At 42.2% G+C, this 1,140,513-nt stretch overlaps 7 protein-coding genes, 1 long non-coding RNA gene and 6 pseudogenes across 22 annotated transcripts; 3 read left to right on the forward strand and 11 right to left on the reverse strand.

The window, feature by feature from the left end:
* Positions 1 to 70,376: 70,376 nt before the first annotated feature.
* Positions 70,377 to 87,376, reverse strand: ZIC5 (Zic family member 5). 2 transcript variants are annotated; one of them, XM_030813627.1, is made up of 3 exons: positions 86,970 to 87,376; positions 77,516 to 81,199; positions 70,377 to 73,197 (listed from the first exon to the last, which is right to left on the reverse strand). In XM_030813627.1, exons 2-3 carry the CDS (start codon positions 79,053 to 79,055, stop codon positions 72,755 to 72,757), a joined length of 1,983 nt encoding a protein of 660 aa, XP_030669487.1. In that variant the 5' UTR covers positions 79,056 to 81,199; positions 86,970 to 87,376; the 3' UTR covers positions 70,377 to 72,754. The 2 variants fall into 2 exon arrangements, with proteins under 2 accessions (XP_030669487.1, XP_030669488.1); XM_030813628.1 differs by lacking the exon at positions 86,970 to 87,376 and adding an exon at positions 85,492 to 85,702.
* On the reverse strand, positions 73,191 to 77,144 carry LOC115835211 (collagen alpha-1(I) chain-like). Its single transcript, XM_030813629.1, has one exon. It carries the CDS (start codon positions 76,238 to 76,240, stop codon positions 75,503 to 75,505), a length of 738 nt encoding a protein of 245 aa, XP_030669489.1. The 5' UTR covers positions 76,241 to 77,144; the 3' UTR covers positions 73,191 to 75,502.
* Positions 87,377 to 89,033: 1,657 nt separating the features above from the next.
* ZIC2 (Zic family member 2) lies at positions 89,034 to 94,195 on the forward strand. The gene is made up of 3 exons (XM_003270146.4): positions 89,034 to 90,561; positions 92,369 to 92,532; positions 92,746 to 94,195. Exons 1-3 carry the CDS (start codon positions 89,487 to 89,489, stop codon positions 93,103 to 93,105), a joined length of 1,599 nt encoding a protein of 532 aa, XP_003270194.1. The 5' UTR covers positions 89,034 to 89,486; the 3' UTR covers positions 93,106 to 94,195.
* A 19,118-nt stretch (positions 94,196 to 113,313) lies between these two features.
* On the reverse strand, positions 113,314 to 113,757 carry LOC100590876 (annotated as a pseudogene).
* Positions 113,758 to 165,156: 51,399 nt separating this feature from the next.
* LOC100580296 lies at positions 165,157 to 166,266 on the reverse strand (annotated as a pseudogene).
* Positions 166,267 to 177,304: 11,038 nt separating this feature from the next.
* On the forward strand, positions 177,305 to 178,626 carry LOC100607468 (annotated as a pseudogene).
* An 11,756-nt stretch (positions 178,627 to 190,382) lies between these two features.
* On the forward strand, positions 190,383 to 630,297 carry PCCA (propionyl-CoA carboxylase subunit alpha). Of its 7 annotated transcripts, XM_030813630.1 has the most exons (24): positions 190,383 to 190,587; positions 205,904 to 205,981; positions 215,152 to 215,199; positions 215,309 to 215,377; positions 253,625 to 253,738; positions 255,931 to 255,984; positions 309,211 to 309,342; positions 333,825 to 333,861; positions 355,928 to 356,006; positions 363,004 to 363,106; positions 368,472 to 368,566; positions 372,989 to 373,139; positions 397,559 to 397,702; positions 399,340 to 399,414; positions 403,567 to 403,635; positions 406,250 to 406,325; positions 426,918 to 427,028; positions 436,789 to 436,891; positions 469,096 to 469,198; positions 525,037 to 525,135; positions 548,908 to 548,961; positions 615,881 to 616,021; positions 627,569 to 627,646; positions 629,958 to 630,295. In XM_030813630.1, the coding sequence occupies exons 1-24, from the start codon at positions 190,483 to 190,485 to the stop codon at positions 630,024 to 630,026; spliced, it is 2,187 nt and encodes a 728-aa protein (XP_030669490.1). In that variant the 5' UTR covers positions 190,383 to 190,482; the 3' UTR covers positions 630,027 to 630,295. The 7 variants fall into 7 exon arrangements, with proteins under 7 accessions (XP_030669490.1, XP_030669491.1, XP_030669493.1 ...); XM_030813631.1 differs by lacking the exon at positions 615,881 to 616,021 and having other exon boundaries at positions 629,958 to 630,297; XM_030813633.1 differs by lacking the exons at positions 190,383 to 190,587; positions 205,904 to 205,981 and adding an exon at positions 214,441 to 214,472.
* LOC101175711 (60S ribosomal protein L15-like) lies at positions 249,171 to 249,742 on the reverse strand. Its single transcript, XM_030813642.1, has 2 exons — positions 249,408 to 249,742; positions 249,171 to 249,288 (listed from the first exon to the last, which is right to left on the reverse strand). Exons 1-2 carry the CDS (start codon positions 249,700 to 249,702, stop codon positions 249,218 to 249,220), a joined length of 366 nt encoding a protein of 121 aa, XP_030669502.1. The 5' UTR covers positions 249,703 to 249,742; the 3' UTR covers positions 249,171 to 249,217.
* LOC100591541 lies at positions 311,686 to 312,235 on the reverse strand (annotated as a pseudogene).
* On the reverse strand, positions 583,786 to 688,475 carry GGACT (gamma-glutamylamine cyclotransferase). Of its 4 annotated transcripts, none has more exons than XR_004030203.1 (3): positions 648,568 to 648,689; positions 631,779 to 632,452; positions 583,786 to 584,891 (listed from the first exon to the last, which is right to left on the reverse strand). XR_004030203.1 is itself a non-coding variant. In XM_030813639.1 (3 exons), the coding sequence occupies exon 3, from the start codon at positions 632,440 to 632,442 to the stop codon at positions 631,981 to 631,983; it is 462 nt and encodes a 153-aa protein (XP_030669499.1). In that variant the 5' UTR covers positions 632,443 to 632,452; positions 683,596 to 683,767; positions 688,417 to 688,475; the 3' UTR covers positions 630,130 to 631,980. The 4 variants fall into 4 exon arrangements, 3 of the variants coding, with proteins under 3 accessions (XP_030669499.1, XP_030669500.1, XP_030669498.1); XM_030813639.1 differs by lacking the exons at positions 583,786 to 584,891; positions 648,568 to 648,689 and adding exons at positions 683,596 to 683,767; positions 688,417 to 688,475 and having other exon boundaries at positions 630,130 to 632,452; XM_030813640.1 differs by lacking the exons at positions 583,786 to 584,891; positions 648,568 to 648,689 and adding exons at positions 683,596 to 683,767; positions 686,383 to 686,432 and having other exon boundaries at positions 631,630 to 632,452.
* Positions 688,476 to 703,435: 14,960 nt separating this feature from the next.
* TMTC4 (transmembrane O-mannosyltransferase targeting cadherins 4) lies at positions 703,436 to 774,326 on the reverse strand. 5 transcript variants are annotated; one of them, XM_030813644.1, is made up of 19 exons: positions 774,105 to 774,326; positions 769,628 to 769,914; positions 767,930 to 768,145; positions 763,568 to 763,683; positions 762,312 to 762,528; positions 755,740 to 755,827; positions 742,025 to 742,125; positions 737,449 to 737,541; positions 737,057 to 737,221; positions 736,054 to 736,256; positions 734,552 to 734,723; positions 734,333 to 734,464; positions 725,739 to 725,818; positions 725,478 to 725,585; positions 725,228 to 725,369; positions 714,967 to 715,081; positions 713,018 to 713,130; positions 705,966 to 706,035; positions 703,436 to 704,743 (listed from the first exon to the last, which is right to left on the reverse strand). In XM_030813644.1, the coding sequence occupies exons 3-19, from the start codon at positions 768,089 to 768,091 to the stop codon at positions 704,595 to 704,597; spliced, it is 2,226 nt and encodes a 741-aa protein (XP_030669504.1). In that variant the 5' UTR covers positions 768,092 to 768,145; positions 769,628 to 769,914; positions 774,105 to 774,326; the 3' UTR covers positions 703,436 to 704,594. The 5 variants fall into 5 exon arrangements, 4 of the variants coding, with proteins under 4 accessions (XP_030669504.1, XP_030669505.1, XP_030669503.1 ...); XM_030813645.1 differs by having other exon boundaries at positions 768,499 to 769,914; XM_030813643.1 differs by having other exon boundaries at positions 767,930 to 769,914.
* On the reverse strand, positions 723,282 to 724,379 carry LOC115835145 (annotated as a pseudogene).
* Positions 774,327 to 850,004: 75,678 nt separating the features above from the next.
* LOC100580960 lies at positions 850,005 to 850,513 on the reverse strand (annotated as a pseudogene).
* A 179,049-nt stretch (positions 850,514 to 1,029,562) lies between these two features.
* Positions 1,029,563 to 1,034,364, reverse strand: LOC105739815. Its single transcript, XR_001115797.2, has 3 exons — positions 1,034,175 to 1,034,364; positions 1,031,016 to 1,031,146; positions 1,029,563 to 1,029,652 (listed from the first exon to the last, which is right to left on the reverse strand). It is a non-coding gene; the product is annotated as an uncharacterized LOC105739815 (long non-coding RNA).
* Between the last annotated feature and the right edge of the window lie 106,149 nt (positions 1,034,365 to 1,140,513).

The raw sequence follows: 1,140,513 nt of genomic DNA on the forward strand, positions 1-1,140,513 counted from the left end.
TTCCTCCGCGGCCCCTAGTGTGAGCCCCAACCAGGCCTCTCCTTTTCCCCACTTCTCGCAGTTCCCACAGGAAGCCCGAGAGGTGAATGGAGCTGAGGTTAGACACCAGGAGAGGCATCATCACACGAAAGCATGGCCGCAGAGTCCCACTGCCACCAGGCGACCCCCACCCACCCCAGTGCACAGCAGAGAGGGACAGGCATGAGGGGAGCCAGCACCGGGCAAGATGGCTCTGGGGATCCTCATTCTGTGAAGACACCAACCCATTTCTCAAACACGGGATCCAGCAGACAGATAGCTCCTAAATGGAGATGGCACACGCTCCGTGGGGTCCCTCATAGAGGAGTGCCACCCTCCACCCTGGCTACCCTGTGCTGCCCCAGAGTGGCCAGAAAGGAAGGTGGGAGCTAGCCCCATCCTCACTCAGAGGCCGGAAGGAGGAAGATGGCATCTCGCCAACTTCCGAGCCGAACAGCCTCTAGCCACACTGCTTCCAGACCCCAGACAGGGCAGCAGCAGCAGTTCCCAGAGGAGCACCCATTGTTGCAGCTGGGACCCACCCAGGATGGGACTCCTGGAGTCAGGTGCACACCAGGTAACCCAGGACCACGCTGCGCACACCCAGTCTGCCCCTCTGCTCAGAACACAGAGGGATGGGAGGATGGCTTGGCAGTGGGAAGGCAAAAGAAGGCCTGTCTCACTCTGTCCCTGCCATACACACCTGCTGAGGGTGTTAGAAGCAGTGGAGGCAGAGCTGGCCCTAAGCAAAAGAAGAAAATAACCCCACCTTGTCCTTCCTATGGGCAGCCCTCACCCCAATCTAACTACCCTTCCCATCCTTCAGCCTAATCCAAAGAAGCCCTTGGCTTGAGGGGATGAAGGGCTTGCGTTCTAGTCTCCACCCCGGCCCCACAGGCAGCCAGCCAGCCAGCCAGCCCCACACAGAGGGGCCTCCTCAAGGCCTCACTGAGAGCCTCCTGTCCCCAGCCAAGGAGCCCTACAGACCTGGGGAAAAGCAGGCCCCTCCGCAAGGTCCCTGGGTGGTGCGGAGGCTGGACCGGCTAGGCCTCCCACGGCTGGCCACTCCCAGGCCACGGGTTCCTAGGTCCCAACCACATCGGACTGCTCACCACGCCCCTGCCCTCATCCCAAACTGCTTTGTTCAGACAAAACCACGTTGTTCCAGTCTCCCCAAATGTCTGGTTTATTATCTTCCTCATAACCCATGGTCCCTATTAGGGTAGGATCATGAGACTAAGACCTATGAGAGCCACAAATCTGGACCAAAGTCCCAGTCCCTGAACAGAGACCCAAACGACGAGGGTCCCAGAAGAGAGTTCAGTCCTGATCAGAAACCCATGGTGCCTTAGTCCTTGAAGAACAAAACTTCAGGAAGAAGATGCTGGAAGGCAAAGGGTATTCCCCCTCTTTCCCCACCCGCATCTTTGTGGTGTCATGGGTGGGCTCAGGTACCCTGGGAAAGGTGGGAGAACAGCCAAGGGTGGGTGCGCGTGATCTCCACTGGGCTCACTGGGCACCCCCGACATGGGGAAGTGAGAGCTGCCCGACTCCTGAGCCAGGCGTGGGTGACAGGAACAGGACCTTGCAGCTAATCTGATTAATTAGAAACCATACCTGTTTATATTTTGTGTAGCTCATCACAAGCCGCTTAGCCATATCACCCCCCTGTTTTTAATTCTTGGGGTCTAAATTATGGGTAACACTATTAAAACATTATCAGAACTAATGAGAAACAATTACTTAGAAAATGAGCCGGGACAAGATTGAGTTGAGAACATCAGTGGTGATCACTGTAGATTAGTTTAATAAATCATCAGGTGCAAGGCAAGACTGACTGTATGTATGCAAAGCCCCGTCACGGGAAAATGAAATTGAGATTTTTTTTTTGCATAATTTTTTCATTAATCTCAATAGGACCCGTGTGGTGTAGATTGCTTTATTCCCCTAATACCTTGCCTGAGGGGGGGGGGGTGCCCAATAATGTCTTCATTGTTTTACTGAGGTCTTAATGACAATCTGTGACAACCTCATTTTAATGTATAGAGGATTATATCAGTAGTCATGTTTTATTGAAATGGTGAAGGGAACTCCAGTCAGAGTCGGGCAGTGTCTGTGAGCAGAAGTTAGGAAGTTTCTCGGCATCCGGGAGCGTTCCCGTCTGATGTCCCAGTGTTAGTCCTCCCGGCCGCCCTCCCCTCCTCTCCTCCAGGGACGGCTGGGAAAACAGTCCTGCGGGCTGAAGACTTCACCGCCTCCGATTTGAATTTGAAAGTAACTCCTTCCCAGGCATATTTCGCTGGGCAGATAGAACAAACCATGTCGTTTTCTCCCCGTCTCTAAAATAGACATTATCATTCACAGTTTTGCACCCGGTCGTTTTGCGGGAGTTCGGGAAACTGACTTTCTTCATTGGGGACATTGTAATTTTCTAACAATGCCACGAGGAGAAAAAAAGAATACGGGTTTTTTTGTTTTGTTTTCATTGGAAGGACCTTCTGCTTTTATGATTTCGGTTCACCTTGGAAATCTTAATCTTCTGTTTTCTTTCTTTCCTCTAGTACTAGAAAAGCAATGAATTGTACAAAAACAGGTTCTGAGACGGCCCGCAGGCCCCGAGCTTGTGGACGCGGCCGAGGGTCGGGTGTGACCCGCGGAGCCCCTGCCAGGTTTCCCGGCTCATCTTCGCGGGGAGGGGGGAGGCATGACCAGACCCCAGCATTTCAGCGTGAAAGCCTTCGCCTTTCTTTCCACGCTGCCTTTCCCGCGGGCGGAGCGGGGTACCTGAGCGCGGCCCCCACGGAGGATCAGTGACTTTCCCAGACCCCGCTTGGCGCCCGCGAGCCCGCGCTTGGGACCCGGCAGCTCTGCGCGGGCTGGTTTTGGAGGGGGTGGTGTTCGTTTGTTTAAAGTCCAGTTGTTATTTGGCAGCATATCGCCCTCCGAGTCAATAAGAATTGTCCACGACGTAAAGAGCGACTTGCGGGAAGGGGCCGAAGCCGTCGTTAGCGCCCGGGCGGCGGCGGCCACTCGAACCCCGTTTCCGCCGAGCGCGCTGCAGCCTGCGGGGCGAGTTCCTTTTGTTTTGCCAGAATCATTTGGGACTTCTTTGTCATTCATGCCCTTCCTTTTAAGTGATTTTAATTTTTTTCCACTGTAAGTGACCGGCTGGGTTTGACTTTTGCTTCTTCCGACGGAAAGGGCACCGCGGGCAGGGGTGGGCGGCCCCGCGGGCAGGAGCGCGGGGGACACGCAGTGGCCGCAGACGCTGAGTCCTGCGGAGCCCCGAGGCCGCGTCCCCTGCGCCCCGGTTGCGCGCGGAGCCGGGGCCGGGGCCGGGGCCGGGGCCGGGGCCGAGGCCGGGCCGGGGGGAGTGTGGCGGCCCAGGAGGCCTGGACTGTGGGCCCCGCTCGCCCGCCCGCCGCGGGCCGCCCGGAGCCCGCGCGCCTGTCGCGCAGCCCGGCTGTAATGGTGGCAGATCAAAGGCGGCCCCGTGTCCCCGCGGAGCCCGGGACAATCCCGCGCCTTTGTGCGCTGTTGCTAGGAGCCCGAGAAACTAAGAGAAAGTGTCAGGAGCATGTTAATCAGACTCGTTACACTGTAACAATAACGTCTCTCTCGGGTCTCCCAGGCCCCAGTACCCCCGCGCACCCTGCGCGCAGGCCGGACACCTGCGCAGAGCCCTCGCGCCCGCCCTGGGGTCCCGCCAGCCCTGTGGTCCCTGCAGCCCCGAATCCGCGCCCGAGCCACGCAGAACGACTAGCCCCGAGGGGCCCCGCAGGCTCCTGTTGCAGCTCCCTGGCCATGGTCTTCTTGACCTAAGCCCCGGCCTCACCCCGCCTGGCCGCGAGCCCGAGGGACGCAGGGACGATCCCGGTCCCCTGCTTTTCAATCCTCCAGTCGAATCGCCCACGTTGTTCAATCACAGTATTCGAATCAAGAGGAAAATGAACATTCCCTTTACGGCAGTTTTTTGGTTATGAGTTTTTGCAAAACTGTTAAGTCAACTTTGCCGATTTCCCTTGGGAATCCCTAGAGGCCACTCTAAGTGGTAATCCCAAGTTTAAGAAGGAAATGGGGAAATTTTGCTGAGAGTAAAGATGTCGCTGAACTTTTTGAAGGGATTTGCTTCATTCATTCATTTAGTCATTCAACAGACACCTGTTGAACCCGACTGGGTGCCAGAGGGGCCAGTCACAGGACTTATTCCAGATGAACTTTTCTTTTGAAATTAGAATGCCCTTGTAGAAGCCAAAGGAGGAGCAGAGGCCTAAAATAATGTCAAGTGTCAAAGCAAAAAGAAGTGCCATTGGCTACTACAGTGTGTGATGATAACAAGAGAGGTGCGAATTAGGAATTAAAAACGTTTGAAAAACTACAGGCCATATGCTTTGAAACCAGCCACTTTTTCCACCTTTCATCTCCCTCTCCCCTCCGGTTTTGGTGGGCAGGAGCTATGCCAGGCTGCAGTCCTCAACCCGTCAGAGGCCTGCCTGAGGTCTGAGGAGTGAGGCCAGGCCTTCTGTTTGTACACAGCCTTTCAAACGTGCAGAGAGACACACTCCATCCTGGCCCCATTCCCCCTTTGCTCATACGCAGGGAACTGGAAAACTGTCCTCAGGCCTAGGGCTGAATTTGGCCAAGTTAAGATGCTTTTCTCCCATACAAGCTCTTGTTCAAGAACAAACCCATTCTGGAAGGTGTAGAAGGGGGCCAGACTTCCAGAGTCAAGCTCCCTGCACCTAAGTCACAGGACAAAGCTGGCTGTCACCAGGATGGGTGTAAGAATACAGCCTCTCAACTCACCTGTGTCTACCATTGACTGAGGAGGAATCCCAAAACTGTGAGATTCCTCTGTTGGTGAAAATCTCTCACTGTTGCATGCAACATGTAAACATATAGAAAACTGGGTCGGGTGCAGTGACTTATGCCTGTAATCCCAGTACTTTGGGAGGCTGAGGTGGGCGGATCACTTAAGGTCAGGAGTTCAAGACCAGCCTGGCCAACATGGTGAAACCCCATCTCTACTAAAAATACAAAAAACTAGCCGGGTGTGATGGCGCATGCTTGTAATCCCAGCTACTCGAGAGGCTGAGGCAGGAGAATCACCTGACCTGGGAGGCAGAGGTTGCCCAAGATCCTGCCACTGCACTCCAGCCTGGGCAACAAGGGCGAAATGCCGTCTCAGAAAAAAGGAAAGAAAGAAAGAAAGAAAGAAAGAAAAAAAAAGAAAAGAAAGAAAGAAAGAAAGAAGAAAAGAAAGAAAAGAAAGAAAGAAAGAAAGAAAGAAAGAAAGAAAGAAAGAAAGAAAGAAAGAAAACTGGACAGGTTCCCTGGGGAGCCCCAGGCCTGGAAGGAACTTTAGAGATTCCTTTCATTACATAAATAAAAGAGCTGATACGCTGAAAACTCCATCTTACAAAAAAACAAGAGAGGCCGAATGCTGCTATGTGATGATGTTAAAATAGCTGGCTAAAGGGGAGAGATTCAGTGACAAGAAACTGGATTTCTTTGGTTTACATAACACCAAATAGCTGGTTTGGCTGGGTTCTGTTTTGTTTTTAAACACAGAATCAAATTTCCTTCATAATCAGACACACTAATAGAATCAAGAGAAAAATGAACATTCCGTTTTAGGGAGCTTTGTGGCGGAGAGCTTCTTCCGAGGACTCCACACTCTAGGCATCTGGCTTAATGTTAAAAAGGGGCAGGGGGTGGTCTTTTGAGTCCTGTGAAAGGAAGAACGTAAAAACCAACATGAACTTCTGGCTTCGATTTTCTGGGAGAACTGTGCTGGCTAATAACCCAAACCCCCAAATGAGGACAAGGGCACATCCATTTTTCCCCATCTAATTTCCAGGGCCTGGAATTCGTGCGGCGGCTCTCGGGAGCTTCTCCCAGGCTGGCAGAAGGGAGCTCCGGCCACTGCCTGCCCCCACCCCTGTGTACCCACATCAGTGACAGCATGGCTCTCTTAAGAGGCCCTGGCCACTGTCCACACTGATCTTTTCCGAAGGCTTTGCACAAGCTGTAACCCTCCCTCTCTGTGACACCCAACAAACGCCAAAGCATTCTTTAAGACACAGCTTGAAAGCCACTCCTGTGAGGTCCTGCCAGCTCCCCCAGAGAAAACTTGCTGCTCTTCCCTTAGTCCTTCTGTTGCATGGATTGGATTTTCATTATGGTGGTTGTTTAGATGTGTGTTTCCCCAAAAATAGTGTGGATGCCTTGAATATCGGACATTGTCACACATCTCTGATCCGTCTCCTGCTCTCACCTCTCATCCCCAGCACAAGCTTGTGGAAAATGTGTTCATTAAAATCAGGACCTGATTCTCCCTCCTCCACTTAGGTTCTGATTCCTGGCTTTACCACTAATGGGTTAGGTTACGTGCAGACAGAAGAAGAAGCCATTTATTCTCTCTGAACATCAGTCTCTTCAGCTACCCAAATAAAAACACCTAACTCCAAGAGTTGCTATGAGGATGTGGTAGTCAGAGAGATGTGCCACTTCCAGGATCCCCACTTGCTGGGATGGGGAGATGCAGTCAGCAGACAGCTCCCTATCCCACTGCCTTGCCCAAGACCCTTCCAGGTCCCCCCACCATTTTGGCCAGAGATGGGACACTTTGACGGGGCATATACATGCCAGAGTTCCCGGTGGGGTTAGCCAAGACTTTGCTGGGTCTGCTCGGCCATTCAACTCTCCTTCACACTAATCCTGAGTTCTCCTTCCTTTCCTGGACGTTGTTCCCTAGCATCTTGCACCCTAAAGTCTGTCTGAGCATCTGCTTCTGGAGCTCCTAACCTGTGGCGGAGGATTAAATGAACTACTGTATTCAAAAGCACCTGGCATATGGTGGTTGCCAGGGGCTGGGGGTGGGGCAATGGGGAGTTACTGTTTAATGGGTACCGAGTTTCATTTTTGCAAGATGAAAAAAGTTCTGGAGAAGAGGAGGGCTATGGTGGCACAACGATATGAATGTACTTAATGCCACAGTGGTTAAAATTGTAAATCTTGTTCCTTATATTTTACCATAATTTTTTAAAATAATTTTTAAAAGAATGAATGTAAAATAAAGAGAAATAAAAACTAATGAATAAATACAGTATTTTTAAAGCACCTAGCATCATGCTTGGCACGTAGTAGGCATTCAGTAAAGATCAAATGACTTCCACCCAGGGGCCAAACCTGCGCACAGTAGAGTTTGGGAATCCCACTGCGCAGAGCTGGTTGGAATATGCATTTCTACTCCACGAACCCCATTTTCTCCTTTATTTTTGAGACAGGGTCTCACTCTTTCACCCATGCTGGAGTGTAGTGGCGAGATACTGGCTCACTGCAACCTCTGCCTCCCGGGTTCAAGCAATTCTCCTGCCTCAGCCTCCTAAGTAGCTGGGACTACAGGGGCGCACCACAACACCCTGCTAATTTTTGTATTTTTAGTAGAGATGGGGTTTCACCATGTTGGCCAGGCTGGTCTCGAGCTCCTGACCTCAGGTGATCCACCTGCCTTGGCCTCCCGAAGTGCTGGGATTACAGACATGAGCCACCTGGCCTGGCCTTCATATTTACTTTCATTACTAGATGAAGTATATGCTCTCACAGGAAAATATGTTCAAATTCTGGGACATACCAGAAAGGGCAGCACACTCCCACAGTCACGTGCATTTTGGGGAGCTGCGTTGCTCTTTTGTTGTTGTCATCGTTATTTTATTTTATTTTTTTTTTTGAGACGGAGTCTCGCTCTGTCACCCAGGCTGGAGTGCAGTGGCGCGATCTCGGCTCACTGCAAGCTCTGCCTCCCGGGTTCACGCCATTCTCCTGCCTCAGCCTCTCCGAGTAGCTGGGACTACAGGCGCCCGCCACCACGCCCGGCTAATTTTTTGTATTTTTAGTAGAGACGGGGTTTCACCGTGGTCTCGATCTCCTGACCTCGTGATCCGCCCGCCTCGGCCTCCCAAAGTGCTGAGATTACAAGCGTGAGCCACCGCGCCCGGCCCAGTTGTCGTTGTTATTAACAATCTCCTAGCTCCATTGCTGGCCTATGGAAGTTTCTCTCAGTGCTGGAGATGTTCTGACTGTAAACTCTTATCTGATCATTTTGTCCAGTCCCCTGATTTTGTAGACCCTTAAGGGCTGGAGGATTATGCAGTACCAACTCCTGGCTGAAGGGGGCACCATCCACATAGAAAAAAATACAATGCTAGGGGCACCTCCTGGAGCTGTGCAACTATTGGCCCTGCTAGGGGACTTGCTCAAGGTCACACTGCTGGCAAAACCAAGACTACCAGTAAACTCTCCAAATTCTCTCCACTAAACCACACAGCTTCCTTCCTCCTCGAGCTCCTCAGATTCATGCTTCCACATCAGGTTCCCTAGTTCATCAATTCTGTAGGGTGAGCAAGCTCCAAATGTGTTTTTTGAAACAATGAGAAAAATAACGAAGCCTCCTTTTCAGCAACTGCCTCCCTCAGAGACAGTGCCTGACCCCAGCAAAGATATTCGAATTCATCACAATTCAAACAACCAGTCATCAAAAACACAGCCGGGAAGCTCTGCCACCAGTCCAGTGCCACCTCGAAATACGCCTTGATGTACCCCGGCCCCTGTAAGTCCCTGAGCGCCTGCCTCCCAGACTCAACATGCCCCTGCACATGTTGCAGGACTTTCTGCTGGGAGCTGGTCTGAATGGCTGGAAAATGTCTTGGGTTGTCTAAGGGAAGAAGGCCCGGTGCAGGCATGACGTGGATGCCAGCGCCAAGGACATAGGCTGCAGCGCCATGCTGAGTTGGCTCCCTTGACACCACCTCTTGGCCGCGGGCCTCGCTCCCAAGCTCCACCCCCCATGGGCACCGTTCTTTGCATCATCTCTCCTTCCATCTAGTCCTGCTAGATTCTTCCTTCTGCCTTGTAATTTTACCTTCTCTTCCTTCCTCCCCTCACAATTCCAAAAGCAAAAACAACAAATGTAGGAAAGAAAACAACAACACGGGCAAACTATGTTTTTCTAATTCTGTGTGTGTTTTGGAGGTAAATCGAATGTCTTAGGCCATGAGCTGCATGCAGGACATTCCGCAATCTTTCCTCGACTGTGGGCTTGGCACAGGACATTACGGTGTCCATTTTACCAGAGAGACCCTGAGTGCACAGACAGATAATACTGTACTTTGGGAATCAAAGTAGAAATGTCAATGAGGCTGCTAATTAGTTAGTAAATTAAATTTTGCTGCCAAAGTTGCTATTCCTTTGTTTTTTGTTTTTTTGGATTTTTTTGTTTTGTTGTGTTGTGTTTGTTTGTTTGTTTGTTTGAGATGGAGCCTTGCTCTGTCACCCAGGCTGGAGTCCAGTGGCGCAATTTCAGCTCACTGCAACCTCCACCTCCCAGGTTTAAGTGATTCTCCTGCCTCAGCCTCCACAGTACCTCGGATTACAAGCACGTGCCACCATGCCTGGCTAATTTTTGTATTTTTAGTAGAGTTTAGTTTCATCATGCTGGCCAGGCTGGTCTCGAACTCCTGACCTCAAGTGATCCACCCACCTCGGCCTCCCAAAGTCAGAGCTGCTATTCCCAATATCCTGCCTTTGATCATGCTGTCTTAATGCAAAGCCAACATTCAGCTTCTATGTAAGTCATAAGGAAGATGATGATCTGCAAATTGGTGATTGAAACTCATTTGAGAGCCTAGAGTGATGCTTATAAATGAGAAAGTTTAACTTCACATCAAGTTTACATGTACATACAAACTCATAAAGTATACCTTTTATAACAGTATAAACTCATAAAATGTTACTTCTATCCTATTCTTAACCTTATTCCTTTTGGGGGAGATATTACCAGAAAGGTAACAACAAATGATTAGTATAAAAACAGATATTTTCAAATTATGAGAAACATTCCATTTTAGGTTACGAGAATGTGACCCAAGATGATAATTTTCATAATTTTGCCTCATAAAAGCGTTTTTAAAATATGATCAGTCTTTGTGTCATATAAGGAATTTTAAATTGTCAAATATATGAGAATACTTAAGGTAAATGTTTTCAAAATAAATAGCCAATGAATGGGCTATGAATTTGCATGCACTGCCTATGAAAATGAGCATATTTTAAAGTGGTTTGTTCAGAAGGCGCCACCGGCCTTTTCTCTTCCTTCTCAAAGGGCATATGTGTTAGATTAGTGCTCAGAAAAGAGAACATGTTTTCATAGCCTCCAGTGTAGCGTTTATAAAAATTGTGATGATTTTAGGACTGCACCTTCATTTTTTGAATTTTCAAAACTTGTCCCTTTTTACTTTTATTTTCTTTCAACAAAACGAAGACCTAAGAACCCCTTTAAGAAATGTTATCCATTCCCACAGAGTCCCAGTTTGTTGACCTTCAGGCCACAGAGTAAAACCTTCCTTTTAAGTCAAGCATTCCCCATTGGGAAGCACTCCAGCTTTTTCTTTTTATGAGGAACTTTAACTGCTGGACTTAATTTAATTATTGTATTTTGTACATACTCCCAGAAGCCCCAGGGCATGAGCTTTACTTTTTTCAAAACTTTCAAATAAATATCTTTTAGGATCGCACATTTCTGATGGCAGTGTTCCGTCTTTGACTTGTATTTCTAATCCAAATACTGAACTTGGATCTTTCTATTTCCTGTGACCTATCGATGGATGGGTTTCAACCTTAGCATCACTTTGCCACAGACCTTCTTCGTGAGCAGACACAGGCATGCAATCATTTGAGTTCTTAGTGTGGGAGCCTCGATTCCATAACAAGAAAATAAAAACCATCTCCAAAGTTGAACTACATTTTAAAACCTGGCTAGTTCTGGAGACATGGTCTTCAATAAGGAGGGTTGCTAGGCAGACATTGCCATGAAATCAGGAGCCTGCTGGCCCCATGGCCGCAGTCTGCCACCATCTGTCTTTAAAGTTCCTTTAAGGTGCTCCCCCAGCACTGGCTACTCCTCCCCCATCCCAGCAGAGGCTCATTGCAAACACACTGATACACACACACACACACACACAGACACACACTCACATACACTCACACACACTCACACATGCACACACACAGACACATGCACACAGGGAATTGTCATCCTTAGCAAACAGCAAAAAGTCAGTATCTTTATTTCTTATCTCTCTTTATCCGTAAACATTTCTTTTTGATCCTTTCGATTCCCATGATTTCTACCTGGAAATCAAAAACTTTGACACCTTGACTCTTAAAGGTGAAAAATAAATTTGTTTCGGATAACTTGCTTAAAACTCACTTAGGAATATAAAAATGTGAAGGAAACATAACTTTTCTAAATTCATAAGATCTGCCCAAAATACTCTGTGAAGTTTCCATCTCTTATGAAGGAAGTTTAATTTGTGGACTTCCATGAAATCTGAATTTAGGAAGAAGATGTTTTTAAGTAGCATTATCTGCAAAATGAATCTGATTTCCTTACTTACTTTTGTTTACAAATTTAAATTACAGCCTGAGCAACAAAGCAAGACCCCGTCTTTACAAAATAAAATTAAATTTAAAAAAATTAGGGTGGCATGGCGGCACACATCTGTGGTGCCAGCTACTCAGGAGGCTGACGCGGGAGGATCACTTGAGCCCAGGAGTTCAAGGCTGCAGTGAGCTGTGATCATGCCACTGCACTCCAGCCTGGATGACAGAGTGAGACCCCTCTCAAAAAAAAAAAAAAAAAAAAAAAAAAAAAAAAAACCACCTTTTTAATTATAGAAAGCACAGCATTTTGTTGCCAAAGAAGAACTTAGAAGTCACCTAAGCCAATGGACTGGATCTTGGCTGATATTAGAATTATTTATTGGGCTTTTAGTAAATACTAATATCGGGGCCCCACCCCAAACTAATTAAATCAGACTCTAGTCTAACCCCTCATTTTGCAGATTAAAAAGAGAAACAGCCAGACAGAACTCCCGGACCTCAAAAGGTGAAATGTGGCCTTTCCATTCGCAGTCAAAGGGACAACATTGTAACATGATTTGGGAACTCCTGGCTATGCTAAACTTTATAAAGCAAAGTTCAAACCAGTTTCCATAATTATGTTTGGGTCTCATGAATTGATTTGATAAGTAAGAGTTGATTGATTCCTCCCACATGACCTAATTTCTAATTTTATACACATTCACATCCCTGAATGATTGCAGAAGAGGATGAAATAGCCATCATGTTGAAATGTCTCATGCTAAATTTTCAAAATCAGCCACACGTGTATGGATGGCTGTCCTGTAAATGTCACCTAAAAGAAGTGTGGCCTCCACAATGGCAGTGTCGTGCTTCATAACTAATATTCCATAATCTTATTTTTCTTATATATACTTAAAGCATATAAGTAAAAATCAGTATTTTTCCCAGTGTCAGCTCAAAACTGTACAGTTTTTATGAAAATGGAGGCAAAGACGTCACATAACGGCTCAGCCAAGTGAGTCCCACAGCCCCCCAAGGCAGAGGTGAGCTTAGCTGCCCTCCCTGGGGGTCTCAAGAGAGCAAAAGAGGCCCTGAAACGGCAGCCTCCCTCTTGTAAGAAGCTCAACTGGGAGCTCAGCGGGCTTTGAGCCATCTTTGCAAAGACAGCTTGTCCCGCCCTGCCTCCCCCAGAACAGTACACCTCCCCCACCTTTTCTGCTCCCCCACATCTGCCTCCTTCCCCTCTTTCCCCACAGGGCTGGCCTGCTCACAGGTCTCAGAGGGAAAGGGGGCGCTTCACACTGGAGGGTCTGGTCCTAGGCTGTTCTCTCCAGCCGAGGACCTCCCGGGAGAGATCCAGAAAGCTTTGATCACAATTATTTGCCTTGGGCTAAAAGACCTCTGGTTGGTCACTCCTCTAGGATCTTAATAAGGCCAGGACCTAGGATCACAGATGCATACCTGTTTTTCTTTTTTTTTTAATAAAGGGAATGCTGAGCTGCAGTGACCATTACTGTAGAGTTACAGCAAGAGGGTAAAGTTCATACGTGGCGACCTGCGTCAAGTCCGTCCATTGATCTGCCCTCCAGCACATATTTACTGAGCTTCTCTTATGTGCCTGTGGTGAGTGACATGACATCACTGTGTTAGTGACTGGCCAAAAGGGTGTCTTGAAGCCGCCCTAGGGCCCTTCTGGCCCTGTTCTAAGAAGTGAAAGCTGGGGGCAGTGGAGCCCTTTCATATTCTGTCCACCCTCCCCCACCCCCATTCTGTTCCAATTATTCTTCATTATCCTTCAAAGCAAACTTGCAAGTCAGCCAAGAACTGAGCTCCACGTGTGAGACCAAAAAAAAAAAAAAAAAAAAAGAAAGAAAAGGGGGAAGAAATCTAAAAGTATCTTAGATGGAAATTTTCATGCAGCCATAAAAAAGCGTTTTTTGTTGTTGTTGTTTTTGTTTTTTTTTAGATCAAACATGTTTTGTTGTTGTTGTTGTGGTTGTTTTTGAGACAGGGTCTCTGTCTGTCACCCAGGCTGGAGTACAACTGCACGATCTCGGCTCACTGCAGCCTTGACCTCCCCGACTCAAGCCATCCTCCCACCTCAGCTGGGACCCCATCCCAAGTAGCAGGAACTACAGGCCTGCACCACCACTCCCAGATCATTTTTGTATTTTTTGTAGAGACGGGGTCTCATCATGTTGCCCAGTCTGTTCTTGAACTCCTGGGCTCAAGTGATCCACCCGCCTCAGCCTCCAAAAGTGCTGGGATTACAGGCGTGAGCCATGACACTCTGCCAGATTCAACATGTTTAATGGCAAAAGGGAAAATGCTGAGAAGTTTGCCTCCATTTGGCTATTTCACTTTGTTCCTTTTACACTTTCCTGTACATTCCAAATGGACTACAGTGAGCACCTGTCACTGTGATCATCGAGAAATAAAATAAACTATAAAATAAGTAAATGTCACTACAGGGGATTTTGGAGTTTCCCTATTTTCTAAAATGGACATTTATAAGTTTTCAAATCAGAAAAATGTCTGTTAAGATTTCATTTTATTGTTGTTTTACATAAGAATAATCAGATGTGAGGAAAATAAGTGTGAGTGAAAATCAGAATTTGAATGGGAACTGAAGGACCTCCAGAGCTTTTTTGAGTTTTCTTTTTTTTTTTTTTTTTTTTTTTTTTTTTGAGACAAAGTCTTGCTCTGTCACCCAGTGGTGTGATCTCAGCTCACTACAACCTCCGCCTCCCGGGTTCAAGCAATTCTCCTGTCTCAGCCTCCTGAGTAGCTGGGATTACAGGCGCCTTGCACCACACCCAGCTAATTTTTGTATTTTTAGTAGAAATGGGGTTTCTCCATGTTGGCCAGGTTGGTCTCAAACTCCTGACCTCAGGTGATCCACCCGCCTCAGCCTCCCAAAGTGCTGGGATTACAGGTGTGAGCCACCGTGCCCGGCCTTCGTTCTTATTATTACAAGATGACTCAGATTTGGGCTGGAGAGCATTTTAAAACATTAAAACATTTTCTGCCTATCAAATGGATTAATCCTTTCTTGAGGATTAAGAAAGAATTAATCCCTCCAAGGATGGGCAGCCCACAGCGGGTGGCTTGGAAAATACTTGGCTTCGTGCATCTGCAGACTTCTTGTTTTCTTTGACCCTTTGCGTCTAGATCTGGGAACTTATCCTAAAGAAATTCTGTAACCCAGAATATCAAAAAAGCCTCATTGTTCACAGTTGCATCATGTAAATTACAGAGGTATGGCTAAGTCAACCACGAGACATTTACTTGATGGAATATTAGACAGCCAGTAAAACTGGTGCTTCTGAAGGTGATAAGAAAATGCTTCTCCTATAAAGTCAAGTTCAGAAACATACCAAGCTGCGAATGCGAGTCTGGAGCTGAACTGCCTGGCTCTCCTGCTTCTTAGGCTTCTTAGCTAAGTAACCTTGAGCAAGATCCTAACATCCCTGTGCCTCAGTCTTATTATCTGTGAAATGGGGGTAATAATAGTACCTACCTCCTAAGGGCTCTTTTGAGCCTGAAATGAGTTAATCTATACAAAGCACAGTGGCCTGGCACACTGTAGGCACTGGACAAGTGTTGGCTCCTATAATTATTACCTGCGATTATAACCATGTTAAAAAGAAATCACAACACTGGAAGAAAATACAATAAAATGTTAGCAATTGTAGTGTTTGGGTGATAAGACTACTGGTGATTTTTATTTTTTCTTCTTCCTACATTTTTGTATTTCCAAATTTTTCACTAACTATACATCAGTTTTTTTAATTGGGCATGATGGGTCACACCTGTAATCCCAGAAACTCAGGAGGCTGAACCAGGAGGATTTCCTGAGGCCAAGAGTTCAAAACCAGCCTGGCAACATAACATGACCACCCCCCCCATCTCTAAAAAATAAATAAATACAGCTGGGCATGGTAATGCTTGCTTGTAGTCCCAGCTACTTGGGAAACTGAGGTGGGAGGATCAGTTTGAGGCCAGCCTGGCCAGCATAGCAAGACTCCATCTCAAAAAAAATTAAAAAGACCCTGAATAGAGAGCCGTAGCAGGTGGTTTCATATGATCTGAAACATCCAGGTGCCAAGACTTTGGGCATGGGCTTGCGAGGGACTCCTCCTGACTGCGCCCCGTGGGTACCTCTCACCCCAGGGAGGACGATCAGGCTGTGCTGACTGGTGGATGGCACTTGGATTGGCAAAAAAGTAACCTGAGCTCCAGTTCCCCTCTGCCACCTGTTCCCTGCAGGTTCTTGCAAAGAGCTTTTTCCTTCTGTATAAGGAGGAATCTGATGCAATTGACATCCTCAATAGCTACAGAGAACTTGCAAAGGAGTAGAGAGAACGTTTGAGGTCCAGCCTTGGTGTAGAGAAGTGGCAGAAAAAGAAATCCCAAAAGGTGTCATGCTTGGCTCCAGCTCTGTGCTCTCAGAACTCCCTTCCTCCTGGGCAGAGGCCCATCTGCTCTGTTTACACACCTGGACCTGGTGTGAAGGGAGGTTTGGAGGAGGGCAGCTCCCTGACCATTTGTGGAATCGTTCCTGCTTCCAAGCAGCACGCTACAGGCCAGCCTTCGAAGAAAGACCAGAAGCCAAGTGTACTCTGTCATCACTTAATAAAGCTTGAAGCTTTTCATATAACAAAAGGAATGAAGCAGCCCCGCCTCGCAGTGTGGGAGCCTGATCATTCTTCCATCGGCTCTGCACCAAAAAGCTTTTCCTGAGCTTTGAATATTAGATCTGACCAATATGGGCAACCAATGCCCTTAGTAAGGTAAAATAGGAATAAAATAGCTGTTTGCAATGTTATTTCACCACACCGTGTGGTAGGGAGGGAACTGATATGTTGCAATGCAAAGTAATCTAGTAGTGTTGTTTGTAGAACAGACAAGTGTGTCCAATTTAAAGAATATCAACATCACTTTTCTATATAATACTCTTGTGAGGTTGGATTCAACCACAGAGGCAGAAAGTTGGTCTACTTTGCTCGTTCCTGGCAACTAGCATGGTGCCTGCCCCTAATACATTTTCATTGAATGAATGAATCAATGAGTTAATGAATAAATAAACAAATGGGAGGTGTTCTCCTTTATATTATGTTAGAGGCTGAGGATATAGAAATATATAACTCAGAGTCCCATTCCACAAGCCCATGCTAGTGAGCCAACACAAACAAAAAAACAACTCAAATTCAATGTGATTAATTCCTAAAATCATAGCCCTAACATTCAGTAGTCATGTCGAGCTCTTCCTTTATGTCAGGTACCTAGACATAGCGGAACAGAAAACCCTTCAAAAGTTCAGTCTAGTCCAGAAAACAAACATGAAGCAAAGAAGGCACAATATCATATGGAAAAGCAAGACAGAAATAAGTACATGGCAGAGAGGCTGCACGGTGTCATTTAATCACGAAGACTCTGTCGTTAGACTGCTCGAGTAGACAAAGCTGTGTTACCTTGGACACGTTACTTCACCTCTCTGGGCTTCAGTTGTCTCATTCTGTAAAATGGTAATATTACTGGTACTCATCTCATAGGGTTGTTAGTGAGTGAATGTTTGTAAAACAGGATAGTGCCCAGCACACACTAGTAACAAATGTAAAATACATGAAACAAATATTTCCTGTGTCCTCTGAATTTTAAACTCTCATCAAGAACTCTCTGTTTGGCTTTGCCTTTGTAAATGACTGATTTTTCTCCTGTGATAGGACTCATGACCCAACACCACTCCAATGCTGTGGACTCAGGTTAATACAAGAAGGAACAGTTAGATTGCTATCTGTTTGTGGAAAATAATGAGTATTTGTCAGAAGAAGAAAACTGTCAAAGCTGAAAAATACCTATACATGGATTGTAAATACATTCTAAACAACTGCTACTCCCCTCTGGGTCAAGGGCAGACATTGCTAATTAACCTCAGTATCATTTCCAACTGCATCTAGATTTAGGCTCAGTATCCTTTCCAACTGCATCTAGATTCAGGCTCAGTATCCTTTCCAGCTATATCTAGATTCGGGTTCAGAATCCTTTCCAACTATGTCTAGATTCAGGCTCAGAATCCTTTCCAACTATGTCTAGATTCAGGCTCAGTATCCTTTCAAACTGCATCTAGATTCAGGCTCAGTATCGTTTCCAACTGCATCTGGATTCAGGCTCAGTGTCCTTTCCAACTGCATCTGGATTCAGGCTCAGTATCCTTTCCAACTGTGTCTAGATTCAGACTCAGAATCTTTTCCCAAACAGGGTCCCAAGTAGTGACTACTAATCAGGACCTGCTGGTGTCTCTGAACTAAACCTTATCTGTATGTTCAGCCTCAGGGTTGTTTTCTTCATTGGACACCCTGGGCTGCCTTCCAAGCTCCCTGCTGCCAGGAGCCACGGTGCAACTGCCTATCTCCCATGACTGATGCCCAGCTCCCCAAATGCCCTTCTGGGCCCCACTCCCAAGAGAACAGCAATAGAGTAGTTTCCACCTGTAGGGAGAACAGCAATAGAGCAGGTTCTACCTGGCCTTTCCTTACAGATTCTTCAGTTTGCAGAAGAAAGAGCATAGGCTTTGGGTACAGTCCTGCAGCCACTATCTAACTCTGTGACCTTAGCCAAGCAAGCTGCTTAACCTCCCTGAGCCTCACATTGCTCCTGGGTAAATAAGACCTCCCTCTGGGGATTGCTGCAAGGATTAAATGCAATAATGTCTGCACATGGACCAGCTGGGATGGGCTCTCCAGAAATGGTAGAGCCATGATCAATAATCCGGCCCGGCTTCCCACCAGTCAGGAACAAGGCCCTCAAGACTTCCTCCCTGGGGTCCCGGCATAAACAGGAGCTATGGCCAAGAGAGGGCTGGATGCTCCTGGTGAAGCCACTGTTGCCCCCGACTCACACACAGCATTGGCTATAGATAAAGCCAGATCATAGGGGCTCAGAGAGTTGGGAAGCAGTGAAAGCTGGTGGGGCTGGGAAGGGAGGGAACCTTGGGCGGAAGGGAAGGAACCTTGGGCGGGAGAGAGGGAACCTTGGGCAGGAGGGAGGGAACCTTGGGCGGGAGGGAGGGAACCTGGGGTTGGGAGGGAGGGAACCTTAGGAAATGATGGGAGGGGGCATTGGAGTAGGCATTTTCCCCCCATAAGTGGAGAGGGTGCCTTCTGGCATGGACTAGGGACAAGACGAGGTGGACAGTGTCTCTCCACTGGCCTTCTCCAGGTCTTCTAATGCAGGGCCCATTTACCTGAGATGCTCTATTCTGGAGCCACTCTCATTACCTCCTCCCAGCTGGCCCTCTGTGTGGACAACTCAGTAATAAGTTCCTGTCCCCTCTCCAACTGGAAAGTTGTTCCTGAGAAGCTTTGACTTGGCCTCCTCCCTCAGACTCTGCCTCTGACCTCTAATTCAGCCTCCTCCCTCTGACTCTGCCTCCTCCGACTCTGTCTCTGACCTCTAATTCAGCCTCCTCCCTCTGATTCTGCCTCCAACCTCTAATTCAGTCTCCTCCCTCTGACTCTGCCTTTGACCTCTGACTCTGTCTCCAACCTTTAATTCAGTCTCCTCCCTCTGACTCTGCCTCTGACCTCTGACTCTCCCTCTGACCTTCAATTCAGCCTCCTCCCTCTGGCTCTGTCTCCTCTCTCTGACTCCACCTCCTCCCTACAACTTGTTTCTCCCCTCTGACTCTTTCTCCTCCCTGACTGTTTCTCCCTCTGATTCAGCCTCCTCCCTCTGATAATGCCTCTTCCCTAGAACTTGCCTCCTCTCTCTGACTCTGCCTCCCTCTGACCTCTCACTCTGTCTTGGCCTGCTGTCACCAGGTGTATGCCTACTCTCCCCCACCACCACATCCTCTTGCTCCCTGTTCCAGAGGAATTGGCCCTGCACTCTTCAAACCCAGACAATGCTCAAGCACAGCGCTGGCATCTCTTGGTCATCCTGGGGACGGTCGTCCCCGGGACGGTCGTCCCCAGGACAGCCGTGAGAGCCTCCTCTCCTCCCCACGTGAGCTGGTGTAGGATTGACTCTTATCTGTCGGTCAAGAGTCACTGAGGCAAACACCACACCCAGCCACTCTTCCTGGACCCAGCCTGCCATTCAACAACTGCAGCCCAGCGCCCTACGTGTAAAAGGCTCTGTCAACATTTCCATTATAGGGTTCTCTTCCGAGAGTTTACAAGCCAACTGGGAAAACAAAATGAGCCCAGGTGGAAAGTTTGCCTTACAAGGGAGCAAATCTATGCAAAAAGAGCACGGTGCAGCTGCATTCTTGGAGACCGGGAGACTCCGCATTGAAATCTCAGCCAATTTAATGTCTACATTAAAACGGATTTGTGTGAAATGCAGCCGCTTCTTTTAATTGCTCCAAATAAATATCCTGGGTAATTTTAAGAAAGGCTTCTGCAGTGGCTTCCCAGCAATGCAAGCCATCTCTTACCGGGAAGTGCTTTGGGGTATTGTCTGCTGAGAAAGGTGTTACATAAATTGAAACTCCTTTTGCTCAGAGCTGAGTCCTGAAAGTTCATGCAGTGAGAAACATTTCTCACCGTGCACAAACTGTGAATTGTATATCAAATTAAACTTTCTGATTAAAATCTGCATTGTTGGACCTCCTGCTGGTGGTTGCCACCATTTTGCTGAAATAAGATACTATTTGGGGTAATGGCAGCCAGGGAAAGCTGTTATCATTGATTGTAAACTGGCTTCACTCCCTCCACTTGAAAATCTGGTGGGCTTCATTGTGCAAACATTGCATTTTCCATACAAATATTACAGAGCAAAGCTCCACTACTGATCCATCAGAAAGAGTAAGCAGGTTTATAGTCTGACCCAAACAGCCTTTATGTCTCCTACACCCCAACACTGGGCTGCAGGAGGATCCTGCAAGGTGGGAGACCCAGCAGGAGAATTCAAGAAGCATATATCAAAGTCTGCTGGTTTTTAATTAAAAAATAAATAAATAAATACAGGGTCTCACTCTGTCGCCCAGACTGGAGTATGCCACCATGCCTGGCTAATTTTTTGTATTTTTACAGAGATGGGGTCTTGCCATATAGCTCAGGCTGGTCTGGAACTCCTGGACTCAAGCGTTCCTCCTGCCTTGGCCTCCCAAATTGCTGGGATTGCGGCTTTGAGCCACCATGCACAGCCCAGTTTTTAATTTTAAAAATATTTGTAGATGGGCAAGGTGGCATGCGCCTGTAGTTCCAGCTACTTGGGAGGCTGAGGCAGGAAGATTGCTTGAGCCCAAGAGTTTGAGTCTAGCCTGGGTAACATAGTAAGAACCCTGTCTTTATTAAAAAATTAAATAAGATAAATACTTTTTCTTCACAAGGACGTTATTATTTGAGAGAGGAAAGGAGATAAAGGAAAAAATGAGGCCTAGCAGGAGTTCAAATTCACCAGGACCGCAGGCCCAGGACACCCTCAGCAGCTCCTTAGAGGGACTCAGTTGCCTTCCCCCCAAACCTTCACCCCTTCCCACCAACCTCCAAGCCCAGCTCTGAGGCTCAGGCTTATGAAAGTCAACTGGGAACTCTGCACAGCATTACTGACAGAGGGGTCCAAGCTAATACAGATACAGACTCTAAAACAAAAAAACAAAGATTATTTTTGGCCCAAGAGGCTGCCCAGCAGAACACCAGGGGCTGGCCTCCCGTGGCTCATTTCCCCAGCTTTCAGTTGACAAGTGCACGCTCTCCAAAAGTCAGCATCAGCCAGGCTCGGGTAAATATTTGTTATTGCCATCTAACTGTTAGAATAGATTGTCCCTGCCTCTCATTTTGTAAATCATTTTGTTGCTTGGGTAATGCAAAATAGCTTTGACTTACAAAGACAGACAGGAGTGGGAGAAGGAGAAAGATTTAGTAAAATGATCAGTCTGTAGCGTTGTAGCTCATATTTTGGCAAATAAAATGAAGACAGCACAGACCAATTTCTAAAAGAACAACCCAGTCTGAATACAACGAACTTCACCAAATCCTTTTCTAGAAAACAGCACTAAAGGTTACAGGCAAAGCCTGTGCTAGAGTAGATGCCGCTTCCTCAGAGGGAGCAAGTGCTGGGGAAGGTGACTCAAGGTGGCCGGGTGCATGGGCATTCAAAGCCCAGAAGTTCAAAGGCATTGCCCAGCTGGCGGGCACCTCGGCGAATGGGGGGAATCATACTCCCCCCCACCCCCCGCCCACAGAGGGTGCAGGATGTCCTTTGCAGCATGTTTTCCCTAAAAGTCAACCCTGGACATTCATAGTCACTAGCCTAAGCTGGTCTCACCTGCAGGGAAAATATCAAGGAGGGAATCAGCAAGTGCCTGGTGGAGGTGCTGGCCTGAGCCCCTGTGTACTGCCTTGCCTGCAAAATTATTATGCCTGCTTCTGTTTCAGTTGCATGAAGATTAAATAAAATAATTTACAGATCCATGAATTAGCTATCTTTGAAGATTATTCTGCTGGTTTTCTTTCCTCACTCTAACCTTCTTTTACATCTTCTAGTCTTGCAGTTTCCACAACTATAATCTGAACCTATGTTTCCTACGTGGTCATACAGTTTTTTAAAACACAATCTGTTTTCCCATTTTCTCTTCTTACTTACCATCCATATACATACCCTCTAGTTAAAAACCAATAACAAAATCAATTGCAATATTCCATTCATTCATTCATTCATTCAATAACTATACTTTGAATTTACTGGGAGCTAAGTGCTAGACCATTATCCCCCTTGCACTCAAGGGTTCTGTCCGCCTGGGGATTACATCAGAAATCCCAGTTTGGGCCGGGCACAGTGGCTCACGCCTGTAATTCCAGCAGACTTTGCAAGGCCAAGGCAGGCAGATCACTTGAGGTAAGGAGTTCGAGACCAGCCTGGCCAACATGGTAAAACCCCACCTCTACTAAAAAAAACAAAAGTTAGCTGGGCATGGTGGGCACCTGTAATCCCAGCTACTTGGGAGGATGAGGCAGGAGAATCGCTTGAACCTGGGAGGTGGAGGTTTCAGTGAGCTGAGATCTCGCCACTGCACTCCAGCCTGGACAACAGAGTGAGACTCTGTCAAAAAAAAAGAAAAAAGAAAAGAAAAGAAAGGAAAGAAATCCCAGCTTTACTGGCTTTGGGGTTTTTTTGTGTGTTTTTTGTTTGTTTGTTTGTTTTGTGTGGCTGTTTTGGTTTTAAGGCAGGGTCTCGCTCTGCTGCCCAGGCTGGAGTGCAGTGGCACAATCAGAGCAGCCTCCAACTCCTAGGCTTAAGGGATCCTCCCTCCTCAGCCTCCCGAGTAGCTGGGACTACAGAAACATGCGAACACTCATAGCTCTTTACTGGCTTTTGAACTAGAATTTGAAAAACCCAAGAGAATCTACAAAAGAAACTTGCTGCTGAAGGTGCTTCCTTTTCCCAGCTTCACTCCCCTCCTGTGCCTCCCCGCAGCCTCCTTCCAGGAAACCAAGGTAACCAGGTCCCCTCCCTCAGCCCCACAGGGCTGAGGCACCCAAAGGATTTCCTCCCATGGCCCAATGGTCTCCACTAACCCTGACCAAAGATGGAGCGCTCTGCCTCCCTGTGTCACTGCCTAAATTTGCCCACTTTTTACTCCTAGCTGCCATCAGTTTCTTTGAATAGTCATCAATTGTTTCTTTTTCTTTTTTCTTTTTTTTTTTGAGACGGAGTTTCTCTCTTGATGGCCAGGCTGGAGTACAATGGCGCAATCTTGGCTCCCTGCAACGTCCGCCTTCTGAGTTCAAGCGATTCTCCCGCCACAGCCTCCCAAGTAGCTGGGATTACAGGCATACACCACCATGCCCAGCTAATTTTTGTATTTTTAGTAGAGATGCGGTTTCACCATGTTGGCCAGGCTGGTCTCGAACTCCTGACCTCAGGTGATCTGCCTGCCTTGGAGTCCCAAAGTGCTGGGATTACAGGCGTGAGCCACCGTGCCCAGCCGATGGTCTTTCTGTAAGAAAAATTTTCCACAGACTTGCCATAGTTTGTGGCAAGAAGATGTAATGCCTGCTCTTGTGTAGGGCATCAAAAGTCAATGACAGGATAGGCACATCAGAAGATGATACAAGATATAATAACAGGCTGGCTGGGCTCACCACACCCTGCTCCTCTGGGTGCCTGGCAAACATGGCAGGGCCCAGACACGGGCCCAGAGGGGAGGAGCCGGGTGCCCCAGGCTAGGCCATGAGAAGTACATTTGGGGTTATTGGTGGGTCTCCCTAAACAGAATGAAAATCCTGGTCTCCGTCCCAGACACACATGGGTCCTCAGGCAGTAGCTGCAATTCTGAGGACGGAGGGCTGGACTCAGTTCCCTGTGGGGGAAGAAATTCCCTCTCTCCATCGCGCTCTCTGGGGCTGCCCTCCTGGCAGGATGTTCTTGAGAAAGCTCCCAAGGGCCACAGTCTAAAATGGCCACTGCTACTAGGTGTGAAGACCCCTGCAGTGGATAACCAACGAATTCCCCTTCGCCATCCCTGTACTTTTAATAACATCATAACTGCCAAGAGTTTCCCCCGAGGACAAGGGCTATTTCCCTCCCACTCCCAGTTCCAGGGACATTCTCCTATTCAGCCAAACGTGAAGGATGGGACTAGGGGTGGCCATCACCCAGCTCCCTTCCCCAGCAGTTCCCTGCAGAGAATGGACAGGTCCCACCCCCTGATGAGCCTACTTCTCCATCACAAATCACAGAGGCCCCAGACTCATCAGGCAAATAGCCCTGGAGGTGTCACTTTCCTCCTCAGACAAGAAGAGTAGTTGGAATCCTGTCACTCACCCAAGAGAAGAAGGTCCAATGGGCAGAGGACACCAAGCTTATTCCCTTCCTCCCTCTTCATCCCCCAACCTCTCCATCTTCATCTTTCTCTCGATGGGGAGCACCTCTGCCTTCCTTCTACATCTCATTGCCTTCCTGAGTTCTAGTTCTTTCTTTTGGGTTGGCAGACACCAGAGGGCAACATAATCTCACCTACTTGCCAGTTCTCCCATTTCACCAGTAGAGGGAAGAGTTTGAGAGAACCTACATCCACTGGGAGTATGTGGAAATTATTCTGAAATATGGAATTAGCCAGTGCGATAGAACAGCTCTCTCAAAGGCATCCCGTGCCAAGGCATTCTGTTCCCGTTGGTAAATAATCTGTTATAAAACTGTTTAAATGCATATTAACTCACCAGAGCAAGACACTGGCAAAATTTCCCCCAGGCTGTATTTTGCAAAGAAAGCACTTTCACGTGATGTCAGACCTGAGATTAAACCAACACAAATCACATATTTTCTAAGGTAGTACTGACGCTCCATCCCTCGCTCACCATTTAGTCCTTCGAGCTCTGGTTTTTATTTTGGTTCACAAATAGTTGGTAAGGCATTGAGCCCTGACTGTCTCGTTGTTTTTGATACATCTCATTTCAGCAATACAGGTGCTTCCAGGGGGCACATGGGCAAGTGAAGACGAGTGGCTCAGGACTGATTATGCACTGGGTGGCAGAGTCCTTGAGACAATAGGTACCCAGGCAGCCCCTGTCAATCTTGGAAGTCCATGCAAGAGCACACCTCACCACCCGCTCCCCATTCCGCCATGAATACCGAGAAAACTAGAGAAGGGTCCCTCCCAAGGAAAACTGTTTGGAAGGAGGGATTCAGAAATAAAACTTGTGCCATTGACTATTTACCAAATTATTATCCTGAGCAAGTTAACATCAGGAAGTAGCCAACATGGAGCCAAGCGATCTGCTCAACTATTGCAATGTGCTCGATTGTTTGCATCTAATTACCTGACCTGGATATTTTCTGCTTGGTATCCCTAGCATTTGAACCACTTCCAAAGCCAGAGGTTTATGGAGCCTTTGAATGCCCTAAGAGTCTGTGATTCTCTCCTTCTTTAGATGGACTTTTTTAATCCTAGTTGCTGAATTTATTCATGTGAATTGGCCTTCATTTCTTCATCAACACCCTTTCTTTAATAATCTCAAACCAGGGTTCTTATCCTAAGATCCAAAAATAGATGAGCATTTTGGCCAGGCACGGTGGCTCATACCTGTAATCCCAACACTTTGGGAGGCCGAAGCGGGCAGATCGCTTAAGGCCAGGAGTTCAAGACCAGCCTGGTCAACATGGTAAAATTCCATCTCTACTAAAAATATAAAAATTAGCCAGGCATGATGGCATTGCAGGTGTGTACCTGTAATCCCAGCTACTTGGGAGGCTGAGGCATGAGAATCACTTGAACCTGGGAGGTGGAGGTTGCAGTGAGCCAAGATCACACCACTGCACTCCAGCCTGAGTGACAGAGTGAGACTCTGTCTCAAAATAAAAATAAAATAAAGAAGTAGATAAGCATTTTCATAAATCCCTTGAAATTGTGAGCACAATTGTATGTGTGTGTCACATTCATGGGCTTTCTGGGGAGAAGGCCCATAACTTCCATCAGATTCTCAAAGGGCTCCATGACCCCGTCTTTTCACTGTGTATTTCTGACGTTGACTAGAGCAGAACTTCTCAGTGTGCAGGGATGGGTTACAGGTGTGTGCCTGAGCTGCTGATCCCTGTAGCCCTTGGGTCAGGAATGGCAGGGACTTCCAAGCTGGTCATCTCCTGCCAAGAGCCGCCCAGTTGCCATCAAATATTATTTTCTCTGTGTGCCCCACTACAGTAAACTCCTCACTTCTAACCCCTCTGGCATCTTCGCTCTCTGTGTCTCTTCCCTCATCTCCACGGCCTTCATCATCCAACGGGAAGCTTGGCATCAGCCTGGCTGCCTCTAGTGTAATCTGTACTTGGTATACTTTGCCAAGAAAGGGCAGGGGTGTGGTGGTCTCCCCTTCCTAGAAACGCTGCTACCCTCATCTTGGGGATGTGTCTCACCTGCCATATGGTGGTACAAGACACCAGCTCATTTCCTCGTCCGAATTACCCCTCTCACTCTAATCCCACATAACTGCCCGTTTCCTGTGATAGCTATCCTTTGCCCATGTGTCTAGAAGAATCTCTATGCCAGTTCCCGACTTGGCTCCCAGCTTTGTTACAAATATTCCTCAGTGCACGTTCATGCAGAGGCTCTTTCTAACTAAGACACTTAACTCTTACACAGAATCCACATAGAGCCAAATTCAAACACAAACATGACAAACCAGCTGGGCATGGCTAAAGCCTGTAATCTCAGCACTTTGGGAGGCAGAGGTGGGCAGATCACCTGAGGTCAGGAGATCGAGACCAGCCTGGCCAACATGGCAAAACTCCATCTCTACTGAAAATACAAAAATTAGCCACGCATGGTGGTGGCGCCTGAAATCCCAGCTACTCGGGAGGCTGAGGCAGGAGAATCGCTTGAACCTGGGAGGTGGAGGTTGCAGTGAGCCGACATTGTGCCACTGCACTCCAGCCTGGGCGACAGAGCGAGACTCCGTCTTAAAAACAAACAAACAAACAAAAACCAAATATGACAAACGGGGCAGGCAAATTCCCATGACTTCCTGGCTAATAGAGCACCCCCAAAATACTGTCACCTTCCAGACCCTGCCTGACCTCCAAACACACAGAGTCCTCATGTTCCGTAACCAGACAGGCCACCCAGGGTTAGTCTGATCACCAGATGCTCAGGTTATGGCATTTTACTCTCAGCAATTCCATAATCTGGCAAGCTAAAAAGCATGTCACTCATTTAGAATTAATTTGATTCAGATTTGTATATGAATGACTTCAACAAAATGTTGGCAACTGTCTCCTGCACTTCAACCGTCCATATCAAAGTCTTGATCACTGAATTCTTCAGTATTCTAACCCACATCAAAATTTCGTGAGAAAAGAAAACTATCTTTCTTCATTTTTCCAGTAAGCCAAGCTGATAGCCCAAAATGTCAAAGTCAGGTTTCTAAATATCATCAAAACTTTTTTCCTTCCTTCCTATCTGAACAACCTGATCCTAGACACAGCCCTGACCCATCACTTTCTAGTCAATACTTCCTTTCAAAAGTATCTCACTTCCAAGAGAACGAGGTTGCTGCGCAGCCATGAGGAACTATAAGTGCATGTTTCTTTTTTTTTTTTTTTTTTTTTTGAGACAGAGTCTCGCTCTGTCTGTCGCCCAGGCTGGAGTACAGTGGCGCAATCTCGGCTCACTGCAACCTCTGCCTACCAGGTTCAAGCGATTCTCCTGCCTCAGCCTCCTGAGTAGATGGGACTACAGGTGTGCACCACCACGCCTGGCAAATTTTTTGTATTTTTAGTAGAGATGGGATTTCACCATGTTGGCCAGGCTGGTCTCGAACTCCTGACCTCGTGATCCACCCGCTTTAGCCTTCCAAAGTGCTGGGATTGCAGGCGTGAGCCACCGTGCCCAGCCTAAATGCATGGTTCTTAAATGTGTAAGTATAGTGTTACCTGACAGAAGGCCATGTGAAATAAGAAATGTGAGGTTGAGAAGGTGAGAAGAAAGCCCCAAGGTCTGCAGATTTCACTTTGCTACCCAGGAAAAATTACAAGCCCACAAAGACGTTTTATCTTAAAACCTACCACTACTAACTCTAACATAGCATTAATTTTTCTTAGAATATTTCCAACTGTCGTTAGAAAAGTCTTCCATCTGGGCACTCCTTGAAAGCATGGCTGTCCGTGTTAGGGGCATTGGAGAATATTTAGACCAAGATGAGCGACTTCCTTCCTAATGAAACTGACAACCAGACTGAGCTCAGGATCACTTTACTCAAAGGATATAATCTCAGTAAATCCTTTAAGAAAGCAGTCAGATCACGTTTTTATGTATTTTTGAAGTAGGAGGAAATATTTGAATAAATGCCTGAAAATCACTCATGTTGAAACCTATTTTTAAGCCAATATCTTGAGTTACAAAAAACTACATGATAGGATCCCCCAAATTTAAAAAATATAAAATGTTAAATTTTCTTTTCAGAACAACAAAATAATGTGTGGATTTACAAGTTGCAATTTTTTTTAATCATTTTTGTTGTTGTTTGTTGTTGTTTTGTTTTTTTGAGGCAGAGTCTTGCTCTGTAGCCCAGGCTGGAGTGCAGTGGCGCCATCTCGGCTCACTGCAAGCTCCACCTCCTGGGTTCATGACATTCTCCTGCCTCAGCCTCCCAAGTAGCTAGGACTACAGGCATCCGCCACCGTGCCTGGCTAATTTTTTTTTTTTTTGTATTTTTTTTAGTAGAGACAGGGTTTCACCATGTTAGCCAGGATTATCTCGATCTGCTGACCTCGTGATCCGCCCGCCTCAGCCTCCCAAAGTGCTGGGATTACAGGCATGAGCCACCACGCCCGGCCTTAATCTTGTTTTTCTTTTTTTTTTCCTTTTTTTTTTTAATTTTTTTTTAAATAATACATTAAGTTTTAGGGTACATGTGCACAACGTGCAGGTTAGTTACATATGTATACATGTGCCATGTTGGTGTGCTGCACCCAGTAACTCGTCATTTAACATTAGGTATATCTCCAAATGCTATCCCTCCCCCTCCCCCCAATCTTGTTTTTCAAATATTTGCCAAGTTGAAAGAAGATGAAAGGCTGAGCTCCCGTCTGCAGCCATTATAACAGCATTATTTTACTATTATTATTCCTAACCTTAAGCATGTACCAACTTTTAAGGGAGAGAGGAAAACATTTGGGGAAAAAATGTTTATATATAATTATATATATATACACACACAGTAGAGATTTGTGGGATGAAAATAAACACTTCTATAACCACACCTCGAAACCAATGTCTTATTCAAGTCATATATAATAAATATCATACTGTTTTGACTTGATTTGGATATCCAGACCCCAATTTTTCAAGGGCCTGAAAAACTATGTATTAATAATACTAACAGTTAACAATATTCCTTATTTTGTCAACGGAAACCATTCGCATTGAGATGCTGGTGATGTTTGTTTTCATTTCCTATAATTTTAATGGCAAAAGTTTATGCATAGTGTTAAGTTTCCTTCTCCTTTGTGTTTACTTATGAGTTTAAAAGTTTTACTTTTTACTCATGAGTTTTGTTGTTGTTGTTTGTTTGTTTTTGAGAGAGGGTTTCCCTCTGTTGCCCAGGCTGGAGTGCGGTGGTGCAATCTCGGCTCACTGCAACCTCCACCTCCCAGGTTCAAGCGATTCTCCTGACTCAGCCTCCTGAGGAGCTGTGATTACAGGCGCCCGTCACCATACCTGTCTAATTTTGTATTTTCAGTAGAGACAGAGTTTCACCATGTTGGCCAGGCTGGTCTTGAACTCCTGAGTTCAGGTGATCCACCCACCTCGGCCTCCCAAAGTGTTGGGATTACAGGCATAAGCCACCGCACCCGGACTGTTTGGCAATCTCTAAGTAAATAAGAAGTGCTTCCTACTTGACACTAACCTAAAACATTTTCCAACACTGGATTTTCCAAGCTTCATAACCATCAATTTGCAAGTAAATCCCCCAAAAATCCCATAAGGAAAAAGCCACAGGGACACATGGAAAACTACAGCTATGGCGGGAGACTCGGCAGAACGGAGATCTGCGGGACCCCTGCTGATGCCTCTTCATTTGCTAGCAGATTTTCCTCTTCAAACATAAATGCAGTGTAGGAAAATGAAGTCGAGAAATAATTGTGTATTAAATGGTATAGTGGGTTCCTAGACTCTGGCAGGACGTGAACCCCAGTGATGTCATGTTGTTCCTGGGTTAAGTAAGCTGCGTGTCACCTCCTCTTTGAAGCCTTCCCTGACCACCCTCCCCAGCCACTGCTTTATGCTCCCACTGGACCCCATGCAGCCTTTGCTTACAGAACCTGTAAACTGTCCGCACTTATTGGCTTCTATATTTGAATCCCTGGCTACACAGCAAACACCTCAAGAGTGGCAGTGAGTGTCTCTGTCATGTCATGGTCACTCCCCATCCACTGCCACTCCTGGTCGTCCTTGTAGAGAATGTTGAATGAACAGATGCTTGGGTTCTCCAGAATCCTTGTTTTGTTCTCTAAATCCCATTTAGCACATTTAGCCTGGAGCTACTTGCCATTTCCAACAAGGATGAATCAAGCCTTTGGATTTTCTAACAAAGACGCGTGTGGTGGGAAATACAGGCCACAGATACCCAACATCAGGGAGGAAGCCAGGAGTGAAGAAGAGCATGGGCATGCTAGGGAGAGGGTGGAAAGTGGGCAGATGGGAGGAGGCAACGCTGAAGATGTCACTGGAGTGAGTGGGAGTCGTGCAAAGGTATGGGGAAGCCACATGGGGATCGGAGAGGGAGTGGGGGACGTTTCCCCCTGTTGCAGCTGGTGCTTCAGGAACACAGGTGTTGGTCCTGAACAACCCATACCCAGGCTGTCTTGGGCCTTCCCTTCTACCCCGGCCTGCCTGGCCTCTGCTGCTGGAGCAAGGTCTGCAGCTTCCGATCTCCCCGCCTTTCCCAAACACGCACGCCCTGTACCGCCTTCCCAGGCTCCGTGCCAGGCGACAGCAGCCACTGTGCTCACATTCATGTGTCGTGTCTCTCCTCCCAGGTAACTTGTTTCCATGTTAACAGGTAACCTTCCTGCTGGGGATGTCAGGCACCATGCCAACCTGGGAACGACCACCTTTGGGGCCAGATGGACATTTTGGTGCCCGGCAATCCCACTGCCAAGGTTACCACCTGTCTCCAAATAGGGCCCGCCCGACAGAGTAAAGAATCTAGCGAGCGACCACTTGGTCCTACACGCTCCAAGTATGAGTTCCTTAACAGAGGGACAATTATTCAGACTGGCGTCTTTTGTTTAGAGATGGACTCTCTAATGATGCCCTTACAGCCAGCCTCCCTCAGTAAGTCACCACTTCGCACCCATTCGGGTGGCTATTTTCAGAAAAATGAAAAATAAGTGTTGGCAAGGATGTGGAGAAATTGGAATCCTTGTGCACTACTGGCCAGAATGTAAAATGGTGCAGCTAGGCACACAGTGGCTCATGCCTGTAATCCCAGCACTTTAGGAGGCCAGGGTGGGAGGATCACTTGAAGCCAGGAGTTCAAGACCAGCCTGGGCAACATAGCAAGACCCCTGTCTCTACAAAAAAAAAAAAAAAAAAAAAAAGCTGCAGCTGCTGTGGAGAACAGTATGGCAGCTCCTCAAAAAATTACACATAGAATTACCATATAATCTAGCAATTCTACCTCTGAGAACATACTCAAAATAACCGAAAGCAGGGACTCAAACAGGTATCTGTACACCCACGTTCATAGCAACATTATTCACAGTAGCCAAAAGGTAGAAGCAACCCAGGTGCCTATTGATGGATGGAGAAACAATAATGTGGTATACACATACAATGGAATATTATACAGCCTTAAAAAGGAAGGAAGTTCTGATGCACACTACAATACAGATGAGCCTTGAAGACATGATGCTATGGGAAGCAAGCCAGGCACAAAAGGACAGAGACTGTGTGATTCGAGTTATATGAGGTAACTATACTAGGCAGATTCACAGAGACAGAAAGTAAGATAGTGGTTGCCAGGAGCTGGAGGAGGAAGGAATGGGGAGTTGTTGTTTAAAGGGAACAGAGCTTCAGTTTGGGATCATAAAAAAACTTCTGGAAACAGATAGTGAGGGTGGTTGCTCAACAGTGTGAATGTCCGCAATGGCAATGAACTGTACTCTTAAAAATGGTTAAACTGGGTTTTGTTTGGGGTTTGTTTGTTTGTTTTGAAACAGAGTCTCACTTTGTCACCCAGGCTGAACTGCAGTGGTATGATCTCAGCTCACTGCAGCAACTTCCAGGCTCAGGTGATCCTCCTGCCTCAGCCTCCCAAGTAGCTAGGACTACAAGTAAACACTGTCACGCCTGGCTAATTTTTCTATTTTTTATAGAGATGTCGTTTCACTATGTTGCTCAGGCTGGTCTCAAACTTCCAGAGTCTAAGCGAGTCACCCACTTCGGCCTCCCAAAGTCCTGGGATTACAGGTATGAGCCACCACACCTGTCCTAAACTGGTGATTTTTATGTTATGCCTTTTTTTTCTTTTTTTTTTTTTTTTTTTTTGAGTGGCTCACTGCAGCCTTGACCTCCTGGGCTCAAGTGATCCTCCCACCTCGGCCTCCCAAGTAGCTGAGACCACAGGCATGCACCACCATGCTTGGCTAATTTTTTAAATTTATTTTAGAGATAAGGTCTCACTATGTTGCCCAGGCTGATCTCAAACTCCTCGACTCAAGCGATCCTCCCACCTCAGTCTCTCAAAATGCTAGGGTTACAGGTGTAAACCACCATGCATGGCCTGTTACAAATATTTTATCACTGTAAAAAAAATTTTTTTAAACATCAATACCCCTTCCTTGCAGCCCTAAACCCAATTTGACTGTCCATGCACCCTCCCAGAGCAATCATCTGGAGCCTGACACCCCACCCACCCACCCACAGCCCTCCAGGTGCCCTGCCTGCCTCTAGCATGGAGTGGGCCTCTCTGCCCCATGATTCTGGCCATCCCAGCTGGGGTTGTTGCCCATCTCTGGAGGGTAAAAACCTCAGCCTTCCCCATGGACCTCGCAGTGGCCTGGACTTCTGCCTCTGTGGCCTGTGCTCGTGCTCCAACTCCAGCCCCCAAAGCCCAGGAGTAGACTTTATGAGACACTCAAAAACAATTTCCATTTTCATCCTCCGATAATGCCCTAGACATGTGTTCAGTGCTTATTATGGGTTAGGCACAGTACTGAACCTCATTTAATTCTCACAACAATCCAACAAATTAGTTCTTATTGTTACCATCATCCCATTTTACAGATGAAAAACCCGAGGTTTGGGAACTCAGTAATTTGCCCAAGGTCCCAAAGCCAGGAAGTGGCCAGTTCGGGATACGAAACGAGCATTCTAATTCATGGCCCATGTTCAGCTAGGGTCCCACACCATAAGAAATCATTCATAAACTTAAATCCTGATGGGATCATCTTGATGCTTGCCCCCACTGATGCTAACATGCATATGTAAGAGAAAAGAGAAAATGTTTGCTATACTCTGGCTAGTGCTCACTCCTGAAAAAGAGATTGCAGAAGACCAGATGCAAACTAGAAGTCCCAATCTGTATAGAAATAACAAGTCCCCACATGACCAGATCATAATAGCCCGCTCTAGGAAATTCCAAGGCTACAGGCTCAAAGCTGATTATTTCTGAGTTTTCAACAACAGCTTCATCGGCCTGTGAGCTTGAAACCCCAGCATCTAATTTGTGATCTTAGGAAAGCTAGTTAGAGGAAAGCAGCAAATACAATCCAACTCCAGTCTTTCCCAAACACAGATCAGTGTGACCCAGCTGCCTCACCAGCGAGCAGGCAGCACACAGGTGTTTAATTTGGAATTTGATAGCTGCCTAAATTTCAAGGTCTCCCGTAGGTGCACAAAGAGTACTCAATGGCCACTGGCAGAAATTCTTAGCAAAACAACCCTCCCCGTTGTTGGAATCACAACTGCCACTTTCACTCCCCGCCTCCCTGTCAGTGAAGAGGCTGTTTCGACTTGAATTACGGGGGCCCGTGTGGACTACCTGGGGTACCAATGTGCCTGTGACAATGGATACTCTTTTGCTGTCCATCCGGTGTTATTTCAGACACTGTTGGACAGATGGGCTCTGTTCCGAGTGGGGAAGAGTGGAAATGTTTTATGGGGCCTGTCAGCTCACTGCACACAAAATGTGTTCTGCCGCGTTTCCAGGGTGGGGGCTGAATTGGGGCAGAAGGCTTCTGGATACTGAAAAATGGTTTCTTCCCTGGCGTCTTCTCTGTGGTCTCTGGGCCTGGGCATCACTGTGGGGGTCTGGTTTTCCTCTGGGTCCCCTCACAGCCCTCATCTCTGCCGTGTGCAGGGCATGTGTTTGCAGCTTGGCGGCTGCTGGACAGGGGACATCCATTCTCGTGCTGACACAGCCCAGTGACTCATGCGGGCTGGGCAAAGAAGCACAGAGCATTTGACAAGCAGAAACAACAGAATTCCTTTTGGACCGGTGAGGAAATGATACCCCAATGGGCTTGATCTCACCATTTGGTTTGAACTGGGGAGCCCCCACGAGCTCACCATGGGAGGCCACCCGGGTATCATCCCAGCCAGCCACCATCATTAATTCTAAGCAGAAGAGGAGCCAGGCAGGTGTTCAGGGAGCGGCAAGAAGAGGTATAAGGAGATGATTGTTTTGAGACCATACTGGATGTGAAAAAAATAAATCATTCAAACCAAAGACTTGAAGGGAGAGGCAGTCTCATTTGTAGTCAGGAGCATGGGCTTTGGATTCAGACAGAACTGTGTCCAGATCCCAGCTCTGCCGCTTATGCTATGGCCAAGCTATGTAACTAAGCCTCTGTTTCCACTTCTGCAAAATGGGGGCAAAAACAAGACTCCTAATTGATGAGGCTGTTTCAGGAATGAATGGACGATTGTATATAGCACATGTATGTATAAAGCCTGGCATAAACAATTAATGATAGGTATTAATCATAATAGTATTTTCTTGTAGAGATGGAGTCTCACTCTGTCACCCAGACTGGAGTGCAGTGGCACGATTGTAGTTCACTGCAGCCTCCAATTCTTGAGCTCAAGCAATCCTCCCACCTCATCCTCCCAAAGCACTGAGATTACAGGCATAAACCACCATGTCTGGCCAATAATAGTACAGTTTGTTATTTTATTTTATTTTTTGATAAAATAAAATGGGGTCTCACTCTGTCACCCAGGCTGGAGTGCAGTGGCATGATCATGGCTCACTGCAGCCTCAGCCTCCTAGGCTCAAGTGATCCTCCCACCCCAGCTATCCCAGCCTCTCAAGTAGCTGGTACCACAGGTGCATGTCACCATGCCCAGCTAATTTTTTGTATTTTTGGTAGAGATGGAGTTTCACTATGTTGCCTAGGCTGGTTTTGAACTCCTAGGCTCAAGCAATCCTCCTGCCTCAGCCTCCCAAAGTGCTAGGATTACAGGTGTGAGCCACCACACCCAGCCCAATAAAAGTACATTTTATTTATTTATTTATTTATTCATTTTTGAGACAGGATCTTGCTCTGTCGCCCAAGCTGGAGTACGGTGGTGCCTTCTCAGCTCACTGCAACCTCCACCTCCCAGATTCTCCTGCTTCAGCCTCTGAAGAAGGTGAGACTACAGGCACGTGCCACCACACCCAGCTAATTTTTGTATTTTTAGTCGAGACGGGGTTTTGCCGTGTTGGCTATGCTGGTCTCGAACTCCTGCCCTCAAGCGATCTGCCCACCTCAGCCTCCCAAAGTGCTGGGATTACAGGTGTGAGCCACCGTGCCCAGCCTAATAGTACATTTTAAATAGAAGGAAATGAACTTTTCGTTTGTCCATTGTGCAGATAGGTAACACAGAATTCACATTGCAATAGCAAACCTAGCTCCTAAAACAGCGTGGAATCAAAGCAAAGGACTGGAGGAATAAGCCCAAGTGCTGTGCTGAAGAGCACAGTGTCCATAGTCAACAGCAACCACTGCAGCCCTAAAAATCGCTACGAGAGATTTCAAGTGTTCTCACCACAAAAACTGATGACTATGTATTAGCCGATTTAACCATTCCTCAGCGTATATGTATTTCAGAACATTGTGCTGTACATAATATATATAATTTTTGTCAAAAATAAGTTTTTAAAAAACAAAACTCGATGACACCTACTGCCTCAAAACATACTCTCACCAAGCCCCCCACGACTGTGACCACCTGCATCAGAATACAGGTACCTGTGACACAAGATGAGTTAGAGAACCATCTAGGGCTGCCAGGTGCCAGGACCTAACCAGACTTATTTTATTATTATTATTTTTTTGAGATAGCTCTCACACAGGCTGGAGCTAATTTTTCTTTCTTTCTTTCTTTTTTTTTTGAGAAACAGGGTCTCCCTATGTTGCCAGGCTGATCTCAAACTCCTGGCCTCAAGGGATCCTCCTGCCTCCGCTTCCCAAATTGCTGGGATTAGAGGATTGAGCCACTGCACCCAGCCCTCACCAGATTTTGTGTGTTCTGAATCAGACCTTAGGGAGCACTGCCCTACCTCATGCAGAACACTTTTTTTTTTTTTTTTTTTTTTTTTGAGACGGAGTCTCGCTCTGTTGCCCAGGCTGGAGTGCAGTGGCGCAATCTCGGCTCACTGCAAGCTCCGCCTCCCGGGTTCACGCCATTCTCCTGCCTCAGCCTCTCCGAGTAGCTGGGACTACAGGCGCCCGCCACCACGCCCAGCTAATTTTTTGTATTTTTAGTAGAGATGGGGTTTCACCGTGGTCTCGATCTCCTGACCTCGTGATCCGCCCGCCTTGGTTTTTTTTTTTTTTTTTTGAGACAGAGTCTTACTCTGTCGCCCACGCTGGAGTGCAATGACTCAATCTCAGCTCACTATAACCTCTGCCTCCCAGGTTCAAGCCATTCTTGTGCCTCAGCGTCCCAAGTAGCTGGGACTACAGGCACCTGCCACTACAGTCAGTGGATTTTTGTATTTTCAGTAGAGATGGGATTTCGCCATGTTGCCCAGGCTGATCTCGAACTCCTGACCTCAGGTGATCCACCTGCCTCGTCCTCCCAAAGTGCTGGGATTATAGGTGTGAGCCACCACACCCGGCCTTAATGTGGAACACTAGTAAACCCATGTCCCCACATCATTTGCCTGAACTATACAGCATCGCCATGCACTATGCATGCATCTTCAGCCACCATGTTTGGGATATTTTATCCCGAGAACCAACTGGACTGGATGTTGTGAAATATTCACTTGGAAAAAATAACAGGTATCATATGCTACATCAAATACCAGGTGCACTCATCCCCCACAACAGTGAGCTCCACTTGTGAACTGCACACACTGATGAGCTTCAGTTCCATTTGGACACCTAAAGTCTGCCTATCACAACCCCCACCTAGCCTCCTCCTTTCACAGGACAGGGAGAAATGGCTTGTTCACTCTAGCCATGTAAACCAGTACATCAGCAAGTGAGTCATGGATGGTGTGCTTTATAAGCAATGTGATAATGAGAGCCACCGAGTCTGGCCAGCAGGAGACCACAACTAACTTTTTTATTTTATTTTATTTTTATTTTTTGAGATAGAGTCTTATTCTGTCAGCCAGGCTGGCATGATCTCGGCTCACTGCAATCTCCGTCTCCTGGGCTCAAACAATTCTCCTGCCTCCGCCTCCCAAGTAGCTGGGATTACAGGTGTGTGCCACCACGCCCGGCTGATTTTTGTATTTTTAGTAGAGATGGGGTTTCACCATGTTGGTCAGGCTTGTGTTGAACTCCTGACCTCAGGTAATCTGCTCACCTCGGCCTCCCAAAGTGCTGGGATTATAGGCGTGAGCCACCGTGCCCAGCCAACTTTTGTATTTTTTGTAGAGACAAGGTCTCGCTATGTTGCCCAGGCTGGTCTCGAACTCCTGGGCTCAAATGATCTGCCTGCCTCCACTCCCAAAGTGCTGGGATTACAGGCCTGGGCCACCACCCCCAGCCCGCATTTTTTTCTTAATGACAAAAAGAATGCAGACATGCAGCATGGCATTCTCTGTGCCAGAGTGTGCCAGCAAACCTCAGAGCTCGCCTTCTTTCCAGGGCCCTGGTCTGCACCAGCTCAGTCTCCACCGCTGCCACACCTCACCTGCTCTGGCAGCCCTATACCCAGGGAGATTTCAAATCCTGCACTGCACCGGGGTAACTAGGAGCACACTAAACCCAGAGTCTCCAGCTTGCCCTTCAGCTTCCTCTTCCAATCCCCCCAACCCCATTGACTATTTATAGACACCAGTCAACACCAAGCTGTTTGAAGACAACGGGCCAGAAGAAATTCTAAGGGCTGCTGTTTCCTCCTACCTTCCCGAGAGCTGCCTTCCAGAACTTCAAGCAAGAGAATTATTGAAACACATCTCACTGATTTATTATTGATTGTCTCTTGGGCAGGCACAGGAAGTACCAAGCAGAGAAGGCAGGCATCACTTTGTGGTCACTGGAAAACTTTCATGCGTCTGCCCAAGTCCCAACTTTATGCCACAAACAGAGGAACCAAAATGAGAAAACAAAAGTTGTGAGGCTTAGCGGTGCACTGGAGGGAAAGGGCCCACTGAGACGGGTGCGCGCAAAAGCTGCGGCAAGAATGGGAGCTAAACGGGAAGGTTGCTAGGCAGGCGGTGGCCCGGGGAAGGAGGAGGAGGACTTCTCGGGAACGAAGCCAAGGTCTGCTGTCCGGGTATGGGGTCCAGAAAAATCTCACCAGTCCACATGAATCAGAGCCCGCCAGCAGAAAGACGAACATGACTCCCAGCCCAGGAAACAGTGACGGGGGTGACCAAGACAAGCAGACTCTTATCCTTTGGGCAGAGGCCCAGCGACACATGTGTTCAAAAACACGTCACAGAGAAGGGACACTGGGCAGCCAGGATGTTGGCACCGCCAGCAAGGCCGTCAGAACCACCCATCCATGGGAGAAAACAAGACATCTTGGGGAAGAAAAATCAGCACACGCATCCACACACACAGACACATACACACAGACTCATACACATAAAACACAGAGACACACACATATACACACACAAAGACACACATATAAACACACAGACACACACACACCTACACAAAGACACACACAAACACACAGACACACAGACACATACACATAAAACAGAGACACACACAAAGACACACACATAGACACAAAGACACACACACACAAACACACACACCATGAAAAAAGAAAAATGGCAACTTGCCACCTGACAACCCCCAAATAAGGCAGAGACGATGCCTCTTTCAACCAGACCTAGGAGGCCTCTTCCCCAAGACCATTTGTTGTGGGCTGATTTCTATTTCCTGGCGCAATTTATTTGGGAAAAGAGGCCTTTCATCGTCGCTAGTCTAGGAATTGGCCAGAACCATACAGACAATAATGAGCAATACGAGCCTGATTCTGCAGAATCTGGAAAACGCACCTAGGCTGTCACTCAGTATTTCCTTCCTGCTCAGCCGGAATCCTCCATCTTTTGTTGATTAGCATGGATGAGCCGCTTCTTCGGATGAGGAATTCAATCCAGCAGGAGATCCCGCATGCCTCTCACGCCCCGAGAATCGCACAGGTGTGTTTGGGCGGCGTGCTTTCCACGTGTACTGGGGGAGGGGCATTGTTTTTCTCTGTGGCAGACACGGTCCAGGTGCTTGTGTTTTTCTACTAACTCCTACTCTTCCATCCCCAGCGAGGCATCACTCATACTTTGCCTCACCTGTGTATGAAAGGCAGTAACACCCCTCTCAGGGAAAGTGTCAAACCCAGGGCACTTTCAGACCACTGGATAGACATGAGATAAATCAAGTATTCAGGAATAAAAAAACATTTGCGGTGTCCATACTAAGTTAGCATCAATAGGGTGACCTCCTGGGAGACAAGGACCACCAGTTGCCTAAGGAGGGGTGATGAACCGGCCAGGTCGGAATCGGAGCAAGTCCAAAATCCCACTCTGATCAGTAGTGGGATCGTGCTTGTGAATACACACTGCACTCCAGCATGGACAACACAGTGAGACCCTGTCTCTGTTTTTTTTTTTTTTTTTTTTTTTTTTGAGACGGAGTTTCACTCTTCTTGCCCAGGCTGGAGTGCAATGGCGCAATCTCGGCTCACCGCAACCTCCGCCTCCCAGGTTCAAGCGATTCTCCTGCCTCAGCCTCCTGAGTAGCTGGGATTACAGGCAGGCACCACCACGCCCGGCTAATTTTGTATTTTTTAGTAGAGACGGGGTTTCTCCATGTTTGTCAGGCTGGTCTCAAACTCCTGACCACAGGTGATCCACCTGCCTTGGCCTCCCAAAGTGCTGGGATTGTAGGCGTGAGCCACTGCGCCTGGCCTGACCCTGTCTCTTAAATTTAAAAATAATAATAAAAATGAAAGATTTGTATGTTCTGTGAGATATATGTCGTTGAGTAGTATTATCAATCTTCATCTCCCCTGAATACTATTTTTTTTTTGAGACAGAGTCTCTCTGTGTTGCCCAGACTGGAGTGCAGTGGTGTGATCTCCGCTCACTGCAGCTTCTGCCTCCCAGGTTCAAGTGATTCTCCTGCCCCAGCCTCCCAAGTAGCTGGGATTACAGTTGCCCACCACCAAGCCTGGCTAATTTTTGTATTTTTTTGTAGGGGCGGGGTTTTGCCATGTTGGCCAGGCTGGTCTCGAACTCCTGACCTCTCAAGTGATCTACCCACCTCAGCCTCCCAAAGTGCTGGGATTACAGGTGTGAGCCACCAGGCCCAGCCTGAATACTAATTTTTTTTAAAAGACGCAGAGTTCAGCCATAAAAGAGGAGAGCTTGCCATTTGCAACAACTTGGAGGACATTATGTGAAGTGAAACAAGCCAGACACAGACAACGACTGTATGATCTTACATATGGGAGCTAAAGAAGTTGAACTCACGGAAGCAAAGAGTAGAACAGTGGTTGCGAGGGGATAGGCAATGGGGAAATGTTGGTCAAAGGGTACAAACTTTCAGTTACAGAAGTTGCTGAGTAAGTTCTGAGGCTCTAATGCACAGCATGAGTGGCGATGGATGTGTTCATTCATTTGGTTGTGGTCATCATTACACAATGTATACATATATCAAATTGTTACAATGTAAACCTTGACTATATGCAACCTTTATTTGACAAATAAATATTTTTATTTATTTATTTTGAGACAACAGTCTCACTCCGTCACCCAGGCTAGAGTGCAATGGCATGATCCTGGCTCACTGGGCAACATGGCAAAACCCTGCCTCTACAAAAAATAGAAAAATTAGCTGGACATGGTGGTGTGCACCTGTAGTCCCAGGTACTCAGGAGGCTAAGGTGGGAAGATCACTTAAGCCCAGGAGGTAAAAGTTGCAGTGAGCTGAGATCATGCCACTACACTCCAGCCTGGGCAATGGAATGAGACTCTCACCAAAAAAGAAAAAAAAGTTAATATTTAAAAAAATAATAAGATGGGCCAGGCACGGTGGCTCACACCTGTAATCCCAGCAATTTGGAACGTCAAGGTGGGCAGATCACCTGAGCTCAGGAGTTGGAGGCCAGCCTGGGCAACATGGCGAAACTCCGTATCTACAAAAAAATATGTAAAAATTAACCAGGCGTGGTGGTGCATGCCTGTAGTTCCAGCTACTCAGAGGCTGAGGTAGGAGGATCACTTGAGCCTGGAAGGCAGAGGCTGCAGTAAGCTGAGATCACACCATTTCACTACAGCCTGGGTGACAGAGCGAGACCCTGTCTAAAAAAAAAAAAAAGACCACATGAGAACAAGCGTGGAAAGATGTAGAAATTGTTGGTGGCTGTATCAGTTTATTTTTATACTGTTATAAAGAAATACTCAAGACTGGGTAATTTATAAAGGAAAGAGGTTTCATTGACTCAGTTCCACATGACTGGGAGGCCTCAGGAAACTTACAATCATGGCAGAAGGTCAAGGGGAAGCAGGCACCTTCTTCACAAGGCAGCAGGAGAGACAGAAGTGACATCAGATCTCGTGAGAACTCACTCACTATCACGAGAACAGCATGGGGGAAACCACCCCCATGATACATCACCTTCCTCCCTTGAAACGTGGGGATTACAGGTCCCTCTCTCAACATGTGGGAATTACAGTTCGAGATGAGATTTGGGTTGGGACACAGAACCAAACAGTATCAGGGACTATTTTGCTTGTTTGCTTCCATGGACAGTTTTCACAGCAAACTCAGGGGCACTTTAATAAAAACGGAATTCTAAAGAAAGGCTGTTATCACCAGCAATGTCCTCATAAATAAAGTGGTTTTGCCAATAGATGGCTGTTGCCTGGTTCTCCCAAAACTACTGCCCCCTAGCACAGAATCACTGATCAGAAATGTTCAGAGACAGAAGGAGGAGAGGAAGGAGAGAAAGAGGATGGCATATACTGAAGGCTTACAGGCGGCACCAGCTGTTTTCCATGAATGTCTACATTTCATACAGGAAGTGGCTATTTATTATAGCCTTTTTTTTTTTTTTTTGAGTTTCACTCTGTTGCCCAGGCTGGAGTACAGTGGCGCAATCTCAGCTCACTGAAACCTCCGTCTCCTGGGTTCAAGTGGTTCTCCTGCCTCAGCCTCCCAAGTTGCTGGGATTACAGGTGTGCACCACCACACCCGGCTAATTTTTGTATTTTTAGTAGAGATGGGGTTTCTCCATGTTGGCCAGGCTGGTCTCAAACTCCTGACCTCAAGTGATCCACCCGCCTCAGCCTCCCAAAGTGCTGGGATTAAAAGTGTGAGCCACTGTGCCCGGTTATTAAATGATGAAGAAACTGAGTCTCACAGAGAGCAAATACTTTGTCCAAGGTCATGTGATGAAGACCTGATTTGTCTGTCTCCAGAGCCCATGCTTTGTGCAAAATCATTTTGTCCCTCGACCTACAAAACCACGAAAGTGACAGCCAATGTTCCAGAACGCTAAAGTAGACAGAATTTTTCTACCCCCATTTGAGTGTTTGACTGCAATACAACCAGGTTGGAAAAGCAACCTCAAATGTATTCCCAGAGCTGAGATCCACCTGCCGCCCTGGAATGCTGTGGAAATGGGCCACGGGTTGCCAAGACCCTGAGCACCCCCCAACCATTGGGGTAGCCAGGGTGCAGCCTGGGACACTGGAGTCCCTGGGCCCATGCCCCTCGGAGCATGAGCAGCTTTGTCATTTCCCTGTGGTGCCAGAAAGCATCACTTCTGTGGGTGTCTCAGATGACAAACGTTGGGGAGCAGTCTGCCTTGGGCTCCAAAGGCAACTGCCTAGATGAAAACGCCAATGCCAGCACTTCAGAGCCACACAAGCTCACTTTGTGCACCTCAGTTTCCTCATCTATAAAATGGGAATGAAAATAGAACTTACCTCATAGGGTAGTTGCGAGAATTAAATAAGAAAAAAATAAGACTGGGGACAATGGCTCAAACCTGTCATCCCAGCACTTTAGGAGGCTAAAGCAGGAGGGTTGCTTGAGGCCAGGAATTAGAGGCTGTAGTGAGCTATGATTGTGCCACTGCACTCCAGCCTGGATGAAAGGGTGACACCTCGTTTCTGAAAATACATAAATAAATTTTTAAGATAAAATTTAAAAATTACCCATACACGGTGGCATGAACCTGTAGTCACAGCTACTCAGGAGTGAGGTGGGAGGATCACTTGAGCCCAGGAATTCAAGGCAGCAGTGAGTTATGATCACACCACTGCACTCCAGCCTGGGTTACAGAGTGAGACCCTACAGCTACAAAAGGAAAAAGAAAAGATAAAAAACACACGGCTCTCAGTATACTTGCCAGTACCAATCACTCAACAATCATTAGCTGAGCCAATGGGTACGGCCACACAGCTATGCATGCTGCAACTCCAAGGCACCATTCATATATTTGACTACGCTGTGAACAGCGCCCCCTGGACCTTGACCATTAGCTTTGTGTTTTCACCAAGTGCCCCTCACAGGTAAGCTCCAATTTACCTATCCTGCCTCATTACCTGCTATTAGCTCCCCAATCCTCAGCCCAGTGAACCTGTCACCCTGCGCTCAAACATAAGGACCCATTCATTGACAAGCCCTCTATCTTCACAAGTGCTCCTTCTGCCTGGAACGTTCCTCTGACCCTGCCTAGTACCACTTTTATTCATCTTTTAAGGCCCCTCCTAAAAGTCACCAGGTCTCAGAAGCTTTCTCGCAAGCAGGGTTGCTCTGTCCTCACTGTTCTGGAGCACTTTGTAAATAGAAACTGAGCGCAGTTTTGTGCGGCTCACACGGTTCATCTGCATACAAGCCTCCTTTGCTGAGCTGAGTCCTTGTGGTGGGATGGAATCTTATTCCTCTTGGCATGAACTTGGGCTACTTGTGCTTGCTAGAAACACATATGCCAAAGACAGGTCTGAGTAGGACTCAATATCGTCAAAGACAGTTTGGGGCTGAGCATGGTGCCCCACACCTATAATCCCAGCACTTTGGGAGGCTGAGGCAGGAGGATCACTTGAGGCCAGAAGTTTGAGACCAGCTTGGGCAACATAGTGAGGTCCCCATCTCTACTATTTAAAAAAAAAGGCTGGGCGCGGTGGCTCACGCTTGTAATCCCAGCAATTTGGGAGGCCGAGGCAGGTGGATCACGAGGTCAGGAGATTGAGACCACGGTGAAACCCCGTCTCTACTAAAAATACAAAAAATTAGCCGGGCATGGTGGCGGGCGCCTGTAGTCCCAGCTACTCGGAGAGGCTGAGGCAGGAGAATGGCCTGAACCCGGGAGGCGGAGCTTGCAGTGAGCCGAGATCGCACCACTGCACTCCAGCCTGGGTGACAGAGCGAGACTCTGTCTCAAAAAATAAATAAATAAATAAATAAATAAATAATAAAATTTAAAAAAGAAAGTTCAGAATACCAGCACCCAGACCAACTTCAGGATCCAGAAAATACCCTTGCCCACATCTGAGTACATCTTAGTGCCCTGAGAATGGCACTAAACATACCAAAAGGTGAAGGGGTCTCTGAAAGATTGGGGTGTTAACGTGTGTTCCCTGACATAACCAAGACAACAGACTGTAACGATTGTCTACACTGGGCTTTGATATGTGAGAGTAAAAACCAGGAAATGTAGCCCAGTTTCTCTTTTGAAATTCCTCCCGTCATTCAATTTGAATCTCATGTCTCTATGCTTTGTTTCAAACTAAATATCAAAAGTCTTCACTTCTGTTATCTCCCTGACAGTTCTTCAATACACTGTATTAAAAACTCTCTGAGGACCAAAAAAAAAATGCACTTTTTTTTTTTTTTTTTTTTTTTTTTTGAGATGGAGTCTCGCTCTGTCACCCAGGCTGGAGTGCAGTGGCGCGATCTCGGCTCACTGCAAGCTCCACCTCCCGGGATCATGCCATTCTCCTGCCTCAGCCTCCTGAGTAGCTGGGACTACAGGCATGTGCCACCACACCCGGCTTTTTAAATTATTTTTATTTTTATTTTTTTTTAGTAGAGACAAGGTTTCACTGTGTTAGCCAGGATGGTCTTGATCTCCTCACCTCACGATCCACCTGCCTTGGCCTCCCAAAGTGCTGGGATTACAGGCGTGAGCCACGCGCCCGGCCAAAAAAGTGCACTTTCAAATGGTGTTTAGGAGCCCACCACCCCTTGACGTTCTTCATTTCTGAATCTCTTGGATGCTTCATAAGACAAAGAAAAGTGCCAAGATGCGTTGCTTTTGTGCTAAATAATTAGAATGGATTCCTCTGTCTTATGGAGAAAACAATACAGACCCAGATGTCTGACAATAGTCACATAATTCATACCTAATGCCAATGGGCCACTCCATGTATCTGCACAAACTATCACACATAGCACATGTCATTTCCATGCACGGTAATTACAGAAAATTACAGTATTTCCCTTTGCCAAAATATTCTCTCCTTACCTGCCTATCTCACCACATTGGGTAGCGACAGGACGCCAATCTAATAGAAACTGCTTCCCTTTGCTCTTCTTTGGGTTATGTAAACAAGCTACGACTCAGCGGCAGGATTTCTGGGTTACTCAAATGCTTCTCTTGTAAACTTCATTCATTCATTCATTCACTTAGCTAATATTCATTGAGAATCTACTACGGATCCTACAAAGTCATTGATGAAAGAAATCCCTGCTTAGCCTCTGCATCAGGACTTCTCAACCTCAGCACTGTTGTTTGTTTGTTTTGAGATGGAGTTTCGCTCTTGTTGCCCAGGCTAGAGTGCAATGGCGCAATTTCGGCTCACCACAACCTCCGCCTCCCGGGTTCAAGTGATTCTTCTGCCTCAGCCTCCTGAGTAGCTGGGATTAAAGGCATGTGCCACCACGCCCGGCTATTTTTGTGTTTTTAGTAGAGTTTCTCCATGTTGGTCAGACTGGTCTCAAACTCCTGATCTCAGGTGATCTGCCCGCCTTGGCCTCCCAAAGTGCTGGGATTACAGGCGTGAGTCACGCGCCCGGCCAACCTCAGCACTGTTGATGTTTGGGGTTGGGGTGCTCTGTAGGATGCTCAGCAGCATCTCCGGCCTCTACCTGCTGGAGGCACCTCCACCCGCTAGAGATGCCAGTCGAACCTCCACCCAGATATGACAATCAAAAATGTCTCCAGAAGACAGTAAAAAAGATTAGCGGTTGTGCAGTCTCAGTGGCTTACACCTGTAATCCCAGCACTTTGGGAGGCCAAGGTGGGAGCATTGCCTGAGCCCAGGAATTCAAGACCAGCCTGAGCAACATGACAAGACCCTGTCTCTACAAAAAATAATTTTTAAGAATTAGCTAGACGTGTTGACACGTGCCTGTACCTACTTAGCTACTCAGGAGGCAGAAGTGGGAGGATCACTTAAGCCCAGGAGGTCCAGGCTGCAGTGAGCCATGGTTGTGCCACTGCACTCCAGCCTGGGTGACAGAGTGAGACCCTATCTCAAAAAAAAAAGAAAAAAACCAAAGATCAGTGGTTGGCAAGGGTTGGGGGAGGAGGGATGAATAGGCAGAGCACAGAGGATTTTTAGAGCTTTGAAACTATTCTGAATGATGCTATACTGGTGGACATATGGGACATGTATATAACTGCCAAAACCCAGAGAAAGTACAACACCCAGAGTCAGCCTGAATGTAAACCGTGCTCTGTGGGTGACAGTGACGTGTCGGCGCAGCTTCACCAGTTGTAACAAATGCCCCACTCTGGTGGGGGATGTTGATACTAGGGGGGGCTTGGGGCCAAGCAGGGAAGTATATGGGAACTCTCTGTACCTTCTGCTCCACTTTGCTGTGAACCTAAAACTGCTCTCCATAAATAAAGCCTATTTTTTAAATGATTAATTTTAAGCGAGAGAAAGATCTCTAGACAGTGGCAAATATCCCTGGGGGAAAGGGAGCAAATTATTTTTTACCCTGGTATAGACATCATTCTGCTCACGACAACTACATTTTTTAAACTGTGGTAAAATACACAACACATAAACTTACCACGTTGACCGTTTCAGGTGTACATTTCCGTGGCATCAAGCACATTCACAATGTTGTAGGGCCATCACCATCATTCATCCCTAGAACTTTTTTGTCACCCCAAACTGAAACTCTGAGTCCATTAAACAATCATTTTCGGCCGGGCGCGGTGGCTCACGCTTGTAATCCCAGCACTTTGGGAGGCCGAGGCGGGCGGATCACGAGGTCAGGAGATTGAGACCACGGTGAAACCCCGCCTCTACTAAAAATACAAAAAAATTAGCCGGGCGTGGTGGCGGGCGCCTGTAGTCCCAGCTACTCGGAGAGGCTGAGGCAGGAGAATGGCGTGAACCCGGGAGGCGGAGCTGGCAGTGAGCCGAGATCGCGCCACTGCACTCCAACCTGGGCGACAGAGCGAGACTCCGTCTCAAAAAAAAAAAAAAAAAAAAAAAAAACAATCATTTTCCACTCCCCCCATTCCTCAGACCCTGGAAACTCCATTCTACTTTCTGTATCCATGAAGTTGCCTACTCTAGGTATCTCATATAAGTGGAATCATACAGTATTTATCTGTTTTATTGTGACTGGCTTATTTCGCTTAGCATAATGTCCTCAGGGTTCACCCGTGTTGCAGCATGTGTAAGAACCAGAATCCTTTCTAAGGCTGAATAATAATACTCCGTTGCATGTGGATAGACCTCATTTTGCTTCTCTGTTCATCCACTGATGGACACGTGGGTTGCTTCCGTCCTTGGCTGTTGTGAATAGTGCCGCAATGAACATGAGTATGCAACTACCTGTTGGAGGCTCAGCTTTCTTTTTTTGAGACAGGGTCTCATTCTGTCACCCAGGCTGAAGTCCAGTGGTGCGATGACAGTTCACTGCAGCCTTGACCTCCCAGGCTCAAGCAATCCTCCCACCTCAGCCTCACGTGTAGCTGGGACTACAGACGCACACCACCATGCCCCCCCCTTTTTTTTTTTTTTTTTGAGATGGAGTCTCACCCTGTCACCCAGGCTGGAGTGCAGTTGCACAACCTCAGTTCACCGCAACCTCCGCCTCCCAGGTTCACGTCATTCTCCTGCCTCAGCCTCCCTAGTAGGTGGGACTGCAGGCACCCGCCACCAAGCCCAGCTAATTTTTTTGTATTTTTAGTAGAGACGGGGTTTCACCGTGTTAGCCAGGATGGTCTCGATCTCCTGACCTCGTGATCCGCCCGCCTCAGCCTCCCAAAGTGCTGGGATTGCAGGCGTGAGCCACCGCGCCCAGCCCCCAGCTAATTTTTTTTAAGTAGAGATGGGATCTCTCCATGTTGCCAGGCTGGCCTTGAACTCCTAGACTCAAGCAATCCTCCCACCTCGGCCTCCCAAAGTGCTGAGATTACAGGCATAAGCCACCGCCCCCAGCTTGGAGTCCTAGCTTTCATGTCTTGTGAGTACGTACCCAGAAGTGGAATTGCTAAATACCTTGAAATGCAATCGTTTTCCCATCACTTTTTACAACAGAACGTGTGAGGTTGGGGTGAATTACTCGCTAGGTTAGCGGCAGACAGAGGGCAGTTGCCCTGTGGCTGCTCAGCTCTGGGCCACAGCAGCAGATAACTGAGGGCTTCCATCTGGCCTCTGCTGCGCACTGCCTAGGGCAAATTACTAAATCTCCCGACCGACCATTCAGTTTCCCACTGTACACAAAGAGGATGATGAAAACGGCTGGTTGCTTCGAGGCAGGACATGTGGTGCTCAGAGCACAGCTCCCGCTCACAGTGAATGGTGCATCAGCACCAGCTCTCCTGAGTCCTAAAGCAGCCCTGGAACACTCCCAGGCCTGGCCACCTTCTCCTCAGGACAGGCGGTGCCACAGCAGACCCCGCGTGAAGCCAGCCCAGTGTCTAATCCTTCCTCCCCAGCTGCCCCATCCTGACCGAGTCTGCCCAGGAGAACACTCACCTCCCGCTGCCCTTGCAACTCGGCCTGGCCATGCCTCCCAATTCCAGCCAAGGAACCAAAAGAGAAAATGTCTAGGTGAGGCTGCTTTTCTTAAAACAATATTTATTTCAGGGGTTTTTTTTGTTTTTTTTTTTGAGACTATGGCTCTGTCGTCCAGGCTGGAATGCAGTGGTGTGATCTCGGCTCACTGCAGCCTCCTCCTCCCAGGTGCAAGTCATTCTCCCACCTCAGCCTCCTGAGTAGCTGGGACTACAGGCATGTGTCACTACACCCGGCTAATTTTTTTTTTTTTTTTTTTTTTTTTGTATTTTTAGTACAGATGGGATTTCACCATGTTGGCCAGGCTGGTCTCAAACTCCCAGCCTTAAGTAATCCGCCCCACCTCCCAAAGTGCTGGGATTACAAGTGTGAGCCACTGCACCCTGCCATATGTTTCAGTTTTTGAATAGGAAAGCACACATTTCAAAGTCTCAAGTACGAAAGGAGGTACATGCACAGTTGTCTCGTTTCCCACCCCCTGTCCCTTCTACCTGTCTCCCTCCTCTTCCAGCTTCACTTAAAGGCAAATATTTGCTTTTTTGTCTGCTTGTTTCCCTTGCAAATACAACCGAATGTGTGTGTCAATTTCCTTTCTTCTTTTCTTACCTATGAGGCTGCCTATCAATACAGCTATATACTCTAGATCTATACATGTTGTTCTTGTTCTTTATTACTTAATATTCTTGACTCTTGGAGATCATTCCATACCTGTATGCACAGTGCTCCTCATTTCTTTTTTACTGCACGATATTTGGGGTTTTTTAGTTTTTAGAGACAGGGTCTCACTCTTCGCCCGTTCATAGTCCCACTGTGTTCCTCTGGCTGGTCTCGAAGAACTCCTGGGCTCAAGCAATCCTCCAGCCTCAGCCTCCCCAGGCACTGGGATTACAGGCGTGAACCACGCACCTGGCCTCACTGCACAGTATCTGATTGTGCAGCTATATTATAGATGATCCAAACAGTCCCTTGTTGACAAATACTTGGGTTACTCCCAGTGTCTTATGATCATAAATAATGCCACAGCGAAGAATTTTGTGCATGAGCCATTTTGTATTTATGCCTATCAGATACAACTGGGGATAGATTTCTAGAACTGGGATTGCCAGGTTGAAGGGTGATGATAAAATATGACTGGACTCTATGTTGCCAAATTCTCTGCCATGGAATTGTACCATTTGTCTTTGGGAAGCCTTTTGTTTTCCCTTTGCTCTTTTTCCATCTCCTTTCTTCCTGCCTTCCTGCCAGAAGTTGATGCTGGAATGTACAGCAGCCATCTCACAACTGTCAGGCTGCAAGCCACTCCCATAAATATCAGAGCTGGAAACCAGAAGAGCTCCCCAAGGCCTCGCCAGCCCACTGGCTCAGCCCTCCACTAACTGCCACCGAGCTTCTCGCCAGGGGAGGAATACAAACCCCTCATCCGCACAGCCCTGGTTATTCAGCTGCCTATTACGTACAGCCAAAGGCAATATAATAATTTAAATATTGAGTAAGTTTAATTGAATTAAACTTTTTTTTTTTTGAGACAGAGTCTTGCTCTGTCGCCCAGGCTGGATGGAGTGCAGTGGCGTGATCTCGGCTCACTGCAAGCTCTGCCTCCCGGGTTCACGCCATTCTCTTGCCTCAGCCTCCTAACTAGCTGGGACTACAGGTGCCCACCACCACACTCAGCTAATTTTTTATATTTTTAGTAGAGACAGGGTTCCACCGTGTTAACCAGAATGGTCTTGATCTCCTGACCTCGTGATCTGCCGGTCTCGGCCTCCCAAAGTGCTTGATGACCTCCTGTGTCTTCTGAAGTACCTCTTTGTGATATTAGGCTTATCTATCTATTGGTAAATCCAAGATGTGATCCACCTTGGCTTCTTCCTTTTTTTTTTTTTTTTTTTTGAGATGGAGTTTTGCTCTTGTTGTCCAGGCTGGAGTACAATGGTGTGATTTCCGCTCACTGCAACCCCGCCTCCCAGGTTCAAGTGATTCTCCAGCCTCAGCCTCCCAAGTAGCTGGGATTACAGGTGCCCACCACCATGCCCAGCTAATTTTTGTATTTTTAGTAGAGACAGGGTTTCACCATGTTGGCCAGGCTTGTCTCGAAGTCCTGACCTCAGGTGATCCACCCTCCTCGGCTTCCCAAAGTGCTGGAATTACAGGCGTGAGCCACCGCGCCAGGCCAGCTTCTTCCATTATTAAAAAAAAATAAATTCCCTGCAACTTGTTCCATCCTCATCAAGGGCATCTGTACTGCAAAACCCAGCCTCACCAGCATTTCTCTCAAAGATGTGGCTGTAACACAGTGCAAGTGCATCTTTCAGAAACAGAACTTATAGGCCAAGAATATACATATATGTGTAGACAAAACCAGAAAACACAATCACCGGAAAGAATAAGCAGTGTACTATAAAGAAGAGATGGCTCCATCAATAAGGCAGAAAACAGCTTGGGACTGTGAAAATCACCAGAGGATATTTCAGGGTGGAGAGCTCACAGCGGTTGAAAGAAGGCTTCCCATCTCCACTTCAGTTCTGCAGAGAAAGGCAAGAACTGATGCAGAAAGCAAGGAGGACGTTAGCAAGTTTCTGAAGCTTTGGGGGTTTTCACACAGTGAGGATGCCCATATTGTGTGATGAAATAAAGTGAAATCATCTGTCAGCCTGTCTGTTCGCATAGTTATGCTATTCATAGAAAATGTACCTCTTTCCCCATATAAAACACCATATGCCTCTTTTCTTACCTAATTAGGTGCAGAGTGTGTGGGTATCCTAGGGACCCATAACGTTTTCCCAGGTCTACGGCATGTAGTAGGAGGAAGTCATGCCGATGACTCAAGTGGCCGTTTTGGGTCCTTCTGTAGAACATTCTTCAGAGATGTCAGAGCAATTGGAAACTATAATAATGAATAAATACATAATGAGTTTTGACTCCTGCCATCTACAGCACCTTGAGAAAGGAAAGGAACGAAGATGTCAACATTTTTTGGACTCCAAAGATACCACTGCACACCTCTTCCTGCCTCCACCTGCTTACAGAGCCCAAGTTCCATGATCCGCCCTTGTAATCACTACCTCACAGCCACTCATAATACCCTTGCTGCCCCCTCCCTCGACAACCCTGTGTAACTCAGCCATCACCCACTCCATGTCTGCACCTGAACACTGGTGGGAAAAACAACCTGTGGCTGCAAGGGGCTGTGGGAGGGAGAATTGACGCTATTGTCTAAGGAGGACACAGTTTTGGTTTGGGAAGATGGACAAGTTCTGGAGCTGGATGGTGGTGATGGTGGCACAATGAGAATGTACTTGATGCCACTGAACTGTATGTTTGAAAATGGTTCAGGGCCAGTCACGGTGGCTCACACCTGTAATCCCAGCACTTTGGGAGGCCAAGGCAGGTGGATCACCTGAGGTCGGGAGTTCGAGACCAGCCTGGCCAACATAGTGAAACCCTGTCTCCACAAAAAAATACAAAAATTAGCCGAGTGTGGTGGCACACCCCTCTTATCCCAGCTACTCAGGAGTCTGAGGCAGGAGAATCTCTTGAAACCAGGAGGCAGAGGTTGCAGTGAGCCAAGATCAAGCCACTGCACTCCAACCTCTGGGTGACAGAGCAAGACTCTGTCTCAAGAAAAAAAAAAAACAAGGTAAATTTTATGTTATGTATATTTCATGACAATTTGTAAAGAGTTTTTAAAAAGACACTCGCCGGGCGCGGTGGCTCATGCCTGTAATCTCAGCACTTTGGGAGGCCAAAGTGGGCAGATCATGAAGTCAGGAGTTCGAGACCAGCCTGGCCAACATGGTGAAACCCCATCTCTACTAAAGATACAAAAACTTAGCTGGGCATGGTGGCACACACCTGTAATCCCAGCTACTTGGGAGGCTGGGGCAGGAGAATTGCTTGAACCCTGGAGGCAGAGGTTGAAGTGAGCTGAGATCGTGCCATTGCACTCCAGCCTGGGCAACAGGAGAAGACTCTGTCTCAAAATAAACAAATAAAATAAAATAATAAAAAGACACTCAACATTGTTGGCTGGTCTCATTTTAAATTCTAGTATATAAATAGATAGTGGACCATCAACCCTGGCCATCAATACTAACATATTTCCTCAGTTTTTTCACTTTCCCACTCTCCAGACAACTATTTTACCCTTTCTCCTGTCTCCCTCCTACACCCTTATCTCTATCTTCCCCCAAGCCTTCAGTGAGAACATTGGAGCAATCCCACAGAAGTCCCCTTATCTTCCCATCCACAAAGCTACAAGCCCACCCTTACCTCCAGCCTTGGTCTATCCCTCCCTCTTGCTATTCGGGATGAAATGTCCTGCTCTTATAAAAAACCAGCCCGTCGAGGCCAGGCACAGTGGCTCACAACTATAATCGCAACACTGTGGGAGGCCAAGGTGGGAGGATCACTTGAGCCTAGGAGTCCGAGCTGTAGTGAGCTATGATTGTGCCACTGTGCTCCAACTTGGGGAACAGAGCAAGACCCTGTCTCAAAGAAACAAAAAACAAAAAAACAAAAAACTCAGCCTTCAAGGTGGTGGGGGTAGGGGGTAGGGGGACAACTGCTTACTGGTTACAGAGTATTTGGGTTTGGGGTGATGAAAAAATGTTGGAACTAGCACAATATGGTCATACTATATTGTGAATGCAATTAATGCCACTATTGTGTGCAACTAAAAAGAGTCAAAATGCAAATTTCATGTTATATATATTTTACCACCAAAAAAAAAATCTTTAACCGTAGCCCCTTGACTTGGGTTCTGATCCCACCGTGCTCAAGGACTTGATTCCTACACGGTTCTCTTTTGCTCCAGCACCGTCAGCCTCTCCATTTCTCTCTACCTCCCCCTGCCCCTTCGAGGCCACTTGGACCAGGACCAGCATACAAACACGCCCCGCATCTCTTGCCTGTAAAAACTCCTGCAACCTGCTTCCCCACAGGCTCCCACTTGGGCTCTGCCCCTTCCCAGCCCTCTGGGACAGTGTCCAGGTTTTACTGTCCCTGGCTTCACCCACCCACCCAATCAGCCTTCTGCCCTCACCTGTCCACAAACCCTGCATAGCAGCGTCATTGGAAAACTCTGTGTCCCCCGCATCAAGCAAGCTCTCAGCCTTCCAGATACATTTTTGACTTCCATGACCTCATCCTTCCCTAGTTTACCTCCTGCCTCACAGACAGCTCCTCTGGATCTTTCTCTGGTCCTCCCACTTCCTGCTGAAATGCCTCCAGGACTCTGCTGGGCTTCTCCTCTTGTGGGCTCACAAAATATCCCTAGGTAATGTGAGTTTAAATACTCATGGTTTTAAATATCAATAAAAACCAATATGCCCTAAAGCTTCCAAACCTACACCTCCAGCCCTCACCTCTTCCTGGTCTCCAGAATTTTATATCCTCCCATCTAACTGGCACCTCCACATAAATAAATAATTTTCTGTCCCAAATTGGCTCCTGCCCCGACTCATGGCACGGCTCCCGCCACCAGGTGCTGGAGTCAGGTCAGGGTCCGTTCCTTCATCCTTCTCCACCGCACCTCTCCCTGTGTATTCAGCGAGTGCTGCCACCTGCTCATCTAAAACGTGGCCCAGACCTGTGCGCTGTTCTCCGTCCCCATTCCCCCATCATCTGGACCACTGCATTGGCTTGCTCCCAGGACATCCGGCCCTGACTCTCATCCCACACAACAGCCAGACCGCTCCTCCAAATATTAAATAACATTATTTCATACCCCAGCTTAAACCCCTCCAGTGGCTTTCCCTGGCCCTAAAGTAACATCTCAACTCACAATATGGTCACAGTCCAGCCTCCATCTCACGGCCTCATCTTGAACCACACTCCTGTTCCCTGTGGTCTGGCCGCACAGGCCATCCCTCTGGCTCCATTACTCAGTGGTTTTCAATCATAGGTGATTTTGCCTCACAGAGGGCATCTGGCAATGTCTGGAGAAATGTTTTTTTCTTTTCTTTCTTTTTTTTGAGACAATCTCATTCTGCCATCCAGGCTAGAGTGTAGTGGTGTGATCACAGCTCACTGCAGCCTCTACCTCCTGGGCTCAAGCCATCCTCCTGCCTCAGCCTCCCAAGGACCTGAGACTATTTTTTTGTAGAGATAGGGTCTTGCAATGTTGCCCAGGCTGGTCTCAAACTACCAGGTGAAGCCATCCTCCTATCTCGGCTTCCCAAGGAATTACAGGCATAAGCCACCATGCCCAGCCTGGAGACATTTTTGACTGTCACAGTTTGGAAGGGAGGAAGCTGTTGCTGGCATGTAGTCAGTAGGGGCCAGAGATGCTGCTAAACATCCTGTAAGGCAGAGGAAAGCCCCCCCTTAAAGTGTTAGGTCGGTCTAACATCGATGTAACATATTATTATTATTACTATGATCATTTTTCTAAAAATCCCACCCAAGGCTTTACTCAGAAATATGATATGCCTTTTAATATAGATGAAAGGAATTAGAGAAGTTTGAAACTTATTTTTTACCTATACGTTTCAGAGAAGAGAAGGCAGGAGTGTGGCTGAGGGCTGGGTCCTGGCCCTGGGCAGAGCCAGCCACACATCTGTTTCTGCAGCAGGTCAGGGAAGAACAGAACTTTGCCTAGGCAACATAGTGAGACATCGTCTCTACAAAAACAATTTAAAAAATTAGCCAGACATGGTGGCGTGCACCTGTGGTCCCAGCTACTTGGGAGGCTGAGGCAGGAGGACCACTTGAGCCTGGGAGGTCAAGGCTACAGTGAGCCATGAGCACGCCACTGCACTTCAGCCTGGGCAACAGAGCAAGACTTTGTTTCAAAAACAAAAACAAAAAAAAAGTAAAAAAGGCAGAGCCAGAGGCAGGGTCCATCCCCAAAAGGAAATGCCAACAAAACAGCGTGTCCTCACTTATTGAATGGAAAAAATGATTTCCTTTTACTGTTTAGTCTAATAAGCAGGAATCTGGAAACCTCTGGCTCCATCCTCTGCATTGTGATGTTGGGAAAAATTCTGCAGGACTTTCAAGCCATCAAAAGCCAAGAAAAAAAAAATCCCAGAGAGGCAAAATTGGGGTGAGCTGTCACTAAGAATTTATTTAATTTGTGTCTATTTCAAGGTATGACATTCCATAGTTTCTTAGCCTCATCCCAGCTTTCCTTTCTTTCCTCCCAATTATAAGACTAAGCAGAAGAATGATACTTTCCAAGAAACAACAATTAAAGGGATTCTGAATGAACTGAGCAACTTTCACAGGAAAAGCACTATCCTAACCATTGTGTGGTCCTCGAAGCGGAAATGAGGTAGGAGGCCCGTGTGCCACCTGAGAAGTCAGCCCCTCTCACCTCCATAGGCTTTCACGCCCCTTACATGTATTGATTCATTACCCACACAGTGGAATATTATTCAGCCATAACAAGGAATGAAGTTCCGATGCATATGACAGCATGGATGAACCTTGAGGACATTATGCTGAGTGAAATAAGCCAGACACAAAGGAACAAATACTATACATATAATCCCACTTAGATGAGATCCCTAGAGTAGTCACCTTCAGAGAGACAGAAAGTTGAACGGAGATTGCCAGGGGCTAGGGCAGAAGAAATGAGGAACTATCGTTTCATGGGTACAAAGATTCTGTTTGGGAAGAAGAAAACATTGTGGAGACGGATGATGTGAAGACTGCACAGGAATGTGAATGTGCTCGATACCAGTGAATTGTACGCTTAAAAGTTTTACTCCTCGCAGGTGCCCCAGGAGAGTTTCCCATATAAAGGTCAAGGTCAACAATGGCTGAGCGCTAACACCCAAAGCAGCCTTTGGTATATAAGGAGACCACACCCAGGGGAGGAAGGGCAGAGCTAGGGCTGGGAAGGACTGAATTTGGAACCCAGGGTGGAATCAAGCTGAAGAAGGCCAAAGCTTCTGCTATCTTCCGGTCTTAAGAGCCCAAGAGAAAAAGAAAGAAGGCCCCAGTGTCTCAGCTCTGTGGGGTAAAGAAAGTGGAAGACAGAGTGGGTGAGAACTAGCCTGAGCTAGGGAAAGTGTTGGGAAAAAAGTAGAGTCCAGAGAGGACAAAAGAAAGGAACTGTGGTGCAGTGGTGAGTGGGGGCTGAAAAGCTCCTGCTGGGGAGGGGAGGAGGCTGGGGGAGAAGAAAACAAGGCTGTGGGCTGTAGCAAGCGCCGCTGTTGGCAGGAGGGGAGGAGGCTGGCTGTATGCTTGGCTGGCTACAGCCCAGATAGCTTGAACTCAAAGGAGTCGTTTGAGTTTAATACTCCCCCAGGACTGTGGAAGAGGAAAAAAGGAAGGGAAAAAAAAGTCAAAAGTCTCCAGAGGCAGGAGCATTTTGTTTTAAAGGACTACCTCTTGGGCCTGTCCCTAATTTTCTGGGTTTTGTTCCTGGTTTAAAAGGAGAAGTTTTATGTCACCCGTGAGAGTCTGCATTTTTGTGGGATTCAAATATTCCTTAATTAGGTGTTGTCTCTTTACAGAAAGAAAAGACGCCTTTTATTTCCTTTTACTTTGCTATTTTAATTTACTCCCTTTCGTGTCTAATAACTAGGTAGGGGAATGTGAAACAGCTGCTGTAAAATATGACAAACCCTGCTCCCTGGGAACATTGAGAAGGAACTATCTCCCATCCCAGGGAAGAGCGCCTGCCTCCCCGCCCAATCCCAGACCCGGCAAACCCTGTACAGCACAGTGGTCCCTCTCCCTGCTCTTATGGTTGGGGGGTGGGGGGATGTTTGAATGAGAAGGACAGTCACTGGGTTGCTGGGAATCATACATCCACCTTCCCCAAGTGGCCCGTCTGTCCCTTTCCTTAGGCGCCACCGTTCCCAGGAGGGTTGAGACTACTTTATCCAAAACTCGGGAATTTGCCTCTGTGAAACTCCAGAAAATCAGGGAAAAAGAAAAAAAATCAGAACAAAAAAAAAAGCAGCAGAAGTGGCCAGGAAATGTTTGACCTTGGTCTGCTGGGTACTGACTGGTGTTCTTATTGTGTTCTCAGTTTGAGAAAAATGACAGAAAAGGGAAAGGGGGTGTATGTCACTTTTCTACTGCCACAGATGTAAGGGTGGGCATACACCCTATCTAGTTCAGGGTCAACCCTTCAGCAAAGGGTCAGTAGTTGTCTGTGAATTGCAGAAGCTTCCCAAGGGATCTGGAACACAAATTTGCAGGGCAGCCCAGGGCACCGGTTTCCATCTCCTGAGCTGTGTATGATGCTTATGCGCTCATTTTGCTGGCAAAAGAGCCTGTCATAAAATGTAATACTGACTATAAAACAAATCAGTGCTTTGAAACGACTTGCTTCAGATGTTTTCATAAATCCCTAATGGCTCAGGCACTGCCTGCTATTGATAATATCAATGTGTTAATAGTTCCTCTGAAGCAGGAGCACTGGGTAGGTCTGAACACACACACACACACACACACGCACACACACAAAGATGGGACAGCCACAAAACTGGAAGACAATGGTTTGGCTCTCCCTTGAATTCTAGCTGCACTTTGCTGACCTCGGAAAGCCACAACCAAGTGAGAAAGCTGATAGTCTAAGTCCATGGCTGGAGCTCCCCTTTAAAGTGTTTTAAATTGGTTCATAAAAAGTATATTATATAGGTACACATGTACATATAAAAGCATGTAAGCACATCAGTGTTCACAGCACCATTATTCACAGTAGCCAAAAGGTGGAAACAACCTGTGTCCATCAACAGCAGGAGGAATCTACAAAATGTGGTCTATCCACACAGTGGACTGCTACTCAGCCATAACGAAGAATGAAGTTCTAATGCATGGTACAGTAGGGATGAACCTTGAGGACATTATGCTGAGTGAAATAAGCCAGGCACAGAAGGACAAGTACTGAATGATCCCACTTAGATGAGATCCCTAGAGTCGTCACACTCAGAGACACAAAAAGTTGAATGGAGATTGCCAGAAGCTAGCGGAGAAGAAATGACGAACTATTCTTTCATGTACAAAGATTCAGTTTGGGAAGACGGAAACATTCTAGAGATGAATGGTGTGATGACTGCATGGGAATGGGAATGTACTTGATACCACTGAATTGTATGCGTAAAAATAGTTGAAGCCAGGTGTGGTGGCTCACACCTGCAGTCCCAGCTACTCAGGAGGCTGAGGCAGGAGGATCACTTGAGCCCAGGAGTTTGAGGCCAGCCTGGGCAACACAGTGAGACCCCATCTCTTAAAAATGATTGAAATGGTAAATTTTATGTTATATACATTTTACCACATTTTTTTTTCTTTTTTGAGACAGAGTCTCACTCTGTTGCCCAGGCTGGAATGCAGTGGCACAATCTCAGCTCACTGCAACCTCCACCTCCCAGGTTCAAGCGATTCTTGTGCCTCAGCCTCCCAAGTAGCTGGGACTACAGGCGCAGACCACCACACCTGGCTAATTTTTTGTATTTTTAGTGGAGACTGGTTTTCACCGTGTTGGCCAAGCTGGTCTCAAACTCCTGGCTTCAAGTGATCTGCCTGCCTCGGCCTCCAAATGTGCTGGGATTACAGGTGTAAGCCACCATGCCTGGCCTTACCACAGTTTTTTTTAAATGATGGGGAAAACATGTGAGCAATGGATATTAGGCTTCTCTACAACTTCCTGTGTCCTCTCCTACTGTGTCCCAAAATAGGGCCCACAGCTCTGCCTCTAGGGCCTCAGAGCACCCAGCTCCCAGGGAGGCTGTTACTCAGCTGAACCTAAGAAGTTTTGTGTCTGCCGTTCCGCAGTCATGGGGCCAAGGAAACCTTCCAATTAAAACTTCATTCCAATCTCGAAAGAAACTTAAGGGCCAAGCAGGATATTATACTTTTCATGATGCAATTTCTCTGCTTCTTTTTTTTTTTTTTTTTTAAATCAAATCTATTTCTGTCACCCAGGCTGGAGGGCAGTGGCACAATCTTGGCTCACTGCAGTCTCTGCTTCTTGAGTTCAAATGATTCTTGTGCCTCAGCCTCCCAAGTAGCTGGGACTACAGGCTTTCGCCACCACACCCAGCTAATTTTTGTATTCTTAGCAGAGATGCGGTTTCGCCGTGTTGCCCAGGCTGGTCTTGAAATCCTGACAAAAAGCGATCTGCTGGCCTTGGCTTCCCAAAGTGCTGGGATTACAGGCGTGAGCCACCACACCCAGCTTCTGCTTCCTTCTTAACCGGCATCACTCCAATTGGAGGAGTCAGAGAAAAATAAATATTCCAATCTTGCCAGGGGCCAAAGACACTAAAGTTCTTGGAAGACACATTCCTGTCTCTGGACCACTCCAGCCCTCTGCTTTATGGAGTGGATATAAAGGATCTGGGCATCGAAGGCTAGAAATCGCAGGAGTGGCCAAGGAGGGATGGCGCTGGCTAACGGGCAGTGGTTTTCCTGGACTTGCCTCTGTGTCTCTAGGTGTTCTTTCTCCCTGAGAAGAGACGCCTGGAATCACTTCATGATTCTGTCCCTCTCAGGTATGAACAGGGAACCAGCAGTGCTGCCGGTTGTGAGAACACAGAGCGGTGGCCCAGCAGCGGCCAGGACTCACCCAGAAGTTTCTGTCAGGAACACAACAGACTCTTGCCCTAGGCCACAGTTTGTTCTAATGCGTGCTCTTTCGGGTCCGTTTACTTAAGAAACAGCCAGAGCAGTCAAATCTTTGCCCTCGCCCCTAAAAGGGGACAAACATTGGCATAGTTCCTCCCATTCCGAGGCTCCCCTGGGGCCTCCCTGAAATGTCCCATACATGTCATTATCCGAAGTCAGCCTGCTACAAACTCCAGGCTCCCGCTGCATGGGCTTTTATGTCAGTGCCAAACGTTCCTTGCGCCAGGTCGGGAGGATGAAACTCATGACTGGTGACAAGACAAGTCCTCCCAGAGAGAGGAGGACAGTCTGTGGGCATGATCCTGTTAGTTTTCAGACTGATGAGTCCAGTGGCAAGGACCCTGGAAGGGTCCCATACGCCCTGCATGGGGAGTTCTCCTGAAAGGGCACAGGGAACACAGCACGGGGCTCCCACTGATCCAACGAGGACCTCAGGCGGGACTGCCAAGGAGCCTGCAGCCCAGTAAAGGCAGAATCAGAACAGAGCCTGATTAATAAACAGAACCTAGCCAGATAACGGCTTAAAAGCTGTTAGGACTTGGATTGGGAAGAAAGACTCATAGTATGAATATCACTAAAAACTTCTCAGTCAGTATCCAGATTTTCTAAATCAACCACTTCAACAAATTCTCTGCCAGCTCATAAAATGTCTCCTGATGTGCCTTCCTTTCTCTAAATGATGCTATTTTATTAAATGGTGTAGGAGGTGGGAGAGAGGGGAGAAGTAGGGAGAGAAGTCATGGGTGAATATTTCAATTTTATTTTCAATGTAGCTTTTCTCGGTCTTGCTTCCTTCAATGCTGTCCTAAATTTGGCTAGGTCTGATCATTTCCAAGGTGGGATTTAGCCATGCTATAATTGTGTGTGTGTGTGCGTGTGCACCTGTCTGATCAATATATATTTAGCATGCACAAGTATTCTGTACACTGGAGCAGAAATGTGCACAACAGACTCAGAGGAGTATTTGTGTTTATCATGTTAGGCTCTCAGGTATTTTTAAGAAAATCACATTTGGCTTTATGCTTTAAGATTTCCTTTTCCTGGTAATTCTTCCTGAAGCCTGACCATTGTAACTTCTTCAGCACAGACTCACTGGGGATGGGGGAAGAGGAGTATGCAAAGTTACAAACCACTTTTTATATTTTAAAAGGTGCTTCTCCCAGATTGTTGACTGGCTGGTTGATGGTCCTTATCTGGATCTATTTCCTGTTTTTCAGGCTGACCCAGACTCTCAGACCATGGCGGGGTGAGCAGCAGCTGGGCAACTCAGGGAGCTCCGCCATGCTGGGGAGGGGGGCTGAAGGGAAACTTTTTTTTTTTTAGACTGAGTCTTGCCCTATCGCCCAGGCTGGAGTGCAGTGGCACCATCTCCGCTCACTGCAACCTCCGTCTCCCTGGCTCAAACGATTCTTCTGCCTCAGCCTCCCAAGTAGCTGAAATTACAGGCGCACGCCACCAGGCCCAGCTAATTTTTGTATAGTTTGTAGAGATGGGGTTTCACCATGTTGCCCAAGCTGGTGCTGACCTCAAGCGATCCTCCCGCCTCAGCTTCCCAAAGTGCTGGGATTACAGGCATGAGCCACAGCGCCAGGCCAAGAAAGCCTATTTTCAAACAGGATCCTAGCTGCTCCTGCCTCTCTCATCCTTGTGTCCTGCAAGCAAAGGATACCTAGGACCCTGGGGTAGAGGCCAAATGACCTGGGAGTCAACTTTGCAGAAAAGGAGGCTAGGGAGAGGAACAGAATGGGTGTCTGATGGTGAGACCTGAGGAAAGGTGGAAGCAAGAAGACTGGGGGAGTGAGACAGCTGCAGGCTTAGGACACCCTCCTGAGAGCCCAAAGCACTGTGGCGGCGTTGGCTCCCCAGACTGGAGGCCTCAGGAGAGCTCGCGACAGGCTCCCCAGCAAGCTAAGCTCCCACTCCCGTGAGCACAACCGCCCTCGCGCACGTGTACGCCCAGATACAGCCATAGCCAGCGGCCTCCAGGTCTGGGGCCCTCCAGAGAGGCCTGGGGGCCACACCCCAGCCCTCTGCCTCCCCACCCCCGCTCCAGGACGGACCCTGTCTCACCACAGGGCCACAGAACCCTCTTCGGTCCCAGCAGAGAACAAACTCTCCAGACACTGATTAGATCTGTACTGAAACCACTGGTTAGAAAATCCACAAGGCAACCACCGCCTTCACACATTCCCTGCCTGCAGGGATCAGCCAGGCCTGGCCGTCAGAACCAAGGTAGAAATTCAGGACCCGGTCCTCAAAAGCTCACAGCCCCAGGGAGTCTAAGAGACTGACCTCAAGGATCCCCAGGGGCCACTGTTTCTTCTGGAAGCCCTCTGGAGGAGCGTTTTTCCCCACGGCCTTTCCTCACCTCACAGTTGTTCACACTCGCCTGCTCCTGGGGGAACCCAGGCCGGGTCATCAATGACCCCTCGCCTCCCCGCCCTCCTCCATTTCCTGAGCTGGGATAGCCCCAGAAGTTGAGCGTTTCCTATGCTGGAAGGACTTCCAGCTTGGAGCGGAAATTGGGGCCGGGGCAAGGACGCAGGGGCGTGTCGCCCACGTTTCTGGCCCGGCTAGCCGCAACTCCTTGGATGTAAACGAGATTTGGCCGGCGCTGCGGCGTGTGGGGAAAGATGATTACACTCGAAAGGAATCACGACTCCTTGCGGAGCCATTACTCGTGCCGCTCCGCACGCGCAGGTTCTGGCCCGGCTTTCAGCAACTCCCCCCTCCTCGCTAACCACTCGCTCGTAATTTGTGGGCCGCAGTGGAGCTGCGCCCGGGGCTGCAGCCCCCCAATTAAAGCACTTTTGCAGCTCGGACACCCAGCGAGCTGCCTCCGCGCACGCGAGGCCGGCACCTCCTGCTCCCACTCCCCTCTCTCCGCCCAGCCCTGGGCAGCTGAAATGGATGTGATTTCACGCACTTCCTGCGCGTGCACACACACATGCACACATGGACATACACTTGCACACACGCACAACGCGCATTCCCCCTCCAATGCCGCCCGCACACGTGCGCGAGCCTGGATATTTCCCTTTTGTGCTCGTTTTGCAGGCCCAGAGCTCCTGCTCCTGGTTTTCTCCTTTCTCTCCTTCATCTCCTCTTCCTTCGCCACTTTTCTTCTGGAACCCCCGGCCTGGCTCCTGCCCCTCTGCCCCGGTGGCGCTCTCGCCTATTCCGCCCGGGAGGAGCGGGGGCCGCGGAGGTGCGCCCTGCATGCCCAGCGAGGGCCGAGTTCTGGGGCGGCAGGGACCAAAGGGCTGGCCTCCGGCCTGCGCCCTGTTTGTTTTCCTTTCGCCCCCTGAATACTAGATTGAGACGTAAAGATTACCCGGGCCGAATAATGCCGGGAGTCAACACTCGAGCAAACAAAAGTGCTTGCACAACTAGTCAACCCCGCTGGGACCCGGGCAGCGGGCTGGGGGAGAGAAAGCGCTCCTCGCTGCTAATTACAAATAAATGATGATGTGCTCACTAAGTAATTGATTTAATGAAGTTCCTATGAAACTATTAAACCCGGGTGGAGGTCAGGCTGGAGGCGCCCCAGAGCGCCCATTGTGGGCTGTTTAACTCCACCAGGCTCCTCGGAAAGACATCGGGGCTAATAGGTGAAGTCACAGCTGCTCGCGCTGACTTCTCGGAGTGCCCGGCTGGCCGCGGGCACCCTCGCGCCCTCTTCTTGTAGAGCCCTTGTGCCCCGCCGCCCGCGCCCCGCGCCGGCCAGCTTACCCACGCCACTCCCAGCCCCGTCGCCAGCTCCCGAGGGCCTCTCCAAAGGGATCCCGGATCTCGTTAAGAGCGGGAAGTTGAGCACTGAACTTGTGCGCACCACCAGCAGTCGGCGGCGTGCACCGCCGCCCACCCCTCCCTCCTCACTCCACCCCCGCCACTTCGTGCAGGAACTCCAACCAGTGTGCCACGCAGGGTGCTCGCGAGCTCTTGGCAAGGTGCCTGGATCCCAAGCGTGTGCCCAGTGCACTGGCTGGGGCTGGGTTGGGGGGGAGGGTTTGAATTGCGCGTGAGTGTGTGTGTGGCGGGGTGGTAGGGAGGTGGGTGCATGCGCACGCAAGAGCGTGCGCTCCGGGCCAAAAGGCCATCTTTCTGCATCCGTTATCCTGGCCTGGGCCCTGTTCATGCAAAAAAGTAGAGGAGGTAGGGAGAGCAGAGAAGAGGAATGAGGAAAGATGTGCAAAACAGATCACTCAGGTAGGCGGTTGGGCCTGGGAACTCCAGGCCTAGGCTGTGCGGGAGTGGGCTGCTCTGGCGCGGCCCTCTCTCGCTGCCCCACCGCCCACCTCTGCCCGCGTCCTGACCCGGCCAGGCGTTCCTTGGCCCCAGAGCGACGCCTCCAGCTGCCAATGGGGCGTAGGGCCCCAGGCCCGCATCTCAGGGCTGTCTGAATGCGAGTTCTCCGGCCACCCATTGCGCTCAGATTCCAGTCTCTGCAGGAAGGGTAGGGACTAGTTCTCCTGCAGCCTGGCTCTTGGTGGAAACATGACCCGCCCCTTATCCAAAAGGCCAGAGGGAGCCCTGAATGGACACATTTTAAGATGGAGAATCAGACATTGCAAATGGATCAAAAGCTAAGGGTGCTAAACACACACACACACACACACACACACACACACACACACACGGGGGTGGGGGTGGGGAGGGCATTTTACTGCATCTCCCCCCACCTACAAGGGGTCGTGTGGTAAAAGAGAAGGCCTACATCCAGGTGAAACGCCACATAGGGAGACGGGGGCGCCTGTTGGGCTTCTGGCTGCAGAAATCAATCTGCCGGGATGCCCTGCCCCCTCTGCCCAGCCAAATCTTGTCTCTCTTCATCAGGAACTGATAGTTAACAGAGTTTCTCAGAGCATGCATTTCATTTATGCCACAGTCAGTTGGCAGTAAGCTTCATTCCTTTTTTTATGTTAGGAATTTTCAACTGCTGAAACCAATTTCCATTTGACTTTGAGTCAAACACTTGCAGTGGGGGGCAGGGGAAAGGGACATTTTGGCGTGGTTGTTGGCGACTTTAAAGAGAACTCCACTCCCGCCTGGCTCTTTGGTCTCAAAGAGGGTCTCAAATCTCTGACTTCGGGGAATATTGACAAAAATCAATTTGAGTCTTGCTTGAGGTCTCAGTTTCGCCATCTGTAAAATTGGATCTGGAGATCCTTGGCTGAGGTCCTTTGGGCTTTATTTGTTTGTGATCTGTGAAGGGGACCGTAGGGGGAGGTGGAAGTCAGTCAAGACGCCTGTTTGCACCAAGCTTTTGTCTTTCTTTGTAGAAGCGAGTCCCTTTGTAAAATAACGCCCCGCCAGCCTGCCTAATGGATTTGTGCAGAGCTAGAGTTTTCATTTTCCCCACGCAGGAACGACGAAAGAGAGGGGGTCTTCCAACCCAACGAGTCCCGAGTGGCCCCGGTTTGCCAGCGGCGCTCTCCAAAATGTGCCAAAAGCGGTGCGCGGGGCACACTCTCGACCCCGCCCCGGGCAGCTGTTCCCATTTTGTTCCCGCCTCCCCTCCCCTCACCCCAGTCCCTCGTATTCCTTTAACGCCTGCTGCTGACTGCATCCCTGCTGCCCTTAATGTAGAATGGGCACTTCTCTTCAGCCTCCAAATGAGAAGTGACACTTGCACTCGGCTCAGCCAACGCGTGAGCGGAGCGCGGGGGCACAGGCCCATTGACCGAGCGCGGCCGAGGGGCCGGCCGGCTCGGCAGCATCCGAAGCTGCCTTAATTAATACCATCTTAAATAGTCCAGCAGCCACCGAAGACAAAGTTGAAGAAAGACTTTAAGGCTGAGTGCCCCTCGACAAGCTCTTTTTCCCGTGTCATTCAATATTTAATGCGCCCGCTTGTAATGCTACTACTGGTGTTCCTTTCTCAGCAGCATTATTTTTTCACGGTGCCCATAGCCAGGGAAAGCCCTTTAGGCAAAGAAAATCAAAATGTTTGTTGTTTTGGATGACTTATAACTCTTGTTTAACACAAGCACTTTCAGGAAAGTATAACAGGCGCAGCCTCCAAAGCAAACAACACAATCCTTGTGACAGAGTCGGACACAAAAAGCACATTGTCTTGCGGACTACCCCTTTTCTCTGGTGCTAGATGGGGGCTTGTCTCCGAATGAACACCACGATGCCATTTCACTTTTGAACTATTGTTTTTGAGTTATGCCATGTGGTCAAAAGGAGCGAGAAGGGGGTTGTTTCCAGGCTCATAAGACAAACGAGTTGCCTTTTCAATGAAATCCCCCCGCGATCCTTGAAAACGGAGTTTAAATGTCACCTCCGCCTTTCTAATGGGCACAGGGCTGGAGGCGACCCTTCAAAGCGCCTCGGTGATGAACGACCCTTATTAAATATGGCCCGAGCTGCTGGGAAAGTCCCGCGCCCGGCCCGCGCGCCCTAGAGCGCCCCTCGCCGGTGGGCCCTGGAGGAGCCGGGCCTCCACTGCCACCGAGCGGAGTCCTGGCCCGCAGATCCCCAGCCCGGACTGGCGGGGGGGTGCAGAGGGAAGAAGAGGGAAGCCTGGACGAGGGGGTCGTTGTAATACAACTTCTTATCTGCCGCCCCCAACACGCCCGTGCGCCCCCAGCCCCAGAGCCTCGGCGCGAAAGGTTGGTGCGTTTCCCCCCGACTCTTTTTGTCCGCAGCCGAGTGGCGTCTGCGAGTCTGAGCTGCAAAGTTACTGATTTGCAGGCTGCATGTTAAGGCAGCCCATGTAAGTAATTTCTCCGGGCACCCCAGCAAAGGAGAACAAATCGCTGACAAAGGCGAGCGCTTTCGATTCAGCGGCGTCGTTAAGGCAACCCCAAAGTATTCCTCCTATAATAAGTTCCACTTCAAAGGGTTTCTCATTCAGCGGTGACTGCTTCGCACTTTTATTAAGTCCGGGCTTTTTCACTCCGAGGAATCATCTGTTTGGTTATATTTCATCGTGTTTATTTTTCACCATTCACACAGTACTTGTATTAAATAAACAAAGAACAATCGCTCTGCAAATAAAAGTACTTAGGTGGGGAGGGAAGGAAGAGGAACTGGGGCTCTGGCGCCCCTGCCCGTCTCCCCCACCCTTCGAACATCACTCACTCCCCACCCCGACTCTCCTCCGCTCCTATCCTCCTTTCTTCATTCTTTCTCTCCCCTTTATCTCAAGCTAGGAGGTTCTATGGAAGAATCTTAAACTCTGAAAATATATATATATAATTTCTGATGAGGTGCAAGTGGACTGAAGTAACTTGGCATGAAAGTAAAAAGGTCACTGCAGCTGTGTCTCATCGACTGTCTCGAATCACAGTGGCCCTTCTGCTGGCGACTCCCCTGGCCCTGCCCACTGCCATAGCGATCCTGACACTCCGCGTGGATGGACCGTAGAAGCAGTAGTTTGAATTTCAAAAAAAATAAAAATAAAAACATGCCTTTGAACTTCTCCCTGCCTGATTAGGCGCTTGCAGTGTATGTTAATGTGTGCTCGGGGAGTGCGTGGGTGTGGGGCTGAGTTTTTGTCCACAGAGGGGAAGTGTACTGGGGGCCCCAGGGCAGTTTCACCTAGGGTCTCCTGCCGGCCTGCCTGTGCCTCCAGACCTGGAAGGCTTCCGTGGCTGGACGTCCTGTTTTGCTACACTGTGGGTGGACTGGCAGGCCAGGAGTGATGTGAGGGGATGAAAGTGCCATTAATAATAAGCGGCTGGGTTGTTTTGTTTGCCTTGTGACCAGCCTTCTTTTCTGCTGGCTTAAGGTGATCACTTGAGAAACCAGATGTCTCCCCTGCCCCCTCCCCAGGAGCTGGATTTCCTAACCCAACTGGGATTTAACAATACTAGTGGCCAGCACCACTTGTCCCATTTCATAGACAGATAGAGAGATGACAGATGATAGATTACTGGGTGGGTAAAACCACAATGGTCTCCAAAACCTTCCCCAAAGTAGAAGAGATCACTTATGAGAGTGTAATATGTTTGCAGATAGTCGGGCCTCCTCTTTTCCTGTCCCCAGTGTTATGATGCTTGTGTGGCCATCTCCAACTCCTAAAGAGAATATAATTCCCACCCTCAAACTCTATGGAGTTTAGATTTTAGGACCATTAACTTTACCAAGAGCATCCTGAATGGGAAAAATATATATACATAAATTTCAAATAATTGTGCGTTTGAAGATTCTCCTAGCCTGCAAAACAAAGGTAGATGATTTAAACAGTATTTGCAAGGGCCACGTTTTGCCTAGGGAAGATGAAGTCTTTGATGATAGCCAACTTAGTGTCAATAAGTGGCTTTCTTTGAGACATATTCAGATGGGAACGTCTTGCTTGCCAATTGCCATAGAAATCTTAACACACCATGAAGATTGTCCGAGCGCCAAGCCTTCCGTTCTGGACTAAATTACTTTGAAGTGGCGCAGGACGAGCAGTGGTCAATTTTAACTCTATAGACTGGACAGAGAACGCTGGGAGTGGGAGATTGTGCGTTTTAAAGCAGAAAATAAGAAGGGGAAACTTGTTTTATACCCTCTATACAAGGTTCTGCTCATTGTCAGATATCTTTTATCTTTTATATTTCCCATGAATGATTCATGTCTTGGTGGCTTTGTGTCACCCTTCTTTTCACAAGAAACTTCATTAGAGAGCTATAAGTTTTCCCATTGATTGGGGCCCTCATTTATGAGTGTTTTTCTCCTTCGTGTGCTGGTTATTGTCATCTGAGTTAAAACAACTCTTTGCAACCTGTTTCACCTTTACTACATTTAACAAACCTGACTTTTAAAAGCCACTATAACCTTTCAGAGAAATGCTTATTGACATTACTAGCAGTTGCTTTTAACTATTTGACTTTTATCAGTTTTGTGTCTGCTAACAAAAACACAAGCAAACATCCAGCCTTGTAAATGTGCATAGCCAAATACCTGCATTTAAGCCACTTGAATATTTTGCTGCCATGCAAGAATCTAATTGTTCAACACACCTGCCCCAAAATGCTCAGCTTAAATTACCAATAGCCACTCAACTTCCAGAACAAACTACAGTAAAATTGCATCTTGATCTCCCATGCCATAAGAGGCATTTGATGCCCACTACTCAATTTCATTCAATACCTATCTCAGCCCCTGACCGATTTTGCTTTCACCTTGTGTCTAGAAGCCTCATTGTCCCTCCCTCCACATTTTCTTCATTCTTTTTTTTTCCTTTTGGAGGCTGGGCACCAAAGAAATGCTAAAATTCACTTTTTGGCTTTTCACTGACTAGAATCAATCAGGATATTACTTATTTTAACAAATAAATGCAGTAACCCAAAAGATTTATGCTACTCTACGTATAACCTGCAAGGCTTAGTCTTCATAAATATCTTGTGTTTCCTAGATAAGCTTGTAAGTTGTAAGTTAAACCAGGCTGCAAAAATATTGTATTGCTTGGGGAGAGGCTAAGAAATCAAGAGGCCAAAGGAAGACATTCACTCCATTGGCAACCTGTTCTATTTGTATGAGAGATATGCCATTACATAAAACATAAGCAATAATAATAAGAATACCTTTATTAAATTTGTTACTTCATAATCATTCTTGCTTGCTTTCTATTGGAGGTACACATTTTTTTATTTTAGGTGTATCATGAACCAATAAATCTGTGGCAAAGAGTTAACCTATGCATGGTAAAATACATAAAATACATATTCCTTTGTTTCATAATAAATAAACCTGTAGCATAATAAAGAATAGTGCAAACTACCATTGAAAAAGTTGTATAAATAAAACAACTCATTATACATCAGGAATATTTTGTTCTAATAAGTTTACGATACATAAATTATCCCCCCAAAAGTTCATACCTTTTCTATTTGAAAGGGCTTTGAAAGTGAATAATATGAAAATCAAATAAACTTTTAAAATGTAAAATTATCTCATATTCAAGTTTTAAGGTCTTTTTCTTTATAAAGGAGGGTCTGCATGTTTCATATTCACAACAATCTGAAGACAACATTGAAAGGCTTTCCAAGTGACAGCACCATGCACTGTACTAGTAATATATCTATAAACTATATATAATCTTATCAACACAATGCAAAAAAGACATGCAGGAAGAGTCTTGGTTTTCACATTACGTTGTTCATTCAAGTAAGCTTAAAAATATATTTTTCCATTTTCTTTCCTTTTCTTTTTTAAATAAACCATGGATCATAAATGACAATCTTTCACCAAAATGTATAATATAATTCTTTGGTGTGCTTTGAACTCTTCCAGGAAAGAAAAAAAAAAAAGGATGATGTCTGAAAATAAATTAATTCAACTGTACAAATAATAGTGTTCACATACAAGTTATTAACAATGACAAGACTACATCAACCACTCACAGCACACAAAACAAATTTCTACAAACCCTGGGGAGGGGGTGTCTTCAGGGTCTCTAAGGATAAATTAGTGCTCTTTAGTATATCTGTATGGTGTTTCTGATGGACTACATTTTGCACAGGAGATGTGTTGTACCAACCGAAAATAAATTGACTAAGAGTTATTGTCCTAGGTCCTTGACCTTTTTTATCCTAGCTTGACAGCTCTGGCAAAGGTCACACATTCATCAGTGTTTGGTGGTAACTATAAACCTTTTAAAAATTTTAATGTGTATGGCAACTCCCTCCCCTCTTTTAATGTAAATCATACACTTCACACACTGTCATTTTCAAATGGATTCCAGTTTGGTGTGCTCAGTGCTCAGGTGGAAGAAAATGCATTAAAATGCAGTTTCAGGCATTGAAAAATAGACTTTTTAAAATGCTGATACAACAGTATAAAAGAGGTGTTGGCCTGTTTTAAAAACAACAGCTTTCCAAAAAAATAGGCATGATGCCATCATCACACCTTCTCAAGACTTGATTGTGAATGTTGGCATCCCAAAGAACTTAGGATCGAAAACAGAATCTCTTTATTACACAAGAAGTTTGGACACAGGAGGCAGTATCTGAGAATTCAGATTAAAAAAAAAAACATATAGGAAAAAGAAAGCACTTGAATTTCTTCTATTTTATAAAATATCACAGTTTCACAGTTGTCTTATTGCAGCAGCTTTTCTTCTCTCCACTTTTGCTTGAACAATCACAGTAGCACAAGGTATGGAGATATATTAAGGTTGCTGCATCTTTTTTTAAAATCACACAGTAGGATACTGAAGAAATAATCCTGTATAAAAATATTGTGTTAAGGTAAGATCAGTAATAAAAGAGTGGAAATTAAAAATTACAAATATTAAACTCAAAGGGTTTTTACAAATGTTTTTGGACACAGGTACAGAACAGGATCTGTTGGCAATGCAGCAGGTGTGTGGTTTACAATCAAGAGGCCTTGGCAGAATTAGGGTCCAACAAGGAGGCTCAAAAGCAGCCCACGGTATGGTGTCAAAGGCATTTGAGAGGCACTCCAGGAAATGCAGAGGGCCTTGTTGCTGTGTTAAGTTCTGACTCAATGCTCTTTTTCTCCCCCTTTAAAAAAAATTACATATATATATATATATATATTGCATCAGCAGTGTGTATCTCCATTAACTAATCTCTCCATTCATTTTCCTTGGTACAATTCGCCCCCAACCCCCTCCTCCTGCAATGTACAAGTCCAGCTTGGTTGTTTTTTGTTTGTTTTTTAAGAAAAAAAAAAAGCCCAAATATCTTAATTAAATTAATTAAATGTACAAACACCATAGGGTTTCATACTGAATAAATAGGGCTAATTAGACCCGGTGGCAAGTCTGAGTCACGGGTTTGTCTCAGGCTCGGCATTGTCTCAGGTTAGGATGCGGTCCAAGGACTCCCACTTATTATTTCACTTATTATTATTAATAATAAATTCTAATGTATCGTCCGTACAACTTCAGGGTTCCCGTAAATTTCCTCATCTTCAGACTCAGAGGTGGTTCCGTTGCTGGAAGGGGTGTGGAGGTGGCTGGGGGCCCCACTGGCCTGACAAACGTACCACTCATTGAGGTTGGTCACCTGAGGGGACAGAGTGCTGGAGTGACTCCTGGCTGGGTCCAGCACGGGGGACAAGGGGGCGCCCACTGGAGTCCCCACTGATGAGTAACCAAGGGGTCCTGGAGAAGGTGGCGGGGACTTGCAGTGAATCTTCATGTGCTTCCTCAGGGAGCTTGGGTGAGTGTAGGATTTGTCACAACCTCGAATCTTGCAGTAGTAGGGCTTGTCACTGGTGTGGACATGGGAATGTTTCTTCCGATCACTGCTATTGGCAAACTTCCTGTCGCAGCCATCAAATTCACATTTGAAAGGCTTTTCCCCTGCAAGGAAAGACAGGAAAGGTCAACAATGGCTTTCCAAGACCCCTCACTTGACAGAAATCTTGAAGCAGAACCAAGGTTGTGTTTTTCCTATTCTCCCAAAGACCAACTCCCAGCCTAATTCTTCTTCCTAATTCACAAAAGGGAAGGGATACTTCAAGGATGGGCCTGGATTCTGCTGGCCTGGTGGCTTTGCCTGGACCTGGGCTCCTGAGAGGCTGTCAGCCCCTGCAGTCCCATAGGGGTCAGGGTGAGATCCCTAGTGCTGAGCTAAGGGCCAGAATATAACACTGAAACCCACCTGGGACGCGCAGACCCCCTCCCCCGACAGACACACTCCCCTCAGGGTCTGTACACTCAAAAACACAAGCAGGAGATCCTCCTGTCAAAATAAACACAAAATGATACTTCCAAAGCCACAGGCGGAAGTAAGCATATAAGAAAAAGAGAAAAAAGCAAACACATACATTAAATTAAAAGTAAACTGGGGGGTACAGTCAAATTATAATAATGGCATTTCCTTTCAGTGTTCTCCAGGATTTCACTGATGGAGAGGGGCATCAGGAGAGAATGTGGAGCTGGGAAAGGGAAGGAGGTAAAACAAAACAATGTTTTTCTTTAGAAATAGAGGCACCTGTGAAACACACTCCCACCACTCGATTTTTACAGGGCTAGCTGGGCAGAGAATAGGCTGTTGACCTCTGCATTCTACAGCTTTCCTCACTACTTGCAGGGCGGTTAAGAGCACAGCAGATCGAGCTTTAACAAACATTAATAAAGACCACAAGCCTTAGCAGAACCTACCTTTACTTTATGCCATAAGTATACTTACTCTCACAGCTCCCTACATTGCTTACTAGTCAAAAAGACTTTAAAAAAATAAAAAAAGGCCAGGGCCTTTTGGCTGTCACCTCCTTAAGCTGGCCTAACCACCCCACAAACACGCCTTTAAACACAAGGCCTCTAGTCCAGGAAATGGAAATACTTAATAAGACAACTAGAGAAATTCAGCCACACTACATTTTGGTGTTAAATAGCAAGAAAAGGAAGACAGCAGGTAACAGTCTAACTGAATTTTCCCTCTCCCCTTGGTATCTCTGAACTTGATAGAGTTGAGTCCATAATTAAACAAGTCATTTCATACATATTATTGTATTAATATTTTCCTCTTTTAGGTAAATAATTTAAAAATAAAGTTGAATTTCTCACATTTCAGCAGCTACTCTGGTGATACACTAGGTATGACATTTTCTTTTGTTTTGGATAACTTATTTTCAAAAAGAAACTATTAAGCCTCAGCTTAGTGTACATACATTTCTGTGGTGAATTTTCTTACACCCTCTGCAGATATTTTACTGTAGTGAGTTTTAAAAAAATATTTCACCAACAATAACTGCTTCAATGGCAGAGTATGCTAGCACATCTGAGAATATTCAGGCAGATGCCTGGAATTTAACTTTCCCTACCTGGAAATACTGTTTAAAAATAGAATTAGACATTATTCAAATATGCCTCCTACAGTGATGTATAAAGAGAGAAAAAACAACCCCATGATAATCACAACCTCTAGAAATTCTCTGTAGATGAGCTTTGACAAAAACAAAGCTAATCCCTTTTTATCAAGACATCAGTGATTTGTCCTGATTTCTACATTACACTTTAAGTCGTAGATAAGACCAAGTTAACATTATATTCTTTTTATTTATATTCTTTTTAAGAAATTAAAATCAGCCTTTCTTCAATATGGAGGCGTAATTACGTGGGTTTACTCATCCACCCTACGCGAAAGCGCAAGGCTGTTTTTGAGCATGGTCATGTTTCTGTTCAACCTACATATCCCGGGTTGTGAAGAAACGCTTTGAACACTGCTAACTCCTCCACTGCACATGAAAAAGGGGAACAATCAGACTCAGGAAAGGGAGAGATGTCGTGGAAGGAAAGGTAGAACATTGAGGTAAATAAAGGAAGAGGTGCACGGAGAAAACAGAAGAAAAGGCAAGGGCGATGGAAAGGCCTGTGTTGTTCAGGGGGCCTAAGGGGAATAAGCAAATTCTACCTAACTAGAAAGGCTGAGAGACCTCAGTGTTTACATTTAAGATTCTGATGGACGAGTCACGTCAGAATTTAACTATTTACAGAGTTTGAGAGCCTGGAGCCTGTGGGAAAGTAAGGAACTACTTGTGGACCCCGCCAGCTCCTAACAGCTCCCTCTCCCGAGAGAGCGCGAGTCGGGCCCGCGGGACGGTTATAAACGGAATTGGGGGCACGTGGGTCAGGAAAGGGGCCTTCGGGAGTGGCCCGGGGATTAGTCCCTTTGATCAATCCGTTCCAGGATCCCGGATAACCCCCAAAAGGGAGAGCGGCGTGGCAGGGAGGGAAGGAAGTCCGGATGGGCCCTCTCAGGACACAATGCCCAACAGCTGAGCAGCCCAGGGACCGCCAGAAACACCAAGCGCGGGTTAGAGTCTGAACCCGAGGCGCCTGCGTCCCTCCCGCAGGGACCCCCACGCTCCACCGGGTGGGGCCCACGCGGCCGCCGGGAGGGGGCAGGAAATGCAACCGTCCGCCAGACGCAGAGCCGAAAACCCAAATGACCGCGGGTCCCCTCGGCGCCTGGGGTCCCCCGCGCCCCCCCCTCGACTCCACGCACGCGCGCGTGCCCCGGGAAGCCACCGGGGACGGGGACAGGGAGTGGCCTGTCCCACCGGGGGCCCGGATCGGCTTCTGCGCCCGCAGCTCCCGGCAGCCGCGAAAGGAAGGCCGTTCCCCTCGCGAGGCCTGGGCAGGAGGGAAGGACCCAAGGCCGCGCGCAGCACCGCGCTTGGGGGTTCCCTTTGGGGGCCAGGCTGGGGAGCGGCTTCACGGTCCCTGGATCCTGCCCTGCCGAGAAGTGCTGGGCACAGGAGCAAGCAGCCGGCTTAGAGGCCAGGGCGTTTTTACGAGAGCCTCCTGGGAAGTTTCTTTCTGGAAAAATCATTAAGGCGGACTGATCCCGATTAGAGAGAAACGGGGCTCCTGGGAAAACGTGCTCCCCACCGGCCATCAGGCGGCCCGCAGGAGCCAGGCCAAGGAAGGCTCCCGCCTCGGGCCACCCCGACGCTGCTGCCCCCGCAGAGCCCCGAGCGCCCCCGGCCCGAGCGTGGGACCTGGCGGCTACCTCCTGGCCGCAGCAGCGCCGATAAATTTGCCAAGTGATTACTGAACGTAAACTCCAGTTACTTAAGTGTCCTCCGAGGGCTAATCGTGTCTGTCCCTATAAATCCCGACTGCGTTCGCGCTCATCAGCGCTTCCGCCCGACGCGCTCGTCCGCTCAAAGGGGACACACGACCCACAGGAGCCATCCACCACCCCGCGCCGCAGCCGCCCTCCTCAGCGCTGTGGGATCCCCAGAGGCAGGGCTTGAGGTGGGGTGGGAGGGTCCCCACGACGCCGGTGGCTCCCCACCAATTCCACGACAGGGTAGGCCTCACCGATGGCGGGAGGCTCGGTCCTCCTCCAACTAGAACCTTCTCTAGAAGGACAGATGTCAACTCCAGCACCCTCCAGGGCGAGTGCGATACTGTGTGTGAGAGGGCGCGTGGGGCGTGTAAATGATGTGAGTGTGAGGACACGCAGATGTCGCGGGAATGGGGTGCACGCGCAAGAGGATATGAGTGTATAAAGTTGTGGGAGACGCACGCAAACGAAGGTGTGCGTGAAGAGTGTGTCACGGTGGGCGAGTGCGAGTGGTCTCCGGGGTTCCGAAAGCGCATTCCTGTCTTCCCGGAGGGGTCCCTTCCCCTCCCGGAAGGCCTGCCTCGAGTGTCCCAAATCCGGCAGCAAATCCCACGCCCGATCCTCGGAGCGCGGCGACCGCGCGGGGCCTACGACCCGGTGGGAAGAGAGGCGCTTGCCGGGGCGGCCCCGGCCTCTCTTTCCATCGCCCTCCCCGACTTCCCAGGGCCGGGCGGGTGGGGGCTGCCGACCGTCCTGGGCGCCTTCCTGCTCCAGCTGCTGCTGCGTCTGCTCCGAGGTGGCGGCGGCGGCGGCTGGCGCGCGTTGCGGGTCCCGGCCGAGGGGCTGCGGGAGCGCTGGAGACTCCGCCGTGTGGGAACCCAACGCGGGGCCTGTGTGTGCTATCGAATTACTTATTCATAGAAAAAAAAAAGGGGGGGAGAGAAAAAAAAAGAAGTCACATGTCCGGGTTATACGTATGCGAAGAGAAGCAGCAGAAGGAGGAAAAAATTAAGGCGAGCAGGAGGAGGAGAAGCAGCGGCGGAAGCGGCGGCGGCGCAGGAGGTGGTGGCGGCGGCGGCGCGGCCGGGGACAGACACCCACCTGTATGAGTACGCTTGTGGATCTTGAGGTTCTCGGAGCGCGCGAAGACCTTGCCGCAGCCCGGGAAAGGGCAGGGAAAGGGCTTCTCGCCGGTGTGCACGCGGATGTGGTTGATGAGCTTGTATTTGGCCTTGAAGGGCTTGCCCTCGCGCGGACAGTCCTCCCAGAAGCAGACGTGGCTGCTCTGCTCGGGGCCTCCCACGTGCTCCACCGTGACGTGATTCACCAGCTCGTGCATGGTGCCGAAAGTTTTGGAGCAGGGCTTGGCGCCGCCGGCCGGGGGCGGTGGCGGCGGCGGTGGCGGCGGCGGCGGCGGCAGCCCGGCCAGCTCGTCGGGGTCGATCCACTTGCAGATGAGCTCCTGCTTGATTGGCTGCCGCATGTAGCGCAGGAAGGCCCCAGCCGCCCCTGGGAGGTGGGGGTGGTGCTGGTGCGGGTGCTGCGCGGGCGCCGGCGGCGGCGGCGCCGGGGGCGGCGCGTGGTGCTGCAGGTGGGGCCCGGGCCCGGCCGCTGCTGCGGCCGCCGCAGCCGCCAGGTTCAGGTTTAAGTTCACGGCTCCGTAGCCGTGCAGGGCGGCCGCCGCTGCGGCCGCAACCGCCCCGTAGTGCGCGTCGCCAGAGCGCGGCGAGAAAGGCGGTTCGGCGCGGCCGTACAGCTCAGCCGCCGCGGCTGCCGCTGCCGCCGCCAGCCCCAGGCGCATCTGGCCGTTGAGCGGGTGCGGGTGGCCGCCGGGGGCCCCCGGCGTGTCGTGCAGCGCGGGGAAGAGCGCCGGGCCGCCGCCGCCGTCCGGGCCCGCGTAGGTGCCGCTGGCGGAGATGAACATGCCGGCCGAGTGGGGAGGCGGGGCCGGGTGCTGGGGGGAGCCGGTGCCGGACCGCTGCTCCCCTCCGAGCGGGGCCCCGTGCATGGCCGCCGCGGGGGCCGTGGCGGAAAGGTCCCTCCGGAGGACGAAGTCCCTGCTGTGGCCTTTGCCGCTGCTGCCGCCGCCGCCACTGTTGGTGGTGGTGTAGCCCGAGAGGGCAGGAGGAGGAGGAGGCGGGGGAGGGGGAGGGGGTGAAGGGGTGGGAGGAAGAGGAGGGGCTGGGGGCGGGGGCGCAGAGGGCTGCGCGCCACTGCTGCCCCCGCCACAGGGGTAGCTGCCCGCGCCGGGGTGCGCGACCAAGGCTGCAGCACGGGCGGCGGCTGCCGGAGCCTCCGGGTGTGCCGGGAGCGCCTGGGAGGGAGGGCCGAGGCCCAACGCGCTCGCCTGGGCCATGTGCTCGGGTCCGAGCGGAGTGGTGGCCACGCCGGGGTCAGCGCCCAGGTCCCGCGGGCGGAGGTGCGCGACGGCGGCCCGGAGTTGGGAGTGGGCGGGCGGGCCGGCCAGCGCCGGGAAGCCTGTCATATTCTGAAGCGGCTGGACCTGAGCCGTTGCCAAATCCGCTAATCTCAGCGCTGGCGGGTTCCTCTTGCTCAAAGGGGGCTCCATCAGAACTACACAATCAGGCCCATAGACCCTCACTGGGGGGACTTTATTCCCTCTGCCCGCCTTCAAAAACATGTATATATTAGGCGCTCTTTAACTTCTTTTGTCCTGGCCTCCTAACTCTGCTTATTCCTGTTCCCACTCTATCCTCCAGCGATTGGCAGAGTGAACACCACATTTGAGCTGCACAGTGGGACCGAGATTTTGGAAATGGCACGGGTGGGATTGGAGGGAGCCGCGTGATTGGCAGTAGCCTCGGCTGCCCGATTGGCTCCGGTTCAGGCCCTCGACCCAGCGGGGATCCGCCCCCGTGCTTGCGGCCGCCTGCGCTTTCGCTTCGCGCCCCCTCCTCCGCTGGAGCTCCATGTCCCCGCCTCCCCGGGGATGCCCAAGTTGCACTTGCAGAAAGTTTGAGCTTGGCCTGCGCGCGCAGCGCCCCGCTCTTCCTTGACGCACCTCGCGGATCGCGCGCCGGCACGCGGGCAGAGGGCGCGGGGTGGTGAGGGGCTGAGGACCCCCGAGGGGCAGTCCCAGTTTCAAAAACCTCGGCCTCACTTCTCGCTGTGTGCCTTCTGGCACCCAAGTACTTTCTACCTCCACCTTCCTTGGGGGGTGGAAGAGCCCTGGGCTGCTGTTTGGAGAGAAGGGTGAATAGCCGGTCCTACCTGTAGTGGTGATGCTAGAAACTTCTTGTTTGGACACCCAACCTGCTTAGCGCTCACCTGGGGCGCACAGACAGTAGACGGAGTGAAGAAGATAAAGTCTATTGGTTGCAAGACAGCTTGAGTGATTTGGCTCCGCGAGACACCAGGTGAAGTCAAAATAAGTCTTTCCCCCAAAGGAACCGTTTTACCTCGACTTTTTAGCTCATGGAGAGTCCTTTTCAACATGGTTCAAAGGAGTTGGATGGAAGTGTAATCTCACTACTCATCGGTTCTAGATCTGCCACTTCCAATTAGATCTACAGTAGGGGCGGGGGAGAGGAGATCGGGCGGCGATTCTAACTTTTGCCTTCAGAGATACAGTGGCAGGGCAGGCCAAACGGCATCTCTTCAGAGAGAAGCCGCTAAATAAGCACCGTCCTTTAAGCAGAATTTCTCCTTCCGGTCCAGATCGCAGTCCGCAGTCCACATGTATGCCTCAGTTTCTTTGACTGGTCCACAATTAGAACTGAGCCAATAAAATATTATTTTGAAATCAAGAAATATCTTTGCTTTTTATTTACTGATAGAATAATCTTTCACCTTTTTATCGTTTTCTAATAAACCAGTCTACCTCTAAGATGTCTTATTTGAAAACCATAAAAACTGGCTTTTAAAAAAGCGAATCCCATCCCTTTCCAGCGGTTTGGTATCAAATCGATTTTTTAAAAATAGAAATTCCCTGCATCACTTTTTGGTGGGCGGAGAAATGTGGGACCCTCCCCCCAAATTAGGGGTTTTACTGCCCCAAAGTGTCCTTTTCAGATTTTAAAAGAAAGCATTTTTGAAATTTGTGATGTTTCAAAATGCTCAAATATTAAAGTCGGGGTTTTAAAATTTGTATTTTGCTGTACTCCGTAACATTACTTGTAAAAAAAAAAAAAGTGATAATGATTAGAACGTGATCTTTTTCTTAGGGGATACAATAAAACATGTTTCCAACTTAATTCGTTTGCAGTCCAAGTAAAAGTAGACTACACAAAGCCGTTATTGGGGAGATGGCCGTGGGAAGTAATCAGAAATATTCTCAAAAGAGTTGATTTGATAGCGCCATTTACATTGGTGTGAACGATGTTTAACAGGGGGCTTCGGTATGAGACTTAGGAATGTCATTTCTTCTATAAAACTGACAAGCAAACAAAGACAATGCTACCATCAAATTTCAAATGGACTTTTTCTTTAAGCTTCAATGAAGTTCAAATATGGGGAATTAAAGGCATGTGTGGAAACACAACGAAAAAATTTTAATAAACAGCAGTAACAAAATCTTCATCTCTCTTTGGAAACGACAAGTCCTTTCACAATTTTTATATCAAAGACTTAAAACATTTCAAGCCAACCAGGCAAAGGTTGATCGAGAGCTGTGCCATCTCTATGGATGGTTTATGAAGAAAGCATCATATTTGGAATGATCACTGTCATCGTTTCCTCTCCGAACATTTCCAATGAGTTTCCTTTATTTGAATTTCTTGGCAATAAGCATTAATTCTTGCAGTAATGGCAGCTTTGGGTTCAATCCTGCAGGTTATAAGTAAAAACAAAACAAAACAAAAAGAATGAATAAAGAAAGAAGAAAATAAACACAAGCTAGCCTTTAATATGTACTGTTGAGCATTTTTATTGTGCAATAATATGGGTACCTCCACCCCCTTCAAAATAGCTTTTCGTCAAAATTATAACTGCTTTGTTTTATTGAATTGCTGAAATTTAATGGTTTAATGGGTGAAGGCATGAAGGAAAGGCTGTAAAAATGTGAATAATGGTGTAGCAGAGCCGTGCGGAATCTGGAACCCGCCTCCTTGTACAACTCTTGTTAAACACAGCGTGATATGTATCTGTCATCGATTTAATATGTCTTAATTCAAATATAGCTCCCTGATCAATTTCATTTTATGGAAGCCTTAAAAAAGAAAAGACTTTCTTAGGAAATAATAGAGATTTGGGTAGCGATAGGAAAGAGGGATATTTACAAAGTGAGTTTAATGAATATTTGCAAATTTATGACCAAACCTAGACCCTAAAAAGATAATTGACTCAGGTAAATCGACTTGAGATGCTAATTCTTAAAAGAAAAGACTGGGAGCAAAATTTCAATCAACACCAATAAGGCGCCAATAAACCGCCTGCCAATTAAACCTGAGAATAGGCCGAGCTAGATGGTCATCAGGAAGGCTTGCAGTGGATTTCCGGGATTGCCTTTCTTTATAAAAGAGCTTTTTATTTTGTAGAAGCGCTTTTTGTTATTGTGATGACCCGCCTGACCCCAGGTGCGCTGTTTCTTTTTCAAGCTATTTGGGAGCCAAATCAAACCCCCTTAACATCCCAAGTTTCTGAAGACCCAATAACTCTGTCACACTTCCTAAATAAACACCAACAATTTCCAGGGCGCTGAAGGGAATAATAATACTAGTTTTAAAAGCAGGGGGCTGTGGAAAGCGTTATGCCAATTCTTCTGGGGGTTTGGCCCGCATGTTTCGACGGTGGTGCTGGTCGTCAGAGCCAGTCCTCAAACCCGTGCCCTTTTCTGCGTTTTGCAGCGGAGGTGCCTGTGTGGAGGCAGCAAAGTGGCAAGCCATGGAAATGTCCTTTCTGGAGTTAGCAAGGGCTCTTGCGGGGCGTCTATTTCCAGACCTCTAGGTTGCACCCCGAACCCCAACCTCCTTTCAACCCCAGACAAAGGCGCGAGTAGGCTGGGGAGGTGACAGGCCCTGTAAATGGCCAGCTAACCAGAACCCAGGTTAGCTGAGTTAACCGCGTTCAGCTGCCTGGAGGCCACTGGACCCGATCTCTGGGGATGCTCGAGCTGGCGCTTGCGGCTTCCCGCTGCGCCTAGTGGGGGGACTGAGGCTCCACCGCTCCCCGGTGCCCTCTGTATGTCACCGAACACAGCCAAGTTTCCTGCGATGGGTGTGGGCAATTAATAAACTCAAAGGGAAGTGAATTGGACATTTCCTGGCTTTTGAGCCTTTGTTTTATTGTTTCTGCAGGCGGAGGGAGGGGGGATCTCGGGGAAGGTGGGGTGGACAAGAAAGGAACTGGGGGACCCACCGAACCGCCTTTTATTGCCCCTGCAATTGCTTTACGACTCGCTGATCCCGCGTGGTTTCTGTGAGAGCGGCCTCCCTGCAGAAGGACTGGGTGTCTGCGGGTTTGGAGCTTCTAGTGTCATTTGGGCCGCGCCAGGGGCGGGTTCAAGGGCGCATGGCGCACCCAAATTACTAGAGGAATCGAAGGACCTTTGAACCCCAGCCCAAGGGCGCCAATGGGTGCTTAACAGGCGCTGAAGTGGGGGATTGCTAGCAGACACTAGGAAGGGCCTGATGGTCCACTGAGACCTTTCCTAAAAGCTAGGGCGGGGTGGGCAAAGGCACTGGCACAGCTGCATTTTAGTAGAGCTTCGCCAGGGTCGTAAGTGATGGTAACTTTGGGTTTAAGGATTTTCCCAAATCAGGTTCGCCAGGCGCTAGGCAGGGAGTTTCAGGGCAGCCTCTCCTGACCGCCCGCCCCGTCTGCACGAGGCAGGGACCGGATCCGCCATCCCCACCCTCTGGGCTTGGCAACTCGCAATCTGACTTGCATGGGAGCTGCGACTGGCCCAAGGCCTTGGGGTGCTCAGAATCGCTCCGCAATTGGCAGCCCTCCCAAGGGCTCTCCGAGGGTTACCTCCCTCTTGAGGTGGCGCTGAGTCCTGAAGCTCCACAGATATGTGTGGAGCTAAGAGTATCCAGAAAAGTGCTTCTAATAGCCCTATCACACTTATGTAGACTTAATGAGGATGAAAAGGCAGAAGACTGGGGCTGTGTGGCCATGACTGATATGTTGGATTCCGTGGAGATTTGTTTTGTCTTGTTGCTTGTACAGTCATGAAGTGGGCCTATCCCATGTCCACCTCACCTTTGCGGTTGAAAGCCATTGAAAAACTATCACTCCCTTTACTTCCTTACTGCTAAAGAATAAGTTGAATACAATTTGACTGTTATCAAATACTCTCACTTGGTTTGCAGTCATTTCTACCTTCAGAGATGGAGGTTGTTGGAGAAAGACCTTTGACCTACAGTTAACCATTACGATTGACAATTTCTTGGGAAATGCATTATTGTTCTAAAATATGTTCCAGAAGGTCAAAACAACCACAGAACTCTCTTACATGTTCACAGTTCATATAACCACCCAATATTTATTTGTGTTGGCCCCTCGATGTGCTTCTCCTCCCCTTCATCTCTTATCTTTTAGGATGTATTTGGAGGGGAAATGAAGAAGTAGAGTTGTGCAGTTAAAAATAAAATCTCAAATTTCTTGGGTAGTTCCTCCCACTCCACACCCCTTCCAATATCTATACTTCAATATTTGAAGAAGCTGTTGAGATAAATCAAATAGTGACACGTTGATGGATTTACTTGTGTAAGCAATATGGTTGACATATGGCATTGTTATTTATGAATGACAGCATAAATTGTATTACAAAGTCTATTGCAATAATACTGCAGTTTATTGGAAAGCTGCTCGCCTGTCATCTGTATTCAATCTCTCTGGATATAGTTCGCCTGGGAGCCCAAAGGATAGGTCTTCAGAATAATTAAACACATTCACGTAAGCTAATGCCTCCTATTTTTTGTTGTTTGGTTTTGTTTGTTTTTCAGCAGTAGAATCACTCCCATCAGGAAAGAGAAGACAAGTAAGGACAATTAATTCTCTTCCTTTTGGAAAACCACAACCACTGACTATCACCAATGCAGGGGTAAAGGCAAGGGTGGTTGATGGCTTCTATTTTTTCTGAGTCCCTTTTGACAAATACACAAATATTTACATCCCTATCACTAAACTGCTGGTGAGCACATATTTTATATGGAGACTTTTTATAAGCCCAGTTACAGAACAGTAAATTTTAACTGTAGGAAGAAAAGACATTCTTTTAGCAAACTAGAGAGGGCCTTATCCTATCACAACCTCATTCAGCACCCCCACTTCTTAAAAATGGCATTTAAAAGTTACAACATTGGCTGAGATTTTCACAATTTCCCCTTCTTTTACATTACACTTCTCTAAAGCACTAACAAAGAACTTTTGTTCTAGGTGGGTTTTATAGAGGGGGCTCCCGCATCACACATGTGGTCCTTCATGGGTCAGGGGTCACCCAGCCCAGGAGTGGCTGAGAAGGCGGAATCAAAGGTGCCCTGCAACTTAATATCCTGTTGATGATCTTGTTGAATTTATGAGTCTGTGATACAGATGATGGTGCTGGAATCCTATGAAATCCACCTCCCAGCTTTTTTTTTTTTTTTTTTTTTTTTTTGGTCACTTGTTTCTCTCATTTCTTCTCCCAACTCTTTCCCAATACCCCCGTTTCCACCTTCTTCCTTAAGAGGAAAATTAAAAGTTTGAATGGTGTGGCAACCGAGAGCTTCTGCTTTTCAATGTAAAGGTCAATTCTGTTTGCTTGTTCTTTGACTTCTCCTGTCCAGCAATGTATACCTATTTGTGTGTGAGGGTATAGTATGTGCATACACGCTACATTTACGCATAGGTACACAAAACACACCCCATACCACAAAAGAACTCAGTCAACACTGTTCACAGATGCCCACAAACCGCAACGAGGTGCTTTGGTTGATGGGCGCTCGGGTGTTTGTCGGGATTTTCTGGTTTTTGAAGACAACCCCAATCCTCCATCGCGCTGCCATTCCCTCTACTTGCGGAGAAATGAACACCGGCCCCCGCGGCCTGGAGCCGGATCCGCTCAAGCCCCGGCCTGCCGCCCAGCCGCACGCAGCCTCCGTAAGATTTCGGAAGCATAGTTTTGGGAAACTTACAAAGAGGGGACTTGTTTGCCGGATGGAGACAGTTGTGGGTCCTGCGGGCCTGACACTGCCACAGACGGGCCCTTCCAGAAACCTGTTGAAAAACTGAATTCACTCACACTGCATAACGCTGCTTGGCCGCTTTTTTCCTTCAGCCAAGGAACCCGAGTCTACTTTTGAGGCAGTAACTCTGAAAGCCTTTGCATGCTTTTTTTTCCCCCTTGCTCCCTCTCTCTCACTCTTCACTTTCCTTCCTTAAAAAAAAAAAAAAAAAAAAAAAAAAAAGTGTCGTGAAGTAAAGGGGTTTTGCGGTTTGTAGAGAAATAAAGCACTTCTGAGAAGGGACGGCGACGTGACTTTGAACTTGGCTCAGCTCTTCTGTGCCCTGCAGAGAGAGGAGAACTGGAGCCGGGAAAGAATAGCCAGGAGGGCCCAACCCGCAGGGTCTCCGGCGGGAATTAAGGCGTCCGCCCCACCGCCCGGCCGCGCGCGGCCCCTGGAATCCGGCGCGAGCGAGCGCCCAGCCGCGCGATCCCCAAACGCGGGAGCAGCAAAGGCGAAATCAAAGCGAAAGACAGAATGGGTCAAAGAGGAGAGGGAGGGAGGACTGGGGAGGGGGTAAGACAGTGGGAAAGGAGGAAGACTTGGAAGTCTGATGGCCTGAAAGAAGCAAGGGAAGTGAGGTCTCTGCATGTGCAGGTCTGCTATTCTCATAACCAATCTCCAAGAAAATATTTTCCTTCGGAAATATTTTTGGAGTAAGCCTTTCCAAATACTCTCCTCTCGCGCTCGCCTCCCATCCCCATAAAAATTGATGAATAAAGCAAACAAGTGTGTAGTATAAAAATTGCACTAGGCAATTTTTAATGGATTCAACGTAGCAGGGCAGCCTTTCTGCCAAAGATGTTCTCTTTTCTCTCTGCGTCTATGTCTCAGGTCCCTTTAGGTCTAGAGGGCCATTTCGGCTAGTGCCCTTCGCCCCCTTTTATGCACAGAGAGAGGGGTGTGGAAATGGGAACATTTCTTCCTTTCAGGGAAGGTGAGAATCTCCACCTTCCAGGCAAACTGCCTTGCTTTCAGACAGGATGCCACAGCCTCCCTCCTTCTTGCACTCCCACCCCACCCCCAGGACAGGGAAGAGTGGGACGGAGGGAGGGCACAGGGCCCCTTATGCAAGGGGCTGCGGCCAGCGCCAACCTGCAGAGACTCGCTTAAGCCGGGAGAGGCTGCCTGAGCCGGCGCAAGAGAGCCCGGGTTCCGCCAGCCATAGTGAGCTAGAGGATTCTTCCCGCGTTTTTGTTGATTTCATTTCAGAATATAATTCTGAAAATTGATTATTTTCTCTTCGTTTAATTTTATTTCAACTCCTAGAGATTTATAAATAAAAGCAGTTCTCCAGGCCAGCCAGGTGAACACGCCCGAGGCGCTGGCGTCAGGCCGTCCCTTCACACCTCTGCAGCCTCTGGGCCCTCCGTTCCCTCTCTGGTTACCTCGGGAGTGCGAGATTTGGGCGGCGCGACAGGAAATGTCCGCAGCGGTCAGCCTGGGGCCGCGGGGCTGCCCAGGCGCGGCGCCGGGAGCGGCCTCGCCGCTGGGCCACCGCCCGGGTGGCACTCCCCGCTCCTGGAGAAGGAGTGGATATATATGCTTACTAGAAGGTTTAAGCCCTGCCGTGTCTGACGGCTTCTTCTCCCGAGACCCTGAGCCTGACCCGCAGCCAAACTCCGGCCTGAGCCTCGCTTGGTCTCGGGCGTTCCCACACTTCTCAACCCAAGGATGCGCGGCCCGGCTTCTGGGCATTTACCCTGAGGGTGACACTGTCTTTAAACGACTTCCAAACAACCCCCTTCCACGCGGGGGCCGCTGCCCAGTGTTTACTGCTGTAATAGGAGCAGGACGCAAGCGGCGGGGGGGAGCTCAGCGCGCCGAGGGGCGGACGGGGACGCCGCGGGGGGCGAGGAAGGCGGTGTCTGGGTGGGCGTCCGGAGGGTGGAAAAAAGGGGCATGCCTGGCTTTCTCTGTGCCCATCGTCCTGCACCTGTGGTTTCAATGCCACAGAGCAAGTTTACAAAGGCGGGGTGAGAGTAGGGAGCGTGCCAAGCGGGCAGCAGACCAGCCCCCCGCCGCTCCTTGTGGCGCGCTCCCGGCGAGGCCCCGGGCCTGAAATGTCCCCGCGCGCAGAGCCTCCTGCCGGGCGACCCAGCTGTTAGCCACGTCTCGAGCGGCCAGGAGTGCTCGGGCCAGGCGTCCCCGGGGTTTTCGGTGTCCGCTGTGAGCTGCTCGGATCCCGGGGGAGTCGGTGGCCTATGCAGAAAGACTGGAGCGCTGGGCTGCGTCCCATTCCTGACCCGGCTGAGGGCGCCTTGACCCCGCGGCCCGGGCCCGCGTCCGAGCCACGCTAGACGCCCGGCTCCGGGAGCGCCGCGGTCGGCCGGGACTAGAAGCCGCGGCGCCGAGGTCTCGGGAGAAGCGCGGCAGGATGGCAGGCCGGGCCCGCGGGCACGTTCGGCGGCTGCCTGAGTCGGGAGCAGCTCAGGGAGCGCGGGGACGGAGGGGCGGGACCGGCCGCGGGGCGGGGGCGCGGGATTGACTAGGCCGCGGCGGCCAATCGCGGCGCTGGGAGGACGGGCGGGGCGGGAGCCGCCGTTAAAGGGGCGGTTTGACCGGGGGGGCCCGGCCTCGAGCTGGAGGGAGGGAGGGAGGCCGGGGCGGGAGACTAGGGGGTGCGGGGGGAGGGGAGAGGAAAAGGAGGAGATAAAAAATAAAAGGCTGCTGCTGCGGCGTTGGCGGCGCCCATCGAAATCAACAGAGGCGGTGGCGAACGCAGCCCACCGCAGCCGAGACCTGGGAGCCCGCCTGGGCCTCACACTATCTCGAGCCGCGGACTGCGCTGGGTCCACGCGGCGCGGCCACTAGTTTCGGGCCCAGCGCCCAGGCCCGACCGGCGGGAGGGAGGAGGCGAGCGAGAGATCACTTTTTTATTGTTGTTATTGTTTTTCAGCCCAGCCTCCCCCTCCTCCCCTCCCCCTGCTCGCCTTCTCCCCTCCCACATCCCCCTCCCCCCTACTCCCCCGGCTCCTCCTCCGGCACAACTTAAAGAAAGGGGGAGCGGCGCGGCTGCTGCCTTCATCTGGGGAAATTCGTGGCCACTGCAAGTTTACTACGCGAGGCGCAGCCAATGCCAAGCGCCGAGGCCGAGGAGGGCTAAACACTGCGGCCGCGGCTCGGAACAATACCCGCCGCGCGCGGGGCGGCGCGAGTAGGGCCGCGGGGGAGGGAGCTGTCGCCGCAGCGCGCCGCGGAGAGGACGCCTGGACTCCGCCTGCCGCCCCGGCGCCCCCGCCGCGGTCAGGTGGAGCCTCTGGTGCGCTGGCCCCGGGTGCCGAGCGCGGAGTTCGCCTCGGTCCTCTCCTCGCCCGCCTGCCTGGCGTTCGCACGGCCGCCGCGCTCGGGCACCGTGGCCCCGCCGCGGTTGTGACTGCATTCTACCGGCGCTGCTCGGCGCGACCGGGCTCCGGGTCCGCTGGGCGTGCGAGCGAGTGAGTGTGTGCGTGCGCGCGCGGGTGCGCGCAGGGGTGGGGGCCGCGGCGCGGCGCTCGCCCCCCGGTAGCCCCCCTCTCCTCGCGGCTCCCTCCTCCCGCCCGCCCTCCCTTGCCCTGCCCGCCCGCCCCCGCCGCAGCTCCTTTAATACACTTTGGTTCTCCGCCTGGCTTTGGACTCTTCTCCTCCTCCACCTCCTCCTCCTCCTCCTCCCGCGCCTCCACCGCCGCCGCCGCCTCCTCCTCTTCCTCTCCGCGCCTTCGCTACGCGCCCGGCCGCCCCGGGCAGATCCAGGCGGCGGCGGAGGCGGCGGGCGCAGGAGAGCGGTTCCCAGGGCTGAAGCAGCCGCCACCACCGCCGCCTGTGCCTGGAGCCTGGTGGCCGCCGGACGCACCGCGCGGATCGGGAGCGGGAGTCGAGGCGGCGCGGAGGCGCGGGGCTCGCAGGGGCGGGCGGGCGCACTGGCCATGCTCCTGGACGCGGGTCCGCAGTTCCCGGCCATCGGGGTGGGCAGCTTCGCGCGCCACCATCACCACTCCGCCGCGGCGGCGGCGGCGGCTGCCGCCGAGATGCAGGACCGTGAACTGAGCCTGGCGGCGGCGCAGAACGGCTTCGTTGACTCGGCCGCCGCGCACATGGGAGCCTTCAAGCTCAACCCGGGCGCGCACGAGCTGTCCCCGGGCCAGAGCTCGGCGTTCACGTCGCAGGGCCCCGGCGCCTACCCCGGCTCCGCTGCGGCTGCCGCTGCGGCCGCAGCTCTCGGGCCCCACGCCGCGCACGTTGGCTCCTACTCTGGGCCACCCTTCAACTCCACCCGGGACTTCCTCTTCCGCAGCCGCGGCTTCGGGGACTCGGCGCCGGGCGGCGGGCAGCACGGGCTGTTCGGGCCGGGAGCGGGCGGCCTGCACCACGCGCACTCGGACGCCCAGGGCCACCTCCTCTTCCCGGGCCTGCCAGAGCAGCACGGGCCGCACGGCTCGCAGAATGTGCTCAACGGGCAGATGCGCCTCGGGCTGCCCGGAGAGGTGTTCGGGCGCTCGGAGCAATACCGCCAGGTGGCCAGCCCGCGGACCGACCCCTACTCGGCGGCGCAACTCCACAACCAGTACGGCCCCATGAATATGAACATGGGTATGAACATGGCAGCAGCCGCGGCCCACCACCACCACCACCACCACCACCACCCCGGTGCCTTTTTCCGCTACATGCGGCAGCAGTGCATCAAGCAGGAGCTCATCTGCAAGTGGATCGACCCCGAGCAGCTGAGCAATCCCAAGAAGAGCTGCAACAAAACTTTCAGCACCATGCACGAGCTGGTGACCCACGTCTCCGTGGAGCACGTCGGCGGCCCGGAGCAGAGCAACCACGTCTGCTTCTGGGAGGAGTGTCCGCGCGAGGGCAAGCCCTTCAAGGCCAAATACAAACTGGTTAACCACATCCGCGTGCACACAGGCGAGAAACCCTTCCCCTGCCCCTTCCCGGGCTGTGGCAAGGTCTTCGCGCGCTCCGAGAACCTCAAGATCCACAAAAGGACCCACACAGGTAACCGCAGGCTGGGACAGGGACCAGGCGCGGAGGGGAGACACGCACAGGCTGAGACTCAGGCTGTGGGTGCCGACGCTGGGCGCAGACCGCCAGCCGGGGACCTCGCATGGGAGGTGTTTTTGCGTGTACGAGAGAGCCAGCAGCTTGTTTCTGTTGGAGGATGACAGAATATTATTGGGCTGGGTTTTTCCATGTGCGGAAATCGAGTTTTAAATGATCAGCCTCACATCAAATGTATGCTTGGGTCATGCAATTGCTTCGTTTGCTCAGCCCCGGTTAATAATTTCCGTTCTAAGTAGAAAGCACAAAATAAAACTGCTCTCTAATTCGGTGCCCGGGAAGCGAGCCTAGAGAGGATTTTGCCAGCTTGTCTGAATGTGCTTTTCTGCTCAGGGTGTATGTCTGTTTGAGTGGTTTGTGTGTTTTCCCACTTCTTTTACTCGGGGTCCAAACGCCCTTCCCGGGACTGTTTCCCATTAAATGAGTCTGGTGTGAGCCGAAGCTATAATGCGTTTCTCATTTTTAAAGTGTTTTTAAAGCCCGTCTCGGGGTGGGTCGCGGGGGCTTTACTGTGGTTTCGCAGCAGTTTGTGAAATTCTCTAATGGGCACCACAGAGTTTGCGATTCCCAACTTGGACCCAGGTCAGCTAGAGCCCCAGGTCAGCTAGAGCCCCAGGCAGCGCGGCCCCGCGGGGGGATCGCGTGAGAAGAGAGAGCCGCAAAAGAACGCGCCTCCTGCCTCATAGATTATTCATCTATGACCAGGTCTCAGCCAAAATCGTGCCAGACGATTTCCTAAAAGAAAGCCAAATGTTTTAGCAACTTACCCCGTCAATATTTACTCCGAAGTGGGGATGCGCCAGCGGCCTATTGTTCTCTTCCGGGAAGGGAGGGAGCCGAGGTGCGAGACAAGCTTTTAACAAGGTTTAAAATTTGAGAAATTTATTTGCATGAAATGCTCGCTTTCGAGTCCTGTGTCTGAACGGATGTCTTTAAGAAACAATTTAGGTGCTAATGGAATTTAACGTTAAACGGTCCCCTTTCCAAGTGGAACGATGTTTGAGTTCTCGCACCTCTAAATGACTCCAAGCATTTGGAATTCTGGCAACAGGATGCAGAGACCGCCAGAAAATTAAACGGAGAGGTTTTGAAAGGCTTTGCTGACTCCCCCAACCCTCGCCCGCCAGCTTGTGCCTCTCCGCAGTCACTAGATGCTGCCTTATCTCTAATATTTACCTTTTCTTCAACTTATTTTTTAAAGACTGGAGGTGAGACTAGAATTGTGGTTAATTCAATTTGCAGAATTTTGGATGAAAAATACTGGCTCAGTCACTCTCCACAGCCCAGCCCCCAAACAACACGTAGCAACTCCAAATGTAATTGCTTACTGGCCCTGGCGAGAAACCGACAGCAGCCCAGCAGCCTGTGTGATTTTGATAATGCCCCAAATATTTTGTCATAATAACAGCTTCTCCGTGGCGAGAGCAACTTACTAGAAGCTGCAAATCCAAGAAGCCCTCTAAAAAGGCAGGCAGGGCCAGGAGCTACCCCACATTCCTGAGAAATTTGAGGAGATGGACGTCAGCCTGGAAGAAAGTAAAATATGAAATAAATGAGCAGGACTGTCGGGCGGGAAGGCGGTTAATTTGATCTTAGTTCTGCCGCAGAGGGGATTGGACTGGTTTAAGGGACCCAGCCCCCTCAGGCCCTTCTCCCTCGCCGTGGCCCAGCCCCCTCGCAGCCTGAGTGGGGGCTTTGCAGGCTCTGGGTGTCTGCAGCCTGCGCCGGTGTTTGCCGTCCACAGGGGAGAAGCCGTTCCAGTGTGAGTTTGAGGGCTGCGACCGGCGCTTCGCCAACAGCAGCGACAGGAAGAAGCACATGCACGTCCACACCTCCGATAAGCCGTATCTCTGCAAGATGTGCGACAAGTCCTACACGCACCCCAGCTCGCTGCGGAAGCACATGAAGGTACCACCGCGGCGGCCGGGAGGAGAGTGAGGCAGGCCGAGGCGCCGGTGCAGCACTGGCCTGGACCACCTCAGCCGGCCTGGGAGGGTCCCCAGGGGCCAGGGCGGCGGGGGGAACATTTCTGGGGGTGCTCTCCCCCAGGGTCCCGGCCCCACAGCAGCTGCACTCACACCCAGTCCCCTCTGGTCCCCCCTCCCGGCTTTTGTCTTGCAGGTCCATGAGTCCTCCCCGCAGGGCTCTGAATCCTCCCCGGCCGCCAGCTCTGGCTATGAGTCGTCCACGCCCCCGGGGCTGGTGTCCCCCAGCGCCGAGCCCCAGAGCAGCTCCAACCTGTCTCCAGCGGCGGCGGCAGCAGCGGCGGCGGCTGCGGCGGCGGCGGCCGCGGTGTCTGCGGTGCACCGGGGCGGAGGCTCGGGCAGTGGCGGCGCGGGAGGCGGCTCAGGCAGCGGCAGCGGCAGTGGCGGGGGCGGCGGCGGGGCGGGCGGCGGGGGCGGCGGCAGCTCTGGCGGGGGCAGCGGGACAGCTGGGGGCCACAGCGGCCTCTCCTCCAACTTCAATGAATGGTACGTGTGACGGGTTGGGGCCTCTCTCCCTCTCCCTGTCCCCACCCCAGCGCAGCAGTCCTCACCGCAGCTAGCAGCGAGGGCACCTTGTGATCATGTTGTTAAAATTATGAATCTGATTTTTATGATGATGAAAATTTTACCAGCAGAAGGATTTTTAAAAGTTTTTTTTTTAATAATAATAATCTAGGCATGAAGAGCAAAAATATCCCTTCCGGAGTCTTTGAAGCTGAAAATATAAAACAAATAAAAAATAAAAAAATAAAAACCCACAAAAATGTTGAACCAAACCTCCCTGCTAATCTCCATGCCCACATTCTTTCCCACCCTGTTCCCAGTCTTCTGACAAACTGTGTACATAGCGGACTCCTCCTTTCTCCTCCGAGGTGGTCTTAATGGCTTATTGGTGTATAGAAGTTTGTCCATTTGTAAAACTCCGGATTGCGTTCCTCCCCGCCTTCCTCCCCTTCCCTTCCCTAAAGTGATGGGCTTTCTCTTTTCTCCTCTTTTAGTTTACCCAGTTTCTTTTTAAGTAATGTGGAAGAAAATGGTTTATTTTGTATTGTGGTATTGAATATTGTGTTCCTTTTTATGAGGCAACCTGATTGTAAACTTCATGTAACTATAGACTGGAAAAAATGAGCCGTGCCAAAGTCTCCCTTCTGTTTTTTCAGCACATTGACCCATAGCACACACATACACACCACCACCAACAACGCTTGTGAATGTATTTTTCTGTTAGCTGGGTTTACATGTGATGTTTTAGTGCTTTTGCAAGTTCAATTTGTTAGTTCCTGTATGAAAGATTGTGGGGGAAAAATAAACGTCGTGCCGTTAGCTTTTTCCGTAATAACACCCTTCCTTCTGTAAATACCCGTTACCATATTTATCCATTTGTAATTAAATTATGGTATTAACTTGCTACAGAGGAAACAATATTTATAAAGAATGTTTCTTAACTATAAATATGTACAATTGTGGGCATAAACTGTTTCAGATTTTTTATTTGAAGGTTTTAAGTGGTTTGATCATTTCTTGTGATGTTTTGAGAGTAATGCATACAGAAATATAATAAAATGTGTTGAAACTGCATGAACATACTATTTTTTCTAGCAAAGTTATTAAAGAAAATGGGGAAAGAGGCAGCTGAGGATTGACCTGGGTACGCCTCAGCGAGCCTGAGTGGGCGGGAGGCACATGCGTTCTGGGGAGGAAGGTGTGTGTCTGCATAGAAACCAAGCCAAAGTGCTCGTTTGGCAGAAGGTCTCAAAATTATTTTCTTCGTCCTTTGTTTAATAGCTGAGAGTGAATTAAATTTTTGGAAAGCCCCTGTGAGGAATGGCGGCAGGAACCTTCAGAGCTTCTAATGGCTCCATTATCTGAGGGAATGCCTTTCTTTCTTTCTTTCAGCTATTTGGGCTGGATTTAAGAGCACTAAACATTTCCTTATTCTTTGTTTTCCCCCTTTCCTGCCCCCTTTCCTCTCCCTCCCTCTGAAAAGCTGAGGTACAGTTATTTTTAATTACACATTTAAAACTGGGCAGAGTACTTTCTTTTTGAACTTGGCCTAATGATTATAGTTTTAAGGGCCCGTTTGTACCAAAAGTTGCTTGAAATTTTAAGCAGAGAAATCCTGCTGAAGCAAAGCAGCTGTGTGCCAACAAGCAGGATGGTCAAGGGAAGGTGATAAATAGGCTACATTTTGATCTTCTTGGGGGAGGAGATTAGATAAGAAAGCAATAAACCGTTGGCCCCAAAGGAAAGAATCTCTTGAAGAATTCAGTAAAAATAAAATAGAATAAGATATCAAGACTAAAATTGCCAGGTGGAAGTGAGAGATCCAGAGCCCCAGCCACCAGCTTTTCTCCTACGTTTACAGCCTTCCTACCTCCCCCGCAGGAGCTGATCAGAGTTTTCAAACAAGATACTCTAAGGAAGAAGGCAAAAATAATTGTAATAACGAAAGGGTAGGGATGGGGAAGATTATTTTTAAATTTCTGAGCCATCAAAATATCTCCCTCTTCCAGGAGCTCCAAGAGGCCTTGGGCGGTGCTGGACCTCCCCCATCCAGCTCCCCCAGCTGGAAAAAGACTTGGGTGGTGGCAGCGACACCTCCAGAGGATCGCCCAGCACCGCCGCGGAGACGCAGAGAGCGGGTGGCTGCGATGGCTGCGGCTGCCCTGCTCTCCTTTCCCTCCAGCCCTGGAATGAGCCTCTGGGCCAGGCTGGCCAGGACTGAGGGGCGCTTGGGGAGAGAGGGGCAGCCCTGACCTCCCAGAGGTCACACTACCTGTTCAGTGGCGAGGAAAGGTGTCCAGCCTTGGGTGGGGGGGAGTGACCAGAGGGTGACAGAGGCCAGGCTCGCCTTTCCCAGCGGCCCTGCGAACTGCTCAAGCGCCAACTCCTGAAGCAATCAGATCCCCATTAAAATCAAATTTATAACCCCTAATAATATTAGGCGAAATTATTAAAATAATTGGCATATGTTACTGATCCTTGGGAGAGTTCATTGAACACATTATAAGCTGTGAGGAAAATCGTTTAGGGTTTTCCAAAGCACCCCCACCCCCATGGGGGGACGGAGTCAAATGAAATATTTGTCATAACTTGTGCAAGAACAAAAAGGCCTATTGGAAATGTTTCAACTTTTTTAAAATTTATTTATTTTTTATTTTTTGGTGGAAATTGGTTTTGAGAGAAGTCCCAAATCTAAGGAGAAGGACAAGATGGGGGTGGGGAAGGCAACTTTACCATGGGGCTTGGGACTTTTCTTCCCATCTGGAGAAGAAGGAAAACGGCCAGAAGGGGTGGCCGATCTCACAGCCTTGAGTTGGTTCGATTGCTTTCCTCATCTGAAAGTCGGAGAGCCACCCGAGGCCCCTTCAGGTCCGGGGGCGCTGATTCTAGTTTTCAGCAGGAAAATAAAATATGAACGGGGAAGATCACAGCCTGGGAGTGGTCTCCGAGTCCACCTTAGGATGTGCGGAGCGGGCGGGAGCCGCTTTTCCTCGAAAGGGCTTCCAGTCCCTGGTCCCTCGCTTCCCAAGGCTTTGTCTAAACAAGTCACGGACCCGACAAGGTGGTCCAGTCTCTCCCTTTGGCCTTTCTCTTCTGCCCTTCGAATCCGAAGGGCTGGATGGAGGGGAGGGGAGATGGCAATAGTGTAGAAGTGTCAAGATGTGAAAATTGCTCAACTGAGAACGCACGCGGGGGCTCGCGGCCCAACAGCCTGCACCACACTCAGGAGCCTGGTCCTGGGCCTGGGGGGGGGGACAGGGGACCCCCCCACCCCTATCCCTGCCCGGCTGTCTAAACGGACCTAAATGCTAACCTGCTGTTGCCTTGACTCCAGAGACACGAAACTGAAGCTAGCCCTCGCCCCTCTCTGGGATCCCGCGCTGCGCTGCGGGTAGCTGCCCGCAGGGAGGCCCAGCCTGCCGTGGCTGGAGCACGGTTTCTGCTCGCCGCCGCCGTCAACTTGAACTTCAGTGAGCCTAGGCCGGTTTCCTTCGCTCTCACCTCCATCCGCCACCTAAGAACTCCCCTCAGCGAGAGCGTCGCTTTATCCGGAGGCAGCTGGAGCCCCCTCGGGAGGCTCGTCATTATTATTATTAATTATCGTGATCCTCACTGCATTATTAATGCCCACGATGATAACCGGCATCGGTATCAGCTTTCGCCGGTTCAGTGATATCCCACGAAGTTCGGGGAGGGCAGCAAGTCACTCCAGGATCAAAGGCCGCGTCGGTTCTGCTCGGGGCATGGGCAAGGGGAGGCTGCTGGGGCCAAGCCACGGCTGGACGCGAGAGGGAAGAAACTCGTCCCAGGACCCGCACGCCCATTCCGAGCTGTCCCGATGCTCTTCCCTAGGCCGGCACCTCCGCTCTTCCTCTTCCCCACCCCCTACCCCCTTTGTCTCTTTTTCAGACGGATGTTTTCAGTCTCAAGTGGTTTTATTTTCCGCACAAAACCCTGAGATCAAGGGCAGATCACAGACTGTACCGGAGGCTCGGGTTTCCCTGGACTCTGTGCTGTTCTGCATCCCAGGGTTGGCTAGGAAGGAAGGCCTGGGCCGGCGAGGTGACTGGTCTCCTGCCCAGGTCGGCAGGACGGGGGGAGGGGTGTCCCGGTAGGTCCCTGGTGAGCTCACCCGTGGCATCAGGGACCCGCGGGAACCCACAGGGCGCCCACTAGGGACTCGGGTCCTACCCTCCCCCACACTACTCCACCGAAATGATCGGAAGGGCGCGCTAGGCCTGCTTCCAAGTGCTGAGTGATAAAGGCCTCAAAATCACACTCCATCAAGACTTGGTTGAACCTTTGGGTGGGTTTTTGTTTGTTTGTTTGTTTGTTTGTTTTTAGCAGACACGTCCCGGAAAGAGGTCCTCAGAACCCAAAGCAAAGGTTCAATAATGATTTGTGGATGGATTGACTATAGTCTGATATCGCTCTGGTTCCACAGAAACTCGGAGCTCCTTGGCCCACTGTTACCCCCAGCAGACCGAAATGAACGGTTTCTATTTTTCACTGGCAGCTCAGAACTGGACCGGAAGAAGTTCCCCTCCACTTCCCCCCTCCCGACACCAGATCGTTGCTGGGTTTTTATTTTCGGGGAAAAAAAAACAAAACACTAGGTCCTTCCAGACTGTATCAGGTGATAGGGCAAAAACCCTCAGGCTAGTCCGGCTGGGTGCCCGAGCACGAAAAGGCCTCCGTGGCCGTTTGAACCGGGTGTTGCAAATGAGAACTTTTGTCAGCCATAACCAGGGCATCCCGAGGGTCTGAGTTCACGGTCAAGGCTGTGGGCTACTAGGTCCAGCGAGTCCAGGCCCCGCCCCGCCCCCGAGCTGCCACAGCCAAGATCTTCGGCAGAGAATTCGAGACCAGGGTCCTCCCACTCCTGCCCCGCCCCGACAGTCAGAGAACTCTCGGTGCTGGGGCCACCTCGTCGCCCTCCCACGTTTCTCTTTTGTTCCCAGGGACCGACGAGCTTTTGAAGAGGTGACACCTCGCTTCGCCTTCTCCTGCTCTAGGCCCTGCCCTCGTCCAGCATCCCTCCTGCCCCACGAAGCGAGAGGATGCTCAGCGCAGCTGCCAGGCAGAGAGTGTGTGGGGAGGTCCCCTGCCTTTGCGCGCGCGCACACACACAGACACACACACAACACACTCACTCACGCCATATGCTCACACATCCTCACCTCCTTCGGCTTCCACGCCTCCCAGCCACGGGCTTGTGTGAGTGGGAAGGACCTGAGGCCGCAGAAATGTGGGTGAGCGTGGGCAGCAGGAGATGCTCCCCGCACCCCTCCTCCCATTCCTACCTCCCCCAGCCCTTTCTAGCGCCGCTTGGAGGGGACCGGGCCTGCCCTGCGCTCTCAACCTAATTCGGCCTCGGAGGGTCCTCCGCCAGGGCGGCACTCCCCAGGCCCGCACTCCCCAGGCCCGCACTCGCGCCACTGGCGTGGGACTAAGGCTCCCTGCAGTTGGGTCTCCCAAGCCCACTCGCAGGGGCTGCGAGAGGCCAGGCTGCCTTGCCTGCCCGCGCGCCCTCCAGCCCTCGGGTGTAGGGAGGGGGGCGCCCCCTCACCTCCGAGGAAATCTGGAGAGAGGGAAGAGATGCCTGGCCCCGGCGTACCCCGAACCTGGCCTCAACCTCTGCCTTTCCCAACCTCCCGGGTCAGGTTTATCTCTGTCCTAAAGGCCAAGCCGGTGGCCCTGGGGAGCAGAAGGGAGCTCAGAGCTGCTAGAGAAGGTAGGGGGTAGAAATAATAATAATGTTAATAATGTCAGAGATAATCATCGCAGTTAACGCTCAGCGACTGGGCTGCTCCGCGGAGGCCGGCGGAGACCTACAGAGGCTCCTGACTGGCAGAACTGGAGGTGGGGGTGTGGTTCCCTTTTCACCGGGGCTCTTATGTTGCCAGTCTCCCTCCCCCCCACCAGGCAAAGGCCCCCTAAACCTAGGGTCTGGAACCAGGCCGAGCCAGCGAGGGCCTGCCAGGAGCTGCGCCGGAGCCTCTCGCTGCAGCCAGAGCTGGTTCTTGTTCTTTACTCTCTCTTGGCCCACTGGGCCCACAGTGGTTAGGTGGACGAGTGTGGTTTCCCTAAACTCTTTGGAGACGGCTGGGTCTGCGTGCCCCCGGCTCCGTCCCCACCCCCGGGCCTGTCCCCCAGCCTCCGCCCGCCCGCCTGTGAATGGTGGATTTAATGAGCGCTTGTGCGGCGTTGGCCGGCGGTTCTGAAGATGCGCTGACCTGGAGGGAGGGCGCGAAAGGTCAGGCGCACGCCGGGCCCAACTTGGGCTCCTCCCAGGCCCACGCTGCTCCGATATTGATCCTGGGAGAAAGATAAACAGAAAAGCTGGACATTCAGTCATGAATACTAATGAGCCAGGGTAGGGGTTTTAATTGCTGTGGACTTCCTTTCTCCAGTTAATCCTTATTGCAAACTTCGCTGGAGTCAGCTTTCTTGGGCCTCCCGCCTCCTTATATTTTCCTGTGAAATACCCAGGCGAAAGAGACCCGTGACAGCTTGACTTTCTCCTCTTCGAGAGGCCCGTGTGAGCTCGAGAGCCCACAGACCGTGTTTCCAGTGTGGCTCTGTTTACTAATTATGGAAATACGGGGATCCTGTAAAATAAATTGTTTCAATGTGGCTTTGGCGAGTCTGCTTCTTGACTTCTTCACCCTTATTGTTTCAAAGACTTCGTGTGTCCTTGGCCTTTAAACTTCCTCTTGACAATTTCATCTTTTCTCCCGCCACGGAGCTCCTTTCTACTCCAAACGGTGCATTCTTTCCCCAAACGTTCTCGTTTCTCAAGTCTCCAGGACTTGGCACTGGCTTTGCCAACCGCAGTGTCTAAGTATTTCAACCTAGCAGTGAATTCTTAGGCAAGCTAATTTACCACGTTACCCAAATTTTGTGGTTTCTTTGGTACCTACAAGCAACATTGTAATATGAGACAGGAATCTAAAAGAATTGTCAGAAAGATTTCTGCCTCCATTCTTGATATGCATTTGATAACTTACGTATAATCACTTTTATAAAAATAAAGCCATTCTTGAATTGAGCTTTTTCTTGAAACTGCAGTAAGTCGACTGTAAATTCTATAAAGCAGTTTCGGCTGTGTGATCAGGAGAGAAATATATAAGCCCATTTTTGTGACAGACTAGGTAGAAATGTGTTGAAACCCAAGCCAGAAAAAAAAAAATCAGTTGTGCTAGAGTAATTTCCAATATTACTCTGATCCTTAAAGTTTTGAACAAAATAAGCCTGTATTTCACTTCATTGTCAATAGGTCCCAGCATTGAAGTCTCCTGAGGATTCTGTTTCACTTACACTTTTCAGTCCAAACTTTTTTTTTCTTTGCACAATGATTTATTATGTAGGTAATTTTAGGGGATACAGTTTACAGCTTGAATTATTAGACTGAACACCTCTGGCTGACACCACGACGCCTTTTTTTTCTGCCTGCAGCTGTGAGTCACAACCCCATTTTCATACCCAACCGCTGCACATTCCTTCACAATGTATACTTCCTTCTTGCAAAGATCAAACATGCTTTGGTCAAAGTGTTTATTTTAAAATACAGGAAAATTAAAACTAAACACAGCTCTACTGAAAAATCCCCAAATGTATCATATTTTCCTCCTCCTGTGCCCACAAAAAAAGTAACAAATTGCACCACTTTCTGGGGTAAAAATTTGAATTGAAGGAGAACACACAGGCACATACAGACATAGTGTTCATTTTAGTACTGAAGCACACCAGAAAACCTCCCACTTCCATTCATATTTGGATTCCTGTTTGGATGTCTTGTTTTTACTATAAAAATATCACAAACCAAACAACAACAATGTATCATTAAAAAGATGCTGACAGATATGTATTTTATTCACCAACCTACACACTCCTCATTCCTACTTCATTTTTCCCCTCTTAGTGTTTTCCTTGTAATTATATCTTTCAGATTGTAACTTTCAGGGGAGAAGTATATTTTGAAATATTTTCTAAATAGAAAACAAAAGGTCTCAGTAACTCAGAAATAAGTTAACAATTCCTAAGCATCTCTGTAGGTCTTTGGCGTGTGTGTGTGTTTTCTTTTTCCTTTCAAATTAAGGTGAAAAATTATAAGAGAGAATCCCTCCATCCCAGCACCTAAATCCTGTAAAGTGGACTTTAACTGCAGAATTTGGTGGACAAGCTGCCCTTCTGCAGCACACCGTCTAACTGCCTATTTCAGCTTCTCGCTGCTCCCACTTGAAAGAGACATAGACCTCAGCCACCTCCTCTCTGAGGCAATTTACTCAGCTTCTCCGATCACACAGTTCTTTAACGGGGCAGAAATTGTTGGGCTGTTTTTAATCAAGTTTGGAAGCTGAATCTTTTTCCCCTGATGACTGTGCCCAGGGGTGGATCCGGCTGAATGTCTGGCGCTGCGGGCAGCGGGCTCGGCCACCCGTTTTTCAGACACAACACCAGAGAATGGCACTGAAATAATCGCGTGTAGCAGAAATGTTTAAAAACATTAACCTCTCTTATTTTCTATACTTGTGAATTAAAAGGCAAAAGAAGCTGAAAGGAAATCTGAAATGATACTCATTTACCTACTGAAGGCAGACCAAGAAACTGTAAAGATGCTTGATGCTTTGAAAATGTACTCTGTAAAATCTTTCAAATTAGATGCTGCTTAAGATCAATGGCAGTAAAAATATTTTTATGATTTGATTGGTTAAAATTTTTTAAATATTAGTGATGATAAATTAACAGATCAGAAGTTTCTTTCCAGAAACAATTTGGGAGGGATATAGAAAGTAATCTAGTAATCTAATAATACTCTTCTTCCTATTGTTTAAAGGGAGACAAATTATAGTACATACTATGTGGACTTTTTTAAACTTTAGATCAATAAAAATATTTGGCTTTCATATACTACTGAAAATTCTTTGCGAAAGTGGAGAATCAAGGATTTTAAAGACCAAGAACAAAACAAAGAATCAGATTACAGTCTTCCTCTAAAATACACTTCTTCCTTTGCTGGGTTTTCAAATGATATCATTGGTGATTCTTTGTTTATTTGAACAATCTCTTGAAATTAAAATGCATTGAATATTTCTGTCTAGATAGTTCAACTTCAGACACACAAATATTTCTAAAAGTTCTAACTGTAAATCAAAGACTTTATAAAGCTACAGCAACAACATTTCATATCATGGCAAAACCAATTTTATTGTGACATTCCTCTCATATCTGGTAGATTATCAGACACATCAAAAATTCTCACCTTGAAAATGCACTCTTCCAAAAATCGTATACATTTGAGAAACTAATTTTTATAATGTGTAATTTGTGGTTTATTATTTCATTTCTGGTTTTAAATCCAAGTGAATTAATTTAAAAAGTAAATTTGGACTAGAGGGGAGACATTAGTGAAAAGTCTTAAGTATTAATCAAATTCTTCTCAACTACCTCCAGTATGCACACGCATCATTCACACACACCCTTCTTGAGAAGAAAAAAAATGTTTCAGCTGAAGAGAACAGTCATATCAGCCATTTGGCTTCAAATGCCTTATACAAAAGTTTAAAATAGCTATTTTGTAACATGGCAAAACTATCGTTTAATGTTTCAGGGTAACATTTTTCTAAATCTTCATGTGATAATTTACTTATTCAAAAATGTAACAAATGATTGACTTTATTGGGCAAAATATTGCTCTGCCTATTTGTTAAAGTAGATATCTCACATAGGGTGCCATTGTAACTTATGTAAGTCTCTTTTTGGTACAATTGTGTTCACTTGTAGGTAATCTACTATTCTCTTGTGCCCCCAACATTGTTGCACTTGAAAGTTGAATGTTGAGAACTCAAGGTTGGAAACCAAATCAAGTGCCTTGTGTGGAAGCAAAAGATGTTTTCCTCTGACAGATGCTACTTTGGGTGTCTTTTCTGCTAAGCAGATCTCCGCGTTAAATTAGCCTAATCATTTGCCTCTCTGTTTTTTCTAAAGGTCTGTGGTCCAAGTGGCAGTCCTTCCTGCAATAGACCATAGGTTCTGTTCGGTAGCGGGAATGTCCTATTTCGTTGCTTCAAGTTTCACTTTGTGTTTAAAATGTAATAAAATAAGCCTAGAAAATCATTTTTAAGAGAGCACTTTCAAGAAGCACTTCCTTTCCTAGTGCCAGACAATGGTGCTCCCCAACCTCTTGGCTGGAGCGCTTGCTTTCGATTTGTTTGTTTCGCGCATTTCCCTAAAGAGCCGGGCTCTTTGCGCTGTTTAATTCTGCTTTAAAAATGCATCGCTTCTGCCCTGAATCCTTCTCTGAAACAAATTCCTATCGAAAATGTATCAGATTCGTTCCAAATATGGGATATGGATCAATATTCCCATGCTACAGATATTTTTTAAATTGTTTTTGTCGTAGGAGTCCACACTTTTGCAATATATTTTTAATTGAAGTAGGGTTGCCTGTTATTTCTCATGATACACAAAAAAGTAGCAATTACCGTCTGCTTAGTCCTTCCTCTATTATTATTTTTAGCCCGTGTATCATTACCTAACTGGTATGTGTTCTTCTGTCCAGCTCCTGATGATCTAGTTGAATTCTGGACATTGTGCCAAGAAGTGTATTTGAAGCAGATAAGTACGTATAATACAAATGCGTTTTGTTAGACCTGATGGATGCTATTTTTCTTTTAATAGGTTTGTAGCAAACTAACACAATAACACAATGTATTCCTTTTCAAGGTACATTGTTGAAACAGGTCTATTAAGAGCGCGTTGAGCTATTTCTCGCTTCTATTGAACAGTCTGTTGCTCAAACACAACAGCCAACAAACGCCAGCTGCCTCAACAAAAGTAGAAACCTAACCCTTTTATGTAATGTTTTAACAGAAAGGGTAGCTCTGTTTAATTAAAAACATTGATGATTCAGTGAAACAATAGAAACTCAAGTTCAAGTGGTGCTCTATTGATTTAAGATGATTTTTTACTAGCAATGGGTATAATTCATTTATTTTCCAGTTCTCTCTTGTGTAAAGGGGTTCTTTCTTGGGGCATTATTTGGGTGAATAGGAAAAGACAGAGATGGCTATTGCCTTAGAAACCTGATTAACGTATGTTGCTTTGAGGGTAAGGTGTTTAATTTATAAGTGCACCCCATATTTTTTGTCAGTTTATTCGCGGTGGGGAAGCTTTGAAAGTAGCTCCTCTCAGCAGGTTAAAAAGTGAAGTCTGCGTCCTGGCATTTAAATGTCTTTGTTATTGTGTCAAGTAAGTTGTTGAAAACTGCATGCCCGGAATATTAAGGTTGGGCGGCTAGAGGAGGCAAGTTGTGTGTGTGTGTGTGTGTGTGTGCACGCGCGCCCCTGGGCGCAGGGCTGTGTGTGCGAGGACAATTATTTTCATCAGCTGCTTGCTAGCCCGCGCCCGACTGCTCCTCTTTGCAGAACCGACGGGCTTTCAACTCTGGAAGTGAAGCAGGACGAATTCCTCCATGGAGACTCCCTCCTTGGGAACGTCGAACTCTCTCTGCCTTGGGGAGTGGGGCTCGATAAAGGGTACCTAGGTCGCCCCCTGGCAGGGGAGCACTCGAGGGCCGCGAGGTCCCGGGTTTCGCCATCCTGAGACCCCCGCGCGGATGGCCCAGGAGGGGCGCGGCGGCCCTGAGTCAAGGTGGGCGGGGGCAGGTGCTTCCCTCCACCGCGTTGTCCTACGCTGGCTCGGTCCCCACCGCCCGACCTAGCCCGGCGCCGGCCGAGCACGGCGGCCGTGCTTCGCACTCCTTCCTCCCACTGGGCCCGCAGGCCCGGCTTCACGATTCCCGGGCCCTCGGGCATGTGAGGGACTTGAGTGAATGCAGCTCCTTCAACTCACTCCCGCAAAACCACCGCCAGGAGGGCCTTAAGTCAGAGAACCCGGCCTAGGAGCCGCCCCTAGAGCCTCGGCGCGGGCCCCTACCCCTTCCCCACATCGGCCGGCCGAGGGAGCCTAGAGCCGGTGGGAGACGGGCAGCGGCCTCTCCTGATCCTTTTCTGCGCCACACAAGTTCCCAGGGTGGGCCGAGGACAGAGCGCCTCAGGCATCGTCGGCTTCCCACCGCTGCGGCCCAGGCCCAGCCTGCGGCCTTGGAGCCACTCGCTCCAATCCCCAACAGGTCGTCGCTACCGCCTCGAGGGCCGCACTTCCGCCTGCTCCGGACTTCCCGCGCACCCAGGGGTCAAAAGGCACGGCCCGCCTCGACCCACTTCCGGGGTCCGGCCTCCCCAGGTCCGGCTGGCCCCCACCCAGCCCCGGGCCCCTGTGGGTCCCGGAAGCCGGGGGACCGCTGAGACCGAGGCCTGGAGCCCGTCGCCCTCTGGGCCCATCGTGGCGGATGACACTCGGGGAGGCCGCGGCCAGAAAGGGACCCGCGAGGGAAACGTCCACAGGGGCCCCTTAGGCCCACAGTGAATTATTTAAGCTGTTCCTGGTGTTTAAAGAGGTTTTTCAGTTTTTAAAGAATGTTGTAAAAAAATATCAGCCCTTGTTAACTCCCTCATTACATGCTTTTTTTCCCTCAGCTGAACAAGCCCTATTTCCTGAGTCGCAGGAGCAATGTAAGTGTTTAAACGTGTGTCAAGTGTCTTATAAATAATACAAATTCATAAAGAAGAGGAGGAAATTTAACTGATACCTGAAGGACTTGGCATAGCCACATTTGCTGTGAGGTTGTTTTTGGACAGGGACGTGTGGTCGGGAAACCGGCCTGACAGCGCCTGGTGGGGCTCTGTCCTCGGCTCAGCCCGGTGAGTCTGTCCGCACCCCTGTCTAGGAAAGCCTAGGAGGAGTTTGACCAGTTCGTGAGAGACGGTCCAGTGGTCTGCAGTTTCTATACTAGAGTGTCTATACTCAACTCAGTATTTTGGAGTTCCTTTTCTTATTTTTTATTTTTATTTTTTGAGACGGAGGTCTCACTCTGTCGCCCAGGCTGAAGTGTATATAGTGGCTCAATCTCGGCTCACTGCAACCTCTGCCTCCCTGGTTTAAATGATTCTCCTGCCTCAGCCTCCCGAGTTGTTGGAACTACAGGCACCCGACACCACACCTGGCTAACTTTTGTATTTTTAGAAGAGACAGGGTTTCACCATGCTGGCCAGGCTGGTCTAGAACTCCTGACCTCATGATCCACCCGCCTCGGCCTCCCAAAATGCTGGGATTACTGGCGTGAGCCACCGCGCCCAGCCCTGGAGTTGTTTTTCTGTCTTTTCCTCTCAGCCTCCTATCCTTTCTCCATTTTTCCTTTCTGGTCTTTCTCCCTCAAAGTGTCTGCTGCTGTGACATTGCTATGACATCCCTCCCTCGTTAGAATGAGGGTTAGTGCTGCTTCTGGCAAAAAAGGCAGTAAGAGGGTTGAGGTCTGGGCTTTAATTTGAGATCTGGGCCAGAATACCATTTGTATTCATTCTCGTCCCTAGAAAGCTAAAATAATAATAAGGAGGTTTTGCCCTACACGGCTCACGCCTGTAATCCCAGGACTTTGGGAGGCAGAGGCAAGCGGATTCCCTGAGGTTGGGAGTTTGAGACCAGCCTGAGCAACATGGAGAAACTCCGTCCCTAACTAAAAATAAGAAATTAGCCGGGCCTGGTGGCACATGCCTGTAATCCCAGCTACTCGGGAGGCTGAGTCAGGAAAATCACTTGAACCTGGAAGGTGGAGGTTGCTGTGAGCCGCGATCGCACCATTGCCCTCCAGCCTGGGCAACAAGAGCGAAACTCTGTCTCAAAAAAGAATAAGAGGAAGAAGAGGAACGAGGATGTTTTCTTCTGAGGAAGGTAAGTACAAAGTATTGTTTTATAGTAAAATGGTGTATACTGTGTGGAAATTAGATTAAACTTCAGCAGTATTCCCCTGCTTTAGTTCATTGGATGATATTTTTTGTATTGGTTGTCATTCTGAGAAAGATTTCTCTGGACATTCTATTTCTAGCTGTTTTAAAATGTCTAAACTAGAGGGAAATGTAGGGGTTTTCAATTATTAAAATAACCAAATGCTTTTATAAAGTCAGAACTATCTTGATTTTAAAACATCATGCTCATAGTGAGTATAATTATCGTCAGTGTAGTAACAAAAATTAACTGGATTGTGGACTTGAGGAACAGGTTACAAATTCACTTCCTAAGTAGTATTCCTCCAGCAATTTTTTTTATTTTTTATTTATTTATTTTGAGATAGAGTCTCGCTCCGTCCCTAAGCTGGAGTACAGTGGCACAGTCTCGGCTCACTGAAACCTGTGACTCCCTCATTCAAGGGATTCTCCTGCCTCAGCCTCCCAAGTAGCTGGGATTACAAGCATGTGCCACCACACCCAGCTAACTTTTGTATTTTTAATAGAGACAGGTTTTTACCGTGTTGGCCAGAATGGTCTCGATCTCCTGACCTCATGGTCTGCCTGCCTCGGCCTCCCAAAGTGGTGGGATTACAGGCGTGAGCCACCGCGCCTGGCCGCAACATTCTTAATGTAAGGGTTTGAAGCCTCTCTCAATCCTTGACCAACTGTTAAATTAGGCCTGATTGTTTTTCTGTATGCATTAGCGATGCTCTTGCCCTATTTCTTAAAATGATACCCCAGCCTTTAGTAAAACCCCATCCAGATATTTCTAAGGTGTTCAAGAGATGTCTTAGGTATTTTTTTTCTTTTTTGAGATGGAGCCTCACTCTCTTGCCCAGGCTAGAGTGCAGTGGTACGATCTCAGCTCACGTCAACCTCCACCTCCCGGGGTCATGTAATTTCCAGCTAATTTTTGTATTTTTAGTAGAGACGGGGTTTCACCATGTTGGCTAGGTTGTCTCAAACTCCTGGCCTCAATTGATCCCTGTCTCGGCCTCCCAAAGTGCTGGTATTGCAGACGTGAACCACTGCACTTGGCCATCTTAGGTATTTTCAGTAGCAAGTCTGTTGGACTACCAGACTTAGTATATAATAGTATATTGCATTTTAAACCTCTTCTTGGCCCAGGCACGGTGGCTCACGCCTGTCATCCTAGCACTTTGGGAGGCTGAGGTGGGTGGATCACCTGAGGTCAGGAGTTGAGGACCAGCCTGACCAACGTGGTGAAAACCCATCTCTACTAAAAATACAAACTTAGCTGGGCATGGTGGCACATGCCCATAATATCAGCTACTTGGGAGGCTGAGGCAGGAGAATTGCTTGAACCCAGGAGGCGGAGGTTGCAGTGAGCCGAGATCACACCATTGCACTCTAGCCTGGTCAACAAGAGTGAAACTCTCTCAACAACAACAACAACAACAAAAACCTAAACCTCTTCTCCAACTATTTACCTTCTTCTGGTGATTTTGCCACACCCTGTGTTTGCATGCACTGTTGTTGTTGTTCTTGTTGTTTTTCTTTTTTTTTTTCTGGAGATAGATTCTCGCTCTGTCACCCAGGTGGGAGTACAGTGGCACGACCTCAACTCACTGCAACCTCCGCCTCCCAGGCTCAAGCAATTCTCTTGCCTCAGCCTCCCTAGTAGCTGGGATTACAGGCACATGCCACCACGCCCTGCCAATTTTTGTATTTTAGTAGAGACGGGGTTTCACCATGTTGGCCAGGCTGGTCTCAAACTCCTGACCTCAGGTGATCCACCCACTTGGGTCTCCCAAAGTGCTGGGATTACAGGTGTGAGCCACCGTGCCCGGCCTGCATGCACTGATGATAGGTCTGCTGGATTTTGCCCCTCTTGTCAAGCATCTCTTCTGTGTGCATTGTTGCTTCTTTTCCTGGTTATAGCTGGTGTTGACTGTGTGGGTAATATAGAGATGCTAAAGCTCTGAGGTATTTATTGTTAATTATCTGTGCTGTACTGTCTCAAAGGGTTTCAAAATGGTTTGCAATGTATTTTGTTACTGGTTTTAATATAAACAGATATTTTCATTTTTACTTATACCCCTCTCTTTTCTTAGAACCTAGATTTGAATCGAAAGTAGTTGTAGTAGAGATAATTTCCAGAATCAGGCACTATGGTACTTTCAAAACTACTCCACTAAGCACCAAAGCTTTGTTTCTTTTTTTTTTTTTTTTTTTTTTTTTTTTTGAGACAGAGTCTCGCTCTGTCGCCTGGGCTGGAGTACAGTGGCGCCATCTCTGCTCACTGCAAGCTCCACCTCCAGGGTTCACACCATTCTCCTGCCTCAGCCTCCAGAGTAGTTGGGACTACAGGCGCCTGCCACCACGCCCGGCTAATTAGTGGAGATGGGATTTCACCGTGTTAGCCAGGATGGTCTCGATCTCCTGACCTCGTGATCTGCCTGCCTCGACCTCCCAAAGTGCTGTGATTACAGGTGTGAGCCACCGTGCCCGGCCCAAAGCTTTGTTTCTAAATGAAACTACTTGATCTTCTCTTTGCTTAAGATAAGTTTACACCCAGGAGGCTTTTCAGTCTGTCATAGGAATACATTTCAGGTGGTTTTCTTCTTACGCTTTCAGAATTGCTCTGATATGTATGAACCCTAGTGATGGAAACAACTTAGATTTTATAGTTGGGGAGTAGTTGGGACTATTCCTCTTCCCAGTACACTCACGCAGACACAGATGTATATACACACTGATAAACTCCTAAATTGACAGATGAAAACTTTGCTGAGCTTAACAAATACTTTTTTGATATGTAAACAGTTCCTAAGACTGCCAGCCATCTGCTGAAAGCCAGACAATAAATTATGAACATAATAGTCAATGCATACATAACTTATTTATTTGTTCTTAAACATTAGCCATATCTAGGCAGTCTTTGAGATGAGTCTCTGTTGCTAAACTCAGATTCAGCATTTTGATCTTTTTTCTTTTTTGAGACAGAGTTTTGCCCTTGTTGCCCAGGTTGGAGTGCAATGGCACGATCTTGGCTCACCGCAACCTCTGCCTCCTGGGTTAAAGCCATTGTCCTGCCTCAGCCTCTCAAGTAGCTGGAATTACAGGCACACACTACCATGCCCAGCTAATTTTTGTATTTTTAGTAAAGACGGGGTTTCTTTTCTTTTTTTTTTTTATTTTTTTTTTGAGACGGAGTTTCGCTCTTGTCGCCCGGGCTGGAGTGCAATGGCGTGATCTCAGCTCACTGCAACCTCCACCTCCCGGGTTCAAGTGATTCTCCTGCCTCAGCCTCCCAAGTAGCTGGGATTACAGGTACGCACCACCACGCCCAGCTAATTTTTATATTTTTAGTAGAGACAGGGTTTCATCATGTTGGCCAGGATGGTCTCAATCTCTTGACCTCGTGATCTGCCTGCCTGGGCCTCCCAAAGTGCTAGGATTTCAGGCGTGAGCCACTGTGCCCGGCCAGAGATGGGTTTTCTCCATGTTGGTCAGGCTGGTCTCGAACTCCTGACCTCAGGTGATCCACCTGCCTTGGCCTCCCAAAGTGCTGGGATTACAGGTGTGAGCCACCGCTCCCATCCTTCTTTTTCTTTATGTACTGCTCCCCAGTCCATGAAAGAAAATGGTGCTTCTTTATAGGAAAAGATGCATAGTACTTCACATAGTGTCAGGTAGCTTGTTCTGTACTGGTGGGGTTAAAGCAAGTATGGAACACAACGAAATAATACAAGGTAAATAATGTTAAAGTATGGAAAGGGGCTAACACAAAATATAGTAAGTGCCTTAAAGAAATATCAGGCCAGGCACGGTAGCTCATGCCTGTAGTCTCAACACTTTGAGAGACTGAGGTAGGAGGATTGCTTGAGCCCCGGAATTTGAGACCAGTCTGGGCAATATCATGAGACCTCATCTCTACAAAAAATCTAAAAATTAGCTAGGCATGGTGGCATGCGCCTGTTGTCCCAGCTACTCAGGAGGTGCTTAAGCCCAGGAGGTCATGGCTGCAGTGAGCTGTGATCACGCCACTGCACTCAAGCCTAGGTGACAGAGAGTGAGACCTTATCTCAAAAGAGAGAGAAAAAGAGAAGAAATATCAGAAAATTTTTATTGGATAATCAAAGGTAGACAAGATAACATCAGAAACTATAAAAATATTACATACAAAGAAGGAACATTTAGGCTAGCAGTATACTTCTCAACATTAACAAGACAGGTCTGAAGACAAAGGAATAATATTTTGAAAGAGCTAAGAGAAAATAACTGTAACTCAGATGCCATACCCAGCTAAACTATTATTCAAAAATGAGAGCTAAACAAAAACCAGATTTCAAAAAGTGGGAATTTACCACTTACAGACTTTTAATAATTATTACAGATTTTACGGTAGTAAATTCCCACTTTTCCAGATTTCAAACATGGAAATTTACCACTTAAAGACCCTTAATAATTATTACAGGAGATGTAGGATGTATAGGAGGAAAAAGTATATTAAACCCAGCAGGAGAAAGTGGACTACAAGAAGGAATGGTATGCAGAGAAGTTGATCACCAACATATGGGAATATTGAAATAATTATTGCATATATAAAATAATAATGACTAATTTGAGATATTTAAAACATGGAAGAAATACAACCTACCAAAACAGAAGATGATATAGAAAGTTAATATGATATAGAAAATGTATATATATTTGGCTGGGAGCAGTGGCTCACACCTGTAATCCTAGCGCTTTGGGAGGCCAAGGCGGGTGGATTGCCTGAGCTCAGGAGTTCGAGACCAGCCTGGGCAATATGGTGAAACCCCGTCTCTACTAAAATACAAAAAAATAGCCAGGCGTGGTCGTGGGTGCCTATAGTCCCAGCTACTTGGGAGGCTGAGGCAGGAGAATTGCTTGAACCAGGGAGGCGGAAGTTGCAGTGAGCCGAGATCACACCACTGCACTCCAGCCTGGGTGACAGAGCAAGACTCTGTCTCCAAAAAAAAAAAAAGAAAATCTATATATATTTGGATGTATATTGTATATATTATACATATATAATTAATATAAAATGAATACAACCCACCAAAACTCAACATTATCTCTCAGTTTTGGTATATATATATATATATAAACCTATTTTTTTTTTGAAATGGAGTTCCGCTCTTGTTGCCCAGGCTGGAGTGCAATGGTGTGATCTTGGCTCACCACAACTCTGCCTCCCAGGTTCAAGCAATTCTCCTGCCTCAGCCTCCTGAGTAGCTGGGATTACAGGCATGCACCAGCACACCTGGCTAATTTTGTATTTTTTGTAAAGATGAGGCTTCTCCGTGTTGGTCAGGCTGGTCTCGAACTCCTGACCTCAGGTGATCCACCTGTCTTGGCCTCCCAAAGTGCCGGGATTACAGGCGTGAGCCACCGCGCCTGGCCTCTATGTTATATTTTCTAGATCATCTCTCAGTTTTGGTAAGTTCTATTCATTTTGTATAATACATATATATAATTGTTAACAAGTTATTGAACAATCAGTCCTCTTTTGGCCAAGCCAAAATAACTGATAACAGAGTGTAAACCACATACAACTGGACAAAATACATAAAACAACTCTTTTCAGATCTTGGACAACAGGCAGTACGGGACTATCTGTTGGAGAAGGAAAATGCACAAGTTGAGCCTCATAATTTGCCATTCCGTGTGGAGGCACTTTGTGATCCATGGTGCAGGGAGGTGGAACCCTTGTAGAATGTTGTGGTCTTTATGAGTTGAAGATACAGAGATTGGATTTTTGAGCTGTTGAGTTCTATAATGGCTAGGTCAGGTACCAGAGAGGGAGCTCCACAGAGAAGTAGCACTAAAAGTCTGCATAAGGGCCAGTTAAGTCTTTGGCAAAATATAAGCTGTGTATCCACAGGGAGAAACTCTGCAAGACCTGGCATAGAGTAGCTACAGGGTAGCTGAATGGAGACTCCAGAAATCATACTGCACTGGAAGAGATGTTAGACTTTCAGTCAGCCACAAGAGAGACCTCACTAAACACACCAGTTAACAACATAGAAGTATGGCTATTCTGACCCTAAAGTGTCTACCAGACCCATGCAAACAAAATTTTTAAACAATTGAGTTGATATGTCATTTTATTTTATTTATTTTTTCTTAAGACAGAGTTTCGCTCTTGTTGCCCAGGCTAGAGTGCAATAGCGTGACCTTGGCTTACTGAAACCTCTGACTCCTGGGTTCAAGGGATTCTCTTCCCTCAGCCTCCCAAGTAGCTGGGATTACAGGCACCCACCACCATGCCCAGCTAATTTTTGTATTTTTATTTTTTATTTTTATTTTTATTTTTTTATTTTTATTTTTTGGTAGTAGGGTTTTAAGCTGTATTTTGCGCTCCGTGGCCCTCCAGATAGCGAGTTGAATGATTAAGTGAAACTCTTCTTAGGTTAAGTGTCCTAGTCCACGCTAAAATCGTCTTGTTGGTCTCTTTGGCGCTGTCAGCGACCAGTATCAGCGCCCGGCTTGTCCCCGCTGCCCCCCGCGTCCCTGGCCCGGATGTGGGAGGCGAAGGCGGTGAGCATTTCCAGAGCGGTGAGATGAGCGCCGCGCATAATCAGGCGATGCCCGTCTCCGAACAGCACGTCCCTGCAGGGCTCAGAGCCGTCATGCCTCACGTCCGCAATCACTGAGCAGTTGAGATTAGTGGAGCGGATCTTCTCACTGCTCACCGCCTGGAGGAAGGTCCTCGTCGGTTCCACGTTTTTCTCAAAGGGACAGAATTGAACCCGAACCTCTTTGACAGGCCGCAGACCAAGCTGAGCCAACGCAGCTGCCATGCTGACCTCCGCCCCAGAAGAAGCTAATTTTTGTATTTTTAATAGAGACAGTGTTTCACCACGTTGGCCAGGCTGGTCTCGAACTCCTGACCTCAAGTGATCTGCCCACCTCGGCCTCTCAAAGTGCTGGGATTACAGGTGTGAGCCACCTGGCTGATATGTCATTAAAAAAAAAAATCCAGCCAGGCACAGTGGCTCATGCCTGTAATCCCAGCACTTTGGGAGGCCAAGGCAGACGGATCATGAGGTCAGCAGTTTGAGACCAGCCTGGCCAACATGGTGAAACCTCATCTCTCCTAAAAATACAAAAATTAGCCAGGTGTGGTGGCGGGCGCCTGTAATCCCAGCTACTCAGGAGGCTGAGACAGGAGAATTGCTTGAACCTGGGAGGCGGAGGTTGCAGTGAGCCGAGATCATGCCACTGCACTCCAGCCTGGGTGACAGAGCAAGACTCCGTCTCGGAAGGAAAAAAAAAAATCCATATAAGGCTAAGTGTGGTGACTCATGCCTATAATTCCAGCATTTCAAGATGCTGAAGTGGGAGGATTGCTTGAGACCAGGAGTTCAAGACCAGGCTGGGCAACATAGCAATACCCCATCTCTACAAAAAAATTTAAAAATTAGCTGTTGGGAGCGGGGTGGTGGCACATGCCTATAGTCCCACCTACTTCAGAGGCTGAGATGGAAGGATCTTTTGAGCCTGAGAGGTTGGCTGCAGTGAGCCTAGATCGCACTCCAGCCTGGGCGACAGAGCGAGACTCTATCTCAAAAAAAAAAAAAAAAAAAAAAAATTAACCTGCCAGAACAAAATTCTTTGAAGAAAGATAAAATCCAGACCCAAAGTAATATTCACAATATTTAGCATAAATGTTAAAGATTGTTAGAAAAGGCCAGGCGCGGTGGCTTACACCTGTAATCCTAGCACTTTGGGAGACCGAGTTGGGGGAATCACTTGAGGTCAGGAGTTCAAGACCAGCCTGATCAACATGGTGAAACCCCATCTTTACCAAAAATACAAAATTAGCTGGGCGTGGTGGCGTGAGCCTGTAGTCTCAGCTACTCGGGAGGCTGAGGCAGGAGAATCGCTTGAACCCTCGAGGCAGATGTTGCAGTGAGCTGAGATTGCACCACTGCACTCAAGTCTGGGCAACAGAGTAAGACTCTGTCTCAAAAAAAAAAAAAAAAAAAAAAGGCAAAGAAGTAGGAAATTGATATGTGTAACTAGGAGAAAGACAGTTAATAGAGACAGACAAAGACTGAGAGTTGACAGAAGTATAAGAATAAGCAGAAAAGGGCTTAATGTGAGTATTTTAAATGTTTAAGAATTAAAGGAGGCCAGGTGTGGTGGCTCATACCAGTAATCCCAGCCCTTTGGGAGGCCGAGGCAGGCGGATCACTTGAGGTCAGGAGTTCTAGACCAGCCTGGCCAACATGGTGAAACCCTGTCTCTATTAAAAAAAAAAAAATTAGCCAGGCATGGTGGCAGGCACCTGTAATCCCAGCTACTTGGAAGGCTGAGGCAGGAGAATTGCTTGAGCCTGGGAGGTGGAGGTTGCAGTGAGCCGAGATCATACCACTACACTCCAGCCTGGGCAACAGAATGAGACTCCATCTCAAAAAAAAAAAAAAGGGCCTAGTGAATGAAAAGATAGGAAATATTAGTTGAAAAATAGAAACTATTTCAGGCCGGGCGCGGTGGCTCACGCTTGTAATCCCAGCACTTTGGGAGGCCGAGGCGGGCGGATCACGAGGTCAGGAGATCGAGACCACGGTGAAACCCCATCTCTACTAAAAATACAAAAAATTAGCCGGGCGTGGTGGCGGGCGCCTGTAGTCCCAGCTACTCGGAGAGGCTGAGGCAGGAGAATGGCGTGAACCTGGGAGGCGGAGCTTGCAGTGAGCCCAGATTGTGCCACTGCACTCCAGCCTGGGCGACAGAGCGAGACTCCGTCTCAAAAAAAAAAAAAAAAAAAAAAAAAAACTATTTCAAAAGAACCAAATAGAAATTCAAGAACTGAAAAATATGATATCTAAAGGGAAAATTATACAGGATGGGCTTGACAGTGGATTTGACATGGCAGAAGGCAGAATCAGTGAACTTGAAGACAAGGCAAAAAAAAAAAAAAAGATCCAAACTGAAGCACAGACAGCAAAATGCTAGGGGAAAAATTTTAATGGAAGATCAGTGACCTCTTGGACAAGATTTTTGAAACAGGAACCCCATAAGGATGGAAAAGAATAAGGAAAAAAAAATTTGAAGCAATAGTGGCTGAAAAATCTGACATACTGGAGGAAAACTATAAACCTACAGATTCAAGAAGTTTAACAAACCCCAAGTAAGATAAACAAATGAAAACACAACTAGGGGCCCCGGGCACAATGGCTAATACCCTGTAATCCCAGCACTTTGAGAGGCTGAGGCCGGCCAACTGTTTGACTCCGAGAGTTCAAGACCAGCCTGGGCAACATGGTGAAACCCTGTCTCTACCAAAACTACAAAAAAATTAGCTGGGCGTGGTGGCACATGCCTGTAATCCCACCTACTCAGGAGGCTGAGGCAGGAGGACCACTTGAGCCTAGGAGGTCGAGGGTGTGGTGAGCTTTGATCATGCTGCTGCACTTCAGCCTGGGTGGCAGATTAAGACCCGGTCAAAAAAAAAAAAAAAGGCCGGGCACAGTGGCTCATGCCTGCACGCCTGTAATTTCAGCACTTGGGGAGGCTGAGATGGGCGGATCACCTGAGGTCAGGAGTTCGAGACCAGCCTCAACATGGAGAAACCCCATCTCTACTAAAAATACAAAATTAGCCGGGCGTAGTGGTGCATGCCTGTAATCTCAGCTACTTGGAAGGCTGAGGCAGGAGAATCACTTGAACCTGGGAGGCAGAGGTTGTGGTGAGCCGAGATCGTGCCATTGCACTCCAGCCTGGGCAACAAGAGCGAAACTCTGTCTCAAAAAAAAAAAAAAAAAGAAAGAAAATGGAAAAACACAACTAGGCACATTATAGTTGAATTTCTAAAAACCAAAGACAAAGATAAATAAAAGACAACTAACTAAATTTAGGAAACATAAAGAAGAATGACTTATCATCAGAAACAACATAAGCCAAGGGGATAGCATCTTTAAAGTGCAGAAAGAAGAAGATGTCAACCTATATCCAATGAAAATATGCTTCTAAAATGAAGGGGAAATAAAGATATTTTCAGATAGATTAGAGAATTAGTCACTAGCAGGTCTGCACTATGAGAAATGTTAAAGTAAAGCTGAAGGAAAAAGATACCAGGTAGAAAAATCATGTCTACAAGAAGGAATGAAGAACACGTGAGCATTTGTGGGTAAATAGAAGAGACTTTTTTCATTTTTAAATTCCTTTAAAACGTAATCGACAATTTAAAGCAAAAACAAAATAAAATGGTGATTTATTGTGGGGCTTAAATTATGTAGACGTGAACTGTAATGGCCATAATAGCACAATACACAGGAAGGGAAAAATCAAGTCTATCATTTTAAGATTCCTTTGTTATATACAAAATAGTCCAGTATGAATTCATGGTAAAGTGTGTAATAAGTTAAGAATGCATATTGTAACCCCCAGAACAATGAGTGATAAACAAAGAGGTGTAATAAAAAGCCAATAGAGGACACAAAGTGGAAAACAAAAATAATCCAAAATAATGCAGAGAAAGAGGGGAAAAAAAAACAGCAACAACAAAAACATCTTGTAGTATCTAGTACTAATAGAAAACAAAGAGTCAGTTAGTGGCCTGAAACCCAACAATTTTTGAGATAGTTTTACTCTGTTGCTCAGGCTAGAACAATGGCCCCCAACCTTTTTGGCACAAGGGACCTGTTTTGTGTAAGACAGTTTTTCCATGGATGGGGGAGAGGGGATGGTTTCAGGATGATTCAAACACATTACATTGATTGTGCACTTTATTTATGTTACATTGTAATGTATAATGAAATAGTTATACAATTCACCATCATGTAGAATCAGTGGGAGCCCTGAGCTTATTTTCCTGCAACTAGATGGTCCCATATGGGGGTGATGGGAGACAGTGACAGATCATCAGGCATTAGATTCTCATAAGGAGAATCTAGATCCCTCATAGATCCCTCACATCCCCAAGAAGCTGGGACTTTAGGTGTGTGCCACCACACCTGGCTAATTTCTGTGTGGATAGAAAAATATTATATACCATGTAAACACTAATCATGAGGAAATGGAGTGGCTTTTAATGTCAGAAAAGTATACTTCAAACAAAGAATATTTTCAGAGCCTGGGTGTGGTGGTTCACACCTGTAATCCCAACACTTTGGGAGGTAAAGGCAGGCAGATCACCTGAGGTCAGGAGTTTGAGACCAGCCTGACCAATATGGAGAAACCCCATCTCTACTAAAAATACAAAATTAGCCAGGTGTGGTGGTGCATACCTGTAATCCCAGCTACTCAGGAGGCTGAGGCAGGAGAATCGCTTGAACCCGGGAGGTGGAGGTTGCAGTGAGCCGAGATCTGGCCATTGCACTCCAGCCTGAGTGACAAGAGCAAAACTTCGTGTCAACAACAACAACAAAAAAGAATATTAGAGAAAAAAAGGGACATTTCAGAACGTTTATAAAGACAATCTTGGCCGGGCGTGGTGGCTCACACCTGTAATCCCAGCACTTTGGGAGGCCGAGGCAGGCGGATCACGAGGTCAGGAGTTCAAGACCAGCCTGGCTAAATTGCGAAACCCCATCTCTACTAAAAATACAAAAATTAGCCAGGCGTGGTGGCACGTGCCCATAATCCCAGCTACTTGGGAGACTGAGGCAGGAGAATTGCTTGAACCCAGGAGGCGGAGGTTGCAGTGAGCTGAGACCATGCCATTGCACTCCAGCCTGGTAACAGAGTGAGACTGTCTCAAAAAAAAAAAAAAAAGACAGTCTTGTACAGCCTGTTGACCCTTGAACAACTGTGTAATAGTGTGTTTGGGCCTGGAACATTTTCTTTTTTTTTTTTTTAAGACGCAGTCTCGCTCTGTTGCCCAGGCTGGAGTGCAGTGGTGCGATCTCGGCTCCCTGCAAGCTCTGCCTCCCAGGTTCATGCCATTCTCCTGCCTCAGCCTCCTGAGTAGCTGGGACTACAGGCGCCCGCCACCACACCTGGCTAATTTTTTGTATTTTTAGTAGAGACGGGGTTTCGCTGTGTTAGCCAGGATGGTCTCGATCTCCTGACCTCGTGATCCGCCTGCCTTGGCCTCCGAAAGTGCTGGAATTACAGGCGTGAGCCACCGCGCCCAGCCAGAACATTTTCTTATATGGAGATAAAGAAACTTCACAACTTGTGCTTGGCATATTGCCTTGCTTGGGATTATCTTCCTCTGTTCTCGGCTAGATGTTTATTCCCTTGTTTTACTTAAAGTGTGTGCTTCATGTGTGCCTGGCCAACCCCACTGTGATATCTGTTCCCAGTAGGGAGCAGATGGCATCCTTCACCTATAACACAAGATGGATGCATGCAGACCATCTCCCTGCATTGGCTATGTGGTCAGACCCGCTGGCCTTGGGGGAACGAATGCTTGCTGTTGAAGCTGATCTCTTTCTGTGTCTGTTCTCTACATGAGTAAAGTATGGTTCCATCCAGTGCCTGTATGAGTTGTGTCTTTTAAACAATGGAATGGTTTGACATCCATGGAGTGGGCTGGCATCCTGGGATTGCTGCTTCTGATGGTGGGGAACAGGTGTCACTTACTCAAGAAATAATGATAAACATTCATGGAGAAAATTGAATAGTGTGAAATGGGCAGAACTAAAGGGAAAAATGCAGAAATCTACACTTTTTTTTTTTTTTTTATTGAGACGGAGCCTTGCTCTGTTGCGAGGCTGAAGTGCAGTGGCACGATCTTCTGCTCACTGCAACCTCTGCCTCCCGGGTTCATGCGATTCTCCTGCCTCAGCCTCCTAAGTAGCTGGGACTACAGGCATGCGCCACCACACCTGGCTAATTTTTGTATTTTTAGTAGAGACGGGGTTTCGCCATGTTAGCCAGGCTGGTCTGGAACTTCTGACTTCAAGTGATCCACCTGCCTCGGCCTCCCAAAGTGCTGGGATTACAAGCATGAGCCACAAGTGCCTGGCCCCCAAAGCTACAATTACATTTGATGAGTTTAGTACCCTTCTCTTAGTTATTGATAAAACAGAGAAAATCTCAGTGGTGATACAGATACTTTTAACAACTTTATTACCTGAGCCTAACTGAAATATATAAACACTACACGCAAGATTTGGTTTAAACAACATTAACAACCACTTTGAGATAACTGGCATTTATATAACATTACATACAATCATATATGTATTCTTTTCTTTTCTTTCTTTTCTTTTTTTTTTTTTTTGAGATGGAGTCTTGCTCTGTCGCCCAGGCTGGAGTGCAGTGGCACAATCTCGGCTAACTGCAAGCTCTGCCTCCCGAGTTCACGCCATTCTCCTGCCTCAGCCTCCCAAGTAGCTGGGACTACAGGCACCTGCCACTGCGCCCAGCTAATTTTTTGTATTTTTAGTAGAGATGGGGTTTCACCGTGGTCTCGATCTCCTGACCTCGTGATCCACCTGCCTCGCCCTCCCAAAGTGCTGGGATTACAGGTGTGAGCCACCATGCCCAGCATATGTATTCTTTTCAATTGCAATTTGAACATTTGCCAAAATAGACAATACACCATGTCATAAATCTAGTTTCAAAACTCAAAAGATTAAAATCATACAGATATGTGACCTAAATTAAGTTAAATTAGGAATTGAAAACAAAAAAAAGTATTTGGAAAATGCTGAAATATTTGGAAATTAAGCCACACAGCCTATATAACTTACGGATCAAAGAAGAAATCACAAAGGAGGTTAGAAAATATGTTGAGCTGAATGATAATGAAAACACATAAAACCTGGGGACACAACTAAAGCAGTCCTTAGAGGGAAATTTGTAGCTTTAAATGCTCATGTTAAAAACAAGAAAGGTGGCCGAGCACTGTGGCTCACACCTGTAATCCCAGCACTTTGGGAGGCTGAGGTGGGTGGATCACCTGAGGTCAGGAGTTTGAGACCAGCCTGGCCAACATGGTGAAACCCCATCTCTACTAAAGATACAAAAAATTAGCCAGGCATGGTGGCACGCACGTGTGGTCCCAGCTACTCAGGAGGCTGAGGCAGGAGAATCGCTTGAACCCAGGAGGCGGAGGTTGCAGTGAGCCGAGATCATACCACTGCACTCCAGCCTGGACAACAGATTGAGACTCCATTTAAAACAAAACAAAAAAAATCAATTATTTACAATCCCATTGTAAGAAACTAGAGAAAGAGAGCAAATTTAACTCAGAATTAGCAGAAGGAAATAAATAATAAACAGTAGAAACTAATGCAATAGAAAATGGATAAATAACAGAGAAAACGAAAAGTTTTTTTTAGAAGATGTTATCACAAGGCTGGGCTCAGTGGGTCACGCCTGTAATCCCAGCACTTTGGGAGGCCAAGGCGGGCGGATCACCTGAGGTCAGGAGTTCGAGACCAGTCTGGCCAACATGGTGAAACCCCATCTCTACTAAAAATACAAAAAAAATTAGCTAGGTGTGGTGGCAGGCCCCTGTAATCCCAGCTACTTGGGAGGCTGAGGCAGGAGAATCACTTCAACCCAGGAGGCAGAGGTTGCGGTGAGGCGAGATCGCACCATTGCACTCCAGCCTGGGCAACAAGAGTGAAATTCCCTCGCAAAAAAAAAAAAAAAAAAAAAGATGTTATCACATTTTTTTTTTAAAAAAAGAAAAAACCCTCTAACTAGAATAATTAAGGGAGAAAGAGTGTGTGTGTGTGCACACAAATTACCATAAAAGAAATGAAAGATATCAAAACGATATCAGTTGCAGCCTAGTGTGGTGGTGCACACCTGTAGTACCAGCTACATGGGAAGCTGAGGTGGGAGGATTGTTTGAGCCCAGAAGTTTGAGACCAGCCTGGGCAGCACAGCAAGACCGTATCTCTTAAAAAAAAACAAAGGAAATCAGTTGCCAGTAAATTTGGCAACTTAATATGACATGGACAAATTTCTTGAAAGACATAAATACCAAAACTGACAAAACAAGAAATTGAAAATTTAATGTTTATGTAGTATAGTTTGGATATGGTTTGTTTGTCCCCACCAAAGCTTGTGTTGGAATTTGGTCCATGATGTGTGGAGGTGGATGCTAGTGGGAGATGTTTAAAACATGGTGGATGTCTCATGAATAGCTTGGTGTAGTTCTCCCAGTAGTGCATGCTCACTCTGAGAAGCTGGATTAGTTCCTACACGGATGAATTAGTTCTCATAGAATGGATTGTTATAAAGCCCGGATGCACCTCAGATCTTGCTCTCTTCACTTGTATCTGCTTCTCCCTTGAACTTTCTCTACCATTTTAAAACATAGCCTTCACTAAAAGCCAAACAGATGCCAGTTTTGTGTTTCTTACACTTCCCAGCCAGCAGAACCATGAGCTAAATAGATCTCTTTTCTTTATAAATTACCCAGACTCAAATATTCTGTTACAGCAACATGAAACAGACTAAGACACTCTATATGTAGTAAAGAATTTGAATTCATAAATATAAACCTTTTCATCTCAATAGAAACAAAAAGAAAGCATTTGACAAAATTTAACTCTTGTTCATGATGAAAACTCTTAGCAAACTAAGAATAGGGCATCTTCCCTATAGGATAAGGAACATCTACAAAAAAACAAAAAAAAACCCAGTTAACATAGTACTCGATGGTAAAAGACTAAATAGTTTCTAAGATTGGGAACAAGATAAGGATGTCAGCTCTAACCACTTTTATTCAAGATTGTGCTGGAGATCCTAGCCGTGTAAACAGTGCAGTAAGTCAAGAAAAAAAGACAGAAAAAGCATAAGAATTAATAATTGGTAATGAATAAAAACATTTGCAAAGGATATGACTATATAGGTGGAAAATCTAAAGGAATCTATGAACTATCCAAAGTAATAAGTATAATTTAGCGAGATAACTAGATACAAGGTAAACATATGAAAACCAACTTTATTTTTGTAAATTTTTTTTAAGAGACAGGATCTCACTATGTTACCCAGGCTGGATTCAAACTCATGGGTTCAAGCAACCCTCCCATCCCATGCTCTTGAGTAGTTGGGATTACAGGCATGTTCCACCACCCCTGGCTTCAAGTGAAGGTTTTAAAATGCCATTAGCAATAACATGGAAAATGGCTTGAAAAAAAAAAAAACTAACAAAGGTGAAGAAGGAAGGAAATAACATTGAGCAAAGAAAAGAATGACTAGAAATCAAAGAAACAATTGGAAGCTCAAAAAAACCAAAGGTGGAGGCCGGGCATGGTGGCTCACGCCTGTAATCCCAGGATTTTGGGGACAAACTTTTGGCAAAAAAGAATTTTAAAAGGCACAAAAGTACAATAGTTGGCATTTTTTTAAAGGTGCAAAACTATAGATATGGTAGCGATTCTTAAAAATTATAAGAGAAGCCGGGGGCAGTGGCTCATGCCTGTAATCCTAGCACTTTGGGAGGCCGAGGCGGGTGCCTGAGCTCGGGAGTTTGACACCAGCCTGGGCAACATGGTGAAACCCTGTCTCTACTAAAATACAAAAAATTAGCCGGGCGTGGTGGCATGCGCCTGTAATCCCAGCTACTCGGAAGACTGAGACAGGAGAATCACTTGAACCTGGGAGGCGGAAGTTGCAGTGAGCCGAGATCGTGCCAGCCTGGGCAACAGAGCGAGACTCCATCTCAAAAAAAAAAAAATTATAAGAGAAGTTAGGACTTTAGGTGAAATGGACAATTTCCTAGAAGGATATAACAACCAAAGTTACTACAGCAGATGTGCCAGTTGACAATTTAAAATCTGACCTTCTTCCTCCTTTACTATCAGAGCTCTGATTTTGTTTGGGGTAATAATGTGCCTAGATAAAAGTACTTTCCTAGATTCCTTTGATGCTAGGTGGGTCACAAAGCACAATTTTGGGTGACTGGATAAAAGCTTTGGCTTCCTTATATAGGTGCCACCTTTTTCTGTTTCATTTTCATTTATTTATTTATTTATTTATTTTTTTTTTTGAGACAGAGTCTGCTCTGTCACTCAGGTTGGAGGGCAGTGGCATGATCTTGACTCATTGCAACCTCTACCTTCCAGGTTCAAGCGATTCATTCCCCTACATCAGCCTCCCGAGTAGCTGGGACTACAGGTGCATGTCACCATGCCCAGCTAATTTTTGTATTTTTTATAGAGACAGGGTTTTCGCCATATTGGCCATGCTGGTCTGGAACTCCTGATCTCAAGTGATCTACCTCCCTCGGCCTCCCAGAGTGTTGGGATTGCAGGTGTGAGCCACCACACCTGGCCCCATAATGCTTTTAAAACTTAAAGGCTTGGCAGAGCGCGGTGGCTCACGCCTGTCATCCTGGCACTTTGGGAAGCCGAGGCGGGCGGATCACAAGGTCAGGAGATCGAGACTATCCTGGCTAACAGAGTGAAACCCCATCTCTACTGAAAATACAAACAATTAGCCAGGTGTGGTGGCATGGGCCTGTAGTCCCAGCTACTCGGGAGGCTGAGGCAGGAGAATTGCTTGAACCCGGGAGGCGAAGGTCGGTTGCAGTGAGCCAAGATGCAGCCACTGCACTCCAGCCCGAGCAAGACTCCGTCACAAAAAAACAAAAACTTTAAAGGCTCATAATGACTTTCAGCCTTCAAGGATTAACTATTGATGGCTGTTGTGATACCTCGGTTCTTGTCTTCCTGATTTAAAAGAATGTAAAATTAAACAAGAGACACACAGGAAAGGAGGTATAGCATAGAGTAATTTATTGCAAAAGAAAAAGAATATTTTGAAAGTTAGGTAGTTAGGTACAGAATAAACAGTACACCCTGAGAAAGAGGATTTAGGGTGGGCTGATCATAAGGGCAAGACGGTAAAGACTAGCACTAGGGAGACTCCCTTTATGAAGTCTTACATGATTATTCATAAGGAGGTAGAAAGAAGCATTGCTAATAAGCATGTTCTAGGTGGTTTTCTGGGTGCACATGTGCAGTAGCTGTACATGCTTGTTCATACATCGCATGTCTCATTAGCATCTTAAATGTCCACTCAGAGGTGTGTTTTTTTACTATTAAAATGAGCAAAGAGTCAGTTCAGGGACAGGTAAAATCAAATTGTGCATGCTTGGATGGGCACGGTGGCTCACACCTGTAATCCCAGTACTTTGGGAGGCTGAGGTGGGTGGATCACCTGAAGTCAGGAGTTCAAGACCAGCCTGGCCAACATGGCAAAACCCCGTTTCTATTAAGAATACAAAAATTAGCTGGCTGTGGTGGCAGGTGCCTGTAATCACAGCTACTGGGGAGGCTGAGGCAGGAGAATCACTTGAACCTGGGAGGCAGAGGTTGCAGTGAACAGAGATCCTGCTATTGCACTCCAGCCTGGGCGACAAGAGCAAAACTCCGTATCAAAAAAAAAAAAAAAAAAAATTGTGCATTCTCTCTAGAGGGGAAAGTCCCCACCAAAGATAGCTTTGCTTGAATGAGCTCAATTTCAATGTGAATGCAAAGGCTTGTTGTGTTAATTGTACAGTCACCATGGTTGCTGCATCCCAAGAACATGGTCCCTTCCTTGACAACCTATCCTGCCTCATAACGGTATAAAACTCCTATTTTACATAAACAGTTCAATAGAATTTTTAAAAAGAAGGAAAGTTTTCCAATTTATTTAATGAGTTTGGTAAATTTAATGAGGATAGTAAAAGAAAATCAAGAAAGAAATATAGTTTTGTTTTCCTTATTAACATAAATGCAAAATTCCTAAATAAAACATGAGCAAATAATATGTGGCATGTATAAAAACACAATTTTGGCTAAGGAGGATTTATCCCAGTAATTCAAGGATGGTCTAACAATAGAACACTTACTGAAATAATTTACCACATTTATGGATTAGAGGAAGAAAATGATAAAATCATCTTAGAAGATTCAAAAAAAAAGTTTTCATAAAATTTAACACATATTTATAGTACAAACTTATATAGGAGAAATGATAAGATAATCCTTTTAACGTGATAAAGGGTATCTCATAAAACTCAGAGTAAGCATCAGTCAGTATCCCCTTTTAAGTGAGGAACAAGATAAGTATGCCAGTCTCATGACTGCTATTCCACATCTTATTAAAGTTCTATCAGGGCAATAAGAAAAGAAGTGAAATGCATAAGGATGAAAAAAAAGTCTAACTTTAGGCCGGGCGCGGTGGCTCACGCTTGTAATCCCAGCACCTTGGGAGGCCGAGGCGGGCGGATCACAAGGTCAGGAGATCGAGACCACGGTGAAACCCTGTCTCTACTAAAAATACAAAAGAAATTAGCCGGGCGTGGTGGCGGGCGCCTGTAGTCCCAGCTACTTGGTGAGGCTGAGGCAGGAGAATGGCGTGAACCCGGGAGGGTGGAGCTTGCAGTGAGCCGAGATCGTGCCACTGCACTCCAGCCTGGGTGACAGCGAGACTCCGTCTCAAAAAAAAAAAAAAGTCTAACTTTTTATCATTCATCATAATTACATACATAGAAGATCTAAACCATTAAAATTAATAAGAGAATTCAGCAAAATTTAATTACAGGATCAGTATGCAAAAGACCAACAACATTCCTGTATACCAACAACAAACAAAATGCAATATAAAAAAAATTGTATCATATTGATATGGTTTGACTCTATGTCTGTACCCAAATCTCATGTTCAATTATGATCTTCAGTGTCAGAGGAAGGGCTGTGTGGGAGGTGATTGGATCGTGGAGGCAGATTTCCCCTTGCTGTTGTCATGATAGTGAATGAGTTCTCAGGAGATCTGGTTTTTTAAAAGTGTATAGCACTTCCCACTTCACTCTCTCTTGCCACCACGTCAAGATGTGCTTTTTTCCCCTTCACCCTTTTGTCATGATTGTACGTTTTCTGAGGCCTCCCCAATTATGCTTCCTATACAGCCTGCAGAACTGTGAGTCAATTAAACTTTTTTTTTCATAAATTATCTAGTCTTAGGTAGTTCTTTATAGCAATGTGAGAATGGACTAATACAGAAAATACTAGAGAAGTGGGGCATTGCTATAAAGATACTTGAAAATGTGGAAGCAACTTTGGAACTGGGTAATGGGCAGAGGTTGGCTCAGAAGAAGACAGGTAGATGAGGGAAAGTTTAGAACTTCCTAGAGACTTGTTGAATGGTACCAAAATGCTGATAGTGATATGGACAGTGAAGTCTAGGCTGAGGTGGTCTCAGATGGAAGCGAGGAATTTATTGGGAACTGGAGTAAAGGTCACTCTTGTTATGCTTTAGTAAAGAGACTGACAGCATTGTGCCCCTGCTCTGGAGACCTGTGAAACTTTGAACTTGAGGGAGATGATTTAGGATATCTGGCAAAAGAAATTTCTAAGCAGCGAAGTGTTCAAGATTTGGCCTGGGCTGGGCGCAGTGGCTCATGCCTGTAATCCCAGCACTTTGGGAGGCCGAAGCGGGCAGATCCCCTGAGGTCAGGAGTTCGAGACCAGCCTGGCCAACATGGTGAAACCCCATCTCTACTAAAAATACAAAAATTAGCCGGGTGTGGTGGCAGGCGCCGGTAATCCCAGCTACTTGGGAGGCTAAGGTAGGAGAATCGCTTGAACCCAGGAGGCGGAGGTTGCAGTGAGCCGAGATCTCGCCATTGCACTCCAGCCTGGGGGACAAGAGCAAGACTTCATTTCAGAAAAAAAAAAAAAATTGGCCTGGCTGCTTCTAAAAGCCTATGCTCATAAACAAAGAAATGACCTGAAACTAGAACTTAAAAGGGAAGCAGAGCATAAAAGTTTGGAAAATTTGCAGCCTGACCATGTGGTAGATAAAGAAAACCCATTTTCTGGGGAGGAATTCAAGGCTGCAGAAATTTGCACAAGTAAAAAAGAGATGAATTTTAGAAGCCAAGACAATGGGAGAAATGCCTCCAAGACATTTCAGAGACCTTTGAAGCAGCTCATTCCATCATAGGCCTGGAGGCCTAGGAGGGGTAAATTGTTTTGTGGGCTGGCCCAGGGCCCCTGCTGCTCTGTGCAGCCTCAGGACATGGCACCCTGCATCGCAGTGGCTGTAGCTCCAGCCATGGCTAAAAGGGGCAAAGCCATGGCTAAAAGGGGCCAAGGTACAGCTCGGGCTGTTGCTTCAAAGGGTGCAAGCCCCAAGCCTTGGTGGCTTCCACCAGGTGTTGGGCCTGCAGGTGCACAGAAGGCAAGATTTGGTCTGTGAGCCTCCACCTAAATTTCAGAGGATATATGGAAATGCCTGAATGTTCAGGCCAGAGTCTGCTCCAAGGGCAGAGCCCTCACGGAGAGCCTCTACTAGGGCAGTGCAGAGGGGAAATGTGACGTTGGAGTGCCCACACAGAGTCTTCACTGGGGCACTGCTGCGATAAGAGGGCCACCATCCTCCAGACCCCAGAATGGTAGATACACCAACAGCTTGTGTAGTGCACCTGGAAAAGCTGCAGGCACTCAACACCAGCCTGTGAAAGATATAGAGTCAAAGGGGATTATTTTGGAGCTTTAAGATTTAATGACTGCCCTACTGGTTTTCAAACATGCATGGGGCCTGTATCCCCTTTGTTTTGGCCAATTTCTCCCTTTTGGAATGGGAGCATTTATCCAATGCCTGTACTTGCATTGTGTTTTGGAAGTAACTAACTTGGTTTTCATTTTATAGGCTCATAGGTGGAAGGGACTTACCTTGCCTCAGATGAGGCTTTGGACTTGGACTTTTAGATAATGCTGAAATGACTTAAGACTTTGGGGGCCTGTTGGGAAGGCATGATTGTGTTTTGCAATGTAAGAAGGATGTGAGATTTGGGAGGGGCCAGGGGTGGGATGATATGGTTTGTGGCCCCACCCAAATCTCATATTGAATTATGATCTTCAGTTTTGGAGGAGGGGCCTGGTAGGAGGTGATGGATCATTGGGGCAGATTTCCCCCTTGCTGTTGTTGTGATAGTGAGTGAGTTCTCACGAGATCTGGTTGTTTAAGTGTGTAGTACTTCCCCCACCTTCACTGTCTCTCTCTCTCTCCTGCTGCCATGTCAAGACGTGCTTGCTTCCCCTTTGCCCTTCTGCCATGATTGTAAGTTTCTAAGGCCTCCCCAGCCATGCTTCCTGTACAGCCCGCAGAACTGTGAGTCAATTAAACCTCTTTTCTTTATGAATTACCCAGTCTCAGGTAACTCTTTATAGCAATATGACAATAGACTAATACACATGTGAAAAAAAACTATGAAGAACTTTGAAATATACCAAACAAAAGATGTTGGCTGGGTGTAGTGGCTCTCACCTCACAGCAGTTTGGGAGGCCAAGGTGGACAGATGCTTGAACAGGAGTTCAAGACCAGCCTGGGCAACATGGCACAACCCCATCTCTACAAAAAACACAAAAATTAGCCAGGTATGGTGATAAGTGCCTGTGGACCCAGATACTTGTGAGGCTGAGGTGGAAGGATGTATTGGGTCAGGGAGGTTGAGGCTGCAGGGAGCCATGATCGGTGACTGCATTTTAGCCTAAGTGACAGACTGAGATCCTGTTTCAAAAAAGAATAAAATTGAAGATCTTTATTGATAAAATTACAAAAATTTACTTAAGTACATAATGTGGAGGCAACATGCTCATGAATGAGAACTCAGCTTTATAAAGATGTCATTTCTTTTTTTTTTTAAGACGAAGTCTCGCTTTTGTCCCCCAGTTTGGAGTTCAATGGCGCAATCTTGGCTCACTGCAACCTCTGCCTCCCGGGTTCAAGTGATTCTCCTGCCTCAGCCTCCCGAGTAGCTGGGATTACAGGTGCCTGCCACCACGCCCAGCTAATTCTTATATTTTTAGTAGAGACGGGGTTTCACCATGTTGGCCAGGCTGGTCTCGAACTCCTGACCTCAGGTGATCCGCCCGCCTCGGCCTCCCAAAGTGCTGGGATTATAGGTGTGAGCTGCCACGCCTGGCCTAAAGATGTCATTTCTTCTTGTATTAATCTATTCATACAGCGTAGTTCCACTATAAATCCTGGCAGGTGTGTGTGTGTGTGTGTGTGTGTGTGTGTGTGTGCGCATGTGCATGTGTGGTTTGATAGGTGAATGTTAAATTTTAAATGGAAGAGTAAATAATAATTTTCAAGACACATTTGAAAAATAATGAGAGATTTATTCTACCAAACATCAGAATTTAGTGTGAAGTTTTAGTAATTATAGCAATATGACATTGGCACAAGTTTATAAATATAGGGCAATAGAACAGAAGATAGTCATCTATGGTTGCTTGCTATATGACAGAGATGACACTATAAATCAGTGGGATGGAATATTCAATAAATAGTGCTGAAAGAATTGGTTAACTACATTATAACTGTAAATCCTTACTTCAACTGTACACATACCACATGCCAGGATTAAAGCCTGGATTTGAGAAGCAAAGCTTAAAAGTTTTAGGAAAGAAAAATAGAGTATCTTTTTGATCTTAGGAGGGATTTCTTTTTATCTATAATTATTATTATTTTTTGACACGAAGTCTTGCTCTGTTGCCCAGGCTGTAGTGCAATGGCACCATCTCGGCTCACTGCACCCTCTGCCTCCAAGGTTCAAGCAATTCTCTTGCCTCAGCCTCCCAAGTAGCTGGGACTACAGGGGCCTGCCACCATGCTCAGCTAATTTTTGTATTTTTAGTAGATGGAGTTTTGCCATGTTGGCCAGGCTGGTCTCAAACTCCTGACCTCAGGTGATCTGCCCACCTCGGCCTCCCAAAGTGCTGGAATTAATAGGCATGAGCCACCGCGCCTGGCCGGGATTTCTCATATTAGACACAAAGAACAATCACCCTAAATAAAGTACGGTAGTCCTTTCTTGTCTGTGGGCAATCCATTCCAAGACCTCTAGTGGATGCCTGAAACCAGAAATAGTACTGACCCTATATATACTATTTTGTTTTAATCTGATAACCAAGACACCTACTAAGTGATTAACAGGTGGGTAGCATATACAGCATGGATCACTGAACAAAGGGATTATTCACTTCCTGGGCAGGATGGGGCAAGATGTGAGATTTTAATCACGCTACTCAGAATGGCATGCAATTTACAACTTATGAATTATTTATTTCTGGAATTTTCCATGTAATATTTTCAGCCTATAGGTAACTGAAACAGATAAAAAACCAAATCACAGATGAGGAGTGACAATTGTAATTACTATTTCTGTGTTATCTAAGAAATTTTTCTTAAACGTATTTGGCCACGTGTCTTTTTTTTTTTTTTTTTTTTTTTTGAGATGATGTCTCGCTCAGTTACCCAGGCTGGAGCGCAGTGGCGTGATCTCAGCTCACTGTAAGCTCCGCCTCCCGGGTTCACGCCATTCTCCTGCCTCAGCCTCCCAAGTAGCTGGGACTATAGGCGCCTGCCACCACGCCCAGTTAATTTTTTATATTTTTAGTAGAAACAGGATTTCACCGTGTTAGCCAGGATGGTCTCTGTCTCCTGACTTTGTGATCCGCCCACCTCGGCCTCCCAAAGTGTTGGGATTACAGGCGTGAGCCACCGCACCCGGCAGCCACGTGTCTTTAAAAAATTTTTTTTTTTAGAGACAAGTTCTCACTCTGTCACCCAGGCTGGAGTGCAGTGGCATAATCATAGCCCGCTGCACATCAGTCTGCTGAGTAGCTGGGACTATAGGTGCGAACAACTGCATCCTGCTAGTTTTTAAATTGTTTGTAGAGGCCAGGCACGGTGGCTCATGCCCGTAATCCCACACTTTGAGAGGCCAAGGCGGGCCGATCACTTGAACTCGGGAGTTTGAGACCAGCCTGGCCAACATGGTGAAACCCCGTCTCCACAAAAAAAATACAAAAATTAGCTGGGTGTGGTGGTGCACTCCTGTAATCCCAGCTACTCAGGAGGCTAAGGCCCAAGAATCACTTGAACCCAGGAGGCAGAGGTTGCAGTGAGCCAAGATCGTGCCACTGTACTCCAGCCTGGGTCACAAAGTGAGACACCGTCTTAATCAGTAAATAAGTAATTTGTAGAGAATAGGTTTTGTTATATTGCTCAGGCTGGTCTGGAACTCCTGGCGTCAAGCAATCCTCCTGCCTTGGCCTCCCAAAGTGCTGGGATTACAGACATAAGGACATAAGCCACCATGCCCAGCTTACCAAGTGTCTTTTTAAAAAGATATTCAAAATTCAGTGGCTAATATGATAGAAGTTTATTTCTCTTTTATGTAATAGTTCAGGGTAGGCGGATAAACTTTGCTCCATGAAGCCATCTTACAGACCCAGCCTGGTTGAGTAACTTTGTTATTCTTAACATATAGCTTGTAAGATTGCTCTCAATTATAACATTTAACATGCCAGTATGAAGGAAGGTGAAGAGACAGTGATGGAACACATGTTCAATATTTTAAGGCACATAGCAGGAAGTGGCACACTTTACCTCCAGGTACTCTTCATTGTTTGCAACTTTGAAACAGAATACTGTGTCTAACTCCAAATATTACTGTGGCAAAAGGGGAGAATAGAGTACAGTGGACAATTAGTAGTGTCTGCAATAATTATTTTAAAATTAAAAATTTCTTTATAATAAAAGACACCATGAAAAAATTGAATGCTGAAACCAAAAACTGGGAGAAACTATTTTGAAGATATATTGATATCAAGAATATATACACAGTTCTACAATGAAACAACCAAATAGAAAAATGATTAGTCATTTCAAAGAAGATAATCTTGAATGGTTAATGATACTTACACTTGGCAGTAACAAGGAAATGCAAATTAAGAAATCCGGAGATACTATTTCACATCCATCAGATTCGTAAAAATCAATATATTTGATAGCCTGAGTCATTAGAGAATGTGGGAAAACTGAAACTTCTTTGGTGTTAATGGGAACACAAGTTGGAACGACTTCTGGAATTTTCAAAGAAATGTGGAAATACATAAAATGGCATCAACTGCTAGCACCAGCATTTGAGGCAGGAAGTGACAGGCTAACTCTACTGCTTTGTGTAAATGTTTTTGTGCAACTGATTCATAATCAGGACTGCCCTTATCTATAAAGCTGCTAACCTCTGAACCTTGAAGGGAAAAGATAAACACCAGCTGCCAGTCTTTTGGTTGTACAATAAGAAGGCTTGGACAGTGAGAACCCTTTTTCTGGGTTGGTTTCATTGATGCTTTGCCCCTGAAGTCAGGAAGTAACTTGCCAGTAAGGGATTGCTTTTTAAAGTTATTTTGATATTGGCCAATGGCCCTGGCCCTCAGAACACATCATCTCTAAGTTAGCCTCTAGATCGGAATCATAGGCTCATTACACACAGTACTCTATGGAAAGGATTGTCAATGCTGTGGAAGAGAACTGTGATAGAACATCATGAAAGTCTGAAAGGGCTGGCCACAGTGGCTCATGCCTATAATTCCAGGACTTTGGGAGGCCGAGGTGGGCAGATCACCTTAGGTCAGGAGTTCGAGAGCAGCCTGACCAACATGGAGAAACCCCGTCTCTACTAAAAATGCAAAATTAGCTGGGCGTGGTGGCACATGCCTGTAATCCCAGCTACTCAGGAGGCTGGGGCAGGAGAATCACTTGAACTCTGGAGGCAGAGGTTGCGGTGAGCCAAGATCGCACCATTGCACTCCAGCCTGGGCAACAAGAGCGAAACTCCATTTCAAAAAAAAAGAAAAGAAAAAGAAAGTCTGAAAGGTTTACACCATTGAAGATATCATTGTTATAGAAAAAGCTGTAAAAGCCATCAAACCCCAAACAAAAAATTCCTGCTGGAGAAAACTGTGTCCAGATGTTGTGCATGACTTCACAGGATTTACGACAGAACCAATCAAGGAAATAATGAAAGAGATTGTGGATATGGCCAAAAAAGGTGGAGTGGAGGACGAAGGGTTTTAAGATATGGATCTTGGAGGAATTCAAGAGCTAATAGACACCACACCAGAGGAATTAACAGAAGATGACTTGATGCAGACGAGTGCTTCCGAACTGGTGCCATATGATGAGGTAGCAGACATAGAAAAAGTTTCCAATTATTCAAGACTGCTTTTGACTTATTTTACAATGTGGACTCTTCTGTGATTTGGGTACCTAAAAGAAGGCAAATGGTGGAAGGAAGATTGGTACCATATAGAAGCATTTTTAGAGAAATGAGAAAGCAAACAAGTCAGACAAAAATGGATGTATTTCTGTAAAGTTACACCAGGTCTGCATGCCCCTCCTGCTTCCCCTTCCAACTCCTCCACTCTTCTGCCTCTGCCACCCCGAGAGAGCAATATCAACCCCTCCTCTTCCTCCTCCTAAGCCTACTCAATGTGATAACTATGGGGGTGAACAAATTTATAATGATCCACTTCCACTTAATGAATAGTAAACATATTTTCTCTTACTTGTAATTGTCTTAACATTTTTTCTAGCTTACTTTATTGTAAGAATAGAGTATATAATACATATAACCTATGAAATATGTTTATGTTATCAGTAAGGCTTCTGATCAACAGTAGGGTATTAGTAGAGTTTTTGGGGAGTCAAAAATTATACTTTGATTTTTGACTGCATGGAGAGTTGATGCCATGCAAGTCCTGCATTGCTCAAGGGTCAACTGTATTTGTAAATAATTTATACTTAAAACATTTCAAAGTATTATAGAAATACAATAAACTGTTCAGCTCTTGAAATGCATTTCATAGGAAGGCTTATAAATTAATGCTTAACAGCTAACTTATTTTTTATTAAAAAATTTTTTAGTCAAATGATTTTAATCAACTTATAATAACCAGTAAAACTGTAATTATGGATAGGCGTGGTGGCTCATGTCTGTAATCCCAACACTTTGGGAAGCCGAGCTGGGTGGATCACCTGAGGTCAGGAACTCTAGCACAGCCTGACCAACATGGTGAACCCCAGCTCTACTGAAAATACAAAAATTAGCCAGGCGTGGTGGTGCACACCTGTAATCCTAGCTACTCGGGAGGCTGAGGCAGGAGAATCACTTGAACCCAGGAGACACAGGTTGCAGTGAGCTGAGGTCATGCCATTGCACTCCAGCCTGGGCAACAGAGTGAGACTCCATCTCAAAAAAAAAAAAAAAGTGTAATTACGTGAAAAGTCCCATATTTTACGTTTAAATTGTTAATTAATGTTTTTATTTGTAAAGTGCCAAAGGTGGGACTCACTTCTGAATCTTCTTTCTAGTAGTAGAATAAGGTAATACTGTTCTGGATTTTGAATTTATGGTTTGTCCAAATGAATTTAAGAGGAGTAGGTCGTTTAGTTTTTAGAGAATCAGCGGTCATACAGTGAAACCACCTGTGCCATTTGGGCGGCACTGTGCTCTCATTCACATCCCAGATTGTGTTTTGCCATTAATTTCAGCAGCATCTATAAATCGTTGGTGATGGCCAAAAAATTGATTGTTGTCTTCATGGTATTTGTTTCCATATTTTTCTTTCCCCACCAGTGCACCAACCCTCATATAATTTGCCCTGAAGAAAATTCACAGATAGACATGGAGGCCACCATAGCCACTAACCTGCTGCAGCCCATACTTCAGGACTCCATCTTTACCTGGTGCTCATCAGCTTATTTTTTTTTTTTTTTTTTTTTTTTTTTGAGACGGAGTCTGCTCTGTCGCCCAGGCTGGAGTGCAGTGGCACAATCTCGGCTCACTGCAAGCTCCGCCTCCCGGGTTCACGCCATTCTCCTGCCTCAGCCTCTCCGAGTAGCTGGGACTACAGGCGCCCGCCACCAGGCCTGGCTAATTTTTTTGTATTTTTAGTAGAGACGGGGTTTCACCGTGGTCTCGATCTCCTGACCTCGTGATCCACCCGCCTCGGCCTCCCAAAGTGCTGGGATTACAAGCGTGAGCCATCGCGCCCGGCTCATCAGCTTATTTACCTTTTTTTTTTTTTTTTTTTTTTTTTTTTTTTTTTTTTTTTTTTTTTTGAGGTGGAATCTCACTCTGTCACCCAGGCTGGAGTGCAGTGGCGTGATCTCGGCTCACTGCAACCTCCACCTCCTGGGTTCACGCCATTCTCCTGCCTCAGCCTCCCGAGTAGCCGGGACTACAGGCACCCGCCACCACGCCTGGCTAATTTTTTGTATTTTTAGTAGGGACGGGGTTTCACCGTGTTAACCAGGATGGTCTCAATCTCCTGACCTCGTGATCCACCCGCCTCGGCCTCCCAGAGTGCTGGGATTACAGGCGTGAGCCACCGCGTCCAGCCTTTTTTTTTTTTTTTTTTTTTTTAAAGAGACAAAGTCTTACTACATTGCTCAGGCTGGAGTTCAGTGGCTATTCACAAGCGCGATCAACTCCTGAGCCCCAGCGAATCTCCTGCCTCAGCCTCCTGAGTAGTAATTTACCTTTATAGTATGAGTAAGTAGGACAAGGCAAGATGAAATTGATAAGACAAAAGATGAAAGGATGATCACTAATTAAAATAGAGTATTCAGAAGGAGCTGTGGATTTTGGAGAAGATTCATTCAACTTTGAGTGCATTAAAATTCGTGTTGTAGTTCCTTTGGAATATCCTAATGGAGATAATCAGGAAGGCTACTGGAAGTATAGCTCTGTTAAGGGGGCAGATCACAGCTAGAGAAAGGGACTTGAAAGTCACCTATATGACCATTGAGATCATAAAAGTGGATGGGATGCTTCCCATCTTGTTGTGTTCTGGATCATGCTCCGCTTTTTTTTTTTTTTGAGACAGAGTTTGGCTCTTGTTGCCCAGGTTCGAGTGCAATGGCGCGATCTCAGCTCACTGCAACCTCCGCCTCCCAGGTTCAAGCGATTCTCCTGCCTCATCCTCCTGAGTAGCTGGGGTTACAGGCATGTGCTACCACGCCCAGCTAATTTTGAATTTTTAGTAGAGACGGGGTTTCTCCATGTTGGTCAGGCTGGTCTCGAACTCCCGACCTAAGGTGATCTGCCCACCTCGGCCTCCCAAAGTGTGGGATTACAGGCGTGAGCCACTGCGCCCAGCCCATGCTTCTCTTTTCTGGACTTAATGCTTGGTGGCCAACACTCAGTAGAATCTAAGTAGTAAAAATAGGCCCAATGCAAAGTCTAAGGTAGGTTAACTCCCGAGAACAATAACAGGAACTTTTTTTTTCCTTTCTTTGATATATAACTTTATCACCAAATAGCTTTAAAAAAATTTTTTTAAGTCCCCACAACTATAGAAACATTCTTTGGAAAACATAAAAGCAACGTAGTATAAAGTATAAACACAATATTTTCCCACTACCAATAATTTGTAAATTGTAAGAAAACTTAAAATATTTTTGTAATTAATTTTAGCAAAATTCTGTTTTGCAACTTCCTTATTTTTATTTGCTTACATTTCTTTCTTAATTAGTTGTAACTCAGTTAAATGTTATTGCCTCATCGTGATCCAAAAATGGTTCCTAATTCATATTAACTAGGAGAAACAATGTTTTTTCTATAGATCTAGGGATGGATTTCTCAAAAAGACAATTTAAAGGAACACAAGTGGGGTTTAAAAAAACAACTGGCCAGGTGCAGTGGCTCATGCATATAATCCCAGTGCTTTGGGAAGCTGAGGCAGGAGGATCCCTTCAGGCCAGGAGTTTGAGACCAGCCTGGGCAACATAGTGAGGCCCCGTCTATACAAAATTTTTTAAAAAAATTAGCTGGGCTTGGTGGCATGCACCTGTGGTCCCAGCTACTCAAGAGGCTGAGATAGGAGGATCACTAGAGCCCAGGAGTTTGAGGTTGCAGTGAGCTATCATCAAGCCACTGTACTCCAGACTTGATGACAGAGTGAGACCTTGTCTCTAAAAAACAAAACAAAACCATACTCTAAGGGTAGTATTTTATGATGACCCAGCAAATTTATGGATTATTATTATAACATTTAATTTAATGAATTTAAGTAAAGCAGCAATTGCATGTTAAAAATTGTGTTATCTTACTTGGAATATTTTTTGCCATCTTCTGAATATTTCTTGCATGGTAATTTTCCTCTTTTTGAAGTATTTTTGCAGAAATAAAAAAGGAAAACAGGCCCAGTGCAGTGACTCATGCCTGTAATCCCAGCACTTTGGGAGGTCGAGGCAGGTGGATCACTTGAGGTCAGGAGTTTGAGACCAGCCTGACCAATATGGTAAAACCCCATCTCTACAAAAATACAAAAATTAGCTGGGCGTAGTGGCGGGCGCCTGTAATCCCAGCTACTCAGGAGGCTGAGGCAGGAGAATCGCTTGAACCCAGGAGGCAGAGGTTGCAGTGAGCTGAGATCGCACCACGGAACTCCAGCCTGGGCAACAGAGCAGGACTGTCTCAAAAAAAAAAAAAAAAAAGAAAGAAAAAAAGAAAGGAAAACAAATCAGCCACTACACTTCACCTCAAAGATATTGCTTGAGATTAGGGAGCAGATTTATTGAATTATTAATCTAGGCTATACTAAAATCTTTTGAATGTGCTACACCTGTATGAGGAAAACTTTAAGTTAAAAATAATAAAAACTTACAACAATAAATACCACAAGTAATATGAAGAGGCAAATGATTAAGTGGGAAAATATTTGCAACTCATATTACAAACAGGTAAGTTTCCTAAAATGTAGAGAACCTTTATAAATAAGTCAAGAAGGCCGGGCACGGTGGCTCACACCTGTAATCCCAACACTTTGGGAGGCAGAGGCAGGTGGATCACCTGAAGCCAGGAGTTCAGGAACAGCCTAGACAACATGGTGAAACCCTATCTCTACTAAAAATACAAAAATTAACCGGCGTGGTGGTAGGCACCTCTAATCCCAGCTACTCAGGAGGCTGAGGCAGGAGAATCACCTGAACCCGGGAGGCGGGGGTTTCAGTGAGCTGAGATCACGCCAGTACACTCCAGCCTGGGCAACAGAGCGAGACTCTGTCTCAAAAAAATAAAAAGAAAGAAATCAAGAAGAAACAGAGTTAACAACTCAGTAGAAAAATGTAGAAAGTATTTTAACACTTTCAGAAAAAGAAATCTTAAGTACATGAAAAGATGTTCAACCTCACTCATGAATTAAAACCCTTTTGAGATGAATCATTTATCACCTATCTTATGGGCAAAAATTCTAGAGTTTAATAACACACTTCGTTGGAGAGGTGAGAAAAGGGAAAATAGGTATGTCGCTGGTTTAAGAACAAAAAGGTACAAACTTTATTAAGGAAATTTGGTTATATATATAAACTTTACAGTTACATTCACCTTTTGTCTTAGTTTCCTACTGCCTAACAAATTGACACAGACTTAGTGGCTTAAAATAACACAAATCTATTATTTTACAGTTCTGGAGATCAGAAGTCTAAAATGGGTCTTCACAGATGTGTTCCTTCTGGAGACTGTAGGGAAGCATCTATTTTCTTGTCATTTCCAGTTTCTGGAGGCTGCCTGCGTTCCTTGGTTCATGGGCCCTTCATTCATTTCCCAAGGCAGTACGGTAGCATCTTCTCTCCTCTCTGACCTGCCTCCCTTTCTTTTTTTTTTTAAGGTTTTTTTTTTTAATCAATGTTGACCAGGTTGGCCTCGAACATGTAGCCTCGCCTTCCCGAGTGCCAGGGCAACCAGCCTGAGCCACAGTGGCACCCCTGCCTCCCTTTCATAAGCACCCTTGTGATTACACTCATATTCAGGGTGGAAGTAAAGAGGTCTTTAAATCAATCACTTCTTTAGAATTCCTTTTGAATACAAGGTAACATATTCACACTTTGTTGGGATTAGGACATGGACATCTTTTTGGGGAGCATTATTCTGTCTACCACATCCTTTGACTTAGCATATCCACTTCTAGGAATTTATCATGCAGATATATCTGCATATACAAGGATATCTTAGTGGCATTGCTTATAATAACAAAAGACTGGAAACAATTCAAGTGTCCAGCAATAGGGGACTAGTTAAATAAGCAATGTATATCCACAAAATACAGTGCTAAGCAGCTATAAAAGAGAATGAGAACGATCTCAAGGTACTAATATACAGAGAGATCTCTGGGATGTACTGAAAGTGAACAAAGTGTGGAAGTGACCAGTTTATATATTAAGCTATCTTTTGTATAAGAGAAAAATACCATTTGCTTGTGTTATATAAAGAAATACTGAGTTGGCCGGGTGCCTTGGCTCACGCCTGTAATCCCAGCACTTTGGAGGCCGAGGCAGTTGGATCACCTGAGGTCAGGAGTTCGAGACCAGCCTGGCCAACATAGCAAAACCTCGTCTCTACTAAAAATACAAAAATTAGCTGGGTGCAGTGGCATGTGCCTATAATCCCAGCTGCTCAGGAGGCTGAGGCAGGAGAATCACTTGAACCCAGTGGCAGAGGTTGCAGTGAGCCAAGATTGTGGCACTACACTCCAGCCTGGGCGACAAGAGTGAAACTCTGTCTCAAAAAAAAAAAAAGAAATACTGAATTTACAAAAAAATGAATAAAAATGCTTATCCCTACAGCTCGAGAGGCAGCTAAGGCTTGTTGGTGAATATCTTTTTATGTTATGTTATGTTATTTATTTATTTATTTATTTATTTTGAGATGGAGTCTTACTCTGTCCCCCAGGCTGGAGCGCAGTGGTGCGATCTTGACTCAGTGCAACCTCCACCTCCCGGGTTCAAGGGATTCTCGTGCCTCAGCCTCCCAAGTATCTGGGATTACAGGCGTGTACCACCACACCTGGCCAATTTTTTTGTATTTTTAGTAGAGACAGGGTTTCACCATGTTGGCCAGGCTGGTCTCGAACTCCCAACCTCAAGTGATCTGCCCACCTCGGCCTCCCAAAGTGCTGGGATTATGGGCGTGAGCCACCACGCCCTGCCTATATTATTTAATTTTTTAATCATGAAAATATATTACATAGTAAAAACAAGACCTCATAGATAAATGCAAATTCTTGTTTTAAAAAAAAAAGACTTCATGAAGCAGACAACTTTTTTTTTTCTGTTTTTCAGACAGCTTTTTATAATTTGAAGGGAGCTCCGAGCCACTGACCTCCCACCAAAGTGCCTGGATTTTCTAATTTGTGTCCTTGACTTGAATTCAGGTGCTGTGTTCAGTGGGTCCCAGTTAAAATACAAATGTGTAACATGCTAACCTAGATCTTCATTCATAATTTTATGTGCTTTAGAATCTTAAGTTTAGATAATCAGTTTCATGGAATACTCAGGAAAGTTCTGATGGAAGGCAAGAGGTTGGGAAATATTACAATAATAGGCCACCATATGTTGTAGACGTGGGCCTTTGACACCAAGAGGCTGTACAAAGGCACTTGAGTGCTGGGAGCTTGGTAGTAGGGGGAGGAGTCTCACATGTAACCCTCATCTAAGAGAAATGTAAACTTTTTTTGTTTTTGAGACGGAGTCTCGCTCTGTCGCCCAGGCTAGAGTGCAGTGGCGTGATCTTGGCTCACTGCAACCTCTGCCTCCTGGGTTCAAGCGATACTCCTGCCTCAGCCTCCTGAGTAGCTGGGACTACAGGTGGGTGCCACCACACCTGGCTAATTTTTGTGTTTTTAGTAGAGACAGGGTTTCACCATGTTGGTCAGTCTGGTCTCGAACTCCTAACCTCGTGATACACCCGCCTCGGCCTCCCAAAGTGCTGGGATTACAGGCGTGAGCCAACGCGCTCGGCTGTTTTTACATTTATTTACATTTATTATTTATTATTATTTATTATGTATTATTACATTATTACAATTATTTACTATAATTGCTATGTAAACTGTAATCTTATCTTTAATTTAGTTTTTAGTTTAGCCCTGCCTGGAAAACCATGCTGTCTGTCGCATGAAACATAGATATCATTTCACCTTCTTAGGTTATACGTTTCAACAGAACTGCTTGGATTTGAGTCCTAGTCCTGATGTTCACTAGCCAGGTAAAACTGCAAAAGTTACTAAAACTCTCTGTGCTTCAGTTTTCTCATTTATGACATGGGTCCAAAAATACCAGGGTAGGTGTGAGTTAACTACCAAATTAAAATAAAATACAAGACCGGGCACAGTGGCTCACGCCTGTAATCCTAGCACTTTGGGAGGCTGAGGTGGGCAGATCACGAGGTCAGGAGATCGAGACCATCCTGGCCAACATGGTGAAACCCCCTCTCTACTAAAAATACAAAAATTAGCTGAATGTGGTGCGCCACTGCATTCCAGCCTGGCGACAGAGCGAGACTCCATATCAAAAAAAAGAAAGAAAGAACAAGAATTGACTCAGGATGAATTTTGAGAGCTCATGGCCCAGTCTAGTGGGCTATGGTTAGGCTGATGCAACACCCATACTGGACAGACATAAAAGTTGTTGGCCGGGCGCGGTGGCTCACGCCTGTAATCCCAGCACTTTGGTAGGCTGAGGAGGGCAGATCACCTGAGGTCAGGAGTTCGAGACCAGCCTGGCCAACATGGTGAAACTCTGTCTCTACTAAAAAGGCAAAAATTAGCTGGTTGTTGTGGTGAGCACCTGTAATCCCAGCTACTAGGGAGGCTGAGACAGTAGAATCGCTTGAACCCAGGAGGCAGAGGTTACAGTCAGCTAAGATTGCACCACTGCACTCCAGCCTGGGCAACAGAGCAAGACTCTATCTAAAAAAAAAAAAAAAAGGTGTTAAGATTTTTCTCAAGAATTGGTATTTGGCCGGCCGCAGTGGTTCATGCCTGTAATCCCAACACTTTGGGAGGCTGAGGCAGGCAGATCACCTGAGGTCGAGAATTCAAGACCAGCCTGACCAACATGGAGAAATGCCGTCTCTACTAAAAGGAAAGTATTAGCTGGGCATGGTGGCGCATGCCTGTAATCCCAGCTACTCGGGAGGCTGAGGCAGGAGAATCGCTTGAACCCAGGAGGCGGAGGTTGCAGTGAGCTGAGATCATGCCATTGCACTTCAGCCTGGGCAACAAAAGTGAATCTCCATCTCAAAAAAAAAAAAAAAAAAAAAGATATTTATTCAGATCCAATTCTAAGCTATGCAGTTGTTATGCTATATTTTTCAGAGCTTTCTTTTCTTAGTTTTGATAAAGAAATTAAATTTTTTTTCCTTCATGGGCAAGAATTGTATATGATATATATTTTGAATTGCTCACAGAACTTTACATTCAATACACAATTATTATTGGCAATGATATAAGTACTAGTGATCCTTTCCATTAGATTATACATTAAATAATTTTTTTTTATTATTCCCTGATTTTTTTTGTAACTTTTCAAACATACTAAAAGCTTTAAAAAGTAGTAAAATGAACACCTCCAACTAAATTCAACAACTGTTAACATTTTGCCACATTTGCTTTGTACTTCTCTTTCTCTCTCTCTCTCTCTCTATATATATATAGAGAGAGAGAGAGACCTCAGCACTGTATACATACACACACACACACACACACACAATTCATATATGTAACAAGTTTTTGAGACAGGCTGTCACTCTGTTGCCGAGCCTGAAGTGCAGTGGCTTGGTCATAGCTCACTGTAGCCTCAAACTCCTAGGCTCAAGTGATACTCCTGCCTCAGCCTCCTGAGTAGCTGGAACTACAGGTATGTGCTACCACGCCTACCTAGTTTAGTTTTATTTTTGTAGAGACAGGGTCTCACTATTTTGCCCAGGCTGATCTTGAACTCCTGGTCTCAAGCAGTCTTTCCACCTTGGCCTCTCAAAGTGTTGGGATTACAGGCATGAGCCACTGCTCCTGGCCTATATAGCAATTTATAGATACACACACATACAGTAACTGTGTGTTTGTATGTTTGTATACATGTATATATACAGTATATATATATGCATAGTCATGCATCATTTGACAGGGATGTGTTCTGAGGAATGTGTCATTAGGCAATTTCATTGTTGTGCAAACGTGGTAGAGTATACCTATAGAAACTGAGATGGTATAGCCTAATATACACCTAGTCTACAAACCTATACAGCATGTTACTGTACTGAATACCTTAGGCAATTGTAACACAATAGTATTTGTGTATCTAAACATAGTTAAACATAGAAAAGGAGATGCGTTGCACTATAACGTTATAATGGCTAGAACATCACTAGGCAACATAAAATTTTCAGTTCCATTATAATCTTATGGGACCACTATCATATATGTGGTCCATAATTGACTGAAACATCATTATGTAGAGGCTAATTAGTGTGTGTGCATGTTTGTGTTTGTGTGTGTGTGATTGTGTGTGCATAAAAAAGCTTTTTGGGCTGGGCATGGTGGCTCATTCCTGTAATTTTAGCATTTTGGGAGGCCAAGGCAGGTGGATCTCCTGAGCTCAGGAGTTCGAGACCAGCCTGGGCAACATGGTGAGACCCTGTTGCCCAGGCTGCAGTTTAGTGGCAGTTTAGTGGCACGCTCTCAGCTCACTGCAACCTCTGCCTCCCAGGTTCAAGTAATTTCCTGCCTCAGCCTCCTGAGTAGTTGGAACTACAGGCATGTGCCTCACGCCCAGCTCATTTTTTGTATTTTTAGTAAAGACAGGGTTTCACCATGTTGGCCAGGCTGTTCTTGAACTCCCGAACTTGTGATCTGCCGGCCTCGGACTTCCAGAGTGCTGGGATTACAGGTGTGAGCCACTGCGCCCAGCCAAAAAAGCCTTTTGATGCCATAACAACACCTAAACTTTCAGCATGTACCTGCTAAAAATACATTCTCCAATATAACTGTATCACCATTATGACAATTTTTTTTTTTGAGATGGAGTTTCGATCTTGTTGCCCAGGGTGGAATGCAATGGCGATCTCGGCTCACCACAACCTCTGCCTCCCCGGTTAAAGCAATTCTCCTCCCTCAGGCTCCCGAGTAGCTGGGATTACAGGCATGTGCCACCACACCCAGCTAATTTTGTGTGTGTGTTTTTAGTAGAGATGGGGTTTCTCCATGTTGGTCAGGCTGGTCTTGAACTCCCGACCTCAGATGATCTGCCCATCTCAGCCTCCCAAAGGGCTGGGATTAGAGGCATGAGTCACCGGACCCAGCCCACAACTTCTAATATATAGTTAATATTCAAATTTCTCCAGTTGTTTCTTTTTTTTTTTTTTTTTTTTTGAGATGGAGTCTCAAGGCTGGGCATGGTGGCTCATGCCTATAATCCCAGCACTTTGAGAGGCTGAGACAGGTGGATTATGAGGTCAGGAGTTCAAGACCAGCCTGGACAACGTGGTGAAACCCAATCTCTACTAAAGATACAAAAAATTAGCCAGGCGTGGTAGCACATACCTGTAATCTCAGCTACTTGGGAGGCTGAGGCAGGAGAATTGCCTGAATCTGGAAGGCGCAGGTTGCAGTGAGCCAAGATCGCACCATTGCATTCCAGCCTGGGCAACAGGGCAAGACAGACTCTGTTTCAAAAAAAAAAAAAAAAAAAAGAGAGAGAGAGATAAAATCTCCCTCTGTCACCCAGGCTGGAGTGCAGTGGTGCAGTCTCGGCTCACTGCAACCTCTGCCTGGCAAGTTCAAGCAATTCTCCTGCCTCAGCCTCCCGCATAGCTGGGATTACAGGCATCTGCCACCACACCTGGCTAATTTGTGTATTTTTGGTAGAGATGGGTTTCACCATGTTGGCCAGGCTGGTCTTGAACTCCTGACCTCAAGTGATCTGCCCACCTGGGCCTCTCAAAGTGCTGGGATGACAGGCGTGAGCCACTGTGCCTGGCCCAGTTGTTTCAACAAGTATCTTTTATAGCTTTTTAAAAAAAGATTGAAAGATTGCTTGAGCCCAGGAGTTCAAGACGAGCCTGGGCAACATGGTGAGACCTCATCTCTAAAATAAAAATTAAAATAAATAAATTAATAATAAGATATAATAAAAGTTTCCACATTGTTACATCTCTTTAATAATTTTTTATTTAAAATAGTCTCTCACCTTTTATTTTCTTTTTATTATATTAACTCTTTTTTTTTTTTTTTAAGACAGAGTCTTGCTCTGTCACCCAGGCTGGAGTGCAGTGGCGCGATCTTGGCTCACCACAACCTCCGCCTGCTAGGTATAAGCGATTCTCCTGCCTCAGCCTCCCGAGTAGCTGAGGTTACAGATGCACGCCACCACACCCAGCTAATTTTTGTATTTTTAGTAAAGACGGGGTTTCACCATGTTGGCCAGACTGGTCTTGAACTCTTGACCTCGTGATCTGCCTGCCTCGGCCTCCCAAAGTGGTGGGATTACAGGCATGAGCCACTGCGTCCGGCCCTACATTATTCTTTTTTGAAGAGTTTAGGCTGCTTTTCTTATAGTATGTCCTACATTCTGTGTTTGTCTTTTTCATTATGATGTTATTTAACTTGCTCTACCCCTTCTCTTCTATAAATTCATTGTGAGTCTAAAGACTTTATTAAACACAGGTTAAATATATAAAGTCATTTTTTCCCATTATTAGTGATGCTATGTTTGGTGACTTAAGTGGTCACTTGCAGTAAGGTAGTAATTGCAAATTCTATCAGAAAGGTACATTTTCCCTTTGTACTTACAGGTAAGCTATGGAGTGATACTTTGGCATTGCACAAACATTCCTTCACCCAATGATTAAACATGCATTTATTTATTTATTTATTTATTTATTTATTTTTAATAGAGAAGGGGGTCTTGCTATGTTGCCCAGGCTGGTCTTGAACTCTGGGCTCAAGTGATCCTCCTGCTTTAACCTTCCGAGTAGCTGGAACTAGAGTTGCATGCTGCTGCACCTGGCTCCTAAACATGCATTTAACTGTCTTATTTGGCTTGTCCTGGTGTGGAGTTGATTCATATTTATAGGCTCAAAATCAGAAGACACCTCCATCTAGATTAGCGCTTCTCACCTCGGGGAGGTTTTGCCCCTTAGTGATAGTGTTTCTCAACTGGGGGCAGTTTTGCCCCTCAGTGAACATTTGGCAATGTCTGGAGATATTTTTGGTTGTCACAACTTGGAGGCAGGGGTGCTACTGGCATCTAGTGAGTAGAGGCCAGGGATGCTGCTACACATCCTCCAGTACACAGGGCAGTCCCCTACAGCAAAGAATTATCCCGCCCAGAATGTCAGTAGTTCCACTAGTGAGAAACCTTAATCTAGACATTGGATTAAGCTTCTTTCTCACACACAGTTCATTGGCGTTTTTGGAGATGCTAGTAAAGTTTTAGAGATTATCTTCAGAAGTAGAAACCAAGCAGATGTTAGAGTCCATCAAAATTTCCCTATGATTCAAACCAGGCAGATTTTTACTACCCACCTGTTCTGTCTTTCCATTTCCTTAATATATATCCTCTCAATGTAAGGATTTAAGTTACTTTTCTCTACTGTCAATAAACAAATACGTCACAAAAGGATTAAAAAACAGAATTAACACATCTAAGCATTTTGGTCTGATTTTGTGTTTCCTGGAAGATTTTGGAATGTCATCTTAATAGCCCCAGAGCCAGAGAAGAGAAAATGGGGAAAAAGAAATATCAAGTTAAGAATTCACCGTTACAAAAATGGCCCAGAGAGAGTGACCAGAGTTCAGGAAGGGGCAGGAGAGTGCAGAGGGCATTTCCACTCTCACACCTGTAAGTTATTAATGACCTTTGAAGTGATTGTTGATGGAAGCACTTGTACATTTGAGCTGCTTCATATGTATATGTAGTGTATTCAGAGAACTGCCTAGCTTCTGGAGCCCTGAAATATCTTCAAGCTGAATCAGAGATCAAACAGCAAAACCCATGACTTGGGAATATCATATAGCCATGTGACATGTGGAAGGACCGAGAGTGTGAGAACCAATGCCTAAATAACTACACTGTATATCTTTAACTCTAAGAGACTTAGCATTGCTTTGGTAACTTTTAAAATAGCAATCTCAGAAAATAATGTCCTGGAGTTTCAAGAAAATATAGTAAGAGATAACACTTTATACATTTATTTTGCATTTAAGTGCCTAAGCTTAGAAGATTAGAACCTAATTACCTTATTTTCATTCAGATTGTCACTAGATAGCTTGTACAGCATTTGCTCCTTTTATGTTTTGAATTCCCAGGACAAGGACATTGCCTTTCCTGTTGAGAGCTGAGTCAACAATTTTGTTTGCATTTAACGAAGACGGAATCACTTCAAGTCTAATTTTCTCTGTATACTAGGGAGTTAGCATATGAATGCATTCATCAACTACAGTTTCATTTTTAGAGGAAGCAGCAAAATACCCAGGTCTGTGACTTCAATTTTTATTTTTCTCTATTAATATTTTAAGAGTTATTTTTCATACTTTTTCACTAACATATCTTTCTAACTTGAAACAGCTGTTGACATGACATGGTATGAAGAAACTATTCCATTCAGTGGGAAATTATAGAACATGATTTATTTCCAAAGTATAATTTTTTTTTTTTTTAACACAGAATCTCACTTTGTCGCCCAGGCTGGAGTGCAGTGGCATGATCTTGGCTCACTGCAACCTCTGCCTCCTGGGTTCAAGTGATTCTTGTGCCTGAGCCTTCTAAGTAGCTGGGATTACAGGCACCCACCACCACACCCAGCCCAAAGTATAATTTTAGGAATTATAACTCAATAATTTAATTCTATTGGTCATCATTTACATTATTTCCTGTATTGGCTCAATTTCTATAAAATATAAAAAATTGAAAAAAGAGATGTGGCATAGTATATATCATTTAAAAATATTATTCTCTATAAATGGGATGAGAGAATAAGGAAAGGAGAATCAGAAGACAGAATAATTATTCTAATATGTAGGGTCCTTTGTATTGTCACTGTCAGCAACTTTTCTTCATCTTTGAAATTTTCATTCTTTATGAAAGAGACTCATTTAGAGCAACACCAAAAGCTAACAAAGACAGTAAAAGAAATGTATAGGGTCATCTCACTCATAAATCTTTAGTAAAATCTAAGCAAATTGAATCTAGTGATTAATAAGAATGATAAATACATCATTACCAAATTGGATTCAACCCACGAATGTAAGGTAAAGTGTAATGTTCAAAAATCAATTCTATTGTCATTATTAATAATATATGCCATTTATTAGATTGAGGATAAAGTATTGAAAACCATATGATCATCTTAATAAGTACAAAAAAAAAAGCCCAATCTAAATAAGCTAGGAATATGAAGAAACTTCCATAACCTAGAGAAGGCTCATTCTCAAGAGACAAGTGCAAGAATGTTAATACTATCATTGTTTAATAAGGACAGAAACACAGAAGCAACACAAATGTTCATCAATAGTAAACTAGATAAATAAATTACAGTATAATCAGACCAGGCGCGGTGGCTCATGCCTATAATCCCAGCACTTTGGGAGACTGAGGCAGGCGGATCACCTGAGGTTGGGAGTTCGAGACCAGCCTGACCAACATGGAGAAACCCCGTCTCTACTAAAAATATAAAACTAGCCGGGCATGGTGGCACATGACCCAGCTACTTGGGAGACTGAGGCAGAAGAATCATTTGAACCCGGGAGGCGGAGGTTGCCATGAGCTGAGATGGCACCATTGCACTCCAGCCTGGGCAAAAAGAGTGAAACTCCGTCTCAAAAAAAAAAATAATAATAAATAAATAAATAACAGTATAGTCATACAATTATCTGTTTTATAGCAATGAAAATAAATGTGCCTTAGCTGTTCTCATTAGTAAGAATGATCTAGGTTGGGCGTGGTGGCTCACGCCTGTAATCCAGCACTTTGGGAGGCCGAGGCGGGCGGATCACGAGGTCAGGAGATCGAGACCATCCTGGTTAACACGGTGAAACCCCGTCTCTACTAAAAATACAAAAAATTAGCCGGGCGCAGTGGCGGGCGCCTGTAGTCCCAGCTACTCGGGGGGCTGAGGCAGGAGAATGGCGTGAACCCAGGAGGCGGAGCTTGCAGTGAGCCAAGATTGCGCCACTGCACCCAGGGCTGGGCGAAAGTGCGAGACCCCGTCTCAAAAAAAAAAAAAAAAAAAGAATGATCTAAAAAATGTAATATTGAGTGAAAAAAGAAAAGTAAATAATATTCTGTTTGTATCAAATGTAAAAAATTTAAATTATACATTGTTAAGCTCAACATATATATGTCATAAATCCCTGAAGAAAATGATTGAACAATTATTATAAAATTCAGGATAGTAATTACCTGGGGTGGAATGATGAGGGTGTGACTAGGAAAAAACATAATGTGGGAGAAGGGTGTCAAAGTATTGATAATGTTCTTTCTATAAGCTACAACCTGGGTACACAGGTGTTCGTTATTTTCTAAGCTGTGTGTTCATAATATACACTTTTTTATTTGTGTATAATCTTTTTCACATTGAAATGGTTAAATAGAAGACATTATTATTATATGACTCTTGGTCCCTTTACCTTTATCAGGGATACATATGAATCATGTTCTTGAATAAGAGAGAGAGAGTAGACTTTTTTTTTAATAAAAACCTTTTTATTTGGAAATGATTTCAAACTTACAGAAAAGTTGTAAGAATGATATCAGAAATACCTATTTACCTTTTTTTGTTTTTTTGTTTTTTGTTTTTTGAGATGGAGTCTCGCTCTGTGGGCCAGGCTGGAGTACAGTGGCATGATCTCGGCTCACTGCAAGCTCCACCTCCTGGGTTCACACCATTTTCCTGCCTCAGCCTCCCCAGTAGCTGGAACTACAGGTGCTCACTACCACACCCTGTTAATTTTTTGTATTTTTAGTAGAGACGGGATTTCACCGTGTTAGCCAGGATGGTCTCGATCTCCTGACATCGTGATCTGCTAGCCTTGGCCTCCCAAAGTGCTGGGATTACAGGCGTGAGCCATCACACCCAGCCTTACCTATTTACCTTTTATCCAGATTTACTTACTGTTAACATTTTATTTTATTTGCTTTATTGTTAGGGATTTATTCTTTCTCTCTCAACATATACATATTTTTTCTAAACTACTGAAGAATAAACTGCATACAACATGCCCCTTTGCCTCCAGATACTTCCTTGTATATTGCCTAAGAAAAAGGACATTCTGTTAGAAAGTCACAGTACAGTTATCAATGTCAGGAAATTTCCCATTGAAACGATACTTTTTAAAATAATCTACCATCCACATTCCAATTTGTCAACTGCCTAAATAATGTTCTTTATAGCATTTGTTTTGTCCTCCACTAGAGGTTGCAGTATCCGTATCATATTTAGTTGTTATGTTTCTTTTTTTCTTTTTTTTTTTTTTTTTTTTGAGACGGAGTTTCGCTCGTTTCTCAGGCTGGAGTGCAATGGCGCGATCTCGGCTCATGGCAACCTCTGCCTCCCAGGTTCAAGCTATTCTCCTGCCTCAGCCTCCCAAGTAGCTGGGATTACAGGCATGCACCACCATGCCCAGCTAATTTTGTATTTTTAGTAGAGACGGGGTTCTCCATGTTGGTCAGGCTGGTCTCCAACTCCTGACCTCAGGTGATTCGCCCACCTCGACCTCCCAAAGTGCTGATATTATAGGCCTGAGCCACTGTGCCTGGCCTAGTTGTTATGTTTCTTTAGTCTCTTGTCTGGAACAGTTCCTGAGCTTTTCTTTGTCCTTTATGACAATGATATCTGATTCTTTTTTAACAAGAATGATTCTCATTTTTAGTTTTCTCATGATAATATTCAGGTTATGTGTTCTTAATTAAAATGCTACATAAATGATATATTCTCAGAGTATCACATTTTTAGGTGCACAATATCTCTGTTTCTCATCGTTGATATTCATTTTGATAATCTGGCTAAGGTGTTATGCAATTTCTTCACTCTTAAGAGAGAGAAAATTTTTAAAAGGCTTTCTTTAGCAAGAGCTGCTGATGGGATTTGAAGCCTAGTCTCCTCTAATGTAGAGAAGTACACACTTTATTTCCCACTCATCTGAAGTTAAAAGAGAGAGGTTTCAATGAGACCAATTGGAAAGCTTAATATGTGTTCTCTTAATTTGTTTATCAGGTCACAGTTCACTAATGTCTGATTCCTCTTCAGGAATTTTTTTTTTTTTTTTTTTTTTTTTGAGATGGAGTCTCGCTCTGTCGCCCAGGCTGGAGTGCAGTGGCGCAATCTCGGCTCACTGCAAGCTCTGCCTCCCGGCTTCACGCCATTCTCCTGCCTCAGCCTCTCCGAGTAGCTGGGACTACAGGCGCCCGCCACCACGCCTGGCTAATTTTTTTTTTTGTATTTTTAGTAGAGACGGGGTTTCACCGTGGTCTCGATCTCCTGACCTCGTGATCCGCCCGCCTCGGCCTCCTAAAGTGCTGGGATTACAAGCGTGAGCCACCGCGCCCGGACCTTTTTTTTTTTTTTTTTTTTTTTAAACAGAGTCTCACTGTTTTGCCCAGGCTGGAGTGCAGTGGCACGATCTTGGCTCACTGCAACCTCCGCCTCCCGGGTTTATGCCATTCTCCTGCCTCAGCCTCTCCAAGTAGCTGGACTACAGGCGCTCGCCACCACGCCCGGCTAATTTTTTTTGTATTTTTAGTAGAGACGGGGTTTCACCGTGTTAGCCAGGATGGTCTCAATCTCCTGACCTCGTGATCCGCCCACCTCGGCCTCCCAAAGTGCTGGGATTACAAGCGTGAGCCATCGCACCCGGCCAGGAAATTTTTTTTTTTTTTTTCTTTTTTTAGACGGAGTCTGGCTCTGTCGCCCAGGCTGGAGTGCAGTGGCACAATCTCGGCTCACTGCAAGCTCCGCCTCCCGGGTTCACGCCATTCTCCCGCCTCAGCCTCCTGAGTAGCTGGGACTACAGGCGCACGCCACTACGCCCGGCTAATTTTTTTTGTATTTTTAGTAGAGACAGGGTTTCACCATGTTAGCCAGGATGGTCTCGATCTCCTGACCTCGTGATCCGCCCGCCTCGGCCTCCCAAAGTGCTGGGATTACAGGCGTGAGCCACCGAGTCCGGCCTTTTTTTTTTTTTTTTTTTTTTTTAAGACGGAGTCTCTCTGTGTCGCCCAGCCTGCAGTGCAGTGGCGTGATCTCGGCTCACTGCAAGCTCTGCCTCCCGGGTTCATGCCACTCTCCTGCCTCAGCCTCCGTGTAGCTGGGACTACAGGCGCGCATCACCATGCCTGGCTAATTTTTTGTATTTTTTTAGTAGAGACGAGGTTTCACCATGTTAGCCAAGGTGGAGGAAATCTTGACATTAAGAGAAGGGCTGTAATCTCATCACTTTGGGAGGCCAAGGTGGGTGGATCATGAGGTCAGGAGTTTGAGACCAGCCTGGCCAACATGGTGAAACCTCGTCTCTACTAAAAATACAAAAGTTAGCCAGGCGTGGTAGCAGCTGCTTGTAATCCCAGCTACTCGGGTGGCTGAGGCAAGATAATGACTTGAACCCAGGAGGCAGAGGTTGCAGTGAGCCGAGGTCACTCCAGCCTGGGTGACAGAGCAAGACTCTGTCTTAAAAAAAAGAGAGAGAAAGACTGCCTTGCAGCTTGGAGGTGGAACAAAGGAGAGTTACTAGTAGATTGGAATTAGCCTGTTATTCGAGAGTTTATTAGGCAACGAGTGCTTAAGTGTTTCCCATGAACCAGATGTCATGGGAATTCTTACTTAATTAAAAGTCCCATAGTTGGTTTGAATCACAAACATAGTCTCAATTTCATTTTAAATAAAAATGTCACCTAGGCTGGAGTGCAACATCTGTCCCATGAAAAGACAGCCTGTTTGGGGCCATTTCATAATCTGACTCAAAGGCCACTGAAAGGGTGAACAGGCCTAGCAGGGGAGAAGCTGGCAGAAACTCACTGAATTCCTAGTGGTTGGGAATGAATAAGGTCCTTGAAATAGAGTGCATTTTTTTTCTGTTCAAGGGAACTGCAGGTGAGAGTCCGACAATGATTTGTGGGAGATATCTCCTAAGAACCTATAAAGCAGTGGTCCCCAACCTTTTTGGAGATGATTTTTCCATGGATGGGGTGGGTGAGGGGTGGGGGGATGATTTCAGGATGAAATTGTTCCACCTCAGATCGTCAGGCGTTAGATTCTCATAGGTAGCACACAACCTAGATCACTCATATGCGCAGGTCACAATAGTGTTTGCATTCCTATGAGAATCTAATGCTGCTGCTGATCTGACAGGAGGTGAAGCTCAGGAGGTAATGCTCTCCTGTCTTCTGCTCACCTCCTGCTGTGTGGCCTGGTTCCTAACAGGCCACTGACAGAGAGCAGTCTGCCACCCGGGGGTTGGGGACCTCTGCTATAAAGGACTCCAAAAGAGTCAGCTTTCAATTTCTGCAAGCCCAGAAAGCATGAAAACATCTCATGACCTTATGGGTAGAATAAGATCATTGCTGTCCTCTTCTGTGTGGAGAAGGCCAGGTCAGAAAGAGAGGTTAGTAAATTCACAGTAGGCAGGGTAGCAGCTTTAGGGGAGAAAGGACCATGTTCCCTTCTGGCACTAACGGGCTTACCCCACTGCAGACCCCATCCGTGGGAGAGGACAAGATCTACCTTCAATTAACTTTGCAGCGCATTATTTTATGGGATCAAACATTTTTATTTAAAATGAAATTGAGACTACATTTGTGAATCAAACTAACTACGAGACTTTTAATCAAGTAAGAATGATCTGAAAAGTCATGTCACTCCTTGAGTATTCATTGAGGGGCAAAGTAAAAACACATATCTGGATAAATTGTATTTATTTACTTGTTTGAAAAATTTTTTCATAGTGCATTACATGACCCAACATAAAAATGATATGAAAAGTATGCATTACGAGAAATCTTCTCACATCTGTGTCCATCCACCCAATTGCACTTCTCCTCTTACAGGTAAACCTTACATGTTTATTGTTTGTTGTTCTAATATTTCTTTAGGCAAATATAAGGAAATATGAATATATAGTTTTTTTGTTTTTTTTTAAGACAGAGTTTCACTCTTGTTGCCCAGGCTGGAGTGCAGTGGTGTGATCTTGGCATACTGCAAACTCTGCCTTCTGGGTTCAAATGATTCTCCTGCCTCAGCCTCACAAAAAGCTGGGATTACAGGCATGTGCCACTACGCTTGGGTAATTTTGTATTTTATTTTTATTTTTTATTTTATTATTTATTATTATTTTTTTTTGAGACGGAGTCTGGCTCTTTCACCCAGGCTGGAGTGCAGTGGCGCGACCTCGGCTCACTGCAAGCTCTGCCTCCCGGGTTCACGCCATTCTCCTGCCTCAGCCTCTCCGAGTAGCTGGGACTACAGGTGCCTGCCACCATGCCCGGTTAATTTTTTGTATTTTTAGTAGAGACGGGGTTTCACCATGTTAACCAGGATGGTCTCGATCTCCTGACCTCGTGATCCGCCCATCTCAGCCTCCCAAAGTGCTGGGATTACAGGCGTGAGCCACTGCGCCCGGCCTAAGTTTGTATTTTTAGTAGAGACAGGGTTTCACTATGTTAGCCAGGCTGGTCTTGAACTCCTGACCTCAGGTGATCTACCCGCCTTGGCCTCCCAAAGTGCTGGGATTACAGGCGTGAGCCACCAGGCTCAGCCTGTAGTCTTATGTATCTGTTTCTAACACAAGAATACTGTTTAGAACTTTGCTTGTTGTTTTGGCCGGGTGCAGTGGCTCACACCTGTAATCCCAGCACTTTGGGAGGTGGAGGTGGGTGGATTACCTGAGGTAAAGAGTTTGAGACCAGTTTGGCCGGCATGGTGAAATCCTGTCTCTACTAAAAGATATGAAAATTAGCCAGGCATGGTGGTGCATGCCTGTAATCCCAGCCACTTGGGAGGCTGAGGCAGGAGAATCACTTGAACCTGAGAGACGGAGGTTGCAGTAAGCAGAGATCATGCCCACTGCACTCCAGCCTGGGTGACAGAGTGAGATTCTGTCTCAAGAAAAAGAAATTTGCTTTTTTAAATTGTAGCAAAATATATATAACATTAAATTTACCATTTTATCCTAGATGTGGAATTTCTGGATGATATGGTAATTATATTCTATTTACCTTTTTGAAGAACTTCTAAGCTGTTTTCTTACAGTAGCTGCACCATTTTACACTCCTACCAACAATGCATGAGGGTTCCAATTTCTTCATATTCTTCCCAGAACTTCTTTTTTTTTTTTTTGAGATAGAATTTTGCTCTGTCACTTAGGCTGGAGTGCAATGGCTTGATCTTGGCTCACTGCAACCTCTGCCCCCTAGGCTCAAATGACCCTCCCGCGTGTCTCCCAAGTGGCTGGGACTATAGGTGTGACCCATTGCCCAGCTAATTTTTGTATTTTTTGTACAGACAGGGTTTTGCCATGTTGCCAAGGCTGGTCTCAAACTCCTAGACTCAAGCAATCCTCCCACCTTGGCCTCCCAAAGTGCTGGTATTACAGACATGAGCCACCATGTGCAGCCTGGCATTTTTTTTCTGTTCACCACCCCCATATAATTTGATTACCACAAATATACAGTATATCTGTTTTTTTGTTTTTGTTTTTTGTTCTGAGACAGAGTTCTGCTGTTGTTGTCCAGGCTGGAGTGCAATGGTGTGATCTTGGCTCACCACTGCCTCCCAGGTTTAAACGATTCTCCTGCTTCAGCCTCCTGAGTAGCTGGGATTGCAGGCATGCGCCACCACAGCCAGCTAATTTTGTATTTTTTATTAGAGATGGGGTTTCTCCATGTTGGTCAGGCTGGTCTCGAACTCCTGACCTCAGGTGATCCTCCTGCCTCTGCCTCCCAAAGTGCTGGGATTACAGGCATGAGCCACCCCGCCCAGCCTACTGTGTGTCTGTTTATGTATTATATTTTTATTTGTGGTTTATACATAAAAAGAGTAAAAGCTTTTTATACATGAAAAAACTTAGGCCAGGCGCAGTGGCTCATGCCTATAATCCCAGCACTTTGGGAGGCTGAAGCGGGTGGATCATCTGAGGTCAGGAGTTTGAGACTAGCCTGGCCAACATGGTGAAACCCCATCTCTACTAAAAATACAAAAAATTAACTGGGCCTAGTGTTGCACGCCTGTAATCCTAGCTACTCCATAGGCTGAGGCAGGAGAATCGCTTGAATCCGGGAAGCAGAGGTTGCAGTGAACCAAGATCGTGCCACTGTGTTCCTGTCTGGGCGACAGAGCAAAACTCAGTCTCAAAAAAAAAAACTTTATACACTTTTTGCTCCCCAAGAATCAATTATTGCCCCTGTTGAGAATGCATACTCTAAAGATTGCAAGTGTAAATTATTAGCAACAAAGTATTTGCTATAGTTGCTGACAAGTGAGTACATGGGACTGGGAAAAGGGACCCAAGGAGATCTGAGTGGGGCACCAACAGTTTGGCCACACAATCAATTTAAGTATGATGTGTAGTTCTTTTTTTTTTTTATTTTTTTTTATTTATTTTTTTTTTTTTTGAGACAGAGTCTCACTCTGTTGCCCAGGCTGGAGTGCAGTGGCATGATCTCTGCTTACTGCAACCTCTACCTCCTGGGTTATAGCAGTTCTCCTGCCTCAGCCTCCTGAGTAGAGTAGTTGGGATTATAGGCACACACCACCACGCCTGACTAATTTTTGTATGTTTTTAGTAGAGACGGGGTTTCACCATGTTGACCAGGCTGGTCTCGAACTCCTGACCGCAGTTGGTCCGCCCACCTCGGCCTCCCAAGGTGCTGGGATTACAGGCATGAGCCACCGTGCCCGGCCTGTTGGGTAGTCTTTACAGTTGTTCTGTGGGAGGTTAGTCCAATCCAAGCTATTTGATCATGGTCAGAAACGGAAGACCCGTTTCCCTTTATTTCTAATAGCAGAATGAAACATACCTGTGTTAGGTCATTCTTGCATTGCTGTGAAGAAATACCTGGGACTGGGTAATTTATAAAGAAAAGGGGTTTAATTGGCTCATGGTCTGCAGGCTGTACAGGAAGCATGGTGCCCGCCTTTGCTTGGCTTCTGGGGAGGTCTCAGGAAACTTTCACTCATGGAGGAAGGTGAAGTGGGAGCAGACATGTCACATGACCAGAGCAGAAGCAAGGGAAGGCAGGGAGGTGCCCACACTTTTTTTTTTTTTTTTTTTTTTTTTTTTGAGACGGAGTCTCGCTCTGTCGCCCAGGCTGGAGTGCAGTGGCGCAATCTCGGCTCACTGCAAGCTCCGCCTTCCGGGTTCACGCCATTCTCCTGCCTCAGCCTCTCCGAGTAGCTGGGACTACAGGCGCCCGCCACCACGCCCGGCTAATTTTTTGTATTTTTAGTAGAGACGGGGTTTCACCGTGGTCTCGATCTCCTGACCTCGTGATCCGCCCGCCTCGGCCTCCCAAAGTGCTGGGATTACAAGCGTGAGCCACCGCGCCCGGCCGCCCACACTTTTAAATGACCAGATCTTGCAATAACTCACTCACTATCACAAAGACAGCACCAAGCCACGAGGAATCCTCTCCCATGATCCAAACACCTCCGACCAGGCCACAGCATTGGGGATTACAATTCAACACGAGATTCGGGTGGGGATGAATTTCAGTATCTCGTAAGTATTAATAAGCAGTTGAGGGAGATATAATATTTCCTTTGACCCTGAACTCTTATCTAAAATTATCATGGATAATAAACTTAATCTCTTAAGGGAACCTGAGTTATAAGGGAAAAATATCCATTTATTTGCTTATTCTAAGGGGAACACCAGTTGAAATATTAGAAGAGTAAAGTGTGGGCCTGAGGGATGAGTGGAAAGTGTCTTAACATCACTGCCTTTCTAAAGCTTTATCATGAGACCTGTAATTATAATGGTTAATGGTTCTAACTGCAGCCTGGCACGGTGGCTCACACCTGTAATCCCAGCACTTTGGGAGGTGGGCAGATCACCTGAGGTCAGGAATTCGAGACCAGCCTGGCCAACATGGTGAAAACCCATCTCTACTAAAAATACAAAAATTAGCTGGGCGTGGTGGCATGTGCCTCTAATCCCAGCTACTTGGGAGGCTAAGGCAGGAGATTCACTTGAACCTGGGAAGTGGAGGTTGCAGTGAGCCGGGATCACACCATTGCACTCCAGCCTGGGCAAGAACAGTGAAACTCCATCTTAAAAAAAAAAAGTTATTATTCCACTCTTTACCGGATGTGTGATGTGGACAAGGTAATGAATTTGAGGTAGTCAAGGAAGGTCACACAGTGGATTTTGTTTTTATATTAAATAGAGGACTGCATCCCATTAGAAAGTGGTTCAGATTGGTGGGTCTTATCCAGCTTTTATATTGTATTGGTGAGAGAGTATGTATATCGTTAACGAGAAAAACCCAAACTCTATAAAATATTCAAAGAGGATTATTCTGAGCCAATACAAATGACCCTGGCCTGGGGAATGGTCTCAAGAAGTCCTGTTGATAGAGGCAGGAGGCAGCCAAAGGCCTGGGCAGATAAGGAAGGGACCCGGAGAATCTCCGACATGCCCCACAAGTGTTTTTTTGTTTGTTTTGTTTTGTTTTTTTTGAGACAGGGTCTCTCTCTATCACCCAGGCTGGAGTGCAGTGGCATGATGTTGGCTCACTGCAATCTCCGCCTCCCAGGTTCAAGCGATTCTCCTGCCTCAGCCTCCCCAGTAACTGAGACAACAGGCGCATGCACCATAACCAGCTTATTTTTGTATTTTCTGATAGACATGGGTTTTCGCCATGTTGCCCAGGGTGGTCTCAAACTCCTGGCCTCAAGTGATCCGCCCACCTCAGCCTCCCAAAATGCTGGGATTACAGGTGTGAGCCACTGTGCCCGGCCCCCTCGCAAGTGTTTACAACATATGTTTTGTGTAAATAAGGGAACCTGCACAGGGCGCTTAGCTTGGGCATGCCCGCAGCCTACTGGAGGCCCACATGCACTGGGGGAATGGGGTGGAGCCACCAGGAATTCACACCTTATGCAGGGAAGGAGCCTGGCCTCTTCAGCTCGTGTGTGGTAGTCATGGTATTCAATCTGTGAGGTGGAAACCTGCTTGCAAGACCCCCTCTCTTTGCTGAGAGTTTTCCTTTCATTTAATACATTCCACCCTCCTCTCCCTTCCATGTGTCTGTGTACCTAATTCTCCCTGGTCATAAGACAAGAACCTGGATTAGCTGAGCTAAGGAGCAAAAAATCCTGCATCACTGAGAAAGTGCACCCAAAGTGGTTGGGTTACAATTTAGTTTTATACATTTTAGGGAGAAAGAAGTTACAGGCAAAGACATAAATCAATATATGTAAGGATATACATTAATTTGGCCCAGAATGGCAGGACATCTCAAAGTGAGGGGTTGGGGATGATGGGGGTTGGGAGAAAGGGTTCAGGGGACCTTAGAAGTCATAGGTGGATTCAAAGATTATCTAACTGGCAGTTGGTAGAAAGAATTAAGCTTTGTCTAAAGGCTTGAAGTCAGTAGAAAGAAATGCTTGAGTTAAGATAAAGCGGCTTGTGGAAGCCAATGTTTTTATTTAGATGAAGCCTCCAGGCTCTTCCTCCGGAGAGAATAAATGGTAAATGTTTCTTTTCACACCTTAAAAGGTGTCAGACTCTAATCTCTCCTAGATCTGGGAAAGGCCTGGCTGCATTAACGGAGATTCTCTACAGATGCAAATTTCCCCCATGAAAGATGGCTTTGCAGGGCCATTTCAAAATATGTCAAATAAATCTATTTTGAGGTAAAATATTTTGATTTTCTTCAGGATCTGCTATCTGTCATGTGATGCTCTACCAGAGTCAGGTTGAAATTTGGTATCTTATTGCCACAAAGAGTCTGTTCTGTCTTATGATCTCTGTTTCAATGTTAATGCTGGTCAGTTGTACCTCACCTCCAAAAGGGTGAGGGGATAACGAGGTGTTTTGGACCCCCCTTCCCGTCATGGCAGGAAATTCAGTTTTTCAGGTTTCTCTGGGGTCCCATTGGCCCATAGGAGCTCCATTCAGTAGGCTGGGGAAGGTTGGGGTTCACTTTTTGTTTTATAGTTTCTTTTACAACAGGGAAAAGCAGAGTGTGTTTATCAGAGATTTGAAGTGATTTCAAATCAGAGATTTGAAGCTGAGATTGCTCCTTGATGCCTTGAAAAACAAGATTACATATGTTGTAGGATATGTGTATGTATGTATTATTTAGTCAAACTAAGAATTTAGTCAAATATAGTAAGTCAAACTGCCATATTGTTACTTACATACAAGAGTAGGCCTTGTGGACTTAGTATTGCTTGGGGCATTTTAATGTTTATTAGCCTCTCTGTGTGTATATATGTGTATATATCAATCCGTTTTACTGCCTGTCAGATACTTTGGTGAAATACTGATCCATTCAAAAGAGGTAGGGCCGGGCGCAGTGGCTCACGCCTGTAATCCCAGCACTTTGGGAGGCCGAGGCGGGTGGATCACGAGGTCAGGGGATTGAGACCATCCTGACCAACATGGAGAAACCCCGTCTCTATTAAAAATACAAAAAAAATTAGCCAGGCGTGGTGGCGCATGCCTGTAATCCCAGCTACTCGGGAGGCTAAGGCAGAATAATTGCTTGAACTTGGGAGGCAGAGGTTGCAGTGAGCCGAGATGGCACCATGGCACTCCAGCCTGGGCAACAAGAACAAAACTTCGTCTCAACAAAACCAAACCAAACCAAACCAAAACAAAAAACAAAACAAAACAAAACAAAACAAAACACCCACAAAAGGCTGAGGTAGACCAGGCACAGTGGCTCATGCCCATAACCCTAGCAATTTAGGAGGCTGAGGCCAGTGGATCGCTGGAGCCCAGGAGTTTGAGACCAGCCTGGGCAACAAAGTGTGACTTCATCTCTACAAATACACAATAATTAGCCGGGTTTGGTGGCACATGCCTGTAGTTCCAGCTACTAGGGAGGCTGAGGCAGGAGGATTGTTAGAACTCAGGAGGTGGAGGTTGCAGTGAGCCGAAATTATGCTACTGCACTCCAGCCTGGGCAACACAGTGAGATCCTGTCTCAAAAAAAAAAAAAGAGAGAGAGTTAGTTACTGACTGAGTTTGCTTTCTGGGTTTTGGGTACTTGTTTCCTTGTTTCTATTAACAGAATTGAGCATATTATTATTAGTAGAGTTGTCTTCCTAAAATATCCACTTATATTTGGTGTAGGAATAGCTATCATAGGATATACAACCATTTTTACTGTTTATTTACTTTTACTTTTTATTTTGCAAATCAAAACATCTTTAAAGTATAGGTTTTATACAAAAAAGGACTTAAATCATAAGTGTACAGTTTGATGAATTTTTACAAAGATACTTATGTTACCAATACCTAGACCATAAAGAGTATTTCCCACACAGCAGAAACCCCTTGACTCCTCTCAGTTGTTACTTCCCAAGGGTAACCATTATTCTGATTTCTTTTTTTTTTTTTTTTTTTGAAAAGGAGTTTCACCCTAGTTGCCCAGGCTGGAGTGTAATGGCACGATTTCGGCTCACTGCAACCTCCACCTCCTGGATTCAAGTGATCCTCCTGCTTCAGCCTCCCAAGTAGCTGGGATTACAGGCACCTGCCACCATGCGCAGCTAATTTTTGTATTTTTAGTCAAGTCAGGGTTTAACCATGTTGGCCAGGCTGGTCTCGAACTGCTGACCTCAGGTGATCCACCTACCTCAGCCTCCCAAAGTGCGGGGATTACAGGTGTGAGCCACCACACCCAGCCACCATTATTACGATTTCTAACATCATGGATTTATTTTGCCTGTTTTAAACTTTATGTAAATGGAATCATACTGTATGCTTGCTTTTTTGGTCCAGCTTTTGTTCGGCTTAATATTTGTGAGATTTATTCCCTGTTGTGTATAGTTCATTCATACTCCATGAAAAACTTCAAACATACACAAAAGCGTACAGAGCAGAATAATGAATGTTCATTTCCTATCATCCAGCATCAACAATTGTCAACTCATGGTCAGTCTTGGTCCAGTTAGCCTCCACCCACTGTCCTTCCAGATTATTATGAAGCAAACCCCAGCCATGAAATAATGGTATCTATAAACATTTCAGTATATGACTCTGGAAGAGAAAGCCTTTATTTTTATTCTATTTTATTTTTTGTCTTCTGTACTATATTAACATCATAGTCTTTGCATCAGGATACATAACAATGCTAGCAGGTTTTGTTTTAATGCTTAGTATTAAATATTAAATATCTTTCCCAATTTTAATTTAAGAAATTAAAACTCAAGTTATTTGAAGCCTGGACACACTTCCATGATTAGCGGGGCTATGTAAAAGTTGGTGGCTTTATTTTTCCTCCTGTGTAGGCAGATCCAGGTGGCCCTAGAAAGATGGGACCAGATTATATAATTGTATTTTTGTTTTTTGTTTTTGAGATGGAGTTTCAAGTTGCCCAGGCTGGAGTGCAATGGCGCAATCCCAGCTCACTGCAACCTCTGCCACCTGGGTTCAGCGATTCTCCTGCCTCAGCCCTACCCCCCCCACAACAGGCATGCACCACCGTGCCCACATAATTGTTTTAAAGTGTGCTACAGGGCTGGGTGTGGAGTGGCCTGGTGGCTCACGCCTGTAATCCCAGCACTGTGGGAGGCCAAAGTGGGTGGATCACTTAAGGTCAGGAGTTCAAGATCAGCCTGGCCAACATGGCGAAACCCTGTCTCTACTAAAAATACAAAAATTAGCCAAGTGTTGTGGCACACGCCTCTATGAGGCAGGAGGATTGCTTGAGCACAGGAGGCAGAGGTTGCAGTGAGCTGAGGTTATGCCAGTGCACTCTAGCCTGGGAAACAGAGTGAGAATCCATCTCAAAAAAAGAAGTGCTACAAAAATGGATGGCCTGGCCAGGCATGGTGGCTCAGGCTGGGTGCAGTGCCTCACGCCTGTAATCCCAGCACTTTGGGAGGCTGAGGCGGGCGGAACACTTGAGGTCAGGAGTTCGAGACCTCAGCCTGGCCAACATGGTGAAACACTGTCTCTACTAAAAATACAAAAATTAGCCTGGTGTGGTGGCAGCAGGTGCCTGTAATCCCAGCTACTCGGGAGGCTGAGGAAGGAAAGTCGCTTGAGCCCCGGAAATGGAGGTTGCAGTGAGTCAAGATCATGCCACTGCACTCTAGCCTGGACAACAGAGCGAGACCCCATCTCAAAAAAAAAAAAAATTGATGGCCTGTTATAAGCCAGGATACAAAGTAAGGATGTGGGTAACGGAGGGATCGTTTTCTTCTAGTAAAAAGACAGAATTTTGAGCCGGGCTTGGTGGCTCACGCCTGAAATCCCAGCCCTTTGGGAGGCAGAGGCGGGCAGATCACGAGGTAAGGAGTTCAAGACCAGCATGACCAACATGGTGAAACCCCATCTCTACTAATACAAAAATTAGACCAGGCGTGGTGGCTCATGCCTGTAATCCCAGCCCTTTGGGAGGCCAAGACAGGTGGATCACCTAAGGTCAGAAGTTCAACACCAGCCTAGCCAACATGATGAAACCCCGTCTCTACTAAAAATGCAAAAAGTTAGCCGGGCGTGATGACAGGTGCCTGTAATCTCAGCTACTCAGGAGGCTGAGGCAGGAGAATCACTTGAACCCAGGAGGCAGAGGTTACAGTGAGCCGAGATTACCCCATTGCACGGCAGCCTGGGCAACAAAAGCAAAACTCTGTCTCAAAAAAAAAAAAAAAAAAAAAAAAGAGGCCGGGAGCAGTGGCTCACACCTGTAATCCCAGCACTTTGGGAGACTGAGGCAGGTGGATCAGGAGATCAGGAGATCGAGACCATCCTGGCTAACACAGTGAAACCCCGTCTCTACTAAAAATACAAAAAATTAGCCAGGCATGGTGGCAGGTGCCTGTAGTCCCAGCTACTCTGGAGGCTGAGGCAAGAGAATGGCATGAACCTGGGAGGCGGAGCTTGCAGTGAGCCGATATTGCACCACTGCACTCCAACCTAGGCAACAGAGCGAGACTCTGGCTCCAAAAAAAAAAAAAAAAGGAATTGAAAAAGTTGCAGTCCGTAACTTTTTCCAAAAATGGTTGGAGGAGAGGGCAAAATCTCAACGTGAGTTTCAAAGTACTGTCTCTGTGAGGGGCCCGTAGTTGCCTTGTTGAGGAGGAAGACTTGAGGAAAGAAATGGCTAGGTTTGACCATTCCCCCTCCCCAACTAGGGAAGTGGAAATGGAAAGTTCAGGGCCTAGTGAATGTAGAAGTGAGCTGAAACTTGGTTGATGTTGAATTCTCTAAGAGGTTTCCTCCAGGCAACTCAGACTCTTTCCCTCACTTCAGCAAAGAAGATATTTTTATTTTGAATTTTAATTTTTTATAGAGACAGGGTCTTTTGTCTAAGCTGGAATGCGGTGACATGATCATAGCTCACTGTAGCTTCAAACTCCTGTGCTCAAGCACCCTCCCACTTTGGCCTCCCAAAGAACTGGGATTACAGGCATGAGTCACTGTGCCTGCCAGAAGTTATTTTTAAAAGCACTTGAGAAATTTCTCCTTCACCCCTCAAGTGGGAAGGCTCAGAGAAGGAAGTCATCAGTATAGCCACCTTCTAGTCCATAATGGAATTCCTGAAGGTTGGAGACCCCAGAGAAGTGGACAAAGGCTGCTGCCACCACCAGGACATGGGGAATCTGATGAAACTGGAACCATGTGTCAAATTTTCCAGGAAATAAGCATTCAGGAATTCGCGCAGCATAAAGGCCAGCTCCCGTGATGTGCATCACAGCTGTGAGGAGGGACCAGCCCATCCAGCCCATGGCGCTGGCCCTGACAAAGCTTCAGTGATAGGAAAATGCATGACAGGCACAGTAACACTCAAGCTAAGTCCCAGCAGTGCTCCTGCTGTGTTTGCTGGTGCTTAGGAGTGGAAATCGGTCCCACTGTACCACCGTGATGGCAGAAATGCCCAGAACACAAAGAAGAGGCAGATGAGCTGTGGTTGTCGGGAACAGTGGGAGTAACGGAGCAGGGGACAAAGCTCCTCGTAATCAGTAGAGCAATCGCTGAATAGTCTAGTTTGGAAAAAGTCTGAGAGACTTCCCTGAATGACAATAGACAGTGTGGAATAGCCAGGAGGAGCTGAGGCAGAGCACTACACCCACAAAGTACGTCCCCAGACCACTTTCTCCTGTAGAGAGGGCATGAAGTACATATTTAGTTTGAGCATGGTCAAGATCCCCAAAAGAGAAACAGCATGAAACCAAGCCAATGGGTCCAGATGTTGCCCGTTTCCTCACGGGTGTGGAAGATGCTCTTGAAGCAAGCCCAAAAGGAAGGCATGGGTGGTCTATGGCCATGTAGCAGGTAGTCACTGTCCTTCAGCCAGTCAGGGACCACATCATATGGGATGACCCTCCAATGTCCCTCCCAGAGCTTATACACAAACTCCTCCATCTTCTCCGTGGCATGGTGGAAGTGCAGTGCATCAGTAGCTTCGCCTTCTCTTCCTTTTCCTGGGCATTGGACATGTTTGCACTTCTTCAGCTTTAGTTGGGTTGGTGATAACCCATCTCTCCTTCTCTTATAGAAGGGGTCCCAGTTCAGCTAGTTCCACCATGTCAGTTTCCCTGTTACTGGCAGGAAGCCCCATTGCCCCATGCCACCACAGATCCTTTGTGGGAAGACATCTGGCCAGTACCTCAATACCCTGCAGCTTTAGCGTGGGGAAAGGTTGGGGTCTTTCAGCCCCATGGGCAGAGATGTCCCTGTAATGGTAGATGAGCCGGACAGACAGGCTCTGCTGGGGCACTGGTCTCTTGCTACTTCCCGCTGCACAGGGGGCAGCCTGTGGCCCCGGATCTTCATTGTCCTTCCTGCAAAGCCTTTATTTTATATAATCACCTCAATACAGTTATCATAGTTAAAATAATGGTAACTCCTTAATGTTATCAAATTCCAATCACTGTTCAAATTTCCAATTGTCTCATAAATGTGATAAATTTAAAAAATCAAAATGTTGGCCGGGCGCGGTGGCTCACGCTTGTAATCCCAGCACTTTGGGAGGCCGAGGTGGGCGGATCACGAGGTCAGGAGATCCAGACCACGGTGAAACCCCGTCTCTACTAAAAAAAAAATACAAAAAATTAGCCGGGCATGGTGGCGGGCGTCTGTAGTCCCAGCTACTCGGAGAGGCTGAGGCAGGAGAATGGCGTGAACCCGGGAGGCGGAGCTTGCAGTGAGCTGAGATTGCGCCACTGCACTCCAGCCTGGGCGACAGAGCGAGACTCCGTCTCAAAAAAAAAAAAAAAAATATCAAAATGTTTCAGTTAGGATCCAGGGAAGGTCTACACAGTGTGATTGCCTTCTTAGTCTCTTTTCTAACATCTGTGTGTGTGTGTGTGTGTGCGCGCGCACATGTGGGAACACCATTTAAATGACTGAGATGGCCTGGCATGGTGGCTCACACCTGTAATCCCAGCACTTTGGGAGGCCGACGCATGCAGGTCACCAGAGGTCGGGAGTTCGATATCAGCCTGACTAACATGGTGAAACCCCGTCTCTACTAAATACACAAAATTAGCTGGGCATGGTGGCACACGCCTGTAATCCTAGCTACTTGGGAGGCTGAGGCAGGAGAATTGCTTGAACCCGGAGGTGGAGGTTGCGGTGAGCCAGAATCGAGCCACTGCACTCCAGCCTAGGTGACAGAGTGAAACTCTATCTCCCAAAAAAAAAAGAAAAAAAAAAAGACTGAGATATATTTAACATGAACTGAAATGCTCAAATCTCAATTACACCATTCCATCAGGTGGTGTTTTTGTTTTTGCTTTTTTGTCACTCAGTCAGTCTTGATGAATACATTTCCAGATATAGAACATTTCTATCAGGCCACAAAGTTCCTTCATGCCTCTTCCCAGTCAGTCCTTCCACAAGCAACCATTGATGTAACTTCCATAGCTGGGTTTTCCCAGTTTTTAAAATACAGATGCCTAGAACATTCTTGTTTTTATTTCTGTTGGATAAATACCTAGAGGTGGATTTTCTGGGTCATAGGGTACATGTATAGTCAACTTTTTTTTTAGAGATGGGGTCTTGCTCTGTTGCCCAGGGTGAAGTGCTATGGTATGATCATAGCTCACTGCAGCCTGGAATTCCTGGGCTCAAGTGATATTTCACCCTCAGCCTCTCAAGTAGCTGGGATTACAGGTGCGAGTGAGCTACCATGCCTAATTTATTTATTTATTTTTAAATTTATTTTTATTTTTATTTTTTGAGACAGTCTCGCTCTGTTGCCCAGGTGCAATCTCAGAGGTGCAATCGCAGCTCATTGCAACCTCTGCCTCCCAGGTTCAAGCGATTCTCCTACCTCCGCCTCCTGAGTAGCTGGAATTATAGGCACATGCCACCACACCCGGCTAATTTTTGTATTTCTAGTAGAGGCGGGTTTCCCCACATTGGCCAGGCTGGTCTCGAACTCCTGAACTCAAGTGATTTGCCTGCCTTGGCCTCCCAAAGTGCTGGGGTTACAAGCATGAGGAAATGGCTGAATCCAGGTCTGGGGCAGAAAATGTACAAAATGAATTTGGAAAATTTTATCCCACCAGGTAGCAAGTAGCCGTGCCTGGCCTCCTTGCTTGATATATATTCAACTTTTTAAGAAGCTATCAAAGAGCTTTCAAAATAGTTGTATTATTTTACACTCTCATCAGAGTGTATGAGTGTTCTCATTGCTCCACATCCTCTCCAACATTTGTATTGTCAGTTCTTTTTCTGTTTTTTCTTGAGACGGAGTTTCACTCTGTCCCCCAAGCTGGAGTGCAATGGCTCAATCTCGGCTCACCGCAACCTCTGCCTCCCAGGTTCAAGCAATTCTCCTGCCTCAGCCTCCTGAGGAGCTGGGATTACAGGCAAGCACCACCATGCCCGGCTAATTTTTGTATTTTTAGTAGAGACGGGATTTCACCATGTTGGTCAGGCTGGTCTCGAGCTCCTGACCTCGTGATCTGCCCGCCTTGGCCTCTCAAAGTGCTGGGATTACAGGCATGAGCCACTGTGCCCAGCCTCTATCTTTGTTTTATTCTTGCAATTTATGTATTGAAGAAAATGAGTTGTTCCTCCTATAGTTTTCCATAATCTGGATTTTGCTATTGCCTTCATATGATGTCATTTAATGTTTCTCTCCTCCATATTTCTGGCATATTGGATCTAGAGGCTTGATGAGATTCAGGTTCAAATTTCTGGGGGGTTGGGGGGATGACTACTTCATAGGCAGTGTTGTATTCTTCTATCAGGAGGCCCATGATATTTGGTTATCTCTCTCTTTGTGATGTTAGGAGTCATAAATGATATTTAATTCATTACCATTTGAAAAATGATTATATCAAATTCAATTATTCCATCTTCATGTGTTAGTTGGAATATATATAAAGAGAAACTTCCTATTCTCTAATATTTGTTTACTAATGATAGAGTACATACGGGAAGACAGGATATATGCTTATTTCCCTTTATTTACCAGTTTTCAAAAGGATGAGTTGGTTCCCTAACATCCTCCAACAATCACCAATATTTAAAGTCTCATTATTATTTCATGTATTCAAATATCATTAATATGCTTCAATCCATTGCAGTTATTATTCTTTTTGTTTGTTTGTTTGAGATGGAGTTGCACTCTTGTTGCCCAGGCTGGAGTGTAATGGTGCAGTGTCAGCTCACCACAACCTCCGCCTCCCGGGTTCAAGCGCTTCTCCTGCCTCAGCCTCCCAAATAGCTGGTGTTACAGGCATAAGCCACCACACCCGGCTAATTTTTATTTTTAGTAGAGGCAGAGTTTCTCCATGTTGGCCAGGCTGGTCTCAAACTCCCGACATCAGGTGATCCACCCACCTCAGCCTCCCAAAGTATTGGGATTACAGGTGTGAGCCACCGCACCTGGCCACAGTTATTATTCTTATTGATATTCAAATTGTTCCATATTTGGCCAGTGAGTGCCTCTTCAGGTTGGCTCCTAAATCCTTTTGACACATCCCTAGTAATCTCTGATAGCTTACTTGCTATCTGGTGGGATAAAATTTTCCAAATTCATTTTGTACCTTTTCTGTCCCAGACCTGGATTCAGCCATTTCCTCAAAGCTCTCTGATTCCTTTTAATTGGAAATGATATTTAGAGACAATAATAGGTGCATAGGGGAGGTAAAACATTACCTCTACTCTTTTGGGGTCTCTGGTTGGGCCTGATAATTAATTTGGCATTAGATAGACTAACAAAACAGAAACATACAAATTTATTTAATGAAAGTTTTCTGTGACAGAGGAGCCCGCATAAGGATATTAAACCGAAAGAACTGGCAAAACCTAAATACTTTAATACTGCATTAAACAATTGTGGAAAAGTAATGAAAATGTAGGCTGGGCGCGATGGCTCACGCCTGTAATCCCAGCACTCTGGGAGGCCGAGAGGGGAAAACACGAGGTCAGGAGATCGAGACTATCCTGGCTAACACGGTGAAACTCCGTCTCTACTAAAAATACAAAAAATCAGCCAGGCATGGTGGGGGGCACCTGTAGTCCCAGCTACTGGGGAGGCTGAGGCAGGAGAATGGCGTGAACCCGGGAGGTGGAGCTTGCAGTGAGCCGAGATTGCACCACTGCACTCCAGCCTGGGTGCCAGAGCGAGACTCCATCTCAAAAAAAAAAAAAAAAAAAAAAAAGAATGTGGAGGCTAAAGGAAGACAACAATTTTTAAAATAAGGTTTGTTTGTACAGGATTCTCTCAGTCTCAACCTCCCAGATGATAAGAATGTTTCTTTTCTCTTGTTACAGGGAGAGCAGCTCTCACATGGTAATTTCATCTCTTGTTTTTAAGAAAAAGAAGGGAGATCAGGCCAGGCGTGGTGGCTCACACCTATAATCTCAGTACTTTGGGAGGCCAAGGCAGGTGGATCACTTGAGGTAAGGAGTTCGGCCAACATTGTGAAGAGCCTGGCCAACATTGTGAAACCCCATCTCTACTAAAAATACAAACAATGAGCCCGGTGTGGTGGTGCACACCTGTAATCCTAGCTACTTGGGAGGCTGAGGCACGAGAATTGCTTAAGCCTGGGAGGTGGAGGTTGCAGTGAGCCAAGATTGTGACACTGCACTCCATCCTAGGTGAAGAGCAAGACTCCATCTCAAAAAAAAAAAAAAAAAAAAAAAAGGAGATCAGAATGTCCTTGTATCTGCTGTTTGGGTGTTTTAAACTCAAAACAGTCAACATGCCAGCATGGCATATTTTGCATTGGCGTATTCTGAACTCCTTCAGGTGCCAGGAGTACTTATAGCTACTGAGGTATTTTTGTTTCTAGACACTTTAGGTGGACAGAGAAAAGAAATTTTTTTTGTTTTAATAAAACATATTACAAGTTCATATTGGTATTATGGTAGTTTTTTTTTGTTTTGTTTTGTTTTTTAAGAAAATTCTGGCACGGTGGCTCATGCCTGTAATCCCAGCACTTTGGGAGGCCAAGGCAGGCGGATCACCTGAGGTCGGGAGTTAGAGACCAACCTGACCAACATGGAGAAACCCTGTCTCTACTAAAAATACAAAAAATTAGCCAGGCATGGTGGCGCATGCCTTTAATCTCAGCTACTCGGGAGGCTGAGGCAGGAGAATCGCTTGAACCTGGGAGGGGGAGGTTGCAGTGAGCCGAGATCGAGCCATTGCACTCCAGCCTGGGGAACAAGAGTGAAACTCCGTCTCGAAAAAAAAAGAAAATAATTCTCCGTCCCCATCACCTCCCTGAAAAAAGTATACCACCTGTTCCTATTGACATTAGGCTTTGCCATGAGACTTTTTCATCTCATTTATGACAACCATTGACTTGGGGCTTGAACATGTGACTTGCTTTGGCCAATGGTATATTAGCACATATGACTGAAAAGGCTGGTAATGTGCTCGTGCGTATGGGCTTGCCCTCTTCTACCTCTGCCATTGCCATGAGAAGAACATGCCACAAGTAGCCTATTGCTTTCGGAATAATGAAAGATACATCTTGTAGACCTGAACCAAACCTGCAATCTGGAGCTAAGCCCAGCTGAACCCAGCCTAAATTGTTCAAATGCCAGTCAACCTGTAGAATGTAGCTTAAAGCAGAGGCACAGATATGTGAATGAGAAATAAATGCTTAGGGCTGTGAGTCATTGATGTTTAGAGTGGTTTGTTATGCAGCATAATTAGGTATATAGTGGACTAATACAAATATTTACAAGCTAAATTCAAGATTATAGGAATAATGGAATTGATATCTCACAAAATTATTCATTTGCATTCCAAAATGTGCACACAGCAGTCTCAGAATAATAATACAAATACTGCTGCTAATAATATGATTATTGAAATCAGCTTAAGCTTTTATTTTTTGCAATTTTTAATCTTTAGGATATTTCCCTTTATTGATGTACAGTGAAAATTTTCTGTTACGAAGTCATTTGGAATGGTTTTTATGTGTGGTTATGCCACAACTGGATGTGCATTAAGTACTATTTGTTTGATTTTATTTTGGGGAATTTCCCCTTAAAATTCAATTTTACTTAATGATTATGTGAAATGTGTACTTGCTTCCAAACTCAAATCTCTGAAACAAGTTATTTCAATGAAGTCTACCTTCTATTCTAGCCACCCTCACCTTATTCTTTCCCTCTCCCATAATTAACTACTTAAAAATATTTTATGATTTATTATTTGTTTTAATTGTACCTGGCTTTTAATTTATAGAGGTGACTGAGTGATGATACAGACAGAACAATGCCATTGAAAGAAGCCTTTTTTTTTTTTTTTTTTTGAGACAGTCTCGAACTCCAGCCTAGAGTGCAGTGGCGCAGTCTCGGCTCACTGCAACCTGTGCCTCCCGGGTTCAAACGATTCTCCTGCCTCAGCCTCCCAAATAGCTGGGACAAAGGCACGTGCCACCTGGCGCAGCTAATTTTTGTATTTTTAGTAGAGATGGGGCTTCACCATTTGCCCAGGATGGTCTCCATCTCCTGACGGCTTTTCTTTTTTTTTTTTTTTTTTGAGATGGAGTCTAGCTCTGCAGCCCAGGCTGGAGTGCAGTGGCGCGATCTTGGCTCACTGCAACCTCCACCTTCCTGGTTCAAGAGATTCTCCTGCCTCAGCTTCCCAAGTAGCTAGGACTACAGGCGTGTGCTACCATGCCCGGCTAATTTTTTGTATTTTTAGTAGAGACAGGGTTTCACCATGTTAGCTAAAACGGTCTTGATCACCTGACCTCGTGATCCCCCCACCCCGGCCGCCCAAAGTGCTGGGATTACAGGCATGTTGGTTTGCATAAGAAAGGTGAGTCTGCAGGGTGGATGGCTGTAGCCGGTAATCCCAGCAATTTGGGAGGCCGAGGTGGGTGGATCACCTGAGGTCAGGGATTTGAGCTCAGCCTGACCAACATAGTGAAACCCCATCTCTACTAAAAATACAAAATTAACCGGCCTGTAATCCCAGCTACTTAGGAGGCTCAGGCAGGAGAAATCGCTTGAATCTAGGAGGCGGAAGTTGCAGTGAGCTGAGGTCGTGCCACTGCACTCTTAGGCAACAAGGGTGAATTCTGTCAGAAAGAGAGAAAGATAAAGAGAGAGGGAGAGAGATGGCCGGGCGCGGTGGCTCACGCTTGTAATCCCAGCACTTTGGGAGGCCAAGGCGGGCGGATCGCGAGGTCAGGAGATCGAGACCACAGTGAAACCCCGTCTCTACTAAAAATACAAAAAAATTAGCCGGGCGTGGTGGCGGGCGCCTGTAGTCCCAGCTACTCGGAGAGGCTGAGGCAGGAGAATGGCATGAACCTGGGAGGCGGAGATTGCAGTGAGCCGAGATTGCGCCACTGCACTCCAGCCTGGGCGACAGATCGAGACTCTGTCTCAAAAAAAAAAACACAAAAAACCTTTTTTTTTTTTTTTTTTCAGACTGTTTCTGTTGCCCAGGCTGGAGTGCAGTGGTGTGATCTCCATTCACTGCAACCTCTGCCTCTGAGGTTCAAGCGATTCTCCTGCCTCAGCCTCCCAAGTAGCTAGGACTACAGGCACCCGCCACCACGCCCGGATAATCTTTGTATTTTTAGTACAGACAGGGTTTCACTGTTTTGGCCAGGCTGGTCTCAAACTCCTGACCTCAAGTGATCCCTGCCTCGACCTCCCAAAGTGCAGGGATTACAGGCGTGAGCCACCACACCCAGCCTCTTGAACAGTAAAATCTTTTATACTTAAACAGCTTTATTGAGAGATATATATATATACACACACACACACATACACACACACATACATACAAATATATTTAGATATAGGTATAGTTTTTTTTTTTTAGATGGAGTCTCAGTCTGTCTCCCAGGCTGGAGTGCAGTGGCATGATCGCAGCTCACTGCAACCTCTGCCTCCCGGGTTCAAGCAGTTCTCCTGCCTCAGCCTCCTGAGTAGCTGGGACTACAGGCATGCCCCACCATGGCTGGCTAATTTTTGTATTTTTAGTAGAGACGGGTTTCACCATGTTGGTCACGCTGGTCTTGAACTCCTCATCTCGTGGTCCGCCCGCCTCGGCCTCCCAAAGTGCTGGGATTACAGGCGCGAGTCACTGTGCCCAGCTTATTGAGATATACATACCATTAAGTTCATCCATTTAAAGTATACAATTCAATGGTTATTAGTATATTTATGGAGCTATGCAACCATTGCTATAGTATAATTTTGGAACATTTTCAACATTCCAAAAAGACACCCCTTACCTCTCAGTAGTCACCTCCATTCCTGGCCCTCGCCCCTACCCTACCCAGCCCTATGTGACCACCAGTCTACTCTATCTCTATAGATTTGTCTATTCTGGACATTTCATATAAATGGTATCATACAATATGTAGACTTTTGTGACTGACTCTTTCACTTAGCATAATATTTTGGAGGTTCTTCCATGTATCATGCATCAATACTCTTCTTTTTTTTTTTTACTTATTTATCTATGATGGAAATTAGCTATTTTGTATAATTTAAACTACAAATATTTTCTCCCAGTTTTTCATCTCTTTTGATTTTGTTTATGATGTTTTTGCCAAGCAAAAGTCTATCCATGTATCAGCCGGGTGTGGTGGCTCACGCCTGTAATCCCAGCACTTTGGGAGGCCAAGGGGGGCAGATCACCTGAGGTCAGGAGTTTAAGACCAGCCTGGACAACATGGCGAAACCCCGTCTCTACTAAAAATACAAAAATTAGCCAGCACGGTGGTGGGTGCCTGTAATCCCAGCTATTCAAGAGGTTGAGGCAGGAGAATCGCTTGAACCCGGAAGGAAGAGTTTGCAGTGAGCCAAGATTGTACCACTGCACTCCAGCCTCCATCTCAAAAAAAAGTCTATGCATATATATATGTTTGTGCATATATAGAGAGATACAGCTGTAGATATAAATGGATAGATTTGAATTTATCAATCTTTCTCCATGGCTTCTGGAATTTTAGTTATAATTAGGAAGGCTTTCCTTTGTCTAGATTACAAAGAAATTCATATATGTTTTCTTCTTGAACGTGTTATGTTTTCATTTTTTTGTGCATTGAAATAAGGGATCTGTTTGAAGTACGTTCTGATGTAAATTTTTTTTTTTTTTAGACGGAATTTCGCTATTGTCACCCCGGCTGGAGTGCAATGGCGCGAGCTAGGCTCACTGCAACCTCCACCTCCTGGCTTCAGGTGATTCTCCTGCCTCAACCTCCCAAGTAGCTGGGATTACAGGCATGAGCCCCCGTGCCTGGTCCTAATGTAAATTAGGGACATAAACACTCCAGTTGTGCTAATGTCATTATTTAAAAGTGAATCTTTTCTGGCCTGGCGTGGTGGCTCATGCCTGTAATCTCAGCACTTTGGGAAGCCAAGGCGGGCAAATCACTTGAGGTCAGGAGTTCAAGACCAGCCTGGCCAATATGGTGAAACCCGTCTCTACTAAAAATACAAAAAATTTGCCAGGCATGGTGGCACGCACCTGTATTCCCAGCTGCTTGGGAGGCTGAGGTGGGAGAACCACTTGAACCCGGGAGGCGGAGGTTGCAGTGAGCCGAGATTGTGCTATTGCACTCCAGCCTGGGCAACAGAGCGAGACTCCATTTCAAAAAATTAAAAAATAAAAAAGTTAATCTTTTCCCTAATAATTTAAGATCCCACCTTTGTCATATGCTAAATTTCCCTATGTACTTCATAACTATTCCTACTGGTTTGAATGTCTAGGCAGGAACCAACACCACATTGTTTTAATCATCAAATCTTTATAATAAGTTTTAATATGCGCTAAGACCAGTCCCCTTTTATTGCTCTTGCTTTTGAAGATGTTCATAAGTATTCTTGCTTATTTATTTTTCCATATGAAGTGTAGGATCCCGTGCCAGGAAAAAAATTTGCTGGCATTTTTATTGGGATTACATTAAATTTATATATGAACCTGGACAGACTTTATTACATTGATTGGTTCTATTCAGAACAAGGAATGTGTTTCTATTTTTGTTCAATCCTACTTTTGTGATTTTTCAGGACTATTTCAAAATGTTTCTCATACAGGCTTCGTGTGTAATCTTTTAAACTACAGTGAGTGATCCTATCCTCTGTGAAACTAGGTCAACTGAATATCACCAGTCATAGCTACTCTTCTCTTTGAGGAGAGGTGAGGAAGGGGGCTGATCATGCCTCAGCCTCTCAAAGTACTGGGATTACAGGAGTGAGCCACCATGCCCAGCACAAACATCTACATTCTATTTGCCCTGATTCTTGTTCTCTTCACTGAGGATTTTGCATATAAACATATGCATATTACTGGCTATGATATTATGTAGTACTCATTGAAACACTCTTTAGGAAGCTTTATTGTACAATACAGTGAAGCATAATGCAGGATGGGAAATAGCTTGGAGGGTGAATTTGGGGATACAGTATACAATAGGATTCTGGAGTTAAATTGTTTTTTGACTCAATTCAGAGATTTCTGATGGGCACACCTCATCTCCCCAGTGAGGTGATTCTAGGAGTCAGAGGAGAAACAATGACCATCAGGCGAAGAGTCTCACAAAGGCAAACACAGGATTTCCCTGATACCCATCAAGGCACTTTCCCATATGAAATAGCTGCGCTCAGGCTTACTCCAGGCTTTACTTTAAAACCTACTAGAAAAATAGTAGGAAAAACAAGGAAGAATGGGTGAAAGGAAACAGCCTATTTATTTCCTCAAATCCTTTCAGCTTCGCTTCACCTTAGAGAACAATGAGGCTTATTAAATAGGGCCAGCAGCAATCTTGCATAATTGTTCAGCCATCTTCTCTGTTGACTCCTCAGCCTATTCTGCGACCCTCAAGTTACCCACAGCTTGGCTAAAATAAAAGACTTCTTCTTGCAGGTTTCTCATGCTTTGAATCTTTCTTAGTACACTTGTTCCCTCTTGAAATGTACCAGAACATCCACACAACAGGGTATTATATACCTGTAAAAAGGAATGCAGAAAATCTCTGCATATAACTATGCAGTGATTTCCAGGATATATTGTTCAGAGAAAAAAAAATCGTGGTAAAGAAAAATGTGTACAGTTGCTACTATTTATCTAAGAAAAAAGGAATAGAGATATATACAGAGATGCTTGTACTGAAAGTAAACAATGGAAACAGTCCACAGCCCTGGCCTCTGCACACATACCCACAGAGCCTGCAGCTCCACTGTACCATGTGTGGCATTTGAGCCCTCTTTGGCAGCAATGATAGCCTCTCTGGTCAGCATCCGAGTGCTATGAAGATCACACACAGGGGCCCAGATGAATTTCATCCTGAGAATGTCAATGTATACATCAGCTGCTGCTTTGGATTTCACCAGTCGGTCGTAGTTGACCAGCTGTTTGGAATCCAGCCAATTCAAGTGAGGAAATATCTTTATTTGTGGCTCTGTTGCATGGTGAAATTTACAACCTTGAGAAGGTATAATACCATTTTGAATTTGATTACAAGGCCAGAGTGGATGGTGAGATAATCCTTCATCTTTATGATAAAGGAGGGACTGGGCAGAAAATGTGTATGTTGGGTTGAGTGTTTGCATTTATTTTATTAATACTGTCAATAAGAAAGTATTCCTGGGCAGAGACACCTACCTAGAGAGTCAGCACTGTAGAGATTAACCTCTGCATGCCCTCTATAACAATGTGGAGAAACAGTTTTAAGATAGAAACTGTGAAGAGCAACCTCTGGATACCTTTTGACAGTGCTATTAAGAAATGACTGATGACAGAGAAAAGGCTTGGATTCCAGCTTCGTTGCTGCCACTCTGTTGATGCAACCGAAAGAGGCCCAAGTGTAAGACACTCTCTAGACATTTGCCATTGGCATGGAAAACAGTCCCAATGTACTGGCTGCTAGAAAGGTGGAAAATCATATTGAAAGTGAACACCACTCTGAGGAAGGCATTCAGGTCCTGGATGAAGTAATATTTTCCTTAGAAATTTAAGACATAACAATAGTTCACACTTCAGTAGATAGGTATTTAATTTCCCAGTATATTTGGAAGAACACAGATATCAGTGATCTTCTCTAGAGAAGGTTCGGATGAAATTTCACAGGGTTACATATATTTTTACAAGACTCCTCCTCAGGAAAAAGCCAAGAAGCAGAGTCAGGGGCTTCTGAAGGACTCTTGTTTGATATAGTGTGTGCAGATTGAAGTGCTGCTGCCTGCGACCTTGAACTGAGAGTCTAATTCCTGGATCATCTGTTTTCTTCTTATTGCCTCTGGCACCAGAAATAAGAATTCTGAAGACTGGGATAGGAAAACATCTCCTGATAAAGATATTTGAGTACTATACCTGATACCTAAAGAAATTCTCTGGCCAAAAGAAGCCTTCAGTGATGGGATAACTTAAGAATTTCTGTTTTAGGGTTTTACAGGAATATACTGAACATCAGGTTGATGATATAATGATGGCAACTGCAACACAAAAATTTTCCTTCAGTATTCTTAAAACTAAATAAGGCTATTACAGCAATCTACAAATTCAATGAAATTCTCATCAAAATACCACCATCATTCTTCATAGAACTAGGAAAAAAACAACTCTAAAATTCATGTGGAACCAAAAAAGAGCCCGCATAGCTAAAGCAAGACTAAGCAAAAAGAACAAATCTGGAGGCATCACATTACCTGATTTCAAACTATACAATGATGCCACAGTCACCAAAACAGCATGGTATTGGTATAAATATAGGCACATAGACCAATGGAACAGAATAGAGAACCCAGAAATAAACCCAAATACTTATAGCCAAATCACCTTTGACAAACCAAACAAAAACATAAAGCAGAGAAGGGACACCCTATTCAACAAATAGTGCTGGGAGAATTGGCAATCCACACATAGGAGAATGAAACTGGATTCTCATCTCTCACTTCACACAAAAATCAACTCAAGATGGATCAAGGACTTAAATCTAAGACCTGAAACTATAAAAATTCTACAAGATAACATCAGAAAAACCCTTCTAGACATTGGCTTGGGCAAGGAGTTCATGACCAATAACCCAAAAGCAAATACAGTAAAAACAAAGAAAAATAGGTGGGACTTAATTAAACTAAAGAGCTTTTGTACGGCAAAAGGAACCATCTGCAAAGTAAGCAGACAACCCATAGAGTGGGAGAAAATCTTCCCACTCTATATATCCGACAAAGGAATAATATCCAGAATCCACACGAACTCAAACAATTAGCAAGAAAAAGACAAACAATCCCATCAAAAAGTGGGCTAAGGACATGAATAGACAATTCTCAAAAGAGGATATACAAATGGCCAACAAACATGAAAAAATGCTCAACATCACTAATGATCAGGGAAATGGAAATCAACACCACAATGCGATACCACCTTATTCCCACAAGAATGGCCATAATCAAAAAATCATAAAATAATAGATGTTTCCCGGTTGTGGTGAAAAGGGAACACTTCTACACTGCTGGTGGGAATGTAAACCAGTACGACCACTATGGAAAACAGTGTAGAGATTCCTTAAAGAACTAAAAGTAGAATTATCATTTGATCCAGCAATCCCATTACTGAGGAAAAGAAGTCATTATACGAAAAAGATACTTGCACACACATTTATAGCAGCACAATTCACAATTGCAAAAATGTGGAACCAGACCAAATACCCATCAATCAACACGTGGATAAAGAAACTGTGACATGTGGCCGGGTGCAGTGGCTCACACCTGTAATGCCAACACTTTGGGAGGCCAAGGCGGGTGGATCACCTGAGGTTGGGAGTTCGAGACCAGATTGACCAACATTAAGAAACCCCATCTCTACTAAAAATACAAAAAATTAGCCAGGCATCATGGCACATGCCTATAATCCCAACTACTCAGGAGGCTGAAGCAGGAGAATCGCTTTAACCCAGGAGGCAGAGGTTGCAGTGAGCTGAGATTGCGCCATTGCACTCCAGCCTGGGCAACAACAGAGAAACTCCATCTCAAAGAAAGAAAAGAAACTGTGATATATATATCACATCATACATATATATGATGGAATACTACTCAGCCATAAAAAAGAATGAATTAATGGCATTCGCAGCAACCTGGTTGGGATTGGAGACTATGATTCTAAGTAAAGTAACTCAGGATTGGAAAACCAAACATCGTATGTTCTCACTCGTAAGTGGGAGCTAAGCTATGAGGATGCAAAGGCAGAAGAATTATACAATAAACTTTGAAGACTCGGGGAAAGTGTGGGGAGGGGGTGAGGGATAAAAGACTACAAATTGGGTTCTGTAGATACTGCTCGGGTGATGGGTGCACCAAAATCTCACAAATCACCACTAAAGAACGTACTTATGTAACCAAACACCACCTGCTCCCCAAAAACCTACAGAAACAAAAAATTTTTTAGAAAAATAAAGCATTGATTAAAGGCAAAAATAAATAAATTAGCCCACCTAAAAAAGAAAGACATGCTCACAGTTATTTACTGCAGGATGTTTGTATCAGAAAAGTATGGAAATACACAGAAACAATACAAATGTCCTTTAGTAAGGAACTGGTTGTATAATTATAAAGCCATATGTTGGCGTACTGTGCCACTGTAAGCAGAAATTAAGCCAGGGATGGTGGTGTGGGCCTGTAGACCCAGCCAGGAGTTGGAAACTGTGCTGTGCCATGATCGTGCCTGTGAAAAGACAATGTACTCCATCCTGGACAACACAGCCAGACCAACCCCACATCAAAAAAGACAGAAAGAGAAAGGAAGAGAGAAAGAGAGAAAGGAAGGAAAGAAAGAGAACGAAAAGAAAGGAAAAGAAAAGAGAGAGAGAAAGAAAGAAATTACAACTATCACTATTTATTATCATGAAGCAATCTCCATAGAAGTATGAATGCATCATGTTTTATTGTTGTTGTTTTGGTTTGGTTTAATTTTATTTTTTTAACCATGAGATCCCTTTATTGAACATATTGTTTTGGTCAGTTTTATTGAGTGAATTTTTATAGGAATCTTGATAGGTCCTCCAAGAAATTGCCATAAAGCCTTATTCAAGGCAGTCCAGCTTTCAGAACAAGTAGATTCCTGGAATAAGGAGTGAAGACCGTATTTATAGCTTAAATTTTTATAACCTAATTCTTTTTTTTTTTTTTTGAGACGAAGTCTCGCTCTTGTCCCCCAGGCTGGAGTGCAATGGCTCACTGCAACCTCTGCCTCCTGGATTAAAGCGATTCTCCTGCCTCAGCCTCCCGAGTAGCTGGGATTACAGGCATCTGCCACCACACTTGGATACTTTTTGTATTTTTAGTAGAGACGGGGTTTTACCATGTTGGCCAGGCTGGTCTCGAACTCCTGACCTCAGGTGATCTGCCTGCCTCGGCCTCCCAAAGTGCTGGGATTACAGGTGTGAGCCACCGCACCTGGCCTTTTATATTCCAATTGTGATCGGAGAGCATTTTTGTCAGGGTTTGTATTTAGAAGTTTATCTGGAAGGATATTACAAAGGATACAGATGAAGAGACGTATAGAGCAAGGTAGGTGGGAAGGGACATGGGGCTTCCATGCCCTCTCCAGGGTGCACTACCTTCCAGGAACTTCCCTGTGCTCAGTCATCTGGAAACTCCTGAATCATATTTTTAATTTTCTTTATTTTGTGATGCCTTGATATCTTGAGGGCCTTGCTGGCCAGGGAGAGACTACCTCTCCCAGGGCTAGTTAATTCCTAGAGGTAGCAAATGGCTCCCCTGTAAACTCACTTCCTTCCTTCCTTCCTTCCTCCCTCCCTCCCTCCCTTCCTCCCTCCCTCCCTTCCTCCTTCCTCCCTTCCTGCCTCCCTTCCTCCTTCCCTCCCTTCCTTTTTCCTTCCTTTCTCTCTCTCTCTCTTTCTCTTTTCTCTCTCCCCCCTTTTTTTTTTTTTTTGAGACGGAGTCTCGCTCTGTCGCCCAGGCTGGAGTGCAGTGGCACAGTCTCGGCTCACTGCAAGCTCCGCCACCCAGGTTCACGCCATTCTCCTGCCTCAGCCTCTCCGAGTAGCTGAATATGGGGAACAAGTTACCCATTTGTTGTCCCCTACTTGAGGAGGGACTCAACCCTGAAGTCTGGACTTGGAAGGACAACTGGGAAGGGCAAAAAATGCCTGCCCAGTCCAAATCAGGTTAAAAGATCCTATCATTTTTCCTTATCAAAGGCAATATCCCTTAAGGCCTGAAGCTCATAAAGGATTACAGAATATCGTTAAACATTTGAAAGCTCAAAGCTTAGTGAGGAAATGCAGCAGTCCCTGCAACACCCCAATTCTAGGAGTACAAAAACCGAACGGTCAGTGGAGACTAGTGCAAGATCTTAGACTCATTAATGCGGCAGTAATTCCACTATATCCAGTTGTACCCAACCCCTATACCCTGCTCTCTCAAATACCAGAGGAAGCAGAATGGTTCACGGTTCTGGACTTCAAGGATGCCTTCTTCTGTATCCCCTGTGCTCTGACTCCCAGTTTCTCTTTGCCTTCGAGGATCCCACAGATCACACATCCCAACTTACGTGGACGGTCTTGCCCCATGGGTTTAGGGATCGCCCTCATCTGCTTGGTTCAGGCACTGGCCCAAGATCTAGGCCACTTCTCAAGTCCAGGCACTCTGGTCCTTCAATATGTGGATGATTTACTTTTGGCTACCGGTTCGGAAGCCTTGTGCCAGCAGGCTCCTCTAGATCTCTTGAACTTTCTAGCTAATCAAGGGTACAAGGTGTCTAGGTCAAAGGCCCAGCTTTGCCTATAGCAGGTTAAATATCTAGGCCTAATCTTAGTGAAAGGGACCAGGGCCCTCATCAAGGAATGAATACAGCCTATACTGGCTTATCCTTGCCCTAAGACATTAAAACACTTGCGGGGGTTCCTTGGGATTATCGGCTTTTGCCGACTATGGATCCCCGGATACAGCGAGATAGCTAGGCCCCTCTATGCTCTAATCAAGGACACCCTTGAGGGCAAATACTCATCTAGTAGAATGGGAATCAGAGGCAGAAACAGCCTTCAAAACCTTCAAGCAGGCCCTAGTATAAACTCCAGGTTTAAGCCTTCCCACAGGACAAAACTTCTCTTTATATCTCACAGAGAGAGCCGGGATAGCTCTTGGAGTCCTTACTCAGACTCGTGGGACAACCCCACAACTAGTGGCATACCTAAGTAAGGAAATTAATGTAGTAGCAAAAGGCTGGCCTCACTGTTTAAGGGTAGTTGCAGCAGTGGCCGTCTTAGTGTCAGAGGCTATCAAAATAATACAAGGAAAGGATCTCACTGTCTGGACTACTCATGATATAAATGACACAGTAGGTGCCAAAGGAAGTTTATGGCTATCAGACAACCGCCTACTTAGATACCAGGCGCTCCTCCTTGAGGGACCGGTGTTTCAAATACGCACATGTGTGGCCCTCAACCCTGCCACTTTTCTCCCAGAGGATGGGGAACCAATTGAGCATGACTGCCAACAAATTATAGTCCAGACTTATGGACTATAAGAGATGATCTCTTAGAAGTCCCCTTAAATAATCCTGACCTTAACCTATATACTGATGGAAGTTCATGTGTGGAGAATGGGGTATGAAGGGCAGGTTACGCCATAGTTAGTGATGTAACCATACTTGAAAGCAAGCCTCTTCCCCCAGGGACCAGTGCCCAGTTAGCGGAACTAGCAGCAGTTACCCGAGCCTTAGAACTGGGAAAGGGAAAAAGAATAAATGTGTATACAGATAGCAAGTATGCTTATCTAATCCTACATGCCCATGCTGCAATATGGAAAGAGAGGGAGTTCCTAACCTCTGGGGGAACCCCCATCAAATACCATGAGGAAATTATAGAGTTATTGCACGCAGTGCAAAAACCCAAGGAGGTGGCAGTCTTACACTGACAAAGCCATCAAAATGGGAAGGAGAGGGGAGAACAGCAGCATAAGCAGCTGGCAGAGGTAGGGAAAGACCAGCAAGAAGGAAAGAGAGAAAGAGAAAGTCAGAAAGAGAGACAGAGAGACAGAAACAGAGAGACAAAGAGAAGGAGTCAGAGAGAAAGAGGGACAGACACAGAAAGTCAGAGTCAGAGAGGAAGAGACAAAGAAGAAGTCAAAGAGAAAGAGAGATGGAAGTAGTAAAGAAAAAACAGTGTATCCCATTCCTTTAAAAGCCAGGGTAAAGTTCTGTCTACTCAGACAAGGCATATTCTTCTTATGTGGAACGTCGACCTGTATCTGCCTCCCCACTAACTGGACAGGCACCTGCACCTTAGTCTTTCTAAGTCCCAACATTAACATTGCCCCAGGAAATCAGACCTTATCAGTACCCCTCAAAGCTCAAGTCGGTCAGGGCAGAGCCATACAACTAATACCCCTACTGATAGGGTTAGGAATGGCCACTGCTACAGGAACTGGAATAGCCGGTTTGTCTACTTCATTATCCTACTACCACACACTCTCAAAGGATTTCTCAGACAGTCTGCAAGAAATAATGAAATCTATTCTTTACAATCCCAAATAGACTCTTTGGCAGCAGTGATTCTCCAAAACCGCCGAGGCCTAGTCCTCCTCGCTGCTGAAAAAGGAGGACTCTGCACCTTCTTAGGGGAAGAGTGTTGTTTTTACACTAACCAGTCGGGGATAGTACGAGGTGCCGCCTGGCGTTTACAGGAAAAGGCTTCTGAAATCAGGCACCTTTCAAATTCTTAAACCAACCTCTGGAGTTGGGCAACATGGCTTCTCCCCTTTGTAGGTCCCATGGCAGCCATCTTGCTGTTACTCACCTTTGGGCCCTGTATTTTTTTTTTTTTTTTTTTGAGACGGAGTCTCGCTCTTTCACCCGGGCTTGAGTGCAGTGGCGTGACCTTGGCTCACTGCAAGCTCCGCCTCCCGGGTTCATGCCATTCTCCTGCCTCAGCCTCCTGAGTAGCTGGGACTACAGGTGCCTGCCACCGCGCCTGGCTAATTTTTTGTATTTTTAGTAGAGACGGGGTTTCACCGTGTTAGCCAGGATGGTCTCGATCTCCTGACCTTGTGATCCGCCCGTCTCAGCCTCCCAAAGTGCTGGGATTACAGGCATGAGCCACTGTGCCCGGCCTGGGCCCTGTGTTTTTAACCTTCTTGTCAAATTTGTTTCCTCTAGAATAGAGGCCATCAAGCTACAGATGGTCTTACAAATGGAACCCCAAATGAGTTCAACTAACAACTTCTACTGAGGACCCCTGGACTGACCCGCTGGCACTTTCTCTGGCCTAGAGCCCTCCCCTCTGGAGGACACTACAACTGCAGGGCCCCTTCATTGCCCCTATCCAGCAGGAAGTAGCTAGAGCGGTCATCGGCCAAATTCCCAACAGCAGTTGGGGTGTCCTGTTTAGAGGGGGGATTGAGAGGTGACAGCATGCTGGCAGTCCTCACAGCCCTTGCTCGCTCTTGGCGCCTCCTCTGCCTGGGATCCTACTTTGGCGGCACTTGAGGAGCACTTCAGCCCACTGCTGAAACACCTTCAAATGAGGAAGAGGAACAGGCTATGACCTAATGCTTGCTTGGACTAGTATAAGCATGCCAGGGCAAATATTTACGCTAAATTGTGGGAGCTAAGAACATAAAGTACATTGATATATTAAAGCTAGCAGATATTTAAGAATGTTAGCACAGGTCTTTGAATAAATTTTGCTTCTAAGAGAAGTTACTATTTATTCCTAATTAGATGGGGAGGAAAGTCTTTGAAGAGGAACCTCTACTTTACTTTTATTTTTTTTTTTGAGACAGAGTCTCGCTCAGTTGCCCAGGCTGGAGTGCAGCAGCGCGATCTCAGCTCACTGCAAGCTCTGCCTCCCGGGTTCACGCCATTCTCCTGCCTCAGCCTCCCTAGTAGCTGGGATTACAGGTGCCCGCCATCATGCCTGGCTAATTTTTTTTGTATTTTTAGTAGAGATGGGGTTTCACTGTGTTAGCCAGCATAGGCTTGATCTCCTGACCTCGTGATCCGCCCATCTCGGCCTCTCAAAGTGCTGGGATAACAGGCGTGATCCACTGTGCCTGGCCTCTACTTTACTTTTTTTTTTTTTTTTTTTTTTGAGACGGAGTCTCGCTCTGTCGCCCAGGCTGGAGTGCAGTGGTGCAATCTCGGCTCACTGCAAGCTCTGCCTCCCGGGTTCCCGCCATTCTCCCGCCTCAGCCTCTCCGAGTAGCTGGGACTACAGGCGCCCGCCACCACGCCCGGCTAATTTTTTTGTACTTTTTTTAGTAGAGATGGGGTTTCACCGTGGTCTCGATCTCCTGACCTCGTGATCCGCCCGCCTCGGCCTCCCAAAGTGCTGGGATTACAAGCGTGAGCCACCGCGCCCGGCTCTACTTTACTTTTTACAAAGCGATTCTCCTGCCTCAGCCTCCTGAGTAACTGGGATTACAGACATGCACCACCACGTCCAGCGAATTTTTGTTTTTTTTTTTTTTTTTTTTGAGATAAAGTCTCACTCTGTCACCCAGGCTGAAGTGCAGTGGTGCCATCTCAGCTCACTGCAACCTCCGCCACCCAGGTTCAAGCGATTCTCCTGCCTCAGCCTCCCGAGTAGCTGGGATTACAGGTGCCCGCCACGATGCCCGGCTAATTTTTGTATTTTTAGTAGAGACGGGGTTTCACTGTGTTGGCCAGGCTGGTCTTGAACTCCTGACCTCAGGTGATCCACCCACCTTGGCCTCCCAAAGTGCTGGGATTACAGGCGTGAGCCACTGCGCCCGGACTAATTTTCGTATTTTTAGTAGAGACAGGGTTTCCCCATGTTGGCCAGGCTGGTCTCAAACTCCTGCCCTAAGGTGATCTGCCCACCTGGGCCTCCCAAAGTGCTGGGCTTAGAGGTGTGAGCCACCGTGCCCGGCCATTCTTGATATTGTTAATGTATGTTTTTATTCTGAAAAAGGTTTTTTGTTATTTATTTATTTTTGAGACAGAGTCTCACTCTGTTGCCCAGGCTGGAGTGCAGTGGTACAATCATGGTTCACTGCAACCTCCGCCTCCTGGCTTGAAGATTTTCCTGCCTCAGCTTCCTGAGTAGCTGGGATTACAGGCACATGCCACCATGTTTGGCTAATTTTTGTGTTTTTTGTAGAGCTGGGGTTTCACCATGTTGGCCAGGCTGGTCTCGAACTCCTGACATCAGGTGATCTGCCCACCTTGGCCTTACAAAGTGCTGTGATAATAGGCATGAGCCACTGTGTCTGGCCTAATTGTCCTCTACTAATACTGTATTAGGCTGGGAAGACTAACTGCTCTAGCAATCCTCAAATCTCAATGGTGTGAGAAAATAAAAACTTTATTTTTTGCTCATGTCACAGTTTGGTGCAGGATAGTGAAAAGACTCTGCTCTCCTTCACTACTGGAGACCCAGGCTGCTTCTGTGTAGTGCCTAGAAAAGTCTCAGCAGCTGAGAGGTGAAAAGGTGTGGAGGATTACATGGAAGGTTTTATGAGCCAAGCCCAGGGGCTGTTGAATTTCATGTCCTCTCATATTTTATTGGCCAGAAATCAGGTATATTACCACATGGAACTGGAAAGGAGGTCAGGATATGCTGCCCAATAGGATGCTCCAAGCAGTGCACTCAGAAGAATGAACAGGTTTGGAGACAGTCCAACTCTGCTGTGTCCTCAACTTCCTTGGGGGTATTTTCCTTACAATCTATAACTTTTTTTTATTTTTTTTTTTTTTTTTTGAGATGGAGTCTGGCTTTGTTGCCCAGGCTGGAGTGCAATGGTGCAGTCTCAGCTCACTGAAATCTCTGCCTCCCGGGTTCAAGCGATTCTCCTGCCTCAGCCTACGGAGTAGCTGGGATTACAGGGGCCCGCCACCATGCCTGGCTAATGTTTGTATTTTTAGTAGAGATGGGGCTTCACCATGTCGGCCATGCTGGTCTCGAACTGCTGACCTCGTGATCCGTCCGCCTCGGCCTCCCAAAGTGCTGGGATTACAGGCGTGAGCCACTGCGCCTGGCCACAATCTATAACTTTAAATGGAAAAGGCAAAGATAAAAGTCCTCTATCAGTGAGGACACATATGTAGCTGCTGTAACAAAGGCAAAACAAAAAAACACAATGCAATAACTTAAACAAGATACAGTATTTTTCTTGCTCGCATAAAAATCTGAACAAAGCATTCCAGGCTTGACGTGGCAGCTCCACAGAATTAGGCACCTAAAGGCTCCTGGTATATTGTTTTGCCTCCCCAATCACCTAACTTCCTTCTTATCATCTGAGATGACAGCTTTACCTCCACTGTAGTGTCCACATTCTGGCAAATGGAAAGAGGAGAAGGGCAAGTGGAAGGCATGCCTTTCCTTTTAAAGGCATAACCCAAAAGTTGTCTATGTCACTTGTACTTATGTCCCATTGGCCAAAACTTAGTAACCAAATCTTGGTAAGCACCCTTGCTGCAGTGGGAGTTGGGAAATGTAGATCTTTATTTAGGTAAGAAAGAAGAGGGCACGGAGGGCACAGTCCTTACATTCCAGACTTTAGTCATGGCGTTACACCTCGTTGTAAGGGAGGCTGGCTATTGCAGCCTTTTGCTGGGTGGCCATGTACCCAGCTAGATCTCAGGGGCACTCTTACTAAGGTAATGCATGGAGAATGGATAGCATGAGAAGCAGTTTCTGCTACAAGTGCCTTTCATTGAAAGAACTCCTATAAGAAAAACAAATAGGGCCTAAGGAAAACTAATCCAAAGGGTAAAACATGGGGAAAAGCCAAAAAGCAAAAAAAGAAAAAAGAAAAGCAAGTTTCCCAGGTAGAAAATGAATGAAGACTGAGGTACATAAGTGAGAAGTCCTGTGAAATTGATAATCCTTTTCATTTTGTCACAAAAGTCCCTACTTACATTCTAAAATTCCATTAAATGTCACCTTTCTGATATCCCCATTTTATTTATCTCTCTTTGGGCATTTACCATGCTGTAGCGTACTCTAGGCCATTCCTAGCTTTGTAACTCTCTCAAGGTGACTCTGCAGGAGATGCAAAGTAGTTAAGAGGAGAACCCCTAATACTGATGTGTTTATGGGTGAGGTGGTCTGATGCCTTAGATTTGCTTTAAAATATTCCTGCAAAAAATAAAAAGGGGAATAGACGAAACAAGATTGACAAAATGTTGATTCGTTGACGCGGTGTAATGGGTATCTGGGTGATCATAGTACTATTTTATCTCTTTTGTATATATTTTAAAATTTCCATAATATAGCAAAACATGAGCCCAGTCCCTCAAGGCAGCCAGATTTGGGTTCAAACCCTAGTTTGACCTTTTACTCGCTGAGTGACTTTACCCCGCTACAGCTTCAGTTTCTCCAAATGGAAATAATATACACTCCATTAAGGTTCTTGTAAAATCTAAAGTAAGAGGGAATCTGAGGCTCTAGCACAGGGCCCGGCCCTTAATAGTTGTACTAATTTTTATTTTATTTTTCGAAACGGAGTTTGCTCTGTCACCCAGGCTGCAGTGTAGTGGCATGATCCGGCTCACTGCAACCTCCACCTCCAGGGTTTAAGCAATTCTCCTGCCTCAGCGTCCTCCCAAGTAACTGGGATTATAGGAGTGTGCCACCACGCCCAGCTAATTTTTGTATTTTTAGTAGAGACGGTGTTTCGGCATGTTGTCCAGGCTGGTCTCCAACTCCTGACCTCAGGTTATCCTCCCGCCTCGGCCTCCCAGAGTGCTGGGATTACAGGCGTGAGCCACTGCGCCTGGCCAGTAGTTGTACTGACAAGGGTTTCTGCTTGCAAGCAACAAAGACTGACTCTAGTTGTGGCTAATTTCTTTCACACACACATATTAAGTGGCAGAGGTAGGACTTGAGCTCGGATCTCTGATTTCCAGACCTAGAACTTTTTATGAGTTATTACAGTCGTTCAAAACCTTGCCTGGATTTGTGCTTTGCAATTTACGCTTTCGAACATGCAGGAATGTAGTTTGGGCATTTGTGTGGAACTGCGGATTCTCCGGACTCCAGGGTGGCCAAGGCGCGGAGGTGACTCACTGACATTAACCGGCCTGAATGCACGTGGGTTGCTGAGCCGATGCTGGGAAGGTACGGGGTTTGCCAGGTGCAGGCCGCCGGAACTCACGCGCGTCCCTGCCTCTCTCACTCCTGGGGTCGGCTCTGGCCGGTGGCCTCCAGCTCCGCTAACGGCCGGACGCGCAGCCAGCCGACAAGCCCGCCAGGTCCTAGCGCGACTCCCGGATCCCGGATCCGGCGGATCTGGCCGACCACTCACCCTCCCCTTTCCGCAAGTTAGGGGGCGGGGCATCGGGTTTCTGGCTCGTGATTTGCCGGAGCCCATGCGCTCCCCTTCTCCGCCCCCTCCGGCTGTGTGAGAGGTCAGCAGAGGGGCGGTCTGCGGGGACAACAATGGCGGGGCTCTGGGTCGGTACAGCATCGCTGGTCGCTGTCGGACGGCGTGGGCGGTGGCCGCCGCAGCAGCTGATGCTGAGCGCGGCGCTGCGGACCCTGAAGGTGAGGAGCAACGGGGCCTCGCGGGTCCGGGCTTCACTGGGCTTCCAGCCGTGCCACCTCTGGGCGGCTGGCGCCGGGAGAGCGCTGGCTGGGTCCGGCTGCCCGCGCGCCCCAGTTCCGCCTGAGCTACACCGCTTGCTTTCCTCCCTCCCGGAGTTCGCGTGGCAGCGGGCTCAGGAGGCATCCCTCGTTGCAGTTGTTCCTCGCGGGGATCCTGCGGAGCAGAGAGGCCTAGGGCGGAGGCAGTTGGGTGCCCGCACGCCCTCCGAGGCGGCTGATGGCTTTGGGCAGGCATATTGCCCGAGGTCTGCTTCCAGGGCCCCGCGGCATTGGCTTTGTCTTAAGCTTTCCAGGGTGTATTTTTAGGTGTCCTTATAGTTTCCGTGTTCTGTTGCCTCTTTCCAGCATTTTTGAAGGGACACTGTGAACTGTTGCTCAAGTAGAGTTAGGGTTGTGAGTTTGTCCTATCTTTTAAAGTATTATACGATGTCAGGACTGCTAATAGATTTTACGTTTCATTTGAAAGCCTGTTTTAATTGTATGACACCCCAGTCTACTGTGTACCAAATGCATCCTGTGAACTTACTTTCCTTTTCGGTGTAGTGGTGAGCCTGATTTTGGCACTGTTCTAAACACATTTCATGACTGTTCTGTATACCTAGGCTGTCACGATGGCAGATTGACAAACAGGTTGGAGTGCTTGTGTGTGCTTCTGAGCTCTGTCTCCCGTCAGCATCGAGTCTGTCGTTAATTCTGGGGCACAGACCACCTAACCTACTTTATAAGGTTTGTTGAGGCACTTGAACACATTCTTTAAAATGAAGGTCCCCTGAAAACCATCTGTCAGCTGGTTCAGTGTGCTTGTTAAACTTCCTTTTAAAAAATAATTATTAAAACATTGCCACATAACTTGATTTATAGTCATTGAATTTTAGAAGTTGAAGACACTTTAGGGACGACCTGCCCCATCCTACTCTTTAAAGAGGAGGGAACCGAGCCCCAGGTGGGCAGTATGAGAGCTGGAGCTTAATCGACATGGAAGTGAGTGGCACCTATGTTTGTTTTGTGTCCAATTCAGCGTGCGGACTTTCACTGTTTTCTGGGTTCCCATACAGTTTAGTGTTCTTTAATCTTTATCATTCTGTTCATCTTTGTTGGCCACTTCAGTTGCAGCTGTAAGACTTACGCATTTACATAGGAGGCAACTTGGTATGGTGGAAAGTGTGGGCTTTGGGGTCAGGCACATGAGGCTTTGTATATTGGACAGGTCTCTTCCTTGGGCATCAGCTTCGTCCTTGTAGCTATTTTTTTCAACAAATATTTACTGAATATCTCCTGTCTTCCACTTCTGGGGAATGAATATGGTTTCTGCTTTCTTAGAAATTTTACGGTAGTAGGGAGAGTGTAATAAGTGTAAAATGGTATTAGGGGAGATGCCCGGGTGCTATAAGAAAATAAAATAGAGGAATTTGACCAAGCCAAGATTTTGAGTTCTGTGTCTTAGATACTGTTCTGTTGCTTTGCTTGAACTAATTTATTCAATCTCACAACAGTTGTATGTCCCCCATTTACAGAAGATGAAAGTGAAGCACTAAGTGTTAATGTGACTTGCTCAAAGCTATAGTGCCAATAAGTGGCAAACAGGATTTAGAACTCCAGAACCTGTGCTCTTAATCATACTATACTACCTACGGCAAGGGAATGTTTTCCTTTGGAACTGAAAATTGAGACAAGTTTTGAAGGATGAAGTGACCTTCTTTAACAAACAGAGGAGATGAATGTTATATGTGAGAGAGCAGTGTGTGCAAAGGTCCTGTGGCCAGAGGGAATGACAGGTTAGAAGAGCTGAAAACAGCCTACAGAGGCTCTGATGCAGAGAGTAGATGGTGTTGGAGAAGCTGGCAGGAGTCAGACCATGCTGGCTCTTATAGATCATATTATGAGGTTTGGTGTTTGTCTTAGAGCAGTGGGAAGACATTGATGTGGGAGTTGGGAGGGATGACACTGACATTTTAGATTGGAGAGGCTGAGAGGAAGGCTGTTACTGTACTTACTGTTGTACACTTGTTATACACTTACTGTGTAATACATAAGCTTTGATGATTCTTACCTGGTTTTTTCCTTTTAATGTGTTGGCAGAGACTGCATCTTGTCTATTTCTGTGTTCTTACTACAATGTTTGACACAATAGGTGCTGAATGTGTAACAATAGAGTAGCATTATGTTTGTGCCCGCAAAGAATTCCTCCTTGGGGTGGGAAGCATCTCTGAAGTTCACTATCACTCTAGGGGAACTTGAGCTGTTGCTTAGCTTCTCTCTGCGCTTCTCTTCTATGAACTTGAAATATGCTCTACTGAGTCTGTTTGAAGCTGAATCTTTTGAAGATTTTAACCCCTCCCATCCCTCCCTCCACCTCTGCAAACCTTTTGGTTGGTTGGAAAGCAGCCAGCTAACTCTAGGGTCTAGTCTAGAGAATTCTGACCATTCTTTTAGCCAGTCAACAGAGTTTATTTATTTTTAGGGTATATGTAGAGTTCACCTTTTAGTCTTATTTGTTTTGTGTATCAGCTTTTTAAACACATTCTGTTTTAATGCCTAGTTTTTTCTTCTGTGTAAATGTTTCCAGTGGCTCCAGGATGTTGGTTTTATGGTAATTGCTATAGTTTTTATTGAACTCTTATATGCCTTGCATGATTTTTCTTTGCTTTTCTTTTTTTTGAGATGGAGTCTCGCTCTGTTGCCAGGCTGGAGTGCAGTGGCGTGATCTCAGCTCACTGCAACCTCCACCTCCTGGGTTCAAGCGATTCCCTTGCCTCAGCCTCCCAAGTGGCTGGGACTACAGGTGCACGCCACCACCCCCGGCTAATTTTTTTTTTTGTATTTTAGTAGAGATGGGGTTTCACCATGTTGGCCACCTCGATCTTCTTACCTCTTGATCTACCGCCTTGGCCGCCCAAAGTGCTTGGAATTACAGGCATGAGCCACTGAGCCTGTGTGATTTTTCATGTATCTTTTATCCTTATAACAACTAGGCAAAAAATCCCAATTTTACAGTAGAGGAAACAAAGCTCAGGGCAGTTAAGTAATTGCTTAAAAGCACAGTCGGCTGAAGTAGAATTTGAACCTTAGATAATATGATTCTGAAGGCTTTCTTTTCTTTCTTCCTTTTTTTTTTTTTGAGATGGGGTCTGGCTCTGTTGACCAGGCTGGAGTGCAGTGGCATGATCTTGGCCTACTGCAGCCTCTGCCTCCTGGGCTCAAGCCATCCTCCCATCTCAGCCTCCCAAGTAGGTGGGACCACAGGCACGTACGACCACACCTAGCTGTTTTTTAATTTTAATTTTTACTTTTTGTAGATACGGGGTTTTGCTATGTTGCCCAGGCTGGTCTCAAACTCCTGAACTTGAGCAATCCACCCACCTCGGCTTGCTTTTCTAATTACAAATTGTCTCATTTGAATCATGGTCTCATTGTGTGATGCATTCATGAAATTTGAATGTTTAAGCCCTGTGTTACTTGAAATCCATTATTTTCTTTTGTAATCAGTAAATATGGAAAAGAATGTTTAGGCTTATCTGAATGCTTTAGAATTGCCTGGAGGTTAATCTTTCCAACATGCTGATAAATTTCTGACAAATCATTTGGGAAAAAAAATTTCTGAGATTACTACAGAAACTAGTTTCTGGTGTAAAAAAATGTTTATAGACATTTATATATTTATACATCTACCACTTGGATTTTATTCTGTTCCTGAGAGGTTCAGAACAGAGGTAAAAACTGCTCAAGTCCTTTTCTAAGTAAGAGGAAAAGATGGTGACATTTCTGATGAAGAGTGAGGGAAAAGGATTTGTTTAAATGATTCCAGACTTTAAAAAATGTAGGTGGGAGAACAAGGATGAAAAAGGAATTTGGGAAGAAACATTTTTTCGTTGGGGCTGGAAACATAGTGTTTCATTGTAGGTATCTGGAGTTAGATGCCCATAGGAGCCATGCTGAGGTGCTGGGAAGACAGAGGGTATCAGTGGCTGGCTTTTGGGCCAGGGATATGAGGCTAGAGTTAGAGTTAGAATCTGTGAACCCTGAAGGATATAATGAGTCAGTTAATATTTAATTGAATAAATGCTTCGTCTTATAACCCTAAATTAGGATTTGGAAGAAGGAAGAAGAGACAAGAGGAGTTAGAGGTATGGTTTGAGAGGAGCCAATGTAGTGTAGTGTTACCAAATCTAGGAAAGAAATTTCAAGAAGTAGTTAGCATTCATTCATTCATTCGTCTAGAGATCTAGCTCTTTACTCAGAAAGTGTTTGTGGAGCATTTTCTAAGTTCCAGGTACTATGGCACGTACAAAGGAGAGAAAAAGAAATTAAAACATAGTCCCTAACTATGTCCCAGGTGCAGAGAGGCTAAGGAATAAAAGATTGATTAGGCCAGGTGTGGTAGCTCACACCTGCAATCCCAACCCTTTGGGAGGCCAAAGTGGGAGGATTTCTTGAGCTCAGGAGTTTGAGACCAGCCTAGGCAACACAGTGATACCGCACCCACCCCCCCCCCCGCCCCTGGCTATCTCTACAAAATAAAATAAAATAAAATAAAAATTAGCTGGGTGTGGTGGCACGTGCCTGTGGTTCTAGGTACTTGAGAGGAGGCTGAGGAGGGAGGATCACTTGAGCCCAGGAGGTCAAGGCTGCAGTGAGCTGTGATCACACCAATGTACTACAGCCTGGGTGACACAGCAAGACCCTGTCTCAAAAAAAAGTCTGGGCACAGTGGCTCATGCCTGTAATCCCAGCACTTTGGGAGGCCGAGGCAGGCAGATCACCTGAGGTCAGGAGTTCAAGACCAGTCTGACCAACATGGAGAAATCCCGTCTCTACTAAAAATACAAAATTAGCTGGGCATGGTGGCGCATGCCTGTAATCTCAGCTACTCGGGAGGCTGAGGCAGGAGAATCACTTGAACCCAGGAGGTGGAGGTTGCAGTGAATCAAGATTGCGCCACTGCACTCCAGCCTGGGCAACAAGAGCGAAACTCTGTCTCAAAAAAAAAAAAAAAAAGATTGGTGAAAGAATTTGGTAAGATCTTTTATCTTTAATGAGAATAATTTTAGTAGCATGGTAAAGTGTTATATACAAAAAATACTGCTTTCGTTTCGACAATACTCTTAAATAGTTGAAGCAAAATTATATTTTTTGAAAGATAAGCATATTGCATAACTTTCAACAATTAGTTTCTTTATTTTAAATACCTATTGACATTTTCGTTAGAAAAAACCCTACAAACTGATGGGATCAACCTAATAAGATCAAAATGAAAGTGAATTTAAAGAATGTTGGAGCCGGGCGCGGTGGCTCAAGCCTGTAATCCCAGCACTTTGGGAGGCCGAGGCGGGCGGATCACGAGGTCAGGAGATCGAGACCATCCTGGCTAACACGGTGAAACCCCGTCTCCACTAAAAATACAAAAAAATTAGCCGGGCGTGGTGGCGGGCACCTGTAGTCCCAGCTACTCGGAGAGGCTGAGGCAGGAGAATGGTGTGAACCCGGAAGGTGGAGCTTGCAGTGAGCCGGAGCTTGCAGTGAGCCGAGATCGCGCCACTGCACTCCAGCCTGGGTGACAGAGCAAGACTCCGTCTCAAAAAAAAAAAAAAAAAAAAGAATGTTGGAAGATACAGTTTTGTGATTTCATTCAGAAAACCTAATACAGCATCCATGTGGCATACTCTTTTTGGTATTCTTTGTTTGTTTTTGAGATGGAGTCTCATGTTGCCCAGGCTGGAGTTCAGTGGTGTGATCTCGGCTCACGGCAACCTCTGCCTCCTGGGTTGAAGTGATTCTCCTGCCTCAGCCTCCTGAGTAGCTGGGATTACAGGCATGTGCCACCATGCCCAGCTAATTTTTGTATTTTTAGTAGAGACGGGGTTTCACCATGTTGGCCTGGCTGGTCTCGAACTCTTGACCTCAATTGATCCACCTGCCTCAGCCTCCCAAAGTGCTGGGATTACAGATGTGAGCCACTGCGCCTGCCCTCTCTTTGGTATTATTTATTCAAGAAACCTTTGGTTTCCTAGAGCTGCTGTACAAGTGACCATGGACCTGGTGGCTTAAAACAACAAATTCATTCTCTCACAGTACTAAAGGCCTGAAGTCTGAAATCAAAGCATGAGCAGGGCCATGCTTCCTCTGAAGGCTCTAGGGGAGAATCCTTTCTTGCCTCTTTGAGCTTCTGGTGGCTGCATTCATTCCTTGGCTTGTGGTTGCATCACTCCAGTCTCTGCCTCTGTCTTCACATGGCTGCCTTCTCCTCCTCCTTCTTGTGCGTCTTTCCCTCTCATTCTTTTATAAAGACACTTTTCATTGGATTTAGGGCCATGACAAGATCTAGGATGATTTCATCTGGAGATCCTTCACTTTGTTGTATTGGCAAAGACCCTTTATCACAGGTTCCAGGACATGGACACATCGTTTTAGGGGCTACCGTTCAATTCACCTACACGTAGTATGTGTCAGACACTACTTAGAGCTGGGAATATAATCGTGAATGTTTCTGCTCCCATTGTGGTTACATTCGAGTAAGGAGACTGTGCTCGTATAAATAGAAAAGTTCAGAGAGTGAGAAGTGCTCTCGAAGGAAAAAGATAGGTTAATGGGATAGAGAGTGGTAGTGGTGCTGAGTTGGGGATGTTACCTAATGAGACCATGGGGGACATTTCTGAGCATGTGGCATTTGGACAGGAAACTGAGCCAGCCAGCCATATGACTATATGGGGGCCTAGCATTGCAGACCAAGGAGTGCCAGGGCAAAAGCTCTGAGGGGAGATTGCATTTGGCATAATTAAGGGATGAATGTGGCTGCTGTGCTTGGAGTGAACTGAATGAGGGGGTGATCTTAGGAGATGAGGGAGGAGGAGTGGGTAGGCGGGACAAGAGTCATCAGGGGCTTGTATTTGGATTTTAATAATGAGAGTCCAGTTGGAGGCATTTAAGCACATTGAATTTATGTTTGGAAAAGACGTTTGTGACTAGTATGTAGCAAATGTCTTAGTAGGGGTGGGAGTAGGATTGGGGACTGGGGTGGGAATAGTGGAAACAGACCCATCAGGAAGCTGTTGTAGAAGACCAAGCTAGACATGATGGTAACTTGCGTTAGGGCACTGGAGTTGGTGAGAACTGGTCAGACTTGGAATATATTTTGGAGCTAGAGCCAGTATCTTGCTGTGGGGTTTGAAGGCAGATACAGACATACCTCATATCTTGGCTTTATTGGCCCTGCAGATACTGCTTTTTTATTGTTGTTTTTACAGATTGAGGGTTTGTGGCAACCCCGCTTTGAGCAACTGTGTTGGTGTCATCTTTCCAATAGCACATACTTACTTTGTGTCTCTGTGAAACATTTTGATAATTTTTTCATTATTACTATGTCTGTTATGGTGATCTGTGATCAGTGATCTTCGATATTCTTATTGTAAATATTTTGCGGTGCCGTGAACCACGCCCATATAAGTTGGAGAAACATAATTGATAAATGTTGTGTGTGTTTTGACTTCTCCAACCAGTTATTCCTCCATGTCTCTCCCTCTCCTCCGGCCTCCCTATTCTCTGAGACACAACAATATTGAAATTAGGCCAATTAATAACCCTCTAAGCGTTCTAGTGAAAGGAAGAGTCCCACGTCTCTCACTTTGAATCAAAAACTAGAAATCATCCTTAGTGAGGAAGGCCTGTCAAAAGCCAAGATAGACTGAAAGCTGGGTCTCTTGTGCCAAATTGTGATGCAAAGGAAAAGTTCTAGAAGGAAATTAAAAGTGCTACTCCAGTGAGTACACAACTGATTAAAAAAAGTGAAACAGCTTTATTGCTGATGTGGCGAAAGCTTTAGTGGTTTGGATAGAAGATCAAACCAGCCACAACATTTCCTTAAGCCATAGCCTAATCCAGCGCAAGGCCCTCTCTTCCGTTCTACGAAGGCTGAGAGAGGTGAGGATGCTGCAGAAGAAAACTTGGAAGCAGAGGTTGGTTCATGGGTTTTAAGAAAAGAAGTGAGGCCGGGCGCAGTGGCTCACACCTGTATTCCCAGTACTTTGGGAGGCCGAGGCGAGGATCCAAGGTCAGAGATTGGACATCTGGCTACATGTGAGGATCAGATTGTTAGCATTTTTGAGCGATAATTGTTTTGAACAATAATTAATTGGACCTGAACCTACAGTATCTGTAAGGTATGTACAAACAGGGAAAGGAAGGAATTAAGAGTGACTTTTGAAGGGTAGACACACAAGGTCGCTATTGTATGATTGTGTTTATATGCAGTCTCCAGAATAGACTGATCCATGAAGACAGAAAGTAGATTAGTGGTTGCCCAGGGCCTGGAGGAGAGGGGATGGGAGTGACGGTGCATAGTTAAGGGGTGTCTTTTGGGTGATAAAAATGTCTGGAATCAGTAGCATCATGTTCATGCTTGAATATATAAAAACACTGATTGTATACTTTTTAAAAGGTAAATTTGTGTATTAATTACATTCAATAAAAATAAAAGAATGGTCTGGGCACAGTGGCTCACACCGGTAATCCCAGCACTTTGGGAGGCCGAGGCAGGTGGATCACCTGAGGTCGGGAGTTTGAGACCAGCCTGACCAACATGAAGAAACCCCATCTCTACTAAAAATACAAAATTAGCCAGGCATGGCGGCACATGCCTGTAATCCCAGCTACTCGGGAGGCTGAGACAGGAGAATTGCTTAAACTTGGGAGGCAGAGGTTGCAGTGAGCCAAGATGGCACCACTGCACTCCAGCCTGACGACAGAGTGAGACTCCGTCTCAAAAAACAAACAAACAAAAATCTTCTAATACTTATGTTAACAAAGTAAAGCAAAGAGGCCAAGGTGGGAGGATCGCTTGAGGCCAGGAGTTCAAGACCAGCCAGGGGAAAATAGTGAGAACCCCCTCCCCCCCGCCCCCAGTCTCTACAAAAAATAAAAAAATTAGTGGGGCATGGTGGCATGCATCCATAGTCCCAGCTATTCAGGAGGCTGAGGTGGGAGGATTGTAGGAGTTCAAGGCTACAGTGAGCTGTGATCCTATCACTACACTTCAGTCTGGGCAACAGAGTGAGATCCTGTCTCAAAAAAAAAAAAGTAAAACAAAGCTAGGTGTGGTGGCAGGGACGTGTAGTCTCAGCTACTTAGGAGGCTGAGGTGGGAAGATCATTTGAGCCTAGGAGTTAGAGGCTGCCATGGGCTATAATTGTGCCTGTGAGTAGTCACTGCAGTCCAGCCTGGGCAAACATAGTGAGACCCCCATCTCTTAAAAAAACAAAAAAAGTAAAATAAGGTGAAATTAATATATTTTACTTAATATATTCAAATATTCAAAGTATTATTTGAATATGTAAATGTAAAAATTCACTAATGAGGTCTTTTACATTTTCTGAGTACTAAGTTTTCAAAATCCAGTGTGTAGTTTACTGTTAGAGCACATCTGAATGTGGCTCGTGGCTACCATATTGGATGGAACAGCTGTAGGGCACAGACTGTGCTACTGATCAAGTCCCACCTTGAGGTGCTGGGACTGGCCTTTTGAATGAAGTGTTAGTCAGCCCTTGGCCAGGCAGGGTGGGGAGAGCTCTCAGGCTTGATGGAGAACTGTATAGTTGAGGAACATGGTCGAGATGAGGGGGCAGGTGTGAGCCGTTAGTTGTCAACACAGCAGTTAGAGAGGATCTGAGTGGCCACTGACAACATCTGCTACAGTGGGATGGGGAAGAATGGCCTGGCTGAAGAGTCAAGGGTGAGATGATGGAGCTCTAGAGTTGACATGTATAGTTTCCTGGTGCTTGAGCTTAGTACAGAGCCAGAGCCCAGAGAATCTTGAGTCTTGAACATCTCTCTCAAATATTAGGTGTTCAGCTTGGCTTTTGGCAGACGTTGAAGATTGGAATGGTCTCTAAGATCCTGAAGACTAAATAGTCTATTTGAAAGAAAAGCTGTGCTTTCAGGAAAAAGCCAGACTTAATTAAGTGTCTTCCGAGAAGGGCATGGGCTCTGTTACAATGCATGATGAAAGACCGTGTCGTAATACATGGATAAGACCTTCACCTGGAATTTTACAGATGAAGCAAGATGAAGTAAACTAATGTTTACTTTGACCTTGGTGAGATCATTTTATAGCTCTATTAACCCAGTTTTGAGGATAGTTTCTTCTTTGAAGCAGAATGCATTCTGATAATGAATTTATCCGATAATGTGTTATTTAGTATTATTCACCTGAATGCTACTGTGGGTATGTTAACAGTAGTTTTGGTTTTGGCAGAAAAAGTGTTCAGATTGTTCTTTAAGATATTTGCTAGTGAATTTACCAGTTTTAACTGCCACGTGAGGCCACATCTTGTTTATGAAAGTAGGTGCTGTCTTTTTTTTTTGAAACGGAGTCTTGCTCTGTCACCCAGACTGGAGTGCAGTGGCGTGATCTCGGCTCACTACAACCTCTGCCTCCCGGGTTCACGGCATTCTCCCGCCTCAGTCTCCCGAGTAGCTGGGACTACAGGCGCCCGCTACCACGCCCGGCTAATTTTTTGTATTTTTAGTAGAGACGGGGTTTCACTGTGTTAGCCAGGATGGTCTCGACCTCCTGACCTCGTGATCCACCTGTCTCGGCCTCTCAAAGTGCTGGGATTACAGGCGTGAGCCACTGTGCCTGGCTGGTGCTATCTAATCTTAAGAAAGGATTTTTTTCCAGCCACTGCAAACAGGATTTGTTTCCCTGTTTGCAGTGGCTGGAAGACGTGCATCCAGTTTGTCTAAAAGCCTACCATTTCCCCCGCTTTTTGTTTAAGTTATTGTGTGCTGATGATACTATATGCAAGACTCTGCTAGCCATGTTAGACATTCTCATTTAATCCTCATAGCAGCATTGTGACCTAGATAAGTACTGTTATTATCCCCAGTGTACAAATGAAGAAACTTTCTATATATCTAGGAAATGTCAGAGCCAAGATTCGAATTCAGGTCAGAATCTGAGTCTAGACCAGAACTCTTATTGACTATATTATTCTCTAATGGTAACTCCCAAGTGGTTCTGGTATAATTTTAAGAAAGAAGGTGACAGTTGCATATTTGGATTTAGTTTTCATGTAGAACCTTACATTTTTTGGCACTTTACTGTTTATAAAAACTCATTTGATCGTTTTAACAACTCCCTAGGAAATCAGGGAGGTGTCATCACCTACATTTTGTAGATGGAAACGGGGGCCCAGAGAAATGATTAGCTCAATGACTCACAGCTGAGAGTTGACCCAAGACTTATGACTCTGAGGGTCAATGCCACTTCCTATGTGCCAAGCCCTTTGCAGGCATTTCTTTTCTATGTGTGGAAAATATAGGAAATCATTATTCCCATGGGAGAGAACCAATGGCAATATGTTATTGAGGAGTCATTTTGCACACCCTGACCTTTCTCCTTTTGGCTGTGATTGGCTAGTCTTCATAAACAGAATTGATTAAAGTTCTTTCTCAGAACCTTTGTTGCTAGGAAATACCTTACAAAGAATTTTGGACTGGGCGTGTAGCCAGTTTGTTACATGCTTAACAAAAACAACAAACGTTAAAATTCTGTGCAGAGGTCCAAATTAGCAGACTTCTACAAATGTTTTCCTGCATTTAGAAAATAAACTTTATGTTGTGGCTTTACACAAATGGTCTGAGTGTTGACCTGATTCTTCATTTTTGACCTTCCATGAATGTCTCCCAGGAGTAAATAGGAACAGAGCCTTTATGGGGCTGACTCCAAACCAGTTCAGACTTGTCGTGGGAATGGTTCACATTGGTAGTTGTTCTGTTATAGTTGTGTTTGCTTGTACAAGTTCTACTTCTTTTTTTTTTTTTTTGTTGAGACGGTGTTTTGCTCTTTTTGCCCAGGCTGGAGTGCAATGGCACAATCTCGGCTCACTGCAACCTCCGCCTCCCGGGTTCAAGTGATTTTCCTGCCTCAGCCCTCTGAGTAGGTGGGATTACGGGCATGCACCACCACGCCCAGCTAATTTTGTATTTTTAGTAGAGATGGGGTTTCTCCATGTTGGTCAGGCTGGTCTTGAACTCCTGACCTCAAGTGATCTGCCCATCTCGGCCTCCCAAAGTGTTGGGATTACAGGCGTGAGCCACTGTGCCCGGCCCGAGTTCTACTTCTGGTTACTGACTAACTGGGAGGCACCTATGCGTTTTACAGCTTTGGGCCACATTATTACCAGTTCACATGTGTGCAAGCTCTGTGGAACAACATCATATCTTTGAGTAGATATTAGTGTTTGTGTGGGAATTGCCACTGTTTTTCTTATCTAGAAATAAAAAACTTCAGAAAGCTCTTGACCAATCTGTGGTTAAATCTTATAACCATTACAGCCTCAGCCTGTGACCTTTGAAAAGTTAAAGTCCTTGGGACTCAACTTTGTCATAAAATTGGGGATAATACTCTTTTCACTCACAGTTATGCTTGAAGGAATATATGAGAGATAGTCTTGGTCTTTAATGGGGACACAGTAATAATTTCCCGTTCACAGTTCCTTCTTGTTCTTGGTCTTTTACTTGGTAAAGGTTTTATTTTATAAACTATATCTTTTTGTATCTTTTACCTCCACTTTTGTACAGAGATTACATTTTTTTAATTAATTAATTAATTATTTTTTTCTGAGGAGTTTCGCTCTTGTTGCCCAGGCTGGAGTGCCAATGGCACGATCTAGGCTCACAGCAACCTCCGCCTCCTGGGTTCGAGCAATTCTGCTACCTCAGCCTCCTGAGTAGCTGGGACTACAGGTGTGTGCCACCATGCCCTGCTAATTTTTTTTTTTTTTTTGTATTTTAGTAGAGACGGGGTTTCGCCATTTTGGCCAGTCTGGTCGCAAACTCCTGACCTCAGGTGATCCGCCTGCCTTGGCCTCCCAAAGTGCTAGGATTACAGGCGCGAGCCATGGTGCCCAACTCTCTAAAAAATAGTTGTACAAATTTTTCAGTTCATTTAAAAATGTTGCTATAAAAACATTTTGTTTCTTATTTGAGTCGCTATCATCTTAGAAAGTTCTAAGAGGTGGTACCTGTTGGTTGCCTTTTGCTGATTTTTTTCCTCCATTTTTTCCATCTAGCTTTAACAGTGACACTGGCACGTTCTCTCTCTCTGCCTCTCTCTCTCTGTGTCTCTCTCTCTCTTTTCTTTTCTTTCTTTTCAGTGGGGTCTTGCTCTGTTGCCCAGGCTGGAGTACAGTGGTGTGATCTTGGCTCACTGCCGCCTCAAACTCTTGGGCTCAAGTAATACTCCCACCTCTGCCTCCTGAGTAGCTGGGATTCCAGGCTGTACCACCGTGCCTGGCTTAGTCACTTTTCTTAATGTTTTTAAGCATTAAGATATGCTATTGAGAGGTGGCAGTGTGCTGGCAGTCCTCACAGCCCTGGCTCGCTCTCCGCACCTCCTCTGTCTGGGCTCCCACTTTGGCGGCACTTGAGCCCTTCAGCCCACCGCTGCACTGTGGGAGCCCCTTTCTGGGCTGGCCAAGGCTGGAGCCGGCTTCCTCAGCTTGCAGGGAGATGTGGAGGGAGAGGCACGAGCGGGAACCGGAACCGGGTGGGCGTGGGCTTGGCGGGCCCGCACTTGGAGCAGCCGGCCGGCCCTGGGCAATGAGGGGCTTAGCACCCGGGCCAGCGGCTGTGGAGGGTGTACTGGGTCCCCCAGCAGTGCCAGCCCACTGGAGCTGCGCTCGATTTCTCGCCGGGCCTTAGCTGCCTTCCCGCGGGGCAGGGCTCGGGACCTGCAGCCCGCCATGCCTGAGCCTCCCACCCCCTCCGTGGGCTCCTGTGCTGCCCGAGCCTCCCCGATGAGCACCGCCCCCTGCTCCACGGTGCCCAGTCCCATCGACCACCCAAGGGCTGAGGAGTGTGGGCGCACGGCGCGGGACTGGCAGGCAGCTCCACCTGCAGCCCCAGTGCGGGATCCACTGGGTGAAGCCAGCTGGGCTCCTGAGTCTGGTGGGGACGTGGAGAACCTTTATGTGTAGCTCAGGGATTGTAAATACACCAATCGGCACTCTGTATCTAGCTCAAGGTTTGTAAACACACCAATCAGCACCCTGTGTCTAGCTCAGGGTTTGTGAATGCACCAGTCCACACTCTGTATCTAGCTACTCTGGTGGGGCCTTGGAGAACCTTTATGTCTAGCTCAGGGATTGTAAATACACCAATCGGCACTCTGTATCTAGCTCGAGGTTTGTAAACACGCCAGTCAGCACCCTGTGTCTAGCTCAGGGTTTGTGAATGCACCAATCAACACTCTGTGTCTAGCTAATCTGGTGGGGACGTGGAGAACCTTTGTGTCTAGCTCAGGGATTGTAAACGCACCAATCAGCACCCTGTCAAAACAGACTACTCGGCTCTACCAATCAGCAGGATGTGGGTGGGGCCAGATAAGAGAATAAAAACAGGCTGCCCGAGCCAGCTGTAGCAACCCGCTGGGGTCCCCTTCCACACTGTGGAAGCTTTGTTCTTTTGCTGTTTGCAGTAAATCTTGCTACTGCTCACTCTTTGGGTCCACACTGCTTTTTTGAGCTGTAACACTCACCGCGGGGGTCTGCAGCTTCACTCCTGAGCTAGCGAGACCACGAACCCACCAGAAGGAAGAAACGCCGAACACATCTGAACATCAGAAGAAATAAACTCCAGACGTGCCACCTTAGGAGCTCACCGCGAGGGTCCGCGGCTTCATTCTTGAAGTCAGTGAGACCAAGAACCCACCAATTCCGGACACACTTTCTTCACAAACAGTTCAATGAATGAGAAATATCCTTGATTACTGGTATTGCTTTTTCATATTTATCAGCCAAACCACTTTTGTACCAGAAAATGTGAAATAAGAAATCATGCTGAAGACATCAGCAAATATAAAAATAATATTTTATTATGTCTGGCCACTGTTAAATTTGAAGCTCCTTGAGACCAAGACTCTCGTTTTGTGTTTTTGAAAGTTCTGTGTGGTCTGTGACATTTCAGACTCTGCCTTATCCTTTTGCATGATCAGAAAGGCTTTCTTCAGATTTGCTTGGCCCCTCGACAATTCTCGTTTTGCTTTTCTGGAGATTGTTTTGATGCTTTTGGTTTCTCTTACATGCCAAGGGGCTGTGTCTGTAGATATGATTTCCCTTCCGTAATTATAATTATGTTATATTGCCTAGAACTACATTTATTGATCAAACACGTTCGCTGGAACCTAACTGGAAGAAATATCCTGAAAAAATGTTCTAAAGCCCATCAATTATTTGCAATTTATTTTGCTTTCCTTTTTTTGTAGCATGTTCCGTACTATTCAAGACAGTGCTTAATGGTGTCCCGTAATCTTGGTTCAGTGGGATATGATCCTAATGAAAAAGTAAGTATTTAAAAGATACTCTCAACAACTAACTTACCATGGTTTTACTTTCTTGTCTCCACACTGTGTTCAGTGGACAGATGAGATTTTGTTAAGGCTCTGCGGTCATTGATCACTCTAGCATTATATGTTTCTATAGGTGCTCAGTCTTTAGGTATTCTGGTTTTCATTGTGGGCCACAGTCTAATCTTTTTAATTTTGTATTTATATCTTTAGCAAAAATTGAATGCATTTACAATGTGTTTCCTTTGTTTTCAGCAGAATAACTAAGAAAACATTCGTTCTTAAAGACTGGGCAGTTGAGAGATTTAATTAAACTATTGAGTTTTTCTTTCATTTACTTAATACTTTTTTTTTTTTGAGATGGAGTCACGCTCTGTCACCTAGGCTGGAGTGCAGTGGTGTGATCTAGGCTCACTGCATCCTACGCCTCTGGGGTTCAAACAATTCTCCCACCTCAGCCTCCTGAGTAGCTGGGATTACAGGCGCCCACCATTGCACCTGGCTAACATTTGTATTTTTAGTAGAGACAGGGTTTCACCATGTTGGCCAGGATGGTCTCCAACTCCTGACCTCAGGTGATCCACCTGCCTCAGCCTCCCAAAGTGCTGGGATTTCAGGCGTGAGCCACCGTGCACCTAGCCTCATTTACTTAATATTTATATTATTTATTTATTTATTTATTTATTTATTTATTTATTTATTTGTGAGACGGAGTCTTGCTCTTTTGCCCAGGCTGGAGTATAGTGTTGTGATCTTTGTTCACTGCAACCTCCGCCTCCCGGCTTCAAGAGATTCTCCTGTCTCAGCCTCCTGAGTAGCTGGGATTACAGGTGCACCCCACCACACCCGTCTAATTTTTGTGTTTGTTAGTAGAGACAGGGTTTCACCATGTTGGCCAGGCTGGTCTCAAACTCCTGACCTCAGGTCGTGCACCTGCCTCGGCCTCCCAAAGTGCTGGGATTACAGGTGTGAGCCACTGTGCCTGGCCTATGTGATTCATTTAGATTGAAGGTAATTTTGTGTATTATAAATTTCAGGACAAGGGGTTTCTAATTAAAATGCTATTACAATAATGTTTGAGCCTTGTAGGGACTAGAAGAAGTGATTGGAAATAAAATATGGTTTCATGCCTTCATAGCAATGAAGGCATTGAAGTGGGCGGGAATTCTGTTTAAGAAGGGATTGTTCAAGGTGAATGTCATCAAAATACAACTGACAGGAATGATTATTTGAGAATGACATGTCTGAGGTATCTTCTGAATCATGTGCTGAAGTGCGCAATACTGCTTTCTAGATTCTTTTGAATCTGGAGGCCTGGAGGAAGAAAGAGTCTACATATCTTCAGTTCAGTAGAAATACAATGTGAAGCACAGTTGCAGTGTGATATGGTTTGGCTCTGTCCCCATCCAAATCTCATCTCGACCTGTAATCCCCATGTGTTCAGGGAGGGAGGTGTTGGATCATGGGGGCAGTTTCTTCCATGTTTTTCTCATCATAGTGAGTTGGTTCTCACAGGATCTTAAGATCTTACAAGTGTTTGGCAGTTCCTCCTTTGCACTACTCTCCCCTGCTGCCTTGTGAAGAAGGTGCCTGCTTTCCTTCTGCCATGATTGTAAGTTTCCTGAAGCCTCCCCAGCCATGCGGAACTGGGAGTCGATTAAACCTTTGTTTATAAATTACCTAGTCTTGGGTAGTATCTTCATAGCAATGTAAAAACCAATTAATACACAGGGCAAATGTAATTTTCAATTTTCTTTTTTTTTTTTTTATTTTTGAGATGGAGTCTTGCTCTGTCACCCAGGCTGGAGTGCGGTGGTGTGATCTTGGCTCACTGCAACCTCCGCGTCCCAGGTTCAAGCAATTCTCCTGCCTCAGCCTCCCGAGTAGCTGGGATTACAGGTGTATGTCACCATGCCTGGCTAATTTTTGTATTTTTAGTAGAGACAGGGTTTCACCATGTTGGGCAGGCTGGTCTCGAACTCCTGACCTCAAATGTCTGCCTGCCTCAGCCTCCCAAAGTGTTGGGATTACAGGCGTGAGCCACTGTGCTTGGCCAATTTTCAATTTTCTCATAACCACATTAAAAAAAAAGTAAACAGTTGAAATTAATAATATCTCAATGTTATTTAAGTACATAATCAGTATAAAAAGTATTAACAAGACACCTTAGATTCTTTTTTTTGGGCCCTAAGTCCTCTAAATCCAGTGTATATTTTACACCTCTGGCATATCTCAGTTTGAGTAGCCACATTTGAAGAGCCCAATAACCTCATGTGGCCAGTGGCTACTGTATTGGATAGTGCAGGTCTGTTGAATTAGTTATGATAAACTCCCTGTTATGAAAGCTGTAGTTTAATTTAAAATCTTCATCATAGGTGATACGCTTTGGGGTTCATGTATCCATGTGTTGCATTCCAATCTCGAAGTAATCAGCTATCCTGAGTGGCTACACTCTTAAGTGGTTAACTAACATTTGTTGAAGAGGCCACATTCTAGAGGGGTGGAATACTACAAACGGTTCAGCCATCTTTCTCCTTATAAACACTGGTAACCTTCCTCATTAGCGTAATAACTGTTAGAAGTGGGCTATCAGCCAGGTGTGATGGCCCATGCCTGTAATCCTAGCACTTTGGGAGTTAGAGGCCAGTGGATTGCTTGAGGTCAGGAACTTGAGACTAGCCTGGCGAAACCCTGTCTCTACCAAAAGAAAAAAAAGAAAACCCCGCAAAAGTTAGCTGGGTGTGGTGGTGTGCGCCTGTAGTTCCAGCTACACAGGAAGCTAAGGTGGGAGGATCACTTGAGCCCAGGAGGTCAGGGCTTCAGTGAGCCATGATTGCACCACTGTACTCCAGACTGCTAGGCTGCAGGGCGAGATCTTGTCTCAAAAAAAAAAAAAAAAAAAAAAAAAGGAAAAGAAAAAAAGAAATGGGCTGTCATTGAGGAAGTTTGTGATATTCATCAATATATGTTATTGGCTATTACTTTAGAGAAATTCTCTGCCTTTGTACTATTAGAATATAATAATGTAGTTGGCCTTTAATTCTTTACCTTTAAAGATAATACTCTGGCCCGATCCCTAAATGAATAGTTCTGTGTTCAGCCACTTGTCTGGTGGATTCTTGATGGCTTAGTCTGACAGTGTCGTTAGCCAAATCAGAATATTGTTTTTTTTTTTGCCTAAGGTGAGCCTTTCTTGCAGTCTTTTGGAGCCTTACAAAGTACAGGAAGTTAAGATTTCACTGAACTTATCAAGCAGGTTTTATGATTCCTTTTATGTCTTAATAAATGTTTGTATGTGTGGATAGAGTTTGGTCTGGTACTTGCTTTCATTATAACCTTATAGTGAAGTTACAGAAATAGCTAACTCACCTCCCACATTGGTGATCACTGGTAATTACTAAAAATAAATAAATGTTTGTAACTGTCTGGGTTTAGCACATTTATTTATTTATTTATTTTTGAGACAGAGTCTCGCTCTGTCACCCTGGCTGGAGTGCAGTGGCATGATCTTGGCTCACTGCAACCTCCACCTTCCGAGTTCAAGCGATTCTCCTGCCTCAGCCTCCCGAGTAGCTGGGATTACAGGCACACGCCACCACATCCGGCTAATTTTTTTTGTATTTTTAGTAGAGATGGAGTTTCACCATGTTGACCAGGCTGGTCTTGAACTCCTGAGACTCGGGTGATCCACCTGCCTCCACCTCCCAAAGTGCTGGCATTGTAGGCGTGAGCTACCGTGCCTGGCCCAGGTTTAGCAGATTTAAAGAGATACGAGGGATAAAGGGTGTAGAAGTGGAATCTCCTTGGAATTCACTAAGCATTTTTCATCATAAATTCTGAAATCAATTCTGCTCCCTGCTATCTTTGCCATCTCCTTTGCTGTGCCCTTGCCTAAGGTGACTGTGGAAAAACTGTGTTTCCCTCAGTGAGTGATGAATATTCTTTGGCACCTATTTATAGTACAAGTACTTGTTCAGACTAAGTTGGTCGCTTCACCCTTCACTTGAGGGCTGCACTTAATCAGACCTTTCTCCTTCCCGGATTCCTGCTGTCCTTGTAACCATTCATTAAATATTGACCTGGTTTGTTTATACCTACTGTCCCAAGTGCAAGTAGACTTGGTCTTTGGTGTAATACATATTTGTTAAATAAATTGATTCTCATTTGAATCTGTTATTAACTCATTTCTTATTCCACATTTTATCAGTGACTTACATCATGTGCAAATTATCCAGGTGAAATTTAATCATTACTGAAGACGTTATTTTTTTTAACTTGAGTTTTAACAAGCTAACTTCTTGTCTTATGTATGTTCATGAGAATAAGGAAGATTTAACTTATGGTAGCTTGCTTGGATCAAGACCATTAAGTTTCAGTTGGCCTTAAGTTAGTGTGAGCCAGTACAGTACTATGTTGTTCCTTTCACACTAATGTGAGCTAGCTGGGCTCAGTGGCTTACGCCTACAATCCCTGTGCTTTGGGAGGCTGAGACACGGGATTCCTTGAGACCAAGAGTTCCATATCAACCTGGGTAACAGAGCAAAACCCCGTCTCTTAAGGAAAAAAAAAAGTGATCATAGGTGTTATTAATAACATAGTGTTTAGAGCTTGCACTGTTATACTCTGATCACATTATATCATGATATTTCTGACATGAATACCTGGATGTGAACTCTCTGACTTTACCACTACTAGTGAACTCTGTAAGTGATTTAAGGCAAGTGATTTGGCCTCATCAAGCCTTAGTTTTCTTATTTGTAAAACGGAGATATTATCAGAATTGACTTCGTGGGATTATTATGGTAAATATTGTCATCATAGCCATTACCTGATAGATGAGATAATGCACAGAAGGGATTCATCACAGTGCCTGCTGTATACAAAACGTGTCCTAAATGTCGGCTGCTTAATGTCCTTAACTGAATTTTGCACATTTGGAAAGCAAGACTCAAAGCCCATGGATAGTGAGTAGCTGGGTGTAAACTCATGCCTGTCCTTTTCCAGAGCTGGTGGGCATATCCATTGTGCTGTATCCTTTCTCAGAAGAGTTGGGCAAGTGACCCAGTGTCCAGAGTTCTGCCATCATTCCAACAAGTACCCAGTGCAGGGCCAGCTCAGTCTTCTTGGTCTCTGAATGGAGTGTGGTGCTAGCTATGGAGTTAGAGCCTGGGAGAGAACATCTAAACCTAGGGAAGGGAAAGGAAGAAGGAGGGGTATAGAGAGAATGGGTTAAGAGAAAAATAACAACAACAAAAAAGATCCTTAGGAAATCTTTTACTTCAGATGACATCATTAGTACAGTTATAGAGCAGCTACTGCCAAAGTTCTTCATTATCTCCTTTGGTACCTGAAATCTCATCTATCTTCAAGGATCCAGGATCCTAATTTATAGTTGTTTTTTCCTGAGTGTCTTCAGGGTGCCTTGTGAGTGACTCTCCACATACAGGATCAAGTCCCAGTTCCTTGAATGGCATGTGAGTCCTTCCATCATCTGGACTTTTTTTATCCTAGCTTTATTTGCTACAACTCTCCTAAGCATACCATGCGCTTCAGTCATATTGAGAATTCCTTGTAGTTCTTTAGTGCTACCCTCTTCTTGCAGTGTCACGGCCTTTACACATGCTGTTTATGTGCTCCCTTCTCTGTGCGTAGCATCCTGCACAAAGCCTTACTAGAGTTGTTGTGTTTTGCCATATTTTACTTTGAAGCTGCCAAATGCACTTGATATTTACCTGTAATTGTTGATGCAGAGGGGTAGTTTTAAGGTTGGGTTTAATTGATTTGTATGCATATTCTTTTATAGGCATAGCCTACCTGGAAGAATATATAGGAGACCAGTAACAGTGGTTGCCTTTTGGGCAGGGACTTGGGTGTCTCTTCGGTGTATCGCCTTTTGTACTTTAAAAATTCTGAATTGTATGCATCTATGATTTATTTAAAAGAAAATTTTATATATGGAAGATTAATTGATACGATTAGTTTTTTTTCTTTTTTTTTTTTTTTGAGACGGAGTCTTGCTCTGTCGCCCAGGCTGGGGTGCAGTGGCGCAATCTCGGCTCACTGCAAGCTCCGCCTCCTGGGTTCACGCCACTCTCCTGCCTCAGCCTCTCCGAGTAGCTGGGACTACAGGCGCCCGCCACCATGCCCGGCTAATTTTTTTGTATTTTTAGTAGAGACGGGGTTTCACCATGGTCTCGATCTCCTGACCTCGTGATCCGCCCGCCTCGGCCTCCCAAAGTGCTGGGATTACAAGCGTGAGCCACCGCGCCTGGCCGATACGATTAGTTTTATGCGCTAATTGGTAATAAATTAATAGCACTTAACAGAGAAGATGTGTCAGGTGCAGGTATTTGTTTTGATATAGCTTTCCCCCAGTTAGACAGATAGGGGCACACTCCTAAATTCATAACAGTCTGGCATGTAGCCCAAAGGGTTGAAGAACAGTAGCCATAGCTAATGCTGAATGAGTATATATTACATGCTAGACGTTATTCTAAACACTTTAAGAGTGTTAATTCAAATCATTCTCACAACCTCTTGTGGTAGGTGCTGTTTTTACCCTTATTTTACATACCAGGAAATGAGAGGCAAGAAGGATGACTTGTTCATAGCAGGACACACAGGAGGAGAACATAGAATGTTGGGAGTTCAGCCTGGATGGCTTGGCTGCAGACTGACTCGTAATGACCATTCTGCTGCTTGAACAGAAATTAGAATGGGGATTCTTACTTAATTCCTCCAGTGTTATCATGATTTGTTGTATTTGCTGTAACAGTTGCTTAATATATAATTTCTAGGAGTGGTGTTTGTGGTGATTATCAGATGTGGTCTGTTTCACAGTTGATATTAACATCACATTTTAAAACCCATTTAAGAAAGTGTAAACATTGTGTTCTCAGGATATGCTTACTGCTTAAGAGGGGTTTACCATGACCATTTAAATACAGGAAAGTAGATGTTTTTGCATTCTCAGACCTGAGGTGTGAGCAAGGCTCTGAGTGGCTTCGAGTTTTATCCCATTAGAAGTTTACCTATTTTTAAGGCAGGTGCTTGCCTCGGGTTGGTGGAGTTAAGACAAATATGATGTAAAGGTTAAACCAAGACCTAGCAAGCTTTTTTTACTTCTGAGATTCTGGACTTTTTCCTGTATGTTAAAATACTGCTCTAGGCCGGGCGTGGTGGCTCAGGTTTGTAATCCCAGCACTTTGGGAGGCCGAGGCAGGCGGATCACCTGAAGTCAGGAGTTCGAGGCCAGCCTGACCAACATGGGGAAACCCCATCTCTACTAAAAATACAAAGAAATTAGCTGGGCTTGGTGGTGCGCACCTGTAATCCCAGCTATCAGGAGGCTGAGGCAGGAGAATATGTTGAACCTGGGAGGGGGAGGTTACAGTGAGCTGAGATCGTACCACCGCACTCCAGCCTGGGCGACAGAGTGAGACTCCATCTCAGAAAACAAACAAACAAACAAACAAACAAACTGCTCTAGGTTACATAAGAGTACTTTTTAAAAGATCATATATAACTCTAACTCTTCTTTTAGAAATATAACTAACACTTTTTTTCTGTAGTTCCATTGAACTTAAAAATAATTCACAAATACAGAAATTACCGTGTGCTAATGTGTATTACATCCAAATTACTTGGAATGGTGTGTTTTTAAAAAGCTTGTACAATTTTAGAGTAGGAAGAAAACCTTACTAAATAGCTTTTCATTTGAGTGCTATCAGTTTATGTGGAAATCAAGGCCTACAGAGATTGATTTACTTAAAGTTAAATAGGTCATTAGTGGCAAAGCTGTACTTGCATTTAGGTCTCTAGATAAACGTAGGATACACAACTTCTCTACTGTTTTGGTCTCAGCTGTTTCAAAATTTGGTGGTTATTCAAATTTAACATTATATTCAAATAGTGTAATCTGCTTAGTCTGGGCATTTTTGGATATATGCACAATTGGTACCTATTCTGAGTCACTGAAAATATGCCCTGTCCTAACAGAGATGGCAGATATATTATACTTACTTAATATCAGACTTTCCTTTGAAAACAACTCATGACACTTAGAATTTCCCAGAATTTAGAAAATAAATTGTCAAGTAATTTTGGCCAAAGTGTTTTTTTTGTTTTTTTATTTTTTTATTTTCATTTTTTTTTGAGACGGAATCTTGCGCTGTCACCCAGGCTGGAGTACAGTGGCACGATTTTAGCTCACTGCAACGTCCGCCTCCCAGGTTCAAGTGATTCCTGCCTCAGCCTCCCAAGTAGCTGAGATTACTTGGGATTACCAGCACTTGGGATTACAGGCATGCACCACCACGCCGGCTAATTTTTGTTATTTTATTTATTTATTTATTTATTTATTTTGAGGCGGAGACTCGCTTTGTTGCCAGGCAGGAGTGCAGTGGTACGATCTCAGCTCACTGCAGTCTCCGCCTCCCGGGTTCAAGCCATTCTCCTGCCTCAGCCGCCTGAGTAGCTGAGATTACAGGTGCGTACCACTAGACCCAGCTCCTTTTTTTTTTTTTTTTTTTGCATTTTTAGTAGAGACAGGGTTTCACCATATTGGTCAGGATGGTCTCGATCTCCTGACCTCGTGATCCACCCACCTTGGCCTCCCAAAGTGCTGGGATTACAGGCGTGAGCCACCGTGCCCAGCCTTTTAGTATTTTTAGTAGAGATGGGGTTTTACCATGTTGGTCAGGCTGGTCTCGAACTCCTGACCTCATGATCCACCTGCCTCAACCTCTGAAAGTGCTGGGATTACAGGCATGAGCCACTGCGCCCGGGCTTGACCAAAGTCTTTTAGTGTCTGAAATATCATTTGAAGATTTTCTTTTGGCTACAGAATATGTAAATACCCCCGTTGTGAATACATTAACCTACTATGCTTTAACAAAGTAATTATAGAACCCGATCATATCAGATGAATTTTTTAGTTCCCTGGTTGTAAACGATTATGCTATTTAATAACCTATTTTAATATTACCCTAAGTATTTATAGTACATTTAATATTACTCTAAGTAATATAGTATTTAATGTTACTCTAGGAAGTAATGTTTATTAGGATTATATTCAGTGTTAATGTTGGAAAAACTTGTGTTTTTTGGTCTTAAACCATTGGTTTAAGAGTAACAATTTCTAATGAATGTGTTTTTTCTCTCTTCAGACTTTTGATAAAATTCTTATTGCTAATAGAGGAGAAATTGCATGTCGGGTGAGTAGAATTTTCATCTTATTTTCCATTTTACTCTATGAAATTATTTATTATTAAACCCCTTTAAGTGTGAATCACTATTAATAGACATTAATATATTTTAAAATAGGTTATTAGAACTTGCAAGAAGATGGGCATTAAGACAGTTGCCATCCACAGTGATGTTGATGCTAGTTCTGTAAGTATGTTTTTGCTTTGTTTAAGTCAGGACTTAATTTTGGGTCAAGCAGAAAAAGTGAGACATGCAGGCTTTTTTTCTTGGCCTGCACAAGATACATTCAAGTTTAAAAACTGTTTACTTGTTCACTGTTGTGTTAAGCAAAATGACAGTATCACAGAATCTTCTATATGTGCCTTAAGTATTTTCTTTTCATAGCTTTAGAAACTTAGACTGAAAAATTGCCAGGCTGATTGCTGGTCACCAAGTAGATTTAAGCAAAGCATGAGAAAGTTTGAGTCAAAGATGAATGAAATGTTTACACAATGCTCCCTTATGAGATCACTTTCCCCCAGCATAACTTCAATATCACTAAGGGAATGCTACAGTTGTTTAACCTTTCCTAAATGCTTCAACGTGTTCAGCTGAAAGTTTGACAAAAATGAAAGATAGGCTAATGCTAATTGGATACGAACAAAAGAACGTTTAGCATAAAGCAGATATACTTTTATTTGGTACTTTTAACACAGCAGGCCTTTTTTTTTTTTTTTTTTTGAAACAGAGTCTTGCTTTGTTGTCCAGGCTGGAGTATAGTGGCGTGATCTCACCTCACTACAACCTCTGCCTCCTGGGTTCAAGTGATTCTCCCGCCTCAGCCTCCTGAGTAGCTGGGATTACAGGCACCTGCCATCACGCCTGGCTGATTTTTGTATTTTTACAGAGGCGGGGTTTCACCATGTTGGCCAGGCTGGTGTTGAACTCCTGACCTTAGGTGATCTGTCTGCCCCGGCCTCCCAGAGTGCTGGTATTACAGGCTTGAGCCACCACGCCCGGCCCACAGCAGGTATTTTTTTAGTAGTAATGTTATGAATGAGTAGAAAAAAATCCCATGGGGAAAGAATGTAAATTATTAGATCTTTATGGCGTGAAATATAAGTAGTTGAATACTAATGCAAGCATTGTTTCTCATTGTCTTGCACTACTTTTGATAATGGGACCCTTTGGTAGGGTGCATCGATTAATGACAGAGATATGTTCTGAGAACAGGTTTCTCCAGTTGACCCCAGTTGTCCTTTTTAATATTTTTCTTTGATCCACAGTTCAATCAAGGTTCATGAGTTACATTTGGTTATTATACCGCTTTAGTCTCTTAATCTAAAATAGTGCCCCTATCCTCCCTCTTTTTTTGTTTGCTTTTTATTATGTTGGCTTTTAGATATTTTGGCTTTGTATGGTTATTTTCTCATGAATAGATTCAAATTAAATATTTGACAAGACTGCTTCATAAGTGATGTTCTTTCTTTCTTTCTTTTTTTTTTTTTTTTTTGAGACAGGGTCTCTGTCAGTTGCCCAGGCTGGAGTGCAGTGGTAAGATTATAACTCACTGCAGCCTGACTTCCTGGGCACAAGCGATCCTCCCACCTTAGTTTCCCAAGTAGTTGTGACTACAGGTGCATGCCACCACGCCTGGCTAATCTTTGTATTTTTTGTAGAGATGGGGTTTCACCATCTTGCCCAGGCTGGTCTTGAACTCCTGGGCTCAAGAGATCCTCCTGCCTTGGCCTCCCAAAGTTCTAGGATTACAGGCATGAGCCACTGTACCCCAGCCAGTAATGTTTTTTTTTAATAGTAATATCATAACAAGAGGTTCTTAATGTTGAATTGTTCTGTTGTCATGCTAAGTATGATCATTTGGTTTCACCAGGTTTTCCCATTATAATGGTACATTTTCTTTTTTTTTTATTAAATAATTTTTGGGGTGAGTTTTTGAATCCTTGTGAATATTTTGTCCCTCAACCACCTCTCATCTAATGTTTTTGCATCCACAATGAAAATTGCCTGAGCCTGATTACTTTGGTTGCATTTGTCTTTTTTGCTGTCTGTTAAGCTGTTGATTTTCTGCTCCTTTTTGAATCTGCCTGTTTTTATGTATTATCTTTTTTCTTATGTATTTGAGGCCTTTAGTATATTTATTTTTAGCATATTTAAAGAATCTATCATATTGTTGTATTATTTCAAGTTTGTGGGTGTTTATTTCTATTCCTGACTCTTCCTTATAACGTGTTGTTTCCTCGCATGTTTAAATTTTGGCGTGTGATTTTATGTTTGGTGCTTTTGTTGTTGAATTTCAAGATGGTTTGGGTTATGGATTTGGCCAGGTAGGAGAGGTGTTATATTTGTTTCCATCACACCCTCCAGGGTATCACTCATCTGGGACTAATTTTTATATTAAATTTTTGGCATAAAGATTGTCAAATTTTGAAGATAATGGGAAGAACAAAATGAGATTGCACACACACAGATACACACCTGTTGAATAGGCTCATGGTTTCTAATATCTAGAGGCATTTTCCTTTACTTTGAACCACAGAGATACGAACATAGGGTTTATCCTCTCTATTTAGTAGGTTGATTCCTCCCCCACAACCTTTGACTGTCTCTACTGAAAATTCAGTAGTTTGGTGATGCATGCCTGTAAGCCCAGCTACTCGGGAGGCTGAGGCAGGAGAATCGCTTGAACCCAGGAGACGGAGAATGTAATCTTTGAGCCTCCTGGCTTTAGACAGAAGGGTTTCCGTCAGACCTCCAACTCACATGGGATCTGTTTGCTTTCTCTGATCGTTAAAACTCAGTCTTCTAGATTATTGAGATTCCTGCCTTCACTGTCCAAGACTGGCTCTTGTGGATGCAGACTGATTTTCATTTTTATATTATTTATTCATTTATTTGAGCCGAAGTTTTGCTCTTGTTGTCCAGGCTGGAATGCAATGGCGCAATCTCAGCTCACTGCAACCTCCGTCTCCTGGGTTCAAGCGATTCTCCTGCCTCAGCCTCCCGAGTAGCTGGGCTTACAGGCATGCATCACCAAACTACTGAATTTTCAGTAGAGACAGGGTTTTACCATGTTGGCCAGGCTGGTCTGGAACTCCTGACCTCAGGTGATCCACCCGCCTCAGCCTCCCAAGGTGCTGGGATTACAGGTTTGAGCCACTGTGCCCAGCCAGATGTTCAGATTACTTTTTTTTTTTTTTTTTGAGTCAGAGCCTTGCTCTGTTGCCCAGGCTGGAGTGCAGTGGTGTGATCATAGCAAACTACAGCCATGAACTCCTGGGCTCAAGTGATCGTCCTGCTTCAGCCTCCTGAGTAGCTGGGACTACATGCACATGCCATTGTGCCCTGCTTCCTTTTTCTTTGTTTTTCATCTCTTGTAGTTTTTTTGTGAGCCAAGTTCTTCATTTGAAGGATGTTTGTTATATTTAATCTAGGTCTTTAGATGTTTCTAAGGAGGATTTGCAGGTTATTTAGTTGGCTTATTGTTGGTTTGTCTTAAAACAATATGACATCCTATTCTCTGTTGAGGAAATTCCCTTAATTCCTTTGAGAAATAAAGACTTATCTAGAGCAGTCTTAAAGTCAGGCTTTCCCTAGGAAAACAGTTCATTTATAATGATGAGATTAATGTGCCTGAATCCAGGGGATGAGGCTACAGGGAAGCAGTATAAAATACTCCAGTGGGAATTGGTCAGGGCAGGAGAAAGCAAAATGGGAGTTAAGCCTCTTATTAAGTCATGAATTTTTTTTTATGTTTCATTTTCCAGGCCCTAGGAAAGCACGCTTATTATTCTCTGGGAAGATTTGTGGAGAATAGTTTATGAAGAGAAGACAATTCTAGTGCGAGAATGTAACCAGCTGGGAGTTTGATTGATATTGCATTGTGTCTGTAGATCATTTTGGAGTGTATAGCTATCTCAACATTTTTAAGTCTTCCTATCCATGAACATGTGATATTCTTCCATATTTAGGTCACTTGGATTTCTTTCAGCAATGTTTTGTAGTTTCGTACTACTATAAGTGTAGTTTTTTAATTTCAATTTTTTAAATTAGTTGCAAGTCTATAGAAATACAAATGATTTTCATATAATGATTTTGATTCCTGTAAACTTGCCGAACTCTTTTATTAGTTCTAATAGTTTTTTAGTGGATTTCTTAGGATTCTTTTTTTTTTTTTTTTAGATGGAGTCTCTGTCACCCAGGCTGGAGTGTTGTGGCATGATCTTGGCCCACTGCAACCTCCACCTCCTGGGGTCAGGTGATTCTCCTGCCTCAGCCTCCCGTGTAGCTGGGGTTACAGGCATGTGCCACCACACCCAGCTAATTTTTTTGTATTTTTAGTAGAGATGGGGTTTCACCATGTTGGCCAGGCTGGTCTTGAACTCCTGACCTCAAGTGATCCTCCCACCTTGTCCTCCCAAAGTGCTGGGATTACAGGTGTGAGCCACTGCGTCTGGGCCTTAGGATTCTTTTTTTTTTTTTTTTTTTCTCGAGACCGAGTCTCGTTCTGTTGCCCAGGCTGGAGTGCAATGGTGCGATCTTGGCTCACTGTAACCTCTGCCTCCCAGGTTCAAGCAATTCTCCTGCTTCAGCCTCCTGAATAGCTGGGACTACAGGCACCTGCCACCACACCCAGCTAATTTTTTGTATTTTTAGTAGAGATGGAGTTTCACCACATTGACCAGGCTGGGCTCAAACTCCTGACCTTGTGATCTGCCCACCTCGACCTTCCAAAGTGCTGGGATTACAGGTGTGAGCCACTGTGCCCAGCCAGGATTCTTTATATAAGATCATGTCGTGTGAATAGAGATAGTTTTACTTCTTTCCATCTGGTTGCTTTTTATTTCATATTCTTGCCTAATTTCTCTGGCTTTAACTTCCAGAACAATGTTGAAGAGGTGAGAGGAGACATCCTTGTCTTGTTCTTCATCTTAGGGGGAAAGCATTCAGCATTTCACCCTTAAATTTGATTTAGGCTTTGGTATTTTCATTATCAGGTGGAAGAAGTTAATTGCTATTCCTAGTTTACCGAGGCATTTTTATCATGAACAGGTGTTGCATTTTTCAACTACTTTTTCTGTTTACTGAGATGATTGTGTGGTTTTTGTCCTTTATTGATATGGTGTATTGTTACATTAATTGATTTTTTTTGGATATTAAAAACAACCTTGCATTCCTGCGATTAATCCCACTTGGTCATGCTGTGTAATCCTTTGTATATATTGCTGGACTCAGTTTGTTAGTATTTTATTACTTTTGTGTTCATATTTACAAGAGATATTATCTGTAGTTTTCTTATGATGTCTTTGCTTGGTTTTGGTGTTAGTGTGATCCTGGCCTCATGAATTGGAAAGCTTTCTCTCATCTTGTAGTTTTTTGGAAGAATTGGTATTAACTTTTCTTTAAATGTTTGGTAGAAATCACCAGTGAAGCCATCTGAATCTGGGCTTCTCTTTGGTTAGTTTTTGATTGTTAAATCCACCTTTTTACTTATTGTAGGTTTTTTCAGATATTCTATTTCTTTAATCAGTGTCTATAGTTTATGTCTTTCTACGAATGTGTCCATTTCATCAAAGTTTCTAGCTTTATTGGTATAGTATTTTCTTATTTTTATTTTATAAGGTCAGTAGTAATGTCTCCTCTTTCATTCCTGAATTTAGACATTTGAGCCTTACCTTTTTTCTTGGTCACTGGCCTAGTCTGTTCAGTCTTGTTACAGGTTGTCATAGTCTGGGTGGCTTATAAAAAACAGGAATTTATTTCTCATAGTTCTGGAGGCTGGTAAGTCAAGATCAAGGCACTGTTAGATGTTGTCCCTGGTGAGGGCTCCCTTGTTAGTTTTTTGATGGAGCCTTCTTGCTGTGTCCTCACATGGTGGAAGGAGCAAGGGAAGGATCTCATTCATGAGGTCTCTGCCACAAGTGTTCTAAAATAGCATTCCAGAAGTACAAGGTGATACAGTTAGTCAAGAGCTATAAATTGGTGGATAGGAAAGGCAAAAATAAGAAGATTGTATTGAGTTTCTAGTTATACAATGAACTGAATAACTCCTTTTTTTTGGAGACAAATTCTCACTCTGTCGCCCAGGCTGGAGCGCAGTGGTGCCATCTTGGTTCATTGCAACCTCCGCCTCACAGGTTCAAGCAATTCTCATGCCTCAGCCTCCCGAGTAGCTAGGATTACAGGTGCCCGCCACCATGCCTGTCTAGGTTTGGTATTTTAGTAGAGATGGGGTTTCACCATATTGGCCAGGCTGTTCTAAAACTACTGACCTCAGGTGATCCACCCTCCTCGGCTTCCCAAAGTGCTGGGATTACAGGCGTGAGCCACTGCACCTGGCCCTGAATAACTCTTTAGAACAGAAGAAATCTCTGGTGGTTGGTTAAATAGTAAATATAAATAAATCTATGAACTTCATATATATCAATAAGGTAGAAAATACAACAAGAAATGTAACCTCGTAGAAGCAATGGAAATGATAAAACACTGTATGATGTGAATTTAAAATGAAATTTTTAGAACTTACATGAGGACTTCTTGTTTTTGTATAGGGAAACCGATTTTTAAAAATGCTCTTTTCCGTACATTTTCTATTAAATCCTAATATAACAACATAATTGGGAGGGGATTGACAAAGAGTAAATATGCAAGAATAGCCTAGATAATTCTGAGGAAAATTGACGGGGAGTAGCCTAACATATTAAAATACATTTTAATCCATTGTAAGTCAGCAAGTAGAGATAGGTCTGTGGAATAAATTTGTTAGATTTTAGGCAGTGGGATGATGTGGGAGGATTTTTGAGTTGTTAAAGAGGGTCTTATGTATATCATGTGGATTTAGAAGACGAGGTAATTCTAGGATTGCTTGCCTCTAATTTACTGAGATTTTTAGGTATCTCAGAGATGATAAGAAATATAAGGAATGAGAAATGTTTAATGGCTTTAGTGACTAGGAGTTTCTAAATGGGCACATGGGCCCATTTCATTAGTTTGGTGAATAGTGGGAGCAAAGAATTTGGGAATTTAAGATTGTTGTACTTCTCCAAAGGAATGTTTTAAGTGTAAAGACTAGTATGTCTTTCCACAAAAATAATAAAATATATTGTCACATTTATATCAAACCGCTAAAATTAGTTTTGATATTTTTTAAAAAATGAGATCTCATCAGGTTAAATGAAAAGAGTTGAGAATCTTCATTCCCAAAGAGGAAAATGATTCTGTACATCAACAGAATCATTCAACCTTTGACTGTATTTTCTATCTACGTTCCTAAATTGAACCTATCTATACATATTTTGTTGCTTTGTGTGTGTACAGTCATGTTGGATTTAAATGAGAAATAATCTGATTTTACCACGTTGAAACAAGAACCTAAAATTAGGGAAATATTCACTGTGACTCACATCTTACCCAGGCAGCCTGCTGTTGAAAGGATGATCCCTGGTGCGCACTGTAGTCTCAGCCTCAGGATTCTATAATGAGATTGAGTGGGGTTTCCTGTGAGCACTCTGGGGTGATTGACAGTAAGGTGAGGGCAATCATCACTTTTTATGCCTACCCTTGATAATATGTCCCTGCTGTCTGGGGAGGGACTGAGGACAAATAGGACTTCGTGATGTCTAAGTAATTAGTGTATGTTGGTTGCAGCTGAACAAACTGGAGGGTAATGATCAGGTAAATGGAAATGGAACACATTAATGCAGACTAAGGTATAAAAGACCTTAGGGTTAAACTTTTCAACATTTTATGGGATTATTGGAATATCTTTATTTCATTTTTTATGTTTACATATGTCTCTGTATATACATACACTTATTTATATTTTTGTTAGTGTATCATCAGTTTTACCTTAGATGTACATAGAGATGAAAGCAACTTAAATGTGAAAACCTCAAGCATTTTTTTTCTCCTTTACATGATTTCAGAATATTTTCAAACTTTTTCTGTTTGGAAAGGAGTTAAGGTTCTTAATTAAACATTTTTTTTTTAATTTCATAAAAATTGTTAATGGACTTGTTTGGAGCTGATGCCTATCACTGATCCTCAAATAGGAACAAATGACTAAAGTCAGGCTTGGAAAACTTTTTTGGGGTGTTAACTGAAAAGTATCAGGTGACCTTTTATGTGTGTGTGTGTGTGTGTGTGTGTGTGTGTGTGTAGTTGAGAATGTTATATTTAAGTAACATTTTCTTAAACTGCCTTTTCTTAGTAAAGGATATTTTAAGATGATGGCTGTCCTGGTCCATATTTCACAGTTGGTCTTAATTAGATTAGAAACATTTCCAGCCATTTAGGTTGCAATAGGATATCTATAGGATTCTTAATTTATTCTTAAAAAAGGTATTTATAGTTGCCATTCTTCAGTATTAACTTTCCTTATCAACAGCAAAAAGTCTTGCGGCAAAGCCTCTGAAGAGTGACTGCAGTACTGCATTTAATGGGAAGGGAGGAATTGTTTGCCTTAGTATGTGGTTTTGAATCTGGGAGTCTGGTAATTAGGTAATCAAAGGGTTTAAAAAATGGCATAATGGCTTTAAAACTTGCTATTGCTCACTTTTCTTATAAAACTTAGCCTTCAGAAATCTTTTTAGATTAAGAATACAATGTATCTACTATGCAAATTTAAAACAATAGACTTTTCATTAAAGAACTAACCAGGAGAAGAAAGCATTTAAGATGTGTAGACATTTCTTTTCCTTTTCTTTTTTGCTTTTATTGTCTTTGGAAAAACTTATTTTGCAGAAACAGTATACTGTATCAATTTTAAATGTTTTGATTATCTTTGGCTTGGCTAAATTATTTTCTCTGCATTTTTGGGTAAAATGGAATAGGATGGGATTCCTGGTAGGTATTTGTTCACATTAATATTATATTTAATTGGAGATCCTGCAGAATAGTAGCAGGAGGCTGAAGAGAATTATTTAGCATTAGCAATGGCTCGTCTGGGAGTTGTGGACTAATCAAGGCGCTGTAATGTTAGTGGTGGGGATGATGGGAATTATGACGATTATGACATGTAAGCATGTCTGTGTACGAATTGGACAGGCAATGAGTTAATCAAGAAGTATGTTAAATGGCTCCCATGCTGATTCATTATTATGTACCATAGTGCCTGTCAGGTTGTGTATTTGAAAAACACAATCATTGCCAAATTCAATATGTATATGAGCTGAATTCAGCCATTGTTTGCTTTTCTATAAAATAATCTCAGATTACCTTATAGGTATAAAAATAGAAAATTGTGTCAACTGTGCTGTGATTTGTGTTTTAAAGTACAGTATCTTTTTTTTAACAGAGTCATTTAAACCTATATTTGCTTTGCCCTTTCATATATTCGTTGTAAATATTCTCTGGCTTGTTTTCTATGCATAAAGGGTTTGGGTTTAAAAGTGAAATTTATATGTCTTTACTTTTCAAGATGAAAAAATAATTCCAGTATTTCAGAGACAAATTAGTATTTAACACATGAACTATGGACAAATCAAAGCATGAATCTTTTCCACCATCAAAATGCTTCAATTTAAATTGGGGGTGGGGGTGGAAACCTCCTTTGCTCTAGTGGGGGGTCTCTTTGTGCCAAGTAGACAGACCCATTCTGTGCCCAGCATGGTTGGAGTTATCTGTCAGGAAACTGTCTATTAGAAATGCTAGAAATGTACGTATTTTGGGGGAATGGAACTAATAAATTGAATTCCTTTTAGAAAATAAATTTAAATGCAGCATAAATCCATGAGCAAACTGGATTATATCTCTAGGCAAATTTAAAGAGTTATTGTACAGATGAACACTATTTTTTTAAATTATTGTGAGCACTGCCAAATTTAATAAAACTTTCTGCCAAACTGTGACCTTCATGTATTAACTTAATTAAAGCAGTGTTATGGGTAATACTCAGTGTTAACCTGTGGATGGCTGTTATTGAAATCCATTATCAGTGGAGTCAGTATTAGTGGTCAGCAGCATCAGAAGTAAAACTTGCAACCAAGACCCTCCCATGGGTGCTGTGAGCTCAGCAGGTTAAATTGTCAAAAACTGGTAAAGCTTCTTAAAGGACTGATAGTTTAAGCCACCTGGAGTTAAAGGTAAACTAGTCATTCCAGTCAAGATGGACTATGACTTTATTTAGCAGTCAGGCAAAAATTATATTTGGGCAGGATTTATATCAGTATCTTCATGTATGACTTATTCATTTGTATGTTCATGTACCTCGTTATTTAAATTCAATAAAACCATCCAGCTTTTTTTATCTATGGGAAGTGACTTGTGGATATTTTCTTTTATAAAACGTTGAGATGTCTTAAGACTTTCTGAATTTTTTGTTAATAACATACTGAAGTTACTTTTTACTTATACTAAAATTTTAAATTAAGAAAAAAAGTGAAATATTGTATTAATATATCTTTTTGGTTTTGTTTATAATTTCTGGTAAACTTAAAGAACATGGTTTTAAAGGGAACTTATGTATTTCAATGTAATTAGTACCCGCTGATATGAAAAAGTACCTAATCATGGATTTATTTTTCTCTAAGCAGCTATTTGGGAAGGATTGGAAGTCCTATCTTACTGAAAAAGCATACATTTAATAAAAGATTTGAGGGCCGGGCATGGTGGCTCACGCCTGTAATCCCAGCACTTTGGGAGGCCGAGGCGGGCAGATCATGAAGTCAGGAGATCGAGACCATCCTGGCTAACATGGTGAAACCCCGTCTCTACTAAAAATACAAAAAATTAGCCGGGCATGGTGGCAGGCACCTGCAGTCCCAGCTACTCGGGAGGCTGAGGCAGGAGAATGGCGTGAACCCGGGAAGCAGAGCTTGCAGTGAGCCGAGATTGCGCCACTGCACTCCAGCCTGGGCGACAGAGCTAGACTCTGTCAAAAAAAAAAAAAAAAGATTTGATATACAGTTTAACTTATTCTGATGTTCCAGTGTTTCTAAGGCCATGACTTAACTCATTTTTACAGTCTCACTCATTCAGACTCCTGAGTGGAGGGAAAGGACATGATTATTCCAAATAGTGCCTCTCATTCATTCAGAATCTATGGTGTACTAGAAAAGCACATAATTACATAAGGATTGAATTATTGTTGCTGTTTTAAATTGAGAAAATTGGGGCTTCAAGTATAAAGCCAATCTTTGGGTTGCCAAAGATCACTGGGCTAGTAAGTAGTGGAGCTGAGATTCGAATTATGTGTAACTTCTGAGTTGTACTCTTTCCACTGTGCATGTTGCTTCTCATACTAAGTATGAGGAAAAGTCCCCTCCCCCCACAAAACGAAGTGAAGTTTATTACTTTGAAGGCAGAGTTTTTATTAGTGCTTGTTGGAGGCTGGGTACTATGATAGGTACTGGGACTAGAAGAGTGACTGGAAGTGATAGGATTGCTGCTTTAGAGATGGATATAGAGAAATAAAACATAAGTAATTACAAATTGTGATAAGTGTTATGAAGGAAACAAGTTGTTGAGAGAGAATCATGGTTCCCTTCACTAATAGGGTGCTCAGGGAAAGTCTCGCTGAGGGATAAAATGTAAGCTGAGACTGATGGATGAGAAGGAGTCAGCCAGCTAGGCAGACAAGACCATGTGCGCAAAGGCCCTGAGCCACTCCAGTCTGCTTCTGTCTTCAGTACTCTACTCAGAGTTCTTGCTAGTGTGACCACCAGTTTTCTCATGTTAAGTCCAGTGGACATTTTTCAGTCCTCTTCTGTTTGACTTCCCAGAAGCTTTGAACACTATTACCCTTTTTCAGACACTCTCATCCTCTGGCTTTGGTGCCATTTTAATCTCCTAGTTTTCTTTCTACTTCTGTGGCCCTCCTCTGTATCCCCTCTACAGGAATCACTCAAGGTTTGATTGGTGGGCTCTTCTTAAAATTGTTTTATTTTTTGTACTTTCTCTACCCTTACCCTGAAAGATCGCATTCTCTTCCACTTCTATTTCTGTGGTTTTAATCAACCCTAGGCTCCAACTCTGTTTTCTCTCTCTCTGTGGCGTCTCTAGTTGAATGTTTTACAACTACCTCAAACCCAGCATTACCCAAACTGAACTTTGATCCTTTGGGCTTCTTGTATCTGAATCCTACTGCAGAAGCACAAGATGTAGGAATTTATGTTCACCATCATTCTTTCTTTCATTTCTCATTTCCAATTTATGAGCAAGTCCTTTTCATAAATAATTTTGGAATCTAGTTACCTCTCTTCACTTTGTTATTGCTTCTTTAGCAAGGTCTTTTAAAATCTTCTAGTGAATCTTTTAATCTTTTAGACTGATAAAATTAATTTCATCTGGGGCAGTTTATCTGATGTGAACTGTTTCAGTTTCTGAAGTTTTGTTAGCGAATGCTTTCTTACTCTGTTTTGGAATTTTAGTTCATAGGCTCTTTTTTCTGGTGAAAGTTAAAAATGTTTGTTGCTCTTCATCCTTCGTCTTCTCCCTTCCCTTTGCTTCCTTGACCTTCCTCTTCCTCTCTCTTTCCTAGTTTCTCTCTCATCCCGGCCATTGCTGCCTCCCACCTTCTCCCTGACCAGTAGTTTTGTGGGTGCCCACCCCCTGGCATTTTGAATTCCTAATCTACATCCAGGTCTTATGGTGATAGTCTGGACACATGGCAGATTAGTCCCAGCAGCTCCTTCAGATTTTGACCCTGAAGCTGTGGTTCTGCCTCCCTAGGTCCACAGTCTCCAGGAGTTGTAGTGAGCTGTAGTTGCAGACAATACTTGGTGGCCTCCTCTTCGGGCCGAGGGCAGTTCCTCTTTGGCCTGGTTTTCGCCAGTGGCTCTGGCTCTCTTCTCAGTCTTCTCAGAACATTCTCGCCATCTGTACTTTGCATTTGGCACTTCCTGCTTCTGAGGAACCAGCCAGTGGTTAGCATTGTTATGCATTTTTCTCCTGTTTTGAGTTTGTGAAATGTTTACCATTTATTTTTGCTTACCTGTTTTCTTAGTTTTCTTTTCTGGGTTTTATTGCCATTGTTGTACATTCGAAGTAGAGAGAGCTTTTGAAATGTGAACTCACTGTGCCATCCTTTTTTTTGTGCTAAATTTATTGAAGTCCACAAAAACCAGAGAAAAATGTCAGATCTCAAAATTGTGTTTTTGCTCAATTTCAAGCATCAATTTATCCAGGTTACCCACTTGATACCTGACTTGCCCTACTTAGCAAGTCGAGGCATTGTTTTGCTGGCTCTGGCACTCTGGCTATAGCCAGTCACTGACGCCACTTGGGATTGCTTCCTTTGCTGCTTGTTCCTGCTGCTGCTCAGTGGCAGCTGCCAAGTTGGAGTAGCAAAGGGAAAAGTTTAGTAGGCATCTTTTAGGAAGATAGAATGCTGTCTGGAGATGGCAATGGTGGTTTTATATCTGAGTTACTCATCTGAATTGGAACGTGTACAAAGGAAAGGAGGTTCTAGCTCAGATAAATAGATATAAATTCATTGTTGCTATCTTCAGGCATTCATTTATTTAATTAGATGCACTGAAAAGCACTCTCGAGGTGTGGGGACAGGGTGTGGTGTATCCAATGGAGAGTGTGTAGAAGGTGTTAAGTTGAGGTACAACTGCTTATAAGTAGTATTTGAAAATGTCTTATTTTGTAAACAAGTGAGTGTTTAGTTGATTGCAAGTCTTCCTGTAAATCAATGATTGATTAGTTTAGTTTCCAGGTCTATAGTATATTCCTCAAATGGATAATAGGTATTTTTGTAAAGGGGACTTTATAATTAAATATAGCAAAGTGTCTTCCGTGGACTGTATTAATTAGATGTTATAGATCCCCAGTCTGCACTGATGAAACTCAGCTGGGATGCTCTACATGTGATAGGGAAATTTGGTTTCAAAATTACACAACCTATTTGTGAAGGTTTCGTGTAATTTTTCTTTTCAATAAGAAGTGTTTCCATGTATCTTTTTTTTACATTTAAAAAAGTAATTTATTTTCAATTGTGGTAAAGTATACATAACATAAAAGTTTACCATTTTAACCATTTGTTAACAAAAGATGATGAGATCTGTGGAGATCTCAAAAAATGGAGATCTCAAAAAAAAAATGGAGAGCTTTATTTTCTATAGAAAAAACCTGCAGACTGGGGAGGCACAGTTTGCACTAGTGAAAATGTTGCTCTAAAGAGCAAAAAAAAAGGGGCTTGGCTTAAGTAGGGAAAGTTCTTGCCCTCATTCTCTGTGAGGTCTGTGCAAACGAAGGATTCAGGCTTGTTCAGTTCAGACTGAACCCTAATCTGGTGCCAGAAGTGTCTCTGTCAGATGTTCCTTCCAAAGGCTGGTGCAGGGGAGGTTTCTGCTGCAATTCTTCTTGGCCCCAGTCACAGGAACTGTTCTGGCTTAAGAACAGATGTTTGTCAAGAGCTGTGATTTCCAAGAACGAAGGGTGGTGACCACTCTTCCCTCACTCATTTATGGCCGCTTGGACCCATTATCTATATGTGGGTATATTAGCCACAGGGAGTGCATCTCATCTGGAGAGCTTGCAGTTTTATTTACAATTTTATTTCACACATTTTTAAGCATACAGTTCAGTAACATTAAGCACATTCACTTTGTTTTGCAGGATGAAAAGTTCTGGAAACAGGTAGTGGCGATGGTTCCACATTATCAATTTTTACCTAGTACGCTTTTTTTTTTATACATTGTTTTAAAGTGTTGGAAAAAACTTATGCCTTTTCAGTATTTTATTATATTAGCTTGTGTTCATTGTATGGGGTTGTAGGCAGTGACAGATACTCAACCTTTAACAAATACTGGTTGAGCACTTGTTATGTGAAGATGCTCCACATCTTTTGAACTAGGCAATTGTGGTTCCTGCACTCTTGTGGCTTCCAGTTCAGTGGAAGAAGCAGACATTTTATAATTACGTACAGTTATGATATTAGTGTAGTGAAAAATTATAGGGTGTTTTGTAAGTGTGGAACAGGACGATCTGAACCAGCCTGGGGAGTCAGGGAAAGCTTTTTTGAGGAATTCACATTTTGGCAGAGACCTGAAGGGGGTGACAAGAGTTAGATGACGCTGAGAGAGGACAGTACTAGGGCAGAATAGAGCTTGGTAATTTCCAGAAAGTTAGATAGGCCTAATGTACTCTTAAACAGGAGGCCTGCATTGTTGTTCACAATGTTCACCTATATCTAGTTGTGTTTGTTTGTTAAATTTTTAAAAATTATCCCATAGTAATGGGATACCCATCTTTCATACCCTTCTGTGGATATCAGCACATGTGTAGATTATGTCACTACTAGCACAATCAGAATGCAGAGTAGTTCCATTACCCCTCAGACTCCCTTGTGTATCCCATTAGTGTCACATCCTTTTCCACCCTGACACTGGCAACCACTGATGTGTTTCCCATCACTATAGCATTGTCATTTCCACACAGCATGTAACCTTTTGAGACTGGCTACTTTCACTCAGAATATGTTTTTGTGATTCATCCAATCTGTTGTGTGTATCAATAGATTGTTCCTTTTTTGTTACCGAGTATTACTGCATGGTGTGGATGCACAGGTTTTTTAAATCCATTTACCTGTTGGGTTGTTTCCAGCTTTTGACAATTATGAATAGAACTGTTGTAAACATTTGTGTACGGATTCTGTTTCTCTAGTATAAATATCTAGTAGTGGGATTGCTGGTCATATGGTAAGTATAAGAAACTGCTAGACTTTTCCAGAGTTGCTATACCAGAATACTATGAGAGTTGTAGTGGTTCTTCATCCTCTTCAGCAGTCTTGTCAATATTTTTTTTTTTTGAGACAGAGTCTCACTCTGTCTGTCACTTGGGCTAGAGTGTAGTGGCACGATCTCGGCTCACTGCGACCTCCACCTCCCGGATTCAAGTGATTCTCCTGCCTCAGCGTCCTGAGTAGCTGTAGCTGGAATTACAGGCACCTGTCACTATGCCCAGGTAATGTTTTGTATTTTTAGTAGAGACAGGGTTTCACCATGTTGGCCAGGCTGGTCTTGAACTCCTGACCTCGTGATTCACCTGCCTCAGCCTCCCAAAGTGCTGGGATTATAGGCATGAGCCACCATGCCCGGCCTCATTTTAACCACTCTCATATGGTATGGAAGTAGTATCTCATTGTGGTTTTAATTTGCATTTGCCTATGGTTAATGATGATGACCTTCTTCTCATGTGCTTATTTGCCATCCATGTATCCTTTTCAGTGAATAAGCTTTGCCTGTTTTTTAATCATTTGTTTGTTTGTTTTTCTGTTGTTGAGTTTAGAGTATTCTTTATGTATTCTGAATACAGGTCCTTTGTTGGATGTATGATTGGCAAATAGTTTCTTTCAGTTGGTAGGTTGTATTTTTTGTCCTCTTGACAGTATCTACTGCAGATCACTTGTTTTTAATTTTGATAAAGTCAGCTGATCACTTTTTTCATCTATAGATTGTGTTTTACTGTCATGTCTAAGAACTCTTTACCTAACTTCAGGCCACGGAGATTTTCTTCAAGATTTTTGTAGTTTTGCCCTTTATCGTTAGATATGTGATCCATCTTGAGTTAATTCTCTGTAAGATTTGCAGTCGGTTTTTTTGTTTTTTTGCATATAGATGTTGAATTATTTCAACACCATTCATTGAAAATAGTATTTCTCTATTGTGATGGTTAATATTGAGTGTCAGCTTGATTGGATTGAAGGATGCAAAGTATTGTGTGTCTGCAAGGGTGTTACCAAAGGAGGTTAACATTTGAGTCAGTGGACTGAGAGAGGCAGACCCACCCCCAGTCTAGGTGGGCACCATCTAATCAGCTGCCAGCGTGGCTAGAATGAAGCAGGCAGAAGAGTGTGGAAGGACTTGACTTGCTGAGTCTTCCGGCCTTCATCTTTCTCCTGTGCTGGATGCTTCCTGCCCTCGAACATCAGACTCCAAGTTCTTCAGCCTTTGGACTCTTGGACTTAAGTGGTTTGCCAGGGGCTCTCAGGCCTTCAGCCACAGACTGAAGGCTGTACTGTCGGCTTTCCTACATTTGAGGTTTTGCGACTCAGACTGGCTTCCCTGCTCTTAGCTTGCAGATGGCCTATTGTGGTACTTCACCTTGTGATCATGTGAGTCAATACTCCTTAATAAACTCCCCTTCATATGTACATCTATACTGTTAGTTCAGTCCCTTTAGAGAACCCAGACTAATACAATTACTTTTGCACCTCTGTCAAAAATCAAATGGGGTGATATTTGGATGGGTTTCTTGACTCTGTTCTTTTTCATTCATCTATGTCTATTCCCCTGTCAGTACTACATAGTGTTAAAATTGGATTCCTCCACCTTTCTTTTTTTCCCCCCATTTTTCCAAAACTGCTTCAGCTATTCTGGTTCATTTGCCTTTTCATATACATTTTAGAATCAGCTTATGTTTATGTACACACACACACAAAATCCTACTGAGATTTTGATTAGAATTTTGTTGAATCTACATCAGTTTGGGAAGAATTGACATTTTTCACTGTGTTGAGTCTTCCAATCCATGAACATGGCATGTCTTTTAATTTATTTAGGTTTTCTTTGTTGCTGGTGGTATTCTTAGACAGGGTCTTGTTCTGTTGCCCAGGCTGGAGTGCAGTTGTGTGATCATAGCTCACTGCAGGCTTGAGCACCTGGGCTCAAACCTCCCACCTCAGCCTCCTGAGTAGCTGGGATTACAGGCTTGTACCACCATTCCCAGCTAGGTTTTTAATTTTTTTGTAGAGACAGGGTCTCCCTATATTGTCAAGGCTGGTCCTAAACTCCTGTGCTCAAGCAGTTCTCTTGCTTTCGGATTACAGGTGTGAGCCACCATGCCTAGCCTGTTTAGGTCTGCTTTGATTTCTTTCATTAGCATTTCATAGTTTTCAATAGGCAGATCCTGCACATGCTTTGTTTTGTTTGTTTTTTTGTAGACAGGGTCTTACTGTGTTGCCCAGGCTGGCCTCAAACTCCTGGGCTCAAGTGATCCTCCCACCACAGCCTCCCAAATAGCTCCCAACTGTAGGTACATGCCACCATACCCAGCTTGTACATATTTTGTTAGATTTTTAACCTAAGTATAATTTTTTTTTTTTTGGAGACTCTTAAAATTGTTTTGTTTGGCCAGGCGTGGTGGCTTGCATCTGTAATCCTAGCACTTTGGGAAGCTGAGGTGGGAGGATCATTTGAGCCAGGAGTTTGAGACCAGCCTGGGCAACATAGCCAGACCCTGCCTCTACAAACAAACAAACAAACAAAAAAATAGTAGGGTGTAGGGGCACATACCTGTAGTCCTAACTACTCTGGAGGCTGAGGGGGAGAATTGCTTGAGCCCAGGAGTTTAAGGCTGCAATGAGTTATGATCACAACACTACATTCCAGCCTGGGCGACAGAGTGAGACTCTGTCTCTTTAAAAAAATTATTGTTTAGGCGGGCGCGGTGGCTCACGCCTGTAATCCCAGCACTTTGGGAGGCTGAGGCGGGTGGATCACGAGGTCAGGAGATCGAGACCATCCTGGCTAACATGGTGAAACCCCGTCTCTACTAAAAATACAAAAAATTAGCCGGGCATGATGGCAGGCGCCTGTAGTCCCAGCTACTCTGGAGGCTGAGGCAGCAGAATGGCATGAACCCAGGAGGCGAAGCTTGCAATGAGCAGAGGTTGCACCACTGCACTCCAGCCTGGGTGACAGAGTGAGACTCCGTTATCGTTTAAAAAATTTTGGTTTCCAGTTGTACATTGCTAGTAGTAGAAGTATGATTAGTGTTTGAGTGTTGACCTTGCATCCTGTGATCTTGCTAAACTCATTAGTTCTAGGAGTATTTTCATAGGTTCCTTGGGGTTGTCTATGCAGATAATCATGTTGTCTGTGAACAGTGACAATTCGATTGTTTTTTCTTTATAATCTGTATGTCTTTTATTTTATTTTTTTCTGTTGCTCTAGTTAGGAATTCCAGTATGAAGTGGAAGAGCAGTAGTAATGGTGAACATTCTTGCCTTATTCCCAATCTTAGTGGAAAAGTGTTCAGTCATTCAGAATTAAGTATGGTATTAGCTGTGGGTTTTTTGTGGTTCCTTTTTATCAGGTTGAGGAAGATCTTGTCTACTCCTAATTTGCCAATGAATGTTGAATTTTGTCTTATGCTTTTCCTGAATCAATTGATATGATCATGTGGGTTTTTTTTCCTTTTGATTGTAATATGATATTTTACACTGAGCGATTGATTTTTTTAGTATAAAGCTAGTTTTGCATTTTGGTTGTGGTGTATTCTTTTTTATACATTGCTGGATTGGACTTCTTAATTTTTTGTTAAGGATTTTTTACATCATTATTATGAGGGAGGGACATTGGTCTGCAGTTTTCTTTTTGTGTACTGTCTTTGGTATTAGCATAATATTGTCCTTACAAAATGAATTGGGAAATGTTTCTTCTGAGTGAGAGTGTATAAAATTGTTTTTTTTTTTTTTTGAGACGGAGTTTCACTCTTGTTGCCCAGGCTGGAGTGCAATGGTGTGATCTCAGCTCACTGCAACCTCCACCTCCCGGGTTCAAGCGATTCTCCTGCCTCAGCCTCTTGAGTAGCTGGGGTTATATAGGCGTGCACCACCACGCCTGGCTAATTTTTGTATTTTTAGTAGAGACGGGATTTCTCCGTGTTGGTCAGGCTGGTCTCAAACTCCCAACCTCAGGTGATCCACCCGCCTTGGCCTCCCAAAGTGCTGGGATTTTGGGACAAAGGTGTGAGCCACTGCACCTGGCCTATAAAATTGTTTAGAATTCTCCAGTGAAACCAACTGGGCCTGGAGATTTCTTCTTCAGAAGGTTTTAAATGATGTATTCAAGTTCTTTAATAGTTATTGGAGTATTCAGGTTATCTATCTTATTTTGAGTGGGTTTTGTTAGCTTTGTGTTTTGCCATCTTTGAGGAATTGGTTCATTTCATCTAAATTGTCCAATTTATGCACATAGAATTATTCTTAGAAACCTTTTATTATCCTTTTAATATCTGCGTAGTTCATAGTGATAACCTCTTTCCTTTCTTATTTTGGATGTCATTTTTTCTTCTTTTCTTAGTCTTTTTAGTGATTTATCAGTTTTATTGATGCTTTAAAATAACTAGCTTAGGTTGGATTGATGTCTTTTTTTCTCTGTTTTCTCTTTTAAAAATTACTGATATCTCCTCTGTTGTGTTCTTCTTCTACTTTAGGTTTATTTTGCTTTTCTTTTTCTGGTTTGTAAGGTAGGAGCTTAGATTATTATTTGAGATATCTCTTCTTATATAATATTTAATACTATAATTTTCTCTCTAAGCACTCTAAGTGCATCTAATAATTTTTTTATATATCGTGTTTTCATTTTTGTTAAGAATGTTTTCTGAGACTTCCTTTTTTTGCCCATAGGTTATTTAAAATTGTTTAATTTCCAAGCATTTGGAGATTTTTCTACTGTCTTTCTGTTATTTACTTCTAATACTAATTCTCCTTGTTCAGAGATCATATTTTGTATTATTATAGTTCTTTTCAGTGGGTTAAGTTCGTTTTCTGATCCAGGTATGACCTGTTTTGGTGCATGTTTCATGTGCACTTGTAAAGATTGTGTCTTCTGTTGTTAGATTTCAGTAGTGTATAAATGTCAATGAGATACAACTGGTTTGTGGTATTGTCCAGTTCCTCTATATCCATGCCGATTTTCTACTACTTGTCTTTCTTTTGAGAGTCTTGATGTTTCCAACAATGACTGGGTTATTGTCTATTTCTCCTCTCAGTTCTGCCAGTTTTTGCTTTATGAAGTACTGTTGTTAGGAACATACACATTAAGGATTATTGTATCTTTTTGGTGAATTGACCCTGTTACTATTAGGTAATGTTCTTCTCTATCCCTTGTAAATTTCTTTGCTCTGAAGCCTACTTTTTCTGATACTAACCTAGGCATTCCAGCCTTCATTTGCTTGATGTTTGCATTGTATTTTTTCCCATCATTTTACCTTTAAACTACATATATCATTATATTTGATGTGAATCTCTTGTACACAGCATATACTTGAGTCATATTTTGACAATCTCTTTTAGTTTGTATGTTTAAGCCATTTATTTATTTATTTATTTATTTATTTTTTCGAGACGGAGTCTTGCTCTGTCTCCCAGGCTGGAGTACAGTGGCGCGATCTCGGCTCACTGCAAGCTCCGCCTCTGGAGTTCACGCCATTCTCCTGCCTCAGCCTCCTGAGTAGCTGGGACTACGGGAGCCCACCACCACGCCCAGCTAATTTTTTGTATTTTTAGTAGAGACGGAGTTTCACCATGTTAGCCAGGATGGTCGCGATCTCCTGACCTCGTGATCCGCCCGCCTTGGCCTCCCTAAGTGCTGGGATTACAGGCTTGAGCCACCACGCCCGGCCTTCTTTAATTTTTTTTTTTTTTTTTTTTTGAGACAGGGTCTCACTCTGTCATCCAGGCTGGAGTGCAGTGGTGCGATCATGACCCACTGCAGCCTCGGCCTCCTGGGCCCAAGTGATCCTTTCACCTCCGCCTCCTGAGTAACTGGGGACACACCTCTAGCTAATTTTCTTTCATGGAGTCGTGGTCTCCCTATGTTGTCCAGGCTGGTCTTGAACTGGGCTCAAGCATTCCTCTCATTTCCGCCTCCCAAAGTGTTGGGATTAAGGCGTGAACCACCACACCTGGCCACTTTTATGTTTAATGTAGTTATTGAAATGTTTGGGTTTTGGGCTACTGTTTTATTATTTCGTTTTTCTAGTTTTTTTCACTGTTTCACTCTTTGTGTCGTCTTTTGTGTTATTTGAACTTTTTAAAAGTATTCCTTTGAAATTTATTGTGTTTATGACTATCTCGTGTAGTTTTTCTTCAAATTAATACTTTATTGATTATAATATACATAGTTAACTTCCTATAGTCTGTTGAAAATTCATATTTTACCACCTTAATTGGAATATGTCAGTCTTACCATCATGCAGGTATCTACATTCTCTTCTTATGTTATGGTTTTCTTACATGTTATATCTGCATGCATTGAAAACCCCATCAGACAATGTTAAAATTTTTGCTTTCAACAGTTAAACATATTTCTAAGACAGTGTTATCATTTCTGTTGCTCTTCCTTCATTCCTTATGTTCCAAATTTCCTTCTAATGTTATTTTCCTTCTGTCTGAAGAACTTCCTTAAGTAGTTTTAGAGCTGATCTGCTAGCAACTAATGCTCTTAGTTTTCCTTTATTTGAAAATGTCTTGGCTGGGTGCAGTGGCTCACGCCTGTAATCGCAGCACTTTGGGAGGCCGAAGCGGATGGATCACAAGGTCAGGAGTTCAAGACCAGCCTGGCCACGATGGTGAAACTCTGTCTCTACTAAAACTACAAAAAAATTAGCCAGGCGCGGTGGTAGGTGCCTATAATCCCAGCTACTTGGGAGGCTGAGGCAGGAGAATCGCTTGAACCGGGGCAGTAGAGGTTGCAGTGAGCCAAGCTCACACCACTGCACTCCAGCCTGGGAGACAGAGCAAAACTCCATCTCAAAAAAAAAAAAAAGAAAGAAAATGTCTTTATTTCACCTTCATTCTTAGAGGATGTTTGCACTGAATATAGAGTACTGAGTTGACAGTTCTTTCTTTACAGCGCTTGAAAAGCATTGTGTCACTTCCTTCTGGTCTTTGCGGCTTCTGATGTGAAATCCATAGTTGTTTGAGTGTCATTCCTTTATAGTTCATGTGCTGTTTTTCTTTGTTTACTTTCAGGAATTTTGTCTTTAATTTTCAGTGGTTTGATTATGTTTTCTGATTTCTTTTTGTTACCCTGTTTGAAATTCACTGACCTTGAATATTTAGGTTTATGTCTTTTACCAAACTTGGGAAGTTTTCAGTCCTTATTTAAAAAAATATTTTCTCAGCATGGTGCTGAGAAAATTTTTTTTTCTTCTTTTCTCTGGTAGACATGTATGTTAGATCTTTAAGTATTGTTCCATAGTCTCTTGTTAATTTTTTCTAGTCTTTTTTTTCTCTCGTTTCAGATTGTATAATTTCTGTTGATCAGTCTTCAGATTTATTGACTCTTTCCTTTGTCATCTGTAGTCTACTCTTGAGCCCATCCAGTATGTTTTTTTTAATTTGATTATTGCATATTTTAGTTTAAAAATTTCCATTGGTTTCTTTTTATAAATTCTGTTTCTTTTCTGATGCTTTGAAATTTTCCATTTGTTTCAAGAGTGTTCATAATTGCTTGCTGGAAAACTTTAATAATAACTTCCTTAAAATCTTCGTGAGATAATTTCAACATTTTTGTTACTTTGGTCTTGGTATTTGATTTTTCCTTCCCTATAAGAGATTTACCTGGTTCTTGGGTTAATTTTAGATATTTTGAGTATGATGTTATGAGACATAATCCTCTGAATTTAGTTCATATCTTTTTAGGATGTTAATATTTTTGTTTCAGTAGCAATTAACTTGTTTAGCTTCAGAGTGCACATTCCAGTTTTTTTTTTTTTTTTCCTGTGGGCTGTGGGTCTTTGTACTGCTATACAGATCCACCCCACATATGTGTCAACAACTCATCAGTCTGGGTTCAGTGTTTAAATTCTTTGGTATACTTATTAGGATTACATCCATATATGCCCAACCTAGGGATGAGCTCAGAAGTTCATAAACAACTTTATTGTGTCGCTTCTCCATGCTAGCTTCTCCCATTCTGGTTCTTTAGGCCTTTACTTTGCAGTCTTCTTACTTAGAAATCTGAGGTTTTAGTTACCTTGCTCTGCTGTTCAAATTTTGTGTTTGTGTCCAGGACGTGTAAAGAGCACAGAGAGAGTAGAAAAAACTTTGGGGTTTTACCTGCCCTCTTGAGACTGGCAGTTTCACTGATTGCAGAAGAATGTTTCTTCTCTCATTGTTTTGGCTCTTGCTGGCATCTGTGTCTGGTACCACAGCCACAAAATTACTTGGGGGTTGGGGCAAAAAAGAATAGAGCAAAAGAAAAAAAAAATATGGGAATGGAGATTTCCATAATGTTGTAAGTATCAGGAGCTCCCTTTTCTGCCTTTGAGTGAGATGAATAGGGCTTCTCCTGGAGTTCTCTCCGTCAGTGTCCTGCATTTCAGGCTTTTCCAAGGTCGGGCAGGGAGATCATGGGAGGAAAAGAAAATGATAAAACTCACCAATTGTTTATAGCAATTTGAATTCTTTTCTTCCTTGATCTGCCTGCTACTGTTAGCTTTTCCAAGTCTATAAATACTTGATTCATGCATTCTCTTGAGGTTTCATAGTTGAATTCAGTGGGATAGTTGGGGTGGTGCATGCTTAGTCCATCTTACCTGCAGTTAGAATGGCCAAGGGCGTTTCTTGAAAGCTACTTAAAAAACAAATGTGGGAAGGAATTAGCAGAATGCATGTTTGCATCTTGTATACTATGTTGTGTATCCTATATTATGGTAAAAGTTTGGTTGGATAATAGAGGAAAATAAAGGAGGTTTTCATTATTGATAGCACTATGTCCTAACCTTCATCTGAGGTTACTGGGAGAGAAAGGAAAGTGTTACAGTTAATTGCTTGAATGACTCAACTGCAGTAATATATAGTAAGCTGCTATTAATGATGCAGCATAGCTTGCCTCCTGTGGATGTTATTTTCTTTCCATAGGAGATAAACATTGAGAATCACAGACTTCCCAAAATCCAAACATTTTACCGTGACATTCAAGATCCATTCAAGTTCCTACTGATTTTTCTTCTACCATCCTTTCCCATCAGTCCCTTTTCATATATTTTATTTTCAAGCCATCTCACAGATTTCTAAATAGACTGGCACCTTTCACATTTCCACCATTTCGAATGTACTCTTTCTCTGTTCTCTCTCACTTTTTTCATTTATTAGAAATCCAGTTTTATTGTTCAATAGCCAATTCTTTGTGAAACCATTTGTACATATTATTTTTTATTACATTTATTTATTTATTTATTTATTTATTTATGAATGAGATGGAGTCTCACTCTGTCGCCCAGGCTGGAGTGCAGCGGCCTGATCTCGGCTCACTGCAAGCTCCACCTGCCAGGTTCAAGTGATTGTTATGCCTCAGCCTCCCGTGTAGCTGGGATTACAGGCATGCACCACCATGTCCAGCTGATTTTTTTGTATTTTCAGTAGAGACAGTGTTTCACCATGTCGGCCAGGCTGGTTTCAAACTACTGACCTCAAGTGATCCGCCCGCCTTGGCCTCCCAAAGTGCCAAGTTTACAGGCGTGAACCACCACACCCAGCCTTTATTACTGTTAATTGCAGTTGGTGTATAAGTCTGTCTTTCATACCAGACCAAACTCCTGGAGAGGTAGAGGACTGTGATTTATCATCTTTTTATACCTTGCTGTAATAAAGTATACCTGTAATAAATTTTTGAGTGGATCAGGGAAAAGAAAGGAAGTGTTCACGATTTAGTTAATGTTAAAGGGATATGATGGGTGGAACATCAAATAGTTAGAGAAGAGAGTGGAAAACAGAGGCAAGTACTGTTTAAGTGGAATTAGGAACTAATGTTTTGGGAAATATGTTTTGATGACTTTGAGTGTTGGCAATAATACTTGGAAATTCATCTTTTCTGATCTTTTTATTCTATACCGTTTTTCTTGCAGTAGGGCAGATTTTTTTTTTTTTCTCTAGTCTTTTCTCTTCAGAGAGCCAGCTGCCACCTCCTATAAGGTAGGGTTTTTCTACCTTGTGCTGTCCAGATGTTTCTTTTTATTTGAATTTATTTGTTTACTCTTTTACACAAAAGAGGCATGCCAACAGCTGCACTAAGTGTTCCTTCCTAAGCCAGCCAGACGTTTGGACTTGGAGAAAAGTTAGATTTTGAAATAAAAGACAGGTGGATTATAGCCCTTCATTCAACCATTCATTTTTTTCCTTGCCTATTGCTGCTGCCAGGTAGGGTGTCTTTAACCCATCTTTATAGTACATCTTGTCACAAATTTATTTCCAAAAATTAAAGGACTAATTCTTCCTGAAATCTCTATGAGATGAAATGAGCCGTCTTTTTTTTTTTGAGATGAAGTCTTGCTCTGTCTCCCAGGCTGGAGTGCAGTGGCATGATCTCGGCTCATGCAACCTCCACCTCCTGGGTTCAAGTGATTCTCCTCCCTCAGCCTCCCGAGTAGCTAGGATTGCAAGCGCGTGCCACCACACCCAGCTAATTTTTATATTTTTAGTAGAGATGAGGTTTTGCCATGTTGGCCAGGCTGGTCTCAAACCGCTGACCTCAGGTGATCCACCCACCTTGGCCTCCCAAAGTGCTGGGATTACAGGCATGAGCCACCACATCCAGCTGAAATGAGCCTTCTTACAGACTAGAGTCTATGTGGTTGTCCTAGTATGAGGCTGGTAAGCTTGCTGACATCATGCTTGCTTGGGCTTTCATCTGATGTGGTTCAGCTGGTGGCCCAGCATAGCATATCAGGCTCCCTGTATATGACAGTGCCACTGGAGGTGGGTCATTCTTCGACTAGTAGGTAATTTGATCTCCCCCGATACATATATGTTTTTTCACATTTTGGGCTGTGATTCTCCCCCTTACATGGGCTTCAATTCCAGGAAAGGTAGGAGTTGAGATACAGGTACCCTTCTTTTTTTCAATCCTGCTACTCTTGCTGTGTTTATCTGAGTGTGGTTCTCTTATACTCTGTAAACTAAGTCCCTACAGAGGAACTTCTGTTCCTGGTAGCTGGGCCTACTTAAGGAGTTGCAGGTAAATTCAGTGAATGGCACAATCACTTTGGGTCTTTAACTATTGAGTTAAAATATCTTTGGCCAGGTGCGGTGGCTCATGCCTGTAATCCCAGCATTTTGGGATGCTGAGGTGGGTGGATCATTTGAGGGTCAGGAGTTTGAGAGCAGCCTGACCAACATGGTGAAACCCCGTCTCTACTAAAAATACAAAAAAAAATTAGCTAGCTCTGGTGGTGCACGCGTGTAGTCCCAGCTACTTGGGAGGCTGAGGCATGAGAATCGTTTGCACCTGGGAGGCAGAGATTGCAGTGAGCCGAGATTGCGCCACTGTACTCCAGCCTGGGTGACAGAGCGAGACTCTGCATCCACAAAAAAATAAAAAATAAAAAATAAAAAATCTTTATTAATTATTAGTCTTGGATGAATAGGAAGAAGTAAAAATTGTTTCTTGAGCTCCTTCAAAGTACTCATTCTGTCTTCGGGTATAGAAGAATTTTCTTTTTTGGGAAATGGGGAGAAAGAATATTTTTGAAGAGAAAATAAAACACTTCGAGACATTTTTGTTTTCTTTTTGTTGTTGTTGTTTGTTTGGTTTTGAGTCAGGGTCCTGCTCTGTCACCCAGGCTAAAGTGTAGTGGCACGACCATAGCTCACTGCAACTTCAACTCATGGGCTCATGCAATCATTCTGCCTCAGCCTCCCAAGTAGCTGGGATTACAGGTGCCAGCCACCATGTCTGGCTAATTAAAAGAAATTTTTTTTTTGTAGAGATGGGGCCTCTGTGTTGCCCAAGCTGGTCTGGAACTCCTGGGCTCAAATGATCCTCCCACCTTGGCCTCCGAAAGTGTTGGGTTTACAGGCATGAGCCACCATGCCCGGCCCCAGATATTTCTGATGTCTTTAAATTTCATCTCACTGCTCAGTGAAAAATGACTGTGCTAAGGAAAACTTCTTGAGCTCCGTAACTGCTTTTCATGATTACCTTCAATGTCTGGGCGCTAACTATACCAGGAAGCTTTTGAGTGGTTGATTTTGCCGCTATTTGTAATACTCACCTGAAAGTTTTTGGTAAGAAACTAAACAGCCATATACCATAAATCAAGAGTTGTCCTGTCTTTTGGGATCCCAGCAAAAATATTGGATAATGTGGGAAATGGAATCTGAGCCCAGAAAGCCAGCTTTTAGAGTTTCTAGGAATGCCATGATGTCTGAATAGATACCATGAGAAAGAGACTCACCATTAAGATACATAAATAGAGGAATAGCTGTAATAATTTAGGACTGGTATGATCACTTTCATGTACTCATTTTTATATCATATTAGATGCTCACTAGATTAGTTGATGCTTTTCATGACAGTCTTAAAAATAAGTTTTAACTGATCAATTGTAGAAAACTATGTTCTTGTTTATAATCTTTGATTTTTAAATTAAAAATACATACACTATATATTTCCTGTGTTAAGAAATGAAAAAATTTAAAAGTCCTGACTTATAATTAAGGCTGTTGGGATGAGCCAGACTTCATCTTCCTGTCCCAAATTCCCAGGGAAGAGAAAAAGTTGAAGAGAAAAGACCTAAAGATAAACAACAAACCAGGATTTTGATGGAAAACGGTAAAGAGTACTCGTGGGATCCTGGAAACGCTGATCCTGGAAACAGTGAGGAATTTTGAAAGAGAGATGGCTGATGGGATCATGCAGCAGGAAACCCCAGTCTGAAACACAGATAGGAGAGGATGGCTGCAAAGATGGGAGCAGCTCCAGAGGAGACAGCCTTGAGCACAAGAAGTGACATCCAGCCAGGTGATTCTTCCACACTCAGTGTCCGTGAGGGAGCAGATGATTCGTAAACAGGTAGAGCCATATCTTGGAATTCTTTAGTAGTTAAAAAGACTGAGGTGGATCTCTGTATATCAACAGAGAGCATCTCTTAAGACATTAAAAATGGAAAGAGAACTTGTGTAAGGACACATGTGGTATAACGATACCATTAATGGTAAAAGAATCCCAACCTAAAATATTGTTATAGTTACCTATGTAAAAGCATAGAGCATAGGTTCCCAACAGTGGCATTCTTCATATTATGGATTAGAGAACTCTATCATGGGTGACTGTCCTGCACATTATAGGATTTTTAGCAGCATCCCTGGCATCTTACCCACTAGATACTAGTAGTGTCCTCCCAGGCCCCAGTAGTGACAGCCAAAACTATCTACAGACATTGCCAACTGTGTCCTGGGGGACCAAATTGCTCCAAGTTGGGATCCCTTGGCATATATTGAAGTCTAATAATGCATATTCACCTGTTAAGTGATTACCAGAGAGAGACATTGTAATGGGGACAGGTGTGGTCAGTGGAGTTGTTAGCTTTATTTTGAATAAGAACGTTTAGGTATTACGGTTGGGCGCGGTGGCTCACTCCTGTAATCCCAGCACTTTGGGAAGCCAAAGCAGGCCGATCATGAGGTTAGGAGATGGAGACCATCCTGGCTAACATGGTGAAACCCCATCTCTACTAAAAATACAAAAAAATAGCTGGGTGTGGTGACATACACCTGTAGTCCCAGCGACTCAGGAGGCTGAGGCAGGAGAATTGCTTGAACCCAGGAGGTGGAGGTTGCAGTGAGCCGAGATTGCGCCTTTGCACCCCAGCCTGGGCGACAGAGTGAGACTCTGTCTCAAAAAAAAAAAAAAAAAAAAAAAAGAGTTTAGGTATTACATATATTTACATATATTATATGTAATTAAAAAACCAAAACAAAAGATAGTTTTGCTTTTTTTTTTGAGACAGTCTCGCTCTGTCACCTAGGCTAGAGCGCGCTGGTGCAATCTCAGCAGCTTGTTGCAATCTCTGCCTCCTGGGTTCAAGTGATTCTTGTGCCTCAGCCTCCCAAGCAGCTGGGACCATAGATGTGCGCCACCACACCCGGCTAATTTTTTGTATTTTTAGCAGAGATGGGGTTTCGCCATGCTGGCCAGGCTGATCTCAAACTCCTGGCCTCAAGCAATCTGCCTGCCTCCACCTCCCAAAGTGCTGGGATTACGGGCGTGAGCCACTGCACCGGCCAGCTTTGCCTTTTTATGAGATATCTGTTATATTAAATTTAAAAATGGTTAATGGTGGCTGGGCGCGGTGGCTCATGCCTGTAATCCCAGCACTTTGGGAGGCTGAGGCAGAGGGATCACGAGGTCAGGAGTTCGAGACCAGCCTGACCAACATGGTGAAACTCCGTCTCCACTAAAACTACAAAAATTAGCCGGGTGTTGTGACACATGCCTGTAATCCCAGCTACTCAGGAGGCTGAGGCAGGAGAATCACTTGAACCCAGGAGGCGGAGGTTGCAGTGAGCCGAGATCGTGCCACTGCACTCCAGCCTGGGCGACAGAGTGTGAGACTCCATCTCAAAAAAAAAAAAAAAAAGATTCATGGTTAGAAGAAATACAGATAGCTCACAAACATGCAAATATGCCCAAACTCACTAATAACCAGGAAAATGCAAATTTAAAAAATGAGGAATCATTTTTCTCCATTACATTAATAAAATTAGAAAGATAAACCATGTTCAATGATAGTGTAGTGTGGGGAAATTAATCTCTAATAGTAGTGTAAGTTGACCTAAGATTTTAAATGTGTAGTTTGTGGTATTTGTACTTTTAAATATTTTTCTTATAGAAATATACATATGTATGCAGATTGGCATGTTTAGGGAAGCTTATTGCAGCGCACAATACCTGCAAATTGTAACCATGTCCAATATTAGGAGAATGGCTAAATAACTTATGATTCATCTAGATTACTAGAAATACTGGGTAGCAGTTAAAAATTATGAGGTAGAATTCTAAAAAAAAAAAAAAAACTGAGTGATAAAATTAGTTGTAGAATAAAATGTAGTGTGATTCAGTTTATACCAAGAAAAATATTAAACACAAAATAAAACTCTGCACTTTTATGTCTGCATATCCATATGAAAATGCTTAGGTAAATTTGGAAGGACACATGCAAAACTGATCATGGCTGGATAATAGGAAATGGGACTAGGAGCCTTTAAAACAGGGCAGGGAATAATGGTTATCTGGTATCTATACTGTTTAAGCTTTTTTTCTTTTTAAGCAAAGGAGTAACTCATACATTACTTGGGTAATTACAATAAAATTGAAAAATGTAAGAACATCTAAATGACTTGCTTTATATGCACAGTGTCGTCATTTAGTGGCCTGTGTTGAGCAGTGATAGCTGCTGCTGGGGCTCTGGTAGGGCTTTAAGATCCCATGACTTTTGGTGGCTCTCCATATTTTGTGGAATTGGCATTAGCTGTTCATATGGTTTGGAAACACTTTTTTAAAAATATTGATTTCAGTGGAGATTATTTCCCAATCCTATTCCTAGAATTTCACTCTGTTATTGCTTCAGAAAGATGTATTCAGAAATATATGACTGTGTATTTATGTCTTCATCGCTAGACTTTGAATGCATGTGTGATAGCTTTCTCTTTAGTAAGTGGAAAATAATATTAAAGATTGCAAGCTAGAGCTGAGCCCACACTCTTACTGGTATTTTCTTGTTTCCTCCCCTAACCTTACCTTGTCATAGTTTTTCTTAGGTAGTATTATTTATTTATTTTTTACTATATAGTGACATTCTTCAAATGTATACTTTTACTCTGGCTTGTTGGTAATTGTCCAGAAATTGTAATGGATCTATATAGTTTTTGTTGTGTTTTTTATAAAATCTGTATAACGTAAAGTTTACTATTTTGCTCATTTTATTTCATTTATTTAATTATTTTATGTTTTTACAGATGGGGTCACACTATGTTGCCCAGGTTGGACTTGAACTCCTGGGCTTGAGTGATCCTCCTGCCTCAGCCTCCTAAGCCGCGGGGCCTGCAGGAGCTGTGCCACTGCACATGGCAGTTTTAGTCTTTTTATTTTTTATTTTTTGAGACAGGATCTCACTCTGTTACCCAGGATGGAGTGCAGTAGTGGAATCACAGCTCACTGCCACCTTAGCCTCCCCTTGGGAAGCCTCTTGGGTCTGCCACTGCTTGTCAGAAACTTTTTACTCTGAATTATTTCATATCTCAGGTATTTTTACCTAGTTATTTTGCACATTACCCTTCTCAAACTCATTTGTTCAAGTTTTTCCTAAGCTAATAAAGGAAAACAAACCTGAGTCATTTCTTGGCTGTCACTCTGCCTCTCCTACTCTTTACATCCAACCGTATGTACAGTCCCCACCCCACCCACCCCACCCCTACTCTACTTTTTCCTCTGCTTTATTCTGCAGTCCTTTCCTTTGTGGTCTAGTACCCACCAGCTACACTGACATGACTCTTGCTAAGGTTTTGCTTGAATACTTGATGTCTCCTTTCTCTCTGTCATTCCTCCCCTTCTCCCTTGATGCTTCTGCTAAGGGGTCAGTGGTATGAGAAGATAGTTCTCCTCCTGCTGGTTTTCATTATTTTGTTGTTTACTGTATCGTCAGGAATGCATGCTAGCAAGACAAAGACTAAAACAAAAAACAACTCAAACAACAAAAAAACCCCAAACATCTTTGTTTTGGTTCCTAGATTGATTCAGTATTAGTTCCCTTTTGTGAAATGAAAACAGGATTGTAGAAAATGGGCTGGGAATTTTGCAACTGGCAAAAATGTATTCTCTTTTTTCCCTGTAGTTTAAAATGTTACCACTTTGAAACTCAGGTAAGTTATCTTAGAAGAAAAGTAGTAGTCACTAATTCTACCATCCAAAATAACCATGAATAAATATGTCTTGGTGCTACACATGTAGTTTTTCAAAATGGAATCAAAGCGAATCTTTAAAAAAAAATTTTGTTTTCTATGATCAAATTGCCTTTCTGGGAAAGGACATGCCAGAATTTTAGTTTTTTAAAACTTGTATAAAGTATCTTTAGATACTTTGAATGAAATAGAAAGAGTTCTATTCTTTTTTTTTAGAAATAGGATTTTATCTGGTTGTTTGATTTTTTTTTTTTTCAGTTATTCAAATGAAGATTGATGCAGTCGACTTTCCTTTAACCTTTTAGTCTTTCAGGGTAATTTTCTTTCTTTTTTTTTTTGAGACTCTCAATAAGTTTATTATTTTTTAAATTGTGGTAAAATGCTTATAAGGAAATTTACCATCTTAACTATTTTTAAATGTACAGTTCAGTGGCATTAAGTACATTCACATTGTTGTGCAGCCATCACTATAATCCATTTCCAGAACTCTTTTCATATTGCAAAACTGAAACTCTGTATCCATTAAACAGTAACTCCCCATTCCAGGATCCCCACAGTCTCTGGCAACCACCATTCTACTTTCAGGATAATTTTCATTGGTTAGTAATGTTTGGATAATTTGATTAGATTTGGTGGATACTGAAGACTGGCCGGGTTATGTTAGGTGTTGCTACTTTCAGCCAAGGAGTGCATCTAGTCTGTATTATGTCATCCTTGGAGTGTTCTACCCAGTGTCTTGCATTGAAGGACATCACAAGGAAAACTCTTGTATTCTCGGTCGTGGTAAATAGTGTCCACTTCATTACAGATCTCCTTGAGTGATAGGTTTCAAAATATCTCTAGGCGTGAAGAAAAGCTGCTTGTCTTCTCTACCTTTCTCAGTATGTACTAGTTTAGAAGGTATTCAAAAGCTTTCACTGAGACCATTGAGTTTTATACTAAATATAATATGTGGCCTAGCACTTTTTATCACTCATATGCAATCTATTTGATAAGGACAGGGACCAAAATAGAATGTCTTTTTCAATGTATTTTAGGCATCTAATTGACTAATATGAAATTTTCTATTAATCCAAAGTTTTTAAATGCAGGCATAATTCCCCCCCGCCCACCCGCAAAGATTCAGTCTTGCTCTGTTGCCCAGGCTGGAGTGCAGTGGCCTGATCGGCTCACTGCAACCTCTGCCTCCCAGGTTCGGCAATTCTCCTGCCTCAGCCTCCCGAGTAGCTGGGATTACAGGCGTGCACCATTACGCCTAGGTAATTTTTTTTTGTATTTTTTGGTAGAGACGGGGTTTCACCATGTTGGTCAGGCAGGTCTTCAACCCCTGACCTTGTGATCCACCTGCCTCGGCCTCCCAAAGTGCTGGGATTGTAGGCGTGAGCTACTGCACCTGGCCGCAGGCATAATTTTTAACCTATTTATATCCAAACATTTAAATTTATTTATTTATTATTTTTATTATTGTATATTTTTATTTATATTATTATTTCAAATTGTTTATTAAGTATGAATTTTACAAACTTTACTTATATTAGCGGTAACGGTGGAGCGGGAGAGTATTGCGCCTTCTCCAAGCTGCCTGGAGAGAACCACCAATAATGTGGTGGAACTTATGGCCGTTTCCAAGGGCCACGGCTCTTTTGGCCTGTAGATGTCAGCAGCCCACGCATCTCCCTGTGCAGTGGACTGGTTTGGTGATCCATTAGGTGTCAGGATTTCTTCTGATAGCTTTATGGAATGGATCAATGAGGATAACCTCAAAAAATTTGTATGTGGAATCTTCACCAACCCAGTAAGAATTCAAGACTCTCAAAGCCCCACAGTGGCATCCAGCTCGCTCCTCTGCAACGGACTGAAGGCTTGGAGCAAACTTTAGCTGGTTAACACCATGATGGACAGGCTTGCCGTAAGTTGCACCCTTAGGAACTGGGCATTTTCGGCCACCAGGGCGAACACGAATCCTATATATTACATAACCTTGCTTGGCCTCGTAGCCCAGTCGGCGCGCTTTAACAGGCTGGTTGGGGCAGGGAGCCCTGTGGAGAGCAGAGAGCTGGTGGTACTGCCAGCAGCGGACCCTCAGAAGAAAGCGCATGACATCAGACTGCTGCTTTCTCCATAGCTCCTGGATGTACTCGTATGCACCCACCTTGGCTTACCTGATGGCTGCTGCCGGACGGAAGAAAAGAAAGTTTAATTTATTTTTTAAAAGTTAATAAGGAAGATGATTTTTCTCAGTCTTGTAAGATGAAAAACACATCTGTTCTCCTAGTTTGTTATTTGGAAATTAGGCTCATACAGGTAATAGCTGATACAAGTAATTTTTCTCTGAAGAATAAAATAATTTAAAATATAAAACTAAATGCTTGGCCGGGCGTGGTGGCTCACGCCTGTAGTCCCAGCACTTTGGGAGGCCGAGGTAGGCGGATCACCTGAGGTCGGGAGTTCGAGACCAGCCTGACCCACATGGAGAAACTCTATCTCTACTAAAAATACAAAATTAGCCAGGCTTGGTGGCGCATGCCTGTAGTCCCAGCTACTTGGGAAGGCTGAGGCAGGAGAATCGCTTGAACCTGGGAGGTGGAGGTTGCGGTGAGCCGAGATTGCGCCATTGCACTCCAGCCTGGGCAAGAACAAAAACTCTTGTCTCAAAAAACAAAACAAAAAACAAACAAAAAACTAAATGCTTGATGGGAAAACTAATAATCTGCTTTAAAAATCTCTATTGGTTTTCTGAGAATGGAGAAGTTTATGAAGACAAACTATACTTAGTGTTAGTACTTAAAATGCTTTACTTTTCTTTTTGAAATATATAGCCAGCAAATCCTGCTTAATTGATTAGTCTACCTCAGTTTAAACTTTCCATGGTTGTTATATATTTCCTTTGCCATTAAAATATATAAAAAGGAATTTATATTTTTCAAGATGTTGAAATTTTTGAAACAAATATATCTAGTCAGCCTATGCAATATTAAGTCATTCTGCAGAATAGCATCTGCATTGCTTGAATATTGTTTGTTTTGTATTATTAAGCCAAAGAAAACACCTCACACATTTCATGCAACAGTGACAACAAAATTGAAATAGAGTTTCAAAAGTTTGTTAGATTGTTCTTTCCAGGTTGACTCTTAAGTGTCTCTTTAACTAAGGCAGTAGAGAATTCTAATGTTTTCTTTTGCATGGCTTTTTGCTACTAGTGACCCTGGGCTAGACTGTGGGCTTGTTGAGATGTCAATGAACCCTGCCCCCGAAGTAAGATTTATTCCTGCAAATGGAGGAAAAGAAGCCAACCAATCCTTTATAAACAATTTGTTTAGTCCTTCCTTGTAAAGTCCATAGCAGTTTTGACCTGCTTTTAATGCATGATTTATTCAAATGTTTATTGAGCACTCTTTTTTTTTTTTTTTAAACTGGAGCAATCTTAATCACCCAGTAAAATATATTAGGTTCTGAACTAGTTCTTGGTATGTTTATTTTATTTATTTATTTATTTTTTGAGACAGAGTCTCACTCTGTCGCCCAGGCTGGAGTGCAGTGGCGCAATCTTGGCTCACTGCAAGCTCCGCCTTCTGGGTTCACGCCATTCTCTTGCCTCAGCCTCCCGAGTAGCTGGGACTACAGGCGTCCGCCACCATGCCTGGCTAATTTTTTGTATTTTTAGTAGAGACGGGGTTTCACCGTGTTAGCCAGGATGGTGTCGATCTCCTGACCTCGTGATCCGCCCACCTCGGCCTCCCAAAGTGCTGGGATTACAGGCGTGAGCCACCGTGCCTGGCCTAGTTCTTGGTATGTTTATAAAACGTTTGTGATAACATAGGAAAAATGTCTATTATGCTAGTTAAAAAACAAAAGGGTGCAAATTATATATGCAGTATCATTATGAAAGTGTATTTAGAGAAAAGACTAAGTAAAAATGTCAATACTATTAGGATTCTCTCTCTCCTTTTTACTTTTGAATGCATATTTATTATAGAAATTTTGGACACATAAACACATGTGCCTATGTGTATCTTTTAATTTCTTTTCCTCGATAAACCACCAGTTGCCACATGTATTGCCAAGATTAAGAAGACTTTATGTAGGTGTAGATTTTTACCTCAAACATAATGAAAAATAGATAATAAAAGTTGCAACTTTTTTGTACCTCAAAGGCAATGGCTTTTAACATTTGATAATGAAAGTTACTAAGCAAGCTGCTATCCAAGTGTATCTATGAGTAAATAGCTTTAATCAGATAACATTGGGCTAGGGGAGATTAAAACAAGAATTTAAGGCATAACCTTATGATCTGGTGGAGGAGAAATTGTAACAGTGTGCAAAGCAGTTAAAATGAGATTGTTGGGTAGATGAGATTATATGCTAAAATTTGCACTGACTACTCTCAGAGTTTAGATTAAAGGAGATTCATCCTAAATTGAAGTACTTCGGAAAGATCCAGTGGTAGATGTGAAACTTGAAGTACATCTTCTATAATAGGTAGTATCTAAGGACAATAAAACAAGTGTGGATTTAAGTTTAAACAAAGACTTAAATGTATTCTTTTTAAAGGATTGTGAAGTACTCAATTTCTTTCTTACAGAAAAAAACTACAATCACAATTACAACAACAAAATTGACAGTAACAGGATCTGAAGTGGACAGAGGGCAATAGGGCAATAGAGGAGGGGGCATCCTGGTCTGAGAGCAGAAGAGCAACTTGAGGTTGGGGGCATACCAGGCAACGATAACCTTGAGGAAGGCCTTGCTTTGAACACAGGGACATTTAGAAGCCCTTTGCAAGCAGGGCTGGTTTTCCCTACAATTGGCATTATTAAATAATTACCGAATGTATATATTTGGATATTTTATAGTAAGATATTGACCTGAAAATCCCTTGGGCATTTACTTGATCTTTTACCTTTCAATACTCAATATAATTTTTTACTAAAGTGGAAGATATTTATTGAATTGACAAAGAGAATTCTTAGCTTTCTAAAAGACTACTTTTTTAGTTTTTTAAGATCTCATTTAAAACAAGGTATTTAAAAATTATTTCATAACTGAAGACTCTAACAGAAATACTCAGGTATTTGCCACCTTTGACTTTTTTTTTTTGGTAGAGGAGTGGGTCATAAATGTTTAGGTATATGTTTGTGTTCCAGTTTTTATATCTGCCTTGCAAAATAATTGTAATCTGGAAGTTTCTGAAACTGGAAAACCATTAGGAAATTAGGAAAAGTCATTTAAAAAGATAGTAATCCTTTCATCAGTTAAAAAGAATAGACTCCTTTTAAAACTAAACAGTTTACTCTTTTTCATATTGAATGCTCAGCTTCTATTATGCAAAATAAATAGATTTAAATATTATAGAGTGAGTAGTCTTAAAAATGGAGCGTACATTCCTGAATTTTGAGTAGCTTTAGAACTTAATACACATATCATTTCTTTTAGGAATAAATGTAAAATGGATGAAGATTGAATGTGAGAGTATTTAAATGATTCTCAAGATTTTCTGGTTCATGTGTTGTGATATTGAACTCTTTCTTTCGTCTTAGGCTTTAATTTGTGCCTGGTGCTGACCTGATGCTGTGCAGGGACACTCACTGCATCCCTCCATTCAGTCCCTCTAATTATCCCAACTTCCTGGGGAGCTTGCTTAGAACTGGGCATGAGTTCTCGTTATTAAAATATTGGGCTACTCTGGCTACATGTAACAAGGTAGTTTTTGATATCAAATTTATGTATTGATGAACGGAATAGGAAGCTAAAATTGTTTGCTGTGATTTTACATAAAGAGGTAGGGGATATTATGGAAATTATTTGGTTAGACAATGAATTAGGCTGTAATAAATGAAATCATGGGTAATAGAGTTCTTGAGTTTATTTGTTGCATTGTTGCTTTTTAGTGCATACTCAAAAAGAAATATGACTATAAATGATATGCAGAACAATCAGATATGCAATTTTGTGTGTATTTGCAGATGATGGTAATTCTGTTTGCTGGGCACATCTGTTAATGCAGAAATTTGTCTCCTCAGGTTCATGTGAAAATGGCGGATGAGGCCGTCTGTGTTGGCCCAGCTCCCACCAGTAAAAGCTACCTCAACATGGATGCCATCATGGAAGCCATTAAGAAAACCAGGGCCCAAGCTGTGAGTCTGAATGAATCTATCTACTGCAGCTGTTTCATATGTAGTGAGCAGAAAGCTAGAGTTTGTATTTAAAAAAAAAAATAGGAAAGAATGATTGAAAATGCTGTTGCAGTTAGTTCATGTCACATGAGTTAAATGTGGTCGAATTCGCTACTGGAAATCAAAGGCTTTGTAGCATCTGGCAGTGTTGGTCGCTGATCCTGCAGGTGGCTGCTGGATTCAGCTTTCACACCAGGGAGCAGTTTCAGTTCATTTCCAAATTTGCTAGGAAAAAAGAAATCCCAATTAGTTTTGAGTATTAACCCTTTCAGTGTAATAAGAGCATTTTAAAAAATTCTGTGTTATAAACAGGATCCAAAGACTCTGTTCAAATTCCATTTTAATAATTTAAAAATTACTTATACCTAGTACACGTCCAGAAATAAAAACAGCACATTTGGTAATTATTTTAGTTTGTTAATGTCAGTAGACTGCTCATAATTTACAAGGATAAATCATTCTCTTCACCCCCAGTTCTGTTTGAATAGAGTGGAATCCAAGGAAAAAAATGATTTCTGACATCAGAAACAGTGTTTATTCTTTTATTTTCTTTTTTCTTTTTTTAATTATCAGAACTAATTATATATAGTGTTAAAAACTACGCAGAGTTATCTCTAAAATTGGATGGAAACATCCAACACCAGCAGTTAAGCCTGGAGCGCTTCAATTAGTGCTCACATTTCTTTTGAAAGAAATGTTTTAGTAAGATGCATGTTTAAATAAAAAACCTAATTCGTGAACCCATATTATAGATGTTTACAGTTTATTAGCACAGTTAGTGAAGGTAAAACACTTTAACTTTTTGACTGTAGCTTGCCAAAATAAATATGTAGTTGAGTGTTGATAAAATGAAATTGGTGGAATGAAAACTCTTCTTCTCTGATACAGTAGTTTAAATTCTTCTGTACCATGTTCATAAAGCTTAGTTCAGCATTTTTTTTGCTTGTTTTTTGAGATGGAGTTTCGCTCTTGTTGCCCAGGCCAGAGTGCGATGGCGTGATCTCGGCTCACCGCAACCTCTGTCCCGCCAGGTTCAAGCGATTCTCTTGCCTCAGCCTCCCAAGTAGCTGGGATGACAGGTGCTTGCCACTATGCCCGGCTAATTTTGTATTTTTAGTAGAGAAGGGGTTTCACCATGTTGGTCAGGCTGGTCTTGAACTCCTGACCTCAGGTGATCTGCCTGCCTCAGCCTCCTAAGCTGCTGGGATTACAGGCATGAGCCACTGTGCCCAGCTGGAGTTCAGCATTTAAAAGTTGCTGATAGGTAGCTATTTCTGGATTATGATACTGGTTCCTTCAGAAATTTGACTTTCTTTTTAGCAGAATTATTTTACTAGAAGTATGTTCAACACTGGCTGATACTGAAGTGGCTAAATTTATGTTTGGCCAGTGTGGGAGAGCCAAAAATTACTTGACTGGATCAGGCTGGTAGATTGTAGCAATGTGGCTTGTGGGTGAGGATAGTATAAAGTAGTTGTGAATGGCAGAGTTTGGGGTGAGGAAGGAAAGAAGAGTAGACATTAGAAGAAAAAAAATTCAGAGCACAAAATAAAAGTAAAACCACACCTCCATTTTAGTTCAGGTTGATAGAAAGGGCTTGTTGGTAGTTGCTGAGTATTATTAATGCTGTCAGGAATAAAATGTGTTAGCTGTCCTAGTAGTCTGGGTTTTGGAAATTACCAGTTCGTGAGTACTGTAAAGAAAGGAGAATTTAGAGTTTTTCATCCATCTTGCCAAGGTTCCTTTTACATAATTCTTTGACACACCAGCCATTGTGAAATTCTCCAGAATTGTGGACAAAGTTAGCCTCAGGAAAAAGAGAGAGAGTTTTGTTGAATAGTGTAGACAAATGGCAGTGGGCAGGAAGCTATGTGGGCATATACTCCCCATTATGGTTAGAACAAGGGTAATGTGTGGAAAATGAATCAATTAGGACAAAGGGAGTGTGGAGAAAGTAAATACAAGAGGCAGTTTCTTGGAATTTGATTCTGATCCTAGAAATGTGAGTTAGAACTGATCAGTGTATAAGAGAAGTGTACTTATTCAAGGCCTCTTGAGCAGTAAATATTAATACATAAATGCACTGTACATTTTGCTTATAAAGCTTTTGCAATATGATAAAATTGAAAGTGCTTTTTGCTTTCATTTCTAAGGTACATCCAGGTTATGGATTCCTTTCAGAAAACAAAGAATTTGCCAGATGTTTGGTAAGTTGGTAATGAACCAGAAACTGTTCATTTCTATTTCAGAAAGCAGTGTGGTAGCATAGCTTTTGTAAACGTGGGTAGTGATGGATTATAGAATTTTAATTAACCCAGCAATTCTTTGAAAATTGTTTGTGAAAAGTGAAGTGGTTTTATTCTGAAACTCAACGTTTATTTGAAGAGTAATTATAAAAATAGAAAAGTTTAGAAAATCACCATTACACTGAATGAATGATACCTGGTTTATTATATACTGCATGGTATTTGAATTAAAGTTAAAAACTTCAGATTTTTAACTGTAAATATGTTAGAGAGTTTAGTGAGTTACTGTAGTGATTTAATTATTTTGTGGCATTTAATATCACATCTTACCAATGCCTCTATTTTGAGTGAAGTTGTTTTTAATGATCTAAATGTCCCCTTCCAGCTAGATGAATTAACGTATATTTGTTATTAAATTGATTTTTCCAGGTATATTTATAACTTCATTCAAGATGGTACTGAAACCTTATTTTTTAGGACTAGAATATGATTTTGATTAATGTTTGTACATATGGTTGTTATTAGACCAATTATGCCAGGTACTATATTAATTTATTCTAATATGTAATACTTGTTTCTGTGGCATACAGTCATGTGTTGCTTAACAACGTGAATACATTCTGAGAAATGCATCATTAGGCGAGTTCATCCTTGTGCGAACATCACAGAGCCTGCTTACACATATCTACGTGGTAGAGTCTCGTACACACTCAGGCTAAGTGTGTTATAGCCTATTGCTCCTAGGCTACAAACCTATACATGTTGCTGTACTGGATCCTGTAGGCTGTTGTAATATACTGGTAGATATTTGTGTATCTAAACATGTAAACAGAGAAGATACAGTTAAAAATACAGTATTAGAATCTATGGAACCACTGTCATACGTGTGGTGCCTCATTGAAATATTCTGTGGAGCATAACTGTACTCGTATTCTGTTCTTCCACGGATTGGAAATTATTTGTGAATGTTGTTATTTTCTAGATGGAATTTCCACTTAAAATCTATAACTTTAACTTGAAACGATTATTAAGATCACAGAATTGTCTATTTTAACCACCTTGCTTTATGGGTCCAAAACTAAGGCCTAAAATCCTGAGAGGGCAAATTACATGTACGCATCCAGAGGTTCCAGTTTCCCAGGTTTTATGCAGCGTGTCTACGTTTCTTTGTTAATATCCCTTTTTATTTTTTATCTTCCTTGGAATTTTGACCAAGATTCTGTTATTATAAAAACTATTTGAATATAATACTTAAATTTAGATGTGTATGTGTGTATATATATAATGTAATGTATTACATTTAAGTCTGTATAGATGAGAGGTTGGCACACTACAGTCCACAGGACAAATGCAGCCTGCTGCCTGTTTTTGTAAATAAAATTTTATTGAAACACAGCCATGCTCTTTCATTTACGCATTGTCTATGCTGCTTTTGTCCTGTGACAGCAGAGTTGAGTAGTTGTGACAGAGACCATTTGGCCTATCAAGCCTAAAATACTTTTTCTGTGGTCCTTTATAGAAAAAGTTTGGGAACTCCTGCTATAGATGAATATCCAAATCCAAATTATATGAGTAGGATAAGTGATGTGGTGCCAGTATTATACATTTATTCCTATACAGTTAATACATTTATTTATTTTATATATATAAAATATTATATACAGTTTGTGCATTTTTTCAGTTATTAAAAAAATGCTGCTTTTTTTTTTGAGACATAGCCTTGCTCTGTCACCCAGGCTGGAGTGCAGTGGCATGATCTCGGCTCACTGCAACCTCTGTCTCCCAGGTTCAAGCTATTCTGCCTCAGCCTCCTGAGTAGCTGGGATTACAGGCACACGCCATCACACCTGGCTAATTTTTGTATTTTTAGTAGAGACGGGGTTTCACCATTTTAGTCAGGCTGGTCTCAAACTCCTAACCTCGTGATCCGCCCACCTCGGCTTCCCAAAGTGCTGGGATTACAGGTGTGCCACTGCGCCTGGCCAAAAAATGCTTCTTTAGAGTCTGTTTAAGGCCTTTGAGAAGGATGTATTAATAAAAATGAATCCAGTCTGGTTCCTGCGCACTGGGTGCTCATAGTCATGTTACGGAAAATAAGTTGATACACATATAACTTCACTTCAGGGAAGAAAATACTGTGAGATAAGATCAATATCTTTGTAAATGAAAGTAAGAAGGATGATTTCCATCTAGGGTTCTACATTAGAGAAAAACCTGTAGAATATACAACCTCCTCCTTTCTTTCACATGAATTTTCTTTCCAAACCTATTTCCCCATTTCCCTTTTATCAGTGCTGTGCCTCCACCCAGCCTGACTGTGCGCTGCTCCCATGCGTGGCTGGCTCTGCCCTCAGTGCTTTCCTCACTCTCTCTGGGTGGGCGTGCCTGGCCTCCCACCCACCGTGTCTAACTACTGCCTGCCCTTGAAGGCACATTTCACATGCAGCCTCTGTGGGGAAAGGGTTCTAGATCCTTCTGTTGAGAAGTAATTTATTTCCTTGGGCTTTTTGTTTCAATTTGATTGGAATGTTTTTGTTTTTGGAAAAATGATTTGTGCTTTATCTGATACATTGTTTTTACTTAATATCTCGGACTAAAATGATTTTTTGATTTTTTTTCATAAATGCTGTGTATTTGCTTTAGAAAGTGTACAATAGGCCAAATTCCCCCAATGTAAAAACACACCAAACTTTATAAGGCTGATAATTTTTTATGCCGAGTTTATGCGAAGTGGGACTGGATTTTATACAGTCCCTGCTGTCCATGACTTGAAAAAGATCATGTGGGCCGGGCGCGGTGGCTCACGCCTCTAATCCCTGCACTTTGGGAGGCTGAGGTGAGCAGATCACTTGAGGTCAGGAGTTCGAGACCAGCCTGGACAACATGGCGAAACCCCGTCTCTACGAAAAATACAAAAATTGGCCAGGTACGGTGGCACGAGCCTGTGATCCCAGCTACTTGGGTGGCTGAGGCAGGAGAATCGTTTGAGCCCGGGAGGTGGAGGTTGCAGTGAGCTGAGATCATGCTACTTTACTCCAGCCTAGGCAACAGAGCGAGACTCTGTCAGTTTTAAAAAAGAAAAAAAAAAGATCATGTCTTTTTGTTATTGCTTAAATAGTTCATAGAAAAAACAAAGCTACACATAATCCTCATAAGAATAGTGATTTTAAATAGTTTCAATGTGCTGAGCCAACAGATTTTATTTCCAAGCTGTTTTCTATTCTGTATTTTCCCTGCAGGCTTCTTTTATTATAAGCATTAAAGGACCATCCATGGGAGACTATGAGGATTGTTAGGATGAGGCAAAGACATCTTAACAGAGATTACAAAGAGCTTCGAAACGTGAAACTACCTTCTCTGGAAAAGTGGGATGTTGGCTTGAAGATATTTCCTAGTATTCTGTGTTTTCTTTCTGGTTTTTCTATGTTGTTTTAATCATATTATCATACCTTGTCATTTCAGGTAACATAGCATTATAAGTTATAGTAATTAGTTTCAAGAGGAACATATGTTAGAATTTGTGTTTTGTGTTTGGATTCTGTTTGTGTACTTGAAAGATACACGTATATGTAGATGGATAGTGAGTTCCATCAGGATGCTCAGCGTTGAAAGCATAGGAGGGAACTGTGCTGAGCGTGTGAGGTTTGGCGATTGTGCTCTTTTATCTTCTTTCTTTCTTGAGTTTTTAGCAAGATAAGAAATATAACTACTGTAAAATGAGAGGTAATTTTTAAAATAGCCACTGGGTTAACCAAAAACCTTTTAAATAGCTGTGGCATCCAGTGTGGGCAAGGGTCACATAGTTTTGTTCCTGGAAGTGTAAACTGTTTCAGACCTTCCCCCCCGTCTCCAGAAATTTGCTAGTATATATCAAAATTTAAAACATCTATATGTTCTTTAATTTAGCAGTTCCACCCTTAAGAATCTCACTTACAAAGATATACTTGAGAAAATGTTCATGGTAAGGTGTTTCATAATAGCAAAATTTAGAAAGTGGTCAAAAGTAAAATGTGGAGAATGATGGCTTCCCTGTAGGGTCATTGGTCCTCAGTTATAAGGCTGCAGTCCATGGTGTGTTATAGTTTAAAGTGTGTTGTAAGCACTTTGTAACTAACACTAAAACTCTGAAGTTAGCAAGTTTGCCAGTGACTTTGTTTAACAATTTTTTTGTTTATAAAATAGTTTAAAGTGGATTAAAAATGATCCATATGATACTCTACTCATTCATATATAGACTTTTTTTTTTTTATTTGAGTAGGAAAAAGTAGGAGAGACTTAGACCTTGCAAGCCCGTGGTTGTTTATAACGTATTTTCACTGTGTGGCTGTAATCAGCTCATGGAAATACATTATCTTTACATATCGCAGCTTAAGAAGGGTTGAGAATTGTTACTGTAGTATATTTTGTGTAGACATCATTTTAATGACATAAATTTTCTTATTAACATTATTATATTTTCCATTTTGGACACAGACCTTTGATTTTAGTATATTAAAATTTTTAATTTTTGAGAATGTAAAATCCTAAGAAATTTAAGCACATGAAAACATTGAAAATTAGGATTTTTTTCCATCTTTGAACCTTCGAAACAAAACCCCAATTTAAGTCTTTAGAGGTCACCACTGTTACCTTCTGGAGCATGTGTGTCTGTATGTGTGTGTGTGTGTGTGTGTGTCTGTCTGCGTGTGCTAGAAGTTTGCTATCGATTTGTTATGTAAGATACTCTTAGTTGCTTAAGTAGGACTTACCTTTTTTATATGAAAAGAAGTGGCATAGAACTTTTCTTATATAAGAAAACAGTGGTCCCTAGGCTTTTAAAAATAAATATGGAATACCTACCTGCAGATAAGTTATTTAATCTTTATGACAACCTATGATGTATTCTTATTTTTATTCTTGCTTTTATGGAAGAGAGAACAATCTCTGAAAGGTTAAATGCCTTGCCCAGTGTCACATAGCTGGTAAATTAGAGTATGGATCCCTTGTTTAGTATATGTTCCAGACTGACTCTCAGATGCATTGGAACTGGGCTGGGCTGTTAGTGGTATTTGTTTTTAATCAATAGCTTTAGCTGGCATCTGTTCTTGCTGTTGGTGGAGGCTTCTCTCTTTCTACTCCCTTCCCCTCTTCCCCATTGGTGTATCATCATAGAGATCTAAAAAATAGAGTTGTTTCTTTTGTTTTTCTCATCTTGTAACTTGGATGCCAGTGAAGGCAAATCCTCACTTGGATTTGCTAACTTACTAAGTAAGGTAACTGAGTGAGCTTTGCTCGGTTAACTGAGTGCCAGAGCTGCAGCATAGAGATGTTGGTGCCTTTTACCACTCGTTGATATTCTTAAGTGGAACTAATGAAGTCTCCCTGGATTTGGAGGAGAAATTTCTGTGACTCCTTTTTCCTTTTCACAATAATTTTATAATATTTTTCTAATTGTGACTTGTACATATGTGATGTTCAAAAGAATTGATAAGAACTAATGAATGCAACTTTATAAAACCCTTATTATGACAGAATATCTTTTGAAATGTTTGAGAACGTTTCCTTTCCTATATGTTGGCTTAAGTTCAGCTTTTAGAATATTTGAAGATTTTGAATGCGGTGTGGAATACCAAATGCTCTAAGGTGAATGCCTGAAAAAGGAAAACTCTCCCTTTACAGTTAGGGAGTCTTTTAAGGATGTAGACTATAGGTCAGATACTTTTAGGGCTTGTGGGATTTTGGGGAGTGGTTTCAATAGGAAAAGTCTGGGATTTGATGAGGCTGGGATTTTTTTCTCTTTGCTTGAGGTTAAAACAGGTTGAAATGTGATGTTCTAGTTTTCCTATTACGCTCTCTCCTTACTGCCCTGTGCATCTATTAGCTCATTCTGGAGTCGGAATGACAGGTAAATTCTTTCTCTGCCACTTAGTAGCTGCGTGATCTTGGACAGGTTTAATGTCGGCCTCTGAAGATTGTGTTTTGTTCTTACTATTGGCATGATATGTATTTCTCCATCCGTGAGTTTATGTTGAAAATACTGTGTGTTTCTTGTAGCCAGGATGTAGTTGTGTCATGCTTTTGAAATAATTCTGATGGTCTCTATTTTTAAATTGTAGTGTTTAGACTATTAAGTTTTTTCTTCTTTAGTTTGCCTTAGTGTATTTTCTTAAATAGCAGCTTTATTGAGATTTAATTCATGTGTCATCATGCTCACCCTTTAAAAGTATACAATTGAGTGATTTTTAGTATAGTCACAGAGTTATGTAACCATCACTACTATGCAATGTCAGTAAAACCCATTAACATTTAATAAATGATCAAGGTGGTTGGATTTATGTCTAGCATTTTATTATTTGTTTTCTGTCAGTCTCCCCTTTTATTCCTTCTGTTTTCCTTTTCTGACTTGGATTATTTTAATAATTTTTGAAATTCCATTAAAATTTGTCTATTGGATCTATCTATTTTTCAGTGTTTTTTCTAGGATTGCAATATCCATCCTAACATTTCATAGTCTAGTTAGAGCTAATATGATACCATTTCAAGTAAAATGTAGAAATTTTGCAATCATATAGTCCATCCTCCTTCTCTTCCCATCACTATCCTCTATGTTACAGTTGTTATATGTATTTCATCTGCATGTATTACAAATTCTAAGGGAAAGTGTTATAATTTTGTTATAAACATGTTGAGGTGAGTTAGGACATTTCTTTAAAATGATCTGTCAGATTTAAAATATAGAGACAAATCTCTAGATTAAATATTTTATTTGAGAATCACAGAATTGGAATTTGAGACATACACATGGGGTCTTCAGTATGTCCAAGGAACAAAGAGAAGGTTGAAGGTTTTATTAGATAGAAAAAAAATGTTACTGATTATTTTGAAAGAAAGTTCATTGGTACTTGTAAAGCTTTGGGAGCTGGCAGGCTCGGATAGGAGAGTGACAGTGGTGGTTAAAAACTAGTCTTAGAGTGATAGCAGGTTGTTTCAGCGGTTACTAGGTAAAGTTGGTCTTAGGGTTACAGCAGGCTGTTTCAGCAACTGTGCCTCTGGACGGTTCAGTTCTTGGAGCCTGTGCTATGTGCCCTGAGTGCTTTTTTCTCCTGACTTGTTGACTCTTATGTAGTTGGGTATAGAAGAATGACCCAATTCATATAATCAACTTTCACAGATGCAGATATCATTCAGTTGAAATTAAGACTCATTTTCTTTTGGTCCATTCAGAAAATGTTGTATTTTAAAATTACATATGTATTTTTATTGTGGTAAAGCAGACATAACATAAAATTTACCCTTTCCCCAATTTTAAGAGTGTGGCTCAGTGGCTTTAATTTTATTCACAATGTTTTGCAATCATCAGCTTCAGAACTTTATAATCACCCCAAACTGAAACTGTACCTATTAAACACTAATTCCCCATTTCCCACCTACTCCTAGCCCCTGGTTCTGTCTCTGTGAGTTTACCTTTTCTAGGTACCTCACATAAATGGAATCATATAAGATTTGTTCTTTCATGTCTGGCTTATTTCACTCAGCATAATATTTTCAAGGTTCATCCAGTTCCTTCCTCTTTAAGACTGAATAATAGTCTACTCTGTGGATATACCACATTTTGTTTCTTCATCACCTGTTGATGGACATTTGGGCTGTTTGTACCTTTTGGCTGTTGTGAATAATGCTGCTATGAACACTGGTATATGAGTATCTGTTTGGGTCCCTGCTTTTGCTTCTTTTTAGTATATAGCTAGGAGAGGAATTGCTGGGTCCTATGGTAATTCTATATTTAACTTTTTGAGGATCTGCCATACTGTTTTCCATAGTGGCTGTACCATTTCTCATTCCCATTGTTGTATTGTTTTTAATAACCACCAAATCATGCCTTTCCTTAATGCAAGCTCTGGGTAATTAGTTGACTGATTGGATATTTGTAATGTAGCTTTACATAAGTTTAAGAGGTTTAATTTGACAGTATCTTCCTAACCAATATGTTTATTCTTGTTAGTATAGCGTTAATGCCAGAGACCTATTGCACAGACTTGTGGGAGTATTGGGCCTATCGGCCATGGACATTTATTAATAGTTTTTCCCCTAACATTTTCTTTAATGAAAAATTTAAGAAATACAGAAAAGTTTGAAGAATTGTACTGCAAATGCCAGTAGATTCTATAATTAACATTTTCTTATTTGTTTTTAACACATTTATTCATTTGTGTTTTCCTCTACTCATCTATCAGTCGACCTCATTTTCATTTTGCATGTCAACTTAAGTTGTAGATAATAGTACAATTCACTCGTATACACTTCAGCATGCAATTTTTAAAGTTCAGGCTGGGTGTGGTATCTTACACCTATAATCCCATCACTTTGGGAGGCCGAGATAGGAGGACCACTTGAGGCCAGAAGTTTGAGGCTGTGGCGAGCTATGGATCCAGCCTGGGTGACAGAGCAAGACCCTGTCTCAAAAAAATAAATAAGTAAATAAGTACAATAAAAAAATAAACCAGAGTTCATTATTCGTTTACAGCTTTTCCAAGAAAGCCTTATTGAAATACAATTGCTATTCAATAAAGTGCACATATATAAGAAATTAATTGTACACTTACATGTGTACACTCATGAAATCATAATCACAATCAGAATAAAGAATGTAACCTTCAACTCCAAAGACTTCCTGGTGCTCCTTCGCTGGCTCTTTCGGCCACTTCCCAGCCTTCCTCCTCCCCCTTAGGCAACTACTGATCTGTTTTCTCATCATAGATTATTTTGCATTTACTAGAATTTTATATAGGTGGAATAACACAAGTTATGCTGCTTTTTGGATTTTTTTTTCGCTCAGCAAAATTATTTTGAAATTGATCCATGTAATTGTATCAGTACTTCATTCCCTGTTTTTGTTTTTTTGTTTGTTTTGTTTTGTTTTGTTTTGGAGACAGTTTCCCCCCTGTTGCCCAGGCTGGAGTGCAGTGGCACAACCTCCGCCTCCTGGGCTCAAGTGATTCTCGTGCCTCAGCTTCCCAAGTAGCTGGGATTACAGGTGTGCACCACCATGCCCAGCTAATTTTTGTATTTTTAGTAGAGACGGGGTTTTGTCATGTTGGCCAGGCTGGTTTCGAACTCCTGGCCTCAAGTGAGCCACCTGCCTCAGCCTCCCGAAGTGCTGGGATTACAGGTGTGAGCCCCCGTGCCTAGCCTGCATTCCTTTTTATTGCTGAGTTCATTCCTTTTTATTCCATTGTATGGGTTTACCACCATATTTTTAGTAGCCATTCATCTCTTGGTGGACATGTGAGTTGTTTCCAGTTTTTAACTATAACTAAAGGTGCTATGAACAAGTAGTTATGTGGGCATATGCTTTCAATTTTTTTTGGGTAAATGCCTAGGAGTGGAATGGCTAGATCATTTGTATGTTTTATCTTCTTAGAATCTGCAAACTCGTTGGTACATTTTACATTTCCGCCAACAGTGTATGAGTGTACTAGTTGCTCCACATTCTTACCACCCTTTAAATTTAACTGTTATACTTTTTAGTGATGTCTTATTGTGGTTTTGTTTGCATTTGCTTTATATCTTTGTCGATGTGTTTGAGAAGTCTTTTGTCCATTTTTAAATTGAGTTGCTTGTCTTGTTTAGAAATATTAGGGTTCTTTATTCTAGGAAAAGTCTTTTGTCTGGTACATATCATTGCAAATATTTTCTCCCATGATGTGGTTCTGTTTTCATTTACTCAGCAGTACCTTTTGAAGAGCAACAACTTTTAGTCTTGTTGAAGTCCAGGTTATTGATTTTTTTTCTTTTATAGTTTGAACCTTTTGAGTCTTAAAAATATGGGTCAGGCCCGGTGGCTCACACCTGTAATTCCAGCACTTTGGGAGACTGAGGTAGGTGGATCTCTTGAGTCCAGGAGTTCCAGACCAGCCTGGGCAACATAGTGAAACCCCATCTCTACAAAAAGTAACAAAAATTAGATGGGCTTGGTGGCATGCAGCTGTAGTCCTAGCTGCTTGGGAGGCTGAGGTGGGAGGATCACTTGACCCTGGGAGTTTGAGGCTGCAGTGAGCTGTGGAGTGTTACTGCAGTCCAGCCTGGGCAACAAAAGAAGAATGTGTCTCAAAATAATAAATTATTAAAAAAATAGATGTATGTAATTTCTTGCCAAACTCAAGGTCACTGAGGCTTTCTTGTTTTTTGTTTTGTATTTTTAATATTTTATAGTTTTAGATCTCTGATCAATTTTGAGTTAATTTTTATATGTGGTGTGAAGTAGGGTCTAAATTAATCTTTTTTGCATGTGGCTATTCAGTTTGCTATACAATCTCTTGAAGAGGTTATCCCTTCCTCTTTGAATTGCCTTGACACCCTTGTAGAAAAAGTAATGGGACATACATGTGCGAGTATTTTTTCCGGACCATCTGTTCTGTTCCATTGAGCTAGTTTGTCTTTATCTCATTAGCACACTATCTTGATGTTGTCTTGATTGGCTTTCTAAGTTTAGATATCAAGAGTGTTAATTTCTCCAACTTTGTTGCTCTCTTTCTTTTTCTTTTTTTTTTTAATTATATTTTAAGTTCTAGGGTACATGTGCACAACGTGCAGGTTTGTTACATATGTATACATGTGCCATGTTGGTGTGCTGTACCCAATAACTCATCATTTACAATAGGTATATCTCCTAATGCTTTCCCTCCCCCATGCCCCCACTGCACAACAGGCCCCGGTGTGTGCTGTTCCCCTTCCTGTGTCCAAGTGTTCTCATTGTTCAGTTTCCACCTATGAGTGAGAACATGTGGTGTTTGGTTTTCTGTCCTTGCGATAGTTTGCTCTGAATGATGGTTTCCAGCTTCATCCATGTCCCTGCAAAGGACATGAACTCATCCTTTTTTATGGCTGCATAGTATTCCATGGTATATACGTGCCACATTTTCTTAATCCAGTCTATCACTGATGGACATTTGGGTTGGTTCCAGGTCTTTGCTATTGTGAATAGTGCTGCAATAAACATGTGTGCATGTGTCTTTATAGCAGCATGATTTATAATCCTTTGGGTATATACCCAGTAATGGGATGGCTGGGTCAAATGGTATTTCTAGTTCTAGATCGTTGAGGAATCGCCACACTCTCTTCCACAATGGTTGAACTAGTTTACAGTCCCACCAACAGTGTAAAAGTGTTCCTATTTCTCCACATCCTCTCCAGCATCTGTTGTTTCCTGACTTTTTAATGATCACCATTCTAACTGGTGTGAGATGGAATCTCATTGTGGTTTTGATTTGCATTTCTCTGATGGCCAGTGATGATGTGTTGCTCCCTTTCAACATTGCTTTAGCTATTTCATGTTACATATAGATTTCATATGCTTGCACACACTTCATGTACATATAGATTTTAGAATCAGCTTGTTAATTTCTCCAAAAGCCTGTTGGGATTTTGATTGTGATTGCGCTGAATATGTAGATCAGTTAGGAGAGTCTGGATGAGTTAATTGCCTCCCAAAGCAAACGAAAAACAAAAACACTTTTTTTTTTTTTTTAAGACAGATTTTTGCTCTGTGACCCAGGCTGGAGTGCAGTGGCACAATGTTGGCTCACTGCAACCTCCACCTCCCTGGTTCAAGCAAAACAAATACTCTTGAGAGGAACATAACAGAATTTAGGTCTCTAACTGTAGGACCTCATTCATGATACATGACACATACTCAAGACAAAAGACAACAGGGATGAATGGTAAGATGAATACCCAAATGAGCGAAGATTTTTTTCCCCCTTGGGATTTTCTTTTTTTCCAAGGGGAAAAAATATTACAGAGTATAAGATCCAGGCTGTCTGTTTATTAATAGCTTAGTCCATTAAATGTGTTATACCTAGCCACCACTAATAAAACACAGCTGTAGATAACGAACTCTTTTTTTTTTTTTTTTTTTTTTTTTTTGAGATGGAGTCTCGCTCTGTCGCCCAGGCTGGAGTGCAGTGGCACGATCTCGGCTCTCTGCAAGCTCTGCCTCCTGGGTTGACGCCATTCTCCTGCCTCAGCCTCCTGAGTAGCTAGGATTATGGGCGCCCGCCACCACAACTGGCTAGATAATGAACTCTTAAAAATACTTTGTCCACACCACCTTTCATTTACTTCCATGTATTACTAATCCTGCTGAGGCCATCTTGGTGTGACTTCCTCCCTCACCACTGACTCCCTCTTTTCTCTCTCAGAACTTCCTTACTTTAACAATCCAGTTGAACACATATGCCGCCTTATTCAGCAGTTGAATCTCAACCTGAGAGATTCTAATGTTCATTCTTCGGTTCCACATATAACCATTGTGAGTAAGAGAGGCTCATTCCCATAGAAGGATGAGGTTTAAGATTGCTCCAGTCATTAACAGTATACAAGATGTCAGAGTTTTACTGGGTCTAAGATAAATTAGGCTGTAACCAAGAATATTTATATATCAAACCAACCTCTCCACACATCCCAATTATAAATTCTGGACAAAATAGAAAAAGCTACATAATATCTGTGGGTACCAGAGAGCAGCCACAATTAGACAGAAATAGGAAGGCAACTACCCTTGGAAGGAGGAAATGGCATGGGAGCAGTTTCCTTTTTTGGCCTTTTTTGAACAGCTCGTGGAATGAATTCTGGAGTATTCCATGTGTGCTTGGGTCAGGTTCCAAGCACTCCAGCTGAGGCTAAAAGAACCAAAGAGAATTATTAGCTGTTTCTTATGCTAGTATTGGGGGAAAATATTCAAGTTCTACCTAGGTGACTCTTGAACCCCCTTTTGAAATGTGACAATGTAGTAGATGCTGTTGATGCTGCTGTCCACTCTTTCTGCCCAGTTGTTAACGTCACCTGAGGTGACCATCGCTTCCCTGTGAGTCTCAGTGGTAAATCCTGACTAGTGAAATCCTGACCAGGATTCATTCTCTTCCTTACCAATGACCAGTTTATGGGAGGCTCCTGGTCCAGTTTGATTCCTGGCAAGTGAGGGGACCTTTCAAGAAAAGGTTTCTTTTCATCGTGTGAAATAAGCCTTTTTAAAATTATTTTAAGCCATTGTAAACTGAGGGTTTTTATTGTTGTTGGGATTTTTGTTTTGTTATTTTAATTTTGGCCAAAACCACCAGGTTGAAAGACCAGTGTTTTACAGGCTGACATTCTATTGAATCTTAAAATAGAATATAGCTTCTGATTCTTGTGTTAAGCTTTCTGAAGTAATTTAGAAACAAAACCCTTTATGGATTACATGGCAAAAAAGGCATGTTTCAACCATAAAGTAAATTGTTTTAAAAATTTCCCTTAATTTGGCCAGGCGCAGTGGCTCACGCTTGTAATCCCAGCACTTCGGGAGGCCGAGGTGGGTGGATCACCTGAGGCCAGCAGTTTGAGACCAGCCTGGCCAACATGGTGAAACCCCGTCTCTACTAATAATACAAAAATTAGCCAGGTTGGTGGCGGGTGCCTGTAATCCCAGCTACTCAGGAGGCTGAGGTAGGAGAATCGCTTGAACCCAGGAGGCGGAGGTTGCAGTGAGCTGAGATCGTGCCACTACACTCCAGCCTGGGCGACAGAGTGAGACTATCTCAAAAAAAAAAAAAAAAAAATCCCTCGATTTATGTAAGGATTAGTCTCTTTTGTATGCAAGTAGAAGGCTGAACTCATGCTTTTTATTTTTTATTTTATTATTATTTTTTGAGACAGAGTCTTGCTCTGTTGCCCAGGCTAGGGTGCAGTGGCATGATCTTGGCTCACTGCAACCTCTGTCTCCCAGATTCAAGTGATTCTCCTGCCTCAGCCTCCTGAGTAGCTGGAACTACAGGTGAGTGCCACCATGCCTGGCTAATTTCTGTATTTGTTTTTTGAGATGGAGTTTCGCTTTTGTTGCCCAGCTGGAGTGCAATGGTGTGATCTCAGTTCACTATAGACTCCTCCTCCCAGGTTCAAGCGATTCTCCTGCCTCAGCCTCCTGAGTAGCTGGGATTACAGATGCCTACCACCTTGCCTGGCTAATTTTTGTAGTTTTAGTAGAGATGGAGTTTCACCTTGTTGGCCAGGCTGGTCTCAAACTGCTGACCTCAGGTGATCCTCCCACCTCAGCCTCCCAAAGTGCTGGGATTACAGGCGTGAGCCACCACACCCAGCCTGAACTCATGCTTTTTGATTCTTTTGTATCACTCAGGCTTTCTGGAGGTGCTTATTAACTCTTTGCTAGATTAGAGAAGTTGCTGAATTCAAATTTAGAATTCTGGAAATAAATGTAGAAGGGACGCTTTGAGAAGCATCCTTGTGCTTTCATTGTGTAATGCTATTTTTAACTTACAGTAACTTCGTGATGTCTTGAAATTTATTTTCATTGATTTATTTGTATGTGACTCCTAAGCTTAGAATTCAGTTGGAAAGATTTTTGCTTTTGTTCTACTAGTGAAGGAAATACATTGCTTGAGGATTTTGTTGGGTTAAATGAAGTAATGCTAGTTACCTCTGTTACATATAGTTAATGATTCCTGTTGCCCCCAGATTTGTTCTAAAATTAAACTCTTAAATGCATGCTTTCTAAAACAGGCAAAGAAGCAGAAATAATGAAATGATCACTGGGGCTTTGTTTCCGTACTGGTCCTTATTTAAGGATATTACAAGGTTCCTAAGTTACCATTTTGACTCATGATATGTCATATGCTAATGTTCCAAGCAGAGAGTATTCTTTTCTGTATGTTTCCACTTCCCAACCTACCTATGGTTTAGCGCCTGTCTGCACCACTACGTGTGTGCACGTGTACATGGTCCTAGCTTTTTATTCAGTCCTTTATGTGCTAGTTGATTGTTGAGTGCAGATAAAAATAATGTGTTGCATTTCTTAACCACAGTATTTGATTTATAAGGAAATATTTTGATAACAGCATTTATAGTAATATAAGCTCTTACTGATTAGAATGCCACAATTGATAGAAAATATATTGGATATAAAATTAGTTACATATTTACATAATCTATATACAAATAACAGCATATTTTACCAGCATAGCGTACAGTAGCCATAAAATAAGAGTGAGTGATAAAATACAGCATTGGTTCCCAGTATGTTCTGGGGTACCTGGGGACTCTTGAGACCCTTTCAGACACTCTCAAGTAAATAATTTTCCATAATAGTTTTTCCTGCTCTCATTCTCTGAGGATTGTGCAGTAGAGTTTTCCATGTAACAGAGTTATATGATATACGTTATCACAACAGATTGAATGCAGGAACCAGATTTGAGAATCCAGCTGTCTTAAGGCACATGTTAAAGAGATTTGTGAAAATGTAAAACATTTCTACTCTAATGAATTTGTCATAAAAATGTTACTTTTAATTGTTAACATTAAATGGGCTATTCTTTTGAAATACATTTTTAAAAATTTCTTAATTTTAACATGGTAAATATTGATATATACAACATTTATAAGCCAAAGCCCCTTGAGATTGTCAATATTTAAAACTGTAAAGCCCAGAAAATTTGATAGGCACTGTCCTGAAAGGTGACTGGGTGGCCTCTTGAGATAGGGTGTTGACAGTTTTCTCTGAGAGTGTGGCCTTTAAGCTGAGATTCTAGACAGAGATTCTAGACAGAATGAGCATGCTTCCTCTGACTACTATACCCTACTCCACTTCCACATTCTTTTTTAGCCTTAGTATAATTACTTCCATGTCAAGTCAAGGACTTTTACTAATTCATTTCTGAATTCCTGTTGCTTGCCACTTTATTTACTAGTCATTAATAATTCTTTACGGCCAGACGCAGTGGCTCACGCCTGTAATCCTAGCAGTTCAGGAGGCTGAAGCCAGAGGATCACTTGAGTCCAGGAGTTCCAGACCAGCCTGGGCACATAGGAAAACCCCATCTCTACAATTTCTGCTTTTCAGGCGAGGAAGCAGAAGTTGCTCAGGATCACACAGCTGTTAGTCCCAGGGCAAGGATTTGAACCCCATCATTACCATGCTCATAACTACTGGACTATGCTACCTCTGAAGAAGAGATTATACAGCTTGTTGTGGCGCAACACAAAACCTTAAAATGTTATCAGCTCTTTTTTTTTACCCATCCTTATTTTTTCCCCATACGACTGTTATTTATTCAGCCTTTTGGTATCTAGCTTGCAGAATATTTCAGGGTCCCAAAGGGACTATATAAAGAGCTGTCTGTAAAAATTCTGCTTTCCTCCCAAAAGCTAGCAGTGGGAAAAACAGGCAGGAGAGATAAGGTGCAACGCACAGGGAGGAAGAAAGAGAATAGTGGAAGCAGCAGTGGTGATCTGTAGTGGTGTCTACAGTGTGCTGGTTCTGGTTGAGTCAGTACGGGCAGCCATGTCAGCAACCAAGTCTTCACTTGTTGGAGGACTCGCTTTTTACATGCTCTGGCTAGGATGGTTTTAGTTACTAGGATGTAGGGGACAGGAATAACGGCATTTGGTAGAGATTCAAAACAGCTACCAGGGATGACAAGCTGGAGACATTGATCGATATCAAGTAAATAATAAGAGATAGAAGATAAAACAGTTCTAAGGTGCCAGAAAGCATCTTGGTAGTGGAGAAATACATATCCTAGAGAAAGGTAGACAAGTGTTTTTATCCTATCGGGAAATTACCTGGGTAAGTGTACATTTCTGCAAAGCAAAATAGAGTCAAGCTCCTGAACTCCTGCTGCATAGGCTGGTAGGTGTTAATGGGTGTCTGATTGGAGAAGGATGAGGACTTCAGGTTTCTAGTAAACTTAAATGTGATATGGTTTGGCTGTGTCCCCACCCAAATCTCATCTTGAATTGTAGCTCTTCTAATCCCTACATGTTGTGGGAGGGACCTGGTGGGAGGTAATTGAATCACGGGGGCAGGTTTTTCCTGTGTTGTTCTTGCAATAGTGAATCAGTCTCATGAAATCTGATGGTTTTATAAACGGCAGTTCCCCTGCACACACTGTCTTGCCTGCTGCCATGTAAGACATGCCTTTACTCCTCCTTCACTTGCCACCATGATTGTGGGGCCTCCCCAGCCATGTGGAGCTGTAAGTCAATTAAACCTTTTTCTTTATAAATTACCCAGTCGTGAGTATTTCTTCATAGCAGTATGAAAATGGACTAATACATAATGATTCCCTTGTTTGGAGGATTGTCAGATACTATATGAAAAGTGGTTTCACATGTGCTTTAAAAAAACCTGTATATGTGCCTTATGGTGTCATTATTTCTAATTTATAGATGTAGAAATAATAATATTTAGAGAAATAAAATGCTTTTTCTAATCACATGCCAGTAGGAGATCAGCAAGCTGGGACTAGAACTCAGGTTATTTTGATTGAAATTGTTTTTACAAAGCCCTGAGGGTTCTAAAAAGCTCAAGTTTCACTGTGCACCATTATATGGAAAACTTAAATGTAGCCAGAAACCACGTAGAGAAAATAACCAGGTTTTAAATGTTTTATAGTATAATATTTGTTGTGGTACTCTTTTATGGGCTTTAAGAATCTGGTATGCTGGCCAGCTGGGGTGGCTCACACCTGTAATCCCAGCACTTTGGGAGGCCAAATCAGGCAGATCACTTGAGGTCAGGAGTTCAAGACCAGCCTGGCCAACATGGCGAAACCCCGTCTCTACTAAAAACACAAAAATTAGCCAGGCGTGGTGGCACATGCCTGTAGTCTTAGCTACTCAGGAGGTTGAGGCAGGAGAATTGCTTGGACCTGAGAGGTGGAGGTTGCAGTGAGCCAAGATTTCACCATTGCACTCCAGCCTGGGCAACAAAGCAAGACCCCATCTCAAAAAAAAAAAAAAAAAAAGAAAAGAAAAGAAAAAGAGAGAATTTAGCATGCATTTAGGTAACCAGAGAGATAAAATCATATTCAAATGTGCTTGTATTATGAGTATTACTCTTTATGAGTATTCTTTGGAAAAACTATTGTCACACAATAACATTAATTATATCTTTATTAATTTACCATATTTGAAATTCTCATTAAAGTTTTAAAATGTATTTTAATTATAAAAATAATTTACTTAAAAAGTTAATAAATACTAGATGTCTGTTCACACTTCATTTTTCCACTGTAAGTTGCAGATTAGATTATGACGAATAGACTATAATCTTCTAATATTCTCTGTCCTAGTAAATGAGTCCTTGCTTATGTAAGTGAGATATTTTGTTATTTTGATATCTAAGTAATTGGTTATCATGATTTATTTTTTTCTTGACAAGCTTCTGAGCTTTGTTGTCTTGTCAAGTCCCTGGTGAGTTTTAGATCTCTGAGTCTAGAGTTTGTTGACTGAATTAATGAATAAACCAATAGATTAGTACATTGTTGATTTTTTTTCCCCCCCAAACCTTAGATCCTATTTGCTCTCTTAGGAAACTGAAAGTATTGCAACTTTTAGAGAAGTTTTGCAAATCTTAGCCACAAGTCTACTAATATTTTGCACACTATTTTTAGTTGATGAAATGTAAGCAATTTATATTTGTCTTAACTTTCCATCTATAAGGTAGTGAGAGTGGTGACAGGCTTCTCTGTTTTGCAGCTAGCATCTTTAATTGATGTTGAATTGTGGCTTTCTGTGCACACAGGGTTAAGTGAAAAGGTTGCAGTCATCTAGTGAGCATTTTCCTTTAATGTGCTCATTAGTGGTGGCAAGTCCAGGTTTCAGCACATGTCAGTAATTTACATTTCATTGTGGAGAGGCTGCCCTTCTTCAAGAGCTGTTTCTAAGCCTGATGAATATATATTGGGAATAAACAGAGTAGAAGAATTGAAAGCCAAATACCCTGCCAGGCCTTTCAGTTGGTTCTGAAGCTTCCAGTGGATCTCTGATTAGCAATGCATAAAGCAGGATGAAAATGCAAAGATGAGGCCTACAAAAGTTGTCGCAGGTAGCTTCTCCCCTTAAATCCTCTTTTTGTGACTGCTTTTCCATTTCATCTTCTCCAAATTCTTTTTTCATGGCAGACTTCGTTAAAGTGAAAATACTCTGTGTTAGACTAAGATGTGAATACTACAGGATCAACCTGGTTCCTGTACCCCTTCTAACTATGAAGCTAAGTCTGATTGTTATGCAGTGAGTTTTCAGAAGCAAAGGGCTTAATAGGCCTCGGTTCTTAGGGATCAGATGATTGTGATTGGAATCTTTGTGATGATTCCTTCTGGGACTCATTTTTTCCATCTTTGCCTGATTGGTAGGTACCAGCTTGTTCTGGCTTTTGAAAGCTTGCATAGATCAGTAAAGAATAACTGTGGAGGCTGTGGTCAGTGTTGTTGGGGATAGAGACAGGACTCTGAAATTGTGGTGTTTGGGAAAATCCAGTTTTCTTTTTGTAGAAAAACTTCATATATTAAAATGAAGCATTTTTGGAACTTGGGATTTGATTACAAGTTACTTCATGCGTAGATGGAGTAGCATTAGAAAACTCAGGCCTAGCTGCTTTTAGAAGAAAATGTTATAATTATTTATACATTTTAAGTTTAATTATTTACATGTGTATAAAAATTTGGGTTTATTGCAAGAAGGTAGGTTTTGATATTGCTGTTTCTGTGTGTTTGTATGATACATCTACCCATGTATCTGTCTACTTATTTATCTTTGTGGTGCTAGTCAAAACTTGCAGCTTAAGAGGGTTTGTTCAGAATTTGTGGTTAGAATCAAAAGTGAGTGAATTTATGACTTACATTATTGAAAAACATTGACAAATGTCAGGACTCAAGTCAGATTTTTATTATTTTACTATAAATCCAGTTAGATGTGATTTAGCACTGGGACCATTTAAATATAAAGGCATGTTAGTCACAGTTTAGGTCTTTATATTAGTTTTTTTAATTAGGTAGAGTTTTAACAGAGGAGCAACATGGAAAATTTTTACGTGTATGAAGATAAAAATGCAAGTCTCGAGAATGTTAGTTTAGTAATGTTCTGATTAGTGTTTGTAGCCTTTGCAAAAAATGTAAATTTACCTTCTAGATGACTGCTTGAAACTATTGTTTTTGGATGCTTGCCAGATAAAAACCCTGTGGGATTAAGTTCTGGTAAATCGCTTGCAAATTTGTGAGGGATATCAGTGACTTTGAATATTTAACTGTCCAAACTGTCATCTACATGCGTCCTGTCACTGCATTGGGTGAAAAAATTAAAAGTTTCTCAGCCAGTTAGAATTAAAGATGACATCTGCTTTTAATTGGTGTTTTATTTTCTTCCAAGTCAGTAAAAATTCAGTAAGACATGAATTATCAAATTTTGCAATGCTAAGCAACTTGTCAAGTGACAGTAAGCACTACCTTGAGCAGTTGTACAGATGGGAAGTGTTAAAATGTTGATTAATCTTCCAGAGTTCTGATTATGAGAAGCCTAAAGCTTATATCACCATTGCCAGCTTTCTAGTGTCAGAATAGTATTTATTTGTTAATTTTGTAGACCTTTTTCAATTACTGACAAATTGTCTCTTGCATAATGAAAATTTTACTAGTTTTAATAAGACTTGGTCTATTAGACTAAGGGTCCTAGATGGCAATGTGGAATTCGTGTTTCTGTTGTCTACTATTTACTAAACATACTAGATTCTTTTTAGTAAAAAACTGAAAAAAATCTAAACGTGAGCTTTAAGTTTTATTCTGTTATACACGTTCATCCTGTGTTGAGAAGGGAGTATCTGTTTAAATCTTGGGAAGTCTTGCCTGGGCCCCCTGTCGAAAAAGAAAATGGATTATTTCTGTTTTTACCATTTATAAAACAGTTTAAGATGTAAAACATAAGGACGAAAAAAATCATCACCTTCAAGTAGTCCATGTAAAAATAACTCAAGTCTTCAAACATTCTCAGAACTAAAAAAGACCAAAGAAAATATTCCCATCATACTGATTATGTTTCAGTTTTCTAGTTACTAAAAATTAGAACATGGCACTAAGTAGAATATATAAAGTGTGTCTTTAAAAATTCAACTGTGAAGGAGATCTTTTTCTGATAATCATTAATATGAAAGTGAAGTTTCTCTTTTCCCTATTTTAACAGTTCTGTATAGTAGAGGTAGAATTCTGATTTGAAGGTGGTTAGGACTTGTAGCAACATTTCTGGGATGAGTTTTTCAGTATTCCCAGACTTCAGTTTAATTCAGGGTTTCTTTTTTGCTCTCCACTTATGAATACCTGATAAATATTTTATGTAGTCGTGTACTTTTGCTACTAGAAAATCAGTGGATTATTTAATTTGATTCAGGAAATCTACCCTGTATGGTTATTTTGATGTTGGGTAGATTTTCTTTCAACTTAAAAAGTAGAAAAGATGCTTAGGCAAATGACCTAATAGTTTTAGATACATTTGGTAACTTGTATCTTAAACCCCAGGGCCAAGTTTAGCAGTCTTACACATTTTTAGAAAATATTTGAAAGGTAGAAAATTTAGGTCTTTTTAGCTAAACTATACAAAACACTTTTATAGTCAGTTTGATGCCTGATAACTTCAGGGTTCATTGCCCCTGTACATTTTTCAAATTATTTGCTTCTTAATACATAAGGCTTTAATTTACCCCCTACTGACAAATCCCAAATGGGTTTTTAAGAATTTCGAGAGTGGTCTGCTGTAGTTGTGCTTCAGCACTGGCTTCAATTGCTGACACAGAATCTCTTAAGATGCACCAAATTTAGAAGGATAGGAGGTTCAGGCAGCATTTCCTCTGGCAAATACTAAGGTTTTATTTGCAGAGGGAGGGGGCGGAGATACAGAATTACTGTTTTCTATAATATTTTTCTTTCTTTGATCCTGTTTTAATGCCTGTTTATTAAAAAAATAGTTTAGACACAAGACTTAGCCACATTTTTTAAATTAATTAAAATGTGTGGGCCGGGTGCGGTGGCTCATGCCTGTAATCCCAGCACTTTGGGAGGCTGAGGCGGGTGGATCACAAGGTCAGGAGATCGAGATCATCTTGGCTAACACTGTGAAACCCCATCTCTACTAAAAATACAAAATATTAGCTGGGCGTGGTGGCAGGCGCCTGTAGTCCCAGCTACTCGGGAGGCTGAGGCAGGAGAATGGCATGAACCCGGGAGGCGGAGCTTGCAGTGAGCTGAGATCGTGACACTGCACTCCAGCCTGGGCGACAGAGCGAGACTCCTCAAAAAAAAAAAAAAAAAAAAAAAAAAAAAATTGTGCTTGTTTGGATGGGCTTTTTTAATCTTGAATTTTATAGAATAATAATAAAGTTAAGTATTTGTACGTTGACATACGCTAACACAATTAATTATTGCTTCCATAAATAATTTTGATCTTATAATAAACGTACTTTACATACTGATGAATAATATTAACACAAATGTATACTCTCTTAGAGGTGCTCAAAATGACTTTCATGCCACCCTTCATGCCTGCTGGGTTTTAAGGCATAAGAGAAGCAGATGATTTCTGCATTTTACTGGAAAAAAAAGACTAAAACGTACAGCTAGTATTGAATTGGGATAATAATCTGCCACTTTTTTGCCCTTCAATGCTGTCGTGATCTTTTAGGGAAGTGAGGTCATGGTAGACCTGCTTGTTAATCATTTCTGCGTTTTCAGCTCAGTTTGGTCACGAATACTTGACTTGCTACCTATGGTCTTGCTTCTGTTTGCCTCTTTGCATGCAGCTCCTTAAATTGTTTAAATTACCATGCTTTCTGTATCATGTGATCCTGTCACTCTATTGACAATTGATTGGATCAAGGATTAGTGCCTGACCCAAGGCAGACATCCATAGAAGGGTCATCAGCGTGTGTGTGTGTGTGTGTGTGTATGTGTGTGTGCGTGTGTGTGTGTGTGCGCTTGTGTGTGTGTGGTGGTGGTGGTGCCAAGAAGGTTGTGACATTTGAACTAATAACTGATGATGAGAGAAGCAGCCAGCACTTGGAGATCTAGAGTAAGAGCTCTCCAGGCAGAGGGAATAGCAGGTTTAAATGTTCTGAGGCTGGAATGAGATTTGAGATGTAGAATATAGAGATTGGATATAGAGAAAGGAACTGGTGTGGCAGGAGAATCGTGAATGAGAAAGCACGTGGTACAAGATGAGGTTGAAAGGATAGGTGGCTCAGGGCAGATCAGTTAGGGTCATTGTAAGAAGCTGGGATTTAGGTCTGAGTGCATTGGGAGCTGCTAGAGGAGTTTTAAGCACGTGGTGCACTTCTGTATCACTTCATGTGATGCACTTCTGTATCGCTGTAACAACAGTGCCTATCAGACTGAAGAATTATGTGATTAAGAACACTTTGCTACATAGGAGCAGAAAAATTTAAAGAAGAAACAGTGCCCTAGAAGAACTTAAATTCTCTTGGGCATCCACCTGTAGACGTCCTCACTCCTTAATTTGTCCTGCTGTTCTTAGCATCATAGCTCTCTGTGAAAACAAAGCTATGTTCTAATTTGTACTTTGCAAATCATTTGCTTTTCCGTAAACCTCATTCTTGCCTATTGGGGTTAATCTAATACCAAGATCCAAGATTCCTCTTCCCACAGTGGTTTATTTTCCTCAGGCTGGATTATTCAGTATTGAAAAACAGCCCCATAAGACAACCTATGGGAACCATTGACCATTCAGGTCCTAAGAACAGTTAGAGTTAAGGGGTAGGTGTGGATACAGAGGTTGTAAGTATGTGGTATTCCAGTTTAAGGTGTCCACTCTCTTCTGATTTCTTTCTCTTCTGATTTTGTCTCCTTTGATTTCTTTCCCCTGGTATTAATTACTAATACACTTCTTTGACTTTCTGTCTGGCTAGTAGGTGAGGTTACGTTGCACAAATGCTTAAACGAATGCGTGTATATTGGCATCCTTGTATATGGGCTCATGTTTGCGCACAAATAACTGAAATTCCAGTGAAGTTTGCTTTGCCAACATCCTTTCCACCACAGGTGATTTGTGGAAGCCAGTCAGGATCATTTTATCTTCCCTGACAATTATTGATTCAGGGATTAATCAAGGCTTAAGCCATTGTGGGCCACTGAAACATGATGAAAGGCTTGCCTGGGATTCCTGGAAAAGGAACTTCCTCATTCTTAAGAGAAAGACATTAGAAGCCAGGTTCTCTTGCATTCTCCCCCACCCACCACCTTGTGAATGAGAGGGCTTAGTTGCTGCTGGCAGCCATATTGTGACCATGAGGGTAGCTAGCCTGAGGGTAAAGCTGACTTACAGAATAAGGCAGGTCTGAGAGAATGGCAGAGAAATCCCAGAATTGGGAGATATATTTTTGGAAGAATTTCTGTCTTAAAGTGTTGGTGGGGTATGTGTTATGGCAAGAAGAGAGCTGGGATGTTTAATGGCTTAACAGCATTTTGTTCTTTATCATATATTTATTGAAAAATTTTCCTATCCCATTGTGCTAGGCACTGAGGAAATTACTTAAAAAATAAAATAGGGCACAGAACTTGCCTTTCCAGGAAACTCGTTTACAGGTATTAGGTTTTGATTCTTTCTTTCTTCTTTGGAGACAGGGTGTTGCTCTGCCGCCTAGCCGGCCAGGCTAGAGTGCGGTAGGGTGCTCATGGCTCACTGCAACTTCCGCCTCCTGGGCTCAAGCAATCCTCCCACCGTAGCCTCCTGAGTAACTGGAACTACAGGCGTGTACACCATGCCTGGCCAATTTTTGTATTTTTCGTAGAGGTGGGGTCTCGCCATGTTGCTCAGGCTGGTCTCGGACTCCTGGGCTCAAGTGATCCGCTTGTCTTGATTCCTTCTATAACTGCCCCTTGTATTGGATTTGGGGACTGAAAGAACACTTAGTTACTAATATTCTTTTTTTTTTCTTTTTCTTTTTTCTTTTGTTTTTCTTTTTTCTTTTTTCTTTTTTTTTGAGATGGAGTCTCGCTCTGTTGCCCAGGCTGGAGTGCAGTGGTGCGATCTTGGCTTACTGCAACCTCCATCTCCCTGTTCAAGCGATTCTCCTGCCTCAGTCTCCTGAGTAGCTGAGATTACAGGCACACACCACCACATCTGGCTAATTTTTGTATTTTTTGTAGAGATGGGGTCTCGCCATGTTTCTCAGGCTGGTCTCGAACTCTGGGGCTCAAGTGATCCGCTTGTCTTGATTCCTTCTGTAACTGTCCCTTGTACTGGATTTGGGGACTGAAAGAACACTTAGTTACTAATATTCTTTTTTTTCTTTTTCTTTTTTTTTTTTGAGATGGAGTCTTGCTCTGTCGCCCAGGCTGGAGTGCGGTGGCTTGATCTTGGCTTACTGCAACCTCCATCTCCCCGTTCAAGCAATTCCCTTGCCTCAGCCTCCTGAGTAGCTGGGATTACAGGCGTGCGCCACCACACCTGGCTCATTTTTGTATTTTTAGTAGAGATGGGGTTTCACCATGTTCGACAGGCTGGTCTCAAACTCCTGACCTCAGGTGATGCTCCTGCCTTGGCCTCCCAAAGTGCTGGGATTACAGCACTGTGCCTGGCCAGTTACTAATATTCAGTTTTAAATTTTAGAAACTTAGTACTTAAAGCACATTAACCTTTGCTTACTGTGGAACCAATATCAGGGCTGTGAGTTGCCTTCAGTGATGTTGCTGGGTAGCCAGACTTATCTGTGCGTTATACGTGGGTACTTTGAGGAATCCAACAATGAGAAGATAGCTAGCCTTGAAGACAGCACTGGAAGCAGAGAGTAGCCAGCAGTCAGTCAGTCTTCTCTCTTCGTTTATGCTCCATTTGTTGAGCTGTTTCTGCAAGCCTCTCTGCTTTCCGCCTCTGCCTGTCTGGCTCGCGGCCCTGTTGGAACATGCTAACTTCATCACTCCTAAGCCTACATGATATAGGCTAGGGATCCTGAAAAGAGGAAAGCCTCTTTTTCTCTCTGTCCCCATGCCCCATTCCTAGGAAAGGGACCCTGATAGATCTAGTTTGGGCCAGCTGCCTTTTACCACTCCCGTCTGTTCAGGGAGCAAGATTATGCCATTCACAAGGGCTACGACTGAAGAGGTCTTTTGCTGTGTTTGGGAAAAGGGCAGTTCAGGAAAGTCAGACTAACTCTGCCACCAAATGTCTCTTAAACCACATAATTATGGGACAGTATGATAATTGCAGCAATCAAAGGCTGTTGAGTGTTATGTGGAGGAAGGTAGTGGTTAACTGGTAGGTTGGGGTTGGGTACAGCTGAAGAGAAGATTGTCAAACTTCACATAAAGGGTCTTTGTGTGTGCTTGTGGGTGCGTGCATGCGTGTGTATGAAGGATTCATGAGGGGGACTATTTTATATTGGTATAGGATGTTGGTTTCCTCCCTAAGAATTTATTCCTATCATAAATACTCTCTGTGCCCCTATGATGCTAAGTTTCATAACTGTGGTATCATTAGAGTTATAAAGTACAGAAAATAGAAGAAAATCATGGACTTTTTGAGCTGGAAAGACCTTGGAACTTATCTCATTTGCTTGACGTACATCTTTTGATGTGGCAGATTCTGGTAAATAGAAAGACAAAGCAGGTTCCCTACCCTGAAGAAGTTTATAGGGGGACTACAGCAGGGAGGAGATACTGGGAGGAGTTTGTCTGATTCCCAGGAGAGGACAGCTGGCCATTGGGGGAAGTCCGATGACGAAGTCATCCATTTTGATGGGGGAGGGGTGCCCAGAAAGGCTTCATGAAGAAGGTGGCATTTGAAGTAGGCCTTGAAGATAGATAGTATTTAAGCAGGGGAGATGATGGAGGAGAAGAATGGGGACACACAGGTGGAGGGGACATTCCGGGAAGGGGCTGTAGTGTGGGGATGGCAGAAAAAGGGGTGCTGCATTGAGCCATGAGCTGTGACAGACTTTTGAGTGTAAGAGTAAGCCTGGAAGGCGAAGGGCCCTGGGTACTGGGCTTGAATTTGTTTATACCATTCAAGCTTTCCAGAAAACCCTTGTGAGCATTGAAATGCTTCAGGGGAGCATTCTGTGTGAGGCCGGCTTTTTCTGCCCTTTTCCTCAATTCAGCAAATGGCAAGAAATTTGGTATCATCTTTGCCCACCTTTGCTGTTAGGCTGTGTGTTAGTCTGTTCTTGCATTGCTATAAAGAAATGCCTGAGACTGGGTAATTTATAAGAAAAGAGGTTTAATTGGCTCACAATTCTACAGTCTGTACAAGAAGCATGGTGTCATCTGCTTCTGAGGAGGTCTCAGGAAACTTACAGTCATGGTGGAGGGCAAAGAGGAAACAGGCACGTCTTACATGAACAGAGCAGGACTAAGAGAGAGAGGGGGAAGGTTATAACTGTAGTAGTTATTGCTTCCTGGTATATATTTTGTTTGTTTCTCTTTCTCCCCTGCTGAAATACAGCCTACACAACCGTAGGAGTTCCTGTCTCTTGATTGTTGCTATTTCCTCAGTACCTAGGACAGTGTCTGGCTCATATATATTTACTTAATGAACAAATGAATAAGAGATGGATTATTTAGCTTTAGGCCATTCATGGAAAATTTAATACCGTAAATTCTCTGTTAAGTAGGCAGATATTTATAAATACAGAAATGGCTTCTAAGGTGTCTCCGTAAGATAGCTATTCAACTGTTGCACGAGCTTATGGTGACTGGAATCTTAAGCCCTTTCATCATATAGACCAGCATTTGGCAGGCTTTTTTTCTGTAAAGGGCCAGATAATAAGTGTTTTAGGCTTTGTGGGCCATACTGTCACAACCATTCAACTCCATTCTAAATACTCAGCTCTGCTGTTGTAGTGTGAAAGCAGCCCTAGACTATAGGTAAATGAATGGGTATGGCTGTGTTTCAATACAACTTTCATTATGAATACTTAAATGGGAATTTCATGTGATTTTAACATGTCATGAAATATTACTCTGCTTTTGATTTTTTTCAACTATTTAAAAACATAAAAAACCTTTCTTAGCTCATAGACTACAAACATGTGGTGAGCTAGATTTGGCCTGTAGGCTGTAATTGGCCAGTACTTGTTACAGCTTTCTGTCTTCCTCAGCTTTAATGGTTAGAAAATCCTTCATTGTATTAACTGAAATCTATCGGTTTAGAATATTTACCTATTTTTTCTGTGGTGAGATAGGACATATATACTGAAAAATGCACATAATATAAATGTACAGCTTTACAAATTATTGTGAACACCCACGTAATATTACCTAGGTCAAAAAAATAAGACAAATGTCTGTACCGTAGAAGCCCTTTGCATGTTCCTTTCAAATGATGCTCCTTCCTCCCATCCCAGGGACACTGTCCTAACTATTGTGGGAATCATTTTCCTGTTTCTCTCTATACTTTCACCTCCTTAATATGCATCCTATGACTCTGGAGTTTAGTTTTGCCTATTTTTTTGAACTTTCTATAGATAGAATCATATAGTTAAAAAAATAAAAAAATTTGCCTTCTGTCTTTGTTTCTTTCTTTTTATCATTTCTTTCTTTCTAATATTTTCTTTTTTTCTATCTTTTCTTTTCTTTGGACAGTTTTGCTCTGTCTCCCAGGCTGGAGTGCAGTGGTATGATCATGGCTTACTGCAGCCTCACCCTCCTGGGCTCAGGTGATTCTCCCACCTCAGCCTCCCAAGTAACTGGGACCACAGGCACAAGCCACCATGCCTGGCTAATTTTGTTTATGTTTTGCAGAGACAAGGTCTCACCATGTTGCCCAGGCTGGTCTCGAACTCCTGGGCTCAGGTAATACGCCTGCCTTGGCCTCCTAAAGTGTCGGGATTACAGGTTTTCTTAAATTTCTTTTTTTCTTTTCTTTTTTTTTTTTGTGAGATGGAGTTTCACTTTTGTTGCCCAGGCTGGAGTGCAATGGTGCGATCTCGGCTCACCACAGCCTCCACATCCCAGGTTCAAGCGGTTCTCCTGCCTCAGCCTCTCGAGTAGCTGGGATTACAGGCATGTGCCACCACGCCTGACTAATTTTATATTTTTAGTAGAGACGGGGTTTCTCCATGTTGGTGAGGCTCGTTTTGAACTCTCAACCTCAGGTTATCCACCTGCCTTGGCCTCCCAAAGTGCTGAGATTACAGGCGTGAGCCATTGCGCCCGGCTAAATTTCTTTCAATAACGTTTATTAGTTTCCTGCTTAGAAGTATTGTGCATTTTCACTGTATTTATTAATAGAAGTTTGAGTCTTAAAAATTATTCAGTTTTCTCTTTGATTTCAGTGTTATCATTCCATCTAGTTAAAATAGCTTTGAATTAATATTTTGTAATTCTTTTTCTGCTTTGGTGCATCATTGAATTAGGCAATCATTGTCTTTGTGTGGCGTTATACAAGTATTTAGTAAAAATGTCCACTAGAGAAAGGCCAAAAGTAGAGTAGGGCTTTTTAGTTAGACAAAAATGGAGTATTCAATGGTCTGGATATGGCATTTGAAACAGTTGTGTATCTGTACAAATATATTTGGTTTAATACACACTTGTCTGTGTTGTCCATAAGCACACATTTAGATATGGCCATGAGAAAGATTTTGGATGACCATGTGAATAAAAAAATTATTTGGTACAGTTATTTCTGCTAATGGATGGGGAATGTATAGTAATATGGAAAGTACAAAATAGGGGCCGGGCGTGGTGGCTCACGCCTGTAATCCCAGCACTCTGGGAGGCTGAAGTGGGTGGATCACTTGAGGCCAGGAGTTTGAGACCACCCTGGGCAAAATGGCGAAACCCTGTCTCTACTAAAAATACAAAAATGAGCCAGGTGTGGTGGCACGTACCTGTAGTCCCAGCTACTCAGGAGGCTGAGTCAGGAGAATCACTTGAACAGGGAGGCAGAGGTTGCAGTGAGCCAAGATCGCATCACTGCACTCCAGCCTGGGTGACAGAGTGAGATTCCATCTCAAAAAAAGAAAAAAAGAAAATACAAAATAGGGATAGTATAGAAGAAATCTGAGAATGTTTTCTACAATTTAATGTGTATCACCTAGTAACTATATTTAATAATACTGGATTTATATTCTCTTAAGTATATGCCAATTGAGAATGTGTGCAGTGAGTTCAGGGATGCTGTGAAGGAATTATTTTCAGAATTCAAAATTTTCAATGGATAATTGAGAATTGCAATGATGAAACATATGTAACATGTAGTGGCTTATGTAAACATTAGTGTTGGATTAAATTTGTAAAATTCCTGGTTTTCCCCAAATATTTGAATTATGCTCTAGAAAAGTCCAGGGACTCACTCTTGCAACCCTAAATGTAGCTATACTGATACAGGATTTAGCAGCCTAATAGATGTAGGGTTGGAGCACAAAGAAGTTTAAAAATACTCCATTCCATGGGTGTTTAATAGATTTATACCTGTTGATCATTAATTTTTGAGTTTGTGGATTAGGTATTATCCTCCATGATTAAAAAAATTGGAGAAAGAGGATAATCACTGTAAGAAAGAATCATGATTATGGCTTTGTATGTTCAGACCAACATGGGAAGAAGAAATTCTTGGTAACACGTCAACTGGGATCTGCGATAGGCTGGAGAGGTTTTTGGGCAGATATGGGAAATAATGCTATTTTTAGTCTGTTCACTTTCATCAAGCTGACCACAAGGTGGGGATAATATATGAGGTCTGGATGACCTGTGATATCATCCAGAGTTGTAATAGAGAATTATATTACTTTAAAGAATGTGTTTTTTAAATTTGGATGTTGACACATGAGTTAGAGTGAAATAATGTTTTTACAGCTATATCTTGACTAGTTATGCCAACAGTAATTATTTTTTAAAATTGTTTCTCAGTACTGTAAGGTTCTTATTTTATTGTTAAAAGAACTTTTATTTTAAGTTCAGGGGTGCATGTGCAGGTTTGTTACATAGATAAATGTGTGTCATGGGGGTGCCACTCTTTTTATTTCAGTAAATTTTTGGGGAACAGGTGGTATTTAATTACATGAAAAAGTTCTTTAGTGACCGTTCCTGAGATTTTGGTGCACCCATCACCCAAGCAGTGTACGCTGTACCCAAGGTGTAGTCTTTTATCCCCCGCCCCCTTCCCACTGTTTCCCCCAAGTTCCCAAAGTCCATTGTATCATTCGTATACCTTTGCCTCCTCATAGCTTAGCTCCTACTTATGAGTGAGAACATATGATGATTGGTTTTCCATTCCTGAGTTACTTCACTTAGAATAATGGTCTCCACTTTGGGAGGCCGAGGCAGGCGGATCACGAGGTCAGGAGATCGAGACCACCCTGGCCAACATGGTGAAACCCTGTCTCTACTAAAAATACAAAAAGTAGCTGGATGTGGTGGCGCATGCCTGTAATCCCAGCTACTTGGGAGGCTGAGGCAGGAGAATCGCTTGAAGCCAGGAGGTTGAGGTTGCAGTGAGTCGAGATCGTGCCACTGCACTCCAGCCTCGTGACAGAGAGAGACTCTGTCTCAAAAAAAATAAAAAATAAAAAAAAATAAAATAAAAGAAAGAATAATGAATTCCATCTGGGTTGCTGCAAATGCCATTTTTCATTCCTTTTTGTGGCTGAGTAGTAGTATTCCATGGTGTATATATACCACTATTTATCTACTCGTCGATTGATGGGTATTTGGTCTGGTTCCATGTTTTTGCAATTGCAAATTGTGCTGCTATAAACATGCGTATGCAAGTACCTTTTTTATATAATGACTTATTTTCCTCTGGGTAGATACCTAGTAATGGGATTGCTGGATCACATGGTAGTTCTACTTTTAGTTCTTTAAGGAATCTTCACAGTGTTTTCCATAGTGGTTGTACTAGCTTACATTCCCAATAGCAGTGTAAAAGTGTTCCCTTTTCACCACATCCACGCCAACGTAAAATATTTTTTGATTTTTTGATTATGGCCATTCTTGCAGGAGTAAGGTGGTATCTATTTGCGTTTCCCTGATCTTTAGTGATGTTGAGATGTTGAGCATATTTTCAAGTTTGTTGGCCATCTGTATATCTTCTTTTGAGAATTGTCTATACATGTCCTTAGCCCACTTTTTTTTTTTTTAATTATACTTAAGTTCTGGGTTACATGTGCAGAATGTGCAGTTTTGTTACATAGGTATACACGTGCCATGGTGGTTTGCTGCACCCATCAACCTGTCACCTACATTAGGTATTTCTCCTAATCTTATCCATCTCCTAGCCCCCTACCCCCTGACAGGCCCCAGTGTGTGATGTTCCCCTCCCTGTGTCCCTGTGTTCTCATTGTTCAACTCTCACTTATGAGTGAAAACATGCGGTGTTTGGTTTTCTGATCTTGTGATAGTTTGCTGAGAATGATGGTTTCTGGCTTCATCCATGTCCCTGCAAAGGACATGAACTCATCTTTTTTTATGGTTGCATAGTATTCCACGGTATATATATGTGCCACATTTTCTTAATCCAGTCTATCATTGATGGACATTTGGGTTGGTTCCATGTCTTTGCTACCGTGAATAGTGCTGTAGTAAAGTACGTGTGCATGTGTGTTTATCGTAGAATGATTTATAATCCTTTGGGTATATGCCCAGTAATGGAATTGCTGCTTACCCCACTTTTTGATGGGATTGTTCATTTTTTTATTGCTGATTTTTTTGAGTTTGTTGTACATTCTGGATATTAGTCCTTTGTTGGATGTTTAGATTGCGAAGATTTTCTCCCACTCTGTGGGTTGTCTGTTTACTCTGCTGATTGTTTCTTTTGCTGTACACAAGCTTTTTAGTTTAATTAAGTCCCATCTTTTATCTTTGTTTTTGTTGCATTTTCTTTTGGGTTCTTGGTCATGAAGTCTTTGCTTAAGCTCTTTGCCTAAGACCTTGTCTCTATTTTTTAAAAAATATGTGTTGCCCAGGCTGGTCTTGAAATCCTGAACTCAAGCAATCCCCTCACTTTGGCCTCCCAAAGTGCTGGGATTACAGGCATGAGGCACTGTGCCTGGCTGCATTATTATTTTAAATCCATAAAATCACAACTTTTTCAGCTTAAGATCGTTTCTAGACTGTCCTCTCACTAAAAATACCCTGGAATCAATATACATGTTATTAATTTGAAAATTCTTTGCTAGGTTGGACAGCCATATTGGAAAAGCACCAAATCCCTTTAGGGTTTTGTTATTGGTAATATAAAAAGGACAGAGAATGTATTTCGAATTAGTTGTCATTTCATGAAGTGTTGCCTCATTTCTTGGCAGATCTTAACTAGAATCTAGCCTCCTCTTATAATAGTTGGAAATGTCTCATGACTAATTAATATGATACAATCAGAGCACTGTTTTCTGATTAATAAGGTGGGTGGACCTTATGAAATGTTATCTGAAGATCATGCACGTAATCTTTGATGGCTGTTATTGCATTATATTGACTTGTAATTCCTGTGTGTTCAACTTCTAGTGTGAATAGTAAGGCCAAAAATTCAGAAGGGCTTTTGAAGTTGATTTGTAATTAAATAGCATTATTAAAATAAAGAGTCGAAGCATTGTCAAGTGTGATAAATTCAGTGTCAAAACTGAGCCTTTAAAACCAAAAAGCGTGGCCGGGCGTGGTGGCTCACGTATGTAATCCCAGCATTTTGGGAGGCCTGGGCAGGTGGATCACTTGAGGTCAGGAGTTTGAGACCAGCCTGGCCAACATGGTGAAACTCTGTCTCTACTAAAAATTAGCCAGATGTGGTGGTGTATACCTGTAGTCCCAGCTACTTGGGAGGCTGAGGCGGGAGAACTGCTTGAACCCGGGAGGTGGAGGCTGCAGTGAGCCGAGATTGTGCCATTGCACTCCAGCCTGGGCGACAGAGCGAGACCCTGTCTCCAAAACAAAACACCAAAAAGCTCATGCCTGTTATCCTAGTACTTTGGGAGGCCAAGGTGTGAGGATTGCTTGAGCCTAGGAGTTTGGGACCAGCCTGGACAAAATAAGGAGACCCCATCACTACAAAAAATAAAAAAAAGGGGCTGGGCGTGGTGGCTCGTGCCTGTAATCCCAGCACTTTGGGAGGCTGAGGTAGGCGTATCATGAGATCAGGAATTCGAGAACAGCCTGGTCGCATGGTGAAACCCCATCTCTACCAAAAATACAAAAAAATTAGCCAGGCATGGTGGTGCGCGCCTGTAGTCCCAGCTACTTTGGAGGATGGCTTGAGCCCTAGGTGTCAAGGCTGCAGTGACCACACTACTGCACTGTAGCCTGGGCAACAGAGAGAGAGATCCTGCTTCCAATAAAACAAAACAAAACACCCTCCCCAAATCAGAAAGCATTCTCAACCATAGTACTTCCAAGCACCCTATTTGTGTTAGAAGTGTTTAAGGCAATGATAAAGTCAGTAAACTATTTCAAAGCTGTTGGAAGTGCATCTCAGCACACAACAGTTGTGATTTCATAAGCTTCTTAAGGTTTCAAGTGCACAGCATTTTACCGCAGCGTTACTACTGTCTCAGGAATGAGGCCCCTGGAACACAGAAAAAGTCTCCACCCAGGGAGGAAGGCTGGGAGGCCTCAGCAGCCAATAGTAGTGTGACTGAGACTCCGGAGTCCCTTCACACTTGTGTAGCAGCTTACTACGGGTCACCTCCGTCCTAAGTGTCTTACATTTATTCATATATCCTCACAGATAGGGAAACTGAGGCACATAGCAGCCAAGGAACTCGTCCAAGGCCAACCAGGTAGTATATGGTGGAACTGGAGTGAAGGCAGGCTGCACAGTCCCTGTTCTTAATCTTTACACTCCACTGCTTCTAATTCCTTACTTTCTTTTATACAAGCATATAATTTAAAATCCTGCCCAACACTTGTTTTGTAAGATTCTAGAGGCATGGGAAATGAGGGGTTACAGTTGGTGTCAGTCATATTTCAAACGGCTGGGAATGGGGTGATAACATACACCTAAGGAACTCACGCTGGCTGCTACAACATTGTGAGAATATCATTCTGCTGAGATTTTACGCTTGCTGGTAGTTGACATAAAATGAAGCTTAGTCTATTATATAGAATGCCAGCTTTTTCCTTCATCACTTACAAGGCTTGACTTTAATGAAAGGAGAGGACTGCATTTTCAAGTCTGATCTAGAAGGCTACAAAGGCTCTGGTTGGAATTATTGAGAAAGACAAATCTCAGGTGATCGGAGCATGTTAAATTGTAAGAGTACTTAAGAGGAATTGGAGGAAGAAATTCTCTGAAGCAAAGGGGGAGGAATTTGTATCTTGGAAAGAATTTCCTTTGTCTTTTATTATTTATGCAGTTGAGAATTGCAATATTGCCACTTCACATATGAAATTATCATTGTAGTAAATTTATGTAGAGTTGGCTAACAGAGTTCCCATCCATCTTCACTTTAGTTCAATTGCCATTGGTTTCCCAGAGTACCTTCTAATTCCTCTACCACAGTACTCATGCTTTATTTTGATTTTAATTGTGTCATAGTTTGTCTTCTAGTTAGTCAACTAAGCGAGGTCCTGGTGCACCTCTGTCTTGTCCATCATTGAATTACTAGGCTTAGCACAGTGCCTGACGTAGAGTAGGTGTTGGCAGCTATTTGTAGGATGAATGAATGCATGACTGTGTTAAGCAGACATCAAAGACGTATAAAATTGAAATCTAGTTGTTGTAGGACTTAAAAAGAGAGGAGATCCTTATAGATGAGCACTGGTTGTTTGCAGGATCATTATTATTCTCTGATGATGAAAAAACTGTTTACACATGCACCAGTAGTCCCAGCTACTCAGGAGGCTGAGGCGGGAGGATCCCTTGAGCTTGGGAGGCAGAGGTTGCAGTGAGCTGAGATCACGCCACTGCACTCCAGTCCGGGTGACAGAACCAGACCCTGTCTTAAAAAGAATGGTTTACAGATCAGTGAGAGAGGTGTTTTCCTAAATGTTTAAATGTTTCTTTGCCCATGCTACTTTTCCAAATCCTAGTTGTCCTTTTTTCCCCTCAAATGCTCCTTCCTTTGTGAAGCCGTCCCTGATTCCCTTGTTGGACTCTGTTCACCGTGTCTGATTTTTACTTCTTCTAGTGCACTGACTATTCTTACCGTGTATTGTTTTTATTTTTTGGTACATGTGTTATTGTTTGTTTTACTAGACTATAAACTCCTGAGTGTGAAAACCATGTCTGCTTAAACCAGCCTGCTTCTGAGAGTGAAAAGGGACACTAATCAGATAGGACACCGAGTAATAGATGTGTTCAAGGCTGTGCAAGGCAAACCTGATGTCTGGTTACTTTCCAGTAATCTTTAGCTTATTGAAAAAGCACAGGCCACTTGCACCTGTTTACAACCTGGTGAGATGGGCCTGAGAAGGTGATCAAGTTGCAGATTCAAAACGCTGGTTTGTGTCTTAGTCTTATCTCTGTCACTTCCCTAGTCTAATGACTGTGGGTAATTTATTTCATCTTGAAGATCCTCATTTTACTGACATGTTAAGTGGTGATGACCATTTATTTCCTGCTGTTTCTTAGGCCCCCTCCTTTTTGTGTTTTGAGGAAGAGAAGATATAAAAAAATGCCCTTGAGAGCTGTGAAGTGTCATAGATACTACAATATCGTTTTAGAATCAATTGAAGACTTTCTAACTTTGTAAACAAATTTGAATCTGATGACTGAAATGCTAATGTATAAAATGGTTTTTTAGTAATAAAGTGAGCCTTAATACAGTGCTTTTAAATAGTATGAAATAAACAAGTAAATAACTATTGTAGTTTTTGTTAGTATTATTATATTCCTTGTTCTTTTAATTCATTTTTAGACTTAGAATTGTTTCCCACCTACAGATAAACGAATGTCAGCTTGGGTCCATCTACTTCATCTTATTGTCACTTTCACTTCATTGCATCATTGCTCTTAATCAGAATAAAGGGTGAATTTAGCAGGTTGTAGGGTTAGAGTAATGCTAAGTACTGTGAGGAATTGTGCTCAAGGTAGTTAATTAGAAATCATAGGCCGGGCATGGTGGCTCACGCCTGTAATCCCAGCACTTTGGGAGGCCGAGGAGGGCAGATCATGAGGTCAGGAGATAGAGACCATCCTGGCTAACACGGTGAAACCCCGTCTCTACAAAAAAATTATCTGGGCATGGTAGCATGCTCATGTAATCCCAGCTACTCGGGAGGCTGAGGCAGGAAAACGGCGTGAACCTGGGAAGCGGAGCATGCAGTGAGCGGAGATTGTGCCACTGCACTCCAGCCTGGGCGACAGAGCAAGCCTCCGTCTCAAAAAAAAAAAAAAGAAATCATGATCTCTGCTATTTTAATATTCTGCTCAGTATTTGAAATAAGCTTTATAATGTAGGCTGTAGTAAAACACAGCAATTAAGTGCTTAAAACAAGAATATGCCAACTGTAGGTACAGCATACTTTACCTAAACTATATGACTGTTATTTCTATTCAGCAATGGGATCAAAAACTTGATGTGTTTCAGAAAACACGAAGTTAAGCAAGACACTTGGGAGGATTTTGACTTGTGGTAAATTTTGAAAGAAATTGTAAATATTTTCAAAGAAAATAGAAAAAGCATACAATTCAGAGAATATACAAAGCCAATTAAAAAGTTGTAAAATTATTATTATTATTATTACTATTATTTTTGAGACAGAGTCTCCCTCTGTCACCCAGGCTGGAGTACAGTGGCGCAACCTCAGCTCACTGCAACTTCCGCCTCCTGGGTTCAAGCAATTGTCCTGCTGCAGCCTCCCGAGTAGCTGGGATTACAGGTGTGTGCCACCATGCCCAGCTAATTTTTTTTGTATTTTTATTAGAGACAGGGTTTCACCATATTGGCCAAGCTGGTGTCGAACTCCTGACCTTGTGATCTGCCCACCTTGGCCTCCCAAAGTGCTGGGATTACAGGCGTGAGCCACTGCTCCTGGCCATAAAATTAAATTTAATATCTGATCTGACGGACTAAACAAAAGAACTCTTGCCTTTCACCAGTTTACCAGCTTCCTGTTCTTTTTCACTCTTAGCAGTTCACTAAGTATGAGTGGACTGTGAGGCAAGAGCAGGAAGGGGTGGCATTGGGCATTTACAGCAAGAGACCCTTATGCTAAGTGAAGTCTTCATTTTTTTGCTTACACTGTAAAATTGCTAATTATATTCATAGTTATTACAAGTTATATTCCAAAGTTTAACTGGAAAAATATTATTTTGCAACCAAAAAGCTACCAATTAATTTTCCTGTTCATGAAACAATAAAAAGAATTGAATCAGGGAGAAATGAAAACAGCTCATTTTAAATTTTCAAATTGTAGGGATATAAAATAAAATATTTTATATGAGGTATAGAGGAAAGAAATTACAACTTCAAAACAAATTCCTGTGATCAGCTTCCATGAGGAGGACCTTAGCAATGTATACCAAATTTAAATGTGAAGCTTCTTACCTTCTTACTTCATCTTCTTAAAAGATACACCTAAAAGAAAAACTAAAATTTGTATCGATATTTTAATTAAAGCATTATTGGTATTATTATGTAAAGCAGAAAGAAACTTCTGAAAAATAGCTGGGTGATACATTTAAGCATTTCACCTAAGGAAATTTAGTGTTATTTAAACTGATTAACAGTATTTGGCAATGTATTTTCATTAGCGTTCTAATATTAAAGCTAGCATTTCTTTAAAGGAGGGAGGCAAAATTCATCCCAAAGCTTGTTTTTGTTAACTCAAATTTTCTCAGTGTTATTGCTAAACAAGTTATTGAATTTTCTCTGGGTATCTTCTATATTACCTTTCTTTGATTCTTGTCAGTGCAACCAGTCAAAGGTTTTACATGATAAAGGAAACCTGTGGAACGAATCCTAGAAACCTCTTTCTATTTTCTTACCTAACACCTCCAGGCACAGAGAAGACAAAATACTTCACTTGCATTCTTAAACATTAGGAACTCAGAATAAGTCTTTCAGCTGGAAATGTTATTGCATCTACATTTCCCGAAGAGAAAAAGGTTAACAGCCCACTCAGGTTTATGTTAACTCATCTCTTTTTAGTATCCTGATCTGCACAAAGAGTGAAGAATGTGAGGCTTATCCACCCAGGCTCTTTCTTCTTTACAATCAACAAGACTCTGGAAGTAGTATCAGTGCTGATTATAGGGAAGTAAAAAGAAGAAATCAAATGCACAAAAGAAATGGAAAACACTAACAGACTTTAATCTTAGTCTTCTAGGAATAGAAAGAACATTTCCAAAATTAATAACGAATATAGTAATTCAAATTTTTTAAAATAAAATATTTCCTCCATAAATTTGAAAAGCTTACCAGGAAGGTACAAAGATATTGAGATTTATAGTTTGTTTGTTTGTTGAAATGGTTTTTATTAAAGTAATCAATACCAAAAAACTCTTGTTTGTTCTAAATACCTTGGTCAGAAACCCGAAACATTTAATAAAAGAAATTGAACAATTTTTTGACTTAATGTTAGCTAAAAAGTAGAAATGGAAATCATTTAATTGCCAGGTATTAAAAACAGAAAGTCTTCTATTGCTGTAATGCTCACTCCCCATCAGTGTAGGAGAAACAAGATTTTATATTTAACTATAATATATTCCTTAAAATATACTTAAGTAGGAAACTTAACTTCTGCCAACAGTTACAGCGGGGAAAGTTACCACTGTTCTCTTTCCCTAACTAAATACCGTACATAGCTATCATCTGGAAGTAATAGTATTACTTCAGTGCATTGTGCCAGTAGACACTTAATACAGAATATACTTTAGACTAAATGAAATCCAGATCCCAGTAATACTGAAACAGAAAGACACAGGTTCCTTTGGTTAAACTAAGTCATAGCATACAGTGTACCATAAATTAAATACAGTTTGTGAGTATGTCATTAGATTTTAATTGAATTTGCAATTAGCATCCCAAACATTTAAAAATCGTGTGGGTTTGTAAGTTTTTATTTTTGAATTTTAAAATAATAGAACCTTTGCCCCCTTCCACTACCCATCTCCCATAGCAATCACATTCCTTTATGTTCTTATCCTAATGAATCAGCTAAATTGGGTTTTAATTTACAATGAGCTGATAAGAGTTAAAGAAAATGACTCCTATAAATGTAGTAGGTGAGAGGCTGAGGGCATCCTCTTCTAGGTTATTCTGCTCCTTCCTCCCTTTATTGATGCCCCGCAGTCAATGTTGGGGAAAATTAATTAGGATTTATATTCCAGTCTTCTCTAATGTGTTGTCACCATTGCACAGACTCAGGACTTCCAGTGCAGTGTTGACTAGTACCAGTGCACATCCTCACCCAGGTGACTGGAACTTAACTCAGGATCACAAAAATGACACTAGGAATGTTTCTCCCCTCTCAGCATTCAAATGTTCTGCTTATCTTTTATTTTTATATATTTATTTTTGAGACAGGATTTTGCTCTGTTGCCCAGGCTGGAGTGCAGTGGTGTGAACACGGCTCACTGCAGCCTTGACCTCCTGGGCTCAAGCAGTCCTCCTGCCTTGGCCTCCTGTGTAGCTGGGACCATGCCTGGTTAATTTTTAAATTTTTTTTTGTAGAAACAGGGCCCCACTGTGTTGTCCAGGCTGATCTTGAACTCCTGGGCTTTACCTTTTATTATTTTAGTTTTAATTTAATTTTATTTTTTGAGACAGAGTGTCACTTTGTCACCCAGGCTGGAGCCCAATGGTGTGATCTTGGCTCACTGCAACCTCTGTCTCCCAGGTTCAATAGATTCTCCTGCCTCAGCTCCTGAGTTGCTGGGATTACAGGACACCGTGCCCAGCTAATTTTTGTAGTTTTAGTAGAGATGGTTTCACTGTGTTGGTCAGGCTGGTCTCTAACTCTTGACCTCAAGTGATTACAGGCATGAGCTACTGTGCCCAGCCCTTATCTTTTATTTTTAATGATTAATGTTTAAAGTACACTGAGTTCAGGTTAAAAACCAACTGCCAAAGTAAATTTTAACACCTAAAAGCTGGGAGAAGGGGCCGTTCTTCTTTTATGCAGTAACTCTTTGGGGTCCAGGTACTAACATGCCCCAAATTTCATCCTGGTGCTAAACTGACTTGTTTTCCAATTAAAAAAAATAAAAGTCTGAGTAATATTGCGTAGAAGTACCAGAGATGGCCTCGTTGGAAACCAAAACTATTTACATTCGATAAGAAATCTGTTTGCAGGTGTGTCTGCCACATTTACAGCACAGTGTACAGCTCCCGGCACTCAATACACAGTGTTGCACAGCTTGCTACAGGAGCATAAAGTGGAGGTAGTAAAAAGGTGAGGAAGAAAGAGGGAGGAGGATGAGTTGTTCTCTATTCATTTGCTTCTCATTTCATCACTATTTGGTGCTACCCAGACCTTTACAGAGCCAGTCCCCATAATACGGGTACAGGTGGCCTGATGCCCAGTTTCTGTTGCTCAGATAATGCAGTCTCATCTCATCTGTGATTTCAGCAGCACTCGTGGCAATGGTAACATTCTTTTTCTTTGCAACCCAGGAGTAAGATGGAATCTCTGATTAAAGAGCAAAGCTTGAGTTTTGGACATGGTAATGCTGCAGAGGTGAGTTCCTGTTCTGGCTGTCCATGTCCAAACAAGTGAAACAAATGTTTTCGTACTTTGCAGTTGCCACATTCATTCATTCATTCATTTATTCATTTATTTTTGAGACGAGTTTCGCTCTTGTTGCCCAGGCTGGAATGCAATGGCATGATCTTGGCTCACTGCAACCTCTGCCTCCTGGCTCAAGTGATTCTCCTGCCTCAGCCTTCCGAGTAGCTGGGATTACAGGCCCACACCACAATGCCTGGCTATTTTTTATATTTTTAGTAGAGACGGGGTTTCACTATGTTGACCAGGCTGGTCTCAAACTCCTGACCTCAGGTGATCCGCCCAGCACTTTGGCCTCCCAAAGTGCTGGGATTACAGGCATGAGCCACCACACCCAGCTTGCAGTTGCCACATTTAACCTTTAGTGCTAGTAAACATTTCACCATGGTTCACTTTGTACAAAATGAGAATCTTTACTGAAGCATCCCAGCCAAACATAAGAATGTACTTTACAATTTTTTTTTTTTTTTTTTTTTTAAAGCGTAAAGTCCCTGGAAGAGGCTGGCATACTGGCTTGAGAAACACTTCACTGGGCATAGAGCTGCTGAAGTTGCTTCTAGTCCGTGTGTTGATTTCACTCCTATAAGTTGGTGGCTACTCTGAAATAGTTTTCAAAAAAAAAATTTTTTTTTTTTTTTTTGAGACGGAGTCTGGCTCTGTTGCCCAGGCTGGAGTGCAGTGGTGCAATCTCGGCTCACTGCAAGCTCCGCCTTCCAGGTTCACGCCATTCTCCTGCCTCAGCCTCCCCAGTAGCTGGGACTACAGGCGCCCGCCACTACACCCGGCTAATTTTTTGTGTTTTTAGTAGAGACGGGGTTTCACCATGTTAGCCAGGATGGTCTCGATCTTCTGACCTCGTGATCCGCCTGCCTCGGCCTCCCAAAGTGCTGGGATTACAGGCGTGAGCCACCGTGCCCGGCCTCAAAATTTTTATTGTAAAATAAAAGGCAGTTACAGGAGAACTATACAAAAGAAACGTATGGCTTAATGAACTATTATAAGGCGAACAATTTTGAAATCATGAAATAGGTCCAGACACAGATGTTTACCCTGAATCCTGGAAGGCCTGGCCATGTGACCCATCTCAGTGCTAACCTCCAGCCTCTCTCTAAACATACCCATTCCTTTGGCTTTTATAGTTATCTTTTTTTTTTTTTGCATTTAAAAATAATTTTATTGTCCAAATGTGCCACCTTGGACACAATATTTAAGTCTTGTCCATTTATTTTTAAATTTGATAAGTCGTTAAAATCTTTGTAGGCTCCTCTTGCTTCCTTTTCTTCATGACTTACCTGTTGAAGAACTTGGGTGTTTGACTTTCAGAGTTTTGCCCAGTCTTGACTTAGCTCACTGCGTGGCGATGGTATAGCTCAGTGGTTTCCCCCACTCTTGGTGTTTCCTAAAAATTGGCACTTGAATTCAGAGATGGGATCAGACTTGGATTTGATGCCTTTGATGAAGACTATAGGAGGCACATAATGTCTTTTTAGCTCTTTTTAAGATACAAGCAGACTTTGATGCTTACTGCCCATATCTAGTAATTTTGGTAGTTTAATGCTAACATTTTTTTCATTAGTTAATTGGAATATATTTAGAAAGAAACCCTTCTTCTCATTTACTGTTTTATTACCACTGGTACAATTCATATATGAAAAGCAAGATAAATGCTTAATTCTTTACCTTTATTTACTATTTCTGAAGTAGTGATTGGTTCCTTCTCATCCCTCGAAGTTAACCAATTCTTTTAAAAAAATCACTATGAAGTCATATTGTTGAAATTACTGGTGAAGTCAAGTTGTCCCTCTTTGGTCCGTGGAGCCTAAGTTGACTCACGGGTCTTTTGACTTGACCTCATAATCTTCTCTAGCTTCCTTGCTATCTGATCTGACAGGACATTGCAGGCTGATGTTTTACATTTTCTGTTCCAACTCTATTTATTTATTTATTTATTTATTTATTTATTTATTTATTTATTTATTTTTGAGACAGAGTCTCACTTTTTTGCCCAGGCTGGAGTGCAGTGGCGCGATCTCGGCTCACTGCAAGCTCTGCCTCCTGGGTTCACGCCATTCTCCCGCCTCAGCCTCCTGAGTAGGACTACTGGAGCCTGCCACCACGCCTGTCTCATTTTGTTTTGTATTTTTAGTAGAGATGAGGTTTCACTGTGTTAGCTAGAATGGTCTCGATCTCCTGACCTCGTGATCCACCCGCCTTGGCCTCCCAAAGTGCTGGGATTACAGGCATGAGCCACAGTGCCTGGCCTTCTGTTCAGCTCTAATCAGCCATCTTTTCAAAATGCCTTGGCCTCTTCTAATGGTATTTGGAGATCACAGTTGGGGTACTAGGCATGGTCATTGCTACTGATTGGTCATTTTAAGCCTTTTTAGTTGCAGGCTAGGAAATAAAATATACATATATATTAACAGGTTTTTAACATATATGTTTTATGTTATATATGTATATTGCTTATAATATAATACGTTTTCTTAACTATATTATATTAATAAAATATATACCATATGGCAATATGCTTACTATATAAATATGTTTAAATATAATGCCAACTCCAACCCAAAATAGGGTATGTATATAAAACAAATTTATATTATAATAATCATACTGTATTAATAACATACACATAATTTTTCTCATATATAATGTATATAACAATATAAAGTATAATTAAATAAAGTCTACATTTTATGTGAGACAAAACAACTCCTGTGTTCATAGCAATATTTTCCATTACAATTCAAAATTGCAGAACTTTAACCTCTTCTTTGTTGCCTCTGTGTATCTTCATTCTTCCGGATTCAGAATTCTGACTCTCAAGGATAGGGGAAATGATAGAATTAGAGTATCTCACAATTACTTATTTGTCTTGTCCTGTGCTATACACAGAGCAATCTCAGGATAACAGTGTTAATACCACTACCAATATGATTACTAAAAACATTAAAAATGTATTTGTACATAATCTTCCTCTAATATTAAAAAAAAGTTGTACTATATATTGTCAGAAAATGTGGCTGTTATCTGTAAGGTTTTATATATATATCTCCTTAGCTTTCATTTAGTTTTAGCTCTACAAGTAACTCCTGGCTATTTATGTTGATGTCTCTTTTGTCTTTTTAGTTTCCTGAAGCTCATTCTCTAGTACAGGAGTGGGCAAACTTTTTCTGTAAGGAGCCAGAGGGTAAATATTTTTGGCTTTGTGGGCCATATGATCTCTGCTAGTACTCATTCTTATTCTTGTAATGAGAAAGCAATCACAGGCAGTGTAAACTATAAGCATGGCTACGTTTCAGTTTCATATAATTTTTTTTTTTTTTTTTGAGATGGAGTCTCGCTCTGTCGCCCAGGTTGGAGTGCAGTGGCGCAATCTCGGCTCACTGCAAGCTCCGCCTCCCAGGTTCACGCCATTCTCCTGCCTCAGCCTCTCCAAGTGGCTGGGATTACAGGCGCCCACCACCACGCCTGGCTAATTTTTTTTTTTTTTTTGTATTTTTAGTAGAGACGGGGTTTCACCGTGGTCTCGATCTCCTGACCTCGTGATCCGCCCGCCTCGGCCTCCCAAAGTGCTGGGATTACAAGCGTGAGCCACCGTGCCCGGCCAGTTTCATATAATTTTCACATGTAATGATACAGTATTTTAAAAAATGTTTTGCCTGCCCCCCACCCCCAATAATTAGTAAAATCTTTTCTTGGATCATGGACTGTACAAAAACATGCAGTGAGGCTAGGTGCAGTGGCTCTCACCTGTAATCCCTGCATTTTGAGAGGCTGAGGTGGGCGGGTCACCTGAAGTCAGGAGTTTGAGACCAGCCTGACCAATATGGCGAAACCCCCTCCCTACTAAAAATACAAAATTAGCTGGGCGTGGTGGTGCGTGCCTGTAATCCCAGCTACTTGGGAGGCTGAGGCAGGAGAATCACTTGAACCTGGGAGCTGGAGGTTGCAGTGAGCTGAGATTGCACCATTGCACTCCAGCCTGGGCGACAAGAGTGAAACTGCGTCTCAAAAAAAAACCCAAAAGCAGGCAGTGAATGGGCCAGATTTGGCCTACACACTAGTTTGCAAACCTCTACTATATTGGACTTCTCAGAATTTATGAGTTCTTGCATGTTGTTGTATTTTCTCTGCCTTTTATAGTTGCACTGACTTCTATGGATTTAAAATTCTTAGCTTGACTCAGCCTGGTGGCTCATGCCTGCAATCCCAACACTTTGGGAGGCTGAGGCAGGAGGATTGCTTGAGGCCAGGAGTTTGAGATCATCATAGGCAACATAGCAAGACTCCATCTCTACCCCCCCCCCCCAAAAAAAAAAAGAAAGAGCTGGGCAGGGCGGTATACACCTGTAGTCCTAGCTACTTGGGAGGTCAAGATGGGAGGATCACTTGAGCCAGGAGTTTGAGGCTGCAGTGAACTATAATGGCACCCCTGCACTCCAGGCTGGGTAACAGAGCAAGACCTGTTCCCCAAAAAGAAAATAAAATTATTAGCTCATACTTTCTTTCCTTGAGTTTCTTACTGAAAAGAGCTTATTATTCCATTTTCTTTTGGTATAAAATGTTGCTGTCAAAGTCTGATGATTATTTAAATTTCTCTTTTGTGTAAGTTACCTATTCTTTTTTTTTTTTTTTTTTCATTTTGTTTTACTTAAGTAATATTGCTAGAATTTTTCTTGGTATGTTGGTCATCCTGGAATGAATTTCTCCTGTAGTGTGGTCTTTTAATATGTATTTTTAGTTCAAGTAAATTTTCTTGAGTTATATTTTTAATATTTGCTCTTTTTTTTTGCCTTGGTTCTCTTCAAGGATTCCTATTATTCATATGTTGGATGTTCTTTTTTATCTTCAGTATTTGTCATCTTCTTCTGTATTGTTTATTCATTTTTTATATTTAAATTAAATATTTTTGTTTTCACTTTGTCTTTCTCATAAGGCATTGTCTGTTTTCCTTATTCACTCTTACATTTTTTGTAGCTGTTTTCATTTCTGGAATGATTTTCTTTTTCATTTCTAATTGTATCCTGAGTTCTGTCATCTCATTTCTGAGCTTTTCTAAATCTGATTTATACTATTTTATGTTATGTGTCATTTAAAAATGTTTTTTAACTTGTTTTGAAATATTAGATGATAGGCCGGGTGCGGTGGCTCACGCTTGTAATCCCAGCACTTTGGGAGGCCAAGGTAGGAGGATCACGAGATCAGGAGTTCGATACCAGCTTGGCCAACATAATGAAACTCCGTCTCTACTAAAAATACAAAAAAAATTAGCCGGGCGTGCTGGTGCGTGTCTGTAGTCCCAGCTACTTGGGAGGCTGAGGCAGGAGAATTGCTTGAACCCGGGAGGTGGAGGTTGCAGTGAGCTGAGGTTGCGCCACTGCACTCCAGCCTGGGCGACAGAGTGAGACACTGTCTCAAAAAAAAAAAAAAAAAAAAAAAAAAAAATTAGATGATAGTTTTGATCTGTTGTATTGGTATGTTTTTCTCCTGTGCTTTCCCCCCCTACATGGACGTTATTCTGGTCCCTTTTTTTTTTTTGCCTTATAAAAACATTGTATTGGGGCCAGGCATGGTGGCTCACACCCGTAATCCCACAACTTTGGGAGTCCGAGGCGGGTAGATCACTTGAGGTCAGGATTTTGAGACCAGCTTGGCCAACACGGTGAAACCCTGTCTCTACTAAAAATATAAAACCATATTAGCCAGGCATGGTGGGGGGCGCCTGTAGTCCCAGCTACTTGGAGGCTGAGGCGGGAGAATTGCTTGAACCCCAGAGGCAGAGGTTGCAATGAGCCAGGATTGCGCTGCTGCACTCCGGAGTGAGACTTTGTATCAAGACAAAAAACAAAAAAAATTGTGTTGGATTTTACCTTGGTAATTTTATTTTGCTTAGTTTAATGTATAAAATTAGTTTTTCTCTACATTTCTTTTTAAAGAGCCATGTATTTTTAAATCAGTGACATGTCCAAGAAGTTCAAACACTTGAATAGAGATAGCAGGAAGTGGTTTATTCTGAGGTCTTGAAAAAAATGAATTAACCCTGTAATCTCCCCAGTATTCTTTTTGATGTTCTATTGACATCACTGTATTCAGTGGGTGCTCCTTTCTATCTGCTACATTAATTTTTGAAAGCTTTCTTTCTGACTCAGTTTATCTCATGTGCTAACTTCCTGAACCAATCCTGGAACTGGCCTTTTCTACCAGAAACACTTTTTCTTTTTAGCATGGAATAGTATTAAAAACTGCAATCTGGATCTTTTGGACAGTTCAGCTGTTTTTCCGTGGCTTTTTTTTTTTTGAGACAGGGTCTTGCTCTGTCATCCAGGCTGGAGTGCAGTGGTGCACTCTTGGCTCACTGCAGCCTCTATCCCCTGGGCTCAAGCAATCCTCCTACCTCAGCTTCCTGAGTAGCTGGGACCACATGGGACCACAGACACACACCACCATGCCTGGCTAATTTTTATATTTTTTGTTGAGAAAAGTTTTCGCCATGTTGCTCAGCCTGGTTTCAAACTCCTGAGCTCGTGCAGCTCACCTGCCTTGGCCTCCCAAAGTGCTGAGATTACAGGCGTGACCCACTGCGCGCAGCCCCCATGGCTGTCTTTTTCTTCTGACCCTGGTTTTGTAGTTATCCAAGTAGCAACTCGTGGTGAGCCTAAAATCTATACACTTTAAAATCTGAATTCATAATATAGCAATTTACTAACTTGTGGTATTTCTAAGAATGAAATATGTATCATACATTTTAATTTTTACAATGATTCTTTCTGTCCTTCATTCCTGACGTAAAGCCTATGGTAAATTAAATCTCATTTCCTTAACATAATGCTCAAACCCAACCCTTTCCCCCATTCTTCTATTAAAATTTGTCCAGAACCATAAAGTCACAGAATTTAGGAAATGAGTAGAATTTTGGAGCAGTGATTTCAGCTTTTCATAATTTCTTTCTCTTCTTTTGTCTTGCTATGTTGCCCATGCTGAAGTGTAGTGGCTAGTCACAGGTGCCATCATAGCACACAACAGCTTTGAATAGTATCTGGGCTCAAGAGATACTTCTGGCTCAGCCTTCCAAGTACCTGGGACTATAGGCACACTTGGCTCATAATTTTTTTTTTAAATGAATCACTTTAATGATGAAAAATGCCCACTTTTTGTGATCATAAGACATTTACTTGCATTCAGATATTGTATGTATCATGCAAGGTAAATTTAAAAGGACCTTAAAAAGCATATTTTTGGGCCGGGCGCGGTGGCTCACGCTTGTAATCCCAGCACTTTTGGAGGCCGAGGCGGGCGGATCACGAGGTCAGGAGATCGAGATCATGGTGAAACCCCGTCTCCACTAAAAATACAAAAAATTAGCCGGGCGTGGTGGCGGGCGCCTGTAGTCCCAGCTACTCGGAGAGGCTGAGGCAGGAGAATGGCGTGAACGCGGGAGGCGGAGCTTGCAGTGAGCCGAGATCGCGCCACTGCACTCCAGCCTGGGCGACAGAGCGAGACTCTGTCTCCAAAAAAAAAAAAAAAAAAGCATATTTTTGGAAACAAATTTAGTTGCTATTGCATAACAAAAAACTTACAGTGATTAAGGGAAACTGATAATTAGATGGATAATAAAAAATACTGGGTTAACAGAAGAGTATCGAAGGTTACTGGTGGATAAAATCTGGCCTTTTATTCTAAATCAAACCGCTGCCTAGTCAAGAACTGAAAACGTTTGAAACATGCTCCATCACATTGCAGTTACCATACTCTCTTATCCTGACCTTATCCTTGTTGGTTACAGATTTATGGGAGCCAAGAGCCTCTAATGTTGCTTTCTCATTTTGCTTTAATTACTTTTAAAGGCCAACCTAGGGAGCACTTCCAAAACACATTGATAAAAAGGAAGTTAAGTCATTGAAACATTTGTAGTTATCCAGCATACTACTGGCTATTTTTCTTTTGTATTGGGTGGGGCAAAAAATAGTCACTAAATACTTGATGTAAGCTTTTTTTTTTGATAATTTTACATTTTTGGGTGAGTAATTTTCCTCAAATTAGAATGCACAAGAAAAATCTGGTTAATCAGTGTTCCAGGTCGTTGGGCTCCTGTTAATCAGAAGTTTTACTGTATAATCATAATGTATTTTGGATGCTCTCATTTATGTTATTTCTTCAGTTCTTTGTGTGGGTACTCTGATTGCTTGATTACATCTGCCTGGCATAGTCGTTTTTAAAGCAGCATTTATAATAAAATTTTCCATCTTTGCAAGTAAAATGAGAATACAGAAAGACAATTGATGGTTGAAGCATGATTGTTTCCTCTTGTCTTAGTGTTTAGTGGGTTTCAGGTTTTGGATAAAGAGAAATGAATATGATTATTGTCCTGGTCCGAAATGAGTCATGTATCCACCTGGAGACATAGAGTTGATAGAGGTGTAGGCTGACCACTATTATCTCCTCATACAGAGCAGAGCAGCGCTACCTCCTACGTACGTGCTTTACATTTTTGGGGATTTGCATAAGATTTTTTTTTTCCATGAAAATAAGGTTGTACTAAAACCAAATACAAAAGCATTTGATAGAGAGATACTTTATAAGCACCTCTTATGGCTGAAGGGGTTTCTTATCTAGCATCCTTCCACTTGTAACACCAGCAAATTCTAGGCATTTGGGTTCCTATAATATTATTTTAGAGTCCTGTGGACCTAGCTATCTTATTATTCTAGTGTCCTCTTTTTTTTCTGGAGACAGAGTCTCACTCTGTTGCCCAGGCTGGAGTGCAGTGGTGCAATCTTGACTCACTGCAAACTCCACCTCCCAGGTTCAAGCGATTCTCCTGCCTCAACCTCCAGAGTAGTTGGGATTACAGACATGCACCACCATGCCCAGCTGATTTTTGTATTTTTAGTAGAGACAGGGTTTCACTGTGTTGGCCAGGCTGGTCTCAAACTCCTGACCTCAGGCGATCCGCCCGCCTTGGCCTCCCAAAGTGCTGGGATTACAGGTGTGAGCCACTGTGCCCGGCCATTCTAATGTCCTCTTTTTATCTGGAGAGTGGACAAAAATTAACAGTTGTGGCACTCAACTTGGTGCTTTATATTATTATTGATGGGGTTTAGGACATGCTTCTCCCAAATTTGGCACCTTGGCATATAAGCTGAAGGATTTGGAGAAAACAGCAGAAGCACGAAGGTCTCTGACCTTCCCCTTCCTCTCTTCCCTGAAGCAGGTCCTAAGACCTAGGAGGGACTTTCTGACCTTCCCTGAACCAGGTCCTAAGACCTTCATGTGAGAGATGCCCTTCCTGTATCTGGAAGAGAGGGGCATCCTCATCCCCATAGAGTAAAGGACGCAGAGTAATCTGAGTAGTTCTCCCCAGTTTATGACACTTACCTCTTGCTCTCTGTGCTGTCATTTCTCCATAACTCACCAGTCCTCATCAACCCTGTATAAAAACACTCAAGTTTAACTGTTTATTTGGATTTTCATTTCCTTATGCAGGCTCCGGTGTCACGTACAACTTACATTAAGTAAATGTGTATGCTTGTTTTTTTGGTTAATCTATCTTTCGTAATAGGTGCCCCAGCCATAAACTTAGAAGGGTAGAAGGAAAATAATAGTTTTCCTCCTGTACATTATTTTATTTAATTCTTTAATCAAACTTAAAAGTCAGATATTATCCACATTGTCACTTAAAGAAGTGGGTGCTTTAGATTCAGGGTCTAAAATTTCCCTTTTCTTTTGTTTTGCGTTTGGGTAGGAGAGAAGCATACCTCTTGACTTTAAAGACATTGGCCTTTCTACTCATTTTCTCTGAATGATTTCATTCACAACTTTTATTTTTATATTTATTTTTTTGAGATGGAGTCTTGCTCTGTCGCCAGGCTAGAGTGTAGTGGCTCCATCTCGGCTCACTGCAACCTCTGACTCCCGGGTTCAAGCAATTCTCCTGCCTCAGCCTCCTGAGTAGCTGGGATTACAGGCGCGTGCCACCACGCCCGGCTAATTTTTTGTAGTTTTAGTAGAGACGGGGTTTTACTGTGTTGGTCAGGATGGTCTTGATCTCCTGACCTCAAGATCTGCCCTCCTCGGCCTCCCAAAGTGCTGGGAGTACAGGTGTGAGCCACCGCACCCGGACTGCCATTCACAACTTTTAATTCCGTCCTGTATTTGATGCCTTTAAAAATCTGTGTTTTGGCCAGGCGCGGTGGCTCATGCCTGTAATCCTAGCACTTTGGGAGGCGGAGGCCGGTGGATCATGAGGTCAAGAGGTCGAGATCATCCTGGCCAATATGGTGAAACCCTGTCTCTACTAAAAATACAAAAATTAGCTGGGCGTGGCAGCCCGCTCCTGTAGTCCCAGCTACTCGGGAGGCTGAGGCAGGAGAATCGCTTAAACCCGGGAGACAGAGGTTGCAGTGAGCCAAGATTGTGCCATTGCACTCTAGCCTGGTGACAGAGTGAGACTCTGTCTCAAAAAAGAAAAAATCTGTATTTCAGCCTGGACTTGTCTAATAACTTCTATACCTCTATATCTGCCTCCGGAACATGAATACTTGACTATTGCAGAGGCCTGTCAGCTCAGCGTGTGCAAAGTTGGAGTCATCATCTTGCCTCTTAAATATTTATCTCCTTGTATATTCCTTGTGTTTATTCCTTGTTCTACTTCTACTTCCTGCTCAGGGTGGGTTTAATCCTCCTGGTCATGATGGCCAGGAGAGCAGTCCAAGCAACAGGCTACTCAGCTGCCCTGGTCACCAGGAGAATGAACCTTTTTTCCCAAGTCAAGATCCTTTGCAGGCAGCAATGCTAACATAGAATGAACAGATGATGTAAAAGTGATATACAAATGTGCAGTTTATTGTTTATATCAACTCTGACAAAGGTCGTAGGACAATCAGCAGTTAGGAGCCTTCCTCGAGGAAGGCCTGCATATAGGTCTGGTTTTTCCCATTTTATATTTACCTTCAGTTCTTCATGTAATGACTTCATCCTTCATCTCAGCAAACACCCCGTTACTTTTCTAGACCATGCCCTGTGGTGGAGCTAATGGCATCATATTTTGTTCTGTCTCTAGATCTATTTAAGTCGTTAGCATTTTTTTATTAGAGTGGCATAAACAGAGAGGTAGATCCTCTGTTGTCAAGGTACTCAGTGTGGTTTGTGCAGAGTGGTTTTGACTGAAACCGAACTCTACCCAGTTAAATTCCCACTGGATTTTTGACTCATCTTTTGTAGTCACAGGATGTAAACATGTGGTACTTTCTTTTGTCTGTTTCTCTGAGGTGTCAGTGATCTGTTCACATTTCCTGGAAATTGTTGATATCCTGTTGCCTTCATCCGTGCTATCTCCCGTGTTTAGCTCAGAGCCTGGCACAGAATTGGTATTCAGTAAATATGGATATTTGTGTTATACTAGGCACTATGCTGCAGGCTTTTGAGAACACAGAGATTTATAAGGTGTTTACGGGTGACCTTACTGGCTAGATTAGGTGGCGTAGGACGTTATATACAAATACAGTGTCATAGAGTGGCCTTTCCGAGGCACACTGTTAATACCCAGCAGGAGTTCTTCAGTGCTTTTGGTTGTTTTCATCTGACTTTGTTGCATGCATCTATCCACACGTGTACTATATGCAATATAGTATTTGAATGTGTTGGCTCAAAAACTGTTGTTTTTGCAATAAAAATAGTTAGAAAATACACATATGTGCTTTTCTTTTTATAAAATTGTGACCCCACATCATGCTCCGTAATGTTCTTGTTATAAATTTTGACTTGTTTTTCTCCACAGGCAGCAGAAGATGTCATTTTCATTGGACCTGACACACATGCTATTCAAGCCATGGGTGACAAGATTGAAAGCAAATTATTAGCTAAGAAAGCAGAGGTTAATACAATCCCTGGCTTTGATGGAGTAGTCAAGGTGAGAAGCTACTTTAACTTTTATTGCATATGTCTTCAAGTTAAACATTTTGTCAAAAGTGTAAGATAAAATGTAACTATTGCTTTTTTGGGATATATACACACACACACACGTACACACACACATACATACATGTATATATGTTTAAAAAATCAGTGTTTTTACATTTATTTATTTATTTATTTGAGATGGAGTCTTGCTCTTGTCGCCCAGGCTGGAGTGCAATGATGCAATCTCGGTCCACTGCAACCTCTGCCTCCTGGGTTCAAGCGATTCTCCTGCCTCAGCCTCCCGAGTAGCTGGTATTGCAGGCGCCTGCCACCATGCCCAGCTAATTTTTGTATTTTTAGTAGAGACAGGGTTTCACCATGTTGGCCAGGCTGGTCTCGAACTCCTGACCCCAGGTGATCTGCCTGCCTCGTCCTCCCAAGGTGCTGGGATTACAGGCGTGAGCCACCGCATCCGGCCAGAAATCAGTGTTTTTAACTGGATTATTTTATTATTTTTAGAGATGGGGATCTCACTCTGTTGCCCATGCTGGAGTGCAGTGGTGCAATCAGCTCACTGTAACCTTGAACTCCTAGGCTCAGATGATCCTCTCGCCGTGACTCAAGGATCCCTCCTTCTTTAGCCTCCCAAGTAGCTAGGACTACAGACACACACCACCACACCTGACTAATTATTTTTATTTTGTAGAGATGAGGGTCTCACCGTGTTGCCCAGGCTGGTCTCCAACTCTTGGGCTGAAGTGATTCTCCCGCCTTGGCCTTCCCAAGTGTTGGGATTACAGGTGTGAACCATTGTGCCTGGCCAACTTGGATTATTTTAAATAGCATAAGTTAAAAAGAGTGAGAAATTGAGCATTGTATTTAATGAATCAGCAGTGACTCAGACTTTCATAGGAAAAAATTTGGTGATTACAAAATGTACTGTCAGATCTCTGGACTGCATTGAATAGTGGTATGTGTTTCATGTGTTAAACATTATGAGTTTCTCTGTCTGTCTTTATCTTGAGCTTCTCTCCATGTGCATAATAGTAAGTTAGGATCATGTTTCTGGTGAAAGTGGTATAGCTATAGGTAACTGTATATTGCAGACATTTAGCAAGGGCCTTCTGCAGCTGAAGGCTTCTGAGGGAGAAATGCAGAAGTTGAAGTATGCACTTTCTCCTTTTCCCATGAAAAATTATTCTATTTTTTTCTAGTTAGAAGAGAGTCCTCATGTAGAGTTTTAACCTGTGATTTGAGTTAGCCTGCAGGAACTCTTCATTTCAGCATTTCTTATTGTTACTTTTGGCATTCTGTGTTGGGCTGTTCTTCATTGTGCAAGATCATTTCATGCATTAGAGGACGATTAGAAAACTTGCCCCCTGGTTAATAAATATCCTCAGCTTCTTGCCCATATTTACCTGCATTTACTTTTATCTGTGTGTATCCATGTTGTTTCTTCCCCCTTGTTACAAGGAAGAGGGGTTCCACATCCTCTGGAAAGCCAGTTCCTCCTTCTATGCTCCAAATGTATTCTTTATAGCCTTCACAGGCTATGGTTTTACTGATTATCTTTTCTCTCTTCTGTGTCTTAAAATTCTCCTCATCTTTTCGCACCTTTCTGTTATCATTGCTATTAAAAATGCTCAGTGAACAAATGTATTGGTCACTCAGTTATGTGAGAAGGATGTGGTGATGAGATACACATGATCTGCATATCATAGTACTCACAGTTTAGTGGGAAAGAAACAAACATTTCTTCCATTCATAAAGCACCATCACCCCTGTCACTCTACAGCTAGTCGCCACCTTCTTTCTCTCTTCCCTTTCAGTGCCAAAGCTCTTAGAATTGTCCTTCCTCACTTTCATTTCCGTATCTTTCACTTAATCTTTACTTGCCGTCTAGCTTCTTTCCTCATTCCTACTGAATTTTGCAAAGCTACCAGCAACCTCTTCCCTTTGTTAAATCCAATATATAATTTTGAATTCTGATCTTTTATCAATCTCTCAGCAGCATTTGAGTCTCTCGGTCAGTCCATACTTCTCTCATGAGATACTCACTTTTGGCACATTATTCAGTTCTAGTTTTTGTGTTTGTTTTTTGGCTTGTTTGAATGCCCTTCTTAGATTCCTTCCCGATTGTTCTTCCTATCTTTGTTCCTTAAATGGGGGTTTTATTCTGGGTCCTGAGTAGGACATTTCCTCTTTTTATTGTGCTAACTTGCCCTGGGCAATCTTACTTCTTTTCATGGCATCAATTGCCACCTTTTCTTTTTTCTTTTACTATTACTATTATTATTATTATTATTTTTTCCAGTTATCAAATGATCCTTTATTGAAATATTTTCCTTTGTGCTTAACTGGCTGGGCATTCCACAGCACCACAGTTGATGTCATCTATGATGTCATGAGAGTGACGGCCATCAACATTACAGCCCACAGACTGGGCAGTCCCCAGGATCTCTTTAATGGTTCCAGAGAGTTCTCTGGCTAAGGATCGGTGCCGCATCTGTCAAGCAATGTTGATGATGTCATCAAAAGTGATATTCCCACTATGTTTAATGTTTTTCTGTTTCTTTCTGTCTCTTGGTGGTTCCTTGAGGGCTTCGATGATCAGGGCAGAGGCAGAAGGCACCACCTCAATCTGGGCCTGTCTGTTCTGAATGGTCAGTTTCACTGTACTCCTCAGGCCCTTCCAGTCACCTGTTGACTTGGCAATGTCATCACCAACCTTTTTTGGAGACAGACCCAGGGGGCTGATCTTGGGGGCCAGGGCGGAAGTGGCACTGACTTTACCTCCGGTGCACCTCAGGTATACGACTTTGATCTCGTTGGGGTCGAACTTTGGCGGCATGGTGGAGGCGGCTGGTGTTGGATGAACCCAGATTTGGGACGACCAAAGAAAGTTGCACCTTGGCCTCCGAACCGAAAGCCGAGAGTACTATTATTTTTTGAGAAAAGGTCTTGTTCTGTCACCCAGGCTAGAGTGCAGTGGCACAATCATGGCTCACTGCAACCTCAACCTCCTGGGCTCAAGTGCTCCTCCCACATCAGCTTCTTGAGTAGGTGAGACTATAGGTGTGTGCCACCACACCTGCCTACTTTTTTATATTTTGTAGAGATGGGGGTCTCACTATTTTGCCCAGACTGGTCTCAAACTCCGGGGCTCAAGCAGTCCTTCCCCTCAGCCTCCCAAAGTGCTGGGATTACAGGCATGAGCCACCACACTTGGCCTATTGCCACTTTTCTGAGCAATCTCAAGTGTATGTATCTGTTCTGAACTTCAGAATTACATATCCCATTGCTTCTTATATAGCTCTTACTACTTGTTGCCCCTGAGGCACCTTGAAACTAACAAGTTAAAAGCTGAACACTCCTTTCTCCTGAAACTACAGATTGATACTACAGCCCATGCACACCTATTTTTTTTATAAATAAAGGTTTATTGGAGGGCAACCACATTCATTCCTTTACATATTGTCTGTGGTTGCTTTTCCACTACAGTGATAGAGCTGAGTAGTAGACTCAACTCTGTGGAGTAGACTCAACTACATGGGACACATAGTAGACCATGTGACCCACAAAGCCTAAAATATTTACTTCCTGATCAATTAAGAAAAGTTTGCCTATCCCTGCTCTAAAATTCTTACCCTTCATTCTTTTCTGCCTAGGAAGGTGGCAGCTAGAAACATCGAGTAATTCTTAACAAATGCAACTGGAGAATTCACTCAGATAGCTTTCTAATCCATTTACTTCTTTCTTTGCCCGTGCTAACCAACCCCAAATTCCAGCTACTGTCATCTAGTCTGGATTACTTCATCTGCCTTCTAATTAGTCTCCTTGTAGTCATTCTTGCTTCCATCCGATTAATTTTTTTATAATTCTTCACTTCAAGTATTTATAATGTCTTTGTGTTACAAACAGTCTGATTATACTTTTAGTTATTTAAAAATGTACAATAAATTATTGTTGACTGTAATCACTTTGTTGTGCTGTCAAATACTAGATCTTACCCATTCTATCTAACTGGACCCATTTTTGTAACCCATTAACCATCCCCACGTCCCCCACCCCCACTCCTCCCCACTACCCTTCCCAGCCTTTGGCAATCATTATTCTACTCTCTATCACTGTGAGTTCAACTATTTTAATTTTTAGCTCCCACAGATGAGTGAGAACATGTCAGGTTTGTCTTTCTATGTCTGACTTAATTCATTTAACATAATGTCCTCCAGTTCCATCTATGTTGTTGCAAGTGACAGGACCTCATTCTTTTTGGTGGCTGAATAGTACTCCATTGTATATATGTACCACATTTTTAAAATCCATTCGTCTGTTGATGGACATTTAGGTTGCTTCCAAATGTTGGCTATTGTGAATAGTCTTGCAGTAAACATGGTAGTGTAGATATCTCTTTGATAGATTGCTTTCCTTTCTTTTGGGTATATACCTAGCAGTGGGATTGCTGGACCATATGGCAGCTCTATTTTTAGTGTTTTGAGGAACCTCTATACTGTTCTCCACAGTGGCTTTACTAATTTGCATTCCCCCCAACACTGTACAAGAGTTCCCTTTTCTCTATATCCTCGCCAGCATTTGTTATTGCCTGTCTTTTGGATAAAAGCCAGTTTAACTGGGGTGGGATGATCTCTCATTGTATTGCATTCCTCTGATGATCAGTGATGTTGAGCACCTTTTCATATGCCTGTTTAACATTTGTATGTCTTCTTTTGAGAAATGTCTATTCAGCTCTTTTGCCCATTTAAAAAATTGGATTATTAGATTTTTTTTTCTTGTTGAGTTGTTTGAGCTCCTTATATATTCTGTTATTAATCTCTTGTCAGATGGATAGTTTGCAAATATTTTGCTTCCATTCCATGAGTTGTCTCTTGACTGTTGATTGTTTTCCTTGGCTGTGCAGAAGCTTTTTAGCTTGATGTGACCCCATTTGTTTATTTTTGCTTTGCTTGCCTGGGCTTGTGGGGTATTACTCAAGAAATCTTTGCCCAGACCAACATCTTAGACAGCTTCTGCAATGTTTTCTTTTGGTAGTTTCATAATTTGAGGTTTTAGGTTTAAATTTTCAATCTATTTTGATTTGATTTTCGTATATGGCGAGAGATAAGGCTCTAATTTTGTTCTGCATCTGGTTATCCAGTTCTCCGAGCACCATTTATTGAAGAGACCATTCTTTCCCTAAGGGATATTCTTAGCACCTTTGTCAAGTGAATTCACTATAGATGTATGGATTTATTTCTGGGTTCTCTATTCTGTTCTATTGGTCTATGTCAGTACTATGCTGTTTTGATTACTATAGCTCTGTAGTATAATTTTAAGTCAGGTAATGTGATTCCTCCAGTTTTGTTCTCTTTCCTCAGGATAACTTTGTCTATTCTGGATCTTTTGTGGTTCCATATAAATTTTAGGATTTTTTTTTCTATTTCTGTGAAGATTGTCGTTGGTATTTTGATAAGGATTATATTGAATTGGTAGATTGCTTTAGGTAGTATGGACATTTTAACAATATTGATTCTTCCAATCCATGAACGTAGAATCTCTTTCCATCTTTTGTGTCCTTTTCAATTTCTCGCATCAATGTTTTGTAGTTTTTTTTTTTTTTTTTTTTTTTTTTTTTTTTTTTAGATGGAGTCTCGCTCTGTTGCCAGGCTGGAGTGCAGTGGTGCAATCTTGGCTCACTGCAACCTCTGCCTCCCTGGTTCAAGTGATTCTCTTGCCTCAGCGTCCCGGGTAGCTGGGACTATAGGCGTGCACCACCATGCCCAGCTAATTTTTGCTTTGTTTTTAGTAGAGACGGGGTTTTACCATATTGGCCAGGATGGTCTCAATCTCCTGACCTTGTGATCCACCCACCTCTGCCTCCCAAAGTGCTGGGATTACAGGCGTGAGCCACTGAACCCGGCCTATAGTTTTCATTGTAGAGACCTTTCACTTCTTTGGTTAAGTTTATTCCTAGGTATTTTATTTTATTTTATTCACAGCTATTGTAAATGGGATTACTTTCTTGATACCGTCTTCAGATTGTTTACTGTTGGCGTATAGGAATTCCCATCCATTAATTCATGATACTTCAGTTTGAGTGACCAAAAATCCAGATTTGATCATATGCCTATCTTTAATAACCTTTGAATGACTACTCATATAAATGTTTTAAATGGTTGGATTTTGCTTAGCTCTCCAAACTGATACTGTGCCAGTTTATCCTTTGCATTGTATGTATCTGCCATACTTGACATCATTCAGATCTTGAAACTTATGTACTTAGTCATATCTGCTTCTGTCTTCATTCCTGATTGTCTCTTAGTCATTGTTTAGGTCTTGGCTTAAATGTAAATTCCTCACATAGGTATTCCTTAACTGTCTTCATTAGATTAGGCTCTCTGCTGTGTTTTTCCTTAGGACCCTACACTTAACTCATCACGTTTTAAATCATTTATTCATTCATGTAGTCAGTAGATACTTACCAAATGCACACAATTTGTCTGACACTGTTTGATGTGCTGTTGATATAGTAGTGAACAAAAGAGACTGAACTTATTTTTCTGCCCTCAAGGAGCTTACACTATAGAAGAAGGAAACAGATGATAAATAATAAAACATATAATATGTTCTATGTTGAAACGTAAGAGAAAGAGACTGCTGGAAGGTGGGGCTATATTCACAATTTTATATACAGGCATCTCTTGATATCTACAAGGGATTGGTTCCAAGACCTACCCCCTCAGATACCAAAATTTGTTGATGCTCAAGTGCCTTATATGAAATGGGGTAGTGTTTGCATATATCCTACGCTCATCCTTCTGAATACTTTATTTTATTTTTTAATTTTTATATATTTATTTTTTTGAGGTGGAGTCTCACTTTATCGCCCAGGCTGGAGTGCAGTGTCATGTTCTCGGCTCACTGTAACCTCTGTCCGCCCCGGGTTCAAGCAGTTCTCCCACCTCAGCCTCCCAAGTAGCTGGGATTACAGGCATGCACCACCCATGCCCAGCTAATTGTTGTATTTTTAGTAGACATGAAGTTTCACCACATTGGCCAGGCTGGTCTTGAACTCATGAACTCAAGTGATTCACCTGCCTTGGCCTCCCAAGTGCTGGGATTACAGGTGTGAGCCACTGTGCGCAGCCCTGCCGTATACTTTAAATCATCTCTAGATTACTTATAATACCCTAAAACAATGTAAATGCTATGTAAATAGTTGTCCCACTGTGTTTTAAAATTTGCAGTATTTTTATTTTCCCCCTTCCCCTTCCCCTTCCCCTTCTCTTTTTTTGGTTTAATCCGTGGATACAGAACCCAAGGATATAGAGGGCCAAGTGCATGTTTAGCAAACCGTCTAAGGAAGTGGCAGGACAAGTCATATTGCTATCCTGGAGAAGAGCAAAGCCTATTAGGCAGAAAGAGTAACAAGCGCAAGATTGCTGGTTGAGGTTGAAGTATACCTGATACTGAATAAACACCGAGGAAGCATGTGATTGGAATCATCGAGAGAGACAATTTAGAGATAAGGTAAAAAAAGATACTGGTGTATTAGGGAGCTTAGATTTTTAGGGTCTTACAGGCCATTTCAGTATTAGGTAAATGCCTCCTTCCTACACAGAGTGCAAGCTTCTGATGGCAGGGATGCTGCTCTCTTTATTACTGTATCACATGCACATGGTGCCCAGCATATTGTCAGTGCTTAGTCAGTGCTCACTAGGTATTTGTTGAATGAATAATATTCTAGGAGATAAATTTTATACGTATACCCATTTTATATACATTGCCATTTAGTACATACTGTTTAGTCACATTTATTAGAGACACCAAAAGAAACCAAAAACCAAGAGAAAAAATTAAAAGACAATAGAAACAGATCCACATATGCTTTAGATATTGGAATTGGCTGAGATAACTACGATTTATATGCTAAAGAAATCTGAGGAAAATACGGAGAAAATAGATAAGTATATAAAGAATTTCATCCGGGTATGGTGGCTCATGTCTGTAATCCCAGCACTTTGGGAGGCCGAGGTGGGCGGATCACCTGAGGTCGGGAGTTCAAGATCAGCCTGATCAACATGGCGAAACCCCGTCTCTACTGAAAATACAAAAAATATTTGAGTGTTGTGGCAGGTGCCTGTAATCCCAGCTACTTGGGAGGCCAAGGCCTGACAATCTCTTGAACCTGGGAGGTGGAGGTTGCAGTGAGCTGAGATCACGCCATTGCACTCCAGCCTGGGTAACAAGAGCGGAACTCTGTCTCCAAAAAAAAAAAAAAAAAGATTTTCACAAGAGAATTTGAATCTATTTTAAAAATTAAATACAACACTGGGTGCAGTGGCTTACACCTGTAATCCCAGCACTTTGGGAGGCTGAGACGGGTGGATCATGAGGTCAGGAGTTTGAGACCAGCCTGGCCAGCATGATGAAACCCCATCTCTACTAAAAATACAAAAATTAGCTGGGCATGGTGGTGCACACCTGTAATCCCAGCCACTTGGGAGGCTGAGTAGGAGAATTGCTGGACCCCAGGAAGTGGAGGTTGCAGTGAGTCGAGATTGTGCCACTGCACTCCAGCCTGGGTGACAGAGTGAGACTCCATCTCAAAAAAAAAAAAAAAAAAAAATTAAATAGAAATTCTGTAACTGCAAATACATGAAAATAAGGACTTTAGATAGACTTAACATTGGACTCAACCAAGCAAAATATAGTATCCATGTTATAGCATGTATCAGTTTGTGTGTGTGTGTGTGTGTGTGTGTGTGTGTGTGTGTGTGTGTGTGGCTGAGTGATATTCAATTGTATGAATATACCACTTAAAAAAATCCACCTGAGGTCAGGAGTTCAAGACCAGCCTGGCCAACATGGTGAAACCCCGTCTCTACTAAAAATACAAAAAAATTAGCTGGGCACGGTGGCAGGCACCTGTAATGCCAGCTACTCGGGAGGCTGAGGCAGGAGAATCGCTAGAACCCTGGGGGCAAAGGTTGCAATCAGCTGAGATGGTGCCACTGCACTCCAGCCTGGGCAACAGAGTAAGACTGTCTCAAAAAAAAAAAAAAAAATCCATTCATTAGTTGAAAGACATTTGGGTTACATTTTGACCACTGCAATTAGTATTGCTACAAACATGTATGCAAGTATTTGCTTATATATTTGTTTATTTGTTTGTTTTGAGATGGAGTTTCACTCTTGTTGCCCAGGCTGGAGTGCAGTGGCGTGATCTTGACTCACTGCAATCTCTGCCAAGTTCAAGTGATTCTCCTGCCTCAGCCTCCCAAGTAGCTGGGATTACAGGCACCCACCACCACGTCTGGCTAATTTTTTTTTTTTTTTTTTTGTATTTAGTAGAGATGGGGTTTCACCATGTTAGTCAGACTGGTCTCGAACTCCTGACCTCAGGTTATCCACCCGCCTTGGCCTCCCAAAATCCTGGGATTACAGGCGCGCGCCACTGCGCCCAGCCATATGTCTGTTTTTTAAGTTATTTGGGATATGTACCCAGGAGTGGAATTCCTGGGTCATGTGGTAATTCTGTGTTTAGCTTTTTGAGGAACTGTCAGGCATCCAAACCTTTATGTACTGCCTTCCTCTTGTATAATCTACTCCTCTTCAATTTGGGTAGAACCTGTGAATTGCTTCTCTAACTAATAGAATATGGCAAAGGTGATGTCATATTACTCCCTTAATTAGGTTGCATTATATGGCAAAAATGATGGGATGTCACTGCATTCAATTACATTATGTGGCAAAGTGGTTGGGTGTCACTCTTGTGATTATGTTTCATTATATAGTACTCGATCTTAACAGACCAGAGAACAAGATTCTTTTTGCTGGCTTGATGAAGTAAGCAGCCATATTGAGGAAGCCTACTTGGCAGTGAATGGTGGGCAGATTCTAAGGATCTGTGTAAGGACAGTCTCTACCCAAGAGCCAGCAAAAGGCTGGGGTCCTTCATCATGCGGCTACAAGGACAGAATTCTGCTAACTACCTGAATGAGCTTGGCAGCAAATTTCTCCCCATTCGAGTCTCCAGTGACAATGCAGCCTGGTTCGCTCCCTGATTGCATCCTTGCAAATCCCTGAGCAGTGTATGATGAAATTATTATTATTATTTCCTTATGAGGTCTTGTCCTCTATACCTTTTTGTTTTAGACATTTGTGTGAATTTGGGTAGGGGTTTGGATGTGTCATTATGAACCTCAATCTACTCAGCCTGAATATTTCTACCAGTATAATTATATATTTTTTTGATGAGGAATCTTGCCTTTTTGATATCTTCAATTTGGACTTGATTTATTCACAAGAATACTGATGCGTCACTGTCCAAATTTGATTTCTGGCTTGATGATGAATGGTGGAGTCCTCAAGGGTTCAAGGAAGAGACCATCGGGAGAGCGTTTGATCTGGAAATTCTGTTTGCACGGGAGATTTTTCCTTATGAAATTAATGGATGTAGTGTCTCATAGGAATGGAATGTTTCTTGGCTAAAGGTCCAAAGGTAACCGTTGTGTGCTGGGACATGGGAAATGCGACGGATATTATCCATATCTGTCAACTGAGTAGTTTGTTGATTCCGAGGGAGAGCTTGTGGAACAATGGCAGGAATTAAGGTAAATGTACTGCCACCCATATCAATAAAATTTTTACTTGTTTCTCCACTAATAATTAGTGAAAATTCTTCTTGTGAGTTGAAGAGTGAAAGGAGAAATGGGTACTTGATTTGCTGTTAGAACATTGCCTACTATAATTTTTTCCCAATTCTCTTGAATAAAACAGAACAATTATTTTTCCATTGTCTGCAGGTGTCTTTATCAAAAGACTGGTGTTTAATTTTTGGAGTGGGAGCATCTAGTTTTATCTTCAAGGGTATCATCTTATTCTGGGTCTTATACTGCCTTTGTTTTTGGGCTCTTTTGAAATGTGTAATATGGAGTTACGTTGTTTGACAATGTGGTGCCTTCCCAGCCAATTTCTGCTTGTTTATAACATTTTCTGTTTCTGGCTTAAGGCTGTTCACAAGAAGTGAGGAAGGAGCTGGGGTCACAACTACTTGAGGGCTTACTCCTGAATGCTAACTGAAGGTAGTAAGAGCCCACCCTGGAAGTCTCCAAGGGGCTTATCCTTCGTCTGCTAGCACAACTGGATTACAGTTACCTGTTTTCACAGGAAAGATTTTGGTAATAGGCTTCAAAAGACCTTGTCCAATATTTACAGTTTCTTTTTTTGTTTTTTTTTTTTTTTTTTTGGAGACAGAGTCTCTTTCTGTCACCCAGGCTGGAGTGCAGTGGCGCAATCTCAGCTAACTGCAACCTCCACCTCCCGGGTTGAAGTGATTCTCCTGCCTCAGCCTCCCAAGTAGCTGGGACCACATGCCTGAGCCACCATGCCTGACTAATTTTTTTTTTTTTTTTGTATTTCTAGTAGAGACTGGGTTTCACCATGTTGGCCAGGTCTTGAACTCCTGACCTCAAGTGATCCACCTGCCTCGGCCTCCCAAAGTGTTGGGATTACAGGCATGTGCCACCACGCCCAGTCATTCACAGTTTTTCTAAACCCCACTGGCCTTCTGTGCATTTGGGATCTGAAGTCACTCTCAGGATATTTGTTTTTCCCTTTTCTAATAGGTCTTCCTATTTCCCTCTCCTTGTTCCCCACTTTGTAACTATCCTTGGTGAAATGATTCCATTTATAAAGGGAAGACCATGAATTTGCATTACATATTTAATGCATTTAAAGAAACAGAAGTCTGACTCTGAGAGACCACAGACTTAGTCTGAGCCAAACTCATGGGAGTCTCCTAATGGCATATTGAATATGTTGTTTGTGTACCTCATATCTTGGGCTCACAACCTAATGGTTGGCCATCTCTAACTGTAAGCCTGACAGTGCCTTGTTGGTTTTAAGATTTGGAGAGACTATCTCTCCTAGGCCCAGACTTCCATGGACAAAGCAAGTCAAGAAAGGAAAATACTCAAGGTTCCCAGGTAAATTGTGTTCTATTTGGATGATGATCTGATGAAACCTTCTGAACTCACTGGCTTCTAGAGTCAGCATGAAGATGGGCTTATGAAACCTATGCCTGTCTTCTTTCAGGTGAACTTTGACTTATGGACTTAGAATAAAAAATGTTGAGGACACTATATTAGTAATATGGGAGGTTTCTTCCAATATTAAACATTTTCAAATGTGATAAGAAATTCAACGGATCTTTATTCCTACAGTTCTTGAAAAGGAAATTGGAGCTCTACCCAGTGTGACTCATCTCACCATTGTGGTTGCGGAGACCTCCGAGGGGGTCACTCAGTGGGCCTCAGAGAAGCATGCAGATGCCAAATCTAGGATCTTGAACTGTGGCTTTTAGTGGGCCTCGAACATGTCTCTGTGGGTAATACACTTGGTTTTGCTTGTTCAACAGGTTATTTTGGTTATCTTCTTAGGAGGCTGCATCTGAATTTGCAGCCTCTGTTCCAGTAAATTTGGAAAGTATAGAAAGGTAGAAAGGAGAAAAGAAATCTCATCTTTTCGGTTTTTTTCCTTGTATGCATTAGATGATTTGTAACATCCTATTACACTCTCAAATAATGATTGATTCTCATTATCTGCACTAACGACTGTTTCTGAATTTGTGATGCCACAACTGAACCTGCAGGTTATAGTTTTCAGATAAGCATTTAAAAATAATTTTTAAGGAATGTCCTTTTGTTTCCCTGGGAAATAATTTTTTTTTTTTTTTGAGATGGAGTCTTGCCCTGGAGTGTAGTGGTGCGATCTCAGCTCACTGCCACCTCGGCATCCCGGGTTCAAGCAATTCTCCTGCCTCAGCCTCCTGAGTAATTGGGATTACAGGCATGCACCACCATGTCCAGCTTATTTTGCATTTTTAGTAGAGACAGGGTTTCACCATATTGGCCAGGCTGGTCTCAAACTCCTGACCTCAAGTGATCCACCTGCCTTGGCTGCCCAAAGTGCTAGGATTATAGGTGTCCAGGTGTGAGCCACTGTGCCTGGTGGAAATAATTTTTTTTGAGACAGAGTCTCACTCTGTTGCCCAGGCTGGAGTACAGTGGTGCAATCTGGACTCACTCCATCCCCGTCCGTCCCCTGGGTTCAAGTGATTCTCCTGCCTCAGCCTCCGGAGTAGCTGGGATTACAGACATGCGCCACCATGCCCGGCTAATTTTTGTATTTTTAGTAATTAGTACTTTTTTAGTAATTTTTGTATTTTTAGTAGAGATGAGGTTTCACCACGTTGGCCAGGCTGGTTTTGAACTCCTGAGCTTGGGTGATCCGCCCTCCTCAGCCTCCCAAAGTGTTGGGATTAGAGGTGTGAGCCACCGTGCCTGACTGGAAATAATTTTTAATACTAGTTTTATTTTTAGTTTGTTTTTATTTCTGATACAAGAGGCTGTACATATTTTTCTTTTAAATTTGGCTATTAATTTAGGTTTCTGGTATAGTGACTCCACATTCACTTGGAGCTACACCATTCACATTTACTAGTTTAGATATATTGAGTATAAGATTAATTTTGAGGATATCTATGCAGATAGAAGTTTGCTGATGGAAATTAATAGTACCGAATTTTGGAATATCTTGGGTTTTTAGCAACAGTTTTTCATTGGCAGAGTGCATATGCCAATTACAGGTAATTCTGTCTTTTAAAAAATGTTTAGTGTTCTTTAAAATTAGTCTACAGTATTTTTAAGACTAAATTCTTTTCCTTGGTGACTATATTCTACTTTTTTTCTCCAAGTAGTTTCCACCAGTTGTGATGCAGTTTTAGTTTGTTACATTTCTCCTTCAAACATTTGTTCCTTTCTTATTTGAATATTTAGGGTGTTACATGGAGACAGTTTACCCATACTCCTTTAAAGCATTGTGTGCAGTATTTGAGTGGTCTTCTGCAACTCTTTTTTTTATGGCTTATTAATCTGTCCTTAAATCATCCTTTTCCTTAGAGAAAAACTAATGTTTTAAAATGTAATTATCAAGTAATAGTTTGGTATCAAGTATTTACCTTTAACAAATTTAATTTTATTCAACATTTCATTACGTTGATCTCAGGAACTTGAGAGCAGAGTGAAAGGCATGCGCGTTAAGATATTGGAGACAGGAATTGGGATCACAGCTCTTTTTTTTTTTTTTTTAAATCAATGAATAACGTGCCGCAGATCCTGATTTCAAAGAGCTTAAAGCCTCAGGAGTACTGCAAGTATTCAGGCGATTGACTACATTTTGATAATGCTAAGCTCAAGACGCAGGGGCGTATGCATATAGGATGGGCATTTAACCTAGTTTTAGGGTATCATTGCAGATTTTCCAATGGAAATGATAGCTAAGTGAAACCTGAAGTCTGAGTAGTAGTGAGTTAGCTGAAAAGTGAGATTGATGATGGACACAGCTCTAATGTTAGTGAAAACATCTTATTGCAAAAGCCTGGAGGTGAGAGACAGTGAGAACTCTGGAAAACTGCAGATTTGTAGTATGAGGGGCTGCGGTTAGAAAGTTAGCTAGAGAGAAAATTAGGATCCGGATATGTGTGGGCTTGAATGTGATGTAACTTATTTTGAAGGCTATTCTTGTGGTTTTGGGAGCCTCTGAATAATTTCATGCAGAAGAGTTAACATGACAGAATTGTGGCATTAGAAAACTCATTTTGGTTTGTTGTGTGGAAAATAAATTGGAGCAGAGAAACTTGAAGTTGGTAGTCAAATGAGGATCCTCTTCTAATCCAGGATAGAAACGGCAGACCCCTAAAATAAAGTATCATTTGCAGCAAAGTAGATGGTGTTGAGAAAGACGGTGGAAATGGATTCCATGGGATTATGTGATCTGTTCAATGTCAGATATGAAGTGGAGGGAAGGATCATTGATGATTATTTTACTGCATTTGGTTGTAATACCTATTAGCACACCAGTTTCAGAAGAAATTCATTTAATGTCTTTTAGTTCTAATTGTTCGTTAAGAGGAAATAGTAATACCCATTTACACCACAGAACAGAGTATGGCCGTGTATTTGAATGAGTGTTGTAAATTAGGCAGTGTAGATTTAAAGTAGTAATTGTTTTTTTGTCACCTAATTAGCCAGATTTTAAAAACTGTACTCTTGCTTTAGCAGGAGGAGGCAAATAACTAAAAAAGCTAGTGTGAAGGAAATCATTTAAAAAAGACCCTAAAAACAAAAACCAAAACATTGGAGACAAGCTGTGTCTCAGCAATGAGAAAGTATAACATTAAACATCAGTGTATTTGTCCCTGCTAAACCAAGAATAAACAATTTTCCTGATGAAGACTCAAAGGTTTTATATTTTGGAAAAAAAGACTCAATTATTTTTACCATGCTGTTTTTACAATGATAGAAAAGGGTACTAAATTTTAGAAAGCTTTTTTTTTTCTTTGAGACGAAGAGTGTCACTCAGTCACCCAGGCTGGAATGCAGTGGCGCAATCTTGGCTCACTGAGAAGCACCACCTTCTGGTTTCAAGTTATTCTTGTGCCTCAGCCTCTCAAGTAGCTGGGTTTACAGGTGTGGGCTGCCACAGCCGGCTAATTTTTGTGTTTTTAGTAGAGATAGGGTTTTGCCATGTTGCCCAGGCTTGTCTGGAACTCCCGGCCTCAAGTGATCCGCCCCCACGGCCTCCCAAAGTGCTGGAACTGCAGGCATGAGCCACTGTGCCTGGCTGAAAGATTTGAAAGCATATTAAAGCAGAAAGAATCTTCTGCCTGACTTTGAGTTTACTGGATTATGTGGAAGCCAGAAAGCCATTCCTGAGCCCAGGATTGTTTAAAAGTTTCTGCTTTACTTTATATGTGAATGCAGAATAGTTTGAGGACAGCTTTTAGGGTACAGATATAGCTCTTACCTGTAGTGTCTTGAAACAAATGATTTTTTTTTTTTTTAATAAACAGTCACTGATTCCCATCTAGAACCAGCTGAGGAAAGTAAACTCCTAAGTGGCTTTCATATGAATGGGTAGCAGGATTCTTACCCACAGAGTAGGAAATTAAGGATTGGTAAGTAGGCAGTAGCAAGTGAGAAAGATGTCTGAATCATGAATGGTGGTCGTTGTTGACACTAATACCACTGTAAAAATGTATGGGTGTTTAGCATCTGGGAAGAATGATTCGAATGTGCCTGTCTTTGTTGTAGTGTTTTCTGTGCTTCCCTGTGTTTTGCCCTGTTCACCAGCAATACCGAGTTTGTAGATCGTCTGATCCAGTGTATTATAAGAGAGGAAGTACATGTTTTTTCCAGTATTGTAGTGCCAGGATTAGTTCTATGTTATCTAGGTTCAGAAGATGAGTAATGACACAGGATATATAACAAGTAAGGCCAGGCAGGGAAGGTACCAACATGGTAGTTTGGGGTGGTGGGCTGCCCATTTTCTCACAGTTACTAACCTTAATTGAGTACCTACTATGGGTCAGGTACTGTTCTAATGTGTTTCAGCCTTGATTAATTTCATTTTCCTAATAACCCTATGAGATAGATACTGTTATTATGTCCATTTTACAGATGAGGAAACCGAATACCAGAGAGGCACTCTAGTAACTCAGTCATAGTCACAGAAGCAGTAGTGGAGCCCAAGCCTTCTGACATAGCGCCTGTGTTCTTTTTTTCTTTGAGACGAAGTCTTGCTCTGTTGCCCATACTGGAGTGCGGTGGCACTATCTTGGCTCACTGCAACCTCTGCCTCCTGAGTAGCTGGGATTACCGGCATGTGCCACCACGCCTGGCTAATTTTTTTGTTTTTCTTTTTTTGTAGAGATGGGGTTTCACTATATTGGCCAGGCTGGTCTTGAATTCCTGACCTCAGGTGATCCGCCTGCCTCTGCCTCCCAAAGTGCTGGGATTACAGGCAGGAGCCATTGTGCCTGGCCAACACCTGAGCTCTTAATTGCAAGGCTTGGTTACCCCGCAGGCCATGTTCTAGGTATTAACAAATAAATGACACTTGCAGAAAAGGAACCAGATTTTTGTTAATCTTTTCACATTTTTTTCTGGTTGGTTTTTACTACCATTTAGTTAGTTTTTGTAGCATCATCCACCACTCCCATCATATTCACAGTTAAATAGTACTTTTTACTGTTATTATTCTTGGGTTGGATGATAGAGCCCACTTAATGTGAGTTGTTGTTTTGTAATAGAGGAATAAGAGGAATAAAAGAAATGGGTACTGGTTCGCTTGGTTTCTTTCCCTTTTCTCCGTTTCTTAAGCTGCTCTTTTGGCATTGTATTCTTAGTACTTTCCTGTAACTCTTTCCCCATCGGTGCTCAAAAGAGTTAAATAGCTTCAGAACCTGAGTGTGCCTTCCCTCAGGACAAGCTGGAATTACAGAAAGAATGGACCACGGGGATGTATATCACTTAGAAGAATAGAATAAAATGATATCATTGGACTCTTCTTTTTTCCTACCTCCTGATTGGAAACCATCAGGAATACGATCATCTGAGCATTTTTGCTGACACATTTTTAATTTTTTGTGTACTTTTGTTGACTCGGTCTCAAAAAAAAAAAAAAATTATGGAGTAGAACTGTATTTTTTTAGAAGAGCAGGTTTTATGAAACCTAAAATTCAAACTCTGGAAGTTGCATGATGTGGTGGAAGAAGTGCTGGACTGAGAATCCCGAAAATATTGGGCTTGGTTTTGCTCAATGCCAACAGTATTTCATTGAGTGCACCTTGTTTTGAACTGAAGCAAAACCGAAGTGTAAAAAGTAAAGTAGACGTTCCTTTTCAAAGACTTTCCTCCCCATCTAATTAGGAATAAACAGTAACTTCTCTTAGAAGCAAAATTTATTCAAAGACCTGTGCTAACATTCTTAAATATCTGCTAGCCGTAATAAAGAAATCAATGTACTTTATGTTCTTAGCTCCCACAATTTAGCCTAAATATTTGCCCTGGCATGCTTATACTGGTCCAAGCAAGCATTAAGTCATAGCCTGTTCCTCTTCCTTATTTGAAGGCGTTTTTACCTTTCTCAGCATTCCACAAGTTACTTCCTCCTTCCTTTGTTCTCCTCTGCCGTTGCCTCTTTTAAAAAGTTCTACGTTGCTAGCCAATTGGAACAAATACAAAATGTGAGGTCCTGTTCCAGCCAATGGAAACCAGACACAGCAGTAGGGTGGGCGCCTCAGGTTATAAATGACCCTGCCTCCTTTGTTCAGTGTACTCTCTTTTTTTTTTTTTTTTTGAGACGGAGTCTCGCTCTGTCGCCCAGGCTGGAGTGCAGTGGCGCAATCTCAGCTCACTGCAAGCTCCGCCTCCCGGGTTCATGCCATTCTCCTGCCTCAGCCTCTCCGAGTAGCTGGGACTACAGGCGCCTGCCACCATGCCCGGCTAATTTTTTTTGTATTTTTAGTAGAGACGGGGTTTCACGGTGGTCTCGATCTCCTGACCTCGTGATCCGCCCGCCTCGGCCTCCCAAAGTGCTGGGATTACAAGCGTGAGCCACCGCGCCTGGCCCTGTTCAGTGTACTCTCATGGCAAAACTGCTGGTGAGTGTACCCTTTCTGCAGAAAGTAAAAATGGCCTTGCTGAGGAAATTAAATTTATGTTCCAGTGCTATTTCTTTACGGCACTGGGGAACAAGCATTTCTAACAGAAGCCTGTCTGGTTCTTGAGTCCCTGCCCTGAACCCCTGCCTTTGGTTGTCAGTTAACTCACTTAAAAACCGCTGCTCTGGAGATGAATAGTTCTGTTGGCGAGATTGTGTCTTATCCTAACAGACTAATTTTTATGGAAGCTGATGCAGATAGTTGTTTATTCATGGAAGAAAATAATGTGTTGATTGCGTTAATTTGCTAAGCTCTGGGGATTTAGTAGAGAGTAAGACAGCTAGTTGTTGCCCTCATGAAGATTAAGTGTGAAAAGGGCTGTCATAATTGCAGGGCGTGGTGTATGTGATCATGTGGCAATGATACCCAGCCAGGTGTGGGAGGACTGGAAAGGCACTCTAAAGAAAGTGGCAGGCTGGGCGTGGTGGCTCATGCCTGTAATCCCAGCACTTTGGGAAGCCGAGGTGGGCGGATCACCTGAGGTCAGGAGTTTGAGATCAGCCTGGCCAAAAATGGTGAAACCCTGTCTCTACTTAAAATACAAAAATTAGCCGGGTGTGGTGGTGTGCGCCTGTAGTCCCAGCTACTCAGGAGGCTAAGGCAAGAGAATTACTTGAACCCAGGGGGCAAAGGTTGCAGTGAGCTGAGATCGTGCCACTGCACTCTAGCCTGAGTGACAGAGACTCTATCTCAAAAAAAAAGAACGTGGCATTAGCTGAAACTGGAAGCATGCCACCCTGGACTCTGGCAGGAAATGGTCATTTTCCTGTCACCCAGACTACTGCCTCCCAGCCTGACTCTTCAGATCCCTCTTGCCTCTCAAAGTGTTCATTTGTTTGTTCATTCATTCGTTTATTCTTCCAACAACTGTTGATTGAATAACGACTGTGCCAGGCATGTGCTTGGGATTCAAAATACCTAACTTGAACCAGCTGGACAAGGATTTCTGTCCTTATGGAGCTTACATTTTAATGGGCTAGGGAGGTGCAGAGGGTGGACAGTGCACATGATAAGTAAGCAGATGCTACACCAAAATTCTCCAGCCTGCAACCAGAGCGAGCCCTTCATTTCCTTGCTCTGAGGCTGCAGTTCAGTTTCTCTCATGTGGCTCTGAGGCCCAGCCTTCCCCTAGCCTCTCTCTTTAGGTCCCAGACACTCTGTTTTTCACTACGCTTCTATTTCTTAGGTGTCTTTTCAGTCACCACGCCTGAGAAAGTTTTCAGGAATCTATTTTTGGATTAGAGATCCCCTGTTGTCCTATGCCCTGTTTAAAACTTGTACATAACATGCACCACATAATCATTCCTTAGCTGCTGTGTGGCTGTATTTAAGGTTTGTCTTTTCCACCAGCCTGTAAATTACCTGTTGGACAAGATGATGTCTTTCTTGTTCTGTCCTGTGTCTTCAGGGCCCAGAATTGGGCCTATTGTAATAAAAGCTGGTTTGGTAAAAGGGGAGAGAGTTCCTGGCTGAGGCTGGCTGAACTGAGAAGGCCGTGCAAGGCTGGGGAGCCTGCCTGGGCCTTGGGCTGCAGGGTGAGGTGCAAGATGAACAGGGGTGGGGCTGAGACTCATGCTTAGGCAGACAGGATCAAGCATTGAAACCAGCCTAGGGAGTTCAAACTTGGTTTTGAGGCAATGGGATATCATGAAAAGCTTAAGTGGATTTTGGGGACTCCTAGTTTGTTTTGCTAACATTTAATACTCTCAAAATCATTAATAATTTGATAAACAACTTCAGGCATGGCTGATTTAATTTTTAAACTATGAAAATATGAAGTATGGAATTATGATTCTTACGGTAAAAAAGTTCAACGTGTACCTAAGAGCATACAACTTTTAATCCTCCCTTTTAAGTTTATTTATTTATTTATTTTAAATATAGACAAGGTCTTGCGCTGTTGCTTAAGTCAGTACAGAACTCCTGGGCTCAAGCGATCTTCCTGCCTGGGCCCCCTGAGTAGCTGGGATTATAGGTCTGAGTTACCATGCCCGGCTATCTATCCTACTTTTGAGCAGTAAATTGGTTTCTGTAGCTGTCTACTGCATAAACTTTCCTGTGCATTCAAATTTGTATTTCTGTCTTCATGTAGGTAAGGTCATACTCTCTGTACTCCAACTTGCTACCCCCGCCCCCAGTATATACTTTATTTTGCTTATTTTTACAGTGTAAGAGTTACTCTCTTAAAGCTTAATTGTCATTCGTCGTTGCTTTGTATAGAACCAAGACATCTCGGACCGTGTACCAAATCCCATAAGACCTGGCCAGAACGGGGCCACGCCGTCCATACCTCCTTATCTTGTGCTTTGCTGCCACTTCCTTACTGTGTTTCAGCTTTAGCTGCCTGATATTCTTTCCCTATTAAATTGCTTCCTCATCTAGGATTTTTATATATGTGATTCCCTCTGTCTAGTGTCTTTTCTCCCTGATCGTTCCATGGTAGCTAGCTGTTTATGTTTATGTGTGTGTGTGTGCGTGTGTGTGTGTGGTTTTAGAGACAGAGTCTCACTTTATTTCCCAGGCAAGAGTGCAGTGGCGCCATCGTGGGTCACTGCAGCTCTGACCTCCTGGGCTCATGCAATCCTCCTGCCTCAGCCTCCCAAGTAGCTGGGACTACAGGTCCCACCACCACACCCAGTAATTTTTGTATTTTTTGTAGAGAGAGAGATCTTGCCATGCTGCCCAGGCTAGTCTCAAACTCCTACCCTTAAGTGATCCTCCCATCTTGGCCTCTGAAAGTGCTGGGATTACAGGTTTGAGCCACTGTGCTTGGCCTGGCTAGATGTCTTTATCCTTAGGTTTAAAATTTTACTCCAGAAGGGCCCTTTCTGAGCAGTCTGTCTGAAACAAGTTCTCCCTAGTATTCTTGCCTCAGTACTACTCTTTGTTTCTGTGTAACATTTATTTTAGTTATCAATTGATTTGTTTATTTTCTGTTTCTCTGATTAGTTTGTAATAAGCTCCATGAGGGCAGAAAATGTATTTCATGTAGTGTTGCTGGGCAGATATTTATTGAATTGATGTATAAGTGGTTGAATAAGAACATATAGGTCAACTGCATTCTTTTTAAAGGCTAATATTTCATTTTATGGATGTACCAGTCCTTTATTGAAGGCTTATTGTTTTTCAGAATTTTTTGCTTATTAAAACACCACCAACGAATTCAAAATAATGAATTTCTTTGTATGTCTCTCTGTGTCCACTCATGTGGGTATATCTGTAGGATGACTTCCCAGGAGTAAAATTTCGGAACAAAAGATAACGTGTCCTCAAACTTTTGATAGATACTGGCAATTTCTTTTAAAAAAGATTATACCATTTTCTACAACACCAGTAATATGAGAAGTATTTAACTTTGTCATCCTGGCCATTATCAGATTTTAATTTGCTAGAGGAAAAGTGAGATCTCATTGTTTTAATTTGTATTTCTGTAATTATGAGCAAGGCTGAGCATAGATACTATCCTTCTGGAACTGTTTTTCTGTGAGCTTTTCATTTAATCTTTTGTGATGACTGTTGGTCCTTTTTTTAGTTGATTCAGAGTTTGATTAAAATTTTTTAAACTTAGGATGTTATAGGCAACTTTTACAGTGTGATGTCACTTAGTGCCATTGAATTTGGAGCTATATAGGGCTTTTTATCTCCTCAAAAGTAATTTTGTAGAGCCTGATAATAAAACTTCATGTTCTCAAAGACCATATTGGAGCTGAGTGTATAATATTTAGTAGTTTATTATTGAAACAGTAATAGAGCTTTTAATGTCCAGTGCATAATAGGTCCTCAGTAAAGTATTTTTGAATGAATGAGTGACAAGTGAAAAGTTAATTTTAAGGCAGCTTGATTTTATTTGAGAGTTCATTTAGTAGAATTTGATTTTCATAGTAAGAAAACTTAGCATGCTGTTATGTTGAAAGATAAGCTTGCTTTGTGGCATGCTATGGAAGTGTTGGATTTGTGGCAGTGGAATTTTTAGTTTGCTGTGTCAGATATAGATATGGCTTTATATATCCACACACACACAGCTATAACATGTATATACAAATAAGTGACAAAATATGACTAATGAATTTTTGAATTACCTTTTAAAACTTGCCTGTTAGTTCTCTCAAGTGATGAACTTTTTAGATAGCAGTTTATTTTCTCTCATCACGTTGGAAAGAAATGTTAAAAGTTTTCTTCTAGGTTTATTATAATCCAGTCTTCATCAGCCATCACTCTTCCTGTATTTTGTTCAAGAGGCACTAATTGTTCGCATTTGGCAGGTTTAACACTTCCTGACAGAGAGGCTATTAAGGGGAAGTATTCTCCAATAACTGTCACTGGCTGGAACAAAGAACCTTCCAACTCAATGTGTGGAAACCACTAACATTCTTAAATGACCCTTTTCATGGATTTTCATCCCTTTAAGCTAAAATTTGGAGAATGTAAGGTCAGCGAAAACAGCAAGGTGTAATAAAGCAGTAAACCTTGATTTTGGAAGGCATAGGGTGGGAGGTATAGATTTATCTCTGACTTGAAAACAATTGTTACTTGGAAAATCTCATTAGCAGATGTGACTGCTTGGAGTAAAAAAAAAAAAAAAAAAAAAAAAACAACTTAAAACTGATGTCGCTTTCAGGACCGCTTTGAACTTAACAAGCACCTATTTGTGGAGCAGACTGGCTAATGAAAGGAAATTAAATTTTTCTGACAACTTCCCCTGCCAACCTCCTTATTCAGGGGATGTTATTAGGTACTGAAGAACTTTAAGGAAGATTTTTTTTTATTAGACATAAGTGAACCAGTTATAAACATCTCCTCTCTCTCCCCTTTCTCGGAGGATTCTGACATGGTTGCTCTGCATTTTAAATGTGTTAGCTTAAAAGCTGAAAAAACACTGGGCTTCCCTTCAGCATTTTAGTCATTTTCTAAAAATTCAGTCACACTTACCAGCTGTGGTTTCAAAACAATATTGTCAGTCTTTGTGGTAGTTTAGTTTGTGTCACTGAATTACACAAACACACACACACACATACACACACACACACGAAGGAGGCTTAGATTTCAGCATTATCTTTATTGTTATTTGGGGAAATGATTCAGCAGTGTCCTGTGTTGGATGTGTTAGATGAGGGTTAATGATCAGTGAAATTACTTAAGATTCAAGGGAAGTTTTTGTCTTTTCATCTTCTTGGAGGTAGAAGTGGCATTGGTTAATATTTAGCAATAACTAATCCTTAAATGGATAAACTCTTACCCCTTACTGTTTAGGAAGGCGTTTTCTTTCTTTTGCTTTTTGGAGTTTTTTTCTCCAGTAGTTGGTTCATTGAAATTAAAGTTTTAATTTATGTAACAAGATACAATTGTAAAGATAAAATATGTACCTGAAAAAAAAGACGAAAGAAACAATAGAAAAGAAAAGGTAATGCAGATTACCAAGGGGATTTTTTGGAACAATTCGTAATTCCTGTAGGTACTGGGAAATTAACTTTTATATTTCTGGAAAATCGATCAACTACTCCCAAACAATAGAGAATCAACTCCCCCTGCTGACAGAATCTAGGAAAACATGACACATAATATTGGACAGAAACAAGCTGGCTGCGGACAAGCTTTAATGACCTGATTTATGATTCAGTATTGATTGTAAACATCTAAATTCTGCCATTAAATTCCGGCAACTGCACCAAATCATTGGCAATTCTGGTAGTGCTTCCTGCCAGCTCATTTCAACTGCTTTGAGTTTCTTAATATAATAATGATGAGGTAGAATTTACATTCCACTTATGGTATTAATTTTACATTTCTCTGAATGAAAAGGGTTAGAAGGTAGTAAAACTGAACATTAAATGAATCGGAGGAGACAGTAGTGCAATATATGACTGCCCTAAAGACATTGTGCAATGCCTCATGGGATTAATGTTGAGTCTCATTTCCTGCTTTTACAGGATGCAGAAGAAGCTGTCAGAATTGCAAGGGAAATTGGTAAGTCCTTAAATTAACTTTGGTAGGGTTTCTGTGTCTTTCAGCAGATACGGTTGAGTCAACAGGTAATAAGTAATTCCCATCGAGCAAGTAATACTTTAATAGTTTTAGATTTTGATTACTTGTTGCTCTGGAAGAATGTATCAGTTGAATTACCAAATTCTATTATTAAAGGAGACTTTAAAGAGTAATTTGACCTTAAATATATAGCTCTTTTGTAAGATGAGATCACAGGCTAATTCAAAGAAGGAATTGTCTTAAGAATTCTGAAGATTGGATATAAGTTTAATGTCAATTTATATGTACATAGTTGAATGTAGTTTGTTAAAATTAAGAACATTTGGATTAAAATGAAGATATCATATGTGACATAGTTCTTTAAGTTTTTGCCTTTTTCTAAGATGTTAGGTATCAGTGTTGTTAGATGGGAAAGATAAAATAGATGTGGGAAATTAGAACTGAATGATCTAAATTGGAATAAAAGGTAGACTGGAGGAGTTTTTAATGGCTGTTTTACATGTACTTGTATTTGGGCAGTGTTTCCCAACTTTTTAATTTCTTTTCTTTTTCAAGATGGAGTTTCGCTCTCATTGCCCAGGCTGGAGTGCAATGGCACGATCTCGGCTCACTGCAACCTCTGCCTCCTGGGTTCAAGCAATTCTCCTGCCTCAACCACCCTAGTAGCTGGGATTACAGGTGCCCGCCATCACGCCCAGCTAATTTTTTGTATTTTTAGTAGAGATGGAGTTTCACTATGTTGGCCAGGCTGGTCTTGAACTCCTGACCTCAGGTGATCCACCCGCCTCAACCTCCACAAGTGCTGGGATTACAGGCGTGAGCCACCGCACCCGGCTCGCAACTTTTTAATTTTAAAAATATTCTTGGCGGTCATGAGAACTATTTTTGGTATCTGCTAATTGAAAAAATGTGTAAGGGCATGCTATTATCATGGATTAACAATATTGTTAAATAACTTTGCAGGTTTAATAATCAAATAAGTAATTGTATACATTTGACAGAAATTTGTACAGGGATGAGAGAAATTAGGCAATGCTTGTAGTCAGATCCTAGCATCTTCTCAGCATTCCTGCACGCCTCAGTCCAAGCATCTCATCGTGCCACACGAACATTTCTATAGGCCTGTTTTCTCATTAAGATTATTTAGATCTATTTTCTGCCTCTAGAGAGCATTTGATTTGGCAAAGTTCATATAGTTGTGATATGTAAAAATATCTTATTGGTCTGGAAGTGATCACTTGTACTAGTAAGCGTGTTCTTTGCAAACGGGACAGTCTAACTTAGCAGGTCTTTAGTGACCTGAAAAGCAGTTTGGCTTGTTGCATCCTTGTTTGTAGTGGGTTCTGTCTAAATTATTTGGGCTTTGCTCATCATTAAGTGTGCTTTGTTGTTTGCTTTGCAAAAATCTATCTTATTGATATAGGTCGCAGACCATAGAAAATCTTATTTTATCTGACTACCTCATCTCTTCATTATTTTTTTCAGAATCATTAACATTTCAAAAAGCATTTCAGTACTTCATAGGAACATTTGCTCGACTGCTAAATAAATTGGACTGTATAGAACTGATTCTGTGGTTTCTTTATGGAGAGAAATCAAAAGTTTCTGTCCATGGTTTGAAATCACTGGTGTTCCTCATTGCCTAAGAGGCATGTAATATACCTCCTGGCTTTTGAGGATAGTTTTCTAAAATAGTTTAATTCCATCCTGTCAGACATCTTTACATTTAAAAAGCTCTTTTTCTAGTTCTAGGTTAGATATTATTATCAACCTCATTGGATGTAATAATACTATTATTATTATTATAGTATCTACATAAAAAAGGACAATATTTAGAGAAATTTAGGGAAATAAAGGGATTAGAAGAAAATTTACAGTTACACTGCAGTGCCACATTTTGAATGGTGAATTTTGGACTTGCGAGCATTCCCTTTGTGTAAATGGCAGGCCGTGGATTGCTTTGCTTGCTTTCATGCCTTTTCTTCCACTTTCTTTTTTTTTTTTTTTGAGACAGAGTTTTCACTCTTGTTGCCCAGGTTGGAGTGCAGTGGCGTGATCTCTGCTCACTGCAACTTCTGTCTCCTGGGTTCAAGTGATTCTCCTGCCTCCACCTTCTGAGTAGCTGGGATTGCAGGCACACACCACAATGCCAGCTAATTTTTTTGTATTTTTAGTACAGACGGGGTTTCACCATACTGGCCAGGCTGGTCTCGAACTCCTGACCTTAGGTGATCTGCCCACCTCAGCCTCCCAAAGGGCTGGGATTACAGGCATAAGCCAATGCACCTGGCCATTTTCCACTTTTGTTATAACCTGTCACCTTTAAGATAACCAGTTCATCATGAGGGGCCTCTGTCTAACTAGTTCTCATCACTTTGCTTTCCTCCCTCAATATTTTAATGCTGTGCTTTACCTCCTTTTCGTTTTTTATGTTTTCCTACTGAGGTTACCTAATCTAATCTAAGTCTTTTTTCTTTGTACTTGGGCACATCCTTTATGACTCCTTTCTCTTTCCTGTCTTTCTTCTAATTCTTCCCCAGTTACTCTTTCTTGGTTGTGAAATAAATGATAGCAATCATGGCTATTAAGTATAAGAGTACTGGTGTTTTGCTTATACTGAAAGAAAGGGAAACCATAAAATTTGAGGTAAAATAAACCATAAAGAACTAGGGTCATCATCTCTTACAGAGCTTTCAGAATTTGTCTGAAAATCTCTTCTGAATCACCTCAGAAGCCTCGTATAAAATCTTTTCCTTGAAGTGCTACTTTCTAAAATAAATTAAATTATGTTTTATTAAAGTCTGTTGGCTTTCTGTGTTGTTTGATATTTCGTAAGTTTTTTACTACTGATTTTATTGAGATATATCACATTTTAACTATGATTATGATTCCATGTGAAAATATGTTCCTAGTTCTAAACAACTGATTTATAATCAAACCTTTGAACCTATCCATCTGTAAGTTGTTGATTGTCCATGTGTTATACCTATTCATAGAGTTCTCTCTTAATTCTTTCTGTGTTATGTGATGAAAATGAAATGTATCCTGTTTTATGTGATTTCCTCCTCTCTCATGTCTTTACTTTTCTGGAAACATTAATCTATGCTGCCAAAGTAGGAAACTCACTGTATTGAGCATTGATGAATGAAGTGCCTTTTACATAATGGTAATTCGAGTTTATGGAGCATTTCTTCCTTAGGCCAGGCACTTTGGAAATATTGTTTCTAATGCTAATTCTTGGGTTTAATTATTTTTGTTTACATTTAAGGAAACTATAATGATTAGGAATGGTAAGTAATTTGCTCAAGGTCACAGAACTATTGAGTGGTGGACCCTGGTTTAAATTTAGGTTTATTTGGCTCCAAAGACCACAGACTTTTTATTATACTGTGTCTAAACTAATGGGATTAGAGGATGGCAGCTAAAATTTGAGCGACTACTTCGTGTAAAATACTGTAAGGTACTTAAGTGTGTTATACATGGAATTAAAGAAGCAGACAGTCTCCTATCCTTGATGAGGTGAGAGACAGTTAAGACTTAATATGTTACTTGTATGTATTTGTTTTTTGGACTACCTGGTTTCTTGCATTCTTGTTCCTGATTTTTTCCTTTGACCTGTCTAAGTTGAGAGATACAGAGCTATTGATCCTCAGTTTGTCTTTAACCTCAATGATAGACAACAGTAATCAGTGAGCTTGATTTCCATTGAAGTTTGATCTTTTTACTGGACCAAAGGTCCTTAATACAATCAAGTCAAAATTGATTCTTGAAAGGAAAATAAATTGTGAATCTAAAACCTGTCCTTTAACAACTTCCAGATTATTCAGATTCTTTTCCTTTGCTTGTCTTTCTCACAATCACAAATCATGCCCAATTTAAATAAAAACTTTTTTTTTTTGATCCTCAGGTCTACCATACTGTAAACCTACTTCTCCCAGAATTCCCAAATCTCAATAAATGTCACCCCTTTCAGTGAAGCCAAAACTGAGTCTCTCCTGGATGCCTCTTTTCCTCATCATCCTGTTGTAAATACATCAATAGGTATTGTCAGTTCATCTTATATACACTGTCTTCATTACTACCACTCTCCTTCAAACTACTTTTGTCTTTTGGAGGGACTACGGCAATAGTTTCTTTACTTCATTTCTTAAACACTTCACATAGCTGACAGTGAGATATTTAAAATCTTTAAAGAACAAGGACACATTTCGTCTCATCCCAGCCCATTTCTGCTTTAAATTCTGTAATGACGCCATTGAACTCAGATAAAAATCACGATTCTTTACTCTGACTACTATCCCTATGTAATTTGACACCTGCTTTTCTCTCCAGTCTTATTGCATACTACTCCCTTCTTTGCCTACCATACTTCAGTCACATTAGCTTGCTTGAACACAGCAAATTTCAGGGCCTTAGGATAAGTTTTTTTTTTTTTTTTTAATCTTTTGCAGGGTGAAGGGGGATGGCAGGACCTAGCAGACTCTTGCTGATATCTTCACAAAAATAGCTCCTTGCAGTTTTTCATATCTTAGCCTAAGTATCATGTCTTCAAGAGAAGATAACTCTAATATTGCCACCCAGTCATTCTCTGTCTTACAACTATTTTCTAAATTTCTGCATAGTATTCATGACTTGCAGATTTTTTTTTATTCATTAACTTTTCCCCAAACATTTTATTTTGAAAAATTTCAATCATACGGCATTTTGAAATAATTGTTACAGTTTATACTCGTATACCCAACACTAAGATCCCACTGTTAACCTTTTTCTAGATTTGCTTTACTGCTTATCTGTTCATATACTAATCCATTTTATTTTTGTTGCATTTCAGAGCAAATTGCACAACCAGTATATGTCCCATTAAATACTTCAACATATGTGTTATTAATTGAATTCAGTATTTGTATACAGTTTTGTTATTTTGATGCCAAATTTGCACACAATATAATGTGAACAAATCTTAAGTCTGTATTTGTTGATTTTGACATATGCATGTATATATAACTTAGAATCCCACCAAGGTACTGAACATACTGTTTCCCTGGAGATTTCCCTCATGATCCTTACAAGTCAGTTCTCACCTACCCCCTGGCCCTGGAGGTAACTTGTTCAGATTTTTATACTAAAGATTAGATTTTTAAAAATTAAGATAAATTTTTAATACTATACAATTCAGCCTTTCGAAGTGCATAATTTGGTGATTTTTGATATATTTACAAGGTAATGTAATGGTAATCACTATCTAATTTCAGAACATCTTCTTTACTCCCCAAAGAAACTCTGTACTCATTAGTATCTACTTCTTATTTTCTTTCCATCTAGGCCCTGACAACCATTAATTTACTTTGTGTCTCTGTGGATTTACTTATTCTGGGGATATTTCATATAAATAAATGGAATCACAACATATGAACTTTTGTGTCTGGTTTCTTTCACACAGAATAGTGTTTTTAAGGTTCATCCATGTTCTACCGTTTATCCCTTTTCATGGCTGGATAATTTTCTATGGTATGTACATGCCACATTTTGTCTATTTTTTATTTTTTTGAGACAGGGTCTCGCTCTTTTACCCAGGATAGAGTGCAGTGGTGTGATCCCAGCTCACTGCAGCTTCAATCTCCTGGGCTGTACTAATCCTCCTGCCTTACCCTCCTGAGTAGCTAGGACTACAGGTGTGTGCCACCATGCCTGACTGACTTTTGTATTCTTTTGTAATGGGTTTTCATCATGTTGCCTGGGTTGATCTTGAATTCCTGGGCTCAAGTCATCCACCTACATTGGCCTCCCAGAGTGCTGGGATTATAGGCATGAGCCACTGCACCTGGCCTTATCTATTTATTCATCTATCGATGGACATTTCGGTTGTTTTTACCTCTTGGCTATTGTAAATGGTACTGCTGTGAATATTTATGTCTGTGTATTTGTTTGTATACCTGCTTTCAGTTATTTTGGGCATATTCTTAGAAGTGAAATTGCTGGGTTATATGGTAATTCTATGTGTAACTTTTGGAGATACTAGCAAATTATTTTCCATGGTGGCTGTCCCATTTTACATTTCTACCAAGAATGTATAAGGGTTTCAATCTCTTCATATCCTTGCCAACCTTGTTATTTTCTTTCTTTTATAAGGAAAACTATTGCCATCCTAGTGTGTGTGTAGAGTAATATCTTCTTGTGGCAGAGGGAAGAACAGATTAAAAAAATGTGACCCAACTGTATACTGTCTATAAGAAACTCACTTTAGATGCAGAGACACAAATAGGTTGAAAGTGAAAGGATGGAAAAAGATATCCCATGCAAACAGTAACCAAAAGAGAGCTGGGGTGGCATGCTAATGTCAGACAAGATAAACTTTAAGTCCAAAACTATTATAAGAGACAAAGAAGGACATTTTATATTGATTAACAATTATAAATATATATGCACCAGAAAACATGGCCTTTAAATACTTAAGATAAACATTGACAGAATTGAAGGGAAAAACAGGCTAATTCCACAATAATAGTTGGAGACTACAGTAAGTAGCACACTGTAAGTAATGGATACTTACATTAATGGATCAGTAAGGGAGGGAATAGAGGACTTGAACAGCCCTATATACTAATTAGACCTTATGGATATATAATGACCATTCTACCCAATAACAATATAATGCACATTTTTCTCAAGTAACTATTAAAAGAGGAAAGGAGTGATGATTGAGTTAAAATAATTGTTAAAGAAAAAGAAAATATAATAACAAACAGGAGCAATATCTCATAAAGTGTTGCCCATGACTTGCAATGTTCCCAAGACTTAGTTTGATATAGAAATATTTTTCCCCAAATGTACTGATTTATATTGATGGATTGCTCTTTTCTTAACATAGTATAGGATTCTCTGCAATATATAAATTTTATTTTTCTTTGCAAATGATTGCTTTATATTAATTTGATTACTATTTTATAGTAAAATTGTTGTGGTTGTTTTCTGAGACAGAGTCTCATTTTGTTGCCCAGGCTGGAGGGCAGTGGTGCGATCTCAGCTCACTGCAACCTCTGCCTCCCGGGTTCAAGCGATTCATCTGCCTTAGCACCCAAATAGCTGGGACTACAGGCATGCACCACCACGCCTGGCTAATTTTTGTATTTTTAATAGATACGAGGTTTCACCATGTTGGTCAGACTAGTCTGAAACTCCTGACCTCAAGTGATCCCCCTGCCTTGGCCTCCCAAAGTGCTGGGATTACAGGTGTGAGCCACCACATCTGGCTGGTTACTATTTTGTAGTAAAATTGACCATGAGTTAGTTTTCTTTGTATTTCTAATACTTAATGCTTGTTACAGAGTATATATTCAGCAAGTGGTTATTTGGTGAATGAATCAAAATGAAATATGTATATATATATATATGTATATAAATGAATTAAGCAAGCACATATTTTAAAGTGCTTTTGTAATATTTATAGACCAGAATTTGACTATAATTTTCTCCCTTAATCTTCAATTTTATAATAGACATACCTGGGGGAATAAAGGAATATTAAGCAAAACATGATAAACTTTCAGCAAATAGATAATTGAAACAAAATGATCTAGGATTATTCAAATAAATTCAGTATATACTTGTTAATGACTACTAGTCATCAATTCTTGTAGGCTGTCCTTGTGTTCATTAGGCTGGACTAATAGAAATTTATAGGACTCTAAGATTCAAATGTATGAAAGTCTTTTACTGAACCTTATTGCCTTTACACCAGCCTGTTCCCATGACATCTTATGTTCTTTGAAAGTCTGGCTCTCCCATTTGGCTTATTTTACTATTAGTCTTCTGATGTAGTGTGTCTGCCCTGTCTCTGCGTAGTGTGTGGGGGCTATGGTAGTCCTTTCTTTTCTGCCCTGGCTGTTTGCCTTTGCCTATTCTTCTCATCTTCCTTTTGGCATAATACAACATTTTTTTAAAAAGTTACTTTTGTTGCTTATATACAACCAATAGTTCATACTTAAGAGGGATAAAAATATGTGGCTAAGTCAGAAATCTTTTTATTTTGTCTATTTCATGCAGCTTAGAAAAATTTTCACATGTTGTATATGACTCTGGGGTTAAGGTTATATGGAAGAAACCTTTGCAAAAACATTACAATTTATACCTTCTTCACAATCTTACATCTTGTTAATTTATTTGCCAATTTCATCTTCAGGAGAAGACATTTAATATTTAAGGAGATTGAGTAACGCCTAAGGAAAAGTTATGTTAAAGAAAATGGCATTAAAATAATCTATGTGAAATCCATTAAATAATGAGACATTTATTTTGCTGTTTTCCTATTATTGAAGTGATGTGGTCATTTGAGATTAGAATGATATTCCCTGGGAGACAGGAACATGTGTTCTGTGGCTTTTTTTCTTCTCTCTTTTCCAGTAGGTGCTTATATTTTCTTTTATTATTCCAACATGCACATTTGGGTTTAAGCATAATTTCACAAGTTCTTTTTCTGTCTTTTACTGTTAAATTTACTGTTTCTGTCTCCTTTTATTTCTCTCAGTCCTTCATCTTCTTTCTCTTGTTTTATTGTTAGTCATTCGTGTATACCATTTTTTCCTTTTTCTTTACTCTGTTGGAAAAGGCTGTGCATAACATTCAGGCAGGAATGTGGAAACACATTGTAATGTGAAAAAAACATTGCTTTTTTTGTTTGGAAACTTCCTGTGTGTGAAGCGTTTTGCTCTAATCTGTGCACTGAAATGCACTGATTTCCGATCCCTGGAGCAGAGTTAGGGATCTAGTATTTTTATTTGCCTAAGTAGAGAGAAATAATACCAAAATAATAATTTTGCCTACCAAAAATAATAGGTAGGCAAAATCAGTTTTGCCTTTCTCTGCCAAAGAAATAGTGTCATAAAATAGTGTCATGTATTGGTTTGTTTAGTGTGTAATACATCTTGATTATATTTTTATAGATACTGAATATTGATTCAGTCTTGTTTAAATATGTTTATATAGTTATTTGTATATATGTGTATGACAAACTGAGGAAAGGCTGTGTGTGTGTGTGTGTGTGTGTGTGTGTGCAGTAGTAGTAGAGATGTGGATAAATCATAGACTCCAACATATATATGTTTACTAGTTACTGGATAATTACAGACCCCAAATAGTATTGATGCAAATGTGCATCACCTCAGTCTGAGGTCTGCCAACTCGAATGATACTCCAAAACTAAATTGATAATGGTGAAACTAAATATAACTATTTTGTGATTTAAAGAGAGCAGTAAAATCAGTGGAAAATTATGATCAAATAAAAAATGAGTAATGCATTGATAGTAGAGTGTATTTCCCCAATTTGCTTGAATTTAAACTGTTTCCTCGTTTGTATCTACAGCAAGAATTTTTCAGTGTAGTCACATGATGCATGGTAGCCAAATTTCCCAGTAGATTCTGAACTAGATTCCTTGGAAAACTCTAGTAATATGCTAAATTTAATTAGAGTTTGTGGAGTTGTCCTTAGTTCACCAGACCCCGACTATACCACATTTTTACTGCCCCTCTCTTGTGACTTTAAACACCACAGATTTAGTTTTTCTTCATTCTGTATGTTCAATTCTCATCTGTCAGGTTGTAGGGTGAGAAGGAGGCGTTTTGTTCTATGCTATCCTTATTCAGTGGCTAAGGCTGATGGAGTTTCCACCATCTGCAATGTCATAGATTACAGAGGCAGGACATAGAAAAGCCTCAATTTTGATAATCATCAATAAGACATTCTTCATGATGAGGTGTTTACTATTATATCTCATTGTATGATTTTGAAATTTGCAGATTATCACCGCCATCTCCTAAATATTTCTTGAATTTATCTACTTCTCTGCATTTCTGGTGCTATTCTCTTTGTTTAAGGTAGTATCATCCCTTGCCTACATCACTGTAATAGCTTTCCAAATGTATTCCTCTTATCATAGCTTGTAATCCCTTGGAGGTAGACTCTGGAAGCTTATTGGGGGAAATACTTTTGAGACCAATACCTGAGGGGGAATGAAGGAAACTGAGCCAAGGGAAAAGTTGAATTGATTCTCTCTCAACAAAGGCATCAGCTAATAATTTAGAGAGCTGTGAATATTTGTTGGTCTTTTTTAATTGTTCCAAGTTCAGGCAAGAGGATTCAGCCTTTATACACCTGTATCAACTATCTAGTGGGTGTGGGCTGCCCCTAGGAAGGGGCATGAACTTAGGCAGAAAGCTGAGGACAGGTCAGCTTTTGGTTGACAATACTTACAACAGTTGGGGCAATGTCCTCAACTAGGGATCTGGGCAGAAAACTGTACTTAATAACTCTGAGATATATTTTTCATGATTGTTCATTTCTAAGTATTTTCAGTTTTCTGCTATGATTTTGACTCATATGTTATTTGGTGATGTATTTTAATTCTTTAATTTTTTGAGATAGAGTCTTGCTCTGTCATTGAGGCTGGAGGGCAGTGGTGTGATCACGGCTCACTGTAGCCTCGACCTCCGAGACTCAAGCGATCCTCCCACCTCAGCCACTGGAGTAGCTGGGATTACAGGCCCATGGCACCACTTATGGCTAATTTTTGTTGTTGTTGTTGTTGTTTTTGTATTTTTTGTAGAGACAGGGTTTTGCCGTGTTGCCCAGGCTGTTCTCAAATTCCTGGGCTCTACTGATCTTCCTGCTTTGGCCTCCCAAAGTGCTAGAATTACAAGTGTGAGCCACCATGCCAAGCCTAGTGATATATTTCTAAATAACTGAAAAAAAAATGGTTTTTTTAAATTATTATTGATTTCTAACTTAGTTGCTTTGTGGTCAGAGCGTATCATCTTTTTCATTTAAAAATCTTTCAGATTTGACGAAAATTGCTTTATGGCTAAGGAATAAGTCACTCTGATATATATTCTGTATGCTCCTGAAAAGAATGTATATTCTCAAATTATTATATGTAATGTCTTATAGATAACTCAAGAGGTCAAACCTACCTATTAGGATATTCAAAACTTCTAGTGAGTTTTTTTTTTTTTTTTTTTAATTAAGACAGTGGAGTCTCGCTCTGTCACCCAGGCTAGAGTGCAATGGTGCGATCTTGGCTCAATGCAACCTCTGCCTCCCGGGTTCAAGTGATTCTCCTGTCTCAGCCTCCCGAGTAGCTGGGATTACAGGCACCCACCACCATGCCCGGCCAATTTTTATAGTTTAGTAGAGATGGGGTTTCACCATGTTGGCCAGGCTAGTCTTGAACTCCTGACCTCGGGTGATCTGCCCACCTTGGCCTCCCAAAGTGCTGAGATTATAGGCATAAGCCACTGCACCCGGCCTGTGTTTTTTTTTTTTTTTTTTTTTTTTTTTTTTTGAGACAGAGTCTCACTCTATCGCCCAGACTGGAGTGCAGTGGCATGATCTTGGCTCACTGCAGCTCCCCTCCCAGGTTCACGCCATTCTCTTGCCTCAGCCTCCTGAGTAGTTGGGACTACAGGTGCCTGCCTCCATGCCCAGCTAATTTTTTGTATTTTCAGTAGAGATGAGGTTTCACCATGTTAGCCAGGATGGTCTTGATCTCCTGACCTCATGATCTGCCCACCTCTGCCTCCCAAAGTGCTGGGATTACAGGTGTGAGCCACCGCACCTGGCCTTTTTTTTTTGAGACAAAGTCTCGCTCTGTCACCTAGGCTGGAGTGCATTGGCACAATCTGGGCTCACTGCAACCTCTGCCTCCCGGGTTCAAGCAATTCTCCTGCCTCAGCCTCCCGAGTAGCTATGACTACAAGTGCCTGCCACCACACCTGGCTAATTTTTTTGTATTTTTAGTAGAGATGAGGTTTCACCATGTTGGCCAGGCTGGTCTCAAACTCCTAACCTTAAGTAATCCACCCACCTAGGCCTCCCAAAGTGCTGGGATTATAGGCATGAGTTACCACATCCAGCCTTCTTGTGATGTTTTTGGATATTTGATGGACCTATATTTGAAAAAGTGATTTTCCAATTTTTCCTTGCTTGTTAGGTTTTGTCCCTGTTTAGATAATAAGTATATTACAGTGTATGGTGTTTCCTTGGCTATCAAAACATAATGACCAATTTTTGTTTTCGAGTCTAATTATGATGTTAATATTCCTAAACAAGCTTATTTTTGTTTTATCCTTATATCATTCTTTATCTTTTTCATCTGCCAGTGAACTGTTGTTTTAGGTGTGTCTCTTATAAGTGCACATCTAAATTTGGACTGGATTTTTATTTTATTGTTTTTCTATTCAGCCTGCTGGAGCTTGTCTTTTAGCTGGAGAGTTTAGTCCATTTATATTTATTGTATTTAAAATTGTATTTTGATTTATTTATATAATCTACTTTTTGGGGGTTTTGTTTGTTCCATTGTTTGGATTCTGTTTTCTTTCTTGGCTTCTTTTTGATGATGACTTTAAAAAAAATGTCTCTTGTTCTTATTTTATGTCCCCTTCCCATTCCTCCCTCCACTATATTGGAAACTTTATACTCTATTTCTATTGTTTCAGTGTTTGCTATAGAAATTTCAACTTGGAGACATTCCTGCAGGTGTCCTTCATCTTTGGCAACATTTAGTGTTGTCAGTGTTTTGGATTTTAGCCATTCTAATAGGCACATAGTAGGATCTCATAGTTTCAGTTTGCAATTCCCTCATGACATATAATATTGAGCATCTTTTCATGCTATTATTTGCCATCTGTGTTTCTTTTTTATTGAGATGTCTCTTCAAATCTTTTGTTCATTTTTCAATTGGGTGGTTTGTTTTCTTATTGTTGAGTTTTAAGAGCTCTGTGTATTTTGGATACAAGTTCTTTCTTAGGTATGGGTTTTGTAAATATTTTCTCCCAGTCTAGAACTTATGTCTTTATTCTTTTTTTTTGAGATGGAATCTCACTCTTGTTGCCCAGGCTGGAGTGCAGTGGCGTGAGCGTGGCTCACTGCAACCTCCGCCTCCTGGGTTCAAGTTATCCTCCTACCTCAGCCTCCTGAGTAGCTGGGATTATAGACACCCGCCACCATGCCCGGCTAATTTTTTTTTTTTTTTTTGGTACTTGTAGTAGAGATGGGGTTTTGCCATGTTGGCCAGGCTGGTCTCGAACTCCTGACCTCTGATAATCTGCCCACCTTGGCCTCCCAAAGTGCTGGGATTACAGGCATCAGCCACCGTGCCTGGCTGTGCCTTTATTCTTTTAAGAATGTTATTTGGGCTGCAGAAGTTTTTATTTTAATGAAGTTAAATGTGTCAGTTTTTAATGGTTTGTGCTTTTGGTGTTGTATGTAAAAACTCATTGCTAAACCAAAGTCTCCTAGATGTTCTTCTATTTTTTCTCTAGAAATTTTATAGTTCTGCAATGTATATTTAGGTCTGAGATCCATTTTGAGTTAATTTTTGTGAAAGGTATAAGGATTGTGGCAAGATTAATTTTCTTAATGAATATCCAGCGTAATGAATATCCAGTTATTCCAGTACCCTTTGTTTGGAAAGACTATCTCCATTTAATTGCCATTGCTTCTTTGTCATAGTTCAGTTGTGTGGGTCTATTTCTGGGCTCTTGAGTAATTTGTCTGTCTTAGACAATACATACTGTCTTGATGTCAGTAGCTTTATAGTAAGTCTTGAAGTTGAGTATTGTTAGTCTTTTGAATTTGTTCTTTTTCTTCAATATTGTGATGCCTATTCTGGGTCTTTTCCTTTCCATATAAACTTCAGAATCAGTTTGTTGATATGTACAAAATAAATTGCTAGGACTTTGATTTTAATTGTGTTCAACCTATAGATCATGTTGAGGAGGATTGATATCTTAACAATATTGAATCTTCCTATCCATGTACATTGATTATCTCTACATTTAGATTTTCATCCATTTCTTTCATCAGAGTTTTGTAGTTTTCCTCATAGATACACTGTAGGTATTTTAAGATTCATGCCTATTTTATTTCTTTAATGCTAATGTAAATGGCATTATTTTAATTTCAAATTCCAGTTGTTCACTGCTGGTATATAGGAATGTGATAATCTTTTGTATATTAATTTGTGTTCTGTAACCTTACTGTAATTGCTTATTAGTTCCAAGAATTTTGTTGTTGTTGCTGATTTTTTTGGAATTCCTTCATAGACAGTCATCTTATCCACTAGTGAAGACAGTTCTATTTATTCCTTCCCAGTCTGTTTACTCTTTATTTCCTTTTCTTGACATACTTCATAAGCTGGAATCTGCAGTCAGATGTTGAATAAGAGTTGTAAGAGGGGACATTCTTGTATTCCTGATTTTTGGGAGAAGGCGTCCAGTTTCTTGTCATTAAGTGTGATGTTAGCTGTAGGCTTTTTGTGTATATTCTTTATCAAGTACAAGAAATTTCTCTTTATTCCTAGTTTGCTGAACTCAGTGATTGTTGATTTTTGTTAAATGCTTTTTCTACATATATTTATATAATCATATGATTTTCTTCTTTAGCCTGTTAATGTGATGGATTACATTAATTGATTTTTGGATGTTGAATCAGCTTTGCATACCAGGACTAAATCCCATTTGGTCATGGTATATAATTCTTTTTATATATTATTGGACTTTTTCTTTTTAGTCATTTTAATATCTAAAAACCTAATTTTAAATGTTTGTTTTTTTCTTGTTTATCTCATCATGTTTATTTTTTTCTCTAAATCATTTTACCTGTTTGTAATAGCTGTAACTTATAATAGTATTTGTAACAACTGTTTTAAGAGTCTTCATTTCTGGGTTTATTTGTGTCAGCTATTTTCCTTCTGATATGAATCACATTTTGCGTCTTTACCTATCTCTTAATTGTTTATTGGATTCTAGACATTGTAAATGTTATATTGTGTGTTTGGATTTTGTTACCTTTATTTAAAAGGTATAGATGTTTAGTCTGGCAGGTACATTAATTTTGTTAGGTTAAGGCCTTTTAGGCTTTCAAAAAGTTTTCTTAGGGCAAGTCTAGCATAGCCCCTTCTCATGTTCTGATTAAACAAGCTTATATTATGCTGTCTCTCTACCCATCACACTTCCTATCCTTTGGTTCATAATTTCTATTTCATTATACGTCTATGGTTTTTTCGTAGTATAATGTAAACCCATGAGAGATGTAGGCAGGAGAGAGATAAAATAGTATATATACCTTAAGAAAATTTCACTGACCACTATGTGGCTTGGATGGGGGCAACTATAGTAGTGGGGAGTTCTGCTGGTAGGCCAGTACAAGAGTCCTGGACTGCTGGTAGTTTGTGTAAATATTATGATTAAGTATTATGATAACTGGGATAAAGAAAAGTGAATAGATTTGATCTTTTTAAATAAAGAATGTATAAAGAGTTTCATACTATCCAGTAGTTGTGCTCTTACACATAGATCCAGGAAGCTCATATACAAAGTTCCAGACAACAAGTACAAAAATATTCAAAGGACCATTGTTATATAAATAGAACAGGATACAGTCTGAATGTCCATTCACAGTGGAATGGATAATGCTGCAGTATGTTTGTAGGTGACATAGATTACAGCAGTAAAAGTAATGACTTACAGCTGCTCAGATTAACTAATACATTTACTTAGTAACTCTTACTTTGCATGTTATTCTTTAGGCAGTTTCAGCCGCTGCAGAAACAACAAAGAAGACAGGCAAAGATCTTTGTCTTTATGTTTTTTTAATCATTGTGCAGTGAACATGTAGATATTGATTAAAGCAAGAATCATTAATGTTCATTTTTAATAATGGGTGAAAATTATTTGGATATAGGATCATCACAGTTTCAAAGTATCAATCTACAGATTATTTGCTAAGAAAAAAATGGCATACTTTCTGTGAGGAAATTTAATGGATGCCATCTTAAGTAATCAAACTTTATCAGTTTGGGATAAATTGACTTTTTATTTTACTTTTGATGTGATGGAAGAACTCGAGGATACAATATCAACTATGTTGTATTTAAGATTTCTTAAAAATCTTGAATTTAATGAGTGAAGAATCAGGTATATTCAAATTGTGGAATATTCTATCAAACAACCACCCTGGATTCTTCAAAAATATCATGGTCATGAAGAACTCCCCCCGCCATCAGCACAAAACAACAAACACAAACCCACACTTTCCCTTCTGGAGAGGCCGAGGGGGTCCAAAAGGCGAGTGAACTACTTTACATTAGAGGAGCACAAAGAAACGAAACAAAGCAATGCGTGCTATTTGATTTCTGCGTAATTCTCATGTGCAACTTTCATCTGGGGATTTCCTTTCTGTCCTAGTTCTTTCTTGGAGTGGGGGTCTTTTCTCTTCTGAGGTCCTATTACCCATATCAGGGCCTATTCTGTCCATCTAGAGGACTGTTCAACTTCCTGAAATATCTTTTGTTTTCTTTTTACATTGGACTGTTCCTTGAGGAAACAAAGGCCTTGCCGTTAATTATAGGTGTTTTGCAATTGGTTCTAAAGAAGACCCCCACTCCCCATCACATCTTCTCCTTGATCCATGAGAGATTTCTGATTAGTATTGCTGTATTAGGAATAAGACATTTCCTAAGAAATACTTTTCTTTTCCCTTCTTTTTATTTTTCCTTTCCCATTAGTAGATTCTTTGAAATTTTAATTCAAGAAATTGTAGGTGAGAAAACCACATAAGATTCTTTATTATACAGCTTACCACTGTTGCATCAATAGGGCGTCATTTTATCAGCTTTTAAGTTACCAGGTTGTGCTACCATGTGTGGCATGGGTTTTGCTTGAAAAGTGAGGTTATTTATTGTGTCTTGAGTAGGCAAACGTGACATTATCAGTTGGTCAAAAAAGATAATTCTTTTTAACTTGGAATCCATAACTAAATGGAAGATCTCCTAAGCTCCTAGAATCTTCCTTCATTCATCCCCTTATCTTCCACATCCAAACTGTTGCTAACTCTAGTCTTTGTCTTTCTCTCTATCTCTGCTGCTAGCTGGACTGCTGCAAAGGCTTCCTCATCAGCTCCTTGTTTCTACCTTTGCCCTTTCACAATTCATTCACTGCACAGCAGCCAAAGTGATCTTTTAAAATGCTGTATTATGTACTTCCTTTCCTGTATCACACCTTCCAACTTGTTCCTTCTGTCGGGACTCATCCCCCCTCATTGATTTTCAGAGTGCTCGCTCTATCTTGTCTTTAGGTTCTCAGTTTAAATACCAGTTTTCTCAGAGAAGCATTTTCAAGGAGCAGTAACCCTATCACTCTCAGTTACATTTATTCCCTCCGTGTTGTTTTATTATAGCAGTCATCGCTATCTTACATTGTATATAAGACATACATGCACTTATTTATTTATATTAGTATATGTATATACATAAAGAAATACTGCAGCCTTGACCTCCTGGGCCCAAGCGGTCCCCTCAGCTTGGCCTCCCAAGTAGCCGGGGTTACAGGTGTGAGCCACTCCACCCGACTCACACATATATTTAGATGCATGTATGTTTGTATATCATTGTCTGCTAGATAGCAGGGAGTTTGCTGAATTGTTGGCCTTTGTAGCCTGCAGAGAGCCAGATAAGGCTTATAGTGTATATTCAGTAAACATTTTTTAAGCTGATGAATACAAATTTGATAGTAGAGTTAGAAAGAAGAATGCTTGCTTTGTGGTAGAAAGTAAGATGCACTGATAGCTGGGAGGTGAGGGACCCAGAGAAGATGTCTTGTCTTGCACTTAAACCTGCCTTTGAAAACTGAGTCCAGAAAAGTAGGAATGGAGACTTTGTAGTACTTTGCTAACCTAAGTTTCTGTATTTTCTTCGTATATTTTCTCATATAGTACTTAGTAGATTTCTTTTCGGAAGCTTTAGTGCCTCTTTTATTGTGCGGAAGAGAATAAGGAGTGGAGACTGTCTCTGTGTTGGAGGTGCAGTGTCAGTAGGGGAGTCACTTCTGTGTCTGGGGTGAGGTAAGGTAGTAGCAGTCAGCATCCGATGACAGGACCTGGAAGGTGAGGAAAAACTTGGGAAGAGCACTAGAGCCTGATTTTTGTTTTTTTTTTTAAAGCAGTCTCTTCTACTAGGACATTCACCTCCTTTTACGAGTAGAATTTGTATTTTGTTATGCTCTGTGTATTAGTCCATTCTCACACTGCTAATAAATACATACCTGAGACTGGGTAATGTATAAAGAAAAAGAGGTTTAATGGGCTCACAGTTCCACGTGGCTGGGAAGGCCTCACAATCATGGTGGAAGGTGAATTAAGAGCAAAGTCATGTCTTAACATGGCACCAGGCAACAAGAGAATGAGTGCCTGCAGGGGAAATACCAGACACTTACGAAACCATCAGATCTCATGAGAACTCACTCACTATCACGAGAACAGTATGGGGAAAACCGCCCTCATGATTCAGTTACCTCCCACCGAGTCCGTCCCACAGCACATGGGGATTATTACATTTCAAGATGAGATTTGGGTGGGGACACAGAGCCAACCCTTAACCATTCTGTTTCAAACATATGTCAGCTGAAGGATACAAAATTAAACAAATACATTATAGACAAGAGCCAAGCACAAAAGTAAGTGCTCCAGCGGATGAGAAAATATGAGAGAACATTAGTGGAAATTTCATTTCCAGATGAGGTAAGTGAGGGGTAACAAGCACCATCAACTTGATCATTTCTGATTTGTCCAGGAATGTCAACTTTTGACTAAACCTTTTTTTACTTCCACTTCCTGTTTACTTATCTTAATTAGAGTGGAAGGGACACAAGAAAGTAGGGATGAGGGACTGAACTGTTGGATATTATTTAACATTATCTGTGTGGATTATTCTTTTCCCTCCTCTTCAGATTTCTAAGTATTGTTTCTCCATGGTGTGGTAACAGCATATATACTGCCTGAAATCTATTTGGCATAAGAAGTTGAGTTGAAAACCTTACTGTTACATTATTTCAGAATATAGCTCAACGGTTAGATTAAGAGTTAGTGTCAGCCAGGTTCAGTGGCTTATGCCTGTAATCCCAGCACTTTGGGAGGCCAAAGCAGGAGGATTGCTTAAGGCCAGGAGTTCCAGACCAATGTGGGCAATATAATGAGACCCCCATCTTTTAAAAAAGATAAAAGAAAGAAAATTAGCTGGGTGTGTTGGGCTGCACCTGTTGTCCCAGTTACTGAGGAGGCTGAGGTGGGAGGATTGCTTGAGTCCAAGAGGTCAAGGCTGCAGTGAGCCAAGATCACACTCTGCACTCTAGCCTGGGTGACAGAGCAAGACCAAAAAAAAAAAAAAGAAAAAAAGCGAGTCTAACTTGTATCAGTTTCTTCCTCCCTCCCAACCTTTTTCTGTTTGGCTTGTGAGATTTTGGTCAGGGAGTCTTGCTTTCCTGGGTTATACATATTCACAGGTCTAATGCTGTGATGCCATCAGCATTGGGAGACCACAATGCCTTATTATATATTGTCCTATTCTCTAAGGACTTCCCGCCTTTTCTGAACATCTGATAATTTTTTGTTGACAAATTATTTTATGTATCTTGTTTCCCCAGCTTGTTCCTTGTGAGCAAGAAAGATTTCCATGTCTTATTTTGAAATTCACAAATCACTGTATAGTCCACGGTCCATAGTAAATGACTAAAATGAGATTAGTACTGGAACCAGAAAAACTGCAAATTTCCTAATCCTCAGAGGGAACTGAATGTAGTGGAGATGTGAGCTGTCTCTCAGCTCTTGTGGTTTCCTGTTACATGGATAAATGGTTTGTGATGATGCATTGATAAAATATTTTTTTGAGAGGATGGGGGTAAAGATCTATTAAGTTGTTGTAAACTGGATTTTGCAGGTATACCAGTTTCAGATTTTTAGATTGGGCTTTTTCACTCCTCTAAAACAGGCTAATTCTTCTCTACTGATTGCATTCTGATTATTTTATGCTTGTTATTGTGAATGAGACAAATACCGTTCTTGCCACTCATGCAGGATTAAAACTCGTACATAGGGCCGGTCGCGGTGGCTCACGCTTGTAATCCCAGCACTTTGGGAGGCCGAGGTGGGCGGATCACGAGGTCAGGAGATCGAGACCACAGTGAAACCCCGTCTCTACTAAAAATACAAAAAATTAGCCGGGCGTGGTGGCGGGCGCCTGTAGTCCCAGCTACTCGGAGAGGCTGAGGCAGGAGAATGGCGTGAACCCGGGAGGCGGAGTTTGCAGTGAGCCGAGATTGCGCCACTGCACTCCAGCCTGGGCGACAGAGTGAGACTCTGTCTCAAAAAAAAAAAAAAAAAAAAAACCAAAAAAAACCTCATACATAATCTCGTGCAGAATCAAGAATCAAAGCGTGCACAATCTTCCATACTTTGTCCCCATCTATGTTTTCTATTGTGTTTTCCCCTACCATCCTGCAGATAACTCTGTACTTCAACTGAATTGTTTTAGTCGTTCCTTAAACTTGTCCTATAATCTCCGCCTCTATTTTCCCCAGTATTCGTGCCTGAAATGTTCAAGTCCTGCTCATTCTTCATAGCATCATTTAAATAGCCCTTTCTTTGTTTTCTTTTTTGGAAATGGAGTCTTGCTCTGTCGCTAGGCTGGAGTGCAGTGGCGCAATCTCAGCTCACTGCAATCTCCACCTCCCAGGTTCAAGTGATTCTCCTGCCTCAGCCTCTGAGTAGCTGGGACTACAGACGCACACCACCACACCCAGCTAAGTTTTGTATTTTTAGTAGAGACGGGGTTTCACCATGTTGGCCAGGATGGTCTTAATCTCCTGACCTCGTGATTCGCCCGCCTCAGCCTCCCAAAGTGCTGGGATTGCAGGCATGAGCCACTGTGCCCAGCCTAAATGGCCCTTCTGATAATATACTTTTCTTAATTATTTTTCTCTCTACCTCCCTATGATCCTTTCTGTTTTGAATTGCCAGTGATAGAACTATTTGGGTCCTTCGCTTTTCTCTTCTTGGATTTGAAGGCTCCCAATGTAAGAGCATGTTCTGTATCTGTCTTCTCAGTGCACTGAGCATTGTTTCAAAAATACCAGCCCATATAAACATCATGAACATAAAAAAAATTTAAATTGAATTAATTGTAAAACACTTAGGAAGCAGGTGCCATTTTAACTAAGTTGAAGTTAAGAGTGATGTTTTGTGGTTTGGGGTTCAAAAGGTCTGTGACATTTGGCCTTCTCTTCCCTTTTCCTCTAAGGATCCTATAGCTTGAGTTGAGTGGCAGTAGAGCATCACAGTCCAGGAAGGATCCTATAAGGGCTCACTGAGCTCTTTTTTCTTCAGAAAAGATCATAAACAAATGGCCCCAAACATAGGAGTATCTCTACCTTGTTTTTAGAAAACATCTAAAGAAGGGGACTTTTACACTTTCTTGATAAATCGTTATAAATGACTCTTGCTGTCAGAGATTTTACTGTATAATAACTAAATACTTAATCATGTAACTGATGACAATTTTATGAGTTTAGAACTTTAGCTGGAAGTGTCCTTTGTTTTGACCTTACTTTGTATTTTCATAACACCCTGTTAATGTACGGAACAGTGGAATAGCTTCTCCATTGATACCAGTGAGCCCTGGAGCTTCTGCTCCAGCCCATAGTATCGTAGCCATGTCTGGATTTTCCCCGATACCATCATGTCAGTTCTTGCTAATAAAAGCTGTAGGGGTTCTCTGTGACTCTTCAGATGAAAATACCTTAAGTACCTGAAAATCACCATTTTTGAAAAAAGGGAATTTGTTATGCATGCAAACCTCAGTTTTGGAGATGTTTCTTGGTGCTATTATAAGTTGTTTCTTGTATCTTTGGTTACTTAATACTGTACTTCTGTTTTTGGAATCCACTGTTAATTTATGTATGTTTTCTTAGCTTTTATTACTGGGGAAAATGTTATGTTTATTGGTACAAGTACCCTTTTTTCTTTTAAAATGGTCACACTCTCATTTTTTAAATACATCATTACACTGGTGTTACTTTCCTGGTGTTATTTTCCTGACTCTAAAGAAAGGAACTTTTAAATAAATTAATTATTGTCTTCTGCGTTATTGAACATGTGGTCAGTTGTCATGTTCATACATCCCAATGATCAAAGTCTGAACTTCTGTCTAATTCTTCCCTGCTGTTAGGCTACCCTGTCATGATCAAGGCCTCAGCAGGTGGTGGTGGGAAAGGCATGCGCATCGCTTGGGATGATGAAGAGACCAGGTGAGAGGCTGTCCAAAATATACTTTTGATGAAAATTGCAGTTACCAGAGTTTTATTAAACTGACAGGTAAACAGATACCAAAAGCATAATGGAGTAATTACAGTAACCATCTAATTTTTACACTTTTGAGTGGGAAAAAGATTGAAATTGTGTGGAAACCTTCCTTATTTATATTTTGATGATGATTATCTTATTATAGAAAGGGTTTTTCTATTTTAAACATTAACGAAGGATTTTCTTTTTGTTTTTACCGTATATTTTTAAAAATTAGAGTCAGGATTCTATTTTCTGGACAGAAATTACTAACATTTGGCTATATAATTCTGAATGTCATCTAGAGATTTAAACCAACTATATTTAAAAGCAGTTATAATTTCATTGAGACTTAATGTATTACCCCAGTATGTACTTGCTTTCCTTTGCTAGTGCATAAAAGTAGTGAATTACTTTGATAATTTTAGAGTGTGAAATATATTCTTTTTCCCTGAGTTTGAAATTACCATGTCCTTTATATGGAATGCATTCTTATTATAATTTAAAATACTTTTTATGACCCAATCTCAGAAGTTACACAGGTTTCCCTCCAGTGAACACAGCTTCTGCTCAAATTCAAGGGGAGGGGACTGAGTCTTCACTTCTTCATGAGAGAGTGGGCAAGATTCTTAGAAGAGCATGTGGAATGGGAGATACTGTTGTAGCCATCTTTGGAAAAGACAACCTGTCACAGCCCGTTTTGTGGGAAAGAATGGTATCATAAAGAAGTCGAATACAACTTAATAGTTTTGCAAGAGATGTGTATTTTGTGGACTTCAATTTTTTTCTCATTGTTTTTCTGTTTTGCACAGTACTTACATAGCAATTTCACTGAACGCTTAGCGCTTATTTTTCATTATTCATCTTAGGATCTCAGGTTTCTTATCAGTCATTTCTCCAGGGCTGCTGTTAGTAACTTACTCTTTTATGGTGCGGATTACTCTTTATAGTTTCTTGGAAGTGAGGTTTGCTGTGCTGCTGTTGATTTATAAATTTTAATTTAGAGCTTAATATTTTGAGAAATCACTATATCCATTCATATATTAGGCATCATTTTGTAAATAATTTAGCCCTTTCTTGGCAAGTAAATAGCACATTGATTCAAAATATGTTTATAAAAATAATAAAAATACATGAATAATTTTCTACTTAAAATATTACTCTCTTCAACTTGATAAATAAACCATCTCAGAAAACTTGTTGAGATCAACACAGGCGTGACTATTAGATTTAATAGTACAAGCTCCTCATTTTAAAAAGTTGCTCTATATCCCTTATTTATTTGGGAAAGTCAAAACTACCTAAAAAGGGAAAGAACAGTACTGCAAACATGCCTATGCTTGTCTTTTGGAGCCACTAACCATGAACACCGTGCCACAACTTATCCACCCCTGCTTTTCCTCTCTCCCTCTCGAGGAAGTAATTGGTTTTTACATAATCCACAAAGATTTTATTTTTCAGGTACAAAGGAAAATTTAGTAGCTTAATTGCTTTATTCCTTTATCCTAAGGGGTGTCTTTTTCTTGTAACATCTTTCCTGTGTTTTTTGGGGGGGAAGTAGCATCTGTGACTTGTCTTGGAATCTGTAGGACATCTGAAAGATTTTTTTTTTTAAATGTAATTTTTTTTTTTTTGAGACAGAGTCTCACTCTGTCGCCTAGGCTGGAGTGAAGTAGCGCGATCTTGGCTTACTGCAATCTCCGCCTCCTGGGTTCAAGCGATTCTCCTGCCTCAGCCTCCCGAGTAGCTGGGACTACAGGTGCATGCCACCACACCCAGCTAATTTTTGTATTTTTAGTAGAAACGGGGTTTCACCATGTTGGCCAGGATGGTCTCGATCTCTTGACCTTGTGATCCGCCTGCCTCGGCCTCCCAAAGTGCTGGGATTACAGGCATGCACCACTGCGCCCAACCTGTAATTATTATGTAGTAAATTTGAGTGAGAATTTTGAAGATTGTTGAAGGTTCACTTAGATATTTTCATAGTAATCTCTGGCTTTCTTTTCCCTATTCAAGTTTAAATGAAGCGTATGGCATGATTGGGAAATCGATTTGTGTCTATATTTTTGAATATCTCCACTAAGACTTTCGGCATTGTGAGTGCAATTTCTGTTTTATTTTTGTATTCCTAGCATCTAAAATATATCCAGGCACAAAGTTCAGTAAATACTTATTGAATGAATGTATAATTGAATCTCACCAATGATATTCGTAGTAGAGTTTCCCGTGAGTTCTAAAATAGGTTGTTGGCGATGCCTTCAAACTTGCTGCTTATTTTATTTTGGTGGCTTTGACTTTTTACTTGTGGTATTCTGGGTTTAAATGCAAAATGAAAGCTCTCAATCATTATAGTGGAGGCAGACTGTAAATTGCTATATTTTTTCTGTTATTGTATCCAGTCTAATAAAAAGTTGATTATATGGTATTGAAAACTAATTCATTTTGCTTCCAGTTTCTTTGAAGTTTGCAGCCTCCTGAGATCTAAACTTTATTCCCCTAAATCAACAATGTAATGGAGGACTAAGAAAACCTAATACCTTTTCTCTGAGACCTGTGAGAAATAAGAGTTTTTTGCAATGTTTTCAAATTTGTCTTCTAGTCAGTTTTACCTGCAATGTTGTACAAAAACAAGCAAATTAGTTGTGTGTGTGTGTGTGTGTGTGTGTGTGTGTGTGTGTGTGTGTGTGTTTTGAGATGGAGTCTCGCTCTGTTGCCCAGGCTGGAGTGTGGTGGTGCGATCTCAGCTCACTGCAACCTCTGCCTTTTGGGTTCAGTTGATTCTTCTGCCTCAGCCTCTCAAGTAGCTGGGACTACAGGCGCACGCTGCCACACCTGGCTAATTTTTTGTATTTTAGTAGAGACGGGGTTTCACCATGTTGCCCAGGCTGGTCTCTAACTCCTGAGCTCAGGCAATCCACCCGCCTCAGCCTCCCAAAGTGCTGGGATTACAGGTGTGAGCCACTGCACTTGGCCGCAAATTAGTTCTTTCCAATATTTCTAGGTGGACCGTAGGATTAAACGATATTATTTTAAAGTTGTAATAATTAAAACGCATCTTAAATGTACCAACCTGGATTACTATATGAAGAGGATTATCGTTAAATTTTTCTATTAGTAGTCTGTCATCGCCAAAACTAGAAGCAGCTTTTGAGATGAAAAACCATCCTTTAAAAAAAAAAGGAAGAACAGTCAGACTAACAAAACAAATAGAGCAATAGAGCTGACATTATTAAAGAAAACACAAAACAAGCAAATCACATCGTTTTTTCTTCTTTTTTTCTTTTGTAATGTATTTACTTTCCTTTCTGATTTTTTTTTATTTAGGTCTTCTCTCTTTTGTTCTTTTTATTTTTATTTTTATTTATTTATTTATTTATTTTTTTATTATTATACTTTAAGTTTTAGGGTACATGTGCACAATGTGCAGATGTGTTACGTATGTATACAAGTGCCATGTTGGTGTGCTGCACCCATTAACTCGTCATTTAGCATTAGGTATATCTCCTAATGCTATCTCTCCCCCCTCCCCCCACCCCACAACAGTCCCCGGAGTGTGATGTTCCCCTTCCTGTGTCCATGTGTTCTCATTGTTCAATTCCCACCTGTGAGTGAGAACATGTGGTGTTTGATTTTTTGTCCTTGTGATAGTTTGCTGAGAATGATGGTTTCCAGCTTCATCCATGTCCCTACAAAGGACATGAACTCATCCTTTTTTATGGCTGCATAGTATTCCATGGTGTATATGTGCCACATTTGCTTAATCCAGTCTATCGTTGTTGGACATTTGGGTTGGTTCCAAGTCTTTGCTATTGTGAATAGTGCCGCAGTAAACATACGTGTGCACGTGTCTTTATAGCAGCATGATTTATAATCCTTTGGGTATATACCCAGTAATGGGATGGCTGGGTCAAATGATATTTCTAGTTCTAGATCCCTGAGGAATCGCCACACTGACTTCCACAATGGTTGAACTAGTTTACAGTCCCACCAACAGTGTAAAAGTGTTCCTATTTCTCCACATCCTCTCCAGCACCTGTTGTTTCCTGACTTTTTAATGATGGCCATTCTAACTGGTGTGAGATGGTATCTCATTGTGGTTTTGATTTGCATTTCTCTGATGGCCAGTGATGATGAGCATTTTTTCATGTGTTTTTTGGCTGCATAAATGTCTTCTTTTGAGAAGTGTCTGTTCGTGTCCTTCGCCCACTTTTTGATGGGGTTGTTTGTTTTTTTCTTGTAAATTTGTTTGAGTTCATTGTAGATTCTGGATATTAGCCCTTTGTCAGGTGAGTAGTTTGCGAAAATGTTCTCCCGTTTTGTAGGTTGCCTGTTCACTCTGATGGTAGTTTCTTTTGCTGTGCAGAAGCTCTTTAGTTTAATGAGATCCCATTTGTCAATTTTGGCTTTTGTTGCCATTGCTTTTGGTGTTTTAGACATGAAGTCCTTGCCCATACCTATGTCCTGAATGGTATTGCCTAGGTTTTCTTCTAGGGTTTTTATGGTTTTAGGTCTACCATGTAAGTCTTTAATCCATCTTGAATTAATTTTTGTATAAGGTGTAAGGAAGGGATCGTTTCAGCTTTCTGCATGTGGCTAGCCAGTTTTCCCAGCACCATTTATTAAATAGGGAATCCTTTCCCCATTGCTTGTTTTTGTCAGGTTTGTCAAAGATCAGATAGTTGTAGATGTGTGGTATTATTTCTGAGGGCTCTGTTCTGTTCCATTGATCTATGTCTCTGTCTTGGTACCAGTACCATGCTGTTTTGGTTACTGTAGCCTTATAGTATAGTTTGAAGTCAGGTAGCGTGATGCCAACAGAGAGCCAAATCATGAGTGAACTCCCATTCACAATTGCTTCAAAGAGAATAAAATGCCTAGGAATCCAGCTTACAAGGGATGTGAAGGACCTCTTCAAGGAGAACTACAAACCACTGCTCAATGAAATCAAAGAGGATACAAACAAATGGAAGAACATTCCATGCTCATGGGTAGGAAGAATCAATATCGTGAAAATGGCCATACTGCCCAAGGTAATTTATAGATTCAGTGCCATCCCCATCAATCTACCAATGACTTTCTTTAAAGAATTGGAAAAAACTACTTTAAAGTTCATATGGAACCAAAAAAGAGCCCGCATTGCCAAGTCAATCCCAAGCCAAAAGTTGTTTCTTATATTACTAGATGGACCATTTGCAACTTAAAGGACTGAAAGAATTTGGTTTCAGTATTGTACATTAAATACAGACATTTAGTCTTCAGATTAAGAAACTTTATTAAATATAAAAGGAATTAAAGCACAAAAATGAGCAAATTGGATAGTTATTTCTAATATTACTAGATGGACCATTTGCCACTTAAAAGATTGGAAGAATTGGCTTTAATGTTGTACATTAAATATAGGTATTTAATCTTCAGATTAAGAAACTTTATTAAATGTAAGGGAATTAAATTTTATTTGCTGATTATATCAATGGATAGAAGGCAACATATGCTCAATTACTTTTAGGCAAGCAAGTTTGGGTTTTTTTTTTTTTTTTTTGTTTTTTTTTTTTTTTTTTTTGAGAGAGAGTCTCACTCTCACCCAGGCTGGAGTGCAGTGACACAATTTCTGCCCACTGTAGCGTCTGCTTCCCAGGTTCAAGCGGTTCTCCTGCTTCAGTCTCCTGAGTAGCTGGGACTACAGGCATGGGCCACCACACCCAGCTAATTTTTGTATTTTTAGTACAGGTGGGATTTCATCATGTTGGCCAGGCTGATCTCGAACTCCTGACCTCAGGGAAGCCACTGTGCCTGCCCAAGCTTGGGTTTTTAATGGATTGGTCAAATGAGCCCTAAATATTTGAATAATAGGCATATTTTAATAGTAATGATTTAAATTATAGTTTGTGAACAAAATATATAAAGCAATAATTAGGTCCATATTGTTATTTTAAAAAACTATACTTTTATAATTACTATTTTTGATCAGTTTTATAGAAGATAAAATTGTAATGATCTGTGTGGGTGTATGTGGGAGGCAATTGCATTTCAAGATGTGAATTTAAAATATTAAGCAATGTTCTTAAGAATCTTCCTATTGGATGTTCAGTGTCAATGAGTGTATTTGCTGTAGTTCCACCCCAGTCATGCAGGTCACTAGACCCTTTACATTTTTCTTTGCATCTTCTGACTTCTGAATCAAATAGATGTATTTTTATATTTTTGCTAGTGGAATCAAGGTATATTATGGTTGAAGAAACGGAATTAATTTTACTTGCCTCTGTATGGTTGATTAAAATATCATATTTAGGTTGGGCACAGTGGCTCTCACCTGTAATCCCAGCACTTTGGGAGGCTGAGGCAGGTGGATCACCTGAGGTCAGGAGTTCGAGACCATCCTGGCCAACATGTTGAAACCCTCTGTCTACCAAAAATACAAAAATTAGCCGGGTGTGGTGGCACACACCTGTATTCCCAGTTACTCGGGAGGCTGAGGTGGGAGATTCACTTGAACCCGGCAGGCAGAGGTTGCAGTGAGCTGAGATCCTGCCACTGCACTCCAGCCTGGGCGACAGAGTGAGACTCTGTCTCAAAAAAAAAAAAAAAAAAAAAAAAAAAAATTGATATTTAGCAGTTGGTAAAGTATCAGCATTCCTGTTTCAATGGAAAATCTAGGATCTGAGAAGTTAAATAACTCATCCATGGTCACAGAGTTAGTGAGTGGAAAAGTTGCAGGTCAACCAAAATTAACTTAGTTATTTGTATATTGAGTAAAGGTTTTTGCTTTTTTCAGAATAAGCCAAAATAAATATTTAATTGATTGTTTTCTTTTATAATGATAACTCTGTTTGTTTTGTTAGTCTGACTCTTCTTCTCCTTCTCCTTCCCCTTCCCCTCCCCCTCCCCCTCCCCTCCCCCTCCTCCTCCTCCTCCTCCTCCTCCTCCTCCTCCTCCTCCTCCTCCTCCTCCTTCTTTTTTTCACAGGGATGGTTTTAGATTGTCATCTCATGAAGCAGCTTCTAGTTTTGGCGATGATAGACTACTAATAGAAAAATTTATTGATAATCCTCGTCATATAGAAATCCAGGTTGGTACATTTAAGATGCTTTTTCATTATTATGACTTTAAAATAATATCATTTAATCCTATTGGAATTATCTTTTCTTCCATTTAGAATGATTGTGAGTTGTGCCTTTAGAATCTGTTGTACTTTCTGTTAAAGTGCTAGGATGTTGGTTGGGATTGGGAATGATAAAAAATCTACCTCCAAAAAAAAGCATTCCCAAGATAGCCGACCAGGCTAATCTCCTTCCAAGACTGGGCCATTATAGGGCATTTTTTAAAAAAGAAAAGTGCCTGACCTGGACTCCTGTGCTGCTTCAGTTTACCAAATGTCCGTGTAGCTTGCTGTGACAGGTGTTCTGCTAGGAGCTGGTTGTATAGAGATCCATAAATCATTTCTTCTATTCAGTTTAAGATATTAATCCTTAAAGTGGTTATGTAGGGGCATAGATTTTGGCAAAACAAAGTGGGTTTTCTAAAATAAAACAGGGAAGAAGACAAGTCTGTTGAAGTTTTCATTTGCCTGTTGAAAATGCCTTCATGCTAATTTTATATATTATGACTATGAATTGATAGGTAACAGCTAAAATTGATAAAAACAAATGTCAAATTAGAAACAATGAATTTTAAGTATTTTTTTAAATCTTAATTTGGTGTGGAGAGAGAACCAGATAAATAAAAGGTTATTTGCTGACCTTATATTTTCTGACAGGGGCATGATATAAAAAGTCCTAGATTCTGTCAGTTTATTCTTTAAGTTTAATGGTCACTTTCATAGATATTATTTATGGGTGGAAAATCATCATTTAGATCCTCAAATTTTCTAAAGTGAGAAAAAATATCCAAACTTATATAATCAGTTGGATGTTTTACAACATTGAACACAGTTTATTTCTGAGGCTAGCAGGCTTTGTTTTTGCCTTTTTAAAAAGATTTTCTAAATTGAGATATCATATGTGTATATATATATATATACACACACAGTGAAATCCATAAATCTTAAGTGTACAATTCAAGACAATTTCTGTACACACACATCTAATTGTGTAACAACCATCCAGGTCTAGGTAGAGAATGTCCCATCACACCTCTTCCCAGTCAATCCCTACCTATGGCCGCCAAAAGTAACTGCTGTTCCTATCTGATGTCATAGATTAGTTCTTAAATTGCATAAATGAAATCCAGTGATGTACTCTGTCACATCTTCTTTTTCACACATCATTGTATCTTTGAGATTCTTCCCTGAGGCTCTGTTGTCCTTTGCTTCTAAGAATTGCTCTGTGCTCTCCCATTGTTTGACTCACTTGCAATTTATCCATTTTGTTATTAATGAATCTTTGGGTTTTTAGTTTCTTTATATTAGAAATAAATTGCTATGTCTTTTTATGAGCATATATACATCTCTAGGATAGACTGAGGAGAGGTATTGTTGGACTACATAGTAAGGTTATTTTTAGTTTTAGTGGGTACTCTGGTTGTACTAATACATACTCCCACCAGAAATACATGAGAGTTTACATTGATACCACCCCTGCCAATGTCTGATATTTTCAATTTTTGAAAACATTTAGCCATATTAGTGGACTTACGATGGTATGTCTGTTTAATTTGCATTTCCCGGATGAGTAATGATGTTAAGCATCTGTTTATAAGTTTATTGACCATTTGAATGGCTTATTTTGTGAAGTGACTTCTCAAACTTTCATCCTTGCCTTCCTTTTTCAAATTAGATTTTTAAAAATTACTGGAGTGTCTGAGTTCTGTATCTATTTTGTTTATGAGTCCTTTGTCAGATGTATGTATAGTGTATCCTTCTCCCTTCCTGCGGCTTGCCTGTTCACTTTGATAATAATGTCTTTCAAAGAACAGAAGTTCTGAATTATAGTGAAGTCAAGTTTAAGTCTACTTTGTGTACCCTAGTTAGGAGTTTTTTTGTTTTAGGTATGATATTTAAGTCTGTTACTCTCCTTTACTTATTATTATTTTGTTTGTTTGGTGTGAGGCAGGGTCAGAGTAATTTTTAAAATTCTGATATCCACTTTTTCCAGCATCATTTATTGCAGTGACCTTTTGTTGCAAATTAAGTGAGATTTAGTCATTGTCTTAACTATTTTGCTTTTACAATAAATCTAGAAACCTGATTTTGTAAGTGGTCTAAATGTATTGTTTTTCTGCAGATAGTTTTCATTCTCTTTAGGTTCTTTGAATTTCCATGAAAATTTTAGACTTCACCTGTCAACCTGTTCCCCCTACAGACACCTACACCTACACCCACCCCCTCCCACCTCCACCTCCACTTCCACACACCCCATCTGATGGGAGATTTGTATTTGGGTCGTATTGAATCTAGAGATTATTCTGGGGAGTATTGACATCTTAACAATGTTGAATTTTCTTCCCTCCCTCCCTCCCTCCCTCCTTCCCTCTTTCTGACAGAATTTTACTCTGTCTCCCAGGCTAGAATTCTGGATATTTTGTGAAGGTAGACCAGATTTTCTAATAGATGGATGTTATGTACAAGAAAAAAAAATAAGGTGATTTTAGGGTTTTTGCCTGAGAAATGAGAAGAATGGAATGGGCTTTTACTGAGATAGGAAAGACTGTGAGATGTGCTTGTTTTCAAGGGAGGAAATCAGGTTATAAAGTTGGACAAATCAAGGTTGAAATGCCCATTAGATATCTAAGTGTAGATGTTGAGTAGACAGTTGGCTATTTAAATCTGTAATTTAAGGGAGATATTTAGCTTGTCCTTCTTGTAAGATCCTAGGGGCAGAATTAATTTTGTCCTTCACTGTACTCCCCATCTAGCACTTGTTCACACTAGTGGAAGACCACTTAGGTAGGCTGTTTTATCTTTAACTAGTTGAATTTCCTAATAGGCCATGAGGTCCTTGAGGGTAGAGAGTAGGTCTTACTCATTTGCTGTCCCCAGCAACCAGACCATTGCCTTTCACATTACTAATACTCAATAAATGTTTGTTATTTTGTGTTAAATAATTACATACCTAGATCAGATTTTTAGTTTATTTTATTTAGCCATGGCATACAGCCTGGGTGATATTTTTAAACATAAGTGAAAATGCCTCCCAGTAACTTAAATAGGCCACACAGATGTTCTCATATCTGATCTATACTTAGAAGGGCTTTTAGTTTACTTTTCTTTAGTTTCCACTTATTTATTTATATTAATTTCTGCACATGATAAAGGGTAATTAATAAAAGTGAGCATCCCTTTTACTCTATCTCTAAGTTCTCTAGTTTCTGTCCCTAAATGCAGGCACCGTTACTGTTTCTTGGCTATTCCTCCATACATAGTCTATGAAGTATATGTGTGTATGTCACCTGTTATTTTTCACATGAGCCATTATATACTATGTCCTTTCCACAGTGAAACTGCACTGGCAGTGTGAATGGCACCTCTCTTTGTGGCGTAAACTAGTATTTCTCAACCAGGGCACTACTAGCATTTCCTGGGTTGGGTCTAGGGATACCAATAGGCTTGCATTATGTGACATTGTCTATTATAATAAAGCTTTTTCAGGAAGCAGTATAGCTTAGAGATTTTTCTACATTCAGTATGTGTAAACCTATAAAATTTTTTAAAAACTCATGATGCATTTAAGGATTAACTTCCCTTAAAAGCAGTATTTACTTATAATGTTTTCTGATTACATGGCTTCCTCATTTATTTAATGGAATAAATAATCAGCAAATCATTTCTGTTGAATGCCTAGTAAGTGCACAGAATTTTTAAAAAATGAACTGGGAGACCATACAGAATTTAGAGAAGAACAAACTCTTGATTCTGTATATGAATCTGATATTTTATAGTTGGAAATATTTCTGAGAATTCATGGTTATTTTGGCTTTATTTCTTGGAGACTGTCTACTTTTACTTTCTTGTCAACTAGAATTTAAAAAGAGGTTGAGAGTTATTTTAATGATTTCAAATATTTTTAGATTTACTTCATGCAGCCACCTTGGAGTCTTAGAAAATTCCACCTTATTGGCATTTTATTGCTGTTATGTTTTCCTTCATTGCTTGGAATCATTCTTGAGTTTCAGAAAGGGTTTGTTCCTAAAAAATAACTTTACAGTCATATATTAACTATTTATTTTACATTTTACCAATTATAACCATGATCTTTATTTGATTTTTTTCAGAAGCCATATAAAATATTAAGATTGATATTACCTGCTGTTTATTTATAATGCACAAAGAAACAGAATGACTTGTCCAGAGAAGTTGCATAGCTGTTTGGAACTAAAATTAGTGCCTGGTCTTTTGGCTTCTAAAACAGATCTTACCTCTGTAAACCTAATATATGTATTCAGAAATATACATCAACTCCTTAAATCTGAAAATAGATTGGTCCATTTCTGAAAATCAAATGTTCTAGGCAAAAATTTTAATGAAGAGGTGCTTTTGAGTTTCCAGATTTAGCTGAAAAGATACATGTTAAATTTGAATTTCAGATTAGCAGTGATTTTTTTAAATCGTTGTTCCATGTAAACTTGGGACATAGCTAGAAAAAAATTATTCATTGTTTATCTGAAATTTAAATGTAGCTGGGTATCTTGTATTTTATCTGGCAATCTCAGCTTATTTTCCATTATAGGCTGAATGTATCTCTTAACTGAAATGCTTGGGACCAGAAGTGTATCAGATTTCAGATTTTTTTGGGTTTTGGAATATTTGCGTTTATACCTGCTGGTTGGGTATCCCTAATCTGAAAATTCAAAATGCTTTAGTGACCATTTCCTTTGAGTGTCATGTCAAAAAATTTCAGCTTTTGGAATATTTTGGATTTTAGATTTTCAGGTTAGAGATGTTCATTGAGTATTGCAAATGGGAAAAACTATTATGTTTGTATATTAACTCCAGACCTTTAGCAGTTTCCTAGAACAAAAATAAACCACAGTAAAGACATCCATAGATAAATAACAGATTACATATTGGGTGGAAATGCATACAATGTCATTTCCCAATCAACAGACATTTAATAATGTTAACATCAAGCAGATGTTTGTAATAAAGCTGTGGTGGCACTCCACAGCAACACTGACATCCAGTGTTTATCGCCTTCACTAACACTCAGTGTCCTTCACAAAATTTGTACGACTGATTCTAATGTTTTACTCATTGTATTTGAAAGGTGATATGAACACTTTTTCCTCAAATCTTTTTGATAAAAACGTTTTATTGAGCTTTGGAGTAATAAGTATAGTTTTCCTTTGTTAACATGAATCAAAATAATGTTTTGAGAGGTATGTATATACTATGAGGTTTGAATATCAAAAACCAAGAGATCTTGCATGGGGAAAATATTAACCATCATCTACTTTGTGGGTGTGGTTATATGGTTTTTCAAATGGTATTGCTCTTTCAGGTTCTAGGTGATAAACATGGGAATGCTTTATGGCTTAATGAAAGAGAGTGCTCAATTCAGAGGAGAAATCAGAAGGTGGTGGAGGAAGCACCAAGGTAAGTCTCTCCTAAGGAACATTTATAAAGCGGCTGCTTTTATGCATTTCATTCATTCATTCATCATTCACTGACTCATGCATTCAGAGACAGGGTCTCACTCTGTTGCCCAGGCTGGAGTGCAGTGGTGCAATCACGGCTCACTGCAGCCTCCACCTCCCAGGCTCAAGTGATCCTCCCAACTCAGCCTCTTACGTAGCTGAGACTACAGGCAAGTGCCACCATGCCCAGCTAATTTTTGTATTTTGTAGAGATGGGGTTTTGCCATGTTGCTCAGGCTGGCCTTGAACTCCTGGCCTCAAGAGACTAGCCCACCTCAGCCTCCCGAAGTGCTGGGATTCTAGGTGTGGGCCACTGCACCCAGCCACATTTCTTTTTTTATTTGTTTGCTTTATCGGCTACAATTGCACTAATGTTCATGTAGACTCTATTACTGCATATTTTTATAATTAAGAATTTGTTACTTGATTTCCTCAGTGCTTTAATGTGTAAAAGTGAGAGAATACTTGAAAAAGAAGTGGATTTTTATTAGAGGAGAAAGTTGGTAGACAGCCAACTGTGACTTCTGCAGGCTTCTAGGAAGTATGGAACCTGGTGGTATTTCATGGGATTTCTGAGATATATATGCCTTCTAGACTTTCATGTTGGTGAAGCGTTCATGAAGTTGGTCCTGAATTTATCCTACCATGAAAGGCTTCTGGAGTGTGGTTCTAGGAAATTCCTTGAATTATCAGAGCCACTTTGGGTACTTCTCCAGGGCACCTTTCATGAGTTTGGTGTATGGGACCTCATTTCTCATTGATGCTAGGTTGCTATTTGTATATACTCTGGTATTCTCTTTGTTCTTAAAAATCCTCAAGTGAGTGTTCCTAGTAATTTTTAATTACCAGACACTAAGAAGTATAGCTTATTGTAGCTTTAATCAGCAGAGCTAGCATATCTTGATATAATGCCTATATAGTTTCTGAAAATAGTAAGTGAGAATGTGAGTATATTTTTAATCCCAGAGTAATGGTAAAAATTAAACTCTATTTTAGTTACATTGGTTTTTAAAAATATGGCATGGTGTATTAGTTTTAAAACATGGACCCCAAATCCTTTGCCATTTTTCTCTTTGAGCAGTGAGGGGAAGGATCATTGTTCCCTTTTCTTGATTTTGTGCTCTATGAATGCTTGACCCATAGACTACTTAGAAGTGATGCTGTGCCAGTTTCCAGGCCAGGCCTTGGGAAACTGCCAGCTTCCACTTCCTGTTCTCATGGGATGCTTGTGCTTACACACCAGCCAGTTTGCTGTGAAGAACTGTGTAGCTTACATAAGATGTGGCCATCTAGTTGTCAAGGCCCAGGAACAGGATGTAAGAAGGGAGGAAGAAGAAAAGCCAAAGAGAATCCTCTTCCTGTGTCTTTAGGAAGATCCTGGAAGGTGCTGAAGCGAATTACTTGGTGTTGATCTGAAGTTAGACACTTAAGCTAGGGAGACTTGTAAATATCTTTTTCATAAGAAACCATGTGCTGAGCTAGAACTAGTACTGTAGTACTGCAGTATGGAGGAAGGGGAAAAAGGATACCACTGGAACAGTAAGAGTCTTCAACACACATGTCTTGCAATTTTCTGTTTCCTTGACTGATTATCAATTCCAATTCAATTAACATTATGTTTTTAGTAAAAACCTACTCAAGTCTTACCTGGGATAGAAATCTTTCCCAGACTGGGAACCTTGAATCATAAAATGTGTTTGTTTTTTCTCTTTGTCTAGAAATATAAACTTTTCATAATGAATACCGTATCTACTTATTTAGAGGAAAAAAGGAAAATTTACAGCAATAGGAATCAAAATGAAAAAACTAGAACTCATCATTAATACTGACCTCATATGTATTTGTACACTGTGAAATGTTAAAATAAATGGAATGTGTAGTTTTCAGTTCCTGGAGTAAGAATCGGCTGGGCACGGTGGCTCACACCTGTAATCTTAGCACTTTGGGAGGCTGAGGTGGGAGGATTGCTTGAGCCTAAGAGTTTGAGACCAGCCTGGACAACATAGTGGGACCTCATCTTCACAAAAAAATAAAAAATCAGCTGACTGTGGTGGCATATGCCTATAGTTCCAGCTACTTGGGAGGCTGAAGTGGGAGGATTGCTTAACCCCAGAGGTTGAGGTTGCAGTGAGCCGACATCATGCCACCAGATTCCAGCCTGGGTGACAGAGCCAGACCCTGTTCTTCCCCACCCCACCAAAAAAAAAATTAAAAAAAAAAAAAAAAGACTCTACTAATGTGCTTTGAGGGCAATGCTAGCTAGGGTCACTCATATCTCTGGATATCTAGCAGGGCTTTTGAAAAGGGCAAGAGCAAGATCAAATAGGAGAAAGATAGAGTTTCACAGAGCTGCACTGAGATCCTCCAAATGTTATGCTATTAATTGTTAGTTGGGTTTTTTTTTTTTTAGTTGCGTTAATTTTGTCAGCCAATTATTGTTGAAATGTCATCTAGTCTATACATTAGGTTAATGCAAACTATATTATAGATAATTCATAACACTTGAACTCATTGATTTATTCTAACTTCACCAAAAGGGAGACAGTAGGAAGTACACTTCCCACCTGTGAACTCTTTCCCTTCCCCCACCCCAATCCAACTTGAATATATTCAAGTCTCTGAGTCTAACTAGCAATCTATATGAAATAGAAATGTAATATGAATGTGAAAAGACACCGTGGGGTTGCATGCAGTTGAACCAACAATGTGAGGAATAAGACAGTAAAATGACCAGATCCTTGGCCAGAAAATGGGGAAGGGGCATTACAGATTAAAAGGGTCTTAAGAGAAAAACCAATCAAATGCAGTTTTGGACCTTATTTGGATCCTGATTCAAAGAAATCAGCTGTATCAAGATATTTATGAGATAGAGAAATTTGAATACCAAGTGGATATTAAATGCCTTTAAGGAGTTCTTGTTTTTTGTGTAGTTGTGTTACAAAAGGGCACTTTATCTCATAGAAACAGATATGTATGTTTTTACAAGTGAAATGATACCTAATTTGGGATTTACTTTAAAAACAATAAAGGGTGGGCCTGGTGGAGAAGTGGGCAAGTAGCATAGATAAAGCCAGAGTGGCCATGTATTAATAATTGCTATATATTGGAGGCCGCTTCATGCAAGTTTTTTATACTATTCCATAATAAAGCTTTTATAGCATGTCATCTCAATCCTGCTCATTTGAGAATAATTTTAATCCACAAGTAGAAAAGTAGTTAATGTTTTGTTTCTCAGAGCCTTTCTTTCATAGAAGCAAAATCTGTGAAAATGCAAAAGTGGTTTGATGATATTTTTTGGGGGGTTTGTTGAAGTCATTTTAGCTTAACTTGCCTGCTTGAAGGTGGGTTTGGTATCTTGAAGCCAAACGTGCAGGATTTAGTGGATGTATTGCTGATTCTTGTTATTTGTGGCAGTTATGTTCTCTAAAGTCACCTTGATTACTGAATTAGTGAACACTGAATAATTGCTCCTGGGGAAATACAGGGTTAGGTTCCTGTGAGCCTTTGCTTTTAACATTTTCCTCAGTGGATTAATACATAATTTTGTTTTATGTATATTTCTCATTTAATATCTGTGGTTGATTCATTAACAGTGAACTCACAATCCTGGCCAACAAGACTATAACACATGCCTGAGTAAAGCTTATCCCACACATTTTCTCCAGACAGTACTTCATGGCCTTCTTGCACATGGGAACCCCAGACAGCACCTAAGGACAATGCGTGGTGGGCCATTTCACACCGTGAAATGACACACACACACACAAATGCAAAAAAGTCACACTAAATAGACCTTGAAAAGGATGCTTGTTATAGTATGAGCATTGAAACAAGAAGGGAGAGCATCACCTTGTTCAGCCTTAGCATGCTGGAGTCTCAAATTTTTCACCTCTCTGCATTTGTTCACAAAGGACCATGAAAGCGCCTTAAGTATTGATTTTGGGGTTACAAATAAATTTCAGCAAGTAGGCCAATTTGTAAATATGGACTACATGAGCAATGAGGATTGATTGTGTATGTTAGATACTAAGAAGTTATTTTTCTCCCAGTTTTTGGCTCGAAGCAATTCTGAATATATATGTTAAATATTAGAAGTTGAAGAGTAGTTGTATATTTTGTAAATGGATTGAAGTTGCAGAATAATGTGAAAAGTTCAAATGTTAGTTTTATACAAATCTAAAGTTGACTTATTTAAGCATGTTATGCTTAATAATATAGTCAACATATATTATAAAACATATATAAAGCATATTTTGAATTCTTAAATTGGTATAGATGGTCTATATCTGAGTAAACTTTAAGAAAATATTTATGTAATGCACACAAAAGATGACTTGATTTTTGTCCAAAATGTAGACAAACACTTTTTCTGTATATGTAGCATTTTTTTGGATGCGGAGACTCGAAGAGCGATGGGAGAACAAGCTGTAGCTCTTGCCAGAGCAGTAAAATATTCCTCTGCTGGGACAGTGGAGTTCCTTGTGGACTCTAAGAAGAATTTTTATTTCTTAGAAATGAATACAAGACTCCAGGTAATGACAACTGTTTTTTATTCCTCTCCATGCCTCTGTACTTTACCCTTCCTTCTCCACCCCTTTTTGTTTTATAAATGTTAAAAAATTAACTCCATAAAGTGTTAAATAAAGATTTAGTTTTTATGCTTGTGTTAAGACATCTGTTAGGAATGACGGATAAGTATCCCTCTAAAGTTCAATAGCTAGACCTCTGCTTTGTCACTGTTAATACTTTATGTTGGAAATACCACTTTGTTTTTTTCTTGAACCTTTCTAGATGAACTGTATTTGTCAGTGTGTATGTGCTGTTAAGAAAAATTACTCTAGATATTACAAATAGGAAGTGATTCAGTGATTGCAAAATCTTTGGAAGGATGGAGGAAGGAAGGGTACCCAGAGTGAACTTTGGGAGTGATTCCCACTGCTGTACCACTCAGCCAGGCTCCCACAGGAACCGGCACCTCTGCCACAGTGAGGAGGTTGAGAATTAAGTGGCTGCCCTTCGAACTGTTGGCTTTGGGGGACATACTTCCTTAGTTCTAACCAAATCTCAGGAAGCTACTGGCTTTGTAACCGGTGGCTTTATTTCCTTCCTTCTTCTCTTTTTTCTTTTGTTTAAATTGTGAACTATACAGAAACATACATAGAACACAGGTGAATAATTGAAAACGTATTATTATAAAGCAAAAATCAATGTAAACATCAACTGGGTCTAGAAATATTTACAAAACAGCCAGCTCTTTTTACACCAGCCTCATTTTCTTCTCCTTCTCAATGATTCTGATTCCCCCTCCATCTCCCCTGGAGCTGTCTCCTATCTGACTGATTTCTCAGAACCTTCAGTTTTCATATCATTCTTCCTTTGAATTACACATACCTAAGCAGCATTATTACTTTTGTTTGTTTTTTAAAACTATGTTAATGGGATCATATAGTATTTGTTCTTTTGTGCCTGGCTTCTTTTTTCAGCATGGCATTCGTGAGATTTGTGCTATTTCATGGAACTCCTGTATGATACATTTTCTAAGAAAATGCCACTATTTCTTTATCTATTAGATTTCTGTAGATAGTTTATTTCCACTTTTATCGAATTTGTGTTCGTTTGCTAGGACTACCATAACAAATGATCATTAACTGTAGCTTAACACAACAGAAATTTGTTCTCTTATACTTCAGGAGGCCAGAGTCTATCATGCAGGTTCCAGCTGAGTGGGTTCCTTCCTGGGGCGTTGGAGGGAGAATCCACTCCATGCCTCTCTCCTGGTTCTGGTGTTGCCGACAGTCCTTGGTGTTCCTTGGCTTTGGCAGCATAACTCTAATCCCTGCCGCAGTTGTCACGTTGCCTTCTCTCTGTGCATCTCTGTGTCCAGGGTTCCTGTTCTCTATAGGGACACTAGTCACGTTGGATTCAGGACCCTTCCCATTTAGTACGGCCTCATCATACCTGATTTCCTCTGCCAAGATCCTGTTTCCCAGTAAGGTCGCGGTCACAGGTTGTGGGTGGATGTGAATTTTGACGGGATACTCTTCAGTCCAGTACACCATTAAAAAACACATGTGACCTACAGAGATAAATAGATTAGTACTTGCCTAGGACTGGGGTGGGTGAGTGGGGGGATTATGGGCTGATGGCTAAGGGGTGGAATAGGACAGGAGAGACTGAGGAAGGCATACTTATGCCTGAAAACAGTGTCAGCTCTTCTTCCATTAGGCCCTTGGGGGAGGGGGTGGGTGGGAGCGGGTGTTGAGTCACTGCAGGCAGGAGCTGGGTCGAGCTTAAGCCTTCCTGCTGTGGTTTTCTCACATGCACCAAGGGGCTGCTTGTGGGGTTTCTGCATGCCTGCTTCATCCTGAGCTTGAGGGCTTGCCTCTGACCCTGTGCTTCATGGGAGCCGTGTCTTCGTGCCTGTGCCTCTTTCCCAGAGGGAGACTCCTGTGCCCTGGTTAGCCCTACCATGGGTGCAGGAGGGCTGTTTTCTGTTCCTGTGCCTTGGCGGTAGACCGTCCTTGTGTCCTTGAACTTTGAGGTGAGTTCAGTAGTGGCCTTGCCGCTCCCCAGCTGTTGGGAAGCTGATGTTCTGGGCTCCACGTGGATTTATACCTCTTTCCTGATGGTTATCTTTTGCGTGCTGTGGCTGTCTTCATGCTTTTACTCTCGACCTACCTGTTTGAAGACGGTTCACGTGTGCCTCTGTAAGCAGTGTATAATTTTTCAGCCCAGTTTGATGTGTTTGTCTTGTATCTTGACCATTTGCTCCTTAGAAAGTTAACAGAAATGCTGGTATATTTGAGTTTAAATTTCTAATTTTTAAAAATGTTTTCTTCTTGTCCAATCTCTGGCCTTTTTCCTTTTTTTTCTTTCTTTTGCAGTATTTATCATTTAATTTTTTTCCTGTACAAGTTTGGGGGTTATAAATACTGCTGATCTTTTGGTAGAACCTCTATGTTACAACATACATCCTTAATGTATCAAAATCTGATAACAGTATCTTTTCACCTGAGCTGCCGGACTGACAAGGGAGCTTAGAACGTTTAAAGTCCGTTTACTGTCTCCTGAGTTGGGTACAATTATCCCCCAAGGCCATTTCTCTTATTATTTTAGTCATCATTCATTCCATTCCTCCCACATATTTACCTTTTCTTTATCTTTGTTTCTGGTAGTTTCTTTTAGAGGTTTACTTGGGACAAACTTTTTGTTGACAGCCAATGACTTTATGTTGCCTCGTTCATGAAATGCGTTTTTGCTCTTCTTAGACATCTTGGCTGTGTGTGGTGGCTCACCCCTGTAATCCCAGTGCTTTGGGAGGCTGAGGTGGGAGGATCCCTTGAGCCCAGGAGTTCAAGATCAGTCTGGGTAACATAGTGAGAACCTGTCTACCTGTCTGTACCCAAAAAAAAAAAAAATTAAAAATCTTAGTTTAGCCAGTATTTTTTTCAATTTATTGAAAATATTATTTCACTATTTCTGGTGAGACTTCCCCACTCATTCTGCATTCTGCTTATTTGGACATAATTGCTTTTTTCTTTTGGTAGCATTTATTAATTTCTGTTTTTGTTAGATATCCTTTAACTTTTTGCTGATTCATTTACATGTATACGTGGAATTCATTGACTATTTTATCTGTAGATTAATGTCTTTTAATATTTTTTTGGAAATTCTCCACCATTATTACTTCTGGAACAATCTCACACACAGATGAATAAACGTATAACTTTCATTTTAGACCTCCTTAATATATCTCTTGTGTTTCTTATGCTCTCTTTGATATTTTTCATCTTTTTTGGATAATTTCTTCTGTCTTTCTTACCTTCCCTTATGCTGTATTTAATTAATCAATCACGCATTGAGTTCCTGATTTCAATTGTTTATATTTCAGTTCTGAAATTTCTATTTGGTTCTTTTAAATATATGATTCATTGGTTTTTATCTTTTCTTGTCTCCTATTTGAATTTTCAATTTTGGCTTTTATTTTTTGAACATAATTAGCTTATTTGTTTTGTAGTACATGTCTGATAATGTTGACATATGCAGTCTTATGACTACTTGTATTAACTGCTTTTTATGCTGTTTCTTGGTTGTACTGTTGAGTTCCTGTTGGGCCTTGTTATTATACTGTCATATACAGTTATTTTAAAAACTGTTATTTTATTAATCAAAACCTAGGATGATGGATTCTTTCTTATAGAGATTTTTCAATTTTTTTTCTGCCATATGCCTATGGACAGCAGTATTTTGTGACTACGGCAATCTAAGCTCAAAGTGTAAGGCTCGTTGAACTCCTGAGGGGATACACAGCCCGGTTGCAGTTCTAGAGAATGGTTGGTTTTATTCCAGTTCAGTCTTATCTTGAGGTTGCATTCCTTTATGGTGCCCACTGCAAGTGGGGGTAGTTTATCAGGGTTCTTTGATAAACTGATACTTTGGTGGCCTCTTGTCTTCATGGTTATGCTTTTGATTTCTTGATGCCACCAAAAGTATAGCTTATATTCATAGTCCTTTTTTCCTGGAATGGCAAATGACTTTAGGGCAAAAATGGTATTGAGTGTTGGATTTGCAGATCTGTGTTTTCATCTTGGTTTTGGCTGGTCCCTTCGTATATTCTCACCCTATGATGTTTTTAAGAAGACCTCCCCCATCTCCCATTCCCCACCAGTTGTTTTCTAGTCCCCAATAAGCCCAGGTTCCAAGCTGAGTGGCTTTAGAGGTACATTATGCCTATAGATTAAATAAGTTTGTGTCCTGACTCTCAACACCCCTCAAAAGCAGTGAGCGGGTAGTGGAATGACAGTCTGTGCCTCACTGCTACCTCACTTTTCCTTTCCAAATCTCATGCATTTGTACATCCAGAACCTCATGCAGTCACATGGAAACCTCCGCTGTAAAGGAGTCTGGGAATAGGGTTTTTAACCATCTGTATTCTGCAGTGTAAGAGTATACCCTAGAAGGAGTTTGGAGGGAAAGTTCAGTGCCAGCCCTCCATTTTCACATGAATATAATCACCAAAATTTTAATCTATAAGTTATATGTAAAAAGTTAAAAACATTGCTGTATTTTCATTGTAAAGTGTAACTATCAAATAATGGGGCTGATTTTCCTTAAGTTTGGCAAAAGTGATCTATCTAGATGCATTTGGAGACCAGTATTGTAAATACTTGTAGCATTTTATAGATAGTAGCTCAGTAGTTGTTGCTTAAAACTCATACTTCCTTTGAAATCACCTTTGTAGCCTGTATTTTATTTTGTGACTATCTTTAGAAGTGACAGAATTTTGCCTTTTGAAGGTTAATTTGATTTTGATTAAAATATATCTTTATAACTAAGTATGTCTAATTAGATAATTAGCTGGGAAATCATGTTTTTGGTTAAAGTGGAGACTTTATTTTGTCATAATGAGAATAATAGCTTGTAATTTGATTCTGAAGACAATTTGAGATGACCGCAAAATATTTGTATTCTATTCCAGACCAAAGAGATACAAGATTTTTTAATTGAGGTACTTACCAATATTTATGGAATTGACAAATGGGCAGTTTGTTACTCTGTTCTTGTGTTATCTTTTTTTCCATTTGTTTCTGGCTCATTTATCTCAGGTTATAAGTTTGTTCAAGTTTGTACCATGGTCGTTTCTGGTATAAGACCCGATAGTTGATTTTTTTTTTTTTAAATGGAGTCTCACTCTGTCACCAGGCTGGGGTGCAGTGGCGTGATCTCAGCCTGCAAACCTCCGCCTCCCGGGTTCAGGCAATTCTCCTGCCTCAGCCTCCCGAGTAGTTGGGGCTATAGGTGCGTGCCACCACGCCCAGCTAATTTTTGTATTTTTAGTAGAGACAGGGTTTCACCATGTTGACCAGGATGGTTTCAGTCTCTTGACCTTGTGATCCACCTGCCTGGGACTCCCAAAGTGCTGGTATTACAGGCGTGAGCCTCCGTGCCCATCCTGTAGTTGATATTTTTTCAAATAATTCTATGCAGGTGGTCAAGACTCTCTAAGTACCTATGTTTTATGTATTGGATAGCTTGCTAGGAAATTATGTTCTATACCCTCAAAAAATTATGAAAATATTTCAGGAAAAAAAATCAAATTCACAAAGATTTTTGTCATATTACCAGATCTAATATGACAAAAATTGTGAATCATTGACTCATAGTGATATGAATCAATGCTGTAGAATGTCATGTCCATGTTCAGCCTGAAATTGCCCCACTTCTCACCAGTGGGCTGGGCCCCACACTGCAGGAAGATATTTCACTAATGCCTGCACTTAGCAAACGTCCTAAGGTCTCTGATTGATTAGAGCTCTTGTTCACGAACAGAGCTGTGATAGTACCTAATGCTGTTAAGCATGCTATTTAAATAGCATTCTATGATATTTAACATCATACTTTGAGACATTTGTCTCCCATTTAGTGTTTAATCATATTTTTCTCTCTTGCGGTTTACTTCCAGTGACTGTGATCCTGTCAGTTACCAGAATAAATTAATTTTAATTTTTTAGAATGTATCTGTGTGATAGGGGGTATTTGATGTGGAGGATATAATTGAATGGGAGCATGAACAAAGAATTTTGGACTTCATATGTGTTCAGAAAACTATTCTTACATATTCCAAAGATTTCTTTCTGATATTGTTTAAACAATCCAATTTTTTTTTTTTTTTTTGAGACAGAGGCTTGCTCTGTCACCAGGCTGGAGTGTAGTGGCACGATCTTGGCTCACTGCAACCTCCACTTCCCAGATTCAAACAATTCTCCTGCCTCAGCCTCTGGAGTAGCTGGGACTACAGGCGCACACCACCACACCCAGCTAATTTTTGTTTTTTTAGTAGAGACGGGGTTTTACCATGTTGGCCAGGATGGTGTCTATCTCTTGACCTCGTGATCCACCCGCCTCGACCTCCCAAAGTGCTGGGATTACAGGCGTGAGCCACCGTGCCTGGCCCAAGTGTTCTTTTAATAGTAGATATTCTGTTTCAAATTTCTTTACTAACCTTAAGTTATAATACTTACGGCACATTCACCAAATTCTTTATCTCCCAAGATATATGTTATCTCTAATTAGTGTTTCAGTTTGAGCTAGAGGGCTATAATTTTCTTTGTTCTTTTTTTCTTTTCTTTGAAATTTCCTGATTGAACTTTCACTTTTTCCAGCTTCAGAACGGTTTTTTTTTTTTTTTTTTTTTTTTTTTGGGTAACAGAAATGCATCTTCACTTTCTAAATGTCCTTAAGAGTGAAATTTGAAATAACAATACAGTTTCTCCATAAAGAGATGCAACACTAAGAAAGTCACCACGTTTGGTGCATTAATAGTTGGTTCAGTTGACTGGTTTTGTTCTCAATCTGGTCACAGTTTATGTAACTGAATTACCTATGCTATCTTCACATATCTTTGCTTTATTTTTTTAAGTCACTGGTTTTCTGTTGCTTAAAGATAAAGTTTGAATGCTTTTGCATCACAACACAAGCTTTTTTTTTGTGGCCCTGATTTTTCCCCCAGAGTCCTGTTTCTTGCCAGTGCCCGTCTCTGTGTATGAATTACGAGAGACTCCTTTCTTTTCCCTGAAGGTGCCTTTCAGTTTGACTTCTTTGTGCCTTGTATCATGCCACTGCCATTGCTTGGAATGTTCTCTGTTCACTTCTCACAGTGAACACTGAACTATGTATCCACCTGCACACCCACACACGCCTGTCTCCCCTCTCTCACCATACTTCTCCCTCATCTCACCTCTCTCCACATTTGAAAGAAGGACAGCTAGATGGAGAACTACTCTACGGAAACTAGGATTTTGTTAAAATGCTATCTTATTGAAGTGTATTCTAGTAGTCCCCCTTATCCATAGTTTTCCTTTCCAAAGTTTCAGCTACACACAGGGTCTACTTCATTCCAAATATATTCAATGGAAAACTTTAGAAATAAACAATTCATAAGTCTTAGATTGTGCACTATCCTGAGTAATGTGATGAAATCTCACACCCTCCTGCTCCATCCTGCCTGGGACGTGGATCCTCTCTTTGTCTGGCATCTCCATGCTGTAGACACTCCCTCTCCATGAGTCACTTAGAAGCCACCTCACTGCAGTGAGACATGATGGTGCCACTGCACTCTAGCCTGGACAGAGCGAGACCCTGTCTCTGAAAAACAAACAAACAAACAAAACAAACAAAAAAGGCTCCTCGATGATCACATCAACTGTATGATACCTCAGTGCTTATGTTCAAGTCACCTCTACTTTCTTTCATAGTGGCCCCAGTACGCAAGAGTAGTGTTGCTGGCAATTCACATATGCCAGAGAGAAGCCATAAAGTGTTCCCTGTAAGTGAAAAGGTGAAAGTTCTAGACTTAATAAGGAAAGAGTCATGTGCTACGGTTGCTAAGATCTGCGGTATGGATGAGTCTTCCATCGGTGGCATTGTGAAGAAGGAAAATAAATTTGTGCTACTTTTGCTGTCAAAAGTCAAACTTTAAAAGTTATGAACACAGTGCATGATAAGTGCTTAAGATGGAAAAGACATTAAATGTGTGTGTATAAGACATGAATAGAAAAGTGTTCTAATTGACAGCAATCATGTTCTATACTATCCAGTTTCAGGCATTTGCTAGGGACCTAGGAACATGTGCCCCAAGGATAAGGGCGGACTACTATATATGCAATTTGCTGGGATAATTTTAGTTTCTTATTTTATTGAATGGTAATACTCAGAATTTATAATACTTTGTTTAAAAAAATCTAGTGGTTCATAAGAGTCTACAAAGGAAAAGTTACTCTCTATACCACACTTTTATCACAGCCATTTATTTTTCCTCTGTTGAAGCAACCTTTGTTTTTTACCATATTAATTTGGGAGTATACCATGCCTAATTTAAAGCATTATCTTTTTCATTTTAATAACTTTTAATAACATGTCATAGGGATATAACAGTCATATAATTTCCCCAGATCTCTATTGATAATTTTTCCAGTATTTTGCTATCCCAAATAATGCAGTTATGAGTGACCCTTTATATCCACTTTGCATGTGCAGTAGTAGAATTGCTGGGAATATATGTGCTTTTATAAATTAGTTAAGTATTATCAGTTTACCTCTTAAAGGAGAGCTTGTTTATTTTCTCCGTGGCCAAAAGTGATTTTTGCCTTTTGATCTTTGTGTGATAGTGAAAAATGGTATATTGTTTTCATTGTTTATCATGAGTAAGGTTGAATTTTTCTTTATAGATTCATTTATATTTCCTTTTCTGTGAATTGACTGTTAGATCCTTTGCCCTTTGGGTTTTCTTATTGATGTGTAGGTATTTGCTTATTTTGGGGGAAATTAGCCCTTTGTGATATTGTCAGAAAGGAGTGGCTTGTGAATATTTTCATAGGGCTACAGGGCAGGTGCTTTCTGAGCAAAGACCCTGGCAGTTGGATTAAGGGGTAGCAACCCTAAAGGCAGAGCCCTTGAAGCCATTTATTGACAGCCAAGGCTGGTAAAATAGAGACCTTCCCCGCCCCTCCCCAGTGAGCTGCGCTGCCTCTCTACATCACCCTCTCACCCTCCCTCTCCCCACCACCGAAAGTTGAGGAGGGGCAGATATGCCAGCAACTCTTCTACAAGCTCTAAGTTTAATAGTCTGAGCTTTCCTTTCCAGATGTGCATACCCCTCTGCATGTGTGGGGGAAGCAGGCCATTAACTATGCTGCCCCATGGGGAAGTGGGGTATGAGGAACAGGGCTAAGATGTTCTGTGAGTAAACAATTGCACTGATCTATGATTCAGAAACCTTTTTATTTTTAATAAAATTTTCTTCTTAATTCTCAGCACAAGGCAAGTTACTTCTTTAGAAGGGTGTGCCCTTACAGATGGAGCAATGGTGAGCACACACTCGGACAGGGGAGGGGAAGGGGTTCTTATCCCTGACGCACGTGGCGCCTGCTGCTGTGTCGTGCCCCTGTTGGCTAGGGTTAGACCGCACAGGCTACCAATTGGCTAATTTAAAGAGAATGACGGGGTGAGTGGTTTGGCGGGAGTCAGGGCAGAGCAGGTGATCAGAATGAGTTAGGGTGGGGCAGGTGATGAGAATGAGTCAGGGTGGAGTAGGTAATCGGAATGAGTCAGGGTGGAGTAGGTAATTGAAAAAGGTTGCTTTACGAGGAAGTTAAGTTTAAAAGTAGAAGGCAAAGAATTGAACATACTGACATATTAATTCTTTGAAAAGAAATTTAGAACTCATATCTAACAGCCCCTCCCCTTGTATTTCCTTACAGCTTTCTTTTCAAACTTTTTTTTAACGTGTCTTGGCTTAGTTGTTTTGCTTGATTTTCCAAAAGAAGAAGCTTCTCTGGATGAGGGGGAGGATAGTTAAGGGAGGAGAAACCTTTTTTTTTTTTTTTTTTTTCAAATGTCCTGGCAGCATTAACAAATACATGTATGAAAACATAACAGATATGATTTGTAGGTATTTTTCCTTATCTGTTGCCTTTTTAACTTTGTATATATTTTTTCTTCTTATATAGAAAGTTTTTATTTGTATGCAGTTTAATTTTTAAATCTTCTCTTTATGATTTCTGGTGTGACATACTTAGGCTTTCTGTGCTCTGAGCAATCGAACTGTTTTCTTTCATGTTTTCGTCAAATATTTCATGGTGAAATCTTCACTTCATTTAGAATTCATTTTATTTTATTTATTTTCTAATGGCTATCTGATTGTTCCAACAATTATTGAATAATCAGTCTTTTCTGTAATAATTAGAAGCGCTATCGACATTACATACTGAAATTGCAGATGTATGCGGACCCATTACTTCACTCTTCTTTTTTAAATTTTTCTGCTTATTCATCTCCTAGCACCACACTGGTTTAGGTATTATAGCTATATATTATAGTACAGTATCTGGTAGAACTATTCCTTTCTCATTACTTTTATTTTTCCATAAGAAAAATTAGCCTATAGATTAACTTATCATATTTATATTTAACAGAAGAAAAAGAAATTAGAATGACAGAATATCTGGACTATTAGATAAATGTTTATAACTTTCCACAGATATATTAATTCCTAAAATATGTTCTTTTTTTTGCCTTCCAGTGACATGGAACTAAAATATGTTCTTAATAAGAAAAATGGTTATGAAAAACATTTATATTTTTGTCATCATTTTCCTTCATATTTCAATCTGAAAGAGTATATTGTTTCTCTTTTACAAAAGTAATGGAAATTGGCATACTTATATTTAATCCTGCTGTCTTTACTTCCTAACTCTTCATGTTTGCTAGTTTTATTATTAGTTCTATGTGATTGTAGCATTTCCTTTCTTTTCTGTAGCCATGACTCTCCTGGAGGTTTCATCTTACTTGTGTATTTTATCACTTTATGGTCACTGTCAGCATCTTACCATAGCTTCATGATTAGTGAGTTCTTTGATTTGTTTTATATAAAGTTAGGGGTTTTTTAAATCAAGAATTTATTTTTTAGAGATACCTGTGGGTACTGTATTTGAATTCTTAGATGGATAATAAGGTTACCCTTATATTTGAAATTGGAACTCAGATGCAAGCCATTTGATACTGGTAACCTTCACAATTGTAGGACTTTAAACATCTTTCTGTGGTAGACCTTCAGAATTTTATGAGGGAGTATCAAAATTTAAGATTATCAATTGTTTTATTCAATTCCTCTATATATCTTTTCTTCTTTTTCCCTTTAAAAATGGAATCTGTCTGATTAAGAAAGAGATAGATGGAGTTTTTCATCATAATTTTAAAAACTAACTTTATTTGTTAGAGCAGTTTTGGGTTTATAGAAAATCTTAAGTACAAGAGAGTTCCTATATGCCCCTCCCTCACCCCATACCATTTCTCTACTTAACATCTCATATTAGTTTGGTGCATTTGTTACAGCTGATGAGCCAATATCGATGCATTGTGGGTTTTTTGTTTGTTTGTTTATTTTTAGAGAGAGGGGTCTTACTCCACCACGCAGGCTGGAGTGCAGTGCTGAGATCCTAGCTCATTGCAGCCTTGAACTCCTGGGCTCAGGCGATCCTGCCACCCCAGCCTCCCAGGTAGCTGGGACTACAGGCACGGGTCACTACGCCTGGCTAATTTTTGTATTTTTTGTAGAGACGAGGTTTCACCATGTTGCCCAGGCTAGTCTCGAACTCTTGGGGCCTCTGTCTCCTAAAGTGCTGGGATTATAGCCCTGTGCCAGGGCACCCGGCAATACGTTGTTTTTAACTAAAGTCTGTAGTTTATACTAGGGTTGCTCTTTGTGTTACACAGTCTATGAGTTTGGGCAAATGTATCTACCAGTATGGTATCATAAGAATAAGTTCATTGCCCCAAAAATCTTTGTATCCAAGACATCTTTGCATTTCTTTCCTTCTTTGGTTCTTTCTGTCTCTCTTCTTTCCTTTCCTTTTTCCCTTCTTTTCTTTCCCTTCCTCCTTCCTTCTTTTCCTTTCTCCCTCTGTGTGTCTGTCTCACTTTCTTTTCCTCATTGTAATTTTCACACATACAGAAGTACTTCAGAATAGCCACAGTAGTAGAGTAGAGCCCTAGGAATCTGCAGCCAGCTTCTTAGTTACTTCCCAGTGTTGTTTCGTGTATGCCTTCTTTTCCTCAGTTGTTCCTCTCTTGGCTGGAGTATCAGACATTATATAAATTCACGTTATACTGAAGTATATGTCTTTAAGTTTTCCCTGCATTCCTAATAATGCATATTTTAAATATTTATGTACAGTGTAATTTGATATATGTGGGTTTATGACTCTTGTACATGAGTTATGTGCCTTTTTTCTTGCCTGAACGTTTATCTTGTTTAAATGTTTAATCTCAAATCCTACTTTGACTCATGTCATACTGTATCTCCTCCTGTTTTGTCTGGTCCTTTATTTTAAAGCCTTCTTTATTAGTTGTTTTTTTAGTTTATAAAAAATTATGTGTGTGTATGCATTTGTATAGATGGGGTCTCAACATATTGCCCAGGCTTGTCTAGAACTCTTGGGCTCGAGGGATCCTCCTCTCTCGGCCTCTGAAAGTGCTGGGATTACAGGAGCGAGCCGCTGGCACCTAGCCTGAAAAAATTTTCTAAGAACCTAATCCAACATTTTCTTTTAGTGTGAAAGTTTAATTCTTCCCATTTTAAATACTTGATTTTATTTATTTTATCTTATATTTTAAAACTTTTTTTCTTGTTTTCCCTTTTCTGTTTGTTGCTTGAAACAATGGTTAATTATCCCTTTTGTTTCCCATTGATAATTTGGAAATTCTATTGTCCTTTAAAATTTTATTTATGTTTATTTTTCTATTCAGACAGACGTTTTCTCTGTCATTTGTAAAGATGATGTAACTAGTTCCCTCGACTTTCCAACACTGAAGATTTGCTAAGATAATTTAATACTTCTAAGCTATTTTTGACTTTCTTTTGTACTTTATCTCTTCTTTTTTAGCTTTTTTTTACTCCTATGTATACAGCCCAGACACATCTTTCATTATTTGCTATATCTTCATCTTTCTTTTTTGAGATTTCTGCCCTAGTTCATTTGTTTGTGTAGCACATTTTTTCATGAAATTTCTTCAGTAGAATGTGTGGAATATATGCTCTGAAATATCACATCCTCAACTATGTGTCTTTAGCCCTGAATGGGGAATACTGTTTTGATTGAGTACAGGATTCTTTTTTTTTTTTTTTTTTGAGACAGAGTCTTGCTCTTGCCCAGGCTGGAGTGCAGTGGCATGAACCTGGTTCACTGCAGCCTCGACCTCCTGTGCTCAAGCAGTCCTCCTGCCTCGGCCTCCCAAGTAGTTGGGACCATAGGTGCATGCTGCCACGCCTGGCTAATTTTTAAATTTTTTTTGTAGAGATGAGGTCTCACTTTGTTGCCCAGCCTGGTCTCAAACTCCTGGTCTTAAGTGATCCTTCAGCTTGGCCTCCCAAAGTGCTGGGATTACAGGCATAAGCCGTTGTGCCTGGCTCTAATTTTCTTTTGATCATTGGAATTCAGGGACTTTTTTTTCCAACCAGGATATGCCTTGGTGTGTGTTTGTATACATTAACCCTGCCTTTTAGTCCATGCCCCTTTTCAGTGTTCAGGTTTAAGTATTGCTTCATTTCTGAGGAAGTTTCTTCTGTTATTTAACTATTTCCTTCCGTCAGCAATCCTCCTTGTGGAACTTCTAGTTTTTGCAATTTAGGTCTACTGGATATGTTTCTCTTATGATAACTGTCATTTTATATTTATGCTGTGTCTCTTGACAGTATTTCTTTATTGATCTTCCAGGTTACTAATTCAGTTTGCAGCAGTGGTTATCCTCTCCTTTAAGTAACTGACTAAATTGTGCAGTTGGGAAATCATATTATTTTAGCTCAGAAATTCTAATTGTGCATTACAGTTAGCCCTCCTTACCTACTAGTTCTGCATCTATGGATTCAATTAACTGTGGCTTAAAAATTTAAAAATAAAATTAAAATATCAATTCAATAATTAAAAAATACCAATAAAAACACAATATAGTATAACAACAGTTTACATAGCATTTACATTGTATTACTATAAGTAATCTAGAGATGATTTAAAGTATACGGGAAGGGCTGGGTGCTGTGGTTTATGCCTGTAATCCCAGCACTTTTGGAGGCTGAGGCAGGAGGATTGTTTGAGCCCAGGAGATCAGTGCCACGATGAGCCCTGATCATGCCACTGCACTGAAGCTGGGGTGACAGAGCAAGACCCATTTCTTAAAAAAAAGAAAAGTGTACGGGATGATATGCATAGGTTAGATGCAAATACCATGTTACTTTATATCAGGGACCTGAGCATCTGTAGCGTTTGGTATTCACGGGGCTCCTGGGACCAATCCCCTGGGGAGATGGAAGGTGGACTCGGGATGTGTGTGCACATGCACATATGTGCATTGCTACTCCTTAAGTTTTTAAGTGCCTTTACTGTTTTTTGGACAAAGTTGTATTTTTCCCCTGTCCTTCAGCAGCTCTATTTCACTTGGTCTTATGTAATCATTATTCTGAATGTTTTTTCTTTCTTGTGCTCGTAATCCCCCTGCTGTGGTTTTGCTGTGGTTGTTTGGGGGTTATCAGTACTAAGTTCTGCTTCTTGAAATATTCTAAGTGACAGCAGCCCTTCAAATGGTTGAAGACACAACCATATCTACTCCAGAGGCCTGGAAGAGCATATGTCTCCTAGCATTCTCATCTCAAGGACAGAATTGAGCTAATTTTTATTGACCACTTGGATTCCTGGGCAAAGAGACCACGGACCCATCTGGAGCCTTTATTGACTTTTTCCCCGAGGTCCATGGCTCTTTGCAGGCCAGTCTATCTCCATGATGTGTTCCTTTCGCATTCTTCCCTAGAGTTCTCTGAAGCTAGTCTCCAGTTTTTGTTCAGCCACAGAGGGAGAAGAGCCTGTTCCCAGTTTTTGGCTCTCATCTTCTCCCTAGATCTTGGTGCTTCCTATATCCTCAGCTGCTTAGTAACTCTGGGGTAGATAGACAGCATGGAGTTTGGAGTGGAGAGGTGGGAGCCAGGCTGGTTCCAGGCTGGTTTTGACAGCTTCTCAGAGCAGGAATAGCTAACCTGGGTTATCTGGATCTCTCATGAGCTTTAGGGAAGTCTGTGAACCCTCTGAAGTCCAATACATATTTTTTTAATGAGAAATTCAGTGAGATTCAAAATTGTAAAGTGTTTCAGAACAACTGTAGCTGACTAATGGAGGACTCATTTAATCATTGTTTTTGTTAATTGCAAACATCTACTGTTTTCACTCAGAGCAAGTAAATTCTAGTTCTCTTCCTTCTTAGCTGGGTGACCATAAGCAAGTTCCTTAACTTCTGTGTGTTTTGATTTCCTCATTAGTAAAATGACATTAATTATAGCATTTGCTGTGTAGGATTGTCAGCATTAAATGAGTTAATATAGTTTACAAATTCAAAATAGTACCTGGTTTATACTGAGCACACATTCTTTCTGCTAACTGTGAGTATCTTATCCATAACGTTTGCATGCTGTTTTATTATGTATTGGTTGACATTTTTACTTACTGTTGTCATTATTATTAACATTATTGCTATTACTATTGTCATTAATATAAAGCCTGTCTGACATCTGAAAAGATAGCAAGCCACATATTAAATAATAACTTTCTCTCATTCTTTTGTCAGTTCACTGCAAAATTATTGTTACATGTGAACAAACATATTTGAAATATTAACCACTTTTAAAGAGATCTCCTTTCTGTTATAAGAGTGTTTGTGTAAGAAGAGTCTGGGAGGAAAAATGGAAACTGAAATCTTTCTTTCAAAAATGAAGCTGATAGAGAAAAGTATTTACTACATGGCTTAGGCCTTTGTGTTAAGATTAATATTAGGACCCTGAATACACCTTTCCAAATTCGTGTGTGTGTGTGTGTGTGTGTGTGTGTGTGTGTGTGTGTGTGTGTGTATGTGTAGTTAATAATTTCCAGATGCTAGGTTTTTTTTTAGATTTAAGTTTTTTGGAAAAGCATCCTCTGTATAGCCTACAAAGGCTATAGGAGTTAGAAAATTCCCAAATAGAAAGGAATAAAATCTTAATAAGTAAGTAATTAAAACCCCAAACATGGTCAGTCGGCTGTCCATATCTTTGAGAACAGACAGGTAAACTGTCCCACTTTTGTTAGACTTAGTCAGTTGCTTATATTGATTGGTACAGTGCAGGAGGAGTCTACTTTTACCATGGAAGGAAAGGTACAGTACAACTGTTGAAATTCTATGAAGGCTATACACTCTAATCTCATCAGGGGGAATTCTGCATCACAGGGAACCTTTATATTCCAGAAGGATTTTAGAAACTTTTTTTGCAACTTGATTTTGCCCTTTGCCATTTGCTTAAAAATTAAGAATTATTGCAACCTAAATTCTGGTTTATAACAATTGACTATAATTGAAGAAATGCCATATTCTAATTTCAGACTAGTTTTGGATTAAAAAAAAAATTTCTAGACTTGCCAGATGAAAAGATTTTGGTGTTTTATGGAATTGGAGTGTTTGATAGAAAGAATGAGGAGAAATTATTGGGAAAAGGATTTCTAACTAATTGTAAAATTTCATTCTTGTCAGAAGGGACATTTTGGATGTGAGCAAATGTTGATCTTTTTGATTGTATTTAAAATGATAGAGGCCAGGGCTCTCAGGTGGTTTAGAGTGAGCCAGAATTGGGATGTTTTGGCATATTTTGTGCTGGGAAACTGAGGATAGAAGGTAGGATGTGTTATACCCTCCCTTATTATTTACTGAACCTTAGTAGAAAGTTGAAGGAAAGAAGCTTTTGGTATACAGATATGTATAGATAAGCTTTTCAGGCACTTAGAGGTGGAGTTTTGTTTTAAAGCATATTGTAAATGATCTTGCTGTCTGAGTTCTGGACTTTTTTTTATCTGTGTTTAACTTTTTAAAACTGGTCTTTGTATTAGTTTGCTAGGGCTGCCATAACAAAGTATCATACACTGGGGTGGCTGAAACAACAAAAATGTGTTTTCTCACAGTTCTGGAGGCTGGAAGTCCAAAATCCAGGGGCCAACAGGGTCGGTTTCTTTTGGAGGCCTTTCTCATTGCTTGCGGGTGGCCATCCTCTCCCTGTGTCTCCCTGTGGCCTCTCCTCTGTGCCTTGTGTTGTCTGGGTCCTGATCTTCTCTTATGAGGATACCAGTCATGCTGGATTAGGGCCCACTCTGATGATTTCATTTTAACCTGATCACTTCTTTAAAGACCATGTCTCCAAATACAGTCACATTCTGAGGTGGCGGAGCTAGGACTTCAACATGAATTTTGGGGGGTACACAATTTAGCCCATAACAGTTTCCTTATCATTTCTTCATGTGATTATTATTCTTGGGATCACCAGGGGAACCCTATAATAGAATCTGTTCCATTTTCATGGTCACTCTTTTTTTTTTCCATGTATACATAGCATATAAAAATTTTAAACAACTTACCAGAATATGACTGCTTCTAAAAATCCTATCTCCCATCCCCCCAAAATGAAGACTGGACACCAGTGAGTCTATTCTAAACATTCTGATTTCAGCTCCAAAGTGAATTTTTAAGGACAAGTTCCAGAAATGAATTGGCAGTGGTGATATTAAATGCATATTTAGTTTTCCAAGATGAGCACTTTTTAGTGCTGTTGGACTATTTAGGAATAGCCAGTACTCACTTTGATGTATAGTTCTGATGTTACTGGCAAAAATAAACAAATCAAAAGCACAAAACAGGCAACTGACAATGTCATGTCTCTGAAGAGCACGTCTGTGTATAATCCTCCTACACAGGTATACACACCTTCATCCATCTATTCTAAACATGAAGAATGTATCGGAGAAAAAGGGAGAAAAACTGGTTTCTAAGCCCTGCAGTCCAACTTTTTTTTTTTTTTTTTTCTGAGGTAGAGTCTCACTCTGTCACCCAGGCTGTCACTCTTGAATATAACCATTATTTCCAAGGTGAGTTTATAGGAGTGATGTGTTGGGGCTTATTTCCCAACATGCTTTTCATCCTTGAGTGCTGTGGATCAAAATCTAATAACCTTAGATCTTTATTTTGAAATCCTATATTCTCAGGAGGTAGAGCTTCAGAATTTTAGGAAGTACATGCTAGATTCCGTTCCGTGAACAGAAAGAGCAGAATCTTTCTGAACAGACAGAGCAGAACCAAAAATAATGGCATTGACTATCCTTTCAGGCTGGAATAGCAACCAACTACAAAGACAGAGGCCTAGTATGCCAAACACTTATGAAACTGAAATTTATGTAATGGGACAGTTTCCTCATATTTCAATGGGTAATCATACTAAACTACTTTGCTAAGTTGAATCCAACAAGTTCTGCTTACAAAAGATAGCTTTCAAAAAAACAAGTCATTGTAATATCTGTCAGTTTAGATGGGATATATTGAATAAAAATGTCACTTAAAATTTTGTTAATTTGAAAGAACATTATTTTGATAGCAAGAAATTTCACCATTCTCTCACCACACCGTGTCTTGAGAGCAATCTCCTATGCCTTCTCTATTAAATGACAGTGATGTATTGAGGAAGTTTGTGCATGTGTGGAAGGATTTTGTAAATTTCAAAGTGCCACACTGATGTTGGTTATACTTATGTATGGTGGGCCTTATACTTTTAGGGGCAGTTTCTGCTTTGACTCAGCAACTGGGCCACTACTTACCAGCTGCCAAACAATTAGAGCTGCAGATATCCCACTGTTGAAGGACTTTTTAATACTTCTCATCAGCCTCCTCCTCATAATGGCCAAGTTAACACACACTGTGTCTTTCTGACTTCTTTTTACATGTTGTGACTTTTTCCCTTTTCCCTTAAAACTGACTTTCCTCAGTTTTAATTTTCATTTCAAGTCAACTCAGGTATATAATTAAAATTTCCTTGAATCTTGCTCCCCTTCAGGATGACTTGCCTGTTACTCAGTTACTGATCCTGAAAGTTTTAGGAATTATTAGGTAAATATCACAGTAAAATATTTAAAAGTTTAGGTCAGAGGAAACATATCGCACAAACTATCTGCTATTGTATAACTATTTTTATTTAACATAGTGGGAGGATTCTGACAAGAATGTTGGTCAAGTCAGATGTCTTTATTTTTAATAATGTTTCGTAATATGAAAAACAAGTCTTTCTAGGGACACTATTTTTATTTTTATTAACTTTTTTATTTTTTATTTTTTTGAGGCAGGGTCTCACTCCCATCTCCCAGACTGGAGTGCAGTGGCTCCATCTTGCCTCACTGCAGCCTCAACTTCCTGGGTTCAGGTGATTCTCACACCTCAGCTTCCCAATTAGCGGGACTACAGGCATGCGTCACCATGCCTGACTGATTTTTTTTTTTTTTTTTTTTTTAAGAGAGACAAGGTTTTGCTGTGTTGCCCAGTCTGCTCTCAAACTCCTGGGCTCAAGATATCCACCTGGGTTTTCCTCCCAGAGTTCTGGGATAATAGGAGTGAGCCACCGTACCCTGACATATTTTTCTTAACTTTAAATTTTGAAATGATTTCAGACTCACGGAAAAGTTGTAAAACTATTAGAGGTAATTTCTGAATACACTTCACTCATATTTACCACATTTACTTTATCTTTCTATCTGTATCTGTATTTACTGGAAACATTTCAGAGTAAGTTGCAGGCCTGGTGCCCCTTTACTTCTAAATATGTCTGTACTTCCTAAAAACAAGTAAATTTTCTTATGTAACTATAGCACCAAATCAAAATCAGGATTTGAACATTAACGTATTACTGTCGTCCAATTTAGGGACTATATTCAAATTTCCCCAGTTGCCTCATTAATGCCTTTTGTGGTAAAAGAAAAAAAAATCTGGTTCAGCATCCTGCATTGCATTTAGTTGTTATATCCCTTTATTCCCTCTCAATCTGGAATAATCTTTAGTCTTTTGGTCAGTTGTGATCTTAACATTTTTTAAGAGCATAAACCATTTATTTTATAAAATGTCACTCATTTTAGCTTTGCCTCTTTTCTCATGTACTAGATTCAGTCTTTGCATTCTGGGCAGGAATAGAAATGACACTGTCCGTCTGTGAGCACCATGTTGGTAGCATGAAGTGCCTCTTTATCCCATTATTGGTGGTGTTGGCTTTGTTAAGGAGGTGTCTCTGGCGTTTCTACACTGTCGACTTTGTATTTTCATTTTGTCCTTAATAAAGTATCTTATAGGGAGATACTTTGAGTCTCTATAAATAGCCAGCATACTTTTACTCACTAGCTTTAGCATACTTCCTAGTTTGTATTTAATGAGGAATAGGCTAAAGATGACAATGGCAGTGTCAGAGTTTATTATTATAATTTTTAGAATCATGAGGTAGGTAACAACACAGTGCCAAGGAGATTTAGTTTTCCTAAGCTTATTCTGCTACCGAAATGAGATACATGAAGCACTCAGAGATGGAGCACAACCTAATTTACCTCACAGTTGCATTTGACAAGCTTAGTTATATTTTGGGAAATAAATTTGAAGCAACAGATGAGTAAGAGGGAGTGTTAAGAGGTATTAGACACAATGCTAATAGTGACAGCTTGGTGGTGATTAAGAAGACAAAACTAAATTAAAATAGCAAGTAGAACTATAAAAAGCTAGCCGATTGTTACCATCTAGTGTAGGTGTATGGAACTAAACATATTTATTCTAGTCCATGAAGATGATTATGGCATGAGATAAGGCATGATTATGTCCTATAATATGGCATTTGATAATTTTTTGTACCTGTTTGAACAAAAGATTCATGGTGAGCTAGGGATATAACCAGTACAAATAAATTTATCAACAACTGTTAGACTCTGCAGTGTGGCACTCCCTTGAGAAATTTGTCTTTGAGGATTCATATATTATAACTTGGTAGGGCTTACTCCTTTTTTGTGAGTGTGATTTTTTTTTGGGGGGGGGGGGGTTTGGGCTTACTCTTGCTCACTAAATCCCAAGATTTATATATTCACATGCTAATATGTTAACAATGCAAAACAGTGCTCTCTGGTGGATCCCTGATTTGTGTGCTTTCTAGAAAGAGCACATTGCTGTTGGGTAGGAAAAACATATGAAGCCAGGTTCTCAAATATTTGTGTGGTAAGGATGGAGTAACAATAAGGGAATTCCATTTTGTATTTTGAATGTTTTTAAGGCATTGTTTCCAAAAGTGTGTTCCATGGACTTGGCAACTCATAAAGATACTTTGCAAAAGGAGGAGGAAGTGCTGCACAAGGCCCTTCTCTAGGAGAGTCACAGGACATATGGGCATGCTAATGACAAGAGTCTTTCCTAAACAGTCTGTTGAACTGAGATTAACCCGGTGTTTCCCAAATAGAAGTGACACAGAAACCTTTTCCCCCCACATAATAGCCCTCACAACAGATGCTTATTAGCATCAGACTTCTGTAGTTACATTTTTCTTCTAAGTGGGACAAGATGAACTTGTTGGTTTACCAGACACCAATTTTTGACTTTTTTCATTTTTATTTTTATAAACTTTTGGTCAAGTTAACCATCTTTTCCCTCCCTGCCTCCTCCCTGCCTCCCTCCCTGCCTGCCTCCCTCCCTCCCTCCCTCCCTCCCTCCCTCCCTCCCTCCCTCCCTTCCTTCCTTCCTTCCTTCCTTCCTTCCTTCCTTCCTTCCTCCTTCCTTCCTCTCTCTCCTTCCTTCCTTCCTTCCTTCCTTCCGTCCGTCCATCCTTTTATTCCTTTGTATAACCCTGTTCTATCACTTCAGTATTGAGCTTAACTTGCAGAGAGAAACCATTGCTAAGCACTTGGGAATAGGGGGATATCCGTGATTATTTAAGCAATGTTGTGCTTATAAGATTTCTGGTAATAACATAGTCTAAAGGAAATGCTTCATATCCTGTGGAGTAGCTTTGGAATACTATGTATTTAGAACAATTTCTTTCGAAAATGCTTGAAATTGTAAGTTTTACTTTAAAGAAGTTAATTTCTTTTACCTGGAAAATTGAAGCAAGTTAGACTATTTTGTGGACTTATGCAGTACTTGTCAAAAGGTAAATGTTTTTTAAAATTTCTGTTAGTAAGGATTTTACCTTTAGCAGCTTGTTATTTTAGTTATCTGCTTAGTTGCTTCTAATTTGAATTACTTGTAGCTACCTAATTTAGATTGTAAAATGTTATGGCTCTGTTATATGACTAAGTTTAGAACACAGTGGGTCCACTTTTGGATCCCATTCAAAGTGGATCTGATGTACTTATTTTCCTACACAGTTACAGATCAATCCTCAAAGGTGAAGCAGAGACTCAATAAATTTGGATCTTGAAACCTTCATAGTAATATGCCTTTAAAAGACATGTATACATAATTGTATAGCCATTGTATATACTTTTATACGTACATTTCTTTCATATACATTTCTGTCAGGAAGATCAGGAAGATAATGTCATCTCTTTAGTGAGATAAATTCCAACTCCATCTCGACCACTTACTATAGATGTGACTCTGTATTTGCTGTTCATTCATTCAATATATATTTATTTGCCTTGTATATAGTATGTACTTATATGGGCACTGGTCATAGAAAGAGGAAACTGAATAGTTCACTTAACTTTTAAAATTGTCTTTTCACCTATCAGGGATGTGTGAATAGTATTGATGTAAAGCACTTGGCACATAGTAGGTTCACCTCTTTTTTTTTTTTTTTTTTTTTTTTTTGAGATGAAGTATCACTCTGTCGCCCAGACTGGAGTACAGTGGTGCAATCTCGGCTCACTGCAGCCTCCTCCTGGGTTCCAGCAATTCTTGTGCCTCAGCCTCCTGAGTAGCTGGGACTACAAGCGTGTGCCACCACACCCGGCTAATTGTTTTTATTTTTAGTAGAGACAGGGTTTCATTATGTTGACCAGGCTGGTCTCAAACTCCTGACCTCAAGTGATTTGCCTGTCTTGGCTTCCCAAAGTGCTGGGATTATAGGCGGGAAGCACCACATCCATCCAGGTTCACCTCTGGAGTAGAGTGCTGAGATGCTTTCTCACATGAAATTGGTTTCTAGTAATAATAGAGGGTTTTTTTGCTAGTTACTTTCTTATTATGTTTATTGTATAGAGTCTTGGTTCTTACAAAATCATAATTTGTTTTCAAAAATATATATTTTAAACTACCTAATAAGATCTTTATTTAGTGTCACATTTATTTTACGAAGGGTAGATGCTTATTTTAGTGATGATTTGTGATTAAAATTATGTCAAAATGTCTTAAAATGTTGTTGAAACTGTAAACAAACTCATAACACACACAAAGCTAATTATGGGTGCCATCTGTTTATTTTTACAAAGCTTTTTTTTTAAGGCTATGGCATTGTCTGCTTATGATAAGCTTCAAGATTATTATAATGACTAAGTCCTGTCCTTCAATTAGTGTAGTTGAAGATGGGAAGATAATTCGTTTGTTCACTGACCTTTTCCTGTGTCAGAGTATATGGAATATGACATGTCATGATAAAGAAACTATTGTGAAGTGCATTTAGAAGATACTTAATTTTAATGAGAAAAAAGTGACATCAAATCAGCAGATGTGGCCAAAGTTTTGTTTAAATTCTTAGAACTTATTCAAGGTTTTAGATGAACGGTAGATAATTCACTCTTTTCCAGTGACTTAAGTGGCTTCATTTTAACTCAAGGTTAAGAATTTCTAAGTGATCGACCAAGTTTATGTTGACATGTATCCCTGTTTGTGTACCTATATGTCAGCACATGTTTTTGTACACACATATCTCATGTGTTAGTGCAAAAGGCCAGGTACTTGTATGACAGCATCAGCCCAAGTAGTTATCAGCAATCTGCTGAGAGAGCAGAGCGATTGCACTGGCTCCGTTTTGCAATTGTGCATGCTAAGCATTACCCAAGTCAGTGTGGAGGGAAAGCAACCTGAAGGATCCATCTGCTCCCTTCTGCTACACTGCCTCGATGCAAGATTACGCTAATCTGGCTGCTTGTCAGGACAGGTTAGTGAAAGCATGCAATTGGTTGAGACTTAGAGTGGACTAGTGCTTTGGAAAATCATAAGCTGCCCCTGTAGATGCCACGTTAAGTGCAGCAGAATAGGTTGATTATCAGCCACATCGAAGATTGCAGTGAAATAAATATATAGTTTTTTGGTTAAGAATTAGTTTCAAAATTAAAATTCTTAAATATTGTTGGACCACAAATAAAATTGAGAAAAATAATAGAGATAGTTTACAAATACTTTTAGGCATTAGTTTTTCTTATGATTTGTGTATTGTGTTTATTCTTTCATTTTATTCCCCTAGCTCAAGAGTTTTTTGGTCAACTATGTTTAAATGTTAACGTTCAATTAACTTCATTTTACCCAAAAACTTTTGTGATTTTTCTTGTTTGTTTCTATTTAATTACCCTTTTCTACACCTACTGACTGGCAGACCTTGGCCTTGCAGGTTGAGCATCCTGTCACAGAATGCATTACTGGCCTGGACCTAGTCCAAGAAATGATCCGTGTTGCTAAGGGCTACCCTCTCAGGCACAAACAAGCTGATATTCGCGTCAATGGCTGGGCAGTTGAATGTCGGGTTTATGCTGAGGTAAAATGAATGGTGTTGGGAGGAAGGATGGTGGTTGTGTCCAGAGTCATGAGACCTGGTATAGCCAAACAATGAGGTAAAGTTAGGGTTTCATAACGTTGCCAACTATTGGATTATATAATCCATAATTAAATCAGAAAAAAATTAGATAATTTTGACCTCATTCCAGATAGTTTTAAAGAATTGGGCTTAGTTAAGTGTCATGTATTTGTAGATGGGGAAATAGCTACCAATCCTTTAAGAGGCAACAAAGCATTGGTTAAATATTCTTGAGCTTGAATGGACCATGGTTTTTGTTTTGTTTGCATTTTCTTTGTTTATTTTCAAACAACACTAACAAGAAGTAGCATTTATTTCCATGGGTTTTTTTTTTTTAAATGCCCACCTTGGGTACACATTAGTTGTTGATCGGATATTTACTTAAAATTTTTCCCAACTTTTTTTTGTATAATTTTCTCCTTTATTATTACATAAAAATAACAATCAAAATTTAAATTGTAAAGCTTTTAGTAAAACTTGTACTCTTGTAATTTTAATTTTGGGTTTTACTCATAAACTCTCAGTTCAGTACTTCTAAATGCTTTTTTCAAATGACTAAAACAAGAATGCAAGGTAACATTTGTACTGTTTTTACTTTTCGACATCAAAAATGTCTGTCAAGACTAAAAATAAATCAGTGTCTGTGTTTAAGAATACTGAAAGCTGGTTTGAAATATTTTTCAAGGGGCCCGGCGCGGTGGCTCACGCTTGTAATCCCAGCACTTTGGGAGGCCGAGGCGGGCGGATCACGAGGTCAGGATATCGAAACCACAGTGAAACCCCGTCTCTACTAAAAAAAAATACAAAAAATTAGCCGGGCATGGTGGCGGGCGCCTGTAGTCCCAGCTACTCGGAGAGGCTGAGGCAGGAGAATGGCGTGAACCCGGGAGGCGGAGCTTGCAGTGAGCCGAGATTGCGCCACTGCACTCCAGCCTGGGCGACAGATCGAGACTCCGTCTAAAAAAAAAAAAAAAAAAAAAAAAAAAAGAAATATTTTTCAAGGAGTTCAAAAATATGTTTTGTCATGACTGTATTGCTCTTGCTTTTTTCATATTTTAAGTAGTATTACTTTCATTCTTATGACACTGAACCTGTTTATTCTGATGATCTAAGATATTTACAAATGAAGTACACATCTAGTAGCATGTGCAAAGTTTTTTTTTTTTTCAGGTCTTTATTTGAAGAACCCACATTCTCAAGTTTTACCATATGTGAGCTGTTTTCAGAAGTAAGAAAAACAAATATCTTTAGTGTACCACATTTGTTGTTCTAAACTTGAGTGTGTTTTGATGTAGGGCCTAGGTTATTTTATTTTTTGCCCAAGGCATTCTAAGAAGTTTTATAAAATGTTGGAATTTTACCAATTTCAATAAAGTATGAACAAGGTCAGGCTAAATTCTGCTTACAGTTCTGTTTGATTTTTAAGTACATTCTAGGTTGTCTAGAGTAAAAGACAATAATATTCTGAAATCTGTGATTTGGTAAATACCATATGTTGAAAATAGACCTATAAATGGTTCTTCATTGTGTAAATATTTAACCTTACTTGTGCTGATTTATATTTCAAAGACTGTGCTTCCTTTCCTTTGAACTTTCAGGACCCCTACAAGTCTTTTGGTTTACCATCTATTGGGAGATTGTCTCAGTACCAAGAACCATTACATCTACCTGGTGTAAGTCATTAAGCTGTAATACCAGCTGAAGGGTTAAAATCGTGATTTATGTTATACTTTTATGTTAAAGCATGTCAACACCAAAGGGTGTAAATTGAAGGACAAGTGAAATTCATGGGAATCATGGTTTTTGTGTTGAAAACAAAAAGAAAGTCAGGATCCACTGGACAGGGGAAGCCTGGAGACATCTGATGATGTAAATGATAGCTTACAGTGTTCCCAATTCTTTCAAAAATTATAATAAAAAAGACTGTGAATCCTAAGAATGAGAAATGATGTTTTGTGTTACAATTTAATCTTTTCAATAAATCAAATCCAACCCTGCTGTATAGTCACTTGTCAAGAAATTCAAGCACAAAATCAGGTCCTTAATTGAAATTTAAGGAGATTGAATTTAGGCAAACAAAGTGTGCCTCAGTCTATTAAACCTCATGGACTTTAAGGAGTACATAATATTTATATCAGTTAAAGAAAAGTGACCACTGTCCATTTTATTCTATAGCTCTTCTATATTTAATAGCTATTTTAAAAATAGTTTTTGTTGCAGAAAAAGAACAAGGACATAACCCTTTTTCTTAATCAAGGTAATAAGTGCATGTATATATGACATTATGTTAGCTAGTAGATGACAAGGCTGTATCATCTGTGAATATTCAGATTATTCATTTTGATTACTGGCATGAAGATGGTGAAAGATTACAGGAAGAATTCTAAATCTGAAGATGTTATTGGATATATGATTTATTTCACTTTTTAAATTGTTTTTGCCCATGTGCTTTCTAAAGGGACTTGACCCTTTCTGGGCTTGGAGACTCCATGCTGTGTTCAAAGCCAGAAGGCAGAAAAAAAATTGTAAAGATTTAACAGGCATTATGTGATGTTAAATAGCAGATGAGAAAACAAGTATCATAGGGACATATCTAAACACTTTTTTAATCAAACAAAAGAAGTATTAAATAAGAATTCATAATGATTACTCTAGTTGTTAGAAGTTTTCACCATGTTGTAATAGCTAACAGGATGTCAAACATTTTGCCCTCGCAAGTTTTTGCAATTTGCAATTTTCAAACGTGAGACCTGTTGAAAGTATAAGTGATAATGGACAAACTATACCCCCTACAGTCTTCGTCCCACCAAATCTTTCTTCAATTAATGCTGCAGCAGGAGTTTTATGTAATAACATTTGCAGTTGTGAGCCATCCACAGAAAGAAAAAACAATTAAAATGCCTTAAATGTTCTGCTTACTGCTGTTATTTGCTTGTGTGAATGTTGCATGTCAGCTAAATGGACCAAGGAATAGATAAAGTGATTGGGTGCAGGAGAGTGCACACTAAGCTTTGTCTATCATTATTGCTGGGAGCAATCAAATTGATGTCAGCAGGACAGTAGATGCGTTGACAGCTGTAATTATGTATCTCCATGGTGATCACTTTTGGCCTGTCATGGAGGCCCATGAGTCCCCTCCCTTGGAAGCATTTAATCAGATTGGGCTGTCACTTGTCAGGTAGACATGGTGGGCTGGGAGTTGTGCTTAGGGGGAGAGGTGAATTGAGAATGAAGGGTGGGAGACGTCTGATAGTTTCACAGGGTCCACTGTGGTACTGAAGACAGAAATTTTAATTATGCTAGAGGTTTCTGAGCAATGGTTTGGGAATCTCATACAGAGGTGCTTGGGTGTTTTGTTGTGGTTGCTATTGTTTGTTTTTCTTCTTTGCCTTATTAAAACTAGAGCAGTCAGTTTACCTTAGAAAGCAATTTTTGGCTCTTACCTTTTTTGGTCACAAGAATGCATACTTAAGAGTTAACTTATGGTTTGTACTTTTCACATGCCTCATTAAGCCTGAAATTTATTAATATGGCAGAGGTGAAGATTTCCTTTTTTATTTTTGATCATCGTATTTTGTAAATTTGTTATTTTCAGACCACAATTTTGTTCTGCTCAGAAATTTGGTTCTGATTTCATTTGAATTTTTTCTTAAAGCTTTTAGTGCAAATTTGTGTAGCCTTTCATGAAGGAATGGAGACTTGATCTGACTTCAAATTGGTTGTTAAGAAATAAAAATATAGCTGATTATTACTTGGAAAAAGCAGCATAAATAGTAAATTATAAAGCAGAGTTTTCATACTGTGGTACAGTTTTTAATTGGGAATACTGATTTGCTTATACAAAGATACATGTTGATTATATATATCTTGATTTTATCATATGTATTTTAAAGTTAAGATGACACAACTTCTGTGATCATAATATTAGTAAATAACAAAGACAGTTATATTTAATTAAGATCTGTAGGTAACACCTTATAGGATGATATTATTCAAGGCAACTGAAGTTTTAAGTAAGGAACTGTAGAAGAATGTAATAAATATTCTTTATTGTCTATGTTATTTTATTTGTGGGTTGAACATCTAAGTTCTTCCTAGCTTTGTAGCAGTTTTATGTAGCAAATGACAGGATGTAGTTAAAGTCAGAAGTTTTAGAACTTGTATCAGTCTCGTTTTTAAACACAGCATTAGCAAGCATGCTGTGGTTTTAAAGATGGCATAGTGGTCAAATTAGCTCTTTCACTTTTTGGTACTAAAATTAAGAAAATGAGAACTCACAGATATATTTTCTGTTATGTAACCCGATTACTAGTTGCCATTTTGGGGCTTTTTAATGTGCGGAAAAGGTAGATTGTGATTTTATTGCTTTTAAAGCTGCTCCATTAATTTTTTTCTAGTTTTTGTCAACACTGTGAATTTCATAGAACATCAGTTTATGTCCTGAAATATGTTTTCAGAAAATAGAAAGCCAAGTATATTTTGTAAGTGTGCTGAATGATTTTTGTTTAAAATTAAGATTTTTGTATATGAATGTGAATATGAATACAGATACCTATATTTTTGTTTGTGCTTGCAAATACAGAAATAAAAGCACCTCAGGTATGTTATAGTGTTCCTTTTACAACCTTGCAAAGAGAATAATAGTAGTGTGAATTTTAAGAAAATGAAACTATAGCTTGTCTTCTGATGTCACTGTATAATAAAGCCATCATTATACCCTCATGTGGAGATCCTAGACAAGAGGTTCTACATGTGGTCCCTTGATAATTGCCTAAATTAAAATATTAAAGGCCTAACAGCCGCTGTGTTGACCTTTTTCTGCCTTGCTGCAGACAGATGAGCTGCTGTTTATTAGGAAGGCTTCTTCCCACAGGTGGAAGGCTACATGAGCTTCCGCTCTTCTCTTCCCACCCCTTTACAATGTTGGGCATCAAAGTCCTGCTGTTCCAGCAGCTTTGATTCAGTTCCTCCATCCTCAAGACCCCTAGGATGTGCCTGACAGTCTGAAGTATTTTGATTAGCTTTTAAATACTTCAGATTCCAAAACTTCTTTCTAATAATTTAATAAATATTCTGTCCTCAGTAACTGCTCATTTTTAAAGTTTTGCATGGCTAACCTCCGTGCCTTGCTGCTGGTATCAAACTGGGAAATGAAAACAAGAATCAGTGATGTACTAACTCACTCATTGGCTGGTTAACAGCAATCAGCCTCTTCAAAAGAATATTTTGAACTTGTGCTATCCCCCTACCCCCCACCCCATGAAAATCACAAAATCAGAACTCTAATTGGGGCTTTACAAAGCAAAGCCATAGGAAAAGCTGTGTAAACATTAAAGCCTCAGGGGACCAACAGTAACAGAAAAATAGTGTTTTACAGTTGAGAGGGTGAGGCAAAAAAGGAAAGTGTTACAGACATGAAAGGCCCAGGCCCACGTTCCTATGGAGCTGAGGAGCAGGCTTGACTAGGGGCCTCACTGGTGGGCTCAGAAGGGTCTGGCAGGGAGTGCAGTTAGCAAGGGCATCGTCCATGCCGTGCTTCAGCTGGAAGACACCATCAGAGAGCCACAGCATCCTGGCATAGTGATGTAGGAAGTCTTCATTTTTTATTTTTGCTGTTTCTTAGTTTCTTCATTCAGTGGCAGAACAAAAAATGTGTTGCATTGCATATTAACGGATCAGTATTTTAGATTGTATTTTCCAGAAGTTGAAGTGTTATTTGAGATTGAAATTCTCTATCCATTTTCTCCATGGAAATGAAATTTGTGGTTACAAAAAAGTATCTACACAATATGAATTACTTTTATTTTTTTCTTTTTTTCTCTCAGGTCCGAGTTGACAGTGGCATCCAACCAGGAAGTGATATTAGCATTTATTATGATCCTATGATTTCGAAAGTTAGTTTAATTTCTTGATGGATTATTTGATTTCTTCTGAAAAATCAATGATATTTAAAGAGTCTGAAACTGGGCCTTTATCTGAATCATAAGCTATAATTAAACAACTAATTATGCACTGATGTAAATATGAAAGCAGAGCAGGTTTTTTCTCTTGAGAGAAAATTCAGCATTATGTTAGTTTGCAGTACTCCTCCTCCCCAACTAAATCATGCCACCACCATCACACACGTGCATGAACAATAATAATAATAAACATCTAACCAGCGGTGCCAACCTAACTCATTGCCATGAGAAGGAATTAAGTTTTTTTTTGGCCATTGGCAGAAATTACCTGAGTTGAAAGTATGAATGAATGGCAAGAGTTGGGCTGATAGGCAGTGTTTCTTAGAGTACTTTTTCATCTTTTCTCTTCAATTTTTACAAATTACCAATTATTTAAGTAGATTTGATATTAAGAGTATAAGATTTGTTTTGCCCACCTGTCTTTTTGAAGTTTGACTTTCCAGAATAAATGAATTGGATTTTTGGGTCTTTAACCTTGAATTTTTGGATCTTTAAACTCTTAAAACCTTATGAAGTGTAAAATGCTGTAATAATTAAGATTGTGGATTTTATTTTTATTTTATTTATTTATTTATTTATTTTTGAGATGGAGTCTCGCTGTGTCCCCCAGGCTGGAGTGCAGTGGTGCGATCTTGGCTCACTGCAACCTCCGCCTCCCAGGTTCAAGTGATTCTCCTGCCTCAGCCTCCTGAGTAGCTGGGACTACAGGCTCATGCCACCAAGCCCAGCTAATTTTTTTTTGTTTTTAGTAGAGATGGGGTTTCACCATGTTAGCCAGGATGGTCTCCATCTCCTGACCTCATGATCCGCCCACCTTGGCGTCCCAAAGTTCTGGGATTACAGGCGTGAGCCACCGTGCCCGGCCAGATTGTGGATTTTATTTTGAAAATTCTGTGTTCTCTGAAATGATACATCTGTATTGAGGAATGATTTGTTTTTTAAGCCTTGTTTCTCAAGATGGCTTTTCCCCAAGTGTCCTTTTTAATGTTATAGTTGCAGTAAACAAACCAATTTTTATCTATCTTTCTTCAGTTAAGGTTTTAGTGCTTTTTTTTTTTTTTTTTGGATATGGTCTCCCTTTTTCACCCAGGCTGGAATGCAGTATCACGATCTCGGCTCAGTGCAGACTCGACCTCTCAGGCTGAAGCGATCCACCTGCCTTAGCCACCCAAGTAGCTGGGATTACAGGGGTGTACTACCATGCAGGGCTATTTTTTTTATATCTTTTGTAGAAATGGGGTTCCTCATGTTACCCAGGCTGATCTTGAATACCTGAGCTCAAGCAATCTGCCCACCTCGGCCTCTCAAAGTGCTGGGATTACAAACGTGAGCCACCGTGGTTGGCCTAAGTTATTAGTAGTATTAAAATGAAATTTAGGTCTTTTGTTTATTAGAGAACCACCATTTAATTTAAAAATAAAACTATGTAAAAGTATTATATGTTGATTTTTAAATATTCCATTTTTAGATGAGTGTTTTTCTCTTCAGAAAAATGGCCTACAAATTAATTTTCAAATTTGCTTGATATTGAAGAGCTAGTAAAACCTACTTTTTAGTCTATAGATTGGCTAATATAACTGCCAGAAAAGTCTTTAATGAATAGTTAAGGTCTTATTTCATTGCCAAATTATAGAGATACATGTAAGTAGGCACTAAATCATGTAGAATAGTAAGACTTTTCTGTTTTTTTGATTTCTGAAAAAGTACCATTTGCTTCTGTGTATATTATATGTAAAGCTGCAAATGATTTCTAAGATAGTTGTCCTTTTTCTTTGTACTTTTATTTTTGAAACTTTACTTTTTTTGTTAGTTATGAAAGTGTTAAGGGCTGGACACGGTGGCTCATACCTGTAATCCCAGCACTTTGGGAGGCTGAGGCAGGTAGATCACCTAAGGTCAGGAGTGTGAGACCAGCCAGGCCAACATGGCAAAACCCTGTCTCTACTAAAAATACAAAAAATTTAGCTGGGCGTGGTGACACACACCTGAAATCCCAGCTTCTCATGAGGCTGAGGTGAGAGGATCACTTGAACCTGGGAGGCGGAGGTTGCAGTGAGCCAAGATTGTGCCACTGCCCTCTAGCCTGGGCAACAGAGCGAAACTCCATCTCCAAAATAAAAAATAAAAAGAAAAGAAAGAAAGTGTTAGCTATTCAGGGTATCAAACTTGGAAACCACAGAAAAATAGGGAAAAAATGTCTTATCTAATCCTCACCACTGCCCTAGATGTTCAAATCCTATCTCAAATATTCACATTTAGCTGTATCTCCTTTTAAATTTTTTCTGTACTTACTTTTGTTACATTTTGGTTTTTGTAAAATCACTCTTTACTATGATAATGAAATGCAGGAGAAAAGTCTGAAATATCTTGATTCTAATATTTATATACTTAAAAAATCATAATTGACATGTATTGAAAACTGAACTATCATAAAATTTCAAGATATATTTAGAAATCTGTTATGAAACATTTTAATTTTTACTAAAATGAGTCATTTAACATAGTTCTAAATATATATGTATTGGGTTTTTTGTTTGCTTGTTTTTAGCTTATCACATATGGCTCTGATAGAACTGAGGCACTGAAGAGAATGGCAGATGCGCTGGATAACTATGTTATTCGAGGTAAAAACAAAGATTTGCACTCATTGGTTATTGTATATGGTGTCAGTTCCACAGAACAGCCTGGGGGTTTACCAATGAGAATATGGCACAGCACATTTGCTCACTATGTGCTTAAAGAGAAATAAGAAAAGCTCAAATCCATCAAACCACCATACTAAGTATAGCCGTTTCCACTGTTTTAAGCAAATGCATATTTTCTCTCTATACCTAACGTATATATTACTCTATATAACCAGTACACATTGGTTACATAGGCCTTGAGGAGGGCGTCTTTTTTCTTACAGAAGTAATATTGCTGTGGAGAGGTCTTTAGTGCGTATTTGGGACACACGTTCAGTTTATGTGAGTTTATCTATGTTTATCTATATATGTGAGTTTAGATAGACATAAATAAGTTACTTGGGAAGATTATTCCTGGAAGACATTAAAGTATTTGTAAGCACATTCTATGGGGATTTTCTCCCTTTTTATCTCTGCATTTTTATTGTGGTAATTGAAATACTAGATTTTGGTTAATTTAAGTTTTACTCTAATGTGCTTGAGCAGTAAATCCATGAATTTGAGAGTCTGAATAAAAATATTTTGTCAAAACTCATCTCTGTTAAACTGTGATATAATACGACATAGTGGCATGGCACCTGGGCAGCTTGTCAAAATATTAGATTAGTTTTGGTCCCAACTAGAAGTTACTTATCTACTCCATCTGGCTTCTGAAAGGAGTAGTCTTTTGTATTTACATGAATACCGTTTCATGTTTTATACTTAAATGAACATTTTCCTACTAATTTTGCTTACTCTCTATATGTATATATAGGTTCACCAGTTACTGCAGTTTTTAAGTGACTAAAATACAAAGTAGGCTTGCCATTATTCTCCTAACTTTATATGTGTCAACATGTAAAAAATATATTTCATTGTATAGGTAGATTTTTCCAGGCTTAGTCTGAAATTTTGCCTTTGAATTACTGTGATGTAGTAGACAGAAAACAGACAAAGCTGGTTTCATAGCCCCTGTCCTGACGCCATTTAATAATTATGTGATTTTTGGCCAAGCGCGGTGGCTCACACCCGTAATCCTAGCACTTTGGAAGGCTGAGGTGGGTGGATCCTGAGGTCAGGAGTTCAAGACCAGCTGGGCAAAGATGGTGAAACCCTGTCTCTACTAAAAATACAAAAATTAGTCGGGCCTGGTGGTGGGTGTCTGTAATCCCAGCTACTTGGGAGGCTGAGGCAGAAAATTGCTTGAACCCGGGAGGCAGAGGTTGCAGTGAGCCGAGATCACGCCACTGCACACCAGCCTAGGCGACAGAGCGAGAGTCCGTCTCAACGAAAAAAAAATTTTTTTTAAATAAATAATTACGTGATTTTTATCAAATGACTTTGTCTCTCTGAGTCTCATACTCCACATTTGAAAAATGGTGTGATAGTCTCTGCCTTATAAATTACTGGTGAGGATTAACTGAGGTTAAGTATATAAAGGGCTTGGCACCACACTGGCTTATGTTGTTCAATAACTTTAGTTCTCATCCTTGCTTCCTCTCTCCTCACACTTATAAAACCACATATTTAAAAATCAAGGCCAGGTGTGGTGGCTCACACCTGTAATCCCCAGGCCGCCGCCTGGCCACTTGGCAGACCCGTCCTAGTAAAAATACAAAAAGCTAGGCTTGGTGGGGGCCGTAGTCCAGCTATCAGGAGGGGCAGAATCACTTGAACAGGAGTTGCAGTGAGCTGAGATCGCGCCATCGCACTCCAGCCTAGGTGACAGTGTAAGACTTTCCAAAAAAAAAAAAATAAAAATCATGTGTTATAAACATTATCAATCCATTAGTCATATGAAATTTACTAAACCATAGATAAACAATATTGAAAGACCGTTTTAGGTAATTTCTAATACTGTGTGCTGAGGTTATCTGCTTTCATTGCACCCTGTTCAAGTACTTCTCCAGAGAATTTACCATCACTGTAAAATTAAAGTATTAATTGTGTAATTAACTGTGAAATGTTGGGTTATCCTATAAGAATATTAGGCACATGAGGACACTGATGATCTTTATCTTGTTTGTATGCATATTACTGGTGCTTAGCAGTGTCTGACACATTGCTAGATGATTAATACATGTTTGTTGGATGAATGAATGAGTGAGCGAGTGATACTATCCCTGATTTCAAGGAGTTACTAATACACTTGGTGGGAAAAACATATGAAAAGATAAGTATAATATTAATACAGCTTCGTAGGTGCCACAATAGGGGATTGAAAAAGTGTAGTGGGAGTTTAAGGAAGAGGCTAGCATATCTTTCTTTTCTCACCTCTCTTGGTCCTTTTAAAGTAACTAGTACTGCTTTAGGACTCATAGTGTCTCTGTGTCTCTGTCGAAGTACCTCACTTTGTTCTGCTTTCAAATGATCCTCAGAGTGGCAGGATTTTTAAAAAAGACTGGTAATGTCCTGTGTAGGTGAACTAAAGGGGATGGGCACACTCAAGCATCTTTGCAGTGTCACTTGTTACAGTATTTTAGGAAAATAATCTGGTGTTAGATGTTAAAATAAAAGTGCATACCCTCTGACCCAGCTGTTCATCTTTTGTGAGTCTTTCCTATAGAGTTAAAAAACCGAATTATGAGCATGTTCACCATGACATTTACAACAACTGTGTTTGTAGTAGCCAAAATGCTGACCAGCCACAGTGTCCACTAAATGGATGAATGACTGAATAAATTACAATGCATTATTACTATAAAATACTGTGCAGCTGGGACTTAAAGACCTGTTTGTATGGATTGTTAAAGTAGAAAAGCAATTTGTAGTTATGTGTAGTACATTCTCATATCACTTGAACCATCTTCTCATCCTAAAATATTTTAAATTGTGTTGGATGAGCACAGAGAAAGGTGTGGACATCTACATATCACAGTGATTTCTTTTTTTAAGCTCAAAGGATTTATGAGATAGGGGTTTTTCTTGACACATTTCTCTTAGACTTTTTAATTTTAGGTATTTTCAAACCTATAGAAAAGTTGAATGAATAGTACTGTGCATGCCTGTATACTCTTCACCTAGATTATTATTTAATAAACTTTTTTTTGATATTTCCTTTCTCTATTTCTCCCTTTCTTTGCCTTTTCCTCGTCCTTTCTCACCCTTCCTGTTTCCTTTCCTCCCTCCATTCTGTCCTCTGTTTTTCTCCTGATCCATTTGAAAGAAGGTTGCAAACATGGCACATGACTCGTGAATACTTTACCAGGCTTCTGAAGGGGAAGACCATGTTCCTGTTACTGTATTTTTCTTGATTGCTGCACAGATAGAGTCAATTTATTGAGACAGCGTTATTGCAATAGAGGAGTTGAATAAACACAGGGTTTTCTAAATAGGAGACTGAAGTTTTTTTTTTTTTTTTTTTTTTTTTTTGAGACGGAATCTCGCTCTATCGCCCAGGCTGGAGTGCAGTGGCGCAATCTCGGCTCACTGCAAGCTCCGCCTCCCAGGTTCACGCCATTCTCCTGCCTCAGCCTCTCCGATTAGCTGGGACTACAGGCGCCCGCCACCACGCCCGGCTAATTTTTTGTATTTTTAGTAGAGACGGGGTTTCACCATGTTAGCCAGGATGGTCTCGATCTCCTGACCTCGTGATCCGCCCACCTCGGCCTCCCAAAGTGCTGGGATTACAAGCGTGAGCCACCGCGCCCGGCCTGAAGTTTTATTACTCAAATAAATTTCTCCCAAGATTTGGAGGTTAGGGTTTTTAAAAAATAATTTGGTGGGCAGGGGGCCAGGGAGTGGGGAATGCTGACTGGTTGGTTTGGGGATGAAATTATAGGTGCTTGAGGCAGGGTCTTCTTGCTACCTTCAGTTACTGGGTAAGATCACAGTTGAGCCAGTTCACTGGTCTGGCTGCATGACCCCTGAGCTGTAATTTCTAATGTTAGTTTCACAAATACAGTCTGTTCCCCAGACAAGGAGGGGGTTTGTTTTGGGAAGGGGCTGTTTTCATTGTTTTACAGTTAAAGTATAAATTAAATTCCTCTTATAGTTAGCATGGCCTACACCCAGGAATGAACAGGGGCAGCTTGGAGGTTAAAAGCAAGATAAAAGTTGGTTAGGTCAGATTTTTGTCAGTGTCATAATTTTTGCAATGGCCATTTCATTCCTGCAAAAAAGCACAATACCATCATTACACGCCAAGGAAAATTGACAGCAACCTAACAGTTTCATCTCATGTATTGTCCATATTTAAGCTTGTCCCTCAGAGTCTTTTTTTATTGTTTTTCAATCCCATCTGTGGCCCAAAGTTATACAGTGTCTTTGATTATGTCTCTTTATTATCTTGCCCTCTTTCATATTTCATTTCATTAATTTTCAGGAGAGTCCACGGCAGTTGATTTGTAGAATGTGGCACATTCTAGATAGAAAGTGTTAACGTTGGTTCAGTAAAGGCACTTGTGAAGTGATTCCAAGAATGAGGGTTGTAGGTGATAATTTGCAGTGTTACTCACAGAACTTGGGGAAACTCTTTGCTTACTATTACCAGCTTATTATAAAGGATATGGCTTGAGAGTAACCCAGTGGAGGAGATACACAGGGCAAGGTGTTAGGAAGGGGTGCAGAGCTTCCATGCCCTATCCAGGTGCACCACCCTCCATCACTTCCATGTGTTCACCAACCCACAAGTCCTCTGATCCTTGTCATTGGGTTTTTATGAGGGCCTGACTAGGTAGGCATGATCGATCCCATCAATCTGCCATTAGTGATTAAGTCATTCTTCAGTTCCTCTCCCCTTTGGAGGGTGGGGGTGGGGCTGAAAGTTCCAACCCCTTAATCACATGGTTGGATCCTCTGGCCACCTGCTCCCATCCTCTAAGAGTCATCTCATTAGCATAAACTCAGGTATGATTGAAAGGAGCTTGTTAGGAATAACAAGACATTCCTCTCGCAACAGTCATTTCTGTGATATTCTTGCCAAAAATATACAACCTGAATATAATCATGAGGAAACATCAGACAAACCAAATTGAAAGACAGTCTACAAAATAAATGGCTTCTTCTCTTCAAATATGTCGAGGTCAGGAAACACAAAGAAGAGTTGAGCAACTTATGTAGATCAAAGGAAACTAAAGACACATGACAACTAAATGCAGTGTGTGATCCTGGTTTAGATCCTGGACCAGAAGAAAAATGTTTTTCTTTTGTAGTAAGGGTCATAAGTGGGACAATTGGTGAGATTTGAATAAAGTCTGGAGATTAGGTGATAGCAATGTTAGCAGTGTTAGGCTTGTCTGATTTTGATCCTTGTACTGTGATTATAGAAGAGATATACCTTGCTTTTAGGAGATGTACACTGACATATTTAGAAGTAAAATGACATCTTGTCTGCAACTTACCTTCATATGTTTAAGAAAGAACATTATGTATCTGTATAAATAGAAAAAATTAGTGACTAAGCAAATAAATGTGATAAGGTGTTATCATTTGTAGAACCTCCATATATAGTAATTCTGTTTACTATTTTTTTTAAATTTTGAATTTTGAAATTATTTCAAAATAATTTTGAATTTTTTTATTTTGAAATAATTTCAAAATTTAAAAAATTTAAAATTTAATTTCAAAATAAAAAGTTAAAAAAATAGGGAAGAGCAAGTACCCCCACTCTCCACTAATATTTAAAGAATAAAAGCAGAGATGCATTTGGGATTTTGAACTTACATATTACTTATCTGGCTAATTCTGAAGGATAGCCAGGTTTAAAAACTTGCTTTATGAAAGGTAGAAAAAGGAAGACAATCTACTGTCTTGTTTGGTAACTGCTTAATTATTCAAATATGAATATTTTTTTCCTGTGCTGATTGTGAACTTTTGTTAAGATAGAGAAACTTTGAAGCACAAATGTAATTCGGTTAAAGTGAATTTCAAAATCCTCATGAAATAAGAGTGCTTTTGGCCTCTGTTTGATCCTGGCAGCATGTCTAGCTGATGTCTGGGCAGTGTTTTGGAACCAGCAGGCAGTCAGGGGAAGGCCACTCCTAGGGGCCTCTTCTCTGTGGCCTGGTGGTGATTTCCCATACAGATGGGACCTGGTGAACTCTGCCAGAGGTCATCCTTGACTCCCAGTCCACACCTCCCAGTCATAATTTTTATGAGTATGTGATTAATAATATCCTTGAAGTTATAAACTAACTCTCAAAGAATACCTCTACTGTCCCCATACCATTTAAACAAGGATCTGTTCAAATAGTGTTGTCTTTCCTGGGATGTGAAAAGAAACACACTAAATGCAAAATGGTAACTTTCAAATCTGTATGATACCGTTTAGTGCTTCAATGATTCTTCCCATCTATCTGATCTTTTGAGCTTTTAGGTATAAAATAATTTTCTGATTGTTACCCTCTTTTGGCTTTAGGATTAATGAATGGACAGTCGTTTTGGGAGCAGTTAGTTGAGGCATAGATGTTTGTTGTCTGCCATGAACCATTCTCTCGCCATATTGGCCTTAGGAAAGAAAAAAAGATAACGATTTAGTTTTGCATAGTCATATATAATATTTTATTTAGAAAACATTAAAGAGAAAATGGTTTTGTGTTTTAATTTTATTTTTAAAATATCATTTAGTGAGATAAAAGTCTGTATTTTCATGCTGTATTTACTATTCAAGTAGAAAGATTTTTAAAATTCCATGCTTCATGTATGTGCCTGATGGCTCTGTTCTTTGGTATCCAAAATGTAAATTAATATTTGCTTTCAATTCCTTTGAGTTAGATTTTTCTAAAATCAACACCTATTTTTCAGCTTTGGATATAGAGGACAAATACAACATATCATTTATCCTGTGAAACTGCAAGCATATTAACTTTCTGAATATTATCAGTCACAAATTTTGGGCATCAGAAAATAATCTCTTTTTTTGTTCAAATTATCATTAAGTATTTCTGAAAGCTATATTGTATTTTACTGATGACAGAGTTTGGTTCCAACTATTTTGACATTGGCCACACAGGGAGTTAAAAAATTTATACTAGCAATAGGCTGTAACACGAAAGCAAGTAAAGTTAAATATGAAATATTAAATACATATGTTAATAGTATTCTGTCTTTTTTTTTTTTTTTTGAGATACTCTCTGTTACCCAGGCTGGAGTGAAGTGGCATGATCTCGGCTCACTGCAGCCTCTGCCTCCCAGGTTCAAGCAATTCTCCTGCCTCAGCCTCCCGAGTAGCTGGGACTACAGGGGTGCGCCACCACACCTAGCTAATTTTTGTATTTTTGGTAGAGATGGGGTTTCACCATGTTGGTCAGGCTGGTCTCAATTCCTGACCTCAGGTGACCCGCCTGCCTCGGCCTCCCAAAATGAACAATACTATTTCTATTTAACCGGGGAGGGAAGTTCAAAAATCCTGAGACTGCCTGCTAACTTACCTACTGTTTTGCAAAAACACTTGTAAATTGAAATATTCTGAATTATTAATTTGTTCATAAGATCAATTTTTTTGGTAAATTAATCTGTTGATTTACCTTGGTCTAATAACTTTCATCCCTTCCAATCCCTCCCTTAGAGTCTTATTTTTTCCAGAACTTTATTTCTTATAGTATATGAGTGATTTGCATATTGCTGGTTTTATTTCACATTTCTCCGTCTCACCCTGTTCTGGATTCCTTCACATGTGGGGGATGTTCCCCCCATAAGTAGGAATGTCTGTTTGCTGATGTATACATCAAATCTGCCTGCTTTTCTGAACCTTAATCATTCAGACATCATCTCACAGGCATCTCAAATTTAACTTGTCCATGAATCTGCTATTTTCCAATCAACCTGTTTCTTCTCTGCAAATGGCAACTTCTCTCATGTTGCAGAGCCAGAACTTTGCGTGTTGTGCTCATCTCCCCATGCTTTGTAATTGTGGTTGTTGTTTTGAGACAGGGTCTCACTCTGTCACTCAGGCTGGAGTGCAGTGGTGGGCCCAGGGCTCACTGCAGCCTTGACCTCCAGGGTTCAGCTGATCCTCTGACCTCAACCTCCCTGGCAGCTGGGACTATAGGCACAAGCCAGCACACCCAGCTAATTTTTTATATTTATTGTAGAGATGGGATTTTGCCATGTTGCCTAGGCTGGTCTTGAACTCCTGACCTCAAGTGACCCGCCTGCATCGGTTTCCCAAAATGTTGCAATAACAGGCATGAGCCACTGCACCTGGCCCTCATCTCCCCATTCTTGCCATCAGTCCCTGCCTGCCTCCTGAATATCCCTCAAGTCCAGCTACTTCTCCCATCTGTATTGTCAGTGTCCTAGCTGTGGACCCCAGCCTGGCCATTTTTCAGCACATCTCCTCAATTGTCCCCTTAGGAATTTTTCCATCTTCCCTCTTGCCCTTCCTCAGTCCCTTTTCTGTATAGCAGCCTAAGTGATTCTGGATTGCATAAATCTAGTCATACCTGCCCCGCTTCCCATTCTAGTTGCTCTCATGGGAATGTGAAATCTGTGCATGGCCTATCACACCCGGAATGCCTATTGGCCTTTTCACTGCACCCAGCACCATTTTCTCCTTTGCTCATACTCAGACCATCATGTTTTCCTTTCATTTCTCTCCATAGGAATACCTAGTGGTAATCATTTGCTTTTTACAACAGTGAAATCTCTCTCTGTCTGTCTCTCTCTCTTTTTTTAAATTATACTTTAAGTTCTAGGGTACATGTGTACAATGTGAAGGTTTGTTACATAGGTATACATGTGCCATGTTGGTGTGCTGCACCCATTAACTCGTCATTTAACATTGGGTATATCTCCTAATGCTATCCCTCCCCCCTCCCCCCACGCCACGACAGTTCCCGGAGTGTGATGTTCCCCTTCCTGTGTCCATGTGTTCTCTTTGTTCAATTCCTACCTATGAGTGAGAACATGCGGTGTTTGGTTTTTTGTCCTTGCGATAGTTTGCTGAGAATGATGGTTTCCAGCTTCATCCATGTCCCTACAAAGGACATGAACTCATCCTTTTTTAAGGCTGCATAGTATTCCACGGTGTATATGTGCCACATTTTCTTAATCCAGTCTGTCATTGATGGACATTTGGGTTGGTTCCAAGTCTTTGCTATTGTGAATAGTGCTGCAATAAACATACGTGTACATGTGTCTTTATAGCAGCATGATTTATAATCCTTTGGGTATATATACCCAGTAATGAGATGGCTGAGTCAAATGGTATTTCTAGTTCTAGATCCTTGAGGAATTGCCACACTGTCTTCCACAATGGTTGAATTAGTTTACAGTCCCACCAACAGTGTAAAAGTGTTCCTATTTCTCCACATCCTCTCCAGCAGCTATTGTTTCCTAACTTTTTAATGATTGCCATTCTAACTGGTGTGAGATGGTATCTCATTGTGGTTTTGATTTCTCTGATGGCCAGTGATGATGAGCATTTTTTCATGTGTCTGTTGGCTGCATAAATGTCTTCTTTTGAGAAGTGTCTGTTCATATCCTTTGGCCACTTTTTGATGGGGTTGTTTTTTTCTTGTAAATTTGTTTGAGTCCTTTGTAGATTCTGGATATTAGCCCTTTGTCAGATGAGTAGATTGCAAAAATTTTCTCCTATTCTATAGGTTGCCTGTTCACTCTGATGGTAGTTTCTTTTGCTGTGCAGAAGCTCTAGTTTGATTAGATCCCATTTGTCAATTTTGGCTTTTGTTGCCATTGCTTTTGGTGTTTTAGACATGAAGTCCTTGCCCATGCCTATATCCTGAATGGTATTGCCTAGGTTTTCTTCTAGGGTTTTTTTGGTTTTAGGCCTAACATGTAAGTCTTTAATCCATCTTGAATTAATTTTTGTATAAGGTGTAAGGAACGGATCCATATGCTTTCTGCATATGGCTAGCCAGTTTTCCCAGCACCATTTATTAAATAGCGAATCCTTTCCCCATTTCTTCTTTTTGTCAGGTTTGTCAAAGATCAGATGGTTGTAGATGTGTGGTATTATTTTTGAGGGCTCTGGTCTGTTCTCTTGGTCTGTATCTCTGTTTTGGTACCAGTACCATGCTGTTTTGGTTACTGTAGCCTTGCAGTACAGTTTGAAGTGAGGTAGCGTGATGCCTCCAGCTTTGTTCTTTTGGCTTAGGATTGACTTGGCCAAATATACAATCATGTCATCCACAGACAGGGACAATTTGACTTCCTCTTTTCCTAATTGAATACCCTTTATTTCTTTCTCCTGCCTGATTGCCCTGGCCAGAACTTCCAATACCATGTTGAATAGGAGTGGTGAGAGAGGGCATCCCTGTCTTGTGCCAGTTTTCGAAGGAATGCTTCCAGTTTTTGCCCATTCAGTATGATACTGGCTGTGAGTTTGTCATAAATAGCTCTTATTATTTTGAGATACATCCCATCAATACCAAATTTATTGAGAGTTTTTAGCCTGAAGGGCTGTTGAATTTTGTCAGAGGCCTTTTCTACATCTATTGAGATAATCATGTGGTTTTTGTCTTTGGTTCTGTTTATGTGCTGGATTATGTTTATTGATTTGCATATGTTGAACCAGCCTTGCATCCCAGGGGTGAAGCCCACTTGATCATGGTGGATAAGCTTTTTGATGTGCTGCTGGATTTGGTTTGCCAGTATTTTATTGAGGATTTTTGCATTGATGTTCATCAGGAATATTTTAGGGACTCTCTGTGTTGCTTAGGCTGGAGTGCAGTGGCATGATTATAGCTTACTGCAGCCTCGAATTCCTGGATTCAAGTGATCCCCCTGCCTCTGACTCCTGAGTAGCTGGAACTACAGATATGCCACCCTACCCAGCTAATTTTTAAATTTTTTGTAGAGACAGGGTCTATGTTGTCCAGGCTGGTCACAAACTCCTGGCCTCAAGCAGTCCTCCTGCCTCAGCCTCCCAAAGGGCTGGGATTATAGGTGTGAGCTAAATTCCTCCCTAATGTTACCATAGCCTTAGCTACTTATCTTTGGGTGCTTCTCATCTTTCTGTTTTCCTTCCCAGCCAGGAAAATCTGTGTAAGTCTCAAATACTTTCCTCTTCCTGGAACACCAAAGCTGTCATTTCCTATGCAGGTGAACCTTTCTGGCAAGTGATACCTCTTTTCTTTTTCAAAAGCACTCTAGTTTGTCTCTTTGTGAAACATGATCAAGGGATTTATTTCCCATATTTTATTTAGCTTGATCTCTTTCAAGGAGCTTTTTACATTTTTGCCTACCTAATTGATCTTTCTAAGCATACTAGCAGATTGCCTTCAATTGCTTTTCATTTTCATCTAAACAAAAGCAACGCACATTTTTTCAATGATTTCTTAGGTATATTGATGTCATTAGAAATTTCATGCCTTCTACTATGTTTCTCATTAAAAAAAAAAACTTATTAAAGCCCTCCGAAACATAGTTATTGTATATGGGCCAAGTAAATCATTACCCACAGAACAAGCATGAAATAGCTGTGTATATCTCATGGGCATGCGCTGTAGAAGATCTGTGTGTGATTGTGTGTACATGAAGTGATCTATAAGATATATATATATGTATATAGTGAACAATATGATTGATTCTGATACATATAACTTTTTCCATGGAATTTTTGTGTAGCTAAAGGAATAGCATTAATTTGAATTCATGAACGTTTTCTAAATGTTTTGAGGCAGTTTTGATAAATTGAGAATTGGCCTTTATAAAATTTAGATACATAGCATCTCTTGAGTCAGGAACAGAAATGCTCAGGCTTTTCCATATGGTTGTGGATATGGTCTAGTGTAAAAGAGATGCATAGGAAAATGCCTGGGAGGGTATACATGTTAAGCTGTTATCATTGGCTAGCTTAGAGATGGAAAGTCATATTGAAAAGGTGTGCCCTGCTCACTCAGACACATGTACTAGGATACAGGGTAACCTGCTGTAACAAAGATTTCTAAATACAGTGGGATAAATAAGAGAGATGTTTATTTACCTCTCATGTAACTGTCCGGTCCATGCTGCTAGGAGGGCGAGTCAGCCTCATGAGGTCATTCAAAGATACACACACCCATCCTGATGTGCCACTCCATTTGAATTGCCAAAGCTGAGTTTCTGCCATGTCAGGAAACCCATAGTAAGACGAGAAGAAAGGAAGCCCAAGCAAGCAATGAGAGAGTTGGAAGTTGCATACATCACTTCAGCTTACTTTCCTTTGTCTAGGAATTAGTTTGTCATGCCTAGCTACAAGCTAGATGGGAAAGTGGAGTCTGTGTCTGGGTGTCTTTTGCTCAACCAAAATTCTATTACTGTGGAAAAATGAAAAGCAGGTTTTAGGAGAAACTAGCAGTCTGTCACAATAAGCTGCATCTTAAAAATTGTTTACATATAATTATATATATGTAACTATTGTGATATATAATGTACTAATCGTTAGGTAAACTATTCAGTCTCTCTAGATTGCAATTTTCTTTTTTTCTGTTTTTTTTTTTAATTTTTTTTTTTCTTTTAGAGATAGGGTCTCTCTCTGTCACCCAGATTTGGGTACAGTGATGCAGTCATAGCTCACTGTAACCTCGAACTCCTGGGCTCAAGTGATCTTCCTGCCTCAGCCTCCCAAGTACCTGGGACTATAGGCACATGCCACCATTCCCAGCTAATTTTCTGTTTTTATTTTTTGTAGAGACAGGGTCTTGCTACATTGCCCAGGCTGGTCTTGAACTCCTGGCCTCAAGTCATCTCCCACCTTGACTTCCCAAAGTGCTGGAATTAAAGGTGTGAGCCGCTGCACCCAGCACAATATTCTCATTTTTAAGGTCCCATTTTTCTTTGTAGTTTACTTATTCTGTAACTAGTTACGCAGTTTCCTAAGAGCAGGTACCATATTGTGTGCTCTCATTTTCCTTCCCATGATACCTAATGGCTGCATGAGTAATAGTGTAGAATACATGTTGATGGATATAGATAGGTTTGCTCAGATTAAAGGGCTAGATAGTAAATGTTTTAGACTTTGTGAGACACAAGGTTTCTGTTACAACTGCTTGACTCTGCTGTTACAACATGAAAACAGTCATATGTAAACAAACCAGGCTGGCTGTGTTCTAATAAAACTTTATTTACAAAATAGGTAGGAGGCTAGATTTGGCCTTCAAGCCATATTTTGCCAACCATTGTCTTATAGGAAAGTTAAACTTTCCAGATAGATATAGGTGTAAACTTAGATTTCAGGAGCTCCATTTTTTATTTATTTATTTATTTATTTATTTTGAGACAGAGTCTCACTCTGTCACCCAGGCTGGAGTACAATGGTGTGGTCTTGGCTCACTACAACCTTGGCCTCCTGTGTTCAAGCGGGAGGCCTCAGCCTCACGAGTAGCTGGGATTACAGGCGCCTGCCACCATGCCTGGCTAATTATTGTATTTTTAGTAGAGACGGGGTTTCACCATGTTGGCCAGGCTGGTCTCAAATTGCTGACCTTATGATCCTCCTGCCTTGGCCTCCCAAAGTGCTGGGATTACAGGCGTGAGCCACTGCGCCTGGCCAGGAGCTCCATTCTTAACAGAAAACAAAACTGGAAGTTAGGTAGGTCAGTGCTGAAGCTTAGGATGCAGGAAAACTTCTGTCTGATGTTTTATTAATTACATTTTGTCTCATGCTTTTTGTTTATTCCCATATAACAGGATAGTAATTGTTCTTTTTTGCGAGCCCCGCATTGCATTAAGCATTATATCATTTATACCTGATAACAATCATGCATAATAGGTTCTATTATTGTTAGTTTACAAATGAGGAAACTAAAGTTTTGAGAGGTTAACTAACTTACCTAAGGTAAGAGGCAGACCTGGTATTTGAACTTGACTATCTGATTCTTTGCTTACTTTATGGTTATTGTTGCAAAAGTGGGGATTCTGTGAGACTTGAATAGTAAAATCAGAATCATACTTTCTAGGTTTCTTATGCAGCATAATGGTACAGATTAGAACCATACAAAAGTGGACTAAAGTAATAGGAAGGAGTGAACACACCTCTGTTTACTTTGACTTCAGCTGTCACGCTGCAGTCACCTGCTCTTCTTGTGGAAGCCTGATGTAATTTCTGCCTTCCCTGGATGTGACGTGCTTCCTCACATTTCCTTCCATTCCTGTGTAACATCTTTGTAATCTGGATGACCAAGATTAGATACGTCATTCTTCACAAAACCTTCCTGCATCCTAGAACTCTCCCAACACTATTAGTATCCTCTTGTGGCAGTTACCTATTTTGATATTACAGTTGACCTTTGAACAACACTGGTTTGAACTGTGCAGGTCCATTTATCTTGGATTTTTTTTTCAATAAATATATCCTAAAATTATTTGAAGATTTGTGACAATTTGAAAAGCTTTCAGACAAACCATATAGCCTCGAAGTACCAAAGAAAGAAAAAGGTATGTCGTGAATACATAAAATATATATGCTAGTCTGCTTCATCATTTGCTATTATAAAATATACACAAATCTATTATAAGAGTTAACATTTATCAAAACTTACACAAACAGAGACCATACCTGGTGCCATTCAAAGCAGAGAGAAATGTACACAAACAGTAAAGACGCAGCATGAAATCATAACCACATGAAGATTCACTGTAGTACATACTGTACTACTGTATAGTTTCATAGCCACCTACTGTTGCTATTGGAGTGAGCTCAAGTGTTGCGAGTATCTGCTTAAAACACCGTGTGATGCTGATCACCGCCATGTGATCAGTTCTCTCTCCAGCAAATTGCATATGGCAGTAAAAAGTCATCGCTTATGGTTCTGGCATATTTTCCATCATGTTTAGTGCAAACCATAAACTTTGAATAACAGGACAGAATCCATACACAGTGCTACTCGTAATGCTGGAGGTCCTCCCAAGAAGCAGAGAAAAGTCATGACATTATGAGAAAAAATTGAATTACTTGATAATCTATGATAGATTGAGGTCTGCAGATGTAGTTTCCTGTCATTTCAAGATAAATGAATCCCATGTAAGGACCGTTGTAAAAGAAAATAAAATGAAATTCATGAAGCAGTTGCTGCAGCTACACCAGCAGGTGTGAAAATCTTGCACTGTTTGTGAAACACCTTTCATTTCATATTGAAGATGCAGCTTTTATGTGGGTGCAAGATTGCTATAAGAAAGGCATTCCCATAGACTCGAATATGACTGTCTATGGGAAAGTGAAGTTGTTGTATGGCAACTTAAAGCAAAAGGAAGGTGGAAGGATATAAAGCTGGAGAATGTATCGCCAACCAAGGATGATTTGGTAATTTTAGAAAGAGATTTGGCTTTAAAATGTGAAGACAGAATGTGAAGGGGAAGCTGTTTCTGCCAACCAAGAGGCAGCATTAAGACACCATTAAGAAAATCATTGAAGAGAAAGGATATCTGCTGAACAGGGTTTTAATGCAGACACAAGTGCCTTATTCTGAGGGGGGAAAAAAAAAGCCACAAGGAACATTTCTTAGTAAGGAAAAGAAGCAAGCATGAGGAGTTAAGACAGGGAGGAATACACTAACTCTGTCCGTTGTTCTGTGCAAATGCAGTCAGGTTTATGATCTGCACTTATCTGTGAAGGTGCTCATCTCCTAGCCTTGAAGGAAAATGATAAGCACTGGCTGCCAGTCTTCTGGTTGTACAACAAGAAGGCTTGGACAGTGAGAACCCTTTTTCTGGATTGATTCCATTGATGCTTTGTCCCTAAAGTCTGGAAGTACTTTGCCAGTAAGGGGCTGTCTTCTAAAGTTCTTTTGATAGGGACAGAGCCCCAGCCACCCAGAACACATTTGTTTAACATCGAAGGTGTCCAAGTGGCCTGCTTCTCCACAAACCCAACAAGTCTAATTCAGCCTCTAGCTCAGAGTATTGTAAGGACCTTTCAGGCTCATTATACACAGAGCTATATGGAAACAATCATTGACACTGTGGAAGAGAAAAAGTCTGGAAAGATTACACCACTGAAGATGCATTGTTGTCATATAAAAAGCTGTGAAAGCCATCAAGCCCAAAATTTTTGCTGGAGAAAACGTTGTCTGGGTGTTGTGCATGACTTCACAGGATTTATGAAAGAAGCAACCGAGGAAATCATGAAAAAGATTGTGGATTTGACATAAAAGGTGGAGTGGGGGTTGAAGGGTTTTAAGGTATGGATCTTAGAGGAATCCAAGAGCGGATAGACACCACACCCGAGGAATTAACAGAGGATGACTTGATGCAGATAAATGCTTCTGAATCAGTGCCAGAGGATGAGGAAGAAGACGTAGAAGAAGCAGTGCCACAAAACAGGATCACATCAGACAATGCGGCAGAAGGATTCTGATTATTCAAGACTGCTATTGACTTATTTTACGACGTGGACCCTTCTGTGATACTGGCAGTAAAACTAACACAAACAGTGGAAGAAGGATTGAACTCATATAGAAACATTTTTAGAGAAATGAAAAAGCAAAAAAGGCAGACAAAAATTACAAAGTATATTCATAAAGTTATACAGAGTGTGTCGCCTCTCCTGCCTCCCCTTCCACCTCCTCCACCTCTCCTGCCTCCCCTTCCACCTCCTCCACCTCTCCTGCCTCTCCTTCCACCTCCTCCACCTCTCCTGCCTCTGCAACCCTGAGACAGCAAGCCCAGCCCCTTCTCTTCCTCCTTCTCCTCAGTCTACTCAACCTGAAGAGGAGGAAGACTTGCGATGATCCACTTCCACTTGATGAATAGTAAATGTATTTTCTCTTATGATTTGCTTCTTTAGCTTTATTGCAATACTGCAGTGTTTAATATATATAATATATAAAACGTGTAATTGACTGTTTTCAGCAAGGGTTTCAGTCAACAGTATGTTATTAGCGTTTACTTTTTTGGAGCAGCAAAAGTTATATATGGATTTTTGTCTGTGCAGGAGGCACCCCTAACCCTCATGTTATTCAGTCATCACCTATACTTTGAAATTGTCATTGTGTACTAGGCTCAATTTTTTTTCTACTAGATTACATGCATCTTTAAAAAATGACTTATTGAGGTATACTTGACATAATAAATTTCTGATATTTAAAGTATTCAATTTTATGAGTTTTGACATACGTATACACCTGTGAAATCATTACCACAGCCGTGGTATTGAACACTTCTTTCATCTCCGGAAGTTTCCTTATGGTCTTTGCCATTTACCCTCCCTCTACCCCTTTCCCAGTGTAACCGCATGGTCTGCTTTCTGTCATTGTAGGCTTGTTTGCGTGTCCTAAAATTTTATATTAATGGAATTATACATTATTATGCATTATTTTTGGTCTTGCTTTTTTAACTCAGTGCAATTATTTTTAGATCCATCCTTGTTGTTTCACGTGTTACTGACTCTTTGTGTGTGTATGTGGAATAGAATTCCATTGTACGGACAAGCCCAGTTTTGTTAATTTATTTGCCTGTTGATGGAGATTTAAATTGTTTCCAGGTTTTGATTATAGTAAATAAAGCTGCTATTAACCTTTGCATATAAGTCTTTGTATGGACATATGTTTTTATTTAACTTGACTTAATACGTAGGAGTGAGTTGTCTGAATCAGTGAGTATATGTTTAACTTTTCCAGAAACTGCCAAACTGTTCCAAAGTGTGTGTATCATTTTATATTGCCACCACAGTGTGACAATTCTCCTTGTTCCATATCATGACTAGCACTTGCTGTTATCTGTCTTTTCACTTTGGCCATGTAAATTGGTATATTGGTGGCATCTCATTGTATTTCTTTAACAATAATGATGTTGAACAATTTTTCCTATGCTTAGTGGACATTTTGACTGTGTTTTTTTACTTGGTTTGTTTTTTGTCTTATAATTGTATTGTGTTCTTTATATATTTGTAGATACAACTCCCTTGTTCAATATATGTATTGTGGGCCAGACATGGTGGCTTATGCCTATAATCCTAGTACTTTGGGTGGCCAAGGTGGGCGGATCACTTGAGCCCAGGAGTTCGAGACCAGCCTGGGCAACATAGCAAAAACGTGTGTCTACAAAAAAATATAAAAATTAGTTGGGCGGCCGGGTGCAGTGGCTAACTCCTGTAATCCTAGCACTTCGGGAGGCCGAGGTGGGCGGATCACAAGGTCAGGAGATCGAGACCAACCTGGCCAACATGGTGAAACCCTGTCTCTAGTAAAAATACAAAAATTAGCTGGGTGTTCCTGTAATCCCAGCTACTTAGGAGGCTGAGGCAGGAGAATCGCTTGAACCTAGGAGGCAGAGGTTGCAGTGAGCTAAGATTGTGCCATTGCACTCTAGCCTGGCAACAGAGCAAGACTCCGTCTCAAAGAAAAAAAAAAAGAAAATTAGCCGGGCATGGTGGCATGCACCTGTGGTCCCAGCTACTTAGGAGGCTGAGACAGGAGGATCCCTGAGCCTGGGAGGTTGAAGCTTCAGTAAGCCGAGATTGCACCACTGCACTCTGACCTGGGCGATAGAGTGAGACCCTGTCTCAAAAAATATATAATCATAATCATAATCATAATCATATATTTAATGTGAGTATTTTCTCTCAGGCTGTAGTTTGCTATTTTATTTTCTTAGTTGCCTCTTTTGAGGAGCAGACTTAAATTTTGATGAAGTACAGTTTGTCAATATTTTTATAGTTCATGGTTTCTGTATACTAAGAATCTGTTGCCTACCTTAAGGTAACAGATTTTTTCCTCCATATTTTCTACTATAGTTATGAAAATAGGTTTGTGATTCATTTGAAGTTAATTTTTTGTCTGTGTTGTTAGGTGTTAGCGTTGAAGTTAAATTTTTTTTTTTTTTTTTTGAGATGGTGTCTAGCTCCGTCGCTGAGGTGGGAGTGCAGTGGTGCGATCTCAGCTCACTGCAACCTCCAGCTCCCAGGTTCAACCAATTCTCCTGCCTCAGCCTCCCAAGTAGCGGGGATTACAGGTGCCTGCCACCACGCCCAGCTAATTTTTGTATTTTTAGTAGACATGGGGTTTCATTGTGTTGGCCAGGCTAGTCTTGAACTCCTTACCTCATGATCTGCCTGCCTCGGCCTCCCAAAGTGCTGGAATTACAAGTGTGAGCCACTGCGCCTGGACTTTTTTTTTTTTTTTTTGGTCCAAATGGTTAGCTGGTTTTCTTGTACCATTTATTGAAATTACATTTATTAGGTTGGTGTAAACATAATTGCGGTTTTTGCATTGCTGAAATTTGCTGTTTGATATTGGAATACATTCTTAAATAAATGTGGTTATGTTATACATCATTTTAATGTACATTTCTCACTTTGTTTTTTTGCTAATGACTTACTACTTGCTGTTTATTTTATATTTAGAGTATGGAAATGATGTTAGACAAAAAGCAAATCTGAGCAATTTTCTTATTTGAGTTTAAAATGGGACGTAAAGCAGCAGAGACAACTTGCAACATCAACAACGCATTTGGCCCAGGAACTGCTAATGAACATACAGTGCAGTGATGGTTCAAGAAGTTTTGCAAAGGAGATGAGAACCTTGAAGATGAGGAGCTTAGTGGCCGGCCTTCGGAAGTTGATGACAACCAATTGAGAGCAGTCATTGAAGCTGATCCTTTTAAAGCTACATGAGAAGTTGCTGAAGAACTCATTGCCAACCGTTCTACTGTCGTTTGGCATTTGAAGCAAATTGGAAAGATGAAAAAGCTCCATGAGTGGGTGCCTCATGAGCTGACTGAAAATAAAAATTATTGTCATTTTGAAGTGTTGTCTTTTCCTGTTCTACAAGACAATGAACCATTTCTTGGATTGTGATGTGTGATGAAAAGTGGATTTTATATGACAAGCAGCGATGATCAGCTCAATGGCTGGACCAAGAAGACGCTCCAAAGCAATTCCCAAAGCCAAACTTGCACCAAAAAAAGGTCATGGTCACTGTTTAGTGATCTGTTGCTGGTCTGATCCACTACAGCTTTCTGAATCCTGGCAAAACCATTACATCTGAGAAGTATGCTCAGCAAATCGATGGGATACACCAAAAACTGCAATGCTTGCGGCTGGCGTTGGCCAACGAGAAGGGTCCAGTTTTTCTCCGTGACAACACCCAACTGCATGTCACACAACCAATGCTTAAAATTTGAATGAGTTGGGCTATGAAGTTTTGCCTCATCTGGCATATTCACCTGACCTCTCGCCAACCAACCACCACTTCAAGCATCTCAACAACTTTTTGCAGGGAAAACGCTTCCACAACCAGCAGGATGCAAAAAATGCTCTCCAAGAGTTCGTCAAATCCCGAAGCATGGATTTTTATGCTACAGGAATAAACAAACTTATTTCTCATTGAGAAAAGGGAGCTGATGTAATGGTTCCTATTTTGATTAATAAAGATGTGTTTGAGCCCAGTTTTAATGATTTAAAATTCACGGCCCAAAACCACAGTTACTTTTGCACCACCCTAATACAGCCCGTTGACTTGACTTGGCAATACCAAGCTTCTTAAGTTTATATTTAGTGTTTTATTGATACCACAAGTTCAGATATTTTTTGTTGTTAATAGGATTCAAGGAAATAAGTAATCTTGAATGGTTTCTGCTAGGTCATAGAGCAATGATGATAAATTTCTCCGGATTATCAGAATTCAACTTTTCACTGATTCATTGTTCTTCTATTTGATATCATTTTACTTTTAGGTGTTACACATAATATTGCATTACTTCGAGAGGTAATAGTCAACTCACGCTTTGTAAAAGGAGACATCAGCACTAAATTTCTCTCTGATGTGTATCCTGATGGCTTCAAAGGTTTGTATGCATTAAAATATTTTAGTGTTTTAAAGTTGTTATTTTTATACTTTATTGTAATACATAATTTCATTCTATTTTGAAATTAAGGCCTTTTGGCTCATATTATACTTAATTAGCATTTTTAGAACATGCAAGACTTTACATTCATGATTTTGCATATTTATGGGTGACTCATGAGTGTGATAATCTGCAGTCTTGTGGAGTGCAGAATTCAACCATGTGGATTGTTCTATGAGTCCAGTGTTTTGGAGCAAAACATGTAGATAGATCATTAGCCTCCCTGACTTTCTGGTTTCTGAAAATCAAATCAGATTTGTATTTTCTACTGAGGTGAGTATATAAGGAACTCTTCTAAAGTGATTTTTAAGAGATATGTTAATGAAAATAGCACTGAAAATTTCAGAAAACCAGATTCTAGTCCTATTAATGAAAATCTAGGAAGATGATGATTTTATTCTGAAAAATGAAGTTTTCAATAAAGTAATGAGCGGAATGTGAAATTTAACACTGCAAAGTTATCAGCGAGCATTTCCAGGTAGTAGAAAAATTGCTCATCAAATGGGAGATAGAGAAAACCCTTTAGTGAGCATTCAAAACATAGTTAACATAAGATATTGAAAGATAAACAAAATTTAGATGAGACTTAATAGAAATGTTATTCAGGTGAAAGCCTCTACCTACATTTTTAATGAGCTAGTGAGGTATGAAAGTTAGATAGTCTGTCCCATATTTCAAGTGTTCTTTATATCCATTAAAGTGTTTTAATGTAAAATGACTCACATTCATATTAGGAGCTATATATAGATTCAGGTCAAGTTGATGTCGTTGAGTTGTTGGGTGCATTTATAAAGCAGTTTTCAATTCAGAATTTATAATAACAGTTTTCATAAGACTCAACAGAGATAACTGATTTGAATATTGTTTTAAAACTTTAGTGTTATAGAGTTTTATCATTAGTATTAAGGCAAATGAAGAATGGCTCTAATTTGGGATCTTAAAAACTAATGATTTATTAGGTTGTTTTTCCTAAACTTTTGAATTTTTAAAAATACAAAATAAAATACAACCAGGATAGTAGTTTTATACTTTTGTGACTGTTGTTTTAATATTTGTTGGTTTAATGAGGCTAAGAACCCCTTACGTCATTGCTTTTCATTTTATCCCTAGCACAAAACATAGTAGATACTAAGTATTTGTTGATTAATGAAAAAAAAAATCTTATCCATAGTATTGATAAGAAAGGATTACTTTGGATTTTTTTTTTTTTTTTTTGAGACGGAGTTTTGCTCTTTCGCCCAGGCTGGAGTATAGAGGCACGATCTTGGCTTACTGCAACTCCGCCTTCCAGTTTCAAGCAATTCTCCTGCCGCAGCCTCCCAAGTAGTTGGGATTACAGGTGTGTGCCACTACACCTGGCTAATTTTTATATTTTTAGTAGAGACAGGGTTTCACCATGTTGGCCAGGCTTGAACTCGAACTCTTGACCTCCTGATCTGCCCGCCTCGGCCTCCCAAAGCGCTGGGATTAACAGGTGTGAGCTACCATACCTGGCTGCTACTTTGGATATTTTTAATCATTTCTGCATGTATCCAGATAACCAGTTCATTCTATTTTGATCCTAACATTTAGTTTCTTGTCCTTCCTAAAATTTTAATTAAAAGTTTTAGTACGTTTTGAAGTGGACTTAGGACTTCCATGTTTTTATGACTGCCTGGCAATTCAGTGATGGTGATAAGATAGGAAACAGTGGGCAGAAGGAGAAAACAGGGAAAAACTACAGAGAACCTTTAGAACAAACATTATATGCACGTATGGGTATTTATATATATATATAGAGAGAGATATATATACACACACATATACACATTTATATATAAGTCTGTCTATATGTATGTATGGTAAAGTATCCCAGAGAAGAAGAAAATGGGGCATTTAAATTTTCTAATCAGAGTTGATTAGTGTGTGCTGGACGATTACCAACAATAGAGAATATCCCAAATTCTCTAAAGAAGGGATCCCCTTCAAACTCAGAAATATTGCAGTTTTCTGTGATGCATATAATATATTACATTTCTTTTTTGGTAAGGAATTAACAGCTTGGACACCACAATTTTGTTTTTTATGCTTAGACCAATTTTTAAAATTGGCATACATTGCTTTTAGCAATTATTTAGTTGCAGCCTTCATTTTACATGTGAGGAAACTGGAGCTCAGAGATATCAGTAAAGCTAAATGACCAGTAAGATAATAATGCCAGGAATTGAACCTAGGCTTATTCAACTCCTATTTGAGTAGTCTTTGAGTTATGCTGGGGTTCAAATTCATAAATCACAAACGTTTTCAATCAGGGTATGCTACATGTTGTTATATTGCCTCTAAATACTTTAGAAACACACTCCTATATTTGCCATTCTTACTGTCTCCCTCTGATTTTATTTTCTTGTTATTTTCATGTCAGTTTGTTCTTCTTTGGTTACTGTCTCTCATTCTTCTTCAGATTGCTGTATTTCTCATTCTCCATTTTCCCCGCAAATCAGGTCTTAGATATTTTAAACTGTATCGTCTTTGACTGTTTGATATATGTGCCCAAGAGACCACAGGAAGTGGTAACTACAGTTAATCCAGGATCCTCTCCATATGTTTGGGGCCAGGTCATTTTGCCCCTTTGGGGTTCCCCATCTGCTTCCCATCTGTCCAGCTATCCTAGGCACTATTCACAGGCAAGCACCTATTTTTACGACTGCATTAAAATTTTCTATTGTATATGTTTATTATCCCACATTTATTTGTATGTAGACTAAGCCAGTTTTACTAGAGATTCTTAGAGTTAAACTTTGAAATGATTGCTTCTAAAATTAAAAAATAGGATACATGAAAAATTATTCTTGTCATCTCTTTAGATGTGGATGTTGAAAAGCGGTTTCCCTTGATTCTGAAAAATAAATGGAACATGAGGAAGAACATATTTTAAGAACTATAATTTCATTTGGCCTCTAATGAACATTTTGAGCTTATTTCTCTGATACCTTCCTATACTTCAACCCCAAGCCCCATCGAAAGAAATTGTCAGAATTATCTCTTTCTTTTAAGAAGTTACAGATCTTCTGGTAAAAATTTCACTCAACACAAAAAGCATATAATTAATTATACTTCTCTTTTTTCCACTGAATTTAGTCAAGTATGTCTACACTTTTAAAAATACTACTATGATATTTGGACTGAATTCAATCATTAAAGTAATTCAACAAATAATTGGTATAGGCTCTAGAAGATAATTAAAGATGGGTATATTTTACCTGCTCTTAGTGAGCTGACATCATGAGAGAAATAATAATGTAAAGTGCCAACTATACTACAGGACAGCATAAAGTAAGTGCCTGGTAAAGATGTAAGCAAAGTATCTTGATAGAAGAGAAAAAAACAAAACAACAACAACAAAACACCGGAAACCCAGTTCCATTTGAGGGAATAAAGAATGGCTTTAAGGATGAGGTAGCATTTAGACTCTTGGAATACCTCTCCGCGGACTCTCTCCGTGGGAGCTGGGCTGCCTTGTGAGAGCCATGTGTGCACATCTTCATTAGCCATCCTCTTTGAAGTTGGTAGTTTGAAATCAGCCATGAAGAAAGTATTTAAGGAAATTGGTTGTACCCTGCGGCTTTTCTCCTTCCCCCACACCCCAGTTGTTTGTTAAGCATTTACCAGCAAACCACCACCTAACTCTTTGGCCTGCATATTGAGCAGAGTCCCTGATGTAAAAGGAAAAGAATTACTCATCTAGGGAGGAAGACCTGGAAGACTCACTAAGGACAGGTGGTGCTCAGTTTTAGAGTTGCTGTTGTAGGAGGCAGATGACTGTGCTTACTGAAAAATAGGAAGAACACTTAAAAATACTGAATTAGAGGAGAAAGACTTAATGAACTAAAAAACTGTGATTTTTCTAAATAAAACAATTCAGCAGTCAATGTGGAAGGTAGGATGGTCACTACTAAGATCCAAATTAGTGACTCAAAGGAATAAATGGAAGTATCTCAAAATATGTAGCAAAGAGGTAAAGAGAATGAAATCATGTGGAAAATGATAAGAGATATGGAGGGAAGATCCAAAAGATTTTACATATAAATGCATACTAGGAGTTTCATGAAAAGAAAAATGGAAATGAAGGATAACTTTCAAAGAAATAATAGAGATTTTTTTCTCACTGTTCTTAAGAAAGCCTTAGGTATTCTTGGAAAGACTCACTGAGATTCAGACAGGATTAATTTAAAAAGTAACTCCACTAGGCATATAAAAAACAAATACTTTTTTAAAGCTTCTAGAAGAAAAGAAAGAAGATGCAAGGAATGTACAGTGAAATTATGTTCATACTCTATAACTGGAGGTTAGAAATCTTAGAAAGTGTCTGCTACATAGGAAAGAATTTGACTCAAGAGTACTATACCCAGCTAAGATATCATCATCAATATAAACAAATTTGTTTTCAGTTAAATAAGGGTTCAGAACTATTTTACCATATATACTCCTTTTGAAGAAATTGCTAAAGGAAGTACTTTAACCAGTTTTGAGGTAAGATGATAGCTTAAAAATACACATGTTTCCCCCACCCCCAAATCCACTAACTTGAGTTTTTTAAAGACACAAGCCCACTAGGAAGAAGAAAGGAAATAGCATTTGGTAAAATGAACAGCTGAAAGATAATTCTTAACTCTCTTAGTAACCTAAGGATGTTGAATCCTAAGCTGACAATGGGAGAAACTGAGAAATAGCTCATTACCACTGCAGAACCCTTCAGAAGTCTCAATAATTATTAGCTCCAGGTACCCTGGGAAATTCCTAAAGGTAGCACTATTGGCCTAAAATCTCTGTAAAATTTTCTCCGTATCACTTCCCTCACTCTTCAGAGTAAGGCGACTCTCTTTCCCTCATCCTGGTGAAAGCTTTCAGATTCTTCTCTGCAGAGGATAAAAACCAGGGGACACCAGGCACAGTTGGACAAAGGATCGAGGGAACATGGACATACTAAATGTGGTGACACTCCCTGCCCCAGCTTCGTTCCTCAGTTGGTTCCCAGGGTACTGGCAGGCAGACAGGTACTCACAGACATGAAAGTAGAAGATCCTTGAAAAATCTAACCCCCTGGTGAGATTACCTAAAGATTCCCCAACAAAATAGTCCAGGAGATTACCCTACAGACAGAGCTGCCAGTGGTCAACAAAGCCATAGCCCACAAAGAGAGAACGGGCCTGGCTTAGAATCAGGACCTCAATCTGCATTATTTAATACAACACTATGGCTGGGCGCGGTGGCTCATGCCTGTAATCCCAGCATTTTGGGAGGCCGAGTGGGGCAGATCACCTGAAGTCAGGAGTTTGAGAACAGCCTGACTAATGTGGAGAAATCCCATCTCTACTAAAAATACAAAATTAGCCGGGCATGGTGGCATGTGCATGTAATCCCAGCTATTCGGGAGGCTGAGGCAGGAGAATCACTTGAACCCAGGAGGTAAAGGTTGTGGTGAGCCGAGATAGCGCCACTACCCTCCAGCCTGGGCAGCAAGAGCAAAACTCTGTCTCAAAAAACAAAAACAAACACACAAAAAAACCGGAAAACACTACATGTAATGGGAACCAACGCATAGCTGTTAAAAATAAATGGTAGACCTAAAACCACTCGGGAAATACACAGGTCAGGCTTCTTGAAAACTGCATCATGCCAATGAGGTTGGCCAGTAGCACGAGGGTCATAGTGGCATGTCACAAAGCTTGTAGGTGCTGTTACATGGTTTTGAACTCTAGTAGTTAGTGGCTTAATGAACAAGGAGAGGAGATAATAAACATTGTTTAGGGGTTGGGACTTTTGCTTGAAATTATCCCCCCAAAAGTTTAAGAAGGTAAGAGTTAGTTGTGAGGAGGAAGGTTTGTCTTCTTTCAGTCACAAATACTTATAGAGCCTACTGGGTAAAAGATTGTGCTCTAGGCTCTGGGAATACAGGGGTAAAACTGAGGCTTTTAAAACCAAGAGCTGCAGCTTTTTCCAGCCATGTCTTCACTGAAGAGCCCACTGTGCCCAGCCTCGTTGACATCGCAGTAGAGGCTCTAAGCTTGAATGCTGTGAACGTTCCAAGGCTGGGTTGAAGAAAGCCTTAGAACTCCATCTAGACCTGTAACAAGTACAAGTGACTTGCTCCTCTGAAGAGTGCTTGAGGCTTCATGTGTCCTGCATGTGAGGCTGGAGCTCTCAGTCCTTCTGCCCCCTCACCACCTGTACTCCACGTGCACCCAGCAGCATCCTCTCAGTCTTCTCTGTCAGGGTTGGGGGAGAGGGTAAACCAAGTGTCCGATTACAGCACTCTCGGTTTACGTTCACACTCGCTAAAAGGGGTAGGAAGAATTGGAGAGCTTTTTAAATACTGCGCCCCCAAGTTTTAGGTGTGTAGGATTCATCAGTAAACAGAAAAAGGAGCTGCCCTCATGGGACCTACATTGCAGCAGGTTAGCCGGCAGCATGCATTCCCAGCTCCCCTCATGGCAGCCAGGCAGGGTTTGCACATTAGAAGCTGCTCAGAAAAGGGAATGAGGTACATTCACCTTAGCTTACTAGCCCAGAATGCAGTGTCAGTGTGTCTGACTCAACACCAAGCTGGTCTACCGCCCCCAGAGGGCAAACAGTGGAGACCGTTCAAAGGGAGCTCAAGGTCAGAGCCAGGGAAGACATGCCTTACTTAGTATCAGGCCGCAGGAGAACTTGCAGAAGTCAAGGCCACTCTGGCCTGTGATCAGGAGTAGCATTATGCTAGAATCGTTATAAGAATAGGTCAGTTAGGGGGCCGGGCGCGGTGGCTCACGCTTGTAATCCCAGCACTTTGGGAGGCCGAGGTGGGCGGATCACGAGGTCAGGAGATCGAGACCACGGTGAAACCCTGTCTCTACTAAAAATCCAAAAAAAATTAGCCGGGCGTGGTGGCGGGCGCCTGTAGTCCCAGCTACTCGGAGAGGCTGAGGCAGGAGAATGGCGTGAACCCAGGAGGCAGAGCTTGCAGTGAGCTGAGATTGCGCCACTGCACTCCAGCCTGGGCGACAGAGCAAGACTCCGTCTCAAAAAAAAAAAAAAAAAAAAAAATAGGTCAGTTATGATCAGACTTCTTACACAGAGCCTGTTGGAACTGAGTAATGCCGCTTTTGAAGTGGAATATCAGTAAAATGCTTGAAGTTGATGTGCATCATATCAGTTTGCCTGGGAGATGTGATGAATGATGGTCCATTTTATTTGGGAGACCTCTCTCAATATTGCCTGAGTACGTGCACTAATAGTTGGTTAGACCAGATGAAATACTGATTGAGCATCTTGCAGTGAGTGGGTTCGCCTAATGCACTGCCTCTTCCCTTGCTGATGGTATATACTGTGCATATGTGTCTAAAGAACTGACTTGTAAAGGACTTTGATTGTGAACCACCATGAGAAATACATTTTACATCCTGACATAGTATGCATACATATAAACACACACAGCATTTTCATCTAAAATACTGTGTTTGAAGTGCTCTGATAATTTGGCTTCCTGGACATGACACATTAAACTGGCTTCATGAACTACTAAACAGTTTATTTACACAGTTTGATAAATATCAGTCCAGAACAGTTGTATTCCAAGTGAGATCTGCTGACTGGCAGCATCAGCATCACCCTGGAGCTTGTTAGAAATGCAGATTATTACTCCTTGCCCTCATACCTTCAACCAGTCAGTCCGCTGGTGAAGCACACACAGCATCCTTAATCCAGGTGATTCTGATGTTTGGTGAAGTTTGAGAAGCACTGGTTCTTTTTACACTCCAGAGAGCTTTTGTGATTATATATATTGATATTTGCCACATTATAAATGAAAACTGAGGAGCTTGAAAATATTTATTCATTCATTCTGAAAGTAATGGTAATAAATCCATTATGTGTTGACATGAGAGCAATGATGTCATCACACAGCATGTGTCCCTTGGATCTGGGAACCTCTGCAGTATACTCTTGAGAAAATGAGAGTTAAAAAAGCAAATACATTTTAGTAGTATTATGAAAATCATTTGACCTTGCAAGGACTCCTGGGGACTCCCAGTTGTTGGCAGGTCACGCTATGAGAACTGTTCTTCTCAACTGTATGTTTTGACAAGACTGAGACCAAATTTTTGTAATACTTCTTATATAGAGTAATTATGTAATCATATGGGATGTTTTCATCACTGCTTAGGTGTCAGGGGAAAATGAGGATCTTTCCAATGCCCGTAAGAATATGATTTATTAGGCCATCGTGAGGATCTAGTATGGAATTCCCAGAACCAGTTGGTAGATCCCATATTTGTATTATGTTTTATGTAATGTCTAGGTTTGTCTCAAAGAGGGTGGATTACCTGTGCTCTCCCTGCCCTTCAGGGAGCAGAAAGATTACTTCCTTGTGGAAAATTGTGCTGTAGATATTGAAGGTATTTGTATCTTAATTTTGAATATTTTTAGTCTTAGTTGTATTTTGAGTGATTTTTTAGACATAATGTTTAAATTACTTCATTTCTTCCAAATAAGTTTAGGCAACTAGTTTTTTTCTTTTTTGAATTGTACATTTGTTTCTTGGTATCTGTGGGTGATTGGTTCCAGGACCCTTTCAGATACAAAAATCCACAGAAGCTCAAGTCCCCGGTGTCGTATTTACATATAACCTACACATATCCTCCCTGTACTTTAAATCATCTCTAGATTACTTACGATGCTTAGTACAATGTAAATGCTATATAAATCATTGTTATACTGCATTGCTTTGGGGAAAATGACAAGAAAAAAAAGCCTGTACATGTTCAGTACAGACAACAATACATTTTTTTTCTCAGATACTTTCAACCTGCAGTTGTTTGAATCCATGGAGGGTCGACTGTAAAAGTAGCACCTTATGGCTGACGAGCCAGCATTCAAGTTGCTCATACTGTCCCATTTAATACTCTACTATCTGTATGTAGTACTCTGTAAACAAATAGTTTTAGATTTGTGGTGAAGTTACAGAGCTGTCAAGGGATGTGTTAACCTATAGACCCTGGAGTATTTGAATCCTGCCTTGACTTACAACCTTCTTGAAGAATTATGTAAATTCTTCAATCAGTCACTCACCCCAGGCCTTCGCGGCCAGCCGACTATCCCAGGTCCAGCTGTGTAATGGTAGGAAGATAGTGTGAGTGAGAGGAAGAGAGAGATTGGTCGGTTGATTGGGATTCATGCAGAGAGGCAGAAGAATCACGGCGTGATATTCTTTGGATCTTCGCACTAGAAAGCATGGCATCATCTGTGTCCTTGACCAGCCGCTCTCCTTTTCTCCAGGGACGGGGGCTTCTTGCACGCTATCCTCATTTCCCTCAGCAGGGAAGCTGGGCTGGGAAAGGACAGAGAGAAGCAGATGTGAGGAGCTTATGCTTTTCCTGGAGATCTCTGTGTGGATGGTTTTTTCTTTTTAATTGTTTTTGTTCTGTGCATCTGTCGAATATCTTCTTTCCCAAATTAAACTTCTTCCCCAATATAAACTTCCCGTGAGCAGGATTTTGTTGTCTTATTTGAATGGTCTTGCTTCCTCAATGTCCACACACCTCAGTGTCTAGTACAATCCTAGCTGCATAATAGATGCCCTATAAAATACTTGTTTTTTGGTATTTGACTGGTAATTCTATAGGAGAGAAGCACAGATGTTAACATAAATGATTGATTGATTGATTGGTTGATTGATTTCCCTCAGGACACATGCTAACCAAGAGTGAGAAGAACCAGTTATTGGCAATAGCATCATCATTGTTTGTGGCATTCCAGTTAAGAGCACAACATTTTCAAGAAAATTCAAGGTATGGTAGATCATTTAAAACAGAATAAATGAGCAGAACAATATTGATAATCCAGTCTACATAGGAAATAACTAATAAAAGATGTGGCTGATCTCAGTTCTAGAGATCTTACGGGTCTTTGGAGAAGTATGATAAAGTCACACTTTATAAATATGATATTGCTTACATTTTGTTTAAACAAGTTTTTTAAGTTCAGAAAGGATAAAAGGATCTTGGCCCTTTTAATTTGGACAAAAGATATTCTGAAATCCGATGGGAAATCCATTCGAGTAGTTTGTGTTTATGATTTCTGTTTTATTTATTTATCTTGAAAAACATTTGGAGACGTATATTAAAATGTAGGAATGAATCTGGGCAGTTAAAAAATATATATCAGAAACTAGTGAAGACACAAGAAGGAATTAACACCAGGTTGAGTTAGTCATTTGTGAAGCACAAGTGTGCCTTTTAGCTTCCTAGTGACCCAGGTAAAAGGGGAACATGCTTTATATCAGGATAAGTAGAAAGAAAACCTCAATGCCATTGGTGCTTCTAGAGAGAGGATTGTTCATTATGAATGTGTGTTTACTTCCTAGAGCAATCCCTTTAAAGGAATCATGCTGTTGATAAATTGTTACTTCAGTTTCTTTTCCTTTTTACTTTTTCACAAGAGGAAGAACAAAGATTAAAAAAAAGAAAAAAAAGATGGAAGATGATGAACTAGCTTTGAAAAGCACAAATCAGAAACTGAAATTACTTCTGAAGAATTAGGTAGAAGAGAAACTAAATTGGATTTAGGCTGTATCTTAGTGGCTAATGTGGTTTTATTCAGAAAATCTCAGTGTAGTTGGTACTCTTCACTTGTTGTCTTTACCTAGAAAGAATAGGAAGCTTACAGTGTATCTTTTTAAAAGTTATGATTTGTTAGCTACCAGGGAGAGATGAGAGAGTATAGAATATCAGTAAATGACTGAATGACTGGACGGAGGAGGAAAATGGTCAGTAGAACCATGAATCTGCTTGTGCATCTGTTGAATATCTTCTTTCCCAAATTAAACTTCTTTCCCAATATAAACTTCCTATGAGCAGGATTTTGTTGTCTTATTGGAATGGTCTTTGCTCCCCTGACGTCTGTACACCTCAGTGTTTGTTGTTTGGTTGTTTCCCCCCCATAGTTGTGCTGTCTAGTATGGGAGGCACTAGCCATGTATGGCAATTAAGAGTCAAGTAAATGGAAGAACCTTTTCAAAGTTACCTGAAACGTGGCTACATTTTAACTGTTCCATAGCCACACGTGGTTAGCAGCTCCTGCAGTGGGCAACTCAAAGAGCCTTTCCACCATGGCAGGTGTATTTCCATCTAGTTCTGTTGGACAGCATTTGTCTGGAGGGATATGTGTGTAGGAGAGAATGTTGCTTTTGTTTTAAAACCTGAATTTCATATTTTTTATTTTTTTTTGATAAATGTAGTATTCATATCCTAATTCCTTTACCTTCAGATGTTATTTGGACCTTGATTATTTCAGAAGTTCTGAGTGTAGCTAAATATGACTGGTTTGATTTTTAAGAAATGTATCCAAGTTATTTTCAGAGAGTGCTGCCTTACTGTGTGGAAGAATCTGAAAAGGGCTTAAAAAGATGGAGAATAAAAATTACCTGTAATCCCATAATTATTCGATAATTACTTTTAATGTTTTGGTAGAGTCTCTTCAAAGTATATATATATACATACACATATATATATGTATATATGTGTGTATATATGTATTTTTATATACATACATGTATCATTTATACTTTGCATAATTAGAGTCATAAACCTGGGAATATGGTTTGAATTACTTGTGCAAGATAAACAGCAGTATATTGAACACCCATGCACACATTATCTAGCTTCAACAACTGTAAAAAATCTACCTTCCTTGTTTCATTTTTACCTCTACCCACTCCACACTTTCCCCATTTGTTAATTTTTTAAGGTAAAATGTACAAACACACATATACGTTTCTTACCTGTACAGTTTTTGTTTTTGTTTTTTGAGACGGAGTCTTGCTCTGTTGCCCAGGCTGGAGTGCAGTGGTGCAATCTCGGCTCACTGCAGCCTCCATCTCCCGGGTTCAAGTCATTCTCCTGCCTCAGCCTCCCGAGTAGTTGGGACTACAGGCATACACTACCACATCTGGCTAATTTTTTTTTTTTTTTGTATTTTCAATAGAGATGGGGTTTCACCATGGTGGCCAGGCTGGTCTCGAACTCCTGACCTCAGGTGATCCACCCACCTGGGCCTCCCAAAGTGCTGGGATTATAGGCATGAGCCACCGCACCCAGCCTTACCTGTACAGTTTTAACAAAGGGATGCTTGTGTGTGACTCAGACGACTCTATCTTTACGTCATCTCTTCCAGTGCACTCCCTGCCTCCTTTTGCTTGTGGTGCTACCTGCGGTGCGATTTCTTCAGATTGCTTTTTTGGTAAACTTTTTTTTTCTTTTTTTTTAGAGAGATGAAGTCTTGCTTTTGTCGTCCAGGCTGAAGTGCAGTGGCACAGTCATAACTCACTGCAGCCTTGAATTCCTGGGCTACAGTGATCTTCCTGCCTCAGTGTCCCTGGTAGCCAGGATTACAAGAACATACCACCACGCCTGGCTAATTTCTGTATTTTTTTAAAGATGGGGTTTCACCATGTTGTCCAGGCTAGTCTTGAACTCCTGGGCTCAAGTGATCCAGTCCACCAGCCTTGGCCTCCCAAAGTGCTGGAATTATAGACCTGAGCTAGGGGAAACCTTGTCTCTGCTAAGTACAAAAATTAGTGGTGGCGTGGTGGCGGGTGCCTATAATTTCAGCTACTAGGGAGGCTGAGGCAGGAGAATTGCTTGAACCCAGGAGGCGGAGGTTGCAGTGAGCCAAGAATGCGCCATTGTACTCCAGCGTGGGCGATAAGAGCATGACTGTCTCAAACAAACAAACAAACAAAAAGCTAAACAATCTAATAAAAAACGGGCAGTAGGTTTGACGTAGACTTTTTATCAGAGAAGATAAATGAATGGCACAGAAATTCATGATAAGATGCTCAGCATCATCAGTTAGTGGAGAAACAAAATCACAAATCTATACCACTATACACCCACTAGAATAATATGCATCAAGTAATGAGTGGATAAATAAAAAGTGGCATATCCATACTATGAGCTTATTCAGCAGTAACAAAGAATAAACAGCTGCATTCAGTAATGTGTGTAAATCTCAGAAATAACATGTGAAGAGACAGAAACCAGATAAGACTATGTAATGTATGACTTCATTTATTTGAAATTTCTAGGAAAGGCAAAAAGTATAAAGAACAAAAGAAAGATCGGTGGTTGTCTGGGTCTGGGTATGGGAGCAAGATTGACTGCACATGAGTTCTATTGTTCTAAAACTGGATTGTGGTGATGGAAGTACAACTATATAAATGTATTACAGTATCACTTGATCTTAGCCAAAAGGCTGAGAAATGATATAAATGTATTACAATCTCATCAGACTATACAATTAAAATGTATAGATGTTATTGGCCAGGTGCAGTGGCTCACGCCTGTAGTCCCACACTTTGGGAGGCCAAGGCGGACTGATCACATGAGGCCAGGAGTTCGAGACCAACCTGGCCAACATGGCGAAACTCTGTCTGTACTAAAAATACAAAAATTAGCCAGGCTTGGTGGCGTGTGCCTGCAGTCCCAACTACTCGGGATGCTGAGGTACAAGAACTGCTTGAGCCTGGGAGGCATAGGCTGCAGTGAGCCGAGATCACACCACTGCACTCCAGTCCGGGTAACAGAGCGAGACCCTGTCTCAAAGTAATAAAATAAAAAGTAAAATGTATAGACGTTATACGTGTAAATTATATCTTAATGCAGCTTATAAAAACTGTAAGTGTGGTACCAACAAAGGGCTTGAAAGAGGTGGGAAGTATTATGAGAAGTGTTAAGATGATGGAAGATACATGTAAAAATAAATTATATTTGAAACTTGAGTAGAAGCAGATATTAAGGAGTCAGGTTACTGACTTGGAAGACCTGGTGGATGGTGGTAATAACAAAAGTGCAAGAGCAGCTTTGAAAGGAAAATATGAGAAGTTCCATTTAGGCAGTTGAGTTTGAGATCCTTGACAGCCATAATTGTAGCTCCTAAAGACTTAGCAATATGATATATTCTTATCCCTTTGACTGTTTCTTCTTTAATAATAATATATATGCCCCTTTGAGCCCATTAGGAAATACTTGGGGCATGCTTTTGTACTCATTAATTCCATGACTTTTTTGTAATAATCAAATGCACACAGTTTTAGACTTCAACGGTGTTCCTTAATGTGTGCTCCATAGAGCGCTAGTTTGGGGGAGTATTACAATGCATTACTTAAGAAAATGTTTCTGTGTTTAAATAAACGTGGAAAATCCCTTGTTAAGTTAGAAACCTCTTAGAGACTGTCATACAGGCACACCTCATTTCATTGTCCTTTGCTTTATTGCACTTCTCAGATATTGCATTTTTTACAGATTGAAGGTTTATGGCAGCCCTGCATTGAGCAAGTCTTTTTGTGCTGTTTTTCCAGCAGCATGTGTTCACTGTCTCTGTGTCACATTTTGTTAATTCTCATTACATTTCAGACTTCATCATTATTATCATATCTGTTTTGGTTATCTGGGATTAGTGACCTTTGATGTTCCTATTATAATTGTTTTGGGGTGCCACAAACCATGCACGTGTAAGATGGTGAACTTAATTGACAAATGTGTGTGTTCTGATTCACTGACCCGGGCATTCCCAGTGTCTCTCACTCTCCTTGGGTCTCCCTATTCCCTGAGATACAGTAATATTGAAGTTAGACAAATTAATAACAAAGCAGTGGCCTCTAAGTGTTCAAGTGAAAGGAATAAGTAGCACATCTTTCACTTTAAATCAAAAGGTAGAAATGATTAAGTTTAGTGAAGAAGGCATGTTGAAAGCCGAGGTAGGCTAGGCCTCTTGTGCCAAATAGTTAGCCAAGTTGTGAATGCAAAGGAACAGTTCCTGAAGGAAATTAAAAGTGCTGTTCCAGTGAACACACAAATGATAAGAAAGGGAAACAGCCTTATTGCTGATATGGAGAAAGTTTTATAGGTCTGGATAGAAGATCAAACCAGCCACAACATTCACTTCAGTGAAAGCCTAATCTAGAGCAAGGCCCTAACTCTCTTCAATTCTGTGAAGGCTGAGAGAGGTGAGGAAGCTGCAGAAGAAAAGCTTAAAGCTATCAGAGCTTGGTTCATGAGATTTAAGGAAAGAAGCTGTCTCCATAACATAAAAGTGGAGGGGAAGCCGCAAGTGCTGATGTAGAAGCTGCAGCAAGTTATCCAGAAGATGTCACTAGCATCATCGATGAAGGTGGCTACACTGAACAGCAGATTTTCAGTGTAGATAAGACAGCCTTCTATTGAAAGAAGATGCCATCTCGGACTTTCATAGCTAGAGGGGAAAAGTCAATTCCTGGTTTCAGAGCTTCAAAGGACCGGCTGACTTTCTTGGTAGGGCCTAATGCAACTGATGACTTGAAGTAGAAGCCAGTGCTCATTTACCATTCCATAAACCCTAGGGTCTTTAAGAATTATACTAAATCTGTTCTCCCTGTGCTCTAGAAATGGAACAACAAAGCCTGGATGACAAAATGTACATTTACAGCATCATTTACTGATTATTTTGACCCCACTGTTGAGACCTACTTCTCAAAAAAATACATATATTTTTTCAAATGATTGCTGCTCATTGACAGTGCACCGGTCACCCAAGAGCTCTGATGGAGAAGCACAAGGAGAGTAATGTGTTTTCACGCCTGCTAACACAGTGTTCATTCTGTAGCTCGTGGATCAGGGAGTCATGTTGATTTTCAAGTCTTATTATTTAAGAAATACATTTCACAAGGCGATAGCTGCCATAAATAGTGATTCCTATGATGGATCTGGACAAAGCAAATTGAAAACTTTCTGGGAAGGATTCACCATTCTAGATCCCCTTAAGAACATTTGTGCTTCAATGGGCAAAATAAAAGATCAACATTAACGAGTTTGGAAGAACTGGCTTTGAGGTGTTCAAGATGTCACTGAAGGAAATAGCTACAGATGGGGTGGAAATAGCAAGAAAACTAGAAGTGGAACCTGAAGATGTGACTCAATTGCTGCAATCTCGTGATAGAACTTGAGTGGATGAGAGTTGCTTCTTATGAATGAGCAAAGAAATTTTGCTTAAAAAGCAAAGTTTTTAAGATGGACTCTACTTCTGGTGAAGATGCTGTGAACACTATTGAAAAGGATTTTAGAATATTACATTAACTGAGTTGATAAAGCAGCGGCAAGTTTTGAGAGAATTGACTCTAATTTTGAAAGAAGTTCTACTGTGGGAAAAATGGTATCAAACAGCATCACATGCTACAGGGAAACTTTTCATGAGAGGAAGAATCAATTGGTTTAGCAAACTTTATTGTTGTCTTATTTTAAGAAACTGCCGCAGCCTCCCCAGCCTTCAGCATCCAACAGCCTGATCAGTCAGCAGCCACCCTCTACCAGCAAAAAGATTATGACTCACTAAAGGCTCAGATGATGGTTAGCATTTTTTACTAATAAAGTTGTTTTTTTTTTGGAGATGGAGTCTCGCTCTGTTGCCCAGGCTGGAGGGCAGTGGTGCGATCTTGGTTCACTGCAACCTCTGCCTCGTGTGTTCAAGCAATTCTCCTGCCTCAGCCTCCCAAGTAGCTGGTACTACAGGTGCGTGCCACCACACCCCGCTAATTTTTTTGTATTTTTTAGTAGAGACGGGGTTTCACCGTGTTAGCCAGGATGGTCTCGATCTCCTGATCTTGTGATCCGCCTGCCTCGGCCATCCAAAGTGCTGGGTTTGCAGGTGTGAGCCACCGCGCCAGCCTAAACTACTTTTTAATTAAGCTTTGTACATTGTTTTTGAGAGCTGTCGCACACTTAATAGACTACAATACAGTGTAAACATAACTTTTATACACATTGGAAAAATAACAAATTCATGTGACTTGCGTTATTGAAATACTTGCTTCATTGCAGTGGTCTGGAACTGATCTCACAGTATCTCCAAGGTATTCCTATATACAAAAATGCATTCTGAAACTCTAAAGAGCAGGATGTAGTTGGATTCTTACCTACACTCTTTTTTTCTTGTGAAAACCTTTTTCCTAAAAGCTCTTTGAAAAATTAATATTCCAATGAATGCTTTTGGGAAACACAGAGTACATTATATTGTGATTTGTAGTGTTTTTGATAGTTCAAACACAACATTCCTTAGAGATTGTTGAAATATTTAGGGCAATTGCTTTATAAAGTGGAGGTTAAGAAGCAATCTTACTTTATAGTCTTCTGCTAATTTCTAGCTAAAATTGTAAATGTGGTAATTGCTACATTAAAAAATTTAAGTATCTTATTTTTGAACTCATTTTCTTTTAGAAATTAGAAACAAAATGTGTATTTATGAAATACGTAGACTGCAAGTTCACTTATCCAGATAATTGCACATTTATTTTCTATACAACAAGCAATTGTTCATTTTTGGTGTTTATTTTCTGTTGAAAAAAGGTACTATCACTTATTTAGTATTATCAGTTTATTGTAAAATTGCTACACCCTATAACAGTGTAGAGCTGTAAACATTTAGTAAATATACTGTTCTTCACAAAGCATAATGTTGTTTAGCTAAGTGAAGCTACGTTTCTGGCTTGCTTACTGAGGAGGTCCCTGACATCTACATCATGAAAGCTGATGTAGGGTGTTTGAACCTTCACATTTTGGCGTTAGAGTCATGTTTTCACAGTCGGCTTGGGAATGGAGTCTAAGAGTCACCCTCCAGGTGTGGCTCTGTATTGCTTTGTCATGGGTGTGTTCGTGAAATGTTTTTGCTTCCAAACCAGTAGCCCACAGCCCTTCCTTTGTGTCGCTTGTTTTGGCTGCTGATCTTATTTTCCCAATTTCTCTATGGGCTTCACTCTTTCATCATTTATGACTTGGAAAAACACATTAATAATACATACACCTAGTATTTGGATAGTAAAATGATAGTGGTACATTTTAGAAAAAAAGAAAAGTTAATGTCAGAAACAATAGCCATTTTTTGGGGGATGACTATAAAATAAATTTGATGAACTCAATCTTTTACTGACTTACCATGAAGGTTTCTTTTTAATAATTATTCTTAAACACTTATATTGACAGAAATGAATCATTAAAAGCTAGTTATATTAAACGATCACTTTTTTTAAAAGCTAAAATGATTTTGTTGACATTGTAGTTTGATATAATAATTTGTTTCATTAACTGGTAACGACTGGAAGAAAAAATAGTAAAGGTAACATTTTAATCATTTTTAGTAATCTTTATTTTTGCTCAAAATGTCTGTTTTCCTTAGATCCAAATGTTGTTCTTGGATCTGGATTCAGCTTTCTTGAGAATCAGGATAACTTACCCTGGCTCGAGTACCACCCGTCATTCCAGGCATCTCAGACACTAGTGAAGACACTGTTCTGCCTTCTCTCAATTTCTTTACTTCCTCCCTTCTCCAGTGTTACTTCTTCATCCATTCCTTTCTTTTGTTAGGTTTTTGTAGCTGGACAGATTGTGCTTTATCCTTCCTTCTATCATTCAGTCTTCCTAACTTCATAGTTATTATCTTTCTGCTGAGTTATTTGCCTTATCATTGTAATGATCACCATTTCCAGGGCTGAGCCAGCCAACTTTCTTGGTAGTAGAATGTTTGGTGACTAAATCGTCCTTCCCTAGTAGAGGGCTGCTTTGCATTCCTGTTACTTTGCAGGTTTTAAGAATCAGGCAGGGGGCGTGGCTTAGAGTAAGCCTTGACTCCCTTTTAGAGGTCAGTTCTCAGGATTGAGCCCTGCTGAGGTGACTGTGGACATCATTATCTCTTTTCATATGTTAAATATATTTTAAGATGTTTGAAAAGAAATGTTGACCCTGTGGGTCTTATAAAATCATCTTTTATTGCAGATATATAGTAAGTTCATTACATTTTGTTGACTTGTTTTTGTTTTCTTCTTTCTTCCTTCACCCATTTTGCCATTCCATACAGGTTATGGAGGATATGTTTAGAATCCTCATCACTTATTTTTAAGCAAACAATTAGAAAAAGACCTGCAATGTTGATCTCTTTAATCCACTTGGAATTCACTTATATGGACATTATGACGTGGGTTTCTTCTTTGTGATTTGGAAAGTTGCTGTGTTTATAAAACATTCTAGCCTACTCCCCCCAAATTAGTATGTGTTTATAATTCCAAGGTTGGCAAGACAGAAATACACACAAGTTATATATATTCTCTCTCCCTCTCCCCACTGCCTTCCTTATTCACGTGGGTGTGCTTGCACACATGAACACGCACCCCTGCATCTATGTATAGGTGTGTTGTATTAGTCCATTCTTACATACCTATAAAGTCATATCTGAGACTGGGTAGTTTATAAAGAAAAGAGGTTTAATTGACTTATGGTCCCGCATGACTGGGGAGGCCTCAGGAAACTTAGAATCTTGACAGAAGGTGAAGGAAAAGCAGGCACATCTTCACATGGGTGGCAGGAGAGAGAGAGCACAAAGTGGGAGGTGCTACCCACTTTCAAACAACTAGATCTTTTTGTGAGAACTCACTCACCATCATGAGAACAGCAAGTGGGAAATCTGCCCCCATGATCTAATCACTTCCCACCAGTTTCTTCCCCCAACACTGGGACTTAAAATTCAGCATGAGATTTGGGCGGGGACGTAGAACCAAACCATGTAATGTATATAAACATGTAAATACATTTTGTGATATGGTGGCAAAACTAGAATTAGAATTATAAGTCTAGGTTTTAGTCATAACTCTACCACTTATTAGTAATGTGACCTTAGGTATGTATTTTACTTTAAGCTTACCTATAAAATGAGAGTAACCTATATTCTGTCTTTTTCATATGAGAATCATTGTTATTGTATAATTATGTTGCAACATCCAGATTCTTTACCTCATTTGTCATAAAGAAGTAAAAAAGAATCTATAATATATTGTAATACACAACTAAGTAAATGTATTATGAATAAACCAAAAGGAAACCATCAAGAATAAGAAGTCGTATTTTTTACTTCTTTATACCAATAGCTATACATACATATGACAAGAAAGAAAAAATCGGGGTCTAGTTATCTTCAGTGAAGTAAATAATGAGATGTTTTATGTTATATTCCAGCAAATAGGACACCATTACAGTTTGTTTTAATGTTATTTAATAAATTTATTTCTTTGTGGGTTTTTATTTTGCTTTTATGCTTATAAAGCAATATTTTCTACCTAAGATTTTGTAAAATATTTAGTTATATTTTTACTTCTGGTCTTTTAGAAGTTTCCTTTATTAGACTGGTATTTCATATTTCAAATTTATTATGTGTGATGATATGAGATTGAGATCTGATTTTATTTTTTTGTATGAGTAACCAGTAGAATCAGTTCCATTTATTGACTTGCATATCCCTGCTTTTTTTTTTTTTTTTTTTTTTAAATTAGAGACAGAGTCTTATTATGTTGCCAAGGCGTGAACATAGCTGATTGCAGCCCCAAACGCCTGGGCTCAAGCAATCCTCCCACCTCAGCCTTCTGAGTAGCTGGGACTATAGGCATGCCCCATTATAGTAACTTTTCTCTTGTTTCTAGAGTGGCAGTTATATTACCTCCTGAGTCACTTGGGATGTTTGGGTATGGGTAACAGAAACCCTGATTGAAACCGATACAGTTTTCATCTCATGTAGAATTAAGAGGTTCTGAAGATATGAAGGATGAGGCTCAGTATGTTAGTCTGCTGAATGCAGTTGGAGAGGAGTAAGTGAGCTGCAGAACGGTAGGAAATGGAGTTGTGTCAGATGGGCTACTGTCAGGATTCCTGCTCTTACTGTGAGTGAAGTGGGGAGCCATTGCAAGGTTTTGAGCAATGAAGAGCTTGAGCAACATGTGTATTCACAAGATCTTCCTGGCTGCAGTGTTGCAGTTGACTATAAGGGAGTAAAAGGGGAAGCTGATGCCAGAGAGGGTGGGGTCCTAGGCCTGAGCCCTGAGACTCTTCAATATGAGAAAGCTGGAAAGATGAGGAGGATTCAACAAAGGAGACTTGAGAAGGAGATAGGTGGAAAACTAGGCCTGGGTGGAGTTCAGGGAGCCAAATGAAGAAAGGGCAGCAGGGAGAAAGGAGTGTTCCACTGCAGTGTGTCAAATGGGATGGAGAATGACCTTTGAACAATGTGGACGTCGCAGGAGACCTGACTCGAGCAGTTTTAGGGGATGCACATGGAAAGTGGGGCTTAAATTTGGAGTGGTGGGGGTTCAAGAAAGAATGGAAGGGAGAAACTGGAGATTACAAATCCCAGCATCCCTTTTGAGGACTGACCTTTTTCTGTGTATACACATAATCTACTCTTACTTTGATTTTATCAGAAAATGGGCCATTCTACTTAAAAGGATGTCTTTTTAAAAAATGCATTATTACGCTGTCATCAGTTTCCCCTATTAAATATTCTTTGAAAAAGTGGTTTTCAGAGACTATACAATGTTAATATCTTTTAATAATTTCACATATGATGGAAAATCTTTCTCTGATAGAACCAACAAATCCAGAGAATGAATTTACATTAGTTCATGTTATACTAGTGGTCACTGGCATTGCAGGGTGAGATGTGTACTCCACATCCCTTAAATATTGAAAATGCATACGCTGAATTCTGTATGGCCTTTATGGCATTTCCTCTTTTCAGTGATTCAGGTTGGGAAAATTAGAGTCACCTTTGGTTCTTTTGGCTCCCTCATATGGCATTGAATTGTCAGAGCAGTTGGCATGGTGCAGTGGATGGGACAAGCGCTGAGCGAGGTGTCAGGAGTCAGGATCTGGACCCAGCCGCACTGCCGTGTTTCCAGGTTCTACAGGCCTTTGTGCAAAGTGATTCAGCTTTTAACTCAGTTTTCTCTTCTGAAAAATGGCAGTGTTGAGTTGGATGATTACTGAAGCCTTTTTCAGCTCTGATGCTATTTGAATTGCATGAAGTCACAGCTTTTACTTTCTGGGTTTTTTTTTTCTTTCCCTTCCTTCCTCCCTCCCTCCCTCCCTCCTTTCTCTCTGTCTCTCTCTCTCTCTTTCTTTCTTTCTTTCTTTCTTTTTCGTTTTTTGACAGTCTTGCTCTGTCGTGCCGGCTGGAGTACAGTGATGTGATCTTGGCTCACTGCAGCCTCTGCCCGCTGGGCTCAAGCAATTCTCCTGCCTCAGCCTCCCAAGTAGCTGGGATTACAGGTATGCACCGCCACGCCCGGCTAATTTTTGTGTGTGTGGTTTTTTTTTTTTTGAGACGGAGTTTTGCTCTTGTTGCCCAGGCTAGAGTGCAATGGCACAATCTCAGCTCACTGCAACCTCCACCTCCCAGGTTCAAGCAATTCTCCTGCCTTAGCCTCCCGAGTAGCTGGGATTACAGGCATGCACCACCATGCCTGGCTAACTTTTTCTGGAGTTTTAGCAGAGACTGGGTTTCTCCATGTTGGTCAGGCTGGTCCCCAACTCCTGACCTCAGATGATCCGCCCACCTCGGCCTCCCAAAGTGCTGGGATTACAGGCGTGAGCCACTGCACCCGGCCTAATTTTTGTATTTTTAGTACAGACCGGGTTTTGCCGTGTTGGCCAGGCTGGTCTCAAAATCCCGACCTCAGGTCATCCACCTGCTTTGGCCTCCCAAAGTGCTGAGATTACAGGCATGAGCCACCACGCCTGGCCATTTTCTGGTTTCTACTTTATCCTCATAATTTCTCTCTTGATATTTGAGCAGGGGTTAAAGACTCAGAAAAAGAAACAACTTCACTATGGCCTATAATATTAATGGAAATACTTCAGCCTGAAAGGTTAAAATAAGGCACTCCCTTTGGTGGAGGATGACTTTGGCTGCATGGAATCAGTGTACTCTGTGCTCAGGCTTAGGAGAACATACCAAGTATCGCGGCTGGCCACACAGCCTGGTGTCAGTTCAACCCTTTCAGCCACAGTAGCGTAACGGGAAATTACTTTCTCTTGGGTTCTCTGTATGTGCAGTCATTGTGTCTGCATTTGTATTGTATTATCTTTCCTCATCTGGCTTCCTGATAAAATGGAGAATCGATTTTTTAGTGATTTCTGCCTAGCAGAGACAATTATCTTTATTTTTCCTGGCCTTTCCTGGCTTCAGATATAGAATTTATTCACCTGTTATTAAATTTTCAATTAGATGATAAAAGTTTAAGGTTTTTGAAATATGATCTTAACCACTGAAAGATGAGTGGGGTGAGAAACATAGAAAAAAGTAACCATGTGAAAATAATTCCCAAAGAAAAGCCAGTATTGTTGAACGGGTACATACTGGCTCTTTTACTAAAATGTCTTCTGAATTAAAAGAGCATGTGAAATTATAACACATTTATATGTCAATGAAAATAAAACAACTTATCATAACTCATTTCATACTCTTAGATAAGCCACTTCACTGTGACAGTGAAGGTGATGTGATACCTGACTATACAATAAAAAAATAGCACTTTAAGTGTATATTTACAAACGTACGTATACACTCTTTGTCTTTGGAAATATCTACATTCATTTGAGCAGATAAATCTCCTAAAAGCAACAAGATGGGAGAAAACATTAACTCAATCATTATCACTTAAGCTTGCCTCACTTTTTACTATCTCTGTTATGATATTTTCAGTTACTTAATATGACTGTGTTTAAGATGGTTTAGAAATCTATGTGAGATTAAGTACAAGATACTAAGTGGATAAGAAAGCATATTTACATATTTTTGCTAACTATTACGTTGTAAAATATTTTTATTTTGATCCTACTGTAAGAGCTGAGCGGAAGACAGAATAGCCTGATTATTGCTGGAGAATTTCTCTGTTCCCTGCCATGATTCCAGAAGCTCTTGCACACTTCATCAGTATTATTGTAATTCTTTGGCTGCAGGATATTTGGCAGCTGTTGCACCCCACTGGCAAATCCTATTCATGCTTCTTTCCCATTCACCATTGCCATTGGAGAATTGATTTCTCTCTCCTCTACTCTAACCTTTCCCAATTCATTTTGGATTGTTCAATGTGAAACATTTTAATTTCATATCATACAGCTATTCAGCTTACAATCCCTTTTTTAACCTGTCACCAGGGTAACAGCATAGCATGCTTTCTTTAGGCAATCAAGTTTTTATTTCACATGCTTAATGTTGCATTAAATGTTTGCATTTTGTTTAACCCCCCTTAAATAGTTTGAACTCTGGATATGTTTTATAGGGTAATGAAATCCTTGATTTTTGAATTGAAACTAAATCAACACCATCAGTGCATTTATAATAAAATGTCAAAAGATTAATTTCCATAATACAAAGATTATTATTAAAAACCCAAGTTAGCTGATCTGTGTAAGGCAATTTTCTATAGGTAATGGAGGAATATTTGTATATATTATATTTGTGTTCAGCCTTGTTCCAAAAAAGGATTTAAAAGTGGTTTAGAGATTGTCAGTGAGATAAGTAAAAAACTTAAAAGAGGAATAGATTTGGTGCAAATGGGAAAATATCTCTTTTGAACTCATTATTTGATTTTTCAATATAATGCTTTTTTCTATATTTGTATATGTGAAGACCATAATGATTTATGCACGTGGAGATGGGTGAAGTAACGAGATGTACTAGAGTGAGATTAGACATCTTTTCTAGGAGACCAATGTGGGCATTGTGTGCTTTAACGTCTCTTCATCAGTTTACTTTAGAACTACCTTTTCCTTAAAATAAATAATTTAGTAATAATAGATTAGTGAAGATAAAAATGCATCTGCTTAGATATTGATTATTTGACTTGCATTGGATAGACCTCAGTTTCCTTTACAGAGCTACCTAGTCATCTTTTCAGCCTTATCCCCAGTAATATGTTCAATGAAATTTGTTCTGTGAATAAATCCTGTGATATTTGGAAAATACCAAGAAATGTGTAAGACAAGATAGAGCAGAGACTAGCAAACCATGTTGCTTGAAAGCATTGTTCAAATTGTAATGCCCCGGGTAACCACTAAGAAAATAACTTTAAAAAATAGTAATATTAGTAAAAGAAAAGTCAAGGGAATTAAAATAAAACAATAGAAAATGTTGATTTAAAACAAGGCAATAATAAAGGAATAGAGAGAAAAAAGTTATGACATATAGAAAGTGAAAAGCAAAATGGTAGATGTAAATCCTACCTGACGGATAATTAATTATATTAAATGCAAATGGCTTAAGCCTATCAACAGCAGATACTGACAGAATAGATTTAAAAATATGATCAAACCATATGCTTTACAAGAGACATACTTTAGAGTCAAAGGCATAAATAGGTCAATTGTAAAAGGATGGAAAAAAGTATCAGACAGACATTGTATTTGTAATATTATTATCAGTATTTTATTACTAATAATGCTGATGTCAGACAAAATAGCCTTCTTTTTTTTTTTTTTTTTTTTTTTTGAGATAGGGTCTTGCTCTGTCACCCAGGCTGTAGTGCAGTGGCATCATGGGTCACTGCAAGCTCAAACTCCTGGGCTCAGTTGATTCTCCTGCCTCAGCCCCCTGAGTAGTTGGAACTAGAGTGCATGCCCTAACATTTGGCTATTTTTTTTTTTTAATAGAGATGAGATCTTGCTATGTTACCCAGGCTAGTCTTGAACTCCTGGGCTCAAGTGATCCTCCCACCTCAGCCTCCTGAAGTGCTGGGATTATAGGCATGAGCCAACACACCCAGCCTTTTTTGTATTTTTTTTTTTCTTCAAGAGACAGGGTCTTGCTCTGTCACTCAGGCTAGAATGCAATGGTGTGATTATAGCTCATTGCTGCTTTTAATTCCTGAGCTCATGTGATCCTCCTGCCTTAGCCTCCCAGGTAACTAGGACTACAGGTGTACCCCACCATGCCCAGCTAATTTAAAAAAATCTTTTTAGGCCGGGCGCGGTGGCTCACACTTGTAATCCCAGCACTTTGGGAGGCCGAGGCGGGCGGATCATGAGGTCAGGAGATTGAGACCCCAGTGAAACCCCGCCTCTACTAAAAATACAAAAAAATTAGCCGGGCGTGGTGGCGGGCGCCTGTAGTCCCAGCTACTGGGAGAGGCTGAGGCAGGAGAATGGCGTGAACCCAGGAGGCGGAGCTTGCAGTGAGCCGAGATCGTGCCACTGCACTCCAGCCTGGGTGACAGAGTAAGACTCTGTATCAAAAAAAAAAAAAAAAAAAAATCTTTTTAGAGGTAGGTTTTTCCTATATTGCCCAGGCTGGTCTTGAACTCCTGACCTCAAACGCCTGGACTCAAGTGATCCTTCTGCCTCAGCCTTCCAAGTAGCTGGGATTACAGGCATGAGCTGCCAAGACAAAATATTGTTCAAGACAAAATCATTGCTAGAGACAGAGGGATATTTTGTAATGATAAAAGGGTCAATCCATCAGAAAGCTATAACAAATATAAACATATATGTACCTAATAACACAGTCCCCAAATATGTGAAGCAAAACTGAGACAAAGAGAGAAATAGACAATTCCACAATACATCACTTTGAAAAATGGATAGAACAACTAGACAGAATATCAGCAAGGAAGTAAAAGTGTTGGACAGCCCTGTAGACCAAATAGACCTAACAGACATCTCTAGAATAATCTCTCCAACGACCGCAGAATATACCTGTCTCAAGTGCATGTATAACATTCTCCAGGCTAGACCATATTTAACCATACCACAGCATACCATATACTAGGCCATAAAACAAGCCTCAATAAATTTACCAGAATTGAAATCATACAAAGTATGTTTTCTGACAAATTAAATGAAATTAGAAAACAAGGAAAATTTGGGAAGTTCATACATATGTGGAATTAAGCAGTGTACTACCAAATAACCAATAGATTTAAAAAATTACAACGGAAACTGGAAAATATTTTGTGGTTAATATAAACAACACAAAGTCTAAAAACATGTGGGCTGCACATAAAGCAGTGCTTAGGGGAAATTGAGAGCTGTAAGCACATGTATTAAAAAAAGAGGCCAGGCACAGTGGCTCACATTTGTAATCCTAGCACTTTGGGAGGCTGAGGGAAGCAGATCGTTTGAGCCCACTAGTTTGAGACCAGCCTGGGCAACATGGTGAAACCCCATCTCTACAAAAAGTACAAGAATATGTTGGGCATGGTGGCACGTGCCTGTAGTCCCTGCTACTTGGGAGGCTGAGGTTGGGGGATTGCTTGAGCCTGGGAGGCGGAAGTTGCAGTGAACCAAGATCGTACTACTGTACTCCAGCCTGGGTGGCAGAGTGAGACCCTATCTCAAAATAAAAGAAGAAATAAAGCTGGGTGTGGGTTTGGTGGCTAACACCTGTAATCCCAATTCTTTGGGAGATTGAGACTGGAGGATCACTTCAGCCCAGAAGTTTGAGACCCCATCTCTACAAATAATAATAATAATAATAATAATAATAATAATTCTTCACTGGGTGTGGTGGCACATACCTGTAATCCCAGCTACTCAGAAGGCTGAGGTGGGAGGATTGGTTGAGCCCAGGAAGTCAGGGCTGTAGCAGTGAGCTGAGATCATGCCACTGCACTCCATCCTGGCTGACAGAGTGAGACCTAGTCTCAAGAAGACAGAAAGAAAGAGAGAGAGAGAGAAAGAGAGAGAAAGGAAAGAAAGAAAGAAAAGAAAAGAAAAAAAAGAAAAAGGGGGGAGGAGGGAAGGAAGGAAGGGAGGGGAGGAGGGAAGGAAGGAAGGGAGGGGAGGAGAGGAGGGGAGGGGGGAGGGGAGCGTGGAGGGAGGAGGGGGGAGGGTAGGAGAGGAGGGGAGGGGGAGGAGAGGAGAGGAGAGGAGGGGAGGGAAGGGAAGGATAGAAGGAAAGGATCAACTACTTTATCTTCCACTTTAGGAAACATGGAAAAATAGAGCAAACAAAAGCAGAGGGAATAAAATACTGAAAACTAGAGTAGAAATAAACGAACAGATACTAGAAAACAACAGAGGAAATCAATAAAAGTAAAATGTGTTTGTTGGAAAGATCACAGAAATGACAAACCTATAGATAGGCTGACCAAAAGAAAAAGAAAACTCAAATTGTAAAATCAAGAATAATAGGGGGTGTGCCTACCGACCTTACAGAAATTAAAATGATCATAAGGGAATACTGTGAACAATTGTTTACCAATAAACAAGATAACTTAGATAAAATGGAGAAATTCATAGAAAGATACAGACTGCCAACACTTTCTTAAGAGAAAGTAGGAAATCCGAATAGACTTATTGTAAGTAGAGATTGAACTAATAGTTGCAAAACTTCTTAGAAAGAACTCAGGACCAGATGACTTCATTGGTTAAAACAGTTAAAGGAAAATTACTTAATACTAATCCTCACAAACTCTTCCAAAATCCCAATTTACAAGACCAATATTATCATGATTCCAAAACCAGATAAAGTCATTGCAAGATGAAAACTAAAGGTTGATATCCTTCATTAAGTATTAATGCAAAAATTCCCAGCCAAATAGTGGCAAACTGCATCCAAGAATATATATGGTGATATACATCATAACCGAATGAGGTTTCTCCTAGGGATACAAGGTTGGTTTAACATACAAAAGTCAATCAATGCGATATATTAATAGAATAAGAGACAAAAACCACAGGATTATCTCAAATGCAAAAAAAAAAAAAATCTGACAAAATCTAACAGCTTTTCATTATGAAAACACTCAGCCTACTCGGAATAGAAGGCAGCTTCCTCAGACTGATGAGGAGCATCTATAATAAACCCACACCTGAAAATAAGGGCATCTAGATTAGAGAGAAGTCAACTTACCTCTTTTTGCAGATGACATGATCTTATATTCAGAAAATCTTGAGGAATTCACAAACAAATCTGTTAGAACTAATGAGTCCTGGAAGGATACAGGACACAAGAGTGATATACAGATATCAATTTGTTTTTTTTTTTGAGGCGGAGTCTCGCTCTGTCGACCAGGCTGGAGTGCAGTGGCGCGATCTCGGCTCACTGCAAGCTCCGCCTCCTGGGTTCATGCCATTCTCCTGCCTCAGCCTCCCAAGTAGCTGGGACTACAGGTGCCTGCCACCACACCTGGCTAATTTTTTGTATTTTTTAGTAGAGGCGGGGTTTCACCATGTTAGCAGGATGGTCTTGATCTCCTGACCTTGTGATCCGCCCGCCTCAGCCTCCCAAAGTGCTGGGATTACAGGCCTGAGCCACCGCGCCCGGCCTTCAATTTTTGTTTTTATACAGTGGCATTGTACAAGCCAAAAATGAGATTAACAGAACAACTCTATATAGCACCAAAAAGTATGCAATACTTACATATAAATTTTTAAAAAGAAATGGAATACTTGAACACTGAAAACTATAAAATGTTGTTGAAATAAAGATGACCTAAATGAAAAACACCCTGTGTTCTTCAATGTCAGAAGACCTAATATTGATCACCAAACCGATCTACAGATTCAGTACAATCCTTACTAAAATCCCAGCTGCATTATTTTTGGAAAAATAGACATTTGATTCCAAAATTCGTATGAAAATGCCTTTGCATTGTAAAAGAGGAATAAAGTTTGGAGGCTCCTACTTCCTGATTTCAAAACACTACAAAGCTACAATAATCAAGATAAAAGTGGTACTGGCATAAGGATAGATATGTTCATCAATGGAATAGAATCGAGACTCCAGAAATAAATTGTTATACTTATGGACAATTGAATTCAATAAGGGTGGGAAGAAAATTCAATGAGTTAAGATTAATCTTTTCAGTAAATTCTGCTCGGGCAATTGGATATGTACATGTAAAAGAATGAAGTTGGTCTCCTTCCTCACACCATACATAAAAATGAACTTTAAGGCCGGGTGCGGTGGCTCACGCTTGTAATCCCAGCACTTTGGGAGGCCGAGGCGAGTGGATCATGAGGTCAGGAGCTCGAGACCACGGTGAAACCCTGTCTCTACTAAAAATACAAAAAATTAGCCGGGCGTGGTGGCAGGCGCCTGTAGTCCCAGCTACTCGGAGAGGCTGAGGCAGGAGAATGGCGTGAACCCGAGAGGCGGAGCTTGCAGTGAGCCGAGATTGCGCCACTGCACTCCAACCTGGGCGACAGAGCGAGACTCCGTCTCAAAAAAAAAAAAAAAAAAAAAAAAAAAAAATTAACTTTAAGAATCATAGACCTAGGCCGGTCACGGTGGCTCATGCCTGTAATCCCAGCATTTTGGGAGGCTGAGGCAGGTGGATCACCAGGTCAGAGGGTCGAGACCATCCTGGCTAACACGGCAAAACCCTATCTCTGCTAAAAATAAAAAATATTAGCTGGGCATGGTGGCGGGCACCTGTAGTCCCAGCTACTCGGGAGGCTGAGGCAGGAGAATGGCGTGAACTCAGGAGGCGGAGCTTGCAGTGAGCCGAGATCGAGCCACTGCACTCCAGCCTGGGCAACAGAGTGCGACTCCGTCTCAAAAAAAAAAAAAAAAAAAAAAAAAAAAAAAAAAAAAATAAAAGCATAGACCTAAAAGTAATACCTCATACAACAAAATTCTTAGAGGAAAACATAGGAGTTAATCTTTGTTACGTTTGGTTAGGTAATGATTTCTTACATAAGGTGTCAAAAGTACAAGCAACAAAAGAAAAATGAGATAAATTGGACTTCAGAATTTAAAACTTGTGCTTTAAAGGACATGATGAAGAAAGTGAAAAGACATCCCTCAAAATGGGCGACAATATTTGCAAATCATATATATTTAATAGTGTCTTTAGTATAGGGAATTCTTACAACTTAATAGGACAAATGATCCAATTAAAAGATGGGCAAAGGACATGAATAAAAAAATTTTCAAAAAAGATATAGAAATGGCCAATAAGCCCATAATAGATGCTCTGTATCATTAGTTGATAGGAAAATGTAGGTCATAACCATAATGAGATACCACTTCCCACCCACGAGGATGACTACAATCAAATATACAGTAAATAGTTGATGAAGATGTGGAAAAATGGGAACCGTTACATGTTCCTGGTGGAAATTTATGACTACAGTGATATGAATTTGGAAATAATTTGACAGATGCTTAAAATATTAGATGATTACCACATGACCTAGCTATTCCACTTCTTGGTATACACCCCAAGGGAAATGAAACCATGTGTCCACAGAAATGTTGTACACAAATGTTTATAGTGGCATTTTTCATAGTAGCCAGTGGAAACAACCCTAATGTCCTTCAAGTGATGAATGATTGTATAATAGTAAATAAAATGTGATATGTTCATAGAATGGAATATTTTTCAGCAATAAAAATAAATGAGGTATTGATATTTTTTACAACATGGATGAATTTTGCAAAAATGCTAAATGAAGTAATTCAGTCAAAGTAGATCACAAATTTTCCCAGAATAAGCAAAGCTATAGAAATTGAAAGTACGTAACAGTTGCTTAGGGCTGAGGAGGGGAATGTGGAGTAGCTGCTCTCATATCTGATGTTTCCCTTATGAGGCAATGAAAACATTTTAAAGTTGCTTGTGGGGATGGTTGCGTAACTCTGTGAATATACTAAAAACCATTAACTTGTACACTTCAGATGGGTTAAATGTGTGATATGTGAATTTCATCTCAAACTTTAAAATGTTTATAGTCTGTTACACATTTTGTATTTAAGAATTTGTTTTCTAATGGTATAATAGATGTTCAAATTTTAGGAATTAAATGAGGCATTTCTTCCTTCTAGTTTGATGGAGTCTTTAAGAATATTTCTTTTCAAATTGTAAAATATGTTTCTATGTCTGCTCTCAATTTAGTGCAAGAGTAGCTTTTGGGGGTAGCAATGTCAAGTGTTCCTGGTCTACCACCTGGAAGGTGGTATGTAATGTATGTGAACCCGCGTTCTTCCATCTTTTCTTTCCTCTTCTGCCTTGAAATGCAAGTGACATAAAATTAAAACTACACAGAAAAGTTTCAGTTCCTACAATGGCAGTGTAGTGTATTTTCAATGAATTCCTTTCCAGATAAATAATTATAAACTCTGGACAAAATATAAAGCACAACTATTTGAAGGCTGTCGATGGACAACCAAATACGACCCCTAAAAGAAGAAAACTATACCAGTGAGATGCACATTTATGTGGCTTTTCCTCTGAAAGCAGTCACTATTGCATGCATTAAGGCATGGCTGGAACTCAGTTATTGGTTTTAGGTCTCAGAGAATGATGTTCAGTGTTGTCAGAACTGCTGGAAATTAAGCAGGGATGTCATGGCAAAAAGGGAGCAACAGAGTGAAGAGTTCCATATGTGAATTCAGATTCTCTCAAATTGTTGGTTGACCCTAGAAATGTGTGTAACGAAGACCCCAGGGATCCCAGAAGATCCCAGAACTGCTGGAATGCTGAATGAACTGAGCTCAAATTTCAGTTGCCTACCATGGTTATGATAATGTTGTAATCTGAATCTCATCAATTTGAGGTAGTTGTAAACACCTTGGGAGAAAAGACTTTCTGGAATAAATGTTTGGACTTGTTATTTATTGAGAGCAAAACCAAATAGTTCCTAGCACAACATAAAATTGAGCCTCCACAACTTCAGGACTAGTAACTAGTAATTTAACTGCCTGCTGCAATAAAAATCAGTACTTTTCAGAGGGAGATAACATGATGAGTGAAGTCTGACAACATCCCCACAATACAGTTTAAAATAAACATTTACTTGGCATGTGATCTAAGAATAAAGACAACTATAATCAAGAGGAAAAGCAGTCAACAGAAATCAACCGTGAGATTACTAAAATGTTTGTTTCATGGGTAAGAGCTTTAAAGTAGCTATTAAAATCATTTTCAAGTATTAAAGATGAAAATGAGGGAAAAATAGGAAATATCAGCATAGAAATGGAAATTAAAACACATTACTAAGTGGAAATTCCAGATCTAAAATGTCCTATATCTGCAATGGATAATTTGCTGGATAGGCTGAAAAACATACTGGTGATGGCAGAAGAAGGAATAGGTAACCTTGAAGATAGAAGAATAGAGATTATGCAATCTGAAAAAAGAGAAAGAAAAATGTGTTTTAAAAAATCGAAGAGACAGAAAAGGACAAAGGAAACTTTTGGAAGTAAAACATGTTTATTACCTTGATTGTGGTGATAGTGTAATGACCGTATGCATATGTCCAAACTAATCAACTTGTGTGCATTAAACGTGCAGTTTTTTAAAAATGTCATACACCTCAGTAAAGCTGTTTAGCTGAGGTGGGCGGATCACCCGAGGTCAGGAGTTTGAGACCAGCCTGGCCAACATGGTGAAACCCTGTCTCTACTAAAAATACAAAAAATTAGCCAGGTGTGGTGGTGCATGCCTGTAATCCCAGCTCCTAGGAAGGTTGAGGCAGGAGAATCACTTGAACCCGGGAGCTGGAGGAGCTTGCAGTGAGCTGAGATCGTGCCACTGCACTCCAGCCTGGGCAACAGAGCAAGACTCCTTCTCAAAAAGAAAAGGAAAGAAAAGAAAAAAGAAAAAAGCTGTTTGGAAGACAGCCTCAGTGACTTGTGAGCAGTATAAGTTATCAGGAAGCATGTATTAGGAAGGACAAAAGGAAAGGCTAGAGAGTGAAGAAATTTCAGAAAAAATATTTAATGTTGTCTTCTTAAGACTCGAACAAGACAAAGTTGTCTGTTTTTATCATGTTTGTACAGTATTATCCTGGAGATCCTAGCCAGTGCAATTGGAAAGAAAAGAATAAAAGGCATAGAAATCAGAAAGGAAGAAGTAAAGTCATTTCTATTTACAGAGGACATAATTGTTTGCATAGAAAGCCTTATAGGAATCTATAAAACAATTGCTGGAACTAACAAATTTAGCAAGATTACAGGATAAAAAGGCAACCAAATGCAAGTTGTATTTGAATAAACTAGCAACAATGGGAAAATGAAAATTAAAGTTCCACTTAACATAGCGTAAAAATACTCAGGCAAAGCAAACACCATCACTAGCTAGAGTATGAAGGCATGCAAGAAATAACAGAGCTTTCCACACCTTAATTGGTTACCTAAGAAAACTCTAAGGAGTCTGCCGTACAGTGAATAAAACGAAGACAGAAATAGGCATAAAGTTAACAAAAGGGATTCATGACTACCACACTTTATGAAATAAATTAAAAATCAAAAGAAGTAAGTTATATCCTGCTCATGGACTGGAGGAGAAAATATTAAGATGTCACTTCTCTCTACAGTAATATAGATTCAATGCAGGCCCAATAGTAATTCTATTGGGATTGTATCTCAGGGAGGATGTGGAAGAAATTGGCACATTGATTTTGAAATTTCTATGGAAATGCAAAGGGACTTGTATTAGTCCATTTTCACCCTGCTGATAAAGACATACCTGAGACTGGACAATTTACAAAAGAAAGAGGTTTAATTGAACTTACAGTTCCACATGGCTGAGGAGGCCTCAGAATCATGGACAAGGAGGGGCAAGTCACATCTTATGTGGATGGCAGCAGGCAAAAAGAGTTTTGTGCAGGGAAACCCCCATTTTTTTTGTTTTGTTTTTCTTTAACCATCAGATCTCATCAGACTCCTTCACTATCATGAGAACAGCGCAGGAAAGACCTGCCCCCATAATTCAGTCACCTCCCACTGCCTCCCTCCCACAACACGTGGGAATTCAAGATGAGATTTAGGTGGGGACGCAACCAAACCATATCAGACCTAGCATAGCTAATAGGAACAAAGTTGCAGTACTTGGTCTACACATTTTCCTGAAATGGCCTCACCCCTGTCTCCTACCACACAGGAAAGTTAGAGATGCATCATAGATAGATCTACATGTAAAACATCTAAAACATGTGAGCATATCTTCTGAAACTTTGTATATAGGCAAAAAACTTCTTAGCAAGGACACAAAGCACTAAACATAAAAGGAAAAATTAGTGAGTCTGATTTTGTTAATATTAAAAGCTTCCATTAAAACTGCAAAAAGATACCACTACATACCTATTAGAATGTCTAAAATCCAGAACACCGAACACCACGTGCTGCTGAGGATGTGGAGCAACAGGAGCTCTCATGCATTGCTGGTGGGAGTGCAAAATGGTAACCCACTTTAGAAGACAGTTTGGCAGTTTCTTACACAACATAATCTTACCATATGATGAAGGAGTTGTGCTCCTTAGTATTTTTTACCCCACAAGAAATGAAGACATACCTCTTTAAGGGGGGAAAAAACAACCATGTGCAAAGAATATCTGCAGTGGCTTTGTTTATAACAGCGCCAAACTGGAAACCACCAAAATGTCCATCCACAGAAGGATGAACTCATTTTGGTGTGTTGGTGCAATAAAATACTTCTCAGCAAGAAAAAAAGGATGAAATATTCAACAACATGGATGCACCTCAAAAATATTATATTGGTCAAAAAAGCCACAGTTTTTTTTTGGAGTCTGTTCATGTGAAGCTCAGAACAGGCAAGCATAATCTCTGGTTGACTGTTAGTGGCAGGCAGAGCCAAGTGACTGGAAGGGTGACTGACGGAACTTAAGATCTTGGAATTTGACTGTATGTTAGTTGTATAAGAGTAAAATTAAAAAAAATATAACAGTTGCTGAAACAAAAGAGAGGGATTTCAGATATTTCTGCACCAAATTATGATAACGATAATAACTAATTTAGCATTTTTGTGCCAAACACTACTCTAAGCATTTTACACCTTTTATCTCATGTAAGCAGCATATGGGTTAGGCATTCGTATTATGTTTGTCTTGCTGATAAGGAAACTGAGGCACAAGGAGGCTAAGTGAGTTGTGGATGGAGGTCACACAGCTTTTGTAGGTCTGCACTTGGTCAGTGAGACATGGGGTCTGCTGGGTTGACAGCTGTGCCACAGTGCCTTTCCTGGCTAATCATGCCCAATGTCTAAATTGAGAACCTTAAGCCCTTATCGGTAGAAGAAGGAAAGGGAGTATGCATAATATTTAAATATATGAGATTATGAGTAACATTACGTATTCTATCCTAGATTCAGATGTCATTTGTGTAATTATTTGTAATGCTAATAACACCAAACTTGGGGGTGTTCCCTATTTCTCAGCATGATTATGTGATACAGACTCTTCCACACAGTCTCATATATTTGAACATACACATTTTCAATTGCATGTAGGCAGAATTCTAATCCTCCTCTATGCCAATTCCTAGCTTTGAAGAGGTTCTCTGAAAATGCTGCTTTTATCTTTCTTCTGCAGTGATGAACTTTAATGTTGGAGTGTTGTAAGTTCTCACATAATAAGGCTTAGATTTTTGTTTGGTTTGGCAGTAGACTTCTGTTTAAAATTCCTTTAATCTGTTCATTCTATGCTTTTTATATTCATTTTAATAACTGATGGCTCTGTGAAGAATTTTTTTTGAATTTATTGTACTAGTAAAAAAACTACTAAAACTTGTACTTAACTCTTCCTCCATCTCGACGTGCTAAAAGTGAGTTTTCCAGTGAATTGCTGAATTTTTATCTTCCCTGGGAGTTGTTCCTCCCCTTCTCCAACCCTGGGGAAATAAGAAGCAATTCATATACTAGATCTAAAGTTTCATTAAAATTGCTTATGCCCTGTCCCAGGCATTTTAAGTGGGCCATCTGTCTAAACATCTCTCTCTCCTTTTTTTTTTCTGATCATTTCCTCGACTTATTCATGAGCCATGGGAGGGCTCCTTTGTAGTCTCCATGTAGCTGGTTCTGTCTACCCCCACTGAATACATCTATGTGCTTGCATAACATATCTTTTCACCGTGCTGGAAATTCTCTGAACTTGGTTCAGATGAATGGCCCACTTTCTGAAGGCCTTTTTCTTCCTGCAAAGATTTGTATGCAGAAACTGACCTCAGTGGCCATGGAATGCAGCATATTATTCTCGATCATTTTACAGCCCACCCACTGTGAAAGTTATGATGAAGCATTTCTTAATGATTCCTTGACCATTAGCATTGTTTTAACTCAGTATTTTACTTCTAAAGAGGTGATGGCACAATCAAAAACCAGCTTTTTTGAGTGTCTGATAATTATGGTTTAAAATGCTTATAATCCTTTCTAACTGAAGATGCTGAGAGTTTTTATGTTTATACAGTCTTCTTTTAGCAAATGACTTGTAATAGCAAAGTATTTAGTCAAAAGCACCCTTTTGAGTAAAATATTCCAGTAAGTTAAATGTATTAGTATTAATAGTGACTATCAGCTGACAGTTTTTCACCATCAAATATAAAAAATTTAGTTTTGTTGAGCATATTCATCCTGGCTGGCTGATGATAAAGTGGACAGACCTGGGTTAGAGCTATTATTTTATTTGCTTTGTGAGTCACTGTTTATGTGAATTCTTTTTTACTGGGGATTTTGGGTTTTGTTTGTTTGTTGAAGAAATAACTTAATTGGTACCAGCTTTGCAGGTGACTAATAAGTTGCACAGATTAAATTTTTGGTCAGATGACAGCATCTTTCACTAGAAATGTACTTCGTTAAAGGAAACTGTATCATTACTATGGTGAGTTGAATGAAGTTCTAAGACCTTTTCCCTGTTGTCAGAGTTGTTCATAAAAATCTTCTTTGAGACTATTTTGAATTTAATGGATCTGTATAATTCTTTTCTAAACATTTAACACATAATTATACGTAATTATTACTATCATAAATCTGTGCTGGTTAAATTAATAAGAATGTTTCAAAGTAAGTATTAGAAATGTATTTTCAATGATTTTGCAGAAATGGAGCATGCATTCTTTCAGGTTTGTATTTTTTTTTTTTTTTTTTTTTGAGACGGAGTCTTACTCTGTCGCCCAGGCTGGAGTGCAGTGGCGCAGTCTTGGCTCACTGCAAGCTCCGCCTCCCAGGTTCACGCCATTCTCCTGCCTCAGCCTCTCCGAGTAGCTGGGACTACAGGCACCTGCCACCACGCCCGGCTAATTTTTTGTATTTTTAGTAGAGACGGGGTTTCACCGTGGTCTCGATCTCCTGACCTCGTGATCCGCCCGCCTCGGCCTCCCAAAGTGCTGGGATTACAAGCGTGAGCCACTGCGCCCGGCCACAGGTTTGTATTTTTTTTAATTTATAGTTTATTTCTATTGCAGAGCATATTTGTATCTGCCAGTTAACTGGCATATATGCCCAACCCATCCATTTTATTTAAAAACCCAAACAAAACTAGTTTCAAACTTATGTTAAGCCAGAAGGAATCTTTGCAAATTTTGTTTGTAGAAGAGTGAACTTACAAATAGATTCCAAAATTTACAAATAGTTTTGACTCTTTTTTGGTATTTAGAGGTCTTTCACAGTGAAGCCTTTTTTCTATATCCTGTTAACATATCACCCTGAAAGAAATTGTTAGAAAAAGGCTGGGTACTGTGACTCACACCTGTAATCCCAGTACTTTGGGAGTACAAAGCAGGAGGATCCCTTGAGGCCAGGAATTCAAGACCAGTCTGGGCATCATAGCGAGACACACCCCATCTCTTAAAAAAAAAATCCAGACCTGGTGGTGGCGCATACCTGTAATCCCAGCCACTCAGGAGGCTGATGCAGAAGGATCATTTGAGCCCAGGAGTTCCGGACTGCAGTGAGCTATATGATTGGGCCCCTGCACTCCAGCCATTGTGACAGAGTGAGATCATGTTACTTAAAAGAAAAAGAAAAAATTGTTAGAAAAGTGCCACTGCAAGAGTTAAGTTTGTAGAAGAAGCAGTAGCTTCCTATCACTTGCCTAGCTCTGATCCTCTTTTACAAGTGTAGAAATGTTGGTTCAAACAGATTGAGTAAGTTCTCAGGTACACTGCTAGTAGAACAGGCTGAGATTTAGACCTGGATGTTTTAAGTCAAAACCCTGTACTCTTTCCATAAGGCCCTTCCTGGGACAAATTATAATATATATGAAACAGATGTGAATCAAAATAAAACAATGGAAAAATAAATAATACTTAGGTTTTGGAGAGTGGCAACTGTATCTCATCACCATGTATAAGGTCCCTTTCTGTGGGAAAATGGGTTCTGGGTTGGAACAGGATGTCAGGATCAACAATGTTCCAATGCCTCTGGAAGCAGAGACTTGTTACATAACAGAAGGAATTCTCAATCCCTACTCCATCAGGCTGCTACAGTTTGAAAAATATTACAGCATATGACATAGAGTAAATGGAAGAAAGGTCTCTTGAGTTTATGCTGTAATTAAGGAACAATTCGTGAGGGAGGCAATATTTTCCTTGAAGGATCTGTTAGTGTGAGAAGCAGAGAGATGAGATGAGGATCCAAAGTTTCTATAAAGAAAGAGGTTTCAGTTATAGGGGAAAGTAAGAATATAGGCCGAGAGCCGGGACAACTACTCATAATAAAAGCTATAACATGTATACACCTAATTTAATCAACACCTCCCTATCAATGCAGATATTGTTACAATCGTTTATACATAAGGAAACTGAGACAGACAGTTTGCTCCGGGTTTTGTGCCAGCTTCTGTGACTCATCAAGGCCTGAGTTTAAAACCACTGTCTTGCTCTCTGCCTCATGGTAGCTGAGTTTAAGAGTCTGTCCTAACCAGATAGACAAATCAGAGAATAAGCAGAAATAAAATTGAATGCAAAAGGCAAGTTCTTACTTTTAAGGCATTGAATGGTAGTTAGGTTAATAAAGATTTAACTTGATGTGGGGTAGAAAACCATTAAATGATTATGAGCAAGGTAGTGACATAATTCTTGAGGAAAGCACAGATTTAAGAAAGCCAAGTTGCACGGTCATCTAGATGTGAGGCTGTTTCTGCAATCACAATACCTCTGTGAAACTGGAATATTGACCCCATTCGAAGTGAGCAAAATGAAGTCTTAGTGAGATGATAGGTGTAGTCCAGGGACACCCAGGGAGTATCCAGGAGCTTGGGGCACACGCTTCTCCTGTCACACCTGTGCTCTGTCCCCAGGGCAAGTCAGCCTCCCCTTCTACACATGCTTGGTGCACAGTAGACACTCCTCACAGTCTTTTCTACTTATCCCTCATCTCTTTGTCTCCATCCTGTGCCAGGAGCTGGGGATACAAAAATAAGGAATGATTTTGGTCTTTTAGGAGCCCCCAGGACACTGGGAGACAAACATATAAACAAATAAATGCCCTGTAGAATAAAGGTGCTAAGAAAAAAAAGAGGCAATACTGGCACAGAAGCCCTCTCTTCCCTTCTTCCTTTCTGCTCAGACCTCCTTTTCTTTCCCTCTCCTCCTCCCCTCCCCACTGTGTGTTGTCTCGCTCAGTCCCCTGCACCCCCATTCATTCATACTCTCCTGTGTGAGGCTCTATCCCCTGAAACAGTTCTTTTCACACTGCCAGAAAGAATCGTCAAGGCCTGTGTGTACAGTGTGCATTATTGTTGATGCATTTTTTTTACTTTTATTTTTACTTCCGTGGTATTTAAAACATATCCTTATCTTCAGAATAATGCAGATCAAGAAGTGGTAGGTCAAATACAAATATGTATTTAAATTATTAATATTAATCAGATATTGAATCTAGAGGTAATTTGATTAGAAGCATAGTTTTTGTGACTCTGACTTTTTTTAATGCTAAATACACAGAGACTTCTTTTGAAATTTGGTGGGTTTACATGAAAACATAAGTTGGAACATTTTTTCAGAACTGTGGTTTAAGCTGGAGCCCAGATACTACAAAATGCTGATGTTTAGTACTTGGTAAATATTACTTCACAAGTATAAATATGCAATACTTAAGTTAATTCTGAAATCATTAAATTTTGTTACTTTAAAGAGTTGTGGGAAACATTTATATTTTAAAAACATTTTCGTCTTTGGCTGCTTGATACAGATTTTCTGAACCATGTAATACTGATAATATGCAAGAAAAGACCCGTATGGTAAGACTAACATTGTTCATAGATGTGGAGTCCTTTTTGGGGGGTTTTAGGTGATGGGGAAAACCAGAGCTAGAAAAGAAATAGTGTGCAAGTTTCCAAGATGAGGACTGTGTTTTATTTCTCTGTGGGGCCCCAAAACTTAGAGCCAAGTACTTAGTGTTTGTTGAACTCATAAGTCATTTAGGGTTGTGTGTGTGTGTGTGTGTGTGTGTGTGTGTGTGTGTGTGTGTGTGTGTGTGTGTGTGTGTGTGTGGCTGTGCTTTATTTTAGCAAAATTTTGATGTTGTCCTATTATATAATAACGTAATAAGTGGGTGTCTGAGTAATGTTTAAATTCGTTTTTTTAATTTTGTGAATTTTTAGTAATAACATTATAAAATAAGTATAGTGTTTTTTTCTTTTTTTTTGCAAAAAATAATTATATTGGCCGGGCGTGGTGGCTCATGCCTGTAATCCCAGCACTTTGGGAAGCCAAGGTGGGTGGATCATGAGGTCAGGAGTTCGAGACCAGCCTGACCAAAATAGTGAAACCCCATCTCTACTAAAAATACAAAAAATTAGCTGGGCATGGTGGTGGGCGCCTGTAATCCCAGCCACTCGGGAGGCTGAGGCAGAAGAATCACTTGAACCCGGGAGGCAGAGGTTGCAGTGAGCCGAAATCACGCCATTGCACTCCAGCCCGGGCAACAGTGCGAGATTCTGTCTCAAAAAAAAAAAAAAAAATTAAAAAAAAATTATATCCTAGCTAATGTACTGAGATATTTCTCTTCTAATTGACATCATGAAGAAACATTCTATATTATCTTATAAGTAAAATAATGTAGAGAGGTTCATTGTTTAATACATTTTTAGTCTCATCACCTATAAAGAACAAAATGATTCTCTAGGCCACGTCATGCTAACTCAGTAATTCATTTTATGTCTCTGAAGTTTAAGGCATGGCATACTTATTTATTTCACTGTAATTGTTTTTTAGAAAAACCATTTTGAATAGTAACCAAATATTGAAAAAAACTAATACGGCTTCAGGCAGATGAATTTGTGAATGACTGTAACAATTAAGCAATTCAAATTCATAGAATACATGACGATTCTTAGAATAGGTGTTTAAAATGTTCACAAATACATTCAATGGCAGTTTTAGCCTGCACATTTTATATCGAAGGGAAATTAGTTTATTGAGAAATAATAATATAAAATTATTAACTCTTTTTCTTTTCATTCTACTTCAGAATGCCTGTTATTAAACCAGACATAGCCAACTGGGAGCTCTCAATAAAATTGCATGATGAAGTTCATTCTGTAGTAGCATCAAACAATGGGTCAACGTTCTCGGTGAGTTTTCTTTCTTTATTTTCTTGGTAATCTTGATATTATCTATGAATATTTAAAGCCATTTTTAACCTGTTCAGTGACTCTCATCTTTTGAATTTATAGCACCTCTATGTATTTTTCATCTTCTTTAGGAAGCTGAATGGAAATGGAAATTTTTGTTCTCTTATGCTAATTAGGAAATACATTTCTAGATTTAGCCACATCCTAAACTCACTTTCTGATACTTGATTCATTTTTCTTTTATGCTATGAGAAGTAATACTTTCGCCTTTGTTACAGAGAAGAGCATTTTGAATTACAATTCCAAATGTATGATAGTGGTGGTAGGTAACCATCCTTTTAAAACAAATAATCTGAAGCCTCACATAACATTATCTTTAAATCTCATGCTGCAAGATACTCTTGAGGCTAAATTTACCTTGTGGTGACATTCTTTTTGTTTTAAAGAACTTAAACCCCTTGGATATAGTGTCCAAGATGGAACTGCCATAGTTGGAATTCTAGTCTATAGTGAACAATATTACAGTAAGATTTCAGTGTTTATACGGTAGTATGAGTGATATGTTTAAAACTGTGATCTGAGTGTGCCAGAAAAATACCATTAAGAGTTGCTGTTTTAAGTTGTATGCCTTTGTATTTCCAGCCTGAACTCAAGGAGTTTGCTATTAATATATAGTTAGTATAATAAATTTTCTGTTTATCTACATTTCTCTTCTTATGGCTAAGTTGCATTGAAATGTCATTTTGTTTTGGGGGAACAAGTGAATTTTTATCAGAATATTGAAATAGGATATGAACATCAAAACAATATAATTTCACACAAATAAGATCTGGTGTGGCTTGAGAGCGGTACAGCAGTTTCTTGATCTCAGTGAGAAAATAATCACAAGTCGAAGATTCATGAGAATTCATTCATTCCACAAATAATTGTTGCGTGCCTACTGTGCGCCAGATCAGTTCCAAGCTGTTGCCCTGGGGAAGCTGACATTCTTGTGTGGTGTCAGACTCACAAATCAATGATGTCAGTCCATGAACTAAGGGTAGTCTCCTTGGTTTTCTTTAACTGTTGAGATTCACTGTATACGCCAAAATTGCTGAAACGTTAGATACTGAAAGATACTTCACTCAGCTCTCTTAAAATGAAAGCTATGATGGAGTTAAAACAGCTGTCTCATGAGATCTTGTGTGACACTCTACATTCCACCTATTGACATAGTCATTTCAGAAAAACAGCTGTGTAAGTGGACATTTAACCAGAGATCAGGTTGAATAGCAAATTATAGGAAGCGAATAGTAAAGAGTATCAATATTACAATGTGGCATTTTTTTTTCTGGGGGAAGATTAACTTTACAAAAATGTAGACTTTAGCATAATTTTCAGTTCTGTATTGAGTCACCACTGAAGCCTTACTGTAATCTGATATTCTGATACAATGTTCTTTTAAGTAGTGCCTTACCTTAATAAAGAAAACTGTCTGGATTACTTTTTGGAGCTGTTACTTCTTTTTTTTTTTTTTTTTTTTTGAGATGGTGTCTTGCTCTGTCGCCCAGGCTGGAGTGCAGTGGCATGATCTTGGCTCACTGCAGCCTCTGCCTCCCAGGTTCAAGTGATTTATCCTGCCTCAGCCTCCCAAGTAGCTGGGACTACAGGCGCATACCACCACACCCAACTAATTTTTGTATTTTTAGTAGAGATGGGGTTTCACCATGTTGGCCAGGCTGGTCTCGAACACCTGAGCTCAAGTGATCCTCCTGCTGCAGCCTCCCAAAGTGCTGGGATCACAGGCAAGCATTGCTTCTTTATGCTTGTTTTAGATTCCATGTTGAAAACTAGAGACCTCTGACCTGACTGCATACATGGTATCTTTTAAATTTTTTTCTGTAGAATTGTCTCCAGCTTCACTTTTTAGCTTATGAGGAAAACAGGACTGTTTTTAAAACACATCAAAATTAGTGCATTAAAAATTTCCCTGGAAAATATCCACCTTAGTATATAATATCAGAAATGATTTCCTATATTTATTGGCTTCGCTACTGTCAGAGCATCAATAGCCCAATGAAAGGCATATGCACATGATAGTGTAGCCCTTTTTCCTAGGCATATTTAAATTGAGCTACTTTCATTTGATATCAGTATTATGAAAGGAGGCAGGTTGAACAGTGTGGTGAAGTAAAGGCTCATTGGTAGAAAGATTTCAATAGTATGGCACTATTGTCTGCTTTTAGGGTCATAGACGGGAGAGCTGTGACTGTTAACTTAGTTTCCCAGATCACCCACTGTCACATCAAGAAAAAAATTAGCCTACAGGTGACAAGCTAGGTCTGGGTTAATGACTCTGGAGACAGTGCAGGCAAAGGCTTTATTGAGCGCACAGTAAAGCTTTAGGTGCCCTACATTTCCAGAGTTCTTCTGTTTAATTTTTAGGAATTTAAATTATAAGATATTTCTAATAAGGAAAGTACAGCAGATGTTGCAGATTTTCCATACAGGTCTCCTATTTAAAAAGAAAAATATATAGATTAAACGAAGTCCTTTCTTTACATCATCCTGTTCTACTTTCTCCCAAGTGGTGGCAGCTAACCTGATGATGCTGCGTGTCCTTCCTGTACATGTTATTAAGACTTCTGGTACAGATATATATACCACAATAATGTTAAAAAGGAAAGTTGCAACAATATACATACTTAATGGCACCACTTATGTAAATTTTAGGCAAAACAATTTCATTTACAAAAGAATCAAAAAGACTAAAATACTTAGGAATATATTTAACCAAGGAGACGAAAGGCTTGCACACTGAAAACTATAAAATGTTGCTGAAAGAGCTTAAAAAAGACACAAATATATGGAAGGATGTCTTGTTTCAGGGACTAGAAGACTTAATATGGTTAAAATATCAGTACCTCTCAGCTACTTGGGAGGCTGAGACAGTAGGTTCACTTGAGCCCAGGAGTTTGTGCCCAGCCTGGGCAACACAGCAAGACTCCATCTCTGGCGAACAAAAGAAAAATGAAAGAAGGAAATGTCAGTACTACCTGAAGTGATCTACAGATACAATGCCATCCCTATCAAAATCCCCAAATACATTTTGTTGCAGATATAGATAAATTTATTCTAAACTTCATGCAATTTCAAGGGGGTCCCAAATAGTCAAAACAATCCTGAAATAGAAGAAGAAAGTTGAAAGCCTTATACCTCCTCATCTCAAAACTTATTACAAAACCACAGTTTTCAAAACAGTGTGGTACTGCACATATATAGACCAATGGACTAGGATAGAGAGCCCATAAATAAACCGTTGTATGTACAGTTAAATGGCTTTTGACAAGAGTTTCTAAAATAGTCAATGGAGAAAAGACAGCCTTTTCAACATGAATGAATTTTCTTTTCTTACTCTATATACAAAACTAACTCAAAATGGATCAAAGACCTAAATGTAAGAGCTAATGCTATAAAATTCTTAGAAGAAAACACAGGGGAAGGCTGGGCACAGTGGCTCACGCCTGTAATCTCAGCACTTTGGGAGGCCAAGGCGGGTGGATCGCTTGAGCTCAGGAGTTCAAGACCAGCCTGGGCAACATGGTGAAACCCCATCTCTACTAAAAATACAAACATTAGCTGGGCTTGGTGGTGCGTGGCACACCAGCTACTCAGGATGCTGAGGCAGGACAATCTCTTCAACTCAGTAGGCAAAGGTTGCAGTAAGCTGAGATCGTGCCACTGCACTCCATTCTAGGTGACAGAGTGAGACCCTGTCTCAAAAACAAAACAAAACAAAACAAAAAAACCAGAAGAAAACATAGGGGAAAAGCTTCATGGTATTGGATTTGGCAATGGTTTCTTAGACATGACACCAAAAGCACAGGCAACAAAAGATAAATTGGACTACGTGAGAGTTAAACACTTCTATACATGAAAGGAGAATATTTTCCCAGAATTTTCATCCCTCCTTTAAAATTTTTCATTATAGGCCGGGCGCCGTGGCTCTCACGCTTGTAATCCCAGCACTTTGGAAGGCCGAGGTGGGCGGATCACGAGGTCAGGAGATCGAGACCACGGTGAAAGCCCGTCTCTACTAAAAATACAAAAAATTAGCCGGGCATGGTGGCGGGCGCCTGTAGTCCCAGCTACTCGGAGAGGCTGAGGCAGGAGAATGAAATGAACCCAGTAGGCGGAGCTTGCAGTGAGCCGAGATCACGCTACTGCACTCCAGCTTGGGTGACAGAGCGAGACTCCGTCCCAAAAAAATAAATAAATAAATAAATAATTTTTCATTATGAACACTATAAATATATAAATGTTTCATGCAAATATTTTCTCCCATTCTGTGGGTTGCCTTCTTACTCCATTGATTGTCTGTACTCTGACAATCAACAGAGTAAGATGCAAATATTTTCTCCCATTCTGTGGGTTGCCTTCTTACTCTTTTTTTCCAAAGTAACCTCTCTGTCAGAGTACAATCAACAGAGTGAGAAGGCAACCCACAGAACGGGAGAACATATTTACAAATCACGTAGATGATAAGAATTTTTTTTTTTTTTTTTTGAGACAGAGTCTCGCTCTGTCGCCCAGGCTGGAGTGCAGTGGCACAATCTTGGCTCACTGTAGCCTCTGCCTCCCAGGTTCAAGTGATTCTTCTGCCTCAGCCTCCCAAGTAGCTGGGATTACAGGTGCATGCCACCACACTCGGCTAATTTTTTTTGTATTTTTAGTAGAGATGGTGTTTCACCATGTTGGCCAGGCTGGTCTTGAACTCCTGACCTCAGGTGATCCACCCACTTTGGCCTCCCAAAGTGCTGGGATTACGGGTGTGAGTCACCATGCCCAGCCCTGATAAGAGTTTAATATCTGGAATATGTAAAGAAATTTTTCAACTCAATAGCAAAAAACAATTAAAAATGGGCAAAGGACTTTCATAGACAACTCTCCAAAGAAGATACATGCATGGCCAATAAGCACATGACAAGATGCTCAATATCACTAATCATTAGAGAAATCCAAGTCAAACCTACAATGAGATACTACCTCCCACCCATTAGAATGGCTACTATCAAATAAACAGAAAATAAGTACCGGTGAGGGTGTGGAGAAGCTGGAACCCTTATGCACAGTTGGTAGGAATATAAAATGGTGTGGTTAAAATTTTGGAAAAAATAGTATGATGGTCCCTCAAAAACTTACAGGTAGAATTATATAGTAACCTTAGAAAGTTGGTAATTCTGACATGTGCTATATAACACAGATGAATCTTGAGGACGTTATGCTAGGTTGTAAGCCAGGCACAAAAGGACAAATACTGTACGATTCCACTTATATGAGGTACCTGGAGTAGTCAGACTGATAGAGACAGAAACTAGAATGGTGGTTGCCAGGGGCAGAGAGGAAGGGGAATGAGGAGTTATAGCTTAAAGAATACAAAGTTTCACTTTTTAAGATGAAAGGTTTTCTGGAGGTAGATGGTGGTGATGGTAGCAGGAAAATGCAAATGTATTTAATACCACTGAACGGTACACTTAAAAATGGTTAAGATGGTAAATTTTATATGTATTTTACCACAAGTAAAACATACACAAAACAATTCAAATCAGTATTTATAATGAAAAACTTAAAAGGAGAGTTGTGGCCAGGTGCAGTGGCTCATACCTGTAATCCCAGCACTTTGGGATGCTGAGGTGGGTGGATCACCTGAGGTCAGGAGTTCAAGACCAGCCTGGCCAACATAGTGAAACCCCGTCTCTACTAAAAATACAAAAATTAGCCAAGTGTGGTAGCACGCGCCTGTAATCCCAGCTACTTGGGAGGCTGAGGCAGGAGAATCACTTGAACACAGGAGATGGAGGTTGCAGTGAGCTGAGATAACGCTGCTGTAGTCTAGCCTGGGTGACAGAGTGAGACTGTCTCTCAGATAAATAAATAAATAAATAAATAAGGAGGTATGAAAATTCTGGGAAATGAATGCATGGCAGAAATGAAAGTTAAGTGAAATATTAATCGTAGGAGAAGTGAAGTATTTTATGTGTTTTAGGTCTTTATTCTGATTTCTGAATACAGCTGTCTGAATGAATGACAGAATTAATTAATAGTATAAAACCTGCTAGACACAAAGTAGAAATACTATTCAGCTTGTCATGGTGATAAGCCCAAAAGTACCAAATAACAAACTGATTTTTATTCTAATTATTTTCATGTTTCCCTTCTGGATTCCCAGGATGTTTTCCATTTCTCTCTTGCTCAGTATAACACAAAACTGGTCAAAATAGTTTTTGGCCAGGTACCGTGGTGCGCACCTATAGTCCATCCACTCAGGAGAAAATAAGTTTATGATGAATTAAAATATTAACACAGTTAATATCTTAAAGACGGTGAAAAACTAAATTCATATTGAATGTGATTCACTTGAAAGAAAGAGTTGAAAGAAGAGTGTCAGAGTAGTCCTGATGTATAAGAAAATTAGTTAGAAATTTGGCCTTCCTAGCGATGGAAAAATGAGCACTATACATGCACTTTTTGAAAAATTTTGCCTGATGTTTCATGTTTACTACTAATAAACTGGAAAGCGATTATATATGATACTGTATATTGAATTGTTACAGTGGGCCAATGATAGAAATTTTTGTAAGGACCTAAGGGTTTTTTGTGTCTCTATCTCCTTCAGTTCTGCTCTGATCTTAGTTATTTCTTGTCTTCTGCTAGCTTTTGAATTTGTTTGCTCTTGCTTCTCTAGTTCTTTTAATTGTGATGTTAGGGTGTCGATTTTAGATCTTTCCTGCTTTCTCCTGTGGGCATTTAGTGCTATAAATTTCCCTCTAAACACTGCTTTAGCTGTATCCCAGAGATTCTGGTACATTGTGTCTTTGTTCTCATTGGTTTCAAAGAACTTATTTATTTGTGCCTTAATTTGGTTATGTACCCAGTAGTCACTCAGGAGCAGGTTGTTCAGTTCCCTTGTAGTTGTGCGGTTTTGAGTGAGTTTCTTAATCCTGAGTTCTAATTTGATTGCGTTGTGGTCTGAGAGACTGTTTGTTATGATTTCCATTCTTTTGCATTTGCTGAGGTGTTTTACTTCCAATTATGTGGTCGATTTTTGAATAAGTGCGATGTGGTGCTGAGAAGAATGGATATTCTGTTGATTTGGGGTGTAGAGTTCTGTAGATGTCTATTAGGTCCGCTTGGTCCAGAGCTGAGTTCAAGTCCTGAATATCCTTGTTAATTTTCTGTCTCATTGATCTAATATTGTCAGTGGGGTTGTTAAAATCTCCCACTATTATTGTATGGGAGTCTAAGTCTCTTTTTAGGTCTCTAAGAACTTGCTTTATGAATCTGTGTGCTCCTGTATTGGGTTCATATATATTTAGGATAGTTAGCTCTTCTTGTTGCATTGATCCCTTTACCACCAGGCCTGCCTTACAAGAGCTCCTGAAGGAAGCACTAAATATGGAAAGGAAAAACTGGTACCAGCCACTGCAAAAACAAAACAAATTGTAAAGTCCATCGACACTATGAAGAAACTGCATCAACTAACGGGCAAAATATCCAGCTAGCATTATAATGACAGGATCAAATTCACACATAACAATATTAACCTTAAATGTAAATGGGCTAAATGCCCCAATTAAAAGACACAGACTGGCAAATTGGATAGAGTCAAGAGCCAACAGTGTGCTGTATTCAGGAGACCCATCTCACATGCAAAGACACACATAGGCTAAAAATAAAGGGATGGAGGAAGATGCACTAGTTTTTCCTCATCTTTGTGGATTTATCTACCTTTTGTCTTTGATATTGGTGACCTTCGGATGGGGTTTTTGTGTGGACCTCCTTTTTGTTGATGTTGATGCTGATGCTGTTCCTTTCTGTGTGTTAGTTTTCCTTCTAACAGTCAAGCCCCTCTGCTGCAGGTCTGCTGGAGTTTGCTGGAGGTCCACTCCAGACCCTGTTTGCCTGGGTATCACTAGCAGAGGCTGCAGAACAGCAAAGATTGCTGCCTGTTCCTTCCTCTGAAAGCTTCTTCCCAGAGGGGCACCTGCCAGATGCCAGGTGGGGCTCTCCTGTGTGAGGTGTCTGTTGACCCCTGTGGGGAGGTATCTCTCAATCAGGAGGCAATGGGGTAAGGGACCCACTTGAGGAGGCAGTCTGTCCCTTAACAGAGCTGGAGTGCTGTGCTAGGAGATCCACTGCTCTCTTCAGAGCCGGCAGGCAGGAATGCTTAAGTCTGCTGAAGCTGCGCCCACAGCCACCCCTTCCCCCAGGTGCTCTGTCCCAGGGAGATAGGAGTTTTATCTATAAGCCCCTGACTGGGGCTGCTGCCTTTCTTTCATAGATGCCCTGCACAGAGAGGAGGAATCTAGAGAGACAGTCCGGCGACAGCAGCTTTGCCAAGCTGCCATGGCTTTGTTTATTCTCTGAGGGGAAAACCACCTACTCAAGCCTCAATAATGGTGGATGACCCTCCCCACCAGGTTAACTTCAGACTGCTGTGCTGGCAGTGAGAATTTCAAGCCAGTGGATCTTAGCTTGCTGGGCTGCATGGGGGTGGGATCTGCTGAGCAAGACCACTTGGCTCCTTGGCTTCAGCCCCGTTTCCAGGGGAGTGAATGGTTCTGTTACGCTGATGTTACAGTCACCACTGGGGTATGAAAAAAAACTCCTGCAGCTAGCTTGGTGTCTGCCCAAATGGCCGCCCAGTTTTGTGCTTGAAACCCGGGGCCCTGGTGGTGTAGGCATCCAAGGGAATCTCCTGGTCTGTAGGGTTGTGAAGACCGTGGGGAAAGCATAGTATCTGGGCTGAATAGCACCACCCGTCCCTCATGGCACAGCCCCTCATGGCTTCCCTTGGCTAGGGGAGAGAGTTCCCTGACCCCTTGTGCTGCCCTGGTGAGGCAATGCCGCACCATGCTTCAGCTTGCCCTTTGTGGGCTGCACCCACTGTCTAACCAGTCCCAGTGAGATGAGCCAGGTACCTCAGTTGGAAATGCAGAAATCACCCACCTTCTGTGTTGATCTCGCCGGGAACCGCAGACTGGAGCTGTTCCTGTTCAGCCATCTTGCCAGCCACTTGATAAAAATGTCTTTTTACTGTTTTTGACTTAAAGCTGTTTTATGTGATAACAGTATAGCTACTCCTGTTTGTTTTTGGTTTCCATTTGGATGGAACAGTTTTTTCCATCCCTTTACTTTCAGACTATTTGTGTCTTTAAGGGTGAAGTGTGTTTCTTGCAGGCAGCATATATTTGGTTCATATGTTTATTCAGTCAGCCAGCCTCCATCTTTTTTTTTTTTTTTTTTTTTTTTTTTTTTTTTTGAGACAGAGTCTCGCTCTGTCACCCAGTTTGGAGTGCAGTGGCACGATCTCAGCTCACTGCAAGCTCTACCTGCCAGGTTCTCGCCATTCTCCTGCCTCAGCCTCCTGAGTAGCTGGGACTACAGGCACCTGCCACCACGCCCGACTAATTTTTTGTATTTTTAGTAGAGACAGGGTTTCACCATGTTAGCCAGGATGGTCTTGATCTCCTGACCTCGTGATCCACCCGCCTTGGCTTCCCAAAGTGTTGGGATTATAGGCATGAGCCACTGCACCTGGCCGCCAGCCTCCATCTTTTAAGCGGAACATTTAATCCATTTACATTCAGGGTTATGATTGATACATGAGGTTTTGTTCCTGTCATATCATTAATTGCTTTGTGGTTGTTTTATATGTTCCTTGTTCCTTCCTATTTTATATTGTTTATCTTTGTGGTTGGTGTTTTCCTTCAGTGGCAACATTTGAGTCTTTTCTGTTCCTCATTTGTGTGTTTGCCTTACCAGTAGGTTTTATACTTGCATGTGTTTTCATGGTGGTGTATGTTGTCCTTTTGCTTCCAGGTTTAGGACTCCCTTGAACATTTCTTATAGGGCAGATATAGTGGTAATGCATTCCACTGGTCAAATTCAGCATTTGCTTGTCTGGGAAAGACTTTTTTTTTCTCCTTCATTAATGAAGGATATTATTACTGGGTATAGTACCACTGAGTGGCAGTGTTTTTCTTTCAGCCCTTTGAAAATACGATTCCATTCTTTCCTGGTATGTGAGGTTTCTGCTAAGATGTCCACTGTTCGTCTGATGGGACTTCCTTTATAGATGACTAGATACTTTTCTCTTACAGTTTTTAAAACTCTGTATTTGGCTTTAGATAGTTTGACTGTAATGTATCATGGAAGAGATACTGTTTTGCATTGAATCTGGTTGAGGATTTCTGGACCTTCTGTATCTGGATGTCTGTATCTCTCACTAGACTTGGGGAGTTTTCAGTTATTATTTCATTAAATAGAGTTTCAAATCCTTTCATTATTTCTTTGCCTTTTGGGTTACTGATAATCTTGATATTTGGTTACTTTATTGTGTCCCATATATCATGAAAGCTTTCTTTATGTTTTAAAATTACTTCAAAAAATTTTTGTCTGACTGCATTATTTCAAAAGACTTCTCTTCATGCTTTGAGATTCTTTCTTCTGCTTGATCTAGTCTGTTGAAGCTTTTGAATGCATTTTGCATTTCATTCAGTGAATTCTTCATTCCAGAATATGTCTGATTCTTTTTTATGATACCCATCTTTTTGGTAAATCTCTCATTTGTGTCCTTAATTGTCTTTCTGATTTTTTTGTGTTGTTTTTCAGATTACTCTTGTGTCTCACTGAGTATTTTTAGTATCAAAATTTTTAATTATTTTTCTGGAATGTTGTGAATTTCTTTTGGATGGGATCTGTTGCTGCAGAATTTTTGTATTCCTTTGGAGGTATCATATTCCCTTGCTTTTTCATGTTTCCTGTGTCCTTACGTTGATATCTGAACATCTAGGATAATATTCGCTTCTTCCAATTTTAGAATTTGCTTTCATAGGGGAAGTCTTTTTCCTGAAGATGTATCCATGCTGTTGGTTGGGTAGGACTCTTTGGCTTTGATTCTGGGTACACGTGGTAGTGTAGTCACTGTATGATTTCTTTGGCTGTAAACAGTATCGGTGGTATCTGTGATTTCTTTAGTGGCTTAGGGTACTGTTATTAGTAGAGGCTGTAATGAGGTTTTCTGGGGACAAGGATGCCACATGGGCCAGTCTTTGGGCCCTAATGGTGGCAGTGGTGGGCTGAGTATGGCTGTCCTTGGGCCCGGGGGTTGCGTGTGGTGACACTGATGTTAGTGGGTCCAGGTGAGTAAATTTAACAAAAGAAGTATAAAACTTGTATTGTGAAACAAACCATTGAAAAAAGAAATTAAGGAAAACCCAAATAAATGGAAAGTTTCTTTTTTTTTTTTTTTTGAGATGGAGTCTCGCTCTGTCACCCAGGCTGGAGTGCAGTGGCGCGATCTCGGCTCACTGCAAGCTCCGCCTCCCGGGTTCACACCATTCTCCTGCCTCAGCCTCTCCGAGTAGCTGGGACTACAGGCGCCTGCCACCACTCCTGGCTAATTTTTTTTTTGTATTTTTAGTAGAGACGGGGTTTCACCGTGGTTGCGATCTCCTGACCTCATGATCTGCCCGCCTCGGCCTCCCAAAGTGCTGGGATTACAAGCGTGAGCCACCGCGCCCGGCCACATGGAAAGTTTCTTATATTTGTGAATTGAAAAACTTAAGATGGCACTGCTTCCCTGTATTAGTCTGTTTTCACGCTGCTAATGAAGACATATCCAAGACTGGGTAGTTTATAAATGAAAGAGCTTTAATGAACTCACAGTTGCATATGGCTGGGGAGGCCTCATAATCATGGCAGAAGATGAAGGAAGAGCAGAGGGACATCTTACATGGCAGCAGGCAAGGGAGAGCTCTTGCGGGGGAACTCCCCTTTATAAAACCATCAGACCTCCTGAGACTTATTCACTATCACAGGAACCACACGGGAAAGACCTGCCCCCATGATTCAGTTTCCTCCCACTGGGTCCCTCCCACACACGTGGAAATTATGGGAGCTACAATTCAAGATGCAATTTGGTTGGGGACACACCCAGATCATGTAATTCCCAAATTAGTCTAAAGATGCAACACGATTCCTGCCGAAGTCCAAGCTGTATTTTTATCAGAAATTGACAAGCTGATCCTAAAATTTGGAAAATATGGAAACTTAAGGGACCCAGAATAGCCAAAGTAATCTAAACACACACACACACACACACACACACACACGAAAAAACAAAAAAACACGCCAGTCACATTGGCTCAGACCTGTAATCCCAGCACTTTGGGAGGCCAAGGCAGGAGGATGACTTGAGCCCAAGAGTTCAAGACCAGCCTGAGAAATATAGTGAGACCCCCATCTCTACAAAAAAGTTTTTTCAGCTGATGGTGGTAGCATGTGCCTCTAGTCCCAGCTACCTAGAAGGCTGGGGTGGGAGGATAGCTTGAGCCCAGGAGGTGGAGGTTGCAGTGAGCTCTGATCACACCACTGCACTCCAGCCTGGGATACAGAGCAAAACTCTGTCTCAAAACTGACCAACCAAACAAACCCACAAAAATTCAGAATTGGATAACTCATATTTCCATCTTTCAGAACTTACTACAAACAGCCTTGTAATCAAATACAGTGTAGTACTTGCAAAATGATTGTCATATAAATCAACAGAATAGAATTGAGAATCCAGAAATAAGCCCAAAAATGTATGGTCAATTGATCTTTGACAAAGGTGCCAAAATAATTCAGTGGTAGAAAGAATAATCTCTTCAACAAATGGTGTCAAAACACCTGGGTTCACATGTAAAGGAATGAAGTAGAACCCCTACCTCATATTGAGTTAGTATACAAAAATTAATCCAAAATGGATTGAAGACCTAAATATAAGAGGCAAAACATCTTTAAAAATAGATGAATTGCTCAACATCAAGATTAAAATGTTTGCTTCAAAGGACACTAACAGGAAATTGAAGACAAACCACAGAATGGGAAAAAATATTTGCAAATGAAATTTTCAGTAAAGCACTTGTGTTTAAAATACATAAAGAACACTTACTGACTTACAACTTAACAATAAAAACAGCCCACTCTAAAAATAGGCAAAAGATCTGGATAGACATTTCTCCAAAGAATGTATGCAATTGCCAGTAAGCACATACAGAGATGTTCTGCATCGTAGGGCATGGAGGGATCCAGATGCAAATCAAAACCACAGTGAGATTGTCCTTTGCACCCACTACATAGCTCTACTTTAAAAAGTCAAGTAATAACAAGTTTTGGCAGGCCAAGTGTGGTGGCTCATGCCTGTAATCCCAGCACTTTGGGAGGCTGAGGCAGGTGGATCACGAGGTCAGGAGATGGAGACCGTCTTGGCTAACACAGTGAAACCCCGTCTCTACTAAAATACAAAAACAAAATTAGCCGGGCGTGGTGGCGGACACCTGTAGGCCCAGCTCCTTGGGAGGCTGAGGCAGGAGAATGGCGTGAACCCGGGAGGCGGAGCTTGCAGTGAGCCGAGATTGCGCCACTGCACTCCAGCCTGGGCGACAGAGCGAGACTCCGTCTCAAAAAAAAAAAAAAAAAAAAAAAAAACAAGTGTTGGCAAAAAGGTGGAGAAATTGAAACCTTCAAATGCTATTGGTGGGAATGTAAAAGGGTGCAGCTGCTTTGGAAAACAGTATGGCATTTCCTTAAATGGTTAAATATCTGGGTTATTCAGAACCTTGGCTCTGTTGTATCAGGAGTATTAAATCTTAAATATTTATATAAGTATTTATGTATTTCTTTATTACTATGGTGAATATCTCTTACCTTTCAAATGATATTGAAGCAAGTTATTTCCCTGACCCCTTTGCGGGACCCCTTTGCTATGGGGTGCCTCGTTTAATCAGCCTATAGCTCTCAACTCCTTGTGGGAGGGAGCACACGAGTGAAGGAGGCGGGAACTGTAGTGCAGGAGCACTGGAACTGACCAGCTGTTCGGCGCCAGTGGGATCAAACTCCATTCATGAGGACCTGTTGCCTTCCACACCTTGTAGGAGGGAGTGCAACAGGGGAGTGGGTGCAGGAGCCAGAGCAAGTGCTTTTGGGCGCCAGCAGGAGCGAACTCTGTGCAGGCCCCATGGCAGCATCCAGGAGGGGTGCCTGTGACTCCCAAAGCCCCAGAGGGCATGTTACAGTGCTCTTTCAGCTCTGCTCTCCACAGGCGGCTTAAGTGTTAACAGCTCAGTGGGCCTGCGGTTGCCCTCCACCAGAAAGGGCAAAGGGCCAGTGTAACAGCCTTTTGTATCCACACACGTGGCTCCTGAGCTCTTGTCTGGTGTCCAGGAAAAATGAGGTCACACGAACTAATTGAAGGATGGTAAATGCAGGGATGATTTTATTGCCAATGAAAGTGGCTCTCAGTGGGAAGAGAGGGGAGCTGAAAAGGGGACAGAGGAGGGGTAGGTGATCTTCCCCTGAAGTCCGGCTGGATTTTCTCCCAAGTTACTCCATCAAGCTGTCCCTCTGAAGTCAAGTTGCTTCTCTCCAACATTCAGCTGCTTCTCCTCTCTGCTGATTGAGTCTGGGGTCTTTATAGGCACAGGATGAGGCGGGGTGGGGCCATGGGTAGTTTAGGAAAAGGCAACATTTGAGCTGGAAAACAGGGAGAGAAGTTATCACTTTGGGCCACGGTCTCAGGCTTCTCAGCTTGAGGGTGGAACTTCACCAGGGACCCACACCTGTCTGCCTAGAATTACTCTGCCTCCTGTCTCTATCATTGTATCAATATCAAACAATAGTTGTTGGCCTACATGTCAATAATTTAAAGATGAATTAAATGGGTATATATGATAACATTTATCAGAGACCTTTAGAAACATTCATATTCTTTGGTCTACTATTTTTACTTCTAGAACATGTCCCAAGCAAGCAATGAAAAATCACTAATTCAACATATAATATTTTGTCAGGGAAAAAAATTAATTAAAGGCAGTTGGGCTTGGAGTTATCCATGTAAACAATCGGTACTTATAAGGGAAGGCAGAGTTGGAAGTAATTAAAATAATGTAATAAATGCATTAATAGAGGTGCCATCAACCAGTTAAATCTATGAGAAAGAAAGAAAGGCACTCAACTGCTTGGGGGAAGGGAAGGATCTGGGGGAAGATGAAAGAAGTTCCTCTTGGGGGAGATGACTGATGAGTCACAGCTTAGAACGTATTTTTTACTATATATAAGCCAGAACTTGCCTCAAAATTGTTGTATAAATAAATGAGGAAAAACATTAGAATGTGGTAGCATGAGGGAGAGCACCTCAGCCCCCCAAGTAGCTGAGACTACAGGGGCATGCTACCATGTCTGGCTAATTTTTATATTTTTTGTAGTGACCAGGTTTTCGCCATGTTGCCTAGGCTGGTCTTGAACTCCTGGGTTCAAGCCATCTGCCCACCTTGGCCTCTCAAAGTGCTAGGATTACAGGCATGAGCCACTGTGCCCAGCCTATGATTTCAAGTTTTATCCAAGCAATATTTTTTGAGAGCAATATAAGATTTGAGACTGGGTGCGGTGGCTCACGCCTGTAATCGCAGCACATTGAGAGGCTAAGGCGATAGGATCACTTGAGCCCAGGAGGTCTAGACCAGCCCTGGCAACAAGAAAAATTTTATATGATTAGCCGGTCGTAGCGATACACGCCTGTAGTCTCAGCTACTCAGGAGGCCCAAGGGGGAAGATGCTTTGAGCCTGGGAGATTGAGGCTGCAGTGAGCCATGATTGCACCACTGCACTCTAGCCTGGGTGAGAGTGAAATCCGGACCCCGTGTCGAAAAAAAAAAATAAAGATTTGAGATAGGTAAGCTTTTGTGTACAAGAGAGTTTGTGCTTTCATTCTGTTTTCTTTATAATGTTTGTTTTGGTTGATGCAAAATTGTTTCATCTTAGATGCCTGAGGTGGAGGGAGGGAATTGTTTTGTAGTATTCATATCATTGAAATTACCACCCTATATTTTTCTCCTCAAAGAAAGAATATGGTGATGAACTAAGAATAAAAAAATAATAACTACATATGGATGCGTAATAAGAAATAATTATATGTGCATTGTTTGACGTTTTCCTTCTCTGCTATAACTTACCCTTTTTCCTTTGTTCTACCACCATATGTTTTGTTCTGGATTTCTTGACTAAGAAAACATTCCACCATAGTTTATTTTAATATTTAAAAAGCACTTTGAAATTTTGATTTTTTTTTTTTTTTTTTGAGACAGAGCTCACTCTGTTGCCCAGGCAGGAGTGCAGAGGCACAATCTTGGCTCACTGCAACCTCCACCTCCCAAGTTCAAGTTATTCTCATGGTTCAGCTTCCCGAGTAGCTGGGATTACAGGCATGTGCCACCACGCCTGGTTAATTTTTGTAGTTTAAGTAGAGACGGGGTTTCACCCTGTTGGCCAGGCTGATCTCAAACTCCTCACCTCAGGTGATCTGCCTGCTTCAGCCTCCCAAAGTTTTGGGATTACAGGCGTGAGCCACTGTGCCTGGCCAAAAATTCAATTTTAAGTAAATCTGTTTAAATGTTTTTGTGTAACGTTTTCATAAAAATGAAAAATTCGATGAACTTAGAATATACCAAGAATCTTCTGCACAAAATAATAATTTTGTGTTCTCAAATAGTAATATAAAGAATCTGTAATGTATCTTCATTAAGAATTTATACATGCATTTTACATCATAATCTCTTTTAGTTTTATTCTGTGAATAGAGCATAATACTAAATTATGAAGTTACTGGAATTTTTTTAGGAACATGATAAGAATCATGTGGTTCTTTTAAAGAATTAATTTTGGAACATCCTTTGTTCAAAAAATAGAACATTATTATATCTATTCTTTTGCCTCTATTGTCAGTTTTTAGGATAGGCTTTTAATCTTGAACATGAAAAGGACATCAGTAAACAAGGTCAGTTAACTATTACATTTATACCTATTATAGGCTTTTAGTTTAAAAATTACCTATGGCTTAAATACAGAGAAGGCAGGCAGAAAAAGAGCCTTTTTTTCCCTGAGCATTTTAAAGAGAATACTACAGTACCATTAGGGGTTTATAATAAAGGACTATAGTTCTATTTAGAAAACTGACTTGTAGTACATGACAAATGATAGAAAATTGAGGTAAGTTTTTTGAAGTCATATTTTATATTTATATTTTTTATTTTTTTATTTTTCATTAATTTGTCTTTTGCCAGAATTAAATGTTATGATCATTAAACTACTTCTCTTCTTAGGTAATTTTTTCACTTAGTCTTTCTACCCCTCTACCTTTAAAAAGTATACTGAACAAAGCAGCAAAAGATACTCTATTTGAGGAAAATACCTTATTTTCTGTCAATAGTTTTTTAAAATTAAAACATCATGCATAAGCATGGAAATTCTTTTACACTGGCAAGAACTTTTTCCTTGATAAAATTATTTTTCCATTTGAAAAATTATTAGGATAGTAAGTCAAGATAATGCTTAAAAATGTAAAAATTTTCTGCAAAGAATGTAAAACTGTCATAAGTGAAGCCAACAGATAAGCCAAAAAACCAGAGAGAAAATTTGCAATTCATTTCAGTCACAAAGTGAGGGATGCCCTTCATATATACAGAACTCTTATAAATCAATATGAAAATGAACAAAAGCCCTGGTAAAAAAATATTCAGAGACAGTTTACAGCAAAGGACATATGGTTCCTGCACATATGACAAAAAGTGCTAAAAGCCACACACAAATTCAAGTTAAAATTACGATGAGATACCATTTTCCATGTACATTTTGTCAAAAATGAAAAATTTGTTAATTCTGTTTTGTTTTGATTTTATTTATTTTTTTTGAGACGAGGTCTTGCTCTGTTGCCCAGGCTGGAGTGCAGTGGCATGATCACGGCTGACTGCAACGTCGGCCTCCTAGGCTCCAGTGATCCTCCACCTCAGGCTCCTGAATAGCTGAATAGCCTGAATAGTCAGCATGCCCAGCTCCTTTTTGTATTTTTTGTAGAGACAGGGTTTCACTATGTTGCCCAGGCTGGTCTCGAACTCCTGGGCTGAAACAATCCACCTGCCTTGGCCTTCCAAAGTGCTGCAATTATAGGCATGAGCCACTGCGCTTGGCCTCTTCCTAAGATTGTAGAAACATAAGCTCTCAAATGCTGGTGGGAGTATAAATTGATATAACAACTTCCATGGAGAGCAATTTGACAAAATAAATTCATACTGTGTGTTATGTCCACATGTAGGAGATGTGCAAGAATAATCATGTTAGTATTATTTGTTACAGCAGAAGACTGGAAAGAACTAGCAAAAGGTAGTGAAAAGGTAGCTCACTCCAAAAGTTTTGCTTAGGGTTCCAGAGTTCGTAGTAATTTCATTTGTCCTAAAATATCACAGGACTATTTTAGAGAATAGTATGTTTCTCCCTACTATTGGTTTAAGGAAGAATGTCCAAAAGTAACTTACTGTACCAGTGTAACATGGTATCAAACTGCCTGTCAGACTGGAATAGTTAAATAAATATGATATATTCATGACATTGAAATACTGTGCAGCCTTTAAAAAGTTGAGAGTGTCTTCTATGTGCTGCTTTCTTTTTTTTTTTTTTTTTAAGACGGAATCTCGCTCTGTAGCCCAGGCTGGGGTGCTGGGGTGCAGTGGCGCGATCTTGGCTCACTGCAAGCTCCGCCTCCCGGGTTCACACCATTCTCCTGCCTCAGCCTCCTGAGTAGCTGGGACTACAGACGCCCGCCACCACGCCCGGCAAATTTTTTGTATTTTTAGTACAGACATGGTTTCACTGTGTTAGCCAGGATGGTCTCCATCTCCTGACCTCGTGATCCACCCGCCTCGGCTTCCCAAGGTGCTGGGATTACAGGCGTGAGTCACTGCGCCCAGTCCTATGTGCTGCTTTATCAAGTGACAGAGGCAAACGACATTCATTGGCATAAAAAAGAATGTGTGTGTTTGTGCTTGTGATATGCACAGAATATCTTTGGAAGGAGCCACAAGAAACTGGGACCCGTGGTTGCCTTTGAGTTGGGGAGCTGGAGGGCTGACTCCATAACAAGTGAGAAGGATACATCTCTTAGATCATATCTTTTTAGTATTTTTTGAATTTTGAACCCTACATGTGTATTACCTATTTTTTTAAAAACAAATTTCAAAATTGTGAAAGTGGAAGGGTCTGTAAGATGGAGGAGTGTTGAAATAATGGAGGCTTAATTACCTTTCAAGAAACTTCTGCAGTGACTTGGCCATCCCGGGAAGCAATCAGACAAGCAGCTGCCTCATTAAATAGAGAGTGCTGGTGCCACAGGTGTTAAGTACACAAAACGCAATCACTGAAATTCTTTGGCTAGCACTTCCAACTTGGAGACCGTTGCTGGAGAGCACTTAATAGGCTCTGGTTACAGGTTGATCTAATCTGAATTAAGAAATTGGAAAAAGCAAAGAAAGAGCAGTAACAGGTCAGAGTAAGGAAGCTGAGTCAGAGCAGTTCCTCCACAGCCTCCTGTTTCCCGTTCTGCAGGTGTATGAACTACCCAGAGAGATTACTATGAATGTAGAATAGTTGGAGAGATGTGTGTTTCCTAATAGCAAAAGGCAGTGTAAAGGTAGTTCACTCCGAAAGTTTTGCTTAGGGTTCCAGAGCTCGTAGTAATTTCACTCGTCCTAAGACATCACAAGGCTATTTTAGAGAACAGTATGTTTTTCCTTACTCTTGGTTTAAGCAAGAACATCCAAAAGTAACCTGATGTGCCAATGTGACTCCTTATCCTAGGCTAAAGAATATCCTTTCAAGGCAAATTCATCCAAATCAGCTTGACATCTGATGGGAGGGGGTTGGATAAACAAGGTTATAGAGAAATCAAGTCTGAAGAGTAACCTTGCACAGCTTGATCTGTTTACTTTTTAAATGCAGGCTTGTTCAGTGGGTATTGCACTCTACTTTTGAAACGTAGGACTAAATTTTCCCAAAAATGTGATGATCCTGCCCGTGTACTCTGGAAAATTGCTTGTCTAATTGGGTGCACAGCTGCACCTGTACCCTCTTGAATGACTCAGTCATGTTGTGCTCAAGGGCCAAGTAACTTGTTATGGTGCTAAGTGAAGAACAAAAATATATAAAATTCAGTTACTTTGGCAATGAAAAACACTGAATGGTATTGGTTGTTATATTACAGTTGGCAAAAACTGTAATTAAGACTTTAAGTGATTTTTAGTGTTAGCCCTGGATTCACTTTCTGAAGAATTTTATTTGGAATAAAACTTTCAGCGTTGATACCAGATATTCACCTTTAGTTCAGTTCAGTTTTATAAATCTTTATAAAATATTTATAGTAGTCAAGGAGCCTGTTAGGGGTGCTGGTCAGTTTTCTGCAACAACAAAAAGTAAATTAAAGTTGGCTGGGTGCAGTGGCTCACGCCTATAAGCCCAACAGTTTAAGAGGCTGAGGCAGGAGGATCGCTTGAGCCCGGGAGTTGGAGACCAGCCTGGGCAGCATGGTGAGACCCTGTCTCTAAAAAAAAAAATTAGCCAGGCATGGTGGCACATGTCTGTGGTCCCAGCTACTCAGGAGGCTAAGGTGGGAGGATCAAGTGAGCCTGGGAGGTCAAGGCTGCAGTGAGCTGTGATTGTGCCACTGCACTTTAGCCTGGGCAACAGAGTGAGGCCCCATCTCAAAACAAACAAACAAAAAATGTAAAACTCACAAATTTAAAAAATAAAGTTTTAAGGCCAGGCGCAATGGCTCACACCTGTAATCCCAGCACTTTGGGAGGCCAAGGTGGGCGGATCACCTGAGATCAGGAGTTGGAGACCAACCTGGCCAACATGGTGAAACCCGGTCTCTACTAAAGATACAAAAATTAGCCAGGTGTGGTGGCGGTCACCTGTAGTCCCAGCTACTTGGGAGGTTGAGGCAGAGAATCACTTGAACCTGGGAGGTGGAGGTTGCAGTGAGCCGAGATTGCAACATTGGACTCCAGCCTGGGTGACAAGAGTGAAACTCTGTCTCAAAAATAAAAAATAAAAATAATTAAAAAGTTTTAAAATTCACTTTGGTATGATATTTTGACCCCTCAAACTTGTTTATAAATAGAATGAACAGTGGAGCCATCTGTTAAAATGCCTTGGCTGAGTGACTCAGCTAGTAGATGAATTTTGACATATTTATAGCACCATGCATTGATCATTTTAGTTGTAATATAACAGCTGTTTATTGAGTACCTTTTATGACATAGGTCCTGGAGAACCAGTGGTAATCAAAAGAGATGATACATCTGACTTCTCACAGTGTCATCTGTTGAGGGGGACAAGGACGAAGGCTGTGTCAGTGAAGGAGGAAAATTGAGTGGTAACAGGGAGGGCGGGTGCTGTGGTGAGCATGTAGGGGAGGCCCCGAACTGAACACGGAGGTGGTTAGCGGAGGCTTAGGAAGGGAATACTGGCCAGGCTGACACCTACAGAGGAGGTTTAGGGGAGGGCAGGGGAAGGAGTCAGAGTTTGAAGCCTACATAAAAAGTAGATACAGCTATAAAGAACGAGATCATGTCCTTTGTAGGGACATGGATGGAGCTGGAAGTCATTATCCTTAGGAAACTAATGCAGGAACAGAAAACCAAATGCCGCATGTTCACACTTATAAGTGGGAGCTAAATAACAAGAACACATGGACACAAGGGAACAACACAGTGGCGCCTACCAAAAGGTGGAGGGAGAGGATCAGGAAAAATAATGGATACCAGGCTTAATACCTGGGTGATGAAATAATCTGTACAAGAAACCCGCATGACACAAGTTTACCTATGTAACAAACCTGCACATGTATCCCTGAATGTAAAATAGAAGTTAAAGAAAAGAAAAACACACACACACTAAAAAAAAAGTAGAAAGAGAACTAAGAAAGTTATTTGTGTCTGAAACAAGAGAGAAGTTGTGTATGACTGCAACACAGAAGGCTTGAAGTGTGGGACCTGGTGGGAGGCAGGGAGGGGGAGCTCCCAGGGGAAGCAGCTGGGACCCGGCCATGTGGAAGTGCCAGCCCTAAACCTGGTCTGGATGTGTCTGGAGTGCAGTGGAGAGCCACAGAAGGCCTGCCTGCAGGGAGTCGGACAGAGTCGCCTGTTTGGAAGATCACTCTGCCTTCGTGATGGAGAATAGGTTTGGAGAGGCAAGACTGGAGGAAGAGGGCCTGCTAGAAGCAGTCATGCAGGTGGGCGCTGTGAGCCTCAGCTGCAAGTATTTTAGAGAAAAATGGATCAACATGGAAGAGATTTAAGATGTAGAATTAACCGTGCATTTATTGAGCAGTAATAATATTAGCTAATATATATTGCATATTTAATATGTGTCAAGCACTGTTCTAAGTGATCCACATGCAATATGTTATTGAACAACAATTGTAGTCAACATGTACAATCTACTTGCATTTCTATTCCAATCCTATAAGGCATAAGTACTATTATTAGTCCTATTTTTAAGTATAAGGAAATTGAAGCATAGAGAGGTTAAGTCTAGAGAAATAGCAAGACAATGTCAGACATAATTTTGAAGGGATCTGTGAGATACATAAGCGGAGATGTTTCCTGGGTCATTGCATGTGAGGTTCTGTGGCCCGGGAGAGAGTTTGGGGGGAGATTTGGTCTCCAGTAGTTTAAATGGCAGTTGAACACGGGGTTGAATTGAGGAGAATGTAGAAAAGGGAAGAGGACCAAGAAAGATGAAACCTTGAGGTACATTAAAGATTTAAAGGATGGGCAGAGGAAGAAGAATCAGCAAAGGATACTGAAGAGGAGCAATGAAAAGAGACTGTGTCAAAAAACCCAAGAAGTTGTGTTGTTTCAGAATTTAAAGGAAGAGGCTGTTTTAAGAAGATGAGGTCAATGATGCCAATGAGTATAAGAAGTCATGTTAAAAAAAACAACTAAGGCTGAGATTTATCCATTGGATTTAGTGAAAATAATTGAGAACAATTTCAGTGTTGTAATGGGGCCAGAAATGAAATTGTGGTGAGTTCAGACATTGAGATACGCGGACAAGTGGAGTGAATGACTCTTCTTCGAAAGGCATGGTCGTTGGAGTGGGCCATAGTGTTGAGGGGATTGACTTTTTAAAGGTTTAATAAATTCTTAAGTGCTGGTAACAGGTGCCAGAAGAAGGGAATTTTTGATGATTAAAGAATAAGGAGAAAAAAAAAAAACTAGGCGAAGGGCCTCTGTTCTTTTTTTTTTTTTTGAGATGGAGTCTTGCTCTGTTGCCCAGGCTGGAGTGCAGTGGCATGATCTTGGCTCACTGCAATCTCCACCCCCCGAGTTCAAGTGATTCTCCTGCCTCAGCCTCCCAAGTAGCTGGGATTACAGGCATGTGCCACCACGCCCGGCTAATTTTGTTTTGTATGTTCTAGGGAATACTACTGATCAACAGGTTTTTCAAAAGTCTAAATTGTGTTCAAATTAGTATCTTGTGAGAATTAATAGAATACATATTTAGATCACTTTCATAAATAAATACATTAACATCATATTTTCAGTAAACTCATATTTGATATCTAATCAAATTCTTTTAGTCATGAATTCGAATGAGAGGTTTTTTGGGTTACTGTTACTGTTTGTTTTGTCTTCTGTGTTTTTATATTTGGAAGCAGAATTAGCTTTTGGTCTCTTAAGTGACCCCTTAGTCACTTGCTGTCATATCATGGTGTTCATTTCCATCATTGTGCTTATCATGCACTTGAGTTCTCATGTTTATTTCTTTGTCCACTTGTTTAATTTCAGCCTCTTCACACTAAAACAGGAGCTTTGTAAAGGCAAGGACCTAGTTTTGTTCACTGTCACACTTCTTGTACTTCTCAGGAAATATTCGTTGGGGGCAGGGTAGAGGTGTTGGGGAAGGAAGGAAGAGAGAGAACAGTGAAGTGGGGAAGAAGGAGTTCAAAAAACTGCTTCCCTAGTGGTCATGGAAAGTCTTTAATAAATTAGAATGTTGTCTCCAAAAAATACAGGCAAATATGCGCTGACAATTGCCTTTCATACACCTTAACAAACTAGTTGCATAATGGGATATCAAAATTCAGTCAGTGTGTTTGCTAGTTTAATTTGTTGTGATTAAAGAAAACAATGATTTTATTTATAAATTTAGCACCTAGGAAATGTGATTTCAAATATCAAAGCATAAGCATTTTTTATTCTTTTTAAAATTGAAGGGTCAACAAAATCTGCCTTATTCTTCGCCACAGTTTTTTCTCTGTCAGTAATGTAGCAGTGTGTTAATTTCCATAAATTTATTCTCTTCTATAAAATTTCCTGTGACCTGAAAACTTTTGAATTGGAGTTAATTTACCAAACTGTCATGGAATGCCTGAAACTTCCTTGGGGCAGAGGAGGTAGCAGAAAGGTGGTAAGTTACCATGTTTCCATTGTGTGAATAACTGATAAGTGGGATTCCAAACAGAATCCATGTAGCGTCTTAATGAATTCACATTTGGAGGAAAAAGTCACAGACTTTCAAAACTTCCAGGAATTTGGCTGTCCTAGGGCAACTCCTCACTTAACAGCAAGAGGGGACGAGAAGGTTGAGTGACTCACCCAGGGAAGGTCGAGTGACTCACCCAAGGTTACTTGGTAAGTAAAGAGAGAAGCCAGAAGCCTGGGGCCTCCTGACGGCTCCTGCTTCTCTTTTTACTAAGGTCTTCTGCCATGGGAAGAAACTCTGAATGTTAGCAACCATCTGGATGGTGTTAGTTGTATGTCTCTCTATGTATGTTGAAAACAAAATGTTGAAGAATTGAATTTCTCCTGCTTGTGGATTGTCACATTTAATAGTGTTCTTTAAGAAAAAAACACGATTGCTCAATATGATTATATGAGCTCACCATAACCAATGACAGGCAGAAAATCCTGGGAGGATAGACACTAACACCACATTATCCTGTTGGGATAATAGCCCAAATTCTGAATATAACTTTCTTCTACCACTTTAAAGGCCAAAAAATGGCTGTTAAATGGAGTATTTTTGTCAAACCAAATTTTTAAAGTTTTCAGCAGCTTCTTCTGCTGGCTTTTATTAACTACTGAAGAGTCTTTTTTTTTTTTTTGAGATGGAGTCACGCTCTGTCACCCAGGCTGGATTACAATGGTGTGATCTCAGCTCACTGCAACCTCTGCCTCCCGGGTTCAAGCGATTCTCCTGCCTCAGCCTCCCGAGTAGCTGGGATTACAGGTGCCCGCCACCACGCCTGGCTAAGTTTTGTATTTTTAGAAGAGACGCGGTTTCGCCATGTTGGTCAGGCTGGTCTTGAACTCTTGATCTCATGATCTGTACGCCTCGGCCTCCCAAAGTGCTGGGATTACAGACATGAGTCACCGCACCCTGCCTACTCAAGAGTCTCAATTGAACATCATAATCCTGGTTTTGTTTATAAGGAAAAAAGTTAATGGTGCAACTAGGACTAATTCTTCGATTAATTTTTTAACCACTTCTACTTAGCAAGTATATGAAACACATTAAATAGACTGATGCATCTGTTTTGTTTTTGTTTTGAGATCAGGTAGAAGATCTACAAAACTAGTTGGAGGCTGGAAAGAAATTTCGGATAGTGATATGTAGAAATGTTCTGCCTTAACTCTGAATTTTTAGTCATGAAATAGTGCAAAGTCTTAACATTACTTTTGTGGAGCTTTGTAGTCCATAAAAATAACATTGTTGTAGAGCCTCTGTGCGTCAGCTGTGACTGAGTGTTTTGATGTCTTAGCAAAAGGCAGAGGAATGCTTTCCTTTGAAATGTGTGAGGCGGTTTGAGATGCAGCTTCTCAGATGGATTTAATTAGTCCTTCGTAGAACTGGATGTCCGTTTGTTGCAGCTGAATTCTCATTTCATTCACCCATAACTAGAAACACCTCGCTTCAAACGGGTTTCTTCAAAGAAAGAGGGGTTTAGGGTTCTATGTTGTACTGCTTTTTGATGTTGGTTTCCCTTTAACTGAGAAGACCTTATGTTTATACAACTGTTATTATTAAGAAAACACAGCTTTCTTCACCGAGGTTCCTTTTGTATCAGCACTGGTTCTTGGCAGTCAGAGGTCTGTGGAATAGATCTCTGTCAGACTATCACAGCAGCTGTGTGTTTGCAGATTTTGCTTACGAGAGGCATGAACTGAAAATATGCATAAACTTGAGTAATTCCCTAAACCCAAAAGTATAAGATAAAAACCAGTAACTGAATCTGGTAACAGGGTAGTTGTTTCAGAAGCTTATATTAACCACAAAAACAAAGTGAATCAACTAACAAGGGTTACCATGACCCAAATAGTAATTGTATTTTGATTCACTTTGCCTTCAGTGCACAGGTCAGGTCTGCTTCTCAATGAATATGTTGAAAGAATGAAATATATCCTTCATAGTAAAATTATGTTTTTTAAAAATATGTCCTACTACTAGTATTTTTTAAATTATCCCTAAACTTTCACATTTCATTAGAATAGCTACTTCAATTTACTCTGAAAATACTTTCTTCTCTTTCCAGTTTGTGTGTCCAGGATCTGGCATGCTCCATCATCAAGGCAGCTTTTATCTTCTATGTCCGTGATTCTAATTACATTTCAGGGGGTTGTGATCTCTCCCAGAATCCCGTTCATGTGTTGTGTTTAGGATGAAATGCTTGGGGGGTTTTGGGGGCTGTCCACTCATGGGCATAGGTTTGCATATCTAAAACTTTCTTTGCTCTAACATCCTGATTTGTATAAAAATCCTAAAAGCAAATTTCAGACTTCTAATTATTCTTTGCCTTTAAGGAAAGACAAAATTAATTTAGACTATTCAAGCTTAAAATTATCCCAAAGCCACAGATCACACTGAAAACACATAGTAATGTAGCCCACAAATTGTTTTTGGTGTCTTGTTTCCATATTCCATCCAAGAGTCTGTAGAATCTGTAGGCTTAGGCCGGGCGCGGTGGCTCACGCTTGTAATCCCAGCACTTTGGGAGGCCGAGGTGGGCGGATCACGAGGTCAGGAGATCGAGACCATGGTGAAACCCCGTCTCTACTAAAAATACAAAAAAAATTAGCCGGGCGTGGTGGCGGGCGCCTGTAGTCCCAGCTACTCGGAGAGGCTGAGGCAGGAGAATGGCGTGAACCCGGGAGGCGGAGCTTGCAGTGAGCTGAGATTGCGCCACTCTGCACTCCAGCCTGGGTGACAGAGCGAGACTCCATCTCAAAAAAAAAAAAAAAAAAAGAATCTGTAGGCTTATATTTCTGCCTTCTTAGCCACAACTGATCTTTTCCATCTTATTCACCAGACTCAGCACTGCATAACTGTGGCAATTTCTAAAACTCAGTGGCCAGGGATATACCACCATTGAAGAAATTAAAAATAATCAACAAAGGCTTAAAAAGTTTAAAAAATGTATTTGGAGCAATAATAGCAATAGGTCAGAAAAAGATTTCACGGACAGGGCCAATATACAATTAGGTTTCCATCTCTGTATTCTTGATTGTGTGTTTTATGTCTTGTGAATGTCTTGTGGAGTTCCTGATTTTAAAAGAATTATGGGTGTGGCTCAGGAATATTTTATTACATTTGTGTAAATTAAATAATTTTTTTAAATTATGGATGTGATTTAAATATTCTTTTAGTGGTTCTGCCTTTGGTACAGTGTTCCATGATTTTGTAATGTTTTTATTTGTTGAAAAAGCTCTAAAAATCTTGGTAGAAATATAGAATCTCAGAAGGCAGAATATTTGGTAATTATCTTTGATATCAATTTGCAAGATAACTTGTTAGGGAGCCCTATTTCTAGTAGTTGAAGTTAATAAGTAACAAATCACAGCAATCACGTTTTTTATCATGCAGAGTGGGCAGTCTTATAAAAAAGAAACGTCAGTCTTTTTGGATATAGGGACACAAGCAATCATATTTTTCCTCTATTATCTTTAGTTTGTAAAAATCAACCTATCTACCATCAGCATTTACCCACAAGGTTTAGTTTGGAGTTACCTAAGGGGATGGTAGAGAAGCAATAATGTAACATTATGCTGAAAACAATAGCCTCTGAAGATAGAGAAACCTCTGTCACTTACCAGTTGTGTAAAGTTGGAAAAGTTACTTAGCCTCCCTGAACCACTGCAGCAGTGGTGTTTATCTGAATGTTGGCATAGAGAAAAACCCAAGGGTCACGAGGCAGGTAGACTTGAGTTTAAATACCAATCCTAAACCTGCTGGCTGTGGAATCCAGTAGAAGTTAGTTATCTTTTCTTAGCCTTAGTTTTCCTTCTCTGTAGAATGGGGATAGTATCCTCCAGGGTTTTTGTAAAAATTAAATGAGATTTTATAGAAAGGCTCTAGTACAGTGGCTGATGTAATAAGCACCCCAGAAATGATTTCTCTTCCCTCTAAAACATGGATATTTTGCTTTTTAAAAGAAGCTAAAGTAGCTTTTACTTTGCAAGCAGTTCTTTTCCATTGTATGAAAAATTCTTGGAAAGTTTTAAAAATAAGACAAAAGGGAGCCACAGTGGCTCAGGCCTGTGGTCCTGGCACATAAGGAGCCGAGGCTAGGCGTTTGAGGCCAGCCTAGGCAATACAGAAACCTCTCATCTATATAATAAAAATAAGACAAAAAATAAAATATGCCAACATATATTAGCAAGATTTGTCAGTACCGATTAATATTTTTACATTCTAATATTCTTTGTTAGAATTGTATTTATTTTAGGAAGCCCCTTTTGAATCTACAGCAGACTACCTGGGAAGTAGTTATAGAGGTAATCATCGTGTCTTGGTGATTCACTTTGGGAAATTTTGTTGAGTGATGCTGGTGAACCTAGAAAGCTGCTCCTTCTGCCTCCCTATTTCTGTCCCCAAGGCCCTGCTGTGGTGCAAAAGCCCATATAAACCTGCAGTTTCCCTTTCTTCCACGATAGGGCGCACCTACACTGTTAGGGTATGGGGCTGACTGGCTCCTGCCCTGTGGGGGGTTTGACCCTTGTCCATTTAGAGGCCCTTCCTTATTCATGGACACTCTACTGAGTGTCTGTTGCAAGCTCTCTGGTATAAACCCCAGACGTCATGGATTTACCACACTAATTATTAGAGTGGCCATTATTTGCAATAAAATAGTGACCCTTGTCATTGTGTTTCCCTTCCAAATAAACTTACTGACAAGTATCTGCATTGGCTGGGTTGAGGTGTCATCAAATCAGCCTAGGTTTGGATGTGCTGTTTTGCTAGCTGTAGACCCTTGAGCAATTATTCAACTTCTCTGAGTGTCAGATTTGTCATCTGTAAAATGTGGTTAGTAACGTCTCCATTGTAGGATCGTTCCTAGGATTCTATGAGTGTGATGTATATTAAAATACCTGATTGATATTAGGGCCTCAGTCATGTTCCTTTCTTTGCTTTAGACTCATTTCTCTGAAAAAGTAATACGATGTTTATAGTTGGGGAAAAAAAACCCAAAGAGCATTCATAATCTGGATATTACCACTATTGAAATTTCTATTTTGATTCAGTGTTTTTTTTAAAGTATTCTTATTTTTAAGAGAGGAAATTATAAAACATGCCATTTTCTAACTCAGTGTTTAAACCTTAAAAAAAGAGACATTTCTTGAAATGTTAAAATAAACCTATGGCTTTGAGCATGGCTGTGTGTGGCTGTATTTGCTCTTGGCCATATTTATTGTGGCAGCGTGGTAATGGGTTTATGCTTGTTTTATCGCTTGTGGTTTTTATAAAAACTGTGTTTGGCTGTGTGACTATCGTTCAGAACAAGATTAAGGAAACTAGATGGAGATTAAACATAGCACAATCCTCTGTTGTAAATAACCATAGACAAACTTGTGAGCAGCTACCAAATTCCCCAGTTGGACAAAAAGTGCTTATGTTTAGCTTTGAAAACCTAGTGATGATGATTTGAGAACTGGCTTAAGTCTCTTTAATCATTCAGGTTCAGCATGATTAGTAGAAGAGTTGTTTTAAATGTTTTTGTGATTAGATTTGAAACAAGGCTTAGAAGGATTTATGATTTTGTTTACAACCAGCTACTAAAAACACCAAGGAAATGTGAAAGCTGGTAGTAATTGGTGAGCTTGCTGGGAGTGGATGTTGTTTCCAGTAGTGTAACTTAACAAAGATTCAAGGAAGCCCTGTGCCGTTTTATTTCATACCACTGGTTTAGGTGCATTAATTGATATTTTAACCAAAATTTTAATCTAAATCAAGTCTTTTAGGTTCAACCTATTCCACTGGGTTTTAAATGATCATATATGCATACCACAGCACACCTCACATTGAGAACGTTACCTCAGTGGGAAGGTTGTTTCTTTCTTGGTTGAGTATAGCATTCCAGCTTGTAATTAAGCTGCAATACAAAAAATATACGCACTTACTAGAAGGATATTCTTGCTAGCATCCTGTATGTATCATTTGCTTATTCAAGCATATAAAACTTCAACAAGAGGAGGTAATTTTGCTTAGATTTCTTGATTTGAATTGTTCCGCTATTTGGCACTGGGTGGAAAAGGGAAAAAAATCATATTGAAAGCATTGTTCTGTTAATGAAGTTGCTTGTCCTTTTTTGTGCCAAATTTGGCAGGTAAAATTACCATTTATTCTACTTGCTAGAGCTGGAGAATAGACTGTTGAGGAAAAGTAGCAATTTAAGTAATGACGCTAGATAGAATGTGCTACATTATATACATCTCCCATACTTTTAGATATTGACATGCAATTTTTATTTCTCTTTAGTAATGCACTTTGTCTTTAACCACTATATTACTTCCAGTAAGCTTCATCAACTACGTGCAATTTGCTTCAATTGTGAAATTTAAAAATATACTCTTACTATTAATTATAATAAATCAAAGTGAAGCATTTTGATTCAAGAAGAAATTAAAGATTGCTGTGTTTTGTTCTGGATATTTCAGAAGTATTGTATTCTTTTTAATTCTGAATATTTAACATAAAAAAGATGAAATAGACGCATTAGTTAATTTGAAGAAATACAATCAAATTTGAGGTATTCATGGTTTTTTCCACGTTAAATATGCTTTGCCTATTTCTATTTGCCTTAATTTTTGTTTTGTGGAATATAAAAGAGAAACTTTAAACTCTTATACAAAAATGGGAAAATATCTAAAAATATGAATAGGTAGTTTTAAAAATTACTCACGTATTTAAATGAAATGCATAAATTTAGCATTTGCTAAATTTGAGATATTTCAAATTATTTGTAAATATATTTTTGTTTGATGTGAATTTCTAATTCACCAAGTTTCTTATAGATTAAATTTTCCTTAGTTGTAAAACTTCAGGCTTAAAAAAAAGTATTATTATTGTTACAATTTACACTATAATGGCTAAACTTGCCCCTCCTCCTTAAAAGAAATAGAAACTAATTTGCAAAAATATATTTTTTGAAAAGCCAATTGGTGAATTTGTAGACTTGTAAATGTTAATTCAGGAACAGAGTTGAGTATTGCTGGACCTTCTATCGTTCATTTCTTTCTGCCCACTAAACTAACTGGTAGGCAGGTGCAGATGTTACAAAATCTAACATCGCAATTGACACTAATTGGCATAGTCGTTGGCAGTCTTATCAGAAAGCAAAGGGCTGAATGGTTGAATGGGTTTAGAGAACTTGAATGGTAATAAGCATTTTTATATGCATCTTGAATTACTTTTGTGACCCAGACTAACAGGAACACTTTATTCTGACCTCATTCTTCAATGAATAGAAATTGTAGAAAGCATAATATGCAGTGTATGTGATGACTGATTGTTTTTCAGGTAACCTTTTTACAGCTATCTGCTCTGTTGCCTACTTCCTCCCCCAACTACTTCCCTTCCCAGTGCTCAGAGAAACCAAAGTACTGTAAATGTGTGGAATAAAAAGGAGATAACAATCACTAATGAATATTGAATTAATTTATTTGAGTGGTTTGTTGCCAAAAGCTTGAGCATGTCATAAGAGTTTAGGCTAAACTTAAGAAAAAGTATTCATTGAATTTATGGATGAAACAAAAAGACGACTGGGACTTGCTTCTTAATAGTCTCGGAGCAGGTGGATGAGTCAGTGGGGATATGGATGAAACAGGATTGGCTTTGGGTGGATAAGTTTTGAACTTGGGTGATGGATATATAGGGGTTTATTAAACCATTCTTTCTGTTTCTATATATGTTTGCAATTTTCCAGAACAGAAAGGTTGTTTGTTTAGTATGCAGGGTGACTTCACCCTCTGCTGTCAGGTTTTTTCAATACCTGCCAGTCCCTTTCCAGGATCTGCCTTTTCTCCCCCAGTCCCTTTTATCAAAAAGTACCCATCTAAAGTGAGAACTACATCACCTGACAAGCTATTCTGTGCGCTTATGTATAAAAGAGTTATTTTCTAGGCAGTGCGGATTTTAATAGGAGCTTTCTAATGACACTTCCTTAATTAAAGAAATGGCTCTTGGGTTGGGAATTATAGTGTTGGGGTGGGTCTTTGTGTCTGTATGTGACTATATGTAGACCACTCTTCACACTTACAGAAGTGTTAGGTGATAATTTTAGGTGTAATGTGATGATTGATCTTAGTTCCTTTTTTTTTTTGAGAGTTTCACTCTTTTGCCAAAGTGGCGTGATCTCAGCTTACTGCAACTTCCGCCCCGCCAGGTTCAAGCGATTCTCCTGCCTCAGCCCCCTGAGTAGCTGGGATTATAGGTGCCCTCCACCGTGCTTGGCTGATTTGTGTATTTTTAGTAGAGACGGGGTTTCACGATGTTGGCCAGGATGGTTTCGAACTCCTGATCTCAAGTGATCCACCTGCCTTGGACTCCAAAAGTGCTAGGATTACAGGCGTGAGCCACTGGCATGGCCTGATCTCAGTTCTTTATGTTAGAGGTAATGATGTCTTTTTCTTCTGTAGAAAGACTTTCCAAAAAGAGAGTGCTTTTCTTTAGGACTTTTTAGAATGTGTTCAAAATACTGACCTTTGACTAAGGAGAGGAGGAGAAACCAAGATCATATTTCAGACTATTGTTTCTTTTCCCATGGTTTTGGCTTATCCCAAGAATTGACTTGACTTGTTCCCCTTCTTATTTCAAAGTAGCATTGCTTGAAATATTTTAGATTTTTTATAACTTTCTAAGGAATTAAACTCTAAAAACACTTTAACTTTTTTTTGTTGTTGCTTGTTTGTTTGTTTGTTTGTTTGATACAGAGTCTCGCTCTGTTGCCCAGGCTGGAGTGAAGTAGCATGATCTTGACTCACCACAACCTCTGCCTCCTGGGTTCACGCGATTCTCCTGCCTCAGCCTCCTGAGTAGCTGGGACTACAGGCGCCCACCACCATGCCTGGCTAATTTTTGTATTTTTAGTAGAGATGGGATTTCACTATGTAGGTGAGGCTGGTTTCGAACTCGTGACCTCGTGATCCACCACCCGCCTTGGCCTCCCAAAGTACTGGGATTACAGGTGTGAGCTACTGTGCCTGGCCAACTGTTGTTTTTTTTTTAATTGTATCTTGGGAGGCCTTCAGGAGTGAATGTAGCTTGCTCATTATTTTTTGTACCATTCCCAGTCATTTTCTACTCATTCCTTTCCTTATTAGTTTTCAGTTTGGCCATGTTCTGTGTACAATTTCTGGTAAGTGCTACCAAAACTGATATATACTAGATACGCTGTTTTTCAAGACTCCTGGAAAAGTGCCAATCTTATTCTCCTTTCAGTTTGGGAGCACAGTTTCACAAATAATAGAATAGTCTTACTTTGTTTGCAGAATCAGAAGGATTTATCTAACAACTTGAATAGATAATTTTATTTTTGTAGACATGAAAGTGAAACCTTAGTATTGGGATAGAATTTTAAGTAGCATTTTAAATTTGTTTCAAAATTCTTTCTTATTGCCTGCCTTTCATTAAATGAGCTATGGTAAGTATGCTTGGGTGTATATGTGTGGGTGATGATGAGATGTTTACCTCTGTGTGGATCCCTTATAGATTTTGTATTGTAAAAGTGCATAATGGAGTCCTTTATATAGCTGGAATAACTGTAATCTGCTATTGTAAGCATATACAGATTTTTAAATACAACCATTATAAATACTTTATAGGACATTACAGCTGAAAATATTTTGACTTAAAAGTTGCTTTATCGGCGCCTGTAGTCCCAGCTACTCGGAGAGGCTGAGGCAGGAGAATGGCGTGAACCTGGGAGGCGGAGCTTGCAGTGAGCCGAGATCGCGCCACTGCACTCCAGCCTGGGTGACAGAGCAAGACTCCATCTCAAAAAAAAGAAAAGAAAAAAGAAAAAAAGTTGCTTTATTAGTCTTACAAAAGCTAGGTTGGAGAGTTTGTTTTTTTTTTTTTTTTTTAGAAAAGAACCATGTTGTCAGTGGTCAACAATCAAATGTAAAAAACACTTAGCTGGAAAACATCCATTAAGATAATGAAAGTGAGCCACGATGCTTGTGTCAGTTTTGATATTTTAGTTTAAAACATAGCTTTTCAACAATTCTATAATTATAAATATAAGTTAGATTTTCTCTCTAAATTAGATAATTTTTATTTTAATACAATAGATACTTATCAAGGATCTGTCGTTCTTCAAAATCAGGGCACTGTGCTGAGTTCTGCATGAGGACCATGAAGGAATAATGCCCACCCTCATGAACTTCAGCCTAGTTTGGAGATGTCGAGATTAATACAGTAATGTTTGTAATAAAAGGCTTACTCTGATAAGTACATTGAGATATAAAGTGTTACAGAAATTCAGAGCAAGGAAGGACCCAGCCCTATTTAGCAGTGGGCAAGGGGTGGTATGGGTGGGTGGTATTGGTAGGGGCAGGGGGGATGGGGCAGAAAATCAAGAGCAAACTGAACAAAATGAATAGAATAGGTGTCAGGTCATGGAAGATGGATGGTAGAATTCTGTTAGGCTGAATTGGCTAGTCCAAGTTTAAAAAATAGTAGGACTAAAGTTTAGGAAATAGTGCCTGTGCACATTTGCTGAATGTAAGAGAAAGTGGGAAGAAAAATTGAAATGATAGTTAGATTGTGACCATTAGTACCGAAGACCCAGAGGACTATGCGGAGAACTTAATTTTTTTTTTTTTAATTAAGCAGCCAGAAGCCAAGAAGGATTTTGAACTGAGAAAACTTGTAAGACACAGTAAAGCCACATTTGTAACTGGCCTATGGAAGTGAATACAACTGTAGCAGGTTGGAGATAGGGCTTTGGGAAGGTTTTCTTGTTTGATGGGGTTGTCAGTAGTGAAAGAAATGGGAAGGAAAAGAGTTCACGTTCAGCTTAGAAGTTGATAACAAAATTTGGGGAGATAGATGAGAGAGATGTCAGGTCATAGTGGGGGACAGGGGGAGGGGCCAAACAAAAAACACTCAGTTATTGGCACGTGTGTTAGGCTATTTCTCACGCTGCTGTAAAGACATCCCTGAGACTGGGTAATTTATAAGAAAAGAGGTTTTAGTTGGTACATGGTTCTGCAGGCTGTATAGGAAGCATAGCAGCACCTGCTTCTGGGGAGGTCTCAGGGAGCTTCCAATCATGGTGGAAGGCCAAAGAGGAGAGGGCACATCACATGGTGAGAACCACAGCAAGTGGGGGTGGGGATGTGCCCCACACTTTTAAATGACCAGATTTCACAGGAACTCAGAACAGGAGCTCACTAAGGAGATGGCCCAAGTGATTCATGAGGAATCCACCCCATTGTTGCAGGACTTTTTCTTGATTTAGCTAAGGATGGGGTTCTTTGTCCCAGGGCCATGAAAATTCAAGCCCACAGACAATTTGAATGGTGAGTAAGACAGGGTTTTATTGGGTGAAAAGTAAAAAAAAAGGGGGAACAGGGACTCTTCAAGGCCAGAGTCTTGCTAGAGTGCTTCCTGCCTGCAGCTTGAATGTTTGGTTCCACACAGGAAGAGGAGGGGCCAGGTTCCTCCCTCTTGCAAACACTGCGAACTTCCTGAGGCCCCACCCCAGTGTGCAGCTGGTTGGAATTTTTCCAAGAACCCCATCCCTCCTACCTGGCTGTCTCATTCTCCCCTCTAAAGAAGTACATCTAACTGACGTTAGAATAAGGATAAGGACAAAGACCGATCTTAACTGCTTCCTGCTGACAGGGGATGCCGTTTTGGGGAAACAGCAGTCAGAGATCCCTCAAAGGCCTATCTAAGGGTTCCTGGCAGAAGGGGCCATCGTCAGAGTCTCCGGTTGCATGACCATTTGGAGTTTGATGGCCTGAAGGCAAGAACAGACAAACCGGGTTGTTAGAAAACATGTATCAAAACGAAACAAGAGGAAGGATAAAGATCGCTAAAAATTTAGGCCTTTTACCAGTTTGCACAGGGAGAAGGTGGCCAAAAGCCCGACTGGTCAAGAAAACTTCACACTTTTGCTGGCATGTTGGGCTTCTGGGTTCCCTTCCCCTGAGCCCAGTCCTAAGCCAACCCGTTTAAGGTTTGGGAAATTAACTCTTTCCAGCTTGGAGGATGCATCTGAGGTGAATGTATCATAGTATAGAGACACAATTACCTATTTGTGAAGAGAGAACTGAGGAGGAGAAAGAAGAAAAGAAGGCTTTTTTTTTCAAAGGAGTCCTGGGGGTCCCGGCTGCATTCAAAAGGGGTACAAACTGAAGATGAATGGCTGCCTATCTAGAAAGAGGGGAGCAGATGTCCCTGGTTCCCTTCTCTTCCTAGCAGATACTCAGGGTTAGTGAGGGAGAGAAGGGAGAGCATCCTCTTTCCCTTCTGCTTTCCTTGCATCCCTGAATCCCAGCAACTTTGGCAGGTGCTGCCATGGGTGTCAAATCAACTTGCACCTGTGAAGCAGGGGGCCTAGGAGGTGAGAATCATCCACTCTTACCCACATACACCGTATCTCCCGTGCTGTCAGTAGCTTTGAATTCTCTATGCCATGGATACTAACATGGCCTTTATCCATGAAACAGGAAGCTTTGGGTTGGCTTAATCAGCAGGAATCAGCCACTCTCACCTGCACTGTGCCTTTTAACTTCAGTGTTGTCATCTGCCTCTGGATCCCTTACGTCCAGTTTTCTTTTAGGGCTTTGACCCGAAGCTTGGAATTGAGTCTGGAACACAAATGTGTCTCAAGGGGAGTTGCGTGGACTCCTTATCATAAGCCGAATACTAAGGTGAAACTGTGGGACTGCGTCCTCCTCCAACAAGGGAGAGGAAAGCATGTCTTGTGACACACCCAGATAACTGGTGGCTGTAGTTATGCTTGCTAGGATTTGGGTGTGTGGTGCTTGGCTTTGGTTCGCTCCCTTGGTCTTACTTTACCGAAAGGAAACCTCGGAGTGATGGGCATCCTGTTTATTCCCATCCGCTGGCAGGATTTACAGGATAATTGCTCAGAACTAGAATATTGACCCAGACTTTTACATTACCCATCCCTCTTGTTCTTTCTGAGCTGCAGCCAGAGATTGCTGGTTGGTTCACAGGAACAAGCAGGGTTAGTCTAAAATGTAGGTGAAAACTTAAAAACAACTAGTGAGTTTAGAATTTAATGACAAATGTATGATAAGTTTTGGAGCATAATTTCTCTCCAGTCCTCATTTTTGTTAAACAAAAATAAAATGATGGGACTGAGTGGTTTGCAAAGTAGACTTTAGTCTTATACTTGGCCTGAATATTTGCATAAAGTGCAACAAGAATAATTATTTCTACATAGGCCTTTTGGATTGGCTTTGATGGAAGTCTATTCCACAGGGAATCTCAGATAAGACCTTTTAAGCCGAGCCCAGCCATGGGTTTCTATCCTCAAATACTTGTGAGTTGGGTGGTCCTCTCCTTTTAAGGTCCCAAGATAAACTTGGAGCTCCTGGACCTGTTAGGAAGTGACATTCTTTTTTTTCTTTTTTTTTTTGAGATGAGTCTTGCTCTGTCGCCAGGCTGGAGTGCAGTAAATCTCGACTCACTGCAACCTCCAACTCCCAGGTTCAAGAGATTCTCCTGCCTCAGCCTCCCGAGTAGCTGGGATTAAAGGTGTGTGCCACCACGCCCAGCTAATTTTTGTACTTTTAGTAGAGACGAGATTTCACCATGTTGGCCAGGATGGTCTCTATCTCTTGACCTCATGATCCGCCCGCCTTGGCCTCCCAAAGTGCTGGGATTACAGGCGTGAGCCACTGCGCCCCACCAGAAAGTGACATTCTTTACTGACCACAGGTCAGTAACCCTTTACAGGGACTGTGTAGATGGGGGTATGAGGCCATTTTCTCCACTGGGCTTTTATTGGCTCTGCAAGTCAGATTCACTCCTTAAAAGGAAGTATACCTTTCCAGTCAAAGCTTTGGTAGAATAACCACTTTCTCCAATTGTGTCCTGTTGCAAAAGAAAAATGGATTCTTACTGCACTGATGCAAACAACTATATTGTCATAAGTTAAGAAGACTCACAGATAGTTTCCAAATTCCAGAGGAAGCAGGAAGAGAGAAACAAATATGCTCCAAACCTTCATCACAGTAGCGTATACCTTACTTAATTATTAAAGTCCGTAAATAGTTCAAAATTGGCTGGGTGTGGCAGCTCACGCCTGTAATCCCAGCACTTTGGGAGGCCGAGGTGGGCAGATCACCTGAGGTCAGGAGTTCGAGACCAGCCTGACCAACATGGAGAAACCCCATCTCTACTAAAAGTACAAAATTAGCTGGGTGTGGTGGCACATGCCTATAATCCCAGCTACTCAGGAGGCTGAGGCAGGAGAATTGCTTGAACCCGGAAGGTGGAGGTTGCAGTGAGCCGAGATCATGCCATTGCACTCCAGCCTCGCTGGGCATAAAGAGTGAAACTCTGTCTCCCCACCCAAAGAAAAAGAAAAATAGTTCAAAATAAGTTTCCTTGACTCTGAAAAACTAAACAAGGATCAGCAATATTCCAAGCAAAAGTCAAAAAGGTTGCTTCAGGTTTCTGAGTTCATTCCATTAAGTTCTCTAGTTTTGCTTGATATTTGTAAACACTTCAGCTCTTTATGAGTCCTGTACTTTTTACTTTATTTTAATGTTACAATCTCCAAAGTTATCAGAAGCCTGTATTTGAGAGGACCTGTTAAAATTCTATAGCTTATTATAAACCATCTTTGAAAAGGATTAAAACAAGACAACAGTTGTCTGTGAATAGCTAAATATCCAGGGTAGTTAGTTAGAAACACAACTGACAAAGAAGTTTGGTTATCTCCACGGTTTACAATAACTTAACATAACAACCTTAATTATGATTGATAGCATATACTTGGACATTAGAATTTTAGAAATCCCATACAATTTGGGAACACATATTAGCATTATTCACAAAAATATAACCTAAAGAAGATTGAATGTCATTTTGGCAATCCCATGTAACTAAACATGTTAAATAATCGTGTTTACCTCTCTTTTCTGGACATTCCAGGGGCCCTCTGGACTATCCGAAAAGCTGGGTGTTAGGAAAGACAATTTTGAAACTGAAGTTTGATTTTGAGAAGGCCGTTAAACAGGCAAGGTTTAAAATACTTTGTGTTATAAAATAGAATTCCAGATTACCATAAATTATTTATTTCGCCAAAGTAATAACTCAGAAATTTTAAATAAGTAAGAACCTTTTATAACCCTTTACAGATTTTGCCAAAGAGCAGATTAGCGCCTTAGGAAAACTTTGCCATGTTTTTATTTCAATGCTCAATCTACAGAAAAACCATATAATACCTTTTGGAATTTAGTCAATCTGTTCACATAGAGAACCTCTTCTGCAAGATTCATTTCCACAATTCTTCTACCACTTGTTTGAACCTTCAGCTTTTTCCTAATTTAAAACTGTCCTTTAACCTAGACAAAAATTTATATTTCCATGCCTCCTTAGCACCTTTTGCTAAAAAACACATTTTCCTGTTCTTACATACCTTGCACGTAAATCTATTTCCAGTAGTCTTAATTACATGGTATAATGGTAACTCCTAGCAATTTTTAACTTTAATTTAAAACTTGGGGCTGGGCACGGTGGTTCATGCCTGTAATTCCAGCACTTTGGGAGGCCGAGGTGGGTGGATTACCTGAGGTCAGAAGTTCGAGACCAGCCTGACCAACATGGTGAGACCATCTCTACTAAAAATACAAAAAATTAGCTGGGCATGGTGGTGGGCGCCTGTTATCCCAGCTACTCTGGAGGCTGAGGCAGGAGAATTGCTTGAACCCAGGAGGCGAAGCTTGCAGTGAGCCAAGATTGCACGACTGCACTCCAGCCTGGGTGACAGAGTGAGACTCCGTTTCAAACAAACAAACAAACAAACAAACTTGGTAAGTTGTTTTAATTGTTTAAGTGTGTGCTCAGTGCTGCCAAGGTTTGCCTTCTTAATTAAGAGCATGGTTATATGTCCCCAGGCCTTACCAGTTGTGAAACCAGCAAGTCAAATAGTTCTCAGAACTCAAAAAGCAGCTGGTAACTTCAAAACACTTAGCAAACTTTGTATCTGACCTGCATTGTTTAGTCCCCCTATTTACATTTTGACAACATCTGCTCTTTACCAGTAATCCTTAAGGCTGTTTTTATTTCTCAATGATTAAAGTCACATGAACTGAAAGGTACCACAGTTTTTATCTTCCCTTTAAAAAATATCAGATCCAAGTGCTTGTCTTTCTTTAGGCCAAATTAATTAGAGGTCTTTTTACAGATACCACACACAGTATATACACAGACAGGCAAAAGAAAACCCAGTCGCTGGGTGGGGCCCATTAAGAGACAGGGCTAGGAAAACATGCAGATATGGAACCAGAGAGGGCTCATCCCCTAAGGCAGGATTGCTAAACAAAGTCTTGCCACTGGAGTTAGAAGCCATGCCCTCAGGATGTAAAACAAGATGGAGGCCTGATTTCACAACCAACACCTTGCAGAGAATACAAACAGTGATAGTTCCAGGGTGGGGGTCTGGCCTAGTAAAGTGTTTTCTAAAAGAGAAAAAACTTAAAAGTTATCTGCTGACAGGGTAGAGTAGGGGAAAAAAAAAAAAAAAGACAGTTTAAAAATGCCTGGGAAAGAGCCTCTTATTCTCATGCAAGTGGTTCTTCCACCGAGGAGAGAAGCTTAAGCTTAATTACTGTCCGATGGAGTTGAAACCCTTGCCTGGGGAAGGGGAAGGCTCCAGTGGCTCGTGGCAGAAAATGCTAGCCAGCCACCCCGGGTGCCCTTGGACCATGTGTCCAAGCCTCAGCAGTGGAGGAGGGAGGTAGGGAGCTGCTGCTCGCTGGTCCCTCCCAAAAAAGGAAGAAAAGGGCTATGGGAAGGTTGGGTTGGTTCTCAACCCCTGGGGGCAGCAGGTGGTGGGGGCACAGTTTCCTCCACCCTCAGAAATCTCAGGGTGAAAAGGCTTAGGAGCCACAGTGAGAGGTTTTGAGTCCCCATTTCACTCACTGCTTCTTGAGCCCCATATTGGGCGCCAAAAATGGTTCCTGGACTTTTCCTTAGTTCTGCTAAAGATGGGGTTCTTTGTCCCATGGCCAGAAAAATTCAGGCTCACAGTTTGAATGGTGAGTAAGACAGGGTTTTATAGGGTGAAAAGGGAAAAAAAGGGGGAACAGGGACTCAGCGAGGCCAGAGTTCCTGCTAGAGTGCTTCTTGCCCACAGATTAAATTCCTAGTTCCACATAGGAAGAGGAGGGGCCAAACAGTGCAGATGGTGAGGACTTCCTGAGGCTCCACCCCAGTGCACAGGCCAGTTGGAGTTTTTCCAGGGACCCCCTCCCGCCTGGCTGTCTCACCATGATCCAAACACCTCCCACTGGTCCCTACCTCCAGCAGTGGAGATTACAGTTCACCATGAGATTTGAACAGGGACAACTATCCAAACTATATCAGTGTGTCTTTTAGAATTGGCCATTTTTGTCACCCCCACTCGTTTATTTATTTTTTTGAGATGGAGTCTCATTCTGTTGCCCAGGGTGGAGTGCAATGACATGATCTCAGCTCACTGCAACCTCTGCCTCCTAGGTTCAAGCAATTGAACCTATTGAGTAGCTGTTGGGATTACAGGCACGCCACTATGCCCAACTAATTTTTGTATTTATACTAGATACGGGGTTTCACCACATTGGCCAGGCTGGTCTTGAACTCCTGACCTCAAGTGATCCACCCACCTCAGCCTCCCAAAGTGCTAGGATTACAGGCATGAGCAACCATGCCCGGCCTGTCACCCCTACTTGTGATATGATTCTACAAACCCATTTCTATGGCCAAATTGGTTTGCTAATTAATGTACTATATGGACTGGAATTCTTTGGTACAAAACATGACTGTCCAAATAGCCTGACCTAATTATCTATTTTCCTTAACTTTTTGCCAGGGAATTTTTTTTTGTTTTTGTTGTTGTTTTGTTTTGTTTTGTTTTGGAGACGGAGTCTCACTCTGTCCCCAGGCTAGAGTGCATTGGCATGATCTGAGCTCACTGCAACCTTTGCCTCCTGGGTTCAGGCGATTCTTCTGCCTTAGCCCTCTGAGTAGCTGCAACTACAGATGCATGCCATGACGCCCAGCTAATTTTTGTTTTTTTATTAGAGACAGGGTTTCACTGTGTTGGTCAGGGTAGTCTTGATCTCTTGACCTTGTGATCCACCTGCCTTGGCCTCCCAAAGTGCTGGGATTACAGGCACAAGCCACCATGCCCAGCCTGCCAGGGAAATTGTAAAGTCTACACACAGTGGAGCTACTAGTGTAGTGAGCACCGTGTGCAGTTCTTGCGGACCTCTCCTTGCACACCACTGTTTTTATTCTGAAGTATTTTATAGCATGTATTGCAGTCCTGTAAATTGATGCTCTTTTTTTTAAAGTTTGTTGAATTGCAGTATCCTAAATTCCCAAACCCATATCCACTGATCACTTAGCACACTCTTTTTTTTCCCCAAGAGAAACCTGTGTCTTATTAAATTTTGCATTAGTGTCAAATCAGTTGACTGTTTTTTTGTTAAAGCACTGTCATATTCTTTTTCTATAATATATACTCTTTGACTTACTGTGAAATATATTTAAAGTAGAAGATTTATGTGTATGTCAGATAAATTGAGAAAGAAAATAGTAGCAAACTTGTTAGTTAGCCAGATAATGTGAGGCAGTTTCTCACTGTCTTTGAAGGGAGTTGCAAATATAGCACAGGGGAAAGTTAAAATAAATCCTACATTGTTGAAATGTTTGGAATCAGAGGTATCAATGTGAAGTCATTTTTTTTTTTAATCAGTAGACACAGAAACAGATTTAGATGTATTTGCTTAGGGCTTAACATTACAAACTTGGCAGAAACCATCTTAACCAGTAATAAAGTAACCTTACTGGTAATGGGACAGGTGTGCCTCTTGATTTTTTTTTTTTGAGACATGGTCTTGCTCTGTTGCCCAGGCTGGAGTGCAGTGGCTTGATCTTTTTTTTTTTTTTTTGAGACAGAGTCTCGCTGTCGCCCAGTCTGGAGTGCAATGGCGCGGTCTCGGCTCACTGCAGGCTCCGCCCCCCAGGGTTTGTGCCATTCTCCTGCCTCAGCCTCCCAAGTAGCTGGGACTATAGGCGCCGGCCACCTCACCCGGCTAATTTTTTGTATTTTTAGTAGAGATGGGGTTTCACTGTGTTAGCCAGGATGGTCTCGATCTCCTGACCTCGTGATCCGCCCGCCTCGGCCTCCCAAAGTGCTGGGATTACAGGCGTGAGCCACTGCGCCCGGCCCAGTGGCGTGATCTTGACTCACTGTTACCTCCGCCTCCCAGGTTCAAGTGATTCTCATGCCTCAGCCTCCCAAGTAGCTGGGATTACAGGTGTGCAAGCCATGCTGATTTTTTGTATTTTTAATAGAGACAGGGTTTTGCTATGTTGACCAGGCTGTGCCTCCTGATTTGATGCTGAAAAAAGCACAACATTACTTCTGTGGTATTCCTGATAAAAATACATTAATCAAGAGGAAACATTTTCCCAAATTAACTGGTCTATGTCCTGCAAGTATGGAAAGTGTCTTAGTTAATTTGGACTGCTATAATAAATATACCATAGAATGGGTGGCTTAAACAACAGTCGTTTATTCCTCCAGTTCTGTAGGCTGACAAGTCCAAAATCAAGGTGCTGGCTGATCCGGTGTTTGGTGAGGACCCACTTCCTGGTTTGCAGATGGCCATCTTTCTTTCTGTGTTCATTCATGGCTGAGAGCAGAGGGAGAGGAAGCAGCTCTTGTGTCTCTTTTTATAAGGGCACTGATGCCATCAGGAGGGCTCCACCCCCACCACCTCATTACCTCCCAAAGGTCCTGTCTCCTCATACTGTCATATTGAGAGTTAGGCTTTTATCATATGAATTTTGAGGGGACACAACCATTCAGTCCATAGCACAAGGAAAATCATGAAGGACAAGCAAAGTTAAGGAACTATTCAGGTTGAGAGAGACACCGAAGAGACATGAAAACTAAATGTATGAGCCTAAATTAGATCTTAGACATACCATAAAGGACATTATTGGGGCTACTGGAATTTGAATAGAGTTTGTGGATTGGATGGTAATATTGGGTTAATAGTAAATTCCTGTTTTGTTGACTGCACTGTGCTGTCGACAAAATGTTAGTGACAGCAAAATGTTGTTGATAGCACAGTGCAGTCAACAAAATCAGGAAGTTACTATTACTCCAGTATTGCCATCTAGTTCACAAACTCTGTTCACATTCACTAAGGAGAGGGTCCTTGTACTTGGGAATAAATGCTGAAGTATTAAAGGGTAATGGGACATCATAAAATGTATTCTTTACTGCTCAGAAATGTTAGCAGCTAGGGAATCTGGGTGAAGGGTATAAGGGAACTCCATGTACTATTGCTATAACTTTTATGTATATCTGAAATTGTTTTACAAGAAACAAACAAGATACAAGGAAATACCTCCCCAGGATGTTTATTAGAATAGAGGCTAACTATACCATTTTTCTATTTCTTATTAGGTGCAATAAAAGGACACTGGTAACTGTAAATTTAACAGTTAAAAGTAAAGTCATGGCAGTGGCTTACAGCTGATAAGTGCCCTATATACTCTCTACAAGTGCATGCTTTTTTATGATTAACCTAATGGATAGTTGTGTTTTTTTTTTAAACCAGGGTCTTCCTTGAGATGTAATGGGCACAGAGTAAATGGCTGATTGTTAGCTTATTCCCTGGATGGATGTGATGAGTGGGTCTGGGGCATCAGTTTCTATATCTCACCTTTACTTATCAAAAAAATCGGGACAAACCATGATAGCAAACAAATGAAAAGAAAAAGGAGTTTTTATTGTTCATGCTTATAAAAGAATCCTGTTAATCAATTTGTAATCCACCAATTATTTTGGGAATAAAATAGTAGCAAATAAATTTAAGATACAAACATAAAACTATTAAATATGTTATTTGTATTATAATGTAAAATATAATTAATATTTTAGTATGTACATATTAGGAATAATGTCACTGGTGGCCACAGAGGCTAAAAAACAGAATGCAAACCTGCTGGAAAATCCTTGGTAGATAGGACCATAGAAAACAGAGTATCAGATACATTTACTGTTGGCCAGGAGAAATGGACTACTAGGGGAAATTCTGAGTGTCTAAGGATAGTACTAGAATGCTAAACAGTCACAGATAATAATATAAAGTAGGTAGGATTAACAAGAAACAGCACATCACAGTCGCAATGTATGGGAATTAGGCAAAGGAAATATGTAGCCATCTTTATGGATGTCTTATAGTCCACTTAGATAATGGATGTGTTCTGTGGTGGTAAACCACCAGCTTAGGTAATGGGGTTTATTGGAGGACATCAGTGGTAGCAAAATACGTATGAAAAGCAAAAGCAGTAAATACTAATAGGAATCTGATGAAATTAAGAGAATAAATAATGGAGGAGATATTAGTGAAGAACAAGAAAAATTGAAGAACAGTAAAAGTAGGCATGCTTGGAAAAGGAGAAAAATAGATCTCTAATAATCATTTTTGGGGAGGAGTATAGAGCATCACTAAGTTGAACTACCACCAACAGCCAGCATTCATTGAGGGCTTATTATGTACTAGGTGCTGTTCTAAGGGCTTGACTTCATTCCTCACAACCACTCCTTTTTTTTTTTTTTTTTTTTTGAGACGGAGTCTGGCTGTGTCGCCCAGGCTGGAGTGCAGTGGTGCGATCTCGGCTCACTGCAAGCTCCGCCTCCCGGGTTCACGCCATTCTCCTGCCTCAGGCTCCCAAGTAGCTGGGACTACAGGCAGCCGGCACTACGCCTGGCTAGTTTTTTGTATTTTTTTAGTAGAGACGGGGTTTCACCGTGTTAGCCAGGATGGTCTCGATCTCCTGACCTCGTGATTCGCCCGCCTCGGCCTCCCAAAGTGCTGGGATTACAGGCGTGAGCCACCGCGCCCAGCCTACAACCACTCCTTGAATGTGCATTTTACATATGAGAAAATGGAGACATGAACAATTAGATAACTTGTGGAACTGAGGTTCAAACACAAGCATTGTGACCATTGATGGCAATACTGCGTAGAAACACAGGATTCCACCATAATCAGGTAGGGGAGTGAAAGGCAGTTTCAATTGTTCTTTATGTAAGGAACTGATCTACCTGGAGTTATTCATTAAGCTGATATAATTTACAGTGTGATCTGCAGAGAATGACCTTATCACACCAATCCAAAAGAAACTACTACTATAATTAAACTGTGGGCAAAATAATGTAGGATATTTTTGTAGACCGTAAAACTGAAATTAAAGTTGTTACTGATCAATTAATGAGGTGATAATTAAACAGAAACTAGCCAACCTGATTGTATACCAATACCTAAAATTTGTTTTTGCAGTTCACATCCTTTGAGATATATTTAATTACATTTATAACATATGCATATTTAATATAATCTTTTGTGACAGATTGACAGATCTTCACTATCATTATATGTAATTCCTCTTGATGTTTTTGTCATTATTACATATATATTTGGGAGAGAAATAAAAGGCCGTTTCCAAGGTGATGGTGATAAAGAGCAAACTTATAAAAATGGTTGCCTCCTTTTGTTTGTATAAAACAACCATCTCATTTCCCTCTGGGAGGTCATTAGAGGTATGATAGATCTATTTTGAAATAATATTTTAGTAAATAGGAAAGCAGGATAAAGAAAGCCTCCCCTTTTTGTGTTAAGGTTTAAAACTGTGTTATAGTTTATACTAAAACATTAAGAATCAATTATTATAAGAGCATTAAATTGTTTGAGTTTTGTCATGCTTTGCCTAGAAATAAGCACTGAAGCGAGTGACTTAGCAACGTTATTAGATCTATTAAATAATTGGAAATGTATGTGCTTATTGTGAGCATCTTGGCTTTTTAGAATTTTAAAGTATGTTTGTGCTTTACATCTCTAGTTGCAGTTTATGTAGAATTTAGTGAACTATAATAACGTTGGATGGTGGTAATATCACAATTTAATTAACTGCATAGCATACAAAGTTCTTTGTTAATGGGGAATGGGATATACCTCATCTGTTTGATACATAATTTAATAATCATACTTTTTGTTAGCAGTAGTTAAGTGATAAGAACTAAAAAGAAGCAATAAACATCTCCATTTCTAAAACAGTCTTACAAATATGCAGTGAGCATCTACTATATACAAGCACTATATCTTCATATTTAGATTACATTTGCTATTTTGCTTTTCACATGTGAACTTAAGTGAAATACTCTAAGGAGTATTGCAAGGTAATTGCCCCTATAAATTGCATAATTTATATGGCTCTTTAATTTTTTTAGATGTAAAATGGGAGGAGGAGAGCGTTGAGTTGGAGTGTATTATTTCTAGGATTCTTTCTAGCCCACAAGTCGAATCAGAAAACAGTGGCTTATGCCTGTCATCTCAGCACTTTGGAAGGCTCAGGTGAGAGGATTGCTTGAGGCCAGGAGATCGAGACCAGCCTGGGCACATAGTGAGACCTCACCTCTACAAAAAAAAAAAAAAAAAAAATTAGCCAGACATGGTGGCAAACATCTGTAATCCCAGCTACTCAACCCGCTGATATGGGCAAATTGCTTGAGCCCAGGGGGTTGAGGCTGCAGTGAGCTGGATCCCACCACTGCTTTCCAGCCTGAGTGACAGAGTGAGACCCTGTCTCCAAAACAAAACAAAGCAATCAGAAATGTACAGATCTTTTTCCACAGTTTGTGCAGAACAGTCACTTTTAAGATATACTATGAAAGCCTATTAAAGGAGCAGGAACTAGTTATTCCTTTCTGAGAATTCGTTATAACTTGACCAACAAATTGGTTTTTTATCCTTCATATCATCTTCAGAAGTAGAAGCAAGATATATGATCAAAGTCTTTTTAAAAATAGCAGAATACCTGGGTTTTTATTTTATATTTTCACTCTGCACAATGCTAATCTCCTTAACATTTGATGACAAAGAAAAAACTCAGAATTTGTGTATGACAAAAAGGATGACTTATGAGGTGAATCAAAAACACTTTTTACAGTCTCTGTCTTCCTAAAGTTTATTATTATTGGAAATGGTTTTTTGGCAAATATTTTGTTTTGTAAGTTTTACATTTCTAAAGTTGAATAAAATTAAATGTTTAGCAGGTGCTTGTTGTAATAGAAGCTATAATATTTTAACTATGTCATGAGGTATCTCTGAGGAAGTGTTTCTTTTTTGTTTTTTAATGGTAAAGGATGTCGGTAATATCTCTCAAATGTCAAATTAATTTAGGGTGTGTACTTTCTTTTTCCCTATGATGACGTAGATAGGAAAATCGAATGTTCCAAACAACTCATGGAAAATGTTCCACTTCAGCGTTATTTGTACCACAAATGCAGTGAAATGCTTTTAATGGAATCCAGAGTGATAGGTGGATTATGACATGTGGGGAGATGCCTTCTTGAAGTAGGACATAAATCATGTTTTTTTTTTTTTCTTTTTTCTTTTTCTGAGACGGAGTCTCGCTCTGTCGCCCAGGCTGGAGTGCAGTGGCATGATCTCAGCTCACTACAACCTCTACCTCCTGGGTTCAAGCAGTTCTCAGCCTCTTGAGTAGCTGGGATTACAGGTGCCAGCCACCATGCCCAGCTAATTTTTGTATTTTTAGTAGAGACAGAAGTTTCACCATGTTGGCCAGGCTAGTCTCGAGCTCTTGACCTCAAGTACTCCGCCCACCTTGGCCTCCCAAAGTTCTGGGATTAGAGGCGTGAGCCACCATGCCCAGCCAAGTCATGTTTTTGAACTTGTTTTAAATATCTGTGTGTGTGTGTGTGTGTGTGTGTGTGTGTGTGTGTGTGTGTATTTTTTTATGGAGTTTTGCTCTGTTGCCCAGGCTAGAGTGCAATGGCATGATCTCAGCTCACTGCAACCTCCACCTCCCGGGTTCCAGTGACCCCAGCCTCCTGAGTAGCTGGGATTACAGACACCTGCCACCACGCCCAACTAATTTTTGTATTTTTAATAGAGACGGGGTTTCACCATCTTGGCCAGGCTGGTCTCGAACTCCTGGCCCCGTAATCTACCCACCTTGGCCTTCCAAAGTGCTGGGATTACAGGTGCATGAGCCATCACACCTGGCCAGTATTATGTATATTCTTTTTGTTTGTTTGTTTGTTTTGAGATGGAGTTTTGCTCTTGTTGTCCAGGCTGGAGTGCAATGGCGTGATCTCAGCTTACTGCAACCTCTGCCTCCCAGGTTCAAGCAATTCTCCTGCCTCAGCCTCCCGAGTAGCTGGGATTACAGGCATGTGCCACCACGCCTGGCTAATTTTGTATTTTTAGTAGAGACGGGGTTTCTCCATTTTGGGCAGGCTAGTCTCGAACTCCCAACCTCAGGTGATCCGCCCGCCTTGGCCTCCCAAAGTGCTGAGATTACAGGCTTGAGCCACCATGCCCGGCCTGTCATGTATATTCTTATTATAAATAATTTTCAACCAAACTGATCTGTTTGGTTAAGCTGGGGAAAGTTTTCAGAAAATAGAGTACACTGAGATGAATTTCATGAACTGTACCCACCAAAGCCTTGTCTTCGATTTCGGTAAAGAGAAGAAGTCATCTGCTGAGAGTGGGGGGCAGGGTTATAATTAATGTAAGTTTGGTGCACTTGAGTCCTTGGTCAATTTCAGGGCAAATTATAAAATCTTTGTTTACGTTAGCGTTGCTGCTAAACACCTCTAGCGTTGTGTCTTTGGATAGTTTATGAAATACAGAGTTTTTTGTTTAATTTAAAATACTCCAGTGTGTTCACAGTGCTAAGACATTTTGATAATATTGTCTGCCTTGAAAGGAGCAGATTTTACTTGTGCCCCAGGATATTATGTGATTTATCGCTTCACTTTTGGCCTATTTTTCTTTTTATCCCCACACTGAATTTGATTTAATTTGTTAGCTTTTATTGTCAATTAAAGGAAAAATGTTAAAAAGTTCTAACCTGAAACAGAGGTATGTGAGCAAAACACTCACTTTATAATATTGGAAATAGCCATATTAGAAATTAAATGTCTAAGGCCGGATGTGGTGGCTCACGCCTGTAATCTCAACACTTTGGGAGGCCAAGGTGGGAGGATTGCTTGAGCCCAGGAATTCGGGACCAGCCCTGGCAACATAATGAGAACCTGTGTCTCATAAATCAATCAATCAATCAATCAATCAATCAATCAATCAATCTAGAGGTGGTAGCTTGTGCCTGTAGTCCCAGCTACATGGGAGGCTGAGGTGGGAGGATCACTTGAGCCTGGGAGGTCAAGGCTCAGTGAGCCATGATCATGCCACTGCACTCCAGCCCGGGTGACAGAGTGAGGCCCTGTCTCAAAAAAACAAAGACAGTAACCATCTAAATACATCTGAAATAAAAGGGCTTTGTAACCACAGAATTATAGATGTAGCAGAGATGTTTGACCTTGTTAGTTCAGGTCTCTCTTTTTCAGATGAGGAAGAGAGATTATCTGAAACACATTGTAAAATTTGGTGTTGTAGGTTGAAGTCTGTAAATCTACAACCAGAGAAATAAAAATTAGTATCCACCTGTTAACTCAAATGCAGTTTTAAAAAAACAGCTACTATTTATTGTGTGCCTACTAGTGAAAGGTCTGAAGTGGTTGTTGATTGCATATTGTAATGACAGAGAAAATGAGCACACTTCACTTGAAAAAAAAAAAACTGTAGAGTGGACGTAGTGGCTCATGCCTGTAATCCCAGTACTTTGGGAGGCCGTGGCGGGCCAGTAATCTGAGGTCAGGAGTTTGCGACCAGCCTGGCCATCATGGTGAAACACCGTCTCTACTAACAGTGCAAAAATTAGCCGGGCCTGGTGGCAGGCGCCTGTAATTCCAGCTACTCAGGAGGCTGAGACACGAGAATCACTTGAACCCGGGAGGTGGACGGAGGTTGCAGTGAGCTGAGATCACGACACTGTGCTCCAGCGTGGTCCACAGAGTGAGGCTCTATCTCTAAAAGAAAAAAATAACAATAATAATGTAGTGTATGTATATACGGCATAAAATTCAAAAAGTCCAAATGGATTTGTGGTGAAAAACAAGCCTCCCTTTCATCCCTGTTCCTCAGCTATTCTGTTCCTCTTAAGCATTTGTCCAGAGATACTCTTTGCATTTAAAAACACACATGTATGGTTATTTTTTTCTTAAAAAAATGATAGCACAGTGTATACACTATTCTGTATTTTCTTGAAGATGGTTTCAAATCAGTATGTATAGAGATGACTGATTTTTTTAAAGAAGGGGCACTAAGTTTTTACATTCTACAGAATATATATTTATTTGATATACTTTAAGAAAACCTTTGCTGGGTGTAAAATTGGGGGACAACATTTCCTTTTTTTAGTGCTTAGACCATATTGCTGTGTGGTCTTCTGTGTCTGTGTTGCTTTTGAGAAATTAGGCTGACCTGAGTTTTTTTCCTTTCTTGTACATGATTTCTTATTTCTTTCTTTTTTCTTTTCTTTTTTTTTTTTTTTGAGATGGAATCTCGCTCTGTTGTGCAGGCTGGAGTGTGGTGGTGCGATCTCAGCTCACTGCGACCTCCGCCTCCCAGGTTCAAGCGATTCTCCTGCCTCAGCCTCCCGAGTAGCTGGGATTACAGGCACCCGCTACTATGCCCAGCGAATTTTTGTGTTTTTAGTTGAGATGAGGTTTCACCATGTTGGTCAGGCTGGTCTCAATCTCCTGACCTTAGGTGATCCGCCCACCGCGGCCTCCCAAAGTGCTGGGATTACAGGCGTGAGCCACCACGCCCGGCCATGATTTTTTATTTCTAACTTAATACCTCCATACTTTCTTTTTATTCTTTTCTTTTCTTTTTTCTTTTTTCTTTTTCTTTTTCTTTTCCTTTTCTTCTCTTTTCTTTCTTTCTTTCTTCTTTCTTTCTTTCTTTCTTTCTTTCTTTCTTTCTTTCTTTCTTTCTTTCTTTCCTTTCTTTTCTTTCTTTCTTCCTTTTTGACAGCATTTTGCTCTGTCGTCCAGCCTGGAGTGCAGTGGCAAAATCATGGTTCAGTGTAGGTTGGAAGGCCTGGGCTCAAGCAATCTCCCCTGCCTCAGACTCCTGAGTAGCTGAGACTACGGGCACTGGCCATCATGCCTTGGCTAATTAAAAAAAATTTTTTTTTGTAGAGATGGGGTCTCACTTTGTTGCCCAGGCTGGTTTCAAACTCCTGGCTTCAAGCAGTCCTCCTGCCTGGGCCTCCCAAAGTGCTGGGCTTACAGGCGTGAGCCAACATGCCTGGCCATAATTCTTTCTCTAGCCTTAAAGTTCTATAAACATAATCAATCCACAAATTCCAGGTTTTATTGTTTTATTTATTTTGACAAGTTTTATCCTATTATATATCTTTGAATGTACATTTGTTCTTTTTGCTTTGTGAGCCTCTTTGGACAGTTACATATTCTTTCTACCCCCCTTCTTCCTCCATATCTGTTGTCTTCTCAGTAAATTGGTTTTATATTGTTAGTCTTATCTATTTCATTTTATATGATTTCTCCAGTCCTTATCTTTCTTTTTAGTCACATTCTGTTTTTGGTTCCTTCTTAATGTGACTTTTATCTCAATAACGTTATTTTTCTCTCCATTTTTTTCTGAGTTCTATCAGCTTGACTTTCATTTCCTTCTGTTGTTGTATAATCTCTTCTTTGAACCTTTGTTTTTCTTCTTTGAGCTCTTTTTTTATTTAATTTTTTTTTTGAGAGGGGTCACGTTTCCTATGGTTGCCTTTGAGACTTTGGAGAACTATTTATCTGAACTCTTCCTGTGTTTCTTTGAGTAGTTCTTGTGTTATATGCTACTAATTTACCCTTTTTCTGAGTTTTTTTTTTTTTTTTTCCAAATTGTATGCAGACATCCAGTATTGGTTGTTTTCTGAGTGTTGTTTATGTTGAAATAGGGCGGGAGGGTAGGTGAAGCAGGCTACAGCCTTTTTTTTTGGACATGTTACTTAGTCATTTCTCACCAAATCTGTTCTTTAGTTTGAAAGGGTAGGCTGGTTCTTCGTGTCAGAGTCTATCACGAAATGTCCCCTCCACTCTACATCTGCCCCTTCAGTCACCCTTGACTGAAGAGTTGCATGTACACAGTGGGTCTGGCATAGTAACAAGGATTCTTTGGTTCAGCCAGCCCACCTTTCTCTGGTATTAACCTGTGGTTCAAAGAGACGTTCTCTACTTCTCCTATGGATTATACTTCCATCTAGATTCCCTCCTTGGATGAGCATCAGTAGAATCACTGTATCTCTTATTCAGCATTATGTATCTGTGTATGCTGGAAGCCTGAGAAGGCCTGTGATGACTTTCCACACATCCCTTTCCCCACTTAGTACTGGCAGATAGTTTTCAGTTTATGATTTGGAGTCATGATAGCTTCCTTGTTTCAGTTGTGTAGTGAAGTTGCAAATTTCTACTCATGACTCATTGTGTAGATGATGAAATGTAGTGTATCTGCTATCACCTGTCATCTTTGTCAGAGGCCCTCTACCTTTAGTAGTGGATGGTGGGAAGAAAAATTTGTGAGTAAACAGGATCTTGGCGTCTGTTGGTTTAAACAGTCTCTTTGGGGTAATGTGTTTCAGTTTTCTTCTATCCCCAGCTTCTGCTGAGGTGAGGTCTGGGAGCAGTGCGAGGGGCCTTTGGGAATGATGGTCAGATCTGCCTCGCGGCGCTGGCATGGGGAGAACGTAGACTCACACGCAGTCCTCCTGAGGCTTTGCTACGAGGGCTTGGGTTGGTGACCACTGAGTAACGACTCACGCTGTTTAGGCTTTGAAAGCCTTGAGGAGGCTTCTGCTGTCCTTAGACCTACTACAGTCGGCCCTCTGTATCCATGGGCTCCGCATCTGTGGATCCAACCAACTGCAGATATTTGGGGGGACGGGGAGGAAAAGATTTGGATCTGTACTGAATAGGTACAGCCTTTTTTTCCCCCATCTTTATTCCCTAAACAATAGAGGATAACAACTATTTAGATAGCATTTACATTGTATTAGGTATTATAATTCAAAGGTATTATAGGTAATCTAGAGATGATTCAAAGTATATGGAAGAATGTGCATGGGTTAGGTGCAAATACTACACCATTTTATATCGGGGCCTTGAGCATCCCCAGATTTTGGTATCTGCAGGGCGGGGCGGGGATGGTGCCCCTGGAACCCGTCTCCCATGGATTCCAAGGATCAACTGTATTTGCCTGCAGTCATGATGGAGTTCCCCATTCTGTGTGGTCTTCGTCCTGACCCAGACCTTCACTGGTCAGAACTTCTGGATTCCTATCACGATGTACTTGGGTTATTTGCCCAGCCCCTCCCTCCAGCCACGCTGTGCTATTGCTGCCACGCCATATTCAGAATGCCACAAAACTGAGCCCTGGGCTTCACTGCGAGCCTGCAGCCTCCCCTACACTGTGTCCCAGAAGCAGACCTCTCGCCTGGATATTTTTAGGGCACCTGATACTTGACAATGTTTTCAGCAATCTTTGTCCACTGCCACCCCCGCCCTGTCCCCAAGGGTCCCCAGAAGAGGAAATAGTAAGGTCTCTGATAATCTGATTTTAATGAGTATCTTTTAAGAGAAATGAGTGATAGTGGGGGAATTGTTAGGGATCATATATCGTAGTTCCGCTGCAGGTTTATTTGGAAACTTGAGCAAGCTTAAGTATCACCTTGTTAGGTTGTCTACCATATAATAATAATGTCATCTGTAAGCCTCTCATATTAAAGAGTTAGTGAAAGGAAGAAAACCAATAGTACTTTCATTTTAAATTAGTTATGATTTTTAAATTTCCATTACTTTTATATTTATTTGGAAATTTTTTTTTCTTTTACGAGTATCCCGGTTTTGAAAGATTATGGGTCTGTTTTGCATATTCATGAAGGATGACTGGATGAAATCAGTCATTTATGATTGACAGAAATATGACAACTTTGCAAAGTTTGAATGGACTTTTGATATTCAACACCAAAGAATTTTGTCTAATTAAAGCTTCTGTTTAATTAAGATAACAATGCATAGTCCTTCATTAAAATTAACACAGGAAAAGTTCTTCCTTGGTCCTTGGAGAGGATATTATATGCAAGCCCTGTTGTGTGGGTTGCAAGATGTCACTGGAATTTATATGCATTACTTGTCTAATTGCAGTAAATGTAGCATGTCCAGATAGGTTTCGAGTTAGAAGGCTGTTTGTTACTTACGGAAATCACTTGAAGCCTCAGTACCCAGAGGCAGCTGTTCACAGGTCCTTCACCTCTCCCCAGAGATGACTGGGAAGACGCTGTTGTTGGACCCTGTCTTTCATGGCTGGAGCAGTAAACATGACAGGTTGTTTGGGAGCCATCTGTTTAAAATGGCTGCTGCTTTGTATGCAGCAATGAACTTGAGATCAGTTTTCTGTCTTTCTTCATGGTAATGGTCTTATTTGGTGTCACAACAGGTGGAAGTTGATGGGTCGAAACTAAATGTGACCAGCACGTGGAACCTGGCTTCGCCCTTACTGTCTGTCAGCGTTGATGGCACTCAGAGGACTGTCCAGGTGAGTGTTGTAAGGATTTCCTTAGAAGGCCTCCTCAAGTCCAGAATCCTTGTCAGCACCTGTGTGGCTAATACTTAGAGCTACAGGAGGGAAAAGCTGTATTTTATTCACCTTGTACTTTTTACAGTCGAAAACTTTTTATTTTCTTATTTTAGAGGATCTGAAGTGTTAACCTGAGCAGTTAATGTTTTCTTTTTTCAGACAATCCAAGAAGGTTCATGTATTGTACTTTGTTATAAACAAGGAATTCTGCAGGCTTTTCTAAAAATACTAGATTAGCTGTTTTGTTTTTTTTTTCCTCTGTGGGTTTTTAGTTGTAAAATACAACTTACTTTGTTACCTTTCTTTTCCGTGCAGTTGAAATTACGTAGTGTTAGGCTAGCAAAACATGTGTTATTCAGGTTGACTTTCCACGGCTCGCTGATGTCCTTTAAAAATTTAGTAATCTTATTAATCTTTCTTTTCACCTCAATATAAAATGTCCTGCCTTGAGGAGATGCCTTGGAACCCAGTCGATAGAATGTTTTTTGTAACCTGCGACTTCCATTTTGAAGTAGAAAGTTATGAAAAGAGATTCTGCCAGAATTCTTCACCTTGCCTCATATTTGAGGTTTAGCGTTTTAGGAAAAAAAAAAAATCATGGAACATGTGGCTATCATAGGCTAATAAAAATCTAGCCCCACCCATAGCATTAAATGCTCATTCTTTGTTCTTTTTTATGAAAATCATCTTAACTTGATTTTACACAGGAAACTGCTTTTAAAAACCTTGAGAAATCAGGATAATCACAGATTAAGACTACTTACTCCATACCTGATTCTTATCTACCTCTATGAGAGACTGGGGCAGTGGACTTCATAATCCACAAAAAATATTTGATGACTGAACTGATTTCTAAGTCAGTTTCGATTCATCTATTATCTCTATGGTTCCAGGTAACCTTGAACTCTTGGTAATGAGCCCTATATTTTTTGACTTTGGTTTTGTGACTTGTCCCGGTATATTTTTTCTCATTTTTTTTTATTTTCTAACTCCTGTCTTTTCTCATATTTTATAACTTAACTCATATTATATAACTTTATATAATATTATATCAGTATAAATTATGAGGTGAAATATTTTAGGACTCTTGAAAAAATATCACAACATAATTTCACATTACTTAGATCCATGTATTATTATGCTTTAAAAACTGTGGTGCCCGGGTGCAGTGGCTCACGCCTGTAATCCCAGCACTTTGGGAGGCCAAGGCAGGCAGATCACTTGAGGTGAAGAGTTCCAGACCAGCCTGGCCAAAGACGGTGAAACCCTGTCTCCACTACAGATACAAAAATTAGCCGGGTGTGGTGGCAGGCGCCTGTATTCCTAGCTACTTGGGAGGCTAGGGCAGGAGAATCGCTTGAATCTGGGAGGTGGAGGTTGCAGTGAGCCAGGATCACGCCATTGCACTGCAGCCTGGGCAACAGAACAAGACTCTGTCTCCAAAACAAACAAAACAAAACAGAAACAAACAAACAAAAAACTGTGGTTTTGTTATACTGGTTTGTGTGTGGTAGACCGTAAAGCGCGTTGAATATGTTACGGCTCACGTATTTGTCAGAGGGACATAGTGTTAACTCTCAGTAGTCAGAAGAAGGGTACAAACTCCTGTTATGCCAATTTTTTGTATTGTGTGACTTTCATCATCCTTTTCAGTGACTGTGCAGATAGTTGTCTTGATGGCACTTTTACATGTAGAATTTATAGCTAGATTAATATGGATATATATGTGGAATAATCAAAAATATTTTCCCTAGGGTAGGGATCATGTTCGGTAAATCCCTTTTTAATCCTGTAAGTACTTCGCTACTAAAAGAATTAATGTGTCTGAAATAAGTGACCCCTTAAAGGCAGATCCCTTGACTCTTAGGAAGAGGTTGTTGCATCAAGTTGAGTACTCTCTAATTGGAAGGAAATAAACTCAGAGAGGTAAATGGTGTACTAGGAAAAACAGTCGTTTACCTAAAAAAAAAAAAAGTAAGGAGAGTTTTTCCTTATGAAAGGGGATGGATTTTATTTACTTTTGTAGGCATTAGCATTGTATTGACTTTTTCCAAAAATGTAATGTGGCCCCTATGGAAATAATAACAATTATAGTAATAATAAATAACACACAGTGCTTACTGTGTATCAGGTGTAGTTTTAAGCATAGTACAGATATGAACTTCTTTGATCTTCACAATTGTATGAAGTAGGTGCTATTTATAATTTTATAAATGAGACAACTGAGGCTCAGAGAAAAGTAAGTGACTTACTCAAGGTCACCAGCTAATAAGAGGTAAAGCCGTGATTTTTTTTTTCTTTTTAAATGAGACAGGATCTCGCTCTGTCACCCAGGCTAGAGTGCAGTGGCACAATCTGGGCTCACCGCAGCTTTGACCTCTCAGGCTCCAGCGATCCTCCCACCTCAGCCCCCCAGGTAGCTGGGACTACAGGTGTGCCTGCCACCACACCCAGCTAATTTTGTTTATTTTGTAGAGATGAGGCCTCACTATGTTGCCCAGGCTGGTTTGGAACTCCTGGGCTCAAGCAACCCTCCCCCGCACTGACCTCAGCCTAGAGCCATGATTTAAATCCGAGCAGTCTTGCTGTAGGTAGGATCCTTGCCATCGAGCATTGCAGGATGCTGAGGCAAGCTGTGTAACTTCCTGGGTATCACAAAGCTAGGAAGAAGCAGAGCAGCAACTTGGTCTGTGGCAGTCATGTGTGCTTTCCCCCACTATGCTATAGTACTTTGCGATTTTTCCTGTCAAATTCTTCTTCAGATTATAATTACCTGTCATTCATGCTTTAAACCAGAGATGCTTAAACTGTAATGTGCTTCAGAATCAACTAGAAGCCTTGTGGAAACTCAAGTTGTTGGACTCACCCATAGCTTACTCTGATTTAGCAGGTCTGGGCTAGGTCTGCATTTCTGGCAAGCCCCAGGTAATGCTAATGCTGCCGATCTGGGCCACAGTTGGACACCCTCTGCTTTAAACCTTTGCAGTCAGAGAATGAGCTGAGGAGTGGTGTGCCCCAGCAAGGTGGGTAGGAGCCGAGTCACACGAGCCTTATTAAGGACATAGGACAGGCTCTACTTTATCCCTAGGTCAGTAGGGACCAGTGGAAGAGCTTTCAGTAAGGAAGTGATGATTGAACAGAATTGTAGCTTACAAGGTTTTTTTGGTTTTTGGCTGCTTTGTGGAGAGTGGCTTGAAGAAGGATGAGGTGAAGATTGGAGGCAAAGAGAGAAGTCAGCAGATGTTAGGGATTCGGAGTTGAGAAGTCTCAGCAGCTGTGGGGATGAGGGCACTGTGTGCAGAAGGGATCTGCAAGCGTGACGGGAAAGAACTGGTGGCTTTACAGTCATCTGCTGATTTCTCTTCTGGCCACCGTTAGCATGGGCAAATCTCCAAATTCTATTCCTGACTCCCCCTTTTCTCTCTCTGCTTGCTTCCTGGGCTGCATTGCTCCAAGAGTTCCAGCTTAACACCTCCAAGCAGATAGCTATGAAATGCAATTATGAGTGTTTGTGTATCTCTTTGCAATTGTTTATGGTAAATTCTGGGAAATAAGGGATGAATATTACCAAAGGTATTTTTCAAGTGATTTTACAGTAATCACTTGAAATTGATTACTGTAGTAATTGATTACTATAGTAATTGTAGCTATTTTAAAGTAATAACTACAATTCTTTTTTCTCTGGATTTTTGAGCATACGTATAAACTTTATATTCTTAAATATTACTAAATATTACTATTTATCATTAACTTGTATCATTAAATTTTATTATTAAACCTCATTTAATATAAAATAACATGTATTATTATTATTATTATTTTTTTTGAGATATAGCCTCCCTCTGTTGCCCAGGCTGGAGTGCAATGGTGCGATCTTAGCTCACTGCAACCTCTGCCTTTTGGGTTCAAGCGACTCTCTTGCCTCAGCCTCTGGAGTAGCTGGGATTACAGACACGCGCTACCACGCCTCGCTAATTTTTGTATTTTTAGTAGAGATGGGGTTTCACCATGTTGGCCAGGCTGGTCTCGAACTCCTGACCTCAGGTGATCCACCTGCCTCAGCCTCCTAAAGTGCTGGGATTACAGGTGTGAGCCATCGTGCCCAGCCAAAAATATGTATTATATCTATATAAAAGCTAAAGAATAACCCAATGAAAACCTGTTTACCCACTACCTAGATTTAAAAAAAGAAAACAGGCTGGGCATGGTGGCTCACGCCTGTAATCCCAGCTTTTGGGAGGCCAAAGCAGGTAGATCACCTGAGGTTCAGCGTTCAAGACCAGCCTGACCAATGTGGAGAAACCCCGTCTCTACTAAAAATACAAAATTAGCCAGGCATGGTGGCACATGCCTGTAATCCCAGCTACTCAGGAGGCTGAGGCAGGAGAATCCCTTGAACCCGGCTTGTGGTGAGCCGAGATGGCGCCATTGCACTCCAGCCTGGGCAACAAGAGCGAAACTCCGTCTCAAAAACAAACAAAAAAACCCAAAACATCATCAGTGCTATTTGTATCATTCTTCCTTGATTAAATCCTCCTTTCCAGTGTCCCTGAAGAACACCATTATGAGTTTTAAATTGATCACTACCTTACTTTTCTTTAGGGATATTTATGAATACACCAACACTGGGAGCAGTGTCTTGTTGAGCTGCCCTTGTTTTTGAACTTCGTAATTGCCCGCATGCTCTCTGTATTCCTCCAGGAGTTGCCATCTCCACACCAGCGTGATGTTTGCGAGCCTGGCCCATGTTGCTGCCTATAGCTGCAGTTTATTTACTTCTATACATCATATTAATATACGACAAATTATTTATTCTCCTCTCAATAGACATCGGTGTTATTTTCCTTATTTGGTTGTTACAGTGATGCTTATATGAACGCTCTGCTTCTTGTTTCCTCTTGACATAGGAGGTTCTCCAGGTCATGTGCTGGTAGAACAGCCATGCCGTGGGGCCTGTGCTTTCTCATTCCTGCATGGCAAGGCCAGATGAGTTTCCCTGTGTGGCTGTACCAGCTTATGTGCCCACCAGTAGTGAAGATGATAGTCATAATGAGAACAATGAGCTAACCTTATTCTGTACTTACTGTGCCCGGTGCTGACTGTTCTAAGCACTTTGTATGTATGAATTTGCCCAATGCCTCCCAAAACCCAATAAAGTATGTACTAGTGTTATCCCTCATTTTGTATTTGGGAAAACTGAGGCTTGTAGAGGCTAAATTGCTTTCCCATCTGGTAGTAAATGGAAGTGCCAGAATTTGAACCGAGGAATCTGTGCCCTTAACATTTTTTTTCACATCCTGGTGAACCCTTGGCATTCCCAGACTACTTAGGTTTTTCCTGACTGGTGGGTTTAGATGGCGTCTCATTATGGTTTTAATGTATACTTCCCTGATTAGTATGACAATGAACATTGAAAATATATATTTACTTGCTGTCTTGTTTTCTCTTCTGTAAAATACCTGCTCATGACTTTTGCCCACTTTTTAAATTGGATTGGCTTTTTCTTATTGACTCATAAAAGTTCTTCCTGTGTTGTGGCTCCTTTTTGTCATATGTCTTGATAAAGTAGCTTGTGTTTTTATTGTTTTAAGTTATCCAGGTGAAGTTTTAAGGCAAGATTTAATGTCAGAATTTTCAATATTTTCCTTTACGGTTTGTATGTTTTGCGTTTGTGTAGATAATCCTCTTCTACCCCGAAGCTCACAAAGATACCTATATTTTCTTTTAAACCTTTTTAAATTATGCTTTTTCAAAGTTAACTACTTAATCCTCATGGGATTGATTTTTGTACATGGTGTGAGTGGCTCATGCCTGTAATCCCAGCATTTTGGGAGGCCGAGGTGGGCGGATCACGAGGTCATGAGATCGAGACCATTCTGGCTAACACGGTGAAACCCCGTCTCTACTAAAAAATACAAAAAAATTAGCTGGGCATGGTGGTGGGTGCCTGTAGTCCCAGCTACTCAGGAGGCTGAGGCAGGAGAATGGTGTGAACCCGGGAGGCAGAGCTTGCAGTGAGCCAAGATCGTGCCACTGCACTCCAGCCTGGGTGACAGAGTGAGACTCTGTCTCAAAAAAATAATAATAATAAATAAAATAAAATACAGATACCAGGCCGGGTGTGGTGGCTTAAGCCTGTAATCCCAGCCAGCACTTTGGGAGGTCTTGGCGGGTGGATCACCTGAGGTAAGGCATTTGATACCAGACCAGTCTGGCCAACATGGTGAAACCCTGTCTCTACTGAAAATACAAAATATTAACCGGGGATGGTGGTGCACACCTGCAGTCCCAGCTGCTCAAGAGGCTCGACCCCTGCACTCCAGCCTGGGCGACAATGCAAGACTCCATCTCAAAAATAAATAAATAAGCAGATAACTCGTTATGCCAGCACAATTTAATGGCAGTCCTGCTTCTCTTCCCTTACTACCTTGCCACCACCTCACCTTTCCAACCCCGAAATTCTTTAAAAGCTGTTTCTGTGATTCTCAATTAATTGTAAATAAAAAGATGATTTTTCGCTTAATACGATCCTCAGTATATTTGCTTCTATGAGCTCTCAGTCAGTTGCACTCTTTCATTTTTTGTTAATCTTTCGGAAACCCTTAGCCAAGGGCATCAGATGATATTCGAGATACACCTTAGAAAAACATGTTTGTGAATCAAGAGGCAAATTGGGAAGTATTCATTTAGGGAAGTAATGAGAGCTAAACATGGAAAAATAGGTTGGAGGAGCCAGATAGTGAATGAGAGCCTAAAGAATCTATGCTTTTCAGTCAGCAGTGGAGATATTACAACTTTTTGCAGAGTAAAGTAACGTCCATCAAAATGCCGTTGTAGAATATTAATGTGTCCTCATAATAGAGGAGGGGTTAAGGGATTGAAGGGTGGAGATGGAGTTCATTTAGAAGACAATCCTATTACTGCCTTCATCCTTCACTAGGGTGCAAGCAGTGTAGAGAAAAAGGGGGTTGAGTTTGAGAGAAACCTATGTTTCCATGCATAGAAACCACTTTCTGTTTCTATGAATTTGACTACTGTGGGTATGGGTACTGCCTATAAATGAAATCATATAGTATTTGTCTTTTGTGACTGGCTTATTTCAGTTAGCATACTGTCTTCAGGGTTCATCCAGGTTATAGCATGTGACAGGATGTCTTTCCTTTTTATGGCTGAATAATATTCCATTGTGTGAATATACTACATGTTGTTTATCCATTCCTCTGTCAAGGGACATTTGGGTTGTTTCTACCTTTTGGCTGCTGTGAATTATGCCTCCATGAGCATGGGTGTACAAATATCTGTCTGAGTACCCCATTCTTTTGGGTATATACCCAGAAGTGGAATTGCTGGATCATATGGTAATTGTATGTTTAATTTTTTGAGGAAACTCCATAGATGCTGCACCATTTTACATTCCCATTAGCAGTGCACAATAATTTCAATTTCATGCCATCTTTGTTAACACTTGTTATTTTCTGTTTTATTTTGTTTTTTAATAATAGCCATCCTGTTGGGGGTGAAGTGGTATCTCATTGTGGAGCAGGACTTACCTAGCTAGTAATTGAAGAAGAAGCATTCCGAATACTTCTAGGATGTGCCCTTCCTATATTGGTGTTACTCTGTAACAAGTTCACTGCACAAGTGGCACTTTTTTCAGTCCAAGTAGAAGCAAGTTTCTTAGAGCTGTTTTTTTTTTAAACCCTTTATCTCAACTTCTTTGCTTCCCATATATAAAACCACATACCATTCTAACAGTCTGTAATGTTGCTACCAGGTAATAAACAAGCCATACTGTATTTGGGAGAGGAGGGTGTGTTTGAAAGTCTAGGTCATTGTAATATCAAAACTGGTAAAACCTCTCCTCTCTAAACTCAGTTTGACCTCACACTGAGAAACCTTTACTAGTGCAGAGGAGAATGTTGCTTTCTTCTTGCTTGCTTTATATTGTAGGGGCAAAAGGGTGTGATCCCGCTCCTCCCCATCATAAGGGTGTCAATGGCAGACACTCCTATAACAAAAGACAGGTTAACAAGAGAAAAGTATAACTGATTTATTTAATCAAAGTTTTATGTGACATGAGAGTCTTCAGAAAAGAGATCCAAAGATACAAGGAAAGCTGTCCATTTTAATGCTTAGGTTTAATGAAGAATGGGCAGCCGTGTAAAACCGATGGGACAAAGAATGTAAGTGAATGCTAGTAGGCTGAGAGGAACCCAGCAAGGCCTCTGTTCAGACCTTCCTGGCCTCTCTTGTACCATTTCTTCCTCCCAGGTATGGGGATAAGACCCATCTGGGATGACAGTCTTATGACCTGCTACTGTTGTAGAGAAGGGTAGGCCAGAGAATTTCTTTATGGGCAGCTCTTAGAAAGGCAGGGAGGGGTTAGAGTCCTGTGTCTAGTTTCATAGTTGTCTTTGCAGGAGAGGAATTCTGATGTCTGTGACTCGTCTCAGGAGAGAATGAGGGGTGAGAGACAGGAGGGCAGAAGGTCAGAGAGATCTTAGTTCTGAGGTTACTTCTGAGGCCTTCACTTTGGGGTATCATTTTCTGAGCCTCAACAATACCCTTTTCTACTTCAGAGCTGCTATATTGGGTCTCTCAGAATTTGCAGTATGGGGTAAAGATGAGAAGAGCCTGGCAGGAAGAACCAGGTTTTCTGGGGCAGAGGCAACCTGGCATTCACTCTCTTGGGGCATGGCAGATGTCCAAAGCTGGCGGGTAGCCCTGGGATACCTTCATGTGGATTTGGGGGAACTTCTCACCTGCAGAACACTTAATGCCTCCTGTCTTTTCCAGTTGCCTTTGGTCTCCTGAGCAACTGCTGTGTTGACTCTGAATGTTCTCATTGGGCATGGTCCCTCATAATGACCCTGCCTGCTTTTCTCCTGCACAATCCACATCTGGCCACAAGGAATAGTAATAAGTCCTTGCCTCACCAAACCAACAAAGTACAAGCTTCTCTTCTTGGTCTGTCTCTAAGAATTTGCATGAATAAGTGATTCTCATGAAGTCACTTTCACATAACTTAAGGAGTTCAGCGTTAAATTCTAAGCTTAAGAATTCGACCTCCTCAAATTAATTTTCCTCTTTTATTCTTTTGAGGTGGGAGATGGACAGTCACTGGTCCCACAGCTTCCTAGCACATTCTACCAGGTAGCCTTGGCTAGCATCTGACTTAAAGATGTATGGGTACTTGGCATCTACTTCATTTTGTTGCTGAACCCCTGTGATTCCACGAAAAGTAGTGTGTTCATCTGTTCTTATATTGCTATAAAGAAAAACCTGAGACTGCATAATTTATAAAGAGAACGGGTTTAAATGGCTCACGGTTCTGCCAGCTGTACAGGATGTGTGGTGCCAGCATCTGCTCGGCTTCTGGGGAGGGAGGCCTCAGGGAGCTTTCAATCATGGTGGAGGCAAAGCAGGAGGAGGAGCATCACATGGCAAGAGCAGGAATGAGAGAGAGAGAGAACTGGGAGGTGCTCCACTCTTTTAAACAACCAAGATCTACCTTCATGACCCAAACACCTCCCACTCGGCCCTACCTGCCATGTTGAGAATCACATTTCAGCAAGAGATTTGGAGGGGACACACATCCAAACCATATTAAGGAACATTTAACTTCTTTATCTGATGAGATGAGTAAGTAGTTGGGAAGGCAACTTACCTTTGCCTCAGGAATTAGCTCCTGATTCATCCAGTCCGATCACGTGTATTCATGTTCCTGGTTTTCATTGGTAAAATTCATAAGCTTAATATTACCCATTAAATTCGTTTAAAAGTAAGTTGTATTTTGGTGTATACTGTCACTGGTAGACGGTCGTGACTGCAAGTTATCCAGGTTCTTGGCGTTTTGAACAAATAATTGGACAAAATGTCCAGCAAAGCAAACAATGAAGCAACAACAGAACAAAAACAGGGATTTATTGAAAACGAAAATACAGGCGGCCAGGTGCGGTGGCTCATGCCTGTAATCCCAGCACTTTGGGAGGCCGAGTTGTATGGATCACCTGAGGTCAGGAGTTTGAAACCAGCCTGGCCAACATGGTAAAATCCCATCTCTACTAAAAATACAAAATTAGCCTAGCGTGGTGGTGCATGTGTGTAATCCCATCTACTTGGGAGGCAGAGACAGGAGAATTGCTTGAACCCAGGAGGTGGAGGTTGCAATGAACCGAGATCGAGCCATTGCACTCCAGCCTGGGCAACAAGAGCGAAACTCTGTCTCAAATAAAAAAAAAAAAGAGAGAGAGAGACAGAAAGAAAATGAAACTACACTCCACAGTGTGGGAGTGGGCCTGAGCAGCGGCTCAAGGGCCCGGATACAGAATCTTCTTGGTTCCAAATACCCACTAGAAGTTTTCCATTGATTACTTTTTTTTTTTTTTTTTTTTTTTGAGACGGAGTCTTGCTCTGTGCCAGCTGGATGCAGTGCGCATCTCGGCTCACTGCAAGCTCCGCCTCCCGGTTCAACAATTCTCCTGCCTCAGCCTCTCCGTAGCTGGACTACAGGCGCCCGCCACCACGCCTGGCTAATTTTTTGTATTTTAGTAGAGACGGGTTTCACCGTGTCTCGATCTCCTGACCTCGTGATCCGCCACCTCGGCCTCCCAAAGTGCTGGGATTACAAGCGTGAGCCACCGCGCCCGGCCTCCATTGATTACTTTATACTCACCTCATGTAAATGAAGTGGTAGCCCGTAATCAGTCTGATTGGCTGCAGAAAGCAGCCAGCCAGAGGCTGAAGTTACCAAGGTCACAATCCTGTGCAAACATGTTACAAAGATACACTTCTATGCAAATGAAGACTTGGCCCCGCAATCAGTCTGATTGGTTGTGGACAGCAACCATTCAGAGACTGGAGTGAAGTGACAAAGTTGCAAAGACTGGACCTACAGTCAGTCTGATTTTCTGATTTGTTATTGGCTGGGAAATTGACTGTCCGATTTCCCATCTGCCACACAGAAAAGGTGGGGGGTTTGCAAAGGGAGTAGCCTCTGGTCCTTTTATTACTTAGGTGTGGAAAGCTAGGATTTTCCTTTCAATTTAGTTCTAGGAAGTCTGTGTGAAACAGCCTTAGGTTCCCTGCCTCCAGACCCTGTTCTCCTGCCTCAATACTATCATTGGAATAATAAATTTCATAGGTTATTAACCTCTGTTAATTGATCTAAATCACCTGTTTCCTTTTGGATTTGACTTTTAATTCCCACTGCCCTGCTGACTTCTTGGTGCGTATAAATGCTCAATAATTGGATGAATAGGTATGGATGGGTAAATGGGTAAGTGGACAGTCATCTTACCTTATAGAATGTTTTGCTGATTCTTTTTTAGTTCCTGACCTCCCAACATTTGCGAAATCCATACTCCATTAGTGTGGCTGGTGGACCTCTCTTGATACAGAATAACCATGGTTTCTGTGAGAGCAAAAAGAAACAAGAGGGCTCCCAAGGACTTGCCCACAGAGACACCTTGCTCACCAAGCATGGTTCTTTCCTGTTGGCCTCTGTTTGCTCTGGGTAGCACCTTGGCTGATTTAGGCCCACAGTATCACCTGTTGACAAGTGTAGATAGCTACTGATAGTATCAGTAGGTGTAGGAAAGTGTCTGCCTCCCGCTATTCCTGGTTTTCTCTTTCTCAAAGCCTTGTGCATGCCCTGGGCTTTCTCACTGTCCGTTGCTGGGTGAGGTCATATCAGCTCTTGCTCCCACAGAACCACCCGCACCTGTTTTAAATATGCTGCCTTTCTGACTTCAAGAAAATCATACTCTCGGAAAAAGTCTAATCATTGTGGATAACTTTGAATATGGAGCTAGTGATATATTACCTGAGGGAGGAGGAAATCACATATTTTGAAATGATAAAGAACCAGGGGCATAAACATTGAAAACTTGAAAATAATTAAAAGTTCTCTTCAGAATTTTAAAGTCTTTTTCTGTTAGTTTCTCTAATAATTTAGCCAACTTTTCTTCAAATATCATTTAAGGAAAATGAAATAACTTTTATATTTATTTGCTTTATGTTTTTTTTTACCAGTGTTTCTATTTTCATTGTATATTTTCATTGCAGAAGTAGTCAGTTGATAATGACGTTTATCAAATAGCCTTATCTAATAGAAACCTAACACAAGCCATGTTTAAAATTTCTTAGTTTTAATTAATTAGCTTTTTTTTTTTTTTTTTTTTTTTTTGAGACGGAGTCTTGCTCTGTTGCCCAGGCTGGAGTTCAGTGGCACAATCTCAGTTCACTGCAACCTCCACCTCCCAGGCTCAAGCAATTATTCTACCCCAGCCTCCCAAGTAGCTGGGACTACAGGCACCTGCCACCATGCCCAGCTAAATTTTTTTTGTATTTTTAGTAGAGAGGGGGTTTTACCATGTTGGTCAGGCTGGTCTTGAACTCTTGACTTCAAGTTATCTGCCCACCTCAGCCTCCCAAAGTGCTAGGTTTGCAGGTGTGAGCCACCATTCCCAACTGCCATTTAAAATTTTAGTAGTCTTGGTAAAAAAGATGAAACAAGTGGAATTAATTTTACTAACACATTTTATTTAACCCAGTGTACCTGTGGAGACAAAAGTGATTCCATCTTAATTGCTAATCCACCATGTTTTTTTTTTCTCTTGAAAGCAAACCTTGTTGTTTTAATTTAATTTATTTTTTATTTTACTTTTTTTTATGATAGGATCTTGCTCTGTTGCCCAGGCTAGAGTACAGTGGTGCAGTCGTGGCTCACTGCAGCCTCAACCTCCCAGACTCAACTAATCCTCCTGCCTCTGCCTTCTGAGTAGGTGGGACTGCAGGCCTGAGCCACCACATGCAATTCATTTTGTTGATTTTTTGTAGAGATGAGGGCACACTGTGTTGCCCAGAACTCCTGGACCCCAGTGATCATCCTGCCTCTGCCTCCCAAAGTGCTGGGATTATAGGCCTGAGCCACCACTCCCAGCAAAGCCACGTTGATTTCTCATTAGCCCCAGTCGCGTGAATGCCTCCTGATTCCGATTTTATTTACTGTTTTTAGTGTAAGAACAAAGCAGCCTTGATCTTACCACACAAATTATAGGCAGTGATGCACATAGCATTCTCACCTGTTCTGGAGGATGCCTTTAATTGCCTCTGTAGAGCACGTACGCCCTTTCCCTGTGGCATATAAGCTCTGGGTCTGGCCAGTAACAGTGCGGGATATACTTGTCTTGCAGCCGTCGGAGACCACGCTTCTGTCTGTCCCCCCAAGTAAGTTCCCCCAAGAAAACACCTTTACCAACAAATTGGGTTTCTTTGCCTTATTCTTTGGTTTCTTGGCTCCTTCTGCATTTGGGGGCTGCTTTGCATTTATGGCGCTTTCACAGACTAATACCCAAAATGTTTGTCATTTCAACATGAAAGACTTTAAAAATTACTAATGTGATACCAGAAACAACACAGACATTGGCACTAATACAACAGTATCTTAAACAATGGAGCGGTCGGAGTGGAATGTAGTCACCAAAACAATGGAGTTGGGTTTCACAGAAAACTACACTGCTTCACTTTTAAAATTAACATTAAATACGATTGAAAATTTTAACTCCTCAGTCACACCAGTCATAGTTCAAGTTCTCAGTAGTTACATGTAGCTACTGGTTACTGGGTTAGACCACTCACAGGCAAAACTTTTTGTAAACCAGAGTGTGTTTACAGATAGAGAAAACGCTACATAACGGTTTTTAAAGTATTCCCCCTTAATGTCAACCACAGTTTTGGTTTTTATCTTTTAAAATTCGGAATAGATGAGTTGAATTTATTTTTAAACAGAAGATGAATTTATCATCTAGCTGACAAGCTTTTTAAATTGCCCATTAGAAGATTAAAAAAATTACAACTATTTTTAAAACGTGGAATGATTTCCTGCCTGTGGCATATAATTAAAGTGATGAAACAAACAGAAGATTCGCTATGTTCTGGCCATGGTGAGCTCACTCTCTGTTTTCCTCACAAACCCCAGAACCTTTGTAGTATGGAACCTGCTGGATGAATAGAAGTTTTTTATTTTATTTTATTTTTTTTTACTATGTCTATATTCCTGTGAAGTAATTTTTTTGACCTTGAAAGAAATTCTTCAATTTTGCTGTTCTCTATTTCTTACAGTGTAATTTGTGTACTGGGATTTAATGTATTGTTTGTCGTTAACGTTTTACATACTAGATTTTCATTTTGCATAGTCACGTTGTTTGAACATTTGCAAGCAGAGCCGACTAACTGCTGTTGGCCTGTTTCTTTGTATGGCGTGATTTCTTCTACCCACCTGCTCACAGCAGGTTGCCTTCAGGCCTGAGGAGTAGCTAAATACTTTTGAAAATATCTTGAGATCCTGCTAAGGTCTAACAATTTCTGCATTTGTGTGATGTGAAGCTATTCATGCTGTACCTTTGAAGACTTTTTTCTTTTTCTCATATTCTTGCTCAAATATTTTCAAGAGAAGATAAATTTATTATAAATAACAGTGCAGAGCTGATTGTAGCACCACTGCATTCTGTATTGAATAGGTCTTTGATATTCAGCTAAGTGGAACTAATTTTCTATGTTAAAGCAGACAAATTTTGGAATAGTGTCACATGAATCTCATGTTATTTACTGAAGAATACCAGATTAAATGGATTGCTTGTGAAATGACTAGAGTATTAAATTTTATATATATATATATATATATATATATATATAATATGATAACTTAAAATGCCCAGTGGGCCTGTGTAATATAAAATATTACACAAGCACATGAATGTGATGGACGAGATGTTACTCTGTTTGCAGATTGTGAAACTATATGTAGTATATATATAAATGCTTGTCCACACAGAATTTGAATCAGTTTTAAAATTGTAACCTTAAATTTCAGTTTTGAAGAAAATAAATTGTTGATTTTCATATCTACTTGAGAGAAAGTTAAAAATGTTATTTTCTTTTCAGTTTTTTTTTAGATTAAAATAGCTCCCACACCCTCCAATAATAAACTTTAGTTTTAATCCTAGTAACTGTTTATAGATGGTAAAATTAATATTTTAATTAGAAAAATAAAGCGAAATACATTTTTGCCTGTACTTTGCTGGCACACAAATGAATTGGGAAGTAATTGTCTTATGTTTTTAGTCCTAAAATGTTTTACAGGTTTTAAAAATGTTCCCCCCACCCCCACCTCTTTGAAGTCAGTATTATTTTGTACTTTACACATGTGATTTCTCTAGAATCATTGCATGTGACATGAAACTCTCAGGATATATAGGATATATAAATATATAACTGAGAATAAGTAGAGGTTGGTATTTTTTTTCGAATGAAGTAGGAAATGAAAGAGTAATTATTAACCATATCCTTTTTACATTCCTGACGTATCAATACAGCTACACATCTTAGAAACAAGCTCACCAGTAGAACAGAAATAACTCTGTTGACTCTGCTTTAAAATATTTCAAGGCAGTTTAACAGCTGGGATGTATTTACAGCTGTGGTATAAAATATTAATTTTGATGCAAGGCTACCTGCTTTTGTAATGTAGTCCTAGAAGCTTAGCACTTTTCTTGGTTTTATAATTTGGAGTTGCTTTTAAAATTTAACTGAATGGGAAAATGTCTCTCTGAACTTCCCCTGCCCACACCCCCACACATACAAGCTTTTCTCCTCTTCTGTTAACTAGAAAATTATATTTTCGTTGCTGCCTGAGGAAGAGAATTTTGAATAGTATAAACACTGATTGTAGTAAATGTGGAAAATAATACAAACAGCTGCACTGGAGACCGATAAGACAAATCCCACAGTAATGGCCTTTAAAACATATTATCAAGTTGGAAATCAGTGAGGGGAAAAAGAAAACTATTACTATTTCTTCCTCTTACTGTTCAGTGACATTATTTTTAAAGGTGAAATTGCCTTGATTTTATTATCCTAGGAAGGTATTTTTGGAACATTTGATTTATTGTTTTGCTAATGTTTTTGCCTTTGTGTGAATAACTTTGCTAATTTTGTATGAATTTGATTCTAACAAATGTTGAAATCATTTTGTTAACAAAATCTTCCAAAGTATTAAATAAAAAGGAATACATTTTGTAAACGTTGGAGCAGACTATCAAAATAAGAAAAGGAGAACATTTTTATCAGGCTTTGGAGTGCCATTTAAAATAGGAAAAGGGATGAAATATTTGGAGAAAATATTTTAATAAGCGTGGATATGTTTCATCAAATAAAAGTCTTAATTTTTATGAAGAATTTTGCTATTAGCTTATCAAGTGGTCAGTTCATATTTGTTTTGGCATGCATTAGACTCATGATAGGCATTGAATACTTTGTTTTTTTGTGGATTCTAAAACTGAATTATCTTAATCCTAGGCTCTAGGAAAAGTGTATCTTCCTCCTAGGGAAGATTGAAATAAATTCCAGTTTTGAGTGAAATTTTATTTCTGTTTTTCTTTACATCAATCTTTTTCTTTTTTTTTGAGACGGAGTCTTGCTCTGTCACTCAGGCTGTAGTGCAATGGCATGATCTCGGCTCACTGCAACCTCCGCCTCCCAGGTTCAAGCGATTCTCCTGCCTTAGCCTCCCGAGTGGCTGGGATTACAGGCGCATGGCACCATGTCCGGCCAATTTTTGTATTTTTAGTAGAGGCAGGATTTCACCATGTTGGCCAGGCTGGTCTCAAACTTCTGGGCTCAAGTGATCCGCCTTCCTTGACCTCCCAAAGTGTTGGGATTACAGGCGTGAGCCACCACGCCCGGCCTGTCCTTGCTTCCTTCCTTCCTTCCTTTACAGACTGTGGGAGTGTGGTGAAAAAAAGGTGACAGTCATTATATATGTAATTGTGACCTGCTTTAAACTGAATGCAATGTTAAGGACAGCTTATTGGTACTTATACCTATGGTCACACATTCATTGATACAATTTGTTTTTAATGTGAAAATTTGTTTCCATTTTACATATTGCAAAATTACTTCTATTTGCCTGGGAATGAATCTAATCTTTGTAGTATCAGCCAAAGGAATGATGATATTGTTTTAGTGTCTCCTACATAGAAGGGAACACCCAGTATGGCCTAGGCAGTGTTCTAGACATTGCAGATAGAACAAGGAACAAGACTTATATTCCAGCAGGGGGGAGTAGATACTAAACATGTAAATACCTAAATAAGGTGATTTTAGTACTAAGAAGTTGGATGAAGACTATAAAATTGATAGAAAGTGACTGGAGAAGGCAGCTTTAGCAAGGATGGCTAGGAAGTCCTCTCTGAATAGCTAACACTGAGCCGAGACCTACGAAGAGGAGGGGGCAAACGTGCAGAAGTCTGGGGGAAGAAAGTCCCAGGTAGCAGAAGGCGCAAAGCAAAGGCTCTGAAACGGAACAAGCTTGTTTTGTGTGAAGGCCAGTTGGGGAGAGTGGAACGAGGAAGACAGAACCAGATCATCTAGGGGCCAGATAACTGTTTTGTTTTGTGTTGTTTCTTTCTATTCATGTTGTGGAGCGTTTGGAGGGTTTGGGTAGGAGAGTGATGTGATGTGATTTTTAAAATCACTGCAGGCCCTGGGAAATCATTGATTTGAGACAGAGAAATCATTGATTTGACCATTGCAGACCTCAGGTGAGAGGTACTGGTGGCTTAGACCAGGAGGCACTGCCTGTTTCTATGGGGCTCACAACTTGAGTGGTTATTACATTTTTAAATAGTTGGGGGAAAAAAATTAAAGAAGAATGTTTCATCCAGCCTGGGCAACATAGTGAGACCTTGTCTCTACAAATAATTTTTTTAAAAAGTGGCTGGGTACAGTGGTGCATGCCTGTGGGTCCAGCTGCTTGGGAGGTTGAGGTGGGAGAATCGCTGGAGTCCAGGCAGTTGCTGTGGAGAGCTGTGACCGTGCCACTGCATTCCAGCCTGGGTGACAGCATGAGACACTGTCAAAAAAAAAAAAAAATCAATAATGTTGTATGACCCATGAGAAGTATGATGTCACATTCAGATCTTATTGATGATAAGCAGTTAACTAGAACATAGCCGCATTCATTCACTTTTGTCTGCCATCTATGGCTGCTTTTGCAGTTTTTGTCGTATGAAGCTGAATGCACAGACTTTCTTGCCATGCAGCAGTTCAGTGGCTTATTGTGATTTTTTTTTGTTTTTAAATCTCAGGACCAAGATTAAAATTTTTCGTGCAGAGTTGCAGGTAGCCAAACTACTTTTTACATTCCTGTGCCTTAATTTCTTCATCTGTAGAGCAAAATTGAGATCATCTTTCAGGTCTGTTTGCTCTCTCCATCCTAAGGTCCTAGGTCTGAGTCAGACTCAGTTCTTCTGTTGTGGCTGCTTAGCACATCAGGCTCCTACCTGAATGATTGTAGTGCTGTTTTACTCGGCCTCCTAGCCTCGTCCTTCCGCATTCTATATATCTTCAGCATGACCTCAGACCACCGTCTTTCTAAAACATGAGCATGTCACACTCCAGTTCTTAAGTGTAAGAACTTTGTCAGGTATGAGCTCTCTCTGTACAAGATCTGACCTGGGTTTATAATTCCTTCCTGGTTTCCTTTCTTGCCACTTCCACCTTCATCCAACCCTATTTCTGGCCACACTGAACTGCTTAACATTCCCTAAACTCGCCATGCCATCGTGCCATCTCTTAATCTGAAATTTTTGTTAACTGTCTTATCAGCCCACAATTTTTTTTTTTTGAGACGGAGTCTCGCTCTGTCTCCCAGGCTGGAGTGCAGTGGTGCAATCTTGGCTCACTGCAACCTCCGGCTCCCGGGTTCAAGCGATTCTCCTGCCTCAGCCTCTTGAGTAGCTCGGATTACAGGCACCACCATCACGCCCGGCTAATTTTTGTATTTTTAGAAGAGACGGGATTTCACCATGTTGGCCAGGCAGGTTTTGAACAACTTCTTTTTTTTTTTTTTTTTTTTTTTTTTTTTGAGACAGAGTCTCGCGCTGTCACCCAGGCTGGAGTGCAGTGATGCGATCTCAGCTCACTGCAAGCTCCGCCTCCCATGTTCACGCCATTCTCCTGCCTCAGCCTCCCGAGTAGCTGGGACTACAGGTGCCCGCCACCACGTCCGGCTAATTTGTGTATTTTTAGTAGAGATGGGGTTTCACTATGTTGGCCAGGATGGTCTTGATCTCCTGACCTCGTGATCCGCCCACCTTGGCCTCCCAAAGTGCTGGGATTACAGGTGTGAGCCACTGCGCCCGGTGGTTTCGAACTTCTGACCTCAAGCAATCTGCCCGCCTCGGTCTCCCAAAGTGCTGGGTTTATAGGTGTGAGCCACCGTTCCCAGCTGTTTCTCAGTTTTCTTTTGGAGAATTCCTGCTCATTTTTAAAATTTGTAATTTGGTTTTTAATTGATAAAGTTGCGTATATTTGTCATGCTGTCTTAGTAGCATCTTTTGTGTTGCTACAAAGGAATACCCGAAACTGGATAATTTATAAAAAAAAGTTTATTTGGCTCATGATTCTGATGTCTGGCAAAGTTCAGGATTAGGCATCTGATGAAGACCTCAGGCTGCTTTTATTCATGGTAGAAGGCAAAGGGGAGCTGATGTGTGTGGAGGTCACAGAGTGAGGGAGAAGGGAGGGAGGTGCCAGGCCCTTTTTAACAACCAGCTTTCTCAGGAACTAAAAGCGAGAACTTGCCCTCAAAGAGGGCATTAATCTATTCAAGAGGGATCCTTCCCAGTGATCCGCACACCCCCATTAGGCCCCACCTCCAACACTGGGGATCACATTTCAACGTGAGGTTTGGAGGAGGCAAACTTTCAAACTTTAGCACATGTAGAACATGTTTTGAAGTACACACTTCAAACAGTGAATACACTGTGGAATGGCTAAATTGAGCTAATTATTAACGTATATGTATTACCTTACATACTTATTCTGTATGTGAGGTACACTTTAAATATACTCAGAAAATTCCAAGAATATATTAATAATACATCATCATTAACTGTAGTTACTATATTGTATCATAGCTTTCTTGTACCTATTTCTCCTTTATAACTGAAATTTTGTGGGTTTTGATTAATATTTCCCCAACCCCCCCTCTCCCCAACCACCATTCTATTTTCTACTCTGTGAGTTTGACGTTTTTAGATTCGTCATGTAAGTGAGGTCATATGGTATGTCTTTCTGTATGTACCTGGCTTATTTTACTTAACATAATGTCTTCCAGGTTCATCCGTGTTGTTGCAAATGGCAGGATTTTCTTTTTTAAGTCTAAATAATATTCCGTTTTGCATATATACCACATTCTCTGTATCCGTTGGTCTGTGGATGGACACAGGTTGATTCCCTATCTTGGCCATCATGGATAGTCCTGCAATAGACATGGGGATGCCGATATCTCCTTGACATAACTGATTTCTTTCCTTTGGATATATATGCAGTAGTGGGATTGTTGGATCATATGGTAGTTCTATTTTTAATGTTTTGAGAAACCTCCATACTGTTTTCCATAATGGCTGAATCCTGTTCGTGTTTTTTTTTTTTTTTTTCTTTTCTTTGTTTTTTTTTTTTTGAAACAGAGTTGCGCTGTGGCGCCCAGGCTGGAGTGCGTTGGCACAGTCAGCTCACTGCAACCTCCAACTCCCAGGTTCGAGTGATTCTCCTGCCTCAGGCTCCCAAGTAGCTGGGACTACAGGCACCCACCACCATGCCCTGCTAATTTTTATATTTTTAGTAGAGCCACCATGTTGGTCAGGCTGGTCTCAAACTCCTGACCTCAAATGATCCACCCACCTTAGCCTCCCAAAGTGCTGGGATTACAGGCATGAGCCACTGCACCCTGTCCCTGTTTGTTTTTAAATATCCAGCTTTAATGTCTGTCTTAACCTATCTGATGTCTTCCTTATTAACCTTTCTGCTCATTTAGTCGGTCTATCCTCTTTATCCCATAATACTTTGTACATTTTGTACTATGCATTTATCATATTGAATTATACTTATTTTTCCAATAATTCTGCTGGCTTTTCCTTAGTCTCCTGGAAGGTGGGTCTTAATTCAGCCAGCAGTGCCCAACACAGTTGAGAGATAGGTGGCTGATTAGATGGATGACCAACATAGAAGTGCCAGTGTCAAAACCTAGGAATCAACGCTCCGTTCTTAACTGAGTCTCCCTAAGACACAGGAAAGGAGTCTATTTTATTCCATTTTGTTTTCTGTCTTTTTTTGCCTTTATTAAGTTCAACATGTGCATATAAAAGAATAGGAAAAACAGATAAGTGAAAATGAGAGTCAACTAATATTTTTGCCTAAAAATAAGTTTTATGTGCACTAATTCTATAATTTTTCTATAACATAATTTTTTACAAGGCTTATCCTGAACATATTGTTTTGTTCTTCTTGCCCTTAGAAATATACTATAAGCATTTTTCATGTCTTTAAACTTTTTAAATGGCAGGCTGGATATATACCACAATTTACTTAGCCAATGTCTTTCCCAGTCATTTACATTCCTTGCCATTGTTCAGTTCTATAAACTACACGCAAGTGATATATTTGTTCAGCTTTATTTTTCTGCCTGTCCTTACATTTTTTCCTCAGGATAAATTCTTAGAAGTAAAATGGGTTGGCTGGGCGCCGTAGGATTACAGGCTCACACCTGTAATCCTAGTGCTTTGGGAGGCAGAAGGGGTGGGTTACGAGGTCAGGAGTTCAAGACCAGCCTGGCCAACATGGCAAAACCCCATCTCTACTAAAAATACAAAAAATTAGCTGGGCGTGGTGGGAGATGCCTATAGTCCCAGCTACTTGGGAGGCTGAGGCTGGAGAATCACTTGAACCCAGGAGGCAGAGGTTGCAGTGAGCTGAGATCGTGCCACTGCACTCCAGCCTGGGCAACAGAGTGAGACTTTGTCAAAAAAAAAAAAAAAAAGATGTGAAATGGGTTGGTTGGGCATGGTGGCTCATACCTGTAATCCCAGCACTTTTGGGAGCTGAGGCCAGGAGTTCGAGACCAGCCTGGCCAACATGGTGAAACCCCGTCTCTACTAAAAATAGAAAAATTAGGCAGATGTGGTGGCAGGTGCCTGTAATCCCAGCTACTCAGGAAGCTGAGTCAGGAGAAACACTTGAACCTGGGAGGTAGAGTTTGCTGTGAGCCGAGATCGTGACATTGCACTCCAGCCTGGGTGACAAGAACGAAACTCTGTCTCAAATTAAAAAAAAAAAAAAGTGACATGGGTCAAAATGCTCCCATACTGATTTTTTTTCTAGTCTATACCACACTGCCTTGAGTATGCTATCTAGATTACTGTTGTGTCAATTCGCTTGGCAATATTTGCAGGTAGGGGAAAACATTTTGCATTAAACCACTGTCTTATTGATCTAACCTCCCTCTGTCCAGGAACCGAGGACTCAGCTTGATTTCTGGAGGTTCACTCTGGGTTCTATTATTTCTGTGATCATAGAGATCAGAGTTGGTAAACCTCCACTTCTGTAAAAAGGAATGAAATTAGGATACATCTGTATCCTAATGCTCATGGCATGTCGTTGAGTGAAAGCCACTAATACTCTACATCTGGGAACTTAAACAAATGATGTTGGCTTGGTTAGAACTGCTTTATTTGTGTGTGTAGTCGTTGAAGTCACTGAGCCCTCTCTGATTAGCCAGAAGAGGAAGAATTCTGAGGAATACATTAGGATTAAATAGAGCAAGTTTTTTTATTTTTGTTTTTGTTTTTTGAGATGGAGTCTCGCTCTGTCACCCAGGCTGGAGTGCAGTGACACGATCTTGGCTCACCACAACCTCACCTCCGCCTCCTGGGTCCAAGCAATTCTTCTGCCTCTGCCTCCCGAGTAGCTGGGACTACAGGCATGCACCACCATGCCTGGCTAATTTTTGTATTTTTAGTAAAGATGGGGTTTCACCATATTGGCCAGGCTGGTCTCGAATTCCTGACCTCGTGATCCGCCTGCCTCAGCCTCCCAGAGTGCTGGAATTACAGGCATGAGCCACCGCGCCTGGCCCAATAGACCAGTTTTGTAGGTGAGAATTATCTCACAGTGTAGTCAGCTTCCAGTGTACTACTTAGTCACCCATTTTTAGTAGCAGTAGTATTACTTTTAACTAAAATTTTAATAGTCATAGTATTTTATTTTAGTTAAAATTCAAACAAGATATATGCAAGTGATATATTTGCTATAAACAAATTTTATTTATAAATGAATAATAAAGAGGTTATTTCTTCCACTACTCTCTGGACATAGAATTGCATTGTTGTTTTAAACAAATGCTAATTCATTTTCTATAACTATTTTATTGAGATATAATTCACACACCATACAATTCACCCATTTAAAGTTACAGTTTAGTGGTTTGTAGTCAATTCACAGGGTCGTTCCACCATCACCACAGTCAATTTTAGACCATGTTTATACCCTTGAGAAACCTCACACCAATTAGCAATCATCTCCATGTCCTCCCAGCCCTCCTCTTGGAGGCATCTACCAATCTACCTTCCATCTCCATGGATTTGACTATTCTGGACATCTCTTATTAAGTGGAATCATACAATGCGTGATCCTTGGTGACCGACTTCTATTGTAGCATGTATCAGTACTTCATTCCTTTTTATGGCCAAATAATCCACTGTATGGCTATACTGTATTTTGTTTACCCATCCATCAGTTGATGGACATTTGGGTTTTTTGGCTATTGTGAACATTACATACAAGCTGTGTGGATATGAGTTCATTTTATATCTCTTGTTTGTTTTTTAGTGTCTTTCTCGAGAAGCAGGTGGAAACATGAGCATTCAGTTTCTCGGTACAGTGGTAAGTGTGAAATCATTCTTTATTCTCTTAATTTATAGAGAAAAAAAGTGTTGAACTAGTTGTAGCTCATGTGTTTGAACTTGGCTTCATTACAGCTAGATATTTAAATTACCTCTACTTTTTTGCCTTTACAAATGATATTCTGGGGAACAACTTCATATATTTCACTTTATTTTAGTGTTCGGAATTATTATCTCTTTTGAGATAGAGTCTCACTGTGTTGCCCAGGCTGGAGTATAGTGGCACAGTCTCAGCTCACTGCAACCTCCGCCTCCCGGGTTCAAGCGATTGTCGTGCCTCAGCCACCCAAATAGCTGGGATTACAGGTGCCCGCCACCGTGCTCGGCTAATTTTTGTGTGTTTTTTTCTAAAGATGAGGTTTCACCATGTTGGCCAGGCTGGCCTCGAACTCCTGGCCTCAAGTGATCCGTCCACTTCGGCCTCCCAAAGTGCGGGATTGCAGGTGTGAGCCACCATGCCCGGTATGGAATTATTTTCAAATGGGGATAAGATATTTTTAAACATGTATGATACATTTCCTCCCAAATAGAATCGAAGTCATAAATAGTTTTATAGCTTATTACACATGTTGCCAATTATTTTAAGTCTCTTTAGAACACCACCCATCATATATTAGAACACAACTTCATACTCTCACCTAGTGTGAGTTACAATTTTCAAAATTAGTAAACTTAATCTGCTGAAGAGGTTCAATTTATTATTACTATTTTACTTATAAGTTTATAGTTGGGGGAAGGGGGGAGGGACAGCATTAGGAGATATACCTAATGCTAAATGACGAGTTAATGGGTGCAGCAAAACAACATGGCATATGGATACATATGTAACAAACCTGCACATTGTGCACATGTACCCTAAAACCTAAAGTATAATAATAAAAAAGAATGGCAATGAAAAAATAATAAAAAAATAAAAAAGTTTATAATTATATTAGTTACTATACTTTTCAAACTAAGTTGTTTAAAAAGGTACCTTGTTTGCCTTATTTGGCCTGGCACGGTGGCTCACGCCTGTAATCCCACACTTTGGGAAGCTGAGGCAGGTGGATTACAAGGTCAGGAGTTTGAGACCAGCCTGACCAACATGGTGAAACCCTGTCTCTACTAAAAATACAAAAATTAGCCGATTATGGTCGTGGGCGCCTATAATCCCAGCTACTCAGGAGGCTGAGGCAGGAGAATCGCCTGAACTGAGGAGGTGGAGGTTGTAGTGATCCAAGATCATGCCACTGCACTCCAGCCTGTGTGACAGAGCGAGACTCCATCTCAAAAAAAAAAGTACCTTATTTTAATTTTCATTTTTCTGTTTATTGCTATTGTATTTGAATGTTTCTCCATGTATTCATTCACCAGATATCATTTCTAATCTGTGAAATGTCTGTTCATGTCCTTTGGGTACCTCGTTCAGGATATGGATTCATATTGGGCATTTCAGATAACTCTGGAGTTTATTGAGAATATCAGAGGTATTCTGCAAGAATATCGAGAGGTATTTCATGCAAGAGAGCTTGCGTGAAAAAGGGTTTTGCAGCCATTGAGATAGGAAGGATGTTAATAAAATGTGTGTTTACTGAATGCTTTATTGTTTATAGAGATGTATATATAATTTATGTAAAGTATATGTATAGGTACTTGGTCAATGTAATCTAAATTTTAAGTATTGGAACTAAGTTTTGTGATTATTCTTGTTTTTCTGATTAGTAAGGTAATACATGCTTATTGTAAAAACTTTTAAATGCAATTCAAACGTATGTCATAAGATGTTGCGTTAGTCAAGATTCTCCAGAGAAACGGAATCAGTAAGATGTGTGCGTATGTGTAGAGAGAAAGAGAAAGTTAGAGAGATCTAAGGAATTGGCTCAAGCAATTGTGGAGGTTTGGCAAGACTAAAATCTGCAAGGTACATCAGCAGGCTGGAGACCCAGGGGAGTGTTGCAGTTCAAGTCCAAAGACAGTCCACTAGCTGAAGCCCTCCTTGCTTGGGGAGGTCTGTCTTTTTCTCTTAAGGCCTTTAACGGGTTGGATGAGGCCCACCCACTATGGAGGGTGATCTGCGAAACTCTAAGTCTACTGACTTCAATGTTCATCTCATCTAAGAATATTTTCAATGATTCATCTCAGTGTTTGACCTAACATCTGGGTACCATGGCCTCGTCAGGTTGACATAAAATTAACCATCACAGAAGTATGTATCTTGTCCCTAGAGGTTTTTTAAGTGATTAGCAATAGATAATTCTTCCAGAAAGTTATGCATCTTTTCATGCAGTAATAGATCTTGGACACCTTTCTGTGTCAGTCCATAAGATCGGCCTCAGTCGCCGTAAGGGCCACACAGAGCTGCATTACGTGGATGGAAAGGACTGCTGTCACTCCTCGGTGCTCGTGCTGGGAAGTCCACTCATGCTGTCTCTGCTACTTAGCATCTCTACTGGGTTTCTAATCGGTTTCTCAAACTTCACATATCGAAAACTGAGCTTGAAAAGTTTCTCCCTCAGTTTTTCCTCTCAGAAAATGGCAACTTGAACTAATCCTTAATTACTTTGTCTCCTCTTCCTCTCCTGTCTCTCTCCTCTCTCACTCTCCCCTCTTCCTCTCTTCTTCCTCTCTTCTTCCTCTCCCTGTCTCTCTTCTTACTCTCTCTCCTCTTCCTCTCCTCTCTCTCTCCTCTCTCTCTCCTCTCTTCTTCCTCTCTCCTTCCTCCCTCTCCTCTCTCCTCTCTCTCTCCTCTCTCCTCTCTCTCTCTCCTCTTCCTCTCTCTCTCTCCTCTTCCTCTCTCTCTCCTCTTCCTCTCTCTCTCCTCTTCCTCTCTCTCTCTCCTCTTCCTCTCTCTCTCTCCTCTTCCTCTCTCTCTCCTCTTCCTCTCTCTCTCCTCTTCCTCTCTCTCTCTCCTCTTCCTCTCTCTCTCCTCTTCCTCTCTCTCTCCTCTTCCTCTCTCTCCTCTTCCTCTCTCTCCTCTTCCTCTCTCTCTCCTCTTCCTCTCTCTCTCCTCTTCCTCTCTCTCTCCTCTTCCTCTCTCTCTCTCCTCTTCCTCTCTCTCTCCTCTTCCTCTCTCTCCTCTTCCTCTCTCTCCTCTTCCTCTCTCTGTCTCCTCTTCCTCTCTCTCTCCTTCCTCTCTCTCTGTCTTCTTCCTGTCTCTCTCTTTCCTCTCCCTCTCTCCTCTTCTTCCTCTCCCTCTCCTCCTCCTCTTCTTCCTCTCCCTCTCTCCCCTTTCTCCCTCTCTCTCCTTCTCTCTTTTTTCTTTCTCCTCTTTCTCGCTCCTCTTTCTTTTCTCTCTCTCTCTCCTTTTCTCTTTTCCCCATCTGTCTCTCCCTGTCTCCCTCTCCCCTGTCTCTGTCTCTGTGTCCCCACGCCCTCCACTCCTGGACCTGCCTTTTGCCATCTCTTGTCTGGAGGATGGCAGTAGCTGGCGTCCACCTCACTGCCTTGCTACTCCCTAGTCCATCACTAATAGAAGCAGGAAAAGGAGTCCTTTGAAAACATCCCTCGGTTGGCCTTGTTGCTCTTCTTCAGACCTGCTGGGCACATGCCTCAGAGTCTCTGCCCTTGTTTTTCTTCTGCTAAGAACATCTGCCCCTAGATGTCTGCTCAGGGGTTTCCTCACTTTCTTCTGGTCTTTACTCAGTAGCTGCTTCTCAAGGAAGGCTTCCCTGGTCACACCACTTACAATTTTGGTCACTCTTTGCAAAATTTTATTCCCCCTTGCTCACTTTATCTTTGTTTTTCATTGGCAGTTACCACTGCTTGACATACTGCATCTTTTCCTTTTTTGATGGGTTTGTTGTCTATCTTCCTCACCTGGAAGTAATAAGCTCCTTGAGTGCAGGGTGATTGTTCTGTTCTGTTCAGCATGCTCTGCTCCGTGCCCTGAACAAGGCCTGGCTTGGAGGAGGTATTCAGTCAGCGTTGGGCAAATGAATGACTGAAATTGGCCAGCATAGGACCTGAGTGTGAGACTTGAAAAGAAAACTAAAGAAAGGAAATACAGGCCTGGCTCGGTGGCTCATGCCTATAAACTCAGCCCTTTGGGAGGCTGAGATGGGAGGATCACTTGAGCCCAGGAGTTCAAGACCAGCCAGGGAAACAAAAGGAGACCCCATCCTTACAAAAAATTAGCTGGGTGTGGTGGTGCATGTCTGTGGTCCCAGCTACTCAGGAGGATCACTTGAGCCCAGGGAGGTTGAGGCTACAGCGAGCCATGATCACACCACTGCACTCCAGCCTGGGTGAGAGTGAGACCCTGTACCCTGTCTCAAAGAAAAAAGCAAATATGAAAACAAATGGAGGCCAGGCATGGTGGCTCACACCTGTAATCCCAGCATTTTGGGAGGCCAAGGTGGGAGGATCACGTGGGTCAGGAGTTCAAGACTAGCCTGGCCAACATGGTGAAACCCTGTCTCTACTAAAAATACAAAAATTAGGCCGGGTGCGGTGGCTCACGCCTGTAATCCCAGCACTTTGGGAGGCCAAGGCGGGTGGATCATGAGGTCAGGAGATCGAGACCATCCTGGCTAACATGGTGAAACCCCACCTCTACTAGAAACACAAAAAAACTAGCCGGGCATGGCAGCAGGTGCCTGTGGTCCCAGCTACTTGGGAGACTGAGACAGGAGAATGGCGTGAACCCGGGATGCGGAGCTTGCAGTGAGCCGAGATCGCGCCACTGCACTCCAGCTTGGGCGGAAGCGAGACTCCGTCTCAAAAAAAAAAAAAAAAAAAAAAAAAAAAAAAAAATAGCCAGGCATGGTGGCGGGAGCCTGCAATCCCAGCTACTCCAGGAGGCTGAGGCAGGAGAATCGCTTGAACCTGGGAGGTGGAGGTTGTAGTGAGCTGACATTGCACTACTGCACTCTAGTTAAAAAAAAAAAAAAATTGAAACAAATGGAGAAAAAGAAAGTGCAGGGAGCTTTTTGGGACTGTGAAGCTGAACTAAGCTGGCTTCCATGGATAAGGAAACTGTACCTTAGAAAAGGTCACTGACTTCCCCAAGGTTTCATGTCTGGCTGGTGTGTAGAGCACTGAAGGGTATACAGATTTCTCAGCTCTCAGTTCAAGGCCCGTTCCATCAGCACGTGCCCTTCAGTTTCACTCCCTTTCATCCACTTCAGGCACCCAAAACATGCTAGTATAAAAAAACACAAGAAACAAAAACACACCACATGTACACACCCCTACCTAAATGGACAACAAGTCACCTGAAAAAAGGAAAAAAAGAATGTTTTTTTTTGTTTGTTGGTTTGTTTTTGGAGACAGAGTCTCGCTCAGTCGCCCAGGCCGGAGTGCAGTGGCGCGATCTTGGTTCACTGCAAGGTCCGCCTCCCAGGTTCACACCATTCTCCTGCCTCAGCCTCCCGAGTAGCTGGGACTACAGGCGCCCGCCACCACACCTGGCTAATTTTTTTGTATTTTTAGTAGAAACGGGGTTTCACTGTGTTAGCCAGGATGGTCTCAATCTCCTGACGTCGTGATCCACCCGCCTCAGCCTCCCAAAGTGCTGGGATTACAGGTATGAGCCACTGCTCCTGGCCGAAAAAAAGAATTTCATGTAGCTGACACTTTCCTCTGCCCCTAATAAATCATAGATTCCTTGCCAGTGAGTTCTAAAGAGGCTGTGTCCACTCTGTTTATACAGTTTATACCTAGCGGGAATGTCAGTTTCAGGTACAATTTCTAGAGTAATTTCTAATTATTGTAAAATTCTACAGTGCAGCAGTTTGAATGGCCAATGTGTTTTGTTTTATTGAATTTTTCTGTGTGTGTTATTAGCAATAGTAGATCAGTCTGAAAGAGGGAAAGAAATAGTTTGAAGATAGTAGTGGTCCTGTTACAACAAATACAGATTGATTCCTAGCTAGCATATGTTGCTTCAGTCAAAGATGTCTAAAGCAAATATAGTTTCCAAGACACACAGGTCAGGAATAGCAGCATGTCCCATGGCAAAGATGATGCTTTCCAGGTATAGATTTGTCTTTGAGAGAATTCTTGTAGAATTTTCTGTGTAAGTTTCTTTTTGTCAGTATTGATAAACATGATCTTCAATGTTCAAAGGAGAGTTCAATTTTAGACTAAGAAAAGTACTTCTATTGTGTAAATAAGCTTCAAAAATAAGGTTACTGTTGGCCGGGCGTGGTGGCTCACGCTTGTAATCCCAGCACTTTGGGAGGCCGAGGCGGGCGGATCACGAGGTCAGGAGATTGAGACCACCGTGAAACCCCGTCTCTACTAAAAATACAAAAAATTAGCCGGGCGTGGTGGCGGGCGCCTGTAGTCCCAGCTACTCGGAGAGGCTGAGGCAGGAGAATGGCGTGAACCCGGGAGGCGGAGCTTGCAGTGAGCTAAGATTGCGCCACTGCACTCCAGCCTGGGTGACAGAGCAAGACTCCGTCTCCAAAAAAAAAAATAAATAAAAATAAGGTTACTGTTTCAACTTAGAGAAAATACAAACTTAAAAATAATTCATTTCATTTTTTACTCACTCTGAACTTTTAAAAAAAGCCAGTTTGTGATTTTCATTTTCAATAAAACAAATCTCATTACTTTAAAAAAAAAAAGCTTGTATTAGATATTATATATATGAAATATTATACTTTACATTCTTATAAAAATATGTAAAATAACATTTAAAAAACATTTATAAAGAATGATGATACAACAGATTTGCATACCTAAGTGTTAGACTTGAAAAGAAAACTAAAGACAGGAAATATAGGCCTGGCTTGGTGACTCATGCCTATAAACCCAGCACTTTGGGAGGCTGAGGTGGGAGGATCAAATACATCAAAAAAGCAAAATATGCAGTATGTCAAGCAGTGGTAACTGCTAATGAAAAAAAGTAAACAAAGTGGGCAAGGGGGGGAATACAATGTTGGAAAGAGTGACCAAAATTTTAAGTGGTGTGACCAGGGAAGCCTTCCTTGAGAAGGAGGCTGCTAGCCTGAAGTTTTTAAAAACGTAACCATTAGTTTGGAAGGTCTCTGTGTTACTCCCATTCTGTCACTCATTCTCTCCCTGCACAAGGAACTAACATCTTCCCGACGTGTATTTATCATTCTTTGCTTTTCTTTATAATTTTCTCACATTTATATCCCTAAGTGATATACATTTTTGTTTTACACGTTTTGAAACTTGATATACATAGAATTATATTCTGGAATCATCTGTGACTTGGTTGTTTTGCTCTGTGTTGGTGAGACTCGTGTGTTGTGTGGGGGTGTAATTCATTTATGCTCAGCAGTGTAGGATGCTGTGGTGTTGATAAACTAGCCTGCTACTCATGGATAATTGGGTAGTTTCCAGTGTCTTGTGCTGTAATTCTCACTGCTACCCAAAGCATTTTGGTACATGGGTATACGTGTACTGATGGCACATACGCGGTCATTTCTTTTTTTTTTTTTTGAGACAGAGTGTCCCTCTATCACCCAGGCTGGCATGCAGTGGTGTGATCTTGGCTCACTCCAACCTCCACCTCCTGGGTTCAAGCAATTCTCCTGTCTCAGCCTCCCAAGTAGGTGGGACTACAGGTGCACGCCACCACACTCAGCTACTTTTTCTATTTTTAGTAGAGATGGGGTTTCATTGTGTTGGCCAGGCTGGTCTTGAACTCCTGACCTCACATGATCCACCCACCTCAGCCTCCCAAAGTGCTGGGGTTACAGGTGTGAGCCACCGTGCCCGGCCATATGCAGTAGTTTCTTTAGGGTTTTGTGCATTGAGTATGCAGTGAATGAGTTCACTTTGTTCCACATCTTCACTAGGATCTTCTTAATTTTTGCCAGTGTGAATAGTGCCCTCATTGTTGTATTAATTTGCTTTATCCTGATTATTAATGAAGTAGAACATCTTTTCTTATTTACTGGCTATTTCTCTTCGTCAACCATTTGGTTTCCACCTCTGAGAAGTACCTCTTATAGCTTTTTGTGTATTTCTCTATGACATGGGACTGCAAAAGTACATGAATTTAGTATGTGAATGATACAAATTAAGTATATGTCATTTGGCTTTTCACTATTACTCTTTGTTGCATTACTAAGGCACCAAGGGTTAGGTGTGGACTTTTTTGACTCATTCTTGTAGGGTCCAGCCCCACGGGGCTTAGCGGATGTTCTCCCAGTGTGTGGAGACGAGAGATTGTAATAAATAAAGACACAAGACAAAGAGATAAAGAGAAAGCAGCTGGGCCCGGGGTGGGGGACCACTACCATCAAGACGCGGAGACCGGTAGTGGCCCCGAACGGCTGGGCGTGCTGATGTTTATTGCATACAAGACCAGGGGGGCAGGGTAAGGAGGAGAGTGAATCTTCCAAGTGATTGACAAAGTCAAGCAAGTCACCTGATCAAAGAAGAAGGGGCCCTTCCCTTTTAGGTAGCCGAAGCAGAGAGAGAAGGCAGCATACGTCAGCGTTTTCTTCTATGCACTTGTAAGAAAGATCAAAGACTTTAAGACTTTCACTATTTCTTCTACCACTATCTACTATGACTTCAAAGAAGGAACCAGGAGTACGGGAGGAACATGAAAGTGGACAAGGAGCGTGACCGTTGAAGCGCAGCACCACAGGGAGGGGTTTAGGCCTCCAGATGACTGCGGGCAGGCCTGGATAATATCCAGCCTCCCACAAGAAGCTGGTGGAGCAGAGTGTTCCCTGACTCCTCCAAGGAAAGGAGACTCCCTTTGGCGGTCTGCTAAGTAATGGGTGTCTTCCCAGACACTGGCATTACCGCCTGATCAAGGAGCCCTCAAATGGCCCTTATGCGGGCGTGACAGAGGGCTCACCTCTTGCCTTCTAGGTCACTTTTCACAATGTCCCTTTAGCACCTGACCCTATGCCCGCCGGTTATTCTTAGGTTGTATTAGTAATGCAACGAAGAGTAATATTGAAAGCTAATGATTCATAATGTTTATAATGATTGATAATGTCCATGATCATCTCTATATCTAATTTGTAGTATGACTGTTCTTATTCTATTTTCTTTAATATACTGAAACAGTTTGTGCCTTCAGTCTCTTGCCTCAGCACCTAGGTAATCTTTCGCCCACACGTTCTGACTGTGAGCTATGAATGGAAGTGACTGTCAACGACTCTGAAGGTTCTGAGATTTATGCTACTTGCTGGCTGACAAATCAGCCTGTGACATTTCATGGATACTGATAGAAAACATGAGACTCCAGGATCAGAGATGAAGGATAGTTTATTACAGCAGCAGCAGTGGTCAGGGTACCATTGTCTTTGAACCATTTCCCTGAACCCAGATTCCCCTAGGGCAATGCAAAGAGACATGATACCTGCACACATAGTGGGTTGCATTATAGGAGAGGAGCTCTGAGTTTAGAGAACCTGAGTCTTTTTATAATGTGCAGTAATCGCACCTGCCCTTTGATCTGGAGGGAGACACTCTACCAAGGCCATTTACTATACAAGCATCTTTGAAAAGATAGTTCAGAGCAAAGAACAATCAGTGTCTTGCTCACAAGAAGTGAAAAAATGCAAGAGACCTGGGGGTGAATTGTCTCCTGGTAGTGATGTGTGTCACTTTTGGTCAGAGATAGCTAAGAGCAAATGTGAGCCCTCTAGTCCCTGCCATGCCCCGCTTGGAGGTTCTGTGTGACGCTGATGCTCCTGGCAGCATGAGTTCCTGCTGAAGAGTGGCAGTGAGCACTGCTACCTGCAAGCTGTAGTAGACTGAGATCTCAGTGTTGACTTATTGCTGATGCATAGCCCAGCTTATCCTAATAGTCTGGGAACATGAAGGACCACCTTCTGTTCATAGAACCCCATGTCCGCTTATATAGATTTCAGATTTTATATAGATTCATTAGGTTTATTCTGTCTACTTTCAGTCCTTTTGCTCATAAACTTTCAATCCAAGTATAAGGTCTTTTTCCTGTTATGCTGTTTAAACTTTATTTTAAAATTGTGGCCAAGCATGGTGGCTCATGCCTGTAATCCCAGCTACTCAGGGGGATTGCTTGAGCCCAGGAGTTCAAGACCAGCCTGGGCAACAGTGGGACCCCATCTCTACACACACACACACACACACACACACACACACACACACACACACGAAATAGCGGAGTGTGGTGACGCCCACCTATAGACCCAGGTACTCAGAAGGCTAAGGAGTAAAGATGGCTTGAGCCTAAGAGTTCAAGGCTATAGTGAGGTGTGATTACCCCACTTCACTCCAGCCTGGGCAACAGAGTGAGACCCCACCTCAAAAAAATCAAAAAAACGAAGATTTAAAAATTAAAATAAAATTGTTAGCCAGTTTTTTGTTTAATGAAGGGAAAGTTTTCCAAATTAACAGAATGGGACATTCAGATAAAATTTGTGCCTTTATGACCCAGGAGAGCACATTTGGCCTGGGTGTACATACATGTACTCAGGACACCACATTTTTACCTTTCATATCTATCCGTTTCATTACTCTGCTGCTCCCAAACTGTAATACATAGTATTCCATGTTAGTTTCCTAGGGCTGATGCAACAAATTAGCACAAACCGGGTGGCTTAAAATACAGAAATGTATTCCCTCACAGTTCTGGGAGCCAGGAATCTAAAATCAAGGTGTGGGCAGGGTTAGCACCTCCCTAGAGGCTCTTAGGGAGGGTCTGTTCTGTGCCTCTCTCCTGGCTTCTAGCAGCTCCTGGCAGTCCTCGCCTTCCTTGGCTTGTAGCTATGTAATTCCAGGCTCTTCTTCTGCTGTCACATGGCCTTCTTCCCTATGACTGTGTGTGTTCATTCACATAAATCCATCACCACCAGTCATCAGATTTAGGGCTCACCCTAATCCAGTGAAACCTCATTTAATTCATTATGTCTGCAAAGACCCTATTCCCAAATAAGGTCACATTCTGAGGTTCTGAGTAGATACGAATTTTGGGATGACACTGTTCAACCCAGTATGCTATATAGATCTGAAAGCATACTTGACACATATGTAAAGCTAAAAAGTGACTGAGGCGACTTACCTAAAAATATATTTTACAAACAGAGCATTACTTCTTAGGTCTTATTTGAGTACTACCATTTATTTCCCTAGTATTTTCATACATCACCTGTATGACTGCAGTTCGTACCCCATACTCAAAAATGCAGGAACACTGATGATGGGTATGCCTAATTTTCAGAAGACAAAAGTGAGCATAGAAAGGTTAAATAACTATCCCATGGTAATAGTTGGTAGAAACAGGATGCAAAACCAGCCCTCGCCGACTTTAAAGTCAGGCTGTTGAACATCAGAGTACCTTAAGAACAAATTGCTTGACTGTGGAATCCAGGGAGCTCTCTGCAGTAACTGCTAAGTACAACTGCTCAGGCTGCCATAATGAAACACCATTGACCGGGTGGCTTAAACAACAGATGTTTATTTCTCACAGTTCTAGAGCCTGGGAAGTCTAAGTAAGGTGCCAGCAGATTGAGTTCCTGGTGAGGGCCCTCTTCCTAGGCTGCAGGCAGATGCCTGTTCTCCTGTAGCAGAGAGAGTGTGCAAACTCTGATCTCCCTTCCTGTTAAGGGCGCTAATCCCATCATGGGGCCCCACCCTCATGACCTCCTCTAATGAACTCTGAAAGGCTCCATCTCCAAATACTGTCACATTGAGGGTTAGGCATTCAGCACACGAATTTGGACATTCAGTCCCTAACATACATTTAGTTGGTAAGCTGCAGATCCCAGAATTTTTCCAGGATATCTGTGCCCATTTCAAATTGCAAATTGTCTGGGTTTTATTTGTTTTGTTTGCATGTTTTTGGTGAAGCTGTGAGTCTGTGTACATCAGATAGTATAAGCTTACAAAGAAATCGAAGAGAGCTGGTGTTTTACTTAACCAGAATTCCTTACTTGAACTGTGCTTCACAATAAGAATAAATATTTTGTTATTAAAGAATGCGGAAGTTATTTTATTGCAAATTTTTATTATAATTACGTTTTAAAGTACTATAATAAGGCAAACATATCTTAGTGAGACTGACTTTTTTTCCCTTGTAAAAACAATGTTTGTATGAAAGGGAAAATAAGCTTAGACTCCATTGAACAGCTTCTTCGTGGCTACAGTATTGGCATTCACCCAAGGACTCTTGAGAAACGATCAAATTTTCAGTATCTTTGAAGCTTAGCCAGAGATCTGATGAAACCAAATGATGCTAAAGTTCTTAAAGCTAATTTAAATCTCAAATTACACATTTTAAATTAGGTTTTTATTGATAATAAATCTACTTTATTTCATATTACCCTTGAAAGCTTGAGTGATAATATTAGTAGAATAAACATGTTTTACAAAGATTTACCATTAAGAATGCTATTAATATGACCCTTGATACACCAGCACAATTAGATTTCAAAGTAAGCACTTATGAAGTAACAGCGATTAATGACAACCATCGAAAACAATTTTGAACTCCATCAGTTTAACTCAGGAGGGTAAACTTAATATGATAATTCATCTAGTTGAATTGTATCAGCTTAGCAGGAAGGTATGTAAATATGTGACCCTTACCTAGCTTCTAAATGGATGCTGTGCTGATAGATTTATCAGTTCCATTAAAGAACTTTGGGGAACTTTGGAGTTTCAGCAATTGTTCCCTTGGAGTCTGAAAACCCAACCTGATCTCATACTGGGACCATTCTGGTCTGCATATTTCCATAATTTGCCTTTGCTACTAATATGACAGCAAGACACAAATAACTGTTTCTAATAATATCAGATGGAGTTGTGGAGGACAGCATTTTAATGTAGTAAAAGACCTCCCCGTGGGGTTGTTATTGCTACTATAGAACAGCAGCTACACAGTTGCAACTGTAGTCTCTTAATTGATTCGTTTAATTAGCAAGAGCTGAAGCTTGGGCTGTATCTTGTCATCTGATATCTTAGGACTCGAAATTTGCATCATTCATATTTATAGATACGTAAACGTCATCAAAAAGATCTTCTGCTTCTGAAAATTCACTTACGGATATCAAATTTTAATAGAGCAGACTCCCATTTGTTTGAAATTTAACTAACTGGAAAATGAAAAGAATTAAGTTTGTTACTGTTTTTCTTTATACTCTTGAGAAATAAGTGATATCATGCATTTTTGGTTGTGTATCATCTCCTAAACATAAACTTCCAGAGAACTTCTTCAGTCTTCTATATCTCATAATTCCATAAGCAGTCCCTCAACTGACATGTCTGACTTAAGTTGATCTCTCCTCCCTGTCCCATCCCTTTCTCCGTGTCAGTGTGATTTCAGAAATGACATGATGGCTTACTGGGGTTTCTTGCACACGTGTGCTGTAACTTTCCACCTGTCCCTGCCTGCCTTTGCAGCTGCTCCAAGTCCTGCTAGGGTAGGCTCTCTGCTTGTGCTCTGGTTTGGTTGGTCATCTGGCTGAGTTGCCCCTTGGATCTTACCTGCCTACCCAAGCTGCATTGGTCCCCACTTTCTCTGGATGGGGAAAAGAGAAACGGATAGAAAGTATCTGGCATAGAAACCAGAGCCTTTATAGTCTGTTTACCCTCAACTCCACAGGGCTTCCTCCCCGCTAGGTCACACTCTTTGTGTTCCTGACAGTTTTCTAGTCCAACAATAGGAAGCAGGTGGTGGTCACAGAGCAGACACTTTGTGGAGGGGTGATCAAGTTTTCTGATGTTCAGATATATTTTACAGTGCTAAGAAAATCTATAGCATTCCTGCCTGCATTTGCCCCTAAATATACAAAATTTCAGGCAAAATATGGGTAGAATAAGACTTTATGAAATGGAATATAAATGTAGGCTTAATCTTGAACATTGTTTTTGTGGTAATGTGTGTTCTGTGTGCCATGTAACCAAAGAATGAACTTTTGGAATATAACTAAGTTTTTATTCTTTTGAAATTGGCATGCTCTATATAATATAAAAGTTTGGTTATTAGTATTGCAGTGTGATGCATTCTGAACAAAAATTTAAAAGAAATCATTGCCTGCCTGCTATACTATGTGCTAGGAAGTGGGTTAGATGAACATCACTTGGTCCCTACCCTTAAGTAGCACACTGGCTGGTGAAGACAGACAAACTGATACCACGCAAACATGGTAAGTGCTGAGATGGGTAATGCGTAGGCTCATATAGTAGCAGAGAGAATTGTAGATCTGTTAGCTTTATTATTTGTTTCTTTTATTGATAAACAGTACAGTCCATAGGGCATAGGTCTCTGGTTAAGAATTTGCATTTCATTTGTCAAGTACACTTCAATAAACACAGGGAAAAGAAGAACTATATTTCGTATCTTATTAGACATTACTTTTTGAAACTGAGCATAAAACCTAGCATTTAATGGTAGTCATGAGAGTCCGTCAGTCATCTTACACTGGTGACAGACACTGAATTCTGGCAATTCAAAGGAAACAAATATCCCTGCAGTCATTGAGCCCATTGTCACCTAAGGATAGAGAAATGTAAATGACTGATTACAGTATACAGTGATAAGAACGCTAACAGAGGTGTATATGAAGTAGAGGGATTCTGGGGCTGAGGTGAAGAAAGTGGAGAAATTGTGAACAGTTTTTCAGTGTTTATAGCTCGTACTGTGACTTTAAGGATGAATTGAGTTTGCACACAGGAGAAGGCATTTCAGATAGAGGGGAACAGTGGGCCTAGAGATAGCAGGTTGTAGAAACTGTACTCTGTACTGATGATGGAGAAAGAGGACGGAATGTAATTAATAAAGGCACAGAGGTATGAAGATGTCCCAAGTGTTTAAGGAAGAGCAGATTGGCTTATGAGGGTGATGGGCAGGGCAACAAAGGTCCCTTTGGAAGATGAAATTAGTCTGTTGGGGGCAAGATGACACAAGACCACTCCAAGGAGGTTGGGTGGCATTCCCTAGATTCTGAGGTTCATTGAAGGAGTTGAAAGAAGAATTCTAATCTCATCAGAGGTGGTTGGTTTTATTGGTGTGGGTTTTGTGTGTGTGTGTGTGTGTGTGTGTGTGTGTGTGTGTGTGGTTTTTTTTTTGACAACTTATGGGAGTAGGCAAAGAACAGGGTACATTTGAGAGCCACTTCTTTAGAATCCAGTGTACAATTCTATGTATTGGGCAGAATTGAAGATAATTCTGAGATTTCTAGAGGTGATAACTGATGCAGTTAACTGAGGGAGGAAGAACAGGAAGAAGAGAAGAATTGTACCAGAGAAAAGGTTGACTCGATTAAAAAGATGGATTTAACCAATGTAAGTTTGAAATGCCCAGAGACATCTATGATATAAGGGGGAAATTTCTGGTCTGGAGAGCAGGAAGAAGATTAAGAGTGAGCACATAAGTTGATGCCCCAGGAGAGGTGAGGTCCTAAGCCGTGCAGTAGATGAACCTGCCAAAGGGACAATGGCAAAGCAGAGGCCAGGCCCAGAATGGAGCTCCAGGAAGTGCCCACAGCTAAGGTGGAGGCCTGTCCTCTCTAATGGAGTCACTTACAAAATGATGACATGTTTATTATTGAAATCATTTATATATACTATTAGAAGCCAGTTCATTGTAACCTCAGTTATGATTTCACAGTATCCTAGGGTATCACTAAGTTATTTCAAAGTATCTGAGGATGTTGCCACCTGCCAAAGATCCTCAAAGTAAAATTAATATTTATAAATAATGCCTTACCTGTGTATGATGCTTTAGGGCTTTAGAATGCATCTACATATGTCAGTTTACTTGATTCCATTCAATTGCTAAGATGAATAAGCCATAGCACACCTTAGAGTGAGTCGTAAAAATCAGACATGGAATACTCCTTGCAGTGTTTTCCATTTAGAATATTTGAGATTACGAGTTACGTGTTTGCAGGAAATTACCATGAACCACTACCAGGTTGCTAGTGAACAGGAGTGGGCAGGGGTGGGGGAGGAATAAATAGAGTTTGTCTTCCTGCATTTGAGTCTCAGATCACCTGTCACTTAGCTTTGTGAATTTGAACAGGTTGCCTAACCTCCCTGGTCCTCAATTTTCTCATCAGCAGAATAGATATCTGCTTTTATGGAGATGGCAAGGGCTGAAAAAGAAAATGTTTGTAAAATGCCTGAAAATAGCAGGCACTAGGCAAAGAATAGCTCGGTTTTTATTGTAGCTCCCTACTCTCCCTTTGCTTCCTTTTCCCTTTCATTTGTCTTGCTTGAAGTCATGCTATCATCTGAAGTGATAGTCTCCACCGAGTCTTCAATTTGGTGCTTGGCCTACAGAAAAATCCAGAAGGAAAATATTGTTCCCTTTAATTTGAAAAACCAAATTTGTGTTAATCCCCTGGTTATGACCCCTTAACATAGTTAATGTTCTGTAAGTGAATATGGAATAGAAAGCACATATTTAAATGTGTACCTTGTGGTGGCAGGGTGCTTAAAAACGTCTGTTTCCTTGAAGAATCTTGCGAATCAACAACACCAAACTTGACCAGGGAAGAATTTGGTGCCTTGTGTTTAAACAATGCTCCTTAAAATATATTCAGATGGAAAGAATGGCAAAACCATTCTGATATAGGACGTTTTATGACAGTGCCTATGAGATGTTCTTTCTTCTACTGGCCTCACTTCTAAAGGGATATCATTTTAGGTAGGCTGTTTCAGGGCACTGTCATATGCTACTATGGACTATTGATCTCTTGTACCTATGAATTATTTGATTGTCACCCTTTAATTTACAGTGAGAAGGAAGTGGGAATGGCAGCTCTTTTCTTATAGAAGCAAAGTCTGAGTCAGTGGTTCTCAAGTTTTATCATGCTTGAGGATCACCAGGAAATCCTGGTGAAAATACAGATTCCCAGATCTGTTCCTAGAAAAGCTGACCCCCCCACGTCTGATGTCGAAATCAGCTTAAAATGCACCAGGACTAGAATTTGCAATATATTTTGAACATTAATGTAGAATTACTATCTAGTTTGGAAAGTCGATACCAAAAGACACATGATATTCCTGGCCCCATGAGCCAAGCTCTGGAGCAGCGTTCTGGATGCTTTTCAGAATGAGAAGATAGGACAAACATTTGATTATTTGTGCTAATTAACATGTACTTTCATAATACATAATTTTTAAAATCAGGGAGTGACCTGATAGGACCTAAAGTATAATTAGGTCCATAGTGTCATCAACTGTATCTTTTAAGTTTACTTATCACCTGTACAATTCTTTAGATTCAGTCTGAGTTATTTCAAGTCTTACAGACAGTGATAATTTCTATTTTTGCCCTAGAGCAGGGCAGTGTTATCTGTTTGGGCAGTATTAACATTTTGGACAATTCTCTGTTGTGGGAGACTGCTCTGTGCCTAATAGGATGTTTAGCAGCATCCTTGGCGTCCACCAACTAGATGTCAGAACATGTCTCCAGATACAACAACCAAAATTGTCTCCAAACGTTGCCAAATGGCTGCAGAGAGCTTGGTTGGGGAGAGACTCCAGAACAGATGTGAAACTTAGTGGCTGGAAGCTTACCAAGTACACACGTCATGACCTACTTGAATACCTCATGCAAAGAAAATACACTTTACCTGTCCTGATACTGGATTTGCTTTAGGGACATGTTTAGCGCATAGCTGTTTGGAAGTGTGTAAGGGGTACTTTTTCTTAATCTTCCTCATACTGGATTGTGAACCAGGTCTACCATGGACAGCCATTCATGGAATTTAGGGCAAAGTCTAGTTTGTGTGATTGCATTGTGTTCATTTGGGTCTTTTTTACCATTTGAGTAGGTGTACTGTTACTGCTTACCAAAGGCACATTTTGGGTATACAGTGAGTGTGCGGCTCAGTACCTTATTCTAGAAGCTGCTGCTCTTCATTTGGTCTTCAGTTTTGTAAAAGCCCCATAATCCTCCTGGTGAGACATATTAGAGTGTGTTATAAGCATCACCTCACAGTGACATCTGTGAAGTTCTTCTGTTCTTTTTGCAGCTACTATTTAATTGCTTGGCTATTTAATATTTTGTGGCACTTCCCCCCTTGTGCGAGGAAGTATATGGCAGGATGCCTGACAAGAAGCCACACAGTAGTCAGCATCTCAAGTGTGTGTTCCTGAGAAATAGCCTTCCCAAGCCAGCATATGTTTTGTATGATGTAAATTCTCGAGACTGTGGGAGGAACAGCTAAGGTAATTCCTAAGTTATCAGTGTTAATTACCTAAGGTAACTACCACGCATCAGGGAGCACAGCGACACTGCAAAGTCAAAGTACCCTCGTTTTAAATAGAGTCCCTGCCTGATTTAGGGGTTAGGGAAAGAATGAGTGGATAGGTTCTAACAATTACCTTCTGAGGTCAAGAGTTTGAGACCAGTCTGGCCAACATGGTGAAACCCCATCTCTACCAAAGATACAAAAATTAGCTGGGTGTGGTGGTTTGTGCTTGTAGTCCCAGCTACTTGGGAGGCTGAAGCAGGAGAATTGCTTGAATCCAGGAGGTGGAGGTTGCAGTGAGCCGAGATTGCGCCACTGCACTCCAGCCTGGGCAATAGAGGGAGAGTCCGTCTCAAAAAAAAAAAAAAATTACCTTTACAGTTCACCATGGCTAAAAGATTGTACCACTGCTTTCCTGTCTCAGCCACTCAATAAGCCAACCTTTAAAGTAGGTTGACCGGGGGACTATCGTTGCTTGCTGAGTGCCTGTAGGTACCTAGCACCGTATGTTTGTCATCTCATTGAAATCTCCCCTTTGAGATCACCAGTAGAACCCCCATGTTTCAGATGCAGTAACACCTTCATTATAAACAGTAAGTAAGGGATTTGCTTAGGGTGGTTTATATCAGAAGAGCAGCTGTAGGACCAAACCCAGATCTAGTAACAAACGTGGCTTCCTTCACATGAGCATCTGGGTGGTTGGGAGTTAGTTATTCCTGACTGTCGGGTGGAGAGCAATTTGAGGGGACAAAACCAGTTCTTCTGTGTTGAGGCTTAGACACCAGCCACTTAATGGGCCAGAGGGCTGAGGTCTGGATTTCTCTGCTTCCTGAGCCAGTTACTCTTGTACAGCAGGGAGGAGTGGGGACATTCTTTTTTTGAGATGGAGTCTCGCTCTATTGCCCAGGCTGGAGTGCAGTGGTGCGATCTCCCCTCACTGCAAGCTCCGCCTCCTGGGTTCAAGCTATTCTCCTGCCTCAGTCTCCTGAGTAGCTGGGACTACAGGTGCCCGCCACCATGCCAGGCTAATTTTTTGTGTTTTTGGTAGAGACGGGGTTTCACCATGTTAGCCAGGATGGTCTCGATCTCCTGACCTCGTGATCCACCCACCTCGGCCTCCCAAAGTGCTGGGATTACAGGCCTGAGCCACCGCGCCCGGCATCAAGTTTGATTGTGAGTGCAGCAATTCAGTCACATGTCCAGGCTCCACTCCTAGTTTTTTTGCTATTTTCCCCACATCTGCAGTTCCTCTTGAACCCCTCAAAGTCACCCATGAGGGTTAGAATCCAGTTCTTCCAAACTCCTATTCATGCTGATAATTTCACCTTTTCCCATGTGAATTCAACACAAATGTTCTTAACAGCATCTAGAATGGTGAAGAAGGTTTTCAATTTACTTTGCCCAGATCCATCAGAGGAAACACTATGGCAGCTGTAGCCTTCCAAATGTATTTCTGAAATAATAAGACTTAAAAGCTGAAATGACTGCTTGATCCATGGGCTGTGGAATGGATGTCATGTTAGCAGGCGCAAAAACCACATTCATCTCCTTGTGTATCTCTGTCAGAGCTCCCAGGTAACAAGGTGCATTGTCAATGAGTAGTAATATTTTTAAGGAAATGTTTTTTTTCTGAGCAGTAGGTCTCCACAGCAGGTTTTAAATATTCGGTAAACCATGCCCCAAACAGATGTGCTGTCATCCAGGCTTTGTTGTTCCGTTCTAGAGCACAGGTAGGGTAGACTTAGCATCATTCTTAAGGGCCCTGGGATTTTCAGAATGGTAAATGAGCATTGCCTTCAACTGAAAGTCAGCAGTTTCATTAGCCCTTAGCAAGAGAGTCAGCCTGTCCTTTGAAGCCAGAGGTTTACTTCTCCTCTCTAGTTGTGAAAGTTAGATGACATCTTCTTCCAACACAAGGCTGTTTTGTCTACACTGAAAATCTGTAGTTTAGTGTGGCCACCTTCATCAGTGATCTTAACTAGACCTTCTGCGTGACTCGCTGCAGCTTCTTCATCAGCATTTGCTACTTTGCCTTGCACTTTTATATTATGGAGATAGTTTCTTTCTTTAAACCTCATGAACCAACTTCTGCTAGCTTCACACTTTTCTTTTGCAGCTTCCTCGCCTCTCTTATCCTGTGTAGAATTGAAGAGAGCTAGGGCCTGGATTAAGCTCTGGATTAGGCTTTGGCTTAAGGGAATGTTGTGGCTGGTTTGATTGTCTATGGAGACCACTAAAACTTAGGCTGGGCACAGTGGCTCACACCTATAATCCCAGCACTTTGGGAGGCCGAGAGGGGTGGATCACTTGAGGTCAGGAGTTCGAGACCAGCCTGGGCAACATGGTGAAACTCCATCTCTACTAAAAATACAAAAATTGAGCTGCAACACTAGAAAGATGGCGGAGCAAGAACAAAGAAACATTCCCTTTGACCAGGCGCGGTGGCTCATGCCTGTAATCCCAGCACTTTGGGAGGCCGAGGCGGGCGGATCACGTGAGGTCGGGAGTTCGAGACCAGCCTGACCAACATGGAGAAACCCCGTCTATACTAAAAATACAAAACTAGCCAGGCGTGGTGGCACATGCCTATAATCTCAGCTACTCACGAGGCTGAGGCAGGAGAATCGCTTGAACCCGGGAGGCAGAGGTTGCGGTGAGCAAAGATTGCGCCATTGCACTCCAGCCTGGGCAACAAGAGTGAAACTCCGTCTCAAAAAAAAAAAAAAAAAAAAAAAAAAAATCCCTTTGGTTCCAGAAAATCTCCTGAAAAAGAGGAAGGCTTATTAAGCCCTCAAAGCTACCCAGGCAAAGCAGGCACTTTTGGCAAATAGGAGCAAAGGAAAGGAAAAGGGCTCAGGTTTAAGGGACTGGAATCCTACATGATTCCTGGCGGCAGAAACATGACAAGGTGCGTCTCAGACGACTAGAAGTGAAACCTCATGCTTTGGAATTGCCAGATAAACATTCCTTGGCCTTTCTTGTACGTATCGAAAGGACTGATGGTGTGGCTGGGCACGGTGGCTCATGCTTCTAATACAGCACTTTGGGAGGCTGAGGCGGGCAGATCACAAGGTGAAGAGTTCAAGACCAGCCCGGCCAACACAGTAAAACTCCATCTCTACTAAAAATACAATCTTAGCTGGGCGTAGTGGCAGGTACCTGTAGTCTCAGCTACTCGGGAGGTTGAGGCAGGAGAATCGCTTGAACCCGGGAGGCAGAGCTTGCAGTGAGCCGAGATTGCGCCACTGCACTCCAGCCTGGGCGACAGAGTTAGGCTCTGTCTCAAAAAAAAAAAAAAAAAAAAAAAAAAAAGTTTGATGGCATGTGAGTTTACTGGTGCAGAAAACCATTGCAAGATTATGCCTAAAGAAAATTTTTAGTGGTGTCTTTGTAAAAGTCACCCCCTGCTGCATATAATGGAATCTTATGTGACCTGGGGATTTCCAAATCTGAATTTTCTCTGGGAACTGATTTTGAAACGTGGTCAAGGTCAAGAATAAGACCATCCCTCTGACAGACAACACAGTGATTGCGGAGCACCTGGGGAAGTATTTCCAGGAGATTTCATGGTTCTTGCATCGTTTCCACCTCTCAGTGGCCCATCATGCTACCAAAAATAGAGTGGGCTTCCTTGAGATGGGCACACCTGGTAATCAGGGTGAACACATCAATCAGCTCATCCACCAGCTGAACTAGACCCAGGTGCCAAACTGCAGTAAATTTTTATCAGTGAAGTGGAAGCGTGTGTTTTGGGTTTGTTTGGGGGAATTTTTATCAAGTATCTTCAGAGAAGATTGTTTCCTGCGTAATCTTCAAAAACTGGAAAGGAGGGGTCGGGCCGGGCGCGGTGGCTCACGCCTGTAATCGCAGCACTTTGGGAGGCCGAGGCGGGTGGATCGTGAGGTCAGGAGATCGAGACCATCCTGGCTAACATGGTGAAATCCCGTCTCTACTAAAAACACAAAAAAATTAGCCGGGCGTGGTGGCGGGCGCCTGTAGTCCCAGCTACTCTGGAGGCTGAGGCAGGAGAATGGCGTGAACCCGGGAGGCGGAGCTTGCAGTGAGCCGAGATTGCGCCACTGCACTTCAGCCTGGGCGACAGAGCAAGACTCCATCTCAAAAAAAAAAAAAAAAAAAAAAAAAAGGAGGGGTCAAAGAAAAGACAGTAGCTTATGTTCATGGCAGGCACCTCACATCACAGTCAGTCCCAAGGAAAAATTCCAGAGTTTTCTACATTGGCTGCTGCCTCGTCTGAAATCAACACATTCCATGTGCATCTTCTATCCTTGGGTTTAATGTTGCTAAATGAGTAACTGTAGCATTTGTACAAGGCCCCCTAAGACTCTGGCAGCAGTCGACCAAGCCCAGGGACATAATTGAATCTGGAGATTGCTGGGGCCTTGTTTTGAAAAAGACTTGAAATACACATAGGAAGAAAGGCCCAAAAATAAATGTTCACTTGTCTCTGCAGAAAAATAAAAATAAAAAATAAAATTAAATTAAAAAATAAAAATACGAAAACTAGCTGGGCATGGTGGCTTACGCTTGTAGTCCCAGCTACTCTACTCGGGACGCTGAGGCGGGAGAATCGCTTGAACCTGGGAGGCGGAGGTTGCAGTGAGCCAAGGTCTCACCACTGCACTCCAGCCTGGGCGACAGAGTGAGACTCTGTCTCAAAAAATAAAAAAACTTTTCATATCAGCAACAAGGCTGTTTTACTTTCCTATCATCCATGTGTTGTTCATTGGAGTAGCACTTTTAATTTTCTTCAAGACATTTTCCTTTGCATGTACAACTTGAGTAACTGACACAAGAGACCTAGCTTTTGGCCTGTTTCAGCTTTCCACATGCTTTCTCAGTAAGCTTAATCATTTCTAGCTTTTAATTTAAAGTGAAAGACATGTGACTCTTCCTTTCACTTGAACACTTAGAGGCCACTGTAGGGTTATTAATTGGCCTAATTTCAATACTGTTGTGTCTTGGGGAATAGGGAGGCCCAAGGAGAGGTAGAGAGATGGGGGAATGGCCAGGTAGTGGAGCAGTCAGAACACACACAACGTTTATTATAGTTTACCTTCTTACATGGGCGCAGTTTGTGGTTCCCCAAAACAATTTCAATGGTAACATCAAAGATCACTGATGACAGATCACCACAACAGATAACGATGAAAATGGGTTTCCTAATAATGCAGAGGTTTGAAATACTGCAAGAATTACCAAAATGTGACACACAGATGTGAAGTAAGCACATGCTGTTGGAAAAATGGTGGCAATAGATAAAGGGTTGCCACAAACCTTTAAATTGTAAAAAGTGCATTATCCTTGAAACACAATAGAGTGAAGCCCAATAAAATGAGGTAGGCCTGTAGTTTTTGGATACTTGATAGTATCTAAGTTTCTTCTCAAACAGAGCAAACATTTTACAGTTCAAATTTGCCCATCAGTAAAGTTTTCTGTGTGGATCTTCTCTGTTAATGCCACATCTGTCTAGAGTAAAAGTTCAATTCAATATTGTGCTATCAACTTCTCAACTTGTTGAAGATGAACTAACATAAGTACATGCTGTGTGTGTTCCGCGTGCAGACACAACACAGGTGAGCTTTCCATAAGCCTGGATCTTCCCAGTGGCGGTGCTTCTCGTGTGCAGGCCAGCTAGGGAGAAGGGGACACTGGGGCCCACCGGGAGCTCTGTGGGCCTTGTCTTTTGTGACGAGGATATTTTGCTCCTTAGCTCAGCAAAGTCCAGGTTCTTGTCTCAGGACCGGGAAGAAGTAGGCAGGCGGACACTTGGAGAGTGAGTGGAGTAGAATGCACTAAGCGAAAGGAAAACTTAAAGGGTCTTGAAAGCAGATTGCGGTTCTCCCTTCACAGTTGAATACAAGGGCTTTTATATACCTGCTGATGGGGCTGCGTTCCCTATTTCTATAAGCACGAATTCCTGGCGGCTCCACCCCGTCCTTCCAGTGCAGACGCGGGCCATTAGTCTGAGCCACTCTACATTGATTTATTTCCCTTACTGCGCGTGTGTTAAGGGACAGAACTTTTCCACCACAGGCATGTTTGGGCGAGTTCCCTGGGCACGACGACCTTGGCGGGTCAGAGGTTCTCCAGGAACCCTCCCCTGTCTGCCAGGGAGAGTTCTCTGCCTCCTGCCTCCATCTACTCCCCAGTCTGCAGTCTGGCCCTCGGTGGTCCTGGTCCTACAGATCTGGTGTTGATTTTGCAGGGTGTTTGGAAAGGTACCTGTGGATTTTCATTTATGGAAGTGACTGAGTGCCGACGAGAAGAGGTTAATGCCCTTGAAAGGAGAACTTATTACTTACATCACCTAAGAGAAGGGGGCACACCCCGCCATGCAGGGCACAGGGGAACCACCAGTGTGGGTCAGGAGGCAGAAAGGAGCCAGAGAAAAGTGTGGGCGGGAACCTTATTGGGGCTTCCTCGGGAAGGGCAGTGCGTGGCTGGTTTGAATAATGGTGGTGGGCTTTGGGTGGTCTCTATTTGCCTGGTACCTGGCCCTGGGATGTTTTGAGGCAGGGAAAATATTGGCGTGGTGTGTGTTAGATAAAATGGGCAGCTGGCTTACTTCCAAGTTCTTTACTAAATTGAGGAATTAGCTGGTCTTGGGAGGGGCAGTGTCTTTCTGGATCTGTAAGTCCCTGGAAAATGTTAAAGTATCATAAGATACAAAAAAAAAATTTTAAACATGATTAATACACTGTGAACCTAGAAGTACCCAGATTTTAGGAAACTGACCTATAGTAAGGAAACTCACAGGGATCGATAGCTGAGCCAGAATATGCATTTATTAGCTTGAGGGGAGGAGTGATTCTTCCAGTGACCAAATCTTTAAGTCTGCCCTCCAGAATATTGACTAAATATTCTGCCCTCTAGAATGGAATAATTAGGAAACTCATTGGTCACCTTAATTTCAAACTAGTTTGGTTTATGTGGTAATCAGAGCAAACGGTGACGTGGTGTACCTGTGCCACGCAGGAACTTGGTAAATTAATCACTTCTCCCAGAACACCCTTCAAGGACCACCTCTGTGCCTTCCCTTTTCTTTGCCTCTACGCTGCTGTTATCTTCCCACAGAAAGGCCCCCTGCGGTCGATTAGGCTTCAGCTACCTGAACAGTAGGCGCAGACCCAAACGATGTCAAACGACAGGTCTCCTGCCCTTAGGGTGGTACTCAGGCCACTTTGATTGGAATTTTGAGTGTCTCCAAACTCTGGTTGTACACTTTCATGGATGGTCAATTACAGTACTGCTCTGTGGAGTTTTACCAGCGTAGCTCTCAGAAATTCCTATATTTCTTAGGTTACACTCTCTATAGTACATATGCTCAGACAGAAAAATATATTTCACGAAGAGAGCCCTGAAAAATCTCATCTATAGTCCCAGTGGTGCCTTAAACTGGCTGTGTGACCTTTGTAAACCTCAGTTTTCTTTGTTGTAAAATGAAAGGTTGGGGTCGGTGACCTCTAGAGTCTATCCCACCCCTAGCCTGCTCTGAGAGTGATTGCATTTGGCACAATATGCAGTTTGCTTGGCAACAGTAGCAAAATCACACATGCAACTTATTATCATCATTGTCTATCTTTTGATTTCCTTGAGTTTTCCAGTCTCATTAGGGGAGACATCTCTGGCTTATCGCACAATGACATCTCGTCTTATAACTTAATTTCTGGGGGCAACACATTGTGCTGCTACAGGCACAGTGCTAATAATCAAGATTGTATGTTCTGCTTACTGTGACTTTTTTGTGGTTTCTGGGGAAAAAATGCAGATGCTTTTCAATTATTCTAAGGGAGTTTTGATTAACCCCCTGGGTAGAGTTCTCTGTGCCACCTGCCGTGAGAAGTGAGTTTTGTTGAACAGAAGGTAGGGAATTGAATTGCCCATATTTGTTTTCTTTCTGGTACCTATAGTATTAAGCTCAAGCATTTTAATAAATATTTAATAAGTACCTGTCTAAAATAGGCCAAAACTGTCATAAACTAAACCTCTTTTCTTCTTCAATTTTAAATGCAAATGAGTTAATTTGACTTTCAGTGGAATTTCCAAGATAAAGGCTCATGTTTTTCCTTTATGTATCTGAAAGTTATTTTTGATGGTATAGTGAATGTCCTGCTTACTACACATTTTAAGTATTAGCCTTTGGAAGCAAATTCCTTAAATTTATCGCAACGTTGCTGCTTTTGTTGACATTCTTATAATTTTGTATATTTACTGTTTCTCTCTCTCGCTTTCTGTGTCTCTCTCTCTCTGTCTCTCTCTCTCTCTCTCTCTCTCTCTCTGTCTCTCTCTCATATTGAGACAGGATCTCACTCTGTGGCCCAGGCTGCAGTGCAGTGGTACAGTCATGGCTCACTGCAGCCTCGACCTCCTGGGCTCAAGTGATCCTCCCACCTCAGCTTCCCAGGTAGCTGGGACTACAGGAATGCGCCACCATGCCTGGTTAATTTTTTAGGTATTTTTTGTAGAGAAGGGATTTTACCACATTGCCCAGGCTGGTCTCGAACTCCCAGTCTCAAGCGATCCTCCCACCTTGGCCTCCCAAAGTGCTAGGTGTGAGCCACTGTGCCTGGCCATATATGTCCATTTTGCGGGCCAGAATTCTTTGACTGTGATTCACAGAGAATTTTGAAATATCTGCCTCTAAGGACTTCTGCAGCAATTTTATTGAGATACAATTAACGTATAATTCACCCACTTAAAATGTAGGATCCAGTGGGTTTTGTTTCCTGTTTTTGTTGTTTCTTTTGTTAAGAGATAAGCAACAAATACATTTTTAGTATAATTATGTTTCATTCAATATTTGGGACATACGCTAACACTTGTTATTATTATCATTATTATCAGCATTATTATTCGAGCTGAGGTCTCATTCTGTTGCCCAGGCTGGAGTGCAGTGGCTTGGTCACAGCTCACTGCAGCCTTGAACTCTTGGGCTCAAGTGGTCCTCCTGCTTCAGCCTCCCAAGTAAGTGGGATTACAGGTGCAAGCCACAGCACCCAGAGATTCACTGGTTTTTAGACTGTTCACAGAGCTGTGCTGCCATCATTGTCATATTTTAGAACATTTTCATCACCCCGAAAAGAAGGCCCCTACCCATTAGCATTCACTCCTCACCCCTTCCACCCTTCCAGCCTGTGGTAGCCACTGTTACTTTCTGTCTGTGTATAGCTTATTCTGGACATTTCTTAGAAAAGGAATCATACAATATGTCGTCTTTTGTGGCCTTCACTTGGCATACCAGTATCCACGTTGTAGCACATGCCAGTACGTCATTCCTGTGTATGGCCAAATAACGTTGCATTGTATGGATATACCACATTTTATTTACCTGTCAGTTGGTGGGTGTTTGTTCCTGTCTTTTCGGCTACGATGAATAATGCTGTTATGAACATTCATGTACGAGTTTTTGGGGCAACAAGGTTTTAATTTTTCTTGGGTGTATACCGACAAGTGGAATTTCCAGGTGGCGTGGTATAACTGTATGTTAAACTTTATGAGGAATTCTCACAGTGTTTTCCAAAGTGGCAGCACCATTTTACCCTCCCACCAGCAGTGGGAGCGATCCAGTTCTTCCCACATCCTCACTGACACTCGTTATTGTCTTTTTTATTATGGTCATCATAGTGGCTATGAAGACAGGCTTGTTTTTAAATATTCTCTATGTAGTAGTCTGCCTTCTTCCCTAGAAATCATAATTAATGCAGCAGTAGCCAAATTGTGTATGTTAATTTGTTTTATTTTTTTAAAACAAATTTGACCCCCCCAAAGCAACAAAGCACATACATTTCAGTTAATACATATTTTCTAGGATGTTATTGTCTCTTCTCAAATGAGATGATTTTGATATTAAGCACAGAGTTCCTTTCATTTGCCTATGCTCATTCTCTCTCTCTCTTTTTAATGGTATCGCATACTGTGCAGGAAAGTCATTATATAAAGAGAGGAAAAAAGAATAATCAGCATAGAAGAGAAAATTAATGCTGTTTGTGTAATTTTTAATAGGAATGTTGTAAAATTTTGAGATTTAAACCAACTAATAATATTTTTTGTACATTACTGGGCAGTTTCCTCTTGTTGCCTGTGAACTGATACTTTGCCTTGGAAACTCAGATAGTAAAAATATTTGTCAAAGCTTCAAATGCCAGTGTTTTAATTCCTTAGGCATTTAGATATGAATCCTGTTCTGGAGACCACCTACATTGTGTTCGTAAGGGATGTAATAACTGACACTGTAATTAGCACTAATATTGTGAAAAAAGCAAAACACATTAAGTATCTTTCCAAGTCACTAGTCTGAAATTAGCAGAAGTGGGGAAGAGAAAGTCCTGTCTACCCCCCACCCTTAGTTTGCATACCCATGGAAGTTTGTGATCCATTTACTCATTCATTTATCCAAGTATTTGATAGGTACATATTTTGTGGTGGACAATGTTCTAGGTATTGTGGAAATGGACCAATTTCAATAGGACAGAAATCTGAATCACAAATAAGCATCCAGTGGCAACCAGCTGGTGTACACACTGCACCTAAATAAAAATTCATATGTATCAAAATCACCTTCATGTGTCACACAGTCACCTTTCTTAGTTCTTTATAGCAAAACTGGGGGACTCTGAGGTCAGTGCCCAGAGTACCTGGTTGAGGGGTGGGGTAGGGCAGTTGAATAAGGGAGTAGAATGAATGAAGACTTTAGACTCTGAAGCTCGTCACTTTATTCTGCCATATTTTAGTTTTGTGGTATTAAATCTCTACAGAAATTAATTATCTTGCTTCCTTTCTTGAATTCCTTTTCAAATGTTATAGTTACTACTTCAATAATTCTATCCCATCTGTTTATATACAAAAGGTAATTTACTGGGTAATGACCCAGGGCACCTGCTTTAAAGTCAAGTGCATACTAATTTACCGGCTTTTTGCTTGGCCTCATTTACTCTCTCTCGGCACAGTTTCTGGGTCTGTAAAATGAGAGTAATTGTACCATCTACCTCACTGGCGATAGTGAGAATTAAATGAGTTGGTGCCTGCATAACACTTAGTATAGTTCCTGGCACAGTGTTACCACTCAATAACTAGCAGCGTGGAAATATTTCACACCCAAGAGTAAAGTTTTATTTACCTTGAGGAGACAGGATCCTGAGAACTTTCTGGTTGCCGTAGCTGCTTCCTAAAGGCAACTAAGTTAGATGTGGAGTTTCTAATTCCTGTTGGAAATTCAGTGAATAAGAAAATACTACTGAAAGTTATACTATTTTCTGCATGTTAATGATTTGATATTATACAACTTTAAGTTCTCAGTGCTCATTCGGGTGGTGCAGGTGAGAGACGGTGGCTTTGGGGGCAAAGCAGTGACCCTGCCGATGATGGGAAGAGAGTTGTTAAGCAAATAATTGTTTAAATCATCCAGACAGTACTGTAGCAAGGATTGTTCCTAAAAAGAACTGTGGTATTCCTTGTTGAATAGCAAGTCTGGACAGTATACGGTAGGGAAATCTCAGGAATATTATAAACAAAAGAAAATGATGGGGCGAGCCCTATGAAGTGTGTGTTCTTCTGTGGGCAGTCGCACAGTCGCCCTTCACCCCTGAGTCCTGATGTCTCAGCCTGTTCACGTGACTGTCTCCTTGGTGCCTGGGAAAGAGAGAGGCCTCTGCCTTCCCTGGATTGAATGCAGCCCTTCTTGTCCCGTCCACGTAGCGTGAGGAACAGCTGGCCACCCGCACCTGACAAGGCCTGTGGCCGCGGGTGGTACCCAGCCCTGCGCTGAAGGCCGCTCCAGGTTGTTGCTGGACGTGGCGAGCTCGAGCTAATCGGGCCTTTTAGGCGTTTGCTTCTTAGCAAATGATCAGCTGTGAACTGCCCTTGGCCTAACTTGGCCTTGTTAGCTCAGAAGCCCGCAATTCATTGCATTTTACCCTGAAGAGGAAGGGGAGGTCTGAGGACATACTTATTTTTCTGTGGATTTTTTTTTCCCCTTGACCCAGGAAATTGTCTGTCTTCAACAACCTAGTCTTGTCTCCTCCAGAGAAAAGTTTTGAATCCTCCAAGGAGCGGTCTGTCGCCACTGTGGCCTGCAGTCAGTGGGTCAGACCAGAGCCCTGACAACTGTCTCCCCTCCTGGGCCCAAGTGGACGCCAGAGGAGTTTGGAGCTCTGGGATCGGCCTGCTCTGTCGAGGGTCCTTTCCCTCCCACTCTGGAACTGTAGCTTCTCAGCCCTTTTCTTGATGCTGGGCAGATGCCTGGGAGGCCCCAACCCTTCCCTAGGGGCCGTGGGGAGGTCTCCGACTGAGAGGTGGGAAGACCTGCGTCCCCCTCCTCCAGCACACTCTCAGCCTCTGACTTAGTTCTCACAGGAGGAGGGAACAGCTTCCAGGAGCTGCTGCTGTTACCCTGGACGCCTTGATGAGGAGGAAATTGCCTGGTCAAGAGGGCTCGCCTGCCTTTTCACAGCCAGGTGCACCGTGGCATCCTCAGGAGCGGTCACCCTGGGAGCGACTCCTCACCTTCTAAGCAGCCCTGGAGCATGAACACTCATCCTGGAAATCCTGCTAGGCTGGCTTAAGGGAGTTGCTTCTAGAATTCCTTTCTGGATAAGCCTAGTCGAGTTGCTTTTTCTACTATAAAAAGGAAAGAATGGGGCTCCTCATAGTAGCAGAATTCTTGGTACTAGAACTGGTAAGCCAAGAGAAATGGAAGCTGACCAACTTTTCTCTTTGCACAGGGTTCGGAGGGATAGAAACACACATACAATTTGACTCTGCATGCACCAGAACCTTCTCACTCAGGGTAAGGGACAGCCACAGTTTCTGGGACGTTACCTAAAAACACAATAATCCCACTTATTCTCTGACAGATAATCATCAGTCATAGCCCCACTACTCACTTTTATTAAAGAAATAGCTGGGCTCTTTTAGGTAAAGCTCTTTATATCCTGGGAAAAAAGGCCATGTTATCCATTCCTCAAATCCCAGGTAAACTCCTGCTGGTTACTCAAAAATAAAAACCAAAATGAAAGCCCATTCATCACAGGGACGCCTAATCTTGTAATGAGGGAATCACTGAGTGTGGCACAGGGAAGGCTCCTGAGAGATTCTGATGGGGTACAAGTGTGCTGACCAACGTCCTAGATACAATGGGCCCTTGAACAATATAGGGGCTAGGGATACCAACCCTGTGCAGTCAGAAATCTATGGATACCTTCTGACTCTCCCAGAATGTAACTACTAGTAGCCTACTGCTGACCAGAAGTCCTACCAATAACATAAACAGTCATTTAGCACGTATTTGGTATGTTCCATGATTATATACTGTATTCCTGCAATAAAGTAAGCTAGAGAAAATGTTAGGAAAATCATAAAGAAGACAAAATATATTTATTATTCATTAAGTGGAAGTGGATCATCATAAAGGTCTTGATCTTCATTGTCTTCCCGTTGAGTTGGCTGAGGAGGAGGAGGGGTTGATCTTGCTGTCTCAAGGGCAGCAGAGTCATAAGAAAATCCACATTTAAGTGGCCCCATGCAGTTCAAATCCATGTTGCTCAAGGCTCAACTGTACACCAAACTGAAAAATGATTCCATTTTTAGTAAGAAATCACCTACTCTAAGTCCTACTGCTTCCCTTTGCACTTGATGGCAAGGGTCTTTAACTGTGTCAGTGGAGCTGGTTTGGCTCCACTGATAGAGGCTCCCTGACCATCTGACAGGCCACTTTTGTTAGAGGAGAAGGTACCCCCTTGCCTACCTGTTATTTTCTTACTTCATGGGTCTTGATTCCTGACTCAGGAGCACCTGTTACAGAAAAGCCCTTGGACTAGATCTAATTTTATTTAATGAAAAACCTATGGAGCATTTACTCTTGCTTCTAATAAATTAACAAGTCAGGGCTTTCTTCTGAATAGGAGGGTCTCTTGACTCTGATATTTGACTTTTGAACCAGACTAGATGAGGCAGAGCTTCAGCACATACTTTACCAGTGTCTTCAGCAAATGACTTTCTCTTTGCAAAGCTCCATATTACTACCAAAAATTAACCCAACTAAATTGTAATTTCTACTCACCCACATTCATTGAGTACTGTGTTTCCTTGAAAGATCTCAAACAAGGCACCTTCTTGCAAGATCTTCACCACCAGACCTTCATGATAGTCACCTCCTCATTAGGCTGAGATGCATACACAGTGACTACGTTCAGACACAGAGACTCCTGTGTCTTAAGACCTTTTGTGACCCTTGTAATTAAAGCATTACACTTTGCAAAGGCTGACAGTGGTATAGGGGCTGTCTGAAACTATTCAGCCATAGCCTGGTCTCTGCTTTCTTTTTACAAATGGGAGGTTGGCTAAGGCAGACACAGGGATGGCTAAGAGGGATAAAGGACGTGACTTCCATAGAACCTTTTGTTCCTAGAGGAACCTGTCCATGAAACACACAGTGAAACTAGATTAAACCAGAAAACGCCCTCAGCTCCAGCAGATCCTGAGATACAAAGCACCTATTCCCTACCGAGCCTTCTCACCCATGCGGACTGAGTTTCTGAGTATCGGAAAGTCAGGTTTCTGAATCCCTAGAGAAAGTAAAAATTTCCTTGGACACAATGGGTTTTCTTTGCTACCTGCATGACAGTCATGAAGGGGAATCTGAAATAGAGAACTTGAATATGCGACTTGCTGAAGGGAAGTACTGTACAGTAGCCCCCCTTCTCCACGGGGGATCCATGCCAAAATTCCCAGGGGATGCCTGAAACTGCGGATGGGACCGAACCCTGTATACGCTTGCCTTTAATGCCTTTTCCATTTCAACTTGGCACTTAGCCCACACTGCGGCTATAACTTTTGTAGTTTTAGGTACAGCAGCAAAACTAGCGCAGATTTCTTTGTCCTTTTTCACAATTTCATGGGTAGAAGATTCATTCTTACGGTAGATCTTAGCAATCTCAGCATACTTTTTCTTTTCTTGAGAACTTTCACCTTTTCAACTAAAGGAAGGACTTCATGGCTGCTTTTTGGCATATCCAGATTGCCAGCATCATACTCTTGGCACTTTGAGGCCATTGTGAAGTCAAATAATAGTTCCTGCCAGGCACAGTGGCTCACGCCTGTAATCCCAGCACTTTGGGAGTCCGAGGCAGGTGGATCACTTAAGCTCAGGAGTTTGAGACCAGCCTGGGCAACATGGCAAAACTCTACCTCTACAAAAAAAACACAAAAATTCGCTGGTCATGGTGGCACATACCTGTAGTCCCATCTACTCGGCAGGCTGAGGTGGGAGCATGGCTTAAGCCCAGGAGGTGGAGGTTACAGCGAGCCAAGATCATGCCACTGCACTCCAGCCTGGGTGACAGAGCCAGCCTCTGTCTCAAAAATAAAAAAGGAACCTAAGCACTGAGACCCCCTGACAGTAGATCTGGTAACCGAGATGGCTACTAAGTGACTGGCTGGTGATGGGGGTGTCTACAGCGTGGAGATGCTGGACCCCGAGAGAGAGGGTTTATGACCGAGGCAGGATGGAGCAGGACAGCACAAGATCTCCTCACACTACTCAGAATGACTCACAATTTAAAACTTATACATTGTTTATTTCTGGAATTTTCCATATAATGTTTTTGGACCATGGTTGACCACAGGTAACTGAAACCTTGGAAAGCTAAAACCTTGGATAAATGGGGGCTACTGTAATATAAATTTTACAATTCCTGGAGTGAAAGCTCAGGCAGACCCTGTCTATGCATTATTACAACGTACCATCAATTCAAAGACATAAATTTGTAGAAACATAGTTGCTTTAATTCCTAAAATATTGAATATGAATAATAAAAATCATTTATGCTTTGTCTTAGAAGTACCTTTTTAATATGATTGATGTGTATTGATCTGTTTCTTCATTCTAATGTGAACATTTCTGTAACAGTCATTTCCCCTGAAATATCTAACCCGTGGGTACCTGAGACAGCTTGTCAGTTAGGAAGAACAGTGGTGGCGATAGCCACTTGGGGCTGGTTTGGTCGTGAGTGCAAGTGTGGTCGCAGCAGCTATAACAGAGGACTGTGTGGAGAACACGGGTTGGGTCAGAAGGCAGTAACCACGAGGGATGCAGAGTCGAGAGAGAATTTATTGATTGGAATGACTCAGGTTGACTTTCAGGATGAAGAGAAGGGGCCAATAGAGAGGGAGGAGAGGACAGTTGATGAGGCAGCCTCCCCGGGAAGAGGGCAAAGCGAGATCAGGGGCTCAAGTGGAATGCCTGAGTGTGATGAGAATGCTGTCTTGTGAGGCTGGAGAGGAAACCAAGGATGGGTGGGCCTGGGAAGGCTGGAGAGGTAGCCTGTCAGGGAGCTGCTAACCCACTTAGAAATTCTCTATTGACGTTAACAGGGTTTTTTGTTTTGGTTTTTTGTTTGTTTGTTTTGAGACGGCATTCGCTCGTTGCCCAAGCTGAAATGCAATGGCGCAGTCTCAGCTCACTGCAACCTCCACCTCCTGGGTTCAAGCGATTCTCCTGCCTCAGCCTCTCGAGTTGCTGGGATTACAGGTGCATGCCACGGGTGCAGTGACTCACACCTGTAATCCCAGCACTTTGGGAGGCCGGGGCGGGCAGATCATTTGAGGTCAGGAGTTCGACACCAGCCTGGCTAACATGGATACAACAAAATTTTCTATTTCAAAAGTTCAGTTGTGGACACAAGTTGATTTTGCCTTACAGTCTTGATAGTGAAGGTGCATACTATTTTTAAAGCTGTATTCCTTAGATACTACCATATTATCTAATGTTTCTAATAATGGAATTAGCAAAAAATGACTACATCATCCAAATTTGACTTTGTACTAACATCATACTTGACGTACTCCATATCCCTGAAGGTTAATAAGAGATAAATTTGGCCTAGACTGGTCTTTTCCTGAATTCATCACTTAAAAAAGGAAAAAAAGAATGGGGAGGAAAAGCCACGTTTTACTTTTATAATTTTTATTCCATCATTAAAAGTACAACTTGCTTTATGATCTGAAGAAATACCATCTAAGTCTTTCTATTAGGAACAAAAGTGAGCCTTTCAGGGGGGAAAAAAAAAGGAGCTGGGCTTAATCTGCATTAGCCCTTTGATGTATTCCCAGATTTTAAAAAGCTTCCCACTGTTCTCAGCCACGTTGAAACAGACCCAGCCATGTGTCCGGCGCTGTCCTTTTCTCCTCTCAGCACATACTTAGCCAGAGACTCCTTTTGGCCAATGGGCCAGGATTCTTCCCTTGCATCTTCAGCGTGTGACCACTTGTGCTGGCTCATTGGGAGTTTCGCTGCTCAGTGCTCCTTCCCCAGGCAAAGACTCTTAATAATTGGTTCAGAAGAATAAACTATATTGCCCTCTTGGTCTTCTTTTGGACATTTCTTTAAGATGAGGCTCTTACTGGTATATCTAGGGTACTTTATTGAGAAATAGAAAATGCTAGCTGAAACAAGGCATATCAGTCTAGAGTTACGAAATGAGAAATGCAATCGGTAAATTTTGCTTTAAAATAAAACCAGAAGCCCCATTTTGTTGCCATTTTTAGTCAATTTCATCATTTTTTTATAGCCTAGTTTCCTATTTTGGAGAAGTTGCTGATCAATATTTAGAGAGCACCTCCTTAATCTGCACATCCTCTTGTGTGGTGGTGAAGTGATGGGTTTGGAATCATTTTTAATGCTGTTTCCATTGATGGGACATTATTACCAGAAGGAGTGCTTGGTGCCAGCTGGTTTCATGGATGGAGGAAAACAATCTGGGTTTCAGTTTCACAAATAGAAAAACAAAACCTAAGAGGAAAAGGAAGTAATTCGTTAGCAGTGGCCACTGTGCAGAGTAGGATAACCTGCCTTCAAAGATTTTTGTTTCATGCACTATAATATAATGTTTAATAAATACTTTACTTCAAAGAACCTCACTACAAGAAAACTGGCCGCTTTCCTGCTATTCTTGTTCACCGGCTCAGTATGACTATAAGTAGCTCATATCCGGTCCTCTGTGGCCTCAGGTGGTCGTTTGTGTTTATGATCCTTAAGCTGAAACTGTGAGGACTGTGTCCCTATTTTAAGTCTTTAGCAGATCCACAGTGTTCTGCAGGAATCGACAGAGGCTCTCGTGAAACCCTTGACACTTTGACCCATCTTGAGGAAAATGCTTAGATTCTAAAAGCAGTGTGCATAGGGATTACGTCCTCCAAAAATAGAAAACTCTAAATTTACTAAGCAGAGAGTAGAGAAACTCATCAGACGGCACCTCAAGTTTTTGATGTATTGTGGTCGCTTCTGCACGCCCGTTCTAGACTTCTAAACAACACGTTCAGGATCTCTGAGATAAAAGCTGGACTGAAGTTACAGAAAGAGTATTAGAGATGTTTGAGTTTTTCTTTTTTCCCCCTGTAGATATATTTGGCATATGTAGAATTTGAGAGCCCACTACTGATACCAGTTTCTTCCAGATATTAACAGATATCAAATAGACAGCTAGAACTCGAAGAAACTAATGGAACTCTGAAAGTGTTTATAGTGTTTTTTCCACTATAAATCTTAACCCAACAGCATATTGGGTCTGGGTGGAGCCAGTCACCCTGGCAGCCGCTTCACACCCATTTTGAATTAGCTGCCCGGTGATTCTGGTGAGCACCTCGGTAGGAACCACTGCTGTGAACTCTTTCGTGAGGTCTGGTGGTGACTGGTTTGGTTTTTTGGCTTCCTATTTGATGCACTGATCGGACCTAGGGTTGTTCTTAGAAATATAGGCCTGAGACGACTTAAATTTCACACTGGCTTTCTGTCTTCCGTTTCCACATTCCTCTCACTCACCCTCCCTCCCGTCCTCCCCCCATCCCATATGAAATGGGTTTAAAATCAAAGGGGAAGGATTGCTTTAATATTTAGCAGTCTAAACAGAGGGGGACAGGGCTGAAGAGGAGGAAGGGAGTGAATGGGTGTAGAAGAGAAAAGCTGTTCCCACCCCGTTGCTTTAATGACAGTGGAAAGGGTGCGTGGATTGGGCCTGTGTTTCTCTGTCAGCTACTTTGTTCTTTAAAGCACTGGCTAGCTAAGCCATCTCTTTCTCTCCCATATTTTGCCTCCTTGAGTGTTTAGCTGTGGCAGCCCTGCTGATGGGGCAAGGTGCTCTGCAAGTTTCTAGGCAAGGTTTCTGGATCCGTGTTGAACTTGAACGCAGATAGCACAACCATATTATAACAGCTACTTACAAACCAGTCAGCACATGTGTAGTGAACATTTCTAGAGTTGAGTTATTGCTGAGGTCAATTGTAAGAGGAGTTTCTCTGAAAGATTCTGCTCTTCGAACTGGCAACCCGAACTCTAGAACTTAAAGAATTGCTTTTGTTAATTTTGCTGGCAAGAGGTTCATCCAGGTTTCCTAAACTTACTACAAGGATATATATACAGAGGCCTTAAGGAACGGCCAGCCATGCAAACCCTAGGGAACTTCTTATCTGACAGTTCTCGGGATCCACAGTGCTTGGGTCATAATGATAATACTGTAACTGGGAGAGCTAATGTATATGGAGCACTCAGTATGTGTGAGGCACCAGGCTGGGTGCAGTGGCTTATGCCTATAATCCCAGCACTTTGGGAGGCCGAGGCAGGAGGATCACTTGAGCCCAGGAGTTTGAGACTAGACTGGGCAAGCTAGTGAGACCTCATCTCTGCGAAAAATTCAAAAAAATACAATAAGCCAGGTGTGATGATACATGCCCATGACCCCAGCTACTCAAGAGGCCGTGGTGGCAGGATCGCTTGAGCCCAGGAAGTCAAGGCTGCAGTGAGCTGTGATCGTGCCACTGCACTCCAGCTTGGGTGACAGAGCAGAGAGACTCTGTTTCAAAAACAAAAAGCCCCCACAAACATGAAAGGCTTAATCCAGGACTATTAATAGTTGCCAAACTTGAGCGGAATTGTTTTCATGCTCTTCTGTTAGCATCTGATATTTTATAATGAGCATATCCCTTATATATTCAGCAATATATTTGAAAAATACATCAAGGTAAAGGAGTTGTGCTAATTAAAAGTAGCTGAAATGAAAAATATTGATTATTGAGGAAGAAAAACAATGAAAGTAAGACATAGAGGCCTCAGCAGTGTTACTGATAACTCAGTCAACTCAATCATTGTTACCTGTATAATAGAACAAATTAACGGCAGAGGTTCTGAACTTAAGCAGTGTTATTACTAAGGTGCTTGAAGGGGGGAACCCACATTTATTTAATAGCAACACTCCAGGTTTCTAACATCTGGAAGTATCACACCATGAATTTTTTTTAACCCAGAAAAACCGGTAAAAACTTCAAATCACTGAAGGACGTGTTAACCAAGTTTCTGACTTTAAGACTTTAAGATTACTGACTCTGAATGTACATAGAATTCTAAGAATTTCAGTTAGTTGATTGTGTGTGTGGTGTGATGTTTAAAATAAGTTTGGGAAATGCTGGTTTAAATTAATGTTTTTTATTTCAGGATGTCTCAGAGTCTTTAATAAGTGGATGTCTGTTTTGAATCTCCAAGATGGAATATAGAATGCAGCATTTCTCAAAGGGAATTTGACCACTGAGCCGTCGTTTTCTTTGGGCATATACTAAGTAGCGTTTGCCAGAGCTCATTTTGTGGGATACCGTAGGAAATGCTGCGTTGGGACCTTTTAATTAATTTTTTGAGACAGGGTCTCCCTCTGTCACCCAGGCTGGAGTGCAGTGGCAGGATCATAGCTCACTACAGCCTCAGAACTCCTGGGCTCAAGCGATCCTTCTATCTCAGCTCACTAAGCAGCTGGGACTACCGATGCACAGCACCACACCCTGCTAATTAAAATTTAAAAAAAATTGTAGAAACAAGGTGCCACTATGTTGCCTGGGCTGGTCTTGAACTCCTAGGCTCAAGTGATCCTCCTGCTTCTGTCTCCCAAAGTGCTGCGATTACGGGTATGAGCCACTGTGCCCAGCCCTAAATATATATATATATATATAATATATATGTATATATAATATATATATGTATATATGTGTATATATATGTATATATAATGTATATATATGTATATATGTGTATATATATGTATATATAATATATATGTATATATGTATATATATGTATATATGTATATATATATATAATTTTTAAAATGAAGCCACAAGCATTCTGCCTCGTGCTTTTTATTTATTTATTTATTTTTGAGACGGAGTTTTGCTCTGGTTGCCCAGGCAGGAGTGCAATGGCGCGATCTCGGCTCACCGCAACCTCTGCCCCCCAGGTTCAAGCGATTCTCATGTCTCAGCCTCCCAAGTAGCTGGGATTACAGGCATGCACCACCACGCATGGCTAATTTTGCATTTTTAGTAGAGACAGGGTTTCTCCATGTTGGTCGGGCTGGTCTTGAAGTCCCACCTCAGGTGATCCACCCGCCTCGGTTTCCCAAAGTGCTGGGATTTACAGGTGTGAGCCGGCCGGCCCTATATATTTTTTAAAAGCTTTTAAGAAACACAGTAATCTGTGAGTTGAGATTTTGAAAAAAAATGCAAAAATATTGCACATTAGCATTTTAAAGTTAGTGGAGGCTGGGCACAGTGACTCACGCCTGTGAGCTTGGAGGCTGAGGCTGGAGGATCGCATGAGCTCAGGAGTTTGAGACTAGCCTGGGCAACATAGTGGGATCCCGTATCTACAAGTTTTTTTTTTTTTTTTTTTTTTTTTTTAAATTAGCTGGTGTGATGGTGCATACCTATAATCCAGCTACTCGGGAGGCTAAGGCAGGAGGATCACTTGAGCCCAGGAGTTTGAGCTGCAGGAGTTTGAGCCTGCAGTCAGCTAGGATCACATCACTGTACTTCAATCTGGGCAGCAGATCGAGACCCTGCCTCACAAATAAAGTTAGTGGAAAGTGCTATAGTAAACTTTTCCCAGTTTTCCCCAATCTGTTTTACCATGGGCCACTCCCTTACCCCCCCTTTTATTTTTTTTCACATTAGCTATTAACATGCCCTGAAAGTAATATTCCTTAGAATTCCCTCAGGAAACACTACTCTAGATCAAATCTGCAAACTACACCCCACCAACTGTTTTTGAAAATAAAGTTTCGCCCAGGTGCGGTGGCTCACGCCTGTAATCCCAGCACTTTGGGAGGCCGAGGCGGGTGGATCACCAGGTCAGGAGATTGAGACCATCCTGGCTAACACAGTGAAACCACGTCTCTACTAAAAATACAAAAAAAAAAAAATTTGCCAGGCATGGTGGCGGGCGCCTGTAGTCCCAGCTACTCCGGAAGCTGAGGCAGGAGAATGGCGTGAACCCAGGAGGCGGAGCTTGCAGTGAGCCAAGATCGCGCCACTGCATTCCAGCCTGGGCGACAGAGCGAAATTCCGTCTCAAAAAAAAAAAAAGTTTTATCGGAACACAGCCATACTCATTCCTATATGTACTGTCAGTGGCTGCTTTCACATGACTGAAGTGGAACTGACAGTGTAACATGCAAAACAGGTAAGAAAAGTTGACCATCTAGCCCATCGTAGAAGAAAGTTTGCCCACCTCTGACCTAGATGATTAGCCATAGGTACTTGTATGTGCAAATTGACTTTAATTTTCTTTTTGTACTCCAGCATGAATACGTGCAATTGAACAGCTAATATAGGTGTGTGTATGTGTGTGCATACATGTATGTATTCTAAAATATTGTAAAATGTCAAGTGTTGCAAATAACATTGTTAACTGAAAGTGATGGAATGGCCGGCCAAACTTAATATTTATTGTGTCAAAAACAAAATGTACCAGACAATTAAGATAATTTTACCCAGGCTACTGAAGTAGGGGTAATGTTTATTAATGAGAAATGTCTCAGAGAAGAGGAAGAACTAGGGTTTTGTAAATGCAGGTGAACAAGGGAGGGGTCCAAGAATTACAGGGTTCATGAAGAAGAGTGGAAGTCTATGAGGAAGGTGGCTTTGCCTCCAGCCATTTCCTGGGTTAAGAAAGAGGAGGAAGATTCTGTAACTGTTTCTGTGTTCTAGGAGCACAGGGCTCAGGGAAAGTTCAGCATTGTCAGTTGTCAACAAAATCAGTTAAGTGTTATTAAATACCCCATGGTGTGTGGTTCTGGCACTGAAATGGGGCTGTTTCCTAAGGCTCTGTCCATGGCCACCTCTGTCTGTTTCCGCATTCTGTCTTGCATTGCTTCTATTGCCTATATCCTGGTCAGCACAGTTTATGGTGAGTCATTGCATATTGAAATAGGGATGGCAATAATGAAGCCAGCTATTATAAATTAGAGCAAATATACACATCCAGTACGTTTTAAACGCATGTGATCTCTGTAGTAGTATCACTGGGTAGATTCGATTTCAGTTCGCCTTTGGTATATTACTGTACTCCAAAGAATATCATTTTTCCCTCCGTAAAATCTTCCTCATGAAAATGGTCACCACAGGTCTGATTTACTTTTTGGATCAGTAACAGGTCACAGCATAAATCCCATTCCTACATCAAGGCAGAACAAGACCCTCACACTTTGGAGGGAGATTAGTTCCTTTTTAGAAGAACATGCACAATTAGATAAATCTGTTCAAACGGCTTAGATGATCAGAGCCAACATCTGATTACTATGAGTAAGGCACTTTTCTAAACATTTTTAGTATTTTGTGAACAGTTTTGTTGAGGTATACTTTACAGATAACATTCACCTCTTGAGCTACAGTTCAACGAGTTCTCATAAACTGAGTTGTGCAGGCATCACCACATTCCAGTTTTACCACATTTCCATCACCCCAAAAGTTCCTTTCTGCCTGTTTGCAGCCAATCCCTGCTCCCTGGCCAGCCACAGGCAAGCGCTGTCAATGTTTGAACAGTGTTGGATTACCTAATGGACTCTTCAAGACATTGGGGTGTTACTGTCATTCTCTGTTTTACACAGTGAAGAAGTGAGGCACTGAGGGCACTCAGGGTGGTTTCAAATGACCGAGGCCAGGTGCTCAGGGCCCAGACCGCTCTTACCCACCCCAACTTCAGGGAGCTTCAGAATCAACTGCTGAGCTTGTTTGACCACAGACTTCTGGGCTCCACCCTTGAATTCCTGACGCCCTAGGTCTGGGATGGGGCCTGACAATTTGCGTTTGTAAAAAGTTCCTGAATGCTGCTGCTGCTGCTGCTGGTCAGGGAACCCTGCTTTAAGACCTCCTGGTCTATGCAATTTCAAACATTGTAACAAATAGTCACTCACGTGATTGGTTTGTGTGCTTGGTGCAGACTGTATGAGGATTTTTTAAAAGCAAGCATTGTTCATACTAAAGGAAGGAAATGTATGTTATGAGATGGAATTATATAATAAACAGAACCATTAAGTGCCATCTGAAAAGTGGTGTTTTCAATGGCGGGAAGTAGCATTGCTGCGTATTTTGTGTGTGTGAGCACGCCTCAGCTTTGTGTCATTGTGTAACTTTAATTTGAAACAACATCACGTGACTGCTGTTTTCATTTCTGCCTTTTAAAAAGCAGACAGCTATTCAGAACAGCAAGAAGCAAGCCGGGCGCGGTGGCTCACGCTTGTAATCCCAGCACTTTGGGAGGCCGAGGCGGGCGGATCACGAGGTCAGGAGATCGAGACCACGGTGAAACCCCGTCTCTACTAAAAATACAAAAAAATTAGCCGGGCGTGGTGGCGGGCGCCTGTAGTCCCAGCTACTGGGAGAGGCTGAGGCAGGAGAATGGCGTGAACCCGGGAGGCGGAGCTTGCAGTGAGCCGAGATTGCGCCACTGCACTCCAGCCTGGGCGACAGAGCGAGACTCCGTCTCAAAAAAAAAAAAAAACAGCAAGAAGCAGACCCAAACTTAGTTCGTATGCCCCTAGTCATAGGCAAAAATGGAAAGGGTAATTTACCAAAAAAGAAGAAAATAGATAAAAAGGAAAAGAATGGAAAGAAAGTACTGACTCACTGCAAACAGCTGCAAAATGTTGCCCTTGGGATAGAGGTTAACTCGGTTGTGAAATAATGGCCAAAGCAGTGCAGTCTTAATCACTTTTTCTTAGCCCTGGAGAAAGCTTCTGGATTGACTGTGAGAAGCTTGGCAGAAGGTGCTGCAGCCTGGTGGCTGGCTTAGCAGGAGGCCTGCGATTGAAAGCTCTCAGTTTGTACAAGCTCTTTTGGATTTGTGACGCTTTTATTTTAAATCTCCAATAAATGTAAATATTTTGGTCCCTTTTTTTCTCTATTTTTTAAAATAAAAATATTTTAGTGAATATGAGTTAAATAAGAATCCAGTGGCTTCTGGGCCTCCCTGCAAGATCGAGTGGAAGCATTGGATGACTCTAATAATGCCGAATTATAATCCATAAAGCACCTGGGCAGAGTTCAATCAGAGGTCCCATTTCAGAAGTTTTTTGGAATGTAGGGAAAGAATTACTTAGAAAAGGTTCATCTGCTTGGAGAGGAGGTGGTTCAATATGACTTTCACAAGAAGCTGCAGTCCCTGCCCCACAGGGGCTGCTTAGATTGCTTAGATGGACTATCATCTCTTTTTTTTTTTTTTTTTTGAGGTGGAGTCTTGCTCAGTTGCCCAGGCTGGCGTGCAGTGGTGCAATCTTGGCTCACTGCAAGCTCCGCCTGCTGGGTTCACACCATTCTCCTGCCCCTGCCTCCCAAGTAGCTGGGACTACAGGCGCCCGCCACCACGCCTGGCTAATTTTTTGTATTTTTAGTAGAGACAGGGTTTCACTGTGTTAGCCAGGATGGTTTCGATCTCCTGACCTTGTGATCCACCTGCCTCAGCCTCCCAAAGTGCTGGGATTACAGGCGTGAGCCACTGCGCCCGGTGGACTGTCATCTCTCTAAGCAGCAAGAGACAGTGGGAACTGCAGAAGGGTGTTTGCAGCCTCATGCAGTTGACTGAATGAACTGGCCCCAGAGTCACCCCTGGCACCTTCTTGATATGGACAGGAGGCAGGGAAATACTGGGTAGAAGAGGGTGGTTCCCCAGGAAAGGCCCCACCCTCAAGCCTGGAAACCTGTGGCCCTAAATGGGAACAGGCATTCCCATTTTTGTGCCCAAATGTTAGCTTTTGGCCCATCATGCCCCCTTCTCCTGTATCCATATAAACCGCAAACCCCAGGCTCCACAAGCAGAAGAGTGGCAGAGCAGTGCAGCAGAGAAGGAGAAAAGAAAAGGTGCTTCTGAACATTGAGAGGAGTTCGGCTGGGGAGGGTAGGAGAGATCAGCTGTGGGATGGCCAAACTCCAGGGGAAAGATCATCTTCCCACTCCATCCCCTTTCCAGCTCCCCATCTGTCTCACTGAGAGCCATCTCCATCACTCAGTAAAATCCTCACATTCACCATCCTTCAAGTCTGGGTGATTCTTCCTGAATGCTGGACAGAGACTTGGGTACCAAGAGGGCAGGGCATAAAAGGCTGTCACCCTTATTCTCCACTGAGCTGGTTTAACATGTAGCCATCCGCAGATGGCAGCTTCTAAAAGAGCATTAATTGTAACACACCCCCAGACAGTACCATGGGGCCAGAGCCCAAAAGTGCTCACCCCAGCTCCTACACCTGCCCCTGCCCATCTGCATGCTCTCCCTCCCATAAGGGGTTTCAGCACGTGTCGGCCAAGCAAACGAGCTTGACTGCTGTCACAAATCCTGAGAGGAGTTCAGGGAACTCTCCCATTTCATTCTGACACAGGTGGGACCCAGCATTCTCAGACCTTCAAAGGCCTGTCGGGTGGATGTGGGGGTGTGAGCTGCCCCACCAAGCTGATGCCTGATGAGGGGAGGCCACTAGAAGAGTCTCTTATACAGCAACAGAGCCTCAGTTACTACAGTGAGCTTCTCCTGGGGCTTTCAGGGTACATCTGAGCCCCACGCCAAGAAGAGAGCCAAACCACGTGGACGCAGCTCGGTTCTCAGGGCTGACTTGAAAGTTGATAGGACTGCCTCAGGCGCGTGCCACAACCCCAGTTCTTGCAAACCCCCACAGAGGTTTTTTGTTGTTGTTGTTTTTTAATTTTTTATTTGAGATGGAGTCTCACTCTGTTGCTGAGGCTGGAGTGCAGTGGCGTGATCTCGGCTCACTGCAAGCTCCGCCTCCCAGGTTCACGCCATTCTCCTGCCTCAGCCTCCCGAGTATGCTGGGACTACAGGCACCCACCACCATGCCCAGCTAATTTTTTTTGTATTTTTTTAGTAGAGACGGGGTTTCACCGTGTTAGCCAGAATGGTCTCGATCTCATGACCTCGTGATCCACCCACCTTGACCTCCCAAAGTGCTGGGATTACAGGCGTGAGCCACGGCGCCCGGCACAGAGTCTTGAGAAATCCCTCTTGTGGTCCAAATTGGGAAAATACAGAATGACCAATACTGAAGTCTTGGTCATCTACACGCTTGCAAATTCCGGCCTTCCCGGCCTGTGAGTGTTGCATGAATATAGCAGGAAGTCAGCACTCTACCATCTTTCACAAAATGTGATGTGTTTCAGTCCATGCCCGGTGAACACTATTCTCCACCTCCCTCCCTCCCAACTTGCTTGCTTTCAGCTTCTCTTCAAAGTACACTTTAAAATTCGATCTGTATCATTCAGACATAGAGAGCAGTGGCATATAAGAAGCAAACATTTGGCTGAGCATGGTGGCTCATGCCTGTAATCTCAGCATTTTGGGAGGCCGAGGTGGGCGGATCACAAGGTCAGGAGATGGTGACCATCCTGGCCAACATGGTGAAACCCCATCTCTACTAAAAATACACAGATTAGCTGGGTGTGGTGGTGGGCGCCTGTAATCCCAGCTACTTGGGAGGCTGAGGCAGGAGAAGGGCTTGAAACCAGGAGGTGGAGATTGCAGTGAGCCGAGATCATGCCACTGTACTCCAGCCTGGTGACAGAGTGAGACTCTGTCTCAAAATAAATAAATACATACCTAAATAAAGGGCAAACATTTACCAAGTTCTCATCTCTTAAGCCATTGTTTGTTTAGTGGAGTAGTAGATGATGTGGGTTGTTGTCTCACAAGAACGTTGTCCCTTGCGGGACTGCACTTAGCATTCACCTTCGGATGCCATGGCTAGGTCAGGATGCCAGCCTAAGCAGTCTTGACTTCAGATTTGAAATTCCGGCCAGGTACGGTGGCCCACGCCTGTAATCCCAGCACTTTGGGAGGCCGAGGTAGGCGGATCACCTGAGGTCGGGATTTCGAGACCAGCCTGACCAACATGGAGAAACCCCGCCTCTACTAAAAATACAAAATTAGCCAGGCATGGTGGCGCATGCCTGTAATCCCAGCTGCTCGGGAGGCTGAGGCAGGAGAATGGGTTGAACCCGGGAGGCAGAGATTGTGGTGAGCTGAGATCACACCACTGCACTCCAGCCTGGGCGACTAGAGCAAAACTCCTTCTCAAAAAAAAAAAAAAAAAAAATTGTAATTCCTTCAACACATTACAACATGACAGGTGCTTCTCACCTTATCTACTAGTGAAGACTCTGCCCGGCCCACTGGCTTCCTAACAGTCCTGTGGCGGTCTGTTCTTTCCTGTGTACACTCCTTAAATTGTGACTTCCCTACTTCTGGAAAGCTCACCGTTTCCTCTACCCCTGTTTGATTTATTTTATCCCAAGACTCATCTCAAATCCTCCCTGCTCCCAAAATCCTCCTCTGACTGCCTCAATTCTCCCTCTGAAATTCCATAGCATTTCATTTTCTCAACACAGACTCAGAAATTTGCTGGTAGGAGGGAACTTAGAGCCGCAATTCTCAACTGGGGCAGTTTTGTGCCCCGGGGCATATTCGGCAAGGTCTGGAGACATATTTGGTTGTCACAGCTGGGAGGGAGTGCTGTGGCATCTAGTGTGTGGAAGCCTGAGACCCTGCTAACCATGCCACCCAACACAGGACAACTCCAAAACAAAGATGAATCCAGGCTTTCGGCTGCTGTTGGGAAACTCGTCCACATTACCACCACATACCTGGTTCCACGATTTACCTCTACATGTGCATGTTCCCAAGTACTTGCACACTTTGTAATGTCTCATAGCCCCTATAGCTAGTCTAGTTAATTTCTGGTCATCATGGAAAATGCCACCTCTCTGAAATGGCCAGCACTGGAGAGACGATACTGCTGCTGACAGTGAATGTCAGGGGACTACTGGGTGTCCCTTCTATTTTTATTAACTTGTAGTTATTTGTAGGATGATTGCCTTTAGTGCAGAAATTTTTTTTTTAAGTTTGTAAAGCTTGTGAGAAAAATCCTTATTTGTAAAGAAGCTCAGCATTATTTGGAATGTTCTTGCTTCTCATTTATGACTAACCCAGTAAAGAAAATACCTTTTCCTGCTCTGCTGTCCAGTTTGTTGGGTTAATTTGGGAGATAGTGTCAGCACCCTGGAATTGTGCCAACTTCCAATTAGCACTCTGTGTAACCACTGACTTCACTTTCAAAGTAATTACTGCAGATTTTTCTCACTACCCTGAACATAACCTACACGCTTTTAATCCTACACTTATTTTTTTCTCATCTAAAAGGAAAACTTATTTTAGATTTTGATACTTTTTAATTTTTTAAAACTTATTTTGAAATAACTTCAGACTTAGGGAAAAGTTGCAAAACAATAATACAAAGAATGTCCAGGTAATTTCACCCAGAGTCCCCAAATGTTAACATTTTATCAGGGCTGATTTATTGTGTATTCCCCCCCCTTCCCCCCTCCACCATCTATATGTGTAAATAATTGGTATCTTCTGAACCATTTCAGCAAATTGCTAACGATACTTAAGCGTGTATTTCATCGACACAGGACAACATTCCCTCATGGAACTGCAATGCAGTACTGTTAGCACAATTAGGAAACCGGCATTAAAACAGCACCATTGTCTAATCTACAAGCCTTTCAAATTTTGCCAGTTTTCCTACTCTTTAAAATGTTTTCAAATTGTTGTCAGTTTACTCACTATAAAAAATACTGGCTTTAAAGCAAAAGAAAAAGAAGCGTTATTTTCTGGCCCAGGATCTGCTCAGAATCACACCTCGCGTTGACTTTTCCTGTCCTGTTGGTCTCCTGAATCTCGAATCGTTCCTCCGTCGTTCTTTGGCTTCCGTGATCTTGACATTTTGAAGACAGGCCGTTTATTTTGTCAAATGGCTCTCAATTTGGATTCATCTGGTGTTTCCTCACAGTCAGGTTGTTACTCATTTTTGGCAGGAACGTAATGGTGGTGCTGCTGTGTTGTCCTCGCTGTCTCCTCTCGGGAGGCACATGTTCACGTTTCTCTTTGTCCCACTGTTAATGGCATCACTTTGATCATTTGGGTCTGGTGGTGTTTGTCCCTTTTTCCACTCTAAAGTTACTACTTTCCCTTTTCCATTTATCTGATAAAGGAAATAGACAGTTAAGCTGATAATTTCAACATAACATGGTGAGTGTTAAACAGCCAGGGTGCCTTGGGAGCCAGTAAGTAGATGTCACCCAACCTGGTAGCTCAGGGAGGGCTTCTGGAGTTGATGACACCTCAGCTGTGACTTAAGGAATGATTATGAGTCAGCCAAGCCAAAGAAAATGGGGAGGATATTTTAGAAGGACATGATAACTACGAACACAGCCATGGAGCCATGAAACCGCATGGCGTGTTCAGGTCGCTACAGTGGCTGGCAGCTTGAGTTCTAGGACGGAGTTTGGAAGATGTCACAGAATCCCAGTATGGCAGTACAAGTGCACTTGTTCTCACGGGAGGCTGGAAGCAAAGGCTGTGCTCCTTGTTCCTCAAAAGCTCTAGGGCCTCTTTTGTCTCTTAATTCCATAGTTCTCTCTCCCCTAATTAACACAGAGCTAAAAATAGCAGAGAAATGGGGAATTGGGGGGAAGATTATAGCCAAAGAAGTTTCATCGCAGGAGGCACAGTTAATTTGGTTGCACTGGAAATTGGTTTCCTTCTCTTAGAAAATAAAAATCATCTTTGCAAAAAATTGTCACTACTTTTTCTCTCACTTTTTTGAGGGTGAAAATTAGTGAAAAATGAAAATATGAACAAGTTTTGCAAATAAAACTAAAAAGTCACCAAATTTGGCTTTGAAGTATGCATCTGAGAAGGCTACTATTCTTTGGCTTGAATGAGAAGTGTAAATTGTGGAATGGTAAAGCAGTGACACCCAGCCAATTTAATTTTTTTTTTTTTTTTAATTTTAGTGGCAGTAAGTACTGACTTACCAAGGCTTGGAGTAGCAGATACTATCAGAGCTGCCAGAACTTTTCCAGGCTCCTGTTAAGAAACTGCTGCAATTCTGCAAGTTTTCAAATTAAATTCATGCCAAGTCATTTCCTCTGTTCTTCTACCAGTGAGGTCATCTTTGCAGGTGACCATTAGTGATGCTGTCAGCAAGAAACGGATTATGAACTGAAGTCTAAATGTCAGTGATGTCTGGGCAAAAATAAATGTTCAAAAGAATTTAGTGAGGTTTCCAAGACCTGGTAAATTTCTCCCTAAGAGAAATTGCCAGATTGTGGGCTCCTGATTTTAGCCTGAAGAATCACGTTCTTCAGCATTGGAAGTTTTTCCTTCTTTTTTTACTTTTCTTTTTTTTAGACACAGGGTCTCACTCTGTCACCCAGGCTGGGGTGCAGTGGCAGGATCATAACTCACTGTAAGCTTCGAACTACTGGGCTCAGTTGATCCTCCTGCCTCAGCCTCATGACTAGCTAGGATTACAGATATGTGCCACTATACCTGGCTAACCTTTTTTTTGGTAGAGACAAGGTCTTGCTATATTGCACAGGTCTCGAACTTCTGGCCTCAAAGTAATCCTCTCACCTCAGCCTCCCAAAGTGCTGAGATTACAGGCGTGAGCCACCACACCCAGCCCAACATTGGAAGTTGTCATAGTTATCGCCAGTTGCCTCTCTTTTTGTCTGGAGATGTGTAGGTTAGCCAAAAAAAAAAAAAAAAAAAAAAAAAAATTATCGATTTTCTTTTCTTTTTTCATTCACAAATATTGAATGTCTTCTCTATGTACCAGATACTGTAATGCCCTCTCGTGGAAGTTAGTACTGTCTACTGGAGAAGACATACCAAAAACAAGAGAGAAAGAGGAAAGCCACAAATCAGTTGGAAACACGCCCATGTTAGTGACTGAAGAGCCTGCAAATGAAAGCTTTACAAATTCATACGGCCAAATAGATTTCCTTGTTCCTCGAGTTAAACTTCACATAACACAATTAACCATTAGCTAAGTTAAAACATACAATTCAGTGCATTTATTAACATTCACAACACTGTACAACCATCATCTCTTTCCAGTTCCAAGACGATTCATCACCCCAAAAGGAAGCCCCATTTCCATTAAGTGATCACTCCCTATTCCTCGACCTCCCCCTGGCAACCCCTAGTCTACTGTTTGTGTGTGACATCTTCCACTCAGTGTAACACTTCTGAGGTTCATCCACACTGGAGCATGTGTCTGGTCTTCGTAGGTTTATTCCACTACCAACCATGTTCTTTATGCTTAAAATAACTCCTCCCTATTGAACTGTTTTGGAGTGATAATTTTCTGGGGTGGGGGTAGTTTAATGATTCATCTCTGTCATGTTAGCATACTTGTTCATAGTAGAGAGAAATTTTGTATTCTGCCGCCATACCTTGTCAAAACCTTTTAACAAGGCATTGATTCAGTTCTCTGGTTCTGAGAACTTGGCAGTGGAAGACAAGACTTCCACCAGCATTGCAAGCAAAATCATTGATGTCAGTTCATGTTATTGTGGAAAACCGTGAGTTGTGACAAGTGAAAGCTTTTCACCAAGCCACAAAACTATGGGCATGCAGTCAATACATGGAACACGAGGAGTTTGCTTCCATTGCTCAGCATAACACTCTCTCGCTAGTTCTAAAATATTCATAGCCTTTGCTGTTCCCAAAAGACGCTTGAAAAATAAGATTTCTCCTTTGTCAGCATCCGTGTTCACATAACTGGTGAAACTAGGAGATAGTTTTGTATCCCGGAAGATAATCATTGTTCCATTCAGGTGTTTGGCAGAGAGAAATGGCTTATCTGCACATTTGCGGGATGTAAGAGATTAGTGAAATATTTGTGATTCTGATGTTGATGACTTTTAATGTTTGACAGAGAAACTTTTGCAATTATTTTCTTCTGGTCCAGGCCTCACTCCTTCTAGCCCACATGGCTCTAGTCAACCTCCTTTAATCAGCAGAGTAATAGGCAAGACTGTAGTAGGATGCCTCAAGACAGACTTTTATGTTGGGACAAGTAATATCTTATTAAGGCGGTTCCAGCCTTTCATATCCTGCCTCCTTGGGATAAAGAGTGTTTGTTTCCAGAGCTTCTAGGATAGACTGCTGCATGCTGCATCCGTACCTCTGTTGCAGAAGCACATCTGTCCCATTATGTCTAGTGACAAAAATAAGACCAACACCTCAGTGAACTTTTTCATACATCTGAATGTAAACAAGACAAGTATATTTGACATTTTAAAAAGGTTTTTTCTTTCACAGTTTTCAAAATAACAGGAGAAGCAAAGGAAAAAATACTTGTGTTGCTAATTCACAGGTTGCTTGAGACTTTTTTTGGAGGTGCTAGTATTTTATTGGCCACAGAGTTTTGAAGGAAAATACAATTAAATCATGCTTCTGTCATTTGGGGAGAAGGAATAACAGATTGATTTTTTTTTTTTTTTAAGATGAGAGAGATAGATTCCAAATACTATCTTTAGATTATTCTACCTCTTAATCTAATTGAAGTAAGAAATTGGGCAAGAATGGAATCTCACCACCCAGGAAAAAAGCTAAACAATTCTGGCTCGGTCCATTTTCTCCTGAGACTGCCTTCAGATTGAGGCGATCAGGGTTAAAATGGATGGAGTCACCAGGCTCTCCACATTCTAGGAAGATTGTTGTACGGCTGAAAGTCAAATGAAAGTCCAACTCTTCAGTGTATTGTTTCCTCTTGCAGACACCAGACCAAGGGCAGTAGTGATCTGGCGCTTATATTTTGTTATTATTTGTTGAGACCAGAACTCTCCTTAAGGATATATTTATATATGTTTTAATATTAAAGTTTCTTTTCGAGGAATTTATACTTAATTAGTTCATGTAATAACATGTGCATTCCATTTAAAGTTACCTTGCTAAATTTTCTAAGACTTTTTAGCTTCCCCATAGTTTTTAATAAACCAAAAGATCAAAGGAACAGTCCCCAGTTGTCCAAATATTGAGCAGTTAAGGCTGGTTTGAGCTCATCTGAAATCTGTAAACATTTAAAGAGAACCTCTGTCCCAGAAGATAGCACAGTGGTATTCTCCAGTCTCAGAATATTGAGGTTACTTACAGACTAGAGAGGCCTTCAGTCTATATTAACGAGTTCCTTTCCTAATCTCACCCTTCTAAGAATATATTTGATCCAATTTAGGGACAGCAGCATTGAGGCCAGAGAAAAATTAATGGGGTAGTAACTGTAGACACCAAAACACTCCCCAAACCTTGAGACATCAAATAAGCAAGACTGCATTTATGCAAAAGAGACTTTAAAGATATTTCTTTAGCTGAGCGCAGTGGCTCACACCTGTAATCCCAGCACTTTGGCAGGCCGAGGCGGGTGGATCACAAGGTTAGGAGTTTGAGACCAGCCTGGCCAATATGGTGAAACCCCGTTTCTACTAAAAATACAAAAATTAGCCAGGTGTGGTGGTGGGTGCCTGTAGTCCCAGCTACTCGGGAGGCTGAGGCAGGACAATTGCTTGAACCTGGGAGGCGGAGATTGCAGTGAGCTGAGATCGCCAAGATCGTGCCACTGCATTCCAACCTGAGCAACAGAGTAAGACTCTTATAAAAAAAGAAAAAATGTGTCACTCAGAGATTTTTCTACCTAGAACAAGAGTCAAACATACTTTTTGAAATTATTTTATCTATATAAACTTACGAGGTACAAGTGTAAATTTGTGACATGCATAGATTGAATAGAGAGGAAGTCAAGGCTTTTAGATATTCATCACCTGACTACTGCACATGGTACCCATTAAGTAATTTCTCATCATCCACCTTCCCTCCCACCCCCTCACCCTTCTGAGTCTCCATTGTCTACTATCAGAAAAGCCTTCTCTAGCAAGCTCATTGTCAGCTGAGTCTAGGAGAAGAAGGGCTTCTCATGGACATGAGCTAAATTCTCTGGGAAAGGCCATTCCATAATGGAGAAGGCCTTCTGTTCACCCACAATGTGGTCCTCAGACCAGCAGCTTCAGCGTCTCCTGGGAACTCATTACAAATGCAGACCCCAGGCCGGGCGTGGCAGCTCACGCCTGTAGTCCCAGCACTTTGGGAGGCCAAGGTGGGTGGATCACGAGATCAGGAGTTTGAAGCCAGCCTGGCCAACATAGTGAAACCCCGTCTCTACTAAAAATACAAAAAAATTAGCCGGGCATGGTGGCGCACACCTGTAATCCCAGCTACTTGGGAGGCTGAGGCAGGAAAATCACTTGAACTCGAGTGGCGAAGGTTGTGCTGAGCTGAGATCGTGCCACTGCACTCCAGCCTGGGCAACAGAGGGAGACTCCTTCTCAATAAATAAATAAATTAATTAATTAAATAAAATGCAAACCCCAACCCAAACCTGAATTGGAAACTCAAGTGGGGGGCCCAGCGGTCTGTGTTTTTACTAGCCCTCCAGGCAAGTTTTGATGCTTTGGTGATTGAGAACTGCTGCTTATGCTGTCTTGGTGGAGAGCACTTCAGCCAGTGCCTCTTCTGCTGATCCTGTATTTATCAAAGAACCACTGACTATAATTTAGTACTCACACTACAGTTAGGAGGTGTGTGAGTTCCCTTTACAAACCTATTTCTGATTGTAAATTCCTAAGATGGTTTACACGTCAGTATCTTGTGAGCTTGATAAAAGTGAATCCATCTCGTTCAGAATGATGCATGATGAGTGTATAGTGGAAGTCTAGCTTCTAAGCCTATGAAACAGAGGCCCAGCCCCTAATCCAGGCAGATTTCACTAAGGTAGAGGCCAGGGTAGATGTCCCTGCTGAACGGGGACCTTCTCATCCCACCTCACCCTGGCTGTGTGTACTGTATATTTTTAACCAAGAGGACAGCAGAGCGGCACAGAATGGCTGGTACTCAGTATTCCTGGTTTCTGGATTATACAGATGCAAGGGAACTGTCTCCTAGTCTTATTTCATGGGCTACTGTGTAGCATTATTGAATTGCAATGGTAAGAGGGTTAGGTAGGCAGTTTTCATTTTGATTAGACAGCGATCATTTACAAATTAGACCACAGGGAATCGACCTTAACTTCTGTGACTAAAGCTTTTGGCAGTTACTTTTGGCATTTCTGGCCCTCTAAACTTGAAAGTGACTGAGTGGTTACAATTTACAAAGTTAAGAGCGCTTTCTGTTGATTGGTGTGAATGGTAGGATATGAGATAGACTCAGGAGTAAAGGACAGGGATTTAGGGAAAATCCAAGTGGAGTCACTGCAGCCAGGCAGAGTTGTCTGTTACATGCAGATAACGAGTCATGCTGTTGGGGATAATTAGAAAAAGAGGAAACGAAGTTGAGAAAAGAAGAGGGAGGCAGAGCAGACGGCAGAGGACAGGCATTTTCAGTGCAGCATTGGGAAAGGTTGTAGAAGCTGAGGCCGACGCAGATGCAGGGCGTTAAAGCTGTATTTACAGCTGGACCTTCTGATTCCTGGGGAGGAGGGGAGGCTGGATCGTGGGTAAGAGAGACTGGCAGGGCCAGTGGAGGATACTCTGCCACATTCTGGAGTTGTCCTGGGCAGAGGCTGCCTGTTGACGGAGGCTCAGAACAGCCATGCTTAAGCTAGCTAAGCAGGTACGAGGAAAAATAATTTACCTGGAGTTCTTTCTGGCCGGGCACGGTGGCTCACGCCTGTAATCCCAACACTTTGGGAGGCCGAGCGGGTGGATCACCTGAGGTCGGGAGTTCGAGACCAGCCTGACCAATATGGAGAAACCCTGTCTCTACTAAAAATACAAAATTAGCTGGGTGTGGTGGCGCATGCCTGTAATCCCAGCTACTTGGGAGGCTGGGGCAGGAGAATCACTTGAACCCAGGAGGTGGAGGTTGCGGTGAGCTGAGGTTGTGCCATTGCACTTCAGCCTGGGCAACAAGAGCGAAACTCCATCCCCCCCCAAAAAAGAAATAATAATAAAGATTTTTCTGTATTAAACATCTTGTGTTTTTTTTATTTTTATTTTTATTTTGAGATGGAGTCTTGCTCTGTCACCCAGGCTGGAGTGCAGTGGCGCGATCTCGGCTCACTGCAAGCTCCACCTCCCGGGTTCACGCCATTCTCCTACCTCAGCCTCTCCGAGTAGCTGGGACTACAGGCGCCCGCCACCACGCCCGGCTAATTTTTTTTTGTATTTTTAGTAGAGACAGGGTTTCACCGTGGTCTCGATCTCCTGACCTCGTGAACCACCCGCCTCGGCCTCCCAAAGTGCTGGGATTACAAGCGTGAGCCACCGCGCCCGGCCTGCCTATAACTATTTTTAACTCCATAAAATACATTGTTTTATAAGAGCTGTCAAATTTCACTTACTCAGTCCCCTGATTCTCATTTTCTTATAAAATCTCAGGTTCCTCAAATATGAATTCTTCTGCCATGAGAAATTAGAAACATAGTCTTAAAGTCTGGGGAAAGATTATAGTCAGATCCACATAGATAGGACAAAGTTCCAAGTCGGGAGAATGTTCATATGAGAATTGAATAGAAGGCCAAATTTTTAGGCTAAGAATATGATCAGAGGACACTTCCAGTGAAGAGAATCAGCATGAAGAGTTGAGGTACGTGGCTATTGTGCATCTGAGAGCGTGTACACGGGCGTGAGAGCGATTTAGATCCGTGTGTGTTGAATTCTAGACCCACCCAGACAGCCTCCAGTGTCTTCTCAGTGACTGTGCCCAAGATTTCTGTCCATCTGTGGACATGTTTTAATGACAGCAATTAGTAGTAATGATGGCTATTAAATACTTAATGACATTTCTGTGTTCTGAGGCTTCTTCATACAAGAACTCACTTACTGGCCGGGCACCGTGGCTCACGCCTGTAATCCCAGCACTTTGGGAGGCTGAGGCGGGCAGATCAAGAGGTCAAGAGATCGAGACCATCCTGGCCAACATGATGAAACCCCGTCTCTACTAAAAATACAAAAAATAGCTGGGCGTGGTGGCAGGCGCCTATAGTCCCAACTGCTCAGGAGGCTGAGGCAGGAGAATCACTTGAACCCGGGAGGTGGAGGCTGCAGTGAGCCAAGATCATGCCACTGCACTCCAGCCTGGGTGACAGAGTGAGACTCTGTCTCAAAAAAAGGAATTCACTTACTCTCCACAGAAGTAGGTTCATAAAGAAGGAATCTGAGACATGGAAAGTCGAACTTTCCCAAGCTTCTAAGTGGAAGAGTATTCTGACTCCAGATCCTAAACAGTAAACACTACTCTCTACTGCCTCGCAGCCTGGAGATTTTCTGTAAGAGAGGGGCTAAAATAAAAAAGCCCACCTCATATTGATCGCATTCTTAGTAATCCTTGAATACATTTATGTTGTGTCATTCATGAATGTCTTTCCCCTCTGGCCAGATTATGGTATTTAGGTCAGGAGCCATTTTTTCTTGTTTATTTTGTATTCTTACATTGCCTAGATATGCTTGATAAGTGGTTTTTGAATGAATGAACCAAACTGTTTCTCTCATTCACTATGCTTCTAACTGTCTTAAGGAAAAGACAACCGTGGGGTCCCTCACTGCGTGCCCGGGAACCTCTCTGAACACGGAATCAACTTCCTTTCTTTGATTTTAGAGCCAGATGTGATGTTTGAAGAATGTAATCTATTTGCTCTCAAATGTGGAGAGCATAGAGCTAGAACTCTAACAATTAGAAGTTAATCTGAGACGTCCTACAATACATGATTTTAAAATAAAATCGACCAGTGTCAGTCTGGTGCAGTGACGCATGCCTGTAATCCCAGCACTCTGGGAATCTGGGGCAGCGGATCCCTTGAGCCCAGGAGTTCAAGACCAGCCTGGGCAATGTGGCAAAACCCCATCTCTACAAAACATATTCAAGCACTAAGCAGGCCTGGTGGCGTCTGCCTGTAGTCCCAGTTACTTGGGAGGGTGAGGTGGGAGGATCACTTGTGCCCAGGAGGTTGAGACTGCAGTGAGCCATGGTCACACCACTGCACTCCAACCTGGGTGCCAGAGTGGTACCCTGTTCTCTGCCCACCCTCCCCGCCCCCCCCCCCAAAAAAAAATCCACCAGTCTTTCATTCTGAACAACCAGAGATGTTTGGAAAGGAGACAGGAAGTAACACCTGGTGAATAGTTACTGTCGAGCATTTGCTAGGTGGGCTGCAGATCTTATTCATAATTTAATCCTCAAAACAATTATCCAAGACCTGTATTAGCTTGATTTTAGAGATGACATCTGCCTGAGGAGGAGGTAACTTGGTCAAAAGGTGCCGTCTCGTTGGGACGTCACACTCAGGCCGGTTGGCTTCAGAGACTTGGGCTTTCATGCTCTGCTGCTGCCAGGACGGGGGCCACATCGCCCGGTCTCCCGATTTCTCCCATGGCTCTCCAGGCCTTGGCTACCTTCAGCATCATGTGTTCTGTACACAGCACAGCATGAGGGTGCCAGCAGTCCTCCCTGGCTCAGCGTCTAGGATATGTCAGAACTGTAAACCGTAAGATTCTTAGGCAACCTCCCTACCAGCGCTCATGTCTGCTACTTCAGACCAGAACCCTTCGCGGGCGGGGGCGGCGGGGCTTTCAGTTGCTTTCTGCTTCGATTTTCTTGGCCGACAGTCTACCTCACAGCATCATAGTCATCTCTACTTTTGTTTACTCTGCCTTTCTGTATTTTAGTTTCTGAATTTCTGTCCCATAAAGCCAGCATTTAGGCATTTTGCACTTTGAGTTTCTTCAGTGAATTCATAATAGTAAAAATATTTAAGAAAACCTGTAAAGGCAAGATTGTTGTTGAAACCCCTCACATTAGAACACTTCCCAGGTGCTCCAACCTGGGGGGGGGACTGAGGACTTACATGGGAAGGCTGAGCTCCCCATCTCTTTTCCCCAAAGATCATTCATTCTGACAGCATGACTTCAACTTGATATGAGCAAAGAACATTTCAGACAGGAGGAGAAGAAAGAAGAGGGTTGGGCAGCGTCGTGAAATGGTACACTTCCTCACCTCAGTGCTTATTTACATAATTGTGTTTTTATAACATTTCCTGTACTTCTCTGTAAGCTGATGCTGCCCTAATTATAGATTTTTAAGAGAACACTTCATTGTACCCCAGATTATATAGTGCTTTAAAAAGGTACTTTCTTACCAGTTTACCAAATACCTTATAAACTCATAATTACATAAAACAATTCGAGATACAGAATAGAAACAGCCTGTACTGTTAACAGATGTTGGTATTGTATATAATTGAGTACATGGCTTTCAAAGATCTATAATATTTTTCTTGAGTAAAAAGAAAAAAATGACTCATTATAGTCATCATGTGTCACGGAGACTCCTGATCAAACAGAATGCACTTGTTCTGTTTTGTGCATTCTGTACAGTTCATTGTAAATGGACTTGCCTTTGTGGATGTGAAAGTGCCACTTATTTCAGCAAATTGCCTTTGTGGCATATGCACCTACTTGTTAGCTTGCGGGCACTTGGGCCAGGCAGAGGCTGGGCCCCCTTTATCATCGGCACACCTGCACGCATGGCACTATGGCGCCACGCTCCCGGGAGGCTTCCGTCATTAACAGACTTGCTCCTTGGGAAACCCACTGAGGACTTCTCAGTGCACTCCTGCCCATCAGAGACCGCCTCGGAATTCTTAGAAGACTAGGAATGGGGCAGCCTCCCAGATGCTAGCTCTTTTCCCTCCACATCAGTTTTAGGCCTCTCTTATGATACAAGTGATTCAAATTACAAGGTAACCTCAGTGCAACACAAGGGAAGAAATAAATCCTCTCTGTTATTGAGTGCTGGCTCTAGTGTTTAATTTTCTTTTCTTTTTTATTTATTTTTTTGAGACAGAGTCTCACAGTGTGGCCTGGGCTGGAGTGCAGTGGCGTGATCTCGGCTTCCTGCAACCTCCATCTCCCAGGTTCAAGCGATTCTCCTGCCTCAGCCTCCCGAGTAGCTAGGATTACAGGCACCCGCCACCACGCCTGGCTAATTTTTTGAATTTTTAGTAGAGACGGGGTTTCACTATGTAGGCCAGGCTGTTCTCGAACTCCTGACCTCATGATCCTCCAGCCTCGGCCTCCCAAAGTGCTGGGATTACAGATGTGAGCCACTGCACCCGGCCTAGTGTTTAATTTTCAATTTAATTTTTGGCACTATTTTTTTTTTAAGTTGCTCATCGTAGGACAGTAGAACTGGAATGAGCCTTGTGTTTCCAGTTACAAAAACAAGACGGAACAAAGGATGAGGCTAGATTTTTGTATTATTCTTCCCCATATTCAACCCCATATTCTTCCCTCCAGTGGAGAGCGTCTTTCGGAAGCAAGCCCGAGATACACACAGACTTACCCATTCCTTCAATGCTGTTGATGATCAGCCTTAAGATGGTTCTTTTCTCTAAGGAAACCCTCCCCATTTTTGCAGGATGTTTGAAAAATGAGTTGCTGAATGGGCTTCAGATATTTTTATTCTTCTGTTTTGTTGGGATTTTCTTCCCACTCCTATTTGTGTTAGTTTTTCCCTCAAAAAATAAGATTGCTGCTCACTGCCGTTGAGCCTCCTTGTGGCACATTCATTGGTCCAGTAAAAGACTTAACTCCAAGAACCACCTACCAGTAACACAATAAAACCGTGAGTACAGATTGATTCATAAATGGCAGCGGACGAGTGTTGAAAGTGACGCATTATGTCGCTGCAATGTATTGACATTATCAATTGTGTGTCACTAAACAGGCTAACTGGATGATTTACTTTGTGTTAAACTGCCTTTTTCAATTGGAGCAAATGTTGAGGAACTGGGACGCAATATCAGAAACGATATATTTTCTTCTGTTAACACCAGCTTCACTGAGGCATGTTGGTTTTGGCTGCAGGCTGTAAGGCTCTAGTTTAAATGGTCTAAACAAGTGATTAATGACCAGGAGGCAGGGCTTTACACTGTTTCCACATCTTTTCTCCTTTCTATTTATGTTGCCTTGATGCTTGGGGGAAGGGGGTTGTTTCAGAGTAGTTCACGCTGTTTATTGTGCTGATGTTGGTTTCCATCCTGAGTCCTTGATGTTTCTTTGTGGATTTTGTTTGTTTTTAATATTATTTAGCATAATAACCTAAACCATAAACGCTTGCAGTTGCGATCCAGGTGTCCTTAGTTCAGCAGTCAGATGTATAATAAGGGCCACTCTGTACGGTGAAAGGTGACAGCTGTGGCCCCCAACAAAGAAGCTCTGGACTTCCCCTCCCAAGTTTCAGTCCTGGTAACTTGAACTAGACTTTCTAGTTTCTTGAAACATTGTTTTATTTTCTTGCAAGTTAGTGTGGTGTTCATAGTTCACAACGCTGAACGATACAGTGTTTCTCAAATGTGCACTTGCCGGTAGATGCGTATGTTAACTGTTACCGTGAGGCTGAGAACTGGAGCTGCTAACTGACCCTATGCGTTTGTTCTCTGTGTAAAATGTTGTAACGGTGCTAATTACTAAGCAGCTGAATTTGTGAGAAGGTCCACAGCACTAATCTGCACCTCAGTGTTGCCTTGCTATTAAAAAAACGTGAGCATGTACTCAGGACCCATGCACTTGATTTATGAACTTCCCAGGGGCACGTTTATCTGTGGATCACCGACGGTTTGACTTGTGGGATGAAACATTTGATTTCTATATGTGCGCTTTTGAGACACTCCTTTTTACCCTATTAAGAGTTGTTGAGTGCAGAACAAGACATTTTAAAAGGGAAGAGTAACATTCAGAGATTTTTAAAACGGAAGCTTTTAAATTACTACTTGCTTCTGTTTATTTTTTTGCTAGTTTTAGAAAAACAAGGAAGAATATCTCAAGTTGGAATAGTCAGATTTCAGTGTTTGGGTGATGGTGTTAAAATCGTTGTTTTAATGGTAGATGAAAATGATTCTGTTCTGTTGGGGATTCACATCCTGAATAAATGTTTCTACACAATTAGAGTCTATAACAGACTAAGCCAGCATAGTGGTGGTGTGGGTTTTTTGTTTTGTGGTGGTTTTTTTTTTTTTTGTCTAAAAGAACAACTTCAAGCCTTGGGAAAGAATTTGTTTTTGCCCTGTGGATGGGTCAGAAACATCTGCTTCAGGTATAGTTTACAAGTGTTACTTATTAACCCATGAGCTTTTCGAAAACCCAGATGAGGAGCTGTGACTATTGAAAACTACACATTCCATGTTTTTATAAATGGATATTAAGATGAATTCCACATACCTATTATTTGGATTTCTGGCAGCCAGAACTTCTACAAGGAATTTGTGTTTTTAAAAAGGAATGCGAAATTAATTTTTCTTGTACCAGAGTTTTGCTGTATATGAAGAAATCCTGCTCATGGGCAGAAAGCAAAGGTTTCAAAGGAACCTCATCTCCATATGGTTTTACTCGATAATCCTTTATCCACCATCTTCAGCTCTCATTCCTTTGCTTTCTCGCCTGTGGCTACATTTCTATCTCTGCATCAATTAGCACAGTGATTTATACAACAAGCAAGCAGTTTAGAGGTAATGGTACACAATTAACATCTCATTCCACCATAAAGGGTATGCTAAATACCCCAGTCATTGCTTTCTCTGCCTGGAATTGAAATAAGTGTTTGTCCTAATTCATATGCTATCTGATGTGAAGTGGGCCTGCTTTGTACCGCACTACACCATTAATCTAATTATAGATAGCTGCAAATGAAGTGCTGTCTGAGCTGGGAGATTGAAGAAAATAGCCTTTTGTCGTTTAGCATGACTCTGTGAAGCAAGATCACACTTTACAGGGCAATACTACAAAATGGAAATCTCAATAATATTGCTGCCTGTTGCATCTTTTCTAATTACAACAACATTGTAAACACAACTGGGCGCTGATATAAATAGAGCTGTAGATATGCTGTCATGTGGGTTGTAGGAGAAAGTCCTCCGAGTGCTGTTGGATTAAATGATGCATCCTGATTGACAGCTACCTTGAGACTGCACTGATGGAGTTGTCACAGCATTATGCTAACAGGCTGCTCCAGCGACTGCAGCTGTAGGAGGCTGTGGTTCGCCCTGCGCCTTAGCTGCTGCCTGTTCCTGTCCGCTCCTTTGCCTGGGCTGCACCTCCAAAGGAAGGACGGCCGTAGGCTTCACTTCTGTGTATTGTCACTTTGTGTCTTGGAGATTTGTGGTGGTGGTGTAGCTCAGATACCAGGCAATTGGGCCCTGTGCGGAAGTAGAGAGAAATTATTTTCTATAGCTCCGAACCTTGCTATGTTTTTCCTCAAGTGATAATTGTGTACCCTACAAAGAATTTAGGAGAGTAGAATGTGGTTGAATTACAAGTCTCATTCCACTGAACTGTTTTAATTTATATCTAGTTTTTCTCTGCTTTTCTGACATGCCAGTGTTTTTAAAGATGCATCATTTTTGCATTTTGCCCTTTCCATCACTTTAAAAACACTGACACTATTTCTCCAGCTCTGAGTTAGGACAGTAGACCTTTAGGGGAATATTCGAGTGTTGCTCTCACTGCCACGCTGCAGAAATGAAGACAGAGCTTAATGTTGGAGACCTTTGGGGCCAGAAGGTGTAAAACCTTGACTAGGAAGAGAGCCTAATCTTTGAAGAAGTGTCTGCCCCCTTACTTAGTGAGGGGCCAGTGCTTCAAGATAGCTGATGCACAGTGATTTACAGTCAAAGATAGCACCTGCCCTTGAATTGGTATTGACTGAGATGGCCAACAGTTGAGGACATGAAAAAGCATTAACAGTCAGTCAACTGTACGTGTCCTAATTGTTACTGGATGAATGACTTAGAAATGGAAACTGGAAGTGAGCCCACTTGAAGAGGAACGGAGGTTGACAGTGGCACTGGAGGCTCTGAAATCACAGCTGAAAACTGTACAGCAAACTGCAAGCGCTCACCTCGGGAGCAGCCGCAGACCTCGGGATCATGGCAACATTTAGCGCATGGGGTCTGCAGAATGACATTACTGGTACTTCTACAGGCTGTGGAAAGAAGTGGGTGGATTTAACGCTGTAAGGAGGTGCATGTACTGTACAAGTACAGAAGCCTCCAGGGTGGTATTCTGTGTATCCGTCAAAGTGGAGCGTGTCTCAAAGTGGGTGATTTTTTGCTGTCTTTGGGGTGCTGAGTTCTAGGGTGCTGGGGTGCAGGCACACATGCCCAGTTGCAGGATGCTTTTCTTAATGAGGTCCAGTGATAACATCCTTCTCTCACCCAGACTGTGACTAGCCTCCTCCTCGTGCTGCAGCAACCACTGTCAGCCCCCAGCCTTTCATCAGGTCCATGGAAGAGCTGCGTGTCAGTTTTAAAAACAATCCCACTGGCGTTTCTTGTCATTGTCCAGCTCTTGTGGCTTTCTTCCTGACCCTTTCATGTCAGCTGTGATTCCTTTTCTTTCTTTTAAACTTTTGGGAGAAATTCTCTTGTTAGACATGGTTTCACACTGTAGAGGCCATAACATTAATTTGCTTAGAGACCCGGGCTGGGGCCACTTTTCCGTCATTGGGTCATTAGATAACACCTCATTCCCTCCCATTACTGTCGTGTGTGGGTTGAGGAGTCCCACCAGGCCAAGCCCAGAGAGCAGCTGTTCTGTTCTCACTTACGTGGTGAGCTGTTTTTCACGAACACTTTTTTTCATTTGGCTGTGTGGTCTGGAGAACACCTTCCCAAGCCAGCAGAGTGAAGTTCCACGCACTGACCAGCCCCGAGCTCACTGGAGCGAATCCTCTTCCGGCGCCACATGGCAGCCCAGCCCCACCCACAGGCAGCTGCTGTCATCCATGCTGGCATGTTCCCTCATCCTACCCAGGCAGCGGGAAAACCTGGCTGCTTCTGGGATCCTGCTACTCTGTCCTGTCCACAAGCCTTCAGAGTCTTGGATTGCTACCCTCAAACATCAACTGTGTGATTTATCTTCTTGAAAACAACCACAAAAACTTAAAGTCAAAACTCTCTAAGGGAGTTTCGCACAACCCATGAGGAATAGTTAAATGCCCAAGGTGAAACCGAGCTTGTACTCCACGGTCCAGGTAGGGGCACATTCCTGAAGTCTCACAAAGCATTGGCTCTTTGTGCCGCCAAAGAATCCAGAGATGCCAGTAAATAGCAGTTTTGATCAGAAGCTTGGAAAGCCCTGGTGTACATTCTTAAATGACTTTTCTGGGGCATCAAAAAGCTTTTACGGTTCTCACCAGGCAGTTCATTCTGATGGGCCCATATGCTGCACCCCACTTGGGCCCCATCCCGGCACGCGCCCTGTGCGGCACAGCACAGGCCAGCTGAGAGGCTGTTTTAAGAAGGCGTGTTTGTGTGGTACACTCACGGGGTCAGGACAACATCAAAGGTAACCTTAAAAAGAGAATCTCTCTCTGCCTTCTTTTTTTATATTCAGAAAGGTCATTTCTAAACCAACTGTTTGCACCAAGGCCTCTCTGGAGGAGTTTACCCCGTTGTTATTTTTTACTTGCTATTACAATAAGTCACTTATCCCCCAAACAGATTTAAGAACAATAAACAAATACAAAAGGAAAAGGAACATCTCATCAGTAACAAAGACTGCATCTAAAGGCATTGAGTTTGTGACTCTTTTACATCTCTTTCCAAGCAAAGCAGGAGTCCTACAGAGAAAGGAATCTGAAAGATGAAAATTATAAAAATAGTAAAAGGATCCAGTGTTCGTCAGAATCTTGTAATTTCTGGGGAGAAATGAAGCTAAATACAGTCTTAGCACTTTGTTCATATGCAGGCTGATCTGTGATATAACTAAACTTAGTTTTGGAGTATATCCACTGTGGTGAAATGTAGTAAATCATATTCTCAACGTATGAAGATACTTTTCCTGAATTTAGGCTTCACATTTTGAAGTCGAATTCTGCAAAACAAGAAAAAAATAGATCTGTGTGCTACACTGAAAACTGAACAAGCCATGTCGTAAGTCAGTCACACAGAAGGCGCAGCTCAGGGCGATACCAACTAGAAAAGTAACTTTTTTGTTGACTCTGATGCTTCTAGTGATGTTGGATATTTTCCCCCGTGGCAGACAGCACAGATACGAAAACTGTGCAATTTGGTCCAATTATAGTCCTCTCTGTCCCTCCACACCCTCCCCCATTGATTTAATGAAGGACTTGGAGGTACAATTCATCACTGATAAATAGTCCCTCTGCCCAGAATGTTTATTAGACTGACAGCAGCGTGCATTCGCCTCGCTTTTTCCCTCACCACTTGTGACTCAGATGAATTTTAATAGGAGCAAAAAGCTTTTATTTGCACTGTAATTTCACTTAAGGATCATATCCTTCAGAAACTGGCAGACGCTTCTATGTCTTGATTGCAAAACACACACTCAGGAGTAAAGAAACATGCAAAAGATGTTATTATTCAACCTGTCACAGTGTCGCAAATCCACTTGGAACTTAGGCCATCAAAGCTCTCCCCCCACCCTTTTCAGTAGGCCCTGTGAAGAGGCACTTAGAGATTCCCGCCGTCCCCATGCAGAATTAAAGGGGGAATTATATTTTGTTTTTGCATCCCTGCCATCATGATGCCCACAGGAGGCTTTGAGTTACAGCAAGTTTTTTTGAACAAAATGGAGCTGTCTCACTGCTGCTTCTTCCTTACCCAAGAGAAATCAGACCTGGTAGGGATCCAGAACCTTCGGGTGGTGGTTCCAATTTCACCGAGAGACACTTCCTCCACCATTTTATCTTTTTTTCTGTTTGGATAGATCAAATTGTGGCTCATGGATTTATTCACGGAGAGGACAGGAATTCTCTTTTTTGAAATGTTCTGCTTCACTGAACTGCCCTGAATATGCCCGATTGTTTGAGAGCCACCTACAGAAGGTGCCATGAATATACTTGTCTGTGCGTATTTTCCATCAGTGTTTATAACATCTTGATGTTATTGTCTCTCAGTGCAGAAGGCATTCTCATTATCTTCATCTTTTCCTAACCATCTTGTTACATCAGAAAGACTATGTAGTGCCTTTAAGAAAAGCCAACTTTTTCAGTCATTAATATAACATTTTCTGTCACTGAAAAAACGGAATTTTAAATACTATTTTGCCCAAAATGAACACTGAAGCCCATTGTCTTAACTTACTGATACGTAGTGCAGCCGCTCTTGGAGGGCTGTGGGAAGCTGCGACAGCCATCTGCTGCCATCTACTGGCGCCGGTCCACATGTCACCTCCTCCATCCCCTGGGCCTGCCCAGCTCACGGGATTTTCCTTGATGGGGATAAGTTTGTAGGTGGTGAAGGGAATACAAGATTCTCAGTTTTCTTTATAACGTTTAGAGATGTTTTTCTTAAAGATACAGGATGATATTTGTCAATGATTAATTTTAATAACTGGAATAGCCCTTATTTCAAGAAATTTCTGAAATAGCTCAATATATGACAGAAACAAATATATTTTGATGTGTGCAGCAATTGAGAACCATTTGAATTTAAGGCTGTTACTGTAATTTGAATTTAAAAGCTAAAAATTGATTTAGAATGAATGCTACTTTTGAGGACAAGTTCATTTGAACTCATTTATGGTTTTGTTTTGTTTTTCCCTTAAGTACAAGGTGAATATCTTAACCAAACTTGCCGCAGAATTGAACAGATTTATGCTGGAAAAAGTGACTGAGGACACAAGCAGTGTTTTGCGCTCCCCGATGCCCGGAGTGGTGGTGGCTGTCTCTGTCAAGCCTGGAGACGCGGTAAGGGCTGTGTGTGTCTCTGCAGGACATGCTGGTCTCAGACTTCCCCTTCCAAAACGATGGCTAACGGCACAGCACAATTCGGCTCTTTGCGGTTCTTTCTTAACTGACCCCCACCAAACAGCAAAATCAATTTTGTGTGTTGTCGACCTGTTTCACGTTTGCATTAGGTTGGTGCCAGGACCCTCAGCGCTTCTCCTCCCAAATGATCTGGGAGTGAAGCAGAAACAAGGCCAGATTCATTCCGTCATTTTGCAAATGCAGTGTTTTGGGAAGTACTTTCCTTAAAAGTGCTGCTTACTCTCTAGTATGCTGTGCTCAAAGCATCCATGAAGTCATGCCAGGGAATAAGACTCCGATGAGGAACTTTTTGCATGATTCCTGGAACAAATGTCTAATTGGGAAGAAGAGTTGAGGAAAGGTTAATTCTGCAATCTGTACAGTACCAGAGCACTTCCATTACTTGGTAAATAAAATGTAGCATCACAGTTTGAAGTTTTTCATCTTGATCTTGTGACATTAAAGCACAAATCAAAGCTGTATTATTTCCTCGAGATAACTTACTATGGATGAATTGGTAGGATGCACACATTTTCTTAGAACATGGATAGAAATCTCTACTGATGAGCGGCAAAAGTGAAAAGAAAACAATTTAGGAGGCAACCAGATTTCCGGGTACACTTAAATACTTGCATTTTTATTCATGTGCAGGAAAATAGCATCCAGACATGACTGTCTCTCATGGATGAGATGGTGATTCCATTTTGTATCTCAGGTCACTGGGACTTACATTTTAGTGTCTCCTGATTTCTCAATTAGTATAGATAAAATATCCGCTTAACACTGAGGAAAAAATCAGGTAGTTGGCATTGGCTTCTAGAAAAGTATTTGCAATAAATGTGAATATTAAGAAAACATGATCAGTTTTAGTTGTTTGAATGACCAGCCCTGAAACTAATATGTGAAGTTAGAAAACCGACTTAACATTTGCTTTACCTGGTGATACAGAAATAGAACTGTCCACTTTTTCAGAAAGGCATAAAAGAGGCTACATGGCTGTGAATTGTTGTTTGCTTTTAAAGCATTGATACTCCTGGAAGAAAGCCCTCTTTAAGACTGTCTAATGCCCACGTGTTAAGGATTTGGGAGAGGCCATAAGAAAAATTAGGGGTGTGTGTGTGTAAAATTCAGGGGAGGACATCTTCCTTCTCCAGAATTAGGGTCATAAGAGGATAGTCTCTTGGCCTTGACATTAAGAATCGTTCACTTGCACATGACATTATCAGAGCTGTCAGTGGAATCTTCTAGTGACTAGATATGTAGGTTGGTAAACAATGTAAGGGTTTTGGTTTTTTTTTTCATTTTTCTTAAGTTTTTTTTCTTCTGGAAGGCATCTAGTCTGTATACTGCCAGCCTGAGCTTGTCACTCCTAATTGTGTGGCTTTAATTATAAAATTGTGTGTGTGTGTGTGTGTGTTTCAAGTAAGTGTTTTCCTTAAATCCTTTTCTAACACCTGAATCCAAACCAGAGCTGAGGGAGGGAGGGCAGGGAGGAGGGAGACCACTCCTGCCTCAAGCCTGGAGGCCAAGAGGGTGTGACTGCAGCCCTGGCCCCTCACAGGGCCCTCAAGGAGGCTGCTCAGAGGCAGTAAACGGGGCCGCTCCCAAGGCCAGATCAGCGCAGCCTTCTGGTTTCTTAACAGCTGCTGGCTCCTGATCTGACTTTCCCACATACCGAAAGGGTTTGGCCTTTGTACATTGCATTTCCTGGTTAATAATTGAATGTAGAAAAGCAAGGCATTTCGTAAATGGGAACAATGTGATATCAGTCCTCGGTTCATTGATGTAGCTCAGATATTAAAAACACCCACCAATAATTAAATGTGTGTACTCACTAAGAATGGTTTGAGAATTGTTAAAAATATGTTATGGCAGAGCAACGGGGCCTATATTTTATGCACTCCTTTAAAGTCAGAGTACCTGGGGGGCACGCGCGGTGAACAGGCTCAGGACCTCGGGACCTGTCAGCTCGCTCCTAAGTTCTGTTTGCGGGGGCTGCTCAGGTGGGGCGTATACTTGCTTTTGTCTTTTTTGGTACTTGCAGAACTTCCTTTCATATTCTGTGCCATTGTGTTTTGATGAAACAGTCTTTTCTCTTGAATTACTGCTTGTGAAAAATGTCCCAAACCACTAATATTGAAACCCAGTGCTGCCTGAGAAGTTTCATCGTCGGCTCTTAGAGCAACTTCTGTAGTTAAATTCTGCTTAGTGTAATTAAAACACAAGGAGTTTCCTTGGACCAGAGGCACGTCACTTACTTGAGGCCATTGTGAGGAAACACTACTTGTCACGTTGAAGTTTTGCGGTTTTAAGTGATTTTAACACCGCGGGGCGTGTCGTGTTTTCCTCCGCACTAACAATAGCCGAACGAGATTCCCCTTTTATGGGTGGGAAGATAATGGAGTCAGTCTCCTTGGTGTATTTTCAAGGAAAATAAGGACCCCAAAACAACTAAGGACCTTACAAGTATTCTGTTTTTCTTTGAAATGTTACTTTTTATAGTTTAAATTCCAGTAATCTATCATGTTTCTGTTTAGCTGAAGTAAAACTTGACCAATCTTAGAATGGTGGGCCTGGCAATAAGTTCTAAAAAAGTGTCACATAAATCGTAATGAACAAATGTGTTTTGTGAAGTAAACAATTTGAACCCAGTTTAAAAACCTCAGGAAGAAGAGATGTGGGGTGGCCGTCGAGAAGTAATGAATCCACTCGGGGCACTTGGTGTTCCAAGGCCTGTGAACTGATTAATTTGAAACACTCAGCCTGCCCTGAACACAGAAGCTGTGTTTTATCTGAAGGGCTTCTGTAGGGTTCACACAGCAAAAGTTCCTAATAACTTTTTCAGTGTCTATTATGTACTATTTAACATTAAATGTGGCAGGTCACATTTTAAATGATTGTGTAATAGTTTTTCTGAACACGTGGAGAGAGGATGTTAATATACAGTAAAATGCAGGTAAGCAAACAAATCAATAAGAAAGCACAGTGGATTATTAAGGTCCAGAATCACGAATATAATTTAGGAAACAACTGATGGAATAAATTTTATGTGCCTTTTTATATGCCTTCTGAAAATGTTTCTGCAGTAACTCATCAGTTTGAAAACAAACCCATTTTCTTAGACACATAACACTATTGTAAACTGGGAGCACTTCTGTAATCAAAGTTATCATGACTCAACTGTTTCAAACTTCTACCTTTATGATACTCTTGAACAGAAATGTTAAAAATATATATATTTTCAGAATAACGGTAGAATACATTTTTCCATGTTAAATTAGACTTATAGCTGCTGAATTTATTGCATAATTTTCACTTTGACTTTGAAGTCAAATAAAGTCATGATGAGCACATTAGCTTTGTTAGCTTTTTGATATCAGAAACAAAACAACCCCATAAGATAGTCACCCAAGGAGGCATTTTAATATTGCATTTAGTTAAGATTCGTTCAAGTAATGTTTGTATTCTGCAGTCATTGCAGATTTGCATCAGAAATACTCATCTTATTTAATACACCAAACAATTAAATGAGAAACGAACCATAAGCTGGCTATATACTCATCTGCATTTCTTTCTTTCTTAACGATTAGTGAAACCAGGTGAAAGAATAGATTGAAATTAAGTACCTGTTGCTGCTTTTTCTTGCGAATTAGCCCATTCAATATTAGATAGACTTCGGGATATTTTGGTGGGGCCAAGATGAAAAGATTCACCTCGTGATGGAATTGACCTTTAGCAGGGGACAGTGAGGTGTTTGCGGTTGTTCCTCTTGTGAACAACGCCTTAAAGGCAAGAAACAGCCTACTGTACAGTGTGCCAGTGGAAGCATCACATTGTGAGCGTCGGTAGCACCGCCACTTACACCTCACCCTGATTTTGTTTCCTCCTTGCACGTGCTCTTTTGACAGTGCAGGCTCCCAAGCAGGTGCGCAGTCAGGGCCACAAGACACAGGCACCCCATCCCATCTCAGAATATGACGTCCCCACCTCCCCTTTGTCTCTAAGCCTCATGTAACTGAGCTTATAGCCGACCGTGGAGAACTGGCAAACTTGGTGAGATACCTTTGTTTTTTATTTCTTAAACAAGATTTTAAAATTTCATAAGCTCTCAAGTATCCTAACGAGAAGGCAGGGCTGGGCCCTCCCGACGGGTGTTTGCCTGGCATCGCGCTTGTGTGCCTCATGCAGCCCAGGCTCGCTCACTGCATCCTTCCCTGGCAGAGGGGCTAGCCTGGCTGCTTCACAGACTTTCCAGTTTCTGGATACCTTGATTTACAATCACAAAATAATTGCAATAATTAAATTTATACGTTTTATAGCAATAGTTATTCAAGCAGTTTATTTGACAGGATGCCAGTTTTCACCCAAACCTCAGATTGTACCTCACAGCATGTACACAGAGATCCATGCATTTGTTAACATTTTAAAACTTTAAAATTATGAAATACTACAAACATGCAGAAAGTTACAGAGAAGAATCCAACAAGCACTCCTGTGCCCTCTGTTCACCATTTCCGTATGTGTTTCGAATTTTATTTAACAATGAAACATTCCATATAACATGAAGTTCCCCTGTGGCAAGCTCCTCCATCTCATTCCTGTCCTGTCTTCTTCAGAGGTAACGACTCCCCCTGGATTTGGCCTTTTAATCTTTTCCAGATAACATTTATTTTTAAATGTTAAGAGTTGGTTTTTTGTTGGGGGTAACAATCTGGGAATTTTTACAGTTTAATATACTCAATGATAATTATCAATATAAAATAAAAAATATTTATGTGGATCAGTATATTAAATATTATAGCAGAGTCTTCTCCAAGCTTGGCGTTTGATTTGATTATTCAGGAGTGATCTGCTTGGGAGTGGAAGGTGTGTTTTCTTTGTTTTCAACATTTTTGTAAGTGACCATTCTCAGCCTTACCAAGATGTAAACTATCTTTTTCTCTTTTAATAAAAATAAAAGTTTACAAAAAAATCATCCTTTCACAGAGCCCTTTCAAGTAGCATGCTTCACAAAGGTAGAGGGTCCAGGCTAATTTCCGGAGGTATCGTGAATGACATCAGTTTTCACTAGTTCTCTTTGTAACTGTAGGCTTTGGCTCTGATTTTGAGCTAACTTAGAGGGCAGTAGGGAGTCATATTTTTCTTCATTTTAAGTAATTTTAAAAGAAACTGGACTTGTTTTATATTGGCCACAAGTCTGTACTCTTACCTTTAGCCCCTTGGGTACTGCCCAGTTCTGGGGAGCCCCACTCGAGAGACAAGGGGAGCACCAGGCAGATGGCATGTGTGCCTGAAGTCCCAAGCCAGCAGCGGGGCTGGACGGTTGGCGTCTGGGTTCCCGCGCCCTCCATTGTGAGGCCGCTCGTGCATGGGCCATTAAAGGAGTCTTCAGCCGGAGGAAGGGCTGGGCGGACGTCTCCTGCCCGCCTGGTCTCTCTTTGTAATTTGATGATGGTTCCATCCTTGCTCAAATACTGCAGTCTCCCGTGGCCTCCTCCCCGTCTCGCTTTACATGAAGATGTTGGGATGTGAATACACGTTTCTTTTTCAGGAAATATCAGGGGATATTTACCAGCCTATCTTACCGGCTCAGAGCAAGTTGCTATTAATATAATCAGATGCGAGCAGTGCCTTTTCACTCAATCTGAGATGCCTTTTTTTGTGACTGTTAACTGAACCTTTCTTCAGATCTCAGGGCCTTAAAATGTGTGGCATTCAGGCACCTGTGTTCCAAGCAGACCAGCCTTTAACAATGAAATGGAGGGATTTTCACTTTTGTGGCATAGTCAGCAGGGCTGATATTGATCCGTGTTTTTCCGGTGGCCCGGCGTTGCAGAAGTGGAAACTGCAGCGGGCTGGTAAGCCCTCCGAGCCTTCTGTCTAATTTGGCAGAAAAACACAGAATGTAGGACAACAAAAGAAGCCTCCTTTTTCCATAAAAATTCTTCCTCCCACCCACCCTTCTTCCCCAAAAAGGGGACTTAATTTTTCAGCTGCACACAGTGATTTGGTGCTCACTCTTGCATCGAAACAGTTGCTGTCTGAACAGGCAGGAAACAGTTTTCTTTTAATTGCCGAAATCATTCGGAAGTGCTTCATGCCCTGCTTCTGTACAGCAGATGCTGTGCATTAATTGGCCTGCGTAGAAGTGACCCAGGGTTCCTTGCAGCGGGCCCAATTTTAGGCAGAGGGTTTAAATAGCTTATTTATTATTTTGTATAATCTGGCTTACATTGTGTGCTCCTGCACGTGTCGTATTTCATGGTCTGCAGTTTCTAATGTCATGTGGGTTTCAAAACCTGTGTTTCTCTGGTAATGTACTAGCAGCAGGTAAGCTCAAAATACCATCCATCAGGAGCTAATTTTTTATCCAGATACTCCAATGACTGATGAACCTGTCTTTTGTATGAATGTTTAGCACAGTGGAAAGCCATATGCCACTGGCACCGTTTCCTCTGCATTCCTTACAGTTGCTAGAGAGTGGGCTTCCTGGGGGGCGGGGAGACTAGATGCTGTGAACGTCCCCTGGCCTCTATCTCAACGGTAACACCTTTAAAACAGCCCTGGGTTTGGGCAACAAAAAGAGGATGGGGCTGTCTTAAAGGAGACCTGACTCCCTTGTCATTTTCTTTATCAGAAATACGACTACACACTCTTAATAGGGAACCTTGTTTTGTTACTCCCCGTCTGTTCCAAACAGACCTCAGTCCATTAGAAGGGCCTCCCTTGTGTGGGAGACCACAGCTGTTACTGTAAATCTCATCCACTCACTGTATCACCCCCATTTTGTGGCTCTGAAGGATGAAATTGAGAAATGGAATACTGTGCAGTCATCCTTTACATCTCCAATTTTAGGCCTTTGCCATCATTTTCATGCTTTTATTCCAAATCAAATAACATTAGTGAGCTACACCACCTTCTGATGAATATCTGGTATTGAGCACCGCTTTCAAGTCTGTGCTTGTGGGGGCTCCCTTTTATGTTTGGTGGTCTTTTTTCCCCCGTTCTCTTCTCTTTTTCTTCCTGCACTTTCTTTGAGCGTTCTTCGTGGTCGTGGCAGTTTGCAGTTTCAATGATCGGCATTGCCAAATGTGTCCCTGTCTTAGCATGTTTTCTAAGAGGGGGCATGTGCGGGAGAAGGTGCTCTGTCTTTTAATCTTTGTGGAAGGAGTGAAGAGAACTTGGTAGAAGGATATTGGGGGCTTTAATCAGAAATAAGAAGTGGTTTAAATCATTAGCACAACAAAGCATACTATAAGCTTGAAGATAAAAGTCTCTGGGGAAAGAGTCCTCTGAAAATAAATGGAACTTGATAGATTTCCATATCATTTATAACTTCCCTTAATTACACTTGGAAGACTTGCCAGTAAAACTGGAAAATTGGCAGCCTATATCCATTAGAGTCATTTTGCCGACCATGGCAAGCAGCTGGCTTTACGGGATTTGATTCCCATCACTCACAATTCATCATCAGCTGGAGGTGTCTGCAGCTCTTCAGCACAGAGCAACGCTGGGTGACACTCGGGCCCCCGCGACAGGCGAAAATCTGCTGAGTAAATGGGCCGAGGTTTCTCTCAAGCCTCATTTGGGGCAAGGCCGACTCCCGCTTAATGAGTGCCGCTCTGATAATCGGATGCGAATGTGAACCTTGACCTCGTGTCAAAGGAGAGGATGCAATAAGCTGGATGAAAGATACAGGATTCAGGCCTCCAAACTTTACACCAATTAGACAGGGAGCGGGGAAATACATCAGGCCCACTAGGTTCATCAAAAAGACTTGCGAGGCTTGTGACCATTTTGTAAGCCCAACATTGGAGACATCCTGTCACAATCATTAAGTCTTTATGAGATGATTCACAAAAGTGTTGGAGAAGCGTGCGCATACATCCTGCAGGAACGGGCCCCGCACATGGGGGCATCTGATGGAGATGGAATGTTGGAGGGCCCTCTCTGCGCACCCAGTTAATGCTCGGCTTCCCAGCTACCCCGGGCAATCCGGAAGGTGTTGCTACCATTGGGCTCACTGCCCAGCTCCCTGGTGTACCCTGCGTGTACTCCACGGTGTGCGACACATTCTGCAAGAGTCAGCACTGCTGGGAGCAAGGCTCCAAAGTCCTAAGGTGACAGCCCCTGCTCCCAAGGGCCGAGTGCTGGCATTTTGCTATTGTTGGAAGGAGCCCAGCTCAATGCCCACCCATCCCTGGAGCACGCCCTCGAGTGCCAGCCTCTTCCCACAGACTGGGGCAGATGTAGTTTGTGTTTCCATTGCATTCTTTGACATTCGGTTTGTATCACATTTGGTTCTCCAACTCAATTTTTTCCAAAGGATGAAACAAGTTGAAATTCAATTAAGCTCACGTGTGTGTGTGTGTGTGTGTGTGTGTGTGTGTGTGTGTGTGTGCTGGGGTAGAACATGTTTCTGTTGAACAAGATGTATCTCACTATTTTGTAAGGCATCAAGGAAGTTTTTAAGCACCATCTCTTGGGGATGAATTAGGGAAAACGGTCTACAAAACAGATGGTGCAAAATTAATAGAGAAGTGTGTTACTTAGTTTTTCATTTACAGCTAAATAATCTAGGCTGGGCACAGTGGCTCACGTCTGTAACCCCAGCACTTTGGGAGGCCAAGGTGGGCGGATCACTTGAGGTCAGGAATTTGAGACCAGCCTGGCCAATGTGGTGATACCCTATCTGTACTAAAAATACAAAAATTGGCTGGGTGTGGTGGTGCACGCCTGTAATCCCAGCTACTCAGGAGGCTGAGGCAGAAGAATCGCTTGAACCTGGGAGGTAGAGGTTGCAGTGAGCTGAGATGGTGCCTCTGCACTCCAGCCTGGGCAACAGACCGAGATTCTGTCTCTAAGACAGATAGATTAGATAGATAGGATAGAGCTAAATAATCTAAGTAGACTAGTAGACACCATGAGAGGAACTAGGGAGGGGAAACAGGAATGAAAGGTGGATGGAGCAGGGAGGATCTAATTCTATGATTCAGTGCTGTGCTTGGGTGGGGCAGAAGATGGGATCGCTTCAGTGGGGACACGCCTTCTTTAAAGTCCTTTGAACTGAATTGCCGGACTCTCACAATCAGACGGAAGGACTATTTGAATTTCAGGCCTCCCCACTTTTCCTGATTGTCTCGGGCTAAATCCGAGGTTTTGTTCTGATGAACAACTGGGGACCCAGCACTTGCAGTTACCTGTGCGTTACCTCTTTACAAATAGCCCACATTAGAAGCACAGAGCCAGCCAGAAAGATTGTGAGTGGCAGCCACAGCAGAACCCCTTAAGCTCCTGTCCACCACCCGCTTGCTCCCAGGCCCTGGCGGGGCCCAGAGTAGAGCTGTAGCCGGGTCAGGCTGGCCTTTGCCCCTGGCGTGACCTTGGGAAATCCCCAGGCCGCGTTTCTTCATATTTGCAGTTTAGTTGCTAATGTGCTTACTTGAAGATCCCGTAAAACAGAAGCAGGAGCTGTCTGCTTGTCTAGCCCGCAGATTCTGAGCAAGGGGATGGGAGGGGACGTGTGGTGCAAGGGCACACCTACTGGCAGAGAGGGCAGGGGCTGTGCCACCCATGTGAAGCCAATGTGCATGGCGGGGGGACGGGGCTCTGGCCAGTCCTGGGCCCTCAGATGCCTGCAGAGGAAGGGCTGGGTGGGTGTGTGGGAGGCCGGCATGCAGTCCCCAGGAAGCTCCTCCACCTGGAGAGAGAACAGTGCCCAGAGCGGGAGGGTGGACTCCTCATTTTTGGATGGCATTTCTACTATGTTCTGTTGAGTCTCGGATCCATTTCCCAGAGAGTCCCCGGTCCTGTTGCCTGAGTGCTCAGTCCTAGGTCAGAGTCGGTCACAGTGAGTCCAGCTTCTAAGAGGACACAGCCAGGCTTCCAGGGTCCCCTGTGTGGCGCTGGCTGGCAGGTGTGCTGCAGTGAACTGGACCTGCTCCTAGCTTCCCTGGTCTCTGCCTGCCTTTGAAGAGAGAAAAAAGGCTCTAAAATGCCAACTGGAGGGAGTGACTGTTCTGACATCCCTGACGGGGGCCTCTGCATTGTCTCTGCGCTGCCTCTCCCGTCCCCCTGCAAACAGCCCTCGAGGCCGATTCTTCGCTCTCCCTGGAATGCAGATGCCAGGTGAAAATGAATCAAAAAGGGCAGCGCGGGCAGCGCTTCCAGGCCCAGCTCCTCAGCGCGGTCTCTCCTCTGTGCCAGCGCCGAAGCCTTGGCATCGTCTCTCTTCCTATATTTCTGTGCCAGGAAAAAGCAGCCCACCACCTGAACAGCAGAGGAAAAGAGTACATCGGCTCAGGCGCTCCAGAGTGCCAGCAAGACAGCTTGCGCCACACGGGGGGCCCAGAGGGGGACTTGGAGATCATCTGGGGATTTCAGGAAAGAACATTCTCTAGGCACTTCTGTGGCATTGGACGAATATGGCCACAGTGGTGTGAAGGGCCAGGAGCCCCATGCCAGGACACCCACCCACACCACATAGCCATGGCCCTAGGAACCTGGACTTGCCCGTTTCAAAGACTGGGAGGCAAAAGAAAAACCTGGCCGGCTCAGGATGCTGACCCATCGAGGCAGAGCGAAGTGGGTGCGCAGCATGGTTTTCAGCAGCAGCTAACTCCTGCAGGGAGGCCTCGGGCTTAACCCCAGTGGGCTTACACCCAGCTCAGCCTGGCTTCTCTGAACACAGTCTGAGCAAAGGCCCGTGGGCGCTCCCAGTTTCCTAGCATGGAATGCATGTAGCTCTGGAAGTCATTCCCGTGTCTGGAGGGGTTTTCCGGAAGCTGCCTTATGCCTTGTTTTGGGTACTCGCCGTGTCCTGCAGAGGATGGGACAGTGGTCCTCGTGGCGCCAGGGCCGAGCTGTTCCCAGCTCCCCGGGACTATAGACAGAAATGTGTACATTTGGTGGTGGTTTTTTTTTTTTGTAACAGCTATACTGAGATGTAATTCACATACAATTTAGCCCTTTAAAAGTGTACGATTCAGTGGTTTCAGTCAATTCACAGTTGTGTAGTTGTCAACACAATCAATTTTGGAACATTTTTATCACTCTCAAAAGAAACCCTGTACCCTTCAGCAGTGACTCCCCTTCCTTCTTCAACCCCAGGCAACCTCGAGTCTGTCTGTAGAGATTTGCCTATTCTGGACATTTCAGGTAAGTGGAAAACATTCCAATTTCCCAGCATCTCTGTTAGTGGCAGAGCCAGACTCAGAGATCCCCAGGGTAGGCCCTGCCGCCAGGGTCCCCAGTTCTCTAGGGTCAGGGATTTTGTTTTTTTCCAACGAGGACTTTATTAGAGAGAGAATGGCCTTTCTCTACTGTTCCTAAAGATGAGCTTGGAATAGGAAACATTAGGGATTGTTGCTGCTGTTCATAGACACATATTTTGGGGCATTTGACAAAGAATTTCTTAATGGCTTCATTCCTAAGTGTTATTGCAAAATTAGAATGCTTTTAAAACTTCTGCCCATTTTTGTTTTCCAGGTAGCAGAAGGTCAAGAAATTTGTGTGATTGAAGCCATGAAAATGCAGAATAGTATGACAGCTGGGAAAACTGGCACGGTGAGTCCCTAAGTCCCCATCAGCCCAGGCTGGCCCTGTGATGGAGGAACACCCACCTTTGAATCCTGGGTGCTTTGGCCACAGAGGCGCCCTCTCCCCCTTGCTTCTACAGAGGACGTTAGGATTTTGCATTCTGCCCTGATGCGTCCCTGCCTCGTGGAGAGCATGCCTTCCAAAAAGTCTGTGCTTTATGTTCAGGTAGTCAAAGAACAATTGTTCTTCACCTTAATGTCTTTCAAATTAAGGGGTCTTTAATTTTTAATGTTTACATCTGTCTTGAAGGCAGTTAGTTATCTGAGAGTTAGGTGACACGGCAGGAAATGGTTTTACAGATTGCAAAAATTAATGTAACTCTTCAATACAATTTCTCTACAAAGAGAACAATTCAGTTGCAGATCAAGAGGAGCCGAAACCCCATGTACATGTGGGACTTAATTATTTAGGGAGAAAAAAATATTAGTACTGAAATTCATTAATAGTGAAACTTGTGTATTTTTTTCTTGAAGAAAATAGAAAAGTCCTTTTAAGCAATAACTTCATTATTCTTCCTGTGACTAAAAAGATTAAAAAGATGCCATTAGTAGGTAAATGATCCTTTTCTGAGGGCCGTTTTGGTTTGGAAGCATCTGCATGGGAAAGCATGATTGGAAGCGCAAGGCTGGCCATGTTCTGCATGTGGCCATGCCTTGGGGACATCAGGTGCAAAGAGAGATCCATCAGTTCATAACCAGGTTTGCATCAGAGAGACACACAACCTCTGTCTCATGCCCTGTCACTGCAGAAGGCAATGAAATGGATTCTCAGAGAAGGGGCAGTGGGGATGTCATGCCTGGTCCCAGCTGGGAGAACAGAGGCCCAGGTGTATGCCAGGGGCTCCTGAGCCCAGCCAGCCGGTCTGGAGGGGTGTGGACTGTTGCACTGTGTTGGTGGGGTGTAGAGAGTAGAATGGCATGATTTGCAGTGTTTTTAAGGAATTCTTTCTAAATTACTTTTTAAAAAAGTGAACAAGAAAATGTTGGTTTCTGTTCACGTAAAAATTTGTGTCCGTTCTTTGGGATTTAACATTTGTGCTGCCCTAGTGTCACGACATCCATCCATGATGAGAACTTGGCCTAGTTGTGGGGGACCGAGAACATGTGTCCGCCGCATGCCAAGGGCCCTGTGCTGCAGGTCTGAGGTGCTAGTGCAGAACTGAACTTGGCCTCAGTTCTTTGAAGGGGCGTGGTGCCATGCGGTAGTGGGTTTCCTGTCCTCGTGGCCTGGGTCCCCCTCAACCGTCCTGGTTGGAGCCTTCCTGTGCATTCCATTCACCTCTCCCCGTCCCCAGGCCTCTCAGTTCCAACCCAGCCAGGAAGAGCAGAAGTGGCCCGAAGCCTCCGTGCAAAGCAGCAGGCCCTGGTTCCTACCTGCGCGGCCACTTTTCCTCCCAGAGAAAACAAGCTCACAAAGGAACCAGATCCTCTCCTCAGGTCATCGCTGCATCACTAACACTGCGTCCTCTAGCAGGGCTGCTAAATGGAGGCAGGAGCCCTGTGGAAAGCAGCCTCTTCAGTCCAAGCAGCATCTGCAGTGGCCGATTAGTTCTAACCCAATTTTCATTTTCAGGCCCAAGCAAGAGCCTCCAAGAAGTCTAATGACTGTCTCTTCCCCACCTCAACCCCCTCCTTGCTAATTTTAAGTCAGAACATAAATTTGGGAAAGCAAAACTTGATAAAGATTGACTGAAACCGGTAGGACAAAAAGGCACAGTTCCACACACCCATGGTGCTGGAAAGGGCGACCACACAGCCCCACCTGCCAAGGACTCCATTTCCCTTCAGAAGGAAGGTGCCGCCCAGGCTAGGGAGGTCCTCCTCTTACTCAGCAGCTGATCTGACTGTCGTGTGTTTTGTTCCTTTTTTTCTTTTACACCAAGTATTCCATTAATTCTCAGAGAACATTTCCACAACCTAAAAACCACAGAGAGGGAGGCTAGGGGTTAGAACTCACCTGGCAGTGAAGAGCCCGCCTAGACCTGAAGGTGCCCAGTGCGAGGGGCCAGAGCGCAGGCCACAGCGCAAGTGCTCCGGAGAGCAGCCCTCAGGCCGGCCACTGTGAGGGTGCCGAGGAGAGGGGAGGGGTGAGCCACGGCCACCATGGTGCCTCCCTGTTCACCAGGGTCCCTTCGATGGGCTCCGGTGGGGTGGCTTGTCCCTGTGCTGCTGAGCCTGCAGGACTCTGCGTTTCTAGAAATGGATTAGGAGCCTGCTGCCTCTTGGTTCTGGTTACTAATTCTTACTCTCCCCTCCCCCTGCATTTTTCAAAATTCAAGGTGAAATCTGTGCACTGCCAAGCTGGAGACACAGTTGGAGAAGGGGATCTGCTCGTGGAGCTGGAATGAAGGATTTATAACCTTTCAGTCATCACCCAATTTAATTAGCCATTTGCATGATGCTTTCACACACAATTGATTCAAGCATTTTACAGGAACACCCCTGTGCAGCTACGTTTGCGTCGTCATTTATTCCACAGAGTCAAGACCAGTATTCTGCCAAAAAATCACCAATGGAAATTTTCACTGATATAAATACTTGTACATATGATTTGTACTTCTGCTGTGAGATTTCCTAGTGTCAAAATTAAATCAATAAAACTGAGCATTTGTCTAAATATTAGTTTGCCCTTTCTTTGAATGAAGACAATGTACACACAGGCGACAGGCTCTGCCAGTAGACTACCAGCATTTCTTTGTGATCCTTTTAAGAGATTGATATAAATGTCAGTTCTCTGCCTTGCTTTATTAAATTAGCACTTGCCATTTTTTCATCTGATTGGCTTTCTACTTCTGGAAGTGAGGCCCTCACTCCTGGTGCTGATTTTCATAACTTCCTAAGGACCAGAGACTGCAAGTGCAGAGTTTGGCAATCCCTTTCCTGCTGTGTCTCTATGTGGGTGTAGTGTTGGTGGCTGACCCCCCTGGAGGTCACCTTGAAGCTTCCTGGTTGGCCGGGGGTGCTGTCTCCACTGTTTTGAGGATGAACGCGCTGCCTGGTCCCTTCCCCATTGCAGAAGCCAGGGCAGTCACAAGGAGCTTGGGCTACCTCACCCACCCCATCAAGCACAGGGCCGCCACGAGCTCATCAGCTGAGACCCATCCTAGCCTTTTTGTGTTTTTTTGTGAAGCAAGTTTCCAATTAAGCAAAAGAAGCTAAAAAATAATGATCATGTTTTTGTGCCAGATGCAGTTAGCGATCACAGTCTGCCATTAAGTTGAAGAGTAAGTGAGCTCTCCCAACAGAGAACGAGGTTACTAAGGATCACAGCAGCTGCATTTTCATTTGGTTCTGAAATTCTTGGAATACATTTCAGACTTTGCTGGGAAGCAGAGGCAAAGAGCCGTGCACCGAGTTGAATCGATGCTGACAATTATCAGATGGAGGTGGGTAGTAATTGGTACTTCCTGCCTTGCTAAAATTATTTTAAGTGCTGTTTGTGTTTGGAAGCTAAGCTTCTGTCAGGCCTGAAGAACAAATTACTAATGCGTTGGCTCTTCTTTGAAAGGACCACTCCCAAATGCTCTCCCTTCAGGGGACAGGGACGGGGTCTGGCTACTGAGATCTGGGCTCAGATAAACTTCCACTTGAAGTCCAGGCGCTCAGCTGTGTCTCCCATTAAGTGGCTGTTCATTATTTTGCTAGATCAGAATGTAAAGAGCCTTCTACCAAATAAGTATACCAAAAAACGTGGGGGTCAAACACAGTACCAACTTTTATATCTGATTTCCCAAAACATCGACTTCAAATTTAAATAATCTTTAATATTTGTTGTGAAGCCTGATCTGAAAATTATGAATAATGGTGCTATACGCACTCTGATATACAGCATGCTTGCCCTGTGGATCTTTTTTACAAATTCTACCCAGCCGTGTAAAATCGGCTTTCTCAGGGGCTACAGGCCAGAATCAGTATAGTAGGGCTGCTAAAATCTAGCGGCAACACCAAGTCTTTACACTGATTCTAAATATTATCTTGAGCTCAAAGCAGAGCCAACAACAAAAACAACACGAGGAGGAAGAGGAGCAGAAGAAGAATTAGGCATAACACGAGTTCTCTGAATGTCATTTAGGGGAATTAAAATCCTAAATTTTTCTTACCAGGTGGAAAGATGGGAGGGAAGCACCTTACTATTCGTATCTCAACATTATTTGTAAAATCAGCTGCCACTGAAAGATTGGTTCCTTTTCCCGCAGATTCGTTGGAAAGGGCCCTGTTCTGCTTCCGCCTTCACCCAGCATGGGCTGGGGGCATCTTGGAGCCCCAGGGCTCTCAAACCTAGGCCCACCCTGCCCATCCCCCTTATCTGTTCTCCCGGGGGTTGTAGCGCAGCCCGTGCGGCCCCTCGGAGTCGTAGCTGTCATGGTGCGGGAGCTGGGCCCACTCCGGCGGGAAGGTGGCCCTGCTGTACACGAAGCACTGCACTGCGGTGGGCTCCGGCAGCTCCTCTGCGCCCGGGGTCCGGTCCTCCAGCAGCTGTACCCGCAGCACCGTGCGCTGGTACAGGGCCGGGCAACTCTCGAAGTCGTCCAGGAAGCGCAGCATCCGCTCGTCTACTGCGTAGACCTCGCCCTCCACGCGGCGCCCCGAGCCGGGCAGGTGCAGCAGCCACGGGATGTTGTGCTCCCCCGCGATCACCAGCGGGTAGGGCTCCAGCGTGCGGCCGCGCGCCCGAAAGGCTGCGGAGCCGTGGGCACCGTTCCGCAGGACCCTGTGGTTGGGCTGACCCCGCTTTAGGGTGCCGTACAAGAAGACGAGGGCCATCCGGGCAGAGCTGCGGGGAGAGGGGAAGCCACAGGTCAGCCCGCAGTGGGACCTCTGTGTCTGCACCTGGGACCCGGCTCCCGGCCCACAGAGCCTCCACTGGGGCCGCACCACCTGAATGCGCCTGGCTGTGCTCAGAAAAGGCGTTACTTACCGACGCAGATGAGAATGGCCTAGTTTTCACACATCATGAGATATGTTGACTTTCGGCCATTTAAACATATGAAAGCCATTCCTAGCTTATGGGCTGTTCACAAACGGGCACCAGGTCGGCTCTAACCTGTGGGCATGGTGTCGCTTGCCAATCCCTAGGCTAGAGAAAGGGGCACACATTGGTGACTTCCTTGATGTGTCTGTAGCAGACAGGACACCTGGCGTTCTGGGCAGGAGGACCGCGCCCGCAGCCTCCCCACACCACCTGGATGGACTAATGCTCCTCAGCCCTGCAGGGGCAGCCCTGCCTCGCCTGCACAGGCCACCCTTCTCTGAGGAACACAGTCCTGACCTGCTGACTGCGCAGCCTCCCCGACTCCCTGAGGGCACCAGCCTTCCACCCTTCCCAACCCCTACCCCCATCGTAGCAGCTCAAGGCCAGAAGATGCCCTGTCCAGGTGAGCAGCTACCCCTGCTCCTGAGCCCCACACAGCCCATACCTCACTGTTCTCAGCCCTTGTGTGGTGGCCGCGGAGGCTGCGGAGGTTCCAGGCAAGGCCGCCACCCTCTAGAGCTGCTGATCTGGGAAAAGGCGCTCCTTGTATTAGGACAGTCTGTCAAACCTGTCCCAACAGCCTGCCCTGCTACCTGAGCCCTGCAGAACTGTCATTTTCTTGAGCAGTTTTCAATGTTTCTTAAAGGACTTTGAAAATTGCCAATAACTATTATAGAAAAACTAGAAATAAGCCAAAAAATACATATAATTTTGTAACCACCTGCTATCCAGCTGCAGTGAGAACCCAGGTTTCAGCACTGAGTTCCACTCGGGTCCTGGCAGTCTGACGCAGCGGAGCTCAGCACCCACACCTTCTGGTGTTTCCCTTTCCAAGGTCTTAGAGGGCAGTGGTGCTTCACGGGACTCCCCGCAGCGATCTTGGCTCCAGCATGAAGGTAAATATTTACCACTTGCCTGGGTCTGGGCCACAGACTGTTACATAAGGATAGAAGTGATTTGTGTGAAAGTGACTCAAACAGAAATGGAAATGAACATTAAAGGGGCTGCTCTCCTGGGCCCCTCACTCCGCTGCCCTGTGTGCCCCTGCCATGAGGTGACAGCCTGTGGGGCGACTCCTTGAGATGGGCTTTGTAGACGGGACCGCAGGTGCAGGAAAACAAATGCAGCTATCCGGGTACCAGCAGCGGCTCGTAACCCGCCAGAAATGGCCCCAGACACCAGCACTTGACACCAATCATGTGGACAAGTGGACCCTGAAGAAACTGAAGAAGTCACACTGAACTCATGGGACTTCTGTTTTCTTCTCAGCAAACAAGAGCTGCTCTGGGGGCGCTAGGCCTAATTTTGCTCAAGAGGCACGTCTGCTGCCTCTTGGTTCTGTCACCAGCCTGTGCAACATCAGTATTCCCCAGATTTCAGGCACATTGCACTAGGAAAGGTGTGGCCGTGGGAAAAACACAAGGCTAGCCAGATATGTGCGCCCTGTGGACCTGGCCATGTGATAGCCCTGGGACACCCTAGCCAGTGTGGGGACACAGATTAGACCTGGGGGGCATGCTGGGATAGGAAAGTTGAGATGTGAATTAAGGAGAACCTGGGGTAGGACGGTACTGAGGAAAGAGAATAGAAAAGTGCTCAGGCCTAAAATTGCCAGGACTCGGCTGCTGGGGAAAACGAGCAGGGGTGTATGAGAAAATGACAAAAGGCACCGGCTGAGAGCAGCGCTGGTGTCTGGAGAGGGCACTGGATGGAAGCGGCTGTCTACAACAGCAGGCAAGGAGCCATCCCAAAAGACGAGCACCTGGGGGGCGATGATGGTCTGGATCCTGCTGTGCAGCTGCCTTGGGGACTCGGCATTTGGAAGGACTCATGTCCCTCCCCACACCTGCATCCCAGCCCCCAGCGAGACCCATCAGCGCTTCCCCTGCCACGTCTCCCACCCTGCTCTCCTCCTCCAATGCCTGCCTGCATCCCTGTCGTCTTTGTTCCCCTGGAGCCTGTCCCCAGTGCACCACCCAGAGGGTCCTTGTCAATCTCCTGCTGCAGACTCAACTCTCTCACCTCATCTCCTGCACCCTCTCTCCCCTCATCCAGGTGGCTCCTGCCCCCGCCAGCGCCTGACCTGGAGGGGGCAGGAGTAGTAGGCAGGGCCTACTCAGTCTGTCACATCACTCTGTCTGGTTGTCGTTACAGCACACGTGCTCTCTAAATCACTGGTCTTGTTTGTTGCTGGAACATGAAGAGCCAGAAGAGAACTTGGAAACCGTTTGGTCCAGCACCTGCAGGTGAGGAAGCCGAGTCCCAGGCTGGTGGCGATCTAGGACCAGCCAGCCGGGCAGGGCCATAGTCACACTGCAGACCAGCTCTCCATAGCCAGGTACCTGCCTGGCTTTCCTGGATGCAGTTTTTAAAAATGGCATGTGTCCATAATGTCAATAGATTGCTTTATAAGAAAAACGAAGTTTCCTACCCCTTTCCACTCCCTGGAGGCAACACTTTTAAGGCTTTTAACTGTTGTGTTCAGCATTTATCTCCATATTGTTACTTACACTGCTACTTCTTGATGTCTTAAATCATATCTTTGCCCTTCTACTCAAAAAGTGGGTGAGCATAGTGGTTCTAAAGCACAGACTTTAACTGTGTGACTTTAGGCAGATCATATAACCTCTCTGTGCCTCAGCTTCCTCAACTGTAAACTGAAGTCACAGTAGCAGCCTGCCTCGGAGACTGCGGTGGGTACCAACACACATGGTCCTGTGTGATCTGTTGACATGTAGCGTGTGCCGCTGCTGTCGTCACTGTAGAAGCCTGACCCTTGGCTCTCCTACCACATCCCGCCATCCTCCCGACCCAGATTTATTTCGGCATTAGAACCATGCAAACACGGCTCTTGGCTAAGACACAGAGCATACTATGATTACATTTCCTTTCTTGGACAACTTTTTGTTTTTCTTGAAATTAAAAATTGCTTCAGGTTTTTTTTTTTTTATTTTGCATTTTGCTTAGTTTCTAGGATTGTAATTCAGCCTCACATTTTCTGAGAGCATGGCCAGAACCCGGGTCCTGACCATCCGCTGGAAGGTCCTCCCTGCCAGCTCCAGTCTGGGCTCTCTGTGTCGCTGCCATCCAGGCCACCCTCATTCCTGTCCCGTCCTCTGGCTGGGATGACGGCCACATTTTGCTGAAGTGTATTCGCTCCCACTTTTGGTTAATAATGTGGCTGGGTAGAGGATTCTGGAAATCATTTCCCTCAGAACTTTAAAGACATTTCTTCATGGTCTTCTAACTTTCCGAGTTCTTGCAGAGAAGTCAGTGCGCTGTGATCCAGGTCCCCTGTGTGTGACTCGAGCTCTTCCCTGGAGGCTCTTAAGGGCTTCCTTTTATCCCTCAGATTCTAGAATTTTCTGATGATGTAGACTCTGTTTTCATTGAATGCTCCTTATCCTGGATTGCAGGGGGCATTTTCTTCCCCCTCCTTCCTCTTTGTTCTCTTTCTGGCTCTCCCAATATTCTGGCAGTGGAGGTCCTGATTTCAGCCTCCAATGCTCTCATTTTCTCCTTTCCTCCAGGTCTATCTTATATTCTGCTTTATCTTACATTTCTTCTATTAAAGTTTTTTTTGCCATGATATTTATTTCCAATATATATTTTTTCAACTTCCTGTTCATTCACAGGCTCAATACTTTTTTTTTTTTTAAGTTTTCTTCATTCCCTTCATTGCCTCCATTTCTCCTAACTCCCTCTTTTCTCTGTTTTGGTATCTGTGTTTCAAGAGATTTTCTTCACATGTGATCTTGGCTGGAAAAGCTGAGCCACTCTTTGGAAGTGAGGCTGAGCTCTGTCAGGTGGCAGGCCTCACACGGGGCTCTGGGGAGAGGCGCTGGGAACTCTGCAGACTTTCCCCCAGTGCTCATTTTCAGGGTGCCACCTCACCACCACTCAGCTAGGCCTGTGTCCCCAGCACGGAGGTGTTCTTGTCAAGCTCTCCAGAAAGGAACCCGCCGTCCTCTGCCAGGTGTGAGGGGAGGCAGTGGGGTCTCCCTGCACCTTGTGCACACTCCCAGCCTTTCCGTTTCTTGGCCTGTCCTTGCCTCTGTGGCCTGCGATACTGGACTTCTCCAGCGTTGCAGACACTGCTCAGCTGACTGCTTGTCAGCCTCTCACTGTGCAGGAGCTTAACTTTTGGGTGTCTCTAGGCTAAGTCAGCTGTCACTCACTTCTGTTTTCCGTCTTCCAGAAGCATGTCGCCCGCTTTCCTCCACTGTCCTTGTGGGTCGTTTGAGTAGCATTTAGGAGGAAGCTGGACACAGGGCCTGTCCTCCGTCTTCTCCCTTGCTGCACCGCCAGCCCTAGCCCCTTCCTCTGAGAGACTTGATGTGAGCCAGAAAGGAAGCGACAAGACAGAAACTGCTTGCTTAGAAGGATGGCAAGGAGGTTTTCTTCAGGTATAGGAGACTCAAGGGTATGTCAGGTCCCCATGAAGAAGCCAGGAAAGTGGCAATTGTGGCACCAGAGTGAGGGCTGGGTAGAGGGGATGGCTGGTGATAGCTGAAGGAGACAGGCAGCGGGGAGGCAGAGAATGGACTTGCTCTTCCTGCTGCTGAGACGAGAGAAAGGAAAGACGAGGCAGCACTTGCAGGAAAAGGAAAGGCTAACGCAGCCATGCAGGGATTCCCTGTGCTAAGCGCTGGGCATGCAATGAGACTCCATGAAGCCACAGTGTCATTGAGGGGAGACAGAAGACAGACTTGTCAGAGGGCGCCTCGTGGGAGACAACTGCACAGCACAGGCACTCTCCCTCAGAAACCGCTCCTTCAGTAAGAGGTGGCAGCACCATCCACTCGGGCAGGGAGACTGCCGCCAGGCTGAGAACTTGCAAAATGGAAAGAAGTGAGAACAGTCCTATGGAAGAAGCACAGACTTTGGAACAGAGTTGTAAGAAGCCAGGACACAGCATGTACTCGGCACGCAATGGTCATTGTTTTCACTATTCCGGGGATTCAACTGCAAAGGAAGAAAAATATTTCATCCAAGAGTGGACAAGCAGGCTTAGGACAGAGGTAGGAGGAGAAGAGAGTTGGAGGATGGTGTTTCTGAAGAAGGCTAATTCCCAGCAAGGACTTCTGGGACCTTGCTTACCGATGATGGAGGTTCACCTGGGTGTACTGGGTCCCACACTAAGTAGCCTGTGTCATCTCAGTTTATTTAATGCTCTCAACTCTGTAAAGTAGGTGGTATTATCTTCATTTAACAGATGAAGAAACTAAGATGAGGGCTCTGGCCCGGAGCTGGTGAGAGGCAGCAGCAGGAACTGAACCTGGGCCTGCTGGACTCCAAAAGCCTCTCTGGCTCTGTCACTTGCACTGACCCCAAGGCCCAAGGGAGGTGACCCTGTCAAGTATGGTGTAGAACTCAGGCTCTGCAATGGCAGAGATGGTTTGCAAAGCACCCTGCACTTCCCTATGCTTTTTGTTCCCTACTTGTTTTAAATTTTATCTGATAAACCAAATCCTTCTCTGTATTTCCTGGTTTTTAATTTGTGGAGTTTTAAAAATTGTGATAAAATACACATAACATAAAATTTATCATAACTATTTTTAAGTGTTCAGTTCAGTAGTGTTAAGTATATTTGAGTTGTGAAAAAGGTCTCCAGAATCTTTTCATCTTGCAAAACTGAAACTTTGTACCCATTAAACAATAACCATGGAAAGCAAAACCACAGATAAGGAGGAATTCCTGTTCTATGCTATTTTCATTACTGCAACTTTATGGTAAGTTTTGAAGTCAGGAAGTATGAGACCTCCAACATTGTTCTTTTTCAAGATCACATTGTCTATTTAAGGTCCTTTGATATTTCCATATAAATTTTTGGATTGGGTTTTCCTCTTTCTGCATTAAAGGATTGCATTAATCTGTAGATCACTTTAGGAAGTACTGACATCTGAACAATATTGTCTTCCAATCCATGAACATGGGATGTCTTTCCATTTATTTGTGTCCTCTTTAATTGCTTTCAGCAATGTGTTGTACTTTTCAGTGTACACATCTTGCCTGCCTGGTTAAATTTATTCCTAAGTATTTTATTCTTTTTGATGCTATCATAAATGGAATAGTTTGTCTTTTCAGATTGCTTATTGTTAGTGTATAAAAATGCAATAATTATTTGTGTGAATTTTATCTCCTGCAACTTCACTGAATTTGCTTATTAGTTCTAAAAGTTTTAAGGTGGAATTTTTACATTTTCTATACAGGACCATATTGTTTACAAATAGAGTTAATTTTACTTCTTACCTCTGACTTGGATGCCTTTTAAATTTTTTATTGCCTGATTGCTCCAGCTAGGACTCCCAGAACTATGTTCAATAGAATTGATGAAAGCAGCATCCTTTTCTTGTTCCTGATCTTAGAAGAAAAGCTTTCATTCTGGCATCACTGAGTATCATGTTAGCTGTGGGCTTTTCATATATTGCCTTTATGATGTTGAGGTAATTTCCTTCTGTTCCTTTGTTGAGTGTTTTTTATCATGAAGTTGTGTTGAATCTTGTCAAATGCGTTTTCTGTATCAATTGAAGTGATTGTGTGTTTTTTCCTTCATTCTGTTAATGTAGTGTATTACATTGATTGATTTTCTTATATTGAAACATCCTTGCATTCCAGGAATAAATCCCACTTGGCCATTGCATATAATCCTTTTAATGTGTTGTTGAATTCTGTTTGCTAGTGTGTTGTTTAGGATTTTGGCATCAATCTTCATCAAGAATATTAGTCTGTAGTTTTCTTTCTTGGAGTGTCTTTGGCCTTAGTATCAGGGTGATGCTCAACACTGAAATGTTCCTTCTTCTTCATTCTTTAGAAGAGTTTCAGGAGGACTGGTGTGAATTCTGTAAATGTTTGGTAGAATTTACCAGTGAAGCCATCTGGTCCTGGGCTTTTCTTTTGGGGGAGATTTTTGACTGCTGCTTCAGTCTCTTTACTAGTTGTAGGTCTGTTCACTCTTGGTAGGTTGTGTCTTTCTAGGAATTTGTCCATTTCATCTAGGTTAGACAATTTGTTGGCATAATTGTTCATAATATTCTCTTGGCCTTTTTATTTCTGCAAGATGTGTTGTTCTGTAGGATGTAATGTTTTCTCATCCATTTCTGGTTTTAGTTATTTAGATCTTTTCTCTCTTTTTATTTAAGTTAAAGGTCTGTCAATGTTGTTAGTCTTTTCAAACAGCCAACTCTTGGTTTAACTGATTTTCTCTGTTGTTTAAAATTCTCTATTTTGTTTATCTCTGCTCTAATCATTACTGTTCCTTTCCTTCTGCTAGCTTTGGGTTTTGTTTGTTGTTTTTTGAGCTTCTCATCTCCTTGTACTCTTGTTCCTTGTCTCTCATGTTCAGCCCATCTCCAAGGGCTGCTGTGAGGCTCACAACCAACAGGACACATGAAAAGTCTATGACACTGGCCAGATGCCTCAGAACCATAGCAGAATGTGCCTGTGATTCATTCTGGCTGGGGGAATGTCAGGCTCCTCTTTGGGTGCACCAGGCCCCTGGGCCGGGCTGGGAGGGGTGACACCTTCTGAGAGCCACATGTTACTGTGTCTTCAACCCTGCCCCCTCTCACCATGCTAGTTTTTGTTTGTTTGTTTTTCCATGGCACAGGGTTAGAGTCAGAGTCTTAGATAAAATTTAAGGGCTTGGTTTAATGAGTAATGGTAAGAAACAGCTGTAGGCAAGCCATCTGAGTTTTTCCAGATTAAAACAAATATTTCTCTTGGTCTCTACCTTAATGTGAAGTAATTGCCCCCAAGTCAGCCCTGCTGCATCAGACACAGTGTAAGCCCAGCCCCTGCAGGGCCAGCATCAGGAAAGGCAACCTCAGAATTCTGTAGGTGGGCATTTAGGGACAGAGTGCATGGCAAGTATCAAACAATCCACTGTGCCATAACAGGCCTGACTTGAGTTCCTGCCTCCACCCGTGAGCACCTGTGGGACTTTGGGGAAGTGATTTCAAGTCCCTGAGCTTCCATTTCCTCCTGTGTACCCCAAAGAGTTACCCTCCTCTGACTGCCGACTGTGCAGGCATGAGCACCTGATGAATGTGAATTCCCTCTTCCCCTTGGCCCTTCCTTATCCCTGCTCCCTCCTCAGGTCTCCACCTAACTCCATCCTTTATCAAGATCTTCTAGAAATATCTAGTGGCTATAGTCTTCTCAATGAAGCCCCGTAAAAAATAAAAATGAACACATTATAAGTGGGAGAGGGCATCAGGCATATCAAGTAGTGGTTGTGGCCTTAGTGATTTTCCAAAACCAAGAAAAATGCCTGGGAGGGTGATATTACATAGAAATGAAGGTGATTAGGCCACAGAAGGTTAATTCCAACTCTGGAAAATCAGTTCAGTAACTGTCTTCTGCAGAAGATAATAGCTTATTTCTGTAAAATAAAACCAAGCAATAAAAGTTAACCTTCATTTCTAGGAAATAATCCAGCCTGCTAGAATGACCAACTAAAATTTTCTACATTTTATGTACTGAATTCAATAGCATCCTTCATAACATAAAGTTAGTGTGAGAACACTACTTATGCAATAGAAAAGAAAATAGCCTGCATTTCTGGCTTCTGTCATAAGAAAAACTTCATTACCTTTCTGATTGTGTTTTGAACAACACACACAGATCCTAACAGGAAGAAGCTTGTCCCCATGGGGACTGAGCCAGGATCAGAGTTAAGCACTGAAACAAGCAATTAATTCCCCTTAGAGGATTAAGGCACTCAGGTTCACTTTGAATCAGAAAAGCGAATCAAGAATAAAATGGCATACAACCAAGAGGCTGCCAGTCCAACTTAGTTAGAGAACTGAAGAGCAACCCCGGGTGCACAGGAGAAGCAGAGCAGCCGCTGACCCCCCAGTAAGAAGACAGGTAGGGTTTGTTTCATGGGACAAGATCGTCCTTCATGACGCTGCAGAAACGTTGGGGAGAGCACGGTTTGTGCCCTAGGATGCTGGCCTTACTCTTAACAGATCCAGTCCACGGAAGTAAATCTAAAAAGCGTGTTCCAGCCTGCCACACCATCATCCCTCGTGCATGGATTTCCTCATAGCATCTTACTGTTAATACACAGAATCAAAGAAAGACATGCATGAGACCTTAACATCAGTTTGGAGAATTTTACTTTGGGTTCCTAGAGCCAATTCTGAGGGCACTGAACATCTCTGCAGATGTCGTTCCCTGATGCTGATGTGTTAAGAATAAGGGCGGCCTGCTGCTGTGGTCAGGATTCAGGCATCCTCCACTCTGGAAATCCAAGAGACCAAAGCTGAACCTCTGTCCCAAATCTAACTGGTTCGGACAATAGCGACATCCAGGGGACAGCACAGAGGTGGAACAGGCTCAGAGAGTCTCCAAAAGCTTTAGATCAGCAAAATCTGGTTTCCCATTGCCAATATTTGAGAAAATAAGAACACTCATGAGCTGTCCATCTGGCCGGGCGCTGCCTGAAATGCCTGTCACTCATTCAGCAGTTCTCCTCCTTGAAACGCAGTCCGTCTACAGTTTCATATTTCACCACTGAAGCAGAACTTGAAAGTGATTACGAGTCCTTTGCATAAAACTGTTAGATTTTTTCCGTGATTTCTTTTTTCTTAGCCACCTGGTGGCAAGAGTGTAAAAGGCAGGATTTAAGAGTTTATGATGATAGTTTACAAATCACAACCACTTCATATGCCTGGTACACATTTAAAAGCATGCATACGCAGACCAGGTGAACCGAACAAGGAAAGGGCTAGTGTTTAACTGTTCTTAAACTAATTTACAAAAGGATCTTAAAAAGACATCAGCTTCTTTTTTTTTGGAGACAGAGTCTCGCTCTGTCACCCAGGCTGGAGTGCAGTGGCACGGTCTCGGCTCACTGCAACCTCCGCCTCCCGGGTTCAAGCAGTTCCCCTGCCTCAGCCTCCTAAGTAGCTGGGACTATAGGTGCCTGCCACCACGCCTGGCTAATTTTTGTATTTTTAGTACAGATGGGGTTTCACCATATTGGCCAGGCTGGTCTCGAACTCTTGACCTTGTGATCCGCCCGCCTCGGCCTCCCGAAGTGCTGGGATTGCAGGCATGAGCCACCACACCTGGCCAACACCAGCTTCTAACATAAAACCCACCTTTATAAATGGTGCCTCAAGAAAATATTCATCTTTATATGAAAATTTCATGACAGGAGAAAATGTTAGTAAAATCTGTATGTCAACATGTCAAAGCATCTGTTTTTTCCACATGATAAATCAAGCCAGTAACAATGCATACTGCCAGTTGGCAAGTTAAGACTTTGTTAGAAAAAAGTAAAATGATTTGGACTTGGGTAGCATGAAGCTCAGGCCCCTGCCAGAAGGGCTCTGCCACTGGCCAGGGAGAAATAGTTTCAGAATCATAAACTCCTGGTCCAGAAGATGGCCTGGCAAGGAGCTTATCTCTGTCTTTACATTTGCTGCATTAATTTGCAACACCTCATGTCAAAATTGGCCCCAGCACATCCTGGGCCCACCAGACTCACCAAGGGCGTGGCGATCACGGCTGTACACTGGTTTCAAGGACACCAACTGCTGCTCTAGTCCTTCTGTGACCACCAGCAGCCCCACACTGTGCCAGCCCTGAGCAAAGGCAGCCATTCTACATGGTGGAGACGGAGTAAGAGTCACATGCGATGTTGTGCACATTTCCCCTAGAGAGGGTTTTTCTTATTTTATGGAAACCTTCTTGTGTCTCATCAAGTAGCCACTTCCCCTCCCTCCCCCACTGTAACATTATTTTCCCTGGAGAAAACACTGAGTGTCTGATATAGTTACATATTAATTCTTCAGAAGTTTCTTAGAACTGTAGGAAACAGGTGAAAAAACAAAATGCCTTGAACTTTCAACCTGTGCCTGGCCTGTGTGCGCGAGGCGGGCCCTAAGGTCACTCTTCCCCGCACGGCTCGGGGCGACGTGCCAGGGAGGGCTCGGGGCGCATCCTGTTGGCTCTTTGATGCTTTCATTTTGTCGCTTGCTAGTTTCTTTACAGCAAAGGCAAGGGCTTCCTGCTAAGGCAGACCCCTCACCAGCCCCACTGCATACCCCGGAAAAGTCCCTGGCAAAACACCTTTCTTCCATTATCTGCACAGGCCCCAGTAAAACGCTGGCGCCTTTGAAATCAGAGGCCAGGGTCTCCTCTCCACAGTTCGCTCAAGACACTGAACACTCACGGGTCTGTGAAATCAAACGGACACTTGGTCCCTGATGCCACCCCAGGTCTCCTGAACACTCCTCAGCAACCATCCCTTGAGTTTTTACTCCTTGGCCATGCCAAATATAAATAACGATTTTTTTCATGCCATATCACTTTAAAGGCAATTGTGTTGCCACCTTTAAAATGTTCAGTGACCAACAACGCAGACATGGCCATCCCCTGCATCCCCATGTCTGCTTCAAGTATGGAAAGGAATCGCTGGAAAATCCCAAGATGCCAGGCCAGGGAACGAGCTCTATGCAAACAGGCAGGATGGAGAAACGGCCAGGGCCATGGCCCCAAATTCCAGGCAAGCAGCAGGAGCGGAGGTGCTGCCAGCCCCTGCTGCCTCCTGGTGTGACACTCAGAAGGCACAGCGGAGGCGGCAGCGGGAGCCAGAGCCAGGAACACATGCTGGGCAGGCGGCCAGCGGCCTGACACCGGAGATGCCGTCAACCTCATCACACAGGGCCCTCAACCTGCGGGCATGGCCTCAGGAACCTGGCTCCACTTGCTGGACCTACCTGTGGCTCACGGGGGATCAACGCCACCCCCAAGGGAGAGCCCTGACTCCATGCCCACCCCATGCCAAGTGCTTTACTTAACATTCTTCACCTGGTGCTCCAAACCACATGGTGAGGCCGCTTCACTCCCAGCTTCTCCCCCATTTTGCAGATGGGGAAGCTGGGGCAGAGATGAAGTGACTCACACACAAGGCGACCCAGGCAAGGGCAGCAGAGCCTTCACATCTCCTTCCTGACCTCCACGTCCCAGGGCCCCTGGAAGAGGGCACCCCCCAACTGCCCCCAACCACTCCAGGGCCCCAGGCAGCCAGTGGCCTGGGCTGCCCTCATACCAGGCTCCAGTCACATCCGCCGTGGCCTCCTGAATCTAGAAGGTGCCCTCAGGGTTTATTAAGCACACCCCGGGCTGCCTGCCTGCCTGGCATATGCCATGGAACTGGCACTCAGAAGCTGCCGCTATCCTGAAATTCCCGATTTTGTCTTTGTATTTTGTAAGTGAAGCGAAGCCTGCTGGAATAACACAGCACTCCTGTGAGTGGAGTGCCCAGGAGTGTGGGATCGTGGTGGACCCAGGGTGTGGAGTGTTCTGGCATTAGGGTGAGGCTTGGGTGAGCTGCTGCACTTCCCATTGCAAGCAGAACCTGTTCCCCCTGCAGAAGGAAGTAAGGGTTCGGAGAATTCAGACACCAAAGGCCCCATCATGTCCCTTCCTACACACGCGTCAGCCAACCACATACTCGGAAAATGACACAGAAAGCCAGGGCAACCTGCTGGGCCACCCAGAGTGCCCTTCTCCCTCTTTTCCTCCATCATCAATAGGTGAAGGCAGACAGTGTTGGTAGAACATGTGCACCTCAAGAGGTGAAAAACAGCTCAGTTAACTTTCTGATAAGAATGAAATAGCTGGCCGGGCGCGGTGGCTCACGCCTGTAATCCCAGCACTTTGGGAGGCCGAGGCAGGCGGATCACGAGGACAGGAGATCGAGACCATCCTAGCTAACACGGTGAAACCCCATCTCTACTAAAAATACAAAAAAAAATTAGCTGGGCATGGTGGCGGGCGCCTATAAATCCCAGCTACTCAGGAGGCTGAGGCAGGGGAATGGCGTGAACCCAGGAGGCGGAGCTTGCAGTGAGCCAAGATGGCGCCACTGCACGCCAGCCTGGGCGACAGGGCGAGACGCTGTCTCAAAAAAAAAAAAAAAAAAAAAAAAAATGCATGTGTAAGTTATGAAAACTGTCATTTCTATGATTCCACGAGTTAAATGCACTGAAACTTAAAACTGATATTGCACGACATAAAGATGAATGAAAAACTCCATGCTGAGAATTTTGTAATAAGGAAATAGAGTGGGTGCGGTGGCTTATACCTGTAATCCCAGCATTTTGGGAGGCTAAGGTCGGGGGATCGCTTGAGCCCAGGAAGTCGAGGCCACAGTAAGCCATAATCTCACCACTGCAGCATGGGCCTCAGAGTGAGACCCTGTCTCTGAATAAATAATAACAAATATGGAATACGTAATAAAATAATGTTTAGTTTTTAACAACTAAAACCCTCCATGCCAAGTTGCGAGGCTGAGCTGCGAGTCAGCAGAGGAAAGGGCTGCCGCCTCTTCTAGGTCCCTCGACTGCACCTTTTCTTGCGTTTCGAGCAAGGGCGTTGCATGGCCCATCCTCACGCCTCTAAACCACAGCTCCTCAAGGGCGAGGTCTCGCCTTCTCTTCCTTTCACCCCCCTACGTTATCTGGCACGGCCCAGCGCATGCAGTAGGCACTTCATAAATACTGCAGGAAGCCAAGAGGCCATCCCACTCAGCCCAGATTCCCAAAGAGGCACTGTGGGCCTTTGGGCTGTTGGGAATCCTTCAAGTTCTCCTTGTCTCTCAAACCCCACAGGTTCAAACACAGTCCTGGGGGCACATTCATAGGCCCTGGATTCAGTGCCGGCTCTGCCACCTCTTCCTTGCCACAAGAGAACCAGGTCTCCAAACCCTCAGACCAGGCCCGGGAGCAGGGCAGAAGTGGGACGTGCAGAGTAGCCAGGCGGGATGTAATCAGCCCCCATTACAGCCACTGACAATGAACCTGCAAAACTCACCTCCAGGGACAGCACCCAGACCAGAGGGGGTGGGGTACTCGCTGCCGCGGACACAGGGCCCTCTGGGGAGATGGAAATGCTCTTTATACTGATTGGGCAGTGGTTCCATGGGGGATACATTTGTCAAAATCATTGACCTATCTATGCGCTTAATCTGTGGATTTTGTTGTATGTAAATTATACCTCAAAAAAGGTGACCTAAAAACAAGACTGAATGAGCTCACGGGAGGCAGGCAGGCCCTGTGCAGGCCTGGTCTGCGCTTACTGTCACTGTCGGGGCTCAGCAGGCTTCATAGCCCCAAATCAGAAGCTAAAGCTCCTCATCTTTTCTTTAGGGTTTCCACAAGTACCCAAGTCTGTCCAAAGCATTTCTACAGATTTGTGCTGGCTTCCCTTACACTCACTTGCCTTCTGGAGACATTCAATAAAACAAGACAAGAACGAGATTTCTCTGGCAGCAGGGTCAAGGTCGAGCAGGCCCGGAGGCATGAGGTGGCCGTAATCCCTGCAGGCCTGGGCACTGGGGTGGAGACCAGGGCTTTCTCTGCCCACCCAGGGCCCCATGCACACCAGCTGCTGACTAAGCAGTGAGTTCCCACAAAGAAACACAGCAAACGGTTTGCCTTTTAGAGTATTTTTCCAGGCCTGCTGGAAGACGGGTGCAGCAATCACACGCTGGCAGTTGCTCAAAATATGTTTATTCTGCCTGGGGCAGCAAAACCCCGGGCAGCCGGGAAAAGCCAAGAATCTGTGGCTTGTCCCAGCCCGCTCTCCACTTGTTAAATAGGACACCCAGGCCTGGCTGATGGCAGGCAACTTCTCGTCTACCTTGTGTGCTCCCAGAGGTCTGGATTGTTTCAACTCCGGCAGAAGGCATGGGAGGCCTGGGTATGCCACCTGTGCCTTTCTGCTGTTCATTTTTCTAGAGCATGGCTGCTTTTCATTTGGAACCTTTGGGCTAGAAATACTTTGAGTTTGAAACAGGAATAAAATATATATTAGTGTTTTGTTTTTTAGAAACATCTTAAGGTTGTATTGATGAACATAGTTTTATATTACTGTTTTGTCTTCTTATGTGAGAAATAGAGAATCCAACTTTAAGTTAGAAGAAGCACAAAACAATTACAAAATATCACAGTCATTCTCTTCTCTAGGTGGTTTGCTGACAGAATATTCTAGAAGGATAAGAATATATAAGAATAAGAAATTAAACCTACTCAAAAGTGAAGAAATACAAATTAAAGATACAGGTGAGGCCCCTGGTGAGGCTTGGGCCAGTGCACCCTGTATTTAGCAGCTTAGCCATCTGGTTGCTTTGGGAGGATCAAGTCCCCTGGAGAGGGACTGGACACAGTGGGTACAAAAATAGTGAGATCCCCATAAACAGGAACAATTATCTTGTGCCCTTAAAATTTAAAATTAAAAAAATTTAAGAACTGAGAGCTGATAAACAGAGGTCAAAGCCACACTCCTGTCAAACATCTGGGAAGAGGCCTGCCTGATCCAGGCCAAGCAAGGCAAAGCTACAACAGGGTGGGTTAGACTGCAGGCACATCCGGAGGACACAGGGTCCACAGGAGAGCCAACCAAGGACGCCACCACCCAACATGTGGAGCAGAATAAATGCATCAGCATGAATTAGTCAAAGTATTTCGGAGAATAATTTCAAAGATAACCACCAAATACAACTGCAAGATGTCAAATTTAAAATCCCTAGGAATGCCACCTCCACTATGCATGGAGCCTGAGCACAGCTTAGAAACCACCACCCATGGACTAGGAGCAAGGGCTTGCGGCTGTAATCCCAGCACTTTGGCAGGCTGAGGCGGGTGGATCACCTGAGGTCAGGAGTTCGAGACCAGCCAAACATGGTGAAGCCCCGTCTCTACTAAAAACAAAATTAGCCAGATGTGGTGGGTGCCTGTAATCCTAGCTACACCAAGAGGCTGAGGCAGGAGAATCACTTGAACCTGGGAGGCGGAGGTTGCAGTGAGCCGAGATTGTGCCATTGCACTCCAGCCTGGGCAACAAGAGTGAAACTCCACCTCAATAAATAAATAAACAAACAGCCACCCATGTGGCCCTACCTGCTCATCTGTCCACTTCAGACCAGCACAGCGTCATTCTAACCCAGGGCTCACTGCTGGTTGGCACTGCCAGCCAGGCCCCACACCCCACTGCCCAGAAACATGAAATCAGGAGCTAAAAGGAACCCAACTGGCCACTGAAAACTGGGCAATAAGTTGTATCATAGCTACCTTGTCTCCTGTGCCAGCAGCAGGGAGCTGGGTCAGGGCCCAGCCAGACTCTGCCTCCAGTGGGCTCTGTAAGGCAGGACTCCTTTTGGTAGTAATAACAGGTTTGCCTTCAGCATCACCTTTCACTAAGAATATTATTAAAACCAGTTTAAACCCTCCAAAAAGATGCTAACTACCTGGAGATCATATAGCCAGAGGTGGCAGATAAAAGAAAGGAAAGCAACTCTAGAAAAGTCCATTGCTTACGTCAGTGCACCCAAGGAGATGAGACCTTATCCCCAACATACGTGGGCACACGTACACGATGCCATTTTCGCACATTTGAAAAAAATAAACATTTTTAAAGATAAAAGCATAGAATTCAAAATTAAGCCTGATTAAGTTTTTTGTACGAATTATCTTGTTCCCAAAGCATTCAAATCCTTTCAGTGCTTGTATAATTACCCCAAGTTAAATTCAATTAAAATGGCTGAGAGTGAAGTTAAGACTGAACTACAAGGAAGAAGGGAGCAGGGGAGGCAATTCGGCACGTGTCCCTGAACGAGCTTCTACACCCCCTGCACAGAGTGGGTCCATCTGCCACATTCCTTTGAGTCCTAAACGCACGGCCGGCCACTGTGTGCTGGCCGGACAGCCTGAATTCTGAGGCCAAAACTTGCAGAAAAAGGCATTGAGCTGGAGGGACTGGCCCTTCTAAGGAAACTGGATGCGCTGAAGGAATTAAATCCGAGCCGATTATACTCTATACACACACACACACACACACACACACACACACACACACACACACACACACCCACTTTTAAAAGCTCCATTATAGCCAGAAACCACTGACGAAAGCCAGGCCAGGCTGCAGCCAAACACGCCAGTCTTTGGGTTTACAACTCCTTGGCCTCCCCAGTGTTGGGGGTGGATCCCAGGACCCTAGATATTATTTAAAAGCACATTTGGGTATATACTTGGCTTTTGAAAAAGCACTTAAAGGCCCACGCATAGGCCACTCCCGAGACAGCGGAATGCCCCGGGAGAACGTGCAAAGCCCCCGCTGTTGCTGTGTGGTTATTAGGGAGAGGGGCGGCTTCTCCAACCGAGGCGCTTTCTCCAATCCACTTGCTTCAGAAACAGCAGAACAGCTGCTTTGTTTTTCATTATGGAGTTGTTTTTTTTCTCCCCAAATTTACAGTGTTCTTTCAGTCATGAAGTTAAAATCATGTTTACTCAGCCATTTTCTGAATTGAACAGCTCACACATGTGAGGCATTTAACTTTTTTGGGAGGAGTTATAAAAGTTTTATCATTTCTCTCATCCAAAACTACTTTCTTAATTAAAAAACAACAAGGCCAGGCACGGTGGCTCATGCCTGTAATCCCAGCACTTTGGGAGGCCAAGGCGGGTGGATCATGAGGTCAGGAGATTGAGACCATCCTGGCTAACATGGTGAAACCCCATCTCTACTAAAAATACAAAAAATTAGCCGGGTGTGGTGGTGGGCGCCTGTGGTCCCAGCTACTCGGGAGGCTGAGGCAGGAGAATGGCGTGAACTCGGGAGGCAGAGCTTGCAGTGAGCCGAGATCGTGCCACTGCACTCCAGCCTGGGTGACAGAGCAAGACTCCGTCTCAAAAACAACAACAACAACAATAACAAAAAAAAAAACAAAAAAACACAACAAAACAACAAAACAAAACAAAAAACAACAAAACAAAACAAAAAACCTATAATGTATATATAAACAGAGAGGATAAAACCAAGGATGCTCTCCTCTCTGCCCCTAAGCTGTCCAAAAACCTTTTCCACAGGTTGGGACCAGCACCCATGGCAAGGTGAGGAGGCCACTAGCCTCTTCCCACCTGCCAGAACTGTTATTAACAGACTTCCCCTCAGCTCCCAGGAACTTCCCAGAAAAGAAGGAAAAAGGGATTTCTCCTGGGGGCCATGCTTCAGTAACCACAAAATAGCTAAGGGGTAACTAAAGTCCTAGTGAAGCACCTTAAAAATGTTCAACTCTTTACTGGCCCTTTGAATGGGTCCCCTAAAATCCAGGACCCCCAGGCTGTGCTGTTCAGGGAGCACCTGTGCCCAGGCAGAGGAGGGCTGAGGAGCGGGGCACAGCTGCCCAAAGAAGGTGCTCCCATCCCTTGGATGTTCAGGGTTTTTCTTTAAAATTCATGCAAACTTGGCGTTGTTTTAATATAACAGTGATTATACTTATTTTCAGGTTAAGGAATTTCTCTCCCTTCCCTTTGCCCCCATCTAAAGGCAATTCCCTAGGGAGCAGGTCTCTGTCTCTCAGAGGGGGCAAGACCAGTACAGAGAGGTAGGCTATACCTCCTCCCCTGGCCTAGCACCCCGGAAGGAAAGGAGGGAATGCCTGGCTGGGGTAGCTCCCTGTGGGCACGCTCCCTCCAGACCATGCTGGCTCTACAGCCACCAGCACTGGAGGGGCCCTTGACCCTTCTCCCAGCCATGTGCAGGGCAAGCTTCGAGTGTGGTCCAGACCAGATCTCTCAGGAAGGCAAAGCCTGGTGGAAACTTGCCCTATGAATTTCTAATTTCCCCAGGAGAGAAGAAGAAAATTCATTGGATGGGGGCTGTCAGGCTCTCCAGGAACTGATTTTGTTCTCTCCTGGGGAAATGAGGAATTCACAAACTAGGCCTCCAACAGCCCCGTGACGAGGCAGGTGTTACTGTCCCATCACACACATGGGAAACTGAGGCTCAGAGTTATTTAACTGACACAGCAAAGCTGTTATGGGCTGGATTTAAGCCAGGGCTTGATCCAAAATCCACACGCCATCCCCCAACAAACTCTGTGGTCAACTAGGAGAAACAGATGGGGAAGTTCTCTGTTGAAGAAGAGACTGAAGCTCTAGCTGGTTCTCCCAGCAAACACAACCATTCTGAGACGTAAAGACGGTGACCTGTCATGAGCCTTGTTGTCAATCCCCACCTATTGTTCCTGTGCAAGGGGCTATGCTTTGAGTCCTTTTCTTTCCAACTTTAAAAACCAAAGCTAGATGTAAAGGTTTTCTAAGGCAAGGAGTGGCTGCCATCCACTTAATGTTTCTGTTAAGATCATCTGCCCAGTGCTCAGGACGTCCAGGCTGGCTGACAGGCCATTCATTCATTCACTCATTCAGGAGGTACTGAGCATCTACGACGGGCCAGGCATCCAAAGACAGAAAAAGCAACAGTCCTTGTTCATAAAAAGCTGCAGCCTGGTGGGGTGGCAGAGACGCTGAGTGCTGATGACAGGACACTCTAGAGTGGGGACAATGAGTCCTGCATCAGGACCAGGTGTCAAGTGTCCTGCGGGAGAGGGCGACCCAGGCAAGCAGTACAGCCTCTGGGGATACCCAGGAGCAGGCAGGCCAGGTGGCGGGTGGCTGAGGAGGGGAGGGGGACCTGAGCAGAGGAGATGGTGGGCTGTTGGGGGAACAGTAAGCATGCCAGCAGGCAGGGTGAGGCAGGGCCCAGGCCTCCAAGGGCCTTCCATGGTATCTTATGGAGCCAGATTTCGGCTTCTGTGTGATGAGAGCCATTCGAGGGTATTAAGCCTGGGAGGTGCATGGTAAGATCTGGGTTTTAAAATATTGTGCAGTGAATCCCTGGGGAAGACTGCGTGGCAGTTCTATGAAAGCTGAGCCTGTGTGTCCCCAAGGACCGGCAATTCCACTCCTGGGCAGATGCACAGCAAAAATGTGAACGCAGGTTCACCAAAATGGCACAAATGGGAATGTGCTGGTCAGCACCAGGTGTCATATCCCCAAACCAGACACAACTGAAATGTCCACCAACAGTCAAATGGGCCAGTCAACTGTGGTATACCTGGGATACTCTATGGCAACAAGAATGAATAGGGGCAGCAACACGATGGCATTCACCATGAGCAGCACCACCTGAAAGCGGCCAGACAACGGTACACTCTGCAGGACAAGTTTACCTGAAGGTAAAGAAGTAACAGGCCAGGCGTGGTGGCTCACACCTGTAATCCCGGCACTTTGGGAGGCTGAGCCAGCCGGATCATGAGGTCAGGAGTTTGAGACCAGCCTGGCCAATAAGGTGAAACCTCATCTCTACTAAAAATACAAAAATTAGCCGGGCGTGGTGGTGTGCACCTGTAGTCCCAGCTACTCGGGAAGTTGAGGCAGAAGAATCACTTGCACCCATGAGGCAGAGGTTGCAGTGAGCTGAGATCGCCCCACTGCACTCCAGCAGGGGTGACAGAGCGAGACTCCATCTCAAAAAAAAAAAAAAAGTAGTAACAGCCAAAACAAACCTCTGTGCCAGGGGCCAGGTACACAGTGCGTCTACAGGAATCTTGCACTCTTCTATTGTATGGTATACTTTCATAAAATGTACACTAAGCCTTAAAAACACAGAGTAACAGTAGAGGACGGATTTGTCAAGGGCCAGAGCTACACAAAGCAAACACAATGAACAAAGATACATAATTAATTACTACATATAGTTAGTACTACACAGAATTAAGTGGAATTCAGAGGAGATGGAGATCAAAGGCTTCATGGACATTGCCTGGCCTGAACTGGACACAGAAACCAGATACTTCCCAGGTCTTGAGATGGACAGTTGTCCACCCTTCCTTTATGTTCCCCCAGGGGATGAAAGCCAAGGTAGATTTCTCAGGGGTTCAGAGAGTTCCAAGTCATCATTTAGTCCTCTCAGATTGAAGAAACTCCTATTGCAGAAAAGTTAAATGATACCAACTAGAAGCAGACAGATCCAGAATGTGAGGCATTTTAGGGGAGAAATGATTATAAGACAGTTTATTGCATTAGAAAAAGTGAGGGTGATTTCCCTTACATTAACGATTTCAGGTACAGCCATGGGTAAATGTACAGACCTTGTTTGGATTCTGATTTGAAGATGTTACCTATACACAATGACATTTTTGAGACACTTAGGAAAATCTTATAGGTGTATCTAGGTAATAAAAGAGTCTACCAAGGAATCACGATTAATGTTTTAAGGTATGATAATGGCATTGTGGTCCTATAAGAAAATATCCTTATTTTTTAGAGATGCATATGGAAGTATCCAGCATTTGAGAAATATCATGTCTGGAACATACTTTAAAATACGTCAGCGTATCAAAGAAAAGAGGGAATTGATAAGGCAAGTGTGCAAAGGCTTGATAGTTATTGAAACTGGGTGATGGATATATGAGAATCATTGTACTGCTCTATTACTTTTATAGGTAAACGAGAGAGAGAGAAAAGAAATCATCAGTATAATAAATCAAGGAGAGAACATCACTATAAAACAAACGTTAAAAGGATAATAAGGGAACATAATGAACAACATTATACCAATAAATTCTACAACTTAACTGAAATGGAAAAATTCCTCAAAAGGTCTAAAGTATCAAAGCTCACTCAAGAAGAAGTAGATAACCTGCAAAACCCTGTATCTACTCACAGTTAAAAACCCTTGCCCAGAGGCAGATGGCTTCATTGGTGAAATCTATTGAACACTTAAGGAAGAAATAATACCAATGTTTTCCAATAAATACCAAACAATTTTCCAGAAAATCAAAGAGGAAGGAGCACTTCTCAACTCCTTTTATGAAGCCAGTAGTACCTGATGCCAAATCAAAGACATTGGTAGAAAAGAAAATTATGGCCAGGCATGGTAACTCATGCCTGTAATCCCAGCACTTTGGGAGGCCAAAGCAGGTGGACTGCTGGAGTCCAGGAGTTTCAGACCAGCCTGGGCAACATGGCAAAACCCTGTCTGTACAAAAAATACAAAAAATTAGGTGGGCATGGTGGTGCGTGCCTGTAGTCAGTCCCAGCTACTTGGGAGGCTGAGGTGGGAGGATCACCTGAGCCCAGGAGGTCGAGGCTGCAGTGAGCTGTGATTGTGCCATTGTACTCCAGCCTGCATGACAGAGTGAGACCCCATCTCAGATTTTTTTTAAAAAGAAAAAAATCTGAGATGGGGTCTCACTCTGTCATGCAGGCTGGATTTTTTTTAAAAGAAAAAAATCTGGGTATGGTGGCTCACACGTGTAATCCTAGCACTTTGGGAGACAGAGGCAGGAGGATCATCTGCCAGCAGTTAAAGACCAGCCTGAGCAACAGAGAGAGACCCCGTCTCAAAAAAGAAAAAAAAAAAAGAAAAGAAAAAATTACAGGCCACTGTCCATCATAAACATACATGTAAGAGTCTTGAACAAATACTAACAAAATTCAACAATATGTTAAAAGGCTAATACATCATTACTAACGTTTCATCCTAGGAATGCAACGTAGTTTAATATTTAAAAATCAGTCAATGTACTGCCATAGAAACAGATTAAAATGGAAAAACCACATGATGATCTCAATAAATACAGGATAAGCACTTGACAAAATTCAGCAAATTTGAGATAAAAATTCTTAGCAAACTGGAAATCAAAGAGGACATCCTCGATCTACTAAAAAGGCTAAGTCTCTGAAAAACCTACAGCTAACATCCTTCTCTTTGTAGTGAATAATCAAGTACTTTCCCTTGAGATTGGATGCAAGGCAAGGACGTCCACTCTTCCTACTTCTAAATCCTGGAGGTTCTAGCCAGGCTAATAAAGGAAGAAAAAGAAATAAAAGGCATACACTTCAGAAAGAAAGAAAACTATCTCTTTTGCAGTTAACGTAACTGTCAGTGTAGAAAATCCTAAGAAAATCTACCAAAAGGTTACTAGAACTAATGAGGTTAGCAAGGTTTTAGGATATAAGGCCAATATACGAAAATCAGTTGTATTTGTATATTCTAGCAGGGGAAAACTGGAACTTGAAATTTAAAAATCCACTATCATTTATAGTATCACCAAAAAATCTGAAATACTTAGGGTCTAACTGAACAAAATATGTGCAAGACCTGTGCACTGAAAATTCCAAACACTGATGAATTTTAGTATCTAAATAAATGGAGAAATATACCATGTTTTGATGGATACTTTTTTTTTTTTTTTTTTTTTGAGACGGAGTCTCGCTGTCGCCCAGGCTGGAATGCAGTGGCGCGATGTCGGCTCACTGCAGGCTCCGCCCTCCGGGGTTCACGCCATTCTCCTGCCTCAGTGCCCCCGCGTAGCTGGGAACTACAGGCGCCCGCCACCTCGCCCGGCTAATATTTTGTATTTTTAGTAGAGATGGGGTTTCACCGTGTTAGCCAGGATGATCTCGATCTCCTGACCTCGTGATTCGCCTGCCTCGGCCTCCTAAAGTGCTGGGATTATAAGCGTGAGCCACCATGATGGATAATTTTCACAGTTAATTCTCCCTAAATTGAGTTAGACAATTCAATATAATCTTAATGAAAATCCCAGGGTTTTTTTTTTTTTTTTTTTTTTGTAGAAATTGATGAGCTAATTCTAAAATTTATATAAAAGATAAAGAGTGTAACTGGATTGTTTATAACTCAAAGGATAAATGCTTGAGGGGATGGATACCCCATTCTCCATGATGTGCGTATTTCACATTGCATGCTTGTATCAAAACATCTCATGTACCCCATAAATATACACATCTAATATGTACCCACAAAAATTAAAAATAAAAAATAAACATTTGAAGGATCTAGAATAGCCAAAACAACACTGAAAAAGCTAAACAAAGTTTCTCTTTTTTTTGAGGTGGAGTCTTGCTCTGTTGCCCAGGCTGGAGTGCAGTGGTGCAATCTTGGCTCACTGCAACCTCCACCTCCCAGGTTCAAGCGATTCTCATGCCTCAGCCTCCCAAGCAGCTGGGACTACAGGCATGCACCACCATGCCTGGCTAATGTTTTTCTATTTTTAGTAGAGACGGGGTTTTGCCATGTTGGCCAGACGGGTCTCAAACTCCTAGCCTTAAGTGATCTGCCAGCCTTGGCCTCCTAAAGTGCTGGGATTACAGGCTTTAGCCACCATGCCCAGCCCAAAGTTTCTATTTCAATACTTACTACAAAGTTACAATAAACAAGACAGTGTGGAATTAGAGCAAAGATATGCATTAAGGTTGATGGAACATTCTTTTTGAGATAACGTGATATGTTATTAGTGGTGCGGGCTGCACAACTTTGTGAAAATACTAAGACCCACTTACTTGTATACTTTAAAGTGGTGACTTTTATGTTGTGTGAATTACTTCCATTAAAAAACAAAAACTAGTTAAAAAAAATCAATGGTACAGAACACAGTCCAGAAGTAGACCCCTACTTGTAGGGTCAACTGTTTTCAATAAAGATGCCAAAGTAATTCAATGGGGAATCTACAGACTTCTAAACGAACGGTGCTAGAACAACTGCATATCCACATGCAAAAAAAATAGATTTTTACAAACCTCTTCTCTCACTCTTAACTCAAAATGTATCCAAATATAAGAGTTAAACTTTCTAGAAATCTTTTGATAGGACACAAAAAGCACAAATAATAAAAAGAAAACATGAATAAGTTTTGACTTCAGAATTTAAAACAGCTACTCTCAAAAGACTCAGGTGAGTAAATGAAAATGCAAATGTAGACAGAGAAAATATCTACAAAATAGCTATCTGATAAAGGACTGTTATCCAGAATATACAAAGAACTCTCACACCTCAAGAAGAGGAAAAACAATCCAATTAAAAGTGGGCAAAACAAAGGCTGGGTGCGGTGGCTCACACCTGTAACCCCAGCACTTTGGGAAGCCGAGGTGGGCGGATCACCTTTCGGGAGTTCGTGACCAGCCTGACCAACATGGAGAAACCCAGTCTCTACTAAAAATACAAAATTAGCCGGATGTGGTGGTACATGCCTGTAATCCCAGCTACTCGCGAGGCTGAGGCAGGAGAATTGCTTGAACCCAGGAGGCGGAGGTTGCAGTGAGCCGAGATCGTGCCATTGCGCTCCAGCCTGGGCAAGAGGAGTGAAAAACTCTGTCTCAAAAAAAAAAAAAAAAAAAAAAAAAAGTGGGCAAAACAGCCAGGTGCTGTAGTCCTAGCTATTTGGGAGGGTGAGGCAGGAGGACTGCTTGAGCCCAGGAGTCAAAGACCAGCCTGGGAAACACAGCAAGACTACCTCTCCAAAAAAACCAAAACCAAACAAACAAAATGTGTAAAAGATTTAAACTGACACTTTACCAAAGACCTATGAATCTCATGTAAGCACATGAACAGATGGATGCTCACTATCATTAGTTATTAGGGAAATGCAAATAAAAACCACAAAGAGATACCATTAGAGCAGCTAACATTGAAAAGACTATTAATACCAAGTGTTGGCAAGATGTAGAGTAACTGAAATTCTCATACATTGCTTCTGGGAATTCAGAATGGTACAGCAACTCTGGAAAGCAGTTTGACAGTGTCTTTAAAGTTAAACATACATTTACCATACAACCCAGCAATTTCACTTTGGGGAATAGACCCAAGATAAATGAACTCATATATCCACATAAAGACCTGTACATGACTGGAGGATGCTATGTGAAGTGAAATAAGCCAGGCGTAGAAAGACAGATACTGTATGTTCCTGCTCACATGTGGAATCTGAAAAACCTGATCTCCTAGGAGCAGAGGCTGAGGTAGCTAGGGGGAGAGGGGATGGACAGAGGTTGGTCAGAGAGCACATGTTCACAGTTAGATGAGAGGAGTTAAAAAAAGAAAAATGTCCTGAATAGGCAAACATACAGAAACAAAAACAAGTAATTGCCTGGAGTTGGGGTGTAGGGGTGGTGGGTGTGGAGGATGGAAGAGGAGAGAAATAGGGAATGACCACTAATGGTTATGGAGTTTCTTTAATGGATGATGAAAGTGTTCTAAACCCATCATGGTGATGCATTTTATGAGTCAGAGCACAGCTCTGATGATGGCAAATGCAGCTATGCACAACATCCCAAAAAACCATTGGACTGTACATTTTATTTTATTATTTATTTATTCATTCATTAATTCATTTTTGAGACAGAGTCTCACTCTGTTGCCGAGGCTGGAGTGCAATGACACAACCTTGGCTCACTGCAACCTCCGCCTCCCTGGCTCAAGCGATTCTCCTGCCTCAGCCTCTCGAGTAGCTGGGATTACAGGAATGTGCCACTGTGCCCAGCTAATTTTTGTATTTTTAGTAGAATGGGGTTTCACCATGTTTCCCAGGCTGGTCTTGAACTCCTGACCTCAGGTGATCCACCCCCCTTGGCCTCCCAATGTGCTGGGATTACAGGTGTGAGCCACCGTTCCCGACCTGTACATTTTATTTTTATTTATTTTTGAGATGGAGTCTTCCTCTGTCGCCCAGGCTGGAGTGCAGTGGCAACATCTCGGCTCACTGCAACCTCTGCCTCCCGGGTTCAAGCAATTCTCCTGCCTCAGCCTCCTGAGTAGCTGGGATTACAGGTGTGCGCCACCACACCTGGCTAATTTTTGTATTTTTAGTAGAGATGGGGTTTCACCATGTTGGCCAGGCTGGTCTCCAACTCCTGACCTCAAGTGATCCACCCGCCTTGGCCTCCCAAACTGCTGGGATTACAGGCATGAGCCACCACAGCCGGCCGATATGAAAGTCTTAAAAAAAGAAATCTAGCAATCTAGCTGTTACAAACATTTTGTGTTACATGTAATTCAGTTATGTATACCAGTTTAACAGCCAATAACTAGAAAGAACCCAAATGTCCATCAACTTGAGAATGCTTAAACAAACTGAGGTGTACAGATATAGTAACATGCATAAATCTCAAACACATGAGCTGAGTCAAAGAAGCCAGATACCAAAGACTGCATCCCGTATTCCATTAGATTCGGGAAAAGCCAAGCCATGGGGGCAGAGCAGAGGCTGCAAGGGCCTGTTGCTGGGGAGGGAGACTGACTGCAAAAAGGTCTCAGGAAGCTTTTGGGGAGATGGACAGGGCCTGTATCTTGAATGTGGTGGTGATTACATGAGTATATATATTTATCAAGATTCGTTGACCCTTTAAAAAAATGCACCGAACTTTAAACAGTAAATGAGTAAATTTTGTCCGTAAATCAAAAAACCTGAATTATTTTGGGAAGAAGCCCTTCCTGAATAGCAGCATCTGAACAAAGTCCTTTGATCACCCAGAATCTGACTCGCTTTTCTGCAGCATGTTGCTGCTCCATAAACATTAAGCCTTTTCTTCTTTGCCACATAGGCCGGTCTGGTCTGTTCCTCTCTCCTATTTGAGTGAATATGGCTAGAAGTCTCTTCATATTCTCCTTTCTTAGCTCTTTACCTAGGAGCTTAACTCAAGTCTACTTCCAGGGCCAACAGGGAATGGACAGGGAGTGAGCGTCCGTGGGAGCTGTGTGGCTCTCCCAGGCCCTGAGGGCTGTGCTGGGAACGTGGCCTGTGGGTTTGTATCCATTGCTTTCACTGGGGCCGCTCCTGGCTGAGGAGGGTTGCGGCTTTGCAGTTCTGCTGTCACTGAGCTCCATGCGATCCCTTTAGCCTCCCCAGGTTTTATTCTGGACATTTCCATTCCCTCACATAATCTAGCTTTGTTTTTCTGACTCTTGGCCAAGGTTTTTGGTGTCAGTGTGTTCCTAGGACATGGTGTCCTAAAGTACAATGGAGTGATTTTCTAAAGAACCAGGACACGTGCTCTAGCAAGACGGATGTGTGTGGGGGAAAATATGGGTCAGAATCTTTGCAATTGCAAACATCTCTGACAGCCCAGGCTGCGCACCCCGCATCTCCTCCAGGGCCTGGGATAGCGGGCTGGTGGGCTGTCATTTCATCACAAGCACACCTCCTAGACCACCCATCCACACAGCCCAGGAACACATGCCTCTTCCTCCGGCTCCTGACTGCATTCATGGTGAAGCTTGTGGCTACGCCCTCTTTAAGTCTCATCAAGCAGCAATACCCACCCCGGGCATTTTAACCTCTCCATTTCAGTATTTCCAGCTCCATTGCTATTATTTTACCAATGATTGTCTACAAGCTTTCCTTGAACGTTGTGTTATATTTCATTTTGGTTATCATTTTCTGGTATAAGCAACATTTCCATATTAGGAACAGCCCCAGAGAGCTGCTTACATCTGACTTGGTAACAGTGGTGAACTGTATGGTTTGTGAATTATTTCGCAATAAAGCATTAAAATAATGCAATTCTGTATGGATCCATAGCAAATATGAAAATAACACTGAAATGGTTTCTATCATAAAGGTAATAGTTGATGGATGAAGATGGTAAGCCCTGCCTCCTGCCTCCTCACCCCGATTTTGAGCCATCTTAATGCTGTGTCTTCGCACAGAAGGCTTTCCTGGACATGTGGCCTTGTCTTACCTGGGGCTATTAACACCAGGATGAGATTCTGAAATGTGCAGCGCAGGCTAAACACCCAGCAAGTGGTACTGGTTCCCTTCTCAGATCAAGAGAATGCTATCTTCAGAAGACGTGTGCAGCAGAGATTCCTGTACCTAGAAGAACCCAGCAGTGCGAAGGCCTGGGATGCCCTTCACACCCCCAACCCGGGACCCTGGAGGGGCAGAGGTGCTGCTCAGTGGGGGGCTGGGGCTCACGACCTTGGCAAATGACTGAACCTCTCATCCTGGATCTCCTTCTCTGTCCAGTGAGACCCCAGCACTTCCCAGAGTGGGGGAGTGGGATCCCCTGGGAGTACACAAGTGCCCAGCATGGGTGGGTTCAAGCAATGACAGTTGTCTTGAATGAAATAAAATAGAAAATCATTAACTCTGCTCAAAGGTCATGCTGCAGAGTCTGCATGCCCCGGAGGAGGCTGTGTCCAACAGTGGGTTTGAAAGGACCAGATTCCAGGCAGCTCCTGGGTGACTCACTTTGCCTCACTGGGGTTTAGGTGCCTCTAAATGGGGACAGAAACTCTTACCTTGCCTATCTTGCCAGCTTCACCCTAAAGCTCAAATTACTGGAAGTACACAGAAGTTGTGAAATTTTATTCTTCTATAAAATGGCAAGCCCCTGTCCACTGCCTGTGTGGACCCTGACAGAAACTACCCTAGATATTCTCTACAACTAAGCTCGGTGGAGGGCTAAGACTTGATTTCCATTTTCATAAATACACCTTAGTTTTGCACAGAAAAAAAAAATTTTTCCTTGCACAAACGCCATTTTCTCCAAACCTGGCGCCAGCAAGGATCATGCCTGGCACCTCGCAGTACCTGTGATTCACCAAATATACTTCACCCACCTTCACAGCACTCAGAGGACACTGGGACAGACAGCACGGGCAACTCACCCAAAGTCACACCACTGGTAAGAGAGGCACATGAGGCCAGGTGTGGTGGCTCACGCCTGTAATCCCAACACTTTGGGAGGCCAAGGCAGGCAGATCACCTGAGGTCACGGGTTTGAGACCAGCCCAGCCAACATAGTGAAACCTCGTCTCTACTAAAAATACAAAAATTAGCCAGGCATGGTGGTGCGTGCCTGTAATCCCAGCTACTTGGGAGGCTGAGGCACGAGAATCACTTGAACCCAGGAGGCAGAGGTTGCAGTGAGCTGAGATCGCGCCACTGCACTCCAGCCTGGGCAACAGAGCAAGACCCTGTCTCAAAAAAAAACAAAAAAAAAACAAAAAAGCACAGCCTTAAATTTGGGTGGTTTCTTGACTCCAGATTTCAAGCTCCTAACAACCCCCAAAAAAGAGCTCCCATTCCCCTGCCTGGGCCCCCACTGCCATGTGCTGAAAAAGAAAGCAAGTCAAAGCGTTACTTGCCTCAAATTGCAAGCAGACTCCACACAATCTTACTTATATAAATCAAGCCAAGCAGAGGCTTCCAGAGAAACCAACCCTGCCTGCCCCTGATCTTGGACTTCTGAACCTCTAGAACTATGAGAAAGTTCTGTTGTTGAAGCCACCCGGTCTGTGGCACTTGGTTGTGGCAACCCTAGCGAATGAATGCACTGATGGACGCTGCCCCACGATGAATCTGCAAGTATTATCCTCACTCAGAGGGGCCAGACATATGAGGCACATGTGACATGCATCCACTGATTCAGAACACCCAGCATGGGTAAAGCCACAGTGACAGGAAGGGGGATGGGGGCTGCCAGGGGCTCAGGATGGAAGAATGGGAAGGATGCTTAGTGTGGACGAGGTTTCTTTCTTTTGGGGTGAGGAAAATGTTCTGGAACTAGACAGAAGTTGTAATCACATAACATTATGTACTAAATAATCATGGAATCCTTCACTTTTAAATGGTTTTCTGTTCTGTGAATTTTATCTCAGTAAAAAACCTCTAAATTAAAAGTAAGTAAATCTTTTAAAATGGTCCAAGCTGGGCATGGTGGCACATGCCTGTAGTCCTGGCTACTCGGGAGGCCAGGGTAGGAGGATCACTTGAGCCTAGGAGTTTGAGTCCAGCCTGAGCAACATAGTAAGACCCTGTCTTTACATTAATTGATTAAACTAAACTTTAAAAGATGATACAGATAAAATCTACTATTAGAATATGATGTGTGGAATGCCACAGTGAGGGGTTTGTTCAGCATATCATAAGGAACAGGAAAGAGAAGAATGAATTTTGCTTGTGGGTGACTTGGATGCAGCCCCCAATGGGGTTGGGCACTGTCCCTGCTGGGGAGGAGGGTAAAAACCATGCTGGAAAGAGGGGAAAGGAGGAGGTGGGTGCCTTCCAGGCAAGGAGAGTGAGACCAGGCGTGTGCAGGGAACAGGGATTTGGACCCCCTGGGGGCCTGTGGGCTACTGGGAACCAAAAGACAGGGACTGGGTGGAGGGAAGCCTGGGGCAGTCTGGGTGCCTGTGGCCACCCTGGGCTGGACCTGCGGCTAGGGCTCCCCACGCCTGTTGAGTGCCCAAAATGCATGTGAAGCTTCAACGCTGATGTTCTAGGTCCCTCGCAAGGGAGTTGGATTTAGTAATTTAGGAGTTGGGGGCAGGAATCTACATTTCAAATAAAATACAGTATTTTTCAAATAAAATACAGTATTTTTCAAAGCTCTCCAGGTGATTCTGGTGATTATCCTTTGGGAAAATCACTGATTGTGGGAAGGGTCTTTCCATTTTACAGTGATGCTCTCAAACTACTAACTTTTAGATTAAAGAGGATTCATGATGCTCTGTATACTGTAAAAACAGAGAAGGAGCACTCCTTCATTTTCACAGGTTTTCCTAAAAAAGACTTACATTCAACCTTCACCTACATGGCAAGTTCAAAGAACCAGAAAAGCTGATTTTCCAAGTATTAAAGATTGAAGATTTGTATAAACATATCTTTTTTAAAAAAATTATCCAAGTTATACAAAAAGGAAAACAAAACATGTAAAAATGAAGATAATACAAAAAGCCTTAGAATAACTAACAGGTAGCCCTTCCATGTTTAGTACACATTCACCCTTTGAATTTCCCATCATTCTATGTAACTACGAAACTGTTGCCTAAATAACGCTGAGTACACATTTTCTAAGAGCATTATGTTTTTATTCCCATGATTCAAGGTCGACCGAAGTATAAATATTAAGCCACAGGAATGGCCATTTGAAAAGTGTGGAAATAAATTACATTTTTTACTTTCAACACCTGGTGTCACCAGCATCATGCAGTACCCGGCTCTGAGTGCTCTATGCCCGGGGCGGGGGGCTGGCCTGAACCCGGCAGAAGCCAGGCCTTTATGGAGGAGGGAAGCCTGAGGCCCAGGTCACCCTTCCAGAAGCAGCATTTTAACCAGACTCCAGACCGCTACTATTCCCAGGGAACATACAGGTTTAAAGGGAGGTTGTGATGTTTGTTTTTAACTTCAAGCACAATGATGCAAGGAAAAGCCTGTTGTGATACAGACCTGGTATGCTCTCTCTGTAGTATTTCACAGGGGATGGCCGCCTCCTCCTTCCCAATCTTTGACCTTGTTCCCACTGCATATGTGGCTCTACCCCAAGAATTCACAGTTCATCTTGTTTAGAGTGGCTTGGTGAAATTAAAAATCTAAAATCTCAGGGAAAACTTCATTCTTTAAAATAATTTGTGCTCAGATCAGACTTCAAAAAACTGGGAGATTTCAAAAGGAAAGACACAATCCTTTAACCATCATGCTGAAAGATCAGTGTCAAAAGGGATTAGTTGGTATTTTAAAGCCTGGTCCAGTCAACCTACCTGACAATGTTAACAGCTTTCATTTGCACATCTGACTCCTGACAGTCAAGGCAAAGTAGTGCTTATGAGACATAACTGAAAAAATAACAGCCTTGATATTTCACAACTTTAAAACGTGGTGCTGGTGACACCAGGTGTTCGAAATGAGGTCACTGCCTTGTAGCTTTCACAGCAAAGGGATCCTGCAAAAGCCTCTCTGCAGAAGCTGGTTTCTAACCGCTCAGGTTAACCCCCCTTCCCTCCCCAACTGCTTGAGCAGTGTTTTACATTGATGATGACGCCCCTTTCTTCTTCCCCACTCAATTCTATCCTCTGTGATCCTCTCCCAAATAGTTTCACTGCTGCTCCCCCTCAAAGCTAGAGTGATATCTCCAAGATGCATGCCCGGCTGTGCCCCTGCCTGTCCAGCTGTGGGGACTTCCGTGTGGCAAGCAGACTCTCACATGGCACCCACCAAGCGCGTGCCTGACATCCCTGTCCCTGTGTGATTCCTGCCCCACCGAGCATGGGTTTAGTGACTGACTGCCAACAAACACAATCCAGAGGAAGTGATGGGATTCAGTTATAAAAAGACTGCAGCTTCTGTCCTGGGGGCTCTCCTCTGCTCTCGGATCCCCTACTGTGAAGGAAGCCAGCTGCCATGCTATGAGCATTTCCATGGAGATGCCACGTACAGAAGAAGTGAGGTCTCCACCAACAGCCAGAAAGGACCAAGGCATGCCAGCTGTCAGGTAAGCGAGCTCCAGGTCTCCCCAAGTCAAGCCTGGAGAAGGCCACAGTGCAGCCAGCACCTGAGTGCAGCCTGTGACAGACCCAAGTCAGAATCACACAGCTAAGCCACTCTTACATCCTGAGCCACAGAAACTGTGGGATAATTTTTGCTGTTTTCAGTCACTAATTTTGGGGGTGATTTGTTCCTCAGCAGTGGATAAGTCCAGAGGGCCAATCCAAATGTCTTCACGTGCTCACAAAGGCCAGTTGCCGCTCAGCCATGCCTCACACTGCCTGTGGTACTTTCTTTGCTTTCTAGGTTGCTACTGCCTTTCAGGCCCTTCACTCTTCACTCCTCAGCACTCTGCCTGGCAAAATCCTCCTTGTGCTTCCAGGTTACTTCAAACACCATCGTTCTGGTACCATGCCTATGATCCTGAGCCCTAGAGGCAGAGCTGACCCTGGGACACTGCAGCCCTTTGCCCCTGGCCTTGCGGCTGCTGAGGTCTCCTTTGCCAGATCGCTGGGGGCCTGGGCACCAGCAACTTATGCTCCTCGGCTCTCAGCCCTGGTACCTGGGTGTAGTAGGTATTTAAGAAGTGTCTGCTCAGGGAGTAAACCACTGGTTAGTTGCCAACCTGATGCCCTTCATCCCTGAACACAGTCATGTCTGTTTCCCACAAGGACATCTGATCTCACTACACTACAACCTGTGACATCAGGGCGTCAGCATTCGTGACTAAGTTTACCACCTTCTTGCAGACCGTTTGAACTTTTTCAACTGTCCTGATAACGTGCTTTACAGCAAAAGGGCCCAGTGCACAATCCCAATTGCATGTAGCTATGTCCTTTAGCCTCCTTCCATCTGGAACAATTCCTGCCCATCTTTGGCATTCACAATCTTTTAAAGATTGCAGGCCATTGATTTGGTTGAATGTCCCTGAATTTGGTTTTGTCTGATGCTGTCTCCTGATTAGATTTGGATGGTATATCTTGAGGAGGAATCTTTCAGAAGTGATGCTATGTTCTTCTCACTGCCTCCTATCAGACACCACATGATTTAAACTTGCTTCATTATTGTGACATTCACTCTGATCACTTAAGGTAGTGACTGCCAGGCTTCTCCACAGAGAAGTTACTCTTTTGCCCTTCATAGTTAAGTATTTTATGAAGGATTTTGAAACCATGCAACATCTCATTCACCATCAAACCTGCCACTTGTTCACTTATTTATTTGTATCTACATGGACTTATGGCTTCCTATTATATCCAATGCTATCATTCTTTCTTTTGATGCTTACATTGTCCCATTTTGGACAGATGGGGTGAATTCCAGCAAGCTCTCTGTCCCCTTGGCCCATCTTCCTCATTATTCTGTTGCTTTCTGGTTCAAGATGTTCCAGGCTCATCTTAGACTTTCCCTGTCCCAGCCCTGGCATCAGCCCTCTCTCCAAGGAGCTCTTGTTCTCTTGTAGAAAATGGCATTTAGATGCCAAGATCTGGGTGCAGGGTGTGCTGTCATTGGGCTGCATCTGTCCGCAACCCCCACGCCAGCAGAATATATGCCTGTAGCCACATATAAACATACACACATGCACACTTACATTCACTTCTTTACACCTTTACATCTATGTTCACTTCTGTATCTGTCTACACTTATTGAAAACCATGAATTCACACAAACACACTCAACCCAAAGCATATCACAGGATTCATAACAGTTTTCTGCATTTCTGTATTAATAACTCTCTTCTTTGACACTGGGAAACCTGGCTCCCACTAGCCTGAATGCAGTTACGTATCTGACTAATCCTTCTATGTGTTAACTTCTAATCTCAGGTACCACCATCTCCCCTCACAAGAGAAAAAGGCTGGTGGAGCTCTAGCCATAATGTCACATTCAAAGGAGGTGGCATGAGGCGAGGCAGGTGAAGAACCAGGGCCCTACTTCCAATTGAATCGGGTTCCTTTTCAAAACTTCCCTGGAAGCCCCACACATTTCTGCTTACCTCTCATTCACCATAACTAGGCACATGTGTCAGTAAATAAAACAGGACCAGTAATTAAGAAAGAAGAGAACGGATATTTGGTTGCAATCAGCAATTTCTACCAATCCTACTTTATGTATTTATTGGCCAACATCCTGCTGTCAGGGGTTACTGAAGACCTTGTATTAGTCTGTTCTCATGCTGCTAATAAAGACACCCAAGACTGGGTAATTTATAAAAGAAAGAGGTTTAATTGACTCATGTTCAGCATAGCTGAGGAGGCCTCAGGAAAATTACAATCATGGCAAAAGGGGAAGCAAACATATCCTTCTTCACAAGGCAGTGGCATCAAGAAAAATGAGTGCCCAATGAAGGGGCGAGCCCCTTATAAAACCATCAGATTTTGTGAGAACTAACTCACTATCATGAGAACAGGATGGAAGAAACCATTCCCCATGATTCAATTATCTCCACCAGCTGCCTCCCATGACACGTCAGGATTATGGGAACTACAATCCAAGATGAGATTTGGAACTACAATTCAAGATGAACCAAACCATAACATCCCACCCCTGGCCCCTCCCAAATCTTATGTCTTCACAACTCAAAACACAATCATGCCTTCCCAACAGTCCCTCAGTCTTAACTCATTCCAGCTTTAACTCAAAAGTGAAGTCCGAAGTCTCATCTGACACAAAGCAAGTCCCCTCTGCCCATGAGCCCACAAAATCACAATCAAGTTAGTTACTTCTTACATACAATGAAGGTACAGCCATTGGATAAATAAACCCATTCCAAATGGGAGAAATTGGCCAAAACAAAGGGGCTACAGGCCCCATGCAAGTCTGAAATCCAATAGGGCAGTCATTAAATCTTAAAGTTCCAAAATGATCTCCTTTGACTCCATGTTTCACATCCAGCACATGCTGACACAAGAGGTGGGCTCTCATGGCCTTGGGCAGCTCTGCCCCTGTGGCTCTGCCCCAGTGGGGACTCTGTGTGGGGACTCCAACCCCAGATTTCCCTTCTGCACTGCCCTAGCAGAGGTTCTCTATGAGGGCTCTGCCCCTGCAGCAAAGTTCTGCCTGGACATCCAGGTGCCTCCATACTTCCTCTGAAATCTAGGCAGAGGTTCCCAAACCTCAATTGTTGACCGCTATGTACCCACAGGCGCAACACCACATGTAAGCTGCCAAGGCTTGGGGCTTGTACTCTCTGAAGCAATGGCCTGACCTTTATGTTGGCCCCTTTTAGCCACAGCTGGAGCTGAAGCAACTGGGAGGTAGGAGGGCACCATGTCCCGAGGCTGCATAGTGCAGGTGGGCCCTGGGCCCAGCCCACAAAAGCATTTTTCCCTCCTAGGCCTCCAGGCCTGTGATGGCAGGGGCTGCTGAGAATGTCTCTGATATGCCCTGGAGACATTTTCCCCACTGTCTTGGTGATTAACATTTGGCTTCTTGTTACTTATGCAAATTTCTGCAGTGGGCTTGCATTTCTCCCCAGAAAATAGGTTTTTCTTTTCTATGACATTGTCAGGCTGCACATTTTCCAAACTTTTATGGTCTGCTTCCTCTTGAATGCTTTGCGGCTTAGAAACTTCTACCACCAGATACCCTAAATCATCTCTCTTAAGTTCAAAGTTCCACAGATCTCTAGGGCAGGGGCAAAATGCCGCCAGTCTCTGCTAAAGCATAACAAGAGTCACTTTTGCTCCAGTTCCCAACAAGTTCCTCATTTCCATCTGAGACCACCTCAGCCTGGACTTTATTGTCCATGTTGCTATCAGCATTTTGGACAAAGTCATTCAACAAGTCTCTAGGAAGTTCCACACTTTCCCACACCTTCCTGTCTTCTGAGCCCTCCAAGTCTCTAGGAAGTTCCAAACTTTCCCACATTTTCCTGTCTTCTTCTGAGCCCTCCAAATTGCTCAACCTCTGCCTGTTACCCAGTTCCAAAGTGGTTTCCACATTTTTGGGTATCCTTATAGCAGCACCCCACTCTCTGTGGTACAAATTTACTGTATTAGTCCATTCTCATACTGCTAATAAAGACATACCTGAGACTGGGTAATTTATAAAAGAGGTTTAATCAACTGATGTTCAGCATGGCTGAGGAGGCCTCAGGAAACTTATAATCATGGTGGAAGGGGAAGCAAACATGTCCTTCAAATGGTGGCATCAAGGAAAGTGAGTGCCCCATGAAGGGGGAAGCCCCTTATAAAACCATCAGATCTCATGAGAACTAACTCACTTCACAAGAATAGGATGGGGGAACCACTGCCATGATTCAGTTATCTCCACCTGCCCTCCTACGACATGTGGGGATTATGGGAACTACAATTCAAGATGAGATTTGGGTGGGGACACAGACAAATTATATCAGACCTCAAATGAATCTCTGGAAGCAGTCTGGGTCCTTACCCATCCTCTAGGTTTATAAAATCCCAAGGAATGTCCCCTTCTGCCATGATTATAAGCTTCCTGAGGCCTCATCATCCATGCTGTACATGAGTCAATTAAACCTCTTTCCTTTATAAATTACCCAGTCTCAGGTATGTCTTTATTAGCAGTATGAGAATAGACTAATACAGTAAATTTATACTGCAGAGACTGGGGTGCTGCTATAAGGATATCCCAAAATGTGGAATCTTAGGCTTAAATGCCTGCTCAGATGATGTATCACTACTTATTTGTTCATCTAATAATTCCGTATGTGAGAAAATGTTGCAATTGGCCTCCGAGAGACTGCTGAGTCTCCAAGAAAACGACCCCCGATGAGGACAGTTTATAGCCCTTGAGCTGTGTGAAAACACGGTGCCAGAACGGATCAAAGCTCCAGCCCAAAACATCATGGCATTAAAGAGACAGGGAAGCAGAGAGCAGTGACAACAGTCCTAGCTCTCTACCAATCCAAAGGAAAAAAGGGCAAAAAGGGAAGATAACAGTGTTGAGGAGGATAACCTCAGATACATGGAAACTGGCACGTGAGAAGCACCCTTTTGTAAGTAGGGAGATTTATTTTGCAAAATCCCCCAGCAGGCAAGCCTTGGCAATATATTTCAGATGAACTCATCCAAATTGATGCTGTGTCTTTGCAAGGAAAATTGAAAAGACTGTATTTAATGCAAAGATATTACAGTTTTTCTAGTGATCAGATAGAAGTGCCATTCTTTGATACAACTCTAATATCCTTCAGAACACAGATGTATATGCTGTGCAGCAGAAGAAAGTGTGGTGTGGACAGAGAACATACTTTAATCTTAATTTTAATTTTTGTAGAGAAGGGGTCTCATTTAGCCAGGCTGGTTTCAAGCTTCTAGCCTCAAGCAATCCTGCCACTTCAGCCTCCCAAAGTGCTAGGATTACAGGCATGAGCCACCACACCCAGCCCAGAGAACACACTTTAGAACTAGATGTACTTCATTTCAAAGTCATGTAAAACCCTGCCATCTTTTAGCTGTGTGACCTTGTTCAGGGTGTTTCATCTCTCTGAGCCTCAGTTCCAATTCCCAACAAATGGGGATAATAATGCCCACCTCAAACATTGATGTATGGAGATAATGTATGTATATACACATTCTGGCCCACACATGATTTCAGTAACTCTTAGTCCCTCTGAGAGAAAGATAAATCACAGAACTATAAGGACTAAATAGAATATATCACAGATATAATAATGCCTGGCATATATCTTGTATCCAGTAAGTCTTATCCTTTTTTAACTTACTCAAACATACAAAAAGCCATACACTAGCTATCTGGCATGGTTGACTGGTGTTCTTTATTATGAAATTTAACCTTTTATGTGCAGGAAAAACCTGTATAAGCCCTTCTCTGCATTAGTCTGCAGAGTATACTAAAAATGACATAGCTCATGCACGTTCCTAGCATCAGTCGAGGGGTGGATGCAACCCAAGTGTCCACTGACAGAGGAAGGGATGAACAAAATGTGGCGTATACACACAATGGAATATTACGGAGGCTTGAAAAGACTAAAAGGAAGGAAATTCTGACCCATCCTACAACAAGGATAAGCTTTGAGAACATTATGCGAAGGAAAATAAGCCAGTCCACAAAAACACAAATACTGTAAGATTCCACTTTTATGACATAACTAGAGTAGTCAAATTCATACAGACAGGAAACAGAATGGTGATTACCAGGAGCTGGGGGACAGGGAAAATGGGGAGTTGTTTAATGGATATAGAATTTTAGTTTTAAAAGATGAAAATGTTCTCAAGGTTGGTTGCACAACAATGTGAATAAACTTAATACTACTGAACTGTACACTTCAAAATGGTTAAGATGGTAAAATTTACGTGTTAATGTTTAAAACATTTATTTATTTTTGTAGACAGAGTCTTACTATGTTGTCCAGGCTGGGGTGCAGTGGCCATTCACAGGTGTGATCATAGTGCACTGCGGCCTCAAACTCCTCGCCTCAAGGGATCCTCCTGCCTCAGCCTCCTGAGTAGCTGGGAGTACAGGCATGCACCACCAAACCAGGATAAAAAACATTTTTCAGATGATGTAGGCTTTTCATAAGAATGCAGAGTCCTCATACTGATTAATGATGAACTGTGCTGCAGGTACATTTATGCATTTTGCTGCCCAGAGCTAAATCTGTATCCAGCTTTGGGGTGTACTCTAGAACTTGCTTTCCTGAATAAATATCTGGGGTTTCTTAGGATACAGCTGCTAAAGGAAAAAACAGAACTTGACATCTTTTGCTACATGATGGCATCTTTTATTAATACCCTTGGGGAAGCATAGGGTATTAATGCTGGAAAAAGTTTAGAAAGTACATTTTAAAGTTGAATATGAAATCTACACTTCAATCAAACTAAATTATTTTTCTAAGACCATATAGGTAGCAATCACAAGAAGAGTGGGAGAGAAGCGGCATCTCCCAGTTTCCTCTACAATCCTCTTGACATCCACAGTCCACTGGACTTAGCTCTCCACAAGTCCTTACCTTTGAACCTCACTGTTTACTACGCTGCCACCAGGGGGCAGCAGCTGTATTAGTCTGGTATTCTAAACACCCTGGACTAAAGGTCCAATACTCTTCCATTACCCCTTCCCCCATCCCATGAAATATATGTGCATATATGTGACTTCACTGAAACAATCTCAATAAGCCAGAAGTTTAAAACAGACCCATACATAAGTTTTTAAACAAAACAAAGACTTGAGTCCAATGGACGTAACATCCTTACTAATCCTTTACTATTTCTGATTTATTCCAATCCCAACAGATATAATGGTCAATTAATATGTTAGGTTTTTTATTTGTTTGTTTTGAGAGATGGGGTCTCACTATGTTTCCCAGGCTGGTCTCAAACACCTGGGCTCAAGCAATCCACGCGGTGCCTCAGCCTCCTAAAATGCTAGGATTACAGGTAATCCTTGCCTAATATGTTAGTTTTAAACCAAAAACGACTCAACCACAGGATCAACAAGCAAAAATCAAACCCATTAAAAATGGGCAAAGGACATGAACAGACACTTCTGAAAAGACACACAAGTGGCCAACAAACATACCCAAAAAGCTCATCTTCACTAATCAGAGAAATGAAAATCAAAACCACAATGAGATACCATCTTCATACCTGTCAAGATGGCATTATCAAAAAGTCAAAAAAAAAAAAAACCACAAAAAATAAAAAACAAAAAACAAACATGCTGGTGAGGCTGTGGAGAAAAGGGAATGATTATATACTGTTTGTGGAAATGTCAATTAGTTCAGCTACTGTGGAAAGCAGTTTGGAGTTTTCAGAGAACCTAAAACAGACCTCCCTAGCAATCCCATTACTGGGTACATATCCAAAGGAAAATAGATCATTTTACCAAAAAGACACATGCACTCTTATGTTCACTGCTGTACTATGCACAACAGCAAAGACATGGAACCAACATAGGTGCCCATCAACAGTGGATTGGACAAAGAAAATGTGGCACATATACACCATGGACTACTACACAGCCATAAAAAAGAAAGAAATCATGTCCTTTGCAACAACATGGATGCAGCTGGAGGCCATAAGCTTAACTGAATTAACACAGGAACAGAAAACCTGGCCGGGCGTGATGACTCATGCCTGTAATCCCAGCACTTTTTGGGAGGCTGAGGTGGGTGGAATCACTTGAGGTCAGGAGTTTGAGACCAACCTGTCCAACAAGGCGAAACCCCGTCTCTACTAAAAATACAAAAATTAGCTGGGCGTGGTGGTACGCACCTGTAGTTCTAGCTACTCAAGAGGCTGAGGCAGGAGAATCGATTGAACCTGGGAGGCAGAGGTTGCAGTGAGCTGAGATCGTGTCACTGCACTCCATCATGGGCGACAGAGTGAGACCCCATTTCAAAAAAGAAAGGAAACCAAATACCACGTTCTCACTTATAAGTGGGAGCTAAACACTGAGCACACATGGACATAAACCTAGAAGCAAGAGCCAGTGAAGATACTAGAGCAGAGAAGGAAGGAAGGCAGGGGTTGAAAATGACCCACTGAGTACTATGCTCACTACCTGGGTACAACATGCTGTGTAAAAAACCTGCACAGGTACCTCCTGTATCTAAAATAAAAGCTGAAATAATAAAAAGAAATTAACAGAACTGCTTCCTCCAGAATATCGTATAATATATAAATCACACTTACTAGCTAAAAAAAAAAGAGAAAGAAATCTATCCCATCTCTTTAACACTTGAAACCAAATCTTCCCTACACTTGGCCTCTGAGGCTTCAGCCACAGCAACCTCGAGAGCCCATCTGATGTCTCTCCTCAGTCTTCCTTTGTCAGCTCAGTTTTTCCTTTGTGATGTCCCTATATTAGAAAGGAAGGTCTGCCAATAGGTCTAACCCTCCAGCAACTTTTCAGAAGGAAAAACAGGGAGATTCAAGTCACAAAATAAAACCTATATATTACCATTCTTCCAAGTAGATGACAGGAATCTCCATTCTGTGTCTTTTAAATACTACCACCAGCTGAGAGCCTAAACCATAGCAGTTAATGGATGAGGTTTGAATTTACAAAAGGACCTCCATTAGCAATGACCTGCGTACCCAGAGACTTTCCCAGTTTCATTGCAGGGGAGGAGTGAGAGATGACAAACATTAACAGTGGCATTTTAGTAACTAATCTAAGAGTCAACTCCAGACTTTCAACCAATAGTGACCAGTGACTACTGTTCCTAAATCAGACAAAGAGATTGATGCATGATTTTTGTTTCACAAATTTTGAATAGTTTTCTTCTTTGAGCTCACCATGTTTTAATAAGGAAAAAGGTATTCAAATGCAAGCTTTGACTACTGCTTCAGACACACTGGAGCAGCCCATTAAAAAAACTATGATGGGATCAGCCCAGGCAACATAGCAAGGCTCCATCTCTACAAAAATTTTTTTTTTTTTTTTGAGACGGAGTCTCGCTCTTTCGCCCAGACTGGAGTGCAGTGGCACAATCTCGGCTCAATGCAAGCTCCGCCTCCTGGGTTCACGTCATTCTCCTGCCTCAGCCCCCCAAGTAGCTGGGACTACAGGTGCCCACCACCACGCCCAGCTACTTTTTTGTATTTTTAGTAGAGACGGGGTTTCACCGTGTTAACCAGGATGGTCTCAATCTCCTGACCTCGTGATCTGCCTCCCTCGACCTCCCAAAGTGCTGGGATTACGGGCGTGAGCCACCGCGCCCAACCCCATCTCTACAAAAAATTTAAGTTAGCGGGATGTAGGTGGTGCACACCTGTGGTCCCAGCTACTTGGGAGGCTGACGTAAGAGGATCACTTGAGCCCAGGAGGTCGAGGCTGCAGTGAGCTGTGATTGTGCCATTGCACTCCAGCCTGGGCAATATAGTGAGACCCTGTCTAAAAAACAAACACTACAATGGGGTTCACGACAGTTAAAGGGCATTCAAACAAATTACTCTCTGCTGACACCCAATTTGTTCTCATGTAATCAACTATTCATCGACCAATCCAATCTAGCATAAAACTGATGGCAAAAGCAAACATGGCTCTACTAGTTACCACTACTAATGGTCAAACAGGAATGAGATGCTCAGGAATGAAATGCATATAATGAATGGATCTTGCATTGCAAAATGCATTGTGAATTCAGATATTATTTTGTAATACTTTGCCAAATATAATCTCTCAATTAGTGAGATTTAAGAATGACTCTTTTCTATATAATATCCTGGCTTTTTCAGTATACTTCCCATATTTCAATGTAAAAAATCAGAAAACCAATATTTATTTGAAAACAGGTATATAAATTTAATCCAATATCTTATAAAAGAATTATTAAAAACAAATTTTTATAATCTCAAAAAACTAATAAAAATAAAAATAACACATCTATTAGGATGGCTCAAATAAAGAAACACCAAATTGATAACATGAGATGCTGAGAAGGATGTGAAAGAACTGGAACTCTCACCATTGCGGGTGGGAATGCAAAGCAGTACAGGCACGGTGGAAAGTTTCTTATAAAATTAAATCTAGAACTTTCTTACAAAATGACCCAGCAATTGCACTCCTAGGAATCTACCCTAGAAAGATGAAAACTTTTCTTCAGATAAAACCTGTATACAAGTGCTTACAGCAGCTGTATTCAAAATCACCAAAAACTGTAAATAATCCAAATGGCCCTCCACTGTGAACGGACACACACACTGCAGTATGTCCAGACGACGGAGATAAGAAAGGACATACACACAGACGAATCTCAAAGGCGTTGTCGAAGTGAAAAGTCAGGCTCAAAGGTTGCATATTATGTCATTTCATTTATATGACATTCTGGAAAAGGCAAAACATACAAAGATGAACAAATCAAAGCTGTCAGGATTTGAGGAGGGGGTGGGTTGGACTACAAAGGGGCAGAATGAGGGAGGGTTTGGTTTGTTTCCTGGCTTTTTGGTGATGGGACTGCTCTGTATATTGTTGGTGATGGCCAGTACAAGAATCCACACATTTTAAAGCTATTCACGTTGTACAAACAAGTTGGTTTTACTGTAAACTTAATAATGAATGATATCATGAGAACATGCAACTACTCTAAAACACTTAAAAATGAAAGGTAAAAGAATAAGAACACTCTGAATCAAATTAATGCCTGGCATACAAAATTATTTTTAAAAGAGACAGATACATAAACCAAATACAATAGATGGGATTTAAAAATTCTGACTGGAATAAACCAACTGTACAGACCTTGTTTTAGAAAAATAGGCTGGGCAGTGGCTCACACCTGTAATCCCAGCACTTTGGGAGGCTGAGGCAGGCAGGTCACTTGAGTTCAGGAGTTGAAGACCAGCCTGGCCAACATGGTGAAACCCCGTCTCTACTAAAAATACAAAAATTAGCCGGGCGTGGTGGTGGGTGGTGGGTGCCTGTAATCCCAGCTACTCGGGAGGCTAAGGCAGGAGAATCACTTGAACCCAAGAGGCGGAGGTTGCAGTGAGCCGGGATCAAGCCATTGCACCCCCGCCTGGGCAACAAGAGCGAGACTCCATCACAAAAAAATAAATAAATAAATAAATAAAAAGAAAAAAAGGAAATTGGGATACAATATTAAAAGATATTAAGGAATATTTTTTCATTGTTGGATAGAATTGTATTTATGTATATTTTTCATTGTTGGATAGAATTATATTATGTATATTGATATTTTGAGGGATTTTTACATAAAGATAATTCTATCCAACAATGAAATTTATATTTTGAGGGTTTTTTACATAAATATAATTCTATCCAACAATGAAACATGTAAAAAACCCTCAAAATTCATAATAAAATATTTGGGGGTAAAATGACATGATTTCTGGCATTTGCTTCAAAACTCTAGAAACAAGCAAATAAAACTCCAAAACACAAAGGGAGGAGGGCATGTAGAACAAGCATGGCAAAGCCAGTATGGTGCAGTGATCTCTGATCCCGGGTGGGTGGCACATGACGGTCACTATACTCTACTTTTGAGTATGTCTGGAAATGTTCAGAGTAAAATGCTGAAAAGGGGAAAAAAAAAGAGGAAGGGGAAAAGGAAAGCAGGGAGGGATGAAGGGGGGAAGGAAAGGAGGGAGGGATGAAGGGGAGAAGGAAAGGAGGGAGAAGGGAGAAGGAAAGGAGGGAGGGGGCAGGGAGGGAAGAAGTGTTCATCAACTGGGATGTGTCTCGCTGCACGAACCAAGTTCAAGGCCAATTTGTACCTAATTGTTATGAATAAAGGGTGGGAATGATATTTTCACTTGCCTTTCTTCACCAAGGGTTCGTTATTTACTCAGGCACAACTAAAATATCAGAAGGGAAAGATAGGAAAGGGAAATGGATGTTTTCTAAGAGAGCCCTGATCACAAAGTTGACTCTGAAACCCATTCGTTTGATAAGGAGATACTGGCATCTGCGCGTCCACAGGGAAATGTCCGAACACCAAGTGCACTCCTCTTTTCCTCCCACAGTAGCAGCTACCTTCACCTCTACACCTCTAATCCCAAACACTGCCAATGGAGAGAGCGCCTCCCTGGACACAAGTTTGTTCAAGATGTCTTTGTTATAGATATTCTGCCAATATTGTTTTTATTCTACATAATGAAAACATCCACTTATGCCACCACTACACCGAAACCTGAGAGTCCAGAATGCGTCGCGTTTGCCTAAGATATCTGCCAGTTAGCCCAGATGGAAAGTGACACAGAGGCTCGAGAAACCCAGGGAAAGGCAGGTAACCGAGCTTCTGGCAAGCTCCCATAGTCAGTACATTCATTTGTATCCCAGCTGATCTTAAGTCCCGGAACTCTGGTACTGTGGGCTTACCTGTGAGTCTACTTGACTTCTGTTGTAAAAGATCTTGCTGTTCACAATTCTTCCTAAAATTACCACATTAACCATGACTTAGACTTTATAAATGTTCCCTGCAATGCCGTCAAACCATTCTTTGTTCATTTATGAGATATACTAATCTCCTCTTACGAGTTTTTATTAGGCTTTTATAATCTGGATCTAACTTTGCAGAAAACCAATTCAAGGGAGGAAGAGTAATTCAAAGCAGGCAGTTATGATTATTTTCAATAATGGCTCAAAGAACACTTTTCAAACCTTATTTAATGCTGGTAAGTTAATAAAACCATCATGAGATGTAAAAATATTAATTTTCATTAACTTATCTGCTTCATACTTCCAAGTACGATGACAACAGCAGGAAGAGGTAATTAACACTCAAAAGCTTGAAAAGTAAATGTGGTCATTTGAAAAATGGACAGGAACACAGCATAACATGGGGAGTATTCCCACATACACTCTTCCTAACTCTAATTTACTCTGGCCTGACTCAGAATATCAGTTCTGTAAAAACACTCTCGACTAACTGGAAGTGAGCTCTTTCTTACTGGGTGCCCTCTATGTGGAAGGCATGATGGCGGACTCCTAATGAGGAAGGCATGGTTCTCACCCAATCAGAGCTCACAGCCCAGCAGTGTTTAGGCTAGTATGCAAAAACAATTAATTACGCAAGACAAAATAACATGAAATTCAAATAAAAGAGCAACCGCAGCAAAACCACCTGCAGGGTGCGCAGGCAGGAGTGCCCGCAGCTGTGGGGACAGGAGGGCCCAGGAGTTGTGGGGCTCAGCAGCTCAGTCTCTCCAACTTTCTCCTGCGTGTGTCTTGCCCCTCTTATCCTCCCCCAAGGCAAACCATAGGATCCAGAATTTCTCTTCCGCAATGCAGGTGACAGAAACCAGAACCCCTTTCCCCAAAGCCAGCCATGAAACCTAAAAATACTAGTCTAGCCTTCCCCATGCCTTTCGGTGTAACAGCTGGCCATAAAGACCTTGGACAATGAGACTCTCATTCCAGAGGGTCCTGCCCCATTCCTGTTAGGAAGAAATGCTACAACACAGAGGCCAAGAAGAACCCGAGGAGTCAAGCCTTGCTGGGCTTCCCCACTCGGTCTATTTCCAACAGCTCACACCCCTTTTTCCAGTTGGATTTCCACATGGCGGTCTGTGCTTCTTCAAATCTAAGCAAAATCTGGAGAGTTCACCCTGGGTCTCTGGGTCTTCATTCTGAAAAGTCCTGTGTCATGTAAAACTATGATCGAACACATGTTTTGCTTTTCTATTGTTAATCTTTGTTACACGGGTGTCAGCCACGACCCTTATGACGGGGTGGAGAGGGATCACCCCCTTTCCGCCCCTACAGAGTGAATCAAAGAAGGTTCTGAGCACCGTTCTGCTGATGGAATTCAAGGGTGGAACCTATGTCTCCTGTCAGCCCAACGCCCCCTCCCTTCAGCGCTGAGGAAAGAGGGGCCTGCTGGGTCTAGACCTGATGGGTCTGCCTGGGTGTATAAGAGCAGCAGAAACACACCTCGGGGATTGGCACCTGGTCTTACTCTGCCAAAAATGCCTGGGGATCTGCTCTGATCCTGCGATGGCTGCTGCATCACAAAGTGAGGCTGACAGAACAAAGGTCCCCCGCAAACATGTGCATGCCCTAACCCCTGGAACCTTTGACTATGGCACCTCGCACGGCAAAGGGACTTTGCACATGTGATTCATTAGGGAAGCTGAGATGAGATCATCCTGGGCAATCTACATGGGCCCTGAATCCAATGGCAAATATCCTTATGAGGGACAGAAGAGAAGACAGACACTGAGGAGGGGGCCATGTGAAGACAGAGCAGAGCCGGGAGGTGTGCGGCCACTTGCCGAGGAACGCCTGGAGCCGCCAGAAGCTGAAAAAGGTAGGGAAGGACTTTCCAAACAGCCTTTGGAGGGAGCGCAGCCCTGACAGCACGTTGATTTCTGGTTTTGGATTCTGTGAGCCGAGAATAAATTTTTGTTGTCTTAAGCTTCCCAGTTTGTGGTAATTTGCTACGGAAGCCCTAGCAAATGAACACAGTTACTAAGTAACTCTTCTGTGTCAAGTCAGGATAGCAAAGGCTGCCTTGGCTTAGGCAGAGTAAAACAGCCAGGGCTCACAAGTGACAGAAGAACTGCCAGGGGGAAGCCATGGAATGTGCACCCTGTAGATCTGACTGGTAAGATGTTCTCAAGGTAGTAGGCTCTCATTTCAGCCTGCCCAAAGAAACTGTTTCACCTGTTGGCCCAGTCCACAGTTACAGGACTAATGGCAAAAGGAACTGTGTATATTAATAAAAACCGGGCTCTCATTGATTCAGTGGTTCCCATAGGGCACAGTGGTTCCAACACTGTGACACACACATATGTACTGAACAAGTAGGCAAATGAGCCACAGGCAACGGGAGCCAGGTTTCTCACTGTTGGAGTGGGAGGTGAGAGACAGCAGGGAAAAGGCGAGAGTGATCCATGGGGTAAAGGATTAGGGCTGGAGACACCAGGGTGGACTCACAGAAACAGATGGTTCCATACAGAAGTATTTACTGATATGTGTATATACACAGGTCAGTACACACAGACATTTCCTTGCTCCATCAGCTGAGAGGACCTAAAAGCAATGCCACCGCAGTTGAAATGAGCACACCAGCATCCAGCTTGTGGTTTCTAACACCATCTCCAACAGAGGGGACCAGGGTTCCCTAGAGAAATGGCCGAACCTAAGACTGGAGCAGGAAATACACAAATCTAGGGCATCTAGCAATATTGGAAAGCAAGGAAGTGCTCAAAAATAAACAAACCCACCAGCCCACAATGATGGGACAAGTTGAAGGGACACAAGAGACAATGGAACAGGCTCCCAATGGCCAAAGCAGGAACAACTGGAGAACAAAATAAGGAGTATTGGAGTAGAACCTAAAGTATAAAATAAGTATCTGTGAGTCCATAATGATATAAATGGCTGAGTAAATAAATGCAAGAAAACAGATAAACATCCTGCACGGAAGAATTCCAAATAACATATGTAGACACTTTCCCCTTAAGGAGATGAAGCCTAAATGTAACTCCTCCCTTCAGAAGTGCAGGCTGCTCACTGTGACTTCCTTTCAGAGCACAGTATGAAGGGAGGGGGAAAGCGTGACTTTACAGTGGGGAAACCTGCCAATCAGTATTTCAGTCAGGTAATCAAGGTCAACAGCAAAAGAGAGAAGTCACGTAGACGGTATGTACACTTCATATGATGTAGCAAAAATGACACTTTATCTCCATGGTCTTCCTCCCAATCCCCACACCCCTGTGGCAGTGACTCTGTGGGGTAAGGGCTAAAGCAAATAATAAATTATGCTGGGCTGTTGTGAACTGAGATTTCTGGAGTGGAAGAAAGGGGTATGGATATAAGTTCTATGACATTAAGCAAAAACGCTGTAGTCCAGAAAAGACTTGGATGTTACCAGTATGTGCTCATGAAATATTTTATCTTTAACAATGCTTTTCCCTGTCTCTGTCTGTTGAAATGGCTTAAAAACAACTGCCAATCCAACAGCAATGAGCACCCTATTAAGGCCAGATTATGGTCTTTAAGTACCATTTTTCACTTTAAAACAGCTAACCAGGGCTCCTTGGAGAAACAGCTGATTCCAGATTTGGGGCAATAAATCTGACCATAACTTCCTCTTACTGTTGGGAGGAACTTCAAAACTTATGATGACCTACAGAATCCTCTCTGCGTGGCTCCCTCTCCAGTCCCATCTCCTCCCTGCCAAGGACTCAGCCACATTCACCTTTTGTCTCCTCAAATCTGTGGTTGGCAGAATAATGGCCACCCAAAGATGTTTACATCCTAATCCCTGGAACCTATGAATATGTTACCTCCTATGCCAAAAGGGACTTCACAGATGTGAGGACCTTGAGGTGCAGAGACTAATCTGGATTATCCAAGTGGGCCCAATCTGATCAAATGAGGAATCCTTAAAACTGGAAAACCTGTCCTGGATCAGATCAGACAGATGTGACGACAAAAGCAGGGTCAGAGAAGGGTAATGTTGTTAGCTTTGAATATGGAGGAAAGGGCCAATAAGCCAAGGAATGCAGGTGGCCTCTAGCAGCAGCAAAAAGCAAGAAAACAGATTCTCCCTAGAGCCTCCAGACAGCTGTTATTATACACATCTTTCTAATTAAAAAGTCCAAAAATCACCCAGCCAGTAAATGGCAGTGCCAGGATGAGAAGCCAGGCGGTCTGACACAGAAGTTGGTGCCCTTAACCATGATGCTAATATTTGTCTCCCACATAATAGAAATTCCAACACGTTTTTCATTTATTAACATGATACCCTCCAGTGTTCAGAATAGCTTAATAAATAGCTGCTGAATATGAATGAATAGGACAAAGATATAATTTCCCCCTGTTATTTTTTTCTTGGTAAAAAAAAAAAAAACTCTGTTATGGAAAGTAAAATATGTACAAAACTAGGGTAATGATAGAAGGAACTCTCAAATACTCATCTCCCAACTTCAACACTTAGCAACATACAGCCAATCTTAATGCCAACATTAGTTTGGTATTATATTGTCTGGAAATACTCCCCCTTCAATAGTCTTTTTCAGAATCACATGTTCCCAGCTCTCATTACATTTTCATTTATCTGTGTTAACATGAATTTTAAAAAGAAACCTTAAAATGGGCAGGTCTTTCTAAGCAAAACACAAAACAAAGACACTGTAAAGGGGAGATCGATATTTTTAACTACATAAAATTAAATTTTTTTGCAAAGCCTAGAGATTGTATTACACAAAGCACAAAAAATAGGGTGGAAATAGTTATAGTATGCATGACAAAAGATTAGTATTCTCAATGTATAAGTAATTCTTATAAATCAAAAGATAACCCCAGAGAAAAACAGAGGCAGAAATGAACATACAGTTTCTCTACTATTCTTTCCTTCCCTTTCCCTCCTCCTTTAATTTTTTGAGACAGGGTCTCACTCTGTTGCCCAGGCTGGAGCACAGTGGCATAATCAGTGTAATCACAGCTCACTGCAGCCTCAATCTCCTGGGATCAAACAATCCTCCTGCCTCAGCCTCCTAAAGTGCTGGAATTACAGTACAAGCCACCGTACCTGGCCCCCCACCACTACTATTCTTAAATGACAAAGAGACAAGGGCTTCCAACTGGCACTGTCAGCATACTTCTTGTGGTGCTCTAGAATTTCAGCTATGAACACTCTAGAACGGAGGCTAACAGTTCTCACCTGTAAGCTTGTTTCTTCAAGGAAGTGTTGCCTTAGAATCCAGATCCACAGTAAGCCTGAGAGTCTTAAAAACTTCTGACTTCAGAGTCCTTCCACAACACTCAAGAAAAAGCAAGTCCACCTCACAGGGTGACCAGAAAGTCCATGGGGACCAAATACCCAGTTTTCAGTCCTGTTGGGAGGCGAGATAAGAGGAAGTCAACTGAAGAAAGTTAAACATCTAAGTGATAAGGGGCTTAAAAACAAACATAAATGACCTAACTCCCATTAGAAGTCAATCTCAGACCCTGGGCACATACCCAAGGAAGGAATATATTTATATTCAGTGCAAAAATGCAGTCCACATGCTTGAGGGGCCAAAGAATGCCTTGAATAGAGGAACCTTCCCAATGACCTAGAGAAAGGGTTCAAAGTTCTCAAGACCTCCTTGACAAAATGTGGTACATATACATAATGGAGTACTATTCAGCCATTAAAAAGGAAATCCTGTCATTTGCAACAATATGGTTGAGCTGGAGGTCATTATGTGACGTGAAATAACCCAGGCACAGAAAGACAAACTTTGCATGTTCTTACTCATTTGTGGGAGCCAAAACTTAAAACAATTGAACTCACTGAGATAGAAATCAGAATGATGGTTACCAGAGGCTAGGAAGGGTAGTAGGGGGGTTGGGGGAAAGTAGAGATGGTTAATGGGTACAAACACACAGAAAGCAGGAATAAGATCTAGTATTTGATAGCACAACAGGGTGACTATAGTCAGTAATAATGTAACTGTACATTTAAAAATAACTAAGAGTATCATTAGATTGTAACACAAAAGATAAATGCTTGAGGTGATGGATACCCCATTTACCCTGATGTGATTATTACACATTGTATCTCATATACACCTACTACTAGGTACCCACTAAAATTAACTATTTAAAAAAAGAACTATTTGAGAAATAACAGCTCTATATACTCTCCTACAAATAAGAAAAGTAAAAAGAAAAAGAAAAAAGTGTCTTCTCAGCCATCAGGCAAAGCCGATTTTAGGAATGCTGAGCTCCTATTTTGGTAATGTTGAGCTTCTTTGATGAGGGTTTCCAAGTCTTTAAAGTCAGATAAATTTAGATTTAAAAAAAGCCAAACCACTTCTGAAGTAGACTTGCCAAAAATGGCAAGCATGAACCTAATTAAGCCTCTAGATCTAACTTCTAGTTTACAGGAAATACAGGGGATAGAGAAGCAAGCCAAACCATACTCCACGAAAAGCGGCCCAACAGATCCAGAATGTGAGGCACCCTACAGGCAATCAACCAAGTAACATCGACAGTCATTGGTATTGAGGAAACCCGCCAAGGCTGCTCTAGACCTGGGTCAGCAAACCACAGCCTGCAGGTAAGTCCAGCCTGTGGGTGGATTTTAAAACACAAAAGCTTTGGAAATTAAGTATTATTGGAACACAGCCATGCTTATTCATTTACTATCACCCCCGGCTACTTCTGCATGCCGATGGCAGAGCTGAGCGGTTGTGGCAGAGACCATAGGGCCTGCAAAGCCTGAAAGAGCTGGTATCTGGCCCTTCACAGAGAAATTTGCCACCCCTGCCCTAGATTGAAAGAGACAACAGCTGAGCATAATGGCTCACGGCTGTAATCTCAGCACTTTGGGAGGCAGAGGCAGGTGGATCACTTGAGTTCATTTCGAGACCAGTGTGGCCAACATGGTGAAACCCCATCTGTACTAAAAATACAAAAAATTAGCTGGGCGTGGTGGCATGCACCTGTAATCCCAGCTACTTGGGAGGCTGAGGCACGAGTATCGCTTGAACCCAGGAGGCGGAGGTTGCAGTGAGCCAAGATAGTGCCACTGCACTCCAGCCTGGGTGACAAGAGTGAGTGAGACTCCGTCTCGGGAAGAAAAAAAAAAAAAGACCAGCCTGGGCAATACCTGTCTCTACCGGGGGAAAAAAAATTGCTGGGCCTCGTGGCACATGCCTGTAATCCCAACTACTCAGGAGGCTGAGGTGGGAGGATGGCTTGAATCCAGGAGTTCGAGGTTACAATGAGCCATGATCTCAACAGAGCTGGATCCTGTCTCAAAAAATAAAATAAAATGATAACAGATAGTCAACAAATTCTTGTCTGGATTTGGATTCAAACAAACCAACAGTAAAAAGTTCATTTTTGAGGTGATCAGGGAAATCTGATCATGGACTAGGTTTTAGAAAATGTTAAGGAATTATTGTCAATTTCATCAGGAGGTGATAATTGTATTATGGTTACACAAGCAAATGCCCTTTCTCTGGAGAAGCATACTAGAACAATTTAGGGGTGAAATGTTATGTTGTCTGGAATAAACTGCTTTAAACTGCTTCAGCCACAACCAAAAAAAGAAAAAAAAAAAAAGATGAAGTGGATATGGCCAAATGAGACTTGTGAAGTCCATTTGATGGATATATGGAAATTCATTCTACTACTTTGCTGTGCTTTTACGTTTGCTTAAAATTTTCCCAACAAGCAAAAAAAAAAAAAAAATCAGAACCTTGATCAAAAAGTAGAGGTTATCACTGAAGAGCCTTGCTTTCCAGGCACCCCCACCCCCGACCCCACTCCTCCTCACGCAGAGTCCAGCCTCAGCAAGCCAGTCGTTCACCTTTCTCTGAACACACTGTCATTTTCAGCTTCTTATTTTTGCTCATGGTGTCGGCCACCCTTTCCATTCCTCTGCCTATAAAAATCTGTTCTCTGCTTAAGGTCTCCCCAATTGTGACCTTCTCCTGGCCCTCCAGTGAGCACTCACCTCTCAGTTCCAACAGCACATTGCCTCTGGTTTCATTCTTCTCTACGTTCTAGCTATTTACCAGGTCTGTTACCTCATGATGCCATACAATCCCAGAGACTTCCAATAGCTGAGTCTCTTCTGTAAATCCATTTGAGGGGGTATCACGACGCCTTTTACGGAGCAAGCTCCGCAGTCTGGGGGCAGGTCTTCACGGCCTAAACACGGCTGCCTTACCCTGAGTAGTTTTACTGACAATAGAGCTTCAACTGAAGAATGAATTCCTGTTCAGCAGGACACTGGGCAGTCATGTTTAATTGAGGCCTCTTAAAATTCCTAATAGATTTTGCCTAGATGGAGGATGTTCTAAAGAGGGCTGCGAATATTTCGTGTTTTTGTCCTCTGTCACCTTTCCTTTGGTCCTGCCCCCTCTTCAAGCATGGCTGCACTACACTTCCACACCAGCCTGCCGGTGCCCTAATCCCTGGGAAGGGCCCTGTCTCGAGGTGGATACAAAGCCTCCCAATGACTTCACTTCAAGAATGGACACAGATTGGAAATCTTACTAGTAAACAGAAAAACGAACAGATCATTTTAAAATCCCTCTTCTATTCCGCTTACTGCTACCTACTATCCAGATCACCACAACCACCCTCTCCTAACTAGTAGTAGTTAGGGCCTGGTTAGTAAAGTCAACTAGCCCAAAGTATTTCCATACAAAAATCCACCAAGTATAAATTAATTTAACTTTGCAAACTCAGCTTTTACAATATGAATCTCTGCTAGAGTACAGTGGTCTGCTTATTCAGGGAAGTCTGGCTTCTTCTGGGAATAGTTTCAGGAAAACAAGGCATTTTGGGAAAATATGGGCAAACTGCAGGTGCTCCTCATCTGAGCATTTCAATAAATCGAATGAGGCCAGGGAAAAGTCTTCATTTACAGGTTAAATGTACATAAGGACACCTAAGTGTGTGTAAGACCTACACTTTAAATAGGTCACTTTCAGTTTTTCATTAATCATTTCTCCTGGGACATTTAGCAAAATGAATAACTTGCTTTTAAAAAAGGCCACAAATCCCGGGTGCAGTGGCTCACGCCTGTAATCCCAACATTTTGGGAGGCCAAGGCGGGCGGATCACGGGGTCAGGAGTTCGAGACCAGCCTAGCCAACATGGTGAAACCCTGTCTCTACCAAAAACACAAAAACAAGCTGGGTGTGATAGCAGGCGCCTGTAATCCCAGCTACTCGGGAGACTGAGGCAGCAGAATCGCTTGAACCCGGGAGGCAGAGGTCGCAGTGAGCCGAGATCGCGCCACTGAACTCCAGCCTGGGCAACAGGGCAAGACTCCATCCCAAACAATAAAAAGGGCCAGAAATCGACTGCATTTTCTTATCACTTAAATATTAAATCAACTAAGCGTGGAGTTAAGAAGCTGTGTTCAAAAAACACCTAAGTCTGCTTTTGAGCTTGTGGTGTTGTCCTTGGCCCACAGAGTAAAATAGCAATGATAACCATAATTAATAATCAAGGCAGTAAATTTCTTCAAAATTTCAGAAGTTTCACTAATGGCTCCAAAGAAACCTTAGATCAGAAATTCACAAGTGCCAGGAGACGTTTTTAGATTTCTTTTGCAGCTTCTAGTCTCCTTACAAACAGGAAATCTTTAAAAAGTTTCTGAGAAGTGTTAGCCTGGTTCAGCTGAGGTCCTCTGAAAGCCAGCGTGTGGGCTGTCACGTTTCCTTTACAGGGAAGCAGCGCCCGTGCGTGAGGCGGTTCCTGGCTTTCGCCGCCCTCTGCCAGTTCTGGCAATCGCGCCCGTGGCCCCTGCGCGGGGCAATGGAGGACGCGTCCCCTCCCTCCGTCCCCTCCCTCCGGCTGGCCTCGCCGGCGGCGCCCCAGGCCTCCTCCCTCGCCCGCGGGGACGGCGGGTGCTGCGGCCTCGGCCCGGACGCCGCGCAGGGAGCGACGCCCCGAGGTCCCGCGGGCGCTAGGACACCCCGCGTGGGGGCGGAGCAGACGCAGCCCCGACCCCCGCCCGCGCTCAGCGCCTCACCTGCCGGCAGCTGGGGCCGTCCGGGAGGGCCGGTCCGGAAATGCAGGGCTGGGCCCGCGCCTCTGCTGCCAGGCCGCCCCCGGCGGCGCCCCCTGCAGGCGGAACGCGAGGCCGGCCGCCCGCCCCTGCAGCGCCCTCCCACACACCTGGCCGCTCGCACAACCGGCCGCCTAATAGCCAGACCCACCCACGCCGATGCCCGCCGGAGAGGCCCCCCCGCAGACACAGCGCAACCAGCTTCACACACCTGGGGACGCCCCACAGAAGTCACATCCACCCTAACACACCTGGGCATTCAGGCTCAAGCCCCGACTGCATGGTAGATCCAGACACACCTGGGCCACACCCCACGAAACACAGACTCACAGACGACTCCACAAGCTTGGGGACACGCCACATCAAATGGACACACACGCACACACAAATGAACCCAAGCTCAACACACCTGGGGATGCCAACCATGTGTGTATCTATCACATCACACATCACCAAGGCCCCCCAGCTGAGCATGCACACATCTCTGATACTGAGTCCAGACCGTCAATCTAGTCACACTGCCCTCTTATTTACCAATACTCTTAAAATGAAACTGTGGTCGGAGACAATGAAAGGATGACATCACCTCTTCCCTAGCTCCAGGACTAATTTAAGCCCCAGAAATTATAGGACTGAGAACCAAAATCGGAAGAGAAAATTTTCCCTAGGGACATTGGGTTGAAGCAATGCCACTTGGGGGCCAGGTGGTAGGAATGGTACAGATATGGAGAGAGTGACACTTCCGTCTCTCCCAAAGACACAAATCTGTGTTTATCAGATTAGCAATAATCCCCCTTAATTATTTCCTGCCCTTTCTACTTTCTCATGGATGTGGACTGATTGAAACCTTTATATAAACTGGTTTTTATCCAAACATTTCCAACAATGCAGATGTGTATTTTGAACAGATGTACAATTCCAAAAGAAATCTAAACCATCAGGTACATAAGTCGTTAGCTTTCACAGAGTTTTTTCTTGGACACTTCATGATTAAATTGAAATGTATTTAAAAAACTTGTCTAGCTCATTAATATTTTTAAAGAGAGCAGTAATCATAACTTTTTGAAGCGAAAGAATGATTCCACTTTGATTTCTTTTTTGAGGGAGGAAAATCATGTCGGCAAAGGAAAATGAGGCAAACAGATAAATAATTCTTCTGATGAAGGAAAATTAAAGATGATAGACAACACGAATTTTTTGTTTTGAGACGGGTTCTCTGTCACCTAGGTTGGAGTACAGTAGCATGTTATCGGCTCATTGCAACCTCTGTTTCCCAGGCTCGAGTGATCCCCCCACCTCAGCCTCCTGAGTAGCTGGGACCACAGGCATGCACCACCATGCCCAGCTAGTTTTTTGTATTTTTGATAGAGACAGGATTTCACCATGTTGCCCAGGCTGGTCTTGAACTCCTGAGCTGAGGCAATCCACCCGCCTTGGCCTCCCAAAGCGATGGGATTATAGGTATGAGCCACAGCACCCGGTCAAGACAAGTGTTAAGTTGCATCTATCACCAGGTAAGGCTGGGAAAGCCCAGTCTAACATAGAATAGGCTCTGTGGGATGAAGCCTTCAGTTTAACTTCTTGGAAAACAACTCGCAGTTTGAAGAGCAGTTTTTGAAATGTGGTCCCAGTCCAGCAGCATCGGCAGCACCTGGGTATTTAGAAATGCACAATCTCCAGCCACACCGGAGGTGTCCTGACTCTGGGGGTCAACTCACTGTCAGCAAGTCTGAGGGTGGGGCCCAGAGATGGACATTTTAATGAGTGATGCCAGTTCAAGTTTGAGAACCATCGTCTTTTGAGGATGTACCTCAGTTCTTCTCAAACTTTAATGTGCACGGGCGTCAACCCAGGATCTTGTTTAAAAATGTAGATTCTGGTTCATCTAGCCAGGAGTAGGGTCTAAGATTCTGCAGGTGGACAGAGGGTGCTAAGTGAGGATTTTCTTGTGTATGGACACACGCCAGGGTGCTGTTACTGTGAAGACAGCTCCACAGCAAAGCGAGGGTCTCATAGAGATAAAACTCACAAAGTGTCTCAATGAAACAGACTGGTCAGTCTAGGCAGGTCCTGGGCTTGTCAGTTCAGGGTTGGTCAGTTACTCAGGATCCCTTGGCAAGCAACTGCCCTGGTGGCTTTTAGGAACTGGGATGACTCACCAAGTCTGTTTGGTTGCGTCCAAATGGTACAATTGAGTCTTTCACTGCAAAGGGTTCAGCTCTGTTCATTCTGGCCCCTTTGCTCTGCCATTTTACAAACTCCCACATCCTCTAGGCTTAGGGTCATGCAGTCAGCAAATCACTATGCACCTGTATTAGTCTGTTCTTGCATTGCTATAAAGAGCTACCTGAGACTTGGTAATTTATAAAGAAAATAAGTTTAATTGACTCGCAATTCCACAGGCTGTACAGGAAGCATGGCTGGGGAAGCCTCAGGAAACTTACGATTATGGCAGAAGGTGAAGAGGAAAGAGTCACATCTTAAATTCTTAAACGGCCAGAGAAGGAGAAAGAGAGAGTAAAGGAGGAGGTGCCACACAGTTTTAAACAGCCAGATCTTGGGAGAACTCACTCACTATCACGAGAACAGCTGGGGGAAATCCGCCCCCATGATTCAATCACTTCCCACCAGGCCCCTCCCTGACACCCAGGATTACAATTCAGCATGAGATCCAGGTGGGGACACAGACCCAAATCATATCAGCACCTGTTCAAAGCTCAGCAAACATCTTCCTTATCAACTCCAAGGATTTAAACCAGCAAATTGTCTTTAACCAGAATTAACCAGTTTGGCATTTGTATTGCCTAAATCAGAGCAGGTAATTGCTGAGCTCTGTTTTCCAGACCTGGGTGTAATAGATGCCTAATTTATATTCCTATTTAACTAAATACATTGCTACTTAATATTATGCAAACGAGGCCAGCCTCCTCTGGGTGTTCTCTCTCCTGCATGCCTCCAGCATTGCAAGTACCGTCCAATAGAGGGGAAGATATCCCCTGTGTCTCTTGAAACTCTAGTTATAATGTGAAATAAACAACCGAAAGGAGGGGCTATATAAGGAGCTTGAAGTCCAAGTGAATAACACCATAAAGTCTACTGAAATATTACCAAATTATTCCAGTAAACCATTCAATAATCATCTTTGGGCCTAAAACTAAATCCAACCCGGTTGTCTGTGGCCTTCAAACTAATAATGAGTTGTACATTTTTAAATACTTGGAAAAAATAATCATAATAGTTCATGAGATTTAAGTTTCAGTGTCTGTATATAAAATTTTGTTTGTTGACACTGTCTGTGACTGCTTTCACAGGACAGCAGCAGCATTGAGTAGCTGCCACTGAGACCATATGGCCTGTAAAGCCTAAAATACTTAACATCTTCTCTTTTACAGAAAGTTTGCCCACCCTGCAAACTGTGTTTCTTGCTCTCTGTTTCAACACCTTCCTCTCCTTTCTGTAACTGTCTCCCTACTGAACCCAGTTTCACGAGCACAGACCTTCGTGCTTTGTGTGTATGTTTCAAGCACCTCGTGCCGTGAGGTTTACTTTCTGATCATTTCCCTATGTAAATCAGTATGAACTTAACAAGAACACTTTCAAATTTCAGCATAGGACTATTAGGCTAATTTAGAAAATGTGTGTGCAAAAGACAGCCAATAGTGTATATTCTGCAAACCATTGAATTCCTTAATTCCACTTTTAAACCCGGCTCTAAAAAGTTGTTGTTAAATTTGAAAACAGCAGGATTATTATTTCTTTCTGTGTGATTATTTTACCTGTTACAACACATCTCACTGCTAAACAATTTCCATGACAAATTAACGAGCAGAGAAAACCAACCTCACGAAGCTAAGTTCACTCACATTGAATTCAATCCTAGTATTTCTAGAATTAATGTTTTAAAGATGATGTGGGTTGCTGGCAGGTTTTTGTGAATAAGGCATTGACCTTTTCTCCACAAAAGATATGCAGTATCTTTTTAAAAAAGTGTATGAAATTTTCCAAGCAATTGCAGTTGAGATGGTTTATACTATTCTTGCCATCTTCTGTAATTTCAGGAACAACAAGCAAAGACCGGAACAAAGCACTATATGAGATTATTTCCTCAGCTTTGTTGAATAAATCCCTAATCATGAATAGGAGAATAAGAATTCTCAGAAGTAATCTGACCTGCCAAATATACTATCCACCATGCTCAAAGCGAATGACATTGAAAGAGCTGTAGGCAGGCCACAGCCATCTCTAACCCTATCACCTTGTGGCCAATCAAGTCACTGGGCCCTGCTATTCAAACAGTAACTTTTAAAAGGAAAGAATGCTAATCTGGTGTCTAGAAATGTAGACATTACAAAATGAAATGTAGCTTGGTTCCCTTTGAGTGGTCAATGTGGGGAATGAATGCATATTGAGTGGGCTTCATATGCCAGGCACAACATGATTCTTCTCGTGTCATCCTTTGAACAATAGTATGAACCAGGTATTATTATCCCCATTCTACCTGTGAAATGGCTCCGAGAGGTAAAATAACTCACTCAAAGATACACTGTAAATAAGAGTGCAACGGCTTGAACTCACACGCAGCTGAGCCGAAAACCCATGCTCTTAACATGAGGTTTAAATGGGGAAGCTGGGTAACATACCCTGAAATGTATAATATCAGGACTAATCATTTATATTTGAACGTCTTTGTTAAAATTATTAGTTCCAGTAAATAACCCTATACATGTAGTTCTCTCAGTGAAGCACTTTCACACACATGATCCATTTGATCCTTATTCTTGCATGAAATAGTAAAGACTGGGGAGAATTTCTTCTGCTTTGATTGGCACGTGGCCTGTCTGAGCCCAATCAAAGACCACCAGGTGCAAAACTGTAGTTGGATAAAGTCAGATTTATTGGCTCATTGCAAGGAGAGAAGACTGAGGCCAGAGGAATCCTGGGATGCCTCAGCAAAGGTAAAGTTTGAAGACTTAGGGGAGGGGTGGTGTGTAGGTGAAATTTAAAGGAAAGAGTGTTTTGACAGGTTCAAGGCAGACGGAGCTGTGAGTACAGGTCAACATCAGGTCTGGAGGTCTATGTCCTTGGACACTACAGAGTTAATACAGATGCAGACTGGCACACCCAGAAACCCTTTAAGGAAGTTCTGCACCAAGGTTGGAAATAGAGGCTGCTTGTTTGTTTCAAGGAGACTTGAATCCCCCAGGCAAGTTGAGATGGTTCCGTCCTGATGATTTCAAACAGCAAAGCTTCTGATAGTCTATGCTTTTCCAGAAGGAGGCCTCTCAGTAAGAAAGCAGCAAGCACCCAAGGACGGGGGTTATTTGATCTGATATGACATCAGTGTGTCCTTGGAGGATGTGTTTCCCGCTCCTTCTGCTGCTGTCTTTATCTTTATCTCAGCCTGATGGATGGCACGGGGCAGAAGTTTACTTTTTCAGTCTGAGATACTTTTTTAACTTATCAGGCCATATCAAGACTAGAAGCCTTCAAAATACTTTATTTTCATGCGGGTGTTAGCATTTCAAACATTATGGCATTTCACAACAGATTTTGATGAGGATTTGCATAAGCGTGCAAAGCAGCTCACCTTTATAACTTCTTCCATTGGACTTCTCTATAAGAGTTCATGTTTTTTTAAAAAAGGCTTAAGCATCTAGGTATTTTTGAAGTCTCCTGGGTTAGTCCAATCTTATTTCATAGAGGAGAAATTAACCAAAGCAAGGACAACTACTGATAGTGAGAGGAGGCAGCCAAATGCCTAGGCAGATAGGGCAGGTCCCCAGTGAAACGCCACCTTCAGGCAAAAACAGCCTGAAAGCTGAAAGACCAGATTGCCGGTCCCGGATGAAGTCTGCAACCCAGAGTGAGAACTTCTGTTCCTATTTGCCCACCCTTTCCCAATTGACTCTTTCTGAATTATGCCTTTTAACTAATCAAATGTTGCCTTTTCCAATACTACCTACAGCCTGCCCCTTCTCCATTCTGAGCCCATAAAAAGCCCCAGACTCAGCCATATTAGGGGAACTTTCCTACCTTTGGGTAGGCGGACCACCCCGGTGTCCCCTCTCCATGAAAGCTGTTTCATCATTCAATAACCCCACCTTGCTCATGCTTTGTCTGTGCATCCTCATTCTTCTTGGGTGTAAGACAAGAACTGGGGAATCAGTGCATAAGCTTGACCAGGCCCGGGCAGGCTGAGTGGGCAGGCTGTGTCCTGCAGCAGGTAGTGTGGTTGGGTGAGGCCTGGGTGGGATGTTGCATCTTGCAAAATGACTGAGAAGAAAATCCTGTGTCACTACCATTATTTTTATCAGAAGCAACTGAGGCATGGAGTAATTAACAGATTCATCCCAGGTTCCAAGTAACTAATGGAAGGATTGGAGTTGTTTGTATCTAATTGGATTGCTGGAACTTAAAAATAAAAGACACATGCCAGTGAAGTTAACCCTAGCACAGCTGTCACACACCTGTTCCCATGCTTTTTCTACCGTGTCACCTTCTTTGCTGAGGTCTGCAGTTTCCTAGGCCAGTACTGTGAAAGCTGTCATCTGTATGCTTTAGCAGAAAGTTCTAGAAATGAGCAGTTTTGATATTCTTCGAGACAAATCTCAAGTCTAGCCATCATAATTAATGCTATCAAAATTTAACTGCTGAGACAAAATTGTTTTTACAAGATGGATAAAAGTAGAATTTAAATCAAGAGAGAAAACATTTTCTCAAACACATCACAAGTGGGAAGAAGAAAGCTTTATTGGTCTTTGGGAAATGCCACATATTTAAAAATAAATGATTAGAAATGTAGGACGCTCAGGCAGTTTTGATAAACAATGTAACTGATTAGAAGTACTTGAACTAGTCAGAAAATAAGTGATTGCCCAGGTGTGGTGATTCACGCCTACAATCCCAGCACTTTGAGGGGAGGCTGAAGCAGGAGTTCAAGACCAGCCTGGGCAACATAGGGAGAACTTGTCTTTACTAAAAAAAAAAAAAAAAAAAAAAAAATTAACCCAGCATGGTGGCCCATGCCTGTGGTCCCAGCTACTCAGGAGGCTGAGGCAAGAAGATTGCTTGAGCCCAAGAGGTTGAGGCTGCAGTGGGCTGAGATTGCACCACTGCATTCCAGCCTGAGTGACAGAGCGAGATCCTGTCTACCCCCCCACACAAAAAAAATCAATATATAAATCTGAAATTATTTCTGGGTGATGTAATTATAGGATAGAAACAAGAAAAGTGAAGGGTTTTCCCCCCTTCAGTTATTTATAGAATATTTTGATATACCAAGCTCTGGTCCAGGACTCTATATGTCTTTTCTCATGTAAACATCTCAATAATTGTGAAAAAGTTATATTCCCCATTTTACAGACAAGGAAGCCAAGGTGCTGAAAGATTAAGTGACTTGCTCTATTAGTTCCCTAGGGCTGTCATAACAAGGCCTCACAGACTGGGTGGCTTCAAACAACAGAAACGCATTCTCTTGCAGTTCTGTAGGCTGGACATCTGAGCTTGAGGTATTGGCAGGGGCCGTGCTACCCTGGAAGCCTGTAAGGGAGAGTTCTTCCTTGTCTCTTCCAGCTTTTGGTGGCCCCTGGTGTTCCTTGGCTTGTAGAAGCATCACTCTAATCTCTGCCTCTGGTGTCATCAACCCAGAATGTGGTAGGATGTGAGTCAGGATGGACTTTGGTTTTGAAAAGCTATACCCTGTTTTAAAGAGACTGCTGAGGGAGGGAGGCTCACTAATCCAAAAGATAGGCACCTGTGTGGAAGTGTATGACCCTAAAGGTGGAAGCCAACTGGAAGAGGATGAAGAGAGAAATGGAGATCTGTGATAATGCAGGAGGTCAGTGCTGTCTGCGTAGTTGAATGGGGAAAATGATTGATGTGTCTCAAAATGCATATCCCCAAATTGGCACCGATGCAACATAGAGTGCCTGGAGGGATGCTCCAGTGATGTGAATACCTGCTGGATGTCGTCTTTGGCAGAGCCTCTGTTAAGACTCTGACCCGCCATGCTGATGTTTTAATTTCCCAAGAATAGTCTAGAAGAGGAAGGTAGCCGCTATGTAGGTCTATGGGGGAAACTGGGTTTCTAAGATGCCATCATAAAATTTGCCATTCCATGTGCTCTTTTTACAACATGATGTTGACATGCCTCCCGTGGAGAAGTGAGGTCTGCATTCCCTCCTCTTGAATCTGAATGGACCTATGATGATGGCAGGAGACACTTTGTGACTGCCAAAGCTAGGTCAGAAAAGGTGACATAGCTTCTGCTTGACTCTCTTGGAACTCAGCCACCATGCTGTGAGGAAGCCTAAGCAGCCATATGGAGAGGCCATGTGTTGGCATTCCAGGTCTCGGCTCCGGATGAGCTCACAGCCAATAGCACAAACTGCCAGACATGGGTGACCAAGACCACAGATGATTCTAGGCCCCAGTCTTTGTGCCACCCCAGCTCATGTGGCGTGGAGTAAGAGAGGACCTACTGGGGATGAATCCAGCCCAACTTGCAGATGCATGAGTGTATTAATCAGGATAACGATGGTTGATCGAATATCTGGGTACCCCATGACCTACCTAGTCAAGTTGACATATAAAATGAACCATCACAGGCCAGGTGAAGTGGCTCATGCCTGTACTCCCAGCACTTTGGGAGGCTGAGGTGGGTGGATCACCTGAGGTCAGGAGTTTGAGACCAGCCTGGCCAATGTGGCAAAACCCCACCTGTACTAAAAATTCAAAAATTAGCCAGTCATGGTGGCATGCTCCGTAATCCCAGCTACTTGGGAGGCTGAGGCAGGAGAATCACTTGAACCCAGGAGGCAAAGGTTGCAGTGAGCCAAGATCACGCCACTGCATTCCAGCCTGGGCCAAAAAGTGAGACTCTTTCTCAAAAAACAAAACAAAACCATCATAGGCAAATTAAACTGTTATTTTAAGCTACTAAGTTTTGGGGTAATAACTGGAACAAACTGTTTTTTTTTTTTTTGAGATGGAGTCTCACTCTGTGATCCAGGCTGGAATGGAGTGGCACAATCTCCGCTCACTGCAACCTCTGCCTCCCGGGTTCAAGCGATTCTCCTGCATCAGCCTCTCGAGTAGCTGGGATTACAGGCTTGAGCCACCAGGACCGGCTAATTTTTGTATTTTTAGTAGAGACGGGGTTTTGCCATGTAGGCCAGGCTGGTCTCGAACTCCTGACCTCAGGTTATCCACCTACCTCGGCCTCCCAAAGTGCTGGGATTACAGGTGTGAGCCACTGCACAAACTATTTCTAATCAACAATTGGAAGTGTGTTGGTAAAGTGAAAATAATAGCAACTGCGGGAGAAAGTGGCTATACAGTCAATTTGTGAAAGCTGCAGCAGAAACAGCTGTGCAGGTGCAATTAACTTGAATCAAAAGCTTCAGGAAAGCATGTTTCCAGAAGCTAAGTAAATATCTCAAGAGGATAGGGAAGCTCTCAGCTTTCAAAAATGCGATTTGGATTGTGATTCCAGGGAGGGAAAAGATGGGCAGGCACCTAAAACAAGTAATAAAATCAGAAAGTTCACCATTAAACAAATATATTTAAAAGATTTACCCAAAAGACAAAAATATGACTTGCCCCAGGACAATATGAAAGGAACCATTTGCAAGAACGGTGTCAGGAAAGATAAGCAGAGATCCATCCATTCTTCCTTCTTTCTTTCCCTCCCTCCCCTCTCCTCCCTCCTTTCCCTTCCTTTTTCTTTTAATTATTGCAAATCCCAGACCTCCTATCATTTTACCTCTACAGACTTAGTATGTATTTCTATCTTAAAAATACACATATTCTATGTAATCGTAATAGTATTATCATGACAAATTTACTACTTATGGTCTCAAAAATGTCATTTTGCAGTTTTTTTTTTCTTAACATTAGGAATCAAAAAAGGCAGATTTTGGTTAGATTCAGGTGGAACTGCCTTTTTTGTTTTTGTTTTTGGCAAGGATACATCCTGGGAGGCTCAATGTACCGTATGCAGCATCACAGTGGGAGACACATATCTGGGTGTCCCACTTTTAATGATTGTGAAATTGGTCAGTTGGGGCTGGGCACAGTGGCTCACACCTGTAATCTCAGCGCTTTGGGAACCGAGGTGGTCAGATCACTTGAGGTCAGGAGTTCAAGATCAGCCTGGCCAACATGGTGAAACCCCGTCTCTACTAAAAATACAAAAATTAGCCATGCATGGTGGTGCGTGCCTGTAATCCCAGCTATTTAGGAGGCTGAGGCAGGAGAATCGCAGGAACCCAGGAGGCGGAGGTTGCAGTGAGCAGAGATTGCATCATTGCACTCCAGCCTGTGGGACAGAGCAAGACTGTCTTAAAAAAAAAAAAAAAAAAAAAGAAATTGGTCAGTGAGTTCGGCTGGTGAGAGCCTGGTCCCTCCAGTGCAGTTTTCCATCAATGATTTTATTTATTGCTGATCTCTGTTTGAATCAATTGGTTCCTTGGGGACCAGAAAAAAAGAGGATGATTTCCTAATTCCCATTCTTTCAACATGTATTAGCTATTATTAGTCTATAAGGAAGAGTCTCCCTCATCAGCTATGGCTGTTTGCTAATCACATAATCACGATAGGCCTGCGGAATCCAGTTTTCCAAAGGGCATCGGACTGGTCCACTTAGGAAAGCTTTAGGGACAAAGATGAGAAATATAGACCTTGTAGGACCCCAAGAATGAAAACATTAATTAGATTGTAATAATTAGATGCAATAAATACTCTTTTTAAAAACAAATTAGATTGTGAGGTAGGTACCGTATACCCAGCTCCTATTATACTCTAGATCAGTGCTACCCATTGGAAATATCAAGTTAGCTCCAAAGGAAGCCACAGATGTAATTTTAAATTTGGTAGCCACATTAAAAAGTTAAAAAAAGGGGAAAATATTTAACCCAATACATCTAAATATTTCAACATGTAATCAGTATAAACATTATTGAGATCTCACATTCATCTTTCATGCCAGGTCTTCAAAATCCAGCATGTATTTTCCATTTACAGCACACCTTGATGTGGACTGGCCATGTTTGTAGTGCTCACTAGCCACATGTGGTAAGTGGCTACCTTACTGGACAGGACAGCTGTAGACATTTTATTATATTAACTTGAACCTTCACAACAATCTTGCAAATTAGACATTACCTGCTTTTTTTTTTTAATTTTTTTTTTTGAGACAGAGTCCTTTCTCTGTCACCCAGACTGGAGTGCAGTGGTGCGATCTCGGCTCACTGCAACCTCTGCCTCCTGGGTTCAAGCAATTCTCTTGTCTCAGCCTCTCGAGTAACTGGAATTACAAGCGCACACCACCAGCCCCGGCTAATTTTTGTTTTTTTACCATATTGGTGAGGCTGGTCTAGAACTCCTGACTTCAGGTGATCCATCCGCTTTGGCCTCACAAAGTGTTGGGATTACAGGCATGAGCTACTGCACTGGCCGTTTTTTTAATATGAAGAAGTTGAGAGTCAGGTGGAACTTCTTGTAATATGACCACTGAATGCTGCAACTGGGGCTTAGCCAACTGTATGAATGTGCAGAGGTGCCTACATCTGTTCCCATCTGGACCTCTTAACATACATACAGGAGACTTATTTCCTCTTTTGTAGGGCCAAACTCCACCTGATTTGGGGCCCTATCTCATTTCTTCTCAAGAACCTTCTCTCTCCAGTTTAAGGCCAGCTTCTCCCTCAGTGGCTTCTGCGCCGAATTGTATTTAGCATCTCTCATTCCCCCACCACCCACCTCCTGCCCATGACTAGTTGATTGACTCCTTATCATTACTTTCAACTCTCCACATTTCTCCAGCCCCACTGCCACCTGGCTGCACAGAGCCACCTTCATTTCGATGATGACACCTGGGATGGTCTCTTGGCTTCTCTGTTCATGTCCTCTTAGCCTCTCTCCAATTCTCTTCTCACCAGCAGCCAAGTGACCTTGTCAAAACCTCACTAACTTGGATCATGTCACTGACCTGCTTTGGATTCTCCCCCAGTTTAAGGTAAGCACCACGTGGTCTGTGAACCCTGTATGAGCTGGCTCATCACCAAGGCCAGCCTTCTCAAGCACCCTCCCCGGCTTCCTCAGACTTCAGCTTTCCCACAGCAGGGCCTTTGTAGATGCTGTTGCTTCGTGTGGTCCACATTTTCTCAACTTTGGGACTACTGATGTTTTAGGCCAGGTGATTTTTGTGGGGGGTTGTCCTGTGCATATTGCATGTACAGCAGCAGCCTCTCTCTCCCCTATCACTTTCCAATCAGTTTTAACAGTCAAAAATATCCCCAGGCCTTGCCAAATGCCCCCCGCCCCCAAGGGTGAGATCTCCCCTGGTTGAGAACAGCCAGCCTGGAGTGACCTTCCTCCCCTCTGCCTATCAATCTCCATCCGGAAGCCACCTTTCCAGGGAGCCCTTTCTTGACTCTCCAGGTTAGAGCAGGCCTCCCTCCTCAGCTACTATTCATGCGACTCTTTGATCATTGTTTTATCTCACTGGACTGTCCACTGCTGAGGGCAAGAGTCCGTGTCCTCTTCCATCCACCTTAGTATTCAGACAGCCTAAGAATCTGGTACATAGCACTTAGTATGTGTTGAGTGAATGGGGAATAAAAGTATCTAAGGCCAGATCTGTGTACTCTCAACAGAGCCCCCCCCCTTTATTTTTTGAGACGGAGTCTCGCTGTCGCCCAGACTGGAGTGCAGTGGCGCAATCTCGGCTCACTGCAAGCTCCGCCTCCCGGGTTCATGGCATTCTCCTGCCTCAGCCTCCTGAGTAGCTGGGACTACAGGTGCCCGCCACCACGCCCGGCTAATTTTTTGTATTTTTAGTAGAGATGGGGTTTCACCGTGTTAGCCAGGATGGTCTCAATCTCCTGACCTCGTGATCCGCCCGCCTAGGCTTCCCAAAATGCTGGGATTACAGGCGTGAGCCACCGCGCCCAGCCCAGAGCCCCCCTCTTTCAAAAGTCCAAGCTATCACCTATGGAGGGTCTACTGGGCTCTCTACTTTATGGCTATGAGGGATATTCTTATCACCACCGTACAGATGGGAAACTGGCACCTGAGCAATGCTCAATGCCTTACGTATGATACTGCAGTGGGAGAGCCCCAGGTCCAAGTCTGGGTTTTCTCACCCCAAAGTCCATGCTGGTTGGGTGTGAATATGGACATAGATGTCCAGTGCTTTGGTGGAGGGCTCAGTCTTCTGTTCCGATATTTTGTCAATAATTTGAAATAAAATGTGAAGAATGGCCTGGCACAGTGGCTCATGCCTGTAATCCCAGCACTGTGAGACCAGGGCAGGTGGGTCAGTTGAGCCCAGGAGTTCAAGACCAGCCTGGGCAATGTGGCAAAACCCTGTCTCTACAAAAAATATAAAAATTATCCAGGCATGGTGGTATGTGCCTGTAGTCCAAGCTACTCAGGAGGCTGAGGTGGGAGAATCACTTGAACCTGGGAGGCAGAGGTTGCAGTGAGCCAAGATCACACCACTGCACTGCAGCCTGGGTGACAGACTGAGACCCCGTCTCAAAAAAAAAAAAAAAAAAAAAAAAAGAAAGAACATCTGTAAGCAATGTGACAGAATGAGAACCTCAAGGGACCCTGTCAAGGCCTGTAGGCTACATCTGACAGGATGAACTTGGAGAGAAACACATGTAAGCCTGCATTTAAATTTGTAAAAATCCAAACAAGAACAGGGAAGAAGTGCTGCATTTTCACGTGCTACATATGTTAAACTACCCAACAAACCAATACCCAGCTCCAAGCCTCTTTCCAGATTTGTTGATGTTTGCTATCAAGGAAGAGAAGGATGATGAGATTTCTCAAACTTGTGACTTCCCCATGTTTGTTTTGACACCTGCCTCCCAACTGTCATTAGCAATAAAAACATTAAAATAGCAAAAGACTCCAAGTAAGAGAAGAACTGCGAGGCGGCCTTCCACTTCAGTCTTGTTGGAAAGGAAACCGAAGAAACAAAGAGGGTGGCTGCCTTAAGATGGAAAAAGAAGAAAAGGGAGCCAGTGTGGTACGCTTCCAAAATCTGCACAGATCAAAGCCTTCCTGAAATATCAGTCAAATTAATCACTGTGTTCTCTGGAAAGAAAACAGCTACGATGGAAATGCTGGAAGCTGAAGCAGTGAAGGCTAAGGGAATTTGTCGGTAGGCGGGGGTCCAGATTTGCACAACTTGATTTGGCACTAGTTTTAGAATCGGTAGGAAAAAAAAGGATCCTGAAGGGGCTTTTGTAAGAAACATCATTTTTTGATTACTCTCAATAGACAAGTACTGTTTCAAAAAAAGAAGTTTGCTTTAAAAAAAATCAACAAAGCATATAATGCATCTATTGTATGACAAGTGAAGCACTATAGGAACATAAATAAGAGGATGACGGTCTTAGCCACTAAAGAGAGCTATAAATTATTACTGTTGTTTTGGGACCATTTAAGAAATATTTGAAGGCTGGGTGTGGTGGCTCATACCTGTAATCCCAGCACTTTGGGAAGACGAGGTGGGTGAATCACTTGGGGTCAGGAGTTTGAGACTAGCCTGGCCAACGTGGTGAAACCCCGTCTCTACTAAAAATACAAAAATTAGCCCGGCATGTTGATGCACGCCTGTAATCCCAGCTACTCGGGAGGCTGAGGCAGGAGGATCGCTTGAACCTGGGAGGCAGAGGTTGCAGTGAGCTGAGATGGCGCCACTGCACTCCAGCCTGGGAGACAGAGCAAGACTCCATCTCAAAAAAAAAAAAAGTATTTTAAACACAGCACTTTATTTCTTGATATATTTCAATCACCAGAAGTTACAATTACTGACTTAAACGCTACACAGATCTGCCCCCAAAAAGTGAGTCCAGAGAATCAAATTCCTCTCAGTGTGGATCTGTTCACTCTGTTCTCTGAACTTGGAAAACACTGTAGTGCAATTCTATGAAATGATCCCCAAGTCAAATAGAAGCCACATAAAAGATGATTTGGTCACTTTGATTTCATTTTAAGGTAAAGGAGGATACAAAGTTCACTACTTGAAAATCATCGATTAAGAAGGCAATATGACATTTTCATGCTAGTTTGTGTAATAATTTTACTGCATAAGAAATTACAGAGATTGCATAAATCATCAGGTCAACAGCATACAGAGAAGAACAAAACAAAACATTGTTTGGATCAAATAAAAAACAGCAGGAACAACTCAATTCTTAAAAATACCACAAATTCCCTGAATGTGGCTCCATTTCAGAGAAAATTTTGCATTTTCTGGATAGAGTAATGTCTGTAGTTTCATTAAGCAAAATGGAAAACGGCTTTTCAGTTAAAAACACTAAAAAGCAACTTACACAGATGTGTTGCCCTCTTCACCTTGGATGTAACAAAAATAAAGATGTGAGGCTGCCTGCTCTTGCCTAAAGCATGGCTTGAACTTTCAATTGATAGTAATCGTTTATGTAAAGTATTACATTACATAACCTCCTATGTATTGAAATTGTACAAGTCAGAGCATCAAAAACTGCAAGAGTCAATTTCCTCCTATGGGGAAAAGCATGTAGATATACTACGTTAAAACTTCCATTCCTCATTCGATTATCTGCCCTATTCAAAACATAAAAAGACAAATAAATATTTCCTTACAAAGTTCACAGTATATTGTTTTAAAAAAAGAGATAAAAAAACTTAATTTGCTTTGTCATTAAATAAAAATGCTAATATATAGACATGTTCAATATTTATACAAATTGTAGGGGTCAGTCTATCCTTTCTTGGTCATAATTGAAGTTTAATAGTGCTAGTCCATACACGACAAGGCTCAGATCCCAAATGTAAGTTCAATTCTACTAAAAGTTGCTCAAGATAATTTTTTCTCTTTTTCTGTTTAATTAAAAAAGACAATTTTGGAATTTTAGAATTACATTTGAGTTGTCTGAAAAAATACGATTTCAATGAAAAATCATATCAAGCATTCAAGAGTATATTGCTGGTGCTATAATCTTTTTGCATGTCTTTGTTTTCATAGAAAAAAATCAGTAAAATAACATGGCTAAGACTTTTAAATGGTTAAATGTAACCACATACTATTGATGATACGCCTCATGCACACACACACTCAAACTCAAAACACAAAGGAAAAAGGATCAGACGTCTTTCTTTTGCATTAGTTCTAGCTTTCTTCTTAGCAGACCATAATTCTCCTTAGTTCCTGATGCCGTGGGGTCAAGCTGCAAGGAGATTTCATAGTGTTTCTTGGCCAAGTCTAGATGTCCCCAGCGATGATAAAGCACAGCTGAAATAGCAGGAGATAAATTTCACTGGGAATGCTTCTGAGTAATGTGCCGTATTCCTACCCTCTTGGACAAAGAAATATTACAGATCCTATGCAAACAGTTTTCAAAAGTCAATTGTATGAAACAATATTGTTTGTACTGAAAACTTTATTTATTGTAATCACACTCCCTGATGATTATCCGTTTACTGCCAGTTACTCCTAGGGCTCTTCATAGCACTAGGTAAGATACATCTGCCTATAGTAACATTATTACATAAAGAAGTAAAAAGAAGAGTACATGCAATGTCTTAGTGCTGCCATGAAATTTCCAGGAAGCAAGGCTGGGTATGGGAGGTGGGGGTGTTGGATGCTAGGCACTGCCTAGAGCCCTGACTATGCAGAAATTCAGCTGTTTATTTTAAAAAGATATTTTCCTACACCATTTGGGGAAGTAATAGCTTGCTTGGGTCCATTTGGAAATAAGGCCTCTGATATCAAGAGCTGACCCAAAAATGATAGTTACAGTAAACTTAATCATTAGGATGATTAGCCTCTGATCATGACAGTGATTTTGTTAGTAAAATTAACTTTCTATATGGGCAGAAGAGAACCTGTGGACGCTTTTTGGCTTTTGTGAAGACAAGCTTCAGAGTTGGTAGAGAACAGCTTTGGTGCAAAAACATTTCTGTGAGCATTCTAAACATCAACATGCTATGCTCTAAACATCTTAACTACGGAGACGTACAAATGCAAGAAATGAATTCTAGGGAATAAATGATTATAAATGCATTTTAGCCAAGGCATAAGAGGATATAAAGCAGAAGACCAGGCTGGAAGGGGAAGGTCTACTCTGTAAGAAGGAAGGAAAAGGAGGTAAGTTCAATGGCAAGCTTCCAAAGTACCTACGATTAATTTACTAGGAGAACTCTTCACAACCATAGCCTCATTCTCTTGATCCAATCTCACCCTTCTCAGCTTAACACAAAGAAGGACAATCTGAGTTTCATCATGAGAAGATGATAAACAGAGTGGGCAAACTTTGGGGCTGTTCTGGTCATGCAGTTAAGATTTGTAAGTGTGGCTATCACTTTGCTATCTTTTTAATGCAGTAACAGAACCACATTTTAAAGCCAGGCTAGCTTTGAAAAAACTACTCTCCCAACATTAATTTTATAGACATGCATCAACTTCATTAAAGTAACAGAATTTCAACACAATTCAAGTTGAACATTTTTCTTACCCAAATTACCATGGTAACTTGCAGCATTTGGATTTGCTTTAATTGCCTTGAGGAATAAAGCTTCAGATTCCTAAAAAATGAGAAACATAAAGAGGAAGATATTTATTGTACATGAAGCAAAAGCAGTTTCCAGTTTTATCGCCTATGGTTTTCAAACTTTTAACCTCCTCCTTTTGTATCACTGCGTTCCTCTAGAAACACTCAGAAGGCCCAGTGGGGCCACGCTCTGCCAGAGAGAGGCTGATAAGGGGCAGCGGGAGGGAGTGGTGGCCGCAGAGAGGGGATGAACATGTTCATGAGTGCCACCACCTGCTTCCCTGCAGTGGTCGGACTTCTGTAACGTTATGCAAGTCGCCCAGGTCAGGGTGCGTGATGGCGACAGGAAGCCCAGGGAACAGAAGAGGGCTGAGCCGTGGAGCACACCCATGCCAATGCCATTTCCAGTGCTCTTGGGGTAAGAATTGCGCCCCATTTCCTCTCCCCCAAGAACCTACAACACTCTGGGCCGCCCAGAAGCAGCCCCATCCATCTGGAAAGAATGAGCAGAAAAGAGGAAGGAATGGCCACCTGTCAATGACGTTGTCACAGTACTGGACATGACCATCACCAAATGCCCCCGACGGGTGTGAAATGATTCTTGTAGAGCCTTGCATTTCTTCCAAGTCATACTCACTTCCAACCTGGCCACTAAGAGACAGGGCAAAGTGTCTTCCTACCCTGATCACTGCTAAAAGCTGCTGGCTGGCTGGTCCCTTCTACCATAATGCTGAGAAATGAAGACGCCTAACCTGTTTTTATTGACATGTGCCCTGGAGGCGCTGTTCACTCCATCCACCTTCACATTCCTTAAGGGGAGCATGCTTTCATCAGTGTCACGTGCTGGGTGGGCATGGTGGCTCATGCCTGTAATCCCGACACTTTGGGAGGCCAAGGTGGGCAGATCACTTGAAGTCAGGAGTTTGAGACCAGCCTGGCCAACATGGTGAAAACCCGTCTCTACTAAAAATACAAAAATTAGCCGGGTGTGGTGCTGTGTGCCTGTAATCCCAGGTACTCGGGAGGCTGAGGCAGAAGAATTGCTCCAACCCAAGAGGTGGAGGTTGCGGTGAGCCGAGACTGCGTCACTGCACTCCAGCCTGGGCAAGAGAGCAAGACTCTGTCTCAAAAAAAAAAAAAAAAAAAAAAATCGGTATCACACACTGAGCTTAACCAACCAAATCTGTTGGTGTGGGGATAGTTTTTGTGCCTTCTACCTGGGTCATACATGAATTTTTTTCCAGGTGGGCTTCCCACATCTGGGACTGTGCATTTTATGATGTGCAAGACCACCAGTTCCTTTGCCCTGTATGGCCTGTGGTACCCCTGAGAAATTGGCTGGGAATGTGGGGGACCATCTCCAAAACCATGACCTTTCGGACAGAGCTGGCAGAGAAACATTTATATTTTAGAAATGTCATCCAAGAGGGACTTAAGAAAGACATCAGGACAACATATGGGATGTCAGTTCAAAGTCAGTGTAGTGTGTGCATTCCAGGTTTCAGGGGCTGAAACTCCTTCCAAGAGGGTCAAGACTCCGGCCATATCAGGAAGGCTGCAGAAAAAAAGTCAAATGGGTTGTGTAGTTTTGCAGTGGTTTCTGAGTCTCTGGGCTGTTTCTGATGATTTTCAAACATTTCCATTTAAAACCTAAAACTTGAGACATAGGAAGGCCAGGGAATCACATCTACTTAAAAATGCTTCCCAACCTGTAAATGAAGCAGTGTTAACTAGAGAGAAATGGCTTACGGATACAAAGTTAGGAGTTTTCTAGTGTTGCTAAATTCATTTATTCATTCAACTAAGTTCTCAGATGCTTGTGAGGACGAACATCATTCAGGACACTGAGGAGTCAGCAATTTGGGGGACACAGTGGTGCTGATGACAGGGAAGGGCTCAGATCTGACACCTTGTTAGAGGGCCACTGCTCTCAGCAGGGCTGGACCCAAACTCTGCAGGGTGAGGAGGACGCTGGTGTGAAGGAACCGGGATGAGGAATAACAGGCAGAGAGCACTGGGCCAGCAGGACAAGGGAGGAAAAATGAGTCAAGATTTCCAAGCCAGGGCAACAAAAACACGACAGCATGTGGACAAAAGAAGGGGTATCAGGAGGAAGAGATGGCTTGAGAGGAGGTGCGGGTGGGTCGGCCTGGCTCTATCCAAGTCACGGAGGCGGCCCCTGGGCCTGTACCTGGGCCTGGGAATGGGGTTGGAGGGGCCTCTTTAGAACGCAGCATCTGTGAGTATTCAAAGCCCATGAAATGTTCATCTATTAAATCAGCCTTCTAATGGCCTCATTCAGGAAAGCAGTGAACTGTTTATAAATTTATCTTCTCTGGAGGTCTCTGGATGATTAAAGACCCAGGCAATGAGCCGATTTAATGCCAATGAACCAATAAACTCACATTTAGAGTTGGGGATATTTTTTTCTCAACAGAAAGGAGAAAAATAAGGTATTATGTTCTGAAGCATATTAGACAAAATGTATTTAACAAAGGTGTAGGACTGAGAAAGCCTTGCAATTATGTCTCTAGGTAGGAACAAGCACTAGTCTCTATGTCTAGGCGAGGAAGCCTGGGTGGGTGGAGGTCATTTCAGCCACAGCAGCCACCCAAGGGTGCTCTGGGGCACAGGGGCCACTGTGCCTCTGCTAGAATAGGAAGGGTAACATGGGTGATCTGATGTGAAGTTGAAACCGTGAATCACACAGGAAGAGAGTTATTCTCTATTCTGCCTCCTTCCGATTGCATTGGGGCTGAAGTCTGCACTTGCTGGTGTGCGGGCCCCACCCTCTAACACACCGGCCAATCTCTCCTTGAAGCTAAGAGAGCTCAGAGCCTTGGCCAGCAATAGTATCTAGCTGGGATTTAGTATGATTATTTCACTTTCAGTTACCCTGTATTTATAGTAATGATGCGTTGTTTCTCCTTTAAATATATTTGTGTTAAAAATCTATTTAAATAAAAATGTCAAGTAAATAAGGTAATATCTAGATGTGGCAAAAAAAATATCATAAAGGTGTGACATAAATGTCTGGAACTTAGGAAACTGACTCTATCAACACAACCTGCACTTAAGCTACAGGGCCACTGGAATTAGCACTACAGAAAAAGAAATCAGCAAGGGAAGCAACGATTTAAGCACTGAAAAACATTACTTTTGCATTTTTACTTTACCACATTAGTTTGAAACTGGAAATTAAATGGCAAGAAGTAATATAAATTTTAATACGTTTTAATGATCCCTAGAGATTCACTGAATGATTGAATGCTCACTAAAATATATATATATATTACATATACACACACATATATATACATATACACATTAACCATTTGATAGTTGCAAATTCTTTTGTTGTGCATTTTTTTGTATCACCTTGTCAAGAGGTTGGGCAGATCACTATCTCCATTTTATAGATGAATAAACTGAGGCCCAGAGAGGCTAAGTGACTGCTGTTAGGTTTTAAGAAGGGCTGCTCTTCTGCACAGCAAAAGAAACTACCATCAGAGTGAACAGGCAACCTACAGAATGGGAGAAAATTTTTGCCATCTACTCATCTGACAAAGGGCTAATATCCAGAATCTACAATGAACTCAAACAAATTTACAAGAAAAAAACAAACAACCCCATCAAAAAGTGGGCAAAGGACATGAACAGACACTTCTCAAAAGAAGACATTTATGCAACCAAAAAACACATGAAGAAATGCTCATCATCACTGGCCATCAGAGAAATGCAAATCAAAACCACAGTGAGATACCATCTCACACCAGTTAGAATGGCCATCATTAAAAAATCAGGAAACAACAGGTGCTGGAGAGGATGTGGAGAAATAGGAACACTTTTACACTGTTGGTGGGACTGTAAACTAGTTCAACCATTGTGGAAGTCTGTGGCGATTCCTCAGGGATCTAGAACTAGAAATACCATTTGACCCAGCCATCCCATTACTGGGTATATACCCAAAGGACTATAAATCATGCTGCTATAAAGACACGTGCACACGTATGTTTATTGCGGCACTATTCACAATAGCAAAGAGTTGGAACCAACCCAAATGTCCAACAACGATAGACTGGATTAAGAAAATGTGGCACATATACACCATGGAATACTATGCAGCCATAAAAAATGATGAATTCATGTCCTTTGTAGGGACATGGATGAAACTGGAAATCATCATTCTCAGTAAACTATCGCAAGGACAAAAAACCAAACACCGCATGTTCTCACTCATAGGTGGGAATTGAACAATGAGAACTCATGGACACAGGAAGGGGAACATCACACTCCGGGGACTGTTGTGGGGTGGGGGGAGGGGGGAGGGATAGCATTAGGAGATATATCTAATGCTAAATGACAAGTTAATGGGTGCAGGAAATCAACATGGCACATGGATACATATGTAACAAACCTGCACATTGTGCACATGTACCCTAAAACCTAAAGTATAATAATAAAAATAAAAAAAAGAGAGATACAATTGTAAAAAAGAAAAAAAAAAAAAGAAGGGCTGCTCAGATAGGATAAAAAGGTGCTTAGAGCCACGCAGATATAATGAGAACACTCACTCTGCACATCAACATCTCAAAATAGGTTCTGGAAGCCTGAACATTTCAGGGCCAAATGAGAGATGCATTCGATCATTTTACAACTACTTAACTGGGTGCTTCGTAACTGCCCGACAGCAATGGAGATACAAAACCGGGACCAAAGCCTCGGCTCCAACCTCAAGAAGCCTCCAGGCTCTCTGAGGAGATTTACCAAGTGCATGATAAAATGCAAGTGCTTGGGTAAAAAGTGAGTTGTCAGGCAGCAGACACCTGCCCTGCCATCAAGATAGCTGGGCTGGAGGGTCTGTTCACCCAGCCCTGCAGCTCACCACATCCCCTCTTCTCTGGAACATCCTGCCCAGTGCTCTGCGAGGAAATAGGCCCTTTCATCACATCCTGAAACAAGCATTGCCAGGGATGCAGCTGACCATTAGCAACCGGTATCATTTTTGCATTACAAGAGGAAAATCTAAACAGTTGCTTAAAATTCAAACCCTAAAAAAACACATGGGATGCTTGCTTGGTGGCTGATGCCGTGGCTCAGGAAGTCACATCATGTCCCCGCATTGAGTAGCTCTTGAAGATCTCATCTTGAGTTCTGTGTTTCAGATTTCACCTTCTGTTTCCTTATGTTAGGCCCAGCGCTTTGGCCTTGATAATTAAAATGCAAAATGTGTAGAGAAAGAGGAAGCTGATTTCTCCATTCTGCTTTACAGAGTATTTTCTACTTTATTTGGGGGTGGGGGAGGAAGAACAACATGAACTGGAAGCCAAACAAACTCTGGGTTCTGTCCCCTTAATAGAAATTCCAGCAGTTTACAGACTGTGGGATGATAGAAAAATCAATACAATGATTATATAAGCCAAATCTTCAAGAAGACTCGCTGTAGCTGGGTCACTGGAGGAGAACTGAGACTTGGGACCTGTCCCAGGCTGACAGATGGCTGGAAAGGTCATTAAAGGGAAACCTGTAAACCTCACCTCCTTCCCCTGCTACACAAGTAGATTCATAAAAAATAAAACTAAACCCTCTTCAAAAAGCTATTTCTGGAGCAAAATCTAGAAATTTAAAAAATGTATAGTGAAGTTATTCAACTCCCCAACATTATAAAACTAGAGATATGCATGAAATTATCTTAGCATTGTTATCGAAAATTATACTGATAATGACATGAAATAAACAGAAAAAGAAAAGTAAATAACACTAGACAGATATTAGCTAGTTGCTGCCTTTAGGTCTTATACATAGGCTGAGTGATTAAAATAAGATATAGCCCGATTCTGAAAAAAAGTATTTCTCTTAAGAAACGACTAAGGCACTGCTTCTGTGATATCTGTGTTTAACACCCAGGATGCCAGCTAAAAATGCATATTCCAGCTGGGCACGGTGGGTCATACCTATAATCTCAGCACTCTGGGAGGCCGAGGCAGGTGGATCACAAGGTCAGGAGATTGAGACCATCCTGGCTAACACGGTGAAATCCTGTCTCTACTAAAAATACAAAACATTAGCTGGGCGTGGTCGTGGGCGCCTGTAGTCCCAGCTACTCGGGAGGCTGAGGCAGGAGAATGGCATGAACCCGGGAGGCGGAGCTTGCAGTGAGCCGAGATGGCGCCACAGCACTCCAGCCTGGGCGACAGAGCGAGACTCGGTCTCAAAAAACAAACAAACAAACAAAAAATGCATATTCCCTGACCTGACCTAACCCATGAAGCCAATCCCTTCTGGGGAGAATCTGGGCATCTCTGCTTTAACAAGCTCCCTCAGTGATTCTGATAGACAAAATTAAAGTTTACAACCAGTCCCCTTCAACACACAGGGAGTTATGCATAGCCTATTCTTGCTCCACCCTGGCTGCCAACTGGAGCAAAGATTTAGTATCTTGTGGTTTTTGTTGGTCAGAAAACTCTGGGCCTTGCTGGTGGCCTATGTAACTCAGATAAAGAAAAACCTGGAAGCAGCAAGAACCAGTTATGCATCCTCCATGGGCTGGTTATTCTTTTGTGCAGAAGATGGAACCTGCAGATAAAACCTAGAGCTCCAGCCCATGTGCAAGTGACAGAGTCAAACCCTGTTGTGCCAGGGAGGGGCCGGGGCAGGGGCACCTCTGGGGATGCACTGTGGCTGCCCCGAGTCCTCCTCCTGCACCAGCCTGCCCGGCCTCTGAGGCCAACCATTCCCACAACTCCCTGCCTGCTCCCACCCCTTCCTTGGGCTTCTCTTCCTCTCTCCACGTGTGAACAATGGTGGTTAATTCTGATGAGAAAGGACACTGGGTTTGGCCCCACACTGCTGTCTTTGAAGGAACTTTTCCAGGAAACAAACTGGCCAAGCCACACTGGTGGACCACTGCCACTGTTTTGGCCTGATTCCTAATTTAACTGGGCAGAAGGAACACTTACGTCTTCTGTCAGATGCTGGCATTAACTGCGAGAACTCACAGCCTGCGGTTTACGCACCTTGTATTTCTGGGATTTCCCCAGCACGTTTGCCAACGAGAACATGAGAGAGTGATCATTAGGTATTAATTCCAGTGCTTCTCTTCCAACTGCTTCAGCTTGGGCTAAATTACCTGGGAGTGAAAAATGGAAAAATAAAAGACATGTTAATGTTGTACTCTCATTTTAGCTACTCTCTATAACTGACACGGTTTATGTGCACAGCACATGACAATTATGAATCAACTATTTAAGAAAATCTGTGTAGATCGTGTAACACACACACACACACACACACACACACGCATACATACACGCATACATACACGACCTTATCAGTGGCAAAGCCACTGCAACTCAGCACATTTCTGACACAACACATAAACAGCTTTTGATTAACTTCTGTATAACCATCTAAAACCTAGTTTTAATTTTTCCCCGGATACCAGTTATATCCAAACAAATCTGCAAAATAAGTGGATGACAGTAACACTTTCATAACTGAGAATTTATCACATTGAAGTATACATTCTGTATTTTCCCTAGAAACAAGCATATATCTCTGCTCTACACCATGATCAAATTAACACCATCATTAACATATTTTTATTGACACATAACTGTACATATTGATGAGGTGCATGTGATATTTTGATATATGCATACAATGTGTAGTGATCAAATTAGGGTATTTAAGACAACCATCACCTCAAATATTGATCATTTCTTTATGTGAGGAACATTTCAAATCTTCTAGCTCTTGGGAAATATATCATAAAGTGTTAACTATAGTCACCCTACTGTGCAATGGAACACTAGAACTGACTCCTTCTGTGTTTGTACCCATTAACCTATCTTTATCCCCGCCCCCTTCCCAGCCCCTAGTAACTACTGTTCTGCTCTCTAGCTCCACAAGGTCCATTTTTTCAGATCCCCCATGAGCGAGAGCATGTGGTATTTGCCTTTCTGTGCCTAACACCATCATTTCTTAAGAGACGTTTAGATTTTTAAAGTGAAGGAGGCAGAGTAACTCCTAATTGATTGAATCTGGTCTGCTCAGGGATAGGAAACCAGATCTTCAAGTCGATTAGCATCATATAAAAAGTAAGAATCCATGGCTCTAAGTGTAGACTGAGGGGGCTCCTTTGAGTGAAGTCCCTGAACTTGGGGCATGGACCTAGCACTATCCATGTCATTAGCCCCAAGGCCATTCTTGCTCACTTCTGAGTGCTCCCAACACCCTAGAGGATGGCCAATGGTGGATAACAGGCTTCAGAAGAAACAAGATACTGTCACACCCCTCCCCCATGACTCAACACCAGTTCTAAGTGAAGTGTGATTTTCCCAGACATTCACATTCCAGTATGTCTAAAGAAATTCCTTCCTTCCCTCCCTTCCCTCCCTCCCTCCCTCACTCACTCCTTCCCTCGCTCCCTCCCTCCCTTCCTTCCTTCCTGCCTCCTCCCTCCCTCCCCTCCCCCCTCCCCCCCCCCCACCCCCCCCCTTTTTTTTGAGATGGTGTTTTGCTCTTGTTGCCCAGGCTGGAGTGCAATGGCACGATCTTGGCTCACCGCAACCTCCACCTCCTGGGTTCAAGCGATTCTCCTGCCTCAGCCTCCTGAGTAGCTGGCATTACAGGCATGCGCCACCACACCCGGCTAATTTTGTATTTTTAGTAGAGACAGGGTTTCTCCATGTTGGTCAGGCTGGTCTCGAACTCCTGACCTCAGGTGATCTGCCCACCTCGGCCTCCCAAAGAGCTGGGATTACAGGTGTGAGCAACCGTGCCCGGCCTAGAAATTCCATTTTCTAGAAGAATAGACATTTTTGTAATAGAAAATAATTAACTTCCTATTAATTTTTTTTAAACTCAGTAGGAAAAAAGCACAATAATCTCTATTTCCTAAGTCTTCGGTGGCATTTTACTGTGGAGCCATTTCCTGTGATTTGTTCCATCCACCTTTCTGTACCTGTGTTGTCGAGGAGTATAATCATGTTGTTCCAGGCCAGGCTGTGCTCTGGTTTCAGCACCGTGGCATTTCTCCACGCATTTAAGGCATCCACGTGGCGATTGAGATCTGCATACTGAAAATAAAACACACCAAAAAATCAGTATTCCAAGTTTCCTGTTTCCTCTTTCCAAGACATTATTAAAAAAAAAAAAAAGAAAGAAAAAGCTCAACAAACAACAATAAAAAACCAAAACCTAACTAATTATGGAGCTTCTAGTTTTTCGTATCAACTCATTTAATCCTCAAAACAATACCAATGAAGTAAATACTATTGTTATCCCCATTTTACAGAGGAAGCAACTAAGGCACGGGGAAATGAACTTGCCCAAAGTTACAGACTAGAAATAGTAAAGCAGGAATAAGAACAAGGTCCGAACCTGTAATGTCCTATTTCCTGTTATTTAGTGATTTTAGGAATCAAATCATATTTCAGACGGCTGAAATACTGAAGAAAGCCTCATCATTAGTCTTTTTCACTAAAGGCTTCATAAGTTCCTTGTTGATAAAGTATTACTTAGAATAGTAAACAAAGTATTTCTCATGATCAAAAGCTATGTGTCCAATTCACCTTGTGAAGGGCGGTCTCGGGGCCTCTTCCTGCCTGTGTCTAAAGTAAATATAAAAACAGGAGCACATCAGACATACTTTGTAAACTCCTTGGAAAAGTCTCCTATGGTAAGGTAAAACCTCTTGGCAATTTCGAGTTTGTTTGCTTCATTTAGGAAGGAGAAAAATACCTGTTGCTTTCTTATTTTTTATAATTTCAACTTTTATTATTATTTTTATATTTGAGATACAGTCTCGCACTGTTGCCCAGGCTGAAGTGCAATGGCGCAATCTTGGCTCACTGCAACCTCCACCTCCCAGGTTCATGTGATTCTCCTGCCTCAGCGTTCTGAGTAGCTAGGATTACAGGTGCCCACCACCACGCCTGGCAAATTTTTTCTATTTTGAGTAGGGACGGGGTTTCACTATATTGGCCAGACTGGTCTTGAACTCCTGACCTTGTGATCTGCCTGCCTCAGCCTCCCAAAGTGCTGGGATTACAGGTGGGAGCCACCGTGCCAGGCGTATGTATGTATTTAGAAAGAGTCTCGCTCTGTTGCCCAGGCTGGAGTGCAGTGGCATGATCTTGGCTCACTGCAACCTCTGCCTCCCAAGTTCGAACAATTCTCATGCCTCAGCCTCCTGAGCAGCTGGGATCACAGACGTGTGTCACCACACCTGGCTGATTTTTGTATTTTCAGTAGAGATGGGGTTTCACGATGCTGCCCAGGCTGGTCTCAAATTCCTGGCCTCAAATGATCCACCCACCTTGGCCTCCCACAGTGCTGGGATTACAGGCATGGGCCACTGCGCTCGGCCTTCAACTTTTATTTTAGATTCAGAATGTACATGTGCAGGTTTGTTACATGGGTAAATTGTGTGATGCTGAGGTTTGTGATATGAATGATCCTGTCATCCAGGTAGTGAGCACAGTACCCGATAGTTAGTGTTTCAACCCTTGTTTGCCTCCCTGCCTCCCCTCTCTAGCAGTCTCAAGTGTCTGTGGTTGCCATCTTTATGTATTAGTGCTCACTTATGAGAACACGCGACATTTGGTTTTCTGTTCCTGCATTTACTTCCTTAGGATAGTGGCCTCCAGTGGCATCCATGTTGCTGCAAAGGACATGAATTTTTTTTGTGTGTGTGGTTGTGTGGTATTCCATGGTGTATATGTGCCACATTTTCTTTTTCCAGTCTACAGTGGATGGGCACCTAGGTTGATTCCATGTCTTTGCTATTGTGAATAGTGCTTGATGAACATATGAATGCATGTTTTTGGGTTTTTTTTGAGATGCAGTCTTGCTCTGTCACCCAGGTTGGAGTGCAGTGGCATGATCTCGGCTCACTGCACCCTCCACCTCCCAGGTTCAAGCAATTCTCTGCCTCAGCCTCCCAAGTAGCTGGGATTACAGGCGCCCGCCACCATGCCCGGCTAATTTTTGTATTTTTAGTAGAGATGGGCTTTCACCATCTTGGCCAGGCTGGTCTTGAACTCCTGACCTTGTGATCCACCTGCCTCGGGCTCCCAAAGTGCTGGGATTACAGGTGTGAGCCACTGTGCCTGGCTGCATGTGTTTTTTTGGTGGAATGATTTCTTTTGGGTATATAACCAGTCATGAGATTGCTGGGTCAAATGGCAGTTCTAAGTTCTTTGAGAAATCTCTAAACTGCTTTTCACAGTGGATGAACTAATTTATATACAGTGTCTAAGCATTCCTTTTTCTCTCACAGCCTTGCCAGTGACTGTTGTTTTTTCACTTTTTGATAATAGCCACTCTGACTGGTGTGAGATGGTTTCTCAATTGTGGTTTTGATTTGCATTTCTCTAATGATTAGTGATGATGAGCATTTTCTCATATGTTTGTTAGCTGCTTGTATGTCTCAAGTGTCTGGTCATGCCTTTTGCCCACTTTTTAATGGGGCTGTTTTTTTGCTTGTTGATTTGTTACTTATAGATCTTAATATTAGACCTTTGTTGGATGAATAGTTTATGAATATTTTCTCCCATTCTGTAGGTCGTCTGCTTACTGTCTTGATAGTTTCTACTGCTGTGCAGAAACCCTTTAGTTTAATTAGGTCCCACTTGCCCATTTTTGTTTTTGTTGCAATTGCTTTTGAGCACTTCATCATCAATTCTTTCCCAGGGCTGATGTCTAGAATAGTGTTTCCTAGGTTTTCTTCTAGGATTCTTTTTTTTTTTTTTTTTTTTTTAAAGACAGGGTCTTACTCTGTCGTCCAGGTGGAAGCACAGTGGTGTGATGTGGTGTGACCAGTGGCTCACTACAGCCTTGACCTCCTGGGATCAAGCGATCCTCCCACCTTGGTCTCCCAGGTAGCTGAGACTACAGGCATATACCACCACGCCCAGCTAATTTTTTTTCGATTTTTTGTAAAGATGAAGCTTTGCCATGTTGCCCAGGCTGGTTTCAAACTCCTAGGCTCAAGCCATTCGCCTGCCTTGGCTCCCAAAGTGCTGGGAATACCGGTGTGAGCCACTGAGCTCAGCCTCTTCTAGGATTCTTGTAGTTTGAGGTCTTGCATTAAAATTTTTAATCTATCTTGAGTTAATTTTTGTGTTAGGTAGGGGTCTTTTTGTGAAAGGACTCTTTTGCATATGGCTAGCCAGCTATCCCAGCACAATTTATTGCCTAGGGAGCCCTTTCCCCATTGCTTTAAAAAAAAAATTGGTTAAATTAGTTGAAGACCACATGGCTGTAGATGTATGGCTTTATTTCTGGGTTCTCTATTCTGTTCCAGTCATCTGTGTGTCTGTTTTTGCATCAGTACCATACTGTTTTGGTTACCGTAGCCTTATAGTATAGTTTGAAGTCAGGTAATGTGATGCCTCTGGCTTTGTTCTTTATGCTTAGGATTGCTTTGGCTATTCAGGTTCTTTTTTGGTTCAATATGAATTTAAGAATAGCTTTTTCTAATTCTGTGAAAAATGACATTGGCAGTTTGATAGGAACAGTGTTGAATCTGTAGATTGCTTTGGGCAGTATGGCCATTTTAACAATATTGATTCTTCCAATCCATGGTCAGGGAATGTTTTCCCATTCGTTTGTGTCACCTCTGATTTCTTTCAGCAGTGTTTTGTAGTTCTCCTTGTAGAGATCCTTCATCTCTTTGATTAGCTGAATTCCCAGGTATTTTATCCTTTTTATGGCTCTTGTAAATGGGATTGCATTCTTGATTTGGCTCTCAGCTTGAATGTTATTGGCATACAGATATGTTTCTTACTTTTGTACACTGACTTTGTATCCTGAAACTTTACCGAAGTTGTTTATGAGTTCCAGGAGCCTTCTGGTAAAGTCTGCAGGGTTTTCTAGGTATAGAATCACACCATCCATAAAGAGAGATAGCTTGACTTCTTCTTTTCCTATTTACATGCCTTTTATTTATTTTTCTTGCCCGATTGCTCTGGCTAGGCCTTCCAGTACCATGTTGAATAAGAGTGGTGAGAGTGGGCATCCTTGCCTGGTTCCATTTCTCAAGGGGAATGCTTCCAGATTTTTGTTGCTTCTTTGAGAGGGAATGTTAACATTGGCAACAGAATATAAAATGGCTAGCTCTCAATTTGCATAGTTAATAAAAGCACACACACACACACACACACACACACACACACACACACACAGAGTGATGGATTTTTTTAGCAGGTGACCCTGTTGCCTTATTATCTCAGTTCAAATGCACATTTTATTTGAGTGTACTTGATCCCTTTAACTCTGCAAAAAGTACAAATAATCACAATTTATCAGAGTTTAAGGCTGTTTCCTTACTTACTGGCAAGTCTGTCTTTTCTTTAGACAACAAAAATATTTTGACTTGTCCTATGCTACACAGCAAATAGATAGCATATTATGCAAGAAAAAGAAAGCTTTAATGAATTATGGAAACATTTATGAACATCCATTTGCTAAAGATGTTGTGGGAATTTCTCATGAGACTCAGAAACTCAAGTTACAATATTTTTACCCTTTAATGAGGAAATGAGAGAAAAAGTTCAGAAAATTAAATTAATGGGATGCTTAATTATTCTAACACTTAATTATCTCTATTTGATGTTCCAGTGATTCCTCAGATCAATTCACTCCACCAAGTGATACACATTTGAGTCACTTGGACAAAATCCATGGCGACATTTGAACACACCCAGAACAACCAACATAACTTCCTTTATCCAACATGACAAAATTCTTCACTACTTTATTGTTACTATTACAATTATTATTACTATTTATCGAAGAATAGACTGAATCAGATAAAATTTAGTTTCATTTTGTCCCAAATTCTACTCATCTTATAGCATCTACACGAAGGGAACAAACTTTCAGGGAAGCAGAAAAAGTGGTGATTTAACCAGAACTGCTCATCCAGGAAGTAGACGGGTAACATCAGTCACCCAGCAGTCCTACGATCACCCTTCTGTACTCTGCTCTGAGAAGCGGGGGCTGGGAGTCTGCAACTACATTTCCCAGGCTTCTTCACCCTTTTGTTCTGTTCTGTCACCAGGCACTGGATGGTGGCGAGAGGGGAGCAGTCCTTTCCTCTCACTCTCTCCTTCCTTCCCCTGGCGGTATCTCTGAAGTGACTATGTCCCCTCCTCTACCATCCCAGGGTGGCCTCCCAGAGTGGAAGCAGTGGTCCGTCTCCCATGATCACAGCTCTTGAGGCTGTGGTAGCTCCAGCGATTGTAGCCTCTTGTGAGTTTTTAAATCCTGGTAGTGCCACTTCCTCCTGTCTGTTCCCCCAAAACCTATAGGATTCCCTTTAACCTCTGAGTTCATGTTACCATCCCATTTTTGCTCATCCAGCCTTCCAATGACAGTCTAACCAATTCCTTATATTAAGTCTTCTCTATCTAAAACACTTAGAATGGTTTCTGTTTTCCTGGACACATCCAGTCCTTCCATCATGCATTGTCTTCGGCAATCCCTCTAGCCATTATTACTTAGAATATAACTTTCTAAGATTAGTAATATGTCCCAGTAATTGCGCTCTTCCTGATTTCCTGTTCTACAAGAGAACTGCCTTATATTCTCTCCATATTGGGGTCTAGAAATCAAAACAAATCTCTGTCTCCCGTTACTAGAGAGTGATTTCTTAAAACAAACAAACAAACAAAAAACCTTCTTAAGCTATTAAGTTCTTATTTGCCAATATATAAATGGATTGGTTGAGTTGTTAAAGATTAAGCTCTTAATGCTTTTAAGCTGTCAAACAGGAAAAAGCTGGATAATTAAACCACAAGGGAGAGCAAAAGCCTTAAATAAGCAGGAACAGTTGGCGGAAAGGAATACAGGAAGACCATTTCACAGTAGTGTAATTAGTAAACAATATAAACAAAAAGCAGTACAAGGTCTCAATCTGTTCAATGCTACAGATGATCTTCCAAGTGAAAGTGTAATGAATCCCAAGGACTACAGCACATGATAAAAGCTGGTACTTTATATTCTACGTTCCTCCATTTGGACATCACTCTTACAGAAGGAGCATTTATTATAAATCCCCTATTTTCCAAATCCCAAGGAACCGCAGTGACGGGCAGCTACTAGGAGAGGGGAGAAGACTAAGCTGTAGAGCCTGGGAGGCTGTGGGCAGACCCACTCACTTTGTGAGCAAGAAAGTAACAGAAAAGCAATCTCCAGAAAACGAAAAAAAGGGATGAAAAAAGAAGAATTCTTTTTTTTTTTTTTTTTTTTTTTTTTTTGAGACGGAGTCTTGCTCTGTCACCCAGGCTGGAGCACAGTGGCGCCATCTCGGCTCACTGCAGGCTCTGCCTCCCGGGTTCACGCCATTCTCCTGCCTTAGCCTCCTGAGTAGCTGGGACTACAGGCACCCACCACCACGCCTGGCTAATTTTTTGTATTTTTAGTGTAGTGGAGATGGGGTTTCACCGTGTTAGCCAGGATGGTCTTGATCTCCTGACCTTGTGATCCACCCGCCTCAGCCTTCCAAAGTGCTGGGATTACAGGCGTGAGCCACCACGCCCGACTGAAAGAAGAATTCTTATGAATACCAAGTCTCATATTTAGTCACAGAGTACTAGTTTAACAGATACAGTGAACAGAAACGGTAATCCCTACACCCATATATTCATAACCACCCAAATGCATGAATTCAGGTAAGACCTCATGTGCTCCCATCCTCCACCCCACCCCTATTCTCACTTCACTAACTTTGAGAGGATCGCCCCTGCTTTGTATGTGATTGAATTTTGAAGTCACCACTCGTAACATTATGTTGAGGTTTCACAGCCTCCCCTTCCCCCGGGAACAAACAGCCGATCATTATAATAATTTCAGCTCTCCTGGAATCTTCAGGTCTCACAGAGAACGCGGTTTCAACATCAAAGCAGTTAACTAGGTCATAAAGCACAGAATTTTAAAATGTAAAAGAACAAAAATGCACGCAAGGTCAGTGGTGCTGGAGAAAGTTAATGTGAGACAAAGGAATATCTTGCCATTAATCTTCCTTGTTCAAGCATCATGCCATTCCACGGGTTCAGCCACATTCCTGCCACCCTTGCCTCTGTGCCCAGAAAGAAATAATTCCTCCTTTCCACACTGGAGTCAGCACATAGAGGTGGTATGTTCCTGTGGCATATCATAACTGAAACATGTTTTGCATTTTTTGAGTAATAAAAATGCAATGATATGGTCTGGCTGTGTCCCCACCCAAATCTCATCTTGAATTGTAGCTCCCATCATTCCCATGTGTTGTGGGAGGGACCTGGTGAAAAATAACTGAATCATGGGGGTGGTTTCCCCCATACTGCTCTCGTGGTATGACTAAGTCTCATGAGATCTGATGGTTTTATAAGGGGAAACCTCTTTTGCTTGGCTCTTATTCTCCCGTCTGCTGCCATGTAAGATGTACCTTTCACCTTCCACCCTGATTGTAAGGCCTCCCTAGCCACATGGAACTATGAGTCCATTAAACCTTTTTCTTTATAAATTACCCAGTGTCGGGTATATCTTTATCAGCATTATGAAAACGGACTAATACATGCAACCACTTCACTTTAATATTTCTAACACAAGCATTACACGTCCACATAAAGGGACTTCTGCAGAGGGGGAAGGTCACATTTTACCATTAGTTAGCCAGACGTTCCTGCTATCTTGTTTTCTCCATTCATAAGATTCTATCTCCACAACTCACAAAATCATGGCTACCCACTCCAGAAACAAAGACAGTAAGACCAAAGACATTCACATTATGGTAAAAACCAAAACCTGGTTTTCCAATAAATGTAAAGCAGTCAGTGTTTTCTAGGATTGTTCCCCACAAACCATGGCTTCTGCTCTGACATGATTACCCTGTCATCTAAGGTCAGACAGAGCTGCTTCCCAGGTGCAGGGCCAACGACAGGGTACTGGAATCACCTGGGTGTTTCATTATTTTTATTTTACTTAATTTTTTTGAGGCAGAATCTCGCTCTGTTGCCCAGGCTGGAGTGCAGTGCCGCAATCTTGGCTCACTGCAACCTCTGCTTCCCAGGTTCAAGTGATTCTCCTGCCTCAGCCTCCCAAGTAGCTGGGATTACAGGCACGCACCACCATTTCTGGCTATCTTTTGTGTTTTTAGTAGAGACGTGGTTTCGCCATGTTGGCCAGGCTGGTCTTGAACTCCTGACCTCGAGTGATCCGCCCACCTTGGCCTCCCAAAGTGCCTGGATTACAGGTGTTAGCCACCGTGCCCAGTTTATTATTGTTATTTTAAAACAGATTCTCTATAGAGCCTTTGATTCCCTAAATGTGAGATGGGGTGGGACAGTCTGGATGCATGTCAGTTTTGGAAACTACTAGTTGGGTTTTTTGTTTTTGTTTTTGTTTTGCAGAGGGAGAAGGAGCCAATGCAACGGCTGGTCTTTATCGGAAAGATGAAACTTTATAGCACATTTTGAGTAACTTGGTGCAGGCGCTCAATGCACCAGCTGATGGGCACCAGCTTGTAATGGGCTCCACAGCTGCGGCATTGCTGGGTCTTGCCTTTGTGCAGCCAAGACCAGATGACAGCACTGTTTTCCTCTTCACAGATGCACCCACTATTCTCTTGTTGGTGATGGAGGGAACTAAATTAGGGTCTTCCTTGGTGCCTAAAGCTGTCTTTGGGGGTAGTACATTGTATGGGTCCAGTCTCTTCCTTGCAGTCATCATGACCTCCATCTCTAGGCCAGTCATCTACTTGTTATCAGTAGAAACACCACCTCCAGGCCGGGCATGGTGGCTCACGCCTGTAATCCCAGCACTTTGGGAGGCCGAGGCGGGCGGATCACGAGGTCAGGAGATCTAGACCATCCTGGCTAACACGGTGAAACCCCATCTCTACTAAAAATACAAAACATTAGCTGGGCGTGGTGGCGGGCGCCTGTAGTCCAAGCTACTCCGGAGGCTGAGGCAGGAGAATGGCGTGAACCTGGGGGGCGGAGCTTGCAGTGAGCCAAGATCCCACTGAGCCGAGATCCCACCACTGCACTCCAGCCTGGGTGACAAGAGTGAGACTCTGTCTCAAAAATAAAAATAAAATAAAAAATAAAAAAAGAAAGAAACACCACCTCCAGAAGCCATGGCACGCACCACGGCCATGCCATTGGGACCGCCAGCCCTCACGGCCTGCACAGCCAAGAGCTCCAGCTCCATGAAGTAACCTTGAAAGCCATCACACCCGTGACAAGCAGCTAAGGGAACTACCAGTTTTGACAACATAAGAACTCTTTAAAGCGAAACTCTGTCTCCAAAAACAAAACAAAACAAAACAAACAAACAAAAAACAAAACCAAGAAGCTTCAGGCCTTTAAAACGAGGGTAAGCAGGCATCTCTTTAGAACACGAGGATGCTTTCCTACCTGTAAGGCTAAGCTGGATAAAATCTGGAAATCTACATATAAACTTCTGTTAAAGTCACATCACTATGGATGTATTACAGTTTGGTTAGAATGAACAAAATTTTTTTTAATTAACGATGTTTATTGAATACATCTAAATATATTAGGAACATATGTATGTGTTTTCTTGAAACCAAATTAAATGGTTGATTATAGGGAGAATACAACCATTCGTGTTTAAAGAATTTTGCTATGTGTGTGTCTCATTTTATTTTTGTCAAGAAAATCAAGAGCAATCAGATCTTCATAAACATCCTGTCAATAACCAAAAATATAAAGCTACTACAGAACACATTATTTTCTATTTCCATCAAATAACGTCAAAGCCCTTTCAAATAAATCCTGTGCCCTCCAAAGCTGCCTTTTTTGGGGGAAATGCTCCCTGCAGATGAAGAGCTCTGCTCCCTTGAAGAATGAGAACAAGGGAGCTCAGAAATCATACTATGGATTTGTTTCTTTAATCCCTGTTCTTATTCAATTCTTGTTTTAAAAACAGAGAAACTGATGTTTATCGGGAAGTTACCTGTTGGAGCACTGTTTTACAGGGCGGATGGGATTTTAACATGTTAAACTGGACTAATTCACACTGTACTGCTCTCTAATGAGAGCTTTAAAAATTTACTCAAAAGGAAATCAAATAGCTACCTTCAAATGAGATACAAACACGTGAAAGAACTTTATAAAATGTATGGGCTAGGTAGGTGTCACTATGTCATTTTATTATAAATAAGAAAAATAACCCATATTTCCTTCCAAAGGCACAGGGCACCCCAAGCTTACCAGACGCCCGAGGTTGTAGTAACAATCTGGGTATTTCCTTCTGTGTTTAATTGCCGTCCGGTAACTTTGCTCTGCCGCTTCAAACCGTTTCAGGCTGTTCTGCACTATGCCTAGATTCATCCACGCAGCAGCAAAGTCTGGCCTAGAGGAGCAGTTTTAACAAAGATAAACAAGAAGATGAAAGGCTTAGATGCCGGAATGCAGGAGCTCCTTTCTTTGTCACTAGCATAATTATAAAAACGATGCTTACTGTATTTGAACAGCCAAAGACAGCAGCTCCTCAGCTTCCTGTAGCTCATTCCTTTCTTTTAAGATATTTCCAAGATTATTCATGGCATGAACATACTTGGGATTTAATCTGGAAGTTGAGAAAAAACCAAGCTGACCATTAAATGCTCTGGAATCGGCAAAGATATTGTAAAGTTGGGGTCTTTAAAGGAACAAGTGTTTCATACTAGAAAGTGAAAACGATCTGTGTACATAATTCTTCTGTAAGACGTACTCGCCATACCTTACAGCTTCCCGGTAGTATCTGATGGCGGCTGTCTGGTTGCCTTTATCAGCCAGGTTTTTGCCAATGTTGTAGTGAACCTGCAGACAGAGAATAATTGGGCCATTAGCAGATAGACTTCTTGTTCAGAGCCTGGACCCCATCATATCTTCTAACTGAAGACAAAAGGTAAAGGGATGAGGAAAAAAATCACCCACCAGAACTTTAGCTAAAACCCTACAGGGGTTAGGAGTTGCTTGTGCTTTAATCTCCAACCCTGTAAGAGGATGAGAAGAAAGGGGGTACAGGCATGGTACATCTCTAAAACACAACAGAAAGGAAATAACTAAAGACCTCACCAGAGAAAACCAGAAAACTACAAAGCTGGGATTTTTAAAATTTTACTTTTGATTTTTAGAGATGGGGTCTTGCTATGTGGCCCAGGCTGGAGTGCAGTAGCTATTCACAGGTGCCGTTATAGCGTGCTGCAGCCTTGAACTCCTGGGATTCAGTGATTCTCTTGCCTCAGCCTCTCAAGTAGCTGGGACTACAGGTATACACCACCACACCTGGCTTGTTTTTATCATCAAAACCTCAAATTTCCCTCACCTACACACTCCACTAGAGTTGAAATAACAAAGTGCAGTCACATGTGGACATGAGTAGAAGAAAGCATGATTCTGTCCACCCATTTAAGCAAATATGGCCCTTTCTTGGATGGCACCTTTCTTCTAGAGCTAGTATCACAAGCATTTTACTCTGTATCTGTAATAAGCAGAATGTTTATGGACTCCCAAAATTCAGATGTTGAAATCCTGACTCCTAATGTGATGGTATTGGGAAGTAGGGCCTCTGGGAAGTGACTGGGTCATGAGGGTGGAGGCCCATGAATGGATCAGTGCCTTCATCAAAGAGGCCCTGGAGAGCTCCCATGCCCCCTTTCCACCACATGAGGACACAGTGAGAAGATGACGGTCTGTGAACCGGGAGGCAGGCCCTCACCACACAACCAACCTGCCTGCACCTTGATGGTGGGCTTTCCAGCCTCTGGCACTGTGAGAAGTGAGTGTCTGCCACCCTGTTTCTGGTATTATTCTCAAAGGGTCTGAGCAAGGGCCTCAGTGTGACTGGAGCACAGAGAACAGGGATGCAGGTTGGAGAGCCCGGGAGGAGCAGCTGCACTCGCAGGGAACCCTGAGCAAGGGCAGGCTAGGATCAGTCGTTGCCCTCAGAGCCACGAGGCCGGCGCGGGGCGGGGTCTGTGTGTGAGTACCCGGGGTTGCAGCAAAAAAGCACCACAAACTGAGGGGCTTAACAGAACACACTTCTCTCACAGTCCTGGAGGCTGAGATCATGGTGTGGGCAGGGCTGGTCCCATCACCGGCTGAGGGAAGAGACTGCTCCCTGCCTCTCTCCTGTCTCACGGTGCTTGCCCATAATCTCCGGCTTGCAGATGCCTCGCTCCCACCTCTGCCTCTGGCTTCATGACCATCTCACCTCGTCTGTCTCCCTGCCTCTTCTCTTGTCTTAAAAGGACACCAGTCACACTGGATTAAGGGCCCACCATCCTCCTGTATGACCTCATCTTAACTGACATCTTAACTACATCTACAACAACCCTATTCCCAAAAAAGGTTATACATTATACTCCCAGGTCCCAGGAGTTATGATTTGAGCGTAGCTTTTGGGAGGCACAATTCAACCCATAGCAGGAAGTCAGGGGCGGGAGGGTGGCAGAGGTCATCACCATGTTTATGTTCATATGAAACAAATCCCGTGGTGGGAAACAGATGTGAGTGGGGGAGAAGCAGATGTCAGGGGCTCCAGGGAGGCTGTGGCTGCAGTCCTAGGAGAGAGGTCAGCAGACTGAACTAGGGTGGTGGTGAATCTGTGGAGGGGTTTGAAGAACAGTGAGGAAGCAAAAAGCATAGAAATTGGTGACCAATTGATAGGAGAGAGGGAAGAGTGTCAAGAACAAATGGTAGGTTCCCAACATTCAGGACAGAATGGGTATGATGACTTTCAAGAGACGTGATGGGTGATCAGGCTGGTTTAGGGGGACAGGATAGGCTGACGTGGAAGTCCATGGTCACCATCCATCTCCAGAGTTCTTTTCATTTTGCAAATCTGAAACTCTGTGCCCATTCTCACCTCCACCGAACCCTGGCAACCTCCATTCATTTTCCATCTCTATGCATTTGACTCCCACGTACCTCATGTAAGTGGAATTGTACAGGATTTGTCCATTTGTGTCCCATGTGTCAGAATTTCCTTCCTTTTGTGGCTGAATAATATTCCCTTGCATGAGTACACCACATTCTGTTTGTCCATTTGTCCCTGGATGGACACCTGGGTAGCTTCTACTTTTTAGCTATTGTGAATAATGCTGCTGTAAACATGGGTGTACAAATATCTCTCTGAGTCTCTGCTTTCAGTCCTTTCGGATATTTGCCTGGAAATGGAATCGCTGGATGACAGAATTCTGTTTTTAATTTTTTGAGGCACTAACATGGATAGTTTTATGTTATAGGAATTTTACCTCCATTTAAAAAAAAGGAGAGAGAATGAGGAAAGGATTTTCAATGACTGAAGAGGGGGTGAAGTAGGCTGGATAGAATGGGGCTCCCAGCTGCCAATCTACTAGGAATTCTCAGGTCACCTTGGAACGAGGGCATCAGGGAGGCCAACGTCTGGTAGTTTCTCAACTATACATGGGCTTAGAATAAATGACAAAGAAAAAAGTGGGGACCTGAACTAAGCCTAAGGCAGCAAGACTACACAAGCTCATGAAGACTACAATAAAAAGAATTTGTTGGCCGGGTGCAGTGCCTCATGCCTGTAATCCTAGCACTGTAGGAGGCCAAGGTGGGTGGATCACCTGAGGTCAGGAGTTCGAGACCAGTGTGTCCAACATGGTGAAACCCCATCACTACTAAAAATACAAAAATTAGCTGGGCGTGGTGGTGCACACCTGTAATCTCAGCTACTCGGGAGGCTGAGACAGGAGAATCCCTTGAACCCAGGAGGTGGAGGTTGCAGTGAGGCGAGAGCATGCCACTGCACTTCAGCCAGGGCAACAGAGCAAGACTCTGTCTCACAAAAAGAAAAAGAAAAAGAGAAAGAAAAAGAAAAGTATTTGTTGATGACCAAAAGTTCCTTTTGGGACTTTACAATACAAAGGGAGTAGCAAGCCCAGAGGAGACGATGCTACAGAAACTCAATCAGAAGCATGAAGTGTGGGTGCTGCTAACAACAGTCACAGTGAATGGTAAGACGGTGTGTAGCTGGCATGCCTCGAGTGGCACCCACCAGCCGGGCGCGGTGTTGCGTGCCGTGTGATCGCGGTCTCTCCTCACGGTGGCTCGAGGCCGTGGATGCTGTGACCCTAGATAATACACATTGATTACAGTGCTGGGGGAAGATGAGGGTGACTGCTTGAGGCACTTTCTAGATCCACTCATTCATACCACTGGCCTTTTTCCTAAGTAAAATCACATTTCTTTTTATATTTTATTGTCCCCCAAAGTTCACATTAAACCCTCAGCACCCCAGAATGAAAATGTATTTGGAGATAGGGTCTTTAAAGAGGTAAGTAAGGTCAAATGAGGTACTATGGTTGGGCCCCCATCCATATGACCCCAATCCAGTCTGAATGGCGTCCTTACAGAAAGAGGAAATATGGACACAGACACCAGAGATGTGTGTGCACAGAAGACAGAGCATGTGAGGACACAGGGGGAAGGTGCCGTCTGCAAGCCAAGGAGAGAGGCCTCACAAGAAACCAACGCTGCTGACACCTTGATCTGACAACTCCAGCATTTACAACAGTGAGAAAATCAACTGTGGTCTAAGCCACCCAATCTGTGTGTGTGTATATGTGTGTGCGTGTGTGTGCGTGTGTGTGTGTCTGTGTGTTTATAGCAGCCTGAGAAGACTAATAAAATCTCGAAATACAGAAGTGGTTTAAACACATTCAAATAACATTATGTCTGAACACTGCTTCCAAGTGACCCCTGAAAACACAACCACATCCTGCCTTATCCATCTTAACCTACAGTTACAGCACTTCGTCAAACATACTTAGATTTCTGGAAGAGTATGCAGCAGGGCATATTAACACATTTTCTTAACTGCCAATTTAAAAGCATATAGATTTATGTTTACCCACTCTGATGAAAGGACTCACAAGCAGAGAAATCGCAGGTGATAAAAATGTGTGTACTACTGTGCAGCACGCAGTAGAATTTAAGCTTTCTGCATCAAATTATTGTCCATTCATAGGTATTTTTGTCCTCACATTGTAGCTTGGAGGAGGCTCAGTTAATGCTATCGCTGAAGTGCGTGTTGAGAAAAGTGCTCTAAATGATTACAATTTGAGCTTCCCCCAACCCAGCTTGGACGTGTGACTTCACCTCCTCTCGTATGCACAAAACAACCTAGGGCCGGAGAATCCAATCTGCCAGTGATGTCCTTGTGGTCCTCAGAATACAAATACAGCTTCTACTCAGACATCAACATGACGCCTGCCTCTTCCGCCCCAAGCTCCTGCTGTTTTCCTTTGTTCCAGGCAAATTCTGTTTTCTCAATAAAAAGCCCAGACAAAGAGTTCAACCGCCCTCTGCAGTATAGACAGTGCTCTGTTAGACACTCCGAATGCCAGAGACCAGAGGATCAAAGAAGGAGGACGTGGGACTCTGGAACAGGAACTAGTTAAAAATCTGACACAGCCTTAGAGGGCAGGCCATTATTAAGAACTGGTAAACAGATTTACCTAGAGGCCAGCTTTCTCCTACGGGTTAGGTGGAGGGAATTCTTTGAATAAAAAATAGCTGCCTAGATTGCAAAACAAAACAAAACAGAACAAAAATCTCACAACCAGGTCACTTAAAATAGTGTTTAGAGAATGAGTGACTTTTGTTTCCCTGAAATATAAATGATTGAAAAAGCTTGTTTATTCTTCAACTTTCCCCCTAGCATTTGTGATGCACATGCTGAGGCAATGAACTAGCACAGACGTCGAAGATAAAACAACCATTACAACCCAGTAACATGTAAATGCAAGAAAGTAAGAGTATTGGTTATGAAAGGCACCTTTAATACCAGGGCTAAACTAATTTGTTATAAATATTCTGGCAACATCTAATGTTAAACTTAAAATGTTTTGAAAACATAAAAATCCTGTAGCATCCTGGGTCACTTACTCCTTAGAAAATACCTCATTGTGGCATATGATCTGTTTCATTGTCAAAATAATTTATTATAGAATTGTATCACAGAGTTGATGGTGTGACATACTTTTAAGCCTTAAAAACTAAAAATGATTTTAAGTATACTTGGTATCTCATCCACAGTAGCCTCAGTGAATTCAATTTCCATTTGGCTGAATTCAATAACTAATATTGAGTGTCTACCATATGCAAGGCACTGTGCCTTGACATGCAGACCAGGCACCAGCACTACCTACACTGACATTGCGATCTCTCAAAAAAGATGAGTCTTAGCTCACACGTCTGGCCCTAAACTAGAGCCAGTTGCCAATTTCTTACTTTATATTCAATAGATATCAAATGAAACCAGTATAGAAAATGTGTCCCCTGAAATAATGGGACTGAAGGAAACCAGTGTCTTCCTCAGTGAGATTACTTTCCTAAAATTAACTTACATTTTTTCAAAAAAAAAAGGAAGTAAAGATAATTTTATGACACTTCAATTTAAAAAGAAACTCCCCAAAATCTCGATCTTGCTTATATTGAATAGAATCATAGAAAAATGTTCTTGAGAAAGGACTATTACCACTGAGTCCATTTTGAAGATGAGGTCTTATATGTATTCCTTAAATTAAGAAGAGGAAACCACACACACACACACACACACACACACACACACACACACACACACACACACACTCTGTCTCTCTCTCACTGTCTTTCTCCTAATACTTACATGCATTCCCACAAGCGCATGCCCTGTGTTTTCTAGCCTGTAACATATGAAATCACTTCCTGGGCAGATTTTTGGGTTCAGACATCACCTATGTTCCATCCCCCTTATTTACTAGAGGCACCTGGGCACATCACCATACCAGGTCTCTCTGTAGCCACCTAGATAATGTCAGTTTAATCTTGCTATGCTTCAGTTTCTCCCATCTGGAAAAAGACAGAAAATAATACGCTGTCTCTCTAAAAAGCTGAGTGAGAGGATAATAGAGCTGAATTATGGAGCCTCTGTAAAGAAATCTGAACTCCTTGTGGTGAGGAACTCCACAAATAGAAGGGGCAATTACTGCGATTCAAACAGTAAAGGAAAAATAAAGCAGATCTATTAACGTTTATGAAATTAAATCACAGGCAATTTATTTTTGGTAGCATAAAATAAATTGATAAGTCAGCAAATCAAACTAAAGATAAAAGCTGAAAGTAATTCACTATTTTATCTAAGTTTCTTAACTAAAATATGAACGAGAGGTTTTAATCCAAGAAAAAGATAAGTAGCCAGCATCTCTTATATATTATTCTTTACTTAAGGTTCATAATAAGATGTCAACTATTCATTAGTTTTGTTTACATAATTTTGTCTGAAATCATTGCTTTCCCTTAAATATGGAACATAGACATGAAACAGATCCAGAGAGCTCCCCGTCTCCACCCAGGAGGATTACATTTAAGCAATCTAGGCAGCTCTTATGCTGAGGACCTAAGAGAGAATGAATCATTATTTAATGATAATAATCTATACTAAAAGAAAATTCTTCTAACCTAACCCCTTGGCCCCCATTTTGAACAAATAGCATTCTCTTCCCAACATAATGCAAAATCCAAACTGAAATGAACCTACAAAAGCTAACACTTGGCTGGGCACGGTGGCTCACGCCTGTAATCCCAGCACTTTGGGAGGCCGAGGCTGGGCGAATCACGAGGTCGGAAGTTCGAGACCAGCCTGGCTAACACAGTGAAATCCCGTCTCTACTAAAAATACAAAAACTAGCCGGGCATGTTGGTGCATGCCTGTAGTCCTAGCTACTCGGGAGGCTGAGGCAGGAGAATTGCTTGAACCTGGGAGGCGGAGGTTGCAGTGAGCCGAGATCAGGCCACTGCACTCCAGCCTGGGCAACAGAGCAAGACTCTGTCTCAGGGAAAAAAAAAAAAAAAAAAAGCTAACACTTTCTGAGCACCTACTATGTGCTGGCCACCGTATGAGGGCATTTTAGTTCATTCAGCCCTAACAACATATCCAGCAGATGGGTATTATCCACTTCTGACAGAAAAGGGCACTGCAAGTTTTAAAAAGTGTAGTTTTGCCCAAAGAGGCACAGCTAGTCAAGTGAAGAGCTTGGATTCATCAAGAATACAAGTGAAAAAATTCCCACCAGATTGCTTCAACCAAAAACACTGCCAATTTTAGAGTACAGTCATGCATTACTTAATGACAACAAGGATACATTCTGAGAAATGCATTGTTAGCTGATTTAGTCATTGTTTGAACATCATGGAGTATACTTACACAACCCTAGATGGTAGAGCCTACTATACACCTAGGCTACGTGTGGTCTAGCCCACTGCTCCTAAGCCAGAAACCTGTGTAGCGTGGGACTGTACAGAATGCTGGAGGCAATGGTAACACAATGGTAAGGATTTGTGTATCTAAACATAGAAAAGAGGCAGTAAAAATATTGGTTGGGTGCAGTGGCTCACGCCTGTAATCCCAGCATCTGGGAGGCTGAAGCAGGTGGATCACTTGAGGTCAGGAGTTCAAGACCAGCTTGGCCAACATGGTGAAACTCTGTCTCTACTAAAAATACAAAAATTAGCTGGGCGTGGTAGCAGGCGCCTATAATCCAGCTACTCAGGAGGCTGAGGCAGGAGAATCCCTTGAACCCGGGAGGTGGAGGCTGCAGTGAGTTGAGATCGCACCACTGCACTCCAGCCTGGGTGACAAGAGTAAGACTCAGTCTCAAAAAAAAAAAAAAAGGTATAATTTTATGGGACCACGGTCATATATATGCTATATGTGGTTTGCTGACTGAAACATTGTTACATGGCACATGACCGTATGTACATTTATGTTTACCTAATCCGACCCCCAAAAAATCACTAGCAGGGGACCCAAAGGTGACATAAATGTGTACTATTGTGCAGCACATAGCATAAACTTCCTGAACTACGTTATTGCCAATTTGTAGGTATTACTACCCCCTTAAATTCCAGCTTGGAGAAGCTAGTTAATGCTATCACTAGAGAGTGGGTTTTGAAAAGTGTGCTCTAGACGTCAGAATCTGTGCCGTGCCCACCCTCAGTCTGAATACGCAATGTCGCCTCCCCTGAAGCTACTTCAAAGGGTGAGTAGATCATCTGGAAGATGATTAAGACCTCATTAGAGTCGTCTGTTTCATTGATATTGTCTGCTTTTAAATGATTGCTTTTCAATTTTGGCTGAGTGGAATTTTAATGAATCTTATCAAAATCATTAAAAAAAACCACACACAACAAAGAAAAACCCAAGTATTCGGTCATGGTCTTACACTAAATACTGCACGACAGGAAATGTTCTTATTCAGCCCAAGAACTTAACAGATATTCTAGTAAGATCTCTTTAAAAGAAATCTGGCAGCTAGGTACCTTAGCATTGAGGGGACACACAGAAAGAGCACTTCTGAAAAGCTGTTCCTCACTCCGCCACTCGCCGCTGCGCACCACACATCTCAGCATGTTGATGAATAAGATCCCCAGCACGACAGTGGCAATGAGTTTCTTAAGAACAGAGAGACATGGTAAATGTCACCGGTGAGATGCGTCCAGTCATTTTGTTCATCAACTGGCACCACTTTCGGTTGATACCTTTTTCCTGGTATGTTTGCTCAGGGCTCCGAATCCAAAAGTCAGCAGCACACAGTACCCAACGCTGGGGAGGTAGAGGACACGCTCCGCGACCACGAAGCCCACTCGGAAGAACAGGTTACTCGCGGGGAGAAATGGGATAACGAGAAATCCCAGGCCCAGAGTAAGGATCCTGGACGATGAAAAGTATTTAAATAAATGGCTATTTCCAGACTTCTCAAGAAAAACATCCTACTCCACGTTAAATTAATGCTAAAGACCTTTTCTTTTCCATGCCATCAACTGAGAAAAGATATTGTTGTCAGCCAAAGGATATCCTCAGTAGAGAGAGTTTAGCTTGGTAGCAAGTGGATAAGGCACAAAAATATTCCTCCGGCACTTCACAGCAAGTCTAAGGGTAAAACTTAAAAGCCACACAATTCGTATGGAGAAAGTTAGAATGATCACATTTCTGAGGCCTTATTAATTCACCTACTCCTTACTATGCCTCAAACCATTTAGGTACTGAACAGTTCAGTGGATATTGTTGGTCTTAATTCAAAAACTGTCCCAATCAGTTTTCACGGGGAAAAAATACTTCCTCCAAAATGTAATGAGAATAATAACACTTAAGTAAGTTTAAAGTTTATGAAATTTGAAATAAATACCATTTTTTGGTTGCTACATCACCACCATAAATTTCAGTCAGGGAGATACAAAGCTGAGCATTGAAACACTTCTAGAACCACTCGATCATTCCCAATGTCCCCTATGATGCAAGACGATGAATTAAGACTCTAGGTCAATTTTGGTGGCTCCTTCTTGGGCCCTGTGGCTACAATATTTCTTTAAAAATCCCATTTTCTGTGGATAAGGGAACTGGGAATAAAGTTTGTGGCTCTTTAGAATTACCAACCAATTTAAGACACAGGTAAACTTAAAACTTAATTTATTTTGAGAAATTACTAATCTAATTCCATAAACACTTAGGCTTAAAGGAAATCACCTTAAACAGTTTTCTTTTTCATGAAACACATTTGTTTTCCCCAATTATTTTCTCAATAACTTTTTTTTTTCCATCAAGAAAGAACAGTCTCTTTGGGGCAATGGCTTATTTTGTACCCAGCTACAACAGAAGGAATCATGGCAGTGTTCACCAGGGTGTTTTGAGGAAGAATTGTGCAATAATGGGCACAACACACATCAATTACACTCTCTGTTCTGACCGTAAATTACTCTTTACCACCTATGGCGAAAAGGATCGCAAAATGCTACTTCCTAGGGAAAGTGGGAGGGAGGGATGAAGCAGTCATCCGTAGCCCCTCTTCCAACCTCGCTCCCCACACGTGGAAGCCAGCCATGGATTCCAAATGGATGGAACTCATCCTAGCCATAAATATGCATTTGAAACAAATGTCCTTAGACGTGACTTCCACAAAATCATTAAAATGATCAGCGCAGGATTTCACAAAACGCTTCTGACTCAACCAGCGTGGAACTTAAGATTCAGTGCTGCCTCTTACCTTCTCTTGTGGCCGTCTTCAGAGCACAGGGCTTGGCATATTAGGCCAATTAGGCAGAACCAGAGTGCTGCAAGTGCAATTATCCTCCAGTCGCTGACAGACTTAATGAGGGGGATGCAGCCCATTGACCAATCAAAACACAGCCACCAGGGACACAGCAGCAGCCAGGCATTCAATGAATAGTAGTAATTGTAGTTTATGGCCTGTCAGTCAAAAGGAAAACAAACATCTATTTGATAGTGAACTTAAAAAACACATATATATGCACTAACTTCACTTTGGAGGCACTCATATGCTTCTATTCAATGAAAGCAGTTGTATCAAATAAAATGTTGCCAACTTGTATTGGGTATGTGACTGTAGTCTGTAAAAATGTATTAAATGTATTCAGATTTTGGTATATAAAAATATGGCAAAGCCACCACATTATGCAATACATTCGTTATATTTCTGGCCAAGCTATGATCTATTTGCTGCCTGAAGCCCGTGACCTCTAAATCTGAGGCCCCAGGGTCACTTATGCACCCAGTAACATAACAGGCTTCCATGGCTGTTCTCTTGATTTTGGTCCCTATGAAACGCACAGCTAAGAATTTGTGGTTTGATACCCTTGCCTTTAGAAAAAAGGCAAACCTAAAAGAATAGTCTTGGCACCACTAGTCTTCTAAAGATACCACCAAGGTTATATTTAGCCTTAACCCAGCCACAGGGTTAGGGAGCCCTTTCACAGGACTGGCAAGGACTCTGATGTGAGAAGGAACCACCCTCTTTACTCCTTGTTAGAACGGAAATGCAAGAAGCTTCCGCATGCCCTTTCAACCCCCTCAGGAAGACCTGCTTTCATCCCAGAACATCTTTAGTGATGGCAAACAAACATGGAGGTGGCCTGTGTATTGGGGATTTCGTTGGCATGGAGAGAAGTGAGATGAGGAGGAGGGGTGAGGGATCTGGGAATCTGGTGGGGGAAGAAAACAGTCCAGGGGGCGGCAGGCTCAGAACTCACCCTCACCAGCATGCTGTCAGCAAAGGAGGCCGGGTTGTCCACCTCGGTGAAGGCCGGCGGGCCCGTGCCCATGATCCTCCAGCGCACGTAGAGCATCCCAGCCCCTCCGGAGGTGAGCAGGGTCATCCTGAAGAGGAGGCCCCCGTTCTTGAGCATGCCAAGATTCTGCAAGGACACCGCAAAGCCCCAGAGGTGGCTGATTTTCAAATAAAAGTGTGGCTGAGCCAGGTACAGATGTGCAGCAATTCTGCCTGAACTACTTCAACACTGTGCTTTAAAAGGCTGATTATTGTAGAATTCAAAATCACAAGGAATATTTGAGAATGGCATTTTAAATCAGCTGGTACTTGACATTTTCCATGTCTGGGCTGGAGATAAAAGTACAGACTCACCTCTAATGACTTGTCCTTATGTAGTACCTTCTGGACAATTTCCAGAACATTGAATTTGCCTATCACCAAGATGTCAAATACCGCATTTAAACCCTAAGAAAGCAAAGCAAGACAATCAGCCATGGGAGAGCTTGGCTGTGTTAGGCAGCAATTACACTTCACAATTTCATTACTCAATCTAGGCAAGGAACACACAGACTAGAGAATCATGGAAGACCTCTGCAGCTCTTTAAAAAAAACACAAAACAGCCCTACGTTTCTATGAAATTAGCTCAAGGTAATAGATCATATTTATTATTTAGTAAGCCCCTGATAGTAATGATTTCACAGTCTGCGTGTAGGAGTTCTACAAGATTCAGGATAGCTAGAAATTTGGGATTCCTAGGAAAAGCCCTCGAGAGATCCCCCCCTCCCCACTTTTTTTGGTCACTGTAAAACAGTCCTTTAGTTCATGCAACAGAGTGTTTTCCTGGACAGTAATCATACTGGAAGATAAAGGCAGCCATCAACCTCAAAAACCCAGCCACGTAAGTGAACCTTAAGTGCCAGTGGACTGCGGCATCTTTAGAAACAGGATGGACACACGTGATAATCTCTAATGGAACTCTGGAGATCTCTTGTGCAGAAATCTAGTTGTCCGGTAGTTTTCTCGCTGGGTTACAGCTAGATGACATCTCCCAGCCTCCCCTGCAGTTAAGCTAGGTCGCAGGGCTGAGTTCTAGCCTTATGGAATGTGGGGGAAGTGACAGGTACCATTTTGGATGTTTGGTTGTAAAACTTAGGCACACATTCCCACTTGGTTTCCCCTTCCAGCTGGCTGGAATGGAGATTCCCAGGGTGACTTTGGAAACCACACATTGATGAGAGCAGGCCTCTGCCAGGTGGGGCCGTGGTGTGGAGGACGGCCACCTCTATCAATTTACAGCTCTGCCCATGACCCATGAGGGGAACAACAAATAACTTCAATTAGCAGTCCACCTATGTTAACAGTTTCCAATAGCACCACGATAGTTACTTTCTAGCAGGTAAAATTAAACCTGTAGTTACAGGCGAAAGGAGAGATGGGCCCTGGATTCTATTCTCTCTCCTGCGATGGACTTTCTTTTTTGTTTTTTTTTTGAGATGGAGTCTCGCTCTGTTGCTCAGGCTGGAGTGCAGTGGCGCGATCTTGGCTCACTGCAAGCTCCGCCCCCTGGGTTCATGCCATTTTCCTGCCTCAGCCTCCTGAGTATCTGGGACTACAGGCGCCCGCCCCAACACCTGGCTAATTTTTTATATATTTAGTAGAGACGGGGTTTCACCATGTTAGCCAGGATGGTCTCGATCTCCTGACCTCGTGGTCTACCCGCCTCGGTCTCCCAAAGTGCTGGGACTACAGGCGTGAGCCACCGCGCCTGGCCTGGACTTTCTATAAATGTCACTGCTACAGGCAAAGTCATCGACAGAACTCCCTGCCCAATCTGGATAAAGTGGTCTGCACATACTCAGTGGATATTGTTAAAGCTGCCCCTAAACGACTTGGGTCTCTTTAATATGATCTTCTTTGCAGCAAAGGAGATCACACATCATCAGAAGTCAGTGGTAATTTGTGGTTTTCAGAGCAAGGATGACATCCCTACTTAACCCTCTCCCAGAAATGCTGGGAGCCACTAATTATCCAATACATGGGCCAGTGCTGGGTTAATCAGTTCAAAGAATTTTGATTCTATTCACCCATGTGAGACATGATCTTAGTGGGTCACAGAAGACTGTTTCTGCCTGGTTGAAAACCACTTTCTAGAAGGCAGATGCTCCCTGTGTAGCAGCCATTGTCTTCTCACAGTTTTCCTGTGAGCTGCAGGACAGTTACCAAGGGGTGGCAGGGTCATGTGGTGAAGAGGCCTGAGCCAAACACAAGACTGCCCCCTTCCCTCTTAAATGCATCATCAAAATGGCCCCATTTTAATCCAATTTTTGAGAATGGCTACCTTTCACTGTATCTTTATTCATGTAAATTCAACCGAACTCTCTCCTGCTCCCGAAAAACGGCACAGAGGAGGCCTGGCGCGGTGGCTTATGCCTGTAATCCCAGCACTTTGGGAGGCCGAGGTGGGTGGATCACCTGAGGTCAGGAGTTTGAGACCAGCCTGGCCAACATGGTAAAACCCTGTCTCTACTAAAAATACAAAAATTAGCTGGACGTGATGGCACATGCCTGTAATCCCAGCTACTCGGGAGGCTGAGGCAGGAGAATTGTTTGAACCTCGGAGGCGGAGGTTGTAGTGAGCTGAGATTGCACTACTGCACTCCAGCCAGAGCGACAAGAGAGAAACCCTGTCTCGAATAAAAATAAAAATAAAAATAAAATAAAATAAAGTACTGCACAGAGGAGCCGCCTGAGGACCTTGTGGATGGAGATTCCGCCTCGGCAGGCCTGAGGAGTGGGTGGGGCCTGGGATCCTGAATTCCTAACACTCTCCCAGATACTGCTGATGCTCCTGGTCCTCAGACCACACTTCATATTAGGGAAAGGTTCTAAAACCAGCGGTTCTCAGGGACGATTTTGCCCCCCAGGGGGTGTCTGGCACTGTCTGGAGACATTTTAGGTTGTCACAACTGAGAGGTTCCACTGGCATCTAGTAGGTAGAGGGCAGGGACGCCGCTAAACATCCCACAAACCCAGAACAGCCCCCACAAGAAAGAACTGTCGCTGTAAAACATTAATAGTGCCAAGGTTGAGAAACACTGTTTTAGGGCAAATTAAAAAAAAAATTAACTCATGAAATTCCAGTATCTTTTCATAGTAATTCTCCCTATACCATCTCCTTGCTAGCTTAATCTTAATAGATACAACCTAATAAAACCACTAATTTTTGCCTTGACTTGTATCAAGCCCCAAACAGCTTTAACTGTTCTTTCCTTTCCAAGCTATTTCTATATGATCATTCCAATCCCACAACTTGGCCAGGTGCGATGGCTCATGCCTGTAATCCCAAGGCTAGGAGTTTGAGACCAGCCTGGCCAACACAGGGAGACCCCATCTCCACAAAAAATTTTAGAAAATTAGCCGGGGTGGTGGCACACACCTACAGTACCAGCTACTTGGGAGGCTGAGGTGGGAGGATCATTGAGGCTGCAGTGAGCTATAATCATGCCACTGCCCTCCAGCCAGGGTGACAGAGTTGAGACTCCGTCTCAAAAAAAAAAAAAAAAAGGAAAAAAAATTCCACATCTTTCCATTTCTCTACCTCTGTTCACAGCCTTAATTTCTATATTTTCTTCTAATAATATAAAGCAGCAAACTGGTTAGGATGGAGAAAAAGAAAAATGGATTTCAACACCTCTCCTTTCCTGGGTCTTTAATCCTAGCATCTACTCAGATCAGACTGAAAAGGTAGATGTCTTTCCACTTGAGAGAGCCCTCTCCCCCACCCCCCTGACACTGCCGGTGGAAGCCAAGGTATAGGTTCTTTCCAGGAAAACAATGTACCCCAAGAGAATACAGTGTATACACCATATTACACACAGAAAGACTTCAAGGCTCGAAGTTAAAACACGTGATTACCCGGCACATCTGGCATAAAAAGAGTCCTCTGAGAACAAACTCCCAATAGAAACATTAGCACCATTACAGATTCTCCTTTAAATACTAGACTAGTTATTATTCCTGTAATTTCAGGTCAAACATTTATGACCATGGAACACTTTGGTTCTAGCATTGCTTGAAGTTGCACTTGGGTGGTGATTAACTATAACCATAGGTAACTGCTGGGGGTGGGGGAATGACGAGAAGAGAGACAGAATGTGTGTGCATGTGAGGCTTTGAGTGGCTGCAGAACTCCTTTTCCTTCATCTTTCCTCTCTCTCTCTCTCTCTCTCTCTCTCTTTCTTTTTCATTCTTTTTTGATGTTGTTTTGCTGTTGTTGTCTAGGCTAGAGTGCAATGGCGCGATCTTGGCTTACCGCCACCTCCGCCTCCTGGGTTCAAGCGATTCTCCTGCCTCAACCTCCTGAGTAGTCGGGATTATAGGCATGCACCACCATGCCTGGCTAATTTCGTAGTTTTAGTAGAGAAGGGGTTTCTCCATGTTGGTCAGGCTGGTCTCGAACTCCCGACCTCTGGTGATCTGCCTGCCTTAGCCTCCCAAAGTGCTGGGATTACAGGCGTGAGCCGTGGCGCCCGGCCCTGTTCCTTCATTTCTAAACTATCCACCAGCCTTTCTAGATCCAGGATCAAAACCATTGATGGGGTCAGTCCTAGGTGATCTAGGACTGCTGAAATATGTACAAGCATCCCAGAAAACTCAAACCATTCTTTTATCTTTTTCTACGGGGCCTCTCAAGAGGACTCATCACGGCTCCCTAAGAACTCCTCATTCACCATTTCTCCCCAGTTGCACATGACTGTCAAGAAAGTCAGTCAATTCTCCATCTGCAATGCCAGAATTGTGACAGTGAAAGCCATTTGTCCAGAAAGGTCTATCACCTCAAGCCAGCAACGGTCAGCCCCATTGTCTGGCAGGGCCAGCCCCAGATGTCTTTATAGGAGGGAAAAGGACATACAGAAAAAGCAGGCCCCGGCCATGTTTGGCTCTCACCAGCACAGTGATCCCTTGCTCTTTGCACAGCATGGCCACTGCTCCCAGAAAGATACTCAGCAGCACCCAGAAGGTGGAAGAATGTGCTCCCTCCTTGTTACCTGCCAATTAAGAGAAATGATCAGTGCAAAAGTCATGGAATGCAGCTCAGTTTTTTAGCATCAGGAACTAAAATTCTAAGCAAATACCTTAAACAACCATAACTTAAAAACAGGGTTTCGGCTTCAGACAGCACTTCTCTGTGGGCAAGAGTGCATTAGACAATACCTTCTAAATGGTACATATGTCCCCTCTCAAGGTTCTCCTGAGAACGTGCCCAGGGCCTTTGGGAGGCACTGTCATGAAGCCCTGGCCACAAAGACACCTCATGCCAGAGTCCCCACACAGCAGGTACCTTCTTCCCAACCTACCAATCACATGCTAGACCATTCTGATGAGTCTTTTTGAGAACTCCCACTGAGACTGCAACAGTCCATCTGGTTTCAAGATGACCCCAGTGGTCACTGCTGCTGCCATGATGGAGCTGCTAGGAATGCCTCTGAGAATCTCCACCACTCCTGGAATAGGAGTTTGGGCCCTCTAGACACCAGGTGGCTTAGGATGGGTCTGCTCTGCTCCCTGTGTGGAACAGCTCCGACCCCTACCAAAGGATACACGGCTACTGACAGAGCCGGCACCTACCTAGCACCTGGGGTGGGTAAAGACATGGACCAGGCTGGGCTGCCAATCTGCACGGGGGCTTGAGCACCAACAAGAAGCCAAAACATCCCCAGATGTGTAAACACTGTAAGACGCTCAGGTGGGCGGCAGCTCCAGTAACCACCACTGGTCCCTAAGTGGCCTTCTGTGAGCAGGGTCTGGCTGTACACTATCTGGTCAGTGGTGTGTGCAATTTGGGGGCCAGAACTAAACTGCTAGGGAGGAGAGGGAAGCTGCATGGATACTCCTCTCCGTTGTGAAGTCCTTACTCTTCATCTAAATGAATAAGCCAACATATAAAAAAGAGATCGGTATCAAGTGGGACAAAAGCAAACCTTCTTGGAGAACCCAATTGTTAGCTCAACTGGCATTACTTGGTTCAATTCCACTTACAACCGAACTCCCGGTCTGAATGCCTATGGCTCTTTGTAAATATCTGAATGCCAGCTCTGCCACTCACTGTGTGACACTGAGCAAGTGACTTTCACGGTCTCAAGGAACCCACCTATAAGGTGGGGGCAACATTACCGACCTCAGGATATATTTCAAAGGAAAAAATTACATAGGAACACCTGGCCATTTGTGTTAAAAACTCATAAAGAATGCTTGCAAATGCAAAATATATCTCTATGACAACACATAAGAAACTGACTAGTTTCTGAGAAGTTCTAAAATGAAGAATTAGGGTAGAAGAGGGAGGAAGTCTTGCTTTTAGTCTTACTTTTCATTACATAACCTTCAGTACTCTTTACATTATCTTAACCATCTGCGTGTATTAAAAAACTATGTTAAAAACTAAACATGTTAAACATCATTTGGTATAATGCTGGGACTACAGAAATCGTTTAATTAATGTTTGTGGCACTTGGGTCAGCCAAACCTGGTCAGCTTAGAGGGAGACGGAATTTCCAATGGGGCTTTGATGCAGTAGTCAAGTGGGTGGCTGATCAGCCACTGTGCCACATAATGTTCCAGACAACTGGATAGTATAAAAAATATACCGTGAGTCTCATTAAACTGCCTGCTGGGGAAATCAACAAGTGTTTGTGTGTGTCCTGCAGACCCTGCACGGAGGGACAGAAAAATACTTATGAATACTTGAGATAGAATCAGCAACACCCCAGGATGGAAGGCCTTCCTATCCTGAAAACAGCCAGTGCGGTCTGGCCTGGGGCTGGGAGGCGCTTTTTGTTGAGACGGAGTCTCGCTCTTTCGCCCAGGCTGGAGTGCAGTGGCGCCATCTTGGCTCACTGCAAACTCCACCTCCTGGGTTCACACCATTCTCCTGCCTCAGCCTCCTGAGTAGCTGGGACTACAGGCGCCCGCCACCACGCCCAGCTAATTTTTTGTATTTTTAGTTGAGATGGGGTTTCACCATGTTAGCCAGGATGGTCTCAATCTCCTGACCTCGTGATCCGCCTACCTTGGCCTCCCAAAGTGCTGGGATTACAGGCGTGAGCTACTGTGCCCAGCCGGGAGGTGCTCTTAACCTCAAATGCTCTACATTGGGGCTGAGACCCTGTCAAGATGAGAAGGCCTGTCCCCAGCTGGGACCCCGGCTCTCAATGAACCATGAGCAGGACTAATTCCTGATGTGCCCAACGCCCGCAGCTTGCAGGACCAGCTACATGGCTGGGCTGCTAGGACAGCCTCCTCACTCCCACACAGGCTCCAGCGGCAGCAGAAAGTCTGCCCCTTTCAGCTTTTTGGGGGGAGAATCTCTGTGTATCAAATTTCTGGATTTAAAATACAAACAAATGGAATAGCTTTATACAAAAAGTTGACTTGGCTATTATAATTGAGGCACTTTTAAAGCTTTTCACAAGGCCAACTGATCGACAGGAAAGCCTTATTAACCGAGATCCCACTGTCTCATAAAACACAATGAACATTCTTTTTTTTTTGAGATGGAGTATCACTCTGTCACCCAGGCTGGAGTGCAATGGCGCGATCTCGGCTCACTACAACCTCCGTGTCCCAGGTTCAAGAAACTCTCCTGCCTCAGCCTCCTGAGTAGCTGGGACTACAGGTGTATGCTACCACGCCCGGCTAATTTTTATATTTTTAGTAGAGAGGGGGGGTTTCACCATGTTGGCCAGTCTGGTCCCGAACTCCTGACCTTGTGATCCACCCGCCTCGGCCTCCCAAAGTGCTGCGATTACAGCTGTGAGCCACTGCGCCCGGCCTAAACATTCTTGTTTTATGCCTTCCAATTATCTCTTTTGCCTTCAGGATAATGGTTCCTCTTCTGACCGTGGCTTTAAAGGCCTTGCTGAAGTTGCCACTGCAGGCCCTCTCCAGCCCCTCTCAGCGTACACACTCACTTCAGGCCCATTGCCCACTTGCAGTATCTCACCTGGGTGTGCTTACTGAGTTCCCTTGGGGCAGAACAGTCCTGGCAGAATCCTACCCAATCAATAAAGCTGTTAAATGCCACTTATGCTGTGAAACGCCAAACCCCACCCTCTCAGGCACGTCTCACTGCAATTCAATTGTTTCCTTCCACAGTTAAAAGAGCAAACACCCCTGCTGTATGCACACCTGACTGCCACTGTGAGCAGGTGAGCCCCGTTCACCTCTCCATGTCCCTGACTGCCCCCGTAGATTAGGTTAGGCCCAGCTGCAGTGCTCTAAACTGCCCTGATCACAGTCTATCAAAACATTCCTCACAGAGTTTATCACAAGCACTTGATTTTCTGTCATTCCCGAGTCAAGGGTCTCTCCACCTCGGCACTAATCACATGTGGACTACTTACTTTTTTTTGGAGGGAGGTTGCCCTGTGCATCACAGGATGTTTAGCAGTACCCCCTGCAGCTTCTACCCATCAAAGGCCAGTAGCGCCACCCCCCACCGCTCCCCTTAGTGGTGACAATTAAAAATGTCACACATATTGCCGGATGTCAGTAGGGGTGTGGGAAGGGCAGGAAATCACTCCCAGTTGAGAACCATTGCCCTAAACCAGTGCTGCTCACAGGTGTGTGGTCCATGAACCTGCACCTGGATCTTATTAGACTCAGGCCCCACTGAGATCCGATGAATCAGAAATTGAGAATGGGAACCAGTAATCGGCCTTTAACAACCTTTCCAGGTGCTGTGATGCTGCCTAAAGGCAGGGTGCACCCCCTTGAGAGTAAGCCTGCTCACGGCTGGCACCATGCCTGGCTCGTAGGAGTAACTAAAAATTGTTCTGACTGAATCAGCAGGCCCGACTGACTCTGGAAGGGCAGTACATGTTCAGTGAGTGAAGTGACTGTCTACTCTCTATCAAAAGGGGTGCAATAAGCTTTGTGCTCCCGACAAATCGTGGAACCGCAGGTGTCAACACTGCTTCTTAGAGGCTGTGCATGATCTCTCCTGTAAGGATGGAAATGCTGGAATCCCTTCCAAGATGCTTCCAGCAGGGGGCCACCTGGCCTTGACTTGAGTAACGTCACTGGTGGGGATTAATTTTCAAACCACAGCCCATTTTGTTTTTAAACTCTGGGTTGTTAGATTATTCTAAATGCTGAGCCCAAGCCTGCCTCCCTAAACTTCAGGTCTTAGCTGTGTCCTTGGGCAGCGCTGCTCCAAGTTGTTCAGGAGGCATGGAGCCCGGAAGTCAGGCTCCCTCTACTGAAAACCATTACACATCAGTATACTTAGATCCATCAAGCAAACTAAGGATCATTTTACTTGCAGAAATTAATTACTTTCTATGTATCTAATGCCAAAAGATCACAATAAGGAGCCACAACAACAACAAAACCCTGTCAAATGACACGTAATTCCAATCTGAGCACTTAACGTATTTATTGTTTCATGTGGGCATTTGCTAGCACTCATTAGCAGATAAGTATTGGCATGCACTAAAGCTTTAAAAAAAATTACGGCCCAAATAACCCGAAAACTAACAGACTGATGAATTCTCTTAGGCTATGATTTGGGGAGAGGGCCACAAGCTTTAGCGAGAGAGCACAGCATCCAGCTTACCAGTCCATGCCACAGCCTCGGAGCAATCAGGGCCTTCCGCCACGTCATGAAAGATGGGTGGCTTTGTCCACTCAGTCTCAGGGTACAGCCTCTCTTCCCATGACACATTTTCCTGAGTCTGGGTCAAACTACCTTTAGGATTTTCTCTTATTAGCAGTTTATTTGTAAACAAAACCTTTAATTATAAACCACCTGATTAATTACCATGGGATCTCATCCAGAGATAAACAGAGCTAGAGACCCCTGGACCCTGCTGGCCACTCTAGACCCAGCATGAGGAGATGGTGCCATGGCCGGGCTCCATCCATTGTTTTCAAGTTGACTAGGTGCTCAGCTCCATAGCTCACCAGAAACCAAATGGACACCCTCCACCCCACCCCATCCCACCAACTGTTACCTGAATTTGGTTTTTGTAGGCTTCTTCTTTCACTCAGAATTTGTGTTGGTACTTCTCAACTAAACATAATACATTCCCCAATGTAATAGTCTCTGTTCTTAATTTCAAAAGCAAGTTCCTTGATTTTACATTTCTGCCTAGAAAAAAGGAATTATCTTGTATTTTTACTTGACTGTAACATAGATTAATTTTCCCCCATGGACTTTGAAAAGAAAAATATTCCCAGTTCCTTCATTAAAAATGCCCAAAAGACAGCTCTTGAAAGCACTCTGTTAACACAAAGCTAAATTATGACACAGACACGAAAGTGATTGGCTCCTCTGGAATTCCTCCAGATAAGAATTCTAGATAGTCCTCTTATCTAGAATTTAAAATGGCTTTCTCCTTACAAGGTTAAACCAGAGACTTAGTTGAAAACAGAAAAATAACAACTAGAAAACACAGCCTTCAGGTTTACTGATAATCTTCTCCCTAATTTTGCCTCATAATTTCACCACATTCTCAAACTCTAAACTCCACCTCTCCCATCCTCTATTGCAATTCTGACAGAAGAGTCCTACTCTTTTTCCTTAGACTTTAGATTTTGCTTCAAACACACCCAGCATGAAAAGATACGAAAGATGAAGGTAATGTTTCTTTGAAGAAGTGTCTTCAGTCTCAGCAATTATTAAATATTAAGTATCACTTCTCAAAACTGTGGCAATTTCAGATCAAAGACAAAAGCTCAATGGTCAGAGATAAACCTAGTGATCACTACATTCTAGACCCACGACTAACCAAGAAAGTAATCATTACAGCTAACGAGTGCTTGAAATGTATCTAGTCCCAGGTGGGATGTATTGTTAGTGTGGAATACACACCCGATTTTGGAAGCTTAGTATGAAAAAAAAGGTGAACATTTTCATATTTTTATATTGATTACATGTTGGAATTATAATTTTGATATATCAAGGCAAATAAAATATATTATTAAAATCCATCTCACCTGTTTTTTATAACGTGGCTACCTCAAAAAGTTTTCAATGCCATATATGGCTCCTGTTGTATTTCGATTACATGGCAGTGTCTAGACCATGTGATCAAAGACCCAGCTCACAGATGACATAATGTGCACATTGCTATGTTTGTATCCAGCTCTGTCCTTGAAAACTCAGAAAATAGGAAATGAGTTTGCCTATTTAAAGCCAACGCTTTCTCCAATCCCTACCAGATTAGTCACTCAACAATTTTTGGTATATTTTTGTTTTGAGACAAGGTCTCATTCTTTTGCCCAGGCTGGAGTACAGTAGCCTGATTACGACTTACTGGAGCCTTGACTTCCCAGGCTCAAGCAATCCTCCGGCCTCAGCCTCCCGAGTAGCTGGGACCACAGGCACATGCCACCAGGCCTGGCAAATTTTTAAAAATTTTTATTTTTGTCAAGAAAGGGGGTCTCACTAGGTTGCTCAAGCTGGTCTCAAACTCTTGTGCTCAAGTGATCCTCCTGCCTTGACCTCCCCAACTGCTGGGATTATAGGTGTGAGCCACTGTGCCCAGCTGCCACTCAATATTTTATCCAGAGTCATAAGACTAAGCATGCACACACACTTTGAGTTTCCCAGAATCTAAATTGGAAAGCTTAATTTAATATTTTAAAACCATTTCATATAAATGAAAGGGGTCCTCTTTATATATATGCAGTATATATGTGCATGAATGATAAACCAAGGCCAGCCCATACAGTGTTGACAAAATGTTTCCAGTTCTGGAGGTGAACAAAAAAGGCCTTACAAAAATTCAAGTGAAAAACTAGCTCTGAGTGTTTAGATGGCCCAGACTAGTGGACTTCTGGAAATATGACCTGCTCCACCAAATTTTGCCCACATAATTCCCGAAATTAAGATTTATTTTAAGCCTTAGTTTGTGAAGGTTACTAATGCTAATAATTATCAACACATAATCTAGAGGAATTTAGACTCTGCTTTTGTGGCTATGTTCTTATACAGTAACAAATGCAAACCATTATTTTATTTCCAAGTTTGACCATTTTAATAAGACAATTGAGCAGGTAATAGTAGACCACCTTGCATATAGCGGGCACTTGATAAACATCTGTTGAATCAATAAATAGTTTAATTTATTTCTATGTCTATCAGAGTCTTACTATATTACATTTTTCTTGCAATTATGAGATGTAATTTAATACCCAAAAGTTAATCATTTGCTCAGTGTGGACAAATACTGCCAGAATTCAGGTCTTTTCACTTTTAATCTTTGAACTCCTTCACACCGGAAGAATCGCCATCATTAAGATATTCTTCTTCAAAATAAATAAATAAATATTACATAAGAAATCTTTAAAAACCATGGAGAAAATCAATTATTTTCATTTTAAATTTAGAAGTAACTGTTAAAAACAGTACAAATAAATTCTGGGTGGCAGATGTCACCTCCAGCACAGCTGCACTTATAAATATTTTTATTCAGAAAAATCTTCCCCAGATTAAAATTTCTAACTTGTGCATGGCTCTATGTAAGCATCTGAGGACATCACTCTTCCCCAGCATTCTCTGTCTCCTCTCCATCAAGACTGTTAAATTTTAAGTACCCATGACCCAGGAGAGGATGAGAAAAAAAACCAAAAACCATTTGGACACCATGCTGCCTCTCTCATCTTTTAAGAAGACAACTTGCTCCAGGATAATTATGCAGCATTAGCAAACATCAATAGTTTACAATCCAGAATTGACTAGAGACGTGCCTAGGTAATGTTCTTCTCGTTTCAGTATATTGTCTCTCGCATCTAAGAGAATTCACTCACTTAGGTAAATGGAGGCAAAGGCTAATGGAGTGAAGGGAGCACGGGGAAAAAAATGCAATGACAGAAAGACACTTGTCAGTGCTAACACCCACAAGTGCCAGCAGATGTGATCCATTTAATGAAGCATGTGCCTCGGATTTGGCACTCCTTTCCAGTGGGAAGATCTCCTTTCAGAAAAAGCATCACATTATACACGTTACCCCTCTTCACCACTCTATGCCTGGCATCTCCGCCGCTTGAAACTGGCACGTCATGTTGTGTGTGGGAACCACGCCACCCCGACAGGTGGCCGCGACTCTCTCTCTGCCAGAGCAACACAATGAGCATCAGATTCGCGTTCCAAAAGCTGGAACGACCAAGCCGTGCTTCCATGCACAGAATGAAAGAAGTCAGGCTTGCTGCTCTAAAACACGGGTCCATTTGGGGGAAAATCAAGCAATGAAGCAACCAAAGAAACGGGGAAGACAATATGCATGACTCCCACTGTCAGAATGCAGTCAGCAATGGCCCCAAATTGAAAACCAAGTGTCCTATTGGACATGAGTTAGCCAACTGCCCTATTTTATAAGCAGTGTGATTCTAAGTCAAAGAAAAACAGGTGTCTTTAATCAGAATGAAAATATGAGGCAATGATATCCCAAGAGTAAGAGTTATCCCATTTTAGTGCCTGAACTATATAGCTTAAAGTGAACTATACAGCTATAGAACTATACAGCTTAAGGGCAGCTATACAGCTTAAGAACAATGGAGATTTGAGATCCTGCCTTTGATATTATGAATAAGAATTTAGAACTTAAAATGGTTGTTCTAGGTATATAAAAAAGCCATCCCCCTCTGGAAAAGACTCTCTTCTCTCCACTATAAATGAGACTAAATTTCTTCTTTTGGTCTTAACTGCCATGAGACAAGTATTTTAACGTATTAGTTTAGAAACAAAATTGTTTTGGCTATTCTAGCCAGTTTAATGTGCAGAGATGATCTGTTTCCAATCTGAAATACCAGGCTTTAAGAGAGATGTAAATACAAGATGCCTCATTGTAAGAATAACACTTTTTGTTTTGGGCATTCAGAAGTAATACCCAGTGTGCCACTGATTTCATCTCACTTAGTGTTTTTGTTGTTGTTGTTTTTTGGTTTTTTTTTTTTAAAGAAAATGTATGTTTCCTTTATAAGGACATCTACTTTTAAAAAATTCTATTGCAAAGATCTTGTTAGACATTCTTTTTATGCACCAAAAAAAAAAAAAAAAAAAAAAAAAAAGAAGGCAGAGCCCCAGAAATGTTATGTGAGTACATTTTTCATTTTCTGAAAATACTAGGATTCCAGAGGTTAGGACGGGATTGCTTGTGAATAAACTCAAGCAGTTAAAGATCGTCCAGAGCTTTATAATAAAGACATCTCATCCAAAAAAAAAGTTAATGATGTTACCAAAGAAAGTATTCTCTGAAAGAACTTATTAACTAGTTGAATCATTAATTTCAGAGTACTTAATTTTTTGTTCCCTTATAATATTAAATTTGTTCCTCTCATTTTAGGCCTTTCTTTGAATTTATGTTCAGATCCCAAAAGTACAAAGACCAGCGTTACTTTAAACCTGAAATTTAAACATTAAATAGCATTATTATTTGTATCTCAATAAATAATGACTTGTCTACCACAAAAGAGTTAGTTTTTATTCTCTGCCGAACATTTATAGACATGGGCACTTGGAACAAGAAATCACCACTGCAATGACAATAAATACATGTGTTTACCACCTGGCTTTTTGTACAATTTGTACTGACTAGATAGGGTAAAATAAAAACATGGCTGGAGGCTGAGACAGGAGAATCGCTTGAACCTGGGAGGCAGAGGTTGCAGTGAGCTGAGATTGTACCACTGCACTCCAGCCTGGGCAACATTGTGAGACTTGGTCTCAAAATAAATAAATAAATAAACATGTGACTGTTTAAGATATCTCAAACTCCAAATGAACAGAGCTTTTGATCCAAATGAAAATATATAAGCACCTGCATTTTCATTAGGATCAAGAGCTCTGTTTTGTTGTACTGAAGGAAATTTAATAGAAGATGAAGGAAATTAGTAGAACAAAGGCCATGGCCTCCCATTCTGCATAAACACAGCATGAAAAGAAAGGATCCTTACTGAGTGCCTGCTATGAGGGGTACAGGAAGGAAAAAGTCAACAGGAAAGGAAGGAGAACCAGAATATACTGATTGTAGGCATTCTGAATCATGGAAGCTTTATTTTAATCAAAATGTGCTGGAGTTACAGTAAGCGGGCATGAACTTTGTTGCTCTAGTCTTTGTATCCCCAGCACCGGAAACCGGACCTAGTACAAGAAACGCCCTTAAAGTTTGATTAACTATTGGTGATGGAATGAATGACTAAAATCAATAAGCCTTTATACTATTTTAGAACAGAATCAGAAACCACGGCCTTTTATGAACACCTTAACCATAATTATTTTTGCATATGGGGCTCTTACTGCTTCTTCTCTGTAAAGGTATTATTAATTTGCAGAAAGTTTTCTCCTCCTAAAAAAGACTCTTAAGCCCCCTACGAACTGAACTGATCATTAACATGATGTTCAAGGATTATTCCAAAGGGTTGTAATCTATCAACAAAGAAGCACATTCTATTCTTAGCATGTTTAAAAAGGAGTATGGAAAATCAGAAACAGAAAAGTTGCTAAAAACAGTGCCTCTGCTAAGAGACTAGGACAGGCTCCAGCAGATTTCATTAGCCCCGGTTCTGGGTTCTGGGGTTGCTCAGAAGAAGGGAATTTTGGGAGTTGTGAGGAGGAGGGGAGAGACGGGCTGGCAGCGTGAGGGGCTGTTCTGATGTCGCCGGGCCAGGGAACGAGATGGATGGGGATAGGCATCCAGTCCTGAGGTCCTGAAGTGACAGAGGGTGGGTGTCAGGGCACAGCACCTTGTTGGGGAGGGGTCAGAGACCTGTTCACATGTGGGACACAGGGGACTCCCCCAAGTAAGCTGGTCACAGTGTGTCTAAGGCCCTCTCTCAAGAATCCACGTGGCTTGGCACCTCCAGGCCTGTGATGGAATTGAGGCAGAATCCAATCATTCTGTTGGAAATCTGGAAGCGATGAGTGGGAATGGAGAATAGCAGTGAAAGCCAATTCCAAATGATGGGAACTGCAGCTCGAGGATGGGTGTTTTAAACCCTCCACTTTACACTGCCGAGAAAAACTGTGATGATCCGTAACTCAAAGCCTGCCAGGGCATGTGGACACCATGAGGGGACAGGAAGGACACAAAATGCATGACCAACAATCAGTTTCAGGGTCAAGACACCAAAGCCTGGATAAGCATAAGATGCAAACTACTGTAGTTTTGTATTTTCCAAAGACCAAAGAAGCTGCTGGTGCCTGCAAAGGCCCACAGACCACTCTGGAGGTGACTCCATCGGCTCCCTTTAAATTAACGCTCTCCTTTTCCTCAAGAGGGTTCATGTTAACAAGAGAACAGATCCCATGAAGACGGGGCAGCTTATAGACAAGAGGTCAACAGAAAGCATTCTTCAAAGGCTTCCCAGTCCACCCATCTGTCTTTTAACTGCCCCAAGTAACTTCAACCAAGTCAAAATCTAGTCATCTTAAAAAGGTTTCTATGGAACCCACATCTACCACTGCTATCGGTTTGCAAATGCAAAAATGCCCAGGTTAACATTCTCAAAAACATCTACAAACTTCACATTAAAGGCTTCATAATTCCTTTCCAATTTTAAAATTAACATTATAAATGCTAAAAGAATGTTACCGGTCAAAAAAGAAAGGTCACGTTGGTACTTACAGTTAATATCTTTATGCCAGTATTGAAATATACTTTGCCTATTTCTCATAAGTCAAAGTGTTAACTAATGGAACAGCCATCACATATTTAAGTACCTTTAACTTTGGTGTTGGTTTCTTGCCAAAAGCTTTGTTAAAAAAGTATCTTTTGTATGGATATTTGGAAATAATTTTATAATTTACAAATGTATCAAAAATATATATGTAATATATATTAATATACAAATTTGTGAATTAAAAGAGAAAATGTTAGTAAAAGTTTCCAGAAAAAGAATATAAAATGTCTAGCCTTTTCACTTTTCTGTGAGAATACACCATTAAAGGAGGCCAATACATGTATCTGTTCACTTGATGGAAGAGTGTTTGGTATCATAATAGCTTTTTCATTATTTCACAAGAGCAATCTTTAGAAGTAGTGACAGGTTCTATCATATCTCCTAAATGATGTCCCCCACACGTTAAATCTATCAAGGTTTAGTACTTTCCTCAAAAATCACTCTGATGTCTTTGAAATCCATTCAGAACAGGGAGTAGTGACTTTAGGGGAGGATGTGTTAAAATTATGTTAAAATAAATAAAATGGCACTTTCAGAAACTTTAGAGTTGTCTTTGAGAAAAGCCACAACCCCTATTTTTTTTTTTTTTTTGAGACGGAGTCTCACTCTGTCACCCAGGCTGGAGTGCAGTGGCGCAATCTTGGCTCACTGCAACCTCCGCCTCCCGGGTTCAATCGATTCTCCTGCCTCAGCCTCCCGAGTAGCTGGGACTACAGGCGCCCGCCACCACGCCTGGCTAATTTTTGTACTTTTAGTAGAGATGGGGTTTCACTATGTTGGCTATGCTGGTCTCGAACGCCTGACCTCAAGTGATCTGCTCACCTCGGCCTCCCAAAGTGCTGGGATTACAGGCGTGAGCCACCGCACCAGGCTCACAACTCCTAATTTTAAATTTTCTTCAGGAAAAATATGATTTCTGATAAACTGTTATCTGTATCTGTAAATTCAGATTTAATTGCCAACTTCTGAAAAGGAAGAACCATTATCTGTAGTGAACATTAACAGTGAGGTAGTGAAGGGACCCCTCCCTCCGAGTCCCGTTACTGATTCACTGTCTCATGAAGAGTAACACGATGGTGCTGAATTCATTATGGGGTCGGCCAATGCAACCTCGCCAGGTCTCTGGTGGCTGTGTGTCTCTTGGGAGATTTATAATCATCATACGTGGGGAGACCCCTACCCCAGGAAGAGACTGAAGTGCATTATTGCTAAGTTACAGGAAGAAAAGTTACCACCACTATTCTCAATACTTGAAGGTGTTCTGCTCAGCTGTCCCCAAAATCTCTAATGTATCAGAAAACCGATGAGTGATGGGAAGAAGTGGTGGTTTTATCCAGGCATGATAAGGTAATAATAATAAAAGGGGGTGGGCGTGGTTGGGTGTAACCATGCCCTGAGTGGGCACTGGCAGAGGCTAGGGCCACTGGGGTCACCTTTCTGCTGTGCCTTAGGGCAGTCGCAGGTGCTCCAAGACAGGGCCTGAGCCTGGGTTCAGTCTGGACAGGATGGGATGAAGGAGGGACAGTGTATGAAAAATCTCCCTGGCTCTTTCCAAGCCACCTTTGGAAGCTATGAAAGGATAGCTGGGCAATAAATACCTAGGAAAAACAGGACAGCCTGTCCTGGAATCGTTCGCAATCCTATAATTTTGCAGGAAATAAAATAGCAAAACTCAATCCTGCTTCTGCTCTTGGTCTCAATAGCAAAACTCAATCCTGCTTCTGCTGCTTCTGCTCTTGGTCTCAATACCTAATAGGATAGGCCACAATGTGAACACCAGTGTCAGAGCTTTGCATTATGAAAAAGCAATGGCACAAATAGACATACATATCTAAAGAGAGTTTATGCATCCTCTGGCCCACATCCCCTCAGAGTGACACACTCACATAGACGGATTCTTTCCCATGTGTTAAGACACTGCTCAACAGGACAAAAACATGAAGAAGGTGGAAAATTAAGAAGGCAAATGGAATGCTTACTTTCTCTACATGCTTTACAGTAGCCAAGGAAAGATAACAAGAAGAACAGGGCACACAGGAGGTCTGCACGGCCGACAACACCAGCAACCTTAAAAGAGGGGGAAGAAAATAAAGAATTACATAAAACACATTTAAGGAAATCCTAAACTTAGGAGACATAACTTTTTTTTTTTTTGCGACAGGGTCTCACTCTGCCACCCAGGCTGGAGTACAGCAGTGTGATCTTGGCTCACTGTAGCCTCAACCCCCTTGGGCTCAAGCAATTCTCCCATCTCAGCCTCCTGAGTAGCTGCGAGCACAGGTGCACACCACCACAGCTGGTTAACGTTTGTATTTTTTTGTAGAGACGGGGTTTCACCATGTTGCCCAGGCTGGTCTTGAACTCCTGGGCTCAAGCGATCCACCCACCTCTGCTTCTCAAAGTGCTGGGATTATAGGTGTGAGCCACCGTGTCTAGCCAAAACCAAATTCTTTAGACATATACAACAAGAAACTTCCTTGACTCTGCCACCTATTAAAATAAATACACAATGTAGCTGTGCAATAGCACTTGGTGTTATCTTACAATCGGTTCTCTCTCCTCCCTTTTGGGTGTAGGACTTGACTTAACTGCTTCAAGAGAACACTGGATTGGTTTGAACCTGCTGCTAGCTATTCTGCTGGACAGACGGCGATATGCATGTGCCGTAAAAGCTATGTTCTTTAACACACGATACCCAACAGCTCCAAAGACTTAAGTCTTCTGAGGTCACAAAGTGGGTTTTCAATTGGAAAATGTTATCAGCTCAAAGGGCATGATATTTAAAAAATAAAATGTGATTGGAAACATGAAGGACAGAAAGGTGTGAGAGAAGTGTGAAAAGCCGTCCTGCTGATAGAAAAAGACACAGGAGTAATCCTTCAAAGCTGCCTCTGCTCTTTTTTCTTCCCTTCAGACCAAACTGATAAAGTGGGTTAACCTGGAAAGCCAAATACTTCAAGAGTGATTAACAACTAGGATGAGAACAGAATATAATTTCTGCCATTTCTTTCCCACATTTTCCACATGGTGACTCTACCCTTCCTTTCCTCAGTGAGAATGAAGCAATATCAACTATGTGTTTCTTTCTTCAGGCTGATTATTCCAGTAATTGTTCTCCCAATGTTGTACGGTGATGAATGACACAGAATTCCCCCCAGGAGTACTGGACTAGCTTAGGTGGGATTCTTTACTAACTGGCACCTGAATGTGACGTGAACCAAAGCTTCTGCTGTGATTGTCCAGGTATCACTTTGAAGGCTGGTAGGTTAATCCCCTCCCAGAGGATGGGGATGTGATATATGAGCTGCAGAATAAAGGACTCTTCTATAAATCAAGATAAGAAAATATACACTGACTATGAAATTACTATATTTACATATGATTCTCAAGTTCATGTGCAGTCAATAGCTAAAACAGAATGTCTTTTAGGAGCAGATTCCCCTACACTGGTTATACATGAAATGCCGAGGACCATTCATCACTGCAACTGTGACCTCCTGATGGTGGGTACGTGGCAGCCCGTGGTGTCAGGTGATGGCTGGGAAAATTGAATAAGCTGATAAATCCACCCAACGAACACCACACAGACACACAAACACTACCGAGAAGGAAGCCAGGGACAAAACAAAGGCTTAACAGATCTGGAACAAGTATGCCAGTATGCTGGAGGGGAACAATCCGATTGCTTTATGAATGAAATGAATATGCAATGAGCGCTCTGGAATACTCAGGGCTGGAAACTCACTCCATCAGGGACACAGTAAAATAGTCAGAGATGCAGCCGCACAGAACAGAGCCTGGTACAGGGTGGGTGCAGCTCACTGTGAGTTCCCCGGTGGGTCCTATGGGGCGTGTCTATGAACAGGAGTAGCAGAAAGGCAAAGGACAAAGGATGCAGAAGCTCAGGTATCATCTCCGCAGCCCTGGGTGAGTGAGGAGGCAGCTGGTGCATCCTGGCTCTGTGGTCCTCACGCCAGGAGGACATGAGAGGGGACAGGAGCGTCTCAGAGCTGTGACTATCTACAGCACCTGAGGATGGACTGGAATCCCAACCCTTTAGAGAAGAGAAAGCAATAAACGCCAATCCAGACGAGCCTGTCCGAAGGGGACCACAGAGAACAGGGTCACAGGAAACAGGAGGAGCAGGTGTCAGAGACCAAGGGGAAGTGAGGTGAGTGAGGGGGAAGGAAGTGGTTTGGAAAAATACTAGGGCTAGGGCCCAGGAGGGCCAGGCTGCCTAAACTACTTGTTATCAGGGTGGCTAGGGTAGATTTGAAGAATCACCAAAAATGAAATTTAAACATCAAAAGCTTATTTTTACAGAAATGTTTCTTTCTGCTAATTGTTGAAGACCATCCCACGACTTTAAGCAATGTACATTATGTTCCCTGACATAAAGAAAAACAAAATTTTTAAAGTATGGGAAGTGTTTTAAAGCAAGAGAGCATTTAGTATTTACAATGATTTTTTTGGGGATAGTAATTAAGAGAGATTTCACTAAAAGAATGTTAAAAAACTACCCAAGGAGGGACTGTATCCAATCACTGTATGAGAATGTACATAAGCAAGAAAACATTTTCTTTTCCTTTTCTGATATTTGCATAATATGTATTTTTAGGCAAACTTTTCTATAAAGGCTATTTTTTTTCTCACAAATACTGTGAAACACTCAGAGTTTTCTGGAGAAATCACTGCAATCCCTCTGAATCCATAAAGCAGGCGGCACCATTGTTTCCCCAGTAGGTACAATTTGCATGGGGGCCATGAAAAGAAATTAGGGCGATGGGGAAAGTTTCCCCTCCCGATTCCTTCTGGATTAAAGTCTGGGTTCATTAGATAGACAGAATTCTTTTTAAACATTTTGTTTAATTTTTTACTTCTAGAAACAGGGTCTCACTCTGTTCTCCAGGCTGGAGTGCACTGGTGTGATCATAGCTCACTGCAGCCTCAAACTCCTGGGCTTGAGTCGTCCTCCTGCCTCAGCTTCCCAAGTAGCTGGGACTCCAGGCGCACACCACCACACCTGGCTACGGGCAGAACTCTTAAGGGGGCCCGAGCTTCTCTCCTAGATGTTGGAATTCAGCCAAAGTGAAATCTTCCCCAACACTTTGAGGAAAACAAAAAGGAAAGCCCACACAAGCCACTTCTGTCCTCAGGGAAGCGCTGGGGTCCTCCTGCTAATGGCCACACAGAGCTGGAGAGCCACCAGCAGACCAGGGGCTGTGTGGCCCTCCCAGGCTCTCCTCCCTGCAGTGGGGACTGGCCTGTCAGAGGCTTTGGGTGTCTACAAACCACTTGGAGCAATGTGCGGTGGCTCATTAGAAAAAGAGAGACATTCCCAGGAGTTAAGGAGCACAAAATACCGATTGCAATTACAGCATCACCAAGCAGAGGCCAGGAGAGGCCAAGACTGTGGGGTGCCCAAGTCATCCCCATTTGCCCGGCTGTTGTTGCTTTAAAATGGAAAGTCCCCAGTCCCAGAACCCTCTCAATCTCAGGCACACTAGATGGCTGATCACCCTAGAAGACTGGAAAATTCAGGTGCTTATTTGCAGTGGGCAAAATCATTTTCAGTGTGAAATGCTGGAGAGTGGTAAAGACCTAACACATATTAATATAAATGTTAATATAAAGAAATTCATGTTAGGCCAGGTGCAGTGGCTCACACCTGTAATCCCAGCACTTTGGGAGGCTGAGGCAGGTGGATCACTTGGGGCCAAGAGTTCGACACCAGCCTGTCCATCATGGTGAAACCCCATCTCTACTAAAAATACAAAAATTAACCGGGTGTGGTGGTGCACGCCTGTAGTCCTAGCTACTCGGGAGGCAGAGGTAGGAGAATCACTTGAACCCGGGAGGTGGGGGTTGCGTGAGTTAAGACTGCGCCACCACACTCCAGCCTGGGTGACAGAGTGAGACTGTGTGTCAAAAAAAAAAAAGAAAAGAAAAAAAAAAAGAAATTCATGTCACTAAAAACTGCAGGAGCCTATACTGCTATTACTATCTCTTAATAAATGTACACTGAGACAAATGGGGTAAACTGAGGCAGTTTACTACCCAAATCCCCATTGTCCTCATCCCACAAGGATGAATGTGGCTGGGGCTGCTATGCCTAAGGCCATCATTCAGGCTGCTGGCCCAGCCAGCCAGAAAGTGGGGCTGGCTCCTCGGTGTTGGCCAACACCTGGGAGGAACTTGCCTGCCACCCGTTTCCTTGGGTGTTCCACTCTTTGCATGTTTTTAAAGCTGGAATTTTTCTTTTTTAGACAGAGTCTTGCTCTATCGCCCAGGCTGGAGTGCAGTGGCATGGTCTTCGTTCACTGCAGCCTCTGCCTCCTGGGTTCGAGTGATTCTCCTGTCTCACTCTCCCGAGTAGCTGGGACTACAGGTGGGTACCACCATGCCCGGCTCATTTTTGTATTTTTGGTAGAGACGGGGTTTCGCCATGTTGGCTAGGCTGGTTTGGAACTCCTGACCTCAAGTTGTCCACTTGCTTCGGCCTCCCAAAGTGCTGGGATTACGGGTGTGAGCCACTGTGCCTGGCCTAAAGCTAGAATTTTTAACTGCAGGGTAGGAGACAACAGGGGAATGCAGACACAAGGAAACTGAATACTATCTGCGGAAACGCTGAAAGGTAAACATACAAAATATCTGTCTTACAATGCTAACTCTTAATTATCCACAAGTATTTCTTGAAATCTGAGTTTGAATGGATGTCATGGTGGGGAGGGAAAGAGATAAAGAGGTTTTTCAAATGCTCCCTTTTCTCCTAGAGCTAGTCTACCTCAGTTTCCTTTTAACCATCTGGAATGTGGACTTCCAAGATTACCACGTTCCCAGGTTGCATTTACCTGGAGTGTGAGTGTGTGTGAGAGAGAATGTGTGTGTGTGAGTGTGTACGTGTGTAAGCACATTCAGTTATACTTGTTGGCACTTGAAACCTTTTTATAAATCAACTTTTGAATATTTAAAATGAGAATTTTGGAAAACTTTCCTTGGCTAATAATTCAAGTATTTCATTTTGCTTTTAAGATCATGCTAAATTAGACGAGAAGGAAGACAGAATCAGTACTTCTCCAGTGAATCCCTCTCTTCCAGTCCCTTATTCAGGATCAATGGCTGCACTATATCTGGGTCCCAGAGAGAACTCAGATTGAAACAAAGTCTAATTCAGTCACAGTTATGTATAAAGAGCTTATAACTAAATTTTTACACAGCAGTCCCCAGCCTATCCAGCCCTTAACGTTCTCTGAATTTGCTGAGGTAAAAAATAAAGATTTAAAAAGATATCAGGAGGAGGGTGTGATAACAACTCCACAACACTCTTGATACTGAAGAATAGACAATTTAATAAAGTCAGATGCTAAAAACAGGACTTCTGCTCAGCATCTTGAAACTTCAAGAAGCAACATGCAATTGGTTAAATGCAAAGATTTCAATCCCTATGAAATGAGAAGTCTACTGTGAGAGAAGTAATAAAGTGTATGTGATTATTTTAGGCACTTCGTGCTCACACAGTGAATGACTCGAGTCAAATCTTGTCCCTCAGCAAACATGCTGCCTTTTGCATTTTCAAAGGGTCCACATGGTGGTGCAGGGGGCGGTTCCTGAAAACTTCACAAATGTCTAGTGAAATCCCAGCACAGCCTATTCCAAATACACAGAGGCAGCTTGATGGGATGGAGACGCAGCCTCCAGGCCTCCACTGAGGAGATGCTGATGTACTTGGTGTTGAACTGGAAAGCGATGCCTGCACCCTGCTGGGGAGCTGCTTGTGAAGTCTCTCCACTCTCCTCCACCTCACCCTGTGTGATCCTCTCCCCCAGGTGATCAGGGTGAGGTGGAGGAGGGTGGAGAGACTTCACGAGCAGCTCCCCAGCAGGGTGCGGGCACCGCTTTCCGGTTCAATACCAAGTACGTCAGCATCTCCTCAGTGGAGGCCTGGGAAGCCCAGAATTCAAGTCCTGCCCGACATCCACTTGCTCCTCACCCTGGATAAATTTTTATCCTACCAGGCCGTTCCCTCATCCCTAAAGTGGAAACTGTTGTACTAGCCCAGCTGATGTTGCAGCGTTTTCATAACAATCATGTTAAGTCTAAGAAAGGATTTTATAAATCATAAAGCTGTCAGCGAACACAGAAACACTGCATCAGACCCTCCACTGAAGAACAGTTCTTAGCCTCTGAACTTCAGACCCCAAGTCCGGCAATATTTAACATCCATGCCTTCACAGCTGGTGTTATCCTAGAAGCTAAACAGCATCACCAGAGATCATACCATACCTTATTACACAGTCTCCACCAATATGGTGCTCTGCATTTTTTTTTCACAAGAGAGATGTCTCTGCCCCAGACAGAATTGTTTCAAATGTCTGGCAGGGTATTTATGTAGTGTCCTTTCTATTTCTAGAGTATATTATGGAGTAGACTTTCTCCAGCTCTGGAACCAAGATGGGTACATAAAGGGAGCCTGTTTTAGGAAACCAGGTGACATGGGGGTGTCATATCGCTTCTCACGTGCATACAGATGCCTCGGGCAGACGACACTTACACACTCGGTGTGCACAGGATGGACAGCAAACAGCAGCGCGGCCAGCAGGGACGCCCTGGGGGCGAGGTGCAGCCTCCGGCCTTTACTGGTATACTGCAGGCCGCCAAACAGAACCGAGAAGACGTCCACCATGAGGACAGAGATGCCACCGTGCAGGAGGATGTTGACCACGTGAAAGCCCACGGGGTGGAAGCCTCCCGAGAGGTAGTAGTTAATCCTGCAGAAACACAGGGTGTTCAGGGTACACGCGCAGCAGCATGCGGCAAGAAATGGCAATGGTCTAGAGGAGAAGGCTTGTGTGTGGAAACATTAAAAAGAGAAGCGGAAGACTTTGTGCCAGCTTGATAAAAATAGCATCAAGATAAATAATGCTTGTTGAGCTAAGAAGGTTGTGGAAAAGGTGGGAATGTAATTAACTACAGGGAAAAAGGGATGAAACAGATGTGTCCAAGGGGAGTGGCACTGAAGCAACTTGCAGAGGAAAATCAAAAGGAAAGCTAGACGATGTTTTAAGTGCAGAAGGGGCAAGGCTGCATTCCAAGAAGATATAATATTCCACACACTACTCATGGTTACCCCCTAGGAACCTGGATTTAAGATAGTCTTATAACTTGCTTATCCTCCAAAAAAGGGCTCCTTATCAGTATGCCCACCAGCCTTCCCCCAACGAAACACCCTCCGCTGGCAGGGATTCCTATTCTGACTGCTTCTCAGCTGCTGGTGGTTCCAATTCACCACTCCCATGCTCCTGTGGGACGTCTACACACAAGTGTTTAAATGCACCCGAGAAGCAGGTATGGACGAGAACCTTTGTGAGGTGAATGCATCTATTCAGTGCAAGTGGCTCCCTGATTAACGGAGGGGGGATTGTTTTTAAGCAGCATATTGCTTTTGCATATTGACTTGGTAACAGTAGGAAGATTTATACCTTATTTATTTCTGTAATGAAAAAAATTAGTTTCATCGAGGCCCCATGTTGCTTTCACTCATATTATTCCATTGGTGTTAACCAGCAAAGGGTCAAACCTCCAAGAACTGAGAAAAATATGAAACACTACCAATGTGCATGCCATCCTTCACAGGGGCCACGCTGGCCTTCTCTGCACCTAGAGACCCATGTATATGAGCAGCTCAGACCCCACCTGGAGCCACTGACTGGACTCCTGAATGCTGAGAACCTGGTGACACACACCTGTATCCAATGTCACACACAAGCTGGGAGTGACCTTCCCAGGCCCTTCGACGTCAAGGCTTACCTGAAAGTCAGGACAGTGAGAGGCCGGTAGGACTTGTGGCTGGTGTTGCTGCTCAGTCTACTGCCCCAGAAGTCATGGTGCCACAGGTCCCCAAGGGGCGTTTCTGCTTGGAGGTCCTGCAGGGTCACAAAGGGGATGTTCTGGACAAGGGTCTCCCATCAGCCCTAAGCCAAGCTCCTCGATCTCTCACCCGGGATACAGTCAGGCCTCCTAGCAGGGCTGCTGTGCCCAACGTGTTCTCTATGTTGATATCTCAAAATACACATGGGCTCACCCCACCAGGCTTCAAACACCAATCAGCTTTCACCCTCCTGGGACATAGCTGATATGCTGAAGCGGCTGTTGCAGACCCTGGCTTCCCCCGAACTCTGCAGGCCCATGGCTCTGGCGCTGTGCTTCTGCCAGCTCCCAACCCAGAGGCTCTGCATGTGCGGGTCACCCCTGGACAGTCACCCTCAACTCTTCACGGCTCAACTCCTCCCCCCATTCATCTCCCAGCTGCCCGGCTCTGTCCTTCCTGAGCTGATCCCATCCCTCTTCCGTGGGCCTCTGGGCATCTCACCCTGTCAAGCAATGCGTGGCACCCTGGAGACTTACAGTCACGTGACTATTTGTCTGTGCCACTAGACTGGGCTCCATAAGGACTGGGCCACATCTGGGTTTGCTGGCTGTATACAGAAGGTGCTTAATACGTGTCAAATAAGTGGACCACACAGCTAAATAAGATAACTATTAACCTCTCATATCTATTAAATAAGGTAACTTACCAAAATGTCCCAATTAAAACATAAGTATGGATAAACTTTTTTTTAAGTTTCCATTTTTGATCATGAGCTAAGCAGACTATGAAATCAGAAAAAAAACCTTAATTTTTCTTGATAAAAATCACTAAATATTAAAAAAAAACACTGTACCGCTCTTACTGCTGAGATAATTTAATTTGGTACTATACTACAGATGCTTAAAAATGCATTTTTTTTTACATTTAAAAGATGAAAGTAGATGGCTTAAATTGTGTCTAATGAGAAGACAGGCAAAGAAGGCACTGTGGTGGAGTAAGTAAGAAAAATGACAGATTAACTTTCTCTTTAAAGCATAATTAAACAGGAACGTTTTACGGACTAGAAATTACAACATGCTCATCATTTCCCTGGGTTGTCAGTCAAGATTCTTCATTGCAGTAACCAAACTCTGATTAATTTAAACAAAAAGGGAATTCTTCAAAGGGGAGTGTGCAGCTCACAGACCCTCCTGTGGCCTGGAAAGCCAGGGCAGGGCCACGTGGCAGGAGCAAAGCCACAAATCATGCTTTGGGCACCTCGCAGAGTCTGTCTGGCTGCCTCTGGGCCCCCACCTCGCGTGACCAGTTCCTGACTCCAACAGGTGGGCGCATCTGATGGGACAGCCCATCTGTACCAGCTCCCTAATCAAATTGTCTTCTGAGCACCTAAGAATGCCCCAAACAGAAATGGGTCAAATGATGGGTGGTCCCAAAGAGCAACAAAGGTCCACACCCACTGTGCGGCTCAGCACTTGTGACTTAAGTGCTTGCTGACTCAAAGGGAAAGGCTTGAAAAGAGGTGACAGATGCAAAGCTGGTCACTGATGTCCACTGTTAAGGGTGACATTTGCTTCCATGGGGATCGGCTTCAGACGCCGGGAGCACACTGACCACTCCCCAAGAGCAGGTTAGAGATTCTGTGAAGGTCATGTGAGGCACCTGCTCCCTTCGTTGACTCAGTGACAAGCCTGGAAGCCTACCTTCTTCTACCCTCTTACAGAAGTACCCGGTCAGCTGTGAAGGGCTTCGGCAGAGGATCTTTTCCTCCCTTTGAACAGGAAATGAACACCAACGAGGCTCTAAATATTTGATTAAGTGGAGCCTTCACAGCAGGGTGTGCTACAGAAAGAAAGGTCAATTCTTCCTCACAATGATTTATGGAAAAGATGTATTGTGTCGAAAATTCCCCCTAACTCCACTGTCTCAAAGAAGATCATCATCTCAAGGAACAAAAAAGGCAACTCCACACTGCAAGGAAGCATCTGGAAAACAGTCTCTAACATCACTAAAATCCAGTAACAGCCTGTTTCACATTACTGTAGGCACAGTGCCAATGAACGGAGAAGTGCCTTTCATTAACCAGGAAAAGAAAAAGGGAGGGCTAGCAAGTTAACAAAAGGGGCACAGTGTGATGCTCCCGAAAACACTGCCAAGACCATGCTCAGCAGAACCACGAAATGGCTTCATCTGCCTCACCTCACAGAAGGAACGAGAATTACACCCAGACACCAGGGCCTCCACATACAACACGGCTCGTGTTTTTGTTCTTCCTGGCTGACCAACATTTTTCAACATGGTTTCTGAATTAACACTTTATATGTCTTCTGCTTTCCACAAGTGGAAGAGTCAAGATATTCTCACTAAAATGAATAATGGAATTTAAATAATAAAACTGCATCTTTGTAAGAAAAGCAGTTCCGTGGCCATTAAGCCACCAATCTGTGTTGGGCACAGTGGCTTGCGCTTGTTATCCCAGCACTTTGGGAGGCCAAGGTGGGAGCATCGCTTCAGGCCAGGTGAGATCAACCAGGTAACACAGTGAGACTCTGTCTCTACAAAAAAATTTTAAAAATCAGCTGGGCGTGGTGGCGCATGACTGTAATCTTAGCTACTCGGGAGGCTAAGATGGGAGGATGGCTTGAGCCCAGGCATCGGAGGCTGCAGTGAACTATGATTGCACCACTGCACTCCAGCCTGGGCAACAGAGTAAGACCTTGTCCCCACCTCATGAAAATGCCACCAGTTTGACACAGTTGTATAGAGTTATTTAGTTCTTTTAAGCATGGTTTAAAAAAGAACTGAAACAGAATCATCTATGGTAACTGCTGAGTGAATATGAGGAAAATTACAAATGAAGAACTTGAATTAAAAATAAATATTGGCCAGGTATGGTGGCTCACACCTGTAATCCAGTACTTTGGGAGGCCAAAGAAGGCAGATCATCTGAGGTCAGGAGTTCGAGACCAGCCTGGCCAACATAGTGAAGCCCCATCTCTACTAAAAAATACAAAAATTAGCCAGGCGTGGGATGCCTGTAGTCCCAACTACTTGGGAGGCTGAGGCAGGAGAATTGCTTGAACCCCGGAGGCGGAAGTTGTAGTGAGCCAAGATCGTGACACTGCACTCCAGCCTGGGCAACAGAATGAGATTGTCTCAAAAACAACAACAACGAAAACCCATTAAAACATTAAAAATGATCTAGTGTGTGCCCTCAAATGGAGAGCAATTGCAATATTATGTCACAAATAAAATATATGCAAATCAGTCATGTTCCCCCCATACAATACATGCTTGTCATATAGAGAGTTCTTCTCAACATTTTCAGCATGAAAATGACTTTATACTTACTTGGCAGAATCCATAACTTCAAATTTTTAAGAGCATTCAACAGTGTTACAAAGAGTTGCTCTAATTATATCTAGTAGGGAGCTAAATGTGTATATTCCTCTAAGTCTTCACTGGCTAAGGAACACACATAAAATATCTTCTGAATAATAGATTGTCAAGAGGCTCTAACTTGTGCCATTTCCGAGTTCTTTCTCCTCTGGGCCTTGCCTGCCTCTGCATTTCTTGCTCTGGTTTTTAGCCTGCTTGAATCTTTTTCATCTTTTCCCACAAACCTCTTTCTTCTGCCCTAACTCTGGGTAGGGAGTGGAAAAGATTACCATTTTTCCTGCACTGATACATAGCAACCACTGGTAAGCAAAATTAACTGGGATTCTGCAAGTTCAGCAACTCTGAATCTCCAAACACGAAACAAGCAGGAACTGCAGCGCCCATGGGCAGCACATTCCTCCTGCCCCAGCAGCTGTCAGCAAGCTGTCCTGACAGTCTTGGAGAAGGACAAAGCGGCAGCCAGCTCCCTGCCTGCTGCTGAAGATGCACCTTCTGGCAGGTGATCACACCCGTCCATCACTGCAGCAAATGTGTGATGGGGTTTTTTTTTTTTTTTTTTGAACGACTGTGGAAATGTTTCACAAAATCTGGAATACTAAGTCTGCAATGCCCTGCAATATCCTTGCCTTGTAATCTTACAATAACGGCCTCTTTGATCCATATGTGGACTGGAGCTCTTGAGGGGAGTGCCTGAGCTCAGGCAGGGGTTGGGAACCTTGGTGCCAGCAATAAGGCACTAAATCAAGGAGGCGATGTTGAAAAGAGACAGAAAAATCGAGAGCACCATTGGGGCCCAGGCCAATGCTTAACCTACATTCCACAGAGAACAATGCAACACAAACTTAGATGATTACTGAGACACAGGTGGGCAGTTGAGTTTACCAGAAAAGAGTTGAGATACAAACCTTATTGTTAACAATAGCTTCTGAGTCATCAAAGACAAAGTCTCCATCATAGCTGCGTGCAAAACACACAATGGCAACCAATCCCACTACTAACTTAGCCCAGAATGGAGGAAGAACAGAAGATGGAAGAATGTGATCCAAATCAGTGTCCAACATGGCCATTCTGAAAACTGCAGGCTGGTGGCTCCTGGCTCCAGCATTATGCTGGTTAGGAATCTGCAGGAAAAACAACACCGTATAAATATTCATCAACACTGGTAGGACCGTTTCTGCAGTGCGCACCGTAAGAGCTAGATAGTCATTTATGCTATGATTTTATAGGATGTGATCATTAACAATTTGAAGCTGTGCTTCCCAAACTTTAGTGGGCAGAAAAGTCACACGGGACACATGCAGATTCCTGGGCCCGACCACAGGATCTATCAAATCAGATGCCCTTTGGTTTCTGATGCTGGAATATCGTTCAGAAATATGAATGTAATGGTATCCTCATCAACCCCACAGGGCAAATCATTTTTAATTGTCCTTGAACCAGTTTACAAAGCTTAAAAAAAAAGTTACCATCTTACCTCATCCAATCAAGAAAAATCAATAAATGGTCATTGTTGGGTTTTAGCACACTGTGTGTGTGGCAGGGGAGAGGGTCGTGTGTAAAACACAATCCTGCTTCTCAAAGAGCTTATGGTCTATTTGTAGCACTCAGGCACACAGGCCAGGGAGCTGAGACTCTGACACAGAGACAGGGGAGTCGAACAGAGAAATCCTCAGGCGGGGCACAGGATCGAATGCTGGGTTCCTAGGCTACTGGCTCAACACAGAGGACAGACAGAGGAAATGACTGGTGGGGACAATATCTTGTCCCAGAAAAGGCTGAGCCATACAAAGGAAAGGAAGGGAGGCTATTCTATGTGAGGATATGACCTTCAATCCTGGTGAAAGAGTCAAGATAAAAATACATACTATTTTGAACTTTTCTTTCAAATGGGCATAATGTTTCTCGCCGGGGATGCTTGTGCCTCATCCTTGCCATGTGTTAGTTGTGCGGTCCTGTGCACAACCCCTTTCCTCTCCGAGCCCACCCCCTGCGGCCCTCTGCAAAGCATCTTAACGCCCAGTGGTGAGCGGTGCCTAACAGCTTCCTGCCTTGGAATTCGCCAAAACAAATCTCAACCTACCCCTAAACTCACACTTTTATCTGTCCCCATTCCCACCACATCCTGGACAGGTGCTTTCTTTGGATTTACCAGGATCAGGTTTGGGTCAGACTGCTCGGTTCTGACCTGGGGTACCTCTGGCAACTTACTTGACCTCTCTGGGCCTGTTTCCTCAACACTAAAATGGGGATGGTAAGAGTGCCTACCTTCCAGAGTTGTCATGAGGGTTAAATAGGATTCCCAGCACTGCCTGGCTGTAATGAAGGCTCAGGGGAGGCCAGCTATTATTATTAATATTTTCTTCCAGAAGGCTGAAAGCAGAGGCACAGAATGATTTTCTGTGGGAAATCCCTTTTAGTATCTGGTTGATTGGTACCGAGGCTCCTGTCTTTACTAAGGGACCTGGACCCTGTTCTTTTCCTGCTGAGATGAAAGAGAATCCCAGCCCCCTGACTGGGAAGGCAGTTTGGATGTATCTGTTTCCGGATCTCTAAGTGGATACCCCAGATTATGGAATCAATAAGAAGCCAGCCAAATAGGCCACCTGAAGTCACAAGCATCTTTCTATAGCCTTCTGTCTGAGTGAAGATGGAGACAGATCCAACAGGCAACGGGACACACCATTCCATGGTGATGCTGTCCTTTTCCAGGGGCCAGAAGGAGGCTCAGATTTACAATCTAGAGATGAAACAGGCCACAACTCTTCCACTGCTTGTCTCTCGAGCCTCACAGCCTGGCATAAGGCATGCTCTCAGCAAGCGCTGGGGGAATACTGCAGCTACTTTTCTTTTCCAGTCAAAGGATAAACCACTTCTCGAATCTAAATTACAACTGCAAACACAACACAGCTTAGCACACAGGCCCCAACCTCTATGCTTACATTTCAGCTAAAGAAATTACTCCTGCTACTTAAAAAACAACAAATCAAGGCTGGTTGCAATGGCTCACGCCTGTAATCCCAGCACTTTGAGAGGCCGAGGCTGGTGAATGGCTTGAGCCCAGAAGTTCGAGACCAGCCTGGGCAACAAGGTGAAACCCAGTGTCTACAAAAAAAAAAAAAATGTAAAAATTAGCTGAGTGTGGAGGCGCATGTCTGCAGTCCCAGCTACTCAGAAGACTGAGAGGTGGGAGTATTGCTTGAGCCCAGGAGTTCCAGGCTGCAGTGAGCTGAGATCACATCTTGGCTCTACAGCATGGGCAAGAGTGAGACCCTGTCTCAAACAACAACACGCCCCAACAAAGCCAAATACTGAATAGTTAGGAAGATACTATGATTTAACATGGGGAGAATAAGAAAATTTAGAAAATTAAATGTGAAGGAAAACAAATAATTCATCGCAATTTTAAATGCACAATAGAGTCATGAGTTGACAAAAGGTCATGTAACCGGTTTTGACGTTATCTGTTTTATTGTTTCAATAGTGAATTTATTGGCTAATGCAATATATTTTTGGAGATGGTGTCTTGCTATGTTGCCCAGACTTGATTCAACTTTTGGGCACAAGTAATCCTCCTGCCTCAGTCTCCCAAGTAGCTGGGACGATAGGAGTGTGCCACTGAGCCTGGATATTATCTGCTTCAGTCTGAAATATTTGAAAATTATTTCACAAACATTAGTCAAGGTTCAAATGGCCTTCTAAGTAGAATACTAAATCAGGAAATACTTTGTGCTCCTAAATTAGCGACCGTATCTCAGATTGCTTAGAACATAAACATGTTCTAAGCAATAAGTTCTAAGCATAATCATGTTCCAAGCAATAATCATGTTCCAAGCCACAGCCCCAGGATATATAAGGCAAACTGTGGACCACACCATCAACGAGATGCCCTGGTAGGAGGCCAGGTCCAGACTCTTGGGAAGTCAACTGGATGGCTGACTCAGCGGATGTCAGATATCTCCTCCTCTGCTCTTGCAGGGACAGCAGGAAACCTGGCCTACCTCCAATGCCCCTGCCCCCACATCATTTCCCAGTTCTGGCTGGCTCTCCCCTCCTTGCTGTGACTGCCCTTCTTCTCTATTTCAGGGGGCTCCTTCCCCTTTCTCCAAGGCCTCCCACTTCTTTGCTGCCACTGAAAATACTCACAAATGCTCTTTTCTTTGAAGGGATTTACTGTTAATGTACATAGTGGAATAGTTCGGAAAACGCCTTTCACTAGCAAATGCAAAAACAACAACAAAAAAGCTACAATTTGTTAGCAAGCCAGGCAAAGTGATCAGTCTGGTCCAGTGGTTGAGACCAAAGGCTCTGGCGACGGACAAACCTGGACTTGCCGGCTGCACGACCTTGAACTGCTTAGTCTTTCTAAGAATCAATTTCCTCACTGGCACAACATAGTACCACCACTACTTTCTTCAGAGGGTGGTGGCAAGGATTAAAGGAGAAAATGTATGCAAACAACTAGTTCTCATTATTGTTAGATTTTGGAGAAATTAGCCACTGTTTCCTATTCCCTGACCGCCTGTCTCGGGCACACCCATGTTGCCAGTGTTTATTCCTGCAGATGGGCTGAGCACTAGGGCCAGCAGTAGCCCATCGGGTGACCTGGTGCGATTGAGAAAGGCGGACCCTTCTTTTGGGCAGACCCAGGGCACATGGCTTCCTTGGTCAGGTGTCTGGCACAAACTGTACAACCATACACAGTGACCCTGTTCCCAACTCTCCTTCCTCCAACACTAAACGACTTCTGTTTCTCAATGACCTGAGCCAGGCTTGGCACTCAGGTAAAAGAAGCCCTGTCTGAGTACGGTGGTAGAGACGGAGGACCACCCTCTCTATATCCCTTCCCCCTTCTTTTTGAGACAGGGTTTCACTCTGCCACCCAGGCTGGAGTGCAGTGGTATGATCATAGCTCACCACAGCCTCACCTTACTGGGCTCAAGGGACCCTTCCACCTCAGCCTCCCAAGTAGCTGGGACTATAGGCATATGCCACTATGCCTGGCTATTTTAAATATTTTTTTGTAGAGACAGGGTCTCACTATGTTGCCCAGGCTGGAATCAAACTCCTGGCTTCAAGCGATCCTCCTGCCTCGGCCTTCCAAAGCATGGGGATTACAGGTGTGAACCACCGTAATTTTTTACACCGTTTTTTACACCCAGGCCATGAAACAGGAAAGGAAGCTCTGTTTTCTTCCAGATGGGCCCTAGGTTGAACTTTCTGGTCCCTCTTCTCCACATGATGTCCTGCCTGGGCTCCCTGGCTCCTCTGCCACAGCTGGATCGTTAGTTCACTTTATGAAGCAAGAGAGACCCACTGTGGCCTCAGCTAGAGGCCAAGCAGAGGGCACAACCCAGGAGGAATGAAGTCAGTGTTCTGCTCGCTACCTGACTCCTGTGACAGAATCAACTGGCCCCTCAACAGGGGCTGAATCTGGAACAAAGCAGAGGTCCCTTTATCCTACAATTTCTCAAACTTCTCATATCGAGCCTCTGTTTTCAGGAGGTTAAAACAAATTAATCATCAGTGAGAAGGTCAAAAAGACCTCACACAGGGACCCCCGAAAAACAAATGTCGTCCAGCTGTGAACCATGAGGACCCAATGACAGCTGACACAGCAGCCTGGACTGCAGTAAACAGAATGGCGAGACCAAATCTAAATGTTTCCCCTTGGAAAAATTAGCAGCAGCCACCTACAGAAGAATATTCCCCTCCATGCATCCAGGGACCTGCTGACCTCTGCCCAGCCTTTCTACCTCATCTGTAACATTCAACCACATAGCCAGCCATCCTCTGCCACGCTGAGAGGTGACAGCGCCTCTGGGAATCAGATTAGAGAACACAATCGTTTGTGACCCTGCATACCCCGGCCTGGCAGTTTCCTGGCTGATCCCATCCTGGGCCCCTCAAGGCAGGGGAACGAGCCACCACCACCGCCCTCCTCCGTGCAGTGCTGAATACATGCTACTGAAGGCTAGGTATCCTCCTGCTGTGACGGCCTTCCCATTTATAATTCAGTAGCGCACGAGGGCCATGGCTGCCTATAGCAAGAATGTGTGTGGTTTGATATTCACAGTTCCACTGCCCCAGAAAGTTTCCAGTTTGCTAGCTTGTAGCCATTTCCCCCATCTAGGTGCGCTGGCCGTCATTTTACCCCACCTCCGTCTGGGACGCGCCCGGCGCAGACAGGACTGCAGAGAAAAGGGATAGGGAGGGGACCCAGTCAGTCCCTACTATAACTTGTTTCTCAAGACATTCTCCCCATGCATTTGCTCTCCCGGGGAAAGAGCGAAGTGTGGGATGACTCATAGTGGCTAGATCCTTCCTCTAACTCCTCCCTTCTTTTGTGTGTGGTTTTCAAAAAAAGAAAAACACACACACAGCCCATAGCCACAACATCAACAAGACCAGAAGCCCCGCAGAGTTCGCAGGAGGTGGACAGTGGCTGCGCCACCTGCTCGGCTTCCCCAAACTCCAAGCCCACGCCGGGAAGTGGCGGCTCAGTGGCCCCGGGCCGGTGGCCCCGCGCTCGCGCCGCTCCGCTCCGCAGCCGAGCGTGGAGTAGCAGGCGCTCGCGGCGCGGCGGGGGAGCCGCCGCGGAACCAAGGGCAGGCGGCCAAGCGGCCCGGCTGTGTCCAGCCATCGCCTGCGCCGCGGCCAGCTGGCGGCCAGGCGCGGGGCCCCGCGGCCAGATGGCCGCTCCGGGGACGCGCCGCAGGCGCCCGGTGCGCCTGGGCCGAGGGAGCGCCGGCGCGGCTGTGAAGGCAGGGGCTGGGGGCGGCGACCTCTGCCCGGGCGGAGGAGCGCAGGGGCCCGAGCGCGGCGCGGGCAGGCGGGGCGCGCAGCCTCCACGACGCGCCCTTTGTCCCATGTGCGGCTCACACAGGGGCCCGCGTGCCCCGTGACCCCGGCCCGGGCAGCAGCTCAGGTCCCGGAACCAACTCCACCAGCAGCGCCGCTCCGGCCCGGGCCGCCGTGCGGGGCTCGGGACACGGCGGCAGCGGGGAGCCCGCGCCCGCTCCGCGTCCAACTCCGCTCGCCCCGCGGCGCGCTCGGCCCTGCAGGGGCCGCCCTGCGCGTTACCTGCAAGGAGCCTGAGCCCTGGCCGCATCTCCCTCCCGGGTGCGGAAACTCCGGCGGCTCCAGGCGCCCGCCCGGACCTGGCAGGAGGAGGGGCCGCCCGCGCGCCGCCCCCCCGACCCCTCCCGCCGCGCCCCCGGCCCCCCCGCGCCGCGCCGCGCCGCCCGCAGCTCCCCACGCGCGCGGGCGCCCCCCCAGCACCCGTCTCAGCCCGCCCCTTCCGCCCGGCCATTGGCTGCTGCTCCCGTCACTTTCAGGCCGCAGCCAAGTCCCTCCTCAGCTCATTGGCGGACGCGCCGGTGACGTCAGGCCAGGGGGCGCTAGTCGGCGGCGAAGGAGGCGCAGGGACAGACGGACCCGGCGGGAGAAGAGGAAGCCGGGTTGTGGGCGCGGAGCTGAGGCGGGGCCGGGGCGGGAAGAGGCGGCCCCAGCTGGGTTGGGCGAGGCTGGCTGCGGGAAACCGAGCGAGCCCTCGCTCTTCCTCCGGGGTCCGCGCGCGGGACCCTATTTCTGGCCCGTCTGGCGTTTCGCCCGCGCGGTGGTCTCCGCGCTAGGACTGCGGCGTCCTCGCAGAACAGCCAGAACTCCACTTCTTCCTGTCCGGGAGGAGTTGTTTAAAACGTGCGTGTCTCCACCTTCTGCTTCTCAGAACACAACTGACTGAAGCCGTGTTCTTCCTGCCCAGACCATGCTGCCCCATCGACCCTGCTGCGGCCAGAGCCACCCAGGGCAGGCCCACTCACCGCAGGCTCGGGCCACTTGGTTCCAAACCTCCACTCCCATCCGGGGGGCCGGCACACCCCCCACACTCCCACTCTCAGAGGTCTTTGCCTCCTGCTTCAGGAGAAAAGAGAAACTTCTTCCACTTTCCACCGGCAAAACTGCACACCTGCTCCCTCCATCACCGAGCCCCCGCACCTTCTGTTTTTCCAGTATCGCAGAATCCGATCCGTTGCTCCCTCTGGACTGGAATCCGTATCCTCGGCATTTCATCATTCTAAGATTCTCTACTCCACGTACCCTTGCTGCCACCCTCTTCTACTTTCCATCGCTGAAGTTGGTGAAAGAGGCGCCTGCCCCCAGTTTTGTGGTATCTCAACTCCACGTGTTCGTTTTCACACTCGGTGAAATTGCCTTTTTAATTGTCGCAAGTAGCATCCACATCACTAAAGTCAAAGGACACTCTCCTTTCTCGCGTTACCTGATCGGAGCAAAATTCCTTCTTTCTCCTTAAAACACGTCTTCCTTTGGCGGGAGGGTGCTCCACTTTCCTGTCTGTCCCCAGTCTTGGCGTGCTTGTCTACTCTGGGTGACCACCAAATAACAGAGTTTTCAAGGTCTCAGACCTTTCCTCTTACTCCACAATTTTGCCCTGAATGATTTAACCTGCTGTCAACGTTTAAATCAATATATCCCAAATTTGCAACTCTAATCTTTGCTCCTCTGAGCTTCAAATCCGTTTATCTAGCTTCCTATTCAGCTACTCCTGGTAACAAGCACCTCAAATGGAACCCATCCAAAGCTGAATGCGTCCTTTCCCTGCTTGCTTTCAACTTCCTGTCTCCCTGTGATAGTGAAGACACCACCATCCAGTGTTTCCCAAACTCTGCCTTCACCTCGGCATCTAACAAATCGCCAAGATTCTACTTCCTAAATATCTCTGAAGTCTGTCCACTTCCTACCATTTCCAGTATTACGTATCATAATGTGCTTACTGCACATGCGTCTTCCCGGCCCACACTCAGTGATGTCTTATTGGTAGACTGTAATGGGCCATGGTCGAAGTATTTACACCATGGAAATTAGCCAACATTGTGAATCATGAATCAGGGATCGATTTGTTTTGCTGATTGTCTCTAGACTTAAAGTGATGGGGAAAATGTTAATAATGTAGATTAAACTTAAAAATGTGTTTTGTTTAGTGCTGAAACAAAAAGATAGCAGTTTAATGAGTTTATACAAGGGTAAGAAGTAGTTTAACAGATCACATATCAGATTTAAGACAATAAATTTGTTGGCAAAAAGTGGATCGGTATGTAATTTCACTAGTCACATCATGGTTGAGTTACAAGCATTGGATGGATTCAGATACAAGCCTTTGGCAAAAAGGAACCAAAGCTTTCTGTGAGAATCAGTCAAGTAGATAGAACTGACAATAGAGTGTCTGCCTTTTACTTGTGTATTGTTTATTACACATCCTTTATATCAGAAACATTTATAACACACACGGTTGTATATATAGGCACACATTTCTATTTTCCCCAGAGAGTCAGTTGTTGAACATTTACCAGCACACTGCTGACTGACATAGAATCACCAGTGCCTGGTGGAAATAAAAAGCAGATGAGATTTTAGTCAGAATTTTTTTTTTTTTTTTATACTTTAAGTTCTAGGGTACATGTGCAGAACTTGCAGGTTTGTTACATAGGTATGCATGTGCCATGTTGGTTTGCTGCACCCATCAACTCATCATTTACATTAGGTATTTCTCCTAGTGCTATCCCTCCCCCAGCACCCCACCCCCTGACAGGCCCCGGTGTGGGTGTGTGAGGTTCCCCACCCTGTGTCCATGTATTCTTATTGTTCAACTCCCACCTAGGAGTGAGAACATGCGGTGTTTGGTTTTCTGTCCTTGTGATGCTTTGCTCAGAATGATGGTTTGCAGCTTCATCCGTGTCCCTGCAAAGGACATGAACTCGTCCTTTTTTATGGTTGCATAGTATTCCATGGTGTATATATGCCACAGTTTCTTAATGCAGTCTATCACTGATGGACATTTGGGTTGGTTCCAAGTCTTTGCTATTTTGAATAGTGCCGCGATAAACATACGTGTGCATGTGCCTTTATAGTAGTGTGAGTTATAATCCTTTGGGTATATACCCAGTAATGGGATCCGTGGGTCAAATGGTGTTTCTAGTTCTAGATGCTTGAGGAATAGCCACACTGTCTTCCACAATGGTTGAACTAGTTTACACTCCCACCAACAGTATAAAAGCATTCCTGTTTTTCCACATCCTCTCCAGCATCTGTTGTTTCCTGAATTTTTAATGATAGCCATTCTAACTGGCATGAGATGGTATCTTATTGTGGTTTTGATTTGCATTTCTCTGATGGCCAGTGATAATGAGCATTTTTTCCTGTGTCTGTTGGCTGCGTAAATGTCTTCTTTTGAGAAGTGTCTGTTCATATCCTTTGCCCACTTTTGGATGGTGTTGTTTTTTTCTTGTAAATTTGTTTAAGTTCTTTGAAGATTCTGAATAGTAGCCCTTTGTCAGATGAGTAGATGCAAACATTTTCTCCCATTCTGTAGGTTGCCTGTTCACTCTGATGATAGGTTCTTTTGCTGTGCAGAAGCTCGTTAGCTTAATTAGATCCCATTTGTCAATTTTGGCTTTTGTTGCCATTGCTTTTGGTGTTTCTGTCATGAAGTCTTTGCCCATGCCTATGTCCTGAATGGTATTGCGTAGGTTTTCTTCTAGAGTTTTTATGGTTTTAAGTCTAACATTTAAGTCTTTAATCCATCTTGAGTTAATTTTTGTATAAGGTGTAAGGAAGGGATCCAGTTTCAGCTTTCTGCATATGGGTAGCCAGTTTTCCCAGCACCATTTATTAAATAGGGAATCCTTTCCACATTGCTTGTTTTTGTCAGGTTTGTCAAAGAGACGGAGACTCACTCTCTTGCCCAGGCTGGAGTGCAGTGGTGCAATCTCAGCTCACTGCAACCTCCTCCTCCCGGTTTCAAGTGATTCTCCTGCCTCAGCCTCCCGAGTAGCTGGGATTACAGGCACCTGCCACCATGCCAAGCTAATTTTTGTATTTTTAGTAGAGATGGGGTTTCACCAGGTTGGCCAGGCTGGTCTCGAACTCCTGACCTCAGGTGATCCACCTGCCTCGACCTCGTAAAGTGGTGGGATTACAGGTGTGAGCCACCACGCCTGGCCTAGTCAGTTTTATTATTGTCAACTCTCTATAGACAATGCACCCCTTATTTCCTGCCTTCAGGATGGCTTGCCCCCACATGGCCCCTCTTGGTGGGCCCCTGCTTCCCAGTACTCTTAGATTGAAGGCCTCAATCTTTCATGATCTGCAATGCCACAGCATGATCAGGCCCCTTGCCTGCTGCTCCTGAGTCATCTCATGCCTCTCTCTCCTGCATTCCCTAGGCCCCAGCCATGTTGGCCTTCTTGCATCCTCTGGTGTGTTCTGAGCTCGTTTCCATCCTGGGCTGTGCACATGCACCTGCAGTGCTCCCTCCTATCCTCCTCCATCACACCTGGCTACCTCCAATTTAGAGGTCTCCAACTCTCCAGGGCGGCGGATGGGTACCTGTCTATGGCTTGTTAGGAACCCGGGCAGCACAGCAGGAAGTGAGCCTGCCAAGCTAGCAGTACCATCTGAGCTCCACCTCCTGTCAGATCAGCAACGGCATTAGATTTTCGTAGGAGTGGGAACCATACTGTGAACTGTGCATGCGAGGGATCTAGGTTGCAAGCTCCTTATGAGAATCTAACTAATGCCTGATGATCTGAGGTGGAACAGTTTCATCCCGAAACCATCGTCCCAACTCCGTCCATGGAAAAATTGTCTTCCGTGAAACTGGTCCTTGGTGCCAAAAAGGTTAGGGAGCAACCTTTTGCTGCCTTAATTCATTCTTCAGGTCACTACTCAAGTGTCACCTCCTCTGAAAACCCTTCCCTGAATTATCTCCCCAAACGCATGTAGGTCCATCTGTATATACTCTCATAGCTTTTATTAAAACTGTAATTAACTGACAGTGTGGCCATTTGTATAAAGTCTATCTCCAACTATCTCACTAGACTGTAAGTGCCATGAAGGCAAGAACCATGTCTGTGTAGTTAACTCCTGCACCCCTGCAGCTACCATGCCTACCACACAGCAGGCATTTAACAAGGTATCTCCTAGAGAAGCACAACTCTTAAAGTCGCGTTACATGTTATTGGCAATACTGGAGTTAGAATCAGAGTCTCCTGACTTTATCCAATGTCCTTTTGTTCTGTAAATTGTGAAGCCAGCCATGACCAAAATGATATAACACTATGTGCCAAGCACAGGGGCAGGCTCTGTGGAGAAGATAAAGGTAAGCATGACACTGATTCCACCTCTTACAATCTTATGGTTTAGTAAGAAGGATAAGACGCAGAGAAAATTTCCCTGTTCCTGTTCCCCTACACTGACCACAACCCCTTGCCCCGATCATGCCTTCTGCATGTGACAGCAACCCCCAGCCCCTTGGACAGGAGCTGTGGGGTTGCTGTCACACATGGAAGGCGTGATGGTGGTGGACCACTCAATGTGCTCCAGGCACTGTGCTCATGTTATTTAATTCTCATAAAAGTTCTGGCCAGGCACGGTGGCTCACGTCTGTAATCCCAGCACTTTGGGAGGCCGAGGTGGGCAGATCACTAGAGGTCAGGAGTTCAAGACCAGCCTGGCCAACATGGTGAAACCCTGTCTCTACTAAAAATACAAAAAAAAAAAATTAGCTGGGTGTGGTGGCGGGCACCTGTTATCCCAGCTACTTGGGAGGCTGAGGCAGGAGAATCGCTCAAACCTGGGAGGCAGAGGTTGAAGTTAGCTAAGATCACACCACTGCACTCCAGCCTAGGTGACACAGCAAGACTCTTTCTCAAAAAACCCAAAAAACAAAACAAAACATAACTTCTGCCAAGTGCATATCATTATCCTCATCCTACAGATGAGGAAGGAAGCACAGAGGTCTGGGGTTAAACAGTCAGTACTTTACTCAGTGAAGCCAAGATTGGGCACACAACCAAGGGATGTAGTCGGAGAGTTAAAGAACCCCCACCTGCCTAATAAGATTATGTTGGACTGGAAAGAACTGGAACAAATAAGAGAGTACATATTGTCTTGTCTCCCCATACCTTCTCCCTTGTGAAGAGCAGATGTCAAAAGTTGTTGGAGGGAGATGAGCCATTTGAGCCTTTGGGGATAACTACTTTCAGTTAGTTTGGTTGTAGATTTGGAGGTGGTTGAAATGTTTTGGTGTCTAGGAAGTCTTTGGGCTCTGAAATGTGCACACAGGTGCACTGTAATTTGCATGAATAGAGCCCTCTGGAGTTGGGCAGGGCACAGCTCTCCCAGGTGTACACAGTTTCCCTGGACTTGGAGGACTCCTTTCATGAGATCCCCTCAGCCCCAGGAGAATGTAAGGGGATTCTCAAGTTTCCTTCTTGCTTGCCACCCCTGTTCACCAGATAGAAATTCCATCAAGAAACAGCATGTACACTGACAGCAGCAACAACCCTCACCGTATACTAGCAGGGACTAAAATGTGGTTGCTGGGCAAGGAACACCTCAACACTTGTCCTCAAAAAATGTACAGTCTAGAGAGAGAGAACACATAAACAACCTTAATGACATAAGGCTAAATGATAAATACTGTAAACGGAGCACTAGAGAAAAATGCTCAGATGATAGAGTGGTCATTTTCTACAGGAGTGACATAAGAAGGTATAAAATTTGAGCAAAGTCTCGAGGTATGATGTGCCGTCAGAGTAGTTCAACTGCTGTTATGAACAATGCTAACTCTCAGTGACTTAGCCTGATCAAGTTTTCTTTCTCATGTCCTAGCCATGCACAGTCTGCTCCATACAGTCATTCTGGGACCCAGACTCCACCCATGTTTTGGCTCCAGGCTTTCATCTTTAACTGGCTTCACAGTTGCTTGGCATTATTCCTTGGGAGGAGGGGAGAAAGGAGTGAATAGATTGAAAAGACACATGTGCTATTAACTGCCTTGGCCTGGAAGTTACACACATTACTTCCATTCTCTTTCTATTGGATAAAAGCAGTCATACTGTCTAGATGCAGGAGGGCTGGGCCATGTAGTTTAATTATAGGCCCAGAAGGAGAAAATCAGTTTGGTTTCACTTGTGTATGATTTTAATAGGAGAGGATTGGTGAGGGACAGCATTCCAGCCACGAATGGGCATGAGATTTTGGAAAGCTATGGCCATATTTATAGAAATCCAGACCGCCTAGACATGGAATCTATGTGGAGGAATCAGGCTGGAAAGGGTTGAATTTTCCAGATTGAAGAGGGTATGCGATGTCATGATAAGAAACTTGGACTTTTTTCTATAAGCAGTAGGAGATCTCTGAAGTTTCTCATGGGAGAATGAATTAACCAAGCCATGTTAAAGGAGATTAATCAGCAGAGATTGTACACAGTGAGATGGGATTAGGCTAGGGCTGGAGCAACCCTGTTTTTCTCCAGCAGCAGGGGATTTGCTGGAAAAAAACAAGGATGAATCAGATGTTTAGAGAGACATGGTGCCCAGAGACCATGCAGCGCTGGAGGCCAAGAGAGGTGCCTTAGGTCCAAAGTCTCTCGTTTGTGAGGCCTCCTAGATCTTCTTGCCCCATGATTTTGGGAGATGCTTTTGTTTCCTTCCAGTATATTCTATCTTTTTTTCTTAAGATATCTTCAATAACTTTTCTTCCTTTTAGATGAAGGAACCTTGATTAAGATGAAGGTACCTTGATTAAGATGAAGGTTGTTGGAAAGAAGATTTGAGAATTTATCTGCGTCAGACAAGGAACCAAACCTTGAACAAGGTGAATTTAACCTCCATCCACCATCCCTTGCCCTGTCTGCTTTCAATCTTAGCTGTCTGAGCAGAATTAGATAGAACGAGTGGTCCACATGAGCCAGGCATGAGAATGGACACTTTGGTCTCTGCCGTGACTTGTGGGTCATGGGGTTGATAGCCCAGGAGAGCAGGGAGGATCCCGAGGCCTAGAAGTTCATGTAGAGGGAAAATGTGCACATGAAGTAAAATATTCTAAGAGCTTGATTGTAAGAGCCCCTCCCTGGGTCTTGTTCTCTTCTAAATGCAGCTTCCTCACTTTAAATTGCTATTTTAAATAAATGAGAACATAATAATAAAATTTATTCTGCACTGACAACTTAGCATGTGCCAGGCATATGATACACACTTTCATTATGTGTATGAACGTAATTATGTTATAGGAACCTAATAATCCCTTGAAGTTTGCTATAATGACCCTTTTTTTTTTTTTTTTTTTTTTTGAGATGGAGTCTCCCTCTGTTGCCCAGTCTGGAGTGCAGTGGCGCGATCTCCACTCACTGCAAGCTCTGCCTCCTGGGTTCACGCCATTCTCCTGCCTCAGCCTCCTGAGTAGCTGGGACTACAGGTGCGTGCCACCACACCCTGCTAATTTTTTGTATTTTTAGTAGAGACAGGGTTTCACCATGTTAGCCAAGATGGTCTTGATCTCCTGACTTTGTGATCTGCCTGCCTTGGCCTCCCAAAGTGCTGGGATTACAGGCATGAGCCACCATGCCCAGCCTATCATGACCCATTTTACAGATAGGGAAGTTGAATCTTGGTAATATTAAGTAGCTTGCTCCAGGTCATGTGGAGCACAAGAGTCAAAGCTGGGATGTGCACTAGGAAAACTGACACCAGATCCCATTGTAAAATCGGCACACAAAATTTCCTCCCATTTGATTACTGTTTCTTCAGATTTTTGCTTTTCTCTTCCAAATTGATAAATCTTCCCAATATGCTCCATTTTCCTTGGATTGGGCTGAGTGAACATTGACCGATCTTGCTCTTTAGCCCAAGTTCTATGGTCTTTGTGCAGACCATCACCCTCCTGCCTACATTTTTAGGGACAGGCTTTATTTCCATAATTATTATTTTCCCCACTAATCACATTTACATATTTGTAGCTCTCATGGAATTTGGAGGGTGCTCTAATGCCTTGTGATTATTTGAGAATTTTCTCTTCTTTTTTTTTTTTTTTTTTTTGGTCATACGTCTTTCTACCTTTGCCTGGGATGTCCCTCACACCTGAATACTTCCCACCCACCTTCAGGACTTAGTGCAAGGAGAACTTTCTTTGTAAACCAGCCTTGCTTAAATCCTCAGGTAGAATTAATCATGCCCTCCCTTGGGTCCTCAGTGGATCCCATAAAGCTACTGAGTCTTTCCAATTGCTCTTGCAAAGATTCCTTTATAAGTGTAGTGTTTTCTCATCTGATTCCTTTTCTAGTACTGAGTACAGCACTGAACACAGTAGAAGCTCAAAAAAAAGGAGGGGGGTTGTTGAATTTAATTCAGTTTCCAAATTCAATAGGATGACAAAATATGTAAGGAACACTCTAGTGCTCAGAGGTATCTAAGGATACTTAGCCTGGGGGAGAAAAACCAAGAAGAGTATAATATCAAATATCCTAAGGGCTGTCAGATTCTGTGCTGCTCCCGAAAGCATAATTCAAACTAGTGGGTAGAAGTTGGAAGGAGATTTTGCCTTAGTTTGAGAAATAATTTTCTAATTATAGATGTCTAGCAATAGAACAGCTTACCATAAAAACAACCATGAGTTCCCCCCAAAAATCAGCAAGAACAAAACAAATAATCCCATCAAAAAGTGGGCCAAGGACATGAATTGACAGTTCTCAAAAGAAGATATACGAATGGCCAACAAACATATGAAAAAATGCTCAATATCACTAACGATTAGGGAAATGCACATCAAAACCACAGTGCAACCACCTTACTCCTGCAAGAATGGCCATAATAAAAAAAATTAGATGTTGGTGTGGGTGTGGTGAAAAGGGAACACTTTTACACTGTTGGTGGGAATGTAAACTAGTTCAACCACTATGGAAAACAGTGTGGAGTTTCCTTAAAGAACTAAAAGTAGATCTCCCATTTGATCCAGCAATCCCACCCCTGGGTATCTGTCCAGACAAAAGAAGTCATTATGTGAAAAAATACTTGCACATGCATGTTTATAGCAGCAGAATTTGCAGTTGCAAAAATATGGAACCAGCCCAAATACCCATCCATCAAGTAGTAGATAAAGAAAATGTCGTATGTATATATACCATGGAATACTACTCAGCCATAAAAAGCAGTGAAATAATGGCATTCGGCTGGGCATGGTGGCTCATGCCTGTAATCCCAGCACTTTGGGAGACCCAGGCGAGTGGATCACCTGAGGTCGGGAGTTTGAGATCAGCCTGAGCAACATGGTGAAACCCCATCTCTACTAAAAATACAAAATTAGTCAGGCATGGCTGTGTGTGCCTGTAATCCCAGCTACTCAGGAGGCCGAGGCAGGAGAATCACTTGAACCCAGGAGGCAGAGGTTACGGTGAGCCACGATCGTGCCATTGCAACCCAGCCTGGGCAAAAAGAGCGAAACTCCGTCTCAAAAAAAAAAAAGAAAAAAGAAAAATAATGGCATTCGCAGCAACCTGGATGGAATTGGAGACCATTATTCTAAGTGAAGTAACTCAGGAATGGAAAATCAAACATGATATGTTCTCATTCATGAGTGGGAGCTAAGCTATGAGGATACAAAGGCATAAGAATGATACAATGGGCCGGGCATGGTGGCTCATGGCAGTAATCTCATCATTTGGGAGGCCAAGGCAGGCGGATCACTTGAGGTCAGGAGTTTGAGACCAGCCTGACCAACATGGTGAAACCCCATCTCTGCCAAAAATACAAAAAATTAGCCGGGCATGGTCGTGGGCACCTGTAATCCCAGCTACTTGGGAGGCTGAGGCTGGAGAATCACTTGAACCCTTGAACCTGGGAGGTGGAGGTTGCCGTGAGCTGAGATTGCACCACTGCACTCCAGCCTGGGTGACAGAGTGAAACTCTGTCTAAAATAAAATAAAATAAAATAAAATAAAATACAATAAAATAAGAGGTACAATGGACTTTGTGGAATTCGGGGAAAGGCTGGGAGGGGGGCGTGAGGGATAAAAGACTGCACTTTGGGTGTACACTACAGTGTACGCTGCTCAGGTGATGGGTGCACCAAAATCTCAGAAATCACCGCTAAAGAACTTATTCATGTAACCAAACACCACCTGTTCCCCAAAAACCTATTGAAATAAAAAAAAAATGAATCACAAGTTCCCCATCAAGTAAAATCTTCAAGCACAGACTGACCAAGCCTACTGATGAATGCACTGAGGAAAGAATGCAGTCCTCCATTCAGAGGGACATTGAACCAGAGCACCTCAGAAAGATGTCTGGTCCGTGAAGATTCTGGGTTGTCAAAGTATAATTTCAAAAAAGTTAAAAACATGACTAATCTGTACGTAGAATGAAGAAGCATCAAGAATTGTATTTCACTTTCTAATGAGGGAACAGGTGGTAAAACCGATTCAGATGAAAATTAGAAGGATCAGAACTGTCTCATTCTGGTACGTCTGCTGAGTTTGAAGCAAATCTGGTTAATGCTCTACAGGATATTAAAATAATAACCTTTAGGGTTATCTTTTTCACTAGACAAAAATTATTTGCATCTCCACTGGGCAAGGTCTACGAATTAACATATAACTTTACAGACACTGTACCCTTACCTACTGTAATAAGTAGAAAAAAAAGTCACAGTCCCCTAAAAATTTTAATAATACTTGGGTGAGCCTGTTAAACAATAGCCCAGGGTATTAGTTTCCTAGAGCTGTTACAACAAATTATAACTGACCGAGTAGCTTAAAACAACAGAAATTTATTCTCTCCAGAGGCTAGAAGTCTGAAATCAAGGTGCAGGCAGGGTTGGATCCTTCTAGAGGCTCTGAGGGACAATCTGTCCCATCCCCTTCTCCCAGCTTCTGGTAGTTGCTGGCCATCTGATATGGTTTGGATCTGTGTCTTCAGCCAAATCTCATGTCGAATTGTAATCCCCAATGTTGGAAGAGGGGCCTTGTGGGAGGTGATTGGCTCATGAGGGTGGATTTCCCCCTTGCTGTTCTCATAATAATGAGTGAGTTCTCATGAGACCTGATTGTCTATAATAGTGTGCAGCACCTCCCACTTCACTCTCTTCCTCCTAGCCCAGCCATGTAGGATGTACCTGCTTCCCCTTCACCTTCTGCCATGATTGTAAGTTTGCTGAGGCCTCCCCGGCCATGCTTCCTATACAGCCTTTGGAACTGTGAGTCAATTAAACCTCTTTTCTTTGTAAATTACCCAGTCTCAGTTAATTCTTTATAGCAATGCGAGAACAGACTAACACACCATCCTTGGCATTCTTTGCCCTGTAGACATGTCACCCTCTACCTCTGTCATCACATGGTGTTCTTCAGGATACCAGTCATATTGGATTTAGGGCCCAACCTACTCCAGTATGACTTAGTCTTGACTAATTACATCTGCAAAACCATACTTCCAAATAAGGTCACATTCTGAGGTTCTGGGAGGAACATGAATTTTTTTTTTTGAGGGAGTGATTATTCAACTCAGTATACTCATAAGACAGAGAAAGGGACATCCTACCTACTCTTTTGCCTTATTTCCAAGTTTTAAGTATTTTTCTTACCACAGGTAGTTGCTTACTTTCCCAGTCTCCCCAGTGGCATCTCTCACATGTCGTTAGCCATTCAGCTGGAGCTAGCTCCACATTTAATGATGCCACACAAAGGAAAGATATCACATAAGTTTCTAATAAAAAATGTAAGAAATGGATCGAATAAAAATGTTTGAATGTAATGATACAAAAGACTTAATTTCCAGGGCAGGTCTCTAGCTGTTCAGTTACTATTTTGGAAAAAATCATTTTCATGAGCTGTTTTGGTGTGTGACATGTCCCTGGAATTATTAAGGCAGACTCAGGAGAGTCAGTCTTGGCACACATTAAGAATAGGGGAGGGAATTTTAAGTTATATGGGCAGCTCTCCTCCTCCCATTTTATGTTTAAATAAAAGCTTTTTCGTAGGAAGTCCAGTTGGGCAGAATTTTTTTTTTTTTTTTTTTTTTTTTTTTTTTTTAGCAGAGAAGTTACCAGCATTTATCAAGGTTAGCCTCTGCAGCAAGTCTCTGCAGAATTTTTGGGGGGAAGTGGGGTCCCTTCTTTTTTTTTTTTTTTTTTTTTTTTCACTGAGACAGAGTCTTTCTCTGTTGCCCAGGCTGGAATGCAATGGTGGGAACTCAGCCCACTGCCACCTCCGCCTCCCGGGTTCAAGCAATTCTGCCTCAGCCTACTGAGTAGCTGGGATTACAGGCATGCACCACCATGCCCAGCTAATTTGTGTATTTTTAGTAGAGATGGGGTTTCACCAGATTGGGCAGGCTGGTCTTGGACTCCTGACCTCATGATCTGCCTGCTTTGGCCTCCCAAAGTGCTGGGATTATAGGAATGAGCTACCACACCCAGCTGGGGTCCTTCTTAATACTACAAATGTTAGGTGAGTAGGGATTCATTACACTGCTCCACTTCCCTACCACAGGGAAGATTCTATATTAATTTAATAGGAACTTTTTTGGCTAGATTTTCTTCCAAAAATCCTGGTTGGCAGAGATGATTACTAAATTGGGAGAGGGGTAAATTGGAGACGAAGAAGATTGAGACTCATCTCCTACCTTTCATTGATGAGATATTAACTTATCAAGATCTTTCTGATGAATTAAGATGGCCCCAACCCAGATGAAGTCTGCTGATGGTAAAGGCCATTCAGAACCCAAATGGGAGAAAGATTGATTTGGAATCTCTTCATTCATCCTTCTATCCATCCATCCATCCATCCATCCATCCATCCATCCATCCATCCTATGCAGGACAGGTGAGCCCCCAAACTGGGGCTTAGCTCAGGAAAGTTCTTGGCTTTGCCCAGGAAATAATTCAAGGGTGAGCTGGTGGTGTTAGCTAATCTTTTATTGAAGGGTACTGCTCCTTGCAGAGCAGGGCTAACTCACAGGCAGTTTGCCCACAGTCAGCAACATATGGATTCTTAGCAGCTGTGTTTATTCTCACTTATGCCCACTTTCAAGCACATGCAAATTTAGGGGCAGATTAATGCACATTGGGGTGGGTTATTTAGAATTTTTAAGGAAAGGGGGAGCAACTTCCAGGTTCTTGCCATGGAAAAAGATGGTAACTTCTGGGTCATTGTCATGGCATTTGTAAGCTGTCATGGAGCAGGTGGGAGTATCTTATGCTAATGAGCAATGAGGGCAGGTAGGGATCACTTTCTTTGCCATCTGCTGGTTCCTGCTAGTTTCTTCATTTCACCTCATCTGGACCAGGTCTTGTTTTGGTCAGCAGGGTTGTGACCAGAAAGCCAGTCTTGCCAGTATCCTGCTGCATTCCCTACTCAGAGATTAGATACCCCTTCTTAATCTTAAGGGGGGGTGCAGAAAGGTGGAGGTCCATCTTCTGTAGCTGCTTCTTGCTGAGTTTCTGGGCATAGGCCCTGCCCGGCATTGGAAGAGTAAAAATTTCTGGATACCTAATCTAAGGGACCCAATGGCAGAATGTTTTCATTCTCTGCATCAGAAAACAGGACAGGTTGGAAGCATTGTTCAAGCATCATCTTCAGGTGGAATTGTTGTAGTCTAGAAGACATAAGCTTAATTAAGAGAATAAACAAGCAAGGGGCAAAAATTAGTAATAATAAAATAGCTATCAAAGGTCTTAGGAAAGGTAAAAACTAGGTGAGAATATTAAGTGTTGTGTATTATGGCACATACTCCTACTTGTCATGTTATTTATTTGTGCATTTGTGAAACAACAGCTTTAAGTCTTCTACAAGTTCATGAGTATAGGTCATGCAATCCTCTTATGCCTGCAGGGACTCATAAGAAAGAGGTTTAATCTTGGACAGGTGTGCCCAGCTACTGATTCTCTGAAGTTTAACAGCAATGGGGGTACTCAATAATACCTGATAAGGGCCCTTTTATTTTGGTTATGCTTGATCCTTAAATCGGTACCAGAAGTGGGGTGCTGCTGTAAAGATACATGAAAACAGGGAAGTGACTTTGGAGTTGGGTAACAGGCAGAGGTTGGAACAATTTGGAGGGCTCAGAAGAAGGCAGGAAGATGTGGGAAAGTTTGGAACTTCCCAGAGATTTGTTGAATGGCTTTGACCAAAATGCTGGTAGTGAGTGACATGGACAATGAAGTTCAGGCTGAGGTCATCTCAGATGGAGATGAGGAACTTCTTGGGAACTGGAATAAAGTCAAAGTTGCTATGTTTTAGCAAAGAGACTGGTGGCATTTTGCCCTTGGGCTAGAGCTCTGTGGAACTTTGAACTTGAGAGAGATGATTTAGGGTATCTGGTGGAAGAAAATACTAAGCAGCAAAGTGTTTAAGAGGTAACTTAGGTGCTATTAAAAAACATTTGGTTTTATGCAGTCACAAAGATATAGTTTGGAATTGGAACATATGTTTAAAAGAAAAGCAGAGCATGAAAGTTTGGAAAATTTGCAGGCTGACAATGTAATAGAAAAGAAAAACTCTTTTTTATATTCCTTTACAAAATTATACTTTAAGTTCTGGGATACATGTGTAGAATGTGCATGTTTGTTACAGAGGTATACATGTGCCATAGTGCTTTGCTGTACCCATCAACCCATCATCTACATTAGGTATTTCTCCTAATGCTATCCCTTATTTTCTGAGAAAAAGTTCAAGCCAGCTGCAGAAATTTGCATATGTAACAAGAAGCCAAATGTTAATCACAAAGACAGTGGGAAAAATGTCCTCAGCGCATGTCAGAGACCTTCCTGGCAGCCCTCTCATCACAGACCCAGAGGCCTAGGAGGAAAAAATGGTTTCATGGGCCAGGCCCAGGGCCTTCCTGCTTTGTGCAGTCTCAGGTCTTGATGCCCTATGTCCCAGCCATGGCTAAAAGGGGCCAAGGTACAACTCAGGCCATTGCTTCAAGGGTGCAAGCCCCAAGCCTTGATGGCTTACATGTGGTGTTGGGCCTGTGGGTACACAAAAGTCAAGAATAGAGGTTCGGGAACCTCCACCTAGATTTCAGAGGATGTATGGAAATGCCTGAATGTCCAGGCAGAAGTTTGCTGCAGGGGTTGAGCCCTTATAGAGAACTGCTAGGGCAGTGTAGAAGGGAAATGTAGAGTGGGAGCCCCCATACATAATCCCCACTGGGGGTACTGCCTAGTGGAGCTGTAAGAAGAGGGCCACCATCCTCTGGACCTCAGAATGTTATATCCACTGACAGCTTGCACCGTGCACCTGGAAAACACACAGACACTCAATGCCAGCCTGTGAAAACAGCTGGGAAGGCGGCTGCACTCTGTAAAGCCACAGGGGCAGAGCTGCCCAAGGCAATGGGAGCCCACCTCTTACATCAGTGTGACCTGGGTCAAAGTGAGACATGGAGTCAAAGGAAATTATTTCAGGGCTTGAAGATTTGACTGTCCTGCTGGATTTCAGACTTGCTTGGGGCCTGTAGCCCCTTCATTTTGGCCAATTTTTCCCATTTGAAAAGAGTTTATTTACCCAATGCCTATACCCACATTGTATCTAGGAAATAACTAACTTGCTTTTGATTTTACAGACTCATGGGAGGAGGGGACTTGCCTTGTTTCAGATGAGACTTTTGACTTGGACTTTTGGGTTAGTGCTGGAATGAGTTAAGACTTCAGGGGACTGTTGGGAGGACATGATTTTATTTTGAAATATGAGGACATGAGATCTGGGAGGGGCCAGGGGCAGGAGGATATGGTTTGGCTCTGTGTCCCCACCCAATTCTCACCTTGGGTTGTAATAATCCCCATGTGTCAAGGGTGGAACCAGGTAGAGATAATTTAATCATGGGGGCAGTTTCCCCCATCATGACAGTTTCCCCCATGCTGTTGAGTGAGTTCTTACAAGCTCAAGTGGTTTTTATAAGGGGCTTCACCCTTTGTTTGACACTCATTCTCTCTCCTGCTGCCCTCTGAAAAGGCACCTTCCACCATGATTGAAAGTTCCTGAGGCCTCCCCAGCCATGTGAAACTGTTAGTCAATGGGCATTTCTTCATAGCAGCATGAGAATAAACTAATACAGTCCTTGAGGGATTAATTTTTTTTTGTCCTTATAAGACTAAGTCTTCTGGTTGAACAGAGAAGCTGTTCTTTTTTGTGGGTGGGGGAGAAGGGCAATACTTTATTTCGTAATTTTGAAAGGCCTTTTGAACCTGGCCTAAAATTTAAGACAGGGCATAGTGAAGCATGTCTGATACTCTGTTTTCAATCATGGCCTGAATTCATTTTTTAGGTTTGTTTTTTTCCCCCCTTTGGTTAAGGGACTTACAGTCAAAAGACTTACAACCAATTAATTAAATATTTCAGGTGAGATATGAATGAAAGTGGGCACTCATTAGCCCTTGAAATTTTTTCAAGCAATATAAGAGTCAAAGACAAAAAGCCACAAATAAGGTTATATATCAAGAAAAACCAAGTACTATAGTTTGGCTGTGTCCGCACCCAAATTTCATCTTGAACTGCAGCTCCTATATTCCCCTCATGTCATGTGAAGGGCCAGGCAGAGATAAATGAATCATGGGGGTGGGTCTTTCCCATGCTGCTCTTGTGATAGTGAATGAGTCTCATGAGATCTGATTTTTTTTTTTTTTTTTGAGATGAAGTCTTGCTCTGTCACCAGGCTTGAGTGCAGTGGCGCAATCTCAGGTCACTGCAACCTCCGCCTTCCAGGTTCAAGTGATTCTCCTGCCTCAACCTCCTGAGTAGCTGGGACTACAGGCGCATGCTCAATGCGCCTGGCTAATTTTTTGTATTTTTAGTAGAGACGGGATTTCACCATGTTAGCCAGGATGGTCTCGATCTCCTGACCTGGTACTCCACCTGCCTTGGCCTCCCAAAGTGCTGGGATTACAGGCGTGAGATCTGATGTTTTCATAAAAGGAAAGTTCTCCTGCACACACTCTCTTGCCTGCCACCGTGTAAGACATGACTTTGCTCCTCCTTTGCCTCCCACCATGATTATGAAGCCTTTCCAGCCATGTGGAACTGTGAGTCCATTAAACCTCTTTCCTTTATAAATTACCCAGTCTTGGGTATGTCTTTGTTAGCAGCATGAGAACAGACTAAGACATCAAGAGCATAGACTCAAGCTATATTGGGGGAAAACACTGCTCCCCCAGACCTCTAAGTCACAACAATAGTCAGAAACAGAGGAGAGAACGTCACAGGAGCTGATGGAAAAGCTAAAGGAAATAGTTATTTCAGGCCTTCTAACAGGGAGAAAAAGCTGAAAGCAGCAAGACACAATAACAACTGAATGTTCAAGACATAAATTTGAAAAGCTATTAAAAGAAATCAATCATGGAATTGAAAAGCAGCATTTCTGATAATTGGGCAAATTAATATTTTAAGGAAACCCAGGTCCAACACATAGACCATATTTCTAGAAAATCTGCCACAAACAATTTCCATTTAATCACAGCCAGCTTAATCACACACAAAATTCCTGTTGCAAATTCCCTTTTACAAACCCTATTTTCACCCACAAAGACCATTCAATGATATGGCTGGACCCTCCAACCTGTCCCGTAAACCTACCTCCCAAACAACCAGTCACCTTATTTTAAAACAAGAATCTACCACACAAGATCTGTCTTCATATAAAATCACTGTTTTTCCTCATCTCTCCCTGCAAAAAAATATATCTTCCATCTATAACTTTCCTCACATCTCTCTTTTCTACTGACTGGTTTTCTCCTATTTTGATCCTTCCTTTTAGTAACTTCTGAATTAGACAAAAATTATTTTTTCCAACAAAAATTTTTTCACCATAAAAAATACACCTTCCCTGGCATATTCTATATAAACCTAAGGAGCAAGAAATCCTGAAATGCCTATTGGTATTTTATAGAGGAGAACCATTCAACACTTTTAAGATTTTAAGCCACACAAAGAACTCTCTACTCAGAGCCATTTTAACCATTCTAAAACCTATGAATCCTCAGTGGTTTACCTAGGTAAAATTCTTAAATTCTAGAAGACACATATTTTTCAAACTAATAAGTTTAGACTAGTTTTATTTGTTTAGTTTATGAGCACCCTTCTATTTATAAGCCAATTGGATAGCACGCTGGACACAACACACATCACGCAAATGAGGTGACCTATGCAAGACTGGATCTAAGTTATTTATAAAAGTGGGACTTGTCTGCTGGCCAAATTTTGTTTGCCGCAGTAGACATGGAAGACAGGACAATGCAGGGATGGGAATCCTGTAGCATCAAATAAGGAATGGAGGGGGTGAGCTGCATTGCTCAAGGGAGACCTCAGAGTACCTGAGCTGCTGGAGAACTCACTCAGTGGAGACACCAAAGAAAAATGTTTGGGGCCAGGTATGGTGGCTCATGCCTGTAATCCCAGCAGTTTGGGGGCTGAGGCGGGCAAATCACCTGAGGTCAGGAGTTTGAGACCAGCCTGGCCAACGTGGTGAAACCCCGTCTCTACTAAAAATACAAAAATTAGCTGGGCATGGTGGCGGGCACCTGTAATCCCAGCTACTCGGGAGGCTGAGGCAGGAGAATTGCTTGAAACCAGGAGGCGAAGTTTGCAAAGAGCTGAGATTGCGCCACTGTGCTCCAGCCTGGGAGACGAGCGAAAAACTCTGTCTCAAAAACCAAAAAAGGAGAAAAGCGAAATGTTTGGGAGGCAAGTCAGGGGATCTCATCTGGGGATCCCAGACACTGACCTCAGGACACTTTCTTGGCATAGGTAACCGTAAGGTGGCAGGGAGCTTAAAGCAGCCACAAATAATTGTGTTTTTTGATTATTTTTGGTTGTTTTTTTCACTTCTTTTGCCCTGTCTTTACTGTTGTAAACTTCAAAGGCCATATTTAAGAGTTGGCTCATGGCTGGGTGCAGTCGCTCACGCCTGTAATCCCAGCACTTTGGGAGGTCGAGGTGGACGGATCACGAGGTCAGGCGATCAAGACCACCATGGCCAACATGGTGAAACCCCGTCTCTACTAAAAGTGCAAAAATCAGCTGGGTGTGGTAGCGCACATCTGTAGTCCCAGCTACTCAGGAGGCTGAGGCAGAAGAATAGCTTGAACTGGGGGGGCGGAGGTTGCAGTGAGCCGAGATCATGCCACTGCACTCTAGCCTGGTGACAGAGTGAGACACCATCTCAAAAAAAAAAAAAAAAAAAAAGAGTTGACTCATAGGGGTTCGAGGTCCCACTCCTGCATCTTGTAGTTTTCTCCTAATGTCAGGGGCAGATTGAGTAATAAAATGCATACCCAGGAGAGCTTGCCCTGCTGGGGAATCTGGGTCTGTATTAGTATATTTCCTGAGTGCCTCAACCAAACGACCCTGAAACAGAGCAGGACTTTCGTCTTTTCCCTGAGTTACTTCTCTAACCTTGTCATAATTGACCGGCTTAACCACACACCATTCCTTCTGCTTCTTCTCCATGGCACAGCAAGTGGATGATAACATTTGCAAGTCATGCCAAGTTAAAGGATGTGGTCAAATGAACAAACTCCTCTATCAACCTCCTTGAATTTTCTGAAAACTAGCCAAATTTCTCCTTGTATAAAGCCAAATTCGAGATAGGAAATGGCGCATGTACTCTGAGTGTTTCCTCATTTCCTTTAGCTACTTCCCACAATGGACACAGTTTTGATTTTAGGGGCTGAGATAAGGCCCCACTCCTGGTGGTACTGCTTGGACTTACTCTCTTGGGCAGCGGGGGACATAGGCTGGGGCTAGTCGGGTAAGGGAGAGGAGTGCCTGATGACCTTGGAGTGGAATCCTGTGTTAGAGAACAGGTGGGACCGACTCAGAAATGCGGGGCAGAGGAGGCTCTGAGGAGGGTGTAGGCCTCTAGGGGGAGCCGCTAGGAGCGGATCCCTTAGGCATGGCGTCCTGGTGCCTGGAAGCAACATGAGCCAGGAAAGGGCCACAAAAGCCTGTACGTAATAAGGGACTCCCTCCCATATTCCTTCTTTTTTTACAGAATCAGACCAATTGTAAAATAGCATTACAATGTATAGGACCATATTTAGGCCAAATATCTTGGTTTTCTAATTTGTATTGGACTCAAACGCTGTTGCAAAAGAAAATGAGTTTCTTTTGCTTTAAGCTGGATTTGAATTTGCTCTAATAGCCTAAAAGACACCCTAGTGGCGAACCCTCTGAGATGCTCATCATTGTCCCATGTCTAACAAGAATTTCTACTGGACACAGAAATTTTTCTAAGCCTAGTGAGAGGGAAAGCAAGTGGGCTCATTAGGGTTCCCTTTTTTTTTGATTCCCGGTTCCTGCAGAGAAGGCGTAAGTATAGGCAGCAAGGCATTGCAAAAGTGGATTATAAGTGTTTGCCGGTGAACAAAATATGACAAAAGAAGTATATTTATTAATAAAAGTATAGAAGGAAAAGTGTAAATAAAGTGATAATAAGAAAAGAAAATGCTTTTATGGAAAATGATAACTTTAGGACTGAAAACGAGAAAGGTAGAGCAAGATTCCCTTGGGTGGGTCTCCAACCCACCATCCTAGAGGAAATGCCGACACCAAACACCCTAGAGAATCCTGGGGGTGGCCAACAATACCAAATGCTGAAAACCCAGATTACCCAAGCATTAGCCAATGAGGGTCCCCACACCAAATGCTGGAAACCTTGGAACGTCCAGAGGGGACCAATAGTGAACACCAAAGGCCTCATTGGGGTGACAGAACAATGTGACTCTGTCATCCCAGGGTCAACACAACAGGGGACCTCTTACAGCCAAGTGTCCTGCCTTAAACAATTGCTCAAGTATAGTTAACAGGGAGTGACAGCAAAAACTACAAATGAAACATACATTTCAGAGCAGAAATAAAGAAAATGGCCAGTGAAGCAAATTATAATGGCGTGACAGGAGAAACGACCAAGAGAAGTTGCAACAAGGATGTAGTTGATCAGGCCTGCTCTAGGGGACTTTGAATCCACTATCTAGCCAAAAGCCTTATTTTCTGGCTCGCCTGATATTGAGGCGGGTGGTAGAGGGGACACCCTTTCAGCAGAGCCAAAATGGAGCTGACCAGTCTCCAACATGGGACCTAGGTGAAGGTCTCTCCAGGTTTTTCCAGTTGGGTGGGTTCAGCTGATGCAAGGGGACCAGGGCTGCCATTTGTCAGGAAAGATAATGGCTCTCAAAAGAGTCTATGGTTCGTACTGTAGCTCTGCCGGTTTGATTGCTGTAGCGCTGATCAGCATCTTGCCATCTCTTGCTGATCGCTGTCTCTTGCTGTCTCTCTGCTGTCTCACCAATCACTGATTGCTGCTTGCTCATCGCCACTAGCCACCTTTCTCTGATTGCCACCTCTTGGTGTCTTCTTGCCCTGCTGAGCACCACCTCTCATCATCTTTCTTGTTGACATCTTACCATCTCATCATCTCTCACTGTCTCTTGTCATCTCGCCTCTCTGCCCATCACCACCATCTCTGCTGTCTCACTGCCTGTCCACTGATTGCCAGTTGCCACCATCTTTGTCTCTTCATGATCGCCAGATGATGCAGGACAGGTGAACCCCAAAATTGGGGCTTTGCCCAGGAAAGAATTCAAGGGTGAGCTGGTGGTGTTAAACAGCAATCTTTTATTGAATGGCACTGCTCTTTGCAGAGCAGGATTAACTCGTAGGCAGTGATCACAGAGTCAGCAACATATGGACTCTGAGCAACTGCGTTTATACTGTTTATACTCACTTATACCCACTTTCAATTACATGCAAATTAAGGAGTGGGTTAATGCAAATTTGGGGAGTTATTTAGCACCTTTTACGGGGTGGTAACTTCTGGGTTGTTATCATGGAAAGGGGCAGTAACTTCCGAGGAGTTGCCATGGCATTTGTGAACTGTCATGGTGCTGGTGGGCGTGTCTTATACTAATGAGAAATGAGGGCAGCTAGGGATCGCTTTTTTCACCATCTGCTAGTTGCTGGTTCCTTCACTTCATCCCATGTGGACCACATTCTGTTTCGGTCAGCAGGGTTGTGACCAGAAATCAAGTCCCACCTCACATTTATATATCTATGTGGGTGGAGGAGGTGTCTGGGCTGGTGAACCAGGCTCAGCACAAGCCATAGCTGTTTGTGGCCTTTCTAAATCCAGCTGTTCTGGCAGAGTATCATGCAGGGGAAAGCAGCTGTGCAGATGGCTGCACTAAATGCGATATCGCCTCAAGGTCCTGCTAAGGGGCACTGCTGTGTCTCAGACCAGAAAGCACTGGGCATCTACTGGGCATGGTGGCCTCCGAGCAATGGTGCTGGGTTCTGTCTGCACAGCTGAGCTTTTCCTCTGCCTGCTCCTCTGGGGCTGAGCAATTGAACTTTGAATTCTTGGCACTGAGATGGCAGATATAATGGAGCTTTCAAGAAGCAGATAATGAAATTTTTGATAAATAGCACAGGCAGGGGCTCAAACAAGAAATTAGAAAAATGATCTGAACTTGGTTGTTTCCCAGGCTGATAAAATGGCTCAACCAGTTATAATGTTCAGTAACATTTTCTTTTGCCTGTTTTTCTCTCACTATAAGTCACCCCTGAGGTAAGTGACTCTTCCTTTTTGTTTTCTTGATGTGACAACTCTGGCTTTCTGCCTAGAATGGTGCTGTTCTTATTTCTGCAAAACCATTTAAGAAAATTGGGTAGAATGACCTCATTCAGAAGAGAGGAGGCCACAATTTCTGTCTGGTTTGTTTTGTTTTTGACAATTGCCAAAGTACACTTTGTATTATTACTTATGGTCTTTGTTTTATAAAATACAGAGATATTTTCATCTTTTCTGAGTAGTTGATATACAAAAAGCCTAGGTTTAATCTTGAGTTGTTGCAAATACTGTTTTTGTTGTTTTCGTAGCTATGTTCAAATTAGCTTTATATTTGAAAATGCTACCTATTGGAAAATACTTAAATAAAGCAGAAAATAAAGAAAGAAAACACTAGAAATTCTACTTCACAGTGATGACTACGTTGGTGCATTCAGGCACATTAAGTATATGTGCACAGTTTTCTATAAATATATACTATACATGTTCTGTAATCAGCATCATTACTCAATCTGTCATGGACATCTTTTCGTTTTGATAAATCTAAATCTAAAAATCACTTATGATGTTTGGAGACTATCACATTGTCCGTAACATAATTTACTTAATTAGCTCTCTATCAAGGGGCATTTAGGTTCCTTCTGATTTTTCATCATTATAAACAGTGCTGAACATTTTTAGGCTTACATTTTCTAGTTTTTAAAATTATCATCTGAAGGTAAATTGATGATGTAGGATTGCTAAGAATATGCAAACATTTTATAAAACATTTCTAGAAAGGTTATACCCATTTATATTTCCTTCAATAATACATAAAATCTCATTTCTCAATGTTTTGCCCAAACAGGTTTTATCACCATATATGATTTTTCTAATAGGCAAAAAAGCTTAATTTTGTTTTCAAAAATACTTAAAATAAAACATTGAAAATTTTTTAATTCGTATGTCATCTGTACCAGCCTGATATCCAGTTCCACTCCCTAGGATCCCCTATTTTAAATACTTCTACTTATATTATTTATAACGACTTTCTATAAGTCAAGAAAATACTATTTTATTTATGTTTATTTATCAATGTTAGAGAACAGATTGACTTCCACTGAATTATCAGGGATACATGTTCTTACAGCCGTCTTTTTCTGCATCTAATGTTTTTATTTTATCCCACATTAATCTAGAATAGAAAGTCAATATTTGGATTAAAAAAATCCTCTATGCAAAGCTTCTATAAACAATGTATACTCCCAAAGAAGGCTGGAGAGGTTCGTTTTGAAACAAAGCAAACAATTTTAAGGGTCACAGAAGACATTCTCATTTTTAAAAGCTCCATCAGCTGCCTGCTGTTAAAGATGGCAAACAAATTCTTTGTCATTATCCTCATTAGAAGATAGAGTTTATTTCCCCTTCTTTTGAGTCTGGGCTGGCCTCACACTGCTTAGCCAATAGAATGTAGTACAATTGATCGATATCAGTTTATTTGAGGACTGGCGGCTTCTGCTTCCTCTCTCGCAGAATGCTGGGGGTGCTCCCTCTTGAAATCCAGCCACCAAGATTGAGGCGCTCAAGACAACACATATCCACTCGAGCTCCCAGCCAACTGCCAGCATCCACCGCCAACCCTGTAAGTGAGCCTTCTTGGACATTCTAGTCTAGCTGAGTACCCAGATGTCACAACTCCAGCTGCTTATGATAATATGGGAAATAGGAAATGTAGCCAGTGAATTTGTGGATTTGGCTAAGGAGATTTCAATTGACCTCCTAGATGTCTTCAGACCTAGCTCACATCCTGTGGGGCAAAAGAAACACCCAGGTGACTCCAGATTTAGGGTGGATTGTCTTATAGACAATACTACATAACTGAAGTAGCTGTTCCACCACTAAGTTTAACCTTCATCTCTCTCCGCATCTCCCACTTTTGCTAGGTCCCCACCCATCCTCTCCGCATCTCCACCCCTGCTCCTGCCAACATGATCACTTCTCTTCAAGAGTCAAACTAGCCAAATTTCTCCTCTGTCCTCACTTAAAATGTCTTTCCCCACCCTGAGGACTTTATGCCTGCTGACCCAGGTTCTCAGCCAGCAGAAACTTAGGAAGGCATCCTGCCAAAGTCTCTTCTTTAAGAGAATTGTGATGAGTGACATTTTCTCTACCCATGAACCACACGTGAGCTGCACTCACCACTTCTCCTACATTCAGAGCGAAAACGACCTCCCTTCTTTTCTTTCCTCTTGCCTTCTCTTTCTTGTTCTCCTTCTGCTTCCTTGTCCTTCCCCTCATTCCTTAGCAAACCATGACGAGATAAAACTGTCCATGATGAGATGCTCAGTTTTTTCAAAACGAATTGCTGTTCCACCTCTTAAAAAAAGATCTCACTGCAGAACTGTGCACCCACATTTATAAATGTTAGATAACTATGAAAATGATTTAATCAGTTCATCAACACATTTATTAAGCACCTGTTTTCTGTAAGGCACTGAGCTAGCCAATGAGGGAAAAAGACATATGATATGACATCGGTTTGCACTTTGTTTCCTCTCGCACGTCTGTCGTCAGTGCCTTATGTACGTTTCACCTAGTCTATTAATCCACACTTCCTTACTGAGTACCAGCGTGTTCCAGGCAGCATGAGAAGCACACAGCCTTCAGGAAGCTTCCCTCTTCTCCACACACTCTCTCCTTGTTAGTTTGCTCAGGCTCCATAACCAAGTACCACAGACTGGGAGTCGTAAAACCACAGAAACTTACTGTCTCTAGTCCTGGAGGCTAGAGTCTGAAATCAAGGCATTGGCAGGGCTGCTGTCCTTCCGAGCTCTAGGGGAGGGTCCTTCTTTGCCTCTTCCAGCTTGTGGTGGCTCCCAGCACTCCCTGGCTTGTAGCAGCGTCACTCCAACCTCTGCCTCCATCTTTACGTGACCTTCCCTCTGTGTATGTCTGTGTCCAAATTTTTCTCATCTTAGAAGGACAGTAGTCGTGTTGGATGAGGGCCCGCCCTCATCCAGTATAGCCTCATTTTAACTTGATTCCATCTGCAAAGACCCTATCTCCAAATGAGGGCGCATTCACAGGTTCTGGGGGTTAAGAGTTCAACATGTGTTCAATCCGCCCACAAAGCTCTTCTTTCCTCCTTCTCTTACCCTCTGATGAAACCTCCTTCTCTTCTACTCCATTCTTTACCGTTCCCTTTTCTCTTTACACAGCTGTATCTTACTGTCTCATTCACCTTCACCCCAGAGCAGCCTCTCCTTCATTTCCAGCTTCATATGAGTCCCCATGTCTCTCCCAGTGGTGATGCTGGCTTCCTTGGAGGTGGGGCACAGTAGCCCAGAGGGGTATGAAGGCGAGCGAGAGCGCAGGTGAATGTCTTTAGTGACACTCATCTCAGCAATTGCTCCCTCTCCCATTCACCCAGTGTCCTGCAATCTTGAATATACCACCCATAGGGAAACATGCTGGAAGGAAAGAGCTGAGAAAGGAGAACGAAGATAAGAATGAAATTCCCTAGATAATCACAGCAAGCAATTAATCTAATTAAGCTAATATTATTCAACTACTTTTATAATACCTGCCAGAATGTTATCAGATTTCGCTGAAGTGCAGCAGCATATTTCAAAATAAGTAGAAAGGGATTACAGATCCTAACTTTGGCAATAAGACTTTGAATCCATGGACTCTGTCTCACAGTGGGGTTACTGGCTAGTATATCATTGGTGCCTGTGGAATACTTGAGGGATTCCAGTTAGATCAATCAGTTGTATGAGCTGCCGCATGTAACTGCTAATGAAGAGGCTTTATCAAACTGAGCCAGCTTCTGATAGCTGAGCCTCAAAACCTCAGGTGTCTCTCTCTTCCATCATTCATGCAAGAGTGAGAGGTTAGGTCAGACCCTCATTGGCATAATTGTTTTAGCTCAGTGGTTGATGAGCTGATCTCCAGTTTCTCTCTCCCACAAACCTGCGACTCACCCACAAAGGAACATTAGTGGGCTTTGCGGCCCTGATTTCTGGCATCCTAGGTGGGAAAATGAAGACAGTTATATCATGATGACACATTGCACACCAGCTCTGCAGGCTGTGAGCCAACTGTGAGGCAGGCACGGAGAGCTGGTGATATGGTTTGGGTCTGTGTCCTCACCCAAATCTCTGTCAAATTGTAATCCCCAGTGTTGGAGGAGCGGCCTGGCGGGAGGGGATGGAATCATGGGGGCGGACTTCCTCCTGGCTGTTCCTGTGATAGGCAGTGAGTTCTCGCAAGACCTGGTTGTTTAAAAGTGGGCGGCACCTTCCCCTTCACTCTTCCTCCTGCTCCTGCCCTGGTAAGAAGTGCTGCTTCCCCTTTGCTTTCTGCAATGATTGTACGTTTCCTGAGGCATTCTCAGCCATGCTTCCTGTGTGGCCTGTGGAACAGTGAGTCAATTAAACCTCTTTTCATTATAAATTACCCAGTCTCAGGTAGTTCTTTACAGCAGTGTGAGAACTGACTCATTTCAGCTGGTGTATTAGTTTTCTACGGCTGCTGTAGCAAAATACCACAGACGGGAGCGTAAACAACAGAAACGTATTCTTTCAAGGCGTCAGCAGGTCTGGTTTCTTCTGAGGCCTCTCTGCTTGGCTTGCAGATGGCCGCCTTCTCGCTGTGTCCTCATGTGGTCTTTCCTCTGTGTGCACACATCCCTGGTATCTCTCTTTGTGTCCAAATTTCCTTTTCTTATAAGAACACCAGTCAGATTGTGTTAGGGCTCACCTTCATGGTTTCATTAAATTAATCACCTCTTTAAAGGCCCCGTCTCCAAATACAGTCGCATTCTGAGGTACTGGGCGTTAGGGCTTCAATTAGGCATTTGGGGGTTGGGGAAGACACAATTCAGCCCATAACAACTGGTTAGCCAAGAGGAACTGGTTTTGGAAGGAGCATATGACTTTCTTTTCTTCCTTTTTCTTCACCTCCACCATCCAGAGCCTTGATTGGGCACTTCTAACTAGTACCTTTGGAGATTGTATTAAAAATAAAGTATCTCTAAGGTAACGTTTTCCAAATAGCTTCATATTTCCTAGAGTACTTGCTAAAATGCAGATTCTTGGGCTACCTGAAATGCTATAAATAGGAAGCTGTTAGGGTTGTAGCCTAGGAGCCTGTACGTTCGCAAGAATTACTTCTCCAGGTAATTCTAAAGAACACTAAACTTTGGAGTTGTGTCACTGTCAGTTGGAGACGATTGACTTGATAGAACTAATGATTGGTCACTACTTTTTTAATATGCTGACATGCTTTTTGAATAAAAGTTGCAGAGAAAGAGCAGGCTGCTGTGGGTGAACTGTGCATAACTCTATTTTATTGATGTTTCGACCAGTAAGGACAGACTATTACTGAAGCATTAACAAATAGCTGTGGTGATTATAAATTATTGTTGTCATCTAAATGCAGGGAATCCCATGAGTGTGCGTTGAGCATGAGCATTCTATGCATCATGCAATTCTCCAGAGGAAAATCAGAGAGCAAAATTGCCTTAGACATTCATTCTAAAACCAGTAAGATTGTATATAGAGAGATGTTCCTCAACTTCGGTGGGGTTGCATCCCAATACACCATAATTTGAAAATATTGTAAGTCGAAAATGCATTTAATACACCTAAATTACCAAACATTATAGCTTAGCCTAGCCTACCTTAAATGTGCTCAAAACACTTACATTAGTCTATAGGTGGGCAAAAATCATGTAACACAAAGCCTATTTTATAATAAAGTACTTAATATCTCATGTAATTTATTGAGGAACAGAATGGTTGTTATGAGTACTCAAAGTACAGTTTCTACTGAATGCATTTCACTTTTGCACCATTTTAAAGTCAAAAAATCTTAAGTCAAACCATCATAAGTTGGGGACCATGTGCATATACAATCATATATATATATATATATATACATATATATATATAGTATATAGTCATGTGTCGCTTACTGGTGAGGATATGTTGAGAAATGCATCGTTAGGCAATTTCTTCATGTGTAAACATCATACACTTACACACACCTAGATGGTATAGCCTATCACACACCTAGGCTCTATGGTATAGCCTATATATACCTATATATGGTATAGCCCATGCTTCTAGGCCACAAACCTCTACAGCATGTGACTGTATTGAATCCTGAAGGCAATTATAACACAATGGTAAGTATTTATGTATTGAAACATAGAAAAAGTACAGCAGAAATACCATATAAAAGATTAAACATGGTCCATCTGCACAGGGCACTTGCTGTGAATGGAGCTTGCAGGATGGGCCGTTGTTCTGGGTGAGTCAGTGAGTCAGTGGAGCGTGAATGTGAAGGCCTAGGACATTACTGTCACTACTTAGACTTTATAAACACTGAACACCTAGGCTATACTTAGGAAAAATTTTTCTTGTTCAATAATACATTAACCCCACCTTACTGTAATGCTTTTACTTTATGAACTTTACATTTTAAAACATTTTGACTCTTTTGTAATAACACTTAGCTTAAAGCACAAACACATTACACAGTTGTATAATAACTTTCTTTATATTCTTATACATTTTTTCTATTTTTTAATTTTTTTTACCTTTTAAACATTTTTGTTAAAAACTAAGATACACACATACATATTAGCCTAGGCCTACACAGGTCAAGATCATCAACATCACTGTCTTGTCCCATGACAGGGTCTTCAGGGGCAATAACTTGCATGGAGCTGTCATCTCCAATGGTAACGATGTCCCTTTTTGGGATACCTCCTGAGGAACCTGCCTGAGGCTCTTTTACAGTTACCTTTTTTTAAATAAGTAGAAGGAGCATACTCTAAAGATAAAAAGTGTAGTATAGTAAATGCATTAACTAGTAATATAGTCGTTTATGATCAAGTATTATGTACCATGAATAATTGTATGTGCTATACTTTTATGTGACTGTCAGCACAGAGGGTTTGTTTATACCAGCATCACCATGAGCATGTGAGTAATACCTTGTGCCATGACATTAGGACAGCTATGATTTCACTAGGGGATAGAAATTTTTCAGCTCTAACATAATCTTATTAGACCACTGTTGTATATGCGGTTTGTTGTTGACCAAAATGTTATTTGATGCATGACTGTATATATCTTTGTGTATGTGTGTGTATGTATACACACACACACACATATTATTATAGATATCCATATGTGTATATGCATTTGTGTATATATAGAGAGAGTCAGGGTCTTGCTCTGTTGCCCAGGCTGGAGTGCAGTGGTGCAGTCATGGCTCACTGCAACCTCAATCTCCTGGGCTCAAGTGATCCTCCTGCCTCAGCCTCCCAAGTAGCTGGTATCACAGGTGTGAGCCACTTCACTTGGCACCCTTTGGTATTCTGGATGTTTCCAGGTCCTACAGACTCCTGGGGCCACCTTTTCCTCTAACACAAAAGCAACGTGGCGCGTGTCCCATTGTGCATAGAATAGGGTGTTGAGCATCTTTCCTACATGCTTTTGGGAATTTCCCTGGAGTTTGTAATCCCATGCTCATCCCAGCTCCATATTCTAAACATTTCCATCTGGAAACTCTGTGGCCAATCTGAGCACAAGAATTCCTCACCTGCCAGCCCACGTTCTTCCTAAATTTAGCTTTTCACATGTTTCCTGGTATGTGTGCTTTCTTGTTCTCTCTCTCTCTCCCTCTTCCTCCTCCTCTCTCTCGAATCACCTCCCATACTTCCTTCCTCCATTCTAACATCCACCCCCAAACTTTTTTTCTCCAGCTACCAATGCAAGACTAAAAAAAAAAAGTTACTGAATTATAAAAAGCAATTTAGTTCTCCATCCTCATCTCTAACTGGACTCTGGGCCTTCTTTTTGAGTTAAAAACAAATCATTTGGGCTGGACGCAGTGGCTCATGCCTGTAATACCAGCACTTTGGGAGGCCGAGGCGAGCTGATCACAAGGTCAGGAGATCGAGACCAGCCTGGCTAACACGGTGAAACCCTGTCTCTACTAAAAACACAAAAAATTAGCCAGGCGTGGTGGTGCGCGCCTGTAGTCCCAGCTACTCCAGAGGCCGAGGCAAGAGAATCGCTTGAACCCGGGAGGCGGAGGTTGCAGTGAGCCGAGATCACACCACTGCACTCCAGCCTGGGCGACAAAGCGAGACTCCGTCTCAAAACAAAAAAAAAAACCCAAATCATTCAACGCTGATTTCCTGAACACCTGCCAGGAGATAGGCCCTGTTTTAGTGACCTGAGGTGCCCTCTAAGGTGTTCTGCTAAGGGACCATTCCACCTTCAGAACAAAGAACAGGTTGAAAGTTTGTATTTGAGACTTTCTTATACTTGGGTGAGATCAAATTCTTAGGCAGAACCCTCTCTCCCAAATACATATTAGAAGTATTTTTTTTTTTTTTCGAGACAGGATCTCACTCCATCACCCAGGCTGAAGTGCAGTGGTGCGATCTCGGCTCACTGCAGCCTCTGCCTCCTGGGTTCAGGCAATCCTCCCACCTCAGCCTCCTGAGTAGCTAGGATTACAGGGGCGTGCCATCACACCCAGCTAATTTTTGCATTTTCAGTAGTGACAGGATTTCACCATGTTGGCCAGGCTGGTCTTGAATTCCTGACCTCAGGTGATCCATGTGCCTCAGCCTCCCAAAGTGCTGGGATTACAGGCGTGAGCAGCTGGGCCCTGCCAGAAGTATTTTTTTTTTTTTTTTTTGAGACAGTCTTGCTCTGTCACTCAGGCTGGAGTGCAGTGGCGCCATCTCGGCTCACTGCAAGCTCCACCTCCCGGGTTCACGCCATTCTCCTGCCTCAGCCTCCCGAGTAGCTGGGACTACAGGCGCCCACCACCACGCCCGGCTAATTTTTTTTGTATTTTTAGTAGAGACAGGGTTTCACCATGTTAGCCAGGATGGTCTCGATCTTCTGATCTCGTGATCCGCCCGCCTTGGCCTCCCAAAGTGCTGAGATTACAGGCTTGAGCCACTGCGCTTTTAATTTTACTTTAAAAATTAAAGTATTTTTAAAATAAAATACTTCTATTTTAAAAAAATAGAAGTATTTTTTTAAAGTTCTTGTTATAGTTCCATTTTTGTGTGTGGCAAAATATATATTCTATAAAATTGGCCATTTAAACCATATTTTGAGCGAACAATTCGGTGGCATTAGGTATAATCGTGATGTTGTACAACCATCTGCACTATCCATTTCTAGAACTTTTTCATCATCCTAAATGGAAACTCTGTCTTGTTAAACTGTTCCTGCTACTAACTCCCATTCCCCCTCCTCTCAGCTCCTGGTACCCTCTATTCTGCTGTCTGTCTCTGTGCGTTTGCCTTCTGGCTATCTCAAATAAGTGGAATCTGACATTTGTCCTTTTGGGTCTTGCTTATTTCACTTGACATGTTTTCAGGTTCATATGTGTTGTAGCAGGTATCAGAACTGCCTTCCTTTTGAAGGTGGAATAGTATTCTACTGTAGGTATATACCACAGTTTGCTTCTCCATTCATCAGTTGAGGGACATTTGGATGGTTTCTGCCTTTTGGCTACTGTGAATAAGGCTGCCATATACATGGGTATACAGGTATTAGTTAGAGTCTTTCTTTTCAGTTACTTTGGGTACGTAGCCAAAAGATGCTGGATCATAATGATTGTTGCACTTCTTTTTATCAAACATGATATATGGTGGGTGTCAGGACCAGTCTGGGTTTCAGTGCTGGCTCAGTCACTTATAATTTGGGCAAGTAACCTCACCCTCTCACCTCCTTTCTTCCTCTTAAGCAGGGGCCTGGACTAAGATCCCTTCCAGTCCTAAGATTTACGAAATGAATATTGAATCATATTTCACAAAGCCACATTATACCTTATTTCAAAAATGCTTAAATTACCAAAAGTGCAATCTTCAGTTTTACATGTCTCCAAAGTTATTATGTCTTTTGTGTAGAAAATTGTAGCTGCTAATATCTGACATCGTAGCAGTCACTCTGACAGTCTTATCCATCTATCCATTATCCATTTTTAAGTTTTATGTGTTGGAAATATAAACATGAGTCACACAAATTCTATTCTTAATCCATTGGCAGAAGCAGGGGTAGATCAATTCTTTTCCTCTTTTCCTTTATTCCCCCTCTGCCAATTTGAGCAGGGGGAGCATTTTGGCCCAGGCCTCACATCCATGAAAAACTTCAAACATTAGACTTCACTTCTCATGTTGAAGTTAAACACACAGTGATAGAAATCATTGACAGGATAGAGAAAAAAATGATGTCATATAAATTGAACCTTGCATCTTGTTACTAACCACACCTCTGTAGCATTATAAATTAATATTTTCAGTACATGCTATAATTATCTTGTGATTAACAATCTTGCATTCATTGTAGGAATGTTAAAAGGATTAATTTTATACATGTAAATATTTGAACTGTACCATGATGTCTGTTATCCTGGGTTTATACTTGGCTGAGAATAGCAAGGACCCCCAACAAACAATATCTTAAGGAAGATATATATCTTCCTTCCAGCCTTCTGCCACCAGAAGGCATAGAAGGAGGCAGTCTGAGGTTTGTGTGGCCACAGGAGAGTGTTATGACAGATGCCAAATTATTTTCCCTTCCTCCTGGGCTGGACTATGTTTCCTAGACTTCTTTGCAGTTAGTGTGGCCAGATGACTGAATTCTGGCCAAAGGAAAGCAGTTAGAAGTGATATATGCTGCTTTTTGTTCTGGTTCATAAAACTTTACTGCAGGATTGGTTCATTCCCTCTTTTCCTCTCTGCTGGCTGGATGTTCACACCCAGGGTGATCTGAGAAGATGGTAGCACCTCCATCAGCCTGGGTCCCTGAATCATGACATGGAGCAGAGCAATTCCTTCCATCCCCTGCTAGTTGAGCTTTACATACACCATAAACATTTGTTGTGTGAGAGTTCGGAGTTTGCTTGTTACTGCAGTTATTGTTAACTTACGAAGACTACATCAGGAGACTAGTCTCTTTCTACATTGTCTACCTTTGAGATGTAGCTTTCATCCTTATGGTCATAAGACGACTGCCACATCACCAGCCACCAATAGCTGCATCCCAGCCAGAAAAGAAAGACCAGGAAAGAGTAGAGAGGAACCCTTTCTGAGGACTTTTACCTATTTTTTAGTGGCCAGGCTTGTGGCATGTGACTACTTCCAGCTGCCAAGGAGGCAAGGAATTTGAATATTTTGTTTGCCAGTCTCTACTGTAGAGGGATGTAGTATTGAAAATGAGCAAGTAGGCACTAGTCTCTTTTTTGGCATTTCATCTCAAGAACTTTAAAAGCAGCCTCTTTGATCCCTGAGAGGGCATTTCAGCAGCTTCGTCCTCCTGCCTTTGAGTTTCAGCAGCTTCGTCCTCCTGCCTGTGAGTGGGGGTCAATATCTGGCCCTGTGCTCAGCCAGGCTGACCTGGGCTGTGGTACCTTGGTTGGGCCTGGTCACCTCCCAAGTTACAGCTTTCTTTCTCTTGTCCTTCTGTCTCCATGGTTGGTTCCAGTTCGTACAATTTTACTTCTGTTTTTGGCTTGTTTCTGATTTTATTTTTGCCTCCCACAGCTACACCGCCCTCCAGGAAGACTGGTAGGAATTGCTCCCAGCTTGGCACAGGAGCTGGAATCCCACCACCCACGAAGAGGCCTGGCCCTGTTCTTCTAACCGCCTGGGCTCCCAGGTGCTACCCACCCTTGGTGACCCAGGGTGGCTGGGCTCAGTGCCCTGCTGGGTACCCACTCTCCCTTCTTCCTCCCAAGCCCCCATTTCCCAGGGCCAGGCCTGGGAATACTCTGTTCATCAGGACCTTGTCCATTTGGTAGCTGGGCAGTGTTGGCTGGGCCTAATTCTGTGTGTGTATATGTGTATGTGCACGTGTGTGTGTCTGGTGGTTAGGGAAGGCTTGTGGATGCTGGGCTTTGAAAGATGGTCTAGATCTGGGCAAGTGGAGATGAGGGTATGGTATGGCCTCCTCTATGGTCACCCGTAAAACACCAGGTAGGAAGCAGGTGTGACCGACATGTGACTTCACCCAAAGTCCTTAGGCCCCTTTTCCATTCCTCTTGTTCTACCCCCACCCACTCATCCCCCTACACAAACTTCTGTGTGTTTTGCTTCCCACAGCTCTGTACCTGGGACTCAGCTAGCATTGCCTCCTCTTACGGAGGCCCAGGAGTGCCTGGGTTTACAGCCCATCTTCCCTCCCACCCCCATCTGGCCCTTCTCCAGTGTCAGGCAGGGGCTGGGGGGCATAGGGAGTCTGAAGGCCCAGTGTCCTCGCCCTGGATAAAGACAAACTTCAGAGCTCCCCTCTGTTCCCTCCAAGGTCTGTGTCTGAAGTCACCTCCCTCTAGGCTTTTCCCTGCCATCTGTCCAGCTTCCTCAGTAAGTCACCTGCACCCGAATCCTCATCTCAGGGCCTCTGCAGAACCCCGCCTGAGACAGCAGGAAAGTGTCTGGGGAGCAGAAATAGCTCATTTGAACTGTGGTGCAGAAAGAGCAGTCGGCTTCGAGTGCCAGGCAAGGCTGGGTTGCACTCTGTTCTGTAGGAAGGGGATGTGAGCAGCAGCTCCTGAACTGCGAATCAGCCTACGGGAGGGGGGTTAATCTATACATTAGCATGGGGGAAACTTGGAGGCAATAAGGCGGCTGGAAGGCTATTTTAATAATCCTGAGTTCTCAAAAGCTTAAAATCAGTTTTTAGGGTGTGGCAGCAGGAGGGTGAGGAATGGGGTGCACAGGAGGGGGACTTTGGAGGCTGTATTGGCCAGGGAGCACAAGAAAGTCACCCACACTGATGCCCTGGAGTGGGGAGAGAGGGGGTGCCATCTGAAACAGAAGGGCTGGTCTAGAAGGGAGAGGGGGAATTCCATCTCTCATCCCTGTCTGCCACTCTGAAATCACACCCTTTCACTCTGCATTAATATTCCTTTCCCTCGCATTCTTCTTGATTTATCTTCCAGGAGCAGACCCTCCTTTCCAAGTCATCATCTGGTATAATTCTTAGATCACTATGGCTTAATTGGTGTTTGATCATTTTTAGTCTCGGCTCTTCAACATCAAGGGAGAATTTACAGGGGAACGAAGAAGATCTCACTGCGATGACACCCAGTGTCACAGAGCTGGGTGTGTTAAGTCTTCCCTTACAGCTTTTTGACTGCCACGGCCTTGCATTTAGATAATACCTAATGCCAACAAAGCAGTGAGCTGTGAGGATTGAGCTGTGTAACGGTAGCATTTAACAGTAGGGCTGAGTTTATTGTACATTTTTAAAATTAACTCTGTCCTTCATGATCCTAAGATGTACTGATGATTCTGTAGAAGCAGAATGGGTGAACTCTCAGTCCTAGAAATTCTGAATGATGAAGACACGATATAACCTGCAAATCACTTAGATCATTTTTCTTACAGACACAATACTTAGCTTTATTTGACAGTGTTTTCGGAGATTGTATTTTGCTTTAGATAATGAGCCATTGTACTAAGAATGGAGAAATGCTCCAAGGCGCTCACTTTTAATTTAAACACAAGTTCAATGTACCATCCCAGAGTGGAGATTGCTATCATTGTTAGTGCATCTCCGGCTTTATTGCTTTCCAAATTTACATGTTCTTTGTGTTAGATGATGGTGCTGTACCCTTTCAGCAACTCTCAGTGGGTATCCCAAGGAAAAGTATGTTCTTATTAAACAAGGACCAAACCGCTAAGGGAATGCTGCCTTAATTAGTTTAATCATTTACAAATTGATTGAGACCCTCACCCACATTTTCGAATGCCTACTATGTGCTAGGCACAGTGCTAACTGCGAAACACTGGGGACACGCAGAGGCACCTATAAAATGTGTCCCCTGCTGCAGAGGGACTTGTAGGCTAGTTGGCATTACAGACGTAGGAAACGGATTATTACGGTGCAGTCTGGTATGGTGCACAGGGCTCAGCAGGCTTCAGGGAGGAGGCGAACACCCCTGGAGCATCTGCAGAGCCATTCCAGTTCTCCCTAGTTCCCCTGCATGTTTCAGTTGGATTCAGCACTCCTTACATCTGCTGCTTTAAAACAAGGGAAGATTCCTCAGAAAGTTGAATGCAAAATTACTACGTGACCCTGCCATTCCACTTCCAGGTATATACGCAAGAGAACTGAAAACATATGTCTACACAAAAGCATTTATACCCACATACATAATAGCAGTATTCACAACAGACAAAGGGTGGAAACCGACAAAATGTCCCTCTGTTACAGGAAAGAGTTCTGATCCAGACCACGAGAGAAGGTTCTTGGATCTTGTGCAAGAAAGTATTCAGGGCGAGTCCATAGAGTAAAGTGAAAGCAAGTTTATTAAGAAAGAAGAATGAAAGAATGGCTACTCCATAGACAGAACAGCCCCGAGGGCTGATGGTTGCCCATTTTTATGGTTATTTCTTGATGATATGCTAAACAAGGGGTGGATTATTCATGCCTCCCCTTTTTAGACCATATAGGGTAACTTCCTGATGCTGCCGTGGCATTTGTAAACTGTCATGGCAGTGGTGGGAATGTAGCAGTGAGGGCGACCAGAGGTCACTCTCATGGCCATCTTGGTTTTGGTGGGTTTTAACCAGCTTCTTTACTGAAACGTGTTTTATCAGCAAGGTCTGTATGACCTGTATCTTGTGCTGACCTCCTCTCTCACCTGGAGACTTAGAGTGCCTTAACCATCTGGGAATGCAGCCCAGTAGGTTTCAGCCTTATTTTAGCCAGCTCCTATTCAAGATGGGGGTGCTCTGGCTCAAATGCCTCTGACACATCAACAAATAACATAAATGAAACAAAATACTGATACATGCTGCAACATGGATGAACTTTGACACCATTATGTGAAGTGAAATTAGCCAAATACAAAAGGTCACATACTGTATAATCCATTTACATAAAAAATCCAGAATAGGTAAATACATAGAGACAGCAGATTAGTTTTGTCAGGGGCTAGTGGGGAGAGGGAATGGAGATTAACTGCTTAATGGGTATGGCATTTCCTTTTGGGGTGATGGAAAATGCATTGGAATTAGATAGAGGTGACCATTGTATAACATTGTGTATGTAGTAAATGCCACTGAATTTTATACTTCCAATGGTTAATGTTATATATGAGAATTTTACCTCGATTAGAGAGGAGAGCACTACTTATTTGGGTGTTCAGACCAAAGCTGAAGGGATGCCAATGATAATATATTCTTAATTATCTTACCTGGGAGAGAAGGCCCTCTTCAAATCTCTTCAGTCTGTGGTATGTCTTAAGCCAAAATATACTAGGAAAATGTTGGTTCAATACAAATGCATCTTGTTTTTAAGCCAACTTGGGAAAGGTAGACACAGCTCAATTTCATAACAACAATAAAAAATACAGATTGACAAACCCCATCAGGTGGTATTCAACAGCTCATGGGCTATTGCCTTAATTTAGACAGAAGGCAGGCAAGGGAAGTTGCAGGAAAATAACAAAATTAAGGACAAATTATTCATACGTGGATGATATGGTTTGGCTCTGTGTCCCCACCCAAATCTCATCTTGAATTGTAATCCCCACATGTCCAGAGAAGGACCTGGTGGGAGGTGATTGGGTCATGGGGCCAGTTTCCCCTATACTGTTCTTGTGATAGTGAGTTCTCTCGAGATCTGATGGTTTAAAAGTGTCAGTTTCCCTTTTTTCTCTCTCTCTCTCCTGCTGCCATGTAAGACGTGCCTTGCTTCCCCTTCGCCTTCTGTCATGATCCTAAGTTTCCTGAAACCTCCCCAGCCATGTGGAACTGTGAGTCAATGAAATCTCTTTCTTTCTAAATTACCCAGTCTCAGGTATATCTTTATAGTAATGTGAGACTGGACTAATACAGTGGAGTTAGCAGTATTGTTAGCAGTGGGGGCAAGCCTTGCTTAAAATGGAAGACAGTGCAGTGCTATCTGTTAGTATTTTGTGCTAAAGGGAAAAACAAGCCTAATGATTACACTAGCGAAAATGAAACATATTAGTTTACCTCCACAAACATGTATGTGAAATTGATTCAGCTCAATTTTCAAAATATGTTTATCTTAGACCCTGTACATTGGCAATACAAATACAAAGATCTGGCTCCTGTCCTCAAGGATCTTATAGCCTTCAGTATAAGAGATAAGAGACTGTAGTAGATAAGAGTCTGAATATACACATAGACAGTGGCCAGACCATATATAAAAATACAACTCTGACCCCAAATCTGCAGCAACTACCTCAGAAAATCAACCCATTATATACCGTAACTAGCCCAGGAAGCCATCTGCTGCCTTTAAAAGCCAGACTTACAGGAAGTCAGGCTACTATGTCTAGCAACTGGTCTGAGAAGCCAAACAATAACCCTTCTAGTAGTCGGCCCCAAATGAACAGGACTTGATTAATAACGGACAGCTTCCCTAATTTTTGTGCCTGCTTCCAATTTAAGATCAACCATAGAAAGCCAACTGTGGCCCTAACCAATCAGATAGGCTTCAATGCTCCTAGTTGGCCACCCTGGGCTTCCCCAGGCCAACAACCTCCGATCAGGGCACACCTGAAGCTGTCCCTGGTGTGCTCCATAAAGTTCTCCCACTCCCCTGTCTGCCTTTGAGTCCCTGCCAAACAAAAGTGATGGTGGCCAACTCCCTTGATGGAGCAAGCTCTGAATAAATAACCTTTGCCTTTCTTGTGTGGGTGGTGGTCATTTATTTCTACATAGAGAAGGCAGAATAAAAGAAGTGCTAAAAATACCTACAAATTTCATACTGTGTGGGAACAAAGGAAAGAGTAATTCCTTCTGTCCTAGGAGGCTGGGAAGACAACCTTGCGGCAAGTTGCTGAAGAACACCATGGTGCATCCCTAAAGAGCCTCCTTTTACATTCTGATACACTAGTGCTAAAATAACTTGTGGACTGTTTTTGAGAAGGGAGACATGTTGTCTCACCTCCAAAGGGAGAAATTAGTCCTCTGAGGCTGCTGACGCTAAGGCTGCTGGTGGCTAAGGTCAGCCTCCCACCAGCTCAGGATTCTAAGAAAGACTTGCATCACTGACACTGGCCGGGCTCACGTATACTTCAGGATTTCTCTGCTGGACATGGACATAATTGTCCATAAATACATGAGAAAGGCTATGTATTTTCATTGCGATTGGCTAAATAGGCTTTTGAGATATTTATGGGCTTTCAGCCCAATTTTCTCCCTTTATCCACCTCCTTCAAACAGATAGACCCTGAGATTCTTTGCCCCCAGGAAGGCTTGAGGCTGCCTGACTTGATTCTAAACCCACTGAGGAGATAAGGCTGTAAGTCCCTGAGAGGCACTTCAGTGATGAGGTGTCCTGCTTGGAGATCTGATACTGCAGAGGGGCAGGAGGGAGAGGTATGTGAATCAAGAGCAGGAAGTCTGAGGGTCTTGGAGGAGAGGGGGTCTTGGTCATGGCTTCCTGGAAGCACATGGAGATGCTGACGGACCCAGGAGAGAATCCAAGAATCCAAGGGCCATCCAGCTCATTTAGGGAGATGGAGTCTCATGGCAGCAATGGGGCCCAGCTGGGGCCATGCAGGGGGAAGAGGATGTCTCAGCAATTAGCAAACTGATGCTAGTCCAGGCGGCCTGTCACAGACCTGCAGCAGTGCACACAGACCTCCATAACCATGCGATAGCTTCAGGGAGCCATCCGGAAACTCTGAAAGTCATTGAGGTTAAATTTTCTACCAGCCTGGTATTATTAGCATTGGAATCAGAAATCAAATTAATCTATATAAATAAAGAGATGTGCTGTTTCCTGAGTTTGTGAACTATGATTCCTGTATGAACTTGATACTTATGAAGTTAACAAAAAAGGGTCATAGAATAAATTAATACTAATGATCTCACGTGTGTATGCATAATTTCAGGGTGGGCTGTATGTACGGAAACACTCATGGTGTGTGGGGGCTGGAAGACCAAGTAGGGGAGATAGATGAATTATCTGGCCACTCACTAGATGGCGTCAAGGAGCATGTTGTTTTATCTCTGTGGGCAGATTTCTTTGCTCTTCCTCTCTCTTTTCCTTGCTACAGATTTTGCAGCGATTCTTTATGTCAGTATTCTATGTTTGTGAATTAGTAAGAACTTAGACTCCCTTAGGAAAATGCATTGAGTAGGAGTTGAAAGCTGAGTAGAAATCATGAGGAGGTTGGGAAATATTAAATCTTTCGTATATAAATTCTTGGTGCTGTTTATATTTCTGGCTTTAGAGAAGAGAGCTAGAACGTATTTCTTTTCAGGGAGAAATGTTTTTAAACAAGGAATATTTGGGAGAACACATCACCAACATCTACAAATTACAAAAATGTGATTTGATCAGAAATATTTACAGGATTTCCAACAGAAAAACTAACTGGTTTTGATTTGTGGCTTAAAGAGGCAGCCTGCAGCTTCATAGCCTCCTATGGAGGCTTCCTGCTCTCCTGCCACTGGCTTTGGCAAAGAAAATCTCTTTGGTGGCAGCAGTTGGGGGGAGAATGGAGGAGCGGGATGATTCTGGCCATTGTTGGTACTGGATTCTGGGAGCAGAGCATGGCAGAGGCCAGTACTCTTGGAAGGAGGATATTGATGGATGGCAGTCAGTTCCTACAGCACTGTGCAATTACAGTGTAACACCAGCCTGTGGCAGGCTCCTGGAGAGGAAGCCAACTGCCTCCCTTCTGGCCAAAAACCAGCTTCTGAGATATGGGTGCTCAGGTGGGAAGGAGACCTGGGCCCTTGGCAGGACGATGCTTCACAGTAAGGAACGAAGGCTGGAGGCTGATTCTGTGGTTTAGTTCCGGCATAAGGTGTACCTGGGTGCAGAGGGCTTGCCCCAGCCCAGGCACCAGAGATGACAGATCTGCTTGGCAACAAGGGAATCCTTGGAGGGAGGCAGAGTAGACAGAATTGCCCCCCAAAGATGTCCACATTCTAATTCCTGGAGCCTGTGGATATGTTTCATTACATGGCAAAAGGGATTTTACAGATGCGATTGACATTACTATTAATAGTCAGTTGACATGAAGATAGTGAAATTGTCCTGGGTCGTGGGGGGTTGGAGGATACCCATGTGGTCACATGAGCCCTTCAAGCAGATAATCCTAGGAGAGGGCAATAGGATACTCAAGTGTGAGGCAGATACCGTGTGCCAGTGCTGGTTTAAAGACAGAGGGGGTAATGTGCCCAGGAATGCAGGTGACCTTAGGCAGCTGAGAGAGGCTCCTGGAAACGGGCACCTCAGTCTTACAGCTGGGAGACACTGAATTCTGCCAACAACCTCAATAAGCTTAGAAGCAGGTTCTCCCAGAGTCTCCAGAGAAGAGCCCACGCAGGCCAACACCTTAATTTTGGCCTTGCAAGACCCAGAGCAGAGAAATAGCTGAGCCCACTCAGAATTCTGACCTACAGAGCTGAGAACTAATATCTTTCTGTTATTTTAAGCCACTGAGATTATTGTCGTTTGTTCTAGCAGCAATAGGAGAGGAATACAGGACTGGAGGCTGGGGGTGGGAAGGGACTGGGGCCAGGGCCTGAGGTCTTACCTAATTCCAGGTTGTTCTTCGTGGTGGGGGAGAGGGTGAGGGTGACATGAAGGGGAGGGTAGGGACATCAGTAGGCTCAGTGCCAGAGAGGAGACACCAGAAAAGAGCAGGAGAGGACAGTAACTCAAGATGGTGGAACTCTTTGCTGGCTTAGAACTCCCTCTAGCTCACTGCCGTGATCCTCGTGGGTGGCAGGATCATAATGGTAGCATTTTATGGAAATAGCATTTGCTATAGTTTGGATGTTTGGATCAAACCTCATGTTGAAGTTTGATCCCCAGTGTTGGAGGTGGGGCCTTGTGAGATGTGTCTGGTCATGGATGTGGATCCCTTATGAATCAATGAATGCCTTCCTTTAAGGGTGAATGAGCATTCCCTTTTAGGCCCATGAGAATCGGTTGTTAAAATGAGCCTGACACCTCCCTCTGCTGTCTCTTGGTTCCTCTCTCACCCTGTGATCTCTGCACACGTGGCCTCCCCTTCACCTTCCATTATAAGTGGAAGCAGCCTGAGGTCCTTGCCAGAAGCAGACGCTGGTGCCATGCTTCCTGTACAGCCTGCAGAGCCATGAGCCAAACCTCTTTTTTTTATAAGTTACTTAGCCTCAGATATTACTTTATAACAACACAGACTAAGACAGCATTTGTCCTTGATGGCAAAGCAATCAGCCCCACTTTTGGTCTTTCTTCATTCTTAGGCTTAATTATTCCAGGTGTAAATCTCTTAAAATTAGCTAACACTCTTCCAGGAAACCACATTGTGAAACAGACATCAGGTTGAGAAGAAGGGTTCATTTGGCCAACACATACTTTCTTTGATACAGCATTTCGGAAAATGAAAGATGTCTCTTCTACATTGCTTGCAAAAACCGTGCTGGGAAACCATCAGAAAAATAAATTTTCCCAAGAACAGAGCATTAAGGTTTATGTTGTTTTTTACCTGAAAGCCTAAAACCAACTTTCATTTATTTCTTGTGAATATGTCACTTGGAAATATTTAAGATCGAAAGGTTCGGCGTGTTTTTGTAGTGGCTGCTTGATGGAAAAGCGACTAAAGCATGTTAAGAATGACTGGGGATGCAATGTGCCAAATTGCAAATACAGCTATCTCTACTTTCTGAGTGACTGTTTATAATACAACTGGAATTGCAGGTTCTTCTACCTCAAAGGTTGAATAAGTGACTGTGTTCCCCAAGCAACTCTTGTGTCTTTTTTTCAGCCATTTCTGCACAGAATGACGGTTGTGACCTCCCAAGAGCTAACGTGTTAATTGCTACAGGAAATTGCTGTGGGGTCCCCAACAGGGTTGTCTGTAGAATATTAAACTCTCAGTTTTCCAGAAGAGGCATTTCTTCCTTTGCAGTTTTGAACCATCTTCAGGACAGGAGATAACCGTATTAAGGTTTACTCAGTGTTCAATCTATATGGTTTCTGAATGGAAGAAATTTCTTGTACAGAGTGGTCGGGGAGATGGTCACTCTACAATACATCAAGAGCTTAGCTGCCAAAAAATATCACCTTTGACGATCTCCAGCGTATCCTGAAAATTTCACCCCTTAAGTTTTGTTTGTATATGTATGTTTTATATTTATACCATATCTATTTCCAAAGATGATTTGAGGGGCTATATACCATCAAGCCAGTTAAACAAGAGCCAAAAGTCAAAGCCTTATAATAAAACAAAAAAGAGATTTTTTTATCAGAAAATTTAGGCTGAGGAAAAATATGAAGTCCAAGAACAAAATGAACTAAAATCTTTCTGGAGGCAACTAAAAAGGAGTTCAAAACCAAAAGAAAGGAGGGGTTACAGACATCGAGTGTGTAACAATAAGACAGCACTAATTCGTCATAGAAGGACAGGAATTTCCACCAGCAGAGCCCCTTAAGAAGGTTATCTGGGAGCGTGCGGAGGGCCCAAGCAATTTGCTGCAGCCCCGCCTCTTGGGTGCCTTTGCCTGCTAGTTACACTGGCTGGGGGAGGTGGGGAGAGCCCTGGCCACAGGTAGGTGCTGTCAGTAGAGGAGGCATGGCAAGCGTGGCAGCCGGATGTCAACATGGGGAGACCCAGGGGAACCCCACAGGCACATGAGAAGTGTAAGAAATGTTAGTTTCTTTTTTTCCCTTTCTGTTGATGTCCTCTTTAATTCAAGGCTCTGTAGATGTGTGTTTAAACATTTCCAAGCAAAAATATGTTAGGGCTAAAACATTATTTCGTGGGGAGTGATTGGGACAATATGATATCAATTTTTTGAACTATTTTGAGCTTTGTGTGGCCTGTAATAGGGCTATTTTTTCAAAATATGAAGTGGGTATTTGAAAAAAACACATATTCTCTGCTTTGGGAAACAGAAAACATTAGTTGTTTAGTCTTGTTAATTGCGTAAATAAAATCCTATGGATTTTTGCTTGCTTATTTTTGGTCTGCTTGAAGAATATATTTCAAAAGAGGCATATTAAGACTGCTTTCTTCAAAAGTTTTTGCTCTAAAAGATTTTTTCAAAAATTTACACCCCCTCCCCACTGTACATTTTTAAGTTGGCATTTAAAAATATTCACTGTAAGGCTGGGCGCAGTGGCTCATGCCTATAATCCCAGCACTTTGGGAGGCCAAGGTAGGTGGATCACCTGAGGTTAGGAGTTTGAGACCAGCCTGGTGAACATGGTGAAACCCCATCTCTATTAAAAACACAAAAAATTAGTCAGGTGTGGTGGCAGGTGCCTGTAGTCCCAGCTACTCAGGAGGCTGATGCAGGAGAATCACTTGAACCCAGGAGGTGGAGGCTGCACTGGACTTAGATTGTACATCTGTACTCCAGCCTGGGTGGCAGAGTGAAACTTCATCTCAAAAAAAAAAAAAATGTACTGTAAGTTTAAATGGTTCAAAAGAATATAATGTTTGAATAATATTAATAGTAAATATAATATGTTTCAATTTCTAAATTTTGGATGCTGGGTAGCGAGAGTTCAGATAGTGAGGGATTTACCCAAACTCTGAGTCTATTTGGTTCCTGAATTCACAAGGTATGAATTTGGATGGAGGTGGGGGTATCTATATTGAGATTAAAAAATTATTAGGGTTTATTTTCTTCTCTAGAGATTTGCAGACAGATGGTTGGTTACCTAAATTCAGCTGCTCAAGAATGTCAGAAGGCTCCCAAGCTGCCTGATATGGTTTGGCTGTGTCTCCACCCAAATCTCATCTTGAATTGTAGTTCCCATAATTCTCTTGTGTTGTGGGAGGGACCTGGTGGGAGATAATTGAATCACGGAAGTGGTTTCCCTCTACTGTTCTCATGGTAGTGAATAAGTCTCACGAGATTTCATGGTTTTATAAGGGGAAACCCCTTTTGCTTGGCTCTCGTTCTCTTCTCTTGTCTGCTGCCATGTGAGATGCGCCTTTTGCCTTCAGCCATGATAGTGAGGCCTCCCCAGCCACGTGGAACTCCATTAAACCGCTTTTTCCTTATAAATTACCCAGTCTCAGGTATGTCTTTATCATCAGCATAAAAACGGACTAATACCCTACCTTTCAGCAATTCTGTACTATTTTATACCCTGACCAAAATCATATGCATGCCTCTTTCCCTATTCTCATTGTCCACAGTGTATGTTATAAACCTTCAGAAAGTTTTCCAATTTGAGTGAAAGAGTTATATATTGTATTCATTTGCATTTCCCTGGGTAGCAGTGAAGCTGCATGTCGTTTCATGTTTGTTTGGCTATTTAATATATGGCACCCTCTTTGAATTGCCTCCTTGTCAATTTTGTCCAGTTTTCTATAAAGCAGTTAAAATACAACTGTCAGAGCAAGAAAAATATCTGAAAGATAAATAATAGGGTACAAATATCCATAATGCATGAAGGCTATATTGACATCTTAAATAATGATGTTATTATATTACAACTCACATACGGAAAAGTGAATAAAGCGTAAGTGTACAGTTCATGAATTTCTACAAAGTGAGCACACCTGTATAACCAGCACCCGGATTAAGGAACAAAGCATTACCAGACTCCCAGAAGCCTCCTGTCCCCTTTCCAGTCATTCCCTGCTCCATTCCAAGGATAACCACAATCCTGACTTTTTTTTTTTTTGAGAGACACAGATTCGCTCTGTTGCCCAGGCAGGAGTGCAGCGGTGAAATCTTGGCTCACTGCAACTTCTACCTCATGAGTTCAAGCGATTCTTGTACCTCAGCCTTCCAAGTAGCTGGGACGACAGGCATACATCACGATGCCAGGCTAATGTTTACAGTTTTAGTAGAGACAGGGTCTTGCCTTGTTCACCAGGCTGGTCTTGAACTCCTGGCCTTAGGTGATCCACCCGCCTCAGCCTCCCAGAGTGCTGGGATTACAAGTGTGAACCACCATGCCTGGCCCATGCTGACTTCTAATACTATTGACTAGTTTGCTTATTTTTGAATTTTATCTTGTGAAATAAGTTCACAGTGCCCTAGTTACCAACTTCTCTGAGGCTGGTGAGACAGAGCACCCCCACACACAACAAATTACATAGAGCAGTTTCATTACTCACAGATAGGCAGCAAGGGACGACAGAAGCCTAGGATCCACCATAAGCCATTCCCCCCAAGCTCTGGAAAGTTGCCCAGGACAGATGGAATCTTGACTGTGCATGACCCATTTCTATTACAGCTGAGGGACCCCGAAAAGCAGCCTGCCCTGGGCTTTGTACCTAGGGTTTTATGCCCTGGGGAAACGTGAATTGCTGGGCTAAAGTGTTGAAGGACATCTTGTTTCTAGGGTAGGGGCTAGAATAGAGTCTGGGCTGTTCTGGCCAGCTCCCTGATCCCAGCACATTCTACAGTTATTCTTGAGAACTACAAGTGAGAATGGGGGTAGGGGTGAGGGGTGGGGAGAACTGGGTCAGTCCAAGATCACAGGGAGGACTGTCCTGAGTATATAAATGACTCATATCATTTGACTTCTTTTGCTCAGCAATAGTTGGTGAGATTTGATGGTATCAACATTTTAAAGCAAATCTGTCAATTATACTTTTAAATATATCCAATGGAACCTAAATGCCATAGTGATTTGTTATACACTGTCATCTTTTACAAATGTATACCTTTCCTAAACATTGGGAAAATGTATATTTCTTCTTTCTCCTTGGCTTGAATTTCTATTCTACTTCTCCCATAGAATTTTATCCAATAAATATAATGGAATTTTATGCTTGAAAGTCTTTAGTACTCCATTAAATTTGTTTGCAGTAAAATTATGTCTATTGATGAAAAATCTTGCTTTATTTCTTATGACTATCAGGCTTTTAGTGACAAGAAGTTTATCTTATATTTAGTTATAACTTAAATTAGAATATAGTTGATCAAAATAATATATTAACGTATTAGTATGGAATAATATGTTACAAACTTTGATAAATAATAAACCTAAAACTACATTTTATTAGAATTGTTTCTTAATAGTTGTGATAGGCAAAATGCCAGCTACCCAGTGATGTTTGTATCTTAGTATCAGGGACCTGTGAATATGTTCAGTTATGTGGCATAGGGGAATTAGGCTAGTGAAGGAATCAAAGTTGCCAATCAACTGACCTTGAGATGAGTCTGGGTTGTCTAGGTGGGCCCAGTGTAATGACAAGGATCCCGATAAGTGGAAGAGGGAGAAAGAAGAGAGAGAACCAGAAAGACAGCAGCATGAGAAGGACAGCCTCACGTTGCAGGCTTTGAAGGCGGAGGAATTAGGCCATGAGTCAAGGAACATAGGCAGCCCCTATGCACTGGAAAAGGCAAGAAAATGGATTCTCCCCTAGAATCTCCAGAAGGAAGGCAGCTCTGCAGACACTGACATTGTGGCCTGCTGAAACCCATTTCAGACTGGCCCCCAGAAATGCAAGATGATCAATTTGCATTGTTTTAAGGCACTCCGTTTGTAATATTTGTTATTACAGCAATAGGAAGTGAATTTGATAGTTCAATATGGTCTATTACTAAAATGAGATAGGGCACAGCATCCATTTTATTTTTAATTCATTTAATAGGAAGTGGAAAATAAAATATTTTATGTGATAAACTGGCATGAGGAGAGACTACAGTCAGAAAAAAATTTTATTATTTAAGTGTCTTGTTGATCTGCAAGAAATCATATTAATGTTTTATCAGTGAGTTTTGTAAGGAATATGTCAAAAATTTATTCCCAGAAAAATTCTGTTTATGTTATTTTATTTATTTTTATAGACAGGGTCTTGCTTCGTTGCCCAGGCTGGTCTGCAGTGGTGTGATCATGGCTCACTGCAGCCTCGAACTCCTGGACTCAAGCAATCCTCCCACCTCAGCCTTCCAAGTAGTTGGGACTACAGGCATGTGCCACCATGCCTGGCTAATCTTAAAAAAAAAAAAAATTTGTAGAGATGAGATCTTACATTACCCAGACTGGTCTCAAACTCATGGCTTCGAGCAATGCTCCTATCACAGCCTCCCAAATTCCGGGATTACAGGCGTGTGCCCTGCAACCAGCCTTTGGTTACACTAAAAAACAACAACAGCAAAACCAAACCAAAACAAAAACATCACCGACTCTTACTGCTTTTGCTATTTGAATGTTTTTTCTTTCTGGCTGTTAAAATATCCTAGGCATGAGTATTGAGAGCAGCTGAAAATAATCGCTTTTGTTTAAAAATATTATAATGAAAAAAGGTACTTCTTGCGTTCAATGTTTCTTGTAAATGCTCTCTTCACTTTGCTCTTCTAAGGACTCTTCTTCGAGATTGGGATATCCTTTCACAATGGTTCAGAATGATGTGGCAATGGAGATAAAAGTTTTTACTCCCCCATTTCACTCCACTCTAAACTGAAATCAGGATATCCCAACAGGGCTCCACATTTCTACTTTCTTACAAGATAATAGTTAACAGAAATGTGTGTAATGCAGGAAAGAAATTGGATCCTATCAGGGTGTCCTATGACATGATTAATCATTAAAGACAGCTCCTCTTTTGCCACCTGGAGGGCTTTTGGTTGGGTAACCACCCTGATGGGGCAGCTGCAGTCAGCAATTCTCTACAGAAGGCGGGCAGCCCATGAGACTTTAAGAAGCAATACTCACAGCAGCTGGGGGTGGCTTCACCACGCCGAAAAGGGGTCCAGGTGGAGTCCCAAGTGTCTACTATAGTCTGTGTCTTATAAACTGGATATAAGTAGTTGATTTTGTGTTTGTGTGTATATGTGTTTTAATATTAAATTGAATATTCCTTTTAATATGCTGTAGGGAAGGAAAAACTTTTCCTCTACCCTCTTAAGGTTAGTGATAGGGACCTGTGAAACAAAAGACACAATTTGTATTAATATTAATGTGTATGGAAGTTGAGAGAAGAGAAGTAAAACTCAAAGAAGGGGTTAGACACTAGGCCTGAATATCATTTTGATAAAGGAAAGGGGCTTTGGGCTTAAAGGGATAACAAATTGTAGGGAAATGACAAGGAAATATATGGAGGGAAACAAATGGAAGGAAAGCGTTATTTTAGTAAGTTGTGTTTATGCAGACTCATCTCGGTGCCAGCTCTCCATCTCAGGGGATGAGTCACTCTCCTCTTCCTGGGACAGGAGAGGGGGACACCTTTACAAAGGGAAACATGCCACCTTCACAAAGGCAAATGTATGCCCTATTTTTAGGTGGATGGGGGACAGCAGAGAACTCCCTGCACCTGTTCATTCTCAATTGCCTTCAGCTCAAAATAATTTTTATGTCAAAATGGCATCTTTTGGGGTGGCAAACCCTGATCCCCTTCAACACCAATTTAACCTAAGTTTCCCCCCACCTGCCACCTCTCATAGATTCCATCAGCAACTCCTGTCATCTTTTTCAAAATATCTTCCCAGTTCTGTAAGTTGTCACTGCTTCTACAAATACCACCCTAATCCAAGTCCCCATCACATATTGCCTGGACTAAGACAATAGCCTCCAAGTTGACCAACCTATATTGCTCTCCAGCCCCTAACTCTGCCTTTTCTCTTATTAAAATAGCACCTATATTCGAGATTATATAACATACCTATTGGTTGATGGTCTGTTTCCTTACTAAAGTGTAAGCTTCATGACAGCCATCAATAGTGGTGTCTCTAGTGCCTATAATAATACCAGCCACAAAGTATACACATCATCAACACAAGGTTGAACTGTTATAGTTTGGCTGTGTCCCCACCCAAATCTCATCTTGAATTGTAACTCCCACCATTCCCACGTGTTGTGGGAGGAACCTGGTGGGAGGTAATTGAATCATGGGGGTGGGTCTTTCCCTTGCTATTCTTTTGATAGTGAATAAGTCTCACGAGATCTGATGGTTTTAAAAATGGGAGTTTCCCTGCACAAGCTCTCTTCCCTTGCTGCCATGTGAGACATGCCTTTCACCTTCCACCCTGATTGTGAGGCCTCCCCAGCCATGTGGAACTGTAAATCCGTTATACCTCTTTCTTTTGTAAATTGCCCAGTCTTGGGTATGTGTGAAAATGGACTAATACATGAACCAAGTCCCTTAGTTATATCTATGGAATTCACTGGTATGGTTGGGTTTATTCTTATTTTCTTAATTTGTGTTCTCCTACTGGGCTTTCTAGTTCCCTTTAATTAGTGGTTCATTTTTTCCATTTTTACCTTCTGTAAGTTGGAAATGTACATATTTTATATCAAATACTTAAATACTTAACATGGTCTAGAATTAATAATTACCTAGAAATTATCTAGAATTAATAAGCTTTGTCTGCAATTATCTTTTTCCTCTGCTTTCCTCAGTCCCACTGAGAAGAAAAACTTTACTGACCTTTTAGTTTTCTGTACTTAAAATCTCACCTGCTTCCATTGCATTTAACATTGCATGGGATGTTAAAACATAAAGCTTAAATATTTACTACTTATTTTAATGTAAAAATAAATTTTGCTATTGTGTTTATAACTCATTGCATTATACCTCTCATCTCTTCCTTCTGGAAACTTCCCTTCCACTCCCCCATAATTTTCAGTAATTCTTCGAAGGAGGATCATTGGATAGTAAATTTTATGAGATTTTACATATCTGCAAATGTCTTTATCTTAATTTTAGAAAGTTTTATAATTTCAACTTTTATTTTAGATATAGGGGTACATGTGCAGGTTTGTTACATGGATAAATTTAGTGATGCTGAAGTTTTGGGGACAAATGATCCCATTACCCAAGTAGTGAACATAGTACCTAATAGGCAGTTTTTCAGCCCTTGGCCCCCTTCATCTCTCCCCCCTCTAGTAGTCCCCAGTGTTTATTGTTCCTATCTTTATGTCTGTGTGTACCCAATGCTTAGCTCCCACTTATAAATGAGAACACATGGTATTTGGTTTTCTGTTCCTGCGTTTACTTAGGATAATGGAGGTTGCTGCAAAAGACATGATTTCATTCTTTTTTATGGCTGCACGGTGTTCCATGGTATATATGTACCACATTTTCTTTATCCACTCCACCGTTGATGAGCATCCAGGTTGATTCCATGTCTTTGGTCTATTGTGAATAGTGCTGCAATGAACATACATGCACATGTGTCTTTTTGGTAAAACGACTTATTTTTCCTTTGGGCGTATACCCAATAGTGGGATTGCTGAGTCTAATGGTAGCTCTGTTTTAAGTTATTTGAGAAATCTCCAAATTGCTTTCCACAGTGGCTGAACTAATTTACATTCCCACCATTGGTGTGTAAGCATTCCCTTTTCTCCGCAGCCTCGCCAGCATCTGTTAGTTTTTGAATGTCTTTATTTTAAAGCAGGTGTCAGCAAGCCCTTTTAAATGGTCCAAATAGTAAGTATTTTAGACTTGTGGCCATATGGCCTCAGTTGCAATTATTCAGCTCTGCCAAGGTAGTGCAAAAGCAACCACAAATGATACGTACATAAATGAATGGGTGTGGCTGTATTCCAAAAAAAATTTGTAAAAATGGGGCTGGTCCATTGGCTATAGTTTGCTGACTTCAGTATTAAAGGATAGCTTGTCTGGCTAGAAAATTCTAGGTTCAAAATTATTTTCCTTTAGATATTGAAGATAATTGCTCCAAGGTCTCCCTGTGCCCATGGTTATTGTCAAGAAGGCTGAGGTCAATCAGATTTTTTTTTTTTTTTAAGATGGAGTCCTGCTCTTGTCACCTAGGCTGGAGTGCTAATTTTTGTATTTTTGTATTTTTTGTATTTTTTTATTTTTTGTATTTTTATATTTTTTGTATTTTTGTATTTTTAGTAGAGACAGGGTTTCAGCACGTTGGCCAGGCTGTTTTCAAACTCCTGATCTCAGGTGATCCACCCATCTCAGCCTCCCAAAGTGCTGGGATTACAGGCATGAACCACCACGCCTGGGCATATTATTTTTCTTTTGTCGATAACCAGTTTATTCTTCCCCAGAAGATTTTAAGGATTTTCTTTTTATTTTAATGATGAAGTTTCTTCATGGATTTTCAACTGTCAACTCCCAAAAATATCTATCAAAATAACCTTTTGATGAAGCAAAGCTAAGTTTATTAAACTTACTGTAGTAAGGGAGACCATCACTTTGAGATCTTAGCAATGGCTCAAAGGGAGAAGTCAGGAGAGGATATTTATAGCGTTTTGGGGTCTGAGCTCATGAGATTTGAGGCAGTTCTTTCAAGCTGGAGAATTGATTGGGATGAGCAAAGTTTGTAACTAATAGTTTAGGATTGTTGCCACAGTGAAGCTAGGGGCTCAAAGCAAATATTGATAAGTAAACTGTGTGATAAAAGAGCTCTTTGCCCAGATGAAAACATGATTGTCCTGTGAGGAAAACTGGCCAGATGCACAAACTATTTGCCCAGACAAACTGGTTTGCAGGAATTTCCTAAAGTAAATAGCAGTTATTTGTTGGTTTACAGCTTTATCTTTCTGGGCAAGGATTTCCTGGAGCAAATAATTAAGTCATGTTGAAACAGGTGGTCATTGTCCTTGGCCCTAATATTTAAGCCATATGGATGCAAATGTTCTCTCTTCTCAACTGTATCTGGATAATTTTAAAAATGTTTATCCTGCTGGGTATTGATGGCTTCTTTCAGAGACTTCATGTCTTCCTTCAATTCTGTACATTTCTAATCAACTGTTTCTTAAAATTTTATTTACTTTTAATTTCTCTAGGCTCTTCTTTTGTAACTCCTATTACATGGATGCTGGAACTCGATTTATTCTACAAATCTCTTAATTTTTGTGTCATTTTGAGCAAATTCCATGGTTCCATTTTCTAATCTATTTGCCTCTCAGCTGTGCTTATTTTGTTTCTCACCCACGTACTAGGTTTTTAAATTTCAACAATTAAAATATTCATCCAGTAGTTTTGACTGGTTCTTTTTTCTTTGAGATGGGGTCTTGCTCTGTTGCCCATACCGATCTTGAACTCCTGGGTTCAAGTGATCCTCACGCCTTGGCCTACCAAAGTGCTGAGATTACAGGCATGAGCCACCACGCCCAGCCTCTTTCCATTCTTGTGATCGCACACATTATGTCCTTAAATATTTAAAGATATTTTATATGTGCACGTGCACACACACACACACACACACATACACACACACTGCTTCTATTCACCAACCTGCTTCTTTAATGAAAGTTTTTCCTTTTTCACTTATTTCTATCTTCTGATGCTGGATCTGCTGGAATATTTGATTCTGCTTATGTAAATCAATGCCAAGGTTCCCTATTAGAAGATCTGCTATTACAGTTCACACAGATGATTGAGACGAGGTGGGAACTGCCATTGTTGCTGCTGCTTTACACGGGCTTTAGTGAGCCTGGTGGAGGCTCCTGTGGTGTGTAAGGAGATGACATCTCACAGTGGGTCTTTAAGGCATACTCGAGGCAATGCGCTGAGTCTCTTGCTCCCAGAGTTCCTGTACCTACTGCTCTGGGGAAGGCACGCATTTGCATCCATGGGCACTGGTGCCCTGCCCAGAGGCTGCCCTACCACGCTGCTCTCACCTTTGCCACTCTGAGTTCCTCCTCCTCTTTCTGGATCTCCCCTTCTTGGTTGGGTGCATCCCTTGAGGCTCATAGCAGAATTCTCCTACTCCCAGCTGGGGTGCAGTTTTTCCTCTTTATGCCTGCCTACTTTCCAATTTTAAGAGATTCTGGGCTGGGCGCAGTGGCTCATGCCTGTAATCTCAGCACTTTGGGAGGCCGACGTGGGTGGATCACAGGGTTAGGAGTTTGAGACCAGCCTGGATAACATAGTGAAACCCCGTCTCTACTAAAAATACAAAATGTAGCAGCCGAGCACGGTAGCATGTGCCTGTAGTCCCAGCTACTCGTAAGGTGGAGGCAGGAGAATTGCTTGAACCTGGGAGGCGGAGGTTTCAGTGAGCCGAAATGGTGCCACTGCACTCTAGCTTGGGCAACAAAGCTAGACTTCATCTCCAAAAGAAAAAAAGAGATTCTGTATGGTTCTCGTTCATCCAGAGTTTCTGTTCTTCTTTCCAATCGTGACTATGCCCTTATGTGTTTACTTTTTTATATCTTTTTAATGATTTCTATGAATGTCATGTAGGAGGGATTGGTAATCTGTTCTGGAACATTTTTTAGAAATGTCAAATGAAAGTAAACCCCAAGCCACCATCTTACATTACTGGCAAAAAATTCAGTCATTTGGGGGCACCCCATTATATAGAAAGGTCCTGGGGTATCATAAGCAGGAATAGTTATCCTGGAAGCTGACCTCTAGTCTGACCTGGTTACCTGTGAGAAACCCATCACCGAGGCCCATTGCTAGTTTTGCGGCTTCTTCGCCATCATGGATCCAGAAATCTCTGCCAAAGCAGTGCCCTGGGCTGGGAGTCCAATCTCTGTCTATACAACAAGCAGCCATTTCCCCGGAGGTCTGGCCACCATCCTTGGCCATTTTGAGAGACTTAGTGGGTTGGAAGTTCCTGTACTTACCCCTGTTCTAGTTTTCTAGTATAGGGGATTCTCCCTTATATATGGTCATGCCTTTTATGTCCCCTCTCCCTTTTCCCAACACCAATTGTTCTCCTTTCTGTCCTCAGGATGTAATCTCTAAAAGAGTGATAGGATTCGAGAACTGTCTACTTCTGATTCTATTCATGGGGGAAGAAAACACAAACGCTTTCTTGGAGTGGGCAAGGAAAAATCCAGAGAATAAACCACAAGTAGCTTTCATTATCAGCTGAGTTATCAGCCTAAATGCCTAGAGGTGTCCTTTCCATGGGCCATCTCCACATGGGCTGGTTTGGGCTTCCTCACTGTGGCTGGGTTCCAAGCACTGGCTTCCCAAGACAGCAAGGCAGGAGTGTGTTGCATTTTTAAGAACTAGCCTTGGAAGTTCATAGTCGCTTCACTTATTATACTGATGACAGCAGCCCAAGTTTCGTCCAGATTCGAGAAGAGAGGACTGAGACTACCACCCAAGAAAAGTGTCAAGGTGATGTTGCCAGAACGGCAAGTGGGATGGGGCAGGTTGTGGTGGTGATGTTTGGAAGACATAATGTGACACAATCTGCCCTGTGGCCACCACAGTTCACATTCTTCTACATGTAAAATATATTCTCTCCCTTCCCCAAGAACCCTCATATTAGTTCTTTTACAGCATTGTCAAGAGGTACCTTGAGCAGGGGAGCTTTCATCTGCCACATAAATCATCACCTTCTTCCTGAACCTTACCAAAATAAACCAGCAGGCCTCTCTGCACATGGCAGCTTCAAGATAAAGCCTTTTGTCTCCATTGGCAGCTCCAGATAGGTCCCGAAATAAACCCGCAATCCAATTAAAACCAATGTGCCTGCTCTGTAAGTGTGATGTCAGGACTCACGTATAGTCCTTTCTTTTGGCCGCTCTGTTCCTTCTGTAGACATTCTGCAGCTGCCGTTGCACAGCGGGGAAAACAGGCCCAACTTCATATGTCAATATCATCTTGCAACACGTTATACACTGGAAACAAATGTTAACTTGGATTTCTGTGGGTAATGAGATTGTTGGTAATTTTTTTATTTTCTTTTTTCTAATGTCCTAAACATTCTTCTTTCTTTTATTTCTTCTTTTTCTTTCTTTTTTTTTGTTTTTTGAAACAAGGTCTTGCTCTTTCACTCAGGCTGAAGTGCTGTGGTGCAATCACAGCTCACTGTAACCTCGACTCCTCATGCTCAAGCAATCCTCCCATCTCAGACTCCTGAGTAGCTGGGACCACAGGCATGTGCCATCACACCCAGCTATTTTCATATTTTTTGTAGAGACAGGGGTCTCACCATGTTAGCCAGGCTGGTCTTGAACTCCTGGGCTCAAACTATTTTCCAGACTCAGCTTCCCAAAATGCTGGGAGTACAGGCATGAGCCACCATGCCTGGCCCTAAAAGTTCTAAATTTTTAACTTTCTATGACAAACACTGAGTGTAGAAAACCATCTACAGACACCCTCTGCATCAGACACCCCAGATTGTCCATCCAATACCATTCTCCCTCCTTTCTCTTTCCTTCTCACCTGTTTCTGCTCTCCTCTGGGACCCAGGGACTTAGCCTGCCCTCTGGCTTTGGGTTGGTTTAGCCAGGCAGGAGATCAATGGCCGGAAGGAGAGAGCAATCGGGGTTTTCTTTACCTGCTTCTTCTGTGCTGTGGCTCTGGTGGCGACCACATCCTCCAAGGACAGCTCCTGCTGAGCAACCTGCCCTCAAGGCGCTAGGTTTCCTTGGGTTCAATTATGCCGTTTTCTCTCTTTTCCTCTTTAGCCCAAAGGGTGGTAAATGTTTCTCACTGTTGCTCTTCCTGAGTGTCTTTTTATCCCTAATGGCACCCTGCAGTGCTGCCCATCCTCTGTAAGCAATTCCGACATGAAATTCTCTCCATAACTGTAGCTGAGTGGTCTGTTTCCCGGCAAGCCCCTGGCTGACTCACCACTGAGGAGCTGTGGGATATTGCACAAGTCCCTCCCGTCTTGAGCTTCTACTTCTCTATTTTAAAAGGGTGGATTTGGACTAGACTGGTGTTTATTAAGTTTTATGTTAACTAAAGTGTTCTTTAAAAAAGGAGTTCCCAAGGATCCAGAACTAGAAATACTATTTGACCCAGCCATCTCATTACTGGGTCTATACCCAAAGGATTATAAATCATGCTGCTATAAAGACACATGCACACATATGTTTATTGCAGCATTATTCACAATAGCAAAGACTTGGAACCAACCCAAATGTCCATCAATGATAGACTGGATTAAGCAACTATGGCACATATACACCATGGAATACTATGCAGCCATAAAAAGGGATGAGTTCATGTCCTTTGTATTGACATGGATGAAGCTAGAAACCATCATTCTGAGCAAACTCGCAAGGACAGAAAACCAAACACCGCATGTTCTCACTGATAGGTGGGAATTGAACAATGAGAACACTTGGACACAGGGTGGGGAACACCACACACTGGGGCCTGTCGTGGGGTTGGGGGTGGGATAGCATTAGGAGATATACCTAATGTAAATGATGAGTTAACGGGTGCAGCACACCAACATGGCACATGTATAAATATGTAACAAACCTGCACGTTGTGCACATATACCCTAGAACTTAAAGTATAATAAAAAAATAAAAATAAAAAAGGAGTTCCACTCTTGTGCACTGTTGGTGGGGATGTAAAACGGTGCAGCTATGGAAAACAATGCGGTCATTCCTCAAAAATTAAACATAGCATTACCATAGGATCCAGAATTTCCACTTCTGAGTATATATCCAAAAGAATCGAGAGCAAGATCTTGCAGAGATATTTGTGCACCTGTGTTTGTAGCAGCATTATTCATAATAGCCAAGAGGTGGCAGCAAGTCAAATGTCCATCAGTGAATGAATAGATAAATAAAATGTAGTATATTCATACAATGGAATATTACTCGGAATGAAAAAGGAAGGAAATTCTGACAAATGCTGTAACATGAGTGAAACTTGAGGATGTTATGCTAAATAAAATAAACCAGTCAAAAAAGATAAATACTCTATGATTCCATGTGTACGAGGTACCTACAGTAGTAGAATTCATAGAAACAAAGTACAATGGTAGTTGCCGGGGGTAGGGGAAGAAATGGGGAGTTTTTGTTTAACAGATATAGAGTTTAAGTTTTGCAAAATGAGAAATTTCTGGAGATTGGTTGCACAACAATATAAATATGCTTATCACAACTATACACTTAAAAATGGTTAAGATGGTAAATTTCGTGTTATACATATTTTCCCACAAAAACAAAAAAATTAAAGTGTTCCATTCAAAAAAAGTTTCTATAGTTACATCAGGTTTGGAAAAGGGAGTTATACACATATATTTTAAAGATTCATAGTATACAAGCCCCCTGAGAAGTGGTTGGTTGGTTTTTTTCTTTTTTCTTTTTTCTTTTTTTTCTTTGAGACAGAGTCTCGTTCTGTTGCCCAGACTGGAGTACAGTGGCACATTCTCAGCTCACTTCAACCTCCACCTCCCGGGTTCAAGTGATTTCCAGCTATTTTTGTATTTTTAGTAGAGACAGGGTTTCACCATGTTGGCCAGGCTGGTCTTGAACTCCTGACCTCCAGCGATCTGCCTGCCTTGGCCTCCCAAAGTGCTAGTGCTAGAATTACAGGCATGAGCCACCACGCCCGGCCCCCTGAGAAGTTTTGAGTAAAAAAAAATCTGATATCCTCTGTATAAAATCATTTCCCAGAAAGAACTGACAGTGGAGAACATAGTTTTGGATACAAGTGAGGAAAACCATCTCTAGAATCCCTTGTGGTTCTAAGTCCTATGGCTCTTTTCTGATTTGAAAAGAGAGCCAATCCTAGTCGCTATTATTTCTGGTGTGTCTTTGCTGCCTTTTCCTGACCTCAGGGATTCTCTCTGCCACAGATGTGTCTGGATGGTGACAGATAGGAATCTTCTCCAGTGACCAGAATCCATGCCAAAGGCCTGGGAGCCCAAGGTAAGCTGCATTTATTTCCTTGGGCGCTTTCTGAGTATTGGGTAGAAAGGGGCTTTTTGAAATATTTGAAGGTTACTTGGGTATAAACGTTTTATGTGTGAATGGCTTTCAATTGCTCTCTTTGTTAATCACAACATATATGGTACTCAAAACCCGGGAAAATATACTCGTAAAGATGTTCAAATTCCCTTATCATAACTCATCTAAATGTTTTATGGACTTGGAAATTTTTATAAGGGATTTAAATAATACATTTATGTTTATTAAGAATTTGACTGCAATAATTTGTAATCTGATATAGACCACATTCAGTCAAGTTGTACATAAACACTTGAGAGGTAATTAAGGTAGAAAGAAGATTTCTTTCTAAGGGTAATTACTTGGTAATTAGAAAGAGTCATTGTAGATTTTATTTTCAAAATACTTCAAGGAGAATGGAAAGTTCCAGAATAATGATTATGCATTAGTCAGAAAAAGATATTTGAACCAAAATAAATATTTGTATTACTTGATTCCTTACATTGAATTGGCCTAGTAGGAAACCAGGGAAATTATTTGACTGTCATAGGAACACCAACCTCCTTTTTTTTGCCCATCTCCCATTAGAGGGTCTAGGAAGAGTTGCTGGGGATTCTGTTCTAGTTACTTGAGAAAACAGGAAAATGGCAAGGAGACATCAATCATCAATCTAGTTGCTCCCTGTTTCCTTTCTTAGAAATTGTGCTGTAAGAATTTGGTGTTTAGGCCTATGGTGGCCACCTTTCAGCTAAAGTGAAAAGGCCAAGAACCTCACAGAGTGGTTGACTCAGAGTCCTGGAGGGATCAGCTCTAGAATCACCTGTGCCTAGACTTCTCAACAATGTGTGATGATTAAATGCCTCTATTTTGATAAACTTAATTCAACAGATGTTTATTGACATCTATTATCTGTTAGTCACTGTTCTAAGTACTTTACAAATATGAACAAAAATCATTGAGTTCCATAGGGCTATATTCTAGACACTTTTAGTCATATACCCTGTTAACTACAGCTTAAAGCATTCCCAAAAGTCCATGGTATAACCTAACCTATTATGGGTTGGATGGCATAGCATGCTGGAGCTGACTTCTAATAGCTTGCAAGAACTGATTGTTAGATTTTCCAGGATTTTTAGCACTTGTTAAACACAGCAGGCTTATTAAATTGTCTAAACTTGTAATTAAATTGTATTAAAAATATAGTACTCAGTACTTTCTACTTATTTTAATATCATCTGACCTTTTGAATTATTTACATCTATTTCACTTATATCATGCAAATAGTATATCATGGGGCACTACTGGGCATCTCTTCCCAAATCCGTGTTCAAGGACATCACCTCGGTAGCTTAAAGTCAGCCATAGTGGGGATATTTGTGCCATGGAAATTGACAACTGCTATAAATCAAAGCTTGATTTATTGTTCTGATGACTCTTAATGTTATCCATATTAAATTTAAAGACTGTCATGTCTGTAGCCATTACATTGTCAATAGCACAAAAATTTGGGGAAATATTCTTTTAGCATTAGAAAACTGTTACCTGAATCAGCAAAGAAGTTGCTCCGATCATTGATGATCAAGTAGTGTTTCTACGTATATCTTAATTATTTCACCTTCACCCTAATCATTAATGCAAACAAAAATGTCAACATTCTAATCAAAACTACACTCATATATCAGCTGCAACTGTAGGTTGGCTATGAAAACAAGAGCTTGGCAAAAATCAAGGAAAGCACTGAGAATCAATGAGAATCAATTAGCTATATGGAATTTACAATGAATTGTAGATTTTATTATCATTTGTAAATTGTGTGATACATATTCTGTATATCAGTAAAATCAGTAATCACCTCATGTATGTATATATTTCCATGCATTATTTGGAGAGCCAGTTGTTGAACATTTACTAGCACTCCACTGGTTGGGTGGGATCAAAGGGGAAACAGGATAAGAAAGTGAGTAACAGCAATGGACATTGCCTGACTGTTCAACCCAAACCATCTTTCAGGATTGCTCTGGAATCCCTGTTCTTAGAGGCCCACACATGTTGCCAGGCTTTGAATCTAGCACTGGAAACAAGGGTCCAAGCTGGTCAGAGACATTCATCTAATCCCATTAGTTACTGAGCCCACCCAAATAGTCACCTACCAGAAGAAGTATGTAAAATACATACCAGATGACTTTGATACAGTGCATGTGATTTGGGCTATAAAACTGTCCACAGAGCCTGTGACCCCAATCATTCAGGCTCTCAAAGTGTAACGTGTCTTAATAACACACACCACCATGTACTGTATTAGGCCATACCTGTGGAGCAATGAGTATGTTGAGAACAAAAAGTAAAACACACACAAAAAAAACACATATAGTTTAAATAGTCTGATTTCACCCATGGTGTTCTGTGCTTGCAGTGCGAGTGTTGCTGTAATTCAGTGTTGCCGTCGGTGTCTCTTTTCTTAGCTTTCTGTCTTTCTTTCAACATAGTGTGAAGTGTCTTATCCTTTTCTATGAATTCCAATTTGCCTTAACTCTTTTGATGCTGTAGCTGTTTCAGTAAAAGTTAGTTCAAACTAATGCTGTAGAATGCTTTGACCAAATGAGCTGGTCTATTATGCCTTGTAAAACAGCAGCATAGGGCTTTTAAAAGGTAGTCAATAAAATTTGCTGAAATTTTGGCTTTTTTAACAACAACAACAACAACAAAAAAGCAAAAAACAAAACATGTAGATATAAAAAGGTGTTCCGGGATACCCTTGGTCAGATTGACCCTTATGAAACAAGGACTTGACTGACAGGTTCTATGCATGTGATTATTTTTCCTTCCTGGGGAAAAAGATGGAATATACGAATGCTGATTATTAAACAAGTTACCACATGGCTGTGTATGTCCTTCCTCAAAAAAACAAATATCTCAGCGTGAGAAGAATGCGTAATGTTTGCAAAATTCCTTAGAATTTTTAGAATTTCCTCTTTGTTTAACAATGTTGGTGACGGATGGCTGATGTAGCCGCTGGAGAAAGACTGCCCATTAGGCTTTATTAAATAGATATGATTGGATTCATCATGGCACAGGCTTCTACTGTGGGAGAAACAGAGAGACACCTTCCCTTTGGGAAGCAGCTGTTTGATAGAGTCTGTGGAGTTGGGCTGTGACTTACCTGCAGAAGCTTCTTGTCCATTACAAGAAAAGTCCAGGTCTATCTGAATGTCTACACAAAGAGAAATTTATCTCAGAGGCAGAGGGCTGAAACCAGTGTGTATAATTTGTGAATCACTTGTTTTGGATTAAGAATTAACAAAAGAGGAGAACAACTGTTGACCATTTTCCATTTCTCGGTGTATTGAAACTTACATCTCACTTCCCTTTGCCTACCTGCCCCTAATCCTCTTACTTTTTTTCTTTTGAATCCCATGTCTTTATTACAATTACCATGAACAGAACATAACTGCCTGGGCTTGAGTTCTTGTCTATTAACAAAAAATCTATTTAATTTGTATGTAAGGTCTAAAATGGAGTGGGGAAAGGCAGAAACATCTTTTTTGGAGACAGATAGTGAATGATACCTTCTGAATGGTAAGCATGTACTTGTTGGAAATGAGCTCAGCTTACTCAGAGATCTCATGGGAACGAATGCTTCTCCTGATTTAAGAGCATGCATATCTTATTTCCACATTGAGGAAGAAAAGAATCATAGTATAGTGGAAAGAAGAATTGGACAGATTCAGGACCCCACATTTTCCTTCTGCTGCTTGCTGCATCAGCTTGGGCAAGCTACTTGACCCCTATGAGCCCTGTTTCCCCATCTGTGGAGTGGGTATTATTATACTTACCACACGGGATATTGTGTTTATTACATGAGAAAATGTTTTTATGGCCTGAGGCATACTGCAACTCAAAGCTGAGTAAGAAATGACAGCTGGGTGTGGTGGCTTATGCCGGTAATCCCAGCACTTTGGGAGACCAAGGTGGGCGGATCGCAAGGTCAAGAGATCGAAACCATCCTGGCCAACATGGTGAAACCTCGTCTCTACAAAAAATAGAAAAATTAGCTGGGTGTGGTGGCATGTGACCTGTATTCGCATCTACTCAGGAGGCTGAGGCAGGAGAATCACTTGAATCCGGGAGGCAGAGATTTCAGTGAGCTGAGATTGTGCCACTACAGTCCAGTCTGACAATGGAGTGAGACTCTGTCTCAAAAAAAAAAAAAAAAAAAAAAAAAAAAAAGAAATGACACTTACCTTCAAGAAATTTACAGTCTAGCAGACATTCAAAAACTAACTTTGGCTTAATCATAATATAGTGATTTCTTGTTTACCTCTGATGACTATTACTGCACTACCTATTGGAAACAGCCTATTGGAAGATAGATAGTATGGTTGGGTTTCTGTGGGGAAAAAATGGAGATATTTCCTTTGGGACAGTGACTGTGCTTAGAACTGATGACATGAAACATTCCAAGACTAAAATCCCAATAACCTTTACCTTTCTTATTCTACTGACACCTTCACCACCCCCAAAGTGAATAATAAAACACACATTCAACATCAAAACTTATGATTACAACCCAATTTTTAAAATGGGCAAAGCTAGTATGGTGGTTCATGCCTGTAATCCCAGCACTTTGACAGGCTGAGGCAGGCAGAATTGCTTGAGCTGAGGAGTTTGAGAACAGCCTGGCCGACGTGGCGAAATCTCATCTCTACATAAAATACAAAAATTAGCTGGGTGTGGTGCTGTGTGCCTGTAGTCCCAGCTACTCAGGGGGCTGAGGTGGGAGGATCACTTGATTTGGGAGGTCAAAGCTGCAGTGAGCTGAAATCGTGCCACTATACTCTGAGCCTGAGCAACAGAGTGAGACTTTGTCTCAAAAAAGAGGGGATGGGGGGCAAAAAGAACTTGAACTGACCTTTGTTATGGGCTGAATGTGCCCCCAAAAGTTCATATGTTGAAGTCCTAGCCCCCTGTACTCAGAATGTGACTGTATTTGGATACAGGGTCTCTGAAGAGGTAATTAAGGTTAAATGAGATCACTGGGATGAGCCCTAGTCCTTATAAGAAGAGGAGATTAGAGCATGAAAACAGAAGAAAGCACATAAACAATCACAGAAGAACGACCACGTGAAGACACAGGAGAAGACGCCATTTACAAGTCAAGGGGAGAGGACTCAGCAGAAATCAGTCCTGCTGACACCTTGATCTGGGGCTTTTATCATCCAGAACGGAAAGAAAATAAACTTCTGTTGTTTAACCCAGCTTGTGGTACTTTGTTATAGCCCCATCAAACTAATACAACTTTTCCCCAAGAAGACCTACAGATGCTCAATAAGCACGTGAAAAGATGCTCAACATCATTAGTCATCATGGAAGTGCAAATCAAAATCACAAGGAGATACCACTTCATACCTACTAGGGTGGCTATAAACACACACAAAACAAAAAATGGAAAATATAAGAGGTATTGGTGAGGCTGTAGAGAAATTGGAACCCTCCTATAAAATGGTACAACTACTGTGGAAAATGGTTTGACAGTTCCTCAAAAGCCAAACGTAGAATTGGCGTGTGATCCAGCAATTCTATTCCTGTGTATATATCCAAAAGAACTAAACAGAGGACCTCAAGCAGATGCTTATAGGCCAATTGATATGGTTTGGCTGTGTCCCCACCCAAATCTCGAATCGTAGCTCCCATAATTCCCACATGTCATGGGAGGGACATGGCGGAAGGTAATTAAATCATGGGGTGGGTCTTTCCTGTGCTGTTCTTGTGATAGTGAATAAGTCACATGAGATCCAATGGTTTAATAAATGGGAGTTCCCCTGTACAAGCTCTGTTTCCTGCTGCCATGTAAGATGTGACTTTCCTTCTCCTTTGCTTTCCACCATGATTGTAAGGCCTCCCCAGCCATGTGGAACTGTGAGTTCAATAAACCCCTTTCCTTTATAAATTACAGTCTTGGGTATGTCTTTATTAGCAGTGTGAGAACAGGCTAATATACCAGTGTTTATAGCATTATTCACAATAGCCAAAAGGTAGAAACAACTCCAGTGTCCATCAACGGATGGAGTGGATAAAATGTGGAATACGTATACAGTAGAATATTATTCAGCCATAAAAAGGAACGAAATTCTACTATGTGCTACAACATGGATGAACTTTGAAGATTTTATGCTGAGTGAAATAAACCACACAAAAGACAACTATATAGTTCCCTGATATGAAATCTCTAGAATGGACACGTTCATAGAGGCAAAGTAGATTAGACATTGCCAGGGGCTGGGAGGAGGAGAGAATGGAGAATTATTGTTTAATGGGTAGGGAGTTTATGTTTGGGGTGATGAAAACGTTCTAGAGATGGATGGTGGTGATGGCTGCACAACAATGTGACTATATGTAATGCACAGAACTGTATACTTAAACATGGTGAAAATGGTACATTTTGTACCATTTCACCATAATTTTGCAAATAATGTAATAGATGCCAAATCATTTAATTATACACATTTAATGGGTGAATTGTATGGTAGGTGAATCATATCTCAATATTGCCGTTGGAAAAAAAACCCTGCAATAGATTGTAGTGGGTGAGAAAAGGCAGGTGATGGAGACCAAAAGGCTAAATTGAGGACACTGCCAGAATTTTCCCCACTTTTCCTTGTTCTAACCCAGGGATGAGGTCCTATTACCAGGAGATGAGCTGAAACCATTAAACGGGCTTGGCTTCTCCAGCAGCTCGTCTTTCCTGAGTCTGAGCAATTTTGAGTACAGAAGGTGGTGCATCCATGACGCTTCCAGGCTGACCGTCCTCTGCCCAGCCAGAACTCAGCTGTCTATTCTCAGCATGAGCTCATCTCCTGTGTCTCAATCAGCCTCCCATATGGTCAGGTGGCACCTGCTTTCTGTCACCGCCTGCACTCCTTCTAGACTCTATAAATATGGACAGATCATAAATAAAAAGCCCAGCTTTGGGGCCTCTGAGCAGGATTGTTATTTACTGTTAGGTAGTGTGAATCTGCACCCCCAGGGCTATAGGCTAGTATTTGCTTTGGGGGTCTGATTGAAAGGTAGTTGTTCATGATCATAAAAAGTCAAAATCATCTCCTGTGATACAGCCTGCTGCTACCAGCTGCAATCTATGCTTTTACATTATGCATGATTCTCGATGCTCATGGTGCAGGAAAAAGATACACAATTCCATTAGCCATTCCCAGTGTTATGCTAACCACTTCCAGGCTACTGCTGCTAATTAATGTTAATACAGAACTGCTTACATATTTATGTCTTAGTCCATGCATCACGAAGATGGCATGGGGCTCCTCTTGTTTAGGATTGATTAAGCCAATCTAAAACTGATTGAGAGCCACAAGTGATGGCTTTGGAGTGGATGGCTTTGGCAATGCAGCCTCACATTATTAAATGGAGGGGACCTGCGGAGGTGCCTGCTCTGCCGGGGCTGCTGCTCACACACGCGTGCCCAGGCGAGTTTGTACTCTCCCTCTTCCCTACCCTTCCTGCTGTATTTATAGTGTTTGATAACCAGCATGGGTCTGGTACCTGCACTGATTTGTCCTGTAGACTGTGATCTTTTTAGCGTACAAGCCCCACTATGAACCACACAGCTGGCTGCAGCAAATGGCCTCTCTCATCTTTTTCTTTTTCTAGGCTCCTTGCCTCGCTGTCTCTCCTCTGCTTTTCTTTATGCTTAGACTGTTGCTTTCTTCTCTCTGTCCACCTAAATATACTTATTTTTCAGAGCCTAAATAGTATATGTGAGGGGACAGGGAGAAAGAGAGATGGAAGGAGGAAAAGTCAGCATAAGGGATGGTTACAGGATGGGCCACTGTTGTCAGCAAGGGAACTCCATCCTGCCCAACCCTTCCGTCCACCTGAGAATGGTCTTGCAGAGGTGTCTCTCCTCTGTTGCTCCAGGAGCTGTGGCTTCTCCCAGAACTCTCAAGCAACACATGGAGATGTATGGAGTGGGCTCTTTCCCAGGTCTCCCACTGCAGGATCAGAGCAGTGTGGGTGAAGGCAGATATACTGGGCAGAGCCTAGAGCAAGAGAAAGCGACACACAACTGCTGTCCACAACTGCAGCAGGGGCCACCAGAGGTGTCTGCTAAGCTAGCTGGCACACTGTCTGGGAGAAGGCTCCATCATAGCCCTCCCATGGAGGCCACACTGCCCCAAGACATCTGGGTGGCTACAGGTGGACTTGTGCAGGCTCTCCTTCCATACCTTTTTGCATTTCCACCATCAACTTCCCCAGGAGGTTCTCCCATTCAGTGCTGAATGCCAGTTCTGACATGGCTCTTCATTTATTCACTCCAGCATTCATTGAGTGCATACAGTGGACAAGGCTCCTTGCAGGTTCTGGAGATAAAAAGAAAAAAGTGCCTGTAATCCCAGCACTTTGGGAGGCTGAGGCAGGTGGATCACAAGGTCAGGAGATCGAGACCATCCTGGCTAACATGGCGAAACCCCGTCTCTACTAAAAAATACAAAAAAATTTAGCCAGACGTAGTGGCAGTAGCCTGTAGTCCCAGCTACTTGGGAGGCTGAGGCAGGAGAATGGCGTGAATCCAGGAGGCAGAGCTTGCAGTGAGCTGAGATCACACCACTGCACTCCAGCCTGGGCGACAGAGCGAGACTCTTTCAGGGAAAAAAAAAAAAAAAAGCAGTCTGGGTCTATCTTAGAACCAAGGCATGAAGACACAGTCCTTGAAACAGACCGCAAGAGGAGGCAGGGACTGTAAGGTAACGATGACTCGTGGGGCTCACTCATTCCCCTTCTTGACAAATAGTTACCAAGCCCTCACTCTGGGCCAGGTCATCTTTCAGACCCTGGGGACTCAGCGCTGTGCAGAACCCACACAGTGCTTGCCTCTCTGGGCTTGGAATAGGGGATGCCAATGGTCAGGATCACAAGTGCAACAGTAATTTATAGCAGAGGAAAATCACGTAGGCTGAAATGATTCAGAGAATTTCCTCCTTCTGCCTCTCACTCTCCCTGGTCCCTCATATATACTCTTTGTGCTTTGGAAAATAAGTATGTTTAGGTAGACAGAAGAGAGCAGCATTCCAAGCATCAAGAAGAGCAGAAGAGGACGCAAAGCGGGAAGGGGCCTAGGAGGACAAAAGGAAGTGAGAGGGTCTTGTCTGCTGAGGCTGGACAAAGCTAACCAGGGTGGCAAGGGCAGAGGTGAACTCCCCTCCCTCCTCACCCCTTCTTGGCTTCTGATACTGGGTGTGTAGGGCTTAAATGTCACTTACCCATGCCTGCTAAAATGGTTCAACATCCTTCCCAAAGTCTCATCTCTACCCAGGAGCCTGGAGAGGTTGTAGAGACGCACTATGCTTTTGTTCAGGGAAGAAAATCCATGAGTCCCGGGAAGCCAGAGATAAACCTGTGTCCTGAACTGAATAAGGAAAGGATTTTGACTCATGGTAAGAACATGGCATGTCTGACATCAAAGAAAAAGGACAACCTCTGTTTTGATCTCCCCGACACCTAAATTTCACAGGGCGGCGACATGCCAGGCACGTTTTTGGTTGGGCATTTTGCATGGGCGATAGTATATTCTTAGTTGGAATGGGGTAAGGAGCCCTGGATGCTTTTTAAAATTCCATGCTAAACCTGTGAATTGGGCCTAATGGAAGCCCCTAGAATGTTACTGTCAAGGATCAGTGTTTTATGTCAGTTGGGACTTTGCAGAGACTCTTCTGTGCAAGCCCCTCACTGTCAGACGAGGAGACTGAGGCCAAGGGAAGGGAAATGCCTCACCCAGTTTTCCAAGGCTGGTAAGCAGTAGGTCGGCAGCAGCAGAGCCTGGAGCCCCATGGTGAGGCCATGACCAAACACAGCCAAGTGAGCAAGACCAGGTACTGGGCAGGGCAGCCCACTCCACGGGCAGACTGTGCTGCTCATATGGGAAGGAAGGCAGGAATTAGAGTTCTCCAACCCAGGGCCATCAGGCACAAGCCCTGGATTATGCACCATTAGGCACAGCAGAATCACCTGGGAGAGTTGTTAACACAGATGGCAGATGCCCGAACCCCACCTACAGACTGGGTGTCCCCCTCCGCCTTTATATGTTGAAGCCCTAACCCCCCTGTGTTTGGAGATAGGGCCTATAGGGAGGTGTGATATTGTGATGGAATAAGCATCTTTTACAGAAGTATAAATTAGACTAGGTTGTTTCCAAAGCCTTTTTATGTGTGTTGCTCAGAATATTGTTGGGGACTGGAGAGATTAGGGTGGGAGCCCAGGACAGGCAGCGTCCCTCCTAGGTCATGTCAGATAACGCATAGTCAAATATGTGGGGTCTGGGTAGCACACTGCCGGTATTCCACAAGCATGAAAGCAAGAAAACCACCCAAATGTGAAACAAAGATTCTCTCCTACCCCCATGACGAATATGTGAAAATCATCTTATTTAACACAAATACTATCTTGTTCCCCACTTACCTCCAGTCTCCTGCCAGCAGACATCTGCACACAGGCAACCACAACCACATACACGTACACACATAAGCACACACACAAATATATGTACACCGTTGCACTCAGCTGCTGCAGTCAGCCATCACAGTGGCTCAGTTAGACAGCAATGTGTTCCTCATTCCTCGCCTCAGGCTTTTTGCTTTAACCAGAGATTTAAAAAACTTTTTTTTTGTTTGTTTTGCTTTAAAAAAAAAAGGAAGTTTCTGTCTTCTGCGAGCTTCTCAGCTGTGAATGGAAATGTCCCTCCTGGGTTTTGAGGTGGAGGAACAAGTCTGCAGCTTTCTGTGAGCCCCTTGGCTGCTACCAGGTGGAACTTGGACAAAATAAATGACAGTAATCATATTTTCTTGTTCTCCTTTAGTTCCCCATACTCCTGCATGTCCCCGACCCCTCACACATGGAAAGAAATTTGTCTCTGGCCTGGGTGAAGGCCTAGAATGGTGAGTGCTCTGTCTGGGCTGCCTGACTGCCGTCCCTGTGTTCTCCTGTCCCTGCCTGGCAGTTCATCCATCACCCTCCAACCTCCCTGTATCCCCACCCCTCCGCGCCCCCCTTCTGCTCCGTGGGGCCTGGGGGCTTTGAGGAGAGTAGGACTTTGATGAACTTCTGAAACATGCAGAGCACGTTTGGGTTCTGCCAGAGCTTCCTCTGGAGCCTGAAAGCTTGGAACTTCTCCAAAACAGTGGACAAGGGCTGGGCTAAGGTCAGGCAAACATCGTTTCTCATTTTCCTGGCGGGGCTCTCCATCAGTGCTGTGCCCTGTGCCTCCAGCCTGGGTGTTCATCTCTCAGCTGCCTCTGCTGGTGGTCTCAAACTCAAGAGGTCTCCAAACCTTTCACGGGGGCCAGGGGACCATTGAGATCTGCTGCCCACTGCTACTCTGGGTTGCCAGGGCATCTGGGCTGTTCCTGTGATTGGACGGCAGCTGTTTAGAAAGCCAGGCAAAGCCATGTAAGGTGAGAATACATGTGTTCCTCTGCCCTGGAGACTTAAGGAACCCCAAAGGTTGTCTGGCTTCTTCATTTAGCAGGATGACGTGCCCCGAAGTGAAAGATGAGAGTGTGCAGAATCCCATCATCCAAAACCCTGCCGCGAGGGCAGCAATAGCAAAGACCCCTCCACAGACACATCCACGTGCCAGCCAGTGCTGGGGTGAACGGCAAGTCCCCAAAGCTAGGGGCATGGGAGATGTGCATTACACGGAGAAGCAGAAGCTGTTGGTGCATCCATGACAGCTGCTGGCTGTTTTCCAGTACTGCAGGGCTCCCTGCAGCAGCAGACGAGACCGTAATGCGGAATTTGGAGTTGATTGGTATGGACAGAAAATAGCCTTTACATTGCCAATATACTTGAAGCTCTTGTTAATTCACACATTGCTAACTGGATGGCATCGATAGGGTCCAAATGTAGTAGAGAATTGAGGAAATTACCTACATTATTTAACTCACAGGAAAACACTTTTGCTCAACCAGCAAGATATTTCTTTCTGGTTGAAATAACTGGGAACCTTGAATTATATGGTGCTATGAACTAAACTATGTCCTCCTGGAATTCATATGTTGAAGCCTTAACCCCCAGTATGACTGTATTTGTTTTTTGTTTTTTTGAGACAGAGTCTCACTTGATCACCCAGGTTGGAGTGCAGTGGCATGATCATGGCTCAGTGTAGCCTTGACCTCTTGGGCTCAAGTGATCCTCTTCCTTCAGCCTCCCAAGTAGCTGGGACTGCAGGTGTGCACCACCACACCCGGCTAATATTTGCATTTTTTTGAAGAGATGAGGTCTCACTGTGTTGTCCAGGATGGTCTCAAACTCTTGGGCTTAAGTGATCCTCCAGCCTTGACCTCTCAAAGTGCTGGGATGACAGGTGTAAGCCACCACACCCACAATGTATTAGAAATAAGGAAGGAATTAGGGTAAATGAGGTCATTTAGGGTGAAGCCCCAATCCAGTAGGATTTGTGTCTTTGTAAGGAGAGATACCAGAGAGCTCGTGCACTCTCTCTGTGCCAAATGAGGACCTAGGGAAGGAAGCCATCTGCAAGCCAGGAAGAGAGCCCTCACCAGAAACTGAGTCAGCTGGCACCTTGGTCTTGGGCTTCCCCAACTCCAAAACAAAGAGAAATAAATTTCTGTTGTTTAAGTTACCCAGTCTATGGCATTTTGTTATGGCAGCCTGAGCTGACTAAGATACATGACTATTTAACTCACTTTAGTTGGCATTTGGAGAGACCATATTTGGAGAGCCCATATTTCCAGAAGAAAACAGTTTCCAGAGGCATTTCCCCAGAGAGATATGGCTTTAGCTTGTCTCTTACTCTATCCACTTTATTTCCACTATATCATGTGCTAGAAATCTGGAAGCATGCAAGGTGTTTGTATTGTATCAAAAACTAAATTGTGCTTCACATGTGTTCTCGCAGCATTTGGGAACTGGGAAAGTGGGATTTGTAAAGCCTTGTTGCTGGCCTCTGGTATTGGATAGTAGACAATGTAAATATCATCTTTAGAAGATAAAACATTTTATCTAAACAGAGCCTTATGATCGTGTCATTGGGTTGGAAACAGTTGCTTTCAATCTGCAGTCACACAAGAGGGAGAGAGGCAGAATTCTTGCCTGAGTCCCCCAATTCCCCAGGGATGAGAGCAGCAATCACAGATTCTCTCTCTATCCCTCTGGCAGCCCTTAGGACGTCCCTAGACCACCATGCAGGTCCTCAAGCTGCCTGCCTTTTGTGTGCATGTGTTTCACAATTTCACATCTGCTGTTAGAACCAGAAATATGTTTTTGTGGCTAGCTTGAATGTAAGCGCTTCTGGGAGTGTGGCAGCAGGACAGTTTTCTCTGTGGTGATGTGCCAGGAACACCGTAAACCCTCAATAGATGTGTTGCATTGGCTTGAACACAAACACCGTGGGTGCTTACATTTGCACAAAACATTTATTTTCCAAGGATGTTCTCATTTACAGCACCTTTGACTGGTATGATTTGGGCCTGTTCTTTTGAGAATGAAAGAACTCATCTAACGGAACTGACAGATTTTATTGTGAAAACCACTAACCATGGGAATTAATGGAAGAGAGGAAAATTCCCTTTACACAGGGAGACAGCTATTGTGCTCATCTCTCAAAAGGACAAAGGATGAGTTTAATAATTACAGAGCAGCTCGCTTTACCTGCTGTACCTGGAAGTGACTAGAATGCATCACCCCAAAATCAATTTGTAATCACCCAGAAAAGCAAAAGAAGGTGCAGAACAATTAGAGCTGGCTTTGTGTGAAGTAGCACATTTCAGAGCAGATGAATTTATTTCTGTGGGGGAGAGAGGGACTGAGTAACACAAGAAATGTATAAAGGATATTTGAGCTTCTGGAGCCTTTCTACACGATGTTTTCATCATCAGGCTGGGAAGCTTCGGGCTGAGCCATGCTACTGTTAGGTACAGAGTGAATTTTTAATAATAATTCTGCACCAGGCTGGGCATAGTGGCTCACGCCTGTAATCCCAGCACTTTGGGAGGCTGAGGCGGGCGGATCACCTGAGGTCAGGAGTTCCAGACCACCCTGGCCAACATGGTGAATCACCGTCTCTATTAAAAATATAAAAATTAGCTGGGCGTGGTGGCACGCACCTGTAATCCCAGCTACTCAGGAGGCTGAGGCAGGATAATTTCTTGAACCCAGGAGGTGGAGGTTGCAGTGAGCCGCGATCATGCCACTGCACTCTCCAGCCTGAGCGACAGAACAAAACTGACTCAAAAACCAAACCAAAACAAACAAACAAAAACGACAACAATAATTCTGCACCAGTCTGGAGAACAACACATTTGAATATTTGATTCAGACCTCACAGAGGCCTACCCTACCCAGGTTAATTTTGCAATGCATCACAATCATTCCTGGAAGACAAGTTGAATCTAGTGACAGCTCTCCTTTCAAGACACACACAGTCTCCTCACTGCTGTGCTGGGTTACTCTTGGAATCAGCAAATCAGTGGTCCTGGCAGCCAGGACTTCTACCCCCGTCTCTAAAAACAGTAGAAAGGGGCAGGTAACCAGATTTTTCTCTTTGCAGGCATAGGGGTGACTCTTGGAGTTTGTACTCCTGGAAACAGGCATATTCTGTCTGATGGCAACCCTCCTTCATCAATCCCATTTAAAACTTGTGGAAAAATCCCAAATTTTGTCTTCAGATCTTTGTGACATAGTTTGGAAATTTGCAAGTTACTAGAACCATCCAGGACACTTTAGAAAGCCTTCAAGCCACGTGAAATGTGCAGAATATGAACTCCAGGATAACAGCCCATATTTAGAGAACTGAACCAGGGTGACACACAGACATTCAGTTTTTATTGCTACAAAAAGCACATTGGAAGACGAAGGAAATCCTAGTTCTGTGTGTGTATATATAAATATATACACAAATATATATTTTATATAATATATAATCAGCACAATATTTAGTTATGATTATAATGTGTATGCACACATACAGAATTATAGTCATATAACAATATGTATAAGCATATATATGTATAATGTGCACATTATATAACAGATTATATATATAATAAATCGTATATATATATAAAATCTTTTTTTTGGAATAATTCCAAATGGGTTATGAAGAAAATGTATTCATTGAATTTGATGTTTTCTGAAAACTCCTAAGCTATGTTCACCCAATAAACAATAAAACATAAGCAGAACTATTATATACTGAGCAAAAAATCAGGCCGATACCACAAGCAACATGCAACATAAAAAAGATACAATATAAAGGAAGACAGTCTGTTGAGTTGTAAAAACCATCCGAATATGGCCAGGGGCGGTGGCTCACGCATGTAATTCCAGCACTTTGGGAGGCCAAGGCTGGTGGATCACCTGAGGTCAAGAGTTGGAGACCAGCCTGACCAATATGGTGAAACCCTGTCTCTATTGAAAATGCAAAAATTAGCCGGGCGTGTTGGCGTGCGCCGGTAGTCCCAGCTACTCGGGAGGCGGAGGCAGGGGAATGGCGTGAACCTGGGAGGCGGAGCTTGCAGTGAGCCGAGATCGCACCACTGCACTCCAGCCTGGGCGACAGAGCGAGACTATGTCTCAAAAAAAAAAAAAAAAAAAAAGAAAAAATATTTTCGGCAAGGGAAGGAAATAAATACAAATGGAATGCTACATTTAAAAATCAGCAAACGTCTCAGGAATAACTGTATCAGTAAAGTAGGAAGAGGATGATTTTAAAACATTATTGTTTTGGGCTCAGCAAACATTCAAAATGGATTTATGTAAAGGTTTTGCTATAGCTATGTCTAGGCATTTAGGCTTATGGGAAGTAAAATTAAAAGAGGACTCTTTTTTTCCCCAAGGAGCATTTCTTTAAAACCAAGCACATTGCTAAATAGCAACATTATACTTGGTAAACAATAATTGGCAATAAAATAAGTTTAATATTCTGCTCAAACCAGTCCCAGCTATTGTTTAATAACCAGGATACAAACTAATTTTATTGTAAGTCCAAGATCAAGCCTAGATCAGTTTTATCAAAATGTCCTTGGTTAGATATCTAGTTTCATTTAACATTTTGAAAACTCCTTTGACAGCTGGTCAAGTCTCTCATACAGACCAGTTCCTTGTGTTATGCATGTGGCTTGAACAGATCATGTCCTGTTAGGAAGAGATCGAAGAGCATTTGGCAGATGCTGTGATTCTCAAAAAGCAGCAGCACTGCCTCTCTCAACTCATCTACCAGAAGCAATTTCTGAAGCTCACCTGCTACCTCCTTAATTCTTTCACGATTATTGCTATCTACCACAAATATAAGATGTTGGGTATTTGGGAAGTAATTCTTCCGGAGAGGCCTAATTCTGTCTTGACCACCAGCATCCCATACTGTGAAACAAATGTTTTTATAGTCTACTCCTTCCACATTGCAGCCAATGGTAGGAATGGTGGTGACTATCTCCCCTAACTTCAGTTCATACGGAGTGGTTGTCTTGCCAGCAGCATCCAATCCAACCATCAAAATGTGCATCTGCTTCTTGTCAAAGAGGTGGGAGAAGAAAGAGGAGATGGTGAGGCCCATGGCGGTAGTGGCACTGGCATGGCAGAAGCAGAAGGGGCTTGGAGTGTGTCTGTGATTTCTCCTTTCATACCCCCAGGCGAACTGAATGAGAAGGAAGAGAAAGCTCATTCTTTAAACTTCAATCCACTCAATTTTCATCCTCTTGAAATAAACAACATTAATGACCTGGTTTACAACCTTCCATAGTTCTCTTAATGCTTGAACAACATATATACACATATGTAGAGTTTACAGGTTTTGTCCACTCTGAAATAACACCTGCGTACTTATCTGAAACTCAAAATTATATTAAAAACATTTTCCATCTTTTTCTAAGGTCTAGAGGAAGCCAAACATAAGTTTCTCATATTCAAAAGTTTGAGAGGGGAAATAAAACCAAATGAGCCAAGTGTCTTTTAAAATAGTAGCTCTAGGACTGAGTGCAGTGGTTTGCTCCTGTAATCCCAGCACTTTGGGAGGCCGAGGTGGGCGGATCACTTGAGGTCAGGAGTTCGAGACCAGCCTGGCCAACATGGTGAAAGAAACAACAAAAATATAGCTGGGCATGGTGGCAGGTGCCTATAATCCCAGCTACTTTGGAGGCTGAGGCAGGAGAATCGCTTGAACCTGGGAGGCAGAGGTTGCACTGAGATCACACCACTGCACTCCAGCCTGGGTGACAGAGTGAGACTCTGTCTAAAAAATAATAATAAAAAAACTCCTTAACGGTTTTTTTTCACATACTCTTCTTAGATTGATTTTTTGTAATCCTAATTTGCTTTTTGTTACTCCAATTTACTATTATAAAGTGCCCCTAACATTTTCTGATATTTTAGTCTATTTCATACCTGTAGTAAAATCTACTCATTCATTCCTAAGAATTATATATTAGCTTCTTTCTTATACTTTTTAGGAATTTTCTATTGTAGAAGTCTTTAATAGATTTTAGTTTTTTATCATTCCTTTCATAATTTGTCTTTTTTATTTAACCAGTTTCAGCTTTTACCTTTTCAAATCAATCTTCCTACTTTATTTTCCATGATTTTTATTCTCATTTCCTAATTTGAAAAACTTAGGGACAAGCTAATGCAGTGATTATGTTCGTAGATGCTGAACGTGAACTGCTTTGGCTCAAAGCCTTGTTTTGTCATTTACAAGCTGTGTGACTTTGGGCAAGTTACCTACACTCTCTGTGCCTAAGTTTCCTCACCTGAAAAATGGGTTGTGAAGATTAAATGAGTAAATACATGTAAGCCCTTAGAGCAATGCCTGGCCCATAGTAGCTACTTGATAAAGAGTTTTAGAAAGAAAACAAATGAACTCCTTTAAACAGTAAGCTCTAAGGATAGAACAATTTTGAATACATTTTTAGCTGTGGTTTTGGTATGAAACCTTCCTTTCAATAGCTTGTAGATGTTTGTTTATTTCAGCTTTTGATATATTTCTTCTAATATTTTATTATAAAAAGTTTTCAAACCTGTAAAAATGTTGAAAGAATCATACAGGGAACACCACCACTAAATTCTACAAGGAACATTTTGCTGTACTTATCGAATCACCTATGCATCTAACTATCCAGCTCTCTCATCCCGCACTCCAGCTTGGTTTTTGGATGCATTTCCAGGTAAATTATGAACAAGTTTTGACGTATTTTAAATAAGGGGCTCAACCAAGGGAGTGTTTCTTAATTCTAATAATGTAATTTTGAAATTATCTGTTCATTTCCCTTTATTAGAGTATGAACCAAGAACATGGCTTCTAAAATTTCTGCTTTGGGGAAGTTTTCTTTATGGCCAAGCACATGATCAATTTTTGTAACATGGATACAAAAGATGTATTTTCTGCTTGTAGGAAATGCAGCTCTCTCTCCATGCTTATTGTTCTTGTCAATTACATAATTCAAATCCTCTATATCATTATTGATTTTTCTCTGCTTGGTTTGTAAAAATCTGAAAGATGCATATTGAAATTTCCTTTTATAATGTTAAAAAAGTTTTTCTTGCAGTTCCGTAAGTATATGTCTTCTATTTGAGGTATTCTTCTCCACTATTCCATTATAGATCCCTGACACACTGCTGTGGTCCATCTGGTGTAGCTATAGATCGAAAGATTCATTGCTCACCCCCATTTCCTTTCCCTTGATCTTTTCTTGTCTTCAGGTGTCTGATCTGAGTCAATTGATATTTGGTTAACTGTTTTCTATTTTCATTGGCTAGGAACAATATTAAGATATCCTGAATCCTTGCATATAGGCAGTGAGTAAGAGATATCATGGCCTAATAGCATGGATAAACCTCCTTTAAACCTCTGATCTTTTCCCTTAGGATTTTCATCTTACTGTGTTTTTGCTTTTGGTTGTGAGCTCTTGGTCTTTTGGGTCATTAACTTGGTTCTCAGCCATGAACATCTTCTTTTTCAACTCACAACAAATTTTAAAATAAAGATATTGCGTATTTTAGTCACATGAGCTGCCATATCAAAATACCAGAGACTGCATGGCTTAAACAACAGAAATTTGTTTTCTCACAGTTCTGAAGGCTGGAAGTCCAAGATCAAGGGGGCAGAGTAGCCATTTCTGGTGAGGACTCCCTTTTCTGGAAAGACACAGAGACAGAGACAGAGACAGATGGGCAGGGGAGCGGAGAAAGACAGCAAGATCTCTGATGTCTCTTCTTCTAAGGGGGTTAATTCCATTATGAGGACTTCATCAAAATCTGATGATCTCCCAAGACCCTATTTCCAAACACCATCACATTGGGGATTCCAAACACATGAATTTTGAGGGGACACAATTCAGTCCATAGCATCAAGTTTTTTGTTTTTGTTTCTCCTAAACTTCCAGAACATATTTTTGGTGCTCTACTTAAATCGTCTTGGGGGTTCTCATTAGTTCTCTATCACAAGTTACCATCTGGGTCTTTCCTGATTTGTCCCTCAAAGGGAGCCTCCTTATTCAACTGTTCCATACTCTGCTCTTCCTCTTTGTCTCTTTGTCTCTCTTTCTGAGGGCACTGAGTCCTCTTAAACAGTTACAAGTGTGTATTTTTTTAAACTGCTCACTTGGTTGTGCCTTTAGTCCCCACACTGGCCAGGATGTTGAGGTCTCCTGAGCAGTAGCAAGTTGGTGACCCCACAGTGAGAAAACTGGAATGCTGTTAATTCCCCTTGAGTGTAGTGGGGATGATGGTCCTCCCCTGCCACAGACCTGCACAATTTAACTCAGTCCTCCTGGGATCAACAGGAATGGGCAGGCCCGTCCAGAGCCACTGGGTCACAGGTACACAGAGGAAGAGCTTTCCTGAAAACAATCACAGGCTCTGACGCCTGAGGTCCTCAGCAATCCAGGTATGCCCAGGGCCTTAAGTTGCTGCACACCCTTGTCTGTAGCCACAGGCTCCTTAGCTTTCCCCAGATGCCAACCAGAAGAGAGTCTACATCTGCCCTCTCCTCCAGGGATGCTATGAGACCTGTGGCCTCAAATGAACCCTCCAGACCCTTCCAGCTTGATTGGTGTTGGGTTTAAGTTAAAGAGGGGATCTGAGACATGTGCTCCTACCACCATCTTCTCCCAATTTTCTCAAGCCCATGCTCTCAGCGTAATGGGCATTCTGTGGCAAATAGGCTAAGTCTGTGCTGAATGTGTTTTGTGTTACTCTTCTGTCATGTTTGGGGATGGGATTCTCTACCTTCTATCAATAGAGTTGGGAGAACTATAGGATTGGAGTAAGGGAGACATCCTGCAAGCTGCATAAAGAATCAAGGTGACTGACATTCTTTTTTTTTTTTTTTTTTTTTTGAGACAGCATCTCACTCTGTTGCCCAGGCTGGAGTGCAGTGGCATGATCCCAGCTCACTGCAACCTCCGCCTCTTGGGTTCAAGTGATTCTCCTGCCTCAGCCTCCCGAGTAGCTGGGATTACAGGTGCTCACCACTACGCCCGGCTAATTTTTGTATTTTTAGTAGAGACAGGGTTTCACCATGTTGGTCAGGCTGGTCTCGAATTCCTGACCTCGTGATCCACCTGCCTTAGCCTCCCAAAGTGCTGGGATTAGAGGCGTGAGCCAACACGCCTGGCCTGCCATTCTTAAAACTCAAGGCATTTTGGGGATCCAGAGGTTCTCTGGACTAGGAGTAGAAGAATATTGAAGAGAACACTTGAGAATAATTGTAAGAATCAACCAAGATGCTTTTCAGAAAATACCTGGGATGCCAGGAATATTTCTGGACCAAGGAAGAAAGGGATGTGGCAGCCATGGGCAGTCCAGTGATTGGCTCAGCCAATGTGGGTGTGAGTAGGGCAGTCAGGATAGTACAGTCCCCAGAGACATGGGAGATGCAGGAAATGACTTCTTCCAGGGGAGGTGGCCCAGGCCTGGGACAATAGGTGACACTGGGAGGGATTAGCATTCCTCCCCGGGTGGTATGCAGACAGCACATGCTCAAAGGCAACTGGTGGAGGGGGCAGGTGGGGATAAAATCCTGAGAATGGGATGGCTTTTCTAATTTGTTCACTCAGAGAGTAGCATTTTGTAATTGTCACAAATGTGGCATAATGCTGGCAGTGACCCACTGCAGCAGTCTTGGATAAAATGAGATAATAAAACTAAAGTTTATTTTGTGGCATCAAAAATAAGTACATAGGAGGTAGGTGGGACTCGACTCCCGACCAAATTGAAGACTGGCTGACATGCCTACCAGCGCCATGACAGTTTACCCATTCCCTGGTAACAACACGAAGGTTATCACCCTTCTCCTAGAAATTTCTGAATAACCTGCCCCTTAATTTGCATGTAATTATAAGTGGGTATGGATGTGACCACAGACCTGCCCCTGAGCTGCTACTCTCAATGCACAGCCTATGGGGTAGCCCCGCTCTGCAGGAGCAGTCACGGAGCTGTGACACTGCCGCCCCAGCAAAGCTGTTTTCCTCTACCACTGGCTCACCCTCAAATTCCTTCTTGGGGGAAGCCAAGAACCTTCTAGGGTGGAGCTCCGATTTTGGGGCTCCCCTGCCCTGTGACACTTAGGCAGAATTATATAATGAGATTTATTACCTGTTGTGTGGTCTTGGACAAAGAATGGTGAAAGATTTAAGAAAGTGCCTTATAAGTCACTGTAGTGACTTATACTTTCTTAGAAAAAGAAAGTACCTCCCACTTTATGCCTTGCACATAAGACTTCGGTGACAGAGGTAGTTCTGGTCCATGTACAGATGACAATGACAGTAGGTGCTCAGAAAATACTTACTGAACAACCTCATGCAGGAAGACATAAACCCTGAGCTCTTTTTTTTTTTTTTTGTCAGACGGAGTGTTGCTCTGTCAACCAGGCTAGAATGTAGTAGCTCGATTGTGGCTCACTGTAATCTGCCTCCTGCATTCAAGCAATTCTCCTGCCTCAGCCTCCTGAGTAGCTGGGATTACAGGCATGTGCCACCACACCCAGCAAATTTTTGTATTTTTAGTAGAGACAGGGTTTCACCATGTTGGCCAGGCTGGTCTCAAACTCCTGACATCAGGTGATCCACCTGCGTTGGCCTCCCAAAGTGCTGGGATTACAGGTGTGAGCCAATGCGCCCGGCCCCTGAGCTCTTTCTGTTTGGATTGTTTAGTGTGCTGGTGCCTCTGTCACTTCTGCTCACCTAATCTCCATGCCAAAGTACAATTCTAGTCTCACTGTTCCCACTGTGGAAGAAGGATCCTCATGGTAGGTGTCTGAGTAGCTTCAAAGGCAAAAGCTTTGGCAAGGGAGCTATGTTGCAGCAATGGGCCATATGGTGTTCGAGGCTGGGGGCATTTTATTGATGGGAAGGGAAACGTAAAACATTCACTTTTTGTTAGCAATGTATGCCCTAAATAGCTAAAAAAAAAAAAAAAAAAAAAAAAAAAGATAAATTGTGATTCAAATAATGCATTGCATATCTCTGCAGTTTCCAAATGTGTTATAATTGAATTGGAGGAATTACTGAGAACAGATGCTAACAGAGACACTGCACATACCCTACAGTGAGAAAAATGACACACTTCACTCTACTTGCCCAAAATCCATTTAAATTTTAACTTGTTTTAATTGCTGCATATTTCTACTGCAGTATAATGGAGGTTTACAGAAAGATCCGATGGAAAACAGTAGGTTTTGTAAAGGGCTTCAGGGTTTTTGCGTGTGATCAACAGTAGCCACACCCACTGCCAGTGACTATCCAACAGGCATGTGCTTTTCATTGCGTTTAATAGAAAAATGTTATCACCTACATATCTCATCATTATTTACATTCTAATCACCCTCCAGTGATGAATTCAGAATGCAGGCGTTTTTCATTAGTTGGTTTGCCATGGCAACTCGAGTTGGGGAAGGCCCTTCTGCCAGCGCCGCCACTGGGCCTGGAGCCTCTTTCTTCCTCAGCTGTCACTGACCTCCTGCTAGGAGACTCATCTTCTGATGTGCACTTGGTGGCAAATGGGACCAGAAAACCCCTACAAATTCTCATTTGGAAAGAAGAAAAGATAGTTTGTCTCCAATCGTTGGAAGTACAATTAGATGTTGATACACACAGACAAGGCTGGAAAAGCAGGGCGTTAATAAAAAGCTGTAAAATCTTGTTTCATCCAGTCCAAGAAGGCTAAGTGGAGTCTATCACTGTTGACCCCGACTGAGCTTCCATTAGCATGGCAATGCTTAAATTGCCACATCTTTTGATCTTTTAAAAAGAGTCCTGGGTTTTTCACCAGTTGTCAGGAATGACTGAAATTATTGGTTAAAAAAAAAAAAAAATCTGGCTTTTGTAACTTTGTTCTTAGCTGCAGACAAAGAAAATGTTTTCAGGAATTCATGGGGCTGGTATAACTCAATACATTTTATATACGTTTTGGAGAAAATATACAACTACTGAAGAACAAGTGAGTAGTAAAGCAGATTTTACGACAGTCCAAGGGCTAATGAGACTCATTCATGACTGGATTCAATCTTAGTTATTCAACAAAGAGTGTCTGTTGGTTGTGGACAGTCATGTCTGTTATCTGATGTAAAACTTCCCTTCAGGAGATTTTTAGTGTAAGGGATAAGAGAGGGCCGTACAAATGGCAAAAAATTGAGAAACGTATAAACATATGCAGATACATATATGCGCACATAGAAATGGTGGTAAAAATATCCAGCCGTTACAAGCATTATACAAGGCATGGGAGTGAGTGGAGTTTGAAAGGAGTAATCTGATAAAATGTCATAGAGAAGGTAGTCCTAGAATAATTGCTCTTTATTTTAATGATGACAGATATATACATAAATACAAAGTTTAAATATCATAAATATATGAAAGATAAAATGACAGTCTTCCATATTACCACCCCCTAAAATAGTGATGTGCAGAGAGCCCCACCTTTTTAATGCATATCTAATTATGTTACCAGAAAGGGGTCTCGATCCAGACCCCAAGAGAGGGTTCTTGGATCCCATGCAAGAAAGAATTCTAGGTGAATCTATAAAGTGAGAGCAAGTTTATTAAGAAAGTAAAGGAATAAAAGAATGGCTACTTCATAGGCAGAGCAGTGGCTGCTCAACTGACTATACTTATAGTTATTTCTTGATTATATGCTTAACAAGGGGTGGATTATTCGCGAGTTTTCTGGGAAAGGGGTGGGCAATTCCTGGAACTGAGGGTTCTTTCCCCTTTTAGACCATGTAGGATAACTTCCTGATGTTGCCATGGCATTTGTAAACTGTCATGGCGCTAGTGGGAGCGTCTTTTAGCATGCTAATGCATTATAATTAGCGTATAATGAGCAGTGAGGATGACCAGAGGTCACTTTCGTCACCATCTTGGTTTTGGTGGGTTTCAGCCAGCTTCTTTACTGCATCCTGTTTTATCAGCAAGGTCTTTGACCTATATCTTGTGCTGGCCTCCTATCTCATCCTGTGGCTAAGAATGCCTGACCTCCTGGGAATGCAGCTGAATAGGTCTCAGCCTTAGTGTACCCAGCCCCCATTCAAGATGGAGTCACTCTAATTCAAATGTCTCTGACAATTATATATTTTTTCCAATCTTTTTAAAATGAAAATGGGATTGGTTGGATGCGGTGGCTCATGTCTGTCATCCCAGTACTTTGGGAGGCTGAGGCAGGAGGACTGCCTGAGCCCAGGAGTTCGAGACCAGTGTGGGCAAGATAGGGAGACCCTGTCTCTACAAAAGAGAGGGAAAACAAGTGAAAAAAAAATTAACAGGGCAGAGTATCACGTGCCTGTAGTCCCAACTACTCCAGAGGCTGAAGCAGGAGGATCACTTGAGCCCAGACTGAGTTGAGGCTGCAGTGAGCTGTGATCACACCACTGCCCTCTAGCCTGGGTGACAGAGAAAGACCCTGTCGAAAAGAAAGAGAGAGAGACAGAGAGAAAGAAAGAAAATGGGATCAGAAAGAAAGAAAGAAAGAGAAAATGGGATCATATTATACATATTGTTCTGCATCCTGCTTTTCAGTAAAAAAAAAATAACATTGTTAAGTCATGGGATGACATCAGTCATTCTGAAGGGGGAGATATGAGCAAATGGGTGTGGGGTGAAGGCAGGTGAGGGAAACCAAGCTTAAGGGCAAACCAAGTCTTGTCCAGATTATAGTTCTTTCTCCTGGCAAACCAAGTCCCCAACCTGTCACCAGGTTGTTGTTGAGGCTCAGGGCTTGGATGACCAGGAGAAAGAACTGTAACCTGGGCAAGACTTCACATTCATTAATATGATCATATATATTAAGAGGAAATCTGAGTTGATTTACATTTCAATTTCATTCAGAAGGCCAGTGGGAAATAGTGTAGTCTAGGAGATAAGCAGTTCTTGGTGAAGTTGATTCTGTTTATAAACTGAATTCCAGGAGAAAGAAGCAGAGGGCAGGGCAGCTAGGAGGATACGCAGGATGGGCCACACCACCCCAGTGTGAACATGAAAAAGGAAGAAGTACCTTGTGTAAGGGAATTAAAATCTAGTCACTTTCTTTTTTTAAAAAAATAAAACTAGTTACCCTCTGCTGCTGCTTTTTCTTTTTGTAAGTCTAATTGGTGTGTCCTTCCGAATTCAGCTAAGATGACTCCTCACCCAGAGAAAGGGTTCATCTCATCTGGCTTTTTCTGTTTCTTCTATTTTCACACCAGTTTTGGAAAAGGCAGGGCCCTCTTTTGGAGGTGGTAGACAAAATGGCAGTGCAGGTTTGTGCATTCTTTCAAAAGAATTCTTGATTTTTGGCTGGGCACTGTGGCTCATGCCTGTAATCCTAGCACTTTGGGGGGCCAAGGTGGGTGGATCACTTGAGGTCAGGAGTTTGAGACTGCCCAACATGGTGAAACTGCGTCTCTACTAACAATACAAAAATTAGTCAGGCGTGGTGGCATGTGCCTGTAATCCTAGCTACTTGGGAGATTGGGGCAGGAGAACCGCTTGAACCCGGGGGGTGGAGGTTGCAGTGAGCCGAAATCACACCACTTCACTCCAGCCTGGGTGAAAGAGCGAAACTCCATCTCAAAAAAAAAAAAAGGAATTCTTGATTTTCCTTTGAGTGTGTCCTTTTGTCTTTGTGGTATGGAAATGGCGTGAGAAAATGGCTCCATCATGCTGTTCATGGGACTGACTGTTCCCAGCAGTGTGGAAACCTTCCTGTTTTATGCTTAGAGCCCGATTCCAGAGTCTGTTTCTCTATTTGTCCTGATTGCAGCAAAAACATGCAGTCTACGTATAATCAGAGGATCCTGCTAAACAGTTGTCAGAAAAACAACGGAAATCCTAGTTGCTTGTGATTTCATTAAACCGGGCTTGTAGTTGGGTTAGTGAAAGATGCATTTATTGAGCGCATCTAGAACAGAGGAGGCACTTGCGGTGGCCTAAGGACGGGTGATGTAGAGTACACTTTGTACCAGTTATTGGTGGGACATGCGATTGAGTATTCGCTGTTGCAGATATTCTGTTTATCGTATTTCACACGAGATTAATTTATGGTTTTTTTATGCTTTCAAAGCAAAAGCTATATAATACAGAATGTATGTACTAAATTTCCATGTCATAAGTAAACAAACTTTTTTTTTACAATTATAATTTTCAAAAACCTAATGAACCTATAATAAAATATTGAGAAAAATAATCTTCAGTCCTATTTAGCATCATGGGAGAACCTGGGGGAAATTTTACTTTTCCTTCTGTCAGATTTGTTTGATTATACAAATCAAATCTGACAGATACAAATCTGTCAGATTTGTTTGTAACTCATTAATGGAACGGTTCCTGTGTGTCAGCTGCTGAGCTAAGTGGTCACCGCACATCATTTTTCATCTTCCACATCAAACTCTTTGGGACGGGTACTATTATCCCCATTTTACAGTCTGTGTTATGTGAACCAATGGACTCCACTAAAGAAAAATAGAACATGAGGAATTGAAAAGTTTTACCGTCAGCTCAGTTTTTCATGGAGCCTCTGTTTTCTCCCTGAACAACTCTGTCCCTTGACCACAGTTTCTTTGAAAACTGGCTGGGTGTGGTGGCTCACGCCTGTAATCCCAGCACTTTGAGAGGCCAAGGCGGGCAGATCACCTGAGGTCAGGAGTTCGAGACCAGCCTGGCCAACATGGTGAAACCCTGTTTCTACTAAAAATATAAAAATTAGCTGGGTGTGGTGGGGCATGCTTGTAATCCCAGCTACCTGGCAGGCTGAGGCAGGAGAATCACTGGAACCATGGAGGCAGAGGCTGCGGTGGACTGAAATTGCACCACTGCACTCCAGCCTGGGCGACAGGGTGAGACTCCGTCTCAAAAAAGAAAAACAACAACAACAAAAAAAACAGGGGTTTTGTGCTGTGACTTCTGCTAGTTTCACCCTAGCTCACTTCCCAAGCATGTGGTTTCAGTTATGGCCTAGGTAGATTATTTTGCTCATTCACAGCTAGCTCATACCTTTCTTTTGAGCTCCAAATACACATAGCCAGTAGCCCTTCAGTTTCTCCATAGATGTCTAATAGCATTGCCAACCAACTGAACATTCTTTAAACTGAATTGATGGTAGCCCCTCTGGAATCTGCCTTTCTAGCACTCCCAGCATCAACAAACACACTGCATTCCACCAAATTCCACAAGCAGAAACTTAGTCATAACTCCTTCATCTTTGTAACTTTCCATTTTCAATCAATTACCAATTTCTATCAATTTTGCCTCTAAAGATAGTTAAGAATCTTACAGCTTCTCTCTATGCCCACTGCTATCACCCCTGACCAGGCCTCCATCATCTTGTCTGTGATTCCTGCCATAATCTTACATCAAAATCTTTGAGGTTATGAGTTACACATATTTCAGTCTTCTGTTTGCTCCATTAACTGTGTTTCTTTAGAATTACGCTCTTCAGTAAGTTTAGTTCCACTTTCTCACAGGTTTGGTTTTCCCCACATGTCTGCTGCTTCTTGGATTTCCACTACTTTTTTTTTGAGATTCTCTGTTCTGCTGCCTGCTTGGTTCATTTCAGCTCACCCCAGGTGGTGATGGTGCATTATTTGGAGGGTCTGTCATTTGCTTTTGGGGGTTCCTTCTTCCCTCTGGGAGTCCTGCCTGCCTCTCTGCTCTCATGCACATACTCATTCATTCCTACTCAGCAAGCAACAACTCTTTGCCAGACACTCTTCTAGGCTGGGGGATCCATCAAGGTATCAAATGACTGCGATAGCTGCCCAAGGTTGAGCATAGAGGTGAGAGTGGCCACAGATCTGTCAATGTTTCCCTGAAGCTGGCCCAGACCCTTGCACTGTTTGGATCCTTGGCTCCAGCTTTGAAGCTTCTTCAGTTTCTTTTGGACTCTGATTTTCCCTATAAAATTTATCCTACTTACATCCATCTTTCAGGAATTTATTGTCAGTATTATTTTAACATTTCTTCTGTAGGGCTTGCCTAATGGGTACAAAAATACAGTTAGATAGAAGGAATAAAATCTAGTGTTCAGTAGCACAATAGGATGACTATAGTTAACAATAATTTATCATATATTTCACAATAGCTAGAAGATTTGTAGTGTCCCCAACACAAAGGAATGACAAATGTTTGGGGTGATGGATTTCCCAGTTACCCAGATTTGATCATTGAACATTGTATGCATATATTAAAATATTACATGTACCCTATAAATATGTACAGCAATTATATATCCATTAACATATGAAAAACAAAACAAAAATAAATTCCTTTATTTAAAAAATAAAATTTCTTCTTAAAGTAGGTGCTCAGTCATCCTTTTTGAGCTCACCCTCTGAAATAGCCTTCAAGAATCCATTCCTGTCCCACTACCAGGTATCATTCTATCAAGATCGCTCATCATCCTCAAGTTGATTCTATCATTTGCCTGATTTAAACCCTTCAGAAATATGCTAGTTCCCTTAGAACTAGGTCCAAAGTTCTTAACATGGGTCTACAAAAACCCAGATGACTATGGCCTCTGCATACCTCATCTAGCACTATTTTCTACCACATCTAGCATTCACTTATCCTGAGTTTTCTTAATTTCTGAAATATGCTACTGTTTCAGCCACTACATGTTGATGATGTTTCAACTCCCTGGAAAAGTCTTCCTTCCTTCCTTTACATATTTTTTTAACCTAACTAAAGTCTGATCTTAAATATCTCTTATTCCAGGAAACCTATTTCAGATCTTCCATACTAAGTCAGGTCTCCTTTAATTGCAATAACTTGTTTAACTATTGTATTTATTTATTATTTTAATAAGGTCTGTCTTCCTTACTTTACTGTAGACTTTAAGACTATAGGGCATAAAGTCGATATAACATTTTTTCCCCTGGCATATGGAAGAGTTAAATAAACATGGTTGGATAGCCAAATTGTATCTATATTTCCATTTTTGTGGCTGACTGACTGAATTATATTTAGGGCTAACCAGAATAACTTTTTGTGATGGTAGAAATGTTCCATATCTGTGCTGTCCAATGTGGTATCCAATAAGCACATGTGGCTACTGGGTACTTGAAATATGGCTAATGCAATGGAAAAATCTTAAATGTTTCTAATTTTAGTTAATTTACATTTAATTGGCTAGAAGCTACCATATTAAAGTGCACAGGAAAGATATTTCCACCTTCTAAGTCATATTTCTTTTTTTCTTTTTTCTTTTTTTTTGAGATAGAGTTTTGCTCTGTTACCCAGGCTGGAGTGCAGTGGTGTGATCTCAGCTCGCTGCAACCTCTGCCTCCCGGGTTCAAGAGATTCTCCTGCCTCAGCCTCTCAAGTAGCTGGGATTACAGGCACCTACCACCATGCCCAGATAATTTTTGATTTTTAGTAGAGACAGGGTTTTACCATGTGGGCCAGGCTGGTCTTGAATTCCTGACCTCAGGTGATCCGCCCACCTCAGCTCCCAAAGTGCTGGGATTACAGGCGTGAGCCTCTGCACCCGGCCTACTCTTCGTTTCTGATTATCTTTTTCAAGGATGTTTTTATGGTGAACAGTCTTGGAAAAGAGAGACGGTGTCTCCCTGTGGAACAGAGGGCAGGCATGCTTATTGCCCATTCGGATTCCCTAAACTCAGCATTCTTCTCAAGGAACAACCCACTACACTTGCAAGTGGTATCTGGCCCTCTTCACATCACCCTGTGGGATTTGGAGCTTGGGGAGCTGACTTAAAATGTCAATATTCCAATTCCTGCTACTGCTTTGAGTAAAAACTCTCCTTTGTCGCTGACCCGGAAATTTTGTGTCTTCTACCAGCCTCCATGAAATGGTGGCGGAATAACTTGTTAGCTTCTAAATAGGGTCAAATTTCACACCCTTCACAGTTCTTGACACACAGACAAAACTTAAGCTCTTTAGTATTTTGTTTAGGATGGTTTTCAAGTTTGTTTCCTCGATGTTCTTTTTCTCCTCTTTCTTAAACTACCAAGGAACATTTTGCTCCCGTTAATGTTGTAAACTCAACCTTCTTGATTTATAAATAGCAAATGACAAGAGAATTCCATTCTAAAGTAACAGGATAACTTTAAAATGTGTCTAATGAGTGGGAGATGTTATTTTTCACACTATCTCCAATTCTCACATAGTTAGGCATCTGAATAGAGAACCACTGGAATGCCTATTGAAAAGTCATGTTTTGCCTTTTTATCTTTACCAACACAAACAAAATTCTTGGGATCTACTTGTTTTTATGATATGTATAATGTTACCTGGTAAATCACAGTGGTTATGATATTTTCCCAGACAACAAAGGGAGATTTTCCTTTTTAATATTTTATAATGCCTGAAAGAAATGTTTTCTCCAAACACAAGATTTTCAATTCAAATGAATTCAGCAAATATTTATCAAGGCCCTTACTTTACTGATCATTGCTTTGTAATAGAACATCTAAGGAAATGATGACTTTTTAAAAACAATATAGTCAGTAAAAAAAAATTTTTCTTTTTTTTTGAGACGGAGTCTCGCTCTGTCACCCAGGCTGGAGTGCGGTGGTGCGATCTCGGCTCACTGCAAGCTCCGCCTCCTGGGTTCCCACCATTCTCTTGCCTCAGCCTCCCCAGTAGCTGGGACTACAGGCGCCTGCCACTGCGCCCGGCTAATTTTTTATATTTTTAGTAGAGATGGGGTTTCACCGTGTTAGCCATGATGGTCTCGATCTCCTGACCTTGTGATCCGCCCACCTTGGCCTCCCAAAGTGCTGGGATTATAGGCGTGAGCCACCGTACCTGTCCTATAGTCAGTAAAAATTTTACTAAGATGAGACTGTGGAAAATTCTAAGAATTTGTGGATATTTGTCTTGACATGTTGCTCTTTTGGATCCTGGAATCAATTTAGCTATTGTACTTGTCAAACAAGTCAGATTCCTTAGAGTTGCTTTATTGCAAGGTGTGGCACATTGTATTCTCCAAAAGTAGTCACAGTAATATTTCTGGGGCCCATTGACAGCTGCAGCCTTTTTCCCTTCCCCTTGAAGCTGGGCAGGATTTTGTGACCTCCACACATAGAATATGGGAGAAGAGACACTGGACAGGACAGGACTACGGTAAGATGAGTGAAACATTCTCTCTCCTTGGATGCCATACATAGGGGCTACTAAAAAACTCGGTCATAGAAATTGTGAACCCAGAACGTCTGGTTCTCAGTTAATTTAGAAAGTTTATTTTGCCAAGGTTGAGGACACGCTGTGACATAGCCTCAGGAAGACATGTGCCCAAGGTGGTTGGGGCACAGTTTTTTTTATACATTTTAGAGAGGACACGAGATATCAATCAATATATCTAAGAAGCACATTAGTTCGGTCTGGAAAGGTGGGACATCTTGAAGCAAGGGCAGGAAGCTGGGAGGGAGCCTGTAAGTCACAGACAGGTGAGACACAAAAGGTTGCATTCTTTTGAGTTTCTGATGAGCCTTTCCAAAGGAGGCAATCAGATATGCATCTATCTCAGTGAGCAGAGAAATAACTTTGAATAGCATAGGAGGCAGGTTTGCCCTAAGCAGTTTCCAGCTTGAGTTTTCCTTAGTGATTTTGGGGGCCCAACAGGTTTTCCTTTCACAATGGCCATGTGCTTGGAGTGGCATCTGCAAGCCAAAGAATGGCAGAGATTGTGGGCAAACAGCAGAAGCTGCAGCAGGTACGGCAAGCTCCCTCCTAGCACCATCAGAGAGAGCGTGGCCCTGCTGACGCCTGATTCCCGAAAGGTGAGACAATACATTTCTCGTTTTAATTCCCCCAGTGTGTCGTACTTTGTTATAGCAGCCTGAGCAAATGAATCTAACCCTTACGAGAGGAGTCTGCCCCAAGCTACCTCAGAGGCAGCTGGTCCCTCGTGTACATCTTACAGACAAGATGGTTTCTGCTGTATTTGTGGTAACAAGTTTGACTTAGCTTGACATGCTAGCTGTGTAGATGATGAACATTTGAGGCTTCATAGATTTGGTCTGCAGCCCGACCATTTTGGAAACACAAAACTGCTCTTCTTTTCTGCTTTCTTTTTCCTTTTTCACTTGAAGTTCTCTAATAACAGTGTCTGACATAGAGTAAGCCCTCAATAAATGACGATTCCTTTATCCAGCCATCTACCCCTAATTTCCTTCTTTCTTCCTTCATCAGTGGGTTGGGACCTCCATCTTCTTGGTTTCCAGATACATTTGGTTTTTATCTTTAAAAACAAACTTTTCTTGAGCCTTTGGCTTAATTTCCTCTCCTCAGTCATTACTACTTCCTGTATTTCATTTCCTTTCTCTCTTCTGCTATCTTCACTTTCTTTCTTTCTTTTCTTTTTTTTTTTTGAGCTGGAGAGTCGCTCTGTCACCCAGGCTGGAGTGCAGTGCATGATCTCGGCTCACTGCAATCTCTGTCTCCTGGTTCAAGTGATTCTCATGCCTCAGCCTCCTAAGTAGCTGGGATTATAGGCACATGCCACCACACCTGGCTAATCTTTGTATTTTTAGTAGAGATGGGGTTTCACTATGTTGGGCAGACTGGTCTCAAACTCCTGACCTCAGGTGATCCACCTGCCTCAGCCTCCCAAAGTGCTGAGATTCCAGGCGTGAGCCACCGTGCCCGGCCTCTTTCTTCACTTTCTAATGTTGGCTCTTGACTTCGTTCTCCAAGTCACACTGATTCCTGGTGGCCTCGCCTCTGTCCTTATCTCTCTCTTCACCTTTGTTTGTCCCCCACTCACTTCCTGTTTATAATGTGTGTCTACTTATGCCATAGCTATTTGTTTTTTTTTTTTTTTTTTTTTTGATGGAGTCTCACTCTGTTGCCCAGGCTTGAGTGCAGTGACGCAATCTTGGCTCACTGTAAGCTCTGTCTCCCGGGTTCATGCCATTCTCTTGCCTCAGCCTCCCAAGTAGCTGGGACTACAGGCGCCCACCACCATGCCCGGCTAATTTTTTTGTGTTTTTAGTAGAGACGGGGTTTCTCCATGTTGGTCAGGCTAGTCTCGAACTCCTGACCTCAGGTGATCCGCCCGCCTCGGCCTCCCAAAGTGCTGGGATTACAGGCGTGAGCCACTGTGCCCAGCCTTCTTTTTGTTTTTAATAAACCTTCTCCTGAAGAATAACATAGCTACCAAAAAGTGCTCAAATTATTAGTGTATAGCTTGGAGAAGTGTCACAAATTGAAAATGTCACCTGTTTCAGGAAAAAACTCTCACAACATGATTTTCCTCTGTTTCTCACACCATCAAAATCAACACACAAGCCTTCTGTGACCAAATGTGTGGGGGTTGCCCCATCACCACGCAGTGAACAGGAGGTGTGTGTCCTCCAATTCAATTCCAACACTGTTTACGTGGAGGTCGCATCAGATCCCACAGGTGGATCCCACAGGCCCCCAAGACTCCCTCTGACCACCCCTTCAGACACCAGTTGCAAATCTAGGCCTCTGGAACTTCTGAACGACAGGCTTCAAGTTGGGGTTCCCATGACCCCTTCTTTGGGTTTGCCGAATTTGCAAGAATGGCTCACAGGACACTGAGAAACACTTACTTAGGTTTACCGGTTTATTATAAAGGATGTTACAAAGGATACACATGAAGAGATGTGCAGGGCGAGGTATGGGCAAAGGGGCATGGAGCTTCCATGCCCTCCCTGGATGCACCACCCTCCAGATGAAACCACCTTTGCAAAATTATGACTGAGACAGTGAAAGAGATCTAACCTAACCAACTCCATTTTGCTTCTAACCTTTAAGTTGTCCTTGTTCATTCCTGGGCTTAGGCTGAACTAATTTGGGGAGGAACTTTATAGTTTATAGTTTAAAATAAAGATGATAATAGCCCTTTCCTAAAACAGACCTCCTTGCCTGGGGACTAGATTGCCTTTGTATGACTAACAAATTAGCCACGAGATTAGAAATTATGGCTTAGGAGTCTTGCAGCTGGAGACTACAAGATTCTGATCCTCCCTGACTGCTCCTAAGATCAGTGCTTGAGATATTTTGCAGACCCTGCACTTGATGGATTAGCTGGCACCACCCAGACTGATTAACTGGCTCATCTGCCCCCCATCCAGGAACTGACTCAGCACAAGAAGACAGCTTCAATTCCCTATGATTTCATCTCCTACTTAACCCATCAGCACTCCTGGCTCACTGGCTTCCCCCCACCCACCAAGTTGTCCTTAAAAACTCTGATCCCCAAATGCCCAGGGAGGCTGATTTGGGTAATAAAACTCCAGTCTCCCACACAGCTGGCTCTGTTTGTATTACTCTTTCTATATTGCAATTCTGTCTTGATAAATCAGTTCCGTCTAGGCAGCAGGCAAGGTGAATCCAGTAGGCAGTTACACAGGAACCTGCCAGTATTCAGCTACCCAGAAGCTGTCTGAATCCAGTCCTTTCGGGTTTTTAAGGAAGCTTCAAGGCGTCAGCTTTTCTTCTCCCATGGTATTGGGTGGGACCCTCTGTAGGCTGGGTCTCATGACTCACAATCAGACAGTCAAGGAAGATTAGAGTCCTGATTGGGGCAGGTGAAAGAAGAGTAGGAGAAGATTGGAGAGATTGTTTCCTGAGGCCTGACACACCCAACATTATAACAAAAGACTGCTAACAAGAGCTATGTGAGTTATAAGCCAGGAACTGTGGATGAAAACCAATATATATATGTGTATAGATCATAACACCACCTTACCCAAATCAAGAAACAGAACCTTCCTAGTACCCTAGAAGCCCTCTCCTAGTCTACCTTCATCTTATTCTCTAAAACTAACCAAAATCCTGGTTTCAATGCCACACATTTTTTTTCTGGCTTGTTTTTGAACTTTGCATGAATAAAATGATAGACTATTAAATTATATTATTGGTTTTTGTTTAAGATTGCTTATGAGCTTGTTATGTTGTATGTAGTTCATTCATTTTCATAGCTGTATAATAGTCCATTGAACTAATATACCAAAATTTACTTCCAAATTCTACTATTGGCAGACACTTGGGTGGTTTCCAGTTTTGGCTCTGAGTGTTCAAATCTGAGTGTTCTGAGTATATGTACCTAACATTCTTGTATATGTCTTTTGTAGTTCTTACGTATTTCTATGGGACAGATCTTAGAAGTGGAATTGTTGTGTCATATGCAAAGGTTCACCATTGCTGGACATTAACATTTTTCTTTTTTTTTAAATATATATATTTTTATTATACTTTAAGTTCTAGAGTACATGTGCACAATGTGTAGGTTTGTTACATATGTATACATGTGCCATGCTGGTGTGCTGCACCCATTAACTTGTCATTTACATTAGGTATATCTCCTAATGCTATCCCTCCCCCCTCCCCCACCCCATAACAGGCCCCGGTGTGTGATGTTCCCCTTCCTGTGTCCAAGTGTCCTCACTGTTCAATTCCCACCTATAAATGAGAACATGCGGTGTTTGGTTTTTTGTCCTTGCGATAGTTTGCTGAGAATGATGGTTTCCAGCTTCACTCATGTCCCTACAAAGGACATGAACTCATCATTTTTTATGGCTGCATAATATTCCATGGTGTATATGTGCCACATTTTCTTAATCCAGTCTATCATTGTTGGACATTTGGGTTGGTTCCAAGTCTTTGCTATAGTGAGTAGTGCCACAATAAACATACATGTGCATGTGTCTTTATAGCAGCATGATTTATATTTCTTTGGGTATATACCCAGTAATGGGATGGCTGGGTCAAATGGTATTTCTAGTTCTAGATCTCTGAGGAATCACCACACTGTCTTCCACAATGGTTGAACTAGTTTACAGTCCCACCAACAGTGTCAAAGTGTTCCTATTTCTCCACATCCCTCCAGCACCTGTTGTTTCCTGACTTTTTAATGATGGCCATTCTAACTGGTGTGAGATGGTATCTCATTGTGGTTTTGATTTGCATTTCTCTGATGGCCAGTGATGATGAGCATTTTTTCTTGTGTCTGTTGGCTGCATGAATGTCTTCTTTTGAGAAGTGCCTGTTCATATCCTTCACCCACTTTTTGATCGGGTTGTTTTTTTCTTGTAAATTTGTTTGAGTTCATTGTAGATTCTGGATATTAGCCCTTTGTCAGATGAGTAGGTTGCAAAAATTTTCTCCCATTCTGTAGGTTGCCTAGTCATTCTGTTGGTAGTTTCTTTTGCCGTGCAGAAGCTCTTTAGTTTAATTAGATCCCATTTGTCAATTTTGGCTTTTGTTGCCATTGCTTTTGGTGTTTTAGACATGAAGTCCTTGCCCATGCCTATGTCCTGAATGGTATTGCCTACGTTTACTTCTAGGGTTTTTATAGTTTTAGGTCTAACATGTAAGTCTTTAATCCATCTTGAATTAATTTTTGTATAAGGTGTAAGGAAGGGATCCAGTTTCAGCTTTCTACATATGGCTAGCCAGTTTTCCCAGCACCATTTGTTAACTAGGGAATCCTTTCCACATTTCTTGTTTTTGTCAGTTTTGTCAAAGATCAGATAGTTGTAGACGTGAGGTATTATTTCTGAGGGCTCTGTTCTGTTCCATTGGTCTATATCTCTGTTTTGGTACCAGTACCATGCTGTTTTGGTTACTATAGCCTTGTAGTATAGTTTGAAGTCAGGTAGCATGATGCCTCCAGCTTTGTTCTTTTGGCTTTGGATTGACTTGGCAATGCGGGCTCTTTTTTGGTTCCATATGAACTTTAGTTTTTTCCAATTCTGTGAAGAAAGTCATTGGTAGCTTGATGGGGATGGCATTGAATTTATAAATTACCTTGGGCAGTATGGCCATTTTCACTATATTGATTCTTCCTATCCATGAGCATGGAATGTTCTTCCATTTGTTTGTGTCCTCTTTTATTTCTTTGAGCAGTGGTTTGTAGTTCTCCTTGAAGATGTCCTTCACATCCCTTGTAAATTGGATTCCTAGGTATTTTATTCTTTTTGAAGCAGTTGTGAATGGGAGGTCACTCGTGATTTGACTCTCTGTTATTGGTGTATAAGAATGCTTGTGATTTTTGCCCCATTGATTTTGTATCCTGAGACTTTGCTGAAGTTGCTTATCAGCTTAAGGAGATTTTGGGCTGAGACAATGGGGTTTTCTAGATATGCAATCATGTCATCTGCAAACAGAGACAATTTGACGTCCTCTTGTCCTAAGTGAATACCCTTTATTTCTTTCTCCTGCCTGATTGCCCTGGCCAGAACTTCCAACACTATGTTGAATAGGAGTGGTGAGGGAGGGCATCCCTGTCCTGTGCCAGTTTTCAAAGGGAATGCTTCCAGTTTTTGCCCATTCGGTATGATATTGGCTGTGGGTTTGTCATAAATAGCTCTTATTATTTTGAGATACATCACATCAATACCTAATTTATTGAGAGTTTTTAGCATGAAGGGCTGTTGAATTTTGTCAAAGGCCTTTTCTGCATCTATTGAGATAATCGTGTGGTTTTTGTCTTTTGTTCTGTTTATATGCTGGATTACGTTTATTGATTTGCGTATGTTGAACCAGCCTTGCATCCCAGGGATGAAGCCCACTTGATCACGGTGGATAAGCTTTTTGATGTGCTGCTGGATTTGGCTTGCCAGTATTTTATTTATTTATGCTACAATTAAGAAATTTAAACTTCCTTTGATATGTTTATTGGCCACTTAAATATCCTGTTGTGAAAAGCCTATTCAACTCATTAAAGAATTTGTTTTGCAATGTCTTATTCTTATTAATTGATTAATGAAAATTGATCAGAATTAATTGAGATTTATTAATTCTATTAATCAAATACAGTTCTTTTAGTTAGAACATTTTGTGTCCTGTTTAAAAAAAAGTTTTCCTACCTCAAAGCAATAAGTATACTCTTCTATGTTATCTTTTACAAATGTAATGTTTTGCTTTTCACATTTAGATCCACCTGTGAAGGTTTTTTCTATATGGGGCGAGGTAGAGGAACAGATTCACTTTTCCCCATCTGGCTGTGCAACTGACCTACCACCATTTATTGCCCCACTATTGTTGTTGCTCAGTGTTGCTTTGTCATAAAGTAAGTTTCATTCTATGTTAGATCCCCCATGTTCTGAATGGCTGTATTGTATTATAGATGCATCACCAATTAAATATGCTAAAAATTAAATATCCTAAACAATCAAACATAAACAAGAAGCCAATAAGCCTCACCTGATTTGGCGAGGTGGTATTCTAACCATAAAACTTCCAAACAAAAGGGATATGGAGGAAAAAGTATGGATTTAGGCCACTTATCCCAATCTTAGCTCATGCTCTTACTCATCAATGTTAGTTATTTATCCCCAGTTTTCTCCTCTATAAAATAAGAGTGATAATAACTATCTCAGCCAGTTGTTAGGAGGATTAGAAATAGCATAGCTTAGAAGGCTTGGCACAGAGCCGGCACCCCAAAAGTCATAGCGGTTATTCATACAGCCCAAGGTTCAGCAAGACCTCATCTCAGTTTCAGAAAGATCCTCGTTATCTTTGGAATAAGGAAAATGCTTTCATGTGTCCACTTTGGAGAGTTGGAGGTGGCTGAGCACAGGCGGGGACTATGGGTTTTGGCTCCTAATGGCCTTTGGCTTAAAGAATCTAATAGGACCCAGAGATATAATCAGTTTGAGAAAACACATGAGAATCTTCATTGCTGTCCTCATGGCCTTTCATGCCAATACCACAAGCCTAGTGTTTTGTGTTTCATAGTCTTTTTTTTTTTCTGGAGAGACACAATATTTAGATAATATTTCTGTAATTATTTACTTACTTGGTTTCTAATTTTACTTACTGTAATTATTTACTTACTCTTGGTCTCTAATTTTCCTCAGAGAAAGGAAAGCATTATTTGAAAATAAAACTAAAGTAGCATTTAAAAATCCCTAGGTGAGGACACCTTTCCAGTGGAAGTTTAGCCTCCAGATTCCCATGTCAATATGTTTATATTTTTCAATAGCTTTGGCCCTTCCCAGCAGACTGGGAAGGCCTGGAACATACCATAATACTCATATTTAAGCAACAAATTAAAAAAACCCCTATTGCTGTCAAGATTGTTGGTATTGTATTAATCTTTATGTTAGAAATCTTGGAAACCTAGAGGGGAATAAAGGTTCTTTACAATGGGATAGGAAAACTTTAGATCTATGATGTTTCACCAAACCATCTTTGCTCTGGGCTTTTTCACTGAGTAAATATCAAAGTTAGTAGTAAGGGCAGAAACTTGGTCCTTTTTGGACTCATTATATTGGCAATTGAATAAAATGACTGAAACAGAGACAGTTAAAAGGTGTCAGTTGGGTTTCTCTTTCTTTCTTTCTTTCTTTCTTTCTTTCTTTCTTTCTTTCTTTTTTTCTTTCTCTCTCTCTCTCTCTCTCTCTCTTTCTTTCTTTTTTTTTTTGACAGAGTCTCACTCTGTCACCCAGGCTGGAGTGCAATGGCATGATCTTGGCTCACTGCAGCCTCTCCCTCCTGGGTTCAAGCGATTTCCTGCCTCAGCCTCCCGAGTAGCCGGAATTACAGGCGTGTGCCATCATGCCCAGCTGATTTTTGTATTTTGAGTAGAGACAAGGTTTCACCATGCTGGCTGGGCTGGTCTTGAACTCCTGACCTCAGGTGATCCACTTGCCTTGGCATCAGTTGAGTTTCTAATCTTCATCTTTATTAATTTTATCCTGAATACAACATGAGGCATTACGGATCAGAGACAAGATTTCTTATTACAGCTCAGTAAATAATAAACGTATCACCCACTTGCCCCAGTGCTTACCCCTGGGTGACACATAAGAGACAATGGGAATTTTCCCCGCGTAAGTAGTGGACATTCCCTAGGTGAGGGGGTAGGAAAAACTATTTGCTCTGCTTACAAAGGGAAAGAGGCAGCCACTCCTCTTGTCTTCTGAAAGGCTCTCTTTGGAAACTAAAGGGCAGAAATCCTAACTCCAGCCATGTAAATAAAATCTCCTAAGGTGCCTGGTAGCCCCAACTGACTTGGCTTTTACACCTTCCATCTAAGAAGATAAATCTCCAGTATCCCAGGCACCTTTGGGGTTAACCAGGATTTAATCTTTTGGCCTTTGGGGAGACAAGAGATGTTTTATTTTCCTTTCAGATCAGAGCACTTAAGCAGACAAATGGCTGTGGAGCTAACTGTCATGCTGTTTGGAGAATCCCAAGAGGCCAGGGATTTTACCAAAGCACTGAGAGTGCTCTATTTATCTATTCCATCTGAGACATCTGCTTGCAGAAAAGGAAACAGTCAGGTGACAAGGGGTTGTTTTCTCCAGTGGCCACAGGATTGCTACAACTAGGATGAGGGAGGAATATGATGTCTCTTGGTGGGGTGTGGTGGGGGAGATTCCCCTCCCCTCTATAACATCTTTTTATGTGCAATTTACCAACTGTCAATATGACACAGAGTGTCAATAGCTAATGACTATTATATATACCTATCTCCTGGGAGTCCTTTTATCCCATCTGTTTAGGTGAGTTGATTCAATTTTTCACTTTGGAAATGTGAGTGGCATCAACTTTATCTGCAGCAGAGGGAATTTGGGTTACACCTTTATTCTATGACACTCCAGTTCAGGGGTTGACAGTCTTCCTCTGTAAAGAGGCAGATAGTAGATATTGTAGGCTTGGCTGTCCCTAGACAGTCTCTGTGGTATATTATTTGTTCATTTATGATGGTTAAACATGTCAAAACCTGTACAAAAGCAGGCTGTGGGCAGGCTTTGGCTGTCCGAGTTGTGCTTTGTTGATCTCTGCTCTAGTTACCTTCTCCTATTCTGTCCGTATTTCCCAGGTTCCAAACCTCCAACTCGGGGAAGGTGAAACATCTTTACACTCATGATATTCCCTGGTTTTCAGATCAGAAAAGACAGGCAAACTATGATGTCTGTTACTTGGACTTTGTCATGGTTCTATATCAATATCAAGTTACCTAGTCTATGCAGCTTGATACAAAGCTGAATTGTTTGTATTTCATGGCAGTCAGGTGGAATTTGGAAAGACATAAATATTCATAAAGATGCCATCACACTGGTGATCCAAAGACAAAGCAGAAATACAGTATCTGCTTTCTGTCTTCTGAGAATTACATCATTGTAAGCTGGGATGGAGTGACATAAAATATGCATTAAAATTATATGCTCCAAAAACATTTCATTGCCATTTAGCCATAGTGAGAAGAGATTTTAGGCCAACTTATGAACCAGCGTACAATTAAGAGTGCCGCAAAGATTGTATTTCCAAGGCACTTATTTTTGGGTCTGTATTTGCTTTGAGGCTGGCCAGCAACTTTGAGAGACTCTCACCTGAAAGTCCAGGGCTAACATCCATGGTGGAGCCTCCCGGGTAGCTGAGATTACAGGCATGCACCACCGTGCCACCGTGCCCGGATAATTTTTGTATTTTCAGTAGAGATGGAGTTTCACCATGTTGGCCAGGATGGTCTCGAACTCCCGACCTCAAACAAACTGCACACTCGGCCTCCCAAAGTGCTGGGATTACAGGTGTGAGCCACCTCACCTGGGCTTATATGGTGTTTTGTGTCTTCGATTTTGAGGTTCACCCATGTTGCAGCCCGTATCAGTACTTCATTGTTTTCATGGCTGGGTAATATTCCATTGTACGGATCTACTCCATTTGATTTATCTATTCATCAGGTAATGGACATTTGGCTTGTTTCTGCTTACTAACTGTGATGCTGCTCTGGACATTTGCACACTGCTTTTGTGTGGACATACCTACATACCTAGGAGTGGCATTCCTGGGCCATATGATAACTTTCTGCTTACCTATCTGAAGAACTGCTAATTTTCCAAGCAGCCACACCAATTCTTCACTTTCCCCACATCCTTTCTAACACTTTGGTATTGTCCATCTTTTTTATTATAGCCTTCCGAGCGACTGTGAAGTGGTTTCTCAATGTGTTTTGTTTTGTTTTGAGATGGGGTCTTGCTCTGTCACCCATGTTGGAGTACAGTGGTGTGATCTCGGCTCACTGCAACCTCTCCTTCTTGGGGCTCAAGTGGTCCTCCCACCTCAGCCTCCCAAGTAGCTGGGACCACAGGTGCACACCACCATGTCTGGCTAAATTTTTGTATTTTTGGTAGAGATGAGGTTTCACCATGTTGCCCAGGCTGGTCTCAAACTCCTGGGCTCGGGCGATGTGTCTATCTCAACCTCTCAAAGTGCTGGGATTACAGGCGTGAGCCACTGTGCCTGGCCTCTCAGTGTGGTTTTTATTTCCATTTTTATGATGGCGAATGATGTTGAGCATCTCTTCATGTACTTACTGGCCATTTATTATCTTTTTTCGAAAAATGTCTAATCAAATTGTTTGTTGTTTTAAAATTAGGTTATTTTTCTTTTTATCAGTGAGTTACTTATAAGAGTGCTTTATGTTTTTGGAATACAAATCCCTTATCTGATACATGATTTTCAAATCTTTTCTTTTCTTTTCTTTAAGACAGGTTCTCACTCTGTCACCCAGGCTGGAGTGCAGTGGTGTGATCACGGTTCACTGTAGCTTCAGCCTCCCTGGGCTTAGGTGATCCTCCCACCTCAGCCTCCTGAGTAGCTGGGACTATAGGCCTGCACCACCACACCTGGCTAATTTCTGCATTAATTTTGTTTGCTCAAGCAATCTGCCTACCTTGACCTCCCAAAGTGCTGGGATTACAGCTTTAAGCCACCGTGCCCAGCCTGCCAGTATTTTCTCCTACTCTGTGGGTTGAATTTTCACTTTCTTGGTGGTGTCTTTTGAAGCATAAAAGTTTTACATTTTGATCAACTCCAATGTACTCTTTTTTTCTTTTGTCACTTGTGCTTTTGATGTCATATCTAAGAAACCATTGTCTAATCTAAGTTCATGAATATTTCTTCTAAGGGTTTTATAGTTTTAGCTTACATTTAGATCTGTGATACATAGGACATCCTCTTATAACCACTGTAAGTTTATCAATTTGAGGAAATTTAACGTTGACATGATCCTTCTATGTAATCCCCCATTCATATTTTGATTTTCTCAGTTGACCTAATAAATTCTATAGAATTTTCTTATTTCTTTCAGTACCTGTCAGTCCAGAATTATATATAACATTTAGTTATCTTGTCATTAATCTCCTTTAATGTGAAGCTGTTATCTTTCATGATATTGATCTTTTTAAAGACAACCCCCCCACTTTTTTTCATTAGAATGTTCCTAATTTTGTGTCTGTCTGATGTTTCCTCATGGTTAGATTCAGGTTATGCCTCCCCGGTCAGCCTGAAAGTGATGTTGCATTATTTTGTACTTGTGTTTAAAGCAAAGAATTCTTTTACAGAGTGAATAACTAGATCCCTACATTGTTTATGTTTAAATACATGTTCAAATACCTGGTTTGGGACCAGGAGCAGTGGCTCATATCTGTAATCCCAGCACTTTGAGAGGCTGAGGCAGGTGAATCGCTTGAGTCTAGGTGTTCAAGACCAACCTGGGCAGTGTAGTGAGACCCTGTTAAAAAAAATTAAATTTAAAAACAAAAACAAAGAAAATCCAAATATCTGGTTTGGTTACAGCCAGGGATAATTCTAATTTGATTCTGAGCACCTACAGTTATTGAGCATAGAAATAAATGGGAAGTTGGGGGTCTTATGATGGCTGTTCTGGTCTCTTGGCTGAATCCTCATACCTGGGCCTAGCGCAGAAGTCTCTTTTCTGCCCTTTGTGCTATTCTCTGTGGACTAGCTGTGTTTTTTTCTTCCTGGGTAGTAGTATTCTCTCTTCTGCATCTGATTTGATGTTTTGGTGATTGAACAATATGAAATTAAGTGACTCTATAACATGACTTGGACTATTCAGGTTTCCTTAAAACTTTTTCCATTCATTGGGAACAGTATATAAATATATATTCAGTATATATATTCAATGTGTGTGTATATATATATATATATTCAGTATGTATATGTATTTTTTCAGTATATATATTCAAATGAAGCACTCAGCAGACTCCAACAATCCAGGCAGATAAAAACATAACTGCTTAGTTGAATCAGACCTGACCCTACCTTCTAAAGAGGAACCTGCGCTTATCTCCTGCTTAAAACTGTGAATATTTCCTGCTTGTCTCTGGGATTTTCTGAGTCTCTTTTGGCCTTTCCATCTTTAGAAGAAGTTTTATTCTTGTGGTTCAGCCTTCAGAGACAGAAATCTGGTAGAAATGAGGGGAACATTCAAAGACAACTGTTAAGAGAGAAAATTTCTTTTTGCATGTTGGCTGAAATACATCGAGAAATATGTCAATAATGTTAAAGGAAAAAGTTGAAACTGTATCTAATTTTGGGTTTGCACTTATCTTTCCAGGAAGGAGATGAGTCTTAGAAACCAACAACCTCTACATTAACAACAACAACAACAAGTAGTAGCATTAAGCAACAGCTGTTCAGGGTGAGGTATAAATGTAGGACTTAAACTGTGTGATGTCTAAACTCCGTTCCATGGCCATGAGCCTGTGATTCCTGTGTTGTCTATAAGCTGTCAATATTTTTCTCTCAACAATTTCCAGCTCAATAAGTGGGCGAGACAAGGTTATCAATAACAAGTTGGGTATTAAAGGTTACTGTCTATTCACGTGATAGCTTTCCATTTCCATCATTGAATTAAGGTCTCAGTTTTTATTTATTTAGTTTTTTAGTTTTGATGGAAAGGGGTTTGTATTTATGTGACTTATTTGGTTAGTGGGTTATTTTGGGGGAAAAGAGGACCTCATTCTCTTACTGACTTAGATAAATAATTCTTGCCTTATGAAGGCTCTAGCTGTGCTGTTGGACTTGGTAATGTGTGGAGAGCATGGCTATTTAATTGTAAAAAGTTGTCCTGAGGAAAAGCCTGTATTCTCACCCAGTGACTAGAAAGGATGGTGTACCATCAGTAGGCTGCAGAGAGAAAACCACTCTTTTGTGTTTTCCTTTCTTTCTACCAGGTGTGAATGTGTCAGGAAGTCCAGGATGGGGCTCCTAGGTTCAGCATTGTTATGGGTTGAAGTGTGTCTCTTCTAAATTCATGTGCTAAAGTCTGCTATAGTTTGAGTGTATCCTTCAGAATTCATGTGTTGTAAATTTGGTCTCTGGTGTTGTATTGGCAGATGGGGCCTTTTCGAGGTGATTAGGTTGAAAGATGGATTAATACCACTCTTGTGGGACTGGGTTAATGCTTGTGGGACTGGGTTAATGCTTGTGGGAGTGAGTGTGTTCTTGCTCTTGAAGGACAGGGTTAGTTACTGTGAGAGTGGGTTGTTATAAAGTGAAGCTGCCCCTCATGTTTTGCCCTTTCAGGCATGTGCCTGATTCCTCTTCTGCTTCTGTGACACATTTTTGGTGAGCACAAGGCCCTCACCAGAAGCCAACCAGAGGCAGCTGCCTGATCTTGGACTTACCAGCCTCCAGAGCCATTAGCCAAAATAAACCTCTTTTCTTTTTAAATGACCCAGTTTCAGGTATTCTGTTATAGCAACAGAGAACGGGCTAAGACAAAGTCTTAACCCTCTTTCAGAATGTGACTGTATCTGGAGATAGAGCCTTTACAGAGATAATTAAGTTGAAATGAGATCATTAGAGTGAACCCTAACCTAATATGACTGATGTCTTTATAAAAAGAAGAAATTTGGATGCAAACGTGTACAGAAGGAAGATGATGTCAAAACACAGGGAGAAAATGGCATCTACAAGCCAAGGCCTGGAACAAATTCTTTTCTTATGGTTTTCAGAAGGAACCAACCCTGGTGATACCTTGATCTCAGATTTCCAGTCTCCAAAACTATGAGAAAAGCATTTCAATTTTCAAGCCACCCAGCCTGTGGTACTCTTTTATGGGAGCCCTAATAAACCAATAAGCATCATGGGCAGACACACACCCAGCAGGGGAGGGGAATATCTAGGGTAGCCCAAAGCTGTTCACTTCGTGGCTATTCTGGTTAAAGCTTACTTAGTAGGTAGACTAGAAAAGGACTTGCTGGACCTAGGGGAGATTAAATGTGGTAGAATCAGAAACCTGCACTTGGTACACTGAGCAGGTCCCATATGTAACCTGTGTTCTCTTTGAATGGTCTAGCTTATCTCAGCTTGTAGAAGGTAACCACGGCAAGCTATCCCAGCCAGTAGTGGGGAAACAGCCCTCTAGGGAGCAACCTGCTCCTGCCGGTGGCTAAGGTCATGGAGGAAGAGGACTCAGAAATTAGGATCAATCCCATAGGTCAGTTACCCCTCTCCATTGTGAGTTTTAACTTTTTTCCTAAATGCTAAATTTGAAGGTTTGGATTTTGTTTTAATAAGGCTTCTTCCCTTAGGGGAATAGAGAGGAAAAGATGCTGTTTCTCTAGGAATCTCTGTAAGACAGAAAGAAGGACTTAAAACTTTTCTCTCTTCAAGGATTTGCACATAATACAGGTGCCATCTCTTCTGTCCTGCCTTGCTTCAAGTTCTGCTAATACCACTGCAGGAATCTGGGCAACCCATTGATGAGTGGTTGCTCATTCTTCTGGTGACAGGAAGTCCTTTGTCTCTGAAGACAGAGTCCTCTCTCTGTTGGACACCTCTGAAGTTACAAGGTCCTTCTGTCTCATTTACCTTTATTTATTGGTCTAAATTAAATTCCTATGAGCAATTTCAAATAACTTACTCTCAAAGCTTGAGAACTCAATCCATGTAAGCTGGGAATTGCCTACAACTTGAAAATGCCTACTGCTATGATTTAAAGAATATATGCCAGAAATTAGAAATTATTGTAATTAAAGGAAAATGCCTCTTAAATAATTGTCTAGCAGAGAGAAATATACATTTGCTATGAATAGAGGCTGTCCTTAGCCTGAGATCTCAGCAAGGCTGGGCTGCCAAGGGAGGAGGCAGAATAGAGTGTTTGTCAGATCTCTGGCAAGTGGTTAGAAGTGGGGAGAACACACACAACCTCCCCGTCCTGAGCACACAACAACCAACCCCTTTGATATGGGAACAATTCCAGATCTTAGTCCTAGACCAGCTGGGGCAGGATGAATGTGGAGAGGAGACATTCTCCTTCCGGAAGGTAAAGGAAAGAGGCATGAATTGCTTTTGAGTGTCTGGCTGTATGTCAACAAGTGGCCTCTCTGTTCCTTGGTTTCCAGGCGCTGGCCATGTGGTCTGTCCAGGAAGGAGAGTGTGAATGTGATAATATTGCCTGCTACACAAGAAGCATCAGCCCTAGGGAAAAAACCCTTCATCACAGGAAGGAAGAAAGATCTAGGGAACTCTCCCAGTATCAAGGAACCTGGGGAAGGAAATTAGCCACAGGAGAGTCACTTGCTGAGCATGGAATCAGTGCATGTTTTGGTGGAGGATTCTGTTGGCTGCTTGAGGTTTTTTTTCTCTACTTTATGGTAGCACCACATACCTAATGACCATCAGGCACAAAGTTTTCCTTTCTGGAACTGTGCAGCTTAATGCTGACAGATTCTAAGCCCCAACTCTCCTTTTTGTGATAACATTTCTTACAACTTAGAGAAACCTGCGGTTTCAGGGTCCTTTACTTCCTATGTGTCATAGTTATGATGACAGCTAAATTTACTTTAGTTACATTTCACATTGGCTACTTCTGGACACTCCAAGTCATCAGTCAATTTTCTCTGCATCACACTGTAGAACGGCTTGTTTCTGGGTTTCTGGGGAGGTTCCTGGACATGGCTAATTTCCCTCCTTTTTTTTTTTTTTTTTCCCAATAACCCATTTGCACTCCTAAAAGATGGCTAATTGTAGCCATTATTTGCTGCTTCTAGTAATCTCTTTCTCCATTCTGAAAGAACAATTTAGCTTCCGAGCTCGTAGCATCTAACAATGGCTTGCAGAATTTCTTATTTTGACTTGTGTGTGGGGTGTGTTTATGTATGTGTTTGTTTAGGAGAGAAGAATTATGGCCAGTTTTTTATTCATGACATTTATCATCTTTATTTCTCCATACTGGTTCTAAAGATTGAAAATGCTTTTAATTTTAATGTTTTTTTGTACATAGTATTTATGTCTTTAATATAACACGTGTTTATTTATTACTGTATGCAAATGTCTTAAATATTGAACCTTTCAAAATAAGAAATTTCTTCAATTTTTATCATTTGAGAAAAATATGCTCTTTCTGGGGAATGATTTCTGTTATAGATATGGTTTATTTTAATTGTGGTGATAAACCATGCCTTCAGTAGACACCTCTGAGAGTAACAATAACAACTAATTTATTTTTAGCTGTTATTTGCAGAGAAGTGTAGTTTATAAGTTATATATGATCTTATTTGATATTCACAGAAGCCTAATGAGGCAGGATGCATTCATTCCTTCCTTATTTTATTTATTTAACAAATTCCTACTAATTGCTAGTGGTGTGCTGGGCACATCCAGAGGTGCTGTTCACACAGTGGTGAGCAAGGTGGATCTGGTCTTATCCTCAGGGACTTTATAGTTTAGTATGAGCTGGTATAATTAACATTCCTGGGCTGGGTGCGGTGTCTCACGCCTGTAATCCCAGCACTTTGGGAAGCCAAGGTGGGTGGATCACTGAAGGTCGGGAGTTCGAGGCCAGCCTGGTATACATGGTGAAACCCCGTCTCTTTTAAAAATACAAAAAAAAAAATTAGCTGGGCGTGGTAGTGGGTGCCTGTAATCTCAGCTACTCGGGAGGCAAGGCAGGAGAATCGCTTGAATCTGGGAGATGGAGGTTGCAGTGAGCTGAGATGGCACCACTGCACTCCACCCTGGGCAACATAGTGAGACTCCATCTCAAAATAAATTTAAAAAATATATATAATTAACATTCCTATTTATCAGTCCAACCAGAGTTCAGATTGATTTGTATCTGTCTGTAATCCAGGGTCTCTGAGACCTCATTTATATTTAGCTGCCTGATCTTGCTGAGGAAAGGCACCCTCTGAGGAGGTCTAACTCCAGGAAGCTTCCACGGGGCATTTGTGCAGACAGAAACTCGGAAGGTGCTAGACGTTGTGTAAAGGCCGCTGGTGAACGATGCCCTTCCGAATGTGAGATTATTTCTGGGAGGGCCTAAGGGATAAGACTTTATCATTCGATTTACTTGCTTGAGGATATTGTTCTTCTCTGGGCTGGAGACTTTGAAGAACCAGAGTTGGGGTTTTGTGTCCGTATCAGCCCTGGATCTAATTTTGTTCTAACCAGCACCTGCACAGAGGTTTGTACTTACTGCACCTTGACGAGGAGAGGTGTGCTCAGTTTCACTGTCATAAACTAAGTGGTTATTGAAAGAATTGAGAGGCTGCTAGGGTCTTGATACCATTTGGCTGTGTCCCCACCTGGATTAGTTTGTTTTCACACTGCTGATATAGACATACCTGAAACTGGGAAGAAAAAGAGGTTTAATTGGAATTACAGTTCCACATGGCTGGGGAGGCCTCAGAATCATGGCAGGAGGTGAAAGGCACTTCTTACATGGCAGAGGCAAGAGAAAATGAAGAAAATGCAAAAGTGGAAACCGCTGATAAACCCATCAGATCTTGTGAGACTTATTCACTGCCATGAGAACAGTATGGGGAAACCACCCCCATGATTAAATTCTCTCCCACTGGGTCCCTCCCACAACGTGTGGGAATTATGGGAGTACAATTCAAGATGAGATTTGGGTGGTGACATGGCTTGGCTATGTCCCCCCCCCAAATCTCATCTTGAATTGTCGCTCCCACAATTCCCATGTGTTGTGGGAGGGACTAAGTGGGAGACAATTGAATCATAGGGGGCAGATCTTTCCTGTGCTATTCTCATGATAGTGAATAAATCTCATGTGATTTGATGGTTTTATAAAGGAGAGTTTCCCTGCACAAGCTCTCTTCTCTTGTCTGCCACCACAGGAGATGTGCCTTTCACCTTCCACCATGATTGTGAGGCCTCCCCAGCCACATGGAACTGTGAGTACATTAAACCTTTTTCTTTCGTAAATTGCTCAGTCACAGGTATGTCTTTATCAGCAGCATAAAAACGGACTAATACAGGTCTACTGGGATAGAGGTCAGCCTACCCCCAGGGCAAGGAAGGATGCAGATGCCTCTCCAAGAAGCTCCCAGTGGTGTTGGCAGTGAAACAGATGGCTGGCCATGAAGATAAGCACATCTAGATTTTAAAGTGCCCATCAAGAGTATAGAAGTCAGCAGCTGACACCACACAGATGGGACATTCACTGGCTGGGTACACAGTCCTTTACAGGGTGGACTTGGCAGGAAGGGGTTCTTTACCCCCCTCCTACCTCCCTGGAGAAGCTCACGAGAAAGGCATATAGATTTAAAATGACATATAGATTTAAAAGGCATATAGATTTAAAAGGACAGCAAAAATATTAATTGCATGACACCAGTTATCAAAGGACTCAGTGAGATTAAGTGGGGTGGGAGATGGATTTATAGATTATAACCCTCCCAACACCTATTCACAAATTTACCCCCGAACATGTGTTGAACATTACACAGAGAATGGGGTTAAAGAAAAGGTCCAGCTCCCCCACATTACATTAAAATATATTTCTGATTATTTCTCTTTTGGGTAATAAGAGTCTACATGAATTTTACCACCTGTGTGACTCTGAAAAATTGCTTGTGTCAATCTTAAATAATCAGATGCAGAAAATGGGATTAAGTAGAGAGCTTATCTGAGAGCAAAGCTTGAGCATAGCTCCTCATGTAACATAGACTGCAAAAGAATGGAATCAGTGCAGGAAAGTTAACTTCCCAAAGCAAAGAAGTTAAGTTTTAACTTATACAGCTAGAAGCAGAGAAATTTAAGAGTTGAAACATATTTCCGCTCAAGGCCAATACATATGTTACAGTAATTTGATTGGTTACAGTTTGCTGCATCCCAAGAAAGACTGCTTTAACATTCCCTAAGGTGGAGGAATGGACTCCAGGGGGTCTTATCTCTGGTGTCTTTCAGTCTTCCCTAATCATCTACAGCAGGGGTCCCCAACCCCCACCCCCAGGCCACAGACCCTTACCAGTTTTTGGCCAGTTAGGAACTGGGCTGCGCAGTAGAAGGTGAGCCAGAGAAGCTTCATCTGTATTTATAGCCACTCACCATCTTGTCAGATCAGTGATGGCATTAGATTCTCATAGAAGCACAAACCCTACTGTGAACTGTACATGCCAAGAATCTAGGTTGCATGCTCCTTCTGAGAATCTAATGCCTGATGATCTGTCACTATCTCCTAAAAACCCCAGGTGGGACCGTATAGTTGCAAGAAAACAAGCCCAGGGCTTGCACTGATTCTGCATTATGGTGAGCTGTATTAGTATAATTTTTCATTATATATTACAATGTAATAATAGAAATAAAGTACACACTAAATGTAATGTGGTTGAATCATCCTGAAACCACCCTCCCACACTGGCCCCATCCATGGAAAAACTGTCTTCCATGAAACCGGTCCCTGGTCCCAAAAATGTTGGATACCACTGATCTACAAGAATAAGGAAGAGAGTTAGTCTATAACTGGGGAAGCAGAGGTTGTGGCTGCATGCTGCATGACCCAGGCTACATAGCCACGTTCCTCTCAAGGCTCAAAATAATTCAAAGCAGTTTTAAGTTTGAATTATTTAATGTCACACTTAACCATTCAGAGTCTGTTTTTCCTCTGCAAGATGGGGAAAATAATGGCACCTTCTTCATGGAAATTTTAACCCATGCTTGCCACTTAGTAAACCCTGGCAAGGCACTCACAGTTGCTCATTTCTTGCCCTCTGCTTTGTCTTGACCCTGTCGTGTTCCCAGTCAGTTTCTCCTGGGAATCAGCTTAGTACAGTGAGCCCAACTTTTCCAGTCAAACTCCATGTATCATTTCCCCTGGCTTGTCCAGTTTTCCCCAAAGATTCTGCTTATTTCTACTTACCACCTCTTCCATCCTATTAAACAAAACCTTTCAGCTTGATTTTGTGACACTTGCAAGCCTTATGATGAGGGCATTCTTTATGTTGCAGTAGTCCCTTTCCCTCCCTTGCAAGAATCCTTTTGAATAAAAGTCTCTCCTTACTAAGTCCTGATCTGTTTCTTTGATAGCACTTAGTAAATATTAGCTGGTAACTACCAATACTCAGTTTTAACCAATATCCAGATTCAGCAGGAAAGCCAGGCAGCCTGGGGCTGACCAGCTTCTACTTGAGAGTATCCACTGCACTCAGAAATTGCTAAATTTCTGTAGGTCTGTGTATCTTCCTACACATCTGTAGGTCTGTGTATCTTCCCAAAGTGCCTTGCCTTTGGTTGCTAGCTTTTGTTTTCCAAACAACAGAAGATGGTGTATTGATATCATTTGGCTGTGTCCCCACCCAAATCTTATCTTGAATTCCCACATGTTGTGGCAGGGACCCAGTGGGAGGTGATTGAATCCTGGGGGCAGGTCTTTCCTATGCTGTTCTTGTGATAGTGAATAAGTCTCATGAGATTTAATTGTTTTAGAAACGGGAGTTTCCCTGCACAAGCTCTCTTCTCTTGTCTGCTGCCATGTAAGATGTGCCTTTTACCTTCCACCATGACTGTGAGGCCTCCCCAGCGATGTAGAACTGTAAGTCCATTAAACCTCTTTCTTTTGTAAATTGCCTGGTCTCAAGCATGTCTTTATTAGCAGTGTGAAAATTTGCTAATACATCTATATTGCTTCACTCTTTCATATCTGAACATTCAGGTCCCCACTTGGTTCAAGAAGAAAATTATTTCTCTTAAGAGTTCTCATTTAGGAGTGTGTGTGGCACCTGCTGTCCAGGCTGGATCCATTGGGTTTCTGCAGAGCAGAGAGGGTCAGTTGCCTCAGGGCAGAGGTGGGGACAAGCCACACCAAAAGTCTACCCCTTGAGGGCTGTCAAAACTCAGAGGAGTGGGCAGGCAGGATGTTAGTCTATGTTTTCAGCCTCCTGGGATGTTTTTTCCCCTGGAATTGTTTTGCGGAGTTAGGAGGAGAGGGGAATTCTGCTTTGAAAGCTGCCCTGCAGAAGACAGTTTTTCAGGTTTGAGGGTCCCCTGGGATCAGTTTTCATAAAAGAGAAGGTGACTTGAGTTGTCTACACCCAACAGGATCCTGTCATTCCTGCTGACAGCTTAGTGTTCTTCTTGCGGGTCCTCCCAGCTCTCCCTCCTGATTCCTTTTCTTTCTATCCTGTTCTTGGTTCTCCCTGACTGGAAAACGTCACCTCTTGACTGAGTCTACCTGTCTACACCGCAGAACCACAGGGAGATGGGAACAATCATACATCTCTGTATGACCTTTTCCATTCCAGATGGCAAAAATTCCTAAGTGTGGGAGATTTTGTTTTTGGATTAACTGGTATTGGCTGTCCATGCCTTGAGAGTGATCACCAACTCTGTTGGGTGCCTACTGACAGAGACCCTGATTGGCCAAACTCTAGACCTGGTCCTCTGAGCCCTTCATTGATGAAGCCCCATCCTCAGGCCTTGTCCTCAAGAATCTGGTTGTAACAAGAAACCTAGGCCCAGCACAGTGGCTCATACCTGTATTCCCAGCACTTTAGGAGGCCAAGATGGGAGGATGGCTTCAGTCCAGGAGTTTGAGACCAGCCTGGGCAACATAATGAGACCTCATCTCTACAAAAAATAAAATGTACCTGAGTGTGGTGGTTCATGCCTGTGGTCCCAGCTACCCAAGAGCTGAAGTGGGAGGACTGCTTGAGCCTGGGAGGTTGAGGCTGCAGTGAGCCATGATCGTGCCACCGCAGTCCAGGCTGGGTGACACAGCAAGATTTTTTTTTTTTTAAAGCGTCCTGCTAAGTTAGGAGATGGCTATCTAATCACTCTTGATATCTGATTGTGTTCCTTATCCCACACCATTGCCCAGGGGATGTCTTGTCACCCTGGCCTGCCTTCAGCAAGAATCCTGTTAGGTCTGTTTAACCAGAATCTCCCCAACCCCCAACACCCCCATGTTTCCTCTTATTAATTTTCCATCCACTGACCCCGACTATACTCTTTGGCTGTAAATCTCCACCTACCCTTGCTGAATCTGGAATGGAGCCCAGTTCTGCACCGATATCATTTCCCCCTCTTGTAGTAGTTCCTGAATAAAATCTGTCTTTACTGCTTTAATGCCAGTGCAGCTTTGGTTTTCTTTACACTATAATAAAAGCTCATAGAGCTTTTATTAGTTGTTGATGATGATACCTGGGCAGTTCCCTTTCTTTTAATTGTTTTTACTCCTCCTAACTCAATTTTTATTGTTTGTTTTTAAAAGAAAATCTATCCTCCTCTCCCCAGTAAAAATTCCACTCAGACAATTTGTGATCTAGTTGAAGTTTGCTTGCCTAAAGCAAGCTTTCTGAACAACTGGGCTCCCAGAATAATGAGAGAAGTTTGTATTTATAGTTCAAGTTATTATATAGCAGTTGACAGTTTCATTTTGATTTAAAGTCCTGTCTCTGATAATAGGAAAAAGGATCACAGCTTATCTCTGGCTGTAAGGCTTTAGAATGGCCTGTAATTCAAGGCTTATCTCTGAGAATGCCTGGCTTTTAAAAATGTAAATCTTTCCTGGGCTCTGGTAGTTGCCATCTTCTTGTATCAGACAGGGCTAAGCTAAGGATGAGAATATCAGTTTTATTTTTTCAGGTTGTCTTATGAACAAATTCTACCTCGAAGGCATGAATTTGACCCAATATGTCTGTTCTAGATTTTCTGATCTAGTATAATTAACTTGATGTTCTTTTTTATTTGGTTGATTTTACTTACATAGCCACAGAAAGTAGTGGTTATTACATAAAGACCTCCTTGTATGCTTGGTCATAAGATATTAAGGTTAAGGAGTGAATTTGTATCTGTGACTCCATCACAAAGCCCCTGGATTCATATTTTTGATCATTTTTATTATGCCAGAAATATTCTCTGTTGCCTTTAGTAGTTCATCTATTTCCATTTCAGGAACCAAAAACATGTATTCAGTTTCCCCTTGGAGTGCCTTTAACTGTAAGGTTTATCTTCTTTCTCTGAAATCTTCATATTTACTTGTCCTGGCTGGCCAAGAAGTACAAGTCTTGACATCCTGTAAGGCTGGGACTCTGTAAGCCCCAGGGAAGGCTGTAGAGCAGTCTTCCAGGAGGATTCTGTAGGCATCATTTCCACATGAAGTATATAGTCCTTGTTCCTTAATGTCACAGTCTCACCAATGCCCCACAATGCAGCATACCCATTGTGAGGTATGACCTGGAGTTCTTTGTCTCATGACCAAGAGAATTAAGGAGCATGGACACAAAGGGAGCGGTTAGAACAAAAGTTTAATAAGTAAGAGAAGAAAGCTCTCTGATGTGGAGAGGGGCCAATTTTTACAATTGAATGCAAATTGTAGGAAAATTTGGTAGGAAACCAATGAGGGCTGGGCATCTCATTTGCATAAGGTGTGAATTTCTGGTAGTTCCACTCTGTCCTCCTAGTAATCATGTGAGCCCTTAGCTTCAGTTACTCCATATTGCTTTGTTCCCCTTACTGCACATGTGTCAGGGCATGGAATTTTCCATTGTGGGCATGTCTGGGCAAGTCACCTGTGCAGCCTTTTTTTTTTTTTTTTTTTTTGAGACAGAGTCTTGCTCTGTCACCCAGGCTGGAGTGCAGTGGTGCTATCTCTGCTCACTGCAACCTCCACCTCCCAGGTTCAGGTGATTCTCCTGCCTCAGCCTCCCGAGTAGCTGGAATTACAGGCACATGCCACCATGCCCAGCTAATTTGTGTATTCTTAGTAGAGACGGGGTTTCACCCTGTTGGCCAGGCTAGTTTCGAACTCCTGACCTCAGGTGATCCATCCACCTAGGCCTCCCAAAGTGGTGGCATGAGCCACCACTCCTGGCCCATGTGTAGCCTTTTTTATCTGTGCAGCTGTGGGCATGTCTTAGGTAAGCCCCTCTGTGTAAATTCCCTTATCTGTGCCTGGAGGCTGTTCTTTTGTTTGAAAGAAATCAACAGAGGACCCACCCTAACTGCCTGTCTGACTGTGTTCTTTCCCTTCTCCTCTCTCATTAATAAGGGGCTGGTCAAACTCAATTAAATGAGATTTAAATGAGACGTTTCTGGAACGGTTCCAAGTTTGGTTTATCCAATTATATCATTAAAAAGACAGTTTTTTTTCTTTTAAATTTAACTTAAAAAGTTTTTTTTTTTTTTTTTTTTTTTTTTTTATAGTGATGGAGTCTCATTATGTTGCCCAGGGGGGTCTTGAACTCCTGGCCTCAAGCGATCCTCCCACCTCAGCTTCCCAAAGTGCAGGTATTAGAGGCATGAGCCACTGCCTGGCCCAAAGACAGAATCTTATTGAACCCATGCAAATAACTACATTGCCGTGAAAAGTAAAAGTGTTTAATGAAGGCACTTTGATTGTTTGGATCAGTTTTGCAGACAAAGGCAATCAATACCAGTGTTTTCTATATACCCATCATCCTTAAGTTCTTGCTGATTCATTAGCTTATAATTTATATCCAGATATTCTACAGGGTATTTCCCCCGAGTTCTGAAGTAAGATTTGGAGCAACATACCATCCAATGAGTGTGTTCTTGCAATCTGCATAGGATTAGTCTGCTAAATTATAGAAAGAAGAGATAGATCAAGATGTAAGAAAAATGGTTTCCTCTGCCTCCTCTAAGAAAAAGGACACTAACCACAGTTAAATTACCCTTTTCAGTTCACTTTAGTCCTACACAATTAATTCCTGTTCTGCAAGAGCTTGGGTCAGCAGGTGGCTGTAAAGAGTCACCTGCTTCTGGGCCACAGGATCCCTGGGAGTCCTGCCTCAGTCCTCTGGCACAGGCTGACGGGGCGTGATGTCACTTCACAGTATTCACGAGTTGTGAATACTGTGGGAGCCAAGGGAAAACTTCCCTGTGCCCGCTGAAGATTTGCTAAAAAATCATTGTACAAAAGGCAGATAAACTGGAGAAGAAGCATGCAAACTTATTAATGTGTACATAGGGGAGAATCACAGAGTAATCACCCCAATGCCCCAAGTCAATGCAGAAGCTTATATGCCATCTCGAGGTTACAGAAAGCATGGAGGTTCAAAGCATTAAAAGAAAAACGTCAGCCGAATTAAAATTTAAAGTTCAACTGAGCAATGAGCGATTCGCAAATCGGGCAGCCCTGAGAATCACAGCAGATTCTGAGAGTCTTCAGGTATGTGTTGTGATCAGAACAAATTTATAGACAAAAAAAGGGAAGAGATGTACAGACATCGGAAGTGAGGTACAGAAACAGCTCCATTGGTTACAGCTCAGCGTTTGCCTTATCTGAACGCTGTTTGAACACTTAGCAGTCTATGAGTGGTTGAAGTATGGCCACTGGGATTGACCAAGACTCAGCTATTGTTAAGGTGCATACTCCTAACTTAGGTTTTTAATCTGGTCTGCCTATTAAGCTGTGTTACAGTTTGTCCACAAGGACTCAAATACAGAAGTACGGAGTCCTTTTCAGGTCATATTTAGCTTCTCAGGCCATGTTTAGTTTGCTTTAACAAGAGCATGGCCCAAACCATGCTGTGGTTTTGTTACGGTGGTAACCATATTATGGTGGTAAATCAGGTTATAGTGGCAAGACAGATGATGGGAGGGGGAGATGAAGAGGCCTGGGCAGCAAAGGTGGTCTTGTTGTATAGATGAAACCTCACAGGTAGCAGCCCTCAGACAGTATAGATGGTAAATGTTTCTTTCAGTTGTTTCAAGGTGCCAGACTCTGAGTTAATCTTTCCTAGATGCGGACAAGGGAAGACCTGGCTGCATTAATGCAGATGCTGTGCAGATGCAAATCTCTCCTACAAAACACAGCTCTGCAAGATGACTTCTGCCTGCTGGCTCTTTGAACAGCCATCTCACCATATGTCAAAGAAATATATTTTGGGGTAAAACATTTTGATTTCCTTCCGTATCTAAAACTGTACTCTACTGAGGCTAACATTCTTTTGATATTTCTTCCAGAAGGCTAAATTCCTGATCTGTAGCTTGTAGCAAGGGTCTTTAGGCAAGAATAAGGGAAAAAGGAGAGGTGCCTTTTGGTGTTAAGACTGAATGGTTTTGGTTAATTTACTATAGTAATGTCAAAGAAAAATAGCACGGGACACTTGTGACAAGGGCAAGGCAGATTTTACTCAGACTACTGCAGTAGGGGAGACAGACTCCAGAAGCAGCTGAGCTGAGCTGCAGCTAAAACAAAGGTGATGAGATTTTTAAAGGGAGAACAGAAAGGGAATGAAAGGGGGCTGTAGAGAAATTAAAGACAACAAAAAAGAGACCTGGGGGCGCTAGGAGGAAATGGAAAATTTCAGAAAGGATAAGTGGAGAATTATTGAAAGTGATTTGGCAATGCGGATTGGGATTACGTGCATTTTATGGTTTGGCAGCTTTGCTTGAGCAAAAAATTCAGCATAGGAGGCTGGGGTCAGCTTTAGGGACACAACTTGGTACAGGTGGAGGCCAGGCTAAAATGTGGTCAGGTCTCTTAGCACGGTGTTCTGGTAAGTTCTTCGGGCCACGTGGGAGGTCACAGTAACCAGCAGTAAGGGAGTGGAGGAGAGTGGAGCTCCCTGTAGGAGTACAGGAAGAGTGTTTGAGGATTTTGTAATGACTGATTATCCTGAGGGTAAAAACATTCATCTCCTGTCCATGTCAAGGATGTGGACAATTATCCAGGGCTTTCTAATCCAACCAATAAAAATATTTTAAATACAAAGGTATTTAAAATTGAGGAACCAGCTGGGCGCGGTGGCTCCTGCCTATAATCCCAGAACTTTGAGAGGCCAGGGCAGGTGGATCACTTGAGGTCAGGAGTTTGAGACCAGCCTGACCATCATGGTGAAACCCCGTCTCTACAAAAAATTATAAAAATTAGCTGGGCATGGTGGCATGCATCTGTAATCCCAGCTACTCAGGAGGCTGAGGCACGAGAATCGCTTGAACCCTGGAGGTGGAGGCTTCAGTTAGCCAAGATTACGCCACTGCACTCTAGCCTAAACAATAGAGTGAGACTCCATCTCAATAAATAAATAATAAAAAATAAAATTGAGGAACCAGCAGGGTGTGGTGGCTCACACCTGTAACCCCAGCACTTTGGGAGGCAGAAGCAGGAGGATCATTTGAGCCCCGGAGTTTGAGACCAGTCAATGTAACATAGTGAGACCCTGCTTCTACAAGGAAATTTAAAAATTAGTTGGGCATGGTGGCACAGGCCTGTGATCCCAGCCACTCAGGAGGCTGAGGTGGAAGGATCATTTGCGCCCAGGTGGTTGAGGCTGGAGTGAGCCCAGATCATGCCACTGCACTGCAGCCTGAGTGACGGAGACTTTGTCTCACAAAAGAAAAATAAATAAAATTAAGGAAGCGAAGTCTTTAAAAACCAACTTCTTAATCATTAATGAACCAATCTTTACATTTCATTATTTGATTGCTCTGATCCGTCCCGGAGGGCCTACGATGGTGAAAATGTTCATATTAATACCATTTTATTTGTACTGAGTGATATGGGGGATGCACCTTCTCTTTTGACTTGAGAGTTCTCAGATGGTTGCCTTGGTAATCAGGTCACCTCTCACCATAGTGCCGAGTCATTTAACAAATGGGAGGGTGTCAACCCTGATTGTTTCCCAGACTTCCCTATTCCCAAGGGCACTGGGATGGGTTCTGTCACCCAGACCCAGATTCCCACAAGATTTCCTGCCCTGCCCTGCACACCTTTGCTCCTACACAGGCTCTGCTCTTCCCCGTCCCCGGAGTGTTCTCAGGATGAGGTTGAGGGATCCAGCTTCCAAAGACTCAGGGCCTTCTACCTTTCCTGACTCACTTCTCACTGCTCCCCTTGGGGCCCCCCACTTTGTTTTCGGGTTGGCCAAGTGGTTGGTACCTGAGGGCCCATCAGGAAGTCTAGATGGTTATATTAACCGTGCCTTTTTCTTTTATGTGTTTTTGAAGTTTTGACGTCTTGGGGGCCTTGCTAACCTTAGAGATGTCAGAGGCTTGTAAACCAGAGCAACTCCATCTTGAGCAGGGGCTGGGTAAAATGAGGCTGAGACCTACTGGGCTGCATTCTGAAATGGTTAAGGCATTCTAAGTCACAGGATGAGATAGAAGGTCGTCACAAGATACAGGTCATAAAGACCTTGCTGATAAAACAGCTTGCAGTAAAGAAGCCAGCCAAAACCAAAACCAAGATGACGACAAGAGTGACCTCTGGTTGCGCGACCCGTATTGTTAAACTCCCACCAGTGCCATGACAGTTTACAAAAGCCGGCAAGATCAGGAAGTTACCCTATATGGTCTATTAAATGAGAGGCATGAATAAGCCACCCCTTGTTTAGCTTATCATCAAGAAATAACCATAAAAATGGGCAACCGGTAGCCCTCGGGGCTGCTCTAAGGAGCAGCGATTCTTCTATTTCTTTACTTTCTTTCTTCTCCCCCCTCCCTCAGACGGAGTCTTGTTCTGTCGCCCAGGCTGGAGTGCAGTGGCGTGATCTGTGCTTACTGCAACCTGGATTCAAGCAATTCTTCTGCCTCAGCCTCTTGAGTAGCTGGGATTACAGGCATATGCCACCAGCCCGGCTACTTTTTGTATTTTTAATAGAGACGGGTTTAACCATGTTGGCCAGGCTGGTCTTGAACTGACCTGGTGATCCCCCCGCCTCGGCCTCCCAAAGTGCTGGGATTACAGGCATGAGCCACTGCGTCTGGCCCTATTCCTTCACTTTCTTAATAAACTTGCTTTCATTTCACTCTACAGACTGGCTGTGAATTCTTTCTTGCGTGAGATTCAAGAACTCTCTCTTGGGGTCTGTATCGGGACCCCTTTCCTGTAACAGACACTGACACTGCCTCTCCTAGGGTGAGCCATTTCCTAGAGATGGTAAATGACTCACCTGTGAATGCACCTTCCATAGGCCAACCAATCAATCCAGAGCCCACACCCCCACACCTGAGCTCTCACACTGCAGGTCACTGTGCCCTCCTCACCCAGGGCCAGGTAGTGGACTCACCCCTGGAACACACAGCCTGCTGAAAACAATTCAAACTAGCCAACCCTATGGCAGTTTACTCTGCCTTGCATGGTCCTTCCCTCAGGAAACACAATAAAGGCTCTTGCTCAGGTTTTCCTCTCGCTCCCTCCATCTCCTAACCCGGGAGCTTTCTCATGGGATCCCACGTGGCATGATGAGCCCCCAGCTCTTGGGAACTGGGAGAATAACAATCTTTTCAATGATGATCTCCTAGTCTGTTGATTTCACCATATCTGAATAATAAAGATTAGACTAAAATATACACACACACATTAGAAACACAAGGTGTTACTACTTCCCCTGAAAATATGGTGAGACTCACTCCCCTATCCCAAAGGAAACAAAATACTTCTCACTTCCTCCTCCTGAGGTGTTTCACCTCCATCCCTCCAGAGATCCAGGGAGAGTGAGGAGGGACTTCTTGTTAGAGCAAAGAAATTCTGTAAGTTTTGTCCCACCCTGAGATAAAGCCTAGTGGTCTACCATCATGCATTTCTATTTTCAAGCCCTCTTTTTGTTTATTAAGAATAGCATTGAGCTTGGAGTTGGAGGCTGACCTGCCCTATGTCCATCTGGCTTGGTGAACTTTTCTTGAGACCCAACTCCTCAGGGTCTTATTCTATGTCACTATTATATATAAGACTTTAGATAGAGTTTCCTAATCCCTGTGATTCTATTTCTTTTGGTTTTAAAATTTTATCAGAATCTCATGTGTTGAGGGACATGATTATGTTTCCTTCAGGAACAGACGCTAAGCACGTGCAGTATTTATTTATCTTTGCAGATAGAGAGCAGTTGACAGAGGCTCTCCAGTCTGAATTCCAGGGAATTCTTAACTCAAGTGCTTGCTCCTGTCAGTTTCTATTTGTTACTATTAAAGAGGAGATTTTCCTTAATGATTTAATGGGAAGAAATCCTCTTAGTCAACAGGTCATCTGCTTTCACTGCCCACAACCACCCTGGCCCAGAGCTGGGGGCCTCTTAGCCTGGAACTACCAAAGACAAAAGCCTGTAAACCAATTTATCTGCCTCCAACCTCTCTGGGTCACCCTGCGTGTTGGTTTCCAGCAGTTGCTGGAGCATAGTACCACAAACTTGATGGCTTAAAACCACGAACATTTCTTTGTCACAGTTCTGGGGGATGGAAGTGTGAAGTCAGTGCTGGCGGGGTCTTGTTCCCTTTGAAACCTGCAGGGGAGGGTCCTTCCTTGCTTCTTCCAGCTCCTGGTGGCTCCAGGTGGTCCTCAGCTGGCGGCTGCATAACTTCAGCCTCTGCCTCTCTCTTGCCTCGGTCATCCTCTCCCCTTGTGTCTCTGAGATCTTCCCACGGCATTCTCCTCTTCTTATAAGGACACAGGCATTTTGGACTGTGGACCCACCCTGTTCCAGTCTGACCTCAGCAATGACCCTGTTTCCAAATAAGCTCAGATTCACACTTGCGGGGGGTGGGGACTCCAACATATCTTTTTGAGGGACACAGTTCAATCTGTAATAGCTTGCTTATAGTAATCTTTCTGCTTACTGTTGTTTTTCTCTGTGTCATTACTATAGAGAACACAAGGAAAGGATCTCGAGGTATTTATAGTGAGAACTTACAAATAGAGGGGAAGGAAGCGTCCTCTGACCACTAAACTACACCTAATGGCTTAGTGCAGAACGGTGTGAAGTCCACCGGAGAGTTGAGGCAGATCCTAATCTAAGACTTACCCGATGCAACCTGCTGCACATGGTGTCTGTGTAAGTGCTGTGGTGGGTTAGTCAGCCAAGGAAGCTGAGAAAAGGGAGAGCAGAGAGGACAGCAAAGGGGCACATCTTTTAGGCATCCGCAGGTCCCCAGACTGGGTCCTGGGAAGCTGGGTAGCCGAATAGTGAAGGGCTGGATGATCCTGGGTTTATATCCTTACTCCCTTCATGAGTTGTATAACTTTGAACAACTTACTTAACCTCTTTAAGCCTCAGATTCCTCGTGGGAATGGTTAGACCTCCCTCCCTCCCTCCCTGTCTCCCTACCTCCCTCTCTCCCTCCCTCTCTCCCTCTCTCCCTCCCTCTCTTTCTCTCTCTCTCTCTCTTTCTTTCTTTCTTTCTTTCTTTCTTTCTTTCTCTCTCTTTTTTCTTTCTTTCTTTCTTTTTTCTTCTTTCTTTCTTTTTTCTTTCTTTCTTTCTTTCTTTCTTTCTTTCTTTCTTTCTTTCTCTTTCTTTCTTTCTGCCTGTCTGTCTGTCTGTCTGTCTGTCTGTCTGTCTGTCTTTCTTGCGTTCCTGCCTGCCCGCCTTCCTTCCTTCCTTCCTTCCTTCCTTCCTTCCTTCCTTCCTTCCTTCCTTCCTTCCTTCCTTCTTCTTTTGACAGGATCTCACTTTATTGCCCAGGCTGGAGTGCAGTGGTACAATCTTGGCTCACTGCAACCTCTGCCTCCTGGGCTCAAGTGATCCTCCCGCCTCAGCTTCTGGAGTAGCTGGAACTACAGGCACATGCCACCACGCCCAGCTAATTTTTATATTTTTTTGTAGAAGGGGGTTTTTGCCATGATACCCAGGCTGGGCTCAAACTCCTGTGCTCAAGCAGTCTGCCCGCCTTGGCCTTCCAAAATGCTGGGATGACAGGTGTGAGCCACCGCCCCTGGCCTAGACCTCCCTTTGATTGGTTGTATATATAAAGCACTTAGTAGAGTGCCTGGTACCTACTAAGCTCTAGTAGATGGTGATCATTAAAATAATGATCATGCAGCAAGTATGCATTAGGACTCTTGGGCATACATAAGTAGTAGAATGAGTTTATCCAAAAGGTGGAATGTAATGGAGGAGAAATACACATATATCTAGTGTATATGTCGATTACTAAACCCAGCAATAGAGTTTATGTGACCATAATCTGGACAGGGGACCAGCTAGAATCAGGGTCTCCAACGTCAGCAGGACTTTGCACTTCTGTGGGTTATTTGGCATCTTATTTATAAAATTTTGTTGCCTGATTGGGTAAAACTAGGTACTTTCCAAATCTTGAGAAAGATCAAAGAGTTTTATCCTTTTCTCTGCAAGTAACTACCTATTCCTTCAGCAAAAGGAGAGAGGAGAAATGAATATTACTGTCATCACTAAAATGGCTACAGTAACAAGAAGTTTAATGATTGAGAAGAAGTTAAAGTAAAATGGTCTCATGAAGTGCCTCTTTTCTCAGCATCACACAATAAAAGTTTCTTTTTTTTTTTTTTTTGAGACGGAGTCTCGCTCTGTCGCCCAGGCTGGAGTGCAGTGGCGCAATCTCGGCTCACTGCCAGCTCCGCCTCCCAGGTTCACGCCATTCTCCTGCCTCAGCCTCTCCGAGTAGCTGGGACTACAGGCGCCCGCCACCACGCCCGGCTAATTTTTTGTATTTTTTTTTTTTTTTAGTAGAGACGGGGTTTCACCGTGGTCTCGATCTCCTGACCTCGTGATCTGCCCGCCTCGGCCTCCCAAAGTGCTGGGATTACAAGCGCGAGCCACTGCGCCCGGCAAAAGTTTCTTTACTTAGATATTTGATTCTCATTTACTATTTGCCTTGTTTTGCTCTGTGGCCAATTCGTCACTAGATTCTGAAGCTCTCAGTCATGTCTGTTTTGCTATTCTCATGGGTCCTGAAATGGAACCCAGGGTTTTTTTCCCTTTGTTTCTTTGACCACACAGGGTTTTGTTTTGGATTATTAAACTGGGATATGTGGTAGAACATTTCCTCTGGAAAGATGAGAAAAGATAAACTACACCAAGACTTCTCTGTTTTCAATTTTGCTGTGACTTATTTCATCTTTGCTCAATATCATTTCTTGCTCTTGGTGAGAAATAGAGCTCGTAATAAATATAGTCTTGTGGGAAAATGATATAACATTATCAAGCCCAAACCAGGGGACACAGTCATCATCCAAGTCACTGTATGAAAAGCATTCTTAGCTTTGTTTTTCATTCCCTTTAGGCTGTTTCTGGAGGAGATAGACTATTCCATTCAAAAATTGTGTGCCTAACACTGTCATTTTATTTCTTGAGAAGATTTTTATGTATACTTGTGTAATATGTAAAAATACAATATAATAAACACAAACATAATGTATAAATGTAATATGCATGAATGCAGACATGAATGCAAGTTTAGTAACTCACACTTTAATAGGAAGACCTAAGACCCTAAAGCAATGATAGCTTTTGTCAACATCATTGTTCCCCAAGCTGCTTTGGGGCTTTGCCATATTTTTATACGAAGCCCTATTGTGCCTACTGCCCTTCTGACCATTCAAGATTCATTGTTACCCCGACAGGAGCTGTGGAGGGGACGGGCGCATTCATTCCTTTCTTTGTTTGGACCAGACCCTGTCCAATTGTGAGTGGAGACTGAATGGCTTAGGTGCAATTAGTTGGCTTCTGTGTTTGCAGACCAAGAAAACGCTAAGCTTTTAGCTCTAATGGTACCCAAAGAAAATCCTGTTGTTGGTACCAATTTCTAGTAGCCTCACTTCCTTCTGGGGTTGAGTTCTCTTAATTCATATGGGATATAATAAGATGTCTTTGCATAGAGTTTGATAGTGCTTGGAGCTGCAGCACTTAGACACCACCGGCTGTCGACGGTGTCAAATAAAAAAACAAATCCATATTTCAAAAGGATTACTGCAAAGTGGGAAGAAGAAAGGATAATTGCAATTGGGAGAAAGCTATGACCATAAGGTTGGCAGGCGGCTCAAGAGAGAGGCAGAACGGGATTTCTTTTCCAGACAGGAATAAACAAGGCTGGAAGGAACTGCGTGTGGGAAGTGGTAGGCTAGTGGATGAGAGAACGTTCTACTCTGAGGTCAGCCTCTTCTTAGGGGTGGCACTGTGCTGCTCAGGCTGAGGGTGGGTCAGAGTTCCTGTGGAAGGCAAGCAGCTTGACCCAAGCTTGGCTAAAAAGCATTTTGTTCTGCTTGATTCATGAGGACAAGCAGTTCAGCTAATCTTTTGTGAGGCCAAGAATGGGACCTGGTGTGTCTTTGTCATCTCATCCCAGGTAAAACAAAGGGAACACTCATGAGTCTTCTTTAAGTCCTGTGGGGACAGGGAGTTCTTTGCAGGCAGCTGTTTTCTGGAACACAAGAGAGTAAGGGGATTTCTTAACTGTTCCTGTTTTGCAGGATCAGTGGGCTCAGGTAAAATTGAACATTGTCAATGGTTATGCTTAGAAGTTGTCAAACTAAATAACAGAGCGTGGTTCTCCAAAAGAAAAGATGTTTATTTGGGAAGAGAGCATTGCAACGGGAATATGAATGCCATAATACACTATGTGTGTATTCAGGGAGGTAGAAGAAGAAAAAGGCTTTGAAAGGAAAAAATGAAGAGGATTACATCATTGTTTTGAAATAATTATTCTTGGCTACAAGGATCAACAGGGGTGATGCCAGTGCGGGGTTAGACAGGCAGCTACTGGGCAGATGTCCTTCCAGTAGTATTTTTGCAGATATGGTTGTGATGGTCTTTGTGCAAGGTTGTGGTTTTTGTAGTCTTTCTTTTTTTTTAAATTTCAACTTTAAAATTTTCGATTCAGGGGGTGCACACACCAGTTTGTTTCAAGGGTATATTGCGTGATGCTGAGGTTTGGAGTGTGACTGATCCTGTCATCCAGGTAGTAAGCATAATACCCAGGTCTTTTTCATTATCAGGCCTGCTAACAGGAGAACCCTTTCTTTATGGCCTTGCCTGGCTCTATTTGTCAGGATTTATTTTAGCATTAGTGGCTCCATTTTGATTCAGACACCTTTCACAAAGTGAACTGGTGTCTTTATACATGGCAGGGTGCCAAGTCATGCTCCAGTTTCCCTGGGAGAAGGTGGGTTCCCATCAGCAGTGGCAGACTGATGACGCATAGCACAGAGACACCAAGGGAGAGAATCTGTTTCCAAAGGAGGAACCACAGTTTATTTAGGGAGAAAAATTGCTTTGGAAAGAGAAAAACTCTCTCCTGAAACGCAAAGAAGGAACATACCAGAACCTTCTGTTCTTTGCTAAATAAGAGCAAAGTTGTGTGTAATAAGACAATTTTAATAGAGAATTATCAGCAGGACATAAATGGGCAGTGGGTGGGGTTTCCAATGGGTATCACGGAAGACAGATTTTCTTTGCAATTAAAATTTGGTCTTGTTTTGTATTGTTTAATTATGATCATTTCAGATCCACATTCACTTGAGTTCTTGTAAATAAATCCAGGCTCTTTTGTGTATACTCTAACAGTGGTGGTTCGTTGCTGTATCCTGCCCTGCCGTGGCTTTGTTATATCACAAAACCCAGCAAGAATTTATCTTGCTGCTAATAAAATCAGAAGAGGCCCAGAAGAAGAAGACAAGGATTTTGTCTTCTTTGAGGTTGCCCCATCTCTAACCAGTAACAGAAAAGACAGACCCAATTTAGGTCAGCTTCTACCATGTCTCTTAGGATTTGTGCCTGCAGCATCATAAACAAAAGTGCCACATGGAAATGACAAAGACAGCCTGACACAGTCCTTTTGATATACGTGTATTGTTTGGGCTCTATGTTCATGCAATTACATAAGATATTTATTTTATAAGGAGGACTTTTGAAACTCTAGTGTAGATGTTGATTACTAAGCCTTGACTATCTGTACTTGAAAATACACTTAATATAAAATTTAATCTATCTTTTATGTTTACATGCATCATAGAGTGATTTTTACATGCAAGATTTTGGTAAAATTGGATGGGATCTTTACTCTGGAGTCTCTATGTGGCTATAAAAGACATTTTCTCTCTTCCTTTTTTTTTTTTTTTTGCCTGATATGTTGAATCTTTCATATCCCTTAGTTTCAGTATACATGAATTGATGATTGAATAAATTAAGCATAAGCACACTGTTCTGTTCTTCTAAAACCTTTATTTATTGCTGTGATTTATCTGACAATTTACATAAAGTGGTAGTTAGTACAGCTGAAATTATTAATTCTTCAGAGAATGAGATGTTCAACTGTTTCCACAGCTCTAGGCAATTTTTCTACATTGATATGCAGGAATTACACAGACCACAACTTGTTTTTTGAATTAAAATGCATCATTGATGCTAATTTTAAGGAAGTCTCTATATTGTACTCCTATTTAACCAAACATCACATTTCCTCATTAAAATATCAGCATCCATAATGAAGCACTTTGCATTATAATTTAAAATGTCCCACTATGTTGAATGCACATTTGAACATTTAAATGTAATTCTGCTAATGTACTGATTAATTTATGTTATTCTCTTCCACTCACGTGGCAGATTTTAATTGCAATTAGTTAGCTGCTGTCGGGTCTCAGCATGCCGAAGGCTGGGGGAAGTCCTGATCGGGCTGGAACAATTACCAGGACTTTTGAGCAGAGCTGGTATTAGAGGGAGCGAGCGAGAGGACCCATCAAAGTTGTGAATCTTAATTCTCCTGGTAATAGCTATGCTTGGGGGGCCAGCATTTGCTCTGAGGAAAAAGCCAAATAAATGGGAATTATCCGAGCACTATAATACAATTAAGCTGTCACAACAACTTTGGGGACTGATCTTTTGTACTCTTTCCACGTTCGTCCCGGCGGCTTGGGGGCTGATGTAGCCGGGAACGTGCTCTCTCCGGCTTCCTGGGCTTTTGATGTGTGTGATGTACAGCTGTAACAAGGCATGGGGTACAACACCCGCCTTTCACTCAATGTTGTTGAGCTACAAATTCATGTAATTAATTTTAAAAAGCCATTACTTTGATCTTCATAAATATGCCCAGGATTCAAATGGAAAACCTCAAGGGGAATTTTCTCAGGGGGATGATATGGCCAAAATGCAATTTCATTAGAGTCTACTACTTGTCCCTAAATGAGGCTGCCCCCACCGGCCCCAGCTTTTATTTCAGTGGCTGCTATTACCAGCTGCACTGCTATATTATGCAGGAAATCTGCTTGCTTACTCTGCAAACAAACTGCCTTGGTTCAATGAGCTATTCGTAATGTTATGCTAAGCTTTGTAATATATTGCTATAATTTGGTGTAAAGCACTTTTAGTTCTTACACTGGTTTTATTATGTTAAGTATAGGGCACTGGTGTTTAGAAATGAGATGAAAACATAATCCTTGAGGTATTCACTATTAGTGAGGCACACAGGAGGGGGCTCTGGGCCCCTTGAACTTGGGTTCTAGTCCTACTTCTATCACTTCATGGTGTCTCTGAACCGCTGTGCTCTTAGCTCTGAGATGAGGACAGAATGAACGATTCCTAGCTCAGGTTTATTTTGTGGGTCACATTACAAACATGGAGAAAAGAGGTCTGTAAACATTAGAGCAGAATGTGCACTTGAGGCTTGATGTTATAGTAGTGCCTTACTTTTGTTTTTTATTGGCGTGACTTAAAATTCTGAAAAAAAAATACTGTTGAGAGACATGGAGCTGCAAACTGCCAGCCTCCTTCTTAAGTAATTTCTAAAAACCCTAGTAAGTAGTAGAATTAAGCAGTGACAGTATTAACTGTGGTTAAATAGTAGAATTTTTTGGAAGAGATTATGAAAGCTGACTCTACCCTCATTCAATAAAATGCATCAAGATTGCAGACAATCCCCAAATTTCAGTGGCTTAACACAGCAGAAGTATACTTGTAGCTCATGCTGCATGTTCCAGGGTGACCCAGGTGAATGGAGACTTAATTTTTTTTTTTAATTGTAGTAACACATGTGTGTTTCTTAGGCCTCCAAGGTGGGGGAAAAACGGGATTCCAGGGGGCTGGAAGGTGTCCCCAAACACCACTGGGGCCTCAACCCCAGCCAGTGTCCAGGCTCTTGATAGCATCTTGGGAAGGAATTCAAGGATGAGTTGTAAAGTAGTGAAAGTATGGAGATTTATTGCAAAGTGAAAAGTATACACTCAAGAAAGGGGAGTGCAGGAGTATTCAAGAGAGAGCCATGCTCAAGGGGGTTTGGGGCTTCTGCCTTTATGTGTTTGTTTAAACAAAGGAACATTCAGGACAATTCCTGGAAAAAGGTGGAGACTTCTCAGAGCTGTGGTGCCACCCATTTTTACACCAAATACCGGTTTTCCCGGAATGGTCACAGCACTGGCTGTGTTTAATATATTAATATATTTAGTATATTAATGAGTGTATCACAAACTCCTAGGAGAAACCTAGGTCAAATCCAGTGCCGTGTTGGGTCTAATCGGTCTTAGTCTTAGCTTGGCCCACACCCTCGTTGTTCAGTCTTATCAGCCCCAAGCTTCTGCAGCTATTTCAACAGTTTTCCTTTTGCTAATCAGGTTAAACTGCTGCTGGGAATTTTCTATTCTCCTGCGACCACCCTGAATGACCCCTGTCTCAGGGGGACACAGGCACAGGCCCTTACATGCTTGCTCCTGGAAAGGATGTAAGAATCCTCTGCTCACATCTCATAGCCCAAGGGACGTGCAAGGTATGTAACATGTTAGCAGACCCATCATCCTCTCACGTGCCACCTGCTCTGAGTTGCTGACAGAGCCTGAGGTTGGTTGCTGGAATCCCAGTCTCCTGTATTTGGATGTTGGGGTGACAGAGGAGTGATCTTGAGGGGACAGGCTCTTCCCTTAGAGGCATTTCCTAGTGGCCTGATGCATTGGCAGAATTTCCTAGGAAGTTGCACAGACAGAATCAAGTGATGCTCCTAGAGCTTTGCAGATATCATCCATAGTCCCTGCCCTGAAATGGCTTATAGTGTATCCTAGTAGACTTCTGAAGAAGCATGACTCTGGCATGCAGGCCAACTAACAGCATAGCATCCTTAGCTCCTCCAGACTGTGTTAATTTCTTATGGCTGCTGGGAAAATTACCAAAAACGTGTGGCTTAAACAATACAAATGTATTGTCTTCTAGTTCTGCAGGTCGGCAGTCAGACATGGCTTAGAATTAGTGATGGCAGCCTCCTTGCTGGAGGCCCTGGGGGAATCCGCTGTCTTTCCTTTTCCAGCATCCAGAGACTCCCTGCCTTCCTTTGCTCATGGTTGCCTCTTCCATTTCAAAGCCAGCAGCGTGGTCTCTGTCATCTGTCACTTACCTTTTTTTTTCTTTTTTCATTTTCATCTCTTTCTCTCTAATTCTATTCTTTTTCCTCCTCCTTCTACTTGTTTGTTTTGTTTTGAGACAGGGCCTCACTGTTGCCCAGACTGGAGTGCAGTGGCACAGTCCTAACTCACTGCAGCCTCGACCTCCTGGGCTCAAGGGATCCTCCGGCCTCAGCCTCCTGAGTAGCTGGGCCTTTTTTTTTTTGGGACAGAGTCACGCTCTGTTGCCCAGGTTTCAGTGCAGTATAATGATCTCGGCACACTGCAACCTCCACCTCCCAGGTTCAGCAATTCTTCTGCCTTAGCCTCCTGAGTAGCTGGGACTACATGTATGCACCACCACACCTGCTAATTTTTGTATTTTTTGTAGATGTGGTTTCACCATGTTGGCTGGGCTAGTCTTGAACTCCTGGGCCCAAGTGATCTGACAGCCTTGGCCCCCCAAAATGCTAGGATTACAGGCATGAGCCACGGTGCCTGGCCTCCTCTTTCTACTTTTAAGAACTCCTGTGATCCTCTTGGGCCTACCCAGATAATCCAGGCTCCTCCAGATCTGTCACAAGGTCCACAATGTGGACCATGTCTGCCAAGTTCCTTTTGCCATACAACCTAACATATCCACAGGTTCTGGGGATTAGGATGTGGGGTCCTTGGGGGCCATCACTCTGCCCACCATGCAGACAGACAGTAGTGAGGACACCTGCTCTGTGCCAGAGGCTGCACTCCGCTTTCTGCATGCATCCCCTCACTCAGCTTGCACAGCAGCCCTGTGAGTCAGGCTTTGTGGTGTCCTTGTTGAGTAGATGAGGACATTGAGTCTGAGAAAATGACCACTAAGAAGCCAAGACAGCCTTTGAATCCGCCTTTCATGGTGGAAAGAACACAGTTTTGGAGCAGGACAGGCGGTGTAGTGAATTCAGCTTCACATCCTGATTAGCTGTGTGATACCTGGCACCTCTGTGGTTCAATCTCCTTGTACACATACCATGTCTGTCACATGGCATGGGGCATGTGGCCCTCATGAAGAGAGCAGTGCTGTTGGAACAAAGCTGAGACACATTCTCACTGAAAAAAACCAAATGGAAAAACAAAAACCACCCCAAGTTCCCCTAGTGCCTTGGATGTCATGGTAGAAAGAACATAGGATTTGGAACAAGACTAATTTGGGTTTGAATCCTAACTCTTACTATGTAGCAGGCTCACTTTGCCAGACTGATACGTTTCCATTTGCTAATATATGTATACATGTTTAAAGGTTTCGTTTCTTCTGTTCATTCATTAAACACGTATTCAGCCACAAGCTGGGACCTGTCAGATGAGAAGACAGGGCATGGTTTCTGTCTTCATTGTCTAGAGGAGTGGAATCCTTTATTTCCTGCCAAGTCTCTGCTCCCTTACTTTTAAAGCTTGCCTCTGAACTAGAAAACGCTGCATCCCAGTTAACTTAATTTTTTTCTCCGCTGCACTCCTCAGGAAGTTTCCCTGCTGCTTCTCACACACACTCCCTTTATTCTCATTTGCAAGATCATTACTCTCCCCCTGCTCCTGGCATCTGGCCTATTTTATTATACCCTGGCCAGTCTACCTCCTAAATGTCTCTCCTCCCCTTCTTTCCATCCTCGCTGTCTTAGGTCTTTGTCATTTCCTGACTAGGCATGGATCCTCTTAACAGAGTTTCCTGCTTCCAGTCTCCTCCCCTGTGGTCCCTGGCCCACGCTATATTTGAGGACCCCTGGGCTCTCTCAATAACATGACATCCTAGTCTACCTAGAAGATGGTGGAGAAGATGCTTTGGGGGTGGGAGGGTCAGCTGGACTGCATGTTCCCTGCTCCCGTCCTTGAGATCGAGCCTGTCTTTGGGGATGCCATTACTCATGGCTGCTCCCTCTGCCGGCGTTTATAGCTTTATTTTCTCATGGCTACTTCAGGACATAGACCCTTTTCTTTAATTTCCTACCTCACAGCTGACACCAGATCTGGCATGTAAGCACTTAAAAAAGCCTTTTTCTCTCCGTGAGAAAAACAGCGAATGACAATACAAGGAGCGGTTTTGTACTCGTTACCACAGATGCTCAAAGATACTCGGGCATGGGGGTTGGCGGGGTGGGTGGGGATGGGTACTTGCTACCTGGTTGTGCTACCTGCTCAGTTTCTTCTCTGCTGCACCGTGGCAGAGACCGTGTGTCCTCTTCATGCGGGGAGCTCCTCTAGGCATTTGTAGAGATCTCCCTGTCCTTTGGTGTCACAAAAAACCTCTAAGCCCTCCATTTCTGTCCTAGAATCTCCAGTCTTCCCAAGGGGGCTGATAGTGGTACTCTATTTTCCTCAGGGTCAACCACACTCCTTACCTAGAAGGGTGTGGCCTAGCCCTGTGGTCTCCATGCACATCCAAAAGCTGCACTTGCAAATGATAGTCCAGCCTCTTTATGACGGCAACATGAACAGTAGTTGGGGTGTTATTTCCTTACCTGTTACTAAAATACAAATCTAACCAAGTAATTAGTGTTTATGATCCATCAATACCTCTCCATTGCCTTCTGAAAAAATCTGAGCTCCTGGCTCAGGCCTTTCCTATCTTTCTAAGAGGCTTTTGGCACTGCCTGTTCTCTAGCTGTATTGAAATGCCTGAGGCATTCTACTCTCTTGTGCCTGTGTGCCTTGCCTCTGCTGTTCTGTCTGCCTGGAATTATTCCCACCTGGCAAATTCTTATTTTTTATTTAAAAAATTATTTTTAGAGACAGGGTATCACCCTGTCACCCAGGCTGGAGTATGCCTCAGCCTCCTGTGTAGCTGGGACTACAGGTGTATGCCATCATGCTTGGCTAATTATTAATTTATATACATATATACATACACACACACACACACAGATATATATATATATATATATATATATAGAGAGAGAGAGAGAGAGAGAGAGAGAGAGAGAGTGTAGAGGCAGGGTCTGGCTATGTTGCCCAGGTGGGTCTCAAACTTCTGGCCTCAAGTGATCCTCCCACCTTAGCCTTTCAAAGTTTTGGTATTACAGGCATGAGCCACTGCACCTAACCCAAATTTCTGTTTAATCTTCAACGCAGCACAGGCATCCCCTCCCTTGTCTGTGAATCTGTCCCCAAAAATCCTGCCCCCTGCTGCAACTCTTCATAGAGATAAGGATGTGATGGTGAATTCACCACACCACAAGTCCTGCTCTAAAACTGTGTTCTCTCTGCTCTTAATACATATACACATATCTGGGGGTAGGGGGGCGAGCAGAAAATTGTTTCCTCTACTCAGACTCAGTAACTGGGGACTGTGAATTAACGGACAAAAGACACGTTAACAGGAGAAAAGGTATGTTTCTTTATTGATGTTAATATTTTTTGTGCACAGGAGCTTTACAAGAAAGAGAAAACCCAAAGAAGTAGTTAGATTGGAAGCTTATATACCATTTTAACAAAGGGTAATACATTGTGGAGAAGTGACTAGACAAAGAAAAGGGAGGTTTAGGCTTCTGGGGTGGTGGTAAATTGTGGGAAGGTGAACGTGTGTGCAGAAACTTATGGAAGATAAGGGTTATTTTAGTAAGGTTTATTTCTTCAGACTCATCTTGGTGACTTTTCATCTTCTTCATGGCTGTAAAACTGCTGGAGAGAGGATTTATGGCAGTCTTCATTTCTCAGAAGTTTCTGCTTTTAGTCGGATAATAAAATCTCTGAGAAGTCTTCTTTCTGTATCTGTTGATTCTCAGTTGCCTTCAGCTCAAAATAATACATATGCCAAAGTGGCATATCTTGGGGTGGTATATTCTGATCCACTTCAGCTCTTTAATATGTCCTATGTCACATTGTTTTGGTAGTCTGCTTATCTTTTTCCTCCTGTGTCTATGAGCTTATCCAGGAAAGAGATCATGAATTATTTATCTTTGCATCTATATACTGATGCTTGGGTTCCACACCCACAGATTCTGATATAATTGATCTTGGGTGCTGCCTGGACACTGGGATGTTTAAAAGCTCCTCAAGTGATTCTAATCTGCAGGCAGGGACAATAACAAACTGCCTATGACCAACGTTTCTGATCCTAGCATTTTCCTAGCATTCTCCAAAGCTCTTGGGGAACTTCCTCTCAAAGCATGTCAGTGGTGGAGGGGAGAATAGTGAAACTAACCTCTGGCTTGAGCAGTAAGCTAGCAGGAGGAAAGGGTTATTTTGGGAGCAGATGCAAACAGCAGCATCTTGATCTGGAAGTTGGTACTAAACTGAGATGTGGCATCAACTCATGGAGATGAGATAGTGTTTATTGGGTAAAATCCACTGAGTTAGGGTGGTACAGAGGCAGACATCAGAGTCCACAGGAGGACCCTAACCTTGGGCTGTGACTGCATTGGTTGGGAAGAGATACAACAGCAATATGATATGGCAGAACTTTGGCTCCAGCGCCGGTCTGCCAACTCAGTGTTCATGGATGAGGAAGTGCAGCATATCCCCAGGCATGGCCAGAGGGCTGCAGGCCAACCTTTGAGGTTGACTAGGATTGATTGCCTTAAGCACCGAGCTGTGGCTGGTTTCCATGGAGCTTTGCAAGAGGCCAAGTTCTTTTCTGGGAGGCCAACCTTCAGGGTGTCTGTCTTAGAAAGTTAACCCTTACCACTCATAGAGGATGAACTCACAGACATGAGCCAGCAACAGGAGACAGGATGATCCAAAACAATCCAGAAAAGAGCAAAAGAGAACTTCTGAAAATAAAAATTATAGTTGTTGAAAAATATCTTTAGTGGGATTATGAGACAGTGAATTAGACACATCTAAAAAGAGAATTACAAGAAGATATATTTGAAGAAACTACCTACAGTACATGCAGAGAAGAGAGATGAAAAACATACAATTTAGGAGGGAGCACAGAATGAAAAGGTATACCAAAAATCTAAGAGTTTCTAGAAAGAGAGAATAGGGTGAATCAAGCCAGACAACATTTGAAGAGATCACTGCTGGGAAATTGCAAGACCGTTGAAAGAGATGAATATATTGATCCCATACCAAGACACGGCATAGTGAAACTTTACAATACTGAAGCCAAAGAGAAGACTTTTAAGTTGTCAGAGAAAATGATCACCTATGAAGGATGTCAATTAGTGAGTGGAGTTCTCAATAGTCTCATGGAGGACAGAAAATAGTGGAATAATATATTCATGAGAGAAAAGAAATGTTATCTTAGAATTCTATATCTAGAAAAATCATCTTTTAAAAGTAAGAGAGAAATAGAGACCTTTTGTTCTTAGATAAAGGTGTGTAGGATTTACCACTTCCAAATCAGCATAAAACAACCCTCCGAAGGGTGTATTTCAGAAAGAAAAAAAAACGATCACAGAAGGACAGTCTCAGAGGCAAAAAGGAATGCAGAGCCAATAAAATAGCAAATACATACATTGAAGTGAAGAGTTTGTAGATTAGAGAATAATGATTCATTTTTGTCTTTAAAAAAAGTCCCAGAATGGAAGCACTTGTCAATTGTGTTTGTCAGTTGTATCAGGGAAAGAATAGTGGTTATATAAAACTTCTCCGAAGTCCTTGTCTTCTTGGAAAAGAGGTTAAGATATAATCTATTATTAAGCTTTAAGTTAAAGATGCATAGCACAATTTCAAAGGCAGTAAAATATCAGATTTGGGGTGCTTTAATTTCCAAGCCAGTAAAGGGAATAAATGGAAAATATGATAAAACACATAAAAATTTTCAGTCCATCCCAAAAGACCAAGAAAAAAGAAAAAAGAGGCATTAAAATTTAAGAGAGTGAAATAAAAGAGGCATAGAAAAGGAGAGACAAATACAAATTTAAGAATAAGATAATAGAAACAAATTTCGGCGTATTGTTTATCTCAAAAATAGTAAATAAGCTGAATTTACATACCTTAAAAGAGATGGTCAGAAAAACAGATTTTGGGGAAAAACACAAAGAGATCTAGTGTAATGACATTTCTAAGAAATATTTCTTATAATAACAGAAAGGTTGAAAGAGGATGGAAAAATATATACCTGTCAAATACGATTAAAAAGAAAGTTGTGACAGTCATATTACTATCAAACAAAAGTAGACATTAAGGCAAGAGGCATTATTGAGGAATGAGAGGATCACTTTTTAATAATAAAGATTCAATTAACTGGGAAGATTTAATATTTCAAATGTGTATGCACCTAATAAAATATCTTCAAAATATATAAAGCAAAAACTGATAGATCTAAATTGAAGAACTATCTGACAAACCCACCACCAGTGTGGGAGATTCCAACACATCTCTGTCAGTTATTGATATGTCAAACAGACTGAAAAATGGTAAAGAAAATTTGCGTAACACAATTGCCATGCTTGATTTATTGAACATATGTAGAATTCTGCCCCAATGTGCATTCTTCGCAGGCACACATGGAACATTTACTGAAATTGACCATGTTGTAGGCCATAGGCAGCTATCAATTACTTTCGAAGAACTGGTAATATTCAGACCACATTCTCTTGCCACAATGCAATTAGGTTAGAAATCAATAGCAAGAAGATTAAATTGAAAAACTCCCCATATATTTAGAAATTAAACCACATGTCTAAATAGCCCAATGGATCAAAGATGAAATCATAATGCAAATGAAAAAGATGATCGATAGTTGGAAATCATCCAATCCAGAGTTGTATGCCCTTGACCCAGAGGGCCAGGTGGGAGGGGCCATGGTGAGGGCCTGACACGGGCTCTGGGAAGATTCTTAGAAAGACTGATCCTCAAGCAATTAAGGCAAAAGCATCCAAATCCCTGACCTGTGGAGATTTCATTTTTCTTTATTGATCTGTCAAATGGTCTAAATTCTCTCACTCAGGTTGCTTCTTCTATAATTAAGGATAAAAATATTCCTGTGTTGCATTGCAGAGTGTCAGGAAAATAGTCCCTTGAGCAGACCTTGCAAATGTTGGCTGGACGCCCTCACCTGCCTTTAGGGATGCCTCCGTGGTTGTATAATTCCCAAGTAGACACCCATGCTTTCCTATATGGCTACTAAGATGTAGGCAGGGCCTCTGGATACCCCAGGGGAAGACCTTTGATGCCTGAAGGCAGCTGTCTGCAGTTTAATTGCCAGGTAGTTCATCTCAGCCATACGCTGAACTGTGGGCTTACACCTGGGATGCCTTTGAATTGGAGAGCTACAGGAAGTGACTGTGCCCTGGGCTTCTCTTATTCCCTTTCCAAGCTTCCATTCATCCATTTTCAACCCACATTCATCGTCCTGCCTTAAAGGCAAGTTGCAAGGAATGAGAGGCATATCTGTGCCAAGCGCTGTGCAAACCTGCAAGTCCACTGTGCACCTGTCATTTTTCACCCTCACTTTTTAGCACATCAACCTGGAGAAACTCGATGCGGCTTTCTGCATTCTAAGGCCCATCATGCCAAGGTAGGACCTATCACTCCAAATTATTTTTTAACTGATTAAAATTAGAACCTAAGTCTAGATGATAATCTAATTCCTTCCTCCTAATTAACATCATTAATTGAACTGATTAATCCTAAATGATTAATCCTGAAATGATAATGGAAACAAAGTCAAACCTCCTGTTTCCTAAATACAAATGACTCAATGCAGCACAACGCTGTGGAGCCAAAATTCGGATTATTTCAGTCTCTTCTGGAGGATGTCTCAGTACAAACTCCTTAAACTTAGAGTTGGACCTGCTCGTGTTGTCACAACCAAAAAGCCCTGCCTGGTTTCTCATTTGAAGTATAACTTAATTTCCTAGAAACAGAAACAACTTAATTTGAAGTTTGAAGTACAACTTAATTTCCTAGAAACAGCATCGTGTGCCTCTGACAAGCAGTTACTAGCCGGTATTTACTCCTCAATATGGAATAAATTTAACAGCAAACAAATTACATCTAAAACCAAATCTTGTAACCGAATTAAGGAAAATATGCTCTTTCTATACAACTAATATAAAGTTTAAATAGGCAGAGAAAAGAGGCATCTTTACTTCTTAAAAGGCAATTTTCAAAAATGAATTGGAGAGTAATACATCTGAATAATAACATCAGCAAAAAGAACAACTATCCCAGCACTTTGGGAGGCCAGGGCTGGTGGATCAAATGAGCCAGGAATTCGAGACCAGCCTGGCCACAAAGGTAAAACCCCGTCTCTACTAAAAATACAAAAATTAGCTGAATGTGGTGGCTCATGCCTGTAATCTCAGCTACTTGGAAGGCTGAGGCATGATAATAACTTGAATCTGGGAGGCGGAGGTTGTAGTGAGCCAAGATCACATCACTGCACTCCAGCCTGAGCGACAGAGCTAGACTCTGTCTCAAAAACAAAAACAAACAAAAAACAACTATAGCACCCTCCATGAGCAAATGGAGACATAACGTTGCTGTGTCTCATCCAAGCAATATCTAGGTTCTAGAACAGGGAGGAGGAAGAACAGAGATACATTACTTGAGGCAAGAAAATTATCCAAATGGTGACTCTTCTTTCCTACCCAGACAAAACTGGTATTATTTCCCTATCTGTTTTTCTACTTGCTCCCAGCCAAAGCTATAATTAAAAGACCTCCCTTCAAGGATTTCAAAGTACTTTAGAGACGTGGTCTAATTAATCTTCAGTACATCCTGGTAATGTCCGCAAGCTCCAGGCCCTGCCTCTGCCCGACAGAACCCATTGAGGTGTGTGCGGCCACTCTTCTTGAGTGGCTTATGGGAAGTGACAGCAGCTGTCTTACCCAGCCTCTCTTTCCAGAAGCTGTGAAAATAGCCTCTCTTTCCAGAAGCTGTGAAAATGGCCTCTCTTGGGTGCCAGGGTCAGCATTTGCCAGCTGAAGGGCCAAGAAGCCATCAATCAGCTCTGATATGCATAATCTGCATATTCATTCTTCTGAATATTCATTCTTCCGCATAATGCTCTGTTGCCTCAATTAGGGCTGGAGCCTGTGGATAGGTAGAAGCATGTTTTGGAGTCTTTCATCCAATTTATCTTTTTAAATGAATCTTTTTTGGCCTTAGATGTTGGTCCGTTCCTATGATCACTTAGTTGCCCTTCTTGGCCTCTTTTCTGGGTTTATTTTTTGTGAGGTGGTACACAGCCTTTCTGCACTGGCTGTATTGTTGATTACACTCCCTTTTCCAGGGTTCCATTTTCTATGCAACCCTGATCCAGAGAGCGTAAAATGTCTCTTTTAGTTATTTCAACCCCAACAACACGTCGAGTTAATGGCTTTCGGCAGCACTGTTTACTACAACTCTAGATTTGCTTTCTATATAGAAAAGCTGGAGCTCACCCTAGAACCCCCAGAGTGCTGTCTGCTTGTAATGTCTCCTAAGTACTCTTTATTTTCCCATCTGCCACTTTTTCCTTCCCCATATGATTGTGTGAGGTTTGTGAAGGTGATAAAACACTGGGACATTCCTGAAGCATTGCAGAGCCAGGGCTTCTCAAAACCCTAAAGAATATTTTAAAATGTATTATTTATTATACCATCTGAGAGTCATATAGCACTCTGATACACTCAATATGATCTTAAAATAATGTTGTGAAGAAGGAAGCTCAGAGCGCTTCAATATTGTTTCAAGATCACAGAGGACAAATGCAGATTTTCTTTGTACCTTATCAATTTTTGTTTCACTCTTTTTTGTCACTATCCATTCTCTTTCCATCATCACTTGTGATTCATTCGATGATTATTTACTGTATGTCTTTTTTTTTGGTGCCAGACACTGGGCCAGGGCCTGGTGTTTGCACAAAAATATATATTTTTGGCCCCCACCACAGAAAATATTTTTGTATGGGAAAGTGTCATCATGCAAACGGTTAATGCAATACTGTGTGATGGAGACCTGAATTAGATGTTATGTACAGGTTGAGGGAATTCTTGGATTGGAAATAGAATGATAAGGAGAGAAAGAAAGAGTGTATGCGAACACATAGAAATATGAATGTAGATGCAGAGTCTGAGGAATTCTAAGTTGTTCAGTTTTCCAGGGCTGGATTGCAAAGCAGCAGAGACAAAGGTGGGGAGACCATTGGGGCTGACATCCTAGAAAGCCTTGTGCATCATCCCAGGGAGTTTAGACTTTGGTCCTCAAGGCAGTGGGATGCCATTGAAATCCTGTATACAGCAAAGTCACATGATCAGATCCGTTGATTTTATCAAGCTCCCTCTGGGTCTTCTTTGAACCTCTCAAATTGGCACAGATGAAGGAAGACGAATACGCTTCATGTTGGGAAAGAGTGCACCGATGTGGAAATTCTCACAGAATGGTAGCAGAAAAATAAAGTGAAAAATGCTTGCTGGAAAGAAATTTGGCAATGTGTGTTAAGAGACTTGAAAGTGTTTATTCTATTTAACTCAATAGTTCTGTTGCTGCAAATGTATTTTAGGAAAATGATCTTAAATAAAAAGAATATTCCAGGGCAAAGTTATTGTTTGGGCAACTACTTTTTAATAATATGCCACTAGAAACAATCTAAAATGTCCAACGATGAAGTAATAGTTAAGAATATAATGCACTCATAAGTTTATAATGAAGCTGGTGAAAAGTTTTAAATACAGTGATGTCCAGGAATTGCACAATGTTTTTGCTACCCAAGATCCATTCACACTTATCTTGGTGAAAGAGCTGTGCTTTCTGTCTGGATCCAGGATTGGAACACGATGTTCAGGTTAAACCATCTACCCTGCTCTCAGGGACTGGTTTAGGGGGGATCATGCAACCTGAGCCAATTTAATCATAATGAGTCTCAATAATTATTCTGGAAAGGCTGGGACAATGATGCACCCATTTTCCTGCTGTATGTGGACAAGTTTGTGGTAATTTGTGATATTGACAACAGAAACCTCATATAAATAGAAATGTTAAAGTGGTATTTAACCAGACCCTGGGAAGAGCAACACTTGATTATTACCAAAGAACATTTTGGGAAATGTGAAGAGATAGCTGCCCCCTTCACATTATTTATCTTTGGAAGGAATGTCAACTCAGCACCTGATTTATGAATTGAATGAGTAAGTAGAAAAAAGATTATTTATTCTGGAAAATCCTCTTCCTGTCTTGAATAATGCCTGTGCTATGTAATGTACAACAATGAGATGCTGGAGCAAAATATTAAGAAAGTCCTCAAAGATTCAGAGTTAATCCTCCTGTCACACTCCAGAGTAACCTTTGTTAACTGAAATGGAAAAAGTCATTTTCCCTCTCGACTTTCTGAACTTCTGTGATCAAAGCTCCGGGATTGTAGAATATGAAATTTAGGCAGCAAAAAGCGACCTCAGAGTATGAATTTGCTGATTTGACTCATGTGACTTCAAGCCAAGTCTTTTAAAGTTACATCTAAAAGTGCAGGCTGATTTCCAAACCTGAGTCACTTTAGGCTTCCAGTAAGATGAAGATCAGACAGATCTGACACAATATGGAAATGAATGTGGTAGAACAATTTTTATCCCGGGTGTGCATTTTAGCCTGTATTTGTCTCGGGAATATTTCAAGATGCCTTTGGCTTTTTGGGGGTATTAGGGTTGTAGGTGACCGGCGTTCCTCGAGGTCAATGCTATTCTCTGCAAAACACAATAAAAACTTGCAGGAGGCCGAGGGCTGTATGAGAAAATTAAGTATTGATTGAGGAGTAGATATGATGTTGTGAAATGTAGTTATTAGACTCAATTCAGTGCTGTTAATTTGAGGTCTTGCACTTTCTCAGAAGATTACGCCAGTTAACAATACATTATTGAAGTCTGAGGAGGGCTCTTACCCCGCCTCATGCTCACTGCATCCTTTCTCTCAGCCCTGGAAGACTACTTCGCCCAATCAATATGCTTTTATTGAACACAGGTTTATACAACCACTCAGCTCAAATATCACTTTCAGGAGTTTGCGACATGTGGCAAAGTCAACTTTCCTTCCAAATAATCTTCTATCAAGAAATCAGAAATCCTGAATTTAATCATCCCCCTTTTCACGTCCCATGAATTATAATAGGACCTCGGAAATGAAGAAGAAAAGAAATTCATTCTTTTGCTTTCAGTGGTCTTCTCTTCCCTGCTGCTTCCAGTGGAGTTGAAATAAAGATCCCTGAACGTGGGAAGGGATCGGAAGTATCTGTAACTAAGAACAACAGATGGAAAAAAAAAAAAGTCCTTTATAAAACCTTAGAACTGGAAAGGGCATTAGAAACACCTAGTCCAGTTCTTTCATTTTCTAGATGACTCAATTCATATCTAAAGCGGCTGTGACGCGCTCAGACTTCATAGCTAGTCAGTGGCAGAGCTGGGAAAGTAATTCAGGTGTCCTGACTTTGAATCTGGTTATTTTCACTATGTATTCTGCCTGCACAACTGCCTCGACTGTGTACAGGGCAAGAATCTGAGTGAGCAGTCTCTTTATGAACAATTGCATTTATAAAAAATTAAATTTACATTAGATAATTTTCTTCCAACCCTTAAATGTCATACAAAGCTAATATGCAGACTTCTAAGGACCTTGCACATGGTTTTACAGCATTTTTTTCTAACTTTGTTTTGTGGAGAGGAAAGTTTTTAATTATCTTCACTTTACTGATGACAAAATTAAGACCCAGAAAATCCAAATGGCTTATTTCAAGTGGTATAGCCATTTTGGATAGACAGGTAGGTACTCAAACCTAGGTCCTTGTACTCTTAGCTCCGTGTTCCCTTTAGTGTTCTCTGCAGCTTCCATTGCTTACTCTAAAATTTGTCTTCTGGCTGGTGTGGTGGCCACACCTGTAACTCCAGTGCTCAATCTGGAGGTTGAGGCAGGAGAATTGCTTGAGGGCATGAGCTTAAGACCAGCCTATGCAACATAGTGAGACCCTGTCTCTACAAAATACAGGTTTTTAAAAATTTGCCAAGTTTGGTGGTATGTGTTTGTAGTCCCAGCTACTCTGGAGACTGGGGAGGGAGGATCACTTGAGCCCAGGAGGCCAAGGCTGTAGTGAGCTATGATGGCACCACTGCACTGCAGCCTGGGCAACAGGTTGTTTCTAAAATTTTTTAAAAAAATTGTCTTCCTATAATACTGAAGCACTTAACACTTCTCTAGCTTTGCTACTCCCTTGCCCTGGAATGGGGCAAATGTGTGCTTAATATTTTAGCCTGTACTCTTAACACCCAAGCTTAAAATCAAAGAGAGAAGTCTAATAGTATTTCTGGCTTCTCTGGGCATGGCAAATATTGTGTTAATCACTTTACTTCGTGTTTGCAATCTGTTTCATAATCACTAATATGAACATGACATACAATGTATGAGTCATTTATTAATCTTGCTAAATTCACATTTGGCGATGTTCCTTCCAGCCTGTGCAAGTGAGCATGTACAGCCTTACTTGTGATCAGAACCATGATACCTGAGAAACTGTTTCTTCCTCTGCTGTCTTCTGTGACCAGCTCTTTATTCTCCAACTAAAATCACTCTGGTTGACAAGAGCTTCCAGTGTTAAGCTTCCTTCCAAAGTGGTTGCAATTTATCTTTTCCAATCAAAATGGGAACAATTTGTGCTTTCTTATGATTCCAGAGCTGCCATAAATCGGGGTAATAGATTTTTCAATGCCTAGTAAGATAATTGTGCTGGGGAGAAGATTAAAGTGCATGCTGGGAGCCATGGGTGCTGTGTGCCTCCATCCTCCTGTTCTTGTTGCTTCCAGGACAACCTAGAAAACAAGGCTGGAGGAAGACAGCTTTAAATTCCTCATGCTAAATTAGTTCTGAGATGCTTCTGGGCAAAGACTGCCAACTGAACTCTGTTTTGACAGTGGAAATATTTATAATGAAACATAATGAAGTAAAATTTAAGTCCCATATTGCCCCAACACGGAAGCACTAAAATTGCAATTCTGGTTATAGTGACACCTCCAATTACCAAAATGCGAAATAATTCTCTTTAGAAAATGACTTCACTTTGAGGAAATGAATCCTAGCTAAGGATCATGACACACACACCAGGGGCTTCAAATCCTGTGTTACTGCTGACTCTAGAGAAGCAGATGAGATTCACCACGTCTGTTTCCCCCTCTAGAGGCAACAGTCGATACCAACAAGCCATGTCTGAGGCTTATGTGATGCCTGTGAAGCCTTGTCGAACAGCTCTACAAATGAAAGCACTGAGTATAGACTGGGGATTTTTGCAGCAGTAGTAACAGTTGGTAGGATATAATTAAAAACCCCCAGGGTTATCACCCTTATGCAGGTGATGCTCATGCTTTTTAGAAAAACTCTCATTGACATTGATTCTCAAGAGCAAAGAAAATTTCTGACCCAGGCTGCTGGTTGTTTTGATTCTTCATGAGTGAATCCCTTTGTTTATTCCTCTGTTCAACAAATATTTATTGCATACTTACTGTGTACCAGGTGCTATGTTTGACACTGAAGATACAGCAGTGAGTGTGATTGATGGGGTCACACCCCAACAAGATATTAAAGTATTATACAGTCAATTCTTGGTGTTTAAGGTAGTTCTGTTTGATGAAGTCACAAAAAACACTGAATTAGCAAATACTAAGCCACTGCTCCTAGGGGAAATACAAGGTTATGTTCCTACAAGCCTCTGGTCATAATAGTTTCATCAATTGATCAATCCATAACTTTGCCTTATGTGTGTTTCTGTTTAAAGACATCTTTTTAATAGACATTTTTGATTCATTAACATTGAACTCGTGGCTAACAGGACTGTAACTCATGCCTGAATGAAGCTTATCTGACATGCATCTTTTCTCCATAAGATACATCACGGCCCTCCCGTGATTAGGAACACTAGCTAGCACTTCAGCACTACATTCGGGGACCATTTTAAACATTGAAATCACCAAGAAAAAGCACAAAAATAAGAAAAAGGTGTCACTGGATAGACTGTGAAAAGGACACATTTACAGTATGAGAACTGAAGCGAGAAGGCAAAGAGTTGAACTTGTTCAACTTGTTGGGAACATGCACATTGGGTGACTCAAATTTTCTGTGCACTTCTGCAAATGACCAAGGAAAGAACCACAGGTATTGATCCTGCGGTTACAAATACATTTTAGTAAGTAGGCAAATTTGCAAATACAGAATCTGTGAATCATGTGGATCAACTATACCTCCTTGACTTGCAATTTCTTAAGCCCTTTGACCTTGAAGTTAGGACCACTCAGCCTTCACTGGATGTTACCCCACACTGACCCCAGACACATCTTGCACATCATAAAAAGGTAGGAGGAGTTCTTGGTCAGAAGGTCCCTGGCACTAGGTTCTGTAGTTTTCCTTTTTCTTTTTGAGACAGGGTCTCATTCTTTCTCTCAGGCTGAAGTGCAGTGGTGCAATCTCAGCTCACTGCAGCCTCGACCTCCTGGGCTCAGTTAATCTTTCCTACCACCCACCACAGGCGCATACCACCACACCAGCTAATTTTTGTATTTTTTTGTAGAGACGAGGTTTCACCATGTTGCCCAGGCTGGTCTCAAACTCCTGGGCTTGAACCATCTGTCCTCCTCAGCCTCCCAAAGTGCTAGGATTACAAGTGTGAGCCACCATGCTTGGCCTAGGTTCTACAGTTTTAACTGGGGATTTGGGTTGTAAGAAACAGACTCCCTTGAGTTACCTCATGAAAAGGGATGTTTATTGTAAGGATATATTTGAAACTGAAGGCAGCTTGCAGGACCAGCTGTGCTATGACTCTCACAGACCACACAGCTTCTCTTTCTCCAGGCATTTCTACTCCATTGTCTGTCCCTTTCATTCTTCTTTTCACCATGTGGCTTTTTGCTGTTTAGATATAACTCTTGTTTTCTCTTAATTCCAGCTTGAATGTTACCCTTTGTGGTTGCCCTGGCCCTTCTCTTGTTCCCGTAGCTTTAGCTCCCTCTGAACTGGCCCAGTTCTCCATGTTTCCTAAGATACACTGAGGGAGAATTCGAGGGGGTCAGCTCATTATTTCACTTTAGACTGTGTCATTGGTCCTTGCCCAATCTCTGGACTGGCTGCCTTTAGGTCAGGTGCTTACTTACCTCTGAGTCAATCAACATGGCTGGGGCAAGTGAAATCACATGATACAAAACATGGTGACCAAGATCTAGCCTTGCTTCAGTGTGACTGATGCCTGCTTTGTACTTCAGATCTCTCATAACTGTTTCTTCTGCCCCTTTTCTTAAATGAGGGAATTGCTTTTGTATAGAACTCAGCCGCCCTCAGTGGTTAGACATCCTGGCGTCTGAATGCCACCTGACTGGGCCTCCACTGGTTGCTTGCCATGTGAACCTCTCTAACTGCCTACTATCTCTGCACTGGCTTAGAGTTTTGCATCCCATTTCTTTTTCTTTTCTTTTCTTCTTTCTTTTTTTTTTTTTTTTGAGACAGAGTCTTGCTCTGTTGCCCAGGCTGGAGTGCAGTGACCTGATCTTGGCTCACTGCAACCTCTGCCTCCTGGGTTAAAGCGATTCTCCTGCCTCAGCCTCCCGAGTAACCTGGGATTACAGGTGTCTGCCACCATGCCCAGCAAATTTTTGTGTTTTTAGTAGAGACAGGGTTTCACCATGTTGGCCAGGCTGGTCTTGAACTCCTGACCTAGCCTCCCAAAATGCTGGGATTACAGGCATGAGCCACCGCACCTGGCAAATTTTGCATCCCATTTCTCCTTGCCTCATGGACTGATCTTCAACGTCAGACCTGCATTTGAATCTTATTCTTGTCTATTTATCCTTAAAAGGAACCAATCATGGTCATGTTTCATGCTCATTATTTCTATCTCCTTGACCACCAACATTCTTTTTTTTTTTTTTTTGAGACGGAGTCTCACTCTGTCTCCCAGGCTGGAGTGCAGTGGCATGATCTCGGCTCACTGCAAGCTCCACCTCCCTGGTTCACGCCATTCTCCTGCCTCAGCCCCTGAGTAGCTGGGACTACAGGCATCCACCATCACGCCTGGCTAATTTCTCTCTTTTTTTTTTTTTTTTGTATTTTTAATAGAGACGAGGTTTCACCATGTTAGCCAGGATGGCTTGACCGCCAACATTCTGTCAAAGCCCACAGATCTATCTAGACCCTTGCACTGTGTGCTGTGTTTTTTTGACCTTGTCTCATGCCTCTTGAGTCCAACGTTGAGCCCTAAAGCCTGTGAGGTCACTATCACTATCAATATCAGTGCTCCCAGGATATATAAGCCATAGTTCCCAGGGGGTCATGTTCCTGGCACCTTATTAGGCATTCCACACATAGCCTCTTCTCTGGAAGCTCTTCTATGTGTGTTGGACTAAAGTCTTCTACCAGAACATTCTCATGCACAAACTGAAACTCGATATTTTTTTACCACATGTCATCCTCACCCTGAGAGGTCTTTCAAGCTCCAGTACTTCTGTCTGGAGTCAGTAGCACGTCAAGGGCACCATGTATGTGCTTCCACATCCTTGGCTCTGCTGCATCCCTTCCTGAGATGCCATCTCTAGGTCCTCGTTGGACTTGAAGTCTCTGGAGCAATAGTTCTTGTGGCAGTGGCTTAATTCTAACATTCATTTACAATCAAACAATCTTGTGCTTGCAGTTTCCTCTGATGCTTAGAGCCTCTTCCCATCTCATCAGCCTCAGAACCTGGCTCTCTTCCTTGGTAATGAGCTCAGGAAGACCCATTTCTGTACTGAACCTCAGCCTACTCTCCTTGGCTTGTCATATTCCAACTACAGAAGGGTAGTCACCGTGAGGAAATGTAGTGTTGGGCTGTGTGCAGTCAACACCAATGGCCTCAAAGAAGGCATACCTTCTGTATTAGTCCATTTTCATACTGCTATGAAGAAATACCCAAGACTGGATAATTTATATAGAAAAAGAAGTTTAATGGACTCACAGTTCAACATGGCTGGGGAGGCCTCACAATCACAGCAGAAGGCGAAGGAGGAGCAAAGGCACATCTTACATGGTGGCAGGCAAGACAGCGTGTGCAGGGGAACTGCCCTTTATAAAACCATCAGATCTCATGAGACTTATTCACTATCATGAGAACAGCATGGGAAAACCCATCCCCATGATTGAATTATCTCCTGCTGGGTCCCTCCCAGGACAAGGGAGGATTATGGGAGCTAGAGTTCAAGATGAGATCTGAGTGGGGACACAGCCAAACCATATCACCTCCTAATTGGAAAAGAGATCCTTTATATTTTTATATACCCTACTTAGACTGATTAATGTTTCCTATGAAAGATACCAGAACATCGAGCATTTTCAGAAACGTCTTTTTCTAGAGTTTAGGGCTATAAGAGAACTTCATGATGTAGATTTTATCATCTTATACTATTGAGGAAACAACTGAGCTACCAAGAAATGAGGTCATTCTTTCAGTGTTCCACAGTGTTGGTGTTGGGAGTAAGACTAAAATAAGCTTGGTATAGGGGAGGGACTTAATGAATCAGATGAATGAAGAAATTAATAAATGAGGGTATGAGTAAATGACTCTGATTCCCACCATACCAGGGTCCTGCCTCCTGGTCTTAAGTTTGGACGTTTACCTAGGGCGGTGGGTTCAGTTCTTAACATTTCAAAGTCAGATGGTCAGTCCTCCCATCTAGCATAAGCCAAAAGTACTGATGAGAAAGTATTTCAGAAAGTGAACATCACTATAGCAATTCAAGGTGGTATTTTGCTTTGAAAGCTCAGATGGATTTGTTAATTGGGACAGTGTAATGTACATTCATTCTTCTTTCAGCTATATAGCAATTGAATCTTCTTTTTTGTTTAAGGAATCTCCTACAGGTTGAATTTTGTTGGTAGGCAAGGCCCATGTCTCTCTATAAAATCAAAAAATTGTGTGAGGTCATCAGGGTTGGCCCTGATCCCATATAACTGGGGATTTGGAGGCACACATGCACACAGGGACAGCCACCTGAAGAGGAAGGCAGAGATTGGGGTGATACTTCTATGCCAAGGAGTGCCAAAAGATTGCTGGCAAACTACCAGAAGCCAGGGGAGAGGCGTGGGACAGATTCTCCCTCCCAAACCTCAGAAGGAACCAGCCCCACTGATACCTTGATCTGAGACTTCCAGCCTCCAGAACTGTGAAACAATAGATTTCTGTTGTTTAAGCCACCCAGTATGTGGTACTTTGTTCTGGCAGCCCTCAGGAAACCAATACATAGTGGACTCCCAAGAGCTGGGAGGCTGAAGGACCTGCTTTGTGTCTAGCAGGCAGCCTTTTTCTGCAGCAGCTGTGGTGCTTGGTCAAAACGCTCATGATAAAATGCCCTTGATGGAAAAGATGAGTCGTGACTTGGCTACCCCCATTGCCAAGTGTCCACTTTGCTAATAGCAGTGTCCAGCCCAGAGTCTCTGATGTATCCTGGGGGCTGAGAAGTGGGGTAGGGGACCAGTGTCTTTGTGGATGGTTGCCTACATTGTGGAGATGGCAGTGATTTGTCTTCAGTGAAATGGATTCTTATTCTGCATTTGGGTTTGCTCTGCAACTAAGCTGTCTGAGTGCAAATCCTGGCTCTGCCACTTACCTTGGCAGTTTCCATCATCTTTCCATGCTTTAGTTTCCCCAGTGCAAAATTAGGATAGAAATAGTATCTACCTGTATTAGTTTCTTGGGGCTGCTATAATAAATTACCATAATTTAGTGGCTTAAAGCAATAGGAAGTGATTCTCTCACAGTTTTGGAGACCTGAAATCTGAAATTACAGTGTTGGCAGGGCCATGCCCCCTCCAGAGGCCTGAGGGAAGGGTCTTCCATTGTCTCTCCAGCTTCTGGTGCTGCTGGCATGCCTGGGTGTGCGTCCACATCACTCGAATCTCTGCCTCGTCTTCTGTGTATTTCAAATCTCCCTCTCCCTCTCTCTTATGAAGACATTTGGGATTGGATTTAGTTTGATCCTTGATAACCTTCCCCAGCCAACATCCTTAATCACATCTGCAAAGACATTTTTTCCTCATAAGGTGACATTTACAGGTTCCGGGGATTAGGAGTAATATTCTTGAGTGGAATATTTTGCGTGACCTTTATTCAGCCTACTATATTGCCTCATAGGATTGTTGTGAGAATTACATTAATTAGTTCTTGTAAACCTTTTAGAACAATATGACACATGATAAGCCTCAACAAATGTCACCAGTGAAGAAGAGTATGACAATGGTCTTAGACAACCAAAAGTGTGACAGTAATTCTGCAGCCTTCTGGTAATTTTGTGAGATGCTCAATATTCTTTCAGAAATGCTGTTCTTACTTAAAGGAGACAGAGATCATTCTGCAACAAATATTTGATGCAACAAATAATCCTCAGTGATATCAACAATATGGGCATTATCAGCAAATGTTACTACAACTTCCTTTTGGGGTAGGAATCTCCTTTTTTAGGGAATGTGGCCAGTGTGCTCTCAGAATTGAAATCAGAGTGGGGTGCCCACTCCTGGGAAAGGGTCAAATTGTTTCAAGATTGATCTTGCTCCAGGGACCTGAATATACATATCTGAATTGGGGGAAAAAATGCTCTCAGTAAACTCAGATTAAGGTAAGCTATTCATCGATTAGCAAAAGACTGCCGTGTCTATGCCATTTAGCGTTGCAGTGAAGTGTTTTGAATTAATTACTTGGAAAATCTATGATACTTTGAAAACATTTTATAATCAGTTTAATCACTTTTTATATCCTTCCTGACATGTAATAAAGTCAACCCTAATAGGACAATATTTTAACACATATTGCAAATAAGAAAATGATGTTAAGCATGGTGATAAAATTAAAACTAAAGGAGAGAATGTACAACATTGTGGATTCCTGAAAAGACAGCATATGCCACTACGTCCTGCTTTTATCTGTAATAATCTTAATAATCTTTTTTTTTTTTTTTGAGAAGGAGTCTCGCTCTGTCTCCCAGGCTGGAGTGCTGGAGTGCAGTGGCATGATCTCAGCTCACTGCAAGCTCCGCCTCCTGGGTTCACGCCCTTCTCCTGCCTCAGCCTCTTGAGTAGCTAGGACTACAGGCGCCCGCCACCACACCCGGCTAATTTTTTTGTATATTTAGTAGAGACGGGGTTTCACTGTGTTAGCCAGGATGGTCTCGATCTCCTGACCTCGTGATCCACCCACCTCGGCCTCCCAAAGTGCTGGGATTACAGCTGTGAGCCACCGCGCCCAGCCCAATAATCTTTTTCTTTTTTTTTTTTTAAATCACTGAGGCCCAGCAATTTGTCTTATACAACTATCCAATATCTTCAGGACATTAATCTTGCTTTGCAAGAAATTCAGTATTGAGTAGAATTTTTATTTTTTTATGGTATTTTAAGCATTATTTCAGTTATACCTTTTCTTGATAGCTTGCTCGAAAATTTTTTTAAAGAATGAATTCTAATTTTGTCTTACCATTTGCAAGTATCGTTTTCACATATATTGAGAATTGAGTCCTGTGTTGTGATGACTCATAGCATGAGCCCATATCTTGCATATAATGTACAAAGGAATATAATGTTCTCTTGTACAGGAAATTCCTTTATCATGGCTCAATGCACTTTGAAAATATAACTCAAACTGAAATTTAAAAGCCATATGGAATTTTACTTATATTTAATATCCAGTTTTCACCAGGAAGCTACACGTGCATGTTTATTGTTGTACATGTTTTTTGCCATTAAAATATAAGACGGAACAATTTAGAAATATGTATATCACCTATACTTCTCTCTATATAATATTATATATATATTACATGACAATATACATTATATACATACATTACATTTTATACATTATATGTAATATCTACAATATTGTATATAATATAGTGGTATTGTTGATATACATATATCTAAATTGTTTCATCTGGCCAGGCACAGTGGCTCATGCCTGTAATCTCAGCACTTTGGGGGACAGAGGGGCGTGGATCACCTGAGGTCAGGAATTCAAGACCAGCCTGATCAACATGGTGAAACCCCATCTCTATTAAAAATACAAAAAATTAGCTGGGTGTGGTGGCGGACACCTGTAATCCCAGCTACTCGGTAGGCTGAGGCAGGAGAATCATTTGAACCCAGGAGGCAGAGGTTGCAGTGAGCTGAGATAGCGCCATTGCACTCCAGCCTGGGTGACAAGAACAAAAAAACTCCATCTCAAAAAATATAAAAAATAAAATAAATTGTTTCATCTTAGATTTTATTGGCAAAGAACATGTACAGCAATATGTGTGTGCATATATATATTATATAAATATGTAAAAATAAATAAAAATCCTGATGATGATGGCAAGAGTTTGGTGGGGGGTTTGGTCACTGCATGTATTACTGAGAGCTGAATTCTAGCATCTTAGTGATAGTCCTTGTTGCTAAGTTAGGTGTGAAGGGAGTGCATATTCTAGGAAAAAACAGCCAAGCTACACACCCTCCAGCAAGCTCCACCTTCCAGCAAGCTCCACCCTCCAGCAAGCTCCACCTTCCAGCAAGCTCCACCCTCCAGCAAGCTCCACCCTCCAGCAAGCTCCACCTTCCAGCAAGCTCCACCCTCCAGCAAGCTCCACCTTCCAGCAAGCTCCACCTTCCAGCAAGCTCCACCCTCCAGCAAGCTCCACCTTCCAGCAAGCTCCACCCTCCAGCAAGCTCCACCCTCCAGCAAGCTCCACCTTCCAGCAAGCTCCACCCTCCAGCAAGCTCCACCTTCCAGCAAGCTCCACCCTCCAGCAAGCTCCACCTTCCAGCAAGCTCCACCCTCCAGCAAGCTCCACCTTCCAGCAAGCTCCACCCTCCAGCAAGCTCCACCTTCCAGCAAGCTCCACCCTCCAGCAGATTTCCCTGGAGGGCACGACTAACTCCACCAGACTCCCGCCACATCTCAGGAAAGTTCCTCCCTCCAACCAACCCCCTCACTAAATGATTGAGCCTGGATTTTCATCCAACTGCAGCAGGTTGTGATTGAGTCATTGCTATTTTGTTTGCCAAGCAAAAGAAAGATATCATTTCCTATATTTTGAAAGTTGCAAAGCAAATTCATATGGCCTCCTAGTGAATTAAATAGCCATCTTGGTTTTATTTCTTTAGATGATTTTTTTTTTTTGCTAATTCTAGCATGTATAGTGTTTATTGCATTTTATTATATTTTTTTTTTAGCAAGGAAATTATCAGCTTTTAATTGTCCATAGAAGCTTATTAGTTACCTTAAGAGGAAATTTCAGTTTGGTGAAAAAAATTGTGGTAAAAATAAATAACATAAAATTTACCATTTTAACCATTTATAAGTGTACAATTCAGTTGCATTAAATATACTCACAATATTGTGCAGTCATCACCACTATCCATTTCCAGAACTTTAAAAACTCTTCCTAAATGGAAATTCTGTGCCCCTGAAATAATAACCTCCCATTCTCCTTCCCCCAGGCCCTGGTAACTTCTACTTTCTGGCTTTATGAATTTTCTTATTCTAGGTGCCTTATATAAGTGGAATCACACAATATTTGCCCTTTTGTGTCTGGTTAATTTCCCTTAGCATAAAGTTTTAAAGGTTCATTCTTGTTATATCATGTTCCCGAATTTCATTCCTTTTTAAAACTGAGTAATATTCCATTGTAGGTATATACCACATTTTGTTTATCCATTCACATTACGTTGTATTTTTGTTCCAATTCCCTCCAACACTGTGAGTTTCCAGAGCACAGAGATAATGTATAGTATATCTCTGTATTCCCAGCACCTACCACAGTTGAAGGAAAGAAAGGACAAATGGTGTCTATTGACCATTCAATGGTAGGCATGGAGTTATAGTTCATTCATCACTCAGAGGCACTTTAACTTAACAGTAGGCCTGGATCTATAGTCCTGAAAGATGAAGCTGCCATTTTCAGCTGTGACCTAATAGGACAACCCTCAAAAGACCCAGTGCTTAACCCTATCCCTGCCTCTTGAGGAAAGACCACAGCACAGTGACCATTCCTTAGTCTGGGGCCTTTACTTATGCACAGAGAGAAGAGGCTGAGCTAGGCAGAACTCAGGCAGGGCAGCCTCTGACTCTGCTTTGCAGTGTTAGACAAAATGTAAGTGCAGGAATATATGCTGAAGGCAAATTTAATTTTTGCCTTATCTTGCATTTTCCAATACCCTCTTTTAGTTCAGATAATCAAATGTGAGCTTTGGAGCAGATCTAGTATCAAATGGAATTAAATAAAATTTGGTCCTGTCAATTGAGTCAAAGGTGGCCTAGTAAATGATATGCCTCAGACTTTAAAAACAACTTAGGAAATCTCTGTAAATACAGAAATAGCTAAGCTCCTGTGCCGCGTGACAGCAGAAAATATTCCCTTCTGTCCTACAGATTGGTTGTGCATTTCATCTTTTCCTGCCTGGGCTCACAGGTACATTTATTTCAAGTTTCAAATATGACTTTATTAATGCCAGAGAAAGAGAACTGTGGCACAGAGAATGCAAATGTGTGGACAGCGAAACCATGGAAACTTTGTGAAGGGGCAGTGGCCTGGTTCCCTGTGTGAGAGCCCTGGACCCCATGGGCATGGCTGGGAGTGGAGTGGGGGAGGGGGATGACTTTGGCATCCGCTGGCAGACAGACCTAGATTTGCATTTTCAGTCTGCATTTCAGTGGCTAGGTGACCATAGGCAAGTTACTCTCTGAGACTGGGTTTCTTCCTTGCAGGGCCATTTGGAGGATTATAATATATGTAAGTGGAAATAACACATGAAAAGTGATGGCTTTACAGTGGCTTTAAAAATTACTGGTAACAATTGTTAGTGTTTGCAGATCTCTATGAAGTGTTCTCTGCCAGGCTAGGGAACAGTGGACCTTGGAAACATGTCTGGCCTTCGGACGGGAGAAATACAGAGCTGCTTGTATAGTGTAATTTGAGTGGGTTCAGGTAGATAGTGTGTCAGATTTATCTAATAACAATACACCCAGTAAATGTCAATTTCAGATGAGCAACAAAAAATTTTTAGTATAAGTATATTTCATTCAATATTTGGGACTAAACAATTATTATTTTGAGTTGCAGTCTTGCACTGTCAACCAGGCTGGAGTGCAGTGGTGTGATCATAGCTCACTGCAGCCTCGAACTAATGGACTCAAGTAATCCTCCCACCTCAGCCTCTTGAGTAGCTGGGACTACAGGTGCACACCACCGCACCTGGCTAACTTTGTGTAGATGGGGTCTCATTATGTTGCCCAGGCTGGTCTCAAACTCCTGGGCACAAGTGATCCTCCCACCTCAGCCCCCCAAAGTGCTGGGATTACAGGTGTGGGCCACTGTGCCTGGCCTAGAAAATTATTTCTTTTTTTGTCCAAGATTCAAATTTGACTGGACATCCTATATTTTATGTTGCAACCCTACGCACAGGGAACTTTATCCTTTATCTGAAAGATCTACTTTAAATTCATTCCTGTGGTTCTTAAGGGATTTTTTTTTAGTTTTTTAGATCAGTTATTAACGTACTGTTTTAAGCTTCCATTATGTATAGGGAAATAGTAGCTTTGATGGGTCCTAGTTCAGAGCAAGGCATTGTGGGAATGAGGCCCCAACACTGAACTGGGGGCTGTTCAGCGTGTTCTGGAAAAGGAGAGGCGCAAGAATGGGCCATCTGATACTGTATCACTTCCAGTTCCCATACCGAGTCTTCTTCTTAAAGCATTGTGAACCTTTCATATTCTCCCATCATGGGGCGCAGGCAAACCTCAGGGACAGGTCATGAGGAAGGTGGCAGCTTACCTGCAATATACAAATATACAAGTAATTTTTTAGTGTAAATATGTCCCAAATATTAAATGGGACATGCTTATACTAAAACAATTATGTGTTGCTCATGTGAAATTGATATTTAAACTGGGTAGGACTGGCCTGACAGCAGCCATTTCCACAGCTACTCTTGTGCTGTCCAAACTACTTGGTGAAAGTGGCACAGAGACTATATTTGAAGGATGCGGGGGACTGTGGGGGCAGTCATGGCCCTCCCTTCGTCCTCCCTGGAACCTGCTACATGCCAAATTCAAGTTGCAGGCGGAATTAAGTTTGCTAATCAGCTGACCTTAAAATAGAGAGGCCAGGCATGGTGGCCCACATCTGCATTCACAGCACTTTGGGGAGGCAGGGGGATCACTTGAAGCCTAGGAGTTTGAGGCCAGCCTGGGCAACGTAGTGAGACTCCATCCCTACAAAAAATAAATACAAATATTAGCCAGGTGTGGTGACACGCACGTGTAGTCCCAGCTACTTGGGAGGCTGAGGCAGGAGGATCACTTGGGCTTAGGAGTTTGAGGCTGCAGTGAGCTATAATCATAGCACTGCATTCCAGCCTTAGTGATGGAGTGAGACCCTGACTCTAAAAAGAAATAGGGAGATGATTCTGGATTATTCAGGTGGTGGTCAGTGTAATCCAAGGAGGCCACACAAGGAGAAGAGGCAGAGGAGAACCAGGGCGATGGCAGTGAGAAAAACGTGACCTGCTGTTGCTGGCTTTGAAGACAGAAGAGGAAGGCCAGGAACCGAGGCATGTGAGCACCTTCTAGAAGCTGGAAAAGGCAAGGACATGGATTCCCTTCTAGAGCCTGCAGAGAGGAAGACAGCTCTGTAGACAGCTTGGTGTCAGTCCAGTGAGACCGTTTCAATATTTGACCACAGTACTGTAGGATGGTGATACATGGTGTTTGCAACCCCCAGGGTTTGTGGTAATTCGTTATGGCAACAGTGGGAAACCTACCGAGGAACCAAAGTGAGAAAAGATGAAATAGCCAATGAAATGGCTCAAAGAGTAACTGGAGTGGAAGTGTGCCCAGGTGTCTTAGGAGGAAAGCTGGTGAAGAGAATTGTCTGGACTCAGAGGCCTAGTGGACTCAAAGCACATCCTAACCACAGAGAACCATCAGTTAGAGGCCAGAGAATGTCAGAGCTGGGAGGAATCCTATGACCATCTAGTCCAGCCTCTCATTTCTTGGGTGAAGCATCCAATGCCCAAACATATAATGGAATTGCTAGAATTCACGGAGCTAATCAGGAAACGAGGCAGGACGAGAATCCTGTTCTCCTGACCCTTTGGCCAGCCCTCTGGGTACTACACCACGCTCACAAAATCAGTACTTTACCGATGGAGGGATTATCTATTTAAACTTCAAAGAAATTCTTTTGGAATGTTTTTGAGCCCTCCAATGGTAATCAGTGAATTGACTCAGAGTAAGACAGCGGCTCTGCCTCCCGATTCCCCAGGGCTGTGTCTCTGCCATGGGGTCCCCCACCCTGTCTTATTTGGACCCACAGCCGCCTGTCCTCAAGACTGTGCTTTCTCAGAGTCACCTCCTTGAGGAAGTAGAGTGTGGCACGAAGACAGCATGGGTGGGCCCTGGGTCTAGACAGACCTGAGTTCTAGCTTTCGTGTTGTCCCTGGTGTGGTCTGGTGTGTCCCCTGGAGTGACTTAGGTAATCTCTTGAAGGCTCAGGGTCCTGGTCTATAAAATGAAGATAAGAACATAATTTAATAGGATTCAATAAGATAATCCATATAAAGCATTCAGCATGGGTTCTGGAGTCAGTGTTCAGTAAAATAACAACCGTTGTACTTGTTTTTAGAGAGGCTTTCCTTGGCCCTGCCTATGGCTTCCATATCTGTCTTCATTGGGCACGTTGCTGTGCACTCCCATCAGCTCTGTTATTCCATTTATCACATGGGGCTGCCGTATGTAATTTACTTGAATATCTCCCTGCTCTAGACTGTAAGCGACTTGGAGTCAGGAATCAGGGCTTTTTTTGTGTTGGTATTTCCCAGCATCATAGATTGTACCTGACTCAAAATTTGACTAGAGGAGTGGGAGTGCGCATAGGTGTCTTAGTAGGAAACCTAGAAAAGAGAATTGTCCCGACTCAGAGGCATAGTGGCATGGGGCATCTGAGATGTAAAAAGTAATAGTCCCATTTTATAGGTGGGGAAACTGAGAGCTCTCATTTCTCCAGCCTTTTCATTGATTTCCCCCCTCTACATTTCAACCCCTCGGCAAGTTGTCTTTCGCTCCTGGGCAGATCATTTTCTTCTGCTATGGAGGTTCTCTGGAGAAACATGGGGAGGCGACTGCTGAGGCTGGAAGAGCCAATGACAAATGACCAGGGGCTTATATCCAGGTGGACAGAGGCTTTTCTTCATTGCCTGGTGATTCAAAAAATGTCTATTGAATGAATCGACAAATGAACAGCTTATATACTGGATAAAAACAAAACAATCAAGAAGCAACTTAAAACAATGAATGAAGGAAGCTAGTGTAGCTTCCTCTAATACTCGGAAAATAGCTCAATCTTTAGTGGGGCCTCATTTGAAAATAAAGTACCAGTGTGTGAAATCTCCTGGTGTTTATTGTCTAAATTCTGGTTGGTTTTTCAAGCATGGCAGACAGGTAATGACTACTAATTCCTTAGCTATTGATTTTTTGGGCATTGCTTTCACAGGGTAGGTAAATGAGCTCCTCAGTGAGGACGGGAAGAGGAGATGCTCTGATTTCCTTAAGCTCTTTGACAACATCTTTCAGGAGTCAACCTTTTTATATTATAGTTAGGTGTAATTGGAAATTTGCTTTCTTGCTACTACTTCTGTTCTAGCCAAGATTAGATATTTAGTGTGCAAACATTCCTGCGAAACATGACACCCAAGGGCTGTAACTGACAGTTCCCAGTAGAGTCTGGGAATTGTTATTGCTGCTGAATTCCCTATCAGGCATGCACCATAGTCATTCAAGTAGGCTGGAGAGTCACATACTGTAATTTGATGTGGAAATTTGTTTTCAAATGAACTCTGAGATTTGGAGAATGCACTGATCCTTCACTAGGCAGAGAGAATAAAATCTTTATAGTTTTAGACGTTGCAGAAGATTCTGGAAAGAGTTACCCTTATTCCCAAGGGTAAAAATTAGCTGATACTAATGAGACTTCTTTGAGTTTTCTTGTGGCTAAAATTTCTAAGGGGAATGACACTTCATCTTCATAGTAGGAGAAGTGGTTTGTTGAAGTTGCTGGAGCTGGTTTCAGATGGGAAATGCCGTGAAGTAGCCTCACCCTGCTCTTGCTGCATGGTTTTATGCCTCTGGTTCCACAAACTGAGCCCAGGCAGTGCGTCCAGCCATGGGCCCGCATTGAGCATGGGAGGAGAGGCCTGACCTGCCTGACAAAGTCCACTATGAGGAGGAATACTTAACATGATGGAAATGGTTTTTAAAACATCTGTCTATAGACCTATGGATGGAGAAAGAGTGCTGGAACGGATTTGGAGAAGAATCACAAAGTGATTAAAATCTTGGAAAAGAGGGTTTATGAGTAAGGGTCTGTAATTATTCACAAGGCAAGGTCAAGGAGATGAAATAACGCCCTAAAGTAGAGAGAAGGGTGTTTTGCACACCACAGAAGACAAATGTACCAGGGATGAGCACAGGTTTTTCTCCAAAGAACTAATGGTTGCTCTACCTGATTAAAAGATGGTCAATGTCAGGAATTGGGAAAAATGAAAATTAAAGGGAAAATGTGGAATCATTTTTCATGTATAACATTGGCAAAGACTAGAAAGATCTGCTATAACCCAGTAGCCTAATGGGAGGGGGAAGGGAATACCCTCACTCCAGATACTGCAGAGGCTGATGAGAGCCTACATTGGCCAACTTTTTGGAGAACAATGAGGTAGTTATGTTTCCAAACCTTAACGAAGAGGCTACTTTGCTCCAGCAGTTACTACAGCAATTCCAGTAATAGGACTTTATCCTAAGGGAAACTTTGGTCCAGCGATAAAAGCCGTACATAGGTTGTTCACTGCACTGGTGTTTATCCCAGATCAATCTTATAAATGCCAACGTTTCCATCAATCTGGGATGAATTAAGCAAATTATGATATATCTATAACAGAGGTCAGCCCTTTTTCTTAAAGGATGAGATCAAAATATTTGGGGTCAGGTGGCAAAATTGAAGATAAATGTAGGCACTAATATAATAATTTAAAAGTGAGGATTTAAACATATAAAAACCATGTTTAGCTTGTGGGTTATACAAAAACAGGCAGTAGGCTGGATTTGGCCCCTGGGACTTAGTTTGCTAAGTGATTTATCAATCTCTGGTCTCTACCACGGGGTACTATAAAGCTGCTGAAAATGATGACATAGATCTATATTTATTGGCATGAAAGATATCTACAGTAAGTTACTAAGGGTGGAAAAGCAGGTTGCAAAACAGCATGCAGTTATGACTCTATTTTTGTAAAAATCAATTTTTGTATATGGATATATGCACATACAAACTCTGAAGGTTACAGACTGAAATATTGACTGCAGTTAATACTCTAGATTGTGGATTGGGGTGATCTTTATTCCTTATTTAAATATTTCTGTATTTTGGGAAGGTAATAAGCATGTGTTACTTATAAAATTTTAAAATAACATAAAGCAATTAAAAACTGCAATGCCTCCAAAAAAGAAACACAAATAAATTAGAAAACAAAGCACTATTATACAGAATATTGCTAATTGCTCAATATTCTACCTCAATTTTGTGGTAGGAAATAAAGTGAAGTTAAATTATTTTTCAGATAATAGATTAGGATAATACCTGACACTGAAGGTGTTAGCAGGATTCCCCCCCCAACTTCTCCATATCTTAAGAAGTTGTAAATATAGGTTGGGTGCGGTGGCTCTTGCCTGTAATCCCAGCACTTTGGGAGGCTGAGGTGGGAGTATCGTTTGAGCCCAGGAGGTCAAGAGCAGCCTGGGCAACATGGCAAGACTTCGTCTCCATAAAAAAATTTAAAAAATTAGCTGGGCATGGTGGCATGCACCTGTAGTCCCAACATGCAGGAGGCTGAGATGGGAGGATTGCTTGAGCCCAAGGTCAGTGCTGCAGTGAGCCATGTTCATGATATTGCACACCAGCCTAGGTGACAGAGAAAGACCTTGTCTCAAAAAAAAAAAAAAAAAAAGAAGAGGAAAGAAAAGTCATAAGCACAAATTTGAAGGTAGGGAACAGTTGACTAAACCCTTAATACGCTTTCCAAACATTCAATTATTGCCATTATCTGTGTTCAATACAAGGTTTAGATTCATACTGTTATAAAGTCTTGTTAGACAACCTTGGTGGGAGTGGAAGATATGTTGATATTGTCTGCTATAAAGGAAATGGAAAAATTTAAGTTTAATCCCAGCGTTCGGTTTTAACATAAGAACACTACAAGCCAGGGAGATACAGTCATGCAGCCTGAATCAGACTGTGAACGGGGAACCAACGACTCAGAAATAAAAAGACAAAGCTATCTAGCTAAAGTCAATAAATAACTCATTTTAAATCTCAAATGAATTAATTACCCAATACTTCTAAAATGTCCCTCTTGGATGCATTCCATAAAATTCACTTTTTCATTAGCAAAGTTTTCATTGCTACCAGCAGAAGAAATTCTGTGAGTGAGTTGTCTGCATAATTAGTTATCTCCAGTGATGACAGCAGCTTGTTTTCTGTGGGCAGTGCAGGAGTGTGAGTATGTCCAGTAAAAATTCTCTCACCAATAAAAATAATACTGAATGAGTAGTGATCCCTAACATCGAGGAGGTTTTAGTTTGGTAGGAAAATGGACATTAAACGTATTGAGCTAAGTAGTTCTGTTATGTAGCAAGCCAAATAATGATAGCAGTGATAATAATAAAAGCTTTGATTTATTAAGTGCCTCCTAAGCCCCAAGTATAATACCAGATAACATGACTGCTAGGACATGTGGGCATTACTATGCTCATTTAAGATGTGGAATTAAATCTCAGAGAGGTGAAATAACTTTTTTGAGGTCACACAGCTAGTAAGTGATAGGAGACCTGTTTTAATTTTGTATACTTTCCACTATGCCAAACTGCCTGCCAACTATATACTATAAACTACTATTGTATTATCTATTAGTCTGTTCTCTTTGATCATCAGCACACATAATTGTGAGTTTATTACTGCTACAAAACCATTTCTATGAGGATCACTATGGAGCTTATGAAACCATTTTGAGACTACTGAACTAAGAGGGACTCAGTCTTGATTTTTTTTTTTTGAGACTCGGTCTCACTCTGTCACCCAGGCTGGAGTGCGGTGGCGCAGTCTCAGCTCACTGCAACCTCCAACTCAAGTGATTCTTGTGTCTCAGCCTCCTGAATAGTTGGGACTACAGGCATGTGCCACCATGCCTGGCTAATTTTTGTATTTTTAGTAGAGGCAGGGTTTTGTCATGTTGGCTAGGCTGGTCTTGAACTCCTAAGATCAGGTGATCCGCCTGTCTGGGCCTCCCAAAGTGTTGGGATTACAGGTGTGAGGCACTGCTTCCAGCCGGTCTTGATTTTTAAAAGACAGCAGTCATATGCATGGCCTCAGTGAACATTCACTGTCATCAATTCATTTTCCCTTCTCACAGAAATACGCTGTTGACATCATGTAGCGCCTGGTTGATGGAGAGTGCCTTAGACTCCTTTATGATGTGTGCTACAGACAAAGGTCTCAGGGGGGTCATGAGCTTGCATTTCATGGACTTTTGCTCCTGTTGCTGCCTGATAAATGGTTAATTGCTCCTTAGGTAGTGTTGCACTAAAGAAAAACAGATTTGATGTGCAATTTCATGGTCAGAGAGGGGAAAACCCAAAAAACAAACAAACAAAACCCCCCATTATTCTTTGCATATAGACAGTAAAACATATTCCAAGTTTTACCCTTGAATTTCCTTCAAAACCATTCATCTGTCATGTTTCCTCCATTTTTTTCAAAGCTAGGAGCAGCATCCATTTAACTGTGTACCCCCTTAGTCCTCACTCGTTCATTCATTCCACCATCATTCACTGAGTGCCTGGTCTGTGATAGGCATCATTCCAGACATTGGGGCACAAAGCCGAATGAAAGATGGTCCTTGCCTTCCAGGAACTTTTGGCTTTGTGTTGTATAAACCAAACATTTGTATTGTAACTACAAGGACCATAATGTGGATGAAGAGTGGAAATTCGTGTAATGGTTAGCTGTCGCCACAATGATACTGGGTAACGTACATTCCAAAACTCAATGGCTGCAACAATAATCATCTACACTTTTTCTTTACACTGTGGTTGGATGGTGTACTCGTTTGGTAGGGCTGTCATAACAAAATACCACAGACTGGGTAGCTTAAACAAAAAAAATTATTTTCTCATCGTTCTGGAAGTTAGAAGCCCAAGATCAAGGTGTCGGAGGCTTGGTTTCTTTCGAGGCCTCCCTCCTTGGCTTGCAGATGGTGGCCCCTTGATGTGTGTTCAGACACACGTTAGGACACACATGTCTGTGTCCTAATTTCCTCTTCTTGTGAGGACACCAGTCCTATTGCACCAGGGTCCACACCTGTTTTATTTTAATTGCGCATTTCAAGGTTCTGTCTCCAAATAGTCACATTCTGAAGTACTGGGTCTTAAGGCTTCAACATATGAATTTTGGTGGGGGAGATAATTCATCCCGTAACAGATGGGGTTTAGTTGATTTAAATTGGGTTCTGGTGGGCTTGGCAGGTCTCACATTTCTCAGTCTCCTGGAGAAGTGGGTGAGCTGGGTCATGTTCCTTTCACGGCAGAAGTTGGAAGCTTCCAGAAGAGTGGGTGGAAACATGCAGTGTCTCTCAAGGCCTTGACTCAGAACTTACACACAATCACTGTCACCCACATTCCATTGGCCAATATGAATCCTATGGTCAAACTTGAGTTTCATGGGACAGGGAATAAACTCCCCCTCCAGTAGAAGGAAGTGCAGAGTCACAAGACAAAGCCTGTGGCCACAGGGAGGCGTGAAGAATTGGAAACAGTAATGCCGTCTGTCCCAAGAGTGGGGTACATGAATTCAGGCTGGAGTTTCTCCGACATGAAGCTAACTGAATATTTATTTTGCTTCTGAGTGTTTAGCATTGAGTAGTTTTGTTCAGGTGCTGAAATGCACAACAGTACACTTGTCCAGGAGGCCAAAAAGTTATTTTCTGAAACAACTGCATGAGCAGTCACATTCGTTGTGTGCAAATGATCACAACCTAGTACCAGCTGTACCCAGTATCAGGAGACAGAGCTTACTGCACTGAGGCTGAGGCCCCAGGTCCACTGCACCCGTCACTGCTGCTTTACGGCTATAGATTCTCTCAGGAGATGTTCCAGGTCATGTAGTAGGTAAGGAAAGACCAGCAGATGTTCACTGACGTGAGACTGACATGAGAACGTGTCAAAGTAGATGTCCCCTGACAAGGAGTCAGTATATGTAGATCAACACAATTAGGCAATAATGTGGTGTAAGTCATTCAAAGGCCCTGGAAGCAATGGAAGTGGAGTGGAGGGAGCACTGTGAAAAAAGGAAGTGGCATCAGTGCATTTGCTGAGTGAGAAAATGAGAATGGCGCCTCCCAGAGGCAGCTCTTGGCTTATTAAACGCATCCATTCATCCCAGTGGCCTGGGCTCCACTAGACAAAAGGAGGAAAGGATTCCTAGGTGGGAGATTAGCAGCTGTGGGATTTGCTATCAGACAAGAGAGAGGGAAGTAAAACAGATTGGATCACCTTAGGGAAGAAAAGGAAATTTATGGAAACAAATTAATTATAGAGACTGAAGTAGAGGAAAAAAAGGGTAGAGAAATCAGCAAAGGCTAGACTGAAATTTCCCAGATTGGCTTTTCTTGTCTCTGTGGGCTATGGTTAAATTCTCTAGGGCCCATGAGTTTTATGAGACTTTACCATTTTCTTCTGATGGCAAGCTAAAGAAAAATTTGCTGAAGAATATGCTGGGTGACAGATGAATATCTCTTAACTGGGTGCTGCTGGGCAATTTCAGTTCTGCATTTGCACTTCTATTTACTTTCATATTTGTGACAACTGGAAGCAAAAAAAAAAATTCTAGGACACTGGATGAAAAAGTAATTCATAGCAGTTTAATTGTGGAGAAAGAGGAGGCCGAATGAAGTAACATATGGGATGTGGCTGCTCAACACAAAAGAACTGACACATGAAAGTATTGATTGATATTATTCTGAACCTGAATGTGTACATAAGTTTTTGTAATTATTAGTAGCAATTGTAGTGTTAAATATGAAATTAATGATTTTTTTCTTTAAATGAACACGTGGAAGATGACAGTATTTTATTCTGGGATATAATTATTATATTGCATGGCCTATTGATAAAATGGTTCAGGGCTCAATTTTAGTTTAGTGTTAGAAAGGAAAAATAACAGAGATAACAGTGAGAGCTTCAGTGATGATCTGTCTTGCTTAAAGTCACAAGAAGCAAGTCAATAATCAGCAAAATCAAAAGAGATGTATATATATATATATCTTTCTTCTATGAACCACAGTATTAGTGATTTGCTCTCAGTAAATACCATCCATCACAGTAATGATTTTTGAAAAATTGTATTGGGGTTGTAGTTTTATTTGTATTTATTTTGTAACATTATTTTGGTAGTAGAGCTGTCTAAGAGCTATACGCACAGGAGTTTTTACTCATTCAGTGTTTGTACATGCTTTAAAAATTTCAACAAAAACTTATTTAAAAAGATGTTTGAGAATTCCTCTTCCCTATAGAAGTAATTTGTTCATGAGGTTGATGGAAGAAGGAGGTGAGAGGAGGTAGGTGATGAAGAAAAGATTTTCTAGGAAAAAGGTAATGCATAGTCAGAGTTTCCTATTGCTTCTGTAACAATCACTACAAAACTAGTGTTGTAAAACAATACAGATTTATCCTCATATAGTTTTGGAGGCCAGAAGTCCGAGCCTAGATCACTGGGCTGAAGTCAAGGTGTCAGTCAGCTGGTTCCCTCTGGAGGTTTTAGAAGAACATTCAGTAAACTATCGCAAGGACAAAAAACGAAACACCGCATGGTCTCACTCATAGGGGGGAATTGAACAATGAGAACACATGGACACAGGAAGGGGAACATCACACTCCAGGGACTGTTGTGGGGTGGGGCGGGGGGGGAGGGACAGCATTAGGAGATATACCTAATGCTAAATGACGAGTTAATGGGTGCAGCACACCAACATGGCACATGGATACATATGTAACAAACCTGCACATTGTGCACATGTACCCTAAAACCTAAAGTATAATAATAATAAGAAGAAAAAAAAAGAACATCTGTTTCCTTGCTTTTTCCCACTTCTGGAGGCCACCTACATTCCTTGGCTTGTGGCCTCTTCCTCAAATCACTCTGACCTCATGTTCTGCTGTCATATCTCTGATCTCTCCTTTGACCTACCTCCCTTTTAAAAGGCCTTTGTGATTACATTTAGGGCTCACTTGGCTAATTCAGGATAATCTCCCCACCCAAGGTCCTTAACTTAATCATGGCTGCAAAGTCTCTTTTGTCATATAAGGTAATATTCAAAGGTTTCAGGGATTGGGATGTGAGCACCTTTGGGGACTATTTTTCAGCTTACCTCAGGGGAACAGAGTTACATTAAGACCCAGGTTAGAAGAACGATAGGAAAAAGGACTGTGGCAAGGCAGGGGCCCTGATGGAATTATGGATCCAGTTTGAGTCGGAATCACCTGATAGATGAAGCAATACTTGTAAGTAGACTCTTTAGAAAGAAACATTGAACACGGGGAAAAACTTGGAAAACACAGTCTTAGAATAAGAAAATATAAGGGTATTGTAATTTTTCCAAAATGTAGAAAGAGCTATAAATGTTGATAATTAGCCATTCTTCCTATAACAACTGCTGGATGTTAGTAACCACCTATTGTTCACATAATCCCAACAACATGGATTTATATTTTAGAGAAAGCTCCTCTGGTTTATTTATTTTTCTTTTTATGTTTTATTTTTCAGTTGTTTTTAGAGATGAGGTCTCACTATATTGCCCAGCCTGGTCTCAAAATACCTGGGCTCAAGTGTTCCTTCTGCCTCAGTCTCTCAAATAGCTGGGACTACAAGTGTGTGCCACGGTACTGGTCCCCTCTGATTTCTTGACTGAATTGAAGTTATTAGCAATTATAGGAAAATTGCTATAGACTGAATATTTGAGTCCCATCAAAATTCATACTGAAATCTTAATCCCCGCAGTTATGGAGTAGGAAGTGGAGTACTTGGATCATGAAGGTGGAGCCCCCATGAATGGCATTAGTGCCCTCATAAGGGATGAAAGAGTTGTCCCCTGCCATCATGTGAGGTTACAGTGAGAAGATGGGCTGTCATCAGACACCGAATCTGCCAGTGCTTTGATCTAGGACTTTTCAGCCTTCAGAACTGTGAGAAATAAATTTTTGTTGTTTATAAACTACCCAGTCTGTGGGAGTTTGTTGTAGCAGCCTGAACAAACTGAAACAAATCGATTTCTATTTGGAAACTTCTGGAAAATTTTAGGACTCACAACACTGTACCATTGAAGGTAGTAGGAGACTGTCAGGAGAGGCATAGTTCAGGGTGACTTTAGATGTTTTCAAATGCCATTAAGTCAGAGGTGGCCTTTTTTTGTAGTTCTCATCTCCCCACCTCCCCATGAGTTTGTTCTTAGCCTTTCTGGTTGTTCAGCTGACTTGGAAGAACTTTCTGCCCAATGGTGAGTGGGTGTGTGTTCTAGGAGGCCAAGTTACAGGATTCTGCCAAAAGCCAGTTGAGGCTTGGATAGTCACGTCCACATTCACAATAACATAATGGGCGCGGTGGCTCATGCCTGTAATCTCAGCACTTTGGGAGGTCAAGGCAGGTGGATCACCTGAGGTCAGGAGTTCAAGACCAGCGTGGCCAACATGGTGAAACCCCATCTCTACTAGAAGTACAAAAATTAGCCAGGTGTGGTGGCACATGCCTGTAATCCCAGCTGCTTGGGAGGCTGAGGCAGGAGAATTGCTTGAACCCAGGAGGTGGAGGTTGCAGTGAGCTGAGGTTGTGTCACTGCATTCCAGCCTGGGTGATAGAGTGAGATTCCGTCTCAAATAATAGTAATAGTAATAGTAATAATAATAATAATAATAATAATAAGAGGGTAGAGTCACTGAGCTCCTCCTTCACTGTGGATAGCAGCCTCCTAGAGTAAGGAGCCCATCAGAGCTGCTGCATGCCCCAGAGCAGACTGCATACAGCTTCTACACAGGGCCAGCTTCATGCATGTGTGACCTGTGCAATCCCACAGGGCCCCTGTGCTTAGGTTTCATGCTTTGCTGGTGATGTCTTGAAAATCTTAATAACTTTGAACAAGAAGAACTGCATCTTCATTCTGCACTGGGCCCTGCAAATTCTGTAACTGGTACTGCCTGTGCAATCTCACTCAGCATCCCTGCTAGTGGCCTCTGTAGGGTCAAGCCTCTCCAAACTGAAATAGAATGAATCCACCTGCAAATCATAAAACGCTGGTGGCAGAAGCAGCAATGACAACCATCAGTATGTGCTCAATCACAATCATCACCTTGTGCTAAATTATTACATTAAGAGCTCTAGGCAATAGTTTCCTTTTTCCCTCACAGCAACCCAGCAAAGTCTATGTTACTACTATTTTGTAGAACAGAAAATAGCTCTGACTGCAAGAAAACTTGCCCAATCTGTAACAGAGCAGGTACACGGCAGAGCCAAAAATCAGGCAAAAATGTGTGGCTCCAAAGTTCATGTTTCACCAAAATGAACTATCTTCTCTGACATTTTCCTGACAGGCACTGTATTTTAGGAAGGGCAATTGCCTTGGCAATTTTCATCAGGGAACTCACTTTACTTTGGGACATATCCAACTGCCAGAAAGTTCTTACTCATTCTGAAATATAGGGAAAGCTTTGCACAGTGATACTCATCACAGCAGTTTAAATATTTAAAACATTTGGAAGCAGCATAAATAGTCAACAATACATTGTCAGCTAAGGGAACCAAGTTACATAGACAAAGTCAACTGTTACATAGTTATATAAATTGCATTTATAAAGATTTTAATAGTACAGAAAATATTTTTTATAATATAAATAAATTCACCATGTGAAAAGTGCATAGAGAAAAGACTTGGAAATATGCTAAGATATTAATGTAGATCATTTCAGGATTAAGAGTAACTGTGCTTTTCTGCACTTTCCAAATTTTCTACAATCCATGCAGATTTCATTTATAACTAAAAAAGATGGATGGAAAATATGTTATGCTATTGATACAATAAATATTCCTTGAGCACCTAGGATGTATTAGGTACTGTGCTTGGCACCAGCAGCAAATAAAACAAAATCCTTGCCTTCATTTTGCTTATATTCTAGAATTGTTATTTTGATGAAATCTGTTATCGTTATGTAGGCATCCATGTCAAGCTAATGGGCAGTATTGGACTCACAGGCAACTAAAACTTACTTTTAAAAATAAACTGTTAAGTTGATCCTGTCCTTGGGAAGTGGATTTTTTTTTCCATCAGATAGGCTCAGTGTCTTGAGATGTCTGTATTTCAGGAGTTTTAATTCTGACAAAAAGTATACTAGTTGTCCTTTCTAGCTTTGAGACCCTTGTGAATTATTCAAGCATATTTTCTCTGGCTTTATTCAGGCTGACACTAGAGGTACTGACAGAATAGCACCAAGTTTGGGGCTCTAGAGAATACCTCAAAGTCCCACATTCAATTCCTGATGCTTGAATATACTGCAGGTGTGTCTGCTCCATTAGTGGATTCATCTACTGTATACATCTACTAGGGAGTTATGAAAGATTTTTCCAAAAGCTTTACTTACAGCAGGAGATGTTGTACTTTTGGGATCCTCCTACGAACCAGTTTAGCAACTCTATCAAAGCAGGAAATGAGGTCTGATCAGCCTATCTCATTCTTTCCCATACTGTTTCTTAGAGTCCGCTGCCTGTGTGCAAAATGTTTTCTAAATACCCACAAACCATCTGTTAAGTAATTCGTTATAGCATTTCCCTGGTGAATAATATTAAGTTCATCTGTCTATGATTGGGAATTTGCTTTTTTGTAAATCAGAACAATATTTTCCCATAACAAAGTCCTTGATGGGCTGAGTGGAGAATCACAAATACCTTGATAGGTGGTCCTTGAGATGGAAAATCGTCTCTAATCCTGACTAGCCCGAAGACCATAGAAGTGTCTTGGCCTCTCTGTTGTCCTGAAGGCCCTCAGAGAGAGGTGAACTCTGTTAATTAAACACTCTTCATCTAAAACAAAGCATGCCAGCACAGGGAGATTACAGAAGGACCATAAATGTGAATTTTATTTTGCATTTAAAAAGCCATGCTTTATCCAATTGACATGTTGGAAAAAAGATTGATAGGGGGGACTTCTTAAGAACACGAGAGGGGCTGGTAATTTGCATATTAATTTATGTACCCAAAATGAATGCAGACAGCCATAAAATGCACTTGTAATAATTATACTACCATTGAACTGTGGGCTTTTAATTAAATGGAATGTTTTTATCTTGTGTTTTTCACGTTAACCATGTTGCTATGGATGTCAAGCTGTTCTTGCAAATCAAAGCGGTGGAGATGCCTGATCCTGGGCTTTCATCACTCCCAGCCGAAGTGGCTTGCATTCCAGGGCTGTGGCAGCTGGGTCTGGTGCTCAGGGACAGCTCTGGGCACCTCTACTTTATGCATACTTTAAAGGAGGGCAGTGGAGACCCAGCTTGGTCACACTGGCCCTGAACAGGCGTGACAAACCTAGGCTTTGGAAATGAGAAAGGAACGATGCTTGCAACCTGTGAGCCTTTTAAGTAAGTCAGAAAATGAAACCCTGGGCGTGCTTCTTGAGACATGTTTGCACTGTTTGTCGGTGCCGTTATTTTGATCTCCACTTTCATTGTGGGCATATTAGTGTTTAAGACAGAAGCTACGTTATCCAAATGATCATTTTCATGCTTTTCAATACAGTAGCAAGAATGCTTTCCCTACTTCCCTCCATTTTTTTTTTCTCCAACAAAGCTGTTAAGTGGAGCCGCTTGTGACTGATATAAATAATTGCCATTACGTTTTCATGATCTGGGCTGGACACACTTAACCTCTTGTTTTCTAATCTGAGTTGCATGGCACCGGTCCATTATTTTCATGACAATTGCAGAGACGGGGCACATCCAAGCATTGTCAACCAGCTCTGTCTCCCAGAAGGGGTTCAGGGCTCTAGATCAGGGGTTGGAGAATGTCTTTGTTGACAGAAAATGAGTAGCATACAGGCACTATTCGTATGTCCAAGGGAATTAACAAGGGAGAGTGACATCAGATATGTGCAAGGCGTTATTGTTCACTATGACTTTTGCTACAACTTGGGCACCCAGCGACTTTTTACAGTGGCTCTGCACCGTATCCATCTCTTGACTATAAGTAACAAAAACAAGTTAATAGGGACACAGGTAGGTGTGTTTCATGCAACTTAAGGGCAGGGATGGCGCTGGGATTCAGAAATGATCACTAAAGAAACTGGGAATTTGGTACAAACCCAAAGAATATTCTGCTCGTCTCTTGGCTTCTCTTTCCCTCTGTGGTGAGTGCTTCATTCTTTTCTATTGGTAGAATGGCTTTCCCTACTGCTCTGCCCTCAGGGCAGGCAGAGCAGAGGTGACCAAGGCCTCCCAAGTGCTGATCCAGCCTCACAGAGTGTCACTGTCCCAGTCACTCTTTCACTTCCTCAATTCCAAGGTCCAGAGAAGGGACCCTGGCCCAGCCGTGATCTATTGCCTAGCTTCTAGTTCAGTCAACTGTAGTCTTAGGGGGCCAGGGTGGTAGAGTAGTCTTTGTGTATGTGCCTGTGTGTGTTGTGTGTGTGCGCGTGCATGCGTGCATGCATCTGCCTGTGGAGCAGGGCGGGCTGGCAAATACGACTGTGAATAGGTGAGGACAGTTAATGACACACCAAGTGTCCTTGTCTGCATGTCTCTACTGCTTTTTAATTTGACACATTCAACTGACTTCATCAAGGAATTTTCCTAATACTTTAGATGATCATGAAAACCAGGATCATCATGGTGAGGTCTTGGCAATTCATATCTTTTTAGAGCTAAGAGAGCGCTAAATACATTATATGTTCTTCAAATGAGTCACTTGGAAGAGCATTAATGTGACCACAGTCTGGTACCCAGAGTTGACAAGTGAGGAGGGAACACAAAGGGGTAGTGACCTCTCAGGCTGAGTCCAAGATGCTTCCAGGAGCTAGATCAATGCCAACACACCCTTTCTCCCGACGTAAAAGAGAGATTTGGTCAGAGAGCACTCTGAAATTATACCCATCATATACTGAGCAGTCCGCTAAAGAGTTTGATTATAGCTATAGTAAAAACATTGAAAGCAGGGCCACAGATTTTATCTGTGATTCTGCAATCTCCTAAATTTTAGTTTCTGCTTTGCCCTACTGTTTCAACCTCTCCTCTCCCTCTTTTTCAGCATCCCAAGTTGTTGTGAGATGAGGACCATATTTTATGGTTTTTGTACCATATTTGCCTGAAATCCTCAAAAGATGCAAACTTTTTTTAAGCTGGGAAATTAAAAGCTGAAGAAGGGAATAGCTGTAACTGTGAAGTTTTAATTATTGCTATTCTGGAATGAATTATCAGGGAATAATCAAAACATACATTTCTATCTAACCCAAGACACAAGATAAATAAGAAGCTACAATGGTGCCAGGATTCATCAAGGAACTTGGAGTTATTCTGTCACCTTCATCATTATAAATCCTGAGTGACATTATCATGGAAGGTGCAGAGGCCTTGCCAGGGAAGCTCACACCCAGTGGGTGGATGGGGGAATGGGAGAGGGGGCGGGGCAGATGGTTGCCTCTATTCAGACTGTGTGCATGCGTGCACATATTGGGAGACACCAACATCCTCTTCTCCATGTGTTTTTTTTTTTTTTTTTTTTTTTTTTGAGAAGGAGTCTCGCTCTTTCACCCAGGCTTGAGTGCAGTGGCGCGATCTCGGCTCACTGCAGGCTCCGCCCCCCGGGGTTCACGCCATTCTCCTGCCTCATCCTCCCGCGTAGCTGGGACTACAGGCGCCCGCTACCTCACCCGGCTAATTTTTTGTATTTTTAGTAGAGACGGGGTTTCACCGTGTTAGCCAGGATGGTCTCGATCTCCTGACCTCGTGATTCGCCCGCCTCGGCCTCCCAAAGTGCTGGGATTACAGGCGTGAGCCACCGCGCCCGGCGCTCCATGTGTTTTTGATTGGCTGGAAAATAAGATAAAAAGAGGCACCAGTGAGAAAATGGAAGGATCACCCTTGTCACTGGTGATCATTAAAAAAAGCTGGGAATTTGATAAAAATCCAAGGACTGTTCTGCCCATCTCTTGGCTTCTTTTTCCCTCTGTGGTGAGTGCTTCATTTTTTTCTCTTGGCAGAATGGCTTTCCCTGCTGCTCTGCCCTCAGGGCAGGCAGAGTGGAGACCACCAAGACCTCCCAAGTGCCGATCCAGCCTCACAGTGTGTCTCTGTCCCAGTCACTCTTTCGCTGCCCGTGGGCAGGGGGACTGGAGGGTATTGGACATGTGTGAGCCCACATGGGTAGGGTGCCTTTTTCCTCCTTAGTACACTTTGGAAGAGGCTTCTGGGAGCAAGCAGAATCTGCAAGTGTCCATACTTACATAGATGGCTGTTTCCATGGGTCCAGTGGAGAAGAAGAGAAAGGGGGCAGATCTCACCCTCCTCTAATGAAAATCTTTTTTGTTACCCAGGTTGGAGTGTAATGGTGCAATCTCGACTCACTGTAGTCTCCGCCTCCCCAGTTCAAGTGATTCTCCTGCCTCAGCCTCCCAAGTAGCTGGGACTACAGGCATGCACCACCACGCCTGGCTAATTTTTGTATTTTTAGTAGAGATGCGGTTTCGCCATATTGACCAGGCTGGTCTCGAACTCCTGACCTCAGTTGATCCACCCACCTCTGCCTCCCAAAGTGCTGGGATTACAGGCATGAGCTACTGTGCCTGGCTTGATGAGAATCTTTAATAGCTTAGCTTCACACGGTGGAGAATTTGAACCAAACCAACCAGGTAAGTCATTCTACCTGCATGAGGAGGAGCTAGTGGTGAGGTGGAGGCCAGGAGTGTTTGGGTATTCTCCTCACAAAAATCAGTAGCAGGAAAACAGTACAACAGCCACAGCTTTGATCCTCCACTTTATGCCCAGCACAGATCCTCAGAAAGGATGAATGGAGAAATTTACAGATGCCCGTCCCTGAAAAATAACAGGTACCCCATAAACACTCATTGAGTCCATAAATGCTTAAATGCTTTACGCAACAAATTGACCCTGGAGATAATTGTAAAATATTATAGTAATAATTTGATTCTGACCACATGCTATGTCCTTTCGGAACTCTCAAGAAAGGCAACCCACAGAGCCTTGTCCTCGGTACCAGGGACATGGATTTTGGTCTCTTGAGATTCTGATTTTTGGGGCTATGGCAGACAAGCACCAGCTAGTTGTCTCTGCAGGTCCTGAGAATGACCCATCTGCATCAGAGGGGCCAAGAGCTGCTGGAACGGGGTTGTGCGTGAGGCAGTCACCATTCAATGACTGGGTGGGCTCAACTGTTCTTTTCTCTATTCCCTAAATCCTAATCAACCACACGTAGAGTCACCATCCAATGGCCAATACCATGGCTGCTGATGTTTGCAGATAATTAGCCTTGGCGCCAAGCACCCAAAGTGTTTTCTGTAGTTATCTTGAATAGGAGGGGGATTTGATACAATTAATTGGCATTAATTTGGTGACTGAAGGTGTGATTAAGTATCATTTTAGTTTTTAATGCAGCTTATTGCAAAGACAAAGACTTCTCTTTCGTGCATTTCAGTATACGAGTTTAGGTTTCCTCATTTCTCAAAGCTCTTTAAGCATATATACAGGAACAGTATTTCTAGGAGTGTAAATTTTGGCAGATCATACCATTTTCCTTCCTCAGCCTCTGGCAAAAATTTCTGACAGTTAAATGAGACATACATTTAGCAATTATGATTCTTTAGTGCAGATCACTTATAAAATCACCTTTTGAAGTGGGTCTAGTTAGCTTTTAGTTTCAACGCACGTACTCTGCATTAGATGGACAGTGCCAACTGCTCTCCTGGCCACGCTGGACGAAGTGGCCATGTGGCCCAGTCACTCCTGAAGTGGAGCCACTTCCTTTGCCCAAGAGAGTCACTCCAAACTCAGGGCAAAGTGAAGTTACCCTGGTTATAGTCTCATCATGGAAGGCAAATGGAGAGCAACTCAATGCGACATGGGTTCCACTGGAGTCCGTGAAGCCTCAGGGGACACTGAAACATTTTCTCATTTGCCTGTGACTTCTGTCGTGTCTTTGAGAGTCAGGAAAACTCGGGTCTAAGGTGACTGTCCTGCTGATGGGGCAGTTTCTCTTTCTACCTCAGCTCACTGTGTGTGTTTACAATAAGCTGATATGGGTTGAATTTTGTCCCCCTAAAAGATATGCTAAATCCCTAGCCCCCGGTACCTCAGAATGTGACTTCACCTGGAAATAGGGTACTTGCAGATGTAATGAGTTATGATGAAGTCATACTCATCGTAGGGTGGACCCTGCTTTAATACGACTAGTGTCCTTATAAGAAGATAGCCCCATAAAGACAGAGACACACAGGGAGAAGGCAAGGGGATGACGAAGGTAGGGATTGGAGTGATGCAGCTGCGAACCAAGGATTGCTAAGAGTTGCCGGCCACCCTCAGAAGCCGGGAGAGTCAAGGATGCAGCCTATTCAGTCTCAGAGGAGGCATCGCCCTGCCGACACCTGGATCTTTGACTTCCAGCACCCTGAGTACGAGAGTTTCCATTGCTGTAAGCCACCTACTTTGTGGTGCTTTGTTATAGTGCCATAGCAAAGGAACGCAGAAGCGTTCAGTCCTATAAAGTGACCTCGGCAGCCTCTTCCTTGAGATCTGCAGAGGTCACTTCACAGGACTGAGTGCATCTGTATCAGTTTGCTAGGGATGCTATAACAAAGTACCTGAAACTGGGTGACTTCAACAACGGAAATTTATTTTCTCATAATTCTGGAGGCCAGAAGTCCAAGATCCAGGTATCAGCAGGGTTGGTTTCTTCTTGGCTTGTGGATGGTCATCTTCTCCTGTGTGTTCACGTGGTCCTCCCTCTGTGTGTTTCTGTGTCGTAGTCTCTTCTTAGAAGGATGTCAGTCCTGTTGGATTAGGATCTACCCCAGTGACCTAATTTTACCTAAATTCTCTCTCTAAGGACCCTGTCTCCAAACATAGTGATGTTCTAAGTTACGGGAATTGACTTCAACATGCAAATTTTGGGGGTGACACATTTCAGCCCTAGCAGTCCCCTGACTAGTATGTATTCGTTGAGGGAATGAACTGTGTTTCATGCACTTGGGTACCTGCAGAACCTCATGTAGAACCAAAGTCAGTGCTTAAAACCTTTGATTCTTAAGGGAAAAGCAAAAATAAGGAAAAATCTGATTTCTGCTTCTGTGCTCACTCTACATAGGCCCTCAGTCCCAGAGTGAAATCTAGGGTCCATGGTGAAAATGTGCATATGGGAAGATGAGGATAGTGGGGGGATGAGACAGACACACCAGATGGGAATAGGTATGTTGGTGCATAGCAATAATAGTTATGACATACGGCTTTTTGTTGTTGTAATACTCATAACTATTAGAGTTGTAAAATGGAAATTTGTCCACATACATGTTATGTTTTGTAATCAAGACAACGATGTGATAGAAAGCAAAGGGAGAAGACATGGCCTCCTCCTGGGAGTTCCTGTCTTTCTCTGCTGTTTCCAAACAGCCCCAGGTGCCCGTGCTCTGCAGAGCTGGGCTTCAGCTTATCTCTGTTGCTTTCTTCTGCCCATCCTGTTGCTGGGTGTCCCAGTTCAGCCAGATGCACAGAGGTGCTGGGCCAGCCTGTGGCTATTTTACTCTTAGAATTTGTAAGCAACTACTTAAAGATATGAATTTATTTTCCCCAATATAGATAAGTAGGAGCAGATGTAGTTGACCTGTGAAAATACGTTGGTGCTGACATGAAAGAAGTGGATCTTTTATTCTTTTTCTTTTATTTTTTAAAAAATAAATTTCATCATGTATATTTAAGGTCTACAGCATATTATGGCATACATATAGATAGTAAAACAGTTACTGTCATGAAGCAAATTAGTATTCCATCCTCTTACATAGTTACCCTATTTTTTTGTGTGTGGCAAAAACAGCTAAAATCCACTCATTTAGCATGAATCCCATCTCCAGCACAATTTTGTTACCTAAAGTCCTCGTGTTACACATTGCATCCTTAGACTTGCTCGTCTGACATAACTGCTGTTTCAAATCCTCTGATGTAACATCTCCCCATTTCCTCCCCTGCCCCCGGTAGTCACTGTTTTGTCCTCTATCTCTGAATATTTGAATTTTTTTTTTTTTTACTCTAAGTGATATGCAATATTTTCTTTCTCAGTCTGGCTTATTTCACTTAGAGTAATGTCCTTCAGCCTCATCCATGTTGTGGCAAATGGCAAGACCTTGTTCTTTTTTAGGGATGAATAATATTCCATTGTATGTAGGTATCACAGGTTCTTTATCCATTTTCCATTGCTGGATGCTTACATTGTTTCCGTATCTTGGCTGTTGTGAAGAACGCTGCAGCGAAGGTGGGAGTGCACATGATGTCTTTATGAGGTGGCGATTTCATTTCCCTTGGGTATATTCCCAGAAGAGGAATCGCTGGGCCATATGGTAGTTCTATTTTTAATTTGTTTAGAAACCCTCATATTGTTTTCCATAATGACTATACCAACCTGCATTCCCACCAGTAGTGTACAAGACCTCCCTTTTGCCCACACCTTTGCCAACATTTGTTTTTTTTGTCTTTTTGAAAATAGCCATCCAGCATTGTGTCTCATAGTGGTTTTGATTTGCATTTTCTTGATGATTAATAGTAGTGAGGGCCGGGTGTGGTGGCTCACGCCTGTAATCCCAGCACTTTGGGAGGCCAAGGCAGGTGGATCACCTGAGGTCAGGAGTTCAAGACCAGCCTGGCCAACATGGTGAAACACCATTTCTACTAAAAATACAAAATTAGCTGGGCGTGGGGGCAGGCACCTGTAATCCCAGCTACTCAGGAGGCTGAGGCAGGAGAATCGCTTGAACCTGGGAGGCGGAGGTTGCAGTGAGCCAAGATCACGCCATTGCACTCTAGCCTGGGCAACAACAGCAAAACTCCATCTCAAAATAAATAAATAAAATAATAGTGAGGACCATTTCATATATCTATTGATAATTTTTCTGTCTTCTTTGAAGAAATGTCCGTTCAGGTCTGTTGCCTATTTTTTAATTCAGTTATTTGTTTTCCCATTATTGAGTTGTATGAGTTCTTTATGAATTTTGGATATTAACTTCTTGTACATATCTTTTACAAATATTTTTACCCCAATTTGTAGGCTGCTGTTTAATTTTATTGATTATTTCCTTTGCTGTGTGGAAGCTTGTTAGTTTGATGTAGTCCCATTTATTTATTTATTTATTTATTTATTTATTTTTGCTTGTGTGGCCTAAGCTTTTGGTGTGATATCCAAAAAATCACTGCCCAGGCCAATATCTAGAAAACTTTCTCCGATGTTCTCTTCCATAATTTCTGATTTTGTATTTAGGTCTTTTATCTATTTCAGCTTGATTTTTGTGTATGAAATAAGGGTTCAGTTTCATTCTTTTGCATTTGGAAATCCAGTTTTCCCGGCACCATTTATCGAAGAGACTATTCTTTCCTCATTGTGTCCTCTTGGTGTCTTTGCCATAAATTGATTGACTGTATATATTTCAATGTATTTCTGCACTCTCTATTCTGTTCTACTAGACTGTGTGTCAGTACTATACTATTTTGATAACTATAGCTTTGCTATATTATTTTATTTTATTTTATTTTTGAGACACGGTTTCACAATGTCACCCAAGCTGGAGTGCAGTGGCATAATCTTGGCTCACTACAGCCTTGACCTCCTGATCTCAAGTGATCCTCCCACCTCAGTCTCCTGAGTAGTTGGGACTACAGACATGCACCGCCATGCCCAACTAGTTCTTATTTTATTTTATTTTTTGAGATGGAATCTTGCTCTGTTGCCAGGCTGGAGTGCAGTGGTGTGATCTTGGCTCACTGCAACCTCCGACTCCCTGGTTCAAGCAGTTCTCCTGCCTCAGCCTCCGAGTTGGTGGAATTATAGGCATGCGCCACCAGGTCCAGCTAATTTTTGTATTTTCGGTAGAGACGGGGTTTCACCATGTTGGCTAGGATGGTCTTGATCTCCTGACCTCGTGATCCACCTGCCTCAGCCTCCCAAAGTGCTGGGATTACAGGTGTGAGCCACCGAGGCTGGCCTTTTTGTTTTAATTTTTGTAGAGACAAGTTCTCACTATGGTGGAAATATTTTTCCTATTTCTATGAAGAATGCTGTTGGTATATTGATAGGGATTGTGTTGAATCTCTGTATTGCTTTGGGTGGTATGGACATTTTAACAATATTAACTCTTCCAATCCATGAACATGAGCTGTCTTTCCATTTATTTGTATCTTCTTCAATTTCTTTCATTAATGTGTTACAGTTTTCAATGTATAGATTTTTCGCCTCCTTGGTAAGATCTATTTCTAGATTTTTAAAAATGCTATCATAAATGGGATTGTTTTCTTGATTTATTTTTCAGTTAGATTGTTACTTGTATATAAAAATGCTACTGATTTTTGTATGTTGTCTTTGTAACCTGAAACTTTACTGAATTCATTTATTATTTCTAACTTTCTGTGTGTGTGGATTCTTCATTTTTTTCTTACAGGTAGGATCATGTCATCTGCAAATAGAGATCATTTTACTTTTATTTCTTTTTCCTGTTTGATTGTTCTTGCTAGTACTTCTAGTACTATGTTGAATAGAAGTGACAAGAAGGGCATCCTTGTCTTGTACTGTATCACAGTGAAAAAGCCTTCAGTTTTCTCCCATTGCTTATAATGTTAGCTGTGGGTTTTTCATAAATGGCCTTCGTTGTGTTGAGGAACTTTTCCTTCTATACCTAAAGTGTTGAGAGCTTTTATCAAGAAAGACTGTTGGGCTTTGTCAAATGTATTTTCAGCATCATACCAATTTGTTGCCATGTATTTGTTCATAACAGTCTCTTCTTATCTTTTTTAATTTGTGAGGTGTCTGTTGAAATTTCTTCACTTTTATCTTTGATTTTATTTATTTGAGTTGATAATCAGTTGAGATGATCATGTGGTTTTAACTTTCATTCTGTTAATGTAATGTATTGTGTTGATTGCTTTGTGTATATTAAACCAGTCTTGCATACCAAGAATAAATCTCATTTTTATGCTGTATAATCTTTTTGATTTGTTGTTGGATTGGTTTGCTGGTATTTTACTGAGGATTTTTGTATCAATGGCCCCCAGAGAAATTGGCCTGTAGTTTTCTTTTCTTGTGATGTCTTTGTCTGGCTTAGATATCAGGTGATGCTGGCAGTATTGCCTTTAGCTCTATTTTGTAGAAGAGTATAAAAATTATTGTTATTAATTTTTTTGAATGTTTTTGTAGAGTTCAGCTGTGAAGCCATCTGGGCCTGGGATATTTTTTGTTAGTTTTTTTTTTTTATTATTACTTATTCAATCTTATTATTTGTTATTGACCTATTCAGGCTTTTTATTTCTTCCTGACTGAATCTTGGTAGGTTGCATTTTTCTATGAATTTATCCATTTCCTCTCGGTTATCTAATTCGTTGGCATATATTTGTTCATGACAGTCCCTTATTATCTTTTTTAAAATTTCTGGGGTGTCTTGAAATTTCTTCATTTTTATTTTTTATTTTTGATTTACTTATTTGAGTCTTTTCTCTTTTTTACTTAGACTAGCTAAGGGTTTGTCAATTTTGTTTATTTTTTCCAAAAACTTTCTTTTAGTTTTTTTATGTTCTCTGTTGATTTACTGATTTACTTCTGTTCTTTTTTTTTTTTTTTTTTTTTTTTTTAAACAGAGTCTGCTCTCTTCTTTGTCTCCCAGGCTGGAGTGCAATAGTGCAATCTCGGGTCACTGCAACCTTCGCCTCCTGGGTTCAAGTGATTCTCCCACCTCAGCCTCTCAGGTGGCTTGTTCTGATTTTTATTATTTTCTTCCTCCTGCTAATTTTGGGTTTAGAGTGTTCTTTTTCTAGTTCCTTGAGGCATAATAGTAGATGTTTTTCTTGGGATCTCTCTTCTTTTTTTTCTTTCTTCTTTTTTAATGTACACATTTATTGCTATAAACTTTCTTCTTGGAACTGCTTTTGTTGCATCCCATAGGTTTTGGTATTTTGTATTTCCATTTTCATTTGTCTCAAGATGTTTGTAAATTTCCCTTTTAATGTTTTCTTTGACCCATTGCATACTTGTGAATTTTCCAAGATTCCTTCTGTTACTGATTTCTAGTTTCAAACCACTGTGGTTTGAAACGATACTTGAGATGATTTTAGTCTTCTTCAATTTGTTAAGACTTGTTTTGTGGCTCAACATATAGTCTGTCCTGTAGAATGTTCCCACACACACTGAAGAAAAATGTGTATTCTGCTGCCTTTGGATGGAATGTTCTATATGTGTCTGTTACACCAGTTGGTCAAAAGTGAAATTCTAAGTCCGGTATTTCCTTATTAATTTCTGTCTGATTGATTGATACATTGTTGAAAGTGGGCTTTATTGATTATTTCTATGGTTTTTATGTTCTTTATTTGATTTATTTCTGTTTTGATTTTTATTATTTCCTTTCTTTTGCTAATTTTGGGTTTAGCATGTTCTTCTTTTTCTAGTTCCTTGAGGCATAAAATGTTAGACTTTTTACTTGGGATCTTTCTTCTTTTTTTTTTTTTTTTTCTGAGACGGAGTCTCCCTCTGTCACCCAGGCTAAAGTGCAGTGGTGCCATCTTGCCTCACCACAAGCTCTGCCTCCCAGGTTCACGCCATTCTCCTGCCTCAGCCTCCTGAGTAGCTGGGGCTACAGGCGCCCGCCACCACACCCAGCTAATTTTTTGTATTTTTAGTAGAGATGGGGTTTCACCATGTTAGCCAGGATGGTCTCGATCTCCTGACCTCATGATCTGCCACCTCAGCCTTCCCAAGTGCTGGGATTACAGGCGTGAGCCACTGTGCCTGGCCTCTTATTTTTAATGTAGGCATTTATTGCTATCCTGGGTTATTGAAGTCCCTGATAACAATGCTGTATTGCTATCAATTTCTCCCTTCATGTCCATTAATTTTTTTTTTTTTTTTTTAAGACAGTGTCTTGCTCTGTCACCCAGGCTGGAGTGCAGTGGCACGATCTCAGCTCACTGCAATCTCTGGCTCCCAGGTTCAAGCAATTCTCCCTGCCTCAGCCTCCCGAGTAGCTGGGATTACAGGTGCCCAACACCACGCCCAGCTAATTTTTGTATTTTTAATAGAGGCTGGGTTTCACCATGTTGGCCAGGCTGGTCTCAAACTCCTGACCTCGGGTGATCTGCCCACCTCGGCCTCCCAAAGTGCTGGGATTACAGGGATGAGGCACTACACTCAGCCTCTTTTAACATTTGCTTTATGTTTTAGGTGCTCCAGTTTTGGATACATATATTTCCAATGGTTATGTCCTCTAATGAATTGACCCCTTTATCACTGAGTAATGATTTTCTTTGTCTCTTGCAACATTTTTTCACTTGAAGTCTATTTTATCAGGTATAGGTATAGCTACCCTTACTCTCTTTTAATTACCATTTGCATGGAATATCTTCTTCCACTGTTTCACTTTCAGCCTATGTATGTCCTTAAAGCTTAAGTGTATCTCTTATAAGGAGGTAGCATATAGTTAGGCCTTGTTTTTATTTTTTAAATCCATTCAGCCACTCTATGTCTTTTGATTAAAGATTTTAATTTATTTACATTCAAGGTTATTATTGATATGTAAGGACTTACTACTGCCATTTTGTTATTTGTTTTCTGGTTGTTTTGTAGCTCCTTTGTTCCTTTCTTTCTCTCATTCTCTATTTTTGTGATGTGATAATTTTCTGTGAGCTTTGATTTCTTTCGTTTATCATTTGTATATCTTCTGTTGCTTTTTGTTTTGTGGTTACCATTAGACTTACATAAAACATCTTAGAGTTTAATCTACTATTTTAAGCTGATAACAACTTACATCATGTAAAAAACTATATTTTACCCTGCCCTCCCACGATTTATGTTTTTGATGTCACAATTTACATCTTTTATATTGTATATTCCTCAACAACTTATTATAGTTTTAGTTATTTTTGACCATTTTGACATTTATCCTTCATACTAGAGATATGTGTAATTTATATACCACCGTTATAGTATTGGAGTATTCTGGATTTGATTATGTACTTACTTCTATCAGTAGTTTTATGCTTTCATATGTATTCGTGATAGTAAATATTCTCCTTTTTTTGTTTTTGCTTGAAGAGCTTCATTAAGCATTTGTTGTAAAGCAGGCCTATGGTAATGAATTCCTTTGTCTTTTGCTTGTCTGTGAAAGACTTTGTCTTTCATTTCTGAAGGATAGCTTTGCTTGGTATAGTATTCTTGGCTAACAGTATTTTTTTTTCTTTCAGAATTTTGAATATATTATCCTATTCTCCTTTGGCATGCAAGGCGTCAGCTGAGAAATCCACTGATAGTCTGACAGATATTTCCTTATATGTGATTTGGCACTTTTCTCTTGCTGCTTTAAAAATTTTCTCGTTTCTTTGACTATTGACAGTTTGATTATAAGGTGTCTCAGAGAAGATCTCTTTGGGTTGAATCTTTTTGGGAACCTTTGAGCTTCAAGGATCTGGATGTCCATATCTCTTCCAAGATTTGGGAGCTTTTCAGGAAGTATTTCATTACATAAGCTTCCTATTGCTTTCTCTATTTCTTCCCCTTCTGAAAATTCTATAATGTGAATATTTGTTCACTTAATGGTGTCCCATAAGTTCTGTAGTCTGTCTCCACTCTTTCTCATTCTTTTTTTTTGTTTTTCCTCTGACTGAGTCATTTCAAAAGACTTATCTTCCAGTTCACAAATTCTTTCTTCTACTTGATCCAGTCTGCTGTTGAAGCTATCAAATGAATTTTTTATTTCATTGATTGAATTCTTCAGATCCAAGATTTCTGTTTGGTTCTTTTTTGATATCTATCTCTTTTTTGAATTTCTTATTCAGATTATTAATTGTTTTCCTAATTTCATTCAGTTGTCTATTTGCATTCTCTTATATCTCAGTGAGTTTCCTTAAGATTATTATTTTTAATCATTTTTTAGGTAACTCATAAATTTCCAATTCTTTGGGGTCAGTTACCAAATAATTATTATGTTCCTTTGTGGTGTCATGTTTTCTTGCTTTTTCATGTTTCTTGTATTTCTGCACTTATGTCTGTGCACCTGGTGGTGTACCTCTTCCAAACTTTACAGAGTGGCTTTTGTAGGGGAAGACTTTCACCTGCAGATGGGCCTGAGAGTACTGGTTGAGCAGAATATTCACTGTTCACTAGTTCACTGTGAGTGTAATACTATAGTCTCCATGCAGATTCTTCAGCTGTGACCAATGTTAGCGATGACAGCAGGTGCCTTGGTGGCCTAGGCTGCAGGAGTTTGTGGCAATAATGGTGGCTGCATAGGTTATCAGGGCAAGGGCTTTAGGGAATCCTCTGTTATTGCCTTTCTCAAAGACAATATCAATATCCTCTGCTACTGTCTTTCTCAAAGTGGGGAGGCTTAGCTGAAGGTATCTCTCTTAGTACTGGATCTGACACAGCTCACAGGCAGCCACAGTGGCCCTGGGATCCAAGACACAGGTGCTCAGAGGGGCTGTGGAGCTGGGTTCTTGGGCTGAGGGTCTTGAAAAACTGTTATAGCACCTGGGATGTGAGGCACAGATTCACTCTCCAAGGCACAAGTGAATGCAGTTCTTTCACTAAGCCAGAATCTGTTGCTCTGAGGCACACCCCGGCATCTCAGGCCCAGGGGAATAGAACTGTGCTTCTAACCCTTAAGGGCAGGGTATATATAGTACTGACATGACTCCAGGAAATAAGGGATACTCTGAAGGCTTGGGCCCTGAGGAACAGGGCACAGCTGCAATTCGTGACCCACAGCCAACAGACATGACAACTTGTGTTCTGGGGTATAAGATATCATGCGCTGAAACCTCTGGACCCTGATACAGTAGTATCCCAGGCTCTGTGAGGCCAGGTATAGCAGAAGGAATGAACTAGGAATGGCAAGATGCCACCATGGTTTGGGTCCTAGGATGCAGGGAGCAGCACAGTGATGGCTTCACTCCTCAGAGAGGCAGACAGCCTCAGCAACTTGGACTACAGGGGGGTAGTCCTGTTCTAGGTAGATGGAGTTCTGTGGGTATTTGGAGGATAGGGTGGCAATAGGGTGGCACAACTCAGCCAAGGCTCTGATTCCCTGGGACTTGGGGCATTGTGTCTACTTGGCCTTAAAAAGTGCAGCTCCATGGGTCAGTGGAGCCTCTGGATCCCTGTGGGTAGGTGTGGCATCAGCTGTGGTTCTGGGAGGTGCAGCTGCTCTGGTGTGCTGGAGACTTAGAACCCCTGGAGGTAGAATGCCACTTCACCTGTGGCATGGGGTGGGGGTGCAAGAAAGCTCCAGTGTGTAGAAGGCCTGAGGTCCCTCGGGGGTGGGGTGCTGCCTCAATTGTGGTGCCCGGGGGTATGACTGCTCTGGTTGTTCGAGGCTCCAGGTCCCCAGTGGTGGAACACCACTTCCACTCAGCCCTAAGGGGAGGGTGCACCACTGACTAGGAAGTGGAGGATGTAGCAGCTCTTCAATAGCTTGATTTTAAGGAATAAAGTGTAGAAGCAGCTCTGCTTGGGATAGCACTGAGTGGGTATGGCACAGTGGTGGCTGAGCCTGAGGGATGCAAGAATTCAGTGGCTACTCACCCCCAGAGCAGGGCACGCTGTAGCGTGTCTCCAGTTCCAAGATGGCACAGTATAGTAGCAGCATGGGCCATGGTGGAAGGGCAGGGAAGAGTGTCAGCTCCTTCTCTGTGGGTAGCTCAGTGTGTGGACTCCAGAGAGCTTTCTCAATGGGGCTCTGAGCCTGTGAGGACTGCAGGAGTCTCCAGTAGTGAAAATTGCAGGTGTCTGCATTGGTGATGGGGGCTGCTGGGGTCCTCTTGCTGACCTTTCCCCTGCAGAAATGGGTCCCTCTTGGTTTCAGGCTGATCCCCACTTGTGGGCTGGGGTGGTGGAGGAGAGGTGCCTCCTTCCTTTTGCTATGTGGCCACCATGTGATTCTGTGCTCTGTAGGATTTTTGCTGCTGCTTTGCTCTTCTCTTGTGCTCTTCTTTAGTTATTTGTTGAAATGGAGTTGTTTTTTTATTGTTTTGGATTTTTTTTTGGCTGGAGGGGCTGGTGGTGGAGAGTAATAGGAGCTTCTAGTCAGCTATCTTGGTGACATTCTATCCTGAATCCTTTATTCTTTTGAAGTTTTTCATTCATGCATCTAGTATTCAACATATTGAGACCCCACTATGTGCCAGATCCACAGTCAGGCACCGTATATCTAGAGGGTTTTTCCTTTTTATAATGTAGTACCAACTCTTCCCTTTACTTGTTTTTACGGGTCTTTGTAAACTCTAAGTGAATGCTTCTCAAACTTCTCTGTGAATGTGATTTCCCCAGGTTGCTTTATTAAAGATGTGGATTGCTTGTTCTTTATTCCTAGAGAGTCTGAGTCAATGGGTCTTGTGTGGAGCCTAGGAATTTGAATTTTTAACAAACAGTCCAGGAGATACCCGTACCAGTGGTCCATGGACAAATACCCTTTGAGAATACCACTGTGGGGTTGGAAGTACAGGTGAGGGAGTGGTCCTTACCTTAGCCATATTAGCACGTTGCTCTTAACACTGAAGTTGAGCAGCCCGTAGAAAATAAGTGTGTTTGGGGCAGGACCTATAAGGTATGTCCATAGGAATGGAGTATGTGTGCATGGGTTGGAGAGAGGGGGCTGTGGGGAAAATGAAAGGGACCTCCTTCAGCTGGGATCTGCCTTCCCTGCCTCTCTTTTCCCTGAGGAGTCCTGGGTTCCCATGGCCAGTCTTCACGTTCTTCCTTTCCTGGCTTTACTTTGCTCGATGTGGCTCACCAGAGTTCAGAATTAAATGGTTTCCTTTCTTAATGGAATTTGATTTTCAGCTTGTGAAAATATAATCAAGTGGCCTGGCCCTTTGACTTTGGCCTACAGCAGCTTCTTACCAGTTTAGACGACCTTGTCAGTGATACGATTCGAGCTGTACTTGGAATTCCCAGGGAGAGTTTTTCTTTGCTTTTCTGAGAAACAATAGTTTTCACACCCATTATTTCCAGCTTAATTTAAAATGTTTGTTGCTGAAGGAAATGGCCTGTGCTTGTGCTGGGAGGTCTTTTGCTGAGATCTGAGACTTCTGTGTTTACAGAATGAATAGTCTAGCTTTGATGGACAGTTATTTGTATCCCATTCCTATGTTGAAAACTAAATGGGAAATAAACCCATGAAGACTAATAGGGGACCGCGCCACCTATGGCAGCTGATTTCAACACATGAATTTGTTTTCTTTTACCTTCAACATAAAAATCCTTTGTAAATCTCCCTTGGTAGTATCCAAAATTGCATGTCTGATCTTTTATGTACCAATCACTCCTGAAAATATCCCTACAATTTCAATGCTATCTGGAGCAGTTACTGTCCATATTCTACGAAAAGGACTAATGGAGGAAGAGGAATAAATATTATGGCAGTTATTACTATGAGCTTTTATTTTAAGCTGCAAAGCCCAAGATTTCTGTGGTGATATAAGTACATCAAACTGTATTTTTTATGGTCACATCTAAACTGGGCAATAACAGCATATCAATAAACTTCAATTACACTCAAGAAAATACTAAAAGTGAATCTCTAGTGATGTTCAATAAAGTCTACAGGCGCATTAGAGTTATATAGAGCAGTGACATCCATCTGGTATTTTTCAGTGACTTCTAGTCAATTACTACATTTCATCCTGTGTAATCCTCTTTTATCTTCAGTTCCTGCTGGTGTGGTAATTCTCACTCTGCTACATCTGTGGCTTTACTGTGAATTTTTATCGCCTAGGAGTCAGTGCGTCCCTTCCTGCCCCAGGATGTTGTGGAACTGTATCTGTTGAAGATTTAATTGCAATGTAGAGACACATAGGAAATATATAAAGTGACTGGCAACATCACTAAAAAATGGGCATGCTTTGAAATAAAATGTTGCCTTTCAGTCAAGTATGGATTCCATGAACCTTTGGACCTAGAGTTTGCGGTGTTGTTTTTAGCAGTGTTGTTTTTAAAGGGTAAAAAAGTAAACAAAAGAAAACAAAAACAAAGAAGCAAAATCAACCCCATCTGATGGTGATCTTTCGGAAAGGAGATTTTGTACACATTTTATATACATGCTACATTTGCATAAGTGTTATATGTGTATATGAAAATGTACATGTGTATAAGTCGTATATATTGTAATTTGTATTAATGTTATAAAATATATTTTATATTTTGGAAAGTCGAATGTATTTTTTAAAAATCCAGGCTTTACTTTTTGGAGCAGTTGTAGGTTCACAGCAAAATTTGAGAGGAAGATAAAGAGATTTCCCATGTACCCCCTGCCAATTATCTCCCACTGCCAACACCCCCCACCACATATTCTATTTGTTGTAATCAATGAACCTACACTGACACATCATTATCACCCAAATCCATAGTTTACATTAGGGCTCACTCTTGGAATTGTACATTTTCTGGGTTTTGACAAAGTGTAATGGCATGCATCCACCTTAACCTACCTTTCTGGTAGCATACGGAACAGTTTCTCTGCCCTAAGGTCCTCTGTGCTCCACCTGTTCGTCTCTCCATCCCCGCACTTCTGACAACCACTGATCTTTTTCTGTCTCAATATTTTTTGAGGACCTGATATAGTTGGAATCACAGCGTGTGTGGCTTTTACATATTGGCTTCTTTCACTCAGTAATATGCATTTAAGATTCTTCCATGTTTTTTCATGGCTTGATAATAGCTGTATTTTTTTTTTTTTTTTTTTGAGTTGGAGTCTCGCTGTATCGCCCAGGCTAGAGTGCAGTGGTGCGATCTCGGCTCACTGCAAGCTGATAATAGCTGTATTTTTAAAAGAATTAATGAGCAATTAAACGGAATGTACTCATTGTTTAGTTTTTGAGAAAATTTATTTTGTTTGGTTTTGTTTTTAAGACAGTCTCTCACTCTGTTGCCCAGGCTGGAGTGCAATGGTGCGACCTCGGCTCACTGCAACCTCCACCTCCTGGGCTCAAGCCATCCTCCTGCCACAACATCCCAAGTAGCTGAGACTACTGGTGTGTGCCACCATGCCCAGCTAATGTTTGTATTTTTTGTAGAAATGGGGCTTTACCATGTTGCCCATGCTGGTCTTGAATTCCTGTGCTCAAGTGATTTGCTGGGATAATAGGCATGAGCCGCTGTGCCATGCCAAGAGAAAACTTATTTTAATAAAATAGAGAGCGAGAAATGGCAGAAAATTGTGTGGCAGTCTTTATCTGCCTCTGTCCTTCTTATTCCTTTACCTTCAACATAAAAATAATTTGTAAGTTTACTTTTTTTCTCTCGTTTCCTTTAGTTTCCATTTTTGTTCTCTACTCTCATGCTACTCCTTCTCAACCCCCATGAAAGCCCTTTCTAATTGTACCTGGAAGATGTTTATTAATTCATTCATTTGGTCAGTCAGGCAAGGTAGCCTGCTAGAAAGTAGGGAGGGAGGCCAAGGTTTTCACATCCTCAGGGTTCATGCTATGGCTTCATCTTCTCCATCCTGAATGAGACAGCATTATACCACCCTCTATGTCTGGGCAGTCCATCTGCTGTAATGAACAGCCCCAGAGTCTCAGGGTCTTCACACCTTGCGCATGCCAGGGTCCAATGCAGGGTGGCAGTGAAACTCTTCTCCACACAGAACTTCAGGGATCCAGGTTCCTTAGATTTAGTGGCTCTGCCATGTCTTAGTCCCTTGGACCCCTTTGGCCAATCACTGTATTCACTTGATGAGGAAAGTGGGAGTGTGGAGGATTCTGTGGGAGGTTTTATAGGCTGGGCTAGAAGTGGCAAACATCCCTTCCAGCTAGGGTGACCAACTTCTAGAAAAGTCTGTGGTCTTTTTTCTGTGTGAGTTTTTGTTACAACCTACACATTGCATCAAACAACTCAGGTACGGTTAGTTCATCTCTTTCTAAGCTCTTATGGCCTCTTCAAAGGTCATCACACAATTTTGGAGAAATAGCACATAAATGTCTGTATTATTATAATCTTTTTCTCTATTCTTATCCTTGATGTATTTCCAAATTAGACAAGGGCATTCTTCTTGTTCCACTCTTTGAAAGTATGATTTTACGGAAAGTCAACATTTTAACATCTTTTTTATAGTGGACCACAACTATAGTTATCTTTTGGGACATGTTTTAGGAAGTAATCTCTTCTCACTATTCCACAAAGCAAACAGTCTCATGAAGTGTTTTTGCACATTTTGAGTAAATTGTAAAGTGGCCAAAAACTTTGATTAGGAAAGCCTCAGTATCCCAGTTAAGCAAATCACATCTCTTTCCAGCAGTGTCATGGACAAAGGATGTAGGACATTTAGAAGTCAGATCTTTTTATTTTCTTTAGTAAGAAGTTTACAGACTGGATGGAATTTTCCCAAATTTACATTTGCATTGTCTCCTGAACGTGCAGACAGATGAGCAAAGCCTAGTTTGTATTTGGACACGATATATCAACAATCTTCTGTTTTGTATTTCCCATGGTTTCCTTAACATCTTCAAAGAAATCAAGAAGTTGATTTGAAACTCCATTTTTTCACATCAAAAGTATCTAAGATCCAAGAGGACATTTTTGTGTTGCCGTGATTCTATACATCCCTTGGTTTACTGTAGAAAATATGATCACTGGTAAGATCTGACAGAATCAGCCCCATACTCAGAGAGGCTAACACATCTGTTATCAAAATTCTCCTCTTTGTTCATCTGTGAAACAGTCTAGTTGCAACTCTGAATCAGAAAGTTTGGCTTTATTCAGTTCCACAAAGCAATCAAGGGAACCATGATGTGTGTTCATTCCTGTGTTATGCCCTAATTTAGAGCATTAGCACTAATTAGCATGCTAGCTAATTTAGCGGCTACAGTTTTTGATAGGGCATTGGTGTCTTTTGGCGAGAAAAGACAACTTTTGATTGATTTAGAAATACCTGCCTGTGTCCTTGTGAACTTGTGAGATTCCATCTCCAAATACGCTTTCATGTTCTCTTCTCCACCAGGTCGGATCCCAAATCCTTTTCTACAGATTGTGCATTGTTATGTCTTTTGATTATTTACCTGCTAATTCAGTTCTATGTGTCCTTCCAACTGGAATTAAAATAACAGTCATTTAGCCTTCTTTTCAGTGATGTCTGGGTCATGCTGGTGTTGGTATTGTATTCATTCTCATTTTCATTATCTGAACTCTTAGAAAACTTGCACAACAATGGGACTAGTTAATTCTAGTCCTAATCACAACATTCACACTGTTAAATAGTAAAATAGCACCATCTTGACACAAGGCATAATAGGTAATTCACAGGCAAAGTAGGTCTGTGAAGGTTCACAATTACAATGCACTTAAACTGCAAACTTGAGTCATGTCACTCAAAATGATGTAAAGATGAATGACTCATTACTGTGAACCAAAAATGAGGTCATCAAATCAGTGGTTGGGGGAAAAAACAGTGATGACAGCTATGGAAGGCTGATAATCTTTGCCATATCTTTTTGCCATTAAAAACAGGGTTGCTTTCAGCCTCTATTTTTTGAAGAACTCAACATATAGTCACCACCCTGCTTTGCCCAGGAAGTTCAAACCCTATCCATTGGGGGTTTGTACTTCTCGTCCCAAACTTCTGCATTCATTGCCAAAAATCTGGACTCTTTGTGTCATGAAGAGGGGTTTTCTGGAAATCAGACTTTCAGCACTAAAAAGGGAAATTCCTGGGCAAACCAAAGTGGTGACTCACTCTACTAGCCACTCATATTGTGATAGCCAAATTTGGTCACATGAATCCAACCACAACTGAATTTATGACTAGTCGAGTGCTCAGGAAAAGAGCAAATGTGTTTACTAAGTACCCCATAAGACTGCTTTATCTGCCTTTTTGCTTAGCTAATTGCTATTTATTTTTCAAATCTTATTTCATATGTAACCTCTACTGAGAATCCAAACTTACACAGTCAAATCCTCCTCATCCCATGACAGTTTTTCTATCATAATGCAAATCCTTCCCTTTCCTTGTCTTTTCCTCTCATATTGCTCCATCTCCTGCCTTCCTCCTCTCCTTCCCTCTCCCTCCTTTTTCCTTTCTTTCTTTCCTCATTCTTTCTTTCCTCCTTCCTTTCCAAAACTATTTATTGTACCTCAACTGTGGGCCAGTTTCACTGCTAGGTAAGTCTATGTTTACCTTCATAGGAAACTGACAAATGGTCTTTCCAAGTGTCTGTGCCATTTTGAATTTCCACTAGCAATGAGTGAGAGTTCCTGTTGCTCCACATCCTCTCCAGCATTTGATTCTGTCAGATTTTCGGATGTTAGCCTTTCCACTAGATGTATACTAATATCGTCAAAGTTCTAGTCTAGCATAGGGCATGCTATTATTGGAATAAATCGATGAATAATGAAATGGGACAAAAAAGGGTATTTTACTACTTATGTCTTTGAGATTCCTCTGTTACTGAAGCAGGCTGCATTTGGACAGGGATTACATTTGGAAAGGGACTGCAAGCTCAAATGCTTACAAAGGGAAACAGATTGAGTGTAAGGGCAGGAGGGAATGGTAGGAACTATGGCAATTTGGAGACCCCAAGATAATCAGTGAACCCAGTTTTGCCAGATTTTCCAGATTTTGAGGTTGAGCCATAAAAGCAGATTTATAGGAAATCTCTCAATTTGTCAATGTTAGTAATCAACTAAAAATTTTGAAACACTGTGTGGGATAGACAATACTTGTTTGTAGCTGGATTGGAATGATGAGTTACTGGTTTTTAATCTGTATGTTTTTTAATATCTTATGCTGTAGCATTCAAACAATGCATCCTCTATAGCTTAAGAGTTTAGTTATTTTTTGGCTATTATTTCTTATTGGAGATTATTTTGATTATTTAAGATAATAAAAATGAGTTTGGGATGTTGGGGTTAGAACTGATGAGAAGAGGAAAATCAATGTGAGGATTTCTGTATTAGAGGAGAAGCTAGAAAATGTGGCTTTATGGCCATTTAAAAGCTTACTTCAGGGAGCTACAGTAGTTAATGGTTGATCATTGGAACCTTTGTAAGTGTGAGAACCCTGAGTTAGGAAGTCACCTGGATCAATCAGCTTCATCTTGGACTGTGGATGTTTAATTTAAGCCACTGCCTTAGGAATTTTGAGAATCTTTCTTTTTCTGTAGTGGGGTTTTGTGAGGAAAAATAATTGGACAGGCCACCAAAGTGGGACCGGCCATTTTAATGACCACTTTTGTTTGTTGTCTTCCTAAACTTTTTTTCTCCTTGTGATGTATCAAATGTGTTCATAATTTATGGGGAGAGAAGAAATTATGTATCACATGCAATTATCTGGTAAATATTTATAAATTCTCTGCTTTTTAATATGAGGGTGTGAAAATAACTTAAGTCCTGATTGCAAATTAGCAATTACATAAGCCTGGAGAAGACAGCAAGAAACTCACAGTTCTAAAAAAAAAGGTCTTTGTTTCTACACAGAAATGTTCCCGTTAATTTGTCTCTCCTCTTTTGACATGTTTGATTCCCTTGTTTCATTACTTTTCTAATAACCCCCAAAGCTGTGCTGCAGCAGAACCAAGATATGCTCTAACTGAGAACAACATGATATATGATACAACATGATACAAGATACATAGTAAATAAATCAATAGTAAATAAATAAATAGTTCTATGTACCACATGGAATGGACAACCAGTGAAAAAAACACCGCTTTCTAGTATTACTTGAATTAGAAGGCTTCCCAGGCTGGTGAGCTGAGTTAGTGAGGGCTCCCTGAAGAGGCCATGTTCTGACTTTCCCAAGGGCCAGTTAATTTGGCTGAGTTCAGTAATCACTGCTTGTGTCTCTGGCTCTGTAAAGTCATTTGGAGAACATGTCTTCTTCATCATTAAAGAAACCAAATATCTGAACACTTGGGCATTGCCACTTCCGGTCAATCCACTTAAGAGTGCAAGCCCTATTGATGTCTGTGGTCAATACTGTTATCTCCATACCCAAAGAGAACAGTCTATGGAGAGAACCCCACTTATCTGTGTGATAATGGCCTCCCTTGACCTTTTGAGCCTCAGCTTCCTTCTCAGGTGGTTAGCAGTTAGAATTTAGGGATGTCATGTCCATCTGTGAAAAACTCTCGAAATGCAAAGGGCTATACAAATCCCAAACAGCATGGTTGCCTATGGTTTTTACTTTATGGAAGATAATCTCTTGTCATGACAATAGCTTTAAATGGAAAATCTGCATTCTAGCTATTTCAAGAAGTGAGATTTTGGTCTCATTTGGGCTCAATGCTATAAACAAGTGGAGGTTTTCAAAAGCTCCCTTTTAACAGAAATCTGTGTTTCTCTACTAATTATCCATTCCATAGTTGTTCAGATACAAGGCCCCAAGACAGCTGTGGTGGAGCCCCTGGCTCACGTTTGGGACTGTCCAATTGGCCCCACTCCAACACGCAGGCTGTACCTTCTGAGGCTTTTTCTACTGTGCTTCCAGATAAAATTTGATTTAAAGAAAAAGCTTTGTTATTACAAAGTTGTGTTTGGAAGCCATTGAGAACATTCTAAACTATACCATGAAAATGCAGTGAGCAACAACCAGACTTCAGGAAACTCTACAGGATAAGTGGTCTGGTCACTTTAGCAGATATATGCCAAGGGGAAAAGGGATGTCCCCATGTATTCTACCTGCTCTCCATCAATGCTTTCCTCTCTCTTCTGCAGAAATCAGTCATTTCCTCTCAAATGAATCTGTGCCATAACATATGAACACGTTATTATTTTTCTTGTCTTAAAAAAAATATTTCACCTGACAACTGAGGCTACCAAGGGCATCTCTTCTTTGCAACAAAACTCTTTCAAAGTACCATCTATAATTGCTACCAATTCCTCTCCCCTCATTCTCTCTAGAAAATACTCCAAACAGGTTTTTGCCTCCATTGAAACTGTTCCTAGAAAAATCTAGTGGTTAATCTCCGAGCTCATTATACTTGACCTGTCAACAGAAATTGACATTCTCTCCTAGAAATACTGTTTGTCCCTGGCTTCCTGAACACATCTCAGCTGATTCTCCTGCAATCATTCTCACTTTTTTTCTCTCTCATTCTTTTATTTTTTTCCTGGTTTCTCGTCCTCTTCTTGGCCTCCTACATGGTCTCTGCCCCAAGACTCAATTCTTGGAACTCTTCTCTTTGCCATCTACTGTGCCTGCCTAGGAGAGTTCATCCAAGTTCCTGTCTGAATATTATCCCTATGTCGGGAACTCTGCCTCCCATCAGTTGCAGTCCCTTCTCTGTAACTGCACGCTCTGTCTCACTGGGATGTGTAGTAGATATCTCAAATTTGAACATGACTGGCACGTGGCCCCCACATTTCCCACCCTGCCCTGCAGGAACCAGTTTCTGCTCTCGTGAATGGCACATCTGGTCCTTCGGTGTTGCAGATTAAACACCTGCTGTTAACTTCATCTCCTCTCTTACGCTTACACCGATAATCTGGTTTTTAGCAAACCTTACTTTTGGCTCTGCCTCCAAAATATATGCAGAATGTGGCCACTTCCCCACTCCTTGCAGGCACTCTGATCCAAGCCACCGTTGGATTTGACTCGATTTTTCTAACAGCCTTTTGCTTCCGCCGGTGCTTTCTATCATTGGATTCTCACCTCCACAGCCAGAGTGAACCTGCTTAAACCCAGGTCAGGTTGGTTCTTTCCCCGATCAAAATCCTCCAGTGGTTCCCAACTTAGTGCAAAACTAAGCTTCTTGGCTGCGTGTGGGGGCTTACGGCTGTCATCCCAGCATGGCCAAGGCAGGCACATCACAAGGTCAGAAGATCGAGACCAGCCTGGGCGAAACCTCGTCTGTACTAAAAATACAAAAATTAGCTGGGTGTGGTGGCACGTGGCTGTAATCCCAGCTACTCAGGAGGCTGAGGCAGGAGAACCGCTTGAACCAGGGAGTCAGAGGTTGCAGTGAGCCGAGATTGTGCCACTGCACTCCAGCCTGGTGACAGAGTGAGACCCTGTCTCAAAAACAAAAACAAAATAAAAAAGGAAAAGAAAAGAAAACAACAACAACAACAATAACATGCTAAGCTTCTCACTTTGACCCACACAGCCCTGGCAACATTCTTTACTTCCCTGATGTCATCTCCTATGACGTTCCATCTTGCTCAGTGGCGCCAGACATTTGCCTCCTGGCTCTTCTGCAAATATCTGCAGGTGAGCTTTACCTTCCTTAGTGCCTTGCTTCTGCTAGCAGCATGTAAATTACATGAGCTTATTGTTCCTACTCTGTGGAACCCCTGCTCCCAGGACAATGCTTCACACAGGGTGTGCAGGCATTGAATATTTGTTGAATGAACAAATTAATTAATTTTCACTGTTGGAAAATATGTTTAAATATGCATGTTAAAAATTTTAAGGTAATTATTTAGAGAATAGAAGTAATAGAGGTAATAGCCAAGTAATTAGAGGAGAAAAATGGAATAAAGAAAACTTTACTAACAAGAAACAGGGAAAATTAAAAAGGGTGCACAATAAACAGAAAACCAAAACAGAATTGCAAAAAGGAAAAACATGTCAGGAATCCCAATCTATGTGAATAACACAGCTTTCTCAGATTGAATAAAAAATCCCGTTATGAGCTGTTTACAGGAGGAAAATATAAAACCAAATGATGCAGAAAGGTTGAAAATAAAAAGAAAGAAAAATACAAACCAGGCAAACATTAATAAAAAGAAAACAGAAGTAATAATGCTAACATGACAAAATATAACTCAAGGGTAAAAGCATTAAGAAGGAAAAAGAAAGGATGCCTTATATTAAAAACACACCATGAAGATAAAAGAATCATAAAGCAATTTACGATGCCCATCATAGTTTTGATATATAAATAAAGCAAACAATTGAAAATCTACATTCATAGTGAGAGATTTTAACAGTCTTAGAAACTAACAGATCAAGTAGACAGAAAATGAAGATACAGAGTATTTGAAAACCATAACAGGTTTTTTGGGGGCATTGAGTGAAAATTGTGCTCCAAATATATATCCAGAGGATCACGAGGATTTAAGAAACAAGAAGACATGTGGAGAAAATAAAAATTATCACACATCGTATAGACACTGTCTGAACAGAAAGAGTCAATTAAGAATCCCAATCCATTTTCTGATCTTTTGAAACATCTGGTCCTAACATTGCGTAGAGCAGCGGTTCTTGCAGTGAAAGCCCTGGATCAGTTGCATCAGCGCCACATGGGAATTTGTTAGAAATGCAGACTGATGGGCCCTAGCCCCAGCCCTACTGAGTCAGCAGCTCTGGGGATGGCCCCAGCTGTAACAAGCCCTCTGGGGGCTCTCATGCCAGCTGAAGAGTGAGAGCTGCTGGCACAGAGCAAATCTCAGAAGCCCACCTGCCTTCCTGGGTTCGAATGTCCTCGAAGCAATAGAGAAATGAATGTGCACACATTGTTCAAATATCGATTTCACAATATCCATGAGAGTCTGCTTCATGGGAAAGGTCTGGGACTCGTCTTATATCATTCTGACACTTTCCTGGGAAATTATGGCCTGAGTCTTTATAATTGACTTTTCTTTATGTGAAAAGAGGTAAAATAATCAGTGGCCCTCATGCTGAAAATATTAAAAGTGTAAAAAAATTGAAATAGATGGAGTAAAATAAATTAGTTATAATGATTTCTTATGCCTGAGTTATATGCCTGGATTATGGACAAAATTTTCCCCTGTATCCATCTCTGGGTTTCCATTGGCTGCATCTACACTTTCGGCGTCTCTAGGAGGTCTTCGGATGAGCCTTCCCCCAGGGAAGACACTGAGGACCAGGCGTAACTGGGTAGAGAGGGAAATTGATGCCCCTTTCTTGAGACTCTTCTCCATGCCTGAGTGCCAGCCTTTCTCTGCTTCCCTTCAGGGACATGCTGCCCAGTTGAAATGCTTAAAACTGCTTCCTGGGAGCATTTGCAGTAGTAAGTGAAACACCTTTGGAGAGCATTTGTTTTAAAAAATAGAACAGTATCATACATGCAAATTAAAATTTGTGTGTATCTGTACAACTATTCAAAGATGCATATCCAGCACATCACAGTGGAAACCTGTGGAGAGGAGAGAGATAGGAATGAGGGTTGCGGGGAAAAACGAAAGAAAACAAGAGTAGGTCCTTGTACAAAATGATTATTACAGTATGTTCTAAATCCAGAGGTATGATGTGATAGTTAATACTGAGTGTCAGCTTGATTGGATTGAAGGATGCAATATTGATCCTGGGTGTGTCTGTGAGGGTGTTGCCAAAGGAGATTAACATTTGAGTCTGTGGGCTGGGAAAGGCAGACCCACCCTTAATCTGGTGGGCACCATCTAATCAGCCACGAGTGAATATAAAGCAGGCAGAAAAACGTAAAGAGATGAGATAGACCTAGCCTCCTAGCCCACATCTTTCTCCCGTGCTGGATGCTTCCTGCCCTTGAACATTGGACTCCAGGTTCTTCAGTTTTGGGACTCAGACTGGCTCTCCTTGCTCCTCAGCTTGCAGACAGCCTATTGTAGGACGTTGTGATCATGTAAATTAATACCTAATAAACTCCCCTTTATATATATGTGTGTGTATATATATACGTATATATATGTATATACATATATACATATATACGTATATACATATATATACGTATATATACACATATATATACGTATATATACATATATATCCGTATATATATACATATATATACATATATATCCTATTAGTTATGTCCCCCTAAGAGAACCCTGACTAATATGTATGATTAATTCAAATCTCTGTTCCTGAGGTCCTAAAGGCAAAAAAAAAAAAAAGGAGTTGAGCTATTCCTTACCTTTTAAAAAATCCTAAATCTACAAACTGATGCAATGTGAGACAGGCAGTTTCTTTTAGAAATAACGCTAGCTTTCAAATGGAACATAATAAATTTGTAAACTAATTACCAGTTGACTTAAGCTATAGGCCTGGTATGATTTCAGGCTTGAAAACAAAGAAATAGTTCAGGATTGCAATACGGGGCCATGACTCTGAATCTTAGCTGAGCCACTTACTTGCTGTATTACCACATACTTGGTACTTAATTACTATCAAATTCAGTTTTCTCATCTAAAAAAGGGGTAATTCTATCCACTTTACAGATTTGTGCAATAATTGAATGTGATACCATACACGAAGAAACTAGTAGTGTGTTAGGTACAGAATAGGTGCTATATAAAAGCTTTGGTGGAGAGAAGTAAGACAGTTAGGACGAGAGCCATAGCACCTCAACTGGTTTTTCGGAAGGTAATAGTATTGATTACATGGAAAGGTTTGGATAGGAATGGTAAAGTCTTTGTGAACTGATGAATTCTATTGGAACCTCATTAGCCCTACAACTCTTCCGAATGATTCTTGATGTCGTGCACCATGCTTTTTGTGGAATTCAGTTACACAGATATGTGAGAAATAAACCATCTCCCTCTCTCTTCTCTTCCTTCCCTCTTCTTCTTCTTCTCTGTCATAGTGAACATGCTTTTCTACTGCATAGGGCTTGCGATATGTGTTATTGTGGCTGTCAAAAGGAAGCCAGACCCAGAAACTGCCGCCACACTGTGGTGTAACGGTGAGTGTGTCCCTTAAGTGCTCATAACAATGAGTTTATTCTTGATAATCTCTTAGGTCCTATGTCACTCTAATATTTTAGCACTCTGCATTTAAAGAATAATACCCTCTATCAATTCCAAGCCTAAAGAGCAGTCTTTGAGAATTAATGTGTTACTTAGCTTTGCTATCCAAAGTGTGGTCTGTGGACCAGCAGATCACCATCACTTGGGAGCTGATTAGAAGCGCAGAATTTTAGACCTTACCGCGGTCTCCTGAATAAGAATTTTCACAGGATCCCAAGGTGATGGATATCTTATTAAAGTTTGAGAAGTACTGCTTTAAAAACCACAACTCTTCTTTGTTCATGTAAAATTCGCTGCCTTCAGCTTCAAAGTGTGTCTCCAGAAACCACATAAAATTTCATCAAATTCTTGTGAGGAGGCTCACATTTTGACCATTTTTATAAAGAAAAACCGAGTTGGAGAATAAAAAGGGCTTGCTGAGGACTGGGGAGAACTGTCGCATAGAGAATGTGACCACAATCGTGCTCAGGCAGCCGTTGCCATATGTTATGTTGGGATTCCCATTGCAGCCACATCTGCCTTTTGATACCTGAGCTAATTAAACAGTTATAATATAGTGTGTCATTTGCACAAAATGACACCCTTTAAAAGTTGTCAAAGTTTCTTTGACATGAGAGAGGCTGATTTGTATACTGGCATCTTAAAGACTTGATTAATGTTGTTCTATTTATTTTGACCACCCCGATCTTTAATTATAAAATTATACAGTTTAAAATGTGGCTGTCGGCCCCCGTCTGTGCCAAGTTTAACTGAACACATTTCTGTCTGGTCTCTTGTCACACTGTGGGCTTCAAAATCAATAAGCAAACTGCCTTGTTCTCAGACTCTCCATCCTCTCTTCTGCAGTCAACGGTCATAATTTTTTGAGGACAAATGTTTATTGCTGCTGCTGGGGGCAGCTGCTCTTGTACCCCTTTCAAATGGGCTGTGGAAGAGACAAAGCTCGTCTGGCTGCTGGGGAGTACATGAATGTGAGCCGCTTCTCTCAGGCCATTGGTTTTTTTTTTTTTCTTCCACTAATTTTCTTGGAATGTGAATTCTTCCTCTATACAGAGGGAATTGCAGGTAGGCAATAAATAGTGTATCTACCTAAACCACCAAGAAATGCATGGGGAAAATGAAACCTTATGCAAATCCGATAACAAGTTGGAAATGCTATGGTGTGATTTTTCTCTAAAGTTCTTCCTTTTATTCTTCATATCCTGCTTGGTTTTGCATCATTCGGCAACCTTTCTAGTGCTTGATTTTAAAAAGAAAGTGTCTCTGTCCCATCTTGTGTCCATATTTGACTCCTATGCTCTAAGGAAACCAGAACAAGCTTCGGGATAGAAGTGTGGCCATATCATGGGAAGTAGTAATTGGACAAAGTCCCTTTCAAATACTGCTGAAAGCAGGTGGTAGTTTTAAATGATACATTCCCTAGACACAGTTTTGCTTGATATCTGTCTCTCTTACCTGTTTTTTTCGTTCCTCATCATTTTTGGATGTATTTAAAATGATTGTATTTTGGATTTCAGTTTTATAAGATGTTTAAAAAAATAATTGGAGGCCAGCCCCATAATTTTTATTGTATAGATAGTTTTGGCTTTCCATTCTTAACTCTTCTAAATAAAATTTCCACCATGCTTTTTAACAGCTCATCTCTGGTGAAAATTAAAATGTTGTTTAAAATCACACCATGGCAATTTTGTGCAAAATATGAAACTTTCACACTACTTGATGGTATTATAAATCAGTCATATTGAGTAAGTGTCAAAAATGACTAGGATTTAGTAGCTTAGGGAATGAAAGGTTTTTTTCCCATTCTCTTCTGAAGAATTTTAATGTAGTTGGAAGATCTTGAGAGGTAAGTTTTGCTGTTCTGTGATGATGGAAATGTTCTTAATTTGTGTTGTCTGAAATGGTAGCTGCTAGACACATGTGGTCACTGGACACTTGAAATGTAGTTAGTGCAACTGAGGAACTGAACTTTAACTTGTATTTAGTTTTACTGCATTTAAGTTTAAAAAGCCATATGTGGCTGTGGCTGCTTTTAAACTGTAACAGCAGAGTTGTATAGTTACAACAGAGACTAGTCCGCAAAGCTTAAAATATTTATCATCTAGCCCTTTCCAGAAAAAGCTTGTCAACCCTGGTCTAGATCAATGTTCAATGGAGTAGGACCCATGGAGAATAGGCAAAAGCAGTCATGCCAATCCAGAGATACTGCATATTGGGCACATATGGAAAATGTTAATCTTGAAAATTATGTTAAGAGGTTGGTAATTTTTTAGCTAGTTTTTTTTTTTTTTTTTTTTAAGATGAAGTCTCACTCTGTTGCCCAGGCTGGAGTGCAGTGGCGCAGTCTCGGCTCACTGCAACCTCTGCTCTCCGAGTTCAAGCGATTCTCCTGCCTAAGCCTCTCGAGTAGCTAGATTAAAGGCACCTGCCACTGCACCTGGCTAATTTTTGTATTTTTAGTAGAGACGAGGTTTCACCATCTTGGCCAGGCTGGTCTTGAACTCCTGACCTCATGATCCACCCACCTTGGCCTCCCAAAGTCCTGGGATTACAGGCGTGAGCCACTGTGCCTGGACTCAGCTAGTATTTTTTTCTGTAAAATGTGGTTAATGATTATGGTAAAATTTCAGGAAAAAAAATGAAAAGTAAAAGTAAATTTCCATACATCTATATGCTATATGCATACATATGTGTGTTTTTGTATTTGTTATAGAACAAATTATATTATTCCGTATGTGGTATCCTACATATTCCATGTTGCTCCCATTTAACACTTTATCTGAATATTTTAAAGACCTCAAACATTAATCCATCCAAGGTAAAATCTCATTTCAATGATCATTTCCTTTTTTTGGAAAAGCAGTCTTACTTGCTGAGTAATTTTTGTAGCGTTTGTGCTACAAACGTAGAAATGGGAGTTTCAAACATTTAGCTATGCTTGAAATCTCAAGCAAAGGTTTAATTTAAGTTTGGAGTACACATATCCACATGTTTATATATGTATATAAACATGTATGTATTTATATGTGTACTCCAAATATAGGTATACATATAGTATAGACACATGGTATATGTGTGTATATGTATCTATGTATACTCCAAATTTCAAAGATAAAATTTTAATGATATGTATTAGTAGAGTTAAATTGAGAGAACATTTAAACTTACTATTTACTCTTCTATCTGAGAACAAGCAAAGTGAGAAACTTGACATGTGTGACAAGAGATTTTATTTGAATCTTCAAAACAAAAAATGCAGGTTTATTTTCTAAATACTGGGACCTGGGCATGCTGTATAAGAAAGACATTGATTCAACCAAATTCTTTGGGCACTGATATGGTGAGGGCTAACAGGGCTAATATAAATGGAAGATATGGTAGTGTCTTGGTTTATGTTCTCTCTGGGCATACAAATCATACGAGGATAAAAAGGTAAAATGCAAGACAATACATAATTAGGAATCACCTGAGTAATATAGTAAATGTCAAGGAATATCTCTTGCCGATGCTCAATTTTCACTGTGCTATGGCCCATATATTTCAACTAGACACTTTGGTGTGAAGTGCAAGAACAAGAAATGAGTTGTCAACATCAGTTTGGTTTATGGGAAAGATGAAAGACTTGGTGAATACAGTGGAGGGTAATGTGCAAGGGAAAGAAAGCAACACAAAAAGCTGAGTGGTAGGGAACAAGAGAGGGAGGTTCCAATAATAAAAGGTAAGCAGACAGAGACTACACTGATGTGAGGAAGTCCTGCAAAATTTTCAGTTTTCCCCCCATAGTCAAACTTTGCCAAAAATGCACAATATAGATTTAAATTACGTTGGAAGAACAAACCTCTGAGGCTGTATAAATGCAGCCCATGGGGCTAAAGAACCTGATCATGTCCAGAGTAGAGACATAGGAAAACTTAGAGGAGGCAATTAGCAGCCCATATATACTTAACGAGCTGTTTTAAAGGGTACAGGTGACAATTAGCCTGGTACTTACCCTGTGCCAGAAGGAAGTCATTTCAGTTACTACCAAGGTTGGTCTGTGCAGATTGCTCTAAATAATACTTTCCTTTGGCTGGAAATGACTCAGCAATGTCCTTTCTCAACTCCATTGTGTCATTAAGAGGCTGTGAAGGAAACTCATTCCAGATTCCCTTGGGACAAGGTGAGCATGCAACGAAGGCAGAGAATGCCTTTCCTTGGGGTCAGGAGGGCCCCATGAGCAAGATATGGGCTGGCAATGTGAACACAGCAGTGTCCTGAATTCCTGAATGGGATGACAGCAGTGTCCTGCATATCCTGTTTTGGGATAACACAGAGCCATGTTGGGAGACTGAGGCCATGGTCACGTGACCTCAAGCAAGTCATGCAATCTCTCTGTAGATCAGTTTCCCCACCTAGCTCATACTCCATAAGAGGATATGATCATAAATAATACTTTGAAAAGATAAAAAAGAGAAAAAAAGCCCTATACATAGTTAAGAAATCACCAATACATACTTTAGAGCTAGATCCAAAGGTGAAGATCAGAATTAAATATGACCTGGGCTGGGGGAGGGAGGTGTCACTTAAAATATTCATCCCAGATCCAGTTGAATCCTCATTCTGGAAGCCATGTTGGGATAAGAATCTATTCCATGGATCTGTCTTTCACTTTGACTCACATGTTGGTAGAGTCTATAGATATTTCTCTTGGAAAAACTCTACCCTGGGCTAACTTGAAAAGGCATCATCCATCATCCCATCAGTGTATCTGTATGAAGGTATATGTAGTATTTAGCAATAAGTAGTGGTGTTCCTTGCTTTTGAAACCAGGAAGGGTGAGCCCATAATGTTAGTTGTGCAAATAAACAGAGACCACTCAAATAAGAAAAGCAGAGGCCATTTATTCAGAGTTTGATGTAGCAAGAGAGTCAGCCACCATCACTTGCATTTGGCAGAGACTCAAAGGTAGGCAGGGGAGTGGGAGAGCTTTACAGTGGGCACAAAGGGACAGCTTCAAGTGTGTCCTGATTGGAGGCTGTTGACATAGGGAAGCTGGCTGCAGCCAACTTCCCAGATTACAGCCAACAACCCAGATTACTGGGGTCAACCCCTAGAGTTTCTGCTCCTATTGGTCTGAGGTGGGAAGTGGATACCTGCAGACTGGAAAAGTCTATGTAAGGGGTTGGGGGCATATTTGGCTTTCTCTCTGGTCCTAAGCTGGAAGTGGTGACAAAAATTAGAGAAACTTCCATTCATTAATCAAATCCTCAACATTTTTTTGTTGTTGTTGTTGTTGAAGAAGTGATTGTTTAGCCTGCTGGATTGTTACTAGAGATAGCAGTCTGGCTTCTCGCAAGTCTAGCTTGAGTAGGCTGGCTTCCTTTGTTGTTTATTATAGATAAGGGGTTGGTTTAATGGGCAGGCTGCTGCATTTGCAAGTCAGAGTTCTGTTTTTTAGATGATCTAGCCATTCTCCATGTTGTATTAGTCTCCCGTAGTTAAGGCCAAACATTAATGGAGGTCTTCATTTAAATTATTATTTTACTAAGACTTGTGTGACCCTGAGCAAGTCACTTCACCTTTCATCTAAGAACAGGATTGTATTACCTGCCTGGCATAGCTCACAGGGTTGTATGTATATCAAATGAGAAAAATTGTATGCAATATAGTAGCTTGTCTCTAGGGTAGGGAATAAATTTTAATGATGACAGTGACAGAGACCAGTATGGAATAACAGCTGTCCTTCCTTTACTCCTATCTACTCTAAGGCATGTGAAACCATATTGTACTTGATTGAAAAAGGTTAATTCATATTTGTTTAGCATCTTTGGCATACATTAATATTTGAACCACTTTCTTCATGAAGTGTCCCAGTTACAAAATAAATAAGAGAAAATGCATGCTCTCTCTTAAGTCTTCATATTATTAACCATTTTTGGAATAACAGATCCATTTGAGAATTTGATAAAAGTTATGGATTCTCTCCCAGAAAAATACACATATACATATACACCCAATTTTACACACTGTTTCAAGGGGTTCATAAATGAGGAATCCATTTATATAGACTTTTAAAGGCAGAGGTTCTCAACCTGGATTGCATATTAAAAACATCTGGGTAGTTTATAAAACTCCTACTAGGTAGGCTGTACTCTTGGGGGCTGAGACCCGGACATTGGTCCTGTTGAATGTCTCTCAGGTTTAAACTGTTTCTTTAAGGCAGTGGTTCTCAAACTTTAATGAACTCCAGAATCACTTGGAGGGCTTGTCAAACCCAGATTACTGAGCTCAACCCCCAGAGTTTCTGCTCCTATAGGTCTGGGGTGGGAAGTGGATACCTGCAGACTGGAAAAGCTCCTTGGGTGATTCTGGTGCTGACCTCTGATTGAGACTCACAGCCCTAGAGGAGTGAAATCAGGATCACATCTGAGATGTGGTCTTGCATATACATGGAGGTCAAACTGAAGCATCCACATGCCATGCTTAGCTCCTCCCCGTACAAGGCCATCTGAGTGTGTGCTCTTGGAGGAAGTAATAACTGACTCTTGTTTCTCTAGGGTTTACCAGCCTGGAAGTGTGGTTGGAAAACAGAAGGCACCCCCTCAGAGCTCAGGCATCGAAACTGAGGATTTCTAGTCCTATGCTTTCCGCTAAGTTCCATCCCACCTGGCCCACTATCTCTCAGGCTGTAGACAGCATGCCCAATCCTGTACTCACAGTTCACAGAAAGGCTGTGTTCAACACTCCTGCCACATCCCACACCCTTTGTGGAAGCTTTTCAATTTAGCTCCTCATGGCATCAGTGCCTATCATTGCTGGGCTGTTGGCCAAGCAGTGGCTAGGCCAGATTAACCCTTTGGAACAGTGCCCCCTTGTCTTTCACATCCTTGCCTCCTCCTTAGGGGATAGCAGGCTTTCCCTGTCTTTTCTTTTCCTCATCATCCAAGGATATAAAAGGCTTTGAGGGGACTCAGGGTATTGTTTATCAGAGCACATCTCAGGTGAGTTTTGAGGGTTCTTTTTGCTTCAATCTTTCCCATTTGAGCATCCTGTGATAATTCATTCAAGTGCATTGTACTACAGAGTCACTTCCATCCGCCCTGCTCTTTAACCTGATACCCAATCTCCCTGGATTAAGGAGTCAGCCACCATCACTTGCATTTGGCAGAGACTCAAAGGTAGGCAGGGGAGTGGGAGAGCTTTACAGTGGACAAAAAGGGAGGATTAAGGGGGAGGTCAAATAGGTAATTTCTTCGAGTCTAAATTTTCACTGGAAACTGCCTGTCTGACTTCCCCCTTATCCATACTTCTCCAGGGACCAGAAGATTGGGAAGAGCTTGGGCCAATTAGCTTGAACAACCTTAACCCAGAAATATTGGTGTGGATTACAGACTGCATTAAGGTACTTCCCTCTTTGGCGGATGTAAGTGAGCACATTCAAGACAAGGTGAAGGCCGGGTATGGTGGCCCACGCCTGTAATCCCAGCACTTTGGGAGGCCAAAGCAGGAGGATCACCTGAGGTCAGGAGTTTGAGACCAGCCTGACAAACATGGCAAAACCCTGTCTCTACTAAAAATAAAATATTAGCCAGGCATGGTGGTACATCCCTGTAGTCCCAGCTGCTCAGGAGCCGGAGGCAGGAGAATTGCCTGAACCCAGGAGGCAGAGGTTGCAGTGAGCCAAGATCACGCCACTGCACTCCAGCCTGGGCAACAAGAGTGAGACTCTTTCTCTCAAAAACAAAACAAAACAAAACAACAACCAAAAGCCAAAAAAAAGGTGAAGAACACCAGAACACTGTCCCCTGACCATTGATGCTCTTACCAGAAGAATATTTGTGCCCTGACATTTCCTTTTCCTGTCACATTTACTCGTGTTTTTTGATTTTCTGGTTTGCTGGATTGCACTGTGTAGAGTGGTAAAAAGAGAGCAGTGTCAGAAAGTCCATAAAATAAGGAAAAAGCCTTCAGCCAGAACTTCTCCTTTGATAGGTGAAAGAATCCTCCATTTTTGATTGAGGCAGCTAAAAAGAAATCTGGCTTCATCCAATAAACCGTGAGCCATGATCCAATAAGGCACAGTGGCTGGATTAGATGCTGGAGGTGTAGGACCTAAATAGTTTTGCAATTAAAGGTTATCTCTCAATTTTCCACACTCTTTGGAAAAATTGTAACAATTTACTTACTCTGTAGCGTCAATTCATTCTCAAAAGTATCATATTTAACATATGAGTCTGTCAATAGAACCATTCATAATTTATTCAAGTTTCCTTCAATCCATGATGACTGGTGATTCTCTTGATATCGAGCTGCTTGTAAACTACAAAGATTGATATTTCCAGCATCCCGAGAGATTATTTTCTTAGTGTCATTGCTGTTTATATCCACGTTCTATCAGAGTCAAGGACTTCTGAAGTCATCAGTGCTTTGTCACTTTCCGAGCACTTTGCATGTGCCAGGAAGTGGCCAGCATTTCATGTGCATTGTTTCATTTAGTCCTCATAAGAGCTTCACAGATGAAGACACTGATCTTGGAAAGGTGAAGTTCACATGGTGAGGAACATGGCTGCCTGTGCAGTCAGTGTGCAAATAAATAAATGCATAAATGCAAAAAATATGTAATTGCAAATACATATATTATGGATAAGTAAATACAAAAAAAAGGATATTTTCATTTTATTGACTATTTAGGTCACTGCTTTCTCCTGGCTTGAAGAAATCTTAGAGATTAATTGAATGAAAGTTGTAAAATGATTGGGTGGTTGGGAATTGAAGGCAGTGATCCCTATGCTTCAAGGTGCCTTGTGTAAGTAAGACATGAAGCCCGACACACTGACACTTTTGTGTAGTTAGCTATGGTGAGGGCACGTTTACTTCTGGTTGGATTAGAGTTGAGAGAGCCAAGGGTCTGTAACAGGCTTTGGGGCTTGTGTGTGTCTGTGTGTGTGTGTGTGTTTGTGTGTGTGGTGGGTGAATATATTTGAGATGGGCAAGTAGAGAATACAGAGGTAATGAATAGACCAAGAGGAACAGCAAGCTTTAGTTGGGGGAGAGGGCCACACATTATGGAACACCAAAGACCCTCTTTGTTGGCCCTGCCAACCTTTCCAGACATAGAAATTGAGTGGGATATTGCAGTGTCAGGCTCTCAGAGGACTAAGGTTTCAAGTTGGCCATTTTCTTAAGGTTGGAACTTCGGAATATCTGAGCCTTGGATTTTGTTCTACCACTGCCTCTGTTCAATCTCAGATCCTGCAAAATGTTGTTTGAGATAGGTAGTTTACCTGTATATGCTTTAGAAATGGACAAGCAACTTTATGGCGGTGTCTCAGCCTTGCTCTGCCAACTGGACATGAGTTCTAGAAAGAGTTAGGGCTGAGGGTCACCCAACTTGCTTGGTCACCCAACTTGCTTACTCACCCTTTGTGTTCTCATAAAACACAAGCACATTGTGTCTCATAAAGGTCACATTGTTGTCACCATTCTTTATTGAGGACAAAGCTACCTTAGTTATCCCAGAGAATGCAGTGCAAATGGATGAAAACTCTTGTTTTATAGCATTTTTAGAGTAGCTATCTTCTCACTCTTGTTGACTCTCAATGACTCTCAATGACTTTGTGTCTGGGCCTTGTTTGGGAAATGGAACCTTATCTAGTATTTAGAATTGTGATCATTAGGTAAAAGACATCATCTCCCAAAAAAGAAACTCTTATTCTGCTTCTTTGTAATTCTGCTCTTACATATGAGTATAAAAAGCTCTCCCTTGCACTGGCATAAAGAAAGTTCTGTTTTCTCATCTCTAACTAAGTAGGCTGAGTTCAGGGTGAGAAGAGATTTCAGCTTTTCCCTTTGTTGTAGTCGGGCTTTTCAGACGGAATAATGCATTAATGGATGCACAAACACTTTTATACAATTGGTGAATTGTTCTTGTAGGAGGATAAGATGTAATGTTCATGGAAGTCAGTCTGATCTGCAGCATGAAACCTGCCAACACTGAAGTTCCACATGGTGTAAACACCCACACCTTCTGACTTGTGCTCTTCCTGGGGGGTTGTCTTTGCAGTTCACGCTTTGCTCCTTGTCATGTATAACTGTGGGTTTATTTTTTAAAGAGCATGAATCCCTGAATGGAGACAATGGTATCTTTACTTGGTTTTATATTTACCACAGTATCTTAGAAATGTACAAGCTTCTCAACTTCATGAAAATACATTTAAAAAAGCTGCTGGGAATTGACTCTGAAACTCTGTGGATTCATCTTGCAAGATAATTACCTATCCATCTGCCTTAGAAATGCTAAGAAGAATAGAGAAGGTGGCTCTAAGATCTGATTCTTTGTAAGAGTAACATTGGGATGAAGAGAACCCTAAGAGGTTCAGATACTTGCTACAAGCTTCCACTGGCCCTGGATGCTTGAGTCTATAAGAAATGGGGGTAGGACATGGGATGCAGTCAGTAGTCTTCTGTGCAATGGACGCTTCCTTGGTCATCTTCAGTCTTTTTATTTTTTATTTGTGTGTGTGTGTCTGTGTGTGTGTGTGTGTGTGTGTGTGTGTGTAGAGATGAGGTTTCACCATGTTTCCCAGGCTGGTCTTGAACTCTTGGGCTCAAGTGATCCACCTGCCTTGGCCTCCCAAAGTGCTGGGATTACAGGTGTGAGCCACTGTGCCTGGCCCATCTTCAGTCTTTCTGAAGGACTGTGTAGTACTGGGACTGCTTGTCAAGGTTTACTAGCCCCTATTCTAGCCTGAGAGCTGGAATTAGGTCAGGGCTGGTATGTGAGATGCCTGTGTCTGGTACGGGACAAGACAAGGATGTGTGTATCAGTAATCTATTGTTGCATAAAAAGTTACCCTAAGATTTAGTGCTTTAAAACAACAAACATTTATTATCTCACAATATCTGTGGGTCAGGAATTTGGATGCAGCTTAGCTGGGTGTCTGTGCTTCTCCCCAAGAGCTGCAATCTGGGTGTCAGCTGGGAGTGTGTTCTCATCTGTGGGCTTGACTGAAGGTTGAACTTGCTTCCAAGCTCATTCATGGGATTGTTGGTAGATTCAATTTCTTTTAGCTGGTGAATGGAGGCCTGTTTCTTGCTTGCTCTTGGCTGAAGAGCTCCCTCAGTTTCCTGTCACATAGACTTCTCCATATGGCAGCTGGCTTCCCTCAGAATAAGCAAATGAGAGCAAGAGAGGGCACTCAAGATGGAAACAGGTCTTTTTGTATCTGATCTCTCAAATTACCTTATGGAAGAAATGACAGTTTACCCTGAGCATTCATAGAAGAGATCTAAGTCTTTATCTTGTAATCAATACCTTTTGGCAATTGATCATTGAAAGCTGTGGGGTTGCTTTTCAGGCTAAGGTCCATGTCTGGTGCCAGAGCTACCCTTGATAAGGCAAAGGCATCATGTACTTAATCCTTCATAACTGAAATATGGGTAGCTGTAGTCTTGAATGTGCATTGAGGACAAACTACTTTCAGCTGCCATCAAGAGTAGGTCTTTGAACCATTTGATTTTCATTGGTGAGTAGGTCCTAAGATTTCCTGGGACCTCCGAGGTTGAATTTGACTGTATATTTTATAAACCAGTGATCTCTTTTCTCTCACCCTGGGCCAAACCACCTTAATGGGAAGGGAAATATCTTCATGTCCCTGTCTTAGCCATTTTCCTTATCCAAAGGTATTAAATTATGAATTATGCTACTGATATGACTGTTAATATTCCTTTAAAATGTCTATCTTATTTATAAAGTAGGAAGGAAAGATGGAAACCATGAAAAAAGACCGTAGATTTTATGGTGTCGTCGAGGCAAAAATGACAAATTTTGTAATTTGTCACACATGATGGAAAGAAACTCTTGAAGAGAGAATCTTGAATAGAGTAATTTCTTTTACACCCAAATTATGCAGATAGATAAATGTTGCATCTCTAATGAACACAAGTAAAAGTAACCATTACCCCACACCATTGTGTTCATTGCAGACATGGAGGTGAAAACAGTGGGCTGAAAAATGCAAAGCTTCCCCTGGAAGAAGTCCTGCTGGATTTGGCCAGTTTCCCTTGACATACTTTAGGAGTCATATTTCCATGGCAGGCTCAGAATTTCACAGCTTTTGTGGTTTGTGACATTGTGATTTACATGGAAATTAAAAAGGAATGACACACCAGACCAGAGGAGTGTGATCTATGAATGAATGTGCCACTATTGAAATAAAGTATGCTTCTTTTTGAGCCTGAACAGAAATTTTGATAGCTTACACATCATGTTTAGGTCTTAACTAAGCCATAGGGCTTTATTAGTCTTTTGTTGAAGGACCTTCAAAAACAAGGTTGTTCAGTTGTACCAAAGTTGGAGGGTGGTGGTGGTGGCTTAATGTCAAGCAAAGAGCCACACCTTGAAGAGTAGGCTTGCAGTGGACATGGTAACCTGACCTCTATTTCTTTGGAAGAGAGATTCTTGAAGTGTAGAGGTAGTGTAGTGTGGTGGGAAGGGACACAGTATAAGCTGTAGAGTCAGAGAACTGGGACTTATACACCCAGCCTTGACCTTCCTGGTTGCATGACCTTGGGCAAGTCAGTCATTACCTCTGGAGACAGTTTTTCTTTTCTGTTAAGAGGAAACAATAATTAAACTGACCCCCATGATGTGATGGATAAATAAAAGATTATTCATAAAATGTGGTAATTATGCACAGTGCAGTTATCAGTAGTTGTGATTTTCAGAGCATTCAAGGGAGCATCCTCCAGATGGTCTTTTGAAGTATTAATATTTACAACATGATAATATTTGTATTTTTGTTCCCAGACTTAGAATTTATATCACATCAGAATTAGAAAAATTATTTTTATTAATAGATCTGAAGTGTTTGGAGGGTGGCAGGTGGAGTTGAGAAAGATTGTGGGAGTTGATGGAGACTTTTACTTCATGGACATTTCTGTGGATGAAAAATAATTCTGAAAGTGATTGCTTGCTTTGGAATTGATGTAATAGTCTCCTGAAACCAGCTCTGTAGACTGCAGGGGCTTGGGATTGGGTTGGAAGAGGTCTTCATTACTTCCTATGCTTGGGAGAGAGGAGGTGAAAGTCTTCTCAAGTAGTAGCCCTTTGCCTTTTGAGGTTTGAGGTGTTTTCTTGATGCACTAGGTTTCAAAAACTTTTCTCCTCCAAGATGTTAAACAACAAAAGAATTGCCCCATCCACCCCCACCAAAGGTCAATTGCTGGCCTTCCTCACCTTTCAGGCTCAAGTCGTGTGTGTCTTTTACCTGTGGCTTTAGTCCTGCCTATTTCCTGAACCAGTTCTGAACAGAGGAAGTGAGCAGCAGGCTCAGTGCACCAGCTGGAGTCAGAGCCCCTTGAGAGCTTCTTGCTGGCCAGATCCATTCACAGCACCAGGATCCTTCACTTACCCTGTTAATTCCTCAGCTTCTTATTGGTGCCCCTATAGGGTTGCTTCTTACCTCCCATGGCCTTCAGCTGCTGTGAGGCCCTAGAGCCCCTGTGCTGCCATCTGACTTGAAGCATTGTGTGCTGCTGCCCTGGAGATGCTAACTAAACCCAAAGTGGCTGTTTTTGTTAAGATTCTCCAGGAAAACAGAACCAATAAGGGAGAGAGAAAGAGAGAGAGAGAGATTTATGATGAGTTGGCTCATGTGATCTTGGAGGCTGGCAAGTCCAAAGCTTGTCCAGTGGACTGCCAGGCTGAAGACCTGGGAAGAGCTGATGTTGCTGTTCAAGTCTGAAGGCCATTAGGCAGGCGAATTCTCTTTTACTTGGAGTAGGTCAGCTTTTTGCTCTTTTTAGGTCTTCAGGATGAGGCCTGCTCACATTATGGAGGGCAATCTGCTTTGCTTAGTCCACTGATTTAAATGTTAATCTCCCCAAAAATCACCCTCACAGAAACATCCAGAATAATGTTTGACCACATCTTTGGGCAGTCAGGCCCAGGCAGGTGGACATAAAATTAGCCATCACAGTGGTCCTTTTGGATTTCCTTGACTGAAGCCTGTCTATTTATCTTCCCCCTTCATCCTCTGTATTAGATACTGAACACTGGAAAAGAATTGTCTTCCTTGTACCAGGGTGGTTGTTCACTCTCCATCAGCTCAATCCTGGTTTCCTTGCCTTTCTAACTCATAATTCAGAAGTCCTAGCATGCTCATGTTTGGGAATGTCCTAATGACTGGTAAAAATAAAAAATGGAGTCTTGTTTCTACATAGGGAGGCCGAGGCTTAGCTGTCAGTTAATTACCCTCTTAACTGCACCATCGGTGCAGGAGGCTGAGTATATTGGAATGTAGGTAAACTTTGGATAAGACAGACTTGGGACCAAATACTGACTCAGCTTTGTGCCCTTAGCTAGTCACCCAGCCTCTCTCAGCTACCATCTCCTTACCCTCAGATGTGGATAAGGATACTAAATCTGCAGGATTTTTTAAAGATTAAATGAGACAATGAAGGTATGCAAGCTAGCTGGCATATAGGAAATTCATAGCAAGTGTATTTACACATCATTATTATTATTGCCATACCAATAATTACTTACTACTGAAAAGAACAAAGATATATAATATCACTTTCTAAATAGGATTTTTAATAGGGTTGCTAAGTAACTCCAGCTAGAGAGCAGGAAACCATGGAAGATTTTCATAAAGAATCAAAATGTTAAAAAACTTAGTCAAATTTATAATTCTTCCTGGAAGGAAAGTAGCTTTTTTATTTTATGGGAGAAAAAACCCTTGAAATTTACTTATTGAAACATGTCATCAAGTTCTGAGGAGAACATGAAGAAAGATTACAAAATGTAGGACATATACTAGGACATCAAATGATTAATTCTGACTAAACTCAACAGATGTTCAGCAAATCAGTGATTCATTTAAAAGATGGCCCTGTTGTGTTGTCACTGGTGCTCACATAGGCTCTATAAACTAGTCACAGGAAAAACACTTAATGTGCCTAATTCGTCTTTGAGACACCATTGTGTCTAATAAGTACACAATGTCTGGGCTCTTAATTATAGGAATTTTTTTTCCAGAAAGTAGACAGGTTGGTGTAATGACTACTAAAGAAATATGAGACACAAAGAGGGATGGAAGCCTTATCAATCTGGCAGAAACATCTGGCAAGGATATGATGGAAGGAATGAGGTGATGGGGCCAAGTTCCCACAGCCTCATCACCTGCTTCAGGAGGAGAGAAACCACCCACTTGAGGATATTATCATCCTTGCAGCTGAACCGAACAGTGTGATTTGGCCACTCACAGTCAGATTATGTCAGCAAAGGAAGAAGGCACTGCTCTTTGGGAGTGTCAGACATTCCAAAAATTAAGAATGGAATAGGAAATCATTAGGAAATCTTGATATGTCATAATGTAATTGAAAACCTAATTTAGAGAGATGCTTATTTTAATTTTGACTTCTCTTAGTAATTAAAGATAACATAGTTTACTGATATAACCAATATACCTCCATGTCAGAGTGCAATAAAATATCTATGTATAAAGAATAACAATAAAATGAACACCTGTGGACCAGTACTTTAGAATTTTCTCTGTGTTACCTCTAGTCTGACAAAATCAGATTCACTGGCCCATTGCAATGAGGAAAACCACACGCTGAGAATCATAAGATGTCTCACCAAACAAAGGAAAAGTTAGAAGTATTATAGGATTTGGGGGAAGGATGGAGTTTAGGCTCAAAGCAGCGTCAGGTAACCCAAGGTCCTGTTTCCTTGGAATCTACAAAGTTAAGATAGACATGGAAGGCTGAGTCCAGAAATCCTTTATCTGGTGCTCTGTAGCTGAGTTGTGAATCAAGAATGCTGCTCTGTGTCAAAGTGACTTAGATCCTCAGTCAAGAGCAGAATGTCTCATATTGATTTAATTTCAAACAGCAAAGCTTTTGATAGTCTATGATCTTAGAGAACAAAGTTTCTCTAAACTGTGTGGTAAGTTCATTGGTGACAAAGAAAAATTAACCAAGGAAGAGGGATAGTGAATTCTGGTGAAGGGGTTTCATTTTAAATAGGGTAGTCAGGGAATGCTTCATATATAAGTAAACCAAGGAATGACTCATGCAGATGCCATGGAGAAGAGCATTCTGGGCAGACAGAAGTGTGAAGGCTGAGGTGAGAGTGGGTCTTGAATGTTAGACGTTAGAGGCCTGAGAGTGTGGAATGGAGGGAAGGTGAGAAAATGCGGTAGGATACAAGGTTATCGCAGTAAGTAGAGGCCAATTAATGCAGGATCTTGCAAATCATTGTGATAATTTTGGCTTTTACTTTGAATGAAAAGTGAAGTCATTGCAGGACTTAGAGCAGAGAAACACCAAGATCTAGCTTACGTTCTGACAGGACCACTCTAGTTTCTGTGTTGTTGACAGTAGACTCAATAAGGGTAGAGTAAAAGCAGGGAGACTAGTTAGGAGGTTGCAGCACTCACCCAGGTGAGAGAATCCAATGTCTTGGACCTGAGTAGGTGGCAGAAGAGGTGAAGACAAATGGTCAGATTCTGAATAAATGTTGAAGAACTGATAGGATTATGAGGCTCTATGTCTATTCTCTTAGTGCTCACAGTAACTATTTTAATGTGCTTACTCAACTTATCAAAGTCTAAAGTTTATCACATGCTCACTGTTAAAGTTAAAGATGTTAGAATACTTTAACTTCTTTTAAACTCTTTTAAGTCATATGTTATGACCATCTACATTTTTATGGTCTATTCTATTCTCATGTATATTAGATATTTTATTGAATACAATTGATGTTTGTTTATATTTATCTATATTTTCTTCATGATTATTTCTTCCATCTCAGATATTTAATCTAGTGTTATTTTTTCTCTGCCTAAAGTATATTCTTTATATTCTAAATATATCCCAAGTCCGTTTGTTATTTCTTTCAATTTTAACAAATTTCAAAATAGTTTTAGATTCGTAAAACAGTTACAGAGAGTACAGAGAATTCGCATATACGTTACATGGTGTCCTCTGTTATTAACATCTTATATTACTATGGTACATTTGTAACAATTAATGAGTCACTATCAATACATTATTATTAACTAAAGTTTGTACATCCTTCAAATTTCTTTAGTTTACCTTTAATGGCCTTTTTCTGTTCACGGATTTCATCTACAATGCAATATTACATTCAGCTGTCGTATCTTTGTAGGCTTCTCTGGACTGACAGTTTCTTATACTTTCCTTGTGCTTTAAGACCTTGACAGGTTTCAGGAATTTGGGTCAGATATTTTATAAGATATCCTTCAGTGGGAATTTGTCTGATATTTTTCTTATGATTAAACTGGGATTTTGGAAGGAAGACCACAGAGATAAAGTGCGTATTAGTGCATTTTATCAGCATATATTACCACTATCGATGTTAATCTTGATCACCTGGCTTAAGTAGTATTGTCAGGTTTCTCTGCTATAAAGTAACTCTTTTTCTTCCTTTCCATATTGTGCCAGAGTGAGGAGTTATACTCCACCTCCTAGAAATGAGGATATGTACATAAATTATTTGCAATTAATCTCTATGAAAGATTTGTCTCTTTTACCCCATCTATATAAGTCTGGACTCATGGAGATTTATTTGATACTTTGGTTTTAGAATCCAATACTACGTTATTTTGTTACTTACATTGTTCAGCTGTAGCTATTGATAGTTCTTTCAGGCTGGCTCTGATGTCCCTTTGACATGCCTCCGCACCACCCCACCAACATCATTTTGGTTTCTTGAGCCCTTTCTTACCTTCTGGCACCATGAGATGCTCCAGCCTCCTCCTGTATATTGTCCTGCCCCAGCCCTAGAATCAGTTATTTGTCTAAGGAACCATGGCTCCTTTTATTGGAGAATGGAATTAGAAACCAAGACCTGGGAACTAGATGTGCTCATTGCTACTGGGATGTTAACGCTTCTAGGCCCTCTGAGCTGACAGAGCAAGAAAATACATGTGGGTATGCTAACTCATGTATACAGTATACACATATCTATAAATATTTCTATATGTATCCATCTGTATGTACATTAAGCCAAACATGAGTCACATGGATTACTACATGTATCATTCTAGCCTTCTTCTTTTGCTTATCTGTAACCTCCCACTCCAACAGAAAGAAACCTGTTTCCCACCATTAGGCATCCACTTATCTAATTCCATTATACATATATCATAGTTTCAGGATTGTTAACCTGTGACTTATGGAAAAACTTTATCTAGGAGAGTACCATGCTTATATACAGTTCCTTTGGTCTTCAGTCTTGTAATCTATACTCACTTCCAAAGTTATTTAGGTCATCCACTCCCCCTTCCCACAACCTTTTTCTGTGAGGTTTTCTCAAACATTTGTAACGCAGTTATATTCTTTTGTCTCCATCCCACCCTGACATACCTTGACCTTCAAAATAATATTTTTTAAATTTGCATAACTTAAGGTTCCTTCTTTGTACTGTCAAATACTATGCACTTGATGAAATTGTCTTCTGAAGTGGTTATATCATTTTGTATTCCCAACACCAATGAATGACAGTTCCTGCTGCTTTGAATTCTTGGCAGCAATTATCATTGTCAGTTTTTTGGATATTAACTACTATAGTAGGTGTGTGGTAGTGTTATTAATATTATGTGTCCTTTTGTGTCTGGCTTATTCCATTGAGCTCAGTGTTTTCAAGGTTCATCCATGTTGCAGTATGCATCAGAATTTTATTCCCTTTTAAGACTGAATAATATTTTATTGTATGGACAGATTATATTTTGTTTATCCTTTCATCTCCTGATGGCCACTTGGGTTATTTCTACCTTTTGGCTATTGTGAATAATGCTACTGTAATCACTGTATACAAGTATTCTTTGAGACCTTGCTTTCAATTCCTTTGGACATGTACCTAAAAGTAGAACTGCTGGGATATATGGTAATTCTATGTTTAACTCTTTGGGAAACTGCCCAACCATTTTCCACAGGTGCTACACCATTTTAAATTTCCACTATTAATGCATTTTTCTTCACTTTTATGGGTTAATTTCATTGTATAGAGCATTCTAGGTTAGTGTTTTCTTTTTCTAAACTATTTAAATATTTCATTCTACCCTTTTCTTGCTTGCATGTAATTCTTATCCCTGTTTATCTGTAGGTAACTTTTTTTCTTCTGCCTTCTTTTAGTATTATTTGTTTTGACTTTCTGCAGTTTGAATATAAGCCTAGGCATAGGCATTGCTTTTTTTTTTTTTTTTTTTTTTTGGTATTTATTCTGTTTGGTGTTCTTGGAGCTTCCTGAATCCATGCTTTGGGTCTCATGAATTTTGGAAAGTTCTCAGCCATTTTTACTTCAAATATTTCTTTTGCTTTGTTTTCTCTTGCTTGTCCTTCTGGCATTCCAATTATGTATATATTGCAGATCTATCTATGTATCTATGTACCTATCTATGTATCATTTCCTTTTGATATTGTCACACAGTTTTGAATGTTCTGCTCTGTTTTTTCTTTCCTTTTTTTTTGTCTTTACATTTCAGTTTAGGACGTTTATATTGACCTATCTTCAAGTTCACCGAATCCTACCTTGGCCTTGTCAATCTACCAATGAGCTCACTGGAGGCATTTTTCCTTTTTGTGACCAGGTTTTTGATTTGTAGCATCCTTCCTTAGAGTTTCCATATCTCTGCTTACCTCCCCGTCTCTTCCAAGTGATCTACTTTTTAAATTTCAATGCTTAACATATTAATAATCATTTTTAAAAATTCCCTGTCTAACCATTCCAAGATCTGAATAAAATCTGAGTATGTTTCTCATAACTGCGTTCTCTCTGGAGACTGTTTTGCCTGCCTTTTGGCATGCCTTGCAATATGTTGTTGAAAGCCATATGTGTTGTATTGGGTAGAAATTGAGGTAAATAAGCTATTTGAGGATTAATATGTTGAACTGGCTGTGAGTGGGCTGTGCTTAATGTCTGCTGCAGCTGTGTGCACCATAGGCATCAAGTACCTCCAAGTCGTTGTTGTGTCTCTCCTTTTGACTTTGGGTTTCCCTATGTGCTTCTCCTCAAAGAGTCTGTGTCTTATAGCTCTTTTGGTCATAATCCATTGTTATTATACTGGAGCCTTGTTGGTGTGGTGGTAGAAGCTGGGAGAGGGAGATTGTTTCATAATTTTCCAATTACTCATCAATGTTTTGATGGGCCTTTGTCTTGGAGCTGCGACTTTCATAAGTATTCCTCCCATGGTGTAGGTGTAGCTTTTTGTCCTCTTTCCCCTTCCCCTACTCCATCTCATGGCTGCAGCACCCTGAACAGTTTCTCTGAAGCCTTGACCCTTGTTGACTGCTTTCTGCCTTAACCCTCATTAGGTGAGACAGGAAGGCTAGTGTGGGCTGATATGGGGAGTGTCTTCCTCCTCCATCTGGGATAAAGTATCAGAATTGGGCTCTGGCCAAGTCCTTTCACCTGGAAGGTAGGCATTTTGTTGTAGGACTTTCTCCTTAGTTCAGCTAAAAGTCGGGTTCTTGTCATACGGTCATGAAAGATTAGGCTCGCAGACATTTTGAAGCGTGAGAAAAATGGAATTTATTGGGTGAAAAGGAAAAAGAAAGGGAAACAGGGACTCTGAGCAAAGCGAGAATCCTGCTAACCAGTTTCTCGCCTCACAGATTGAATTCCAGGTTACCACCCAGACCACGAGAGGCCAGTCTCCTCCCCACTGCAAACGACGACTTGAACTTCCCAAGGCTTCACCCCGGTGTGCACTCCTCCCAGTGCACAGGCCTGTGGGAAGTTCTGCCAGGGAGCCCTTTTTACCTGGCTGTCTCAATTTGTTATGGAGAAGGCTCTGGGCATATTTCACAATGATTACTCTTCCCCTCCCCTTGACAGAGCCTTGAAAAGATCTTTGTTGGGTCCTCACTGTAAGAAGAGCCTTGTAGGGTTCTTGGAGGTAAAGCCCACAAATGCCTGCAGGTCCTCCTAGAGCTGCAGGGTATCCAGGAGTTTCTCACTCTTGTGCTCGTTCACACCCAACCTCCAGAAGTTTGTCACAATTGCCATTTAAGTTTTCCTACCAATTCATGGCTCTAGTTGCTTCTCCTCCAGCTCAGAAGATCTCTGTTGTTTTCCCCTGGATGTGCCTATCTCTCCTAATTTGGGGATGTAGATTTGGCCAATGAGCTCAGTTCTGTTAGGCCAAAAAGCAATATTGGTTTCCAGTTTGCCCAGCTTCTCACTGTAAGGATGGGAGTGGCAACTTCTAAGATCTTTACATGTGACAGCTGAAACCGGAAGTCTCTGGTTTAAATTTTTAGTCTTTTGCTTTGAGGACTAGGCTCTGATTTGTTTTATCTTGCCCACATTTCTATCTAAGGGGTCTGGGGAGTCATGCCCTACAAACCATAAGTTCTCATCAGGTATTTTTTTAAATCCTGTATATTATGACTTACTTTCCAATCTGACTCTGACTCTGGCATAACAAGGAAGAAAATAAAAATATTTTACCCCAAAACATGTTTCTCTGCCATATCTTGAAATGTCCCTGCAAAGCTGTCCTTTGTGGGGGAAAACCTGCATCTGTAAAGAATCTCTATTAACATAGCTAGATTGTTTTTTTCCAGGTTCTCCCAATCCTGAAGAGATTAACTAAAAGTCTAGCACCTTTTAAAGATCTGAATAGGAAACATTTGTCATCTATTGTCTCTACAAGACTTCAAAAGAACTTTGCTCTACAATCTTTTATCTTAACCTGAACATTTCCTTTCTATAGATCCTAGGTCTTCTGACCAATTGTCAACCAGAAAATATTTACATTTACCTCTATCCTGGAAGCAACAGCCCCCCCTCCCCCGCCCACTCCCCTTTGAGTTGTCCCGCCTTTCTGAACCAAACCAATGTATTTCTTAAATATATTTGATTGATGTCTCATGCCTTCCTAAAATATGTAAAAGCAAGCTGTACCCCAACCACCTTGGGTACATGTTCTCAGGACCTCCTGAGGGCTGTGTAACTCATATTTGGGTCAGAATAAATCTCTTAAAATATTTAAAATTGCTATGTGTCACTCATATTTGGGTCAGAATAAATCTCTTAAAATATTTTAGAGTTTGACTCTTTTTGTCAACAGATTCTTATATTTCCAAACATTTTTCTTTTTTCAAAACACATTTTTTTACAAAAATCAATTGTTTCACTACACACTAGTAATAAACAATCTGAAAATGAAATTAAGAAAATAATTCCACTTATAAAAACACCAAGAACAAAATACTTAGGAATAAATATAACCAAGTAAGTGCAAGATTTGTACACTGAAAACTACAAAATAGTGTTCAAAGAAATTAAAGAAGACCAAAAGCAACAAAGACTACCTGTGTTCATGTATTGGAAGACTTCATATTGTTAAAATGGCAATATTCTCCAAATTGATCTACATATTCAATGCAATCTCTTATCAAAATCCCAATCTTTTTTTTTTTTTTGCAGAAATGGATAAACTAATTTTCAGTTCATTGGAAATACAATAGACCACTGAATAGCCAAAACAATCTTGAAAAAGTACAAACTGGAAGACTTACATATCCTGATTTCAAGACTTACTACAAATCTACAGTAATCAAAATAGTGTTGTACTAGTATAAGGATAGACATATAGATCAATGGTATAGGATTAAGAATTTAGAAATAAGCCCATACATTTATAATCAGTTGGTTTTTGGTAAGAGTGCCAAGAACATTCAGTGGGTGAAAAAATAGTCTCTTTAATAGATGATGCTAGGATAACTGGAAAACCACATGTAAAAGAATGAAATTGAACTTCTACCTCACTCTATATACAAAAATTAACTCAAAATAAATCAAAGACTGAAACATAAGAGATAAAACTATAAAACTCTAAGAAAGAAATGTAGGTGTAAATTTTTACTACCTTTAATTAGGCAATGGTTTCTTAAATATAGCACCAAAAGCACAAACAGCAAAATAAAAAGAGATGTTATACTTTGTTAAAACTTTAAACTTTCACTTATCAAATGATGCCATCAAGAAAGTGAAAAGACAACTTGCAGACTTGGAGGAAATATCTGCAAATAGTTTAGCTGATAAGAGTCTACTATCCAGAATATATAGAGAACTCTTACAACTCAACAACAAAAAGACAATCAAATACAATGGATTTTTGTAAAAAAATTCATGTGTAAAAATGGGCAAAGAATTTCAATAAACATGTCTCCAAAGATGATATGCAGGTGGCCAACAAGCACATGAAGAGATGCTCAGCATCATTAGTCATCTGGGAAATGCAAATCAAAACATTCAGGAGACACCACCTCACACCAACTAGGATGGCTAAATAATAAACAAAACTAAAACCCAGAAAACAAGTATCGATGAGCATCCGGAGAAATTGAAACCTTCATATGTTGATGGTGGGAACATAAAACGGTACAGCCTCTATGGAAAACAGTTTGGTGGTTCCTCAAAAAGTTAAACATAGAATTACCATATGACTCAGCATTTCCACTACAAAGTATATGCCCCCCACAACTGAAAACATCTTCCAACAAAAATCTGTACACAAATGTTCATAGCAGCATTATTAATAATGTCCAAAAAGTGGAAACAGCCCAAATGTTCATCAGCCAATGAAGAGAGAAACAAAATGTATACATCCCTACAATAGAGCATCATTCAACCATAAAGAGGAATGAAATATGGATACAAATTACAACTTGAAAACATTATGTTCAGTGAAAGAAGCTAGTAAGAAAAAAATCACGTATTGATTCAATGTAGACAAAATGTTCAAATGGGCAAATCCATTGAGACAAAAAGACTTGTGGCTGTCAGTAAATGGGGAGAGGAGCATTGGGATATAGGAGTTTTCTTTTGGGGTGATGAAAATATTTTGGAATTAGGAAGCACTGATGGTTCCATAATACTGTAAACATGCCAAAAACCATTGAAATGTTTAATAGGGTTCAACCCTTTAATATGGTTAAAACGGTTAATTTTGTTATGTGAATTTTATCTCAAAAACAATTTTTTAAAAACATTCATAATAGTTATTTTATGTTCTGCATCTGTTAATTCAAAATTCTGAAGTCTTTGTTGATCTGATTCTGCTATTTTTGTCTTTGCTTTACTCATGATGTTATTTTCATGTGTGTTTTCTAAGTTTTGACTGTGAGCTGGTCTTTCTCCTTGGAGTGTCATTTGTGGAATTAATCTGAAAAATTGATTGAAATTGTGTTTTTTTTTCAGAGTAATTTCACATTTATTTCTTGCAGATATGGACAACCTGGGATGAATTGAAAATAAGTTTGAGTTTGTTTTTGTACTCTTAGTTATTGTGGATTAGATCACAGGCCCACGAGAGCTTATTTTTTGGTTATGCATTCCCAGGGGAAATTTCTTCTCTCTTTTACCTAGCACCAAAGTCAAGATAAGTTTCCTTGATGTCTTCTTCTGAATGGCCAGTTTATTTCTCTCCATCTTTACCATCAGGCACAGTTCTTCCATGTCTCACGTGGTGATTCTTCTTTTAGCCTCCTGATGTTTGGTGAGTCCTCGGCTTCATCTCTTCTTCTCTCCAATCTTGCCATCATCAGAGTGTAAACTCAGTATATTCAGGGTTCAGCAGAAACCTTCACAAAGAAAGAGCTAGCTTTGGTGTTTTCTTGTCTTCAGGGTTCCTGCTTTTATTTTATTTTTGGTCACCGTGGATTGTTTCCCTTCTGCCAACTCATTTAAAAGGACATTTAGCAAGCCTTAACCTTTATTTTAGTGGTTTCAGTGGGAGAGTTGTTCAGTCTAAGTACTTAACCATTTCACCAAAAATAAAAGTAGAGGTTCATATTTTGACCTTGTTATTGCTTAGAAGAGGGTCTCTGTTGTTGGTTTCCTAGGAGTCAACTGCATACGTGGGTCAGAAGCACCGACACAATACTCAGGTGCTTCTTGCCTTCTACTTAGCCAGTGTCATCAGCCTAGGCTGAGGGATAGGGAAGAAGAGTGCATGGTGCATGCTCAATGATCCTGGACAAACTCCAGCCTTTGTAGTGCTCTGGTGATGGGCTCCTGTTGAACTCAGGGCCACGCAACAAAGGCTTCACCTGAAAGCTGTGCAGACTTCTTTCCCATGGGTAGAAGGGTCTGAAATAAGCACTCTGACCTGTTTAACTCCAAATCGTTGTCTCTCTATCCCGAGGATGTCCATACCAGGACAGTAGTATATGGGGTTGGGCAGCAGGTAGGTGGGAAGTTTTTTCTTCCAGGCACATTATCTGTCTCTGCTGCTCTTGCCATCCGCACTATTTGGTAGATCAGTCTCTATTTGAAAGCCGCCTCATCACCCATTCAGTTTCCAATCCAATTCCACCTGGCTTCTATCCCATTCCACTCCAGAGAAACACCTTTCACCATGTTCATTAATTATCTTTCAGTTTATTCAAAATTAACTTCTGATTCTCATCTCACTTGGCCTGTCATCACTGGATGCTGTTGAACACCTCCTCCTTCCTGAAACTCTTACATGCCTTGGCTTCCTGGTTTTCCTCCTATCTCTATAGCCATTTCCTCTCAGGGAAATAGTTTCTTTCTCTCCAAATGACATATATCTTCCTTTCTTTCCTCTATTTATTTATTTTCCAAGGATAGGGTCTCACTCTGTCACTCGGGCTGGCGTGCAATGGTGTGATCACAGCTCACTGTAACCCTGAATGTGTGGGCTCTAGGGAGCCTCCTGCCTCAGCCTCCCAAGTGGCTGGGATTACAGGCTTGTGCCACAATGCCTGGGTAATTTTTAAATGCTTTGTTGACACAGGGTCTTGCTATGTTGCCCTGGCTGGTCTTTAACTCCTGGCCTCAAGCGATCCTCCTGCCTTAGCCTTGCAAAGTGTTGGAATCAGAGGATTAGAGGCATAAGCCACCACACCCAACCCACCAAATAACATTTTTTCTTATTCTCCAGCCATCCTCCCATTCTCCCATCTCCATCTTTTTAACAAATACTTAATAAGCTCTATGTTTGAGATGGAATTGACAAGTGAATAAGATAGGCATGGTCCCTGCTTCAAAGCATTTGCAATCTAGTGTGGTAGAAACAAATATTAAAGTGAGTTATGGGAATATATCACCAGGTACCCTAGTCAATTCTGGGAGGTTGACCTCAAAACTCGCATCTAAAAGATAAGTCATAGCCAGTTGGCCATTGTGAGTAGTCAGGTATGGGAAGCAGCACATTCAAAGACCCAAAGGCAAGAGAGAATATGTGTTTGAGGGGTTGAAAGCAGCCTGGCATGGACAGAGCAAAGGGAGGAGTGGTGAGAGATGAAGCTGGAGAGGTAGGCAGGAGTCATGTTCATAGTCTTGTGTGCAGGTATGGAGAATGAATTGAAAGCTGGCCAGAAGGAAAGTGGCGAGAGTAGTTTGGAGCCCACTGTGGAACCTCAGAAGATAGATAAGGATGATTTGGCCAAGGTGGTGCAGTGCCAAATAAAAACAAATCCAGGTTAGGTAAGGGTGGACTTTATTGAAAAGGATGATTGCATTGGGGGGTAAGGAGAACTATTGCAAGAGAGAGAATGCTCTGACCATGAGATTTGTAAGTGGATCCCAGGAAAAAGGCTTTTCTTTTGTAGGGAGGAGTGAATAAGGCTGGAAAGAACTGGGTGTGGGGAAGTGGGATGAACTGGGGCAGGTGGAGGGATCAGACATTAAATCTGAGAATGCTTTATCCTGGGGTCAGCCTGTTCTCAGGAGGGGCTTTCAAGCCGGAGCCACACTCCTCAGGCTGAGGGTGGGTCAATGTTAGGGGCTGAAGAAAAGAAAGAAACCTAACTAAAGTTTGGTCAAATCAGATTAATGGGCATCTTATTTTGATTGATCAGTGGGGACACACAGTTCATCTAATGGTTTATGAAGCAAAGAGTGGAATTGGAGGGTCTGAGCCTGACTTTGCCATAGTAAACAAAGGTGGGTGGAGGGTACCCGAGGGTCTTATCTAAGTTATAGGAGAAGAGGATTCCTTGCAATAAGTCATTTTCTAGGAGGTACAATTGAAAGAGTCAGTTTGTTAATATTCTTGCATTTATTTCTACCATAACTCGTCTTAGCATTAGGTGTATCTCCTAATGCTGTCCCTCCCCCCTCCCCCCACCCCACAACAGTCCCCGGAGTGTGATGTTCCCCTTCCTGTGTCCATGAGTTCTCATTGTTCAATTCCCACCTATGAGTGAGAACATGCGGTGTTTGGTTTTTTGTCCTTGCGATAGTTTACTGAGAATGATGTTTTCCAGTTTCATCCATGTCCCTACAAAGGACATGAACTCATCATTTTTTATGGCTGCATAGTATTCCATGGTGTATATGTGCCACATTTTCTTAATCCAGTCTATCGTTGTTGGACATTTGGGTTGGTTCCAACTCTCTGCTATTGTGAATAGTGCCGCAATAAACATACGTGTGCATGTGTCTTTATAGCAGCATGATTTATAGTCCTTTGGGTATATACCCAGTAATGGGATGGCTGGGTCAAATGGTATTTCTAGTTCGAGATCCCTGAGGAATCGCCACACGGACTTCCACAATGGTTGAACTAGTTTACAGTCCCACCAACAGTGTAAAAGTGTTCCTATTTCTCCACATCCTCTCCAGCACCTGTTGTTTCCTGATTTTTTAATGATGGCCATTCTAACTGGTGTGAGATGGTATCTCACTGTGGTTTTGATTTGCATTTCTCTGATGGCCAGTGATGATGAGCATTTCTTCATGTGTTTTCTGGCTGCATAAATGTCTTCTTTTGAGAAGTGTCTGTTCATGTCCTCTGCCCACTTTTTGATGGGGTTGTTTGTTTTTTTCTTGTAAATTTGTTTGAGTTCATTATAGATTCTGGATATTAGCCCTTTGTCAGATGAGTAGGTTGCAAAAATTTTCTCCCATTCTGTAGGTTGCCTGTTCATTCTGATGATAGTTTCTTTTGCTGTGCAGAAGCTCTTTAGTTTAATGAGATCCCATTTGTCGATTTTGGCTTTTGTTGCCATTGCTTTTGGTGTTTTAGACATGAAGTCCTTGCCGACGCCTATGTCCTGAATGGTATTGCCTAGGTTTTCTTGTAGAATTTTAATGGTTTTAGGTCTAGAAGCACAGGATTCAAGTAAAAGTCAACATTGTAAAGTGGGTTGGAGGGAGTAAACTTATTTAAGGAATAATCAGCAGTAGGTAGGTTCACAGGTTGTGCTGATAGACTGAATGTCAGAATGAAGAAAAGAGAAGCATTAAGGATGTCTTGAAGTCTCTGACTTGGAGACTGAGTGAGCGACAGTGTGCAAATGAAGACAGTGACATAGAAATAAAAAGTAATTTGGTATAATGGCAAGATGGAGGAGATACCCATAGATATTGTCAGTTTCTCTTCTACTCATACCCTCTTGGTCATCAAATTATTTCCATCTTGTCTCTTAAATGTGTCTTGAAGCCAACTGCTCTGCTCCTGCCTTAGTTCACACTTCTATCCTCTGTTGCTTGCACTATTAAATTCACTTTCCAACCAGGCTCTTTGCACCCAGGCATGTTCTCACAATCCCACATGTGTCTTCCACATTCTGCTGGGATAACATATCTAGATGGATTACAGCATGCCACTCATGCTTTCAAAACTTCCCAGTTGCACATGCTTGTGGGCCTCCGATAGACTTTCTTCCTTAGTCTCCTTAAACTTAAGGAGAGTTTGGAATGATAAATAAAGGTTTTAGGACATATCTCACCCTGTCCCCTCCCTAAATAAGTTACTGTTCCTCTTTAGAAATTTATCTTTACCTTTTGTTTCCTTTAATAACTTTTGTTCCTTTGTCATTTCTTTCATTGGATTTTGAGTTCCTTTAAGGAAGGTCCAGCGTCCTTAACTTTTGTCTCCCCAGTGTGAACAGAGTGGCTTGGAACTAGTAGGTGCTCAATAAATCTTTGTTGAACTTTTGATTAAACTCTAGGTGCATAGAGATCTCCTTGAGGTTGTTTTATACCAGCCTCTTCAGCTCCGCTTTACCCGTAAGTAAGGAACTCTCTCCCCTATTGTGATTTGAGAGGAACTGTGAATTTCCACACTCTGTGGTATTTTCAATCTCTCCATAAACCCTTCCTTTACTTCTTTTAAGATTTTCTCTCTTTCCTCTTGCCTTTCTAGAAGTGACGTGTGAGAGGGGAGCCACAATAACCCCAGACCTCTGAGTGTCAAGCAGTCGATCTGGTAGCTTTTCTCGTTGGCAGGAGGGAGTATTTTGTGTTTGGGGAGTGGGCAAATGGGCAGAAGGAGGGAGTGAAGAATGCTAAAAACAAACTGGATTTGAATTTCTGTAGATGGTCCTTTTAGAAGCATTATTTTTTACTGGTAATTCACGACACCCATTATTATTACTACAGGCATTAGCATGGAATGGCGGATTTCAATCTGTGTTCTGTGGAGCCTTAGGTTTCAGTGAGGGTGCTTCTGAGACTTCTAGTCCTGGTGGGTGGGGGTGGTACCCAGGGAATAGGATCCCAGGGAATAGAGTCCCAGGCCTCTCACCCTTGGCCCCCCATTCAGCCAGGGTGCCTCACTGGATTCAAACCTGGAACACACCTGCCCCATCTTAGCTAGTAATCTATGGATACCTATTTGATTTGTATTTGTTTTTAATGTTCACCTCCTCCCTGGGAATGACAGGTTCTGTTTTTCCCTTCAACTATTTTAGCACATGGAGTTCACAGCTCGTTCCAGCTATGATGGGAAATGTTTAGTCCCGACTCCCCTTGCACAGTCTTTCCCACTAGGCTCCTGGTTCTGAAGATTGACAGGAGGGGCCTGATTCTGTTTCCCAAGATGTATAAGGTGTCAAAAGAGGCTCTGGAAATCTCAGAAACAGACCAGATAAAGAGTTTTTAAACCAGGCTCTTTTGAGATCTAGGGTATTGAAAAGGCACTTAGGGTCTCCCCGGGGTGCTATGAACATCACCCACATCTATGCTTTAGCCAAGCGGTGCTCCTTTTATCTCTTTTAATTACTGGGACTTTATGGAGTATTTCACTTGAAAACAGGGTTCTGCTGCTAATGGGAGTTTGAGGCCTAGAAGATCATTAAAGCCTTTTTCAGCTAAGATATGTCCATGTTTTTCCTTATGAAGCAATAATGAGGGGGACATTGTTATCGTCTTTTCGTTGTATGGAACATAAATGATCACTCATGAGGCACGGGGGGTTGAGCCCTGGATGGCTTTGCCTCAGAACAGCAGATCTGAGTCTCTCATACATAAGAAAGGAAATAGAATCTTAGTTGTTAGGAATGCATGGTGCACTCGACTTCACGAACGTGCGTTTTAATGCCAGTGTCAGGGCAAACTTCTACCAGCTGTCTAAACATTTACAGAACCAAATAATAGTATGCAAGATATGTGGGTTTCAGATATTTGTCATCTTAAAACAGCACTTAGTTATTAACTTAATCACAGCTGCTATATGCCAGCCAGTGTACTTTGTTTGTAAACAACACATCTGCTACAGGCAGGAATTGGGAGCTCGGCTGTGGTCGTGTGTAGCAGCCTGGTTAAAGCTGGGATGTGCATCTTGAGTGTCTGAAACACACGGGGGCCATGCCTCAGGCCAAACCTGCTGACTCTAGTGAGGGACAATTTAGGGTTTATTTCCTCCTAGGTGGTTTTTCTCTCAACAGACTTAGATGCTTAATTTAGAGGGATGCCCTGATGTCCACAGTCATGGGTTCATTTGAAATGAGACATACCCTCCCAAATAGTTGCTTGCTCTTTGTTATGGACTATTTGCCACCCTTTCAAATTCATATGTTGAAGCCCTCACCCGCACTATGACTATATTTGGAGGCAGGGCCTGTAAGAAGGTGATGGAGGTTACCTGAATCACAGGAGTGGGGCCTTAATGTGGTGGGCCATTGTCCATATGAGAAGAGGAAGAGACCCCACAGCTTGCTCTTTCTGCCATGTGAGGATGTGGTGAGGGTGGTCACCTGCAAGTGAGGAAGAGAACTCTCACCAAGAACCAGATTGGCTGGCACCTTGATCTTGGACTTCCCAGCCTCCAGAACTGTGAGAAATAAATTTCTGATGTTTAAGCCACCCAATCTGTGGTATTTTGTTGTGGCAACCAAAGCTAATAATCCTCATTTTCCTTCTCTAAATTCCTGGATCTAACTTTTTATTAATGCCAGTAGCGTTGGGACTTCCAACATCTTAATCTTTGCTTCTCATTTCTCGGCAGCTATTTCAACACATCTTATTGGGCCATGCCACTTGTTTTCTTCCTTTGGTATTAAGTGAAGTTCTTAGTCTCTGCTTGGGAGAAAGTACCTTGACTTCTTGTGGGTTCCTGTAACATGGCTTAAGCCATTTGTGCTCATTGTTTCTGTGTGTTCAGGCCCAAGGGATTTAGAATGACTTATTTAGACTTTAAGTTGTGTGGTTGACACCGTTAGTTGTCTATGTGATAACCATCCCTCCTGTCTTGCTGGAAAAAAGAAAAAAAAAAAAAAAAGATTTTGCTCTGGGCAGCAATATATCCCAGCCCTAAGATGAGAAATCAAAATTGGTCTAAATCAAGATTGAAATCCTTGATTCTGGCTTTCATTGAGATTGCTATGTGACCTAGTTCTGGCAAAAAATATTGAAGTGCAAGTCTGACAAGAAGTAGGCAGATGGAACTGGTACTTCCCTTGCCCTCTTTCTCCTGCCTTCTATATGGATATGTTGTGTGGGGCTGTGTTTTTGTGACCATGAGGCTGAAAGTCAGGATGATAAGGGTGGTGAAACAAAAAGAAAGAGACCAGCTATGAGCATCATTGAACTGTTAAACAGTATCAGTAACTGCCTACTCTAGATTTCTTTTTCTAAGCATAATATCTTTTATATTCTTCTATATTATACAGGGATTTGTTCCTTTCTATCCTGTGCATTCTATTAGGCAGCTATATCCCACTATCCAATCTCCTATTGATGGAAATTAGAGTTGTTCCAGTTCTGCGGGATTATTAGTAAGTAATAAACATTCATATACAAGACTAATAATAAACATTCATGTACAAGATTTTTCTGGACATGTTCTCTTCCTTTTTTGGGAGAAAATTTCTAGGGGTGGAATATCTGGGTTGCAAAATAAGTGTATATTTAATTTTTATAAAAGAAATAGCTAAACTTTTTTTCCAAAGTGATTTTTCTATTTTTCATTCCCATCAGCAATGTATGAGAATTCCAATTGCTTCACAAAAGTTGTCAACACTTGGTATTGTCAGTTGATTCATTTTAGCCATGGTGTGGGTGCCTAGTGGCATATCATTGTCCTTTATATTTGCAATTCCCTAATGATGTTGAGCGCTTTTTCGTGTGACCATTGGCTGTGTGTGTGTGTATGTATATTTTTAGTGTGATGTGCTAGTTAGTCTTTTGCCCATCAAAATAAATGGGATTGTTTTTCTTTTTGTGATTGAGCTATAGGAGTTCATTATATGTTTGGGATGGAAGACTTTTATCTGCTGTAGGTATGGAAATAGCGGTTTGCTTAATGCCCCACTCAAATAATTCCTGCTATGCCCCAGAGTCTGTGGACAGAAGTATCAACTCTCAGTCCTCGGGCTGGCTGTGTCGTTGCCCCCACCCCTGCAGCATCTCTTGCTCCCAGCAAGTTGGTTTCCTCATCAGCTTCCTGAAGTGCTGTGTTCTTTCCTGACTCCTGACAAAGACTGTTTTCTTCATTAAACTCTACCCAGGCTCCTCTGAGTGCTTTCCTCCATTAATCCCTGAATTCTGGGATCAGTGTCCAATTTTGTCAAGAATTTTGCTAAGTCAGTTTAGCAAGAATCCTCCATCCTCGATATCTGAGCACCCTGATACCTGATAGGGTTCTTTGTCCACCGCCATCCCTCAGGTTGTGTGTGATCACCCTGGTCTGTCTTCAGTAAGAATCATGCTGGGTGAGTTTAGCCAGAATCTTCCCTTCCCCGTGATGTTTCCTTTTAGTAATTTCCATCCACTGACCCCCACCCTTCTCCTGGGCTATAAATTTCCACTTTTTCTTGTATTCAGAGTTGAGCTCAATCTTTCTCCCACCACAAAATCCCATTGTAGGGATCCTTATACCTATCATGATGGTCCTGAATAAAGTCTGCATTACATTTCTTTAAAAAGTATCACAAAATAAACCAGGCACAGAAAGATAAACATTATATGTTCTCACTTATCCGTGGGATCTAAAAATCAAAACAATTGAACTCATGGACATAGAGGATAGAAGAATGGTTACCAGAGCCTGGGTAGGGTAGTGAGGGGTTGAGAAGGAGGTGGGGATGATTAATGGGTTAAAAAATAGAAAGAATGAGGCCAGGCGCGGTGGCTCAAGCCTGTAATCCCAGCACTTTGGGAGGCCGAGGCGGGCAGATCACAAGGTCAGGAGATCAAGACCATCCTGGCTAACATGGTGAAACCCCGTCTCTACTAAAAATACAAAAAATTAGCCGGGCGTGGTAGCGGGCGCCTGTAGTCCCAGCTACTCGGGAGGCTGAGGCGGGAGAATGGCATGAACCCGGGAGGCAGAGCTTGCAGTGAGCCGAGATTATGCCACTGCACTCCAGCCTGGGCCACAGAGCAAGACTCCATCTCAAAAAAAAAAAAAAAAAAAAAAAAAAGAAAGAAAGAATGAATAAGACCTACTGTGTGATGGCACAATAGAGTGACTGAAATCAATAATAACTTAATAATAACTAAATTGTATTTTAAAATAATTTAAAGAGTGTAATTGGATTGTTTGTATTTCAAAGGATAAATGCTTGAGGGGATGGACACCCCATTCTTCATGATGTGCTTTCTTTTTATTATTATACTTTAAGTTTTAGGGTACATGTGTACAACGTGCAGGTTTGTTACATATGTATACATGTGCCATGTTGGTGTGCTGCACCCAGTAACTCGACATTAACATTAGGTATTTCTCCTAATGCTATCCCTCCCCCCTCCCCCCACCCCACGACAGGCCTTCATGATGTGCTTTTTTACATTGCATGCCTTTATCAAAACGTGTCATGTACCCCATAAATGTATATACATATAGTACTATATAGGTATATATACTTGTACAACAATGTTTATAGTAGTATTCATAATAGTCAGATGGTTGAAACAACCCAAATGTTTAGCAACAGGTGAACGGTATATCCTTGACATGGAATATTATTTGGTTTTAAAAATAAATGAAATTATGATAGTGCTGTAACGTGAATGAGCCTTGAAGACATTATGCTACATGAAATAAGCTAGTCACAAAAAGACAAATATTGTATGATTCCACTCCTATGAGGAACCTCTTATAATCAAATGTACAGAGATAAAAAGTAGATTAGAGGTTACCAGGGCCCTAAGGGTGGGATAATGGGGAAGTATTGTTTAATGGGTACAGAGTTTCTGTTTTGGATGATGAAAATGTCTAGGAATGGACAATGATGAGGGTTGTACAACATTTTGAATGGACTTAATGCTACAGAATTACATACTTAAAAATTATTAAAACAGTAAATTTTATGTTAGGTATATTTTATCACGGGAACTCCCCCCAGTGTATCTAAACTGAAAGCAAGAAAGGGACATCCGTAAGTGTCAAAATTAAAGACGGAATTAGAAGCAGCACAAAGAGGGTGAGTGAAAAGCCTTATAAGGTTGTGAGGCAGGTGGAGGCTGCTCTGTGCTGTAGGAAGTGGTTTCAGCCTCAGCTGCACATTAAAATCACCTGGAGAGCTTCCAAAAGCCCTGGCGTCTGGACCTCAACCCCAGAAATTCTGATTTAATTGGGTTGGGGGTGACCTGAGATTCCTGTATAACTAGCTTCTGGGAATTCCCATGGATTTGAAAGCTCTCTGAATATGAGTTTGCAGCCAACATGACAAATCATATGAGGAAGGGAGGGAGGGTCGGGCCCAAGCAAAAGAAAACAGGACAGTATAAAAGATAACTTAAAAGTGTGTTTTAAGCATTCAAAGATTTAAATGAAGGAATAGGAACCAGAGTAGGAACATGATACTGTGACAAGATCTGAAAGAGAACTGAATAAAAACTCTGCAAAGTAAATTAGAGAGACCAAAAGATGGAAAATTTGAGAGCATTTATAGGGCTTGGGACAGAGTAAGCTAGTTCCAAGATATGCCTAATAGACATTCCTGGATGACAGAACAGAGAGGATGGAGGAGAGATGCAATGGGGGAATATTCCATATCAAGGAAAGATGCAAATTCTCAGATTGAAGGAACACACTGTCCTAAAAGATTAAACAAAGTAATCCCAGACGCATTAAAGTTAAACTGTAAAAAATCAAAGACAAAGAGAACATCCTCCACTCTGCCTGAGAAAGAAGACTGATGACTTAGAAAGATGCCTGTGGGGACAGCTGCTTTCCCAGCAGCAAGAGGGGGTGAAAATGGTCTTTAAGAGGTCGAGGAAAAACACACATTGTTCTTATAATTCAAGAGTTAAGGCAAAATTAGACACTTTCATATCCACAAAGAGAAAGAAAATGTTCAGTCTCTTCTGAAGGAACTAACAAAGGCTGTATGTTTGTAAAACAGACATTGTACAATTTTTTAAATTAAATTCAAGCATTACATGTTAATGCTTGTGAGATGAGATGAACCATTTAGAGAGAAATGTGTAGCCTTACATGCATGAGTTAGAAAACAAAACAAAATATAAAATAAACAAATAAGTATCCAAATCAAGAAAATGGACAAAAAAATCAAACTGAAACGAAACAGAGTAAACCCAAGCAGAAGGGAAAATACAATAAGGATAAAATCAGAAATTAATGAACTATGCTGGTCAAAAGATTATTATACAGAATATCTAGGTATCTATGCATGTATGTATCTATGTATCTCTCCCCTTTAGAAATCAATAAAAAAGCAAAAAATAATATAAAAGAGAGTAAAAGTTATAAGCAAGCATTTCACATGAACAGAAACTTTGATGGTTAATGAGCATGAAAAGATGCTCAGCCTCACTCTGCTCATTGAAAAAATGTCAAGTAGCCTGTAGTACCAGCTACTCAGGAGGCTGAGGCAGGAGAATGGCATGAACCCCGGGGGGCGGAGCCTGCAGTGAGCTGAGATCGCGCCACTGCACTCCAGCCTGGGCGACAGCGAGACTCTGTCTCAAAAAAAAAAAAAAAAATTGAGATACCATTTCACACCCATCAAATGATCAAACATTAAAAAGGAAAATTTGTCAGTACAAATAAGGACATGGGGAAGCAGGAACTCAGCTCTGCTGCTGGCAGGAATGTTGATTACTATCGTGACTTAAGAGAGCAATTGGGCAGCTTCCTGGTAAAGCAGAGGATGTACATACCCAGCATTTCTACTTCAGCTGAGTGCCTCTGATGCTCACCACAAAATGGATTTTGTTATAGCAAAAAATTGGAACTTAGATGTCTACCAATAGAGTTAAGGATAAATTATTATCTAGAATCTCCTGAATATTATATAATATTTAAGATGAATGACCTATATCAGTATGTACCAATATGGGTTGATATTAAAAACAATGTTGATATGCTAAGTGAAATAAGCCAGACACAAAAGGATAGAAACTGTGTGATTATTACATTTATGTGAGGTACCTAGAATAGTCAAATTCACAGAGACAGAAAGTGGAATGGTGATTGCCAGGGGCTAGGGAGAGGGAAGAAATAGGGAAGTATTGTTTGATGGGTACAGAGTTTCTATTTAGAATGATGAAAAAGTTCTAGAAATGGATGTGATGGCTACAGATCATTGTGGATATACTTGATGTTACTAAATTCGATGCATAAAAATAGTTAAAATAGACATCTTGTGTATATTTACAATGAAAATGTTAAAAATCCATAATGTGGAGTGGAGAAAGAAATTTGTAGAAAGGTATATATATTTCAAGATAACTAAGATTGTTTATGATACATGCATATGTATTGAAAGCATAACTCATGAATGGCCAGGGTGTATACAGTTGCAAGAGAGTGGTTTTACTGGAGGGGGAAAGAGTGAAGTGGGAAGCCTCAACTGTGTGTGATATTTCTTAAAAAGTCAAAGTTCCAAAGGAAACGTAACAAAATATTGACACATAATTCTTAGCGGTGGTACATCCACCTTTGAAATATTTACATTAAAGAAATCACCAGGACCATGGTTTAGGGAAATTTTCTGATAATTTAGTCGACCATTTCCAACATTTATAGGATCGCCTGGTGATGGGTTGGAGGTGGAGAGGGAGGTACTGCACATCTCTCAAACATCTGTTAACATCTTTCTTACTCCAAGGAATTTAATCATCAGACATTTCCTTGTATTGTGGTGGACCAGTTGTGAGAAGAGCGGTCCTCGTATTTCGCCAAATGAAGGTGAGGCAGTTTTCGTGGAAGACCTTCCACGCAAGGTCCTCCAGGAAAGGGAATCATCTGGAGCCTTCTGGCTGGCTGAATTGTACATGGATCCTAGCTAACTGTAAATAACCATGAACAAAGAATATCTCAGTAGCCAATATTTTTCTCTGCTGGTATCAAATGAAATTCATTTGGTATCAGCTGGAGTTTTTATGGTGCTAATGGAAGTTATTTTCAGTTATCACGTCAGTCCATAAGTATACAAAGGCAGCAATTTCACTGGAAATGTGGAGATCAGTTTGTATGTAGGGGGTATGCTTTAGACTGTTTCTGCAGTGTAAGCTTGTATCTTAAGAAATATGGGGAATCATAAATAAAAAGGGAATGATGAAACAGAACATCCGACAAGGGCGAAGGGCGGGCTTGGAAATGTTTCATAGCATGAACATCTGAACTCCAAGATGTGGTGATGTCCAGGAAGCCCTGGGCACAATAGGGAGCTCACGCATCTGAGAGCTCATTCCCCCGAATGTTAGTTAGCTCCCCTCCCCATTCCAATGATAGCTCTTTAAATACTGACAGTGTTTGCTTCTGTGCAGCCTCTATTTGATCTCATTCCATGGGGTAGAGGAACGGAGCCGGAACCATCAATTTTTGTTTTTTAATAAACTCGTGTAATTTGACCATACCCCCACCAGGTAAAAGAATGACAATGGAGCCCTGTAAATAAAAATCTGCTCCCTGCAGGATTTTAATTATTTATATTCTTTCAGCAAACAGAACCCCTATCTGTTGTTGATGATAGCATGTGCATAGATTTAGGATCAAAATGCAGTGCCAAGGTTGTTTAGCCCAGGGAGGGGCAATTTAATTTTTTTCCCCCTATGAACATGGAAATGCTGAATGCCTGAGATGGTTGTGTCAAATATCATAGCTAGTAGCATTGCAGAAAGCTTGTTTTGTAGTAAGGACTCAGAGCTTAAGGGATTTTTTTTCTCCCCATAAAGGCCAAAGGTAGGGTCATCTGACTCCCTTACTATGTTACATGTCCAACCCTTGATAGTACGCTGCTTTTAGAAGGAATAAGCAAGAACTGTACCCTAAAATGGTTAAAATAATAGATTTTTATATTACATATGTTTCATCACAATGTGTTTACCATAGTACAAATGGATAAAAAAAAATCAGCAAGCAAGTGAACAAGGTTAGTTCACACGTTAGTTAGGCACGGAACACTATGCCAGGTACTGGGTGGGGTATGGTAAGGGGGACTTGGGATAGCAATGCTGTCTTTATTCCTTAAAAAAATTAAACTAACACATAATAATTGTACATATGTATGGGTACATAGTGATGTTGTGATACATATAATGTGTAATGATTAGATCAAGGTAATTAGCTACCCATTATCTAAAACATTCATCATTTCTTTGTGTTGGAAACATTCAATATCCCCCTTCTAGCTATTTGAAACTATAATTAACATATTATTTTAACTACAGTCATCCTACATCCATGCTATAGAACAGTAGAACTTATTCTCCCTATATAGCTGTAACTTTATATCCTTTAAAACTCTCTCCTGATTTTCCCCTTCTCTCTACCCTTCTCAGCAGGCATTCTCTCTCCTACGAGTCATTCCTTTTTATAGCTGCTTTCTCTTATGATCCTTTCCTAGCTCTGAGTAGAGTCCCCGGCTAACAGTAGGCGGACAGATGTTTATTGAATAAAATAAAAGATATGCTCCCTGCTCTCGAAGAGCAGGGCAGAAAGAGCATTGTTTTCCAAAAAAATCTAAGGGGGATTATTTATTTGCATGTATCCATCATTTCTTCGAGTGCATCTGAGCCTAGGTCATGGGTGTGCAGTGGGGGCAGTCAGGGCCCCACCCAGATCCAGTCACTGAGCCGGTTTACCTGCCCCATCTTCTGGGAGCCTTGGTGTCCACAGCTCACAGATACCCTTGGCCAAACAAGAGCCACTCTTTACCAGCTTCAGATGGCTGCATCCTTGCATTCTTTATTCTTCAGTCCTATCCCACGATTCTCCTGCTCTTCCTGTGACCTGTCACCCAATAAATCACTACAGTGAGTCCTCTTCTGAGACTTTGCTTCTAGGAGAGCTGACCAAATTCAGCATTTAAAAGGCGTTCCCTACATACTGAATGAATGAATGAGCACTCCTTTGGTCATCTCTGACGGAAATCAATGCGTCCAGGGCCACAAGTTGGTACAAAATCCAGGGGTTGTAAGAGTGGGATGATCAAGCACAGAATTTGAGGGCTTAGTAGGGGTTGAGGGAATGTGGGCAGGGAAGAAAACATTAGGGCATTTTTTTTTCTTGGCTTCACTCCTGAACTTGAAGATATAGCACAAATCCACACCACTCCCAGCCTCTCAATATATTGTTATTTCTTCCACTTCCCTTATCATGCAATAAGATAAGGTTTTTGGAAACAAATGGTTTTGAGACAATTTTGTGGTCCAGGAGATACAGGAACACTTATCCCTCCAATCATTGCATGTCTTACACTGCATTCTATTCTGTAATTGCTACTTTATACAAACAATTCAGAAGGGTCATGCACCTTCAAATCACTAGCATGAATGCCAGGTGTATAGTATGATGTTAAATTTTTTTTGATTGTTAAAAACCATTTACCACTTGGGATTTAGTTGTTACGTCATTCGAATTTATTGTCCTCTGCAGCTTTACTGTCCTCTGCAATTTATTGTCCTCTGCAGCTGACATGATGCAACTGGCATCACAGGTGCAGAGTTATGGTCTCCTTTGCATTTTCTTTGCAATTCCCCTGAGTACCTTCAAAGCAGGACCGATACTTCTGCCCCTCACCTTTTGTCTTGCAGATAGGTCTCATGAAAGAAGGGGGCATTCTGGGCTGGACATTTCTTTTGTTCGGGGGGTGTCCTTTAATGAAATTCTTTCTGACACTTTGCTAGAGGGCTCAGAGTTTCAACTTCCTCTAGTGTTTCAGAGTCTCAATCTTTGTAAACTGACACTCATCAACATTAACAAATATCACTGAAAACACCATTGTACACTTGGCTTTCCACAATTTTTTTTTTCGAAGACCAGGTCTCTCTCTGTTGTCCAAGCTGAAGTGAAGTCATGTAATCATATCTCACTGCAGCTTTTTACAAATGAATGATGTAACAACTGAGATTTTATCCTCATTGCAATCTAGTAGATTAGCCTGTAACAGGTTCATGGATGCTGGTAGAAGACGTGTGACTCCTGGGTCAGAGACATAAGACTTCATTATTCAGGATACAGAAGAAAGCATGAGCTTCATGTTTGGGCTGATGTCCCCCATGCCTGGCAAGGTCCATGGTGCCATGGCTTCGTGTCTGTTTGCCTAGGCTAAACTGTTCCAGAATTCCCTTTATTGTGTATTTCTGGTTGATGTGGAAGATGTGCAGGGCTGAAGGGAAGTCGCAGCCATTTGTAGATGACCTTCACTGTTCCTGATCTACTGATTCACCTTGTTGATGTGGGGTAGTAACTGGGCCTGTAGGTATTGTATCCCATCTCCCTCTAGATCGTCTTTTAGCTTCTCTGACTCCAGGGCCAGATGTGTGTGTTCACCTCTGGGATGAAGGACTCTGGCTTCTGCAGGATACTGTCATCATCAGAGGCAGAAGCAACAAGAAAAGGCAACTGTTTTCCAACAGATGGCTTTCAAACCATTATGCAGTTTAGATTCCATTGCATATATTTAGAAGGATGTTGTAACTTTCATTTTTGAATTTCAACATTTACAATATGCTAAATATCACATTCTTTACAACTATTTAAGCTTATAAAGAAAATGTTTAGATGTCAATTTGAAAGTGTTCACAGGGGTACATAATTTTTCAAAATAATTAAAGAGATATGTGAGCAATGAAGTTTGAAGGCTTTTGGTTTATAGGATGGTCGTGGTTTTAGGATGGATAAGCATGTGGACTTTTGTTTTTTTTCTGGTGCCTTTTTGTGACATCTAGCATTACTGTAGGGCTGGGGGCTGCTAAAACTCCAATTTCCCTCTTCTAGAAACAGTTCTGTGAAAGTGACCGTGATGGTTAATTTTAGGGTCATGGGGTATGGGTGGGTATCACCCCATCTGTTGAGGGCCTGAATAGAACAAAAAGGTGAAGAATGTTGAAATCATTCTTGGCCTGACTGCTTGAGCTGGAACATCAGTCTCCTGGCCCTGGTGTTCCTGGTTTTCAGGCTGCCTGACTCAGGCTAGAATCTACACCGTCAGCTGTCTGGCTCTCAGAACTTCAAACTATACCACCAGCTTTCCTGGCTCTCCAGCTTGTATATGGCAAATCGTGGAACTTTTTAGCCTTCATAATTGCATGAGTCAATATCTTATAATAATTTCTCTCTCTCTCCCTCCGTGTGTGTGTGTGTGTGTATGCTTCATATTTGTGCTGGTCCCCCATATATATCTCCATTCTATTGGTTATTGGTTCTGTTTCTCTGGAGAACCCTGACTAATACAGATGCAATGGACTGAATGTTTATGTGCACCCAAAATTTTATGTCAAAATCCTAACCTTCAAAGTGATAGTATTAGGAGGTGGGGCTTTTGGGAGGTGATTATGTTATGTAAGTGGATTCCTTATGAACAGGATTAGTGCCCTTATAAAGAAGAGCACAGAGAAACCCCTCATCCCTTCTGCCATGTGACGATCTGGGGAGAAGACAGCTGAGTATAAACAAGGAAGAAGGCCTTCCCCAAACAGGGAATCTGCTGGTGCCTTCATCTTGGACTTCTCGGCCTCCAGAACTGTGAGAAATAAATTCTGTTGTTCATGAGCCACCCAGTCTGCAGCCTTTGATTAAGGCTGCTGAACAAATGAAGAACAGTGATGCCTAGAACATTACTTTGAGGAGAAAACAGTTCAGTAGAAAACATAGTCATGGGGGCAGGAAAAAATACTGTTTGTTGATGATCTTGATGTTGAAAAAAAATTTCCCACAAAGGATGTGACCAGAAGTGGTGTTACAGTAACAGTGCTATATAACAATTCTGAGGAGGAGAGGTATCTCAGTCTGTTTGTGCATCTATAACAAAATACCTTAGCCTGAGTAATTTATAAACAATAGAAATTTATTGCTCACCGATCTGAAGGCTGAGAAGTCCGAGATTAAGGCACATGTTGATTCAGTGTCTGGTGAGGGCTGTCTGCTTCCTAGATGGCACCTTCTTGTTGGTTCCTCACATGGTAGAAGGGGCGAACAAGCTCTCTCAGGCCTCTTTTATAAGGACACTGATATCACTCATGAGGTCTCTGTCCTTATGGTGTAATCACCTCCTAAAAGCCCCGCCTCCTAATATTGCATTGAGGATTATGTTTCAACATATAAATTTTGGGGGGCAGATCTCCAGATCATAGCAGCAAGTGAGCTGGCAGTGTGTATGCATCAGGCTAGACCATGCTCCTGGCAGTGGACCAGGGGTGGACACTTGATCCACTGAGCCAATGAGAATTTCTCTCCAGGGACTTTGTAACAGGAGATATGAAGTCAGAAGAAATGGCTTGAGTTGTGCTTTCTTTGTGACCAGGGGAAGTCACTTAACTTTTCTGACTATCTGCCTCTCTAAAATTAACAGGGCCACATGAGAACTAGACCCAGAAATGTTTGTTAAAGTGCATTGTAGAATGAAAAGTGCTAGAGAACCTAAACTGTGATTCATACCATGTTCTGCCCAAAGTCTCTGTTGATGTGTATCCTGGTTGTGTTAGAATATAGGCTTGTGCATTCAGCCTCTCTTTGTACCTGCTGTACAACACTTATTCACAAAATATTGGAAGGTAAGAGGTGCTGATGACCAGTTGAGTAATCAGCGTGTTGATCTGCACGTAGTAATCAAAAACAACTTGTGTGGTTCTTTTGGATTCATGTTCCAGATCACAGTCTAGTCTGCATTAATGTCTGTGAATGGATACTCATGTTAAAGATTTTATTTTCTTTGTTCTCTTTGCCAACTCACAAGACAATTTCCCTCAGACTTGATGTGGGAGCCTGAAAAGGTGGCCAGACACCTAGGTATGTGTGTCTGTACAGCGTCATGTACCTACGTTACTGTTGAGGGGCTGCACCCGCTGGCCCTTGTTGTAAGGGAGATGGGGCAGCGAACACAGGTTTCACTGCTTTCTCCAATACCACATCCTGTCTCCCGTGGCTCAGACCTAGAGACCTTGAAGGCAGGTACGGTTAGTGATCTTAGCACTGGAGAATAAATTCTGCAAGAAGAACATTTTTCTCTCACCTGTTTCTTTGAGAACAAAGGAGAAAAAAGAATTCTAAGCTTGAATTCTAAGCAAGAAGCTTCAGTTTCATAAAACATCAAGACATTGGTTCACACAGCTTATAGTATGTAGATACAAGTTGAAATTCTGGGAAGATAATCTTCCAAGTTCCGCAGACATCTGTATTAGTTTCTGAGAGCTGTCATAACAGAGTACAGCAAATTGGGTACATCAAAACAATAGAAATTTGTTCTCTTACAGTTTTGAAGGCTAGGCATCTGAAATTAAGGTACTGGCAGGGCTGCCACACTCCCTCTAAAAGCTCTAGGAAGGGCTCCTTCCTTACTTCTTTTTTTTTTTCTTTTTGAGATGGAGTCTCGATCTGTCACCAGGCTGGAGTGCAGTAGTGTGATCTTGGCTCACTGCAGCCTCCGCCTCCTGGGTTCAAGTGATTCTCCTGCCTTAGCCTCCCGAGTAGATGGGACTACAGGCATATGCCACCACATTTAGCTCATTTTTTTGTGTTTTTAGTAGAGATGGGGTTTCACCATGTTGGCCAGGAGGGTCTCAATCTCTTCACCTATGATCCGCCCACCTCGGCCTCCCAAAGTACTGGGATTACAGGCATGAGACACTGTGCCTGGCCCCTCGCCTCTTATTCTAGCTTCTGATTTTACTGATGTTGACTTAAAATCATGAGATCCATAAATTTGGAGAAGAGAGCTTTGTCTTTTAATAAAGGTTGCAACCTGCAGGCTGGCCATGCTGCAGGCTGAGAGGCATAGCCCCTGGCAGAGACTGAAAGCAGGCACTTTGAAGGAGGAAGGATGAGACAGGAACTGATGCTGAATGGTTTAGCTAAGTAGACATATTCAACAGGTTATAGGAGGAACTATGAATATTCACAAAGAGGGGGCATGCATGCTTAATAAGCAAAAATGTATGTTGCATACATCCCATGTTCACTTAGGGGTGGAGACAACATTTAAATGCATTAAAAACAGGCTTTATATGTCAGAAGATGAAATGGAGGACACAGGGCATCCATGTGCAGCTTCTGTAGACTGGCTAGAACCAGTCCGTGGTCTTTGGAGGAATGTGATGTGGTCCTTGTCACCTGCTGTGTTGAAACCACAGGAAAGCAGAGAGTCTGGGTATGGCATCTAGTGATTGGTTAAAATCAGTGGTGGAGCAAGTCTTTTGAAAGGGAAAGAAAGGCAATTTGTGGGAGAGAGGATATAAAGAGGCGCATCTGACCTCCCATCTCACTGTGGCCAGGAACTCAGTTTTCAAGTTTTCTCTGGGGTCCCCTTGGCCAAGAGAGGTCTGTTAAGTTGCTTGTAGGGGATTAGAACATTTTTTTTTTTCTTTTGAGACAGGATCTCTTTCTGTCACACAGGCTGGAGTGCAGTGGCTGATCATGGCTCACTGCAGCCTTGAACTCCTAGGCTCAAGTGATCCTCCCACCTCAACCTCCTCAGTAGCTGGAACTACAGGCATGCACCACCACACCTGGCTACTTACAACTTTTTTATTTTTTATTTTTATTTATGTATTTTTTTTGTAGAGAGGTAGTCTTGCTATGTTGCCCAGGCATAGGACTTCATTCTTATTTCACACCAGTGATCCTTAGCGCTCCTTGTCCTGTAGGCTCATCATTCCAGTCTCTGCATCCATCCTCACGTGGTATTCTCCCTCTTTGTCTCTGTGTCCAAATTTCTCTCTTCTTATCAGGAGACTGGTTACATTGGATTCAGTATCCACGTACTACAGTATGGCTTCCATTTAATCTAACTGATTACATTTTTAATGACTGTGATACTGTGATTTATAACAAGAAATACACAGAAGCTCCCTGACTTACTATGGGATTACATCAATTGACAAACCCATTGTAAGCTGAAAATATTATAAATTAAAAATGCATTCAATACACCGCATCTATTGAACACCACAGCTTAGCCAAGCCTACCTTAAACGTGCTCAGAACGCTTACATTAGCCCATGGTTGGACAGAATCATCTAACACAAAGCCTATTTTAAAATAAGGTATTGAATTTATGTTGACCTGAAGGAAGAAATTGAGGCACAAAATACAATTTTAAAGCGTTTACTTGAGCCAAGGTGAGAACAACTGCCCGGGAAATACTTCTAAGTTGCCTTGAGAAGTGCACCTTTCGGCCTTTGCTACAAGGAGGTTTTTAAGGGCAAAGGTGGACAAGGAGTGGGCTGATACAATTCGTATTGATTTACAGAAATAACATTGATTAGTGATTGGCTATACATGGTTGAACTGTAGGTTATGAGCTGTCCAGTGTGAGCATTATCAGGGTAATTTATAGTTACTTGGCATCAGTCAGTCTAGAGTCAACGTGGCAGGCACCTGGAAGAGATCAAGTCAGAATGGGGTGGGACGTGACTGCCGTTCCATTCCAATGCTTCTCTGGGCCTGATCATTGAAGGGGGGCTTACATTCTTCCGCTACAATGTGTCTTTTCTTTCTCGTATCTCATGTAATTTATTGACTATTACACAGAAAGTGAAAAACAGAATGATTGCATGGGTACTCAGAGTGCAGTTTCCACTGCATCGTGTCATTTCACACTGTCAAAATGTCAAAAAATTGTAAGTCAACCCATTGTGAGTTGGGACTGTGTACATATTTGGTCTTGTTCCCATTTCCTGAAACACAGCACCTAAAATCTTTGGGATCTCCAAAGTGTGATATGTGTCTGTGTATGCTAGGCATATGACTGATGGCTGGGGGCTCCTGGATAGCCTCAGGTTTGGGGGAGCTGGTTGCCAGAGGAACCAACTATGTGATTAGAGGGTTGGAACTCTCAGTCCCACCTGATCTCTGGGGAGTGGTGAGGGGTTGAAGGTTGAGTTGATCAGCAGTGGCCAATACTTAATCAATCACGCCTGTGTAACAACCTACAAAGACGGCATTTGGAGTGCTTTCAGGTTGTTGAATTTGAGGAGGTGCTGGTAGGTGCTGGAAGCTCCACACCCTTCCCTCATTCCTTGCCTATGCATCTCTTCCATCTGGCTGTTCATTTGTATCATTGGCGATATTCTTAATAATAAATGAGTAAATGTAAGTAAAGCATTTCCCCGAGTTCTATGAGTTGTCCTAGCAAATAAATCAAACCCAAAGAGCAGGTCTTGGGAACTCTAGTTTATAGCCAGTTGGTCAGAAGCACAGGTCACAACTGGGGCTTGCGACTGGCATCTGAAGTCGGGGGCAGTCGTGTGAGACTGAGCCCTTCACCTTAGATCCTGATATCATCTCTAGGTAGATAACATCAGAATTTAATTGAATTGTAGGACACCCAGTTGGTGTCTGCTTGGAGAATTGCTTGGAGTGCAGGGGAAATCCCCCATACATTTTGGTCACAGAAGGTTTTGTGTTGCGTTGAGTGTGAGAATGGTAGAAACAGTTTGGTTTTTCCTGTCTCTTACAATGACCCTATTTCCAAATAAGGTCACATTCTGAGATTCCCATGGGCTAGGGACACTGTAGGGGAACACAGTTCAACTCACAGCAATATCTAAGCACTAAATGTTTGTCCAGGAGAACTTGAACCTGAAATGTTCCCAAGAGCCAAGACAGAGACCCAGAGTCAATGTGTTTCTATTTCCAACATAAACTTTTATAATCTACCGTGCTTTTTGTTTTGTGATTCCCTCATTGGGGAAAGTTAGGAAAGAGTTTCTCAGTAAAGAATGAATAATGGGTGTTTGATTTAGTCACCATTTTTACATTCAGAATTGAAAGCTCTGATCTTGCAGCACACAGTTTTTTTTCTTCTTCTTCTTCTTCTTTTTTTTAATGGAAATAGTTGAGGATTTAAAGTACAATGATTATAGCCTGAGGAGATATGATTGTCTCCTGCTAATTCATTGAAGTTCGTAAGGTATCTTCTATAAGACCTTAATCAGACCTTCTACAATTCATTCTATTTTTTTCCTCTATAGATTATTCTTTAAAGCAGTTTGGGTTTGTGCTTTGCAAGCATCAGGATTTTTGAATCTCACACTCGAAGCTGTGCCTATTGATCTGAAAGATATTTTATTTTCAGGACACATGGTAATTGAATTTTGTATCTGGAGATTGAATTTCTGGTAAGAAAGAAGTTAAAGAAATGTTCTTCTTGTTTTTTGTTGTTTTTCAGCATGGAAGAGATGAACATTAACATAACCATTTAGCCATAATTATAAATCCATCAAGTGTGATGCAGTTTTAATTATACAAGGCCAATTGAAAATGCAAAACATGAATATGCAATTTTAATTTAGATACGTGTGTAATTACAATGATACTTCTCACAGGAAAAAGCAGGAAAAGTTCATTTTACTCCTCTTTACTCCTCTTCCCTTAAATGCGATCCTTATTCATTAAATCCTCTAATATCCTTGGAAATCGTTCTGCTGTGGGTTTTTTTTTTTTTTTTTATTGCTCATAGACAACCGGAGTTAAAACCCAAATCCACCTAAAATCCAGTGTGAGAGCCTGTTTTAAAACTCCACTTTGTGTTTTCAGGGGAAGGGCAGAATGGTCCTCACTGTCCTCATTTGTATGGACATCAACCAAGTATCTCAATGAAAGTGGATTTCAGGCCCACCAATCGCTTACGGAAGAGATACGACATAAACATTGAAATAGTAGGAGCTATATTATACTACAAATGTATAAGAGCTTTGTACTTGGTTTAAAGATTGAAGGCTGTTGTCTTCAATATATAGCTCTTCACGTGTTTGTGTGGATCTCCATGTCTACATCCTCAAATAAACACTTTAACTTTGCAGGCAGGTAGTGAAGAATATGAAGACTCCATAAATACTCATATACCAATAATATTTCAGTTAGATTCACCTCTATTCTAAACTTATATGCTTAATGATCTGTTTATTCTGTTATTAAATAAAATGAAGAGATGAATTTCTTATTATCAGATATATCAATTAAATGATTAAACTTTAACAAATATATTAGAATTTACAAACCCTTCAATTGGTTAATTCTACTAATATATGAATATGCTACTAATATATTATTTCTATTAATATATTAATATTCTACTAATCTATTCCTTAGTAATATTCTACTAATATGTTAATATTAATCTATTAATCTATTAGTAATATTCTACTAATATATTAATATTAATATTCTACTAATACATTAATATTCTACTTAGTCTCCTTGGGAGATGTTTGCCAAGAGTGATGCCATTTCTCAAGTCAGGGAAACTCAACAGCTGGTGCCTTGGATGCGAATGTAGGTGTTTCTGGAGGGAGTTCAGAGCAGCTTCTTCCTATTCCTTCTCCTCCATGCTGATCTCAAAGCTGCTTTTATCTGCAATGTCAACATAATGCTAAATGCAATCATCGCTCAGGCTTTATATCACTTATATCTGATTCCCATGTGTTATAACAATAATTATGCATATCATTAAATATTATCATTGGGGCGAGATTTTTTTATTGCTATAAAAATTCTATTCCCATGTGATCAGTTCACATATTTTGTTGCTCAACCAAAAACTGTGTTCTAGTAAAAAAACAAGGGGGTAACACTTTTATCAATCTGGTTAAAACCTGATTTGGGATGATTCATGAAATTGCCTAGCAACAAAGCACTTTGATTTTACAATACTGGGTGCAATTTGACTACTCAAAACACAATAAGAAGAAAATTCTCATTGGTCTGCTTAAAGATTTTCCACTGTTATTTCAAATGTTTAAGTGGATCTCTCAGAAGCATGTTGGAATTAAAAACGACCACCACCACCTTCTTTTGAATTAGTACCTTATCTTTTAGAGCCTTTTTGAAGGAGGTTTTATTATTCAACACCATAACCAATAACACAATGATCGTTATAAAGATTATTATCAGAAGCATTTATTAAAACCATTTTCCTGGATTATAGAGTAGGTCTGTTGCTGTGGGAAAGAAATATTTCATTAAAGAGTGTCTTCACAATACGAAAGCATTTACTCAGCCTTCCGTGTTGTTTTCCTGGGAGTTTCAGGAGTCATTTTAATAAGCAATCAGCAGGGATTGAGCTAGTGAAAAGTATTTCAGAGTTAAGTACCACCAAAGTTAAATTCCCAGCATTATCACTCTCCTTAATTATAAGCCACTAAGACAACTGTTCATTGTCAATGTGCCATACAGGAGTTTCCTGGTGCCCAATTACGTGTATGTATCCTGTTTAGAGAAGAGTAAAAAGGGGGAATTGTTTTAGTGCCTTCGGTGTGGAGGGACTTCTGGGCTGTGTCAGAAACACTGTTTTACCACTTAGTGCTGTGACTCAGAGATGTTCCCTGTGCACTTGCTCTGGGAACTGAGTGTAAGATCCCAGTAGACACACGTTTTTAACACACATGCAATGCATGCCTATTTAAATGGGATGGATGGGGAATGAGCATTGTTTAATTGACTTTCTTATTAACAGAAAATTATTAAAACACAAATCTTGCATTACTACTTTTCAATCAATGATTTTCAAACAATTGGAAAAGTCTATTTAGTATTAAAACGAGAGTGAACAGAATCAGGATCTGGTCTCAAACATCACCTTGGGAAGAAGCCTTCTGTCCGCATCCTGTCTAAAGGTACATCCTGCTCTCATTCAAATCACTATTCTCAGACTCCCCTGAAGCCATCAGGTGCATTTACTCTGTCATATGCTAGCAAGCGCACTCCACAGGGACCTGGGACTGTGCTCATCTTGTTCACCACAGTATCCCCGGCAGCTAGACCAGTTCCTGGGCGATGTTGAAGCTCGACATCTATTGGTGGACCAGAGCAGTCAATTTCGGAGTGTCTCAGGGTCATAAAGAGTTAGACTGTCCAAATTGTGTGCCTGGAAGGCTGTTTCTGTGGAATTTTAACCAATGTTATATGATAAAAGGGCTCTGAGGTCAAATAAATGTGAGAAATAATGGGATGAACAAGGCTAAACAGATGTTTTCAATGTAAGATTTCTGAGAATCTTCAAGATACGAATTATCCAATCATAGTCCCTCCTCTCTTTTTTGAGGAACATCTTCACCAACATTCAGAGAAAAAGACTTGGGGAAATGTCGCTGAATAGCAAATGAGGACGATTCTGATTGCTTGGGATTTTTGGTGATTTGGAGTCCATATAAACAGGCAGATATTGCAGAATGTTAGATATGCCCCCTTAAAAGAGATAATCCATTTTAAATGGCCAATAATGTGAGGCGTGCATAGAAGAAAGGTGTAATAGTAATATGAGAGCCTTGGGTGTTGTTGAATCCTAATCTTATCACTATGTTTATTTTAGAGGAATTTAATTTCCTGAGAATAACTCAGGGCTAAGTTGCAAAACCTGGAGAAGGAAGTCCAGCAACATTTGTTGCTGTTTTTACATTTTGGTCTTGTGTGACCTTCAGGTTTCAGCAGCTTATCCATCCAATGATAAAAGATGCTTTTTCTTTTTTCTATAACAGCCTCTTTTACTTTGTCTGTTAATAACAAATGATTTCTAATTAAGAACCTCTTTTTGATCTTGATTTTGGGTGTACATTTATCAATAAGTTTAAAAAAAGGTCTTTTGACTTACAGGATTTGTGTTTTTTACTTTTTTCAGCTATGCATTTCATCGTACTTCCCTAACCATTTCCCAAAATGGGATAATCAAATGAATTTTCTTTCCCTGGTCTTGTCTCTTCAGATGTTATCATGTTAAGTTTAATCCTATACTGAGAAAATCTTACAAATATTGCAAAGTTGTTCTACCTCAGCTATTCTCTGCATCCTGTTTTTATTTCTCCAAATCTTGTCTAATTTATTTCTTTTCCTTAGGCATGCTAAAATTACTTATTCTATAAAATGGTAACTTATAAGAAAACACCACACATTTTTGCATTTGGTCCTGGTGACTTATTTGGCCACTACAAAGAAATTTAAAATGCCCTTTACCACTAAAGAGTCTAATTTTGCCTCTTCCTCATGTTGAAAAATTTCCTTCTAGTCTTACTACTAGTTAGATGGTCTATGTCTGTGGTTCCTGACATACAGACCATGCGTGTCCTGAGTTTCTTCTTGAGTCCATGTGTCCAGTAAGCAGTATCTGTAGGCTGACTAAATAATCTCTTGCACATGTATGGGTTAGTATTTTAAAAACGTAAGTAGACACTTAAGATTAATATAATTCAAATTAATTAAAGGCATCATCAAATTCATAGAGGTATGTTTTTATGAATACAAAGAAAATAAATATAAATGCTACCTATATTATAGGGGTCTAAGAAATGTTTTGTTTAACTTTTAAGTTCGGGGGTACATAAGCAGGTTTGTTACACAGGTCAACTTGTGTGATGGGGGTTTGTTGTACAGATCATTTCATCACCCAGGTATTAAGCCCAGTACCCATTGGTTATTTTTCCTGATCCTCTCCCTCTTCCCACCCTCCACCCTCTAATAGGCCCCAGTGTGTGTTGTTCCCCTCTATGTGTCCATGTGTTCTCATCATTTAAATCCCACTTATAAGTGAGAACATGCAGTGTTTGGTTTTCTGTTACTGCATTAGTTTTTGAAGACTAGTTACCTCTAGCTCTATCCATGTACCTGCAAATGACATGACCTCATTTTTTTGTGGCTGCATAGTATTCCATGGTGTGTATTTACCATGTTTTCTTTATCCAGTCTACCATTGATGGGCATTTAGGTTGATTCCATGTCTTTGCTATTGTGAATAGTGATGCAATGAACATACACATGCATGTGTCTTTTTAATAGAATCATTTCTATTTCTTTCAGTATGTAGCTGGTAATGGGATTGCTGGGTTGAATGATATTTCTGTCTTTAGGTCTTTGAGGAATTACCACACTGTCTTCCACAATGGTTGAACTAATTTACACCCCTGCCTCCAACAGCATATAAGTATTACTTTTTCTTCACAACCTTGCTAGCATCTGTTTTTTTTTTTTTTGACTATTTAATAACGGCCAAAAAATATTATTTTAAACTTTTATTTTAGGTGTTAAAAAAGGTCCTCATGTTCACCCTAAGAGATTCCATGTTCCTTCCCTCTTCTAGTAAGATTTTTATCCTATTATAGTATGTATTGCCCCTACACATAACGTTAATCCAACGCTTCCTCCTATCCCTTTCTTGCTTTAGAATTTATACCCATAAGGGTGCCACATCGTTTTAAAAAGTATAGTATGCACTTACTTTAATAATACTAGTTCACTCTTTTTTGTTTGTTTGTTTTTAGAGCTAGGATCTCACTCTGTCACCCAGGCTGGAGTGCAGTGGCAAGATCATAGCTCACTGCAGCCTAGAACTCCTGGGCTCAAGCAATCTTCCTGCCTTGGCCCTCCAAAGTTCTCGGGTTACAGGTGTGAACCACCATACATTGAAAAATATGCATAAAGCTCACACTGAGTGGTTCTTGTCACTGGCTATGTATAAGAATCACCTGGCCAGCGGTGGTGGCTCACGCCTGTAATCCCAGCACTTTGGGAGGCTGAGGTGGGCGGATCATGAGGTCAAGAGATCGAGACCATCCTGGCCAACATGGTGAAACCCCATCTCTCCTAAAAATACAAAAATTAGCTGGGCATGGTGGCGTGCGCCTGTAGTCCCAGCTACTTGGGAGGCTGAGGGAGGAGAATCACTTGAACCTGGGAGGCAGAGGTTTCAGTGAGCCAAGATCATGCCACTGCATTCCAGCCTGGCGACAGGGTGAGACTCCATCTCAAAAAAAAAAAAAAAAAAAGGAGAATCACCCAAATCACCCATGGAGAAATACAAACAAATCTCATCATGGTCCTGTCTCCCCCAACAGGATGAGCATCTTCTGGGAAGGACAGGGTGCTTGATACCTCTGTTTTAAAGAAGTTCCCTAAGACAGTCAAATGCATGGCACATAGGAAGAACCCACTGCCTGCAGTGGACCAGGCACCATGTTTGGTGCCCAGCATTCCAAGAGTGAACAAGTTTGACTTGGGCATCGTCTCCTCTAACACTCTGGTCTTGCAGAAATCCCACGCAACTTCTGAGTCCAGTCAGCTTGTCACCAAATGCATTGTATTCTGACACCCTGCAATTATTGCATAAAAATGGTTTAATTAATTACAACATGCCAGACATAAACACTTGATTCTTGGCCTTTAAAGCTCAGATACCAGACTGTCTGGCTCTAAACTGCATGCCTGGCACATGGAGTGCACAATGCCTGGCACCTAGATGGGAATCAATAGATGTTTCTCTTTCATGAACAATTGAATAAAGGGGCAATGTTTGCTGTAAAGGAATTGTTTGCTAACTTCACATTTTCAATGGGGAAAAACTGCCCAGAGGCAAATTTCCTGATTCCTGTTTATTAGAAAATAAACACTTGCAAAAAAAGACTGTTCTTATTACATCTCCCAAGTCTATTAAATTTCAAACATATTACAGTCTTTACTGCTAAATTTTACAACTTGTCCTTAATTCCAAGTGAGATAAATTAGATTTAGGTTTCTTCGTCTTGCAGTACCTCCAGATTCTCTCTGTCTCCCTCACTCGTTTTTATTATGCTTATTGTTCCACTTTTATTTATGTTTTCTTTCCTTCTTTTTTTTTTTGGCAAGGATAAGGAGATTTTGATTCTGGTACTTCTTGCTGGATGACTTTGGGAGCATTGGGAAAGTCTTGTGGCCTACATTTTCTCATCTGTGTAATGGAAATAACATTTTCCACATTATGCTTTAGGACAAGGATAATACTAATGTATCAAAACACATTTGGCTGGGTGCGGTGGCTCATGCCTGTAATCCCAGCACTTTGGGGGGCTGAGGCGGGTGGGTCACTTGAGGTCAGGAGTTCAAGACCAGCCTGGCCAACATGGTGAAACCTCGTCTCTACTAAAATACGAAAATTAGCCAGGTGTGGTGGTGCGTGCCTGTAATCTCAGCTACTTGGGAGGCTGAGGCAGGAGAATTGCTTAAACCCAGGAGGTGGAGGTTGAAGTGAGCTGAGATCGTGTCACTGCACTCCAGCCTAGGTGAGAGAGTGAGATCTGTCTCAAAAAAAAAAAACAACCAAAAACCAAACAAAAAACCCATATTTAACTTGATATGTAGGAAAAGTACTAAAATTGTCAATTGTACCTAAATATATTCCACTATTTTCATTTTACAGATGAAGAAAATGAGACTTGGAGAGTTTCACCAATACACTCAAGGTCTTATAGCTCCCGAGGACTGGACATATGCTTAGAATGTGATGGCAGTGGGAGAGGCCGTGGGGAGGGGTGCACCTTGGTTCTAGGAAACACGGAGATAGCAGGAAAGTAGCATGGGCAGGACTCTATCATATGTGTGTAAATCTATAACAAAATTCAGGTCTGAGGGTAGACGTGAGGCTGCTGATACAATAATAGCAGGAGAGGTCTCTGATTCCACCCTTCGGGAGGCTCTGGCATGTTGGCTTTCAGCTGGTTCCTGAATCTTTCAGCCTGTCTTCTCTGCAGTGAACCATCCGAAGGCCTCTGTCCTTTCCTTGTATTTCTGGTCCTCTTGAATTATTCTCTTCCTCACATTTGTTTCCTCTCAGGTTCCTCATCTCTTTAGCTGATGTGGCTGAATGCCAGGTGGTATCCTGGCTAAGGCTCAGCCAATCCCGGCTTATGGGAACAAGAATGAGAACCTTGGGATTCTACACTTCGTCCTAGTTCCTTAGATTTTTAAGCTGTGTTTATGCTGAGCTGGGTGCATGCTGTGTTTCTGTAGTCGATTTTTCCTCATCAGGGAGTCTCTCTTGCATACATCTTTCCCGAACCTGGTACTGACTGATTCCCCTGATTTTGAGTGTATTTTCCTAACAAAGGCAAGCAGTGCACTTTGGCACAGCCGCTTGGTATTTTTCCTAGAATGCTAGAAGGAAGCAGACATTCATTTGGTTTTCGCCAGTCTCTCTTTGTCTAAATTGTCCCATTTGGCTCAGCCCGTTGGCTTTAGTCATTCGAAGGGGGATGTAGGAAACTGTTCCTCTTGGTTTATGAGCTTAAGCCGAAGTACATCAACATGTGCCTTACCAGGACAGAGATTTACAGAAATATTTCTGGGCTATCAGAATTCTGTGAAGAGTGTTTCTGCATTCCAGATGTAGGGCACGCATGTCCAAATCCCACGTGGAGGTCACAGTTCACTAACTCTGGAGGGCCACCTAGAGAAGTGATTCAGGATAATCACTCTGCAAACTGTAGACAAGACACCCAGAAACCACCATTCTTTTGGCGCTGTTTAGAATTTGGGCAAGGAGCCACAGGCACATTTTTGAGGTGAGGAGAACTGCGTTTTCCTTTTCATAATTTAAAAAAACCCATCTTTAGCATTTTTGGAATAAGCAATATTCATCTCTCAATTAGTGTTAACAGCTAATCAGGGTGCAGCAGGATAGTAGAGCTTTCCACGAACAGCAGGCAGCTTGTTTTATTTTTTCAATGCCGCTTAAAGATTATTTGAAAAATCTCCTTCAGAGACCAGCGTGCGGGGAGCCACCTACCCCAGTCAGAATTTAAAATGATCCATAATACAATATTAATGATTGATGCAGAAGCTCACAGTTTGGTGCTGGGGTTTAATTAGATAAGCATTGCAGCTGTTTTCGGGTGGAAGCAACTTGAATAGGACATGGAGCTGTTATGTGACTTCCCATCTACAGGGTATCTATTGAAGCGGAAACAGAAGCAAGCTACTAGGAATTATGATGATTACATTTTTTTTTCAGTGCTGACATGAGCAGAAGTCTGATTGTGGGGAGGAAAAAGTATTTTGTAATTAAAAAGGTAGGTTTGGATCCTCTATTCATTTGCCCATGAACTTAACATTCATAAAAAAAATCAGCTAGTTGCAGCCAAGCAAAGATCTGGCAAGCTGTAAGTAAAGAAGTTACATGTGTGGCTCTTTTGGCCTGTACCACTTTGCACATACAAAATCCTTTTGCCTCAAACCCATCCTTCCCTTGGCAAACATCAAGTCATATCAGGCTGCCTAATGTCTTACGCATGCAGACAAATACCTCTAATGGGTTGCTTTGGAATCGCTTTCTCACCCTGAAAACTTGAGAAGAATTTAAACTGGGGTCCATTTCACTGTATGTCACTTTTTAAGTCAAAGGGACTTGTTAGCATTTGATTACGATAAGAGGAGTTTCCTGTATCTCAAGCTGGAAATGGCTAGAACGCACCGTGTAGTCTGTTTACAACAAAGCTTCAGCCTATATGTACGACCTCTAGTCATGAGAGCCATCTCATGAGGGCAATTTATTGAGGCTTATTATAAATTAAATGCCCAAAATTTCCAGGATACATCCCACCACAACGAGGCTTGGAACTCTGTACATTTAAAGCGGTATTGTTAAATTGATTTTTAAATTATCTCTACCCAATAAAAAGGAAGCCTGTCTAGGTGTTTTGTGTTGTAAAATAATTGTACTAACCGTCTGGTTATCTATGAGATAAATTTTTATTTATTGCCAATAACTACACAATGTGAAGTTATGTGAGAATGCCAAGTATATAATTTTTATTGTGTAGATGAAGCTTACTGAGTCTTCTCCTGATTGTTCTAAATCAATTTCTCCCTGACTCTTTGTGAATAGGGGAGAAATGAATTTTTGTAAGGTGCATTAAGTCTCTCGGGTTATTAAATTGTCATTCTTTGCACTGAAAAGGGACTTCAGCACTGCTTTCTCCCTTCCAGTTAGAGGTATTGGAAGGTGAAGAACTAGGGATTAGAAAGCCTGAAAAGTGGAGCCCTGGTTTGTCCATTTTCTAGCTATGTGATCTTGTTCAGTTTGCTAAACTTTGAGCCTCTCCTCATTTGCAAAATCAAAACAATAGCACCTGCCCGGTTTATCTCACAGGGTAATTCTGAAGATCTAGTTGGATGAAACATGTCTTCAGGTTGAGATCTGAAGCTAGGCATGTCTAATATTCTGCACACAAACTGTAATACATTAATTTAATAAATCAACAGGGGCTTCGCTGAGGCAGCTCCCTGCAGTCCGTGCTACTGAGAATAGACGACTCTGGCTCTCTTAAACTTTCCATTGATCAAGGACGATGGTGAAATATTTGGATTTCTAAAGCTTCTTCTAATAAGTAATAACTCTTACCACCTGCCTATTTTGAGAGGTGTGGAGAGACTGTAGAGTTATTCAGGCAGATATAGAGATGAAGAAAATTAGATCTGTGCATGACCCAATGAATTACAAGTCAGACCTTGGACCCAGGACTTCTGATTCCAAGGTGAGTGTTACCTCCTTTACAGCAGATTATCTCTGCAGACAGTATGTAAAATTAATGGAAATGAGGAGATGGGCTATGAGGGAAATGTGTGATCAATTCTAGAATTGCAGAGTGCAGATGTCAGCAAAGCAGGTAATTCATTAAAGAAGATCAATAGGCTGAACAGCATGGTTGCCATGAGATGGACCGCAGATCACTGTTTTGTGTATACAAGAGATTTGGCTATATTGTGGATTAAAAAAAAAATAAAACAGGCTGGTTGCAGTGCCTCACACCTGTAATCCCAGCAATTTGGGAGGCCAGGGCAGGTGGATCACTTGAGGTCAGGATCAACCTGGCCAACATAGTGAAACCCTGTCTCTGCAAATAAAAGATTAGCCAGACGTTGTGGTATACACCTGTCATCCCAGCTACTTGGGAGCTGAGGCAGGAGAATCTCTTGAACCCAGGAGGTGAAGGTTGAAGTGAGCCGAGATCATGCCACTATACTCCATCCTGGGCAACAGAGTGAGACTCTGCCTCAAAAAAAAAAATAAATAAAACATACTCCTTTTAGTTGCATGCAATAATGATGGTTGATCATTTGCAAGTGATGCTTCATACTTGTTCACTTGATAAAGTAATTGATCAACATATGGTCCCTTCATGCCTTTTCTAATTGATGTTGATGGAAAAGCTGACAACAATATGTGATAGGGTTATTGTAATACTCCATCAAGATCTTTGAGGATAGAGATGGATTATAGTGCTTTAAACATCACTATAGATCCTGAAGGCAATCAATAAATGCTACTGAGGATGGGAAAGCCTGGTGGACTGCTGAGTAAAAGGTAGGCATGAATATTTTGGATAAAAGGAATGGACAGAATGTAGGAAATGCTAATACATAGTTAATGCATAGGCAATAGACACAGGGCTTGTAATGTATAGACAAGCACTTACCTTGTAGAATAATGGTAATTTTGATGAAGGATAAACAGCAATTAGTTTTAATTTATTGGAACCTATTCGTCTTCCAATCCACTGAATAGTCTTTCAGGGTTCAAATTTGGGCTGCATTATCCATCCCAAGGTTACATTTTCCACTGAATAGCAATGACCCCAAATCAAGCTACTTTTCACATGCCATAGTCACACACTCAGCTGAACACTCCTGCAGCAGTTTTTACATGCCTCTGTTGTATTAAGCAGTCGAGGCCATAGATCTGATTGAGATGCCTCAGAGAAAGGTTATTAAGTGAGAAGGGTAGAGGGCCTACCATCAAGCATTAAGGCACCCCAACACTTATAGGCTATGTAAGTGAGGATTTGAGAGGTAGAGCCAATGAGTAGCTGGGGCAGGAAGACAATTAGGAGAGGGTGACATCACTATAGAAATCCAAAAGAAGAAAGTGTTTCACAAAGAAGGGTGTGGCCAACAGGGCTGAGTTGTCGGGGAAGATGAGGGCTGAAAAAGGTCAGTTGGCTCAAGTAATATGGAGACCACTAGAGAACTTGGCAAGGGCTGTTTTGGTGAAATGGAGTGAGCAGAAATCATATCTCTGTGGGTTGAGAAGTTGAGTGAGGGTTGTGTAAAGGAAATAGAAAGTACATACAATGATCTCACTTGCAGTTATTTTAGAATCCATGATGCCATTTTTCCATGTATTCCCCTGGAGTCACAGTTGAGACAATCTGTGAAGGATTCCATCCAGAAAGGCCTCCCATCCATCTGGAGCTAATATGATTTCCAGCACTCGGGGTAGCTCCTGAGAACCAACTAATCCTGTTGCCAGCCCACCTGGTGTAGGATTTCCAGGAGCAGCCGGCTTCTTCCAGAGAGGCCTGAGTCCTCCAATCCATCAGAGACTTTGGAGTCCAGATCTGTGGACATTTCTAGGTCATTTCTTTCCCCCATGACTCATCCATGTCTTTCACACAAACTGAACAAAGTCTTCTGGTCACTGTCCTCTTCACGTGGCCATGTACTTCCTTCTCCCTGGACCCGATGTAATTGCTCTTCTTCTAAACTTTTCCACTGTGCTCTGTGGAACCTCTATTAGTTGCAAACAATTTCATGCATGCTCTTCACCTAGTTACAGAAAGTTTCACCATTTCTTGGCTCTCACTGAAACCTTTGCCCTCAAGTGGATGCTCTCATTTGGGTTGGGGTCCTCCTTGCTCTCAGAGTCCCTTGCAGATCTTCACTCATTCACCATGTCTCCTGGTCACTTCCCTTCTTTCAAGGAGCCCCTGGACCTGCTGCCGTTCTCTTTGTCTCAAGCGTGTGTGACTCACCCTCCACCCTGGGATCTTACCTTCTTTTCTACCTCAACAGACCAGGATATGGCAGGACCCACCATTCCAATCTATCCCTTATCTGACCGTTTCTTCTGCCTTTCTGCTTCCAGGCCTGACAGTCCTCAACCTAGGCTGCTGCAGCCTTGGGAATCAGCCTCCTGTTTCTGCTCTTGCCCTATATGGCATCTTCCATCTTCCATGGCATCCAGAAGAATGTCTTAAAAATGTGTCACATTGGCCAGGCACGGTGGCTCACACCTGTAATCCCAGCACTTTGGGAGGCCGAGGTGGGCGGATCACGAAATCAGGAGATCGAGACCATCCTGACTAACACAGTAAAACCCCATCTCTACTAAAAATACAAAAAATTAGCCGGGTGTGGTGGCAGGCACCTGTAGTCCCAGCTACTCGGGAGACTGAGGCAGGAGAATGGCATGAACCCAGGAGGTGGAGCTTGCAGTGAGCCGAGATCACACCACTGCACTCCAGCCTGGGTGACAGAGCGAGATTCCATCTCAAAAAAGTGTCACATTTTGTCACACCCCCACTCAAAACCCTCCAGGAACTTTTCTTCACACCAAGACTGAACTCCAAAGCCTTACCATGTCTGGAAAGGCCTCCAGGGTAGGCCCCTGTCTGCCCTCATCTCCTACCACATCCATCTTGCTCAGGCTACTCCAGCCACCCCCAACTCTACCAAGTTCATTCCTCTCCCACAGCATCCTCTTCCAGAGAGAGCCCCTCTTTCAGTCATCAACAGAGCTCACCCCTTGCTCCATCAAGTTCCCCACTCAAATGCCAACTCTCCCTGGTCACTTTAACTACAAGAGTCCCTTCCTCTCCCTGTCCCCAATACCACTCTCAACCCTGATGCTGGGCACACATCAGAAGCAGAATTATTGTGTCCTTGGGTGTGTTAGCATCTCTCTCCTCCATTAAGTGCCTGGAAGGTAAGGATCTGTGCGCTGTGCCCACCACTGTCTCCTCAGCGCCTGCTGTGGAGCTGAGTACATCCTATGTGCCAAATAAACCCTTGTTGGATGATGAAGGAACAAGGTAGCCACTTCACTCTTCTCCAGCCACTTTGTCTTAAAGCCATAAAACAAGTTCTTGTGGCATCCAGATGTGTTGGGCTAGAGACCTAAAATAGCAGTTCTTCTCCCAAAGTGCTACCACTGAAGATTGGACCTCCTCTGCCCCTTCCCGGCATGACTCTCATAACTGTGCAGTCACTCTCGGGTCTCAGGATGGGCTCATCCCAGTCCTATCTCTTCTAAGCTTTTGTCTACCATCTAAAGGACTCCTTGGTACCTGGCACAGGCCAGCCCATAAGGCTGGTCCCCATTTAGGATGGAGGAGAGTTGTGGTTCCTTCTCCTGAGTCTTCTCTCCCCTCTATGGGGCAGGGACGAGTGGAACTAAATGAAGGTGACAAGGCAGACGTCTTCTGCCTCATAGCCAGCAGCTGTCAGAGTTGTTGGGCTCTCTGTGCTGTTATCATCCTCTTGGCAAGGACACGTATCAGCAAGCCTGTGCAATAACTGTAAGTTTTTCTGAACTTAAAATGTTGAGTTCTTAGGACTTCTGGGCTCAGCTTTGGACCTTAGTTGCAATTCTGAGAAAAGCAGAGAAAACAAACCAAGCCCCAGTATCATCCTTTCAACCAAAGGTCCAGGAACAGCCCAACTGCTGAGACTGTGCAATGAATGCACCGCTCTGGCCTCAGCTTCCTGCCTTTCCGGTCTCCCCACTCTCTTGGGTCCCTGCAAGACTGTCAGCCTCCTTACCTGCCAGCCTCGAGGGACTTCCCCTTGTTCCCCACCCTGCCTATACCTGAGGGGTGATCCCTTCAGCCTCCTTAGAGGGGTCTTCTTGGATGACCCCAAACACAGCAGGCTCTTCCTTGTCGCTCCATGTCTGTCATGGCCCCCACCCAGCATCTGAAATTCTGATTTCCTTGTTTATCTTCTTGTTTCTTGTTTGCCTCCACTGCACAGCACTGGAACAATCCTTGCCTGTGTTGTGCACCACTGTGTCTCCAGTGCTCAGGCTAAAGCTTGGCATGCATCAGGTGCTCAGTAAACATGTGTTGAATGAGTGAAGACATTTCAACAATTCCCTTGCCAGTGTCTTCAGTGCTCTTGCCCTCTAATGCCTTCCCCACCCATCCACCTAAAAGCCAATCTTGGTCAACTTGCATCTCCTTTTCCTGCCTGGCCTGCTGAGCATGGCTGGAGGAAATCATGTGATGTTTGGGTTGCAGCTGCTACCAGTCCATGATCCCCAACCTCAGCTGAGGGTGACCATTCTTCTGTGAGTCTCAGTCATCTCTCTTCCACTTGCCACCATATTTACTTCAAGGCTTCCTCAGTTTCCCTGTGCCCCCCGACCCACCTGGGAAAGTGGAATATATCAGATGGGAATTGGCTCCACTGTCCAGTCTCCCCGACACTTGTCTTCATCCATCCTCACATGCTTCAGTCATTGCAATGTGGCGTGGACTTCCCTTCCCTTCTCCTCCATAAGCACACACCTTCCACTGCGCTCTCCCACCTGCTCATGGGTTCCCTTCACCCAGCAGCCTTGCTCCTGGGGCTTCCATAGCTTCTTTCTTACTGATTCTTTGCCGTCAGTATTTAAACATGATCACATCTCTCCAGTTGCGAAAAAAAAAAAAAAAAAAAAAGGAAAACAATCCCCCAAGGCCACCCTTTCACCCATGTTTCTTTTAGATTCTTTCTTCTCTCATTCATTTCCTTTTTTCACATGTTTTTTATTGAATGCCTTCACTCCTGTTCATACTGAAATCCTCTACAATCGCATTCCGCCCCCACCACACTAAAGACCCCTGCTTTTCTAGAACCTTATACACTTAGGCTGATGAATAATTTTAGGCTGCAGTGCATGCAGGCCATTGTCTCGGCTCCACTCTGGGGAATTAAAGAAGCAAAGACTTTTCATCTATTTATTGGGTTTCTCCTAAGAACTAAGTGGTACAAAGACCCAGAATTCTCAGGGAAACCAGCCAAGTAGGCACACATTTGCTCTTACCTTCCCTATACCTTCATGACCAGTATCATTCTCAGGAGGTGGTGCCTTTCTAGTTCTACCCACCTGCCCCACCTACCTCTGTTTGCTGTCTTCATCTGGAGCACATGGTGTGGTTTGCCTCACTACGGCAATCCCTGCTTCTTCTATGGGAATCATCTCAACCTTGGCAAAGGTCTAGAAAAGAGTGCAGTTGGGTGCCTTCCTCCCACAAGATCCCCCCTAAGTCGTGACCTGAGGACGGAAGTTTTCTCTTGTGCCTGGGTCCATGTGTTCTGTGTAACTGTAAAGCTGACGCCCAGTCTTATCTCTGGGGTAGACCTCACAGGTTGTCTGGGCCCCACGTGTGTCTCATGGAAAGAGCAGAAGGTCACAATGTCCCAAGGCTCCCCCAGGAGTTTGGAAGTATCTGCTGCAGATGGCTAGAGACAGATGGTTTTGAGTGGCTTGACAACAAAAAAATGCTGTGCAAGTTCAACTGAATTCTTTTTTATTTTTTTACCTTATTTATTTTTTGAGGTGGAGTCTGTCTCTGTCATCCAGGCTGGAGTGCAGTCACACGATCTCGGCTCACTGCAACCTCCGCCTCCCAGGTTCGAGCAATTGTCTTGCCTCAGCCTCCCAAGTAGCTGGGACTACAGGTGCCTGCCACCACACCTGGCTAGTTTTTGTAATTTTAGTAGAGACAGGGTTTCACTATGTTGGCCGGGCTGGTCTCAAACTCCTGACCTCAAGTGATCTGCCCCTCTCAGCCTCCAAAAGTGTTGGGATTACAGGCGTAAGCCACTGCGCCTGGCCTGAATTCTTTTTTAAAGACTTCTGATTTTCACACACTCATTAAATCTCTTGGAATAGGGAGAAAGGATGAGAGGTAAACATTTTGGCAAGAGGAAGGTGGGAACTAGTGGTAAACAGCTAGAGGAGAGTCCACGGTGAAGGAGGGCTGGAGGATGGATGTGCTTACCTGGTTGCTATGCAGAAAACACCATCACTGGTACACTGTGCCTTTTGCAGGCAGTGTTGTTTTGCTAATTTCCTGCTCCATCCCTGCAGATTCCCTGCATTTCAAGAACATACCATATTAACTGCTAGCTCACTAACCTCACACCCTTCCGGGTTCCTTGGCCTGAAATTCTCTTCCTCATGAATTTTCGATTGAACTCTTATTCCTTCAAGGCCCAGCTCCAACGCCACCTCCTCCATGAAGCCCTCTCTGATACCTATACCAGCAACCTCAATGAAATGGATTTCTCCTTCTTGCCTAGTCGCCTCAGCATTTTGTGTTACTATAATACTTTTTCTGAGAAGTAACTGGTTCAGTTAAGAGAAAGACTATGGACTCTGTAGGGTCAGACAGACTCAGGCTCATGCACAATTGATGATTTAGTCTGTGTGACCTTGGCCAAGCCATTTAACTTCTTTAGGCCTCTGTTCTCCCACCTTTGGAGGTGCAATACTACCCAAATCAGAGGACTTTGATGAGGATGGAGAGGAGGAATATGAAGCTCTCTGCATGAGCTCCGTATTCTCTAAGTTCACCCTGATCCATGGCATCTGCTGGGCACTAGGGCTACTGGCTTCCTCATCCTCATTAGACGGAAAGTTCTGTGAGTGCAGGGTTAATACCCTTATCAATATGACATGCTCCTAGAGGGCCTAGCACCATGCTTAGTAAGTGCACGTCAAATGTTTGACATATTAATTCCAATTTCCTTAGACTGTTAATTCCCAAATTTGTTCACCTCCTGGTGCTCCTAGAAAGTGATAATATTTGTATGGATGACCTGGCGGGGCTGTGAGGGCATTGGTGTGGTGCTTGGTGAGAAGATCAAACCCATTTTCTTTATCCTATATAATTATGGTAAAGAAAATAAGGTATTAAGAAATATATTAAATATTTTATTTGTACAATACTTTAAAGCACGACCTCTTTAAATTAGTGGCCCAAGGAAGTTATAAGAATAGAATTCCAATGCAAGTTCAAGTGATTCTGAAAACATTGAGTTTCACATTTTGTATTCACTATGAAATATTTATAAATATCGACAACTCTCAGGACACTGGGAGTCTGTTCTAGGGAACACTGATGAGGAGGAAGAGCTTTAGTCAACGTTCGTGTAAAGTTGCAGACTGTTTTCGAAGTGAGGAAGCAGACTGGCGTACAAGTGATGCCCTGGTGGGGGTCAGAAGTGGGTCAATGCAGCAGCAGGAGTTAGTACAGCATGGCTGACCTGAGCCCAGTCACCTGGCAGGTAATCAGCAGGTAATATTGCCTAAATACTTCTTGACTTTCAACAGAGCCCAATTTCTCCTGTTTTCACTCAAAAGGCACCTTGATCTTCAATGAATGTCCTTTGTTAAATTGCAAGGGATGTCCTAATAAGGTCACTGACTTCTTTTGGGCATGGCTCATGTTTGTAACTTGGAGTTTCTGATTCTGCGTCGCATGTAGGTTGGCCTTGTTTGCTGTAAGATTCTGGAATGACTTTGAATAATGCTGTTGATTCCAAGGGACCCATTGCCTGCCAAAACTGTGTTCCAGGAGAAGAGATGGAAAGGAAGCAGAGAGGTACAACCTCAGGGATTGGAAAATTAGACAGACGTAGCCATCTGTTACCACTTCCACTTCGCTCACGGGCGGCTGTTATTACAAGGCTATTTTTACAGGTGCATATTTTTGTTATGTTTGTCCTCCACTTGTCTTTCTGGGCTCATTTTGAAGCACTTGAGGCAATCCAGGGAGCCCTTTGGCTCTGTAAAGACTGCAGGATGGCTCAGAGCCTGGCATGTAGGAGAAGATCTGTCCTGACATTCTGGTGTATTTCTACATCCAAGGATGGGAAGGGCATTTGGTGGCGATGGTGGGAGAGAGGGCTCAATGGGGCACCAGTTTGAACAGACGAAAGACGTTGAGCAGACATATTGGGTTACTTGCACGATAACTTCAATTTCCCCACACATGCCAAACTGAAAAACTTGCGGGGCACACTACCCTCAGTTACACAGAGAATGGTGAGACCAAATTGAACTCAAATATATGTGGGCACATAAGTATTTCCACCTTTATTATCTGACCCTAAAAGTGGTGGTATACAATATGCCAAATCACCTGGGCCTCAGTGAAACTTCTTTTCATGTTGTGCTCTATTTTACTTCTAGAAATTACCATTTAGAGGGAAGTTCAGATTATAAAACCCAAGCATTCCAAGCTTTCTTTCTGCCTGGCACAAGTATTTATCATTTGTTCACATTATTCATACATTAAATGCAAAGCAGTTATTAAAACATCCACCATGAATGGAGTACCCTGATAGATGCTGAGGACACAGGGCTGGATAAAACAGTCCTTGCTCTCAGGAAGCTCCCAGTCTAGTCTACAGGTTTGCCCAGTGTAATATGTGCTGTTATGAAGATCACAGGGTGCACCACGGAGACAGAGAAGAGGGGAACTTAAATCAGCCTGAGCCGTCAGAGGCACTTCATGTAAGAGGCAGTGTGTGTGCCTGGATTCCTTCCTTCAGGAGGAAGGAAATACTGGGTGAATCAAGACAATGGAGGGAATAGGATATTGGTCTGAAAACAACAGCACATGCAAAAGGTCCTGAGGTGGGAGCAACCTGGCCCATTCTTGGTAGAAGGGACAGCAGGGAGTTTGATAAAGCCAGAGGACAAGGTGTCTGGGGAACAGGAGAATGGTTGATGAGACAGGAGAGATAGGTGAGCACTAGAGCATGAAGGGTCTCCCATGACAAGCTGGGACTTTCTTATGAAAGCCATAGGGAGCTGGTGAAATAGTGCGAATAGATGGCAGCAGCATGGCTGTTTTTGAATTTGAGAGCAACCAGGTTGGTGGCAGGAGATGGACAATGCAGAGAATAAACTGAGTGACACTGAAGTTAGAGGGATATTGACCAAGAAGGGGTGAGGGCCTGAGTGGTCATAGTAGCAGCAGGGATGGAGAAGAAGAGAGGATGCTGAGAGCTATTTAGAGAAATCGGTGTAGATAAGGATGAATGTCTGCATGGATGTAGGGGACCCAGGACAAGGAGCAGTGAAGGATGACTCCCGAGTTTCTATGTAGGGAAACGGGTGGGTGGTGGTATCATAAGGGGAGACAGGGATTCAGGAAGCAGAAGTGCATATGGAATGGGGGAGGTACAAGAAGAATTCCACTGCAGCATCTTGAGTTGCAGTTGCCAAGTGAATAATCCTGTGTTCATTTTCTGTGTGGCAGGAACAATCCCATTGTCTACAGAGTGGGCCTGATGTTCTGTATCTTTGAGAACTGTCTCCTGACCTGCTCTTTTGTTCCCTCTCCACCTCCTCCTCCACATGAACCCCCGGCAGTCTTCCTGCTGCCCTCTCTATTCATCCCCCTCATCTCTGAGTATCTTTCCTTTGACATCTCTTTCCAACCTCTCCATCCTCATATGATTTTCCGTGCCACCTCATTGAATGTCACTGTTCCCCGAACAGCACCACATGGCATTCTGTGTTGCTCGATGTCTGCCTTCCCTGACCTTCTGCCCTCCCTCACAGAGGTGGGGGCATCCAACGTGATGGGAGTGAGTCCGACAGGGGTGAGCTCATGCAGCTACAGAACATGAAAATGGCTGGCTGAATGCAACACGGTCCATGAGAGAGGTCCCTGGAGGTTGCTGAATATCTGTTTGAAAAAGGAGATCAAAATAACTGTGTTGTGGGCCATGGGGATGGAGAGACTCACTCATTCTTCACAACTATCTTCTCTTTTGGTAGCAGCACCCTCAGGCCTCTGGCTCTTTGCTGTGGCTGGGAACTACCTGAGGGTTTGGGATGTGGTGGTCCTTCCAAGAGAGACCCAGCTGATGGCCTTCCTCTCCGGATCAGCTGGCTGCCCCTCCTGCATCTGAGGACTCACTTCTTCATGTTGCTCCTCTTCTTTTCCACTTTCTGAAGCATGGTGGCTGAGCAATCTGAGTGGGTCCATTTCTGATTCTGTGGAAATTTAGGCCCCAGGGTCTTCAAGCCCTCCTTCCGGTAGGGGAAGCACTGCACATCACAGGGTGACCGTGACCTTGGCCTGGGCCTTTGGCGGACAGTGACCAGAGTCCTCCCATCTTCCATCAGTTGAGGTTCTCACCTGTGCACCTGACCATCTTGGTATCCACATAGGAGGCTCTGAAGAGTACCTATACTGGTACATCAGAGTATATGCTAAGCTTGTTAAAGGCAGAGATGTGGTATATCCCTTCAGCACCTAACACTTGCCATATAATAGATGCTCAGTAAATGCGTGTTGTTGAAAAGGTGCGTAACTAGGTAAATTTCCTTGAAATGATCACTAGTAGTTTATATATACAAATATAAATAATACCACACTATTTTCATTATAGCTACTGTTGTTTGTTTGTTTGTTTTAGCACCTACTATGTGTCAGGCACTATTCCAGGCACTCTATGTACATTATTTCTAATCATCTCAACTAAGTGCATTCATCTGGTTTTAGACGTGTATTTATTGAGACTTCATGAGGTTAAGTTGCCTGTCCAAGGCACATCAAAAGTGTTCTGAACTGAGGTTTAAATATAAGTTATTTTTAACAATATCCATGCTTTTTCATGAGCTCATTCTCACCAGCAAGTATCTTTGACAATCAGGTCTATATGTAAGTCAGCACCATCACACCACCCTTTGATCTGGGGTTCTACACTGTACTTTCCGTCATATGCAGCCACCAGCCTGGTGGCACTCTAGCATGTGTGTGACACGTATGTACATACACACACGTTTCCCTGACCCTCACTCATACTCCATGCTCCGCTAGGAATGGGACCCTTACTCTTCCATAAAATATTTGATGCTTTCTTCTGTGCTTCTTTTTAATGCACATGATTCTCTCTTATTACAGTTTTTGCTTATTCAACAATCTTAAGAAGAAACACGCATCAATGTGTGATATGTTAATATGTTGCCTTGGCTAGTGTTACATGGTTCAGCTATTTTTGGAAAAAAAAAGAGGATTTCTAGTTTGCTGATACAAATTGGTTTCGCAATATATTTCCCTATATGTTAGTCTTTGTATTTCTCCTCCATTTCCCCCCCTCTTCTAAGGTTCCCTTTCTTCAATATTTTCCTTTTGCATCTGTTGGGACTTTAATATTGGGGTTTCCTTGGAGACTTGTTACTGTAAAACGCTGAGCCACTTTATTGTAGGACTGGGTAAATACTGTGACTTATTGTGGTCAGATCAATTTAATGGCAAGGAAATGCTTATGTTCCAAGACCAATAATTACAATGCATTCCTCACTGGCTTTCCCGCTTCTGGCATGGCTCCCTGCAGTCAATCCTTCATGCAGCTGCCAACTTCATTTTTCTCACCTGCTGCTCTCACGGCATCCCCTCTCTCATCCAACCCCTATGGTCGCTATTACCCCTCATGTCCATCCACACCCAAAGCTATCCCCTTAGCTTCAAGACCCTTACTCCCTCAAGAGCCTTTTCCCTTCCAGTCCTAGCCAGCATTCTGCTGACAGTACATTCACACAAGGACGTCCCAGCCCTTAGAGACGCTCACTCCATCAAGAATTGATTGGGAACATGCCAGTGGATTCCAGATGGATTTCTCAGTGTTGCTCCCTTTGCCTCTGAATCCCTTCCCAATACTTCTGTTCTCCCAGCCACACTCTTTGCCAAGTGTACCTGCTGAAATTTCACCTCTTTCCTAAAGTCTTTTTCATTTAACAGAATGATAGATTGTACAATACATTTTATTTTATTTATTTATTTATTATTATTATTATTATTATTTTTTTTTTTGAGATGGAGTCTCGCTCTGTGGCCCAGGCTGGAGTGCAGTGGCGCAATCTCGGCTCACTGCAAGCTCTGCCTCCCGGGTTCACGCCATTCTCCCGCCTCAGCTTCTCCGAGTAGCTGGGATTACAGGCACCCGCCACCATGCCCGGCTATGGTTTCACCATGGTCTCGATCTCCTGACCTCGTGATCCACCCATCTCGGCCTCCCAAATTGCCGGGATTACAAGCATGAGCCACCGCGCCCGGCCTATTTATTACTATTTTTTTAAGACAGAGTCTTGCTCTTGTTGTCCAGGCTGGAGTGCAATGGCGCGATCTTGGCTCACTGCAACCTCTGCCTCCCGGGTTCAAGTGATTCTCCTGCCTCAGCCTCCCAAGTAGCTGGGATTACAGGCATGTGCCACCACGCTCGGCTAATTTTTGTATTTTTAGTAGAGATGGGGTTTCACCAAGTTGGCCAGGATGATCTCGAACTCCTGATCTTGTGATCCACCCACCTCGGCCTCCCAAAGTGCTGGGATTACAGGCATGAGCCACCATGCCCGGCCCAATACATTTTATTTTTACTTTTATTTATTTTTTGAGATGAGGTCTTGCTGTGTCACCCAGGCTGGAGTGTGGTGACACAGTCACGGCTCACTGCAGCCTCGACTACCTGGGCTCAAGCAATTCTCCCACCTCAGCCTCCCAAGTAGCTGGGACTACAGGTGTAAGCCACTGCACCTGGCCCTGTACTATACATTTTAAATTAAAAAAATTTAATTGTGGTAAAACACACATAACATAAAATTTACCATCTTAACTATTTTTAAGCGTACAGTTTCATAGTGTTAAGTACCTTCACATTGTTGTGCAATGAATCTCCAGCACTCTTTTCATCTTGCAAAACTGAAACTCTGCACCCATTATACAAAATTTCTGATTTCCCCTTACCCCTAGGCCCTGGCAACCACCAATTTGCTTGCTGTCTGTGTGAATGGGATTACTCTAGGTACCTCATCCAAGTGGAATCATACAGTGTTTGTCTTTTTTTGTGACTGACTGTTTTCACTTACCATAGTGTCCTCAAGGTTCATCCATGTTGTAGCATGTGTCAGATTCTCTTTCCTTTCAAAAGTTGAAAAATTCTCATTGTGTACATATATCATGTTTTGTTTATTGGGTCATCTGTCAGCAGGCACTTGTGTTGCCTCCATCATTGGCTATTGTGAACAATGCTTCTATAAACATGGGTGTATAACTGTCTCCCTTGGGAACACTGTTTTCAATTGTTTTGGGTATATACCCATCAGCGCGTTTTTAAACTCACAAAACAATTTTTGACGTTTGCTTTAAGAAGATTTAAGTAGGATGAAACAAAAGCAACTCTGTAGTGCTTTTCAATGGATCCATAGTAAGGGATGTGCTAATGTGAAGATAGGTTGTATCTGCTTCAGAACGCAGTGGTAATAAATGAATATTTCACAGTGAACAGTGAGCAGCATTTGTTCGTTGAACAGTTCAAATCTCAGAAACAGTGGGAGAGGTGATAATTCAAAAAATTGTTGAGTGTGGTTAGCTGAGTAAACCCAGTATACCTTAGGGTTTAAGTGCTTTAGGTGCTCATCTTCATTTTATAACACTTCTGGTTCTGTGATGTCAAAATAATGTTTGTAGTAGAAAATATGGAAAGTATGAAAACGCACACACGCTTGTGTGTGTGTGTGTGTGTGTGTGCAGCTAGTTTGCTAAGTGAAAAGTATACATTCCCCTCCTTGCCAAGAGAAGTCCCCCAGGAGATTCTCATTTTCTCCCATGGCCCTTATGGGGCATTGCTCCATGTGTGTAGGGAGTCCTGTGTGGCTGGCCTGGGACACGTGAGTCACAGGGATTACCCTTGTCTCTCTGGCATGGGACTCAGGCTATATCTTTTCCTTCAGTTCACACCTGATCTTACTCTTGAATCTTAACTCTGTGATGACAAAAGAGTCAGGAAAAGATGAAACCAAGGAAAATTGTACCAGTGACAAAGAGTATTGTCCATTAAGGCCCACAGCAAAGTTGGCCTAAGTGCTTCTTTCCTTCTCCCAGGCAGGAGGCAGCTTGAGGCGATGCTCCGTGGCAGACACCTTACTGCACAGAGCCCAGGTTTTGAACACCTTCTGTGGTCATGGATTAAGCTGGAGCCCCTAGCACCACAGACCTGTATCCTTGACATTGATCCTATTGCAGCACACCTCTCCGTGGTGTCCCTGCTTTGGCTTTGAGCTGTCCCTCTGCTCAGCACATGCCATTGCATGGGTCACAGTGGAGGTCCTCCTTGTCATACAAGATGTGTCCCATCTTTCCCAAGGAGGTTCACCGTATGTAGGTAGATCAGAGTTTTAAAATGAAAGCACTTCATACTCAGCAAGTATGCTGTAGTCTCACATTTTGGGTTTCTTTCTTCAATTCCCCCAAAACAGATGCTGTTTCTTGAGATGATTTTGTTATGCAAGAGAAGACTGGTGCAAAAAAAAAAAAAATTGAGGAAGAGTTGAGCAATGACTTAACTCCCCTCACTTGTTATTGTTTGTTTCTTCATCTGGCTTGATGGCAAATTCAATGGAGAAGGTGACAATCTATCCACTCTTGCTTCTAGCAGAGTTACAGAATTTCTCACATTAGAGTCACTCTGAAAAACCCAATTAATATTTGCTTAAAGAGCAAATCAGAGGCACCATTCTCCTTTGAAAGTTAAGGTCCCCTTGGGATGGGATTGGCAAGCCAAACTTCCTTCGTTTTTGGCTCTCCTCCTCTCTCTCTCTCCGGGGTTTTGATTCTCACTACCTTCTCACCTTCCTGCTTAATCCCCAGCCTCCATATGCCATCCATTTTTCTGGACTTTCTGCTGTGATCCAGGATTTGGAATTGGTCCTCATCCTTTCTGTTTTCACAGCAGGCCAAAAAAGAGAAGTAACAAAGGAATTAAAATCCCTTATGAATCAGCAGTTTGCAGAGCAGACTTCTCTTATGGATGCTTCTCATTAATACCAGGCAAGGTGTTTGTTGATAGAAAACTGCAGAGGAATTTTTACAAAGTTTCTTTTTTATGTCATCGACTCCCCCAGATAATCAGGAAAGCTTTTCACTGATATATCTTATACATTTTAAATCAGAATTTCTTTTGGTGGCTTTTAACTGATGAGGCCATAGGTTTTGAGATACACTCAACTAAAATGAATGAGGAGACCACAGGAGAGAGCTCCAACGTGGCTGACATATATAGTGGACAGAAAACAGAGACCTGTGTTGGGCTTTGTTTATTCTTTCAAGTCTCTGAGCTGTTGAATGACAATACCCTGTATGGCATCTTAGCAGAAATGACCTGCATTTTTCATTTTTTCTTTGGTCCTCTAAACCGTGGTGTATACCTTCTGTGTGGTTCAGATATCTTCCATATCATATTGGAGCCTTACTAACATGCTATTTGTAATACACTGAGATTAGAAATAAGTCAAACACATTGTGTGTGTGTGTGTGTGTGTGTGTGAGAGAGAGAGAGTATGCAAATAAAACCTAGTTCAATTCTCACAGCTACCTAGAAAGCATCTATTGTTACCCTCCTTTCACAGATGTAAAAGTCAAGGGTCAGATAAGTGACATAATTTGTCTGACATCTCACAGTAAGAGAAAGAGCTGGGATTTGCACGAGGGGTCTGCATTTACAAAACCAATGTTCTTTTCATCTCTATGCTGCTGTTCCTTTGGTGGTGAAAACAATGATTGTCTATCAGTCCCCTTGCCCTGCCATTTTCTCTCAAGCATTGCCTGGCTGAGAATAGTTGCCCAACAGTTGTGAATTTCCTTCCTTCCATGTCCTCCTTCTCCAATCTGGCCAAGTTTCTTGGCTGCAGGCATTTACAGACTATCAAAATTCTCAAAACAGTTCAAACCAGTTCTGTGTATGAGCAGAATATAGAATCTGTCATAATGTTGGCCCCCTGAAATTATGTTTTTATACACTATGCTTTTCAAATTGGGGCCAATCAACTCGTCATTCAGTGAAATGTTTTCAGCAGAGATTATGCTGACACATGGGGACGCATATGTCACATTTATAGGGGACGTTTTAAAATATGATCATTCCACTGGCATCGATTCCTTGTTAACCAAAGACGAGGTTATTTAGATGCATTGAGTGTGGCTCTTTTGGATCAACTCAGCTACTTTTGATCTTACCCAGACTTTTACAATTTTGTCCTACAAGGAAATAAAAAAACAAAATTTCATCCTCCTGATAGAGTAGGAAAATGATTAAATATACTATAGATATTGGAGAAATGGTGCCATATTCAATTACAGTGCCAGTGTATTAAGTTCCATTTCTCACTGTGTCTGAAGTTCTGCAATTGGGTTTCTGCCATACTAAGGTGGGCGGGAGTCTCCTTGATTAAAGGTCTTCTTAGGTGAAATGCAGGATGACTGGTTATTTTTCTCGGAAATAAGGCCAGTGCAGATTTGAGTGCAGCACAATTTAGCTTCACCACTGTGCTTCTCATTCTGGAGAAATCCAAGCTATGGCTATGGAGAAGTACAGCAAGCTTAGATGAACACTGTACCAGGAATTAGCATTTCAGCCAGAGAGTGCCTGCAGAAGCCCAGACTTGTACAACCAACAGTATCCTGGACATCTCTCAGGCAGGCATCTTAACCTTAACTCGTCTAAAACTGACCTCCTGCTCCTCCTTCCCTAACCTGCCCACTCAGTTTATCCCTCTTGGTGCTTGGCAGCACCATGCTTCTAGTTGCTCAGGCCAAAAACGTTATGGCTATCCCTGATTCCTCTCTTTCTCTCGCATCCAACCCATCAGCACATTCTGTTGCCTTTGTCTCCATAATACACAATACGTCTGAATTCTGACCACTTCTCATCACCTCCATTGCCAACATGTTGGCCCAAGTCGCCATCATCTCAAGCTTGGATTGCTGTAGCAGCCTCCCACTGGATTTCCTATTCCATGCTTGTCCTTGACAGACTGACATCAACCTAGCAGCCTGGTGAACACCAAGGGCAGACCATGCATCTCTCTGTCAGAACTCTCTACTGGCCCCTCATTTCCCTTGGAATAAAAGCCACAGGCCTTCTAGTGACTTACAAGGCTCTGCAGTCTTAGCTCCTGTTCCTTCTTTGGCCTCCCCTGTTAAGACTCTCTCCCTCTCTCTTTCTACTCAGCAAAGTCTTCCTTCCTCTTCTCAGCCACCAAACAGCTCAATGTTGGCCTGAGACGGATTCATTAGTGATGTTTCATCAGATGTCTCCATCTAGTGCCTTGAACCTGTTTTAAAAATCATCTCTACACCTTCTGGAGAAAGTGCAAACCACCAGTCCAGTTAATCGGCAAGACAAGTCAGCTCTACTTCCAAAATATGTGTCTAGCAGATTCTTTTTCCGCCAACTTCACTGTCAGTAATCCTCATTCCCACCCCTCGGTTATTATGTCTGAACTAGGGCCTACGGCTCTGCTCAGGTGGGCCTCCAGAGACCTTCTCAGGGCAATTCTCGCACCTCTTTACTCAAATGTCTTCTTCTCATGGAGGCCTATCTTGACCTCCCTATTTAAAATTTAAAAAGTATTCTATTGCAGTTCTGCATCATAAATTGAAAATCTAGGATTTCTGGAATCTAAAAATTGCAAATTTATTAAGATAATTTTACTTATTAACCATGGAATTCTGTATTCAAATAAAATTCAAAATAATTTGATATGTCAAAAAATAAAATTACAACCTGAATGTTTTTCTGCTAGAACATAAACTCCATGAAAGCAAAAATAGTTGTCTTTAAAACAAACAAACAAACAAAACTGATGTGTTCCTGAGAACTTAGAATAGTGCCTGGAAATAGTAGGCACCCATTACATATTGGCTTAATAAATGAATAAGCTGAAGGTCCTCGTTCCAGAACTGGATTTGATATTGTGGACAAGACCCTTCAACCTTCTGAAAATTGGTTTCTTCACATATGGAGAGGTGAGGGTCTGCAACTCCTAATTCCTGACTTTGGGGAGACATAAAAACATTCCGAAATGTACACGATGCAAATATAACATGGTTCAGGGGCACACGTGGCAGAAGGTGTGAGTGACACAGTGGGCTTGTGCCCCATCCTAGAGCTGCCCTGGCTGCACACCCAGGGCCCAGTATTTCTCCTCTGGAAAGTTAGCATCACAAATTCTTGTCAAATTCTAATTTAAGGCTAATACGTAGCTGCAGTCTGACTGAATCAGGAAGAATTCAGACCACGAAAAGATGAGGGAGCCATAATGGTAAGTGTTTCTGGTAAAAAGTCATTGCTATGGGAACTTTCCACTTTGCTTTACATGTGTAGCATTCTGAGTGACCAACCAGAATAATACAGCAGCCCCTTGGATTATTTAAAATCACACCGCAACTCACTGCGGGCTTTGTGACCTAACCTTGCGTTAATGATGTGACTATGCTCTGAAGTCCAAAAGTATTGTTACCTTGGGGTTTAACATTTTTGAATAAGTTCTTTATTAAAAATACTTGCATCAGAATTACTTGTCACTTTCTCAAACTGGTGATTTGTAATTGGAACAGATGCACTGGTGCATACAATTGTGAGAGTCCTATTTTAAAGTGTTCTTCCTCATTTTTAATGAGTTTCCTACCTTTAGGCATTGCCATATATGCCTTTATTCATCCTGGTTAAGATTTATAAGCAGCTTATAAACAAAAATTTTAATTTAACTTGTAAATGTAGTAGACATTCAACCACAAATGTTTTTTTCCTTAAGAGAGAGAAATAATCTTTACTCATTTATTCATGCATTTATTAATTCAATTGCATCTCTGATGCATCTACTTTGTGCCAAACCCTGCGTTAAGGGGTGAAGAACAGTAGTTCGCAAATGGCCTCAGTCCTTACCCTTATTCATGGAGTGTGTAGTCTAGTGAAAGAGAGAGAAATCTGACTAATAATTAAATACGATCTAATTAATATCAGGCTGTTACTAAGGAAAAGCAGTAGATTAAGCAGCAGGAAACCTGAGCTGGTTGGGGTGGGGGCCAGCATCTCCCCAGCATGTGCCTTTCCATCTAGGACATGAAGGAGTCAGCCAGGGGAGAACGGGGCGGGTGTTTGTGGGATGCACCTGCATCCTGGAGGGTTGAAGAGCATGTGTGATAGTCCTGGGGTGAGTAGGAAAAAAAGAGAAGGCCAAGAAAGAGACAATAAACTGGAGAGGGCCAAATCATGTGGGGCCTTGTCAGCTACGGGTAGAATTTGGAAATATCTGAAGAGTAAGAGGAATCCATTGAAAGGTTTCAAGCAAGAGTGTGACATAACGATTTTATTAAAGCATCACTGTGGTTGGTGAGTGGAGGCTGAGCTGGAGGTAAGTGTGGATGGAGGGGCAGCGCTTAGTGGCTTCTGCACTTGTCCCAATATAAACAATTTGGTTTTGTGGTGGCAGTGGTGGTAAGAATTGATAGTGAAGATGGTGAAAACAGAGCCCGCTGGACACATGTTCTGGAAGTAAAACTGGCAAGTCTTGCTCATGGATTGGATGTGTAGTTTATTATCCAGAAAGTGTTGAGATGATTTTTGGAACAGGCTCAAAAGACACTACAAGAGAACACCCAATGGAACATCAGGAAGGAATCCAGACTCACAGTGAGGATGATGACATGATGAATTCAGCAGCTGGAGCTGGGTGGTCACCAGGGGACAAAAGCCTCGGGGATCTCATTTCATCAACCTCTTGAATTCCAGCTCACAATCTGGCATTTACATTCCCCTGCCTGCCAAATGCCAACCTTGGATTTCACTTCTGCAGAGATTTCTGGAGAGTGGTTATTCCACCTGTGTCAAAGAAGGGTTCATTCTCAGGTGTTTCCTGAGGATCCACAGAGAACTGCCAGTACTTCCAGCATCCTGGAACACTTATCTTTTAAAAATAATTACAACTTTTTTCATTGAAGTAATACATGCACAGAGTTAAAATAAAAATATGGAAATAGGGAAATCAATCAATAAATATATGCAAAGACTTAAAATAGGAAGTGATAGTTCCCTGCTGGGAATCTCTCCCCCACTCCAACTCCTAGCCTCTAGAAGCAACCACTGTTTACCAGCTATCTTCATCTCTGTAATGATATGACCATGTTTATTGAGGTGAAATTCACGCAACATACAGTTTACCATTTTAAAGTGAGCAATTCATAATCCTTTCCAGATTCATCCAACTTGTAGCATGTAGCAGTATTTTGTTCCTTTTTATGGCTGAATAATATTCCATTGTATGTATATGGCACAATTTGTTTATCCATTCATCCAATGATGAACATTTGGGTAGTTCCTACCTTTCAGCTGTTATGAAAAATGCTGCTATAAACATTCACGTTTGGTATTCATATGTTTTCATTTCTTTTAGATATATACCTAGAAGTAGAATTACTGAATCATAAGATAAGTCTATGTTTAACTTTTTTTTTTTTTTTTTTTTTTGAGACGGAGTCTCGCTGTCACCCAGGCTGGAGTGCAGTGGCGTGATCTCGGCTCACTGCAGGCTTCGACCCCCGGGGTTCACGCCATTCTCCTGCCTCAGCCTCCCGAGTAGCTGGGATTACAGGTGCCCGCCACCTCGCCTGGCTAATTTTTTTTGTATTTTTAGTAGAGACGGGGTTTCACCATGTTAGCCAGGATGGTCTCGATCTCCTGACCTCGTGATCCGCCCGCCTCGGCCTCCCAGAGTGCTGGGATTACAGGTGTGAGCCACCGCACCCGGCCCTATGTTTAACATTTTGAAGAGTTGCCAAGCTGCTTTCCCCAGTGGCTGCACCATTTCACATTACCACCAGCAGTGCATGAAGGTGCCTGTTTCTCTACATCTTCGGCAGCACTTGTTATTTCCTTTATTTATTTATTTATTTATTTATTTATTTGTCTATTATAGCTATTCCAATGTGGGTGAAGTGGTATCTCATTATGTTTTGATTTGCATTTCCTTAATGACCAATTAAGTTGATTAACCTTTTGTGTGCTTTTTGGCTATGTGTACATGAAATGTATGTTCATGTCCATTGCCCATTTTTTAAATTATTATACTTTAAGTTCTGGGATACACGTGCAGAGCGTGCAGATTTGTTATATAGGTATACATGTGCCATGGTGGTTTGCTGCACCCATGAACCTGTCATCTACAATAGGTATTTCTCCTAATGCTATCCTTCCCCTCACCCCCCACCCCCCGACAGGCTCTGGTGTGTGATATTCCCCTTGCTGTGTCTGTGTGTTCTCATTGTTCAACTCCCACTTATGGGTGAGAACATGTGATGTTTGGTTTTCTGTTCCTGTGTTAGTTTGCTGAGAATGATGGTTTCCAGCTTTATGCATTTCCCTGCAAAGGACATGAACTCATTCTTTTTTATGGGTGCGTGGTATTCCATGGTGTATATGTGCCACATTTTCTTTTTTTTTTTATTATACTTTAAGTTCTAGGGTACGTGTGCACAACAGGCAGGTTTGTTACATATGTATACATGTGCCATGTTGGTGTGCTGCACCCATTAACTTGTCATTTACATTAGGTATATCTCCTAATGCTATCCCTCCCCTCTCCCCCAACCCCAAGACAGGCCCCGGTGTGTGATTTTCCCCTTCCTGTGTCCAAGTGTTCTCATTGTTCAATTCCCACCTATGAGTGAGAACATGCGGTGTTTGGTTTTTTGTCCTTGTGATAGTTTGCTGAGAAAGATGGTTTCCAGCTTTATCCATGTCCCTACAAAGGACATGAACTCATCTTTTTTTATGGCTGCATAATATTCCATGGTATATACGTGCCACATTTTCTTAATCCAGTCTATCACTGATGGACATTTGGACTGGTTCCAAGTCTTTGCTATTGTGAATAATGCCGCAATAAACATACTTGTGCATGTCTTTATAGCAGCATGATTTATAATCCTTTGGGTATATACCCAGTAATGGGATGGCTGGGTCAAATGGTATTTCTAATTCTAGATCCCTGAGGAATCACCACACTGACTTCCACAATGGTTAAACTAGTTTACAGTCCCACCAACAGTGTAAAAGTGTTCCTATTTCTCCACATCCTCTCCAGCACCTGTTGTTTCCTGACTTTTTAATGATTGCCATTCTAACTGGTGTGACATGGTATCTTATTGTGGTTTTGATTTGCATTTGTCTGATGGCCAGTGATGATGAGCATTTTTTCATGTGTCTGTTGGCTGCATAAATGTCTTCTTTTGAGAAGTGTCTGTTCATATCCTTTGCCCAGTTTTTGATGGGGTTATTTGTTTTTTTCTTGTAAATTTGAGTTCATTGTAGATTCTGGATATTAGCCCTTTGTCAGATGAGTAGATTGCAAAAATTTTCCCCATTCTGTAGGTTGCCTGTTGACTCTGATGGTAGTTTCTTTTGCTGTGCAGAAGCTCTTTAGTTTAATTAGGTCCCATTTGTCAATTTTGGCTTTTGTTGCCATTGCTTTTGGTGTTTTAGACATGAAGTCCTTGCCCATGCCTATGTCCTGAATGGTATTGCCTAGGTTTTCTTCTAGGGTTTTTATGGTTTTAGGTCTAACATGTAAGTCTTTAATCCATCGTGAATTAATTTTTGTATAAGGTGTAAGGAAGGGATCCAGTTTCAGCTTTCTACCTATGGCTGGCTAGTTTTCCCAGCACCATTTGTTGAATATTCCCCATTTCTTGTTTTTGTCAGGTTTGTCAAAGATCAGACGGTTGTAGATGTGTGGTATTATTTCTGAGGGCTCTGTTCTGTTCCATTGGTCTATATCTCTGTTTTGGTACCAGTACCATGCTGTTTTGGTTACTGCAGCCTTGTAGTATAGTTTGAAGTCAGGTAGCATGATGCCTCCAGCTTTGTTCTTTTGGCTTAGGATTGTCTTGGCAGTGTGGGCTCTTTTTTGATTCTATATGAACTTCAAAGTAGTTTTTTTCCAATTCTGTGAAGAAAGTCATTGGTAGCTTGATGGGGATGTCATTGAATCTATAAATTACCTTGGGCAGTATGGCCATTTTCACGATGTTGATTCTTCCTATCCATGAGCATGGAAGGTTTTTCCATTTGTTTGTGTCCTCTTTTATTTTGTTGAGCAGTGGTTTGTAGTTCTCCTTGAAGAGGTCCTTCGCATCCCTTGTAAGTTGGATTTCTAGGTATTTTATTCTCTTTGAAGCAATTGTGAATGGGAGTTCACTCATGATTTGACTCTGTGTTTGTCTGTTATTGGTGTATAAGAATGCTTGTGATGTTTGCACATTGATTTTGTATCCTGAGACTTTGCTGAAGTTGCTTATCAGCTTAAGGAGATTTTGGGCTGAGACGATGGGGTTTTCTAAATATACAATCATGTCATCTGCAAACAGGGACAATTTGACTTCCTCTTGTCCTAATTGAATAGGCTTTATTACTTTCTCCTGCCTGATTGCCCTGGCCAGAACTTCCAACACTATGTTGAATAGGAGTGGTGAGAGAGGGCATCCCTGTCTTGTGCCAGTTTTCAAAGGGAATGCTTCCAGTTTTTGCCCATTCAGTATGATATTGTCTGTGGGTTTGTCATAAATAGCTCTTGTTATTTTGAGATACGTCTCATCTATACCTAATTTATTGAGAGTTTTTAGCATGAAGGGCTGTTGAATTTTGTCAAAGGCCTTTTCTGCATCTATTGAGATAATCATGTGGTTTTTGTCTTGGTTCTGTTTATATGCTGGATTACGTTTATTGGTTTGCATATGTTGAACCAGCCTTGCATCCCAGGGATGAAGCCCACTTGATCATGGTGGATGAGCTTTTTGATGTGCTGCTGGATTTGGTTTGCCAGTATTTTATTGAGGATTTTTGCGTTGATGTCCATCAAGGATATTGGTCTAAAATTCTCTTTTTTGGTTGTGTCTCTGCCTGGCTTTGGTATCAGGATGATGCTGGCCTCATAAAATGAGTTAGGGAGGATTCCCTCTTTTTCAATTGATTGGAATAGTTTCAGAAGGAATGGTACCAGCTCCTCCTTGGACCTCTGGTAGAATTTGGCTGTGAATCCGTCTGGTCCTGGACTTTTTTTGGTTGGCAGGCTATTAATTATTGCCTCAATTTCAGAGCCTGTTATTGGTCAATTGAGGGATTCAACTTCTTCCTGATTTAGTCTTGTGAGGGTATATGTGTCCAGGAATTTATCCCTTTCTTCTAGATTTTCTATTTGCGTAGAGGTGTTTATAGTATTCTCTGATGGTAGTTTGTATGTCAGTGGGATCAGTGGCGATATCCCCTTTATCATTTTTTATTGCATCTATTTGATTCTTCTCTCTTTTCTTCTTTATTATTCTTGCTAGTGGTCTATCAATTTTGTTGATCTTTTCAAAAATCAAGCTTCTGGATTCATTGATTTTTTGAAGGTTTTTTTGTGTGTCTATTTCCTTCAGTTCTGCTCTGATCTTAGTTATTTCTTGCCTTCTACTGGCTTTTGAATGTGTTTGCTCTTGCTTCTCTAGTTCTTTTAAAGTGATGTTAGGGTGTCAATTTTAGATCTTTCCTGCTTTCTCTTGTGGGCATTTAGTGCTATAAATTTCCCTCTACACACTGCTTTAAATGTGTCCCAGAGATTCTGGTATGTTGTGTCTTTGTTCTCATTGGTTTCAAAGAACATCGTTATTTCTGCCTTCATTTCGCTATGCACCCAGTAGTCATTCATGAGCAGGTTGCTCAGTTTCCATGTAGTTGAGCGGTTTTGAGTGAGTTTCTTAATCCTGAGTTCTAGTTTGATTGCACTGTGGTCTGAGAGACAGTTCGTTATAATTTCTGTTCTTTTAAATTTGCTGAGGAGTGCTTTACTTCCAACTATGTGGTCAATTTTGGAATAAGTGCAATGTGGTGCTGAGAAGAATGTATATTCTGTTAATTTGGGGTGGAGAGTTCTGTAGATGTCTATTAGGTCTGCTTGGTGCAGAGCTAAATTCAATTCCTGGATATCCTTGTTAATTTTCTGTCTCGTTGATCTGTCTAATGTTGACGTGGGGTGTTAAAGTCTCCCATTATTATTGTGTGGGAGTCTAAGTCTCTTTGTAGGTCCCTAAAGACTTGCTTTATGAATCTGGGTGCTCCTGTATTGGGTGCATATATATTTAGGATAGTTAGCTCTTCTTCTTGAATTGATCCCTTTACCATTATGTAATGGCCTTCTTTGTCTCTTTTGATCTTTGTTGGTTTAAAGTCTGTTTTAACAGAGACTAGGATTGCAACCCCTGCCTTTTTTTGTTTTCCATTTGCTTGGTAGATCTTCCTCCATCCCTTTATTTTGAGCCTATGTGTGTCTCTGCATGTGAGATGGGTCTCCTGAATACAGCACACTGATGGGTCTTGACTCTTTATCCAATTTGCCAGTCTGTGTCTTTTAATTGGAGCATTTAGCCCATTTACCTTTAAGGTTAATATTGTTATGTGTGAATTTGATCCTGTCGTTATTATATTAGCTGGTTATTTTGCTCGTTAGTTGATGCAGTTTCTTCCTAGCATTGATGGCCTTTACAATTTGGCATGTTTTTGCAGTGGTTGGTTCCGGTTGTTCCTTTCCATGTTGAGTGCTTCCTTCAGGAGCTCTTTTAGGGCAGGCCTGGTGGTGACAAAATCTCTCAGCATTTGCTTGTCTGTAAAGGATTTTATTTCTCCTTCACTTATGAAGCTTAGTTTGGCTGGATATGAAATTCTGGGTTGAAAATTCTTTTCTTTAAGAATGTTGAATATTGGCCACCACTCTCTTCTGGCTTGTAGAGTTTCTGCCGAGAGATCCACTGTTAGTCTGGTGGGCTTCCCTTTGGAAGTTTCTGATGGGTAACCCAACGTTTCTTGCTGGCTGCCCTTAGCATTTTTTCCTTCATTTCAACTTTGGTGAATTTGAGAGTTATGTGTCTTGCAGTTGCTCTTCTCAAGGAGTATGTTTGTGGCATTCTCTGTATTTCCTGAATTTGAATGTTGGCCTGCTTTGCTAGGTTGGGGAAGTTCTCCTGGATAATATCCTGCAGGGTATTTTCCAACTTGGTTCCATTCTCCCTGTCACTTTCAGGTACGCCAATCAGACGTAGATTTGGTCTTTTCACAGAGTCCCATATTTGTTGGAGGATTTGTTTGTTTCTTTTTACTCTTTTTTCTCTAAACTTCTCTTCTCACTTCATTTCATAAATTTGATCTTCAATCACTGATACCCTTTCTTCCACTTGATCGAATCGGCTACTGAAGCTTGTGCCTTTGTCACGTAGTTCTCATGCCATGGTTTTCAGCTCCATGAGGTCACTTAAGGCCTTTTCTTCATTGGTTATTCCAGTTAGCCATACATCTAATCTTTTTTCAAGGTTTTTAGCTTCTTTGTGATGGGTTCGAACTTCCTCCTTTAGCTTGGAGAAGTTTGATCGTCTGAAGCCTTCTTCTCTCAACTCGTTAAAGTCATTCTCCATCCAGCTTTGTTCTGTTGCTGGTGAGGACCTGAGTTCCTTTGGAGGGGGAGGAACACTCTGATTTTTAGAATTTTCAGCTTTTCTGCTGTTTTTTCCCCATCTTGGTGGTTTTATCTACCTTTGGTCTTTGATGATGGTGACGTACAGATGGGGTTTTGGTGTGGATGTCCTTTCTGTTTGTTAGTTTTCCTTGTAACAGTCAGGACCCTCAGCTGCAGGTCTGTTGGAATTTTCTGGAGGTCCACTCCAGACCCTGTTTGCCTGGGTATCAGCAGCGGAGGTTGCAGAACAGTGAATATTGCTGAACAACAAATGTTGCTGCCTGATCGTTCCTCTGGAAGCTTTGTCTCAGAGGGGTACCTGGCCAGATGAGGTGTCAGTCTGCCCCTACTGGGGGGTGCCTCCCAGTTAGGCTACTTGGGGGTCAGCGACCCACTTGAGGAGGCAATCTGACTGTTCTCAGATCTCAAATTCTGTGCTGGGAGAACCACTACTGTCTTCCAAGCTTTCAGACAGGGACATTTAAGTCTGCAGAGGTTTCTGCTGCCTTTTGTTCGGCTATGCCCTGCCCCCAGAGGTGGAGTCTACAGAGTCAGGCAGGCCTCGTTGAGCTGTGGTGGGCTCCACCCAGTTCGAGCTTCCCAGCCGCTTTGTTTACCTACTGAAGCCTCAGCAATGGTGGGCGCCCCTCCCCCAGCCTCACTGCTGCCTTGCAGTTTGATCTCAGACTGCTGTGCTAGCAATGAGCGAGACTCCGTAGGCTTGGGACCCTCCAAGCCAGGTGCGGGATATAATCTCCTGGTGTGTCGTTTGCTAAGACCATTGGACAAGCGCACTATTAGGGTGGGAGTGACCCAAATTTTCAGGTGCTGTCTGTCACAGCTTCCCTTGGCTAGGAATGGGAATTCCCTGACCCCTTGCCATTCCCAGGTGAGGTGATGCCTCACCCTGCTTCGGCTCATGCTCGGTGGGCTGCACTGACTGTCCTGCACCCACTGTCCGAGAAGTCCCAGTGAGATGAACCCAGTACCTCAGTTGGAAATGCAGAAATCACCCATCTTCTGTGTCGCTCATGCTGGGAGCTGTAGACTGGAGCTGTTCCTATTTGGCCATCTTGGAACCCACATTTTCTTTATTCAGTCTATCATTGATGGGCATTTGGGTTGGTTCCAAGTCTTTGCTATTGTAAATAGTGCTGCAATAAACATACGTGTGCATGTGTCCTTATAGTAGAATGATTTATAATCCTTTGCATATATACCCAGTAATGCATTGCCCATTTTTAATTGGAATTTTTGTCTTTTGTTGAAAGTGTTCTTTCAATATTTTGGATACTAGGCCCTAATCAGGTATATGATTTGCAGATGTTTTATCTCATTTTGTAGGTTGTCTATCACTTTCTTGACAGTGTCACTTTTATTTTTTTTTTTAATGTGGATAAAGTCCCATTTATCTATTTTTTTCCTTTTGTTGCTTTTGGTGTCATATCCAAGAATCTATTGCCAAATTGTGAAGATTTACTCTACATTTTCTCCTGAGAGTTTTATAGTTTTAGCTCTTATATTTGGGTTTCTGATCCATTTGGAATTAATTTTTATGTATGAGGTAGAGGTTCAAGTTTATGCTTTTGCAAGTGGTTATCCAGTTGCCAAGGCACCATTTATTGAAGAGACTATTCTTTCCCCATTGAATGGTCTTGGAAGCATTGTCAAAAATCAGTTGGCCATAGATATTGGTTTTATTTCTGGACTGCAATTCTGTTGGTTTATATGTCTATCCTCATGAAAGTACCACACTATTTTGATTACTGTAAATTTTGTGGTAAATTTTGAAATTCAGATGTATGAGTCCTTCATCTTCATTCTTCCTTTTGAGGATTATTTTGGCTATTCAGGGTGCCTTACAATTTCATGTGAGTTTGAGGATTATATTTTCTGTTTCCACAATAAAAGCCATTAGAATTTTGAATGGGATTATATTGAATCTGTCGATCCTTTTGGGGAGTATTTCCATCTTAACAATATTAAAGCTTTCAATCCATGAACATGGGCCGTCTTCTTTTAATATTGTCTTTGATTTCTTTCAACAATATTCTGTAGGTCTCAGTGGTCAAGCCTTTCACTTCCTTGGTTAAATTTATTTCCAGGTGTTTTATTCTTTGGATGTTAATGTAAATGGAATTGTTTAATATTTTTTTCAGATTGTTTATTACTGCTGTACAAAAAGCTGACTTTATATGTTGTTCTTGTACCCTGCAACTTTGCTTATTTTTATCTATCTATCCATCAATCTGTCTATCTATCTATCTATTTTCTGAGATGGAGTCTTACTCTGTCATCGAGGCTGGAGTGTGGTGGCATTGTGTCAGCTCACTGTAACCTCCATCTCCTGGGTTCAAGTGATTCTCCTGCCTCAGCCTCCTGAGTAGCTGGGATTACAGGTGCCCACCACCACACCCAGCTAGTTTTTATATTTTTAGTAGAGATGGGGTTTCACCATGTTGGCCAGGCTGGTCTCGAACTCCTGACCTCAGGTGATCCAACCGCCTCAGCCTCCCAAAATGCTGGGATTACAGGTGTGAGCCACCCTGCCCAGCCCATTTATTAGCATTAGTAGTTTGTGTGTTGTGTGTGTGTATTTGTTATTTTCTATATATAAAATATGTCATTTGCAAATATAGATAGCTTTATTTCTTTATTTCCAACTTGGATGACTTTTATTTCTTTTTCTTGCCTAAATGCTTGGCTAAGATTTCCAGTACAATGTTTAATAGCAGTGGCAAAAGTGGGTATTCTTTTTCCTAATCCTAATCTTTCATTTTTTCACCTTTGAGTATAATGGTAGTGTGGGTTTTTCATATATACCATTTATCGCGTTAAGGAAGCTCTCTTCTAGTCCTAATTTGGTGAGTGCTTTTATCATAAAAGGGTGCTACATTTTGTAAAGTGCATATTCTGTATCAAGATCACCATGTGGTTTTTTCACTTTGTTTGTAGTTCTATTAATATAGTGTATTGATTTTTTAAATGTTGAACCATCTTTGCATTCCTGAGATAAATCCCACTTGGTCATGGTGTGTAATTCTTTTAATGTTATGTTGGATTTTGTTTGCTAGTATTTTGTTGAGGATTTTGCATCTATATTAATAAGAGACAGTGGTCTATAGTTTTCTAGTGGTTTCTCTGTATGGCTTTGGTATCAGGGAATGTTGGCCTCATAAAATGTTTTAAGAAGTATTCCTTCCTTGTCGTTTTTTTGGAAGAGCTTGACTAGTACTGGTGTTCATTCCTTTTTAAATATTTGATAGACTTCACTAGTGAAATTGTCTGGTCCTGGATTTGCCTTTCTCTGAAGGTTTTTGACTACTGATTCAATCTGTTCTTTGTTATAGGTCTATTGAGAGTTCCTATTTCTTTTTGAGTCTATTTTGGTAATTTGTGTTTCTAAGAATTTGCCCACTTCATCTAGATTTAATTTGTTGGCATATATTTGGAAAAAACTCAAACTGCTTTTCCTCTGCTCTCATACCACAGTAATCATCAACACAGAATAATACTTCTGTGATCAAATGTAGGGGGTGGGGTTCTCCCCACCACCAAGTGAGCAATTGATTCTGCAGCAGACATCAACTGGGTGTCCTCCAGTTCAATTTCATCACTATCTACCAGGAGATATTGTCAGGTCTCACAGGTTGGGGGCTCAGTCCCCAAAACCTCAGGCCCCATCAGACACCAGTTGCAAGTCTAAGTCTCCAGAACTTCTGACTGACTGAATTCAAGTTTGGATTCCTATGATCTCCTTTTTGGAGTAGATTAATTTGCTGGGGCAGCTCACAGAACTCAGGGAAACACTTATGTTTACCCTTTTATTATAAAGGCTGTTACAAAGGATGCAGATATAGAGATGCATAGAGTGAGGTAAGAGAGAATGGGTGGAGAGCTTCTATACACTCTCTGGGTGCATCACCCTCAAGGAACCTCCACGTGTTCAGCTATTCAGAAACTCTCTGAACCCAGTCCTTTTGAGTTTTTATAGAAGCTTCATTATGTAGGCATGATTGAAGCATGGGCAACCCTGTCAAAATGTGATTGGACAAAAAAGGCATGCTCTAAAACTAGCAAGACCTGTCCAGATTCGTTTTGGCCTCTCTGTGTAGCATTCCTTCCTTCAGGGTATGAGGCAAGAACCTTTCTGCTAGAAGGTCAGAGAAAGAGATTCTATTTATTATAACAAGGGCTATGAGAGTTATGAGCCAGGAACCATGGGTGAAACATATATATACGCACACACATATATATAATACATATATATGTGCGTGCATATATATGTATGTGTATGTGTGTGCATATGTGTGTATATATGTGCATATGTATGTGTGTATATATGTGTGCATGTATGTGTGTATATGTGTGTGCATATTCACATACACACATGTATACATACACACATACACACATATATACACATGCATACATACATATGTGTATGTGTATATATGTATGTGTTACACATACACATATGTGTGTATATACCCACATATGTCCACACATATATACACACATATACATACACACATATATACTCATACATATCACAGCATATAATTGTTCATATTATTCTCTTATTTTAGTTTCTATAAAGTTGCTAGTAATGTTCTTGCCTTAATTTATGGTTTTATTTAGTTTCATCTTCTCTCTTCTTAGTCAGTCTAGCTAAAAGTTTGTCAATTTGGTTGATCTTTTCAAATAACCAATTTTTGGTTTTCTTGATTCTTTCTATTGTTTTCCAGTAACACTGTGTAACAACTGCACTAGTTCTCAGTGACTTAAAACAACAGTGATTTTTCTTACTTATGGGTCTACTTCTCAGTTGTAAAAGTTCTGGAAGCTATGTTCCAATTATTTTATTCCTGTAATGTACTTCAATGTATTATCTTTCAATTATTTCTCGTTTTGCAATCATAGGTGGATTTGTGGGAAATCCATCTAAAACTTACTCTAAACAAATTTGCTGAAGTGCATTTATGTTGCCATTTAGTGACCTTTTTTTTTCCGAGCCAGATGTAGCAGAATAACTGGATGCAATAACATCTGTGGCCACTACTGTAGAATTGCCCTTTCCAGTCAATCTGCAAAACATCTAATAATATGTTACAACAGAAAAAAGGCAAATCACTGTTTTCATCCTACTCACAACTAAGGTTATTGGCAGCACTTTGCTGTGCGAATAAGAGGACTTTAGCTTTCTAAAAACATTGACTTATTTTCATAGAAGGCCTAAGGATTGAAGAATGTCAGCTCAAACAGGGCAAAGGTATCTCTGAGCTTACTCTAGGCAAAATTGAGAACTGGCTCTTTCCTGTCTCTAAATTGAGGCACTTGGTGTCTCATGCCCATTTCTGCCTGCTCTGTTCTGAGAGATGGAATGTCATCATCATCAAGTTCTCAATGACAGATAGAACTTTGTTAGCTCTCCCGGGACTATTTTTATTTTAGAAGGGATCAGGGTCTTAAGCAGAAAAAATGAGATGATATCATTTTTGTCACCAGCCAAGTAGGAAGATGGATAAGGCAGATGGCCTTTCTAGATACTGTCATATTCAGGGGACAGAATCTGAGAGCTATTTCCAGTCTTTTCAGACTTCGTATATATATATTTCACTTCTCAAGTTTCTCCTTTTTAAAAATCTCATTCTTAGGTATCTCATTGGAGCCCTACAGGCTATTTTGGATAGAAAATAGGTGCCATATCGTTTTCCATAAATAACATAGCTTGTAGCAGTACATATTAGGCATTCGCCTGACAATTGTTTCCATAGGTTGTATTTTCATAGAAGTGTGTTTGATATTCAGACCTAGTTCATCAATTGCCTGCCTGTGTTTTCTATCTTTGATTTGTCTTGGAAACATTTATTTATAATTGATATCATTTTCACTTCCTAAAAGGAATTGAGCGGCACACATAAAAGATGAAATAACTACTCTTTAAAAATAGAAGTCAGTAATTAAAAGCTATGTAGTAGAGGTAATATTATAAAAAACAGGCTTTGAAGTCAGGGACCTCAAGGAAAATTAACCTCTCTTAGTCCCTGTCTCTTACATGTAAACTAAAACAGGTAAACAATTGTACCTATATCCTCGGGTTGTTGTGAAAATTAAAGTATTTAGTTTGATGCTAGCATATTAGAAAAAGTTTTAAAAACTGAAAGTATTATCATGTAGTTAGAAGGAAAAGAAATGGACCCAAACCCCAAGCTTCTTTATTTCCTATGACATTACTTTTAGCTCAGCATTTCTTGGACACCCAGGCTGAAGTATGGATGCATAAAATTAGATAATCCCTACAGTCTTATGGAATGTGGCTTTTGCTGGCCAAGCCTCTCTTGTTTACCACAGTGCAACTTTCAGAATTAATATATTCAAAAAAGGCCTGGAATTTCCAAATAATATTTTTATTAAGGGTAAATAGAAGCCGAAGTAGAAAGAATGACTAGAATTTAATGAGTGTGTACTTTGTTCTGATGCCTGTTTTTAAAAATGAGCACATTTGATTTCATTTAATATTCTTGATAATTCTATAAAGTAGATATTATTTATCTTCCATTTATGAATGACTAAATTAAGAAACGTAACCAAATTCACAATCATTCAAATATTTATGTCCAGCATTGGAATCCAGGTCCGTCTGATACCAAAGCCCATGGTCTTTCCATTCCAATATCCACCTACCTTGCCTACCCCAGAGCACCAAGTAAACAAGTGATCAGATAGACCAAGAAATGTCTAAGCAAGTCTAAGTCACTATTTAAAAAAGTGTGTTTGACTTCATTTACTTTACCTTCATGGGGAGCTCTTCTGGGCTGTTTTCTCATTCACTACTGGTTTTGTCTCTCATCTCCCTGAGATTTTCATCTTGGATATTTTTTCCCTAGCTTTTTGAGAATTCAAAGGAAGCCTGTGTATCCTAATATGCAGAATACTGAAATTCTGAGTAGGACATGCATTATTTCAGTAGAAAAAAAGCAGCAGATTGCAGTTTATTTCTCTTTGTATCTTTACTCCCCATCTTCGTGTGTGTGTGTGTGCGTGTGTGTGTGTGTAGGCTAGACTACCTTACTCAATTGCGGCTTTTTTGGTGTGGTTATTTTGTTTCTTTCTTTCTGGGTGCAGATGAATTTCTAGCCTATTTGCCTTTTGAAAAGTCTCTCTCGCATAAAGCCATCAACACACCTTCACCTTCCACCCATCACAGTTACCTCCTCACAGGGTTCCCCACACAGTGACAACAGCTGAGTCAAAACCATCTGCTAGATCTTTCATGTCTACCCACACGTTCAATAGCATAATATTACCTCTGCTATCTGATAAAAAGTATATTATCATAGCCTAATGGAAAATGATGTTCTTTCTAACAGCACTTCTACCAAAGCTCCAGAAAGTGTATGTTGATCCATAAAAGTACTGGAAATGCTGTTTAGACTTAAAACCATTCAGGGCTCCCTGCAAGTTTGGTAAAAGGCTCTATGCTCTCTTAGCTTTATTCCAGCAATTATTGTGACTAAATATTCTCCTACTTGAATGACTCAAGATAGGAGGGCAAAGATTTACTGAGCCAAGTGGCAATGATGAAGCTATGGCCTGGGAGAAAATATTTGCAACACATGCATCAAACAAAAGACTTGCATGTAGAATATAAAAAACAAAACAAAAACCCCTTAAACTGGAAAATAAGAAAACAACTCAACAACAAACAAAATGGGAAAAAGATTTGAAGAGACACTTCACAGGAGAAGATGTAGGAATGACTGGTAAGCAGGAAAGACAATGCTCAACATTGTTAACCATCAGGGACATCCCAGTGGAAACCGTGATGAAGTACCCCTGTATACTCAATAAGATGGCTGTTAGGAAAAAGACCCAGTGTTGGTGAGGATGTAGGAACTGGAATGTTCCTACAGTGTTGTAGGAACGTACAAGGAAACAGCCAAGCTGAAAAGAGTTTAGCGGTTTCTTAAAAAGTTAAACCTACACCAATACATAATTCAAGCCTATTCCACTCCTTGGTATTTACCCAGGAGAAATGAAAGCCATGTTCATGCAAAGACTCTTACATTCTCATAGCAGCATGTCTCATTGCAATGGACATACAACCTGTATGTTCATTGACAGTAAATGGGAAAACAAAATACGCCTATCCATACAAGGGAATATCACCAAGCAACAAAATGTTGTAAAAATCAATACATGCAGCAACATGGATACATCTTAAAATCATTATGCTGAGTACATATTATGGGGTCCCATTCAGATAAAATTGCAGAAGGTGAAAACTTATGTATAGTGGCAGAAAGCAGGTCATTGGTTGCCTGGAGATCATGGGGTCAGAAAGGGAAGAACTGATTGCAAAGGACACATTATGAAAATTTCCAGGGCAGGATGATGGAACTGTCCAATGTCTTAATTGAGTTATCTCTTGGGCGGATATGTCAAAATTTATCAAATAATACATTTAAAATATGTTCAGTTCTTGTTATGTAAGGTATGCCTTCATAAATTAGTAAAAGAAAGTAAAAACTTACTAAAAAATTTGCAACAAAGTAGTAAAGAAAAAAAGTAGCTATTGGAGTAACCAGAAGTAATGTATGAAGAGATCAAAATTGGGAGTGATACTCGGGAATAAGAAAAGAGCTACACTTGACACTGAATGTCAAGGGATTGGCAAGAGAGAGGTGCTGGGGCCACTGCAGGAGAGGGAGCTACACATGGGGGCAGGAACTTTAAGAAGTGTTGCTGTTGGGAGTCGTGAATTGGAACTGCTAATTGTTCATAGGTAAACCTAAAATTTGGAATTCCTCTTAAATTCCTTTTGATTGAATTGGGTTTCCTGGCATTTGACTCCCAGCAGATTTGAGAACAGCTTTGAAAGAAGTATTGGCAGGACTTGTTGAAAAAGCAAACTGTAAAGTTTTGAACAACCGTGATTGAGAAAGTGGTAGAAACATTGACAAAAATGGGAAAGTCAGTAGAATTGATAGAATTTGCTAATAGAAATGGCAGAGGGTTGAAGGGGAACGTCACGGAATGGACATACAGGTTGTATATCTGTTGCTATGAGACATGCTGCTATGAGAATGTGAAAGTCTAACCTATTCGTGGCTGCTTTGAATATCGTTTATGCCTTTCTCCTACCTTGTTGCTTCCTCTTGTTCTACAATTATTCTATGAATTTTCATTCCACAAAAAAGGAATTTTCTCTGTTCTTATGTCTCAGTGAGTGACTTCTTTTTCTCTTCCTGCTAATGTTTAAACCTGGAACCACTTAAAGCTTAATCTTTAGTTTAGGCATGACTAACTTTCCTTTATTTCCTGTTTCCCATTTGTTTCAGAATCTTTAAAAATCTCTCTTCTCATTCTGAAAATCTGCTGTCGTAGGTATTATCATATATTCACTAAACCTGTTTGCCTTTCCCCAGGTCTCTTTCTCCTGCACTTGTGTACAAGATTTAATATATAAGTATGTAATGTATTTTATAAAGAATTATTTTAAAATTGTTTTTAAAAAGAAAACCTTATAAGGCTGAACTTATTTAGAATGGCTCCTTGCCAAATGCTTCTAGATAAGAATAAATAAAGCCAAGAACAACAACAATCTTGATAAAGATGTAGGGCTGGGGAGAGAAGAATGTCAAGGGATTGGCAAGAGAGAGGTGCTGGGGCTGCTGCAGGAGAGGGAGCTGCAAATGGGGGCAGGAACTTTAAGAAGTGTTGCTGTTGGGAGTTGTGAATTGGAACTGCTAATTGTTCATAGTAAACCTAAAATTTGGAATTCCTCTTAAATTCCTTTTGATTAAATTGGGTTTCCTGGCATTTGACTCCCAGCAGGGACTGAGTCATGTGAAGCCCTTAAATGTATGAGAGCTAGGTCTGAATTGGTCAAAGTAACTACAGTTTCATACATTATAGTAGCCAAGTCCGTAATACTTCAGTAAATGAAAAGAAGAAAGAAAATAACTCAATTAGAGGCAAGATAACAAGCCTATAACAATTTTTTCCTTAGGCATTTAGGCTACAGCCTGTTAATAAAGTAAATGTAGCTATGGGAAGAATATTTTCATTGCCTGTAGCACAGGCTCTTGTTTTAACTGGAGCTGTGCATTTGAATATTTATAAGTGTGGTTTGCAAGCCTACAAATCAAATTATTTTCTGTATAGGATACCAACCAGAAAAAATGATACTATTTTTTGGAAAAACAATATGGTGTGTGGGATGGAATGAGGTTATGGTAACAAAATTTTCCTGACCCTAAGTTGGGCTGTGTTCTGACACATGGTTTGATAAGGCAAAATATTTTAAATCAGTGGAGTCAAGGAAAAGCCAGGACATATGGCTGTCTTAGTTTTGGTACTAAAATAGAACCCTATATTCAGACACAATCTCTTTAGTAAATTAAGCAGCACTACCCCAATATGTTCATGGATTTCTTGATTTATTGTTTCAGTTGCTTCTCAGCAAGATATAGAAGCCCTTCAATATACATTTCTAGCCTCATGATTCTATTCTCTCTCACAGCCTAGCCTCATCCATTCTAAACTACTTAGTTTCACTGTATATCATGAGCAGGAAGCCCAGAATTCTGGTAATTTTCTGTTTCTTGGTCTGGGTGCTGGTTCAAAGACGTGTTCAGTTTATGTACATTCATTGCAGATTTCACTTATGCATATTGCTTTTCAGTACAAATTTTAAAAAGCAATCAAAATTCAGTAGGTAATGATATTCAGTAAGATATAATATTCTGATAATCTGACCTTGGAGAAGTTTTAAAAAGTGTTGGTGTTTGACAGATAATTTCTGCAGAGAAGAAAACTTTAAATATTTTGGTGGGATGGGAGAGGACATACGAGAGTTTGTGTCTAGCTCAGTAGGAGGAATTTTTAAAAAAGGAACTTAAGCATAGGTGGGCCCGGGAAAGAGGTTTTAGCTCATTTCACTTTGTTCCTTTTGATTTAATACGGGGAATTACTCAAGAGCAGAAAGGGATCAAGGTGGGAGAAGTTCAAAGTATAGGCGAGGAGGAATGGTGCAGCCAAGTCCCAGAGGATGGGATCAGGGCAAAGGTAGAAAGTGTGGGCTGTTAGAAGAGGATCAAATTCTCTCCTTAGAAATGGCAGGGAAGGGAGGAAAGATACTGAGGCTCTTATATATGTCTAAGTCCATTTGGGATATTAACGTGTAGGAGGTGAGTATGGAAGTGGGAGTTGAGAAGCATGAGGGATTAACAGAAATGTTCTCAGAGGACTTATCTGTGCGACAAGATAGGAATGAAAGTTTTGCCTGAATGGCTAGGGGGCTCCATTAGAAATGCCATTGTGGTTTTATGGTGCAGTGCTTTGGAATTCAGGGTGAAACCGAAGGAAAGTAATCAGGAGGGGTGTCCAGACAATGCTGGGCATAAGTAAAGCTCTAAGGGGTGAGGCATTAGGGTGTTGTGAAGGACCTGTACATGATAACCCCTCACAGTCTCCAAAGCTGTTTGGTAGGAATTCACTGAAGTACACTGGGACATGTAAAATGGAGACTTAGAGAGGGCCCAAGGGATTAAGGGTTGAGGTCAGTGGGTACCATGTTCTGTCTCTGCAGGGGAGGGGAGAGATGCCAGCTGGTGTAGACTTCAGGTCTTTTCTAAATTTTAATTTTCTCACTCCCCCTAACCTAGAGTGAGCATGTCATCTTGGCCATAATTTCTCTACAAAAAGTGCCTTAGGAAACAAAAGCTTGGGGCAATTTTTTTTCAATACAGAGATGAGCCCCTCATGTTCTATAGCAGCTGTATAGCAGTCCTCAGGGTTATATAGATATGGAGTTACATCTGGACATCCCATTAGCTCCAAGAGATTCAAGACAGCAGGCCTAATATTCCAGCGCCAAAAAAGAGGTTCTACAAAGGCTGATTATTCCAAGTACAAGATCCCTGTGCCACCAGAGACCTGTGAATAGAATGGTTTTCTTAAACTAGGTGCCAGGTCCCTCATTTCTAAATACACTGTCAGATATGCTCTTTTTATTTTGTAAAAGGTAAGCTTCAAACATATTCTTTTTACTAATGGAAGCACTGAATCAAGATTCATCTTAGCTCTTGGGTTATTAGCCCTGACCAGCCTTTCATGCAGAGCTGGTTTTTTATCCAAACATAACCCTTCTGTCAACATCATCATCATCATCAGCTGTTTGCTTATACTCCAAATTCTTATATTACACACTTTCAGCATCGTTACCCCAAATTGGAGAATTTCAGGCAGAATCATCTGTGAAAATATTAGAGGTAAAAATAAGCTATTATAGGGTGCTGATGTCACCCTGAGGCCTTGTTTGCTACTTTTCTGCTCATTTTACTGCATTTAACTCACAAGAAAAGGAACTAAACTATAATCAACTGCAATTTATCAGTGTTAATGGAGGAGAGACAAGGCATTGGCAATACAAGATAGCATATAATAAGAGATGAATGCAAGAAAAAGATAACATATGCATACTTTAAAAAAGGTTATAAATATGTAAATATCTTCCCTAATAATGTTGCAGTTCAACTGGATGTTCTGTGGTCTGGGAAGGGGAAAGAGGTAGAGCCAGATTACCTAGGGTTGCTGTGCATTTTGGTCATTGGCAGACGCAGGGGAAGCTGTGTTAGAAAGCACAACAAGCGGAAAATTGAGAGCTGATTTGCCGCCAACTACAATTGAAAACAGATGGGTATATCTGAGCCATGTTCACGTATCTTTTTCATTTTCTCATTAAAAAAATTGCTGCACTATTTTTAGTCTATGACTCATTTTTCGGCAAGAATCACCTGCAAGTAGATCTTACTTTTCTGCTGAACTTCAGGGAAAATTCAAGTTCAGCATGGCCTTCAACAACTTTGACTCCTACAGAAATGGACAAAAAGGTTGGCAGGTGTCAGTCTGATGAGGGGGCTGAGATCTTGACTGCCCTTGAGGGATGCCAGTATGAGATGGCTGTGGATGGGCTGTGGCTGCTTGTTGGAGGGAGGCAGCATTGTTTGCATCTTGACATCTCATTTCTGTAGGAAGGCATGGATCATTTTACTAGACCCTGTGAATAAGTCAAAATAAATCAAGATCTGCATTAGAACCAAAATCTCGATTACTTTTTTTGTCAGTTTTGCTTAGGCTGTATATGTATAAATGGGAAAAAAGGGTAGACACAGAATGTCAAAGAAACCAGCTCTTTATATTTTAATTGCAACCAAAAAAAAATCAGCTATATAGGAGCTTATGGTTTTAATGACTCTCAATGTGAGACAAACCTAAGCATTCCCACTAAGTTTCTCCCTTTCTAAGATGTCATTTCCTCCCTGTCCTTAACTGTCACGTGTTGTATCATGTTGACCCGTGATATACCCTTCACCCTTGAAAGCTCATACTCCAGAGAATCATAGTTTCTTAATATTTGTTTTGTTAGGTGCCACCTTCCAAGATGCAGTCCTTGCTGTAGCCAATTAGCTAGTTCACTGGCTCATGAAAAGCTGCAATGCTTCTAGAAGCAATAAAATTAAAGCACAGCGCTCTCTTAAAAAGGCAGGGAGAAGTGGCAGGGCTTTCTGTTGTTGCTGTTGTCCTTGTGAGCTGTCCTTCATGTTTGAGAAGCAGGGGCTGTCAGGAGCTTTACTGTACCCTTTGATGTATGAAGAATCCAATTTCAAGCTTAGCCTGTGCACATTTTCCAGCGACTAAGCCAGTCATTTGGGTTAGGGGAGTGGTATTTGTAAGGAGGTCTTTACAGCAGAGATTTTTTTTTTTTTTGCCTTGATAAGTGTGAAAGAAACTGGTTAGCTCTTAACCAAAACCATTTTCTCTTCCTTCTGAGCCCAGAGTTAGATCATTTTCCAGCCCTATTGTGGTGAGGTGTGGCCACGTGACTGAGATCTGACTGATGGAATGTGCTAAGAGTCGTGTTCACACCTCTTGGCTTGGCTCATAAAAACTTCACAATATGGCCCCCCATGGTCCTTCCCCTCTGGCTTGATGCAGACAAGTGTAGTAACCTGAGGAACCTGGCATTGGAGATGATGAAGCTGTGAGGCAGAGAAGGATCTTGGGTCCCTGAGTCACTGGAGATCTGCCTTCTGATAGGGAATAACCTGTTTGTGAACATAATACATATCTATTCTCTGAAGCCACTAAGATTTAGCATTTTATCTGTTATATCTTTAGTTCTTCCTTACCTAAAACAGTGAACAAGTATATGCCTGTATTAATGTGTACTGAAATTATATTTGATTCATAGTGGCAAGCAATTTTAGATTCACCTTTGTTAAACAAAGGTCTATGTATTAATATTTGCAAGAGTCATTGATTTCACATCTTTGTAAAATACATGATTTCTAAAAGTCAGTTAACTTTAGTGATCAGAAGGCTTCTGTGTGCAAAGCACTTTTAAGGGTATTGGGTAGGGATGATAGGCATAGATAAAGGTTGATGAGGTCTCTAACTGGAGAGGAAAAATAAATCTACAAGAATATACTAAAGAAACACATGAAAACAAGGATAAATGAATAAAGTACATACACCATGTAAATTAATGTTCAGAGCTCAAAAAGAATTGTTACAAGAGGGGCTAAGGAGTTTTGAGACTTGCCAAAGATGCCTGAAAAGCTTGAAGCTAACTCGAGGTCAGGAATCAGCACTTGAACTCATGGAGCTAAATTGATTTTGGTTTCCTTCTGAGGCTGACTCAGGATTGGGGGACACAGAAAAGGATGGATTACAGTAACAGTGAGAGTGACATTGTTTTCTACCCAAGGTCTCACCCTGGAGGTTGTCTTCCTGGAGATTTTAAAAACTAGACTCCTGAAATATACCTTAGTCCTTTTAGGTTGCCCGTGTAGAAAAAATTGAACGCCACTCACATGAGAAAAGCAAAGGTGATTTATTCAGCGCTTGCCATAGCAAGGGAGTTGGCCACCATCACTTTCATTTGGCAGAGACTCAAAGGTAGGCAGATGAGTGACAGAGCTTTACAGTGGGCAAAAGGGATGGCTTCAGGTGTGCCCCTTATTGGAAGCTGTTGGCCTGGGGAAGCCCAGCATGGCCAGTTTGGAGCACAGAAGCCTGTCCCATTGGTTGGGGCCATAGTTGGCTTTCTCTGTTTGGTCCTGAATTAGAAGCAGGCACAAAAATTAGGGAGGCTGTCAGTTACTGTGATGGTTAATTTTATGTGTCAACTTGACTGGGCTAAGAGGTGCCCAGATAGCTTGTAATCGATTATTTCTGGGTGTGTCTGTGAGGGTTTTTCTGGAAGAGATTAGCATTTGAATGATATGACTGAGTAAAGAAGATCACCCTCACCCACGTGGGCATCATCTGATTCCTTGACGGCCCAAATAGAACAAAAGGGCACAGGAAGTTCTCTCTTCTGAGACGTCCATCTTTTCCTGCCTTAAACATCAGACCTTCTGGTTCTCAGGCCTTTGGACTCCAGGACTTACTCCAGCAGTTGACAGGTGGGGCAGGCTCTCCTGGTTCTTAGGCCTTCAGCTTTGGACTGAATTATACAACCACCACGACCAGCTCTCCTGGTTCCCCAGGTTGCAGATGGCATATCATGGGACTACTCAGCCTGCATAATGGCATGAGTCAATTTCCATAATAAATTTCCACATATATATGTATGTATGTATGTACAGGCATACATGTATATGTAATATGTAATATATATATGTGTATATATATGTATACACACACATCTTATTGGTCCTGTTTCTTTGGAGAATCCTGACTAATACAATTATTAATTAAGTCCTGAACATTTTGTGTCTTTTGTTACAGAAGTTATTGTTTAGCTTCCTGGGTTATCACTAGAGATAGCAGACTGGCTTCCTGCAAGTCTGGCTTTAGCAGGCTGTCTTCCTGGGCTGTTTATCATAGATAAGGGGCTTGGTTTCCTAAGCAGGCTGCTACAGATTTAGGGTGATAGTTCTATTCTTATTATATGGTCCAGGCATTTGTGCATTTGTACATTCAGTCTTTCATTTGTTTCTTCATTTTTATGATGATTTTATTTTAAATAGACCCTTTCCTTCCTTCCTTGCAGAGGACAGCTGGCTGGCTTCCTTCACTTTCATATTAATAAGCCTCCATCCTTGCTGATCATAAACCCATACCTGAGGATGAGTGCCAGGAAATTCAATGCCTTCTGCCCTCCTGGGTTACCTCTTTCAAAGATTTGGGGGTAAAACTTGTGTCTGCATTATTGCCCTGCGGAAAGTCTTAATCCCATCAGTCCTCAAAATCTTTTTCACTGTTCCTGTTTTTCCCAGGGGCAGTGGCGTCCTCATGCAAGCTGGTCGACTGGTGGCTGCCCCTGTGACCTGCTTCTCAATGGCCAGGCAGGAAAGGTCTCCCACTGTGTTGCATTTAAAAAAAAGAAAAAGATGAATTAAGTAAAAAGCTCTGCAAACAACTCAGTGTAATTATTGGGTAGGTATAAATTTATGCATATTTTCCTTTTTTTATTATACTTTAAGTTCTAGGGTACAGGTGCACAACGTGCAGGTTAGTTACATATGTATACATGTGCCATGTTGGTGTGCTGCACCCATTTACTCGTCATTTAGCATTAGGTGTATCTCCTAACACTATCCCTCCCCCCTCCCCCCACCCCACAACAGGCCCCAGTGTGTGATATTCCCCTTCCTGTGTCCATGTGTTCTCATTGTTCAATTCCCATCTATGAGTGAGAACATGTGGTGTTTGGTTTTTTGTCCTTGCGATAGTTTGCTGAGAATGATGGTTTTCAGCTTCATCCATGTCCCTACAAAGGACATGAACTCATCATTTTTTATTTGAATCTGTTGATTTATTGCTTTTTAAATAGAAAATGGATCTGTCCAAAAGGTGAAAATAAAGTACTTTATATTTCTTTCTTATTTCAGCTGTTTTAGCTTGAGGACAGAAAACCCCCAGCCCGTTTAGTATTCTAGGCATTTAAAAGACCCTCAAGTATAGCTCTTTGGAAGCCCAGTGTTTTTAAATTTGCAAAATAGACAGGGCAAGATGCCATGTTTCCAACTCCCTGGGACTCATTTCAGGAGTTTGATTAACTCTTTGGTTTGTCTCAGCAAAGTGAGGCTGAAGTGTCCGCTTAGAAGAAGAGGTAGGGGGCATTCAGATGAGGGCTGTTGTCTGCCAACATCAAAGCAGCGCTGCACATGCTAAAGGGTCTAATTCACAGACCCTCTGTGCTTAGTTGTAGCACCAACTTGAAGCCTATTTGGTCAGAAGTGGCCACTTGAGCCGCCTTAGGGCTAGGCAAGGGCTTCTTTGTTTCAGAAAGCACTTCCCACTGGGAGAAGAGAATGTGAAGTGAGGGAGCCCTCTTTTGGAGGAGGAAGGCTAAGGAGGAAAGTGAGGGAGAGTGGGAAGGACCGCCGGACAAGAAGATCTAAGCCAAGGGAGACTTGTTTGCCTTTACTGGCAGGTAGGTACTCACGAGCAAGCCAGCCTGCATTTCTGAACTCACATTGTGGGAAAAGCAACAAATACTTTTAAGACAAAAGATAAAGGGTAAACTACCTATGGGAAACACTTTTCCAAAAATACCTAGATTCTAGATGACAGGGTTAGAATTGTTCTCTTGGTGTTTGGCTAACATAAGGGACTCCCAAGACAAGAGCAGAGAGGGTGGAGATGGTTATGTGTCGGTTGGAGCGAGGTGGGAGCAGGAACCTCCTTCTGTTTAGGGCACAAATCTTTACACAGGGATGACATTTGAAAGATTTGGTCGTGGGCCTGGGTCCACTTCCTTTGCTTTTCAGAAAAGATCCCAAGATTAGCAGCAAAAGTAATCCAAGTGAAAATAATCCATGTATTTGAACACTTGGTTGGGTATAGTAGGGAGCTTCTGACAGGTGCCTGATGACCCTACGTCCTGGTACCCACACCTTTGCTTAATCTCCTCCCCTCAAGTGGGGACTCACTTTTAATGTGACTCACTTTTAATGAACAGAATACAGCAGAAGTGCTGGGATGCCATTTCTGGATGATGTTGTACAAGACTGTGACTTCTATCTGGGTCACACTCCTTTTCGTATCCTCACTTGCCCACTCTGGTGAAGCCACTGCCACATTGCCAGCTGCCCTACAGAGAGGCTGTGTGGCAAGGTGCTGAGGGCAGCCTCTGGCTGATAGCTGTAAGGAACAGAGGGTCTCAGCCCAACAGCTTGCAAAGAACTGAATTCTGGCAACAACCTTGTGTGTGAGTGTGGAAGTGGCTCCTACTGAGACTTGAGATAGCTACAATCTACTGTCACTGTGATTCAGTAAATGCAAGTCCTAAACCATGCCCACCTTCCTGAATTACAGGATATGTGAGATAAAAGTGTTGTTGCTTAGGAGTATTCGTTCCACAGCAACAGATAACTAATACACTAAGGTATTATTATTTTACTGCACCTTCTCTTCTTTGTGCACCTATTTGTCTGCTGAGTCCTATAAAGATTCATTCTTCAAAGTTTTCATTTCTTCCCTCCTCTCCAGTTTTATAGACACAGTCTATTCCAAGAAAAGCTTTAAAAGTTCCTGGGAAATTATAGGGAAGTAAATTAGATGTCCTGACATCTGCAGAATGTCCTCTAGACACTGTCCTCATTACGCTGCCCTTGGTTCTTCCAGTTCATCAAATCTCATTTAGCTGTGCACCAATTAGACTGCCTTTGGCTGGAAGTGACATAAAGCTGAAAAATCGTGGATTATATAAGCAAATAGCTTATTTTTCTCACACAACAAAAAGTCTGTAGTTGAGTTGTCAAGGATGTTATTCTGTCTGAGTTGATAAACTTTGTTAAAGGTCAGAGAGTATTTTAGGCTTTGTGGGCTGTACCATCTCTGCTGCAATTACTAAATTCTGCCTTTAGAGCACAAAAGCAGCACGGATCATGTGTAAACAAATGATTGTGTGCCAATAAAACTTTATTTATGGACAATGAAATACAAATTTCTTGTTATTTTTATGTCATAAAATATCATACATTTTAAAAATTTCCTGTAACCATTAAAACATGTAAACGCTATTCTTTCTGTAGGCTGTATAAAAACAGGCAAGCTGGATTTGCTGGCCTTTGTATTAGCTTCCTTCCACCTTCCTACATTCTCATTTTCAGTGCATGGCTTGGTCTTCACGGGCACATCGTGACTGCTGCTACCCCATTCACTGTGTTGGCATTTCAGGCAAAGAGAAAGGGGAGGGTGAAAGAAAAAGGAGTGTCGCCTAGATCAGATCAACAAAAGCCTTCCAGAAAACTTCAGCTTATGTCTCAATAGGCAGAACTATGTTAACTATGTTAACTATGAGCTGGGCGCATAGCAAACCTGATCAAATTTGGGGTTCTATTAGTAAGAATAGAAAGAATGGATATTGGATAACATCATTCAGATTGTAAGTGGTGAAAATGGAATTTGAACCTCTAGACTAGTGATTCTCAATGGGATGATCAACCCTTACCCTTCCCAGGGGGCATTTGGCCACATCTGGAGATATGTTTGGTCATCACAACTGGTGTGTGTAGGTGCTACTGGCATCTCATGGGTAGGGGCCAGGGATACTGCTAAATATCTGCAATACAGAATTAACCAGCACAAAAGTCAATAGTGCTAAGCTTTGGGCAACATAGGAGACTCTGTCTAAAAAAAAAAAAAAAAGGGGCCAAGCTTGAAGAACCTTAGTCACTCTGCTATTCTCAACTATTTCTTTATCCAGCTCTCAGCTCTTTCTTTATTCAGTTCCCATATATTTTCTACACATCTGACAAAGATAATTTAAAGATAAACTGATACTTTTCCAGGTTTCCTCAGGTCTTGTATGCCATTCTGTAATAACTTTAGGAGTAAAAAAAGAATCTAAGAATTAATTACTCGGTTATTCTTCGCTAAGAATTAATTACTTGGTTTTTTAAAGAAGTTAGTTGTGGAATGAATACTGTTTAAAACATAAATGTAATATAATAATAAGAAAACCCCAGAATCTCTCCCCACTTTGATCCAGAGAAAGCAAATTTCTGGGAATGCGTGGTGATCCAGAGAAAGCAAATTTCTGTGAATGCATGGTGAAGTTGAAAAGGAATGTTAATGTGCCAATTCAGTGAAAATACCAACATCTCTGGGAGGTGGCCTCTATGGGTTGTGACAGTACTAAGGAAGAGAGAAGACAGTGCAGATGCTGACTGGCTTTTCTTAAAGCCGAAAGAACTGGCATTATGTGAAAGAATTAGCAACAATGCTGGAAAAGACAGGATGGAGGGGGAGGTATAAGCCCAGAAGAGTATTCTTGAATTTCTTTGGCTAGAAATATACCTCCAAATACACCTGCCAGATACTATAAGAATCTGAACATCACCAAGGAATATAGTCACCAGATTGTCTAAAGTCAATGCTAAAGAAAAAGTCTTAAAGGCAGCTAGAGAAAAAGGTCAGATTATGTACAAAGGGAACCCCACTGGGCTAACAGCAGACTTCTCAGCAGAAACCCTATAAGCCAGAAGAGACTGAGGACCTGTTTTCAGCATCTTTAAAAAAAAAAAAGAAACTCCAAACAAGAATTTCATACCCAACCAAACTAAGTTTCATAAGCAAAAGAGAAATAAAATCTTTCTCAGAAAAACAATCACTAAGGTAATTTACTACCATTAGACCAGCTTTGCAAGAGATCCTTAAGGCAATTCTAAACATGGAGATGAAGGAACAACACCTGCTACCACAAAAATCAAACCTAAGTACATAATCCACAGACCCTTTGAAGCAACACACAAAAGAAACTACGAAACAACCAACTAGCAACTTCATGATAAGATCAAAGCCTCACATATCAATATTAACCTTGAATGTAAATGGTCTTAATGCCCACTTAAAATGCACAGAGTGGCAAGTAGTATTAAAAAAAACATCACCACCACCACTACCCATTCATCTGATGTATTTAAGAAACCCATCTCAAATGTAACAACAGTCATAGACTCAAGGCTGGAGAAAGATCTATCATGCAAACAGTAAACAAAAAAGAGCAGGGGTTGTTATTCTTATATCAGATAAAATAGACTTTAACAACAGAAGGAGGACAAATAATGGCACTACAGAATGATAAAGGGTTCAATCCAACAAGATGACATAAGTATCTTAAATATATACACATCCAACATTGGAGCACCCAAGTTCATAAAACGAGTACTTCTAGAGTTATAAAAAGACTTAGCCACACAATAATAGTGAGGGACTTGAACCCCCTCTGACAGTGTTACATCATTGAGGCAAACAACTAACAAAGAAATTCTGGACTTAAATTTGACACTTGACCAATTGAATCTAATAGACATCTACAGAACACTCTATCCATCAACCACAGAATACATATTATCCTTATCTGCACAGGGAACATACTCTGAGATTGACCACATGCTCAGTCGTAAAGCAAGTCTCAATAAATTCAAAAAATTGAAATCATATCAACCATACATTCAGACCACGGTGGAATAAAAATACAAATAAGACCAGGCATGGTGGCTGGTCTTTGTCTCTCCTAAAAATACAAAAAAATTAACCGGGCGTGGTGGCGGACACCTGTAGTCCCAGCTACTCGGGAGGCTGAGGCAGGAGAGTGGCGTGAACCCGGGAGGCAGAGCTTGCAGTGAGCTGAGATCGTGCCACTGCACTCCAGCCTGGGCGACACAGCGAGACTCCATCTCGAATAAATAAATAAATAAATAACAAGAAGATCTCTCAAAACCACACAATTACATAGAAATTAAGCAACTTGCTCTTGAATGACTTTTGGATAAACAGTAAAATTAAGACAGAAATTTAAGAACTCTTTGAAATAAATGAAAACAGAGACACAACATACCAAAATCTCTGGGATGCAGCTAAAGCAGTGTTAAGAGGAAAGTTTATAGCGATAAACACCTACATCAAGAAGTTAGAAAGATCTCAAATTAACCATGTAACATTGCACCTGAAGGAACTAGAAAAACAAGAACAAACTAACTGCAAAGCTAGCAGAAGAAAAGAAAAACTAAAATCAGGGCAAACTGACCAAAATTGAGACACAAAAATCAATACAAAGAATCAACAAAAACAAAAGCTGGCTTTTTTGAAAGGATAAATAAGATTGATAGATTGCTATCTAGATTTACAAAGAAAAAAAGGGAGGAGATCCAAATAAGCGCAATCAGAAACAACAAAGGTTAAATTAGAACTGATCCTACAGAAATATGAAGGATTCTCAGATTATTATGAACACCTCTAACAAACTAGAAAATCTAGAGGAAATGGGCAAATTCCTGAAAACATACAACCTCCCAAGTCTGAGTCAGGAGATAAAATCCGGAACAGACCCAACTTCAGTAAAGATCCAGGATACAAAAATAAATGTACAAAAATCAGTAGCATTTCTACACCCCAATAACATTCAACTTGAGACCCAAATTAAGGATGCAATCCCATTTATAATAGCCACAAGCACACACACACACAAACCTGGAAATATATCTAACCAAGGATGTAAGAGATCTCCACAAGGAGAACTACAAAATGCTGCTGAAATAAATCATAGATGATACAAACAGAAAATGTCCCATGCTCATGGACTGGAAGAATCATCATTAAATGGCCATACTGCCCAAAGCAATCTAAAGATTCAAAACTATTCCTATCAAACTAGTGATGTTATTTTTCACAGAATTAGAAAAAACTATTCTATAATTCATATGTCACCAAGAAAGAGCCCAAATAGACAAAGCAATTCTAAGCAAAAAGAACAAAGCTGGAGGTATCACACTGCCCAAGTTTAAACTATGCTGCAAGGCTACTGTGATCAAAACAGCATTGCACTGGTACAAAACAGGCACATAGACCAATGGAACAGGATGGAGAACCCAGAAATAAAGCTGCACATCTACAACCATCTGATCTTTGACAAAGTTGACTGTGGGGTTTTCTAGGTGCTGGGATAACTGGCTGGCCATATGCAGAAGAATGAAACTGGACTCCTATTTCTCACTATATACAAAAATTAACTCAAGATGGATTAAGACTTAAATGTACAACTACTCCATGTTTTTGGCCTGAGCAATTAGAAAGTTGGAGTTGCCATTTAATGAGAGAAGTTGCCATTTAATGAGAGAAGAAAGACTGTGGGAGGAGCCAGGGTGTATAGGGAAGTTCAAGAGTTTATTTCTGGACATAAAAGCTTGATAGGCTAATTACATGTCCAAGCAGAGATGTCGGGTTAGTTGTTGGTTATGGGAGATTCAAATTCAGAGGCAATGTCTGACTTCAGTGACAATTGTCTGACACAGAATTTTAGGACTCATTAGTATTTAAGGCCAATTAGGGAGACAATTCGTGAACTGGAAGATTGGTTTGAAGGAATGCAAAATGTGGCAAAGAGTGATAAAACGATAGGAAAAAAGAAACAGATGAATAAGCCTGGAGGAAAGGAACAGGATGCTCCAACATCTGTCAAGAGGAGAGAGGAGAAAGAGAAGATAGTAAGAGTGGGAGAAGAAATGATACTTGGAAAAAATATGGCTAATAGTTTTCCAGAATTGATGAGAGATATAAATGTGTACATTAGAAAATCCAGAGAATATCAAGCAGAGTGAATAAAAGTGAAAGTATACTTTGATATATCAGAGTGAAATTGAAGATTAGAACAAATAAACCCCCCAAATCTTAAAAAGCAGAGAAAAGAACAGATGAGGCCAGGCACAGTGGCTCATGACTGTAATCCTAACACTTTGTGAGGCTGAGGCGAGTAGATCACCTGAGGTCAGGAGTTTGAGACCAGCCTGGCCAAAATGGTGAAACCTGGTCTCTACTAAAAATACAAAAATTAGCCAGGCATGGTGGCATGTGTCTGTAATCCCAGCAACCTGAGAAGCTGAAGCGAGAGTATCGCTGGAACCCAGGAGGTGGAGGCTGCAGTGAGCCGAGATCACACAACTGCACTCCAACCTGGGCGATAGAGAGAGACCTTGTCTCAGGAAAAAAAAAAAAAAAAACAGATTAATCTAGTTGTCAACTAGATTGATGGTTCACTTCTCAATAGCAAAAATAAAAACTAAAAAGCACTAGAATTGTCAAGGTATTGAGAGAAAATAACTCATGCTGCATAGCTAACCTATCATTCAAGAACAAAGGAGAAATAAAGATATTTTCAGGAAGACTAAAAAAAATCTTCTGAAGAATATATTTCAGGAAGAAGGAAGTTAAGTGAGCTGCAAAAACCAATAGTGAGGTGCGGGGAAAAGACAAGTGTACGGGAAATCTAACCAAATAATAAATACACAGAACAACAAAAATAAGAATAACAGATTCAGATTATGGGGAAAAGACAGAGGTAAATTGCTGGCAGTAATAATATATAAGATCAGAGACAGATAATCAAAGTTAAAAGTTTCTTGCAGCGATTGTGACTAGAATTGAGCTGCTGATTAGATTCTGTTTTCTTTTTTCTTCTTCAGCTTTTAAGTTCAGTGGTATATGTGCAGGATGTGCAGGTTTGTTACATAGGTAAATGTGTGCCATGGTGTTTTGCTGCATAGATCATCCCATCACCTAGGTATTAAGCCTAGCATCCATTAGCTATTCTTTCTGATGCTCTCTCTCCCCCAACCCCCACCAAAAGGCCCCAGTGTGTGTTTTTCCCCACTATGTGTCCTGGTGCTCTCATCATTTGGCTCCCACTTATAAGTGAGAACACATGGTGTTTGGTTTTCTGTTCAGGTAATAGTTTGCTGAGGATAATGGCTTCTAACTCCATCCATGTCCCTGCAAAGGACATTATGTCGTTCCGTTTTATGGCTGCATAGTATTCCTTGTTGTATATGTACCATATTTTCTTTATCCAGTCTATCACATGTGCATTTAGGATGATAGCTATTATGAATAGTGCTGCAACGAACATATGCATGCATGTATCTTTATAATAGAATGATTTATATTTCTTTGGGTATATGCCCAGTAATGGGATTGCTGGGTAAAATTGTATTTCTGCTTCTAGATCTTTGAGGAACTGCCACACTGTCTTCCACAACGGTTGAACTAATTTACACTCCCACCAACAGTGTAAAAGCATTCCTTTTTCTCCTCAACCTTGCCAGCATCTGTTATTTTTTGACTTTTTAATAATAGCCATTCTGACTGGTGTGAGATGACTTCTCATTGTGGTTTTGATTTGCATTTCTCTGATGATCAGAGATATTTGTTAGTGAGGTGTGTGGGTTGTTAAATGTAACACTAAAAAATAAAACTTCCAGATCATTGGAGGTTAAAAAAAGAAATACAACTTGGCCAAGGTAATATAGAGAAGAGAAAAATGAAAGGGGCAGATAAAAGCATAATAAACAGAAATAACAAAATATAGAAATTAAAACTTCAATACATATGATCTATGTAAACAAACTCACTATTTTTAAAAGACAGAGAGAATCAGATTGGCTAAACAACATCTGTAAATATGTTGCACTTGGGTGTGTGATGGTCGTTTCAAACTTAGGAAACAAAACTTCTTTCCCGGTTCTTCATCTGTCCATGTCAAGAGGCCTACTGCGGTAATGTTCCTGGCCTCTGGCCCTAGTGCTTATGGCTTCTTCCTATAACCAATGGCCCAGGATTTTCTAGAATGAATCAAATGAATCTAATAAAGTGTTGCAAAGCCTGGAAATCCACTTCTTTTCTTCCCTCTCTGCCTTTCATCTGTACAAGGCAGCAATACTGGGGAAGTGTGTCTTCCCTTAGATTTCAACTTTTCCTTGGGTGTGCTCTTCTAAGGTCTGGACTGGAAGGTAGAGGCAGAGAGACAGACAGACAGACACACACACACACACACACACACACACACACACAGAGAGAGAGAGAGAGAGAACCAGCCCAACTGGCTTTCACAATGAAGCCATATTCTCCAAACATCTTTAGTAAGAAAGGTTATGGTAGATCTCTCTGCTTGACCCTAGAAGCCTTTGGTTTCAAACCAGAAATTGGAATTGAGGTGTTGGTTTTTAAGCCTCCTCCCAACCGAACATGATTTCCAAACTGTACTCCCGATTTTCTTCTTAAACTTGCTCCTCCTGCAGTCTTGCGTCTCAGAAAATGGCTATAATGGCTATTCAATTCTTCTAATCGCCTTGGAGTCATCCTTGATGTGCCCTTTCTATCACATCTTACATCCAACCCAACAGCAAATCATGTTGGTTCTGCCTTCAAGATACATTTAGAATCTGACCATGGCTCCCTACTTTCAGTGCTGCCCCCACTGCTCCACCATCCATGGAAGTTTCTCACCTGGAATATTGTCATAATCTGTTCTTCAGTGCAAATCAGATCCAGTCACTCGTCCCTCCATTTCACTCAGAGGAAAGTCCAGCATCCTTATCGTCACCTCAAGACCTTTTGGGAGCTGTCCCTCCATCTTGCTGGCCCACCCCAGACTGACCTCCTCTCTTGTGCTCTCCCTGTGACCCTTCACTCTACTTACAGAAGTGGGATTGGCAACCTGCTATCTCCAAGTGTGCCCAAGCCTGCTTTTGACTGTGGGCTTGTTCCCCAGCTCTTCTTTAAGCCTGGGGTCTGTTTTCCTAGGTATTTCCCTGGCTTGCTCCCTGATTTCCCTGGCTTCTCAAATACCACTGTATCTGCAAATTCTTCACTGACTACCCTCCACAAAACAGTACGCCCTCCCACACCCCCATACCTTCTTGCTCTAATTTGTTTTTCTTCATACCTCTTGCATTACCTTGTTAGTTATTGTCTTTCTTCCTCTCCTGCCCTCTGACTGCCCCCTGTAGACTGTAAACTCCTTGATCGCAGGGACTTTGTTTAGTTTACTTCTGTTCTCCCTTTGCCTAGAACTGTACCTGGCACAGAATAACCAGTGAATAATGGTTTTGTTTTGAGTTAACTGTGAGTGCTATTTGTGAGAATTAATCCTAAAAATCCTGAAATATGAGTTGAAACTGAAAACACTATTCCAGGAAAACATTAACCGGAGTGGCTGGCAGTGTTAATGCCAGGCCACACAGACTTTAATGACAAAACAAAATTTAGGATAGAGACAATCACTACACGAAGAGAAAAAAAGAAAAATCTCTAGTAAGATACTAGAATTCTAAACCTGTGTCCACCCATGTTACCACTTGGATCTATATGATGCAAACATTTTAAATTACATTTGGAAATGGACAGATCTACACTCATGATGAGGGATTTGACATGTCGTGCTCAGTAATTCATAGTATAAAGAAAAATATTAGACATGGGAGATTAAAATTTGAAAGCTTGATAGAATGAATACACATCCTTGTTCCCAACATGTAAAGAATTCTTGAACTTTCATGACACATGAAACGATTTCCTAAATAGTGACACTAGAGCAAATTTTAATAAATGCCAAAAACTAATATCAAACACACCATGTTCCCTCAGTGCAATCATACCACAGTGCAATCAAATTAGAAAGCCATATAAAATATTAATCCTTATCCATAATTTAAAATTTTAAAACACAATTTTAAGGATCCCATGGGTCAAAGAAGAGTCCATTATGAAAATCTAAAAATATCTGGAAGTGAATGATAGCACCAGTGTTACAGAACAGAACTCATGGGATGCAGTTAAAATTGTAACTGGAAAGATGGCTGCATCCTAAATGCTTCCATTAGAAAGGAAGAGGACCACGAAATCAGAACCAAGTGTCCAAATGAAGACTCTTGAAAAAACTCAGACTTCATTTTTTTCTTCTCATTTTAAAAGAAATGAAAACTTGTTCTGGCCCCTAAAAGTATTGCTGGCTGTCATCCCTGGTTCTATGATGCATGTGTAGTGTGGAGATTCAGCTAAATGGAGCATCTATGGCAAGAGACTTCAAGGAAAGCATGAAGAAAATCCAGTAAGTTCTCATGTCCCACTCATGCATTTCTTATCCAGCCTTCCAGCTGGAGTGCAGCACGCAGTCGCTGAGTTGATCCTGACGGCATGTCCTCTCAAGGACCAAGATTGTTGGTGACTTTTTCTGTGTGTGATGGATCATGAGGTGACTTGGCAGAAGTGAGAAGATTCAAATAGGCAATTAGCTTCCAATAGTTAAAAATTGATGCAGTACAATAGCAAAGAGTTGGAACCAACCCAAATGTCCAACAACGATAGACTGGATTAAGAAAATGTGGCACATATACACCATGGAATACTATGCAGCCATAAAAAATGATGAGTTCATGTCCTTTGTAGGGACATGGATGAAACTGGAAACCATCATTCTCAGTAAACTATCGCAAGGACAAAAAACCAAACACCGCATGTTCTCACTCATAGGTGGGAATTGAACAATGAGAACTCATGGACACAGGAAGGGGAACATCACACTCCGGGGACTGTTGTGGGGTGGGGGGAGGGGGGAGGGACAGCATTAGGAGATATACCTAATGCTAAATGATGAGTTAATGGGTGCAGCAAACCAACATGGCACATGGATACATATGTAACAAACCTGCACATTGTGCACATGTACCCTAAAACCTAAAGTATAATAAAAAAAAATTGATGCAGTAGAAGAAAAATAATAACTATTTTTGCTTATCCTCTATTTTCCACATCAAAATAAGATAAACATAAGTGACAGAAACTTTGCTTTTAAAGACAAGTAAGGAGGCAAGATAGATGTCTGCTCTGAATTCATCATTCACATGGCTAACTTTCTCCCGTCCTTTGAGTCTTTACTGAAATGTCATTTTATCCCAGAGGACATCTCTGACCACCATGTGTAAAATGACAACATCCCCTAACATGAAACAACCCAAAGCCCCTAGCTCTCCTTTATTGATCTCTATGCCCCATCAGGAATGGGAACTGACTTGGCAATTACTTGGTGTCTATGTCTTGTTCATTGTTGTTCCTACAACCTGTGGTCATGGTTGACATAAATATTTACATCTCAATTGGTGTTTGATGAATAAAACATAAATGTATTTGCTAGAGTATTTATTAAAATGGGGCTCTTGGACTTGAACCCTTGGCAGTTCCAAATGCTGACCACATTAGAAGCTTCAACTATCATCCGGTTTAGTGGTCAGAGTTGATTTGGCTAATTTGAATGATTCAGCAAGAGTCTTTTGAACCTATTCGTTATCCTAATTACATCCTTCCCAATCTGCATGGTCCAGGGGAGTAGATTTTCTTGCCTGTAGATTGTTCTTCAGACTAGAATAGACAAGAAGATTTCTCCTCTTTTTAGAATCTCTGCAAATATTTTAAAGATATATTTGAGGAGAAAAAAAATTCTCCATTCTTCCTTCACTCGTATGTGAATCTGGACTTGGACATTTAGAGAAACTCCTGCTGATCAACCTGAAAAGAGAAAATTTAAGAAAAGAGATACAGGAAGATACTGGAAGTAAAGTCCCTATAGGACTTTATAACTTAAAGTATCCCAGGACACTTCAGTTCTCTGGTAGTGATAGAAAGTAATATTTCTTTAAGCAATTTGATGAATAAAATGGCATTGCCCTGAGTGAAAAATGGGGTTGTAATGACCCCGAATGACTGTGGTTAGTATATGGGTAATGATGAGACTCTTTATCCTCTATCTTTGTTGATAGGTCATTCTTGCCATCAGTAACTGGAACAAGAGTTAAAATGCATATGGCATTTCCAAAATGACATTTCTTGTTGAAAGGTTAGCACTGTAATAAAGTTTTAGGGAACATATGAGGCCTGCTTTCTTGTTTATTGTAGGATGTGTAGTTAAAAGGCTTGTTGTCAGCCATGCCAAAGATGATATGATTGCAGGCTAGTTACAACTTGGTTTCTAAACATTCAGTGACCTGATGTTATGAACAATTAGGGTGTTGGAAGGAACAATTATTCTTTTCACACATGTATTTTAATTCTAGGGAGCCTCTTATATGAGATGTATGCAGAGACATTTCATGTTGAGTGAAATAATTTCCTTTAAATTTCAAATAGATGTCAAAACACCATGTGATAAAATCCAGCATGCAAGTTATATGATCAAAGTAAAGTCATTTTCATAAGACCAATTTTGCATAGGATAAGAGTAAAGTTCTTTAAAACGTTTTCTTTGACTCAGAAGAGTTCATTATAGAAATTATGTTGACCTAAAACTGGAAGATGAAGAAATTAGATTTGAAGTATCACAAAATGATTTATGGGACCAGCCACCTGTCACAAATGAATCAAAGTTCAGGGTAGTTGCTGTTTTACTTAATAGCACACCTTCACTAACAATTATTATAAGGAATGAAGACAAAGTAAAATGTATAGAATTTATGGAGCACTGTGCAAAGCATTAATGATTAATGATTATGAAATATCAACTATATAAACCTAAAAATATTTAGCACCTTTAATTTTACAACGTGTTCCACATCTATTAGCTTATTAAGCACTCAAAACAACCCTCAGTTTCAACACTTATCTTGGGCCAGTTTTACCAGTTCTCAGGGATATTCAGGAAGTTGCTCAGGAATGTCTATTCCAAGACACATCCTTCTTAAGTGGCAGAGCTTGGAATCTTCTGCATTTTTTCCTATCGTTCCCCATGCTGAATATTTAAATCCAGCAACCTCCTTGTCTTGCACCATAATGTTGGCTGTTTAATACTGGGTGCTGCAGTTGTGCAAATGAAGACGGCAGAAATGTTCATATGATTGAAAGAGATGATAACATCGATGTTTTAAAATAATTTAGAAAGCCACTATGAGGGAGTAAGTTCTGCCCCAAATGCCAACAAGAAGCAATTTTAATATAGGCGATATGGTATTTATCTTGACTACTTTCTAGACTGAAATTGGCATATCTAACCTACAATTTAAAAATTGGTTATCCATATATGTAGTTTAAAAACTGGAAAGCATAAAAGAGCTTATAATGAAAGGCAGTGTCTTTTAAAGGCACCGACTGATCCCAGTCTTCTCCTCCCCATTGTGAGCTCCCACCTTTATGAGTTCTGCATTGACTTTAGTATTGCCAGGCTGCTAACGTTGACGATCTGAGTTTTAACATGGATTAAGCCTCCTGTGATTTGGATATAGAATGATTAAAACACAATAAACAGCAATAGCCTCCTGACAGGTATCTCTGCTTCCACCTTTGCCCCATCTAACTTGTTCTCATTGCAGCAGCCTGAATGATGCTGTTAGAGATCACATCGCTCATCTGGCCCCATTCCCTGCAATGTCCACCATTCACTCAAAGTGAAAGCCGAAGTCCTTCTAAGGACGTATAAAGCCCCACACAACCCACCCATCTCCTCCCACTCAACTTCCCTCTCACTTTCCCACTGCCTTTCTCACTCATTTGCTCTGGGACAGCCACCTTTACTTTTTGGTTGGCAAATAGCCTTCTCGTCAAAAGGCTGTTCATGGCCTTCAGATGGCTACCTCCTCGCCACATTCAAATCTTCCTTGGATGACATCTTTTCACCTAATTTCATTGGCCCCTATGCAACTTGCTTCACAACTCACACCCTATCCCTCTTTGCCTGTTCTAGCATTTCCCCAATGTACTTAACCCTACAAAACTTACCTAATGATGATAATATATTATGGATCTCCTCTAGAATGTAGCTTACAATGGGAAGGCTTGTTTGTTTACTGTCTTGTTCACTGATGTACTCCATGTGCCTACACAAGCCTGGCACATAGTAGGTAGTCAATAAACATGTATTGAATGAACATGCAGAATTTCTGTTAAGATGATTATACAAACATTTCTTACTGAAAATTGAGAATCGAGTAGCTTCTTTTGATTACACTTCTTTCTCTGTGGTTCCAGTGTCACGATCCCCATGCAACTTAAGGAAAAACGTTAAAATTGATTCAGCTTTCTTATTCTCCACTAAAGCAAACAAAACAGAAGTAGGCATGGTCCAGATAGAAGGCGATTAATATAAGAATTAAAAAGTGGCATGATTTTGAAGTAATCGTTCTTTTTTCACGAGACGTCCTTCTCTCTTCCTATCCTTCTCCTTCCTCTTTTGCTCCTCTTACTTCTCCTCTTGTTTCTCTGGATGCATCATTATATCAACTCTCATATTAATATTAATTCTCATACTAATTAGCCATTTTTGCAAGTCCCCCTCCTTTCCCTCTGGGATTAGCTTTTCTGCATAATTTGTCATGGTTGTTGTCATGCTGCAGGCTTTCTTCAGATTTCTGGTGGTTCTTGCTTTCCCAGTCATATTCAGACTGAGATTTCCCTGGTGGCATTTGTAAAGTAGCAGGATTTTTTTTTTAGAGGACCTAGTGATTAAACTGAGGACTACCCTAATGCTGGAATGTGGGGGGGCTTTGCTCCAGGATGTCAAAACCCTACCTTAAGTGTTATAATTATCACTTGATAGTTTGTCTATTTCTTTAGAGAAAAAAACTTGCTGCTTTCTTCATGATTAAACATCTGTCTTGCAGGACAATCTGTACATGGAGTTGCGGGCTTCAGGCATTTCAGATGTAGACTATTAATTAACATCCCTCCCACTCTGCCCTCTGCCACCTCTGCCATCCTGATGACAGAGCTATACTGAGGTCCCACCAGTGTCTGCCTTCCTCCTTAGCTGCAGCCTTCTCTGCACCTATTTCTGTCTTCTAGAAATTTGTTTTATCTCTTGTTTTAGGCTGCCTCCCTCTCCCATATTTAATTAATTTGTGAGTATATAGTTAATAACCACATTGCTTTATTAACACCTTAAGGAAGTCTTGGGAAGAAGTGGTCATACATATTTGCACTCAGTCTGCCATCTTGAACAGGATCATATGGACTGGTTGTAGATTCTGTAGTTTATCTGGCTATAATTAAGTATGGATTATGGCTATTTGATAAAAACAGTATAAAGCTGGTGCCATAGAAGCTTGCTTCTCTTCACTCTGTTCTCATTGCATTGCAATTAATTTACGCTAAGCATGATACACGTGCACTTACGCTTCCTGGGCAACAATAAAGGCTGTGTGTCTGCTCTCCCTTCTTACCCCCACTGTCTTGTTAATCTCTGAAGGATGGAGATTACGCTTCATTCATTTTGAAGTCCTTATGCTTACCCCAGACACAAAGATTTCTAGGAAATACTTGTTGAATGAACCAGAGCAAAATCTAAGTAAGAGTCCAGTACCTCTTTATTTTAATCTTTACTATTACAGATTACTGCTTGTGCTATCATTGTTTCTATCCCAAACTTGGAACCATTCAAACAAAAATGCACTCTTAATACTTAGAGTCAATTTCTTCCTTTGCTTTCTGTATCTTCAGGGATGTAGGCCAACTTGGTGCAACCCCAGAACAAATTCCTAAGGGTGAGAACTTGTCAGAAGTTTCAGTCTTTCTCTCTCTCTCTCCCTCTCTCTCAGATCTAGACTGTTCTAGCAAATAAAAGGAATGTTTTTAGTTTGCCTTTCTAAACTCTGGATTCGCTTGAAGGTCTGTGTGTAATTTATTCTGTGTAATAAAGGCCACAGTACAGAATGATGATGATAATAGGTGCTATTCACAATATTTATAATAGAAACATGGAAACTAAAATTATCTCAGGGGACAAATTATAAATTGCAATAATAAGTACTATTATAACGAGTCAGTGAGGGATTTATATAGGCTGATTATTAAAAAACATGTTACCAATGAATCTTTTAGAAGTATTTTAAAAGGCACTTGGACAAATCACTGCTAAGTAAAAATTTCAAGAGACTGGCCTACCCCAAGTAATTTGTTCACAGAAAGCATGATGCAGGATTCCATGAGCTATAGTGGACCTTTCATTAAGGAAGCAGTGACATAAATCATGAGTGTGGAAAACAGGACTTTCCAAGCAGTTTAATGAAGGAGATGCTGATTTGACATGAAGCACCTCAGTAGGCAGGCAGTGTAACACCTCCATGTATGGAAAGAAGGGCCTCGCATGTGCCTAAGGGTACATGTTGGAGCCTGCACTACAGACATGGGCATCTTGTGTAGCTCAGCATGTCACTGACTTTTGCAGCAGAACAGACCTCATTGCACGCTCATCAGCTGTGCCACTAATGGAGTAGTGCACCCCACTCCAACATGAGGCTTTTGGTGGTGCCAGATGGCACAGGGAACTCTTGAAAAGACACAAACTCAAGCCACATCAATAAATTTTTTGCTTGGGTTGGTTTTACAAATCCACATTGCTCTCATGGATCAGATAAAAAAAGATGGAAACTGAGCTCACCCTTAATGCTATTTCTCACTTGGATGGTACCTCCAGTCAGCTCCTCTAGACTTACTCATTTGCCCCATCCTCAATGTTTTAATCATTCATTATGTGCTTCCCAGTTATAAGTGTGTCAGCCTCATCTAGCCACATTTGCTAGCTTTGCCCTTCCATCAAGTTGGACAGTAATCTCTTGCTATAATTTGAATATATCCCCCAAAAAGCATGTGTTGGAAACTTTATTCCTAATGCAACAATGTTGGGAGGTGTGTCTTAATGAGAAGTGATTAGCCATGAAGGCTGTGACCTCCTGAGTGAATTAATGCTGTTATCATAGGAGTGGGTTCCTTATACAAGAATGAGTTTGGCCCCCTTTTCATTCTCTCATTCTGTTACCTTCTGCCATGAATGATGCAGCAGGAAGACCCTCACCAGATGGTCACCCCTTGATCTCGGACTTCCCAGCCTCCAGAAACATGAGCCAATAAATTTTTGTTTCTTATAAATTACCCAGTCTCAGGTATTCTATTATAGCAGCACAAAATGGACTAAGACACCTCTCATTGTCCTAGCTGTCCTGTAGAGCTCATCTAAGTACAGCTGAGTGCAGCTCACCAGAATTGTTCCTCAAGCACTCTCCACTCATTTTGTGCATCCTATATAGAGCTTACCTCTTAAGCACCATGTAGTATATTGTATGTATTTTTACTCATCTTGTGCCCATGGCCTTCTGTTGCTTAATGTACCTATTTTACTCCATAACACTGAATAATATGCCATATGTAAAATATGGTATTTGTGTCTGCACGGATGAAATTTTATAGTTTAGTAAATCTATTAAAAGCTTGATTTTTTTTTTTTTGAGATGAAGTTTTGCTCTTGTTGTCCAGGCTGGAGTGCAGTGGCATGATCTTTGCTCACTGCAAACTCCACCTTGTGGGTTCAAGCACTTCTCCTGCCTCAGACTCCCGAGTAGCTAGGATTACAGGCATGTGCCAACATACCTGGCTAATTTTGTATTTTTAGTAGAGACAGGGTTTCTCCATGTTGGTCAGGCTGGTCTCGAACTCCCGACCTAAGGTGATCCACCCGTCTCAGCCTCACAAAGTGCTGGGATTACAGGTGTGAGCCACTGTGCCTGGCCTAAAAGCTTGAATTTTATGCCCTTTGGTAACACATCTTAAATTTTTTTTCCTGACAGTTTCACATTGCAAAAGATGTCACATATTTCATTTGACACTTGCATCCCTCCTATGTAGGGAAAATGAACATGAAAGAAAATTCATTGAGCAGAATCTATAATGACATATGCAGTTTTCCACAACCCTGACTATTTGTAGGTGAATCTTCTGAAATTCTTCCCAATCTCTATCTGCATTTTCTTTATTGACAAAATCTTCCAAACTTTTCTTAGAAATCATTACTTTTGCACTAATGTCTTATTTTTCAAATAGTGACTTTCCTTAGTTGTGATATCATAATTTCCATATTGCAGGGTACCTCAAATTCGAGTTATTTTTCTGATACAGATTGTGTATGTTCCTGTAGACCAGTGGTCCTCAACCTTTTTGGCACCAGGGATTGATTTCCCGGAAGACAACTTTTCCACAGACAGGGGTGGTGGGGAGATGGATTAGATTCTCATAAGGAGGGCATAGAATAGATCCTTCACATGCGCACTTCACGATAGGGCTGGCGTTCCTGTGAGAATCAAATGCTGCCACTGATCTCACAGGAGGTGGAGCTTGGATGATAACATTTGCTTGCCCACCACTCACCTGCTGTACAGACCAGTTCCTAACTGGCCATAGACTGTCCGATTTTCAACAGTATTGTAGAGGCTTTCCTGATGTTTTTGTAGCATGAACTAGATAATAATAATAATAGCTACCTATTTTGGGGTACCTACTGTGTGCAGGATTCTTTCCATATGTAGACCCCACCTCTCTAAATGCTTCTGTTTGCTATGTGGAGAGTCAAATGTGAGCTCTGTCCCATATGGTGGGTAGATTAGTCAGGGTTCTCTAGAGGGACAGAACTAATAGGATAGATACAGATATACAAAGGGGAGTTTATTAAGTATTAACTCACACAATCACAAGGTCCCACAATAGGCCACCTGCAGGCTGAGGAGCAAGGAGACCCAGTCCGAGTTCCAAAACTGAACAACTTGAAGTCCGATGTTCCAGGGCAGGAAGCATCCAGCATGGGACAAAGATGTAGGCTGGGAGGCTAGGCCAGTCTCACCTTTTCATGTTTTTCTGCCTGCTTTATATTTGCTGACAGCTGATTAGATGGTGCCCACCCAGATTAAGGGTGGGTCTGCCTTCCCCAGCCCACTGACTCAAATGTTAATCTCCTTTGGCAACACCCTCATAGACACACCCAGGATTAATACTTTATATCCTTCAATCCAATCAAGTTGACACTCAGTATTAACCATCACAGTGGGGAAGCCACCCTCTCTCCCGCTACAGTCTGCTGAAGGGCCTCAGGACTGGCTTGCATTCTGCAGCTTCAAATGTCTAACTGGCTCAATTCCTGTCAAACTGCTTCTTCTGGTTGTCTCCACTCTCTAGCAGATTTCTCACTACCTTACTTTCCCAGTGGAGACTTGAGGAAGGTATAAGGAAATTAGAAATGTAAAAAAGGAAGGTGTCAACATCATTCATCATCTAAAGTCCATAGGCTACCTTCCTATGTGCAGTTTGCTTCACTGGCCCTGGTCTAACCCCTTGCCAAGTCCCACTGCTTCTTAATGTCCCTCTCCTGGGAACGTTTGAATACTGCAGCCATTACACCTCTACCATGTCTTCTGTGAAGTCCTATTTAAGTCTCCCATCCAATATTCTATTGGTTATCTGTCTTTTTCTTAGTAAGAAAGAGAGGGGTGAGGCTATGGTGTTCCCTTATCTCCAATCTAAGACAATCAACTATCCTGAGTAACGTATCTTAAATTTTCCTTCCTGAAAATTTTACATCACAAAAGGTATGAGATATCTCATTTGACAACTGCATCTTTTTTTTTATTTTTTTATTTTTTACTAGTTATCCTGCAACTAATAAAAGAAAGAAACATGGAGAAAATGGAGCAGATATTCAAAGTAACTGTATTTGACTTTGGTTAGCAATGATACAGACTTGGCAGGCATAAAACTGACTGTGCCATTCTGACACCCTCACTCTCTCAGCAGGTCTGGTTTACTCCTGATGTTCACTTCTGGTGAGTTAATATATTATAGCAGTTTAGAATTAATTGCACCCTGTTGTATAAATTAATTCTCATTTAACTCTTTTTCTTAATCTTACTAGCCTTTGGCTTCATAATTCTATTAAAACGGGGCAGTATATAGAAACATACACAAGCTGTATCAGAAAAATAGCCTAACTAGTTTAATTTGTTTCCTTAAAATTAGCTGGTTTTTGCATTATAGTATCATTCAAAATGGGATGGTCTATAGAAACATGTACAAGCTCTATTAGAAAATAGCTGGGCTTAAAGGCATTTTATGATATAGAGGCGATTTTCACCCGATTTACTGTTTTTCCCCTGAAATCAAATATCAATATAATTAGTCTGCAATTGGGGGGAATCAAACTTCTTCATTTTAAATATGAGCATGGTGATGTATTCCTGTAGTCCCAGCTACTCAGGAAGCTGAAGTGGGAGGATTGACAACCCAGGAGGGCTCACAGTTGCCATGCATTCTTAATTTTTTTAAAAAAAGTTTTTTTTGAAGTCTAGTGTATATATAGAAAAGTGTCCAGGCTTTAAGAGCCTAGTTTGATGAATTTTCATAAAGTGAATACATCCATGTGCCTACAACTTCTGTAAAAAAGCAGAATGTTGGCAACCAGACCCCTCCTCATACTCCCTTTTATTTTATTTTTAGTTACTATTTTTTTTTTTTTGTAGAGACGAGGTCCCACTATGTTGCCTAGGCTGGTCTTGAACTCCTGGGCTCAAGTGATTCTCCCATCTTGGCCTCACAAAGTGTTGGAATTATAGGAGTGAACCACCATGCCCCACCTCATACTCCCTTTTAGTTACTATTCTCCCAAGGTAACCACAATCCTGATTTCTAATGCCACAGGTAACTTTGCTTGTCTTTGCAATTGATTAGTACATCTACTTTTGTGTGTACATCTACTTTTGTTTTTGAGATCATCAACATAGTTGAATGTAGCATGTTTTCATTGTTGTATTCTACTGTATGAATATACAACAATTTTATAATTTATTCTAATGTTGATGGACATGTCATTTATTGCACATGTATATACATTCCCAGAGGTGGAATTGCTAGATCCTAGAGCTATACATGGTCATATACTATCTAAGAGTTTTCGAAAGAAGCTGTATTATAGACTCCCACCAACATTACATGATAGTTCCAGTTACTCAATGTTCTTGTCAACATTTGGTATTCTCAGTCTTTTGGAATTTTACTCATTCTAACAAGTGTGGAGTGGCATCTCATTGAAATTTTAATTTTAATTTTCCTGATGACTAAAGAGGTTGAACACCTTTTCAGGTTTCTTGGTGATTTGGATACCCTCTTTTGTGAGGTATCTATTTAAGCCTTTGGTCCAACTTTCTACTACTTATTTTTTTCCCTTTTTATTGATACTTTAAATAGGCAGGATTTAAGTCCTTTGGCAGTTATATGTATTGAAAATATCTTCTCCTACTTATATTTTTAAATTTACTTCATGTTGAATTTTCATATACAGAAGTATCTAATTTTAATATAGTTAAGTATGAATATTTTTCTTTACAGTTAGTGGTTTTAGCACCTATTTAAGAAATCTGGTCTACTTCAACATCATATATATATTTTCTTATGATGTCTTCTAGAACTTTAAATTTTACCTCGCACATTTGGATCTACAATCTAACAGGAATTGATTTTTACTTATACTGTGAGACAGGGGTCAAAATTAATGTTTTCTTCCATTTGATCCAGTATATAGCATCATTTGCTTGCCTGATAACAGAAGATAGATAGTAACAATAATGAAAACAGAGAATGTATAGAATGATGCTCAGGAAATATAACACAACAAAAACAAACAGAGCGAAAATAAAACCCAACAGAGAGCAAAGATTGGGTGATTGGCTATGTCTGGGGGCAATTCTGGGGTATGCATATTAACACTCCCTCCAAAACTAATTTCCCATATGGCTGAGAAAGGAACCCATCACCTCCTTTTGAAAAATAACATGACTGTTTACTCATCACGTTTGGTACCCCTGTGAGCATGACACTACACAAGTATTCAGATTTCATCACCGTATACAGTCCCATTTCTTCTCTACAATGTGCTCTTTTACATTATATGTTATATTTTATGTCAACCTAACATTAATACTCTATTTCCAAGCTTTATGCAGAATCAAACAATTTTTCATTCTTTGTACTCGTTTGTGGGAGATAAAGAAAAAAAACCCAACTCTTGTTTTGTACAAAAATAGCACTAAAATTTTTAAATTCTGTTTTGCTTATTAGTTCAAGACAATGTATCCACTTTTCTTTTTTATTGGATTTGGAATTGTTATTGTGTAATACATTTAAATTCCCCAGTGTTTTATTAGAACAGCCTATTAAATTATGTGTTTGGAAGAGATGCATTCATCTTTTTGCATATGAATGTTATGTAAAACTGCCATCATGCATTTCATTTGCTTACCACAGTGTGACTTGCAGAGGTACAGTACATCTAGGAGCATTTAGAAACTAGTTATAGGTTGGTAGATCAATTCAGAGAACAAAACAGTTGATAACTTGTTGCTTTTTATTGAGGATAATAAATATAAATGTATGTTTCTAAAGCATTAAAGACCTATATCTTCATAGCTACTATATATCAAGGGGCTGCAGGAAGCTTACATAGAATTTGAAATGACAAATGACAAATTACATAGAATTTGAAATGACAAATGGCTGTGCATAGAATTCGAAATGAGAAATATTGGCTGTTTTGGGGGTTGTCCCGCAGGAAGGGAGGCCGAGAGGTGGGTGCGTGGTGCTTCATCATAGAGTGAGAGGAGTTGGGGAAGCCCCAGTGTGTGGTTATGGCATTTCAGCCCTGCTTTAAGTTAAGCTGAGCTAAACATGATACAATAAAATGATCTGCAGCCTTTCTCATCAAGGCAATTCTTCAGTGATCTCAGGAAACTGGCTCACCTGGACAGAATCTGGGCATAAATTACTATAACAGAAAGGCCAAAAAAAGAAGCTTGCAAAGGAGCAGGGGAAGTAAGAAAGAGGGAGATACTCATTTCTCAACAGAATTGAGGAGCCATATCTCTGGTGAGTGGCATATATTCAATTTAATAATGTTTGTCTGCTGGAGCAGACATCAACATAGAGTGTAAAATTTGGTGTGACATCGATCTTGGACTTGATATATATATATATATATATATATATATATATATATATATATATATAAACTCCACCCTTCACCACAAACACCTCCCAAACTAAACCCAAACCCAAAGTTGATTCTATTCAGGAAGTCTTCTCTAAAATCTGCGGCCTCTAGTTTGATCTGGCCAAAGAAATATTCAACTGTTTGATTCTTTTAAAGTTCTATTGTGTCTGAAGTTTCTTTTACCTTCTTAAAATTCTTATCTTGATCACACTTCTCTTTGCATCTGTGTCTCTTTCCACAGTTGACGTTCCAATTTATTTGAAAACACAAAAAAGCAAAAAACAAACCACCACTAGCAACAGCCCCTCCAAAAACCCCCCCAAACCCTGAGGTCTGTATATTTCCCAAATGTGCCTTGGCTTTTCTTTTTGCTTAATTTAAATTTATCCTATGTCTCAACATGATATACAACTCTACGTGTGTGTGGCTACTTTTATACAGAATTGTCATCTGGCAGATTTTTTTTTTCACATTGTTAAGTTTTGGAATTGCTTTTTCAACTGCTTCTCTGTTCTGTAGTCTCTTGAAGTCCTGAATTCTTCTGCTGGCATTTCACATGTAGTGATGTTTGTTGTCTCTGAAATATTATGTCTGGAGTGAGCATCCCTTCAAAAATATATATAAATATATTTTTTAAGGTCCATGCCTAATAAAACTTCAGCTGTCTATCTGCTGAGGGAAGCAAGGAACTGCAGCTCTTGCATAGGATTAAAGTACTAGAAATATCATTACTCAGGAATACATGAGCTACAGGTGCAGAATATACCAAAATAATTTCTATTACCTGCTTTCAAAATGTGGTTATGCTGACAAAGCCTTTAGACAATGTGTATATGGCAATGAATCTCTCTTCCTGAGAACCAGAGAGAAAGATCAGGAACCTTGGGGCTGTATGCACATCTAAATTCATAAAGATATTTTGGAATGACATTAACTCTGCTTGTGAGTTTCACTGGAGAACCACTGCATCAACCTCCAAAAGGAATGTATTAATATTTAGTCATAACAATAAATCTAACAAGGAAGCAATCATGTAATTGAACAATAACAGCAGTGTGTTTCCCAGAGAAGATTCAAATCAGACAAGAACAGAGCTTCTGTAATTTTCTCTATGCTCTTCTCTAAAGAAAAAAGGATGATAATGTTGGATTGTTTCTTTCTTGTTTTTTGTTTTTTTTTTGAGACGGAATCTTGCTCTGTTCCCCAGGCTGGAGTGCAGTGGCATGATCTCGGCTCACTGCAAGCTCTGCCTACCGGGTTCATACCATTCTCCTGCCTCAGCCTCCCGAGTAGCTGGGACTACAGACGCACGCCACCACGCCTGGCTAATTTTTTATATTTTTAGTAAAGACAGGGTTTCACCATGTTAGCCAGGATGGTCTCGATCTCCTGACCTTGTGATCCGCCCGCCTCGGCCTCCCAAAGTGCTGGGATTACAGTATTGTTTCTTTCTTTAAGTTCTTTGATATTGAGGTCAAGACTGTGCTTCCACATTGGTTGACCCTCCTATCTGTTAACAATATAAGATCTGGCTGTATCCAAAACACATGCCATTTCCAAAGCGGATTTCATATTGTCTCTTCAGGACCAACTAGGTGGCAGGAAGCTAGGTCCCTCATGATGTCTTGGAACATTCAAAGTCCTGTTTCTCAGTGAGTGGAAGATAATTAGTGAAACAACAACCACAAAAGGCTGCTGACCTTTGTTTTCCCTTTGCAAGCTAACTTCTCAAGCTCTGGGGATGCCTCGGTGATCTCTAATGTGGAATTCGTGGAGGCTGGCCGTTGCTCACCTCTGCACAGCCTGCTGGTCATTAGCGAGCGGGAGTTCTGATGTTCCTCTCATCTTGGATGGGAAGAAATTTATGAAAATGCTAAGTCCTGAGGATTAAAAGAGGAAATGAGGACTAAATATACAAAATAGTCCAGAAGGCGGCAGGTGGAACAGAGCAATAATATATGATCTTGGTCATCAGTCATTAGTGCCACGGGGATCCTAGGTGATGGCTGGGAAATGGCTTTTGCAGGCTGAGATGGTGGTAGCGCTTCACCCTCTAAGGCAGGTGCCTATGATTCAATGGGTGAACTCACTGCCACCCCAGCAGGGTGGGGTTGGGGTTGGCTTGGAGAGAAGGGAGATGTCATCTTGCCCAAGGAGCCCTATCCCTTGTGAAAGTCTGGAACAACACACAAAACACCAGGAGGAAGTGTTTTGGAGGGCTATCTTGAGTGCAAGCAGGCGGGCTCCATTTGGATCTCACTGATTCTTCTAGGATATCACAAAGCACTTTCTTACCCCAAATCCTTCAGTGCCACCCTGTCACCAAATACAAAGAAGAAGCTCTGCTTCCCACCATGCAGAGGGGACACAGGGATTGCATGGTCTCCATGACTGCCTCTTTGGCCCAGGGAAAGGGCCCAATCAGACAGCACCCCACATTTTAAGAGAAGAACTTCCAATCAAAACAACAGGGCACCCCCATGTGCTGGAAGGTCCAACTCTCTCCAGTTCCAAGAGTGTTAAGCATCTGGCTAAGGCTTTGCTAAATTTCCCATAAGAGTTGCATTGTTTTCTTCTGGCTGTTAGACCTAGGAAGTTTTCTGGGTGTGGACCTAGGGATTTTGCAAGTTTCAAAGGTTCCAGGGGATTAAAAACCATCATTCCCAAGCAGTTACAAGAAAACCTTTTGTCCCCACTGCTTGATATCGAAAAAGAAGGATCGCTCTTCTTTTCCCCTAAGGAGGCAAATGGGAACACCCTGCTGACCATCTCCTTCTGCCTCAGGCGCTTTCATGGAGACGGTCGAGGGCTCTGGGGCCTGTCCCACCTTGTAGTCTAGTCAGTAGAGTCATCGGCCTGGAAAAGGAGACCTCTGTTAAGGTAACTGGTGATTCCATGTAAAAGCTTTGACTAAACCACAGGAGCTGGAACCACTTTCTCAGTAAAGCATGCCAGGAAGCACAACTAAAGTCATGTGCTGCATAAGGACATTTTGGTCAATGAGGGACTGCATAAATGATGGCGGTCCCATAAAATTATAATATCATATTTTTACTGTCCATTTTCTATGTTTAGATAAATATTACCATTGCGTTACAACTGCTCACAGTATTTCAGCAGGAACAGGGCCCTTCGGGAGGGGCTTCTGCTTGCCTCTCCAGTTCTAGGTCTTATTGTTCTTCCCCTTGAAGTTGACCCCACAACCTTATTAAATCTTCTGCAGTTACCAAAAGTGATAATATGCTTGGCCTTTGTTTAAACTGTGCTCTCTGCCTTGAGCATCCTCCTTCCCTCTGGTCAAGTGCCCCATTTTTCTGGTCCCTTGGGAACAAGCTCAGGTGTCATTACTGAGTTCAGGTAGATGCCCCTCTTATGTGTCCCCAGAGCATGCTGCACTTATCCCAATCACAGCACTTCTCATGCTGTTATGATTTCCTTCCTATTCCATTAGCATATGAGGAACCAAGGGCCATGTGTCATTCATTCTAGTACGTGTTACTTAGTGGAGTTGCATAAATACTTATGGAATGAATAAATTGACTGAGAGGTGAGCTGGGCTCACCTTGTGGATGATCCTGAAAGACGGATTGGCAGACTCTTACCTTTTTTGGGGGATGTGCAACTGGAAACTGCTTATTGTGTTTTTGAGGCGGGAGATAATTCTATTGGGACTGTCCTTTGGCATGATAGCTCTAGAATGAGTGCTAAGGTTGAATGGGATGGAAGAGAGAGCCAGTTAGTAAGCCATTGCAGGGTGCAGGTGAGATAGAATAAACTGAAGTTAAATAGGAGTAATGCGGGAACATTCAAAATAGGGTCAGTAAGAAGTGATCACAAATAACGTAAGGGAGAGGGAGGAATCAAGGGTGATATGGAGGTTTCCAGCGTCTACTGAAGTGAGTGAATGAGGATGTCTCTTTCCCACTAGAGGAAGATAGGTATGGGGGTGGCCACAGCTGCCCAGTTACATGGATAGGAACCCCTTGACTTACTCACCATTTATTAGAAGATGGCTAATGATGACTCCATCACTGTAACTGCAATCTATTCTGGGTGAACAGTGCCCATACTGTAAATGTTTTAAAATATTCTGAATATTGCCCCTGGTCCCAAGGGATGAAGGCACTGTGGAGGAGTTTTCCCTTAAACATAGTTGAAATAGGAGAAAGAAAAAAAAAGAGGAAAAATCAGAAGTTATGTCTTACAAGGGTGTTGATGTGGATTGGTTTACCAGGGTTGCTGTAACGAAGCAGCATGGCCTGGGTGGCTTGAACAACAGAGGTTTATTTTCTCACAGTTCTGGAGGCTGGAATCTGAGATCAAGCTGTCAGCGGGTTTGCCTCCTCCTCAGGCCTCTCTCTGGGCATGTAGGTGGCTGTCATCTCCCTGCGTCCTCACAGGGTCTTTCCTGTGTGGGTGTCTGTGTCCTCATCTCTTCTAAGGACACAAGTTTTTTTGGATTGGGATCCACCCTAATTACTTCACTTAACTTTAATCACCTCTTTAAAGACCTACCTCCAAATAGGGTCACATTGTGAGATACTGGGAGGTTACGACTTCAATATATGCATTTTGGTGGCAGGAGGTGCACAATTCAGCCCACAACATGAGGCATGAGCAAAAATATAACTTTAAACAATGTTGGCAAAAACAGATTCAAAAGCAAAATGCAACGCCAAAGCATGAGGAAAGGGAAGAAGTTTTGGATAGTAGGCATGGACGAGGTAGTCCTGGGGGAGAGAAGAGTCTGGGGCACCATGCCGAGGGGTTTGGCAGAGCCTAAGTGGTTTCTCTCATTGTAGAGGGTCAGGAACAATTTGAACACAGAACAACTGAAGAGCCAGGCTTGATGGCTCTGTTAAGGAAAAGACACTTTTAGGACGTGCAGTTGGACCTTCTCAAGAAGCTGTTGGAGGTCAGGGTCTGAGTTGAGAAAGGAGGTTGGTCCTGTAAGTCATCAACACTCAGTTGCTTCTGGATCCCATCCTCACCCCCTGCACTGTGGGGTCCTTTTCAGGGAACGGGCCACTTCCAGACGCTCCCTGGGCTGCCATCAGCTGCCATGAACACTCTGCTTAATGGAGGCTTCATGGCCTGTGAATTAGCATCACCCTGAAATAACAAGCAGGGGCTTCCTGTGAGTCAGCCACAGTCCATTCAGAGATGCTGCCTAAAGGGTCTAAATCCAAAGGCATTAATTAATTCGTTCCCAGGGTTCACAGCATTGGGATCTCAAGCCCTTCCATTTCCCCTCATTGATGCTGGCTGGGTAATGTTATGAGGATTCCATTTTTAATGTAGCAACGCCTTATTTGACAAGCATCCAGACACCACCCCCAACTTTGTTTTCTTGAGCAGAAGAGAGAAAACGAGATGAAGGCATTGATGCATCAGCCCTGCAGAAAAATGGCAAAGGTTACAATATGTTATATTTAGATCCGCAATTTGCCTACGGAAGATAATTGGGAAATTAAGTTGCCTGGTTGGAAAATCAGCTGTCCTTTTGTTTTTGTCTGGTTGTGTAGTCTCATAAATGTTCAGGGCTTCAATACCTTCAGGCACTTATAATTAATTTTTTAAAAATTGGAAGATTCAATATATAAACTGCCTGATTTAATGAGATAAGTCAAAAAGAGAAAAAAGAAGGGAGTTTCTTGCAGTAATTGGTTGCTACATTTTTCCACATTGCCTTTCTAATTCATTCCTTTGAAAAGAGTTCGTTTTTCAGATTATATAAGTACCCATGGCAATAAGTGCTATTTATAATAAAGAGACATAATGAGTCTCAGCTGCACCCAGGGAGGTTGCAGCAGGTCAGGAGCCTCTCTGTCTGCTCCATTGCTGCTGGGAGAGAGGGTCTTGTTGCAAGGGCTGGGTGGGAAACAGGAGTTCCCCCACACTGTCCGTGAAATTGTGGAGTGATGAACTAGGGAGGGAAGTCTTAACTGGAATTTTTCAGTATTAGATTTTCCAGAGACTTCATTCAGCCCACTCTTCAGTAGGGAAATAAATCCTTTATGTAGAAAAAAAATCAAATCATTTCCTTTTGAATAAGGTAATCTCTGAATCTGAGGAACCCCAAGATAAGATGATGTATTAGCCTGCTCAGGCTGTCATAACAATATACCGCAGACTGGGTGGCTTCAACGTCTGAGATTTATTTCCTTGCAGTTCCGGAGGCCGGGAGTTCTAGAATACATCAAGGCATCCACAGGGTTGGTGTCTTCTGAGTCCTCTCTCCCGGGCATGCAGGTGGCTGTCATCTCCCTGTGTCCTCACATGGTCTTCACCCTGTGTTTGTGTGACTTACTCTCTGCTTAAAAGGACATCAGTCGTATTGGGTTAGGGTAGAGCCTCATTTTACCTTCACTACCGTTTTAAACACCCTATCTCCAAACACAGTCACATTCTGAGGTACTGGTGCTGCATATAAATTTGGGGGGACACATTTCAGCTCATAACAGATGTGTACCTTATTTTTGAAAATAAAATTACAGAGGTCTTTCCTCTTATTCCATTTTCCTCTTCCACCATTCCTGCCTTTTCTGTATTAGCTGAGATGGTAATTCAAATTGTCAGAGCATGCTCTCTCTCTCTCACTCTAATACACACACCTCCACACACTTTGTCTTTCCTACCCCTAAATTATTTTCTTGTTATTGAAAGCAAAAATGCATTTTTCCTTCATAGGCACCTTCTTACCCAGTCCTCAATGGGTGCTGTGATCAAAGGAGGCCACCACAGCTCTATTAGCTCATGCCTGAATAAAGCCAAATCTCACACCTTCCGTGAGTGACCTGTGTTGCTCCCTTCCTGAGGCTGTTTCACAGAGGAGAGACCCAAGGTGAGGCTGGCTGTTGGCCTCCATCAGTGATAGTGATGGCTGGGTCACAGGTTGCCGAAGGAGTCAAGGGACTCATTCAATACTGGATGCTTCTGTTCCTCTTTCCTCTGGGGCTGGGCTAATTAAGGAAAAATGTTTCCTGGCTGTTCAGGTTTCCTCCATGCTAGGTCAGGCCTATTCTTGCAGATACATACAGTTATGACTTCATTATGCTTGTTGGTATGGAAATAAAGATCAGGTGCTCAGTAGTCTGAAAAATGTTGACATGCATTTTTGAGCCTGTCCACAGGTTGTCGTTAAAGCATAAACATACATGTCAGACTTCCCTGGGAGGACATTTGTAGTGACAAAAAAGAGAACCTAGGAAAGATTCCTGGGAAACATCAGCATTTCCAATTCAGCTGCATGCTCGCAGATGCGAAAAAGTCAGGGAAGTGGAAGCCAGGAAGGTGAGAGGAAACCAGGGATGGGAGGAGCTGTGGAGATCAAGGGTGGAGCAAGAGTTTCATTGGGGAGGAGCGGCAATCTGCAGTGGCCAGGGCTGTGGATACATGAAGCATATGATTCCTGACTAAGTGAGGATTTCTGGAGTGCATCATCTAATTTTCTCTGAACTCATTTTGCAAGAATTTCCTAGGGATTCCACTGGGGCGGGGGAGGTTCCCCTTGATGCTTTCATGTAGTAGTTGGCTCAGGGGGAATGGTGGAGGTAGGAGGCATATAGCTCCTCTTCAAGCACCACTTCAAATCCACTAGGTGTTATCTCTCATTTTGGTTACTGAGCTACATGTTGTGCCCCCGTTCCAGCACCTTCCAGCAGGTGTAACTGACAATACTCACCCCAGGCTCACACACATAGCCTTTGCTTTGTGCTGCCGTCTTCTCCATTGGCATGGCATGGAGCATGGCCATTAGCACCTGCTCAGTGCTCATGAGTGCACCAGAGTTATTTCCCTGTGGGCAGCTTGTGACCAGAGTAGGTCAGAAGCTAATGGAGAAATGCTTCCTCCTTTCCTCCACTGGGAAAAACGTCTGCAGAATTGAGCAACTGGTTGCCTGTGGTGATGGCCAACTCTCTGAACATATCATTAGAGTGTTAGGGTGACTCTCTCCTCCTCTGCTTTGCTTTCTCTCACCCTTGCTCCATGGACCACCCTCCCTACTGAAGTACTTGCAACTCAACTTTGGGGGAAACTGTGGATAAGAGAATTAGTCTGAGAAGAGTTGGATTACTTAAAAGTCAAAGAGGAATACTACCCCATTGCTGGTGATAAGAGGAGTGGTGATAATCCTTGGTATGCAACAGCGTCCTGTTACTATGACTCTTGCCTGTGGTGGAGTGATGTGTGGCACAGGTGGAAGGTAATGCATTAGCTTAGGTCAGCAGCTGGCAAGCCATAGTCCGTCGCCTATTTTTGTATGGCCTGTGAGTATAAAATGGCTTTTACATTTTTAAAGGATTGGAACACACACACACACACACACACACAGAATATGCAACAGAGACTGTGTGTAGCCTAAAAAGCCTAAAATATTTGCTGTCTTCCATTTACTGACGAAGTTTGCTGAACTCTGGTGTAAGCGATAGGGTACCACGTGAACAATGAGAACATGAAGAATGGCCATGGCAGCTGACAGCTAACAGCTAGATAGTACTAGTGAACATGAGTAACACTCACAGAATATAAGCAATAATTAGACAAGGCCACTGTGTCACCACCATGGAACAAGACAGACAAGACCACTTCATGACTGTGAGTGAAACAAGATAGAGATAAGGACACCCTGCAACTCCCCCTCCAAATAACTAAACATGCCACTCTTCTAACAAGAAGAAGAGACTATCACTTCGTACTGATTGCAACTCTACTTGTGATTCAATCCTCCTGCCTCCTAATTAAAAATTACCAAGGAACCAAATCACTGAATTGTTCACACACCCTAACAGCATTCAGTCTAGAACTGTCTTTGTTTCCTTCAACTCTCCTTCCAATCACTTGGCACAAGGTCAAATTCTACATAATTCCCAGTTTCCAAGATATCCCACAGCCCTACAGAAATAAAGACCACCCAACTGAGAACAAGGATGGTGATTTATTCAGAGCTTGCTGTAGCAAAAGAGTTGGCCACCATCACTGGTGTTTGGCAGAGACTCAAAGGCAGGCAGGGGGCTGGGAGAGCTTTACAGTGGGCAAAAAGGACGTCTTCAGGTGTGCCCTGATTGGAGGCTGTTGGCCTAGAGAAGCTGGAGGTGGCCAAGTAGGAGCAGGGCAGGCTATGTGATTTGTTGGGGGCATATTTGACCTTCTCTGGTTTGTCCTGAATTGGAAGTGGGGACAAAAATCAAGAAACATGTCAGCTATTAATCATGTGCTAGTCATTTTGGGCTGATTGCTACAGAGGTTGTGGCTCAGAGTCTTATTGCCACCTCTGGTCCAGCCACTGGCCATGGGTGTGTTCGGTTTTCAGTTCTCTGGAGTGCCTTCTTTTCTCTGTAGTAAGCTCAATGAACTTAGAAGCAGATTCTCCCCCACAGCCTCTAGGGAAGAGCCCAGCTCTGCCAATGCTGATTTGGGCCTGTGAGACCCTAAGCTGAGAACACAGTGAAGGCCCCCCAGACTTCTGATCTACAGAGTTAGAAATAAATGAGCAATCTTTCAAGCTGCTGAGTTTATGCTAATTTGTTTGACCACAGGTGATTCCTGATGGTCATTGGTTACTGGACTTGGAAAACTGTATGAGTGCAAGCATAATTATTAGGATCACAGTGTATGTTGGGTTTGGTTAACTGCATTGACAGCCTTAAAGAGAATGGTACCCTCAGATCAGCCAACTGTCAACTCAAGGTGTGCTGTGAAAGCTAGAGGCCTCTAGGAAGAGTTTAAAGAACCATGACCTCCTTTAGCCAGAGGAAGACTGGATATCTACAAAGACCTCACTTGAGGCTGATCCTTCCTCACAAGATGGTGTTCATCCTCCTGAGGGTCTTCGCTGTGACCCCTTACCATCTCCAGACCAATGACCAGGATCAGGCCTCATAGCCCTGCCTGCCCTGAAAACATAGGGATAAAACAGATCCCAGTGATTATTTAGCTGAATGTTCTGCATCCTCTACGTCTGCATCAGTTACTACCTCAAAACAGCTGGCATTTTGCCTTTTTTCCCCACTAATTTGAAGTGTATTCTGAGACAAGGGGTCAGCAAACTCTTTAAGGGTCAGATTGTAAATATTTTCATTTTTGCAAACAATTTAGTCTTTATTGTTACTCCTCCACTTTGCCACTAGTAGACATAGATAATACATAAGCAAATGGGCATGCTTTTGTTCCAGTATAGCTTGGTTTACAAAAACAGAAACTGGCCAGATTTGGCCCACAGGCTATAGTGTTCCAGCTTCAGTCTTAGAAAATCATTTGATCTCTCTGGGTTTCATTTGTACACCTGTAAAATTAGAGTATTGTTCTAAGACAATGCCTCTCGCACTACAGCAGGCATTAGAATCATGTGGAGAGCTACTGAAAGCACAGATTCTTGCACCTTACTCCCAGTGATTCCAATTGAATAGGTCTGGAGTGGGATCTGCATTTTTAACATGCTCCCAGGTAAAACTAGTGCTGCTGGTCCAGGGACCATGCTTTGAGTAGCAGAAGTCTTGGGCAATACTTCTCATCCCTGGCTTCAGAGGAGACTCATGCTAAGAACTTTTAAAAAGATACTGATCCCTCTGTTCCACCTAAGACCAATTAAATTACAAGCAGAATCCAGGCTTCTGAGCATTTAAAAAGTTCCCCCAAGGGATTCTCATGTACAGTCAGGTTTCAGATCCACTGGTGGAGGTGAGCTCCACAGCCCTGCCCTCCAAGTGTGATTCTTGATGAGTGGCCTTGGCATCAGCACAACGTGGGAACTTCCCAGTAACGCAGTCTCGGGCTCCACCTTGACCTACTGAATCAGAATCCACATTATAACAAGATCCCTTCGTGATTCATGAACACATTAAAGTTGGGGAAATGGGGTTCTTAAAGAAGGAATGGATGAATATTTTCACAGGTTCCTCTTCTACTACTACACACCAGGCACTGGGTGGGCTATACTTAACTCACTTAAACTTACCTGTGTAGGTTTTCTACTGTTGTCCTGACAGATTAACATAAACTTAGTAACTTAAAGCAACACTCATTTATTTTCTCACAGTTCTGTGGATTGGCAGTCTGGGCAGGCTCAAGTGGGTTCTCTGCTCAGGGTCTCACAGGCCCAGAACAGGGTATTGCTGTGCTAGGCTCTTAACTCAGGCTTGGGGAGGGAATCCACTTCTAAGCTCAATTATGTTGTTGGCAGAATCAAGCTTCTTGCAGTTGTAGGACTGAGGTTGCTGTTTTCTTGTGAGCTGTTGGCCAGGGGTTGCCTTCTGCTTCTAGATGTCTCTTTGAGTTCGTTTTAACTTTTACATTATCTTCAAAGATAGCAACCATTCATCATATCCTCCTCATGCTTCCAATCTCTCTGAATCCTCCTTCCGCTACTAGCTAGTGAAAACTTGCCTTTAAAGAGCTCGTGTGATTATATTAAACTCACCTCCATAATTGCCAATTTTACTAATTCAAGGTTGATGGATTAGTAACCTTAATAACATCTGCAAAATTCCTTTTTCCATAGATGTGTTATCTCATATATTCCCAGTCACTGGCATTAGGACTGAAGGTCTTGGGGGAAATTTAAGAATTCTGTCTACCTCAATGTACCATGCCACTTACACGTTAGTCTTAGTGTCAGATTTTGAATCTAGGTGTGTCTGATCCTAAGGCTTATATTAACATTATTTTACCAATTTGTCTCTCTGTCGTAAGAAGAAAGGTGTTCTTTGTTCAGAGAAATTTATAGTTATCAAAGAGCTTTCACATTTATTATATTGTTTGGTCTCGTAAAAGACCTTTATTAGGTATTATTATTCTTTTTATGGGGGATTGAGAATGTTTAATTATTTGTTCAAGGGCCTATAAGCAGAATATAGAAAATTCGGGACTGAAGAACGGGTCTTCCAAATTTCATACTTTTCCCTTTATATTACCACAAGTTTATAATTTCTTGTTTAGATCATTCTTGTTGTCTAATTAGGAAACAAATTTACCAGAATAGAATAAAAGAAACTAGCAGAGTAGTTATAGATAGGATGCAAATGTCTGAATCCTGCAGTGGGCCCTGTACAGAAAAATAGGCCCACCTGTTATGCTAATCGAAGGAAAAATTCTGCTGAAATTCAGAGAAGTACTCCATTCAGGTCTTAAAAATTATTGTTCGTAAAGAAGACAGTCATTCAATTTTAAAATGTAATTTAGAAAACAGCCAATTCATAAAACAAACACTTTTTACTGAATTACAAGTCAATCATGAAATTAGTTTGGAGAAATGACAGGAAATATTGGCAAATCATTGTGGATGCAGCTCACATTTGTGATAAGAAAGTTAGCCTGCTCCCGTGGATGAAACTTACGGAGAATCATAAAACTATCCTCCTTCTAGTGACTATCTTTCAGTTCATTCTCTTTTTGTTTCAAAAGCAAAGAAACCAATGTGACCTGAATGAACTATAATTACAAAGCTAAGATTCTTTCAGAGGGCAGGATGATGTCTACTGGTTGGGGTTTTCTTGGCACGGCCAACTAGGATTCTGGTATATAGGGCATATCTCACGTGAGTCCCCTAATAATTTAATCATTTTTTCTTCTCCATATGGTGCAAAAGTCATATGTAGTGAGAAAGTATCCTTACATTGCCAGTTTAGAAGTTATTTTATGCTTAAAAAACGGCCCAGTCAGTTGTTCAAATAAAAAACAGCTGGAAATTCAATATCTTGGGCTGTTTCCTTGTCATCATTTATAGATGTAAGGGGTTTCATTACAATCTGTGAGGCAGTCTATGATTTAAACAAATTATAAAAAATATTAGGCCTTGGTCAGCTCAATTTTATTAAAAGCCTTCAGATCTTAAAGGATCAATGACTACAAGAGAAAGGTTAACCCCCAGGGCTCCTGGTTGGTGAACAAACACATCAAAGTGAAATCAGAGTTAAAAGCTATTGTTCCCTTGGCTAACTTTTGCCTCTGTCATATTCAGTTGATTTGAAGAGATGAGGAATGATAAGCAGGACCAGGTTACAAACATAGAACTGTTACATTTTATTCATTTAGCCAGGAGCTTTATTCTTTTGTTTTTCATGAGATGGGTCATTTTAATAGTCAATGCTGTTGAGGACAGTCACCATTCAATCTGTCATTTCTAATACCGTCTTTCCTAGGAGAATATTTCTCACATGTTTGACAGAAAACACTACCTGTCCATCATTTCCATGGATTCCTGGGTCTCACGGGCAGAAGGACAAGGCAGATATGAGGAGGATCTGGTAAAGTAAGTCATTGTGTACTCTTTATATTTGTTTGAAGATATTTGGTCTTTTTCAGTCATATATGTGATGGAGAACCAGTTGTTAGAACAATACGTATATTGATGGAGAAACAGGTGGGCCAGAGTGGTCAGTAGTCTATGTGACAAACAGTGATGTCACTTTCAGGATCTGAAAATGAATGAATATGTTAATAGTAGTGGGCATGCAAAGGTAATTAAGACCTGACCCCCAACATCAATAATATAATAATGATGAGTTCATATTCTAGATCTGATCATTTAAGGAAGGCCATCCATATCTCCATCACAATCACTTAAACAAACACAAAAATGGATATTCTTTCTAGAATATTTCTGATGAAATTCCTTCTGAAGGCGGCAAATTAGTGCTCAAGACCCTGTTGAAAAGCAGTGTCCTGTATTCACTTATGAAGTCAAATGCAGAAATTATATTTATTTGGATTTTATTCATAGCACAGCGAATAATTTAAAAACTGACATAGCATTCTTTTCAAATCTGAACTCAATGTCTGATTTTTGGAAGATTCATATCAGCTCTACTCTTATAAATCAGAAAAAAACAAACAAACAAACAAACAAAAAAACAAAAAAAGAAAAACAGGCCCAGACACCATCAGTGGCCCAGTCAACCAATGGCCAGTCAATATGAGAGCCAGCTGGTTCTTCTAGTGAAACCTTCACCTTTCTAATCAGAGAGTTTTAGGTTTTGCTCTCTATTGAGTCAATTGCTTGAGGGGAGAAAAAGAAAATCTTCGAATTGCATTACATACCACTCATTTCCCTTTCTATGGATTTTCTCCTCTCTCCTTTCCAGGAACATTCATTTTCTTCCCTGGGTTTCTGAAAAAGCTTTGCTCCCCAGGCATCTTTATGTGGTTTGCTGACCAAAGCATTATTCACACTTCTCCTGCGGCCACGCCAATGCCACACCCGCTGCAAGGTGCTGCCAGCCTCCTACCTCTGAACAACAGTGGTCTGAATCTCTGACTTGAGCCGTGCAGCCCTTTGAAAGAAAAGTGATTTAGGAGCTCAGCCCTCTGAGGATGTAAAGCCTCTCGCAGGTGCTTGCTTTGTCTGTCTCAGTGTGTGGAGGATGCCTTCTGTGAGGTCCTGCGCCTCTGTGTAAGCAGGTGAGTAGCTCCTTGGGCTGACAAAATACTTTGCTGTGGCTCCATTACATGCCAGGTTAACCTCTTTAGCTGGATTTTGCAGACTGGGAAATGGGCTCTGAGGGGAAGTCACGCCTCATCTCAAGGTTTACTGAGGAGCCACGAGGAGGACCCACCACTGCCACAGCTAACTCATGGCCTCTGGCCAGGAAGTCTGGAGATTTTAAGACAATAATGTCAGCCAGGGTGACCTCTGGAACCTGTTCACCCCTTCACCCGTTGTGAACAAGAGAGCTGAATAGCTACTATCAGAGCTAATAACAACAGCTGACATTATTAATAGGATGCCTTACAGGCTGTTAAATACTTTCACAAACAGGATCTCATTTGATCCTCATAGTCTCAACATGAGGTGCGTAAAGCAAGCTACTATCAGTAATCTTTTACAGAAGAGAAAAGGAAGCCCTGAGAGGTGAATCCAATTCTGGGAGATCTGACAACGTTCAGCTTTACCTAAGCCATGGTCAGGAAACCGTTCTGCGTTCCAGGAAATGGTCGACCGCAATGAGTGGCCTTTCCCTATAAAAACTTACAAAAACCCTCACAGGTGACCTCCTTGTTTACCTATGACAGAACCAGACAGTGCCAGATCCTTCAAACTCCCATTCTTTGCCTTATATGTAATCAGTTGAACTGTTTGTATATACTGACTAATCTAGACAAGGTACTTGCTAACTTGACCTGTTTAAAAGTTTGAAATGCTAAACTTTCTTCCTTTTTTTTTCCTGCCCACCCCCACCTAGATGGAGTTTCACTCTTGTCGCCCAGGCTGGAGTGTAGTGGTGCCATCTTGGCTCGGTGCAACCTCTGCCTCCCAGGTTCAAGCAATTCTCCTGCCTCAGCCTCCAGAGTAGCTGGGATTACAGGCATGCGCCACCACACCCGCCTAATTTTGTTTATTTAGTAGAGACAGGGTTTCATCATGTTGGTCAGGCTTGTTTCGAACTCCTGACCTCAAGTTATCTGCTGCCTCAGCCTCCCACAGTGCTGGGATTACAAGTGTGAGCCACAGGTGCCCTGCCCGAAATGCTAAACTTTCACCAAGATATTGCAATAGTCTTTTCTAAGAAAGCTCTTCCTTATTTAACTTGGGATTTGTTTTATCTGACACAGGGCACAGGGTAAGGATCAGAGGTGGCTTCCTGTCACTCATCCAGCCAGCCACCCAATTATGGTTACCCACAGGGCCTGATAGCCATCCCTGCCAGCGGTCAGGGTTGCACTGTGGCCCCCAGTCCAGGCCTTGCTTATTGCAGGCTTGGTTCCCATGGCTGCTCTCTGTGTTCTTGCAACCTTGCGCCCTGCCACAGTCTCTGGAAGAAAGTTCTTTGGCAAGAAATGAAGAACAATCCCAAAGCTGCTCCAGGAAAGTTCGTTACTTTGCATACTCTGGTGTCTTACCTTAACCAGAGAACAGTTGTCTATGATCCTCAAAGAGGAAATTAAAGGGAGGAATGGAACCAGAATTCAGTGACAACTGGAATGAGTGACTGAGGCGTAGCATCAATCATCAAGGTTTGTTAAACTACTTAGGGTGTGTCTGGGAAAAACGTGAGCCACAGATACATCTGGGGTTGTTTTTCCAAAGAGGTTTTTAGGAGATTTAGCATTTATACATTTCCTTAGAGGGAAAGGCATGTGGAAAGAGGCGCAGGTAGGCAGTTAGGCAAATACTACATTTTACATAAGATAAGGCAAATAAAGAGAGAAAGAGTAAAGGAATAGTCCATTTTACATATGTCTTTGTTCTGCACCTGGGAGGAAGTTCGTCGTGACATCAGTGTGGAATCAACAAACTTTAGTTTTAGGAGCTGGGCTTAGTTGTAGACTGACAGTTATAATTGGTGGTTCTGTTTATGGGAGGCCGGTGAAAAATGTACTTAGGAATGATCTGTGGGGACTGTCCTTTCTTGATGCCCTGAGTCCTTTTTCTTGGGGTGAGTGGGAGATACAAAATAGCATATATTTATGGAGTACATGAGATGTTTTGATACAGGCATGCAATGTGTAGTATTCATGTCATGGAGAATGAGGTATCCATCCCCTCCAGCATTTATCCTTTCTTTTATGAACAATCTGATTACACTCTTTTACTTATTTTAAAATGAACAATTAAGTTATTATTGACTATAATCACCTTATTGTCAATGTTTATCATTCTGTGCCTGGCTTATTTCACTTGATATAATGTTCTCCAGTTCCATCCATGTTGCTGCAAATGACAGGATCTCATTCTCTTTTAAGACTGAATAGTGCTCCATTGTGTATATGTACCACATTTTCTTTATCCATTCATGTGTTGATGGACACAGGTTGCTTCCAAATCTTAGCTATTGTGAGCAGGGTTGCAACAAACATGAGAGTGCAGAAATCTCTTGAATATACTGATTTCCTTTCTTTTGGGTATATACCCAACAGTGGGATTGCTGGACCATAAGGTAGCTCTATTTTTAGTTTTTGAGGAACCTTCAAACTGTTCTCCATTGTGGTTGTACTAATTTATATTCCAACTAACAGTGTAGGAGTGTTCCCTTTCCTCCACATCCTCGCCAGCATTTGTTACTGCCTGTCTTTTGGATATAAGCCATTTTAACTGGGGTGAGACGATATCTCATGGTAGTTTTGATTTGCATTTCTCTGATGATCAATGATGTTGAGCATTTTTTCATATGCCTGTTTGCCATTTGCACGTCTTCTTCTGAGAAACATCTATTCAAATCTTTTGCCCAGTTTTTTGATCAGATTATTAGATTTTTTCCTATAGAGCTGTTTGAGTTCTTTATATATGGTGGTTATTAATCCCTTGTCAGATCGGTAGTTTGCAAATATTTTCCCCCATTATGTAGGTTGCCTTCTCACTTTGTTGATTGTTTCCTTTGCTGTGCAGAAGGTTTTTACCTTAATGTAATCCCATTTGTCCACTTCTGCTTTGGTTGCCTTGCTTGTTTGGTATTACTCAGGAAATTTTTACCCAAACCAATGTCCTGGAGAGTTTTATCTATGTTTTCTTGTAGTAATTTCATAGTTTGAGAGATTTAAGTCTTTAATTCATTTTGATTTAATTTTTGTATATGACCAGAGATAGGGGTCTAGTTTTATCCTGCATATGAATATCCAGTTTCCCCAGAACCGTTTATTGAAGAAACTGTCTTTTCCCCAGTGTATGTTCTTGGCACCTTTATTGAAAATTCACATATTGTAGGTGTGTGGATTTATTTCTGTGTTCTCTATTCTGTTCCATTGGTCTATGTGTCTGCTTTAATGCCAGTACCAGGCTATTTTGGTTACTATGGTTCTGTAGTATAGTTTGAAGTCAGGTAATGTGATTCTTCCAGTTTTGTTCTATTTGCTTAGGACAGCTTCGGCTATTCTGGGTCTTTTGTGGTTCCATATAAATTTTAGGATTGTTTTTTCTATTGCAGTGAAGAAGTTCAGTGGTATTTTGATAGGTATTGCATTGAATCTGTAGATTGATTTGGACAGTATGGACAGTTTAATAATATTGATTCTTCCAATTTATGAACATGGAATACCTTTCCCTTTTTTGGTGTTGTCTTCAGTTTCTTTCATCAGTGTTGTGTTGTTTCATTATAGAGATCTGTTGCTTCTTTGGGTTAATTCCTAGGTTTTTAATTTTACTTTTGGCTTTTGCAAATGGGATTTACAAAAATTTCTTCTTCAGGTTGTTCACTGTTGGTATACAGAAATGCTAATGATTTTGGTATGTTGATTTTATATCCTGCAACTTTACTAAATTTGTTTATCAGTTTTAATAGTTTTTTGGTGGAGTCTTTAGGTTTTTCCAAATATAAGATCATATCATTTGCAAACAATGATAATTTCACTTATTTCTTTCCCGTTTGGATGCCATTTCTTTCTTTCTTCTGATTGCTTTAGCTAGGAATTCCAGTAGTATGTTGGATAATACTAGTGAAAGTGGGCATCCTTGTCATGGTCATGTTCCATATCTTAGAATAAAGCTTTCAGTTTTTCCCCATTCAGTATGATACAAGCTGTGGGTCTGTCATATATGGCTTTTATTATGTTGAGGTATGTTTCTTCTACACCCAGTTTTTTTAGGGTTTTTTATCATGAAATGATGTTGAATTTTATCGAACGCTTTTTTGGCATCAATTCAAAACATCCTTATATCCTTTATTCTGTTTTATCCTTTATCCTTTATTCTGTTTTATCCTTTATCTGTTATTCTGTTGACATGATGTATCATGTTGATTAATATACATATGTTGAAAAATTCTTGCCTCCCAGGGATAAATCCCACTTCGTTATGATGAATGATCTTTCTAATGTGTTGTTGAATTCAGTTTGCTAGTATTTTGTTGAGGACTTTGAGGTCAGAGATTTTGGCCTGTAGTTTTCTTTTTTTGATGTGTCTTTGTCTGGTTTTGGTATCAGGATAATACTTGCATTATAGAATGAATTTGGAAGTATTCACTTCTCCTCTATTTTTTGAAATGGTTTGAGTAGGATTAGTATTAGTTCTTCCTTAAATGTTTGGTAGATTTCAGCAGTAAAGCCATTGGGTCCTGGCCTTTTGTTTACTGAGAGAATTTTTATTTGATCTCATTACTTGTTATTGGTTTGTTTAGGTTTTGAATTTCTTCCTGGCTCAAGCTTGGTAGGTTTTATGTGTCTAGAAATTTGTCCATTTCTTGGAGAAATTCCAATTTTTTGGCCTATAGTTGCTTATAGTAGCCACTAATGATCCTTTGAATTTTTGCAGTATCAGTTGTGAAGTCTCCTGTTTCATTTCTGATTTTATGTTTGGTATCTTCAGTTTTTTAAATTAGTTTGACTAAATGGTTTGTCAATTGTGTTTAAGTATAAGAAGAATCTTTTTGTTTTATTGATCCTTTGTATTATTTTTTTCATTTCAATTTCACTTATTTCTGCTCTGATCTTTATTACTTCTTTTCTTTTACTAATTTTGAGTTTGGTGTGCTCTTGTTTTCTATTTTTTAAGGTGCATCATTAGATCATTTATTTGAAGGATTTCCCCTTTTTTGATGTAGGCATTTGTAGATATAAACTTCATCTTAGTACTGCTTTTGCTGTATCCCATAGGTTTTGGTATGTTGTTTCCATTATCATCTGTTTCAAGAAATTTTTCAATTTCCCTCTTAATTTCTCCATTGATCCACTAGTCATTCAGGAGCATATTGTTTAATTTCCATGTGTTTGTGTATTTCCCAAAATTCCTCATGTTATTGATTTCTAGTTTTATTCCATTGTGGTCAGAGAAGATGCTTGGAATTATTTTAATTTTTTGAATGTTTTAAGATTGTTTTTCACCTAATGTATGGTCTATGCTTGAGAATGATCCTTGCACTGAGGAGAAGAATGTATATTCTGCAGCCATTGGATGAAATGTTCTATAAATATCTATTAAATCCATTTGGCCTATAGTGAAGATTAAGTCCGATGATTTTTGGTTGATTTTCTGTCTAAAAGATCTGTCCAGTGCTGAAAGTGGGGTGTTGAAGTCTCCAGCTATTCTTGTATTAGAGTCTATATCTCTCTTTAGCTCTGATATTTGCCTTATATATCTGGATGCTCCAGTGTTGGGGGCATATATATCTAAAATTGTTATTCATATATTATCTTGCTGAATTGACCCTTTTGTCATTATATAGTGACCTTCTTTGTCATTTCTTATAGAGTTTGTCTCAAAAACCTATTTTGTCTGAAAATACAGTGACTCCTGCTTATATCAGACAAATCCGATATTTTTCCATCCCTTTATTTTCAGTCTGTGTGTGTCTTTATAGATGAAGTGTGTTTCCTATAGGCAAGATATCAACAGGTCTTGCTTTTTTCATTCATTTAGCCAGGCTATGCCTTTTAATTTGGGAGTTTAGTCCATTTATATTCAATGTTATTATTGATAAGTAAAGACTTCCTCCTGCCATTTTGTTATTGTTTTCTGGTTGTTTTTTGGTCTTCTCTTCCTTCTCTCTTTTTCTTCCTGTATTCAATTAACTGAAGGTGATTTTCTCTGGTGATATGATTTAGTTTCTTGCTTTTCCTTTTTTGTGTATCCATTGTATGTTTTTTGGTTTGAAGTTACCATGAGGCCTGCAAATACTAGCTTATAACCCATGATTGTAAACCGATAGCAACTTAACCACTGTTTGCATAAATAAACAAGCAAAAAGATAACTAATAAAAACTCTACACATTTTTTTTTTTTTTGAGACAGTGTCTTTGCTCTGTTGCCCAGGCTGGAGTGCAGTGGTGCAATCTCAGCTCACTGCTCCTTCTGCCTCCATGTTCAAGTGATTCTCATACTTCAGTCTCCCAAGTAGTGGAGATTACGGTCATGTGCCAGCATGTCCAGCTGATTTTTGTAGTTTTAGTAGAGATGGGGTTTCACTATGTTGGCCAGTCTGGTCTCGAACTCCTGACCTCAAGTGATCCACCTGCCTCAGCCTCCCAAAGTGCTGGGTTTATAGGCATGAGCCACAATGCCTGGCCAACATTCTACATCTTAACTTCATCCCCCGACTTTTTAACTTTTTGTTTTATCTATTTACATTTTCTTGTACTATGTCTTGAAAAGTTGTTCTAGTTACTGTTTTTGACTGGTTCATCATTTAGTCTTTCTACTTAGAATAAAAGTAGTTTACACATCACAGTTACAGTGTTGTAATAGTCTATGTTTGTATACTTACTATTAACAGTGAGTTTTGTATCTTCAGGTGATTACTTATTGTTCATTAACATCCTTTTCTTTCTGATTGAAGTACTCCCTACAGCATTTCTTGTAGGACAGGTCTGGTGTTGATGAAATCCTCAGCTTTTGTTTGTCTGGGAAAGTCTTTACTTCTCTTTCGTGTTTGAAGGGTATTTTTTGCCAGATATACTATTCTGGGGTGTACATTTTCTTTTTGCAGCACTTTAAATATGTCATGCTACTCTCTCCTGGCCTGTACGATTTCCATTGAAAAGTCTGCTGCCAGAAGTATTGGTGCTTCGTTGTATGTTAATTGTTCCTTTTCTCTTGTTGCTTTTAGGATCCTTTATCCTTGATCTTTATCCTGAATTTGATTATTAAATGGCTTGAAGTGGTCTTCTTTGGGTTAAATCTGCTTGGTGTTCTATAACTTTCTTGTACTTGGATATTGATATCTCTCTCTAGGTTTGGGAAATTCTCTGATATTCGTTTAAATAAATTTTCTGCCCCTACTTCATTGTCTGCCTCCTCTTTAAGGTCAATAACCCTCAGATAATCCCTTTTGAGGCTATTTTATAAATCCTGTAGGTGTGCTTAATTTTATTTTATTCTTTTTTCTTTTGTCTCCTCTGGCTGTGTATTTTCAAACAGCCTATCTTCAGGCTCACTAATTCTTTCTTCTGCTTGATCAGTTCTGCTATTAAAAGACTCTGATGCATTCTTCAGTATGCCAGTTGCATTTTTCAGCTCCAGAATTTCTGCTTGATTCTTTTTAATTACTTCAGTCTCTTTGTTAAATTTACCTGATAGAATTCTGAATTTCTTCTCTGTGTTATCTTGAATTTCTTTGAGTTTTCTCAACATAGCTATTTTGAATTCTCTGTCTAAAAGGTCATATATCTCTGTTTCATCAGGATTGGTCCCTGGTACCTTATTTAGTTTATTTGGTAAGGTCATGATTTCCTGGATGGTGCTGATGCTAGATGTTCTTCGGTGTCTGGGCATTGAAGAGTTAGGTATTTATTGTTGTCTTCACTGTCTGGGCTTGTTTGTACCCATCCTTCTTGGGAAGGCTCCAGATATTTAAAGAACTAGGGTGTTGTGATGTAAGCTGTATCTGCTTTAGGGGGCACCCAAGCCCAGTAACACTGTGGTTCTTGCAGACTAGCAGAGATACACCATCTGGTATCTCTTGGTATTAATGGTCTTGGACAAGATCGAGGCAAATTCTCTAGATTACCAGGCAGAGACTCTTGTTCTCTTCCCTTACTTCCTCCCAAACAAGCAGGGTCTCTTTATCTCTGTTCTGAGCCACCTAAAGCTGGGGGTGAAGTAACACAAGCACCCCTGTGGCTACGATCATTATGATGGCACTTGGTCAAACTTGAAGCCAGCACAGCACTGGGTCTCACCCAAGGTCTGCCGTAACCTCTCTCTGGCCACTGCCTATGTTCACTCAAGGCCCTTGGGCTTTAGAGTAAGCAAATTGCAAAGCCAACCAGGCCGTTGTCTTTTCCTTCAGGGCAGCAAGTTTGCCCAGGCCCCTGGTGGGTCTAGAGGTGCCATCTGGGAGTCAGGGACTAGAGTCAAAAACCTTAGAAGTCTACTTGGTGTTCTACTGTATTGCAGCTGACCTGGCACTGAAACCACAAGACACAGTCCTTCCTGCTTTTCCTTCCCCTTTCCAAAGGCAAAGGAGCCTCACCCTGAAGTCCCTGCCACCACAGGTCACAGGGAGTATTGCCAGACTACTGCCGATGATCCCTTAAGGCCCAAGAGCTCTTCAGTCAGCTTGTGGTGAATGCTGCCTGGCCTGGGACTCACCCTTCAGGGTAGTGGGCTCCCTTCTGGACACAGGCAGGTCCAGAAACACCATCCAAGAGTCAAGTTCTGGAATAAGGGACCCCAGGAGCCCACTTGGTGCTCTACCCTTCTGTGGCCAAACCAGTACCTAAGGTGAAGGACAAAGTCCCCTTTACTTTTCCTTCTGCTTTTCTCAAGCAGAAGGAGTCTCTTCCTAGAGCTACCATAGCTGGGAATGTGCCGAGTCTCACCTGAAGCCAGCAAGTCTCAGAGGCTCACCAAGGCCCTCAACATGGTACCTGGGTATTGCTGCTGTTTATTCGGGGCCCACGGGCTCTTCAGTTAGAAGGTGTTGAGTGCTGGCAGGACTGAGTTTTTCTCTTCAAGGCAGCAGGTTCCCTTCTGGCCCGGGATGTGTCTAGAAATGTCATTCAGGAGCCAGGTCCTGGATCAAAGCCCTCACAACTGTGACTGGTATCCTATCCTGCTGTGGCTTAGCTGGTATCCAAGATACAAGACAAGGTCCTCCCCACCCTTCCCTCTCCTCTCCTCTCCTCAAGCAGAAGGAAGGGGTCTCTTTTGGAGCCACAAGCTGTGCAGCCTGGGGTTAGGGGAGGGGCGATGCCAGTACTACCTTGTCTTCCCCAGCTTGTGTCTCAGTATGTCACATGTCCCCAGTCCACTGTCTCTGGGCCCGGTTCAGCAGTAGGTCTTGCCTAAGAGTTGCAGTTCCTGTGGCCTAGACTGCTTTTCAAGTTTACTTGGAGACACAGAGCACTGTAGCCCTTGGTGGTGAGGTTTGCAGAAACTCAAGTTTGCATGGCTGGGATCTGTGATCCTTTCTGGCTAGGGCTGGTTTAAATGTTCCCTCTGTGGGTGAGAGTGAGCTGAGTTAGGTCCTTTCGGTTTTCCTTTCTGCTCTAACAGGACAGCACTGAGTTCAGTGCTTCAGAATTGCTGTGCTCTCCCTCCTCTAGTGCCTAGAGATGCTCTCCACACCACATCACAATGGTTTTTCCTGCCTCTGAAGTTAAAACCAGGTACTATGAGGGCTCACCTGATTTTTGGTTCTGATGAAGGTTGTGTGTGTGTGTGTGTGTGTGTGTGTGTGTGTGTAGTTAAATTGGTGTCCTTGAAGGGGGGATGATGGGTGGAGTCTTCTATTCTGCCATCTTGCTCCACCTCCACCTCACCTGAGGCCTTTTACCTCTTTCTGGGGACCTGCCTGATGCATAATGCTGGTAACAGGTATTCATTTGGGAGAAGGTGTTGCAGTGATTTTTCCTTTTGCATAAGAATTTTGGAGGGGTCTTGAGATACTTTAATTAATTGAAGAATAATCCCAAATGTTCTCCAGGAAAGTTTATGTTGTTTTGTTTATGCTGGTGGTTTACCTTAATCCAAGAAAAGTTGCTGTGATCCAAAAAGAAGCAAGTTAAAGGGAGGAATGAAACAGGAATTCAGGATGAAAAAATGAGAAACCTTTCCAATGGTTGTTGTTTTGTTTATGATGAATGACAGGGATATCAGACATTCTTATTCAGAAGTGAGTTTAAAAGATCCAAAGCATTTCCACTGTTTTCTGTTTAAAGAACAGCATCAAGAATCACACATGTTCCAACATGCAGTTTAGAGAGGCTAGAGGCACAGATATAGACAGACGTCCCTGCCCCTAACAGCTCTCTAAGGTCTGGTGGAGGATTCAGACACATGACCTGGCCTGGAGGATTGAGCTTCTGGATTGTCTGCAAGCTAGGCAATCCACTATTTAGTCTTTAGTACTGTAATAGAGGTCTCAGTAAGTGTGTATCTTGTTTGCCTGCTTTATATATTTTTATTTTGTGCAATACCAAATATTGTGGAAGGATATCAGGTAGGAATTTTGAGTGTTGTTTTTGCATCACTTTATAATGATGACAGTCTCTGAGCTTTGCAGGCAGTATGTCTATACCTTGTTGACTCATGTGCCTGGCTACAGGTCACCCACACACTATACACTCTTGAGTTTGCTCTGGAGAAATCTCAATGAGCCACCTGCAACATAACCTGCTTTGTGGCTGGGTTCCTTAAAATCCAATATATTCTGAAGGATGTGAACAATAAGCAGATGGCTCAAGCCCATACACATGCCAAGAAATGAGGCATCTAATTAACAGTTAGACAAGGGTGTGAGGCAATTGCCGAGGGGAGTGGAGGCCCTGCCTGGGCTGGGAGACCTCGGGATGGGAGAATCAGGGCTGGTTGTGTGACATGTCGACACATAGTGGCTGTTGGAAGTGTGAACACAGCCGGGACCTTCAGGCTGTGCTCATTAGGGCTTTGCAAAATTCCCAATTATCTCTTGACCTGGCCCTAAGCAAGGCCCCTTTCCATTGCCCTGGAAAAAAAGAGTGAGTGAGTCAAAAAGAACACCTGATTTGACACGCTACTTGGGTTTGGTTCTGAAGCTAGGCTAGTAGAACACAGAAATGAGGCATTCTTCTGCAACCAGTGATGACTACAGGAAGGATAAGTACCAGGAGCATCCGGTGTCACAGAGGCCAGGGCGGGCTTTTCGAGATGGCCGTATGGTGCCCCAAACAAAGGACAGAAAGAGACAATTTGTAAGAAGATACCAACGCGCCCCTTGCAAAGAATTCATAAGCAATGTTTCAGTTAAACTGCAAATCTCACAGATGGTGTCAAAAGAGTGAAGACTCCTTTCCGTACATGTCTCTCGGCTCAAACAGGAACAGAAAGAGGCTTTCTCTCTGTGTCTTGGAGAACCCACCACTAAGTGCTCCCTGGTGTCAGAGGAGGGAATTGGGCTCAGTGTGACAGCTTTCCCTGCTATATGTGAAATACATTATCAACCTGTTGTCAGCCTGATGCTCCCTAGCTGACTGTTTGATTGTTGTGCTTCCAGTGTTACCCTGGGTTGGTCCCTATGTGATGTTTCTCATATAAAATATGCAGACTGTGAAAGAGCAAACAATTCTTTGAGTCTGATCTATCCTAAGATGAATGTGCTAATGCTCCCAAGACCCATAAGACAGAGGAGGTCAAGAAGGTGCCTTCTGGTAGGCGATGCATCTTCAAGTTCATTGACACAGGCTCGTGAATTTGGATTAGCACTTGACCACAAATACACACGTTAAAACAAAGTCACATTAAACATCTATCTTCCTCAATCTCCTTTCCCAGCTTCCTTGCAGAGAAGAAATGCAAGGTGAGTGAATAAAATCAGAATTATTTGCTTTTTATTCTGAGGACAAAAGACAACTGCTTGGATTCCATGGGCAGACAGTGACCTAAGGTTATAGTAACCAACAACTATGACTAAGAAAGTGGTAGTCATTGTGATAGTTAATTTAATATGTCCACTTGGCTAGGCTATGGTGCCCAATTGTTTTATCAAATGCTAGCTGGATGTTGCTGTGAAGGTGATTAACATTTAAATCCATAAGCTTTGAGTAAAGTTGATTACCATCCGTAATGTGAGTGGACTTCATCCAGTTAGTTGAAGGACTTACGAGAATGATTGAGGTTTCTGGAAGAAGAAATTCTGCCTCAAGACTTCTAACATAGAGACTCTCAGCCTGCAGATTTTGGACTCAAGACTGCAACATCATCTTGTGCCTGAAATTCCAGTAGGCTGCCTTGCCCTACAGATTTTGGACTTGTCATCATCCCCTTTAATGACATGAGTCAATTCCTTAACATAAATCTCTCCTATATATCCTACCGGCTCTGTTTTTCTGCATAACCCTGATTAACACAATCATTCTGTCTATTGTAGATGATCTGTCCTCCTTGACCACACACTCATTGGCCAACACCAGCCTTATTACCTGCAAACATGAGATAGCATGATCTATTGCCCAGAAAGGAGGATAGAATAGAGGCTATTTTTTTTCCTCCCATCTCCTTGTTCCCCTGTCCTCTATCCTTATCTTAATCTTTCCAACCTACTATTATGCTCCAAGAGTGTTACCTACTTTTATTACTTTCTGTCTTCAAAGTTAGAGAGTGCCTGAAAGTATGCAGATAATTCAAACCAAAAAGCAACGTTTCCCTGTGTAATTTATGCGCTCAACTCTTTTCCTTGGTGTAATTTATGTGCTCAACACTTTTCCTTGGAATCTTGGCTAAAGAAGACTTTTCTGGGGACTGGGCGTGGTGGCTGATGCCTGTAATCCCAGCACTTTGGGAGGCTGAGGCGGGCGGATCACGAGGTCAGGAGATCAAGACTATCCTGGCTAACACGGTGAAACCCTGTCTCTATTAAAAATAAAAAAAAATTAGCCAGGTGTGGTGGCAGACACCTATAGTCCCAGCTCTTCGGGAGGCTGAGGCAGGAGAATGGCATGAACCCAGGAGGCAGAGCTTGCAGTGAGCCGAGATTGCACCATTGCACTCCAGCCTGGGTGACAGAGTGAGACTCTGTCTCAAAAAAAAAAAAAAAAAAAAAAGAACACTTCTGGATACTGTTTTTCCTGGCAGTCCTTGGTCAAGTTGCTAATTTAATATTTTAGATGGTTTTGACATGGTTTGGAATGCAAAGTATCATCTTTTAATATGTATTTGTTTGCAGAGAACCCATGGGTCTTAGTTCATTTCTGCACCCACAGATGGGTTTAATCTCATTTAAATGCTAAACATCTCAGTGGCTGGTCAGGCATTAGGAACACTGCTAGGAAGGCTGCAACAAAACAAGTGTTTCCACTTAGTGTTATTTGGAGGTCACCATCCACATCATACAGGAAATGGAGTGACAAATACCAATTTGAGAAAGAAACACAATGAAACTACATAATTCCTCTTGTGGGTTAGTTGATCTGTAACCAAGCCTTAAAAATTGACATTGACATTGAACCACTGCCCGTGAAGGGACAATGAGAAATAACCTCAAATCTGCCTCTAAATAAACCATCCAGGGCTTAATTCAAGAGTTGAGATTCCAGCTCTCTAGCATTCAAATGGAATTCAGGTATTTACTAGGCATACTGTGGGGGATTTTTAAGTTGAATGGGTAACATACAGCATTGGGGCAAAATAGTAAAATACTGTTGCTGGTTTCAATGACAGCAAGGGTCTTTTCCACCAAGAGACTACAGTACAACATTTAAATCAGGTAAACTGGTCCAATGTAGAAAGCAGGCAGTCAGGGAAGCATAATTTAAAGGTGGCATTGAAATGGTTTTGCCACTTCAATTTGGTCACTAGCTTTTGGGATCAGAGTATAGTGTCAATGAAGAGAGTCAAATTCTGTAAAATATTTGAAGATATTTATTCTGAGCCAAATATGAGTGACTGTGGCTCATGACACAGCCCTCAGGAGACCCTGAGAACATGTGCCCAAGGTGGTTGGGGCACAGCTTGGTTTTATACACTTTAGGGAGACACAAGACATCAATCAAATACATTTAAGATATACATTGGCTTGATTCAGAAAGGTGGTACAACCTGAAGTGGCAGGGGGTGGTGGGGGGCACCTTCCAAGTTATAGGTAGATTTAAACATTTTCTGATTGGCAATTGGTTGAAAGACTTATTATCAATAGAAAGAAATGTCTGAGTTATGATAAGTGTTGCTGAGACCAAAGTTTTATCAGGCAGATGAAGCCTCCAGGTACCAGGTTCCATAGAGAATAGATTGTAAATGTTTCTTATCAGACTTAAGGTCTGTGTTGATGTTACATGCTGGTCAACTCTTCCTGAATTCCAAAAGGGAGGTGGTATAATGAGGTATGTCTAACCCCTCTAAGAGCTCCCTCTTAGAAACAAACAGATAAAACACACAACAAAAACCACACTTGTGAACCCAACCTCCCGTCTCTCCACAGCTTGACTTCTTTTCATAATCCAGATTTGGCTTAGGGATCCAAGAGTCTTAAAAATATTTCTCATGCATTTATTCTGAAATTTGCCAAGGGTGATTTGACTCCTCCCTTCGGGTTTTGTGTTTGTGGTGCCTAACTGAGATTTCAAATTTGACATTGTAAATTTTGTCCCCCACCTCCAATCAGCCTTGCCCACCTCAACAAATGTCCACTTCATTCTTTCAGTGGGGGTCACTCTGGACTTTGTTCTTTCTCTCAAATTGTCAGTGAACAACTCTGTCGGCCCTGCCTTTGAAATAAGTTCATCTAGAATCCTGCCCCTCTTCACCACTGCCACCACCACGCTGGCTAAAGCCACTGTTATTTCTCACAGGTTAGGACAACACCTTCTGTCTGGTGATGCCTCTACTGTCTAGTCTCCACACATAGCCAGAATACTCATTTTTTTTTTGAGATGGAGTCTTGCTCTGTAGCCCAGGCTGGAGTACAGTGGTGCAATCTCGGCTCACTGCAAGCTCTGCCTCCCGGGTTCAGGCCATTCTCCTGCCTCAGCCTCCCGAGTAGCTGGGACTACAGGCGCCCGCCACCACGCCCGGCTCATTTTTTGTACCTTTTAGTAGAAACAGGGTTTCACCATGTTAGCCAGGATGGTCTCGATCTCCTGACCTCATGATCTGCCTGCCTCGGCCTCCCAAAGTGCTAGGATTACAGGCGTGAGCCACTGCGCCCAGCCATAGCCTGAATACTCTTAAAACACACATCAGATACCATCATTTCTTAGCTTGCCATTCTCTAATGACGTCCCACAATTCTTAGAGTAACATCTCAAAATGTGACCATGCCCTGTGTATTAGTCGTCGTCATCGTCATCATCCTCCTCCTCCTCCTCTTCCTCCTGCTCCTCCTCCTCCTCCTCCTGCTCCTCCTCCTCCTCCTCCTCCTCTTCTTCTTCTTCTTCTTCATCATTAAACTTTAAGTTCTGGGATAGATGTGCAGAATATGCAGGTTTGTTACATAGGTATACATGTGCCATGGTGGTTTTCTGCACCCATCAACCCGTTGTCTAGGATTTGAGTGCTGCATGCATTAGGTATTTGTCCTAATGCTCTCCCTCCCCTTGTCCCCCATCCCTGACAGGCCCTAGTGTGTGATGTTCCCCTCCCTTTGTCCATGTGTTCTCACTGTTCGACTCCCACTTATGAGTGAAAACATGTGGTGTTTGGTTTTCTGTTCCTGTGTTAGTTTGCTGAGAATAATGGTTTCCAGATTCATCCATTTCCCTGCAAAGGACATGAATTCATTCTTTTTTATGGCTGCATAGTATTCCATGGTGTATATGTGCCATATTTTCTTTATCCAGTCTATCATTGATGGGCATTTGGGTTGGTTCCAAGCCTTTGCTATTGTGACTAGCACTGCAATAAACATACATGTGCATGTATCTTTATAGTAGAATGATTTATAATCCTTTGGGTGTTTATACCCAGTAATGGGATTGTTGGGTCAAATGGCATTTCTGGTTCTAGATCTTGAGGAATCGCCACACTGTCTTCCACAATGGCTGAACTAACTTACACTGACACAAACAGTGTAAAAGCTTTCCTATGTCTCGACATCCTCTCCAGCATCTGTTGTTTCCTGACTTTTTAGTGTTTGCCATTCTAACTGGCGTGAGATGGTATCTCATTGCAGTTTTGATTTGCATTTCTCTAATGACCAATGATGAGCTTTTTTTTCATATGTTTGTTGGCTGCATAAATGTCTTCTTTAGAGAAGTGTCTGTTCATATCCTTCACCCACTTTTTGATTGGGTTGTTTTTTTCTTGTAAATTTGTTTAAGTTCCTTGTAGATTCTGGGTTAGCTTCTTCCTGGGTTAGTCTTGGGAGGGTGTATGTATCCAAGAATTTACCCATTTCTTCTAGATTTTCTAGTTTACTTGCATAGAGGTTTTCATAGCAGTCTCTGATGATAGTTTGTATTTCTGTGGGATCAGTGGTGATATTCCCTTTATCATTTTTTTATTGTGTCTATTTGATTCTTCTCTCTTTTCTTCTTTATTAGTCTGGCTAGCAGTCTCTCTATTTTTTTAATCTTTTCAAAAAACCAGCTCCTGGATTCATTGATTTTTTGAAGGGTTTTTCGTGTCTCTATCTCCTTCAGTTCTGCTGTTAGTGTGTTGGTTTTAGATCTTTCCTGCTTTCTGATGTGGGCATTATAGTGCTATAAATTTCCCTCTTAACACTGCTTTAGCTGTGTCCCACAGATTCTGGCATGTTGTGTCTTTATTCTCATTGGTTTCAAAGAACTTATTTATTTCTGCCTCAATTTTGTTATTTACCCAGTAGTCATTCAGGAGTGGGTTGTTCAGTTTCCATATAGTTGTGTGGTTTTGAGTGTGTTTCTTAATCCTGAGTTCTAATTTGATTGCACTGTGGTCTGAGAGATGGTTTGTTATGATTTCCATTCTTTTGCATTTGCTGAGGAGTGTTTTACTTCCAATTATGTGGTCAATTTTAGAATAACTGCTATGTGGTGATGAGAAGAATGTATATTCTGTTGATTTGGGGTGGAGAGTTCTGTAGATGTCTATTAGGTCTGCTTGGTCCAGAGCTGAGTTTAAGTCCTGCATATCCTTGTTAATTTTCTGTCTCATTGTTCTGCCTAATATTGACAGTGGGGTGTTAAACTCTCCTACTATTATTGTGTTGGAGTCTAAGTCTCTTTGTAGGTCTCTAAGAATGTGCTTTATGAATCTGGGTGCTCGTGTATTGGGTACATATATATTTAGGATAGTTAGCTCTTCTTGTTGCATTGATCCTTTTACCATTATGTAATGCCCTTGTTTGTCTTTTTTTCATCTTTGTTGGTTTAAAGTCTGTTTTATCAGCGACTAGGATTGCAACACCTGCTTTTTTTTTGTTTTGTTTTGTTAGCTTTCCATTTGCTTGGTAACTATTCCTGCATCTCTTTATTTTGAGCATATGTGTGTCTTTGCATGTGAGTTGGGTCTCCTAAATACAGCACACCAATGGGTCTTGACTCTATCCAATTTGCCAGTCTATGTCTTTTAATTGGGGCATTTAGTCCACTTACTTAAAGGTTAATATCATTATGTGTGAATTTGATCCTGTCATCATGACGCTAGCTGTTTATTTTGCACGTTAGTTGATGCAGTTTCTTCATAGTGTCAATGGTCTTTACATTTTGGTTTGTTTTTGCAGTGGCTGGTACCGGTTTTTTCTTTCCATATTTAGTGCTTCCTTCAGGAACTCTTGTAAGGCAGGCCTGGGGGTGACAAAATCCCTCAGCATTTGCTTGTCTACAAAGGATTTTTTTCTCCTTCACTTATGAAGCTTAGTTTGGCTGGATATAAAATTATGGGTTGAAAACTCTTTTCTTTAAGAATGTTGAATATTGGCCCTCACTCTCTTCTGGCTTGTAGGGTTTCCGCAGAGCGATCCACTGTTAGTCTGATGGGCTTCCCTTTGTAGGCAACCTGACCTTTCTCTTTAGCTGTGCTTAACACTTTTTCCTTCTTTTCAACCTTGGAAAATCTGATGATTATGTGTCTTGGGGTTGCTCTTCTCGAGGAATATCTTTGTGATGTTCTCTATATTTCCTGAATTTGAATGTTGACCTGTCTTGTTAGGCTGTGGAAGTTCTCTTGGAAAATATCCTAAAGTATGTTTTCTTGGAAAATATCCTGAAGTATGTTTGGAAAATATCCTGAAGTATATTTTCCAACTTGGTTCCATTCTCCCCATCACTTTCAGGTACACTAATCAATCATAGGTCTTTTCACATAGTCCCATATTTCTTGGAGGCTTTGTTTGTTCCTTTTCATTCTTTTTTTCTCTAATCTTGTCTTCTTGCTTTATTTCATTAAGTTGATCTTCAATCTCTGATATACTTTCTTCCACTTGATTGATTTGGCTATTGATACTTGTGTATGCCTCATGAAGTTCCCGTGCTATGTGTTTCAGCTCCATCAGATCATTTATGTTCTCTAAACTGCTTGTTCTAGTTAGCAATTCCTCTAACCTTTTGTCAAGGTTCTTAGCTTCCTTGCATTGGGTTAGAACATGCTCCTTTAGCTCAGAGGAGTTTGTTATTACCCACCTTCTGAAGCCTACTTCTGTCAATTTGTCAAACTCATTCTCCATCCAGTTTTGTGCCCTTGCTGGAGAGGAGTTGCAATCATTTGGAGGAGAAGAGGCATTCTGTTTTTTGGAATTTTCAACATTTTTGCACTGTTTTTTCCTCATCTTTGTGGATTTATCTACCTTTGATCTTTGATACTAATGACCTTTGGATGGGGTTTTTCTGTGGGCATCTTTTTTGTTGATGTTGATGTTATTGCTTTCTGTTTGTTAGTTTTCCTTCTAACAGTCAGGCCCCTCTTCTGCAGGTCTGCTGGAGTTTGCTGGAGGTCCACTCCAGACCCTGTTTGCCTGGGTATCACCAGTGGAGGCTGCAGAACAGCAAAGATTGCTGCCTGCTTCTTCCTTTGGTAGCTTCGTCCCAGAGTGGCACCTGCCAGATGTCAGCTGGAGCTCTTCTGTATGAGGTGTCTGTTGAATCCTGCTGGAAGGTGTCTCCCCATCAGGAGGCACGAGGGTCAGGGACCCCCTTAAGGAGGCAGTCTGTCTCTTAGCAGAGCTTGGACACTGTGTTGGGAGATCCGCTGCTCTCTTCAGAGCTGGCAGGCAGAATGTTTAAGTCTGCTGAAGCTGGATCCACTGCTGCCCCTTCCCCCAGGTGCTCTGTCCCAGGCCGGTGGGAATTTTACCTATTAGCCCCTGACTGGGGCTGCTGCCTTTCTTTCAGAGATGCCCTGCCCAGAGAGGAGAAATCTAGAGAGGCAGTCTGGCTCCAGGTACTTTGCCATGCTGTGCTGAGTTCTGCAGTCAGAGTTAACACTGTAAGGGGAAAACCACCTACTCAAGCCTCAGTAATGGTGGATGCCCCTCCCCCAACAAGCTCAGTTGTCCCAGGTTGACTTCAGACTGCCGTGCTGGCAGCCAGAATTTCAAGCCAGTGGATCTTAGCTTGCTGGACTCTGTGCGAATGGGACCCGCTGGGCAAGACCACTTGGCTTCCTGGCTTCAGCCCCCTTTCCAGGGCAGTGAATGGTTCTGTCTCACTGGGGTTCCAGGCACTGCTGATGTATGAAAAAAAACTCCTGCAGCTGTTTATCTGCCCAGAGAGTTGCCTAATTTTGTGCTTGAAACCCAGGGCCCTGGTGGTGTAGGCACACGAGGGAATCTCCTGTTCTGTGGGTGGCAAAAACCATGGAAAAAGCATAGTATCTGGGCTGGATAGCACAGTCCCTCACAGTAGAGTCCCTCAGGGCTTCTCTTGGCTAGGAGAGGGAGATCCACGAGCCCTTGCACTTCCTGGGTGAGGCGATACCTCACCCTGCTTCTGCTCCCCCTCCATGGGCTGCACCCACTGTCTAACCAGTCCCCATGAGATAAACTGGGTACCTCAGTTGGAAATGCAATAATCACCCACCCTCTGCATTGGTCTCGCTGGGAGCTGCAGACTGAAGCTGTTCCTATTCAGCCATCTTGCCAACTCTCTTGTATTAGTTTTCTGTTGCTGCCATAACTGTCTCCATCTTAGCAGCTGAAAACAACACCCATTTATCAACTCACGGTTCTGCAGGTCAGAGTCCCATAGGCTTGGATGGTTTCTCTTCCCTGAGTCTCATCAGATTGACAGCAAGGGGCTAACAAGGCTGTATTCCCTTTTGAAAATTTTGGAGATGGATGTGTGTCTTTGTTCATTCAGGTTATTCACTGAATTCAGTTCCTGTGGTTGTAGCAATGAGATCTTCCTTTCCTTTCTGGCAGTCAGCCCAGGGTGGCCTTTGCTCCTAGATGCTGCTTGCATCCCTCAATCTTTCCAGGTGGCCCCTCCACCCACAGCAGGTAGGGTCCAGGTCCCTCTCTTGCTTTAGATCTTTCCTCCTTACTCTTCTCACTCCAGCCACATTTCTCTCACTCCAGCCAGAGACATTTCTCTAATTTTAGAAGGGTTCTACTCCCTGGTTTAAGGTCTGCTATCTTAATTGCATCTGCCAAATCTCATCACAGCAGTACCCAGTTAATATTTGATTGAATTACTGGGAGATAGGAATAGTGAGGGACTACCACAGCTAGGAAGTCTTGAATGATATGATTCCTGTGACATCTCTGACTTCATGTCCTCCCCCTTTCCCTTTTAATATCTGGACTCCAAGTCAGTATGGCCTCCTTGCTATTTTCTCCAACTGACCAAACCTACATCCACTTGAGGGCCTTGACACCTCACATTTCCTCTGCCAGAACACCCTTGCCTGAGGCCTTTGGATGAGTCCTCTGGGAAGCAGACTCCAAGGCAGTATCAGGAGAGCTCAAGATTTACTGGGGGTAAGGCCTGTGAAAGATAAAGGAGAGAAGGGACAGGAGTGGGAAGGGTGGGCCTGCAGACCACAGTGCAGGTCTGACATCCTTGCAGGGATAGGAGTGGATAGGAGGATTGGATGAAGAGCCTCAGATTTCCATGCATACTGCACTGAGAAAGTGTCAGCCAGCCCAGCAGGGAGCTTTCGCTGCAGAGATTGCCTGTGGAAGGGTCCCACTCTGCCTGGGAAATGGCAAGCCCTTGTATCATTGTGCTCCGTCATCAGCTGAGGATTATCCAGGAAGCATGTGACCTCCACTCAAAAGCTGAGGGAGGAACAACCAAATGTCCATCAACAGATGAGTGGATGGACAAAACATAGTATGCACATTCAGTGGAATATTACCTAGCCATGAAAAGGAATGAAGTATTGACACATGCTACCACATGGATGAACATTGAGAACACTGTGCTCAGTGAAATAAAACAGTCACAAAAGGACAAATATTGTATGCTTCTACTTATGGTAAATATTTAGAACAGGTAAATCCATAGAGACAGAATGTAGATTAGAAGGTCCAAGGCTTGCAGAAGGAAGGAATGGGGAGTTATCATTTAATGGGTACAGTTTCTGTTTGAGGTGTTAACAATTTTTGAAATTGGATAGTGGTGGTGATAGCTGCACAGAATTGTGAATATAATTAACACCACTTTAAAATCTTAAAAATGGTTGAAGTGGCAAATTTTATGCTAAATACATTTTACTACAGTAAAAAACAAAACAAAAAAACAGACTGAGGCAGATCCTGAAAGCACCAGCAGCCAGAAGCTGTCAGCAAATAGCACGTTTTGCGGGAAGCACATCCTCATGGCTGCCATGCTCACTGCCTCGGGTCTCTGCCAAAATGGCAACTGAGCAGTGAGTCCTTTAATGACTAAATTACATCCAAGAGGAAGGCCTATCCTTCTCAGTCAAGTTAATTTTCCTCCATCACACTTAAAGCCTTCTGACTTATATATTTACCTGTTTATTTTCTGCTTCCCCAATAGACCGTGAACACCATGAGATTAGAGCATCCGTCTGTAGACTCACAGAGCAAGAAGCGTGACTGCCCCAATCTTGAATGGATGAATAAGTAAGTGAACTACTTGATGATTCATTCATTGGACAATAGTTGATCTCAGGCAATTACAGCGTGTCTTGTGTTATTTAGACTTTCCATTGATAAATTACTATAGGCAGAGTTCAGACAGTTCTTCCTAATTAGAGAATAACCTGTCTTTTGGAAAGCTACTTTGTTTTTTTTTTCCCCCTGTGAATTGAATTCTCAGAGGATCATCAAAGGAAAGGAGATCTCTCTGGTGTAACTTTTGTACTGAATCTGCATTGGACATTGCTGAGCTCTGTCCCGATGGAAGAATGTCCTGAGAATCAGGAAGCGTGCAGCATGTTCAGGCTGGGTGTGACTTCTGTTCAGGAATGTAGGGAGTGCAATAAGAAGATGGTGTGTCAGAAACAAGAGTTGGCACAGATGAAAGGTCTGTTGGAAAGAGTTGGAAGAGAGATATCTGTGTTTGAAGCCAAGGAGGAAAGAGGGCAGATAGAATGGTTCACTTTGGAGAGAAAGAGAGAGACTGAAAGCACTTTTCTGCCTACAGAAATTTTTTTTAATAGGGAGCCATGACCTTGAGCATGGTTGGAGAGAAGTCTGGGGATTATTGAGGTGCTTAGATTATATGGAAAAGATATTGTGAGACCTGGAACCAGCTAGGTCAGAGATAGGGAGTGAAGAGGTGTCAATGGTGATGGACCATAATTCTCTCCAGGAAAAATTAATTGTCATTATTTATGGTAGGTCCTCATTCCAGACCATTGTGGTCAGTAGATAAAGGGAGAATGTGTGTCTTTCTAGGGAACTTTTGTTTCTTTTTGCCTTAGTTTTCTTCTTCCAACACCTCTATTCTTCTTCTTCATCCTATCCCCACAATAAAATCTGAGCAGTTTGATGCCCACATCTCAAAATGCAACCCTAAAGTCAAAGAGAGAAGGGGTGTTCCATAGGGGGATAGCTGTTAAGAGCAGGTGAGTCTGGAGGGGCCATCCCTCTCCCATCAACTATAAAACTCTACCTAGTAAACTCCCAACTTGTAAATTCCATTCAGCTTGCAAGATCCAGGAGTAGAACCCCCAAGCAATTATAATGTAAAAGATTAACAAGTGATCCAGGGAACTGAGAGTCAAACAAAAAAGGTAAGTTAAATAAAAGTTATAATTATAAGGCCTATGGGAGAAAGCTAGGAGAGAAAGCGTGTTCTGGAATTAGGTCTAGAAAATGGTCAGTGTATTTCTGTGCATCCTGGTTAAAGAAAAGATGAACAAAGGGCGGTGTTGTTTAGAAGAGCAAGTCATTGGTGCAAGATGAATGAGCCCAGTGTGGTGGAGTCCTGCAGCCCCTTTCATCTCATTAAGTCCCTGTCACATCTCCACCCTCCTTCCATGTCCTGTGCTGCTACAGAAGTTCAACTTTGAGGTTGGAGAACTAGAACCACAATTTTCTTGGAGAGCTGGGGTATTGTAAACATTCACCCTGCATCTGTCTCTCCCTCCTCAATTCCATTTTGCACATTGCTCCCGGCGTGCTCCTCCTAAAGCCAGGTCTCGCATTATTACTATAATCTCCCTCCCTCCCCACCTCCACAGACTCCCCTTTTCTACTGATCACCATCCACATGAAGTGTGGGGCATTAAAGGTTCTTCATGCCCTTGACCAAGTCTCCAGTCTTGCCTTTGCATACCTATTCAGAAGACTTGGAATTCATTGAATAGAGTCAACTGACGCTCTCCTTGATAATTTTCTTTTTATTATTCCAGGCATCATTCTGTCTGCTGCTTCCCCATCTATGACAATTTAAATCCAAGTATTCTTTCTATAATGCTTAATTCGAATGGCACCACCACCCCAAAAGCCTCCTCTGATCACCACTCCACCTTTCTATGGCAGATTTAACAATTACCTTATATCATGGGGACCCACGCATCTGTCTTGTCTCTCCTACTGCAGTTTTAGCAAAGGTCATGTTGGTATGCTCAGCTCTGGCTTCTTCACAAGGCACAGCACAGTATATAGAAGATGCTGAGAAAGTTTTGATGGAAATAAAGAGATCTGTGGCTCAGGTGGAGAAGTAAGACTTGGAGAAGAAGCGAGGTTCTTTATAAGACAGAAAAGAAGGGGGAGGGGATGAATGAACATGTACAAAAACACTGAGATAAAAAAGAAGGAAGGTGGGGAAGTGCACATGAGAGACCTGTTATCTTGTCGGGTTGCTAGTTCCCTGGGAGATAGAAACAAGAGCTTGGGAAGCATCATAGAAGAACTACTCAAGGCAGAGGTCAGAAGTGCATACACATGTATTTCTAGAGGTGTGAAAGGAGACCTTGTGGGCTGGGGGGATATGGGGTGGACAAGATCAAGCCTGTGGTGTACCTATGGTTATGTGGGATGAATAAGAAATGGAGGAAGAAGGAGGTGCAATGTTAGAGAGTCCTAAAGTAGAATTGGAAAGGGAGTTAGTAGAAGACAGAGACTAAACTAAAAAACTAAAATGATAAAATGATAAAAAAGCAGACACACTGGGCAGCTTAAAACAACAGAAATGTATGTTCTCACAGTTCTTCTGGCTAGAAGTCCAGAATCAAGGTGTTGACATGGGGCCATTGTCCCTCAGAAGCCTCTGGGAGGCACCTTCCTTGCCTCTTGCAGCTTCTGGTAGCCCAGGTGTCCCTTGGCTCTGGGCAGCATAGCTCCGATGCCTCTGCCTTCACCGTCTCATGGCCATCCTCCCCACATGCCTGTGTCTTCAGAGGATACCAGGTGTGTTGGAGTAAGGGATTACCCTCCTCTAGTATGACCTCCTCATAAGTAATCATATCTGCAAAGACCCTATTTCCTAATAAGGTCATATTCACAGGTACTAAGGGTTAGGACTTCAACCTCTCCTTCTGGGAGTCACACTTCAACCCATAATAGTGGGTGAGAAGAGACCATATGAGTGGCATTTTCATCTTCATCTCAACTTCAACCAGGGCTGCCTGGCTTTTGGCTGGTTAAAATTTTGGGATCTGTTGAAGGACTTAGAAACAGTTCCACTGCTTACTGATATACTGAAAACCACCCATGTATAGAATGCCACTTCCTACAAAGAAACAGGCAAACACATCATTCTACTGGCTTAAAGCTGCTTTCCTGTAAGGCTTTATAACACTGGTTTTTCTTCTATGTACCCTTATCTCATTCAGCTTGGCCAAGGCACAGCCAGCCAGACACTGCTGATGTATGTTGGTCTGGAAGTACCATTAAGAATAGAGTGAGCCGGGTGCAGTGGCTCATGCCTGTAATCCCAGCACTTTGGGAGGCTGAGGCGGGCAGATCACGAGGTCAGGAGATTGAGACCATCCTGGCTAACATGGTGAAACCCCATCTCTACTAAAAATACAAAAAAATTAGCCAGGCATGGTGGCGGGCGCCTGTAGTCCCAGCTACTTGGGAGGCTGAGGCAGGAGAATGGCGTGAACCCGGGAGGTGGAGCTTGCAGTGAGCTGAGATCGTGCCACTGCACTCCAGCCTGGGCTACAGAGCAAGACTCCGTCTCAAAAAAAAAAAAAAAAAAAAAAATGAATAGCATTGGCCCTTCCATTCTTTCCATCTTTGTTCCCTTTGAGTCCCCTTGAAGTGCCATAAGGGTCACGCATGTGTGGCCTGCTCTCTCAGGGGCTCTAAGTCAAGTATTCCACCCGATATGCTTTCTGGTGCCTTTGGAACTGACAGCGCCCTCTAATTAAAGGCAGTGGGTGGCGTGATGACAGGATTAGTATCAG

Source organism: Nomascus leucogenys, chromosome 5 (assembly GCF_006542625.1).
Source record: "Nomascus leucogenys isolate Asia chromosome 5, Asia_NLE_v1, whole genome shotgun sequence".
Classification (NCBI taxonomy): Eukaryota; Metazoa; Chordata; class Mammalia; order Primates; family Hylobatidae; genus Nomascus; species Nomascus leucogenys.

Bases quoted from the DNA above. Each gene is read 5' to 3' on its own strand.
- PCCA (XM_030813630.1), top strand. From the start codon at position 190,483: ATGGCGGGGCTCTGGGTCGGTACAGCATCGCTGGTCGCTGTCGGACGG. The intron at 215,200-215,308 runs GTGAGTAGAATT...ATTTTAAAATAG, and splicing joins GAGGAGAAATTGCATGTCGG to GTTATTAGAACTTGCAAGAA. The intron at 406,326-426,917 runs GTAAAAACAAAG...TTTTACTTTTAG, and splicing joins GGATAACTATGTTATTCGAG to GTGTTACACATAATATTGCA.
- TMTC4 (XM_030813643.1), bottom strand. From the start codon at position 768,178: ATGAATATTTATACGGTGTTGTTTTTCCTGCAGATTCCTAACCAGCAT. The intron at 737,222-737,448 runs GTGAGTCTGTAC...GTGTCCTTGCAG, and splicing joins ATAAGGACAAGTCATTAGAG to AATCTTGGCATGCTCAAGAA. The intron at 704,744-705,965 runs GTAAGAAAAATG...CTGCTATTTCAG, and splicing joins AAGTTACCATGGTAATTTGG to CTGTGCTTTATCATCGCTGG.
- LOC101175711 (XM_030813642.1), bottom strand. From the start codon at position 249,702: ATGCGCTTTCTTCTGAGGGTCCGCTGCTGGCAGTACCACCAGCTCTCT. The intron at 249,289-249,407 runs ATTCTTACTGGG...AAACCAGTCCAC, and splicing joins TGGGGCTTTGAGAGTCTTGA to TGCACAGGGAGATGCGTGGG.
- ZIC2 (XM_003270146.4), top strand. From the start codon at position 89,487: ATGCTCCTGGACGCGGGTCCGCAGTTCCCGGCCATCGGGGTGGGCAGC. The intron at 90,562-92,368 runs GTAACCGCAGGC...TGCCGTCCACAG, and splicing joins CCACAAAAGGACCCACACAG to GGGAGAAGCCGTTCCAGTGT. The intron at 92,533-92,745 runs GTACCACCGCGG...TTTGTCTTGCAG, and splicing joins CGCTGCGGAAGCACATGAAG to GTCCATGAGTCCTCCCCGCA.
- ZIC5 (XM_030813627.1), bottom strand. From the start codon at position 79,055: ATGTTTTTGAAGGCGGGCAGAGGGAATAAAGTCCCCCCAGTGAGGGTC. The intron at 73,198-77,515 runs GTGGGTGTCTGT...CTTTCCTTGCAG, and splicing joins CCACAAGCGTACTCATACAG to GGGAAAAGCCTTTCAAATGT.
- LOC115835211 (XM_030813629.1), bottom strand. From the start codon at position 76,240: ATGGCCGGTGGGGAGCACGTTTTCCCAGGAGCCCCGTTTCTCTCTAAT.